Source organism: Giraffa tippelskirchi, chromosome 8, assembly GCF_054371585.1.
Source record: "Giraffa tippelskirchi isolate mGirTip1 chromosome 8, T2T-mGirTip1v1.2.pri, whole genome shotgun sequence".
Taxonomy (NCBI): domain Eukaryota; kingdom Metazoa; phylum Chordata; class Mammalia; order Artiodactyla; family Giraffidae; genus Giraffa; species Giraffa tippelskirchi.
In genome coordinates, this window is record NC_137282.1 from 77970319 (window position 1) to 79123751 (window position 1153433).

At 42.9% G+C, this 1153433-nt stretch overlaps 15 protein-coding genes, 10 long non-coding RNA genes, 1 other non-coding gene and 1 pseudogene across 76 annotated transcripts; 15 read left to right on the plus strand and 12 right to left on the minus strand.

Annotated features, from left to right (window-relative positions):
• Window positions 1-2599: 2599 nt before the first annotated feature.
• Window positions 2600-5072, minus strand: LOC145518988 (protein FAM90A13-like). Its single transcript, XM_081524250.1, has 4 exons — window positions 5040-5072; window positions 4390-4589; window positions 3854-3959; window positions 2600-3304 (listed from the first exon to the last, which is right to left on the minus strand). The coding sequence occupies exons 1-4, from the start codon at window positions 5070-5072 to the stop codon at window positions 2600-2602; spliced, it is 1044 nt and encodes a 347-aa protein (XP_081380376.1).
• Window positions 5073-10088: 5016 nt separating this feature from the next.
• Window positions 10089-29133, minus strand: LOC145518004 (uncharacterized). Its single transcript, XM_081521384.1, has 7 exons — window positions 28971-29133; window positions 20227-20388; window positions 18489-18574; window positions 14558-14684; window positions 13761-13856; window positions 13161-13243; window positions 10089-12736 (listed from the first exon to the last, which is right to left on the minus strand). The coding sequence occupies exons 3-7, from the start codon at window positions 18498-18500 to the stop codon at window positions 11510-11512; spliced, it is 1545 nt and encodes a 514-aa protein (XP_081377510.1). The 5' UTR covers window positions 18501-18574; window positions 20227-20388; window positions 28971-29133; the 3' UTR covers window positions 10089-11509.
• A 20391-nt stretch (window positions 29134-49524) lies between these two features.
• Window positions 49525-62755, minus strand: LOC145518005 (uncharacterized). 24 transcript variants are annotated; one of them, XM_081521391.1, is made up of 10 exons: window positions 62534-62720; window positions 59452-59610; window positions 58920-58959; window positions 57403-57683; window positions 57056-57126; window positions 54622-54708; window positions 52942-53068; window positions 52141-52236; window positions 51576-51655; window positions 49525-51122 (listed from the first exon to the last, which is right to left on the minus strand). In XM_081521391.1, exons 6-10 carry the CDS (start codon window positions 54631-54633, stop codon window positions 50475-50477), a joined length of 963 nt encoding a protein of 320 aa, XP_081377517.1. In that variant the 5' UTR covers window positions 54634-54708; window positions 57056-57126; window positions 57403-57683; window positions 58920-58959; window positions 59452-59610; window positions 62534-62720; the 3' UTR covers window positions 49525-50474. The 24 variants fall into 24 exon arrangements, with proteins under 24 accessions (XP_081377517.1, XP_081377516.1, XP_081377518.1 ...); XM_081521390.1 differs by having other exon boundaries at window positions 58920-59246; XM_081521392.1 differs by having other exon boundaries at window positions 58920-59125; window positions 59354-59610.
• On the plus strand, window positions 62210-102892 carry LOC145518006 (sperm-associated antigen 11B-like). 2 transcript variants are annotated; one of them, XM_081521410.1, is made up of 5 exons: window positions 62210-62295; window positions 64064-64207; window positions 98166-98344; window positions 99326-99472; window positions 102471-102892. In XM_081521410.1, the coding sequence occupies exons 2-5, from the start codon at window positions 64155-64157 to the stop codon at window positions 102602-102604; spliced, it is 513 nt and encodes a 170-aa protein (XP_081377536.1). In that variant the 5' UTR covers window positions 62210-62295; window positions 64064-64154; the 3' UTR covers window positions 102605-102892. The 2 variants fall into 2 exon arrangements, with proteins under 2 accessions (XP_081377536.1, XP_081377535.1); XM_081521409.1 differs by lacking the exon at window positions 62210-62295 and adding an exon at window positions 62816-62937.
• LOC145518008 (beta-defensin 105-like) lies at window positions 83952-85984 on the minus strand. The gene is made up of 3 exons (XM_081521412.1): window positions 85915-85984; window positions 85536-85577; window positions 83952-84363 (listed from the first exon to the last, which is right to left on the minus strand). The coding sequence occupies exons 1-3, from the start codon at window positions 85982-85984 to the stop codon at window positions 84236-84238; spliced, it is 240 nt and encodes a 79-aa protein (XP_081377538.1). The 3' UTR covers window positions 83952-84235.
• LOC145518009 (uncharacterized) lies at window positions 86114-97112 on the minus strand. The gene is made up of 5 exons (XR_014062498.1): window positions 95955-97112; window positions 95792-95860; window positions 93761-93849; window positions 89722-90832; window positions 86114-87515 (listed from the first exon to the last, which is right to left on the minus strand). It is a non-coding gene; the product is annotated as an uncharacterized LOC145518009 (long non-coding RNA).
• Window positions 87196-97117, plus strand: LOC145518007 (beta-defensin 104A-like). The gene is made up of 2 exons (XM_081521411.1): window positions 87196-87244; window positions 96562-97117. Exons 1-2 carry the CDS (start codon window positions 87196-87198, stop codon window positions 96834-96836), a joined length of 324 nt encoding a protein of 107 aa, XP_081377537.1. The 3' UTR covers window positions 96837-97117.
• Window positions 102893-137047: 34155 nt separating the features above from the next.
• On the plus strand, window positions 137048-547061 carry PDZD2 (PDZ domain containing 2). The gene is made up of 26 exons (XM_081521413.1): window positions 137048-137222; window positions 221912-221988; window positions 288730-289570; window positions 444886-445387; window positions 455948-456090; window positions 458983-459115; window positions 465062-465211; window positions 492050-492161; window positions 500750-500895; window positions 504450-504569; window positions 505540-505654; window positions 508118-508191; window positions 508338-508560; window positions 509824-509941; window positions 511574-511706; window positions 516660-516741; window positions 518192-518226; window positions 519413-519563; window positions 520832-521634; window positions 525145-525289; window positions 528154-532117; window positions 532896-533013; window positions 536239-536340; window positions 537082-537352; window positions 539028-539162; window positions 544239-547061. The coding sequence occupies exons 3-26, from the start codon at window positions 289095-289097 to the stop codon at window positions 544418-544420; spliced, it is 8433 nt and encodes a 2810-aa protein (XP_081377539.1). The 5' UTR covers window positions 137048-137222; window positions 221912-221988; window positions 288730-289094; the 3' UTR covers window positions 544421-547061.
• On the minus strand, window positions 535581-607878 carry GOLPH3 (golgi phosphoprotein 3). 12 transcript variants are annotated; one of them, XR_014062510.1, is made up of 13 exons: window positions 607346-607878; window positions 576417-576548; window positions 573294-573408; window positions 561391-562229; window positions 558626-558806; window positions 558441-558518; window positions 557650-557734; window positions 545646-545808; window positions 544562-544693; window positions 541377-541421; window positions 541165-541220; window positions 536998-537343; window positions 535581-536447 (listed from the first exon to the last, which is right to left on the minus strand). XR_014062510.1 is itself a non-coding variant. In XM_081521414.1 (4 exons), the coding sequence occupies exons 1-4, from the start codon at window positions 607565-607567 to the stop codon at window positions 561805-561807; spliced, it is 894 nt and encodes a 297-aa protein (XP_081377540.1). In that variant the 5' UTR covers window positions 607568-607878; the 3' UTR covers window positions 560318-561804. The 12 variants fall into 12 exon arrangements, 2 of the variants coding, with proteins under 2 accessions (XP_081377540.1, XP_081377541.1); XR_014062509.1 differs by lacking the exons at window positions 541165-541220; window positions 541377-541421 and adding exons at window positions 540917-541124; window positions 559523-559838; XR_014062506.1 differs by lacking the exon at window positions 541165-541220 and adding an exon at window positions 559523-559838 and having other exon boundaries at window positions 541345-541421.
• LOC145518012 (uncharacterized) lies at window positions 595699-599620 on the plus strand. Its single transcript, XR_014062511.1, has 2 exons — window positions 595699-595784; window positions 598544-599620. It is a non-coding gene; the product is annotated as an uncharacterized LOC145518012 (long non-coding RNA).
• LOC145518013 (uncharacterized) lies at window positions 607256-609965 on the plus strand. The gene is made up of 2 exons (XR_014062513.1): window positions 607256-609193; window positions 609255-609965. It is a non-coding gene; the product is annotated as an uncharacterized LOC145518013 (long non-coding RNA).
• Window positions 609966-613542: 3577 nt separating this feature from the next.
• Window positions 613543-614626, plus strand: LOC145518014 (heme oxygenase 1-like; annotated as a pseudogene).
• Window positions 614627-619469: 4843 nt separating this feature from the next.
• LOC145518015 (uncharacterized) lies at window positions 619470-624108 on the plus strand. The gene is made up of 4 exons (XR_014062514.1): window positions 619470-619614; window positions 622632-622868; window positions 623089-623344; window positions 623552-624108. It is a non-coding gene; the product is annotated as an uncharacterized LOC145518015 (long non-coding RNA).
• Window positions 624109-626985: 2877 nt separating this feature from the next.
• LOC145518016 (uncharacterized) lies at window positions 626986-637811 on the plus strand. Its single transcript, XR_014062515.1, has 6 exons — window positions 626986-627137; window positions 628507-628994; window positions 630011-630045; window positions 635182-635321; window positions 636041-636109; window positions 636477-637811. It is a non-coding gene; the product is annotated as an uncharacterized LOC145518016 (long non-coding RNA).
• Window positions 637812-647159: 9348 nt separating this feature from the next.
• MTMR12 (myotubularin related protein 12) lies at window positions 647160-716407 on the minus strand. 6 transcript variants are annotated; one of them, XR_014062517.1, is made up of 17 exons: window positions 716149-716407; window positions 688632-688692; window positions 686051-686193; window positions 684604-684676; window positions 683607-683737; window positions 681499-681592; window positions 677733-677862; window positions 670665-670740; window positions 663535-663641; window positions 662762-662886; window positions 660707-660785; window positions 659118-659188; window positions 656785-656957; window positions 654268-654435; window positions 653209-653370; window positions 649175-650052; window positions 647160-648621 (listed from the first exon to the last, which is right to left on the minus strand). XR_014062517.1 is itself a non-coding variant. In XM_081521420.1 (16 exons), exons 1-16 carry the CDS (start codon window positions 716314-716316, stop codon window positions 648595-648597), a joined length of 1788 nt encoding a protein of 595 aa, XP_081377546.1. In that variant the 5' UTR covers window positions 716317-716407; the 3' UTR covers window positions 647160-648594. The 6 variants fall into 6 exon arrangements, 5 of the variants coding, with proteins under 5 accessions (XP_081377546.1, XP_081377543.1, XP_081377542.1 ...); XM_081521420.1 differs by lacking the exon at window positions 649175-650052; XM_081521417.1 differs by having other exon boundaries at window positions 647160-650052.
• On the plus strand, window positions 674461-681090 carry LOC145518018 (uncharacterized). Its single transcript, XR_014062519.1, has 3 exons — window positions 674461-674571; window positions 674758-674891; window positions 680173-681090. It is a non-coding gene; the product is annotated as an uncharacterized LOC145518018 (long non-coding RNA).
• A 21146-nt stretch (window positions 716408-737553) lies between the features above and the next one.
• On the minus strand, window positions 737554-820604 carry ZFR (zinc finger RNA binding protein). Of its 5 annotated transcripts, XM_081521422.1 has the most exons (21): window positions 820498-820604; window positions 820104-820203; window positions 798594-798617; window positions 796847-797129; window positions 795061-795205; window positions 791839-792057; window positions 783030-783277; window positions 779649-779840; window positions 778838-779129; window positions 775963-776156; window positions 774188-774307; window positions 772938-773083; window positions 769371-769533; window positions 768069-768274; window positions 767233-767383; window positions 764774-764915; window positions 760075-760172; window positions 759112-759207; window positions 745944-746055; window positions 745728-745825; window positions 737554-739079 (listed from the first exon to the last, which is right to left on the minus strand). In XM_081521422.1, the coding sequence occupies exons 1-21, from the start codon at window positions 820532-820534 to the stop codon at window positions 738900-738902; spliced, it is 3246 nt and encodes a 1081-aa protein (XP_081377548.1). In that variant the 5' UTR covers window positions 820535-820604; the 3' UTR covers window positions 737554-738899. The 5 variants fall into 5 exon arrangements, 3 of the variants coding, with proteins under 3 accessions (XP_081377548.1, XP_081377549.1, XP_081377550.1); XR_014062520.1 differs by lacking the exon at window positions 760075-760172; XM_081521423.1 differs by lacking the exon at window positions 798594-798617.
• Window positions 820605-820696: 92 nt separating this feature from the next.
• LOC145518025 (uncharacterized) lies at window positions 820697-824237 on the plus strand. The gene is made up of 3 exons (XR_014062524.1): window positions 820697-821067; window positions 821876-822027; window positions 822467-824237. It is a non-coding gene; the product is annotated as an uncharacterized LOC145518025 (long non-coding RNA).
• Window positions 824238-825941: 1704 nt separating this feature from the next.
• Window positions 825942-827992, plus strand: LOC145518026 (uncharacterized). Its single transcript, XR_014062525.1, has 2 exons — window positions 825942-826408; window positions 827309-827992. It is a non-coding gene; the product is annotated as an uncharacterized LOC145518026 (long non-coding RNA).
• A 2754-nt stretch (window positions 827993-830746) lies between these two features.
• Window positions 830747-832308, minus strand: LOC145518021 (uncharacterized). Its single transcript, XM_081521425.1, has one exon. The coding sequence runs from the start codon at window positions 832213-832215 to the stop codon at window positions 831346-831348; it is 870 nt and encodes a 289-aa protein (XP_081377551.1). The 5' UTR covers window positions 832216-832308; the 3' UTR covers window positions 830747-831345.
• Window positions 832309-860544: 28236 nt separating this feature from the next.
• On the plus strand, window positions 860545-865822 carry LOC145518024 (uncharacterized). The gene is made up of 3 exons (XR_014062523.1): window positions 860545-860658; window positions 860792-860937; window positions 862860-865822. It is a non-coding gene; the product is annotated as an uncharacterized LOC145518024 (long non-coding RNA).
• A 55802-nt stretch (window positions 865823-921624) lies between these two features.
• Window positions 921625-937171, minus strand: LOC145518022 (uncharacterized). Of its 2 annotated transcripts, none has more exons than XR_014062522.1 (3): window positions 935364-936316; window positions 933638-934313; window positions 921625-921826 (listed from the first exon to the last, which is right to left on the minus strand). XR_014062522.1 is itself a non-coding variant. In XM_081521426.1 (3 exons), the coding sequence occupies exons 1-2, from the start codon at window positions 937039-937041 to the stop codon at window positions 934136-934138; spliced, it is 690 nt and encodes a 229-aa protein (XP_081377552.1). In that variant the 5' UTR covers window positions 937042-937171; the 3' UTR covers window positions 921625-921826; window positions 933638-934135. The 2 variants fall into 2 exon arrangements, 1 of the variants encoding a protein (XP_081377552.1); XM_081521426.1 differs by lacking the exon at window positions 935364-936316 and adding an exon at window positions 936530-937171.
• Window positions 936421-956181, plus strand: SUB1 (SUB1 regulator of transcription). The gene is made up of 5 exons (XM_081521427.1): window positions 936421-936467; window positions 939004-939076; window positions 941730-941852; window positions 951403-951511; window positions 953146-956181. The coding sequence occupies exons 2-5, from the start codon at window positions 939005-939007 to the stop codon at window positions 953223-953225; spliced, it is 384 nt and encodes a 127-aa protein (XP_081377553.1). The 5' UTR covers window positions 936421-936467; window position 939004; the 3' UTR covers window positions 953226-956181.
• A 20248-nt stretch (window positions 956182-976429) lies between these two features.
• Window positions 976430-976503, plus strand: TRNAG-CCC (transfer RNA glycine (anticodon CCC)). Its single transcript has one exon. It is a non-coding gene; the product is annotated as a tRNA-Gly (tRNA).
• Window positions 976504-986827: 10324 nt separating this feature from the next.
• Window positions 986828-1025118, minus strand: LOC145518028 (uncharacterized). Its single transcript, XR_014062528.1, has 8 exons — window positions 1024997-1025118; window positions 1024415-1024440; window positions 1023473-1023603; window positions 1022719-1022925; window positions 1011790-1011902; window positions 990055-990167; window positions 988443-988624; window positions 986828-987031 (listed from the first exon to the last, which is right to left on the minus strand). It is a non-coding gene; the product is annotated as an uncharacterized LOC145518028 (long non-coding RNA).
• Window positions 1021038-1101866, plus strand: NPR3 (natriuretic peptide receptor 3). 6 transcript variants are annotated; one of them, XR_014062526.1, is made up of 9 exons: window positions 1026797-1028488; window positions 1036392-1036514; window positions 1052173-1052339; window positions 1083790-1083925; window positions 1091082-1091176; window positions 1092965-1093100; window positions 1095047-1095134; window positions 1095832-1095925; window positions 1096139-1096465. XR_014062526.1 is itself a non-coding variant. In XM_081521432.1 (8 exons), exons 1-8 carry the CDS (start codon window positions 1023440-1023442, stop codon window positions 1096248-1096250), a joined length of 966 nt encoding a protein of 321 aa, XP_081377558.1. In that variant the 5' UTR covers window positions 1021038-1023439; the 3' UTR covers window positions 1096251-1101866. The 6 variants fall into 6 exon arrangements, 4 of the variants coding, with proteins under 4 accessions (XP_081377558.1, XP_081377555.1, XP_081377556.1 ...); XR_014062527.1 differs by having other exon boundaries at window positions 1095050-1095134; XM_081521432.1 differs by lacking the exons at window positions 1026797-1028488; window positions 1095832-1095925 and adding an exon at window positions 1021038-1023548 and having other exon boundaries at window positions 1096139-1101866.
• On the minus strand, window positions 1025889-1027381 carry LOC145517068 (uncharacterized). Its single transcript, XM_081519344.1, has 3 exons — window positions 1027179-1027381; window positions 1026300-1027006; window positions 1025889-1026118 (listed from the first exon to the last, which is right to left on the minus strand). Exons 1-3 carry the CDS (start codon window positions 1027379-1027381, stop codon window positions 1025943-1025945), a joined length of 1086 nt encoding a protein of 361 aa, XP_081375470.1. The 3' UTR covers window positions 1025889-1025942.
• Window positions 1101867-1153433: the final 51567 nt, after the last annotated feature.

Here is a 1153433-nt window from a genome sequence, read left to right on the forward strand (position 1 = left end):
TAGCTTGGCAGGGTGCAGTGGAGCCTAGAAGTCTGCCTTTTTAACACAGTGCCCAGGTAGCAATTCTGGAGTGTATTCTGGAATACTCAGTGGAAAATGTCACCTTAGATCATCTGTCAGCTCCTTTCTAGCTCTTACATTAGAGTGTTCCAAGTGCTCTTGTCTGAGTAAATCTCATGGTTGGCTTTTATGACTGACAACAACATTCTGTGTGTGTATGTAGGTGTGTGTGTGTGTGTGTGTGCGTGCCTGTATGCAGCACACAAAGGTAAATTGCACACCTTAATCTGTGCCAAGTTAGAGTCCATTTTTTAAAGACAACTGGCCAGGGGAATAATTAAATTGACAGAGCAGTCTATTTGGAAGAAGGCTCTTGCAGTAATAGAGGCTAATTGAGGTTCCAGACTAAAATAATGGGGGTGTGTAGAGAGGGAGGAGCAAGAATGTTTGAGAGACAAAGCGTGGGGCCATGATGACATTTATAATGAAAGTGGGCACATATGAGTAGCCAATAATTTTAACCTCAGTGCTTTGGTAAGAGCACTTACCTGGAAATAGAACTGTGCTGAGAGGCAAGCTGGCTGCCCTGATAGCTCAGTTGGTAAAGAATCCACCTGCAATGCAGGAGACCCCAGTTCAATTCCTGAGTCAGGAAGGTCCACTGGAGAAGGGATAGGCTACCATCTCCAGTATTCTTGTGGCTCAGCTGGTAAAGAATCCACCTGCAATGTGGGAGACCTGGGTTCGATCCCTGGGTTGGGAGGATCCCCTGGAGAACGGAAAGGCTACCCACTCCAGTATTCTGGCCTGGAGAATTCCATGGATTATACAGTCCATGGGGTCGCAAGGAGTCAGACACAGCTGAGTGACTTTCGCTCACTTTACTGAGAGGCAAGGGGGTGGTGACCCTCAGCCTGAGCAAGTGTAGATAAGTGCCTGGTTGGTCAGGGAGTTCTGGAACCACTCGTGGTGGCCTCTGCTGCCCCCTGTTGGTGCTGGAACAACAGTCACTGACACTTGCTTGTCTTCTGCTGAGATAGAAGCCTGCTGTCTGGACTCCCAGGGTTCTGGAGGAAGAGCTGGCAGAAGGCACCTAAGTATGAGGGCTGAGGCGATTCTGGGGCTTCCTGCGGCTGTAGGCAGTACACAGGCTGACCACATTCTCCAAGCAGGGGACTGACCCGGGTGCATTGTTAACGTGCATAAGTGGCCCCGGGGATCTGGGAGGCCCTGATTCTGTTTTTAATAAGGTCCTCCCATGCTCCTCTTTGCCCTCAATTACAAGATCTTGAGTAAAAATAATATTAAGATGATCTTCAAGGCTTAGAGATAAAAACCACAAACAAAATGTTTTATATGGTAAAACTTTATTAAAATTGAAATTTTTTCATTGGTAAATTTTATAAAATTTGTGGGAGACATTATATCAATCTTACCAAAATTATCATTACAAAGCAAGGTGGCAACTTATTCCAACTAGTTTTTCATACCAGTATTACTGAATAGGGCTTCCCTAGGGGCTCAGTCTATAAAGAATTCACCTGCAGTGCAGGAGACCTGGGTTCAGTCCCTGGGTTGGGAAGATACCCTGGAGGAGGGCATGGCAACCCACTCCAGTATTCTTGCCTGGAGAACCCCATGGACAGAGGTGCCTGGCAGACTGCAGTCCATGGGGTCCAAAAGAGTTGCACATGACTGAGCAACTAAGCATAGCATTACATGATAACAAAATCAAATAATACATAATAACAAAATCAAAAATTTCCTTATGAGCATAAATACAAAAGATCTTGAACTATTAGCATATTAAATTCAACAGTATGTAATTATATATACATATAAAGTGGATCTTGACCTATTGGTGATTTGATTTAGGGCAGAGGGAAGGCCCTGCTGGGGCTGGGTGCAGGGCCTGCCTGACAAGGATGTTGAATGTGACCAAATGATCTTTCTACATCTCTTGAGATGATCGTGTAATTTTTCTTGTTTATTCTGTAAACACAGAAAGAATTTTTTTAAAACAAAACTTTATGGTAACATTTAATGAAACACGATAAGCGCAATCATGGGAATTTTCCCCATTGTGATTTATAGTGAAAGACTCCACAGAGTCCACTAGACTTATCTCAGGACAGGGAGCGGCTGACCTTCTGTAGGGCAGAGTCAGGCCCTTTAGGCAGGTTCCAAATGTTCAGATACAACTACTACCATCAACTACAGATACTACCACCAAATACAGATACTATTACCAAATACAGATACTACTACCAAATACAGATACTACCATCAAATACAGATATTACCGTCACCTCCTATCTACACAATGGTTAAACGTTACTCCCAGAATTTGCCTCAATTACTTATAACAGATTTAGGCTGACAGCCTGACGTTCAGTTTGGTAAGTGCCGGGTGACAGACTCGGATTCCCGAGGAGACAGCGCGGTGTGTGCAGCTGTGTGTCCCCAGGCTGGTCCGGGTCCCACTGCTGTTTCGCCCACCGGGCGGGGAGTCCTGCTTCCCCGGGAACAGCGCTCCCGGGACCCCCGCCCCGCCCACCAGTCACAGTCAGTCAGGGCGCCTGGCGCCGGAGGACGGGGCTCAGTGGCCACTGGAGTCTCCGTCCCAGTTACTCTCCTCAGAGAAAGAAGACACCCGGAGGTCATCGTAGAGGACGCTCCGGGGCCCGGGGACAGCGTGTCCCTCGGGCTCCTGGTCGATGGACGGGATCCGGGCAGGAGGGGCCGGGCGCTGCGCAGGCCGCGGAGAGGGCGGCGCCGTGTACCTGCAGCTCCACCAGCCTTTGCCGTCTCTCAGGAAGAGCATCCGGAGAGGCTGGCCCAGGCCGCGCATGGTGGGCGGGGGGTGGGCTGCGGAGACGGCTGGGACGTTACTGGAGAGAGATCTGTCCGGTGGAGGCTGGAGGTCAAAGCGTTGCCCCTGGGCAGGTGTCTTCCTGGACACACGAGCTGCCACTCTCGGCCCACGGCCGGCTGTGCTGGGTGGAGGAGGGAGATCCAGGAAGGCCCTCAGATCTGCTGTCGGGGTGCTCTCCTGGGGAGTCTGGACAAGGCTGAGTCTAGGTTTCTTTGAGGGGTTCACACATGCCAGGGTGGGGATCTGGACAGATCTCTTGCCTGGAGCCTCGATGCTGCCCTTGGAGGCTTGGACCAAATTCCTGCCGAGGAGAGGCACTGCGGGGAGGGTGGATTTCACATCTTTCCTGGTTGGTGACCCTCTTGGGTGATCTGGATCCTGGAGGGAGTTCCTCTTGGATGTGTGGATAAGCACGGGCATGTTTGGATGCTGTAGGGAGGACCACACAGAGAAACCAGGTGTGAGAATCTCCTCTCCATCCAGTAAAAGTTAGCAGTAACTAAAAAACACCTCCTAGGAATTAATTTTATGTGATAAGATACTCAACATTAGGGTGCTCACAATGTGACCTTGATACATTTTCACATCAAATGGCAAAAGGAAACGTTCTAACAGTGTCTCTTGTTAAGTAAGGGGAAGCAAGCGTTTGGTACACCTTCTCGAGACTACACAGACTGGTGTTTTGCAGGTGCCTTGATGGCAAAATGAGTTTTCATGTCCAGTTTTGAAGGAAGAATCACAATTTACAGATTCCTGTTCTAACTTAAAGGATTCTACTCTGGAAGCTACTGATAAAATCACGTCCATGTCCCTGCTAGCTTCTTGCCAGAGAAGTAAGAATGCAAAATCAAAGGCACTGTGAAAAATGGCATCTGAAAAATAAATGATGACATTGGTCAGAAAAGAATGTGAATGGTTTCCCCCCACAGACAGAGACTGAGGCCAGTCGATTAAAGACGGGGCTCAGCAGAGACCCACCCTCAGGCAGTGGCCGGGCTCCGGCTCCTCATTCCAGCTCTGCGGCTGCCGACCGCGGGGCCTCCTGGGAAATCGCTGCAGGAGCTTCCTCTGCTGCTCCTCTTTCCTGCAACACAAACATGTCAAGTGTCAGAAACCCACTGTCCTTGTCACAGTTGGGACCGACAGTGCTGCGGCCCAGCCCCTTTCCTAGTTTGCGGGTGACGCCAGACCTGAACCCCTCTGCCTTTGTGCAGATCCCCCATGTCCTTCTCCGACTCCAGAGACCCCTCCAGGGTCTCCCAGGAAGTCCTGTCTCTTCATCTCTATGGCTTTGGGGCCGGTCAGGTGCAAAGTTGTGTGTGTTCCCCACACCTCTCAGTGACTTCAAGGCATATTAGAGCCCCTGAGTGTGTCCCCCGAGGACGTGGCTCCTGTCTCTGTCTCCCCAGTCTCCCTGTCCTTTCTGGAGATGGCTCAGCACACAGTGTCCACAAGGAGAGGAACCGTCTCCAGATTTCAGCCCAGACCTTGGGTCCCACCTCCCCGTCACTCACCTCTGCCTTTCCTCCTCCTCTCTTTCAGCCGTGTTAGGGGTCCATGGGGTCGGTGGGTCCTGCAGCTTCCGTGCTTCCAGGTTCTCCTTACCGAGTCTGGACCCCAAGGGCAGAGGGACCAGGGCCTCTTGCCAGTGCTTCATGGGGCACCTGAGGCTCCTTGCTGTGTGCCCAAAGGCTCCACAGTCCTTACACTTCACCTGTGGGTGGAGGAGAACAACGTCAGTGAGTCAGCAGAAACCACAGCCCTGAGTCCAAGGTGAATCCCAGGATGGGTGGAGAGGGTTGAATGCTGGTTCTGGAGAAAGGACAGAAGCACACGGTCCCTCAGGTGTTGGGATAATTACAATATTGTGGTTCCCAAAGCCTTCATCAGGAGCATCAGAGGAGGAGGGACTGGTGGTCTAAGGTGAACAGTAAGAGCCCCATTGAAAGATCTGGATGAAGCCAGGCCAGACATAACACCAAGGAGCCCAGGTGGTTCCTCCCAGTCTCTGAATGGCCCGATCTGCTGGGCAGTGAGGTCAAGGCAGCTATCTTTGGATGGGAATGCACTTGTGAGTTATGGACTCAGTATATTCCAGGTCTAAACCCTGTCTCCACAGTCCAGGCCACCCACAGATTCCCTGTGGATCCAAGCCTCCACTCACCATGGTGTCTTCCTCCTGCTGGTGGGGAGCCATCTACCTTCCTGGTCCCAGGTTTTGCTTCCTCATTTTCTGATTCTGAAAGAGTTTGCGTGGTCCCTACCATCGGCAGCGACCAGCCATCTTCCACATGTACTAGAGATTCTCCTCAGTCTTAGCTTTTAGATTTCTTCTGTGAAAAGAAAGAGAAAACTGTCAATATTCATACAGAGAAACAAGACATCCATGCCTCCTCGACCCCAAATGGGGATAATGAAACCCCGTGACTCATTTGACTTCTCCTGCCCAGACAGTTCTCTATTCTTTCCTGATTACCCATCCACAGATTCGGACCTGGATTCTGTTAGAAGTTTTAGGCAGAAACGTGCATTTGAATTTGTACCCATAAAAGACTAAATTTAGAGACTTTGGATATGTGTATCACAATCTAGGAGATAAAAGTGAGACAAGATTTCCCCACATGTGTACAAACAGCTGTGCTAGGAGAAGGCTATATTTAATATTGAGCCACAGACATTTGAAAATCAAAAATAAATTTGATAATTTTTGAAAAACTGAACTCTCCCGTAGGACATCAGAGAAGGCAATTTTCAGACACAAATTCACTTCCCCAAATTATTGTCTTCTCTTCTGTTTTCTGAACCTTTCATCCTCAGTGTCTCATTTTTACCTCGTTAATAATAATGTGAAATGTATTTTTCAACTAAAGATGAACAAATAATTTTTTAAGCTTTCAGTGCCTACAGACAATAGCATCGAGTTTTCATAACTGCTTATCCAGTGTCCCACCTCAGTCAGAATGATAAGATGCTAAATTCCTTAGAATTTGAATCTTCATATAATAATAGCATTCAGAAGGATGTATTTTATCAGCCTCTGTTCTCAAATTTACTACTGAGATTAAATGATCTAGATCATTGCACGTGTGTGTTCATTCACTAAGTTGAGTCTGACTCTTTGCGACCCCATGGCCTGCAGCACGCCAGGCTTCCCTGTCCTTCCCAATCTCCCAGAGTTTGCTCAAGGTCATGTCCATTGAGTCGGTGATTCAATATAACCATCTCATCCTCTGCTGCACCCTTCTCCTTTTGCCTTCAATCTTTCCCAGCATCATGGTCTAAATCTAGATCCTTATTTGGCACCATACCTAAAACTCAACTCAGAGTTGATTAAAGATTTGAAGATAACACCTAAGATTGTAAAACTCCTAGAAGAAAACAAAAGTAATATGCTCCTTGTCATAGTTCCCAATCAAGGGGAAAAGGGGTAAGAAAAAAAAAATAGTATGTATATTCAACAGAAATCTAATCAGCCTTTAAGAAAAAAATTGAGATCTTGTTCTTTTCCAGAACATGGATAGACATTGTTATGATGCTAATGAACTAAGTCAGAGGCTGAAGGCAAACACCAACGGACTTTTCTCCTGGGTAGAACAGTAAGAACAAACAAAAAAGAAACAAACCAGATGACAAAAAGCAACACACAGATATACAGAACAGAGTAGTGAATACAGTGAGGAGGTTTCAGGGGTAAAGGCACGATGGTAAAGGTGAGCAAATGTGTAGTGACAGTGAGAGAGGAAAATTTGGGTCGTGAGCATGTGTAGAGTTTACAAAAGTTGACGTGTAAAGCACAAATGAGGGACTTCCCTGGTGGTCCAGTGGCTAAGACTCCATGTTCCCAATGCAAGGGGCCTGGGTTTGATCCCTGGTCAGGGAACTAGATCCCACATGCTGCAACTAAAGATACCAAGTATCACAACTAAGACCCAGCATAGTCAAATAAATAAATAATTAAAAAAAAAAGCACAAATGAAGCACATCAAACCTTAACACTCAATGTTAACTCAATTTATAAACTTAAATTATGAAGATACCTTACCCTATTGCCAGGCCAAATCACTATGTATCTTTACTAAACGTTTTTTTTCTGAGCAATATGCTGAACACCAAATTTAAAGCAAACTATCCTAAAACCCAGTTGTGCTCCTCTTCTCTGTAGGAGATGACCAGAGAGGTGGGGGAGGAATGCCTCTGCTGGAGGAGATGCAGCTTTGAAGGTGGCTGAAGACCGGTCAAGGAGGAATTTCCCTTTCCTAGCTGACCTGAGGCTGCTCCAAGGCCGCATGACCTTGTTGAGAGTTTCTTAGCCAAGCGACATCATCTGTTACCTTTGGTCTAACCACATCTGAAGACACGTTAAGAGAAAGAATAATTCACAATTTCACTCATGTGTGGAACACAAAAAAACAAAAAGAAAACAAGTAAAAAATTTTAAGGAAGAAAAAAGTTGACAGGATAACAAATACAAAGATACACAAACCTGAGTAGTGGAAATCAGAGGAGAAGCCTCAGACAAAATGGGGCAGCAAATAGTAACAGAGGAAAACTGCATTTTTGGTGCTGAGGAGGTGCATGGTTCACAGAAGCTGAAATGTACGGCTCTGCACCTATAACTTCACTAATATTATAATGGAATGATATCTAAGTTTAAAAAAATTTTAAATTAAGTTGAAAGAAATTAAAGAATCAGTTCCCAACTGTCTAAAGCCACATCACTACATAATTTTACTCGTCGTATTTCCCTAAGGGACTAGCTGAACACCAAATTTAAACTGCACAGCTGTGAACCTCTAGTCTTCTGTGAACCTCTAGTCTGTCAGCAGATGCTCAGAATCATGAGTGCTAGACACTCCAGCTGAGGAGATGCACCTTCCAGGGTGGCTGAGGAGAGTCAGTGGGGAAATTTCCCTTTCATGCTGACTTTATACTATCCTAAGGTCACATGACCTTGATGAGGTTTTCTTAACCAATCAAGGTTAGGTAAGCTATAGTCTAGGAGGTTGAAAAGAGTCACACATCTTAGTGACTGAACAACAGCAATCACCCTGTATCTATCAACATCTTGAAGACACATTTAGAAATACCTTATGAATTCACTTATATGTGGAACGCTAAACATATATTTAAAGACCAAATAAGTTTTAAAAAAAATGAGGAAAGCAAATGATACAAAAACAAACACATATTCTCACAGAACAGAGCAGTGGATGTCAGAGCGTAGCAGCAAGTGGATGGCCAATGAGTAAAACAGGTCCACAGAATAGTAACCAAAAAAACCCCCAAGTTTTTGGTGCTAGGCAATTTTATGGTATGCTGGAGCCGAAATATGTTGTTATACACATGGAACTTATCTAATATTGTGACCAGTGATAACCTAGAAAGAATAATTAAATTAAAATTAAAAGTGTCTGCAGCCCATTGCTTAAACCACATTAGTACATAGTAATATCTGGTCTACTGTCCCATTTCTCTGATGGACAGGCTGAATGCCAAATTTATTTTTTATATAATAGTAAGTGTAAGCAGGTATACCAAATAATGTCGAAATGGACAAGTAAGTGAACTCCAGATTTTACATAAAACAACCTTAAATCTTCTCTCTGCAGCACCCTAGCTGGGTTGGTCCCTACTCGTAACCCCTGTTGGTCAGTAGATGCTCAGAATGCACATGCTGTACACTCTGAGTCCATCTGTAGGTGGCTGAGGAGGATCAGTGGGAAATTTCACTTTCCTGCTGCCTTTGATTCAGCTCTGAGGTCACATGACCTTAATGAGGTTTTTCTTAATCCAGTCAAGGTTATGTATCAACCTTTGACCCTGTAATGTCTTGTGGACAGATCTAGAAGAGAAATACCTTGTGAATCAACTTACATATGGAACACTAAAAACAAAGAAAAAGAACACATAAAGTAGAACATATTAAAGACAGTCAATGACACAAAAACAAATCCATATATTCACAGAACAAAGGAGTTGACAGCGGACAGTAGCAGCAGAGGGATGGCTGATGGCTCCTCTGTCCATGGGATTCTCCAGGCAAGGATACAGCAGTGGTTTGCCACGTCCTCCTCCAGGGGATCTTCCCTATCCAGGGATTAAACCTAGGTCTTCTGCATTGCAGGCAGATTTTTTTTTACCATCTGAGCCACCAGGGAAGCCCCAAAATAGGTCTGCTGCTGCTGCTAAGTCACTATAGTCGTGTCCGACTCTGTGCGACCCCATAGACGGCAGCCCACCAGGCTCCACCGTCCCTGGGATTCTCCAGGCAAGAACACTGGAGTGGGCTGCCATTGCCTTCTCCACAAAATAGGTCAACAGTATGGTAAAAGAAAAACCTCTACTTTCTTAGTGTTGACCTGCTCCGTGGTCCTGTGACCTTGTTAAGATTTCTCCTAGCCAATTAAGGTCATGTATCAGCTTGTTCCATCTGTGCCTGAAAACAAATTAAGAGAATCTTGATAGGAATATGCCTCATCCCAGTGGATATCCGGGAAGACTCCCTGGAAATTTCAATTCAATATGGGTGTGTGTCAAAGGATAACTTTCCAAGTCCTGCAAACAAGTGGGAACATCTGCTTTGTAACAGTATTTCTTTGTTTGGAAAAAGACATTGCACTAATTATTTTCAAAACTGACTTGTGTTAAGGCTGATAGTTTGGGGCATTTTATATCCCTGCAGCTTTATTTCATGAGCTTATGTCATGATAACAAGGCTGGGTTCCTGTTTAGTGAGAATGCTGGATGCATAATTCAGGAATCAGCTGAGTAAGACAGATAGTATGATCATGGAAGGAACTCTTCATCCACTTGGCTCAGCTCAGAGGTTTGGGGGCAAAGTAACAAAGAGATTTCTGAGGTCTGGGAGGGCAGAGGTGTCTCTCTTGAGCCCCAGGTGATTTCTCTCTGCGGACATAGGTTGAGCGGCTCAAATAATGTAGGACCAGATGTCTCTGAGACTCCCCCGTGATCTTGCCTGAGCAGGGTCATGACATTCTGGGAAAACCTGGCCGGTGGAGCTGAAGATCAGAGCTGTGTCACCACCAGGGCCTGAATGGGGTACACTGGAATGAGTGAAGTTGAGTTGTGTACAAAGAGCTGTGGAGAAAGAGGGGACTCAGAGAATGGGGCTGAGTCTCTGCCCACTTTCCCAGAGTGTAAACCTGTGTCCCTTGTTTACAGGGGCTCAAAGAAATCAAACAGCAACTCTGAGTTTCTTTAGCCATGGACTTTATTGTTTGAATATTTGCAATTATTATTCTATACACAAATGTTAATTTCTTACAAAACTCTGTATTCCATATTGCTAGGTCACTTCACTCTCCATTTTATGTCACATTTCCGTCAAGAACTATTTCCCCAAATCACAATCTGCCTGATTGTGTGTTTTTGTTGTTCAGTTGCTAAGTTGTGTATGACTCTGCCATGCCATAGACTAGCCCACCAGGCTCATCTGTCCATGAGATTTTCCAGGCAAGAATACTGGAGCGGGTTGCCATTTCCTTCTCCAGGGTTTCTTCCTGGAACCAGGATCAAACCTGTGTCTCCTGCATTCACAGGCAGATTCTTTACCACTGAGCCACTTGGGAAGCCTGATTGTGTGTTACAGTTATTTCAGGAGTTCCCCCTCCCATACATGATCATTTTTTTCTGATGTGAAATTTAGCTGTAGCTCCACTGTGGTTTTTAGGATTGCTACATTCTCAGTGTGAGAATTTCACGTTAACTGAGAAATAAGTGATCACTGAAGACTTCTCTTCCTTCATGACACTGAGGGTGTTATATAGTCTGAGCACAGGTGATCCAGAGGGCTTGCTCTATGGAGAAAGAATTTCTCATAACTTTCCATGAAATCAATTCTCAAGGATAAATTATTTAGAAGTATGCTTTGATGTTGCTCAACATACTTTGGTATTTCTCAAGTCTTCATCTTTGTTCTTGTTTTAGTGTTTATTTTCACTGAGTTTCTTGTGCACATCAAGCCTGGGGCTCGCCTAAGTATTTGTTAAAAGTGATTACAGTCCCAATGATTCTCCACATGGAGTGTGTGTGTGTGTGTGTGTTAGTTGCTCAGTCATGTCCAACTCTTTGTGACCCCATGGACTGTAGCCCACCAGGCTCCTCTGTCCATGGAATTCTCCAAGCAAAAATCCTGGAATGGATTGCTGTTCCTTTCTCCAGGCCACATGGAGCAGCCTCATACTGAACAATTGTGTAAGAAGAACTAGGGGTTGCTTATCCTCTCCTCACATACTCTAGGGTCTATAAAGTTGGAAGGTGCTGCTGAAAACACTCATATTGTGTTTACAGAGTGAGTTCTGCTAAGTTACCTGAAGTCAGGCAATTGACTGAAGGCTTTACCACAGAGACAGTGCACATATGGGTCCACTTCCACAGGTGATGCCTGTTTGGACTGTGGATGGAGTATGATGCCTGCAAGAGCCTCCATATTGATTAAGTCACCTCAGGTTAGAACATCTATGGAGCGCCCTTCTGCTTTTCTCTCCTGTGCTGGATTTCCTTGTGTCATCTAAGGGAAAAAGCAGGAGCAAAGTGTTCTCCACAGAGCTGACATTCATAGGGCTGCTCTCTGCTGTGGGTTCTCTCAATTTATCACGTTTACTGAAGGCCTTCTTACACACAAGGCAAACATGCTTTCACACCAGTGTGGATTTTTTTGTGCATACGAAGCCCAGAACGATAACGGAAGGGCTTCCCACACTCAAGACATAGATATGGTTTCTCTCCAGTGTGGATTTTATTGTGTGAAGTAAGGTCCCTTCTTTGAGGAAAGGCTCTCCCACACTGATGACACTCATAGGGCTTCTCTCCAGTGTGAGTTCTCTCATGTTCTTTCAAGGAGGAATTTCGATTGAAGACTTTCCCACACAGTTGACATTTGAATGGTTTCTCTCCAGTGTGAATCATGCTGTGTCTCTTGAGGCTAGCACATCTACTAAAGACTTTCCCACACTGATGACATTCATACGTCTTCTCTTCTATGTGACTTTTCTCATGTTGTTTCAAGGAGGAATTTTGATTGAAAACCTTACCGCACAGTTGACATTTGAATGGTTTCTCTCCAGTGTGAATCACCTTGTGTCGTATGAGCCTAGAGCAATGACTGAAGACTTTTCCACACTGATGACATTCATAGCCATTCTCTCCTCTGTGAGCTTCCTCATGTTCTTTCAAGGAGAATCTCCCATTGACGATTTTTCCACACAGTCTACATTCAAATGGTTTCTTTCCAGTGTGAATCCTCTTGTGTTTGCTGAAGCTAGTGCAACTACTAAAGGCTTTTCCACATAGGGGACATTTATAAGGCTTCTCTCCTGTGTGAGTTCTCTCATGTTCTTTTAAGGAACAACTTTGATTGAAGACTTTCCCACAGAGTTGACATTTGAATGGTTTCTCTCCAGTGTGAATCTTCTTGTGTCTGCTGACACTAGAGTAATTACTAAAGGCTTTCCCACATAGAGGACATTCATAGGGCTTCTCTCCTGTATGAGTTCTCTCATGCTCTTTCAAGGAGAATCTTTGATTGAAGACTTTCCCACAGTGTTGACATTTGAATGGTTTCTCTCCAGTGTGAATCATCTTGTGTCCTCTGAGTCTAAAGCAATTACTAAGGACTTTTCCAATTACTAAGGACAGAGCACATTGACATGATTTACCTCTAGTGCGAATGTGACCCTGTCCATTAAGGAATGACCCTTGACTAAGTGATTTTTCACACTGTTTGCTGACATTATGTTTCCTTCTTAAAGGAACTGTTGAATATTGAGGTGAAGATGCAGGAGTAAATTCATCACTCAGATCAGTACATCCAGCGGAATTCCCTTGTGAGTGAGAAACCTGCTTTGGAAAGGGAGATATGAGACTGTTACTGGTTTGCCCAAGACCAGGCAGACATTCATTTGTCTGCATGTTCACCATAGAGCATCAGCTGGTAAGTTTCCTGTTAAATGTCTCCAGTGTTAGATGTAAACACGTGCTGTGTCACTCCTCTGCAGGCACAAACAGTTGCTTTTATAGTTTCCTACCTCAGACATCAGATTAATTTTGAAGATGAGCAATGCTTGTATAACTGACTTTTCCCCCTTAATTCACTCATTGTGGTTTTGAGCTCATATTGATTCTTAACTGATTTCAGACTACCCAAAGCTTTTTTCAGGAAGAGCTCAATCTCAAATTACACATAGGCAATGGTTCCCAATTACCAACTTATCTCATTGCCAGGTCTTTCATTTGGATGACTGGGGTTCCCACCCATTAAACTTACCATTGCCGTGGTAGGGGATATGTGCTTCCTGTAGACACTTTGCATGAGTATCATTTCTTGTTGTCTAAGGGGTCTTTCACTGCCTAAAGAAATGGAAAAAATATAGATTTTACAATGACATTAGGAAAATAGAAATATAGATAAATAGCAAAGTCCTCCATGTGAGTATGTTTCAAAAATTGGCACTCACATGGAGAAACTGTGTATAATAAAGAAATACTCAAGGTAGTAGAATACTTTAAAAGTCATTGACTATTAGACAAAACCAGGATTAAAATATAAAAATGTAATGTGGGGAAGAGACTGTGGGTCAGAAAATGGTGGAAAAACATGAAATGAGAGGATCAGGACAGGAATGACTATGTGTAAGTTTAAGTGCAGCAAGTCCACAAGTCGTTAAAAAAAGAAAGTGGCAGGAAGACACATGAATTGGGATCATAGGTGCACAGAATGGTAAAAATGTGAGGAATATGCCCCAATGTCCTCACTTTCATTTAGGATAGTCACTCACTTCTCAAAACCTTCAGTTTTGCTTCCAAGGACTTAGTCACTCAATGACCAGAACCTCTTTGCTGTGAAGCCCAGGCCTCTGATGCTCACCTGGCCTCTGACCTTGGAAGCCTCCTGCTGCTTCACTCCAGAACTCGTTTCCTTGTTCCAGCTGGGAAATCACATCTGATTTGCTAATTTGATAGCCTGTTTGATTAAAAAAAAAAAGGTGTAGATTTTGAGTCTGGCCTAATTATCCTTTGCTATACTGAAGTCCAAGGTAAGGTACTGAGGAAAATAAAGAGATAATTGAAGGTCAGTGCAGGCAACAACATCTTCACTGGACAGAACAGTGAAGGTCCTTCACCAGACCAGGAGGAAATCCAGAGCAGCAGCAAGAATAGTGAGGCTGTCTAAGGGCTGATGCCCGTGCACCAGTTCAGAGAGAGGTCACAAATCCTCAGTCTTTTCCAAATGGGAAAGATCAAAAGACTCTACAGTGGGCTGAATATTTCTGTCAAACAGGATCCAGTAATGATTCACCTTACAGGAAGAATCAAAATTATGTCATATACAGGACTCTTCTCTCAAGCCTTCAAGAAGTGATTGGAACAGAAGAATTATTTTTAAAATATCTGATCCTTTTACTTATGCATTAAAATATCCATTGAATCCCCAGTTCTGTTCTGAGTCTAGAGACTGAGTAGCAACAAAGATGAAACTTGGCCAACAAAACCTTTCAGTGTGGTGATGAAAAGAAGCATCTTCCTTTTAAGTGGTCATGAGGAATATCAGGGAATCAGGAAGCAGTTGCAGTGGGACACAGGGAAGCTATTTTAAATGCTTGTTCAGTGAATGAATGAATGCAATGGACACAGATGTACGTACATCTGTGTTGACAGACTCACCTACAGAGACAAGGTGTGTGATAGTTTCCATCATCACGTTCCTGAACAGGTTTTTCTGGGACTTGTCTAGCAGTCTCCACTCTTCCTGGGTGAAGGTGATGGCTACATCTTCAAACGTCACCAATTCCTAAAACATCAGGGATATTCTGATTTAGACAGAGCAGCCTCTACTGCTGTCCAGAGTGGGAAGGTTCAGCTGAGGAAGGATGGGGACTGGGTGGATAACAATCATGCTCCACCTGGGGTTCCCCTAGTTCTCTGCAGCACTGAGCTGGTGTCTGCCTTTCAGGTACGTTCATGGACACCTATACACTCTAACATCAAGAACCCTTATTTTACAGAAATATCACATGAAGTGTGTTTTAGTATAATTTGGAAGTTTTTCAATAACCTGGTAATTAGGACTTCCAGACAGGTGATTATGAAATATTCACTTGAAAATGTATAATTAAATTTCTCTTTTACCTGGACAGATTCCCAACAAGACAAACAATAACCATGATGGGCTACTTTTAAACCATGACTAGATGTTCAAGCTGGTTTTAGAAAAGGCAGAGGAACCAGAGATCAAATTGTCAACATCTGCTGGATCATTGAAAAAGCAAGAGAGTTCCAGAAAAACATCTATTTCTGCTTTATTGACTATGCCAAAATCTTTGACTGTGTGGATCACAATAAACTGTGGAAAATTCTGAAAGAGATGGGAATACCAGACCATCTGACCTGTCTCTTGAGAAACCTGTATGCAGGTCAGGAAGCAACAGTTAGAACTAGACATGGAACAACAGACTGGTTCCAAATAGGAAAAGGAGTACATCAAGGCTGTATATTGTCACCGTCCTTATTTAACTTATATGCAGAGTATATCATGAGAAATGCTGGACTGGAGGAAGCACAAGTTGGAATCAAGATTGCCAGGAGAAATATCAATAACCTCATATATGCAGATGACACCATCCTTATGGCAGAAAGTGAAGAAGAACTAAAGAGCCTCTTGATGAAAGTGAAAGAGGAGAGTGAAAAAGTTGGCTTAAAGCTCAACATTCAGAAAACTAAGATCATGGCATCTGGTCCCACCACTTCATGGGAAATAGCTGGGGAAACAGTAGAAACAGTGTCAGACTTTATTTTCTTGGGCTCCAAAATCACTGCAGATGGTGCTTGCAGCCATGAAATTAAAAGATGCTTACTCCTTGGAAGGAAGGTTATGACCAACCTAGATAGCATATTTAAAAGCAGAGACATTACTTTTCCAACAAATGTCCATCTAGTCAAGGCTATGGTTTTTCCAGTAGTCATGTATGGATGTGAGGGTTGGACAGTGAAGAAAGCTGAGCGCCGAAGAATTGATGCTTTTGAACTGTGCTGTTGGAGAAGACTTTTGAGAGTCCCTTGGACTGCAAGAAGATCCAACCAGTCCATCCTAAAGGAGATCGGTCCTGGGTGTTCATTGGAAGGACTGATGTTGAAGCTGAAACTCCAATACTTTGGCCACCCCATGCGAAGAGTTGCCTCATTGGAAAAGACCCTAATGCTGGGAAGGATTGGGGGCAGGAGGAGAAGGGGGCGACAGAGGATGAGATGGGTGGATGGCATCACCAACTCGATGGACATGAGTTTGAGCAAGCTCCAGGAGTTAGTGATGGACAGGGAGGCCTGGTGTGCTGCGATTCATGGAGTCACAAAGAGTTGGACACGACTGAGCAACTGAACTGAATTGAATTGGTTTAAATTATGTCCCTAGGGGCTTCCCTGGTGGCTCAGAAGGTAAATTATGTCGCTAAGGGTACTTTTGATTCTCCAAATAGAAACTACTTTCATAACTTGTTATGAGTTTTGAATCACCGAATATATTGTGGTATGAAGTGTTTCTGGCCTGGCAAACCTATGTTAAATACAAAATATTATTCTACTAATCATGCAAATGTCAGAGAATCATGAAGAGTTGTCTGTAGTGTTCTCAGAACTGAACAGGATTCACACAGAACTTGGCACCAGGACATGTTCTCTCTCTCAGCACTGTGGGACTCGGATGTTCAGAACACACTCTGAGGCTAGACAGTTCAGCAGCATAAGTCAGGGACTCTCGGGCTGGAGTGAAGGACAGACTGAGACTGTCTATTCCTGTAGTGGGAGGGCTCCCACTCTCCACATTCTCAGGGACCTTGACTTTCGTCATCCCTATTTCTCTTGTAGTCTAACACTGTCTCTGTGGTGAAGGATGAAAGGAACCTAGTTATTGGTTTTGTTTTTGCCAGTTTTTAAAAAGTCTATAAAAGAGCCTAGAGTAAAATTCTGAAAGAGATGGGAATACCAAACACCTGTACTGTCTCTTAAGAAATATGTATGCAGGTAAGGAAGCAACAGTTAGAACTGGACATGGGACAACAGACTGGTTCCAAATAGGGAAAGGAGTACGTCAAGGCTGTATATTGTCACCCTGCTTATTTAACTTCTATGCAGAGTACATCATGAGAAACGCTGGGCTGGAGGAAGCACAAGCTGGAATCAAGATTGCCAGGAGAAATATCAATAACCTCAGATATGCAGATGACACCAACCTTTTGGCAGAAAGTGAAGAACTAAAGAGCCTCTTGATGAAAGTGAAAGAGGAGAGTGAAAAAGTTGGCTTAAAACTCAACATTCAGAAAACTAAGATCATGGGATCTGGTCCCATCACTTCATGGCAAATAGATGGGGAAAGAGTGACAGGCTTTATTCTTTTGGGCTCCCAAATCACTGCAGATGGTGACTGCAGCCATGAAATTAAAAGACACTTGCTCCTTGGAAGGAAAGTTATGACCAAACTAGACAGCATATTAAAAGGCAGAGACATTACTTTGCCAACAAAGGTCCATATAATCAAGGTTATGGATTTCCCAGTAGTCATGTATGGATGTGAGAGTTGGACTATAAAGAAAGCTGAGCACCAAAGAATTGATGCTTTTGAACTGTGGTGTTGGAGAAGACTCTTGAGAGTCCCTTGGACTCTCAAGAAGGTCCCTCTCAAGAAGGTCCAACCAGTCCATCCTAAAGGAAATGAATCCTGAATATTCATTGGAAGGACTGATGCTGAAGCTGAAACTCCAATACTTTGGCCACCTGATGCAAAGAACTGACTCGTTAGAAAAGACCCTGATGCTGGGAAAGATTGAAGGTGGGAGGAGAAGGCAACGACAGAGGATGAGATGGTTGGATGGCATCACCGACTTAATGGACATGTTTGAGTAAACTCCGGAAGTTGGTGATGGACAGGGAGGCCTGGCGTGCTGCAGTCCATGGGATCCCAGAGTCGGACACGACTGAACTGAACTGAAAATGCGTGATTTGAGGAAAGAATGCTAATGATAGTTTGTTGACTTTTTCAGTAACTTTCAATAGTGCATATGTACTGAGTAGTGAGAGGTTACAAACTGAAAAAAAATAAAATGATTCCCTTTTAGTTCCAAATCTGACTTCTGTTCTGTCAACACTGAACAGCCTCATGTCAGGTGGTATAACACTGGATTAGCTACACTCAGGGCTTTAACCTCTGACTCTTCAGGGCTTGTGATGTCTTCTCCTCACTGATCTCCACTACTTGCCAGTACTGACTCTTAAGCCCCTCACATCCAAAAACAGCCAACAAATTAATCTTTCACCAGTCAGGACAAGAATTGAATAAGTAAAAAGAAATTTTATTATCTCTTCTGTAAATACACAAAATCAGTGCAAGCTCTCATAAAATTGTTTACTATAAAGAATGAGATTAGTTTCTTATTATTGATAGACTTGACCCATGATAACTATCCCAGAGTCCTGGACAAAGGTAATTTGAGCTCAGATATCTCAACACTGCCTGCTTGTGCTTAGAACATAGAAGCCAGTTTGGAAACCTTGTCCGTCTAATGGCACTTAGAGTGTAATTTCAGGAGGAGGCATTGCTACTTACCAGGGGCTCCATCTTCAACAGCTCAGTCACCAGGATCCTTTCTCACGATTTCACTCACAGCCAACTCAAGCATTAGGCAGGTCAATCTGAGGATAGAGAAGAAGCCTTGAGACTCCTGACTTCCAGACCCATCAGAATTCAAGCCCCAACCTTCACCTGGACGTGACCCCCAGCCCCTCAAACCGAAATAAATGATGCACCCTAAGAATCTTCTCTGCAGCGTCACATGTAAGATGGCTATAGCCATTGTGAAATGAAAATATCTCCTGCCATATTAATAAACAAGAAATGTCACAGCCATCAGTAATTTCTGGCTTCCATATGTGAATAAGAGCTCCCTAAATTTCAATCAAGCAGATGCTGCCAAGCGTTAATTTCCAGATTAGGCCCATTGATAAATAATAAAAGATTCTCTGGATCCTTTCTCTTCTAACCTAACAGGATCCAGAGATATTTCCCTTGTTGCCTATTACCATACCTAGAATAACACTATTACAATTACTCTGTTATAAATGTCATCTATTTCTTCAACATGTTTAGCTATCATTAATTTGGCAGGACGCCTGGTTATACATCGTGTAATACAAAAGACAACAATCATAAAATAAACGGGTTATAAGTAAATACTGTTAGTAACGTGATTAAAGTTACAAATAGGGATTTAAGCCATGAGCTTTCAGAACCAAACCATCTTCCTAAAACATCACCCATTAGAGGATTCATGTGGTATGTAAACAGAACATTCATTTTGAATTATAGCACAGGTGCCCCCTTGAGATACTGTAAGGATATTAAAGGCTGTATGATTTTGTAAGACAGATTTTCTTATCATAGAAACCTCAGAATTTAGTAGGTTAATAGACTGGTTGCATTAATTATTTAATGCCTTGAATGAATCTTGTTAAGGCTTCAATGTGAGAAATAACAATTTCCAATCCTACTGAAGGTGCAAAAATAGCTGCTAAGTGGTCATACCCATGAAATATAGATCTCTTGGCCCATTGGGCTCATATTGATGGTAAATTTGCTGGAGTCCCATCTAAGTTTGTGCATAAGTGGCCTTGAGCCCAAGGGAATCCTAAAAGAGATGTTTCTAGCCAGCCTGGTGGAAGCCAGGGACATAGATTGGACCCACAAAGCCATGGAGTCCCGTTAGGTGCCAGCCAGTATATTTCTGGTCTTCTGACCTAATCTGTTCCATATCAATCATTGTCTTTAAGAGGAATCGTACACTGGCAGTTTTCATATGACACCCAGCCTAATTTTCTAGTGCTGTTAGGTTGATTATCTTTGATATGATTAAATTGTTCCCAGCATAGGGGGACCTTTAGCCTTAGATGACCATGGTCTGGTGTTAGCTAGATAAATCCATCCCATAACTGAGGAAATGTCCCTCCTAATAGTCTAGAGTTTACCTAACTCTTAAGAGAAAATTTGTGTTTATGGCTATGGTTAGAACAAGCATGTTTGATTGGCCATGAGTGGGTCCCATCTAGTGATATTAGCTGTAGCCCAAACAGAATTATAATTCCTTTATGCCAAAATAAACTTTCTAAGAGTCATAAATCAGAGCCTTGGAGGGCAGAAACCCACCAAGGTAAACCAGAGGTATTGGATCCTGGTAATTAACCATAACCCAACTATTGATTGATTTCTAAAATTTGCATAAGATCGTGCCCATGATAGAAAAACATTTGATTCATGTGTAAGAGTCCAAGAAACTAAGAATAAAACTTACAAACAATCATATGGGTCAGGTCCAACATCTTGGATCAGCTGTCTACTTCTGATGCTGTCTTCTTCTTGTCCTGGCTTTGGTGTTTCCTTGTTATCAGAGTATCACTTTAAGGTGAGTTTGAAGCCAGCAGTTTTTTCTATAGACCAGTCCGGTGCAAGAGCCCTATTTAGGTGGAAAATACGAATCCAAGAGTCAATTCCCTTCCATTTCACTGCACATGAGCTAGTCAAAAGAACCTGATAAGAGCCCTTCCATCTAGATTGGAGGAAGTCCTTTAAATGATGTCTTTTATTCTATACATAATCTCCTGGTTGGGCTTCCCAGATGGCGCTAGTGGTAAAGAACCTGACTGCCAATGCAGGAGACATAAGAGATGCAGGTTTGATCCCTGGGTTAGGAAGATCCCCTGGAGGAGGGAATGGCAACCCACTCCAGTAATCTTGCCTGGAGAATCCCATGGAGAGAGGAGCCAGCAGGCTACAATCCATGGGGTTGCAAAGAGTTGGACATAACTGAAGTGACTTAATCTCCTGGTTAATATCTCATGGGACATCTGATCTTCCTTTGAGGATAGATTACTGTAATAAACTTCAGAAACAAGTTTAGAATGACTTGTCAATACTTTGATTAAACCCTTACAATAATATATCTCCCTAAGTGATATTGGATTATAGTCTTTCCTTCATTCTCATCGGTCTCCCTGTAAGTGTCAAAGGGAGACAAGTGATGTTTGTCAGAGAAGATCTGAGGTTGAGGAGAACCAATGGAAGAGCTTTAGGCCAAGAGAAGGAGTAAGCATCCATAATTTTAGCCATCTGAGTTTTAATCTAATTGTTCCATTTGTCCTTTCCACTAACCCAGAAGACTGGGGGTGATAGGTACATTGGAAATGTTGCATAATCGGCCAACTTTTACACATTTCCTTAACAATTTGTCCAGTAAAATGGGTCCCTCTGTCACTGTGTAGTTCAGAGGTGATTCCCCAGATGGGAGTCACTCTTTCTAAAAGCAGCTTCCCTACTGATTGTGCCATGGCCCTTCTGCATGGTTGAAGATTTGAGTACAACGTAGTTAGAAAACTTGGATATTTCTGCAACATATAACATTTCAGTGTAATCACTAAAATTATGAATAGTAACACTGTATCAGGATATGTCAGATGTTAGAGATATTTGGAATATCTGTATTAATGATATTTACCTATACATCACAATCTCAAGTTTACTTTCAATCACTTGACAGTGTTTTTCAATTAAAAATACCAAATAAAAACTTAGCTTAATATTCATCTCTGAGGTTCCTCAGAGATGTCTCTTTGAAGCATCCATCCCAGAGTCAGCTGGAAGCTAAAAAGCTTAGTTAGGTTTTGATATTTGGGAAGTTTATTAGAAATATCAAAAAGATTTTAAAACACAGGATCATAGGTCACTGAAACAATACCTATCCATTTAATCGAGGTCACAAAGAAGATAAATATAGATCATTTAAGGGCACAGAAACTCACATAATCTTTTATTAGGAAGAGCACTTATAACAGACAGAAATAAAAATTCCAGTCTTGCATTAGCTCACTTAACAAAGTCCATTTACTTAGTTAACTTCAATCTAAATCCAAGTTAATCCTGACTAGGAATAAAACTTCTTCCTCAGGGTTCCACTTTTTGTATCCAGCCTTTCATTTTTCAACTAAATAAAATTAACTAGCTCATTCATTTTTTTTTTTAAACGAAAACGTAGTTGCATTGCTCGTACCTTCTTTACTGGAAACACATTTTATTTCCTACTGTATTCTGAAAAGTTACTTTATTATTTCTAACAGCTTTAATTACATGTTTAAATTAGAATCCTCAGCTCTTAAAACCTTAATTTTAGTAAAATTAAGCAATTATGCAGTCTTTACATTGGCATTTTATAAATTGATGAGCTTAAACATAGTGATAATTTAAAAAATAAAACATTTGTTTTCCTATAGAGAACATCTTAGGTGGTATCAAATATTTTCATTAATATTCTCAAACACTTTTAATTTTTTTAAAATTTAGTAATTGATGTCTTGTACATCAGCGTTCAGTCACTTCAGTCATGTCCAACTAACTCTGTGCAACCCTATGGACTGTAGCTGGCCAGTCTCCTCTGTCCATGGGATTCTCCAAGGCAAGAGTACTGGAGTGAGAGTACTGGAGTGGTTTGCCATGCCCTTCATCAGGGGATCTTCCCAACACAAAGATCAAGCCCGCAGTGTCTCCTGCATCTTCTGCACTGCAGGCAGATTCTTTACCAATGAGCTGCTCCCATATCCCCGGAAGTACCAATTGATATTTCAGTATCTTTTAAATAAACTTCCATCACTCAGCTTAAATTGGCCCAGCTTTAGAATCTTAAGTTACAAAACATCTGGAAAGATCATTTTAAGTAGACATTTCTACTTTATGATTACTTTAAAGTTTTTATCCTAAAGTTTTTAATCTCATTTACATTTATGTGAAGTTTCATCATATCCAGTTATTTTCTTTCGAGAGATTAGTAAGGTCTTATTTATTAAACCTAGGTATAATAAAGTAGAATAGTTAATTTTGATGACTATTAATGACATCTATATTAATTGAGATCCACAAACTTAAACATTAATATCAAGTATCAACTTAATATTGAATATTTCCCAGTTCATGTGAGCCTGAAAGCCATCTTGGCCAGTTTTCTTTAAATGTAAGAACTTATTAAAATTAAATAGATCTCTTTATAAATCCAGTTCTAATAAAAGCTTTTAGAATTGGAAATAATTCATATGTATAATGTGTACACAGACATAAACAAACTAGAGATCTCATGGTTTTACCAAAAGTTTAGATATGAACCAAGTATTACAATATTAATATAAACTTACTAGTTAACAAATAGCTGGAGTACCTTAAAGTTGCTTTCTTGGATGATTAAGGCTTACCATCTGTAAGCTTTGGCTGAGCTAACATTCTCAGCAGTTTAGATTTAAAACTGCCACTTTTTTCCCCTGCCTTGGTCTTGTAGGTCTTGCCTGCTTAACTGGACTTAGTCTAGGTCCTTGTGGCTTCCCTGGTGTCTCAGATGGTAAAGCATTCACCTGCAATTTGAGAGACCCGGGTTCGATCCCTGGGTTGGGAAGATCCGCTGGAGGTCATGGCAACCCACTCCAGTATTCTTGCCTGGAGAAGCCCGATGGACCGAGGAGCCTGGCAGGCTATGGTCCATGGGGTCTCAAAGAGTCAGACATGACAGAGCAGCTAAGCACAGCACTGGGCCCTTGCAGCTTGTATTCATTTTCTGGATTAGACATTTGTGAGAGAAAGGCAGTTGTTTAGTTTTTTTAAAGAATTGTTTTGTCACCCTAAAGTTACTAAAAGCAGTGGCAAGATTTTTATCAAACTGAAATGTAATTTATGAAGTTCTATGCTCTGTAACTTTAGAGTTTTAATTTATCACATCATCAAAGGTTTGTATAAGGCATTTAGCAAAGCCTTTCTGAGTTTACAAATTAAACCAAAGCAAAATCACTATTTTTATTTTATTAACCCTTGCATGTTAGTTCCCAATTTAGTTATTTTGTATGACTCAAGTAACTATTGGTTTCCTCAGTACATTCAGTTATTATTTCCTTAGTGGTAATCTATATGCCTTGTTTATCCCACAATATAAATTAAATAAGAGCTGTAACCACCTTATATAAAGCCCACTTAAATGTACTCATTTATATACATTTACCTAGATTCCAACTTCTGTATTTTTAGCTTCCATAAAGATCCAATCAACAAGCTTTGGTCTTAGGGAAGAGTTTAGAAGGCTTTTTCTTTTTGTTCCCTGTCTATTTTACCTACTTTTACATAAAAAGCTCTGGGATCCCCAGAGTCAAGGAAGTCAGGCCATTTAGCTTAACTGTCCGAAAATAAGTGGTGAGCTATCGCAGTGTAACTTTTTCTAGCCCCTTAAATACATAACTTAAAACCGGGGTAAATAGAACAGACTTGTTTAGCTTTCAATTTTGGGGACCAAGAGGGGGTCCCGCTTGGCTCATTAACTTTAGGTAGTGTTCAGTTCAGTTCAGTCACTCAGTTGTGTCCAACTCTTTGCCACCCCATGAATTGCAGCACGCCAGGCCTCCCTGTCCATCACCAACTCCCGGAGTTTACCCAAACCCATGTCCATCGAGTCGATGATGCCATCCACCCATCTCATCCTCTGTCGTCACCTTCTCCTCCTGCCCCCAATCCTTCCCAGCATTAAGGTCTTTTCCAATGAGGCAACTCTTCGCATGAGGTGGCCAAAGTATTGGAGTTTCAACTTCAACATCAGTCCTTCCAATGAACACCCAGGACCGATCTCCTTTAGGATGGACTGGTTGGATCTTCTTGCAGTCCAAGGGACTCTCAAGTCTTCTCCAACACCACAGTTCAAAAGCATCAATTCTTCGGTGCTCAGCTTTCTTCACCGTCCAACTCTCACATCCATACATGACTACTGGTAAAACCATAGCCTTGACTAGATGGACCTTTGTTGACAAAGTAATTTCTCTGCTTTTAAATATGCTATCTAGGTTGGTCATACCTTTGCTGCCAAGGAGTAAGCGTCTTTTAATTTCATGGCTGCAAGCACCATCTGCAGTGATTTTGGAGACCCCAAAATAAAGTCTGACACTGTTTCCACTGTTTCCCCACTTACTTGCCATGAAGTGATGGGACCAGATGCCATGATCTTAGTTTTCTGAATGTTGAGTTTTAAGCCAACTTTTTCACTCTCCTCTTTCACTGTCATCGAGAGGCTCTCTAGTTCTTCTTCACTTTGTGCCATAAGGGTGGTGTCATCTGCATATATGAGGTTATTGATATTTCTCTTTGCAATCTTGATTCCAATTTGTGCTTCCTCCAGTCCAGCATTTCTCATGATGTACTCTGCATAGAAGTTAAATAAGCAGGGTGACAATATACAGCCTTGACGTACTCCTTTTCCTATTTGGAACCAGTCTGTTGTTCCATGTCCAGTTCTAACTGTTGCTTCCTGACCTGCATACAGATTTCTCAAGAGGCAATTCAGGTGGTCTGGTATTCCCATCTCTTTCAGAATTTTCCAGTTTATTGTGATCCACACAGTCAAAGGTTTTGGCATAGTCAATAAAGCAGAAATAGATGTTTTTCTGGAACTCTCTTGCTTTTTCGATGATCCAGTGGATGTTGGCAATTTGATCTCTGGTTCCTCTGCCTTTTGTAAAACCAGCTTGAACATCTGGAAGTTCATGGTTCACGTATTGCTGAAGCCTGGATTGGAGAATTTTGTAGTGTAGTAATACCAAATCTTGTTTAATAATGTAAATGCCTATTTTACTTATCACATTCTAAATAACCATCCAAAGAGTTATTTATTCATTTGAGGTAACCCCCTTTAAAGAGAAAAAAAAATTTTTTTTAACATCATTGAAATAATAGCTAGACCTCTCTTTTCCCCCCAAGTTTTTTGTTGATAGTCTTGATTGCTCTTATTAGCATCTGTAAGGCCCATTGAGGAGAAGGTCTCAATGAAGCTTCCTAAACCAGTTTTTCTTGTTCAAAAAAGTTCTTAGGTTAATTTGACTTTTGTTTTATAGGTACCAACAAAACAGTTGTTTACAATGAGAACACTCTAGATTAAATAATTTGTTAGTTTCTCTAATTTTCAAAGGATCCATCATCTGGCCACCAATAAATTATATCTTCATAGAGATGCAAATGATTAATGCAAAGAGCTATTCATTAAGAGTGGAAAAGCTGGCTTAAAACTCAACATTCAAAAAACTAAGATCATGGCATCTGGTGCCATCACTTCATGGCAGATAGATGGGGTAACAATGGCAACAGTGACAGACTTTATTTTCTTGGGCTCCAAAATGACTGCAGATGGTGACTGCAGCCATGAAATTAAAAGATACATTTCCTTCTTAGAAGAAAAGCTATGACCAACCTAGACAGCATATTAAAAGCAGAGACATTACTTTGCCAACAAAGGTCTGTCTAGTCAAAGCTATGGTTTCTCCAGTAGTCATGTATGGATGTGAGAGCTGGACTATTAAAGAGAGAGTTGGACTGTGAAGAAAGCTGAACGCCGAAGAATTGATGCTTTTGAACTGTGATTTTGGAGAAGACTCTTGAGAGTCCCTTGGACTGCAAGGAGATCCAACCAGTCCATCCTAAAGGAGATCAGTCCTGGGTGTTCATTGGAAGGACTGATGTTGAAGCTGAAACTCCAATACTTTGGCCACCTCATGTGAAGAGTTGACTCATTGGAAAAGACCCTGATGCTGGGAAGGATTGGGGGCAAGAGGAGAAGGGGATGACAGAGGATGAGATGGTTGGATGGCATCACTGACTTGAAGGACATGGGTTTGGGTGGACTCCAGGAGTTGGTGATGGACAGGGAGGACTGGCGTGCTGCGATTGATAGGGTCGCAAAGAGTCGGACACGACGGAGCGACTGAATTGAACTGAAGTGCCAAAGAATTGATGCTTTCGAGCTGTGGTGTTGGAGGAGACCTTGAGAGTCCCTTGGACAGCAAGGAGGCAGGAGATACTTTCCTTTCACAGCGTCCAGAATTATTCAATGTCCTCCTTGAATCAAAACCTAGGACAGCAATCAATCCCCTCACTATGTTGCTTTAGTTGTGTCTGACTCTTTGTGACTCTGTGGACTGTAGCCTACCAGGCTCTTCTGTCCATGGGATTTCCCAGGCAAGAACACTGGAATGAGGTTGCCATTTCCTTCTCTAGGGGATCAGCCCAACCCAAGGATCTAACCCGTGTCTCCTCCAATGGCAGGCGGATTCTTTACTGCTGAGCCGCCAGGGAAGCCCCTGCAGAAATGCTTCCAGTACCCGGGACAATTCAGCTTGCCTTAGGGACCACTGAGAAATCCTGTGTAGCAATTGGATTAGCCAGAGCACAAGGGAGTGTCCAAGAAGGGAAGGAATATCTAGGAAAACAAAATCTGACTTGGCTATGGATTATGTTTTGTTTTGACTTCAAGGCAAATTCAGAGCGAAATGGACTGTTATTTTTCATTCTCAGGATTTTTACTCTATACAAAGATAAAACTATGTACATCCCTATTTGGTATTCAAGAAGCCCCCAGGTATATGCAACAGGGCATCCTAATGAGCAGAAAGGACACAGGTACCAGGAATTCCTGTGCGGCATCCGTCTCCCAAGCATCAAAACATCAGAGAAGGTTCATATTTATTAAATGTTTTAAAATAATTAAATATCTCAAGAGGTTTATTTAATCTTGAGATGCTTATCGTAAAATATCTATCTCAAGACATGGAATAAATAAAACGAAGAAAATCGCTAGATGAAAGCCATAAGAGGAAATTAATTCAGAGAACCAGGAAATGAAGTATTTACAGCAACAAAAAATTATAAACACATAACATATGGATCAAGGTGTGAATAGAACTTTCCAGGGTGAAGGAAATGCTCTGTATACACATTACAAGAGAATAACTGCCCCACACATGGTTACGTAACACTTGAAATGTAAGTATCACTACAGAGGTGGTGAAATATAGCTATTTAACTTTATTAATGTAAATTTTATAGCCACTTGTGGCTGCTAGTGACTCTGTTGTTGGGACTAAAAGGAAAAAGAGGATAAAAAAAAGGAGGACACAAATAACTTGGAGCCTTACAAGACCACATAGCTCAGTTGGTAAAGAATCCATCTGCAATGCAGGAGACCCCAGTTCGATTCCTGGGTTGGGAAGATCCGCTGGAGAAGGGACAGGCTACCCACTCCAGTATTCTTGGGCTTCCCTGGTGGCTCAGCTGGTAAAGAATCTGCCTGCAATGCAGGAGATCTGGGTTCGATATCTGGGTTGGAAAGATCCCTGGAGAAGGGAAAGGCTATCCACTCCAGTATTCTGACCTAGAGAATTCCATGGCCTATATAGGCCATGGGGTCGCAAAGAATCGGACACAACCGAGCGACTTTCACTCACACCAAGCTTGGCTTCCCAGGTGGCTCAGTGGTGAAGAATTTGCCTTCGATACAGGAGATATCGTTTTGATCCCTGGGTTGGGAAGATACCCTGGAGAAGGAAATGGCAACCCATTCCAGAATTCATGCCTGGGAAATTCCATGGACAGAGGAGCTTGGTGGGATACACAGTCCACAGGGTCATAAAAGATTCAGACATGACTTAGCGACTAAATAATACCAAGGCCACAGTTGCAGAGCCCAGCACCAAGGTCACCTCCGGCACTGACCTAGCCCCACGGCAATCCTTGCCATGAGGCCTCCTGCTCTGACCCAATCAGCTCTCTGACGCCATATTAGGTAAACAAACAAAACCTAACCAATTACCTAATGCCACCTTTCCAGCAGGAATTTTCTTTGTCTTGAGACTATAAAAATTGGGTTACTAAGCCACAAAACACGTCTGCTCTCCCTGGCCGGACAGGAGGTCGGCTGGCTGTGCTCCCAGCATCCCCCTTATCTTCGCTCTTTGTTCTTAATAAACTCACTCCCTTCTGAAACACTCTGTGACTGGAAATTATTTTCAAACCCATGCAGAGACCATGACAAAAGAGTCAAAACTAGAATTATGAGGGTGATGAAATAAATCTTGGCACAATAACATTTAAAGACCGTAAGAAACTGCTGTAATAACATGTAAGTCTAAAGACAGACAGGACTTAAGACAGTTTTAAGAGGATGAAGCCACCTCACAACTCACTGTTTGGAGAATTTACCAGAATTCAAAAATCAGAGGAGCTGGTGAAATCAAATCGATTCAGACGCAAGCCCGTTCCTCTTCCTCCAACTTCCTCCTAAACTGTTCCTGTTCAGTTTCTCCTTCTCACAGCACAGGCCTCCTCTGTTTGACTTTTCCTTTTACTGGAGCTCTAATCTGGCTACATTCCAGGGACACACCCTAACTAGATTCTCATAGGGCTTCAGCCTTCGAGCCACACCCCATTCAACTGGATTGGATTTTCCAGACTAATATAATAGGCAAAGGTGAAGGGATATCGTGAAGGGATTAGGAAAATCCATTCACCCTTCATTCATCCATAAATATTTCTGAGTGCACTCTATATACCAGAAAACATTCTGTGTCTTGGAAATGAAACAGGACAACAGACACAACGGAATTCTATGTACATAAAGCTGGAGTTCCCTGGAGGAAACAAATACTTAAAAATAAAATGAAAGATGAGAAAATATGAAAAACTGAAATATAAACAATGAGGGGACAACAATGTTGGGATGGAGAACTTGACTCTTAAAACGCTGGCCATGAAGTACTTTCGAGAGCATGTTAATAATTTATTAAGTGTCCAAAGAAAATGGGAAGACAGTTTTATACTTTATTTCTTGCTTAGCAAGAAAACGAATAAAAAAGTCCTTACATAATACAATAGTTAATAATTTTTACTTCCATGTCATTCACAGTTGATTTATACATTTGAGTAGAATTCTTACAGTTGTATAAATGGCTCTTTAAACTTAAAATTCCTGATTCCCAAGAGGAAATAATTAAGCTAGGCAACACAGTAGGTATTTCATTGTATCTGAGGACAGTTTGGTTATTTCTCAGAAAAATGCCTGGCAATCCTATTAGGTTATCTGGTCAGTTTTGTCTCTCATTCTCTTTAAAGATTTCTTCAAACCTTCCCCATTACCATTCATTCTCTATGGACTCACTTTTTTCCTCACATTTACAGGCTATATGTAAACTATTTCACAAAGGAAATAATTTTGGATGTAGATACATCCTACCACTAGATTTAAATTATTTCACTACTGTCATTCATTATTTATGCCATCTCTTTCATAACCGGCTTCCCAGGTGGCTCTAGTGGTAAAGAACCTGCTAGCCAGTGCAGAAGACATGACACTCGGGTTCAATCCCTGGGTTAGGAAGGTCTCCACCACTCAGTCATGTCTGACTCTTAGCAACCCCATGGACTGTAGCCTGCCAGGCTCCTTTGTCCACTGGATTCTCCAAGCAAGAATCCTGGAGTGGGTTGACGATCATTCCTCCAGGGGATCTTCCCAACCCAGGGATTGAACCCAGGTCTCCTGCACTGCAGGATTCTTTACCATCTGAGTTACCAGGGAAACCAAGGAATTGCCTTTAATCTCAACTTCATAGTTTATTTCTACATTTGTATTCAGTTCCAATAGGAACTCCTATTGGAGTTATCTCCTGCCCCATCATGAATTTTATGCTATTGTTTACACTACTTTATTTTAAACTCCTCCCTCTCTCTGAAGCCTCCTGTTAGCATTTAAATATGTTACAATATCATCCAACCCGAAATTTGAATTGAAACGAAAAACATACCATCATCGTTGCTGTCGTTCATCATTATATTCATTTTTATCTTTTTTGCTATGAATTATTTTTGTGGTTTTTGCTACACCTTGAAGAGAGACTCTCTACAAGGAAGTGTTTCCTGCTGTACCACCTGCAGGATCCTGAGCAGCATCCAGAACTATTCCAAGTCAGCCTCCAGAAGCAGGACCAGTGGTTGAGAGTATATGGGCATCTACAATGGGAGAGGAGAGTGTATATTTTGCAGGCTTATGTCTCTGTTAAATTTTAGTAGATAAATTTAAAAAATTTAAAAACATCAAAAACAGAAAGAGAACCCAGCTGTCCCAGTCTCTGCAGACACTGTTGTAGGACAATCCTTGCTAGTTGGCTAGTTTAGCTCTGAGCCACGAGATCATCTGAGGGCTTACCAGACAGCTCAGTTGGTAAAGAATCCGCCTGCAATGTGGGAGACCTGGGTTCAATCCCTGGGTTGGGAAGATCCGCTGGAGAACGGAAAGGCTACCCACTCCAGTATTCTGGCCTAGAGAATTCTATGGGCTGTATAGGCCTTGGGGTAGCAAAGAGTTGGACACAACTGATCAACTTTCACTTTATATGAGATCATCCAGAGGTGAAAGGTTAAGGCCACTTCAGATCTTTTCAGAGCATGCTTCTTGCCTGGACTTACACATGCTTTCTAAAACCCCCGGTATACATTGCTGCTTTTGAATGTCTTAGTACCCTAAAGATTTTGAACCAGAGTTTACATAAGAATCCCTGTGATTACTAAAACCAGACAAAGATGCCACAAAAAAAGAAAACTACAGACCAATATCACTGATGAACATAGATGCAAAAATCCTTAACAAAATTCTAGCAAACAGAATCCAACAACATATTAAAAAGATCATACATCATGACCAAATGGGCTTTATCCCAGGGATGCAAGGATTCTTTAATACCCGCAAATCAATCAATGTGATACACCACATTAACAAATTGAAAGATAAAAACTATATAATTATCTCAATAGATGCAGAGAAAGCCTTTGACAAAATTCAACATCCATTTATGATAAAAACCCTCCAGAAAGTGGGAATAGAAGGAACATACTTCAACATAATAAAAGCCATATATGATAAACCCACAGCAAACATTATCCTAAATGGCAAAAAATTGAAAGCATTTCCCCTAAAGTCAGGAACAAGACAAGGGTGCCCACTCTCACCACTACTATTCAACATAGTTTTGGAAGTTTTAGCCACAGCAATCAGAGAAGAAAAAGAAATAAAAGGAATCCAGATTGGAAAAGAAGAAGCAAAACTCTCACTGTTTGCAGATGACGTGATCCTCTACATAGAAAACCCTAAAGACTCCACCAGAAAATTACTAGAGCTAATCAATGAATATAGTAAAGTTGCAGGATATAAAATTAGCACACAGAAATCCCTTGCATTCCTATACACTAGCAATGAGAAAACAGAAAGAGAAATAAGGAACAATTCCATTCACCATTGCAATGAAAAGAATAAAATACTTAGGAATATATCTACCTAAAGAAACAAAAGACTATGTATAGAAAACTATAAAACACTGATTAAAGAAATCAAAGATGATGCAAATAGATGGAGAAATATACCATGTCCATGGATCGAAAGAATCAATATAGTGAAAATGAGTATACTACCCAAAGCAATCTACAGATTCAATGCAATCCTTATCAAGCTACCAATGGTATTTTTCAGAGAACTAGAACAAATAATTTCATAATCTGTATGGAAATACAAAAAACCTCGAATAGCCAAAGCAATCTTGAGAAAGAAGAATGGAACTGGAGGAATCAACCTGCTTGACTTCAGACTATACTACAAAGCTACAGTCATCAAGACATTATGGTACTGACACAAAGACAGAAATATAGATCAATGGAACAAAATAGAAAGCTCAGAGATGAACCCACACACCTATGGACACCTTATCTTTGAGAAAGGAGGCAAGAATATACAATGGAGAAAAGACAATCTCTTTAACAAGTGGTGCTGGGAAAACTGGTCAACCACTTGTAAAAGAATGAAACTAGAACACTTTCAAACACCATACACAAAAATAAACTCAAAATGGATTAAAGATCTAAATATAAGACCAGAAACTATAAAACTCCTAAGGAAGACATAGGCAAAACACTCTCTGACATAAATTACAGCAGGATCCTCTATGACCCACCTCCCAGAGTAATGGAAATAAAAGCAAAAATAAACAAATGGGACCTAATTAAAATTAAAAGCTTTTGCACAACGAAGGAAACCATAAGCAAGGTGAAAAGACAGCCTTCAGAATGGGAGAAGATAATACCAAATGAAGCAACTGACAAAGAATTAATCTCAAAAATATACAAGCAACTCCTGCAGCTCAATTCCAGAAAAATAAAAGACCCAATCAAAAAATGGGCCAAAGAACTAAACCAACATTTCTCCAGAGAAGACCTTCAGATGGCGAACAAACACATGAAAAGATGCTCAACATTACTCATTATCAGAGAAATGCAAACCAAAACCACAATGAGGTACCATCTCATGCCAGTCAGAATGGCTGCTATCAAAAAGTCTACAAACAATAAATGCTGAAGAGGGTGTGGAGAAAAGGGAACCCTCTTACACTGTTGGTGGGGATGCAAACTAGTACAGCCACTATGGAGAACAGTGTGGAGATTCCTTAAAGCCTGGAAATAGAACTGCCATATGACCCAGCAATACCACTGCTGGGCATACACACCAAGGAAACCAGAATTGAAAGAGACAAGTGTACCCCAACGTTCATCGCAGCACTGTTTATAATAGCCAGGATATGGAAGCAACCTAGATGTCCATCCTCAGATGAATGGATAAGAAAGCTGTGGTATATATACACAATGAGATATTACTCAGCTATTAAAAAGAATTCATTTGAATCAGTTCTAATGAAGTGGATGAAACTGGAGCCTATTATACAGAGTGAAGTAAGTCAGAAAGAAAAACACTAATACAGTATACTAATGCATATATATGGAATTTAGAAAGATGACCCTATATGAGAGAGAGCAAAAGAGACACAGATGTAAAGAACAGTCTTTTTGGACTCTGTGGGAGAAGGTGAGGGTGGGATGATTTGAGAGAATAGCATTGAAACATGTATATTATCAGATGTGAAACAGATTGCCAGTCCAGGTTTGATGCATGAGGCAGGGTGCTCAGGGCTGGTGCACTGGGATGACCCTGAGGGATGGGATGGGGAGGGAGGTGGGAGGGGGCTTCAGGATGGAGAACACGTGTACACCCATGGATGATTCATGTCAATGTATGGCAAAAACCACTACAATATTGTAAAGTAATTAGCCTCCAATTAGAATAAAAAAAAAAAAAAGGATCCCTGTGATTGCACGTGTGGAAATTGGCCTTGTATTTCTGTTGCCTCCTGGGGCCAGTAGTCCTTGCCTTAAGGGGACACTTTTTATTGTGTAACCGACACTGTGATTCCAACCATCTCCGAGAAGTCCAAGATCTGTACCTGTAATTCCCTTAAGGGAACCTGTACTCTTGTCTACCCTCTTTGTAGTTTGAGTACTACTGTCAGAATTATAATTGTTAGTATCACTAGGATGATAATGATCACTGTTACTGTTGAACATTCATGATGATTTTTATTAATGCATATGTTACCTTTATGTATTGTGTTTCAGTTATATTCATAAAAAATGAATAGAGTCTCTTTATTCACCAAGGGTGTCTGATTTTCTGAAAATGTCTGTGAGGGGTCTCCAACACAAATACTCATACATTGCAGCTCCAAGCTCCTGATACACCTGACTGAACCCTTCGGTTGGAAGACGCTCCTAAAATACACCTTGTTCCCCTTCTGAGGCAGAGGTTCTCCATGCTGGGATCTGAGGACCAAGGATAATGTCATGGACCCTTCTGAGACTGGAAAGATGCACAAGTCCCTGTGAAGCCCAGCAATTGTTTGTAGACATCTGGAATCTCCAGCTGAAGGCATCTTTGCACATCTTGAGAAACCAGTACATTTCTTACTTCAACTCAGGGACCCAGAAGCAACTCTTGATGGCACAGAATGCCAGGGAGTGAATGGTGGGCACAAGACTCCAGAAATCTTTCTCAGATGCCCCTAAGGACACAAGAACCAGCTTGGAAAGGCTACTGAGAAAACTTTTCTCCCTCTTCAGAAATTTTACTTTAGCTTGAAAGCCAGGGAACTGCCATTGGTCAAAATGGCTGCTCAGAGACAGCTACCTGGCTCTTCTGAAGTTGAGGAAAACTTTCTAGGTCACCTCTGGTGGCCAGGAAGTGTTGATACTGGCTTGGAAGTCCTAAAGAAAGTGACCAACTCTTTCGAGCAACTGCATAACTTTGTAAGTACTCCAGGGAATCTTGGAATTTTGTGGAATTTAGTCTATTGGGATATAGCCGATGATTTTTCTTATGATCACATTGGCTTTTGTGTTTTATTGTTTGTTGGATTTTTTTTTTTGCAAAAGATCAATAAAATAATAAGACCTAACAATAGAGAGGATCAACAAAACCAATAATTATTCTTTTTTTTTGCTTTTATATAATTTTTATTTATTTTTTTAATTAGTTTATTTATCTATTTTTTTACTTTACAATGTTGCATTGGTTTTGCCATACATTGCCATGAATCCGCCATGGGTGTACATGTGTTCCCCTTCCAGAACCCCCCTCCCACCTCCGTCCCCATCCCATCCCTCTGGGTTATCCTGGTGCACCAGCCCCAAGCACCCTGTATCATACATTGAACTGTTTGTCGGATTTTTAAAATAATTTTTTAAATTACTTATTTTTGGCTGTGCTGGGTCTTTGTTACTATGTGGACTTTTCTCTAGTTGTTGTGAGATGGAGCTACTCTCTACTTGCGGTGTGAGGGCTTCTCATTGCTGAGGTATCTCTTATTGTCAAGCACAGGCTCTAGAGCATTCAGACTTCAGTAGTTGTGGCCCATGGGCTTAGTTGCTCTGCGGCATGTAGGATCTTCCTGGACTAGGGATAGAACATTGGCAGGTGAATTCTTTACCACTAAGCCACCTGGAAGCCCCTGTTTGTTAGATTTTTATTTAATTTATTTATTTTTTAAGAAAGATGGCAGAGGTACCATGCACCATTCTCATCATTTCATGTCAAGGCTTCAAGTCTGAAATGACTTAATACTAGGATGTTAGTGTTGTTTGTCCAGCTACTTAGATCAGGTTTCTCCAGTGTAAAGTTATGCTTATATCATGTCAAAAAATGCGTTGTTTTGGAAGAATTTCACTATGCACAACCTTTGAGGAGTGGAGAGTTATGCTCCACCTCCTTGATTGCTGATATCTGTATGAATTATCAGGAATTCCTCTCCATGGGAGATTTGTACTGTCGTCCAATTTGTTTATATAGTTAATCCTTAATACCTTCATTTATTTATTTTAGCTACACCATGCGGCATGTGGGATCTTAGTTACCTGACCAGGGATCAAACTCTGTCCCCTGCATTGGGAGAGCAGAATCTTAACCACTGGACCACCAGGGAAGTCCCATTTTTTATTTAAATCAGCCTGAACTCTTGGATATTTACTCTGTATCCCAGGATATAGTGAGTACAACTTTATCCTATTGCTCAAAATGTTCCAGTTTGGGCCCTTGGGAACCCTTTCAGTTGACTTCTGTTTTCTTTTGACATAATCCCCTCTATGCCTGTATGTGTGTGTGTGTGTGTGTGTGTGTGTGTGTGTGTAGCTGTTTTGTTGAAGTAACACTTCATCACTTTCTGGAACTACAAGAATCTACAAATCTGTATATTTCCTGCTCCAACCCTAGAATGAACTATATATCCAAGGAATATGGTTTGTTTTTATTAGCAAATATGATTTCAAAAACAGCAGCATAGATCTGAATGTGTTCATTGCTAGAAGGGAGTGCTTGTTTCTTGGCTTTTCAATGGACAGTGTGAGGAAATTTTTGTTTGTCCTGACCTGTGTACGCCCACCTAAGTCGTGTCTATCAATCCACTGATCAATATGTACAAATAGACGAAGAAGTGTCTTCCTTAGTGGCTCAGATAGTAAAGAATCTGCCTGCAATGTGGGAAGGGGGGTCTCAAAAAGTCAGGCACAGCTGAGCGACTAACACACACATAGACAGAGATGCATGTCTGTAAGGAATGACTGTCATTTATATTGACAAGCTGCTGCTTGCCGCTGCTAAGTCGCTTCAGTCGTGTCCGACCCTGTGAGACCCCATAGACGGCAGCCCACCAGGCTCCCCCGTCCCTGGGACTCTCCAGGCGAGAACACTGGAGTGGGTTGCCATTTCCTTCTGCAATGCATGAAAGGGAAAAGTGAAAGTGAAGTCACTCAGTCGTGTCCGACTCTTAGCAACCCCATGGACTATAGCCTACCAGGCTCCTCTGTCCATGGGATTTTCCAGGCAAGAGTACTGGAGTGGGGTGCCATCGCCTTCTCCTATATTGACATGCTGTTAAGTCACTTCAGTCGTGTCCGACTCTGTGCGACCCCATAGACGACAGCCCACCAGGCTCCCCCGTCCCTGGGATTCTCCAGGCAAGAATACTGGAGTGGGTTGCCATTTCCTTCTCCAGTGCATGAAAGGGAAAAGTGAAAGTGAAGTTGCTCAGTCGTGTCCGATTCTTAGCGACCCCATGGACTATATAGCCTACCAGGCTCCTCCATCCATGGGATTTTCCAGGCAAGAGTACTGGAGTGGGGTGCTATTGCCTTCTCCTGTATTGACATAGACCCAGCTTAATAATTCATCCTGATGTTCTCGGCTGTCACCTACGGGCACACGGGCAGTTCTAGCCGGCCCCCCTCCCCGGGCGTCCTGTACTGCGCCCGGCCGCCGGCAGAGGGCACCGGAGCGCGCCACGTGCAGAACGCAGAGCCGCGCAGGGACCTGGACACTGCAGGCGAGGACCGGAGCTTGGAACCCTCGGGACCCGCCGGGACCAGGAGGTATTTCTCTCAAATAGAGGGAATGTGCCTTTCATTTTCCGGACTTTTCCCCTTGTTCTATTCTTCACGTTCTCGTGCACTATAAATTAGACTTCTATGCATGAACAAGACTTCTTTTACAGAAGCATTCATTCACTAAGTGGTTTGGGGTGAAAAATCACAGCCTGCTTTAGTATTTTTTCCGGATTTGGGATGGCTTCTGGGGAGAAATCTCTCTACAAATTCGGAGGATGGAAACTGTGTGGACGGTGGTGGGAGCAACCATGACGATCGGCGATTCGGTCGCGTGTCTTGGGGACACGGAAGGGTCTGGTCAGCAGTCACCCGGTCCCGGGGGGAAGGGAAGGGTTTGCAACACGACACGTGTTTGTTTTATTTTTAGTGGGTAATTTTTCTGTAAAGCGGAAATAGTTGGAATATTGAAAAATTGAAGAGTAGGTGTTTTGAAACTTCCAACCGTATTTAAATATTGTTCCCCTCTCCTCACATCCAAATCAGAATATATCGTAAGTTCATTTTCCAGGCTTTAAAGAAAAGTGTCTTCTTTCTCATACCTTTAAAGTAATGCTTCTCTGCTTATCTCAGTTTCAAGTTGAATTATTGCCATGATTAACTTTTTTTGTGTTATGACCCAATAACAGTTTTTGATAATTCTGAGTTAATTTCATCTTACGGCAGGTCTTCTGCAGAACCTCAGTGTTGTAGGAATTGCTGAAGGAAACCTAAGACACTTGCAAATTTATAAAATAGTCATAAAAAGAAATGAAGGGAAAATACTGATTTTGAAACAAGCTTATGCTCAAAATGATGATTGGTTAACCACTACAGTACTCTCTCGCCTGGAGAATCCCATGGACAGAGGAGCCTGGTGGGCTGCAGTCCTTGGGGTCGCGAAGGGTCGGACATGACTGAGCGACTTCACTTTCACTTTTCACTTTCGTGCATTGGAAAAGGAAATGGCAACCCACTCCAGTGTTCTTGCCTGGAGAATCCCAGGGACAGAGGAGCCTGGTGGGCTGCCGTCTATGGGGTCGCACAGAGTTGGACACGACTGAAGCGACTTAGCAGTAGCAGTAGCACTTTTTCAGAATTGCATTTTCTTTCTTGAGACCGAGGGCGGAGGGCAGGTGGAGGGGTCGGGAGGAATGGCGAACAGGAAAGACCTGCCAGGCTGCCATCACAGCCGGATAGCCTGAGACATCTCGATTCTAATTTTTTTTTTTAAGGAAAGGTATTTATTTATTTATTTTTGGCCACCCTGGGTCTTCCTTGCTGCATAACAGCTTTCTCTAGTTGCTTTGAGCAGGGCTTATTGTCTAGTTTCGGTTTGTGGGCTTCGTTGCTCCGTGGCAGGTGGGATCTTCCCGGATCAGGGATTGAACCCATGGCTCCTGCACTGGCAGGCAGATTCTTAACCACTGGACCACCGTCCATGGACTTCTTCAGGCCAGAATACTGGAGTGGGTAGCCGTTCCCTTCTCCAGGGCATCTTCCCAACCCAGGGGTCGAACCCAGGTCTCCCACATTGCAGGTGGATTCTTCACCAGCTGAGCCACCAGGGAAGCCCAAGAATGCTGGAGTGGGTAGCCTATCCCTTCTCCAGCGGATCTTCCCGACCCAGGAATCGAACCAGGGTCTCCTGCATTGCAGGCGGATTCTTTACCAACTGAGCTCTCAGGGAAGCCCTAATAGCTGCCAGGGGTGGGATTAAATAATCCATCTGAATAACATGTCTCATTAAACTGTAAAGCCCCATGCTTCTGTTTTGTTATCTTTATAGTGAGGATGTTAATATCTTCTTTATGACCGTCAAGAGCCAAAGACTTATTGCTGCCCCTTGGAGAGGAGAGGCCCCTCCCCATTTGTCTTTGCTCCCTCTGCAGGTTGTACTGAGGTGGGGAGCATTACCGTGTGAAGGTTTGCAGATTCAAGATGGTGGGCTTTTCTGGGGATGTTAGAAATGACTGGAGTCTCTTGGGTTCTTTCCCTTTCCTCAGCTTTGTCTGCTTAGTCACTGAACTGTCCTTTGGTGAGAATACACAGGAAGACAGGACGACTGGGTTTCAGACAATGCAACCCCAGGTGAGTAGGACTTGCTGCTTCTTGTGAATTGACACCTATCTTTTTTTCTTTTTTTTCTCCAGGGGATGAGTGGGTTTTGCGTCTTGGCCTGGATCTCCTGGGGCCCCCATGAAATTAAATTACTGTCAGTCACTTTTCCTCAGGACTCTGGGAGGCTTAGGGCAGGTCAGGGACTGATTGAGAAATAATTCCCTACCCAATATTTACACTGCTTTATTCCATTCCTCACTCCCTTAAGGATGTCCTTGAAGAAAAGGTAAAAAGCCATTTCTTCGAATTTATCCCATGTTAGTGTCTGCAGTGGGCTTAGGCACGTGGTGAACACAGGCAAGAGAAACGAGTAAACACATTCAAGTGTCTGGTCCTGCAGGGAGGGAGCTGTTTTTCAGGTGAGTTTAGTCCATCCAGTGATTTGGATGCTGCAGAGGAGGACTTGCAGCATGGAGATTGGGGTGAGAGGAGGCAAGCAAGAGAACAATAAGGAATCATTCTTTTCCCCCATTTTTAAATTTATTCAAAATTTTATAGAATATACTTGCACATTTAAATAACTTAAAAAAAGAAAAAAAAAAAATCTCCTTACCCCTTTTGCCCCCAACAACCCAGTTTCCACCTTTGTAATCGAAACTGCAAACAGAAAGAAGTAACTGGTATTGTTTTCTTACTTTGGGCTGTGCATTAAGAAGAAGGATTATAACAGAATAAACCTATGGTCCTGTAGCAGTTTTTGAAGGGCTGGAAAGATCAGGTCCCACTGAGAGGCCTCTATTTCCTCTTAGCATATAAACAGCTTGGTGGTACCGCAGGGACCGTGATAACCCATGCTTGAAGGTCCCAGAGAAGATGGAGAGGCAAAGTCTCATCACAGGAGGGTCGGGTCAGGACACGCCTTCTGTGTGGCAGTCTTAGGGCCCCCTGGGGTTTGCTTCTGAACTGTACATCTTATTCTCTGTCATGAACATATGAGTTGTGCAGAGATGGGAGAGGCCACCTAATTATCACATTCTCCAGGAGCGTGTTCAGTTCTGCAGAATTTGGCCATTGCTTTGTGAGGTTATTTCCACCACAGTTACCTCATTCACTATAATGATGTTTTGTTTTCAAAGAAAGTGAAAGTGAAAGTTGCTCAGTCGTGTCCGACTCTTTGTGACCCCATGGCCTGTACAGTCTCTGGAATTCTCCCAGCCAGAATACTGGAGTGGGTAGCCTTTCCTTTCTCCCAACCCAGGGATCGAACCCAGATCTCCTGCAATGCAGGCGGATTCTTTACCAGCTGAGCCACAAGGGAAACCACTTTGTTTTCAAAGTGGTGCATATTTCTGTGAGTATGTGTGAGAGACATACGACATGTCAGCATAGAGAAATGTTCGACCAGAAGCCCAAGCGAGGTTGAGCTTTTTCTTACACAGCAGTCTAACCCCAGCACCACTGTGTACAGTATCCTCCCATGGCACTTTGTGGGGAAGGCCCTGACTGCACAAAATGTCCATGTTTTAGGCATCAGTGACCCTCAAGGATATAGCTATAGACTTCACCCAGGAAGAGTGGGCCCTGCTGGACACCTCCCAGAGAAAGCTGTTCAGAGAAGTGATGCTGGAGAGCATTAGTCATCTGGTCTCTGTGGGTGAGTCTGTCAACACTGATGCATTTTTTAAACAAGTATCCTGAAGAGCTTCTACATATTCTCCTCCCTTCTCAGCCCTCATTCACATTCTTTCTTGGTTCTTAAAACTGCTTGAAGTTAATTATTTATTGATTTACTTATACCAGTTTTTGTCAGCCCCAAAGAATATAGTTTTACTGACCACTCTTCCCTGTCTTTCTTGCTTTTTTATTTTTTTATTTTTTTTACTTTACAATATTGCAGTAGTTTTTGCCATACATTGACATGAATCAGCCATGCTTCTTTAACAACCAGGAATTCAATACATATTTCTAAATAAATGAAAGTGTTTAATATTTACTAAATAACTCTGTTTTCTCACCTAATAGTTAAAAATCCATTCTTGAAAATTATACCAGTGATCTATTTCCAAAGAGAAGGCATCTATTTGAAGGCATCCAAAGAGAAGTGATCTATTTCGGAGAAGGCAATGGCACCCCACTCCAGTACTCTTGCCTGGAAAATCCCATGGGTGGAGGAGCCGGGTAGGCTGCAGTCCATGGGGTCGCTACGAGTCGGACACGGCTGGGCGATTTCAATTTCACTTTTCACTTTCATGCATTGGAAAAGGAAATGGCAACCCACTCCAGTACTCTTGCCTGGAGAATCCCAGGGACGGGGGAGCCTGGTGGGCTGCCGTCTATGGGGTCGCACAGAGTCGGACACGACTAAAGTGACTCAGCATTAGCATTTCCAAAGAGAAATTAGATTGTTCCTGTGGAGCTTCTCTGTTTTGGATTCTTTTTTAAAAGTAAAATTTATCCTACTGTTGTTGTTCAGTCGCTTAGTCGTGTTCGATGCTTTGCGAGCCCGTGGACCTATCCTACTGTGGGAAGATTTAATTTCTCCATTGAAAACACTGAGGTTTCTTCACTCTAGCTTTGACCTTGGGCCCACACATCAGCAAGAAGAGCCCCCTGTGTTGGCCCAGTGCTAGGATGTTGTTCCTGCTCAGAAGGAACAGCTTCCTGAAAGAAGCTTTAGTGTTTTCAGTGTCAGTGGCAGTTTCCTGAGTGAATTCTGTTTTCAGGAAAGTGGTGGAGGCCACTGGGACCTGTACTCTCTTTTGCACTTTCTTTTGGCCTCAGAAAGGAACTGTTCATGTCCTCTTAAAGTTTTGTACAATGTTCTTTGTCCTGTTTTCTTCCCTTTGACAAATTTCCCTCTCTTTACCTTATCAACAACCAATCTTGATTTTATTTTGTCTCTTATTTCAATCCTGCAAATACTTTTTAATTTTCAGTTTTCTAAAATGGGTTTTAACTCACTTTACCTCCTTTTGGCATTCTTGCTCTGTGTCAGGGTCAGTATTTGAAACATATTCACGCAGACCTTGCATGCTTTCAACAGTTTTCTTCCTCCAATGCCACACTAGCATTTTTTAACATTATTTTAGACAGGAATAGTGTCCCTGTGAGACAAGAAGAAATATTCCTGCAAGATACCTACGGGGAAGACCTATCTAATTGTGAATAGTAAGTCTCAAGGGGGTGAACCCATTCCTCTTCATTAAAGGCATGGGAACTGAAAGGCTTTAGAATGTAGGACACCATGGTTATTTGAGGTGAATGTAAATGCTGCTGCAGCAGAAAGTTTTAGATAGTTTCAATTTAGGGAAAAATATTCATACTCGAAACCATAACCTGAGTACTTATAAAAGAATTGCATAAATATGGTTTTGAAACTAATGAAATATTCAACAGATTTGCAGTTGAGATGTTATGAAACAGGAAATCTCTATGTGTTGCAGAAAATAACACGCAATGAGTATGTAAATAACGTTCAACGGGAGCCTGTTCGTGGCATGGTCAAACTAGAAGTCGTGTAGAGAAAATTAATGAGTATCTGTGAGAAATCTTTAATAGCCTCTCATCTCCTTGGAACAGCAGAGATTTCACACTGGAGAGGGTATACATGGATATAATGATTTTGGGGACATTTTCACTCACAGATCTACAGTGACAAGACATGTGCTAAATCATATGGGGGGAAAAACCTGTAAATGTAATAAGCATGGGAAAGAATTCCACCAGAGCACTCAGCTTTCTGTACATGAAAGGACACACACTGGAGAAAAACCCTATAAACCTAACAAATGTGGCAAATGCTTCAGCCATCAATTCAGTTCAGTTGCTCAGTTGTGTCCGAATCTTTGCGACCCCATGGACTGCAGCACACCAGGCTTCCCTGTCCATCACCAACTCCTGGAGCTTGCTCAAACTCATGTCCATTGGGTCGGTGATGCCATCCAACCATCTCATCCTCTGTCGGCCCCTTCTTCTCCTGCCTTCAATCTTTTCCAGCATCAGGGTCTTTTCCAATGAGTCAGCTCTTCGCATCAGGTGGCCAGAGTATTGGAGTTTCAGCTTCAACATCAGTCCTTCCAATGAATATTCAGGACTGATCTCCTTTAGGATGGACTGGTTTAATCTCCTTGCTGTCCAAGGGACTCTCAAGAGTCTTCTCCAACAGCTTCAGCCATAGGGCTAATGTTTACTTGCATGAAGAATTCATGTGGGAGAGAAACCATATAAATGTAAGGTATGCGGGAAGCAGTTCAGCCAAAGCACTTACATTCACACCGAACAACTCACCCAGGAGAGAAACCCTATAAATGCAATGCGTGTGGCAAAGAATTCCATCAGTGCACTCCGCTTTGCATGCACTGAAGAACACACACTCCAGAGAAACCCTATGAATGTCATGAATATGGGAAGTGTTTCAGTCAAAAGGCTAACTTACATTCACACAAAGAACTCCTTTGTCTGTAATAAACATGGTAAAGCTTTCTGTCATCTTTCACCTTTAGTCAACGTAAGAGAATCACACTGGGGAAAAACTAGGAATCCTTTGGTTAAAACTCTGGCCTTAGATAGCATGAGAGAGTTCACACTAAAGAGGAATCCTACCTATGAAATAAATGTGGCCAAAATTCCAGGCATATGTCCAATCCTTAAAGAAAATAACTACGTGTTATGGAGAAGCCTTCAAATAGTTCTTTAACCTTAGTTGATGTGAAAGAACTCACACTACAAATGTAGTGAAGGACTGTCTTCATTCTCAGTTTTAATGTTTATACACACCAGAGAAGTTACACAGGGATAAACTGCGTGTCTGCAATTAATGTAGAAATGCCTTCCAAGAAGACCAGGGCAGCAGGTGAGCTAGAGCTTTCAGGGTGTCTGCTCTGCACTCGAGGTCCAAGAGAAAACAGAAATGGAGTGAAAACCTGATGGGAAATAGGGGAGCCAAAGAGAGCCACCTGGAGGAGGATGGGAACTGGGCTGGTGGGAACAACCTTCAGCAAAGGGATGAGCAGCCAGTGAGCCCTGGTTCATCCCCCTTAAGGCTGATCCCTCGGCAGTTTCTCCTGATGTTGGTCTCTCACCTTCCCTTGCACTAGGAACAGATGTCAATTTTCTCTCTGCACCCCAACTCTACCCTGCCCATTCCTATACCCACTGCACCCAGCTCAGCCTCAGAAGCTTCTTTAATGCCAGCCCTGTCAGATTCAGGGCTGCTAAGTGCTGAGCCTGCCTCATTCCAGCTGCCAGCTTGGAGTGAGTGAGATATTCAAAGGCTGATCAGTGACCTACATTTATGTGCCATGGTGGCTTCCCTAGTCTCATGTGAGAACTTTCCAAATAGGAAGTGAATTGATACAAAGTAGAAATTTTTATCACAAAAAGCATTTTGTATGGAGCATTCATGACAGTGAAAAACTAGTTGAGACGAAATCAAAACAAACAAAAAAACCCTTTGGCTTTTACTCTGAGAATTAATGTGTAAACTCTATGTGACGTGACAATGAAATGACAGTGCACACTGGATCCAACAAGCCTGTGTGGGTGTGCTGGCGGGCACGCTCACAGCACACACTCTGGGCGCTGTGACACTCGCCTGGGCCTAGTGGGCTGAATCTCCCAGAGGAAATGGCCTCAAGTGTTTACAGTTATCTCACGAACTATTGTACAATAATACTTTTACTCCTGCCTCCTGGGGATCAGCGGTCATTTTCTCCTCCAGAAAGGTGAACTTGCTATTTCCCAAACGTCTCTAGGTTTTTAATTTGATTAAGAAGAAGAATAACAAGGAAAGTTATAAATAATTACCTAATGCTATTGCATGATCCCTGTAACATAGTACAGGAAAAGGTGCTGTTTTGTTATTGTCACTATTAAATCTGGATTATCATATTGAAAATATACGTTAGAAGTTTACTTTTTTGTGCCACGTGGTTTGAGGGATCTTAAGTTCCCCGATTAGGGATTGAACCGAGGCCAGGGTAGTGAAAGCACCAAGTCCTAACCACCGGACCACCAGGGAATCCCCAAAAGCTGATTTTGGAAATCTATCACAGCTTATTTTTTAGAGAACCAGCATAGTGGAAAAATAAATGCTTTTTTGATTTATGCATAATGTACACTGCTAATTCATGCGATAATATGTGGATTTTTATGTTCCAGGCATATAAAGAATAAAATAATGTCTATTTTTAATTCTATCTTAGGGTCTGTCATCCAGCAACATTTCATGCTAGGCTCATTCACGTACCCACATAACTGTCGATGTACAGAGGACATCCCTCCAAAAGAACTGAAATCAAAAAATTACATAAAATGAAAAATTTACATCAAAATATAACCAATTATTATGAAATTTAAAGTCAATGGAATTAACCTAACAAATAATTTTTTTAGTCCACAGAGATTAAGTTTTAGATTAAGATAGTCTAGTTAATAGTAATAAAACATTCAGATAAAGTGTTCTTTACCAGGAAATGATATATGTAAAGTATGCCAGAGGGTGAATTACTTGATATTTCAAAAATAAATGGTGGCAATAATTTTATTACATGGAAAATTAGAAGCCATTAAAATATAACTTCAGATAACTCATTCTTTTATAAATGTACACTTTTTTAAAAAGCTGATCAGCACAGAGGGCTTTTAGAGCAGTGAAAATACTCTGTATGACATTATAATGAGGGATACATGTCGTTATACACGTGTCCAAATTCACAGAATGCACAACACCAAGAGCAAACTGCAGTGCACACTGTGGACCACGGATAATTATGATGCGTCAGTGAAGGTCATCTTTATTAAAAAATGTACCATCTAGTAGTGGTGTTGATAATGTAGGAGACTTCATGGTTTGGGGGAAGGAGCAGTCTCTGTACCTTCTCAATCTTGTTGTAAACCTAAAACTGATGTTGAGAAATATCACTTTGTTGAATAAATAATATCTCACACAACTCTTGTATAACTATTACTGAGAATGTTAGAAAGCATTCTATTAAGATTTTATTAACATATCTTTCAAATCCTGATATATTAGTAATGTAGACTATGTTAACAGTACTTCATTATTTGATATTATCATTGTTTAATTACTGCATAATTCAGTGTAAGCACATATTACACATTAATGAAATTGAAATTTATGTTTACCATTAAAATATTCATCATTTAATGTTTTCATTAATTACTATATCATCAATATTGTAATTACTATCATTTAAATTCACCTTCTACTTTAATACTAGAAGTTCTAGTGTAGGTTATCCAAAATCTTATTGGTTTTTCTTTTGAATTCCATACGTGACTGTAGTCGACCCGTTATCAGACCCTGTCGTTCTAGACTCTGAGGGCTCTCACTGCCTGGGGGCTGCAAGAAGAAATTAACTTTGTTTTCATCTCAGTCATATTTGACGTATAACACTGTAATTAAAAGTTTTTAAAATGTGAAAATCCCTAAGAAATATTCTCTTTATTCAATGCAGTAGAACCTGAATATAACTATAGTTCTCATTCAATTCAAAGGTGCTTTTCAGAAGGTTCCATATGCATGTGATCATGAATCACCAGCTGGTCACCTGTTTCTGGGCTAGTTTTCCCTAAAGGACAGATTCGTCTTTAGAACTAATAAACTGAGTAAGGGGTACCTTTGAATATTAAATGTAGTGGTGATATTAATCTTCTGAGTCCAGCACAGTTATCACCTGGAGGTTGTCCTCCCATATGGAAAAGACTAGAAACCGGGTGGCTGTTCTCTTGCTGTAGTTATGGCTGATTGCTCATAAGACTGTGCCTAGGCTCTGGGCATTATGAGGAGGGCCATAGAGCAGTGGGTAAGGGGAGACCCATGCACGTGAATGGGCTTTTCTCTGATTTGGCAACACTAGAGCCAGTTTCAGAGACAGTTCTGCCTATCATTCAATATCTCATGTATTAGAGGAGTTTCTAGATCTTACACATCTTATAGAAGAACTTCTCAAAGGATTTGAAGACCTGCTTTCTTCCTTATTTCTAGGTTTTAGTTCATGTTATTGGGGAGGCCTCTCGCTGCTGTTTTCCACACAGGAAATGAAAACCACCCTCTCTGCCACCTACCTCTGTGTTTTCAGATGGTGGTTTTCTATCCTTGGTGTGGTCCATCATCTCACACTAGTTATATATACAAGGACAGTGCTTCTCAAATAAGAAAGTGGATCCTCAAATCTTGCACGGTGATGCAAGATAGTAAGAGGAAGCAGTGAGTGAAGGGTGAGACAGAGTTGTAAACTTCCTGGCTACACTTTAAGAAAAGCAGCAACACAGAGATTTGTTAATACTGGCAGAGTATTTTGTGTTTGGGGGGCTTTTTGGTTTGGCCCTAGTTTTTAAGGAGATCTGTCTCAAATCACAAGGTGGCCACTAAACTAATACAGACCTCAATGGCATATCATACATAACAAAACCTTTTACACAAAGTTCAGAAAATCACTAAACAAATAAGCACAAACCACAGAAAATGTCAACACATCTCAGGAAGGCAGGAGAGTCTCATTTCTAGACACACTATAATATTCAAAATATCCAGCATTTCATGCAAAGAGACAAGAAAATTCATCCCATCCTTAGGAGAAAAAGAAAATTAAGATACTGTCCCTGAGAAAGGACAGACATTGGAGTCACTAGAAAAAGGCTTTAAACAACTGTCTCAGTGTTGCTCAAAGAAGTAAAGGAAACCAGGCAAATGATGCTTCATCAAATCAAGAGTTTCAATTAAAGAGTTTTTTTGGCTGTGCCACTTGGGATATGGGATTTTAGTTCTCCAACCAGGGATTGAACCCGGGCCCTCTGCAATGAGAGCACAGAGTCCCAATCTCTGGACCACAAGGGAATTCCCAAAATAGAGATTATAAAATCGAGTCAAATATATTCTGGACCTAAAAGTACTATGGGCTTTCATCTGTTTATTATATAAAATATTAATAGGGACTTTCCTGATCACAGCCGATCCCTCTCCAGCCAGAACACCAAGATGTTGCATTTTGCTCATCCTTCTCACACGACCTGTTTCTACCCTAACTGAACAGTAGAATCACTTTTGAAAAAATTATGTCAGTTTCACCCTGAGATGTGCTTATTTAATTGGCCTCAGACTATGATTTGGTGATTGTGTTAGTTTGGGAAGAGCACCCATCTGCTTATCTCTTGAGAGCACTTCTCCTATAGATATAGGTTCAGTGTGGAAGTCTGTTGAAAGGCAATACATTTTCAAGCCCTGGGAGCAAAGCAGGGGAGACTTCCTTTGAAAAAACTTTCATTTTGCTTGGGGAAAAGAACATTAAGCTGTTGATAAGAAGGGCTTCTGTGGTGTCTGAGAGATTAGGGGATATTATATTGCTTGGGTCTTCTTTCCAGGGCTGTTGCGTGTGGGGGTGGGGGGGTAGCACAGCAGTGACTGTGGAGGGTGAGTAGGTGCATAACCAAGGACTCACCTGAAGAAAGTGTGGGATGCGGTCATACAATGAACTCCTGCCCCCAAATAGTTCAACTCAGAGGCTTCACAGAAAAATCTTACTAAGGCGTGTTCTTGGCCTGCACCAGCAGAGCTGCCTGTCTCTCTGGCCCCATGTAGCTGCCCCAGGGCAGGGACAGGCTGGGCCTACCCAGGGCTTTACACTAGGGTGTCTGACACTGTTCACATGGTAGGCCAGGGTCACGCACCCAAGAAAACAGCCAGTGGGGTGAATACGGTCACCAGGGTGTGGCCGAAGACAGCTGATGTTGGTGGGAAGCTGGAATGAGTGAAGCTGAGCTGTGTGGAAGGAGCTGTTAGAGAAACAGTGAAGACTCAAGAGTTAGGCTGAACCTTACCCACATGTAACTCCGTGCAGAGCCAGATCTATGTGTTTACAGCTGCATGAAGAAAACTAGAACTTCATCAACATACTCGATTTTTCAGCAACGGACTTTATTTACAAATAATCTACTGAAAAAAGTTTTGTTTCTTATAAAATTTGGCATTCTGTATTCCCAGATCACTTTACTATCTTGTATTTATATGTCAGATTTTTCTTCATAAATAGTTCATTCAAAATTCTGAACTATTTGCTAAATTGTATGTTAAAAGCTCTTTGAAAGGGTTTTTCACCCCCTTAGTTTTCTGAAATCTAGATGAAGTTTTCTCCACTTGATTTTAGGATCACTCTTTCTTCAATATGAGAACCTCAATGTTGACTATGAAATGAGGTCACTGAAGACTTTCCTTCTTTCATGACACTGACAGTCTTTTGTAGTTTGAATCCACACATGTACCTCAGGTGTGGCTCTTATGAATAAAGGATTTGGTCATGATTTTTCAGTGAATCACTTCTCTAGGATGAATTATTTGGCATTTCTCAAGAGCCTTCATCCTCTTACTTCCTGTCATAGTGAGTATTCCTTCATTGAGTTTTTTTGTGCACATCAAGACTGTGCTTGGCTGAATGTTTGTTCAGTGATTAGACCTAGAGGCTTTCCCAGATGGAGTCTGTCCATGTTGTTTACCATGAATTATAAATGAAAGCATTTTCACATTGATTGCAGACTTGGATTCTCCCCTATGCAAATCCTCCAGTATGTTTAAAGTTTAGAGCTGTTGTTAAAGATGTCCACATTCCTTATATTTACAGTGCAAGTTCTCTCATGACATCTATGACCACACAACAGACTGTCACAGATGTCGATTCTCTTTCATATAAATTTGCATATGTCAAATTGAGTAAGGATAACTGGAGGGTCCTCCCCACTGATTAGTGTTTTCAGTGGTTACAGCTTTCTTTGATGTGATTCTCTGATGTGTTCAAATATTAAAGCTATGGTTGAAGTCTTGTCCATGTTTACTACATTTATAATACCATGTCATCTAAGGTCAGAATACTTACTGAAGACATTCATAATTTTTTCTCCACTGTGGGTTCCCTCATGTCGCCTAAGGGCAGAACACTGACTGAAGGATTTTCCACAAAGATGACATTCATAGGGTTTCTCGCCAGTGTGAGTTCTCTCGTGGCGTCTAAGAGCAGAACACTTACTGAAGGTTTTCCCACAGAGTTGACATTCATACGGTTGCTCCCCAGTGTGAGTCCTCTCGTGCTGTCTGAGGTTGGAGGACTGACTGAAGGCTTTTCCACAGAGATGACATTCATACGGCTTCTCTCCAGTGTGAGTCAGATTGTGCTTTCTAAGGTCAGAGCTTTGAATAAAGGCATTCCCACAGATATGGCATTCATAAGGTTTCTCTCCAGTATGGGTCATCTCATGTCTTCTAAGGCTAGAGCAATTGCTGAAGGCTTTACCACACAGATGGCACTCGCATGATTTACCTCTGGTGTGGATCTGCTTATGTGGATTAAGGTATGACTGGTCACTATGGGATTTTTGATACTGCTCGCTGATATTGGGTGTCTTTTCTGTGTGAGTTAACGAATGTTGACTCAGTGTCGAGCTAGGACTGAAATCTTCTCCCAAATCATTACATTCACAGGGATCCTCTGGAGTGTGAAATGTCTGTTTTTGGAAAGGAGATGAAAGGCTGTTAGTGTTTGTCTACATACAGTCAAACACTCCTTGCTCTACTCATGAATCTAAAGTCATTCAGTGAGAGCCTCCACTTAAGATCTTTCCAATATTACCTGCAAACACATGCTGTTTTGCTTTTTATGTGTTATAAAGACTTTCTCTAAATAGTATACCAACTTCAGTTTGAGCTTATATGTTAATTTTGAAGACTGCAATATGTTTCAAAGACTAGACATATGAACAATACTTATGCATCTTCCCACCCCCTCTTTTTTTTTTTTTTTTTAAGATCTGAGGTTTTGGTTTTGAGGTCAGGTTAATTTCTTCACTAAATTCAAACCATTTAAAACTTTTTGCTCAGAAATACCTTAATCCAAATTATTAATACCCACTGCCAGGTTTTTAATGTTGATGACCAGGGTTAACACTCAGGAAACTTACCATTGGGATGATTGTAGATGTGTCCTTCTTGCTGATATGCTGTGTGGCTAACAATTCTTCTTTAAAGGCACTTTCCCTGCCTAAAATAATTGGGAAAAAAAAGTTAGAATGGCATTATAGAAATGAAAATGTTGAAAAACTCCGACTTCTATGTTTCAAAAGCTGGCATGTCTATGGGGAACACTAAGAAACAGAAACACATTATAAGGCATTGACAATTAATAAAGATTTTCAGGACTGAAATATGAAAAAATTAAAATGGAGATGAGATGCTGAGTAGGTAAAGAGGGAAAACCTTCCAAGGGGAGGATGGGAACAAGAGTTATTATGTGAAAGTTTAATAAGTATATGAATGTCCTTTTCCCTAAAGCCAAAAAAAAAAAGATAATGGCAGGAGGACACGTGTGTGAGCCTGAAATATGTAAGGAACAACATTTTTAATGGATTTTGCTCCAGTGTCCTTCACCTACATCTTAAAAAATATCACTCAGTTAACAAAATCTTCAGTTGATGTTTTCTAAGTATGTACTCACTCACTGACTAGGCACAGGTCCCTGATGCATACCTGGACTGTGGCTTTGGAAAAATCCTCTTCCTTCAATCCACAGCTCTTCACCTTGCTCCAACTGGAAAATCACATCCAATTTGCAATGCTGATACCCTGTTCATGGAAAAAAGGTGGATTCTGAGTTTTGTGCTAGTAAAAGCACATTATCATCAAGTCCAGGACAGGCTACTGAGAAATAAAGAGGCTGACCACTGAAGTTCAGCCCAGGCAACAACACCTTGAACAGAGAAAACACTGAAATACAGACTGTGTGTCCAAAATAGTGAAGACCTCTAGATGCTGATACCCATGTTCAAAGACAGGACACACAGAATCCTTAGTCTTTTCAAAAATGGAGAAATTAAATGTCCCCATAGTGGGTTGAATATTATTTTCAAACAGATGCCAATAAACATAAGTTCCGCAAGTATGATCAAGGTTTTACTATTTTCTCTAGTCTGCTGTCAATCCTCAGCACAGTGACTAAATCAGAATAATTAGAAAATATTTATTCAACTTATTGATTCATCAAAATTGAGTTCCCAGGTCTGTTCTGAATATTAGAGACTGAATAGGAAGAAAGAGATTAAACAGTGGTCAAGATTACGTTTCAGTGGGGTGACAAACTAGATGTAAGTATTACATAAAGAAACAACTTGAATGTAGTTATAAGGCCTACAAAAGAATCCGGACAGAGAGTGGGTATGTAGAAGCTTCTAGATACTTAGTGACTGAATCAATAAATACCTACCTACCTACCAACCAACCTACCTACTTATCTACTCACCTGCATACATACATAAATGTTGACAGACTCACCCACGAAGACCAGATGACTGATATTTTCCAGCATCACATCTCTGAACAGCTTTCTTTGGGATGTGTCGAGCAGGGCCCACTCTTCCTGGGTGAAGTCTACAGCTACATCTTCAAACGTCACTGATTCCTACAACATGGATATTATGGTTCTGACAGAAAAATCTCTATTAACGTTCAGGGCAGGAGGGTTGATATGGCAGCACTGAGTAAGGGGGTGGAGACACTGGGTGTACAGAAGGATCAAACCAAGTTTGGGGTTCCCATTAGTTCATGCTGAGCTGGTATTTGCTTTTCAGATACATCACAGAGATATACACAGTCTGAATTAATACAACTTTGTCATAAAGGAATATCACATGAAGTGCGGTATAATAAAACCTGGAAAATTTCCCCCAAACTAGTAATTATGAGTTCAGACATGTAATTAAACTTTCACTTGAAAATTCATAAAACTCTCTTCTTGATTAATTTCAAATAACTTACAGACATATCATAAGGCAAACATTAACCATGATTTGCCACCTTTAAACCATAACTATAGTTATATCATTCCCCTAAAAGAACTTCAGACTCTTCATCTATTAAATGGTTTACTAATGTGCTATGAGTATTGAAAGATCTAACGAACTAATGGATGAAGTTCTTCCTGTCTAAGTGAACATGCATTAAACACAAACCTCAGTCTATTAAAAATTCAGTAAAATGTCCAAGAACCTTGAAACCATCTCCATCATTCTTCAGAAATGAACAAGTTTCATACAGAACTTGGTATCAGTAAATGTGGTCTCAATGAACTCAATAAGAGTTGGATGTTCACAATAAGGTATGAGGTCAGATGGTTCAGCAGCATAAGCCAGGGACTCTGAGAGAGCTCTCTTGAAGGACAGTCCTAGCCTGACCATGCCTGTTCTCAGTTTTCTCTGGGACCCCAAACACCACTCAGCACTCGCTCCCGTCTTCAGCTTGCCTCTCTGCTAAAGGATAACACAAGCCTCTTGACTGGGTTTGGGCTATCTAGGTCTTCAAAACTATCCACAGGGTCTTAAATTCTACTCTACTCTCCTCCTCCTGAATATGCAGCCACAATAAAGGAAACAATACCCCCTATATATTAATTCCAGTTACCAAGTATGAAAAAAAGGGTTAATTTTCTTTTTCAGAAGTTCCTAAAAGAGAAAATATATTCTATCAAAACTTTAAAATTAGAAAAAAATGAATGAATGATTCCTCATGCCTTCTCTGTCCTCAACTTCTCTCGTCCTCCCTTCAGAGCCCCCACCCAGGACCAGTGAAGAGTGGACTCACTTAACTCAGGTGATGAGACCTCAGCCTCTCCCCTGGACGGTAATCTTCTGCTCCTCCCTCATCTCTGGTCACCACAACCTTAGGCCATTATAGCCAATAACATGATTAACAAGTGAATTATTCCCTGATGAGACCAGGGACAGATTAGAGAAAGAAAACTTCTCTCACCTCTTCTATAAACACACAAGCTGCATGGAGGCTGAAATAAATCAGTGTGATGTTAGGAAGGACACTAGTTATTACATTTCACTGGTGTTCAGACCCATGAATACTTTTTGATTGCACTTAGAACATCCATCCAATAAGAGAAACCTGCCCATCTCCTCTCAGGAGCAGGGTACACAGTTTCAGCAGAAAAAGGCATTCCCTACTCACCAACGGCTGCATTGTCAATAACTCAGTTGCCAGCAGTCTTTCTCTGGGTTTTCACTCACAGACAGTCCAAGCATTAAGCAGGCAAAGCTGAGGATGGAGAGAAAAGTCCAAAGACTTCAGTCTTGTGCACACGTTCCAGTTCAACATCTCATGAAACCCCAAATCTTCACCTGGTTGTTGACTCCCAGTCTAACCACCAAACATGCAGTGCACACTCTATAATTATAAACACACAGAGGATGCTACTCCTCTCCCAGGCTCAATAGTAAGAAGACTGTAACTACAGTCATTAACAACAACAACAACAGAAGAAATACAGATAACTTATGGACAAGAACATCAAAGCTTAAAGTATTGAGCTTCATATCAGTAACTTCAATAACTCTGTGATATCCAGAGTTATTCAGTTCTCTCCCTGACTCCAAACCACAGTGACCCCCGACTCATGCCACATGTAGATTTTGGTTTTCACTTGTAGGTAAACACTGTGGAAATTCTCAGATTTCATTATTCTTGATTTATGCGCCCACAATGGTTCTTCAGCATTCATGGTGGCTTTCTGAAGACTCACTCCCTCCCAGCACTTCCTTAACTCTTCTAGATCTGTCCCCCAGGAACTTAGAAGTCAGTTAACTAAAAATCTGCATTATGATGAAATGAATTTAAGAATTTATTCCATTTGGAGGAATCATGGCACCTATCCTGCCAGCCCTGTCCGTAACATCTCCTGCACCCAAAAGTAGCACGGGTCCAAGAGTCACAGTGTTACCATCATGGACTGTCTCAACCCTGTAGGTCAAGGATGGTTGGAGTTTAGGAGGAAATCTAGTTAATGCCACCTGATTATCTTAGTAAAGGGGTAGTTGAAATTCTTGAAATCCCTGCATTAATCTTCATTAGCTGCCATACGCCAGCATTTCATTATATACAAACACACATATGTGTACATGCATACATATACATATGCACACAAATGTGTGTGAGAGATACACAGAGAAAGCATTTATAAAGTGTAAATTCTCCCCTTTGTTGTTGTTTAGCTGCTAAGTCATGTCCAACTCCTGTGACACCATGAACTGCAGCCCTCCAGGCTTCACTGTCTGTGGGATTTCCCAGACAAGAATGCTGGAGTGGGTTGCCATTTCCTTCTCCAGGGGATCTTCCCAACCTAGGGACTGAACCCATGTCTCCTGCATTGGCAGGCGGATTCTTTACCAGTGATCCATCACGGAATTCTCCTCTACAATAGCAATAATAACTAAATATATTTTATGGAAAAATGATGATAATGGATCATAAATAAAAGTAAGATTAACTCACCCATTTGTACCTGAGGTCCACAAAAGAAAAAAAAAAGATACATTTGCATCAAATATGACTCTGCTTGGTTATTTACATACTCATGTAGTCCTCACAGTAACCTGGCAATTTTAGTTTATCAATTTAACAGATGACATGGATAGTTTAAACCTCAACTAGCAGAGACTTTCACTAAATCCAACCAGAGCTAAACCTTTCCCTTCCCCTCTGCCCTGATCTACACAGAACTCTACCACTCCCTGCGGCCATTCATCTCACCAGTCACTAGATATTTATTTATGCTCTGTCCTCCCAATGGTCTAAATCTACTTAAGAATGATACGATCAGGCAAGTTCACCTCTGACCATTATGTATGAATTATAAATACAGAGAAATGTCCACCATAAGGTAACTTGCCCTCAGTGCCTTGCCCACAAGTGGCTTCAGTCCTGTAAACAATTATTTTCTGATTATAAACTCCTTTCCAAAATAATGGAGTCTGTCCTTCCTGGTAAAAATTCTAATATTTACCCCAGCCCATGGAAAAGCTAAAGAAGCCAACTATTGGGGATACAGTCACTCACCACCCAAAACTACACAGCATATAACTGGTTAACTATCTTTCAGGCTCATGTGTATCTGGCTCCAAAGTCTGTTCCCTGACCACAGTTTAATGTGAGTTATGTCCTTTCATGGTTTAAAATGCCTCTGAAAAATCAGAACCCCAGAGGGATAAACATTCAGCAGGGAGGGGATGGATAAAAATGGCGCAGGGTGTGTAGGTGAGCTGGGATGATTTCAGAAGGCTTTACGCTTGAGATCACAGAGTTCCATACTCAGTGACTGGAACCCGAATCCCACAAATCTCTGGAAGAGAAGCCTGACAACTGGGGCCTCTCCCTGCAACAACCAAACATTCTGACGACCACAGGGCTAAAATCAACTGCCTTCAACCAGAATCAGGGAGAGCAATGACTGAGATTCAGGGCCTTTGGACAACATCAAAGCTGCAGTGAGCCATCATATACCCCCTCCCCACTCCAAGGAGCCCAGCACGGGTTCTGTGTCAGAACTGCCAGGCCTGGTTTAGAGCAGAGACCTTCGATCGTTTTCCTAAGTAGAATCTATACATACTCTGTAAGATGTCAGGTACATGCCTCCATGGAGCAGAATGTGCAACTAGTATCTTCCAAAGCTGACAAACTCTGCAGAGGGAGAAAACAGACATTCCTTCATTCTCTGAAACTGAGGCAAGTCCGTGGTTTCACCCCTGAGCTCCTGCTGTCCTACACACAAGCTCAGGAAGTGGCTGGATGCCCTGCTCCAGGTGGGCCCTAAGCTCCATCCCAGCGTGCCTCTTTACTGCGTGTGGACTGGGTCCTATGTTCTACACGCCTTAGACATCTGTCGCTACCCTGAGCTCTGAGGTACCGGCTCTTCAGAAGAATGAGGACACCCCTCCCCCCAACACTGGTCCATACCTGGAAACCTGAATCTTCTCTGGGATACACAGGAAGGAGAATGTTGTCAGCATCCCAGAGAAAAGCAGTGCCAGGGTGGTTCTCAGGCTCGCTCTCCGCCTGTTGTAGGCACACAATCTGAAGAGGAACTGGAATCTTCTGGGGCGAATTGAGGGGACTAAGGATCTGGAAGGGGATTTAAATGTCTGGGGGCGGAGGTGAAAAATAGAATTCTGGGCACTGTTTCCTCTTTTTTTCCTCTGTGAGTCACCCAACAAGGAGGACAGTACCATCAATCAGATCTGTAAGAAAAGCACCAGATTAATGCAAGGATCTGATAACTGGGGAAAGGCTGTCAATACCGAGGACAGCTCACAATGTCTGGAAGGTACTCTGTCAACATGGTTTACCTACTGAGTCATAAAGAGAAGGAAGATCTAGTAAGACTACTCAGGCATTGTCCATGGGGTTAGGTTAGGTGTTGACCTCAAGGCCGATTTAAATTACAATGTAAAATAATTTTTTTTACCTTTAGAGTTTTTCTTCTAAGGACATAAAAGATATCCAGGGAACCCCTCTGCACACAAAACAGAACAGCCCTATGAATGGGAAGGAACACATCTAGCTATCACTGTGCTTTGCCCACACTTCCCAACAGAAGGCATCAAAGGTCACCAGTAGGTGAGAACTATAAATAAAGGTAGTCCTTGGGAGTTGATATCTTTCTCCAAACTATTACCATGAATTCATGCGGCTTAAGGAGAACCCAACTCAATGAAAAAGACTTAGAAAAAATAGTCAAAGCAGTAATTATTAAAAAGACTAAAGCGTAAGAGAGACTGGCATGGAAAAGAGACTGAATATTAATATTCAGATTCTTTTGCCTTGGAGCAGAAGATCATTTAAAAATTATATAATAATTTTAGTGATAAGACTACAAACTATTAAAAACCTTAATTAATATAACTTCAAAGCATAATTACAGGAACGAAAATAGAGATTATAAGACATCAGAAGGAAAAATGACTTGACAGGGCTCCAAAACTTCTGAAGTAAAATAAAGATTTATTAGTAATTTAAGAGAAGAGACCATATTGGGAGATCAGAGAAAAGAGAACAGACAGTGCTAAAACCTCATTCATTTATGTGGATGACAGGCTTTAAAATGAGCAAAAGATAAAAGAAGTAAGTAAAAATCAAGTAAAAACTATTGAAAGGATCAGAGAAATTGAAAACTGTGAAAGACAAGTCTGCAACTTATAAAATCCACATTAATGGTAAAGATAAAGGAAATGATATGACAAAAATAATGTTATGATTTAATTCAATAAAGAAGAATTAAAACATATTAAAAAAAAATACATAGAACAACACAGTAGAGACAACAGTCTTAGATAGTTGACAGGAGACGTGGAAGGAGGGAACAGAGAGCTATTGCTTCCATCATAGGACCATTATCATTACTGACATTCATCACCGTGACGGTACTTATTACAACAATTATGATTTATGATTGCTGTTCAAAAACACTGACTCACCTTTCTCTGTTCACACAGGGCACTGAGTTTCCTGAATGGACTACAGAGGTTCCACAAATACAAACAAATACACTGATGTTTTCAAGTCATTCCAGGGCCCTTTCCAGAACAAGCGTCCATCAATTTCCCAAGTTTCTCTCAGGAGGCCAGAAGTGGCCATTTTGACAGAAGATACTAGATGAGGACATCCTGGCCTGCCTGAGCCTCTGGAAAAGGTTCTAAGTCATATCGGGGACCAGCAACCATCTGATCCTGCCTACAAGGCCTGGGAAGGAAGCCCACGGCTGGCCAGGCTCGGTGAAAATTTTCCTCAAGTCCTTGGAGGCCCTGGAATCGATACAACAGGACAAGCACGGAAACTACAGAGGAGGTCCTTGCCACCTGGAAGCTCCGCAGCGTTTTCTAGGTGTGCCCAGAACCATGCAACTGCTCACCTGCTCTACATCCTGCGAGTATAGAGGAAGGCAAGAAGGGGCCATCTAGCTACCCACTCACAGCCCCAGGCTTGCAAGCAAGATCTCAAAGTGCCTACCTCTAGGCTGTAGGGCGGAGCAGATGGCAGAACGTGTAGCAAGACAGTCAGCGCTGAGAAAGGCTCTAGTCTTACTGTTCCGAGTAGGTGGGGCCCTGGGGGGCTGGGGAACAGGGCACAGTCCCTGAGTCTGGCCTTCTTCCCGGGAGGCCAGATTCCCTGGAAGACACATACGCACATACTTAAATGAACATGAATGTACATGTATATGAGTGTGCATCCAAACTATGGAGACTTTATCTCCATTTATCCCAAAGGAGAGACTCCAGTTCACCCACTGCATCCATCAAATTTGACTGTGTAATTAGCCCCAGAGAAAATTTTAGCTAAATGCAAAAGAGAGTATGTCAAATAGGCCACATAGGCTTACCAGAGTAAAGTTAAAGTGAAAAAATAAACAGTAATCAGTAGTACAAACAAACTATTTGAAAGACAACGATAGTTTAAACAATGGGGTTACAATACAATCAAATGACCAGTGCCAATCAACAGTTACAGTTACTGTCACCATGAAGGATGAACATGAACAGGGCCATGGTTGTCATCTTGAAAAAAATGTTTAACTTTAAATACACTTAACAGAAACAAAGGGCTTGAAAATGAATGAACCAGTTGTTCAACCTTATAAACCAAGAGAAATTGAAAGGAAAAAAGAATAAACTGACATTTCAAATTGTTAGGAATTAAGAAGATATTAGTAAAAGTTAAAAGAAATACAAAAGATTAAATAAATGATTAAAGAATAAAATGAAGAAACAGATTCCTTAACAGAAATCAATTAGATATAAAAGTTCTGATAGTCAAATCAGGGAATTAAAAAAGACATATGAAAAGCTTATTTCTTAGGCAAGATCAGTCTTGCTTTCAGGGCTTCGACTCAACACACTCCTTTCTTATGCCACAACCACACAGGGGAAGGAATTTACTGAGTGGTATAGATAGTCTCCTGCTGTCCAATGATTCAGAAGGATTCACAGGGATTCAAAAGCAGTAAACAGGAGACGAACAGGTGTATTTTTCTGTCCATTTCTTCAGAACACCCTCCCACCCTACAAGAAGCCCCACGTATTTGGTGGCAGCAGTGGGTATGTGAGCTGGACTGGCCTTCCCTGTTAGTCACCGACCCCACGGTCTCCTTAGCATCTGCCAAGCACAGGGTCACCTCAGGGGAGGATGGAAGAGATTTCCCTTCCTCTTGCTCCTGAGCTTCTCAGTCTCCCTCCCATTCCTGGCTCTTTAACCCCTCAACAGCATTCCTGTTCTTTCTTCCAGCTACCTTCACAGAGGTGAGTGCCCTCTAATCCCTTCTCACTGGAGAGATACTTTTGAACTGCGCTTAGTTTAAAAAGTCTAGACCCGAACTTCCCTGGTGACAGAGTGGATAAGAAGCCACCTGCCAATGCAGGGGACCTGGGTTTGATCCCTGGACTGGGAAGATTCTGCATGCGGTGGAGCAACTAAGCCCATGAGCCACAACTACTGAAGCCTGTGCTCCCTAGACCCAGTGCAACAACAACGACAACAAAAGTCTGGATCCTCCCTTATCAAGCAGACTCATGACTTCCTGCCAGTGACGGAGCAGGCTAGGGGGACAGCAGGAGAGGCCCTCAGAGAGGAACCAGCACCGTCCCCACGGGAACGACATGGCCTTACTGGGACAGTAACAGGGTTTGCCCTTCTCAACCCTGCCTGCCCCTAAAAATCACATCTCCTAATTCTGGGCAAGAGCCACTTCCTGACTTTAATCCCAATAATCTCAAAGGATTTAACTCCTCTTTCCCAGAGTATCACGCTACAGCTATCAAAAAACATATTAAGAAGACCTAATCAGTAGCACTGGAAAACTTGAAAGAAAGGAGTAGCATTGGAAAACATGCAATGGAAAGACCTCAGCAGCTTATTCACCATGAGCAGAAGCGCTCTCTTCCAACTAATTCTGAGGACAATCCAGCTCACCCTTCATCACTTTCCAAGACAAGATGAAAGGATGTCTAGGGAGGCCTCTCTGAAGAGGCGACTGTGAAGAGATGCCCTGGGGAGCAGCAGGGCCCCAGGACCAGGTGAGGCTGGGCAGGGTCACTCAGGAGAGGACAAGGGTCTGCAGAATCCAGAAAAAGGGCCCAGACTTGGTTGGAAACCTCAGTTCACAGCCCACTAAATTAAAAGCTCATCTAAGGGGATAAAGATGTTGAATATTAGACTAACTGGTTAATCTAGGGTTTGACTGTGAATATAAAAAACTACCAATATCTTTAGCAAGAACACATTGAGACAGCATAAACTTATTTAGCACTAAGGAATATTTTCAGTACATGATATAAATTGGAAAACCACTGAGACATCATCAACTGAATCTGACACAATACACGTGAAAGGGAATTAAGTTGGAAATTTAAGAACAAAATGAATGAATCTGGGATCTACTTTTCTTTTGCCCCTCGCAACTACCGTGCCTCATAACTCCCTCCTTCCATTCTGTCCTTTTCTACCTGTCTGTGGATCATCTTTTTGTGTCTTTTCGTTCTTCCCCCTGCTTTTTGCCCAGGTCACTCTCCTTCACTCTTTACCGTGTCTTTCCAAGCCCAGAGGACCCACTCCTCCAAGCTCAACTGCCCCCTGCTGCTTCTATCTCACGCTGTCTCCCTGGTTCCCCCTTGATCTCCCTTTCTCCTCACCCCCTTGTCCCACCTACGCATTCACAGGACGAGCGCGCCTTCCAGTGGGGCCCTGGGAACGTAAACACACTCCGACAGGCGCTACCAATGGGACGGGATCTGAAACCACGCGGTGTCACAGGACAGGGGTGGCCGGGCCACCCTGGGTCTCGGGGGCCCCTCGGAGGAGGTGACTGCGAAGAGATTGCCTGGGCAGCAGTAGGGCTGGGGCCCAGGACGAAGCAAGGCTGGAGAGGACTCCAGAGAGGACTCCAGAGAGGACAGGGGTCTGCGGGACCCGCGGTCAGGAGCAGGCGTGACGGCCCGACTCCGCCCTCCAGGGCCGGGGGACACGGCGGGAAGGACCTGAGCAGGCGCGGGGAGAGGAGGGAAGACGGGGACGAGGACCAGACGTGCAGCGGTTTTACCAGAAACAGGTCCGGTGGGTCCGGCCCCCGCGGCAGAGCGCCTCCAGACTAGGCGGGGCTCCCCGCGGCTGGGACGGTAGCAGCCGCGGGGGCCCGGGAGTGAGAAGGACGCGGCGCTGAGGGAGTCAGCGCGCGAGTTCGTACGCGAACTACTGAAACTCACTCGGTGAACCCGGCCGCCAGTCCTAGAGATCTGCTTCCCGGTTGGCAGGAAATGGCGCCGCCGGGGCGTGGCCAGGGGCGGGGCTTTGGGGGCGTGGCCCGCGCCGCCTCCCCGCCCCTGGGCGTTTCCGGTCGGTGGGTACTGAGTCTCTGAGTCTCCATCGCCTTGGGACCTTGTCCTGTGTCCGGCCACTGGCGCCACGCCCACGTTCCCTTCAGTCAGATGTTGATGGTGCTTTCAGGTAAAAACCTAGGGTTGTGAGGCCACTTATATTGAATGCAGAGATCTTTCGTTGTGAGGCCACTTATATTGAATGCAGAGATCTTTCCTTCTCAAAAAACAGAAAAGGATTTAAGTCAAAAACCCTTTCTGGGAGCGTGTCCTGTGAGTCCTGTGGTACGTTTGACATTTGGGTGGGAATGACATCCCACATGTCGTGTAACTCATTACTGTCTTAATATATTGTAGTTTCACATTTTCGTTTGTGTTTATTATCGCAGTTACTTGAAAGTAACGAGGGACACCAAGTGGCCCCTCCCAGAACCAAACTCTGACAGCCCCCTCTCCCACCCCAGCCCCTGACAGCAGCTGTAGGACTTGAATGTCCAGCCCAAATCCTGCTAATGTGCCCTAAGGTCTCCTGAGAGCGCCCGGCCGCCTAGCTCCCCGTTCCAGGATCTTCAGCAATAGGATGGTTTGTTCACTAACCTGGGCTCTAGACCACTCAACCAGTGATATGGTGCTATGAACTGAATTGTGACCCCCCCTGTAAGGTATAGTTCGGCCGAGGCAGAAAAGGAAAGACGATCTCAACGGAAGTAGGTTATCTTTATTCAGGCAAGGAGGGGTGACAGTTGGCCTAAGGACCAGGCTGAGCGCCGAGAGGGATCAGGGGGGCTCCATATTTATAGGGGGTTTGTTGAAGGTTTCTGGATAGGGGGTGATAAGTCTTCTGGACAGGTGTAGGGTGTGGAAGGTTTCCGGGCAGGGGGTGATAAGTCTTAGATAGATGCAACCAGCCTGGAGCATCAGGGCAGGACCTAAAGTTCTGTTTTGTTTTCTCCAAAGTTAGATGATTCAGCAAGGGCCTTTGAGACTGTTGTTTTCTTTTCTAGGCCCAAAAGACTCCTTCATCCCCCCTCCCGCCAGTTTTCATACAAAAACCCTGTGCCCCCAGTGTGATGGTGTTTGGGAATGGGGTCTCTGGGAGGTAGTTAGAGTTCGATGAAGATGTGGGGGGCGTTGGAGGAGGTCACCAAGAGAAGATGGAACCACTGGTCGACCCAAGAACTGGACTCAGGCAATTAGAGGTCCCTCATCCCCTCTCCTGTCTTTGAAATGTATGTTCTGCTCTGTTCCCTCCCTAGGGTCATTTCTAGGAGGCAGCTTTGAGAGCAATGTGGTGTCGAGACCATCTGGATGGTGTGTGTGACTGAGGCTCCATTAAGGCCTCTCTAAATGCTTAAAATTCTGGGAGACTGGTGTGGAGATGCCCAAGACAAGCCTCACTTGTAAGTTCCTTTTCTTATTAAAATAGTCGCCTACCGTTCTCAGGCCAGGCTTTGCTCATAGCTCAGTTGGTAAATCATCTGCCTGCAATGCAGGAGACCCAGGTTCGATTCCTGGGTGGGGAAGATCCTCTGAAGAAGGAAATGGCAACCCACTCCAGTATTCTTGCCTGGAGAATCCCATGGACAGAGGAGCCTGGCGGGCTACAGTCCGCAGGACTGCAAGAATTGGACACGACTTAGCAACTAAACCACCACCATTCTCGGGCCAGAGGGTACCTAGGTATTTGGTTGAGTATTGCTGTGGGTGTGTCTCAGGGTGTTTCTGGGTGAGATGGACGTCTGTGTTAGTGAACTGAAAGAAGCACAGTTGCCCTTTGCAGGGTTGGGGAGGGAGGAGCTCATCCCATGAATGGAATGAGAGGCTGAACAAGAGGGAACTTGCTCTCTCTCTGCCTTTTTGTCTTCAAGCTGGGACATCTGTATTGTCCTGTGTTCAGATTTGGACTCTGTCAACTGAAAAGATGCTGAACTTGAGAGCTGCGAGTTAAGTTTTATTTGGAGCAAAATGAGAACTGCAGCCTGGGAGGCAGCACCTCAGGTGGCTCTGAGAGACTGCTCCAGAGAGGCAGTGGGGAAGGTGAATGCATAAGATTTTGGTGAAGGGGGAGTTCAAATAATTATGTCAGTTCAGTCGCTCAGTCATGTCCAACTCTGCAACTCTATGGACTGCAGTACGCCAGGCTTCCCATCCCATCACCAACTCCCGGAGCTTGCTCAAACTCATGTCCATCGAGTGGGTGATGCCATCCAACCATCTCATCCTCTGTCATCCCCTTCTCCTCAATACCATTAAACACTCATTTTACAAAAGGTTTTCTGCTAGTCAAGTGGAGCTGATGTGATCATGAAGGGATTTAGTGCTTTTCTAGATATGAAGAGATGCAAGGGTTGGGATCATGAAATCAGCTTCTGAAAAGATCTTAAATATCTAAAGACCTGTTTGTTAGGGAAATTAAATGAATAGTGTTGTTTAGGCTTCAGAGGCAAAGCAGAGCAGTCTTCTGACCTTGATTCTAACCTGCCTGGACACTGCCCTGACTGGGAGTGTCTATGAGTGACTGCTTGCTATGAGTGCAAGACTTGCAGCACCATAGATAAGATGGGGGGAGAAATCTTGAGATTGTTGAGACCCTGGAGGAGGCCTGGCCAACCAAGCCCCAGACTTAACTACATTCCAAGTTTTACACAACAAACAAACAGCATTAACATGAAACCAGAGCGGCACTGCCAAAGAATGCTCAAACTACCTCATAATTGCACTCATCCCACACGCTGGTAAATTAATGCTCAAAATTCTCCAAGCTAGGCATCAACAATACGTGAACCATGAATTTCCAGATGTTCAAGCTGGTTTTAGAAAAGGCAGAGGAACCAGAGATCCAATTGCCAACATCCGATGGATCATCGAAAAAGCAAGAAAGTTCCAGAAAAACATCTATTTCTGCTTTATTGAGTATGCCAATGCCTTTGACTGCGTGGATCACAACAAACTGTGGAAAATTCTGAAAGAGATGGGAATACCAGACCACCTGACCTGCCTCCTGAGAAACCTGTATGCAGGTCAGGAAGCAACAGTTAGAACTGGACATGGAACAACAGACTGGTTCCAAATAGGAAAAGGAGTACGTCAAGGCTGTATATTGTCACCCTGCTTATTTAACTTATATGCAGAGTACATCATGAGAAATGCTGGACTGGATGAAGCACAAGCTGGAATCAAGATTGCCGGGAGAAATATCAATAACCTTAGATGTGCAGATGACACCACCCTTATGATAGAAAGGGAAGAAAAACTAAAGAGCCTCTTGATGACAGTGAAAGAGGAGAGTGAAAAAGTTGGCTTAAAGCTCAACATTCAGAAAACAAAGATTATGGCATCTGGTCCCATCACTTCATGGCAAATAGATGGGGTAACAGTGGAAACCGTGGCAGACTTTATTTTTGGGGGCTCCAAAATCACTGCAGATGGTGATTGCAGCCATGAAATTAAGAGACACTTGCTCCTTGGAAGAAAAGTTATAACCAACCTAGACAGCATATTAAAAAGCAGAGACATTACTTTGCCAACAAAGGTCTGTCTAGGCAAGGCTATGGTTTTTCCAGTATGGATGGATTTGAGAGTTGGGCCATAAAGAAAACTGAGTGCCGAAGAAATGATGCTTTTGAACTGTGGTGTTGGAGAAGACTCTTGAGACTCCTTGAACAGCAAGGAGATCCAGCCAGTCCATCCTAAAGGAAATCAGTCCTGAATATTCATTGGAAGGACAGATGTTGAAGCTGAAGCTCTAATATTTTGGCCACCTGATGCGAGGAGCTGACTCATTGGAAAAAACTCTGATGCTGGGAAAGATCGAAGTCCGGAGGAGAAGGGGACGAGAGAGGATGAGATGGTTGGATGGCATCACCGACTCAATGGGCATGAGTTTGAGTAAACTCCGGGAGTTGGTGATGGACAGGGAGGCCTGGCGTGCTGCGGTCCATGGGGTTGCAAAGAGTCGGACATGAATGAGCGACTGAACTGAACTGAACTGAGAGCTGCACAGATTGGTGATATCAGTTTGTGACCCTCCTGGGATTATAAGCGGGAACCCGACCTGCAGTCTTTTAAGTCTCACCCGTGGAGTGGACGTGCTGCCTGGTTGGAACTCCAGATGTGCTGTGACATGGAACTCCCCAGCACTGATTATGTCTGGATGTTGGTCAAAACCCAATTTAATGTTAGTAGTTGAACTGCTATTCATTAATCAACATTAATTAATTAATTATTAATACTCATTAATTAATATGAATTAATATTAATAAATATTGAATTAAGATTTGCATTATTTATTTGTGCATAATGAGTGGCTTATTTTGTTAACAAATTCTTTGAACCTGAGATGAAAATGAAATTTTTTGGCAAAGCAAACACAAATTTACAATGACCTATGATAACCAAAATGTTAAGATTTTTAACAATATATGTCTTGTGGCGTGTTTTACTTTTCTTTGTAAGACTTTTTTTTTTTTCTTTAAGATTTCACCCCAGTATGAGTACATATCCAAAATCCACTGTTCTGTTTTGCCGTGTTTGAAATACAGCTTCTTGTATTCCTCTGAGCGGCCTAGCAAAGGAGCCCTGGTCCCCTGAGAGGCCCTGGACTGTGAGAGAATACATTTCTCTCCTTCTGAATCACCAAGTTTGTGGTAATTTGTTATGGCAACCTTAGGAAGTCAAGGTTGCCTAAAATGTCTTAAGTAAGATGCCATTTATGATGTCTTTCATTAAAAATTTTTTGTTGTTGTTAGTTTTGGCTGCGTTGGGTCTTTGTTGCTCGGAATTGACTTTCTGTAGCGTGGTGAGTGGGGCCTGCTCTCTAGTTTTGGTGTGCGGGCTTTTTATGGGAATGACTTCGCTTGTTGCAGAGCGTGGGCTCTAAGGGGTGCTGGGCTCAGTAGTTATGGTGCTTGGGCTTGGTTACTTTCCCTGTAGCATGAATCCCCTGGGACCAGGGATGGACCCTGTTTCACCTGCATTGGCAGGTGGATTCTTAACCACTGGGCCACCAGGGAAGTCCCCATCTTTCAGTTTTTAATTGAAAGATTTTTAAGTTGATTAAATCAAATTGATTGTAGACTTTGAAGTGATTTCCTAAATTTTGCAGAATCTTAGGTAAGATGCAAATAGTATACACACACAGGAGCTGAAAAGGAAAAAGCTTATAGTAAATCACACAGATATAGGTCAACTTGTGGAAATTTTGGTATTCAGTATTTTCTTCCTATATTTACATCTGCCTTAACACACACACACATACACACACTTGATTTGAATGATATTACACCATCCATAAGCATCCATTAAGCCCCACACCATACTGCAGCCAGCACCTCCTGGCTGACCTTCTGCCATCCGTTCTGCCAAGACCTGCAGAAGTCTAGACATCTGGGTTTGCATTCCGTTAGAGAAGGTGTAGACAAGAGTTGTGCATGGTGCTTCTGACCAGCAGGGTGCTTCTGACCACTGGCCTGCACAAGCATTTCACAGGCTTCCTGGAGGACAGACAATTGTGCAGTGGCTCAGGCTGGCACGGCTCCATCTCCATGCCTTGCAGTGCAGCACAGGCATGTCTTGGGCCAATAAGGGGACAGTGAACATGTGCAGAGGCTCAGGTGAGCCCAGGACTCCCACCTTGTGCCTCTGCTTTTGGCAACAGTGACCCTGGGTCTCGAGCTACAGTAGAAAATCTCAGGATTCTCAGGTAGTCGGTAACATATTTTTCAGCCTTTCCAGGATGGCAAGAACAGTGCCAGGACACCCTGGAGTTAGAAGTTTGGGGTGGCTCTGGAGAATGAAGGAGGCTTCCTGGGTCTTCCAGGCCTGCACAAGACAGTGCTGATCCCTGGAGGGAACTTGCTCACATCCTAGAGGCTCACCCAACCTAGGGATGTCCTCCACTGAACCCTCTACCAACAGGGTACCTCAGTAGGGGGACAAGGAACATTTCAGGGGGCTAGTCTCACGAGAGGAGACCGAGTGGTAAAGCCTCGGTGTACATGTCTGAATTTGGGGGAAACATCTGTAGTGGTCTCTAGTGAACAGGACCCTCCTCCTGAACAGAGAAAATGTATTCAATGTTATACAACAACCACCACCGAAATAATCCACCATAAGACTCATAGTAAATATAGTGATGAAAACAACAGCAATGATAGGGTGCTGGTCACAGTGACATTAATGTAAAAATAATAACAAACCCAAGGGGATGGGAGATTAGAGCACAGACTCCTCAGAGTAAATGACTAGGTACCCACACCTAGTCCTTGTGGGATATTTTAGACCTGGACTCCTAGATTTTCACACAGGAAGTTATGCCTTAAAGCCAACACAGGCAGCCTGCTGGTATAAGAAATCAACCAGGCCCAAGGCACTGGTGAACTTGCTGTAAGGCATGTCTGGGCAGGATGGGTCATGCCTTCAGTTCCTGGCTCCCCCATCTGCCCGAATGCAGACAGTCATGATCAATTTTGGGGTCACTTTGAATCTCTGTGTGTAGCTTCTATTTTAGAAGAGCAGGGCTTGAAAGGGAAGATAGAGAACCAAGGTTTGGAATAAGGCCACCGGGACAGAGTCAAGCTCTAAAGGTGTCTAGTCCTTGGTTAGTTTACTTAGACTCATAGCAGTCCTTCCAAGTAGGGCCCTGTTGCTTCCCTTTGCCTGGGTCCGCAGGACTTTGTCATGGCTCTCTCTTGCCAGCATCTCAGAACCACTAACTCTTGGAGAACTTGAGCAGAAGAGCTTTAGAGACAGAAGAATTATTAGGAAAATGTCCCATTTTCTATGACTCTGATCCTATTCATTTTCTTTCTTTTTAAAAAATACTTATTTGGCTGCACCAGGTCTTAGTTGTGACATGCGGGATCTTTTTTTAAGTTGCTTAAAAAGATCCCACTTTTTAAATGGGATCTAGTTCCCCGAGCAGAGATTGAACCTGGGCCCCCTGCAATGGGATCATGGAGTCTTAGCTACTGGACCACCAGGGAAGTCCCTGATCCTGTTCGTTTTCACTGATGGGACAGAGATAGTTCCAGAGCCCTGCAAAGCCTCTGACAGCCACTTTGCCTACATCAGCCTTCACCTGACCTGGTATGTGGTTCATACAATCAGAAGCGATGATTCCAAGGTCAGGTGACTTTCCATGGGGCTCCTTCTCCATGTGTAGGTCCTGGGGATTTTGTCTTGGGTGCAGGATTCTCTCAAGCTCTCATGTTCTCTAAACTTAACCAGGGTTGGTTTTTTTTTTTTTTTTTTTAATTATTTATTTATTTATTTTGCAGTGCTTGGACTTCTTATTGCGGTGGCTTCTCTTGTTGCGGAGCACGGGCTTCATAGTCCTGGCTCATGGGCTCAGGAGTTGTGGTCCCCCCTCCAGAGTGCAGGCTCAGTAGTTGTGGTACACAGACTCAGTTGGCCTGCAGTGTGTGGGATCCTCCCGGGCCAGGAATCAAACCTGCGTCTCTTGCATTGGCAGGTGGACTCTCCACCACTGAGCCACCAGGGAAGTCCTTTCCTGTGCTTTTATAAGTTTGTTTTGTTACCTGGTGAGATGTGGTTCAAGAAAGAATAAAGTGGCAGAGGAGAAAACAGAAGTTCCTGTGCGTGAACAGATGGCGTGATGTCCCTCAGCAGCACACTAGGGCCAGTGGAATGTCTTTGTTTGGATAATGAGGACATTTAATGCCTCGTCAGAGATATCCAGGGTCATGGAGGTCCCATGAGAGTGGAATGGGCTTCCAGGGAGGACAGGGAGTCCTGGTTATGCTGACTGCTCCGTTCCTCAGTGATGGGAATAGGCAGTTTGAATGGAAATGATTGTCAAATGGGAACATAAGCTACGCTTATATTGACGATAGAATGGAAGATTACCAACAGCTGTTCTTCTGTTTCAGTTAAAGTGACTTAGGCTAGTTTGAGGAACCCATGGTTTTAAAGAGTGACTGGGCCTCTTTTCTGTGAAGCCTCTCGAGAGTAACTAGTCAGTGGCGCCTCTCCTGAGCTCCCCTGGGGCTCCCATCAGCTTGTGGAACTTGCCACCGCGTATGTTAGTTTGCTGGACATGGGTCTGTCTTGACAACTAAAATGGAGCTTCCACCCCTTAAGCTTAGCAGGAAGGTGAGCCATTTGTTCATTTCCATTCAGCATCTCCTTTCCAAATGGAAAAGTGCACGGCAGTGAAGTAGCAGTGGGTACAAAGCCCAGAGTTCAGATCTGAATTGTGCCTCTTGGTTCTGGGACTCCCTGGAGGTAAGGGGCAAGAGCAGTGACACAGTGCCTCGCAGATGATCCTCTGTTCATCAGTTTCAGATGTTATGGGGCAGGAGACTTGGTTAGAAAACTGGTTTTAAAAATTCATTTTGTTTGCTGAGGATTTTCTAGGATAAAGCATTAGAGTGGGCACAGAGCTCTGATTTTATACATATTCTAGGTGATTAGAATCAGCTTGGTTCTGGAAACACTGACCTAGATGAAGGCTACTTGTATCTCTGCTATTGTAGTGTTCCAAGTATTCCTAGAAAACTGAGTGTGAATCTAATGCCAGTTTCTATGATAGAACAACTCACACAGTGTGTGTGAGTGTGTGTGTGTGTGTGTTATGTGTGCTCATGCACACACGTGCAGCATGAAAAGGTGAAACTATCCCTTATTCCATACAAAGCCCACACGCAGATGTATAAGTAAACCTTAGGTGACTGACAGTGAGGATTCACTAGTTTGGTAGAATGTAGAGACTGAAGATGGTGCAGCTCTGAATGCCCAACAATGTTAGTGAGGAGAGAGAAGGGAGGATGATAATTACCATTTGCAGATTCTAATGAGCAATTTCTGTAGTTTGAGGTAATGAGTGAATTGTGTGATTTATGAGGCAAATAAAGCTTTCCTGAGGAGGCCATTTTTCACCTGAATGTCTGAGTAAAGGGTAACAATATTGACTAAGATCTAGACTATTAAATGAAGATCAGTTTTGGAAAGAAAGTAATATATTGAAATAAAGGTAAGTTACTTTTGAGGTATCTATCAGAAATCCATTTAGAGAAGACCTAACCCTGGTGGCTCAGCTGGTAAAGAATCCACCTGCAATGCGGGAGACCTGGGTTCGATCCCTGGGTTGGGAAGATCCCCTGGAGAAGGGAAGGCTACCCACTCCAGTATTATGGCCTGGAGAATTCCATGGACTGTATAGTCCAGAGGGTCACAAAGAGTTGGAAATGACTGAGTGACTCTCACCAATAAACTTCAGCAAGAAGTTCAAGTTGGAAACATAGTGTAGAGTTTTTCTTAGACAGGCTTCACTCAGGTAAGCTGAAACCATACTGAATATTTGAAACAGTGGATCCTACTGCAGGTAACTGGTTGCACAGGGACTGACAGGTCGAACGGGCACAGAGACTAAAAATCAGAGGACAGAGTTACCACCTCCGGGCCACAAGGACGAATGAGGATCAGAGATTTTCGGAGTTGACTCTGGCATCTCTTTTTTTGGCCACATGGTGCAGCTTGTAGGATTTTAGTTCCTGGACCAGGTTTTGAACATGGGCCACAGCACTCAAAGCGCCAAGTCCCAACTGCTAGGTCATCAGGAAACTCCTGACCCTGGTATCTTTAAGAAGAGAAGAGTGACTAAGAGGTGTCTAAGAGGTCCCTTGTCTCTCGGTAGACAAGCCCCAATGGTGTGATGAAGGCTGAAGATGTTTCTATACATTAGGAAGCAACTATGGTGACAGAAAACATATAGTACCTTTCAAGTCATTTGGTGAGGAAAGGGAGAAAAGAGAAAAGGAGAGAAAGGAGAGAGAAAGTCTAGGTAAATTTAGATTCTCAAAGGCAGTTAGTTTTATCCGAGCCTGTTGATCAGGCACTGCCGGGAAAGCCAGAACCGGAGACCATTCCTCTGATTCCAACAAGTCACGTCCTCAACCTGTTGCAGTTTTCAGAAATGAGCCATAAAGATAAGTGATAATACCAGAATATTTTCCAAAAAAAGTTTATTTCTCAAAGCCTTTTACAAATTGTCTTGCCCCAGGAAAGTTTGTTTTATTGCATTCTCCCCTATGTATTAATATATCTTTATAGGAAGCAAGCTTAGCCCAGGAGATGAGGGAATTCTCTAGAGCAGAGCTGAGGGATTTTGCCTTCTTCTGCTTTGAAAGGGTATAGTGTCAGTTTGCTAGGATGAAAATGGCCCATGAGATAGGTTTTGCTCTGCCCGAAATCTGGGACTCCGTATTTTGGCAAAATAGGATAAAGGCAAGCCTCAATTTGCTCCAAAGAGCAAGGATCCCAGGAGAGATTTTGGAAAGTGTCCACTTTTTTTTTTACAGCTGCTTTCAACTTTTTGTTCAATCTGACTTCTCACTTGAGCTGCTAAAAACTGTTCCATCTTTAGTGTTGGCCTTGTTCTGTGCTCATCTAGCAGTTTTCTGTGGACATGCTGAGAACACAAGACCAAATGAGAAGTCTCAACAGAGGAGTAACTAAGCCTGTAACTGTGTGATCTTGAACTTGGATCGCTTCACCTGTAATGAGGGTGTCGAATTAGATAATCTCTAGGGAGCTTACTGCTTGACTAGACCATGATTTAATCAGCTCTCACTGCAAGTGGCCAGAATGAGGATGCTACTCAGTCTGTGGCCAGCTTAAATTTGGACAAGGTCCAAATCTTTGTGGAACTCAATGTTCTAGATCAGACAGGGAACAGGAGACATTCTAAATAATTCCTCTGTATAAAGGAAAGAGAGGAGGAGGATGTGTCAGGGGTGCTGCTGAGGAGGTCACAGTTGGTGTCCAGCAAGGGGTCCGTTTACCACAGAGTTGAGTCTCCTGACATTGCAAATAGCAGAATCTCGGTGGAGACAGCCCCAGGTCACACGTCTGGTAGAAGTCAATTCATTGACTTGCTCTTCAACCTTTCCATTCTACCTCTTTTATTAATTAGTTTACTCACTTTATCCATAAGTAACTAACAGCCAATATATAAGGAAGGGGGATGCAAAGTGAACAAGACATAGAGCTTCCTGCCCCACCCCCAACTCCTCCCCCAGAAGCTTGCAGCCTAGAAAGGGTATTTCCTGCAGCATCAGACCGGACCGACAGCTTCAGAGAATCCCGACCTGGACGTCAAGGAGAGAAGATCTGGAGAGGTTTGCTGCACTGAGATCAAAGCCAGAGTATCTTCACCTCTTTCATTTGTGTAGCTGCTGCTTAGCTTTTAATTACTGACTCTTTTTCTGCAGCAAAATGGTGTCACTTCAGCTCTGCAGCCCCCAATCTTATCTTCAAAGGAAAGGCATTCGACTTCACAGCGACCATCCATTTTCAGACAGAGTGTCTGTCTTTGAAGCCCTCCTGGGGCTAGAAAGCAAAGAAAGCAATTAGTCTTCAGTTATCTAGTACTTACAAAAATTTCGCCATCCAGGCCAGCTTAGAATTCCCTCTCATCCTAATTCCAAGGAGATAGGGAGTGTGAATCCAGCTGTCAGATAAAGCAGATGTGACCTAAACAGCTGTCTCTGAACTCACATCCCTTGTTCAGTATATACAGTGTCCTTCCATTGTATTCAGTTAGGAAAAATGAAAAAGAGTTCCCTCTGCTGTTGTCTTTATTGGACGTATACAAACAATGTTTCTTCCTGGGAGGAGATGATATACTTTCGAATTCCAATGAATAATCTTTTCCAAGAAATGGTTTTTTTTCTTGTCTCCAAAATAATAGTCCCTGATAAATAACAAAAGATAAAGCTTGTGCTATTTACATTTTAGGCAAATTAGTACTTAGGTGTGTGGTTGTGGAATTTCACGCTTTTGGTGTAAAGATTGAGAGAAATATAGTGCACTAGCCTGCTCCATAAATACCATCAATGGAATATTATCTTTACCAGCAACCTTAGGGCGGCTGAGGCAGTGTGTGCTCATTCAGAACAAAGAGACTAAGCCGAAAAGAGTAAAATGTTTTAAAAGAGGAACGATTGAAAAAATATTCTCTGGAAAAATAATTGAAAGAGCTGACAGTTATTCTCAAAAGGTGTGATGCTTATTCTTGCAAAGCAACTCTGGGAGGGAAGTGTACATATTAGCTGTCACGCATCTCAGACATTACCACGTTGAAAGCTTCTTGATGCCCAAGGTAGGACTAACCAATGGAAAAAAAAAATGTCAAGAACTTAGATTTCTGCTCAGAGTAAAGGGAAACATTTTCAGTAGTCCAAAGTTGAACTCGGGATGTTGTGAGTTATAGATCACTGAAATTTATCAAGCATCAGAGCAATCAATTGACATGTCATATGTTTACATTGAATTGGGGCAAAAAATAACAATAATAATGATAAGAACAATGAGAACTGAACAATGATAATAGTTAACTCCATCAAGTGCACCTGGCACTCTCTAAGCAGTGTATATAGAGACTGTCCCCAAGAAGTCATTTTCACCTTCCATCTGTTAGTAAGTAGTAGAACCTCTGAGTTTTAGCTGGCTGCTCAGGGAAGATCCCCTGGAGAAGGAAATGGCAACCCACTCCAGTACTCTTGCCTGGAAAATTCCATGGGCTACAGTCCATGGGATCGCAAAGAGCTGGACACGACTGAGCAACTTCACTTTCACTTTCACTTTTCAGATCCTTAGCTAAAGACGACTATTTCTGGTTTTCTGTTTCCGTCTGGCCTCGTGAATGAGATTGGACCAATGAAATAGGACTGGAGTGATACAAGCTGTTTCTGTGTAATCTTTTAAATCATGTCTTTTACTCAATTTTTATTCCTTCCTTTTAGAGCATCTTAGAATCAGTGACATAGTCACATGTTTAGGATGGCAAGATTGACCTTCCTCCCTGGTCCCAGCATGGCTTACCTGGTGGAGAATAGCCTTCTTCCCAACCTACTCAGTTACCTATTTTGGAACTTTTACATGAGAGAGAAATAAACTCCCTTTTTTCTATTACTCTAGTTTAAGATTTTTTTTTTTAAATTAAAACCAGTTAGCCTCTACTCTAATTAATATAATAAAATGTCTTAATCTTGAAAAAAATGCCCTATTGTTATTATTATTTCCATTTATAGGAAATAAATTGAAACACAGTTCATAAATCTTATGAGGACTGGAGCTGAGATCAGCCTCAAATATGTTGGCTTAATAGTCTGTGTTCATCACCTCTTTTCTTGATCATTAAACCCACTTGCAATGCTGAGATTCTGTGTGACTGGTGTTGTGGTGGCGGTCCTAGACTGTGCTCCTTACTGAGAAGCAAGCATGTCTGAGCTGAGTGTTGGAAACAAGAAGCTCCTTCTACAGTTGATTTGAATCAGCTGGAGTCTGGATGGAAGGAGATGGAGAGGACAGCTTAAAACTTGCTTCCTTAGCCTGGATCCGTTGTCTGACTTCACCCCCCAACCCCACTGGCCCCCACCCCGCCACCCCCAGAAAGAGACTGAGGCCAAAGTTAAGAAACTGACTTTACAAGAGACGCTTTGAAACATGAGGGCAATGCTCCTCAGCTCTGTTCTTTATTTCTAGTCCTGCGGGTTTTCAAAATTTTCAAAAGTCTGATGCCAACAACGACCTTCCAGGAAGCCTTTCCTGATCCCTCCAGTTAGAAACAAACTTCTGCTTCTGTGGCTTCTCTTTTACTTTTCTTCTTCGTGGAATTTGTGAGCACTGTTTTGTATAATAGTTATTTGTGACATATTTGCATTCTAAACTTACTGCATGCTTATTTGTTATTATGGGCAACCTATTTTTGACCAACACAGAAATAATAGACTAATAAACAGTAAGTAAATTAAGAGCAAAGGCCACACTCTAATGTTCACCTCCACTTTACCTCCTTTTGTTGCAGTCCCTAGAACAATTTCTCATTAGTGGTAACACACATTCAGTAGATGTTGGGACAGGGGAGCTTCGCATGCTGCAGTCCATGGGGTTGCAAAGAGTCGGACAGGACTGAGCAACTGAACAACAAAAAGCTATAGTACTGAGGCCAGATTGGGCAGTAAGTAAGTGTAGCAATTCAGAAACCATGAAGAAGAAATAGATAAGATGCTTTATGATGCATGGAGAACCCCATGAGGAAAGGCTTCATAACAGAAGGAATGAAGGATAGTTGAGAAGGAAATGAACATGAAAGTTGATTAGGGATGAAGTCTTGGCTGTATTGAGTAAAAAGAACCCATTTCTAAGGACTCAAGGACTCAAAGAAAACTAATCGAGGTTTTAGTGCTTTAAAGGATATAATTTTCCATCAGTGTGTAAGAGCCAGAAGAAAGGTCCAAGATAATCTAGGATTAGGAGATTTGCACCAGTTAGTTAGGCTTGAAAAAATAGACTAAGGACCATCATAAGTTTAATTTCTCTTACACTACAGAGGACATATTTCTCTAAATTAACAAATTCTTTTGGAGTTTGTCTGTAACACTTTCTCTCATTTTAAAGCAATCACTTTGTCATACTTTGCAGTTAGGTCAAAGATTATAGGAGGAAAGAGATTTAAACATAAAGAGAACTCTGAACCCCTTTGTAGAGCTTTTAGGGAAATTAACGAGATACTCTTCTGGTTGAAGGTGGCCTGGATCAGTGTGGCCACACTGATTTGTGTCTAAGCTTAGGAAAAGATTTCCTGTCACTGGTTTGTTCTAGGACCTTTTCAGGACATAGGGCTGAGTCATATACTCTTCTGAAAGCTGAGCTTTCTTCTCAAAAGACAGATCCTGAGAAGACTGCCATCCTTACATTAATAAAGATTTCCCGCTTACCTGAGAAAATCTGGGCAAGAAGAATCATGGCAGCAAACAAGAAGAAGGTTTTCATGGCTCTAGGCATCAGTGCAGAGAGGATGAAGGAGGCACAGTGGCAGGAATCGAGCTGTTTTATCGAGGGAAATTGATGAAAACAAGTTCTACAGCTCCGAAACAGTGGGACGTCAATTTTGGTTTGTAGTGTTCATCAAGAGTGAACTATTTTCCATGCTCCACTGAATAACATGTGGGCTGCTGGGTCAGGTTTTACCTAAGTAAACACTTAGGAGAGAGTACCTTGTCTTCTGTCTTCCTACCTGGAATGCTGTCTTCTACATCTCTGTCTAGACTTCTCCTATGTTCCCTAAACCCCTTCTCAAGCCCTACCGCTTCCATAGGGTCCAGAACCACCATTCCTTTTATCCTTATCTAAGATTTTACATGCAATTTGCTTTTATAAGATTCACTCAGCCATTATTAATTGGCACCTGGTATATATCTTTTTCAAATTATACTCTATGAAAAAAATTTATCTCCTCATTTGTATTATAAACTCCATAAAGGAAAATAACTTTTTTCTCATCTTTTTTCTTCCCATTCATTCCTTACAACAGTGTTTTTAACAATAGGTGCTCAAAATGTATGTATTTGACTTATTGGTTGATAGCTGGCTGGTTAGAGGAACTTGTGAATAATCAAGCAATCAGTATGAGAACTGTCATTAAATGTTCAAAGTTTTTACACATGTAAGACATTATTATTAAGGGTAATAATGTTAGTGTTACATATGCCCATAGTTTATATTTTATGGGAATAGTATTCATTCAGCAAATATGTGTTGAACAGTAAATACCATGTGTATTTGTATGTTACTAAGAAATTTGAATTTTATCCTAAAATAAAAGGAAAGTCGTCAAAGGGTTTTAAGTAAGGGAGTTGTCCAAAAGATTTGAAATGAAATAAGATATAAAGGGGTTTCTAAATCATTAACAGAAGAATAAACATTTCTAAAGAAAAATGGACTAAAGACGTGAAAGAGCAATTAAATAAAGGAAAGTGAAAGTGTGAAAGTAGTGTCCAACTCTTTGGAGTTCCCATGATCTATACAGTCCATGGAATTCCCTCGGCCAGAATACTGGAGTGGGTAGCCGTTCCCTTCTCCAGGGGATCTTCCCAACCCAGGGATCGAAGCTGGGTCTCCCACATTGCAGGCAGATTCTTTACCAGCTGAGCCACAAGGGAAGCTCAAGAATACTGGAGTTGGTAGTCTATCCCTTCTCCAGTGGATCTTCCCAACCCAGGAATCAAACCGGGGTCTCCTGCATTGCAGGTGGATTCTTCACCAACTGAGCTATCAGGGAAGCCCAGTTTATAAAGGAAGAAACATGAAAAAAATCAAATGAGGAATTCCATTTCTAATAAACTGAAATGAGCTCCTAACAGATGATCGTTTCCACTGATAACAAGTCAAAGTCTGGAGGAAAAAAACAACCTACCCGAAGGACATGACAGTTACAGTAAAGACAGACATGTTTTGGAGAAGTCAAACTTGGAAAAATGGACCAGAATGGAATGAGTTCTCTGATTGCAACGTGGCATGAAACAGTTAAAGCTCCCAAAATAAATACATAAAAATAATCTGCCACCTTGCTAAACTTAGGACAGACACAAGGACAGAATCAAAGTTACTTATAGCTGGGGACTTCCCTGGGGGTTCAGTGGTTAAGACTCCACTCTTCCAATGCAGGGGGCGTGGGTTCAGTGTCTGGTTGAGGAAATAAGATCCTGCATGCAGTGTGGCCAAAAAAGAATAAGAAAATAAAAGAGCATTCTGGAGGCCTGAAAGAGGGGCAGGTATTCCCATGCAAGGATACAAGCCCAATACAGGCTGTGTGGGCTTTTTATCTCTTGATAAAGAAGTGTTCCCAGCCTGAACTTGCCTTCTGTTGCTGAGTAGAGGTCAAAAGACTGCACACACAAGACTGCCATTACCAGCAAAATAATAGAAAATGTTATTAACAACTGTCTGCCTAAACATTCAACTGCTTACATAAAATAGGAATATTATTAATCAAAAGATGGCTTTGAAAGGGCATCTTTTCACTCCAAAGTACAGGATGAGCTCCAAATACTCAAAAAAAGGTTTAGTTGGCTCTTCATTTTTAGTTTCTAAAGGTAGAAAATAAGTTTGTTGATTTGATATCTTTCTTCTTTCTAAATATAAGGCATTTGAAACTATAATTTTTTTCTTCTAAGCATTGGTTTAGCTGCATCCCATAAGTTTTGTGTTTTGTGGTTTTTTTTTTTACATTTTCATTCACCTTGAAATATTTTCTACTTTTTCTTACGATTTTTTTCTTTGGCTCATTATTTATTTGGGGGTGTGTGGTTTAATTTTAACACATTTGTGACTTTCCTAAGTGTGCTTCTCTTATTCCCTTGTGGTTGGAGAGCATATTTTCTATGATTTCAACTCTTTATATTGAGGATGTTTTCTGCCTAACATATGGCCAATCCTAGAGAATGCTTCATGTGAACTCGAGAGAATCTGTTTTGCTGTTGTTGGATGGGCTGGGCCATAGATGAGGTCTCATGGGGTTAACTCTTTACAAAAATGTTCTTTTGTCTCTAGTAGCTGGTTTGTCTTAAAGTCTGTCTTGTCTGCTTCTAGTATAGCCCTTACAGCTCTCTCTTGGTTACTGTGCGCATGGTGTATCCTCACCCCGTTCCTTTCTGTGGTCCATGAAAATCACACCCATCTCTCTGCCTAATATCCTAAGGGCAGCTACTCTGCGCTGTTCTGGTCTTGTCCTACCATCAGAGGCGGCCCCAGCCACAGCTCTTTTCAGACGTGAGCGCTACAGGGTGACATGTCTAGTTCTCCAGGTAGCCTTCCTTGAATTCAGTCTCTTAAGCATTGATGTGGACGTGATATTTTCCTCACCTCTCCCTGTGAGAGGCTGAGTGAAGGCACAGTCACGGCACCACAGAGAAGCCTGCCCCTGCCCTCTCTAGTTTTCTTTAATACCCTCAAGTGGGTACAGGGCTAAGGGTTTCCGAACACGTTTTGAGGTCAGCCTCTTTACTCTCCTTACCTTTGCCGTCTAGCACCTCAGTCAGAAATGCGGAAGTTGATGATACTTAGTGTTTTGTCCTCTGCCTTTTGGGAATTCGGGCCAAACTGATCCGTCTTGCTCTGTAGGCACTGTCGTTTCCTTCCAGTTATTGTGAGAGGGCTTTGAAGTGGAACCCAGAACCAGGAAAGGGTAATAGCCATCTAGCATAAGGCCGACAAAAGCTACAGCTTCAGAATTGACGGAGTTCAATCCTCGCTAACCAGGAGCACTGTGTAGACCAACTCAAGTGGAGAAACTGTAGGAGCGACCCAGCCTCAGGGTCTCTCTTCCTTGTCACTTCTCTCTGCCCCATCCATCACCTAGAACCTTCCTCTTCAGAAGATTCAGTGGAAAGCAGTAATCAGAGCTCTCCATAATTTACTGAGGAATCAACAGACACTTATCTGAGGCTTGACATCTGAAAGGACTGACTTTTCAAGTAACGAGAAGTTAGTGTGAGCTGAGACTATATTATTCTGTAGGAAGGACCGGGTGTCTCAGGGGAAAAGAGATAACTGAATCAGTCAGTTCAGTTTAGTCGCTCAGTCGTGTCCGACTCTTTGCGACCCCATGAATTGCAGCACGCCAGGCCTCTCTGTCCATCACCAACTCCCGGAGTCTACCCAAACCCATGTCCATCGAGTCAGTGATGCCATCCAACCATCTCATCCTCTGTCGTCCCCTTCTCCTCCCGCCCCCAATCCTACCCAGCATTAGGGTCTTTTCCAATGAGTCAACCCTTCGCATGAGGTGGCCAAAGTATTGGAGTTTCAGCTTCAACATCAGACCTTCCAATGAACACCCAGGATTGATCTCTTTTAGGATGGACTGGTTGGATCTCCTTGCAGTCCAAGGGACTCTCAAGAGTCTTCTCCAACACCACAGTTCAAAAACATCAATTCTGCGGCGCTCAGCTTTCTTCACCATCCAACTCTCACATCCATACATGACCACTGGAAAAACCATAGCCTTGACTAGATGGACATTTGTTGGAAAAGTAATGTCTCTGCTTTTAAATATGCTATCTAGGTTGGCCATAACCTTCCTTCCAAGAAGTAAGCGTCTTTTAATTTCATGGCTGCAATTACCATCAGCAGTGATTCTGGAGCCCAAAAAAATAAAGTCTGACACTGTTTCCCCATCTATTTCCCATGATAACTGAATAGAGAAGTTTTAAAAGGAGCAAAGTACGGAAGAGAGGAGAGAGCAAGAGGAAGAAGGGAAATTTGTGAATGGTTGAGCGTTTATGAGAGATGCCCGCTGAGACCATAAGCCGTCTGACTCTGGATGCTATTTAAGGTAATGATTAAGGTGATAGCAGGGCACAGCCACTGGCCCACCACTCTGTAGGACTCTGAGACATGTACATGAATTCTGTAAAAGAGCATCAGTTCGGATCCAGAATACTTTCAGTTTTTGGAGTCAAGCAGTATGGGATGTGGGATGAATAAGGAGTACCCTGGCTTTGTGATGTTCTGTGAGTCATCAGCTGCACGCTCACTGTGGAGATCCGGGGAGAAGGACCATCCTCTGGCAGATGGTGACTCACCCAGATTTTTAGGACCAGATCCTCCACTTGCCACTTCCCTGAATTGTTTCCTGTGAAAATGAAGGCAGCACTGTGGAGCCCCACAGGCATTCTGTCTTAGCTCTCTTCTGGAGAACAACTGATCAAATGTAAATGGTCAGGCTCTGTTGTCTGACCTATTTACATTCATGTCAAACATGAAATGGTTCCCACGCCAGAAGCTTGAAGAAATAATTTAATTTGGACAGCTGGTGATAAAGTGTTGGAAGAACTGAACTTGTAGAATGGGAGCAGTGAGGCAACCCCTAATGTTAGCCACAGCTGAAATGCCCCTCTGCCGGATGGCTGGAGGAAAAACAAGAGGCTCTGGCCTGAGCCCAGGAGCAAGGACTAGACGGTGAGGGCTGGGCCTGAAGTAGGACTTCTGGTGAGGGAGGCAAGGATGCAGAAGCTGAAGCCAAGCGAGATAGCGAGGGAGGGAAACCCTGAGTTCTCCTGTTCTCTTATCCACCGTTCATCTGCCAAGCACTTGCAATTGACTGGTACCAGCCAGAAAAACCAGAAAGCTTAGAGAATGTACTCTGCAGACAATATGCCAGTTATACAGAGCAAAGTATGAAAAAGACAGGCGTGGATCTGAACACAGAAAGACCAATGAGGCCATGGTCCTCTCAAATGTGGAGCAACATATTCACATATTAAAACTGAGTGGGCAAGTTTGAGTAGGGCCAATCATTTTGACCTTTATTTTGTGAACTGAAGATTTTTTCATAAGACAAAGATAGAGTCAACCATTTATGCATATCCCATGTTGAACATTTTAAATTATTCTGTAGCATTTCATCCATTGGCAGGAAGAGAAAGGGCTTCCTTGGTGCCTCAGAAGGGAAAGAATCTGCCTGCAATACTAGAGACCTGGGTTCGATTCCTGGGTTGGGACGATCCCCTGGAGGAGGGCATGGCAACCCACTCCAGTATTCTTGCCTGGAGAATTCCATGGACAGAGGAGCCTAGCAGGCTACAGTCCATGGGATTGCAAGAGAAGAGAAACATCAAGTTGGTGTCCTGGACCTTAACTGAGCAGATGTGAGATGTTTTTAAAAAATACACATCAGACACTCTCTAACACCTGTTGTCTTGTGTCTTCTTGATTATAGCCATGCTGAGTGGTGTGAGGTGTGGTTCTGAGTTGCATTTCCCTGAGGAGTAGTGATGTTAATCATCTTTTCAAGTACCTGTTGGCCGTTTTAATGTCATGTAGATGGACCTTGAACACATTATGCTAAGTGAGATCATCAAAAAAAGACAAGTACTGAACGACACCTATTATATGTGGACTCTAAAAAAGCCAAACTTGTAAAACACAGAGTAAAATGGTAGTTATCAGGAGATGGGAGGTGGAGGGCTGAAGTCAATGTTGTTTAAGGGCACCAACCTGCAACAGGTAGTAAATAAGCCATAGAGATCTAATGCACAGTATTATGAATACAGATGACAATTTTGCTGAGAGACTAAAACTTAATTATCTGAACAGTACAAAGAAAGGATAAGTATATCCTGTGATAGAGGTGCTCAACATCACTACAACAGAATCATAATATAGAAATTTATCAAATTAGTATGTATGTCTTAAATTTACATAGTTTTATGTCAAAGATAGTCAATAAAAATACACCATAAGTATTAGAGTAAGTGAGTGACAATACATTGGTACAAAAAGAAATGATGTGGAAAAAAGTAATTTGTTACAGAATTATAACTCCATTACCAGTGATATGGGTGCCATGTCCATTTATTTTGTGTTAGAGTTAGTCCATAAGGATGAATACACAGAACATGGTGGTGGTCTGCACACCCTTTACTTCCCCCTTTCCTGCCTTCTCTTTCCCTGGCAACCTTTTTAGAGATTATCTTCAAAAAGAAGCAAAGGAACAAAACAAAGGGAGAAGGAAATGAGAATGATCCTGAATTCACACTCATTGTGTGACTAGGTTAGGCTACATAACTCGTCTCCACCTTCCTGGAACATCCAGTCCCATTTCAGAAGAGAGCTGGTGTGGCTTACAGGACCCTCCGCCGGCAACAGAAAAAGTTCACTTTGCAGTTTCCGACAATCTTCTCGTCCTCAGTGCACATCTTCCTGCATTTGCCCCGACCAAGCCAGCACGACTCACAGGGAGACATGTCACCTGCAAGAGAGAGCTGCTGACTTGGCCTCCTACAGGCTCTCTAGGAACGGGGGAAGGCCCCAGGCCAGAGAAGAAGGGAGGGTTTGTGTTTATGACTATAAAGAGTGTTTGCAAGAAACAGCCTGGACTTCTCCAAAGACCTCCACTTTTTTCAGAAGAGAGTTGGGGAGTTTGATGTTTAAGCAAGAGGAAGATGCAGTCCCTGTCTCCATGTGTTTAACAACTGCATGGGTCAAAAGTATAAACACAGATGGACAGTGTCATGTATGGTACAGAACTACACAAAAATACATACCTGATGCTGCTCCAAAAGTTACAAAATGAAAATGGGAGAGAGAGCTTGTGGTTTTGAAAGAGCTTTGAGGGTAGAGTTTCAAGACTTAGGTTCAGTTTTGTTTAGCCCAGGTAATTGCCATGTGTCCTCACGAAACTGCTTAGTCTCGTCTTCTGTAAAAGTGGTGGTTATGATAGTATCTGCCTCAAAGGGATGTTTTGAAGATCAAATGACATAATGCACATAAAGTTGTTAAGAGTTTGCCTGGTACCTAGTAAGCACTCAGTGATAGAGGCAACCTTAGTCGCTCTCCCACTCTGAAATTCTGTCTGAACACTTTTACATGTTGTTTAGAATTACTCAGGAATATTTCTTTCAGTTCTGTTTATAATATGCTTTTTTCCTCTACTGGGTGAGTTTACAAAAAAGATCACTGGGGTATTCATTATGAACAGGTCATCTGCAGTCATGATGGATTTTCACTGAACCACCCTGACTCCCTTCTTAGACCACTGGTATACATTCGGGACACAGTTTACTGGATTTAGGAGCAGAGGCTGTTAAGAGTTGGGTAGGTGTGTTCTCAGAGCAGTGTTAATTGGCTGGTACAAGCTTGGTCCTGTGACCTTGGTTTAGTTAGTACCATGATCTCCTGAGAACAGCCATGAAATCCAAAGCTCCATGACCGAGATGACAAACCAGTAACAAAGAGGTTTCTCTGTGAAATGGAAAAAACCAGATATGATGCTTGGAACAAGAGGAAGAACAGTTGAAGTTGGTCTGGATATCAGTTGGTCTGGGATATCAGGCAGTTCTATTTCCAGCTTCCTTGTCCCTGGAAGTTCGAGATACCTGACAGGGCCAAAGTTCCTAAAAGTAAAAAAGGGATTTATCTTACCTGTTGAAAGTAGCTGGGAGTACTGGAGTCCTGCTCGGCACCCTAAATTCAAAACAAAGCACATTTTGAATATGAAAACCAAGGCAGGGAAATAACACTGGGAAAACTCTCACACGACAGTGTTGTGTGAGAGTTTTCCCAGCTCGCAGAGGTTGAATCTTTACTCTATTTTTGAAGGCTGGAACTCCTGGTATCCAATACGTTTCCTTTTTTTTTTAAGGAATCATAGTTTGCTTTTAGAAAATGCTACTGCCGGTTCAGGAATTGCCATGAGATGTGCAGTGGGGGAGCTGACTGTCTCTCCTCTTCGGGGTGCTACATAGAAGGGTCATCAAGCTTTATGATCTGCCCCATCACAATCCCATCTACTCTCCTTTACCTGACGGAAATTGAGCCAACAGCAAGAAAAAGGCCAAGACAAAATAAAACATCTTCCTGCTCAGTGCCATCTCTGCGGGAAGACTCTTCAGAAGGGAGATTTGGGATTCCTTTGAGAGGATGAGAGCCTCCCTTATATTTGAAAGTAATGCGATGTGCTCTTGGTCAGTGAAGTGAATCCATAAAGAAAGCACACTTACATGCTCCGTTTCCCAGGATCAAGGACCGGGGTGATGCCCTTGGCCTCCACAGGTCTTGTGTTGGGGGAATGCCTATTGGGCTGGTAGAAAGGACCGTGGTTCACTTGTCAAAACAGAGAAAGTCACAGTAGGACATGGCTACATGGGAAACGGCAGGATTCCAGTTTCTCTGATGTTTTCTCCCGATGGGGACTGGGTTGGGGGTTTGGAGAAGGAGAGCATGGGGTGGTGTGTCCTTCCCAACCCGTTCATCACATCAGGGTTACGTAATGCCAATGTGACGGACCCCGCCTGAGACTGACCTTGACCACTTGATGGGCTGTGCCTGCCAGGCTCCCCCAGTCTTACGTGATTGTTCTCCTTCCACAGTCTGTTCTTTGGAAGCAACTCACTTTCCTTTAAACGGAAGTAATTAAGCTCTAGCTCCTGGATCGGGAGTATCTACAAGTACCGATTCAAATTCTTCTGCTCAGAAATGTGTCTGCTTTCTCGAATGTCTTTATATGTTCAGTCACTTATTGATGTCGGCAGAACACGAGGAAGTGAACTGGTGAGCTTATCCAGATCACGTATGAAAACCACCTTCCCATAACATAGCTTTTGAGGGGTTTGTGGTTGGCTTGTTGTTGTTGATTTCATTAATTCTTATGGGAGTATAGTTGCTTTACAATGTTGTGTTAGTTTCTGCGGTGCAGCAAAGTGAATCAGTCATATGTATACATATATCCCCTCTCTGGGGGAGGTTTATGGTTGTTTCAACAAATACTTCTAAGGTATCTTGACATTAGCAGTCATCATAGCAGTGGGGCGATGCGGATGGATGCATATCCCCCTAATTCCACATTTTCCTAAAGAGAGGCATCGCGCTCCCTCTCTCCCAAGGGGGAGGGCTAAAGTGGACAGTTCAGGTCTTTCTCTCCACCCAAGTGTCCATGGGCCACCTTGAGAGGAGCACAGGCACATCTTTGCTTCTGCCACGCCTCACCGATCAAGAGGTTGTCGGGCTGGAGAAATTTATAAATGTGGGTGCTGGCTGCTCCTTCCTCCTGGTCACTGTGCTGATCTCTCGAGACCTGCAAGTCATGAGGACGTCCCTCTTTCTCTTTGCTGTCTTCTTCTTTCTGGCCCCAGGTAAAACGAGCACTTTGGCAGGGAAGGTTATCGGAGGTGGAGGCCTGGAGAGAGGATCTGTCTCAGTGAGCAGCGGGCACAGTCAGCTCTAGAATGCTGTGACCCCCTCGGCCCAGGAGCCCTGCAGAGGGGACCAGAGGCTCCTTTCCTCTAATGCCTCTGCTGCAAATCCTTTGCATTTGTTGTTGTCTAGGATGGGCTGTCACAGGTTTGAAGACATCACGATATGCCGGAAAAGATACCTTTTGGTCCCCAGTCTTATGCTCACAAACTTGGAAAAAAAATTAAAAGCAAGGTTAGCCGTCGATGGATCTCTTAAAAAATAGTTGTGATAGAGATTAAGACCGGGAGGGAAGAGAGATAGAGGAAGGAACAAATGGATGAGAAAAGGGGGTGGGGCTTGGAGACGCTGTGTATCACACTGGTCATGGTGTTATCACTTAAAACAGGAAAGCTTAAACTGCTGTTCCTTAATCACAGGCTGTAGTGCTGGATGCTGAGACAAAGCCATCATGTAATGAAATGCATTTCTGTCTCCAGTGCCGGAGCCTTTAAGGGAGACTCTGTCTTACCTCTAATTTAGTGATATTCAGAGCAACCCTCTTTGGCTTGGAAGGCCAAGCCAAATACATTTTACATGTTACATAATTCAATACATGAATACATGTTACATGTATTTCACAGCTGTAGAAGTTAAACTTTAAACAGGCTGAACAGCTCCTTAAAGTCCCGCAGAGAAGCAGGAGGGAAGCCAGGATGTGAAGCTGGGTCTGTCTCGCCCCAGTGAGGGGAAAGGTCCTTTCCCAATCAGAACCCCTGGCATCAACCCCAGGACCTCCAAGGGCTCCATTTGGATCCCACCCAAAATTATAGTCCAAGGCTAGGCTCGTCCCACATCCCAGAGAGCTGAACGAAGGGCTTTCTAGAACCGACAGTGAGTCTGAGTTTGTGCCAAATACCAGTGATACCCCTGACATGATGCTCAGAAGTCCCATGGCAGCTGTGCATGTCTCTGGTCTGCTCTGCGGTCACCCTGTTTGAGCGGATTCTGGGACAAGTTCACGTGGGGATCTAGCACCTAAACTGTTCCTTCCACTGGCTTTGGTGGACATGTTGGAAACTGACCAAGGCACCCTTTCTAGATCACTCATGCTTAGTGAACACAAGATGATATACTATAAAGTTGTCTAACATAACTAAATGAAACTGACCTATCAATGAGCCATGCATGCACACACAGGCAGGCACAGGGTTATGTCACCCTCTAGATGGTGTCTGTGATGATCCAGAAGAAGCCCTGTAGGCACAAGGATGCGTGCTCATTCCGGAGGCTTTCTCTTTCTGGGCCATCACTGTGAACTGGACCTAAAACAAGGACTCTTGTCAGAGTGAGGTCCAGCGCCCCTGGCCTGAGCGCCCCTGCCTCTACTGTGAGGACGGCAGAGGGAGTGTAGTTTCCTGGGGTGGGAGCCAGCGTTCACTGAGCTTTGAAATACTGGGGTATTTAAACTTATAAACTTACATGCTGATGCTCATATGATTAGCACACATGCTGACACTAATCCATCTGGTTTTAATTTTACAGGTATGTGAATTAGGTGCCTTTATAAATTGACATGAATTGCAATTTGTGTACACCTGACACTTTCATTACATACACCTAAATTGTGCAACTCTAAAATGTTGATACTGCTAAGATGCACTGCCTGGGGAATTCCCTGGCAGGCCAGTGGTTAAGACTTTGTGCTTCCACTGCAAGGTCATGGGTTTGATCCCTGGTTGGGGAACTAAGATTTTGCATGGGATGGCATGGCCAAAAAAATAAAAAATAAGCAAAACAAAATGTTAAAAAAAAGAAAAGATGCACTGTCTGTCTTTAAGTTGAGACTGGCTACTCCAATGATTGCTTTGTACTGAGTACTAAGGCCAGAACTGGCCTCCAGTGCAGAGCAGCAGAAGGAAAGTCTAGGAGAACCACTCCCAGCACAGTCCACCTTCCTGGTGTTGAACACTTTTGATGGAACGTGGGGAGAAAATGAGACTGAGCCTCTTAAAGCAGTCGCCCAACTTCTATCCACTACAGTAAACGTTGTGCTTTCTATGCATTTACTCCTTTTCACTCCAATCCTGGGACATCTCCCCAGCCTCAGGTCTTGTTCCACCTTCACCAGATAGCACTTGGCGAGTGTGTTGGGGAAGCTTACCAACACAGGTGTTTATAAGGACAAGTTGATGATGTCCCAACAGATTTTGATAAAAGAACATTAGCTTCTATTTCCCAAAGCTTCCCCCCCTCCCAACCCAACCTAATCTGACATGCTGGAAGACAGACCTGTCCTTCCTGGCCTTTCATCCTGTGTGACAAAACAACAGGAAAGTCAAATGGGAAACACTCCTCTACTGTCATCTCACTTACTGAGATGAGGCACTGTAACAACTCATAAAGAAACACTCACTGGTTAATTAAATGACTGTACCTGGTAACTAGGCATCTGTGAGAGAAGAATTAATCCAGGTGGCTCTTTCCCTCCTTGTGTAGCCAGGAGTGGATTTTTTGACGAGAAGTGCTACAGGCTTAAAGGGAAATGCGTGGACTCTTGTCAGATAAATGAAGAACTTCTAGGTCTCTGCCAGAAGTCTCTGAAATGCTGTGTGGCACTCCAACCATGTGGGATAAATAAGGAAGGCAGTTAAGATCCCACCCAGAACAATACGGATGACCCAGCTCCATCTTGCTTTTAATCTGGCCTCCAGTAAGAAGACACTTTAATAAAAATAAATGACTGTCTTTGATCCCTTTGTCAAGTGCTTCACTTAGAAGGGGAATATGAGTGGCTAACCTTGATGGTCCCCGACTCTTGGCTTAATTTTCTGTAGCTTTTTGATAAGGGGCTTGTCCTGATATTTCTTTTTAAAAGGGGACTAGAAGTTATTGTAATTAACAAACCTCTAGTTCTCTCTCAGGCCGTCGTCAACCTCTACCAACCTCCTGAGATAGACAGATGACAGATAGATGATGGGTAGTTAGAGAAATGAACACATATCTACATGGATAATTATATTAATGATATATGAATAGACAATCAATTTATCAAGGACTATCCTGTGTTACACAACTGTCTAAATTTATCATCTTGACTCCTTGCCTTTAATTGTAATTGGAGACCGTTCCTATGGACTTGTTCCTTATCTATAAGTCTGGAATCAGATGCTGATGGACACAGAGATTGTCAATATCTCTATAATTGCTAGTAGCTCCAGTGACCAGGATTCTGGTTCCACGTTGCCTTTCTACTATTTTCCTAGGAACTGGCTAACCGCCAGATCACCTTTGGACTCTAGACTCTCATGTTACCTCGTTCAGTCCTTACCTGAATGAGGTAATATGAAAGCCAAGGACTCAGGACAGGTAAGGACTCCCTGTCATGCTCCCTGGGCTTAAGATCCAACCTGGGTTCCCTGCTGGGTCAGAAATCTTGCCTTACCTCCCTTTTAATTCCTCAAGGCCAATGTGCTTAATCCTATTGGAATCAATGTCCCTTTTAATGACATCCTTCTGTTTTGAGACAATTGTGGAGTCACAGATGACTGTAAACAAATAACACAGGAACATCTTCAGCAGGTAGGGCTACACAAAAAGTTCTTAGACTTGCTAACAAACCAAGATCCATAAAAAGAAAATACGTGCGACCTCACAAAATTTGCTCTGCAAAATATCCTGTTAAGAGTTTGAAAAGATGAACCATGGATTGGGGATAAGTGTCTGAAAACCATATATCCAAACAAGTAACTAATATCAAGAATATATCAAGGACTCTCAAAACTCATTAGTAAAAACAAACAAAAAGCAACCCAATTAGAAAGTAAACATGTGACAGATACTTTACTGACAGATGTTAAATATCATTAACATTTAGAGAGTTGTAAATTAAAATCACAATGAACCATCAATATACTCTTACCAGAGTGGCAAAAATAAAAATAAATAATTGGTGACCACTATTTCTAGACAATCCTGGCTAGAATGTGGACAAGCTAGATCACTCTTATGTTGTTGATAGAAATGTGGAATGGTGCAGGCATTCTGGAAAGAGTTTGGTATCCTCTTTAAAAACTTAACACTTCCAGTGCCCAAAGGATGTAGCAGTTGTACCCTAGGACAGTTATCTCAGACTGTGAGAACTTGCGTCAGGTTTTATGTTAATCTGACTGGGAGTTGGGCTGAGTTTACCCTTTATTGCAGCTGTAGGTGTCAGAAGCTTCAGCTTCCTCTGACATCCTTGTTTTTGTCTTCCCTGGTATTTTTTGGTTCCCTGGAAACAACTCCTTTTTATTTATGTTTTATTTAACTTTTTATTTTGTACTGCAATATAGCTGATTGGAGGAGGGCATGGCAACCCACTCCAGTAAAAGAGCTTCCCTGGTGGCTCAGTGGTAAAGAATCCGCCTGCAATGTAGGAGGCCTGGGTTGGATCCCTGGGTCAGGAAGATCCCCTGGAGGAGGGCATGGCAACCCACTCTGGTATTCTTGCCTGGAGAATCCCATGGACAGAGGAGCCTGACTGGCTATGGTCCATAGGGTGGCAAAGAGTCAGACACGACTGAAGCAACTTAGCACTCATAGCTGATTAACAACGCTGTGATAGTTTCAAGTGAACAGCGAAGGGATTCAGCCAAACCTCTTTGCGACCCCGTGGACTGTAGCCCTCCAGGCTCCTCTGTCCATGGAATATTCCAGGCAAGAATACTGGAATGAGTTGCCATGTCCTCCTCCAAGGGATCTTCCTAACCCAGGAATTGAACCCACATCTCCTGCATTGATAGGCAGATTCTTTACCACTGAGCCACCTGGGAAGCCCATACATGTATCCATTCTTTTCCATCTCCCCTCCCATCCAAGCTGCCACATGACGTTGAGCAGCATTCCCTGTTCTATGCAGGTCCTTTTTTCTTATCCGTTTTAAATGCAGCAGTCTGTGCATGTCCATCGCAAACTTTCCCTGGCAACCATAAGTTCATTCTCCGTGAGTCTGTTTCTCTTTTGTACATAAGTTCATTTGTATCATGTCTTTTTAGATTCTGCATATAAGGGATGTCATATGATGTTTCTACTTCCCTGTCTGACTCACTCCACTCAAACAAGTCCTTTTTAAATAGTTTGTATATGCAGCTGTTGCATCTGTGATCTGTTGTTCCTACACTGGAGCCCCGTGGATATGGGGAAGGAAAGCAGTTTATAATCTTACAATTAAAGCCCAGTCCTCTCCTGCCCTGTGTCTCTGCAGGGCCACCTTCACAAGTATTTCTCAGCCTATCTCCCCCCTCCCCCCCAACTGAAGTGAGGCAGGAAGGCTGGTGGGACAAGGTTGGGGGGCAAGCCCCTTCTCCAGGATGGGTCATGGCTCTAGTGATGCTCTCCCCGGGGAGTGAGCGCTTGTAGAGAATTCTCTGGACCTATTTCACACAATTACTCTTCCTTTCTTCCTGCCAGAGTCAGTGGGGGTTTGTTTTTGGTTTTTCCACTGGGATGACTTGGTGGATTTCCTGGAGTTAAAACCCAGCAGGAGGGGGCTGGATCTTGACCTGGGGCATTCAGGACTTTCCACTTCTGCTTATCAGACTCTCCCAGTCAGACCTTGAATTTAGGCTGTCTTTTCCCTGAGGCTCATCATCAACGATCACTAGGCCTAAGCTATTGACTGGAGAAGGAAATGGCAACCCGCTCCAGTATTCTTGCCTAGAGAATCCCGTGGACAGAGGAGCCTGGTGAGCTGCTGTCCATGGGGTCGCACAGAGTCAGACGCGACTGAAGTGACTTAGCATGCATGCATGCATGCAAGCTGTTGATGGTCAGGCAGAGCCCATCGATTACACCCGTGGACGCTCCATTTTGTCTGCTGCGCTGCAGTTGCAGGCTCTTCCTACTCGCCTCCACCTCGCCTCCACGGAGGTGAGGCCCAAAACAGGGTCCCAGACTCTCCCTGCCCAGACCTGCCCACCCCCCGCCTTTAGCCTCCGCAGGCACATGCTGCGTCAGCGTCTTTCTCTCCTGATCCCTTTCACCTGCTCCTTGGAGGTGCCCGTTGTCCTCATCCCACAGGTTTTCTGTCCCCGAAATATGCTGAGCTCTCTCCCGCCTTCACACCATCCTTCTCTTTCACATTATGTGCTTATCGATCTCTGTATGTTTGTTGCAGAGCGGGCCTGGGAATGACAGACTGCGTCCCCATTTGCCTCTGCTATAATGTCAACAAGAAGCCCCAGGCTGCAATTTACCTGGAGCAATTTAATGCCAGTTGAACTGAAACAGAACTGCAGGTCCTTTCATCTGAATCAAAGAATATCTTAGAGATCATCTAGATCCAATTCTTGTTTCAGATGGGGAAACAAGTGGAGGCACAAACAACTCCTCATCGAGGGTCTTTTCCGTACAGTAATTCACCCCCTTCCCATCCTGAGCACTGTCTCCAGGCCACTGTCTCCTAGCACCTGCCTTCATGCTGCGTGAGTGCTCACCAGTAAATGCTGCTTTTTAAAATTCTTTTGGCCATGTTCCACTGCATGTGAGATCTCAGTTCCTGGACCAGGGATCAAACCTGCATCTCCTGCATTGAAAGCATAGAGTTTTAATGACTAGACCACCAAGGAAGTCCCAATAAATGCTGTTTTTGATAAGCGTGGGCAGTCTTAAAGCATCGCTCTGCTGTAAACAGAGCTGCTCCTCTCCTGCTCTGTGGTGACGCCTGCAGACTCAATTCTGTCTCTGCAGCGACCAAGGGACCATGAGGATCCTTGTCCTGCTGTTAACCCCTTTTCTTCTGCTCTCCCAAGGTTCTCCAAGTAAAAAGAGACTCTCAGCTAGAAACCCAGGGATCTGCAGAGGACAGGGGGTGAAGAAAAAGCTTGACTAAGAATAAACATCCTGCAGGGGCCGCAACCTTCTTCCATCAGTCTTTACTCTCAGCCCTGATTGAGACCAGGAGTAATATGCAGTGAAAGGATGGGCTGGTGTACACTTCCTGGCAGTGAGCTTCATGACTCAGAAACGCAGGGACCTTAGATGTCACTGGGGGATTCACTAACCGTCCTGACTGCATTGCAGGACAGTTGCAGTTATTCACTTGGGATTTTGTGGAAAGAGATGCCTCTCCCCTTCCCATCAATGGCCACCATCTGCTCCTGAAAACCTTTGATCTGCACAGAAAGGGACCCCATTCACACTCCTAAAATTTTCATATCAAATCTGAGGGTTAGGATGAAGAGAAATGCTGTGATTTCGGTAGGCAGAACAGAAATGTATGGATAACACAAATAGCAGGTGCCTCTGGACTCTGCTGAAGAAGTTTCTAAGTTACACTGAGATGTCGGCAATCTCCTGACCCCTGTGGTAATCTGTGTACCCAGAGGCAAACTGTTAGCTTCAGCAGGGACTCTCACTCCTGCTTCCTAAAGGCCGAGCCACATGCTCTACAACACAGTGAGGGCAAGTCAGCTCCTCCGAGCCTCAAGTCCAGCTGTGCTGGGATGACACCGATTGTTTGACTTGGACAAACTCCCTGATCCTCTCCAAACCACTTGGTGGATTTCCAAGGCTCCAAAGGGAACCCAACCTTGTCCCCATCTAGAGTGAGTTCCTGCAGTAATTCACGTGGGTTATTTCTTTATCCTGGAGGATTCATGTTTAGCTTAACTCTTCCTTCCTTGTTCTTTCTTTCTGTGCTGTTTCCCACGGACATCTCTTTGAAGTCCTGCTATCAGTATATTCTAGGCCTGTCAAAGTATGGTGGTAATTTATTTATCAAAAACCATCTTCCCTTTGACCTGTGATCATAAGATGAAGAACCGGTTGCAACAGAAACCTGGGTCTGGGGTCCCTCCAGGACCAGGGGATGTTCACGTTGAGCTGGTCACCATTGCCTGCGTTTGGCTACTGAGGGCTGGGGCAGGGTGACCACTACAGCCTGAGCCTGAGAAAGGCCCCAGGACGCGGGCAATGCTGGGGGAGAGTGGGGGAGTGGAGTCCAGACTGCCATGACCACCCGTCCACATCTCTACTGCTCCTCCTCTCGGTGACTCTGGCTCTTCCATACCTGCAGCCCCTTGAAATGCCCATGAAGTAGGAAAGTGGGTACATAGGAGGATGATCAGTTATATAAGAAAGACCTAGTATCACTCGGTCGACTGTGAAATGCCTTCCTCTGGTTCCTGCCGAGGGCAGGAAGCACCTGTCTATAGAGCCGGTTCAAGCAAACTTCTGGAGGGAGGCTCTTTCAGTCCACCATCCACCTTCCCACCACCGTCACCTGTGCTTCCAGGGCTCCCCTGGCTCCGCTGTGAGATGCGACCAGCTTGTCACGTTGAGAGCTGGCTGTTCAGCCTCAGAGCACACACTGAGTGAGGAAACCGCCTCTCCCGCTTCTGCTCTGGTCAAGGGTCACAGGATCAGGATCCCACCTCCTTCTCCCCAATCCTATACTCCTCTACTCACTCCAGTCCAGTCTCTCCAGGCATGTGCCCAGCAGGTCACTATGAAGCACATGTGTGTACCTGTCCTGGGTGTGCAATCCTGAGCATGATCACAATATCTTCCTCCCACTCAGGGTACCTGGAATTCAACTGAGAAGACCAAATTACTTAAAAAACAAACAAACAAACAAAAAACTACAATTTGGGATACAGGTTATGAAAGAATTAAAAAAAAAAATATTACATCAGGAAGACAATAGTTCTGGGGCATTGAGCCACACGAAGAGGACCGGGCAGAGTTCCCTGCCATTGACACTGAGGTGGAGAGCGGAAGGTTCAGAGAGGTTGTTCGTGGGAAGAGGAGAAAAGTGTTCCAGGCAGAGGGAAGGGTGCAGGTGGGGGGCCCCTGAGACAGACAGGGGCTGGTGTGCAGGAGCCGGAGGAGTCCAGGGGGCTCTGGCTGTGGGCGAGCGAGGGCCGCTGGGGAGCAGCTGGAGGCGGAAGAGAAGGCCGAGGCTCCGAGCAGCACAGCTCTGTGGGCCAAGCTAACAGGCTTGGCTGGATTTAATAAAAAAAATTAATCACAAACTTTTGCAGGGATTTTAAAAAAGAAGTTTGACGTGAACCAAGTAACTTAAATAAATAAAGCCATGCTGGAAGCAAATCCGATGGTGGGGTCGATCAGCGAGGAAGGTGGAGGGGTGGGGTCGCCGGGGAGGCCGCCATCTTGTGCCACCGCCGCTTCCCGGCATCGTCCAGTCAGCTTCGGTCTCCGCGCCACGGCTGCTGCCAGAGCCCTGCCTCTTGGTCCTCGGGTACAGTTAATCACGCCGCCTTATTCTGTTATTTAGTGGGAAGTGACCTTGACGCAGGCAGGATATGCGGCCACGGGACTGCTCGCTGCCGGAGGAACTGTAAGAGACGAGAGTTCAAAATTGGAAAATGCCCCAACACCTATCCGTGCTGCTTGAAAAAGTGGAATGTCACCTCCCTGAATCCTCTGAAGGACAGAAAGCCGAGGGGAGCCTGGCTCCTAGACATGGCCGCCAGCCAGACCTCTGAGCCTCCCTTCTCCGGGCCTTCCCGCTGGACTGTCCCCGGCGGAACCAGTCGTCTGGTTGAGTGAGGACCGGCCGAGGGCGCTCATGAGTGCAGAGCCGAGGCAGGAGACGCAGTGAGCACGGGGCCTCTGCCTGGCGGAGGGCAGCACCAGGTTACAGCAATGTCTCAGTCCTTAAAGAGATGAACCAGAAACAGGTCCAGTCCGCCACAAGCCTAAGTGAACATCATTTTATTGTTTTGCCTGAATCATACCGATTGATCTTGTAACGTTGGGTTTCTTTTCTGATCAGCAGTTCTGCTCAATTGTTATACGTCTCTTTTGTTAATTAAAATGGAATAAATCAATACCGAGTGCAATTTGTCTGGCATACACTGCAATTCAGAACACAGACCTCCAGGGAGACAAACCAGAGATGCTCTGTGAGAAGGGTTGACCCCAGTGGATGTGTGTGGAGGGTTCCATCCGGCAGATGGCAGCAGAGAGCGACTCTGCCCCTGGCTAGGTGGACGCACCCAGCCTGCTTAGCCTGAAAAGTGAGAGGTGTGATAAAACGCTGGACCTGGCTTTCCTGCCCAAGCTGTACTTCAGTGAGTAGTCCAGCTAATAAGTGAAGGAGGGGTGATAGAGAATGTCACTGTTTTGCAAACACCCAGGGAAACAGTGATCTGCTAACGAATGTCAACAGCCACTTAAAAGGAGAACAACGACGAGTCATTTGGTCTCTCCTAATAGAGGTACTCAATGCCACCTACTATCTGGTAGGTTGATTGTGCCCTTTCTCCCCAAAAGGAAAAGTGGCCCTTCCTGTTAGTGTCACCCGGTGTCAACACGGGTTCAGTCTTGTTTCTTCCTCGATAAGCTCCCCTTCCTGGGCTGTTTCCAAAAACACTCACGATGTTCTATCACATCGTCGGAAAATACTTTGAAATATATAACTCAGGGAAAATAACTTTTTTTTTAATGTGACCAGAGGTACTCTTACCATACTTGGAAAATTCAGTGCTAACTCCTTAACACAGTTTAAGAGCCAATCAGAGTTCAAATGACGCTGGTCTGCTTCAGTCAGAGTTGTTTTATAGGCAAACGTGCAGAAATAAGTTGCCCATATACTGTAAAACTTGCATCATTTTTGAAGATACATTCTGAGGACAAGATAGCAGTACCATGACAGCTTTATTTATGTCATTTTAACGAACCGGTGATTTTCTGTTAATGCCGTTTATCTTGCCTCTCTCCTCTTCCTCCTCCTCCTCTCTTCCCCTGACATATCTTATTCACCAAACCTACCCAAGGCAGTCAGGCATATAATTTACTTCCTGAGAAAAATGGCTCAATGTTTGTTGCACTAGCGGTGGGAAAATAATGCATCTACCCATGTCCTTTTGTGAGTAGGAAGCTATTGCGGCTGCAGCCCCTCCCAGCTGGCACCCTCCAGCCCAGCTATAAAGGAAGCCCTCCCTGCCACCCACCCACCTCGGCCAGCCCTGGACTTCCCAGCTGCAGCCCCCTTGGTGACATGAAGCAATTCCTCTCTCCATCCACCCTTCTCCTTGCGGCTCTGCTCTTTCCAGGTAAATCAAAAACAGGACCTGGGCCTGAGGGCCAGGGTCTCTCTGCGATGGTCATTTTCAGGGTAGGAGTCCCCTGGGCCTTGAGCAACTCAACTCTGGGAGCCCATCTCCTGGCTGGAGTCTCTGCCTGACGTTGTGAAGAACACTCGTTTTTTTAGGGGGGTGCCCCCCGAAGCTTGTGGGATCTTAGTTCCCAGACCAGGGGTCAAACCCATACCCCCTGCATTGGAAGGCAGAGTCTTAACCACTGGACCACCAGGGGAGTCCTGTCAATGACACCCTGAAGGTGCTGGGGGTGCAGCTTCCCAGGAGAGAGGCTCCCAGGGCTGACTGTGCTTTCTCATCCTTTTAACACCTCCTTCCCGTACAGAGAAGGACAGTATGTGTCAGGAAGGACCTTGACATTCAGGGGGTCTCCACGACTACCTTGGTGACAGCCTGGCGGCTGCTCAGCTTGACTTCCATGGGGACTCAGGCTTGGCCACTTCCCATTCAGACATCGCTCATCTCTGTCTCTGCCTCTCACTCACACAGGTCACGTGTGCCCCTCTTCCAGCCCACCCCATCCATCCTCCCCTTTCTGTTTCTGCAGCTTTATTGAGGTATGGTCCTCACACAGGGCACTGCACCTACTTACTGTGCACAATGTGATGAGTTTGGACGTGTGCAAACACCCGTGGCCCTGTCCCCATGGCCAAGGGGACGGACACCTCTGTGCCTCCCAGAGCTTCTGTGTCCCTCTCTGTGCTATTGTTTTCCTGTGGTTACAACACTTAACATGAGATCTTCCCACCTAGCAAATTTGGAAGCGCACGGGCCGTGTTGTCACCTAAGCTGGACAGCAGGCCTGGGACACGTCCGTCCATTGATGGATGATCCCCCGCCCCTCTCACTTCCACTTTTTGCTCGTCTCTTGGAGTATAAGCCCCTCACTCTCCCGAGTCTGTGAACATTCTCTGCTGTGTGTTTACCCTGAAACAGGACTTTCCGGAGTCACACATGCTAACCACCAGGACCCCAAGGGTCCGAGGAAGCAAGAAGAATCCCCGGGATGGGGAACAAACAGGTCTCACCCACTTCACCACCAAGTAAAGCGCTACCTCTTGCCTCGCACGCCCCCCTTCCCGGGTAAGTGACAGAGCCTGGGATGGATCGATCCATGGGCAGGACCTTCAGCGGAAGAATGGATGGGAGGTGACCGTGAGGGTGGGTGGGCTGAGCGGTGCTGGAGAGTCAGGGTCTCAGGACACTCTCCAGGTGTCCTGAGACAATGTGTGCATGACCTAGTCTGCTCTGCCTGTGGGGAAGGTTAGGGAGGGGTATGACAGCCCCCCAGGGCAGGACCCCCGAAGGTCTTGTGAAACGTGGGAACATCAAGCAAAGAGAGTGCAAAGAGAGTGTGACACAGCTGGCTTGGAGACTGACTGTGATGCTCTCAGAGTGGTCCACGGACTGTGATCTGCCTGCTGGAGGTTCTGGACCACGTGACTTCTGTGTCCCCAGTGTGCTTTCCCTGTGTCTCCAAAGTCACGTGCAAACTAGTGGAGAATGTAAACCTGAGCAGAGAATTCAAGATCAGCTGCCACGTTCACTGTGTAAAGCCCAACATGCAGAGCAGGACTTAGCGTGTTAAAGGTTCTCAGTAATGATGTCTTGAGTCAATACTCAGGTGAACTGGTTTTGCTTCATGAAAAAAAATGCTCAGTGGACTTATTTATTGTTATAAACTTGTCTTTATTGTACAGGAGATTCATAACACTGGATCATTTTGCCTTATAAGTTACGGAAGCAATCCAGAAGACTAAGACATTATCACAAACAATAATGATAATATTTATATTCTGCTCACTTTATGTGGGTCTGTTCCAACTGCTTCCCATAATTTCATTTCATTTTCACAACAGGCTTAGGAGATAAGCCCTATTGCTGTCCCCACTTTGCAGATGAGTAAACTGAGAAGAACAAGTGGACTGTGGGGATGACAGCGTTGTTAGCAGCTGGGCCAGTCAAATGGTCTCCAGATACTCTGCCATCTTTCCTCTGGTTGCTCCTACTGATTGGTTAGAAGATTCCAGGGCCAGAGGCTTCTAGGACCAAAGTATGTCCCACCCGTTTTAATTAATAGGATAATGATTTGTGTATAATAAACACCTGAGATGTGCTGGGTGCTTTGCTAGAACTCACACACACTTAGGAGATAGGCTCTATCACCTCCTTTTGAAGGTCAGGCAACTCTCAGCTCCTTGAAGAGTTGCTTTCTTAAATCACAGCCACCTAAGCAGCAGAAAAGTCGTGTGGATTCAGAACTGTCTTCCTCCCGAGCCGGCAATATTATCTTGTCTTGTTTCCATTCAGAGCACTAGTTTTCTGAATGTTTTAGAATTCATTTTGGTGACTAGAGATGCAGATTGAATAGGGGTCTGGACTGGGTGTGGGTGCAGTGAGAATGAGCTCCCCTGTTGGGTGACAGCTGTGTATGGCTTCTGCCTCCCACTGGAAGGACCTGGAGAGGACAACCAGGCAGTACACACATCTCCAGAATAACCTGAAAGCAAGCGACCTATGTCGTCCTGAGACTGGAGCACTTGGAGGGATACAGTAGCCCCCCTAAGACAGGATTATTTTGAGTAGATCGGAACACTAGACAAAGCCACAGAGTGAACATCATAGGGGAGTGTTGGATCCCCCAAAGAAAGGGATCCCTAACAATGACTACTGCGCAGCTTTGGCGCAGGGCACCCTCAACGTGACATTTCTCAGCAGCGTTGAGACGATTTTGGGCTCATCTGCCATCGAAGCCATGATGCAAACAATCTTTGGAGATGATAAATATGTTTATGACTTCAATTACGGTGATAGTATCAGGGTTTCTTTCTTTCTATTTTTTTGTGGGGTGGGGGCTGGCTGTGTTGCACGGCTTATAAGATCTTAATTCCCCAACTGGGATCAAACCCAGGGCCTTGGCAATGAAAATACCAAATCCTAACCGCTAGACCACCAGGGAATTCCCTACATTCAGGTTTTTATAGGTTAAAAAAAAAAAAAAAAAGACTATTGTTCTGAAAATGAAGTGATAAGAAGATAATTTGACCGATCAATTGATTCACTGATCTAATCAAATAATTGTAAGGCTTATTGATGACAGAAATTAGGACAGGAAGAGGGTAACACCTCTTCAAATCTCAAAGGTCAAATCTCACATCAGCGGCAGTGCCTCTGATAAACAGAGCACTCTGGGCATGGTGTCCATCAGAAACCTTCCCCACTTACTGCTAAGTCTCTGATATTGTACCTCTGCTTTCATTGTGTTCATCAACTTTTTCTTTTTTTTTAAATTTATTTATTTCTTTGGCTGGGTCAGGTCTCAGTCACAGCAGGCAGGAGGCTTAGTTGCTCAGAGGCAGGTGGGATCTTAGTTCCCAGACCAGGGATCGAACCCATGTCCCTGCATTGCCAAGTCGGATTCTTAACCACTGTACCACCAGGGAAGTCTCCCAGCCTTTTCTTTCATCATTGCACCACAATATATTATTTAAGAGAAAAATTTGTTTACCAGTTTCAGTACTTGAAGTACAGAGTGAGATATCAATACAGTTACTCCGGTAACTTGACTCATGTTTAAGGTATCAGATCCAGGCACTCTCTCACAGCAGTGGGGAGGAAACACATCTTTTTAACTCTGTGCAGTTCTCCCCTCTGCCACCCCTGCTTGCTGGGCCTAGGGGTGTCATCTCCCCCACAGGGTGGCTCCACCCACCTTCCTCAGGGGCCCCTGCACTTGGGACACATTTCATGAGGCCATGGCACTTCACACTTGGCCTCAGCAAGTCCTTCTCTGTCCCCCTGCACAACTTCTAGATTATTTAAAGTACAACATTTGTGTCCTAAAGCATCCCTCACCATTTCTCTTGCCAGTTGCCTCTGAATTGAAAGTTCATTTTTCAGGGAGAGTTAAGGTGACTTTTAAGCCAGAATCAAGGATCTGAGTTTGATGGTAGATCGTATACAAAAGAAGTCCATTTCCTATCCCTTGCTGTCCTCCACTGTACACCTTTGGGTTAAGATAACTAGTGTTTGGTTCTTGAGATGGTCTTAAGATGCTAACGTTGACTGTTTCTTTATACAGATACAGACTCGGGATACAAAGTTGTCAGGTGCATAAAAGCCGATGGCAAATGTCAAAAATTTTGTAATTACATGGAATTCCAATTAGGCTATTGCTCTAAAAAAAAAGATGCCTGCTGCTTACCTTTGAACTGAGGTGTTGACATGGAAGCCAAAACCATCCGCTGCCTCCTGGGCCATCCATCCTAATGCAGGTGTTTTGGACAAGAGCTGAAAGGCTGAGCAGAGAGGAACTGTGGCTTTGTCGGTGGCGCCAGTCTAAACTTTCGCTGCAGCAAAGGAAAAGATGAAAACTGCCACACTTGATCTTTTGACGTGATCTTAGGGAAAATGGTTAGCTTTAGATACACAATATTTTCCAAATCAACACAGTTTTTACTGGTAGATGTGGATGTAATAAACTCTCCCAGGAAAACATTCAAATCATTTGTTCTTTTATTTTAAACATATTTTTGAGTACCTCCTTTGGTTCCTAGGCACTGGGAAATGTAATGAATTGGAAATGGGAATTTGTGGGGAGAAAGATAGCTCAATAAATACAAAACAATAGGATGCTACATATTCTAAAATGTGCATGTATCCAGCATGTGGGGAAGATAAATACAAACAGAATTAAGAAAGGATTCCTGAGAAAATTTGAGCAGGATTTTGGAGTATGATTAGGAGTTTGTTAAGCGAAAGAGAAGCAGAGATTCTCAGGCAAAGGGTGCAGTTGGTAGGAAGTCATGGAATCTTGAAAGAATGATTTGCTAAGAAAATGTGGAAAAGCTCAGCATAACTGTAGAAGAGGGGGACTGATTACAAGTATCACATGAGGAGGGTGCAGGAAAAGTGTGTGACATTGTCAAAGGAAGAGCAAACATTATACTAAAGACTTGGGACAGCTAAACAAGAGAAGGTTCCCGGGCGCTCCAGGGGTGTGAACATGATCACACTTGAGCATTGGAGTGTTCATTCCAACAAAAGAATTGGGCCTGGACAGGAAATGTGGGAGACCAGAGGCCGGAAAGGAAGAGATGCTCCTGACAGTGGAGGCCGAGGTCAATGACTGTAGTGGAGACAGTGCTCTGAAGAGGGAACAATTAAGGGGTTTCTGCAGGGGTTACACCTTTGGTGACAGAGGAGAAGGAAGGAAGGGAAAAAGTCCTGAGGATCAGGCAACATCAGGACCGAGTGGAGTAGGAGGAGCAAGGGGCTGACTAGACGGGTCTAGGGAACATTGGATTTGAAGCCTGCAGCGTCCACCATATCCAACTGGGACCTGGAGGGACTTAATGGATTCCAAGAGAGAGGAGACAAGAAATAAGAGTCAAAGTTAGCCATGGAAAAGGATGAAATAACTGAACAAATGGCATTATTTGTCCATAATAATGCCAACAGGATACAGTTTTTGTGTATTTGATGTAAAATTAATTGTGAAAAATATATCCAAAAGCAAACAAAACTATTTTCATTTCCAGTGTTAAGATTATTGGTGATTTTAAGTGATTTTATCTTAAAAAATGACTCTGTCAAGTTATTGAAGTACTCTTCAATTTTACGTTTGAAACGACAAAATTGATGTGCCTAAGGATAAATAAGTATGTATGTATAAACAAAGACTACTTCGACCCTAGGCAGAGACATTCTATAGTGGACTTAAATGGCCTCAAGAAAGTCATAAATTTAACATAAGGAAAGATTTCCTGGGCGTTGAGATTATGAAACAGTAAAGCATGTTATCCAGAGAGGATTTTGCATTTCTGCCTGGAGACAAAGGAGTGAGCCCCCTGGCTCCTCAGGGTCAGTTCTGAGCCAGCAGCTGTTAGTCAACTTGTCTGTCTTTTCAGGGAAGCAACTGAGTGCAGGGCCCCTGGCCTGGCCAGGCTTTATAGACACCTGCTGTACTCCTGGTGGGAAGAGACCCTGTAGGCAGCAGGTTGCTCTGGGTCATTGCAGAGCCAGTTGTAACACACCTGACTGTCTGTTGTCTGCTCCCCTCGCCCACTGTCCACACACTGTGTTCTCTCTGCCCACTGCACCCGGAGAAGCCTTCCCCCAGAAGGCTTTGATCGCTCTGATCCCACTGATTCATCCACCCCCTCCCAGAGCCTCCCTGTCATCAGGAAGCCCAGGGTCTGCCGGGGCGGGGCCAGGGTGGCCAGGCTCTGTCAATCACATCCCCATTTGGCTTCCTATGACTAATAATGGCCACACCTAATCTCTCCTTCCTGTCCACATATGCTACGGTCACCATGGCCCTGCAGGTTCGGCCTGCTCTGAGCTGGTTTGCCCTTATCTCTTGGGTCATAGGAGATGATCTTACTGGACCCAGGGAATCTCTTAGCAATAAAAACAAAAATTAAAATTAGTCTGTCCTAATGAAGAGAGTCAGACACGACTGAGCAACTAACACACTGACATTAACGTTAATAAAGAGAAATTGAGTTCATTAACACAGCATTTTTCTTGATGGACCAGAGAGGTTTCCTGGGGTCAGATGAGTCACATCAGTGTTACTGATGAGGACAGCAGGGATGGGACTGACCCTGGCAGCCAGGGGCAGGGGGTGCATCCCGCAGGGGACTGATGAAATGGCTCTGTTAGGTCTGTGTGCACCAGAGGGTATGGGCTTCCCTGGCGGCTCAGAAGGTAAAGACTTCACCAACAATGTAGGAGACCTGGGTTCGATCCCTGGGTCAGGAGGATCCCCTGGAGAAGGAAATGGCAACCCACTCGCCATTGCAACTCTCCAGTTGCAGTGCAGGGGCTTCTCACTGCAGTGGCTTCTCTTATTGTGGAACATGGGTTCTAGGTGCACACAGGCTTCAGTAGTTCAGGCACTTGGGCTTAGTTGCCCTGCGGTCTGTGGGATCTTCCTGGACCAGGGATCGAACTTGTGTCCCCTGTGTTGGCAGGCAGATTCTTAACCACTGGACCACCAGGGAAGTCTAGGAAATTACTATTGAAGTCTGGAAGGATGGTAAACCATGTCTTGTGCTAGTGAAACATTGGCAAGATTATTACCAATGAACACCACATAAAGCAGAAGAAGCACCTGGTCAACCTGTAGAATCATGAGAAATATTGAATTATTGTTTCATTAAGACAATAAATTTGGGGGTAGTTTATACAATAAATAGTTGAAAGACAAACTCATGAATCTGGTTATCTTGAACTGAATTGTGTCTCCTCAGAAATTATATATTTTAGAATGGGACACAGAAAGGCTTTATTTGTGAACAAGTTTGTTAACTTGGCTGTAGAGTGATCAGGTGGGAACAATGAGATCATATCAGGGAACCCACAAAGGCCAAAATGTGGCGATCTTTTCTCTAGGACTGTTCAATTTCACCAGGGAGAGACCTCTAGTTTCTTGGCCATGTGGTAGCCATCTTGCTGCAGGTATTCTCAGAGAGAATGACTGGTGGTGGAAATAGAAGGAACGATGATCATCCTTCTTCTGGCGCATCCTGCACAAAGAAGACAAAGTGATAAATCCTGATAACAGACTCAGATTTCCCGATTATCTTTTCAGTGCCTTACTGGAAAATATAAACATAACAAGGATCCCCAGACATCTGTTTTTCCATCAGTTCTGTTTTCAGTCCTACATCTCATTTTTGCCTACCAACTTACATCCAGTTTTTGGTCTCCAAGTTCTCTAGGGTTCTAGCAGTCAAATCTTCCTTCTTGCCCCAGTCTTCCTTTCAGTCAGTTCAGTCACTCAGTCGTGTCTGATTCTTTGCAACCCCATGGACTGCGGCACACCAAGCTTCCTTGTCCATCACCAACTCCTGGAGCTTGCTCAAACTCATGTCCATCTAGTCAGTGATGCCATCCAACCGTTTCATCCTCTGTCGTCCCCTTCTCCTCCCGCCTTCAATTTTTTCAAGCATCAGGGCCTTTTCCAATGAGTCAGTTCTTCACATCAGGTGGCCAAATTATTGGAGTTTCAGCTTCAGCGTTAGTCCATCCAATGAATATTCAGTACTGATTTCCTTCAGGATTGACTGGTTGGATCTCCTTGCAGTCCAAGGGACTCTCAAGAGTCTTCTCCACCACCACAGTTCAAAAGGATCAGTTCTTCGGCACTCAGCTTTCTTTATAGTCCAACTCTCACATCCATACATAACTACTGGAAAAACCATCTTCCTTTGGAGCCCTTTAAAGATATGCATTTCTCTGCCTTTTGAAATCTCATCTATCTTGTTTTCATCAACTGATGGACTATTTACCTTTTATTTCATTATTTGGGTTTATATATTTTTTCATTCATTAATTGTAACTATAGAGAAGTCTCAAGAGAGATTAAAAAAACCAGTGTGATCAACTCTTTAATGAAAAATATGTAGGCACAATTAGATCTTTTTGCAGAGAGTCAGAAACATCTTAAGATTATGATCAAATTAAAAAGAAATACTTTGCAATAATGTAAGAAAGCAATATTCTCTATCAAATCATATATGCTCAGTTATTAATGCTGGCTTTACCACCTGCTAGTCATATTATCTGGGCAAATTATTGGGTCTCTAAGATTCTCAATTTCCTCTTCTCTAAATGGGATTAATAATACCTTAATTATTTTTAAGCATTATAAGCACATACAATGTCCTTAATAAATCTGTTTCATTTTTGCTTTGAAATGAATAAATAAAATTGGAAATTAGTGAAATGCACATCAAGACTAGTCAAGCAAATTTGAAGAGTAGGTTAGTGATCCTTTTGCTTACAGACATTGTACTGGGAAATCTATTGTAAAGAAAAGAACATTTTCGTTTTGAGGGGTTTTAGTCTATTATTCAGTTAAGTCTTGTCTTTAAAAATTAAACTGCTTAATCTCTTCCTCAAGAATTTTCCCTACCTCTTCTTTCTGTCTCATAAGTCTTACCTGTTTGAAAAGAAGATGGATGGAGTGTGTCACCCATGCTCCCAGCAGGAAGCTGACTTCACTTCAGATGGTTCCAAAGAAGGGACTTTAACAAGGGGACTCCTTCAGGACACAAGCACAGGATATTGAGGCACCCAGAGACTGGCAGTCACACTGGGTAGCCATTACCACATCAAGGACAAGAGGGCCAAAGGGGAGGAATAGAAAGACTGGACCCCCAGGGGGAGTTGAGAGGGGGAGGAGGAACCACCCAACAGAATCCCAGCAAATGGAGGAATGCAGCAAACGTCTGAGGCTTAGCAAAACAGGGAGGAAGAGAAGAAGAAATAACCTGGCATGCCTTTCTTCTCCCATCTTCAGTTTCCCTTGGCTGCTGGAAGCCAGTTGTCAAGGGAGCCTGAGCCATGCCATCTACACGGGTCAGCTTCCTGGGCCCCAGAGCAAGATTGAGAGCGCAGCTCCAGGGAGCAAAAGAAGAATGATCAGCATGTGAAGATTTTAAGAAATGGGTGTTGCATTTGTTGTTGTTCAGTCGCTGTCATGCCCGATGCTTTGTAACCCCATTGCCAGGCCTCCCTGTCCCTCATTATTTCCCAGAGTTTGCCCAAGTTCATGTCCATTGAGTTGGTGATGCTATCCAACCATCTCATCTTCTGCCGCCCTCTTCTCCTTTTGCCTTCAATCTTTCCCAGGGTCTTTTCCAATGAGTTGGCTTGTTGCATTACTTTGGGGAAAATCAATATGTGTGAGAAGTCTAAACATTCTCAATGATAAGTGGCTAAAACAGGAAACTGCAAGCCATCTTGTAAAAAAAATTTTTTTCTTTACATTTGATGCCTGTCATATGTAGAAATAGATGAGGATAGAAATGCAGGCCTTCCCAGTTAGAAAGCAGGATTGTTTCATATTGCATGTTCTGTGCTTTATTAAGGTGTCTGCTAGTTTATCACTTTGATGATGGAACCAACTGCCACTCAGAGGAAAGAGGTGGCAAAATAGCTCTGAACTAGTGGAACCCACCAGGCTAAAGTAACAAGGACAGTTTTCAATGTGTGCAAGAGTGCAATTTCAGAAAATGTCTCAGCCTTGTCATGGATGTCTCTAAGGATTTGTTTAAAAAATTCAAAAGCCACAGATTTATTTATTTTATGCTGGGAAATCCACTGTGCCTTCAGTTATAAGCTCTAGATGACACTTAGTTTAATACGATCCTCAGAGTGAGAATATATATTCCTTGCCTTTTACTTAAAGCCTAATGGTATGCCTGGAAGCTTTCTCTTTTATTAATAATAAGGACTGATCTTAGTATATGATTCAAAATTATGTCCCACTCACCAAAGCTGTTCCTGACATTTTGGTGCCCTATGTCAGTATAAATACTTATCAAGTCATGTGTCTTATTTCAGGTTGATGACTTTTTCTACTAGGAATCAGTGGATAGGATTCAGGGGCCTGTGAAACCCTTAAAATTGATTGCAAAGTGTTTGGCACACATACATTTTTCTAGGAAGAAAATCTATGGTTTCACAGATTCTCCAAAGCTATACCTTCCTTTGCCTTCTTAAATTAATTAGCATTCCTCGTCTAGTTTTCATTAACTAATGGCCCATCTACCTGTTATCTCCTCGTTTGGGTTTACATATTTTCATTTGTTAACTATAATTATAGAGGATTCTCAAGAGAGAGAAAAGATGCACATGTGTGATCAACTGCTTTTAAGAAGCATGGCTAAATACAAATCTACTAAAAGGGAAACTGGGTGAAAGATGAGAGAGCTATAAGAAATTTTTTTTTTTCATGGAGATAGGATTTACAACAAAGACACCCTCTCTGACAGTCTTGTTGGCTGGTTTTACAGTGCTTTAGGTGAAGAGTTTGGGATGTAAAAAATAAAAAGTAAGATAGTCTTTCCCTGGTTCTAATGATGTGTCCCTGAACAGAATTGGTCTAATGATTCTGGATGGGAACCCATTCTCTTTTTGAGATTTTCATCCTATTTATTTCCAAATAAATACGAGATGATAGGACAATGTTTGCGAGCCTGCCAAAATGACTACAAGCATGGATAAAATAATGGGTAGTCCATGCTAGGAATGGTACGTTGATATAAAGGAATTGTTGTCTGTTTGGGCAAGTGTTACACAGATACGGGGTAAGGAAGGGATCTCAAACTCAAATGCCTGTTGGGACCTGGGCTTTTATGAGATGGGCAAATAATGCTGAACCAAAGAAGTTATGCTCTCTATCCAAAGGGGGCAGTCTTCAGTCAACTCCACTTTTTTGGATGAAAAAAAAAAAATGATTTGTAGAAGTTGGCAACTAATTCAAAACATTTTAAAACACTGTGTGGGATGAACATATGTTTCGAGGGTGTATTTGGCCCAAGGGGTACCGGTTTGGGATCTCTGGTGTAAAATCGTCGTTCCTAAGCCTGGCTGCAGATCAGAATCATCTGTGGAGCTTAAAAAACACAGATGCCCGGTCCCCTTCCCAAACTGGCTGAATCACATCTCTGGGGGTGACGCTGACGTCCAGCCAAGTTTAAGAACCACAAGAGCAAATAATGGTTGGTGCAACAGCATTTACCATCTTTAAAACTACGGAATTAAAAATCGATCACAATAAAGGGAGTCAGAAGAGGGATGAACAAACTGTCCCCATGGAAAGCAAACATAGTGAAGACTTACAGGAATACTTTTTTTTTTAAACAAGTCTCCCATGTTTCAAATTTTGTCTTCCTGATCTTTTTAGAGAGCTCTGCATTCTAACATAGTAACCACTAGCTATGTGCAGCTACTTAAATTCAAAGTAAAATCTTGAAAAATGTAAAACTCAGGTCATCCTTAGTTGCACTAGCCATGTTTCAAGTGCTAAGTAGCCACATGTGGCTTGTGACTCCTCGGACAGCACAGATAGAGGAAATTCTCAACACTGCAGGAACTTCTATTGGACAATCCAAGTAGAGAGAGTATATACGAAAATCAAGAGAGCTTTGTAGACTTTTTAAACCATTCATGTGGAATTCTGATATTTCTAGGGGGTAGTAATTGTTAGTACAGAAAAAAATTTTCTAAATTGTCCACATAGATCTATGCCCTGAAAAAGAGTGATGCTTAACCTAATGCAAATTAATTAGTAGATATGGAGATATTTTTAAGTGCAAAAGTATTCGTGCAATCATTGGACAAATATTTATTCAGTGCGTTCTACCTGCCAGGCACTCTGCTTTGTGTTTTTAAATTATTCATGGAATGGAGTAAGGTTAAAAAATTGGCTTGGGCAGCTTCCAAGAGCTCTATTCTCAGGTATAAATATTACCTTTAGTTTTCAGTCTACTTTCCCCTTTTAATTCTCGGGTGCTCCCCTTTTTGAATGCAATAGCTTTCATTAGGTTGAGACATGTTTTTTGGAATATGTAATGGAGCTTAATGATTTAAAAAGAAGACGATAAAGGCAGCGATGGCTAACAGCAGAGCAGTTTCTCTTTGCTGAACATTGTAGATGTCTGGTGATGGGTTTTGATCTGACTGTACTAGGTGGAGATGTGACGCTCTGCCCAGTGGTGTGACATCAGAACAACATTCTACACAGTCACTCCACCGCAGTCAGTGCATGCGTCTCACTCCTATTCAAATGGCATGCAGTAGGATAAAAATCCAGAGGGATAGAAAAGAGAGAAAGACCCCTAAAGTCAAGGGCTTTCAGGCCTTGGAGTTCAATACAAACGTTTAAATTTGTACAGAAACTGAAACTCTTGAGAATCAGAACATCCTAAATAAAGAAGCATATGTTAGGTACAAAAATCATAAAATAACCTAGAGAAAGCATTGTTGGATAATGTTAAGATATGACCAAGCTTGAAGTGAAAAGTGAAAGTGTTGGTTGCTCAGTCATGTCCGACTCTTTGTGACCCCATGGACTGTAACTTGCCAGGCTCTTCTGTCCATGGAATTCTCCAGGTAAGAATACTGGAATAAATTGCCATTCCCTTCTCCAGGGGATCTTCCTGACCCAGGGATTGAGCCCAGGTCTCCTGTATTGCAGGCAGATTCTTTACCGTCTAAGCCACCAGGGAAGCCTGAGCTTAGTGATAAGTAATTACTGGATGCAAGATGGGAGTAAATGTGGCCATTCAGAGGGTGGAATGGCTTGGTGCCTAAAAGTCTCTAATCATGAACAGTTAATGAATTCCTCAGGGACATATGGGTTGGATTTTAAAATGGTCCAACAAGTTAACTTATTTTTTGTCTGTAGCATAAATCTGACTGGGTATTTTATAGTCTCCGTATGGCTCTTAGGATAATGATAATAAAGGCTGGAGCTGCTTCTGGAATGCTGTAAATACTTGAGTCCTTATCTTGGTAATGGTTACATATCTCTGATAGTGTTAAGGAGTTAGGACTAAGGGACTTAATTCTGGGAGTTTTGCTGCTGGTCCTCCTTTCAGGACTGCAAACCCTGGTTGTCTGATCTTACCTCATAGCATGAACCACCTCCTTTATGAAAATGGCAGCCAGGCCTATTGGTTCAGCATTAGTGAGTGACTTGCAAACAATAAATGCCACAGTGGCTTGAGTCACTTACTCTCTTTCTCACACATACGTCTGTATTTATAATCCATATGAAAGACATGCCAGGCTGGGTTAAGTGGTAAGGACAAAATATCAAGAAAACATAGACCTTACCCTTGAAGAATTCATATTCTAGAAGGGAAATTCTATGTATAAACAAATAATCATGTGATGTTGTTGTGTTCAGTCATTCAGTGTTGTCCAACTCTTTGCGACCCCATGGACTGCAGCATGCCAGGCTTCCCTGTCCTTCACCATCTCCCAGAGATTGCTCAAATTCACATCCATTGAGTCAGTGATGCCATCCAACCATCTTGTCCTCTGTCGTCCCCTTCTCCTCCTGCCTTCAATATTTCCCTGCATCAGGGTCTTTTCTAATGAGTCGGCTCTTCTCATCAGGTGCCCCAAGTATTGGAGCTTCAGCTTCAACATCAGTCCTTCCAATGAAAATTCAAGATTGATTTCCTTTAGGATTGACTGGTTTAATCTCCTTGCAGTCCAGAGTCTTCTCCAACACCACAGTTTAAAAGCATCAATTCTTGGGCACTAAGCCTTCTTTTTGGTCCAACTCTCACATCCATACATGCTGCTAGGACGCTTCAGTCGTGTCTGACTCTGTGCGACCCCATAGACGGCAGCCCACCAGGCTCTGCCATCCCTGGGATTCTCCAGGCAAGAATACTGGAGTGGGTTACCATTTCCTTCTCCAGTGCATGAAAGGGAAAAGTGAAAGTGAAGTCGCTCAGTCGTGTCCGACTCTTAGCAACCCCATGGACTATAGCCTACCAGGCTCCTCCATCCATGGGATTTTCCAGGCAAGAGTACTGGAGTGGGGTGCCATTGCCTTCTCCCACATCCATACATAACTGCTGGAAAAACCATAGCTTTGACTATACAGACCTTTGCTGGCAAAGTAAGGTCTCTGCTTTTTAATATGCTGTCTAGGTATGTCATAACTTTTCTTCCAAAGAGCAAGCATCGTTTAATTTCATGGCTGCAGTTACCATCTGAAGTGATTTTGGAATCTAAGAAAATAAAGTCTGTCACGGTTTCCATTGTTTCCCCATCTATTTGCCATGAAGCAATGGGATTAGATGCCATGATCTTAGGTAAAGTGGTATGGTATTCCCATCTCTTGAAGAATTTTTCACAATTTGTTGTGATCCACACAGTCAAAGTCTTTAGCATAGTCAATGAAGCAGAAGTAGATGTTTTTCTGGAATTCTCTTGCTTTTTCTATGATCCAACAGATGTTGGAGATTTGATCTCTGGTTCCTCTGCCTTTTCTAAACCCAGCTTGAACATCTGGAAGTTCACAGTTTACGTATGTTGAAGCCTAGCTTGGAGAATTTTGAGCATTACTTTGCTAGCATATTAAATGGGTGCAATTGTGTGGTAGTTTGAACATTCTCTGGCATTGCCCTTCTTTAGGGTTGGAATGAAAACTGACCTTTTCCAGTCCTGTGGCCACTGCTGAGTTTTCCAAATTTGTTGGCATATTGAGTGCAGCACTTTCACAGCATCATCTTTTAAGATTTGAAATAGCTGAACTGGAATTCCATCACCTCCTCTAGCTTTGTTCGTAGTGATGCTTCCTAAGGCCCACTTGACTTTGCACTCCAGTATGTCTGGCTCTAAGTGAGTGATCACACCATCATGGTTGTCTGGGTCATGAAGATCTTTTTTGTATAGTTCTTCTGTGTATTCTTGCCACCTCTTCTTAATATCTTCTGCTTCTGTTAGGTCCATACCATTTCTGTGCTTTATTGTGCCCATCTTTGCATGAAATGTTGCCTTTGTGTCTCTAATTTTCTTGAAGAGATCTCTAGTCTTCCCCATTCTATTATTTTCCTCTATTTCTTTCCACTGATCACTGAGGAAGGCTTTCTTATCTCTCCTTGCTATTCTTTGGAACTCTGCATTCAAATGGGTATATCTTTCCTTTTCTCCTTTGCCTTTAGCTTCTCTTCTTTTCTCAGCTGTTTGTAAGGCCTCCTCAGACAACCATTTTTGCCTTTTTGCATTTCAGTTTCTTGGGGATGGTCTTGATCACTGCATCCTGTACAATATCACGAACATCCATCCATAGTTCTTCAGGCACTCTATGTATCAGATCTAATCCCTTGCATCTATTTGTCACTTTCACTATATTCAGGTATGAACGAAAACCAGTAGGCTTTCCTACTTTCCCTACTTTCTTCAATTTAATGGTTTTCCCTACTTTCTTTAGTTTAGCAGTTTTCCCTATTTTCTTCAATTTAAGCCTGAATTTGGCGATAAGGAGTTCATGATCTCCACAGTCAGCTCCTTGTTTTGGTCTTGTTTTTGCTGACTGTATAGAGCTTCTCCATCTTTGGCTGCAAAGAATATAATCAATCTGATTTTGGTATTGACCATCTTGTGATGTCCATGTGTAGAGTCTTCTCTTGTGTTGTTAGAAGTGGGTGTTTGCTATGACCAGCACATTCTCTTGGCAAAACTCTATTAGTCTTTGCCCTGCTTCATTCTGTACTCCAAGGCCAAATTTGCCTGTTATTCCAGATGTTTCGACTTCCTTCTTTTGCATTCCAGTCCCCTATAATGAAAAGGACATCTTTTTGGGTTTTAGTTCTAGAAAGTCTTGTAGATCTTCAAATAACTTTTCAGCTTCAGCTTCTTTGGCATTAGTGGTGGGGACATAGATTTAGATTACTGTGATATTGAATGGTTGACCTTGAAAATGAACAGAGATCATTCTGTCGTTTTTGAGATTGCACCCAAGTACTGCATTATTGACTATGAGGGCTACTGCATTTCTTCTGAGGGATTCTTGCCCACAGTAGTAGATATAATGGTCATCTGAATTAAATTTGCCCATTTCAGTCCATTTTAGCTCACTGATTCCTAAAATGCAATAACAGAAATATAAAATTGGGGGAATGACATATATACATATAAGAGGAGATTGTTTAGGGACTGTGGGTAAGTTCTTTCTTACTTGGTGTTGACTTTATAAAAAAGATGAAGAACAATAAGGATAAAGAAAATGTCGGTGTGTTGCTAGATCCAAGGCTATAATATTACTGCTTTAATCTTGGCCATCATCCTGTGTTGAAATAGCCCCTAAACCTCCTACTCCCAGACTGAAACCACGTGAGGAAAAGACCTGAAATGAAGCTGAGAAAGAACTAAGTAATGGATGGGAAATCAATCTTAATACCTAGATATGTCTAAATATGAAACACTAAAGAGGTGGGTCTATTATTTAGGCTGGTTGCATTAGGCTGTGTGGAGCAGCACATGGCAAAGGAGTGCCTCAGCTCAGTGTTAGGAATAGTTCATAGACTAGCCTTTCAGAATAGCAAGAGTGGAGCTGACTGGTTAATTATGAGGAGCTGTGATCTAGAACAGCACAAAATGCAATAGATCCATCAAATGAAGTTTACACAAACACTTGAAGAAATAGAAGCAAAACCTCGGTTTTGGCTACATTGCTTTGTGACCTTTTGTATGTTAGGTAGACCTAGTCATAAGTGAACAGTCATCTTTGTATTGACATTATGAAAAGCAGGGCCATCAGCCCTAACTGCAAAGTATCACTATAGGTGGAGTAATAAGCTTACACGAATCTTTAATATTTGAAAAGACTGGAAGCCCTTGGATTAATTTTTCTCTGGATGGAAGGCAAGAAGTCTTGCTGGAACTGTTTGTGATCTTGTCCCTGCTCCCATTTCATCTGAATTTACACATTGCCTAAGATCAAGAGTTCTCAGGTAGAATTGTCCTCCACCTATAGTACTAGGGTGTTAATATCCCAAACTACGCAAGGTGTATGAGTCCTTTGATCTATTTCACTGCTTAGTAGTCAGCCAGCATGCTCTGGCACTGCCTTTAGGCTGGGTCTGTTCTGATTGGCTGGTGCACTAACTATACCAATTGGAATATTTGGGGTATTTACCTTGCTGTGTTACCAAAAGATAGAGATGTGCCTGAGGTGGAAATATAAACTAAGGCAGTGTTTTTTAATAGGCACACTCAAATTTATACTTTCAAACTGGCCAACTCAAACTTGAAAATAGTCTTCTTGGATGATTCCTCTTCAGAACATATTAAAAACAACATTAAATTTTTTCCTTCAGATATTTGTAGAATATTCATTCAATATCCATATATTCATTTGGATGTATAAATGATGGCCTGATTGCTAAGAAATCACTCATGGTGTCTGCATTTGTGCTTGCATGTTAGATCTCATAGAAGACTGTGGTCAGTTTGTTTTATTAAATAATAAATTACCTTTCTTTTGAGCTATGCCCCTCCCCCCATGTCACATTATGTAACAGTGTTAAGTTGCACCTAAATACAAGCAGTAAAACCAAACAAGATAAAACACTGGAAGAGCCGAAAACATCTAATTTTATGTCTTTGGGCTGGGACCCCCATATTTGTGGCTAATAAAAAGAAATGTAAGAAGCTGTACTAATTCATTCCATAATGTCAGATCTCTGCTATCCAGGCAACAGTGCACACGAAGATCCGCACTCACCTTGCTAGCTGTGACAGACAGCTTGACCTCATTTAGGTTAAGAGAGGGGCAAGTAGAAGAAAATTCAAAACCTTTGGAACTACCCTGAGAAAACCATACTTCAAAAAGACACACGCACCCCATTGTTCATTGCAGCACTATTTACAACAGCCAGGACATGGAAGCAATCGGGATGTCTACCGACAGACAAATAGATAAAGGAGATGTGGTATATATATATACGATGGACTATTACTCCACCATAGGAAAGAACAAAACTGGGCCATTTGTATAGACGTGGATGGACTTAGAGATTGTCATACTGAGTAAAGTAAGTCAGAGAGAGAAAAACAGATATTGTATATTAACACATATATATGGAATCTAGAAAAATGGTACCTATTTGCAGGACAGTAATAGAGACGCAGATGTAAAGAACAGACTTGTGGACACAGTTGGGGAAGGAGAGGGTGGAATGAACTGACAGAATAGCATTGACATAAATACACTACCACGTGTAAACTAGAGAGCTAGTGGGAAGCTGCTGTACAGCACAGGGAGCTCAGCTCAGTGCTCTGTGATGACCTAGAGGGGGGAGATGGAGGGGGTGGGAGGGAGACTGAAGAGGGAGGGAATACATGTATATCTATAGCTGATTCACACTGTTGTATAGCAGAAACTAATAAAGCAGTTATCCTCCAATTTAAAAACAAAAACAAATAAATAAAAAACCTTTATAAGGAGGATCCCTCTGTCCTTGGACTTTCTCTTTTTGGAAATGTAATGAAAAGCCCTTGTCAGGGACCAGATACGTATTAAAGGATAGGATCTATTCAAGTGATGAATCCAGATTTATTTAATCTGTATAGTCATACGTGCTTGCTCAGTCACTTCAGTCATGTCCAACTCTTTGCAACCCCCTGGACTGTAGCCTCCTGGGCTCCTCTGTCCATTGGATTCTCCAGGCTGAGTACTTGGGTGGGTTGCCATTTCTTCCTCCAGGGGATCTTCCTGACCCACAGAGCTTACAGTTTTAAAAATATTTTTCCATACACTATCCTAGTATGGGACTCAGGATAGTTTTTACCCTCTTTTTATAGATGCAGAACACATGACTCAGGGAGGTTGAGGGGTTTGCTCATAACCAGACAGTCAGTGTGGGGCTGAGGACACACCCAGATCCCTCAGCTCTCAGGAGTTCTACCTTGTTCTATAGCTGTGAGCAAAGACTTTGTGGTGGGCCCGTCAGGTGACATGACTGGCTGTATACTTGGTCTGTGGCCACCTTGGCAACCAACAGGGCCACCCTTGGTAAGGAAGAATCCCACTTGTGCTCATGAGGCTATTCCCTATCCTGTTGCAGAATCAGAACTGAGGGTCTTCTTAGGATGCCCCCTAGTTAGAGCCTGGCATATACGAGGCACCCCACAGATATTTGGCTGAAGACCCTGAAATGTCACCGTGGAAAAGAGAGCTGGCCCAGGTACTTGGCTCATCCACTGGTGCAGGTGACAACTTCCATCTTCAGCTGGTAACACTCTGTTGATTGGCCTGCTTTTGCCAGCTCAGGAGGCTCATTTCTCGCGAAAATGGGCAGGAAAGAGAGTTGTTTTCCTATTTAACTGGAGAGTAATTTCAACTTCTCTAATCACTGCCCAAGTACTGCCAGCCATGTGGAAAATGAAGGCCATCCATTGAGTAAGTTTTTATTCATTCAGAAGTTTGGCTTTGTTTAGTCAGTCCCAAGGGTCTCATTGCAAATATGAGACCAGCTTCCCTCTGTGTAAGTAGGAAATTACCGTGGAAGAAAAGCTGAAATACAGACCATATTCCAAGTTGCCAGGAGAGCACTGACAAGTCTTTCTCTAGCTTCAGGATGATATTCCCTCCCCACTATTATGCAGCATAGATATTTCTTTTTAAATATTAGTTTAGGGGACTTTCCTGCTGATCCAGTGGTTAGGACTTCACCTTCCATTGCAGGGGTTTGATCCCTGGTCAGGAAGCTAAGATCTCACATGCCTCAGGGCCAAAAAAAAAAAAAAAAAACCCCACACAGAACATAAAACAGAAGCAATACTGTGATAAATTCAATAAAGATTTACAAAATTATTTTAGTTATCGAGGCATCCCCACTTGTATCTTCAGGTTGCAACAAGTCTTAACAGTTACTACTGGCATAATTGACTTGGACATTTCCACACTGGTTCCCTTCCTTTTTAAAATGTTTTTTTTTTTTTTACTCCTCAACAGAACTCTTGCATGGAAAGCTCTTGGAAGGACTGTGAGGAAATGGACAAATAGAGAGAGAAATTATGCTTTTTAAAAAAATTTCTCACTGTGCTCATTAATTTCTGTGTCAGCAGTTTTCCTGTAGGGAGCCTTGATTTTTAATTACTAGAAAAAGCGTAAGCCTCAGCCCACACCTTTGGCGCATGTATGATCTACCGTGGGAACAGCTCATGAAAAGCAGTGTCATTGCACAGTGCAAAGCCCACAGCTCCAGGAACAGACAGACCGCCCAGGGCGTCGTGACGTAGCCAAGTGAGACACGGCTTCAGCATGTGACCTGGACCCTGCGGCCGCTACAACTTTAGCCCCAGCAGCTGTTCTTGCCTACTTGTGTAACTGCTCTAGGAGGCCACGAGCCTAGGGACGTCCAACATCTCTCTCTTTCTCTAGGAAGCTCTCTCAAAACTCAGGCGCATGGAAGCTCAAAGGTTATCTCTTGAGGGGACCAAGAGTAAACTGCAACAGGGCTGCACACCCGGGTCTTGACAGGAGTTGTTGTGGGGAGGTTCCCATAGCATAGTGGGCCGTGCTCAGTGGAGGCATGGGGACACCCCAGGTGCTAGATTCCTCCTTGGTAATCTTTCTTTTAATTTAATTATTTACTTACTTAACTGAACCAGGTTCCAGCTGCAGTGTGTGGGATCTTTAGCCACGGTATGGGAACTCTCAGCTTCAGCATCAAGGACCCAGCTCCCTGACCTGAGATCGAACCCGGGCCCCCTGAACTGGGAATGCAGAGTCCTAGCTACTGGCCTGCCAGGTAAGTCCCTTGTCCTTGTGTGTCTACCTCACAGGAAAGATACACAGCTCCCCAGTCCCCTGAACAATATGAGAGGCCCCTGTTTCCAGAGGCCTCCAGAATTAAATGTCAGGGCAAGGGCCTCATGTTTGGGATGGTCAAAACCTCCCACAGTCAGGTGCCGCGCCGGCTGGCACCTTGGCCGAGGCTGTTCATAACAAGCCCTTGTTCTGAGTTTGGAAGGTCTGTGGAGTTCTTTGTTTTGAGGGGGCCTCTGAGGAGTTGCCCACATCTAGCAGAATTCCTCAGAGGCTCCGACAAAGAAGAAGAAACTCTGTTGTATGCCCAGGGTTTGTGGTTTTGGTTTACTGAACCACCTGGCTTGGCCCAGGTCTTATCTTGCTTCCACCTTCCAGTGCCTGCTCCCCTGGGCCATTCACCTCGGGCACTCTCTTCCCTACCTCTCTGCCCTCGCCTGCTCTCTCTGCCCAGAGGCAGTCCAGCCTCTCCTGGTTTTGAACTCAGCTCTCCCTCTCACCGTGCTCCCTCTGACCCTCTGAACACACCTACGTCCCTGGCCCCGCTTGCTCTTCTATTCCCATCAGAGTCAATCCTCACAAAGGCAGCCCCTCATTTCTACTCTGATGCCTCCCCAGGTGCTGGCAGCTGCCACATGCAGGCCAGGAAAGAGGACTCACGGCCCTTGGTTTGCTGTGCTCACCTGTCGGGGCTGCCCAGGTAGGCAGGAAGGCATCTTGGCCAAAGATAGACAGTGGAAGCTTCCTAAGAACGCCTATCACCCTTGGCCCAGGAAAGACTGGTGTCAGGATCGCCTGCCTTCTAGTAGCTGGGAGTCCCGGGCTGGGCTGAACCATTAGAGGGATGGAAGCTCACATTGGTGTTACTCCTTCCCAACCCCCACCTGGTTCTGACAGTCCCCGGGTTGGGTGGAGGAGGGATGGATATGTGTGGTGACAGCAGGCCAGATCTTTCTTCCTTTTGGCGGAAGGAGGTGGCTAATCATGCACAGAGGCATGGGGGACTGTTCCCTGGAAATTGGAGACCAAAGTGACCAGGGACCCAGGGTCAGCGAGGCTGGGAAGTCAATGTCAAGAAGAGATTCCAAGAGGGACGGTCATTGGCTGGAAGTGTCCACTGCACTGTGCAATTTGAGGAATCACAAGAAGGACACTCAGGAAAAAGGAAACCTCTGAAAGGTCAGTAAACAACTTACAAGAGCTACAAAGATGGTAGGGCTAGACCAGGAAAAGTCCATTGTAACCCCTCCCCCATCCCATCCCACCATTCCCTTCTTGTTCTTGTGGCACTATCACTGTGGTTGGGAGGAGAGTGGCCTGACCTAGATTTTAGCCTATGTGAGGCCAACATGAAGTGAGGCAACTCTTCTTGCAGAAAAAAAGAAGAGATTGGACGGCAAAGAAGTGTTTGACCTCACCATACACTGATACAGGAAGCCACTCCCCTCTGCCGAGCTTTCTGACTTTGACTTGGCCCCATTGTGCCATCTTTCCCACTGCTGGCACAACAGGTTTCTAGAAGACTGTCCACTTTTCAATTGTTTTAAAGATTATTTCAGGATAAAGATGAATCTGGGGAGTTCCAGGGTGTCCAGGGGCAAAGGCTCCACACTCCCAATGCAGGGAGCCCGAGTTCGATCCCTGGTCAGGGAACTAGATCCCACCTGCAGCAACTAAGAGTTCATATGCCTCAACTGAAGACCCTGCATGCTGCAACTAAGACCCCTGTACAGCCAAATAAGAAAACTAAAATAAAAGAGATGAATCTGAATGACCTGTGTACCCACAGGTGCACCTAGAGAAAGAAAACATGCCCTGTTTAATGCCCCTGTTTTAAGCTTCTCTCTTAAGCAAACCTTCCAGCCTCAGCTGTCATCAGGGCCAGGGTTGGACTGGTAACTCAGCATATTGCATTTTAATAATGACTCTATCAATATCACCAGAGTTTCAACCACACACACGCACGCATGCGTGTCTCTGTGTGTGTGTGTATGTGTATCACTCTAAAGCAATGCTTTGCTCCAGGATATGAGGAGCCCTTCTGAGAATATTTTCTTACTCAATCTCTTCCACCCACTCTGCTCTTGCATCTGCTCACTGTAACGTATTAGTCTTATGTCCATATCTTTTGTTACTGATAGTTTCAACTGTTGGAAGCTCCTTTCTGATGGTCATATCTCCTTTCTTCAGTCTTCCATTTTTAAACATCACAGTTCATCATTTTGAACACTAAGCATTTTGAATGACTTTATTGCCTATAGGTTTGATTTCTGAGTTAGGGTGCAGTAAACATATTTAAAAGTGAGTGTCATCTTTAACAGGTTTGTTGAGTCTTGGAGATCAAGGGTGGCCTGATGCCACACAGACATGGCTGATGAAGTTCATGTGTTCATTCATGTCCATTTCTTCCTCGTCTCCCATTGATTTACAGAGTTTCTCATCCTCAACAAATTCATAGAGAGTGGTAGAAAACATTCTAGAGTGACTTATCCTCACAAAGAGCATGGAACTGGTTTTGAATGACTTAGAGGAAATTTGATCAGGTAATGGGGTGGCTTATATGGTAAAGAATCTACCTGCAGTGCAGGAGACCTGGGTTTGATCCCTGGGTTGGGAAGATCTCCTGGAGAAGGGAATGGCAACACACTCCAGTACTCTTTCTTGCCTGGAGAATTCCACGGACAGCGGAGCCTGGCAGGCTATAGTCCATGAGATTGCAAAGAGTCGGACACGACTTAGCAACTAACCCTTTCAACACTTTCAGTGGAAACAAAGATAAGCCCTTCTCCTTGGGATTTGGGCACAGTGCAGAGTGCACGTACTTATTGCACGAGACTGGAGCGTGGACCATGGAGCATGGACCAGGGGGCCAATGACTTGGGTTCAAGTCCTGCATCTCTCACTGATAGGAAGTGTGCATGATCCAAGGATAATTGAGACTGGAATAGACCAAAGTCAAGCCATTTAAAATGAATTAAAATTTTAAGCAAGGCTTCTTTTTAATATAAAAAATGAAGATACAAGTTATAAAAATAAAATTTTATCGTATCCAATAGAACATAGATTATAGTTGCAACTATATGTTCATTCTTAGGATGAATGCAAATAAATCTCATGTGGACATTTTGGCATAATTTTAAACTAAAATGATATGTGGCATGATACAACAGCCTTCACTTCATGTGTAATTTAATAGCAAAATTATTTTTGGCAAACATGTTAGAAAGTTTCATTCATTTTTCCAAGGCGCTCTCATAATTTCTTGACATTTAAATTATTGTTTTTCGAACCCCACATCTTGTTACAATCCCTGCTGATTTCTCTTCTCCAAATGTTCACTGGTTTACCTAGTTCATCAGTGATTTTTCATGCATTTTCAGCAATACTTCAGTTCTTCCATCAACTTTTTTATCTTTTGAAATAATTGCAATTATTTTCAATTGGCATTCTTACTTGCATTGTACTGCATCCTTTCATTTTTTTTTTCATTTTGAAATTTTAGGCTTACAGAAAAATTGCAGGCACAGTACAGAGTTCCTGTGTACCCATTACCCAATTTCCCCCTAATGTTAGCAACTTGCATAGCTAGAGTGAATGATCAAAGCCAAAACATCAACATTGGCACATGATTATTAACTAAACTGTAACCCTTATTCAACCTATACCAGTTTTTCCACACATATTCTGTTTTCTGTGTCAGCATCCAGTCCAGGAGCTCCCATTGCATTTAGTGGTTATGTCTACTCAGTGCCCCCAATCTGTGAGCTTCCTCAGTCTTGCTTTGTCACAATTCATGACCTTGACATTTTAGGATAGTACTAGCCTGTTATTTTGTATACAGTCTCTCCATTTGGTGTGTTTCTGATGTTTTCTCAGGATTCACCCAAGGTTATAGATTTTGGGGGAGAAGGCAATGGCACCCCACTCCAGTACTCTTGCCTGGGAAACCCCATGGACGGAGGAGCCTGGTAGGCTGCAGCCCATGGGGTCGCGAAGAGTCAGACACGACTGAGCGACTTCACTTTCACTTTTCACTTTCATGTACTGGAGAAGGAAATGGCAACCCACTCCAGTATTCTTGCCTGGAGAATCCCAGGGACGAAGGAGCCTGGTGGGCTGCCGTCTATGGGGTCGCACCGAGTCGGACACGACTAAAGCGACTTAGCAGCAGCAGCAGCAGCAGGAGTCTATGCATCCTGCCTGGGGCTACCTGATATTGATGTGTTCTCTTACTGATGATGTTAACTCTGTTTATTTGTTAAGATGGTGCTATAGGATTTCTCCACTGTAGAGTCACTGTTTCTACTTAATTAACCAAAATCTTGAGAGAGAGAGAGAGAGAGATGTGGAGAGCCTGGACTTTTCCTATTTTTCTTCAAATGTTCATTCTCTAATTTTAGCATCCATAGATGTATCTTGCATTATCACTTGGCAGGTGGAAATTTTCCTATTTCCCTCATTCCTTCTACATTTATTAATTAGAATTTGGATTTTGAAGACTTAGTACCAAAAAATAATATAAAATATCTCATTAACTTTTATACTGATTACATGTTGAAATATCAATTTTAAGATATATTGGGTTAAACAAAATATATTATTAAAATTAGCTTTCCTTGTTTCTTTTTAACTTTTCTTTTTTTTGTTTTTGACCACATGATGCAGCTTGCAGGATCTTAGTTCTGACCAGGGATTGAAGTCAACCCCCCAGAAGTGGAAGCTCAGAGTCCTAATTACCTTTTTACTTTTTATGATGTGGCTACTATTAACAGAAAAAGTCAAAATGATATATGTGGACACACCTGTGGCTCATATTACTTTTTTATAGGACAGCACTGCCCCTGGGATTCAGATGGTGAACGCTCTGCCTGTTTCCTAGGATGATTGTGAGAGTTAAATGTGAATGTTAGTTATACAAACTGTTTGGCATAGTGCCCAGCATAAAGTAAGAACTCAATAAAAATAGGCTATTATTACTGAGTTAGGAAAGAATTGTCACTCTTGTGAACTCTTGACTTCTCAGGGGAACACAAATGTTTTCCTTAAGAACATCATTCACTTAGGACTTCCCTAAGAGGAGGATAGCCTGCTATAGGCACTGAGCTCTCCTCAGACCTGGAGGGTATGTGTTTTAGTTGAGAGCCAGTAGAGAAAACCAAGGCTTGCTTTTGGAAAACTGGGCTGGTCTCTGATTTCAAATAGGAAATCAAAGAAGGTGAGAGGAGAGGGAAGAAACCATACTAAGTCAGCCTCTGAGATGTATCTGCCTTGCGGGACTGATGCCTAAATGAAAAGACTTTGGTGAATGACGGATACAGACTCATATTAGGGCTTTAGTCATCAGTGATGGATAGTCTGTTTACAAGGCATCTCTTCATTCTCCATTCTCCATCAGTCTTGCAGGTAAGGCCCACTTGGTGCTTCCCCTTATTCTTGGGGCATAACTGACAAATGCGCCAGGCTGACTCTGTGTACCAAAATATGCTTTCCCATTTATTAGCCTCCCAGGTATAGTCTCTTCCTGACGGCAGTTAGAACACAAGCCAAATTCCCTTAATCTAATGACTGGCAGTGCTGGCAAAGATTCTCTGGATCTGTATTTCACCCTAGAAGTTATTTGGCCTATAGGCAAAAAAAAAATTATGAAAAATCATGAGATGATGAGTATTCCACATATGTCTCTGAAAAGATACATGGATAATTACTGAAACTACTTTATTCAACCACCTTATATAAGTAAGTAGTCTTTACCACATCTTAGGCATCATTCAAAGTCTTTCCTTATAATAAGTTAATCTTCATGTCAACACTGTGAGGTAGATACTGTCATTATCGCTACTTTACAGATAAGGAAACAGAGGCTCAGAGAGGTTAAGTTACTTTCCCAAGATCACACAGCTAGTTAGTGGCTAGAAGTGGGATTTTAACCTAGGTAGTCTGGCTCCAGAGTCTATGCTCTCAACTATGACTCATATTGCCTCCTGCCCTCAAAAGGAAAAAATCAATAGTAGCTTTGTATTTGAGGTTTTAAAATTAAGGCCTATGGAGATGTTTGCTCACCTTAATGGGTAATTGCCCCCCTTTTCACAAACTGGAAGGACTCCATTTTCCAGAGGAGGAAATTGAGAGGATAGGATGAAGGGTTGTCTGTGCTTTCCCAAGGCCAGGGGTAGTTGTTTTTAAGGACACTTACTCACAAACAGGAGAGAAAGCCTTCTAACTGATTGTCCCTTAAAGAGTGAATTAGTTCAGCTGGGTGGATATGTCTGTATCTAGTCCTCTGGCTTTCTATATTTTGTGTGCTATCATTTGCTAAAGATATGACAGCGTGCTCTTTGCTTGGGTTTGCAGCTAGGAGACCTAGATGTGTTTTCCCACCTCCCCCAGGAATGTAGCCAGAAAAAGTCATGGCGTCCAGGAGCCATCTGGGAACACTTCCCAGCCCTGCTCCACACTGGGGCCCTGAGCCAGCTGCACACACCCACCAGCTCCAACCTTCACCTGGATTAGACTCACCCCAGAGAGTTCTGTCGCCAAGGAAGATGATTCATCTCGGATCCCAGCTGTCCAGATCCTGGCAGGTGGTCCCCTGGGAGAGGAGAGGCGGAGATAAAGCTCCGCATTCAGTGTGTAGGGTTCAGAGTTGACCCGAAGCTTTGATTCAGCCACCATCAGGCTCTGGAAGAGTGAATGCATTCCTAACTTTGATTGCTTCCAAACTCCTTTGTCTTACCTGAGAAATGAGGGTAATGGCACCTTAGCTCATATCAGCCAAACTGGCAGATCTGCTTAGAGGTAGGTAAGAGATCTAGAGAGGCACAGAAGAGCCTCTTGACGTGTTTTCGTTCCATTCACTTAGGTGGTGGAATCGTAGGAGTTGGGGTCTTATCAGAAAACAGGCAGCACATTCAAACAAGAATAACTGGGATTTTAATGGACGAAGGCATAGACAAGTTAAGGGAATCCAAAAGGCATAATGAAACATGCCAAGGCCATCAACAGCAGGAAGTTGTAACTATCCCAGGGCAGAGTAAGCATGAGGAAGCTATATCTACAGAGACAGGGCATGTGATTATATGATGGACTAGGGAAATCCTCTGGTAGGAAGTAAGACCTTAGATAGAACAGCAGAGTCACTGTCAGCCTAGAGCCCAAAGGAGAAGCCAGAGGGATTAAAGGTTCCTCCTTGTTGTCCTGCCTCCTGTCTCTGGCTGGTGGGACCCACTGTCAAACCCAACGGGAAGGCAGGAGGCAAGGAGCTAAACGGGAGGTCAGCCTCCTGAGGCAAGAAGGAAGGTAGTGAATAGTGGGAAGCAGATCTGGAAGGCAGGCAGGACTGCAGGCAGACTACCTAGTCTGGAAAACACACATTAGTATCGTTTTTGGCTTTCAGGATTGGATGCGTTTGTGTTTTAGAGGTCTGGCACTATGAAAAGTCAGATATGCTTTGTTATAGACAGCCAAACAGAAGAATGATCGAAGAATGGCTCATGCTACATGTTACAAGAACAATATGCTTCTTAGGTACCTTTCTTGGCCAAATCAAGAAGTCCAGCAGCGATTCAAAGTAAGAACGTAATAATAGTAAAATATTATCTAACGCTGGCCAGTATCAGGCAATTAACTAAATGGTCTGTGTATATCACCTCCCAATATCATCAGTGCCACCTTACTGTGCTATTGCTACTCGTTCATTTATTCAACAAATACTTTCTGAGTACCTGTCTTGTGCCAGGCACTGTGTCAGTAACTGAAGATTACATTTCTGAACAAGATAGATGGATTTTTACACCATGGCACTTGCAGTCTATCTTAAAAAGCAGACATTAAACAATTTCACAAAGAATTAAAAGCAGCTGAGATAAGTGCTTTAAAAGTATATAGTACCGTGACAGATGAAAATATTTGCAGGGCAGGAATAGAGACGCAGATGCAGGGAATGGATGTGTGGACACAGAGGGTGGGGGAGGGTGGGCGGGACGAATGTGGAGACTGGGATTGACGTATGTGCACTGCCATGTGTAAAACAGATAACTAGTGGGAAACTGCCGTGTGGCACAGGGAGCTCAGCTCGGTGCTCTATTGTGACCCAGATGAGTGGGATGGGGGGGGGGTGGAAGGGATGTACAAGAGGGAGGGGATATATGTATATATCTAGCTGATTCACTCTGTTGTACAACAGAAACTAACACAACATTGTAAAACAACTATATCCCAATTTTTAAGAAGATAAATAGTACTGTGAAATGACACCTAACCCAATCTGAAAGAAAGGAAAGGCTTCCTGGAGGAGGAGAGGTCTAAGCAGAGTCATGAAGAATAAGTAGGAATTGGATGAGGGGCAAATTGAGGTAGAAAAAGAGCCTCCAAGGCAAAGGAAGCAAAATTTTCCAAATTCTGTGGAATGAAAGAGCATGGTGAATTGGAGAGCCTAAAGGTGGCTAGGATCACTGGCTTTGGTGAGCAAGGGTGGAAAGGTACAAGGTGAGGGGGAGGAGTAGACAGGGGCCAAGTAGGCAGGCCAAGGATGTGGCTTGTTATCCCAAGTATGGTCTTCATGCTCTGAAGGGTTCCAAGCATGGCGGTATAAGCTTTTAGAAAAACGATCAGCTTTCCTGTGGAGCACGAGCCTGAGAATAGTCAGTCTTGGTGATGGGTTCATTTAGGCGGTTTTCCAATAGAGAATCTCCTAAATCAAGGATTGAATTGACAAACTTTCTCTGTGAAGGACCGGAAAGTAAATATTTTCTGCTTTGTGGGCCATATGATTTTTGTGGCAACTCCTCAACTTTAAATACAAGCAGCCATAGGTAATCCACAAAAGCTAAGTGTGGTTGTGTTCCAGTAAAACTTGATTGCCAATCCCTGGTTATAGACAAAAGATGAAGGTAGCTAGGACCAGAGTGGTAGAGCCTACAGGTACTTAAGAAAGATTGATAGGATGTACTTTTTGGAGATGAGGGATGAGGCTTTTGGTTTGGGCAAGTGGACAAGCTCTGATACTAGAGCCTGGTTTACTGAGATAGCTAAAGAACACATGCGAAATCTGGAGGGAAAGAACATAAATTCACTTTGTACTTACATTGTTTGAGGTATCTCATTGTATGAGATACACAAGTGGAGAGATACTAATGCCGAGAAGGAAGAAGAAGCAGGTGTTGATTTTAGGAAAGATCTATTAATCTGGAGGTAGGAAGTTAAAGGAGCTCCTGTCTCATAACTTTTATGTTATCTGAGAATTAGAAAGCAAGATCACCTCAAATAAAAAGAGAGTAGGACAAGGATAAGACAAGAGGAATCAGAAATTTGAACATAGTAGAGAAGGTTTGAAATACTGTGTAGATGGGAGAGTCAGTTGACTAGTGAAATGGTACCTGAACACTGTTTAGAACCAGTTGAGATGGGCCACCAGGAACTTACCATCTACTTGGGTATATTTTTTTTTACCATCAGTGATTTAACTGTCAGGTATAGGCTCAGGGAGTCCCTTGGACAGCAAGGACATCAAACCAGTCAATCCTAAAGGAAATCAGTCCTGAATATTCATGAGAAGGACTGATGCTAAAGCTGAAGCTCCAATACTTTGGCTACCTGATGAGAAGAGCCAACACATTTGACCCTGATGCTGGGAAAGATTGAAGGCAGAAGGAGAAGGGGACAGCTGAGGATGAGATGGTTGGATGGCATCACCAACTCAATGGACATGAGTTTGAGCAAACTTCTGGAGATGGTAAAGGACAGGCAAATCTGGTGTGTGCAGTCCATGGGGTCGCAAAGAGTTGGACATGACTGAGTGACTGAACTAAACTGATAGGCTCAGGAAAGGGCCAGTTTCATCCTGGATTGGGGCTTTCCAGGTAGGTGCAACCAAGGCATAAGACAGTTTGGTTAGAAAGTAATGGAAATGGGGACTTCGTTGGTGGTCCAATGGCTAAGACTCCAAACTCCCAATGCAGGGGGCCAGTGTTCCATCCCTGGTCAGGGAACTAGATCCCACATGCCACAAAGAAGGTTGAAGATCCTGCAGGCTGCTACTAAGACCCAGCACAACCAAATAAATAAATATTTAAAAAGGGGAGATGATGGAAATGATAGGCTGTAGAATAAAAGCATGGGGGTCCCTCACCTCACTCCTGACCTTGGGTTATAGGTGATGCTTGGTATGACCAAATAAACAGACTTTTCTAGAGAGAGTTGTGGGGGGAAGTTGCATCTTCAGCAAAAGTGAGAGTCTAGGGTTGGGAAAAGCATCTAGAGAAGAAATGGAGTAGTGTTGTGGAAAAGGGGATATTGTTGAAGAGGGAGTGGGGGTGCTGATTGGCAGTGCAGGGGACAGGGTGGAAAGGAGACTGCATTGAGCCTGTGGCAGAATATCATGGGGATGAGAGCGTGGCAAACAGCAGAAAACCAAAGACGGCTTAGTGCAGAAGGCACTGCGCTTGCCAAGTCTCCAGTGTCTCTTGCAAGCTGTGGAGTACTCCCGCTGCAGAGGACTCAGCTGAGATGTAGAAAATAGAAATGGGCCATGGTAGTGCCAAGCTTGCTTCCATTAATTGCCGTGAAGTGCTGACAGTTGTGCTTGGCGGCATGTGTGTGGTCATCTAGGAGGCGGAGGGCAAGCAGCATTGCATCACAGGGCACGGCGTCTGGACCAGCTTGCCCAAGGTCACCCTGTGGGCATTGGCAAAGACTAACTGGTCATCAGCACTTGTGCTATTAATTAGGATTGCTCTGCTTCTTCTGACTGAATCAGGGTCCAGATTTTTCTGGTGTCTTCTGCATTCTATGTGTGCTGTCAGAGAATCAGGGCCAGGGCTAGGATGAGGCAAGAGAGGTGCTTCAGGCACAAATTATGAGGCCTTTCTTCACTCTCAGTGTCAGGCACCACACTGCGTGTGCATGCCTCCTACAATTCTGAACCTCACCCTGGTTCCTAGCCCAGTAGAAAACTCATATAAAATGCTATCTATGGAACCATTCACTGTGATTTTAGATAAAGGTTTGCCATTGGCAATTCTAAGGAGAACACTTAGTTTTGGAATAAACTCTGAGTCCTTGTTAGAAAAAGAAAAAGCCTGTGCAAAGAAGCAAACTTTGGACAACTTGGCTATGTGACGCTCTGCATTACTATATTTTCTGTGAACTTTTTGATCTCAAGAAAAGCCCTTTCTTGAAGATTCATGCTGGAGATACAATATTGATAAGCCCCATGACATTCTGACTGATGGTAGATGCCTCAAAAGACTTTAATAAGAAAAACATCATTCTTTAAGGAGCATTTGGAATTTATCATAAGGAATTAATTTATAAGTCTGCTGCCTTCATTGGAGAATATTTCCTCTGCTCTGACCTGAGACAAAGATATGTTTGCACTCTTCAATGACAAGGAAACATGGATACTCAAGTCCTAAAGTCAGTTTTCCTATCCTCAGAGCCCACAGTCCTGTGACACAGTGTCTTGATTGTGAAAAACATGTGTTCTATATTATGCAATAGATAGAATTAGCATTTCTGAAATGATGGGCAGAAAAACAGCCACCCCACCAAGCCTACAGGATCTTTCTCTACTGCACACTGTGCATCCCCATTGGAAGCATTTCTAGGAGACTCAAGTGGGCAAGTTGATGCCTACAAGTCTCCTTTGGGCTCTAGAATTCTGAGATCTTGTCATCTTGTGTTTGGCCTTCATTCATTTGTGGGTTTCTTTTTCTCTTTTCCTCTCTTTATTTCCAGATGGTCTGATTGTCTATGTTACAAAAGCAAATTATTTAACAGAAATTTAGGTTATTTGCTTTGTTGATAAGTACACAGTGAAGTGGAAAAGATGATTCATTTCTCCCTGGATTCATGAGACATTTTAACAAATTGAGAAAATTGGCATTTAATGTTATTTTAAGCAATGTTGTATTAATCAGAAATGAGAAGGCACTATGACTTAAGTAGAAGCCAACCAAGACTATGATCCCTAGGGCTATTTTCAAGCAACAGCCCAAGAAGAACCTGCTCAGATGGGCCATTATAAGGAAGGAGTCACTCAACATTTGCTAAAACCAAACAACATGAAGATGTTCTTCATATTTTCCAATATGGTGCTAGTGGTAAAGGACCCCCTTGCTGATGCAAGAGACTTGAGAGACACGGGTTCAATCCCTGAGTCAGGAAGATCCCCTAGAGAAGGGCATGGCATCCCTCTCCAGTATTCTTGCCTGGGGAATTCTATGGACAGAGGAGCATGGTGGGCGATGGTCCATGGGGTTGCAAAGAGTGGATCACGACTCAAGTGACTTAGCACAGGGTCATGTTTGGAATATGGGGTGTTTTCATTGGATCTGTCTTTCTCAAGTTCACTATATCCTATCTTCAAAGGCTCTACTTCTGGGGAACTTCACTGACTGGTTCATTGCTCTTGAACACAGCAGACACACAAAATGTATTTCTTAGGTCTGGCCCACTAATTCATACATCAAGAAAATAAGTCATTAATGATGATTTATTGACAGCCTTATCAACCACCCTTGGGGATCCTTGCTGTATAATGAGATGAAACGTAAAGCATGTTATTCATGGACATTCAACTACAGACCGAAATCACCATCCAAAGAGGTATTGCTCTTACTTTCTCCTATTTGAAAAGATCTTTAAATTTTTTCAAAGTACTTTTGCATCTATGATCTCACTGGGAACTCAAGATCCTAATGAGACCTTTAGAGGCAAGTGTTATTATTCCCATTTTAGAGAAGCTTGTGGGAGGTTACTCCACACCTCATTGTGTTACTGTGATTGGTCACAGAACAAGGTGCTGGCTCTCTGTTGCTTTCTTAGGCTGGGTATCATTGTGTGTGTGTGCTTAGTCGCTCAGTTGTGTCCAACTCTTTGCGACCCCATGAACTGGAGCCCACCAGGCTCCTCAGTCCATGGGGATTCGCCAGGCAAGAATACTGGAATGGGTCGCCATGCCACCTGCCTTTTATTTCCATGTCCATTTTAGCAGTTCCAGTCAAGACAGGTGCTAAGATTGACAAAAGAGACAGTGAGGCGTAAAGACGTAAAATTAGAAAAATAAAACAAGAAAACAGAAGAGATAGACTAGCAATATATTTATCTTTATAATTGCTTTTTTGGGCGATTATTAAGTGAAGATATCTGGAAGCAGAAGTATCTGAGGAAGGAGTAAAAATAGCATTTGACTGACTTAGAACGATGCCTTTTCATAAGTAAGCAGAGCAGAACAGAACAAGGGAGGCAATCAGCAGGGGAGTTAGGAGTTCGGAATGAGAATGTGTTGTGTACAAAATGAGAAGCGGGGAAATATCTTACCTAAATAGTCTACAAATTTAGATACAGAGTGACTTGACTGAAATGCAACAAGGTGGGAACAGGGAAGAGGGAAAATAAGCTCCCAACTTCTGGGGGGAAAGTATCTTTTACATCTGTGCCAAGGTGGTAGACACCCTAAGCCCCAAGAAGAACCTCGCATCCTGTCTCTTGTGTGAATCAAAATAAAATCATTATAAAACAAAACCTCTGTATATATGGAACTAAAATAGCTTCTCCTTAGCTATGCTGATTGCAAAACACTGGTAACGTTCACCAAAGCCGTACCTCTCTCCCTTCCTCTCTTTCTTTTAGTAGCCTTGCTTCTCTGGTGCCCTAAACACGTGACACAATTCAGCACTGGACAGAATTATTGAATCATCTGTATAAATTGTGAAAGTAGCAAGGATATCTGGTCTATACTTGCTAGTGTATAAATTATTTTTTTCCTGCCAAAAACTGTAAAAAATTACCTTGGCAACCAACACTTACTTAGTATAAATGGAAGGCTGAATCAAGGATATAAAATAACGGATCATTTAACCACCTAAATAAATAGAAGGAGAGATAATATATTCCGTATTTTCTCCTCTAGGAGAAAATAATAAATTCTGCCCATGAGGTATGATTATTACAACGCTGAAAACAACAAAACACAATTGCATAAGTTCTAATGCCGTGTTCATGGATACAGTTAAACACCTGATTTTCAATATAAATGGCATGGGATGACAGATACTTAAACCTTTCCCCCAAACAAGTATTTTAAAATAGGATGCATCAAACATAGGCCCATTCTGTATACTGACTAACCAAAGATTTGGCCTGAGACAGAATAAATATTGCAAATTTTTCATCTAGGTTTAAAATAAAATCTGTCACTACTATGACCAAATATTAGAATGTGATCTAACTTGGCCTCCCTTCCATTTTTAAAGTCTCTCTATATCAGTGTTTCTACAAGTGTCTTCTGGAAGCCACCCAAGTCACAGTCACTGGCATACTGGTTAAAATGCAGTACCCAGAGCCCCTTCACAGACTCAGCGTACATGGTCTGGGGTGGGGATGGGGGGGGCGGGGATGAGGCCAGATTCAAATTTTCAAATCTCTTGGGGTGCTTTAAACACATTCCAGATTAAGATCTGTCGAATTAATGTTTTACTATCATGGTTCTTTAAATTTAAGCCCTTCCTTGGCCTTGGGATGGCTCATTCCAAGGTGAGTTCAGAAATGAAAGATTTAGTAGCCAGGAATTTGCAGAAGACAGGTAAACAGGAAGCTAGAACCTGTTCTGGAGATCAAATGAGCCCACAGAGGCTGGGAGCAAACAGAGAATTAAGCCAGTTGTTAACTAAGGCTCCTCCTCCTTCCCCCTAGAAACATACTTGGAAGAACAACTGAAGAGGAAAGATGGAAAGCAATCTTCAAGATTTCATATGAGTTGGTGATGAAACATCCAATTTTATTCCAGCTGCCTGGTGAAGGTAGACTCTTCTTCATAGAGGGGAAAGCTCGGAGGTAAACCAAAGCCGTGATAGTCCATAGGAATCCACTCAGACTCACCCAGAGAATGCTGCATTCTTTTACCTTATCACTGACACGACTGTAGCCCAGGATCATACATTTCCCCCTTAGGTCATTATTTTAATCTTCGTTTGTCCCTAAACCTTAGGTTTTCTAGATCCAACCTTCTCCTGCCCATCATGTATATTATGAGCAATAAATTAAAACGGCAACTTGGTTAGACGTGCTAATCTGTAACTAAATATTTAACAAGGGGGCAGAAAAATTTACATTTTGATCTTCAAACACTGGAAAATAAATGCCCTCAATTGTGAGCTTTCCAAATTGGCAAGACTGCAAGGGCAAAACAAAATTTCCATGCATTTGATTGACCCCTTGAGAGGTGAGCTATTATTAGCAAGCAAGAACTTGCCAGAAACTATCTGGAAAATATCGGAAGAAAAGTGATTGAAACGAAAAGTATGTATTTTCAGCTGGTCAGTGAAGCCATGTCTGAATGAGACAGATGATAAAATATTACATATGCATACATAATATTTATGCCTACGTATCATGCATACAATATATCATATAGGTCTATATATTGAATGATTCATTTTAATTCAGCAGATATTTGTTGAATGGCTATTGAGTTGGACACTAAGCAGTGCTAAGTTTGGGGAACACAAACAATGAGATCTACATTCTCTTACCTCCAGGAACTCACAAGTTGGAAATGTGTGAGAAAGATCACTGATTTCTACAACTTCATGCAACCTGACAAAGGTTATATTAGCCACTCGCAGAAAAGAAGCCTTCCTTGAGAAAATGTTAACCTCTTCAGGAGTTCAGCAGACATAGGAGGTGGGGAGTGTCCTTCTGGCAGAAGAAATAGAATTTACAGGTAAGGAGTGCGTGATTGGGATGCAGGGATTGGGAATGGGTTGGGTAAGGGACAGTAGTGCTTATGGTTTGAATGATAAGTTCATGTACATATTGACTTATTCAGCAAACTTTCAATGGTGTTGAAGGAAATAGGTGCTGGGTACAGAGGCAGAGGAGACATTGCTTGCCCCGTCATAGCTCATGTGATTGGAAGAGAGTGGTGGAATACAAGACGGTGACTGCAAACCAGACAGAAACCACCAGTCTTGTTTGATTCTAGATGGATTTTTTTTGGTGTTCCAAGGATACCTTTCTAGATAATAGCTGCCATTTCATCAAGCACCTCCCAAATGCTATGCTGAGTCGCTAGCTATAACTATGTTACTGCTGATTCTTACAAAACCTCTGCATGAAGGGTAGTTTATTTATGTACAGATAGAGAAACTCTGGGTGCCTAAGACTGCGTTGCTTGTAATCCATGAAGCTTGGATTTGAACAGACATTGATCTCACTGACCTGGTAATTATAAACGCTGAAGAACATCTGAATTCAAACACTTCCCCACCCTACCCCCTGCCAAATATACCATCTCAAAATGACTTGGGACCACTCTGGCCTCTGAGGCTGTGGGACAGCTCTGCAGAATCCTTGCAGGTGATTTATGTCTGTCTGTTTTTCCAAGAGACCAGAGCTTATTGCCTTGCCGGGCAAAGCTGCAGCGACTCCCTGCCCCACCCATCTGTATCCCCCCAAAGCAAAGATTTCCAATTACTGCTCTGCAGAAAATGTCAAAAGCATTACTCAACTATTCATTATCCCAGGTTTTGTAATTTTTCATATGTTTTTACTCTTATCTGCTAGCACTTGAAAAAGACCAGCTTTTTCCTCTTAAGGGAGCTTAATTTGCAGAGCTATGCAGTCTCCCTATTATGTTCTTATCACCCTCTCCCTGTGGTAGGCAGAATGACAAGGATGACAAAAAAAGAACCAAAAAATATTTGAAGGCCTTCCTGAAAATCCACGAAAATGAGGAATCTGAAAAGCCAGAGGCTTCTGTTCCTGGAGTGACCTGGAACAAGGCGGAGGGCGGGAGGCATTAACTGTCACAGTTCACTCAGCAGGGGCTCTTGGCCCTTCTCAACATGACCACCGCCCCAGGGCCACGGGGACTTTGAGGATTTCTTTGAGTGGTTTAACTGGGGGATTAAGCAGCTCTGAGGTGCCAAGAGGTTCCTCTGAAATTCTTGAAATTCTTACTACGAGTGTTAATTAACTTTGGTATCTCAAAGACCAGAGGCCAAGAGTGGCTTGGGGTGGCTTAGTCCTTCCCCCCACCTCCCGTCTCCTTTGGCCTCTTTGCCCCATTTTTGTATTATACAGCGCTTGGCATTTTTCTCAGTGCCGTGTAAAGTGCTGTGCAAAGGCCACTTCCAGTCCCCTAGCTCCCGCTCTTCCACCTAGATGGCGCCCCAAGCCCCGCCATCTGGAAATTCTGAGATGCCATCTCGCTCCATCCTTTCCTCCCCAGGATCCCCAGATTTCCGAAGCCAGCGCCCGGTGGGGGCTCCGAATTCACCCGCAGGGACTCTCTGCCCGCGGGAGTGCGGGGCTCGGGGGAATCCCCGCCCACCTGGTCATTCCTGCGGGGGAATCCCCGCCCCCCGTCCCTGTCACTCCAGGAAGGGAGTTCCCGCCCCTCGAATCTACCAGAGGGAGGGAATCCCCGCCCATCCTGGAGGCTCGGCAGAGCCCCAGCGCCCCGCAGCTGGGAGAGCCGGGCGAGGAGCGGGCTCTCTGCGCCAGTGCGTGCGGCCAGGGGCAGCGGGGGGCGGGAGGTGGCTGCGGCGGGGACCCGCCTGGCCGGGGACGCCCGGGATTGCGCCTCCCGTGGCTGCGGGCGAGCCGCGGCGCGGCGGCTCTCGGCAGGCGCGGCGGTGGCACCGGCGGTGGCAGCGGCGGCGGCAGCGGCGTGGGGACCCTCCGGGAGGCGCCTGGGTCCGGACGCGAGAGGAGCAGCCTCCGCCGAGCCGCGTGCAGGTGAGGCGACCGTCCCGCTGTGGCTGGGACGTGGGGCTTCGGGTGGGTGGGGGCGGGGGGTTGGTGAGGTTTAGCACCCCCGAAACCTCGTGCTCCCAGGAAAGTTTAGTGACAAATCCAGGTGCCAGAATCCCAGCCCCAGGAAGGCGATGAGTAGGGGCGCGGAACACCGGTCCCACACTGGGCGGTGCAAATTCCGGGTTCATCCGGCCAGAGGCAGGGAGGACGCGGCTGAGGGAAGAGGGCCCGACGGAACGGTCTGGGGACAGCGGGGACAACCCGAGACGCACTGCCGGCCACATTCAGGACAGGGCCTGAAGCCCCTTCCCGGGCGCGCGCCCAGGATCCCCATCCCCCGGCCATCGCCAGGTCCCCTCCTCTCGGGTGGAGGTGCTCAGGTGCTCTGGCCTCAGGTGCTGCCTTGGGGATCAAGGCAGCACCTGAGCACCTCCCGCGCCTACTCATCTCTTGCCCCCTTCCTGCCTGGAGAAGAGACACGCGGCGCCAGGGCAGGGCGCGCTAAGAGCTAGGGCATCTTTGGGAGGTACTGGCGTCTGCCAGAGACATGGGGAACTGCGGTTGGGAAAATCCTGCTGGGCCTTCTCTCCCCCTGAAGTCCAGGTCCTCCGCAATCCTGGCCTTCTTTCTCCTCTTTTCTCTCTCCCTCGCTCTCTGATGTGCATTGAGGTTTTAGATCTTTGGGCTGGTTGTCTTCCTGCAGTGCTGAATTGGGTGCGGGAGGGTCTAGGGTCCCTGGCTGGAGTTTCCAGAAGCTTGTCCTCAGCAGCCCTGATCTGTGCCAAGACCTTGATAAGGGGACACTGGAGTGTGAAGAGGACAAGGTCTGGCACAGGCTGGAATGGCAGGCACGAGGGCATTCCACAGCTGCAGACGTGCCCTGGGACTAGAGGTAGAGGAGTGCTGGGGAAAAGAGCAGCCTCTTGCAGCTTGCGCAGTCTCTTGCCTCTTACCATCTGAGCCATCATGGGATTCCCTGGTGGCTCAGATGGTAAAAAAAAAAAAAAAAAAAAAAAAAAATCTGCCTGCAATGCGAGACACCTGGGTTTGATCCCTGGGTCTGGAAGATCCCCTGGAGAAGGGAATGGCAACCCACTCCAGTATTCTTCCCTGGAGAATTCCATGGACAGAGAAGCCAGTCTGGCTACAGTCCAAGGGGTCACAAAGAGTCAGGCACGACTGAGCAACTCATACTTGCCTCTCACAGAGGCCAAGTGCTTTGGATGGATGTGTTTTCCTTGACAAGTCATAATGGAGGTGGTTGCAGAAAGTCATACTCCAGGTCTGCTTTTACAAGAGCCCTCCCTGGACCTTCCGTGCTGCTGGTCCTTCCCCAGCGAGGCCTCCCCAACTCAGTCTGCTCTGAACTTGGGCTCTGCTGCTGCTGCTAAGTCGCTTCAGTCATGTCCGACTCTGTGCGACCCCATAGATGGCAGCCCACCATGCTCCCCTGTCCCTGGAATTCTCCAGGCAAGAATACTGGAGTGGGTTGCCATTTCCTTCTCCAGAACTTGGGCTCTAGGGACCTGGTATTTCTACCCATACTAGGGCTAGCTTTTCTGGTCTGTGACTTCTGAGTTGGGGTCGAGTAAGAATAGGCTGGCAGATGTGGTGTAAGACGTCTGCTTGTGGGGGCAGAATAGAGTGTCCCAGAACATACCGTTGCCTGCAAGTGGTAGTTCTAGCTTCCTCAATTCCTTCTTCCACTAGCATGGGCCCCAAACCTGCTGCTCCACTAATAACCACAGTGGGGTAGTGGGGGAGGGCGGAGTGCAGAGTGAGATGTAGGAGTAAGGGAGTGGCAGGTGCTGAGAAAGGAAGAATCAGAACCATGTAAAGTACATAAAGTGAAAGTGAAGTCACTCAGTCATGTCAGACTCTTTGTGATCCCATGGACTGTAGCCTACCAGGCTCCTCCATCCATGGGATTTTCCAGGCAAGAGTACTAGAGTGGGTTGCCATTTCCTTCTCCAGAGGCTCTTCCCAACCCAGGGATCGAACCTGGATCTCCCACATTGTTGGCAGATGCTTTACCTTCTGAGCCACCAGGGAAGCCCCATGTAAAGTGCATAAATGTACTTTAACACTGTTAACATAGTTAGGGCTGCCCTGGTGGCTCAGAGGTAAAGAATCCGCCTGCAGGGCAGGAGACGTAGGAGATGCGGCTTCGATCCTGGGTATGGCAAAACAAATACAATATTGTAAAGTTAAAAAACAGATAAATAAACTAATTTAAAAATTAATAATAACAAAATAAAAGGAAAACCCTCAAGTCTTCCAAAAAAAAAAAAGAAGATCCCCTGGAGGAGGGCATGCCAACAGACTCTAATATTCTTGCCTGGAGAATCCCCATGGACAGAGGAGCCTAGTGGGCTGTGGTCCACAGGGTCACAAAGAGGTAGACATGACTGAAGCGACTGACACTAACAGACATAGTTATGAAGTGACTGAACTAACTAACATAGTTAATATGATCCTGGAAAAATACTGAATTCTGCTTTAAATCTCTATCATTGAAATTGATTTTGCATGCACTTAAGGCAGTTTACTATTTAAGGAAACATAATAATTTCTCCATGCAGTTCAGCCATTTTTGGAGTACCTGTGGTTTGCCGTGCACAGGGGCTTAGAGGTTCCTGGGGACATACATAGGAGACAGAGGCTCCCTCCTTGCTGTCAGAGCTTCACTCTGTCAGGAGATGTGAGATGTACACTGAGAGCTCTATGCAAACCGGTGTCCATGTGTCATGTATGGACAACCTATGTTTATTGGGTGAAGGGATGAAGGGATGATCTAATGAACAAAGTGCCTGAAAATGACCCCGGTGGAACATTTTGGGAGGATGGTGGAGAAAGAAACCATTTTTGACTGAGGGGGTCTGACAGGCTTAATGGAGGAGCTAGGATGATTAGTCTGCTCTCTTGCAGGAAGAATTGGAACTGGGGAGAAGTGAGAGGTGAGGAGCGGATGAGCTTATGGTAATAAGATGGGGGGCAGAATGTATTGGCGGTCTGAGCTGGTGGGTGGCAGTGGGCTTGGAAGAAAGAAAAGGCTCATCAGAGATGGGCTTGGAGTATGGTCACCGCTTAGACGGGGAGTGGAGAAGAAACAAATGTCCCCTGCAGGCGAGGGGCAGAATACACAGTTGGCTGAAGTGGAGGGGTTTAGAGTTTTAACAGTCAGCAAACCAGAAACCTGGAGAAATCCTTTCAGACTTTTCCTTCTTGACTTCTCTCACATTTAATCAGTCTCAAAGGTCCACTGATGGCCTCTACTTGTAAAACCCATCCGTGGCTCCCAGGACCCATGGGATGAATTCTCAGTCCTCTACCCCTCTTCAGACTTCTCTCTTGCCATGTCCCCCACAGGTACACAGGCTATAGTGCTCCTGATCTGTCCTCCTCTCAGCCTCTATGCTGCTGTCCTTCTGGGTGGTAGTGGGAAACTGAGGTTCTGGGATATCCTTTCTCCCCTGGTCCTCCTGATGAACAGTTTTTGTTTTTCAAGATCTAGCTCAAAGCCTCCTCCCCTGTGAATTCTCTGCCTCTCCCTCTCCCAGGAGACATAAAGCAGTCCTGCCTTTGGTCTATCGCTCTATAGAGCCCCCTTTGAGCATTTATCATGCTGCCTGGGCCTGTTTCTTTTTTTCCTTTTGGCCACATTGCATGGCATGTGGGGTCTTAGTTCCCCAAGCAGGGATTGAACCTGTGTCCCCAGCTTTGGAAACATGGAGTCCTAACCACCAGACCATCAGGGAAGTCCTGGACCTGTTTCTTTAGAATTTTATCTTATTCATGCCCAGAAAAGGCCTCGACCAGTCAGTCACCCACCCAACTTGCTCAGGTTGGACAAGGAGAAAGACAGAGTCTACACTCCAGATATCATACCGCCCCCCAACTCCATTTCGCCAGCTGATTGTACTGTAGTGTGTTGTCCCAAGCCTGGCTTGAAAGTTCCAGAACTAGTGGGCTACACAAGGTAACAAAGACTGTGCATATCATGTGGGCCCAAGTGACTCAGACTATGGTGGGAGGAAGGGGGGTGTCCCTGTTGGAAGGTGGCCCCAGGTTCCTCTTTCTGCATCTTCCACAAGGAGAAACATCCCAAAGAAGACAAACCCACAAAAGGTCAGCAGCAAGCCCAAGGAGAGGCTGAATCCCATTAACAGGACAGACTTGGAGACTTGACAGTTTTTAACCTCTTTCTTCTGCCCTCAGAAATGTGTCCAAACTACCAAGTAGGATGCTCGGCAGGCAGTCTCCTGAGGAGAGTGGGCGGACAGGTGCAGGCAGGAGTGTGTGAGAAGGCCAGCATCTCAGGAGGATGATGGTAATCGGCCATTGACAGAGACTGAGAACAGCATATATGAAGGGTGCCCGCGGTAGCCTGCTTGCAAGGGACGAAGGAGGGAGCTGTTGCCAAAACAGTGGAAGTGGGGAGTGTAGACGCTGAATCCAGAAGCATGCCAGTTGAAAATAACAGGAGACTAGTTGGAGGAGGTAGTAAGGTTTAAGGTTTAAGGGAAGGTTTATTCAGGAGAGTCCCCAGGCATGTTTAGTAAACAAAAGAGAAGTGGGAGAGAATGGAGTCTTTGGGAAGGAAGAGGCCACAAGCAACAGGAGCAGGTGCAGAGGAAGAAAAGAGCTGACATCTGCCTTCCCTGGAAGGTAGGAGGGGAGCAGAGGTGGGGTGAGGCTCTGGAGGAGCCTGTACCACAGCAAAGGGGAGTGTCAGCCTTGGTAAAAGAGAAAGGATGCCTGCTGACAGCCAGGAAGACACTGTGTCAGGCTGGGAGCTTAGGGGACAGGACACTTTGGCCAGGGGATGAACCTGGCTCCTGGTACCAGCAAAGACAGCCCAGAGGGAAAGGAGGGATTGTGGAATTGGGGTCTGGAACCTCTAACTGGCCAGATGTTTTGAAATTTTGGAGCCGCAGTTTCTTCATGTGCAAAGTTGGTAGAAGAGCTCTTTTTCAGGGTTATTCTTAGGAGGAGTAAAAAGAGATACTGAGATATGCATGTGTCTCAATGATAACACCTGGGATGTTTTGGGTCCCGATGAGGGTGTGTTGAGAAATGGATAAACCTCTCGCCAGAGTCAATGACAGCCCAGTTGAATGCAGAGACAGGACTGTTGAGTAGACCCAGCAGGAGCTTTCTCTCTCTCTGGGTGAAAGATGTTATTTATCAAGCCCTCTCTGATGCGATGGTGAAGTTGGAAGGGCCCAAAGCAGGGGGATCTTGGGAGGGTGTCTCCTCTCCTCAGTGGTTTCTGGAAGGGGCAGTACTTTCAGATTTGCTAATTTCTGCATTCCAGGAAGCTTAGGCCCAGAAAAGCAGAGAACTCACCTCATTTCAGTACAACCTGCTTCCCTGCTCTGGCTCAGACATGGGGGCTTCCCTTTTGGCTCAGACGGTAAAGAATCTGCCTGCAATGCAGTAGGCCCGGGTTTGATCCATGTGTGGGGAAGATCCCCTGGAGAAGGGAATGGCAACCCACTCCAGTATTCTTGCCTGGAGAATCCCATGGACAGAGGAGCCTGGTGGGCTGCAGTCCATGGGGTTGCAAAGATTTGCACATGACTTAGCGACTAGCAGACTACACAAGGCTAGAATCACAGTCTTAAGTTGCTCAATCTGGGAATCGTCATCTTTCAATGGCAAGATGCAGGTGAGTGAGGAGGAATTTACAGTTTGTGTACCCCCTTGGTTTTATTAATGGCTCTGTCGTTATACTTGGAAAGATTAGATGAATATTTACACTCCTTCACAAGGAGGGGAAGCTAAGGAGAGCTTAACTTGATTTAGGAATTATTCAATAGATGTGTGCCAAATTAAATGATATTTGGGGAAAATGTGCAGAATGTTTTTTAAGGAAAGAGAAGTATAAAAATATGTACTCAGATTATACTTGATTAATTTTTCCAACTGAATAGTCTGTGTCTAGATTATATTGTCAATTAGGCTTATGCATAGGTTCCACATAAAATGATAGATCCTTTTGTGGCATTTAAAACTTTTTTATCCTTGATCTTTGTAATAACCGTCTTCTAGAAATGGAAAAAAAAGGCTGGTCTTGGAAAAGAATACATTTCCCCTGGGGTTCTGCAGCTCTGCGCTGAGACAGGATTTGAACCAGGTAGGGCATCTGATTTAGACTTGCATGGCCCCTGATTTAAAGAGCTCAGCATTCTATTTACAAATGTGTTCAAGAAAACACTGGGAGCATTTACGGTTTGAGAACTCAATAGTTGAAGAGGCCCTTTGTGGTCTGATAAGGCGGCCGAGTTGAGAGCTGGCTTGTTGAGGCACTAAGTATGCAGAGAAGACACATTTGTCTTTTAAGTCTTTCCAGCTCCGGGAAGAGGCCTGCCCCTGGCTGGGCCCTCTCTCCAATGCCAATAATGTCTTCGCCACCCCACATTCTCACTGGGGCTGGGAAACAGTCCCCATTTTGAGAGCCACTGGCTTTGGGGTGCACATACTACCTACACAAATACACTGACTGAATGGTGACTGGTCTGTTAACTTGCAGAGAATCAGAAACTTCAGAATTAACTCTCTTTATGAAGCAGTCTGATGAAACCAGCGAGCATGGAACATCTGGCTGATTGAGTTATTCTTAGATTATTTGCTTGTAGGTTTTAAAGTGTTTCTGTGGCTCATCCAACATTCTAACATGCAAAGGGGTTTGGGAGAAGCAGGGTTTGGGAAAAAAAGAGGACTCATTTTGCCCACATCCATGTTGCAGCTTTAGATGAAATAATAGCAGACAGATAGGGAAAGTTTTGTTGCCTTAAGCAGCCTGAAATGCTTAGCTATCCACATGAGGATTAAAAAAAAAAACACATACCCTGAAGGATTTGCAAATCCCTGAAGGAACCTAATCTAATCCCTTGCCATCAGGTGGAAGTAAATTTAGCACATTGCAGAATGGACTCGTGGCGTTTGACCAGCCTCCTGTAGAGGGGATTTCGTGGTGTGTGTGTGGCCCTTAATAGAATGATGCTCCAGACTGGGGACCTGGAGCGCTTTGGCAGGAGTGGAAGTAGATTTGGATGCGCTACTCATGGTCTCCCTTTTTATCAGCACCCGATACCTCTAGCATTTGGCCTTGCCTGCACTCGACCTTAGCTAACACTGCCACCTTAACTCAATTGTCTGAGTTAAAACACATACGCTCCGGCTTCCGAGGGTTCATCATCCCACTTTGCTAAGCATCAAGATGCACGGATGCAGTGTAGAGAAGATTCCTCCCATACCTAAGAGCTGTGAAATCCAAAGCCCTCTCCCAGGATAGACCTGCCCGCTCCAGGAATACAAGCTCTGCCGAGAGGAGGCTGGGAGGGAGGGTAATTTTGGATCAAGATGTTCTCAGTAGAGGGTGGGGGCACTGCACTGCCTGACAGGGGAGGCCTCTGGGCATCTAGAGGAAGGTAGTGGGAAGAGAGACAGTGCCTGGGAGACTGGCTCCCTGGGAGCCCTGTCTGGCTGCTGTCACCTGATGAGTGCTGGGGATACCTGGGGAGGAAGATGGAAAAAACACTGGCTTTTTTGTCCCTTTCAGCAAAGGCTAGTGCTCTGCATGTGTGCATGCATGCATACTAAGTCACTCAGTCATGTCTGACTCTTTGCGACCCTATGGAGCCCGCCAGGCTCCTCTGTTGGGATTCTCCAGGCAAGAATACTGGAGTGGGTTGCCATGCCCTCCTCCAGGAGATCTGCCCAATTCAGAGACCAAACCGATGTCTCTTTATGTCTCCTTCATTGGCAGGCAGGTTCTTTACCACTAGCGCCACCTGGGAAACCCCCAGTGCTCTGTGAAAGTGAAAGTCACTCAGTCGTGTCTGACTCTTTGCAACCCCATGGACTATACAGTCCATGGAATTCTCCAGGCCAGAATACTGGAGTGGGTGGGTAGCCTTTCCCTTCTCCAGGGGATCTTCCCAACCCAGGGATCGAACCCACGTCTCCCTTATTGCAGGTGGATTCTTTATCAGCCAAGCCACAAAGGAAACCCAAGAATACTGGAGTGGGTAGCCTATCCCTTCTCCAGCGGATCTTCCCAACCCAGGAATAGAACCGGAGTCTCCTGCGCTACAGGCGGATTCTTTACCAACTGAGCTATCAGGGAAGCCCTTCAGCATTCTGTAGATGCCTTCTAATGCGAACTTCCTAGTCCTGTTTATGAATCCTGGGATGGTGTTGGAATTTCGGTATTCCACAAGACCCTTTCTCTGTTAGCCATGCTGTCTGGGGTTGGCGTAAACAAGTTTGAACACCCTGTAATGCACTCACCTCTGAAGAATACTAAGTGATTCCTGACACTGCTTATATTTGCAATGCAGGTGATCACATATAATTATAAAATCTCTTCTGGTGTTTGAGCATTTCTTTTTTTACACTCATGAAGATGAGGATGGAGCCAATTTTAATAAAGCCAGATGTCAACAAGCTCTTTACATTTTGGCATGTTGGCCAGTGGACACATAGAATGTCTGATTTCAGCTGTGTTTCACTTGGATTCCCCACCCCACCCCCCTTTTTGACACAGTGTATTTTATAGAGATTGGGATAAAACTAGAGTGTGCTATATGAGTCTCTTGGTGAAGAAAATTAACTTCTAAGGCTAAAACAACCATGCAAATATTATTACAAAATCACTCAGCATATAATTTTGGCATCGCTTTCCTCCAGTTTTCTGCTGCCCACCCTCCACTCCAGCCCCGCCCTGGTCACCGTTATTCTCAGTTTCATTAGGCTGACAGAAGAGACAGCTGTCCCCAGAAAATGTGCTCCAAGCGTCCCCATCAGCATGGATTCTCCTGAGAGAGTAGGCAGTGAGACGGCTGGGGGAGCGGAAGGTGCCGGAAAGGATCGCATTAACTCCTTTATGGACCTACTACTCATCTTTCAAAACCTGAGCAGATGTGAGGCTTATTGATTTCATCATGGAGATGGCTGGGGAGCAGTGTTCAGGCGCTGGCACCTACCTGGGAGTCACCCATGGCCCCTGAGCATCCTTCTCACCTTCTGGCCCCTCACCTGCCCAGCATCCTGGGCACAGTCTATCTCTTGAGGGTCTCTGAAGGTTTTCTTCATACGCTTCTGCATCCACACCCCTCAGTGTCTGTGTGTTAGTCACTCAGTCGTGTCTGACTCTTTGCGACCCCATAGACTGTGGCCCTCCAGGCTCCTCTGTCCGTATTCCTCAGGCAAGAATACCAGAGTGGGTTGCCATGCCCTCCTCCAGGGGATCTTCCCAACCCAGGAATGGAACCCAGGTCTTCGGCCCTGCAGGCGGATTCTTTACCATCTGAGCCACCAGGGAAGCCTTCAGGATCCGACACGATATTCAGTACATGGGGCTAAATGAACACTGTTTGAATGTTCCCTAGTTGGCAGGCACAGTCCTAGACACTTTTAAACATATTAATTCATTTCATTCTCATAACCTCCGATGAGGTTCACGCTATTATCACCCCCATGTTTGTCTCCTAAGGCTGCTGTGAGAAATGACCACAAACTTGGTGGCTTAGAACAACAGAAGTTTATTCTTTCATAGTTTGGGGGTCAGAAGTCTGGAGTCAGGCGTCAGCAGGGCCACGCTTCCCCCTCAAGGCTCTCGGGGAGGAGACTTCCTGGCCTCCTCTGGCTCCTGGGAGCTGTCAGCACCCCTGTGGCTGGTCCGCTCCAGTCTCCATCTCTGTTCACATCACCTTCTGCTCCATGCACTCGTGTCTTCTCTTATGTCTGCACGTCTCTGTCTCTGTCTCGCGTGTCTCCTATAAGGACACTTGTCATTGGATTTCGAGTCACCTGGATAATTCAGGATGATCTCATCTCAAGATCCTCAATTTCATTATATCTACAAATAAGGTCGTATTCACAGGTATCAGGACATGAACATGTTTTTTTCAAAGTCACCATGTGCCCTTTTGCAGATGGAGTATTGTGGTTAGGCAAATTCTCCAAGGTTACAGGAGTTTATGGATCCAGAATTTAAGTAGAGCAGTCTGGCTCTAGAGCTTGTGTTCTTGAACTGCAGATCATCCTTGACTTACATACAGTGTGGTAGTGGTGGTTCAGTCATGTCCAACTCTTGTGACCCTATGGACTGTAGTCCACCAGCCTCCTCTGTTCGTGGGATTTCCTAGGCAAGAATACTGGAGTGGCTTGCCATTTCCTTCTCCAGGGGATCTTCCCAACCCAGGAGTTAAACCCAGGTCTTCTGCATTGCAGGTGGATTCTTTACTCACTGAGCTACAAGGGAAGCCCCTATAATACAATATGGTTACATACTGTAATAAACTCTTCATAGTAATATTGTATGGAGAAGGCAATGGCACCCACTCCAGTACTCTTGCCTGGAAAATCCCACGGACACAGGAGCCTAATAGGCTGCAGTCCATGGGGTCGCTAAGAGTCAGACATGACTGAGAGACTTCACTTTCACTTTTCACTTTTATGCACTGGAGAAGGAAATGGCAACCCACTCCAGTATTCTTGCCTGGAGAATCCCAGGGACGGGGGAGCCTGGTGAGTTGCCATCTGTGGGGTCGCACAGAGTCGGACACAACTGAAGTGACTTAGCAGCTTAGCTTAGCAGTAATATTGTAAATTGCAAATATCATAAGTCAAAAATGTATTCAATGCACCCAACTTACCAAACATCACAGCTTAGCCTAGCATACCTTAAATGTGCTTAGAACACTTGCATTAGCCTAAAGTTGGGCAAAATCATCTAACGCAAAACCTATTTTATTTGAAGTATTGAACACCTCATGTAATTTATTGAATACTGTACTGAAAGTAGAATAGTTGCAAGGGTGCAGAATGGTCGTAAGTGTATCGGTTGTCTACCTTGGTGATGGCGTGGCTGACCGGGAGCTGCAGCTTACTGCCTCTGCCCAGCATCTTCAGAGAGTGTCATAACAGCTTATCGCTAGCCCAGGAAAAGATTTCAAAATTCAAAGTGTGGTTTCCACTGACTGGGAATCACTTTTGCGCCATTGTAAAGTTGAAAAATTGTAGGTTGAACCATCATAAGTTGGGGAACCATCTGTTGTCTCTGCCTCTCAGTAAATGTGCTCCTCTAATTGTTTATGGTGTGAACGGATGGCAGGGTGGGTGGATGGATAAAAAGATGCTGATAACAGTAACTGACCAACATTCTACTTCCCAGCATACTGAGAATTATACCAACATCAACAGATAATCATTTTTTTATGCTGCTGCCTCAGGACTTGACCTTGGGTCCTCTTCTCTAGTTATTCTCCCTTCTGGGGAGATCTCACCTACCATCTGCGTGATGTTGCGTCACAAATGTGTGTCTCTAGCCCACTGACTTCCAGACCCACATGCCCACTGCCAACTTGACATCCCCACACTGGGTAGAGAATGGATGCTTCAGACCTAGTAGGACTGAAATGGAAGCCTTGAGATTTTCCCTTCAGGCTAGTTCTTCCCTCTTCTCAGTAAACGGCACCACCATCCCCTTGTGGGCTCATTCCCTCAACTAGAAGCCACTCCTTTTTCTTCTCTCTGCCTCACACTAAGCAGGTCAGTGTGTGAGTCCCGCTAGGCCTTCCTCCAGCATCCGCCTCCTGCTCCCAACTTCCACGGCAGGCTCCAACTTGAAGCTGCCGCCCCTTGTCCCTGGAGCCCTGCTGCCGTGGTCCTCTAACTGGTCCTCCCGAGAATAGGACTCTTGAGCCCCAGTCCTTTCTCCTCAGAGCGGCCAGAAGGGCCTCTTAACACACAAATCAACTCATTCTGCAGCTTCAGCCAGGAGGTTTCTCATTGCCATTTGAGTACTCTTGCTTGGAAAATCCCATGGACGGCGGAGCCTGGTAGGCTGCAGTCCATGGGGTCGCTGAGAGTCGGACATGACTGAGCGACTTCACTTCCACTTTTCACTTTCACACGTTGGAGAGGGAAATGGCAACCCACTCCAGTGTTCTTGCCTGGAGAGTCCCAGGGACAGGGGAGCCTGGTGGGCTTCCGTCTACGGGGTTGCACAGAGTCGGCCACGACTGGAGCGACTTGGCAGCGGCAGCAGGTCCTTTTCTCCCGCCTGCCTCTCAGGTGACTTCCTGAGTTCCCACTCAGCGCTCTCACTTTCTGTGCCCAGACACACTGTCCTTTCTGGAATGTAGCAGGCTTTATCCCAGAGGAGGGCCTTACTTGTTTCTGGAAGCTTCTTCCTCCAAGCCTTCAGAGACCTTCTTCTCCGCAATCATATAATCTAAAATGGCCCCATCCCCCAGGTGTTGTATCATGTTACTCTTGTTTCATTAGAAATAAAGTTTTTCTATTTGCTTATTGTTTATCTCACCTGTTGGGATGTAAATTCCATCAAAGCAGGGACATTGTGTTTTATCACCGTGTCTCCAGCGCTGACAACAGTGCCTGGTGTACAGTAGGCACTCAGTAAATAGCTGGTTGTACAAATAGAGGACTTATTACATTCCAGGCACTGATCCCAGTTATCCTTACATCCCAGATGATGAAAAGGAGGCTTAGAAAGTTTAAATCACTTGCCTGGAGTTGCATATCTGTTAAGAGCTGGAACAAGAATTTGAACCCAAATCTCTCTGCCTCCTAAGCCTGTGTTCTTACCCATTATTCCACCCAGTCTCTGAGAAGCAGGGACTGCCCAGGATCTCTACAGAGCTCTGAGTCTTCTAATTCATTTTTCTACTCAGAAACCCAGGACACAGATTGTTAAAACACAGGGAGGAAATATACTTACTTAGATTCTCAACATACTATTTCCCTGAAAAGTTGGCCCTGGGGCTTAAGCTTGAGCAGTTAAGAAGTTCATTTCTTTTTTTCTCCACTTAGGAATTGACTCATTAGAAAAGACCCTAATGCTGGGTAGGGTTGGGGGCAGGAGGAGAAGGGGACGACAGAGGATGAGATGGTTGGATGGCATCACTGACTCGATAGACATGGGTTTGGGTAGACTCCGGGAGTTGGCGATGGACAGAGAGGCCTGGCATGCTGCAATTCATGGGGTCGCAAAGAGTAGGACACGACTGAGCGACTGAACTGAACTGATAGGAATTTAGGCTCAAGATGCTTTCAGATCCATCTGGAGGATTAATGGTTTAAACCCTCTTCCTTGAATGCTTACAGGAAAGGCAGAGATGACCAGGTTGCATCCTGATCGTCTTTGTAGGGAGAATGCAAAGGTGGAATTTGTTTGCCTTCACAAGAAGCCCTGAGATCATCCTCCTCCTGGTCTTCCTTTCATATATCTTTCTGTAGTTTGTTTTTTTCTGCCTCCCTGTCTCCTCCAGTGGATAAAACCCTAGGATGAGAACATGGACCCCGGTTTTAGACTGGTTGATAGTGGATAAAACCCTAGGATGAGAACATGGACCCTGGTTTTAGATTGGTTGATAGCATTGGGTCTTGCTAAAACACTGGTCTATTTCTCTGTCACCAGTTTTGGGCCAGTCATGGAAGAGGCCAAAGGATATATTCTTGCCAGGATGTGGGGCTTAGTGGAACTTCTGCCAATCGTGCAGACTGGGAGAAATGAGAAAGCAGCTATTTATTTCCTTTCCTGCTCTTGGACCTCCTTTTAAAAGTAAGTTCCATCTTGAGAATTACATCAGCATCCCGATAAGCAAACATCAGACAGAAAACTACTCTTTCAGGCAAATAGTAATTGTGAGAATGCCCAAGATCCACAGATGTAGGTTGGGCTTTTATTTGTAGAAAGGACTATAGTGGCTGATGAGTGTATTTGGCAAATATAGCTGCCTTCCTGAAGGGAAGCAGAACTCTGGCCATTTGATACGTCATGCGCTTTGCCACTGCTGTCATGAGTGGAATTTGTTGTGCTAACCAGAACTTTGCCCAGAGGGTTGTGCATGTAAACTGTCACTCATTAGCAGTCTCCTTTATTTTAATCATAAACCGAAGAGGAGCTGCTCACTGTGCTAACAGGCAGATGGGTAGTCACAATGGAGCCCAGGTACAACTGTATGTGCTCTTTGGAGGTGGAATAGCACCACCTACCACAGCTCTCATTTGCTGGATCAAGAAGTGTTCCTGGATTTCCACTGGTTGAAATCCATGCTGGAACCTGCACTCTAGTCGGTCTTATTATTTTTCCTAACTCATTCTCAACTTTACTCCCCATCTTCCTCTTGACCCAGCATGTAAACTTTGCTAATGGTAGTCATGCAGATAGAATGTAGGTAACTTCCCATAAAACCATTGAAAACTATGAAAGCTCAGCAGACATTTGAAGGAGGTAATATGGTCAACGATGCTCTGTTCTCTCCTAGAGTTTGAACTTCGTCCTCATAGCTGCAAATCAACTTTTTCCCCCCTTTTTCATCCAACTAGTATTTATTTAGTAATACACATACAGAAAAGATATAAACACTTCATATTCGATGCATGGGGGATAAACATAAATAAAATTCAGGTTGCTAGAATTACCAATCCCATCAAATTATTTAACTAACTTTGGGGGTGGAAGAGAAACAATGGAGACAGCGTTGCTTCAGGAACATGGTGAGCTTCCTGAACCCTGCTTTTGATGGAGACTTGGAACTGGCTAAGAACCCCTTAGGCATATTTACTCCTGGATATATTTCTAGGCCTATGTAAATCTGGGTGATGTTACGTTGTGCTCTATCATCTGTGGCTGGGAATATGAACCACAGTCCAAAGTGAAACCAGAACCACTTCTTGAGTTGATGTCAGCAGTGGGTCAGAAACTAGACTGGAAAGTACTTCCAGGCAGAAGCCACGTCCTGTTTGATGCTGTGACTCAGGCCTGTTGTAGATCCTTCATGAAGATTTTTTTAAATGAATGAAACTGGTGTCAGATCAGCAAGTCTGAGTGGGGAGAAGAATCTGGAGTACATCTTTCAGGTCATACCTACAGCTAATCCGTGAAAATCCCTGAAGCCGGAAATGGCCCTGCCCTTCAGAAATTTATCACTTAATAGTGGAGCTAGGAAGTCTGAGGCATGCTAATTATGATTTAAGATGTATGGGAAGATTAATCTTCTGATGTAAGTGTCTTAAGAGTTATCTTTCCTTCACAACATTTTTCCAAATGAAAAGATTTCCACTTTCCACACTGATCATTTCAGGTGATTTCTTGAACATTGTACTTCTATAGCCCTGAGGCATTTCTTCAATAAATCAGATACAGACCTACTATATGCTAAACTCTTACATTCTATTAGGGAAGGCAGACATTCAGTGTGTTTTAAGCTGTGTTCAAGAACGTGACCTCCTAGCAAAGTGATTCACCTCCTTGCTGTGCACCCCAAGCTGCTCTTATCAAGGTCGCTAGTGATGTCTACATTGCTAAATCTAAGGGCTAATTCTCAGCCTTCCCCTTGTTCCTTCAAAGCATTTGATGATACATACGGTTCATCCCTGCTTTATCCTTGAAAGACATCCTTCCCTTGGCTCTCTGCATACCCTACTGTACAGACCTTCCTCCTCACTCACCAGCCAGCATTCCTTCCCCATCTTCTTGACTGTCTTCTCTCTTCTCCCTAATCTCTCACTGCTGAAGGACCCAGCACTCATTACTTGCATTTGTCTTTCCTTTCTGTGATTACTATCTGTGGTGTCAGTCATTCTCATGGCTTTAAATACCATCCATCAGCCAAGAATTCACACTACTGTATCTCCATCCTGTGCCACCTGCATATAGAATTACCTGCTTGACACCTCCGATAATAGTCATCTCAGACTTTAACGTCTAAAAGTAAGTTTCTGATTCCCATCCCTTTCCCTTCCAGATACTTTCTCTTCAGTTAGTTCTTCAGCGTATACCCAGAATCTGACCATACCTCATCGCCTCTCTTCATCCCTGGTTCCTCATCCCTCAAGCAGGCTCTTTTAGGCGCTGCTCAATTTTTACCTCTTCCATTTCACCATATGGCATATTCTCAGCAGAGCAGCCAAGTGATTCCAGATTCAAAATACAATTCAGAGTATATTAGTGCTCTGTTCAAATTTCTCAGAGTAAAAGCCAAACTCATTACTTGACCTACCAGGCCCTTTCCTTCTCCCTGACTCCCTCTCTGCTCAAGCCCCACACCACCCTGCCACACCTCTGCCTCAGGGCCACCGCACCTGCTGTTCCCTCTTTCTGACATGTTCTTCTTTCACGTCACTGACTTGCTGCTTCCTTCAGGTCTCGATTCAAATGTCACCTTCAGTGAAGTCTTCATGCCACCCTGCCCCAGCCTGAGATTTCATATCTCCCTTCTCGGCTTTATTTTCTCCCTCGCACCTTGTCAGTTTTTAAACGTATATTTTACTGACTCAATTTGCTTTTCTGCCTGCTCTGCACCACTGCAATGAAAAATTTATGAGGCTATTTTTCTGAAGGGGGGAGCCTATGTGATTCACTCACATCTTCAACACTGAGAACAAGGCTTGGCATAAAGCAGGCACTCAGGAAACAATCTGTTGAGAGAATGAGGCAGAACCACTGGTATTTTTCATTTACATATTGATGCCCCCGAGGATTGTGATATAATTGGTGGGATGAGCACCAGCACTGATATTTTCTGAACCCTCCTCGGGTCATTCCGATGTGGAGCTGGGCATAAGTTGTTCATTCTTAGAAAGTCCGTTAGTCTCCAGACTTAAATTTCAGGGGATGATTTTAATGAAGTTTGTGCTATGTGTAAAAATTTCATCAGAGCATCTTCTTAGAGGGAATGTAGTGGACATTCATCCCTGCATGACCTTGCTCACTTTTGCCTGGAGGCACAAACCCCCCTATTGCCAAATTAAGTGTTTTCTGTGTTAATTTCCCCGCTGGACTTTTCTCTTTATACTGTCAGCCATCGCCATCATGTATCTGCGGGTTCTGTGTCTGCAGGTTCAGCCCATAGCTGATGGAAAATTCCAGAAAGCTCCAAAATACAAAACTTGAATTTGCCAGTATTTACATTGTGCTTATAACCATTTACACTGTATTAGGTATTATAAGTAGTCTAGAGATGACTTGGGCTTTCCTGGTGGCTCTTACAGTAAAGAATCCACCTGCAATGCGGGAGACCTGGGTTCGATCGCTGGGTTGGGAAGATCCCCTGGAGGAAGTCATGGCTACCCACTCCAGTATTCTTGCCTAGAGAATCCCCATGGACTGAGGAGCCTGGCAGGCTACAGTCCATGGGGTCGCAAAGAGTCAGACATGACCGAGCAACTAAGTACACAGCACACAGAGACGATTTAAAATATAAGGAAGAATGTGCATGGGTTATATGCAAATACTCTGCCAATTTATAGAAGGAACTTGAGTATATTCTGATACTGGTATCCTCAGCAATCCTGGAACCACTACCCCATGAATGTATTTGAAAAGTGAGGGGGAATTTGGATCCAGCTTAACTCCTTTTGTCTGCATGGACTATGCATTTATTTCACACCCCTGCACCCAGAATGCCCCCTAACCCCTTGCCTAAATTCTGTCCATCACGTAAGACCCAGGCGAAGTCTCCTTCCCTCTGAAGAGTGTTTCTCCTCACCCCCCAGCTGGCAGTCTCTCCCAGAACGTCTGGCACACACACTGCCTGGCATGTTCTCTTGGCATCTAGCACATACTGCCCTGGCTGGTGAGTCTTTAGGTAAAAGTGTCTTTCTTTGATTTTAGCCCTCCCAGGCTAGGCTGTAAACTCTCTCAGGCTCTTGGCCATACCTCTCATCTCTTTGTATCCCCAGCACTATCCTTTTTAAATTTATTGGCAGCTTCTAAGGAGCATTGACTTCCCTGGTGGCTCAGATGGTAAAGCATCTGCCTACAATGCTAGAGACCTGGGTTTGATCCCTGGATTGGGAAGATCCTCTGGAGAAGGGAATGGCAACCCACTCCAATATTCTTGCCTGGAGAATCCCATGGATGGAGGAGCGTGGTGGGCTACAGGACACGACTGAGCTACTTCACTTTCACTTCAAGAGCATTGCCAAGGGGATAGCGCGTCACTCTTGGTGTAATTAGGGACTGTGCCCTTCATAAGCACTCTGGTATTTTTTAACTCTGGGTTCTTGTTGATCTGTGGGCTTCCCAGGTGGCACTAGTGGTAAAGAACCCACCTGCCAATGCAAGAGACAGAAGAGACGTGGGTTTGATCCCTGGGTCAGGAAGATTCCTTGGAGGAGTGTTAGTTGATAAGTCATGGCTCCTGTTGCAACCCCATGGACTGTAGCCCCCCACGCTCCTCTGTCCATGGGATTTTCCAGACAAGAATACTGGAGTGAGTTGCCATTTCCTTCTCTAGGGCATCTTCCTGACCCAGGGATTGAACCTGGGTCTCCTGCATTGCAGGCAAATTCTTTACCATCTGAGCCACAGGTGTGGTGACCCACTCCAGTATTCTTACCTGGGAAATCCCGTGGACAGAAGAGCCTGGTGGGCTGTGGTCCATAGGGTTGCAAAGAATTGGACATGACTGAAGTGACTTAGCACAGTACAGCACACATTATTAATCTATATCTTTCTCATCTCATAAACAACTAAATATGTAGCTTGTAAGATTTTGAATCTAGGATTGCAGTACCCTGGTTGAAAATGACATGGCCCAGAAAGCTCAGATATAATCACATTTGCCTTTATTTTCAAAATCAGATTCAAGGAAATAAATTTAAGCTACCTTTTGGGAACTGCTGGCTGGAAGCTCTGAGACAAGGCAAAGGAGGGCACCGTGTTGAGCCTGTCTCTCTCTATTTGAAATGGTGGCTTTTCTACTATAGTCTCATTCTCAGGCTAACATTCTTCATTTCAGCAGGCTGGGAGATCAGGTAACCCGATCTACGATCTACGGGAGTAGGAGGAAGGTTTAGAAACCAAGGTCTTAACACCTTTGTGGCCTTTTGAAGCCCTAGGATTGGGGAAAAGTGATGTCATGGTGAGACAGGAAACGTTATAAAACTGTAAAATGCCATAAAGCGATTTCCATCTGGTATTAGGTGTATTAAGATGCAGCAAAGAAAAGGGCATTGTGTTTTTATCCAGTGGGGATGAGGTTACTAGATTGGTACATCATGGGAAAGCTGTTGACATAACGAATCTGGACTTTTCAACAAGGTGTTTGGATGGTCCCTTGTGATATCTTTGTGGGCAATATAGAGGAACATGGACTGGACAGTTGCGCAATGTGGTGATTTGTAGCTGACTGGCTAAATGCCCATGCAAAGAGGTTGATGGATTGATGTCCATCCAGAGAGAGGGCTCTAGCAGTGACAGTCTGACACAGTGCTGCCATTGGATTTACCCTGCTGCTGTTCAATGCTGTTTATCGATGACTTGAATAAAGATGCAGATGACACATTTATCCCATTTGCTCATGACCCATATCCGGGAAGCACAGTGACCTCGTTTCACACCAGAATCAGAATCTAAAGTGACATATAGGATAGGCCACATTTTGCAAGATCAGCCAAGGGCTCAAGTGAAGGTCCTTCACTGTTGTCTGAAAACCCAGCTGCATTTATTACAGGACAGTCAGGAATCTGCTATAATAGCGATCTTTTTGTAAAAGATTTAGGCAGTTCGTTTGACTGGATGGTCAGTGTGCATCAACACTCTGATGTGACTATTAAAGAAATGTAAATCCCAGATGTGAGGGGGCCAGAAACAGTGTGGACCCTCTGCTCTGGTCCCACACATCTAGACTATTGCGCGCTGTTCTGAACAGCACGTGGTATAAAGTGACATGTTCAGAAGCAAAGGTCCAAGATTCGAGAGTTGGTGGGAGAGATTTTCAGGAAAGATGATGGTGCCTTCCAAGTCCTTCCCCTTTCATCCCATGCCCCTGTGGACCATTACTTCACCCACTCCTTTCCCAATACTCTAAACTCTCTATCTCCTTTCCTTTTGCTGTCCTCACCATCCAAAATCTCTGCACCAGGTAAGTTCACTCACTGTCATTTTCTGCCCCTGTGTCCTGATTGCTGAGGATTTCTGTGAAAGAGAAAAAATCCCACCATCTATTTTGATTGGCGCACCTGCAGGATAAAGGCCTCTGAACTCATCGTCCTCCTAGGCCGGCAGGCAGGTGGACAGTCTCACAGAAGCCCCATCACCCTTCCCTGCCATTCCCCCCACTGCCTGCACTACCCCTTCGCCTCCCCCTCAAACGCCTACCTAGACACCTTCTCCCTCCCTTCAAGCTGGGGACCTTAATGTTTTCTTCACAGAGAGAATCCATGAAGATTCCCTCAGTCCTGCTCCCTCGCTTACAATCTGTCCACCTCGAGACCTGTGCTCTTTCTTTCCTGCCTGAGACAATTTCCCTCCTTTTATTGAATGTTTCCCTCAGATTCAGCTTAACGATCATGCTTAATCAGCCTACTCTTTCCCCTCTGTCTTTACCCTCCCCCTGCCTAAAAGCCTTTCCTCTCTACCATGTGCAAACCTCATCCCTCTTTAATTAAGTCCTCTCTGCCTTTATATCCTTAACAGCCAAATTACCTGAAGATTTGGTCTGTTGGCTGTTTTTACTTCTTTCGACTCTCATTGATCCCTCAATGGACCCTGCAGTCTGGTTTCCATTCCCAACACTCCGTTGAAAGTCCCTGGTGACAGCTGATGGGCCTCTACATCCAGATCCAGTGGAGATGTTTCAGTGCTTCAGTTGCTTGGCCAGGGTCTCCTTTATGAAGCACTGTTCTCCAGCGTCTCTGCTCCCTCTCCTTTCGTGGCTTCTTCCTACCTCTTTAATGGATGCCTGGTCTTACTCTTCTTGCTGAGCTGCTCTCCACAGAGTGCTTTCGTTTATTCTTGCAACAACTTTGATTCCCCCTTCCTTTTTGGTTGGTTTGTACTTCACCTCTTAGGCAGTGTTCTCATTCCTCCTCTGGGCAATCTCAGCCCTATCTTCTACTTCAGCCACCCCCTATCTACACATCCCTCCAAAATCTGTACCTTCAGCCTCCAGCCTCCTCCTGAGCTCCATGTCCAGTGCCTACTACTGATCTCAGGTGGCCTCGGCCTGCAACGGTGTGGAGCGGGGCTTGGGTTCCCAACGAGAGATTGAGGCTGAGTCATGGGGGTGAGCACCAGATCCTAGCCACCAGACCAGTGGTCAGTGACAAGGGCCCTGGCCCTTCAGCTTTGCAGAAAAGAATTCCCACAAAAAAGTTCCTCTTATTCAGAGGAAAAAGATTACAGCCTGTGTGGATCGACACGTGGGCAGACTGCGGGGCGAGTCCCTCAGTCACCCCCTCATGGCAATTGAAATCACTTCTATGGGGCATTTCTTCCGGGTTTCCTTTGGCCAATCATTTTGATTTGCCTGGTTCACCATCCATATTTGGTATACCTCAGGATCCTTCTATGTATGTGCAGGCATCTCTTAGCCAAGATGAATCCTACCACAAAGGCCTGTGGGTCACTTAGCATCCCCTTTGACCTCAAAGAAGCCTTTCTGTGCATGGCGCATGTTTGGTCAGGGAGGTCTCCTGACTTTGAAAATGAGAAATATATGGTTTGGACAGGGGCTAGCCGTATCCCTTAATTGGCCTACTGTTCTCATCTTGAAGTTTCAGTCCATAGGGAATGAATCTCCAATTGCTTTACCCTGGGGTGAGGGTGGGGGCATCTACCTCCTGCCTTACTTCCACCTCCATCTGGGAACTCTGAGGCACTCCAGAGCATCGCATCCCAGACTGAGCTCGTCACCTTTCCCACATGAGCCTGCCTCCCCAACCCCTGGCCGTTCCCTGTCTTGGCCAATGGCACCCCCTCAACCAGCCCTCAGACAAGAAATCCGGACTCACCCTCACCTCTCTGTGGTTCTGTATACTTAGAGGTTTGCAACTATAATCCATAGGGTGGCCAAATGAATAATTTTAATGGCTTTCCTGGGCAGGACTGCTAAGACTTAGTCTCATTTCGGGTCCAGAAGCCAGAACAAAGGCCAAAATAGTTGAATTAAGGGACAGAGATCCATGGGAGACATGTATCTTAAGGAAGACAGCTCCATGTTGGGAAAAAATTTTTTTAACTATTATAGCCTCAAAGTGGCGTGGGCTGCCTTGAAAGGTGGTAACTTTCCTTCACTGCAGGCACCAAGTGGAGGCTGGAGGACTGTTGCGGGGCTGGGCTGGGGGCCTTCTAATGCCTGTACCAGCTCTGAGGTTTAATTCAGCAGCTGATACATTTTTCCCATCTGCTTTGTCCACATCTTCTCATTTCTGCTTCCTAGTAGATTATTAGCTCCATTTCCATGGATGAAGAATCAGAAGCTTGAGGGTCAGGTAATTTTCCCAAGGTGATCCAGCTGAGTGATCAGTATTAGGGACAGGCCTCCGGGACTGACTCCTGTCCCCACCCCCCACTGTTTGTTCGAAGCTGCCTCCTTCTATTTGGTATTGGAAACAGATGTCAGTAGAGTGTAGTCAGCTCACAGAGCAGGTAGACCTTTGAAGCTAATAGAAAGGAGCTGTTCTTGGATTCAGAGCTTAAATAAATTTGAAACTTAAATTTTTCTTAAATATGTCCCCATATTTATTGGCCTATTAACCTTCCCCTCTGTTTCTCCACCTGCTTTATCATTATAATGAGCAATCCTAATAAGCAAATGCAATTTTCTTCCTAGGCCACCGCCTCCATTTCTTAGAGGCTTTGTTATTGTTGTTTAGTTGCTAAGTTATGTCCGGCTCTTTTGTGACCCCCATGGACTGTGGTCCACCAGGATCCTCTGTCCATGGGATTTTACAGCCCAGAATACTGGAGTGGGTTGCTATTCCCATCTCCAGGAGATCTTCCTGACTCAAGGATCACACTTTTGAGTCTCTTGCATTGGCAGGCAGATTCTTTACCGCTGAGCCACTAGAGAAGCCCTTTTCCCAGAGTCTTGGGAAGGAGCAAATGAGAAAGGGTTAATGCCTCCATTTACTTAGAATGGCTTGTAATGACGTGCAGGTCCCACATGCAGATGGTCTGTGTTGCTGCTACAGTACTGACCTGCTGGGTGACCAGTGCTGAAGAGAAATCCTGGGTTTTCTTCTAGGAACTTGAAAGAAAGGGAGGAGATGCCACATATCTGGGGAGGGGAGGGACTGGCTTGAAGCGGAGAAAGAATATAAGCAAATATTTACGTTTTCATTTTTGCCTCTAATACAGTGTCCTGGAGGGAAACAGAAGTCTGATAAAAACAGCAGATAAACATCAAAGTGAGAGGCAGTCAGTCTAGGTCAGTACCTGGGCAGGACCTGGGATCAGAGGTGACAGTTGAGCTGAGGATCTAAAATCCAGGCTATGGAGACTCGCCTTGCAGATGACCTGTGAGTGGATATTTTTGTGGGCCTCTCTATCTGCCCTCTCCAGAACTCTAAGGAGCACTTATCCTCTTACACGCTCTAAAGGTATATGATTACTCCTTCATCTTTCACCTGATCCCAACCTTATTGTTTGAGTACTCAGAGTTCTTCGTCTATAGGCTGAAGGGTTAGGCAAGGATTGAGGAAGTAAAATCCAGCAACAATTCCCAAGCCTAAAGATGGATAGAATAACCAGCTTCTCTCTCAATGCTTTTTTTTTTTTCAGAGAGATTTTTCAGGTGACAAAATCATAGCTGCTGTCATTGTGAAAGGGGCAAAGCAGGATGGGGAAGGTTGAGTGAAAAGAGTAATTGACTGGCAGCCAACACTCCGCTCTAGTTCAGATACTGCCACTGTCTAGTTCCAGATCCTCGATTCTTCACACTTGGAATGAAGCAATTGTGTCTAATGATTCTTAAAGTCTCTTTTATCTCTTAAAGAAGAAAATGTCCTGACACACAGTCATAGCTCAGTATTCCACATGTTGCCTGTTACTTGAGAACAATCATCCATTCCTGTCTCTCATTGCTAAAGACCCACTCATGTCTGTAGCGCCTTGGAGCTCACGTTCTGTCCTAAATGAATAAACTCCTCTAAATTAAGCTACCCGTCAAAAATACCCTTTTCTATCAGGAATAATTTCTGTGAATATTAAAAATCTTCCAAGGCATGAAAAATTCAGTTTCCCTTCTACTGTTATTTCTTCCCTAAACTGTTAGAGATCATCTATTTTAATCTCAGACTTTATAAATGGACAAATCTAGGCCCAGAGAGGTGAGGCGGCTTTCTGAGTGTCACACAGCAAAGACTCTCCTGTAGGACATTTCTCCCTACTGCTCAGAATGGAAAGATGCAGGTACTTGGCAATCAGCAGTTAAAAGAAAATTACAGTTTGATTTCCAAGAGAGTTATTTTTAGACAGGAGGCTGTTTCACCTTGGAATTTTTGAAGGAAAAAAAATAATAAACAAGTGCACTGGATTTGTCCTTTTAAGCCCACTGAAGGAGCATGCCCTCTCTGCTCTGTTGAAATTGGCAGGCTGACATCGTGCAGACAGACTGTTCTGGTCTACTCGGTTAGTTGTTATCCCAAACGCAAATCTGACTCACGGGTGAGATCATGAGAAATCTGGACTATTTTTCATGATGACTTTTTCTTTCCTAGTCTAATTTTCTTTTGCGGTATTGAGCTGTGTATGATACCCACGGTGGGGAACAGAATCTCGGGAGGGTTGTTCCTAGGATGGTCTTTGCTGTCGTATGAATCACAAGACAGCTGGGGCAGGTTTGGCCATGAACTGTCTGTGGCTTTGGTATGGATGTTTAGGGGTGTGTGCGTGTGGGTATGTGTATGTGTGAGTATGTATGCGAGTGTGTGCTGGCCCTATGGCAAAGTAAGACGTTTTCTGTCTTCTGGGGTTTGAGGGATTCTGGGAAGGCCCACCTTCTAATCAAGTGAATGATTAAATAAATATTTTTCACTGAAAGAACATTTGTTTAATAGCCACCTTTTGCCGGGTGCTGATAGGGGCTCCCATCACCAAGAGGTAATCGATACTTTTGAACTGTGGTGTTGTAGAAGATTCTTGAGAGTCCCTTGGACTGCAAGGAGATCCAACCAGTCAATCCTAAAGAAAATCAGTCCTGAATATTTATTGGAAGGACTGATGCTGAAGCTGAAAGTCCACTACTTTGGCCACCTGATGCGAAGAACTGACTCATTGGAAAAGACTCTGATGCTGGGAAAGATTGAAGGTGGGAGGAGAAGGGGATGACAGAGGATGAGATGGTTGGATGGCATCACTGACTCGATGGACATGAGTTTGAGCAAGTTCCAGGAGTTGGTGATGGACAGGGAAGCCTGGCGTGCTACAGTCCATGGGGTCGCAGAGAGTCGGACACGACTGAGCAACAGAACTAACTGATCACCAAGAGGAGATTACATACAATTAAACAAGGGATGCTACCTAGTCTATGTATTAGGGTGATGTTAGCTGCTGTAACAGTTGAACCCCCAAGTTTTAGTGTTTAAAACATAACACAAAATTATTTCTCTGTCACTTAACAGCCTCATGCAAGACTTCTTGGTCAGCTCTCCTTTACTTGGTGAGTCAGGCCTCTGTGCTCTTTCTGTCTGGTGTCGTGCAGTTTCCTGGGGCTGAAGTGTACACTCTGCCCCCACTGGGGAGAGGGGAAAGAGGCAGAAGGTCATTCCTCTGAAATGTCTTGGTCTGAAAGTGGTACATCCTGTGGATGAGAACTAACCAACCACAGGGCCTGTGGGGATGCAGTGGGGGTTGGGACAGGTGGCCGTGATGAGTCTACACCGTGGAAGGGACCTCTGTGGAATTTCAGTGTTGGGTGGTATCTCTGCTGTTGTCTGATAAGTACTCTATCGGAAGGCGGTGTTTAGGACTACTACTCCAGCACAGAAGAGAAGCACCTGACCTAGCATCAGGGTACCGGAAGGAGCCATTCTCTCCATCTCTTCTCTTCTTCCTGAGTCTGGCTTCGGTTCTCAACATGCCACTCTCTGTGTCTCTCACACCCCTGCACATGTGTATTAGGGTGATGTTAGCCGCTGTGACAATCTTTCCTCTCTCTAGAACTTTTCTCCCACCTCACCTTGCCCCTTTCCCTGACTAACTTAATATTCCATCAGATTTGCAAGGTGTTTCTCCCAAGAAGCCTTTCCTGGACCACCAAATCAAGCTCTGTGTGAAGGTAAAGCTGGGAGATTTTTATTTATTGGGATTTGAGAGCCCCCAGGAAGGGAGAAGGCAATGGCACCCCACTCCAGTACTCTTGCCTGGGAAACCCCATGGACAGAGGAGCCTGGTAGGCTGCAGCCCATGGGGTGGAAAAGAGTCGGACATGACTGAGTGACTTCACTTTCACTTATCACTTTCATGCACTGGAGGAGGAAATGGCAACCCACTCCAGTATTCTTGCCTGGAGAATCCCAGGGATGGAGGAGCCTGGTGGGCTGCCGTCTATGGGGTCGCACAGAGTCGGACATGACTGACGCGACTTAGCAGCCGCAGCAGCAGGAAGGCACTCCAGCTCATCAATTGGCTGTTTTACGTGGTATAAACTTCAGGGGATCAAGGAGCACTGAGGGAGAAAAGGAGGTAAGGGGACCATAAGATGGGTGGGAAGGGAGGCAGGGACCTTCACACCCCTCCCATCACTTCGATCTGAGAGCTCCAGCTCTTGGCAGGTGGAGAGACGGCAGGGGGCTTCTAGCCCACCTCTGTTCAGGAAACTACACTGCTGCTGGTAGGTTTCAGGAATTGTTTCTCAGGCCTGATTTCTAGAGAATAGGTGACAAAATTTCCCAAATGCTGGTTAAGAAGTGGGATACCCAAGTTAGTGTAGAGGCCCTCCCTGGGGGAGCATCCTTGTATCAGCACGAATAGATGGTTACGCCACCAGCTGAGTCTCTGAGCACAGGCCGGAGGGAGTGGAGAACCTTCCTGGGTCGAAGCAATGATGGAATGCATCTTCCTGTTCCAACAGGCTCCGGATCTTATAAAGGAACATTGGGTTTTAATTTTTGGATGTAAGAAATGAACATGTTTCTCCTGCAGCTGGACTTATCTCCTTGTTCAAAAAATATTTTCATCCTAATTATTTGTAATGATCTCAAGGAAAAGTGCCTCTTGTGATTAACTTGACAGGTTCATACATGCAAGGAGCCTCCTGATCCTGCATTTATGAGGCTGTTTTTATTGTTGAGGTTACCATCAGAGTGACCTAAAACAGACCTGAGAGCTGGGTGCTTAGGAAAAAATCTTGGCAGGATGGTTTAGGAAGGAGACTGCATTAACTCCGTGGGCTTTTTCCAGAATGTTGTTTGTTTCTCTGGACTTCCCCACTCCAGTCAGAAGGCTCGCTTTTGTGAAGCCCAGGGCTGGATCAATATATTATGGGAGAATAATCCTAGATACAGAAACCGAAGGCAAAGAATCCATAGTCTGGAGTAAATCTTTGAGTTGGGATGGAGCAGAGCGTGACTAGCAGCTGTTCAGCAACCCTGAGGCTCTCCACCTCCCAGGTGGTCCATTCTGTTTCTTGTGGTTTGTCAACCGACTACAGACCTGCATTCATTCCCAGAATACTTAACAAAAGCACCTGCTTGGCACTCTTCTTGGCACCAAGGATGCAGAGATGAGCAAGGCCTTCAAAACCTCTACCCCACAGAGCACTCACATTTTAGGAGGGGGGAGGCCAGCCACAAAACCAATAAATGAATGGATATGCAGCATAACTTCAGGGACTATATGCTTCTTGAAGACAAACAGAGCAGGTTAAGCGGCTGGAGAGTGATGGAGGGAGCGTGGTTAGATCATGTGGGTGGGGAAGGCTGCTCTGAGAGTGATGTTTGAGCAGAGGCCTGAGAAATGAGGAATAGAGCCAGGTCCTGATCTGAAGGCAGGGACATCCATGGACCCTGAGGGAGGAAAACCAAGAGGGCTGGTGGCAGTTGGACCGTAGCCGGCATGGGCCACTGCAGGTCACCAGCAGGCAGGAGGCAGTGGGGGTGATGCTACTAGAGGAGACTTTCACCTCTCTGCCCAGGAAGGTAAGGGAAGTGTGTTGGGAGAGCAGAGTTCTCCAGTGAATTACCTCTTTTTGGTTGTTGTTCAGTCGCTCAGTCGTGTCCAACTTTTTGCAACCCCATGGACTGCAGCACACCAGGTTTCCCTGTCCTTCACTATCTCCCGGAGTTTGCTCCAACTCGTGTCCACTGAGTTGGTGATGCCATCCAACCATCTCATCCTCTCTCATCCCCTTCTCCTCCTGCCCTCAATCTTTCCCAGCATCAGGGTCCTTTTGATTGCTGCAATCTAAATACAGGCAGATGCCTAGGTGTGGCTTCCAGTCTTTACAGGAATTTGCTTTCTGGTGCAAAGGAAGGAACTGAACTCGGACAACCTTGTTTGGAGAAAGCTGTTTGAAAGCTGCTGGAATATAAAACCGCTCCTTTCTGTCCTCAGGACCCTGGTGCTGCCCACCACTGGGCAGGCGCTTGCCCCGAGGTGACAGAGGACTTTGGGTCTAATTGGCCTATTGTATGGCCCCTCTGACCATTGCCTGGAAAACCCCTCGGCTCTGTCTAGTTAATGGTGGCTCCAGTGCTAATAAATCCTTTGAAATCTTCTGCCGTGGTTGGGTTTTCATGACGCATTTGCATGTCAAGATCATTTGGGTTTCGGAGTTTCAGTCTCCTGCTGTTCCTAATGTCATAAACGAATGGTAATAACCCGGGAGGGGATTATGTTCTGGGGTTGCAAGTAGATGAGCTTTAAAAACATCCATCTTATTTGTGGGCAAATACGGCTAATGACAGGCTGGGGAAAACAAAATAATTCAAAATCTGCAGTGAGTGCTTGGTTATTTTCAAAGGGCCTGCTTTTTAATGAAGTGCAATAGAGAATGAAGGACAAGTGGGGAGAAGTAGTCTCAGCATTTCAGGAGTTTCTTGGGGGTTAAGGAGGCTTTTCAAAAATAAAAATAAACGCAGGTTATCTGAGGCAAGAGAGCCATGTTAGAGGCCCACCTCCCCCTTGTGGGGCTGGGGCTGGATTGCAGGGCCTTGCAGCTCCATGGTTCATGGAGGAAAGCAAACCTCTACCACAGGGGTTCTCCCTCAGTGGAGATTTTGCCCCAGCGGACACTTGGCAATGTCTGGACACATTTCTGGTTTCACTGGTGGTGCTGGAGGCACCTAGTGAGTAGCTGCCAGTGTGTGTATGGATGCTAGTTGCTCAGTCGTGTCTGACTCTTTGTGACCCCGTGGACTGTAGCCTGCCAGACTCCTCTGTCCATGGAATTCTCCAGGAAAGAATACTGGAGTGGGTAGCCGTTCCCTTCTCCAGGGGATCTTAGCAACCCAGGCATCAAACCTGGGCCTCCCACATTGCAGGCAGATTCTTTACTGTCTGAGCCCCCAGAGATGCTGCAAAATACCCGACGATGCCCAGGACAGCCCCGCAAAGAAGGATTATCCTGCTCACGTGTCCAGGTGCTGAGACTGAGCACATATCTTTCTGCCTGCAGCTCCCTGTTCTGTCCTGTCCAACCCCCAGCTGTGAAGTGGCTCTGCTGCCCTTTCCTGGGAGTTACTTTGTCTCCCAGTGAAGGCCTGGAAGGGGCTTAGAAATGATCTAATATGAATCTAAGCTTCACAGGTAGTGCCTCAAGGACTTCAGACAGATTGCATGACTTTCCTAAGTTCACACAATTTGTAACAGAGGTGGGATTAATGAACAGGAAAAATTCCCGTTCCTCCTCCAGGAATTTTTGCAGAAGGAGTTTTTACAGGTTTTTAATATTCTTCTCTTGGATCAGCACTTTTCTCATTCTTACGGTAACTGTTTGCTGAGTGTCTGCTATGTTCCTGGCACTCTGCAACCATCTGTCACCTGAGTGACAGGAAGCCTGCCTAAAATGGGCAATGCAACCCTGATGAGAAGATTATAGTCTTGAGAACTTGCTGGGAGGGTTTATGCTGGGCAAGGACTATACTAAATCCTTCAATAGATTTTTTATCTCATTAAATTCCCCGCATAACCCTGCAGGCAGGTACTATTATTCTCCCCCTTTCATAGGTGATGAACTAAGACTGGGGTCACTTAGAAGGTTTTAGGGCCAGGAATTTGAGCCTAGTTCTATTGAACTCCAGAGCTAGAACTCCCAGCCTCTGAGCTCTCCTCTTTTTGTACATGGTGATGAAAGATTAAGTTGTTACTAGTCAGGAGGTCTTCCCTCAGCTTACCGGTGGCTCAGCAGTAAAGAATTCACCTGCAATGCAGGAGATGCAGGAGATGCAGGTTCAATCCCTGGGTCAGGAATATCTCCTGGAGGAAGGCATGGCAGGCCACTCCAGTATTCTCACCTGGAAAATCCCATGGAGAGAGGAGCCTAGAGGGCTATAATCCATAGGATCGCAAAGAGTCGGACACAACTGAAGCGACATAGCACCCATGCATAGTCAAGAGACTATTGTTTTAGACTATGTTTTAAGAGTTTTAATCAAAACTTTAGGGGAAGAAATGTAGATACATTTTTCTGGATTATATCACCCAGGCCATCAGTGGCGGTCTTGCTCATTCCTTGCTTGCTGTTGTCTTTGGATTTTCCAGGCATATGGGTACTTCCATTTAATTTCCATCAGTACTTATTTTTGTGAGCATTTACTCTGTTAGGGAGGTGGCTAAATAGTGGGGATTCAGTGAGCAAAATACTTGTCTTAGTTTGGGTTCCCCCCAAAGCCAACCCTGAGACAAGGATTTGGGTTGAGGAAGTTTATTTGGGTGCAGAAATCGTGGTGGGGAGAGGGGAGGTTCGAGAGGAAGGAAGGAGAGCTGACAAAGGGTGTGCAATGTGGTCATTGCCGTGACAATGGGGCCTCAGTCCCTCCTTGGGTCTCTAAGAGACTGAGCAGAAGACCCTGCGGAATGGCCGAGTGATTGCTGGGTTCTTTATCCACCGACCTCCACTCCACTCTCATTCCTTCATAAACGCCCTGGCACTTCCCTCAGGCAGGGATACAGAAGAACTCCAGGGCAAGTTTGGGACTGTGTGGGTGGCTTCCCTGTTGGTTCAGATGGTAAAAAACCTGCCTGTGATGCGGGAGGCCTGAGTTCGATCCCTGGGTCTGGAAGATCCCCTGGAGAAGGGAATGGCTACTCACCCCAGTATTCTTACCTGGAAAATCCCATGGACAGAGGAGCCTGGCGGGCTGTAGTCCGTAGGGTCTCAAAGAGTCAGACATGGTGGAGAGACGAACCCTTTCACTTTCAGATGATCTCCAGGGAGGGTGGGCCAGGGGCTGTGATCACAACATCTGCTCCAGTATAATTCCTGCCCTCAGGAACTCACCCTGCTCTTGGTAGGGGAGTTAGAATTCACCAAACAACAGGACAATGGGAAGATGAACACAATGAATGGAGGACGGGAAAAAAGAGATGATGACTCCATTGTGGGAAATCAGGGAAGGCTTCCCAGAGGAGGTGACATTGAAGGGCTGAGAGCATATTAAATATAGATCCCTATCACCAGCATCTTCCTTATTCTCATAGCCATGGAAATGCCATGTTCAGAGTTGCCTGGCCTTTGTTGCTTGAATTCTCCTTCTTTCTGCACCCTGTCATTCCAGGAGGCTCTTGTGGTCAGCATCAGGACCATGGGCCTGGCCCAGCAGTGGCTGGAGCCTATAAACCATTGTCTTGAAGTTGCGTAGCAAAGAAGCTGGGGCCAGCCCCACTGCCCTCCACATCCACTAGAGCTGGCCCTTCTTTGCAGTTGTTACTGGTGGGAAATCTTGGATGAGTCACCACCCTGGCTGAACCTACCTTTCCTGATGGCCATCCAGAAGGCATGAATCCATGGCCTTCACTAATACTTCTCAGTGCAGAATTTGAGTAGGAAAAAGCTTGCATATAGTTCACGTGGCAAGCTTGTTAAAACATGGATACCTGGGCCCCACCTCTGGAGGCTCTGGTTCCACAGTTATGGGGTCAGGTCAGAGATTTTACATTTGACAGTCTCCTCCTTTGCTGATGCTGCTAGTCTGCAGTCCATACTTGGAGTAGCCAAGTTCTAAGACCTCTCATCCAACTTTCTCTTGGCCTATTTCACTTAGATCAGGGTTTCTCAGTGCCTGCACTCTTATTTGACATTTAGGACCAGATAATTCTTTGTTGTGGAGGCTGCCTTGTGCACTGTATGATGTTTAGCAGCATCCCTGGTCTTTAGCCACTGGATACCAACAGCATTTCTCAGTGAGTAAGTGTTAGTCTTTCAGTCATGTTTGACCCTTTGCAACCCCATAGACTGTAGCCTACCAGGCTTCTTTGTCCATGGAATTCTCCAGGCAAGAATACTGGGGTGGGTTGCTACTTACTCCTCCAGGGGATCACCTCTCTGCCCCCCCACCCCCACCCCAGGGATCAAACCCAAGTCTCCTGCATTGCAGGAGGATTCTTTACCATCTGAGCCACCAGGGAAGCTCAGCATTTCTCAGTAGTAACAACCAGAAATGTCTTCAAACAGTACCAAATGACCCCTGGAGGCAAAAATCTCCCCAGCTGGAGAACCACTGATGAAAATGCTCTTAAACACTGCCTCTCACTTCAGTGTACATATGAATTACTTGATCTTACTAAAATGCAGATTCTAATTTAGTGGACTTCCCTGTAGCTCAAATGGTAAAGAATCTGCCTGCAGTGCAGGATACCAGGGTTTGACCTAATTCAGTAGGTCTGGGGAGAAGCCTGAGAGTCAGGAATTCTGTTGAGCTCCTGGGTAATGCTGATATTTCCAGTTGAGGACCACACTTTGAGTAGCAGCAGTCCACATTCCAGTGAGGGAAGAGCTTTAGTTGGACCCAAAGGCTCGAAGGTGTTCCTGCAATTGCTCGTGATTGGCCAGTCTCTCTCAGTCCCTCTTATTTCCCCAGGTTGATGAAAGCTGCGGCTGCTGCCTTCCCCTCCCCCACCAACTCCTCCTCCAGCCCAGGGGTCTCCTGTCCTTCTTGTCTGGGAGGAATTAGCCTTCATCTTGGAGTGATAGCAGATTTGAGTTTGCCTTTGTTGCGTACAAGGATCTTGCTAAGGCCCTCTCAGTCCTCAAAGGATCCACTTTGCCCTTTTGAGGTTTTTTTGGCTCTGCAGGGTCTTCATTGCAGTGCATAGGCTTAATTGCCCCGCAGAATATGGGATCTTAGTTCCTTGACCAGGGATCAAACCCAAACCCCCTGCATTGGAAGGTGGATTCTTAATTGTTGGACCACTGGGGAAGTCCCCAGTCTTTTATTTATTTTTTTTTAACTTGAGTTTCAGAGGGGGAAAATAGGAGGGAGCCTGCTTTATGGAAGGTAAGAAGCTTTGGTGTGCCAGCCTGCAATTTTAGAAGGTTCAGAGGAGATAGTGTCTGGGGACTGGGGCTTAAGTCATGGTTCTCAGAGCCAAAGAAGAAGCTGCAATCATGGAGCAGGGAAGGCCTAAGGCAGGTGGGGCTGGGAGGAAGGGGGAGCCGCCCCTTCACATAGCATTTAACCTGGGAATTACTCTGGTGATGAGCCCTTTGTAGACGTGGAGAAATGCTGTCACCTTGCCCATTGTTATTTTTAGCCATTGTCTATTTCTTATTGTTGGTAGCAGGAAGAGTTCTTAGGAGACCTTTTCTCCATGCTTTACTGAGAAAGTTTGAGATAGTGTGAGGAAAGAAAAGTGGCTGTTGCACCCAGAAAGTCACCCAAAGTCACCCAGAAAAGCCACCCAAGGGTGGGAGAAGGAAAAGGGCAGCTGGGAACTGCCATGCTTGTCTCTAAATAGGGGTAACTGGGATCCCCACATCTCAAGTGTCCAGAGCAGCTCCCTTACCTGTGACAGCTGGTTCTGTGAGGACAGGACCGTGCTCCCTTCAGTACAGTCTGTTTTGGCATTGGGAGTTAGGGATCTCCCCATACGTGTGTCCATGTTTCTATGGGAGAATGCATCCCAGCTTTAAAAGTGCAAGCTGCTACACTGGGGACTCCCTCCAGCTGAGCTTGGCATGTTGTATTAGACGGATTGGTTGGTTGGTTTAGTCACTCAGTCATGTCTGACTCTTGTGAGCCCATAGACTGTAGCCCGGCAGTCTCCTCTGTCCACCGGATTTTCCAGGTAAGAATACTGGAGTGGGCTGCCATTTCCTTCTCCAGGAGATCTTCCTGACACAGGGATTGAACCTGGGGATTGAACCTGGGTCTCTTGCATTACAGGCGGTCTCCTGTATTACAGTGGATTCTTTACCGACTGAGCCATTGGAGGAGCCCTGTGTTAGATGATCCTTACCCAGACAGTAGGATGTGACACTTGGGTTTCCAGCAGGAAGGCTGTGTGCATCAGGCTTATTGTGGAAGGACTTGTGTGGGATAGAGAGAAGGGAGATTAGTTAGTGCTATGGACTGAGGCCCTAATCCGTATTGTGATGCTATTCAAGATGGGGCCTTGGGAAGGTAATTAGGTCATGAGGGTGCAGCCCTCAGGATGGGATTAGTGCCCTTAAAAGACAGGAGAGAGCTGGCTTGCTTTCTTCCCCCTGCTGCTACGTGAAAACATAACCAGGAAGAGAATCCTCACCAGGACCCAAATGGGCTGGCCTATTGACCTTGAAATTCCCAGCCTCCAGAACTGTGAGAAATTAATTTCTGTTGTTGAAGCCACCCAGTCTGTGATATTCTGCTCCAGTAGCCCAAGCTGACTAAAACAGTCAAGAAGATGACTTAGGCCAACATGCTTTCAGTTTCTCTCTGTGAAATGACAGGTGCTGCTCAGTGCTAGAGCCTCTATCAGTCCAGTGAGAAATGGGAAAAATAGATCCAGGCAGTGGATCTGTTTCTTAAAGCTAAACATCTTCATTTTAAAAATAGAGCTCTATGTTCTTCTGTTTTCTTTGTATGTGTGCTAAGTTGCTTCAGTTGTGTCTGACTCTTTGTGACCCCGTGGACTGTAACCCATCAAGCTCCTCTGTCCATGGAATTCACCAGGCAAGAATACTAGAGTCGGTTGCCATTCCCTTCTCCAGGGGATCTCCCCGACCCAGGGATTGAACCTGCATCTCTTACGTCTCCTGTGTTGGCAGGTGGGTTCTTTACCACTAGTGCCACCTGGCTATAAGATTCTATTTTATACCCAGATTCTGTTTACTTTAGAAGAGGTTAAACTGTCTTGCTATGAATTAAATTATGCTGTTTCTCAATGATATTTAATTTCTTTGTTGGCCAAAAGAAGTTAGAAATACTTTAGTTCCAAAAATAATTTGTAAAATTTTTACTGGCCTGTGAAATCCAGATGTCTACAAGCCACTGGATCAGGCAGTTATACAAGCAAAGGGAAGAGATGATAGCAGTCTGGATAAGGGTGGCGACTATGGGAGCGGAGGGGATGGAGGAAGAATGCAAAGAACTTTGTGACTGGCTGGATGCATTGAACGAGGGCAACTTAGAGAGTGATGATGGGACCTTTTAAAGAAATACGGAAGTTGGAAAGGGAATGAGTCCGGGGATGGATGAAACATTGAGGAATCACCATCATAAAACTTTAATGGCTACAATTTGTTGAGGGTGCATACTGTGAGCTTTATTTCCATTATTTCATTTAATCAATGCAGCAGTCCTTTGAGGTTGGTGCTATTGTGGCCTCAGTATGACAAAGGAGGGTGGAAAGAGAGGTCAAGAGACACTCTTCCATCATAGCTGAGAGGTGTGGAGGATTCAAAGTTGGGACTTCGGGAGTCTAAAGTACCAAGAAGGTACCAAATCACCATTCTGTGCTGTACCACTGTCTGTGTGAGACCCTCCATTTGTGTGAGGCCCATCAGTGAGAATCTCCTTACTTGTGATGATGATTTCATGGATATATGGTGGTTGGTTTTAGTCACTAAGTCATGTCCAACTCTTGCGACCCCGTGGACTATTGCCTGCCAGACCCCTCTGTCCATGGGATTCTCCAGGCAAAAGTAGTGGAGTAAGTTAAAAGTAATCATTAAAAAATTATATGCTTTGAGTACGTGTCATTTGTCGTGTATCAGTTATACCTTGAAGGTCTTTATAAAAACACATGGGAAAGATGGTGAACAGGCATTCACCCCGAGCCTGAGCGTACTGGTCTGTGGGTTGGGTTCCCTGGGAGGGTGACAGCACAGAGGAATTTCCTGCGGGGGGTCTCGCATGATCAGACACTCTGATGGCGGGGTAGGAAGTGGGACTGGCCGAGGGAGAAGCTGGGCTGCGATGCGGGTTCAGCCAAGGATGTGGGCAGCTCCCACGAGGTCTGGAGGAGCAGGGCCGTTAGAAGTTGTCCTGAGCTGTGATCAAGGAGCCAGGCCCGGATACCCCACACTGGAAGCAGCTGCTGAGGGCAAGTCCCTGAGAGCCGAGGGCCGTGTGCTGGTGACACCGCCCCCTGCTGGAGCTTCAACCTGCGTCCCAGAGCTCCCTATAGTCGGTGCCTTAATCTTGGTTTTGCTTTTCAATTGTGTCAAAGGGAGAATTACCTAGAGGGTCCTGCCTTATTAGGTAACTCTTCTTGTTGTTTTGTTTTTTTAAGACATTGATGGTGTTCAAAAAACTTTAGTCCTGTCAGACTGAGGGTCAGAGAAATGGGTGAGATGGTGGTCTCTGGCTATAAAGCCCCCTCTATCAAACTAACCAAGAAGGGCTCTCCTGTCTTGTGTGGGAGTCATAATGACCCAAGTTGTCTTCCTATTAAGAAGACGTTACAGGTGCTTCTTACTTCCCTTGCCCTTGACTGAAGTATCCATGCCGGATTGGCACAGATTCCCAAGTTTTCTTGTGGAAAGCAAAACATCATTTTTTGCAAAGCAGCTTATGCTTAAAGACATTTCCAGTAGCTTATGCTTTCAAAAGTCTCCCTCTCAAAAGCAGAGGATTTTCAAAAGTAGGTTTTAGGCAGCTGCTCTTTCATCTTGAGAGATGCTGTCTCTGAGAAGGACACTGAGATTCGTCACACGTGCCTTGGAGGGTATTGTGATCTGATAAGATACTCGTCATTGTATCACGTGGTAGAGCATTATGTTGGATTGGATGGTATTTTTTCTAGCTAGTGCTTAGGCGGAGAAGGCAATGGCACCCCACTCCAGTACTCTTGCCTGGAAAATCCCATGGACGGAGAGGCCTAGTAGGCTGCAGTCCATGGGGTCGCTAAGAGTCGGACACGACTGAGCGACTTCACTTTCCCTTTTCACTTTCATACATTGGAGAAGGAAATGGCAACCCACTCCAGTGTTCTTGCCTGGAGAATCCCAGGGATGGTGGAGCCTGGTGGGCTGCTGTCTATGGGGTCGCACAGAGTCGGACACGACTGAAGTGATTTAGCAGTAGCAGTAGCAGTAGCAGTGCTTAGGCAGTGCCTACTATGTGCCAGGCATTGTCCCCATGTCTGTAAATATAAGCTTATTTAATTTACTGTGTGGCATCCCTATAAAATAGGGCTTCCCATGTGTTTCAGTGGTAAAGAATCTGCCAATGCAGGAGACATGAGACTAGGGTTTGATCTCTGGGTCAGGAAAATCCCTTGGAGGAGGAAATGGCAACTCACTCCAGCATTCTTGCCTGAAAAATCCCATGGACAGTGGAGCCCGGTGTGAATTACAGTCCATGGGGTTGCAACGAGTCGAACACAACTGAGCACACATGCATGAAAAAGAAATCCCTACGAGATAGAATCTTTTTATCGTTGAGAAAGAGACTTCGCAGATGGCTCAGAGGTAAAGAACCTACCTGCCAATGCAGGAGACGTAGGTTCATTCCCTGGGTTGGAAAGATCCCCTGGAGAAGGAACTGGCAACCCACTCCAATATTCTTGCCTAGGAAGCCCCATGGGCAGAGGAGCCTGATAGGCTATAGCAAAAGAATCTGACATGACTTAGTGACTACACGAAAACAGCAAATGAGAAAGCAGTTATTTCTGACCTCCAACTAATGGGCTGAAATTTTGTGTATTTGTGGCTGCTTAATCCATCTTTAGGGCTTCCCAGGTGGCACTAGTAGTAAAGAACTTGCCTGCCAATGCAGAAGACTTAAGAGATGTGGGCTCGATCCTTGAGTCAGGAAGATCCCCTGGAGGAGGGCATGGCAACCAGTATTCTCACCTGGAGACTCCCTGGACAGAGGAGCCTGGCAGGCTACAGTTCATAGGGTCTCAGAGAGTCGGCCATGACTGAAACAACACACCCAATCCATTTTTAATCTACTTCCTTTCAGGAACAAATATCAGATTTTTGAAGTTTCTTCTTTTTATTAAGTCTCTCAGATCTCATAGTACAGAGACTGTACCAACCATGGATTGTCAGTCCACCTTCAAGAGCTCTATGGAATACCTTAACTTATACAAAAGCACAAGATATGTAGAATTTGATCAAATCCTCAAATATTAGCATCCCCCAAATGTTCATCTCTACAGGTTTTAAGTGTGTCTTCCATAGCATTTTGCTTAGATGTCAGACAGCGTGTGCTTTACATCTATGACATGCTTTATATTCACAAAATGATTGAGAAAACTTGCCAATCCCCATTCATTCATTCATTCATTCACTGTTGAAGTAGATGTCATGGAAAAGCCGAGTGGAGGGTGTTGAGGCAGTCTGAACCTGAGTTGGAAAAGAATTTCCAGACACAGGGCATTTCAGAAGGGAATGAATTTATTAAGAACAAAGAGCAGAGATACTGTGGGCACTGCGAGTGCAACGGGCCAACAACTCCTGACAGGCCAGGGAAAGCTGACAGTCTTTGTGGGTTAATAGCCAATTGTTACAGCCTCAAGACAAAGAAAATTCCTGCTGGATGGTTAGCATTAGGTGACTGGTTAAGGTGCTTTATGGTGTTTGCTGGAGTGGGCATCTTTGCCTAATTTGGAGTCAGGAAGCTTGTTAGTGATGATCAGGGGTATTTGTCAACAAAATCAGGGGCTTTTTGGTTACAAAGGAGCTCCATTAGCTTCAGAGGTGTCCTTGGTTCTGGGCTCTGCTTGTGTGGTCTTGGTGGAAGGCTCGCACCTGTGGCTTTGGGACAGAGCTCAACAGAGGGTGCGTCTGGAGAGGAAAAGACCCTTCACTGGTTGCCTGACATCAGCATTTGCCTGGAGCCTGGGTACAAGTCTGATGGTAACTCTAGCTTCCCTTCACAGCAAAGGCTCTTGTCAGATGGAAGCGGTAGAGCAGGTGTTGAAAATGGGCAAACTCTGGCTTTGCAGACAATGCCACAGACAGGCTTCCACCCATCCATCCACTGGGGAAGTTAAACAGAAGAGTGCTGGGTCCAAATACAAACTCTGAGGCTGACTGCAAGTGGGCGGTAGAGTGGGCTGACTGTGAACTCAGCCTCCTGAGGATTGGGAGGAACTGTGCACTTGAAAACCAATTTTTTTTTTTTTTAAACTATTCCCCCTTTGTGTCAGCCTCAGGAAGACACATCTCCCCATGCTGCCTGGAACTGACCTCCCCGCTGGTCCCATTTCTGTGACCAGACCCCAATGTCAATACACATGGGCGGGGAGGAGCGACCCTGTCACTCTGCAGCCTGAGGCTGCCAGGCTTCTCTTCTGGACCTGCGAGCTTAATGTCTCGGCTGCTCTTTGGAAACGCTGTGGGCTTGTCCTTGAAATCCCTGCCTAGGCGCCAGGCCCAGCTGGTTTGTAAATACCTCCTGTTGTGGGTGCAGGCAGCCTGTTCCTGTCCGGCAGTCTGTCTCCTGCAGTTCACAGAGATGCACCGTAGCGACTGGCCTGTGCTTCTGTAGCCAGCCTTGGCTTCTCTGGCTATAGTTGATATCAGGCCACCTCTGAGCTCCTTCCTGGGATTTCCCCAGTCTTCTTGCCCTCAAGGTCAACACCTGCAAAATAATTACCACTCTGCAAGTAAATGGTTTTGCTTTTTCCATGAATGGAGCTGATTGCCACATTATCACTAAATGCTTCTGAATATGGAGCACTTACGTGGAAAATTACTTGTTTCCTTTCTTTAACATGTGATAAACATTAAAGGTTTAAGACTGTGGGTTTATTGATACCTATAACATCTGTTTATTTTTAATGAGCTTTTTATTCTGGAATAATTTTAGACAAACAGAAACATTGCCAAGATAGTAAGGGTTCCTGTATACCCTTCATCCTGGTTCCCCCTTTGTTAACACCTTACATGACGTGGGCTATTAGTCAGAACCAAGAAGCCGACATGGCACATTTCTGTTAACTAAACCTCACACTTGATTCACGTTTCACTAATGTCCTGTATCTGTTCCAGGAGCCTATCCAATACGTTTAGTAACACCTTTAACATCACAGTATGTCAGGGCATTAAAAAAGCAAAACAGAGTGAATTGCATTGATTACGGGGTCCTCTTATGGGAAATATAGTGTTCCTCTCTAATCACAACTAAAACTTGACTGTCATGTGTCATCTTTAATCGTGAACAGCAGATGGTATCGACTTATTTCACATTGTAGTGATCAGAGATTTCCCACAGGACTCATGGTTCTGCTTGGATTTGTATCCAGGGACCTCACTTTATTAGTTTTATGACCTCAAGAAACTAAAACTGAACTTTGTGTTCCTCATATCATATATATATCATGCATATATTTTATATGTATATATAATATATGTTGTTGTTCAGTTGCTCAGTTATGGCCATCAAGGTGATGTCTGTGCCTTCGTTTGCCGCCATAGTGTGGAATAGTAGAATTTGCCCAGCATTCTTCAGTTGCTAAGTCACATCTGACTCTGCAACCCCATAGACTACAGCATGCCAGGCTTCCACGTCCTTCACTATCTTTCAGAGTTTGCTCAGACTCATGTCCATTGAGTCAGTGATGCCATCCAACCATCTCATCCTCTATCATCCCCTTCGCCTCCTGTCTTCACTCTTTCCCAGCATCAGGGTCTTTTCCGATGAGTTGGCTCTTGGCATCAGGTGGCCAAAGTATTAGAGCTTCAGCTTCAGCATCAGTCCTTCCAATGAATATTCAGGACTGATTTCCTTTAGGATTGACTGGTTTGATCTCCTTGCAGTCCAAGGGACTCTCAAGAGTCTTCTCCATCACCACAGTTTGAAGGCATCAATTCTTCGGCTCTCAGCCTTCTGTTGTAATATATGTAAAACGTGCTATATAATGTATATGTAACATATATCTGTATCTATTTGCCTATCAAAGCTTGCCTTTCCCACCATATCATATTACAAAATGCTATGTGGGAAGTTTTCAAAACTATAAAACTCTTTTCAAAAGTTAGTCCTTATAATAAAAAGTTCACCTTAAGAAATGTTTGATTAGAAATTCTTTTGGAATATTTAGAAGCTAATTTTTAAACAACTGTTTGAATCAAGGAGTATATATTTTTTTCAGTTCTCCTTTCTGGATGATTTTGACTTCATTAAACTTTGAATCCTTGTTTTCTGACCATGGAACAGTATGGCCAAGCTTGAGTAATTTGGTGTTTGGAAAACTGTCTCTTCCTATAACATCAGCTTGTGGCTGTTCCCTGTTGCTCTCAAGGCATGCGATGTTTTTTGTGAATATAGAAACTCCATTTCACAAACCCAGCTCCCCTGAGCTGCAGTTCAGGTCCCAAGAAGGCAATGGTACATTTACAAGAAAGAATGCTGGAAAGGTGCTTACTCCAACTGAATCTGTTGGAGTGACATAGTTTAGATTCTTTCACCAGGGGCAGGTAATGCAGAGTATAGGACTAAAAGAAGGATGTAATCTTTTTGGAACACCACATGTCTTCTTCTCCCTAAGACCCACAGAGAGAATTATATGATTGGAAAATTAGACCCAACAGGGAAGTTGAAAGGAACCGGGACTGGTTAAACCAGAGGAGGGAAGAGTCAGAGGTAGGAGTGATGGGCCAAAGCAGCTGTTCCACATTTCCTGTAGGACCAAGGAGGAGGAGGGCGGGGAAAGCTAGCCTGGCTTAGCCAAAGGGTGTAGGTTAGCTTTGGCAATGAGAGGGGTCAGTGCTTGAATGGGATATTCTGATGACTGTGGTCGCTTAAGTTTGAGTATTTAAGGCCAATGCAAATTAATTTATTTCTGCCTAAGTACTATATTCATAGGGAGGGCCCCAGGAGGTCTCAGTGCCTTAGTGATAGCCTTGGCTTTCCTGCAGCCCCATTTCCTATCAGTTCAATTCTGAAATTTCAGTTCGGTCGCTCAGTCGTGTCCGACTCTCTGTGACCCCATAGACTGCAGCATGCCAGGCTTCCTTGTCCATCACCAACTCCCAGAGCTTACTCAAACTCGTGTCCATTGAGTCAGTGATGCCATCCAACCATCTCATCCTCTGTCATCCCCTTCTCCCACCTTCAATCTTTTCCAGCATCAGGGTCTTTTCCAATGAGTCAGTTCTTCTCATTAGGTGGCCAAAGTATTGGAGTTTCAGCTTCAGCATCAGTCCTTCCAATGAACACTCAGGACTGATCTCCTTTAGGATGGACTGGTTGGATCTTCTTGCAGTCCAAGGGACTCTCAAGAGTCTTCTCCAACACCACATTTCAAAAGCATTCATTCTTCGGCACTCAGCTTTCTTTATAGTCCAACTCTCACATCCATACATGACTACTGGAAAAACCATAGCTTTGACTAGATGGACCTTTGTCAGCAAAGTAATGTCTCTGCTTTTTAATATGCAGGTTGGTCATAGCTTTTCTTCCAAGGAGCAAGCATCTTTTAATTTCATGGCTGCAGTTACCATCTGCAGAGATTTTGAAGCCCCCAAATATAAAGTCTCTCACTGTTTCCATTGTTTCCCCATCTATTTGACATGAACTAATGGGACCAGATGCCGTGATCTTAGTTTCCTATAAAGGTGTTCAACTGGGAGAGGTGTAATGGTATACTCTCACTTCCTGTTGAAAGCAAGGCTTTGTTTCAACAAATAAGCCTAGTACTAACTAACACTACTAACTTTGTATTTAAATAAGGTATGTAATGGTAACGAAATGTAAAAATAAGGACTAATTTGGATGCCTTCCTTTTCCCTTCAAAATTCTCAATAAGCATTTAATTGAATTCTGTTTTTTCTTTTCTTCTCCATGGTTAAATAGAACTAGCGCAATCTTAATTTTACAGCCCTGTGTGTAAACAGCTCAGATATTTTGGGATTTCAGAGCAGCTAAGCCTCAAAGGCACCACAGGTAAATTTCACACAGGCCAAGACACTCCATATCCACCACAAGCTGCCTGATTCCTTTGCATCCTCTGCTCCTGCCTTTCCCCACCTCCCATCCCTCGTCCGTGAGCCGAAGGAGAGAGACCCCTTGTCCTGATTTTGCGTGAGTGTGTGGCTTGCTGCGGGAGACCCATGATATTCTCCCATTCTCCAATCAGATGGGAGTCCTTAATCTTCCTTCGGCCCTGACCTATGCTCTGACCGTATCTCTTGGAGGTGATCTCCTGCCTGACCCCTGCCATCTGGTGTTTGCCAGCAGTTTGCATCAACCCTTAAGTTTTGCTCATTAAACACCCTCTTTGGCAGCTCTGTAGCTCCCCTGCAACTTTTACAGCTTGGCTTTGGGTACAGCCTGCTTCCAACAGAGCCTGAAGGTACAAAACTTGTTAGATCAGAATGCTAAAAAAAAAGAAAAAAAGACTCAGAAAAGAAGGTCATAAGATTTTCATGGAGATTCAAATAGATTTGTCTACAGTTTTAAGAGGGTAGGCTGCGGAACCATATTCTTTGAAGTTTTTTTTTTTTCCTAATTATACTTGTTAGGTTGCTTTTTAAAAAATATACACAGAAGTATAAAGAAAACAAAAAGATGACTGATAATTTCACTGTTCAGATAATCTCTTTTGGTGGTTTTTTAGTGGAAAATCTGTACATGCTTAAAATTCGAACAGTGCAGAATGATAAAAAACTGAAACTGAAAGCCTTTATGCTTAAACATATACATATTTACACAGAAGGGTAATAAAACACAGAGGTTCTGTACTTGGTTGAATGTGTCTCAGAGATGGTTCGAGGTCAGCACACAAAGGTTTCCTTCACCTTTTGTATCATCTGCAAAGTAGTCCATTGTACAGACTTATAATCTTTTATTTAACCAGTCCTTTGTTGAGACACACAGCTTGTTTTTAATTTTTTACTGCAATGAAGAATCCTTATACATGCAATTTCTTCCATGTGTATCTGTTGGATAGATTAATAAAGATAGGATTACTGGAACAAAGAAAACATGCTTTTTTTTTTTTTAAATGAAGGGAGGTTTTTGGATCCTCAACTCCTTTTTTTTTTTTTAATTATCTATCTATTTATTTTTGGCTGCTCTAGGTCTTCCTTGAGCACTTCCTGCACACGGGCTTTCTCTTGTTGCCATGAGCTGGGGCTACTCTCTAGTTGCGGTGTGCGGGCTTCTCATTGTGGTGGCTTTTCTTGTTGTGGAGCCCGGGCTCTAGGGGTGCAGGCTTCAGTAGATGTGACACACCAGCTCAGTTGACCCATAGCATGTGGAATCTTCCCAGAGCAGGAGCAGGGATTGAACCTGTGTCCCCTGCATTGGCAGGTGGATTCTTAACCTCTGGACCACCAGGGAAGTCTGAAAACATGCATTTTGAATTTGGTAATATAGTGCCATATTGTCCCTAAGAAAGGTTGCAGAAATTTACCCTCCCAACAAGAGTACAGAGGGGCCACTTTCCATGTAGGCTTATCGATATTTAAAAAAATTTTTTTCACCCATTTGGAAATTGTTTTGCCTTGAGTTTGAATTTGAAATTCATTTGGGTTTTTCTTCCCCAAATGCAAGGTCAGTAGCACTGGTTATCAAACACTGTCTGTCCCCCATAGATATGAAATGCTGTGCTCACTCTGTCTTATGCTGATGATATGCAACTATACATCTCCACCATTGAGCTCCTTCCTTGTGTATCAGCCACCTGCCTACTGCCAACTCTTGTTGGATGTCTGATAGGTGTGTCAAAGGAGACAGATGATAATAGAGTCTGTGATTTACTGCCATCCCTGCCAAACCTGCTCCTGCTCATCTGCTCTTTTTCAGTAGTGGCAACATCTTCCACCTGGTGACTCAGACTAGAGAACCAGCGTACATAATCCTTGGTTCCTTGCCTTTTCCTCCTCCTTCACTTCTAACCCATCTGCAGACTGGCACTAGGTAAATATTGTGTCCCAAATCAGACCACTTGTTAACGTGTCCACCACTTTAATTTAGTTTATGCCAACATCGCCTCTTGGGTAGACCATTGCTGGGGAAAACTGAAATTGCATTTCCATTTCCATTCTTGTCTTTGGAGAGTCTTCTCTACACAGTGGCCAGAGTAATTTTTTAAAAATTGCTAATCAGATCATATCTGCAGACTAAATCCCTCTAATGGCTTTGCATCTCAATTATACTAAAATCCAGCCTCCTCACCAGCCCCGGCAAGATTTATGGAATCTGGCCCCTGCTTGTCTTCCTGGCCTCTATTCCTGTCATCTGTGATCTTCTTTCTGTTTGTTGAACACTTGAAACTCATTCCCACCTTACAGTGTATGCTTTTGCTCTCCTCTTTGCCTGGAATGGGCTTTTCTTGAGCATCTTTGTCATGGTCGATTCCTTAGATCTTAACACAAGTATCTCCCTCACAGCTCTTTGTCTCATTGTCTTGCTTTATTTTCTCTGTAGCACTATCACTATGTGTATTTTCTTATTTGTTGCCTCAAAGAATTTAGCTTAGAATTTTTGACTGTTCTGTAATTATTCAACATCTTAAATAGTACCCAGCAGGCGGGCACCTGAGCCAATTTCTAGAGTCTTATTTTGCACCACTGTCCTGTCTGTCTGTGCTCCATTGCTCAACTGCTTTCATTATTGTAACTTCATAATAAATTTGAGTGCTTCTAAGACCAGGCTTGGGCATCCCAGGTGGTTCAGTGGGTAAAGAATCTGCCTGCGATGCAGGAGATGCAGGTTCGATTTCTGGGTCAGTAAGATCCCCTGGAGGAGGGCATGGCAACCCACTCCAGTATTCTTGCCTGGAGAATCCCATGGACAGGAACCTGGCAGGCTACAGTCCATAGCGTCGCAAAGTGTCGGACACAACTGAAGTGACTGAGCACACACGCGTGCAAGACCAGGCTTGCTCTGCCCTAACCCCTCAACCCCCCTTATCTTTCATAATTTGCCTAGCTATTACATATTTATTTTCTAAAAGTGCTCCTTGTTGCTATTTTAATTGGATTCACATTGAATTTCTAGATTAATACAGAGAAAATCATCAAACCTTTTCATCTAAAAGTAAGCAAGGCTTTTTTTTGTAAACTTAAAAATTTCTTCCAGTCCTTCAATAGATTTTTTTAAACTTTTTCATGTGCAGAATTTAAATCATATACAGAAGTAGTGAGAACAGTAAGAGAACAGTGAAATGAGCCTTCCTGTACCCATCAAACAACCTCTGTCCCTCAACCTGTGGCCACGTCTCCTCTCCCACTCCTCCCCTGTCTTATTTTCAAACAAATCAGTGACATCATTATTGTCTATAAATGTTTCAATGTGTATTTCTAAAAGACAAAGATGCTATTTTAAAATGTAGCCATAACACCATTATTATACTAAAAACTAACAATTGTTTAAAAGCTGTCTTCTAATAGGTCAGGCATGTTTCTTATTGAATACCTATGCTAAGTCACTTCAGTCGTGTCTGACTCTGCGACCCCAGGGACTGCAGTCCACCAGGCTCCTCTGTCCTTGGGATCCTCCAGTAAGAATACTGAAGTGGGTTGCCATGCCCTCCTCCAGGGTATCTTTCCAACCCAGAGATAGAATCTGAGTCTCTTGTGTCTCCTGCAATGGCAGGCAGGTTCTATACCACTAGCACTACTTAAGAAGCCCATTGAATACCTATATATTTATTTATATCTGTATATGCTATCAAATATCAATATATCAAAAATTTTTTTAATCTTTAAAAAATTTTATTTATTTAATTGTCTGTATTAGGTCTTAGTCGCCAAATTCAGGATCTTTTGTTGCAGCTTACAGGCACTTCCTTGTGACCAGTGGGGTCTAGAGCATGCGGGCTCAGTAGTTGTAGCTCACAGGCTTAGTTGCTCCGTGGCATCTGGGATCTTAATTCCCTGACAGGGGATGGAATCCTCGTCCCCTGCCTTGAAGGGTGGATTCTTAATCACTGGACCACCAGTGAAAGTGAAAGTCGCTCAGTTGTGTCAGACTTTTTGAGACCCCATGGACTCTACAGTCCATGGAATTCTCCAGGCAAGAATACTGGAGTGGGTAGCTGTTCCCTTCTCCAGGGGATCTTCCCAACCCAGGGATCGAACCCAGGTCTCCTGCATTGCAGGTGGATTCTTTACCAGCTGAGCCACGAGGAAAGCCCCCGCACCACCAGGGAAGACCCTAAAAAAGTCATTTTTAGTTTCTATTAAAAGTGAAGATACTGGATACCTGAAACCAACACAATGTTGTTAAACAACTATGCTCCAATATAAAATAAAGATCTTTTAAAAAATGGAGATATTGGTTTCCACTGCATTTTTCAAATTATTATTTTTGTATATGCTAACACCAACAATATTCATATATTAATTTTGTAATCTGCTACTTCATTAGATTTTCTTACTGTTTCTAGACTTTTCTAGTCTTCTCATGCCTGCTGTTGCAGGGGTCTGGGATTGAGGAATCAATGTGGTGAGGCACACACACTCAGGATCTTGGCCCATTTACCATGCACAGGGTTGAGGAGTTGGTGCTATGAAGCTGATGGTGACCCAAACCAGGTATTAGATCCTGGAGGGAATTTAATTCATTTGGGAATTCATTTGAGACACAAAAATAGACAAAATGGTACACTCACACTCACAAATGCATAAGAAGTGCATCAGTAAGTCCAAACAAAGTCACCAAGTTTCAAGAAAGGCTCGTGGGGACCTCCTTGGGGGTCCAGTGGCTAAGATCCTTCACTCTTGATGCAGGGGGCCCAGGTTTGATCCCTGGTCGGGGATCTAGATCCCACATGCTGCAACTAAGAGTTCTCATGCTGCAACTAAAGATCTCGCATGCCACAACTAAGATCTAATGCAGAAAGGAAGAAAGGCTTCTGAGTACAGGTGAGCTCACAGCAGAATGGGGTCCAGGAGATGTGGGCCGGGTCTGGCAGGGAAGTGCATGGACACATCTGACCTTGGAACTGCACATCCACAGTTCCTTAGGGAATCCTCAGGGCCAGGTGTGATTCAGAACTCAGCTTTTTGTTTGTTTGTTTGTTTTGATCGTTAGAAAAGTCAAGCGATGCACGTGAAGTGTTACATACTTCTGGAGTAATCAGACCCCACTCGTAATCAAATGAATTGATATTTTGGCAGCAAAATATCGACTATTACAACAGGAGGATGGAGAAAGACTAAATGGGCTCAAGACAGTTCAGATCAGGCAACGTTTCTCTGCCAAAAGCCTTACAAAAACTCAAAGCTCTTTGGGGTTGGGAGCTGCAAACGTTGCTGTGCGCCTGGGGAGCAAAGGCCCTGGAGAGACTAAACAAGTCTGCTGGGGAGGCAATAAAGGGATGTGCAGGGCTGGCAATAAAGGGATGTGCAGGGCTTTCCCACTGGATTGGCTGCCATTGAATTAGTTGACCTCCAAGGTCCCATGCTCTGAGACTCTCCAGTTACATATAGAACATGCCAGAACCTTGGACTTGCTGATGATCCATGCTTCTTACAATTCCATGACCTATGGAGTTTCCTATGACCTCCCCCTCCACCCCTTGCCCCTCACCACATACACTGTGGCAAAACCCAAGGGATTGGGTCTTGAGCCACAGGCCCACTTTCCCTACCAGGCAGCTTAGGGTGGGTGCTGGGTGTACAGAGCAGGCCATCAGCGCTGAAGGCTGAGGCACCAAGGGATGGACCAGAAGATTGTCTTCTTGCTCCTGGAAGCCGAGGAGAAGCACTCTAAGGTGGGAATTACCTCCAGCCACACACATGCCCCCCCCTTTCTTTTCTCCTCCGTGAAGGGTGAATGGATGTACTGTCAACCAGACTTAATATTTGCTCTTCTTGAGGAAGTGGGATTTCCTCTGAGCAAGCTGGGAGTAGGGAGCCAAGTCTCAGCCAGTCAGAGCTCTCTGACAGCAGTTTCTTGGAGTTTCTGGGTCTGCCTGTGGTAATTAGCATTTCTGGTTACCCGGGTAGCGGCACTGAAAGCCTGGGGGGGGGGGGGGGGAGGGATGCGCTGCTCTGTACAGGGCCAGGGAACAGGATGGCCCGGTGTCTAGGCTGCAGGATGGGCTTCTCCAGACCCATTTCCAGGTGGAACCATATCCAGCCGAAAGGTATACTGCTGTTCAAGCAAAACCATGGGTCACGCTGGCCAGCCCTTTCAATATATGTGGTGAGTCTGTGGAGACAAGCTAAAGGGTTTGGTGTGAAATTGAGTCCTCTGACTCCCGCCCCTTCGGACTGGATTCTGCGAGCCTGTCGCAGCTGATTGCATCCTTAGCGTCCTGAAAGGGAGTTTGCTCTGACCTCTGAGGTTCTCCTCTGTTCATAGAGAAGGGACTCAGGAGTTTCCTCTGAGGCTCTGCTCTCTGGGGCAGGGAGACTGCTGGCAGGTTAAGACATTCTCCTTGTGTGCCTCATCTCTGTTCCCAAGGAGTCTTGAGCTGTTTCTCAGCTCTTACAGTCAAGGCTGAGGCGTCTCTTGGTGGGGTCTTGCCTTCCAATTCCTTCCTTAGAAGGGAGAACAGGGAATTCCCACAGGCCCCTTGGAGCTATGTTGGTGCTGGCAAACTCATTGGGGTGACACTCAGGTCATTTGAAATGATGTCTCCCCGCCCCAGAGTTAGTCATCCCCCGACTCCTGGAACAGAGAACTCCTGGAACCAGAGATAACTCTGGTAAAAATATCATTGGGGATCGAAAATGTGTTCAGCTCCTTTGTGCGGCTTCTGAGGCGGCTGCAAGGAAGGCGCTGTCAGAGAGCAGTCTCCTAGCTGGAAAGAGCAGGCGGCGGGGCTGTGTGTTTCAACTGGGCCCCAGACGACCCTGGCACGATCCTTAGTATTATGACGCTTCAGTTTGCTCATCTGCTAAATGGAAATAACTCATGGAGCTGCGGCCAGCGTGTGCCCGGGATGTGCTCAGGAGGCGCTGAGGCGGTGGGGATGGCATGGTGTTGGCATCCTCGTTTCCTGGAACTGTCGTTACAAAGGACCATACGCTGGGCGACTTCAAACCACAAACACTTGTTTTCTCCCAGTTCTGGAGCCCAGATGTCCAAAATCAAAGTCTGGGCGGGGCCCTGCCGCCTGGGAAGGTCCTGGGGGAGGGTCCTCCCTCGCTCCTTGCAGCTCTGGTGCCTGCCCCCGTTCCTTGGCTGTGGCCCCATCGCTCCAGCCTCGGCCTCCACGGTCACCCGGCCTCCTCCTCTCCTTGGTGTCTTCTCTGTGGGTCTCTGTCTCATCTCCCTCTGCCTCTCACTTGTAAGGATACATGTGGTTTGCATTTAGGGCCCATTCAGTTGGTCAGGGTTAAGAGCTTCCTCTCAAGATCCCTAACTAAATCACCTGTGAAAACAAATTTTTTTGACAAATAAGGTAACACTCACAGGTTCCCAGGACTGGGATGTGGGCATGGCATTTTGGGCGCCACTGTGGAGGAGCCCACTACACTCCCTGCTTGGGGTGGTGATGATGGTGATGGGGACAATGACAAGACAGAGCAGTAAAGAAGACCCAACAAGCCTAGGTGACCTGAGAGGGGTGGTCACAGGTGGCGCCCAAGGGGCCTGGGCTCTGGCTTGACCTGGTCACTGCATCCTAGACTATTCTCTGTCCAGAGCTCTGTGTCCTTCTGCCCCAGCTTTGCTGGGCTCCTGGGCCAGCTCCCGTGAGTCGGGACACGGAGGGAGGCCTTGTGCCTTTCGTTCCTCAGGCCGGTTGCCCACCTCATCTTCCACATCCCGACCTGGCCAGGGCCCTGATCTGCTGAGAGCAGCTGTGCAGGATGGACGATGGCTACACCCGCTGCCCAGGCCTCCAGGAGGACAAGTCGCCCAGGTCCCGGCTGGGGAAGGTGGCGTCTCCCCCCCCCCACCCCCCATCACCCCCATCCTCCGCATGGGATGGCACTCCTCCCAGCCGGGCTGCTGCCGTCCTCAGGGCCCTGCTTGGCTTAGGTTTGGTGGTGTGTTGTTTTTTAATTTCGGGATGGGAAGAGGCAGCTTTCGGATCTGGCAGGAACCTCGCTGTGCAGAGTGAAATCCCGGGTGGAGAGATGCGCCTGACAGGGGCCTGCTGTGCAGTTAATGTGGTTGGACGTGAGGTTTCCAGGCCCTCTGGTGCTCCCAGGGGGCTGAATCTGTAGGTGGGTGCTGGCGGGGGTGGTGGAGAGTGAGGAAAACATTCTTTTCTGTCTCCTTCGCTGATGAAGCTTTGGGGCTGGTCGATTTCACCCCCAGCAGGGAGCTCAGAATGAACTGGAGTGGCCCGTGTGTGTGGTCAGGGCGGCCTGGGTTGAGCTTGAAACTCTCAGCAAAGTTTCTGTGGAATTGGGGGAAAGCTGCTCTCCACTCTGCTTGTTCATTCCCCCTACACAGATCAGTGAAGGGACAGGAGTTAGGAGCTTGAGCTGTAGTCCCACTTCTGCTCTTTGGAAAACTTTGAGGAAGCCACTTAAACACTCCAAGCATCCGATTCTTGGAAGGGAAAAGATGAGAGTGCTCAAGTCTGTAGGTGAATGAAAGGAGCAAAGGAGATCTCACCTGTGAAAGCCCTTTTTGAAGTAGGTCATCACTCTGTCACTGCATCGAATTGAATATATTTTTTTTAATATCACGTGGACAATTCCTAAATAATGCCTTTGTAATGATGGTAACATTTTCAGATGTCAAAGGCAAAAACGACGTCTTTAGACTGTGAAGAGCCAGAAATGACATCGAGTGTCTTGGCTGGACATGAACTCTCAGGGGACAGGGTCGCATCTTCTGCATTTTTCTATATTTTCAAATCTTGGCCCCCCTGCTTGAAGGAGTTGCTCCATACATGCTGACCGACAGACTCAACGGTCACCTGGTTCAACCTGCAGCTTCACCTGTGAGGAGCACAAGGCCCAGAGATGAAACGAGACAGGTCACTCCAGGTATATGCTGCTGGCGGTCCTTTCCTCAAGCACACACTCTCCCATGGGCTGTGCCCTCAGGCTAGATTGCCTATATTTTAATTTTTTGGCATACGTTAGACTCCATTTATTCTTCAGAATCCACCTTGAATGCTGGGTCCTCAGAAAAGCAAGCGTTTTCTGACTTCTCAGGCCATTGTACCCTCCTCCCCAGGTATTCCCTTAGGGCCTGGCCAGAGTGAGAAATATAAGAGCACAAAAAAATGCAGTCATCAAGATGAATGGGAGAAGGCAATGGCAACCCACTCCAGTACTTTTGCCTGAAGAATCCCGTGGACGGAGGAGCCTGGTGGGCTGCAGTCCATGGGGTTGCACAGACTCGGACACGACTGACGCGACTTAGCAGCAGCAGCAGCAAGATGAATGATATCTTAATCACTGTTTTTTAAAAAATAAATGTAATGCAAAAAAAGTCTACCTTGAACTAAATGTCAGCATTTGGAAGAATCTGACCCTGCCTTGTACGACTCAGTCTCATTGATTTCTCCCTAACCCCACCCCTTTCCATGGATCTGTCTTTATTTAAAATTGTGACATTTCACTCATCAGACATTTTTTGCACTAATTTTGATTTTGCAAACTACTGCATTGGTTGTGTCTTGATTACTGAGTCTTTTGAAGCCCCTTAAATTTTGTACCTGTTTGCCCTGGTAATTCCCTTCTTAGCACCCAACACCTAAGGGGCTCATGTCTTTGCAGGGTCTCTCCCACCACAGGCTCACTGAGGGTGGGGACAGCATTTTTCCTCTGAGTATAAAAGAAAGACCTGATTGGGCCTCCTTGGTCTGTCTTTGCTTTCAGCTGAGATCCTGCCCAGTCCCACTTTGAAAGCATTTGTTGAAGGGTATGAATTTTACTGAGGATTTTCATGGAGAAGACAGAAGGACATAATGTCTTTGAAATCCTACTTAGACATCTTTTGATTCTCTTCTTCAGAGTTCTCTCCTGCCAGCTCTCTTGTCTCTAATTGTCCTTCTCTTCATTTCCATATTCCTGAGCAAAACTAATGCCCAACCACTATTATTCCTTAAAATTTCCTCTTGAGTGGTGGTGATGACGAGAATGATGGGAAGATGGTCTTATTAATCATACTGCCCCACAGACACAATGCCTGGCACGCAGAAGAACTCAACGAGTGACTGATGAATGAATGAGTGAGTGAATGAATGACTGAGTGAGTGAATGAGTGAGTTAGTTAAGGAAGGAACAAAGCCCAGGTGCAGCAAAGGGGTTTTTTTTGTTTGTTTGTTTTTTGTTTTTTACCAGGGGAAGAGTTTTTCCACACTGCTTCTTAATTAAGCCCCAAAGACCCGTTATGAGATATGGCAAATTATACTGGTTCCCAGGTGGCTCAGTGATAAAGAATCCACCTGCCAATGCAGGAAATAAGAGTTCAATCCCGAGGTTGGGAAGGTCCCCTGGAGAAGGAAATGGCAACCCACTCCAGTATTCTTGTCTGGGAAATGCAGAGGAGCCTGGTGGGCTCCAGTCCATAGGGTCACAAAATAGTCAGACACGATTTAGCATCTCAACAACAACAATGGTTCTCTCACTGCTTTCTTTTAACAGAGGTGAATTTCCCTGGAAATCTGTTCTATGAAGTGTCTTAGCATCACCCTCTCTCTTCTTCATTACACGTCTCCGCCCTGGGATCCTCTTAGCCGGGAGCACCGGCCATAGAGACAACTGTGGTTCCCTAAATGAGCCTTGGCCTACAGTGGGGGAGGTTTTATTCAGGTACCTCTCCAAGGCTACAGCGATTCTGCTTTCCAGTCCCAAGGTTCCAAAGTCATTGTAGCATCCTTCATCCCCAGGCCACAGAGTCGTCCCGGATTCCTCTGTCAGAAATTCCAGAACAGGACTGGCTGTCACAGCTTAATTGTGCTCCGAGGGGCATAACTCACCTGGGACTCAGGAAACTTCAGTATAGCCAGGACATTGTTAATGTTTTCAGACAGTAGAAGAAATTCACTATAGACAGTTTAGAAAATAGAAAAGAATGTTAAGATGATTTAAAGTCGCCTGGAGTCTTGTCCCCAGTGGTTACCACTGTTGACATTTCCTTGTGTTCTTTCAGACTTTCTTCGATTTCTCTTTCTTCTGGCAGAAGGAGGGTAAAGGGACACTGACATGAAGACCTTGCCAGGTGCTTGGAGTGAGGGGAGGCCTCGGTGATTTCTGTGTCCCATCTGGGAGCTGGAGGACCCTAGATTCAGTCAGAGTGCCCTGGGTTGTGTCTAGCACCTCCCAAGCTCTCAGTCCAGGAATCAAGTCTTGGCCTCCTTCCCTGTTTTTTTCAGACAGAGTCTCACCAGCAGGAGCTGCCTGTGTGTGTAACACAGATACTGTTAGGCTGCGACTCCGCTTGGGTAATGTTGATGGGAAGGGGGCTGGGGGAGACCAGATCTAAGTGTCTGCCAAGTGCTAACAGTTGTACATACATAATTTCATTTACTCCTCATGACAACAGAGCCATGTGGGGTTATCATTGCGTGTGTGTGTGCTAAGTTGCTTCAGTCATGTCCGACTCCTTGTGACGCTATGGACTGTAGCCTGCCAGGCTCCTCTGTCCATGGGATTTTCCAGGCAAGAATACTGGAGTAGGTTGCCATGCCCTCCTCCAGGGGATCTTCCCGACGCAGGGATCAAACCCAGATCTCTTACATCTCCTGCACTGGCAGACAGGTTCTTTACCACTAGTGCCACCTGGGAAGCCACAGGGGTTATCATTATTCCTATAAGGAAAAAGAGGAACTCAAGCCTCTTCCTGACCTCAGGAGGTCAGACAAGTGCCCAGGACACCACAGGACCCCCTGCAGAGACAGATGGCAGCCCAGGGTCACCTGCCTCCCAAGCCCAAGCTGCTTGCTGCATCAGCCTCTCTCCTCACTGTGCTTTTGTGCCAGGGCTGGGCTGCTGGAAAGAGGATCTGTCTCCACTTGGAGTATTCTCTGTTCTTTCAGTGGAGAAGATGGGACTTCCGAACACCAGCCTGCTTTGGGCTTTGGTTTTGTGTTGCATGGATGAGGCTGCTGGTTTTCATTTACTCATTCAGCAGATATTTGTAAGTGCCCGGTGTGCCCCAAGCATTGAGCTGCCAACAGGGGTGGAAAGCAAAAATAATAGGCTGTGCCTGCTTTCCGTGGATTTATATCTGATAGGGGAAAAAGACAAGTGAATACCCTTCACTGTGGTAGGAACAGTGGGAGAGAGGGCTGGGGCCGGAAGAAGAAGTATCTCAACCCCAAACAGCCTTATGAAGATGCGGTATGGGAAGTCATTCTTGAGCTGAATTCCAAAGGCATAGAGGTGTGAATCAGCATGAGATCCAGGAAACCACACAGGGGCCATCGTGCCCCAAATTGAGAGTGGAGAGTGGGGGGTGAAGGACATAACCTGGGGGGCTCAGAAGTTCTGGATCAGAAAGGAAGTTGGGTGATCCACTGACTAGTCTGTGTGTGATCCCCACGGGTTCTGAGAATCAGCTCTGTGCTTTAGAAGGATCACACTGTGGCCTCGGGGTGGAGGCTGGCTGGTGGGGGACAGGCTGGACACAGGAGTCTCTGCAGCAGGGAAATGATTTGACCCAAATACTAGCAGGACAGGAGATTGGGCTTGGGGGGACAAGATGTGAGAGAGACTAGGAGGAAGACTCCACACAAGGAGGTCCAGAGACAGAAGGACATGAAGAAAGCAAAGATGATTGGGACCCACGTGGATGGTGTGGCCTTTCGGGAGATAGAAGGGGAAGGATGAGTTTGAGATGAGCATGAGCTAAACAGACAGTTCCCGAAGCTTGGAAATGTAGGCTCTGAGGGCCTTGCTTTGGTCACCCTCTCCTTGTTCCCTTCCTGTGTTCCTGCTTCCTTTTACCCTCACCCCAGCCTCCAGCTGTCAGTCCTTGTATGCAGCTGACCCTGCCGCGTGCCTCTGTGTGCTTTATTCAAGCCAGGGTGGCTCCATGCCCTGTAAGACCCTGACAGTAGCCCCAACATCCCCATTTTACAGATAAGGAAAGTGAGCCCTCTCCCCTCCAGTATTTGTAAGTTGTTCTGAACCAGCCTCCCAGTGAGGGGAGAGTGAAGTCATTGTCTGGCCAAGGGGGAGAAGGGCGGGACAGACTACTTGACCAAGGTGACCAGCTCATCCTAGTTTGCCATGACTGTCCCACACCCCAGCACTGGAAGTCCCACATCCCAGGGAGCCCTTCAGATGTGGGTACACCTGGAAGGTTGATCATCTGAAGTTGGGAGCAGGAAGGGAGGGGATCTTCCTGCCATCTTAGGAGCTAGGCATCCTCTCGGTGTGGGCTCCTGTCCCCTCCCCAGGGCTCTGGGACACAGTAGCCAGGCCACACTCAGGCTGCCTTTGACACAAGTGTGCTTCTTCTGCCAGAGCCACCTGGCTTTTGAGCCCTGAGTCCCCCAGTCTGATGGTACAGACCCAGTACTCAGCACACAGTAGTGTTAGTCATGCAGTCATGTCTCACTCTGCGATCCCATCAACTGTAGCCCACCAGGCTCCTCTGTCCATGGGATTCTCCCAAGTAAGAATACTGGAGTGGGTAGCCATTCCCTTCTCCAGGGGATCTTCCTGACCCAAGGATCGAACCCAGGTTTCCTGCATTGCAGGCAGATTCTTTACTGTCTGAGCCACCAGGGAAGCCCTTAACACAGCACACGTAGGTCCTCTATAAATAAGTGCCCAGTGATTGAAGCCTGGGCTATATGTGGAAAAGAGGCAGAGTTTAGGGCAAGAGCTTCCTCTTGACCAATCAAACAGCAGACCTCAGGACTACACACAGGTGTCTTTCTGCTCACAATCCCTCTGAAGCCTCCGAGATAAAAGTCTTCTTCCTGCTTTATTTAGAAAAACCATACCTGTTCTAATCTCCCTGAAGCCCTCACTCTGATCAGACCAACAGTGCCTGAGGCAGCTTTGATGTCACACATTTGCATCCAAAATGGTAACCCTCACCCTCTCTCCTGTTTGGAAACCGTGGGGATAATGAGCACATGTTTTTCTAATAATGAGAAGATGTGCAGGCATTGTTGACACGTGAGAATAGTTTCCAGTCCTAAGTTAATTAGCAAGCTGGGGAGCCCAGATAAATAAAGCTTCCTGTTTCCTTTCTTGGAGTCTAAAATATCTGATCTGGAGGTTCCCTCCCTTCTTCGCCTTCCGCCCCAAGCGCCAGGGTTTGAGGGGAAGCATTTAAAAGCCTGGTAATTTGTGTGCATGAAACTGTCTGCTAAGCAGATATATGGCCTGTGTTCTTACTGAAACTACAGGTTGTAGATACACAGTCAGTTCTCCATTATTTGCTGGCTGATCACCTGTCTCTCTCCATCCCAACCTTGGTTTACTTGTTCTTATGAGTGTATATGTTCTTATTGACTTTCTCATGAGCTTTATTGCAGCCTTTCTGGAGTCAAGATTGGAGAGGGTTATGAAACATTACATGCCCGTACCCTATGTTAGTTTCATATTATTCTTCAAGCAGTCCCATGAAGGAGGCATCCTTGTTATCCCTGTGGTACAAATGAGAAAACTAAGTCTTAGACAAGTTAAGTTACTAGAGCTGTTAAGTGGGCAAACGCATTTAAAGCCAAGTTTGTCTAATGGCAGGGCCCAAGTTCTTTACCAGTGAGTTCAGCAAATTAGAATCTTCCTTTATTTTAAAAGGTTATCTATCTTAGACAGCTTGGGCTGCCCTAACAAAATACCATAGACTGGGTGGTTAAACAATGTTTATTTCTAACAGTTCTGGAGGCTGGGTGGAGGAGGGAATGGCGACCCACTCCAGTATTCTTGCCTGGAGAATTCCATGGACAGAGAAGCCTGGAAGGCTACAGTTCACAGGGTCACAAAGAGTTGGACACAACTGAGTGACTAACACTCTTCACTCTGGAGGCTGGGGAGACCAAGACCAAGGTGCCAGCAGCTTTGGTACCTGGTGAGGGCTTTTTGTAGTTCACAGATGGCCATCTTTTCCTTACTGTCTTCATGTGACCTTTGGTGCATGAGGGGACAAAGAGAAACTTCATGTCTCTTCCTCTTTTTATAAGGGTATTAATTCTGTCATGAGTGCCCTAGCCTCATGACCTAATCTAACCCTCATTTCCTCCCAAAGGCCCCACCTCCAAACTATTACCTAGGTGGCGAGGACCTTAAGAAATGGATTTCAAGGGGACACAAACATCCAGTCCATGGAATGTCTGAGCAAACCCTTACTTGAATGGGGACTTGTTGTTGACAAGTGTGTGTCTAGAGGCCGACTTAGCATCCCAATTTTTTGCCCACCCTGTAGTTTCATCAGCCTTCTCTTCCCTCCCTTTCTCCCAGTTTTCAAAATTCTGCCCTACTCATCTTCTCTCCTCCCTGTGAGAAATAGTAAAACTGGGACTGGGAATAGTTATTGTCTTTCAGCAGATTGAACGGTCTTCTCAAGAAGCCAGAGAGCAGGCCCAAGAGATGATCTCAAAATGTATTCCAGCCAGAAGATCCTGTGTTGCTTTGTAAAAGTATAATAATAAGAATCTGAGACTTGGAGTTCAGTGAGTGGTTGATGGTGTGTTTACTGAATGTCGGTGGCTGTTGCTAACCATGCTTTGAAACAAGAGACATGTGTTTTTAATAGAATCACAAGTTTTATGCCTTGTTAAAAATACTGACATGGATGTTGGCTGGAGGAATGAGGCGGGATCTTGAAGGGCTGCTATGAATCCTCTTCTGCTGGGCCAGGGGAGGGGGTCTGCAGGAGGACGGCCTGTGCCCTTGCCTTCGCTCTATTTCAGATGGACTGCACTTCCCCTCTCGTCCTCTTTTGGAAATGACCACTGGCTACCAGCTGGCATTTTCAGCTCCACCCATCTGTGGAATAGCAATGGCTTCATCTTTTCTGAATGGAAGGACGGAGTACTCGTGTTTACTTCCAGAGAAATTTTGGCTTTAATTGTCAAGAACATCCATTGGATTTTGTGGAAAGCCAAAATTACAGGGTGTTTCAAAAGCAATGTAGCCCTTATTACTTCAAGCATTGCTTTCTGAATGCCAGGAACAGGGGCAAGGGCCTGACCCCACACACAGGACGACAGGCAAGCCTCAGGTTCCCCAGTACAACACGTTGCAGATTGTGTAGTCGCCATGTCGCTTTTGTGATCCCCTGGGGCTGCAGCCTGCCAGGCTCCTCTGTCCATGGGACGGATTCTCCAGGCAAAAATACTGCAGTGGGTTTCCATGCCCTCCTCCAGGGAATCTACCTGACCCAGGGATCGAACTTGTGGCTCCTGCATTGGCAGGTGGGTTTTTTGTTTGTTTGTTTTTTAACCACTGAACCACTTGGGAAGCCCTCAATACAACACTGGCCCCTAAAGCGATGCCTTCAAGTCCTTCTTTAACTTCAGTTTTCAACACAACATGTGTTTTTGTTTCCCTGATGGTAAAAGAGATATCTGTTAAAAAAAAAAAAAAAGTCAATTTTCAGCAATTATTTCACCATCCATAGATACTGCTCATTTTCTAAGACATTTCTTTTTATCTTTTGTCTCTGTCTTTGTAGATATGTAAATGGAATATTTATAAAACTGAGCCTGTATGCTAACAGTTTTGAATACTGCTCCCGTGTCCCCCTCCCCCCCACCCAATAGCCCATGGTGTGTGCCTTCCCATTTGGTTAAAGAGCCTCCTTCAGGTGCGTTTTATAAAAGAATGCATAGAACTCCATCCAATGGATACACCACAACTGACTTAACCAGCACTCTTTGTCTCAGCTCTTTTGACTGGCAGATTTTTCCTTCTATAGAAAACACAGTAATATTCTTGTTCTTTATTCTTAATTGCTTGAAATGTTTCTTTTGTTTGAAGTATCACTGCTTTTGTTCCACATTCAATGATGGATGTGTTGTAGCAATGTAAATCAAATTACTTTTTAAATTCAGAAAAGCTCCCCTCACCCCAATTAAGGAACTGGGTGTTGTTTTGTAAAGAGGGTCAGATTTTTAAAATAAAATAGAGAGTGAAAATGGGAGAGAGAATTCTTGCTCATTACTTCATCTCTTATGTAAACCTAGACTGAGTTGTGTAGATTAAGAATATACATTGAGTTTACAATCTACTCCTAAAGAAGCCTGATTTATACATAGGAATGAATGAGAAAATAATCTATGAAAGAATATAACAAGGTGTCAAACTATGCAATAAATGACTATGTACTAAGGGAAATTAGTAAAAGAAGGGAAAATCCTCACATTTTCTGGTGTCATTAATGACTCCTGGAGAGAGAAGAGATTTGAGTTTGGTCTTAAGTATATCTGGGATTTTAAAAGATAGAAAGCTACCTTGTATTGAACTTCTACAAGTGCTTGAGACTTTTCCTATACCATCTAATTTATTCCTTACAATGGCCCTACCTATTTACTGTGAAGAGCAATTTGAACAAAAAATACACTGTATAATAAGATTATAGATTTATACAATATGAGGTTGAGAATATTTGCAAATAGAATATGATTGACATAGACACAGAACAATAAATATTTTAAAAACAGTTGCAATCAGGGCAAAGGGAAAAAAATGGACAGGAAGAATGTAAGTTCTATGAAGGAAGGATTCTTTGCCTGTTTTGTTTGCTGATGGATCCCACAGGACTGGATGAATGACCATATGTAGTAGTTGCTCACTAAATACTTGTTGACCTAAGGAATGAATGAAAGGGTTGGCTAAGATGTTTGCCCTGTGTATGTTTCCAGTGATCAGATATAGTTTTGACTCAACTTCCTTGCTGACGAAACACTTAGGGTAGGTAAGTGTTCAGAAATGACTTCAGTTTATAAATAAGAACAGGTTTAGCAGGTGGTGGGGACAGATTTTGACCAGGTTATGTCTGGGGAAAGTGGAGGCTCTGTTCCAAGGAGCAGGACAGCCCTGGGCAGCGGTTTAGAGGGATGGCTGGTGAGTGGGAGAAGCATATTTGACATGTAGACATGGGGTGAGTGAAGAGGAACCTCCTGACTTGGGCAGAGAGCGTTGTGAAGAGCTACGAGAGAGAGTCTGGGCAGAAGGCAGATTTACCTAAAAGCAAAATAATCCCACAACCTCTTTCCCATACCTGAACCCACTCTTATGGACTGAATAATGTCCTTACAAAGTTTGTATATTGAAGCCCTCACCCCTAATGTGACCATTTGGAGATCGGGTTTTTTTTTTAATGTGTTTTTATGTATTTGGCTGCACTGGGTCTTAGTTGCGGTAGTCAGAATCTTTATTCCCCTGACCAGGGATGGAAACCGGGCCCCCTGCATTGGGAGCAAGGAGTCTTAGCCAGGGAAATCCCTGGAGCTAGGGTCTTTAGGGAGGTAATTAAGTTTAAAAGCAGTCATGGGGTGAAGCCTTTACAAGAGAAAAGAGACCTTAGGGAGCTCCCTCTCCCCTCTGAGAGTGCAGGAAGAAAAGACCACGTGAAGACGCAGTGAGAGGACAGCCGTGTACAAGGCAGGAGTCTCCCTTGATCTCAGCCTTCTAACCTCCGAAACTGTGAGAAAACACAGCTGTTGTTTAAGCCACCCAGTCTGGTACTTTGTTATGGTAGCTGGAGCAGACTAGTTAATACATCCGCTATAGAAAGATCAGCTCACACCAACCTGGAAAAGGTGAACGCTGCCCAACTGAAAAGGTGAACGCTGGGAGTTTTAGTTCCGAGAAACCTAAACTATCCTGGAGTTTTTCATTTTTAGAAGACAATTTAAATATTGTCAGTGTGTCCCCGCGTATCTGAGAGCTGTCCCACCTCCACTGTGGAAGCAACAGTGGCCCACAGCGGCCCTCATTCTCAGGGGGATGTGACCATATGGGCTGGGTGGCAGGGAAGGGCGTGCTCCCATAGTCTGAACCAACCCAGTTCAGTCTCTTCAATTTTGGTCTGGCATTTTTCACCATATCTTTTGCAAACTATTTATCTAAGTCCCTTCACCCCACTCTCCCTGCCCCAACTATGGCCCCTTCCTGCTTCACTCTGAGCACAGATATAACTCACCCACAATTATAAATTAAAATTGCACATCGTGGGATAGATGGTGGGAGTAGCAGGAGTCATTGCATACCCCTCATTTACAGCATCTGGTCCCAACCATAAATGGCCATGGGGGACTGGTGTCCTGGGGGAGGGGCCACGTGGCGGGAGCCTGGGTATATGTTTCTCTCTGGCTCTTCTGGGCTTGGATTATGTTTACTGTTTCTCAACTAACTTTTGTAGCCCCCAAATCTATTTTTACAGTGAAATCAATGGCTCTGTTTTGTCATAAGAGGACAAGGTGTCTCCAAAAATCATTATTTATTTGTGAAGCTGTGCTGCCGCATACAGTGCGTGCACTGATCAACCCCGAAGAGCAAGAGTGCTTCCCCTAGAGTCGTGCCCCATGGTGGGCCTGAGTCTGGGCTTTCACTTGGGAGTCAGGCCAAGGTCACATTAGGGTCACCTACAGCTGAGGCCTAACCTCCTGCTTCCTTGATGAGACATTAAGGAAAGCCCTCAGCATGGATCTTCTCCTTTCAACCTTCATTTTCAAATGTGGGTCCTGATGGCCTGGGCAGTTTTCACCAATTATTTTAAAATGATTATGGCAATAAGGTGTTAGGGATTCCATGGTGTTTTCCATGAAGCCATAGGAATAATTGTACTAATTTGATTCCATCTTCTAAAATCATGACCTTTTAGGCAGTAATAAGACCTAGGAAAATTTAACTCTTTTAACTACATCACATCATTTCCTTAAAAGCTGGTTAAACATGAGCCACTTTGGGAAGCATGTGCACAAGGTAACGGCTGCTCTTTTTGAGTTCTCTTTGTATCTGGGGAAGGAGATTTGGGGGGGAAATCTTGGAGAAGTATAGGAGCAGCATATGAAGAAAATGGCTTAGAGGTAAGAGGGAGATTCTAGGAAATATAGCGATGATCTAGGAAATTCCTCCATGATGTTTGAAAAAATGCATGTAAAGATCATGAAGTACATTTCATAGTATATGCAAATACCAAATCATTGGGTTGTATACCCAAAGCTAATATAATGTTATATATCAATGATATATTATTTTTTTTAAAAAAGGATGCAAACTATTTGGGCTTCCCCTTTGGTTGCAGGACTGTATTTCTGTGGTCCCAATATCACTCTGAGACTGTTATAGGGGTGATGGTTTTATATGTTTGGAATGAATTACACTAATCAACCATATGGAGATACATTTATATACATATAAAGCAATGCAATATGGTGGTTCAGAACGTGAACTTTTGAGCTGGCTGAACTTCTGTCCAAATTCCAGCCCTGTAGCTGAGTTTCCAGTTGAGCTTGTTTCTAAACATCTTTGAGTGCCAGTTTCATCATCTATAACGAATAGAGATAGCAGAGCTTCCCTCATCAGATTGTTGTGGGGATTAAAGGAGATAACCCATTTGCAGAGCACCTAAGAGAGCCTCTGGCATGCAGGGCATCATCATTCGTCATCAAAGCACAGGTCATCAAAGCAACCCTTTCCAGCGATGCCTTGTGAAAATAGTTATCGCTTAAGGAGCCCTTCCAACCTGCTGAGTCTCTCAAGGAGGCCTCCAACACTTAGTATTCGAGTTGGGGTCAGAACAGCAAAGATCATTTTCAGGTTCAGGGCTCCTGCAGGATGCTCATCAGTAGATGGATATGGTTAGAGGGATCTAGATTTACCTACCCTTTATGTTAGAACAGGAACTAGCAAGGGTCAACCCTTGTGGCTTTGCGAGAGTATTCAATTCAACCTAGTTGAAAGCCAGAGGGTCCATGCAACACTACTAAACCAGAAAATGCGCTGTACCTGAGATAACCCGTGTGTGTGTGTGTGTGTGTGTGTGTGTGTGTGTGTGTGTGTGTGTGTGTGTGTGTGTGTGTGTGTGTGTGTGTGTGTGTGTGTGTGTGTGTGTGTGTGTGTGTGTGTGTGTGTGTGTGTGTGTGTGTGTGTGTGTGTGTGTGTGTGTGTGTGTCAGGGGATGGGAAAAAGAGTTAGATATAGAAAAGAAGATCTTTGTGTTTGTACCTCTGGTGCAATTTTCCTAGAACTCTTAGAGGCAGGCCCCAAAATGGAAGCAAGCCTGTCCTTGACTGTGCACACGTGCCTTAAACCAAGAGTGATTTAAAGAACGGTGCAGAGGCCACCATAAACTAGAGGGTGTGCAAAGGAAGTGTTTTCCTGAGGCTGAAGTCCTCTTTCCCAAGGCTGTCTGTACAGAGAGGTCATGGGTCACTCCTGGACTGACTGACCAGGCCTGGTGTCTGGCTGCCTGTGCTGACTTCATCTTTGTCCTGGAAAAAGCCATGTTTCCTCTTCAGGCCTCTATGCCTTCTGCCCAGTGAGCTGGTTGGACCCTGTGAGCTTTCAGGCAGCACGGAGTTTTTTAGTCCAGGTGACTCCTCACTGCGTGATGACCCCGTGGCTCAAGCAGGTGAAGGTCATCTACAGCCATTGTTGTTTAGCCGTTAAATCATGTCCAATTCTTTGCAACCACATGAACTGAAGCCAGCCAGGCTCCTCTGTCCATGGGATTCTCCAGGCAAGAATACTGGAGTGGGTTGACATTTCCTCCTCCAAAGGATCTTTCCAACTCAGGGATCAAACCCTTGTCTGCCGCACTGGCAGGTAGATTCATTACCGCAGAGCCACCAGGGGCGGTGCTAAGCTTCAGTAGGTCAGGTGCATCCTCGGTGCTCGATGACTCCGCGTGGTTGGAGCAGGTGAGAGTCATCCACAGTCGACCTGCAGGCTTTCCTTGGTGGATCTGAACTCACACGCTCTCCAGTCCATAGCCGAAGCTGCGGCTCTCAAAGGCACCAGGCTCAGGAGGAGAGGTTTGTCCTTTGTATTTTTTTTAAAAAGAACAATGATCAGGCAACAGTTGAACTTTGGAGACTTGAAGTCAGTGATTAACTTGGGTTCTTTAGAAGTCGTACACATTGACTTAAAGGGCAGAAGTGGGCGGGCAGCTGAGGCCAGGGTTGTGGGTGATCCCAAGTGTGGCATCTTGCTCCAGGGTGCAGGGCCCTGACTTGTCTTGGATGTGGTCAGGCCCACAGGACATGCAGGGAACAGAACCGGAGCCCAGAGCCCTGAGTGCTTCAGCTGCCTGTGGAGTGGGGCCCAGGCACACATAATCCTGGTTATCTCTTGTTGTGGTACAATCCACTCCACATTTAGTGGCTTAAGAGAGCAATCACTTTATTGTTTATGATTCTTTGGGCCAGGAATTTGGGCAGAATTGAGCTGGGCAGTTTTCTGCTCCACGTGGCATCGACTTGGATCCTTCGGTAAGGCGTTCAGTTCATGGCTGGGCTGGTCTAGGAAGTGTTCCCTCTGGTGTCAAGACCTTGGCAGGGCAGAGCTGCAAGGTTGGGCTCAGCTGGGGCCCTGGAGGGCTGTCTTCTCTCTCCTCCTCCGTGATAGTTCCAGGCTTCTCCCTCTCCACCTGGTCTCCCCATGTGGTCTGTTTAGCAAGGTCACCAGGTTGCTGATGTGACAGCTCTGGGCTCCTGAGAAAGAGAGAGTTGGGATGGGGGGAAGAGAAAATTTCTAATTCTCTTAAAGACTGGGACCAAAACTGACCCAGTGATGGTGACCTAAATGGGAAGGAAATCTAAAAAGACTGGATATAATTATACATGTAACTGATTCACTTTGCTATATACAGCAGAAACTAACACAACATTGTAAAGCAACTATACTCCGATAAAAAATTTTTAAAGTTAGTATCAGTATATGATGATTATATTGGAATTGTATTGTTGGAGAATGTTTTAACTGCTTACTGATATGTTAATATGTAGTTTCTTTTTATGTTCAGTCTATAACAAATTTTGCAAATTTTTCTTATTTCTGAGAGTATTTTATATACGTATATATCATTTTGGATTTTCCTATGGAAAAAAATATTTACATTTATATATACATTTATGTCTTCCTTTCAAAAAAGAAAAGAGCTGGCTCAGTGCCATTTCTGCCATGTTCCATTGAGCAGTCCCAGAGCAGCTCAGATTCAAAGGGATGGAGGGGTAGACTTTGCCTGTAATAGAGAAGTAGCATGTGTGCGCACGAAGGGAAGTAATTGAATGTGGTTGTCTTTGGGAAGAAGCTACTACAAGATCTGTTTGGCACATTTGGAAATAGTTGGGTCCTGGGGTCACATCAGGGGTAATGATGCCCAGAGAGCCTCTGTGGTTGTCAGCATAACTGCCCCTCAAGATCAAACCTCCTTTTGGTTCCGGGAGTGAGATGTAATGACTGCTATTTTCCTCTTATGTCCAGGCCATCTTGACTCAGTTATCTGGACATGTCCAGCCAGAGTTTACCCCATTCCCTCTCAGGGAGGGAGAAATGGTTCTTATCAGGAATGCCAGCTCTGATTGACTATGGTGCTTCTTGGAACACAGGCTTGACAGGGGCCCTGAGACCAATGAAGGCTCAGTGCTGTGATGCATTGGTCACGTCTGCCTTGGGTGTGGATCGTGGAGGGCATCACTTGTGCTGTGGAGGTTTACTCTCTCCGTGGGTCTGGCGGCGCTGTGCTCTTACCACAAGGAGACAGGTGTCTGAACTGGCCTCTGAACTTGCCATGTGCTCTCCCACCTGCCCCACATGTGCAGGGCTCGTCTCCTCAGTGCGTGTGTGCTCAGTCACTTCAGTCATGTCCTATTCTTTGCGACCTATTGGACTGTAGCCCTCCAGGCTCCTCTGTCCATGGGGTCCTCCACGCAAGAATACTGGAGTGGGTTGCCATGCCCTCCTCCGGGGGATCTTCCTGACCCAGGGATCAAACCTGCGTCTCTTATATCTCCTGCATTGGCAGGTGTGTTCCTTACCACTAGTGCCATCTGGGAAGGCCCTCCTCAGTGGTTGCCTGAAACTTTCTTGGCCTAAAAGGCCTGCCTCTTCCAAGCTTTGCTGGACCTCCTTAGTTCCTAGATTTCTATAAACTTAGGCTGACCTTGCAGTACCATTAGATACCACCGGGTGTTGTTAATTACTTTTTCATCTGCATACTAATGATTCCTAATTAGGCTATTAGATAACTGAAGTCGAGGTCTGGCTCTTCTATGCCTTGGTATCCTTTCTTATAGCTCCCAAGAAGTAAGCTGGCATTTCTCCTGATGGTAGTGACTGAAGATGAGCATCAGGAGATAATTTGAATATATTGCATCTATATTTCCTTGTGAACAGCCTTTCAACGGTGGAAATGGGTTAATGCCCACAGGCTCAGCTCTGGGTTTTGCCAGGAGGGTCTGTCTGGCTTGGAAACAACAGTGTTTAGCTGTGGCCAGAGCAGAGCTGTCGGTCACATGCCCCCAGGTGCCGGTTCAGGCTAAGATTGTCGGGCAGCTGTGCTCTGCACAAGTAATTCCTGATGACATGTCCACAGCTTCCACATGTATCTAAGCTCCCTTAGTCCTTATTATTGTCTGTTGTTTGAATTATCAGTCTGAAAATGCTTAAGCCCTTATTCTGGTAGGTGAATGGAGAGTGGGGTGGGGTGTCAAGACTGCAGAGAAGGGAATAGTGCGATGGCAGTGGTGAGAGGAGCTTTTGGAAGCCTTGTGGGAATGGAAGGGGGTAGTTAAGCCTCCCTGTTTTTCAACCTCATGCCTCCCAAGAAAAGACTTTGTTCCTTCTTGTCTCTGGAGGGTTAGTGCTTGTCAGGTGCTTATGCTTCTGTATCTGGAGCTCAAAACTGAGAAAGTGGATTTGGCAGAATTTCTTTGAGTTGTGTATTGCTGTCTAGATTCATCTGTCCACATAAAAATCCCTAATGAAGAAGCAGACATCATAATTTATGTTACTTTATTTCTAATAAATTATCTAATTCTTTAGAACCTGGATTGATCCATGTGTAGGTAAAGTGAGGAGGAAAAAGTCAATATCCAATTTTGAGCAGGGCTCTTAGACACCTGTTTCCTGTCTGTTCCTCTCAGGTCTCAAGTAGAGAGGACTTGTTAGCATTTCTTTGAAATGAGGTTTGTCCTTCCCTGGAGATAAACTCACACCCAGCTGGCATCCCTGAGAAGGGTCATAGGTCTGCAGAGGCCCCATGGGTAAATCACATCTCTTCCTGGTCCAGTGATTCTATGGTCCCCAGCATCCCCGCTGAGTCACCTTGTGTATATCCAGGAACCACAAATAATCAGGATAGGTCTTATGATTATTAAGATACAGAGGCAGTTCGTTTTATTCATAATATATTGAAAGGAGGGTGAGGTCTTCAAGTATATTCTAAATCATCAAAGGAATCATCAAAGGAAGACAAAATTATGTGCAGCCCAGCCATCATGTGGCATGAATTTCATTTTGTTGTCTTTTTGATAACTGGTCATATAAATATTGTTTATTAGAAAAGCCACCCAGAGAATATGATTTGCTAGTTGCTGGGAACATCAGCAGTGATGGCTGTAATTTGCCGAGGGTTTGCTTGATACCAGATGTTCTGCCACATGCTTCATGGACCCATGATCTCATGTTATCTCCCTGGATTAATGGGAGCTTCTGCTAGCATCATTAAGAAATAAACATCATGAAAAGGATGCTTGCTTTGTCTCCTTGCTTTGTTGGTTTGCCATGGCTTGGATAAAGTCATTCCTGGAGAGCAAGGGTCTTGGGTTTGATGCAGAAAGTGTTAATGGGATTTCTATGTGTTCTCCCAGCCTGTGCAAGGCTCTGCAGAGGTTATGGTGAAAAAGCATTCTTCTGCTTTCCTTTTCATTCTTGTCCCAAATCCCAACCTTACATTTGATTGGAGACTGCCTGGATCTGGCTCATCTCTGTCCCAAAGATAGTTTCCCCTCTCACTTCCCTACAATTTTAACATGATGATAGATAGAACTAACACCTCTTTTCTCTCTTTTGAAGAAGATGTACTTTGCCCTGCTTGGAAAGAATCGGTTGTTAATTTACAGTTACTGAATGCTTATTCACATTTAGCCATCTGTTTAAAAATGTACCCGAGATTTGCTTTACTCATGCATGGTAAGACATGCAGACACAGAAATGACTGTTGTGGTGGGAATTTAAATGCACAGATCCCTGGAAACAGAAGGCAGTCCACTCCTCAAGGAGCCACAAGGGGAAGCGCCAGGGTTTGTCAAGAGGCAGAAGGAGAGTAAAGGGGAATTGTGGGTAAATCCTTTATTGTGCTGTTTGTGGAAGGGATCGTATGAGGCAGTGTAAGTAGGCTTAGGATTGGCTAAGTTGAATTGTTTCAGCGGGCACTATGCTTTAGGAAATGCTCAAAGTTGTTTGGTACAACCGAAGTGATTAGGTTCCTCGGTGATTTGAGCAGGGGTTATGTGTGAGCTTGAAAAAGTAGGTAACTGGGAGATATGGGTTCTAGATTTGTTGGTTTGCATATGAAAAGTGTGCTCCAAAGCAGGTGGTTTGCTATCTCTAGGAACTGGCCAATTTGGGGAGGGGGGTGGTAGTCTCTCCCAAGCCATCAAGCTCCCAGATGCCAGAGCCTCAAAAATACAGAAAATAAGAAAGTATGATCAATATGCCATTCTTCAAAATATTTACCCAAAGAGACAATGAACACGTATTGAGTGCCAGCTGCATGTCTGGCCTTGGCAGTTCTGGAGCTAGCTCTGTGCTTGGTCCAGTCCTGGATGCATTTATGTTATTACATAAATACTGAGTGGATGTGCCCGACTCCAGCCTGGAGTGTGGAGAAGTGTGTGAAATGCTGTCTCTACAGTGTCGTAGACATTATAGTTTCCTACATCTGAAATGCTGTCTCTAACCTCAAGAAGTATCCAGCTTAGTTGGAGCAGGGGACACATGCTTATTATAACATGCTATTTGCCATAATAAAAGTTACCATCATCTCCAGAACTTCTCCTTAGAGTCCCTGATACCAGAGAATGACTTCATGGTCCACCTGGCCATTTAAGGCCAAACCCAAGTGACCCAGCCTCCTCCCTGTCCCCACCTCCCCATCCCTTTACCCCCCGGCCATCAGGTTTTGTCCACTCTTTCCTCTAAAGCTATCGTCCAGCCTGGCCCTTCTCCTCCGTCTCTACAAAGAGAGATACTGTATGGCTTCACTGAAACAAAACTACTGCCTCCCAACTTCCCCATCCACCCCTCGAAGAGGCCTGGTCCGTGGAGGAGGGGGGCCTGGCTGGTAAGGTGGGGGCCTCTCCACTACCAGAGCCCTATCTGCCCAGAGGCTTCCTTTTAAAATGCTCTGTTTGCCCCAGAAGTCACTGTCTCTGGCAGAGGCCTGGAGCCAGCCCAACGCCAGAGACACAATTTTGACGTAGACAGTTTGTCCCAGACCCCTCTCGCCTCCCCTTTGTGTGCCTCTCCTGGTCCTGAGTCCGCGTCCCCCCTGGGCCTCCCAGAGGGGCCTGATGCCACTGACCATGCAACTCAGTCACGATCGTGGAATTTAAAGGTCACTCCTCTCCAGGGTATTTGTGCCACCATGAAAGAGCACAGGAAGGAGGGCACGCAGCGTGCAAGGAGAGGGTGGCTCTCTAATGGGGCTGTGAGTCAGGAGTCTGGTGAGTCACGGGGGACAGCGTGTGCATGCCAAAGCACAGTGGTGATGGTTCCCCCACTTTCCCGGTTAGAGGTGCAAAGAGCCTTTGAGGCAGGAGCAGGGCCTGGGCCGGGAGCCCAGGGCAGCTCCCATTGGGTGTCCGTGGCTCCAGTCTGTATCTGTTCACTAGGGCTGTCATGCCAAGATGTCACAGACTGGGGGCTTCCACAACAGAAATGTATTTGCTCACGCTTCTGGAGGCTGGTAGTTCAAGATCAACACAATGGTGGGTTTGGCTTCTCCTGAGGCTACTATTCTCTTTGAATCCTCCGATGGTCTTTTTTCTGCACGCCCCTGGTGGCTCCCTTTCCGGTGTGTCCAAATGTCTTCTTCTTATGAGGACGTGAAGCACTCTGATGGCCTCGTTTTAACTAAGTCATCTCTTGAAAAACCTTGTCTCCACATTCAGTGGCATTCCGAGGTACTGGGGGTTAGGGCTTCATCACACGAATTTGGGAAGGACACAATTCAGCCTGTAACAGAAGGAGAGCGCCATGGCAGGTTCTTCGACCCGCAGTTCTCAAAAATGTTCAGGTGGCCCAGACTTTGTGAGTCAGCGCAGTCCATTCAATACTGTGTTGACTCGGTGGATTCCATCATGTGAACTCAGGATACCTTTATTAGCAGGAAAGACGATGCTGTGTTAATTATGCCATCTAAAGTCCCAGTGGAAAAAGCTGGCCATGAGGAGGAGGAAAATTGTTGAACTAAGCAGACCAGCAGTGTCTAGTTTTTGCTGCATCATTTGCTTACTTACTCAATTCTTTTTTCTTTTTTTTTAAAATTAATTTATTTATTTTAGTTGGAGGCTAATTACTTTACAATATTGTAGTGGTTTTTGCCATACACTGACATGAATCAGCCATGGATTTACATGTGTTCCCCATCCTTAACCCCCCTCCCACCACCCTCCCCATCCCATCCCTCTGGGTCATCCCAGTGCACCAGCCCTGAGCACTTGTCTCATGCATCGAAACTGGACTGGCATTCTGTTTCACATATGATAATATACATGTTTCAATGCTATTCTCTGAGATCGTCCCACCCTCACCTTCTCCCACAGAGTCCAAAAGACTATTCTATGCATCTTTGTCTCTTTTTCTGTCTCACATAGGGTTATCGTTACCATCTTTCAAATTCCATATATATATGCATTAGTATACTGTATTGGTGTTTTTCTTTCTGGCTTACTTCACTCTGTATAATGGGCTCCAGTTTCATCCATCTCAGTAGAACTGATTCAAGTGTATTCTTTTTAATGGCTGAGTAATATTCCATTGTGTATATGTACCACAGCTTCCTTATCCATTTGTCTGTTGATGGACATCTAGGTTGCTTCCATATCCTGGCTATTATAAACAGTGCTGTGATGAACAGTGGGGTACACGCATCTCTTTCAATTCTGGTTTCCTCGGTGTGTATGCCCAGTAGTGGGATTGCTGGGTCATATGGCAGTTCTAGTCCCAGTCTTTTAAGGAATCTCCACACTGTTCTCCATAGTGGCTGTACTAGTTTGCATTCCCACCAACAGTGTAAGAGGGTTCCCTTTTCTCCACACCCTCTCCAGCATTTATTGCTTGTAGACTTTTTGATAGCAGCCATTCTGACTGGAGTGAGATGGTACCTCATTGTGGTTTTGATTTGCATTTCTCTGCGGCGGCCGAGAGGGGGTAGGCCGGCCCAGGGGCCGGGGGCGACAGCCGAGAGGGGCTAGTTCGGGCCGGGGGCAGCGGCCGACAGGGGCTAGGCCGGGCTGGGGGCCGGGGGCGGCGGCCGAGAGGGGTAGGCCGGGCCGGGGGGCCGGGGGCGATGGCCGACAGGGGCTAGGCCGGGCCGGGGGCTGGGGGCGGTGGCGAGAGGAGTTACCCCAGGCCCAAGGAGCAGGGGCTACGTGGGCACAGGAGGGCCGAGAGGAGTTACTCCACATTCAAGGTCAGGAGGGGCTGTCGTGAGTAGATACCCCTTGTCCAAGGTAAGGAGCAACGGCTGCACTTTGCTAGAGCAGCTGTGAAGAGATACCCCACGTCCAAGGTAAGAGAAACCCAAGTAAGACGGTAAGTGTTGCGAGAGGGCATCAGAGGGCAGACACACTGAAACTAAAATTACAGAAAACTAGCTAATCTGATCACACGGACCACAGCCTTGGCAATCTCAATGAAACTAAGCCATACCGTGTGGGGCCTCCCAAGACGGATGGGTCATGGTGGAGAGGTCTGACAGAATGTGGTCCACTGGAGAAGGGCATGGCAAACCATTTCAGTATTCTTGCCTTGAGAACCCCATGAACAGTTTGAAAAGGCAAAAAGATAGGACACTGAAAGATGAACTCCCCAGGTCAGTAAGTGCCCAATATGCTAATGGAGATCAGTGGAGAAATAACTCCAGAAAGAATGAAGGGATGGAGCCAAAGCAAAAACGATACCCAGCTGTGGATGTGACTGGTGATAGACGCAAAGTCCAATGCTGTAAAGAGCAATATTGCATAGGAACCTGGAATGTTAGGTCCATGAATCAAGGCAAGTGGAAGTGGTCAAACAGGAGATGGCAAGAGTGAATGTTGACATTCTAGGAATCAGTGAACTAAGATGGACTGGAATGGGTGAATTTAACTCAGATGACCATTATATCTACTACTGTGGGCAAGAATCCCTTAGAAGAAATGGAGTAGCCATCATGGTCAACAAAAGAGTCCGAAAGGCAGTACTTGGATGCAATCTCAAAAACGATAGAATGATCTCTGTTCGTTTCCAAGACAAACCATTCAATATCACGGTAATCCAAGTCTATGCCCCGACCAGTAATGCCAACGAAGCTGAAGTTGAACGGTTCTATGAAGACCTACAAGACCTTCTAGAACTAACACCCCAAAAAGATGTCCTTTTCATTATAGGGAACTGGAATGCAAAAGTAGGAAGTCAAGAAACACCTGGCCTAACAGGCAAATTTGGCCTTGGAGTACAGAAGGAAGCAGGGCAAAGTCTAATAGAGTTTTGCCATGAGAACGCACTGGTAATAGCAAACACCCTCTTCCAACAACACAGGAGAAGACTCTACACGTGGGCATCACCAGATGGTCAACACCGAAATCAGATTGATGATATTCTTCACAGCCAAAGATGGAGAAGCTCTATACAGTCAGCAAAAACAAGACTGGGAGCTGACTGTGGCTCAGATCATGAACTGCTTATTGCCAAATTCAGACTTAAATTGAAGAAAGTAGGGAAAACCCCTAGTCCATGCAGGTATGACCTAGATCAAATCCCTTATGAGTATACAGTGGAAGTTACAAATAGATTTAAGGGACTAGATCTGATAGACAGAGTGCCTGATGATTTATGGACAGAGGTTCGTGACATTGTACAGGAGACAGGGATCAAGACCATCCCCATGGAAAAGAAATGCAAAAAAGCAAAATGGCTGTCTGAGGAGGCCTTACAGATAGCTGGGAAGAGAAGAGAAGTGAAAAGCAAAGGAGAAAAGGAAAGGTATTCCCATCTGAATGCAGAGTTCCAAAGAATAGCAAGGAGAGAGAAGAAAGCCTTCCTCAGCGATCAATGCAAAGAAATAGAGGAAAACAACAGATTGGGAAAGACTAGAGATGTCTTCAAGAAAATTAGAGATACCAAAGGAACATTTCATGCAAAGATAGGCTCGACAAAGGAGAGATACCAAAGGAACATTTCATGCAAAGATAGGCTCGACAAAGGACAGAAATGGTATGGACCTATCAGAAGCAAAAGATATTAAGAAGAGGTGGCAAGAATACACAGAAGAACTGTACAAAAAAGATCTTCATGACCCAGATAATCATGATGGTGTGGTCACTCACCTAGAGCCAGACATCCTGGAATGTGAAGTCAAGTGGGCCTTAGAAAGCATCACTATTAACAAAGCTAGTGGAGGTGATGGAATTCCAGTAGAGCTATTTCAAATCCTCAAAGATGATGCTGTGAAAGTGCTGCACTCAATATGCCAGCAAATTTGGAAAACTCAGCAGTGGCCACAGGACTGGAAAAGGTCAGTTTTTGTTCCAATCCCAAAGAAAGGCAATGCCAAAGAATGCTCAAACTACTGCACAGTTGCACTGATCTCACATGCTAGTAAAGTAATGCTCAAAATTCTCCAAGCCAGGCTTCAGCAATACGTGAACCGTGAACTTCCAGATGTTCAAGCTGGTTTTAGAAAAGGCAGAGGAACCAGAGATCAAATTGCCAACATCCACTGGATCATCAAAAAAGCAAGAGAGTTCCAGAAAAACATCTATTTCTGCTTTATTAACTATGCCAAGGCCTTTGACTGTGTGGATCACAATAAACTGTGGAAAATTCTGAAAGAGATGGGAATACCAGACCACCTGACCTGTCTCTTGAGAAACCTGTATGCAGGTCAAGAAGCAACAGTTAGAACTGGACATGGAACAACAGACTGGTTCCAAATAGGAAAAGGAGTACGTCAAGGCTGTATATTGTCACCCTGCTTATTTAACTTCTATGCAGAGTCCATCATGAGAAACGCTGGGCTGGAAGAAACACAAGCTGGAATCAAGATTGCCGGGAGAAATATCAATAACCTCAGATATGCAGATGACACCACCCTTATAGCAGAAAGTGAAGAAGAACTAAAGAGCCTCTTGATGAAGGTGAAAGAGGAGAGTGAAAAAGTTGGCTTAAAGCTCAACGTTCAGAAAACTAAGATCATGGCATCTGGTCCCATCACTTCATGGGAAATAGATGGGGAAACAGTGTCAGACTTTATTTTTTTGGGCTCCAAAATCACTGCTGATGGTGATTGCAGACATGAAATTAAAAGACGTTTACTCCTTGGAAGGAAGGTTATGGCCAACCTAGATAGCATATTTAAAAGCAGAGATATTACTTTGCCAACAAAAGTCCATCTAGTCAAGGCTATGGTTTTTCCAGTAGTCATGTATGGATGTGAGAGTTGGACGGTGAAGAAAGCTGAGCGCCGCAGAATTGATGCTTTTGAACTGTGGTGTTGGAGAAGACTCTTGAGAGTCCCTTGGACTGCAAGGAGATCCAATCAATCCATCCTAAAGGAGATCAATCCTGGGTATTCATTGGAAGGATTGATGTTGAAGCTGAAACTCCAATACTTTGGCCACCTCACGTGAACAGTTGACTCATTGGAAAAGACCCTAATGCTAGGTAGAATTGGGGGCAGGAGGAGAAGGGGACGACAGAGGATGAGATGGTTGGATGGCATCACCGACTCGATGGACATGGGTTTGGATAGACTCCGGGAGTTGGTGATGGACAGAGAGGCCTTGCGTGCTGCAATTCATGGGGTCGCAAAGAGTCGGACACGACTGAGCGACTGAACTGGTAATGAATGATGTTGAGCATCTTTTCATGTGTTTGTTAGCCATCTGTATGTCTTCTTTGGAGAAATGTCTGTTTAGTTCTTTGGCCCATTTTTTGATTGGGTCATTTATTTTCCTGGAATTGAGCTGCAGGAGTTGCTTGTATATTTTTGAGATTAATTCTTTGTCCGTTGCTTCATTTGCTATTATTTTCTCCCATTCTGAAGGCTGTCTTTTCACCTTGCTTATAGTTTCCTTTGTTGTGCAAAAGCTTTTAAGTTTAATTAGGTCCCATTTGTTTATTTTTGCTTTTATTTCCAATATTCTGGGAGGTGGGTCATAGAGGATCCTGCTGTGATTTATGTCAGATAATGTTTTGCCTATGCTTTCCTCTAGGAGTTTTACAGTTTCTGGTCTTACGTTTAGATCTTTAATCCACTTTGAGTTTATTTTTGTGTATGGTGTTAGAAAGTGTTCTAGTTTCATTCCTTTACAAGTGGTGGACCAGTTTTCCCAGCACCACTTGCTAAAGAGATTGTCTTTTCTCTGTTGTATATTCTTGCCTCCTTTGTCAAAGATGAGGTGTCCATATGTGCGTGAATTTGTCTCTGGGCTTTCTATTTTGTTCCACTGATCTATATTTCTGTCTTTGTGCCAGTACCATACTGTCTTGATGACTGTGGTTTTGTAGTAGAGCCTGAAGTCAGGCAGGTTGATTCCTCCAGTTCCATTCTTCTTTCTCAAGATTGCTTTGGCTATTCAAGGTTTTTTATATTTCCATACAAATTGTGAAATTGTTTGTTCTAGTTCTGTGAAAAATACCTTTGGTAGCTTGATAGGGATTGCATTGAATCTGTAGATTGCTTTGGGTAGTATACTCATTTTCACTATATTGATTCTTCCAATCCATGAACATGGTATATTTCTCCATCTATTTGTGTCCTCTTTGATTTCTTTCATCAATGTTTTATAGTTTTCTATATAAAACTGAGAGTTTTATATAGAAAGTGAGAGTTGGACGGTGAAGAAAGCTGAGCGCCACAGAATTGATGCTTTTGAACTGTGGTGTTGGAGAAGACTCTTGAGAGTCCCTTGGACTGCAAGGAGATCCAATCAATCCATCCTAAAAGAGATCAATCCTGGGTGTTCATTGGAAGGTCTGATGTTGAAGCTGAAACTCCAATACTTTGGCTACCTCATGCAAAGGGTTGACTCATTGGAAAAGACCCTAATGTTGGGTAGGATTGGGGGCGGGAGGAGAAGGGGACGACAGAGGATGAGATGGTTGGATGGCATCACCGACTCGATGAACATGGGTTTGGGTAGACTCCGGGAGTTGGTGATGGACAGGGACGCCTGGCGTGCTGCAATTCATGGGGTCGCAAAGAGTCGGACACGGCTGAGCGACTGAACTGAATATATAGGTCTTTTGTTTCTTTAGGTAGATATATCCCTAAGTATTTTATTCTTTTCGTTGCAATGGTGAATGGTATTGTTTCCTTAATTTCTCTTTCTGTTTTCTCATTGTTAGTGTATAGGAATGTTAGGGATTTCTGTGTGTTAATTTTATATCCTGAAACTTTACTATATTCGTTGATTAGCTCTAGTAATTTTCTGGTAGAATCTTTAGGGTTTTCTATGTAGAGGATCATGTCATCTGCAAACATTGAGAGTTTTACTTCTTCTTTTCCTATCTGGATTCCTTTTATTTCTTTTTCTGCTCTGATTGCTGTGGCCAAAACTTCCAAAACTATGTTGAATAGTAGTGGTGAGAGTGGGCACCCTTGCCTTGTTCCTGACATTAGGGGAAATGCTTTCAATTTTTCACCATTGAGGATAATGTTTGCTGTGGGTTTGTCATATATAGCTTTTATTATATTGAGGTATGTTCCCTCTATTCCTGCTTTCTGGAGGGTTTTTATCATAAATGGATGTTGAATTTTGTCAAAGGCTTTTTCTGAATCTATTGAGATAATCATATGGTTTTTATCTTTCCATTTGCTAATGTGGTGTATTACATTGATTGATTTGCGGATATTAAAGAATCCTTGCATTCCTGGGATAAAGCCCACTTGGTCATGATGTATGATCTCTTTAATATGTTGTTGGATTCTGTTTGCTAGAATTTTGTTAAGGATTTTTGCATTTATGTTCATCAGTGATATTGGCCTGTAGTTTTCTTTTTTTGTGGCATCTTTGTCTGGTTTTGGAATTAGGGTGATGGTGGCCTCATAGAATGAGTTTGGAAGTTTACCTTCTTCTGCAATTTTCTAGAAGCGTTTGAGTAAGATAGGTGTTAGCTCTTCTCTAAATTTTTGGTAGAATTCAGCTGTGAAGCCATCTGGTCCTAGGCTTTTGTTTGCTGGAATATTTCTGATTACAGTTTCGATTTCCATGCGTGTGATAGGTCTGTGAAGAGCTTCTATTTCTTCCTGGTTCAGTTTTGGAAAGTTATACTTTTCTAAGAATTTGTCCATTTCTTCCAAGTTGTCCATTTTATTGACATATAGCTGTTGGTAGTAGTCTCTTATGATCCTTTGTATTTCTGTGTTGTCTGTTGTGATCTCTCCATTTTCATTTCCAATTTTGTTGATTTGATTCTTCTCTGTTTGTTTCTTGATAAGTCTGGCTAACGGTTTGTCAATTTTGTTTATCTTCTCAAAAAACCAGCTTTTGGCTTAGTTGATTTTTGCTATGGTCTCTTTTGTTTCTTTTGCATTTGTTTCTGCCCTAATTTTTTCATCCACTGTACTTGCTGACAAAACAGTAGCAGGTGCCAGAGTTTGAAAACATTCTGAGTGAAAACTTGAAACTGACAAAATCCCACGTCCTAAATAAATTTCCTATATGTAATTGGAAAAACTTGCTATTTTTCAGTGTTAGCAATGGAAACCGCCAATATGCCAGAGGAGGCTAGTTTGAGAATCACTATGGAAAGCAACATTCCTGTGTGTCTTCTCTAATTAATAGAAGACTTACAGGATGAGTAACACTCTTCAGTGATCACTGAAAGAATGGGGATTTGAGAGGCTAATCATTTGCTGTCTGACTTCTCCATCCATTTCTTCATTTATTCAACACAATTGATCTGGCACCCTCAGTAATGCTTACATCAATATTTTGGTAGGTGGATGGGGGTTATAAATAACGCATTACTAGACAGGAGTCAAAGAGAAATGAATCTATTCCAGCCCTGCCTTGAGAACCTCAGTTATCAGTTAACAAGCAGCAGAAGCCACTCTACCTGATTTAAGCAGAGAAGTCATTTATTAAAGAAGCTCCAGCAGAGGCACAGTTGGCTTGGAAGCAAAGCAGCCCACCTGGGCAATGCAGTGCTGCAGTGGGGGCCCTTCTGCCCCTGTTGATGGATGGGCACTGATGGTTGACATTGAGCACAAGACACTGCTTTAGGATTTTCTGCCACTTGTGTCTCTGAAAGTTGGATGTCTGCAGCCACATTTGCCAAAGTGGCTTCTGCAAGGCAGCCAATGAGTCTTGCTTCTTACATCCGATTGGCAGAGCCCAGGTCACGTGCCTGTCTTCTACCTTAAAGACTTATAAAATCATGCAATGGGAAATTCTGTACATGTAGGAAAGGTGTCAAAAAGCACCTGGTAGACAAAAAGCAGGCTTCCCTGTGGCTCAGATGGTAAAGAATCTGCCTGCAATGCAGGCAGACCTGAATTTGATCCCTGGGTTGGTAATATACCCTGGAGAAGGGAATGGCAACCCACTCCAGTATTCTTGCCTGGAGAATCCCATGGATAGAGGAACCTGGTGGGCTACAGTCCATGGGGTCACAAACTGAACAACTAACACTTTCAGTTTTTTCACTTTCAGATAGAAAGCATGACAAGTGTCCACTCTAAGATCCCCATCGAATGGAGAAAACAGATATATGTTCAAAAATTAGTGGGATAAGAGCTATAGTCAAGACATCCTTATGGTATGATGGAGATCAGGAAAAAACTTGTTAATAGCCTGGGATGGTCATGGAAGTCTTCCTGGAGGAGGTGATTGATGACTGAGCTTATCTTGCTGGGAGGACGCAAAAGGGGGTCAGCTTGGAGCCAAGTAAGAAAAAGATGCTCCCTCTCTGACTTTAAACATACCTCCTCAGTAAGTGTGCCACATTTCAAAAATGAGAACTGATGAAGCAGGAGGAAAAGGCAGATTGGAATCTGAATGCATTAGTGGTGGTCTCGTATGAGAGTTGGCTGGGAAGCGCTCCGGGCACCCTGCACAGGGCTGTCTGCAGGATCGGCTTGGCTTGTGCCCTTTCCCTTCCCAACTCCGCTCCCTTCATATGTCCTAATAGGTTATGGCTTCCAGGAGGAAATATGCTGTGCATTTTCAGAGAAGCATGTTGGAAACACAAAGCCTGACATCAAAGGAGCAGCTTGTTCTTTCTAGAAAAAAAAAAAAAGAAAATGTTGCTATAAAAAGTAATAAAGTCTAAATTAGAAAGTACAAGTCCCTTGATTAGTGTATTTATTTATTTATATATTACCTTTTAGAAAATCTCCAATGCAATCAAATTACACCTGCTTTGTAATTTTTTCCCACTTTCCATTTCTTAGCTTTCTTAAAAAGTGAGTCAGTAGCAATGCCTTAATGTTGTATTTGGTCGTAAGTATTTAATAATAATAATGAGGCTAAGAATGAGGATATTTTTAAGACCACGGTTTGGTTTAGAGAGTTGGAATACAGGCCCTCCCTCCCCTAAATCTGTTTCTCTTCTGCACGTTCCCATCTCGGTAAATGGCATCACTTATTAATGGCCTTGGTCCAGAACCTAGCACCTGGCTTCCTTCCTGCTTCCCTCACCCCACACCCTTCCATCAGCACGTCCTGTCGCCTCTGCCTCCATATTCATCTCAGATGGTCCACTTCTCCTGTGCCCTGTCGCCAGTCCTAAGCAAGGCACCGCTGTCTCCTGCTTGCCCATGATGGACGCTGGCTGGCTGCATACCATACCACTCCCCCCTTCCTGCCATTGGCCATAGCGGTCACCCCACAGGCACCCTCGGGTTCTGACTCCGGACCCTAGCCTCTGCCCCACACCCTCCTGCTCTCTCCTCTCTAGGGAGTTAGTTTCTTCTAATCTTTTAGGTCTCGACTTAAATGGCACTTCCTCCAAGGGCATTTCCCTGATCTTTTGTCTAAATGGTAGCTCCCCCTAACTTGGTGCTTTCTTATTATAGATTCTTGTTATTATTATTATTATTATTTTTTTTTTTTTTGGTTTACTTAGCCTCTCACCCTCCTCCTAGAATCTATGTTATCAGGACATGGGGATCTTATCTGCCTTGCTCTCTCTGTATCTGTAGCACCTGGCCCCATGTGCTCAGTCAATGTTTCATGAAGGTATAAGCAATCCAGAGCTTTCACGCCCTCTGCCATAACGCTCCTGCCCTGTCTTTGAGGAGTGCGCTCCTCCTGGGAGGTTATCATCAGTCTCAGGCCTCTGATAGGCTGCCCAGCCTCCCCCTCCTCAGACCCCTGACCTGTACCAGATGCTGGAGGCTTCACTGGCTTGTGCTCTCCAACCCTGTGCTCAGCTATGGTAGCCGAATAGGGTGACCCACATTCCATCCTCCCTCTGCTTAGAGACCAGCCCATCTCACAGGTCTCCGCTCCCTGCTGATAAGTGGTAGGTAGGCAATAAATCAAGCAACCACAGGCTTCCCCTTGGTATGTACAGAGGGGAAAGAGCATTGGACTCGGAGACAGAAGTTCAGCTTTGGAGACCCCCCAACCCACATAGAACTGCGAAACTCTCTCTCAAACTTACCCTTCCTCAGCTACAGAATGAGAGCTGAGGTCCCTGCTCTAGGCTCTCTTTCAGGCCATCAAGGTGAGGTCTGTGCCTTCCTTTGCCACCATTGGTGTGGAATAGTAGCGTTTACCCAGCATTGTTCGGTTGCTATGTCACGTCCAACTCTTTGCCACACCATGGACTGCAGCAAGTCAGGCTTCCCTGTCCTTCATTATCTTCTGGAATTTGTTCAAACTCATGTCCATTGAGTCAGTGATGCCATCCAACTATCTCATTCCCTGTCGCCCCCTTCTCCTTTGCCTTCAATCTTGTCCAGCATCTCAGTCTTTTCCAATGAGTTGGCTCTTCACATCAGGTGGCCAAAGTATTGGAGCTTCAGCATCAGTCCTTCCAATGAATACCATGGTAGGTGTCATTAAGGACGAGAAGGGTTAACTTGGAGAAAGGAGAATCAGATCAAAAAAAGGTGACTGCACACAGTTTCTGTGCCTTCAGTATATCAGGTGGACCCCTTAAATCACGGTGTGCAGGGCAGGCATGGGCCTGAACCTGGGAGTGACGATCCTGTATAAGGCTTTGCCCTGTGCCTTCTGCTGTAGTCCAGAATGCAAAAATATCACCATTCAGATACCAAAGAACCAAGTGAGTACTTCCTTGCAAAGAATAGGCATTGACCTTGACAGTCAATAGATTTGACTGGGGCTATATTTCTTCATTTTGGTGAGATGTCATTTGGGCCCTTCTGAAGTGAGATTGATTGAAATCCTTCTTTCCTCCAATACTGTCTTCCTGCTGTAAATATGCAAGGCTGCACTCCATGAAGCTGGGCTCCTGCTCCAAGATCAACCAGCAAACAGTTTCCGACTACCTCTGGGCAAGTGTTACAGCTACAGGGAAATCTGCCCCAAGGCAGGGTTTTCTCAACCTCAGTGGCTTACTGTGGGGGTGGGGGTGGGGGTAGTATTCTTTACAGGGGGAGGGGACTGCGCTGGGCCTTGAAGGACTCTCAGCAGCATCCTCTGGCCTCTATTCACCTGATGCCAGTAGCAGTACACACACAAACACACACTGTAACAACGAAGTATGTCTCCAGATGTTGCCAAGGGCCCCCAGGGCCCCAAATCCCACCCCTTCTTTAAGAACCACTGCTCTGAGGTAAGTAATTGTCCAATAAATGGGATAAACACAATGAATTTTGAGGAGAAATGTACTTTTAAAAAAATATTCGTTTGGTTGCATTGGATCTTAGTTGCTTCACGTGGGATCTTCATTGTGTCATGTGGGATTTCTCGTTGTGACACATGGACTCTCTCATGGTGGCACACAGGCTCAATAGGTGCAGTGCATGGCCTTAGTTGCTTCAAGGTGTTCAGTTCAGTTCAGTCGCTCAGTCGTGTCTGATTCTGCAACCCCATGAATTGCAGCACGCCAGGCCTCCCTGTCCATCACCAACTCCTGGAGTTTACCCAAACTCATGTCCATCGAGTCGGTGATGCCATCCAACCATCTCATCCTCTGTCGTCCCCTTCTCCTCCTGCCCCCAATCCTTCCCAGGGTCTTTTCCAATGAGTCAACTCTTCGCATGAGGTGGCCAAAGTATTGGAGTTTCAGCTTCAACATCAGTCCTTCCAATGAACACCCAGGGCTGATCTCCTTTAGGATGGACTGGTTGGATCTCCTTGCAGTCCAAGGGACTCTCAAGAGTCTTCTCCAACACCACAGTTCAAAAGCATCAATTCTTCGGTGCTCCACTTTCTTCACAGTCCAACTCTCACATGGGATTTTAATTCCCCAACCAGGGATCAAACTCTCATCTCCTGGATTGGAAAGTGGATTCTTAACCACTGGACCACCAGGGAAGTCCGGAGGAGGAACGTACTATAATCTTAATACAGAACACAAGTGTGCTTATACATGTCACCTGACTGGGCATTAAAGGGCCCTTGTTTGGGGGTGCTCCCTGGCAACTGCTAATGGCAGTGGGGAGAGGATGCTGGTTGACCACACCTCATACGATACTGCTTATATTATAGCTTCTATCTAGCTTAGGAAAATTCAGAGATTTTTGCATTCTTCTTGATTGCAAAGATTAGTTTGCCTTAACAAATGCAAGGTCTATGAAATTAAATTTATAAAATAATTTATAAGATGGTTAGAGCTTCCCTGGTGGCTCAGACAGTAAAGAATCTGTCTGCAATGCAGGAATCCTGGGTTCGATCCCTGAGTTGGAAAGGTCCTCTGAAGGAAGGCATGGCAACCCACTCCAGCATTCTTGCCTAGAGGATCCCCATCCACAGAGGTGCCTGGTGGGCTACAGCCCATGGGGTCACAAAGGGTCAGACATGGTTAATAAAAATGTTGGGAAGATTAAGTTAGATAGTGCATGTTTCATACTCAATCTACAATTCATAGCTATTTTAATGTATTATTGGCTTAGTTCTCTGTCATTTGCTATTTATATCATAGCTATCATACAGTTCACATCTTTCATGTCCTATTAACTTTATTTCTTATTGGATGTTCACAACCACCCTGCAAAATAGGCAGCAGGATACCCATATTACAGATGCAAAAAGTGAGGCTTGGAAAGGTTTAGTATCTTGTCAGGGTCATACAGCTTGCGCAGCATGGGGATGTTACTCAAATTCAGGTTGTTCCTCTTTCACGGCCTGTGTTTTCCACTGGAAGGAATGTCATGTTAAGGTTTCAAGGTCTCTCCCCAGTTGTTTTTATCCATGTGTCAATTTACGAAAAATTTCTTTTCACCTGAGAGTTATTTTACAAAATGGTTGTATCTGTTTTCAATATACGCGGCATCTCCCTTCAAAGTGATTATACATTCTAAGAGGACAGAGTGTATCTTGTGACTCTTTCTGCCTCAAGTGTCATACACGGAGTTAACGCTTAATAAATATTTGCTCTGTGATTCTTCTTCATTCCTAGGTACCTCTTGCAAGATCTCCTTGAGGAGGAGTAAAAACTCTTCGTTTCTCTTAAGGACTGGAAATTCTCTCTTACAGGTTAGTGCTGGGGATGAGTGATTTCTTGTTCGCCCTCTAATTTTAGACCCCGTGAGGAGCAGCTGTTTTGACAAGACACTTGAATTGTATTGCCACTCACGTCAGTTGCTCTTTCTGCAGGACCTAACTGTGGTACCTGCGGAGGGGTGGAGTGGGCATGTGATTCCAATCCAAGTTTATCTCTGTTCAGCTGGACCACAGGCAAGGGTTGCTCCCACTGTGATAAGGAGGACAGTTCAGCTAAGAAAGAAATTCCTCCATGAAGTAAAGCCACCAATAAGAGTGTGTGTGTGTGTGTATACGTACGTACATACAGGAGTTGGGGTCAGGGTGGGGGAGAAATCTCTACCTCATAAATGGCTGGGTGATCATCCTATACAACAGACCTCAGGGATCAGTATTTTCAGAAGTATCTTGGAATGAGTTTCAAGATGAGAAAGTCACCAACCCTATCATGGGAAGGACCATGAAATTCTTTACATTTTATAGCATTTTAAAACCTGAGGATCCGTTGGTTATCTGGGTTATGTTGATGCATTCTTGCTTCTAGAAGGCTAAAGAGGGTTTGATTAAAGGGACAATGGGATGGCTGTTTGGGTGATGATTCTTCTGACCCAGCCATTTCTTGGCTAAATGAGATAATTGGTTTTGAGGCCTTAGGTACTGTTGTGTCTTGTCGAGGCTGTGTGAACCATGATCGGACTAGAAGAGATTCCTTTGCTTTATTTGGCATTTAGGGGAGATCCTTCCTCTAATCTGTTTGTGCTCCGTCCCAGGGTGTTTTCAGGCTGAAAATGCTTGCCATTTTGGTCCACAAGTGGTTGATTTACATCTGCTTCTTTTTCTACCTGGAGGTTGGGTGTTAGAGGCTACAGAGCCTTCTCAGGGTGGCTGGTGTTTTTGTTCATGATGTTGTTCTTTTACTTTAAAATTTCCAAATTCAGGAAATGACTGGGGGAGGGGGCATGCCCAGTTAGGAGGCCTACAATGATATGGCCCCCCCTATTTGCCAGACAACCTGGGGGCCCAGGGTAGCATGGAGCCTGCTCACTCAGCATTGGCTGTATTTTTTTATTAAGGTAAAATTCATGTAAGATTACAATTCAGTGGCATTTGGTAAATTCATAATGTTGTGCCACTGTCACCTCCTTCCAGTTCGGAAACATCTTCGTCATCTGCCCAAAGGGGATTCTGTACCCATTGGTCACCTTCCATTCACCCCACCCTCCCCCACCTGCATCCCCTGGAAACCACTATCTGCTGTCTGTCTATAGATTCATCTCTTCTGGGTGTTTCATGTAAATGGAATCATACAATTTGTAGCCTTTTGTATCTGGCGTCTTCCATGTAGCATAATGTTTTTGAGGTTCATCCCTGTTGCAGCATGTATTGGAGCCTCAGTCCTATTTAAAGCTGAGTAATATGCCACTGCATGGATATACCACAGTTTGTTGATCTGTTCATCTGTCGTGGGATGTTTGGGTTGTCTCTGCCTTTTGGCTGTGGTGAATAGTGCTGCTGTGAACATTCATATACAAGTATTTGTTTGAATACCTGGGTCCAGTTCTTTGGGGGTATATATCAATACTAGGAGTGGAATTATTCAGCTACATGGTAATTCCGTGTTTAATTTTTTGAGAAATTAGCATTAGTTTTGATGGTCTAGCCCCATGTCTGCTCTTAGGACTATTAAAGGGCATTTGGGCTTCCCACATGGCTCAGACAGTTAAGCATCTGCCTGCAAAGCAGGAGACCTGGGTTTTATCCCTGAGTCGGGAAGATCCCCTGGAGAAGGAATTGGCAACCCACTCCAGTATTCTTGCCTGGGAAATCCCATGGACAGAGGAGCCTGGTGGGCTGCAGTCCATGGGGTCACAAAGAGTTGGACACAGCTGAGCGACTGCCACACACACACACAAAGGGCCTTTACTAGAATCATGAAATCAGAGCCTTAGAAAGAGCTTTAAAGATTGTTTAATCCCTCTTCTCACCATTCCAGGAAGTCTATGTATAACAAACCTTGTAGAAGCTCCTCCATCCCCTGCTGGCACAATTCTAGAGCCAAGGGGCACTCTACCTCTCAAAGGTGGCCAGTGTCACCTGTTGGCTTGCTCTAGTTCTGCCCTATAGAGAGGTTTTCACCTGGAATCCATAAACACTTGGGGTTTATCCACAGATGAGCTTCAGTATTGAGAGGTGGGGGGAGAGTTTGGAACTGTCATCATTCTTTAAGGGGTTCCTGTGTACTGCTCTGGAGTCACCCACCTCCTCTCTTCTGCCCATGAACCTTCAAGGTTTACTGGCAGGCCGCTGCTTGGTTGACAGCTGCCCTCTGCTCACCTCCGCCATCCAGATGCAAAGTTAAGCAAAGGGTCTTCCCAAACGCCTGGCTGTGAGAGGACAGAGCCCAGGCCAGAAGACTCTGCAGGAGTGGGAGGCCGAAGAGCATGGCAAGCCCCTCGCATGGGCCCCACTGCCGGCGACCTTGGCTACCTGTGGTTTACTGCAGATGCTGAAAGAATTTGCTATCAAAGAGACTGTTTCATTTGGAGACAAGGCCATTCTGAAAAAGCTGAGAAAGTCCTTGAAAGTTGCACAGTTTCTGATGTTGGTAGAATGGGGAAAATGTCCTAATCAGCTCTTTTTTAAAAAATAAACTTTACTACAATATAGTACACGGTTGGGGAAGTGCACAGTCATAAAAGCACATTCCATACTATGCTGTTTCCATGAAGTATAACAGCAGGCAAACTGTACCTGTGGTGTTAGAAGCAGGAGAGTGGTTACCTTTAGGAAGGCAGTGCCTGGAAGGGAGCCCGGGGGCTGCCCTGAGGAACTGAGTGTTTTCCGACTCTTGACTAGAAACAACTCTTTGTGATTTAACAGAATATCAAGTAGTATCGCGTAGGCACCACATTGAGAACAAAGCCTGGGGTGAATATGGTTCCAATCTCTGGGGCTCCTGTTTGGGGCCATTTTGGTTTCTGTCTTATCTGGCATCCTTCCCACGCCCCAGTCCCCCTCCACAACCTCCCCGCCAGCCCTCCCTTTGGAAGATGTGCCTCCTCACTCGGTCCATGTGCTGCGGGTGGTCTGTCCCAGCCTCTGGTTCCAGGAGCCAGCGCATAACTGAGAGGCTGGTTAAGTGACGAGCACATGATCTAAGTCAGAAAACGAGAGTCCATCCCCGGACCTTTGCCAGAACCACTGGGAAAGAGGCATGAGCTCTCAGCTGGAGGTTCTGAGCCAGTAGCACATGAGCTTCAGCTGCTGGTGACCATCTCTGCTGCCACGTGCAGAGTGCCAGCTGGAAGTGAAGCCAGCACAGAAGACAGGAAAGTCAAGACTCCTGTTGAGTGTGTGTATGGATCCAGTCTTGTTGAGAGCTGTCTCCATTCCCCATAGACTTCATTTGTATGTGTTCATAAATTCCCTTTTCCTTCTATTCTTCAGGTTGAGTTTTTGTCCCTTGCCTCCAAGGATTCTATTGATGGAAACAGATTTGTTTCATGAGCACTCAGAACTATTAGATATATTTGCCAAATTTGATTTCTACTGTAGCACTAAGTCTCTCCATAAGCTCCTGTGAGTGTAGTGGCAGCTCCAAATTGTGAGGGCTGGGGATGGAGACACTTGGGGGGACTTCAGAAATAGCTGGTTGGATGGAGGGATGAGCTGAAGGGGATTCGTTCCAAAGTTGTGTTGGTACAGCTCACACAGTTTCAGACGGTGTGGGGGGCACTTAGTGCTGTCACTGGTCACTGCTTCCTTCCATTCTCCTGGCTCTTGGCTCTTGATGACCTTCTCTATGTAGAGAAGACAGAAGTAGAAGAGATGATTACACACAGCCAGATGGGGGCTTGCCAGCCTGCTGGAGATGACCAAGAGAGGCCCAACAACAACCTCCCATTACCCATTTTAGGTTAACTCTGTATTTTCAAATATCCCAAATTATAGAGTACACAAAGGAATTCTAAGGTGGCAGTTTTAGAAATAAAATTTTTAAGGTGGTCTTGTCTGGGGGGCAGAGGAATGCATTAAATCAGAATCATGTAAAATGGAAGTGATTCTAACAGTTTTGCTATATCTTATGTTTTACTATGCATTTTCAGCTGTATTTTTTTTCTATAGATTTTCAGCTAGCTATCCACTGGATGGAAAATATTCTTCAATAAAGCATTTGATGATTTATGATAACATCATAAGTAGAGTTGACCCCTGAACAATGTGTGATTGAACTACTACGTGGGTCCACTTACTGGTTTTTTTTCAATAAATATATTGGAAATTTTTTTGGAGATTTGCAAAACAAAAGAAAACAATCTTATGAACCACATAGCCTAGAAATAGCAAAAAAATATTAAGAAAAAGTTAGATATGTCATGAATGCGTAAAATGTATGTAGATACTAGTCTTCCCTTACAAAGGCATAAAGTGAATGATAGTTAATATAGATTAACAATGTATTAGTTTTCCTACTGTTTTATAACTTTGCTTTCAAAGAATTACAGTACCATACAATATGCCTCTCTCTCCTAATTGAAGAACTATGTGTCAGCCTGTTATCACAGATAAGCAGTTAAAAAAAAAGGAACAGTGTTTCCAATATTGTATTATGAATATAATATTGTGTGCCATAAAATTTCTATAACAATTTATTCATTAATGTATAGGCTAGGCTACCGTGAAGCAATCACATTGCTGTTTCTTGGTTATCAATATATGAATCATTATACCTGTAAATCAGTAGGAATTTTCACATCATCCTTCCATTTTTGATGTCTAATATTAGTAATACATGTAACATAAACAGTGTTTTATATAAGAAAATATTAAGGTAGGTACTGACAAACAGATGACTTATCTTGCAAATAGATGACATGGACTTATGATATTGACAAATACGGTACTGTAAATGTACTTTCTCTTCCTTAAGATCTTTTAATAATGTTTTCTTTTTTCTAGCTTATTTTATTATTAGATTACAGTATATAATACATATCACACACAAAATGCATGTCAGTTGACTCTTTATGTTATCAGTAAGGCTTCCAGTCAAGTTTTTGGTGAGTCAAAAGCTTCAGGCAGATTTTCAGCTGCACAGGTGGCTGGCACCCCCACCCCCAAGTTGTTCAAGGGTCAACCATAAACAAAAAATTATCATTGAAACAGTGAACAGGTTTCTTGCTTTGGGCTTATCTTCCTGTCACTGCTTGTGTTGGCCTGGCAGTCCATCCAGGGTTAGTGGGCTCCTGGGTATTTCATGGGGGCCTATTACAGAGCATGACTGTGGGGAGCCCTTCAGTGAAACCTGATTTGACCTAATTTGATGCAGATTTTTCTTGCCCTGAATCTCACAAGTCTACCAGCAGTCATGTAACCTTGTTTCAACTTCACGTTCAACCCTCTGACTCATTTGCTTACCCTGATGTGAGCAACTACAATATAAGAGATTTTCACAAGGTCCACAGGGGAAAAAAATTTTGTTCTTAAAATTGCTTGTGAGGAGACAGCCACATACTGTCTCATCACTAAGAAGTTTAGAGATGACCCCCAGTTCCATCACTTTACTTTATCACAAGGGGAGTGACTTGTGTAGTCAGTGGTAGGGTAAGGCTGGACCCAGGTCTCTGATGCTGCTCTACCCAGGGATGGGCATTCACCCCTTGGGGCTGGGAAAAGCTTAGCCGTTTCATGGAACTTCAGGACAGCCTGCAGTTGTTGGAAGAGGTGGGGAGAGAATCAGAGGAATGTCCTGATGCAAGGGCAGAGTTCATGCAAACGTGCATCCTTTGCATGTCCTCATATCCTCTGAAAGCTGCTAAATGGGGACAGAAATAGCCATAGGTCATTTAATAATGTCATTTTTAGCGGTTGTTGCAAATTCCTCTTCCTATTATGTGGCTTACAGGAGTGGTTCAAGTAATGCAAATGCGACTCTTCAGGCTTCCTTTCTCTCCTTTCCCTTCCTCTTGCGGGGAGGCCAGCGCACTGTGGTTTCCAGAAGTAAAATATGCCGATAATTTATAGCTGGATAAAGCTGCTTTTGAACTATAGCATGACCTTCAGTATTAAAAGTAACACTCACTGAGAGCATCTTACAGTACTGGTGTTCTGCTGAGTGCTTTATATGGTTTATTTTGTTTAATTTCACAAGAACTCCCATGAGGCAGACATTATTATTGGCCCACTTTTCTGATGAGGAAACTGAGGCTCAGAGAGATTAAGTGACTTGCTCTAGGTCACACAGTTCTGCCATAAGTTTTATTCACTCTGGAAAACTGCAGACCTGAACAGCAATGAAATGTCAGATTGATATCTGTGATATAGTTAGATCATGGAACTTCCCCCTACTCCTGCCCCAGAATCATTTCAGAGAGCTGAGAAATAACAGTCCACATCACCATAAATGGGGTCTTCAACTTTAGTTTTTAAATTTATGTTTATTATTATTTTTAAAATTTTTATTTCATTTTTGGCTGTGCCCCACAGCATGTGGGGGTCTCAGTTCATTGACTAAGGATCGAACCCGTGCCCCTAGCAGGGGCAGCTCAGAGTCTTAGCCATTGATTGGGCTGCCAGGGAAATCCTGGGATCCTCAGCTTTCACCTCCAACTTTCTCACGTCCGCACAGTCTGAGAACAGAAGTTCTTCACCTGCTCTAAGCAGAAATCTTGATGATGCCCAGGAGGGACGTTTGAGCAGATGTGTGTCCGGGCTCCATCCGCTGTGCCTTTAATGCTCACTGGGGTATGTGCGCAGGTCTGCCAGCCCAGGGAGCACAGCTGACCCCAGGCCAGCGTCTGACGGCTGCAGGCAGATTCCTGGGGAGACGAGGACACTGCGGCCCTGCTTCTCATCACAGTCTTGTTCTGCACTTTCTAAAAATATTCCTGACAAACAGCTAATGGGCATTTTGGCCACACGGCTCTAAACCACCACTGCCATTTCAAATGGAATGCTTTTCCTTCAGGCCTGTTCACCTTGATTTATGTGATTGGGATAGATTCCACCGTTTCACAGAATTTCACTGGAGCCTCCTTACCAGAGAAAAACAATAAAGTGCGTTTTTGCCTCCTTTAGCAAGTATTGCCTGTTCATTTACTAGTGAGAAATGAAGTGAAATGAAATAAGAGCTTCATGGGAGGAACACAACTGTAGTTATTGCCTACATATTGTTCAGAGATACACAAGGGGAGGGAGCCCCATCTCTTCAGAAGAGCAGCTGTTTGTGAAGTGCAGGAAGACCAAGGGACAAGGATCTTGTTTATTACATAATTTTAATGTAAATTGCTACAGTTTTTTGGAAAGCGTGTTGACAATATGTATACAGAGATGCAAGGTGCATGCCCTGTCACCCTAGACTCCTTTCTTATAAATACATCTTGAAGGTCTAATTGGAATTAGAGATAATTTTATATTCATCAGAGCATCTTTTATGGTACAAAAAAAAAATCAGCCTTAACCTAAATTCCCAGGAATATAAAGCTAGTAAAATAAATTATGGTGATCCATTTGTTATAGTACTGCACAGTTATTAAAATGTCAGTCTTTGAAGAATTACAATGATATGGTAAAATGTTTAAGATATCACAAGTGAAAACACAAGCTTAAAAATGAAATAGAGAGGATGACCTCAATTAAGCACAAAATACTACACATGTATGCACACATGGGCACGCGCATACTTTGGAAAACAACTGAAGAAGGAATTCAAAATTGTACTTGTCTCTGATTGGTGAGATTGTGGGGACTTATATTCTTTATGTATTTCTTTATTTTCTCCACTTCGTTTGTAATGAAAATTGATTCAGTTAAGAGGCAGAATTTATTTTTTAAGAAAAACTCTGAGAATTTTCTTGGGGTCTTGTACGTAGGCATCCATAGCTCAATAGTGATTTCCAGTGGAGACCAGCAAAATCAGGACAGCTCTGAGCTTAGTCTGTTGTGATAAACAAGAGGGTGGCCGCAGGTAAAACAAAAGAGAAAGCAGAACCTGCAGTCTGAATACTGGAGTTCTCACCCAAATATCCCCCTCTTGCCAGCTGAGAGTTGGGGAAAACCATCAGGCACTCCAGGTTTCTCTCATGGCCTAGTCTCCTGGGAGAGAAGTGGATACCCCAGTGCCAGTTCTCACTGGGACTACGAAGCAGAGTGATGTGTGTACATGTGCTTTCATGGCGTTTGCTGTTGCTCATGATGCCATCACCCAAGGCCTATTCTCCCACTGTCTTAAAGATCTATTTATTTCTTTATTTTTGCCTGCACTGGGTCTCCATTGCTTCACAAGGGCTTTCTCTAGTTGTGGTGAGCGGACTTATTGCGGTGGCTTCTCTTAGGCGAGCGGGATTTAGTAGTTGTGGTGCATGGGCTTAGCTGCTCTGTGGCATGTGAGATCGCCCCAGACCAGGGATCAAACCCATGTCCTCTCCATTGGCAGGCGAATTCTTAACCACTAGAGCACCAGGGAAGCCCTCAAGTATGTATTTATTAAATGCAAGTTTCATTGACCAGTAAATACTTCAACCCATGACCTTGCCTGTGGACAGATACATTTTCATAGGGAAAAGGGAACAGCCTGTAAATCAAAGGACAGCTCCCTCCAGCGCGCTGCAGGGTGGTGGCTCTGACCAGTGTGGTAGAGCTCAGGGGGCCCCAGCTTTGCTTGCCAAGGGTCTGGATGTTGAGTCTCCAGGCCTTCTGCTTGAGAACAGGTGCGTCTGCAGGAGAGTCATCCACCCTCCCTGAGCCTTCGGGGATTTTCCATCAGAGATAATAATAATTCCTTCACAAGGTTAATGTGAAAAGTGACACCATGTACATGAGATGAGCCTTGGCAAAGTGGAGGGCAGAGGTTGCCCACTGCAGGGATGTGGGCTGAAGCTCATGGCAGATGGTTTTGTTGGGTTTGCGGAGTGCTTATTTTTCATCCTTTAAGGATCAAATTTGTTGTCAATATTTTTAAATCAAGAGATTTCACATTTTTGTGTGAGTTTGTTTGTTTACTCCTCTGGGTCCTGGCTTTCTGGCAGGCACCCACCTGCTAGAGCTCAGTAGCGGCTGTTCACTGTCTCAGGGATCCAAGCCTCAGTATGCACCAGGCCCAGCACTTGCCACCACATCTCCATGGTGAGACAGGGGAGTGGTGATGGAGGCTGGGGCCTTGAAGACAGAACTTTCTCCCTGAGTCTGCATTACCATTTGCAGATTGTGTGACTAAATTTAGCCAAACTCATAAACTTGCAGAGCCGTAACTTGCCAGACCCTCTCTCTGTTTCTTAACTGAAATGGGATAATATTTGTCTCTTCCAAGAGGATGGCACCAAGGCCTAAGGGAAAAGATGGGTGTGAAATACTCAGAACATAGGTGTTTGATCAGATTTACCTGCTTGACCTCTGAAGGCATTTGACTTATCAGCTTCTGCTAGAAGCTGTGAATCAAATGATACTGTTTCTATTAGTTTATTGTTATCTATCTATCTGCCTATCTCTCTGTCTGGTAATTTCTTTGCTATATGTTAATAATACAAATTTAGTGGTGGTTGTGGTTTAGTCACTAAGTTGTGTCCAACTCTTGTGACCCTGTGGACTGTAACCCACCAGGCTCCTCTGTCCATGGGATTCTCCAGGCAAGAATACTGGAGTGGATTGCCATTCCCTCCTCCAGGGCACCTTCCCAACCCAGTGATCCACCCTGGGGCTCTTGTATCACTGGAGAATTCTTTACTGCTGAGCCTCCAGGGAAGCCAGTTTAGAAAGTCTTCCAAATATTCTTTTAGGCTAGCCAGTCAGTTTTCCCCTCCAGAGGATGGTATTTGAATAACATGAGAATTATTTTCCCCTTGGTGAGTTTGCCATCTGTCCATCGATCTTGACCTCTTGTGAGTCTGTGTAACATGTTTTCATACTTGATTATATTCTTCTCATTGCTGCCTGTCTTTTCTTTTCAACTAGAGTATGAACTCTGTCATATTTTTCTGTTCCAATATCCTGCATGATACCTAACATTTTGCAGATAGTAAATCACTCATGGAATGAACAGCTGAAGTAACTGCTAGAAGGAAGTGTAAATGGCTCTTCTGAAGGCAGGCCCAGTGGCATCCTTACAGGTTTTTATAGCACAAGTCTTTCATTATAGCAACATTACCTGTCCCTTCATCCATCCCCAGCAACCACTCCTAAAAGGCACATTCTCTGCTGGACTCTCAGCCAGAGACTGGTGTCTCAGATACTGAAGCAATGGGGGAAGCTTCCTTTCTTCCCAAGGAAGAAACAGAACAGCCAGGTGTACCTGATGGGTAGTTTGCTGTCCCAGACAATGACTTTGCATGCTGAGAGACTGGAGGGTGATACATGCAATCAGTATTTCCAGCTCAAGTAAGTGGCTCAGGTGACAGCAAGTGTGTAGTTTTTCTGTCCTGGTCTTTTAATTTTTTTGCTTTAATTTTGCCTATTTTATAACCCCAAACACAAGCAACTTCTTACTAACGTGGTAGCAGCATTATACAGGTATAATATAATACAGGGCTGGCCTCCAAAGCCCATAGGACTGGGTGTGTCTGGAGCTTTCTGAGGCAGTTCCTTCCTGAAGGATCCATAGGTGGAATTTTTCTTGCCACAATTGAACTGTAAAGCAGGGTCCTGTTGAGGGCTTGTTGGTTCACTTCACCCTGCTCTAGAGTCATTTCCTTTTCCAAATCACATGCGTGTACCGAAGATTGTATCCATTCCTCGAGATTTGAGCAGAGTTGTTTGTTCAGTTTCTTTCAAAACCAGGGCAGGACTTGCCTCATCCATGTTTACTGGCCACTAACAGAGAGGGATCAGAAGAAGGTCGGCCACTTCCTTATTAAGCAAAAAAAAAAAAAAGTCCTTTGTGTCACAGTTGTTGTCCAAGAGAAGGTCTTCATTCACCTTAAAAATAAAAAAGGGAAGAAAATGACTTACGTCACGAGTACCTTTGATATTGATATTATTTGAATGAGTCATAAAATCCTTTTTCTGTTGACGTTTATTCTCTTTGCCAATGCTTGATATCTTGATGCTAATTCTGAAGAAAAAATAAAAAGAAAAGAAAGATTTTTTTCCCCTTTGTAGTTTGGACAGGAAGGACTCTTATTGTAAAAACTGTGTTCTCTTTGTCCTTTTTTGGTGTATGTATAATTATTGAGGCTCGGGTTTTATTCAAATGATTTCCGGGGGCTTTAAGGGACTTTACTAAAAAGCTTAGTAGTGCTAAAAAATTCTGTTCCTAGTAGGATAAGAAACCCTGTGTTAGCGTGTGTCATTTCTGCTCCTGGCTCCATCTCCTCCTGGTGTTCCCCTAAGTCTGCAGGCTGAGGCTTAGTGAGGTCCCAGTTTGTCCTTGTCCCCACCTTCATCACTCAAGTGAACAGATCCCAAGTGTCCCTTGGAGGCTCCTGGTCTGGCATCTTTCTGGGGCTCGTGCTCAGTGTTCCTAGTAGGATAAGAAACCCTGTGTTAGCGTGTGTCATTTCTGCTCCTGGCTCCATCTCCTCCTGGTGTTCCCCTAAGTCTGCAGGCTGAGGCTTAGTGAGGTCCCAGTTTGCCCTTGTCCCCACCTTCATCACTCAAGTGAACAGATCCCAAGTGTCCCTTGGAGGCTCCTGGTCTGGCATCTTTCTGGGGCTCGTGCTCAGTGTTTTCTCGTTCCTATTTAATTTTCAAGTTCAGTTCAGTTCAGTCGCTCAGTTGTGTCCAACTCTTTGCAACTCCATGAATTGCAGCACACCAGGCGTCCCTGTCCATCACCAACCCCCAGAGTTTACCCAAACTCATGTCCATCGAGTCGGTGATGCCATCCAGCCATCTCATTCTCTGTCATCCCCTGCTCCTCCCGCCCTCAATCTTTCCCAGCATCAGGGTCTTTTCAAATGAGTCAACTCTTCACATGAAGTGGCCAAAGTATTGGAGTTTCAGCCTCAACATCAGTCCTTCCAATGAACACCCAGGACTGATCTCCTTTAGGATGGACTGGATGGATCTTCTTGCAGTCCAAGGGACTCTCAAGAGTCTTCTCCAACACCACAGTTCAAAAGCATCAATTCTTTGGTGCTCAGCTTTCTTTATAGTCCAACTCTCACATCCATACATGACTACTGGAAAAACCATAGCCTTGGACTAGATGGACCTTTGTTGGCAAAGTAATGTCTCTGCTTTTTAATATGCTATCTACATTGGTCATAACCTTCCTTCCAAGGAGTAAGCGTCTTTTAATTTCATGGCTGCAATCACCATCAGCAGTGATTTTGGAGCCCCCAAAAATAAAGTCTGACACGGTTTCCACTGTTTCCCCACCTATTTCCCATGAAGTGATGGGACCAGATGCCATGATCTTACTTTTCTGAATGTTGAGCTTTAAGCCAACTTTTTCACTCTCCTCTTTCACTTTCATCAAGAGGCTTTTTAGTTCTTCTCACTGTCTGCCATAAGGGTGGTGTCATCTGCATATCTGAGGTTATTGATCTTGAGGCAATCTTGATTCCAGCTTGTGCTTCTTCCAGCACAGCGTTTGTAGTGTTTCTTATATAAATAAAGAAATTTATATTTGTCGTAGAAAAATCAGAAAATATAGATGGACCAAAAATGGAAATATAGGCCAATAATCCCACCACCCAAATAAAAATGCTATTAATACTTGTGGGGGGTGATATAGTAAGAGCTAAAGATCAACAGAGGGAGAAAGTGACTTTTATCTGCCTGTTTTATTTTTTGGTTTATTCTCAGTATCTAGAATAGTATCAGATACACTGTAGGTGCTCAATAAATATTTGCTGAAAAAATAAAACAGATCTGGGCTTCCCTGCTGGCTCAGGGGTGAAGAAAATGCCTGCCAATGCAGGACACATGGGTTTGATCCTTGATCTGGGAAGGTCCCACATGCCGTGGAACAACTAAGCTGGTGTACCACAACTACTGAGCCTGTGTGCCTAGAGCCCATGCTCTCCAACAAGAGAAGCCACTGCAGTGAGAAGTCCACACACCGCAGCTAGAGAAAAGCCCGCACAGCAACAAAGACCCAGCACAGCCATAAATAAATAAATAAAGTTATATATATATATATATATATAATAAAACATATCTTAGAAGTCCCCTTTCTCCAGGAAACTCTCACACACCACCTGAGACATCCTTTTCCAGGCCTCACTGGACCTATGGCCAAAACCACCTTCACTGGCCCTTTCACTGTGGCCATCTATGGCTCACCTAGCCACACTTCCACACATATTAGAGTCTTGTCCGTTCTTAGAAGAGTGTGCCATTAGCCTCTCAGCCCTCCTGTGTTAGGAGGAAAAGAGATCTTTGTAAGGTCAAATTTGTAAGGTCTATACTTATGTCCTCATGTCCTTAGTAAAAGTTTGCACTTTCAGAGTAATGCTCATTGTATACTTTTGTAGTGAGGTGTTTCTTCAACCATGTAAATGAATACTTTTTTCAAATACCAAGAACTAAAGGCTCTGTACTAGGAAACAGTATGTGAAATTTTAGCAGAATTTGTCTAAATTGTGCCTTTTACCATAGCCCAACTCTAGGAGGATAAACAAAAACTCAAAAACTAGGGAAACTTAATCCATGAAGCCACGGGAGGCTGCAGGGGCTGTGCTTCAGAGCAACATAAGCAACCACATATAGGGCTGTAAATAGAGCTGTGGGGCCCTAGCGGGTTTGATCTGCTTAGAAGTCAGACTTTGTTGGTTGGATTCCTGGCATCCTGGGCAGGAGTCACTGCCAATCCACCTCCCCTCCCTGCAAAATCAAAGAATAGCCTTGGCTTTGGCCAAGACAGATCCCTATGTACAGCCAGGGCAAGGCTTTTGTGGCTATGTCTTCATGGTCTCAGGAAGTGGAAACCCTCATGAATGGCTTCCTGAACCGATGAGGTATGGACCAGCAAAGGCAAAGCAGGATCAACTCAGGAATCAATTCATTTCCTTGGCCGTCAGGAGGATTGTTCTGAGAAGATTCTATGCTGTGTCTAGGATCAGAAGGAAGGAGAGCTGGGATCCATTAGCAATGTCTGTCGTGGGAAGGGGCCTGGTGTGCTAGCTGTCTGTCATCCTTGGCACAGATTATGAGATGGTGCTCAAAAATGGAGTTTCAAATGATCACCCTTGGAAAAGTATGTCATAAAGGGCCCTTTGACTAGGGTGCCCATATGCTTTTTTTTTTTATCAAATTAGGATACTTCTAGAAATGAAAAGGGGTGCTGTTATCCCAAGACAACAAGAGTAAATATGAACCTATGACATTTGGTTCATTGCCATATTCATGAAAGCTGTTCCTGCCTGTACATCTACCCTCTGCATTTCAGGGGCTGCCTGGGCAAGACTTCCCACTGTGCTGAGTCACTAAGTCATGTCCAACTCTTTGCTACCCCATGGACTGTAGGCCCCCAGACTCCTCTGTCCATGGAATTCTCCAGGCAAGAATGCTGGAGTGGGTTGCCATGCCCTCCTCCCTGGGATCTTCCTGACTCAGGGACTGAACCCATGTCTCCTGCATTGGCAGGTGGATTCCTTACCACTAGTGCCACCTGGGAAGCACCCCCCCTTCTGCTATGCTCTGCCCTATTTCCAGGGAGCCCTCTTATTGGGGTGTGTTTGTCTCAAGTCCCCAAGACTTGACAGAGAGTGACCCATGCACCCACCTCCTTTTGTCCTCAACACACTTTGCAGAGGAGCTGCCAGTGAGAGCTCTGTGGCTTGGGGACTTTTCTGCCAATACTGGCAGGTCTCAGGTCATGGCATCCACTTCTCCCAATGGCAGAGACATCAAATCTATCTACTCGTTATGTTTCTCCGAATGCCAGAGTTGTGCCTTCCTACTCCCTGTGGTGTGAATAGCCCTATAGCCTGACCTCAGAGGGCTAGCTTTCCAGAAACCCCATCCCACAAGCCTGCACCTGAGCTGGGCTGGCCGCCATGCTCTTCCACGGAGCACTGTGCCCACCCCACAGCCTGCAAGCCAAGCATCAATGACGGCGGAGTTCTGGGTACTGAGCATGACAGAGCTGGGATTCCCTGCTGCTGCTGCTGCTGATAAGTCGCTTCAGTCGTGTCCAACTCTGTGCAACCCCATAGACGGCAGCCCACCAGGCTCCTCTGTCCCTGGGATTCTCCAGGCAAGAACACTGGAGTGGGTTGCCGTTTCCTTCTCCAATGCATGAAAGTGAAAAGTGAAAGTGAAGTCACTCAGTCGTGTCCAACTCTTCGCGACCACATGGACTGCAGCCTATCAGGCTCCTCCGTCCATGGGATTTTCCAGGCAAGAGTACTGGAGTGGGTTGCCGTTGCCTTCTCTGGGATTCCCTAGGGATGTTATATATTTTTTTCCTTTGTTAGAACTCTGGATATACTTTTATCCCCAAGAAAGGTCCCCATTCTTTAGGTTACCACTAATAAACTCAGGCTGTGTGGGACCGAAGTCGCAAATTTAAAGTGATACAATGGGAAGTTGACTGCAGAGATTTCCTGCTGGAAATGTCTGGTTGGCCATTTTCCTGGTAGGTTATGGGTCTTTCTCAGGAGTGTTAGCTTCATTTCCCAGATTGAGCATGAAGATATTTTGATTAGGCAAATAATGTGCTTAGCCAATATATTTGGTATTGAAGGTGGTGGTTAGTTTAGTTCCCAGTGTGAGATGACAGTGTTGGAGTCGGAAGACTTGGATTCTAGACTTGACTTTCTCACAAATGGTTGGGGTGACTGTGGACATGTCCCTTTCCCTCTCTGCACTCCTCTCCTCTTTCTGTAGGTGGGCGGGTGGACCAGATCACTGACCATCACACTGGGTCTCTCTGGTGTTGTGCCGGCTCTGCGTTGCAGCACAAGGGCTTCTCATTGCCATGTGCAGGCTTCTGTGGTTGTGGTGTTCGGGTTGTAGAGCTTGCAGGCTTCTCTCGTTTCCCCACAGCTTGTGGGGTTTTAGTTTCCTGTGCTGTGCTATGCTTATTCGCTCAGTCGTGTCCGACTCTTTGCGACCCCATGGACTGTAGCCCACCTCTCCTCCCATGTCTCCTATATTGGCAGGTGGATTCTTAACCACTAGACTGCCAGGGAAGTCCTCATCACACTGCTGTAGAAATGGTCCCCCCCCTTTCCAAAATAATTACACATAATCATAAGATATAACACCACACCTGCTCAGAAGCCAAAATGAGGCCCAGATGGAGCAGGGCTCCTGGAGCTTTCCCTCACTCCTGGTCTGCGGAGGCTGCGGGTCTCCCCAACTCCCCCCAGCAATAGAATCTGTGATGTTTCTCTCCTGCCGCCCGCCTTCTGGCCATCTTTCCTCGTAGGCTGTTCTCTGCATGTAGGCATTTTTGGCAAGGGGTGGGTGGTAAAATTAAAAGGAGATGAAATTTGAATCTCTCCAGTTTGCTGCTCATCAGCAGCTCTGAGCACGCACTTGGTTGGGGCGAAACCAAAGACTCAGAGAAGGTGTTAGGTTATCTGTGCCTTGCAATCCCAGGGGGCTGGGCTCACTGCGCCTGGGAGTGTCTGGTGTGGGTTGACTGTCCTGGTCTGTATCTCTCTCTAGCACTGCCTCTGCAACGGTGGTTCCCAGACCTGGAATAACAGGATAACCTTGGTCTTGGGCTTCCCCTGTGGCTCAGACAGTAAAGAATCTGCCTGCAATGCAGGAGACCCGGGTTCAATCCCTGGGTTGGGAAGATCCCCTGAAGGAGGGCATGGCAACCTACTCCAGTATTCTTGCCTGGAGAACCCCATGGACAGAGGAGCCAGGGGGGCTACAGTCCATGGGGTCGCAAAGAGTTGGACATGACTGAGCAACTAACACTTTCACTTTCAACCTTGGTCTTGGGATACATCAGTCCCTTGTCAACCTATTAAAATTAGAGGCAGCTCTAAGCAAGCAAGTGGATGGAAGTGATTTTGTTGACCCTTAATTTATACTTACCTCTTAAATGCTGACAACAACTCTGTGAGGTAGGGTTTGCTGTTTTGAAGTTGTTTACTTGCTTATCTGTCTCCTGATAGAACCAAGGGCAGGAACAATGCTTGATTTGTGCATGTCTTGGCTTAGATCAGCAGCACATAGTAGTCTCGCAGATTTTGGTTCAGTTCAGTCGCTCAGTCGTGTCCAACTCTTTGCAACCCCATGGACTACAGCACACCAGGCCTCCCTCCTGTCCATCACCAACTCCCGGAGCTTGCTCAAACTCATGTCCATCGAGTCAGTGATGCCATCCACGCATCTTATCCTCTGTCATCCCCTTCTCCTCCTGCCTTCAATCTTTCCCAGCATCAGGGTCTTTTCCAATGAGTTAACTCTTCACATCAGGTGGCCAAAGTATTGGAGTTTCAGCTTCAGCATCAGTCCTTCCAATGAATATTCAGGACTGATTTTCTTTAGGATGGACTGGTTAGATCTCCTTGCAGTCCAAGGGACTCTCAAGAGTCTTCTCCAACACCATAGTTCAAAAGCATCAATTTTCGGTGCTCAATTTTGGTTAGATTTTGTTTTTCCATGTGTCAGATAGGTGAGTGAATGAGCAAATGAAGCTCAGAAAGGTTAAGTAATTAGCTTGGCTGTAAATCTGGGGTAGACATCTGTCTCCATCGAGCCCAGCTGATTCAAGAGTGAAGAAGGAGAAAGTGTGGGTCCAGTGTCTTCATCATCTCGATGCTCACCTGCATTCCCCAAGCCCTCCACTAAATGTCCCTGGTTTCCCTGCAGGCTGTCCCCAGGCCCAAGACACCTCCTTTCCCCACCGTGGTGCCCCTGGCTCCCCCTTCCAGGAGAGACGCATGGAGGGCATAAGGAGATAAGTGTTCTGTAGAAAAATGGCGTCCAGCTCTGATGGTGTTTATCTTTGGGATCGCAGGCTTTTCTATCGAGGTTTATCAAACCTGCTAGACATTCCGATTCCTGGGCCATTCCCAGGCCTACTGAATCAGGATTTCTGGAGATGAAGCCCTGACCAAGCAGGTGCTTTTAAAAGCAACTGATCCTGCCCTTCCTATCCATTGTCAGCTAAGAGTCCCCCCAGGAGCTGACTTTTAGGGCCATGTGGGCCAGCTTGCCCCCTCTAGCTACTGCCATGCCACATCCCACTTCCACACTCTGGGTCATGGTTTTCTCCTACTTGAAAAAGTCTTTGCTCCCGTTTGCTTTTATCTTCATAACAGGTGGCTTCTGGAGCCCAGCTCATCCTTCAAGCCTCACCTTCACCTTGGGGCTCACCCTTGCTTCCTTCTTTTCTGACAGCTACTGGCAACCCACTCCAGTACTCTTGCCTGGAGAATTCCATGGACAGAGGAGCGTGGTGGGCCCCAGTCCATTGGGTCACAAAGAGTCGGACATGACTGAGAGACTAATTCTTTCACTGTCACTGGCTCCTGTGGGCCCTATAGATTAGCCCTTATTTCAGTCACTCAGTAAGTAGTTAATGAGCAGTTGTGATGTGACAAATATTTCTTTAGATCTGAGGGATGCTACAGTGGGCAAAACAGATAAAGACCTTGCCCTCATTCTAGTGGAGTAGATACACACTAAACATGATGCACAAATATACTTATAAATAAAGTTAGTTCTGCTAATGACAGGTGCTAGAAAGCAACCAAAGAAGGGTGAGGGGATAGATAATTAGGGGTGCCATTCTAGGTAGGGTATTTGTGAAGGGCCGAGTGAGCAATATGAGGTGGGGATCCGTGTGGATATAAGGCAGAAATTGTTTCCATCCATCTCAAGTTGACAACAACCAAGCCTTGGCTCTAGACAGTCATCGCCACAGTGTTCCTGGATAACCTGATTCAGAGAGAACAGCAAGTGCAGAGGGCCTGGGGCAGGAGCATTTTTGCTGGATTCAAGAAAGAACAAGTGGGTCACTGTTCCTGGTGAGTTCCTGGCACCTAGAGGGCTGCTGGGTACTTGCTAGGGACGCGGTAGCTACCTGAATGATGGTGGCTGGAGTGAAGAGGGTGGGGCAGCTGATGAGGAGAAGAGATAATTAGGAATAAGGTTATACAGCTCTGTGAAAGCCACTGCGAGGACTTCTGATTTTATTCTGAGGATGATTGGATGTTGTTCAGTGTGTTGCATAGAAGAGTGACATGAACAAACTGCCTTTCCTCCAGCATAGAGGATGCAGTGTGTGGGGTTAGGGCAGAAGCAGGGAGACCAGTGGGACACTCTTGCAGCGGACTGGGGCTTTGGGAACTTGGACTGAAGTGACATCAGTACAGATAATGAGAAGACTTTGGACTCAGTGTATTTTAAAGGTAGAGATTTTGGGCTCTGAGCATAACTGGGATAGGATGGGAAGTCAAGCCTCAATTCCAAGACTTTTTACATCAGCAGCTTGGTGGAAGGATGATGCTAAATTCATATATATGTTAATTCCCTGTTTGTCAGTTTTCCTTTTGATGAGGACCATGCTACATATGGATGGAGGAGCCTGGCAGGCTACAGTCCATGGGGTCGCTAAGTCGGGCATGACTGAGTGACTTCACTTTCACTTTTCACTTTCCTGCATTGGAGAAGGAAATGGCAACCCACTCCAGTGTTCTTGCCTGGAGAATCCCAGGGATGTGGGAGCCTGGTAGGCTGCTGTCTATGGGGTCACACAGAGTTGGACATGACTGAAGCGACTTAGCAGCATGCTACATATGGGGCAGCCCCTTGGCAGGACCAGTGTCCCAGCTGCATTATATAAGAGTCCAGGAGCAGCTGGAGCTGCTGATTGGTGACCTTGAGCCCTAACCCATTCCATGGCATCAGCTCCCTGGGGGATGGTTTGGGTGTTCTCATTACAGAAGACTTCTGTGAGGGTTGCCCCTCTGTATCACTCAATTGTCATCAGGGAGTTAAGATGCCGCCTCTGCAGGAGCTGGGCTGGGGGAGGAGGTGGGAACAAACCTAGAAGTTCAACAGCCTAACCCCTCTCTTTCCAAGTTTATACATTGTTGGGGGAGTGTTCCTCCTTGTTCTGGGTATATGCGGGTGTTTCTCTGCCTTTGCAAATGCTCACCTTGTTCTCTCTTAAGCAGCTCTCTCTTGCTTTCCTTGTTCACTTGTCAAAACGTCATCCCTTCCTCAAAGCCCATTCCAAGTGCTATTTCTTCCATGTAGTTTTTCCTGATGTCCCAGCCAGATGTGGTTTCTGCTGCCTCTGAACCCCACAGTGGTTTATACCTTTCTTATGACATCATCTTCTCCAGAGTTTTTGAGCCGGAATGCCCACAGTGAAATGATGGGCCCGAATTCTCTTTGAATCCCTCCCCCAGGACCCAGTGCAGTCTCCTGAACCCAGCAGGCACTTGGTAAATATTATTCAAATTGAAATAGACTTCCTTTATGACTCACTTTCAGCAACTGCAGGATATTTGTTTCCTAAAGAAGATTTGGGTCAGGAATCAAGCAATCGAATGTCTAAGATATGTCATATGGAGACTATAAATAAATGAAGTGAGACTAGTACAAGAACATTTTTGATAAAGATGCCATTGTAAGGAAGATTTCACTTTCTTTGTCACCCTTTAAAAGATGATAAGAGGCAATAGATACTTGGGAGGCAATAGGGAGTGGTGGAGACTGGGGTGAACAAGAGGGCGTGTGCTGATCCATCCATCCATCTCAAGTTGACAACAGCCAAGCCTTGGCTCTAGACAGTCATTGCCACAGTGTTCCTGGATAACCTGATTCATCAAGCGAAGCTTCAAATTCGGAATGTTTGCGTGGAAAACCCTGATTCCTAGGTGTTTAGCAAATGATTCCCCCACACCCTGCCTTGGGTTTTTCTTTTTTTTTTTTTAAACCAACCAACACCATTGGGAGGGCCTGGCTACCAGCTTAGAATCTCTGACCTTTATGTCAGACTTTTCCCCACTCAGGCAAATAGGTAAATTTATCTTGAAATTGCAAAGAGATCTAGCTGTTTTTCATTAAAAAAGAGGATGTTTGCATCTCGTTTTTATTCCTTAACATTTACTTTCCATTGTCCTGCTTCCATCTGAGTGGGAACCCCAGGGTTACAATTATTAATTTGTGCCCAAGTCCCAGCTTCGTGTCACATAAGCGCTTCTATAGCTTGCCTTGAACTCTGTATAACGGGCTTTTTATTTTCCTCCAGGAGTGGTTTAAATGGAGGCTGCAGTCTTCTGTGAAGCATAATTGGTTTTAAATTATAGGTTTAATAATAATGATGTTGGGCTTAATGTAGTGCCTTTCAGCTTCTGCTGGCAGCCCTTGGAAACCAGTCCCTCATCGATCTCTATGTTCTCTTTCCTCAGAAGGAGACAGCTGTTAGGGACCTGAGTCCTGCTATGTACCCCACCCTATCCTGTTGTGGACCACAGGGGTGAGGAGGCCCAATGCTCGCTGTAGCCTTGGGTCACTGGAGGAGAGGCAAGTCGACGGGCATTTCTCTGTGCCCTGGGCATAGGGGTCCGAGGCTGGACTTTCAAGGCTCTTTGTTGCCTTTTTCTTCTCTTTCTTCACCTTTGGGTCACTCCACAGTGCATTAGGAATTCTTTTGGAAGATGAGCAGAAGAATGCAAATTCCACAGTTTGGCTTCTGTATAGACGGTTTAATTGAGAAGGTATATTAACTTAATTGGTTATCATCTGGCTTCTAGCTCCTTTCTGTGTTTTAAGTAACTTTTTTCCATTTTCTTTTGCCATGGCCGATAAAGCATGCCTTTAAAAGATTAAATGTTATATTTTGGTCTCTCCAAGTGAAAAGACCTCTGGTTCAGAAATCAGAGAGCCAGGACTCTGATTAGGATTCTTCTTAGAGTGATCTGCAAATACTCAGCTCTCCTAGCCTCATTTCTGAAGCATCGGACAGATGAGTAGATTAAATTACATGACCACAAAAGTCCTTTTCCAGTGCTTGTAATGGAGGACTTAAGCGTTTCTGTGAAATGACACCAAACTCCTCCTTGAACAACATTTGGTGTATTTCAGAAGTCAATAAAAATACCAATCTACATGTGTTATACAACAGACTAACTGAGGCTTGGACAAGTAAGGGCTGGTTCAGCGAAAACGCAGCATTTGTGTTATAAAAAGCACAGAAAAGGATGCTGGTGCTGTGTGATGTGGAGTGTCCTGCTTGTAAATTACAGGCAGCACAGTCAATAACAGGGTAGCAGTCCCCGTGGCCGGCTGATGACCGCCCTTTGGAGGTTTCCCAGGGTCCACCCTATGGACAAACCATAGACGTTCAGAACTTGTGGTCTAGTTCACCATCAGTGACAAGCAGCTCCTCATTTGTTTGGAGGTCTGAACTGCCTTGGCTTCCACCACCATTTCTGGATGGTTTTTTGTTGTAGACAAGAGCAAATTATAACATGGGAAGAATGGATGGGGGTAAAAATGGAAACATGAACCCTGAAGAAGTTTCTTTGGGCTTGGAAGTCTGCGGTGGCTCTTTGCTCCAGTGTTTTGGAAGAAGTGGTCCTAGCAGAATTTGAAGGTAGTACACGTAAAATACCCTATTTTGTCCAAATATCACCTGCAAAAAGCTGATCAGACAGCTGTATTCTGCCTTGCTCTCTCCTCTTTTGAGCACATTATGCTCCAATACTTTGGCCACTTGATGCGAAGAGCCGACTCCTTGGAAAAGATGCTGATGTTGGGAAAGATTGAGGGCAGGGGGAGAAGGGGTGACAGAGGATGAAATGGTTGGATGGCATCACTGACTCAATGGACATGAGTTTGAGCAAACCCTGGGAGACAGTGAAGGACGGGGTAGCCTGGCATGCTGCAGTCCATGGGGTCACAAAGAGTTGGAAATGACAGCAACTGAACAACAACAGCAGCAACAAATGCTCCTGGAGGTTCCAAGTTCATGCATCAGTAGACTTTAGCCATCTATATGGCTTTCTTTTTTTTCCTTAATCTTTAGGTGGTTTGTTATATTTTTTTGTAGGTGAAAATGGACAACCGAAGTTAACAAGCTTTGTTCTCTCAGAGTAAACATTCTTAAAAAGGACCAAACCTAATATGAATAATAGATTCAGTGGAAGGGAAACCATGCCCCCGCCCCCTGTTTCCAGGAACAATTTGCCAGTCTCTCTGTGAGACAGAATAACAGCTTCTGAGTGGCAGATTTTAGCAGCTGGTGAAGATAGCCTGGCTGGCTGTGCAGTGAGGGGAGGGGAAGGTTGGGCATAGCAGGCTGGACTACAAGGTCATTTGCTCACTGCTCTGAAGAGCTGGACGTGGTGTAAACAGCTGCCCACATTGATTCCAGTTCTGACAAACAAGGTCCAAATTTTGAGGTCTGAAGATTAGGTACAGAAGACTGTTGACTTCAGATTTCTTAAAATGACTATTAAATTGCTGGCCACTAAGGTGTTAATGTCTGTAATTTTGACCTTCAGATGGCCCCAGGGCTGTACGGGAAGGGGACAGGAATAAGTTAGTTCTGATGGGGAAAGGCAAGGTCGGCAGTAAAAGAAGATGAGTTCAGGTGAAGCACTGCAGCGGGAGGCGGCAGGGTGCCTCTGGGACCTGGCGTGTGTCTGCATGTGCCCGTGCGGAGCTCAAGGTCACGTGCTTACCGTTGACATCAGAGACCTTTGGGAATGAGGCTCAAGGTTAAGATGGGGGTTGGAAAACTTTCAGAGTTTTTCTAAAGGCCAGCTACAGAAAGGCTGTCATCTCCCTGAAGGCAACAGCCATTCCGTTTACCCATTATCATATCCCCTTACTATTTGGTGGGCAATGAGATGAAAGGAGAGAGGAGCTGGAGAAGACCTCATGCCAGCGCTGACCGGCCATGCCATTGGCCCACTTGGGGTCCTGGGCACGCCAAGGGGCTGCCGCCAGGTCAGTGGTGGGACGTCCTAGTGCCTGGTGGAGGAACGGATTTCCTCCGGATCCTTGAAGCAGGAAAAGTATTTATTGAGAGGATGTTGGGCAGCCCATGGAGCCAACAAGGCCTAAAGATCAGAATGGGAGGGGAATCCAGGTGGACTTTGGGATGATAGCCAGGCGGCTCACAGGGCTGGTCTGTGGACGCCAGGCTGACTCGGCACCCATGGCTCTGCCTGGACACCGTCCTGCTGCTCCTGACTGCTCAGTACTGCCCCCTGCAGAGAGCTCCTTGTAAACGATCCCCAGACCTCAAGTACACAGTGAGAGGGCCATGCTCCACACCCACTCATAGGCTTGGGTCCTGGCTGTCCCTGTGGTGACCAGCCAGATGGGGATCAGGGCACTGCCTTACACACGACATGAGTGTGAGTGGGGGCTCCATACAAGTCCATGGAGCTGGGTGGCCAAGAGAAAAAAACACAGTGTCCCTTGGGAGCAGGAGTTGGAAGAACCCTCAGTGTGATGAGTAACCCAGTTAATTAAGCAAATATGAAAAAACAAAATAAAAGCAGCACTGTATGCCTTTTAGACTTTTATGTCAAATCAGGGGCAACAGGGGTCAGCAGGTTCGAGTGTATTAAGACTATGTTAATGGCAGTTCTCAGGGGCTAGGATGGCCTGTTGGCTGACGTGACACTCAGCACCTGACAACACAGGATGGTCAGGGTGGTATTGCTGTCGGTTCAACCAAAGCATCAGAGTTTCCATGTCCTGAATGTGCACAAGATAAATCCTGACTCTGTCTCTTTCCTCCCCAACCCCCTCCCGAGGACCCGCCAGTCATGCAGGCCTGTGGTTTTTCTGGGAGCCCTACATCAGGAGAAGGAGTCAGCCAGGGCCCATCAGCCCAACCTCAAGCCCTGTGAAGTGTTCTGGCTTCTGAGGGTGAATTAACTCTTGCTTTTATTGTGCTGTTCAGTCCAGCTCCTGCCTGTCTCCCTAATTCATCCCACATGTCAGGTCCCTTCTGCTTGCGGCGGTCACTGCCCAGCCCAGGGGCTTGTCTGTTCGGTGCGTCTTGTTGGCCTATCTGCTGGCAGCTGTCCACAAGCCCCCGCTGGGTTCCTAGGCGCCTTACCTGGAAGATGCCGCCTCCTGTTCTCACCTGCAGTGGAGTCTAAACTTCTTGAGGGCCTAGAACTTAAGATACTTGTATTTCATTATCTTCTCTGAGCCTGACACTTAGCAGGCTCGACAAATCTCATTCAGTCAGTGAACGGTTCAAAGCACCTTGGAAGGCAACCGGCCTTTAACCACGTGGGCCACAGTGGGGAGAGCAAGACCTAGGGTGCTTCCAGGGGAGGCGGAGGCGAGATAGGGCAACCCTTCTTGCCCCAGAGCTCAGACGGAAGAGGTGGGGATGGTGGAGCTGGGGATCCAGCTCTAGTCTGAAGGTGTGACTTGCCTAAGGGTGGCCTGGGCTGGGGACAGGGGACATGATGGGAAAGTGATGGCCCTTGGGAAGCTATGCCTTCTCACACATGGGCCCTGGACAGGTCTGCCTGATACAATCCCGTGGTCATGTGTCATCTTCAATTGGGAAATCCTCTAATTTTGAGTCTTCCAAAAATGTGTTTTTTGGAAAAGTTTTCCTCCCTGCCCGCCTTCTCCCTTCTCTCCTTCCCTCCCTCCCTCCTTCCCTTCCGTCCTCTTGTCCATCTTCTCTCTCCTACAGCAGAAGGGCAGAGAGGGTATTCCAGGTAGATAAATGTGTCCATTTCAAAATTTACCCATTTCCTTCTAAAATATGGAAAGTGTATGGTCTCTGGCTTAAAAACAAAATGCTCAGTGGACTTCCCTTGTGGTCCAGTGGTTAAGACTTCACCTTCCAAGGGGGCGATCCCTGGTCAGGAAGCTAAGATCCCATGTGCCTTGGGGCCAAAAACCCGAAAAGGTAAAACAGAAGCAATATTGTAATAAATTTAGTAAAGACAAAAAAATAAAATGACCCATATCCAAAAAAAAAAAATCATGACCCGCACCAAAAAAAGAAAAAAGAAAAAAATCTTCATACAACTGCTAGAGTGTCAGAGCAAGAACTCTGCTCTTCCCAAGCAGCCTCCACCTCCCCTCGCTCCCCATGGGTTCTCTCATTACAGTCTGTTCCTGGGCCTGCGTGACTGTCTTCCCCACTCCTCCTCTGTTTCCAGCAGGTTCTCACCTTCTCTGAGCCATTCGCTTAGCCCCAATTCTAACCCCGTTAGCAAGGCTTATAACCCACCATCCTCGAGCCCCCCACAGCCAGAACTTCTAGTCACCAGCTCCCACCTCCCTTTGTCTGTGCCCACCCACTCCCCCACCTTCTTATTCTGTCATCCCCATTGTTATTTCTGGGCGCCTGGGAGGGAACAGCATGACTAGCTGCTGAGTGCGCTGGGACTACCCTACTAATAACCACACTGTGTTTTAACAAGGATGAGTTTGAACAGCTGTTGGTGCACACTCACCAGGCTCTTTGAGGAGGCTTCCAAGGGAGTGAGGCTTCCAGGGGAGCAAAGCTTCCTAATATGAAATTAAAAGATCAGTTCTTTGTTCTTTCACCCCAGACTTTGGTTTAGCCTGATTGGCTAGCCCTCTTGCCTGAAGCCACAGCGTGTGGTCCACAGGATGTTGTAGGTGCTTCCAGTGAATAAGGTTTGGGAAAACACAAGTGAACAAACCCAAGATCTCTTTACTGAAGGGCTTCTCAGAAGTATTAATAGGTTAAGTTGGGTGACAGCAGGGGCCACATCTTTGTTATTCGTTATGATGCCTAAAAACAAAAAACATGATCCAAGATAAGTAAATGCATCCTGAATTTCCAAGAGGAGATGTGGTTTACAGCCTTGTCCAATCTCATTGTCGTTTAATTGCTCAGTTGTGTCTGACTCTTTTTGACCCCCTGGACTGTAGCCCACCAGGCTTCTCTGTCCATGGAATTCCCTTGGAAAGAAAACTGGAGTGGGTTGCCATTCCCTTCTCCAGGGGATCTTCCCAACCCAAGGATCAGACTCAGGTTTCCTGGATTGGCAGGCTGGTTCTTTACCACTGAGTCACCTGGGAAGCCCTTGCATTTTCAGGCTTCTGCCAGGAGAGGCTTGAGGGCATCTTGCTCTAGATGAAGCAGGAAGGAAGAGTGGGGAGGGTGTTTCTTGGCCAATATTTCATCTCCTTAAGAAAGCAGAGCTGAAGTAGAGGAAGGTTGCCCTTAATGGATGAAGTGCCACTGGAGTGGTGGCTCTTATGTTGAACTCAGGCACAGCTGCATTAAAACATATATTTACTGAGCATCCATCACGCACTGGGAGTGATTCTTAGGAAATGTGCAAGCAGCATGCTAAGTGCTTGAACAATAGCGAACCAAACACAGTTGAAAGTGTGAACTAACTTCAGCAGTTTCCATGAAACAAGCTTAGAGGAATAATCAGAGAGCAATATAAGACAATATGTACTGGTGAACTGAGTCATAGGATGCCAACAACAAGTAGTATGAACAGTAAAGGTAGGGAAAAAATGGAACATGCCTAGGTTTATCAAAAAGACATTTGGGAGAAAGGGGAACTAGATGTCAAAGAATAGGGAGGGGAAGATACGGATAGAGCAACTGAATGTAAATGTCCCAAGGGATCCCAAGAGATCATTCTTTTGTCCACCTAGGTGTCCTAAGCACTTAGTCTCCAGTTCACAGTGGCTGCAATAACATTAGTTGAATAAATGACACAGCGGAGGAGGGAGGAAGGGCATTTAAGAAGCCAGCGGTGGAGCAGAAGCTGTGGGCTGGGAATGTGTTGACTCTTCTGGTGGTGTAAGCAGCAGTGGGGTGGGGTGGCAGGGTGGTGCTGTTTAGGAGCTGTAGGGTGATAAGATGGGGCCAACTTGTCAGGAGTCTTGAATGCCAGGATGGAAAATTCAAATGTGATGTTGTAGATTCTTAATTTACGAAGATAAGATGAGAAAGCGACCACAAGGAAAAGCCACCAAAATGGAAAAATGACAGCAGCAGCAGTATGCTAGCGGTCTGTTTATTAGCCTGATGACTGACTGACTGCAGGGTGGGGAGGAGGAAGTCAGATTCTTCCAAACGGGCGGTAGCAGTGAGAGTACAGAAAAAAAGAGTCTGAGAAACATTCTAACGGAAAGAAATAGGTGTGGGGAAATAAAAGAGAAGGAGAAAGTAAAGACAATACCCAGAATTTGAATAATTAGAATGTTGGTATGCTTGTGGGGAAAAGACGGAGGCATGTCTAAGTCCAGGTTTGTCAGAGCATCCCATTAGAGATGTCCTGAAGATGGTTGGAAATGTGATGTTGAAGTTTGCATGAGAAGTCTCAGAGAGGAAAAGGAGAGAGCTTAGGGCTCAGGACTATGCCTGGTACCTTCTCCCATCTGACTTCTACCTAGGGAGGGTTTGGAGCTGCAGGGGGACATTGGGGTCTATAGCTCTGGGAAAGATGGAGGGTAAGTTTGTGGCCAAGTTGATATTTACTGTGGGAAAGTTTGAAGCAGATGTTAAAGGATCAGGTGTAAGAGCCAAAGAGACCTTATGGAGATTTCCTGAGCCAGAATCTCTGCGCATCTGGACATCTGGATTGTAAACAAGCATATAATGGGATTCCATGGACACGATGCCTTGAAGACTACTTCTGTGTTCGCTGCCTGCATCTAATGCCAATTGGTTAAATGTTACAGGAGAAAGTTCACTTGAATATTAAGAGTCTACCAATTCATGCCCACTGGCTTAATAGGCAGTTTCTTACTTTCTGGAGGTGGTCAAAAGAAGTTAACTCATTCAAAAATTTTCATGGCACCAAAAGATAACTGAGAATTTGTGAGCCGTTAATATTGAGGCTCCATGGCCAACTGATATTCAGACAGAGCTTCTGGATATCTGTCATGGGGCTTGAGGATTTTTAATTTTTTAAGTTTTGAGCAGAATAATAGAATAGACTCTACTTTTATTTTTGTGTAAACACCAGACTGATTTAGCAGCAGTACTATTTAGCAGACTGAAGTGGTAACCACATTCTCTTGGTTGTATATTGGGGTGAGAAACAGGAGCTGAAGGCCCCATGTGAGCAAGTGGAGGTTGGGGCCAGACTGAGGATCCGACACGAGGAAATCACTGGCACAATATCCAGACTAAGATGCACAGGGAGTCCAAGAAGCATTGACCAACAGCAAAATCAGAGGTGAGCCCCAGCAAGCACAGAACAAAAGCTGAGGGTAGGGCAGGCGCATAATTGACCAAGAGTAATTCTTTTATGTGTGCATATGGTAAAATATACAAAGCAGAAAAGTCACTGCTTAACCATTTTAAACTGACATTAAGTACATTCACAGTGTTGTGTAGTCATCACTGCTGTCTAGTTCCAGAGCTTTTTCATTATCCCTAAAGGAAACCTCATTCCCATTAAGCAGTCCCTCCCTAACTCCTGGCAACCACTAATCTGCTCTCTGTATCCATGGATTTGTCTCTTCGGATATTTCATATCAATGAAATCATATTATACAATACATGGTCTTTTGTAACCACCTTCTTTCACTTAGCATAATGTATTCAAGGTTTATCCATGTTGTAACATGTATCATTCCTTTTAATTGTTGGATAATATTCCACTGTATGGACATACCAAATATTGTTTATTCGTTCTTCAGTTGATGGACATCTGAGCTGTTTCCACCTGCTGGCTATTGTAAACAGTGCTTCCATGAACATCCATGTACAAGTTCTAATAATGCTCGTTTTCAGTTATTTGAGGGTATATACCTCGAATACAAATGGTAATTCTATGTTTATATTCTCGAGAAATTGCCAAACTTTTCTACAGAAGCTGCATCACCTTACCTGCCCCTCAGCAATGTATGAGGGTTCTGGTTTCTCAGTATCCTCACCCATGTGTGTTTGACCAAGACTAATTCTTGTAAGAGTTTCACAGCCAGGTGCTTCTTCAAGGGCTACGGGCTGACCCAGTGAGTCAACCTCCAGTAGTCTTCAAGACCCAGCTCTCTCTGATGTTGGTCTGACTACAACCACAGCGGTGATCAATAGAGAGGACAAGTCTTGGCCAAATGCCACCTGTTCAGCTGCCCAAGCTTGAGTCACAACTTCAGCACCTTCATGGTATTTGCTTTCTGCTCAGTGACTCCCTCTAATGCCTGACTTACCTTCCAAACTTACCAGCATGTCTGCCAGCGTTGGCCTTTCCCTCCCTTTAAGGTGACTACTCCACATTTGAACCAGTTCACAGTCGCACAACAACATTGATAGAAGCCATGTGTCATGGTTGTTTTGAGTACAGCTGGCTGAGTGCAATCGTTGGCCACAAATCAAAGCTCATTAGATGGAAGCATTAAATAAATCAGGATTGGGGAGGGAGGTGACTGTAAATGGAGGGCTGAATGTGAGAGATAATCCAGTCTGCTATCTCTAGTGTCTTTCCCACTTGGAGTGTTTAAACTTGGCCTGACATTTATAGGCATTTTTCAGCCTCCTCTCCTGCCCCCACCCCTGTGCCACACACTTCCCCACAGCAATGAGCAAACTGGGAATAATTTGATGTGAAATCAAGGTGGAGCTCAGTAGAGCAGGTAATTAAGAATGTGATTTTTTTAAGCACTTAGGGAGTTATGAGAAATCAGAAACATCTTTTTTGTTTGAATAAGAGTTACTGGTTTGTGAAGCGAGTGACTGAGATGTCATTATCTGTGTTCTGGGAAGCTGAGAGGCTCTGAGAATAGGCCTTAGTACTTCTTGGTACCAGGGGGAAACTTAACAGCATTAGCTCCTGCCCACAAAGCACCTCATGGCAAGGGTTACAGCACCCACTGACCCTCTGGTACTGGACTGTCAACCTGAACTGCTTCCTAAGGAAAGCAGTTCCTAGTCTTCCTGGCCAGTCCCCAGGATGCAGTCCATCATTCACTGCAGATATGGAGCTCTGCCCTTATCAGCTATTTAGGGCAGACAAAAAAAAAAAAAAGAACCTCGTGAATCTTAACAATAACCACCTCTACGAAGAGAGAGTGACGTTCACAAGCCACACTGGAGGGAAATAACTTAGAGAGAAAGAACTACTCTGGCAAATAAGTCGTATGAATTTTAATGACGTGTGTGCTCTTAGATATAATGTGAAATTAGGAACATGGAAACTGAGCAATGGAGAGGAAGTGATGTCAGCAAGATGGCAGAATAGGAAGTCTCAGACTCTCCTTGCCCTAGGGAGACATCCACTCACCAACTGTACATGGACCAATTCCCTTTGTAAAAATCTACAAATCAGTTCAAGAGGTGCCTGCAACCCAGGTGGGCACAAAACCAGCTACATCAAGACTGGTCATGTGAGTGCAGGTTGAAAGTGGCCAACTATATGTAATAAATCTTCAAAGCATTTGAAAATAAAGGAAAAGAGGCATCCCTCTGATAATAAAATAAAAGATCAATGCGTAATGGGTCATAGTAGAGGCCTCACATGAAATTAAAAGATGCTTGCTCCTTGCAAGAAAAGCTATGACAAACCTAGACAGCATATTAAAGAGCAGAGACATTACTTTGCTGACAAAGGTCCATCTAGTCAAAGCTATGGTTTTTCCAGTAGTGATGTATGGATGTAAGAGTTGGACCATAAAGAAGGCTGGACGCTGAAGAATTGACGCTTTTGAACTATGGTGCTGGAGAAGACGCTTGAGAGTCCCTTGGACAGCAAGGAGATCAAACCAGTCCATCCTAAAGGAAATCAGCCTTGAATATTCATTGGAAGGACTGATGCTGAAGCTGAAGCTCTATTCCTTTGGCCACCTGATGCGAAGAACTGACTCCTTGGAAAAAGATCTTGATGCTGGGAAAGATTGAGAGCGGGAGGAGAAGGAGGCGACAGAGGATGAGGTGGTTGGATGGCATCACCGACTCAATGGTCATGAGTCTGAGCAAATTCCACGAGATAGTGAAGAGCAGGAAAGCCTGGCGTGCTGCAGTCTATGGGGTTGCAAAGAGTTGGACACGATTTAGCGACTGAAAAGCAAAATGTGAAAGGGAGATAGTATGACTCTGGAGTACTGAAGACAGAAGCATTAAGGAGACGCGTCCCAGAGTTCCAGATGGCCCACCTGCTGTCCACTCCTTCAACACTTCTGTTCATTGTCATATCAGCGCCCGAAGAGGAAGCTCCTCCTACCCTCCATGGAAGACACTCGTTCTCCCTCCTAGAGAACTAGTGGCCACACTTCCCTCTTGTTTGGAGCTTTAAACTTCAACCTTACATCCAAAAGCTAAAATTGAGAAAAGAAGTGGTTTTTTTTTAAATTGTTGTAACTGAAGGAATTGGAAGATGGTAATTTAAGTCACAATGAAGATAAAAAGCAGTTTCCTGCCCACCACTGCTCACCCTCACTCCTTTTTCCTCTTCCTACTGCCCTATTCTCTGAAAAATGCAGCCTGAGAAAATATGACCCTTGGGAATACTGGATGTGAGAAAGCTGTGTATCCTGAGCTGAAAAGCAATTAACTGTCCCTGAGCAGTCTCTGAGCAGGCAGAGGCGCGTCCCCGAGGCAGGAAGACATCACCATGATTTAGTTCTGTGTTGGTTGGTTTGCTGACAGCATCCTGTGTGTCCTGAGGCCCCGTAAGAAATGGCTGGTGAAGACTGAGGTCACCGCTTCGCCCAGCTGGACTGTATCGTTGCAGTGACCCAAGGGTCAGTGAGTAAGGAAGAGAAGGCCGAGGCCAGCTATGACCTTGAATGTGTATCCAGCTGTGAGCTGTTGCTCAGGCTTCCAAATGGTAAATTAAGATTATGCCTGGTTGGTTTTTGCTTCTTTATGTTTAGGGGGGTGGGACTTTATAATACTATATCCCACAACCTGAAACTTGGATGTCCACTTCTGAATGATGCCTGCATGCTAAGCCATTTCAGTGACCCCCATGGACTGTAGCCCACCAGGCTCCTCTGTCCATGGGATTCTCCAGGCAAGAATACTGGAGTGGGTTGACATTCCCATCTCCAAGGGATTGTCCTGACCCAGGGATCAAACCTGAGTCTCCCACATTATAGGCAGATTCTTTACCATCTGAGCCACCAGGGAAGCCAAAAAAAATCACTTGACTGTGGTGGGATGCACTCTGAATGATGCTAATAAATAAATGTAAAGAATAATTCCATGGTCAACTAAGCTTTAACAGCTCTGATTTAAGCCTTAAACTGGAGTCCATAGTACAGGACTGCTCAGAGACTTCAGTAAGAACGATGCCTCTAAGAAGAGTATGCAGCAGACAGCAGTTCTCAAATGTATCTGATAGTGGAACCCTGTTGAGTCTGGTGGCTCTTGTAACTGTTATTGAGTAGACCATGTCTGGCTGCTCTGTACCTGTTCCTCAGTTCAAACCTTTCTTTGTCTCAGCTGATTTTTCAAAACTAGGTGACTCACTGTCTTGTATTCATTTCTCTCCCATGTGATTTTTTTTTTTAAGATATTGACCCATTTTGACTATGTTTTAATAAAAGGTCCATCCACCAGCTTGAAGTCAGAGGAGGACTACCTTAAGGTTTCAAATGGCCTTATCATCTTCAGTTTTAATGATGAGGACAGAGGCCCATAGAGATGAAATAAATGCCTGTGGCCACACCACCAGCCAGTCAGTGCAGAGCCAGGCAGTGTGGCCGTGTAGAGCCTGCCTGCAGGCTCAGGGTCCTCCTGTGGGCACTTGCTTTTCCATGCATGATCTCCTTTGAGCCTGAAGTCATGGCTCCTATCTTGTTCCTTGGTTTGTTCCTAACCCATAATTTTTGAGAGGATTTATCCAGGTCCCTTATGCCAACTGTTATTCGGCCATTTTTCCCTTTGTCCCATTTTGGGTAGAGAAATCCCCTGCCAAATTTCTTTTGGTGACATATTTGAAGGCAGAGTAATATGCCGGGAGTAACCAGATCCACTCCTTTGAAACAGTGATTTCCTTACAAGCCTTGCTTTTCACCAGTGTGATCAGCGCTTCCTTCTGAGTTCTCACTGTTCCCAGAGACTTGGCTCAGCCAACGGCAAGAGAGTAGCTGGTATTAGCCGCACAGAACCAGGTCCTGAAGTTAGTCTCTGTCTGCTAGGTGAGGTGGGCAGGGTTTCATATCACAGGGATCTAGTAATGGCTGGTTGTGGTTCAGGCAAACAGCTGCACCAGGGTCTCCAAAGGCTGGTGGAATGCAGTGAAGGACAGACTGGCAGGCGGCTTGCAACACACTCCAGCCATTATGGCAAGAGGCAAGGGAGGCCTTTCAGATACTACGATGAGAACTTGCAAGAGATAGATGAGGCTCGGTGGTTAGAACTGAAAACATGGTCAGAACTGAAGCAATGATGGGGGTCAATGGATGCTGAGTCTACAGGTACGCTGCTGAGCTGCTCTCCAATCTTTCCTGCCAAGTGTAACAGGTGCATGGAGAATTACTGATGATGCTGAGCAGGGACAGAGAGCAGGCTGGACAGTTCACAGGGGCCCACAGGTAGGGAGGTCTTCCCTGGTGGCTCAGACAGTAAAGAATCTACCTGCAATTTGGGAGTCCCAGGTTCAATCCCTGGGTCCGGAAGATCCTCTGGAGAAAGGAATTGACTCCCCGTTCTACTATTCTTGCCTGGAGAATTCCACCAACAGAAGAGCCTGGTGAGCTACAGTCCATGGGACCGCAAAAAGTCAGACACGACTGACCAACTAACAGCACCACCGGTAGGGAGAGCTAGAGGCTGAGAACCAATAGCGCTCTCTTCTTTCCCTCATGTAACACTTGCAATCCTGATCTTCACTGTCACAAATTCTCTAAAGATGGGGAGAGTGCCTGTTTGGTTCATCTTTGTATTGGCTGAGCATAGCACTGCCCCAGAGGTGCTCAGTAAATGCTTTCAGAATGAATGAATGTGAACTGTTTCACAGTAGTGGAGATGGAATTAAATCTACGCAGGATGCAATGTTCTGTGAGTTTGAAATCTGGGTCCTCACCGATTTCTGGGCCCCCACATCTGAGGGCAGATGTGGCCGGTGAGTCTCTCCCTGACACGGTGATTTTCCAGACCCCTCAGACTTGAGTGGCTTGTGTTTGAGTCAATGCTGACCAGGCAGCCTGGATGTGGCATGAAGCTGAACTAACCTGGATGGAAGCAAACACAGTTGACTCCTGAGGCTGCGAATCTGTTTCTATTTTGAGCAATTTGTCCAGTAAACATTTATCAGGCTGTTTCACCTCACTGAGGATAAAAGGGAAGCTTTGGATCAGGATCCTAGGGGCAGATTTTGGACCAGTGGTGACATTTCTAAAATCACCAAGCAAATGTTTTCCAACCAGCCACTGTAATTCAGAATTTCAAGATCAGAAAAGGACAGCTGATCAGACGTTAAGAAGTGCACAGCCTTGGAGTTTTAAAATAGGGCAAAAAAATCAATATCAACTTAATTTTGACTAATAGAGCCAGGTTTCTACCTAAGTTAGGTGCTTGGCTTTTATTTTTTAATTGTTCCTCCTGATATTTTAAAACCCTATTGTGCTCTGATTCCCTGAGAAGTTGGGAGAGGTCCATATTTAATGCAAAATGTAGAGTTTGGGATGTACCTAAGTGGTTTGGGGAGTGTGGCAAGGCTCCAGTGGGGCCACAGTCCACAGTCACAGGATGCAGGCTGTGGTGAGGAACTTTGGAGTCACTTAGCTCATCAATAACGTCCTGATTCTTGTTGAGGAAAACTTGCAGACAAAATGCTAATGCCTTTCAGGAAACTGGATCTGGATTTTGTTGTGTTTTTTTTTCCCCCTTGTGCTCTGTGAAGTCTCTTACGGGTCCCCCAGTGAAGTCCTTGTAACACATCTGACCTCTTCAGTCATTTCACCAAGACTTATGTGCTCTGGCAGGCTGATGTGGACTCCTCTTTTCCAAAAGATGAAAAGCATGTCACTGAAAATATTAGTCAGGCTCAAGGAGAAGCTTTGTGAGTTTTGCATAATCACAAAGAAAGAAAAAGTAGGTCACATTTGGAGACTGTTCTGTTTGTGGAAGAAAAAAGAGGATGAAGAAGAAGTGTCAGATGATTTAGTTTTATCGCAGCTTCTTAAGACCAAGCAGTGGTGTCATAAGCCCCGGGGTCTGACACCACGCCCACATGCTTGAGTCTCCCCAAGGGTGGAAAAAAGCATGTGCAAACTGGGCTCCATGAGATGTGTGAGCCGTGGGGAATGGATGGAGCCAATGGATGTATCCCTTGTGTGTGCCTCAGAGAGATTCATTGGCAGCTTCCATTTGGATGGGAAGACAGTGTTTGGGGGACTTGTCTGGGACTTGGGGATTCATCCTGAGTGATTTCAGTCTCAGGCAACCCAAGAGGCACTCACCATTTCTAGTTCACTGACTGCGGTTGTCGGTCAATGGGGTTAGAAATTGTAAACAGGGCTTGGCTACTCTGAAGGCCCAGAGGAGGCACTAACTGCCCTGACCTTTAGGGCTCTGGGATTCCTTGGACCAGATCAGATTCCTTGAGAGAGGCACTCATAGCAATGGCCACCCCAGAATTGTCTGATGTGAGCCAAACTCAGTGGGTCAGAGAGCTCTACACACTTGCATTCGGAGGAATGCTTTATGTCCAAAGTATCAAACCCGGCCAGTTTCTCTGCTGCAGCTGCAGCTTTCTTAGATTCTCAGAATTAGAAAACAAAGGCAAATAAATATGCTGTCAGTGGCCTCAGTTCTGGGTCTTGTCTTCTGTATTTTCACTTTCTTTTGCCTACTGTTTTCATTTTTTGTAACTCATTTTTTCAGGAGTTGCGGCCTTGAAAATTTGGCATGGTTTCTTTTTGTGTGTGTAAAGAAGAGTGCATGGTTGAATCATTAGAGAAGCTTGCTGTTAAAGGAGACACTGCACTGATGCAGTTTGTAAACGGAAGAATTCTTTGGTTGTGACAAATAGGCACGATTTAATGAGACTGCTTGGGAATAACCTTTGAGTTTAAAGTATTTGTTGTTCATAAATTGAGACTCTCTGTGACAGTAGATGAAGTTCTGCCACTGTGTATTTGACAAAAGAGGAAATAGAGAGTGATATAGGGATTATCTGTGACTTTTTTATTATTCATGTAACTATTCAGAACTCTTGGTGAGGGGTCTCAGTCTGTGGGTGGATGCTGCAGTATAGTTTGGTGTTTATCATGTGTGTGAATAGCTATCTTGTCATCCCTAAGCTTATTGAGTCAGGGCAGACTAGGTATAGGGCACTGAGTTGATTACAGTCTATTCCCCTCCAGGTCAATGGAGGTGTTTTGGCAATTCCCAGGACCACCAAAGTTGATGTAGATTTGCATTGTGTGGAGAGGCAGAGGATGTGGAGGTAAGAGTCTGGCAGGTCTGCTGTTGGATTGGCCAGGGTCCACAGACAGGAAATCGAAGTCATCAAGGAGGCGAGTGCAGGTAGTGAAGCCAGGTCCAAAATTGAAAACGATTAGATCATTTCCTCAACAGCAAGAGCAAAGGCTGTGGTAGACCAGAAAGACATGAGTGCTTCATGAAGCCAAGGTCAACAGCCTGCCAAGTCAAAGGACGGTTGCAGCAAGAGTGGCTATGGGTAGATGGGAAGACCTGACTCTTCCGCTCACTCTGCTTGAACTTTGTCTCACTGGGCCTTAGTTTCTTCAACCTCTTTAACAACGTGGTTATATTAGAGGAGTTAACTTTCAAGCTTATTGTGTTTAAGGCACTGTAACCCTTTCTATAAAGATTTTGATAAGAAAACCCTGTGTGTGTATTAGTTGCTTAGTCGTGTCTGACTCTTTGCGACCCCATGGACTGTAGCCCACCAGGCTTCTCTGTTCATGGGATTCTCTAGGCAAGAATACGGGAGTGCGTTACCATTCTCTTCTCCAGAGGATCTTCCCAACCCAGGGATTGAACCTTGGTCTCCTGCATTGCAGGCAGATTCTTTACCGTTTGAGCTATAGGGAAGTCGTTAAGAACACCCTATATACATCAAAAAAAAGTGGGTATGCTCCAGTTTGCACTGAGGGGAGCAGGACTGGGTACCAGAGCCCTAACTACATGGCCCCTGTCTTAAATATCATGGTGATTCCTTCACCTCCCAGGGACCATATCAAAAGATATTGGATAAATTTTTTATATCCTTTCTAGCCCACAGGCTGGTCAACAAGACTCTGAAATCAGCACTGCCTTTCTTCTAAAGCTGCTCATGGGTTTCTAGACACTTTTGCCTGCAGGACAGCCCCCTCCTGATTTTAGAAGGAGCCCCCTTCACAGGGCCTGGTTTCTCTACCAATCATAGGCGAAGCAGAAGTTTCTGCAAGCCAACCGAGTAACCAGAGCCAAGAGACCGTCGACCAGACCTGGACTGCACTGTGGACATACACATCGTCCTCTGTCTGCTTGAAGAGATCACACAGAGTGTTCAGCAGCCCTCTGTGCACCAAGCCCTCTAACCTTGTGGGAGGTGGGGACTTTGGAGGCAGCAAGTGGGTGTCGAGATTCCCAGTCTGTGGGATTAGAAAGTGAAAGTGGTGGAGAAGCAACACCAGCAATAATACCAGCATTTACCCCACACTCTAAAGTCTCTCAAACAAGGGATATTAGAAAGTAGGAGAAAACATGGTAGCATCTTACCTTCCTACAGAGACCAAGTTCAAGTTCCAAAACCAAGTCCTGCTGGGGTCAGGGGTCAGTAGCCCTTTCCTTTACCCAAAAAATCTATCTTAGACTTCTTTACTCATGCCGAAACAGGAGCTCAAGTTTCATTCAAACTACACAGTTGGTAAAAAAAAAAAATAAATAAGTAAAATCCCTTACACTATATATTCACAAAAATTCTTTTTGTTTAAAAAAATCAAAAATCTATACAGTCAGAAATTCAGAGTCTTCTGACGTACTTGATATAATCAAGGGGAAAAACCTGAACTTCAGTATTAATACCTGGACTGTTGTCCCAGCTCTGCTCCGGGCTGAGTGAGTTTGGGCAAATCACTTGGGCTTTCCGTGCCTGGGTTGATGTCTGATAAACTGAAAGAACACCCAACAATAGCAAGGAGACAGTGAAGCACTAGCTGTGAATTTTGAGAGTGGTTGCCCTGCTCTGTAAATCTACTGGAATGGTCAGTATGTAGCGGGTGAATGCGGATATGAATACCTGGAGGGGTGGTGTGGTCCCATCTACAGAGCATGGAGTCACCTGGGCTGAGACTGCTGATCTCCCCAGCTGGTCACTGCTCTTTTGTTAAATCACCAGCACCAGCTTTGTGCCCAGGGCAGAAGCCAGTCCCCCCACCCCCTCAACCATGGCTAAGTTTGGGCTCCATGCACCTGGAGCCCGACACCCACTCACCTGGCCTCATTACTTGGCATTTTGCCTGCCTGGGAGTAGGTGAGTAGTTTGGAATTTCAGCAGCACCCTACGCAGGCAATAAAAACCTAGGAGGTCAGAGAAGGAGGAAATTTAAAGGGAAGGAAGGAGAGGAAAGGAGTGAGTCAGAGAGCTCCGAAGGGAAAGGAACTGCTCCCTTTGCCAGAAGGTTGGTTATTTTATGAAGAATACATGTTCACTGTAGGAAAAATATAAAGTAAAAGAAGATAAAAAAATTTGTTAGTCACACCACCTGGAATTAATACAGTTAATATTTTAGCTATTTTACTTTGTGGCTTTTTACATACACACATACACCAATGCATATATAAATAGACCTTTAAATGAAAAGAGGATCATAGTTCTGTACTGGTGAATGTTTTATGAGTGCCTAGAGGAGAGGCTGTCACAATTGGAGCATTTGCCAATTTCCGTGGTGTAAATGCTTCCACCATAGCTGATTTCCAACTACCAATGTGATGTCAACCAGCTTGCAAAATTCCTGATAATCTACCATTTCCCTTTTGGGGACCAGCAAGAGCACACCACTGACCAAGTTTTGTTTTCTAATTAGTCTTGCCTCCTTCACAATATAGGGCAAAATCCTTATGCTTAAACTATTGAAAGTTGTCTTTATCAAATTACCTACTTGTTGAAACAATACTGTTTCCTTTTTGGTATTTAGAGCTGGATCACTTTCTATGCCACTAGTTGTAAATGGTGCCTCTAGTTAGAAGTGCCTATTTCTCATGTTCTGGCAATCCTTATGTGAGTGGAGAGTGGACCCGAACTTTATTAGGTGGCAGGAATAGAAATGTAGTTGGGGAAGAAAAAAAACGACAAATTAATGTGATCATGCAAATGGTGACCTGGACCTGATTCTGCAGCCCATTCTCCCAGGACGGATTTGACTTAATTGAGGCAATTTTCTCCTTTGCAGTCCTTCTCCTTGGCCCAGCCAGCTCAGCTCTAGACTTGTCACTCTTTTTTTTTTTTCTTTTTCTTTTTTGGATGGAAATTGGTGCTCCTCCTGTCTGTCAGATGAAAATGGGCTGCAACTGTTTGGCCCACATCAAACCCGCTAATCAGATCCATGTTTTCCTTGTTGAATGGGAGCTTTGGAGAATTGCAAGGGGCAGAGGGAATGGAGGGCTGCACTCACACAGCAGCAGAGTGTGAGTGTGTTTTCATCTCCCACTCGGCTCCACGTCGAGCTGGTGGACTATTCCATCTATAGTGAGAGTCAGCTAGGTGGAAAAAGTAGTTGGTGCCAAAGCTCTCCCACACTGGAGTTTTAATTGCCTTCAAAGAGGCTGAGCTTTGTGAGCTTTTGATAATAAACCTGGCTCTCCCAGGCAGGCCTGGTGAGTTCAGACAGGAAGTTTGCAGGTAAGACTGGATAGGTGTGGGCAGTGGGGTGTTGTAAGTGGGCCATGGGCCAGTGGGAGTCCACTGCTGCTGTTCTATGAAGGGAAGAACGCCCTACGAAGGCCTCCACCTCCATAGTGTGAATATTTGTTGTTGTTCAATTAAGTCGTGTCCGACACTTTGTGACCCCATGGACTGCAGCATGCCAGGCTTCCCTGTCCTTCTCTATCTCCTAGAGTTTGCTCAAAGTCATGTCCATTGAGTCAATGAGGGAAGAAGTCTAGCCCTGACTTCTTCTAGCCCCAGGTCTGTCCAATTCCCTGGGTCATCTCTGACTCCTCTATCCCTTTCCCCACCAACCTGATACGAAGTGGTCACCTAGACTGGGCAAATCTGCCTCTGGCCCAAGAAGCTACTCCCACCTGGTCCCCACTGCCTTGATCCAGATGTTCATATATCACACCTGAACCATGAGGACAGTCTTGTAATAGGCCTTCCTGACAGCTAGTCTCAGTCTATAAAAATGCCATCCATATCTCTAAACACACACACATTTTTAAAATCATCAACGTAATATATGTTCACAAGAATTTTAAAAATGCATATGTTAAAAGGTGAAAAACCACTCATGGACTTAACTTCATTGAGGTAAAAACAGTTATCATTTTTGTGAATATCCCTCAAAGAGAGTGTTTAGGAATGAAAATAGTCAAAACTACTTTGTAACTTCTTCACATATTTTAATGAACATTTTTGCATATTGATACTTCTTTAGAATGAAATCATAAATTTGGTGATATCTTTTCCTTGCTTAAATAATTATATAGATAACCCCCCACCTACCCATCAAACAACCAAAATCCATTGGCTACTTGTGGAAGGTCAAATTCCTTGGAACAGGAGGGAAGTCAAACATAACCAGCCTCAGTCTGCTTGCTAATCTCCCACCCTCACCCACCAGCCCCCACTCTCTCTATGTCACCATTTTTTTTGCCTGAATACAAAGCCTGCGTGTTTACTCTGAGAATTCCATATGAATTGACTTGTGTATATGACTTCTACCTCCCCCATTTCCCATTTTGTGAATTCTTTCATTCTTTAAGATTTATCTTAAATTATTTATGTGTCTGTCCCTAGGAAAACTGGGAATCTCTTGAGGGCAGAAACAGAACTTAGTTTGTATTTTTAGCAACCTGTGGTCATGCCTGGCACAGGGTAGTAGGCACTCAGTAAATATTTATGGAATGAATTGGCCTCACTTTGGTATGTCTGTTTTTATCCTCTTGCCAGTTTCATGTGTTGGTTTTTATTAGTGTCCATGATTAATCCAATACTGTATTTTCTTTTCCGCCTTTACTGTGTCTATGTCTTAACCATATTCAAATAAGAGCCCCTGGCTTGGAGCCATTCACTTCTTTAGTTGTGTCATTGCTGGTGGATTTAATATGTCATTAGTTTCTAGTGGCTTTACTGTACTATTTTGGAATCCCTGAGAAGCAAACTCACTCTTTCAGAGTCAACAGCCCAGAGTCAGCTCTCTTCTGAAGAACTGATGTATGGGTTTATGGAAACGCTTGAAACAGGAGTAGGCAGCATGGGTAAAGTTTACAAAGTGGGAGCCCCAAGCCAGGGGGCTAGCTTAACACTCAGAGGAGGTGAAGGGTGCAGGAAAAGTCAAGGACATTAAGAGTAGCATGTGATATAGTTGGCCCAGAGCTCTGCCCATGAGCTGTGGGTTTCAGCACCTTAAAGATGCCTGAGGGACTCTGGCCTCTGCCTGTGCTCCAGAGCAAAATGTATGTTAGTTCAGACATCACGTGCTGTTTCTTGTGGATCTGAAGATGCTTAAATATGGAGGTTTCACCTGAGGGAGGACTAAACTTATTTTCAACAGTTCATCAACACACATTAAAGTAGAGCTATTTTTATTCAAACTCATAGAAAAGAGAAAATTAATCAATTCCACTCCTACTGCGGGCAATATCCATAGAGAAATAAGGATGAGCTAATGTCTGCCCTTTGGATGGAAATAGAGACAGGTGGGTCCACATCTATTGCTGCAAATCTCAGAATTTTAAGTGTCTGCCTTTGACATTCCCTTTTAATAGAAGCTCCAAGTGCAAACACAAGTAGTAAAGATCCTATCCAAACCAGCTTCAAGAGGAAGGATATTCAGTGGTTCTCCAGTGTCCACAGTGTCTTCAAGGTCCCAACTCGGCTGTCCCTCTCACTCTGCCTTCCTCAGCATCAGGCTTCATTTCAGGCTAATATCAAGATGGCAGCATCAATCTAGCCATCCAACTCAGTCCTGATGGTACCAGAGAAAGAAGAAGGACCAGCACTTCTTGGCACTTTGTCTTAGGATTTAGGTGATGTTTTCTAGAAGACCCCTGGAAGGTTTCACCTCATGACTCAATGACAATATTCGGTCACCTGCCCAGTCCTGAAACCATTGTTGGCCGGGGGAGGGTGTTACCAATGATCAGTTAGATCCATCTTTAGAGCTGAGGCACCTACTCTATGGATGAATCCCTGAACAAAATCAGAATTCTGTTAGGGAGTGAAAAAGAGGGAATGGATGCTGGGTAGACAGTCATCTGTGCTCTCTCCAACTCAAAATAAGCCACAGAGTTGGTTACCAACTGTATAGTCTAGTGACTTTCAGTTTTTTAGTTAGCGCATTGAAATGAAGTCTAACCTAGCAAAATAAATGAACTGATAAAATCAGAACACTCATGGTTGTAATCTACCCAAGATTGTGGTCATAAGACCATGGTTTGACAGTCACAGGTCGAGTACTTCTTGTGTTTACATTAAAATTTTCTCTATTCCTTGTCTCCTCTCATCCTTACAACACAGTTGTACTATACGAGACAAGAGGTCAGCTGGCCAGAGAGGACCAGTTATTTACAGAGTCCAGGCAAGCAGGGGCTTTCAAGGAAGGCATCTGGGCTGGGAGTAACAGGTTGGGCACATAAGACCAGAGGGTTAGGTGACAGGGAGCTGGGAAGAGAGGTTTTCCTGAGTAGGGTGATGAACTGTGGTTCGGGGCTGATTCATTCACTCTGCCTGCCTAGTGTGGGTGGCCCTGGCCCGTGGGTGATTTTGCATCCAGAAGGAAGTGAAAGGCTTGCTGAGGCAGGAGCAGAGAGGCTGGGTAGGACTGATTCACAGAGGGCGGAGAAGGCATGCAGGTCAAAGGCTCTAAGATCTTCACTTTGAGATGGGGTAGGTATAGGTTTGCCATGTAAAATACAGAATGTCTAGTTAAACCTGAAAATCAGATAAGCAATGAGTACAATTTTAGTATAAGTATGTTCCAAATATTGCATTGTTCTTGTTCAGTCACTAAGTCACGTCCGACACTGAGACCCCATAGACTGCAGCACATCAGGCTTGGCTGTCCTTCATCATCTCCCACAGTTTGCTGAAATTCATGGCTGTTGAGTCAGTGATGCTATCTAACCATATATTAAGATGTACTACATACTTGGCCAATACCAAAGAAAGGCAATGCCAAAGAATGTTCAAACTACCGCACAACTGCACTCATCTCACACGCTAGTAAAGTAATGCTCAAAATTCTCCAAGCCAGGCTTCAACAGTACATGAACCAAGAACTTACAGATGTTCAAGCTGGATTTAGAAAAGGCAAAGGAACAAGAGATCAAATTTCCAACATTTGTTGGATCATAGAAAAAGCAAGAGAATTCCAGAAAACACCTACTTCTGCTTTATTGACTACACCAAAGCCTTTGACTGTGTGGGTCACAACAAACTGTGGAAAATTCTTCAAGAGATAGGAATACCAGAGCACCTTACCTGCCTCCTGAGAAATCCGTATGCAGGTCAAGAAGCAACGTTAGAACCAGACATGAAACAACGAACTGGTTCCAAATTGGGAAAGGAGTACATCAAGGCTGTATATTGTCACCCTGATTATTTAACTTATATGCAGAGTACATCATGAGAAATGCTTGGCTGAATGAAGCACAGGCTGGAAACATCATTGCCAGGAGAAATACCAATAACCTCAGGTATGCAGATGACACCACCCTTATGGCAGAAAGTGAAGAAGAACTAAAGAACCTCTTGATGAAAGTGAAAGAGGAGAGTGAAAAAGCTGGCTTCAAACTCAACATCCAAAAAACTAAGATCTGGTCCCATCACTTCATGGCAAATATGTGGGATAACAATGGAAACAGTGACAGACTTTATTTTCTTGGGCTCCAAAATCACTGCAGATGGAGACTGCAGCCATGACATTAAAAGATACTCACTCCTTGGAAGAAAAGCTATGACAAACCTAGACAGCATATGAAAAAGCAGAGACATTACTTTGCCAACAAAGGTCCATATGGTCAAAGCTATGGTTTTTCCAGTAGTCATGTATGGATGGGAGAGTTGGACTATAAGGAAAGCTGAGCACCGAAGAATTGATGCTTTTGAACTGTGGTGTTGGAGAAGACTCTTGAAACTCCCTTGGACTACAGGGAGATCCCAGAAGTGGGATTGTTGGATCAGATGGTAACTAGACTTTTCATTTTTAAAGAAACTTCCATACTGTTCTCTGTAGTAGCTGAACCAATTTACATTCCCACCAACAGTGTTGGAGGATTCCCTTTTCTCCACACCCTCTCCAGGGTTTGTTATTTGTAGACTTTTTAATAATGGCCATTCTGACTGGTGTGAGGTAACACCTCACTGTAGTTTTTATTTGCATTTCTCTAATAACTAGTAATGCTAGCATCCTTTCATGGCATACTATATATCCTTATTTGCTAAATCTAGCAGCACTACATGGGTAAGAAATGAGGGGGCTCCTGAAACATCTAGATGGGGTTGACTTTCTTCCCATGGTCTCCATTCTGAGTCACGGCGTAGTGGCACCTCTTGTTCTACTCAACAAGTAGTTTCAAGGCCCTACTACTTCAGAATTACCTGAAACACTTGTTAAAAATGAAATGAGGGGGCTTTCATGAAATGCTTGTTAAAGGCCTCCCTGATAGCTCAGTTGGTAAAGAATCTGCCTGCAATGCAGGAAACCCTGGTTCGATTTCTGGGTCGGGAAGATCTGTTGGAGAAGGGATAGGCTACCCACTCCAGTATTCTTGGGCTTCCCTCATGGCTCAGCTGGTAAAGAATCCGCCTGCAGTGTGGGAAACCTTGGTTCAATCCCTGGACAGGGAAGATCCCCTGGAGAAGAGCACAGTTACCCACTCCAGTATTCTGACCCCAAGAATTCCATGGACTGTATAGTCCATGGGGTTGCAAAGAGTCGGACACGACTCAGTGACTTTCACTTGTTAAAAATGCAGATATCTGAAAACTAACATGGCCTCCAGTGATCCTGACACTGGGCCCAGCTACGGAAGACTACTTCATATTTTAAGTTTCTATGGGTGAGGAGTCCCTTTGTTTATTACAGTCAATAAATATTTGTTAAAAGTACGAGTGAATGAATGAATGAGTCATCCCTGAGGAATCCTCATTGGCTTAATCTTGTTTATCTTGTGGAACCCAAGAACCTCAGGAGCACCAGCATCTTTCTTTCCATTTCTTTTCTGGTCATAAGAGTCCTGGGAAAGAACTTGGGTGTGAGGCGAAATGGAGAGAGACTTGGAGAGCAGAGACCAGGAATGGTAGCAAGACAGAGCAGGAAAGAGCAGAGCCCACAGCAGAGGGCTGGCCAGACACGGGGGCAAGAGTGTGTGCATGGGGCGGTGGGCCAAGTTTTTAATCACCTCCTCAGGCAAAAAGACTTGCAATTTCAAGTTGAGAACGGTCCCCAGTTATTTTCATAGGATTCCTTTAGAGTCTGACTTGGCACATACTCAGCTTCGCAGAGGGAATGACCAGGATGCTTAAAGCGTGTTGGAAGTGCTTCAGTGGAACGTGGTGGGTGGCAGGTAATGGCCATTTTGCTAATCTTGATAATTCCCCAGTTCAGCAGGGTACCTCAGAGCATCTTTCCCACAGCACGTATCTCTGCAGGCTTAGCTGTGGGGAGACTAGATTACTGTCCTGAAACATTAAACCCATAATGGACCCAGCCATCTACAGGTCTCCCAAATGGATGTACCCCAGTACCCACATTTCCTCCAATGCAGAGAATCACAAAGGGGTTTTTGGTTCCAATTTTTCTGGCGAGAGGCTCTGCCTGATGGCTGAGAACCTGTTTCCAATCCCAAGTGAAAGTCTGCCGGGTGACGTCATGGACACCTAGCTCTCTGCCTGCCGACTAAATCGCAGGTCCCCTCTCAATCTGTTCCCCCATCTGTGTAGCAGGGATACTGCCACTGGGCCTCAGGGCTCTGGGAAATGCTCAAGCCGTCTGGAATCTCAGCAGCATATGGCTCCTCGGCAGGGCTCTGGGTCAAGGCAATGAGGAGAACATTGACTCCCCTGGTTTTTTCCTTGTGATTTTGGTTCCGTCCCTCCTGCCCTCGCTTTGCCCAAGCTCTCCCGTGCACCAGTCTGGGCAGATCAAAGCTGTGCTGTGGAGGGCCTGCTGAGTGATGCCTTCATGACCCCCCTGTAGTTTGGTTAAATCTGGAAGGCTTCCTTGGTTCCTGGGGGCAACAGTGAGACCCCAGTCCTGTAACCTTTACCTTAGAAATCAAGAAGACAAGTTTCTGTGTTGAGAATTAAACTAGTAAATTACATCATACATGGTTGAATAGCCAGCCTTAGGAATACCCAAGTTAGGAAATTGTCCATAAAAACATATAGAATCACAGGAATCTTGGGGAGGATGGACTAAAATATTATTTCGCTCATAATTTAAAAAACAGAAATCATACCATACTGATGTTGTGGTATATGGTTAGGAGTTTAGTTGCTAAGCTGTATCTGACTCTTTTGCAACCCTATGGATTGTAGCCTGCGAGGCTCCTGTGTCCATGGGATTTCCCAGGCAAGCATACTGGAGTGGGTTGCCATTTTCTTCTCCAGGGCATCTTCCTAACATGGGAATGAAATGCACATCTCCTGCTTGGCAGGCTGATTTTTTTTTTACCACTGAGCCACCTGGCAAGCCACTCTGTGGTTGGGAGAAAAGGGTGTAAATTGAAGGGCTGTAGTTAGTATAGAGAGTAGGGAAAAAACCCTCTAGGAGCCAGATGTGGGTGATACCTTTTCTGATGTTGGGGAGGACAGTCTTGGCTCTGTGGACATCTTCTTGTCTAAGCCCAGGTGGGGGCAGGAGAGGGTCCCTTAGCAGGAGAGCCCTCCTAGGCTCACCTGGTTCCCCTTGTTCTGAAGTTTGCCTTCCTCTCTGTCTCCTGCCTTCAGGGAAAACAGGCATTGATCAGGTTGATGCAAACATCCTGCCCACTTAATAACTATATTTCCAACTGAAAGTTAATAAATGACTATCCTTGCTGGGAACTGTATGTCCGTATCTTTCAATGTGCTGTCAGAATTCATGTTTCCGAGTCTTGGAGCCTAAAGAAATGGATGGTGGGAGGTTGACCAAGATCAGGCTCACCTTGTGGTGTCTCCCTGGCCTACCGGTAGCTTTCCCCAGCCACACCTTTTAACTGTGCACGTGCCCCTGGACGTTAGCACAGACACAGCATCAGCAGGATCTTAGACAGTGGGTCCCACTGCTTCATTTCCCCAGGCTTCTCCCCAAGGCCATCATGCCCGGAGTAGAGTTTGATGATTCAATGATTTCCGGCTTCTTTCCTTTCCATTTCTACAACCTTTGGTCTTACTTTCTCTCTACTTCACTTTTCTCCTGTTATGGAATTAAGTCCTCTGGACCCTGCTCAGGCCCTAGCCTGGCTGAGGCTCTCTTCCCTGCCAAGCAGAGGGCTCTTTTCCCATCCTGGTTCAAGCAGCCAAATAACAAAACTGAAGCTGAGATCCACACAGCTCAAGTGTTATTCAGTGGCTAAGGAATGGAGAAGGGGGACTAAGTTCGCAGACCAACTTTTCATCCATGCAGTGAGAGAGATTTAATTTTAAAGAATGAAGACAAAAGGCAGAGGAGTGAGGCTGATGGTGGAGAGGCATACACACTAGTCTAACCAGGGAAGGGGTAGGGCTTTCTCAAAGTAGTGGAGTGCCACCCTCTTACTATTTTTTTTCTGATCCTTAATGTCCATTTAATATGCTTGTTGACTTAAAAGATAGTCACAACATAGAAACTGAAAGTTATCTTTTATTTGATGGGAATTTGTAGGACGGCAAGCCCCAAAGACAGCTTCTCAAGTGACCCTGAGAGAACTGTTGGGGTGGGGGGTGTTCTGTGGTGGGGCTTGGGTTCCAGGGCTGGAGAAAGATCAGGTTAGACAAAAGTTTGCAACAAAGGAGGCAGGTAGTCTTCAGATGATGTTCACATCAAAGATTATTGTTAATTAAGGAAAGCCAGATATCTCAAATTAAGGAATTTAGCACTGTTCTATATATGGGAAGATGCAAGTGTCTGGGCTTACTGAAATCATTCTTTTCATATGCATCTCAGCTATCTGGGGCCAGTATCCTGCTTCTTCGTTTTTCACATCCTTAGAGTGGCTGCAAAGGACAGCTGCTGGATCACAGGCATTGTTTTCCTTTTTGGGCATTCTCAGGGCTCAGAAATTCACATTTGGAGGCCCCAAATCACTGATGGCTGTGACATCCTTGTTTACTGACATGGCAGGAAACACTCAATTTCACATGCTTATATAGTAAGGTTAACATATGATGAGACTCAAGGTCTGTTGGAGGTCAGATTGGTCACCATCTTGGTCCCAGCTGGTTCCATCTGGTTTTTTTGTTGGTAACTTCCTTTCTTATCTCTGGATCCTTTAACTTAAAGATTTATGTTGGTGTGTGTTAGTCATTCAGTCACGTCCGACTCTTTGCAACCCCATGAACTGTAGCTCGCCAGGCTCCTCTGTCCATGGAATTCTCCAGGCAGGGATACTAGAATGGGTTGCCATTCCCTTCTCCAGGAGATCTTCCCAACCCAGGGATCAAACTTGGATTTCCCACATTGCAGGCAGATTCTTTACCATCTGAGCCACCAGGGAGGCCCTTATAAAGATTTATGTTAACTCCTACTAAAGATGGGGATTCACTGGTTTTGAGCAAATACCTGGGGCAATTCTAGAAACACGCCCACTGTTGTTGAACCCAAGTTCGTGTGCCTAACACACAGAAACAGTTTGGAGCAGGAAAGGTTTATTGTAGGGTCAAGCAAGGAGAATGGGTTACTCATGCTCAAAAGAGTTTAAAGGCTGTAGGACGTATGACCTTCCTCTGATTGGTTGGTGGGGAGGTACTTGGGTGGTGCTCTAGGAATCTAAATCATCAGCCTTCCGGTTCCAACCAGTCTGGGGTCCAGACTTGTGCTCAGCCTGAAGTTCCCATCCTCCCTCTGGGTGGGACCCTAGTTCCTGTAGAAGAACTCAGAGATTTATATCAGATTGTTATGTATGTTCCTTCAGGAGGAACTCTGAGTCCTGTGACCCTATTGTTCTAATTATTAACTGTTTGAATCTGCCCTCTGAAACTCAGGGAAGGCCTAGGAGGCTGATGCCTTTTTCCCACATATAAGAATTGGGGACATGGAAAGGCTTTTGTATGCTGGAGGGCCCCACAGGGTCCTGCTTGGTTTCACTGCCCTTTAAAGGCCAGGATGGTGCACGAGCAGCCTTGGGGGTCATTGCGAGCCCAGGGACTGATATATCACACGCCTTCACAATCTTCCCTTAACTCTGGTGTTCTGCCTGCAAGAGGTCAAATGAGGATTCCTTTCCTGTCACTCCATGGATGTTGACTTGCCTTCTCATGACCATTGTCTGAACCTTTCCCACAGTGAAGCCTGGGAAAGGGGGCAGCTTCTCAGAGAGGCGCAGGGGCTGAACCTTTGTGCTCTGTGATTTCTTGGTTTCCTCTGAGGATACTGTCCTTGCACCAAGCCCTCCAGCCTGGACTCCTGCAAGCAGTCTAGGAGGAGAGGGAGTGGAGGCCGGTCTGTGCACAACTTAGGCTTTTGCCAAATTGGAAAGTCTGCAGGTCCTCAATGGAAACACTGGATTTCCTCTTGTCCTATGGCACTCACACTCCACACCCACCCCTCCCAGGCAAGTTCCTTCCCTCTTCCTGAGTGTTGGTTCTTTCTGCTGCTCCAGGGAGCTTTTATTCAGTAGGCTATATTTCTTCTTATCTTCTGTAAGAACTGAACTGTGGTTACAAGCATGTGAATGTAAACCACCCAGGGCCCCTCCCCCTCCTCCCTTTGTCTTGGCAAACACTCAAAATCTGATAAAGCAATTTGGCCTATCTTTTCTGCAGTTTTAAACTTCCATGTGTTGTATACATGCTTCTTAATGAGGCTAGCAGCTCCATCCGACTTGCTAACTCAGCTCCAATGTCCAACAAGGTGCTGGAACTGGAAGGGAACTTAATAGAACTGCCTCTTTTAACAGATAAGGAAACTGATCCCCAGAGATGCTAAAAGACTTGCCTGGGGACCTACAGTTAGCCAATGGAAAAGATTGAGGGCAGAAGGAGAAGAGGGCATCAGAGGATGAGATGGCTGAATGGCATCACTGATGCAATGAACATGAACTTGGGCAAATTTCGGGAGATGGTGAAGGACAGGAGGCCTGGTGTGCTGCAGTCCACAGGGTTGCAAAGAGTCAGACACAACTGGGCAATTGAACAACAATCATGGGAGAGTGTATCACTGGTTGTTAGAAAATACTTGAGTCGTTTTTAATTAACAAAGAGGTCAGATTCTATGCAATTGGTTGCTAAAAATTTAAATATAGTAAGATTATTTACCCAAAAGTCTAAACATTAGAAACATCTAAAAAAGTACAGTTGTTCTGAAAGAAACAACTGTAAAGTAACTACTCATTAAAAAAGAATAAATCAAATGAACTTGAGGAACTTATTATATGCATGCTATACATTCATGGTATCTCTTCATGGCTGCTCTAGCAAAGCGCAGCGGAAGCCCCTGACCTCGGGCATGGAGTAGCTCCTTTCATCCGCCCATTTGAATGCAGAGTTCCAAAGAATAGCAAGGAGAGATAAAAAAGCCTTCCTCAGGGATCAATGCAAAGAAATAGAGGAAAACAACAGAATGGAAAGACTAGAGATCTCTTCAAGAAAATTAGAGATACCATGGGAACATTTCATGCAAAGATGGGCTCGATAAAGGACAGAAATGGTATGGACCTAACAGAAGCAGAAGATATTAAGAAGAAGTGGCAAGAATACACAGAAGAACTGTACAAAAAAGATCTTCATGACACAGATAATCACGATGGTGTGATCAGTCACCTATAGCCAGACATCCTGGAACGTGAAGTCAAGTGGGCCTTAGAAAGCATCACTGCGAACAAAGCTAGTGGAAGTGATGGAATTCCAGTTGAGCTATTTCAAATCCTAAAAGATGATGCTGTGAAAGTGCTGCACTCAATATGTCAGCAAATCTGGAAAACTCAGCAGTGGCCACAGGACTGGAAAAGGTCAGTTTTCATTCCAATCCCAAAGAAAGGCAATGCCAAAGAATGCTCAAACTACCGCACAATTGCACTGATCTCACATACTAGTAAAGTAATGCTCAAAATTCTCCAAGCGAGGCTTCAGCAATATGTGAACCGTGAACTTCCAGATGTTCAAGCTGGTTGTCGGAAAGGCAGAGGAACCAAAGATCAAATTGCCAACATCCACTGGATCATAAAAAAAGCAAGAGAGTTCCAGAAAAACATCTATTTCTGCTTTATTGACGATGCCAAAGCCTTTGACTGTGTGGATCACAATAAACTGTGGAAAATTCTTTAAAAGATGGGAATCCCAGACCACCTGACCTGCCTCTTGAGAAACCTGTATACAGGTCAGGAAGCAACAGTTAGAACTGGACATGGAACAACAGACTGGTTCCAAATAGGAAAAGGAGTACGTCAAGGCTGTATATTGTCACCCTGCTTATTTAACTTATATGCAGAGTACATCATGAGAAACGCTGGGCTGGAGGAAGCACAAGCTGGAATCAAGATTGCCGGGAGAAATATCAATAACCTCAGATATGCAGATGACACCACCCTTATGGCAGAAAGTGAAGAAGAACTAAAGAGCCTCTTGATGAAAGTGAAAGAGGAGAGTGAAAAAGTTGGCTTAAAGCTCAACATTCAGAAAACTAAGATCATGGCATCTGGTCCCATCACTTCATGGGAAATAGATGGGGAAACAGTGGAAACAGTGTCAGACTTTATTTTTGGGGGCTCCAAAATCACTGCTGATGGTGATTGCAGCCATGAAATTAAAAGACGCTTACTCCTTGAAAGGAATGTTATGACCAACCTAGATATCATATTTAAAAAGCAGAGACATTACTTTGCCAACAAAGGTCCGTCTAGTCAAGGCTATGGTTTTTCCAGTAGTCATGTATGGATGTGAGAGTTGGACTGTAAAGAAAGCTGAGCACTGAAGAATTGATGCTTTTGAACGGTGGTGTTGGAGAAGACTCATGAGAGTCCTTGGACGGCAAGGAGATCCAACCAGTCCTTTCTAAAGAAAATCAGTCCTGAGTGTTCATTGGAAGGACTGATGTTGAAGCTGAAACACCAATACTTTGGCCACCTGATGCAAAGAACTGACTCATTTGAAAAGACCCTGATGCTGGGAAAGATTGAAGGCAGGAGGAGATGGGGACAACAGAGGATGAGATGGTTGGATGGCATCACTGACTCAATGGACATGAGTTTGAGTAAACTCTGGGAGTTGGTGATGGACAGGGAGGCCTTTTGTGCTGCAGTCCATGGGGTCAAAAAGAGTTGGACACGACTGAGCGACTGAACTGAACTAGATATGAGCAGATACAAGGATTGAGATCATAACATCTGTTCCTAAAAACATCCAACTATTTAAAGCCCTGTCCCACCAGATTCCCTGGAGCACAGAGTGCCTCACTCCACCCTGAACTCACTCCAGGTTGTTGAAAGGCAACAGCTATAGCTGCAGGGCGTTCAACTTCCTAGAGGCAGATGGCAAATGCCTTTGTTGTTCAGTCTTTGGCAATGCCCTTGATAAGTTCCAATTTGTAGGTGACAGTGACATGATCTAAAGGTCTGTCATCTGCATATGATGACAAATCCATGCAAAGAGGACAGGACAGTCATATTAAAATGAGCAATCATAGTAACCACAGGATAGTCTTGCTGCCAACACAAAAGTCTCAGTTCGTTCATTACATTTGATAGATAGCAACTGTTTCAAAGTATTGAATTGCCATTTTGATGCCAAGCAGGGCCCTATAGGGCTCCTGGGCATGAAGGCTGTTTTGTCTGCCATTTCTTGTAGTAAGACTCCAGCCTCCATGACCATCTCTGAGTTGTAAAGAGCAGAACAGTTACTAATCAAGAGAGGAGCAATTATGAAACCACCTGAGGCAAGACTAAAGGGAACAGAGAGGCTTAGGAGATTAGGAGACCAGATCCCCTGAGGTCCTGTTTTTGTTGTTGTTTAGTCATTAAGTCATGTTCAACTCTTTTTCCACCCCGTGGACTATAGCCCTCCAGACTCCTCTGTCCATGGGATTTCCCAGGCAAGAATACTGGAGAAGGTTTCCATATCCTTCTCCAGGAAGTCTCAACCCAAGAATCAAACCCACGTCTCCTGCTGGGCAGGCAGATTCTTTACCACTGAACCACTAGGGAAACCCATTGAGGCCCTGAAGACATCCTAATCTTGTCAGCAGCCATACCCTTTTGAAACTTTGCAGAAGAAAGAATGCAGGACTTTTACTGCCTTGATCCTTATCACATTCACCTCTCTGACTATATGTGCTCAGTGGTTCAGTCCTGTCTAACTCTTTGCAGCCACATGGACTATAGCCTGGCAGGCTCCTCTGTCTATGGAATTTTCCAGGCAAGAATACTGGAGTGGGGTGCCATTTCGTACTCCAGGGGATCTTCCTGACCCAGGAATCAAACCTGTGTCTATTGCATCTCCTGCACTGGCATGCTGATTCTTTACTATTCTGCCACCTGGGAAGCCTGACTATATAACCTCTTCCTATTTACTAGGGGGGTGGTGGGCACAGGTCTTGAGGTTCTGACGTACTGTGTTCCCCTTTTCCCTGGCAAAGAAATAAAGCCATTCTTTCCTTCTCCCTAATTCTGTTTCTGTATTTCTGTTTGGCAGTGGTGCACAGAGAGAGCCAAGATTTTGGCATTCAATTTCAAAAATATGTACCTCGTCGAATAAATGCCCTCTTTCCCCATCATTGTGCTCTTTCAGAATTTAGATGCCTACATTCCAAGTATATATTTAATCCAGAACTGCCCAAATCCTGACATTCTAAGTAAACAAACTTCAACTGCAAATGTACAAACTTATTTCAGTATTCGAAGCCACAAGAGATACATTTTAGAAGTATGTAGAAAGCAGAAATAATTTATAATATTCATTTTGGTCTGTTGTTTTCTACACTCATCTTGAGAGACAAGATTCATGATGTTTCATGAATTTTTGAAAAGTTTGGACAAATAGTCCATGAATTAGGACATACGGTATCTTCAAGTACTAGATTCTCAAACTAGGTGCCAGGTCATTCTTTTTCATTTCATTCTTTTTTTTTTTTTTTTCTTTTATCCTACTCTCCAGGGGTCATCAGACCCAGAAACTGAAGGATTGTGGTTCTGTCTTGATGTGCATTCCTCTCATGTCAAATTGAGGGCTGGACGTGAGAGCCCTTCTATATGATTCTATAATCATATGAGAATGTTACCCAGTTCAGGCTTGGTCTGCTCACCACACAACAGGCCAGTTAACCAAGAGACAATTTGTTGAGCTTGGGCTTCCCTGGTGACTCAGCTGGTAAAGAATCTGCCTGCAATGTGAGAGACCTGGGTTTGATCCCTGATTTGGGAAGATCCCTTGGAGAAGGGAATGGCTACCCACTCCAGTATTCTGGCCTGGAGAATTCCATGGACTGTATATCCATAGGGTCTCAAAGAGTCGGACACTACTGAGTGACTTTCACTTTTTGCCTGCAATACAAGAGATCCCGGTTTGATTACTGGGGTGAGAAGATCTCCTGGAGAAGGGATAGTCTGCCCACTCCAGTATTCTTGGGCTTTGCTGGCAGCTCAGCTGGTAAAGAATCCACTTGCAATGGGGGAGACCTTGGTTCGATCCCTGGGTTGGGACTATTCCCCTGGAGAAGGAAATGGCTACCTCCTCCAGTATTCTGGCCTGGAGAATTCCATGGACTGTATAGTCCTTGTGGTTGCAAAGAGTCAGACACATGACTGAGCAACTTTCGCAAGGTGTTGAGGCATGGAATACAATGACAGCGAAGATGGCAGACTGATGTCTCAAAACAACCATCTTGTCAGGGGTCTGGATGCCAGGTTCTTTTATAGGGCAGAGAGATGGAGGAGTTGAGCAACTAAAGATATAATCTTGCAAATATCCCCTGGAATGGCCAACCTCCAGAAGGGTTGTGTTAACTTCTTTAAACTTCTTTAAACAGAAGGACAGTGTTCCCTGGGGCAGGTCATTGTGTGTGATTATAATGACAAAAGCAATGAAAAACAAAGGGTAAAGTCAAACAGATCTATCATGGAGTCAGAATTGGCTCTCACCTGCAACAAGAACATCTCTCTCATCCCCTAAAACTGTAGCATCAACCTTGAAGCTTCACTTTCCACAGAATCCATTATGTGTCCCCAAATGTACCATTTCATGGCCCTTCACACGCTGTATTCAGTGATCTCTTTCTCCAGCAGATCACAGCTGCCATAGGGCTGGTCATCATCTCTTCCCTGGCCTAGCACAGTGACTGGCAAAATCAACCCTTGTTGCATGAAAACAAAGCCTGGCTCAGATTCTTGTTCTGTCTCATACACAGCCATTCAGTTAGTCTAGAGTCTAAAACCCAAAAAAGGTGTCCTTTTCGTTATAGGGAACTGGAATGCAAAAGTAGGAAGTCAAGAAACCCCTGGAGTAACAGGCAAATTTGGCCTTGGAGTACAGAATGAAGCAGGGCAAAGGCTAAAAGAGTTTTGCCAAGAGAACGCACTAGTCATAGCAAACACCTTCTTCCAACAACACAAGAGAAGACTCTACCCATGGACATCACCAGATCGCCAACACCGAAATCAGATTGATTATATTCTTTGCAGCCAAAGATGGAGAAGCTCTATACAGTCAGCAAAAACAAGACTGGGAGCTGACTGTGGCTCAGATCATAAACTCCTTATTGCCAAATTCAGACTTAAATTGAAGAAAGTAGGGAAAACCACTAGACTATTCAGGTATGACCTAAATCAAATCCCTAACGATTATACAGTAGAAGGGAGAAATAGATTTAAGAGACTAGATCTGATAGACAGAGTGCCTGATGAACTATGAACGGAGGTTCATGACATTGTACAGAAGACAGGGATCAAGACCATCCCCAAGGAAAAGAAATGCAAAAAAGCAAAATGGCTGTCTGAGGAGGCCTTACTGTGAAAATAAGAGAAGCAAAAAGCAAAGGAGAAAAGGAAAGATATACCCATTTGAATGCAGAGTTCCAAAGAATAGCAAGGAGAGATAAGAAAGTCTTCCTCAGTGATCAGTGCAAAGAAATAGAGGAAAACAATAGCATGGGAAAGACTAGAGATCGCTTCAAGAAAATTAGAGATACCAAGGGAACATTTCATGCAAAGATGGGCTCAATAAAGAACAGAAATGGTATGGACCTAACAGCAGCAGAAGATATTGAGAAGAAGTGGCAAGAATACACAGAAGAACTGTACAAAAAAAGATTTTCACAACCCAGATAATCACAATGGTGTGATCAGTCACCTATAGCCAGACATCCTGGAATGTGAAGTCAAGTGGGCCTCAGAAAGCATCACTACAAACAAAGCTAGTGGAGGTGATGGAATTCCAGTTGAGCTATTTCAAATCCTCAAAGATGATGCTGTAAAAGTGCTGTACTCAATATGCCAGCAGTTTTGGAAAACTCAGCAGTGGCCACAGGACTGGGAAAGGTCAGTTTTCATTCCAATCCCTAAGAAAGGCAATGCCATTGAATGCTCAAACTACTGCACAGTTGCACTCATCTCACACACTAGTAAAGTAATGCTCAAAATTCTCCAAGCCAGGATTCAGCAATACGTGAACCGAGAACTTCCAGATGTTCAAGCTGGATTTAGAAAAGGCAGAGGAACCAAAGATCAAATTGCCAACATCCACTGGATCATCAAAAAAGCAAGAGAGTTCCAGAAAAACATCTATTTCTGCTTTATTGATGATGCCAAAGCCTTTGACTGTGCAGATCACAACAAACTGTGGAAAATTCTGAAAGAGATGGGAATACCAGACCACCTGACCTGCCTCTTGAGAAATCTGTATGCAGGTCAGGAAGCAACAGTTAGAACTGGACATGGAACAATAGACTGGTTCCAAATAGGAAAAGGAGTACATCAAGACTGTATATTGTCACCCTGCTTATTGAACTTATATGCAGAGTACATCATGAGAAACGCTGGGCTGGATAAAGCACAAGCTGGAATCAAAATTGCCGGGAGAAATATTGATAAGTTCAGATATGCAGATGACACCACCCTTATGGCAGAAAGTGAAGAAGAACTAAAAAGCCTCTTGATGAAAGTGAAAGAGGAGAGTGAAAAAGTTGGCTTAAAGCTCAACATTCAGAAAACTAAGATCATGGCATCCGGTCCCATCACTTCATGGGAAATAGCTGGGGAAACAGTGAAAACAGTGGCAGACTTTATTTTGGGGGGCTCCAAAGCCACTGCAGTTGGTGACTGCAGCCATGAAATTAAAAGATGCTTACTCCTTGGCAGGAACGTTATTACCAACCCAGACAGCATATTAAAAAGCAGAGACATTACTTTGCCAACAAAGGTCCGTCTAATCAAGGCTATGGTTTTTCCAGTAGTTACGTATGGATGTGAGAGATGGAGTATAAAGAAAGCTGAGCACCGAAGAATTGATGCTTTTGAACTGTGGTGTTGGAGAAGACTCTTGAGAGTCCCTTGAACTGCAAGGAGATCCAACCAGTCCATCCTAAAGGAAGTCAGTCCTGAGTGTTCATTGGAAGGACTGATGTTGAAGCTGAAACTCTAATACTTTGGCCACCTGATGTGAAGAGCTGACTCTTTTGAAAAGACCCTGATGCTGGGAAAGGTTGAAGGCAGGAGGAGAAGGGAACAACAGAGGATGAGATGGTTGGATGGCATCACCGACTCAATGGACATGAGTTTGAGTAAACTCTGGGAGTTGGTGATGGACAGGGAGGCCTGGCGTGCTGCAGTATGTGGGGTTGTAAAGAGTCAGACACACCTTAGCAACTGAAGTGAACTGAAGAGTCAGTCATGTAGATAGTTAAAAATTAGCCAGTATCCTGGTCTTCCAAAATATAAGCCAACCTAAAGGTGTCACAATCATTTGTATTTATAATGTTTCTCAATCGGCTGTAGGCTTGTGTGTAACACCTGTGGCTGCACAGTGGAAATCATATGTGCTTTTAGCTCTTTAACAGACAGAAACACACCCTGTTTGTTGTTGTTGTTGATGGTGGTGACAGGTACCCCAAATCAAGGTAGGAACTTAATAACAGCTGCTGTTGACAAAGTATCAGGGCTGATGTTTAAACTCTCAGGATTATATCTGGTCCTTGAATCTGAGAGTTAAGAGTGAATTAAAACAATGCATTCATTAGGGATTTTGTTTACCTGTAATGGAATGTCTAATTAACAGGGGTTAAACAAGATGGCAGCCCATTTTTCTTTCAATCTAGGATTGGTACAGCTGCTCAAGGAAGCCTTATATTTGGTCACAGGATGGTTGCTAAAGCTCCAGTCATCACATGTGCATTTTAAGCATGAAAAAGGGAAAAGAACTCTCATAAAAAAATAAACCTCTGTGATAGACTCACTCAACAACTTCATCGGCCAAGACTATATAGTTATGGCTACACCTCTCTGAAGGAACACTAAGAAATACAGTTTTTTGGTTGGGTACTTGTCTTACAAACACAGATGGATTTCCGTTAGAGGGAAAGAGAAGAGAAAGAATATTGTGTAGGCAACTAGCCTCCCTCCTCTCCTTTGGCTCCTCAGACATCCCCTTCTTTCTGTATGTGGGATAGATTCTCTATTATCAAGAGAGAAGGCTCTGAAGCCTCATATAGTTGGCAAGATTAGAGCCCTGGGTTTCTGGGGGATGTAGGGTCCTCTCCATCAGTTCTGGATACAATCCCTTGCAACTGAGCTGTGACACATCTAACCTACAGTACTGGGGAGATATAAAATAGCTACAATAAAAACTTGGCTTTATAAAAGGAGGTATGGAAAACAGAGCAGTCACTGTTGTGTCAGATCAGTGACAATGCGTTGTTCCAGTGGCAAGAACTCCTGTTCTTGCCCTCCATTACCGTTGCCTCTCTCTAGGAATTATTCACCATTCATTGTCTTCCAAGACCACTTCTGGGGTGGGCATGGGGAGGACACCTTCTCCAGGGCTATACACATCATCAAGTCTACTTCTTATGGATGAGAATGGCTGCAAATCAGATTAGGGTCTTTTGACAATAGAGTTCCCTCCAAACTTAATAGGCTTTTCTGGCTAATTCCTGATGACTGTTTCCTTTACTTTCTGGTTTATGAGTTCTGCCCATGTCCCTACACTTTTGCTTAATGTCTGCTACATAATGTATGCTGCTGGTCATTACTGAAACAGTGACCTCCAGTGGGTGATCACACCCTTGGCAGCAGCCTTACGACCTCTGTCTGATGGGGTACTACCCACCCCTTTCTAATCAAGCAGACTGTCTGCCCCCTGCCAGGGTCTAAGTGCTGGTCTCTGGCAGCAGATTGCAGGCTGAATGTTGAGCTTGCCTTCCTTAACAGAGCAGTATTTCTTCCCATCTCACTTGCCAGCTGAGTTGAAGAACTCAGGACTTTGCTAGGACTGAAAAAACACCACCAATATTTTAAATTTTTCCTACCAACTTCTTTAACACCACAGCTTTAGTCAACAAATCTGTGACTTTCCACTGCATAGCAGCTGCCAGATGGACCAAATACTTCATAGAAGAGTGAGGGGCACCTTTTCAGCCCACAGTATCTAAGTCCTAGGCATCTGCTTCCCTCCCTCCCTTGCTTATCTAGTTCCACATTTTAGGTTCTGTTACTTTAATTTTACTTATTTATCTATCTCTCTATCTTTTGGCCACATTGCCCAGCATGCAGGATCTTAGTTCCCTGACCAAGGATTGAACCCACGCCTCTTGCAGTGGAAGCCCAGAGTCTTAACCACTGGACCACCAGGGAAGTCCCAGCTTCTGTTACTTTTAGTTTCTCCACTTTTAGGTACCACACTGTGCATTTCTTTGGAGTTTAATTCAGCTAATTTGTTGGATTTTGAAAAATCCAAATAATAGTGATTAAACAACATGTTGCTGCTGTTAAGCATCTAAGTCATATCCAACTGTTTGTGAGCCCGTGGACTATAGCTTGCCAGGCTTCTCTGTCTGTGGGATTTCCCAGGCAAAAATACTGGGGTGGGTTACCATTTCCTTCTCCAGGGGATCTTTCCAACCCAGGGATCGAACTCACATCTCCTACATTGGCAGGCAGATTCTTTACCAATGAGCCACCACGGAAGCCCTGATTAAACAGCACAGGGGGTTATTTTTCCTTCCATGTCTGCTCTTAAGGAATGCCACTGTGAACCACACCCAGGAATTTCCACTTTCATCTCATTGGCCAAAACAGTGTTGTAGAGCTCTTTGTATCTCCTCCAAGAAAGGCTGGGTAGATGGGTACATCACCACACCCAGGAACATACAGAAAGAAAGAGAGAAGGGTCATCAGGTAGACAGCCACAGCTTCTGACTGAAACTACCTGCTTGTTGATCTTAGGAGGTCCGATGGTGGCGTGACAGAGATCCCCAGGAAGGGTGCCTGGCTAAGTCCAGTCCAAGTGTAGAAGGGTGAGGTTGTCAGGAGCAGGCAGGGAGGTGCTGATAGAGAGGAGCAAGGCCCCAAGCTCAGGAGGCTGGGTTCTAGTCCTGGCTCTGTCACTTACTGTGAGAGCTCAGGCATTTAATTAGCCTCTCTGTTTCTGTTCTTTTTTCTGAGCCTTTAAAAACTGCAAACTAACAATACCTCCCTGCAGTAATGTTGGGAAAATTAAATAACCGAATCAGTGGAAAGGGCTCATTTAGAACAGTGTCTGATACATGGTTATGCTCAGAAAACATTAGTCAGTAGCCTGTGTTGGTAAAATGGATTCCCTTGTTTTATGAGGTGGTTGTGGGAGAATGAACAAGACAGGGAGGAAGCAGCCAGCACCAGGACACTTTTCCCCCCTCTCCTTGTAGCCAACAGTCCTTTCTCTTCTGGCTCTGACCTCAGGGTCTTTGCACTTGGGGTTCCCTCAGCAAAAACAGCCTTCCCACAGATATTCTCTTGCCTGCATCTCTCACTTCATTCAGATCTCTTCCCCAGGGCCCTTTCCTAATCCCCTCCCATACCCGTTCCTCTAGGGCCTCTGATACTGCTATAATTCTCTTTACAGTGCTAATCACCATGTGACCTTACTGTATTCCATGTACACCAATGTGCCTTCCTCAGAACACAAGCTTCTTGAGGCTCGGTGGGAATGTCATTTGTTTTGTTCTGGGCTCAGCACATGATGGGCACTCACCGAACCTCTGTTGAATAAGTCAGGAGTCAATATTTAATCCACATTGGTTTCCTTTTAAAATGTGAGCATTTTCTAAAAGTCAAAAGAGGAACCCAGTCTGGTAGGAAGGAAGACTAGATGGAGGTGGAGGAATTTGAGCTTAGCAGAGGTCAGAATAGGGGAACATTTAGAAACCAGGACAGTTGGAAGAGAGTGTTGGTACAGGACAGCCCAGGGTGAATCAGATTTTGAGGCAAGATCTGGATAAGCCAGGAGACCTCTTCACATCCCCCACTAGGTTCAGGATTTAGCCTTGGGTTTCATGTGACTCTGAGCCTGTGACTTTGGGCAGATGATTGGTTTCACTCAGTTCAGGGTTGTTGTTTTTTTTTCATTATTAGCCCCCTCCTCTCACCCTAGAAAATTTTAATTTAATTTCAGTTCTAACACACACAATTAAATGCTACGGAATAAATGTCAGGTGGGATTGAGGATTGCAGTGGAAGGAGGCATTAACCATTATAATCTCTAAATTTTGTGGATGATGTCACCCTGCTGAGAATACATGGCTCAGCTCAAAGGAGATCCAAGAACGGTGGTCGATTCTAACACCATATCAATAAATTAACTCAGGGACAGAAGCATTTATTTGGAATGTTAAGGCTGTCAGCTTCAAGCTACTCAAAATTAATTTAAATTATCACAGCTGTTTGCTTGAGATGGGAAACTAATCGGAGAATTAAGTATGGTAGATTAAAGTGAACTGCACTGTTGCAGTGGCTCTCCAAGTCCACAAATTCTACTCCCTCTTAAAATGGGTCGATCTTCAGGATGAGCTTTTAGACCTTAACACATATCAGTCATGAGGGAGGCTGGTATTTGTAATGACTGGCAGACTTATGTGTCTTCTCTGTGTCAGCATTCTGTTCACTGAGATATTTGGTACTGGATTGTTTCATGGGATATTGTGAACATACCACATTTCTTCCAGTAGCGTTGTAAGAGCGTGTGTCTTTGCATATGCCCCGAGTCATCTCAGATCGTTGCAGTGGATGGGAATGCCTCTCTGCCCTTTATTTGTAGAAAAACCCACAAAAGGAGTTGATCAAATAGGGAGCTGGAAAGATTACTGGTAAATTCTAAGTTTTAGGCAAAGAATTGAAATGCTATGTAGTCCATGAATAACCTCAATAAGATTAACTAAGTCTCTTGATGGTGTCCATACATTTGAAATCATTTTTTCTTTTCTGAAAACTCCACTGTCCAGAGGGTGGACTCCCAGCAGCCATGTTGATACCTTGTGACCACACATCCTTGGCCATAACTGATGGATGGACTCCTGATGGAAAAATGATCCAATCCAAGCCAATCAACTGTATTCATCGCCAATGTACTAATTAACAACTTTTGAGTTACAAAGAGCAGGGAAAAAAAAAGTCTTTTTTCTCTAAGTTGTTAAAATTTTCAAATGTATTACAAAGATCACCGTTGTTGTTCAGTTGCTAAGTCGTGTCCAACTTTTGGTGACCCCATGGACTGCAGCACTTTAGGTTTCCCTGTCCTTCACTCTCTCCCAGAGTTTGCTCGAACTCATGTCCATTGAATTGGTGATGCCATCCAACCATCTCATCCTCTGTCGCCTCACTCTTCCTGCCTTCAATCTTTCCCAGCATCAGGGTCTTTTCAAATGAGTCAGCTCTTCACATCAGGTGACCAAAGTATTGGAGTTTCAGCTTCAGCATCAGTCCTTCCAATGAATATTTAGGGCTGATTTCCTTTAGGATTGACTGGTTTGATCTCCTTGCAGTCCAAGAGACTCTCAAGAGTCTTCAACACCACAGTTCAAAAGCATCAATTCTTCAGCACTCAGCCTTTTTTATGGTCCAACTCTCACATCCATACATGACTACTAGAAAAACCATGGCTTTGACTATACAGACCTTTGTCAGCAAAGTGATCTCTGCTTTCTAATATGCTGTATAGATTTTGCTTTTCTTCCAAGGAGCAAGTGTCTTTTAATTTCATGGCAAGTTTTCATTTACTTATACATCTCCCACTAGACTATGAATGCCTATAGGACAGGGAATTTAACTTTTGACAATATATTCCCAGTGCCAAGTTCAAGGTCTGGTTCTCAGTATATGTTCATATATTAGATACATGTTGAAAAAAGTGGAAAAGAAGTGAAAGTGTTAGTTGCTCAGTCACATCCAATGCTTTGTGACCACATAGACTATAGCCCGCCAGGCTCCCCTGTCAATGGGATTTCCCAGGCAAGAATACTGGAGTGGGTAGCCATTCTCTTCTCAAGGCAATCTTCCTGAGAAGATAGATTCTTTACCATCTGAGCCACAAGGAAAGCCCTAAATGCATGTTGCATAAGTATAGTCTGACATTGAGGGGAAAAATTCTCTATTGCTCTTAAGTTTGGGTCTCTTCAATCACTTATTTTCCAAATGAACATCTAACCCAATATGTTTAACTCTTGTTTTCACATGTATGGAACCATTTGAACTGTGACTAACACCTTGAATCGCCATCAAAATTTTAATTTTAAAGGATCTTTTAAAAAAAAATTTAAATTATTGAGAGTCTACAAGGTGACAGACACTATGCTGGGGTGGGGAGTGTATTGATGAACCAGACATTGTCACTGTACTTGAGAACCTCTCTGTGGAGTATGAGAGACCTTAGAGATCATTTAACTCAACTTTCTCATTTTACAAATGAGGAAACAGAGACTCCTAAGAGTTGTTCAGCCTGATGGAAAATGTTTTGATTTATTCATAAGACTTTAATATGTCTGTGTGGAGTTACTGTTCAGTGAGAGATGTTACTTATTTGGGCCAAAGAAATCAATTTTTGCCCATGTATGGATTATCTTTTCTTTGATCTTGTCTTTCTTTATAATAGGCACATGATTATGTAGATGATATTTACTAGGCTTTTGATTTATAAGGAACCAGTTAATAGCTGGCACTCCAGTTCTCTGGAAACTCATAGCCTACTCTATTAGAAATTTCTTTACAGTTCCTAAGGAATAGGTCATTTATTGTTGACATGGCTTCTGACACCTCTCCCATTTGTTATTATTCCTTGTTAAATCACTTCCTGAGAAGGCTTGAGAATGTTTTCCATCTTAGATGGCACGGTTTATATTGACTTTCTCTAGCTGAAAGTGAATTTCTAAGAAGAGACTGAAAGGGGTCATTTTTCTGTGTTTACAGAAGATGGAGGTGAAAATCTCTTTGGAGGAGGAGAATTGGCCAAGGAGTTCAATTAACCTTCCACTGGGAGGGATGGATTGTGCGCTGGGCACTCTGCATGTTTGGGCGGGGGGAGGTGAGGGGAAAGGGGATATCACTGCCATCCTCAAGCAGGAGCCTGCAGTAGCCACCTGCAGCCTAGGGAGTCTGTCACTGAGGGAGCGGCATGCCCAGGACAAGCCAAGGAGTGGTCAGGGCTGCTCACCCAGAAACCTGGAGAAGCATCTCTCTGTAGGAGACAGCTTTGGGGTTGGCCTCACATAGGTTGCTTTCAACAGTTTGCCAAAGAAAAAGAAGAGAGGAGACCAAAAGCTGGAGGCTGTAAAGAGACACGATTCCGTCTGAATGTACATGACGAAGCCAGGACCCCAGCTAAGCTTAGGACTCGCAGTGGTTTGGGGGAGAGCCACGTCTCCCTGTGATGTTGACCAGCTCTTCCCTTGGTCGTACTGACGAGCAGAGCTCTGGAATGGAGAGACCTCCTGTGCATGCACTTGAGCCCATCAAGGCAAATGGACATAGGTCTGAACTTCCTAGGAATGTGAGCTGTTCAATATGTCCAGCACCCCTCTGCAGTCTTCCGGGGAGTCTTGTCACACAGCCTCCGGGGTGGATGTGAGTTTGATGGGACTTGTCCTGGCAGAAGTTATCTCATTTCCTTACTGATCAGGGAAATGTCCCAGGGAAGGTCAGCGTTCCAGAGTTTTCTTGTCTGAGGGAACGGTGTGTGTGTGTGTGTGTGCATCCATGCATCTGCGTATCTGCGTGTGTCTGCGTGTGTGCATCTGTTTCTGTGTGTACCTCTGTGTGCTTCTGTGTATCTCTTATGTGTCTGTGCATCTCTGTGTGACAGTGTGTGTATACATCTGTGTCTGTGCATCTGTGTGCACATCTATCTGTGTGCATCTATGTTTCTGTGTGTGCCTATGTGTATTTGTGTGTGTCGCTGCACCACTGTATGAGTATGTCTGTGTGTGTGCATCTCTACATGCGTGTGTGTGCATGTGCACAACTATGCATCTGTGTATCCGTGTGCACCTGTGCATCTCCGTATGACAGTGTGTGCGTGTATTTCTGGATCGGTGTATGTGCACACAGGGTGGAGAGAACACAGCAATGGGATGGGGAGGGGCACTAGGTTCCTGACTCAACAAGCAAGCACCCTTCTTCTGTAATGCTTTCCTGCCATGTGTTCTGTCAGAAGGCTCACTGTTGTAACAGGAGTTTTTTGTTTTTTCCCCTCCCAGATGTGAATGAGTCCAGGGGAGGTCACCCTGTTGCTGCGGGAGGAACACCTCATTTCCAGGTTCCTCTGCACGAGCCCTACTGTGAAATGAACCAAGCAGGGACTGGTCGGACACTTCCTTCCTTTCCTCATTGACGCTCTGGGCCCAGCGATTGTTCCCCTGTTGCTCTGATTGTGAACCGTCCTCCCCTTGCCAAAGCAAACAGCCTGGACTGGAGGAGGAGTTCCTCAGGCTTGTCTGCCAGCCTGAATATGAACGTAGGCCGAGCAGATGACAGCCCGCGTTCCCGAGGGACGTGGGGCCCCACGGGGCCTGGCCCTCAGGAGCAGGTCCTCTCATGATGCTGGCACCTGGGAGTGAGCACCATGCCCATCACCCAGGACAATGCTGGGCTGCACCTGCCCCTCCTCTACCAGTGGCTGCAGAACAGCCTGCGGGAGGGCGGGGATGGCCCAGAGCAGCGCCTCTGCCAGGCGGCCATCCAGAAACTGCAGGAGTACATCAGGCTGAACTTCGCTGTGGACGAGAGCTCCATCCAGCCCGACCACAGCCCCCCTGGGATGGAGATCTGCACCGTGTACCTCACCAAGGAGCTGGGGGACGCAGAGACTGTGGGCCTCAGTTTTGGGAACATCCCTGTGTTTGGGGACTATGGGGAAAAGCGCAGAGGGGGCAAGAAGAGGAAAACCCACCAGGGCCCCATGCTGGATGTGGGCTGCATCTGGGTGACGGAGCTGAGGAAGAACAGCCCGGCTGGGAAGAGTGGGAAGGTGCGCCTGCGGGATGAGATCCTCTCCCTGAATGGGCAGCTGATGGTCGGAGTTGATGTCAGTGGGGCCAGGTGAGTGGGGGAGCACCAGCTGGCAGCGTGGGGGCGGATGTGGGACCCTTGTGGCTCACTTATGCCTGATGCTGAGGGCTGTGAGCCCTCCCGTGGTGAGAAGCCAACAGCATTTATCCTTTGGAGGGAAACTACACACTCTTGAGATTTTGCAGTATTTATATGTTTGTTTTGCTTCATTCTCTCTTAGAAGACTCCGGCTCAGAGTTTTTCCTTTTTTCTCAAAACTTGGGGTAAGAAAGAAAAGAAATAGTACATAATAAGAGGATGAGAAATGTTACATTGAGTTAGACTCTCTTTTCTACTCAACCCAGCATCTTACCTCCAATCAGAAGGCCACAGATTGGGTCCTGGGTATGTTTCCATCTGCCTGTCCCTATGACCTTTGCCACCAACTCATAATTCAGAAGCCTCTTGAGATGCTGAGAAATGTCTTTAGACTACCACCCTGCAGTTTCCCCATCCTGGGAAGATCCCCTTGGATCTCATCTCAATGAACACATTTCTGTTTTCTATCCATGTGGCCACTTACCATGGCAGTAAGTTACGGTTGGACTGTTTTGTTGTTTCTTGAGTGAATTATGGTCCCCAAGACCACTTCAGCTTCTATGATTCATTAGAACTCACAGAGCTCAGAAAAACTATTATACTCATGGTTATAGTTTATTACAGTGAAAGGAATCAGATTAAAATCATCAAAGGTGCATAGAATCCAGGAGAGACCAGGAGCAAGCTTCCAATTGTCCTTTCCTAGTAGAGTTATACAGAAGTACTCAATTCTCCTAGCAACAATGTGACAACACATATGTGTGACAACATATATGGAGTACTGGTAACCAGGGGAGCTCACCCAACTCTTGGTGTTTTTATTGAGGGTTAATCACCTCGACACCCCATGCCTATGTAGCTGACCTTTGTTACTAAGTATCCAGTCCTTCCAGAGGTCAAACTAATACCACATGATCCAAGGCCCCCACCAGAGATCACATTATTAGCATAAACTATCTGGTGTGGCCTAAGGCCTCAGGTATACAATGACACTGTTTGTTCAGTCATGTCCAACTCTTTGTGACTGCAACACACCAGGCTTCCCTGTCCTCCACTATCTCCCAGAGTTTGCTCAGACTCATGAAATAGGAAACAGGCCTGTGGGTGTTCTAAGATGGACCCAGGATGTTTTTAGCCAAGTATGGTAAGACATGCAGACAGAGGAACGACTGTCATGAAGGAAGGAGCTTATCCCCCAGATCCGCAGAGGCAAGAGGCACAGCACTGTGTGCAGAGCCACAGGGGGAGGCACCCGCATTGGTCAGGAGACTGCGGGTGAGAGGGGAGGGCCCACAGCCTTTATTAGGGGTTTCAAGGGGACGACCAGGTGAGACGTGGTAGGTACGCTGAGGAACCTTAGGATAGGATAGTTTTAGTAATTTCGGCAAGCTCTGAGCTATAGGGGTGGTCTCCAGTTGTCCAGTACCTGTCCTCAGCTAATTTAGACAGAAGAATAGAGACTTGATATGTGGTGGTGGTGGTGATTTAGTTGCTAAGTTGCTTCCTCTTGCGACCCCATGGACTGTAGCCTGCCAGGCCCTTCTGTCCATGGGATTCTCTAGGCAAGAATACTAGAGTGGGTTGCCATTTCTTCTCCAGGCTTGATGTGTGAGAGTTGGATAAAAGACTCTTTTATCCAAAGGGGTGTGGGCTCTGGACTGGTTGGTTAGTATTATTTATATCAAAAGTGTACTCCTCAGAGAGTTATTTGCTATCTCTAGGAATTAGCTGCCCCTGGTGGATAGGAGGGGCAGTCTCTCCAGGATCAAGTCTCCAAATGCCAGAGCATCAAAAATACAGGAACTAAGGGAACAGCCAGTATACTGGGCTCTGAACATTTTCCATGGCTAAATCCTCCAAACACAACTTTTTCACTAGGCAACAGCCACGGCTCTGAAATTCCCTTCTCTGAGGGGCAGTTGTGTGTACGCCAGGTGATGAAGGGCTAGGTGAGAGAAAAATCTACCCAGGAGGTGCTCAGGTGTAGGCGTAAAAGAAGGAGAAGGCCAAAACCCTCTGCTCAGTCTTCAAGACATTATAAAAGTGAATAGGCAATGAGACAAGGGCTCCTGGAGTCCTAGTCTCCCACTGCCCAGAACAACCAGGAAATTCACAAGACAGGAGAGAAAAAGACTGGGTTGATTTTTCAAGATTGACTCCTTAGTTCTCTGGCATAATTATAACAAAAACCATTTATTGAGCAGTTACAGCTCTAGGGACTCTCTACCACCACTGTCATTTAATACCTACTACAACTCTGTATAAGGGCTTCCCCAGTGGCTCAGATAGTAAAGAATCTGCCTGCAATGCGGGAGACCAGGGTGTATAAGGGCTTCCCCAGTGGCTCAGATAGTAAAGAATCTGCCTGCAATGCGGGAGACCAGGGTTCAATCCCTGGGTTGGGAAGATCACTTGGAGAAGGAAATGGCAACCCACTCTAATATTCTTGCCTGGAGAGTTCCATGGACAGAGGAACCTGACGGGCTACAGTTTATAGGCTTGCAAAGAGTCTGAAGTGACTGAGCATGAACAGGAGCCCAACTCTACAAAGGACAGGTTTAGATGAGAACCTTGACCACAGAGAGGACATATAGCTTACACAAGGTCACCTGAGAAAGAGGCAGAACCAAATGTGAACTTAGGTCTAGCTGCCACCACCGTCTGCGCTCTTGAGCCCTGTTCTGCACCACCTCAAATCTGCCCAGAGCTATACTCGGGTCCTTGTCATGCTGCCTGATGCTCAATTTCATGGATGGGTTACAGCTTCACAAAGCACCTCCTCGACATAATCGTAGACAACAGAGCAGTAAGTGACAAGAACAAACTCTAAGGCTTCCACTTACCCAAACTGACAAGGAAAACAGAAGCCACTCCCTGCTTTCCCCTACCATGTCTTATGAAAGGAACTCAATTTTCATATAAACTTCCTTTGGCAAACTTACATCTAGCCTGAACTATAGGACTAGAAGCACTTTGAGATTAAGTGTCAAGGAGCTGGAAGTGTTTTGAATGTTCTCAAGATATCCCTTTTCACTCTTTGTAACTAACTGTTTGCTTCAACACTAATTTTTCCCACATACCTATGTAGGTTTTGTCTTTAAAAAGTGGTGAGTAGGAATTTGGTTCTGCAGAAACCCCAATGTACCTCTCTCCCCGTCAGCAGACAGCCCCCTCAGTGACTGTATAGTCACCATTACCTGTGAGAAACTGGTTTCAGGTGTCAACACACTAACTTCCCTATCCCGCCACCAACATGAGAAGTTGGAATATCACTTGGAATTATAATAAGAGGCACTCTTTTGGGCAATCCATTCTGCCCTTTCTCTTGAGTTTGATGTTGAATTGAAAAATCCCTTAGATGATGTTATGGGTTGAATTATGTGTCACGCCTCTCCAAGTTCACCTTTTGAAGTCCTACCCTCCTCCCCACCCCGTACCTGAGAATGTGGCTTTATTTGGAAGTAGGGTTGCTTCGGATGTAATTAGTGAAGATGAGGCCCTATGGGAATAGGGTCAGCCCCTGGTCCAATATGCTGCTGCTGCTGCTAAGTCGCTTCAGTCGTGTCCAACTCTGTGCGACCCTATAGACGGCAGCCCACCAGGCTCCCCCGTCCCTGGGATTCTCCAGGCAAGAACGCTGGAGTGGGTTGCCATTTCCTTCCCCAATGCATGAAAGTGAAAAGTAAAAGTGAAGTCACTCAGTTGTGTCTGACTCTCAGCGACCCCATGGACTACAGCCTACCCGGCCCCTCCGTCCATGGGATTTTCCAGGCAAGAGTACTGGAGTGGGGTGCCATTGCCTTCTCCGTGGTCCAATATAACTAGCATCCTTATATAAAAGGCAGATCTGGGGACACAGATATGCACACAAGGAGAATGCCATGTGAAGGTTGGGGTCAGGCTGCCACAAGACAAGGAACTACCAGAAGTTAAGAAGTTCTCTGGGGTCTGTGGGGTCACAAAGAGTCGGACCGTACTTAACGACTGAACAACAACAAGAGTGGGACCTGGAACAGATATTTCTCTCATACTCAGAGGGAGTGTAGCTCTGCCAACACCTTGATCTTAGACTTTTAGTGCCAGAACTAAAAAACAAATTTCTGTTGCTTCGGCTACTTGGTTTGTGGTACTTTATTGTGACAGCTCTAGCAAACTAACACACGTGATATTTTGACCCTGTCACCTATGGCTGGTCAGTTATTCAAACAATTTCCTCCCTGACAAGGTCACTCTGGAAACTATAGAGCATTGTGGATGTTTTTGGAAGAGGACACTCTGAAAATCGTGTGTGGGATAAGTGTGGGAGGAGCAGGTGCAATATGTAGAAGATGAGCTCATGGTTGGCTTATTTTAAAAATTAGCTTAGGGTCAGTTTGGAAAGATCATCCCTGCAGGAAGAGCAGAGAATTCACAGCCACGGGTCTTACACCCATCTGCACCCCTAGAACCATTTTTAGAGCTTAACCTGAGAGCGTCCCAAACTTATCCCCAAACCGCAGACCCCATTCTGCTCTCTCCCTGACTGACACTCCCAAGATCTGCAGTTTGCTTCCAGACTCCCCAAGTAGCCTGAGAACCCCTCATTCTTTTGAGTCGTGACAGTGTCACGGTGGAGTGAACTTCTTGAGAACTTTCTGAGGTGGGGAGGGGTACCAGTAATGGATGCTGTCACATGCCTCATCTTGCAGGCATGGCTGGTAAACACATGGAGGAAAGCTTTTGTTTGCAACTCTATCATACCTACTCCGGGGAAGATGAGGTTTTCTGGAATGTTCTATTTATATCTTTTTGGTGAAGGGAGAACTGGGAAGATTTTTTTTACATTATTTCCTACAAGGAATACTTTGTAACCCTAGTCCCTCCCCCCTACCCCATCCCTCCCTCCCCTAGCTTTCTATAAGTAAACCAGATCTGTTCCCTGAGGACAGATTGTTCCAAATTGGTAACAAGATGTGGAATTAATTAAAATACAACCCACACACCAAAACAAAAACAAGTAGCCTTTTCTGAAAAGTAAAAGGGCCCATGTTCCACTGAAAATGTATTTTTTCAGGGTATCAAACTCAGCTGGACTTTTTTTTACATTAGTAAATATGAGCAGGGCACAGTGCAGAGAACATGGGCCTGGGAGAGGCGGATCTGGCTTCTAGACCCACTTATTGGCCATGTGGATGAGTGACCTCAGTCACGGGAGGCTGATGCTTTCCCCAACAGGGTCGTTTAGTGGGTGAGATAAGAAGGTTTACTAGATGTCCTGAATAGGCCTCTGGCACATGTAGATGTTCAGTCAACCAAGAAATCAGGGTGATATTCAAACACTGAGTGACCTGTAATGGCGTGGGTATCAGCCTGTAGGAAACGATTCTGGTGCCTGCAGGAAAGGGTCCTGGAGCCCCTCAGGGCCAGACCACACCTTTGAGTTACTGGGGTGTGAGATACATATGTGGTCCACAGAGAGAGGCAGGGTACCAAGCTGGCAGGAGGACCCAGGGAGCTCAGGGCGATTGGCCAACTGAGAGAGAAGAATAACTCCTGGGCTGACTAGCTGGATGTCAGCCCTGGCCAGAGGTAACCTTCAGCACAGTACCACTGCCTTTAAATTGTGTGTAAAATTAAATTTAGGGTTGTTACAAGCTCAGACTCTGGTTACCCATGGCAACCCTGAGTTCTCTCTAGGTTATAGCAGATTTTAAACAGAGTGTCAGGAGGCTGCTAGAAGGTGTTACTTGGAGAAATGAATGTAGGTAGTGCTGTAGGAGACTGCAGGAAGGAAGAATTGCCAATTATAGCTTTATAATATAGTCTCCGGGGCCATTACCCACGAGGGTCCTCCTGCCTACCTGAATATGCCTATAGGCACCCAGTGCTCTATCGGAGACTGTATATATAGTAAGAGGTAGTCATCCTGATGACCTAGAACATTCAGGAAAGGTTAAATTATATTCAGTTTGCCATTTAAGGAGCCAGAGAAGCGTGTAATACACTTCTGAGAGGTTTCCATTACGGAAGGTTAAAAGGAAAACAAGTTTCAGCATTTAAAATTCAATTATCTAGAAACTTCATCAAGTGGAACAGCCCATTCCCCAAGGATGCAGCATCAATGGAGTGTTGCAAGGGCCTTACGTTCATGCCTACTTCATTCTTCTCTGCCTGCTTGCCCCACATGCTGTTTCATTTCATGTCATGCTTTCTGGAAGGCAGCCCAGATTTCATCTAAGTCCTATTTTCTCATTGTACCGAGCAGGAAACTAAGGCTCTGGGAGGAGGTTTCCTGGGGTCAAGAGCAAAGACCAGAATTCAGGGCCTCTGACTCAAATTCTGGAACTTTGTCTTCTCAACACTACAGTAGCCAGTGAAATTAGATTTTCTTTTTTTTTTTTTGCACTTTACTGTTGGTTGTAAGATACAAATTGAAAGTCACATTTTTCTGCATATTTCTACATCCATTCTCTAAACAGATGGTAGTTACATCTAGAACCTTCCTTCTCAACAAGAGTTTAACTCTTAGCAGCTTCGTCAGTGTGTAAGTGATGGCCATCGGACTGGGCTTTCCCTCAGGTCTTCCACACGCTTTCTGGGCAAGGCTGTGGACCATCCTCTGCCATCGCCTGCCACCTTGTGGCTGAAATCAAGCACGGCGCTAGGAGCTTTAGTCAAGCTTATTATTAGGCTGTGTGGGTTTCCTAGCTGCGCCGTTAGGGTGTTTTCAGCCTTCAGAGCTCTCTCCCAGCACAGGAACACCTGAGCCATCCCTAAGCAGAAGGTGACTCAGGCACCATTCCCCCTCCTCCGGGTGCCTGGTCTCCTTGTGCTACCCCTAAGAGGTGCCCCATCCTGGCTCCCCCCAGGCATCTCCCCCCACTACACCCAGAGCCCCTGTCCCCTACAAGAAGACGGGCAGCTGATCTGATAAACCCACTCGGGCTTAGCTCTTGGTGACAGATGGTGGGGGAAGTTGTCCGTCCCCAGCCCAACTCAAGTCTCCTGGAATCAGAAAGCCTCAGGGGAGGGTGAGTAGCAGGCAAAGCCAATGGGGTGGATTCCTTTAGAAGCCTAGCATCTTTGTGGGCCCTCAATCATAGCCTGTAGATAACTGCAGGGCCACTTACAGAGCAGATTTTCAAGGTCTGTTTTGTTTTTTTTTTTAAATTGGAGGATAATTGCTTTACAATGTTGTAGTGGTCTCTGCCATACTACAATGTGAATAAATATATATATATATAATATACATATAAATATATTGTTTACATTTTATATATTTATGTATAATTTTATATGTATATTATATAATATTATTGATTTGCTTATGTAAATATAATATATATTAAAATAATATGTATTTATATAATTATACTGATTTATATCTATCAGTCATAATTTTATATATATATATATATCTCTCCCCTCCCTGGGTCTGTTCTTGTAAGGGGAGAGATTACATTAAAAGAGCCACTTTCTATGATTTAAAGAGAGGTAAGGTTGCAGAGCTCCGTTCAGAGATGCTCTTTAACTTCAGCCCCCTAACCTGCTTCTCCTAGTAGCCCCATCAGAGCTGCTACGGGGGTACTGATTTCAACCATGGGAGATGGAAAACCCAAATACTCTACTTGAGACACTCACTTTGAAACTCTTAGCCGTACTTTTGAGAATCGTTGTAACTGTAAACCAGAAAGAGAAAGAAATGGGATGGGATGAAAGAGATGAGAAAGAAAGAGATGGGAGCATCTCAGTGTGATCATAGTGCTACCAGCCTGACTTCATATCCTTCCTTCTCTAGACACTCTGGGGCCATTTTCAAGAATTTTGACTCCTACTTCATTTTATGTCCAGATATTAAAAAAGTGATATTTTTATTCTCTCACTTTGAGTACCAGAAGCCCTCAAGAGGTTTTCTTTTTCTAAAGGTGATTGTCCAAGCTTCAGCACCTGTTTCAGCCCTTTTCCCTCTTTGGTCTTTCTGGAATGGAGACAGATGGCCACATGGCCTGGCTTAGATGTCCCTAATTAACCTGTTTGCCAAGCACAGAGGTTCAAAGACTTGAATCCCTATGTTTTGGTGTCTGCCTAGTGGTTGCTGCCTTTTTGTAGGGGACAAAAAAATCTGATATTATCAGGACACATATGCATGTGTATGTGCAGTGTATGTTTTTTGCAATTTATAATAAAACATGGGGCTCCCCTGGTAGCTTGGCTGGTAAAGAATCCGCCTGCAATGCATGAGACCCTGGCTCAATTCCTTGGTTGGAAAGATGCCCTGGAGAAGGGATAGGACTCCAGTATTCTTGGGCTTCCCTGCTAGCTCAGACAGTAAAGAATCGGCCTGCAGTGCAGGAGATCTGGGTTCGATCCCTGCATTGGGTAGATCCCCTGGAGGAGGGCATGGCAACTCATTCCAGTATTCTTGCCTGGAGAAGCCCCAAGGATAGAGGAGCCTGGTGATCTACTGTCCATGGGGTCCAAAGAGTCAGACACGACCAAGTGACTAAGCCCACAGCACAATAAAACATGGGTTTTCAAAAGCTACACAAATGTCTTCATGAGATCCTTCTTTGACTTTCTCCAAAGATTTTGAGAGTGTGAGTTAAGTTATGCTATTTAAAATAAATGATGTGGAGATGTCACTGTTAGTGGTATTTTGGATTACTGGGCTTTCCAATGTTGACATGGACAGAGCAACACCCAAAGGTATGAGTATCTGGGTCTTTGGTACCTCTGGGCCACAGACAGCTGGAGGCAGGGGTGTCAGCGATAGTCTAATCAGCTGGCTTATCCCACCAGAAGAAGAATGATTCTATCATTTATAACATCTCTTGGACTTAAATTTAGCCTTTCCAGGTCTGGGGGACGGCAGAGGGAGATGGTGGGCTGGGCTCTTTCCTAAGCTGAAGTATGTGTTTGCTCTGCCCTTAAGCTGGACTTGAAGGATAGTCCATTTAAATGGGGCTGGGATTTATTAAGAAACTTTTGACCTTTAGGGTCACAAATATATTTTCACAAATGTCCCTGAAGGAGGTCTGAACTATTATCAGGGGAAGAGGAAGTAGGTGTCTTTAAAAACTCAAGCTCCATTAAGTACAGGTCTCTGTCAAACTGCATGGCAAGTCTGGAGGGTTTCCCTGACTCAAGGGTTTTATTTAGTCCACATGTACATTGCTGGGAGGTCCTTGGCTGACCCAGCAGAATAGGCAGAGAGGACATCAGTGGCAGTCACTGGAAATGGTTCTTGCTCGAGAAAATTCATCATCCAGGTGGGATGAGAAGATCCATGGGGGAAGGGAAAAATTTATTAACCTCTCAGGATATATTTTTATCTTAAAAAAGTAAGAAATTGAGCTTGGCTAATATTTTAGATATGAATTGACATTGGCATCCTTAATCTGTATGTCAGACTCGTAGGAGGGTCCCATGTCCTGTGTGTTATGTGACGTATCCTGAGGGAAGAGATCATGAACCACAAAGCCCTGCTCATTGATTAATTCACTTTTAACTCATTTCAAGGATCTGTAGCTTATGTAGGCTCACTCAGAGACGTAGGCTTATGAATTAAAGTACGTATTTTGCTGGATATAAATTAACTTTACCAAATGAACAGATAAACTAAAATTCTTGAGGGGCTAAAAAGAAGATTAAAAATAATCAATGCAGGTGCAAGTAAACCATAAGAAAATGGCTGGGTTGACCCTTGCTTTACTGCTGATATGTGCTCAACCACATTATAAGTTAAACTGATGAAAATCTATTCAGATTGACAAGAAATCAGACAAAAAAATTAAAGGTCAAAGTTTTTGAAAGACTATGTGAAATACAAATTGCCAGCCTCTGTTATTAAAGAAAAACCTCACCAGAAGCATAGATTGTGCCTTGAGATAATCCCTAATGATGGTATAAGGCCATGATAATTAGCAAGATATTTAAAATCTAAATATCAACCACATGCATACAAATAATGTTAAATGTTTTAGCAATGTTAAAAATTATGCAGTGCTAAACCTAGTCCAGAATTTCACTAAACTGAATATTTTAAGAGCCTCTTTGGAATTTCTTTTTACTTAATTGCTTACGGCAAAAAGTCACACGCCATGAGGAAAACACTCATTCTTACTGATGGAGTTAAAAAAAGAGCTAAAATAATATATGGAAAACAATATAGCTATACCATAAAATGCCTGATTTTGTCAGCAAATTCTGCTGGAAGGTGCACAGAAACTTGCTGAAGTTTTAAAGAAACAGTTTGCCTTGTGGCAGTTTGTTGTGCGGCTGGAAATAAAGTATTGCTGATTCTCACATGTTCCAAATAAGGGTATTTGCTTGGTTCTGCTTCAGTAATGCGATAGGACACCTACTTATTCATGAGTCACTAAAGAAAAGAGGTACCAGAAAAGATATATTTTCAAAAGGCAATGACTTCTTTAGTTAAAATAATGCTTTATGGAGAAATTATATAAGGTAACAGCTGCTTTGATTCAAATTTTAAATTCAGGGTAAGGTTATAAAAATAGGCCAGAACATGAAAGTGATTCACTGCATTGGTCCTAGGAAAGTTGAGACAGCAAAGAAGCTAAAGTCAGAAATGCCAAAAATGCTGAAGAATGTCATCAGTTCGGTTAATTTTGTAAAAAGACGACTTTTTAAAGTAGTAGAATTTTTATTCTTCTCTGTACTAAGATGGGGAATGATCGTGGAAATGTTTTACTCTGTAGAGGTCTGATGTTTATCTTGAGACAAAGCATTTAGAGTAATCCAACTTTAAGATGGCTGTGCAGTTTTTCCTTCTACAAAAAAGACAGTTATTTCAAATTTTCCCACTTTATCTAAGAACAAGTGGTTTTCAATGGCCTGCTTCCTGAAGGCTATTTCTGCGAGCACACACACACACAATCTGTCTTTCCAAGGTAAAGATGATATTGAAAGAATGAATAGGGAAGTATTTGGAAGCAACCCAAAAGTCCATTGACAAATGAATGGATAGAGAAGGTGTGGTACATATATACAATGGAATATTACTCAGCCATAAAAAGGACTGAAATTGGGTCATTTGTAGTGATGTGGATGGACCTAGAGTCTGTCATAGTGAGTGAAGTAAGAGAAAAGCAAAAATGGATTATTAACGCATATGTATGGTACCTAGAAAGATGGTACAAATGAACCTGTTTGCAGGGCAGGAGTAGAGACACAGACGTAGAGAATGGACATGGGGACACAGGCGGGGAAGGGGAGTGTGAGATGAATTGGAAGAGTAGGATTGACATATATACACTACCATGTGTAAAATAGATAGCTAGTGGGAAGCTGCTGCATAGCAGAGGGAGCTCAGCTCAGTTCTGTCTTGACCTGGGCAGGGGGCTAGGATGGGGAGTGGGGTAGGAGGGAGGTTCAAGAGGGAGGGTATATATGTATATTTACAGCTGATTCACAGCAGAAACTAATACAACATTGTAAAGCAATTATATTCCAATTAAAAATAAAACAAAGCACTAACTACTACTTGAAAGAAATTTATGCTATAGAAAGAGCATTTTCAAAATGGATTTTTGGAAATGTTTCCATGCTTATTACTTTTTTTGCCAAAATGTTATATATGCCAACAAAAAGTTTCATAGGCACGTATTTGAGATCTTGAGAACAAAATTTTCTATTTTTTAAATCTTCCATAGAGTTTTACAAAACTTATGTTAAAAATTATTTAAAAAAACAGTACCTCCCAATAACTTGGCAAAGAAAACTCCAAGTTGAAAATTAACACAAAATTTTAACTAAAACTTTTGCAAAAGTGGTGGATAGGGCTGCAAAATGAAAACTACTTTTTATTACGTGCTACCGCTAATGTACTGTTTCCATTTGGATCTCCCTGTCCTTGAGAGGTAGCTTCAGCTATGGCAGACTTTAAAACCAACATCCACTTATTTTGAACCTAAAGTCGTACTTGTGAATTATCACATTCCAAAATGTTGAGCCAAGTTTTTGAAGCCCTTGGAGTATATTTAACTATATAGCTTTAACTAAAAGTAATATTCACTGTGTATAGTTTATTTTAGTAAAGGTAAAAAAGATTTTAAAGTATTAATCACTTCATATTAAGTGTATATTTTAAAAATTTAGATTTTTCATATATGTTTTATAATGTGTATATGTACTAGTATGTGTACATGTTTAATAAATAAACACATGTATATGTATATAATGGTTTGGCCAAAAAGTGTGTTTGGGTTTTCCATACTTTTTGGCCAACCCTATGTATGTATGGGCTTCTCAAGTGTCTCAGAGGTAAAGAGCCTGCCTGCTAACTCAGGAAACATGGGTTCGATCCCTGGGGTTGGGAAGATCCCCTGGAAGAGGAAATGGCAACCCACTCCAGTATGGACAGAAGATACTGGCGGGCTACAGTCCATACAGTTCATGGGGTTGCAAAGAGTTAGAAATGACTTAGTGATTGAGCATGCGCTCACGCATGGACACACACACACGGGATGCATTCTTGTATCTTTTTTTTTTTTCTGAGCATAAGAAGTCAACATTTCTAGAGTAGTCATCTCACAGTATAAACGTTAGCCCTAGCTGCTACAGAAACATCTCATTTGAGATTTGTGGGATCTAAATGTTTCCCGTCAGTCCAGTGCCCAGCAGTCCTCCTTGACTGGCTCTCCAGAGAGCTGGCTTCCTTGGGCTCTGCAGGCATGAATCTAAACCCTTCCAGTCCCTCCACACTTGCTTTCCTGGTGGCCCCTGAGTTCCAGCCATGGGGTGACCTGCTCAGCCACCCCACCGAGCACAGATACCCTGGCCCTGCTACTCTCGCTCCTCTTGCTAATTGCTTGCTGCCTGGACCATTTTGCAAGCTCTCTTTGTCTGATTATTTTTCCTTTTATTCATTCCAGAGCAGCATATTTATAAAGCTATTAGTTAATGTTTCAGGCACCCAGTCCCTCTCCCCACACTAGTCATTGTTTATTTCGGTGGCAACACTAAAATAACATCCAAGTGGCATTTCAAAGAAAAGAATGACTTGCAATTCTACTACTATAATTCTCAACTGATTTAATTTTTCTATGTTAATATTTAATCTGTGACCATGAGAATGTAGCCCTACCACTCTAACTCAACAGATTTGTCTATTTCTATCTCATCTGTGTTCATCAGCAATATATATTTTTCAGACTACCTTATTTTACCATTGGTGAGTCATGCTTGTACATGGCAAAACATTCAAGTAGAATAGAAGGACAGTGACTGAGAATTCTCCCCAATTCAGACCCCACTCTCTAGTCTCTAGCTGTACCCCAGGGCCCCACTGTGTTACCAGTTTAGGAGTATCTTTCCAAGAATTCTCTAAACATATTCAAGTTCTTTGTGTTATTTCTCTTTTACACACACAGGGGCACACTATCCATGCTATTCTGCATCTTAATTTTTTTTTAAATTTGAAAACCTATCTTAGAGATTACTTCAATCAGAAGAACATAGTTTCTCTCTCATTCTTTTTAACAGATGTATAATATTCTACCAAAGGGTTCTAATATGATTTGTTTAATTGGTTACCAATTAATGGGCATTTTCATTGTACAGTCTTTGCTGTGTCAACAATTCTGCAGTAAATCTTATGTTCACAAGTCTCTGTGTGCTGTACATGTACATTTAAGTGAAGGATAAATTCCTAGACGTGGAGTCTTCAAAGAAATCCCATTAAATTTTTTTAATCATTGCAAATTGTTTTGCTCAGGTTGTTACACTAAATTGTATCCCCACTGACAGTATGTACAAGTGCAGTTTTTCACAGTTTCACCAATGCCATAGGAACAAGATATTGAATTATACTATGTACAGAATTCTGTATTATCTTTCTTCACATAGCATTTTCAGACTCAACCCACCTAAATTAATAGTCTTAATAAGCATAGTCATCAATGATAATTTAGGTAAGCATGCTCTTTCATTCCTGTTTTTTCAATATTTATGTGTAACACTGTATTTAAAATGCTTGTGACCAGGACTTTTTCTTTTGAATCCTCTTCCCAGTACAGATTCCCTGGAGTGAAGGTACTGTGTAAAAGGACATTCTGGCAAATTGCTTTTCACAAATGGCTTTTCCAAATTATATTCTCACCAAAAATGTATGAGTGCAGTGTACCAGGATCATTCATGATTTAAAATTACGTTTAATAGAAATTAATGAAGCTAATTAGAAATCAATCATTTTTATTATTTTAATTTGCATTTATTTATTTGACCAGAGAATTTGACTGTTTTCCCTTAGGTTTTTTTTTCTCCTATTTTATTTTACCTGTTTTGTAAATCATTCATTCATGTCTTTTGTCTACTCTTTGTTGGAGTCCTAATCTTCAGCACTGGAACATGCATTTGGATATAAAGATCTTAATCTTCTTAATCCTTTTGCAGTTAAAATTCCCCTTAATCTTTTAATAAATCATTGTTATTACTGTATAGAAATTTTAACTGTTTCTATGGATGAGTTTGAGCTTTTTTCTCCTGTAATTGTCTTTTCACTGCTTTAATTTTAGGATGTTGCTGCCTCCTCAAAGACCTAAAACTCTCTTCTACCAATTTTCACGACTGTATTTTAAATTTATCTTGATAATTTAGAATTTAATTTAGCTGACATTTGTTTTGATGTACAGTGGAAATTTTATATCTCTCTTCTAAATTGCTGAGTAATTATCCAAACATCATTTAGTAGGAATTAATTTTCTTAAGTTATGAGGCTTGATTTATTGTGATAGACACACATACACACATACATACATTTCTATTTCTGGATATTCTATTTTTGTTCTCACCCATATGTCTATTTTTATGCTCATTACATAGTACTTTGATAATGTTGTAACATCTAGTAGTACTGGCTTCCTCCTCCATCTCAGTGCTGAAGCTTTTCCTAATATTATTTGAAATTGTTTCCCATTAATTTTCCCAAATTTTCTTGAGTCATGGTGTTGAGTTTCTAAGGCCATCTCAGGAGAATACTGTCTTTTCTAGTATGGCCCATCCTTCAAGGCTCAGGCCAATCCCCTTCCCACCTCCTTCTCCCCCTCCTGGGAACAGTTCTGACCTGCACACACAAAATCTATTTTCCTGGTGGTAATATGCAAGATTCTAAGATGGCACCCAGGATTCCACACACTCCCACCTTGTACACATCCTCACATCCCCCAGGACTGTGAACTGCATGAATTTTACTCCCATGATAAGGTATGTCATAAAGAGTTGACCTTAAGAGGGGGAGATTATTTGGGTGGGCCTAACCCAGTCATACAAGCCCTTGAAAAGCACAGTGTTCTCTGGCTGGCAGCAGAAGGGGCAGCCAGGGGGACATGCTCCAGCTGACCTGGAGGAAAGCAGATATCCATGGTGTGAACTGGCCGTGGAAGGGTGCAACCTCTAGGACCTGAGAGCAGTCTCTGATTGACGACTAGGAGGACAATGGGGACCTCTGTCCTAAAAGTGCAAAGAACTAGACTCTGCCAACAACCAATGAACTCAGAAGAGGTCCCAGAGCCCCAGATGAGATTTTCGGCAGTGCCAGCTAGAACCTAGGTCAGTCTCGTGAAACACCAAGCAAAGAGCACCGTCGTGCGGTACTGTACCTTTGACCTGTAGGACTGCAAGCTTAGCCATGGGGGTAGCTCCAAAGCCTCTATATCTGTGGGGCATTTGTTACACAGCAATGAAAACTAATACAGTGGCAACACACAATCCAGTACTTAATCATTCTTAGGTCATTTACCAATCATTTCATATGTATAAAATACTGTCACTCCTAATCAGATAATACACTCTACCTCTGTAAGCCTTGATTCCCTGTGTTTAAAATGGAAATAATATGCATCAAATAAATTACTAAAAGATATACAACCATTGTTACCAGCAGTTACTTCTGAAGGTGAGAGATGATAACAGGGTCAAATTTCACAAGAAGGTCATGCGATTAAATGTTACTGTTTTTAAGTCACTAAGTTATGTCTAACCCTTTGTGACCGCATGGACTGAAGCATACCAGGCTTCCATGTCCTTCACTATCTCCCAGAGTTTGCTTAAACTCATGTCCATTGAGTCAGTGATGCCATCCTACCATCTCATCCTCTGTCACCCTCTTCTCCTCCTGCCCTCAATCTTTCCCAGTATCAGGGTCTTTTCCAATGAGTTGGCTCTTCACATCAGGTGGCCAAAGTATTGAAGCTCAAATGAGATTTAATTATTTAATTGGAGATTAAATGAGATGATGCTTATAAAGTTCCTTGTAGGGTACATGGTGCATGGTAAACTCTATAGCTCATTGTTATGAGAAAAATAGCCCTTTAAAGTGCCTCTCAGAATTCTGTATATTCTGTATGTGCTAATTCTGTTTTCTACCAAGTGACCCTGGCTCTGTCTACACACACACACACACACCCCTCCACCACCACCCCCCTCTCACCTCCAGTAGCAACTGACCATCTGCCTCTAGACTGGTCATTAGTTTGGTATCCTGGGAATTTGGAGTCAAGCCAATGAGAGACCAAGCTGCTTCACTCTTTGAGATGAGCTGAAAGGTCAGATGGAGTCAGAACCAGAATCCTGTCCAAGGAAAGCCAGAGCCACATGCCTGAAGTCACAGAAGGGCAGACATCAAGTGGAAGTTGGTCCCTTTAGAGCCACAGGGAGTGGACATGCAGAAATGGGCAGGGCTGAGAGTGTCCCCAGGGAGAGAGGGATGCGACAGGAGCTTCTCGGGTCTTGGGGACTTGTGGTTCCCATGCACCAGTTCCCACGGCACCTAACTGGACTTGTTTGCACTCGATTTCCCTGTCCTCACAAAACTGAGTTGCTCTTTGATCTTTCCAGACTTTCAGCTGTCAGCAGAATTGAATCCCAGTGGCCTCTGGAGGGCACTATTCCATTGTTTATTTCGTAGCACATCCTACACAGAGAGTGTCTGGGAGAGGGCATTGGAAACAATAGTGACCATTTCCTGAGGACCTCCCGTGTGCCAGCCATTGTGCTGGTGGCTTTACATAATTTAAATCTTAGGCAGTCACAAGTCTTCCCAGCATTATAGAATATTCTCTAGTATTTCTACAGGTATGTTATTAACCTGTATCAAGCAAAATGAAAGCTTTTTTATTTTAATGAGGTTACAGCTTCTGATAGGAGCCAGTTCAGATTCAGTTGGCTCTCCTCTATGTACCTGGATATAGTTTGCATTTTTATGGCCACGTATTAAATATTTCTTTTTAATAAGAAAAACAGTTAAATATGATCCCATCATAAAATGGGGGGGGGAGGAATAACTGGTTGATGTGTATAAATTGCCTGTGTACCTTTTCTCTCCTAAGGGTAAGATAGTCCCTATTTCATATCTTTTACTATGTATACCCTGCCAACCCAGATAACTCGAGATAACTGTATTGGTTTCAAGCCAAGCTGATGGCTGCTGGGGAGTAAGAGCCGTGGTGAGGAAGGAGTTCATTGTTTTTCTCCACCTTGCTCCATGCTACCATGTTGGGAGGGGAGAGTGAGGTCCAGACCTTTCAGGCCCTTCTGAGAGAGATGAAAACAACTACTGGTCCATCTCCATTTTTTTAATAAGGTATTTGAAAAAACCTGTTTGGTCATTAGATGTTAATAATGTAAATGAAAATATTTATTAAATGTTACATATGAGCCATATGCATTACACATACTCTTCTCACTTAATTCTTACAACAACCCAACAGTGTGTTATCATCTGCATTTACAGATGAGGAAATTCAGGCTGAGAAAGATTAGGCAAACATAGCTGCTAAGGAACAAAGCCTGGAACCCAGCCCAGGTTTACCTGCCTCCAAGACCTGAGATTTTTTTGGCTGGGATGTTCTTCCAATCACTGCCCATCCCCCAGACAGCATCTCTATCTCCAAAGAGAGCACCTCCATCTTAAATAAACAAGATATCCATTTCCCAATAAGGAGTGTACCTGGCATCCTGGCCAGGTCACCTCAAATTCCTTATTCATTATATCACTGTCTACCACACCTCTGTACTATGGAAGGAAGAATCAGAAGTTGGGAAATCTGGTTCTAAACAGTTTCTTAATCTCTCTACTGTTTTATTCATATAAGGAGATCTATTGATCACCTACTATATTTTAGCCCTGGTTGTATGTATTGGAGAAATAGTGATGTACAAAACATCCGTGCGTGCATGCTAAGTTGCTTTAGTTGTGTTGACTCTCTGCAGCCCTATGGACTGTAGCCTGCCAGGCTCCTCTGTCCATGGGATTCTCCAGACAAGAATACTGGAGTGGGTTGCCATGCCCTCCTCCAGAGGATCTTCCCAACCCAGGGTTTGATCCCATATTTCTTACATTTCCTGCATTGGCAGGCAGGTTGTTTACCACTAGTGGCACCTGGGAATCCCCATACAATCCATGTCCTTGATTTTATGGGAGCTTGCATCCATGCTTTAGAAAACTGTTTACCCCTGGTGTAGGGATAATATGATTATAATGATATTAAGCAATTATTAAAGTAAACTTTGTTGCTTTACAACAGTTTTCAGTTCAGTTCAGTCGCTCAGTCATGTCCGACTCTTTGCGACCCCATGAATCGCAGCACACCAGGCCTCCCTGTCCATCACCAACTCCCAGAGTTTACCCAAACCCATGTCCATCAAATCAGTGATGCCATCCAACCATCTCATCCTCTGTCATCCCCTTTTCCTCCTGCCCCCAATCCTTCCCAGCATTAGGGTCTTTTCCAATGAGTCAACTCTTCGCATGAGGTGGCCAAAGTATTGGAGTTTCAGCTTCAATATCAGTCCTTCCAATGAACACCCAGGACTGATCTCCTTTAGGGTAGATTGGTTGGATCTCCTTGCAGTCCAAGGGACTCTCAAGAGTCTTCTCCAACACCACAGTTCAAAAGCATCAATTCTTCGGTGCTCAGCTTTCTTCACCGTCCAACTCTCACATCCATACATGACCACTGGAAAAACCATAGCCTTGACTAGACGGACCTTTGTCGCAAAGTAATGTCTCTGCTTTTAAATATGCTATCTAGGTTGGTTGTAACCTTCCTTCCAAGGAGTAAGCGTCTTTTAATTTCATGGCTGCAATCACCATCAGCAGTGATTTTGGAGTCCAAAAAAATAAAGTCAGCCACAGTCTCCACTGTTTCCCCATCTATTTCCCATGAAGTGATGGGACTGGATGCAATGATCTTAGTTTTCTGAATGTTGAGCTTTAAGCCAACTTTTTCACTCTCCTCTTTCACTTTCATCGAGAGGCTCTTTAGTTCTTCTTCACTTTCTGCCATAAGGGTGGTGTCATCTGCATATCTGAGGTTATTGATATTTCTCCCAGCAATCTTGATTCCAGCTTGTGCTTCCTCCAGCCCAGTGTTTCTCATGATGTACTCTGCATATAAGTCAAATAAGCAGGGTAACAATATACAACCTTGTGTACTCCTTTTCCTATTTGGAACCAGTCTATTGTTCCATGTCCAGTTCTAACTGTTGCTTCTTGACCTGCATACAGGTTTCTCAAGAGACAGGTCAGATGGTCTGATATTCCCATTTCTTTCAGAATTTTCTACAGTTTATTGTGATCCACACAGTCAAAGGCTTTGGCATAGTCAATAAAGCAGAAATAGATGTTTTTCTGGAACTCTCTTGCTTTTTCAATGATCCAGTGGATGTTGGCAATTTGATCTCTGGTTCCTCTGCCTTTTCTAAAACCAGCTTGAACATCTGGAAGTTCTCGGTTCATGTATTGCTGAAGCCTGGCTTGGAGAATTTTGAGCATTACTTTACCAGTGTGTGAGATGAGTGCAATTGTGTGGTAGTTTGAGCATTCTTTGGCATTGCCTTTCTTTGGGATTGGAACGAAAACTGACCTTTTCCAGTGCTGTGGCCACTGCTGAGTTTTCCAGATTTGCTGGCATATTGAGTGCAGCCCTTTCACAGCATCATCTTTGAGGATTTGAAATAGCTCAACTGGAATTCCATCACCTTCACTAGCTTTATTGGTAGTGATGCTTTCTAAGGCCCACTTGACTTCACATTCCAGGATGTCTGGCTCTAGGTAGGTGATCACACCATCGTGATTATCTGGGTCGTGAAGATCTTTTTTGTACAGGTCTTCTATGTATTCTTGCCACCTCTTCTTAATATCTTTTGCTTCTGTTAGGTCCATACCATTTCTGTCCTTTATCGAACCCATCTTTGCATGAAATGTTTCCTTGGTATCTCTAATTTTCTTGAAGAGATCTCTAGTCTTTCCCATGCTTTTGTTTTCCTCTATCTCTTTGCATTGATCACTGAGGAAGGCTTTCTTATCTGTCCTTGCTATTCTTTGGAACTCTGCACTCAGATGGGAATATCTTTCCTTTTCTCCTTTGCTTTTCACTTCTCTTCTTTCCCCAGCTATTTGTAAGGCCTCCTGAGACAGCCATTTTGCTTTTTTGCATTTCTTTTCCATGGGGATGGGCTTGATCCCTGTCTCCTGTACAATGTCACGAACCTCTGTCCATAGTTCATCAGGCACTCTGTCTATCAGATCTGGTCCCTTAAATCTATTTGTCACTTCCACTGTATAATCATAAGGGATTTGATTTAGGTCATACTTGAATGGTCTAGTGGTTTTCCCTACTTTCTTCAATTTAAGTCTGAATTTGGCCATAAGGAGTTCATGATCCGAGCCACAGTCTGCTCCCGGTCTTGTTTTTGCTGACTGTATAGAGCTTCTCCATCTTTGGCTGCAAAGAATATAATCAATCTGATTTCAGTGTTGACCATCTGGTGATGTCCATGTGTAGAGTCTTCTCTTGTGTTGTTATTATTACAGTTTTATTACAGTTTTATTAAGGTACTATTTACATATAAAATTTATCCTTCTCAAGTGTATAATTGAGTGGTTTTATATGTTCATAGAGTTGAATATCACCAATATCTACTTTTAAGACATTTTTATCCTTCCAAAAAGAAGTTCCATACCCATTCCCGGTCATTCCCCATTTCTCCCTTCTCCTAGCCCCTGGTGACACTAATCTACTTTTTGTCTCTATGGATTTGCCTCTTCTGGATATTTCAGTATGTGGTCTTTTGTGCCTGGCTTCTCTCACTTGGCACAATGCTTTTAATGTTCATCTATGTAGTAGCATATTTCAGCACTTCATTCCTTTATATTGCCAAATAGTGTTCCATAGTATGGATGTACCACATCTGTTTGACCATCAGTTGGTGGACACTTGGATCATTTCCACTTGAGACTATTACAAATAATGCTACTGCAAACACTGGTATACAAGTTTTTGTCTGGACATATGTTTTCAGTAATTTTGGATGTGTGCCTAGAAATGGAATTGATGGGCATATGGAAACTGTATGTGTAACTTTTTGAAGAACTGCCATGGTGTGTTTCAAAAGGGTACACCACTTTACTTTCCCATCAGCAGTGCATGAGGGTTCTAATTGCTCCACATTCTCATCAACACTTGCTATTGTCTGCCTTTATTATTACAGCCATTCTAGTGGGTGTGAAGTGGTATTTCACTGTGATTTTGATTTGCATTCCCTGATGACTAATCATGTTGAGCACCTTTTCATGTGCTTTTGGCCAGTTGTGTATCTTTGGGGGAAATGTCTGTTGAAATCCTTTGCTCATTTTTTAAATTGGATCAGTTACATTTATTTGTTGTTATTAAAGTGTAAGAGTTCTTTATATATTCTAGATATAAATCTTTTATCATCAAATATATGATTTGCAAATATTTTCTAAGGAAGCTACAGATGTTAAATAATTGTCACTGATTCTTTTCAACAAATGACCTAGGGGTAGGGCTGTTCTTGGGGAGTCAACTCTGAATCAAATCAAAGTTAAGTTCTGGAAATGGAGCTTTTCAGAGAGCTATCAGACTGTTCAATACTGACAATCCTCTGGGGACAGGGCTTTGGCAAACCTCCAAACTTTCCCTGACCCAGGGCTACTAGGCTGTTTGTTTCCACAGCTACCATAGTTGTGAGGCTGTTGGTTTTCAAGGCTGTAGGGGCTGGGGAGAAAGATATGGAAAAGTGTAAGTTAAAATGTCACAAAGCTCACTGTGTTTTCTGAGATTCAGCCATTTTTCTTGAATAAGTGCTTCTTAGACTGCTTTGATGGTTAGATAGCATCGCCAGCTCAATGGACATGAATTTGAGCAATCTCTAGGAGATAGTGAAGGACAGAGAAGCCAGGTGTGCTGCAGTCCACGGGGTCACAAAGAGTCAGCCACGACTCGGTAGCTGAACAACAACAACAGACTGCTTCAACCCTTTAATTTCCAGAGTTCTGAAAAAGTTGCTTTTGATAATTTTTTCCAGTGGTCTTATTGTTTTTATGGAGAAATGTATTTCTGGAGGTCCTTATTCTATCATTCCAGAAATGCTTCCTGCAAAAAATTTTAAGTATAATATACGTAAAGAGAAAGGCCCAAATCGTGTGTTTAGCTGGTGAATTTTTATATTAGTCATCACTGAAATCAAGCAACAGAACTTTACCAGTACTACAGAGCCCTCTCACACCCTTAACCAGTTACTAACACCTCCCCACCCCCTTAACCAAAGTAAAATGGTATTAATCACCATAGGATAACTTTCCTCTCCAGCACCATAATGGTTTTTTCCAACTGTTTGACTCTAATTGTTCATTCCCCAACCACTCCCTTAACACATTTCATCTAATGGCATCCTTATTTTACTTGTTAAACTTGATTTTTCAATTTTTAAAAATTAGCCTACTTATCTCTGTCAAGTTCCTCCTGCCTCCCAAAATTCTTCTATCATCACAACCATCCTCCCCTTGGAGTGTTGGTTGTAATTCTCCTCTATCCCTTTTCCCAAGACTTTATAGACACCCTTGATCATCCACATAAATGTAGAAAGCTGGAATCAGTTCAGATCAAGTTAGATGGGTTTTCATGGGAATTTTGCACAATGTTCAAACTTTCTGATTTGTAAAGTAGAGGAGCAGTTTCTCAGAGGCCTTTGGGAAATTTATCCTTCCATGCAGATTTTTTTTTTTTTTTCCGCTTTTCCTGACCAATTTATGAGGTGGTGGGGACCCAGCTCCCTTGAGGTGTTTTTCCTGATCATGGATCATTAGCCAGCAGAAAATGAGATGTTCTGATGAAGGATAAAACAAGATACAGTATATCACAGTGATTTGATGTTTAAGAGTAATTGTTTGGGAAGTGAAAAGGGGTCAAGGTGGTTGAACTTGATACAAAGAATAACCAAGGCTGGGAAAACTTGTAAACTGAGTGAAAAGGTTGGATGAAGATAAAGGACTTGCAATAACTAATAAAAATGATTAAAATACAATTCTGTCTTTATAAGGAATTTTTCATTGTAGCAGAAGACAAGAGTGCTTTAGAGGAGAACAGAGGCCAAAATTTCCAGAGTCCAGACTAATATATACTTATATATTGTTTCGTATCTTCTCTTCAACTTTTTTACTGTGAGTTGTGAGTAAAATAAAAAATGCAAAGCAGCATGATGGTTTGTTAAAAAGTGTAAATGTAATTAGCACATAAACTGGCAACTCCATTTCTAGGTGTATCCCCAAAGAATTGAAAGGATTTGACAGATATTTGCACATCAGTGTTTGTCACAGCATTATTTATAACAGCCAAAAGGTGGAAACAACTCACCTACTGATGGATGAATGTATAAACAAAGTGTGATAAATACAGTTGACCCTTAAACAGTGCAGAAGGTAGGGGCGTCAACCCTCTGAGCAGTAGGAAATCTGTATGCTGTTCTCCTGTATCCACAGTTCTGCATCCCATGGATTCAACCAACCAGGGATCACTCCATTAGTACCGGAGTGCATGTGGACTAAGTTGCATCAGTCATGTCTGACTCTTTGTGACGCTATGGACTGTAGCCCACAAGGTTCCTCTGTCCATTGAATTTTCCAGGCAAGAATACTGGAGTGGGTTGCCATTCCCTTCTCCAGGGGATCTTCCTGACCCAGGGATCAAACCTGTGTCTCTTACATCTCCTGCACTGGCATTGGCAGGCAGGTTCTTTACCACTAGCGCTACCTGGGAAGCCCCAGTACTGGAGCACTTACTTTAGAAAAACACCCATGTGTAAGAGGACCCTCGCAGTTCAAACCTGTGTCATTCAAGGGTCAACTGTACTTGGCTTCCTCCCAGAACTCATTGAAAGGTTAAGACCCTTGTTGACAATAACTTGAAAGTGACCACTAGAAACAAAGGTGGACAGAGGAATGTGGATTTGTTCCAATTTCCTGGGCACTCTAGAGTCCCCTGTGAAGACTGTAGCAACAGGGCTTGCTTTCTTTTCTCCTGAAGGGTATAATTGCAGCGTGTGCTGAGACAATCTGATGAACACCTCACCTTAGACCTTGAGGGTAGCACTAAACTAGAATGTTGTTGTTGCTTCACCAACATCACATGAGAAACTTAACAAACCTCCAAATGGATGGCAGCCAGGAAGAGCTGATGTGGAAGCTGGTAGAAGGGCCATGAGGCTAGACTGCACACAGCCTCACCTAGTGGGGGCTGTGGCCATGGTAGTGATGCATGAGGCATCCCCTGAGCCTGTCAATGGGTACCTGATGCCAGCTGAGCACCATGGGGCAGGGTGAAGCAGGTTAGCTGGCTGGCTGCAGCCTTGCCCAGAGATGAGGGCTGCCCCAAAGAGGAGAGGTTTATGGGGTGTCTACCTCTCCTGCCTCTGATGCAGAATTTGATGCCATGTTGGACATTATAGGACATATTCCTGGATGATAAATTCCATTTAATATGAAATAACTTCAGGAACAAAAAGCACCAGAAGCTAAGCCAGATTTTGATGCCAGGAGGAGGAAACACCTGAAAAAAACTCCTTCTATCTGTTGACTCCTTTTCTGGGGTCTCCAGGTCTGGAGAAGAATGTGACCAGTTAGAGCAGGGGTCCCCAACCTCCGAAATCTAATGCCTAATCATCTGAGGTGGAGCTCATGTTATTAATAATAATAGAAATAAAGTGCACAATAAATGTAATCCATTTGAATCATCCCAAAACCATCCCCGCACCACTCCCCCCGACCCTGCCCCATCTGTGGAAAAACTATCTTCCATGAAATTGGTCCCTGGTGCCAAAAAGGTTGGGGACCACTGAGTTAGAGCAACTGTTTCCCCTCCTCTGTTGCTAGTCACTGGTTGCCAAGTCTGAAGATGTGGAATAGGACATGCTTATATTCTCTGTTTTTAACTAATACACCTCTTGAGTCAAAGCTTGAGCTTAAAAGGGGTTCCTGGAGTCGAATAAGGCTGATTTCATGACAATAAGGCATCAAAGATGGAGTGACAGAACACTTCTTGAATTTATGGACATCCTTTAAAAATGTTTCGACTCTGCAATAAAAGGCAGAGAAATGACTGTAAGCTGTGACTTGGTCACATCTGCATGGCTGCTTCCTCAGAACATTTTGCTCATTCCTGATTTTTTGGTTTTTTTCTTTTTTCATTTTGACATTTCAAGCCTAAAAACTGATGGGTGACCTCGGCTTGTGGAGAAAAATAATAGTTCTGTGACTGGGAAATAGATCTTTATGAGATTTATTTCATTCTGTTACTAGTTGTCTTAAGTAAGCAGTGATAAAAAAAAACAACAAACCCTCAACTCTCCAGGAATCTTTGCTCCTCAGAGCTATCTGTTGGTATTTCATAACTCTGATAGCCCAGTTAGGTCTCAGTTGCTTTTGAGACAAAGAAAGTACACTCTCTGTGTTATGATTTAGAACAAGACAATTCAAATCATTTCTATGCTGGAGTCTGTCCAGTGTACACAGGCCAAAGGGAACACAGTAGGATGGTGGGCACTGATGTGTGGGCATCACTGATGCAGTTGTTATAGCATGAGACCACTGCAAGTTCTTTTTCCTTCTGTGTTGCTCTATTTAATGTTTTTAAAAGTTTACCTTTTAGCCCAAGGATCTTGCCTTACTGACTAAGGGGTGAAGTTCATCTAGGGAACTTACAGATAGCTCATCTTCTCCTTCAGTGATTTTTAAATCTGATATTTAGTGTTTCATCAACAGCACTGAAAAAAAGCCAGAGCTTCATGGTTTGCGTTGGGTAGGCATCTCTGATTAGCAGAACACCTAAGACATAATGAAAGCTCAGTATATGTTTGTTGAATAAGATAAATATTGCTTCTTAAAATGAAAGTCTCAGGTTTGTGTAACCTGAATCAGTCCCGTTATTTGTGGCAGTAACATCAGTGATTGAGAATGTAGTCTTAAACCCCAGTGGACCCAGATTTGGAATATCCATAATTGTCCACCTGAAAATAGATAGAAGCATTGTAAGTTATGTGCTTTTAAAATTTGCTGTGCATGCAAAAAGGCCTTCTATATTGGTATTCCTAATTTACCACTCTGACTTACATGTTTTAGAATAGATTGAAATATATCCTTACAAAAAATAGCATCCTGGTGGTGTTTGTGGAAGCTTGTTTCAGTCTTTTCTCCATAAACAAATACTAATATTTTTATAAAAACAAAACAAACATGATTTTTGCAAATTTGCACAACTCAATCTAAAATCCTCCTTTCCCTCTCCCACCATGATAGTGCTCTAATGACTAAAGTAGAAGGGTGGGCAAAGGATTTTCTGATCACCTCTAGGAATTCCATTTAGAAAAATATGTCCAGTCTATCCAGGATTATTAAAATAAATTATGTAAATTAATTCACTTCTGAAAGAAGAGGAAAGGTATATTTTAGTTAATTCCCCCAAATAGAAGTCTATATAATAAATATTGTAATAACAATCTTCTAATGGGTTTTCAAACAGAATTCACATCCCTGGACCCTCCCCTCAAAATCCAGACTCACCATGTCTTTGCTGTGCATTCTTGATGCTGCATTGGTCTGAAACACTCATTTTGAAGATGGGAAAGCATAAGCCCACTAGATGAAATATCTCCCTCCAGGTCACATGATCACATGACCTGGGGGACCCTCTCGCCCCCCAGGATCTCTCACCCAGGACTGGGCCCCAGCTCTAGAGGACTGGTGGACCAGCTCTCTCACATCTCCTGCACTATTGCCAACAGCAGGAAAACAGGAAAAGGTCATGATGTTTGAGTTCCTTCAATTTGCTTTTAATTCCTTTCCTCCCCCACTGAGGTCATCCTTGAGAACTAGCTCTGTTTTCAGGGGGTACAGAGTATTAATTTATCATTGCAGTTCTCTGGAAGAAGACTTCAGAGTTCAGAGCAAACAGAAAGACGAATGTTTGCTTTGGGGATCTTTCATCATTTTATCCTTAGAAATGACCGGAGAAGAAAAGGGTTTGCTCGTAAGTTATAAATCGTCATGCAAAGAGAAAATGTAGTAAAGCAAAACAGATTTAAGAACTCGTTGATGGTGTTCTAGAGTAAATAATTGAAAAATCTTTGGATTATTGTTGATGCTCAGATCATAAAGATATTTAAGATTTAGAACTCAGATCTTCTGCCCAAAAGCCAGGACTTATGGAATGTGAGCTTTTAGGTGGCAAAGAGGAATGTAATTTTTGTTTTCAAGAAGTTTGTTTTATTCTGAAGGCTTCTTTGACTGATAGCTCAGTTAGTAAAGAATCTGCCTGCAATGCAGGAAACCCTGGTTTGATTCCTGGGTTGGGAAGATCTGCTGGAGAAGGGATAGGCTACTTACTCCAGTCTTCCTGGGCTTCCCTGGTGGCTCAGCTGGTAAAGAATCCATCTGCAATGTGGGAGACCTGGGTTTGATCCCTGGGTTGAGAAGATCCCCTGCAGAAGGGAAAGGCTACCCACTCCAGTATTCTGGCCTGGAGAATTCATGGACTGTATAGTCCATGGGGTCGTGAAGAGTCGGACATGAGTGAGCAACTTTCACTCTCTTTTCACTTTTCTTTGACTGAAAAAAAAAAAACAAACCTTGTAAGTTTAACTACAACAGACCCTGAAAATGCCATGACTATTTAGAGCTTTCTTCCCCCAATATGTGTCCAAGGTGTAGTCATTTTCATTATATTTTTTGAACCCTTGTTTTGATTTGCAAAGTTTATATTTGTTGTCAAAATGAAAAATATTTATTTTTAAAATTAATTGTTATTGGAGTACAGTTGCTTTATAACATTGTGTTAGTTTCTGCTGTACAGCAAAATGAATCAGCCACACATATACTTGTATCCCATCCCTTTTGGACTGCCTTCCCATTCAGGTCACCACAGTGCATTAAGTAGAGTTCCCTGTGCTATATAGTAGGTTCTCATTAGTTACCTGTTTTATACAAAATGAAATATTTTAAATGATAAGAACAGTGCATACTCAGTTCATCAAGACAAAAAGAAGAAAGTGACCACCTGTAATCCTACCACCTGGAGGTATATACTGCTAATACTTGAGGTATTTTCTTCCGAAAGCATGAGTACCAATGCACACATGCATGCACGAACACACACACCCCTACAAAGAATGGTTTGGTTGGGTTACCAACCCAACCAAATGGGTGGAACGGTTAATGTGTCTATTTAAGAGCATAAACTTAATGAATCCTGATCCTATCACTTATGAAATGCGTAACAATGGGCAATTTCTTAACCCCACTAAACCAAGGTTTCCCTAACTACAAACTGAGGTAAAGAACAATTCCTGATTCCTAGGGTGATAGGAGAGTAAATGAGGATGTGTGTGTAAAGGGCATATGACAGTGTCTGACACCATGAGCAGTCAACAGATGGGAGCCATCATTAGCTTGTAACTTTCTCTTGTCACTTCAGAAAACATGCAACACCACCAGCCTTTCGGTAGCTCTGAAAAACTACCAGTTCTCATCAATTTCGTCTCTACCTTAGTGAAGATTTGCATAGATGTGAACACAGGTTAGATTCCTGAACCCACAGTTAGAGTCACTGTTAATAATAATGTCTGTGCTTACTGCAGCTCTGTGCCAGCACTCCACACATGTCAGCTCAGTGATGGCTCACAGCACCTCTTCTGCATGACCATTATTATACCTAAACATAGACGAGAGAGTCCAGGCTGGCAAAGAAGAGACAGGATCCAAACCCAGGTCTATTTTTCTTCCTGGGCTTCTCACTATGACACAGCCTCTGAAATCCCAGCACATCCTTCCAGAAGTACTGAAATGAGTCTGAAAGCAACTTCCTGTCCAGGGCTGAGCTGGTTCTAACACGGTAACAACTATCTGCTCATCATGGAAGGCACCCTGGACCAGAAGTCAGGAAACCTGTGTTCCTTGAAGTTCCTAAATCCTTCTCGTCACTTTCTTTTCCTTTGGAGTTGAAGAGGGTATAATAATTATCTACCTTACCTTTCTCATGAGGATGAAGTAATAGAGGAAACTGATCAGAATCCTAGTAATATGATGGAAGTTGTAAATAGCAATGACATCACCTACCTCTCTACCACCATGGCTGTCTTTGGTGATGATCTTTTGGTAATTCAAAATGTTTTTTCCCTTTGATATATTAATAAATCTTTCTTGATCTCACTCATATCCTTCCTTCCTAGCCAGCCCACCTGGGGACCATCCATGTCTCATCATATTCTTTTAAGACTTATTTTTATTTTTTAATTGGTGTATAATTCCTATAAAATGTTGTGTTAATTTCTGCTGTATAACGAAGTGAATCAGTTGTATGTATACATATATCCCCTTCCTCTTGAGCCTCCCTCCCACCCCTCTAGGTCAGCATAGAGCTGAGCTCCCCGTGCTATACAGCAGCTTCCCACTAGCTATCTATTTTACAAGTACTAGTGTATCACCAAAAAAATCTACAAATGATAAATGCTGGAGAGGGTGTGGAGAAAAAGGAATCCTCTTGCACTGTTGGTGGGAATGTATATTGGTACTGCCACTATGGAGAACAGTATGGAGAGTCCTTTAAAAAAATTAAAAATAGAACTATGACATGACCCAGCAATCCCACCCCTGGACATCTACCCAGGGAAAAACCACAATTCAGAAAGAAACACGTACCCCAGTGTTCTCATCAGATCTCGAATACTACTCTGGTTCCCTCTCTGAGTTTTATCCACAGTCTCTGGCAATTCTAGTTACTCTCTGTGCAAACTGGAAACTAATTGCAAAGTCATAGCTCCTCTTCCTGTCCTTTCCCCTAGACATACATTTATGAATGGGTTAAACTCTCCACTCCTGGAGTAATGCTAAATGTGCCCTTTTTGTGGCACCATTTAATAAACATCATAGCTTTGTAAACAACACGATTAAGATGTCCCCTGGGACTCTGGGAGGAATCCAGTTTATTCATGTGTGAGTAAATTATTCAGGGTTTTACCTGATACCTTGCTTTTCCCAACTAGGCACTTCTCTGACTAATGGAGATCAATGGTAGACCAGACCAGAACTAGGATTGGGGTCCTGGAGTTGCTCTGATGGATGGATTTCCTAGAGTTAAAGAGCATGGGACAGTTAGGAAGAGGAATCTGATCCTTGAGGTCAATTTGCAAGACTCAGGGAACTACTTACTAGCCATTCAGTGTTTCCTTAATGTGGTTCACTGACTTGTAAAGAGGAGATGTTTTGATATGTCATCATAAGACAGAGCAAGTCAAGGTGAAACCCTCGATTGAATGGTAATTGCTTGGGAATGGAAGAAGGGTCAAATGGCTGAACTTAATGATGCAAAGAGTGATCATGGGAAGAGAATTATAAGCTGAGTGAGGAAGGTTGGGCAGAGGCAAGGGACTTCAGGTGAGCTATGAAGATGTTTGCAAATCTGTCCTTGCAAGAGATGTCCATGAGAGTGAGAAACAGAGAACATAAAGGATATTTTCAAGAGTTCCAAGTTTTAATAATGTACATGTGTTTTGTTTTCTGCATAATTATTTGCCTGTTAAGAGTAGATACGATTTTTCTAAAAACTGAGTAGCAAGTACAAACTAAGTTGTCAAATTAAAATTAAAATTTTATTTATGGAATTAAAAATTCATACAATATTTGGGAATAATTACTAAAGAAGTACCCATTTTTCACCTAAAATTCTCATTTTACTGAGTCTTCTGTGTTGTGTCTGGTGACATTAGCACACACCTGTGGAAGGAAGGGCACCAGCCCCATGTAGATGAAGGCATCCAGGGAGAGGAATATCTCTAGGATACTAGTAAAATCTAGTGGATTTTAATTCCACTAGAGCGTCTGTGGGCTTCCCAGGTGGCACAGTGGTAAAGAACCCACCTGCCAATGCAGGAGACACAACAGACTCAGGTTCGATGCCTGTGTCGGGAATATCTCCCAAAGTAGGTAATGGCAACCCACTCTAGTATTCTTGCCTGCAAAATCCCATAGCCAAAGTAACCTGGTGGGCTATAGTCCATAGGGTTGTAAAGAGGTGAACACAACTGAGTGACTGAGCACACACATAGAGTGTCTTAAGAAGCCCTTCTGGGTAACACAGTGCTCACTGCTGGGAAGCCAGTGGGCCAGGGTGAGGTATTGTCCAGGCCTGGAGGTGAGCAGTGGCTACAGTGGGTTTTCTGCTTCTGAGTCTGTCCTAGTCAAGCCCAAGTTCTTGCAAACAGGTCAAAATAGAAGACCCCTGTGACCTGGAACAAGTCCAGGAAACTTTGGCTGGTCCAGGGATCAGGGCAAGGGGAATACAGAGTAGGAGCTTGACGGTACAGGCAAGGGAGGTAGACACAAGGACTTGCTATGATGTCCTTGAAGGGAAAATATCAAATCATATGCAGTTGACAGGAATACACAATAATGGGATTAAGGCTGGGTGGAATTCTCTACCAGGTTAGTTCATGAATGCTTCTTGCAGAGGGTGGGACTGTTTTATTTTTGTACTTAAATAATGAGATGGATTTAGGAAATCATATGGAAGGGAGTAGCTTCTCCACATAAGTGAGCTTACCCCTGGGAAACTTTCAAGATGGTAGGGGAGGAGCACTTTAAGCCCAACTTGTGTGAAGTCTTGATGGGATGAGCTAGGCTATAGTGAGAGAAGAGGGCAACATAAGATGTTCTGAAGGCTGTGAAGACTAAAAAATTAAAGTCTATGCTTCAAGAAGTAAAGTGCGAGTCAGCCTACACCTTGGAGTGACCAAATGTAAAAGAAGTACAGTAGTTGCTGAGGAGATTTGTGCAGGCAGCCATGGCAGAGACGGGGTGGTGGTGGGGGTCTGGTGATGAGGAATCCAGGGAAATCATTTTTGTAATTAAGGAATTCTGTCCTTCAACAAGCGCCACCAACCCTTAACTGAGACTTTAATCACCTGGGAGCACTAAGGCTCCAGAGATGAGTAAATTCCAGTTTCTGCCCTCAAGGGACTGACAGTCTAGCAGAGGCAGAGAGCTGTAAACAGAGCCATGCTGGAGTTTTATCTGAGATACAGGGGAAGTGTGGGCCTACAGAGACTCCCAGAGGCCAGACGCCATCTTGTCTTGCCTGGATTCCTCACCTGTCTCCATGCCTCCATTCTGCTGGCCTCCCTGGAGCCAGTGTGATCATTCTGACATGGAAATCTGTTCATGCATTCCTCCGCTAAAAGCCTTTTAAGAATGAAGCCCAAGCTACTGCCTCACAAAGCCCAGCTTCTCCAGCCCTGTGTGGTTTTCCGCTCTCCTCACTCTGCCCGCCCTGGACTTCTCTAGTGGCTCAGCGGTAAAGAATCTGCCTGCCAGTGCAGGAGACCCAGGTTCAATCCCTGGGTTGGGAATATCCCTTGGTGAAGGGAATGGCTACACACTCCAGTATTCTTGCCTGGAAAATTCCATGGACAGAGGAGCCTGATGGGCTACAGTCCATGGGGTTGCAAAGATTCACACATGACTGAGCTACTAACACTTTCACTTTCACTCTGCCTCCAGCCAACCCTACTTGCAGCCATGTTGAACTTTTGCGTCCTCAGAGCACAAGAGCCCCTGTCCACGCTCTGGACTTTTGCACTTGGCACTTCCTCTTCCTGGAGTCTTTTCTTCATTGTGCTAATACATGCTTATCCTCAGGGCTCAGCTTCCAGTCACGTCTTCTGAAAGCCTTCCCTGAACTTCCATGTCTAATTAGGTGTCCCTGATGGATTTAGCTGGAGAAGGCAGTGGCACCCCACTCCAGTACTCTTCCCTGGAGAATCCCATGGACGGAGGAGCCTGGTGGGCTGCAGTCCATGGGGTCGCGAAGAGTTGGACACAACTGAGCGACTTCACTTTCACTTGCCACTTACATGCATTGGAGAAGGAAATGGCAACCCACTCCAGTGTTCTTGCCTGGAGAATCCCAGGGACAGGGGACCCTGGTGGGCTGCCGTCTATGGGGTCGCACAGAGTCGGACACGACTGACGCAACTTTGCAGCAGCAGCACCAGATGGACTTAGCAGTTACTCCACACTTCACTGTAACTAATGCCTGTTGCTTTTCTTTTTTAAAAAATTTTGGCTGCGCTGCATCTTTATTGCAGTGTGCAGGCTTAGTTCCTCAGCCAGGATTGAACCCGCGTGCCCTGCATTGGAAGGCAGATTCTTAACCACTGGACCACCAGGAAGTCCCTGCCTGTTGCTTTATTTGTCCTGTGGCCATCTCTAAGCTCACTGGGCCCATGGTCAGTGCTACTCATGTTTTCTCAGCACCTAGGGTGGCCCTTTGCTCAATAAGTCATATCCTAAAGTAAAGTTGTTTGCTAAATTAGACTTTTTCAGGGTTTAGGAAGAGACTTGTCCAGATTATCTCAGGTGATTGGGGGTCTAGCAAAAGGATCTCTGCCACGTGCAGGCAACTTGGGGATTCCTCAGCATTCCTAAGGGGGGATGAGTTATCAAGAAAGCCATCACAGTAGTTTTTTTTTTTTTAATGATTTATTTATTGACCCAACTAGATCTTTGTTGCTGCACTCAGGCTTTCTCTAGTTGCGGTGAGTGGGGTCTACTCCTCACTGCAGTGACTTCTCTTGATGCGAGCACAGGCCCTGGGATGCATGGGCTCAGTAGTTGTGGCACATGGACTTATTGTTCCTTGGCATGTGGGATCTTACCAGACCAGGGATCAAATCTGTGTCCCCTGCTTTGGAAGATTAGTGTTGGAAGATGAACTGGTTTTCTCCAAGAGAACAAGGTAGAGAAGTATGTGTTGCCTGAGGCAACTGGCTGCTCAACATCATCAGTTTCTTTTGTTAAACATCAGTAGCCTCTGATGATCAGGAACTGCTGAGAATGCTAAGGCCTCAGGGCCAGGTGGTAGGTTACCATGGGAGCAAGTCCTTGCCTCCCGCCACAGGTAGAGCAGGTATTAGCAAGAAAGTGCGGAAATAGTCCCACTGCCTGCTTGTATTAAGTTTGACAGCATCTCCCCTGCTGTTCTTGTAGGTGCTCCAATGGGACCCTTGTAGCAGGCTCACTCTGAAGGGCCTGCAGTAGTCCTCTGACTTTAGAATCACCTGACTTTATCATCAGACCCAGTGACAGAATCCTCCATTAACTGGGGGGACCCCACACACATGGAGTCTCACCGATGAAACAGTACCCCCTGCATTCTTCCAGCTCAGCAGGCAAGGACAGAGGTGTCTGTACGAACCTTTCTAACCAACTTATCTCATTCCACAGATGGAAAACAGTATTTCTAACCTCCATTTCAGTAACTGCAAAACCTTCCGCTGCAAATTTAGGTAGTGATATTTCAGATGTGTGCCGCTGGGTGCGCTCTGATAAGTGCCCTTCAAACGTCAGCTCATGACCTCTAGGGTGTAGATTACTATTGTCATCACTTGATAGCCTATATCAAAATATTTTAAAATAAATCTCAGATGATATAAAGAATGGATAGGAACTTTCCAGGCAAGGGACAGACATCAGCAAAACTCCTGAGTCAATTCACAGCTTAGCTTTTCTTAGTTGATGTGAATTAAGCCCATGTAAATAAACCGGGAGGAACTTAAACATCAAAGATTTTTTTCACGTTAAGGTCCATAGAAGTGGCTTGGCATCTTTTTTCGTTTGTACAGTGGGAATAATAATAGTATCTGCCATGTGGGTATGAGGGGGAGGATTAAAAGAGGATACAGAGAAAATCTTGGCATGATCCCTGGTACATAGTAAATGCCCAATAAACATTAGCTACAATAGTTTTTACTGTGGTTGTTGTTAGTACTAAGATAGTAATAGTGGTTTTCCCAGTGCCTAAACCAATATCTGATTCATAGTAGGCACTCAATAAGTAATTTTAGGGATGAATGTTTTATACTCATTCATTCAACAGCTATTTGTTGGGCACCTGTATGTGTCAGACACCGTGCTAGGCTCTAGGAATAAAATAGTAAACAAGGCCACAGTCTATAAGGGTAATCAGACAAGTGAATGGGCAGTGCAGATGCTATTGAAGCTGCAAAGATGGCCTCAAGTGTATTCCAGGGGAGGGTCAGGGTGGGAACCCAGCAGGTGATGTCTGGAGAGGTGAATAGGAATTGGATAAAGGTGAATCCAGAAGGTGGTTAGAGTGCAAAGGACAATCCCAGCTTAGATATGTTCAGGCACCCAAGGCAAGAAAGAACCTATCTGGCTCTTATAGTTCCAGGCAGGTAATTTAGTTCAGGTACTTAAGTTTAAAGATGACTAGAAATTCAAGTTAAGTTTTAGATTGTCTCATATACAGCCACACAAAAAATCATTCATGGATTCTGACTGTAAAAGATGAAGAATTCTTAAATTCTTAAGAACTTAAGAAGTAGGTGTTGCCACTCAGTCTGGAGAATGGGAGATAGAAGAATCTTTTGGCTTTCTGGTTTGTGTTAATGTGATTTATGCTGTTTCCCAGAATGTAGGCTTTTATTCTTGGGTTTCCATTTCTTGCAACCAACCTTACTGAACCTGATGAAAGTTTCAAGTAATGACCACATGTCCTTTTTGCTTCCACTGTGTTTTTTAATCCATGTTCTGGATGAAAGTTCACTTGATTGGGCTCTAGGTAGTGTGTGATTGTTGCAGGGGTGGGTGATTGACTAGGGTAGAGAGCTGAATAAATTCTTTCATGGTCTTCTGGCTGTTATACTGTCTCTTTAGGGTGGAGAATAGAATTAGATGAAGGAGCATTGTAGACTAATAGCTAAGTCACTTGGGAAGCCACCAGTGAGAAGGAGCTGGCCTTTGTCTTAATTCTCTAGCTCTCCTAGGATGAAATTTAACATCACTTTCATTGGGCTCAGACCCCAGTATTATATTGAGTTTATTTCAGAATTCCTTTCATTGGGCATGAACATTTGAAGGTTCTGGTTCCAGGTTAATTGTGGTGGTTTAGTTGCTAAGTCACGTCCAACTATTGTGACCCCATGGGCTGTAGCCCGCCAGGCTCTTCTGTCCATGGGGATTCTCCAGGCAAGAATACAGGAGTGGGTTGCCATTTCCTTTTCCAACCAGAACCTCTGCCATGAACAGACCACACTCTCAAGTGTTTTCAGTGAAGTATCTTAGAACTCCTATATTCACTTACCCATTTATCCAAAGGTTTACTCAACAAAGATTTACTGAATACCTCCAATAAGCACAGTACTGTGAAAAATAAGGAAAGGGAAGAGAATGGAAACTTTTATTTTTGATACATTTTTAATAGCTTGCAGCAGGGTGTCTCAACCTTGGCACTCTTGCTACTGATATTTTGGGTGAATAATCCTTTATTGTGGGGGCCTGCCCCATGCTTCGTAGGATGTTTAGCAGTATTGCTGGTCTCTATCCACTAGATGCCCATAGCGCCCCCCCCCGCCCCTCCCCACACACAGTTGTGACTATCAAAAATATCTCCATACATTGCCAAGTGTCCCTTGGGGGTCAAAATAGCTGGTGGTTGAAAATCACTATCTTACAATATCAGGCATCATCCCATATTGCATCCTTCATATACATTGTCTCATTTAATCTCCCCTTTTCAGCAAGCCCTAAGGATTATAGTTTGTATATGAGAATAGGAAGTGTTACATGATTACCTAGAGTCCCATGGGTAATAATTATGGGATTTGGACTTTAGTTCTAGATCTTCTCTATTCTTCTATATCCCCAGACTGCCATGCAACACACAGTCCTGACTCCAAGAAACTTAAGATCTATTGGATTTGCTTGGGTATTTCCATAAGATGGTACAAAAAAATTTGAACGAACTTTTTGGCCAACCCAATAGTTGGAGAGATGTGTTATGAGTCAAGTCACAGTTGTGTTCATTGCAGAATAAGTGATGTGAGCACGCAGGAGAGAGATGCATCAGGGAAGTCAAGGATCACATCCTGCAGAGATTAGAATGCTCTTTGAATATTTATGGGTAAATATTTCGATTTGGATAGTGATTTTTTTGTTGAACAGTGACAAGAGTGAAGATTTGGACAGGTAGCATCAGACAGCAATTAAGAGCAGGTGCTGGTTCCAGGTGGAATCTGAGTTCCAGCTCCTCTGCTTACTAGTTGTGTGACCCATGAGCTAATTAGGTAATCTTTTGACTCAGTTTTGTTTTTGATGGGTTAATAATAATAGTACATATTCTTAAGCACCTTGGGGGAGGGCATGGCAACCCACTCCAGTATTCTTGCTTGGAATATCCCATGGACAGAAGTACCTGGGGAGCTATATTTCATAGGGTCGCAAAGAGTCTGACACAACTGAAGTGACTTAGCACACATTCTTAAGATTATAATAAGAATTTAATGAGTTAATGTGTAAAGGGCTTAGAAACAAGACCCAACATCCAGTAAGTGCTCAATAGATACTGGCTACTTAGTATTTGATTCTGTTGGACTTCAAATAGTTTAGAATCTATATGGTAAATAATGGAAGTTTTGAATCAAGGCCTGCAAAGATGTTCCACAGGTATTGCAATCCCCCTTCCAGTGTTCATGCAAGATCATAAATTGGTATCTTTGGGTCAGAAACCAGTGTCTGGCTCTAGAGCTGTTCCTGGAGGACCTGTTCAAATGGCTCAACACCTTCGTGGGGGCTTTGGGGTTGAAGCATCTAAGACACCTTTCCAACTTCTTTCATTCAAAGGGAGAAAGAGGCAGCTTGGGCATCTGTTCAGACATTCATTCACTCATCCATCCATTCAGTCATCATTTACTGAGTACCTTTTTTATTCTAGGCATCATGTTTCTATTAACTACATCTGGAATGCCAGTAAGTCAGTCACCCCTCTGCCCATGTGTTGGCTGAAAGTTTATTGGATAGAATTGTCACTGTTTAGTTTTAAGACAATTCAAAGTTATTTCTGTGGCTTGTACTAAAATCCTGAGGTTTCTTCTTGTGCTCAACTTGGTACCACTGCTGGGCTTTTCATTTTATGAAGATCTGATGGCCCTGGATGTGGTTGGGGATCTTCTCCTGGGAATTTCCTCTTTCTTCCCCTCTCCAGCTTTTTATAGCTACATAAGATTTAGATCTGTTCACAAACACTTGGGTAATTATGCCCCTCTCTGTTTATAAACTCAGGATAAATTGTCCTAATGGGAAAATATCTGTCCTTTGCTGTAATTTGGATCAAGGCTTTTAATTTTTTGTTTGTGTGTGGTTCGTTTGCCTTTCTAAAAATCATTTTGATGTCTGTTTCACTTATGAATCATCTATTGCTGATATACAACAGCACTCAGTAAACCCCACTAAAAATCTTTTCTTGATCTAAAAGTAGTTGATGCTGGGAAAATGTAACCCATACATATGCCTTTCTCTTGGATACTGAATTAAAGGAAACAGTTGGATTTTAAGACTCTTAGGGAACATCTGATGAGAGGCCCATAGAAATGACCCACCAGAACCTTGATCACCAGCATGCTGGAAAAACACAATTCAGCTCAATTTGCTGTAAAGCATCAAAGTCATAATGCATTTGTATTTGTTCATTTAACAGTCATGAGACACCTACTATGAGCAAAATTAGACTATAGATGAATAGCTAGGTGTTTCTTAATAAAACAGAGATAGATTTTGATTAGATTTTTAGCTTTGTGGGAGACAGCAAAGCATACTTCTGATCAGAAGGCAAAGTCAGCCCTTCCTCTATGCTGGGAAAAAACAACTATGTTTCCCAGGCTATGTAAACGTGTGGAAGACTTGGTTTTTAATCAGTTTGTACCAACAAGAATAAATGTTTCCTTTTGCAATGTTTCCTCCCTCCCAAGAGCTAAAACTATCAAGGAGAGGCAGTAGTGTAGTGGTTAAGCACACCCCTTTGAGTCAGATTAAATAGGTTTGCATTGGGACTCCAACATTTACCAGCTGTGTTACTTAACCGTGTTACTTAACTCAGTTTCCTTGTGTTAGAATAAGGCTAATAATTATATCTACTTCACAGGGATACTGAAAAAATTAATGAGATAGGCAACCTACATAAAGTAGCTAGCACAATGCCCAACATAACTGTAGGAAGAGTTTAATTCATAGCTATTATTATCATTATCATCATCAACTAATATTTGTGTGCTCATTAAACAAAAAGGAATGCTGTCCTGGGGCTTCCCTGGTGACTCAGGGGTAAAGAATGCACCTGTTAATGCAGGAGACTCGGGTTCAATCCCTGGGTGGGGAAGATCCCCTGGAGAAGGGAATGGCAATACGCTCCAGTATTCTTGCCTGGAGAATCCCATGGACAGAGGAGCCTGGTGGGCTACAGTCCATGGGGGTCACAGAGTCAGATATGACTTAGCGACTAAACAAAAACAAAATGATGTCCTATACATAGAAAAAATATAGAAGACTGCTTCTATAAAATACGCTTACCAGTGTCAGAAGTTGAGCGTATTTTTAGAGACACCCACCCAATAAACCGGAAAGGATAACCTAGGCTCGTCTGGGATTTGAATCCAGGATCTCTCGCACCCAAAGTGAGTATCATACCCCTAGACCAACGAGCCACCCCTTAACATTCAGAAAACTAAGATCATGGCATCTGGTCCCATCACTTCATGGCAAATAGATGGGGAAACAATGGAAACCGTGACAAACATTTTTTGGGCTCCAAAATCACTGCAGATGGTGACTGCCACCATGAAATGAAAAGACATTTGCTCCTTGGAAGAAAAGTTATGATCAACCTACACAGCATATAAAAAGCAGAGATATTACTTTGCCAACAAAGGTCCGTCTAGTCAAAGCTATGGTTTTTCCAGTAGTCTTGTATGGATGTGAGAGTTGGACTATAAAGAAAGCTGAGCACCAAAGAACTGATGCTTTTGAACTGTGGTGTTGGAGAAGACTCTTGAGAGTCCCTTGGACAGCAAGAAGATCCAACCAATCCATCCTAAAGGAGATCAGTCCTGAGTGTTCATTGGAAGGACTGATGTTGAAGCTGAAACTCCAATACTTTGGCCACCTGATATGAAGAACTGACTCACTGGAAAAGTCCCTGATGCTGGGAAAGATTGAAGGCAGCAGAAGGGGATGACAGAGGATGAGAAGGTTGGATGGCATCACCGACTCAATGGACATGGATTTGAGTAGGCTCTGGGAGTTGATGATAGACAGGGAAGCCTGGCGTGCTGCAGTCCATGGGGTTGCAAAGAGTCGGACACAACTGAGTGACTGAACTGAACTGACCTAATAAACAAAGGTCTGATGAGATGTGCAAATATGCTTGAAGAGAGAATTGTATTCTCACGGCACCCTGTTTCTGACTTAGGGAACGTGGATCTTAGGACCACTGCCCCCCACATTAATGGGGTGATGAGGACATTAATGGGGTGATGAGCCCTAGAAGGAAAGGAAAGGAGTTCTTCAGCCTGGCTTCTGCCTAAACATGGAAGCCTATCTCTAGGATGGAGTCTGAGAGGTGAAGACTGCACAGTGATGTCAATGTCAAGTCAGTTACCATTAGCATCAAGCATGTCCTCTTTGCATCTGACCCATATTTTAATGTTGCATTTTGAGTCTTACCTCTTCTGTCTTCTGTAGAGATGAACAACAGCTGGTTGGTGTCCTCTTTATAATAACCTTTCAAATGGGAGGGGAAGACTGTTAAGTTTGCCTTTAGGCACTTTTTCACTCTAGACTAAACAACTCCAAATCTTTTAACCTTCCCTCATAGGTTCTATTTTCTCTCTCTTTAATCATTTTGGTTTTCCTCTGGACCGTTTCCAGCGTCTCCACTTTGCCCTTAAAATAAGGGGCCTCAGACTGGACCTACCATCCTATTAAGGGTCTGTCTGCTGCCAAATTCTTTATTATGGGGGAGGGAGACATGGGGATATACTTTCCTTTCATGTCAGACTCCCACCAAGTGAATTCACCCCTCTGTTGTATTGCTTATTTCTTATCAGTACAACACACAGATTCCTTTTAAATAACACGATCTGCTGTGATCCTCACATCTTTGTCAGTTTTTCTCCAATCTAGATATTAAGCCCCTTTTATGCCTGTCATTTGATCATCACCCCTCAGGATACTACTTTTGTAATCAGCCGTCACGCTGAACTTGAAACTTTTTCATGAAACATTTCCTTCATGTGTTGAAGCCAATTTGGATTCTCCTAGCATATCAGTAATTCCCATTGCAATTAATATTATTTGTAGACTCTGGGTGTGCTCAAAGCAATTTTAAGTATTATTTAAACCAGAGCTAGGGTAAAATTGGAGGCTATGTTTTAAATACCCTTTTGTTTACTGAGCCATTGATCTCTTTTCCAGTCTGCAGTGAAACCCGGTGAGGAAAAGACAGATCAGATCGTATCTTTCTGGCTTGCTGATGAGAATGTCATATGCATTCAAAAGCTTTCCTGAAATTAAGATATTGTACAGATGTGGTCAAATTTTAATTCTCAGCACATACCCACCCTAAACTGAGCTTAGGCACAGAGTTAGTGGGGGAAGAGGGAATATTTATTTGCATTATGCTTAAAATCATGGATTTCCTTTAAACAGCATTGATTTGCACATCATAAATTACATACCAGATGGAAGGAGTAGAGAGAGTTAGAAGAAAGCTCGAAGTGGAGAAAGCAATCAGAAGGAAGAAAGGGAGCCCTTCTGAAATTATTATTAGGTTATTCAATTTGAACTTAATTCCCATAAAATTTATCAGATATGGATATGCCACATAAAAGTATGCTAATGAATCCACCAGGACTACCACCACCTGGCAGAAGAGAAGGAAAAGGGAAGTGGGGAGGAGCTAACATTCACTGGAACCCTTAGAATATATTGTAAGGCAGTCACTTTCCATTAGAGACTTTTGATACACTTGGCTTTACCTAAAATCATCAGCCTAACTTGCTTTGACCCAGGAATTGCAGTATTTGGGGGACTGGCTTGCGAAAGCTTGTTCTTATTGGGCACATGTACTGTTCTCTTAACCTCCATTGTCATTGTTGGTTGCAATGCCCATCCCTCCTTGAGATATACTTTATCCTGGGGTCTTGTTTCCTTCCAGTATTTCCAAAGGAGGCTTGTCTCTGGGTTTGCTGTTGTGCCAACCTGAAGGAAGCAACTGGGGGTGATTTCAGGACTGGTGATTATGATCAGTATTTACCATGTGCTCTGTGGGCTGCTTCCAAGAGTGGGCAGATGTCCAGGTGAGCCTGGACATGGGTTGGCCCCTCCCAGGCTCTCATTACCCTTTCCAGTGGCAATAATGACACTGAGAACTGAAGCTTTCTTTTGCCTGCTCCTTTTTAATTAATTGCTTTGAATTCCACTAGATTTGTCCATTGAAGAACTGCGGGGCACCCAGGAAGAGAACCGTAGCTTAGAGACACGGGGTGGGGGTGGGGGATGGGGAGAGGGACTTGGGGAAAGATTCTGGCATGAAGCCCACGGTGTGGGGTGGAGTGTGTGTGCCTGTGTGGCACGCAGCTTCAGGCTGTAGGGAGATTTGTGCCTTTCGACCACAGGAGGTCCCCAGATCTGTCGTTCCCCCTGGGAGCTCCAGCCTGGATCCCTTCCGAAGCCAGGTGAAAATGTGTTTTGAGCAGAAGTTCTTGATGGTTTGAGGTTTGGCACAGCGATGCTTTTCCTTTTCGACAAGTGTTCCAAGTGGGAAAAAGGAGTAGAACACAATTGAAGTTTCAAAAAGCAACCTCTTCAAGCAATGAAATGTGGGGCGATCCCACCCCCCTCCGCAGGCCCCCACCCCTGCTCTAAGAAAAGCAAACACTCTTTTCCTGTCTTATTTGTATTCCCATTAATTTAAGACAGGAAGCCCTCAGTGGGTGTGATGTAAACAATTCAGCCTCGTGGGTCGGGCTTCCTCATCAGTTTGCAGCTGGAGAGATGTCTGCGCGGCCCGAGCCCATTCATGCCTCTCGGGGGGATGGCTCGTTGACTGAACCTCACAGAAAACGGGAGGGGCGCGGGAGCTCGAGAAGGTATAAAGGAAATGCTTCAGTCGTGCAGTCACCGGCGATTGTAATTCAGCAGTGGTAAATTTGGTTTCTCCAGCAGAAAGAACCTCACTGAAGCTTTCTGGAAAGTTGCCTGCTAGCTTGCCCAGTGCGATGGTTGTGATTCTGGTGTGGGGCTCCTCCTCACCCCACCCCACCCCCAGTAAGGACCCACGCTGCCGCCGATTATGAAACGGAGCGGTTATGAAATGAATTGATGTCGGGGAGCTGGAGCTTTTGACCGGGCGAGGGTTATCTGGGTGGGGCGTTTTTCTCCTCAGACCTGCTCCCAGTTACCGCTGGAAGCTCCGGAGCAAGTTGACGGACACAAAAGGTGTCTGCATCAGAAACCCCAAACTCCCTGAAATCTCCCCGGGGCGGTTTCCTTTTCCGACTGCGAAGGGGGTGGGGCTGGGGGGAGTGACCGGGGAAGGGGTTCTGGAATGCCGTGGAGTTTTGACAAGTGAGCCAGGGGAGTGACGAGGCGAGCCGGGATTCCATTACAGTCTTTTTCAAAACCTCCCAAGCCGGGCTGGCGGAAGGGAGTCCTCCCGCAGACCTGCCGCGCTCGGAGCGGGACGCTCAGGGCTCCCTGCAGCAACCTTGCTCCGGAAGGGCCGTCGGCGGGCGCGCAGGGGGCCAGCTTCCCGGGCGGGGCGCGCGCGCTGAGCGGCCCCGCCCCGCCCCGCCCCGCCCCGCCCCGCCCGCGCCCAGCAGGTGATTAGGCTCCGGCTCGGCCCCGGGGCGTGCGAGCCCCGCCCCGGAGCGAGGATTACCCGGGGTCGGCTGCTCCCGACCAAGCCTCCGCCGAAGACGTCGAGAGGAGACCCCCACCCCTGAAGGTGACTTCAGAACTGGAGGTAGGAATCTGCTTTAGCCCACAAAAACCTCAGGCGTCCCCTATCCGATCCGGCTTTGGGGTGCCGACTGCGGCTGCCTGCGGGGAGGTGGAAATTGAGCCCCAGCTTCTTCTGAGAAACACCCGCCGCCGACGAACGCCCGCGGCGCTCATCTCGCTGACCCCCTTGGGTGTCTTGTTTTTGATTTGGGGGATTTGCGTGTTTACGGATGGTTTGTGCTCCTTGGGAGGAGTATCCGACGAGGACCTGGTTTGTGCATTACTAGACGGAAGGAGGCGCCCTGAGTGTGTGTATGTGTGTGTGTGTGTGTAGAGCGGCGGGGGGGGGGGGGGACGAGGGACAAATCCGGGGGTCTCCAGAGCCAAGGTCCTGACAGTCACCGCGGAAAAGCAGTGCTGTTGAAGTCCAGGAAGAGAGAGGGGGTGTCCAGCAACCAGGCATCTGTTAACGCTGCCCTCATCCCCCTGCCTCTCGCTTCGGCCAGCAGGGAATGAATCTGGGTACAGCATAGCTGCCGCTCCTGCCAGCAGGAACTGTTTATGATCCCTCAAGTGCTTATAATCGCCTTTGGGGACAGATCTTCGCCCTAAACTACTAAACAAGTTGTCCTGCTTGGACAACTCCTCTACCCCTAATTCACAAAATGTTTTGATTGTCGCATGCACAAATCAAAGGTTTTAAAGATGAGGGCTTCGGGGAGAGAGAATGACATTTTCTGTCGTGTTGCGACTCTCTTGTAAGCAGTTTGTAAACACTAGGAGTGAAATGAAGTCAAATTTTGTCTGATGAGATGGGGTTGGTAAAGAGGAGGGAACTACAGCTGTCACCCTGGGAACCACTTCTGGGAGAATAGAGTTCTGTGAATGTAAATAGTAAATGCTTTTCATAAAAATAGGTCAGGCTGAGTTTTATATCATAAGGGGGATGGCATAAACTCTAACGGAGAAGTATCTTTAAATACACATAAAATACAGTACTTTCAGCCTTTAGCCTTTGAATTCCTATACTGTTTTGCAACTGTACATTGACTTTGCAGATGAATTGAAAAGGTACAAGGGGATCTGTGTTTGTGCTTATTCGCTCAGTTGTGTCCGACTCTTTTCGACCCCATGGACTGTAGCCCACCAGGCTCCTCTGTCCATAGAATTTTCCAGGCGGGAATACTGGAGCAGGTTGCCTTCCTGACCCAGGGATTGAACCCGAGTCGCCTACATTGGCAGGTGGATTCTTTACCACTGAGCCACGTGGAAAGCCCCACAAGGGATTTTCCCTACCACCGTATGCTAATCTGGCGGTTAATCTCACTAACCTGTAGAAGGTCACGGCACTCTTCTTTTACTGAGGTGTTAACAAAGTTAACAAGGCCCACCTACAGTTAATTGCTTTCAGAGCTGCTGGTCAAACCCATTGTCCCTCCTGTGCTGCCGCTGGGGCCCATAGGTAGGTGGGCTTTAGGAAACCAGGCCTGTGCCAGGCTCTAAAAAAAAAAAAAAAGAGTCCTCAGAGAGTGCTACACAGAGAAGAAACAGAAATAGGCTGTACCAGGTAAAGTGATGGGGAAACCAGTGTGGACTCAGGGTTTCAGACTTGCCCATGCCCTTTCAGCCTTCAGCTCTGTGAGCTGGTGCAGCTGAGCGTAATTGTCTGAGGAGGTAGAGTCAACCTCTTCTAACCCATGGGGGAAGGAAGATAGCCTGCCTAAAGAGCAGCAGGGTGTCCCCAAACCGCCTTTCTGCTTGCCTTCTTTATTCTGTAGGTTGCCCAACTGCATGCTTGGCACACACAGCTCTCTTTAATCCCCTGTTCCTACTAATCTCAGTAACTCAGGCAGGTCACACTCAGGAATTGTTTCCTTGAAGGGGAAGAGTGACCCCATTCCTGCCTGTTTTCCTGGGCCATCAAGTTCTTGTCTCACCTGCTTTGCCAGGTGCTCAGCCTTTGCTGCCTTTAGCATCTTCTTTCTCTGTCTCTCAGAAGTTTCACCTTTGCTGCTTAGAGAAGCAGGTTCTCCAGATCTCTACCTGGGTTTTCGTTCTGGAATCTGATTCATTGCCTGAGCTCCCCTTCTTTCCTTATCAAAGCTACTCACAGACATAATTGTAAAGCCATATATTTCTAGAAGGCTTGTGCATAGAAACAGCAGTTATTTGACCCATTCCTCACCAACCTCAGCTTCTGTGCCCCAGAGACAAGAGCTTCAACTTTGCCCATGTTTCTAAATAGCAGGGGTGTCCGGTTCCACCTGGTTCATCCCTCTGGCCGAGCCTTCTGGTCTCCTTCACCCTGGAGTTGCTGCCAAGGGCCAGAGGCACAGCTATCATCCTGGAATTCCTTATCACAGCAGGGATTCATTTTGCTCTTCATGTGACATCTCCTGTTTTTTAGACCCACATCTTCCTTCTTCGCTTCTGCTCTCTTGCTGGTAACATCTTCTAGTAGTTCCTGAGAAAGACTGCCTGGGAAATAAGTTTTTTGAGATCTTCCAAGTTAGATTAATAGTTTACTAGGGGTATGAACTCTGTGTTGGAAGTCTGTTCCTGAATTGGGAAAGCTTTGTTCTTCCAGGTTCAGTATTGCCATTGAGATGTTTGTCATTCTAACTCCTGATGCTTTGAATATAATCATTTCCCCATCTCTGGAAGATTTTCTTGTCTTTGTAATGTCCTTTCTCTCTGTAATGAAATCTCATTCAGTACACCCTGCTGTGTCTTTTTTTCCATCAATTTACTTGGCTTTCAGTGGACCTTCTCAATCTGAAAATCATGTCCTTCAGTTCTGAACTGTTTTATGGAATATTTAAAGTGATTTCTGTCCTCCTCTGGAACACATATGAAGTTGAAATGGGGGCCTCATACATTGAATCTCTAATTTTCTTACTTTTTCCCTATGTTTTCTCCTTTTTTAAAAAAGTTCTACTTCCAGGGATATTTCCTCATTTTACCTTCAACCCATGTATTCAATTTCCATGTCTGTCTTCAAATTTCTTATTTCCAAGAGCTCTTTAAAAATCTCCAAAATTTTCTTTTTATAACCCCCTGTTCTCGTTTCATAGATGAAAAGCTTTTCAACCCTCAACTGTCATCAAGAATCACAGTGGCAGTTTCTTTGAAGTGTCCCTCCTCTCCCTGTGCTGTTTGTTTTCCTCTGATTTCCTCTTAGTTTTTGTTTTGGAATCTTTTGCATGTTAAAGGCTTGGCTCAAATGTCTGAGGATCCTGGAACTGACTGCTGAGAAGTTAACTTGAAGGTCTGCACGCCTGGATGGGGCTGACACCCAGGATCAGTTCCACCTTTCCAAGAAGGAACACCTAGAACAGTGTTTTAGAACCTGGAACAATTCTTGACACACAATAAACTTTCCATTTAAGTTGCCCAAGTATTTGAATGATGTTGGATCTTGCTAGGGCTCAGGTAGTAGTGATTACGAAGAGTGCCCCAGGTGAGTCACATGTGCGGCCAGCTGTAGGATTATCCTGCTGAGGGATTTTATTGGAGGATTCCCACCTGTGGGTGGAAGGTCTTTCTCTCGAACCGAAACCGAAGAGAAATCCCGGTGCCGAGGGGAATTGGTGGCTGCTGCATTCTATGAGCCAGACTCAGACGGAGACCAGGAGGCCAGCATTTGGTATGGAACCTTCTCCCATTTCCCTGTTTCTAAGCGTGCCCCTTCTCAGCTACTGTCTCTGAGTCCACAGTCGCTCTGATTCAACAGAGCAAATAGGTTGCAGAATGCAGGCAGTCACTTTGGAGCCAGGACTGAGAGGGGACACCCAGGGTCTGACAGCTTCTGGCACAGACTTAAACAGCCAGCTCTCCTGCTTTGGGGCCCCTGACCCCATCAGTGCCTGGTGTCCCAAATTCCAGAGACCCTGAGCTCTGCTTCCAGACTTCCCATCCTGCTGCGCTAGGTTTCAGCTTTCTTTTGTCTGCTAAGTCAGTTACCATGGGTTAGACCACTTTACAGCTTCCAAAATTTTGTTGCATTGTTTCTTCTTTTTATCTTGATGGGTTTAGTGAACCTGTCCTGCCCCACCCAGTTTAAAAAATTTTTCTCTCATTTCAGTCCATCATGATTTACTGGCAAGTGACTCTCCCTTCTCCTCTCAGTTCTGTTTTTACACCTCTCTGCTGCGGGTGCCCCCTTGAGACAGAACCCTAATAGGTCACGATGTACTGTCAGCTCAGCAGTGATTGTTAAAGACGTCCAGGCCCTGGAATAGAGTGGTTCTTGAGCATTTATACCAGGTATGTTAGCATCTTCTCCATCAGGTCAGTGATTCTTCTTGGTATGTGTGGAGTATCAGGCAGAAGCATTTCTGAGTGGGTTTGTTGCTGTGGCTTACCAGAGTTCTATCTGTGAGAATTCTAACCGTAGAGCACACTAACTCCTGAAATACATTCATGTTCATTTCTTCCTTTGGTCCTGGCCAGAAGCCTGTTGCAGGCTCAGTGGTCACGTGGACCTGGTAGCATCCATTATGTGAGATGATTCGTTCACTTCATTTGTGGCACCTCCAGCCCACACCCCAGGGATGGGTATAGGAAAGAGTATGTGATGCAGGTCTGGGCAATGAGGTGTGAAAGAATGTCTCTTGTGGAGCTTCTTGGGGGATGTGTGCTCATTACCAAAAGAAAGACACACAAAACAAAGGAACCTTTTGCTTTCTTGGCGCGTTGCTGTCTAGAACTACTGTAGGCATCTTGCCACCAGCCTTAGGAGAGAGCAGATCCCTGAGTGTCCTCAAGAAGCACTGTATTTCTCCACACTTCCCATCCTGTGAGATGATGAATTTCCTCCTTGTTCAAGCCATTTAGAATCGGGGTTTGGTATCGTTTGCTGCCAAACTAACACAGGTGGATGTTGATCTACATGCCGTCTCATTTCCAAGAAGAGTTAAGCACACCCTGGGCTCACCTTACGGAAGATCTGAGCTGCCTGATTCCTCATTCTGATTCCAGGGAGGATTCTTCTCTGTTCTGGTGATTTCCAGGCATTTGAAAGTAATTTTATTCTCTCTTCTAACTTCAAAGGAAAGAATAACCAATGAGACAGTTGGAGGGGAAAAGAGGATTCCTTTGCTTTGGAGATTGCTAGCCAATCCCAGCCAGAGAACTTCTTGGGGCTGTCACAGAAATGAAGACTGTTCTTAAAATGGCGAGGTCACTAGGACACCCCATGTACTTCAGCCTGTGACAAGCCAAGCGCTTGTTACCACTCACCCCTGCAGTGGTTGGGACTGGCAGGCCTGTTTGCACACTTGGTATCATTTCCTCTGTCTTCCACCCTTTGTCTTTTGTGCATCCCAGACTTGGGGAAGCCTGTAAGATGAAATAAACTCCGGAAGTGCTCAGTGGAATGCAGGAAAAAGTAGACGGACTGTTCCAGTTTTCTCCAGTCTGACTCAAGTGCAATGACTCTCTTCTCTTTTTATGAACGAGAGGCCCTCCTGATCTCTTCCATTCCCAGTTCAATGTTAGCCTGAAAGGAAGGCTTTGATTGCCCTTAGCATTATACCATCATGTTCCTGTTTGTATCTGCATCCCTCACCAAACCAAGACTGTAAGGGTGGGCACTTCATATTGTGCCAAGCCCTATTACAAGATTTACACTATGAACTTAACCTCACAATGATCCTATGGAGAGGGTACCATTATTATTCCTGTTTTACAGTGGAGATGACGTGAGGCACACGGTATTTTAGGGAAATTGCTCAAGGTTGTCCAGCTTTTTAGGAGTGAAGCAGAGATTCAGACATTGGCAGTCTGATTCTGTGCTATATAACATGTATGCTTCATGCTATATAATTCATCACTACAGCCGGAACACCCTTACACCATCTGTAGTATACAATAGGGATTCAGCTGTTACTGTGAGTGAATAAATGCAAGGATTTTTCATGTCATTACTGACTCATTAATTTTAATAGCAGCATATTTCCCCATCAAGTTAAAGCACCATGATTTGTGTAACTTGTTTCCCCAGGATTGGACATGTAAGTAGTATGGTCTAGGATATCTGAGACTGAGTTTGTCCTGAGAAATCTCAGACATGCGGTCCCTGATTGGGAAGCGACCATGAGACATCTTTTAACCCTTCTCTTCCTCTGCTGTCCCTTCACACATTACTCTCCCCACCCTCTGCCACCCTGAGTAGCAATCGTGATCCTCACCCCAGCGCCAGGTTCCCATTACCATCACTGGAACTCTGTACAAAAACAGATGGCGTTACAGAGACTTCAGTACTCCACACTTCCAGAACTTTCTCCGAGGGTCTCTGGGAAAGGTTAAGTATGAGTTGGCAGGGAGTTGACGTTTGAACTGCGGATCTCTGAAATGGCGCCTGCCAAGTGCCGTTTTCCAGGTGGTTTCTCATAACATGTCGTTTTGCGCTTTTGAATCCAGAGATAATGTATCCGACTCTTTCATTTGTTTTCTAAGACTTTTGGCTGACCTCTGGGATTCTTGTTTTAATTGCCAACTGATAGAAAATATAAATGGAAAAATGTGTTCGTGTGCAAACTTGGGAGTTTATCTTTGGAAATTGGGGGTGGGTAAGGGTAGAGGGTTAAGGAAAATTTAGACAATTTTGTCTGGTCAGTGGATGCCTTAACTTCCTTGCAAACAAAAGTAAACAAACACATCACGTGTCAATATGAGCATTTTGTAGAAACTATTTGCAATTATAAAAGTTTCTGTTTGTATACATTTACCTGAGATTTGTTAGAAGACTTTGTTTAAATTTAGATTAGGGGACTGCCCTGGGGGTCTGATGGTTGAGACTTGGCACTGCCAATGCAGGGGGTGCAGGTTCGATCCCTGGTCAGGGAACTAAGATCCCACGTGCCATGTGGCATGGCTAAAAATTTTAAAAATACGTTTAAAAAATTAGATTAATCCTGTGGTGAGATCCTTTGGTAGGATAAATGTTTTTTTTTCTGGACTTGATTCTTTTTTTATGTTAGAGATGTATTTGGGACAAGTGGCAGCTCAGATGGTAAAGAATCCGACTGCAAGGCAGGAGACTCAGGTTTAATCCCTGGGTCAGGAAGATCCCCTGCAGAAGGGCATGGCAACCCACTCCAGTATTCTTGCCTGGAGAACCCCCATAGACAGAGGAGCCTGCAGGCTACAGTCCATGGGGTCACACAGAGTCGGATACGACTGAGCGACTAACATATTCACTTTCACTTTTAATACATCTTCAGTGTCTATGCATGTGGGCATATGTGTGTGTGTGCATGTTCACCTTTCTCCTTCAGTTCATTTTCTGCCTTCCTTTGGACCAAGAGTCCAGAACTACAACATCTAGGCTCCATTATCCTGTTTCTGGTTGAGTTCAGCCAACAGGTACAGGCAGGGGGGCATCAAAAGGTAGGAGGAAAAAGTATTGGGGTATTTATCCTCCTCACTGCTCTCCCCTCAGCCTTGCCAAGGTCCTGACAATGGTTTATTTCTTCTGTTTATTTCTTCTGAACTCTTATGGACGGCTCACTCTCATGACCCCAACTCACTCTATTTCCTCCTCTTGCCCCTCAGACCTGTAGGTGGTAATAGTTTCCCAGCTGTTGCCAGCTTCTAGGTGCTTCACCCTTCTGCAAATATTCCCTGTATATAAGTTTCTCAAGTTCAACCCTTTTGAGTGTCTCTTCGGTTTTCTGCTGGGAACCCTGACTGACATCATCCATATGTCCACCTCTTTCTCATATAAAATCATGATTGTCATTTCTGGCTTTAAAATACCAGTTGCGTTTACTTGAGCACATCTGAATTTGAATCATATCCTGTCCTGTCCAAGAGCTGTCATCTTATTCTTGTGTCTCTTCTGCTTTTCTGTTAGATGGTGAAGGACAGGGGACTGAGTTATCCTGCCTTCTCCCTATAATGTCTAGTACACTCTTCTGTCCTGCCTTCTCCCTTCTAATGTCTGGTACATATAGCGGTAACAACAGTTGGGAACTCCTGAAGTAAGATAATATCATACATACAGGTGTGCATGTAGGTATGTAGTATATTTGTGTGCATCTGTTTGCTCACTTGTGTTCGACTCTTTGTGGTCCTATAGACTCTATAGCTTACTAGGCTCTTCTGTCTGTGAGATTTTCCAGGCAAGAATGCTGGAGAGGGTTGCCATTTCCCAGTCCAGAGGATCTTCCTGACCCAGGGATCAAACCTGCGTCTCTTACTCTTTTTATTGGCAGTCAGGTTCTTTACCACTAGCGCCACCTGGGAAGCCCCATGTGGTATGTATGTTGGTATAATATATCTGTGACTGTTGTTGTTTTTTTTTAAATACCCTTTAGGTTTGTCTTGATCAGCACTGGTTCATTTTTTTTATAAACTGAACAATGACCAGGTACCAATAGGTGTCTCGTTATGCTAGGTATTCGCATTAATGCATTTTCAGAGTTCATGTTTCTCAAAGGGGGGTTCATCAAGAGCTGAAATTACAGAATTTTCAAACTAAAAGGAATCTTGGAGTATATCTTATTCAGTTTCATCTTTTTTAGGTGAAGCTCAGGCTGAGTGGTTCAGTGCTTTGTTCTGGGGCACAGATGGTATGGATGATGCCAGAACTTGGGGCTCTTGACTCTCTTCCCAGGGTTTCATTCAGCCAGTCCTCTCCAGGTCAGTCTGCCTGGTCACTCATAGGTGCTCTCTGGTAAACTAACCTCCACGAGGTGCCCCTTAGACAGCCTCTCTGCTGTCCCTTATTGCTTCCCTCTGTGTTGCAAATGCAAACCAGATAGTCACGCTCTGAGCTCATAAAAGGGCCTAATAGGATGCAGACGGTGGATTCTAACCCAGGCTCCAACCTTGGCCCCACGTATAGACAGCTGGGGGAATACTTGGGCCAACCCACAGCCACTCTTGGCCATCTCTCTTCACCAACTTTAAGCTTTGGAGCAGCATTTTATGCGGGCGTACGAGGTGCTGGGTGGGTTAGGCGAGTGAGTTACAAGTTTTGCGGTTATTGGAGCCAGAGTCCCAGGCCTCGTCCGTGGGAGATGAGATCTCCAAGTCAGGCTCAGCTGCTTGCAGAGGGCGTTTGCTGATGGGCGCTGCTCCTGTGATGATGGCCTTCCCTGAGTCCATTTAGCACAAGGACCAGAGTATAAGGTGTTCCCTATAAAATCAAAAACTTTGGCTCCACTAAATCACAGCTTAAAGTTGGTTTAGGATGGTTAAGAATAACCCTTTCTTTCATGAACAGAAACAAAGTAAATTGGTCTAGGTCTGCATGTGATAAGATGAATGTCGGTAATTAGTGTTTCTTTCTCTGCATGTTACATTTTCTCCCATATGCAAATCAGCTGGAGGCTGATAAATTGCTACACCTCACCTGTAAGACTTAGGTTCAGGAAGATGAGGAAAGGAGATGCAGGGGATGGTGCCTTTATTGAGCGCCTGCTGTTTGTCAGGCTTTGTCCTGGCAGCTTTAACAAAAAAGATTTCACTTCCAGAAAGCTGTGTCGTGCTCATTTTGTAGATTTGAAAACTGAGGCTCACAGCTCAGTGACATACCCAGAAGTACATAAGTCGAATGAGGTGCAAATCACCTCCTCAGTTCTGACTCTACAAATACACCTTGTCAGAGGAGGGGTGCCGTTCTAAACCCAGCTGGCCCGCGTTCTTGCTAAATGACTCTGGGCAGCATTAGTTTCTCTGCCTTGGTTTTCTCAGCTGTGAAATGGGGATAGTGTATGTTGATCCCTCCTAGGTTGGTGATAAGGATCGAGGTAATGCACAGAAAGAGTTCATCTCCATGCCGGGCGTGTGAAAGCCCTTCATGCAGTTAGCTCCCAGGCCCCTGGAGCTGGGTTTGCTGCTTCTCCTTTCAGGATGTGCTTTGTCAACTGTTCTCTCTCAACTTCCCTGAGTCGTTTCCTCAGTTATAAAACTAGGCTTGGGTTAAAGGTCAGTTTTCTGAATTGAGAAGAACCAAGGAGAAGGTGACAAATCCCTATCTTTCTTGTTACAAACTTCTGAAAGTGCTGGGTCTATGTATTGTTGTCGTTGTTGACTCTTTTTCAACTCTTTGTGACCCCATGGACTGCAGCATGCCAGGCTTCTCTGTTCTTCACCGTCTCCCAGAGTTTGCTCAAACTCATGTCCACTGAGTCAGTTATGCCATCCAACCATCTCGTCCTCTGTCACCCTCTTCTTCTGCCCCCAGCGTTTCCCAGCATCAGGGTCTTTTCCAGTGAGCTGGCTCTTCGCATCAGGTGGCCAGAGTATTGGAGCTTCGGTCCTTGCAATGTATTACTTTGGGACAAACCTGTCCAAGTCTACTGGAGAGAATCTAGGCTTGGTCAGCTGCCTTGGCGGTAGCTTTTCTGAATCAGCCAAATTCCAGCAACACTCTTTCCAGCTAACCCTGAGTTCCTATACCCCTAGGGTTTCCTCTTTTGTTACTCTGTCCTCCTTGTAAAGAAAAGCTCTGTTGCTTTCAACTACATTATACGGAGTAGTTTCTGAACACTTCTTCACTTCTGGGTCACCAACAGTGTGTGTATGTATGGTGGGGGACCACCAGCTGGGTGGCCTCCAATTCAATGCCATTCTGATGCTGTCTCCCTGGAGGTGGCGTCAGACCTCACAAGGGCTCAGTCCACTAAGATTGTCCCCCCGCCCCCCACTACCCACACTTCAGATGCCAGTCAGGAGTCCAAGTTTCACCTGCGTTTCTGACTGACTGACTGTAAATAGGTTTCCACAACCACTCCTGTTAATTAGTAGGGTTAATTAATCAGGTTTGATTAATTTGCTAGAGCATTTCATGGAGCTCAAGAAACAGTTTACTTACTGGATTACTGGTTTGTTATAAAAAGGACACAACGTGAGGGTAGTGTGCATTTAAGATTTGGGGAAGGAGCATGGCGTCTCCAGGTATTCACCAGCCTGGAAGCTCTGTGAACCCATCCATTTGGGTTTTTTTGGGGAGGCTTCATTACATAGGCACGATTGATTAAATCATTAACCATTGATGATTGAACTCAGTTATCCAATGCCACTCCCTTCCCCAGAGGTCAAGGTGGGTGGGGTGGGATGAAGAGTTCCAATCTTCTAATCATGCCTGCCACACGGCCCCACCCCTGCAACCAGCATCCATCCTTAAGGACTTTCCAGAAGTCACCACGTTGTCATCAATTCAGATATGATTGAAAGGGACTTTCGATGAGCTTCCCTGCTGGCTCAGTGGTTAAGAATCCTCCTGTCAGTGAAGGAGGGTTTGATCACTGATCCGGGAAGATCCCCTAAGCTATGGGGCAACTAAGCCTGTAGGTCACAACTACTGAGCCCGGGCTCCGCAGCAAGAGAAGCTACCGCAATGAGGAGCCCGTGCACCACAACTAGAGAGTAGCCTCTGCTTGCTGCAACTAGAGAAAAGCCCACACAGCAGCAAAGATGCAGCACGGCCAAAAATAAATAAGTAATAAATTTTTTAAAAAGGAAGAGACTTTTTAAAAAGATACTCATTTTACTTTGATTGCTCTGGAACTATTTCCAGGACTGAATAGAATATTTAAGATTCCCCTATGACTCTCATGTAGGGAATTTCAAGGGTTTTAGGAGTGCTGTGCCAGGAACAGTGGGCAAAGACTAAATATTTTTTACCCTAAGTCACAGTATCACACTGTCGGTATAGATTTATCATTGTTATCCTCTTTTTTTTCCTCTTCCTTCACCCATCCCCTTTGAACTGAAATCTAAGGGCTGCGCCAACACCTTGTACAGCTTACAGCATCGCCCCTTGTTCCTTCCACTCCAGTCACTGAAATAGGTAACCTGTGGGGGCCTGCTTATGCTCCCAAGGTATTTGAGCCTTTCTTCAGAATGGTCCAGAAAATTCTGTCTGTCTTACATGCAGGCTTCTCTGGCTCCCTTTGCCTTGGGCAGTGCTAGAGCTGACCTTAGTGTCTTGCTGCTGGGGCCTCTAAGGGTCTCACCTGCTTCAGAAGCTTCAGGGGGCGTCTGGGAGGAGTCGTGACCACACAGCTGCTCAGGCATCTCCCAGTTGCAGATTACTCTCCTGCCACGCTCTTTTTTTTTAAATGTTTGTTCTATTTATTTATTTATTTGGTTATGCCAGATCTTAGTTGTGGTACGAGGGATCTTTAGTGGCAACATGCATGCTTAATCTGTCAGTCTCGTCCAACTCTTTGCAACCCCATGGAGTTAGCCTGCCAGGCTCACCTGTCCATGGGATTTCCCAGCTAGAATACTGGAGTGGGTTGCCATTTCCTCCTCCAGAAGATCTTCCCGACCCAGGAGTCGAACCTGTGTCTCCTGCATTGCAGGTGTATTCTTTACCTGCTGAGCCATCAGCAGGTGTGAGCCATGCGAACTCTTATTTGTGGCATGTGGAATCTAATTCCCTGACCAGGGATTGAACCCGGGCCCCTTGCATTGGGAACGTGGAGTCTTAGCCACTGGACCACCAGGGAAGTCCCTCTCTTGCCACTCTTAAAGGCTTCATACTGCAACTGCAAAAATTATTTTTAAAAGAAGACAGAACAGAAAACCAGTGGTCTCCCAGCCTGGCTCATGTAGCAGGACCCATCTGTCCTGTGGAAGAGACACATGTTTCTGGATCTTCTAGATTCAACCTTTTGGATTCCCCTGGAGTCCTCAGCTCTACCTGAGAAAGTCCAGGTGTAACTCTGTACGTTGCTACCATGGCTGCTCTGCTGAGGAAAAAAGGCAGATGGGGGGGCAGTGAGGAAAATGAAGCTGTAGGATCTACCTCATTAAGCCCAAGTCAAATATAAAGCATGGTCCCTGCATTCCCCCCCTCCAAAAAAAAAAGCTTATCAGAAATGAGGAAAATTTATATTTAAGTCTTATATTTAAGTCTTTACAACTTCTCTGATGCTCATGGAAAGATCTCACAATTATTTTATTTTGAACATCAAAGTGTTATTTAGGGAACACACATTAGCCTCAAATGACCTTCATCAGTGCTGATTTTGGATGCTTTATAGAGGTCAACCAAGGAAATCATATTTTAAAGAAAGGTTAAAAAAAACTCTAGTAATATTCCTGGGCATCTGACCTCACAGTAACAAGTGTTGGATTTCTTTGTAAACAAGACTTTTAAAGATCATTTAAATATGGAACAAGTCAAGAACGTTATCCAAATAACTGACATGGAAGTGAAGGAGATATGGTTTAGAAAACTCAAAAAAGTAGCTGTAATCACAGACTTGTGTGTTAAAAGGCCACTGAATATTGAATAAATGTTTTCATGATGTGTGAGAGTCAGAAGTGGGAAGAAACCAGAAATATTTCTAAATTAGTATTAGCTTATTCTGTTTACATAGTATTTGTGTATGTGGTATTCTTGCACACATAAGTATGTGTATTGCTATATTAATATCTTACATTGCTTATGCAAATGTTTTAAACACTACTTTTTAGTATCTTAGATGTAATTTTGCATCTAATGACATAGACTCTATCATTTACATTTATCTCACCAAAAATCTAACATTATCTAACCCTTGAAAATTTTCAGCTATCTTCTGATTGGGACAGTGGTATGTGCATGCTAAATTACTTTGGTCATGTCCAACTCTTTGCGACCCTATGGACTGTAGCCCGCCGGGCATTTCTGTCCATGGAATTCTCCAGGCAAGAATACTGGAGTGGGTTGCCATGCCCTCCTTCAGGGGATCTTCCCAGCTTAGGGATGGAACCCATGTCTAATGTCTATTGCAAGTTCTTTACCACTAGCACCACCTGGGACAGTAGGAGATTGCTTATATTTGGGCTCACCTCATGATCCCAGGGACGGGGGAGCCTGGTGGGCTGCTGTCTGTGGGGTCGCACAGAGTCGGACATGACTGAAGTGACTTAGCAGCAGCAGCAGCATGATTCCACTGAGATGGCTTTGTTCTCCTCTAACTCTATAGGATCGGAGAAGGCAATGGCACCCCACTCCAGTACTCTTGCCTGGAAAATCCCATGGATGGAGGAGCCGGGTAGGCTACAGTCCATGGGGTCGCTAAGAGTCGGACACGGCTGAGCGACTTCACTTTCACTTTGCCCTTTCATGCACTGGAGAAGGAAATGGCAACCCACTCCAGTATTCTTGCCTGGAGAATCCCAGGGACAGCGGAGCCTGATGGGCTGCCATCTATGGGGTCGCACAGGGTCGGACACGACTGAAGCGACTTAGCAGCAGCAGCAGCAGGAGCAGCAGCAGCAACTCTATAGGATATGCAAATTGATGTGTCGAGAAGTTTTTTTAATAACGTATATTGTTGTCACCTTGAATTATTGCTTCAGTAAGTCCATTCTTGTTTCTTACTTGAACTTTCTTGGTTTGCAAGTACCAAACCAAAATAAATAAAATGATTGAAAACACAGAACACTAAATGGCTCAAATGTATTTTATCTAAAATCAGTAAGAGATCTAAACTGAGCAAAGGGGTATATTCAGGGGTTCTTATAGCCTTATCTCTGGACTTGGCTGGTGGCTCAGCAGTAGAGAATCTGCCTACCAATGCAGGAGACGTGGGTTCGATCCTTGGGCTGGGGAGATCCCCTGGAGAAGGAAGTGGCAGCCCACTCCAGTGTTCTTGTGTGGGAAATTCCATAGAGAGAGGAGCCTCGTGGACTATAGACTATGGAGTCTCAAAAGAGTGGGGCAAAACTTAGCAACTAAACAATAGCAACATGCCCTTACATCCAGGCATATATGGTGTCTTGGTAGATTATGAGGAATGTGGACTGTGTATGAAGCTAGAGCACTTGACCCTGTTGATCATGGTGTGAGCAGAGGTCTATCCATGGAGAAGCAGTCTGCAGAGAGCAGTAAGTCTTGGGCAGTCTGTCAACTTGTGTTTTTGGTGAGACAAACAAGGAGAATTCTCAGGAAATATCACAGGTACAGGAAGGCCAGACCTCACTCCTCTGACCCCTCTTCTTCCTCCTTGTAAGAGTGTGGACACGTGTCCTCCCCAGGAGTACCTGGCCAACAAGTAATCACAGGCCAATGGGGATGTTTCAACTCTGGAAAACCACAGCTCCAGCAAGAAGCCATCTTACTGAAGACCTTTATCTTCTTGTGAGATCTATTTTCCTAGAAAACATACCCAAGATGTATTTAATCCCAAGGTGTCCATCTGAACGGGCCTGTCGTTGTTCCCAGTCACCCCTAAAGCATGACTTTCTACCCTTTTGAATGTTACAGAAACTGTGGACCATTTTCAGTTGAGAAACCGTTTTGTTGTTGTTTAGTCACTCAGTCACGTCCAGCTCTTTGTGACCCCATGGACTGCAGCATGCCTGGTTTCCATGTCCATCATCAACTCCCAGAGTTTGCTCAAACTTACATCCATTGAGTCAGTGATGCCATCCAACCATCTCATCCTCTTTTGTTCCCTCTCCTTCTGCCTTCTATCTTTCCCAGCATGAGGGTCTTTTCCAGTGAGCCGGTTCTTCACATCAGGTGGCCACAGTACTGGAGCTTCAGCTTTAGCACCAGTCCTTCCAATGAATATTCAGGATTGATTTCCTTTAGGATTGACTGGTTTGATCTCCTTACAGTCCAAGGGACTCTCTCTCGAGTCTTCTCTGACACCACAGTTCAAAAGCATCAATTCTTTGGCACTCAGCCTTTTTTATGGTTCAACTCTCATATCTGTATATGACATGTCGTGAGAAACCATGGCTGCCCCCAAAACTTGCAGTGTTGGTATTAGTCAGCATTCTCCAGAGAAACAGAGTACAGAGGAAATACATATGTTCAGAGAGAGGAAGAGAAGGAAAGGATTTGTTTGAAGAAATTAGTGCATGCACTTGTGGGGGTTGGCAAGTCAAACCCCTGGAGGATGAGCCAGCAGGCTGCGAGTTTAGGCAGAGTTTCTGTGTCTCGGTCTTGAGGACAGCTCTCTTCTGGAAAACCTCAGCCTCTTACTGCCTTCAACTGACTGGATGGCCAGTCTTCACCCCATTATGAGTAATCTTCATGAGAAGTCTGCTGATTTAAATATTTAAACTTAATTCAAATTTTAGGTGTGATTTAATATTTAATCACACCTAAAAAATACCCTCGCAGCAACATCTAGTGTTTGACCAAACATCTGGGCAACATAGCCCAGCCAAGTCGACACATAAAATTAAGCATCACAGTTGGGAGTGATAACTGCATTTATTTGCCTGCCCTATTTTTATTCTGTGTTTTGAAGAATGAGACTATAGATAATCAAGAAACTACTTAGAGTTGATATGTTAACAAAGAAGATCTAGATTTAACATTTGAGAGTTCTTTCTTAAAAAATTTATCTTGTCATTTTCTGTATCTTTAATCTAGTAAAAACATCCATATTCCCACCACTCAGATTTAATTGCCGTAGTGTTTTGCCATATTTGCTTTTTTAAAAAAAAAATTTATTTATTGGCTGTGCTGGGACTTGGCTGCTGCACTTGGGCTTTCTCTAGTTGGAGAGGGCAGGGGTCACTCTCTAGTTGTGGTGCAAGGGCTTCTCGTTGCAGTGGTTTCTCTTGCTGTGGAGCTCAGGCTGTGGGGCATGCGGGCTTCAGTAGTTGTGGTACATGAGCCCAGCCGCTTCATGACATATGGGATCCTCCCAGACCAGGGATTGAACCAGTGTCCCCTACACTGCAAAGCATATTCTTAACCACTGGACCACCAGGGAAGCGCCAGGAAGCCCCTGCCATATTTGCTTTTAAGGATTTTTCTTAGACAAAAAATCAGTTGTAACTTAAATTCCCCCCCCACCTCGTGTTTCAGTGCATCTCCTTCCAGGCTAGCTTTTAGATTTTTAAATACTGTGTTTATAGGTACACCCATGCATCTTTATGTGTATATTAATTGACGTGAGTGGTATCATATTGTGTCTTGCTTTCTGTACTCTCTATTTTTTTCTTTTTTGAGATCTGGCTGTGTTAATTCTTCCCTGATAGTCTAGTTGGTAAAGAATCTGCCTGCAATGCAGGAAACCCCGGTTTGATTCCTGAGTCGGGAAGATCCACTGGAGAAGGGATAGGCTACCCACTCCAGTATTCTTGGGCTTCTCTTGTGGCTCAGCTGGTAAAGAATCCACTTGCAGTGTGGGAGACCTGGGTTCAATCTGTGTTAATGGAGTCATATCTTTCAACTGACTTTTCTGTTTTAAGACAATTCTCTACCTCCCCTATATTTCTTTCCAGTAATTTCCATATCTAGGTTTATTTTTTTTGGCTTTCACGTGGAAAATACATGCTTTGATCTTTACCTCACTCTAAAGAGAAAAACAAATTGAAAATGGGTTAAAAATAAATTTCAAATGGATTGCAGATAGAGCATAGTGATTAGCTTGCTCTTACCCCATGTACATCTTACAGTCCTTAAAAACATGTACGTTGGTCTCAGGACTCTTTATTCCATTCTTATCATTTGTCTATTCCTGAATCAATACCACACTGTCTTAATTACTGCCTTTTTCTAATGTGTTTTAATATCTGACAATGTAGTTCACCAGCTTTGTTTTTTTCAAAATTCTTATTCTTATGCGTGTGTGCTAAATCGCTTCAGTAGTATCTGACTCTGCAACCCTATGGACTGTAGCCTGCCAGGTTCTTCTGTCCATGGGGATTCTCCAAGCAAGAATACTGGAGTGGGTTGCTATGCCCTCTTCTAGGGGATCTTCTCGGCCCAGGGATCGAACCCATGTCTCTTCTGTCTCCTTATTGGCAGGTGGGAATCCCTGCGCCACATGGGAATCCCTTACTCCTATACTTTCCCATATAATTATAAAACTATTTTTCAAGTTTCTTAAAATTCTTGTTGAGATAATTTTGGAATTTCACTGAAATTATTGATTAATTGGGTAATATTGATATCTTGCAAATGTTGTCTTTCAAGTAAAACAAGTTTAATTGCTCCATTAATCTAAATCTTCATTTCTATCTTTTAGTGAAGTTTTAGAAATTCTTACCAAAGTTGCTTTTTAGATTTATGCCTAGCTGCTTTATAGTTTGGCTTACCACGGAAGCTGTTTTTTTTCTTTTTTCATATTCTCTGTTTGGTTACTGCTGGTATAAAGGAATGCTGTTGATCTATGAATTTGGATTTTTGTTTCCAGCAGTCTTGCAGCATCCTCCTATCAATTCTGATTGTTTGAAGGTTGGTCTTGATAACTCTTAAAAAAAAAAAAACTGACTGCAAGTCCTTACTACTGTTTTGAATTGTACACTTTATAATTACATTGTCGTCCACAATGACACAAAGCTCCCTGAGTATAATGTAGTGCAGAGAGCCTTGACGCTGGGTTTGGGCTACGTGCCAGGGGACATAAAGGTGAAAAACAGATAGTTGGGCACCAGTTCTGGGTGACAACCAGGTATGGCCTCAAATTCAGTTCTTATAAAACTTCAACGTACAGTGTATGCAGCTTTTCAGACCATTGAATTCTGATACCACACTTCCAACAGTTATTGAAAGCTGTTTTATCACATCTGAACATCCTTGGATGTTATCTGTGCCTCAGATTTCTTTAAAATGGATGTAACAGCAATAAGTAAATAAATAATTAATGGAGGTAGTAGTAACATATAGTCACGGAGGTTATGAGGTTTCAATGAATTATGATGTGTCGCTGGCCCAGTTTAAGCTTTCAATAAGTGTTAACTATTTCTATGAGATATCCTTACTGTGGTTTTTAAAAAATATTTATTTTTATTTATTTGGCCATGCTGGGTCTTCGTTTCAGCACGCAGGATCTTTGATCTTTGTCACGGCATGCCGGTTCTTTTAGTTGTGGCATTTGAACTCTTGAGTTGCAGCATGTGGGCTCAAGGTCCCTGACCAGGGATCAAACCCAGGCCCCCTCAACTGGGAGCGTGGAGTCCCAGTCACTGGATCTCTGGGGAAGTCCCCTTACTGGTTTTCTGACTTTCTGGTGTTTTGGAATCTGATAGGTAGCGTAGGATTGTTATTAGTTCAGACTTAATAGTGCTTTATCAGAAAGTTGACCTTTTCTCTTTCATTGTTTGTTTTGAAGTGCTATGCTCTTTATAATCATATCGCTTCTGGTAGGATCATGCCTAGTATGATAATGCAGATCAAAAGGCAAGTGGTTTCATGAAATTTGCTTTACACACCATGTTAAAAGGCCTGCTTTTGTTAATGAGGATGTCATCTAGGGCTCTAGCGCTAGTGTCCTGATAGCAGCCTAAACTGGAATCTAGAGATTTGAAGTGGTTTTTGCTTTAATTTTTGAGATACAGGAGAAGATACCATGACTGTGATTCATAAAATCTACAAGACCCCAGAACCTCACGCGTTCCAACTGCACAGGTGGTAATGAGTCCAGGTGCCTGAGCAAGCATCTCTGGACGCCTTCTCCAGTCGCTGGAAGTGCTCTCTGGCCCATGCCTTGGTCCTGAACAAAGAGCTCCATTCCTTGTCAGGGTCTCCATCAACCATCCTGAAAGTGGAAGTGTTAGTCATGCAGTCATGTCCGACACTTTGTGACCCCATGGGGTACGTATTAGAGCCCACCAGGCGCCTCTGTCCATGCAATTTTCTAGGCAAGAATACTGAAATGGGTTGCCATTCCCTTCTCCAGGGAATCTTCCCGACCCAGGAATCAAACCTGGGTCTCCTGCATTACAGGTGGATTCTTTACTGTCTGAGCCACTAGGGAAGCCTGTCCTGGCTTCCTAGTTCAGTTCAGTTCAGTCGCTCAGTCATGTCCGACTCTTTGCGACCCCATGAATCGCAGCACACCAGGCCTCCCTCCATCACCAACTCCCGGGGTCTGCCCAAACCCACGTCCATCGAGTCGGTGATCCCATCCAGCCATCTCATCCTCTGTCGTCCCCTTCTCCTGCCCCCAGTCCTTCCCAGCATCAGGGTCTTTTCCATTGAGTCAACTCTTCACATGAGGTGGCCAAAGTATTGCAGTTTCAGCTTCAACATCAGTCCTTCCAATGAACACACAGGACTGATCTCCTTTAGGATGGACTGGTTGGATCTTCTTGTAATCCAAGGGATTCTCAAGAGTCTTCTCCAACACCACAGTTCAAAAGCATCAATTCTTCGGCGCTCAGCTTTCTTCACCGTCCAACTCTCACATCCATACATGACTACTGGAAAAACCATAGCCTTGACTAGAAAGACCTTTGTTGGCAAAGTAATGTCTCTGCTTTTAAATATGCTGGCTAGGTTGGTCATAACTTTCCTCCAAGTAGTAAGCATCTTTTAATTTTATGGCTGCAATCACCATCAGCAGTGATTTTGGAGCCCCCAAAAATAGTCTGACACTGTTTCCCCATCTATTTCCCATGAAGTGATGGGACTGGATGCCATGATCTTAGTTTTCTGAATGTTGAGCTTTAGGCCAACTTTTTCACTCTCCTCTTTCACTTTCATCAAGAGGCTCTGTAGTTCTTCTTCGCTTTCTGCCATAAGGGTGGTGTCATCTGCATATCTGAGGTTATTGATATTTCTCCCAGCAATCTTGATTCCAGCTTGTGTTTCTTGCAGCCCAGCTTTTCTCATGATGTACTCTGCATATAAGTTAAATAAGCAGGGTAACAATATACAGCCTTGACACACTCCTTTTCCTATTTGGAACCAGTCTATTGTTCCATGTCCAGTTCTAACTGTTGCTTCCTGACCTGCGTACAGGTTTCTCAAGAGACAGGTCAGATGGTCTGGTATTCCCATCTCTTTCGGAATTTTCCACAGTTTATTGTGATCCACACAGTCAAAGGCTTTGGCATAGTCAATAAAGCAGGAATAGATGTTTTTCTGGAACTCTCTTGCTTTTTTGATGATCCAGCCGGGTGTTCGCAATTTGATCTCTGGTTCCTCTGCCTTTTCTAAAACCAGCTTGAACATCTGGAAGTTCACAGTTCACATATTGCTGAAGTCTGGCTTGGATAATTTTGAGCATTACTTTACTAGCATGTGAGATGAGTGCAAAGTGGCTTCCTAGAATGTTGCTTTAAAGCCTTGTTCTTTTTTTCTGGCCCTCAGAAGAACACAAGATAGTTTAAAGACTTTGAATGGCACATCTTGCTCTGAGGTTTCTGGACCTCTAGTAATTAAGTAACCTTGGCTTATGCTGGAATTTGGTGGAAAACGACTGGATCCTCTCTTCAAGTATCTACTCTGGCTCACCCTACCCTTGGCTGCCTGTGACTGTATAGATGGGGCCCTGTGCATTGAGGAAGGTAGGTGGTACTTGGACCATGAGGTCCATGCAATCATGCACTGGGGGTGACCACCCATTTGTACTCTAAGCCCTGTTGCAAAGTGCTCAGGTTGGTATTAAAAATTGAAGTTTCTCCTCATGTGTGACCCAGCACATTGTTCTTAACGCTGTGTGTCTTCAGAGAATGAAGCTGGAATTGAGAGCAACTCCATTTGTTCTGAAAGCTTTTTTCTGGGTCTCTTCTTAGCAGGAGAGGAAGACCTTCCAGTGTTCTTAAGAAAAGTCAAATTGATTTCAGTGAGAGGCAGGCTTGTTTTGTTGACCTGTGGGTGTTTCATAGCCCATTTCAATTGTCATCTCTTCCCCTTTTCTTCTAGCCTAGGCAAATACTCAGAGAGCTGTAAGGACTGGGGATTCTTTTCTTTTCAAAGCAGATTTTTAAATGCTTTTCTGCTTAACATTTCTCTTTATCTTCAGTATCTTTGTTAAAAAATAAAGAAGAAAAAAAATTTTTTTTTTTCCTGAGATGAAGAGAAAGGTGCCTTCAGTGGCCAGACTGCTCTGTGTGTGATTCAAGCCCTGGATCTGATTTCAATTCTGCTAAAAATGGGCTTCTGAGACTGCTCACGCTTCCTCCAGCAGTGCCTGATTTTAAAAGACCAGAGTAATGCTGGATGTTTTATATTAAATCTGTGAGTTTGTCGCGCTTTGGGCAATTTGAAGATGCAGATTTTTCTGTTACTGTTGTTGTTCAGTCGCTCAGTCGCATCCAATTCTTCACGACCGCATGGACTGCAACATGCCAGGCCTCCCTGTCCTTCACTGTCTCCCAGAGTTTGTTCACACTCATGTCCATTGAGTCGATGATGCCATCTGACTATCTCATTATGATTTCTGTTATTATTTACATATTTTTGAATGTGTCAGAATTCTGGGACACACGAATTGCGTGTGTGTCCACATTCTGTTCTACGATACCCGCCATCACTGCTTTCAGGAACCATCTATATCAGTGGATAGGAAGCAAGCATTTTCAAAATTCCATGAACAGAATGTTAGCTCTTTTTAGCTTTTCCAGGGTGGCTTTAGCCCATATCCTCATTTGCAAAGATCAAAGTCTGATCTGTTAGGACCCTGTTTTGATTGGCTATAGGGCATTCATAGCTCTGTAACTAAATACCAATGTATGAAATGGTTATTGTTCCCTGGAGGGGTGGGCCTGGGCCAGAACACATTCTTGGTGATTGCCGGGGAGCAAATGGAAGCTGTGAATGCCCCTTGCAGCCAATCCCAGTAAACACGAGCTCCTACAACTGCAGACACAGAGGTGGGAGGTGGCCTGCTGGCTGTGGTTTGGGACTGGGATCTCTAACCAGCAGGCTGGCATTTAACTGAAAATTCTCCATCATCCTTCCCCTCTGCAGTTGGTCTCGGAGTTCTACGACCTCAGTCTAATATTCACCGTGATGACTGGATTCGACTTGCTCTGTAAATGTGCTGTTCTCTTAGTAATGAATTTTTAATAACGCTGGCTCATCTCATCTCATGTCCGCGTATTTAAAAGTGTTTAGTCCAAATTCTGGGAGAGATGGGAGGCAAAAGGAGAAGGGGGCTGCATAGGGTGAGAGAGCATCCCTTACTCAAGGGACATGAATTTGAGCAAACTCTGAGAGATAGTGGAGGACAGAGGAGCCTGGCATGCTGAACTCAGTAGGGTTGCAAACAGTTGGACAGGACTTAGCGACTAAACAACAAGTCAAACCCTGTCCACTCATCTGGGCATACAAAAACCCATCCTAAAAGTTAACTCCTCTGCAGAACACCCGGAGAAGGCACTGGCGACCCACTCCAGTACTCTTGCCTGGAAAATCCCATGGATGAAGGAGCCTGGTAGGCTGCAGTCCATGGGGTCGCTAAGAGTCGGACACGACTGAGTGACTTCACTTTCACTTCTCACTTTCATGCACTGGAGAAGGAAATGGCAACCCACTCCAGTGTTCTTGCCTGGAGAATCCCAGGGACGGGGGAGCCTGTTGGGCTGCCGTCTGTGGGGTCGCACAGAGTCGGACACGACTGATGCGACTTAGCAGCAGCAGCAGCAGCAGAACACCTTAACTGATAAACTCCAGTGACTGCATGTGTGTGGCATTAAGCTAAGCAACAGACATGCATTGTCACCAAGTCTCTGAAGACCTGCAAGATTCAGGGCCTATTGTTGTGTCCACTTTACAGAGCAGGGACCTGCCTTGGGTCCCACAGATGCTTAATCTCCCTGAGTGCCCACAGTTGCTAGATAGCACTTAGCAGGTAAGAAAAAAGACTTCAGAGTGGAACTCAGCTGATTCAAAATGCCTTCATCTCTGGGGAGATTTTTACAAAGGGACCTTCAAGTGCCCGACGTTAGACACAAGCATAACAACCAGAAGCCCAAAGAATTAAGGGGAAGGAGGAAAAGGGTGGGTGTGTGTTTCCAATGGTACTGCTCTCAATTATTCCATTTGATTATTGAGACCTTGAGGTTCCTTCCTGCATCCCACTTTGTAGGCCACCTGCTAATGGGTAACTATTCTCTTAGAGGTTACATTGATAAATGCAGTTGGAATTTAAAAAAAAATTGGATCATTTTCTGCCAGTTTTTAGCTTAGAGAATAGTTTGGGAGGTAAATGTTTGTTGAAGCTTATAATTTGACAGGCCCAATTCTGGATCTTTGAGACAGACAGACAAGGATTCCCTGTTTTCATTTAGCTTCTGTTCTTGTGGGGAAAGACAGGAAGTTAACATAGAATACATAACTAGAAAGCAGTGGTAAGTTTTTTTTTTAAATGCGTTTTTGAGTGGAAATACCTGTTTATTTTATTGGCATTTGACACTCTTTTTCTGGGCTGGGAGAAAAGTACATGAATCAGATACCAAAGAGCTAGTTTTGTTGTCAGGTCACATTGGAATTAATTTACCTTCTATAATTTAAAGACTGTGCTGGGTTCAGAGAAACAGAATGAAGACCTCAGTTCTGGTCCTGTTTCGGTTAGGAAGCCTTGCACTTGTCCCTCCAGTGCCTCTTAACCTGTTTCTTCATCTGTTGCATGAGGGAATTGGACTGAACCTGTGGTTTCAAGCTCTGTTCTTGGTAGCATCCCTCAGAACCTCAGGATCAGGATGGAGGAGCTGGTGGGACCTTAGGAGTCCAGTTCAGCCACAGCCAGAGCAGTTCTCCTGTTGCCTTTCTGCTTTCAGGGATTCCCCTGGACTGGAGAAAGGATTCTATTTCAGTGTAAACAGTTTAGAAGCCACTGTTTCTTTTAAAAATATGATTTTCATGTGCATTTTTAATTAAACTTTTTATTTTGTATTGGAGTATAGCTGATTACCAGTGTGGTGATAGTTTAAGGTGGACAACAAAGGGGCTCAGCCATTCATATACATGTATCCATTCTCCCCCAAACTCCCTCTCATCCAAGTGGAAGCCATTGTTTTGTTTGTGGAAAACCATCTTGTTTGTGGGAAAATGGCATGAGCAAAGTTTTTAAAAGACTGAGAGAGACATACAAAACAGAACAGACAAGGATTAATAGAATATGTAAAAATCTATAAATTCATGAAGAAAAAGAAGCAAATGACCCAAAAGAAAAATGGGCAGAGTTTATGAAATGGTAACTCACAAAAGAGAAAATGCAAATGGCCAATAAACATAAGACAGAATGTTTGATCTCTCAGAGAAATGCAAATAAAAGCAGTGGGATATTTTTCCCTCCCCAATACTGCCCAGCATCCAGTCTGGACAAAACCAGGGTTAGGGTTAGGCATAGGCAAAAGTGAAAAGGATGATAGAATCAAATGAGGGTGGAGTTAGGGAAAGGAGTATCCACATCCTGTGAGTGAAGGCGGAGACCGGGAGACCTGTGGCGGGATCTTGTCAATGTCTATTAAAAGTCGCACAAGTCCTTTGACCCAGTGACATTACTTCTAGAATCGTGTTCCAGTGAAATACTTGCATCTGATTGTATATCCACTCCAGAACTGTTGGGAAAATGAAACATCAGTGGAAGAGTGAATGAATAAAATACGGTAAGTCCACTTGGTAGAATACCGTGTGGCAATTTCAGAGGATGAAGTAGGTCTGTTCCTGAGGATGGAATGATCTTTAAGATGTATTGCTCAGTAGGGAGAAAAGGACAGTATAAAGTGATATTTTTCCCTCTATATGAATATAGCAGTATGTGAATGCAGCATCCAGAAGGTCAAGATGAAGAACGGAAAACCGTGTTTATTTTGCAGGGGGAGAGTGAAATTAGGGAGGAGATTAAGGCTTATCTCTACAGTCAAGGGTAACATACCGAAGGAATGCATGTACTTCAAGCAGCTAACAACAGGAGTGTTTAGGGCGTGTCATTGTGCTCAGGGGACTCTAAGAGGGCAGCAGGGGCTGGAGTTGGGCTTGGTTTGATCTGCCACTGCAGATGGAGCTGTGGATGTGCCTCCGGAGGGCCTCTTCCTTCCCTGCCACTCCTTCTTCCTCTCCTTGCTCCAACTCCCTTCCTCTCTCCTCCTGCCTTGAGAATCTGCCAGCTGGAGGAATTCCTCCCTCTGCCCTTACACCCTTCTGAGAACTGTGGGTTGGCCAGGGACCAGCACACTCCCTGCAGGAAACTGCTTCTGTGAACGATGCTGTGAAGTGTGGGTCCTGGGCTGTGTCCCAGGACCTCTGCCATGTCCCTGGCCCTTCGAACCTAGGGTGTAATTCAGTTCTTATGTTAGGACCAAGGGGCTCCCACGCACCAAGCCCAGAGGTACTAATGCATCAAGTAGAGTCTGTCAAGGCCTCGTGCCTGCCTGCTGGTATAAGACAGACTTCAGAGCAGGCTGTCACCGTGTGAGTGCTTTGATGGGCACATCTCTTCTGTGTCTAGTCCTTTGATTTGTCCTAGACTCATTCTTGGGGCTTCCCTGGTGGCTCAGACAGTAAAGAATCTGCTTGCAATACAAAAGACCGTGGTTCGATCCCTGGCTTGGGAAGATCCCCTGGAGAAGGGCATGGCAACCCACTTCAGTATTCTTGCCTGGAGAATGGACAGAGGAGCCTGGCGGGCTACAGTCCATGGGGTCGCAAAGAGTTGGACACGACTGAGTGACTTAGATACGTGGGCACACACACGTGGGACTCACTCTTTGAATTTCTGTATACAGACCACTCAGATACATTCTGGAAATCCTGTATGTTCATTGAAGGGTGAATTTTTTGTTGCAATTTTTTGTTTTTCAGTATTTACTTACTTGGCTGTGCCAAGTCTTAGTTGCACCATGCGAACTCTTAGTTGCGGTAGGCAGGATCTAGTTCGTTCACCAGGGATTGAGCCTGGTACCGCCGGGGCAAGTCCGGAAGGGCGGATGCTTTGAGTATGGACTTGCTAGATTCTCAGTAGTCCGACGCAGATCCCATGCACAGTGATGTATGCGGTGGGCACAAGGCAATGACAGAATAGGAATTGTATTAGGAGAATGAATGACTCTCAGAAATGCTTGGGACAGATTTGAATCTGGAAACATTTCTCCTCAGCAGAGGGACCTGGGGTGTTGGTAGAAGGACCATGTTGGGAATCTTCCAACATTTATTGCTAATCTGCACACTTGATTTTGTTTCATGTTGCTTTTTGAGATGGAGGACTAGACTTGAGGATGTAGCAAGGCCACTGACATGGCAGCTTTTCCAATCGGAACCACATTAACCGCAGAAAAGAGCCATTCCTGAGCTCTGCAGAGTCCACTTCCCTTGTCTCACTGCACGTATTATCAGTTGCCCATTGTTCTTATGGGGTTGATTTTCCATAGGAATCTGACAGTGATGAGTACAGTTATACAGAGAACTGCCAATTAGGAGGACACAGTCAAGACTGCCACATGTGATAGGTTTCAGGGCTTTCTCTTCTTTGGGTTTCAGCCATCAGTTTTATTTTTTTTTAAGGGCTTTTTCTAAAGGAAAAATATACTGCACTGGCCTCCTCAGGCCTAGCTTTGAAGGCCACTTAGCTGAAAGGCAGAGGGAGTGGGGTGAACCTCACACACTCACTAGGGTTTGGGGGCACATCCCAGGGTAACAGACCTGTTTTCCAAGCCTGGGTTCCAGAAGTAAAGCTGCTCTGGTCCATTTAGAGCAGTGGGACTTGGATGAACAGATGATGCCCATGCAAACTTTCCTCAGCAAGAGGGTTGGGTTTTCAAGGTTGCAGTCTCCTTGTGGATTAAACTTAATTTGCTGGTTTACATCCTATAAACCATGTTAAATTATTTTAGGGGCAAAAGGTCAGCATTTTTCCAAGCACTACCATGGTAGCTCGCACACGGGGTTGTCAATAATCAACTGTTGATGATATAACTTTTCTTAACACTTAATCATTCACTGAGTGAAATCAATTAGTTTGACTGATTTTAATTTCCAGCGACTTGGAAACCCTGATGGTAAATACTGTGAAGGATAAGGAGATGAACAAAGACACGGAAAGTATGGAACACACACACACACATGCTGGCACATGGGCCTAGGAGCTTACCATTTGGGAGAGGGGATCCCCTTTGATGATGGCTGAACAAATGTTGGGCAGAGCGGAAGTGTCCAGAGCCAAGGTGCCCTCGCGCGCCAAGACAGGGAAAACTGTCAGCCAACCCTCTGTTTCTGCTTCTCCTTCCTCAGTCCGCTGGACCCTCCTCCTTGTGTCACACACATTTTGTGAATTGTTCTATTGTTTGTCTTTGAAGAGATTGATTTATACATTTGTAAGGAAAATCCCAGAGCTTTTTCCTCTTAATGCTATAAAGTTGCCATTTAATGAGGCGTTTGGAAGGCCACCCAGCCACTTGAAATCCAAAGTGTCACGCTGAAGGATTGTTACCAACAAGTATTTACGTTGGAGCCACAGTTTTACTTTCTCTTGGCAATTGATTAATTTACTGCAAGAGCCAATAAATCCTTGGCTGATGAGGAACAGATTGGAGGGGAGGAGCTTCTGTTTGGGGCCATTTTCCTTTGGAATGCTTTTAACACTTGGCCCCAGGGAGTCTTGTGTCCTTTTGTTTTGTTACACAGTTAGAGTTGGCCATCTTCTGGTGCCAGTAGAAGGGCCTGTCCAGCAGGTGGGAATGAAGTGGCTGGGTCCTCACGGTCCCTGAATTTGCACAGACCTAACGGTCCTGTCAAGAGGATGTTTGAAAAAAATGCGTTTTCTGAAAAAGTGGGACTGTGTAAATAATAGATGAGGTCTGAAAGGGTGATCTGACTGGAACCGGCAGGGAAGCTGTGGGAGAAAAGCCCCTCCTTTTGCCAGCGCCTGTTTTATGTGTTGGGAAGAAAAACTCTGCGGCTTTCTTTGAAGAACTTGGAAAAGAGCCCGGTTGTGGCCCTACTGTGTCAGAATAAAGGGCTTCTCTCTTTGTAGGCATTCAAATACACGTGGACCCGTGTCTTTCTGAGCGTTCGGCAGGGCTGGAGTGAGTGAGCTTAATGTTTTTATGGTGAGAATTCCAAGAGGCTTGAGAGCAGGGCTGTCCCAGGGAACCTTCCAGGTGATGGCAGTGTTCTCCATCTGAGGTGGCCCATAGGGTAGCCATCAGCCACGTTTGGCTCTTGAGCCCTTGGAATGTGGGTAGTGTGACCCATGAATCGAATTTTACATTTTAACTAGCTCAAGTTTATTTATTTGTTTTTTTGATTATTTTGGCTGTGCTGGGTCTTCTTTGTGGCTCGTGGGCTTCCTTTGTTTCAGCTTGTGGGCTTAGTTGCCCCGCAGCATCTGGGATCTCAGTTCTCTGACCAGGGATTGAACCCACATCCCCCTGCAATGTGAGGCAGATTCTTAACCACTGACTCACCAGGGAAGTCCCTAACTGAAGTTTGCATATGTATCACGCCAGATAGGGCAGTTCTGAGGGGGCTTTCCTGCTTTTTTTCCTGAAGAACTCTTAAGGTGATCGCCTTTGACCTTCACAGCCTGCTTGCACAGGGCGGACGTTTGGTAGTCTACTCCCATAGGAAAGTAATGAAGAAATCGAGACTCAAACGAGCCAAATGACGGGGCTCAGATCTTGGACTAATAAAAACAACTAAGCTGGGACTAGAGCCAGGGCCCTTGTGCCTGGACTCCCACCTCTGACAGCCCCTGGGAGCCCAGCATTAGATGTTAATTAGAAGCACTTCTTAGCAGGGGACCCCAACCACAAAAGGAAGGCTTGCTTAACATCTGGAATCTTGGCTGTGGGATGTGTACTTAATCTTCTCCTTTAAAATCAAACTGGCTTAATGAGCAGGGAGAGTTGGGAAACCCCTCTGGGCCCTTAAACCCAAGGAGGGGTTTCTCTGGAACCAGAGGAAATGGGCCAGACAGGTCGGGTAGCTCCCCTGCCTCCTGGCCTCCTTTGCTTGGACCTGTGCGTGGTGATTACAAGTGGGGAGGGACCCATGGAGATGTGTGGTTCTCGTTTCCTATTCCTGATACGCTGTAAAGAGGCCAGACCCCAGGACAAACGGCACACACTCGGATAATCCTCATTTTATCAGGGCTTCTGGCAGCCTGATTAACTAACAAACCCCATGCTGCTGTGTAAACCAGGACCCTCAGCTCGGAGTCCGTTAATTGGCTCCAGCCCCATCTTCGCCTTCCCTGGTTCTTGCCACTTCACCTCATCCTTGAGGACTGAGAGAAAAGCTCGGGGATTCTTCTGTTTCTAAGAGGCACCTGTCGACAGGGGTTGTCTTCGCAGGCGGGAGGCTGGGCCACAGAGCAGTGACGTCTGGGTTGGAACAGTGAACTCATGCCAATACCACTGATGCTCAGTAATCATGGTGTGGATCCAATGACAGTGTGACTTGCCCCTGCGCCACCAGCACATTTGAGCCATAACCAGCTTCACCCCGGCTCATACCGTGCCAGTGTCTTCAGATAAACAAAACCCTTTTAGTATGGTCAAGGGTTTGTCTAGATATTTAGAAAGGAAATCTGCTATGACGAAGCTGCACATCATGCTTTCCTATCCTTAATATAATGAATTTCTGGAGTACCTGCTTCTCAGAGTCAGTCTACTCATTTCCTCCCTCTCGACCCACCCACCCACCTGCCTGCCTGTTTACCTGTAATAACTGCATAGATTGTGGGGAAATGACTCTGAAAACACACAAATTTCATGAAACCAACAGCTAGCATTCATCTACTGTTTATCGACAGGGTTGTCATAGGATTTATCATACACACCAGTGCACTTCTGTGATGGGGCACTGATAATCATGCTGAAATCGTTTAAACCAGGATGTGTAAACAAGGAAAACAGGGCAGATGGAGCATCCGCTGTGTTCCAGGCGTGGGCTTGAGTTGGGGTGCTCACAGTAAAGAAGACCTAGTTACTCCTCACAAGGAAATCACAGTCTGGCAGGGAGACAAACGTATAAGCAAATGTAATACTACACCATGAGTACCGAAATGGGTGTGAACAAGGTATGGGAGTGGGAGGAGGCAATGGAGAGGGTAGAGAATTTTCTAGAATGAAGCAGAGGCAAATGAACCTTAAGACTATTGAACCTGCATCTATTGAGCAGGAGGACCCTTGTGACTTGTCCTTTTTGGGGTTATTTGTGTAGACTTTGGCTGAGTCACATATGGGTAAAGACAGTAGATTCCAAGAGTCATCTCAGATCATCTTATACCCAAATTACCGTCTGGTCCAACATTGACTGTGCTTTGTGTTTTAAAAAAGAAAAAACTCTTTAAACAAGTGGAATATGTGGGTAATGAATTTTTTAAATTATTTTTGGCCGTGCTGAGTCTTTGTTGTTGTGCACAGGCTTTCTCTAGTTGCAGTATGTGGGTTTCTCATTGTGGTGGCTTCTGTTGTTGTGGAGCACGGGCTCTAGGCACCTGGGCTTCAGTAGTCACGGCTCTAGGGCTCTAGAGTGCAGGCTCAGTAGTAGTGGGGCACAGGCTTCGTTGCTTCTCAGCGTATGGAGTCTTCCTGGACCAGGGATCAAACTATGTCCCCTGCATTGGCAGGTGAATTCCCAACCACTGGACCACCAGGGAAGTCCTGGGTAATGAATTTTAATGGATGCAGGTGATTTTCCAGTGGAGTAAATGTAAAGTGATCAGTTATGTCCGAAGGTATAAGTCAGGCTGTGCAGGTTCTCATCCTATTAGCCCTATACTGGGGACTGCTTCGTTCCTCAGTAGGGATATGGGTGTGTCTTTGTGCCACAGAGCTACTAAAAATTCCAGACTTGTCAGAAAACGCTGGTTTAGGTGTTTGTTAGCACGAAATTGTATAGACCCCAAAAGTCCTCAGGTCTAGTTTGAGATCAGCATGGAGCATTATATGGGTGCTGCGTGTGGATGAAATTTGCAGGAAAGTTTTGACCAAAAGAAATTGAATCTTGTGCCTCTCAGTCCCCTGAGGTCAGGACTCGGCAGGCTGCAGCCACATCCGGCCTGCTGTCGAGTGGGTGGAAAGCCAGGCGTCCTGGGGTGTGTGACGAGATATGTGACCTCAACAGTGATGTCAGTCAAACCTGCTGCCCTAGGCTAAGTGGCATGGATGAGGTTAGGTTGTTCCTGACTTAATGTTTTTTCCTTCTCAGCTTTTACATATTGCATTAATAAGACCGTAATAATTTTAAAAATAATTGTTAAAAAAGAAGGTTCTCCTTAATTGTACCACTCAATACATGTCGACCCTTTTGCTTTTCTCAGCTTTTCCAGACCCCTGTCTACATGCATCCTTATAATGGCATAGTTATAATTGTAGCATATCCTGATCTCACTTTATTCTGGTTTTATCCTAGCATGAAATTAAGTTTGGGGTGAGCTGGAATGACCTGAAGGATTGAGAGACAATGTCCCGAGTGTGGCTGTATCCTCGGTTCAGTGAATCCTTGATGACAGATGAGGAAAATATTCCCGAAGGCAAACCAAAGGGTAACTCAAAAGCTGGAGAGGCTTTCAGGAGCTTCTTACGTCATCGCCTCCTCATTCTTGGTCCACTTTACTGGTAGCACAGATGCTTGTACCTCGCATTCCCCTCTCATCTGTTGCCAGGTCACTTCTGGCTCAGCAGTGTGTCTTCTGCCAGGATGTTGGGATTTGTCAGAGAGGATCTTCTCAACTTGAGCCAGCGGAATGACTTTAAATTGTGCCTGGAAACTGACATGAACGTGTGATAAATCCCCTTCTTTTTTTTTCAGTCAACCACAAAACAAACACAGCTCCCTTGAGAATGCAGGACTGCCTTTCCTCACCTCACTTCCTGTCTGCTGCAGCCCCTCCCAAGGGACCTTTGTTCCTGCCCTAGCAGCAGGGTCTGGCCTTAGGCCTCTTTCCCATTCCGAGCTTTTCCTTTCTTCATCACCGTGGATAACAGACTGTGGCCTCCCGCCCCTGTCAGGCAACTAGCTTTATTATCCACCACCCCTGTGCCAGGGCCTTTTACAGACATGCTCCCGTGTAATCCATCCTGCAATGCTGTGACATAGCTATTTGCTCTTTTTTACTAACGAGAAGACTCTAAGTTGGAATTTAAGAAATGTGCCCAAGGATACAGACTCAGTAAATGACAGCTTCCAGAACTGCCAAACTTCAAATCCTGCTATTTTTCCATGGGACAAGGTTTGCCTCTAGCTCTCTCTTGGATACCTCTGTGTGAGGACTGGATGGTAAAAAAGAACCTGCTATGCTGGGCATAGTGTATATGTGCATACTGTGGCATCCATGGGCCAAGGAAGGGGTTTGTTGTCCCCATTAGCCAGTTTCCTTGTGGTAACCATGAGCAGTTAGCCCATCCTAGGTGACTTAATTGCCTCATCAGATTCCTATTTGATGTTCTCTTGTTGTTCTTTCTTAAACCCAGCTGCCCATGGTCATAGCTTGGTGCTTGCCTAGACTTGCCCACTCCAGCAGTAGACTTTGCCCAACTCCTGTCTCTAATCATATAAAACCCATCTACTCAGAAAAAGTTTATTGAACACCTGCTACGCGTCAAGACCTTTTCTGAGGGCCAGGTATAATGGATTCAAGCCATGATTTTCAAACAGAGGTTTTTGAATCTTTAGAAATGCACGAGAATTTTCTAAATTGTTCATTAAAATAACCTTTTAAAAAGTATTTTGCCAATTACTAAGAAAAAAGCTCTTTTGCAACAATATTTACAACTGGAAACATTTAGCAATTAAGAGTTGACGTTCGTAAGTTAGTAATACTCAAAAGAATGTCATATGGATGTACAATGGGACGTCCGGTAAGATTTTTTTCCTTAGGCTAAATTTCTTTAAAATCAACCTAGACATTACCATATGTAAAGATGGCAGAGTTAAATATTTTCTCTACTGCAGAAACATATATATATTTTTAAATGTGCTGTGTGTGTGCTGTGCTAAGTCTCTTCAGTCATGTCTGACTCTGGGTGGCCCTAAGGACTATAGTCGGCCAGGCTTCTTTGTCCATGGAATTCTTCAGGCAAGAATACTGGAATGGGTTGCCATTCCCTTCTCCAGGGGACCTTCCTGACCCAGGGATTGAACCCGCATCTCTTAAGTCTCCTGCATTGGCAGGTGGGTTCTTTACCACTAATGCCACCTGGGAAGCCCCCCGCCCTTATTTATTTATTTTTTTTAAATAACACCTAAACCAGTGGAATAGCTCCCACCTAAAATTTTTAAATTAATTTATGTAGTTTAATTGGAGGATTATTGCTTTACAATATTGTGATGATTTTTGGCATACATGAGGGCCCCAGAAGATACTTCTGGGAAAGTGAGCCTCAGGGTCCCTTATCACAACTTGAAAACCAGATTCCTGCCTTTAAAGAATCTGTGGGCTGCTCCATGGTATGTGCCCAGCCTCTCAGTATGGTCACTTCTCAGCTCTCAGAGTGTGGTTCGCACCACTGTTAGCTCCTCTGCGCTGTCTGATGTTCAGATGTCAGCAAGAGTAATGTGTGTTCAGAAGAAGCACTGGCTGAAATTGCCTGGGAGATCCCAATTACCACTGACCTCAGGACTCCTCATCTCCCCCCAGCATTATGGAGCAGCCTTCTGTTGGTGTGAAAGTGGTTTCTTTTTTGTGGGATTAGGGCAGATGAGGAAGTAATATGCATGAAGCCCCCAACTACGGACAAATCACAGTCTAGTTAAGTATCAAGAGATGCATATAAAACATTCTAATACTATCATCTTCCATTTTGCATGACGATAATTTCACGTGTCTGTCTTTTGTCTTACCTCTCAGAGGGTGGAGACTTTTGTTCCCTCCCTGGAGTTGACTGTATTATAGGCATTTTATTTAGTGAAGAACTAAAACAAATTGTACTCTCCCCGTCCCCTCAAGTATAGAACTTGAAATTGGTTAACTTCAGATCCTGTTGTTTTTCCATTGGCTGCTTCTGTAGACTTAGCTATTTCTATTAGTTCAGTAGGTAATTGCACATAATACATGATCCAAGATAAAAGTATGGAGATACAGGTATAAAGTAAGGGTTTAGGACAGCAAATCCTTGGCAGTGAAGCCTTAGGGGAAAGAGGAGCAGAAAAGGCTCCTCCAGCCGGTTTCCAAGAACAAAGGTCAACTGATGGAGCCAGTAAGACGCTGACACCTCCAGGTCACTCCTGTCAAAGCTGAAGGTGGGGGCTTCAGGGCTTTGATGCAGAAAGTCTTCCGAAAGGCTGTTCTACCCCAGGGTCCCTTCAAGCTGAGCCCCCATCTTCCATGCTGTGTGGACACAGACTTCCTGAGCCAACTCTCTCCCAGCCAAGCCCTTCCTAGCTCCATGTTGAAGTTCCCTTCGAATGTGTGGGAACTTACTAACCAGCTCATGTGGGATGGGTTTTGGGGTCAGTCCTAGGATAGGTGGGCTTCCAAGGTGGCGCGAGTGATAAAAAAAAACCTGCCTGCCAGTGCAAGAGATGTAAGAGATGCAGGTTCGATCCCTGGGTTGGGAAGATCCCCTGGAGGAGGGCATGGCAACCCACGTCCATAGGATCACAAAGGGTCAGACACAACTGGAGTGACTTAGCGTGTATGCACACACATTAGGGATAGTTGGAGCTTCTTTTCTACAGATTTCTAGAATTGTCCTGGTAAGCCAGTTTCTACTGACCGCTCAGTGTCAGGATCAGCACCTCCCATCTTCTGTGATTAACACTGGCTTCAAGGTCCTGAATTTCATCATGTTCTACCACATCCAGGCTGGGTAGCCTTGGGTGAGTTATTTAGCTCCACCAAGTGGGTTAATATATAAACTGAGAATAGTAACTAAGCCTCCCACTCAGATTTGTTGCTGGGTTTAAATGAAAGGATGCAGGTAAAGCCGTTGGCATGAAGCACACAGTAAACGATGTAATGAACCGTGGTTGCCAGTAGTTCCAAAATGGCAGAGAGTGAGTGATTGGGAGGGATGGTTGTGTGTCCTCCTGTTTTCCCCTCTGGTGGCTCCGCTCAGCTCAGATTCCGGGGTGGGATGGAGTGGAAACAAGGATAGACTCCACTGGTGTACCAGCCTTCTGAGATCCTCGTCAACACTGAGCAGTCAGGAAATACTCCTGCTCACATGTGATGTTGACTGATTTTATGAATTTGCTGCATACTATAGAAAGCCATCTGTAGGTAAACAGAACTGTAAAGAGCTCACCGGTTATTGCTAATGGAAGTCAAGTTTCCTCCCTTAGCTGGAGGCAACTGGCAAAGGGCTTGGGGCCTGGAAGGAGGGTCAGTTCCAGGCTGGTGGGGTCTGTTCTTTGAAAGAAGGGGAGACGAGGTAGGGGGGATGAACGCTGCAGGCCCAGCCAGCCTTTAACACTCTCTACTTTGTTCCCATTTTGGGGCATCTGTCTGCCTTGGCCTGAGGAAGCAAGAGGAAGAAACGGGGAGACTGGAGACCATAATTCTAATAGGTGTTTCACGTTCAAAATGCTGTTCAGTTATTTCTTAGGTAGAGGAACATGTGAGCGTTCAGGAGCCCTGAAGCCATCTCTCTTCATTATGACCTTGAACAGCAGCTAGTTTTACAGCCCTGAAGTTTTGTTTCTTTATCTACACAATGGACATACTTATGTGGACCCCCTACCTCTGAGAATAAACTGAATGTTCTTGTTTTTGCTGGGCCCCAAGGTTTGTGTGGCAATGTGGGGTTGAGGAGGAGGAAAAAAACCAGCAAGCGTGCTTAGAAAAATTACTAATTAGTTTTCTGCTGATACTTGTCTTCATAAATCTTCCTGGACAAATGCCCACCATTCTTGTTTGTAAAATAGTTTGATAATGTTCTCTCTTTTTTTTTTTTTTTTGCCCAAGCACGAGCCCGTTTAGAAGACAGGTCAAGAGCTGACCTTGCTAAGAACTTTCTATTGCCGAATAATTAAATGTTGTGCATTTAGGTTAACTGCTATAAGAACAGGTGACTTTCAAACAGAGAAAGATATCATATGGTATCACTTACATGTGGAATCTAAAAAAATGATTCAAATGCACTTATTTATGAAACAGGAAGACACTCTCAATACAGAGTAAATAAACTTATGGTTAGCAAAGAGGATAATGGGGTGTGGAGGGGGGAGGGTGAGAGAAATTAGGAGGTTGGCATTGACAGATACACACTGTATATAAAATAGGGCCTATTGTATAGCACAGGGAGCTATACCCAGTATCTTATGACAACCTATAAGGAAAAAGAATCTGAAAAAGAATACATATGTATATATATGTGTAACAATCACTTTGCTATTTGCTGAAACTAAAACAACATTGTATCGATAAAATTAACTTTCAACTTTTTTTAAAGTTTATAAAAACATAGTGAAGAAAAAGAATGGGTGACTTTGTTACAAAGATTAGTTTTAGGTGCTATTAATTTGGCCTGTTTAAAATTTGAGAAGTTAACACTTCTCTCAGTCAATCTAAAGTGCCTTAGTGAGGGACAGAGTGTCAGAGAATCTGCATGCCCACATCTGTCCTCCCAGGGGGTTTTGTTTCTTAAATACACATACTATTCCTCCATTTAAAGTGTATAGTTAAATGGTTTTTAGTGTACTCAGAGTTGTGTGAGCATCACCACTATCTAACGTTAGAACATTCTTGTCCCCCAAAGAAACCCTGTACCCGTTAGTAGTCACTCCCCAGTCTCCCTGGCCACTGGCAACCACTGATTTCCTTTCTATTATAAATTTTCTATTCTGGCTATTTCATGTAAATGGAATCATACAATATGTGACCTTTTACCACTGGCTTCTTTCACTTAGTATAATGTTTTCAAGATTTGTCTGTGCTGTTGCATTTATCAGTGCATCATCTCTCTTTATAACGAAATAATAGTCCAACTTGTGAATATATACCACCTTTTATCTATTTATCGGTTGATGGATATTTGGGTTGTTTCCACTCTGGGGCTATTTGAATAATGCTGCTGTGAACATTCATAAGTCACTGTGTGGACATATGTTTTCATTTCTCTTGGGTATATACTTAGAAGTAGAATTGCTGGGTCGTATGGTCATATAATTCCATGTTTAACATTTTGAGTGACTGCTAAACTTTTCCAAAGTGGCTATACTATTTTACTTTCCCACCAGCAATACATAAGGGTTCCAATTTCTCCACATTCTCACCAACAGTTGTTATTTTCTGTCTTTTTTTTACTACAGCCATCCTAGTGGGTGTGAAGTTGTATCTCATTATGGTTTTGGTTTGCTTTTCCCTCATGACTAATGATGAGCATCTTTTCATGTCCATTTGTATATTTTCTCAAATCCTTAGCCTGTTTTTCATTTGGGTTATCTGTTTATTATTGAGTTGTTAGGGGGGTGTATAATGTATTTTTAGCTCTTATATTTAGGTCTGTGATCCATCCTATGTTAATTTTTGTGTATGGTGGTAAGGAGGGGGTCCAGCTTCATTTCCTTGTGTGTGAATTTCCAATTACTCTAGCATCATTTGTTCAAAAGGATAGGAGGAAATATTTGCAAATGGCGTATCTGATAGGGGGACTTGTATTCAGAAAAACACTCTTAACAATTCAAAAATAAAAAGTATTATGTAAATTAGGGATGAAAAGAGAATAACTGGGAAAGGCAAAATCTTTCAAATTAGTGAAGAATATGTTTTTGACTATTTCAGAGCAATGTATTTATTTCATTGTGTCTGTTTAATGAGTGTTTTAATGAGTGAAAATACAAATAAAAAGCAAGTTGACAAAATGTAGCAAAATAATAACTGATAAGTCTTTATCATAAGATTTTTAAAAATTGGATATAGTTGATGTACAGTATATGTTACAGGTTAACATTATAGTGATTCATAGTTTTAAAGGTTATACTCCATTTATAGTTGCTGTAAAATAGTGAGTGTATTCCCTATGTTGTACAATATATCCTTGTAGCTTATTTTATACATAATAGTTTGTGCCTCAATACTCTGCTCTGTATTGCCCCTCCCCCTACCTCTTCCCACTGGTAACCACTAATTTGTTCTCTATATCTGTGAGTCTGTTTCTTTCTTTTGTTGTATTCAGTAATTTGTTGTATTTTACATTCCACATATAAGTGATATAGTATTTGTCTATGTCTGACTTACTTCACTTAGCATAATACCCTCCCTTCAGTTCATCCATGTTGTTGCAAATAGCAAATTTTCCTTCTTTTTATGACTGAGTAGTATTCCATTGTGTGTGTGTGTGTGTGTGTGTGTGTGTGTGTATACACACACCATATCTTCTTTATCCACTCATCTGTTGATGGACACCTAAGTTGTTTCTATGTCTTGGCAGTTATAAATAATGTGGCTGTGAACATTAGGGTTAATGTATCTTTTGAATTAGTGTGGAATCCCAGAAGTGGAATTGAAGAATCATATGGTAGTTCTATTTTTAGTTTTTTGAAAATCCTCCATACTGTTTTCCACAGCAGCTGCACCAATTTACATACCCACCAACAGTGTACAAGGGTTCTCTCTTATGCATCCTTGCTGATATTTGTTATTTGTGTTCTTTTTGATAATAGCAAACTACCAAACAATTGCACTCATCTCACATGCTAGTAAAGTAATGCTCAAAATTCTCCAAGCCAGGCTTCAGCAATACGTGAACCGTGAACTTCCAGATGTTCAAGCTGGTTTTAGAAAAGGCAGAGGAACCAGAGATCAAATTGCCAACATCCGATGGATCATCGAAAAAGCAAGAGAATTCCAGAAAAACATCTATTTCTGCTTTATTGACTATGCCAAAGACTTTGACTGTGTGGATCACAATAAACTGTGGAAAATTCTGAAAGAGATGGGAATCCCAGACCATCTGACCTGTCTCTTGAGAAACCTGTATGCCGGTCAGGAAGCAACAGTTAGAACTGGACATGGAACAATAGACTGGTTCCAAATAGGAAAAGGAGTATGTCAAGGCTGTATATTGTCACCCTGCTTATTTGACTTATATGCAGAGTACATCATGAGAAACGCTGGGCTGCAAGAAACATAAGCTGGAATCAAGATTGCCAGGAGAAATATCAATTACCTCAGATATGCAGATGGCACCACCCTTATGGCAGAAAGTGAAGAAGGACTAAAGAGACTCGATGAAAGTGAAAGCTGCTACCGCTGCTAAGTCACTTCAGTCATGTCCGACTCTGTGTGACCCCATAGACGGCAGCCCACCAGGCTCTGCCATCCCTGGGATTCTCCAGGCAAAAACACTGGGGTGGGTTGCTATTTCCTTCTCCAGTGCATGAAAGGGAAAAGTGAGAGTGAAGTCACTCAGTCATGTCCGACTCTTAGCGACCCCATGGACTGTAGCCCATCAGGCTTCTCCGTCCATGGGATTTTCCAGGCAAGAGTACTGGAGTGGGGTGCCATTGCCTTCTCCGAAAGTGAAAGAGGAGAGTGAAAAAGTTGGCTTAAAGCTCAACGTTCAGAAAACTAAGATCATGGCATCTGGTCCCATCACTTCATGGGAAATAGATGGGGAAACAGTGGAAACAGTGTCAGACTTAATTTTGGGGGGCTCCAAAATCACTGATGATGGTGATTGCAGCCATGAAATTAAAAGACGCTTACTCCTTGGAAGGAAGGTTATGGCCAACCTAGATAGCATATTTAAAAGCAGAGACATTACTTTGCCAACAAAAGTCCATCTAGTCAAGGCTATGGTTTTTCCAGTGGTCACGTATGGATGTGAGAGTTGGACGGTGAAGAAAGCTGAGTGCCGAAGAATTGATGCTTTTGAACTGTGGTGTTGGAGAAGACTCTTGAGAGTCCCTTGGACTGCAAGGAGATCCAATCAATCCATCCTAAAGGAGATCAATCCTGGGTGTTCATTGGAAGGACTGATGTTGAAGCTGAAACTCCAATACTTTGGGCACCTCATGCGAAGAGTTGACTCATTGGAAAAGACCCTAATGCTGGGAAGGATTGGGGGCAGGAGGAGAAGGGGACGACAGAGGATGAGATGGTTGGATGGCATCACTGACTCGATGGACATGGATTTGGGTAAACTCCGGGAGTTGGTGATGGACAGGGAGGCCTGGCGTGCTGCAGTTCATGGGGTCGCAAAGAGTCAGACACGACTGAGCGATTGAGCTGAACTGAACTGATAATAGCCATTCTGATAGGTGTGACATGCTCTTACTGTGGTTTTGATTTGCATTTCCCGGATGATTAGCAATATTGAGCATCTCTTCATGGGCCTGTTGGCCATCTGAATGTCCTCTGCAGAAAAATGGCTGTTCAGATCTTCTGCCCATTTTTATTTTTTTATTGGAGGATAATTACTTTACAGTGTTGTGGTTATCTCTGTCATACATCAGTGGAATCGGTTATAATTATATTTATGGATCCCCTCCTCCTTGAGGCCTCCTTCCCACCCCCCATTCCACCCTTCTAGGTCATCACAGAGTGCCAGGATGGGCTCCCTGTGTTACAGAGCAGCTTCCTGCTGCTTATCTATTTTACACATGGTAGTGTATATAAATCAGTGCTACTTTCTCAATTTGTCCTAGCCTCTCCGTCCCCTGCTGTGTCCACAAGTGCATTCTCTATGTCTGTGTCTCTATTTCTTCTCTGTAAATAGGTTGATGAATTTTTCTAGATTCCATACATTTGCGTTAATATATGATATTTGTTTATCTCTTTCTGACTTACTTCACTTTGTTTAACAGGCTCTAGGTTTATCCACCTCACTACAACTAACTCATTCATTTTTATGGCTGATATTACATTATATGTACCATGTCTTCTTTATCCATTCATCTGCCAATGGACGTCTAAGTTGCTTCCATGCCCTGGGTATTGTAAATTGTGTTGCATTGAATATTGGGGTACATGTGTCTTTTTGAATTGTTTCTGTCCATTTCAAAATCAGGTTTTCTGTCTTTTTGATGTTGCGTTGTATGAGCTATTTATATATTTTGGATGCTAACCCCTTATTAGTCATATCATTTGCAAATTTTTTCTCCCATTCTGTAGGTTGTCTTTTTCATTTTGTGAATGGTCTCCTTTGCTATGCCAAAGCTTTTAAGTTTCGTTAAGTTCCATTTGTTAATTTTTGCTTTGGAAAATCCCAAAAATATGTTGCTACAATTTATATCAAAGAGTTTTCTGCCTGTTTTCCTCCAGGAGTTTTGTGGTTTCCAGTCTTACCTTTAGGTCTTTAATCCATTTTGAGTTTATTTTTGTATATGAGATACTTATTCAACATTGTTATCCCATTTCTTAGTTATTAATAAGAGCTTACTACGTCTTAACTTTCTACATGTTGCAAGTTGGTGAGGGTTAACTTAATAACATCAGCTATTAATACTAATGTTAAAAATCAAGGAAAAGTTGATTTAGTCACCAAGGCAATGGCACCCGACTCCAGTACTCTTGCCTGGAAAATCCCATGGATGGAGGAGCCTGATAGGCTGCAGTCCATGGGGTCGCTAAGAGTCGGACACGACTGAGCGACTTCACTTTCACTTTTCACTTTCATGCATTGAAGAAGGAAATGGCAACCCACTCCAGTGTTCTTGCCCGGAGAATCCCAGGGACGGGGGAGCCTGATGAGCTGTCGTCTATGGGGTCGCACAGAGTCGGACACGACTGAAGCGACTCAGCAGCATTCAGTTGGCAGACATTTATTGAGTGCTTACTGTGGGCAAAACTGGTCATAGTCAACATCAAGGAAATGTAGTATCAATAGATCCCTGTACCTCAGGCCTTTTAAATGAATCGGTATTTGTAAATGTGCCAATATGTTGTTTGAAGAAAGCAATAAATACTGCTGTTGTCATTACCTAGTAGCTGAGACACAGAACTTGAGTCTAAAGGGTTTTAACTCCAGGTAGTAGATTATGAGTGTTATCAGAAGGATACAGATAAAGGATTCTGGGTGTAATTACACTGTATTTCCCTGAGTAAAGCTGAGGTTAGAAAAAGTATCAGAAAAGAAGCAGCACGTACTAAATGTTGCTGCTTGTCTTTTAAATTAGCCTATGAAATTATATAGGTGATCTGCTTTTACCTGGGGAGAAGGCAATGGCACCCCACTCCAGTACTCTTGCCTGGAAAATCCCGTGGACAGAGGTGCCTGGTAGGCTGCAGTCCATGGGGTTGCAAAGAGTTGGACACGACTGAGCGACTTCACTTTCACTTTTCACTTCCATGCACTGGAGAAGGAAATGGCAACCCACTCCAGTATTCTTGCCTGGAGAATCCCAGGGACGGGGGAGCCTGGTGGGCTGCTGTCTATGGGATCGCAGAGTCGGACACGACTAAAGCGACTTAGTAGCAGCAGCAGCAGCAGCAGCAGCAGCAGCTTTTACCTGAGGGACTATGTCCCATTACTGTCCCTTCTTTCTTAATGGATGAAGGAATGCAAAACAGACCTCGATACTGCCTTGCAGGTGTTCTAACTTAAGTTTAAGTGGTTTGATAATATCTTGCCTTCTTTACCTAAACCCCAAAGATACTGAGGTTGCTTTCCTTCCTCTTCTAGGACAGGTAATGGAATCTTCCTTTGTGTTTGTGGCTTGTATTTTCCTCCTTTGGGATTGAGTTCAGCCTACAGCTGAAGATGTTTGCATTTTCCAACCAAGTAGTTCCCCCAGTTAAATCCCGTTTAAATATAACCCCATGCTGGCACCCTGCATATTATTCTCGGTCAGATGCATGTCTTTGTAAGACAGACTTACACCCCGTTGTGAGAACTTCCCAGAGGAAGAACAGCTTTATTCAACTATTGAGTGCCTTCTGATGATGCTGATTTGGGGCAACTCTGATTCAGAACATCTCAGATGACTTGAGAGGCTTGAAACAGCCCATTCAGAGTCTGGAGGGTGTGGCCCATCTTCGAGAAGTTAGCTTTTGTTAGTGGAGTTTGGAAGTGGAGGGGAGGTTTTTCTATTGTTATCTGCTGTCATCCTCTTTTCTCAGTCCAGTGCTGTGATAACCACTGCACCGTTTTATATCAGCTTTCCCCCTTCCTCAATTCTTGGGCTAACTTCAGTGATTGTTCTTGAATTTTAAGTGTGTATGTTGCAAAGAGTGAAATAGAGGTAGTTTTAACTTAAATTCCACAGAAGAAAAATATCCTATATATTACTGATGTCAGAATAGTTTGGTTTTTATCAGCAACTTGAGAAATCTATTCATTAAGAAGCTGCTTCCGATATCTTAAACAGAATGTTTAGACTTCCATATTTGGATAGTCAGATATCCAATAAGAATTGTATTTAAATTATGTCTGAACTTGGAGCGCTGTACAAATTACCCAATTGTGGGTAATATACTTGGTTAGTAAGATTTTATAATCACATACAAAGAGAAGTGAGATAAGGATCAGCAGAAAGGGTTTATTTTGTTGGGATAGACGACAGTCTTTGTTGACTATTTAGTTATGGTCTCATATTAGCATTTTGAGTAGCCTTGCTTCTTAGCACTGGGTTCTCTGTTGTATGCTATAGACATGGTACAGCTCCAGCTGACAAGCCTGCCAAGGTTAGTGTGCATTTCCTTCAGGAAGACCACTGAAACTGCATGGCATGAAATATCGAGCTGGATTCATCCTCCGCTTCCCCTGAAGTAGAGGTGAGAGAAGACCCTGTGAAATACAGTATGTTCTGTGTTTCATGTTCCATGCTTTATGAATGTAGATCTTTTTTTTGTTGGGTTCTGTTGGACCCACCCCACACCTAGGAAAATAAGGCGTAATGAAGGTATCAGGTAAAACAAACAATTGTATAACATCCTTATCTGTTTTGAAGATTGTATATATTTAAGAAGCCTAAAAATATCCTATCTTCCCCCTTTTTTTATTGATGGTTTGATGCTGCTTATTGCTGTTTGAAACTAAGCAAAAAGCAAGAATGGGATCATAAGGGCACTAATTTAAGGGAGCAGGGACATATAGTTAAGATACTCTTAATATCTGTTCGTATTTTCTGTGCTGATTGGAAAGAGAATGAGCACATTTTCTTTTACTGTATATGCTGTGCTGTGCTTAGTCACTCAGTCGTGTCTGACTCTTTGCGACCCCATGGACTGTAGCCCACCAGGCTCCTCTGTCCATGGGAATTCTCCAGGCAAGAATACTGGAGTGGGTTGCCATGCCCTCCTCCAGGGGATCTTCCCAACCTAGGGATCGAACCCAGGTCTCCTGCATCGCAGGCGGATTCTTTACCATCTGAGCCACCAAGGAAGTCCATGAATTCTGGAAGGGTAACCTATCCCTTCTCCAGGGGATCGTCCCAATCCAGGGATCAAACCAGGGTCTCCTGCATTGTAGGCAGATTCTTTACCAGCTGAGCTACCAGGGAAGCCCTTACTGTATATAGTAGAATATAATCTCAATAGACCTGCAAAAAAAAAAAAAAAAAGTTTTGGCTAACATAAATATACATAATCTTAAATACAAATGAAATAGTATATATTTGGTACCATTCAGTATACTAATAATATAGCAATATACATGTAATAGGGGATATCTCTAATATCTACTTTATTAATTCACACATATTTAAAATCCCATTTAAAACTTAAATGATATTCTAATTTTGAGCATTCCCTTTCTTACTCATATAGTTTATAAAGCAGAGCCACATTTTATGTTATCTAAGTCAGTTTTTCAGGGTTCATCACCTTCATTTCCATCTTCATTATTTGAGAGAGATTTTTTTTTTACTATTTATTTTTTATTGAGATATAGTTGATTTACAGTGTTGTGTCAGTCTCTGCTGTACAGAAAAATGACTTGGTTATACACATATATATCATACATTTTTAAAAAATATTCTTTTCCATTATGGTTTATCACAGTATATTGAATAGACTTCCTTGAGATGTATAGTAAGACCTTGTTGTTTATCCATTCTGTATATAATAGTTTGCATCTACCAACCCCAAACTCCCAGTCCATCCCTCTCCCTCTTTCCCTCCCCTTTGTCAACGAGTCTGTTCTCCATATCTATGACTGTTTCTGTTTTGTAGATGGGTTCATTTATGTCATATTTTAGATGCCACATATAAGTGGTATCATACAGTATTTGTCTTTCTCGTTTTGACTGATAATCTTAGTATGATAATCTCTAGTTTCAGCTATATTGCTGCAAATGGCATTATTTCATTTTTATGGCTGAGTAGTATTCCATTGTGTATATATGAACAAAATTGTTCAGCCACTTGATCATTTCCGACTCTTTGCGACCCTATGGACTGCAGCATGCCAGGCTTCCCTGTCCTTTACCATCTTCTGGAGTATGCTCAAACTCATTGAGTTGGTGATGCCATCCAACATCTCGTCCTCTGTTGTCCCCTTCTTCTCCTGCCTTCAGTCTTTCCCAGCCAGCATCAGGGCCTTTTCTAACGATTTGGCTCTTTGCATCAGGTGGCCAAAGTATCGGAGCTTTCAGCATCAGTCCTTCCAACGAATATTCAGGATTGATTTCCTTTAGGATTGACTGGGTTGATCTTCTTGCAGTCCAAGGGATTCTCAAGAGTCTTCTGCAATACCACAATTCTTTGGCGCTCAGCCTTTATGGTCAACTCTGACATCCATACATGACAACTGGAAAAACCATACCTTTGACTAGACAGACCTTTGTCAGCAAAGTAATGTCTCTACCTTTTAATATGTTGTCTAGGTGTGTCATAGTTTTTCTTTCAAGCAGCAAGTGTCTTTTGATTTCATGGCTGCAGTCACCATCTGCAGTGATTTTGGAGCCCCCCAAAATAAAGTCTGTCACTGTTTCCAAAGTTTCTCCATCTATTTGCCATGAAGTGATGGGACCCGATGCTATGATCTTAGTTTTTTGAACGTTGAGTTTTAAACCAGCTTTTTGACTCTTCTGTTTCACCTTGATCAAGAGGCTCTTCAATTCCTCTTTACTTTCTGCCATAAGGGTGGTGTCATCTGCATATCTGAGATTATTGATTTTTCTCCTGGCAATCTTGATTCCAGGTTGTGCTTCATCCAGCCCAGCATTTCGCATGATATACTCTGCATATAAGTTAAATAAGTAGGGTGACAGTATACAGCCTTGACGTACTCCTTTCCCTATGGGAGTTCAGGTATCTTTCTGAATTATAGTTTCACCCAGGTATTCCCAGAGGTGAGGTGCTGGACCATATGGCTACTCTATTTTTAGTTTTCTGAGGAACCACCATACTCTTTTCCCCATATTGACTTTGTGAGTTGATGTTCTCACAACAGTGGTAGGAGGGCTTCCTTTTCTCCACACCCTCTCCAACATTTTGTTATTTGTAGACCTTTTAATGATGGCCATTCTGACCAGTGGGCTGGATATTTCACCCAGTGTCCAGCCAGCTATTTGGCCCACGTGCTGTGGATGGCCCCCATGGTGACACTGGGTGCATAGCACTGAGCTTCGAGGCCCAAGACTTGGCGCAGGTGGGCACCACAGGCCTGTGCCAGCCAGCTTCCACCATCCTTGCAGCTTCCTCTGGGTTCGCCGCTTTCTCCCTTGCTGAACCTGGCAGGGCTTTTGGCTGCAAACAACAAAAATTCCTGTAGCTAGTTTAAGCAGAAGGGGATGAATTAAAGGATGGTAGTTAGGTGGTTCACAGAATTTCTGGGAGGGACCAAGTGTCAAGCTTGGATGTTGTGGAACCAGGAAGAGAGCCAGACTACAGGGCAGGACTGTTCTAGCAGGAAAAGCACGTGGCCCCGGCTCCCTGCTTGGGCCCAGGTCTTCAGGAGGGACCTCTAGTCCCATGCTGTCTTCCCCAGTTCTCACTACAAGGCTGGGTTGTGGTGGGTGAGCCCTGCCCACTTCTGCCTCCAGGTCCAGTTGGTGAGAATGAGTTCCCATACCTGCACTCTGGCACAGGGGATTCTGAGAAATATGGTTTTTCCGATTTTCTGCTCAATGGGGCTTGATGAGCCTGTTTCCATGTCTGCTGCACGTAACCCCTCCTTTTCCTAAGCTCCAGCCTTGGCTTCACTCTACCAGGACCAGATCGGGAGCGTCTGTCCTCAGTGCCTAGTGCCTCCGTGGGTACAGAGCAACACTACTTTGCTCCCTGAGTGCTGGGACCTGCTTGCCTTGCTCTGCTTCTTCAGCTGTAGTTGGTACAGCCAACAGTGAGTTGGGTAAACTATTCAACTCCACAAATGAAACCCACTCCATGGGGGGTTTCCATCCAGCACAGTGGTATTTTCCCAAGTTATGTTTCCATAGCAGAAGCCTTTCCTCGGGTGTCGGGTGTGCTAGGTGGAGACGGCACGGAGGGTGGGCTAGCGAAGGGGTGCTTCCGCGCCCAGAGGCCCTCTCTTCAGCCAGGGCTTTCGTCTTTGGGTCCCACTGTGATGACAGAAGGAGTAAGTGAGGGAAGGGTCAGCATCTTTCTTGGGTCAAGAACCCTGTTCCTTGGAGCCACATCACTTTTATTTAGTGTCTTGGCAAGCAGAAGGTATCTGTTGTGCTATGATGAAGTCAGCCTCCTGTGTCCCCAGTCACGTCTCCCATTTTATTGATTACTTTAAACTATCTTTGTTATTTTTTTGTACAAGGGCCATTACCTAGCTGGAGGTCATAGACCCGCATATGCCTTGAGAAAACATCTTTGTGTATGCACACACAGTGTTCTGAACTTGCACTGATCCGGTGTTCCAAGGTCCACACTATGTTTTCCCTTAGCTTAGCAGGGCAGGACAACCCCAAATGATCAACCCGATGTACTTTTATTTATTTGGGTTATGCTGTATTGCTATATTTTGCTTTTATTCTTTTCCCATGGTGATTTTCTCATGGCTAAGCCAGAGAAACAGATGGCTGACTATTAACCCCTGCAGTCCAGTGATTAAGACTTCACCGTCCAGTGCAGGGAGTACAGGTTCGATCCCTGGTCAGGGAGTGAAGATCCCACCTGATGCCTTGCAGCCAAACAACCAAAACACAAAAAACAGAAGCAGTATTGTAATAAATTCAATAAAGAGTTTAAAAAGGGGCCACATCAAAAAAAAAAATCTTTAAAAAACAAATTAGAATCACAAATGACAAAAATTCACTGATTCCCAGTGATTCATACTAAAAATTCTGTTCCTAACACAGGAATCCTATTTGGGGGGCATGTGTGTGTTTCTTTGAATTTTATTTATTTCTAATCAATTATTTTCCCTGTGATTTATTCACTTAACAACTTTCATTTTTAACATACAGCAATGTTGTTTATATTAGTCATCTTGTACATTACACCCCTAGTACTTATTTATCTTATAGCTAGAAGTTTGTACCTTTTTATCACCTTCATCCAGTTCCCCTTCCACCTACTCCCCACTTTTGGTAACAACAAATCTCATCTCTTTCCCCATGAGCATGTTTGTTTGAAATATAATTAACCCACAACACTATGTTAGCTCCTGGTACACCACATAGTGATTTGATCTTTCGATACATTTCAAAATGATCACCATTGTTGTGTTGTTGTTCAGTTGCTCGGTGGTGTCCAACTCTGCGACTACATGGACTGCAGCACACCAGGTTTTCCTGTCCTTCACTATCTCCCGGAGCTTGCTCAAACTCACTTCCATTGAGTCAATGATGCCATCCAACTATCTCATCCTCTGTCACCCCCTTCTCCTCCTGCCCTCAATCTTCCCCAGCATCAGGCTCTTTTCCAGAGAGCTGGCTCTTCACATCAGGTGGCCAGAGTATTGGAGCTTTAGCTTCAGCATCAGTCCTTCCAATGAATTATTTAGGGTTGATTTCCTTTAGGATTGACTGGTTTGATCTCATTTTGAAAAGGAAGACTTTATAAGTGGATGCTATGTGTCTCAGGGGAAACTGAAACTTTTGGAGGATGGAGGTCAATGTGAGTGTAACTGGATGACATCTGGTGCCATGGCTAACCCCATTTCCTTAGAGGAAGAAACTGAGGCAGTAAATCAGAGGTTGCTTTTGTTCCAGCTGGAAGCTCGGTTGACATCAAGCCTGCACTGTGTACAGTGCCCCTTCTTGACATAGAAAGCTGTTGAAGCAAACCCGAATCCAGTCTAGCAGCCTCAGTAATTCTGACAAGTGCTTGTAAGGGAGGTGGGGGCAGCATGAAATATTTACAGGGAGCCTGGTGGGGATTAGCATATACAGAGGTTGAGTTCAGCAAAATGTAGGGCACACAGAAAGCCTCAAGTGGTGAAAATGTGCTTGGTTGTTGGGAGAGGGGCAAAGTTTTTCGAAAAGTGTGTGTGGGGGGGTCCCTTTGCTGGATACCTTTACTTTCTCGACAAAGCAAGTTGGATGTTTCCAGAATTGTGCAGAGATGCAAAGGAATATTGGGAAGAGATGGCACCTACCCACCTATTGCTTACACTCTAGTTGGAAGATTTTCTTTTTTTTTTCTTTTAATTTTATTTACTTATTTTTATTTTGGGCTGTGTTGGGTCTTTGTTGCTGCTCAGGCTTTTCTCTAGTTGCAGCAAGTGGGGGCTACTCTGTAGTTGCAGTGCATGGGCTTCTCATTGCGGTGGCTTCTCTTGTTGCAGAGCACGGGCTCCAGGGCATGTGGGCTCAGTAATTGTAGCTCACGGGCCTTGTTCCACAGCATGTGGGATCTTCTCGGACCAGGGATTGAACCCACATCCCCTACATTGGCAGGCGGATCCTTGACCATGGAGCTACCAGGGAAGCCCCTGGAAAAGTTTCTTTCCCTTTGAAATTACCAGATTTTCTTAGATTGCAGCTGTCAAGTTCGTGCCATGAGAAAGGATAACCGTGAGCCTGCTATATTTGGCCCTTGCTAGACCAGCTTCAGCCTCGTGTCTCCTTAGATTTTGTTACTCGCCCCCCACCTAGTTAACCAGGTCACCAGCCACAGAGCTGTGTCAGCTGGTGTTCCCCGCAGAGGCAGGGAACCCTGAGGCTGGGGGTCCCCTCTGTTCCTTGCTGCTCATACTCTGGGCTCTCAGCCAAGTGAACCATCACCCTCTGAGTCTTATATTCAGACATTTCAGCCTAGAGGCAGGCAAACTTTCCCAACTCTTTCCCCAAGAGACAGGCATTGCTAGGTTTGACAGAAACACCCTGAAGGCTTATGAGCACATCATTTGATCCCTGTACAGGCCAGAGTGTCACAGACTGGCAGCTGAGGATGTGAGTTCTGATCTGTCTGGGTACTGGATTATCTATGTGTGTGTCTGTCTGTGTGCATGTGCGCATACTGGGGTGTGTGTGTGTTAACTGATTTTTAATTTTTCTTTGTTTCAACACTCATCTTCAGTAGAAACAAATATTATTCTCAGACACGGTTTTGAAAAAACAGATGAAAGGACCAGGAGTATGCAGACAGGTTCAGGAACACTTGGCCTTCTCTGAGCATGGTCCTGTTTTCCACTCTGTCAGCAGAGAAATTTTCCTTTTTATAGCACACCTTTGAACCAGGGCTTTGTTCAGAAATTGTTATTCAGAGCCTCTTGTTTTGAGGAAGAATTGATTGGAGATTGGTCCCTGGTGGCTCAGACAGTAAAGAATATGCCTGCAATGCAGGAGACCTGGGGTATCCCTGGGTCAGGAAGATCCCCTGGAGGAGGACTTGGAAACCCACTCCAGTATTCTTACCTGGAGAATCTCATGGACAGAGGAGCCTGGCGGGCTACAGTCCATGGGGTCGCAATAGTTGGACACGACTTAGCAACTTAACCACCACATGGCGGGAGCTGGAGACATCTCCACGTGCACGTGTTGAGGGGCCTGTAGGGAGAAGGTATGGACCATTATATGCTCCTGTTGTTTGCAAAAGTGCTCATGACATCTAAAGAGTTTTCCTTGGAAGGAAAACAACTGTTTGGGTTTTTGGAGGCTGGGTTTTTTTCCCCATGTGTTTTCCCGGACATTTTCTGCGTGTATGTGCAAAGTAAAAAACCTTCATAATCAGTCCATTCTGGGACCTTGGTGTCTGTGTTGGCAGCTGTGGTTGCCGTGCCTGAAGTGGGCACATCTCCCTGGCGTCATTCAGAGACTGTTGGCTGGATCCAGGGGTTGGCCCCTCCACCCCGTTGCAGTTGTATGGGATGGGAGGGTGCCTCTCTGTGCCCTCAGTCAGGTACAGAGGCCTGATTTCAACTCCCACTGGTTCCTGATTGTCTTTGAGCAAGAGGTGAAGAAACACACCTGTGCCGCCTTTGTGTTGCTTCACACCCAGGGCACTGGCTGTCCCAGCCCAGCTAGTGAGCCCTGTGAGCTAAGTGTGGGTTCCTGCAGCTTCTGACATCTTCCCCCATCCTCATTCAGGTGCATCTATTTTTAGAAAGATCTTGTCCTGATTTGAGTGTCACTTTTGCAAGACTGTGACTGGCATGTGTTCACCTGTTTTCTTCAAGGATCCCCAGGTGTTCACTGATGCCAGTTCTTTGGAGGCTTTGTCGTCTGTAGAGTGCTGCAGGTGCAGAAACCACCCACCCAGCTGTCCTTGGGTGAGAAGATTTTGTTTGGCTGGAGATGTAACTCAGTGTCTGGATGGCTGGAGATGGGAAGGAACCCCAGGAGGGAAGGGGCGGTTTAGCTGAGTGTGAAATAGGATAGAGGTATGCACCTCTGATAAACATCAGTCAGTGTTTATGGAGGGTCCTTGTGCTGATGGTCACATTGGGAGGTCCAGTTTGTGCAGAACTCTTTATAAACTCAATAGCAATGTTTGCCGACATGGGAAAGATTGAAGTAAAAGGTTGGCAAAGATAGGCACTACCCCTTGACTGAGGGTAGGGACACAGCACCCTGCTAGGAAGGATAAAAGAAACCAGGGAGCCTGGATGGAAGATGGGGTCAGCCAGCTGAAGGGCTCGGTGGCCGCAGTCAGGAGTTTGCACTGGACCCAGGGAACCTGGGAGTCAAAGGATTGGAATGTTTATGTCATTTGACACCTGCCAGGTACAGACTGTTTTAAACTGATGGACAAAGAGAACCAGGAAGGAAAGCAAGAACAGGATCACTCTGGGACTTGCCTGGAGTCCAGTGTTTGGGACTCCATGCTTCCACTGCGGGGGCACAGGTTCAGTGGCTGATTGGGGAAGTAGGAACTAATGCATGCTGAGTGGTACAGCCAAAAAAAATATTGGGGTCCCTTTCTACTGGAGGATTTATGGAGAGAAAAGAGAAGTTCTGAAAGGAATTTCTAGGAGCTCAGAGTGGAGGTGCCCATGAGGCTGAAGGGAGAGGTATGGAGCTCAGTAACTAGTTACTGGCATATTCAGTGGCCAGTGTCACCTCTGTAGGTGGAACCAGCCAGGGTGAGGACCCAGAGCTTCTGGAACTGAAAAATTCAGTCATAGAGACATCTGGAAATCATTCATCGGCATCATTCTGGATATTTCAGAAGTCTCCCCAAGGACTGTGATAGTAAGCCTTGGAAAGGACAAAGATGCACCATGGCCCCCCTGGGGTTCTCGAGTCTCTCAGACATAGCCTCTCAGTTTGAACAGCATGCCTGCTAGTGCTGCTTCAGGCTTCTCCTTTGATTTCTAGGGTCGCCCTGGTCTTTACACTTGTGTTTTCTCCCATTTCTTCATCAGTAAAAAAGGGATTAAGACCTGACTCATCCTTAACCTGACAGGAAATAATTTGGAAAATAAAACAGATGAAGCCCTTGGTGCTCCTGAGAAGGAAGGTATAGTTCCCTTCTGAGAGGGAGCCCTGATCTCATTGGTGACATGAGTTACCCAGAGAGTGCCCAGGATGGTTTTCAGTAGATTCCGTGTCGGTGTTTGTGTGTGGCTTTTTAGGGAAAACCTTGGGCAGCATGTGGTTCCCTCTTTCCTCCTCTTATCATGTCAACAGTGGCCTGATTGGAGCTGGCAGCTCCTCTGGGGGATGCACGGCTCTGACTTGTGGGTCTTTTAACACCACCCTTCCCTGAGCACTCTGCTTTCCTTTCCGGAGTCCCCTTTGTCACTTTCAATTAAGCCAGGAATTTGTGGAACGAGGACAAGCCATGTATAATTTGGTTAGTGATCTAAGTAAGCCGGAACAGCAGATGCTAATGTTAAGTCGCTTCAGTCGTGTCCAACTCTGTGCGACCCCACAGACGGTAGCCCAGCAGGCTCCGCCGTCCCTGGGATTCTCCAGGCAAGAACACTGGAGTGGGTTGCCATTTCCTTCTCCAATGCATGAAAGTGAAAAGTGAAAGTGAAGTCGCTCAGTCGTGGCCGACTCTTCGCGACCCCACGGACTGCAGCCCACCAGGCTCTTCTGTCCATGGGATTTTCCAGGCAAGAGTGCTGGAGTGGGGTGCCATTGCCTTCTCCCCGGAACAGCAGAGAGGAAACGTAAATATGAAGAAATAGGAGTGGAGCAAATAGGTTTTATACAAGCGTTACTGTAATAACCACAGTTTATCGAATACTGGGTGATCTCAAACGTTACCATCTCTCTCTTTAAGGATGAGTTTGAGCAAATTCCAGGAGATGGTGAAGGACAGGGAAACTTGGCATGCTGCAGTTCAAGGGGTCGCAAAGAGTTAGACACCACTTAGCACCTGAATGACAACAAAGAGCTTGGTGCCTGAGAGGAAAGAACAATGGATTTGTAATTAGACAGACCTGATTTAGGTGGAAATTTGAATCCTCACTCTCCCCCAATCTGTGATTTAGGGAAGTCCTTAAACTGTTGCAGATTCCATTCTCTATTCTGGGCTGTCAACCTGCTCTGTTAAGCATCTAGCTCTCTGTCGTTGTTGCTGTTGTTCAGTCGCTCAGTCATATCTGACTCTTGTGACCCCATGGACTGCAGCATGCCAGGCATCCCTGTCCTCCTCCCAGAGTTTGTTCAAACTCATATCCACTGAGTCAGTGATGCCATCCAACCATCTTGTCCTCTGTTGTCCCCTTCTCCTCCTTCCTTCAGTCTTTCCCAGCTTCAGGGTCTTTTCTAATGAGTTGGCTCTTGCATCAGGTGGCCAAAGTATGGTGCTTCAGCTTCAGCATCAGTCCTTCCAGGGAATATTCAGGGTTGATTTCCTTTAGGATTGACTGGTTTGATCTCCTTTCAGTCCAAGGGATTCTCAAGAGTCTTCTGCAACACCACAGATCAAAAGGACCAATTCTTTGGTGTTCAACTTTTTTTATGGTCAGCTCTCATATCCATACATAACTACTGGAAAAACCATAGCTTTGACTGGACAGACCTTTGTCGGAAAAGTAAAGTCTCTGCTTTTTAATATGTTGTCTAGGTTGTTAGAGCTTTTCTTCCAAGGAGCAAGCGTCTTTTAATTTCATGGCTGCAGTCACCGTCCACAGTGATTTTGGAGCCCAAGAAAATAAAGTCCACTACTGTTTCCAAAGTTTCCCCGTCTATTTGCCATGAAGTAATGGGACCAGGTGCCATGATCTTCATTTTTGAATGTTGAGTTTTAAGCAAGCTTTTTCACTCTCTTTCACTTTCATCAAGAGGCTCTTTAGTTCCTCTTCGCTTTCTGCCATAAGGGTGGTGTTGTCTGTATATCTGAGATTATTGATATTTCTTCTGGCATTCTTGATTCCAGCTTGTGCTTCATCCAGCCCAGCATTTCACATGATGTACTCTGCATATAACTTAAATAAGCAGGGTGACAATATACAGCGTGGATGTACTCCTTTCCCAATTTGGAGCAAGTCCATTCCATCTCTGGTTCTAACTGTTATTTCTTGACCTGCATATAGGTTTCTCAGGAGTCAGGTAAGGTGGTCTGGTATTCCCATCTCTTAAAGAATTTTTCACAGTTTGTTGTGATCCATACAGTCAAATAGATTGGGAAACAGTGGCTGACTTTATTTTTCTGGGCTCCAAAATCACTGCAGATGGTGATTGCAGCCATGAAATTAAAAGATGCTTACTCCTTGGAAGGAAAGTTATGACCAACCTAGGCAGCATATTGAAAAGCAGAGATATTACTTTGTCAACAAAGGTCCATCTAGTCAAGGCTATGGTTTTTCCAGTGGTCATGTATGGATGTCAGAGTTGGACTATAAAGAAAGCTGAGCACCGAAGAATTGATGCTTTTGAACTGTGGTGTTGGAGAAGACTCTTGAGGGTCCCTTGGACTGCAAGGAGATCCAACCAGTCCATCCTAAAGGAGATCAGTCCTGGGTGTTCATTGGAAGGACTGATGTTGAGGCTGAAACTCCAATACTTTGGCCACCTCATGCGAAGAGTTGACTCATTGGAAAAGACCCTGATGCTGGGAAAGATTGAGGGCAGGAAGAGAAGGGGACGACAGAATATGAGATGGTTGGATGGCATCACTGACTCGATGGACATGGGTTTGGGTGGACTCAGGGAGTTGGTGATGGATAGGGAGGTCTGGTGAACTGCGGTTCATAGGGTCGCAAAGAGTCGGACATGACTGAGTGACTGAACTGATACAGTCAAAGGCTTCAGTGTAGTCAATGAAGCAGAAGTAGATGTTTTTCTAGAATTCTGTAGCTTTTTCTATGCTCCAATGGATGTTGGCAATTTGATCTCTGGTTCCTCTACCTTTTCTAAATCCAGCTTGAACATCTGGAAGTTCTCAGCTCATGTACTGTTGAAGCCTAGCTTGAAGGATTTTGAGCATTACTTTGCTAGCATGTGAAATGAGTGCAATTGTGTGGTAGTTTGAACATTCTTTGGCATTGCCCTTCTTTAGGGTTAGGATGAAAACTAACCTTTTCCAGTCCTGTGGCCACTGCTGAGTTTTCCAAATTTGCTGGCAAAATGAGTGCAGCACTTTCTCAGCATCATCTTTGAGGATTTGAATTCCATCAGCTGGAATTCCATCATCTCCACTAGCTTTGTTCTTAGTACTGCTTCCTAAGGCCCTAACTGTCTGACTCTAGGTGAGTAATCACACCATCATGGTTATCTGGGTCATTAAGATCTTTTTTGTATAGTTCTTTTGTGTATTCTTGCCACCTCTTTTTAACATCTTCTGCTTCTGTTAGGCCCATACCATTCTGTCCTTTATTGAGCCCATCTTTGCATGAAATGTTCCCTTGGTATCTGTAATTTTCTTGAAGAGATCTCTAGTCTTTCCCGTTCTGTTTTTTCCCTCTATTTCTTTGCATGGTTCTCTGTCAATGGCATTCTGAAATCAGTGCTAACTGCATAAACAATTGTAGCTAAAGTAATTTTTTATGCTTTTGAACTGAGTTGATATCTTTTGGAGTCTGATATTATCCTTGCTACTTAGATTATGAAAGTGTGAGTCACTCAGTTGTGTCTGACTCTTGGCAACCCTGTGGACTGTAGCATGCCAGGCTCCTCTGTCCATGGGATTTTCCAGGCAAGAATACTGGCATGGGTAGCCATTCCCTTCTCCAGGGGATCTTTCACACCCAGGGATCAAACCTGGGACTCCCACGTTGAAGGCAGATTCTTTACCATCTGAGCCACCAGAGAAACCCTAGATTATGAAGGCCCTATGCAAACTTTTTTCATAGGTCTTACAATTAAATTTCAGTTGATCAGTACTAGGAGGCTCACACATTCCTAGTGGAGCAAATAGAAACTAAAGAGACTTTATCCTGTGACCACCTCCACAGAGGTACTAGAAGTTACATGCTTTGGCTGCAGTTCTGATTGCCAGAATTTGCTTTGTTTTAGGCTTGCAAGGCACATTCTTGTGTCTTTTGTTTTTAAACTCTTTTAGATAAGTTTGAGACCTGGAAGTCACCATTGCTTGATTCCCATGGGAAATCTCCTCCAATTATTTAGAGAAATTCTTCTTGTGGGGGAAAAAAAGCGGGGGGAAACAAATAAGTGATTGTTTGCAGGCTCATGGAAAGAAATTTCCATACGTGACCCAGCTTCCTCACTAGTGCTCTGAAAGCTGAGGTTGGGGAAGTCAAGTTCCTACCGCCACAGAACCAGACGTGATTCTGAGAGAAGAGTCTTCCTGGTAAAGATGAGAAATACTTTCAAAATACAACTGAGCCCAAACATGTCATTGAGCATTTAGTGGGTTTTGATAGATTTCTTCCTCCAAGGCTTTCACTCCACCCTTCCCCACTTGAATAGGAAAGTTAATAATTTTTCATCCTAACATAGACTTGGTAAGCTTAGGAGACTGTGTATTTTTGTGAAGAGAAATTATTTTGAGATCTGGAAATAACAGAAGGGGTGCAGGAAACCTTTAGAACTCTGAGCACCATGGGCAATTTGGGGAATTCCATTGCCACCGTTAAGCTTACAGAAGAAAAGACAGATAGGGAGGGAAGGAGTTGGCTGTCACAGAAACCACTTTAAAAAAAAAACATTTGCAGCTCACGCAGGTTACACCAGCCCTTCTGAAATGCACTTGCAGCCTGGTCGCAGGTGTGGGGCGTGCGTTGGGTGTAGACTGTGTTCAAGTGATTGAAGAGGCATAGCTCAGCAGCTTCCCTTGACTGCTTAGCACCTTGGCGAGATGCTAAGCTTATTCTCCAGATGTGGGGAACCACCCAGAACTCAGCTGCCTGCTTCTGAGCCTTCTAGAATGTGTATACACTCCTGCAGTCTATGTGCATTTAGGATGTCCCTCGCTCAACAGAGTCATTATGGAGTATTTAACCATCTACGACACAGGCTTCCCTGGTGGCTCAGTGGTGAAGGATCCACCTGCCAATGCAGGAGACGTGGATTTGATCCCTGGGTCAGGAAGATCTTCTGGAGAAGGAAATGGCAACCCACTCTGGTATTCTTGCCTGGGAAATCCTATGAACAGAGGAGTCTGGTGGGCTACAGTCTATGGAGTCACAAAAGAGTCTGATACAACGATGCGACTAAGCAACAACAATCCATCCACACCACCTTCAGTTTCTGACAACCAAATGAGTGGCTACTTCGACTACTGGACAATAGCAATGTAGTCAAAATAAAATATAAAGAGTGGGGGATTCCAAGCCCACCATATTTGTTTCTTCGTGTAGAGTCTTAATGGAATTGTGACTGTTGACTTTGTCATAGGCTCCAAGCCAGTGTGGGCAGCAGTGTAATCCTGAGCCCGGCTGGCAGCAGTCCATTCCAGCAGGTCTGTTTAACAAGCCTGGCATCTGGCAGGCTGTGTTCCCTGTGATGATGCCAGGTTAGGTGGCTTGAGCTGGAACACAATTGTCTTCAGGTGCAGCAAGCACAAGGAGTAGCCCACTTTCTTCTTCTCTGTGGGAAGAGGAGTGTGAAATGGTGGGAGAAACGTCAAAACCAAGAAGCAGCCTTTACTTAAGACCCACATCCTCGGGAAAGTTTGTCCTGCTTGTCCCAGCCCATGATGACACTTCCCTTGGAATTCCTGATCCTCATTCCCTTTATCCATCATTTCCTATTTAGCACACTTGCTTACCCCGATGGGAACCTTTTTATGTAGACAGAGTCTCATCTGCCTGAAGTGCTTAGAGGAGGCCCTTCATTCGTTTGTTTTATCTGTTATATTTGACTGTGCTGGGTCTTCGTTGCTCTGCTCGGGCTTTTCTCATTGTGATGAGTGGGGGCTACTCATGGGCTTCTTACTCTGGTAGCTTCTCTTGTTGTGAAGCTTGGGCTCTAGGGCTTCAGTTATTGCAGTAGGTGAGCTTAGTTGACCCGTGATATGTGAGATCTTACTGGAGCAGGGATTGAGCCCTTGTCCCCTGCACTGGCGGCAGATTCTTAACCACAGGACCACCAGGGAAGTTCCAGGAGGCTCTTCTTAATTACTGTTTGATTCTGGCTTTAAGAGTTAATCTCATGGACACTAATAAGACCATATACTGAAGCTTTGGGAAACTGTCTGCAGGGATGCTCCCGAAATTAATTTCTTAGAGATGCCAGGGCCTGGAGAAGAGGTAGAGAGAGATCTCCAGCTGCAGGTGGCCATGACATTGGCTAAGGAAGTGCGTTGTTCCCTCTGCCCCTCTGAGTGTAAGGAACCACAGACTCCCATGACCTGGTCCAGGGAGTCCTCAGGTTGGGGCAGGATTCACAGGAGTGAGTTCAAGTTGTGATGGGGCTGGATTCAGCTGGTAACCAAGACCTCTGGCTGGTGGGACACTAGAGGCCAGGAAGGTGTAACCGCCTTGATGTGAGGACATGTACTGTTCCAGATTTCTCTGGGGGAATTGGTCATTTATGCAAGTCATAAAGGCTTTCTGCTTCTCTGAAGTTAGGTTTTCCTTGCCCTGAAGTGATTGGTCCTTTTCTCCATCTATGTCCAGAGGAAACATGTGTATCTTTTTTCATGGACTGACCTAATCCTCATTAATGGGCCTTGATTCTGAAAAGTTGACGTGAGATGTCCAGTAGCCCTAAGAGACAGCTGTCCTTGTCCAGAAACCAGGTCCTGGGACTCATACGTGTACTTCCTGTTCCCCACCTTGCACTTCCTGTTCCATTACAGTTTCTTATCCCAATGTGAACTCCCTTGGCATTGATCCATCCTTACCCAGGGCAGCTCATTCCTAAAGGACGCTGGCCAATATCAGCATACCCATGTTCATTTAGATGTGGAGACCGGCTATGAGAAAGAGAAAAGGGTCCCAGCCCCTGAAGGATGGGGACTAAGGTAGGGGGAGTTGGCACTTTTCTGCACACAAAGGAAAGTTTAAACCAAAAAAATGCCCTATACCGAAGGAGGGCCAAGGAGAACGCCTGAAAACTTTTCACAAAGTCCTCAAAGCACTTGTTATTGATGAGTAAGCTATGTTATAAAAAGACGGAAATGAGAACTGGTTGATAACATAAGATTTGGACACACCAGTTAGAAGGTGAGCTGGTATACAAATTTCTATAACTTATTGGACAATGGAGTCCTTCCTTCATAGAACATCTCCTCAAACTGATACTTTATAGAGTGGTTTATTTTTTTCAAGCTAAAGTTACTAGAAAGATTATGAAGAAAGAATCCTTGAGGGGAAAATTCAAAAGGACAATGAAACTGTGTTAAGGATATGAGTTGAGAGTTTTGTCCTGTTTTTCCATTTGTTTACTGGAACCTGGGAGCATGCCAGGTTTTGAAGGGAATTATAAGAGGGAACTTTTCAATAAACCTTGATCCAGTGCTTATAAGGAAACCAGTGCCAGAAAGGTGAACATCCCCCACCCCTGCTCAGAAGCCTCTGAAAAGCTGTGAACTCACCCCTTTTCTGCAGCTCAGAGTTTTTGGAATTTTGAATCTGAATGCTTTAGGAAGGACACGCCTTTTGCCTAACTGCTTTTCTCTTTTCAGTTTCCTGCACCCTGACAACTTTTGTGCTTGCAGTCCCTAGAATGGGAAGCCGTCATCATCGTAACAATGAACAGTATAATATAAGGCTTTAAGAACCTGTATGATTTGTTGTTTGTTGAAGAGGGCTGTCTTATGCATTGTTGGGTGTTTGGCAGCAACTCTGGCCTCTACCCACTAGATGCCAGTAGCAACCCCTCCTCCTCCCTGTAGGGGAAAACCATTGGTTTATGTGCAAACATAGATCCACAAAAAAGAGCAGCAGCTAACGTGTTTCCTGATGTAGTCATTGGGGGGAGATCAAGAATGGCTTTATTCTTTGGGCATGAGAATTTATTAGAACAATGAGGAATTGTCAAGCCGCTCTTAATGTGTTTACCATTGGATGTCTCAGTGCGCATCCAGTGGTAAATACATAAGATTACATTAGATTGAAGGGATCAACAACTGAGGCAGAGAGAGTAGTTTGAAGTCAAAGCCCTAAACTGTGACAGAATACAGGGGAAGGAACAGGTAAAAGATGTAAGAGGTAGAGGATCTCACTGCCAAATGTGAGAGGAGTTGACGATGATTCATCTGTGCTTGAGTGACTTTTGTAGTTGTTCAGTCACTAAGTCGTGTCCGACTCTTTGCAACCCCATGGACTGCAGCACGCCAGGCTTCCCTGTCCTTCACTATCTCCCAGAGTTTGCTAAGACTCATACCCACTGAGTCAGTGATGCTATCTAACCATCTCATCATCTGCCACCCCTTTTTCCTTTTGCCTGCGATCTTTCCCAGCATCAGAGTCTTTTCCAGTGAGTCAGCTCTTTGAATCAGGTGGCCAAAGTATTGGAGCTTCAGCATTAGTCCTTCTAATGAATATTTAGGGTTGATTTCCTTGAGGATTGACTGGTTTGATCTCCTTGCTGTTCAAGACCCTCTCAAGAGTGCTTGAGTGAGTATGGATTGACATTAACGAAAAGAGGAAATACACGAGAAGGAGCCAGGTGACAGAGAACATGATGGGTTTTATTTCAGGCCCTGCTGAGTTTGAGATGCCTGAAAGACATCTCGTTGGAACTGGGCAGGAAGCAGGCAGAGATCTGGGTCTGAAACTCTGAAGAGAGATGGAGGTTGAAGAGTTGGCAGCTCTTCCTTGGTTGTTATTGTCATAGATGTAGAAGGGATAAGCCAGGGAAGAGAAAAAGAGAAATGCTGGTGCTTCTTCAGCTACCCTGGCCCTCCAGGAGGGAGGGGAGAGGTCAAGGATGAAGGCTGAGAACTGATGGTCAGAGAGCTGGGAAGCTCTATCCACCAGCAATGTAGGGTCTCATTGGACACATTTAACAGCTTAAAATCAGTTCTGTATATAATTAAGGACCAAAAAAAAGCATGATGGCATCTGTATATGCTGCCGAAGTGGAGTTAGGTGAAAGGGCATGTGAGCTCTTAAGAGGGCTTTGTGGAGGAGACGAATGGATTATAGCTGCATAGAGCTTGACTTTCTCAAGGGTGTTTGTGAAACTTCCACACTGATGATGGAAGTTGGAAGGGAGCTGCTTCTCTCAGTTGCCAGGTCACAGCCGTCCCTGCTTGCACAAGTGGCAGGGTGTTCCCATCAGCATCACTTATCATCTCCTGTCACAGGTTATGGGGACAAACTGAGTTACCTGTTGGCTTTCATAATTCTCTGTGAACTATTTTTGACTGGGGGGTGGGAAAAAGAAGTAAGCTTGAGTGCTTTCCGTGTTTGCAAGTCATTTTAAATTTTGGCAAGGGGTAGCCTTTCACTCTGTGGCTTCAATAATATGAAGCCTGATAGCCTTAGGACTGACCAATGGGAAATTGTAAAGAAAATTCAAATTCCACCGGCTTTTTCAAAATACAGTTGATGCTTGAACAATGTGGGTTTGAACCACGTGGGTCCACTTATGTGAGCTTTTTTGGATACATATACTGCTTATGTTTATGATCAGAGGTTGGTTGAATCTGTGGATGCAAAATCCATGGATATGAGGGCCAACCTGGGACTTGAGTGTACATGGATTTTGGTATCTATGGTGAGTCCTGGAACCGGTCACCTGCAGATGCCAAGGGACAACTGTATATGTAATATAAAATTTATGTAATATCAATCTGGGCTAAATTTATAAAATTTTAATGGAAAAGTGTTAGCCATTTTTCAGTGTATAGTTCTGTGGTATAAGGTATGTTCATATTGTTGTGTAAATCCCAGTCATCTCCAGAACATCTTTCATCTTGCAAAACTGAAACTGCCCGTTAAACAATAACTGCCCATTCTCCCCTCTCGACAGTCCTTGGGTCACCATTTTGCCTTCTGTCTGTGTGAATCTGACTTCTCTCGGTATCTCATATAATATCTGTCTTTTTGTGACTGGTCTATTTCACTGAGCATAATGGCCTCCTGGTTCATCTCTGTTGTAGTGTATGTCAGAGTTTCAAAGCTGTATGCTATTCTGTTCTGTGTATGTAACACGTTTTGTTTTTCTGTTCATTCATCAGTGAACCCTTGGGCTGCTTTCACCTTTTAGGCTTTGCTGCTATGAATGTGATTGTGTCCTGCTTCTGATTCTTTGGGGTATGTACCCAGAAGTGTCCATAGGCTTTTGTGGTATTGTGTATTCTTTTCTCTGTGGGGAAACACTTCTGATGCTTCATTTGTGACTCTTCTGCTTTGGCTCATGGGAGAGTGTGTGTCCTCATGATGGACTTTGTTACCAACTGGACAGCCATCACTGAGCCCTTGCCTGTCGTTTTTGTCCAGCCAGCTCTGTCCTAGGGTTTGAATCCGAAAGATCTGTGTTCAGTCTCAGTATTTCCACTAATGTGCCCTGACCTTGGCAAGTTCCCTTGTCTCTCGGGTCCTCTTTCTCCACATCCCCACCAATGAGAAAGTACAACTAAGTAATCGATGGGACCCCTCCCAGGTCATAAAAGGGGAGGGCATAGTGGTCTTCTAAGCCCAGAAACCATGGTGGGTGAGATGGAAGCAGAGCTCTGGATTCTTCTTTTTTTAATGCTTTTTTTTTTTTCTTTGACAGACATCGGAAGTTGATTGTTTTATTTCATTTGGCCATGCTTTGAGGCTTGTGGGATCTTAGCTCCCCAATCAGAGGTTGAACCCAGGTCCTCAGCAGTGGACCTAACCACTGGCCCACCAGAGAATTCTGAGCTCCAGACTCTTAATGTGGACAGTTTGACCAAAAACTCATGTACCCTGAAATCTTGGATGGCTGAATGTTTCTAATGACTTTTGTACTTGCTGCATTCTAGTACATGCTACATGGCTCATTTTATGAGTAAATGTAGTAGCATTTCCCCATAAAGCAAAATTGCATGGTATATTATCCATACTTGCTGAGAAAATAGGACAAAAGAAAGGTGGAATGACTGGTTCCACCGTAGATCTTTGGCACATGTCACAAACTAATACTGAAGAGAATACTCTATAAGCAAATTTTACCTTTTGTTAAGACTGTAGCTTGGTCACGGGCCAAGAAAATTTTAACGTCCTTTTCTCCCCCGACTTCTTAAAAATTTTTTTTTAAAGAACAGAGTTTATTCTCCTTAGCTAAACTCAGAGCACGTCTACTTTCCTTAAACGGGGAAGGTAAGTCCCAGGTGGTCACCTGCATGATCAACTCTCTGGCTCCTGGACCACATGTGAAAATTCAGACTGGTTCTGGAGTCTCTGCTTGGGTTTGGAGACTCAGCACTAATCCTCCTGTCAGTTTTCTGTGCCCCACCAGTGAAACAGCATGTATGCATCTGTGACTTTTTATCTTACTTTTCTTTTTCTCACCTGTAAAAGGCAGATGGCTTATTTTTTTTTCCCGTGGATGTGGTATTAAGGTGTTTGGATGACTGGAACCTGATTTGGAGTGTGTGCAGAAATATATAGCATTTTCTTTCTAGGAGACATTTTTAACCATTTTATTATTAAAAAAAAAACAACAAAACAAAGCAACAAACAGAAAACCAGACTGTCTGGGACAGTCAGTCATCATTTTTTAAATATATGAAACACTTAAAAAACAATTTTGAAGAATGAAGAACTTTCTCCCATGGTGTTTGGGACAAGCTCATGACAGTCTGGGGTTCCTTGTGGGAGAAATCCATAGTGGATAAAACTCTAAAAAGAATGAATAGATTAAAATCAAATTATCCTAAAACCCAGCAGTCCTCCTCGGTTTTCTAGACACATGACCGGACAGTGATTGCAACGAGCAGTCAACATTTGCTCTTTTATTCCCGACAAGTGTGGTTTCTAAAGAATGGTTGGCATTTTAGTAGCATTATTCCCATTTAAACAGTTTGTGAATTTGCATACCTGCCATGATGACTGTAGGGTTTTAGAGACCTCTGTCTTTGGTTGATGGATCATGAAAGACTCTTTTGCCCTAGTTTCAGAATAAGGTGAATTTTACACATAGTGGAAGCCCTGATTTATGTATGGAAACCTGGTTTCTTTAGTTTCCTTAGTAAAATCCAATCGTTTCTATAAAATTCAGTCTTTAGGGCTCGCTGATAATCTATGGTTTTGCTGGTGGTGTCCTGGGGTAGAAGAAGGAAGTACTGTTGGGTTAGGAAGATTGTAGCCTTGAGGTCATGATGGGAAAATTATTTAAAGCTTCAATTTTTATTCCCGTTTGAATACAGTAAGAACTGACCCTTTGATAGAAGATGCAAACTAGACTTGTAAACACAGGGAGAGAAGGAGAAAGTGAAAGTGAAAGTCGCTCAGTTGTGTCCGACTTTGCGACCCCATGGACTATACAGTCCATGGAATTCTCTAGGCCAGAATACGGAGTGGGTAGCCTTTCCCTTCTCCAGGGGATCTTCCCAACCCAGGGATCGAACCCAGGTCTTCTGCATTGCAGGCAGATTCTTTACCAGCTGAACCATAAGGGAAGCCCATGCAAAGTAGACTTGTAGACACAGGGAGGGAAGGAGAAGATGGGAAGAATTGAGAGAGTAGCCCTGAAACATACGCATTATCATGTGTAAAATTAGCGGTGGAAACTTTCTGTATGATGCAGGGAGCTTACATCTGATGCTCCGTGACAACCTAGAGGGGTGGGATGTGGGAGGGAGGTTCTTGAGGGAGGGGACATGCGTATACCTGTAACCAATTCGTGTCGATACATGGCAAAAACCAACACAATATTGTAAAACACTTACTCTCCAATTAAAAATAATTTTTAAAAAAGAAAGAAAATGCAAAGTAAAATACTTCGTTTGTTGTGAACCCTTAGGTGACTGAGTGGAAAGCTTCTTTACACCTTATGCTGGCTTTATATTTGAGGAGCATGTAAAATACACATCTCGGTGTTTTTCTGGTTGTTAGGCCTGAAATCGTACACGTTCCTCAGTGGGCAGTGGTGGTGTCTGTTGAACAAAGCCCTTTTAACTCCATCACCAAGGTGTGTGTCCTTTGCTGGTGGAAGAACTGATGCACAGAGACCTCCAGGAGGAAGGCATGGGTAACCTCCACCAGGGTTGGATGCCCCCATAGTCCCAGAATATCAAAGCCTGGTTCCAGCAGCCTGGTTCCACGATGCTGGCAGGGCAAGGGTTGGTTTGTCCTCTTGCAAACACAGTTTAGCAGGATGCACTCATAAATGAAAAATGATCTGAGTGCTGTGGGTGGGGCCATCGCTCTCAGGAGGTGAAGCTGAGAGGAGGAGGGAGGAGAGAAAGAGACAGAAAGAAAGAGCTCATACTCCTGAGCTCCGGAGAGTATGAGGACTTGGCAGGAAGTCGGAGCTCGCACTGGCAGGGTTCACATGTTCGTTGATAGTTAATAACCCAGGACTTTAAAGAACTCGATGGGAAAGGGAAATGAAGCGAATCACGCTTTGGAGTCGGTCCTGTGTCAACGGCTGTGACGGAGAGCGGAGAATGCTCACCCGGTCAGCCCCTGAAGCAGGTAGGAGGCGAGTAAGACCTGAGTGGCCGGGAGAGTCTCATTTTCTCCCCGAACACAACTTACACGTCTTCCAAGGTTTCTTTGTGGTTTTTTTTTTTAAGTGTATGAGAAATGAGAAGATAATATTGACATAAGAAACAGACTTAGAGCCTGACTGATGCCCCAGCCAGAGATTTCCTCAGTTACCAGTTTGATGACCAGGTGACAGCTGTATTGTAGGGGTTGCCTTAAAAAAAATCACCCCCCTAAATCATACAGCATTTAAGTTAAAAGTGATTTAAAACTTGACAGAGAATCAATGAGCTACAGACACTGTTTTAGAACAAATACTTTGAAGATAGCCAACCAGAAACTGATTTGCAGGCTTGATGGTTGCTATGTTTTCATATTTCAGTGCTAACAAGGTGCTTGCTAGTTTTTACTAGCTTTTGTAAGAAAGGAGGTGGATGTATAACAGCTGTGAAATGTCCAGAAATTGACTGGGGTCCAGAGCGAAGCCTGAATGTACTAATGTTTTCTCCATTAAGACGGGTTGCCTTTGCTTCTCAATCAGGGAATTGGAAAGAATGGTGAGAGTAAAGTGTGGATCCTGAATATTTGTGTGGGAGCGTCAGTGATGGGGGGGGTGATGTGATGGGGGAGAGGGCTGGAAATTGTCACTGTGCCGTGTTCGTACTCTGGAGCAGAAAATAAACAGGGGGGGCCAAGGGTGGCAGCCACACGCCAGGATAATTTAAGGCTGATTTGTGGCTCCTGTGGTTGTAGCTGAATCTCAGAGCATCCTTTCCATCGTTGGCGCTTGTGATAAGGAAGCAGAACAGAAAAAAAAGACCATCACAAGCCTGGGCTTCTGAACCATTTCCAGGCTTTGCTTCTGGTTGGCGCCTGGATAATTGGACCTAGATTTCCCCCACAATAAAGTGGTCAGAGTGTCATGAAATTGAGCTGGGGTAGGTCGGAAGTGGCATGTGTGGTCAGCATGACAGGAGTGTCAGAATCAGGCAGAGAACTGTATTCCAGCCGAATAAGTTCAGCACCCTCGGAGTTTTTGAGAATGCCCTGCTAGCCACAGGGGTGTGTCTGGGAAGGCAGATGTGAGAGCAGCTTCGGTAACTGCTCACTGGCTGACTGTTGTCTTCAAGCTGTGGTGGCCAAGCCTTGTGGCTTTGCATTTTAGGCCTGGAGGGCTGGGAGATGGCTGTGCTTAGTCAAGGCAAGCCCAAACCTTATCTCTGACTTGTCAGCCTTCCGCAGCTAGACCTATTTGTGGGTGGGGGAGCAGCACTCCTGTGGTCTTTAGGACGCCTCTCCACCCCCACCCACTCTTGCTACCATCTACCTTTGGATGAGTCTCTCTGGGCCCCCGTCCTTCATACCAGTCTGCCCCAGGTGCTATTTGCAGGGAATTAAGGCAAGGCAGGCAGGCAGGCAGACACCTTCCTAGGGTCCATTCTGGAAGCAGTCAGAGCAGTACACCGTGGCCTGTGGGCCAAATCCAGCCTTCCCCAGCCTGTTTTTGAATGGCTCCAGAGCTAAGAATGTGGTTTCCATTTTCAAGAAAAGAGAAGATAAAAAATACAGGACAAGAGATAAAAATACAAGAGATAAAAAATACAGGACAGAGACAGATGTGGCCTTCAAAGCCTAAAATACGGACTGTTGACTGTTGTTCAGTTGCTCAGTCGTGTCCGACTCTTTGCGACCCCATGGATTGCAGCACGCCAGGCTTCCCTGTCCTTCACCATCTCCCACAGCTTGCTCAAACTCATGTCCATTGAGTCTGTGATGCTATCCAACCATTTTGTCCTCTGTTGTCCCCTTCTCCTCCTGCCCTGAATCTTTCCCAGCATCAGGGTCTTTTCCAATGAGGGAGATGTTTGCCAACCGCAACTGACATTGCTCAGGAGCAGCGTGACCAGTGGGTTGATCAGCTCATCACGTCTTTGGCAGTTCATATGAGCTATTCATTTTGGAAATTGATTTTACTGTCTCAGTCTGTGTTAGATGGTATGACTACCTCCAAAAGGGGAGATTCAGGAGCCAGGAAGTTGAAGATTTTCTGTAGTATCCAAACATTAGAAAAGAGATGTCAAGCCAACTGTGTCTACAGTTGGATTTTCACCCTCTCCCCTCATTGGGGAACCCGCTGGCGTAGGTACCCATGAGACCCACCACTTGGGCAGACATGCCACTGAAAGAACCTGAGGGGGGAACCAGAACTCTGCTATCTCACTCAAAAAGATTCATTTCCTTTCCCCCCTTTTGCAGACTTGATTGCTGGGCCAGACAGGTACAATCTGAGTTGTTGGGTGTTGTCACTTTCGGGGGAAGAAAAAGATGTTTTCTGTAAAATAAATAAATAAGTGAATATCATATTTTCTCGTATTTAGAAGTGTTTCCTTATTGGCTGTAAGAACACTTACTTTCCGCCAGCTAAGCTGACCCCTGAACATGCGATTCTCATTGACCCAGCACGGGATTTCATTATTAATGTCATTTCTAATAAGAGGAAAATCTAGTGACCTTTTTCATGTTTTAACTTGTGTCAAAACTGCAGGCCTGGATGTGTAGTTGACTTTTGTAAGTAGCTTACTGTGGATTGCAGAAACAAAGGAAAGTTTTTCACAAGAAGATTGTAGTTTAAGAAGAAAAACACAAAGGCTGGTATAATTTATTTTTTCCTCCAGGACATTGCAGTCATCTGGCCTCCTGTATTTGGAAATTGGATGCTGTCAGAAGAGAAGAATAGGGGTAGGGCCGAGTTTGACAGAATGAAAACAAGTGAGGAAGGATGAAAATGTGTCCATACGGTGCCCCATGGGAGCTGGAACCTAGAAAACAAGATGGCAGCAATCCACTTGATAAGTCAGGTTGTCAGAGTTGGCGAGGGTGAGTCCTTTAACCTACCATGTGAGCCAGGCTGCACCTTTGTCTGTATTTAGAAAGGGGGTTGGCTTTGAATTTAGAGATTAAGCAACCTGCTATTCCTGTATGCACCAGTATTTCAGACACAGTCAGAAATCTGATTTGCGTAACTGCTGAAACTCAACTGGAAGCCAACCAAATGGAGGCCTGGGCTCCCCAAGCGAAGGGCAGTTAATCAGGAATCACAACACGTGAGGGAATTGATCACATTAGCCCTTGATGGTGTGGTCTGTGTGGTAGTAGAGCAGGCTCTGAGGTGAAGGGTCAGCTTTGGTTTCTCAGAAGGTGTCTGCATGAGTCAGCGGTATTCAGCTCAGAGACCTAGAGCTACCTGGTGACTAGAGGCAGTGAGAGGGACCTTTTCCCTTCCGAGCCCAGCAGCAAGCTGGCCCCTCAAGAGACAGACAAGGTCTGGTCAGGAGCTGAAGTGTAGCACAAGCTATGAGCAGCCCTTAGCCCCCTCTTCTGTAGCATGTTGGGAGGACAAAGTGCTTTGGCTCAACCTTGGCCCATTCACTGCTCCCTTTGGCTCTCTGGGCAGGCCAGAATCTGACCTCTGCTCATAAGCTTTTTCCTGTTGGTGAACGGAATAAAAGACCAAGCTAGATGTGTGCATATGTGTGCACAAGTATGTAGACCTAAAGGGGAGGAACAGCTGAGCAAATAGAAGTTATGATTCTGAGTTAGAGAACTAATGACCATGTCAGTGGAAGGGAGTCAGTTTCACATCTCGGTGGCTGTCAGGGATTGCTTTGTGTGGCTTTGTGTTCACATACAAGTTAAGAGGGCTTTCCTGGTGGCTCAGTGGTAAAGAATCTACCTCCAAGGCAAGAGTTCCACATTGGATCCCTGGATCAGAAAGTGCCCCTGGAGTAGGAAAGGGCAACCCACTCCAGTAATCTTGCCAGAGAAATCCCATGGACAGAGGAGCCTGGAGGGCTACAGTCCATGGAGTCACAAAAAACCAGACACAACTTAGTGACTAAACAACATGTTAAGAACTCCTTAAGAACTTCTGTAGGCAAGGCACCCTCTCAGTTCCAAACCTGATTTCTATATGTTTCCTGCAGTGATGTCTAGGAAGTGTAGCATAAAATTCCTTTCACCCTGAAGGTGCCGGCAGCTTCTCTGCCTTTTCTCCATGGCCGGTGAGCAACTTAGCAGTGCTCTGCCTCTCCTACCACGGCATGTGCCCTGTTTAGCAAAGGAGCGGGCTGAGTGTGCCTCTCCTTGTGGGCATGTCTGACCCAGGGCCCTTGATTTGTTCCATCCAGGTGTGCATGAATGAGCAGCCACACCGTGGCTCTACAGATGGCCTCAAGTGGGGCAGAGCCTGGGCTCAGTCTCAGTCCAGATATGAGGTCCCTGTGCGGTGAGTCAGGCCCTATCAGTGACCCTGGATGCTGGATCCTCCCCGGTTTTTTTTTTAATCTCTTTCTGAAGAAGCAGTGGTGGTGGTTTAGTTGCTTAGTCATGTCCAACTCTTGTGACTCCATGGACTGTAGCCCAGCCGGCTCTTCTGTCCATGGGATTTTGCAGGCAAGAATACTGGAGTGGGTTGCCATTTCCTTCTCCAGAAGAAGCAATACAGCTCTGTTTTACATGCACCAGAAGAACTCAGCACTTAGAAGGATCCAAAGTAACTCCTTTGGTAAAAGAGCTCACCCCCTTGTTTAGATTTTTGGTAGTTTTGAGGTTTGGGACCCTGTCATTAAGACCTATCAGTCTTAATACAAGACACTCTTGGACCTTCTTTGCCTTTCTAGCTTCCACACTGTTTTTCTTCCCAAATTTAAAGATGGAAACCATGTTAGAAATTGACAGAATAGGGCCAGTCTAAGGAAAGGCGAGAGTGGCCCTTGGGAATAAGTTTGCTGAAAAGCACCGCCCCCCCCCCCCGCCCGCCTGTTTCAGTGAGACTCCTCAAACCAGCAAGTGCAGATTACCCCCTGAATGGAAGATAGATGGCCTCCTGTTTTATACAATTTATTATGTCAAGCCTTCCCCTTTTAACAAAAACTTAAACATTCTTATCAGCTGTCCTCCCTCCCCCTACAAAAAAAAAAAATATATATATATATATATATATATACACACATATATAGAGAGAGAGTAGTCCTGCAAGGAACAATTTAGAATCCTACCCAAAGCAGAACATGAATGGAAGCACCCATGCCAGGGGGAAAGGGGAAGGAATTCACAGGCACCATACTTGACCTAATAAACGGCATGAATCTTAGGATTTATCATGGTGCTCTGGATGGCGCAGCAACCCTTTCCTCTTGCCTTCTGCTCCCGTTTCTGCCCCTTTGGCAAAAGAATCCTATTTTCTCCTGCTGGCCAGTTCTATCAGCAAGAGGAAGGTCTGTCTTCCAAGGAATCCCACCTTGGACTTGCCAAATTCTGTCACCTTCAGCTTGCAACACTTTGACTGAAGTTCTCAGACAGCTGCCTGTGGGGTAGAGGGTTGACTGTTGGCAGGAAGCTGCTGGCTTTGAAAAGCATCACAGGTATTTTATTGTAGCAGATGCAAGACAGTTTTGGCAGGGGAGCAATAAAGATCTGGAGGGGGAAACAGAAATTACTTTTGAGCACTACAGGGAAGAAGGTGGCAGAAATGAAGGATGCAGTTTGGGTTTGTAAAGCTGAGTCTTTTGCACAATCCTTTTTACAGGCTCGAACTTGCTTGACTTCAGTTTCTCCCTCAAGTGAGTCAAAGAATGTTAAAACAGAATGGAAACCTGAAACTGAGGAATGGACCCTGGGACGTCTCAGTGTGTGAGGGTTTTGCTGGGGTCCTGGTGGCCCAACCAAATTTTGTGTGGTAGAAATCTTGCCATTTGCAAAATGCTGAGGCATTAGACGTTCTCTGTCTATGGCTAATTAGACACTCTTAATGAGTTTCTTATGGTAACAACAATTTAACACCTCATCTTAAAAGTGACTGGAGTCATTTCAAACTCACTGGGAGAAACATGAGTCATTTCTATGGCTTAATTAATTACATTTGTTGTCATTGGGATTTCAGAATGGAGAGAGGATCTATTATCAGTTTTAATCTTTTTAACTATGGGTTCATCTACTCCAGCAGCAGCCTCCAGGTTACTCCCAAACCTAAGCAGTCTCAAAGCTGAGATATCGAATCTTTCTAAGCCACATGACAGTGAATAATACAGTACTGATTTTTTAAAATCAATTTTATCCTGTTGTGATTTACTATGATAGACTATTACTATCCACGGATTGATTCTCTAATCTGTGAGGTTTCCTCTGCTTCCGGACTATTTTCTTTTCTTCCATTGCTTATTTTAGATTATGAGCTCCTGAATCAGGATGGGTGGAAAACTAGATAAAGATGATGCAACTAACTCATCTTGGGACATTCACAATGCAAGGTTTAGTCATCTTTTTTCAGATGAGCAAACCTGTTGTTGTTTAGTCACTCAGTCGTGCCCAACTCTTTGTGACCCCGTGGAGCCTAGCTCACCAGGCTCCTCTGTCCGTGGGATTTCCCAGGCAAGAAGACTGGAGTAGGTCGCCATTTCCTTCTCCAGGAGATCTTCTGACCTGGGGGTCAAACTTATGTCCCCTGCTTGGCAGGCGGATTCTTTACCACCAGGGAAGCCCTGAGCAAACCTATTAAAGAAAGGCTAAGTGTGAGTGACTGTGTGTGTGAAGGGTTGCAAATCAGAGTTAAAAGTTAATTCATGGTGCTCACGTGAACCTGGAAACACGGCTGTTTCTGAGCATAAATCTTTATGTAAGACTATGTCTCAAATGTGTAGGTCTGTCTTCTCTTTTGTAAGCATTGTGGTTCAGACACACTCAAACAAGCTGTTTTTGTTAGAGAAATGCCTTGTTGTGTAGTAGCAGCTTTTCTGTGAGAGTTCAAACCGAGTGTCAAATGATCTCCTCAAGGCTGCTGCGTTAGGTCCCGTTTTGCTTTCACGGCATTTTGGTTAGTGTGAGGGGAAAATAGCCCACGGAGCGGTGTGGCTGACTTAGATGCACAGTTTCGAAATTCAGAGACAAATCGATGTTGGCTTTTTCTGAAAATGGATCTTATTTTAAGAACCACAATTGACATGGCTGTGGGAAGTGTTGCTTATTCTTGGCAAGAAAACTCCCCTGAAAAGGTGCTCATGATCCACAAGACAGGGAGCTGCCCTGGGCTCCCTGGCAGAGCAGGGAAGATGGTTCAGAACTCAGTGTCCGTAATCTAGATTAAATCCACGTTTGTATGGAAGTATCTACGCAGATGGAGAAGGCAGCTTCCTACAAAATGGGATTATTTTAGTGGCTCTGTGTAATGGTATTCACAGTGGAGGCCGGCATGTCTCTTTCAGAAATATTTAGATCCCAACTTAAGGGATTTGATCAGAAGTACTTATTACACATCGCAGTGTTTAGCTCTGCGGTGGGAACTTGTGGGGAAGCCAGCTCACAGAAGCCATAAAGGCAAATGCAGTAGTTATGAGAGAAGGAAGTGAGTGACCTGCTTGTGCTCCAGCTAAGATCAGACAGACAGAAACACAGACACAGGGCACATCTCTCTATACTGCTTTTGTGTAAGGTCCTTTCCTCAATAACCTAGATTCTATGAATAGATTTCGGGGGTCATAGGGGACAGTAAGCCTGGAAGGGAAGAAAGTTAAATGTTTGTTGTCACTAAACTCTAGTTCAGATGTAGTGTTTTCCTTCAATAAAGCATGCAGACAACAAAGCACAGTAGTATTTGCAGTCCTCATGTCTTTGTCACCAGTAGAAATGGTACACATTATTTGTGGGTGGGTATCTTGTGATATCAAACACTCATTACTACTTTGAAAATCAGTTAATTAGTTAATAGATATCCCTAACGTGTTTATAAAAAAGCACATGGGCTTGATAGTATACATTTTAAAATATTTAGGCTATTGTATTTCAACATAATTGGGTTTTTTTGTAATCCTCGGTATTTTATGCATTTAAAAATATCATTTTGAGACTTTACCAGACAGAGGCCCGTGGTAAAAAAATATTTTTAAAAAAGAAAGGAAGAAAGAAAAGAAAAAAGCTGTCTTAAAGTAACCATTTGATCTTTATTTAGATCTTCATTTACCAGGAAAAAAATATTAACCCAGGACTGTAGGGTATGTTCTAACCTATGAATCACCTGGGATCTTGATAAAATACAGATTTTTATGCAGTAGGTCTGGGCTTCCCCGGTGGCTCAGCAGTAAAGAATCTGAAATTCAGAAGATGTGGGTTTGATCCCTGGATCTCAAAGATCCCCTGGAGAAGGGCATAGCAACCCACTCCAGTATTCTTGCCTAGAGAATCCCATGGACAAAGGAGCCTGGCGGGCTACCGTCCATAGCGTGGAAAGAATCAGACACGACTAAAGCAACTGAAAACGCATGCACACACAGAGTAAGTCTGGGTTGGGGCCTGAGATGTCTGCATTTCTCAAACTCAGAGAGAGTGTGTGTGTGTGTGTGTGTGTGTGTGCACGCGTGCGCGTGCGCTCACGCGCGCTCAGTCATGTCTGACCCTTTGTGACCCAATAGACTGTAGCCTGCCAGGCTCCTCTGTCCATGGAATTTTCCAGGCATGAATACCAGAGTGGGTTGCCATCTCCTACTCCAGGGGATCTTCCCTACTCAGGGATCGAATCTGCGTCTGTTGCATCCCCTGCATTGGCAGGGGGATTCTTTACCACTGTGCCACCTGGGTAGCAAGGCAGAGGCCCACAGTAATCCAAAGAAAAGCCTGCATTTTCCAATTATTTCACTTTAATTATTTCACTCTATTTTAGTCGTAGGCAATAGGTTAACTATTGTAACACTTGGTTGTGGGAGGAGATGCCCCAGGAGAGGGAAAGGGGGAGAATGTCAAAGGACAAACTTCAGTTTCCAAGTGTCCTGTATTGGGTCTTCTGGGAGCCCAGAGTAGCTGCCAGGCTGTGAAGTGAAGGGGAGACAGCTCAGGTGAGGGGTGTAGGGGAGATCTGTGTCTCTGGGAAGTGGGAGGCTGTAGCCCTGTGAGGGGTCATTTGTGGGTCTCCTAGGCCCCATGTGTACCAGGTGATGCCTGCTTGCAGCCTGTGGCCTGGGCCCCGCTCTGCGTGGAGAGGGCAAGGGGCAGATTACCATCCATTCCTGTGCGTGCGTGGCGGCTGTGTGCTCTGTTCCAAGGAAAACTGTATGGCTTTCTTCTCTCCCCAAGGGTGATTTATTAAGTATGTAATTAGATGATGCAAGTTGTGTATCTTTGTAAGATGCTCATAAGACATTAGGACTTCCCTGGTGGCTCAGAGGTTAAAGCGTCTGCCTCCAATGCGGGAGACCTGGGTTCTATCCCTGGGTCGGGAAAATCCCCTGGAGAAGGAAATGGCAAACCACTCCAGTGTTCTTGCCTGGAGAATCCCATGGACGGAGGAGCCTGGCAGGCTACAGTCCACGGGGTCGCAAAGAGTCGGACACGACTGAGCGACTTTCCTTCCTTCCATAAGACATTCACGAATTAGAGAAAGGTCCTTTGGTGGAGAGTTTGAGGGGAAAGTGTCATTGAGCCTTCGCGGCCTGAGCAGCTATCATGAACCCCAGAACCCCCACCCCCACCTCCACCCCAGGCCTGTTCTGACTTGTCGCCTCCTGAAGATGTGCTGCCAGCCTCCCTCAAACCACTTGTGTGTTGCATCCAGGTGGTGGCTTCGCAGGGCAGCTGCTGTGGTGTGCTTAGTCGCTCAGTCATGTCTGACTCTTTGCAACTCCATGGACTGTATCCCACCAGGTTCCTCTGTCCATGGGAATTCTCCAGACAAGAATGTTAAGAGTGGGTTGCCATGCCCTCCTCCAGGGAATCTGCCCAACCCAGGATCAAACCCAGGTCTCCTATATTGCAGGTGGATTCTTTACCATCTGAGCCACCAAGGAAGCCCAAGAATACTGGAGTGGGTAGCCTATCCCTTCTCCAGGGGAACTTCCCAACCCAGGAATCAAACCGGGGTTTCCTGCATTGCAGGCAGATTCTTTACCAGCTCAGCTACCCAGGAAGCCCAGGGAGGCTGCAGAGGTGCAGAAATCCAATTTTGTTCATATACCAGAGACTATCAAATACCTGGGGACTGACTCCTGCTAATCAAACTCCCAGGGGACTGGCATCCAAAACCCAGGTTATTAATTCCTAGTGAGGGAAGGATCCTTCCAGTGACTGAATGTGTTGCCACTTTCTTTCTTTGCTTGTTTCTGCCATCTCAGTACTATCTTCCCCGGAGAGAGGTGGTTGAAAACGAGGACTTCCTATGGAATATGTCTTGAGGAATGTTCCAGGGACCTAGACTCCATGTCCTCTCTCACGTGTAAGACCAGATATTCACACCCCGATTCCCTCAGTCTTTGGGCTCACCTTGACTCGTTCCCTGAAGACCTCCCCTCCCCTGCCCTTTTCTGTTCCCTGCTTTCTCTCCCACTTTGTGGTGACCCAGCAGGTGTTCTGCTTCGGCCCTGACTGCCTCTGCCCTCCTGGACCGGATCCAGACGTTTCCTGGGTGTCCTTGGCTTCCCATCCACCCACGTGCAGATCCTCTCTGAGGAGGGGGTGTGCATGGAGAGGGCAGGGAGGACTTGTGCAGGTACATGGCTGTCACAGTGGGGCTGCTACTGTTACTGCTCTTCCTTTCTGTTTCCTTTTAACTCTTTCTCACTACTTGTGCTCTCGGGGACAGAGAGCACTGATGCCCCTGGTTCCTAAAGCAAGAGGCATTTTCATAACATACAGATTGCCAGGCCCCAACCCCCAGTTCTGGGTGAGCGTCTAGAGTTGTCCTTGTAAAACATCCTGTAGGAACAGAGAAATCCCTCAGATGGGTAGCCGCCTGTTTGAGGATGTTTTTGTGTCACTGTTGTCCTATCACCAGTGGGTCATGGTGATTGAAGAGCTTTTTCCCTTCTTGTTTATACTTTTCTTTTTTGCTCCAGTCATCCACGTAATGAACATTTGTCATCATATAAAATAGTCTCTTTTTTTCCCCCCTCTGTTCTTCAAATAAAAGGCTTATTCTTACAGTCAGCCAAATTTGGAAACCACTGCTGTTGACCCATTATCTCAGACCCGGAGCCCTCATCCTCAAGGAGAGGAAACAGGCTTTGTGGATGAACTGACTGACCGCATCAGGAGTGTCATCTAGCTTAACATCTGAAGATCATGCCCAGTACAAGTGCTTCCTGACGAGACCCATTCTTCTCAGCCTCGGGGGCCTTGTTTCTGGGCTTGTCAGAGTAGAGCAACAATAAGCAAACGCCCATATACGCAGGGTGAGGCCCACATTGAACCCAAACCTTGTCCCCCAGTTCCAGCACTAAAATTGGGGTGTCCTCAGCTGACAGATTGAGGCCCCTGGAATGCCAGGAACCCCAGCTCTTTGTTGGAACACTTCATCCTTCAATGCCTCAACTTCCCCATCTATAAAGAGAGTATCATAACATTCTAACTGCCTCCCTTACAAAGCTATTGTGAAGTCAAACAAAACGATGCATTTGAAGGGCTTTGGGGAAGAAAAGTATGAAGCATTATGTAATCATAACATGGTCTCATCATTACCGATATTATTATACTACCCGCAAAGACTTTGTTTCTGCTGAATGGCCCAAATAGAATCACTGTAGATGGAAGAAATACTTTATTCTATTATAACCCATGGAAGGCTTGCTTGGAGGAGAGGGGAGGACAATCAAGACTCTCACAGAAATACATCACTTCTGAATTTCCTGATTAAAGCTGCTCTAATGGCCCATTAGTGAATCATTTCACACCCTCTGCCCTTTAATGGCCACTTTCCAGCTGTGCTTCAGAGCCAGGAACCGTTTGAGTGAACGAGTGGGTGCATGTCACAGGATGTTTTCCCATCTGCTCGAAGGCAGGGACTGTCTTTCATGCCTCTCCTACTGCTCTGAGTGGTGAAAATGCTTCAAGAGTTTTCATCTTGAGAATGGCAGAGTTTTCAACCTTGCGTTCCAGACTAGATGAAGAACCAGACAGATTCTAATATCTGTGAAAAGTTTCTGCAACTGTTCCAACAGAGAGAAGCCTAAAATGGATAAAGCTTCATTTTTCTCCCTAAGAAATAGCAAGCACTGCTTGAGAATGAGGGAATCAGTCTGTGGTAGTCAACCTTAATGATATTAAGCACCAAATATGTCTCCATAGGAGTTGCTTAAAGAAAACTTACAGACTGTGGACGGGGTGGAAGTACAATGAAAATTGACGTAAAGTGTAAGAAACGACTTCTGATGAAAAGAGTATTGATGTAATGGCATGACATAGCTGGCCTGTGCTCCCCAGGGGACCCTTGTAGCTCTGAGATAGTGGTTCCATGAAAAAGTCCTAGGTTGGAGTGTCTGGGAAAGAGCTCATGGGAGAGGACCGTGGTGCATAAATAGGATCTCTGTAGGCAGGGAGAATGAGGCATCCTCCTCCTCCTATCCCCTGGCCCTGAGGCATGCATACACAGTAGAGGCACAGGAGGGTTTGAGGAAAGTGAAGGTGCAGGTGGCTCAGTTGTGTCTGACTCTTTGCAACCCCATGGACCATACAGTCCATGGAACCCTCCAGGCCAGAGTACTGGCGTATGGGAGATGTGTGCTAATGAGAAGAGCCAGAGGTTCGATTCGGCCTGTACATACATATACGCTGCTCAGATCTGATCTGAAAAGAGGATTTTAGAAGTCTTTAGTAATACAGACAAATCATGTTAAATGGTTCAAGTCATTCTCATTTGCTTAGAAACCCAAATGCCAGCTTGCTAAGAGTCTGCATTAGAACTGCCCGGAAAACCTGAGGGGGCTCCTTCCTGCCTTCTACCGTCCCCTCCTCCTCTTCCTACCCCTTGGCCCTGATTTAGTATTTCAGAATCTTGGAAACAGTTAGGGGTAAAGGGTCAAGGTCAAGTTAGGGAACCTGATTTTTTTCTTTTTTTTTTAAGTTCTCCAAATGCAAGCAATATTAGGAGCTGTGTGGTTTGTTAGAGAATTTCAACCTCACGTATGGCATAAAGATAACGCAAACGAGCTCTTAGAACCCCGCTTCTCCACCCAGTCCATGTGATCCTATTGGTTAGGGTTTTGAAGTTGTAAGTGATAGAAATCAATTGTCTCATTTAAGTGGAAGTGAAATTTAGTGAAAAAATACTGGGTAGCACAGGAACCAAGGGAAGTGTTAATTAAGGTCTGGGTTCAAAAGAATGAGCAAGAACACATCCAAGGTCACGGCACAGGAACAGTATGTTTAGGGCATCACACTGCCACCACCACCATTACTAGACTCCTGTGACTAGTCTTTATCTATCCCTATGTCTTTTTCAGTCAGTTCAGTTGCTCAGTTGTGTCCAACTCTTTGCGACTCCATGGACTGCAGCATGCCAGGCTTCCCTGTCCATCACCAACTCCCAGAGCTTACTCAGACTCAATGTTCATTGAGTTGGTGATGCCATCCAACCACCTCATCTGTTCCAGAGTCAGGCAAGAGCCACCAGTTCGAAGACTGGTGGACTGGTGTCTGGGAATGAAGACAGAGAATAAGTGTCCCTTCTCCACCACCTCCTGTGTATTAGGAACTTGTCCTGAATCCAAAGGATAATTGGATGCTGGGTAGCCAGGCAAATGTTCATCTTCCCTACCACCAGGCAAAATGCATTTCAGTTGGTATTCTCTTTCTCCACCATCTTTTCACATGTCCACATCTTCCCTTTTCCTGCCTTTCATCTCTTTTGATACTTTTCCCAGATGCCTCATCCTCTCTTGGATGTGACATAGCTTGTTGACCACCAAGTTCAGTGTGATGGACTTACTGTTGGCCATTTCTGTTTGTGTAAACCCTTTCACCCAGCCTCCCAGCAAACCTGAAACCTCACCTCCCACATCATTAGTGGCCTTCCTCCTTCAGAAAGCACCACCGCATCAAGGGGTAGCCCGGGGTGTTTGGAAAGTCTTTGTCTCATAAAGCCAAATATCTTCCACCCCTTATTTTCTTCTCATTACTACTACTAATCCTATAATGGAGCCACCCTGAAGTGGTCTACCTCTTTCTTTGTATGACCATTTATGTATTTGTGTGTAAAGCCATTATATCCCTCCTAGCCACCCCCCCCTCCACCCTTATGATCTTCCCAGGGTAAACACCCTTTGACTCTTCAGCGCTTATCATATGGCAGAATTGCCACTTAAAATTTTTTATGGCTGAACTGAATCAATCTCTCTACCTGCAGTCTTATCCAGAACAGGATTATCCCTTCCTTTGATGTGGGCAGTATACTACTCTTAATGCAGTCAACTGCTGCAGTGCCTTTAGTTGGTTGTGTCATGGAATTCAGTTGACTGTTTCTGAAAACACATTGGTTTGGGCTGAAACGATGTGAGACTTGTTTCAAATGTCTCATGGGATCAGATTGTGATCCAAGAGCCTAGGACCAGCATTTAATATGGTTAACTTGATTCACTATAGAGAATGTCCAGACAACTGGAAAAATGAAGAGCACAAACCAGTAAGGAAGATTGAGTTTTGTACACTTCACTTCCATTAAGTCAATCCTTTCTTTATAAGCAAATAAATAGCTGATGTGCTTTGGTAGATGGAAGATAGTGTGGGAAGACAGGGTTTGGTTTACAAAAATACTCTTGATAATGATGATAAGTTTACTGAAGTACAATTTGCTTGCATTCTTAAGCATAAGAAAATTGCCCCAATCTCAAAAGAAAGGATTAAATGGACTCCATTTAAAGAATAAAATTGAGACGTAATGCTAACAAGAACTAAAGGAAGATATTTCTAGTTGTTCAAGTCTATAAATTCTAACAAAAACAGGTCATATGAATTACTACCATATTTAAGATGGAGAACCATTCCATCATGCTAAAAAGCACCCCTTTGTAGTAAAATCCTCTCCTTGCCCCCAGCTTTTGGCAGCCACTGATACATTCTGTTGTTGTGTCTTTTCCAGAATTTCATATAAATGAAATCATATAGTATACAGTTACTTACGTCTTGCTTCTTTCAGTTGGCATAATACCTTTGCGACTCATCCATGTTGTTACATGTATCCATAATCCCTTCTTTTTCCTTGCTAAGTAGTATTCCATTACACACATGAGCCATGGTTGGTTTACCCACTCATTCCTTGAATGTGCTGTTACATCAGATAGAAGTCTGTGCAATTCCTCATAAAAAAGAGGTTTTGTGTTTCTTCTCAGCCAAACACAGTCTATCAGTTGGAGAAACTTATTCTCATGTGTGATCTCTACACTTCAGTCATGCTAGATTGTTATCTTTATAGTATTTCCTGAAATGTTGAAAAAATATGAAGAGTATTTAGACAGAGTATGTATGTTTTCTTTTTCTTTGTCCGCAAGCATCCAGCACTAGATTTTTGTCTATTTTGAATACAGATCTTGTTTCTATCTCTTATTACACTTTAAAACAAGTTTAAACCCTTCTGTTTATTGTTTTTTCTTTTTAAGGAAAAAATCTGGTCAGGCATCTCTAAAGGAAATCTGTCACTGTTTTAATATTATAGCTTTTTTATTGAATTGTAATTATTACATAAACAGGGATGCCAGAATTTTAAAATCTTTTAAAGTACTGTTTTCAGTTTAAAATTGGACATGTTCCACTGAATATCTATGGTAATAATTCTGAGATATCTATGCCAAGAGATATATAGTTGTATCATAAACACTGCAGTCTGAAATTCAGGTTAGAAAGGAGAAGGGAGAGGGTGATTTGAAGTAATTATGTGCTGGGAATGTCTGAATTTGTAACCTCTGTGTACCTTTGAGTTACGATTTGGTAAAAATAACTTTTAAATAAAACCTTCTTGGATTTCATAACCTCAGTTGAAAACTTGTGGGATGCTGATTACAGCATGGAGATTTGCCCTAAAGATTCAGAGTTGACTGCTAGGGCTGACTGGGTGAATCAGCCATTTGCTTTCTAATGGGGGTGACCTTAACTCATCATATCTTCAACTAAAGAACAGTTGTTCAGATTATGTATTTATAACCACAGTTCTTGTACCTGGTAAATGGGCTCTACAGACAGTCTTTTAAGGATACAGTCTTTCTATCTTATCTGTAAATACATGTAGTTCCCATCAAAATCTGAAAATAATGATTTTTGGAACCTCAACCGATGAACTAAAATTTAATCTAAAAAGGGAGCAAGTGAGTGGAAAGGTAAGAAATTTTTGGGAAAATAAGAACAATAAGAAGTGGTGTGTTCTTTCTCACCAGACAGCAAACTACACTTTGAAGCTCTGGTAATTCAAACAGAACGGCACAGGCACTGACAGTGGAGCAGAGCAGAGAGTCCCCACTACGCCCATCTATGTCAGGAAATTTGGTGCATGAAAAGGAGACATTTCAAAACTGGAAGATAAAAGGCAATCTGTTTGGTGAATTTTATTGAAAGCCAGAACTTTTTAGAGAAGAGTCCCACTTGGAACAAATTCCAAATAAGCTAGAGAAAAACATAAAAATGCAATCTTCAAAGGGTATTAGAAGAAAACAGGAGAAGGTGTTGAAGCCCCCTAAGTAAGACTTAGAAACGCAAGAGTTCAGAATCTTATGGGTTAAAATCTATAACACTTATGGATGAGACTGACTGTAAGATAAAAGTTGAAAGTTACAGGAATGGTTTTTGGGGTGATATGAAGGAGAGATTTTCATGTTTTATTCTGTACACTTCACCATATGGATTTTTTCTTTCAAGAATGTATTCACGAGTTGTGTAATTTTCTCAGTGTGCTCACCACAGCATGTGGACCACAGCAAATATGCATATAAATTATAGCAGCTATTACTATTTTTAAACCCCTTTCTTCACTTAATAGTGATTCACATTTAGAAAATTTAGCACCATGTCTAAATGTATTTTTGTAAAATTCTCTTAATGTTTTGAAAATTATTGCCTTGTTGTTGTTGATATTCTGAATGCATGTCTCTACCATGCCTCATTACTGCTTAATGCAAAGGATAAAGGATTCAATTCTCTTAAATGCACTGTGACTGTTGACTTAGAGGGTGCCTAGGAATATTCTGGAAGAGGGCTTGGGGAGGCAGGGACAAGAGGTTGCAAAAGTGCCACTCACCCACTTCAAGGTATACACAGTCTTTCTGATTGACAAGTTGTTCAGTCGCTCAGTCATATCTGACTCTTTGCAACCCCATGGACTACAGCACGCCTGGCTTCTCTGTACTTGACCATCTCCTGGAGCTTGCTCAAACTCACATCCATTGAATCAGTGATGCCATCCAAGCATCTCATCCTCTGTTGTCCCCTTCTCCTCCCACCTTCAATCTTTCCCAGCATCAGGGTCTTTTCCAATGAATCGGCTCTTCGCATCAGGTGGCCAAAGTATTGGAGCTTCAGCTTCAGCATCAGTCCTTCCAATGAATATTCAGGACTGAGTTCCTTTAGGATGGACTGGTTTGATCTCCTTGTAGTCCAAGGGATTCTCAAGAGTCTTCTCCAACACCACAGTTCAAAAGCATCAGTACTTCAGCACTCGGCCTTCTTCATGATCCAACTCTCATATCTATACATGACTACTGGAAAAACCATAGCTTTGACTAGATGGAGCTTTGTCAGCAAAGTAATGTCTCAGCTTTTTTAATATGCTGTCTAGGTTGATCATAGCTTTTCTTCCAAGGAGCAAGCATCTTTTAATTTCATGGCTGCAGTCACCATCTGCAGTGATTTTGGAGGCCAAGAAAATAAAAGTCTGTCATTGTTTCCATTGTTTCCCCATCTATTTGCCATAAAGTGATGGGACCGGATGCCATGATCTTAGTTTTTTGAATGTTGAGTTTAAGTCAGCTTTTTCACTCTCCTGTTTCACTTTCATCAAGAGGCTTTTTAGTTCCTCTTCACTTCCTGCTATAAAGGTGGTGTCATCTGCATATCTGAAGTTATTGATATTTCAGAGGTAATTGATATGATTGACAAGACACACAAGTAAAAACCACTGGAGCACTCATAAAACATTTTATCAAGTGCCAATTTGAGTGTAATCAGCCGAGGGCCGGACATTGGAGGATAGCCATGATCTGTGCCCTGTGGAACTTCCAGAGAGGACCTGCCTCTTTAGGGGTTGGTAAGAGATGGAACAAGGAGCCCAACAGTGTTAGGTGTTTCTGAAAACTTCCCCTGCCCTCTTGCTCCTTTGAAACAGTCCTCTTCTTGTTTTTTATCTTATACTTTTTATTTTATATCAGAATCTAGTTGATTAACAGTGTTGTGATCATTTTAGGTGGACAGAAGAGGGACCCAGCCACACACACACGTATCCATTCTTCCCCAAACTTCTCTCCCATCCAGGCTGGAAACAGACCTCCTTCTTGCTGGGGCCAGGCTCTGAGATTGGGGTGACTCACATGTGATGCTGTAGAATGCCAGGTTAGAAAGTTGATTTACTTCGGAGGTAGACAGCCTCTCCTGAGGCAACAGTGGAATCAACTTGCCCTGATCACATGTTCCAGGGCCCTGGGGCTGGTGTCCAGTTGCCCAGCCTTTTCATCTTCGCTGTGTGGGTTTCTGGGCTTCCCAGGTGGCACCTGTGGTAAAGAACCCACCTGCCAGTGCAGGAGATGTAAGAGACGCAGTTTCGATCCCTGAGTCGGAAAGATCCCCTGGAGGAGGTGATGACAACCCACCTCAGTATTCTTGCCTGGAGAATCCCCTGGTCAGAGGAACGTGGCAGGCTACGGTCCATGGGGTCGTAAAGAATCGGACACAACTGAAAACGCGTGCATGTAGGTTTTTTCGTGCCTTCCTTTCACCAGTGGGGACCTATACGTGTCATTAATTGACGTCTCTCCATAGGTAGCCCAGTAGACTGAATGTCATCACTGTGAACATTTTTCAAGTACTGGGATTGTGGGGTCATGCTTTGCATCTAAATGTCACTTACTTATCATAGCAACTCATTTCAGATGAGGAAGCTGAGGCAAAAATGAAAACATAATTTGCTGTAAAGTCACACAACTATAAGTGACAGAACCTAGGTTTTCCAGGCTCCAAAACCTCCTTTCTGACCAATAGGCTGCTGGGGCTAACCCAGCCCACTCCCCTGAGAACATCACACCCTTTCTGCATCTCAGGGGGAGTTCTGGAAGATCTTCTGGCCGGGGTCTAGCTAGCTCCTAAAACAGCATTACCCTCTCTTGTCGCTCTGCACAGGGCAAGGAAGGAGCTCTGCGCCAGGAGACCAAATGGGCTCCGTGAAGCTCCATCATCTCTGTCCCTGAGCTTATAGACTGGTGACCACCTCCTTTTCGTTACCACCTCACAAGTCTGGAATGGTCAGATAGAGAAGATGATACTACTACTAATAGTGACTTTACTAAGATGTAAAGACTTATACCAAAATAAGGTGGTATTAATAGTAGCAGTGAGGGTGCTAAACTTTCCTATCTAATGTGCTACACAACAGTTGGGAGGGGTCGTTTATCCTTCCCTTGATACAGTGCTTAACACTGTTCTCTTGATCTTTCCCCCTATTCTCCTCTATATATATAGGTGTGAGCAGCAAATCCAAACTTTGTATATGGAAGGGAAAACGGCCTTGTTAGATGAAGGCACCCATTAGAAATGTAGGCATGTCTTTAAGCAGGTATGAATAGAGACTCCTCCCTTCACAAGAACTTTTGGGTGAGGCCTGAGCCATGCAAATGACTGAAGTCTTTGATTCTGTTATGTAACATGTCTCTCCATGCTTGGTTAACAAGATGGCAGTCCATTCTGTGCTTTAGGAAAATGGCGGAGTGGCTCGCAACTTAAAACATGTGCTCTGATCACCTGTCAGATGCTGTAGGAGAAAGGACAAAGAGGAAAGGAGTCCATTCCAAAGTTTAGGGTCCTTTAGAAATCTGAGTGAAGCATGGATAATGCACATTGACATCTTTATTGGGTTTGTTTGCTTTCTAAATACCCTCTGAATTGTGTCTAGTGAGGAGAGAGGCTGAAATGACAGCACAGGTAATTACTGTTGGCTCTGACCCAGAGGCGAATCAACAACCTATGGTTCAAGCTCTCTGATGCTCACTATACCACAAGATCCCACCCTTAGGCAAGGAGGTCGAACATCACAAACCTGTGACACGGAATTTACCTGGAGTTTGCAGAGGCGTTCCTGAAGTTCATGCTATTAAAGGTGGTGCTGGAGTCAATTTGAAATGCATGGTTGAAAATCAGAAAATTAAAAAAAAAAAAATCATTTAATCATTCTTCTCTCTCAGATGGTTTGAGAATCTTAAAGCAGGTACTGAATAGGAAAATAATCAATTGTTCTTATGACTGTGATACCCAGTTCATCTCACAGATGACTCGCTCTGACCACCATAGTGGTTTTTTCCACTGCATGGTCCTAAATTACTTTGTCTTTGTGCCTTTAATGAATCATGAATGGCAAAAATAAGGGGAACACTGGTGATTCAAATTCACAAGGAATGTAACAGTAATGGTTCTCTTTAAGAAGATGTTCACTGGATCTTTAGGTTACATTTCATATCAAAATTCCTCCATAACAGCTGTCTCTTGTTCTATCCAAGGTAGCTGCTATTTAATAAAGACTGTTCACCCCTGTGATGTGTTGTTTGAAGAGATGTGATTACAATTGCAGCTGGAAATTTCTCTCTTGCTGTCGTCTAGATGCTAAACATCATAACTTGAAAAACAAATCAAAACATTTAATACAATTCAAATGCAAAAACTCTAAACATCCAAGGACTTAAATGGAAGGACTTGGTTTAGTTTTGCTTTGTCTTGTTTTCTATTCTTGAGGCCATAGGTATCACAGAGGTGATTCTTCTCTATGTTTTAAAATATATATTTAAATATTTAAAAATGATGTATATTATTTAAATTTGAGTCAGTAAATCATCTTTGTTCTTATAAATTCATTCAACGAAATGACATGATACACATTAGTTGTGAAATAGGGAAGTTTGTCTTGACGTTTTTAAAGATTGTTTTTAAGTGCTTTGATAGCATATCTCCTATGTTTATTTAAAATCACTTTGTTATATATAAGTGCTGACAAAAATAATCAATAAGCCATCTATGATATGAATAGGCTGCAGTTTGATTTGAGCCAAACTGAGGACTAGAGTCCGGAAGACAGTTTCTCCTGTAACTCGGAGGAACTGCTCTGGAGAAGCATGGCCTTGGCACCTGGGAAGAGAATCTTACCATTGAAGGGTACCAGCATGGGTGTCTCAGGAAGGGAGGCGTTTAGCCTTTATTTTTGTGCAGACATTGTTTACTTCTGGCCTGTGCTCCCTTTTCTTTAATAATTAAAGCCGATGTATAATGTATACTTCATAGGCCACAAACAGGAAGGCTGTTAGCATAAAATTCAGGTCAACGCACATGTGAGCCAGAATGAATGACTTCCCCATACTTCAATATGTGAACATTTCCTTTCTCATACTGTGCAAATCGTGATAAAAGTTATTTTAAGCAGATTTTAGAGGTTTTACAAGATTGCCTCTCATTACGAAAGAAGTCCAAGAGTCAGAACCTCTTGGCAAAGCTAAAAGGAGAGGAGGAGGCTACATTTGTTCCTGCTGCTGCTGCTAAGTTGCTTCAGTCGTGTCCGACTCTGTGCGACCCCATAGACGGCAGCCCACCAGGCTCCCCCGTCCCTGGGATTCTCCAGGCAAGAACACGAGTGGGTTGCCATTTCCTTCTCCAATGCATGAAAGTGAAAAGTGAAAGTGAAGTCGCTCAGTCATGTCCGACTCTTCGAGACCCCATGGACTGCAGCCTACCAGGCTCCTCCGTCCATGGGATTTTCCAGGCAAGAGTACTGGAGTGGGGTGCCATCGCCTTCTCCAATTTGTTCCTAGGACTACATAACAAAGCACCACAGATTCCAAGACTTCAAGCAGGAATCTATTTTCTCATAGTTGTGAAGGCTAGCAGTTTGAAATCAAGTGGTCAGCATAGCTGGTTACTTCCAGGAGCTCTGAGGGGGAAAATATCCCCCACCTCTCCCTCAGCTGCTAGTCTTCCATAACCCCCAGCATCTCTTGCCTTGTAGACCCCTCCCTCCAGCCTCCACCTCCACCCTCACATGCCCTTCTTCTCTGGGTCTCTCCTGGTTCCTTTCTGACTCTTATAAGGACACTTACTGAATTTAGGATTCATTCTAAATCAGTATGTTCTTATCTGGTTGTTGTTCAGTCGGTCAGTCATGTCTAACTCTTTGGAACCTCATGGACTGCATGCAGCACACCAGGTTTCCCTGTCCTTCACCAGCTCCTGGAGTTTGCTCAAACTCATGTCCACTGAGTGGGTGATGCTATCCAACCATCTCATCCTCTGTTGTCCCCTTCTCCTGCCTTCAGTCTTACCCAGCATCAGGGTATTTTCCAATGAATCAGTTCTTTGCATCAAGTGGCCAAAGTATTGGAGCTTCAGCTTCAGCATCAGTCCTTCCAATGAATATTGAGAATTGAATTCCTTTAATATGGACTGGTTTGATCTCGTTGGCAGTCCAAGGGACTCTCAAGAGTCTTCTCTGGCACCAGAATTCAAAAGCATCAATTCTTCAGCACTCAGCCTTCTTTATGGTCAACTCTCACATCCATACACGACTACTGGAAAAACCATAGTTTTGACTAGACGGACCTTTGTCAGCTAAGTGATGTCTCTGCTTTTTAATACACTGTCCAGGTTTGTCATAGCTTTTCTTATAAGGAGCAAGTGTCTTTTAATTTCATGGCTGCAGTCACCATCCACAGTGATTTTGGACCCCAAGAAAATAGTCTGTCATTGTTTCCCCACCTACTTGCCATGAAGAGATGGGATTGGATGCTGTGATCTTTGTGTTTTGAATGTTGTTTTAAGCCAGCTTTTTCACTGTCCTCCTTCACCTTCATCAAGAGGCTCTTTGGTTCCTCTTCACTTTCTGCCAGAAGGGTGATGTCATCTGCATATCTGAGGTTATTGATATCTTTCCTGGCATTCTTGATTCCAGCTTGAGCTTCATCCAGCCCAGCAATTCACATGATGTATTCTACATGTAAGATAAGTAAGCAGGGTAACAATATACAGCCTTGACATACTCCTTTTCCAATTTGGAGCAGATCTGTTGTTCCATAACCGGTTCTAACTGTTGCTTCTTGACCTGCATTCAGGAGGCAGGCAAGGTGGTCTAGTATTCCCGTCTCTTGAAGAATTTTCCACAGTTTGCTGTGATCCACACATTCAAAGACTTTTGCATAGTCAATGAAGCAGAAGTAAATGTTTTTCTGGAATTCTCTTGCTCTTTCTATGATCCAGCGGATGTTGGCAGTTTAATCTCTGGTTCCTCTGCCTTTTCTAAATCCAGCTTGTACATCTGAAAGTTTTTGATTCACATACTGTTGAAGCTGAGCTTGATGAATTCTGAACATTACCTTGTTAGCGTGTGAAATGAGTGCAATTGTGCGGTAGTTTGAACATTCTTTGGCATTGCCATTCTTTGGGATTGGAATGAAAACTGACCTTTTCCAGTCCTATGGCCACTGCTGAATTTTCAACATTTTCTGGCATATTGAGTGCAGCACTTTCACAGCATCATCTTTTAGGATTTGAAATAGCTCAGCTGGCATTCCATCACCTCCCACTAGCTTTGTTTGTAGTGGTGCTTCCTAAGGCCTACTTGACTTTGCACTCCAGGATGTCTGGCTCTAGGTAAGTGATCACACCATTGTGGTTATCCATGTCATTAGGATCTTTTTTGTACAGTTCTTCTGTGTATTCTTGCCACCTCTTCTGAATCTCTTCTGCTTCTGATAGGTCCATACCATTTCTGTCCTTTATTGTGCCCATCTTTGCATGAAATATTCCCTTGGTTTCTCTCATTTTCTTGGAAGAAATCCCTAGTCTTTCCCTTAGTATTGGTTTCCTCTATTTTGCATTGTTCGCTTAGGAAGGCTTTCTTCTCTCTCTTTGCTATTCTTTGAAACTCTGCATTCAGATGGGTATATCTTTCCCTCTCTCCTTTGCCTTTAGATTCTCTTCTTCTCTCAGCTATTTGTAAAGCCTCCTCAGATAACCATTTTGCCTTTTTACATCTCTTTTTCTTGGGGATAGTTTTGATCACTGCCTCCTGTACAGTGTTACAAACCTCTGTCCATAGTTCTTCAGGCACTCTGTCTATCAGATCTAATCCCTTGAATCTGTTTGTTACTTCCACTGTATAATTGCAAGGGATTTGATTTACGTCATACTGGAATGGCCTAATGGTTTTCCCTACTTTCAATTTCAGTCTGAGTTTTGCAATAAGGAGTTCATGATCTGAGCCACAGTCAGCTCCCAGTCTTGTTTTTGCTGGCTGTATAGATCTCCTCCACCTTCAGCTGCAAAGTTTCTTATCTGGAAACTTAACTGATTTCATCTGCAAAACCCTGTTACCAAATAAGGCCACACTCTGAAACTCTACATAGACTTGAATTTTGGGTGAGGGCTAGGGGGAGACACTGTTCAACCCAGAGCCTTGCCGTGACTTCATGTCCAGTTTGAGGCACAGCTGGAGTTTCATAGTCAGATTCCTGGCCCAGGACCCTAAACACGGTCTTAACCTCTCTGCTTGGATTGTCTTCCCCTCTCCCATCCCTCCAGGCCTCATGCTTTGGCCAACTCCCAGCTTAGCTAACTTGTGCTGGACCTTAGACCCCTGGCACTTCCTGAGGAAACTTGCCTGCGGACACCCACCCCCAGAGCAGGTCAGTCTCTCTTTCAGAAGCTTCTGAAGTAATATATGCTTCTGGTGGAAGAGTCTTCATATACTTAAGATTATTTTTAAATGTGTAGGATATAAATATTTTACAATTTTATTTATTAATATTTTTATTAAATGTTTACTTTCACATTGAATAAATTCAATATTTTTTATATTACAATTTCATGTTCTATAAAATGGTTTCAACAATATAATTTGTCATTAACTGTATAACTGATGCCTTAATTTTAAAAATTAATTACCAAAAAAATTAATGACGAAAAATATTAGTTACAGATTGACTGTGAAAGCTCTGAGGGCAGAAATCAACTGCTTATTCATTGCTTTGTCAGCCCTGAGCCTGATGCCTGTCCTCAGTGCTTGAACCAGATTCTCGTCTATCATTTCCTTAATTTTCATAGAAAATCTGTTCCTTGGCACCAGACTGACTCCCTTCTGGTTCTGCTGTGGAGTGCCTCCCAGGGACCTCCGCTTTGGTGTAGGGGCCGGGGAGGAGTTGTGTGTTTTCTCTCCTTAGCCCCCACAGTCTCCAAGGAGCTGGATTGGGATTTGTTGAGATATTCTTTGTGTTGTGAAATCTGGGGCAGGGCCTTTAAAATACAGCTCTATTCATTGATCCTATTGGGATTTAAGAAAAGAATGAAAACTGAAAACTCACTTTTCTTACTTGTTCTTCCTCTCAGTTGCTTTTTTTCTCTTTTTCCTTCTATCCCTCACCTCTGCCTGAGGAAGAGTGAGAATTAGGACATCTAAACTTTAAAAAAAAACCTTTTCTTCTTTGTAGACTCTTCAGTCTGGAACTCCAGCCATTTAAAAGAGCCCGAGAAGAGGTCCTTTTGGATTTAGCCACGCAGTTATTTATATTTTTTGGTGTTTCAAATGAAACTGGACCCTATAAACTTCGTGCATGGTAATTTAGAGAACCTTGCTTTTCAGTTCTGTGCGTGTGTGCTCAGTTGTGCGTGACTCTTTGCGACCCCGTGGACTGGAGCCTGCCAGGCTCCTCTGTCCATGGGATTCTCCAGGTATGAATACTGGAGTGGGTTGCCACTTCCTACTCCAGAGGGTCTTTCTGACCCAGGGACCAAACCCAGGTCTCCTGCATTGGCAGGAGTAATCTTTACCACTGAGCACCTGGGAAGCCCTCAGTTGTTTAAGAAACAACAGTATTCGTATTTCCCACAGATCTCCTTTGTCCAAGTTAACTTTTCTTTAAGTCCTACCTGGAATCACCTCCTTTTGCTTGAAGGGTGTCTCTTTTGAGAACAGGTGGTGCCAATATATAAGCCCTTGGAGGAAGTGGGACAGGGAAGGTAATTAAATAAATCTCACCTTGATGCTCTCAAGGCCATAACAACTAATTTTAAAAGACTGAAGTAAGTCTTTTAGGAGGAAATATTTGAAGAGAACTCAGGATGCAAAGTGTTAACTGAAGCAGAAAACCCCCCTAGTTATGGAATGTTCCTTTGTCCTTGTCAGCACAGCGTCCTCCTGGGTCTTTCCCAGAACCTGCATGAAGCCCTTTAAGTGTCTGGTGAATTGGGTGCCCTGCCCTCTCACCTGGGACTACTGTCACCCTCATAAAACTCCTGTCTATTTGCTCCCCAGCATGGGGGGACCTAGGGGGCTTCCCTGGTAGCTCATACCATAGTCTGGTAAAGAATCTTCCTGCCGTGCAGAAGACCCTGGTTCGATTCCTGGGTTGGGAAGATCTCCTGGAGAAGGGATAGGCTACCCACTCCAGTATTTCATGGGCTTCCCTGTCTGAAGAATCCACCTGCAATGTGGGAGACCTGGGTTCAATCCCTGGGTCAGGAAGATTCCCTGGAAGAGGACATGGCAACCCACTCCAGTATTCTTGCCTGGAGAATCCCTTGGACAGAGGAGCCTGGCAGGCTACAATCCATGGGGCTGCAAATTGTCGGACACGACTGAGCGACTAAGCACAGCACATGGGGAGCTAGGACACTTAAGATGCCCCTTTGTCTGCGAGAAATATTTGGAGTCTAAAGGGAACAGTGCCACAGTGGAAAACTCTCATGTGTTTCCCCATCCCCCCCACCCCCTGCAAAAGTTCAAGAAGGTCCTCTGGTCAATGCTTTTGTTTCTCCTCCCTTCCAAATTCTTCCAAATCATGCTTTTCCTGGTGTGCAAGTCGAGAAATAACTTTGGGGGGGTGTTTATTTTTCCAAGCAAGTCCATGGCTCTGATTTTGTTTTTGGATGTTTTCCGTTTGCTCTAAGTAGGCGGGCTCCAAGTCTGGTGCGTGCGGTCTGCCAGCCCTTTCCTGTTGAGAACACTTGGTAACGAAGTGAGTTCCTAAGATTCTAAAACATGCGTGTGACTCAAATACCCACACCTGCTTCACCTCATACTAAGGCAGAGCTGGCTGTTCGTGCTGGAGTGTTTTCCCCCTAGAGTTGAAATCGTGTGTCTGCAGAGAGTCCCTCTCTTCAACATTTTAAAAAGCATAATGTTGACTGTCTCATGGCATTGGCGTGTGTTGAAATATTTAATATTAAAATAGCTGGGCTTTTGAAACTCCTGACTCAGAAGAATGAAGGAGTCCCTTTTCTAGGAGGCGTCTGAACCAGAGGGAAGGGTATTGTCTAGATACCTGTGACAGACGTTGGAAAGGTGAGTCAGGGGGATGGGATGCTGGGAGAGGAGGTCACTCCTCACATGTGCATCTGATTATTTGTGGCAGTTGTTGGTATCACTGTGAGCCGCCCATGTAGTTTATGAAATATTCAGGGGTCAGCCCATCTCACAGCTTGGTTGAGATGGGCAGCCTCCCAGACTCCGCCCTGAATCCTGAGGCAATTCCAGGACCTCTGGAAACACCCTCAGGGTTCAGGTCAGGCCAGAAGGCTTGCAACTGCTCTGGGAGTTGGGAGCCTGACCCTGGCCAGATGGACATGGAAGCAAAACAAGAAGCCACCACTGGTCTGTGTTTTGAAAGGCATCTGTCTCCTCTCTCTGGCAGAGAATATGGCCTGCTGTGCTGATTGTCTACAGAGCCTGATTTCTCCTACAGCCACACGTGCACGCACCCACACACACATACGCATCCTTCTCGCTGGGATGACTCAGATCCCCGAGACCCTCAAAGTGCCTCTCCGTCTCAGGGGCCAGCGAGGTTTGGCATCTAAAGCATATTTGCCCTACTCTTTCAGATCTTTCTTTTTTTTAGTCAGTTAATGTCTTGGCTGCGTTGGTTCTCTGTTGCAACATGTGGGCTCTTTCACTGTAGGGCAAGGGCTTCCCTCTAGTTGTGTCTCAAGGGCTGCAGAGTGTGTGGGCTCTGTAGGTCTGGCTCATGGGATTAGCTGCCCCACAGCATCTGGGATCTTAGTTCTCTGACCGGATATCACACCCATGTCCCCTGCATTGGAAAGTGGATTCTTAACCACTAGACCACCAGGGAAGTCACCTCTTTCAGATCTTTAGTTTGGAGTCCCTTTCTCTCTGTCTGTCTTTGTGAACTTGATTTTTCCAAGGACTCCTTTTCACCCCAGGTTGACTGTGGTTCTCTTTGCCCCATTTTGACCCCTGAATCGGCTCTGACAGCTCCCTTCTGTGAGTTCACCTTCTGGGGATTCTCTCCAGGACATTCGCCGCTGACAGGCTGAACTGGTTGACCTGTGATTACCTAGGGAATTTCTGAGAGCATGACGAACTGACATTTATTGATGTGTACTTTGTGCCAGACTGGAAACCGACTGGCTCCCATTTAATCCTCCTACCCACCCCATAGCTCGATGAGTCCGAAGGATTCACCTGTGAGGTCCAGTGTCCTGCACAAGGGCCCACACGGCAGTGCTGACACCTGGACCAAGTGTGATCTGACTCTGATATTGGGGTGAATTCTGGTGACGCTGTTTAGAGATGAGTAAAGAGAGCCTCACCCCAAATGAGCTCCTTGCTGTTGGCTTTTCCTTTTACCAGCCAACAAATTTAAAGGGAATCTTTGTGAATGCCATTCATCCAACTTGACTTCTCAAGAATGCTCTGCTGGCTGTTCCTCTACTGAGATGAGCCGAGTTCTCCCCATTCCTGACAGGCCGTTTTTGGCTACTCTCATTTCCCATCATCTCCTTTTGGGGAAATATTTTGTTCTTCTCATCATATCATATTGTTCTTCTCATCATATCACTCTCCCTCACATGGGTTCTCCAGGAAGCAGATGCTGAGTTAGAGCTAAGAGCGTAAGACGTCTGTTGGGGAAACATCTGGGGAAGGAATAGGGAGGGAGCAGGTGTGGGCAGGGGGAACGGGCATGAACCAACTGTGCTGCTGTCCTGACAGAGGCGGGCAGCCCCACAGGGAGCTCTGGAGGCAAGCTTGCTCATCGGAGGAGTCACACAAGGTGGAAACAGCCAGGTCTTGTCTCCCCATCTGGCTTGCCGTTGGCCATGAACTACCCCCAGAAGAGCATGACCTTGACCTGAAAGCTGAGCATGACCTTGATGAAGCTCACAGCTGGAGGTCGTGAGCTAATAAGACACTCCTCACCTGCTGGACAGCAAGTCCTTCCTTGAAGCGACATCTGAGCAGCCCTTCAGCTCAGGGATTTGCCTGCCCCTCCCCTTCCCTCCTAGCCTCACCTTTCAGCACATTATCCTCCACAAAAATCCACAGGAACAATGCATGTGGTATTAAGATATGTCTTGTTTACAGCCAGAAGGTGGGTGCAGACTGCCTGCCATCAGGAGGGGTGGCTCATCGTAAGAGGGAGGTGTCCAGGGTACAGCCTGCTTGAGAGGCCCTGGTCTGGAGTGGAGGCACCGTAGTGGGTGCAGGGAACCAGGCAAGGTGGCTGGTCCAGGATGCCCCGAGCTGGGGGCCAATCTTGGAGGCATAGTCTGTGCTAGCCATTATTTTGGACCTTGGCTGCGCTGGGCACCCAGGCCTCTGATTCTGGGCAAGCTGAGGAAGTGTTGCCTCTGCTTCTCCAGAACTTTCGGGGACTGTTTCAAGATCATGGTGGAGAGATAGATGAGGGCAGTTGGTCTCTTCCACTTACCTGGAGAAAGCACCTCACCCCTCCCAAGCACTCACCTGCCTTCTGGGCCTGTCTGAAAATACCTCTTGTTTTCCCCAAGGCCCTTTTCTTCTGGGTGTGGGGCTTATTTTGGGTGTGAACAAACCACTGAAGTAGAATCCCTTATGATTTTCACATGGGGAGAAGCCTCTTTGGCAGATAGAGGTTGCTGCCCTTTTTTCTTTTTCTAAACCTGGTCATGAAGGTAAAAGAGGAGAGTGAAAAATCTAGCTTAAAGCTCAACATTCAAAAAACGAAGATCATGGCATCTGGTCCCATCACTTCATGGCAAATAGATGGAGAAAAAATGGAAATAGTCACAGACAAATTATTTCCTGGGCTCCAGAATCACTGTGGACAGTGACTACAGCCATGAAATTAAAAGATGCTTGCTCCTTGAAAGAAAAGTTATGACTAACCTGGAAACTCTATTAAAAAGCAGAAACATTACTTTGCCAACAAAGATCCATCTAGTCAAAGCTGTGGTTTTTTCCACTAGTCATGTATGAATGTGAGAGTTGACCATAAAGAAGGTTGAGCACTGAAGAATTGATGCTTTTGAACTGTGGTGTTGAAGACTCTTGAGAATCCCTTGGACTGCAAGGAGATCAAACTAGTCCATCATAAAGGAAATCAATCCTGAATATTTATTGGAAGGACTGATGCTGAAGCTGAAATTCCAACACTTTGGCCACCTGCTGGGAAGAGCCGACTCATGGAAGAGACCCTGATGCTGGGAAAGATTGAAGGCAGGAAGAGAGGGGGGCGACAGAGCATGGGATGGTTGGATGGCATCATCAACTCGATGGACATGAGTTTGAGCAAACTCTGGGAGATAGTGAGGGACATGGAAGCCTGGAGTGCTGCAGTTCATGTGGTCATGAAGAGTCGAACATGACTGAGCGACTGAACAACAACAACAAACCTGATCCTAATGAATAACGTTAGGATGGGGCACATGGAAAGTCCCAAGGTCATGGCCTGGATTTGTTTGCAATCAAGTTGAAATTTAAATCCTAATTCCACCTATATCAGTTCGGTGACCTTGGGCAAGTTAATCTCTCTGAGGCTATTTTCTCATCTCTAAAAGATAGATCAAGGTGACGTGTGTGTGTGTGTGTGTGTGTGTGCAGTTAACTCAATACACAGCATATAGTTACACTTAATACTGGTACCCATCCCCCTTGTCTATTATAATTTGTATTAGTTTCTGGCACTTCTAATATAAACACACCATTAAAAGCAAGCTTTGCATTTTCATATCAATGTTTATGCTTGTGTATCCAATAATACATGGTTTCTTTAATGCTTCAGTTCAGTTCAGTCACTCAGTCGTGTCCGACTCTTTCCGACCCCATGAACCACAGCACGCCAGGCCTCCCTGTCTATCACCAACTCCCTGAGTCCACCCAAACCCATGTCCATCAAGTCGGTGATGCCATCCAGCCATCTCATCCTCTGTCGTCCCCTTCTTCTCCTGCCCTCAATCTTTCCCAGCATCAGGGTCTTTTCCAATGTGTCAGCTCTTTGCATGAGGTGGCCAAAGTATTGGAGTTTCAGCTACAACATCCTTCCTTCCAATGAATACCCAGGACTGATCTCCTTTAGGATGGACTGGCTGGATCTCCTTGCTGTCCAAGGGACTCTCAAGAGTCTTCTCCAACACCACAGTTCAAAAGCATCAATTCATCGGCGCTCAGCCTTCTTTATAGTCCAACTCTCACATCCATACATGACCACTGGAAAAACCATAGCTTTGACTAGACAGACCTTTGTTGGCAAAGTAATGTCTCTGCGTTTTAATATGCTATCTAGGTTGGTCATAACTTTCCTTCCAAGGAGTAAATGTCTTTCAATTTCATGGCTGCAATCACCATCAGCAGTGATTTTGGAGCCCAGAAAAATAGTCAGCCACTGTTTCCCCATCTATCTGCATGAAGTGTTGGGACCGGATGCCATGATCTTAGTTTTCTGAATGTTGAGCTTTAAGCCAACTTTTTCACTCTCCACTTTTACTTTCATCAAGAAGCTCTTTGGTTCTTCTTCACTTTCTGCCATAAGGGTGGTGTCATCTGCATATCTGAGGTTATTGATATTTCTCCTGGCAATCTTGATTCCAGCTTGTGTTTCTTCCAGTCCAGCATTTCTCATGATGTACTCTGCATATAAGTTAAATAAGCAGGATGACAATATACAGCCTTGACGTACTCCTTTTCCTATTTGGAACCAGTCTGTTGTTCCATGTCCAGTTCTAACTGTTGGTTCCTGACCTGCATACAGGTTTCTCAAGAGGCAGGTCAGGTGGTCTGGTATTCCCTTCTCTTTCAGGATTTTCCACAGTTTATTGTGATCCACACAGTCAAAGGCTTTGGCATAGTCAATAAAGCAGAAATAGATGTTTTCCTGGAACTCTCTTGCTTTTTTGATGATCCAGCGGATATTGGCAATTTGATCTCTGGTTCCTCTGCCTTTTCTAAAACCAGCTTGAACATCTGGAAATTCATGGTTCACGTATTGCTGAAGCCTGGCTTAGAGAATTTTAAGCATTCCTTTACTAGCGTGTGAGATGAGTGCAATTGTACGGTAGTTCAAGCATTCTTTGGCATTGCCTTTCTTTGGGATCGGAATGAAAACTGACCTTTTCCAGTCCTGTGGCCACTGCTGAGTTTTCCATATTTGCTGACATATTGAGTGCAGCACTTCCACAGCATCATCTTTCAGGATTTGAAATAGCTCAACTGGAATTCCTTAGTTTGCAGTTATTTTAAAAATCCCAGTAGATAATACAAAAATGCCTACGCATTTTCTTTGAGCACAATTAGCCAGAGGCCACAAATGTCAATGATGTCACAGTCAGAACTGGTCAGCAGACACATGAAGAGTTATACTGATTAGAAGCCCTGATGTTAAAATTGTTCTGTCCACGTCGCTAAGGACTTGGCTTATCTCTTTTTCTAGGACAGAACTTTATTGATTTGGCTTTCTTGTGACTGAAATCCTCCAAACTAAGAAGAGGCCTAGCAGATCATGCAGATGGATGAACTACAGGGAAAATATCCAATAAATCCAGCTTCTAAGGAGCACCCTTTGCTTGGAAAAGAATGTTGCCAAACTTAGAAAGTCAGTCTACGTGAACCTTTGTAAATTATGAGACCTGTTCAGCCCTACCATGCCTGCCAGAGATCCTTAGAGAAGACAGAAAAACAGAAAATCAGATTTTAAAAAACCCTCAGCAAACTATGCAGAAGAGGTTTGAGAGAACAGTGCCTGGCATTAGCCAGAACACATTAATGGAGGTAGTCATTTTGCAATTTAAGTATCTTTTCTCTGCTGACTTCAAAACAGTGAAAGAAATTTGAAAAAGCCCACGATTTTGATGGAAGCTGTTTTGACATAAGTGAAACCAGGCTTGGCATGAGGTGGGGGCAGGCTCTGGCCAAGCCAATGGAACCGACCCTGGAAGGATTGAGACAAACTGGGGAAATTGTTTCAAGATGCAGCTGGATCCGCCTGAAAAAGGGGAGGGAAGTGCAGGGCACAGACATTTCATCAGCGTTTGAATTGGTGTGTGAGCAGGGAGACCCACAAGAGTGTCCCTTTTTTTACCACCACCTCTGGGGAATCGAAGAGGGTGGTATCTTTTGAGTGGTGCACTGTGAGGGCTTGAGGATTACCGGCTACTTGTGAACTCAGCTGTGGTTGGTTCATGGGAAGAGGGACAGAAAGGGAGAGTGTGTGTCACTAATTCTCATAGCCTCCAGCAGCTTTCACTCTGGAGGGACAAGGGAGATGTGGCAGCGTCAGTATGGAACTCAATCCCTGGGTCATCGTTGGCACATTTTTTCAGGACTTGGTGGTTCTGAGTCTAGAAGGTAAAGGAGCATCATCTTTGGGATGTGAGTCTGGCTTCAGTTACCCTTGAGCATTAATAGCAGCCTCTTCGAAGGCAAGGCCAAGGGCAACTCCGTTATGTGAGGAAGCGCAGGAATTGCCATCGGCAGGGCTGGGGAGTTGGATCTTGGGTAACACCTGAGTCACAGGGAGTGAGCCACTTTGGAATTTCTGTTTCTGAGAGCTGACCTATCTTAAGCTCTCAGGGGCAAGCCATAGCAGAGAGCTCTTTGATGTAAAATAAGTGTCTCTGACTGGCCAGGGAGCAGGGCAGAAGAAAGACCTGGAAGCTTCCTTAGCATCAATCCAGGCAAAAGAAGTACCAAAGAGACTTTGGGTTCATTAGCCCCTGGTAATGTCCTGGAAAAACAATAACATGGAGAAAATTAAAAATGCAATGCAGTTGTGAAATAAAAATGTAAAAGTGAAATGCAGGGTAACATGACTATATTAACATATGATACGTATTACATTAGCATGGTGCTTGGAATGTATGCCGAGTTAGTGTTAATGAGAAATTATTTCCTTTCAAAACATAGTTTATGATGTTGGAAAAGTAAGGAAAATCTAGGAGACCAAATGGGAAAGAATGCCCCCTTCACTTCAGTGCAGTCGTGGGAGGAACTCTGAAGGTAGGAGAAGCTACCAGGTGCTTTATAGCCTAAACTGGAAGGAATGGTGGTTATCCCCCAGAATAATGTGAAGGGGAAGGATGGATGAGATGCTGACAGAGCCATGAGAACTGTCTCCTCAGGATAATTGGGCATGATCCTAAGGAAAGTGAGAACAATGTTCTCAAAAGAGCATCTTTGCATTGATTCAAGACTTTGTAGGATGTAAATGCAGAAGATGCAGAACGGAGTAAATTCTGTTGACTGAGAACTGATTAAAAAGGAATTGCTTTTAAGAAGCAAGACACAAGAGACCATGTATTGTATGATTCCATTTATATGAAACATGCAGAAGCAGCAGATCTACAGATAGAAAAAGTGGTGGGTGGGCTGGGAATGGCATTAACTGTGAAAGGGCATAAGGAATCTTACTAGGGTGATGAAAATGTTCTGAAACTGATTTAGGGTGATGGTTGCAGAGCTTGATAAATTTCCTAAAAATCATTGAATTGTACATTTGAAATGGATGAGTTATAAGGCATATAAAATATGCCTCAATAAACTTATTTTACCAAAAGAAGTCTTTTAAAAAAAAATAGAAGGGATCTTTTCATTGACCTGTCATTTGTGTGTTTATGGTGCTTAATGTATGCCTGTGATTGTGCTAGAGCATGAGGATACAAAAATGAAGATCTTTACAAAGGCATAAATAGGCAATTTTTAAAGAAATCAGAGAACTACTAAGGATTTTGACCTCACTAGTCATTTTTGTTATTGTTGTTCAGTCCCTAAGTCATGTCCAACTCTTTGCAACCCCATGGACTACAGCACACCAGGCTTCCCTGTCCTTCACTATCTCCTGGAGTTTGCTCAAACTCATGTCCATTGAGTCCGTGATGCTGTCTAACCATCTCATCCTCTGCCGTCCTCTTCTCCTTTTGCTTTCAATCTTGCCCAGCATCAGGGTCTTATTTCCAGTGAGTCAGCTCTTCGCATCAGGTGGCCAAAGTACTGGAGCTTCAGCTTCAGCATCAGTCCTTCCAATGAATTCACTTGTCATTACTGATTTGCAAATTAGGACATGAGGTAGCTCTTGACAGGCAGAGAATACAAAGAGTGACAAATGGTTCTCTGAGACGCTTCTAGTGTCTTAAATTAAGGGATCAGCTTGTTATACCCCTTGCCAGAGGCAAGATTGGAAGCACATACAAAACATTTCAGTGTGCTTTTGATTCAGCAAGAACTCTGGCCTCAGAAAGTCCACCGAAAGGAGTTTATCTTCAGGAGACTTTAAATATCATCGGTACTATGCTGCCTCCCAGTATTTTGTCTCCAGTTCAGTCCTCTGCTCCAGTATCCAGATTCAGATGTCCATCCACCCACCCAGCAGCCACACGAGCCTCTCAAACAACATGTTCAGAATGTAACTCCAGAATAGACCTGTGCATCAGAATAGGTCAGATGGCCCCAACCCACAGAAAGCTACTCGACCAGCCTCAGGTGGTGACAGCTCCATCCCTCTGGTTGCTCAAGCCAAACACCTAGACACCATCCTTGACTTCTGTCTTCCTCTCACACCCTGTATCAGATCCAAAAGCAAAGACTGCTGACTCTACCTTCAAAACTGATCTTGATTTTGACCACTTCTCACCACCTCTACTGTCACTCTGCACTGAGCCAGCTTCTCTGTCACAGTTAACTGAATATCTGGGCTCACTCCTACCTTTGCTCTACCAGCAGTCTACTCTCAACACAGGAACAAAGCCTTTGTTTTAAAACACAGTACATATCACATGATTCCTCTGCTCAGAGCTGAACTGCTTCTCATTTTTTTAAAGAACTAGCTCTTTTTTTTAAATTTTATTTTATTTTTTTATTTTTGGCTGTGCTGAGTCTTTGCTGCTGTGCAGACTTTTCTCTAGTTGCAGCGCACAGGCTTCTTACTGCTGTGGCTTCTCTTGTTGTAGAGCATGGGCTCTAGGGCCCTTAGCTTCAGTCATTGTGGTTCCCAGGCTCTATAGCACAGGCTCAGTAGTTGTGGCACACTGGCTTAGTTGCTCCACATCTTCCCAGATAAAGGATCGAACCTGTGTCTCCTGCATTGGCAGGCAGATTCTTTGCCACCGAACCACTTGGGAAGCCCCCACTCCCCATTCTGTACAAAAGTCTTTACAACAGTCTTGCAGAAACTCGTCCTGGTATCTCTCCTACCTAGTCCCCTGCTACTCTCCTCCTTGCCCACTCCTCGCTGTTCTTATATGCACCAGGCATATTTCCAGTTTACCACTTTTACACTGACTCCTCCCTCTGTCTGGAGCGTTCTTCTCCCGGGCAGCTGCATGGCCAACTCTTTCATCTGCTTCGAGTCTTTGCTCAATGCACTTAAAATTTCAGTCTACCTCTTTCAGCTCCTGGCGTGCTCAGTCCTCTTTATCCTGTTCAATATGTTCTATTTTCCATAGCATGTCTCACCTTCTAACATACTATTCAATATTTATTTGGATGATTATTTAAATAGGTCTGTTTGTCTCTGCCTCTGCTAAACTGTGAGCCTCCACAAAGATGGACATCAGTTTTTTCACTGCTCTATTCCACCAAATGCCTAAACCAGTGCCTGGCATACAGTAGGTGTTCAATAACTCTTGGTTAAATGAGTGAATGAATGAATAGATTTGTAATTCACAAGTAGTAATTCTGTATGCAGAAAAAGTAGTGTATGTCATGAGGGAAAAAGAAGTGAAAGGAGTTCCCATGTGTGCTGTCTGAGCTCGTCAATTCCCTCATGAGGTGAAATTGACTCATTCATGTACAGCAAAGTCTGACTTCACCTGCATGCCCTACCCCCCCCCACCCCCTGCCCCAGGGAAAATGTGACCAACATCATCAGGATGAGTTAGCAAAGCTGTGTGGCTGGAGTTGTAATTTGATTTTGTATAGACTGTAGGTTGATCTCATGTAGTCATAAGAAACTCTGATTCACTCATAGTAATTGAATAAAGAAATGCAGTCATTTGCAAATAGAAGTCTGGAGGGTCTGTTTTGTGGGGCAGTTTCTCTGCAGTATGTTTTATAAGGTCAGTTCTTATTGTTGATCATGTGTTTTCTACTTAACTCAGCTTCTGAATTCCTGGTTCCCAAAGGTGTATGTATGAGTGCTTTTAAAATTGCTTTTATTGATTCATGCAGACAATGAGGTACAAGAAAACCTTGGAGGAAAGCTGAAACTTCATGTAAACTTACTGCAACATGAATGCAGAGACCATGCTTCTAGATCTTTCCTGTGAAAGCTGTATCGGAGTAGAAAGTATGGAGTGTGTCCTGGTGTAGAGATACTCTGCTGTGAGAGTAGTGAATTTAAATCAATCTTGTTAGTTTGAGATGTGAATTTTCAAAATAAATACGAAAAATCAATGATACCTTCTTGCATGGAAATTGAAAAAAAAAATTTTTTCAGGGATCGTATGATTTAGCTGCTTTTTGTTGAGTATTCAAGGTTTTTTTTTTAATGTGGACCATTTTAAAAGCCCTTATTGAATTTGTTACAATATTGCTTCTGTTTTATGTTTTGGTGTTTTGGTTGCGAGGCATATGCAATCTTAGTTCCCTAACCAGGGATCAAACCCCTATCCCTCCTCATTGGAAAGCAAAGTCTTAGCCACTAGACCGAGGAGGAAGTCCCTGATACACTGACTTTAATCAGTATTTGTGAACTCGGAGGCTCGAACACCCACTTTCTTTATGACTCCTCTTAGTATAATACCACCTCTGTTTGATTCTACCCGAAAGATTTATTTTCAATGTTGTTTTGATGTAAGATGCGTATTGATTTTTTATTTCTTAGTCACTAGTGTGAAGACTCGTATCACTGAGCTCCTTGGATAAGATTAGGGAACAAGATCAATTATGAACTGAGTCAGCATATTCTTCTACTACACATCAAGAGTGATGATTTTATCTGACTAGTGAGCTAACCAGTTAGCCTGCCACAGTTTCCTGGGTGCTGCCGGCAGAAGATAGGAGAGTCCTGGATCAGGAATGAAAGAGAATTTATCATTCATAGAAAGAGCAGTAGCCAGAAGATCAGCATACTTGCCCCTCTTCCCCACATCCCAATTCCCCTAGAGCACTGTGGACCTCTGTCCTCATATATAGATGCTGTGGCTTAAATTTCACTCCTTTACTGTGGTGGTTACAGGTTTTGGCAGCTGATAATTTGGTTTGGGTTTGAATGACTAATATTGTATCATAGATCAGAAAAAAAAATTTTTGTCAAGTATCTATTCTGATTCTTCACTTTCAACCTGTGTTTGTCAATCCAAATTTTATGATTAAAAAAAACTTATAAACAAGGACTTCTCTGGTGGTCCAGTGGTTAAGACACTGCAGTTCCAAATCAAGGGGACACAGGTTTAATCCCTGGTCGGGGAACCAGGTCCCCACATGCTGTGCAGCAAGGCATAAATAAATAAAAAATGTAATTAATAATTTAAATTAGTAATAATAAACACATTTTATCATAAGGAGAACGTGTTCATTTATACATATTCTTCAGATAAGAGAGAGAGAGGGGGAGAGTCACTGAAGCCAGGCATTTGTGCTGAAGAGAGAAGGTGAGAATGAGTAAAACTTGGCTTCCCCAGTTAGCTCCGCCACCCAGCAATTGGAATACAGTGTTCTGGTTACTTTTACGTTAAGCCCAGACCCTGATCTATTTTCAGCTCTGCTTTGGTGCCCAGTCCCATCTTCCTCCATCTGCTCAGAGCTCCCTTTCCCCTCCGTGAACTAGCAAGGAAGCACGTTGAGTTCTCTCCAGAAAGGGCCTTGGGAGTGCATCAAAGGGATCAGTCCCTCTTTTCAGTGTGATATTCAGACCTCAAATTCTGCCTTCAGGGTCCCCCAAAGAAAGTTCGGCTCTTTCTAGGAAGAGCTATGGAATCTGGGAAAAGTGTGCCTCAAATTCAAGGTAGCTGGAGGGCTACACCCGAGAAAGACTGCCTGTGGGGACCCTGGTTCCTGACTGACTCCAGGAAGTGATGTTTCTCATCTTCCCGTTCCCTCTTGGAGAGCTGTCCAAACTTGCCTCCCTCTGCTTCCTAGCCAAGATTTCACTGGGAAATCAGTCTCTATGTATTTAACACTTCCTCTCAGCACATTGTACTCTGGGAACCTACAGATTTATAACCTCGGACAGCCCTCTGGAATAATTAGGCTTAGCAGGTTTTCAAAGGACCACAACCAGCTTTCCAGCCTCCTGTTACTTCTTAGGCGAGAGGTAAGAGGTTGGTTCTGTGTGTTAGACAGGGTGGATCTTCGCAGCTATTTTCGCTCTAGAAATCTCAGACCCTGATAGAATAACTTGTCTATAAACATCTCCTTGTAGTCAGTGTTTAGTCTCCTGCTTTCTGTACTGGAGACCTGACATACTCCGATGAAGCAAGAATATATGGTTTGGTGAAAAGTTCCAGAATCCTTTTTTGTGTTCTCTGAGTTATACAGACCATTGTAGTATAGGCCAGGGCCCTGCAATGAAAATCTAAGTTCCTCTGAGTTATAACGCACATGTGTGCCCCTGGTTTAGCCTGGCGGCAGACTTCTGTAGTCTCACACTATGTACCAGACATCAGTGATCAGTGGCTGGAGGCCCAGGATGATTTCCAGGGGCACTTGGAGATCGCTCCTTCCAAGAGATTTGGCAAAACAGCCTCAAATATCAAAAGTGTACAGCTTCCTCTGGCCTTCTTTTGATAGAATTAAGGCATGAGTTAATGATGGGTGTCTTTGGCCTTCCAGCATCTCTCCTATCTTTGCCCCCTTATCTCCTGCCCCATATCCATCTTGATCTTCAAACTCCAGGAAGCTTTATCCCTTTAGCTCCTCCAAGCATCTATCTCACCTGCCAATCACTTCTCAGGCTCCCACCCCTGCAGAGCCCAGACTTTAGAATTATGACAGCATTAAGAAACAGAGAAGGTACTCAAACTTTCATTTGGATAAAGCACTTTTTGAGGGAAAGGGTGAGGAAGGGATCTAGTCAGACAGGGTGCTTGCAAAGGCCAAGTTGGAGAAACACAACACATTCCAGAGGGAGCGTTCTAGGCTAGAACTCAGTCCCTTATTTCTGGCCTTTTCTCGTTTGTCTTAAGGCCAGCCTGGGATGGTCAAAATAAAATAAATTTTAATTGAATGAATAATTTTATAAGCCAGAGGACAGTTTCAGATTTTTGAAATAAGTCAAAAAATAATCATATGGTATAGAGAAGCTACCATATGGTGGAAGGCTAATTTTACCTGTTTTAATGACGAGGAGACCTTCTGTTTTTCTAAGTCATGTGATTATATTTTGTGTCTGGTTTCTCTAATGTTGACTTTGAAGTTTACAGATTCTAATGGTGGGTAAAAATTCTACTGAACAGAAAGGGGATTTGAAAGTATGAATTAGCCAGGCAGGTGTAGGAAAAGTTAGGCAAGTCATTTGAATACTTGATGGAGAGGGGATGCGGTGGCATTACCTTTAAGGTGATTCAGAGAATTGTAAGAAAATTGCCCACTGCCTAAGAGTCTCTTTTTCACTAACTTTCTACAGTGTCTGTAATTCATGCATTACAGTTTGCCTTCGGGATGACCTTAGAAAATGCAGTGTCCAGGAAGGAATAAAGTAACCTGTCATATAGTTCCCTGAAGGTGTCAGGGTCTTATTTATTGTTAGGAAGCCAGGAAAGGACTGGGAGATAGTGCCAAACTAAGGATAAACTCCTCTTGCTTTGTAATTCTGCTGAATGTGGATCCTGCACAAGGAATAAAATAGTATCAGCCTTGGAAAAGTCTGAGGTTCTTGGAGTGCCCATGAGAGCAGAGATGGGAAAGATGTTGAAAATCTTATACTCTGAATCAGTGGACCAGCCTTCTTGGTACTAAATAGAAGGTCTCTGTGGACAATCCATCAAGTTGTTCAGAGTTCTAATACAAAAAGTAGAGTCTCAAAAGGAATTTGAGAGAAATTGCCTCTCCCAGTGAAATCTTTTTCACGTTGATGGTAAATGTCCTGGAGGCCTAGGGCGACTTGGACATAAAGGGACTGTTTTCTGTTTTTCTAGGTTTTTGTTTTATATTTGACACTGGGATAGCTTGCTCTTCTATTCCTAGAACTCTTCCCAGAAAACCAGCAATCAGTTAGAACATGAAAGCAACTTAGAGATGATCCATTTTAACACCTTCACTTTGCAGATGAGGAAGCTGAAGCCCAGGGATGGTACTGATTTAAGAAGCAGAACTGCACAGAGGACGTGCATGGTTGGGAAGCAGACAGACCTGGGTCTATCAGTTGGCAGTTGTGCAAACTTGGGCAGGTTAATATTTCTGAGCCTTGATTTCTTCTTCTGTAAGAGAGTTCTTAAGGAGCATCCACTCAAAGAAAAAAATTCAAAACTTGGCCGATATTATTATATTTGTTATTGGTTTTTTTAAAAATTGAGATGTAATTCACATGACATAAAATTCACCATTTTAAAATGTACAGTTTAGTGGATATATTCACCATGTTGTGCAGTTACCACCACTGTCTAATTCTAAAACATTTTTATCACCTCCCTACAAAAAACCTGTACTATTAGTGTCAGTCTCAATGTTCCTTTCTTTCCTAATCCCCAGCTCCTGGAAACCCCTATTCTGCTTTCTATCTCAATGGATCTCCCTATTCTGGACATGTCCAATAATGGAATGATACATATCCCTTTGTGGCCTGGCATCTTTCAGTTAGCATAATGCTGCAAGCTTCCTCCATGTTGTAGCATGAACTTCATTCCTTTTTATTGCTGAATAGTATTATTCCACTGTACAGAGGTATCATATTTTGTCTCTCCATTCATCTGTCAATGAAAATTTGGTGTAATTACCATTGTTTTACATGGTTGGGCCAAAGCTATAATGAAAACTTGGGTGTCTAACTCTCAACCTGGTCCTGTTTTTACTACTCCATCCAGTTTTTCATAATATCTGAACATATATATTGGATTAATAGTAGTGGTTTGCTCAAAGGAAACCCTTATAGCCTCCTAATTACTGTTATGATTTTATACCTTTCAAAGATTTTATCCAGTATGGAAAAAAGTACACAATTCAAACAATGAAATCTAAACATTGTAGAAAAATGGTGCTGGAACCAGGGTTCATTTTCTAGACCCTAGAAAGGTCTAGAAATGCCTAGAAATGCCTTTCATGTCACTGTATTTCATGGAACAACTTGGGGTCTGTACAGGATCTTGTATCTACCTGATTTTTGTGTGTAAGTTCATTGCCATGGTTTACAGCCCAGGATCAAAGAAAGTTTTTCACTAGCTTTGGCTGATATTTGAGGACTCTTCTCTCTTGCTCATTTTACTTCAAGGCAAAAATTCAGAATTGTTCTCTTCTTTGATTAGACAGTCACTGTCGTTGCAATACCCTGACCTTTATATATGGGGAATATATGCCTTTGGCTCGGAACTTAACTACATTTCAAACATGGCTGGTCATCTCTCCTTATGACCTAGTCCTTTTCTCACACACTGACTGCCGCAGCTTTCAGGTCTGGTATTTAGGCACGGAGGGAGAGAGGCTGGTTTGGTATACTGGAAAATTTCTGTTTTCCACTAATTGAAAATGTAGGGAACATAGCCCCTGGCATTCTCTTTGTGGGGCATAAAGAAGGGAAGCAGGTCTGACTCGTTAAGGATTTCGTTGTTGACATTCTTTGCTTGGGAGCCAGTGATGTGTAGAATGTGGCAAGATTTCAGTGGTTGAAGGCATTTCCCTGGGTTCATCTAGGGTTTGTGCTGCCTTATCTCTGGTGGCATGAGTGGGGGGTCCAGCCCAGCCTGGCTTCCTGACTTTAAGCAAGTGTTTTCTTTAGTGAAACTTTAATGATTTGGTCCTGGATGCTGGTAATTACTCATCTCACTTGATGTTTTACTGTTATTCTCTAAGATCTGGAGGAGTCATTGTGTGTCAGGCTCCACATGCGTTAGCTCATATGATTTCCTGCTTCTAAATGTTTGACGGCCCTCAGATACATGTGAAAACCATTGAGCCTGGCCCTTATCTTCCTCAAGCTTAACACCCCTCCTTCCTCCCACTATTCCTGGTTGCCATGGTTTCCAGCAGCCATGTTCATCCCGTTTGCCCTGTGTCTGCATGTTTTCCACTTTGTTAGTATTCCTCTTCATGTGATGCCCAGACTGGAAGTGAGACTTCACGTGTTCTATGAACAGCCAAACTAGAACCATTACCAAGAAATGAACCTGGTCCTCATTTCATGCCACACACATTGGCTGGTGCTTCTCTCTTGGCTGCATCTTAATACAGCCCTTCCACCCTGCCCAACTCAGGATCTTTTTTTTCACCTTAACTCATGTGAGGCAGAGTTCCTCTTGTGCTGGTTGTTTTTTTCTTTTTTTCCTCAGTTTGACTTTCCAATCTGTGGCTTTTTTTATTTTATTGGAATATAGTTGATTTACAATATTGTGTTGATTTTCTGCTATACATCAAACTGACTCAATTATTTTATATATTTATATATATATTTATATATATATATTCTTTTTTGTACTCTTTTCCATTATGGTTTATCATAGGATATTGACTATCATTCCCTATGCTATACAGTAGGACCTTGTTGCTTTTCCATTCTGTATATAATAGTTCGTATCATGCAGGTGATTTTTTTATCCCAAGGGCTAAAACTATACATTCCCCCCCAGTCTGATTTATACATTTCCCCTGGACACTGGCTATGTTGTCCCATTAAAACAATATGAATGGGAGGCTGACATCATTCTGATCCAACAAGTTGTTGAGCAAAATGGAGAATAATTTAAAAAAAAACACAGTACATTAGGATTGGCTCTGTTAATAGAAAAATCCTTCTCTGAGTATCTTTGTAGGGGACTTTCATGAGTCATTTTCAGTTCATGATGGTTTTTTGGTTTGTTTGGGGATTATGTTTAGCATCAACAATTCAATAGATTGAATGGAGTGTGGAGCCTGTTTAAGAAGCTTAGTGCCTAAATCACTCTGCCAGGCTTTTAGTCACATGGGTCCTGTGTGGGCCATGGATGCGTCGACCCACTGCATTGTTCACGGAGAATGTTTGGAGAGTTTTAACCAGCCCCTCTCTGTCCCTTGCAGTTACCTGGCTGAGCAGTGCTGGAATGGCGGCTTCATCTACCTGATCATGCTACGCCGCTTCAAGCACCAAGTCCATTCTCCTTATAACGGCAACAGTAGCAACAGCTCCGAACCAGGAGAGACACCTACCTTGGAGCTGGGGGACCGAACGGTGAAAAAGGGGAAAAGAGCAAGAAAGTTTGGGGTCATTGCCAGGCCTTCTACCCACAAAGCCACTGAAGAATCCAAAAGCAGCACTGGCTGTGAGTTGGACAACGGCCCCGTGTCTGAGCTGGACAATGGCCTAGACCCTGACCTGGGAAATGGTCATGCTTTAGAGCTAGAAAATGGCCCGGATTTGCTCAAGGAGGTGGCTGGATCCCATCTAGATAGGTCGGAATTGGACAGAGGGACAGAGCCTAGAATTCCAAAGACAGATGCCCCTCTGCCCACAAGCAATGACAAACGCCGCTTCTCAAAATCTGGGAAGACGGACTTCCAGTCCAGCGACTGCCTGGCACGGGTAAGGTTTGCTTTGATGGTAGAACCTGAATTTTCCGTGAAATATTGTTTGCAGTTGTGTTTACGGTTTAGAAAATACACCTAAGATGACCTTGCATTTGGATACCAAAAGATTTATTAAGATAAATGATCAGAGGACATGATAATAACAACAAAAAAATCCAAGTCATTTTATCTCACTTTAAATAAAGAGCTAGTCAAGTGATCCTAAGTGGAAAATTCAAGCCTTCTGTGGTATAATTTGAGTCATATGAGGCCCAGATAAAGTACTTGAACTGCATCATTATTTATCACTGCTGTCACCAGTGGAATTGCCACTGCAGGGCCAAGAATTCCTGGTGGCTGCTGATAGCATAAATATCCAAGCTTCAGTATTACACAGGAAGGATGTCCAACCTGCGGGGAAGCGTCTGCTTTTATTTTTAACACATCAAAACAAGTGACATTTTCAGGGGATTGTGTTACTATATTGCTAAATTCCAGTGAAGTCTGGAAACTTTGTAGAAATCTCTGATACTGTGGTATCCAGCTGTGATGGTCAGAGCTGGTCTTACCTAAAAGCGGTCTCCCGCATTGTAGGCAGACGCTTTTACTGTCTGAGCCACCAGGGAAGTCCCAAAAGCAAAGCAGGTGTGGTCTATTCTGAATGGTAGTAGACACACTTCTAGCCTCAAATGGTCTCCCCCATCATAACCAATACCCTCTTGTTAAGTTACCTTCTGTAGGGTCAGTGTGCTCATTCCAAGAACCCTCTTGGCTAGGTGTGCCTCTGGGTTCCTAAACAAAGCAGTGACTAGTGAGATGGTTCCTGATTGGTTTCTTTTGTGACTCAGGAGATGCCCTCTAAAGGTAAAAGAGGAAGTTAGAAAGATGGAAAATGGGCACAGAGGAAGTATCAAGTTCAGCTTTGCAGTCTAGAAAATGGTACTGTAGGAGTGAATGTAATTTCTAGTAAGGCTAGCTCATGAATATTTCCGCAGCTGTAGCCAATCTGTATAATGAGTTGAGAAGAATCAAAATAACACCTGTCTTAAGGGACTGACTGTATTCCTTCATTTGAAGATCTGGGTGACCTTCATAAAGCCTTACACAGAGAAGGTGTATTTGTAGATGAAATTTACAAACCAGAAAAAAATGTTTCTATTAATGATTTTCTACCAGTTTTATGCCCCTCTTCCCCAAAAGGATTAAGAATAAAAAGATTATAATATACACCTCTCCCCCAAATTAAGGGCAATAGAAATGTTATAATATGTTCCTTATCAATGAATACTATATCTGGATATGATTTTTTTCTTCTGATGATTAGATTGTGAATATGCAGAAAGCTTAAAGTGAAAAAAGTAAGTTGGGCAATATTGGTTCAGTTCGAAGGTTTAAGGTTTAGGGTGGAATCTCATATACAGTCCAAAGAAGTCCTTTGGCCTAAGACAAAGTGAGGATAATGGAATGATTTTCAAAGAAAAAAGTGCCACACCAAACTTTTAAGAGAGTACCATCCTCTGCTCATCCTAATTAAAAGCAGTAACCTAAAATGGGATTTCTGGATTAGACTTTCTTAAGACTGCACATACCAGAATTCCTTTGCCTGGTTTTTACACTCAACATCAAATGTTCCAGAAGATACAAATGAAAGGTGAAAAAAAAACAAATCTTCGTCTATTGTCTTGGAACTTTTTTTTTTTTGAAGCCCCATGCCTATATTAAAAGGAGAAACTTGCCTTCTGGAATTCTTCATAACTGTTCTAAATCTATAGACTGATTATTGACCTTGGGTTGTTTGTTTGGTCTTGGAAAGTCAGAATGAGCACCACACCTTCTCCAGCATGAATATTTCAGTACCCTTTGCAACCCCAGAAGTATCTTCATTAGATGCATTTGCCTGGGATTGATCATGTTGACAAGAAGTGGATCTTCACAGCTTTCCTTTTCATCTTGGTGGCACCCAAACTGGGACCAATAGACCTTAACAGAAGGCTGCTTAGGTTCTTGGGATGGCTAGATGTGTATTTTTATTTCAGGATGAGCCCAAGGTCATGCTAGAATGGAATTTCCAGAAAAACAAAAATTATCTATTTACCTCTAAAGCCTTTGGGAGAAAATTCCACTCTCTTTGAATAATGGGAGATTAGACATGTCAGCGTTGTTCCGTTTCTGCTTTATTAATGATTTAATATAGCTACAGAGACTTCATAAATTACAGACAAGGCTCATGATCATTCAGACCATTTTTATTTGTCAGCTACTTCTTTTTCATAGACTGTTATTTCTTACAAGAAAATAAATCCTCAGACTTTGTTTTTACATTTCTATTCTCCCTTAATGGACCTATAGAAAATATTTCAACAAATATCTCCTTTTAAAGTATGGCTTGTTTCTATAAAATATTAACACATAATGATACACATGCAGACAGATGAATTTTTAAAAATAGAAGATGGGCCCATCTTCTAAAGCCTAGGAATCTCTTAGGATATAGATAAGCAATTTTAGAAATGAATTCAGACTTCCTTATTCTCTTTTCTAGTAAAGCTCATCACTCACCCAAGGTGACATGTACACAGTGTGTATTTTTGTAATGTTGCATGGTAAAAATGAATGCAACCAAACTTAGTCATGTAACAATGAAAAAAAATTCTACCATTTGTCAGTCAGGAGAGCTTATTCACAGCTGGTGTGTGTGTCTCTGGATCCATTTGCGGTCTTAGCCTGGTATCCAAAATCCACCCTGTGCAGTACCAGACCTCTTTCCTGTAAGTGGTTCAGCAGAGACCTCAAAAAGGCTGCCAGAGCTCTAAATCTGCAGGAAAGTGTGTGAAACTCAGGAGGAGAGTCAACACTGAGGACATCTCCTGGGTGGTCCCTGATGTTTGCATCCAGCAGAGGCAGCGGGAGAATGGTCCTCTTTTAGGAAGACCCCACAGTCATGGGGTAAACATACATCCTTCACATGGTAATGTCTCCTAAGTTCACATCTGCCTTCACCTCTCTGCTGAGCCCTCAGCTTTTTACCAGCCATCTACAGGATGTCTCCATCTTTGATATTTCATATCATGCCTGAAACGGTGCATGGCTTTCCTGCACCACCAAGCCCATTCTAACCTTTCGGGTCTTACCATCCACAGAGTTGCCCAAGCCAGAAACCTGAGATTCAGCTAGTGACCACTTGCCCTGGATTGTGCAGAACTTTCCTGGTTTTTCACAGGCAATTCCGTATCCTGGGAAATGCCTTCACCCAGGCAGATTGGGAGAGTTGGCATCGTGGAGTTAGCTGGAATGCTGCCCTGTCTCAAAGAAGGAAATAGAAACCCACTCCAGTTTCTTGCCTGGGAAATCCCATAGACAGAGGAGCCTGGTGGGCCATTGTCCATAGGGTCAGAAAGAGTTGGACACTACTTAGCAACAACAACTACCCTCTCCCTTACACCAAGTCCAGTCAGTCCCTGAACCCAGTCTACTACTGCCCTCTTGGGGATGTCCACCCTCCACTGCTCTGGGCCCCATCCTGAAGCTTTGGTTCAGGGCCAGGCTGCCATCACTTCTCACCTGTGGTCACAGTAATCTACACTGCTCCCGCTTTCATCCCATCATCAACTGTCCCATTGCAATCAGAGGGACTTTTCTAAAGAGCATATCTTACTATGCACACTGCAGCTGAAACCATTCTGTGGTCCATTTGCCTTTGGGGTAATACCCGAACACCTTAGCTTGATATCCCACATAAGGTCCTTCATCACCTGATTGTCACTGCTCTCTTTCTCCCTGATTTGGGCTGAATTAGTTTTTTCAAAATGCCATGCTCACTCTCGTCTCTGAGCCTTTGCCATCTCTTCCCCAGTTCAGTGCATTGCACCTGTAGGTGCTTCATAGATATTTATAATGAAGGCATAGGAGAGCCCCAAGCCTGAGAGACAGGACACCAAGTTCTAGCCCTGGTTCTTCCATCCCCAGCTCTGTGGCCTTCAGGCTGCCATGTCCTTTCTCCGAGCTTGTTTTCTTACCTCCAAGCTGAGCTTTTTGGTCTGTTGATGGAAGGATTTCAACTTTGACATTATGATCACATGTTTCTTCATTTCTTACTGATCATTCTAAGTAAGGGATAAGCAAACAATCTCAAAAATAAGTTTTCAGTTGAAGCCAGAGCATTTACTGCAGTGAAATTCTGGTTGGATGATGTGTCTTCTCACATTTGGGGCAAAGATGCTGTTGTAACATTTTATTTTGGGTTCCAGCAGATGAGGTCATTTAAATGCTGCTGCGGCAACTCCCTTTAATGTACTACCCCTGTTTTTGGTAAATAAATCCCTCTGTTTGCCTTCGTGGAGAGATGCATGTGTGAGCTCACACAGTAATTGGTGGTTTATAGGAAAGGGCAGCACTCTGACATCCATAGCATCCAATTTTGCGTGGTTTGGCTTTTTCTCAACAGACTGACAAAGTCTCACTGCCCTTTCAGCCAACGTAGAAGGAAGCAAAAGCCCAAGCCATCTGTCTAGACAGGGTCTGCTTCAGAACTCCGTCATCTCTACAACTGGATCTGTGTTCACACTCTGAGCATTGGCAAACGTGCAGGTCTCCCATCTGGGCGAGCTTCTTAATGTCAGTCTCGATAACTTTGAAGACCCCTAAGATGATGGTAAACATTCTCTGTTTGTTCATTCAGTGACATTTATGCAGTATTGTGATGTGCTAGGCACTTTTCTAGCTGCTGGAAAATCCATTGGTAAATGAGAGACAAGGTTCCTATCTTGTGGCATTTATCACATATAAGGGGCCACAAGCAATAAATAGATAAACAAAAGCAGAATGTTAGATACTGACCACAAGTACAATAAATGAAACAAAACAGAGTGAAGTAAAAGATGTCCCAGCAGTGACATGGGCAGGGGGCCAATTGATACTGGGTGTCAGCGAAGACCTTAGTAAAGAGGCCATGTTTCAGCTGAAGACTGAGGGTCAGGAGAAGAGCGGCCCGGCAGAATCTGGGAGCAGAATGTTTCTGTGAGAAACTAGCATCTGAAGCTACCATAAGACAGGGATGATAGAATATTCTGGTAGCAGAGACTGCAGCATAATGAGTGATGAGGAGAGGACTAGCAGGTGAGGTGAACAAGGCAAGATTACAAAAGTTCTTGTTTGCCGTTGCAAAGAGTGTGGACCCTATTCTATATCTAGTGGGGAGCTGTCAGAAGGTTTAAGTTAAATGCATCATGATGTCTTTCTTTAAAATTCATCTTAAATGTGTAATGGAGAATAGTGGCTTGTGAGAGGTAAAACTTAAAAATGAAGACCAGATCGGAGACTCTGATAACCCAAGCTAAAAATGCTGGTGGCTGATGAGGATGGTGGCAGAGAAGAGGAGCAGAGGTAGATGGATGTGGATCTGTTTTGCAAATAGACACTTCAGATCTCACTTGTGGTTTAAGTATAGGAAATAGAAGGATGAATCAAAGACAGTCCTCAGGTTTTTGGTTTGCATATCCTCTTAAGCTTGAATCAATGATACTGCTGTTCCCGTTGAGATAACAAAGCCAGAAAGAGAAGAGACTCTACTGGTGTGTATAGTAGATACCTAAGTGGAATTGTAAGAAGACAGTTGGAAATATACTTGATATTATTGTATTTAAGTTGGCCTGTTGGGTTTTGGCTAGTTCCAGGTTTAGACTAATAAACTTTAGACACTGATTTTATTTTTAACTAAACACTGCTTTCATCTGTAGGCAGCTAGATTTAATACGACAGTTATACAATTAAGACGGATAGCATCTGACACTTCCTGTTTCTGACTTCCTTTGTGTTCCTCGGAACCCCTTCATTAGATGATCAAGAAATTCCATGGTGAGGAAACTTGCATGATTTTCTTTGAATTCTCCCCTTTTAGTTCCTACTGTCTGTTATGGCAGGGGAATCATCTTACTGGATAAAAGTGAGAAAGGAGATCTGTTTCTGGGCTAGTATAATTAGGGGCTTTATTATAGATTGGTCATTTCTGCCCTCTGAAGCCTTTTTTTTTTTTTTTAAGATTTTTCTGTGGACCATTCTTTTTATTTAAAATTTTTAATTTATTGTAATTGCTTTACAGTATTGTGTTGGCCTCCACCATAGAACAATGCAAATGAGCCACAAGTACACACAAGTCCCCTCCCTCCTGAACCTCCTCCCCACCCCCCACCCCATCCCAACCTCTTGGTTGTCACAGAGCTCTAGGCTGAGCTCTCTGTGCCCGTGCAGCAGCTTCCCACTGGCTATATATTTTACACATGATAGTACATTTATTTCAGTGCTATTCTCTCTACTCATCCCCCCTCCCCCTCCTCCATGTGGCCAAAATCTGTTTTTTATGTCTGCGTCTCTGTTCCTGCCCTGCAAATAGGTTCATCAGTACCATTTTTGTAGATTCTGTATATATGCGTTAATATATGAAATTTGTTTTTCTGACTTTCTTCACTCTGTATAATAGACTCCAGGTCCATTCACCTCACTAGAGCTGACTCAAATGTGTTCCTTTTTATGACTGAGTAAATACTCCCTTGTATATATGTACCACAACTTCTTTTCCCATTCATCTGCCAGTGGACATGTGGGTTGCTTCTGTGTCCTAGCTGTTGTAAATGATGCTGCTATTAACACTGGGGTACATGTGTCTTTTTCGTTTATGGTTTTCTCAAAGTATATGCCCAGTAGCAGGATTTACTGGGTCATATGGTAGTTTTATTCCTAGTTTTTTTTTAAAGAACCTCCATACTGTTCTCCACGGCGGTTGTATCAATTTGCATTCCCACCAACAGTGCAAGAAGATTCCCTTTTTCTCCACACCCTCTCCAACATTTATTGTTTGTAGATTTTTTGATGATGGCCATTCTGACCGACGTGAATTCTAACTCACTGTAGTTTTGATTTGCATTTCTCTAATAATGAGTGATGTTGAGTATCTTTTCTTGTTTTTTGTTGGCCATCTGTATGTCTCTTTGGAGAAAAGTCTGTTTAGGTCTTCCTCCCACTTTTTGATTGGGTTGTTTATTTTTCTAGTACTGAGAGCTGCTTATGTGTTTTGGAGATTAAGCCTTTGTCAGTTGTTTCATTTGCAATTATTTTTCCCCATTCTAAGGGTTGTCTTTTCATCTTGTTTATAGTTTCCTTTGCTGTGCAAAAGCTTTTAAGTTTAATTAGGTCCCTCTTGTTTATTTTTGTTTTTATTTCCATTGCTCTAAGAGGTGGGTCATAGAGAATCTTGCTGTATTTATGTCAAGGAGTGTACTGCCTATGTTTTCCTCTAAGAGTTTTCTGGCCTTACATTTATGTCTTTAATCCATCTGAGTTCATTTTTGTGTATGTTGTTAGGAGGTGTTCTATTTTCATTCATTTATATGTAGCTGTTCAGTTTTCCCAGCACCACTTATTGAAGAGGCGGTCTTTTCTCCATTGTATATTCCTGCCTCCTATGGCCTGGACCATTCTTAAAATCTTTATTGAATTTGCTACAGTATTGCTTCAGTTTTATGTTTTGGTTTTTTGGCCAAGAGGCATGTTGGATCTTAGCTCCCTGACCAGGAATCAAACCCACATCTCCTGCGTTGGAAGATGAATTCATAGCCACTGGACCTTCAAGGAAGTCCCCCTCTGAAGCCATTTATGTTAGATATGTGGTTTTTGTTTTGCTTTTAACTAGTTGTGTGCATCTTGGGTGGGGGTGTGGAGTGGGTTTGTGGGTGTTCTCAGTGAATACTGTCTTTAACTCCTCTGTCAGGGTAAACATTTAGGCCATCCTTCTTTCCCCATGATCATAGTTCTGCATGTTTCTTGTCACAAGTCCTATTTCTAAAAGCATTTAAGAATTAGAACTGTATCCAGTATTGTCACATCCTCTGTGAACCATACCTAACATCTTCCGTTTAGCCAAAGGATAGTAGGATGGGAGAAAATGATGGTGTAATTAGTCATAGGGATGGATAGGTTTTTACTAATTTGGGCTAAAACTAAAGAGATTTTATTGTATCTGGGCTCTAATAATGGTCCTTGTTGTTCTTGGGAAAGAGTTCCACAGCTTTTCTGTACGGGGGGAGAGAGGAACACTGCCCCATATCTTCAGGACACCAGGAGCCATGGGATATCTTCCAAGGGAAAAAAAAAAAGTCAGGCCACCAACTGTGCTCATTTCTTACCTGCTCTGTGAGGCCCAGGGAGGCAGCCACAGGACTGGCCTGTGTGTAAATGCAGGATGCTCAGCTCCCCAAGACAACAGCTAATCAGCACACTCCTGCATGTGTTCCCTTTGGTTCTCCACCTGGCATACAGTCTCATGTACTGGAAATACTGAAAGTTGCTGTCTCGTGGTAATTCTCAAGGATGGCTTCTTGGAAGGAGTGAAGCTGTGAGAGACTCTGAAGGCAGGAAGGCTGTTCCTGAATGGGAAGGAAAGGTGTTCCAGAGGTCAGAGGCAACAAACCAAAACCCGGGGAGTCCAAAGTGAGACGATGGGATGATGTAGGGCTTGTTGACAAGTTCATGAACTACTGTGGTAAGCCAGTGACTTCTGAAGTTACATTTGGCCAGACAGGCTTCATGGGCCTGTGGTCAGTAGGTGGAGGAGACAGCTGGCATCACCGCGTGTTGCTGGAATTGTGGGGCCCCTGTGAGCCACCCTGGGCTTGGAAAAGAGTAGGACCCAACAAGTCTCTGTCTGCTAATATTTCCCTAGACATTCCTGTTGCTGCACATCAGTGACCATTCCACATCTGTTTTTTTTACTGTTGCATAAAGCTTCATTTTAGTTTCTGACAGTATGCACTTCAGATTTTCTAAATGCCTCACATTTTTTCTCTTTTGCAAATAGCTTGAATGGGCAGGTTGCCTATTTTGGGGGAGATGATGGCTTTGTCTGTATTGGGCCTTAGCAGTTCCATTGGACCTTCGTGGTGGATGGAGAAAGCAGATGGTTTTTGCTTTATAAATTGAGGAATGCACTGGGACCCCTAGCTATATACCTAGAGCTAAAAAGACTTTGGGATGAGCCTAAAGTCAGACTCCCAGATAAACCACTTTGGAAGCTTTTTCTTTCATTTCTCTGATAGCCAAGTGTCTGAGGGAGCTCCAGTGTTTTGCAGTGGATGTATGTTTGTGTCCTTGGAATGGAATACGAAGTTAAATGGAGAATGAACCAAAGCAGTTCAGAGGACTTAGAGACCTTTTTTTGGTTGTTTAGTTGTTCAGTCACGTCCAACATTTTTGTGACCCCATAGACTGTAGCCTGCCAGGCTCCTCTGTCTGCGGGATTCTCCAGGCAAGAATACTGGAGTGGGTTGCCATTTCCTTCTCCAGGGGATCTTCCTGACCCAGGGATTGAACCCGCATCTTCTGCAAGTCTCCTGCATGGCAGGCAGATTCTTAACCACTGAGCCACCAGAGAAGCCCTAGAGACCTCTGTTAGTCTTTAAAAATGATTGATTTTGGGAAATTCCTGGCAGTCCAGTGGTTAAGACTTCATGCATCCAGTGCTGAGGGTGTGGGTTCAATCCCTGGTCAGGGAACCAAGACCCCACATGGCCAAAAAATAAGTGAAATAGAAAGGATAGATCTTTATAGTTGTCGTAGCATTTTTTAATGTTTTTAAAGAGCGTATTGACCAATGTGTGTAGAAGTTGATAACAATTCACCAGTGATTTTCCTATTTTGATTTCTCCAAGATCTCATTCATATGTTGTCAGAAAGTTTAAGATTCAATTCAGTGTGACGTTTTTAACATTTATGCATGTGTAAGTCACGTATGGTTACCGATTAACATTTATTATGTATCTGCTAAATGTCAGGAGCATTGCTGCCTGCTTCCTTTCTCATTTAATCCTAACACCAGACTTGGAAGTTTTAATAATAATCCCCACTTTAAAGGCAGGGAAACTGAAGGGTTTTGGGCGCCGGGGGAAGATGGCGGTTGGAAGAAAAAAAAAAAAATAAAGGCAGGGAAACTGAGGCTTTGAGGCCTCAAGTGATTTTTATAAGTACTAAGTGGTAGAGCTTGGCTCAAACTAGTTGATGTCTCCTGGTTCTGTCTTTCTTTCATCTTCCTCTGTTAATTAGTAGCTGTCGTAAATAAACGGAACCCAGACAGAGCCAGTGTTTGCTCACATACTGGTATCTGGGTTTCAGGCAGAAAAGCTTTACTTAACAGGATCCTGGTCAGAGAATTCACACATCACCTTTGCCGTGCTGTCCAAAGTCATCTCCACTGGCCCCAGGTGGCTCATTCAATTTAATTAAAATGAAATGAAACGTTCAGTGTCTCCGTTGCCACCAGCCACATTTCAGGCATTCAACAGCCACCTGTGGCTGGCGGCTCTCCTGTTAGATGATGCAGACACAGAACACTCCTGCCATCATAGAGAACTGGATTGGGCACACTGGCTGCTCGAGACTTTGGTCCAACCCGTAGCATTCTCTCATCGGTGGTTGTCTGCAGTGTCTGTCAGCAAGCGATGGGACTCGGCCAGACCTCCAGCTACCCCTCCTGTGACAATGGTGCGTGTCTGTCCAGATGCTTCACAGTGTGCTCACTTTTTCTTCCAAGGAGAAAGTTGGCCGGATATGGAAGATGGAGCTGCTTAAAGAATCGGATGGGCTGGGAATTCAGGTTAGTGGAGGCCGAGGATCAAAGCGCTCACCTCACGCTATCGTTGTCACCCAAGTGAAGGAAGGCGGTGCCGCTCACAGGTGACTAGATAACTCTCCCCTTTCTCTGCTTCCTGGTCCTCCCCTCCCCTGCCCCCGGGTGCTGGGGGGGTAGTCAAAGCCCTGTTGATTACAGCTTACAAGGAAGGTGCTGGAGCATGGCAGGAAATCAGGCACGAGTGGTTCTAATTAAATGCCCTTCTGAGCACAGGAAGTGGCTAATTGGTGGGGCCACTGCACGAAGGAGGGATTAGATTTCTTTCTAGTCCAGTTTGAGTGTTAAGTGAATGTTATCCTGATATTGGGGATGCTGGTGACACGTGGTTCCTTATCAAGAGTGTACCACATCGTCACTGTGGCTGACGACTTGGGAGAGTGATGGGGTTTAAACATGACCACAGTTCACCTGCCATGTCATGTCTGTTAAGATGTGATACACACGTAAACACATGTGTCTTTGTCGTGCAGATGTGGAGGGAGAAAAATAAATGTGAAAACCATTCACACTCCAAAGCTACTTTTTTAACCTAAACAGTCACTGAAGTAGGAAGATGGGTGGTGCTTAGGCAGAACACGTCAAAGAAGTCCATGTTGAGTCAGAGGGAGGTAGCTGTCCCCAGATGGAAGGTATACTCCTACTATGTGGCTGATTGCTCCTGTATACATAGGGCATCTACCACTTGCAAAGCACCATAGGGTGTATTCATATTTTGGATGCCCATCTGTATAGAATAGGTGGGTAAAGGTGGAATTTCACTGATGAGGGAGGTGATTCCAGTCTGGAATTAGTATTCAGTCCAGGTATCCTGATGCTAAGAGAGAAATGGCAAACCAAGGCAGTAATGGCCTGCCCAAGACCTTGGGGGCTCTCAAAACATATCTCATTAGGCGAAGTTGAAGGAGCTTGAAGTATTTGGTCTAAAGAATAAAATAGGAGAGGACCAGTACACAGATTATCAAGGTGTTCAATGCTCTTCGGTCCCCTAACTAGAAAGTATGATCCTGTTAGCCCAAGTAGAGAAGAGATTAACTGCAGGTGTGACTTATCTGGGTGGCACTAATTATTGAAGGTTTAAGACCTTAGGTGGTTCGTGTCCAGAAGAGCATCATCACACTTCCCAAAGGATAGATGCTTTAAAGAATTCTCGTCGATAGCCATTTCCCCGTGACTCCTAGGTCTTTGGAAAGTTGGCAATTAGGAAATTCCTGTGCCCAGAGCTGGGCTTACATAGAACTGTTCTTATCCATTTTTCAAGTGAGCCATTTTTTAATCAGTCTCACCATTTTCTTATACCCCAGCCTGTATGTGTGTATGTGTCTGGGTGTTTAATTCACATGTGGGGCATTCTAGTTAATAACTGGAGCTGAGAAAGATGGGATCAAAGAGGAAAATAAGAGGAACGGAGACACGGATGTCTTGATGGTGGTGTGGATAAGTAAACCCAAGGACACTGGCCCAGACCACTATGTTCTCCTGTATTCCTGAATGCCTCTCCTTCGGAGAGCTCACCCTCATGCCTCCTTGAGGTCCCATTGTGCTTATTCTCCATGGTTTCCCTCTTTCTCTTCTCTTTCCATCTCAAGCATCTACTGTGATTCTTAGCATTTCTCTGCTTTAGGGATTTTTGAAGGACAGAAAGCAGAGACTGTCAGTAGTCTCTCATGCCTCCTGTGTTCTGTTAAAGCCTAAATTCATAGAAAGCATGATACATACCCTAGAGGACAGAGAGAGAAAATGGTGAGGGAGAGGAGGAGAGGGAAGTTGGTTAATTCATTGAAAGAAAACAAGAAGGAGAGAGCCTACAGCCTGGAGAGGGAAACACTGGGGTGAATCTGTGAGAGACAAGCGTGAGTCCCACCCATGAATCCTGGGTGCTGATGCAAAGCCTCTAGAGGGGGTGGTGGGACTTGGGTTTTGGGGCTCTCAACTTCACCCAATTTCCCATCTCATATTTAGCAGTGGGGATGAAGAGCTTCTGGCTGCTTTGGGATCCTGGGAGACCAGGCCATTGGAGGCTCAGTTGGCACCCACAGAACTGTTGACCCCCCATGACTAACGAGGCCTGCCTGGTGCTCTGTAACCATCTGTCCCCTGGACCTCTGTAGGGCAGGCAGACCCCGTGGTGACTGGACCTCCTGCCAACCCAGTAGGAAGGAAGCTCCAAGTCCTTCACTTAATTTAAAGGAAACAAAGAGAACACATTTGCATGCCTGTGATGTACACCAGGTCTGTTCCCTGCAACAGCAGTAACTTAGGCAGTTTCTTTGTTCATTTTTCTGTTCATCCCTCTGCTTATGGAGCTTGGCGGCAGAGACACGAGGAAGGAGGCAGTTTGAGAATTGACCCTCAAGGCCCCGTGACTCTTGGGCGTGGGGGTTACAGACGCATGAGGTGCAGGGTCTCAGGTGCCACAGAGGAAATCCGGGCAACAGTGTGTCATCTGGGGAGAGAGAGGGACGTGGGTTAGGGAAGGATTCCTGGTGAGCTTCGGATACCTTCATTCTTCTGGGGCTCAGCTCAGAGACTCAGCTGATGACTCAGTCACAAGGGCAGGGTGGCAGGTAGGATTGAGAAAAGGAAGAGTTAACTATCCTAAAGCTTTGGGGTCTTGATTCCTCTCCATCATGTCTCCACCTGGATGGGAGGTGTTTCATTGACATTGATGTAGGATGTGGTGGTAACTTAATGATCGTGCCTGTAACTAAGGGACCATCTGAAATCGCGAAGCTCCTAGCTCGGCTAACTGGGTATCTGGACCCTGACAGAAGGATGAAGCAGTCCCACCCCCGCCGTCCCCATCGTCCCTACTACTCTGTAGCCCATTTTGGACTGTCTCCTTCTGACAACCCTCCCCAACTCCAAGAAGATGGCCCTTCTCAAGCCTAGAACATCTTGACGAGGGATTTTCTTTTTTCCCGTCTCCATTTCCTCAGGGATGGCAGACTGTCCTTAGGAGATGAGCTGCTGGTAATCAATGGTCACTTACTAGTCGGGCTCTCCCACGAGGAAGCTGTGGCCATTCTTCGCTCAGCCACTGGAGTGGTTCAGCTGGTGGTGGCCAGCAAGGTAGGTGGATTTGTTTGTTTTGTAAAATATTTTGAGCGGCAGTGGTAGATTTGGTTATGAGCTCTCCTCATGAACCCCCTCACCCCCACCCCCTAACACATGCATACTCACCTTTGCTTAGGCCAGTCAAATAGCCATGATCCTGCACTGTAAGCCCACAAGGGGCCCTGAGCTTAAAGGCATTTAATCATCTTGCCATCCTTTAAGAGTCTTTATAGGTATATCTGGGCTTCCCTGGTAGCTCAGCTGGTAAAGATTCCGCCTGCAATGCTGGAGACCTAGGTTTGATCCCTGGGTTGGGAAGATCCCCTGGAGAAGGGAACGGTTACCCACTCCAGAACTCTGGCCTGGAGAATTCCATGGACTGGGATGCAAAGAGTTGGATGTGACTGAGCGACTTTCACGATAGGTTTATCTAGGGGATTAAAAAGCATTGAAAGGACTAAGGAAAAGGGATGAATGGGAGAAAGGACAGGATAGAGAGACTAGCAACTGGAGCAAGGGAAAACCAAGGAGGAGATGTGGAAGCAGGGGCGGGAGGGAGGTGATACACCTCTGGAGATGCGCATCTTCCAGGACCTGCAGGAAGGAAGTTGGGGCGGCATGGGCAGGCTGCAGGCCCGGGCTGTGACCCCCAGCAGCACAGAGCATCGGTGCTGAAGGGAGCCTTGTGAACCTTGCTTGTCCAGCTACACCCCCTCCCATCCTCCTCCGTTTTACAAATGACCTGGCGAGACAGAGCTTCCAAGGGGGCCTTGATGCAGCTGACAGTGCCGGGACCCTGGCTCTTGCTATGAGGGTGAGTCTGGCTGTGACCTCTGTCTGGCTGCCCCCTCTTCTTCACAAGGCCTCAGGCTGGGGCTCCTTTCACACACACCCCCTCCACCCACCAGAGCATGTGAAACTAGTGCTGAGGTCTGGGACCCACATCTGCTCTCTCCCCGGGGTCTCGCCAGCCTAGAGCGCTGCGGAGAGGCAGTGGGACACCACGGTTGCGGGACAAGGGGAGGAACAGGGCTGTCTGGGTCTGCTCCGTTGTCTGATGAGATGGTGACATCCAGGGGAGAGCTCTCAGGACTCGGGGGCTAGTGCAGTGGGGACACAGGGCTTCGTTCCAGTTCATCCCAGGTCCAGCTCAGGGGAGCACTGGTGTGAGCCACCCTGTCCTTAACCCTTCCCAGCCATAGCTCTCGCCAGGATGGCTGATTTCCCCCAATTATCCTTGATGTTACTTTTGAACCCTACATCCACAGGTTTTTATATATTTTCCTTCTTAGATTGCACAGTCTACTGCCTGTTTTGTGTGCTCAATCATGTCTAACTCTTTGCGACCCCATGAACTGTAGCCTGCCAGGCTCCCCCCATCCATGAGATTTCTCAGGCAAGAATACTGAAGTGGGTTACCGTTTCCTCCTCCAGGGGATCTTTCCAGCCGTGTCTCTTGTGTCTCCTGCATTGGCAGGCAGGTTCTTTACCACTAGCACCTCCTGGGTTTAATAAATAGGTGGGTATTTTGAGTCATCTGAAAAATCTACTTTTCCCCTTTATGCTTCGCTGGTGGCTCAGTTGGTAAAGAATCCACCTGCAATGTGGGAGACCTGGGTTTGATTCCTGGGTTGGGAAGATCCCCTGGAGAAGGCAACAGTTACCGACTCCAGTATTCTAGCCTGGAGAATTCCATGGACTGGATAGTTCATGGGGCCGCAAAGAGTCAGACATGACTGAGCGACTTTCACTTTCTCCTTTATACCATGTACCCCAAATCCTGCTTCCAACCAGAATTCAGAGCTTGGCAAAGACTGAAGCCCTGGAGGCAGGAATTGAGACCTTTCCATTCATACACCCCATCTTCGCCTCCCAGAGATGACGTGGGCATCCCCTTCCTAGGGGAGGGGCAGGGATGCTCTCAGTCAGCCTGGTGAATCCCACAAGGAGGGAAATGCTGAGACAAATTCCTCCTTTGACCAGATGTGGTGGGAATTTGAAAAGCATTATTAGTTCTTAAACACACACATCCCACCTCCCCAAGCTTGCAGCTTAACCACGCAGGGGTCTCTGCACAGGCATTAAAGCATGTCCACCAAACCTTTATTTCTGGGCTGACTTCTTTCTCCTGCTAGTTTGGAGAGTGGGAAAGAAATCTCTTCTATGCCAGTCATTATACATAAATTGACACAAAGAAAATATAAAAACAAAAAACGACCCCTCATGAGTAAAACTGGTAATTCAGTGGTGCATGTGAGATTTTTGAAAACAGACATCACTCATCAACTTGAAGAAGGACACTGACATGTACCGGGGACCACTGGGTGCCAGGTGCTTTATACCTACTATCTCATTTAATTCTTAAAGTGAATCCTATGAGAGAGCCATTAGTTCTTTTTATTCAGAAGATGAGATTAAAATCTAAGAGATAAGTTAATCTGTCCAGAGGTCATACAGGCAGTGGGTGGCAGAAGCAGCTTTCGTCCTGGGTCCACTGGCCTTCAGAGTTTCCTGCTGCCCCTTAGTCACATAAGATATAAAGGAATCCAGAGCCCATGGTATTAGAACAAGGTCATGTTTTCCTGCCAGAGGCTGTGACACTTTGGGACACTTGCTGAGGTCTTTGTAGGGCTGAGCAGCGTCCAGAGCCGAGGAACAGGTATCCATTCTGGTTTTCAGTCTGTCGGCTCTTGGCCGTCTGTCGAGAGCTACGGCCCTAAGGCTGACCAGCCCTCAGAGCTTTCTCCTCCTTCCCATTTGCTTCACCTACAACTAAGCAATATACGCTGCTGCAGCAGCTGCCAGCTGTCTGCTCCTGAACTTAATCTGCTCCATCCAAGGTGCTCATCCATGGAGAAAAAGCACCTGATTGTTAGGCACGGCTTGACTTCTGTTCCTCTTCTTTATCCCAAAGAACAAATCATCTACAGACTTCAGTTCTGCCTTTATATTCAAAGAGAAAAGAGTAAAAAACTGTTGACTTGTCACATATAAGGAATAATAAAGAAATCTTAATTATTGTTGCAGATAAGCACCACCTTGTCACAAAACTTAACAGGCATTGTTTTAGAAATATAACAGTTACTGTCTTCTGGAAAGGATGTCTCATGTTTCTGCACAGTATGTCATTTGTGTATAAGAGAGGAGCTTAGAAAGTTTTTGTTGAATGAATAAACTCAGAATATCCAAGTTCATCTTGATATTCCTGGAAGTACATGCATAGCAATATGGGTTTCTCTTGTGCACTGTCTCTTTTTTTGTTTCACTCTTGGTTTTTATTAACAAAAAAATATATATTCATTGTATCTAATGTAGAAAACCTAAAAAAAAAAAGTATAGAGAAGAAAAACATGATAAAATGTCTAATATTGCCAATAGTACCATCCACTAACTGGCGTTTCCTTCCAGACAGGAACACGTTTTCTTTTAAATGGAATCAAACACAAGGAGGCAGAGTGTACCTGTAGGCAGTCCCACCAGGATTCAAGGGCCAGCACAGCCCTTTAACTTTTTTTTTTTTAATTTATTTATTTTAGTTGGCGGCTAATTACTTTACAATATTGTAGTGGTTTTTGCCATACACTGACATGAATCAGCCATGGGTTTACATGTGTTCTCCTTCCTGAACCCCCCTCCCACCTCCCTCCCCATCCCATCCCTCTGGGTCATCCCATTGCCCCAGCCCTGAGCATTTGTCTCATGCATCGAACCTGGAATGGTGTTCTGTTTCACATATGATAATATACATGTTTCAATGCTATTCTCCCGGAACGTCCCACCCTCACCTTCTCCCTCAGAGTCCATAAGACTGTTCTATGCAACTGTGTCTCTTATTCTGTCTCGCATATAGGGTTATCGTTACCATCTTTCAAATTCCATATATATATGCATTAGTATACTGTATTGTTGTTTTTCTTTCTGGCTTACTTCACTCTGTATAATGGGCTCCAGTTTCATCCATCTCAATAGAACTGATTCGAGTGTATTCTTTTTAATGGCTGAGTAATATTCCATTGTGTATATGTACCAGAGCTTCTTTATCCATTCGTCTGATGGTAGACATCTAGGTTGCTTCCATGTCCTGGCTATTATAAACAGCAGCATAGCCCTTTAAAAGCTGTGTATCTTGAGCAAGTTAGTGCTTTTTTTGAAATCTCACTTGTACAGTGAGAGTCAATAACTGCTTCATGGGATGTTAGGAAGATTAAATGAACAATAAAGATCTCTAAACAAAGTAGTTGGTCACAGTGAACACTTGCAGAAATGTGTGTCTTTATGGTTTTCATATTGTATCCAGGTTATTGTTACATCTGTTATTAATACAGTTCTTACATATTATTTTTAACCTGCTTTTTCACTAAATAACCTGCTAAAAGAGCTCTTTCCACATCAGGAAATGTATTTCTAGGTCAGCATTTTTAATGACAGTGGAGTGTTCTATCTTGTGGCTGTTGTGAAATTTACTCAACAGTTGGAACTTTCACTCTTGTAAGCTTTCTGCTATTAATAGTTGAGCAGAATTGACATCACAGAAAAGGATTCGGCTCACTTTCTCACAAATAACTCTTTTTCCTTTCCTTGGGCAAGGTCTGAAAGTACGGTAGTCACAAATTACTGATCTAAAAGGAATGAGGCTCAGGTACCTTGAAGGAGTGGAATCCGCATCAAACTAGGAACAGTCGTCCCAGTCACCAGGTGCCAACTCACTGGTAGTTTGCGATGCCCCTTTTATGAGCTGGGTGTTCTTTGTTGTTCTATCTTCTGTAATCCCCCAAGGAATATGATGATCAAAACTTTCCACATGTTTCCTTCCATGTAGAAGTTGCTGGTATGGTAGAAAGAGGAGAGGGCATGTTGCTCTTTTATTCTGGCCTCAGATCAGCCCTGTAGCCCTGGTCCCTGGCCTCCCGTGCCATGTCCTTTCCCAGGAGAGCTCTCAGCTCCCATGCGTGCCTCATTTGTCCTTGGGATTGTCACGTGGCCTCGTGGATCTCACCTGCACCGCACACCCATTCTGACTTTATCTGTGTCTAGGAAGGAAGGGCTGTGTTGATGAAGCCCCCTTTGGAGTCTAATCTTAATAGAATGTGATTCCATATATCTCTTTTGTCCTTTAAAAGTTGTTCAAGGACTGCTTTCATGGCAGACATTATCAGTCTCCACTCTCATTGCGATTCAGTAAATGATCTAATCTTTCTAACCAACAGGGGCTTGTGAGATGAGCAGTGAGTGAGAGGAGAATATAGTGGATGTTTGAGCTCTGAGCTCGCCCTGGGGACACAGCGCTGAGTAGACATGGTTTGGGGAATTCGCAGACAAAAAGGGAGATAGATGAATAAGTTACATACCGACAGTGAGGCAATAAATGTTAGAGGACATGAGAGGAGAAATGTGCGACTCTAGGAACGCTTGCAAGAGAGGATGCTCAAGCTTTGCCCAGAGAAGTCTTAGTCTTGGGAAGAAGAGTGGTCTAGGCAGGGGAGCTGCTGGTGAAAGAGGAAGCATGGCTGGGGAGAGCCTGGCATGTTTGCAAGTTAGGGTGGCTTGAATGGAAGGGAGGCTTAGAGGGGAGAATGGAGGCAGGTGAGTTTGGAGAGCTGGGCAGAGGCCAAATCTCTGATGTTGGCCAATGAAGGAGTTTAAACTACATCCTGAAAGTGAGACGGCGGTGGGGGAAGGGTGGGGGGGGAATTGGAGGATCTTAAGTTCAGGAGCTTAGATTACTCATAGAAACATTCACCTAAGAAACACTGATTCATCAAGGAAAAAAAAAAACTCGAGGTTTGAATTGGCTCTGTACCCCTGACATGTGAATTCACCTCGCACACCTGGAAATGTGGAACATACACTCCATGCAGTCTTTGGACTGGGAACACGTGACCAGCCACGGTTGCCTCTGCTATGTTTCCATGACCATGATATCACAGGGTGATTCACGGGCCTCCCATTGTGTCCCCATAGGAGAACTCCGCTGAGGACCTCCTGAGGCTGACGTCTAAGAGTCTGCCTGACCTGACCAGCTCCACAGAGGACGTGTCCTCTTGGACAGACAACGAAGACCAGGAGCCAGACGAGGATGAAGGGACCGGCTCATCTTCCATCCAGAGAGCAGTAAGTGCGCCTGCGCTCTGCCGGGGTGCTCTGCTGGGATGACATGGGGACCAGGGCCAGAGATAAACGCTTGAGATAGACATTATGGTCCAGATCAGGATGGGAGAGAACCACAGTGCATTTTTTTTTTTTTTTGTCAGAATCATCCAGAAAAATCTATGAGGGTAATACTTTTCATTTGAGAAAAAAAACAATTGGTTCTATACCCCTGGAAATTAGAGAGCAATTGGTACTGAGTTCAGTGCATATATCAACTTCTAGGGTGTCTAATAATATACACAAGGATTTTATTGCTATTTCTTGATACAGTGTTTGAAAATTATCGCTTGTGAAGTTGAGCTTAGACTGAGAGATGTCTGGTTGCAAGTGGAATGTTAAAGTAACACTGAACCCATTCAGGCGAACTTCTCTGGATGTATCTCCCAGTTTTAATGAATTGAGGACTTTTCGCTTGGCTCGTGGCTCTTCCTCACACAGCCTGTGACCCTTCACGTGCTCGTATGCTGCACGCCCCCACCGCTGGGTGTTCTGGCACAGAGTCGGGAGGGCTGTGGTTAACTGCGGTTGCAGTGCAGCTCTGGTCTCCTCTTTGTAGCGCACATCTTACAGATATCTCATATTTAGTATACAACCTTGTTAGCTGTCATTCCCCACCCATCCAAGCCTGGGGAGGGTCCCTTCTTTCTGCCATTTGGATCTCTTACTCCTTCCCAGGAGCGCTGAGCCAAGACAGCATGGTAAGCATTGGGAAGTTAGTCTTGTTTGTAATTAGGCCTTAGAAGACAGCAACACAAAATGTATCTCTTACCCCATTTATATAATTGTTATTGTTGTTTAGTAACTCAGTTGTGTGTGACTCTTTGCGACCCCGTGGACTACAGAACACCAGGTTTCCCTGTCCTTCACCATCTCCCGGAGTTTGCTCAAAGTCATGTCCATTGGGCTTCCCTGGTGGCTCAACTGGCAAATAATCTGCCTGCAGTGCAGGAGACCCAGTTCGATTCCTGGGTCAGGAAGATCTGCTGGAGAAGGGATAGGCTACCCACTCCAGTATTCTAGTATTCTGGCCTGGAGAATTCCATGGACTATACAGTTGCCAAGGGTCAGACATGACTGAGCAACTTTCACTTCACTTCGTGTCCATTGAGTCAGTGATGCTATTCAACCATCTCATCCTCTGTTGTCCCCTTCTGCCTCCTATGTTTCCCAGCATCAGAGTCTTTTCCAATGAGTTGGCTCTTCACATCAGGTGGCCAAAGTATTGGAGCTTCAGCTTATCATCAGTCCTTCCAATCAATATTCAGAATTGATTTCCTTTAGGATTGACTGGTTTGATCTCCGTGCGGTCCAAGGGACTCTGAAGAGTCTTCTCCAGCACCACAGTTTGAAAGCATCAATTCTTCAGCACTCAGCCTTTTTTATGGTCCAACTCTCACATCTATACATAACTATTTATATTATAATATATATTAATTTAAGAAAGAAAAAGTTACTTTTTCCTTTTCTTTTTTATCACTAGATTTCCAGGGCCACCAAACTATGGTTGTGCAGGTTGTGGATTGCACAAAGGTACCACATCTAAGGGAGCACCATTTACATCATAAATATCATAGGCTTTTGTGTTTATGAGGACTGTTTTCTGGAAGATGGCTGTAAAGAGTTTTGTTCTAACAAAATCAGTACATTAAGATAATTTTCCAGTAAACAAAGGAAAACACCTTGAAGAAGGTGTGGGATGTGTGTGTGTTAGTTGCTCAATCATGTCCAGCTCTTTGTGACTCCGTGGACTGACTGTAGCCTGCCACGCTCCTCTGTCCATGAGATTCTCCAGGCAAGAATACTGGAGTGGGTTGCCATTTCCTTCTCTTCTCCCTGACCCAAGGATCAAACACACGTCTCTTAACGTCTTATGCATTAGCAGGTGTATTTCTTTACCACTGCACCACCTGGGAAATCCTCCAGAATATATCCTGTCTATATTAAATCTCTTAGCTCTCATACCAGGACCATGTGGCTTTCCCGTGAACTACTTGTCACATTTAGATTTGTGCTTATTTGATTAAAATCTGTTTTTCTCCTCTAACTGTGAACTCCATGCGATGTGGGAACATGATGTCTGGTTTGGGTTCCCAGTGAATCCCTAGAATTTAGCCAGTACATCTAGTGCTGGGTTATAAATAACTTAATACATTTAAAAACAAACAACAGGACAAGCATTCATTTAAAACTAATGAAAAAATGACAACAAAATCTAACTAGGTTTATCCACCACAAACATTATGGTTATGCCCCTCGCTCATAGCTGACCATATCATGGCAGCCTCAGAGGGCTGATGGGGTGATACCTACATTTCAGCCCCTATAGGGGTGACTTACAGAGACAGATGGCTCTCTGGATAAGCCTGGAACTGTCTGAGTATCCTATGTCTCTTCTCCTGCTATTGTCTGCCCACCCTTCAAGGCCAAGATCTTTCTGAGCCCGCCCACCCTTCCTCCCTGTGACCTCCTCCCCACCCCCAGTCCCCTGTTGGAACCCTCCACACAGAAGGGGTATGGAGTGTGTGGCAGTCCAGCCAGTAGACCGTTCAACTCCAGCCTGACTCGACTAGTCCCACCTGTCTAACCAGACATGGCTCTCCAGCCCACGACTTCTCCCCTCACATGCCCACAATCTGGAGGGCTCGATCCCACCACTCAGCAGCTGTGCCTTGCTTGACTCAGCCAGCTCTCAGTGGAGAGTAGAGTAAGCTAAGGATGTAAAGAGAGGAAAACACTGCAACACACCGGCACCTCCTCTGATAAGGGCCAGGGGGAGTATGCATCCCAGTAGTCAGTGGAGAGGTTATAATCACGTTTTAAAATTTCATAATTCGTAATCTCTTGCCGAAAAAGCCAAGGAATTATTTGTCTAGAAAATTTTTTACACTAAATACTGCTCTAAACATTAGCCATGACATATATTAAGTGTATTACATGTTATATGTTTTTATTTAAATTATAACTTAGACTTATTGTAGTTTTATAAATTATAATGCTTTTTATAAATGTATATATGTAACATGGACTTCCCTGATGGCTCAGTGGTGAAGAACCTGCCGGCCAAGCAGGAGACACAGGGTCAGGAAGATCCCATGGAGATGGAAATGGCAACCCACTCCAATATTTTTGCTGAGATAATCCTATGGACAGAGGAGCCTGGTGGGCTACAGTCTACAGGGTTGCAAAAGAGTCAGACGCGACTTAGCGACTAAATAACAATTTATGTAATATATGTGTATAAATATAACTCATACTTTAAATTATGAGTTAAATGAGTTGTTCTAATTTCAGAAATAATGTTTCTACTATATAAATGGGTTTTGGTCCCCCCATTCCCAAGAAAACCTCACAAATAAAATACAAATCACCCACAATCATACTATTGAAAGATAGTAGGATTTAACATTTTGCTATGCTCTTCAAGTTGATTTTTTTCTTAAGCACATATATATTTTTAATTGACCTTATATTAACAACTTATGAAGCTTGCTGTGGTCTTAATGATATAATCATAAACATCTCCCCTAAAACATGATTTATAATGGCTAATATTTTATAACATGGATATGCCACAATTTATTTTACTAATTTTCTACCAAAAATTCCATTTACATCTATCACGTGTGTATTATATTTTTAAAATCGTAAAGAATTCTTCATGGAACATGTTTGTCTATGTAGCCCTCTGCACATTTTTCATTTTCTTATTTGCTTCAATGGCTTGTAGCAGTAGAATTGCATAGTTAAAAGTTTTCTCCAGAGAGGTTATGCTGATTTACATTTCTAGCAGTGCCTGGGGCCTGTCATTGCCAATAACATTATCTTAAAAGTTTACAAATTAATCATATCTTGTTGTATACGTTTGTTGTGTATGCTTGTTATTGCAATTTTGCCAAAGGACTTTCAGTGTGTTCTGTCCTAACACACTTTATTTGGGAAACTTTAGGTTGCTTTTAAGAAGAAACAAATGACTGAGCAGTTGTCCTCCACAAGTACACATATTTCATATTTCAGAGCTGTACTTCTGGGTTTCTCCAACATGTCCCCTCCAACTCGCAAATGCAAATCCCAAACCCCTTATCGTTGGTGGAGAAACCAGCGCTGCTGACCTTCCTTGACTGTTAGTTCTGCCTTCTCTGTGCTCCAGACACCCGTCACCTCACCTCACCTTCCACTCTGCACCCCTCACAAAACATCACAGAGAAGGGACAGCAGTCTTATTCCCTGGCTTGTCACCTTTGCCTGAACGCCCACCATCTGTCAGCCACTCTCTTGAGTTCTGGTTTCAAGCCAGATGACCTGGGTATGAGACAGAGTCCTGCAGGGCCAGGAAGTGCATGCATGACATTTTCCCAGCTTCACAGTCTTCCCAGAATCTCCTGCTGGGCCTTCTAAAGGTGCTAAGCTACTGAGGGGAAAAAAAAATTATTTTTTAGTTTTATGTTTATAATCCAAGACTCTTTGTTTCATGATTCTTAAACACCGGTGAACCACTTAGATGAAAGAAACTTGATACAGTTTTAATCAACTAAGTCACAAAGCCTTTTACTTCCCTGATGATAATGATGAAACCTGCTGCAAGATCGACTCTGACTTTGACTCTTCCTGCACTTCTAAGTCGTGGACGCTCCAAGCACTTAAATGGAGCAAATGTAATACAAACGCTCAGGGTCTGCCATGAGCACCCCTGTGATCTATTTTTCATGGCTTCAACAAACAGCCATCAGATTTTCCCTTCAAAAAGCTCTAGCCATGCTTAGAATAGAGCCATATGCATGCTTAGAATAGAACCATATGGTGAGTATCAAGTGTGAGGAGTAAAGGCAGCAAAAAGAGAACTGGGATGGGACAGTGAAATCCCACAGTCATTTGCATAACTGTCACCATCTCAGTGGGGTCTGACTTCATTGAGGGGGTCCTCCCTCCTCTCCCTCCACCACATCTGATCTTAAAAACCTCCAGGTTGGTCGCAGAAATAGCCAAGTCTAGTCCCCTCCCCTGTACTAACTATGGTCCTGATCCGCCCAATCGGTCATTCTTTCTCAAGTCTTTCTTCTCCACTTTGTCTTCTGCCTGACAATGGCAGTTTTTAAATGAGAGTCTGACCATGTCACTCGGTTTAAAGTCCTTCAAGGTATCTCAGTCACGCTGACTTTAAAATCACAACTGCTTAACATGAAGCAGTCAGATCCAGCCTCCCTGCGCTTCCTTTCCTTCTGTCTGTGCTCCTGGCAGACCTAAACACACACACACACATACAACACAACACAACACATCTGCACACATACAACCCTCCCTGGCACACTCCCAAATCTGCTAATCTCTGTTCCCCTGGCATTTAGCATCTGCTGTTTTCTATTTATTTGTTGCTACATATCTCTTTGGGGGTCTTCCCATCCCAGAGGATCTTCCCATCCCAGGGATCGAACCCAGGTCTCCCACACTGTGGGCAGATTCTTTACCGCCTGAGCCACCAGGGAAGCCCAGTCTCTCTGGGAGGAGACAGAAAATATTTAAATTGAAAAACTTTTGAAGTCAAGTATACCTCATTCCTAGAGGAGGGCATAGCAACCCACTCCAGTATTCTTGCCTGGGGAATCCCATGGACAGAGGACCCTGGAGGGCTACAGTCCATGGGATCACAAAGAGTCGGACACGACTGAGTGACTAACACTTTCAACATAGTTGATGTACAATGTTGTGTTAATTTCTGCTTTACAGCAAAAGTCAGTTACACATATATTTTTCATATTCTTTTCCATTATGGTTTATCACAGGATATTGAATATAGTTTCTTGTGCTGTACAGTAGAAATTTGTTGTTTGTCCATCCTATGTATAATAGTTTGCATGTAGTTCATCTTTTTTAAAATAAGATTTTTAAGGAAAAATATATATCTGGCCTCCTGAGAGAGTGGCTATTTTTAAAATGAAGAGTAGAAAAATGGTTTTAACATAACAGTGTGTGGGATGAGTGGTACCTCCTCTTAAGTGATTAGGAACCTATCTTACCCTTTTTATATTTTTAACAAAAACAAACAAAAGAAATGAAAATGGAAGTAATGATTGTTGCTGCCAAATCTGCAATTGTTGGAGCTCTGCTGGGAAGATTTGTTTAGCACATCAATCAGCAGACCTGCATCCTGCTTCCTTTGGCATGAAGGGAATCAGTTCTAACATTTTTGGAATGCCCGGTGTGGAAAATCTTGAAGAACCTTTGGGTTTATTAAAGGTAAAGAAGGAATAAAGGAGTTCATCTCTCAAAAGGAAAGAATAGCCAAACTAGATCTTACGGTTCTGTAAGTCTGATGTGGGTGTTTGATTCTTTGTTTGTTCATGGCTTAGCCCTGAGGTGTGAGAAACTGAATCACAGTCTTTTGGAAAAGGTAGCATCCTTGGTGGGGAGGGGGAAGCCTATATATATATATATAAATAATTAATGTATTAATCTATATATAGAGAAGAAGGAGAGGCACTCTTGGGTTTTATTTGCCTTGAGTAATTGATAAATTGGCTCTTGAATGTTTCCCTGGGCACTGAGGACTCTCACTGAAATGTGTGAAGGTGCCACTTCTGTTGGAGTCAGAGAGTGAGACTGCCTGATATTTAGGGCCTGAGCTCTAGATCATTCTGAAGGATCAAACTTAGAGGCTAATGCAAGGGACAGTGAACAGTGTGTGTAAACTTGCGATTAGTATGAAAGCAGGAAGGTCCCAGGGTCTGCCTGAAAAATCAGATCTTCACAGAGTGAAACTATTAATGCCGAGAGACACTGGCTCAGGGCTCCTTGAGTTTGGGATTTTTTGGGGTAACTTTTTCTAAAATTTATTTATTTTTAATGGAAGGATAATTGCTTTATAATACTGTGTTGACTTCTGCCATACACCAACAGGAGTCAGCTATATCCCTGAGCTTTTTGTAAGGGGAGCAACTGTTTTTTCCTAAAGCCTTGAGGTGGAGGGTCTTTAGACAGGCTGCTCAGATGGGCAGCGGTGGGCTCTGGTGCTGAGTCTCACATCCCTTGAGCACAGGGCAGTAGAGCCGCTGCTCAGAGAAGCCCTCTATCTGCCCTGAGTCAGGAACAGTCTCCTTCTCCTTAGGCTTCCACTGTCTACTTACCTAACCTCAGGACTCACCTCGTCCAGGAAGTTTTCCTGGATGCAAATATCCTTCATGCCTGTAATACATACTGTATTTTCTTTCATGACCCTTATCACAGATTGTAAAGACGTATTTACGCATGAGACTGCTCGTTTAATATCCTTCTCTCCCATGAATGGAGGATCCATGGCACAGGGCTCATATCAGGTTTGCTCATAGTCGACTCAGTTATGTATTATGGATGATGGGTGGTTGGACAGGTGGGCAGACCGGTGGCTGGTTGATGTTCCCTCTCTCCTTCTTTAATGCCCCTGCACACTCCACCATAAGGCTTGGTTACCTTCCATTGACTTGCCTATCCTGCCCAGCACACCATGAATTTTAAATAGACTTGGTACCTAGTAGGCATTTATTGTTTATATCTGCCTCTCTCCCTTCTGAGTTTCCATCTTGGATGCAAATATCAGTGATACAGAAATTGGTTTTTTTCCAAGTATAGCAATGGGAGAACAATGTCCCTTTCTCTAAAGTAAGATATCTCTGGAACCACCTCATTAACAACTGAGTGTGTATGTGAAAGTCGCTCAGTCATGTCCGACTCTTTGCAACCCCATGGACTATAGAGTCCATGGAATTCTCCAGGCCAGAATTGGAGTGGGTAGCTGTTCCCTTCTCCAGGGGATCTTCCCAACCCAGGGATTGAACCCAGGTATCCCGCTTTGCAGGCAGATTCTTTACCAACTGAGCTACCAGGGAACCCCTAACAACTGAGTAGATTTCTTATTTTCTGTTTGGTTAAGCTTGGAAGGCCGCTAGCAGCTAGGAAGGGAATTTAGAAAAGGGAACTTTAAACAAACCAACCACCGTAAAGGATAGCCTGTCCACAGGGAGTTGGTGAAGTAGTGGAATGTCAGTGAAGAGACCAGCCAGAAAGGCCCCAGGGAAGAAAGCACGCGACTCAAAAGATGCAGCTCCTGGTACACAGTCATGTAAAGTGTCAGAGCCGCCAGGAGCCTTGGGGTGGCTGCTCCATACTTGGTGTTTTATAGGCTAGAAATTCATGGTGAGAGAGAAAACCACTGAGCTCCACTGAGAGCAAACCTGTCCCACTGGTCAAGTCATGTTACAGCTGAGGCAGCAACGAGGGAAAAGCAGAAAGGCCCGAAAAGATGAACACACTTCACAAACACACGAAGGGAAGAGCTGTGTGTCGCGTAAGTGTACTCAGGGATCTCCATGCTCGAGTGGATGTTAAAATGCACAGGGAGGGTGCGGTTTAGGCTGATCTGTCCCCAGGTCCCACCCTGGAAAGCCTATTTGGCAGATCTGAGTGGGGTCTGTTTTTAGAAGCTTCCCAGGTGATTCTGATTCTTACCCAGATTTTTGAAAAGCAAACCTTTGAAAGATGGTAGCAGCTGTAGACGGAGAAGGCAATGGCACCCCACTCCAGTACTCTTGCCTGGAAAGTCCTGTGGATGGAGGAGCCTGTTGGGCTACAGTCCATGGGGTCGCTAAGAGTCGGACACAACTGAGCAACTTCACTTTCACTTTTCCCTTTCATGCACTGGAGAAGGCAGTGGCAACCCACTCCAGTATTCTTGCCTGGAGAATCCCAGGGACGGCGGAGCCTAGTGGGCTGCCATCTGTGGGGTCTCACAGAGTCGGACACGACTATAGCGACTTAGCAGCAGCAGCTGTAGAAAGCAGCCAGTTCGACCACACACCTTTGTTGTTATTATTATCATTCAGTTGCTCAGTTGTGTCCAGCTCTTTATGACCCCATAGACTGCAGCACATCAGTCCTGATGTGCTTCCCTGTCCTTCACTATTTCCCGGAGCTTGTTCAAACTCATGTCCATTGAGTTGGTGATGCCATCCAACCATCTCATCCTCTGTTGCCCCCTTCTCCTCCTGCCCTCAGTCTTTCCCAGAATCAAGGTCTTTTCCAATGAGTTGGCTCTTCATATCAGGTGGCCAAAGTATTGAAACTTCAGCAGCTTTGTTGGCCATATAGCAATTTCTAGGCGTGCCACAAAGCGGCAGGGCTCCTAAGAATCTCCTGACTGGGGGCTGGATGAGGCCCAGGTACGGATCTGTGCCTGGCTTTGAGATAAGAGGAGCTTTTAGGCTCCCTGCTGCCTCCATCCTTCCTGCAGTTTGAGACACACAGAAAGAAGCTGTGGTGGTTGTGCTGCCTGTGGGAAACTTGGAAGCACAGACGCCCGAGCCCACACTGGATCCTTTGTGAACACAGACTTGGCATGTGCATCTTGGCTCTTGGTGCCTTTGCAGACACCAGTTCCTGGGATGTAGACTGGTGTGGTTATTGCAGGAGCTGGATTGTTCCCATGACCAGCCCCAAGCAGGCAGGAACTCCTTCTGATCCATAATTCCCCTGAGTTGTATATTTTTCTCTCCACTGTCCCAAGCTGTGAATGGATCCTCTCCCTCCCCTGAGAGCACTAGACTTCCCCAAGTAGCAGATCTCAGTGCACCTAGATCTTCCTTAAGCAACACTTTAGGTGGCTTAGGCCACGTTCAAAAGGCTGCGTGAAGCTCATTGTAGTCTTTGGAATCTCCAGAGCAACATGAGACAGACAAGGCTGCAAGGATCGCTGGTCTAAGAAAATAAGATTTTAATTCAGGGGTGGTTTTTGTTTTGTTTGGTTTCCTACTGAAGGAGATGAAGTGATTATCTGAATAGGTGGGGGGAGTGGAAATAAGAATAATTGCTTGGCCTGAATGCATTACCCAGAAAACTGCTGAAGTTTGAGTTAGGCTTATTCCCATGGCACATTTTCTGGGGCCTGTTCCAACTTGTTACCTGGCTTTGTGCTGCATTTTCATCTAAGCAATTTGCAGTTCTCAAGGAAGTAAACAGCCCAAGTGATTTGTATAGAAAATCAAATATTGGACTTCCCCGGTGGTCTAGTGGTTAAGACTCCATGCTTCCAATGCAGGGGGCATGGGTTTGATCCCTGATCAGGGAAATTCCGCATGCCTCAAGGTGCAGCCAAAAAAAAAAAGTAAGCAAATATTGTATCCTACAGCCTCAACCTGGCTTTCCTTGTGACTCAGCTGGTAAAGAATCCCCCTGCAATGCAGAAGACCTGGGTTCAATCCCTGGGTTGGGAAGATCCCCTGGAGAAGGGAAAGGCTACCCACTCCAGTATTCTGGCCTAGAGAATTCCATGGACTGTATAGTCCATGGTGTCGCAAAGAGTCAGACGTGACTGAGCAACTTTCACTAGCTTTGGGGCTTCGCATGTAGCTCAGTCGGTTAAGCATCTACTTGCAATGAGGGAGACCTGGGTTCAGTTCCTGGGTTGGGAAGTTCCCCTGGAGAAGGAAATGGCAACCCCCTCCAGTATTCTTGCCTGGAGAATCCGCTGGACAGAGGAGTCTGGCAGGCTACAGTTCATAGGATCCCAAGAGTCAGACATGATTTCGCACTATCTCTGTCTCTCTCTCTACAGCCTCATAGTGCAGGGGTCTCCAGAGAAGTTGAAGGGCAGGGTTGGCATGAGCTGCTGGGAGGAGCCAGATGGTCCCTTAGAGTGTGGGAATAAGTTGCATAGGTTTTATCTCTTCTTAGATTGTTTTGTGTTTTAAAGTGTGTGTATACATTAGTATGGTAGCATAGAGTTATAATTTATGAATCTGTGTTGGGAGTGCCTGATGGCTACACAATCTATAAAGGTTGACATCACAGTGTGGAGTCGTATGAAATACACGTCAAAGAAATCCCCATAGTATGCAGTCCACTTTATTATTGTCTTTGGATTTGAAAAATTCCTTCAGATTTCAGTGGAAATAAAATACGGATTACTAGGGCATGTAATAAAGTTTCTTTGCCCTAAAATTAATTTATTTTATGAAAATAACACTGTAGGGGTCAGGAAGTGACTTTATCATTTTGGGTAAGTTGGTTCCAGTTTGAGGGTATTCCATTTAGGTATTCCCTGTCCCTTGTTATGAATTTTCCTTTTAGGAATATCCTTATTAATTTAGTTTTGTATGTCCACTGGGAGTTTAAATCTGCGGTCTGCACATTAGAATGTAAAGTAGAATATATTAAGATTGAAGGAAAGTGGCAGTTAAGAAATGAAACTGAAATAGACGAAATGATGGCGATTACACAAGGGGAAAAACAGGATGATGTGACTTATTTGTGTACCATATATCTTAGGTAATACATCTTACTTGTTTATGAGCTTTGCTGAGCCTTAAAGATAACAGAAATCCGTGAGATATATGTGCCTTTTGAGATTTTACATGGAGATGCTGCTGATACACAGATTCTCACTCTCTTAAGAGAAGCAGAATATCTCCACTTAGTTTCAATTCCAGTTACCATGCTGGGTCTTTTGTAGGAACATTCGCTTTGACATAGATGAATTAGACAAATATGCATTGTATGCTAGAAGGAAAACACACCTGACTTGAAGACTTTATGAGAAGTGGAAGATTTGGAACTGTTTGGTTTTTTTTTTTTTCCCCATTTTTTCATCACATTGTATGAAACATGATAGTACAAAGCCTGGAAATAAATACAAAGCAAAATATGAGAGATCAGAAGTTCCTCTCTGGAATCCAGGGCAGAAATTTCTCAGAGAAGTAGAGCTGTTTAAAATGAATAAAATTCTCCCCACCCACCCCCTATTGTTACCATGTCTGCTTGCCTAGCTGTTTGTTTGCTGTTTGTTTGCTTGCTTTTGCTTGCCTAGCTTTTTACGTAAGTACTGATTTAGCTCCATGAATGATGTTTGCAGGAAAAAAACAAACCAACCATGCCTCTCCTTTCTGCTTTTTCCTCTTACTCCTTCCCTTGAGATAGCCTTCCTTCTACTCTTGACCATTGAGATTCTGCAGCCCTCCTTCCTCAGAGACTTTTCTAATCCCTCTAGCCTCCTGTCACCTCTGCTTTCTCTGATTGCCAATTCCATTTGTCTGTTTCTCACATTCTGGAACTTAAAAATCAGAAGACACCTCCTGATTTATAAAGGGGGAGATGTTTTCTAAAATGTGTTGGGAAAGCTGATATTCAAATTTATTTCCCCAGAAACACAAATAATAAATATGGGTGGAATTATCTTTTAAGCTAGCTGTGGCAGATAGGTAGCCTGCCTGGTACCACAAACCCCCTCTTCAGTTCTTAGAGCAGACACCTCTAACTCATCCCAACAGTCTTCCCACTGACACCAGATACAACCTCAGAAGTTGATAATGTGGGCTCACAGGCATCCCCGTCATAGTACCAGCCAACACTGGACTGTAGCCAGCTTGACATTGCCATCTACATTCTGAGTGCTGTGCTGGGTGTTTTGGGGAATACCAAGAGGTAGCAGTCAGTCTTCCTCTCTCACAGTATTTGTTATATATATCCCATAATGTATTTTAGTTATTTCTATACTTTTATATTCACCACCTCTGTGTAGTAAATCTTGAGGAGCCGTATGCTATATTGGCCTAGAAGAAGAATGTCTCATTCCATCCAGGGGTTGGGGAGGGCTCAGTGGATGGGGTGATGTTTGGCAAACTCCATAGGATTTTCACAGGAACACCCACAGGCGTGGGTGACATCCTGGAGTGGAAAAAGAACATGTACAGTGGTCCACAAATAGGGGATTTTAAAGCTCGTTCAGGGATCAACAGTTCGTCAGTTAAGTGCAAATGTTCAGCCCATGCTTTTAGTTCCACACTTAAAAGCTATGACTCATTTTACAAGTTGTATTCTCATTGATGGTTTTAAAGTTGAGTGCTAGGGTTAGAGTTTTTTGTTTTGGGGTTCCTCACACAGTGAGGTAGAGGAGGAGCTGGGCTGAAGAAAGGCAGATGGAGGTAGAGGTCTTTGCTAGAGCTCCACGGAGACATCAGCAGAGCCTGGACTGAAGGGGTCATGGCCACAAGGATGGAAAGGCAGGAAGCAGTGACTGGTCTGTGGAGGAAGGGAGCAAGGCCAGCCGGCGGACAGTAGTGCTGGGCTCTGCAGACAAAGCTCCTTGGTTACCAACAAGAAGGGAGTTTCCTTCCTCCTCTCCTTTTTTTTTTTTCTTTTCCCTGAAAGCAAGAGTGGTCCTAAACAGTACTTCGAGTGAGATCTTGTTTACCCTTCAGATTGTTGTTATTATTATGGTTGTGCTGGGTTTTTACTGCCGTGTGCAGGCTCTTCGCTGCGGTGCACAGGCTCCTTGTTGCAGCACGTGGCCTTCTCTTGTCGTGGAGCACAGACTCTTGAGCACCTGATCTCAGTAGTTAAGACGTGCAGGCTTTCTCCAATTGTAGCACACGAGGGCTTCTCTAGTTGAGGTGTGCGGGCTTAGTTGCCCCTTGGCACGTGGGATCTTAGTTCCCCGACCAGGGATCGAACCCACATCCCCTGCATTGGAAGGCAGATTCTTAACCACTGGACCACCAGGGAAGTCCTGATTTTGTTTGCCTTTGAACCTTCCAGCCTCCTGTCATCTGCTCATCCTCCCTGGCTGGACGAACAGGTTTCCTGGAGCCCAGTGTCCTCATTTTTATTCTAAACTCCCCACTGAGGTACCCACTGTCTCCTCTGTCCCCCAACAGGTTGTACCCTCCCAAGAAGCCTCTTCTCTCTTCTTCTCCAGGCCATTTTTACCCCTTTTCCCACCACCATCGCCAACAACAGAGACCAAACATGAACAAAATCCTTTCCATTTCTTGTAAAACAGTAAGTATACTTGTTAACAATGTAATCTGATCAGACTAGTTCAAGTAGTGGCCAGTAGCCCAATGATACTTGCAAAGTATGTGCATTTCGAAAAGAGAATTTTTGTTACTTCAGATGAGTTTCTTTATCAGAATAATTTAAAAATGAAATTCATTGAAAATTTATTTTATTCATTTATTTTTGGCTGCACTGGGTCTGCGCTGGTGTGTGCAGGCTTTCTCTAGTTTTGGCAAGCAGAGGATACTCGCTAGTTTGCGGTACGTGGACTTCTCATTGTGGTGGCTTCTCTTGTTGTGGAACACCGGCTCTAGGGCACACAGGCTTCAGTAGTTGCAGCTCACAAGCTTAGTTGCTCTGCAGTATGTAGAATCATCCCAGACCAGGGATCGAACATATATCCCCTGAATTGGCAGGCGGATTCTTAACCACTGAACCAACAGGGAAGTCCTAAAACAAAATTTAAAGGTAAAACCATAAAAGCCTGGATGACAGAGATGTTTTCGAAGAAATACCATAGTAGACCAGTAAGCCTCGGCTCCAGTAGCAGCTTCCTTAAAATGCCTCTGCTTGTCAGTACTCTCCCTTCAACTCTTAAAGTTGTTTCCAAAAAATTCTCGTTTGTTCCCAATGACTTCAGATAGGGATGGAAGTGGGGCAGTGGGTAGGGCTAGGGTATGAGTTATTCCTATAGATGAGCAGTCAGCAGTTGTAAAAACCACATCATAAATATCTGAGGCTTTGCTGGCCAAACCATTCCCATTGCAGCCATTTACCTCTGCCTTTGTGGTGCAAAAGCCACAGTAGGCAATAAGCGAACTAATGGGTATGACTATGTTCCAATGAAACTTGACAAAAACAGGTGTGGGGTCAGATCTGGCCCCCAGGCAGCAGCTCGCCGACCCCAGCTATGGGAGATGCTGTGTGAGCTCAGGACTGCCTCTCCTGTTCCTGCTCCCCATGTGGGCTCCACAGAAAATCTGTCTCAGCTTGCCAGTCCCATTCTTTAAGAAATACATGCCCTTAGAAACATACCCCAGCAAATCAGCATAAACTCAGTGCCACTTCTGGAGAATAAGGACCCCGGAGTACAGCTGGCGTTGAACCGGAAGAGGCAGCAGAAGACCTTAGGATACTGCCTGGAACTTAGCGGCAGACCAAAACCTCACCACAATGTCCCCAACACGACCAGTTACTGTTTATCTAAAACTTGCCTAAAAGGCATGTCCAGTTAAAACAGTCTTTTTATATGACAATAAGCCATAGGATCATGTAAGACTTCCTCTAAAATGTTTGCATAGAAAAAAGGCGTTGGAGAACTCTGGCGTGTTTACTGTTACTGCTGAATTGGATTTGACTCAACAGTCGTATTAGGGCACTTCAGATAGTTCATCTCTGATTTTCTTTCCTGCCAATCTTCCTGTTTACTTCTTAGGCCTTTCTTTTTTGATAGCTCTCCCCCATCTACTTTTTGTGTGTCTTGAGGTTTTCCTACATACACACACACAACCTCAATTTTATCATTGTGGAATTGAGGATAAAGTATCCTGCTGCTCATAGAGATGTGTCCAAGGCCAGCTCCTGCTGAGAAATGACCCAAGGGTCTGCCCTCATTCGCCAGCCCACAGACCCAAAGAAGAGCTGCAGACCCCAGTAGATCATGGGGACACGGAGAGAGTGAGGGCTCCCTGCTTTGTAGAGGATGTCTGGATCTGCCTTGCCTGATTTGAAACCAATACCAAGGAGGGACATGTGCAGATTCTCCTTGCCTCCACATCTCCTGTTATTTTTGATGAACTGAGAGTCCCTGGAGGACACTGTCCTCTCCTTGGGAAGGTGACACAGACAAACCCACCATGGGAGGGGCCAATGACTGATTACATTTCTGTGCCCTTAAGGGTGATTTCTTTGCCTCACCTTTCTAAAAGGACCACGAGATCGACTTAATTTGTATGCATAAGAGTCACCCAAGTAATCACCAACGAAGCATGTTAAGCCCGTTCACATTGTTTGGGGATGATAAATGGAAGGAAACGGGAAATGGACTCAGATAGAACAAGGACAATATTATTTCATTTGCGGAGCCACAGCCTGAGCGCCTCGGTTTACATCAGCTGCTGTTTCTCCCCCAGCTGCATCTGACACTCCGAGTAGACCAGAGCATGGGGGTGGGAGGCGGGGGCAGTTCTATGTTCCAGTTTTACTGTTTTTCTCTTCAGTCCTGAGTTAGTCTCTTTGTTGGAAAGCAACAAGCCTAGTGAAGCAGGAGATTTGTGTTTTAATTTCTGCAGTCAACTCGCAGGCTCCTTGCTCCTTTTGGCTGATTTATTGTTGTTCCGATTTCTTTTTTTCTGAATGGTTATTCATTCCCAGTGCTGGCCTCTCTGATGGCCATCTGGTTCTCCTTTGGTCACTCGAACATCTGCCCCAGAGATTTGGAAAATGAGCTTCCTCTGGCAGCCTAAAAATAAGCTTAGTGTGACTGAGGCATGAAAGAGAAATCACCACGATCCCCCGTCTGTAGATATTGACGCAGGGGATGAGCCAACACGGCTTCTCAGGGATTTGGAGCTTGGGTGTCTTCTGTCACATCTGCAGATTTTTTTTTTTTTTCAAGTGTTGGGGACAGTAAAAACATGGCATGAACTGGGTACAACCAGTTCTTCCTGCAGTTTTCCCTGGAATCAGATGGACTTGCTCAATGTAAATAGTTGGAGATGAAAGCTGTACTTTGCATGCTTTGTTTGTAAGGCTTCAAGAGTTAGCTGAGAAAGACAAATGACACTTAGAAGTTAAGCATTGTATTAGTCACAGTGTGTTCAGGAGACCTTGTAATGCTTTGGACAACGGTTATAGGACATTTCTGAAGTCCTAGACTTTTAGTTTGGACCCAGGAGGCCTGTCTCATGGGTAGTGATGGTTCGCTCCCCACCTCCATGAGACTAAAATTTGCCAGAAGATAAAACTCAATCTCGATGCTGTTTCTCATCCAAAATTATTTCTAGCCATGTCGTCCAGTACCACTTTTCAGAGGTTCTGCAATGAGATAAAATGTCAACATAATAATGATATTCAAATAATTTAAATACCAGTAAATTAAGACCCCTTGCAATTCATAACCCAAAGTTGTTAAAATCTAAAATAATTAACATCCAAACTTAAACTTACTTGACCTTTTGAGTTAAAAACCAAAGTACTTAATGACCCCCTTTGATCACTCCAATTTCTTATTTTGTTCCACCTTAGAAAAATGAGTCTTTTTTTTGGCCATATGGAGGGCCTATGGGATCTTTGTTCCCCATCCAGGTATTGAACCTGTGCCTCCTGCATTGGAGCATGGAGTCTTAACCATTGGACCACCTGGAAAGTCCCCCAAAATGAGATTCTTGATGCTGTGTACTGAGGAGAGATGGTTCTGTTCAGCATGTGCAGACTGGGCTGTTTTCCACTGGAACAAATATGGCTCTGTCAGCTCCAAGAAAGTTGAATTTGTTCAACAGCATATCTCTTGTGTACTTTACTTTTTAGTGAAATGTAAATGAACAAAGAGTAAATGGACCAATTGTTGTTGTTCATTTGCTAAGTCGTATCCGACTCTTTGCGACCCCATGGACTGCAGCACACCAGGCTTCCCAGTGCATCACCAACCCCCGGAGCTTGCTCAAACTCATGTCCATCGAGTCGATGATGCCATCTGACTGTCTCATCCTCTATCGTCCCCTTCTCCTCCTGCCTTCAATCTTTCCCAGCATCAGGGTCTTTTCCAATGAGTCATTTCTTCGCATCAGGTGGCCAAAGTATTGGAGCTTTAGCATCAGTCCTTCCAATGAATATTCAGGGTTGATTTCCTTGAGGATTGACTGGTTGGATCTCCTTGCAGTTCAGGGGACTCTGAAGAATCTTCTCCAACACCACAGTTCAAAAAGATCAATTCTTCGGCACTCAGCTTTCTTTATGGTCTAACTCTCACGTCCATACATGACTACTGGAAAAACCATAGCTTTGAGTAGACAGACCTTTCTTGGCAAAGTAACGTCTCTGATTTTTAATATGCTGTCTAGGCTGATCATAGCTTTTCCTCCAAGGAGCAAGCGTCTTAATTTCATGACTGCGGTCACCATTTTCAGTGATTTTGGAGCCCAAGAAAATAAAGTCTGTTATGGTTTTCGTTGTCTCCCCATCTATTTGCCATGAAGTGGTGGGACCGTACGCCATGATCTTCGTTTTTTGAATGTTGAGTTTGAAGCCAACTTTTTCATTCTCCTCTTTCACTTTCTTCAAGAGGCTCTTTAGTTCTTGTTCACTTTCTGCCATAAGGATGGTATCATCTGCATATCTGAGGTTATTGGTATTTCTCCCAGCAATCTTGATTCCCTTTTGTGCTTCATTCAGCCTGGCATTTCACATCACGTACTCTGTATGTAAGTTAAATAAGCAGGGTGACAACATACAGCCTTGTTGTACTTCTTTCCAGTTTGGAACCAGTCTGTACTTCCATGACCGGTTCTAACTGTTGCTTCTTGACTTGCATACAGATTTCTCAGGAGGCAGGTAAACTGTTCACAAGCCACAGAGAAATGGGAGAGACCACGGAGAACTGTCTCCCAGGGCTATAGCACAAACTCAATAATAGCAAGTAAAATATCCTTGGCTTTTCTTAAAAAGATACCAGTCAGTCTATAGCAGCTGTTTGGAGTCTATGACCATGAACTTAAACCCACTGGCAGGAATCTACCTCTCAATCTGAGTGGGGAAAAATCAACCTGGTCCTATTTAAAGTGCCTTTCTTTTATATTCCAAAGCTTCTTGATCTGCATTTACACCTTGAGATGAACGCATGCTGCTGCTGCTGCTGCTAAGTCGCTTCAGTCGTGTCCGACTCTGTGCGACCCCATAGATGACAGCCCACCAGGCTCTGCCGTCCCTGGGATTCTCCAGGCAAGAATACTGGAGTGAGTTGCCATTTCCTTCTCCAATGCATGAAAGTGAAAAGTGAAAGTGAAATCGCTCAGTCGTGTCCGACTCTTCACGACCCCATGGACTGCAGCCTACCAGGCTCCTCCATCCATGGGATTTTCTAGGCAAGAGTACTGGAGTGGGTTGCCACTGCCTTCTCCATAGGTCTCCCTAATATAGTGCACTGGGTGTGTGAACTGTGTCTCTGGCAGAGTTCCCAGTTCTCAGGAGCTGGTATTTTCAGTATTTTTATTTTCCTGGACCCCCTTTTCCATCTCCACTGCCTCTTGGCATAAAAGTGCTTAGCCTGCAGGAAGTATGTCTCTCCTCCCCAACTTACTCAGCTGGAAAAACTCCCTCTGCAGATGCATGAACCAGACCTGCTATCAGTGATCCTGAGGCTTCTGTCCTCATGAGCTGATAAAGGCTAATACCTCTGCCACCTGCTTCTTGAGATTTGTGTTTCCTCAGGTTTTGAATATTCCAGGGGTCGAGCAGCACTACCTTCTACTCTGTTTGGGGGCCAGGCAGTACTTGGATATGCCTCTAGTGGTTCACATTCCCCTCCTTTGGGAAAGACTCACTTAAGTTTCTGTTTAACTTTTCTTCTATCAAAGATTCCTTTCTTCTTTCATGGCCCTACTTGATGAATCTGTGTGCCTTTTTAACCTCTCCTTTGCCTTCTGACTTGGATTTTTTCTAAAATACTATTGTAGGTTCTGTCATATGCGGCCCATCATTGTGAAAGCGATGGAATCAGTGAGGCTTCCGTTGACTAAACTATGCATTGTTCTAGTGCATCCTGACCACCACCACCTCTGAGGTGGCTAATTCCACCCAGGAAATGACCAACGTCAAGTTCTGGCTTACTACCATCCTGCCCACCTCCCCTTTGGCATGCCTTTTTGCTTGTTTATTGTCCTGATTTCATTTATTTTCCAGGCCACTGTTGTCAGGGTCAAAAAAAAAATCTTTGTCCCTTTAAAATTTACCCAGGGTTTTTTGTTTTTTGTTTTTTGTTTTTACTCTTCCTGGTCTTCTTCACCCCTCACCTTTGAATCTGTCCAGACGTTCTTCTGATCTCTCTTGGATTAGCTTCCAAGTTGTCTTGCTCAAGCGTTTCATCTGCAGGTCATAAATCACATCTCTCATTGTTTTCCAGGCCTGGGATCCCCAAAGGGAGCCGTTGCATCCTGTTCTGTGTGGTTTTGCCTCCCTCCCTCGGTTGGACTTCCTTAGGTCCCAGGCACCGCCTCTATACTAGGAAGTATCAGTGTCTCTGACTCTTGTGATGCCCACTTGCAGCCTAGCAGTCAGGAGCTGGCATGTCTCTTTTCCTTATTCATCTACTGCCCTTGACTTTGCAGTCTCCTCTCCCTTTCCCTCTCTCCAGTCTGTCACTAAGATCTCACTTTTTATTCGAGTTAGCTCTCTTCCTTTAGTTAATGGTATATACTCTTTATTCTCTCTTCCACTACTCTTATTCTGATTGTAAGACCAGAGTGTGTTTTCAAATCCTCCATGGTGTCCTTTGCAAATCTGATTTTTAAAAACTAAGTGCTCCAGGCACATGCCTTTAAAACTGTCTTCTCAAGTGTTAGGTTTGCAGTCATTTTATGGAAATTTTCTTTCATCTTGAGATGAGTAAGGTGGCATGTTCTCTTTCGGTGCTCATTTGTTTTGTGTTATTCATTAATTAAATCGGCTACCTTTTCTTTTCTTTTTTCACTTTTTGGTCATACCACGTGGCCTGTGGGGTCTTAGTTCCCTGACTAGGGATCAAACCCGCACTCCCTGCATTTGCAGCTCAGAGTCTTAACCACTGGGCCAGCAGGGGAGTCCCTACCTTTCTGTAGGTATGAAGTTGAAATGTGTATCTCTGCACTCTAGTGGTATAATCTTGCTGTGTGCGTGCTCAGTCACTTCAGTCATGTCTGACTCTTTGCAACACTATGGGCCATAGCCCGCCAGGCTCCTCTGTCCAGGGGATTCTCCAGGCAAGAATACTGCAGTGGGTGGCCATTTCCTTCTCCAGGGGATCTTCCCAACCCAGGGATCAAATCTTCATCTCTTACGTCTCCTGCATTGGCAGGTGGTCTCTTTACCACTAACTCCACCTGTCCATGTAATCATCAAAGCCAGAAGCATCCTGAGATCTGGTGGGGAGAAAGCTTGAGGGTTGTTTTTTTGTTTGTTTGTTTTCTTATTTCAACTAAACTTTCACTATACTCCTATGATACACAATTAGGTACTCTCTAGTACCCTCAAGCACATTCTTATTTAATCCTCGTAGTAACTCTGTGGAGAAGGCAATGGCACCCCACTCCAGTACTCTTGCCTGGAAAATCCCATGGACCGAGGAGCCTGGTAGGCTACAGTCCATGGGGTCGAGAAGAGTCGGACACGACTGAGTGACTTCACTTTCACTTTTCACTTTCATGCATTGGAGAAGGAAATGGCAACCCACTCCAGTATTCTTGCCTGGAGAATCCCAGGGATGGAGGAGCCTGGTGGGCTGCCGTCTATGGGGTGGCACAGAGTCGGACACGACTGAAGCGACTTAGAAGCAGCAGCAGTGGCAGCAGCAGTAACTCTGTAAGATAATTAACGAGGTAATTTTAAACCCTTAAAAATAAATACTATCACTGCTACTTTACAGAATCAAAGAACTGTCTCCAACATCAGTGCTTTCTTAATATGGGCATGATACATGTCACTACCTATGGTACTTGTAAACTTCCTTATACTCTATAAACATTTCCTGTGCCAGTAGTTCATATGGAGAGTGGAACAGAGGTTTATACAATTTCTAATTAAAATACCTATATTCTGAATGCTGAAGCTGAAGCTCCAGTACTTTGGCCATCTGATGTAAAGAGATGACTCATTGGAAAAGACCCTGATGCTGGGAGAGATTGAGGGTAGGAGAAGGGGAGACAGGGGATGAGATGGTTGGATATCATCACCAACTCAATGGACATGACTTTGAGCAAACTCCGGGAGGTAGTGAAGGACAGGGAAGCCTGGTGAGCTGCAGTCCATGGGGTCACAAAGAGTCGGACATGACTGAACGACAACAAATATTCTGAACAGAGAGCAACCTGATGATAACAACTCTCCCGCATTCTTTGGGGGATTCTACTTGGGTGTAGCTGGGAGCCTCCCTTCTGCATCTCTGGAGTAAGCCTAGGGGCTGGGAGGAATGGGGAGAGTCTAGCGTAGTCCTACGCCTCCTTTGGAAGTTGGTTCTGTTTGGATCAGGGCAGTGGTGAATTAGAGAGGTCCATACTGTATTCCACTTCCATAACCTGGGCTTTTATGAATTCCCTAAAGTTTGTCTAGACCCCTGGGACTCACCCTCAAAATCAGAGCCACTCTTACCTGTGTTATCACTTCTAACTCTTTGGGATGTTCCTTACACCAGAGCTTCAGCCTTGCCTTCATTTCCACTTCCAGAGCTCGTCTGTCTCCTGAACCTTCGTGAATGGTCTGTGTACAAACTGAGCTGCTCTGGGGCTTTCTCCAGTTCCAGTTTCTCAAGTTGGTTCTATGACCATACATTAGCTTACTGGTTTCTAGAATTGTGTTACGATTGTCTTCTATTCTCTTTGTCTTTGTGGGATTATATCTTTAATTTAAAAAAAATCTTCATCACCATTTTAGTGTGGCTTTATGAGGGAAATCTACCATCTTTAATCAGAAGCCTGCGTGCATGCATGCCCAGTTGCTTCAGTCGTGTCTGACTCTTTGGGACCCCATGGACTGTAGCCCGACAGGCTCCTCTGTCCATGGGATTCTCCAGGAAAGAGTACTGGAATGGGTTGCCATTTCCTTCTCCAATCAGAAACCTAGTATCCTTTAACTCTTACATCAAGTCCTGTTTTTCAAATGACAGCATTAGAGCTCAAAGAGGTTGACTAATGTACCTAGATTGCTGCTAAATGGTGCAACCAAGACATAAGCCCAGGCAACTGGATTCTTAAACATGCTGCCCTATCACCTTGCTTATAAAACCAGGCGCTAGAGATTCTTCTTCATTGAGACAGAATCTCATAGATTATAGGTGTGGGAAACTGTGCCAACAGAGAGGCTGTAACCTGGAAATTGGCAAATTATACTACATTCCATTAATATAATGGCATTGTTATATGACACATGAATTAGAAATGGCTGATGAATAATAGATTATATCAACTGTTTCTCTGAATCACAGGCCTTCCAGGAGAACTTTTTGCACATTTCATTTTAGAACAACTAAGATGACATCATTTCCAGAACAGTTTGATTTGTTCTGCGTGTCTGAGGGGGAAAAAAAAAAGAGTACAGCAAATCTTAGAGTGTGGACATTTTCAGACAATAGTCCTAAAACTGGAGAGAAGCTCATTGTAGCCAAACTGCACTTTGTATGTTGCTACTTCCTGAAATAACCTGGAACTAATGTATCTAAGCAACCTACTTCCTGTTCATTGAGTTGCAAGCCTCCTAAAACCATGGCCACCAGTTTTTTGTTACAAGAGGAAATGGTTCCATTTAAATTCAAAACATTTTTCTTACACAGTCAGGGGGTTCTGAAAGAGGATTTCACTTCTGCCTTGAGTTCATCACTGTGCCCTTTGCCACCTTTTGAGATATCTCTGGGTCCATCCTAATTGATTTTCAGTTTTAGCTGTAGGCTTTCGGTAATTATGTAACATATACCATCTTAAGTGTAAGATTTCTCTAGTACAGTCTTTTGATATTTTATAGATCATACAAACGAAATCTTATTTCATTCTTTGGTGCATTTCAGGATTGAAAAAAAGAAATACTGTTTCTTAAGGCTATGGTTCTTTCTGCTAAACCACCTTCCTCAGATTCTAGAAATCAAGAAGAGTTTACAGTATGCATGTTTGCATCATAAAAACTTCAGATTCGGCATGGTACAAGTTAAAAAAAAAGCTCTTATAGAACTCCACACCACTCATTTTGTACACTCTTCACATGTAATCTGTCCTAGAATCCAAGTTTTGTTGTTGTTGTTTAGTTGCTAAGTTGTATCTGACTCTTTTTTGACACCATGAACTGTAGCCCACCAGGCTTCTCTGTCCATGTGATTTCCCAGGCAAGAATACTAGAGTGGGTTGCCATTTCCTTCCCCAGGGGATCTTCCCGACCCAGGGACCGAACCCATGTCTCCTGCATTGGCAGGCAGATTCTTTACCACAGAGCCACCAGGGAAGCCCAGATCCCAACTATATGTTGTAAACAAAAGGGTGTTCCTTTGGGGGGGGTCTCAGTTTATTTTCTCATCTGTCAAATGGAGATAATATTATTTACCTTGAGACATGTTTGCTGTGAAAATTAAATGGAAAAACAAAAACTGAGGTAAATGAACTATTATGATACAATATTGATCATCCAAAGTCCTAACCTAACGGAAAAGCATCTCCGGTTGGAGGCGGGAAGTACCCTGGTAGTACGCGAAGCTGGAAATCTGGAGGGCGAGTGTCTGTGCAGCCCTGTCTGTAAGGAGCTGGGACACCTCGAGCAGGCTGCTTTCCTTCTGGGAGTGCATCTGTCATCTCCAGAATGTCTCTGACTGTGTGCACACCTGGGGCTGTGCCAGAAAACTGGAGGGGAGGATGGAAGGAGGAAAGCCCGTAGGTCTAGGGACTGTAGGCCGGGATTGTTTTCCTCCCTTGGCATGAGCCTCTCTGTCAGCCTTTCTGATGGTCTGAGACTTGGCCGCTGTGTCCTAAGCCACCCATATAATGGGCACCAGAGGAGATAATGCCCAGGAAATTGAGGAGTACCTATCACTGGGAGCCTAGGTCGTGTGGTATAACCAGAATGAACCAGGAATTTTACTCTCTCTCCAGTAATTGCTGTTAACAGTCTGCAGACAGATTGTTTACATAAAGTTCTTAGGCCCGGCAAAGGAGAGGCCCTGAGGCTTCTCTCTGGATTATTCCTATTTGCATGTCTCCTCTCCCCACCCCCACCCCCACCAGACCCTGGCATGTCTCCACAAGGCTTCTTCTGCACTGTGTGGGAATTAGTGTCCCAATTTGGTGTTAGGAAAGGTGTCCCTCTAGAGAATCTCTAAACTCACCCTCAAGACTCCATTCCTGCCTTGACTTCATAATATAAACCTGGAGTCCACCTGCTGGTCTCTGACATTGTAATAAGAATTCACCAAATTTATCCTTGCTTTATGTATCAAGATTAATTTGTTTTCCCAACGCCTCTTCCTCAATTTGCCTACATCTCCTCATTTCTCAGAACCTTTCTTTTCTTCCTTCTAATCCCAAAAGATACTTGAACTTGTGGGGGAGGGGGCGATTGTGCAGATTTTTAATATAACAGGTTAGATTTAGATATAAACAGTTGCCTTGTAAAAGGGGAATTACCTGGGAGATTACTCTTACTGCTTACTTTATATATTTTCATAAACTGACTTTTATATACTCTGTATGTTTTTTATTACTTGTTAAAATTCAGGGGTTTTTTAAATTGTAATTGCATGGCTTTCCAGTGACTGCTGAGTGGTAAAGGATATCATCTATTTCTTTTTAAAGTACATATATGTTCCTTAGTGTAAATCTTATCTCTTTTAATTAATTTGACTTTTTTCCTCCAGAACCTCAAAGGAAGATACAGTTTCAAATGACAAGGCTCATTTGTTTGGTGTGTCTCCTAAGTTTTGTACATGTAAATTTACCCTCCAGATGTTTTTATAAACACTGTCAACTCTCCTTTTCTTCTCTAATAAGCATAGCTTTTCATAGCATGTTGGGCTTTTCTCAGATGGATGGCTAAGGGGTCTTAGTGTCATCCTTTCTTCTTCACCTCTGGGTATCTGGTAATGTAGATTTACAATTTACAGACATGTGGGCTGATTATGAAGAGATTTCTATGTGTCTTAAGTGCTGCCTGATTCTGGAAAGTATTTAATCAGTACTAAGGAGTGTTTAAAAAAAAATTCAACTGAGTAAATTTGAAGATCTAATTGGCTTTTTTCAGCAGTTCTTTTATCAGGCAGCATCCTGTCTAGAAAGTAGAAAGACCCTCTGTATGAAATGGAAGGTTTTATAGGCAGAAAAGAAGGTCCTTTAGGTATGAAGTCTTGGTGGGGCTTAGCAGAAGCCACAGCACTTTGGGGTTGTCATTTGTTTCTAACAGGAATATGGCACTTGGAATATCCTGTTGACCTGTTATTGTTCAGTCGCTAAGTCATGTTTGACTCTTTGTGACCCCATAGACTGCAATGCCCCAGGCTTGCCTGTCCTTCACTATCTCCCTGAGTCCATTCAAACTCATGTTCCTTCTCAAGAAACAAAATGACCCCAGGGGCCCTTTCCAGTTTCAAACCTTGCCAACAAAGGTCTGTCTAGTCAAGGCTATGGTTTTTCCAGTAGTCATGTATGGATGTGAGAGTTGGACTATAAAGAAAGCTGAGCGCCGAAGAATTGATGCTTTTGAACTGTGGTGTTGGAGAAGAATTGAGAGTCCCTTGGACTGCAAGGAGATCCAGCCAGTCCATCCTAAAGGAGATCAGTCCTGAATATTCATTGAAAGGACTGATGCTGAAGCTGAAACTCCAATACTTTGGCCACCTGATGAGAAGAACTGACTCTTTAGAAAAGACCCTGATGCTGGGAAAGGTTGAAGGCGGGAGGAGAAGGGGACGACAGAGGATGAGATGGTTGGATGGCATCACTGACTCAATGGACATGAGTTTGAGCAAGCTTTGGGAGTTGGTGATGGACAGGGAAGCCTGGCATGCTTCAATGCATGGGGTCACAAAGAGTCAGACATGGCTGAGTGACTGAACTGAACTGGTTTTATCCTGTGTAGTGAGATTCTTGCTGAGGAGGAACTTGTCTTGTCAGCATGAGGTTTTGTGGTTCCAGATTATCTGAAGGGCTGTGCTTTGACCCCATGAACTTTTTTTCTCATGTGACACCTGTACTGCTGCCCCTTGAGCCTTGAGGTTAAGATCTTGGAGGAAATGGCATAAGTGACCATGGGCTGGCCTCTCCCGTCAAGTCTATGCTATCTGCATTTCAGATGCCTGGAACAGAGGAGCCCCACGATGCATGTGGCCCCGAGGAATGCAAGGGGAACTTGGAAAGTCCCAAACAAGGCAGCAGTAAGATGAAGCTCAAGAGTCGCCTGTCAGGTAAGTGGACTCTTTGCCTGCCTGATTGGGAGCTTCTGGCCTCAGGAGTGGGAAGATAAGGTTATCAGCATGAAGAGCTCTTTTTTTCTTTCGTTGTTGTTGTTCAGTCACTAAATCGTGTCCGACTCTTTGCAACCCCATGGACTGGAGCCTACCAGGCTCCTCTGTCCTCCACCATCTCCTGGAGTTTGCTCAAATTCATGTCCATTGAGGCGGTGATGCTATCTAACCATCTTTTTTCCATAAAACTTCCAAATTGTTTTGTTTTTGATGGTGCATGCCCCAGGCATAACTGCCTTCAGCCTGGCTGCCCACATGAGTATTTTCATTTGAGTCATAATGAAGGGAATGTCAACATCTCTGTTTGTCTCTGCTTAAATGTAAATTTCCTGTTGTGTTTGGTTCATTTACTTCAGGTGACCCTTTCTCTGTGGAATATTCCTGATGGCCTATCTTTTGAGCAAACATACCTATTCCCCAAACTTCTGGTCCACCAGAACCTGGGGCAAAGAACTGGGTTTTGTTTTTTTTTTTAAGTATCAAATGTGCATCTCAACTAAATGGAGGGGCCAGTGGGATGTAGTTGTAGCTTTTGTAACAAAGAGATCTGATGTTTCCTGGGCACATCTTCCTAGCAGCTGGCCTAGGCCCTGAGAAAGTCAGAGGCTGTGTGTGGGGACACATTGTGACTTTTGTGACAATATCTGAGGCACTTTCACCTTGACAAGCTTTTTCTACAAAACAGGAAAAAAAATTATATTTTATGGATGCATTGATATAAACGTACAAGCTTGATTCATTATCATCTATTAGTTACTCTTATGTTCATTTTTTTTTCCTCCTGAATTTAAAAGAAATTAAAACATTTTTGTGGGCCCCTAAGATTGGCTTGGGCCCTCAGCACTGTGTCTACTGGTCTGATGGAGAAACCACCCCTTGGCTACCCACCTGTGAAGGACATCCGGTCTAACAGGAAAAGCACGAGTTTGGAAGCTTGGCGGAATCAAGTTTACCCATCAGCTCTTGAGTTACCTTGTGGCCTTGGGCTGGTTATTGAACCTCTGTAAACTTCCTCTCTCACCTAAAACAGGAGAAGATAGTCCCGACTTTAAAAGGTTGAACAGATAAAAACAAAACAAAAGCACACATAAAAGCACCTCGCACAAAGCCTGGTGTGTTGCCATCCCCCCAGTAAGTCAGTTTCATCTTTCTGCTGCCCACATCAGTGGAGGGGTAGGGTGGTGTCTATGACTGCCAACCAAGAGCATCTCCAGCCCACATTGCCTGCCCCTCTATTATTCTCAGGTAAGGTGGCAGATTTAGGATAATATGAAAGCGAAGTCGTTCAGTCGTGTCCAACTCTTTGGGACCCCATGGACTGTAGTCCACTAGACTCCTCCATCCATGGGATTTTCCAGGCAAGAGTACTGGAGTGGGTTGCCATTTCCTTCTCCTGGGGATCTTCCCAACCCAGGGATCGAACCCGGGTCTCCTGAATTGCAGACAGACGCTTTACCGTCTGAGCCACCAGGGAAGCCCATTAGGACGATACACATCCATTTAAAAACAAGAAAACCTGAGTAAAAAAAATGAGTTACTTTGTATTTATAACTCAGAATAATTAGGTAGTGTCATATATGACTGTTAGGGTGTGGGTTTGTGACAAAAAGTGTAATGACCAGAGGCTAATAAGACCAAAGAGAAAGGTCAGGCTGATAGTCCTCACAGGGAGAAAATGACCAGCTCCCCTTCAGCTCTGAGGGTCGACTGAGAGGAATACATTTAAATCCTGTGTGTTTGGGCAGAGGAGGAGGTCTGTAGGTCAGCTGTCTGATCAGCACCTTATAAACAGTTCCCAGGGGAGGCTCACAGAGTTCTAGGGAAATACAGTGACCTTTGAAACCAGTGTAGTCACATTCCTCATTTTATGGATGTGACCAGAGAAATTAAGGGAATTGCAAAGGTCACTCATTCAATCTGCCCTCCAAAGTTCTTCCCACCACCCCTCAGCTTCCTCAGGGTCATGGAGAGAATCCTATTCCCCAGACTGGGAATTTATGGCGGAGGGGATCCTAGCTGATGACCTTTCAGATCCATGATTTTCCACGTTCATACTATTGATTTAAACCATGCAGGACATTCAACTGAGTACTGAATCCAGAACTGGCTATCGTTTGCTACAAATGCATGCCACCTTCTCTTCCTGTATTTTCCCCAGACTCACGAGGCCATAACAAGGAAATACAGTAGAAAGAGCACATGTACGAAGTCAGAAGAGCTGTGTTCAGTTCCCAGCTCTGCCATTACTGGCTATGTGACCTGGAACAGGTGATTTCTCTGGGTCTCAACTTTTTCACTGATAAGATGAGGGTTATAATAATGTACATGTATTGTGCACATCAATGTGAGTGCCTTCTAAGTTGGCCTTGTTGAGAGATCCAGTAGAGAGAATGCATATGGCCCTGCCATTCCAAAATGTGGCTGAGATAGGCCCTCACCACGTGGTAGCTGCCTCTGTCATCACTGTCACGGTTAGTATCGTATTCATCATTGTCATTTTCACATCATTGTTCTCATTGCACTCTCAAGAGGGGAAGGTGCTTGAATGGGTTCAGACAGGAAGATTCTCAAGTTACAGGTCATGACGAAGTATGCACAAAAGTTATGAAGACTGAGGTCTCTCTGAGTTGTGGTGCCTGGGGGAGGCATCCAGAGTTGGGTGGGATGAAGGAGAGCCAGTACACTGGCAGGACTGGGCAGAACACAAGAGGAGGAAAACCAGGGTCTAGACTTGGGACAAAATGCATGGGAAATATTTTGGGCCAGTGGGGAAAAAAATGGGTTAGAGAAGTTTTTGGCAACTGTTTTTCTGCCTCAGCTGTCTGAAAGATAACAATAATCCAGCCACAACCATGATTCAGTCTAGCAGAAAGATTAGGCAGGAGGAGATTTTTGACATGGGAGGTGATGGTGCAGGCAAACTTGGGGGAAACTTAAGTGATATTTATGTACTCCCCAGTTTGGGGACGGATGTGGGTGGAGGACAAATGCTCTCCTCTGAGAATTCGCAGGCTGGAGCGATGAATTCACCAAGCAGGGTAGCGGGAGATAAGACTGGTAAAGTAATTTGGAGACATGTTAAAGAGGCTTAAGGAATTGGTTCTTCATTCAGTGCTTTGAAATATGTTCAGTCTAAAGACATTTGAATACAGGAGATTTTAATGTGATCACTTTCTAATTTCTGGGTCCTGTAAGGTTGGATATTTATTTCATATTTTCATAAGTGAGTCACTCTGGTATTCGCATATCGGTATATTATCTACAGACACTACCGTATGTGGTTTCTCTTCTGTAGATGGCAAGTGCTTCCCTGTCAGCTCAAAAGGAATTTTCTTCTAATAAATCTTGTTCATATGAGTAAGCATGCCAAGATAGATTAATCTGGCCATGAGTTATTAAGTCATGAATTATTAAGGAGGTTCTCTAAAGAGGTTCCAACCATTTCCACCAGGATTTTGGCCTGTCTGGCTCCAAAATGACTGAAGTGATTTCATGGAACATTTTTCCTGATACTCTAACCAGAGTTTTCTTTACTTCATACCTCCTTTTTTGCCAGTAGGGTTCCCTTTTAACTTTGGTATTTTTTGATTTATCCATGTTAATGCCTTAGGTCTGTGATCTTTTTAAATGAAAATTTTTCTTTTGATTGCAAAGGAATTTCAGACATTTGAAAACCTGAAATTTGTATCACAAAGTTAATATGTAGCTTTTGAAAAACCAGGCCTTTAGTGATGTTCATTATAATATAACTGTATCAGCACCATTCTAACTTTTCATCACTGTTAAAAACTCATCAATATATTATTTTTAAAAGAGTACAGGATCATCTTGTTTTATTCCATGAAAAACTTCCTGAGAAATTTTTAGATAAATTAAAATTTTAAGTCATCAACTGAAATATTAAATAGAAGAATTTGATATTTCAAAGAATCTGTATGTATATATAGTTATATACATACATATACATGGATATACACATATATATGGTACATAATGTAAACATTGTAATGTGATTGTAATTGCATTCAATACAATTGATCCATCATTTAAGATTAAAGTCTTTAAACTCTCGTACACTGTTGGTAGGAATGTCAACATAGCCACAATGGAAGACAGTATGGCTGTTTCTCAAAAAACTAAAAATAGAACTACCATATGGCCCACCAGTTCCACTTCTGGGTATATGTATCAAAAAAACCCACTAAATACACTAATTCAAAAAGATACAAGCACCTCAGTGTTCACAACAGCATCACTTACGATTGCAGGATACAGGAGCAGCTTGCATGTTCATCAACAGCTGAATGGATAAGGAAGATGTGGTGTGCTTGTGTGTGCATATATGGAATATTACTCCACCATAAAAAAGGTGTGAGATGATGCTATTTGCAGCAGCATGGAGGGACTTGGAGGGTATTAAGCTAAGTAAAACCAGTCAGACAGACAAAGAAAGTACAGTATGATACCACTTATATGTAGAAACTAAAAAAATACAACAAACCAGTGAATATAGCAAAAAAGAATCAGACTCACAGATATAGAGAACAAACTAGTGATCACCACTGGGGAGAAGGATGAGGGGAGAGGGGGAGCAGGGGATTAAGAGGTACAAGCTATTATGTACAAAATAAACTACATAGTTTTATATGTAGGATATATTGTATAATACAAGAGATATAGCCTATATTTTATAATAACTATGAATGGAGTATAATCTTTAATGATTGTTAAACACTGTATTATACATGTATAATTTATATCATACATAAAAATATAGTTCAGTTAAAAATAAAAATTTTTAGATAAAGTCCCTTAAACTATCCTATTTTAAAATAATATATAATATAAACTTCTGCTTCACTGACTATGCTAAAGCCTTTGACTATGTGGATCACAACAAACTGTGGAGAATTCTCAGAGATGGGAATGCCAGATCAACTTACCTGCCTCCTGAGAAACCTGTGTGCAGGTCAAGAAGCAACAGTTAGAACCAGACACAGAACAACTGACTGGTTCCAAATTGGGAAAGGAGTACATCAAGGCTGTCTATTGTCACCCTGCTTATTTAACTTCTATGCAGAGCACATCATGTGAAATGCCGGGTTGGATGAAGCACAAGCTGGAGCCAAGATTGCCAGAAGAAATATCAACAACCTCAAATATGCAGATGATATCACTCTAATGATAGAAAGTGAAGAGGAACTAAAGAGTCCCTTGTGAGGGTGAAAGAGGAGAGTAGAAAAGCTGTCTTAAAACTCAACATTCAAAAATCAAAGATCATGGCATCCCATCCCATCACTTCGTGGTAACTAGATGGGGAAAAAGTAGAAGCAGTTAACAGATTTTATTTATTCTCTTGGGCTCCAAAATCACTGCTGATGGTGACTGTAGCCATGAAATTGAAAGATACTTGCTCCCTGGAAGGAAAGCTATGACAAATCTAGACAGCGTATTAAAAAGCAAAGACATCACTTTGCTGACAAAGGTCCATCTAGTCAGAGCTATGATTTTTCCAGTAGTCATCCATGGATATGAGAGTTGGACCATAAAGAAGGCTTGAGTGCCAAAGAATTGATGCTTTTGAACTGTTGTGTTGGAGAAGACTCTTGAGAGTCCTTTGGACTGCAAGGAGATCGAACCAGTTAATCCTAAAGGAAATCAACCGAAGGTATTCATTGGAAGGACTGATGCTGAAGCTGAAGCTCCAACACTTTGGCCACCTGATGTGAAGAGCCAACTCACTGGAAAAGACCCTGGTGTTAGGAAAGATTGAAAGCAAAAGGAGAAGAGGGCAGCAGAGGATGAGATGGTTAGATAGTCATGACTCAGCCAGTGACTCAGTGGACATAAATTTGAGCAAACTCCAAGAGATAGTGAGACAGGGAAGCCTGGTGTGTTGCAGTCCACGGGGTCACAAAGAGATGGACACAACTTAGTGACTAAACTACGTATGATAAAGATGTCTTTAAAAATCATTACTGTGATGATTTCTTAAACAAGATGTGACAGTTGCTCAGTCATGTTTGACTCTTTGTGACTCCAGGCCAGAATACTCCAGGCCAGAATACTAAAGTGGGTAGCTGTTCCCTTCTCCGGGGGTATTCCCAATCCACTGATCGAACCGGGGTCTCCTGCATTGCAGGTGGATTCTTTACCAGCTGAGCTACCAAGGAAGCCCCTTAAAAAAGATACAGGTGTGCCAACCATAAAGGGAAAATATGATATGTTGTTCTACATTAAAATTATGAACTTTTGTTTATCAAAAAATACCATTGAAAGAATGAAAGTCACAGACATGGAAAAGATATTTGTATTACATAGATGCCACAAAGGACTCATATCCAAAATATATTAACAGTGAAAAATAAAATTCCTGTAAATGAACAGAGAAAAACCCAATAAAAGAATGAGCAAAGAAAAAAAACGTAAAATTTTCTAGTAGTTCGATTGAAAAAGGAAAAAGGGAAAAAAGAGCAAAAGACTTGAACAGACTCTTTACAACCTTAAAAAAGAAAAACAGTCAATGAATGTTTGAAAAGAAGCTCAGTCTCATTAGTCCTTTGTTGTTCAGTCGCTCAGTCACGTCCAACTCTTTGTGACCCCAAAGACTGCAGCACACCGGGCTTCCCTGTCCATCACCATCTCCCAGAGCTTGCTCAAATTTATGTCCATTGAGTCAGTGATGCCATCCAACCATCTAATCTGTTGTTCCGTTCTCCTGCCTTCAGTCTTTCCCAGCATCAGGGTCTTTTCTAATGAGTTGGCTCTTCACATCAGGTGGCCAAAGTCTTGGAGCTTCAGCTTCAACATCAGTCCTTCTGATGAATATTGAGGACTGATTTCTTTTAGGATTGACTGGTTTCATCTCCTTTAGTTTGATCTCCATTAGTCCTTAGTGAAACGTAAATTAAAAACCACAGTGAAATACCATTATTATCCACTCCAGCAGAGTGGCTAAAATTAGAAAGACTGGGACTAGTTAAGTGTAACAAGTATGTGGAGGAACAAGCCGTAATGCACCCTGGTGATCCCACTTGGTGAAAGGGAATGCATGCCTGAACCCAGCCACTCTCCTTCTGGATAGATCCACCAGATACAACATGCACAGAATGTCCAACAGTATATTCTAGATCAGGGTCAGCAGACTACCCAGACTACCCACACCTGTATTAGTATGGCCCACAGATAGACATGCTTGCTACATTTTTAGTGCATCTAAAAAAAGTGAAAGAATGTGTGCTGAGACCATTTGTGACTCATAAACCCTAAAACATTTACTATCTGGCCTTTACAGAAAAATGTTTTCTGACCCTTTATTCTAAGTCTGAAACTGGAAAACAAATCAAATGTCCATTAACAATAGAATGGATAGATAAATCGTGGTATGTTTATATGATGAAATAGTGTGCAAAAATGGGGTGAACAATCTATTGGCATGCAACAACATGATGGAATTTCACAAATACTGAGAATAAGGAGCCAGATTCAAAACGAACATGTTGTATGTGTTCATTTATATCAAATAGGCAAAAATAATCTGTGATGTTGGACCTCCCAGGTGGCTCAGTGGTGAAGAATCCACCTGCCAAGCAGGAGACGCAGGTTTGATCCCTGGGTCAGAAAGATCCCCTAGAGAAGGAAATGGCAACCCACTCCAGTATTCTCGCCTGGGAAATCCCATAGACAGAGGAGCCTGGTGGGCTATAGTTCATGGGGTAGCCAAGAGTCGCACATGACTTAGCAACTAAACAACAACAATCTCTGATGTTAGAAGTTGGGATAATTGCTACTCTTGGTGAGCAGTGTTTAGGGGCACAAAAGGGGATTTGGAGACCTGGTGATATTCTATGTCTTAGTCTGGATGTTGGTTATTGACAGGTTTATTTTGTGAAATTTCATGGAATGGTATGTACACTTAATGATTTGTGCACTTTTCTATAAGGTATACTTTAAAAGTTTGTTTAATGTCCATTGCTATACATGAAAAAAAGCATCTACCCCAAGCATCTACTACCAATCACAAAGTGATATTCCTCCATCACTAAAAAGCCATCCATTGATAACATTCTCACCATTGTTGATTGCCTTATCAACCACAGCTACATCTTGGTTGGATTAAATATATACATTGCCAAACTGTATATATAGATATACACACACATATATACATTATACGTGTGTGTGTGTGTATATATATATATATATATACACCAAACTGTATACATATATACATTATACATATATATACACACACATATATATATACTGATAACATATACATTATCCAAACTGATCACTTCAAAACCTAGCACTTTCTTCGGAGTCTGGCATTATGGCCTCAACACACACCAAGTTCATGCACAACTTGACGATAGAACATGATGAGCCAGGTGCTTTGAAAGTATTGGCCACCAGGCCATCGGAGCAACCATGAGTGCGGGTGTAAATGCAGCAAGTTTATACCTGTGCATGCTCATAAGATTCTCTTCATTCTATATCTAGTCATGTTTTCCCTCTGTTTTTTCAAGGGGGTGTACACCGTCTAGAGTCTGTTGAAGAATATAATGAGCTGATGGTGCGACATGGTGACCCTCGGGCCAGGATGTTAGAGGTCTCCCGAGATGGCCGGAAGCATTCCCTTCCCCAGCTCCTGGACTCGACGGGCACATCACAGGTAGTACAGCACTGTGGAGCCCCTGACTTTCTTATCCAGTCACAGCTACTTGGCTAGGGGCAGAAGAGCACGTTTCGAACCCTGGGTCTCCAGGTTTTCTGTTATTCTCTCAGAGGCCAGCAGGAGCTTCATGTTCTGAAGACCTGTTTGTGTATGAGGGCCAGAAGTATTTAGGACTAGAGATACAGTGTGGTCAGTAAGGTCTATCCAGGGAGGCTAGAGAGAAGTCAGCTTAATATTTGGAAATAAAAGAGAAGGAAAAAAAAAAATCAATCCCTTGTTGGATCTCAAAATCTCAATTCTCTTCTACTGTGTGTTTTGGAAACCAGAGCTGCTTCCACTGCCAGGAGACAATGGCGCCTCACGGTCTGTGGTGAACCACCGTCTCTTGTTTAGTGGGTGTGTCGTGTGTCCACATAGCCTGGTGGGTAGGTGGGTGTGGACACGTGAGGGAGGGGGGCGGCTGTGGTGTGTGCCTGGATCCTACCTCTTATACAGTAACGGCTCCAACAGCCAAGGTCAGAAGAGACTGCAGAGAGGGGTGAGGGGGGTAGGGATGTTAATATTCCATCCCAACCAGAGCTTGGGATTCTGTAACCCTGCACAGGGGATCCCCTCAACTTCGTCATCCTCAACCCAGTCAACACCTGGTAGACGTCTCATAACCAAGTCAGTCGCAGGCTTGGTCTCTGACCATTAGCCAGAGCACTTGAGAGGAGTCACTGGTATCCAGTCCCCAGGCCTCAGTGACGCAGAGGTGGAAGGGGAGGGAGTAACAGCTGTGAAATCCATAAGTGCATGGAGACTCAGGTATTAGAGTTCTAGAAGACCTAGCTCAGGTCATCTGGTTGGGCCCTTGCTTTGGGTGTCTCACCTTTTTATGGATAGAGCAGCTGAATCCCAAAGAGGTTGAGTATTGAGTTCCAAGCAATACACCAGAATCACTGTGCAGGGAGTTTGGCCTGACCTGAATAAAATTAGGAAGTGCCTGTGTTTCAGAGGCCACTACTGATTAGGGTGTCTTGTGCTGAATCCACCAAGGGCAGCTGGAGTTGGGGCAATGGGAAAAAGCAGAGCAGAAAACTTGCATGAGGCCTGGTTAAAACCCATGTCTGGAGACAAGTGTGTGTCCTGGGCAGAATGATCCAGTTGGATCAACGGGGAGATCAAGAAGCTGTGGGGGAGTCACGTTGTCAAACTGTTTTGGTTAGCATGGAAAATGAGAACAGGTCTACTGTTGTCCTGGCCAAGGATGTCCAGCACTAAGGTGCTGATTTCTTAACTGACTCACGAGGAAACCTGACTGTATTTATACCCGGAAATTATCTATTTCCAAACTCCAGGAGATGGTGAGGGACAGGGAAGCCTGGTGTGCTGCAGCCCACTGGGTTGTGAAGAGTTGAACACGACTTGGTGACTGAACAACAACAAAAAGAGCAGGCTTCTAGAAACCAAGAAACACAAGCTGAAATCTTTAAAATGAAAGATTTTAAAGAAGCTATTTTTTCCTCTTCAAGTGGTTCTTTCTTTTCTGTCCTCTTTTTTCTGCTTTTTTCTTTTTCTCCCAGGATTTGCCTTTCTTTCTTTCCTTCCTTCCTTCCACTTGTGTTGATTAGTTTTTAAGGTTTGTTGTTCTTGTTTAGTTGTTAAGTCACATCCTACTCTTTTGTGACCTCACGGACTGTAGCCCACCAGGTTCCTCTGTCCATGGGATTTCCCAGGCAAGAATATTGAAGTGGTTGCCGTTCCCTACTCCAGGGGATCTTCCTGACCTAGCGATTGAACCCACATCTCCTGCATGGGCAGTGGATTCTTTACCGTTGAGCCACAGGGAAGCCCCTTCCTCTCTCCTCCTCTCTTTCTCTTTCTCTCTCCTACCCTCCCCCCACTAAAAAGTATTGTCTAAGTTAGAGCTATCCAATAAAGCTTTCTGCAGTGATGGAAATGTTTTATGTCTATACAACCCAGTATGGTAGACACATGTGTCTCTTAAGCACATGAAAAGTGGCTAGAGAGACTGAGGAATACATTTTTAATTTTGATATATCTTAATTTAAATATAGATGGCCACAGGTGGCTCATGGCTGCCAAATGGGGTGACAGAAGTCTAAAAGTGCAGTGAGACTCCTGAAACTCTTCAGGAAAATAGTGAAGCATGCTGGCCTCTGATTCCTGAAGGGCAGATGGAATAAGGCGCTGCTGGAGGTTGTTGATCAGAGAAAGAGTTCCCTTGTGAGTCTGCACATGAACCTCTATATTCGAGGGCTATGCCTGGCTATTTCCATAATTGTCGTTGTAGTTCAGTTGCTCAGTTGTGTCCAACTCTTTGTGACCCCACGGACTGCAGCATGCCGGGCTTCCCTGTCCATCACCAACTCCCAGAGTTTGCTCAGACTCATGTCCATCAAGTCAACAATGCCATCCAACCATCTCATCCTCTGTCATCCCCTTCTCCTCCTGCCCTCAGTCTTTCCCAGCAACAGGGTCTTTACAATGAGTAGCCTCTTCACATCAGGTGGCCAAAGTATTTCCATAACAGTTTCAGTAAAGCCAACATGATTTTTTTTTAATGGGTCAGAGGCTGGGAGGCCAACATAGCTGACTGATATTTTGTAAAACTGCAAGATATAATTGTTCTAAGCTGCCAGGATACGAAAATATCATTAGCAGGTCTCATTTCTACCTTTGAATGTAGAATATGCTAATAAAGGATAAAAACTATTTTCTAGTGTCTCTTTTCTCATATTAAACATAAAATGATTTTGTTGTTTATGCTAGAATATCTGTGTCATTTAAGAAACGTGTTATTCTAAAAAGAATAGCAAAGAGCTGGATTGTCGCAGTGCTTTAGCAATAGATTCATTCACTCTCTTGTTTATATTATGAATGGTCTACACTGCTTACACACATGGACTTGGTGGGTGATGGAAAGGGAAAAGAGATCAAGATTTTGAGCTGCTGCGTGCCAGGAAGGAAAAGTGTGGCTTGTGGAAAAGTATTTTATTTTCCAAATGTGAAGGATCAGAGCTGAAGCTGCTGCAGTCTCAGAGGGATTTTTTTATACGGAATAACAGTTGTCTGGGTTTGCGGTTTGGGTTTTATAAGAAACAAAAGCTTGCTGAGTTTTGAGTGAGTGAATTGAGCTTGAAATGATGAGCTCATGATTGTGAACGTGGAGTGGGTGCAGGGGTGACTTCCAACAGAGAACCTGACCAGGGGATGGTCATTCTACATTTCCAAGGCCACTTGCTTTCTGGTCCCTAACTCCACTCCAGAAAGCAAGAAGTAGGATATGTGGAGTAGGCTCGAGGAAGGAGCAGCCTAGGTTATTTATGTGGGGGAAGAAGACATGGCAGTCCATCACAGTGGGGGCCGTTCCTCCAATGTGCTTTATAATAAGCTTTATTTAACCCACTGGACCAGGTAGGGACCACAGGCCAATGGCCATCTAACACAAAAGACAACCGAGGTTTTCCAAATCTGAGTGTATTTTTATGCCATGGACCACAGCAGGATAAGTGAGACGATCTCTGACCTCGTGTGCTGACTTTTAGGAATACCACATTGTGAAGAAGTCCACTCGCTCGCTAAGCACAACTCAGGTGGAATCTCCTTGGAGACTCATTCGGCCGTCAGTCATCTCCATCATTGGGCTGTACAAAGAAAAGGGCAAGGTGAGCTCTGGTGTGTGCATTGTTTTGCTCTCTAGGTAAATGCTAGTATATATATTTTAAATGATTCCTTTTTAGTGTTGTTTTTACATAAAGGAAAAGGTATAAAGAAGAATCAAGTAAGTGGCCTTTGGGTAGATTTGAGTGGATACCCTGGCATCCTTTCCCATGGGCCTGCAGGTGACATCATCAACCCTTTTTGTCCTTATGATTTCAGGAGTCATCACCTGGCAGCTAGGGTACCATCAAGGGTGCAGTAAATGCCCCCACTTGTACCACTACTGAAAGAAAATCAGACCCTGCCACTTCAGGGAATACCCCCTGAATGAATTGAATGGATTTAATGGGATTTCCCTTATCATAAAGGGAATAATAACAGATAATTTGTTATACGAATATCAAAATAGCCATTTTGAGATCCATTTGATACTATACAAAAATAAAAGAATAAAACAAATATGGCATCTGCACAGCTATGAGTTATTAATTGATCCATGTGAAATTGACATCTTTGGAGATCAAAAGATTGTCAAATGTCAGCAATTTCATATGTTTACCTAAAACTTTTCACCCTTTAATATAATGCATAGCTAGCATAATGCAAGTGGATCTGAGGAGGGTCATGGTGAGGGGATCACATGAATTTGCAGCTACTAACTCAACTCTGTGGGCTTCCCTCATGGCTCAGATGGTAGAGAATCTGACTGCAATGCAGGAGACCCAGCTTCGATCCTTGGGTCAGAAAGACCCTCTGGAGAAGGGCATGGCAACCCACTCCAGTATTCTTGCCTGGAGAATCCCATGGACAGAGGAGCCTGGCGGGCTACAGTCCATGGGGTTGCAAAGAGTCGGACACAACTGAGTGACAAACACTTTCACTTTAGCTCAACTCTGAGTTAAATACTACATTGGGGGGATGCCCTCAGTGAAGAAGTGCACTGAAAACCTGGACCCCCATCTTCTCTGCATCCAGGGCCTTGGCTTTAGCATTGCTGGAGGTCGAGACTGCATTCGAGGACAGATGGGGATTTTTGTCAAGACCATTTTCCCAAATGGATCAGCTGCAGAGGATGGAAGACTTAAAGAAGGTAGGAGAGAGCCTCCTGGTGGTCCTCAGGGAGCTCTGATTCTAGGAGAATCTGCCCCCTGGCAAGATGTGAGGCACATGCCTCAGCGGCTACGGCTCCAGGCTGGGTAGTTGGATAGACTTGGGCTGAATCCAGTACTTACTCAGGACCTTGGACAATTCACGTAACCTAAGCTTCACTTTCTTCTGTTGTAAACTTGGGATATGAATACCTACCTTGAAGAATTGGTGTGAGGATTACATGAGACGTTATATGAGAAGTGGCTTGATATCTTTAAATGTCTGTCTTGTCCTCTTGATCTTTAAAATTGCCTTGAAAATTCCTAAGCGTTTACTGTGCATTCTTGCTCAGGGCTGGAGTACATAAACATCTTTCACCAACTCCTTAGCACCTACCATTTTTGACACACCTAAACGTACTAGACAAGCACTTTTGCTCCCAACTTTATTGAGATACAGTTGATAACTGTTTGCATTGAAGGTGTACAGCATGATAATTTTATACACTTACATATTGCAAAATGATTGCCAAACAATGTTAATGAATACCTCCATCACCTCACATATTGACCTAGTGTGTGTGCATGTGGTGAGAACATTTAGCATCTTTCTTAGCAATTGTCAAGTATATAACACAGTCTCGTTAACTATAGGTACCAATCGGTACCCTAGATCCCCAGAACTTGTTTGTGAATCCTGATTTTTTTTTCCTCCTTATTAATATACTTCCTGCATGAAATGATTGAATCATACTATTACTAGTTACCTTCAAAAATGCTGTGACAGTTGAGTTCAGTTGGTCCAATTATGTTGTGTTTAACCAGCTTGTTTCTTTTAAACTGATAAGAATAAATTGGAATCTCCTTTTTTGTAGGCAGAGCAATCCTGGACAGACACAGAAGTCTGTGTCCTAATGATAAGCCATGACCAGGCTTCATATTTTAATGGCAGAATATTTCTTTCTTTCTCAGAGGAAGGGTTAACTCCCAGGTGGTATTTGTGTCTCCCCAACAATGTAAAATTCTAGCGGAGCATTTTTATAATGGACGTGCCATGTGTTCACTTAATTGAAATTCATCCTGCAGTGCTAGTAGAATGGGCCAAAATGGCAGGAAAAAAATCGATAGGAGAGGTTAATAGCACTTGCTTCTCCTAAATACTGTATTTTCGTATGTATTCACTTACAATAAATAGAGGTCATCAGAATGGATTTTCAACCTGTTGAACTGATCTGTTTTTTAAGTAATCTTTAAAGATTTTTAAGAGCATGAGCAATCATTTTAATGTTTCTACCCTTTTCCCAGGTGGAAACAAACCAAAAACCTCACCTAGTTGAGTCTTGGTTATGCCAGGTGATTTTTAAACAGATTATTTTACTTGTTTTGTGACATCTGTAATTGCATTTACAGAAAAGGCACGTAACACATGGGTTTGGTACTGCTTGCCTTTTCAAACCTGTGTACGGGGCTCCTTTAATGGAATACCCCATGCGCTCCTGGGATTGGCTGTCCGTGAGAGGTGAAAATGTGTGTTCATAGGCTGCTTTGTACTTTGTTATAAGGGAGTTCCTCTTCTGTACCATACTGCTGTGTGAGGTTCATCTTGTGCACCTTTGTAGTGTTTTTGATGAACTGTTATTCCAAAAAAATAGACCATGACACAGGAGTCCAAAGCTGGAAACTAGCTTTAAGTCAAGAGAATGTCCAAGCTCTATTACGTTCCCAGCAGACACTATCAGCAACTTGGAAAATGACCTGACTGTGCCTTCTTGGAGTTGAAGATGAGTTAAGGATAGTTTGAGAAAGAGAAGGAGAGCAAAAGAGAGAGAAAGAAATTTGATATTAGTCTACAACAATCTCTTAGATAGAAGTGTATAATAACTTGCCAGCTTACTGACTGAGAACCTTGAACATCATTAAGACCAAGCATCTAGACTAGGGGGCTGCACTTAGATGTGAGGCTGCCATTCCTAAATAATATCTCATGTGTTTCCTTGTCTCTATCATTTAAGCCACTTTTCACACACCATGTCTTTCTGAAAATATAGGCTTGGCTTTGCACATGTTATGGGTGTTTGAGCTTCACCACCAGTGGGTTTAAGTTGTAAAACAAAGACTGTAAGAAAAGGGTAGGAATTCAGTCTTTGTAGTTTGATTTCTAAATGTAGAACATGTATTATCAGACTTGGTAATGGCAAGAGAGTAAGATCTTGATGCTTCCCACAGTTGTTTTAATTAAAGGTGAAAATAGAGAATTACCGCAGAATAACATGCAGTGTCATTTATTGTCCCATTTTGTGCCATTCCTTGGAGCTAAGCTAATGAGAGTAGATTGGAACAATAAAATTCATCTTAAAGAGTTGTAAATCAGGGACTTTATGGTATTTTATTTGATACTGACCAAACAGTTAGATTCCAGTAAACTAAAGCTTGATGTTAATATAATTCTCAAATTTGATCACTAGGGGATGAAATCCTAGATGTAAATGGAATACCAATCAAGGGCTTAACATTTCAAGAAGCCATTCATACCTTTAAGGTAAGGACATTCTTATTGACCTCCTTTATCATAATCTTTGTTTTTCTTTATTTCATTCTGGTTTGGGTTTGGTGGTTTGTTTTTTTTTTCCATCATTTGATAAAAGGACAACCTGAATGTTCTAGCCCTTCTTCCTGTTTTCTCAGCAAATCCGGAGTGGATTGTTTGTCTTAACGGTACGCACCAAGTTACTGAGCCCGAGCCTCACACCCTGCTCCACACCCACACACATGAGCAGATCAAGCTCCCCAAACTTCAGTGCCAGTGGGGGAACCTCAGCGGTGGGCAGTGATGAAGGCAGTTCATCCCTGGGTCGGAAGGCCCCTGGGCCCAAGGACAGAATTGTCATGGAAGTAACCCTCAACAAAGGTGATACCAGCTTGTCCTCATTTCATTGCATTCTCTCAAATCATAATTTGTAATCTGTTCTTAGGTTCACTTTTTTTTTGTTTGTTTGTTTTTAATAAATTTATTTATTTTAGTTGGGGGCTAATTACTTTACAATATTGTAATAGTTTTTGCCATACATTGACATGAATCAGCCATGGGTTTACATGTGTTCCCCTTCCTGGACCCCCCACCCACCTCCCTCCCCATCCCATCCCTCTGGGTCATCCCATTGCCCCGGCCCTGAGCCCTTGTCTCATGCATCGAACATGGAATGGTGTTCTGTTTCACATACGATAATATACATGTTTCAATGCTATTCTCCCAGAACGTCCCACCCTCACCTTCTCCCTCAGAGTCCATAAAATTGTTCCATGCATCTGTGTCTCTTATTCTGACTCGCATATACGGTTATCGTTACCATCTTTCAAATTCCATATATATGCATTAGTATACTGTATTGTTGTTTTTCTTTCTGGCTTACTTCACTCTGTATAATGGGCTCCAGTTTCATCCATCTCACACTTTTTTTTTTTATATCTTTTCCCATGAATTGCTTCTTTGGAACATTCTGCTACCAACAACATATGGCATTCTCTAAATGGACAGTAGGATCAAAAGGAGAGATCTTAGTCATTTCACTAAAGTGAAGAAAAGTTACCAGTAGCACAGTTTTTTAAAGCTCTCTCTGGATGAATCACTGTGTGTCAGAGACTCATGTTAAAAACATCACTGACTAGCTGAGTTCTAGGGCTAATATAACATTTTCAAGAAGAAAGAATATAGTTAAGAATATAGCTAACACCAGTAACTAAAAATCCTGGGTAACACCAAATCTTACTGCTTTTAATCTTTGCCTCCAGTGGTAGAAATATGATGAACAACTGAATAACCTAGAAATCAATGGGAGGCAAAAGAAAGCCTGAAGTTGTATATCCAGAATAGAAAATGTTACTGGGACTCTGCCTGTTTCCAAAAACAGATTCAAGGAGACTCTTGAGACTAAGAAGAGAATGGACCATCAAATAATTCACAGCCCATAGTTAGCCCCTGGTTCTGCCATAGACTCATTTCATTAGAAGAATGTGATTCACATTGACAAAGAAAAGTAAAATTTATATCCTAAGTCTGGTCTGAAAATAAGTGGTTATTGGTCAAAGTATACATTAATGCAGTTTCAAATTATTGATACTCCTTTTCTTTCTTTCTTTTGATTTTGTTTTCTTTCAATGATGCCTCCCACAGAGCCCAGAGTTGGCTTAGGCATCGGTGCCTGCTGCCTGGCCCTAGAAAACAGCCCTCCGGGCATCTACATTCACAGCCTTGCTCCAGGATCAGTGGCCAAGATGGAGAGCAATCTGAGGTTTGTTGTAAACCTGAGAGTTTAGAGTTCTGCTGGGTTTGTGAATATGTGGATACATACATAAAATACCTGCCCTGTTACATTCCCTTGTGAAATTCTAAATGTTTATATTATTTGCGGTCATGTAGCTAGAATTACAATCAAAGGCATCTCCAAAGATGAAAAGATAAATGAAATTTGGTTCAAGAATTCCAGATCTTGGCTTTCCCTACCAGTTCTGTTCTATTTGGACTCAGAAGTTAAGTTTCAGAAACTTGACACAATACAAGTCTATGTAGATACCTATAATTATCCAAATATTTTCTTTCACTTTCATATACATTTATATAGAATTCATATAAGCTGCTGGGAACTATTCAAAATGGTTCAGAATCACTGGATACAAGAGAGTCCTAAGATCATGCCCTTGAACAGGAGGCCTTTATTATTAAGTACAGTCTCCTGAACCTTTCCTGTTGTTTCATTCCTTTTTGAGACGTGATGTCTAGATGCTTACTGTCTGAAATCACTGCATGTCTGATTTCTCAATTCGGCTAGTTGAGTTGTAGCTTGGGTATTCTGTTTATACAAGAGAGGTTTCGGTGTTCTATTATATAGTAATTGCAGTGGGTCTGTGCCCACCTAAACTTCACAAGAATGTACACATATTTCATGAAGCACTCTGTGCAAACAGTATCATCTTTCTCCCCTCTAAGTTTTGAAGTCCTTGAGCAGTTGAGGAATTATCAAAATTACATTTCTTGAGGTTGCCATTTTGAGGCCTTGTTAATAGATTATATTATGTTTTTAGTTAATCATCAGAGTGAATTTCCATATCAAAAAAAATTTAGCAAATCATCCAAAGTACATTAAAGAAAATATACTTTTAGAACCCAAGGAAAAAAATCCTTTAATGACATCCCAAGATGATGTTTCTTTCTTGAATGGTTCCATATGTCTGGAGCCTGCCAAATGACCATTCTTCAAACCCCACATAAAGACTCTTTGTTTTCTCATGCTGAGTTCTCTCCCTATAATTTCAAGTCAAAATGGGCATCTTGTCCCCAATTTCTCATTTGTTCAAATCTGAAACGTTTTTACAAATTATTGGGTAACCTTTGAGCTTCAGATATTTCCTTCTTAAATTATATTACAATAATCATTTCAACATGGTAGGGAAAAAGAAAGTGGTGGTGGTCGAGGGACTATCACTCGATGAGCAAAAGGTAGGCAAACCTGAGTTCAGCAGTGTGTGACATCTGGGTGACCTCTCTGAGCCCCTGGCCTTATCTACATAATAGGAATAATAATACCTAGTCAAAGCATTGTTACATAAATTTCTTTGTATAGTACTTGGCCTGCAATACGTGTTCAAGTAATAGTAACCTTCATTGTTGTCCTTATTATCAATTTTAACTTTACTACTTCTGAAAATGCAGGTAGATACCCATAATGGTCTTTGTCAGTTTAAAACCTAATGTGTTTATGTATGAACGTTTTGCTTTTTTATACGTATGCAAAGATGCAAGGATATCATTTGCTTCTTAAAAGTATTCAGAAAAGATTTCATATTATATAAAACACTCCCAGAGGGAAGTCTTGTAAAAAGCTAACTTACCGCACGCAGAGAGTTGATCATGTTGTCCTCCCTAGCCGCGGAGATCAAATCCTGGAAGTGAACTCCGTCAACGTCCGCCATGCTGCTTTAAGCAAAGTCCATGCCATCTTGAGCAAATGCCCCCCAGGACCTGTTCGCCTGGTCATCGGCCGGCACCCTAATCCAAAGGTGAAGTATCTCACACTGTCCTAAGTATGGGAAGACAGCTGTTTGTCCAGTAGCAATGGCACACATGTTCCTATGACCATGCAGACTCTTTGATGAGACTGTTCACCCAGCTGGGGATGGGAATCAGCCTGTGGCCACCCAGTGACCAAGGTAACTTGTAACACTTGGGAAATGAATTATTGATCTGGACTTCTTCACTTTCACACTCAGAACATTTTATTAGAAAATGTTGACAATATTATTGGTGAATTTAAAGTTAGTGGAAAGTGGGAGTGCTAAGTATGGAAGGTAGAGTTCTGAGTAACCCCTGCTGGCTGTTCGATCTCTAGTGAAATACTTGGCCTTTTCAGGTTTCTGCATCCAGAAAATCAGAAAGCATTGAAGTCGATGCTCTGTCCAGGCCATCCTTGACCTGAGCAAAATACTTGTGTAATTAATGCTTAAGAGCCCACTAATTTTATTTCAGCATCAGTGTCACGCCATTTCCCCATACTAACTTGCAGATAATCATAGCCCCTATATTGAGGACCTCTGCAGTTTACTTTGGAGAAGGTAATGGCAACCCACTACAGTATTCTTGCCTGGGAAATCCCAAGGACAGAGGAACCTGGTGGGCTACAGTCTGTGGGGTTGCAGAGAGTTGGACATGACTGAAGTGACTTAGCATGCATGTATGCTGTTTACTTGGTTGTATCTCTTCTACTTAGATGATTGCTTTTAATTTTTTAAGCTAACCACAGGACACTTTAGCAAGTTCAACTCAACCCATTTTGAGAACTGTTTTTGGTTGTTTTTGAGTACTCCAGGTAAAACTCTTAAAAATCAGCTTGTCTCCAACATGGTAATCTTTTTTTCTCCTCCCTACAAAATCCGACCTTTCAACAACTCAGAATGCTCATTTAGACCATTAACTCTTCCCAAGCCTGTCATGTGGCTACTACCCCCTTTGTATTATTCGTAGAGTTATTTGATTACATGCTGAATGGTCCCAGGCTGCTATACTGGATGGACTCTTATGCTAGTTTACAAGTAAGAAGTTTGTGCCAGGAGACCTGGCAGGTTCTTCCATGTGGCACATCTGAGATTTCTTCAGTGCAGTAACTTTATGGGGTCATTTTCACTGTCTCAGCAGTGTTCATTTGTTATTCGTCCAGTTGCATGCTATGCATGCTAAGTCACTTCAGTCATGTCTCTTTGCGACCCCATGGACTGTAGCCCACCAGGCTCCTCTGTCCATGAGATTCTCCAGGCAAGGACACTGGAGTGGGTTGCCGTGCCCTCCTTCAGGGGATCTTCCCAACCCAGGGATCGAACCCAGGTCTCTTACGTCTCTTGCATTAGTGGCAGGTCCTTTACCACTAGCGCCACCTGGGAAGCCCTGACCGTCCGATTTCCCCTATACAAATAACCACTGCAAAGCTGTGACTCTGTGCCTTGATTTGGGATGGAGATGTCAGTCAAGCTGCTTGGACCTTGATTGCTGATTCAAACTCAGCCCCGATACTTCCCCCACCCCCACCCCCCGGGGTTGTTTTCTCTTGTCTTCAAGCATTTTTTTTTAAGTCTTATTGAAGTTGTTACAATACTGCTTCTGTTTTTTTGGCCCAGAGGTATGTGGGATCTTAGCACCCAGACCAGGGATGAACCTACACACACACCCCCTCCCCCACACCAGAAGGTGACGTCGTCGGAACCACTGGACCACCCAGGAAACCCCTGCAAGCATTCTTAAAGATGTCTTACATAAAAGCTACTTGAGTAAATATCATTTATAGAAAATCAAGTCCCACTTCCACCTTTTCCTGTTTTTGTTCCTTGTCATCGCCTGTGTTTCTCCTTTCTGTTCTATGGTCCTGCCTTTCCCTCAGGATCTGCTCTGCTGTGTCCCCCTGCCGTCCCCCTGGCTCTCTCTAGGACACTTACAACCCTGCTTTGCCCCACCGTCTCAGGTCCTCCCTCCAGGGTTCTCCCTTGGATTCCACCACCCTCGCGGCCACGCTCCTCTCACCTTAGGAAGCAGTGCAGCAAGGGATGGGCTGACCCAGCCCATCCCTCAGCAACATTAGAGAAAAGTAAGTTCTCCATGGTTTGCAGTTATTGGCTTCAAGGCATGTCTGACTTCAAAATCCATTCCAGCCTCACACAGGTCGTGATGTGTTGGTCAGCCTAATCTCACCCCAAAGCATCTGCCTAATTTGCCAATACAATCAAACATCGAAATGGCATTCCAGTGCAAAGCATAACAATCCTGGTTGACTGGTGGTCTAGGAGTCCGTGGAACATACGGGTTGACTCATGTTTCCAGCCGTGGCACAAGGGTCGTCAGGATGGTGCTGGAGATAGGTTCAAGAAACCAAATTTCGGTATTTGTTTGACTGGATTTCATGTTTCCTCCTAGGTAAACATAGTGTTCTTAGTTGTAACATCATACTATATTTTCCTTTTGGTCAAGATTTCATTTTACGTTTAATGTATTTTTGTACCACTTATCCCAACATTTCATGCCAATGGTACGTTTTGATACTAAATGTATGTGCTTCCTGAGTTTTCATGTTGTTCCAAGAGAAATAACCACAAGGGTTTTCTTTTCTTCTGTTTCTAATAATGACTGAAGCAGTGGCCGCCCAATTGGAATAATCAAACCCTCCAGGTCTAGACAAGCTAAGATTTGGACCTGCTCGGGTGGCAGATTCTAGCTGACGTTAAGTATAAGAAAGTAATAGAGGTCCATTATTAATTGATACTGGGGCTTTCAGCATGATTAGAGTTATCCAGGAAATCTTGCACTTGTTTTAAACCCCAACCATTTTTCTCCCACTGAAAAATAATTGCAAATATTCAAAGTCTAACGTCAAGAAAAATCTGCAGCCATTTTTAATGGCTCATTTATACAGAATTACTCTTTGCTTTATGAAGGTATGTGTGGGACTATGCGTGTATGTCTGTGTGCATGTGTGGACATGTTTTATTTCCTGTGAAGACTATTAGAAACTATTACACAAAGGCCCTGATGTGATGATGGTCGATGTGTTAGGTTAAAGTATAATGCTGAATCCTGTATAGAAATGTTCATTTACTTCTTAAGGCAGATTGCTGTGCTTATCCAAATATTATTTATTCTAAATGTTATTTTAATACACAGAATTACTGTCCTACATTTAAAATATTCTTACCTTTAAAAAAAAAAAACTATGCAAGTCCTGTAGTTGCTTTTAAAATATCTCATAGTTCATCATGTATCAGGCTTTTTAAAAATCTTCCCATGAAGAACTTCCCTGGTGGTCCAGTGGTTAAGACTCCATGCTTACACTGCAGAAGGTATAGGTTCAATCCCTGGTTGGGGAACTAAGATCCCACATGCCATGTGGCACAGTCAAAAACAAAAAAATTAAAAAAATAAAAATCTTCCCATGAATAATTACAGTTATGGATAACAACTGTTGGCAGAGTGGGAGGGGGCGTGGAGGAATCCATGAGTTTACCATGCCACCAATAAACATAGAAGGAAAAGAGAATTATAAATTCACTGTTTTTGAAAACTTCATTATAATAACTGATTCAGCAAGAATAATCAATGATGCTAAAACCATTGAGTAGAAATATATGGGGAAGCAGGATAAAACAGTCTCAAACTGTCTCCTGCCAGATTACTCATTAATGGCAACCACACAACAAATCCTGTGGAGAAATCTGGTGAAACCCTAAACAAGTGGTCAGAGTTATCATCAGTTACGAAACACACTGATCCTGTGATGTACCAAAAAAGAAACGGTTTTTATAATTCTGTAGTTTTTCTGCCCCCAAAGGCATCATCTAAATCTAAGCATGAAGAAACTATTGGACAACTTGTAACTGAGGGTTTGGATTGGCTTAGTTTCTTTCAAATTATCAATATCATGAAAGACAAAGGCTCAGAATTATTTTGGGTTATAAATACACATATAAAGGAGAATAAATAGACATTGAGAACAGGATTTTGAATTCTGGATTGCCTGATACACCCCTCCCCCCAAAAAACCTTTTCTCTAAAGCATCACTAGGCAGAGAAGTGGGTGACGGTCCACTAAGGCCCATCGCAGATAAGGAGCTTGCTGCAGAATATAAATCAGTCACATCACTGTGCACACTATTTATTTCATTTGGCATTGAAACCTTGCGAGACGTTGATGAAAGCAGCTGAGTATTGATTTGCATTCTCAGGGAAAATCTTTATCTCATCCCAGGCTGGCATCAAACTTTCTGTGAATTATTTCCAGCCTCAAGACACACTTTGAGCAGCGTTTCTGAAGGATAGTCTTAGGAATGTGAAATGTATATTCAACCATCATTTTTATCAATGTTAAATTTGCTGAACTTGATAATAGTACCAAGATTATTTAAAAGAATGTCCTTGTTTTCAGGAGATACTTACTAAATTATTTACAGGTGAAGGGTCATGATGTCTGGAACTAACTCCCAAATGGTTTAGTAAAAAGTTGTGTGTGTAAGAGAAGATAAAGCATGAGTGTGAATGTGGAATGTTAAAAAAAAAAAAAAAAAAGTGAGTCTAGTTGAAGAGTATACTATCCTGGTGCTATTCTTGCAAATTTTATGTGAGTTTGAAATTGTTTAAGTTTAGGGAAAAAAAGAATGGAAGTGAGTGTTCTAGAGAGAGGCACAAGTCAGCCGTGTTGTTGGTAACCAGCGATGAATGCTTTGCTTCATGAGCTTGGGTATCAACTGAAGGTCTGGTTTTGAACCCAGTGTTTGAAGCAGTCCATTAACCCAGCTGTTAATGGATATAATAACTACTCATATGCCCTGGTTTATTGCTTCAGAGGGTGGTCATAGTCTTTGGTCTTGCAATTTTCCTCTTTATCCGAGCTCCAGCCTCTGACTCTGGTCCTAGCTACTTTTATTGGGGAAAAATAAATAAATAAAACCGTCTAATTTGTGCTTTCTGCTGACAATCAGGTTTCCGAGCAGGAAATGGATGAAGTGATAGCACGCAGCACTTATCAGGAGAGCAAAGAGGCCAGTTCCTCTCCTGGCTTAGGTACTGTAACTGCACATCTTCATTCAACATTCAGAAGAGTTTCTCATTACATTCCCCCCTGGGGGCACTCCCCTGCGCAGTATTATTGGAGTCTTGGTAATTACCGGGTTTGGCAGAAGTAGCTGTCAAAGAGATTCCATGCTTTCCCTTAGCGGCTGCTTTTGATTTCTACAGTTATTTAACGTGCTGTATTAAAGTTCCAGCCATGCACGCTTTTTCTACTGCTTTAAGATAATTTGCAAAAATGAGTTAGCAGCATTTCAGGTGTTTATGTACAATTCATGTTAAGTAGAACATGAATTCTACTTCATTCCAAGTAGAAATGAAGCGCTACCAAATTACTAGTTGTTTTGGTAGGCACGGGGTACAATCCAGCCAAAACCCTGGGATTTCTTTATATGAATTAAAAGTTTCAACTGAAAGGTAACAGGCTGCAAAAATGATTTTCCTCCTTAAGTGGAAAGTTCAGTCATAGGAGGATTGCCCTAGTAAGAATTTCACATGAATTTAAAACATGAAACCTTGCACCAAGTTGGAAAAGTAATGTTTCCTGTTGGGAACCTCAAGGGACTCTGCTGATGTATCTGAACTCGAGATATTACTGATGTTAAGACTGATGTCAGGAGAAAACTGAGACGTGAGTTACTGGTTGTCAAAGGAAAAGGAAGGCCTACGATTTTTTGGCAACCAAGAAGTACCCTAATTATTTGCATCCATAATTAATATATTGAAAGTGGGCACAGCCATAATGGACTCTTTATTAAACTCACTCATTCTCCTGAGCTGCCTGAAGGCTGTCCTCTCATAATCCTAATATATTCACTCAGTCATTTATAAAAGATTTTACTAAGCTATGATCCTCAAACTGAAAATCTTTTTGCTCATGGAATAGAATTTAAAATCTCCATGCTGAGTCTTTTTGTCCTTCAGCTAAAAACTAAGACACATATTCAGCCCTCTCCCTCTTTCTTTCATGAGTTTTTTGAATGCTGTTCCTTTCTTCATTCATCCTTCAATCCATTTATCAAAAATCACTGAACACTTCCTAGATCCTAGTGCTAAGCCTACAGGGCCCGATCAGTGATAGGTAAATAGTCGAGGAAGAAGAGAACAGGCATCCACTTGTAATTAAATTATGTTATGCATATGGAAATTGGTATATGGGCAGTATAAAGTACTTCTGAAATGCAGAGGAAGTTACTTACAGCTATTAATAGGATCACCATGAAGTCAGTAGCATCTGAGGGCTTGAAGCTTGAGAAGACTCTTGGGAGGTGGGACAGGTACCGAATAGACTGCATGCACGTCCATTCCCACACACGTGCCTATTGAGCAGAGAGGGTTTTGTTTAATATGTCTGGCTCCTTCTTTTCCTGTTAAGAAGGTGAGCCTATTTGTAAGGATTTGAGCTTCATTGTTTTTACAGTATGATAAATTTTTCCCCCAACAGGTACCCCCTTGAAGAGTCCTTCTTTTGCAAAAAAGGTGAGTCAAGACAAGGCACTTTGCTGCCTCGCTCTACTGGTTCAGTTCAGTTCAGTTGCTCAGTCATGTCCGACTCTTTGCAACCCTGTGGACTGCAGCACACCAGACTTCCCTGTCCATCACCAACTCCTGGAGCCTACTCAAACTCATGTCCATTGAGTCAGTAATGCCATCCAACCATCTCATCCTCTCTCATCCCCTTCTCCTTCCTCCTTCAATCTTTCCCAGCTTCAGGGTCTTTTCAGATGAGTCAGTTCTTCTCATCAGGTGGCCAAAGTATTGAAGTTTAAGCTTCAGCATCAGTCCTTCCAATGAATATTCAGGATTGATTTCCTTTAGGATGGACTGGTTGGATCTCCTTGCAGTCCAAGGGACTCTCAAGAGTCTTCTCCAACACGACAGTTCAAAAGCATCAATTCTTCGGCGCTCAGCTTTCTTTATAGTCCAGCTCTCACATCCGTACCTGACTACTGGAAAAACCAGCGCTTTGACTAGGCGGACCTTTGTTCTGGAGCCCATAAATCAAACCATAGGGTCCAACCTGTATTTCTGCCCATGAGTCAGTCATCTTGGCCATTTTACACAGCAAACAGCAAAAATGTCCATTTGAGAACAAGTATGTAAATGTGAGTTTCTTTTATTAAATATTCATCCAGGAAAAGAACAAAACAACAAAATAAAAGAACTGAGCTACAGTTTGAAAAATAGCTGCCCCCCCCCCTTTTAATAAAAGGGGTCTGGGCCAGTTTGAGGAGGGCATCTGCAACTTTAAGGAATCTTTCTTAGCTGGCTGTTTCAAAACCCCATTGGATAGAGAACAAGAGTCAAACTCGTGTGTTTTGTTGTTTCATCTGTAGGCTGAACCAGTGGCTTGCAATTCCATTCCTCCTCCTATCTCTTCCCCCAGCCTTCTTCCTGGGATGGTTGATGCATTGCTGCTGTGGTTTTTCTGATCGCAGCCAAAAACATATTTCTTAAAAACGTTGTCTGGCAGCAATTGCCTTTTAATTCATTCATTGTTTAATTTAGCGATCCTAAAGTAAATGGAGGTGGGCGTTTACTATCACAGCTGTTTTGAGTGACCACAGATTAGAACAAAGTGTTTTCGGGAACATGGGACACAATTACTATTTAAAATAATCCACTCTGGCACGTCTTCCTCATCTAGCACTACCTTCTTCAACAGGACTCCCTGATTTCTGAATCTGAACTCTCCCAGTACTTTGCTCATGACGCCCCAGGCCCGCTGTCTGACTTTATGGTGGCCGGCTCTGAGGACGAGGACCCTCCAGGGAGCGGTGGCAGCAGCAGCTCTGCGGAGCCCCCCGGCACCTCCCGTAAGCCCTGACTCTTCTGACTCCATGATGCGTTGGTTTATGCGTCACAGTGCTGGGGTACAGAAAGAGAACTGGAGACCACTCCCATGGTTGAGTAGGAGCCACCTTTCTACCCCGATTAAAGGCAGAGTTTGATCTTGGAAAACGCAATGCACTCCTAGTGACCAGCCTCCTCACTTCTGCAGTGAACAGGCTGGGTGCACGGTCTGTACCCCAAGTGTGGAAGGCTAAACTGCCCCCACCTTGGGATGCTGTTTACACAGTGTAATCTTGGAATTTGTGTCATCAAATTGTGGCTGATAACCTGATGGCCTTATGTTTTAGGGGAATCCTAAGCAAATTCTTCACTAGACCCCAAACTTAATTAATTCTTTTTAGAAGGCAGTGAGTGAATGATTTAGAACGTATGAGACATGTTATCAAATGGGTTTTTTTGTTTTTTTTTTAAAGAGAGACCTCATTGATTATTTTCTCAGTATAATCTGAAATAATGACCTGATGTGAACTGCATTGACTCCTCACTGCAACCAGTGTGGTTTCCTTTTGCTCATTTCTAATGTCTGAATAAGAAAATCCCCTGTCTCAGACGAGGCAGAGGAGAACCTGTCTAGCTCGTTTGGAGCAGCCCATGTGCTTCCTCCAGGCTCTGATAGAAACGCTCTAAGGCGGAAGCACGTGTAATTTTTCACTACGTTTAACGAGATGCGAAGAGTTTGCAGAGCTCCCATGCTTGCCTTCCCTTCCCAGGTTGGAGTTGATAAATCATGTGTAGTCTCAGGCTTCAGTTTACCATTCTCTCGGAGCTCCCATGCCCATTAATCAAGCCCGGCTGCCTCCTGCCAGTGAAAGAGGGACCTCAGGTGATAAGAAGGTCTAGGTGTGCGGGGCTCGTCGATCCCTGGGCATCCTCGAAGTATTTGGAGCAGCATTTAAGTTGAACCCAATAATGTGTTAGACATCATGGATGTTGACAAGTTACACACTTCTGTCTCTAAGCAGCACACATGTTTAAGTTGAACAATCCAGAGGTTAAGTTTTTAAAAAAAAAAAAAAAGTAGGCAGAGGAGAGAAGGAAGTTGGCTCTCACTGTAAGCAGATCCCAAGAAACCGTATCGTTTATGCCTAGTGACCAGTGGCCGGAAGGTGTGCACATGGCATCTGTGAATGTGGAAATGCTTGTGTATAAAGAAGGCAGGGGGAGTTAGATTAAAAGACCACACCAGATGGGAAGCTATTTCACTTGACTTTTCTTCTCCCAACCCCACCAGCTCACAAGGAGCCAGGAAAAGCCAGGGCCAACAGCCTTGTGTCTCTCGGAAGCCAACGGGCCTCCGGGCTCTTCCACAAGCAGGTGACAATCGCCAGGCAAGCCAGTCTTCCCGGGAGCCCAGATGTCCTCCGGAACCCCCTCCTCCGCCAGAGGAGGGTGGGCTGCTCTGATGACGACGCCAGCGACGAGGAAGAGTTTGATGGCGAAGGTGACTGTATTTCCCTCCCAGGGACCCTCTCAGGTCCCAGCAGGCCGCTGACAGAGGACGACTCTATGCGTGTTTCAGCAGCCTCTTCCAAGGTCACAGGTGTCAACCGAGAGGAACACCCCAAGAAAACACTAGTCAGCAAGGCCTCCTCGGTGCCTCTCCTCGGCAGCTCGCTGGACTTCCAGGAGAGCCTCCCAGGAGGCGTGCGGGACCCCCTTTCCCACACAGCCAGCCTGCTGGTCCCATCAGAGGCCCCCAAGGGTAGCCCTGGCTGCTCGGGGAGGAAGGAACTGTCAGGATCGAGGAGTTCGCCCAAACTGGAGTGCAGAGCCGGGACAGGCACCCAGGGTCCGGCGAGCACAGACAGCCCCAGTTCCCTCCAGCAGAATGACAGCCTGGGGTCCAGGCACAAGCCTGTGGCCAGGGTCAGTCCACACCGCAAGAGGCCTGAGGCTGAGGCCAGGCCTAAGAGCACAGAGGCAGCACACCTGACCGATGGAGCCAGTGACCCATGCGGTCCGGACTTGAAAGTCCAGGATAGTTCCGTCCAAGTGACCGTGACTGGTTATCGGCCAGGAGGAACTGTGGAGAAGGTAACTGATTTCTCTTAGTTACTTGGGATCCAGTGAGTCTTGTCTGAATGAGTACAGAGCATGCTATAAAGCAGGGGTTCCCAACTTCCAGGATCTAATGCCTGATGATCTGAGGTGGAGCTGATGAAATAATAATAACAATAAAGTGCACAATAAATGTCATGCATTTGAATCATCCTGAAACCATCTTCCCACCCCCCAATGCCAGTCTGTGGAAAAATTATCTTCCACAAAACTGGTCCCTGGTGCCAAAAAAGTTGAGAACCGCTGCTATAAAGCATAAGGTAATCTGCCTGAAAGAAAGGATAATGATTGGAGAATCATCTTTCAATAGAGTCATTCATTTCAACACACAAACTGCTTAGGAGCCTAATAATATATCACCAGATTGGTTGGGGGAGGTGCCTAAGTGTTGAGTCATGAGATCATTCGGCCGAAAGATGTAATCCCTCTCTTCCCATACACGGGGCCTGCGGTTGATGACGGAAAGGCAGTGCCAGGCAGATGCAGGAAACCCCTGGGTCTGGGACCAGCTTCTCCACTGACTAGTCGGTGGTCACTTAGGCAATAACTCGCCAAGTTACTGATCTTTCTGAACCGCAGTTGTCTGGACTGTAAAATAGGGATGTTGCTGTCTTCCCTGATCATCTCTCACAGTCAGGGTGACAGTCAAATACAGTTAACAGTGCTTATGTCTGGCGGTCAAGGTTCTGCTTGATCCTTATTTTTTCAGACTTTCCACAGTGATGATGTATAATTACAGCTACTCCTACCCTTGTTGTATCACATGAAGTAATGGGCATGCATTCAGTGAGAAACGTATAATGTACCACAGTAAATGCAAGTTAATATTGTTTATGTTTCTACTTGTTTCCCAGTATGTTAGAATGGCCCAGAATATCAAACTGCACGTTTTTTTTTAAAATTTAATATACCTCCACTTTAGCAAGGAGAGAGTAAGAGAAACATTATTTAGTCTCTTCAACATAAATACTTTCACTCAGAGAGAAGAATCTGAGATGCCTTATAAGGCTGTCCAGACATGCCTCTGAGAGAATGCAGGTTCGGTTCCAGACCACTGCAATCAAGCTGATGTCGCAATAACGTCAGTCAAGTGTTTGGCTTCCCAGTGCATATAAAAGTTACGTTTACATGATACTGGAGTCTATTAATTGTGCAATAGCATTATGTCTCTAAAAATAATGTACATACCTTAATTCAAAAATATTTTATTATTAAAAAATGTTAACTATCTGAGCCTTCGTTGAATCGTAAATCTTTTTGCAACAGTAACATCAAAGATCACTGATCACAGATCACCATAACAAATGTAACAATTAAAAAATGTAAGATATTGTGAGAAATACCAAAATATGAGAGACACAAAATATGATGGAAGTGAACAAATGCTGTTGGAAAAATGGCACCAACATACCCGCTCAATGCAGGGTTGTCACAGACCGTCAACCTGTAAAACATGCAGTTATCTGTGAAGTGCAATTTTTATGCCTGTATTTATAAAGATGTGTTTTCAAGTGATTTGTAAAACATATAATACATGTAAAGAGAAGCAGAAAATACAAAGTCATAAAAGCTAATCTCAGCAGAAGGGTTTGTTTTTAACCTTACAGAAGAAGTAGCAACATACACCTTTTTTTTCCTTCTAAAAATTGTTATTACCTCCAACTAGTACATGTATTTTAAAATGTCATGTTCAACTAATGGGTAAACCTCTTCCTTTTAAGGGTATTACAAATTTTGAATAACTATATAAAGCCAAATCATGGATTTTACTCATATCTTTTTTTATAATAATTTATATCTATTAAAATAAAATGTCTTATAATTGTGAATTAGTACTCTCAGTAAGAACTTCAAGCACCTTTTAAAATTTTTGTACAGAAGTTCAGTTTTTCTTGTAAAATTTCTCGTTCCCAAATTTTATTTATATTATATGGGAAAGAAAATTGAATGCATTGCCCATAAAGTATTTATTCTTTATATTGGAAACTTAAAAAAAATGAGACTTTTTCTTTTGGAAAATAGATTGTCTTTTAATGTTTTTATTAATACTTTTTAAAATTGAGATGAAATTCACTTAACATAAAGTTAGTATAGGAAAGGGAAGTCTGGCATGCTGCAGTCCATGGGGTAGCAAAGAGTTGGACATGACGCAGCGACTGAACAACAAAGCATTTTCAAGTGTACAGTTGAATGGCACTTGCTACATTCACAGTGCCGTACAGTCACTACCTCTATTGAGTTTCAGATTCTTCTACTGTTTTCATATCACATTTATGCCTTATTAGTAAATAGAAAATTCACTGAGTTGAACACTGTTGAGTTCCCTCAGCAGATAATTGACATTTTACTAAATGATTTTTTTTCTTTCTTTAAACAAAAGTAGCTAAATGATAATCTGTTTCACCTCTTTCCTCTGCTGCCACCTTTGGGCCACTTTATGACTCCTTCGCTCAGAGGGTAAATATCAAATAAATCTGATTTAACGTTTTAGCAAGGTTATTTTAAAGAAAACTTTCATAGTAGGTATTAGAAAAAAGGAAGATGAAGTCATTGACGCTTGGCTAAAGTACAGTTTTGAAATGTTAAATGCTAATTTTATTCATTTAGATTCATCCTCTCCATGACTCCCCAAATGAGCTGGTTTTGGTTTTGGACATCACAATGCAATAGTATAACAATAATGCCTTACCTCTGTATAGCCTTTTGTATGCTGCATGTTGGGTTTTTTTTTAAGATTTATTTATTTTATTTTTTGGCTATGGTGGGTCTTCATTGTTGCATCTGGGCTTTCTCTAGTTGTAGTGTGCAGGCTTGTCATTGTGGTGTCTTGTTGCGGAACATGGGCTCCAGGGCAGGCAGGCTTCAGTAGTTGCAGCGTGTGGGCTCAGCAGTTACTGCTCACGGGCTCTGGAGCGCAGGCTCAGTAGTTGTGGCGCACGAGCTCAGTTGCTCTGTGGCCTGTGGGATCTTCCCAGACCAGGGATCATACCCATGTCTCCAATGTTGGCAGGTGGATTCTTTACCACTGAGCCACCAGGCAAGCCCCGCAACACTTGTTATTTCTGTTTTCTTGATTGAAGCCATTCTGAGGGGGTTGAAATGCTATCTCATTGTGGTTTTGATTTGCCTTTTCCTAATCACCCTGGAGAAGGAAATGGCAATCCACTCCAGTATTCTTGCCTGCAGAATCCCATGGACAGAGGAGCCTGGCAGGCCACAGTCCATGGGGTCGCAAAGAGTTGGATACAACTGAGTGACTAACACTACTACTACTACTAATCACCCACATCTTAAAGTTAATGCTTAGGAAGAGTGACAAGGCCATGAAATTTCTAGTTGGACCTTAAACCCAGAATCTGGGTCTTGTAGCTTCTGGTCCAGGGCTCCTTGAATTTTCCCAAACCAGCTCTCCTCTGTATATGATGTATTAGGATGCAGAAAACCCTGAAAGCCATTAACAGTGACTCATAGTTGTCCTTGTGCCAGGAATCTCTGGACAAGCTGTCCGTTGGGGATGGACGAGTCCCCACTGAATGGGGAACAGGTGGTGTCCTGCCCCACCCAGATGCCAGCCACTCTACAGAGAACCCACCTGAAGCCACATCCAAGCAGGGGCAACAACTCGGGACAGGTAAGATTATTTTATCACTTACTAAGCTTTAGGATGGGCGAGGAGAAGTTAACTAATAAAAATGTTACATGGGGGAAATTTTCAGGGAGAGAGATCTTCATAGGCTAGTGATAAAAGCTACCTGCATTTAACAACTTTACTAGATCACTGGGCCTGAGTTCATGGGTATCTGTCTTCAGCTAGTCTCCAGCCTTTACTCATTTTGTGACATGTACCTTAGTGAATGAGGAACAAGATGAAACAGAAGAATATCCTGCCCTTCAGAAACTCAACACTGTTTATGTGAAATCAAATGTGCAGAAAAATGGCAGGAAAAACCTCTACCGAGAAGTAAAAAATTAATAATTCTTATGTATTGCATCTATAGAATAGCTGAGGAGCCTGAAGAGGTCAGCAAGATGCTCCCAGGCCATTGTGACTGGTGCTGGCCCCAGCAGGCCGTCCTCAGCATTAACCCTAACCCTAAGTCAGGTTATCAGCACACCTGTAACCTACTCTGGTTAGGAAGCAGCACCAGGCCCTCTACCTTCTTCTGCACCCATGACATCAGTTGTAAAGGACTTCTACCCCATAAGGCACCATAATTGAGCCAGTATGCTTCCCATTGTTGGGCGTTTGGGGGCTTTCCAAGTGAAGAAATATTTTGAAAGGTGACATCATGGACTGCTTCCATGTAATTTAATCTCCATCAGTAAAACCCTTTTACATTACACACTGCACAAAAGCCAAATTGCTAACAAAATCTTAGGGTTTGCTCAGCGAGTGAATCAATCTGAAAAACAGCCACACATCCCTTCCTTTTGGGTCGTTGCTGCTTTTCCCTGTAGCTGGCACCTGCATCTGTACATGCTTAGTCAGTCAGTCAGTCATGTCCAACTCTGCGAACCCATGGACCGTAGCCCACTAGGCTCCTCTCCATGGGATTTTTCCAAGCAAAAATACTGGAGTGGGTGGCCATTACCTTCTCTAGGGGGTCTTCCCGACCTAGGAATCAAACTCGGGTCTCCTGTATTGCAGACAGATTCTTTATCATCTGAGCCACCAGGGAAGCCTCCTAGTTGGCACCAGCAGAAACAGGAAAGTCATGCTGAAGGGAGTTGAAAAGATTAAGCAGGTTACGGTTGCTGGAGGGAAGGACGGGGAGAAGGGGTAGTTAGGGAGTATGGGGTGGACAAGTACACACTGACCGCTATATTTAAAATGGATAAGCAACCTGTATAGCACAGGGAATTCAGCTCAGTGTTATGTGGTGGCCTGGATGGGAGGGGAGAATGGATCCATGTATATGTATGGCTGAGTCCCTTTGCTGTCTACCTGAAACCATTACAACATTGTTAATTGGCTATACTCCAATACAAAATAAAAAGTTAAAAAAAAAAATGAGCAGAGGAAAGGAGGTGGTGGATGTGAATCTGTTGTGCCCCTAGCCTTCCATGGGGACCTGGGGAGGTTGTGTCAAGTCTCCGTGGGTATCCTGATGAACTGGTCTTGTTGCCATCAGGTGGTCTCCACAGAGGCCATGTGGTCAGGGTTTAGGTAACTGCGTGAGCTGTGGAGTCCACATCCTGGGGGGACCCCTGGCCATGAACTCTCTGACCCTGAATATGCTGCTTACCACTCTGTGCCTCAGTTCCCCACCATTCCAGTGCAGACGGTCACAGTGTTGGGAGGGAAATTAAGTGCGCAAGAAACTCTTAGCACAGTGCCAAGTCCTACTAGTTCTTAATTACTGATCTAGGAACTTCAGAGGGGAAAGGCATATGCAGTTAAGGTGATTTGCATGGGAGATGCAGAGTGACTATAACATCTGGGGGAGACACGCTTCTCAAAGCAAAAACTTCATTGTAACTGAGGTTTTTGCTCTACCCCCACTAAGACCCAGGGTTCATAAGGAAAGGCAAATCTAATATTCTTTTTTCTCCCCGTTCCCCCACCTATTGTAAGATGCCATGTGCCAGAAGTGAACAGACTAACCCACACGTGTGCAGGCTTTTTCAGGAGGAGCCTCCAGGACAGAGTGGCTCTCCAGACCCAGCACGTGGAGGGACTTCACTTCCAGGCAGGCGGCATCTGTCCTTGCACCTTGGAGAATTCATGCTCTCTCTGGCTTCTGTGCTTTGATTCCCTTTCCTTCCTTGCCTTTCTCCTCCTCCTTGGCTTTTGTTCCAGATACGCCCCCAGAATCCCACTCAAGTCCAGCAGCCCTCTGTCTCCGCTTCCCGGGATAATCTGACCTCCTCAGTCTCCCACACCCCTGACCCAGGTCAGGATGCGCTGGAGGTCAGGGCAGGCTTCCATCTGTCTGGAGCATTCCATGCGTCTGCCTGAATCAGCCTCCTCTCCTGAGCTGAACAGTCAATCCCTCAAGTTCCCTGCTGGGACTCTTTCACTTTACTCTGTGACTCCTAATCCAAGGCACAAGGCTAAACCCCCATGTAATCTGTGGGGGACTGAGTTGACTGCAGAATCAACCCAAGCTAAGAAATCAAATAGAAGAGCCCGCTGACTCCTGTGGCTTTTGCCATCAGAGGGTGGATGGTGTACAGAAACCCAAGTGCAGGATTTCTGGTGTCCCTTTGTCCTTATAAATAACCAAAAAGGGCAGAGGCAGAGGTCCTCCTGCTGTCCATGCTGAGTTATTTTAGAGCCTCTAAAGCACGGTGGTATTTGTTCGATGTGAGCACTCTGTAATTTGAGAGACAAAAACAGGCCTACATTTAAGCCATGGGATGTCTTTCTAAAAAAGACCAAAAAATTGAGACTGTTTACAATTTTCTCCTGTTTTCATTGAAGTTTTCTGTTTTCTTACCTTTCACCCTGTGTCTCCCCCACCACTCCAACTTTTTTTTTTATTCTCCACCCAGGACTAGATGGCTCCCCAGACCCTCTCCCTTCCCCAGGGCAGAAGGGGGCGGCTCACCCTGACCCCAGCCAGACCTCAATGGACACAGGGCCAGCGAGGCAACCTGAGGACCCTGGAGGGCCAGAGTCACCCAGGATCCCCAAGTCTGAGGACAGCACATCCCCAGGGACAATGGCAACAGCCTGTCCTGACCTCTGTGAGATGAGAGCAGCTCCCAACGCCAGCTCGCCCTGTGCCGCCCAGAAGGCAACAACCCCCAGGGGAGCAGGACCCATGGCAGAGGGGGCACCTCCAACTGGTGCTGGGCTGCCACGAGACCTCACGTCCGGGGAGAAGAGCCAAGAGGGGGTTCCGGGTCACCATGCCAAGGCTCTGCAAACCACAGCAGTCCTTGTCCCCGGAAACTGCCAGGGGTCAGCTCTGCCCCAGGGAACAGACTCGGGGTCTGCCAGCGCACCTCAGGCCAGCCCAGCCCTGCCATCACCGAGTGACAAGGCCCAGGAGGCGTGTGGGGGTGCCTCAGGGCCCGGCTGCCCCGGAGGGAGCGGGCCCTGCCCAGTGACAGACATCGACAGGCTCCTGGTGGAACTGGATGCGTCCGGAGCAAGACTTCCATCCCCCGGGAAAGGGGACAGGCTGAGCAGAGAGCAGGCTGCCCAGGGGCCACAGCCAGCCTCAGGGAGTCCAACCCTTGCCCCAAGGAGGCCCGGGGCGGCTGGTCCAGCCCCTCCCCCTCAGTGGGCCAGCCAGCCTTCGGTTTTGGATTCCATCAATCCCGACAGACATTTTACTGTGAACAAAAGCTTTCTGAGCAACTACTCTAGGAATCTCAGCAGTCTCCACGAAGACAGCACTTCGCTTTCGGGCCTGGGCGACAGCACTGAGCCGTCCGTGTCCCTCTCGTCCATGTACGGGGACGTGGAGGACTCGTCCTCGGACCCCGAGTCACTCACTGAAGCCCCGCGAGCTCCCACCTGCGACAGCTGGTCCCCTCCTCGTCCTTGTCCTCCCGAGCCTTCTCACAAGGGAGACACGACGGAGTCCGAGGAGGAGCAGGTGGAAATCTGTTCCATGGATGGCTCCCCGGATCGACCTTCAGCCACTGCCCTTGCTCCTGCCTGGGTGGCCACCTGCCCTTCCCTCGCCTCAGCCCTGGCACCAAAGGATGGAACCCTGAGCCAGGTGGGGGCAGAAGCGGGCCACACAGCCCGCTTCGTGCCAGGCACCTCCACCCCTCCGCAGCCACCTCCTCCTCTGTCACACGTGAGCTCTCGGGAGGCAGAGCCGCCTGAGGATACGAGGGTCTCCCAAGACCACAGGTCCCCGAGTGAAGAGGACTCTGGGGAAGCCACCCAGCCTCCTCCGGGTACCAGGCCTGTCCCCAGCTCCCTGGGCACCCTCGGTTCTCCTAACATGGTGAATGGTTTGGAGTATGACTGTTTGGATGACAAGACGCCACCTGAGAAACAAGAGACAGATGCTCACACTGCTGAAAACCAAGCCTCCTTCAGGGCGTGTGTCCCCAAAAACGGAAACTCAGCTCTGGGAAACCACATCTCCGGAGGCCAAGGCCCAGAGGACTTGTTGCCAAAGCCAAAAGCCATCTCCAGGCGGCCCCTCATGGCCTGGTTTAAAGAGATAAATAATAAGAACAACCACGGGACGCATCCACAGAACAAAACGGAAACGGAACAATCCACGCTGCTGGCCAGAAGTCCCGACCCCAAGGCCCAGGTGCTGAGCTCAAGCCACAGGAAGGGGGTGCCTGTGCCGGAGAGCCCCCCTCCTCGGCTGAATCTTGAGAATAAAGACCTGCCTAGAAAAAGTTCTGTGGAAACCCTTTTGAGTAACTGTCAGAAACCCAAAGCCGGTCCTAAGCTGAAGAGACTGAGCATCAAAAGCAAAAGCAAAGTCAGTTCCGAGGCCCCAGGCGCTCACACGGGGAAGATGGGGGGCACGGAGCACAGGAAAGCCCTTGTCTCACCCCAGGCCTCCCACAAAATGCTTTCTAAGGTGGCGTCACACCGGTTCCATACAGCTGACCACGAGGAACTGGACAAGAATGCCACAGCCGCCCCCCAGTCTCCCCAGTGTGTGGAGGGCAAGCCGCCCCCTGGGACCCCGGGCTCCCTGAAGCCCTCAGCATCTGACTCGAGCATCAGGATGTTCATTTCGCCCGTGACCACCCACAAGACCCTTCCTGAGCAAGGTGGGTGCGGTAGGCTCCACCCGGCTGTGCACGCGGAACCCGACGGAGGCTGCCCAGCTGCCCCCAGACCTCCCAAGTGTGGTCCAGAGAGCAGGGCTCCCCTGGCATCCCTGGGGCCAGCAAGTCCCGTGGCACCGAGGAGCGGCACATCCATGGCGGCCAGCAAGCAGGAGGGTCCCCCTTCCGGGCAGGCTGAGAGGTCCCCATCCAGCCAAACAGACTCCGCAGAAGCTGCCCTGCCCGGGGTGACTGGTGACAAAAGAAGCAAAATAATCGCCGGTGAGCCTCTTGAAAGAACCAAGCAGCTGAAAATCATTGAGATCCCTTCTGAAAGGATGCCAAAGAGCACATGTGGTGACATGCCGGCTGAGAGGGACAGACAGGGGGGGCTCTTGTCTCAGAGCAACCGACAGGAGAAGAGTGAGGCTGGGCTCTGTCACCAGCCAGGGGAGTCCTCCCCAAACCACCTGTTCTCACTCCTGACTCGGGCCTCCCAGGTGGAGCCGGAAGTGCAGCAGCGATCCGTCAGCCTGGCAAGACTCTCCTCCTCTTCCTCCCCGCAACTGCCGGCTAGAAAGGCCGATCCCAGCCAGATGGCCGACACCCTGGGGGTGCCCAGGAACGGCCCACCAGTGGGCCCAGTGCTGGACGACCATCCCTACTTCACGCCAAGGCCAGCGACCAGGACCTACTCCATGCCGGCCCAGTTCCCCAGTCATTTCGGCCGGGAGGGCCATGCCCCACAGAGCCCAGGGCGCACCCCTCGGGATGGCCAAATCCCTGGCACCAGCGGGGGCCTCCTTGAGGCCAAGACGTCCAGAGGCACCGTTCTCAGCCTGGCTAATGGGCAGGGTGTATATAGCGTAAAGCCCCTGATGGAGACTTCAGGGAACCTTCCGATGACAGAGGAAGCGGATGTCCTGTCGGCCCAGGAAACCAGCTGCCAGCTCACAGACAGAGTCACAGTCACCAGGAGACATCACTACTCCCCACAGAACTGGCCCCACGAATCCACCTCATTTTTCTCTGTGAAGCAGAGGATCAAGTCTTTTGAGAACCTGGCCCACTCTGATCGGCCCGCGGCCAAGGCTGGGGCCTCCCCCTTCTTGTCAGTGAGCTCCAAGCCTCCCATTGGGAGACGGTCGTCTGGCAGCGTGGTTTCCGGGACCCTTGGCCACTCCAGTGACCCAATGGCAAGGTCACTGAGACGCAGCCTGAGTTCCTGCAGCGAAAGTCAAGGTGAAGCTGGCACCGTCGTCCCCCCGATGACCAAGTCCCCGTCCAGCATGACGCTGACTGTCTCCCGGCAGACCCCGGCAGATGCCCGTAACAAGGGTGCTGACTCAGACCCCAAGAGACCACCTGGTCCTTCAGGCATCCCTGCCCCGACCGCGACCCCCGCCTCTCCCGCCAAGAGGAACAAGTCCTCGGTGCGTCACACACAGGCCTCACCTCTGTCCCGCTCAAAGCTCCAGGAGCTGAGAGCCCTGAGCATGCCCGACCTGGACAAGCTCTGCAGCGAGGACTTCTCGGCTGGGCCGTCAGCCGTGCTCTTCAAAACCGAGCTGGAAATCGTCCCCCGGAGGTCGCTTGGCTCCCCTGCTGGGGGCCTCGCTGGGTCCACTGCCCTTTCATGCCCCGAGGATGGGGCAGACAGGGCCTGTCCCAAAGCCACTGACCCCAGAGCACCGAGTTCAGCCCACGATGTGGGTGAGACCACCCAGGATCTGCCTTCCGGAAGAAGTTGGTCAGTTAAGTAAGTATCCACCTTTCCCCTTTTATGCAATTTTTTTTTTTTAATGGATTAGTTCTAGACTTTTAGAAAAGTTGCAAAAATAGTGCAAACTTCCCATGTACACCTCACCTAGCTGCTCAAGTTAACATCTTACATAACCACAGTCCATTTGTCAGAAGTTAACATTGAAACAACACACAATTAGCTAAATAACAGACTTTATTCAGATTACACTGAATAAATCCCACTAACATCCTTTTTCTATTCCAGCCTCCAATTTTTTTTTTTATAATATTAGTACTGGAAAAATAAAGTGCCTGCAGGGAAAAGTGTTTGCCAAAATGTTGCTCTAAAGAGAGGCTTTTGTAGGACAGGGCACTTTGCAAAAACACAGAGCGAGAGAGAGATGATAGGATAAGGAAACCTGACCATCGGGGGAGGATTGGAACCTTTGAAAGTGACTGAAGTCAAACAGGAAACTTCTAGTATGTTTTAAAATATTTTACTGGAGCCTATAGAATATTTATTATGTCTGAAATTTTCTGTTCAAGTTCAGCATTGGTCCCCTAACATCTTGGAGGGATCCTAGAATCCATAGGAATTCCCACTGCTGTTGGCAGTGAATGAAATTCCTGTGAGTGTTTGAGATTCTTCAGTTTGAAATGGAGCTGTGACCAAAAGAGAGCATGAAAATCAGAAAATACCTCCAATGTGGTAGAAAGGAGATCATTCTTAATGCATCCTAGTACAGTGGAGAAGTTTTTTCCTTTAACGTTCTTCCAATATGTTTATCATTTAGTTTGCAACAACTCCTGGTCTCAGCAGGGGATCAGCAAAGACTGCAGTCTGTTCTGTCGTCAGTGGGGTCAAGATCTACTGTCCTCACTCTCATTCAGGAAGCGAAAGCACAATCAGAGGTGAGTGAAATACAGAAAATGGGGAGAATATATCCCTGTGTGTGTAAGACTGAGTCCCTTTGCTGTTCACCTGAAACTACCACAACATTATTAATCGACTATACCTCAATACAAAATAAAAACTTTAAAGTTTGGGAGTAAAAAAAAACAAAAACTACACAAAACACAGGAAGATGGGACTGCTGCCACCTCGGTGCTCAGACGTGGGCCACAAGCTTTAGAGGACCCGGGAGAGCCCTTCCCCCAAGTCCTGTGTGGCGAGTTCAGCAACTCAGTCTGATGTGTCTCGACTGCTTGCAGCTTGCTTCAGAAGCTTGCTTGTCTTGAATTTTTCAGTGCCAGATTGGTGTTTTAATCCCCCAGGAGCGACTAGTTACCGTCTTCCTCACCCACCCCCACACGTGGAGTTTGTCTGCAGCAGGTGCTTCCAACACGACTAGGCATGCTGGAACGCCATGAGTACCTCTGTCCACCGAAGTGGACATAAACTGCCTGTCAAGGGAGCCACCTGCTGGGGAAACGAGAGTTAACAGCTGTGTAGCCCTATCCTGGGGCTTCCCTGGGGCTCAGATGGTAAAGAATTTGCCTGCAATGCAGGAGATCTGGGTTTGATCCCTGGGTCTGGAAGATCCTCTGGAGAAGGGAATGGCAACCTACTCCAGTATTCTTGCCCAGAGAATTCCATGGACAGAGAAGCCTGGTGGGCTACAGTCCATAGGGTCACGAAGAGTTGGACACAACTTAGTGACTAACACAGTCCTACCCTGGCCCCAATTACAAGACCTTCAAAGAAGCAGATTAGTCATTACAAGTAAAGTCTTTCAATAAATTGGATGTGACAGTAAACAATAACAAAAGAAACCATGGGTTCATATTTAGAATACTTCTCTGAAGCATGTTCATTTCTCAGAAGGATTCATTAAGATTTGAACCCAAATAAATGAATATTTTTTATCCAGAGGAAAAAAAGCAAATATGAACAATTTTTCTTGAGTGGTAATATACCTGGTCACTGATACTACCTGAGAACACCATTCCAGAAATTCTAACATTACCCAGAAGGGTAACCCAGATGTGACGTTGGCATCTAAAATGGAATGAACCAGAATGGAGAGGAGATGGGGAGGAATAGAGATCAGTTCCTTTCAGCTTCTACTCCCTTTGGCTTCTCTGTCCCTGGTTTGGTCTGTGCAGTTAGGAAACATCTTGAGACATACGGCATTTCTGTACTTTCAGGAAGAGGGACTGTTCCATCTGCTCCCTTCTTCCGTCAACTTGTTACAAATCATGAAAGCCTTACTGTTGGATTTTGCATCAAGGTGGCTCAGTGGGTTCATACTTTGCCAGGCTCTTTGCTCCAGACCTATTACAGTGTTAGATACGAGGGGAAAACCAAAAAGCCTCAACCAAGCTCACACTTGAGAGGCACAGTGTCAGGGACCGCAAACACAGCGGAGACTCTGGTGTGGACAGCGTGCTGACCACCACCCTGGGGTCATCTCCCGGCCTCCCTCACTTCCTCATCCTGGTTCCATATTCACCACCAGCAGGTGTTGAAGATTATTCCAACTTTGATCAGAATGCAGCTTCCTTTTGCCTTTTTTCTTGTTGTCTTCAATTAATTTTGGAGAGGAGCTATGAGTAGAGATGGCCTTTCTCTGCCATCTTCAGAAGTTTACTACCTTTGCTTTTTTTCTGATGAGTGATCCGCAGGTGTTGTACTGACTTCCTGTGGCCTCTGGAGGGCGCTGTGAGAGAGTTAGAGTCAGGAAACAGCACTGGTCTTGACACTTCAACGCGTGCAGATCTTGGAGAGCTCGAGGACCATCTAGCTTCCCTGATGCTGTGCTGTCCTTTTCAGAGAGGCAACACTTAGCCTAGCAGTCAATCTCGAGCACACTTGCACCCTCAAACACAACTAGAGCAAGAAAAAATTCGAATAAAATTTTGGTGATATATCCCAAAATGCAAGAGAGTCTCATTCTTAAATATTGTCTTTGCTCCAATAAGGTATTTAAATATCTGAGCAGTATTTCTAGTTCAGCATCCCATTTCCCAGAAGCTGCACAGAGATCACTTCCCAGCACATATTCCTGTTTTTGTGAGAAAGCCTAGTCTTCACTCCTCTCCAGTGACCAGCGTCTGAGTGTATATGTGCTTGAACTTGCCCATGAAGTAAACATCCAGCCCCCCAAAGTTCTGCTGGATATTCTAGTGTCAGCTTAGGTTTGAATGAACCTCTTTAGAGGGGTGTGAAAATGCTTGGGATTACTCTTTAGAACTAATACTAAACATTGTTTTTTTAAATATTGGTTTCTTTGCCCAGCAAAACAGAGAGGTGGTTTTCTCTTTCAACATTTTCACTTTCTCTGTCACAGCCAGCCTGGTTATTATTAGATTCTTTTCCTGTTGCCGAGCTTGAGAACACCTTGAATTGATGGATTATAAATCAATTACTTCATGGGAAACCTAGCAACGCAGCTCTTTAAAATGATGCTGAATCATATCTAGCATGTGGGCGAAGGAAGTCGAAGGAAGTCAAAATTCAGAATAATTAGCCCAGATTATTTTATTTTAAATCTTTATTCCAAGGTACCTTTCGATTGATGCTTAAAATACAGGAACGTCTTCTGTTATTTAACCCTAGGACTCAGTTACTAAGAATGTTCTAGTCCCAGTGAGTTGAGAGTTTTATTATGTACTTTCCATTTTTCAAAATACTTTGTTTTTCAACTACCAGTTTATTCATTGTACCTAAAATCCAATGAGCTGAACATGGTGGGGTTGAGGGGGTGTAAAACTTACGGCTTCAATGTGCTCTTATCCTGTCTTGGCACCTATACTTCTGCTACTGACAACACGGGCTTTGCTCAATTGTAGACTAAGGAAATTGTAAACAATTCCTTTCGTGATCAGATTTGGGAACACACCATCTGGTGCCGAGAATGGCTTGTAAGTGTCCTGTGTCCCTGCCCCCATCCTGGTTCATATGACCTTCCCAGTGGTCCTAGAGCTATAAGATGGACCCTTGAAATTCCACATAAGCACCACCAGGAGGAATGCAGGGTATTTCAGATGGGCCCTCCACTCCCAGTACTGTGTGGAAGCATCTAAAGAACCATCAGAGTTAGCGGTGACAAGCTCTGCAGTACTGCGGGGAGGATGTGGTCAAAACTTCCTTACTCTGGCAGAAGAAATATACTTGCTTCTGTTTCTTTTCACTAGAACAAAGAAGATATTTGCTTCATAGTCTTGAATAAAAAAGAAGGCTCAGGTCTGGGATTCAGTGTGGCAGGAGGGACAGACGTGCAGCCAAAATCAATTGTGGTAAGTGACAGTGTCGAGATGCTGTCGGGTCAGTCCTGCAGCAGCCTGAGAACTTGATCAGCACAGAATTCATGTCAGTTGGTTCGAAGAATGCGGGAGTGTGTGTCCTGTCAACAAAACAAAAGTGGGGAAAGTGGTACGTAATGTTTTCATTGACAAACAGGCACTTTTAACACACAGCAAGTGACCTAAGATGATGCTGCATATTAACAGTTGTCTACATCCTCATATTCACCTAAACATTTTATTGGTTTAAGATGGACCTTAGAACTAATGAACCAAAACTTGCATTTGCTTATAAATCAGTTCTTTATCAAGATTAAAATTTTATATCACTCAAGAAGCCTCTGAAATCATTAGGGAGGTCAGCTTCCTTGGGCAAGACCCGGTTCTGTTCATCTTTTCTCTTATTGCCCCATGGAGCACCAGTATTCTTGCCTTGAGAATATCATGGACAGAGGAGCCTGGTGGGCTACAGTCCATGGGGTCGCAAAGAGTTGGACACGACTAAAGTGAGCACACATATGGAGCACCAAGGCCCATTTTAGACACTAGCACAAGTAAAACTGTATTGAGGTGCTGCTGCTATCATTAATCCTGTTTCTCTCATGGAATGTTTTGGGTAAACCAAGTGTTTGTATCCCATGGAAAACTTGCCATCAGAAACTGATTTCACTGCAGATTGGCCCTTTTTGTTTTTCTGGACGTCTAAGTGAATTTGGCCCTGTCCTCTCGTCTCAGGTCCACAGGGTGTTTTCTCAGGGGCCGGCTTCTCAGGAAGGGACTGTGAGCCGAGGGGATTTCCTGCTGTCCCTCAACGGTGCCTCTCTGGCTGGCTTAGCCCACGGGGACGTGCTGAAGGCTCTGCACCAGGCACAGCTGCACAAAGATGTCCTCATGGTCATCAAGAAAGGGAGTGATCAGCCCAGGCCCTCCAGCCGGCAGGAGCCTCCCACAGCCAACGGGAAGGGCTTGGTGTCCAGAAAGACCAGCTCCCTGGAGCCTGCAACAGGTAAGAAATCAGTTCAGCAACCTGCAGTGGCCTGAGCTACTTGTGATGGTTTTGGCGAGAATGGCACCACTTCCTCTGAACAAGAAACTCTTCCTGTCTAGATGCCTCTCCAGTGTCGGGCATGTTCGTAGCCTTCCCTCTACTCCACTGTCTTGCTCTTCTTCTTCTGGAAAACCGAAGCCCTTCCCAGTACAGGGAAATACCTTACTTATCAGACCTCGTCGTGCTTAAATTAACCTTCGCCCTTGCACTGTCTCAACTGTTTGGTGTACTTTGTTTTCTTCTCTTTTTGACCACATGGCTTGTGAGATCTTAGTTCTCTGATCATGGATTGAACCTGGGCCCTGGCAGTCTTAACCACTGGACCACCAGGGAATTCCTTGTTTGGTGTATTTTCTGTGGAATCCTGGAAGCTTAAGCTGTCAAAGGAAACCACTGGGCACTCAGCTTTTAGAGTTTGTAAGACTCAGGAACTCTCATATGGAAGGCTGTCCTGAAATTTATCATCATTAAGTATTCCTATGGCAGCTTCAGGGCATCTGGACTTGAACCAGCTTTAACAGAGTTACCAAACCGCATGCACATTCAGGGCATAAATTTATTTCTTCGTCTTCCTATTCTTCAAGATCCCCCTGCCCAGGGCTCTACCAGATTGGATATGCCTTACCAAGCACTGAATGTAGCCCACTTGGGCTTGATGTTAGAGGTGCCTAGGAAGCTTTTTAAAATTCTGATGCCCAGGAAATCCCCAGGCCGATTAAGTCAAACTCTGAGGGTGAGGGTGGAGTGAGGTTCCCAGGTGATTCCAGCATGGGCCCGTTTTCCTGTTTAACTGCAAGTAAAATGACCTGTTGAAAAATGGTGCCCCTCCCACTGTGAGGAAGTTTCTTTCAGACCATGAGGAGTGGCCTTCTTTAAACCACAGGAATGGCCTTTATATTCAAAGGTGGTGATGCTACCTTGGCCTCAACCTCAAGTGGACAGTTTAATCTGTTTGTGGTCCTTCCCCTACCTCCCAAACAATTAAGTGCCCTTTCCACTCAACTCAGACCATCCTTCACTGGTACAGCATATAAGGGAAATAAATGGCAAATTTACAATCTGTATTCAGACCCCCAAGATAGACCTCAGCCAGGCCTCTCCAAGCTAGCACACAAAGTAGGCACAGGCTTGTTGCTATGGAGCAGGCATCACCACGGAAACACTCTCCCCACAGTGAAGCAAGGAGATGGCAATGAAGACAGCTAGTGTGTGATACAGACAGACAACCAGAAGCAGGGGTACCCCTCACAGAAGGAGAAGGATGGAAGCGCCACGTCTCACATGAGGCCTGGCATTTGGGTATCACAGGTTGTCAGAACCAGACTGTGATGTTCAGCCACCAAGGCTGGCAGGAAATCGAATCTGATTCCCAAAGCGTGACTTCAGTCTACCCTGAGATGTGCACTGACTGTAGGGATTTCTGCCTGGGCAGTAGTGCCTTGTCTGTGCTTGCAGAAGGTGCTTAGGCAAGCAGAGGGGTGGGGATGGCAGGAACACAGCTCCAGGTGTTGGGAGACCAACCCTAACATTGGTGGACAGGACTCAAGTGCTTGGGGAAAACGCTGGGGGGCCCTGGGCAGGCAGGGCCTCGGATAGCTGTCATCAGCTTTACAAACGCATGCTGTCGCTGCAGGGAGAAGCATGGCTGCGCACGAGGCTCTGTGTGTTGAAGTGCTCAAGACTTCGGCCGGGCTGGGCCTGAGTCTGGACGGAGGGAAGTCATCCATGTCTGGAGATGGGCCCCTGCTCGTTAAAAGAGTGTACAAAGGTAATGTCCTAGAAAACCCAGTCCACTGCCCAGTGCCTGTTTTCTCTCTGTGCATGTCAGTGCCTTCCATCTGGAAATCAAATTTGTTTTTAAAAATCTACTATGTTTTTAATGCTGTCTGACATCCAGGGTTTACTGCGTCAGCTTTGTCATGAGCATTTCACACATGTTGCTCATCTACATGACAGTTATATAGCGTGGGTGCTGTTATCATCCCTGTTTTACAAAAGAAGAAACTGAGCCACGGGGGAGTTACACAGACACCTAAGGTCACGCCGATGTCAGTGGCCGAACCCAGCTTGAACTCAGGCTGTCTGCTCCAGGGTCTGTGCCCCCAGCCTCAAGGCTGTATCCCCGACTCCATGTTCCTGTCTTTGTGTTCTTACTGTTAGCTGTATGGATGTGAACAAACCAAGCTAAGTGATGCCATCAGAACTGCCAGTCAGGGGTGCTTAACATTGGTCAAGGTCATAGTCATTTAAAATTGCAAATGCTGGATTTCAAGAAAGTAATATGTGAAGTAGAGATCACTGAAATAGTTGGTAGACAGGAGGTCTCTTCATGAACTCAGTGTATTTAATGATTTTGGACAGTTCTCAAAATTCTCTAGTTCCTGGAGCTGAGCAGTTATATTAATAATATAATTATACTAATCATTTATATATACCCACATATACTATTTATATATATAATACTTTATATTACAATACTGATTTCATATCTACAATATATATTGATATTGTTAATATACTTACTCAGCTCAGGAATCTGAAGAGATTCTTGGGACTGCCCATGATCATAAAGTGAATTATTCAAGTGCATGAAGAAATTTCCTATCTACCAGTGATTCTAATAATATCTACTGCTCCCATCTTGCTTTCTTGCAGTCTAGCACATGCCCAAACTGTAGTCTAGCACATGCCCAAACTGTAAATGACGGTGGCCAGAAACAAGCTGTTTGCTCACGGTCCCTGGGGCAAGCAGAGGACAGGCACAAATCAGGAGCCAAGCCTCTGCTGTGTGAGGTCTAGACGCACGGTACCAGGAAAAGGGAAAACACTGCACGTGTTAACTTGACAGCTGTAGAACACAGAAAGCCAAGTTAAGGAAAGCGTGACAGTTTGACTTAAGAGCACTCACAAGCAAGAGCTCTAAAAAAAAAAAAGTATACAAAGTACATGAGGAAATCATCAACAGACACGATAAATAGAAAAAGTCCATCAAAAAACTGAGGCAGAAAAATATTTCCATGAAACAAGACATGAGGGTATTCAAAAGAAGCAGGCAGATACATTAATATACACACAAAAACCCACTAGCAGAAAGTCAAACTGTATTTAAGTTAATGAATAGAACTAAAAATATACTAAATCCTTACAGAGAGAATTTATAAAAATCAAGGAAGAAACCTTAAAAACTACAGCACAAGGGAATAAAGAGATAAAAATTACGAAAGGGTATTGAGCGATAAGGCAGAATGAGTAATGCCAGAAAAAGGAAAAGAAATATTTGGAGAAGTCATGACTGTTGGAAAACAATAGGAGTATCAAGCATAAGAAAACCTAAAAAAGCACACAGCAAATTTGCAGCTTGCTCACTACAATCAGACGGGCAGCACAAATGAAGAGGAAGATGATGGAATAACGAACGGACTGAGCCTCAAACAGCAAGATAGAGATATTTAGGACACACACAGTGAAGGGTGACTGTGATCAGTCACGGGACATGAAGCTTCTGCCAGCTAAGAAGCTCACCTCTCAATAAGGTTTTTTGGCCTGTGAGCCACAAGACCAGGGGCCGGCTAAAGCAGCGCCCAGGAATCCCATGGCATCTGTAGCACTGGAGTAGAAAAGCAGCCCCAGGAGAGAGGAGTGCCCCTGAGATCTCCTTCTAGCAGAGCAAGGACGATGTCCCAGTATCTTCCTGGCCTCTGTCTAGCATCGGGCTAGAAATCCATGAACACTATATAGGTAAGTGGAGAGACAGGAAGGGAAAGACGCACCTGTTGCACAGACAAGCCTTGCCAGTGCTCCTGTGTGCAAGCCTGCAGATTTATTCCTGGGAAAAAGCAGTCAAGGATTTCTGATTATTATACAACTCCCTCCCCTTGAATCTTTTTGGAGACCGGTAAAGCTAGTTTCTTTATTCAGGCTTAGCATTCTACCCAAAGATTTCTTCTTACCTTTATTTTACTTTTAAAAATTTAATGGATACAGGTTTTCTGTTTATCTTGGTTTCCTCTGCCTTTCAGCCCAAACACTAAAAGCAATACAACAATATTCAATGTCTTGCATCAATCTAATACAAAAAAATTCTTTGAATAATAAATGAATGAAATATATATTTCCCAAAAGTGCTCTTGAAGGTCAGGGATTTTACTGATGAAAAAAACAAAAATCAGTAAATAATTACTTGTAACCTCTTGTGTGAAGCAGCAGCCATCCAGGTAGAACATTATCACTACTACTGTCTGGGCTGCTTTACAAAAAAATTTTTTAGCTATGTTTGGGCTGCTTTTAAAATGTTTCTCTTTTCATCATTTTACTAAGAATATCAGTAACACAATAAGACAAGAACAAGATTAGAGGTATGAAGACTGGAAATACAGGAATGTAGTTTGTCATTATTGGCAAATTATATGTTCTTCCTCACTGGAAAAAAGCTAAGAGAATCAAATGTCAAGCCAATGTAAACAGTTCACCAAGACTGCAGAATTCACAATCAACATACAAAAAAAGCAACAGAATTTCCTGTATATCAACAATAACCATTATTTTAAAATCCTAATAGGATTACATAAATATACAAAAACACACTGAGAAAGTATATAATTTATATTACACATATGATGTATATTATACATATATATATAAAATGTTTAACTTCTAAATGCAAATATCTTCTAGTTGCTCACTTAGATTTTTATGAAACTTTTTGCCAATGTATTTACATCATCAAAAGGATAATTCCAGAATATATTAATATCAGTAACTATAATAAGAAATACAAAATAAAGGGAAAATCTCGGTAAAGGAAATGAACAGAAAATAGACAAAAGTTAAAACCTAAATGGTCAACAAATAGAGGGAAGGATACTCAAACTAATATTAGTTATTGGGTGAAAATTATTACTAGAAATCTTTTTAAAATCAGATTGGCCATAAATAAGAAATCTCATAATACAATGTGTTGGCATGATGTAGGGAAAGAAGAACACACATACTTTCTTGCAAAAGTATATATAATGGTACCTCTGGGGAAAAATTTGGCAGTGCTTGCTAAATTGGGAGCTATGAAACAGTTTAAATTTCTATCTGTATCAAAATGATGAGTAAAATACATTACATCCATAAAAAGGAAAACTATGCAGCAAGTCAAGAAGCAGGGAGGATCTATATCCATTAACCATGACCAGCTCAAAAACCGTGCTGAATGAGAAAAACAGCTAAATGTACATTCAGTACTATAAGCTACCAACGCACAGTAACAACTGAAAGGAGCCTAAAAGTGTACTACACAAAAACTATGCAAGACGTTTTTGCAAAAAAGCATAAAAGTATTCTAAAAGATATTTTCTTAAAACCGCAATAGACACACCCTGATCAAATTAGAATTATCTTTGGACTCAGACAACAGAAAACCCAAAACAACAACAGTTTAAACAAGAGGGTTTGTTTCTCTCTCATGTATGAGAAATCCAAAAGCTGGCAAAACCTCTGGTGTGCACAGCAATGAGTGGTTCATCAAGGACTTCATCTGCTTCATCTCATTAGATCCTTGTAAAACCCAGAACAAGACAGGTTAATACCATTTTGCAGATGAGAAAACTGAGATTTCAAGAAACCTTAACCTGCTTGAAGTCACAGACTTGAGACCAAACCAGTGTGACTGCCTACAGTCCCTAAGTCACAGCCTCCTGTTTTGGTTGGTTGGAATCCCCATATCCTTAGACTCAGATGAACACCCAGAAAACCTCAGATAACCTGCTTGGGACCTTTAGTTAATATTCCTAGAGTAAGAACTATGCTAACACAGTGTTAATTGGGTCTGTCAGACATCAGTGCTTTGAGACTTCCAAAAATGTGTACCTTGAGAAAGCAATGATTAGGACTAACTCAGTCTCCTTGTTCTTTGTAGGCCTGGCATTGGTGAGGGCTCATCTCTTTTCTGATGACAGTATCTGTCATTAACAACATAAAATGTTTTGTCCTAGAGTGGGTTGCATTTGAACTTCCTTTCTTCCAGCTATATTTTTATTATTTTGTCAATCTTTATAATCAACTATCATTTCACATGTATTGATATCAAATAATAAATAACAATGATTTTCAAGAATCTAGGACAAAAAGATTTATCGGCTCTGTGTTTTGAGATCCAATTAAACATTTCTGAGAAAATTCTTTGCAAACTTAGGTATTTTTCAATGTCCTTTCTTCCATTAGATGAAAAGATGCCTCTACAGCCAGCGTGCATTTCTTCTTTAATACAATTATTTTAGATGTTTATGTGCAAGAGTATATAGAAGCGGGTGCAAACCCTGTCTTTTCCAAAGCTCATCAACTGCCATAACATACACAGCTTCATGCAGAAATGTTAAGCTTTGTTAAATGAGAAGTATCTCGTGGGTCACTGATAAGTATATAATTCTCAGTAATTCTCAGCATGTTGGATATATCAGCCAATATCTATTAACAAGTAGAAGCTGAACTTGTTTTTTTATTGGTCACTTGGATTTTTGGTGGGTTCATTACTGATCTGGAGATCTTTATCTTTAGCCCAGCTGAAGAGTAACCCCCATTCTATTTGTTGACTAAATACAATGAAAATATCTTCCCCTAGTCAGTTGATTATGTTTAGGAGAAAGAGGGGTTACAGATTTGAATTTTTTTATGTAGTCACATTTCTTTTTCTGAGTACATGCTTTGTGTGTCTTGTTTCAAGAGAAGTTTCCTTCTCCTAAGATTAAAGGCAGGCACATGGTTTAGAGATTTTTCTCGCTAAAGTTTTTAGTTTACTTGGAATTTATTCTAGATATTATGCAAGTTCCCAGCTATCCTTCTGTATTTACTCTCACAGGTGGTGCAGCTGAGCAAGCAGGAACAATAGAAGCTGGAGATGAAATTCTTGCCATTAACGGGAAATCCCTGGTGGGGCTGATGCATTTTGATGCCTGGAATATCATGAAGGCTGTCCCAGAGGGACCTGTGCAGTTAGTAATTAGAAAGCACAGGAATTCTTCATACAGCAAGCACTGGTAGTGACACTAACAGTGCTTGTTACTTTTTTTTTTAAACCTGGAATCTCCTTTTCTCAATTCCTTTCTTTGGCAAATCAGAATGACTTCTGTAAACAACGGGTTCCTCAAACAACAGAGAAGCACTGGTGCAGGCAAGACTTACCAAACTCCCCAGCTTTTTTTGCTCCCACGAGAAGCAGCAGCCATGGAGCTGAACTCCTAAGCCTTCTGCCTGGATCACTTAGGCTGGGAGGGTCCACTTCGTTCCAGTGCCTGTCCCCTCCTGTTATGTTTCCTAATGGGGACACAAGATGTGGCATGCCCTTCTTTACTTGAAACATTTAGTGAGACCTCCAAATCCTTCCTCCCACCTCTCCCAACATAATCAATCCTGGCAATTAGGGATCTAACAAAGTCTGAGGGCAACACAACTGTCACAAGTAAAAGGACTAGTTTTACATAATTTTGTAAGTAAATGACAGAATGCTTTTAGGCACATTCAGTGGAAGGAACTAAGGGTCTGTTATTCTGAAAAGAAAAACATGACCCTTGAACAGAATCAGTTATGACCTAATGGTTAGGTTGGCTCAGGAATTATCCAAAAATGAAAAAGCAAAATACAGAAGGTGGTATTTTTAGTGAGTGTAATTAATGTGCAACGTATGGCTGCATAGTTTAATCGGTGGTTATTGATCACTATGAAGTATTGATCATGATCTAAAGTGTACGTCGTAAGGCAATTTTACAGGAATGCAGTTTGGATAAACTGTACTAAATAGCCATGAACTTCGCTGCTTAGAATGAGCAGAAAGTTCCAGCTCTGAAAGCACCTTACATCTAGTTTGCAACTTGTCTTGAATAAATGCTGAAATTCAAGACTGGTCAATGAAAGAGCAGGCAAAAATACCATTGTCACTGAGTTTCCATTTTTATATTTTATGTACTCTCCAACCACTAATTTAAGCTAAATTTTTAGAAATCAATTATCTTTTTAGTGTCCTTGGAATGTAATCCAAGTAGAGAAGCTTAAAATAATCCTTTCAGAGGACTTTTTTTTGTGTGACATTTTCTCCCCTTTCTCAACAAGCTTAAGAAATATAACATTTCTAACCACTGGATCAATTTTCCTGACCTGAGTGTAATGACATAGCTCTGCAGTGACTGAAGTTTTTGCTCTTTTTGTTTTCCTGTTTTGCAAATTCTCTCTTGCCAAAAATGTTTCCCAGCAGAACACAGTTGTGACTCACGCTTGCTTGTGACACTTATTCCAGCTGCTCTTCCTTCTGAAGCACCAGCTTCTTTGTAGTAACTGTTTCCATTTGATGTTGCTGTTCCTGATCACCAAACGGGCCTCTCTCTCCTCACACTGTACCTTTTCTTAACGGTCCAGACCTTCATCAGCTTCATTTACTACAATGTAATCAGAAGATGGAGAAAGAGGGTGAGTCAGTCTTTCAAGGTAAAGGAGCAGAATTGGGTGGTCACAGGCCACATGCTCAGGTGGCACAAACCAGCTCACTGAGTGCTGAGAATACGGGTGAAGCTGCATACCTGCATGCATGGTGACGCAAAGATTTTATGTGGGCGATTTCTTTAATTAACCTATTTCTGAGTGACTGATCCCAGTAAACCTCTGTGGCGCTGGCCCAGAGAGGTTCTCAGATGGGATTGAGTTATCTGGCTGGTGTGAGCCCAGATTCCTCATTTTTAAACAGGTCACACAAAAGGGAATGTAGTTCACAAGTTTGCTAGAAAGACCTGATTAATTTAGCTTCTACTTTTCACTACTACAGTTCCAGGTAGGATACTATAGGAAGTCAGTGCAAGGTGCATGCTAGATTATTTTTAAGTCTCTGGGGTCAGTTTTGTGGCTTCTGCTTTCTTGCCTAAATGAGAGATGATTTGAAGTCCACGCTGAAAATTTTTTGTCTCTACTCTTCTAGCTGTGCCTACATAGAAATGCACAGTCCATGTGACAGGAGCTTCTGAAGCAATGAAACAGTCTCTCTGCTAAGAGTTCCTAACCCTCATAACTAAAAAGTGTGAAGGTAGCCCTCTGGTTCACTGAACCATATTCAAGTCATCAGCTATTTCTAGTGGACCTCACCAGAAGGCTTCCCTTGGAATTTGACAATTAGAATTTGAGGAAGCAAAAGCTAAACTTTGACCCTAAGATAGAAAGATATTTACTTGTTGTCAGTGTCCAAGGCATGGCTTGTATTTCTAATTAGTCTAATAAATTCCCACACTTCCTGAAGTGAACACTAAGGTATTGTCCTACTAAAAGTTCCATTGTTTTGGTTATTTTAGCTGGTCAGTCAGTCATCCAATAAGCTATGATGGTAACTTTGTTATAATGTGTGAATCGTAGTTGCAAGGATATACCGTGAAGGTTGAAGTAAGTTGGGTTTCATTTCTATCCTCCCATACACAGTTCATTTAATTTTAGGGTTGACTTAATTGGCACCACACCTGTTGTATGATATTATACATTATCCTTTATTTATGTAAAATAAAATGCCTTATATATTATGAAAGAGTAAGTGCAATAATACAAAATAGCCTGTACATTTTTAAAATGTTGTTGCCAAGTTATGTAAATCCACATCTCTATAAACAACCTTTTTAAAGTAATTTTAAGAAAATAAACACTCTGTTTACTACTTGTTTGTGTTTTTAGTTCTGCATCTATAGAATAACCTTTTACAACATCAAGATATGAAATACTGATGACCTGAATGGGTAAGAGGAACAAGGCAAAAAGAAGTCAAGTCAAATCCCTCTTCTTTCATGGTCACACCTAGGATATGACACAAACTCAAATCCATTTCACCTCTGAAATCAATAAATCACACAGCTCACACCTACAGCCTCCTGGGGCTTACTCCTCCCTTTCTCCTGGTACTGCTTCTTCAATTTCAACAGGCCTCTAATCCCTAGCGTGCATGCTAAGTCACTTCAGTTGTGACCAACTCTTTGCGACCCTACGGATGTAGCCTGCCAGGCTCCTCTGTCCATGGGATTCTCCAGGTAAGGATACTGGAGTGCATCGCCATGCCCTCCTCCAGGGGATCTTCCTAACCCAGGAATCAAACCCAGGTCTCCTGCATTACAGACAGATTCTTTACCACTGAGCCACCAGGGAAGCACCACCTGGGAGACCCCTAATCCCTAAATAACGGTCAATTTTCTCACCTTCAGAAACCACTCTCCCTTGGCATTCCTTCTCTTTTCTGTTGAGACTAGACCCTATTGTAGAACACAACAATCTCCATCCAGCTCATTAGGCACACAGTTCCTTTGCCCAGGTTGATCAAGTATCCTTTCAACCAGCCAGCTTCTTGGTGCCTACGTGCCAATTCCTAGAGAAAACTCTCACAACTAAACAGTATAATGATGCTGCGAATTCAGGATTTCCAGCCTCAACTGGATGCTATTCACAGTTGTTTTTCCTTGTCAGTTTTTTCTCTCCTTCACAATGACGACATTATTCATTTTTCCTAAAAACCCTACCTGTTTTTTACCCCCTCCCCACAAATACTTGGGTGATCTAGGATCTTACTTCAGAGTGAAATTAAAAGCATCTACTTTATTTTAGGCTCTTTGGGTTTTCAGATACAGACATCAAATTAGAGCAGCCCAAGGAAGCAGGCATCTCACAGAAATCCCAGAATAGGACTTATGACCTGGCCTCAGTGACAGGAGAGCTTACTTGGGGATCATGGGTCATCACTCAGTGCCCCCACTGCTGTTTGCAGACTGCTTCTCCTTCCTCCACCAGCTGGCAGCTGTGTCCTCAATTCTTCACACCATTTATTTAGAAACTGATGAATGCTATTTTGTAATAATTTTGGCCCCACTCTGTATCACAGAACTGTGGACGTACAGGCTGCTTGCTGCCTGTCCAATTTTCCGTATATCCTCCAAAAGTAAGGTTCTGATTGGCTCAGTCCACTGCTACACTTGGGTAGAACTTTTTCCTGGGAGAGAGTTTTAATACAATATAGAAATAGCCACAAACCCATTCTATGAATGTCGAAGGCTACATACCATGTACAATAATGGGAGACCAAAATGACAATGAAACGGGATATAATTCTCTCTGAAGGAGAGAGAGATGGTATGAAATCAGAGTTCTGAAGAATGTAAAGAATGTCAACAAAGCCCTTAAGTTGAAGAAAGGGGATTATAGATGGTGAGCCCCAGAAAGGTCAGAAAGCACCCTTAACTGGAGCCATTTCCACTCCCCAGAATGGTAGGGAAGGTGAGGTTGAATCTCATTTTGATTTTTCCAGGCACCCCATGAGCCTCAATGGGTCACAGGAGTAAGGGGGAGGAATGGTCTGCTCTGAGGGGAGCCCCTACCACACAGGGTCCTGCAAGGAAAGGGCTCAACTGATCCACTCAGCCTCTGCTCACCCAAGCCCATAAAGGCCTCTCTTGATCCCCTCAAAGAAGCTGAGGTAGATCTGAATAAACATTCAAATCAGCTGGTATCCAACTTTCTCATCCTAAGGGAGGCTGAATGATGCTTAAACACAGAGCACTGAAATACCCAACTACTGACCAAATGTCAGGCTTCAATAGAACCCTGCCTCCCCCATTAAACAGCCTCTTATGAAAGAACCAGAAAAGTTGCAGGGAAGGTGTTAAAACAGTATGCAATAGGCCGATTAAAGAATGTAATCTGGAGGATTACCTTGGGAATCAGAAGAAAATTATAAACACAAACTGTTTTATATTCTCAATTCACTCAAAGAGAATGAGGCTACTAAGAAACACAAGACCAAAAAAGAGAAGAAGATCAAATGAGATCCAGTAGAACTAAGCACATAAACTGAGAGCACCTTCACAAACCCAAAGTCATACAAGCATCAAATCAACTTATAGAAATACAAGTCAGTGACACTGAAGGTGAATTTAACTTGAAAAATGCTTACAATACAATGAAAATGGACAAAAAAATTTATAAATAAACTTAGCCAATAGAATCTAGTTATATAGTAATATAATAAGTTTTAGTGATGTTAATTCAGGAATGCATGAATGATTTAAAATTAAGAAATTAATAAACATAAACATAGTTCTTGTATCAGTAGGACACACACAAATCTTTTGAAAGACATTTTTTTAAAAGTCTGCTTCAAACTCTTAATGGAAAACTCCAGAATCATTCCCATTAGTCAGGAATACACACAAAAAGATGTTCACTGTTATTATTATTGAATAACAACATTCTAGGGCTCCCCAAGTAGCTCAAACGGTAAAGAATTTGCCTGCAATGTGGGAGACCTGGGTTCAAACCCTGGGCTGGGAAGATCCCCTGGAGAAGGGCATGGCAACCCACTCCAGTATTCTTGCCTGGAGAATCCCATGGACAGAGGAGCCTGGTGGGCTACAGTCCATGGAGTCACAAAGAGTTGAACACGACTGAGCAACTAACACTATACTACTAACAACATTCTAGAGATACAAGCCAATACAATTAGACAGTTTTTTAAGAGGTATAAATAGTAGGAACAAAAATACACAGTTTGTATAGATATATCTCAGTACATGTAAGCATAAACACATCAATTTAAAAACTATTAGAATTCAGCAAAGTTGGCTACAAAAATCATCCAACAAAACATGACAAATAGCAAATGAAACAACTGACAAAGGATTAATTTCCAAAATATACAAGCAGCTCCTACAACTCAATACCAGAAAAACAAACAACCCAATCAAAAAGTGGGGAAAAGACCTAAACAAACATTTCTCCAAAGAAAACATACAGACGGCTAACAAACACATGAAAAGATGCTCAACATTGCTCATTATTGGAAAAATGCAAATCAAAACTACAATGAGATATCACCTCACACCAGTTAGAATGGCCATCATCAAAAAGTCTACAAACAATAAATGCTGGAGAAGGTGTGGATAAAAGGGAATGCTCTTGCACTTCTGGTGGAAATGTAAATTGATACAACCACTATGGAAGATGGTATGGAGATTCCTTAAAAAACTAGGAATAATACCACCATATATGACCTAGCAACCCCACTCCAAGGCATATACCCTGAGGAAACCAAAACTGAAAATGACACGTGTACCCCAATGCTCACTGCAGCACTATGTACAGTAGCTACAAAGTGGAAGCAACCTAGATGTCCATCGACAGATGAATGGATAAAGCAGCAGTGGTACATATACACAATGGAATATTACTCAGCCATAAAAAGGAACACATTTGAGTCAGCTCTAATGAGGTAAATGAACCCAGAGCCTATTATACAGAGTGAAGTAAGTCAGAAGGAGAAAGATATATACTGTATACTAACGCATATATATGAAATCTAGAAAGATGGTACCAAAAAATTTATTTGCAGGGCAGCAAAGGAGAAACAGATATACAGAACAGACTTATGCAAATGGGGGTTGGGGGGGAGGAGAGGATGAGATGTATGGAGACAGTAAATTACCATATGTAAAATAGATAGCCAATGGGAATTTGCTGTATGTCTCAGGGAACTCAAACAGGGGCTCTGTACCAACCTAGGGAGTGGGACAGAGAGAGGTGAGAGGGAGGTTCAAGAGGGAGGAGAAAAACATATACCTATGGCTGATTCATGCTGAGGTTTGACAGAAAACAACAAAATTTTGTAAAGCAATTATCTTTTAATTTAAAAATAAATAAAAAAGCATAATAACTTGGGCACTAGCCCTATTACAACACCATCAGAAAGCTACTATAATTAAAATAGTCTCCTCTTCCAAAGACAGCCAAACCACTGGAATAAAGACCATGGGCAAGGAAAGAACAGGACATGTGATAGCCCCAAGCTATACACCCCAGCCCGGCACCCTTACCCTCATAATCAACAGGGAAGCTCAGAGGACCAGTTGGATAATGGCCCCTGAAACTTACTAGTTTTTTCACTTTCAAAAATGATCAGCCTGGGATGTCCCTGGTGGTCCAGTGGCTAAGACTCTACGCTCCCAATGCAGGGATCCCGGGTTCAAATGCTGGCAAGGACACTAGACCCCACATATGGCAACTAACAGTTTGTATGATGCAACTAAAGATCCCATGTGCTGTGCAAATAAATAAACTACAATTAAAAAAAAAAAGATTAGCCAATGCCCCACACTGAGGAGAAACTACTGGGAACAGAATCAAAATTGAATAGAAAAAGAACAGAGAAAAAAAAAGAAGGTCCAGACAAAGGCGGGTAGAGGAGCAGAACCAGATCTCAGAAAGCAAGCTGCCATGTTTCTTTAAATTGAAAACAGAAGGAAGTCTAGACAATAAACACAGACAGAAAAGCTATCCTGACCTGCATCTTCCTTTTAAAATAGGGAAAGTAAAATCATATAAAAATGGGTAATAGAAAATAATCTAGGTCAGATCCCATACAAAGTTATCATAAGAAAAGAAAAAGCATTAGGAGCAAATATAATCCCTACAACTAAACAAAGGCACACCAGAAAGACATCCCTAGGGAACCAATGAAAAATATCTCAAAATGAGTTAAAATACATCAGGGAAATGACACAAAACATGAGTGAAAGATATCAACAGAAATTAGAAAAATTCAGAAACTGGTTATTAAGACTTGGGAAAAAATTAATTTCAGAAAAGACCAGAACAATCATTCACAGTGAATAAATATGATGTCTTAAAAGAAACAGAAGATAAAAAGGGTGAAACATTTAAAGGTAAGTAATGAAGAACCCAAGCAGGGACTCCCCTGATGGTCTGCTGGTTAAGACTCTGTGCTTCCAACGCCGGGGGTGCGGGTTTGATCCCTCATCAGGGAACTAAGATCCCACATGCTACTCAGCCAAAAAATAAAAATAGAAATTAAAAAAAAAAAAGAACCCAAGCAAAAGTGACCCAGAAAAAAGTAGCAATCTCCAAAGAAGAAAGCCTAAACAGGGAATAAAACAATTACTAAAACTTTAATTTTCCTGAAATTGAGAATAAAAAAAGATTTGACACTACGTATTGAAAGAACACACCATGTACTTGCAAATACTGATCCAGAATAACCAACACTAAAACATACTGGAGTAATATTACTGGCAAAATGTCAAGGGGAAAAAATCCTGTGGGCTCCAGGCAAAAGGAGGCATTCATGAGAGAGAAAGAAAATCGTGTTATAACCAGACGCTGACAATGATGCTTTATGCCAGAAAGAACATCTTAAGATACTAAAAAAAAAAAATGTGACTCAACCATTTTATCCAAACAAAATGACTTTCAAATAAAAGGCTACAGATAAACTGTCATCAGCATACAAAAACCCAGAGTACACTATTCTCACAAGCCCTTCCAGAAGAATCTAACAAACGAGCAGGACAAACAAGATGACTGGACAGACGACATACGGAATGGTGGTGAGCATTAAGCATGTAGTTACTTGAAGACTTAAGAGTTAAAAGGGAGAGATTAGTGTATATAATGACAATGTTCTTACAAAACAGATACAGCATAACTACAAAAAGCAGAGGCACTGAACTGTACACTTAAGTATGACTGAAATGGTAAATTTTATGTTACGGGTATTTTACCACAATAAAAAAGGAAAACATAAAGTTGCCCACAAGTTTACATTGATACTTGTGATTGAAAATTATTTGATGAATTTAAAACTACAAGGGTTTTCTATCTTCCATCCTAAAGCTACAGCTCTACTTTTCAATATCAAGAATCCTACAATACTCCTCATCAAGGAAAATGATGATGATGAAAGCTTGTTTATCTCCATATTTGGGATGCTTAAAACTAATTTTTCAAGAAAACCTTTGGAGATTGCTTTGGAACAAACTCTATTTTGAAAATTGCTAAATAAAATGTAGAAATTCTCTCTTTTCCTTTATGAACTGTACTAAAAACTGCTCTAGGAAAGGTGAAGTTTCTCTTTATAGAAATATTATTCTAGCTAATAAACAAATAAATGATAGCAATTAAAGTATTTCTATATGTAACCCCATGGTTGCATAAATCACAGGGTCTAAGAACTGAAGAGCAAGGTTGCTTTTCACAAAGAGAGGTATCATGTGCTTCCTGTTGAAAAGGACACACCACCACCTATGAAACAGGTGCCTACATAAACCAGCCGGAATCTGATAGAGCCTCAGATGTAAGAGCCTCAGATGTAAGGCCTAATTCTCGGGAAGTACAGAAGTCAATAAAACACATCAAACTATACACTGTGGATACAATCAGCAAAATCCAAACAAAAGAACAAGGGATCCAATTTCATCAACAAATACTCCACTAAGAAAAAAATTAGAGAGGAAAGAACCTATAGATTGACAGAAACTAAAAAAGACACATAAAACAAAAAATGAAACAGGACAAAATTATTAAAGATGCATGCTGGGTTGGGATAGAGAATACTCTTAGGGGTTAGTTTAGTTGCTCAGTCGTGTCCAACTCTTTGCAACCCCATGGACTGCAGCACGCCAGGCCTCCCTGTCCATCACCAACTCCCGGAGCTCACTCAAACTCATGTCCATCGAGTTGGTCATGCCATCCAACCATCTCATCCTGTCATCCCCTTCTCCTCCTGCCTTCAATCTTTCCCAGCATCACGGTCTTTTTCCAATTAGTCAGTTCTTCCCATCAGGTGGCCAAAGTACTGGAGTTTCAGCTTCAGCATCAGTCCTTCCAATGAATGTTCAGGACTAATTTCCTTTACGATTGACTGGTTTGATCTCCTTGAAGTCCAAGGTACTTTCAAGAGTCTTCTCCAACACCACAGCTCAAAACCATCAATTCTTTGGCTCTGAGCTTTCTTTATAGTCCAACTCTCACATCCATACATTACTGGAAAAACCTATCTTTGACTAGACGGACCTTTGTCAGCGAAGTAATGTCTCTGCTTTTTAATATGCTGTCTAGGTTGGTCATAACTTTCCTTCCAAGGAGTAAGCATCATTTAATTTCATGGCTGCAGTCACCATCTGCAGTGATTTTGGAGCCCAAGAAAATAAAGTCTCTCACTGTTTCCATTGTTGCCCATCTATTTGCCATGAAGTGATGGGACCAGATGACATGATCTTTGTTTTTTGAATGTTGAGTTTTAAGCCAGCTTTTTCACCTTCCTCTTTCATCAAGGGGCTCTTTAGTTACTCTTCACTTTCTGCCATAAGTGTGGTGTCATCTACATATCTGTTATTGATATTTCTCCCAGCAATCTTGAATCCAGCCTGTGCTTCATCCAGCCCGGCATTTCTCATGTTGTACTCGGCATATAAGTTAAATAAAACAGGGTGACAATACACAGCCTTGACGTACTCCTTTCCTAATTTGAAACCAGTCTGTTGTTCCATGTCTAGATCTGTTGCTTCTTGACCTGCATACAGATTTCTAAGGTGGTCTGGTATTCCCATCTCTTGAAGAATTTACCAGTTTGTTGTTATCTACACAAAGGTTTTGGCGTAATTAATAAAGCAAAAGTAGATGTTTTTCTGGAACTCTCTTGCGTTTTCAATGATCCAATGGATGTTGGCAATTTGATCTCTGTTTCTTCTGCCTTTTCTAAAACCAGCTTGAACATATGGAAGTTCACGGGTCACATACTGTGAAGCCTGGCTTGGAGAATTTTGAGCAATACTTTGCTAGTGTGTGAGATGAGTGCAATTGTGTGCCAGTTTTAACATTCTTTGGCATTGCCCTTCTTTGGGATTGGAATGAAAACTGACCTTTACCAAATTTGCTGACAAAACATGGTCCACTGGAGAAGGGAATGGCAAACCACTTCAGTATTCTTACCTTGAGAACCCCATGAACAGTATGAAAAGGCAAAAAGAAAGGACACTGAAAGGTGAACTCCCCAGGTCAGTAGGTGCTCAATATGCTACGGGAGATGAGTGGAGAACTAACTCCAGGAAGAACAAAGAGGCGGAGCCAAAACGAAAACAACGCCCAGTTGTGGATGTGACTGGTGATGGAAGTAAGGTCCAATGCTATAAAGAACAATATTGCATAGGAACCTGGAATGTTAGGTCCATGAATCAAGGTAAATGAGAAGTGGTCAAACAGGAGATGGCAAGAGTGAACATTGACATTTTAGGAATCAGTGAACTAAAATGGACTGGAATGGGCGAATTTAATTCAGATGACCATTACATCTACTATTGTGGGCGAGAATTCCTTAGAAGAAATGGAGTAGCCCTCATAGTCAACAAGAGAATCCAAAATGCAGTACTTGGGTGCAATCTCAAAAATGACAGAATGATCTATGTTCATTTCCAAGGCAAACCATTCAGTATCACAGTAATCCAAGTCTATGCCCAAACCAGTAACGCTGAAGAAGCTGAATGGATCTATGAAGTCCTAGGGGTCAGTTCAGTTCAGTTCAGTCGCTCAGTCATGTCCGACTCTCTGCGACCCCATGAATTGCAGCACGCCAGGCCTCTCTGTCCATCACCAACTCCCGGAGTACACCCAAACCCATGTTCATCGAGTCGGTGATGCCATCCAACCATCTCCTCCTCTGTCGTCCCCTTCTCCTCCCGCCCCCAATCCTACCCAGCATTAGGGTCTTTTCCAATGAGTCAACTCTTCGCATGAGGTGGCCAAAGTATTGGAGTTTCAGCTTCAACATCAGACCTTCCAATGAACACCCAGGATTGATCTCCTTTAGGATGGATTGATTGGATCTCCTTGCAGTCCAAGGGACTCTCAAGAGTCTTCTCCAACACCACAGTTCAAAAGCATCAATTCTGCGGCGCTCAGCTTTCTTCACCGTCCAACTCTCACATCCATACATGACCACTGGAAAAACCATAGCCTTGACTAGACGGACTTTTGTTGGCAAAATAATGTCTCTGCTTTTAAACATGCTATCTAGGTTGGCCATAACCTTCCTTCCAAGGAGTAAGCGTCTTTTAATTTCATGTCTGCAATCACCATCAGCAGTGATTCTGGAGCCCAAAAAAGTAAAGTCTGACACTGTTTCCACTGTTTCCCCATCTATTTCCCATGGAGTGATGGGACCAGATGCCATGATCTTAGTTTTCTGAATGTTGAGCTTTAAGCCAACTTTTTCACTCTCCTCCTTCACCTTCATCAAGAGGCTCTTTAGTTCTTCTTCACTTTCTGCCATAAGGGTGGTGTCATTCGCATATCTGAGGTTATTGATATTTCTCCCGGCAATCTTGATTCCAGCTTGTGTTTCTTCCAGCCCAGCGTTTCTCATGATGTACTCTGCATATAAGTTAAATAAGCAGGGTGACAATATACAGCCTTGACATACTCCTTTTCCTATTTGGAACCAGTCTGTTGTTCCATGTCCAGTTCTAACTGTTGCTTCCTGACCTGCATACAGGTTTCTCAAGAGACAGGTCAGATGGTCTGGTATTCCCATCTCTTTCAGAATTTTCCACAGTTTATTGTGATCCACACAGTCAAACGGGTCAGGGAGGCTGTAATTGGGAGGAAGCCTTGAACAGCTTCTGGAGAGCTGGGAAGGTTCTCTCTTCTGGCTGGGGTGACGGTTGCAAGCACACTGCCTTAAAATAATCCATTAGCCTATATATTTGTTTATGAGGTTTTTCATAGATAATTCAATCATAAAATTAAATGTTTACCTATACATATACTCATACATTACGTAATTCTGTGATTTTTATATTGGTTGCATTTAATCATACCTCCCAGGTGGCACTAGTGGTAAAGAAGCCGCCTGCCAATACAAGAGACATAAGAGACACGGGTTCAACCCCTGCATCAGGAAGATCCCCTGGACGAGGGCATGGCAACCCACTCCACTATTCTTGCCTGGAGAATCCCATGCACAGAGGAGCCTAAAAGGGTACAGTCTATGGGGTCACAAAGAGTTGGACACAACTGAAGCAACTTAGCAAACACCCCAAATTTTTCCAAAATATATATATATATGTACATGAAGTGAAATGAAGTGAAGTCACTCAGTCGTATCTGACTCTTTGTGACCCCATGGACTGTATGTAGCCTACCAGCCTTCTCAGTACATGGAATTTTCCAGGCAAGAATACTGGAGTGGGTTGCCATTTCCTTCTCCAGGGGATCTCCCGACCCAGGAATTGAACCCGGGTCTCCTGCATTGCAGGCAGACACTACTACTGTCTGAGCCACAAGGGAAGCCATATGTGTATATATATCCCCAAACCTAATACCACGGTGATCTCTTTAGTACAATTAGTCTCCCAGATTCCATGCTTGAGCACTGCACCTTACACTTTACTAAATGGTTAAAAAAAAAAAAAACTTACCATATATAGCAACTCCAAACACTGGGGAAAATACATCACAGACACAGGGGCTTAATATCCATAATACATGGACAGTCCTATGAACCTGGTGAACCAATATGTAAAAAGATCAATATCATTTATAAAAATGAATAAAGAACATGAACAGGTAACTCACAGGAAAAGAACACAAATTACCAATAAAGGTTGTAAATAATAATCAACCCTTCAACAATTACAATAATTTGATCATTCTCCTCTATTACCTTGGCAAAGACCAGGATTGATGATACCCTCTACAGCATTAGCTAGCGTGTAGGGAAACCAGCATTCACATTATTTGAAGTGGAAATTAACACAGATCTTAGAAAATTTAACTTTATCTTTTACATTTTCAAGCAAACTCTTTGAGCAAACTCATGTCTGTTAGTTCCTCCCATGGAAATAAAATATAAAAATACGTATGAAAATATGTTTACAATACCGCTTATAACAGTAAATATGAGAATAATCCAAATATCCATTAATGGAAGAAGTTATACATGAAGCCAAAAATGACTAAAAAGAAAGATGTGTGCTTAAAGTTCTCCATAATGTAAGTGCAAAAAGTAAATTGCACACCAGTATATGATGCTAGTGGGACTCATGGCAGGAGTGAATGCCTACATAATTCTAACACTGGGCTGAGGAAGTGTGGATATCAAGTTAACTTTACCATCTGTACCTCTCTCAAGAGTAGCCTGCAAGGTTATAAACATTAATACCCCTAGTTGATGCTATTAAAGACTATGTGACATTTGCACAGAACTTACAAGAGCCAGGGATATCACTCTGGTACCCAGTGGGCTGCGATGAATTAGAAATTACCTTCAGCTTTCAGTCATCTTGTTCTGGATGAAAGTGAAAACGGAACAATGTTATCTGACAGCCTAAGTGTTCATATTTAAGACGGAGGCCATTGAGTTGGGATTAAACTTCGTAAAAGTAAATATCTCACATAGACTTATGAATGGTGGCGTCCACATTCCTGGGCCAAGAGTAGCCGTGCGTGGCAGTCATGGGTCCTTGTCATCATCAGGCTGGACATCATCACTCACTGGTCCTATGTTGCCACTGAATTGCACACGAGCCACTCTTGCTTTCCTTCAGGTGGTGGCCAAATTCAAAGGTTTGTCCTACTGTTCACAAATAATGGGAAAAACTGAGTAGCAGAATGGATCAGAGGTCACAAGCCAATCCTGCTTCATTCGGCAGGACAGGGCTTTCTTGGCCAACTGACATTCGATGATGATGCTTTCTTCTGAGAACATACAGTCAACTTTTTCATCCCCGAAAGATTAACCTATGTAAGTTATACCAAGATATCAGAATAAAGTAGGGATATCCATTTATCACTGTTTTTTGCGCCACCATGAGATCTTCCTGCATGTCCGCTATTCTTGTTTCTTTTAGAGAAAGAAGCCCCATCCCAGTCCCGAAACAAGAAAGGAAAAATTATGGTTGAATGCAATTATGTTTTCAATTACTTCAGTATTAAAAAGCTCAAACACTTACCACATAATGTGAGACTGGGCTACCCCTCCTCTCCAAGCCTGCTCTTCATTAAATGAAGAGAGTTACTGTAGTTTGGGGAGGTCAAAACAAGGTATAAAATCCCTCACTAGGCATAGAGCATGCATTAAGTTTCCTTTCTCCTTTTTGTTACAGCACTGTTCTAGACCAGGTTATTCTAACGAATACTTAGTAATTAAATAACATATGAAGAAGTCAAAATGCAGTAGATTCTTTGCACAACGATCTCTATTTAAGTTTTATTATATTAAAACTCTCTGCCTGATTCTTGGATCCGAAGGCTTTTTAACAAAAGTGGCATAAACCTGTAGACACACTGCACCTTCCACACAGAAAGTCGTCCCTGGAGTTGCATCGATCCTGCTTACAGACAGCTGGAAGCAACAGCCTTCTGTAGAAGAATGAGTTCTAGATGATACCCTCTCCTCTGGAGACACAAACCAATACTGAAGTTGGGGTCACACACATGTAGAGCTGAGGGGCACTCTGCTCTGAAACAAACACTGATGGAAGTACAGGTGAGGCCCTTTCCTCCTTGCTTGAGAATATAGATGCTGCTGCGGAAGTCAAGAATACCTCAGAAACATCCAGTACCTCACTTCTAAACTCTTTTCAGGAGAAAAACAGTAAATGTTCACCTAAAAAGAAATTCAAGGACATGGTGTAAGTTTCAAGTATCCATTTTATGGAAAGAAACAATAAATTAATACTTTCTATACTTAATCACCACCAATAGTATCATTTGGAGGTAAAAGGTTATTTTAATGGACAGAAAAATCTGACTTTTTTCGTGAATTAAAATGGGAATTGGTAAACCATTGCTCATGGCCAGCTGCCTGTTTTTGTAAATGAAGTTTTACTGGACTACAGCCTCACCCATTTATCTGTACTGTCTACGGTAACTTTCACTCAAACAGAGTTGAGTAGCTGCAACACTGTACATGGCTCACAAAGCCTCAAATATCAATATTTACTATCTGAACCAATAAGAAAAAGTTTGCCAACCCCTTTGTAGAAATCTTGCCACACTACACTAAGGCTAAGTAAACTTCATCAGAAAGAACACTAAGACCACAAAAATCAGAATACAAAAATACAAATAATATGCTTGCTCTGATTCAGGCACTTTCAAGATCATAGTTTATTTATTACTTGAGATAAAAAGATAGTATACATATTAGGGAATCCCTTAAAACTTAACTCTAGAGTTATACACCATCTAGTACTTTTGCATTGAATGTTAACCAAAAAAAATCTCTAAACACCTGAAAGCCCCACTAGTAACATGAACTATGGTAATAAAAAATTTGACATTTAATTTGTTCAATATATAGTATTTACATTATGAAACCAATGGTGATCCAATAAACAGTGATAAAGAAATAGTAAAAATAAACTTTAAAAAGCAAAGGTTTATATTCTTAGAATGTGCTAAGTATCATAATTGTATATAAAAATTAAAACATAGCAGAGCTTTCTGTTACAAAATTCTTAATCATCTGAGTTGTAGTCATTACTTGCTAACGATTTACATGCAACATCTGCTAGTACTGACATTTGATTGTTTTCCCCCAAGAAAGTGTGAGTAGATATTTAAGAGCAGACATTAATTCACCTGTGGACAGAAAAAGATAAAACTGTACTCAAGATTAGTACTGGTCACAAGCCTCTTCTCTATAGAAATGATAAAAACAGTAAGACCAAAAAAAAAAAAAAAAATCCAAAAAGGAGATGCATAGGCAAAGAGTACCATGAATGGCACAGCTCAAAAAATGTTGGGACCAATTAAGACATACATCTTTTCTCTCCTTAATGATGAGAGGTCTATTTCGCCACCAAATTATGACTGTAGCAAGTAAGGGGCACCAGGTGTACAACCAATTAAATCCTGCAAAATACTAAGATGGGCAGGGGTGGCCAGAAGAAGGAACAATTTATATATACTTCAAACTATATACAGCATAACTGGAATGCAGCTCATCCCAAACTGGCTGTGTGAAACAACTGGACCTTTATGACTTAATAGTTAAAATTATAACAAGTGTAATAATACAATAGATTTACATGGGAAGCAAAATCAAGGGGCACTTTATATTATTTACTGTGTATTTCAATTTAAAAATAATTTGCTAAGTATACATCTCAACTGAGGTCTATGTATAAAATGTCCCAATAGATACAGATATTTACCTTTGGTGAGTTAAAGGCCATTTTGTGACTTCTGTCTGAATTGCAGGCAGAACATTAGATGGACACGCACATACGGGAAAACTCAGCCTGAGGTAATCCAAAAGATGTGCAGGCGAGGAGACTGGTGGGACCTTGAAAGTCAAAGCACACCAGAAACCCGAAACGGGGAACAAGGATGGCAACAAGGAATGGAATGCCAATATGGCAGTAAAACTTTTTTCAAAACAGAAAGAGGAAGGCCTCTCGTACCAGCAGAATCCTGCATACATACACAAAAGAAAAAGCCACCCACCATTTCATGAAACAAAAGCCAATTACAGTGTGGGAAGTACAAACTGCAGAAAACCAGAAGTCCATAGAAGAAAAACGACTGGTTCCCGTGAGAGAAAGGGGGACGCGTGGTTCGGGGCAGGGTCACTTGGTGAAGGCCGCCACCACCGCCCACAGCACCTCGTTGGTCCCAGCCTTCAGACACTCCACCTCAGGGTCCAAGTCCAGGAGCTGCCGCACCCGCTTGGTGGCTACATCGTACTGCTCGTCCAGCAGGGGCGCGAACGCGTTCTCCAGGACGTCCGAGGCGTGGGCCAGGTAGATGAGGGCCAGCAGGCGCTTGTCCATGCGGTGAGGGTCGTTCACCCACTTGTCGAGAACGGCTTCCTGCACCTTCTTGATGAGGCGCTGCTTAATGTTGTTGTTGGTGAGAGGATGTGTCGTCATGTCAAAGAGGAGGAAGTTCTGTTTCTCTGTTGTCAGTACACCCTTTTCTACCAGGTTTTTAGCTAATCGTTCCCGCACGTTTCTTAACTGATAATGCAATTTTAATGGATTCCATGTCTCACCTAAACAAAAGATTCCAGAAGTTAGAAAGGATAGGTATTAGCTGCTAATTTTATTAAATTCTGTATTATTTAAATGAACAGTAACATCTGACATTTTTTCCTCCAGAGAAACAGAAGAAAATCCAGTTGTTTTCTTTCCAACTAAACCACGAACCCCTTGAGGGCCAAGGCCTTTGGTTTCTAAGCACCTGGCAAATGATTTTAAGGCACAACAGTCACTCAAAAGACGGAACTGAAAGAACTCTCCAAACCAGTTCCCCTAATGTGGAAATAAGCCAAATATTAAATTATGTTTGCCTTCTCTCTAGCTATTGTCAAAAAGCAGCCAACAGCAAACTATGAGCTTTCTTTCCTATTAAACACCAATCTGCAACAAAGAGAGAAAAGAGGAAAGTTTCCTGATGAATATGTCATTCCTGAAACTGCTACATATACCTGGCCTATAAAGCTATGAAAGCTTGGTAGGCAAATGCTATTCTTTGATGACAAATAATATAAAGCTAATTACAGAAGGACAAATCATTTTCATCATTTCAATCTTGCTGCCTATGCACATTCCAAGACAGAAACACTAAAAATCAAATATTTTTCACTAAAACAATTTTTTTCTTTATAGAAGACTAGAAGGAAATACATCAAAATAATTTTGATTATCTTTGGGATTATATGCGACAAATTTTCTTTCTTGTATTTTCTGTATTTTTCAAATGAACCTCCAATAAACATGTAACTATTGGGGTAATTTGAAAAAAATACTATAGTAAGCTTCTAAATTGGGACATAGTAGAGATCAACCACAGGCACTTATTATTATATACAAAAGCTGTAAGACTGAAATTTCATAATATTGAGAAAAAACACTGTACCACTGTCTACTACAGCAGTCATTAACTACTGGGTTGCCCAAAAAGTTCCTTTGGTTTAAGTGAAAATAAAGGACATGTTTTTCACATTTTCATTTTTACTAAGAACTTTATTGAACAACATATTCACCATTTTGTTCCACTACCGTCTGCCATTTTTCAGGCAACTTCATAATTGCATCTTTCCAAATTTATCTTTTAGAGCAAAGAACTGTTCCAGGTGCCTTACAGTCTTCCAGGGAATTGAAATTTTTTCCATTAAAAGAATTCTGTAAAGACTGAAATAAATGGAAATCAGAAGGTGTAATGTCTGGGGAATATGGTGGACAAGTCAGAACTTGCCAGCCAAGCTGTGACAGTTTCTGGCTGGTCATCAAAGAAACATGCTGTTATCCTGATGGAAGATTACACGTTTTCTGTCGACTAATTCCAGGTGCTTTTCGTTGAGTGCTGCTTTGTTACTGGTCTAACTGGGAACAGTACTTGTGGGGATTAATCTTTTGGTTTTCCAGAAGGAGCTCGTAACGGAGACCTCCCTTCCAACTCAACCATACACACATCATCACCTTCTTTGGAGAAGACAGACCAGCCTTGGTGTGGTTAGTGGTAGTTCATGTCACTTGCCCCATGATCTTCTGTTTCACATTATTGTACCACATCTACTTCTCATGCTGCTGCTAAGTCGCTTCAGTCGTGTCCGACTCTGTGCAACCCCATGGACTGTAGCCTACCAGGCTCCTCCGTCCATGGGATTTTCCAGGCAAGAGTACTGGCTGCTGCTGCTAAGTCGCTTTAGTCGTGTCCAACTCTGTGCGACCCCATAGACGGCAGCCCACCAGGCTCCTTCGTCCCTGGGATTCTCCAGGCAAGAATATTGGAGTGGGTTGCCATTTCCTTCTCCAGTGCATGAAAGTGAAAAGAGAAAGTGAAGTCGCTCAGTCGTGTCTGACTCTTCACGACCCCACGGGCTGTAGCCTACCAGGCTCCTCCGTCCATGGAGTTTCCCAGGCAAGAGTACTGGAGTGGGGTGCCATTGCCTTCTCCACTTCTCATGACCCACGACAGTTTCTTTTAAAAGCAGAATGTTTTCCTTTCGTTTCAGTAGAGAATTGCATGCAAGGAAATGGTCAAGTTTTTTTCACTTGACTTATGTGGAACCCAAACACCAAAACAATTAACATAACCAAGCAGGTACAAATTATTTTTAACGCTTGATTTGGATATTCTGGGTATGTCAGCTATGTCCCATGTGGAATAGTACTGACTGTTCTCAATTAATGTCTTGATTTGATTGCTATCAACTTCAACTGGCCACCTGACCATCGAGCATCGCCCAGCAGAAATTTCCAGGATCAAACTCTGCAAACCACTTCTGACACATTCAGTCTCAGCATCTTCTCCAAACACTGCACAAACCTTTTTTTTGGCATTTCAGTTTTTACCCTTTCTTGAAATAATAAAACATAACATGCCGAAAGTGTTGCTTTTTCCCTTCATCTTCAGTATTAAAATAGCTACACAAAAATTCAATTTTGATAAGTTTTTTAAGTTCTCACTGATATGACAGCTGTCACAATACAATCTAACAAAACTGTTTCAAATGAAGTTAAAGGCAACTAAGAGCTACTAGAGCCAGCTTACAGAAAAAAAAGAACGAATCCTTTGGCCACCCCAGTATACACAGCTATTATATTTAAACTAATTTAAAAATTCAGAATTCCCTTGTGGTCCAAAGGTTAGGACTCCATGCTTCCACTGCAGGGGGCTCCTGATTGGAGAGCTAATATCCCGCAAGCCACACAGCCAAATAAATAAATAAGGAGAGAAAAGAACTCTGTTCCTTAGCTGCCCTAGCCACTTTCAAGTGCTATTAGCTAGTTTCAAGTACTCATTAGCCAAGTGGGGCAAGAGGCTACTGAATGGACAGCACAGAAAGAGAACATTTCCATCATCACAGAAAGCTCCATATTAGTGTCAAAGTCATTTTGCTATGACTTAACACTAAAGAATATGGGGCTATGACTAAGTCATCAGTCTTGGACTTACCTTTTTACCTTTTGAGAGAAGCCTAACTGAGCCTACTACTGCCCAAGCCTACCATCTAAAGGCACATCTCAGGCAGCAGAGCAGAAGATCTCAAGCAGAGCAAAGGAGTCACACTGTTAAAAAGGCAGAGATCCGAGTTGGAGGAAGCTAAGGCAACTGGAATATGCAAGGCAGTCCTAGGAAACAGGGGACTATGCAGAGTAAGAGCTCTAGAAATCCACATGGTGTTTTCACTTAGGTCTGACGAAAAACGAAGGCACACGGGTTAAGATGACAAAGTCCACAAAACGGGGTGGGGGGGGGGTCAGGGGCACTACCATAAAGCTGTAAGGTGAACAATATCAAGAGTTCACAGAGGGCTAGGAAAAATCTGAGTGCCAACTGGCTTAAGTGGAAAGGTCTCACTGAACACCTAGGACATTTAGAAAGAATTCCAAAAGGATCATTTCTTCGAATTACAGCTAAACCAGGCCTTCAGTAAAGGCTATTCCAGACCCAGCCTAACAAAGCTTACAAACAAACTGATCCACAAGTAACTGCCTAGCAAAACAAATTTCAATGGTCTTTAAAGACAAACAAAATTCAGCACACAACAACACGGCAGTCACAGTGTCCAGCATCTAATAAAAATTACTAGTCTTGTGAACAAGCAGTTTTGCAACCCAAAACTAAGCGGGGGGGCGGGGGGCCGCAAAATCAATAGAAACAATCAACCAGGGAGTTAGTTCCCTGGTGGACCAGTGGTTAAGACTCCATACTTCCACTGCAAGGGATGCAGATTCAATTTCTGGTTGGGGAACTAGGATCACAAGGCTTGGCCACAAAGAAAAATATATATAGAGAGAAAACAAACTTTTCAAATAAAAAACCCTGGCAAATCAGCTTCCACAAAAAAAAAGAAAAATAATCACTGCATTCAATTTTCTTGGTAACTTCAAAAATGAAAAGAGCTGAAATATATCTGGGGCCCTATTAGATTTTAAAACTTAACAGTACGAAAGAAAAATGTAACTCAGTAATAAGTGAAATTCTACTTGTTTTCAATTTTTGGTATTAAATTAGCCCACACCTACATTTAATGTTAAAAAATCATTAACAAAAACAAAAAAGAAACCACGAACAGCAACTTGATTAAGTACTATAGCACAGTAAAAAGGTTGTAAGAGCAAGTTCTGGAGCCAGACTATTTGGATCTAAATTCCAATTTGGTCATTTCCTCACTGTGCAACCCTGGGCAAAACTTCTTCTCTATTCCTCTGTATCTGCTATGTAAAGCAACAAAAACAACTCTTTCCCGCTCATAAGGGTTATTATAAAGATTAAGTAAGTTAAAGATCTATCAAGTTCTTAGAATAGAGACTGGTACAAGGTAAGTTCTCAATAAACATTAGCTATTATTTACCCGTGTGCAAGAATCAGCACTTTGGCAGCAAGAATTTATCCTATTAATAATGGTCTAAAAAATCATGAGGTACTGAGAATGCAGTATTAGTAAGACATACTTCTAACTCTAGAAATTTTAATCAAGTGAAGGGAAAAAGATTCATAATATAACTAACAGTACTGGCTAGAATAAGATGTAAATAAGGCCATAAAAACAATATGAACCAAGAGCCCAGAGGAATAAGAAATTACCTGAGTTTGATGTTAAAGGGCACGCACCTTTTCAAGGTTAGGCATGGTGTTTTTTTTTTTTTCACTGTGTACCAACCCACTATCTCCCCAATAAATGCTTGCCTGCTCTACCTTTCACCAGAGAGTTTGGGTTTCATTTTGTTTCCTAATGTCACTGGCACGTGGTAAGCAGCCTAAGACACTAGGCAAGAATTGGCTGTGTTTTCTGACATTCTTACATGATTTTTGGAAATTTAAACTAAAAAACATAAAATAATCAACAGCCAAATTTACAAACGCCCATAAAAAACTATAGTTCAAATCTAAGGTTAATTAACTATACTTATAATAATAATCTGTCAGTTATCAAAGAAGTACTATTCCCTGGCAACTCACTCATCAGGAGGGTATTCGAGGTCTCAGAAAACATCTTGGCCATCTATTCTCAAATAATGGGGGCTGGGGGAGATTTTTAAGATTATTCTGAGAAACTCACAGATTTTTTCTTTGTAGACCTAAAAAAAAAGAATCCCTCCAATGCTGGTATACAGTGACCTTTTTCCTCTCATTGGAAATAAATGGGTATTAGCTGTTTATAACATACTGTCTATGGTACAGAAGTCATGCTAAAAAAGTTTATACACATCTTATCCACAATTAAATCTTACATTGCAACCAACAGAACAAGTAGTGCTTACAAAGTTCGTGTGACAGATTTCTCACATCTAAAATATGTTAGCTTAGTTTAGTGTTGCTACTAAAAAAAAAAGAGCAGAGCCTAAAATAATGTGTTCCATTTATGACTGGACCTTCTCACTGGCAATCATTTCTGCCTCAGAGGAAGTTAAAAAAAAAAAGGGGGCTCAGACATCATCTTTTGAAGCAATTCCCTAGAAAAGAGCAAATCTTGTGTGTTCACTCCAACAAAAATGTTATTCAGATCGCCTCAGATATATTTTTTTAATGAAATTCCATAAGCAGAAAGCTGAATGAGTATAGGTAACATGTAAATGTTGTTTAACACTACTTTGAGTACTCCAAAAAAGGCACAATAAAATAACTAAGTGGTCAAAGTGTCTTGGCATTCTGACATTTCTATCTTTTATTCTACTGGGCCTTTTGTTCAATTTAATTTTTTAATTTTTGTTTTAGTTGATTTACAATTCTGCCTTTTATTTTCAAATAACTAAATTAAGCTAAATACAAAGAATAAAGTTACCCCTGAGATTAGCATACTTAAGACAACAGTATAAACTGGCATGAGAGGAGGCGAGTTGGCTAAGGGAAGAGAAGATACAATAGAGGTTTATTAACCCATGTATGCTGTGTGTGCCTAGTTGCTCAGTTGTGTCCAACTCTCTGTAACCCCACAGGCTGTAGCCCACCAGGCTCCTCTGTCCATGGGAATTCTCCAAGCAAGAATACTGGAGTGGGTTGCCATGCCCTCCTCCTAGGGGATCTTCTCAACTCTGGGATTGAACACAGTCTCCTACATTGCAAGTGGATTCTTTATAGTCTGAGCCACCAGGGAAACCCAAAGGTTTAACCTATACTATCTACTAAAGATTTAGCTGCTTCATTTTAAGCAGATGTTGAATATCTTTTAAATACACTGCAACAAACCCCCAATGAATGAATACCATTCAAAATTCTAGATCAAAAGATGTTACTATGATCCGTATTGGTATTCATCCTAAATTATCTACTATGTGAAAAGACTTTTAAGTTATATAAGCGTATTTTAAATGTATACATTTATAGTTCATTTTTTTAAAGAAGGAAACTGAGAAGTTTATACAGTTCTTTAAAATGTTACTTAATATCCCACTGCCCAACAATTACTTCAGTGCAAAGGACACACTGGCAGGCACCTAAATAATTTCACTATAAAAAACTTCCATCTTCCTTGACAGCATATTATCAAAAAAAGCAGCTGTGTTTGTAAATTTGGCACTCCAGTGACATCTTGTGACCAAACTGATCAATTACATGTTTAAGACTTCAGAAAGCAAAAAAATTATTCTCAAAACAGTAGTCTTTAAATAAACTTTTTAGTCTTTGCCTCCAATATATATATTTATTAATTTCTTAATTAACAAGATATATAAGTAATGTCTGAAAATTGGTAGTTTTAACAGGCATATATGTACACCGCTGAGTACTTAAGAATTGATGTTTTCGAACTGTGGTGGTGGGGAAGACTCTTGAAGAGTCCCTTGGACTGCAAGATCAAACCAGTCAATTCTAAAGGAAATCAGTCCTGAATATTCATTGGAAAGACTGATGCTGAAGCTCCAATATTCTGGCCACCTGATGCGAACAGCCATCTTCTTTGAAAAGACCCTGATGCTGGGAAAGATTGAGGGCAGGAGGAGAAGCGGGCAACAGAGGATGAGATGGTTGGATGGCATCACTGAATCAATGTGTATGAGTTTGAGGAAACTCCAGGAGATAGAGAAGGACAGGAAAGCCTGGCATGCTGCAGTTCATGGAGCTTCAAAGAGTCAGACACGACTGAATGAATGAATAACAACAGAATGTACACTGCAAATAATAGTAAGATGAACCTCCCACCCTAGGTAAAGAAGAAAGCTTTACTCCAGATTCTTTTCTTTATGCTGAAATTACAGGTCATTCCTATTATACATCAGGACTTTACATGCTTTTCTTGTGTCTTCTCTGCCTCAGAGGTAACCATCAGACCAACATAGGTTAATCATTCTTTTTTCTTTACATACAATCTCACTCCCTATGCATACGTATCCCTCAACAATACAATACAATACATGGTTTTGAACACCCAGAAATAAGAACAGACTTAGCTGTGTAAGGACAGGCCCACCAATTTTTACCATGCCCTCTTCTTATCCCTCTGAACAGGAACACTTTCTTCTCTCATTTTTGCCCTTCAAAGGCCCAAACCGAGTTCTACTTCCTCCAACTACTAAAGCTCCCAAGGATTTGTTTTCTCTGGGGTAATGCACTTACGGCAGAAAGTGAAGAAGAACTAAGAGCCTCTTGATGAAAGTGAAAGAGAAGAGTGAAAAAGTTGGCTTAAAGCTCAACATTCAGAAAACTAAGATCATTGCATCCAGTCCTGTCACTTCATGGCAAACATACAGAAACAGTGGAAATAGTGGCTGACTTTCTTTTTGGGGCTCCAAAATCACTGCAGATGGTGACTGCAGCCATGAAATTAAAAGACGCTTACTCCTTGGAAGGAAAGTTATGACCAACCTAGACAGCTTATTAAAAAGCAGAGACATTACTTTGCCAACAAAGATCTGTCTAGTCAAGGCTATGGTTTTTCCAGTGGTCATATATGGATGTGAGGGTTGGACTATAAAGAAAGCTGAGTGCTGAAGAATTGATGCTTTTGAACTGTGGTGTTGGAGAAGACTCTTGAGACTCCCTTGGACTGCAAGGAGATCCAACCAGTCCATCCTAAAGCAACTCAGTCCTGGGTGTTCATTGGAAGGACTGACGTTGAAGCTGAAACTCCAATACTTTGGCCACCTGATGCAAAGAGCTGACTCATCTGAAAAGACCCTGATGCTGGAAAAGATTGAGGGCAGGAGAAAAAGGGGACGACAGAGGATGAGATGGTTGGATGGCATCACCGACTCGATGGACATGGGTTTGGGTAGACTCCAGCAGTTGGTGATGGACAGGGAGGCCTGGCGTGCTGCGGTTCATGGGATCGCAAAGAGTCGGACATAACTGAGTGACTGAACTGAATGCACTTACAGAAAATCATACCGTTAAACTCTGTTATTAGAAATATACAACTGTTACCCAAATGGATTTTAAGACTTAGTACAGTAGTACTTCATTTTATGTTTTATAGTACTTATGTCAGTACTGCTGCAATAACTGGTATTTGATATCACTCATAATCTTGAAGCAACTAAAAAGTTTTACATCAACAAGCTAACCCACAGAACTGGACACTTAAAAATGGTTAAAATGTTGTTAGGTTGGATACAATTTTTTATTTAAAAAAATCAGCAAGCACTATCAGTACTTTAACTAGGTGGGAAGAAGGTATTTTTTTAATTTAAAAGAAACGTGCTTTTTCCCTCTCCCAGTCCAGATTCCTTTCTTTTATGCTAAAATTACTAATCATTCTTATTGTACATCAGGAACATGCAACCGAAGTACTATAGGTAATAGTATTTTGGCATTAATGGCCATACTAAACTTCACAGGATGTTGTTTAAAAAAATTTTTAAAGGCACTTTCGAAGTATTAGCTTTCTGGTTTACACAAGTTCCTAATGACACTGTTTCACGAAGTCTTATACTTACTACTTTTGAGAAAAAGTTATAGACTTCTGCCCTCCTTTCACTCCTTAATCAGATAAGAACAGTGCATACCAGCTCAAGTTGAAAACCATATTCAATTATCATATAAATTGAGTACTGGATAAGCTACATGCATAAAACATTACATTAACATGTAAAGTTTAAAAAGTACATAGCCAGCTTAAATGGTAAGATTCAACTCTTTGCAAGTCATACTCCCTACATAGCATGTGCACATGCTGCTGCTGCTGCTAAGTCGCTTCAGTTGTGTCTGACTGTGCGACCCCACAGACAGCAGCCCACCAGGCTCCCCGTCCCTGGGATTCTCCAGGCAAGAACACTGGAGTGGGCTGCCATTTCCTTCTCCAGTGTGCACATGATAAGTATATAAACTATCAAAGGAAATCTGGTGGTCCAAGATATATTATTAAACCAAATCCCCATGTGATGTTAGCACATACAATGTAAGATAAAGAGATCATTGATGGAGGGAGCGTCTGGAAACACCTCCACAGTGTTAAGTTGCACCAATGTGGATATCAAAAACACTGACTTAAGGCAAGACCCACTATATACCATAAAAAGAACTTTAGCACTCTTACTTCCCCAAAAAGCTAATGACAACTTTAAGAAACGCTCTTTTTGGTCAGTTGAAAATCTAATTACAAATTCTAATTTGCACACCAGAAGTAGTAATGGGCCAGCAATGGCAGTACAACACAAGCAGGACACAAAGACTGCTTAGGCCAATGATCTCCAGAGAACGCGGAAATAATCTGTCGGGGTACAGTTAGAAGTTATTAACACTTCTATTTTCATCTAAAAAATCACATTTGCTAATTTTTAACACGTAGAGTTAATATTCATACCCTCACTGAGCCTGTCAATGGCTACAGTTCGCCAAACAGGTAGAAGGGTCACGCAAAGAGGGCTGACAGTGTTCTGAGCACTGTGACACAGTCTTGGTACGTGGTGAGTAAGCACCTAGTTTTAACTAAACAAACTTCCATCAAATGGGTAATTTTAGGGTTTCCTACAATAAAAAAATTGGAATTGAACACAACACCAACATCACAAGCACAAAGAAGGAAAAAGGGTCACATTAAAGTTTCTCTTACTCAATGAGGTAAAAAGAAAATTTATCAATAGATCTACCAGAGTGTGGGCCAAAAAAACCTCTCAAAATTACCAAGACAAACTTGTAAAAATTCATGTTCTTTACCAAAAAGAAGGAAGAATGAACTCTGACAGAAGTGTAAAGTACTCATTTATCGCTCTATTAGCTAGGTTTGGAATATGTATATTTGTTTCAAAAAATATGCAAAACTCAATATTTTACTGATACAAGAACATCTTCATAATACAACTAATTACTTTAGAAACTCCACTCATAAGTGAGAAAAATGACATCATGTTAATTACTAATCTCTGATAACCTCCAAATGTTTTTGAAAGGTACTCTAAATAGTAATATATTTGGACATGAAATGACATGAGCATAAATCTACATAGAAGCTATGTTTTATATAATAGTAGCGAGGAAGAGCAAGGTAACTCAGGTCCTATACTCAAGGAGCTCACTATCTAGTAGGTTAGACAAATATACAAGCAACTTTAAAATAAATGTGGTCATCAGTGCTATCAACAGGTAGCTGTTCCTTCCTATGGCTGCACTTCCTGTCTCCTTAAAGTTAGGGGAGGCCATGTGACTTGCTCTGACCAATGCAGCCTGAACCACACATCATTTCTGAGCAGAAATTTAAGAGCCCAGGAGATCTTTATACTTTTTTTCTCTTTACAGTAGTGACTGACAATGCTCCAGATGGTGGCAGCTCCATCTGCCTGGCTGCCAAAGTGAGAATGAAGTGGTCTGTGACTGATTTACAGCATGAGTGAGAAATGAGCTTCTGTTTTAAGCCACTGAGGTTTTAGGGTTGTTTGGTTCCACAGCTTAACCTAGCCTATCCAGAATAAGGTAGCATGAAATAATTTTGACGAAGAATGACAGGCGCTCTAAGGAAGTATACATAATCCCAGTCACACCTGCTGTCTCATTAAAGGTGATGAAATTTTAAAAACCACCATTTTCCCCATTTAGTGATTGATTCGCTCTCAAGCTTCCCTACCACTAAACAAATTTTTGGCTATTGTGTCCAAGTTCCTTTCAAAATTTTCCTTTTTTAAATTTTTACAAAAATCTTTCCAGGAATTCAGTTTTCAGATACACAGAAGCTTACCACTAAGTAATTCAATCCAGTTCTGGACCGTTTCTGGAGGCTGAGTCTCCTTAACGTGCTTCAGAGCTTCATCAAGAAGAACATCCCCTGTTGGAGCATCTGACTTACAAATCACCTACAATGTAATCAATAAGAATCACATGATCTGTTTGATCTCTTTAGATAAAAAAAAATTACATAAACATTTCACCATGCTTAAAGCTTCAAATGTTCATGCAGTTATCAAAGTTCAGATTTTAAATTAATTCCATATTAAGGAAATCCAATATTTAACCTAACCAAATTAGCCACAATAATAAACGAAAATACAACATAAATGAAATGTGCCATAATGAGTAAAGCAAAATGGTAGAAGAGTTTATACTCATTGCTATTCCCTTCACTGCTAAACCTTGGGCTATCTGATACAGAAATTCATTTTTCAAACATTTATTAGTTATAGAAATAGACTCAATTACATATCAGACTTCAGTATATAATAAAGGTGACCTTTCACATTACTGGAGCAATTAATTTTTCAGTGGACATTACTAAAACAACTGGCTAACAAATTAGAGGTAAAAAGTAAGACCTGGCTCCTCAGAGCTTATACTGCAATAAAAGATAGATTTAAATATGAAATATAATTGAGAGAATGAGAAAGTTTTCTCAAAACTATGACAACCAGCAGAAACCCTGAAAATACGAATAGGTTCAATTTCAATTACATAAAAATTTTAAATACTACAAAACATTAAGTTAGGATGGATATAGAATCCACCTGAAGAACAGAACAATCCAAGGGACTTCCCTAGTGGTCCAGTAGTTAAGACTCTGTGCTTCCAATGCAGGGGATGTGGGTTCCGCCCCTGATCAGGAAACTAAGACCCCACATGCTGCGTGGTGCAAAAGAGTAGAAAAATCCAGAAGTAGGGGATGACAGAAGAAAGCACTACACTGCTTTAGAGTTTTTTAAAGCCTTCCATAACACTCTTGGCTAAACAAATCTCTAGCAGAAATTCTGTAATATCAAAGCTTAATTTGTTATATTATTTTACTTTGTTAGCTATTAAAATATTATGAAATTTAACAATATTATTTTTAAAATGGGAGTCTTCTTGAAAACTTCTCGTTGACAGCATGTCCTTTCCTCTGTGATCAATCTTAGCACATTATTGACTGGGGGATTTCAGCAGAAACTGACCCCTGTGGCAAGCAATTTGTTGTGTAAGTGAATACTGAAACATCTCTGGTCAATAACGTTCAGGTACAAAAGACTAATGTATTAATATGTCTCTGGTCAATAATGAGCTATAAAAGGTTAAAGAAAATACAGTATCTATTTCGGAGACAACATGACCCAATGGAAATATAATTAGAACCAGAAATATAAGCCACAAATCTATTTTTAAATTTTTTAGTAGTTATATTAAAAAAAAAAAAATACAATTAATTTTAATATATTTGATTTAACCCACCATAGCCAAAATATTGACATGTAATTGAGATATTTCACATTCTTATTCTTCCATAGTAAGTCTTCAAACAGCCAGTGTGTTTTTATTTACAGCATGTCTCCATTTGCATGAGCCACATTTCAAACGTCTAGTTCACAGACATGTGGCTGGTGACCACCATACTGGACAGAGCAGATACAGAACACTTTCATTATCACAGAGTTTGACTGGAGAGTGCTATTCTGGGCCATGCTTGTAGTAGGGTGTCAGAATAAGAAAAAATAAAAAGCCCTGGGATAAAAAGTTATATGTCTATATGCTGTGGTCATGCCACCACTTCTTACTTTCCATTAACTCCCGAAATTGACTGCCATCTGGCCTCAACAAACCCATACCCATCATTTTGAGATAGGTGTCAGGATTACAATAAACTGGGTATAGTTGGATATTTCTTAGGTTAGGGATCCATAACATTAATGTAAAATTACTTGTAATTGCTATTACTACTAGTAATTAATGTATACATTTCACTGATAATTATAGTTAAAAATTCCTAAGGTTTTTGTCCCCCATAAATCTATGGTTGCACAGTAAAATGGAAATAAAAATTATATTCTGCTTTATGACAAATATCTAAAACAGTAATTTCAAAACTAATCTCATGCCAGTTCATTTGACTCTACTTTAAATGACTAAATTTAATTTTAATATTCCATGAGGAATATTTTCTGCTATACCATGTCTACTGTGTATATAATTTTCAAAAATATATTCTTTCCCATAAGATTATTATTCTGTCTGGTATATCAATCAAAAAATGTTCAGTTTTCACCCTAAAACATGATTTCATCATAACACAATGCATTATGGAAAAAATAGTTTTGAAACACCCTACATCCTCCAAGAAACAGTGACAGACAAAGAGAAATGGCCTTGAATATTTAGATTGAAATGAAAGTTAAAAATTCTAGAAACTAGTCAATAATACCTCTATTAACACAGACCTTAACCATGGAGAAGAGGAGATCTGAAAAGTATTTGTATTCTGGCAAAAAGATCAATAGCCTATGGATAGTTAATTTGCACAGTATCACTTTTGAGTAATTATGTCAAATCTTCCAAATCATGGTTTTCAGGAATAGTAAATAAAGTTTGGGAGTCTTTTTGAATATGCAGGATGCAACGGCCAATGATCCTAACAATGAATTATATTTCTCATTATGTACAAAGAACCAAGAAATCAGAGATGCAAAAAAAGAAAAAAAGATATGGAAACATGATTCAATAAAGATTTAACTTTAAAATCAACTTCTTTCACTCTGAAAGCTGTTAGTAAAACAACATGGTTCTACTGTATAACACAGCACACTTTGCAATATCCTGTGATAAGCCACAATGGAAAAGAATATAAAAAAGAATGTACAGGACCAGTTACTCAGACCTATCCGAGAGGCTGTCTCCTGAGCTACAGTCTTCAGTAAGGTCCTCAATAAAACTTAACTTGCAACTTAAAAAAAAAAAAAAAGAATGTACGTATACATAACTGAATTATTTCACTATATAGCAGAAATTAGCACAGTGTAAATCAACTACACTTCAATAAAATAGAAAACTATTACTAGAAACATTCTTCATCTTTAGGCAGCACAAACTCTTCAAAAAGGCTGTTATATAGGCCCCCACTTACCTTTCTTGTCAATAGACTTTTACGTCTCATTCCACAAGCCTCTAGCTGTAACCTTCCTCTCAACGCTAATTCAATCAACATACAGCCACGTAATCCAGATGATATACAGTCATTCCAAAACGATGTGTAACCCTATTTAAAAAAGAGAAAACAAGAGTTAATTTACTTTGGAGTCAAGAAAATAAATATTTTTTAGCCAAAGCTATTTCTCATGCCTTTTACCTTTCATATCTTTCTATAATTAAAATCAAAATACTGAAAAAATACAAGTAATATACATTATTATTAAACTAGGATTTTCAAGAACTTACTGTCTTTTCACCACTTTCTTACAAGTAACTTTGGAAGTCACTAAGTTATGTGCTAATTAGGCTCTTTCGGACTTCAGGGCTCACTCATTCAGTTACAACATGGGCAAATGAAGAAGCTCAGGAAAAATAATCTAGTCCAACGGGGCCTCATGCAGAATTAGAATATTGTTCAATGCTGTTTAGGATAAAAACACAAGGTTAAATTTAGATGAATATATCATAAAACTTAGGCATGGGGCCACGCCTAGTACTCTGAATAACAAACTATAAAGCAATCAGATTCCAGCACCTTCCAACACACCACCCCAAGAGAAATTTAAGGGTAACATACAAGGTGGATAAAAAAGCCAGACAAAATGAGACTGACAGACATCTAGGGATTTGGGAATACTCAAGTGAAAACAGGCACTCTTTGAGAGCTAACAACTGGGTCTGTCCAAATTACAAAGCCATGAAGAGTTGCCAACTACTGAAGTCTTCGACTTCCCAGGTGGCACTAGTGGTAAAGAATCTGCCTTGCCAGTGCAGAAGACTCAAGAGACATGGGTTCAATCCCTGTGTTGGGAAGATTCCCTGAAGGAGGAAATGGTAACCCACTCCAGTATTCTTGCCTGGAGAATTCCACGGACAGAGGAGCCTGGCAGGCTTCAGCCCATAGGGTTGCAAACAGTTGGACAAGACTGAGCACTGAGTACTAAACTCTGAAGAGAAATCAGCAGCTGTCACTAGTTCTAAGACTCAGAATCAGGTAACATACAATTTTGGTGGAGGGAAAACAGGTCAAAGGATTCTTTGAAGAAAGGAGGGCCCAGAATTAGGGTTCTGGTACTCTCTTGAGGTCAGTCTTGGTACTCTGCCAGGTCACAGGGGGCAGCTTGTGTTTAAGACAATGACTGACCATCATGGTCCACGGGACTTCACTACTGACACAGGAACTTAAATGACGAAGCTACCACTTCTGAGAATGAAGGCTTTGAGAAAATTCGAGTTTAAACTAAGGGAGCCACAAGGAGATCAACATTAAGAAGCAGGTTTATGAGACTTTTCTGGTGGTCCAGTGGAAAACACAACCACACTCACAATGCAGGAGCCCAGATTCAATCATCGGTCAGGGAATTAAATCACACATGTCAAAGCTAAGAGCCAGTGCAGCCAAATATTTTAGATTTGTTTAAAAATAAAGAAGCCGGATTTCTCTGGTGGTAGAGTGGGTAAGAATCCGCCTGCCAATGCAGGGGATACAGGTTCGATCCCTGGTCCAGGAAGATTCCACATGCCATAGGCAACTAAAGCCCACATGCCTAGAGCCTGTGGGCCACAAGAAAAGCCACCACAATGAGAGACCCACACGCCACAAAGATGAGTAGCCCCAGCTCATCACAACTAGAGAAACCCCATGCAGCGATGAAGACCCAAAACAACCAAGTACTTTATAAATAAATAAATACTTTCAAAATTTATATAAAAAATAAAGAAGCAGATTTAAATGTGAGGCAGGGGAAGCAGATACTGTTTAGATTTGAGGGGATTCTTTTAAACTTAGTTTTAGGGATCTGGTTAAATTAAGATCACTAGAGATTAGCTAAGTAGTTAATAAGACCAGTAACTTACAGATGTTAGGTAAAATCTATGGCTTGTATATCCATCCAATACAATTAAAGCTCTAGGAAGCCTAGAAATGGATTCACATGAAATCAAAGTTATAGCTATCGGGCTTCAACTGGCCTGGACATACAGATGAGAGTTCCCAGGTGAGCCTCTAAAAACTATAAATAATAGAGTACACCTCATAAGACAGTGATGGATGAAATACAGGACCATGCCCTGTCTCTGAGGCCTGGAAATTTCTGATGAACAATACTTATTAGAAACTTAGGGACTTCCCTGGCAGTCCAGTGGTTAAGAGTCTGCCATCCAATGCAGGGGGTGTGCATTGGATCCCTGGTCGGGGAACTAAGATCCCATGCCTCTGGGCAACTAAGCCTGTGCCTGGCCAACAAAGATCCAGTGCAGCTAAAAACAATAAACGATGAAAAATAAAAGAATGATCAATTTCACCTTAGAAAAAAGGGAGAGGGGAGACTCTTACATTTGCTAACAGACAACAAAATACACCTCAACCTCAACTGCCCTGAGAATAATGGTATACCCAGAGAAATTAGCAAAATTGAGTATTTAACAGGACTTTAAAGATCTACATTTAGTGAATGGCTTTTGGGCATTAACATTGAAGACACATGCTTAAACAGAATTGACTTCACGTAGGAAAACAGACAAATGGACATGGACAGTTCTGTAGCAAAGCTTCCGGGACTCTTACACAATATTCCAAAGATCAATGAAGCCACCAAAACCATACCAAGCAGGCTGACGACGCCTGCCAAAATCCACATCATAAAAGTATGATCAGGAATTAAGCAAGTTGCTGGAAGCAGGAGAGAAAAGGGGAGTTGTTGTTGTTTAGTCACTAAGTCATGTCTGACTCGTCTGCAAACCCAAAGACTCTAGCCCCGTCACCCTCTGTTCATGGGATTCTCCAGGCAAAAATACCAAAGTGGGTAGCCATTCCCTCCTTCAGGGGATCTTCCTGACCCAGGGATCAAACCCACATCTCCTGCATTGGCAGGCAGATTCTTTACCACTGAGCCATGAGGAAAGCCCAGAGCTGAACAAAAATATTTTATGATATTACTGGATAAGATGGTGGCAATACCATCCTTGAGAATTAAGTATATTAGAAAGCAGTACACTGGAGAAAGCAGTACACTGGAAAGAGCCAACTGAATTTGGTCATGACCTAGGTCAGCAAGATTCTGCAGTGAATCCATGTCACAACATACACAAGCAAAACTACTGACGCTGGGGCACCAGGTTAGACTCTGCCAAGTGCTAAAGAGCACTTCCATCTTTTAATCTCCAGTGCTAACCTTACAATTACATTTCACTGAACTCCAAACATAAGTTTAGTGTCTCTATATGAGATGATGGAAGTTAACTAAACTTACTGTGGTAATCATTTCACCACAGGCCTACCTCGGTTTGGTAAATATCAGAGATATCACAGAATTGTTTCCAGACCACAGGAACAAAGCCAGTATCACAAGAAGTGAGTCACACAAATGTTATGGTTTCCCAGTGCACATAAAAGTTAATATATAGACTAACCAAAAAAAAAGAAAATGTATATAGTTTTAAAATTCCTTATTGCTAATTTTAAAACACCTTTAATTTGTAAAACATATGGTATCTGTGAAGCACAGTAAAGCAAAGCACAGTAAAATAAGGTATGCTTGCATATGTAAATTAAACCATGATGCTGTACACCTTAATTTATACAGTGATGTATGTCAATTATTTCTCAATAAAACTGAGGGGGAGAAGTTGTATCTCTGGTATTGGGATGCATTAAAAATAGATGGTATCTTGAAAGAAGTACAGTATTATAGCTACTGAATTAACCTAAACCCATGGAAGAGAGAACAGACATGTGGTACAGCCCTCACAGGTGCATAGCAGTGGAATGAAGAACTAGGGTCTAACTTTTCAGTTACTGGGAGCCTTTAAACTTGGTACAAACTGGCTGACTGAACATCCAAATCTAGGCAGACCACCAGTCTACATGACTTCTCAGTGTGAAAGACTTCACCAGACCAGGTAACACCACACCACCCCGGGGATTTGTCCTCAGATAGAACACCACTCCTGTAACAATTCCAAGGACCTGTGGTCTAAACAGGACGGTTATATATTCAGGGCATGAAATGTGTTTTTGCTCTAGTAAAAATCTTATACCATATCTGTCAAAAAGGCAGTTCAGTTCAGCCGTTCAGTCGTGTCCGACTCTTTGCAACCCCATGAACTGCAGCACGCCAGGCCTCCCTGTCCATCACCAACTGCCGGAGTCCACCCAAACCCACGTCCATCGAGTAGGTGATGTCACCCAACCATCTCATCCTCTGTTGTCCCCTTCTCCTCCCGCCTTCAACCTTTACCAGCATCAGGGTTTTTTCCAATGAAGTCAGTTCTTCGCATCAGGTGGCCAAAGTATTGGAGTTTCAGCTTCAGCATCAGTCCTTCCAATGAACACTCAGGACTGATTGAGGATGGACTGGTTGGATCTCCTTGCAGTCCAAGGGACTCTCAAGAGTCTTCTCCAACACCACAGTTCAAAAGCATCAATTCTTTGGCGCTCAGCTTTCTTTATAGTCCAACTCTCACATCCATACACGACTACTGAAAAAAACCATAGCTTTGACTACCCTAGCTTAATCCAAAAATAGGGTACTAGCACTCAAAGTTCAGGGTCACATGAAGGGAGAACCACTGGCCAGGCAATCAACTTAGTGACAAAGCAGCAGCGCTGCATTAGGAATACCAGTAGCCACAGATCTTGAGGATGTCCCCTACTCACGGCAGAAGACTCAACTTCTGGGTCCTGACGGAGGTTAGAGAACCACAAAAAAAAACTATTTGGGAGCCCTACAAGTTTAAGATTAGGATCAGAATCAGCTATTTCTAAAATATAAGAATGGAAGAGGCAGAGATATGCCAAGTAGAGGTGGATCATACACTACCCCCACAAGAATCCAGAGAAACAGGATTTCATTAGGCATGGGTCCAAAACACGGGGAAACATTCAAGAACAGATGGTCCCATGAAGACCCTAATATGGCTGTCCTGGGGAGCTGAACTGCTAGAAAATCAAATCAGGCACATGTGAAAGTCATACCATGTGCAGCTCACAAGTGTGTTAGTCCCTTAGTCATGTCCAACTCTTTGTAACCCCACGGACTGTAGCCTGCCAGGCTCCTCTGTCCATGGAATTCTCCAGGCAAGAATACTGGAGTGGGTTGCCATTTCCTCCTCTAGGGGATCTTTGCAACTCAAGGATCGAACCCGGGTCTCCTGCATTGAAGGTAGATTCTACACTGTCTGAACCACCAGGGAAACCCAACCCTTCAACAAAATCAAGACTAGAATACAAGATGCAGACAATCAGAAGGCCCTGGAAACTAATTCAAAGCACCTCTACTTGCCTTTTACCAAAATTTAATAATAACAACTAATGATAACCAGATAGGTGGAGACTTGCCCAACAGAATGCCAGCTAAACTGACTACAGAGTGCTCCCGTCAATCTTACGCTTTTGGTAACACTCAGCATCTGTGATTCAGACAAATGGCCAATCTTTAGGCAGACCTCACGAGAAGCTTGTAACTTTAAGTGGGATATATGACCTTTATCATATAGTATGCCACTCAGAAGCAAGGAGCAGAACAGAAAGAATGAAGGCACAGGAATGAATGAGGCAATGCCCCCAGGGACAAGCTCTGCAGATACAATCCTTCCCTCAGTGGGCAGTTCCAAGATCTAAACGTAGGGGACACAGAATACATACAGGAAACCTGACATTACTGCAGATTTAAGCAACAACCTCCAACACAACTTTTTTCTCAGCGATGAGATAAAATTTACTTGGATCTTTATTTGCCTGATTACCCTTTTTCTTCTCAAGTGGCTCCACTTGGGAGGATTTCAAAGGGAAATGTTCACTGGGCCCCTAAATATGCTAACACTGAATTCTCATCATTCAACTTTCGAGTTCCAGAATATTTAACCAGAAGCCTTTTGTTGTTGAAGACTGCCCATTGTTAATATATGGACAAGGTACACAGAACAGTTTTCATCTTTTACGAGCATGTTTCTGTTTTTATGCACAAAGTATTTCCAAATGAAATATCTAAAAACAACATATCTGTATATATTGTTTAATTCTGTTGTGACCACTGTTTCAGAAATGGCTTTCTACACAGACTTTCCTCACCAAAAGAAAATATTAGGTTTCCAAAAACATTTGGGATTTACTATAGGTGGCGCTAGCAGTAAAGAACCTGCCTGCCGATGCAGGAGACAAGAGACGACGGTTCGATCCCTGCATCAGAAAGATCCCTGGGAGGGGATGGCAACCCACTCCAGTATTCTTGCCTGAAGAAACTCATGGACAGAGAAGCCTGGTGGGCTACAGTCCATGTGGTCACAAAGTCAGACATGACTGAACCGACTGAGCATGCACACACCAAACTCACTCCAAAAGTTGTACTATTGAGACCACTCTTGGCTCACATCCACCTTTTAGAAAACTTGCCCTCTACAGATTTTACAGAAAGGGATGACTGTCTTCTGCCAAATCTAACTGAACCAGGATGGGTACGTTAAAGTTTTCCTCCTGGGAATCTGAACTTGGCACACACAGGCTGCATCATTTAGGTGAGCACGGACAATAGAAATGTAACTGGTTATGTGGATTCAGAAGTCACTGGCCATTCTGCACAAATGCAACCAGAGAATGATGATAAACAGAAAGGAACAGAAGAGAGATATGCAGAAATGAGAGAACACACAATGTAAGGCAGTCCCAAACATACACATAGAGACACAGAAAAGCATCCTAACAATAGAAGTGTGCCTGTATCTTTGGGTTGTACCTCTAAACCTTATTTCCATGAGATTCACCTGTATCTCCTTTCCTTGCAGAGAAAAGGTTACTTGCAGAGATTTCTTTTCTTGCAAGCAGCTAACTTTTAGTAATGCCAAAAGGAATTTAATGAAATATTAATTAAATGTTTAATTAAATATTAAATATTTAATGAAATATTAAAAGTTTGTGTATACAAATTATAACTAAAAGATTCATCACAGGCTACAAAAATATTATGCATGGCAAAGGAATTCAAATTTGCATAAATGTAACCTTTAGTTGTTATCAGAACACCAGTGTGACTGTGACAAGGGTAGTGGCTTACCAAAAACAAATAGCAGTCCCATCAACAAAACGAACCTATCTGTCAGACAGCAAGTTAGGGCTTGTGATTATTAAGCGCCGCATTCCAATTAATCTCATCGGAGAAGGCAATGGCACCCCACTCCAGTACTCTTGCTTGGAAAATCCCATGGACGGAGGAGCCTGGTAGGCTACAGTCCATGGGGTCGCTAAGAGTCGGACACGACTGAGCGACTTCACTTTCACTTTTCCCTTTCATGCACTGGAGAAGGAAATGGCAACCCACTCCAGTATTCTTGCCTGGAGAATCCTAGGGACGGTGGAGCCTGGTGGGCTGCCGTCTATGGGGTCGCAGAGTCGGACACGACTGAAGCGACTTAGCAGCAGCAGCAGCAGCAGCAGCAACTAGAAGCAAATGAAATCCCAACATCGTTAACCTTAAAAGATAGAAAATACACACACTCTAAGAGACACATTAATAATTTACTTATACATCAAATCCAAACTGAGGGGCACCCTATCAAATAATGAGTAAAGAACTAAAGGAAATCATATTTAAAGAATTAGTGGGAAAAATGACAATGACTCATTAATAAAAATAATGATTCATCAAATATAGAACCTCAGTTAAGAAAATGAAATTCTTTAGTTAAAAAGTATCCCTGAATGAACCATAAAATGTAATTACTCTTATTTTTTCCTACTGTTTTCTTTTTCAACCTTTTATTTTCAGGAATTCTTTAAATAAGAAAAAAAAGAGGAGCTGATGCCTATTTTATATACTTCATTGAAAAAAGTTTATTTTAGGTTTCTTTTGTATTCTTGAAGTAAAACACGTTCAGCTAGTTCTAGAATGAAGTATCTCTTCAAGAAAATGATCTAACCGAAGTCCAAGAATAAAAGAGATCACTGTTGTCCTTCTCTTATTATTAATCCCTATATGGACAGTAGATCCAAAAATAACTGGGGAGGAGAAAAAGAGGAAGAAAAACTAATCAACATGTGTAGAAATTGCTGGAAAGAAAGAAGTATGTATGGATGGATTCACTGATGTACTTGGGAAAAAGTTAAAACGTCTTGTTTCCCTGGTTAATGCATGATAAAAGTTGTGTTACTATCTGAAAGTAATTGGGAAACTATGATATATCTGTCAAAACTCATAAACGCTATACTAGCAACCATCTGTTTGAAAATAAGGGAATAAAGGTCTTCTTTTTCCTGTCCAAAGAAAAAAAGTATGACTGGGACTTCTCTGGTGGCATGGCAGATAGGAATCCACCTGCCAATGTAGGGGACACAGGTTTGATCCCTGGTCCAGGAAGATTCCACAGCCTGCGAGCCACAGCTATTGAGCTCCTGTGCCACAACTACTGAAGCCCATGTGTCCTAGGGCCAGCAACTTGCAACTACTAAGCCCAAGTGCTGCAATTCAAGAAGCCTGTGTGCCTAGAGCCCATGCTCCACAGCAAAGGAAGCCACCACAGTGAGAAACCTATGCACCACAATTAGAGAGTAGCCCTCACTCTCTGCAACTAGAGAATGCCTGCATGCAGCAATAAAGACCCAACATAGACAAAAATAAGTAAATATAGCAGTGTGTATATGTCTCACACACACACACACACACTATGACTATAGTGAAAAGTTTACTAGAGGAGTTCACAGTAGATGCGAGATGAGAAAGGGTCAATGAACTTGAATTTGAATTTCAAGAACAAGATGGAAAGTAATGAAGAAAATAGGAAAAGCCTCAGTGGGCTTCCCTTGTGGCTCAGCTGGTAAAGAATTTGCCTGTAATGCAGGAGACCTGGGTTTGATCCCTAGGTTGGGAAGATCTCCTTAAGAAGGGAAAGGCTACCCACTCCAGTATTCTGGCCTTGAGAATTCCATGGACTGTACAGCCCATGGGGTCGCAAAGAGTCAGACATGACTGAGCGACTTGCACTTCACTTTCACTTCAGAGAGTAGCGTTTAAGCAAGCCTCCTAGTAGTGACAAGAGTCTCAAAAAGAGAAAGCAGAAAAAATAACAACTGAAAACTTCCCCAAATATGGTGAAAAATATTCATCGGAGATCCAGAGCATCATACTCAGATGCATCACAGTCAAACTGCTGACATTAAAAAAAGAGAATATATTATATACTGGGAAAGCAACAAGAAAAAAACAACTTATCCCATTTAAGGGAACAATTACCAAATAACTTATCACTAGAAATACTGGAAACCAAAAGGCATTAGGATAACATATTCAAAGTGCTAAAAGAAACAAATTATCAACCAAGAATCTATACCCAGCAAAATACTCTTCAAAGCTGAAGATGAAAAAGACATTTACAGGTAAACAAAGGCTGAATTTGTTGCTAGCAGATCTGCCTTATAAGCAATACTAAAAGAAGTCCTGCTGATTGAAAGTAAATTAATATCAGGCAGTATTTCAAATCCATATAAAGAAAAGATAGATATAAAGGTAAATGAACAAGAAAGACTATATATTTTCTATTTTTGCCTTTAAAAACTCACTTAAAAGCAAAAGATTGCATAAAATAGTAAGTATAAAACAGTATTGAGTTATGTAAACTTGTAATATTTCTGACAATAATGAACAAAGGAAAGGGGTAAATGAAGATATACTGGAGCAAAGTTTCTGTATTTTGCTAGAATTAAATGAGTATTACTTTAAAGAAGACTAAGGAAAAAACTCCAATGGATATAGGTATGCAGGGAGAAAGGGAAGGTGGAAGAAAGGGAGGAGTAGGGAAACTTAAACAGTATAACTTTATTTGTCCATTTAACACAAAAGATGGTAAAAGAGGAAGAGAGAGACAAAAAGGACACCTGACACAGAAAACAAAGAGCACAGTGGCTGGTGTAAATCCAACTCTATCTGTAATCACATTAAATGTGTGGGCTAGATCAGACACTCTGATGGTCAAGTTTCACAGACCGGATAAAAGATTTAACCATACCTATGTTGTCTACAAGAGATAGTTTAGATTCAAAGACACAAACACGTTTAAAAGGATGAATTTTTTTAAAAACCAGGGAAACACTAATCCAAAGAAAGCTGGAATAGATATACTAACATGAGACAAAGTAGACTTCAGAATAAGGAAAATTGAGAGACAAAGGGGAATGTTTCATAATGATAACAAAGTTAACCATCAGGAAGATTTAACTATTACACACATACACACCTAACAAGAGAATCCCAAAATACATGACACAAAAACTAACAAAAAGGAGAAACAGACAACACAGTAATAGTAGTTGAAGACTACACTGTTAACTGATACAACTAGAGAGAAAACAAAGATACAGCATTGAACAATATGATACAACTAGAGAGAAAACAACCGAAGATACAGCATTGAACAACAATATCAACCAATTTAACTTAAATGTCATTTATAGAACACTCCAACCAACAACAGTAAAAGACATTTTCTTTTCAAGCACACAAATATTTTCCAAGATACCTCATAAGCCAACCTACAAATCAATGAATTTAAAAGGAGTGAAATCACAGAAAATGCTTTACTCCAAGAGAATTAAATCAGAATTAAAACAACAGAATAAAATGCAAAAAATTTCCACATGAGAAATAATCCATGGCTCAAAGAATTACAGAAGGCAGGAAGAAGTATTCTGAACCAAAAGAATATGAAAACACAAAATATAAAAACCTACAGGGTGCAGCTAAAGCAGTGTTTAGGAAGACATCTGCTTTATTAAATACCTGTATTACAGAAGAAGATCTCAAATCAACAACCTAATCATCTACCTTAAGAAATCAGAAAAAGAGAAAACTAAATCTAAAGCAATCAAAGAGAAGGAAATGATAAAGCTTAGCATGGAAACCAATGAAATGCAAAACAGAAAAATAGAAGAGGGAAAAAGGTCAATAAAGCCAGCTTGTTTCTTTTAAAAAGATCAATGTTAAAACAGGCATATGGAGATGAAGGAGAGGGACAAAAGATCCACGAAGTACCAAGATAAAAAAACAGTAGGAACATCATTTCCAACCCTACAGAAATTTAAAGGATTATAAGGAAGTACTATAAACAGCTTTATGCCAATAAATTTAGACAATTTAGACAAAATGTTCAAACTGCTGGATAAGCAGCAATTACCAAAACCAACTGAAGAAGAAATACAGAATCAGAATAAAACCTGTAACAAGAAATTGAATGAGGAGTTGAATTATCTTCAAAGAGTGTTTCTGAGATGTAAGAAGAATCAGCCTACCAGATGTAGATAAACCTGAATATTGCCCATAGCCACAAGAAAACTTGTTGGGGGTGGGGGGAGGTTTAAGCAGGTCATTTTATATCCTCTTTGAGTCTTCCCTTTCTCATCTACACAATGAAAAAGACAGACTTCAAGCATTCTACAAGTACGATTCTAATCAACTGGGAATTCCCTGAGGGGGTATGTGGCTTAAAGCAAAACAGGATACATGATCTATTTTAATTTCTGAAAAAGCATTTTCAGGTCAATCATCAAGGGTATTCTTCAAACTGCTTAACAGTATATAAAGAACTGCAAAAGATAAGCATTTATAATGGGATACCTAAAAATTGGTGTTTGGCACTATCATACATAATGTAGAAGTGAACAAGAAAATTTTCCAGTTTTCATGTGACATGGAGATCATCTTAAATATCAAACTGATCAAACAAGAAATTAAATGAGAAATTAAAAAAAATTTCCTGAGACAAACGAACATGGAAATACCATATATCAGAATTTATGGGATTCATCAACAGCCAGCCTCTAGATAAATGATGTGATACTGGTACATGAACAAACAGACCAAGAGAATAAATAAATCCAGAAATACACTCAAGAATACACTGAAATCTAGTATATGATAAACGTGCTATCTTAAATCATGTACCTGATAAGCAGTAAATATCCAAAGTACATAAAGAACTCATATAACAGCAAAAAAATAATAATCCAGTTAAAAAAAGGGCAAAGAACCCAAACAGACATTTCTCCAAAGTAGATGGTACTCAGTATAAGAAGGAAAGATGGGCAATTTAATCATTAGTATTAAAAACTATTGGATAGCCATTTAGAAAAACAAAACTGGACCCATACTTCATATTACACACCATAATTAACTCCAAATGGATGAGAGATTAAAATGTAAAATGAAACAATATAAAGCACTAGAAGAAAATAGTAGTGAATACCTCCATGACCTGATTTGGGGGCAGAGGGTGGGTGGAAAAGTTTCCAGCTGCTGCTCAAAATCTAGAAGAAATACATATGGATAAATTGTATTACATAAGTTTTTTTTAAAGTACCCATGGCAAAAGCATCAACAAAGTAAAAAAGACAAAAGGAAATGTAGGAAAATACATTTATAACATCTCACAAATACACAATTAGTTCCTAAAAATTAAAGGAAAATAAGATCAAGGGGCTTCCCTAGCAGTCCAGTGGTTAAGACTCTGTGCTTCCACTGCAGGGGGATGTGGGTTCAATCCCTGTTCGGGGAATCAAGATCCCACGTGCTGCAGCCAAAAAATTTAAAGGGAAAAAAAAAGAAAATAAGATCAATACTCAATTTTTTAAAGGCAAAGATACAAACAGTAAATTCACGAAAGAAATGAAAATGACTTAAACATATGAAAAGATGCTTCCTATCATTAACAATACACATTTAAATAACAGAAGAAAAAGAAAACCAATCCAAAAATGAGCAAAACAAGTGTCTATAAAAGCTGAATGATAAACAAAATGTGGTACATACATACAATAGAATATTATTCGGCTTTAAAAAGAAACAAAATTCTGACACATGCTACAACATGATGAACTGGGTCTGCTAAGTGACATAAGCCAGTTACAAAAAGGCAAACGCTCTAGGATTTCATTTTTATGAGGTGCCGAGAGGAGTCAAAACCACTGAAGAAAGGAGAGTGGTGGCTGCCCCGGGCAGATGGGAGGAGGAATGACGAGCTGTCACTTAACCGGTATGGAGTTCCAGTATAGGATGATACAGCGGTTCTGGAGATGAACAGTGGTGATGGTTGCACAACAAAGAGAATGTCCTTAATGTTACTGAACTCTAGACTTTAAAATGGCTAAAACAGTGACTTGTTATGGACATTTTAGTACAATTTTTAAAACTATATGAGACGATGCTTATCTGATAAGACTGGCAAAAACTGAAAAATATCTGACACCATTGGCAAAGGCCAATACACTGTGTTGGGAATGCAAAAATGACATCACCCCTGACAGAAATCATGAAAAATTACATGTCTTTAGCTCAACAATCCTACTTCTAGAAATCTCTGAAAAATCTACATCCCCATAAATATGAAACAATAAATGATTATTAATTACGACATTATTTGAAGTAAAAACTCTGCAACAGTCCATAAATCCATCAATAAAAACATGAATATATGAAGATAAACAGAGTGGAATACTATGAAGCCATAAAAGATCTTTATATAATGATATGAAATAATCTTAAGGCTATATAGTCTATAAAAAGAAAATGCCAAGCAGCACATATAGTAGGTTATCTTTTGTATATGGGGGAAAGGGGCAAGAACAAGTATGTTTAATTTTGCTACAAAAACACTGGAAAAGCAAAGTTCAAATAAGTTTTCAAAATGACCAACAGGAGGAGGAAGGAATGAAGTAGAAGGGATGATGGAAGTAAAGACCAACTTGTAATACAGTTATACATATTCAAAACAGAAAAAACATTTTTAAAGAAGGAAAACAAGTGAACTAATCTAACTGTACAAAAATTAGTGACACAACCACAAAGAAATATTAACTATTTCAACTGCCTTTAGAATACAGTATTTTAATTGTACATCCTAGTAAAATATTGCAAAGAAATGTGGGGCTGAATTGAACAATTTGTAGTAATACTGACATTATTATTATTTTTAAAACTATTTAAATACGTGTAGTAACTAATTCAATAAAAATATTATTCTGGGGAACCAAGAATTTTAATTAAGAGAAAAAAGATACAAGTATAAAATTCAATAAGTGAAATAAAAACCCATGTTAAGTTTGAATCAAAAACCATGTGAACTGATTCTTCCCTCCCCCCAAATGCTAGCTCCATCCCCTAAAGAAAATACATTCTATGTCTGTGTACTGAAAAGTCCTAGAGGCAATGACATCCCAATAACACTGAGGACACCCAGTACCCAGACTGTGCTTTACCCCACTTAAAAAGAGCGAGGATTCCTTGAAGACTGTTCTCAAGTCTAAAACAGGATATGTATTTAGAAGACAAATCTCAGCCATTTTGATGTTGACCAGAAAGCAAGAAGTTATCAAAGGTTAATAAGTGATATCAAAAGCACACCGAAGCTGAAGGGAATGCCGAAGGAAATGGAATTCCTGTAGCCAAAGGTGGGACAACTTTAAACATAAACATAAAACTAACATAAAAAAAGAGTAATTTATACAGTTCAGTTCACTTTCTCAGTCGTCTCCAACTCTTTGCAACCCCATGGACTGCACCACACCAGGACTCCCTGTCCATCACCAACTCCCGGAGTTTACTCAAACTCACATCCATTGAGTCAGTGATGCCATCCAACCATCTCATCCTCTGCCGTCCATTTCTCCTCCTGCCCTCAATGTTTCCCAGCATTAGGGTCTTTTCAAATGAGTCAGCTCTTCGCATCAGGTGGCCAAAGTATTGGAGTTTCAGCTTAAACATCAGTCCTTCCAATGAATATTCAGGACCAATTTATACAAGTGACTGGGATTTCCTTATCAGTCCAATGGCTAGAACTCCATACTCCCAACGCAGGGGGTCGGGATTTGACCCCTGGTCAGGGAACTAGATCCCACATGACTCAACCAAGAGCTTGCAGACTAAAAGATTCACGCGTGCCACAGCTAACAGATTCAGCGCAGAGAAATAAATACAAAGTTCTAAATGCTCCCGTTAAAAAAAATACAAGTGATTGAAAAACAATGATTAAAAAAAAAAAAAAACACCACAAGTCACAGTTAAAATAAACAGTAAGTCCACACCTCACTGAAAGTCACTAAAATACTAACTCCTTATTCTCAAACTCAGCACTCAAAAGAGAAAATTTAGTCAGCCCTCTGCGTCCAAGTATCCAACACACCACAGATAGAAAATAAAGCTCCAAAAAGCAAAACTGGAATTTGCCCCTATTTACATTGTATTTACAACTATTTATATAGCATTTACATTGCACCAAGTATTATTAAGTAACAGAGATGACTTCGATGATACAGGAAGATGTGTGCAGGTTATATGCAAAAACTATAGCATTTTAAATAAGGGAATAGATCATCCGAGGATTTTGGTAACCCCTGCGATGTAGGGTCCTGGAACCAATGCCCCTTGGACACTGAGAGACTACTGTATTTATCCTGGCATTAAAAAAAAACAAAAACGATGTATTTACTTATTTGGGGCTGTGCTGGGTCTTCGCTGCTGTGCACCGCCTTTTTCTAGCTGGGGCGAATGGGGCTACTCTTTGTTGTCAGGCACGGGGTTTTCCCTGTGGTGCATTCTCTTTTGTGGCGCACAGGCTCTGAGGTGCAGGGGCTTAGCTGCCCTGTGCATGAGGGATCTTCCCAGAGTCCCAGTCCAGAGACTGAACCCGTGTCCTCTGCACAGACCAGCAGATTCTTAACTACTGGATCACCAAAAAAGTCCCTATCCTGCCTTTTAAGTGCATAAAATAAAACACATAGGATTACAAAGGAGATAAAATTGCAAGTATTAAAAATAGACAAATTTGTGATAATAATATATGTGCTTCTTTATTAGTACATCAAACAACAAACCCTATTGGCAAGTGTAATTTCAACATAGTGATGAGCAGACAATAATGTAATGTGTCCAAATAAAAGTAATGAGATATGAAAATATCTCTGGTTTCTACTAGTGACAGACTCACAGATATCACTAGTACTACTTCAGCTTGCCTAACGTTTGTAACTGTAGCAGGTTAAGTTTCATTTAAAGGTCATTAAAAATTAATTACTTTTCCCACCCAAGCGTTTTACCCTGAATTCTACCACTACCTCCAGGCTAAAGACCAATCTATTCCCTAGAAATGGGGATACCAGTCTCAACCCAAGAACCACTCTGTTAGAACCCAATCCAGGAACTATCCTGGTGGTCCAGTGGCTAAGACTCTGTGTTCCTAATGCAGGGGACCTGAGTTCACTCCCTGGTCAGGGAACTAGATTCCACATGCCACAGCTAAAGATCCCATGTGCAGCCAAATAAACAAATAAATATTTTAAAAAAGAACCCTATCCAAGTAATGAATTCAATCTATGTATGATTCATCTTCAGTTCTGTGCAGATCCTAATTCTGAGCCTTCCTCCCTTTTTCACATCAGTCCTCTCCATTCTTATGCTTATCTCTAGCCAGTCCAACAGTCATTTATTGGGCAGTATTCTGTACCAAGAACTGTTCTATGTATTAGGAAAGCAAGTCCCAAGCATACCACTTCAAATACACTCCTGATAATTTCTAAACTAATAGCTCCATTTGCAACTATTTTTCTTCCATTGCATTCACCTGTCAAAACTCCAATGGATCAATCCAACTGTCCACTTTCTTTTTCTGTGCCTGTGCTTCTGAACTGCAAGAAAGAAATCTTGCCATCTCAATTTAAATTAAACCCATCCTGGCAAATCCTTCTGTTTCCCTGGTCACAGCTCTTACATGGAGCAGCTGCTTCAAAACCATATTCCCCTCAAACCTCAAAGTGTGAAAGAATGTGAAGTGGCTCAGTCGTGTCCGACTCTGCAACCCCATGGACTGCAGCCTGCCAGGCTCCTCCATCCATGGGATTTTCCAGACAAGAGCACTGGAGTGGGTTGTCATTTCCCTCAAATCTTAACCCAGCTCATTTTCAGCAGATAACACCACAGGAAGTAAATACCATCTGACAGGAACAACCTCAACATCCAGCAATGAACCATATCAACAAACTCAACTTCATAGTCCACAATCCTCTTTTTTTCTGGTTATGATAGGAAAACTGCCTAAGGCTAACCCTTCTACCCATTCTCTCCCACCTCAAGTATATTTGCTCACAACTCCTGCCCTCCTAAAACAGCTTAAAACTCTCCCTTATATGGCAGCACCTTCCTAAGTGACATTCAGATGTCCTCAGGTTTGTCCATCAAGAGACAGTCAAGCACCAAAATGGCCCTATCTTCTTCCTATTCACCCCAAACTCGATAGTAGGGGGTGGGGGGATCCCTACCACTTCCCAACCCATGTAATGGGATACAGTTCTCTTGAGTAACAGCCTACAAAAGCTAATGTTGTTGACATTCCCTCCTCCTCCCCTGATTTCCACTCTCCTGTTTTCCTCTGCAGCTCCTGTTTAGGCTTTCAAAGGTTACTCTTCTACCTATTTCTTAAATGTTCTGTCTTGCTAAGTGGTCTTTTCATATCTGATTTACACACTCTTCTTGAGACATCTGAGCCGTTCTTGCTTGCTTGAAAAAATTCTCAAACAGCAGCACGTGAGGAAAAAGTCCCTACCTCTTCCCTTCCCTTCCATCCATCACCCACACCCTCATGGGTAACTTCTAGTAACATTTGGAACATATCCTCCCCAAATCCTTTATTCTTCCAATATGCAGACAGTTGTAGTTTAAACTGGGCTAAGCATTTGAAATGCACCATGCTGCTGCTGCTATTTAGTCACTCAGTCGTGTCCAACTCTTTGTGACATCATAGACTTTAGTCCGCCAGGCTCCTTTTTGTCCATGGGATTCTCCAGGCAAGAACACTGGAGTGGGTTGCCATTTCCTACTCCAGGGGACCTTCTCGACCCAGGGATGGAACCCAGGTCTCCTGTACCGCAGATAGATTCTTCACAGTCTGAGCCATCAGGGAAGCCCAATGTGCACCATGTCTAGTCCTTACAAGACCAAATTATGTAGGATTTATTCTTCCATTTTCATAAGACAATGAAACTGAGGCTCAAGAGAATTAAGGGACCTGCCAGTTACTGAGTGGCAAAGCTGGAACTGAAACTGTTCTCCTAGCTCCATGATTCTGTCTTGTCTTCCAAGTCCTGTCTGTCTAATGTGTGATCTACAAGTGTTTCCTTTCAGCTTCCATGAAAATGGAGACGCTGAAGTACTCACTTTTCTTTCCATGCGTGCCATCATTCATTTCACTTCAGAGAGCACAAAGTGCAAGCAGAAACTGACTTTCTCTCAAGAAAATGAATTTTTTAAAGGATTTCTGGCAAAAATGCACATACTTTTGACTAGCAACGGTGTTTTTCTTTTTTGGTCATGCCATGCAGCTTGTGAGATCTTAAGTTCTCTGACTAGACTGAACCTGGGCTCTCAGCTGTGAGAGTGTGGACTGCTAACCACTGGACTGCCAGGGAATTCCCTAGCAAAGTTTTAAAAGGTATATTTAACAGCATCTTATTAATAAGATTTAACCATAATTCCATAATCTTTCCTAGGAAGCATGAAGGTTTTGGATAGTAAACAGTTTTGCAAAGCTGTTTTCATATATGTAAATTATCACTTTGTCTTACAATAACTGAATAAAGCATTATTTGACATTGGAAAAATCTGAAGTTTAGGTAAATTAAGAAGTATAATCTGGTTATCAGCAGTTAAACCTCAAGCTACAATGCTCTGGCTAGGTACTGTTCTCTGACCACCATGTTACATTGTCAGTATTTTAAGTTGAGGACATTTTGGAAAGCATATAGAATAATAAAAGCATTTAAGTTTTCTATCAAGTCACCATAACACTACTTATTAGATGTTGGCCTCTGCACAATTCTCTAGCCAAAAAAATACCCATTTGGTAGGCAAAGGCATAAAGTCACATAAAGTTTAAAAGTACATAAAGTCAAAAATTAATTTTTGAATGCTTAAAATAAGAAAAATATAATTTAATTCAATAAACACCTATTGAGTACCAAGACATTGCTAAGCAGAGGTAATAGAGATGACCAAGATATTTACTAGAAACAAAATGAAAAAAAAAATCATAATTCAACATGATAAATTTTGTAATACTGATATGAATAAAATGAAAGCCTAACTCTCATGTGACAATATTTGGAAACAAAGCCTCTGGGAGATAATCAGGTTGAGAGGAGGTCATGGGGGTGGGGCCCCATGATGAGATCAGTGCTCTTAGGAGAAGACAGTAGAGATTTTGCTCTTTCTCTGTCTTGACACACAGCAACAGGAACCTCACCAGAACCCAATCATGCAAGCATCCAACCTTCAGGATGGTGAGAAAAGGAATTTTTATTGTTTAAACCAATTCTGTTGGTATTTTGTTATGGCAGCCCCAGCAGACCATCACACGTGCATATATACGTACAGCATTCTAGACACTGTGCTAGGTGTACACAATGACAGGGAAAAGGGATATGAGCGCAACGAATGGTGCCCTGGAGATTAGGTAAAGAGCTTCGGCTGGGCATCAACAGATGGGTAAGAAATGGCTGCCAGGTAAAGAAAAGGAGGAGATCCTATTCAGAAGGTTCTGCTACCAACACGAAGGCCTAAAAAAGTAATAATGTGATTTCCAGGCTACTGGAGAGAAAAATAATTAAAGGATGAAGGTCCACAGCACGACCATATTTATAATACACCCCTATTAAATATGGTACATCAAATAGTATGTTCTATCATGCAGCCACAGCAAATAATTGGGCATCTTATTTCTCATTGGAAAAATCCTTATTTACTAACATGGAAAGGTGGTCACTGTGCATTATTAAGAAAATGGGTTAGAGAAAGAAAAGGGGTTACAAACCAGTACTGGAAGGAGTTTCCTTTTTTTAAGTTTTAAATAAACAGAGGCAAACTCATTGAAAATAGGACTGGAAAAATAATGTAACACCAAAATATTACTGCCCAACTTCCACTACTTGCCTCTGTGCAATCCTTTCTCCACATAGAACTTTTTTTTATTGACAACATAAAGAGTGGGTATGAAAGTATTAGTTGCTCAGTCATCTCTGACTCTTTGTGACCCCATGGACTGTAGCCTGCCAGGCTCCTCTGTGCATGGGATTTCCCAGACAAGAATACTGGAGTGGGTTGCCATTTCCTTCTCCAGGGAATCTTCCCGAACCCAGGGATCAAACCCGAGTTCCCCACACTGCAGGCAGACTCTTTACTGTCCGAACCACCAGGGAAGCCCCAAAAGTTCTGTGTCTGTCCTTTCCCCACACAGAAATTTTTTTTATTGATAACACAAATAGTGGGTATACCGCTCCCCAATACCTTCAGTGGCTTCCCAATTGCACGCAGGATAATACACAAAGTCCTTACCCTGACTGGGAAGGCCTCTATGTTGCAGCACTCGATCATCATCTCAGGTCTTTCTCCCCATCACTCCACTCCTGCCTTCAACCACCGTTCAGTTTCTCAAACCAAACCAAGCTCTTTAATACCTCAGGACCTTGAAACATACTAGTCTATCTTCACTGGATTTGGCAGCTATTCATTGAGTCTCACGTCATGTCCTTAGAAAGTTCTTCCCTATGCTGTCCCCTCAACATTCATTCCCATACAGCATCCTCTGAGTTTCTTTCACAGTAACTATCACAGTGTTTGATTTACACACATATGTATATACCTATCTATATATGTTATCTATCTTCCTTAGTACAATACCTTCTGTATAGTAGACATTCCACAAATGTCTGCTGAAGGAACAAAATTTGAATTATGGATTTTATTTTTCTCTTTTGTAATCTATATTTTCTCAATCTCTTTCAACAATGAGCACAGACTTGTAAAAGAAAGTAACTAAGAACAGTATACTACCTATTGGTTCTTTAAACTCAAACCAATCATCTTTTCTCTAAGCTTTAATGGTAAATAAATCCAAATAATTCTTCCTTAATAATTATCTCTCTGATCTGTCTCATTCCCTCTTCATCCAAGACCCAGGCAACAAATTTCACAAAGTCTAGTAACTTCAAGCCTATTACAAATCTTCCTGCCTCCCAACTTGTCCATCTACTAGTTCTTTCTTCACTTAAATGTCTTTCTAAAAATCTAGTTTACATCATTACTGCTATCTTTACAAGCAACAACTGTCTCCACTATCATCTCCACCATCTGTTTAAAGGCTTCAAGGTACTGAGTTTTTTCATTTTCCCTATTCCACACATAATCTCCCTCATATCTTATTTTTTATTATAACTCAGATTTTCTTCTTCAGCTGTGTAAAATAACATTTCTAGAAGGATAACTTTCCCATTTATTTATTTTTAATTATTTTAATTGGGGGCTAATTACTTTACAATATTGTAGTGGTTTCTGCCATACATTGACATGAATAAGCCATGGGTGAACCTGTGTTCCCCATCTTGAACCTCCCTCCCACCTCCCTCCCACCTCCCTCCCCATCCCATCCCTCAGGGTCATCCCAGTGCACCAGCCCTGACTGCCCTGTCTCATGCATCGAACCTGGACTGGAAATCTGTTTCACATATGATAATATACATGTTTCAATGCTATTCTCTCAAATCATCCCACCCTCGCCTTCTCCCAGAGTCCAAAAGTCTGTTCTTTACATCTGTGTCTCTTTTGCTGTCTCACATATAGGGTCATTGTTACCATCTTTCCATATTCCATATATTGTGTTAATATGCTGTATTGGTGTTTTTCTTTCTGACTTACTTCACTCTGTATAATAGGCTCCAGCTTCATCCACCTCATTAGAAATGATTCAAATGCATTCTTTTTAATAGCTGAGTAATATTCCATTTATTTATTTTCACATATATATCCTACAACATTCTGTCTAGAATGCTAGTTTCCTATGAAGTCACATGCCACATCTCATTTAAAATTCTGCTCAAAACTTACCTTCCTAAAGTGGTCCCTTCCATCTCCAACACCCCTCTTTGGTGACACACCCAATTTAGGTCTTCTTCACTTACCCCAGTTCCGACAACACGAAGCACTGCTTCCCATTCCACCAGTGATAACAGAGCTACTTTTTCTTTCCTCATTAAATCGAGACAAGAGCTCAACTTGAGGAACTCCTCTCTTCAAAAGAATGCCCCTTTCTTACCAGCCATTAAGATGGTTTTTAAAGAAACCATCATAAGAGGAACAGACAAAGGCTGCCACTGTTCCACCAACGAGGCAAAGGCATCCTCCAAAATGTGAGTGAAGCAATCTGGAGGTAAGAGAAAAGCCACTCCCTCACCAAACAGTTAAGGAAACTATATTAAAAAACACAAATCCTGTGACAGCCTAAAGAGGTGGGATGGGGTAGGAGGTAGAATTTGCAGCATACCAGGCTTCCCTGTCCTTCACTATCTCCTGGAGCTTGGTCAAACTCATGTCCATTGAGTTGATGATGCCATCCAACCATCTCATCCTCTACCACCCCATTCCCCTTCCGTGCTCAATCTTGCCCAGCATCAGGGTCTTTTCCAAACAGTCATGTGTATACCTATGGCTGATTCATGCTGATGTATGACAGAAACCAACACAGTATTGTAAAGCAATTATCCTCCAATGAAAAATAAATTTAAAAATAAAACCAAACCACCAATCCTAGGCCTTCAATACCAATTCTACTGAAGGCAGAGTTTCTAATTCTACTGAAGGCAGAGTTTCTAATAACAAAGTTTATAATCAGAAACCACCCACAAAGGCATGGGTAAAGTAACTATGACAAAGCTTGAAATGCCAGTGTGTGGTTGTTACTGGAGGAGATGGATGGATGCAGGAAAAAGAAACAAGAGTTAAAAGAGCAAGAGCCCCAAAGAAGCAGAGGGCATACAGGGGTGAGAGAAGGGATCAGCCACTTTACTTGTCATTAGAGTCATATTATAATTTTGGAGGTTTGGAGGCTTCTGATGCCTCTGAAGAGTCAGCCATTTCTTATGAGAATTGTTCAAGGAAGACTCTGGACTTGGCCTGAAAGTAAGAAATGGAACTTCAGATGTCCAGATTTTCCAGCACAGCATGCCAGCAATTATCAAAAAAATAAACCAGATTGTAGGTTCAGGACAAACACATAGATAAGCAAGCACAGGTAAGTAATCGCACTTGAAGGAAAGGCTCACTTAAGCCTAGCAAAGCACAAAAAGGTTAAGAAATAATAAAAACAGTGTAAGTATTAAATACTTGTCAAGATCACTATAAATCTTAATTCACTTCTCAAGGCTAGGCAATTACCCGTTTGCATTTGTTCAACACCTTGCAGTTTTCAAAAGCATTTGCATATATGCCAATTCACTGGAGCCCTACAATTTAGAAGTTATGGGACAGCCCACAAAAGCAGGCTCACTGTGCTCAGGGGGTAAACTGAGGCATAAGAATTCAAAGCATTTATCTTAACCCTTCTAACTAGTCAAGAGCAGGGCCAGAAGTCAAGAAATATGGCAATCTTCTGATTCCTGATCCAAGGAATCCACTATTGCACTTAACACGTATTTCCATTTAAGTCAATAACTTATTTTATTGGAACCACCTGCAAATCTGTCTTCTATATAGACTGGATGCTCCTTGAGGTAAGAGGATTTTCCTTGGAACTTCACCACCAGCAAAGACACTGGCACATAGTTGTTCAATAGTTGGACTGAACTAAATGTTTCCATTATAACAGTGTACAAACAAATTAAATGAGCAGCTCAATTCAGTGACTGAACTGAAATTTAAGCTAAATTCTTAAAATGCTACTTCTGAGCTTAATTTGTCAACATGGTATAAAACTGTTTAACAGTTGAATTTAAGAAACCAGAACTAGAAAATGAAACCAGAGTAAAAATAACCATTGGCAATTTAAATGCAGTCCTTTAATTCCAGTTTCTCCAAAGGGCAGAGGGCAGAAACTGGGGAACAAAGACTTTACCTACAAATTATCAACCAACAAGGATAATTTTGTTCTTAAAATTTAACTTACAACTCCCTACAGTTCAATATACTAAAATTATTCCTCCTACTACCAAACTACTAGTCAAATTCTATTACAATAAAAATTCGTATCAGAGAAAAAGATCTAAACTTCAGCTAAGCACAACCTCAGTATTTTCAATACTGATTTATTTCAGTATTTCTCAACTTCTTTTTCCCATTTCTTGCTCCCTAAAGGAGTTTTCTCAAAGAGTTGTTTCTCTAACCACATCCTCTCCCATAAAATTTTCGTAAGATGGCACACTGTATGTACTCAGTCACTCAGTCGAGTCCAACTCTTTCAGGCCCCAAAGACTGCAGACAGGCTCCTCTGTCCATGGAATTTTCCAGGCAAGATTACTAGAGGAGGTTGCCATTTCCTTCTCCAGGGCATCTTCCGGACGCAGGGATCAAATCCACATCTCTTGAGTCTCCTGCACTGGCAGACGGGTTCTTTACCACTAGCGCCACCTGATCTGTTTATATACTGTATGTATATCTATACTTTATACATAAAAGGAGTAAGAATTTTTCATCACCATCCCCAGAGTCAATTTTCTCTCCCTTAGGGATGACATAACCCTCAATGAAAATACATGCTTTACTAAGTATAGTAAATATTTACTGTGTGGGAGCTATATACCAGGTTGAGATGTTCACCATGGAAAATTCTATGACAGCAACACAATTTAGTTTTTTAGTTTACTGTAAGAGTTTTGACCCAGAGAACTGAAAAGGGCTTGAAGACAGAGACCTTCTTCCTAATAATATTTGCACCTCATCAAAGGCTTGCTCAATAAACATCTGATGAACACACGGAACTTATTAGAACTCTGTATGTGGTAGTTAACATAATCCGCAAATGTCATCTAGCAAGATGACCAAGCTACAGAAATGCTGGCTTCTATTTCAAACTGAAAATCCAACTCACCAAAACCCTGAAACCTAAAATTTTCTGTAGTCAGTTTTCAAGAGGAAAAAAAGACAAAACACAGCCAAAACAAAAAACTTAAACTAAAGAAACAGTTTCTCTATTAGATATTTTTTAATCTTCTGGTTCACTACATGCTTTGAGTACCTCACAAAAGCTATGTTCCCTTTCTCTAGAAAAATATACACATACAATACATACAACTACAGAATGTTCACAGAATTTCTAAACTCCATCCTTTACTCCAATTTAAGAATTTCTCTATTAAAAAAGTATGTAAATCATATACAATTTATTGTTTAAAAATAAAGTTGTTTTATTTTTTCATTTAAAATTTAAATTTTTCAGCTTAAGAATATATTTACCCGAAGCATTCTTTCTGGCAATAATGTACTTTAATATTAATTGTATTCTTGCAGATCAGAGATTTAGCAAACTACTAGTAAGACAAGATAATATGAATAAAATAATGCCCTACTATATATATATATCTTTAATACCTAATTTAAAACCTCAAGATTCACTAGATTATAATACTGTACAATACTATTGAAACAGGTGGCCGTCTTTCAAGCTTTGACCAGAGAAACCTAAAGCCACTGGCATCAATTTCAAAATGAAGTCGGATTCTCTCCTTTGTTACTTGTCACGACTCATTAAATGGAAGAAACAGGGGGAGGACAAGCCATCTCTTTGAGTGGCTTCAAAAGGACACTCCTGTGAAAATAAAATCCCCTAAACAAAGACTACAGAAACTCTGAGTGATACAATTTACTCTGATTAATAGAAAAATTATGCGGATACAAAGCAGAAAGTTTGCTTGTACATAAAGCAGTTTTGGGCCAAGTTGAACACAACGTAACTGGACAAGTATAATGCATTTTACAGTCTTTTGAGATTTACATATGAGTGGACGATGACTGTTAATAGGTTATCTCTTTCAATGTCAAAAAGTATGCCTAAATATTTGATCAAAATAACTTTAAAGTGTAATTCTAAAAGATAATCGCAAATGATCCATACAGGAATGCTCAGATGGTTTAAAATGAATAAATGTCAAATGTCAGTATGACATATAAAATGAATCAATATTTTGGCCACACTGTGAGAGAACCCTGAAGAAAAGTAATTTCATTCATATAAAATCTTATGTAAAAGATACAATCAAGTGGTTCAATGAACTCCAAAAACTAATTTTATAACTAATATTTCATATGTGTGTACTCTTAAATGCACCTGAAAAAATAAATGATCATTCAAATCATTCAAAAATATAAAGAGCACATTATTTTTATTAAAGGAATAACAAAATTCTAAAACTTAGAAGTCTATTATACTTTAAATTACTAAAATCTTAACACATCTTTAAATAATGAGTATTGAATGAATTTCTCATTAACAGATTTGACATGCAGATACGTGTATTACTCCATGTACAGGAAGGAGAATTATTTCTAAAAAGTTATCCATCTTAATAAGTAAGTAGAAACCTTGGGAAACTACAAAAATGGAACACTTTTGGATTACCCTTTAGAGCGAATTTAAGTCACACAAAAGTCAGTTCTATCATTTTAGTTAAACTTAACTATTTTACCCTAAGTGTGTATTATCCAGCTCAAGCATCTACTTATTTTTCAAGATACAGGGTTAAATTAACACATTAAGGTTCTTACCTGCAAGCATTCAAAACATCAAAAACTGACGCTGGCAATATTTAAAAAGGGACTTTACTGGAAGGTTCTTAAAGCTTACAAAATTGAAAGATGCCTGGGCAATCAGGATGGAAAAGACAAGCACCATAGGGCTAGGGAGAAGGAACCTAAAACAACCAAGTCAGAGAACAATCGTACCCACACACTGACACTCCACCGACAGGTCCTCAAAAATCCCCACAACCTCTTGTTCTGCTCTCAAGATCCCAAGTCCAAGGAGAAAACATCTGGTTGGACAAGTCTAGGTCTGACTACATTACTAAAAGGAAGAGGTGAATGCTTCAACAGGGCATCCCGGGGATATATACAATTGGGAAACACCCTAGAGGCAAAATAAAACCTTAAGAGACAATGTGAAGGGTAAAGCAAGAAATGTCCACAACAGTCATCAAAACTACAGGAGAGGTCTATGTCTTCATTTTAGAGAGCTCCGAGGCTCAGAGCATTTGAATAACATGGAAAGCAAAGGATATACCTCAGATCAAGACTACACCACATCTTTCCACTCTGCTATTCCACATTCCACTCTAAATTATACCTGGTCATTTAATATAATCAAATCCAACTTTAAAGCACTAAGATGTTCCATGAATGAAGATATTTAAAAGTATATGACACCAGTTATTTCACTTAATTCTCAATGAGGCATTCAGAAAACAATGACTATAGGAGGCATCTACGGAAAAATCAAATAGTTGGGGGGGGGGCGGACACACCTAGCTTGTTTGCTGTCTCTTCCTCTTAAACACAGGAGAGATTGCAGAAATCTTGCTAATTATTTGGAAGTTGAATTCAAGTTTAAACCTATCTGCCATCTTGTTGTGGGCTTCTCATTATTTACTTCAATACTTATGTCCTCTGCCCTACTTTGAGCATCGAACCCCCAGAGGGGCCCAGGCATCTGTGTTTTAATAAGACAGAAAGGAAAATCATTGGTAAAAAAAATCTGAAATGAAATTCACAATAACTTCAGAGTTATCCCTAATAGGTAATCTGAAGCCAGACCATCTGCTCACTGGCAGGCAAGCTGAGCCTTCCATTTAGTAAACAGGCGAGGAGAATACTAGATTCAGGATATGAGTTAAACAATTTTTTTAAATACTGTAGATTGTAAATGTGTTAAAAGTTGATAATAAAATGAGAATGAACAAATGACAACCTCAAACAAGCAAGTCACAAACTTGCTTTACAAAAGATACAAATGAAAGTACAAAAAAGGGGGAAACTCTATGCTGAAATCTCAAGTCAAGCAAGTGGTGGCCCCTGAGGACCAGACAGTGACTGGAAAGGGAAATCAAGTGGGGCTTCTAGAGAGCTGCTCAGGTTCTGCTTCTTGATGTAGGTGTTGGTTCAACAGGTGTGTTCAGTTTGCGAAAATTCTTCACACTCACGTGCACTTTTCTGTAGGTTTATTATTCAACAAGTATTTTTCACAAGCCATTAGTCTAAGCATTATTAAAAAATAAAATAAAATCAAACTAATTTCACCTCTCACAATTTCTTTAAAATTTTCCTTGTTTTGATTTCAAGTAAGGTTAGCTCTAGGGCTTCCCAGGTGCCTCAGATGGTAAAGAATCTGCCTGCAATGTGGAAGACCCAGGTTTGATTACTGGGTTGGGAAGATCCCCCGGAGAAGGGAATGGCTGCTCACTCCAGTACTTTTGCCCAGAGAATCCCTGGACAGAGGTTACAGTCCATGGGGGTCACAAAGAGTTGGAAAGGACTGAGCAACTATTATCTATCTAAGGTTAGCTCACAAATATATAAAGTGTATCCATTATTAATGATAAACATAACCTTTGAATTTAGCTTCTGAGTATCTTAAAAGTACCCAGCTATGACAAAGATGGATATTAAGTTAAAATAATAAAAAGTTAAAGCAGTGAGCTCTAAATTACAGCTAAAATTTAGAATTTGTTAACATTAAATTTAATAAGCTAAAACCTAGCATTAAAAAGCATAAATGCGTAGAACCTACATGAAAGTAATTCCTGTCCCCTAAAAAGAATGATACAAGTAGAAGACAGGAGGGGGCGGAAGGGAGGAGAGGAGGGACGTGGGATCTCCAAAAGACAAAGATACAAATGCATGAGTTGCCAGGGCTAGTTATTATGTAAAGATATGAGGACTGGGGAAACACAAGTTAATCCCTAAAACCTAACTCTAAAGCAATGCAAAGTCTCAACCCCGCCCACCACCACAATTCCAACAACTTGCCTGCTAAAGGGAAAAAAGTTTCCTTCCCTCTGTGATTGCTGAAATGATCAGAATTAGCATCTGGACCTTGGCCATGACGTGGCAGAGTATAGTGACTCCTGACACAAACGCAACAGATGGCCTCAATTACCTGCCACCAAAGAACTTCAAATTTTCTAGATTTTGTAAGCACTATGAAGTTGCAACAAATAAATTCTTTAGATTATCCTCATGAAAACCAATCAAGGGAAAACAGCATGTTAATATGCTTCAGCTCAAACATCGCTCAGTAGTGTAAGACTTCTAGGACCTCAGGGACTGTTAACCCGCCAGGCTTCTCTGTCCATGGAATTCCCCCGGCAATACTGCAGTGGGCTGCCACATTCAGAGTAACACATACTTAAAAAAACAAAAAGGTACTTTCTCACTCTAATTTCTCATTTACAGTGACTCAGAAGTCCAAAAGCTAGTTTTGGTTTAGCTTTTAAGTTTTAGTTTTATACAAAGAATATATCCACAAAGAAAAGTCTCAAAACTTATAAACCAGATATTCACTGAGGAATATGGATGAGACTTGTTTTCTTCATTTTGCTTTTTTCTTTTACTATTTTTTACAATGTTACTTTTGTCCCAGAAAAAAAAGATAAAAACGTTTATTACCAAGATTCTAAACTCTGAAGCTGAAAAAACCTTTTATAAGAATACTTTCTAAAATCACATGTCTAGGACACTATACCTCTAGTTTGTTTCCCAAAGAGAAAAAAGAAATTTCATATACAGCCTGGTTGCATCATAACTCAGGAACTAAAAGACGGATATTGGGTCCTTTTCGTGGCCAGAGGAACATCAAGTGATCATCAGAAAGACCTAGGCAAACTGGAAACCTAGGTAACTCTAGACATTCCCATCAAGGTAAACTTTAACTCATTAGATTACTAAATATCGGCAGTCCACAAACAATCCATATAAAACACCTACACCTGATAAATTTTGGAGAAAGATGACGAAGTTGTCTTAACATGGATTTTTTTTGCCCATCTCTGTGAATTGGGAAAACTATTTAGAAACAAAAAACTTAGATATTTTCGTATCTGACTCTCAAAATGTGCTGTCTGTAGTTTCCATAGAGAGATATAACAAGCTTCTGGGACCCCTCACCGTACATGATTTATACAATATCCATTCATCTGTCTGACCCTCGGCAGGTCTCTAAAAATAATCAGCTTTGCATATAGACACATGATAAAGCAAATACAGCAAAATGTTAATTATAGAACCTAGGTGAGTATACAGGTGTCCACCGTAGCATTTTTCCCAACTCCTCTATGTGTAAACATTTTCACAACGTATAAGCGTGAAAGTAATTGTTTCAAAGTGAGAACACACGTATCTATCGAAACGCTGAGGCCTTTCATCAAGTCACAAACCTAGCATTTCAAGCACCCCCACGAAAAAGTCTCTCCTTGACTGAGACTGCAAAACTTTTTTTTGAGGACAGTAAAACTGACGAAATGATAAAATTATAAAAATAATCTGTCACCCAAAGCATGTTTACCTAGAAAGTCATTTTGCAGGAGAATTGAGAATTCTCAATACCGCTGCATTGAGAATTTTGTTGGACTTTAACAGTGAAAATAAAACTTTCGCCTCCATTACCATTTCACGGAAATTTTTCAAAATTTCCAAATACACCTTAAGTAGTTGTTCTTTCTTGTTAGTCTACAGAAAGCAGATCAGTGGACCCCTTCCAGGTCCTAAAACCTGCAGAACCTAGGGGTTCAGGGCGCTGGTAGTTCCAGGTGTTTCACGCTAACCTGCCCTCTATGGGAACTGTACCAGGAGGCTGACCTGGGTTAAACACGCGGAAAAAAAGCGAGGACGCAACAGACCGCCGCGGAGCCCAAATGAAAGGAATGATTAAGAAACCAGAAAGGGAAATCCAAGCAATCAGTGCGGGAGGGTGAGCCGGCAGCTTCCGCGCGCGGAGCTCGGGAGCTCGGAGAGCAGACGCGCGGAGCCAGTAGCCGGGCTCCCGCCTGGCGCCCGGGCCCTGCACCGTCCGCCCCCGCCCTGCCCGCACCTCTCGGTCCTTGAGGCCCAGCAGGAGCACCTCCTCCATCAGGGTCAGCCGCGTTTCCTTGGAGTCGCCCTTGTCGTCGTCGTCCTGCTCGTCGCGACAGCTCTGCGCGTCGTCCTCGTCGTTGCCGCCGCCGCCGCCCGCCCGCTCCTTGTCGGCGGCGTTGCGGGAGGCCTCGGTACGCCGCTGCACCAGCCCGGAGCTGCGCTGGGTCAGCGAGGTCATGGCTCCGCCGCGCCGGGCCGAGAGGGACGCAGGACCTGCCGGGTCTCCCTCCTCCTCCCTCCGCGGCCCCCGACCCGCGCTTCCGTGTTAAGACCGGGCACCGGGGAGACGTCCGTCGGCAGCGGGGCCGGGTGCAGTCATGAGGAGACGGGCCGACGGGGAGCGGGTGGGCCCGGCGTCGGTGGGGCGGACGAGAGGCTCTATCCTTTTTGTGGCCGCGGCCGCAAGGCAGCCGGAGCCAGACGGAGGCGGTAAAGGAGGAAGCGGCTGAGGAAGAAGCGGCGGCGGCGGCGCCTTTCCAATATGGCGGCGCCGGCTGACGTCACTGGAGGATGTGGCACGGACGGCGCGGGGCGGGCCCGGAGGGCGCCGGAAGCGGCGGGCAGGGACCCGGGGGCCGAGGAGTGGGCGGGAGTAAGGGCCTGCGGCCAAGGACCCCGCTCCCGGCCCCTGGGGCTCCCCGGCCCCTGGGACTCCCCCAGCCCTCGCCGTTTCCTTGGAGTCCCTGCATCGCCCGGCCCGCGCCCCGCTCCCGTGACGTGTTCTTCCTCTGCCCGCCTTCCCCTGTGTCCCCTACGGAGCCGGGCCTGAAAGTAGACATTGGAAAGGCCTCAACGAATCGGGGCAGCCTTGGCCTCGCGAGGGCGAACCCTGATCCGTTTGGAGCTGCGCCCACAGCACCCCAGACACCCACTTCTCCTCGGAGTAGGCGTCGGCCGGGGCTGCGGGGGCCGGGCTTGGAGTCTAGTGTCCCGGTGAGACTCTGGAAGGACTTTCCTCACCGCCGATGGAGCGTGGAGAGAACGCTCTCTCTGCCCACATTCCCAGACCTTTCAGAAGGAGCAGCTGCGTTTAAATAGCCTGAAAGCGAACTTTTAGTTTTTCTAGGTGTATTACGGTATGAAGAGAGAGGTTAGAACAAATTGAATAGTTTGGTTTGTAAAACTTTGTCCCTCCTGCCGACCCGGGCGCAGTGAGTACAGTTAGCACTGCACAGGTCAGTACAGTCAACCTTAACGAGCTTTTTATAGAGACAGTAAACCTGTTGGGTTTCACGCCACGTCTTTGCACACATTAAATCTTTCAATTTAATTACTATGTTAAATCCTCTTGGCGTGCTTGACTGTGCACGTTCTGTTAAAGAATAGATGTCAAACCTGAGGGGAGGGCGTTGGAAAGCCAGAAGAGTGGAACTTATACAATAAAACATTATCCTGAAATGGCATTGTATGCCATCCGATATTTTATTTAAAGTCAGGACTGACCACAGGCTGTGGCTTCAGAATGATTTAGATAGGAATGTAACTGGACTGAAACTGTAATACGAGATAAACGCCCACGGTAAAACCGTAGCTTGGAACATTTTGGCTGCAGAGTTCTTTTCCTTCCACAAACCCATTATCCAGAACTCACGCTGGCCTTCACCACCACCACCACCCTGTCTCGGAAAATGGGAAGCTAAATCTGGGGTGGGGAGAAGAGGGCAGGATGAGCACAATGTTCCCTTCCTTTTTCCTATCTTTTTAGACAAAGGTCGATTTCACTTCAGCCAATTTCTTTCATTGGCATCCTGTTCAACTCTTTTTTTCCCTTTCCCCCCTCCCTCTCCCAGTTCTTTCGCAAATAGTTTAAAATGTTGCTTTATAAAAGAAATATAATTAGTTGATTAATATAGTCAAATACATAGTTTAAAGAGTATAAAGATAGGTGCAATGAAAATCTTCCTTCTAGCCCTGACCCTGTTCATCCAGTTGTTCCCCTCTTCCCCTGGTGATTTTCAAATACCTTAGCAGATTAGGGGAAACCTAATTTCCCTCCCCTTGAGTGTGGGCCAGACAGTGACTCTCTTCAAAGGAATTGAATGTGGCAGGCAGGACTATGTGTGACTTCTTAGATCAGGACAATCGTGTTTGCAACTTCTCCCTTGTTCTCCTTTCCTCTCGCTGAGATCTGAGGGAGGCCAGCTGCCCTGTCATGAAGACATTCAAGCAGCCTTATGAAGAGGCCTAGTTGCGAAGGAACTGAGGCCTCCTACCCAACAGCCATGTGAGTGAGTCATCTTGGAAGTGAATCCCCTGAATGTGAGCTAAATCACTTCAGTAGTGTGTGACACTATGAACTATAGCCTGCCAGGCTCCTCTGTCCATGGGATTCTCCAGACAAGAATACTGGAGTGGGTTGCCATTCCCTTCTCCAGGGGATCTTTCCTACCCGTATTGAACCCAAGTCTCCTGTAGCCCCTGCATTTACAGGCAGATTCTTTACCGCTGAGCCATCAGGGAAGACCAATGTGTTAATTGCAACCTCATTAAAGTTTCTGAACCTCTACCACCTGGCTAAACCATTCCTGAATGGCTTCAAAAACAGTGAAATAATAAATATTTGTTGTTTTCAGCTACTAAGTTTGGAATAATTTGTTATGCAGTATATGTACTAAGAGCTTCCCTGGTGGCTCAGATAGTAAAGAATCTGCCTGCAGTGCAGGAGATCCAGGTTTGATTCCTCAGTCGGGAAAATCCCCTAGAGAAGGGAATGGCAGCCCACTCCAATATTCTTGCTGGAGAATTCCAAGGACAGAGGAGCCTGGTGGACTACAGTCTATGGGATCTCAAAGAGTCGGAAACAACTGAGCAACTTACAGGTACTAAAATTCATGGGCATATACACACAAATATATCAGTACTTAAGAGCTTGTTTGTGAAAAAAAAAAAAAAAAAAAAGAGCTTGTTTGTGATTTCTTTCAGTTGCTTCATATTCTATTGTATAAACATACATAATTTTTTTTGTCACACCCCTGTTGATGGACATTCAGGCTGTTTCCAGTCCTTTGCTATTGCAAACAATACTATAATAAATACAGTGAATAGCTACATGTATTTTGTCCACAAAAATGTATGCTCATTGTCTATTCATGCAACAGTATCATACTTTTGAAATTATTCAGACTTTATGTAACTTCACTTTTTTTACGAGTTTTCCTAGCATTATTTCGTTACTTACTTTCTACAAAGTAGACTTCAAAATCACATTGTCTCTATACAAAGAAAAGGGAGGAAAGGAAGAGACGAATAAATTATATTTGGAGACCAAAATATATATTTCTGATAACAAGGACTATTTATTTATTGACTGCTGGAAATGTGCCAGGCATGCTTTCCCGAAACCTCGAACCAGAATGGTGAAGATTAGGTCCTGCTGCTGTTAGGCGTGGACTTCAACTGCTTCCTGCAGTGCAGTTTGTCGGTACCATACCTCATGTCCATGTGGGTCACCTCCAAATGTTCAGGAGTTAGCAGTTCAAGCTGGTGGATAAGTGCTCTCCTTTCTCTTCCCTAATGGATTGTTTTTAGATCGTTCATACAACTTCTCAGTGATACTAAGCTACAGCAAGCTCAACATATTCTAAATATGGCTCTCCCACTTGAAGCCTCAGTCCCTCTGTCCTGTGCTCCTCATTCCTGGGAGATGGACTCCGTAACAAAATAGTAGCACAAAAGCCTTTGTCTTGGGTCCTGCCTTCTGGGAACCCCAGAGTGACACACCCATCTTTTTTGCAAAGAAACTGAAGTTCAGGGAAGTTAAGTAATCAGCCCAACCAAGCACATCTGGCAAATTGCAAGCCTGATGCTTGGTGAAATAAATGCTTGTAATTGCGACTAAGATTTTGTGTTATCAAGCAGCAGTATCTGAGTGATACTAATAGATTAACCCAGTTCTCACAACATCCTATGTGCTATAATTAGCCTTATTTTACAGAAAAGGCACAAAGAGATAAAGTATCTTACCCAAAGTCCACAGCCTGCCTCCAGAGTTCTTAACTGTTCTTAACTAAGACCTCAGAATGATGCAATGATTTTACAATAAGAACAGCTACACAAAGTGGTCTTTGAAACTTTGCATATGTGTCTTTGGACAAGCATATGCAAAGTTTCAAAGATACAAAATCTTTTTTTAAATATTTGCTTATTTACTTCGTTGTGTCACGCAGAATGCTTTATTGTGGCACATGGACTCTCTAGTTGCGGCAGGTGGGCTCAGTAATTGAGGTGCTTGGGTTTAGTTGCTCATCAGCATGTGGGATCTTAGTTCCCCAACAAGGGATTGAACCTGCATCCCCTTCATTGCAAGCAGATCCTTAACCACTGGACCACCAGAGAAGTCTCCTAAAATTTTATTTTTGAGTAAGTGATAATAAATTCACATACTTCAAAAATCAAAATGGATAAAAGGAACATACGTAGAGAATTCGTGCTCCTTCCCATGTTCCCATCTATCAAAGGCATAATTGCAACATGGCCCTTATAATTCTTGCACCCCTACTATCTACATGTATGTGTGATCCCCTCTTCTTCAGTGGGAGCAGATTTTGTAAATTACTTCTAACCACCGTGTGTATGTGTGTGTGAAACTCACTCAGTCATGTCTGACTCTTTGCAACCCTATAGACTGTAGCCCACCAGGATCCTCTGTCCATGGGATTCTCAGGACAAGAATACTGGAGTGGGTAGCCTTTCCTTTCTCCAGGGGATCTTCCCAACCCAGGGATCAAACCCAGGTCTCCTGCATTGCAGGTAAATTCTTTGCCATCTGAGCCACCAGGGAAGCCCCATTCTAACCACTAGAATATGGCAAAAGGGAGGGGATGTTGCAGGTGTAATAAAGGTCCTTAATAAATTCACACTGAGTTAATCAAAAGAGAGATTATCCTGGGTGGGTCTGCATAATCAGGTGACATCATCACTTTCTCTTGAAAGTGGAGCCATCTCTTCTCTAATTAGAGAGATTTGAGTCAGCTGAGACACTCTCTTGAGGAAACAGCTGTGTTGAGAACTGCCTATGGAGAGGGGTAATCTCTAAGAACTGATGGTCTCAATCTGAGAACTAAAGCAACTAAATTATGCCAACAGTATGAATGAGCTTGGAAGGGGTCTCCAAGTTCTAGGTGAGAATATAGCCCAGCCAATACCTTGATCACAACCTTGTGAGACTCTGAGCAAAGAATCCATTTAAGCTATGCCAAATTCCTGACCAATAGAAACTCTGAAATTATAAATGTGTGTTGTTTTAAGACACTGAACTTATAATTTGTTATGCCACAGATGCAGGTAGGTTGGGAAAAATAGAGTGGTAAAATATATATCACGTAAACAGCAACCATCAGTCAAAATAGACTTTAAGACCGCACATACACACAACATTGTAAATCAACTGTACTTTAATAAAAAATTAAATATAAGACCACACATACACTAGAAATACACTCTCACAAAAGTTAATAGAAATACACTCTCACATTTGTGGTCAGTTGATTTTTAATAAGGCTGCCAAGACAATTCAATGGGAAAGAACAGTCTTTTCAAAACAAATGGTACAGAAACAACTGTTTATCCACATACCAATAAATAAATAAAGTGGAAACCCTACCTTATACCATATACAAAAATTAACTTAAAATGGATCAAAGACCTAAATGTATAGCTAAAAATATAAAGTGTTTAGATGAAAATTGGCATAAATCTTCATGCTGTTGTATTAGGCAATGGTTTCTTAGATATGACCAAAAACCCAAATTAGAAAACAAAAAAGTTGGTGGATTCATGTCAATGTATGGCAAAACAAATACAATATTGTAAGTTAAAAAATAGAAAATAAACTAATTAAAAAAAAAGAAAACAAAAAAGAGATAAATTGAACATTATTAAAAGAATACCATTAAGAAAATGTGCTTCAAAGGACACCATCAAAAACAATCAAAAGTCAACTGGTGTAATGGGAAAAAAAATTTATAAATCATATACCTGATAAAGAACTTATAGCTAGAATATATAAAGAACTCTTACAACTCAATAATAAAAACACCAATGATGCAGTTTAAAATAGGCAGAGTAGACAGTAGCCCTCCTGCCTCCTCCATCTGAGCAGTTAGAGCCAAAGTCCTCGAAGCCAGTCCAGAGCCGGAACAGTGCAGCCGCAGGATGGAGCACCCGCAGGCCAACAGCATACCCCAGGATTTGTCAGAGGCCCTGAAGGAGGCCGGGCTTCCCAGGTGGCTCTAGTGGTAAAGAACCCACCTGCCAATGCAAGAGACTTAAGAGACATGGGGTTCATCGCTGGTTGGGGAAGATGCCCTGGAGGAGGGCACAAGCAACCCACTCCAGTATTCTTGCCTGAAGAAGCCCATGAGCAGAGGAGTCTGGCGGGCTACAGTTCACAGGGTGGCAAAGAGTCAGACACGACTAGAGACTTAGCACGCACACACATGAAGGAGGCCACCACGGAGGTGCACACCCAGGAGGAGAAAGCAGAGCTCGCGAAGAGCTGTCAGAAGGGCGAGGGTGACCCCAGAAGGCTGGTGATGGCGTCTAAGTACCACTCTCTTTGGCCCTGGAGGAGGAGATGGAACACAACCAGGAGAGCCCGGTCTACGCCCTGCCTCAGCTCCCCGAAAGGCTGCACCGCAGGGCCGCCCTGGAACAGGATGTGGCCTTCCGGTAGGGGCCTGCGGGCAGGAGGGCAGAACGTATGCCCAGGCCACCTAGCGCTCAGTGCGGAGACTCCAAGAGCTCGAGCTGCTGGTGGCCCACGCCTACACCCGCTACTTGGGTGCCCGTCCGGGGTGCCATGTCCTCAAAAAGATTGCTCAGAAGGCCCTGGGGCTGCCCAGCTCCGGAGGGCCTGGCCTTCTTCACTTTCCCCAACATCACCAGCGCCACAGAGTTCAAGCAGCTAGTTGTACAGCTCCCTCATGAACACTCTCAAGAGGACCCCTGAGGTGGGGCAGAGGGGCCTGCACGAGGCCAAGACCGTCTTCCTACGCAACATGCAGCTGTTTAAGGGGTTGCAGGGGCTGCTGACCCCACAACGCCAAGGACAAGGACCACTTGCGGACACCGGACCTTCGCAGGCGAGCTGGCAGCAAGGTGCAAGACTCCACTGCCACCAAGGCAGACCAGGAGGAATCCCCAGCCCAGCATCCTCTCCCAGGCTCCGCTTGTGCGATGGGTCCTCACGCTCAGCTTTCTGGTGACCATGATCAACTTGGGGCTTTATGCCATGTGAATGCAAGCGTGCTGGCTCCTGGGGGCGATGAACTCTTTCTGGGGAGGGGCTCGGCTAACTTTCTCACTTTGGGAATGGGGCGGGGGAGAGGCAGCTATTGGGCCCCTGATGTCTCCCTGTGTCCTTCTCTTTGGAAGGAGCCTGCGACATCTCCCCCAACCACAAGCACTCCAGTCAGTGACCTGAAATTCAGAGTGGGAGGAGGGGTCCTGCCCAACCCCTCAGCACCCTCCCGGTCCTGTTCCTGCAGCAGAGCCCAGAAGATGTAGCCAGAAGGGACAGCTGTCCTGAACCACTGAATGCCCTAGGTCTGAGGTCTCCTTTTGACCCCCTGCCCTGTGGGCCACAGCAGTTTTTATATAACTGTTCAAAGATGTTGTGTCTTGTGTTTCCGTCTTGTTTTTGTTGGAGCCACTTTTTGTTCTCATCTCAGACTGAACTGTGGTATTTTGTTGTGTTCTATTATGTTTTTCTAGCAGGGTTGGGATGGGTTGTGAGGGTTGGGGAGGGAGCTGTTTAACAGGACCATGGCCTTGGTTGCTAACGTTTATGCCAAATAATAAACTACATGACCTGATTGAAAAAAATAGGCAAAGTATAGGTATATACTTTCCAAAGAAGATAAAAGAATAGCCAATAAGCAAATGAAAAGATGTTCAATATCATCAGGAAAGAGCAAATCAAAACCATAATGAGATACCACTTCACACCCCTGGAATGGCTATAATAAAAAAAGCCTATATTAACAAGCATTATAACGTGGAAAAACTGGAACCCGAGTAGTACTTGTTATAAGATAAAATAGCGCACCACTTTGGAAAACCATTTGGCAAAGGTTTTAACATCAAGTTACCATATGACCCAGCAATTCCATGTCTACGTATATACCCAAAATAAATGAAAACGTATTTTACACAAAAACCTGTAAGTGAATATACATAGCACCATTATTCATAATAATAGGGGGAAAAAAGTAGGAACAACCCAAATACATCAACTGATGTGGATAAATAAAATGTAGTATATGTACATCATGAAATATTAGGCAACAAAACGCAAGTGCTGATACATGCTACAGCATGGGTAAACTTTGAAGACTTTATGTTATCTAAAGGAGCCAGTCACAAAAGATCACATACTGTGCAGTTCTCTTTATAGGAAATGTCTAGAATGAGCAAATCTATAGAAATGGAGAGTGGATTAGTGATTGCCCAGGGCTGGGGAGACTGGAAGGGCATGGAGAATGACTGTTAAATGGGTCCAAAGTTTCTTTGGGGGATGATAAGAATGTTCTAAAACTAATAGTGACAGTTGCACAATTCTGTGAAGATACTGAGAACCACTGAATTATAGACTTTAAAAGGATGAATTGTGTGGTATGTAGATTATATTCCAATAAATCTGTTATTAACAAAGTGTAAGGATCTTTGAATTAAGTCTGGCTACAAGCATGTTCCAAGATACTATATTATTGAGAACAATTTTTTTGGATTTTTTTAAAATGTACTTTTTATAATAGGGGCTTCTTAATTTTTAAGGTAAAATGTCTTGAGCAAGGTTTGCTCTTTGGTGATGAATAATAAACATACTTTTGAAATAATAAAACATAAGCTCATAGTTTTTAACCAATAAATTTGGATGAGGATTTAAAATTTTAAACAAATGTAGAACAAGGTATTTTTGTTTACCTTTATTGAAGATTACAGTAAGAAAACAAATAAACATCAAAGAAATACACAGACTAGATAAACTATAAAAATATTTTTAGTTCTTTATGTAACAATCTGTCACACCAATTCTAGAATTATATAGTTTAAGGAGCTCTCAAGGGATCAAAGAATAGCAAGGAGAGATAAGAAAGCCTTAAGTGAACAATGCAGAAAAATAGAGGAAAACAAGAGAATAGGAAAGACTAGAGATCTTTTCAAGAAAATTAGAGATACCAAGGGAACATTTCATGCAAAGATGGACAAAATAAAGGACAGAAACAGTAAGGACTTAACAGAAGCAGAAGAGATTAAGAAGAGGTGGCAAGAAAACACAGAAGAACTGTACAAAAAAGATCTCAGTGATCCAGATAACCACAATGGTGTGGTTACTCACATAGTGCCAGACATCCTGGAGTGTGAAGTCAAGTGGACCTTAGGAAGCATTATTATCAACAAAGTTAGCAAAAGTGATGGAATTCCAGCTGAGCTTTTTCAAATCCTAAAAGATAATGCTGTTAAAGTGCTGCATTCAATATGCCAGCAAATTTGGAAAACTCATCAGTGGCCATAGGACTGGAAAAGGTCAGTTTTCATTCCAATCCCAAAGAAAGAAAAAAAAAGTGAAAGTGTTAGTCACTTAGTTGTATCTGACTTTTTGTGACCTTATGGACTTCAGGCTGCCAGGCTCTCTGTCCATGGAATTCTCCAGGCAAGAATACTTGAGTAGGTTGCCATTTCCTTCTCCAGGGGATTTTCCTGACCCAGGGACTGAACCTGGGTCTCCTGCATTGCAGTCAGGTTCTTTACCATCTGAGCCACCAGGGAAGCCCAGCTCCAAAGAAGAGCAATGCCAAAGAATGTTCAAACTACCACATAATTGCGCTTATCTCACACGCTAGCAAGGTAATGCTGAAAATCGTTCCAACTCAGGCTTCAACAGTACGTGAACTGAGAACTTCCAGATGTACAAGCTGGATTTAGAAAAGGCACAGGAACGAGAGATCAAATTGCCAACATCTGTTGGATCATAGAAAAAGCAAGAGACACCGCCCTCATGGCAGAAAGTGAAGAGGAACTAAAGAGCCTCTTGATGAAGGTGAAAGAGGAGAGTGAAAAAGCTGGCTTAAAACTCAACATTCAGAAAATGAAGATCATGGCATCCAGTCCCATCACTTCATGGCAAACAGATGGGGAAACAATGACACACTTTATTTTCTTGGGCTCCAAAATCACTGTAGATGGTGACTGCAGCCATGAAATTAAAGGGTGCTTGCTCCTTGGAAGAAAAGTTACGACAAACCTAGACAGCGTATTTAAAAGATGAGATATCACTTTACCAGCAAAGGTCCATATAGTCAAAGCTATGGTTTTTCCAGTAGTGATGTATGGATGTGAGAGTTGGGCCATAAAGAAGGCTGAGCACCAAAGAACTGATGCTTTTGAACTGTGGTGCTGGAGAAGACTCTTGAGAGTCCCTTGGACAGCCGGGAGATCAAACCAGTCAATCCTAAAGGAAATCAACCCTGAATATTCATTGGAAGGACTGGTGCTGAAGCTGAAGTTTGAATACTTTGGCCACCTGATGCAAAGAGCCAACTCATTAGAAAAGATCCTGATGCTGGGAAAGTTTGAGGGCAGGAGGAGAAGGGGGTGACAGAGGACAAGATGGTTAGATGGCATCATCAACTCAATGGACATGAGTTTGAGCAAGCTTCAGGAGACAGTGAAGGACAGGGAAGCCTGGCATACTACACTCCATGGTGTCACAAATAGTGGGACACAACTGAGTGACTGAACAACAACACAACAACAAGGGATCAAACAATTCACAATTCTGAGTTTTTCCAATTGTCTACTCATTTTTCCTGGAATTCTAGAGAGGCAAGATTTCGTGGCTTTACCAGGTAGGTTAGTACCTATCCAGCGTGATCAGCAGCAGTCTTCTAAACTTCTAAGTTAAATCCTTAATTGTTAGTCTTTATAAGACAGATAGGAAAGCTGTTGACGTGGAGATAAGGAATCTTCTGAGTCATTAAGATCTCTACTGTGATTGGAAGTTTTAGGCCAAGGTAATCTTTTTGGAATTTTACCCCAGGCTCCTCTGTCCTTGGAATTCTCCAGAGAAGAATACTGGAGTGGGTAGCCATTCCCTTCTCCAGGAGATCTTCCCAACCCAGGGATCAAACCTAGGTCTCCAGCATTGCAGGCAGATTTTTTACTGTCTGAGCCACCAGGGAAGCCTATAATCTTCTTGGAATTTACTTCAAGTTTAAGTATAATCCTCAACCCTTCTGTTGCACTAAACATTCTCCCTTTTTGTCAGCTCAGTGGAATCTGAATAGCTTACTTTCTGATACCTAGGAAAACAGTTCCTTATACATATATACAAATTTAATGTGTTCTCTGCCCCACCTTCTCTGAATAAATTATCCTTAGTTCCTTGAGTCGACCAGGAAAATAAATGCCCTTCTTATCCAAGATTTTAAATAAATCCACAGTGTGATAAGGAAGAACTGACCCTTAGGAGAAAAAAAAGTTATTGGAGTATAGTTGATTTACAATGCTGTGAAGAACTGACCTTCTAAAGAATGTCTCCCTCTTTCCACAAACCACAAATTTTCCTTCTAGGAACAAAGGTTGCTTTCCCGTCAAAGGATTGAATGTTGACGCTTCCTGAGTAGCTCTATTAGCTTTCTATGCTGTACAACAAATAGAAGACCTTTCAATATTATCTCACAGTTTCTGTGGGGCCGGCATCAGGCTCAGCTTAGCTGGATTCTCTACTCTGGGACTCAGAGGGAGGCCATCACGATGTCAGCTGAGCTGCAGTCTCATCTGAAGACTCAACCGGGAAAGAACTTGCTTCCAAGTTTGCTTGGGTTATCGGCAGAACTCATTTCCCAACGGCTATAGAACTGAGGGTTTCTGTTTGTCGTTGGCTGTTGGCTGAGGGCCACCCTTGGCTCCCAGAGGCTGCAAGCGGTTTCCTGCTGAATAGCCTTCTTCAGAGGGGCTGCTTACTTCATCACGCCAACAAGGAGAATGCCTAGCATGAATCTGTCAGCGTCATGGAGTTTTAGAGAATGTAATGTTGTCATGGGAACGACATCCCGACACTCTTGCCATGTTCCGTTGGTTAGAAACAGTCATTAGTTTCAGCCCAAACTCAGGAGGGCAGGATTACATGAATGCATGAATACCAGTAAACAGGGATCACTGGAGATCACCTTTGGGTCTGCCCAGCACAGCCGACTTGAATCCTTTCTTCATGGAGATGGAGTAAGTGACTGAACAAATTAATAAAGAAAGACTAACCTATCTTTCAATATTTTATGTTATCTATTTTCTTTCTTCATTACTCCTCAGAATAGCATTTATATATTTATTGCTGTTTAACAAACCATGTCCCCCAAATAGTGGCTTAAAACAGCAACTATTTGCTCATTATTCTGAGGGTCAGCAATTTGGGCTAGCCTCAACTGGGGTGTTCTGCTGGTATCCCATGGGGTTACTTGTATGGCCAGAGTCAAACTGCAGCTTGATATGGGCTGGTTGCTTTAACACAGACTCACTCGCATCCGTGGAAATTGGTGCTGGCTGTAGGTCTCCAGCAGGCTGGCCTGGTCTTCACATGGCATCTGAGTTCCAGGAGGAAGAGAAGCTACAAAGCTCATATGTTGTACAATATCATTTCTGTCACATACTATTGATCAAAGGTGAGCCCAGATGCAGCAAGTGGGGAAATAGACTCCACCTCTTTTCCTTTCTAGACTTGTGTGAATTTCAAAGCTGAGAACCCTGCAAGATATTTAGCTACTACAAACTACCCATCCTCACATACAGAGCATTTCTTAGCTGGTTAAAGATTCAGTGGCATTTAATGTTTGTTATTGCTAAAGTAGTTAACTGATCTTTGCTTAAATAAGCTACTATCTCCACAAATCTTCGCATGTTAGTCTGAAATGTTGCTAGGTTTATTCTTTTTTTTTTTTAATTTTTTTTTTTAGGTTTATTCTTAATAAATGTCCATTTTAAATATTGCTAGTTGTTTTCCTTTTTCTTTCAACTTTTTATTTTGATAAATACTTCTAAGCATTTAGTAAATAAACCATAAAAGTTTTAGATGAACACTCTGTAGGTGAACTCTTTTGTAACACTGAAAAGGAGAATCTTTTCTTACTATCACATAAAAGCCAGAATCATGAAAGAAAACATTAATAAACTCGATTCCATAAAAATCAAAAATTTCTAAATGTAAATGGAAAAAAATCACAGTCAAGACACATGGCAAATGGGAGCACAACAGGTTAAGAGATCATTCCCATGAAAACAAAGAGTTGGCTCTTAAATATGACAAAAAGCTGACTTTATTAATGATGAAGGAACATTAAAAGTACATCGATAAAACCATTTCATCAATTAGTTTGGAAATATAACATGTAGGCAAAAGCATGGCAAAACCATGTATGAAATGACACCTGTAGGTGGTTGTTCATTGTAATGTAGAAGTGAAAGATTGGAAAATAACAACCGAAGGGTTCCTCAATGGAAGAGTGATTAACACACAATGGAAGACCATATCCTGTGAAAATGAGTCAGGAAGCTCTCTGTGTGCTAAAAAGAAAAGATCTCTGACATACATTGCATAGAGAAAAATACAAATAGCAGAAAGGTTTACATAATATGCTGCCTTTCCTGTAAGAAAGGGAAGAACAAAAGAATACATATTCATATTTTGTTTATATGTGCATTGTTAAAGCCTTGGAAAGATACAGACAAAATTAACAAAAAGTAGTACATGATGTGGGAGATAAAATAGGACACAGTGGTGAACAAGTAGATGATATATGAGGTTTTTCTATGCAGTGTAACACTTTTTTAAAAATCTACACATACATGTATCTTTTATTTATATTCAATTTTTTATTTACTTTTTCAAAATATCAGCTCTATTGAGATATAATTCATATATATACAATTTACCTATTTAAATTGTACCAATCAGTGTTTTTTAGTGTATTCACAGAGTTGTACAACCGTCACCACAATCCATTTTAGAACTTTTTCATCACCTCCACCCAAAAAACTACCTATTCATAGCAGTCATTCCCCTCTGCCCCCGAACTCATTCCCTTGGCCCTAGACAACCACGAATCTACTTTTTAAATTTTACTTATTTTTGACTGTGCTGGGTCTTTGTTGCTTCATGCTGGTTTTCTTTAGTTGTGGCAAGTGGTGGCTACTGTTCGTTATGGTGCAAGGGCTTCTACTGAGGTGACCTCTCTTGCTGCAGAGCATGGGCTCTTAAGTGCGCAGGCTCCGCAGTTGTGGCTCCCAGGCTCTAGGGCACAGGCTCAGCAGTGATGGCTCACGGGCTTAGCTGCTCCAAGGCACGCGGGATTTTCCTGAACTAAGGATTGAACCCATGTCTTCTGTCATTGCAAGACAGACTCTTAACCACTGGACCACCAGAGAATTCCTCCTACCCATGTTTTAAAAGTTAAAATTGTGGTATTATTTTGCATTTATGTAGCCCCTTTTCTAGAAGCTCATGATACCTCTTTGGTATCAAGTGGCAGTTTTTACAATACCCTCCTGAGGTTTACCACAACATTTCTTTCATATTTGTTGCTACTCTGTTATCCTCTCCCCAACAAAGCCCCTCCCATCAATTCACAAACAAAATTCAGCAAGTATTCCATATGAATTGAACATGGAAAGCTCTTCTGAATAAAGCATACTGACCATATGAAACAAGATTCAGATACAAAACACTAATTTTACCAAAAGTTAACCTACTCAAAATAGAAATGATGACTTTGACTAGAGTATTTCTTCCCACCGAAATGAGTTGAGAATGCAAGAAAGTTATCTTAATAGGTAACTTAGCAATGTTCATAATAATCTTAATAATGACTACATCTTCTTTAACTCAAAATCCTAGTAAAACTTTACTTTGACCCACTTAATTAATAAATAAGATAGTGGGATGTAAGTAACTCTATTTCCTTTTTTTAAGAAAGGGATGTTCAGATAAGTCAAAATTTAAAAAGTAATAAATAATCCTAAATTTGACATTGAAATTGGGGTCCTTGGTTTTTTTTTGAAAATTTGCTTGATTAGGTAGGTTTTGGTTTTGGTTTTTAATTATTATTTTTTGCATTTGCAAAAGAAATGGGTTTCAGAAATTTTATTATCAACCAACTACAGAAGATCTGATTGAGGAAGACCTGGGAAGATCAGTTTTTCTCGTCTCTGAATTGCTTAACTACTATTATATTCTCTTGACATTTCAGATCCAGTCATCAGCTCTTCTCTGCTACCTCTCAAAACCAAGCCGTGGCTAACAGCTGGCCTACATCTGCCCCTCAATCAAGAGAGGGAATCTATAGCTCCTCTTCTTAAACCTGAGTAGAACTTGAGACTGCCTCAACAACTAGTGTGTGCATGCTAAGTCATTTCAGTCATGTCTGACTCTTTGAGACCCTCTGGACTGTAGCCCTCTAGGCTCCTTTGTCCATGGGATTTCCAAGGCAAGAATACTGGAGTGGGTGGCCATGCCCCCTCACCAGGGGATCTTCGCAAGCCAGGGAGTGAATCTGTATCGCTTACACCTCCTGCATTGGCAGGCGGTTTTTGTTTTTGTTTTTTTTTTACCACTAGCACCACCTGGAAAGCCTCAGGAGATGGTGGAATTGACCACATAACTTCTGAGGGAGATTATAAATACACACTTCTGCTTTGTTCTCTAAGGGCGATTGTTCTTGGAATCAACCGCCATACTGTGAGGAAATCCAAACAGTCTGAACTGTTCAGAGGTCCCCTAGAAAGGAACAGAGGCCCCTGGTCCGCATGTCTGGCTGAGCCTCCAGTTAGCAGCACAGCTTACCAGCTATGTGAGTGAGGCATCCTGAAAGTGAATCCTGGCCTCCAGCTGAGGTGTCCCGGCTGATGCCACGTGGAGCAGAGACAAGCCATCCACTCTTGAGAAACAGAACTGAAACACCAGGTAGGAAGGATTCTCCCAGTTGGAACTTCTCTAGAGTGGAGTCTGATACAGATTCAGATTCATAGGCCTTCCCTCTTTCTGAGGTAAATCAACCAAGCCAAGAATCAAAAGGAATTGTTAACTGCCAGTAGAACTCTGAACCCTCTGTCAGCCTCCCTCATCTCAACAAGCAATTTAGTGAAAGTTGACCCTATGCTAATTTTACAGGCCGGAGGTTTTACACAGGAAGTTATGTCATCGGTGGACACCAGGGCCAGGAGCAGTCTGACTGAGAAAGACAAGCAGGTTCATGAGGCAGTCTGGAAGAGAAGAAAGTTGATAAGCTCTCAAGAGACGGGGTGAGACCCCCTCCAACTGTGAGGGCAGGACACAAAAAGACAAGCCAGTTAAGTGACCTCAGCTGATTTTGAGTAGCTGCCTCAGAAATTGCCTCTTGTTTTTTAGTTCTCAAAAGTGGGTGTGGGTGGGATGAAGTCAGATGCCAAAGAAGTTCAATGAGTTTAGCACTTCTTGTTTTTAGAAGATTGCCTGCACCAAACAATCTTTTGAAAATTATGCAAGTAACGAACACATTCTTATGATAAAAGATTCAAACAAGAATCAATTCCAAAGAGCACCTTTCATCCTCATCCCCATTTTCACATCTCCCCTCCAAATTAGCCAGGACTGTGGTGTGGCCCCCATCCTTCCATCCCCATTCTATGAGTTTATGTGTGACACATGCACGTATGTTATACAGATTCATGTAAAAGGGTTGTGTTGTACATGTTGTGCTGCAAGTTGCTTTTTTTCACATAACAAAGTGTCTTCGGAATCTCCCCATATCAGTGTGTTTACCTCTATCTCATTCTTTTTATTTTTTAAATTACTTTTTATTGGTGTATAGTTGCTTTAGAATGTTGAGTTGGTTTCTACTGTACAGAAAAGTGAATCAGCAATACATATATCTGTTCTTTTTTTGGATTTCCTTCCCATTTAGGTCACCACAGAGCACTGAGTAGGTTTCTCTGAGCTATACAGTAGGTTTTCATTAGTTATCTGTTTTATATATATTATCAATAGGATATATATGTCAATCCCAGTCTCCCAACCCATCCCACCCACCTACCTGCTTCCCCCTTGGGTGTCCATAACGTTTATTCTCTATGTCTGTGTCTCTATTTCAGTTTTGCAAATAAAATCACATATGCCATTTAGATTCCACATATATGCATTAATATACAATATTTGCTTTTCTATCTCATTCTTTTTGCTGTACTGTATTTCACAGTATGGGCAAACAATTTAATCTGTTCAGTAATGATGAGGACACCTACTTTATTCTTAAATGTTCGCTATCCCAACAGTGCTGCAAGAAACCCCTCTGTACAAACATCTGCCTGCCGAGTGTTTCCATAAGATTGATTCCACATCTCAGATTGAGTGTGGACTCATGAATAAAGCAGCTCATGTCCTGGTTTATTTCTCTCATTGACATAACATTCACATAGTCTCTGACATCCTTTTCTCCTCTGCCATTAAGGACTGTTTCTTGAGCGACTGCTCCCAAGGAACTCTAGAAGGGCTACTCCCTAAAGAAACAGAAGACTCCAGTGACAGAAAAATTAAGCTCTGCAGAAGCTGAGGTTAAATAAGACAGGGAATTGAGATGAGCCACGGGAAAGCAATTTTGGTCTCTGTGAGAGTTTCTTAAGAAAGATGGCCTTGACATATGTTTACCTTTCTTGATTCCCCTACTATTTTTAGTTATTTGGGCAAAGTTAAGACTTGATTATAAATATATGCTTTTAAAATAAAAGAAACCTTATAACATGAATGTAGAAGGTTTCAGCCAAAATTAGCCATCTTCTGCCCCTGTAGATGCCCATCCGGGCTGAACGGCGTGGTTCCTTGGAAGCGTCATTAACTCCTTTACCCTGTTAACCTCCTCTCAGATACATTTGCCTCATGGTACTAATTGATGCCTCACAACCTTAGAATCTTAATGTCTCTTCCAAAGGTCATCTAGCCAAGTCTAAATCTAATCACCAGGCTTCCCAGGTGGCTTAGTGGTAAATAATCCATCTGCCAATGCAGGAGACACAGGTTCGATCCCTCGGTTGGGAAGACTCCCCTGGAGAAGGAAATAGCAGCCCACTCTAGTATTCTTGCCTGGAGAATTCCATGGACAGAGGAGCCTGGTGGTCTACAGTCTGTGGGGTCGCAAAGAGTCAGATATGATTTAGCAGCTAAACAAGAAAATCATAGCTATAGCCAGCCTTTGGGTCTGGTTTACCAGCTTTGCTTATTTTTAACAGTTTTTTGTTTTTTTGATACGTATTTATTTGGCTACACCAGGTCTTAGTTACTGCAAGTGGCATCTAGTTCCCTGACCAAATCTGGGCCCCCTGTATTGGGAGCATGGAATCTTAGCCATTGGACCACTAGGGGAGTTCCATTTTCAGTTCAGGTCAGTCACTCAGTCATGTGCAACTCTTTTCGACCCCATGGACTGCAGCACACCAGGCTTCCCTGTCCATCACCAACTCCCAAAGCTTGCTCAAACTCATGTCCATCAAGTCAGTGATACCATCCAACCACCTCATCCTCTGTCATCCCCTTCTCCTCCTGCCTTCAATCTTTCCCAGAATCAGGGTCTTTTCCAATGAGTCAGTTCTTCACATCAGGTGGCTGAAGTATTGGAGTTTCAGCTTTAGCGTCAGTCCTTCCAACGAATACTCAGGACTGATTTCCTTTAGGATGGACTGGTTGGATATCCTTGCAGTCCAAGGGACTCTCAAAAGTGTTCTCCAACACCACAGTTCAAAAGCATCAATTCTTCGGCACTCAGCTTTCTTTATAGTCCAATTCTCACATCCATACATGACTATTGGAAAAACCATATTTCTGACTAGATGGACCTTTGTTGGCAAAGTAACATCTCTGCTTTTTAATATGCTGTCTAGGCTGGTCATAGATTTTCTTCCAAGGAGCAAGTGTCTTTTAATTTCATGGCTGCAGTCACCATCTGCAGTGATTTTGGAGCCCAAGAAAATAGTGTCTGTCACTGTTTCCATCATTTCCCCATCTATTTTCCATGAAGTGATGGGACCGGATGCCATGATCTTAGTTTTCTGAAAGTTGAGTTTTAAGCCAGCTTCTTCACTCTCCTCTTCTCACTTTTACCAGTTTTACTTTTATCTATTTGTTTCAATAAGGGTTGAGGAGGGGAGGTAGAAAACCAATAGGTTAGGCTTGCCTTTTACAAAGGTCAGACCAGTGGGAGGTTTCAAAGGCAAAGCTAATTATAAGTCAACCTTTGTTCTGGGGCCTGACATGATTGAATTGAATTCCACCTATCATGTCAATAAAACCACAGCATTTCGTCCAGCTTTGTCAAAGATACACCTACCATTCTAAGAAGAGTTTTCTTCCTCAACCATAATTCCTCAGAGCTGTGACAGCCCCACTCCAGTTGCCACAGATGTCTTCTGTCCCTCATGAGAAAAGTTTCTTTGTAAAGGTGGTCCATTTGTTTGCTTGTTTACTGAGAGGCATCTTTCAAATTGTCTAACTCCAAAAATTGTTTGAGTGTTTATAGTAGAAAAATAAACCTAAAAAGGCCATTGCAATTTGAACTAAAATTCATATCTCGGGAACAGGAGCTTGGTTAGGAATCAACTTTCAGAGAGATGAGATTGAGGACATCAGTTTGCTGTCTAACGGGACCGATACTGAAACAAAGGCGATGAAGGAGATGCTCTTATCACTGTGCTTAGCATTTCATCAGGGGGAGAAGAAATGGGAGAAACAGGTGATGTGCTATAAACAAGATCCCACCATCTTCCGTTTCCTTTTTGTCTTTTTGACAATGAAGAAATAGTAGTTCTATGAGACAGTTAAGAAGCCACTAAGATAATTCTAAGGTATTATCTTCAATGATGCTCCCTATCTTCCTTTTAGGCAATATTCAGCTCCTACAGCTACAGCAGCAAACCCTCATTTGAATTCTTTTAATAATGCACCAACAAAGAAAACATTGTTTGCAAAGTTGCTCTGGTATCCCCCAAACTTCACTGTGGCCCCACGGATCCCTTAGCCCCATCGGGCCAACTTCGCTTGGACAGTTTCGAGTGGGGTCCCTTCTATCTTCCATTGTTTATAATCAGGAAGTTCCATGTTCATGTCCACATTCATGGGCCATGCCTAACCCGTGGCAAACTGACTTCTCAGAACACTCAATATTCAGTCTCCAGCCAGAGCCACCATATTCTGAGACCCATTACCATGCTCTTTCATTAAGCAAGAGCTGTGAAGTGCCAGTCACTCAGTCACGTCCGACTCTTTGTGAACCCATGGACTATACAGTCCAGTGGAACTCTCCAGGCCAGAAAACTGGAGTGGGTAGCCTTTCTCTTCTCCAGGGGATCTTCTCAACCCAAGGATTGAACCCAGGTCTCCCACATTCCAGGTGGATTTTTAACCAGCTGAGCCATAAGGGAAGCCCAACCAAGAGCTGTAATGCTCCCAAATTATCCTTTTGTTCTTCCTCAGGCATCTCTTCCCACATGGCCCACCCAACCATCTACTCTTGCAACCCTGGGGGGGCTTGAGGGGAGCTCTCTGAGACACACCTCTCCCCTAAGGTACAGATGCACACGAGACATAGGACCTCTTCTCCCGTGTGTGCGTGCTCAGTTATGTCTGACTCTCTGTGACCCCATGGACTGCAGCCCGCCAGGCTCCTTTTGTTCACAGGGTACTCAGATTCCCCAAATCAATGTTGTGGGTTGTGGAGGAGTAGAGTCCCCACCCTCCTCTGCTCACACTCAGGGAGCTCAATGGGTAGGAGTGGGGTGCTCCACCCCATCCCTTGCTCTCTGCCAACTCCTCTTCCTAGCCAGGGAACCTTTAGTCAAGAGAAGTTGAGGAGGGGGTGTGTGTGTGTGTGTGCGTGCTGTGAATTCTTCAGGGTCTGGCCACTTGCAGTGGCTTTTATGATAGTGTAGAATTGCACATGGGGAAAAAAATATCCATTAACTGTATAAAGTACTCTTCTTTTTATTCGGTCCTCAGTTGTTTCTGACTCTTTGCAACCCCATGGATTGTGGCCCACCAGCCTCCTCTGTCCACGGGATTTTTCAGGCCAGAATACTGGAATGGGTTGCCATTTCCTATTTCAGGGGATCTTCCCAACCCAGGGATTGAACCTACGTCTCTTGCATCTCCTCCATTTGCAGGCGGCTTCTCTACCACTGTGCCACTCATTGGAAAAGACTAAAAGTAAAGTACTAGCCGCCACAGTTTCTCCAGTGGTTTGAGTCAGACAAGGCATGACTTACCTTCTATGTGAACTGTTGGGTCCTACTCCACCCAGGATTTGGAGGGAAGGCATTTGCTGCACTAAATTCCATATCATCATGCAGTGTTCTTCAAGCAGATTACTGCAAACTGGTTCACTCAACACCCTCTCCAGCCTCCTCTTAGCTCACAAATACTTATAGAAGCCTAAGTATATGTTATGTGTTATTTTAATTGCTTTTTATTTATTTATAATAATTATTATTATTGTTTGCCATGCAATGAGGAATGTGGGATCTTAGTTCCTCAACCTGGGATTGAACCTGTGTCCCCTTCAGTGGAAGTGTAGAGTCAACCACTGGACTGCTAGGTAAGTCCCACTTTATTAATTTGTGCCCTCCTCATAAAATACCTATGAGGTGGTACCATATTATCTCCACTCTCCAGATGGAGAAAGTGAGGTCAAGAGAGGTTAAGTAACTTCCCAAAGTCACAGAGCTAGTAATCCTAGTAACTAATAACTCTAGTTACCAGCTAGCATTAGAGTTGGAATTGACATAGTTTTGGGATTCCGAATCTGTGCCGTTGATCACTGTGCTCTGCTGCCATGGGCCAAAACCAACCCTGTTAGCTGAAAATGGGGGAAATCAATTTTCCTAAATATTTAATCATTAGACTCAAAACGATTTTACTTAACAATTTTAGTGCCCAAAGAATCAGAGTTTATAATGCACACTCGTTTCCTTAAAAAAGAGCCTTGTTCCCCAAAACATCATGCAAAAGTAAAACATATAACATTTTAAACTAGGAACTCCTTGGTGATGTGCTGATAAGAACATGGCAAAATTCCTTATCAGATTTGTAGTAACAGTTCTACTAAAAAAGATCTGTGAGCTCTTCTTGCAAGATCTGCTGCTACTGCTAAGTCGCTTCAGTCGTGTCCGACTCTGTGTGACCCCATAGACGGCAGCCCACCAGGCTCCGCCATCCCTGGGATTCTCCAGGCAAGAATACTGGAGTGGGTTGCCATTTCCTTCTCCAGTGCATGAACAGGAAAAGTGAAAGTGAAGTCGCTCAGTCATGTCTGACTCTTAGCGACCCCATGGACTACAGCCTACCAGGCTCCTCCGTCCATGGGATTTTCCAGGCAAGAGTACTGGGGTGGGGTGCCATTGCCTTCTCCGCTTGCAAGATCATTCCCCTTTAAATTTCTCTTTCAGCTTATGCATCCAGACTGTCTCCAGCTCAGCAGTAAGTAGCCTTTTAAAAAAATTTTTATATTTTATTCACTTATTTATTACTATTAGCCCTACTGTGTGGTATGTGGGATCCTAGTTCCCTGACTAGGGACTGAACCCACAACCCTGCATTGGAATTCTCTTTCAGCTTATGCATCCAGACTGTCTCCAGCTCAGCAGTAAGTAGCCTTTTAAAAAAATTTTATATTTTATTCACTTATTTATTACTATTAGCCCTACTGTGTGGTATGTGGGATCCTAGTTCCCTGACTAGGGACTGAACCCACAACCCTGCATTGGAAGTGTGGAGTCCTAACCAATGGACCACCAGGGAAGTCCCTAAGTAGCCTTTATTTTACAAAATTTACAACTTGTTCTCCATATAAGGAGCTTCTGACTGAATGTATTAGCCAACTATTGCTGCATAACAAATGATCTCCAAATGGTAGCTTTAAATGACAAAAGTCTTATTATCTCATAGCTCCTGAAGATCAGGAATCTGGCCATGGCTTAGCTGGGTGCTCTGCCTCAAGCTCTCTGGCAAGACTGCTGGTTTCTGGTAGGGTTGGACCTTAATAGGTTTCCAGTAGGGCTGGACCTTAATGTTCAGCTGGAGAGGGAGGGTCTGTTTCCAGGCTTACCCCTGGTTGTTAGCTGACCTTGAGTCCTCAATACCATTAGCCAGAGACATCAATTTCTTGCCATGTGGACCTCTCCACAGATAGCTTACAAAATGACAGCTTGCTTCCCTAGACACCAAGTACTCCAAACATGAGAGAGAGAGCAAAATCACAGTCCTTTGTAACTAATCCCTTTTGCCATATCCTATTTGTCAGAGGGAGTCACTAGGTCCAGCCCATACTCAGGGAGAGAAGATTCACAATGACATGACCATTGGGACCATTCTAGAGTCTGCCTGCCACACTGAGTAATTTTCTTCTTCCTGATCATTGTTGTTGTTACCATCTTGTCTTTTTAAATTCATTCATTCATTTGGCTGTGTTGGGTGTTAATTGCAGCAGGCAGGACCTTCACTGCATCATGCAGTATCTTTAGGTACAGTTCAGGGACTCTCCAGTTGCGGCCCACAGGCTTAGTTGGTCCGTGGCATGTGAGATCTTAGTTCCTTTACCGGGATCAAACCCGCATCCCTTGCATTACCAGGCAGATTCTCAACCACTGGACCATCAGAGAAGTCCCCTATCCTGTCTTTATAGGATAATCTAGGTCATGTGATATGGCCAACCAGTCAACCCAGGCCTGATAGTCCATACTTGAAGCACATCCTGCATCCTTCCACGAATACAATGGTGTGCTTTTTACAAATGAATGCATAATGAAGCCTGGGAGGGGGTGCAGGGGTAGGGGAGTGGGGGGAGTCTTCCACAGCCATCTCCTTGTTTGGATGTGTTCAGGTGTTAGCCTCCTAGATCTACAACCTGTAGCATTTAGAGGCAAGAAGCTCCCCTGCCTCAGAATGTGCCTGTATTCTCTCCGGCATGTCCTTGGAAGCCCTTTGTCCTATGGGTGCTCTACTGAACAACAGGGAGTTAGAGTAATTGTGCAGGAAAAGAGTCAAGTTTTCCCAGTGAGTGTCTAGGTCTAGGAAAGGCAGCTGAATAGAGAACAATGCCACGGGACTGTCAGGCTTGCTGTACCCTTAATTAAGCCTTTGTCCTTAGGAGTCTTGGAGACACAAGCTGAGATGTGGAGAGGGCTTATGAAGGCGGGTGGTTTGGGTAGAAGAGAGGAAATGCAGTGGATGAGAAAGGTGAAGATGACATTCTGTTAACCCCCTGGGGGAGCTTGGCGAGTCATGTCATCCCTCTGGGCTTGAGTTTGTCCTCTCAGAAATGACAGGGCTGAAGCAGATAATCTAAACATTTTATGGGTAAATGACCAGCAGGAAGAATTCACGAGAAAGCTAGACAGGAATGTGTTTAGCTGTCGGGAAAAAGAAAGTAGATAAGTCAGTGCTGAGTTACTAGGAAGTTACTGAAAATAGTTTATGAGATTAAAAAAATATCATATTGTATACTTTTTCTAACTTTAATAAAATTTCATTTTGGTGTGAAGATTTTGTTTTGTAAATACAGAGCTCCTTTCCTTCTGGAAACAACCACCTGCTGTTACCAAAAGGTATGTGTGGGAGGTCCGGCTGCTCGCCACTCAAAAGCCAGTAAACGGGCCGGGTTGGTGGAAAGGAAAGTTTGCCTTATTTCAGTTGCTGGCAACTGGGGGGGAGGGTGGTAGACATCTGTCCAAAGGCTGACTCCCCACCCTGACAAGTAGGTGGTGAAAGCATTTACAGGCAGAGTCAGGGATGGGCAACATGCAGAAACAGCACAGTCATCTCTAACAGTCATCTTCAAATTGGTCATCAGTGGTCTGACTAACATCATCTTGGTTGTTTTAGGTACAGTTAATCTTTAGCTCTGGCGCGCACTTGCTCCCATTTCTCTGCAGTCAGTTCTCGGAATTGTGGTAGTTCAAGTCCTGAGTACAGTCTGGTCCTCATGTAGTTAACTTCTCCAACCTGCTGTTTTGGTATCTATAAGACAGCTCACAGGATATGGCTCAGAATATTATCTACAGCCTTTGAGAAAGAACTAAAGGTCCTTGACTATGTTTAATGACTGCATTAGTCTCCTTAGTGTTTTTCTTTGTTTCAGCATTTCTCACTTCTCTGATTAAACTTATTTTTTAACTAAAGTTTTCCACCAGCAACAGGCAGGCAGAAGATATGGTGGAGGGGGTCAAGGACCATATAGTCCTGCTCCATTTCACTACTGTTCTTTTTCATTTCATTTCATTCATTTCATTCATGCTGCATGGCATGTGGGATCTTAATTCTTTGACCACGGATTGAACCTGCACCCCTTGCATGTGATGCACAGAGTCTTAATCACTGGACTGCCAGGGAAGTCCCAACCACCTACTATTCTTCTCTTCAATCCCTTCCCTACCACACACACATATACACACCATTCACATGATAACCAGGGAAGCCATTATGTTAGTGCACCATGATCCTGCCTCTGTCTGCAGGGGACGGGCACACTTATCTGAGCTGGGACATTCCTAATCCTTAGCTGATTTGGATCTAGAGACAGGTGGTCTAGTCTGTCTTAAGAATCCCAGGACCATGAACTGTGAAGTCAGGCATTCAAGGACTACATTTTCTCTTACTTGGACCAGAGAAAACTGGTCTGAAAAGTAAGGAGGAAACTAAGTGGACATACAGAGGAAAGCCACTGAGATGGAGAAAGAACATAGGCTGTTTACATTTCTGGTTCCAGTCATTGCTGAGGCTGGACTGGTTTCCTATCATTTAGTTTTTGAGATACAACAGGATTCTCATAAATTCCCCCTCTGGTTAAAGTATATTTGATTTGAGTTTCTGTCTCTAGCAACCAAAGTGGGGAAAAACTCTGATTTATTCACAAGTTCATTATAGAAGCAATTGTCAAATTATTAAAATTATAAAGTGAAAGTGTTAGTCGCTCAGTTGTGTCCAACTCTTGGCGACCCCATGGACTGTGGACGCCAGGCTCCTCTGTCCATGGAATTCTCCAGGCAAGAATACTGGAGTGGGTTACCATTTCCTTCTCCAGGGGATCTTTCTGACCCAGGGATCAAACCCAGGTCTCCTGCATTGGAGGTAGATTACTTACTGTCTGAGCCACCAGGGAAGCCTATAAGGAAGAATATAAAAAATGACTAGTAATTCTACAAGTTTGAGTATTTCTAACATTTTGGAATATTTTTCCTGTTATCCTTTCCATGCATTTTTGTAAAGGAAATTAGAAATTTGATAGGAGTTTTAAATTCATGCTTTTTTCACTTAAGAATAATGTTGTGAGCATTTTCTTGTGTCAATTAATATACTCTTCATGAACAACATTTTTATGATTGTATGACAATTTACGTTCATGAGAAGTGACTGGATTTGGTTGATGTTTTGGAAAGACCCTGGCTTCAGAGTGGAGATCAACTTGGAGATTAACCTCCATTAAAGACGAAATGAGAGACACTGAGAGAGCAGTCCAGGTGCTGCCCAGGCTGGTTAAGACGCGTGTGGTGACACTGAGGACGGAGAGAAGAGGAAGGCCATTCAGAAGTCACATAGTAGGTAGACTCCACAGGGCTTGGGTTTAATCAGGGTCAGGGAACAGGGAAAGAAGACATCCAGAGCAGCGAAGCGAATGGTACAGCCATTCATGAAGACACAACTCTGGAGGAGAAGCAAGTTTGGAAGGAATAAAACGAGTTTAATTTTGGATATGTTGAGTTCTAAGTGCTTCGCAGACATTCAAGTCTTGCTATATGGGTAGCAAGCAGGAGATAAAGATCTGGAGTAGAGGCAGGAGATAAGGATTGGGGAGTCATTCATATCCACATGGTGATTAAAGCCACAGGAATGAACAACATCATCCAGGAAGAGGGTTAAGAGTGAGAAGGGACCTGAGGAGGATAGAAGAAAGAATCTCTGTCAAGGAGACTAGGAAGCAGCAGCCAGAGGGGTAGGAAGAAAACTAGGAGAGTGTATTATCATGGCACCCAAGAGAAGAGATTTACTTAAGAAGGAAATGGCTGACAGTGCTGGCCACTGAGGGAGTCGGTCAAGGTTTGGCGAGTGTTGATGGCCACCTCCCCAATGCCCACTTCCCCCTTCCTGGCTTGTCATTCTCAGTCCTAACTGCTCCACAAGATGAGAACTGAAAAGTATCCTTCGGGTTTGGTGACAGAACTCACTGGGTTCTTGAGGTAACAGTCTTAGAAGTTTGGGGTTGGGAATTTCCCTGTGACTAAGGGAAGTCCAGTGGCTAAGACTTCATGCTCCCAATGCAGAGGGCCTGGTTCCATCCCTGGTCAGGGAACTAGATCCCACATGCCACAACTGAGAGTTTGCATGTCACAATGAAGATTGAAGATCTCAAGTGCTGCAGCTAAGACCTGGCACAGCCAAATAAATACTTTTTATTTTTTTTAAAAGAAGTTTTGGGTGGACTGAGAAGTGAATGTGAAATGGGACAGTACTGGAGTGCAGGCATGGGGGTGGGGAGCACAGGTGGAGGAGGAAGATAGGATCAAGACACGGGTTTGTTTGTTTTGAGATAAGCTAGAGCAGGGCTCATTGTAATACTGATGGACAGGATCAGTAGGGACTAAAGGACCAGTGTAAGTTGCTGTGTTGTATCCAACTTTTTGCGACTTCATGGACTGTAGCCTGCCAAGCTTCTCTGTCCAGGGGATCTTCCAGGCAAGAATACTGGAGTGGGTTGCTATTTCCTTCTCCAGGGGATCTTCCTGACCCAGAGATCAAACCCAAGTCTCCTGCATTGCAGGCAGATTCTTTACTGTCCGAGCCACCAAGGAAGCCCAGGACTATCTCCCTGAACTAAAGGACCAGGGAGACAGAAAATAATAGAGAGCAAAGGTTCCTGAGAAGATTACAGGTAATGGCAGCCAGTGTTCAGGTCATGGAGTCCTGGGACTCCATGTGGGTAGAGGCAGTCAAGTCTTCCAGAGCAACAGAGAGAAAAACAGTGGAAGAAAGGCAGTGGAAAGCCAGGAATGATGGGGAGTGTGGACTGGGAGCAATGCTGAGCTAGGTCCGTAGAGTTAGAGAGGATTTCCTTCCTATCTTCTCTATTAATAAATCCTATCTTCTTGATGTGATACACATATACAATGGAATATTACTCAGCCAGAAAAAGGAACAAAATTGGGTTATTTGTAGAGATGTGGATGGATCTAGAGTCTATCATACACAGTGATGTAAGTCAGAAAGAGAAAAACAAATATTGTATATTAATGCATATATGTGGAATCTAGAAAAAATGATACAGATGAATCTATTTGTAGGGCAAGAATAGAGATGCAGCCATACAGAATGGACATGTGGACACAGGGGCGGAAGGGGTGGCAGGATGAACTGGGAGAGTAGCATTGCCATATATACACTACCACGTGTAAAGTAAAGAGCTAGTGGGAAGCTGCTGCGTAGCACAGGGTGCTCAGCTGGTGCTTTGTGACAATGTAGAGGGGTGGGGTGGGGGCTAGGAGGAAGGCTCAAGAAGGAGGAGATATATGTGTACATATAGCTGATTCACTTTGTTGTACAGCAGAAACTAACATAACATTGTAAAGTAATTATGTGTGTGTGTATGCTCAGCTGTGTCCGACTCTTTGAAACCCCCTGGACTGTAGCCTGCCAAGCTCCTATATCCATGGAATTTTCCAGGTAAGAATACTGGAGTGGTTTGCCATTTTCTCCTCCAGGGGATCTTCCTGACCCAGGGATCACACCCGCATCTCTTGCATCTCCTACATTGGCAGGTGGATTCTTTACCACTATGTCACCTTAAAGCAATTATACTCCAATAAAGAAAATCCTATCTTCTCTATTAATTTCCAGTGATGGCTCTATTCACAAATATCAAAGCCAATCTTTCATAGTACTGTAACAAGTCTGAGACCAAATTTAGACTAAATTCATCTCCTCCTGAATAACTTCTTCAACATGTATTTATTGGGTTAGAATTATACAGTATGGTTACAATGTCCAGGCACATCACTTCTGTATCCTATTCAATGTCTCTAATTAAAAGGAACCTCAACTGCCAGAAGCCAGAATGGAAAGAGAAGCCTCAAAAAGAGACCTGTTGGACTTCCTTGGTGGCTCAGTAGATAAGAATCCACCTGCCAATGCAGGAGATACATCCACACATTGCATGGATATCCACATGGAATGCAGTGAAGTTGGATCCTTACCCTATTTCTGGCCGTTCTATTCTCTTCCACGGATCTGTGCGTCTGTTTTTGTGCCAGCATCAAGTCATGTACCTTATAAGGGGCTGGTATCTAGAACATACAAAGACTCTTAACTCAAAAAGACCACACAATTAAAAGATGAACAAAGAATCTGAATAGACATTTTTACAACTCCAAGGAAGATAGACCAATGGCCAACAAGCCCATGAAAAGATGCTCAACATTGTTAGTCACTCATCAGGAAAATGTAACTAAAAATACCACTTAATACCCACTAGGGTAACTCAAATAGGAAAGTCAGATAATAACCAATACTGGCAAGGTGAGGAGAAATGGTGATCCTCATACATTGCTGAGGAGAGTATAAAATAGGGGAGCCACTGTGGACTACAGTCTGGCAGTTCCTCAAGAAGTTAAACAGACAGTGACTATGTGACCCAGACATTGCATTGCTAGACACCTATCCAAGAGAAATAAAAACATATGTCCACAAAAAAGCTTGCACAAATGTTTCTAACATCATTAGTCATAATCATGTGGAAGATGTGGAAACAACCTAAACTAAGGAATGGGTAAACTTAGTCGTTTGGATGGATATGGACCCATCCAACAGGTGAAATGCCCAAACTAGTGAACGGATAAACCAAATGTGGTATATCCATACAACAAGCTATTATTAGGCCATGCAAAGGAATGAAGTTCTGATACATCTTATATATATTGATGAACCTTGAAAACATTCTGCTAAGTGGAAGAAACTGTTCACAGAAGACCACATAGATGACTTTGTTTATATGAAATGTCCAAAATAAGCAAATATACAGAGACAGACATACCAGTGGCTGCCTAAGGCTGGCAGATCATGAGGGGTTGGGAAGTGATAGCTAAGGGTAGGAGTTTCTTTTGGAGGTGATGGAAATGTTCTATAACTGATTGTGGTGATGGCTGCACAACTATGAATATATTAACAACTATTGCTTTGTATACCTTAAATGGGTGAATTGTGTGGTTTGTGAATTATATCTCAATAAAGCTGTTACCTGTTCCCACCTCCAAAATAAGAATCTCTCACCTAAAGATGCTTGCTCCTTGAAAGAAAAGTTATGACCAACCTAGACAACATATTAAAAAGCAGAGACATTACTTTGCCAATAAAGGTCTGTCTAGTCAAAGCTATGGTTTTTCCAGGAGTCATGTATGTATGTGAGAGTTGGACTATAAAGAAAGTTGAGTGCTGAAGGACTGATGCTTTTGAACTGTGGTGTTGGAGAAGACTCTTGAGAGTCCCTTGGACTGCAAGGAGATCCAACCAGTCCATCCTAAAGGAGATCAGTCCTGAATATTCATTGGAAGTTCTGATGCTGAAGCTGAAACTCCACCTGATGTGGAGAACTGACTCATTTGGCCACTCCACTTTGGCCACCTGATGTGAAGAACTGACTCATTTGAAAAGACCCTGGTGCTGGGAAAGATTGAAGGCGGGAGGAAAAGGGGATGACAGAGGATGAGATGGTTGGATGGCATCACCAACTCAATGGACATGAGTTTGAGTAAACTCCGGGAGTTGGCGATGGACAGGGAGGCCTGGTGTACTGCGGTCCATGGGATGGCAAAGAGTGTAACACAACTGAGCGACTGAACTGACTGAAAGGGCAGCTTTATTCTCCCTAGCCTGTTCTCTCTGGGAGTCATGAATACTCTAAACCACCTGGTCTAGGAACAGGGGTACCCAAAAAGGTGGCTGACTGGGACACAGCCATGGAACTGTATCTCTGAACTGAGCAGCCATGGGTGTCAGGCTGGAATTCATGGAGCTCAGTTGCCCTTTGTCTTGACAACTTGGCTCCTTTCTGTCTGAGTCAGTCCAGGATAAGTTCTCCTTGTCCCGACAACACACTGAGCCCTTATTCCCTGGCATGTGCTATGTTATTGCGAAGAAAACCGACAAATTTTGAAGTTGCTCACACAGTAGAAGCATAGATCAAACTGGTTAGGCACAGGCAAGAAATGGCACGTGTTACATTACGTTTTTCTTACCACCTACTATAAACAGAGGCAGTTTAATGTCTTGGCATTTTGCTCATTTTTATTTTAACCACAAAACATTTATTTCTTGAATTCTGGCTGTTGTTTCCTGGTGTCTCATAGCTCAGAGGATTTGGGGTGGTGGTGCATGTTTGAGAATGTTATTGCACTTGAAAAGGCTGGTGGGGCGCCTTGGAACTGGATGAATGTATGGGTGCTCTGGGAATTGAAAACACTACAGTTATTTGATTTTATTTAATTAAACAAAAGGTTCTAATTCACAGTAAGGATTGAATCACATACTCATCTAGTTTAATTTCACCACTTCCTGGGAGGCAAGGGACAGGGTGGGTCAAATATTCAAGAATTCTGGGAAATCAGGCCCTGTAACCAGAAGCTCTGGGGCAGGACGAAATTCAGCCTCCTAGTAGAAATAAGAAGGGCATTCAGAAATGCCCGCAGGAATTGAGGATATATAGAAATAGTACCCCTTAAACAAGAGGGGAGCCACAGGTAGTCCCACATTTGGAATCTGGGGAGAAATCAAGGAATTTATCTTGAGGTAGGAGAGAGCTGAAAGGGTCAGCTGTTACAAAAGTCCTTTATGATGCTCTTTGAGGCGCTATTATATAAAATGCATTGGAACTCTACCTCCTAATTTAGAGGAATTTTCACAAGACCATGCTGAGTGAGGCAAGATAAGGAGATATGGGGACTTCTCTGGTGGTACAGTGGACAATAATCTTTCTGCCAATGCAGGGGACGGACACCGGCTCAGTCTCTGGTCTGGAAAGATTCCACATGCTGCAGAGCGACTAGGTCCACAAGCCACAACTACTGAGCTGGCACATCACAACTATTTGGAGCCAGTGTGCTCTAGGGCCCAAGAGCCACAACTACTGAGCCTGCGTGCTGCAGCTACTGAAGCCCGTGCACCTAGATCCGGTGCTCTGCAACGAGAAGCCACTGCAAAGAGATGCTCACACATCACAACTAAGAGTAGCCCCTGCTCGCCACAACTAGAAAAAGCCCGCTAGCAGTAACAAAGATGCAGCGCAACCAAAAACAAATTGCTTTTTTAAAAAGAGATATGGGTATAATCAACACCCTCCTAAGTGCAGATGGTCTCTCAGAGGGTTCCCGGCAGGGCTGGGCCCCATCGCTCACTGCAGTAACTTGCTTGTGAAGGCACTTGCCCTTTCCTAATTTGTTCACTCTTTCACACTGCTACTTGGGATCACTTGCCAGATAAACAAGTTGCATTCAAACCTTAGTCTCAGAGTCTTGGCTACTGGGTAAATCCAAACTAAGGCACAGAGCAACTTCCCTGGTGGTCCAATGGTTACGAATCTGCCAGCCAATGCAGGGGACACAGGTTCAATCCTTGGTCCAGGAAGATCCCAACTGTCACAGGGCAACTAAGCCCGTGCACTGCAACTACTGAAGTCTATGTACTCTAGGGCCCATGTGCTGCAATTGCTGAAGCTTATATGCCCTAGAGCCCGTGCTCCACAGTGAACAGTAGTCTCCACTTGGCACAAGTAGAGAAAGACCGCGTGTAGCAACAAAGACCCAACACAGCCAAAAATTAACTAATTAATTTAAAAAACAAAGACATAGAGACCTTAGATGGCAGTCATAATGAACCAAAAACTGCAGGCAGACTTCATATACCCTAAGCCTCCCATACAACTGAAGGGAAGAGGGAGGAGTTCCCCCAGATATGACTATGACTGAACATTCAGTACATCTTAACTACTGATATATATAATGATTGAATTGAGGTCGTGACTTGATCCAAGCCAACTTGGCCATTGTATAATTGTGACACTCTTCTGCTAAGTCAGTAGCTTCTGGAAATCTGTGGTGGGCCGGGGCAAGAGTATATCCCAAGTACTGACACATCTCACTGCTAGAAGATGCTCAGCAAACCTTTGGAGGTAGATTTTGAACATTTGAAGTGCTTACATAGCCACCTTTGGAACTTGGATTCCTGTTTGGGGTATTTCAAATGTTAACTGCTCCTGGTTAAGTTTATACACACACACACACACACACACACACACCTCTGTTTACATAAAGTATTTAAATGACCACATAATAATAGCTAACATTTGTTGAACATCTACTATGTAATAGACACTTAAGAGGAACTCATCATTAATCCTCCAAAGCTCCAATAAGATGGGTTCTGTGAATGCTGCCATTTTACTGAGAGGGAGGTAAGTCAGCCAAGTCCCACAGTTCATAAGTTGTGAATCAGGGGTTCAGATTCAGGTAGTTTGGTTCTAGAGAGGCCACCCCTTAACTATCACACTCCTCAGACCCTGATGGGGGCCGCTGTCAGTCAATGTAGAAAACACAGAAATGTGACATTCATAATATGACGAAACTTGAGAATTTGACAAAGATGACTGCCTCACAATTAACAAGCAGTGAGCAGCTGGCATCTGTGCTGGGCAGGCAAGCACACAGCACACTCAGAGCTGGTGGGAGTGGCCCAGTGAAGACCCCGCCCCACAGCTGGCTGGCCCAGACTCTCCACTCCGGATCTGGAATGGGACCAAGATTCCAATTCAATCTGACTGGTCTGTTGAAAACAGTTGCTGTGGAAGTTTCATCCCACTTCATCAACTGGGAAGACAAGAAAGCTGGTGTGCAGACCCAAGAGCAGCAAAGAATGCTCAGAATAGAATACATGGGCTTTAGGGAGAATTCCCTGGTCATCCCATGGCTAAGATTCCATGCTTCCAAAGCAGGAGTAGGTTTGGTCCCTGATCAGGGTACTAGATCCCACATTTTGCAACTAAAGATCCCATATGCTGCAATGAACTCACTTGCTGCAACTAAGACCCAGAGCAGCCAAATTAAAAAAAAAAAAAAAGACTACATGGGCTTCAGGGACAGAGACCCAACAGCATCTCTGACCTCCACCTTCAAACTCACAGTCTCTTTTTGGTTTAAGATACTGTAACCCAGAGTTCTAATGGATGCATCCATCACATGTTTTCGAGTCAAAAAGAACAAAAGAATCACATGACTACTTTAGGAAGATTCACTGGCAACATGAGAGAAGGGACCAAAAGCAGAGAGAAAGGAGTTTAGAATGATGATCCAGGCAACAGAAAATGAAGGTGCAGAGATGATGGAAACAGGGGCTCTGGGAGGTGGAGGAGGGAGAACATGAACGTTCCGGCTCCTTCTCTGAGTTTCATTATACCTTCCTGGTAGTTTTATAAGGATAGGGTTTCTCTTCTCTCATAAAAGACTGATAAAGTCCTAGGCACCTTTCTCCTCTCTGTTTAGAATTAATTCTTGAAGGGTTTATTTTAAAAATTTTCCACGGAATTCCCTGGTCCAGTGGTTAAGACGCCGCACTCCCACTGCAGGGGGCACAGAGTCAGTCTCTGGCTGGAGAAATAGGCTCCTGCGTGCTGGAGGCATGGCCTCCTCCAAAACAATCCAACCTTTTTTTTTTTCACTTTTTGGCCACGCTGCATGGCATGTGAAATCTTAGTTCCCTGACCAGGGATTGAACCCAAGGGCCCTGAATTGGAAGCAAAGAGTCTTAATCACTGGACTGCTGGGGAAGTCTCCAAAATCCAACATTTTATTATGAAAACTTCCAAACACAGTCAGTTTTAAAGAATTTTGTGGACACTCATACTCCCACACACCCAGCTCGAGATCACATCACTGTCATTTTATCTATACTATCTATTATTTATCACATATCCAGCCATGTCCATCCCTCTACCCAGCCATTAATCCCTCATAGTGTTGGTGCCATTGAAAGTAAAATGCAGACAACAGAGCATTTCCCCATAAATAATTTGCTGGCAGTATCATTAACTAGAGTTCAAGATTTGCTTAATATGCCCTTAATGCAAAATTTAAATACAGTGAAACACACCGCTTAAATGTAATTTCATGGAGATTTGTCACACACCTGTATAAGCCAAATGCTTATCAAGATGTAGAATGCTGTATACCCTGAAGAAACCAAAATTGAAAAAGACACATGTACCCCAACATTTACTGTAGCACTATTTATAATAAATAGAACATGGAAGCAACCTAGATGTCCATCGACAGATGAATGGATAAAAAAGCTGTGGTACATATACACAATGCAATATTGTTCAGCCATAAAAAGAAAGGCATTTGAGTCAGTTCTAATGAGGTGGATGAACCTAGAGCCTATTATACAGAGTGAAGTAAGTCAGAAAGAGAAAGATAAATATCGTATACTAACGCATATATACGGAATCTGGAAAGATGGTACCAAAGAATTTATTTGCACGGCAGCAATGGAGAAACAGACATAGAGAACAGACTTATGGACATGGGGAGAGGGGGGGAGAGGGTGAGATGTATGGAAAGAGTAACATGGAAACTTACAATACCATACGTAAAATAGATAGCCAATGAGAATTTGCTATATGTCTCAGGGAACTCCAACAGGGGCTCTGTATCAACCTAGAGGAGTGGGGTGGGGAAGGAGATGGGAGGGAGGTTCAAGAGGGAGGGAACATATGTATACCTATGGCTGACTCATGTTGAGGCTTGACAGAAAACAACACAATTCTGTAATTATCCTTCAATTTTAAAAATTAATTAATTAAAAAAAGTGTGGAATGCTGGACTTCCCTGGTGGTCCAGTTGTTAAGACTCTGCCTGCTAATGCAGGCGACACAGGTTCGATCCCAGCTCTGGGAAGATTCCCCAGGCCCCGAAGCAACTAAATCTGTGCGCCACAACTGAGCCTGCACACCCTAGAGCCCATGCTCTGCAACAAGAGAAGCCATTGCAATGAGGTAAGTACCCCCCGCTCACCACAACTAGAGACAGCCCACTTGCAGCAATGAAGACCCAGTGCGGCTAAGAACAAAAACAATAAAATAAAGATACAGAATGCTGCCATCATTCTGGAACAAGTCTTCCCGCCCTTTTCCCAGCCCATCCCTGCCCCTACACCTCTACCCTCACCCCAATCTACTGTTCTCCACTCTAGGTATAGTTTGGGTTGGGCTGTGTTCAGCTCTCCCTGCGGCAGCGCATTCCAGGCCAAGGTCCTCAGGTCAGTCTGAGGGATGAAATGTCGCCCCTCCGCATTCCTTCCCAGCCCAGGAATGGCACGCATTGTGCCCTTTCAGCGCTGGGGATTAGCAGTGCACTCGCCTGCCCCAAACTTCTGTGAAGATGATTATTTGAAAAGTCCTCCATTCAAGACTAAAACAAACCAAAGCCACATAGCTTTTCACAAAAGGAATATTCAAACTTAACTTTTTTTTTTTAAGTTAGCAAAAACTGGACTGACCAGCAAAACTAGATTTTTTAAAAAGAAAGTCAAGGACTTCTCTGGAGGTCCACTGGTTAGGACTGTGTATATCTCCATATGATTACATATCTTCATATCCTTAAACTGCTAAAGGCAGAGGGTATCATGGGAGGATTAAAGACCAAAGAATTTAAAAGAACCTGGGCCTGAACCACAAAATAGACCAAGTTGTCTGTTTTTAAAGATACAGAACCATCATTCTAACAAATAACTTCCCTGTTCAATACATAAATGACCCTTAATCAGTTATTTTGTTATTACCCATGATTGTCAATACATTCCTGTATAAGCCCTTGCACAATACCTGGTTACACTGGAGCACATGGCACAAACACCATCTAATATTTTTATTAGATGAACCACCCCCATCTAGTATTTTTAAGAGTGAGTGTGTTGCTAGAAGGCTCTGTGTGGAAGGACCTGTCACTGAAGGCCCTGTCCCCTGGCCCTGCAGTGGTCCTGCCCCGGGGTGGGCTTCACAAATGCCCTAGGGCCCAGCAGGGCACAGGCACAGCTGAGGAGACTCTTCTCCTGTTGACGAACAGTGAGCACAACCAGTGAGCACAACCACGGGAGGGGCTCAGAAAACAAGCGAGAGGTCAGGTTCCCTCTGCCTGTCCACTCACCTTCCAGGCCAGGAGGTGACATGAAGGCACAGGAGCCAGGTGTGGGGGGCAGCCTGAGAACAAACAGGATCTGCTTTGGGAGCTGCCTTGTTGGCTCAAGGGTCTAATTCCAGACATGGCTCTCTGTCCCGCCACCCCTTATTAATCATTAACCTTAAGGAAACATCTTGCAGCCCCTGGAGCGCATCTGACGCAGGACAAATGGCTTTTACGACCTGAGTCCTGAGAAACAAAGTCTTAAGATCTTGATTGATTGCGTTATGTTCCTTATGTGATCTTTGGTGCAAAGAATGTATTGTATAAGAATTTCCTGGTATAAGGGTATAAAAATCTGTGCGTAAAAATAAACAATCATCACTGACTGCAGTGATCCTCTCAACCCCGCTGTGTCTGTATCTACTTATTTCTCAGCCGAGGAATCCCGCGTTTGTGCCTGCGTTGACTCGTCGCCCGGTCCCGACACCAGGCAGTCTGTTCTCAGCCGGAGCCACCTCTCCTCACTGTCCTGTTTCACACTGGATGGGAGATGAAATGCTCCCTCTTCCTCTCCCGGCCCTGTTTTCCCTCAGTCCCCCCACGGCCCTCACTTGGAAATCCAGGAACAAGCAAGACCTGGAGAGAGGGAGTCCTCCCCAGTCCAAGAGCCAGTTAATAAATGTGGAAAACAGGACTGGAGTCGGCTATCCTCAGGGTTTCCCAGGTGGCGCAGGTGGTAAAGAACCTGCTGCCAATACAGGAGACGTAAGAGATGTGGGTTGGATCCCTGGGTTGGAAAGATCCCCTGGACAAGTAAAGGGCAACCCGCTCCAGTATTCTTGCCTGGAGAATCCTACGGACAGCGGAGCCTGGCGGGCTACAGTCCATAGGGTCACAGTCGGACACAACTGAAGTGACTTAGCATGCATGCACTGCTAACTTGTAGGGGCCAGAACTTCTAACGGGAGTTTAACACAAATGTCAAGTACCTGACACACGTGAGGGCGGTGTGGCAGCAGTGGGAGCATACGGAGTTCCAGGGATGGCTCGGAACCAGCCCTGTGACGGGCCCGGTCCACAGCAACAGAGGGGTGAGCAGAGCCGGGGGAGAGGGCCACGGGCAGGAGAGGACAGAGAACAGAGCTTCTCAACCAACAGCGATAGGTCTCAATCTCACAGACGAACACTGAACAAATGAATGAGGAAAAAGTCCTCCTTGTACACACCATCCCACCCAGGCCAGCCTGCTTACTCTCTTGAGGCAGGAAACAAAGCCTTTTCTCTTGCATCAAACCCCTTCCATCGACAAAGTTATTCTCATTTTATATATCCCCACAAAAGCAAAGAGGCAGTGATATTTAATTTTAGGGGTTAAAAAACTCTCTCCCTTCACCTACCCTATAGGCATGCATGCATGCTAAGTCACCTCAGTTGTGTCCAACTCTGTGCGACCCTATGGACCGTAGCCCGCCAGGCTTCTCTGTCCATGTGGATTCTCCAGGCAAGAATACTGGAGTGGGTTGCGATGCCCTCCTCCAGGGGATGGATCTTCCAACCTGAGTCTCTTATGTCTCCTGCACTGGCAGGCAGATTCTTTACCACTAGCACCACCTCCTTACCCTATAGGGTCCTACTGAGAGGACAACAGGCAGGAAAGCCAGGGGTCTCCAAACGGAGGAAATAGGCTGCAAACACTCCAGACATTTTCTCTCTCTTAAGCGGCAGAAGGAAACAAACTAGCGATATTTTTTTCCCTTCTCTATACAAATTTAAAAGAGGTTTCTCTTAAAATACTGTGTTGCCATGACACCTGGTTTCACCTGAAGTTAACTATTCTCAAACTTTGAGTTAACCAATGCATTTTTCTTATGGAAATGTTTGTCTTAAGCTATGTTAATGTACTGTGCATTTACCCCAAACGCTGTCTTCCGCCTAATGGCTCAGAACCTACTTGGCAAACCAGTATGTAATACTCAGACATTGTTCCCCTAATCTATGTAAATGAAACTATTTGCATGATCTGCCTTTCTGCAAAATTCAAGTCAATCGTTTTATGACCCAGAATGTCCGGTGCCCAGATTATTCCAAAATACATCTTATGGATGAGGGGTCTGGTGCCATTCTCAGTTTAAGACATTCCTTTCTTTCATTAACAAACTGCTAGTAACTATATAACATCCAGCTGAAGACTAGCAAGGGGGTACTCTTTCTGCCCCCTTCTGATGCCTATGTCAGAAGCTTTCTCTATCTCTTTTATACTTTAATAAAACTTTATCACACCAAAGCTCTGAGCGATCCAGCCTCGTCTCTGGCCCCGGATTGAATTCTTCTCCAGAGGCCAAGAATCCCGGCCGTTTTTCTGTGGCTCAGCAACAACCTTTCACTACCCTATTTTATTTTTTGTCATAGTATTTTATCACCTCCTGAAATTTTAAATCTCTATTTTGTTATTGGTTTTCCATCCACCCACTAACCAACCAACCACCTCCCTCCACGACACACACAGTGACTAAATGAAAATAATTATTCCATGTTATACCAACCATACCAAATACAGTATTGTAAACTGTGCTTTAATTTCTGCAATCAGATATGATGCAGTAAAATCCAAGTATAAACTTTCATTGTACATCCAGAAAATAAAAAGCACATTTATACAGATTTAGCCCAACAGCTTATTCCCTTAAAAAAAAAAAAAGTTTCTAATGTAATTAAAGCTAATTTATCTTCAGTGTAAAAACTTGGAGGTATAAACAAACTCAAGATATTATATACAGGAAATTAATATACATTTCCAATCGTGCACAGTGCAGCATTTTAGACAAAGTAAATGATCTCATTTTAGCTTTTACTGTTAACCATATTCCATATCTCAATCTTGAATAAAAATGTCACAATATATAAATCCACTGAGAATCCTGTACACAAATACAAGTTTATAGAAATCTCATTTCAGATATAAATACATAAACTGTCATGACCTTACATGTTAAAACAGCTTATTTTTCTATTGTAATTTTATTTTAAAAAAATCATAGAAAAATATTTCAATGCACATTCAACTGCTATGACAGGGGCCATGACCTTGTGCCTTTAAACCATACTTTATGGAGTGTAAAGCATCACACCGGGCATTTTTGGAGTGAAAATCACTAAGATCTTAAGACTGAAGAGGCTACTGTATAAATATTCCCATTATAATATGGTAACAAAACTAGTTAACTCCATAGTGTATCTGGGAGGCAGTGGGGCAGGGAAAGGAGGTTAGTGCTAATTTAAAAAGGCCCACAGAACATAGCCAATGAATTAGGGTCATTTTAAAGTCCCCACTGCAAGCCTACACTGACCTTACTAGTGAGTCTCTTAAGGCAACCAAGACTGGGCATGTGTTTGGCCCCAGATGCATAAATCCTGCCCTCCCCTCGATCTCCATCGTCTTAACAGACCAACAAGGCTTAAGCATCAACATGGCTTGGGGAGGCCGCAAAGCAATTTCTCGTGGTGTACAAGACGATTCAGTGCAGACCGAGAAACTCCTGCTTGTCAACAGTTTCAAATTTTCCTATTGCCCTTCAGCAACTGAACGCTTTTCTAAACAGGTAATGTTCAAATTGGAATCCATACTGGAGAGCAAACGGATACAAAAGGCAAACTTCTGATAGGGAACATTCTGACGTGAGATCATTTTTCCCACTTCCTTTTGTGGAACTGAACAGGTTTCCACGGAGAATGAAAAAAACGGGTCCTCACTAAGTGTGCTTTTCTGGCACTTAAAAATTATAAATCATTTAGACAGCAGATCCAGGAAGGTTATCAGGCATAGTCAAGTTTCTTCTATGGCTTTTTAAATTGCTGAGGTACTATGTGGTCACCATCACTTCTGAGACTTATGCTTGACCGCTTCCCTATGATGGCCGCGTTCAACAGTGATCTTCTTCACCGGTCTGTAAGGTAGCAGAAACTCGAGAAACTGCCTCAGGATGGCAGTCACAGACGCTCTGAAGCCTCGGCATCCTGTTGGAAAAAGGCGAAGCAACCTCTTTCAAACACTGCATGCCTCCGGGAGAATGGAAGCTCCTCTGGGCAAACCTAAAAGATTCCCCCAGTTTGACCCACAGGCTTAGCAGCAAGATCCCAGGACGAGGTACACCAAGGCAGGAAGTGTGAAAGGATGGTGGAAAGCGGTGCAGAGCCGGTGGCGGAGCGGGGTGGGGGTGGGGGACCTGGAGCTGTCGGCCGACGAGCCAGCCCCCCCGTCCCCACATAAAGTGACACAGTCTGGGGATGGTTGGAAACGTCAGGATGGTGACACGCATGGCAAGAGGACATAGGAAAACTGCTACGGTTTGGAAATGAAGGCTACACATCTTAACACCACTATCTGAATCTCTTAATCCAACACATGTACACACACACACACACACACACACACACACACACACAATCATGTAAAGCTGAACTTGCTCTGAACTGGGATGGGCTAGAGAGACGCTACTCCTGACGACTGGATAAAGCACGTTGGCACAGGAAAGATGTGAGGACCATATAGCGTCCAAGAACAGCTTACCAAAGCCCTTTCTAAGTAGTAAAGTAGCGACCGTGGGGTCTTAGTGATACTAACGCAGAGGACACTGGCCACAGCTGTATTACAGGTCACACACTAACTCCTTTCAATAATACTCGAGATACGGGTTTCAACTGCATAGTCTTTCAGAACTGGGGGGAGGGGAGAAATGAGAACCAGCTCTTTTCCAGAAGACCCAGGCTTTCCCTGGCAGTTGGGTTTAGCGCAACACGACGACGTGGAGAGCAGAAGTGTCCAATTTCCTGTCCCAGCCTGCGAGGGTCCTCTCTCACTGCCACCCAGCAGGCCAGTTACACGTCCCCTAGGTCCACAAACTCGTCTTCTCGCTTGGCCAAGTCGTCTTCGTCTCCCAGGGCTTTCCACCCGCTGGTGGGCAGGACGGGCTTGGAGGAATGGCGCTGCAGCAGCGCGAAAGGGAACAAGGAGGACAAGCGGCTCAATGTCCTCGGTGGCGAGGCGGCCTCTGCCTGGAGGGCCTCCTGGCTGTGGTGTCTTGCCTCGATTTTCTCCTGTAGGCGCTGGACTTCCTCCATCATCTCCAAGAGTTTGCTCATGGTGGCCACTCTGCCACCACCCAGGATCTGGGCCTCCGGAATCCAGCGCAAGTAGCGCTGGGCCCAGACTTTGATCTCCGGGCCCTCGAGGTGAGGCAGCAGCAGTCCCTGGTAGCTGGGGGGCCTGCTGTGCCAGCCGTCATAGAACTCTCGGAAGCCGTCCTGCAGCTCCTCCGAGGAGTTGATCAGTTTGCTGATTCTCTTGCCCAGCAGGTTTTTAATTAAGTGATCCGTTTCTTCCCTGAAAAATCCTCTTTTGGGAGATGATTTCGATTGGGTGAGGGGCAGAGAAAGTTGTCTTTGATGCTTTGAGAGAAAACACAAATAAAAAAGTTCTCTGGTTAGCCCAAGAGCACAATGACAGTTGTTTCCATCCAAAAAAAACCGAAAAGCATAATCCTACTTTAAGAAAAGTCATGAGAACTGCCCTGTGAACGCAAATTCATTACAATGCCATCACACACAGAGAGAAAGTGGCAGTGGGTGGGTGGGGGATGCCTGTTTATTCCATGATGAGCATATCAGATGCATGCTGGGTTGATAAACAAATGGGTGAGACCAGGCGCAGGGTATTAAGCACTCGTGAAGAACAAGCTGAAGTTAAGACAGGTGGATGAAGACCTCTCTGGTAGTCCAGGGGTGAGGAGCTCGCCTGCCAATGCAGGGGACATGGGTTCGATCCCTGGTCCAGAAGGATTCCACATGCAAAGAGGCAAGTAAGACCGTGCACAACTACCGAGCCCCAGCTCTAGAGCTCCGCAACTAGAAAAGCCATCGCAACGAGAGGCCCGAGCACTGCAACCAAGATTAGTCCCAACTCACCGCGACTAGAGAAGAGCCAGACTGGAGCAACAAAGACCCAGCACAGCCGGTAAATAGGTGAATAAAAAGAGAGGCAGATGATGAGTTAGGGGAGTTTGGAGATGAGGCCTATTCATTTGTGAAGGGAGCAGAATGTTTCTTCTTTGAGAAACTTAGGGGGCTCGCTTCCACAATATTCTGAACACCTGTGAAGAAGCAGTGCCAACGACCTGAAGAGCCTGTCGCTCCAACGAAATAACTTACAGGCTTAACTTGTGGGAGGTCAGGCATCCAGTGGGAGGTCAAGCCTAAGTCACAAAGGTTCTTTTGGACAGAGACAGATGGGAGCAAAAGGAACTTGAGAACTGTCTAAATGGGCCGGATATTCTTGTGGACGAGCTGCACAGGGTGGAAGATGTTGCGAGCGTCTACACGCTGGTCCTCCTCAGGAATTCGACCTGAAGCCAAAGCTAGGTGCCGTATTTAGGGATGCACTGGGAGAGGGTTGTGAGGATGGTCAGGCCAGCTGCAACAGATCCTTGGTGCCCAAAGATAAAGGTAAAAATCTGAGGAGGAGCTGTTTCTCCCCATCTCTTTTACTCCTGACGTGTCATGTGAAATAAGAAGAGACAGAAGTTTTATTTGGGGGCTAGGTGCCTAACTCTGTAACATGTTCCTACCAGTAGTTCATCCTTATTATGGAGTGTAGAACAAACAATAAAAATATAACGTAGAAAGCAAAACCATTCACAACACCCCAAGTCAGAGATGACCAGGATTTCTGACTTTCCAACTGGGGGCAGGAGAGTTGGGGGCTGGCCTCTTCTGCCCAGTGACCCAGGTGAGTCAGGGATAGGGAAACAGGTGGGACCTTCGCTGCCTGCCGGGTTCCATGCTCAGCACCTAACATGCAATCACTCACCCAGTTCTCAGAGTCACCATTACTGCCCCATTTTACACATGAGAAAACTAAGGCACAGTGGTTAAGTCAAAAGCAAAGGCCCCAGCTACCAAGTGCCAGGTGTGGTTTCACACAGTCTGGCTCCGGAGGGAGCCCGGAGTCTTAACAGAGCCCCCCGTGTCTTGGAAGCCCTTCTCTCAAGCCCAAAGTGAATGGAGTGTGCTGGACAGGCCAGGTGGGGGCAGCACTGTGTCCCTGTAGCCTGGTCAAGGCCTGGGGCTGAGGCTGGGACCCTATACCTGAGCGGACCCCATGGTCTCGAGGGGTAATTCCCAGGGCAGCGCATTGGGCATTCCCAGGGCAGCCGTGGTTGGCCATGGCTCTTTGGTCTCTACAGAACGTCTCCCAAGGCTGCCTGTCCCCCAACAAGAGGCCCCAAGCCTGACGCCAGGACTCCTCACCCAACGGCCTCAATGGTTCTCGTCAGCCCAGCGCTGACCCTGCATGAGCTAATACAACCTCAGATGCCCTGACCTGCAGCTCAAGCCTCTCCCACGGGCCAGCTCCTGGAACCTGGGCCCTTAGGTTCTCTACTCCCACCTACGAGAAGGGACCCTCAGAAAAACGGGGCCTGGGCAGAGAAATGGACTTACAGGTAGAGCTTTCATTCCTCCCTCAGACCTCTGAGGGCCCTTGTCCCTCTGGTGGGGGCAGCTGGGCTATCCTGACCCGGCGGGAGGCGTGTGTGCAGCCACCAGGGGGCACAGCACACCGACAAAACTGACCTCTGGCCTGGCACTGCTGGAGCACAAGGCAGTTCTGGCCCAGCAGACAGGACAGAGGTTGAACCAAGAGCGCTAACACCCAGCCTGGGCCTGAGGACACTTGAAGGGGTGAAGCGGCAGCCAGCAGAGGCACCTTCTGTGAGTGCTGGCATTGACTCATAGGTCCCCCAGCCCCTTTAGAATGGAGCCATCTCCCACACCAGAACTGGCTAGGCTAACAGGAGCCCCGCAGGACTTCTGAATCAAAAGATGGTGGTGGAGAAGGCAGTGACATGCTCTGACTTGCGAGTGACCATCACTGACCACTCTGCTCTCCTCTTTGTGGGGGGCTCCCAAGTCAGGAGACAGAACAAGACATGCCAAGTACATCATACATCATCTAGGGAATGTCGGAGTTTTAATAACTAGTAAAATCAGGAACAAATATCTACAGGGAAACCCGAATAATTTGATGTTTGTCATTTAAACCCAGGTCCGCAAATAACAGCCCACGGGACCAATCTGGCCCATGCGAGCCTCTGTAAATACTGGAACACAGCCAGGCCCGTCTGCCTACATGGTGCCCATGGCTGTCTTCCAGCTCCAACAGAATGGGTGGGGAGGTGGTTGTGCCAGAGCTCTGTGGCCCCTGATAGAACATGTCAGTCACAAACACCATTTTTAGCATGAAGAGAGGCCTTGCTAGTGAAGACTTAACTGGTACAGATGACATAAAACCCACACTGTGATCAGCGTTCCCTCTGCTCTATCAATCACACTTGGGCAGGGCTGAGACCCTCTATTCCCCGCGGCATCCCCAGTGACACTCAGGACAAACATGCATCTGCCGAAGGCAAGGATTCTCAGGGGCCCTGACAACCTGCCTGTCACAGTCTTGACTCTGTGACTGTGCTCAGAATCCGCAGGTTAAATGTAATCCTTCCAGACAAGGAGATCTCTGCACAGACGAGGGGGTTAGACACACACAACTCTTACTTTGAAATGCGTTCCCTTCCGCTGGACTTTCTCCAGTTTTGGCTTCTCCACGTAAAGAGGGTTTGTGAGCAACGTCTGGGCTTTGGGTTCAAACTGCACAGACCAATCCCACACGGTGAGCAGATTCAAAGGCTGGCTTTGTGAGTCCTGGCTCTCCCTGCCCTGCCAAAATAAGCACAGGTCACGGTGTTTGCAGGGAGGCCCGAGGAAAGCAGACAGTGCGGAGAGACAGGCTCCAGGATGGCGCACTCGGCCGGCCCTGAGACCTGGCCTCCGTGGCACCGCACGTGAAGGCTGTGGCCGTCGGTGGTCGCTCACCAATGGGTTTAGGTGGGGAGGAGGCAGGACACATTACCTCCAGCAGAACTTGTGCTGGCCACTGTGCTGAACACGCTCGCCACACCCTCATGAGGTCGCTCCTATTTTTCCAATTTACCTTTGGGGAAATGGAGGCTGGGAAAACGGAAGTGAACCACCTGAGGCCACGAGGCTGGTGAGCAGCAGGGCTGTGTGACTGGAGGCCCGGGCTGTTTCCCACTCCCTGGGAGATGTGGTAAGATCCACCTGAAGGGTAGCTCCAGCAAACCCCAGGCCCCCAAAGGGCTAGTCGGAGCCGTGATAGTGCAGTTGAAGCCCCGGGAGCAGGGCCTCAAGGAAGACTGTAAAGATGTTTAAGGCGGAGAGCGAAAGCCGAGCTCTCCTGGTCGGCCTCCATTCTCTTCTGAGTCACTCCAGGCATCCATCAAGTAGAAGAGAAGGCATCTGAGCTGTTCATAAAGACTACTTTTAATGTGCTTAATCCCTAGCTCTCACACTGGCTCCCAGCCCCGATATTTACCCTGTGACCCAGGGCGACTGCCTCACTGTCTCAGTGACTCACTCTCAGAGATAATAATTCGGACTTGAAGATTACATATCAATACCTGGAGAGCACTCAGGACAGGGCCCTCTGTATAATCACTGTTATAAAGAAAATATCATTTTCATCATCGCTCTTCTTACATCTTACTTGTTAGACACGACTTCTTCAATACACAGGTTCCTAAGAGCGACTCTTACCACGTTCATATCTTTTTGATGAGGCGAATTGAAGAAGAAGGTGCTAAAAATAGGTATGTACAGGCTGTCCGACAAAACGGTCAGGTACGTCTCTGTGAACTCGAACGCCGGGGGATGCTGGTGCACCAGCTGCCACACGCAGTCCAAGAAGAGCAGGAACACGGGAGCCTACGTGAAGACAAGACGCACGTGATGGAGGGGTGCCAACGGTCCAAAGCCAGCGGTCCTGGGTACAGGGCAGCCACCTGGACAGCTGTGGAGTGGCCTCTCCTGGGCACTGCATGCTCTGGGAAGCACATTCCAGGTGATTGCCATTCCCAACTGCATCCCAACCCCAGAGATAAACATGCTTGACTGAAAAACCACACGCCCGTGGATTCACCTCAGGGCTCGGCAGTAGCTCCCTATGTGAAAGACATGCCCGAGATGAAGAAGGAAAATCTCCTTGCCCATCAACACTGGCAGAGGAGCAGTTGCAACTGAGCCTGAGCACAAGGAATGCTAACTCTGAACCTCAACAAGTGAAATGCTATTCCCCACCAAAGAATGCCACTCTCCTCACTAGTAGCACTGTATTACCAAAACAAAAAAACAAAAAAAACCTACTTGGTTTCTTCAAATTTTGTGAATATTCCCTTCTCCGCCCTGACAATGGGCTTCCCTGGTAGCTCAGACGATAAAGAACCTGCCTGCAATGTGGGAGACCTGGGTTCGATCCCTGGGTCAGGAAGATCCCCTGGAGAAGTGGAAAGGCTACCCACTCCAGTATTCTTGCCTGGAGAATCCCCATGGACAGAGAAGCCTATAGTCCATGGGCTCACAAAGACTATACACAGCGCCCTGACAATGAGGGCTCAGAAGAGAAAGAGGATGGGAGAGAAAGCAGAAGGGCAAAAATGAGTTTCTAACATTTTTCACAAATGCATTTTTTTCATCGATGGCCTCTTTTATTATTCAGAGGCAAGCTCTTTCTTAGTAGAGTTTCTGAGGGCACCTTGTCATTCCCCAGTGCTCCTCGAGTCACCAGTGACCCTGTCAGGTGGACAAGGCTGGCTGCGTCACGGTCTCTCCATTCCCGAGCCCGGCTCAGGTCTCACACGCAGCTCCTGAGAGGCGGGAGCTGGCAGTCCAGCTCTTGACTCAGTCCAGCGCTGCGTCAATTGCATCACAAACTGGACCACCCACTTTTCCGTCAAAACTCCAGGGTGTCAATGTTGAGATGTGAAGAAAGGTCTACGTGGCAACTTTATCTCACACCTCATTTTACGTTCAGTGGCATTAGATAAGAGTGGAAAATATCTGAATCTCACAGCACAGTCAGGGAAATGGGCTCAGAAAGTGCAGGTGACTCCTCCCAGCCCTGGGTGAGCAGGTGGATCTGCTCTGGGCTCCTTCCCCTTTAGACACGGTGCCTGTCCGTCCCCCTGCTCTCAAGATAGACAGACTACACAAGACGTGCAAAAACACCCTCTTCCCGACACAGTACCAAGTCTCTGAGCGCCATCAACCTTTTGAATTAGTTTCTCAGAAAGGCAAGTCCCTTCTAAGACTGAAAGATGGTGATGCATATTCACCATCAGCCTGACAAGACACGGATGAGTATAGGCCAGGCCTCAGAGAAATCTGCAGGTTCAGCAAGAGCAGCCCGGTCTCCCAGGACACACCGAGCCCCTATGGGCAGAAGCCTCAGCTCTGTTTCCAGAGCCGCTGTGTCAAGCTGTCCAGCACCGCAGACAGACATGCCTATTATCTGGGGGAAGAAAAACCACCAGTCGCCCTGCTAGCATATGTTAGCTCTGCAGGTGATTTAATTACAGTTCACATGTTTTCATTTTTTCTCCCATGGTTGTTAATAATGCAGCCAAAGCAGTTGGCACAGCTGTAACCGAGACAAGTACATCCCAGTTTGGGAGAGGGGCCTCGTTTTCACTAACTGAACTGTCTCGCTATCTCTCCAGTGCTTGAATTCAGAAGCCCAGGCCTGCAGCTATCATGGCGAAGACCCGGGTAATGGATAGCATTTACATAACCCTGGGCTTTATTTTGAAAGGGTTTATTGCAAGGGAAATTTACTTTGTGTTATTATGTATTTTCTTATCATTATGTGTTGTTATGTATTTTGTATGTATTATTATGTATTTTCTTGTTATTATGTGTTATTATGTATGTACAGGGAAACTTGTACCCTATTTATTTTTTTGCAAAGACTAACTTTTCAGAAATTGTGGGAGTCCCACCGAGTTCATTTTTATTTAAGTTTTACAAGTCAACATCACTTCCACCATGAACTATAATACACCCTTGGGACACACAATTTAGAAGGCTCCAAACACACGTGCTAATAAATACCCTTTTCCCTGGGAAGGGTTTCCAGTGTTTAAATCACTCAGAGTCACCCACCAGTGCCCTGTCCTCGCCTTCCTGACAAGCTCCTAAGGTGTGCGCTGCGCAGGTATTAAAGGAGAGACAGGGCTCTGCGTCCCCAAGGCTGCCCAGGTCTGCGCCGAGGACACTCACCTCCTCCTTGTCGCTCTGACGGAGGTGGTTGCAGCGGTCCAGGAAGCAGTGCCCACCCATGATCCACTCCTTTTGGACAAGGCTCTGGAAACCGAAAATGGTTCGACAGTGGGGGTCCATCATCACTTGCACCAGAGAAGAGACGAGGCAGCAGAGATCGGAGGCGTTGTCCTCTGTGGGGGGTGGGGCGGGGGGGGGGTTGCCAGGCAACAGCGCAGAGAGGGAAGAGGGGACCAAGTGTTAAAAGAGCTGCGGAGGGCACAGGTAAAAGCAGGGCCCCCACACCAACGTCTACCCCGACAGTCAAGTTCTAATTCCCAAAAACCCCGGGCCGTTGGTGGCAAAAGGTAACATGTTCAGCTTGAGAGACAAATGCTTCTAGCCTGGCTGGTACCAGCTCCAACAGACACTGGCACTAATGACGGACTCCTTACTGGTGAATAGATGCAATGTGGCAAACCCAGTGTCAGCACGGGGGGGTCAGATGCACCACACAATGAGGGCACAGGTATGGCGGCTTGCTGGGTTCCACAGACCAAGTTTAAAACCCTTCCAGCTGGGGCATCCAGATCACCATCCCTGAGCTCACTGTTTCACAGCTCAGCTGCTTCTCAGCCACCTTTCCTCCACTACCTCTGCTTTGGAGAAACGGTAACATTCCTGGATTGCACCAAAATGCTGATTGTCAGCTCCATGACTCTTTCCATTTCTGTTTGTCTGAGAGCACGGCGGGGCCTGCCTAGCCTAGAGGCGAAACTTGCCCTGGTAAGTACAAGCCACATGTCCACCCCTCGGGCAATGGTACAAAACTCACATGATGAAAACTCCGCTCACATCCTTGTTCACCATCCATCACTCATAGCAAATAACAACATAGGTCTACATCTGGGCATTTGTCTTAAGAATTTTACAGTCCTGAAAGTCAAGGTCTACATCCTCATAGTTTCTACTGTACGAAAAGAAGTGCCACTCAAGTTGCTATTTTAAAATGTCCATGAGGACGATGGTTCTTGTAGTCACAGGGTTAGAGAAACTTCAGAATGAATCGTAACTAGGGAGGTGTTTGCACTGTTAACCTTTCCTGTGACCCCGGGGCCAGGAAGCACTCCAGGGCCAGGCTTACTGTGCTCCTTATCTCCTCCAGGAAAATAAGTCTAAACTATGGGAACACAAGGGTTCAGAAGAAACAGATTTTTATATTCGTCTTTCTTTTGAAACAAGTTTCGGTTTTCAAGAGAAATCTTCCTTCTTGCGTATGAAGTATGTTATCAGTACACCTACAAGTTCCAGGAAGAGTGGCCAGAGAGTAAGATTTCAGAGAAGACACAGCTCCGCCGTCTGTCAGGGAGTGAGGCGCAGCTCAGCCTCATCCGCTGACCATTCTCACTTCATCTGGGGTTGGTGTAGTCTGGCCTGGGTACTTGTACTTCTCAGGCCCCCAGTCTTTATCCCTCCTTTTCACCAGTTACTCAGTACTCTGTTTGGCCGCTGTTAACCAGATCTTTTTCAGTAACACCCTTATGCCAGCTCTCTCTCAAACTCAATAGGGTGTCAACTTCTAGAAGGCAGAAGCAGAGTTCTGTACGTGGGAGGTGCTCAGTCTGCATGTTAAAATTTAAGTCAGAGGGTACAGAAGCCCCAGGCTGACACATTTCCGGTCTGCTCACAGAAGCTAAGTCCCAGGAGTCTGACACTTTCTGAGAAAGTGTCAGTAAAATAATAAAAGCCTGAGGATATGGAAGCATGAGACACTCTGCTTAAAGCATGGGACCACAAGACTTTAAATGGCAGGTAATAATTTAGCTCAGATCTAACCAATCCCAGCAACAATCTTTGTTGCATGAGGCTTATACATTCTGGGTGTGTATGTCCAGTCCACATGTACAGCAACTTCAGTCCACTGAAGAAAAGGAAATCGTGGACCACACAGTTTTTACAACTGCACAAAGTTGTCAGACACAAAGATGTAGAAATAACAACTAAACCATCCATGGGTCTCTTCATACAAAAAAGGTCATCCAAACTTTAACTGAGTTAGTATAAAACAAAACCCCAAAATATCTGGAAATGTGAGCTTTGGTAAAGATACCAAACAATTCCTTCTTGGGCTGTGAATACGTCTGCCAAGTTCCAAGTGAAGGCATTTATTTTTAAACTATAACAATGAAATCTAAGGCAAGGATTCCAAGGTCAGGGTAAAAAGTATGGGAAGGATTTCTACACTAGCTCACTTCTTTTATAAGACAATTCCACTTACATAAATCTCTATATACAGAAACAGAACCCCAAGTAAAGGAAAAAGGAAACCACCCTTTGTGCTTTAAATGTATTACCTAAAAGAAGAACGTTCATGTTTTGGGCTTCTAGACATTCTATAATCTCTACTGCTTTTTTCAGGCAGCGCCTATATAGGAGAGAGACAAGTAAAACAGATATTAGATCTTGAGCTTGGTATCATGAACAAGAAATTTAGAGGCAGTCTAACTTGATCTTCAGTTTTCCATCTCACTTACTGTCTCATACTAAAATTATACAGAAAAGAAACAAATTATCATTTACACTATTCAGGTACTGCAAGACATTCATCTGGTTATTAGAAACTTACAATTTTCAGAAGGGAATTTCAAAGTCGGATGTAAAAATGCTTAGGCGATTCCTAAACTGGGAGTTCTTACTGCAGATTTATACCTGAGTGTGGCAGTGAGTCCTAGTAAGACCCCAAAATGTCTATATCTGGAGGCTATGCTACAGGCCCATTTTGTTTAATTTAAGATCATTGGCTAAATGTATCCGCCTGTCTGGAAAGGCCCACTGTGCCCCGAAATCCCTTTGTCTCTCTAGACACACTATTCCCTTTGAGACTGTTGCCACCATCAGCAGCTCCACCTTCTGGATTGATAACCCTGCCACGGGGGTGCCTCCCCCAGGCTCTTCGCCCGGTTAGGGACACGCACCTTCTCTACAAGCCCCACAGAAAGAAAGGGCCTCTTATTTTATAACATCTATCACAATACTTGCAATTATATATTCAAATTATGGGACATGCAGCAGGCTCTTCAAAACCTATTTGCTAAAAAGGGTTTGGAGGCCTGCGGCTCCTCCATACAAACCAGGCAGGTCTGAGGGAGAAAGCAGAGTGAGGGGAGAGAGAGGGGCCTGTCCTTTCCTCAGAGGTGTGCTGGGGCTGCAGCCATTCTCCCACTGGCTCTCACCTCCGGGTCGTACCTGTTCTGTGCCTCCATCTGCCCTCGCCTCTGTTTAAGGGCAACGGAGAGAAGCTATTCAAAATAGGAAGTAGGACAGGGAATAAAATTTTGTTCTCTCAGAATCTTTATTTAATTCCCAAAATGAAAAAGACTAATTGGCATTCATTATAGTAAAAAAAAATTTAATATGTAAGAGACATAAAAGATAGAGAATTCTTCTAAACAAGTATTCAATAAAAACTAAGCATCTGGGAATTCCCTGGCCGTCTAGTGGTTAGGATTCCGTACTTTTACTGCAAGGGTACAGGTTAAATTCCTAATTGTCACCAAACCGCCTCCCTCCCCAAATAAAAACAAAACCAGAAAACTCAGCATCCCCCCAGCTTCCCAACCCCCAGCCTCCTCCCTGGAGGTAAGCACTGCAGCTCAATTAGAATGCTGGAGTCCCACACCCCCTTTTCTGCAGCCTTCCCATCCCTGGTCCATAGTCTCAGGAGCAGACCTGTGTGGACAGGTAGCGTATTCATAAATTCTGATCAGATGTGCACAAAAATAATAAATAACAAATGCAAAATTCAGCTGAGCCCTGAACAGAACATGTAACCTAAGAATATCTAACTGTGAAACAGAAAACAGTTAAATTATTTTTCAGTTTGCTTTAATACTTTGGCTTACGGAACTGTGAAATTTATGAGCAAAACAACTCCTTGCAATACCTGATTATGTCCAGCCAGCTGCTACTTTCCAGCAGGGAAAACCATTTGATGTCTGTGTCCCAAAATTCAGTACTATTATCTGAAAAAAAGGAAACAGAGTAAAGAAGTCAGGCACTGTTTGCTGACACACCGCTGCAGAACCTGTGCTGTTTAGTGGCATGGCCCTACACTAGGCTGAGAATCCAGCACAAGGCTTTAAGTAAAGCGCATTTCAAGCCTTTAGCTGAAGTGGTTTTTGAACTGTAAACCACTGGAAGGGTGTGGTAGTCAAAAACAGACTTTTTTTTGCACGAGTAAAAAAGTGCCCTACAATCTACCAAGCCACGGTCACCCTGTAACTCGAAAGGAGAGAAACATGCTTTAGGCAGACACAGTCAACATTCAGCCTGCTGCTCTTAGAAGCGAAGATGCAACAGGCCATGTCCTGATGCCATGGAAACTTGAGGGGAGAGCTAGCTTCCACTGGAGTCTTAAACACACACACATTTATCTTGCACACTGACACACACATTTATCTTGCACACTGGACACAATCTCCCAACCCAACTGGAGACAGAAGCGCTGCATTTTATAGAAGTCTAATGCACGTGAAAGTTGCAAACTCAAATCAGTCAGAAGGCAGATACCCCTGCCAGTACTGGATGGTGACAAAAGAAGTGGAGAATCACAGTACGGGATCAACCAGTGCAATTTCTTACTTCTCCACATGCCAGCTTTTTGTCAATGTGTTCTAGTTAGAGGTGTACACTGGTTTCCCTTGGTGATATAGTCATCTTTGTCTCTAATGCCTGGCATAGCTGGTGTGTATAATGGAAATGCAACACATGTCAGCTGAATAACTGAGTAAATCCTAAGTCAGACCACTACGCTAAAAAGTAAAAGCTGGAAAACTGCCAATAAGCATGACAAATCTCAGAGGGTAAACACGCATTCAAGAGTAAAGAGGGAGGGGGACATATGTGTGTCAATGGCTGATTCATGTTGATGTATGGCAGAAACTAATGCAATATTGTAAAGGAATCATCCTTTAATTAAAAATAAATACATTTGAAAAAACAGAGTGAAGGGAGGGGACTTCCCTGGTGGTCCAGCAGCTAAGACTCATCCTTCTCAATAAAGGGGGCCTGGGTTCAATCCCTGGTCAGGGAACTAGATCCCACATGTTGCAACTACAGAGTCTGCACGCCTCAATTAAAAGTTTGGATGCCACAACTAAAAGATTTCACATGCTACAAAGAATATCGGAGATCCTGTGTGCTGCAACTAAGATCTAGTGCAGACACATAAAGCAATGAATAAAATATCTAAAAAAAAAAAAAAGAGTGAAGAGAATAGGGAATTCCCTGGCAGTACAGTGGTTAGAACTCAGTGCTTTCACTGCTGAGGGCCTGGGTTCAATCCCTGGTTGGGGAACTAGATCCCACAAGCCACGTGGTGCCGCCAGAAAAAAGGAATGAAAAGAATCAACAGATGACCGACCTTGATTAAATGTGATCCAAGGTCTGAACTCTTCACCCTGGGCAGCCTGGGCAGGGAAGGAGGCGTGGCAAGGATGGACATATTTAATTTTCTACTTTGTACATTTCTGACGAACTGGACTTTTTTACACTGTAATATATATATATGCTCAATCAGAAAAATAAAATAAAATACTTCCACTCGGTGAGGGAGGAGTCCATTAAATAAGTGACTAAGAAAAACAAATAGATTATTGACCCCACAAAACAGCTGGGGAATACAGGTACTGCATAGTTCTACAACGTCTAAAGGGAGAAGGCCAATGCTCGCTGCTGGGGAAGGGAGAGAGGAGAGGGGGGCTCTGTGTTCACCGCTACGAGAAGGGGCAATGGGACAAGAGCCCAGGGGAAAACAGTGGGAGGAAGTGTGGCGAGGGCCGCCAGCCCCACGGTAACCGGCCCCTCTGCTCCGTGATCCCCGCCCCCACAGCTGAGTCTGACCACGAGGAGCCCAGGGACAAGGCACCGCCTTTCACCCGAGCCATGCGGCATGTCTTTTTCCAGGTGACAGCGAGTTTTGGCTCAGGGTTCTTCTCACCTATCAGAAACAGCTGTTTGAACTTAGAGTATGCCATCTGGATTTCCTGCAGGGACAGGAAGTTGCTTGAGAGGTCTTCAGTTTTAGCAGTCTCATAGGGGGGCCTGTGGACGGTCTTGTAAATCCTAGGTATCAGAAAGGAATGAGAGATTAGAAGAGCAGGCCTGAGTCAGAAACAGTTTGTTTCTCCTGAGCACTTCCTAGGCACCAGGTGTGCAGGGCTTCCACTGGCTTCTCCCCAGTGAGGTAACTGCTGCCCAGCAGCCACTCCTGGTCAGCCGGTGGCCAGGAGCTCAGCGACAAGGAGCAGAACCACCAAGTTTATAAACTGAAAGAGCCAAGATGTGAACCAAGGCAATTTAACTCCTAAGTCTACTCCTTTTCTTGTTTTTAAATTCATCCAGCTTAGGGGTGAATAAAAACCTTTAACTTTTTTATTTTGAAAATTTTCAAACATGCCAGAAAAGAATAGCACAGTGACATCTATACCTTGACCCAAATTTGACAACTGTCAATTTTAAAGCCATCAGACTACTTCCCCCTAAATGGTTCCGCCGTGTATCTCTCAACACAATGCAGTTGATGCACTTCAGGACCATGTCATCTTGACTCTTTTCAAATTAAAAACGACCTCACTGAGCTGTATTCCTGGCACTAGAGGGCTTTATCAGTAGGTAAACTGAAATGCACTTACTCCCAAGAACTGTTCCCAGCTTCCCGGAAAACAATAACCAAGCCAACTAAATGATAACAAGATGTGCAACAGTGTTCACCTATCTGAGAAGTTCTTCTGGATCTGCAACATGCTGTCATCCTGTTCTTTGGGCAGGGCTGACATTTTCAAGAGGGCACATCCGTTGTGGCAGGACCAACACCATATCTGCAGAAGAGAAGGAAGGTTTTCCAGACATGATGTAAACCACCTTACAGAGGACAGGTAAGCTTAGCCATGAAATTCATACAGGGAAATTATACCTTCAATACGAAAGACCTGAATATAGTCAACCCTGTTATGCCAAGGAATCACTGTGTTATCAGTTCAGTTCAGTCGCTCAGTCATGTCCGACGCTCTGCGACCCCATGAATCGCAGCACGCCAGGCCTCCCTGTCCATCACCAACTCCCGGAGTCCACCCAAACCCATGTCTATCGAGTCAATGATGCCATCCATCTCATCCTCTGTCATCCCCTTTTCCTGCCCTCAACCTTTCCCAGCATCAGGGACTTTTCAAATGAGTCAGCTCTTCGCATCAGGTGGCCAAAGTATTGGAGTTTCAGCTTCAACATCAGACCTTCCAATGAACACTCAGGACTGATCTCCTTTAGGATGGACTGGTTGGAGCTCCTTGCAGTCCAAGGGACTCTCAAGAGTCTTCTCCAACACCACAGTTCAAAAGCATCAATTCTTCAGCGCTCAGCTTTCTTTATAGTCCAACTCTCACATCCATACATGACCACGCGAAAAACCATATCCTTGACTAGACGGACATTTGTTGGCAAAGTAATGTCTCTAATTTTTAATATGCTGTCTAGGTTGGTCATAACTTTCCTTCCAAGGAGTAAGTGTCTTTTAATTTCATGGCTGCAGTTACCATCTGCAGTGATTTTGGAGCCCCCCAAAATAAAGTCAGCCACTGTTTCCACTGTGTGCCCATCTATCTGCTATGAAGTGATGGGACTGGATGTCATGATCTTAGTTTTCTGAATGTTGAGCTTTAAGCCAACTTTTTCACTCTCCTCTTTCACTTTCATCAAGAGGCTCTTTAGTTCTTCTTCACTTTCTGCCATAAGGGTGGTGTCATCTGCATATCTGAGGTTATTGATATTTCTCCCGGCAATCTTGATTCCAGCTTGTGCTTCCTCCAGCCCAGCGTTTCTCATGATGTGCTCTGCATATAAGTTAAATAAGCAGGGTGACAATATACAGCCTTGACACACCCCTTTTCTTATTCGGAACCAGTCTGTTGTTCCATGTCCAGTTCTAACTGTTGCTTCCTGACCTACATACAGGTTTCTCAAGAGGCAGGTCAGGTGGTCTGGTATGCCCATCTCTTTCAGAATTTTCCACAGTTTATTGTGATCTACATAGTCAAAGGCTTTGGCATAGTCAATAAAGCAGAGGTAGATGTTTTTCTGGAAACTCTCTTGCTTTTTCGATGATCCAGCGGATATTGGCAATTTGATCTCTGGTTCCTCTGCCTTTTCTAAAACCAGCTTGAACATCTGGAAGTTCACGGTTCACGTATTGCTGAAGCCTGGCTTGGAGAATTTTGAGCATTATTTTACTAGCGGGTGAGATGAGTGCAATTGTGCAGTAGTTTGAGCATTCTTTGGCACTGCCTTTCTTTGGGATTGGAATGAAAACTGACCTTTTCCAGTCCCGTGGCCACTGCTGAGTTTTCCAAATTTGCTGGCATATTGAGTGCAGCACTTTCACAGTGTCACCTTTCAGGATTTGAAATAGCTCAACTGGAATTCCATCACCTCCACTAGCTTTGTTCGTAGTGATGCTTCCTAAGGCCCACTTGACTTCACATTCCAGGATGTCTGGTTCTAGGTGAGTTATCACACCATTGTGATTATCTGGGTCATGAAGATCTTTTTTGTATAGTTCTTCTGTGTATTCTTGCCACCTCTTCTTAATATCTTCTGCTTCTGTTAGGTCCCTACCATTTCTGTCCTTTATTGAGCCCATCTTTGCATGAAATGTTCCCTTGGTATCTCTAGTTTTCTTGAAGAGATCTCTAGTTTTTCCCATTCTATTCTTTTCCTCTATTTCTTTGCATTGATCGCTGAGGAAGGCTTTCTTATTTTTCCTTGCTCTTCTTTGGAACTCTGCATTCAAATGGGTATATCTTTCCTACTCTCCTTTGCTTTTCGCTTCCTGTCTTTTCACAGCTATTTGTAAGGCCTCCTCAGACAGCCATTTTGCTTTTTTGTATTTCTTTCCCTTGGGGATGGTCTTGATTCCTGTCTTCTGTAGAATGTCACGAACCTCCATCCATAGTTCATCAGGCACTCTATCAGACCTAGTCCCTTAAATCTATTTCTCACTTCCACTGTGTAGTCATAAGGGATTTGATTTAGGTCATACCTGAATGGTCTAGCGGTTTTCTCCACTTTCTTCAATTTCAGTCTGAATTTGGCAATAAGGAGTTCATGATTCAAGGCGCAGTCAACAAAAAACACTGATTTAGTGTTAACACCACCACCACCACCACCTCAGGTCTAAGTAGTGACATTCAGACTCACTGATGGTCTAACATATACCTTATGACTTGGCTTTAGTACTGGGAATCTGGAGGATGATAATAAAATCATCTTCATTACTGTTACTGTTATTACTATTATAATAGAGGCTATTATTACTATAATCATAGAGGCTATCACTGGGGTAAAGCTCATTATTTCAGGATTTTACATGAATTAAGTCATCTGATTCTCACAACCACACTCAGACAGGTATGAGTACTAGCGCCACTAACAACAAGAAATAGGTCTGAAGAGACTGAGAAACTTCCCCAAGTTGCACACAGTACAGCAATGCCTCTGAAGGCCCTGCTCTACCGGGATGGTCAAAAGAGGGCAGCTCCCATCATTACAGAAAGTTCAAACTAGAAAGAATGGACAGTTGGTTATTCAACATACACTGATAAGAGACTTGCACGTGCAAGACACTGAATTTGGTTGTGAGAGGCTGGAAAGAAGGCTAAGATACTCTGTCTACCTTCAAAGAGCTTTGTACTCCAAAAAGGGAAATAAATTTACAAGTCTAATCGGAAGCAGAATGTGGTAAACCACAGGAGAAGGGAATTTCAATGAACAGCAAAGGGCAGGCAACAAAGGAAGAAAGCACATGACTGCCCCTAAGTGACAAAGTCAACTGTTTTAAGCATTTTTCTACAGACAGGGGGAGTTTCATTTGTTTGTTCTGTTGTACAGGACCAGAAGGAGATTAGAATGATTTGGGGGCAAAGTAATGTAACCTACCAGTAAAACCTGGAATGGAGGAGAAGGAAGGCTGGTTGGAGCAGCTGTGGATTTTGTGCCTGTGTAAAGGTCTGGTTAAAGGTTCGACAATGGCTAAAGCCCAGCCCTGCTCTGCTGACCAAGCCTTTAGGCCCGAGGTCAAAGGTCAACCGAGAGGATTTCAGCTGTCCAGAGAGGGCATCCTCTTGTGAGTCACCTGCAACGTAAATATCAACCATACATGGGAATGCCAGCAGCAGCCTGGGCTGGAGATGAGCAGGCAGTCCAGGCGATACTCCACACTACACTCAGAAAGGGGAACTGGTTTGGGGTTTCAGAGGAGGGTGGTAGATTAGTACTGGGTGTGTTGGGTGTCTAGTGCCCACAGGACATCTGTGTGGAGAGAATGAGGAATTGCCTTCCTTTTGAGAGGAAGGCAGGACTGCCACTGCGGTCACAGGAGCCTACTGCCAGCTGTGGAGGGAGCGCTGTTGAGGGTCACAGAACTGCCTCAGGAGCTGCCAAAGCGAGTGCAGACCCAGTAAGGTTCCTGGCGAGGCGGAAGTGTTCCAACACAGACGAACGAAAGGCCCTTCGCTGCCCTCTTACTCCCCTCTCCAGGGTCACCCTCCGCCCTCAGCCCAGACGCTCCTGCCCGCTGGGGGGCATGGCTCACTCTGAGAAAGGGGGACCCTCTTGGCCATGGCTGGTGACAGGTTCTAGGAAGTCTTGTGTTCTCATCCTCTTTATCTCCTCGCCCGGGGCAGAAAGAATCTGCTCTTGGTGACAGCCAGCCATAGCTCATTTGCCCACTGGGGCTCAACTGTAACCGTTTCCTCTCAGCTCAGGCACAGAGGGGCCTTACATTCTCTATTTGAAACAGTAAACAGAAAGCAAGCAACATTCTTGGTCAGAGAGAGACTTCTCACAGGAATGCAGCAGCAGACACATGAGTTCCCCTAGTATTCTGTCTGGGAAAGGGCCACAGGTTCTTCGTATGAAGGACTTGACAACAGATAAGAATCAGTTTGATGATCCTGTTTATTTTAAAAAGGGGATAAATCCTCCCATTATTTGCTAAGTCTCCTTTGTTTTTGGTCTTTTAAATTGAAGTTTAACTGATGTACCATATTAAGTTACAGATGTACAATACAGAGAGACAATTTTTAAAGGTTATACTTCATTTACAGTTACTATAAAATTTTGGCTATATTCCCCATGGTGTACAATATATTTAATACTAATATCTTTTATACTCTGTGTGATGGAGTGGAAACCAAGCATGGAAGTGTCTGTCTCAGGGAAAAGCACCTATGAGACTGACTTGAGAGCTGAGCCAGGTGCTATCTTCATGGAACTGAAAGAGTGAACAACAGACAAACTAGGGACTTTGGTATCTGGCAGACATTCATTTTTAGAAAAAAACAAACAAACAAACCAACAACTTTAAGGAAAACATCTGCTCCTTTTCCTTGGAAGAAAAGCTATGACAAACCTAGACAGCATATTAAAAAGCAGAGACATCACTGCCGACAAAGGTCTGGATAGTCAAAGCTATAGTTTTTCCAGTAGTCATATATGGATGTGAGAGTTGGACCACAAAGGTTGAGCATCGAAGAACTGATGCTCTCGAACTGTGTGCTGGAGAAGACTCTTGAGAGTCACTTGGACAGCAAGGAGATCAAACCAGTCAATCCTAAAGGAAGTCAACCCTGAATATTTATTGGAAGTACTGATGCTGAAGCTGAAGCTATAATACTTTGGCCACCTGATGTGAAGAGCTGACTCAATGGAAAAGACCCTGATGCTGGGAAAGATTGAGGGCAGCAGGAGAAGGGGGCGACAGAAGATGAGATGGTTGGATGGCATCACTGACTCAAAGGACTTGAGTTTGAGCAAGCTCTGAGAGATGGTGAAGGACAGGGAAGCCTGGTGTGCTACAGTCCATGGGATCGCAGTCAGACATGACTGAGTGACTGAATAACAACAAGGAAAACAACTGACAATTTGTTGCCAATGATAAAAGCTGAACTTTCAAGCAAAAATTAGAATTTTGGAAGACTAGTCTCTGCCTTTTTAGCTGAACAAATTCCCAATATTCAAAGACTTTTCTAATGAGACAGGGATGATATTAACAAATGTGATTTGTATCTAAGAAAGTACGTCAATATTTGAACATAACCTAGTGAGTTAATCCTAAAGGAGATCAGTCCTGGATGTTCATTGGAAGGACTAATGCTGAAGCTGAAACTCCAATACTTTGGCCACTTGATGCTAAGAGCTGACTCATCTGAAAAGACCCTGATGCTGGGAAAGATTGAAGGCAGGACGAGAAGGGGACGACAGAGGATGAGATGGTTGGATGGCATCACCGACTCAATGGACATGGGTTTGGGTGGAGTCCGGGAGTTGGTGATAGACAGGGAGGCCTGGCGTGCTGTTGTTCATGGGGTCGCAAAGAGTCGGACACGACTGAGTGACTGAATTGAACTAGTGAGTTAATATTTTCTAAATGACCAATGTATTACGCTTTTTAAATCAGGCATGTTTTAAGATCCATTCAGAGTACAAGACAGACCAATGGATTTTAATGCAGTGAATGAAAAGTTCATTATGTTTTCAGGTTCTTTATTGCAATTAACCTTTACAAAACCACCATTTATCAATTTTTTGTGTATCATCATATTATCTGACAAGGCTATTAAATACTCCTTCCTTTCCCAAATACACATCTATGTGAGGCTGAATTCTCTTCATACACTTCAACCACACCCAACATACCACAACAGACTGAATAAAAGACAGGGGATAAAAGAAGGCAGTTGTCTATTTTCAAAAATGTACAACAGTACTATCCTACTTTTTTGTTTCGGACAATATAGTTATTTATTCTAGAAATACTTATGTTAACATCTAATGAGTTTATTACCAAAATAAACATTAAACAATTTTCTAGTTTTAGTTTCTAATATGGCAAATATCAACAGATACAACCACATAAATAAAAACTCGAGATCCTCAATGATTTTTCAAGAGTGTAAGAGTCCTGAAACAAGAGAGTTTGAAAACAGCTGCATATATTTAGAAATAGGGAAAACTCACATAAAAACCCATTACCTCTGATTTCTCCTGAGAAGTCCAGGCAACTGGCAAGATCAGGCCCATGCTCCCACATGGCACAAAGAGGCTGGCACAGAAGAGAAGGCAGCCCTTCATGCAGGCAGAGGGTCTCCGGCTCATCGCAAGGACCACACTCATTGCCTGCCCAGCCTGCAGGCACTGCTGGGACTGGGACTGCTGCTGAGACACCTCCCCTCCCATTACAAGAGTGACCTCTGTGAGGCACCAGCCGTGTGCATGGCCCAGCATTTATCTGTGATTCTCATTCTGTACTCAATTCCCTGCAGGCTTGGCAACTCCCAACCACCAATTAGAAACCGAAATAAGTGCCAGAGTCTTGCTTTCTTTGATCAGCGACACGTGAAATATGGCTCCCATCCCAGTCTGTTCTGTGAAAACTAAGTAAGTCTCCACGCTGTCTCTGGGCGGGAATTCGGCCATGCCCATTCAAGATTAATGGCAAGGCCGAAAAGGATCTGAAACCCTGCAACTCTTGGAGGGGACAGTTCAGCCTCAAAACAATTTAGGTGTTAAATTAGGCTGGCTTTCAACACCAGCTGGGCCTGGAATCCTCCTAAAGCTCTTTAAAGATGTCTCTGCTAAGAGCCCCAGGGCCTCTGGGAAAACTTCAGAACTCTGTCCCCTGGGAGCCTCCTGTAGAAGGGGCTCCTGTGGGGAGTCCTGAAGGTATTTTTAGATTGCTCTCGGGCTGAGGACAAACTCTTTAATACCAAAGCCAAGGGCTTTAAGTAGGATAATCTGCCAGAATGGGCCAGTGAGTAGCCCCTGCTTTCAGGGTTTCCAGGTGCACTTACTGGTATGCCACGACCCTGGAAGAACACTATGTCCTCTTCGAGAAGAGGGGCGGGGACGACAAAGTATGCTGGCAACCTAGAGGAAAGAGATGTTATTGGTTTTAGTACTGGAGTTAATTCATTAAATATGAACGCTCGCTGTCGATGAACACAGGAAGTTGAGCAGACTGTCTTGACATGGACCGTATCTCCCTGTTAAGAACTAGTGCAGATGAACCGTCTCTGTCCAAATCAGTCAGGAATCGGAATCTGAGTTCAAATCCCAGCTCTGCCTCTGATTCTGTGTAACTGTTGGTAAGTTATCCCACCTCTCTGGGTCTGTTTCCTCATGTATAAAATGAAGGGAATTGGACATCTGATATTTAACAGTATATGAATTCTGAAAAAAAAATTTTTTTTAATTGGAGGGAAATTGTTTTACAATATTCCCTTCCTCTTGAGCTTCCCTCCCTTCCCCCCATCCCACCCTTCTAAGTCATCACAGAGCGCCAGGCTGGGCTTCCTGTGTTACACAGCAACCTCTCACTAGCTACCTATTTTACACACGGTCGTGTACACACACCGACGCTTCTTTCTCCATTTGTCCCTCTCTCCTTCCCCCACTGTGTCCACAAGTCCATTCTCTATACATCTGTGTCTCCATTCCTGCCTTGCAAGTAGGTTCATCAACACCAATTTTCTAGATTCCTGAGTATAAGAATTCTGAAACTTGGAGGGATCTTTCTCATCATACAGAAACAATATAAGTACCTGTGTTGATCTGAGTCAGACTAACATGCAAACCAATAATTATGATGACTACTGCCCAGACATTTTATCAAGTGCTCGGACAACGTTTAACTGCTTACCGTATGTCAAACTGTTCTAATTACTTAACGTGAATTATCCATTTAATCCTCCCACCAACACTACGAGGTATGTGTACTATTATTCATTCCCATTTCACAGATAAAGAAATAGAGCTCTACTCAGGCCCTTCCCAGGTTATACAACTAGTAAGAATTAGTGGAGCTGGAACCAGGCCCCAAGCAGTATGACTTTAGTTTCTAAAGAATAAAATAAATTTAGGTTCTAAAAATAACAAACCTGTTAAGCAGCAGGATGTAGGAGAGTTAGGTTTTCAGAGCTGCAGAGGTCAGAGACATACAGGGACACTATCTCTTCCTCTAATTAGGAGATGTAGGCTTCTATTAAAAAGACCTCCTGAGTTCTACCACTGTGGAGCTATAAACAGCTTTCACTCAAAAAGCCTGAAGGAAGGATGAGAAGGAAGAAGGTGCCTATGGTGTAAAAACTACAATGGCAAACAATCGGATGGTGTTTGTGTGCACACCCCTAGTTTGAAGTAAGTTTCTTAAGTACCGGGTCATGGGGAAGATGGATTTTCCGAGTTGAGGAGATCAGAATTTGAATGGGATCAAGTCATTAGATCTAATCAATTCATAGGGGATGAAGCAACAGTTTAAACATCACCATGGTGATGTAGTCATCAAATCCATACTGCAGGAAACGATCAGACAAATGGCCTGTTCTTCAAGTAAACAAGCAAGAAAAAGATAACAGTGCGAGAGTCTATAGATTATTTGAAAGTTGTGCTAATGGTTTTATGATTATGTTTATCAAAAGTCCTTAATTCTTAGAGATGTAAAACTGAAATATTTATAAATGAAATATGATGAGCTCTAGGATTTATTTCAAAATAGTCAGGGCGGGGTGGGGGGGTAGGAGTAGGTAGAGGCACAGAGACTAGCCATGAGTTAGTAACTGTTGAAGTTGGGTGATGAGTAAAAGGAATTCATCAAATTCTCTTTTATACTGTTTGAAATTTTCCATTAAAAAAAAAAAAAACACAACTCTTAACGGTAATTAAAAAGAACAAAGCTTCCATAATATGTGATGCAAAATCAAGTTGAGAACCACAGGTCAAGGCTAAGATATTAACACATCAAACCATTAAAACTTAGAAGAATTATTTGACTTTTTGAGATTTTGAAGCGTTAGGGGTATTTCCTTCAGGTCCGCTTGAGTGTGTGGGCTTCTTCAGGTGCTGTTACTGACACAAAAACCTCACAGATCAACAGCTTTCAAACTCAAGCTGCCCATTAAAGTCACGTGAGAAGACCGAAAGACTCCTAGTGTCCATGGTGCACTCAGAACTACTAAATAGCAGAGATGTAAAAGCTCTCCAGGTGTGCACACAGGATGAAAGCTGCTGTTCTAGAAGCTTCTGCACATCAGGGGTGCACAGAGGATGAGAGCTGTTGTTCTAGAAGCTCCTGCACAGCAGGTGTGCACACAGGATGAAAGCTGCTGTTCTAGAAGCTCCTGCACAGCAGGTGTGCACACAGGATGAAAGCTGTTGTTCTAGAAGCTCCTGTACATCAGGGGTGCACAGGGGATGAGAGCTGTTGTTCTAGAAGCTCCTACATGTCAGGGGTGCACGGGGATTAGGGTGCTTAGAAGGAAGCAGATTCTCCAGCTTTACCTGGACCTCTAGAATCAGAAGCTGTGCTTTCACCAGCTCCCAGGTGATGGGGCCTCACAGTCAACCATGAGAACCATGGCCCTAGATGGCAACTTACAAACAGACTGCTGTTCCCCAACCCTTTCAGGAGAATCACTCATGGGCTTCGTTTATGAGCAGGTTCTCAGCTCCTTCCCCAGGGGGCCATGAGGTGGGGCCACACTGCTTTAAAAATCTACACGCCCTCCCCTACTATGATGAGGGTGAATATTTTACAATGCTGGTGAACCAGTTAATATTTTCTTATAAAGTCTATCACCACAATGGGGGAAAATGTCAGAACCCAGTGTATCAGCATGTTTACATGCAGTCACTGGGGATTCCCAGGTGGTGCTAGTGATAAAGAACCTGCCTGCCAACACAGGACACATAAGAGATGCGGGTTTGATTCCTGGGTCAGGAAGATCCCCTGGAGGAAGAAATGGCAACCCACTCCAGTATTCTTGCCTGGAGAATCCCATGGACAGAGGAGCCTGGTGGGCTACAGTCCATGGGGTATCAAGGAGTCATACATGACTGAAACAACTTAGCATGGAGTCACTGAGAAAAGGGGCTGCACAAATGGGCAGCTCTGCACCATGGGGGGTCTGTGCCATACCCCCCTCCCAGTGAACTGGAGGTGGCACTATTGAGGCTCTGCCGTGAGACTGCCAGCATTTACAAGCAACTCACCCTCCTCCTTGGAGAGTGCTCATTTTGTCATTAGGATGAGTTCTGAAGACAAAGTCAACAGCCTCTCCAAACACAAGCTGACTTCCTCAAGGAAAGCTGTATGGTCCTCTCAGGTACCACCTCCAGCAGGGTGAGGGAACCCCCAGAGCAACACCCCCAGGGCAGCAGTGCTTTCCTTGGCCGAGTCAACTTCTCAGCTCCTCTGTGTCACAGAGTGTCCCTTCAGGGCTGGGGACCTTCTGCCTTCTCAGGGAGGTGAGAGAAGGAAGGCTTTTCAGGAGAAGGTGCAGTGGACACTCAGTTCCTGATTCTTATCCAAGCTCATTGGGGTCCCTCCTCTAACCACTGGGGCTTTTGTTAATTTATTCATTCTGGCCCCTATCTACTGAGTGGGTCTGATGAGACAGGCACTATACGTGGTAATGAGGATAGAAAGATGAATAAAGACAGTGTCCTTGATTCCCCAGAACTGCTGGGCTGCAGAAACAAACACGAACCAAATGGTGATAGGTGCTTAGTCATGTCCGACTCTTTGTGACCCCACGGACTGCAGCTCGCCAGGCTCCTATAGATAAAAATAAACTCCAAACCAGAGGAGTTGCAGGGAGACAGGCATATGGTGCAAGGAAAGCCCTCCCAGAAGACCTCGCCTAGTCCTGGGAAGACTCCCTAAAAGAGACACCTGAGCAGAGATCTGATGACGACGTGGAGGTAACTCACTTGTGCGGCCCGAAGTGAAAGGAGCGTCCCAGACAGGAGGCCACACGGGCAAGGCCCAAGGGAGGGGTCAGGGCGGCTGGAGGGGTGGTGCATGGAAAGCTGAGAGCTAGGCAGGAATCTAAGCACGAAGAGCCTTGGAGGGCCTGTCAGAAGTTTCATCTTCTCCATCATGCACAGTGAGGAGCACTGATGCAGGGGAGAGGACGGTGAGAAGCTGGCTGGATCCACCTGCTCAACCTACTCCACGGAGCACGGATGCTGGGGCCAGAGTGGCTGGGGGAGACCACACAGGCAGCTACCGCGTGGTCCAGGTGCGAACCAAAGCACAGCTTCTCCTGTATTGTTCCCATGGGACAGAAAAGGGGGTGGTGCTGAGTGCGTGTGTTGGGGAGGGGAGCCTGGCTGGGGCAGTTTGGGGGAGTGTGTTTGCACTGAGTGCTCTGAACACCAAACTTTGCTGAGGCTCCATCCTCCCTGCTGACCACTAATTAGAACCCCCCACCCCAACCCCAACACGCTGCGCTGACACCTATGCAAACACCAGTGACTCTAATCAGTCAGCGGCAGGATTTTAAAAAACAACCCTGGGAGCGGGGCTGCCTTCTCTCAGTGTCAACATCACGTTACAAAACATCACCTCCGAGGAGCAGGGGTTTCTGACCTCCTTCTAACTAGCTTTCCCTTTACACGGTTTGTGACTGTAAAGAGAGGAAGAGGGGCAAGAAGGTGTGAGGGGTGTGTGTGTGATCCCACGCTTGTCCTGCAGGTCCCACCCCTCTGTCACCCTGGTGTGTGCCGTAACGAGAGGGCTAACCATATAAATGTCTAAGACTGGTCAAAGTCAAAACAAAACACCAATACAGTATATTAACGCATATATATGGAATTTAGAAAGATGGTAATGATGATCCTAAATGCGAGACAGCAAAGAGACACAAATGTAAAGAACAGACTTTTGGACTCTGTGGGAGAAGGCGAGGGTGGGATGATTTGAGAGAATAGCACTGAAACATGTATATTATCATATGTGAAACAGATCGCCAGTTCAGGTTCGATGCATGAGACAGGGTGCTCAGGGCTGGTGCACTGGGATGACCCTGAGGGATGGGATGGGGAAGGAGGTGGGAGGGGGATTCAGGATGGGGAACACATGTGCGCCCATGGCTGATTCATGTGAATGTACAGCAAAAACCACTACAATATTGTAAAGTAATTAGCCTCCAATTAAAATAAATTAATTAATTTTAAAAAAAACCTGATCTGCTGACGAGGCCCCTCAGAACCACGAATACGAAATGCTCTAGAAAAATAGGGATTTTGGGAAACTGTTAGCAGGGTGTTGAGGAGTGTGTTCCAAAATGATAAGATTCAAGTTTCCAAAAATAGGGTGACGCGGAGTCATCCTTTAAAAATGTAGGTCAGACCACATCACGCCTCTCTGCTCAAGCTCCTCCGCTCTGCGCTCTAAATTCCGGAAACCTCCCCGGCCATCAGCACCCAGCTGGCTCTCTCCTCCCTGATCGCACCCCTACTGCTCTGCCCCCTGCGCCCCTCACTGTTCCTCACACCACCAGACTCAATCCCACCTCAGGGCCTCTGCCCAGGCTGTCCCCTCTGCCTGACCCACCCTCCCACCGACACCTCCAGTGCGCCCCAGCCCCTCGCCTGATCTACTTTTCTCTCCATAGCACTTGAAGTGAAAATGAAAGTATTAGCCACTCAGTTGTGTCTGACTCTTTGTGACCCCATGGACTGTAGCCTATCAGGCTCCTCTGTCCATGGGATTTTCCAGGCAAGAATACTGGGGTGGGTCGCCATTCCCTTCTCCAGAGGATCTTCCCGACCCAGGGATGAAACCCCGGTCTCCTACACTGCTGGCAGATTCTTTACCATCTGAGCCACCAGGGAAGCACTTATTACCTTTTAATACACTGTCATTACTCATTGATCATTGTTTTCCTCCCTCTAGAGAAGGGATTTTTAGGCTCTATCTCCAGTAGCTGAGACACTGTCTGGCACACAGTAGGCCCTCAAAAATGTTTACTGAATGAATAAAGTGCTTGATAAAAGGAAAGCAAATACATAATATAAATTCAGAAATGCCTCTAAAAGTTTTATACTTAGATTACAGATATAATAGCAGAAAGAAAAAGACAGATTCTCTTCTGAATGTTTTAAGGGATACCTTAAGGGTTTCTTAAAAAAGCACAGTATCGATGTGGAGAAAGTGGAACCCTCAATTGCTGTGGATGGAAGTGTAAAAATGGTACAGTGGCTATGGAAAATAGTCTAGAAGTTCCTCTAAAGGTTAAATGCAGAGTTACTGTATGACCCAGCAATTCCACCCCTAGGAATACACCCAAGAGAACTGAAAATACGTCCATATGAAACCTTGTACACTCATTTTCACAGCAGTATATTCATAATAGCCAAAAAGTGAAAACAACTCAATGTCCCTCAATATGAATGGATAAATGGATACGTGAAGCACTAAAGACTGGCTTGGGACAAATGCTAAAATAAATGGATGATGAATGGATAAATAAAATACGGCATATCCATACCATGGGATATTATCCAGCAGTAATAAAAGAATGAAATTCTGATATCTGCTATGACATGGATGAGCCTTGATAACATTATGTTAAGTGAAAGAAGCCAGGCACAAGGGCCACATATTACACGGTTCCATTTACGTGAACTGCTGAGGACAGGCAAATCTACAGAAACAGAAAGGAGATGAGCGGTGGTCTAGGGCTGGGGCGGGCAGGATGGGGAGTGACTACTAAGAGGTACGGGGATACTTGGGGGATGATGAAAATGTTCTAAAATCGACCAGGGTGATGGTTGCAGGAGATGCAAGAAACACAGGTTGGATCCCTGGGTCGGGAAGATCCGCTGGAGAAGGGCATGGCAACCCACTCCAGTATTCTTGCCTGGAGAATCCCATGGACAGAGGGGTCTGGTGGGCTACAGTCCAGGGGGTCACGTGGAGTCACACACAGCTGACTGAGAGACTGAGCACACACGGTTGCACAACCCTGTGAATGTACTAAAAACCATGCTACACTTCACGTGGATGAACTGGTATGGCACGTGAATTAAATCGCAACACATCTGTCAAAAAGAAAAGCGTGGTGCTGAGAGCTTACCTTTCACAGATTTTATAGCCTTCATTGACACCCACTGCCTTGTACTTCATGTTACCTTTGGTCCGCTCCAGCTCCCGACACCAGTCCTGAAGTGTGTCAAACATGACGGCGTGCTTCTTGGGGTCCGTAGCTAACAAAACAAATGGAAAAAGACAGTAAAATCTTGTCGTGAAGCCCTGGTATTCTAATGCTGTGAAAGGGGCTCCTTGGGCCCCAACTTCCTCCACAAAGCCCATTTTTATCCCTGCAGAATGAACTCACTGCTTCATCCTAACCTTGTTCCTTTCTTTCTGTCATTCATCCAAAATTATGAGCAAGGCTCTGTCTTTTTGTACCAGGGGAAAGGAGCTGTTCTCGTTCCATTCCTTGCAAAAGTAATTTATAGCTCCATTTGCAGTCATCTGACCATGAGATAATTTATATAACATAAAAAGATCCCGTGAAGCACTGAAAGACTGGCTTGGCACAAATGCTAAAATAATAAAATATTTTTAGCCCTACCCATGTGTGCATAAGATGGCAAATTCATTTGAACAGCATGTCAGATTCCTGAGTCTGAAGCCTCCTTGCCAAGAAGAGGAGTCCTCAGTGTGACACCTGGCTTCTGAAGGCCACAGACAAAGGAGATGGCCACATTGAGGGTCAGGGCTCTTAGGCCAGGGGCCACATCTCGGTGATGGGGACTTCTGCCCCTCACCCTGCCACTCCCTGCAGGGAGGAAGGGCTCGGGAGTGCTGCTCCTGCAGCCCAGCTGGTGTGCCCGTGGTCCTCCCCACAGCACTGCCTGACGCAGGTGATGTGTACCAAAACACACTTGGGTGGTCACACAGATTTAGTTCGTTCCAACCTGTGCACATCTTTAAAAAACAAGCCTTCTGGGGAAAACAAAGTGTTAAATTAAATGCCCACCTGCTCCTTTTAATAAAACCACATCATAGTACGAAGGATGATAATACAAATAATGATTTTTAAAAACCAACAACAGTAGTGAAGCTTATATAGCACTTAGGATGCCAGGCACTATTCTGAGCACCACATGTAATAACTCAATCCTCACAACCCTACAGGGTAGGCGACATTATTTCCTTCATTCAGACGTGGCACAGAAAGGTCAGTTAACTTGTCCAAGGTCACATAGCTAGGCAATGGCAGAACTGGAATCCAAATCTGGCAGCATAAATTTTCCATAAAGTTAATAGATGCAAATAAACTTCCCCACAGACATAAGTAATACCAATATTCCTATTCAAGCATACTAGGTCATTTTCTTAGCAACACAGACAAGTTCTTCCCTAAAATGCCACGTCACAAACATTTAGGACCTTTCAGCCAAAGCACATTTGTGAATTATTAAACCTGAGAAAAATGAAAGATGTTCCAATTGCAAAGCCCCCATTTCTACAAACCCCTACACAATAAAAAAAACTAACTGGTCCACTTGCACCTCTCAGTTATAACCTTTACTTTATCAAAAAAAGGAGGCTGGAAGGAGAAGAGAAGGATGCTGGAATTTGGATACAATACAAGATGCTACACAGCCTGGACATTCTGGCACAAAAAACCCTCCATAAGGTAATGAAACTGCCAGGGTCAGTCAAGGTAAGGGTTTTGGCACACAGACCGAAACCTGCTGGGGAGCTGGGAAACCGTCCTGTGCTGGTCCAGACCGAGAGTCAGGATACAAGGGAGAGGCAGGGCTCCTAAAAACAGTGCGATTTTCACATGCAGACCCAACAAATGTTCATACACAGCACAGCAATCAACAAAGAGGTTGTATTTTGTACAGCTCATACTGCAACGCACTGTTGTCAGCCAGCGCCCAGCTAATCAGCACGTACACGTACTGCTACCGTGAAAAGATCGTTCACAGACAGGAACTTACTACATGAAGGCACAAGTTTTAGGCTCAGACTACTAGTAGTGCTAAGTACATTTTCATGTCAATGTAATTCTCTGGGCAGAATCTGCCCTGAATAAGCAGTTACACTCTCAATTAACCCTCACCCAATGACTGCAGCCTATGTGCCGTGCATTTAACAATCTATAGTCTTTAAAAACATTCATGGGAAGCATTAACACTACTGTTTTTTAAATGAGAAAACAGAGACCCCAGGAGTTAAGTGCCATCCCCAGGGTCTAGGCTACTAGGCAGCTGGACAAAAATTTGAACTCAGGAGGGACAGACCTGGAAATTCACACCTTTTCTGCAGGATCACCACAGTTCCCCAAATGCAGCCTGCTCTCCCAGGTATCTTCATTGCTGCACACGCCAGTGCCACTGCCTCTAACACTCCTGTGTGCCTTTCGGATACTCCACAATCTCCACCAGCAGCTCAGGCCTGGCCTTCACCCTTTGACAGCCCTCCCTCCCCAGCGTGGCCGGTCCCTCCCACCAGAGCACACAACACTCTGACTGGTTGTTCTTATTTTTTTTTTCTAGCTGCGCCATGTGGCTTGCAGGATCCTAGTTCCCCAACCAGGGATTCAACCCAGGCCCCCAGCAGTGGAAGCACAGTGTCCTAACTACTGGACCGCCGGGGAACTTCCTGACTCAGTGCTCTTAAGAGGGCAGAGATTTAGTCCTGTTCGTATTTCCAGGGTGCCTGACCCATAGCAAGCATTTGAGAAACATTTACCAAGGGAGCAGTTGGTGACAAAGCAACTTTGCATTCCACAAAGCACGATATGTACAGGTAGAACATGTCATGTCCCTGAAGAAAGGCTCATGGCACACGGGATCGGTCAACACCAACTTCATGTTCAGAGTGATGGGAAGATAGGGACGTAATGTACAACATGATGAGTACAATGAACACCGCTGTGCGTTTATGTATGGAAGCTGTTAAAGAGAGTAAATCCTAAGGGTTCTCACCACAAGGAAAAAGATTTTCTGTTTCTTTAATATCATGTCAATGTACTATGATGGATGTTCACTAAAATTACTGTGGGCATCATGTCATGATATATGTAAATCAAACTGTTATGCTGTGCACCTTAAACTTATAGATGCTGTGTCAATTATATCTCAGTAAAACTGGAAGAAAAAAAAATTAAAATACTAATTTGGAATTAAAAAAAAAAAAGGAATGGGAAGAGCAAGTGAACAGACAGAGGGGAGAGATCCAGAGAAGGATGAAGACAAACATCTGTGGAAACACTGTACAACACTGGGCATTATTAATAGCTAATTCAGATGATCACAATTTGATTGCTCTCTTTTTCAGGGAACTGAATGGAAAACATTTGGAATTTCAAGTTTTCTAACCAAACTGGTTTTCGGATGTGCTCTCTTCTGTACAAGTGTTCCATTCCCCATCCCCAAATATTTGCTATAAAGCATGTTCTGGCTGTTTAAAAACTTTCTAGAATGCAAGACATTTTTTAGGGTCTTATGAAATGAAATCAAGTGCATTAAAGCGGAAAAAAGAACCCAGGGACAGAAAGGGTGATTTTAAACTTGTCTCAATTTTCTTTCTCTATAGTTTCACATTTCCAATGACAATCTATTGATTTTAATCTTTCATAAGAACCCATCAAATAATCCCTCACAGAAAGCAAACAAACCTAGAAGAAAAGTTAAAGCAACAAAGATCACTGGAAAGAAACAGAAACCTTTTTTTAAAAAAAGAAATTTGCATCTGTCACCCAAGTAAGAGGTGACCCATTGCTAGAGAAGACGGGGGAAAAAAACCCATGGATGGGTTTTCTCCCACGAGCTGCAGGTAGAAACTGGAAGGGTCCTGCCTACCTGCGGATGATAGCTTACCTGGACTGTTTCGTGCTGCAGTCGCGTAGGAAAACAGAAACAATCGTTTAAGCAGTTTAGGGGCCTGGGTATGATGAATTATGCCACTGACAATCTAGAAGAGAACCAAGTAATGGATACAGTCATGCTTCTGGCAAGTAAACACTGAGAGACAAGACCCAAGTTGTCTAGGTTTTCACTAATGCCCATGGGCTCTGATGAGCAACATGCTAACTCTCACTGAGGTCTGTATCTGTGATATTATCTCTTGGAATAATGCCACACGAACAAAATGCTAACTATTTTGTCAGGTTTTTTAAGAGCTTTGAATTTCTAGGGCAATTTTTAAGACATAATCTAATTTATCAAAGACAAAGTGCTAAAAAAACTTCAGTGTCATATTCAGACACCCCAAAAATCCGACATGTCAAAGACGTAAAGTAAAAGAAAGTGAAGTCGCTCAATCGTGTCCAACTCTTTGCAACTCCATGGACTGTAGTTCGCCAGGTTTCTCCATCCATGGAATTCTCCAGGCAAGAATATTGGAGTGTGTTGCCATTTCCTTCTCCAGGGGATACTCCTGACCCAGGGATTGAACCCAGGTCTCCTGCATTGCAGGCAGACTCCTTACCGTCTGAGTCACCAGGGAAGTCTTTCTAAAGATGTAAAGCTGATATCAGATAATAACCAAGACACTTAGCTATTCCGATCTATGTGTTGTGGCCTCAAGGGTCTTCTTCTAGGAGACAGACTTCCTCTGGTGATTCAGACGGTAAGGAGTCTGTCTGCAATGCAGGAGACCCAGGTTCAATCCCTGGGTCGAGAAGATTCCCCTGGAAAAGGGAATGGCAACTCATTCCAGTATTCTTGCCTGGAAAATCCCATGGGCGGAGGAGCCTGGCAGGCTACAGTCTACGCGGTCGCAAAAAGTTGGACATGACTGAGTGACTTCACTTTCTTTCTTTCTTTCTTTCTGGAAGATAAGGAACTCAATCTACCATGCTTTTTGTTTGAAGTTCCAAACAAAAGTATATTTGGACAGATGATGAAAATCATCATTCACATTGAAGTTTCTTGCTTCTCAGGGAATTTTCCATATCTGTACTGCTCTTTTTCCTGCTCAGAACAGATACTGGAGTCATGTTTATTATTCTAACCAAACTCCCGCACTACCTGAAAGAAGATTAAGGGGATATCTAAAAAGAATGCCTAACTCACTGCAGCCAAAGCCAACAGATAAACTGGTTTCTCACTAAAAGTTTCCCCTGATGCATTTACCATGACAGTGGCAAGTCTGAGACCTTCAACATCTTGAGGGAAACCTTGGAATTTACAATAATCACTGTAACCAGTTCACCCGGTTACACATCTCAATTTGCTGCAGCAACCAGATTAAGTAAGTGACCAAAAGCACAGGCTCATTTGGTGACTCATTTTGCCCATGACTATGTACCTCCACCTCCCTCCACGTGCAGCCACGACCTTCCAGATGTCAACTCCTTCATTCGGGAGTTGGGGGTCCCTGCTGTTGCTTTTGCAAAGGCTGTCAGGGTGGGGGAAGGGGACTGCTTCTAGCTGCTCCATCCATCTTCCCTTCCCTGACTGCCTTCTGATGCTGGTTTCCCACCTCCCACCCTCCGAAGGCTCTGGGGACAAACACGGTATGAATCGAAGGACTAAACATAGTATGTGCCATGATAATACAGTCCTGGTCTACCAAGTTATCTCTCAATTCTAATCAAAGCACATGAAGTTATAACTAATTTCAACTTTACAGAGTGAAAGGCTCCCCTCAACCTTCATGCTGCTGCTGCTGCTGCTAAGTCGCTTCAGTCGTGTCCGACTCTGTGCGACCCCATAGACGGCAGCCCACCAGGCTCCCTCGTCCCTGGGATTCTCCAGGCAAGAACACTGGAGTGGGTTGCCATTTCCTTCTCCAATGCATGAAAGGAAAAGTGAAAGTGAAGTCGCTCAGTCGTGTCCGACTCTTAGCTGGGATTTTCCAGGCAAGAGTACTGGAGTGGGGTGCCATTGCCTTCTCCACAACCTTCGTGCAGTGGAAGCAAGAACTGAGTAAATGGGGAAAACCTGATGGGAAATAAAACCTAAAAACACATGCAACTAGTTACCCTTTTGACTTCCTCTTCTTTTGTGTACCTCAGACAGAAGTGGAATACCCGGAGGTCTTTGCAGTGGATGACGAGCTTCTCAGGGTACTTCTTCAGCTGTCCAAAGAGAGTCTTTTTTTTCTCATCAAACACTACACAACAACAATGAATCAAGAAGGGAAATCATGTTATAAGACAGGTTAATGCTAAAGAAACAAGGTAAACTGTTAACTCCCAAGGAGGCCTCTCAAAAGTGAGAGGAAAGGCGTCACCTTCTCAGTAACCATTAATAGGGCCCCATCCTATGCAGCTGGGGCCTGTCCCACCCAGCAGGCCCCCCACCCCATCCCACCCAGCAGGGGCCCGGGACTCTGCAACAGCCAGGGCTCCTCACTCCTCCCGAGGAAGTACAAGACTAAAATGGACTTGCCACTGTCAGCAGACTCAACTCCTGCAGAAAACCCAGCTCTGAAAGCTGAGATTACGAAAGATGGGAGATCATTAGGGACCTGACCTGGAACAGCCAACTCCCCTGTTTATGGTGAGGGCCCCTCCTGACCCTGACCCTGAGTTTGGACATCCTGGTGCCAGGAACTACATAAATGGCTATTGAATAATTGCTCACAAAGCTCTGACTACCAAAATAGAGAAGTGATGCCCAAGAGAGGCTTTGTGTAATCAGCAGAAGAGACAGCTGCGTGTGGTACAACAGACTTTTATAGGTTAGCCTGTAACGTAAGACCTGCACAGCTAACACTGACATATGACCAACACCTAGCCTGTAATGGCACCATGCAGTATTAGAAAGAACAGGTTCACATTCAAGTCCAAGCTTCTCCAGCTCATAAGCTCCTCCCCAAATAAGCCACTTCACATCTTAGTTTTATCATCCATAAAACTGATTCAGATAAATGGGTGGAGAAATTTTAGTAAACTATAAAAGGCCCAAAACAAATAACAAAACCAACCCATCATTATCAGCTGTACATTCAAAGGCCTGGGGAACACAGATACTCACCTCCATAAATGTGATCAACACAGTGGAGGGTAATGTCATTTTCTCCTATGACCTTATTCTTAAACTGCGTTTCCTGAAAAATTCAAAAGGAAACAACTGTGATTCCTTCCTAAGCACTGTTGGACATTTACAGGCACAATGAATTACTATCCCCAACTTGCATACTAAGAAAACTGAGGAGTGGGTGGGGGAAATGGGTGAAGGTGGTCAAAAGGTACAAACTTAGGTTATATTATAAAATAAGTAAGTCCTGGAGATGTAACATACAGCATGGTGACTATGGTTAGTAACACTGCATTGTACATTAGAAAGTTGCTAACAGGGTAGATCTTAAAAGTTCTCACCACAAGAAAAAAGTTGTACAACTATGTGAGGAGATGGATGTTAACTAAACGTATTATGATGATCATTTCACAATAGATACATATTCCAAATTCATCATGTTGTACATCTGAAACTACTACAGTGTTATATGTCAATTATATCTCAATAAAACTAAAGAAAAAAATAAGTGAAAAGGTATACACCCTAAACAAACAGGGAAATGCTGTCACATCCCAAGGGAAAGGACAATGAAGTAGCAAAGTGTGTGAGAAATGTTATGAACACTCGTTTTCAAACCCAGGCAGGACATGTCAGTCCTGGGCTGCTCCCAGGCCAAGAGGCCAGGCAGCCGCGCAGGCACTCCGAGAGGTGCTGGGAGGTGGCACGCAGGTTCGGATTTTTCTACCCAAATGTAGATGAGTGACAGGTGAGTGGCCGAGCTACGACAGGGCAGGAAGAAAACCCCAGGAGACTCACATTTCTGCAAATGCTCTCTGTACAGGACTAGGAATCAGGCTGTTACCGCAGTGGCGGCACAGAGGCCCACAGTGTGAGGCAGCGAGATGCTGCCGTGGCCGGGCCGACCGGCCTCCATGGCTGCACAGTCTGCTCTGAGGGGAGCGGGCATTCCCTTCTCCCTCCTCTGCTCGCTCTTCATAAGGGGGACAAGTCTTACACAAGAACACTGCTGCTCGGTGCAGAGCAAACACAAACCCAAACTCAAGTGCTGCATTCAGCACCAGTCTCATAACTGAACTTAGTTCCTAAATTTGAGGAAGGGTTCAGTACAGAGAAAACATGGGGAACTAGTGTGTTTGGGGAGCTGTGATTCCCCTGAGTGACATGTACCGTGCTGAAATACAGAAGAAAATAAAAAAGTCGACGGTGTCAACCTATGAGGTCCAGTGCAGGCCAGCACGACGTGAGGCACTGCTGGAGCCGCAGAGTGGTCCTCCCACCGAAGGGAGATCCCCAAGCAGGGACAGCAGGTCAGTGGTGAGAAGGACTCTGGCCTTTGTGTTTACGTGCATTAAGGGCAAGTTACTGAGAAGCTGGGAAAAAAGACAATGGGGTCATAGAGGCAGTGCTACCCCAAACTCAGCCAAGCGCAGCTCACACGCACATCATTATCCAGGGCAGATTCGTCGTCGCCCAAGAAAGCAATCTTGAAGTCGGTGCAGACAAGCCTTCCATAGATTCCACGCTGACAGGAATCTTCCTGGACACACTTCAGTACTGTGTTGGCTTCACACAGCAGCTGTTCACCTGATGGAAACCAAAACAAGGTGTCCTGAGAGTCCTCAGGCAACATACAGAAGGCAAGCAGTACAAGCTTCCCTGGCTCAATTCCAGTAAAGACAAACACGTGCCACAACACAGCACAGGGGAGCTGCAAAATCTAGGGGGGGACACAAAGCAGAGTGGGGCCCACGGAGAAGTGAAGTCACAGTGACTCAGATACACCTTCACATGGGGCACTTCTGTCTTCTCACTGCGGATAATGGACGTGTCCAAAGAGGTAGAAATGACCTAGGCTATACCGGCACGCACAGATCTTAGTGCTTTTATTACTCGAACCCGAACAGACGTTGTGTACCCGAGCAGAAGCGGTACCCGAGCGAGCAAAGCCAGAAGGGCTGGCCAGCAAGCTGTGGGACGCAGCTCTCGGGCTCCTTCCTGCGAGAGTGGCCACTCCTCACCCCGGAAAGAGGATGGGGCGTGCGCCTGGTCCGGGGCTCTCGGGCAGCTTCCTCAGGCCCAGGGGGCACAGCATGACCGCACTTGGTCTGGCTCCGCAGACAAGGCTGGGAGGAAAAGGGAGGTCAGAGGTTTGTGGGAAAGAAAGCCTGTTTCCTCTCTTTCTTCGCTGAGTGTGCTTCCTCTCACTGCGTCACCTTTCCTGCTCTCTCTGCAGACGCCCAGCGGCACGAGAGCTGTATTTCCTGGTGACAGAGGGAGACAACTTCCATCTCCAGTCAGAGATGAGGGTCTAGGGATAGGCAGGAAGCGGAGAGGCTCATGAGGGCTGGATGGCAAGGGCAGAAAAATAAAAGAAGGATACAGGGGAAATGAAAAACTAAGTATAAAATTAAAAAAAAAAACAAAACACCTAAGTGTAAATACTTTGCGACAAGAAAAAACAGAATTTTCTCCTCATCCAACAGACAACCATCTTCTTAAAACCTCCTCTGGATTTTTCCTTCAATGTCTTTAAATTTACCTTTGCCTCAAAATTCATCTCTTCTAACTTTCAATATGAAAACAAAGAAGAATTTCAGATACTAAGACTATCAAGGGACACATAAAACCTTTCACCTTGTTTTTTTCTCTCTCTCAAGCGGTTAAATACAATAGAAATACAGGAAGACGGGTCCGTCACCAGGTCAGCCTCTACAGAGAGGTCAGCCTCTACAGGTCAGGGTCTTCAAACCACCAGGCTTGAAGAAAACAATGAAGTGATGAGGTCCTCACCTGGGTTTAAAACTGTCCCAGAAAAAGTGCCTTAGCTGAGTCCAAGGTAGAAGGCACGTGAGCAAGGCCTTCTGTGCTTTCAGCCCCTGGTGTAATACAGCTTTAAAAATAAAATAAATAAAACAGCTTTAATAGTGAACCTCTCCCAAGGCCAGGCAAGCCATATGGGTCCATGGTCAGGCACTGGAGACCTCGCCACACTTGTCAGCCAGTACAGACAGTCTGGGTCATATGAGGCACGAGCTGGGAAAGATCTTAGTCTAGTCTAGGAAACCTGGGCTGCACACTGGGACGAGACGTCAGGAATCCAGGGAATGCGAGAATGTACGTAACACTGAGCTGAAGACAAAAGTAAACTTCCGAATCTGTAACCCAAGAAGAGGAAACAGAATAGGATATACGGATTGAGGTTTAGGCCATTTTTATAGGGAAGAGACTGTGACACTTAAAAACATTTTTTTTTAAAGTTAGACATTCTGATGTTTACCAAATAAGGTGGATCAGTCAAAAACTTGGGCATATTCATATTGTCCCAATAAAAGGAAATAAAATTAAAAGAACCAGAATGAGAATGAGGCTTCAATTGTTTGGGGAAATGTACCTAAAAATACTTATGAAAAAAGCTGGAAAAAAAGAAAGCAGAAAAACTGAATGCACAACTCACAGGATAGCCCCATATACGGAGAGGCTACACCACCAAGTAGTTTGTTTCTGAATTCAGAAATGATTAAAACTGGACTTACGCTATAGACAGTCACTCTTCTCCATCTCAAAAAAAAAAAAAAATCCAACCAATTCAGCCTCCTTGATGATGACAAAGAGCAAGCCCTGGCAGCCCAGGGTTGGGGAGTTGGTTAAGCCCCACCATGGTGGGATGTAAGGATCTAGAAGGGACCAGATCTTCTGGATGGGGACCAGAATAGTTGATGGGGCCAAGCAAAGCAACCTGAAAAAAGACCTCATTTGCTTACAAAGAGGTGAGAATTTCCCGCCTTTATTTTCATCCGCTATGGGGAGGGGGAAACAAAAATTCTTTGCAGATGTTGTTAACACTCAGTCCCAGGTGTGCAGTAACTGAACTAAAGACCTTTACATTCTGGTCCAACTCATTATTGTCACACACTGTCTGGATGAAAACAAAGGAGTTTATATATAGTGCTACTAGAAATGACATAATTTATCTCTGGCTTTGAATTGCACACGAGGAGGTACGACGCTAACATGACTGTTACCTGGCAACAAGTGAAGAGTTACTTCCTTCTCGGTTGCTTCCTTTTCGTTTGTGTGAATTTCCTAAAAGAGAAGAGCAAAGGGTAATATATTTAAGGGCTCAAATGAATCACATAAAGCCATACTTTCAGAATACATGCTAAAACATCACGTTCAGCAGTTTTTTGTTTATTTGACAAGCTAGGTGCTTTTTTTTAATTGAAATATAACTGATTTCTCAAATGGTAAAGACTCCACCTGCAATGCAGGAGACCTGGGTTTGATCCTTGGGTCAGAAAGATCCTCTGGAGGAGTGCATGGCAACCCACTCCAGTATTCTTGCCTGGAGAATCATCAAGGACAGAGGAGCCTGGCGGGCTACAGTCCATGGGGTCGCAAAGAGTCAGACACAACTGAGCAACTAAGCACACAGAGCTGATTTACAATGTTGTGTTAATAGCTTTTTAAAAGTAATTTTAAGAAAACTTTTAAGAAAATAGGTACATTTGGTTTATTATTTTTTTTGGCAGCACAGCATGTAAGATCTTAGTTCCCCAACCAGGGACTGAACCCCAGCCACCTGCAGGAAAAACACAGAGTCTTAACCACTGAATCACCAGGGAAGTACCTAAAGTATCTTTAATAAAGAAGCCAGAAAATTTCAACAGGTCAGTTCAATGGATTACACTAACAATTCAGAAGTGACATTGATTAGGAGGGGCAGGGATGGGCACTCCCCACATACAGGAACAGATGTCACTCAGCAAGGCCAGGCAGCTCGAGCAGAGCCAGAGAGAGAATGGAAGACAGCCCAAGAAGGATTCCCTTCTTCCTCCAGTGAGAATCAAGGACCAAAAACTAAAGAAGACGGCTGTGCTTCTGAGAGAAAATGGACCTATGTAAAGGGCTTGAAGGTTAAAAACAGGAAGCTATGAACGTATCAAGTCAATACTGATCCATCCACTCTGCAGCATGTGAGTGCGTGCTAAGTTGCTACAGGCATGTCTGACTCTTCGATCCTATGAACTGTAGCCCACCAGGCTTCTCTGTCCATGGGATTCTCCAAGCAAGAATACTGGAGTGGGCTGCCATGCCCTCCTCCAGGGGATCTTCTAGACCCCAGGGATCGAACCCATGTCTCTTATGTCTCCTGCATTGGAAGGTGTGTTCTTTACCACTAGCGCCACCTGGGAAGCCCTGCAGCATACTAGGGCTCAGAAAAGGTGGCTGGGAGCATGTTTGCTCATTCTATGTTACCTAAAACCACACGACGGTGCCCCAGGATGCAATCATTTCTAGTCATGAATCAAACACGACGGTGCCCCAGGATGCAATCATTTCTAGTCAAGAATCAAGGCCAGGTTCTTTTCTTTTTTTTAATTTATTTATTTTTGGCTGCACTGGGTCTTCATTGCTGCGCGCAGGCTCTCTCTAGTTGTTGAGCAGGGGCTACTCTTCGCTGTGCCGCACGGGCTTCTCATTGGGCTGGCTTCTCTTGTTGCAGAGCACAAGCTCTAGGGACTACGTGCTTATTGCTCTGCAGGATGTGGAATCTTCTTGGACGACGGATTGAACCCATGTCCCCTGCACTGGCAGGAAGACGTTTATCCACTGGACCACCAAGGGAAGTCCAAGGGGAGGTTCTGTGTCACTGTTTCTCAATGAACAATGTCTTCAAAGGCTTCTATCCAGGATTCAGTGTTTACCAGATATTTAAAGATAACTAGCAATCCTTAATGGATGAATGGACCAAAACAACAATCATAAATGGCCGTTAACTTTAAGACTCAATGGGGGTTACTTCTTTATATAGACTTGCACTACTTTTAAAAACAATTTATCCCCATACTAGAATATTCATGTTAGACATTCTTCTACTGGCATCTATAGTATCACCTTTCAAGTATCCAAATGCATGCTTATCTCCCTCTCTATAACAGTATTTTTCTGACTAGGGCTTGTATCTATCAATGGGTTGTAAATCAACTTAGTGGGTCAAAATCAAATTTTTCCACAAAAAGAAAGAATAAAAAAATATCATATAGTAAAACACTGGGGAAAAACAAAAACTGTTAAAAAGAGAGGCATGTTGTTGGGTCCCCTCATCAACCTACCACATCACCTATGAAGAATTCTTGCCAAAATATCTAATTTCCATCTGCTTGAGCTGCTACCTACCAGTTTATAAGAACACTGGGACAGGGAAACATGTTAAATGACACCATGGGAATGCAAACAATCAAATCCTGACTGCAGGAAATTCTACAAAACACAACCCGTTCTGTCAACGTATAAAAATGAAATATTTTTACTTTGTTTTGGGTAGAAGTTTCTGGGTGGTATGAGTTTCTGGAATCTGTTGATTCAGATTGAAGGCCCCCAGTACTACAAGAAACCACGGTACCGCTGAGGCCGGGAGAGGCCAGACAGCCCATCTTGAGGCTGAAGAAGGAAACTGTGGTGTCTTCAGAGAACCTGCTTTGTGCCTGGTCTGTTTCGGAGATGACTATGATTTCCATCCCAGGAGACGCCAATAAATGAAGCCTCCCTGATGCAGTGCCTCTCAAAGCTGTGGAGCATCAGGTCATCTGGGGAGCTTGTTCTTCACCTCCACAGACGCTCAGGCCCCACTGCAAGCCTGAGAAATCAGAGCGTGGGGGCCGCAGCTGAGTCTCTCGTCTGTAAACGCTCCCCAGACGACTCTGACACGCTGCTCGCTGCTCGAGGTGCAAGAGAAACTGTTTTTTGCATATGTAAATGCTAGGAGTGGATTTGGTAATTTAGAAATTCTCATTGAGAGTTTTCATCATCTGTCATTGACAAAGAACTAAATTAAAGCACAATTATTTTTTACAGGTTTATCATCTTTGTCTGAGGAAAACAAAGCTAAGCATTAAATCCAATCAGCTGTTAGAAAACTAGCGATTATCTTTAGTGCTTGGAATTCAGTTGAAAAACTGAAGCCAGGACAGAGAAGACTACCTTATTGTTACGCTGTCCACAGAAGTATCATCTTCCGACTTAAAGATTTTATACTATCCCAAATTACCTATGTACATCAATTCTTGAAATGGTTAGTGAAATCCTTTGTTTACATCCCATGAACAAGGCAATCAGGAGACATCTTTCAGGATGGTCCCACCCAAAACTCCCTTGTCCTGGACAACTGTTCCCTGCTCCCCTAACCTCCTTCCTGGAGAGAACCACCTCCTCCCCACCACCTGCATGAGGTAACAGACAGACATTGTTGCAAATGGCTAATCATTTTATCTCCCCCATTAATTTGGCTGAAGAGCGAAGAGAAGCTAATCAAGCTGGCTACTTCAACTACAGGCTTTGTAGCATGTGTGCTAAGTCACTTCAGTGGTGTCCGACTCTTGGCGACCCTATGGACAGTAGCCCACCAGGCTTCTCCGTCCATCAGATTCACCAGGTGAGTATAGTGGAATGGACTGCCGTGCCCTCCTCCAGGGGCTCTTCCCAACCCAGGGATCGAACCTGCATCTCTTACGTCTCCTGCATTGGCAGGCGAGTTCTTTACCACTAGCACCACCTGGGAAGCCCACAGACTTTGTAGATTTGGCTACAAATACGCGGCAGCAGAGAAAGCTGTTCTGTAGAGAATGAGACACACGAAGAAGACAGGTGGAGACAAAAGACCATCCCCCAAACAAACAAGCAGTCCTGGCCTGGTCTCCATGGATTTCCAGGCTCTGGTGATGCCCAACCACGCCTCTGGCCCACAGTTCCAAGCATCACACCTGTATTTTTATAACAGATTCCCTTGTGAGCCAAAGGTAGCTACAGTGATTCTGCTGACCGTCACCAATGGTACTGACTACGGTCAACGGCACCAAAAACAGAGAAACCAGAGATGACGGAATCATGTCATGCAACATGTCAGTGTGCAGTATGTCCAGGGCTACAGGATTAGGAACCGACATCAGAGACACCATCTCACAAGTAAGACTGGCGGGAATCACACGCCAGACCTAGCATCTGCCACTTCAACTGTGTGGATTTTAGGTGAGGATGTATGAGGCCTCCAGGCTGTAAAGCCTCACAGGGCTTCATCATTATTCAAGTGGAGAGAGCCCCCCCGAATGGCATGCCTTGGCTGCTACCCCCACAATCCCTGCATGACCTCTCAGGGTGTAGGGGCGCATACTACTCCCTGCTCTACCCCTTCCCACATACCAGGTAAAGCAGAAACTGCCTTAAAAACAAAACACCCCAGGGACTTCAAGTGGTTAAGACTCCTGCTTCCACTACAGGGGGTGCAGGTTCGGTCCCCAGTCAGGGAACTAAGATCCTGCGTGCTGCACGACGTGCCAAAAAAAAAAATCCCATAATGTTCTTAGCCTTGTCATTTCCAAACTAAGTTGTACAGTGTATGTATTTGTGCACACACACACACAAATATATAGGTATATGTATTGCTGTTTAGTCGTTAAGTTGTGTCCGACTCTTTTCAACACCATGGACTATAACCCGCCAGGCTCCTCTGTCCATGGGATTGTCCAGGCAAGAATGCTGGAGTAGGTTGCCATCTCCTTCTGCAGGGGATCTTCCTGATTCAAGGATCGAACCCACGTCTCCTGCATTGGCAGGGGGGTTCTTTACCACTGAGCCACCTGAGAAGCCTATATACAACTATGTACAGATGTATACAAAAGTAGAAGACGCTAGGCTTCTAAAGATAATTGAGGTTTGTACATGAAAAAGGAGATTTATAAGAAACAAAGGTAATTCAATGAATCTCTATCAAGTGCTAGGTAAACAGGAGCTCACAACCCAGCGGAGAAATGAGACAATACTAACACACTGTACCACCATAAGCGATAGGATGATGCTTTAACAAAGGCTCTGACGGGGGCTCCAGGAACACAAAAGTGGGGTCCTGACTCAGTAGAGGGACCAACAGAGGGCAGGGGGAAGGGCAGACTATTCAAGCATGTGCTTCCTGGAAGTGGCTCACAAGGAGCGTGCAGGAGTTCAACAGACAGACCAGCAGAGGGAGGAGGAAAGGAAAGAGAAGGTGCAGGCATGGTGACAAGGAAGGCCGTTTTAAGGAGTCTGGGCTTTATCCTGTGGGCTGTGAGGAGCAAGGAGTTTAAGCAGAGGAGTGCACTAAACACATGGTGTTTACTATCCGCAATAAATGTCTTTCAGGTAACAGGGACTAAGTCAGAAACCTGGGTGGGTTCTGGCCTGCAGAGCAAGCAGGACCATCTGGGCAAGTGTCCTGGCCTCTGGGTACCCACCGAAGAGAATGGAATCAAGAGCTGCACTGCCTGCCTTATGATCACATCATGACAGCGCAGTGAGCCTCAGTATCTGTGCTCTCAAAGGAGGCAGGGTCCGTGGTGGCTTGCCCTCACTAGAACGGCAAAGGAAGACTCCGGCAGACGAGCCTGCCACTCTAAAACATGGGCACGACAGGGCACCACGATCTCAGAGGGGAGAAGATAAATCTACCAGAAGCATTTCCTTGGAGAAAAAAGGAAAGGACTGGAGACTTTTTCCCCTCGTGGAAAAGGGGAAACTGGAGACTCACCCTTGTCTTTTTCAAATGCCCCAGAAGCTTATTACACATTTTTCACTTTAAGAGTAGGGACTCCTTGGTACTTCCCTGGTGATCTAGAGGCTAAGACCCAGTGCAGCCAAATAAATAAATAAAAATAAATATATATTTTTTAAAGAGTAGGGACTTCTCCTCTTCTCTGGAATAATGTTAAATACATTTTGACAATGGCAACAAGTTGCTGACCAGAAACTGATTTGAGAAAAAGGAAAACCCACCAAGCAGCTAGGTCATGGAGGAGCCACATTATCTCATGAAGTGTGTGGGAAACTGCAGCACAAGAGGCGGTGGCAGAAAAACTACCAAGATTCCTAACAGTGCTTGACTTCCTACTAAAGCTGCCACTATTCATCAGACTTCCTTCAGCTGCAGACAGGGAAAGGAGAGGTCAGAATAATGCAGTAAGATACACACTGGTGCCGACAAGCTAGTGTTCAACAAAAAGGAGTCTAACCACCCAATGCATGTGAGCCCTTGCCTCGAATGCCACTAAACAACTTTGTGTGAGTGTGTTGTCAGCCATTCAGTTGTGTCCGACTCTTTGTGACCCCATGGACTAGGGCCCACTAGGCTCCTCCATCCATGGGATTTTCCAGGCAAGAATACTGGAGTGGGTTGTCACTCTCTTCTCCAGGGGATCTTCCCAACCCAGGGATCGAATCTGGGTCTCCTGCATTGCAGGCAGACTCTTTACCATCTGAGCCACTAGGGAAGACTAAACAAGTAAACAGCTTTACTTTTCCAAAACACAGATCATACAGCAACCTCAGCTATTTGAAACACTGCTGAAAATCCCAAAGTGAAAAAAGACTTCTGAGTGGTAAAGACAGGTGTGTCCAAGTTTGTACACAGCAATCAAGGCCCTCCACAAGCTGCCAGTCTCAGCTTCCACTTCAACTGCACATGTTTAACTATAATAATAAGTCACACTTATTAAGCTCTATGATGTGCCAGATAAGTACTCGTCATAAGTATCTCATTAATCCGCACAACACCAGAATTGGTATTGCTTCCATTTTACAGATGAAGAAACTGAGGCTTAAAGAGGTTCAGGAACTTCCCTTTAATAGGAAAATAAGTCACTAACCAAGGGTTCGGCCCAAGCCCTGACTAACTCCAGAGCCCACATTCCTTGTTGCTGTGTTCCAACAAACATCGTCTCTAGTTTCCTACCACAAAAGAAAAAACACGGTCACATCCATTGCATGTAACAGAAAACCAGTCTCCTGCTACAAAACTCATTAGAACAAATTAGAAAAACTCCCTTAAGAGAACTGTACTCCACTGTACAAGGCTTTGCCTCATACAGGACAAAAGCACGTGAAAGCAAATGTCAGCTGCACTCCTGAGAATCTGCTGAGAGACTGCAAAGCAGCCTGGTTGTTTTCACTCCATTGGTTCTCAGAGAGTGTTTTCTCTAGTGTCTTACCAAGTTCATATTCAGGATGCACACATCTCATAAGTGTGGTGGACCTAGAATCTTGGCAAAGGCAGAAAAAGGGAAGGCTATGCAGGTTGACCACTGATCTTGAAAAGAATGGGGTGGGGGTCTCTACCATGAAGCTCTCCTAGGCCAGATGCTTGTAAATGTTCATGTCAACCCTTCACTGCTTACAAGGGCTCTGAGTCAAAAACCAAAGTTGTTATTCTCAGTTTAATTTCATCCAGGCAGAAGGGCAAATTCCAAGAGGCAACATAACATCCCTAAAGGTTCCAAAACACAATTTCTTTTGATCACATCTGGCACCAAGTGCTAAAAAGACATAATACAAACATTTTTAATTCTTCCAAGTCACTCCACTGCTCTAAAATGGACACTTAATACTCAGTTCTCTCCACTAAAATAGAAAATCTGAGGGGGAAGATGCATTTGTGGCTACATATTAGGTGGGAATTCATGTGTATCTCAGAACAAAATTTACCTTTTTTTTTTTAAAGCAGAGTTGTATTTTTAAAACAGCATAGTACTAAGAATTTAAGTTTTGTCTTTCCCCAAAACACTAGTTTTTCTAGTTTCTCCAAACTTCTCCCTGTGCAGGTACTGAAAACAAATAATATGGACTTGAGGCAACAGTCCAAACCCAGCTCTGGTACCTACAGACGTCAACTTGGGCTTGCCGTTTAACCTGACTGAGTTTGGTTTCCTCTTGTGTGAATGGAAACAATACTACCTAGTATGAGGATATGAACAGAAATGGGTGTAAACATCTGGCATACATATTCAGTAAACGAGATCTGTTACAACTACCGGACTGAGCAGAATCTGTCCTTCTTGATTCCTTTTTTTTTCTCTTCCTTTCCTCTGATGATTAAATAAAGATTTCAACATACTAAAGAGCTGCAATTATTTAAGATTCTGCATGAGCAGAATAATTTCAGCTTCTCTTGTCAATCCTGTTTCCCACATTAAACGAAACTGACTCCACTCAGGAGACTTCTCAGTTCTTTTTCCTGTGGATCAGAAAACTCCTGCAATTAGCAACACCCAGATTGGTCCTAATTCCATTAGACTTTGACTACACAGAACTATCTGAAGTCATGGAAAAAGAAATGGCCTTTTTCTATTAATAGGACTTGTTTTCTACAATGAGTTAGGTCTGGTCATTTGGTGTCTTTTCTTCTGCAATAGAAAGTACTCTGAACCCACTTACAAGCCCCAAAGAGTAAACTAACAGCTCCCTTAAGAGAACACCACATCCGAGGAAGAGACTGCTCAGGCATAGCGACAAAAGGAAAGTTTTCTCAACTGCTGAGTTTATTCAAAGTAGGTTAAACTGAGAATTCCCTGGTGGTCCAGTGGTTAAGACTTGATACTTTCACTGTCGTGGGCCTGGGTTCGATCCCTGATAAGGGAACTAAGATCACACACACACACACACACACACACACAAAGTAGATTAAGCTACTCAAAGTTGGTCACAAACTGAGAACAAAAACTTATATAAGCACCTTCACACTAGAATTTAAAGAGCCATACTGCAGGCTAATATCACTATATCTAATATCTACATCACTAATATCTAACCTGTCCCTGTTTATCACTTCAAAAACAGTATAAATAAGCACCATCACTATCAACCATCCCTGCACCCCTGAAATCAAAATATACACCAGTCCTGAGAAATTACCTAGGGGACTCCAATAAATCAGGGTGTGTAAACAGGAGTGAAAAGGAAACCCTCCCCTCAGAAAAAAAGTGAAATTCTCCCTTTTCTCTGGGAAGCCACATGTACAGGTGGGGGAGAAGGCAGGGGACACAGAATGGAGAGTTCTCACATCTTATAGCTCCTTTGCCTACATATTTTTATAGTATTTTTTTGAACTCCATAAGAAAAACACAGAAAGAACTAACAAATATGGAGATAATATTTTAATATTTCAAAGTGGTTTCTTTTTTTGAGAAACAAGAGTTTAACATCTGCTGTTGCTGATCCTGGGGGAATGAGCATAGCTGAATGGAGAAGAGGGGAAGTGGTTAACAGTAAGGCACAGCCCACGTCTGGATGCACCGAGGGTTACAGGACACGATGAAATTCCCACGTGTACATCCTCCTCCTGATCAAGCTGAGTTCTCAGCGTAATGAGCTGCTGTCTTCATGGGCAAATTTACTGGGCGAGTGATTAAAGGCTATCCAACTTGACCTTTACAACTGGATGAGAAAATACAATCTCTTCCTTACTGACATCACAAATTACTCCATCGTGACTCAGGGGTTGCTGGTGGACTGCAGAAATCACAAGTGTCCACGTCAAAGCGGCTACTCTCGAGGGCCAGCCCTTACTGAGGCTGAGAGGTGAATAATAGTAACAAACATTTCTAGAGCCTTACGTGCCAGGCACTGTTGAAAGGGCTTTATACTTATTAACTCATTTAATCCTCACAGCAAGCCTTGAGGGAGGGCTCTTACACCCACTCTTCCCTCCACTCTGCAGGTGAAGACACTCAGCTAGCATGTGGTGGAGATGAAGTCAAACCTGACGGCTGGCTCAACCTGCGTTCTTACACGAGGCCACATGACTTCTTCTGTGGAATGAAGGAAAAAAAGGAAAACAGCACAGGAAGATCAGTGAATGCATCTGCTAGACAAGCATCAGTGAAAGAACCCAAAGTGTTCCTTGTTCAGTCGTGTCTGATTCTTTGCGACCCCATGGACTGTAGCCTCTGTCCGTGGGATTTTCCAGGCAAGGATACTGGAGTGGGTAGCCATCCCCTTCTCCAGGGGATCTTCCGACCCAGGGATAGAAGCCGGGTCTTCCACATTGCAGGCAGATTCTTTACCGTCTGAGCCACCTGGGAAGCCCCAGGAAAAGCCTCAAATTGTTGTGGAGAGAGAAAGAGGCTGCAAGAGAAAAAAAAAACATCTACCCCCAGAAGTAACGGCTGCTGCGTGGGGAAGAACTCGGGGGCTTCCTCAACGTCAGCTGAGAGCTCACCTCTTGCGACTTACTCCACTCCATCCTCCAAGGCCTAGGTCTTTCAGTGTCACCCCAACCAACCCTCAAGAGTTCCATGAGAACCTTGTGAGGTCCCACACTCCAGGAACGGCCCCAAGGCAAATAACACAGTACGGTCTGGGCTACCCTGTGCTTCCCTGCAAGAGCATGTCATCTAGGAGTCCCCTTTACACCTCCTTCCCCTTCACCCTTAGTATCCAGTCTTTGACCAAATCCTATCGGTCTCGCCTATTACAGACACCAGAGCCCAGGCTCCTCTCTCACCTCCACCAGGACCAGCCTAGTCCAGGCTCTCGTCGTCTCCCACCTGGACCAGTGCAGCAGCTTTCCAACTGCTCAGCCTGCATCTGACCCTGACCCTTCAGGACACAGGCTGCTCTGGGTGACTGGTGGGAGGAGGACAATGACCTGACAAAGCCCGCCAGGTTCTGCAGTCTGGTCCCTGCCTCCCTGCCCAGCCAGGTCTCCCACAGTCCCCTCCTCAGTCTGCATGTCAGCCACACCGGCCTTCCGTCAGCCTCTCATATCTGCCAAGCTCCTTCCTGCCTTGAGTCCAAGCCCCTGCTTGGAATGTTTCTCCTCTCTGCCCTGTGAGTTTCTGTGTACCCATCAGACCTCAGGACAAGGGTCATTTCCTCTGGGAAGCCTTCTCTGCCATCAGGTTCTTTAAGCCCTGTGTCTCTCTCCCTCTTAGCACTTGTCACAATTGCAGTAACACATTTGTTTACGTAATTATTTAAGTCTATCTTCCCATCAGTTTATAAACTCTTTTCAGGGCAGGCTCTCTGTCTGTTTTTCTGTTCACCATATTCCCCCAGAATCTAGTGTGTGCACATGCGTGCTGAGTTGCTTCAGTTGTGTGTGACTCCTTGCAACCCTGTGGACTGTAGCCCACCAGACCCCTCTGTCCATGGGATTCTCCAGGCAAGAATACTGGAGTGGGTTGCCATGCCCTCCTCCAGGGGATCTTCCTTACCCAGGGATCAAACCCATGGCTCTTATGTCTCCTGCACTGGCAGGTGGGTTTGTTACCACTAGCTCTGCCTGGGAAGCCCCAGCACAGGCCTTGCAAACAGTAAGTGCTCAAAAGATTTCACTGAGTAATTTAGTTAATAATGACTTTAAGTAATGAGAGGTTTTTAAACCACTCCAGCCAGGGCCAGAGAAACATTTGGAAGATTAAGAGACAATATCTAGGCTTGAGCATTAACATGGGCAGCATCACCAAATGCTCTCATGTTACTGGGAAAGAACATTCCATTGAAGACTGTCACACATATGATATTCATCCAGAAAGACTGGAAGTCATGAAGCCTGTCCAGTGAGAGAGGCAGGGCAGCAGCCACCATGGATGGACTTGGCGTCCTCCCAGGATCTCACAGGCAATTCAACCAGCGTCCAGGGACGGCTGCTTCTACCCTCTCCCTGTTCTCTGGAGCAAGTGGGAGCTTCTTAACTGTCACCTGGTTTCAGCAAAGGGCCCTGGGCTCCCCCTTAACCGTCCGCTCCTTCTAGCCCAGAACCCTTCAACTGTGACACTCCCTGCCCAGCTGCCTAATCAGCAAATGGCCACAGTCTTATTTCCGGAGCTGGACACGTGGGATAAAATCCCTTACTGACCCCAATTGCGTATCATGTTTAATGCATAAGAAAAGGTGGTTAGGAAAGTACAGTTTTTTTTAACAATCAAGCAGAACTGGATCTACTAGTTATGCTGACAGACTTTTTTCTCTGCCACAGGCCCGAAAAGGAACTCAATTGGAAAGTGATGCAAATTTTCATCAAATGGGGTGTTAACCAAGGCCCCTGTGGTTTGTGCAGCACCTCTCTGAGTTGGGACAGAGCTTGCTATTAAGACACAAGAGAGTGGCAGAGACTGCCAGCTGGCGCTGGTCACAGAACGTCTAAGTCTTCAAACCCGGGAATCCTAGAGGCCTGAATTCAGTCAGAACAGCGGCCTGAAATAAATGGAGGGCAGTTATGCCAGAGGAGTGGGATCAAGGTTGGGGTTTTTTGGTTAATTGCTTATTTCAGTATTTACCCCAATGCTATGGCCACCTTTGTTTGTTTGTTTTAAAAGGGGATAAGGGCATAAACAGCAGGTCTTCCAGTTTCCGTACATTTTACCCCTCAGATCAAAAGGAGCTACCTCTGCTCCTGCTGTGCTTGGACAATCAACAGTTCCCAGGACTTGCTGCCCTGACACGGCCCAGGAACCCTGCCCAGCGCTAAGCCAGAGGCACTCCCATCTGGCCACTTGTGTGCCAGACAAGATGTGAGAACTGCCACCCATTCTCCAGCAAGCGTGCGGCCCAAAGGAGACACACCCACTAAGACCCACCTCACACAGCTGGCTCAGCTTGGATTTCTTTTCCATTTGTTTTTAAATTGTGGCAACAGTCACATAATATAAAACATACTATTTTAACTATATTCAACTGCACTGTTCAGTGGCACTAAGTACATCCGCCTTGTTGTGCAACTGGTCCAGCATTTAAAAGGCGTCCACCTGATCTCTCAGACTTTCGTCTCTGAGGAGTGGCAGAGAGCACAGGGCTGCAGTGAGCCTGTGGAGCGAAACCAGTGAGTCAACACTCAAGCTGCGTGTCTGGTTCCTCAGAGCTGCAAGGTGGACCTGCCTCCAATGGATACTGACTGATTTCAACAAACAGCTTCCAGGTAGGCTAACCACCAAACGCCCGGGATAGAAGACGGAGAATTGACTTCAGCACTCAAGACATTTAGATAGACACATAAAAAAATAATAACTGGAAAACTGGGGAATCAGGGCTATAAATATTCATTCATTATGCTAAGTCACTTCCGTCATGTCTGACTCTTTGTAACCCCATGGACTGTGGCCCGCCAGGCTCCTCTGTCCATGGAGATTCTCCAGGCAAGTATACTGGAGTGGGTTGCCATACCCTCTTCCAGGGGAATCTTCTCAATTCAAGGATGAAACCTGTGTCTCTTACGTCTCCTATACTGGCAGGCAGGTTCTTTACCACTTGCGCCTCCTGGGAAGCCTGTAACATATTAATATAAGACACCGAAAGAAGGTTCTCTTTTTACACATCATCTCACTTCATCCTCACAACTCTTAACTGACATTACTGCTCCCATTTTAGAGATGAGGAAATCGAGGCTGACCAAGGCTAAGTGAAGCGAGACCTTGAGCCTGGGCCTGCCTGCCTAGCGCCGTGCCCTTTGCTACAACAATCTTGTGCCTGCCTGCCAACCACATCCTCCCCAGCAACACTGTCTCCTCCCCCTGGCCTTTCAGACACTCTTTCACCGACTGCACTGTCCTTTCTTAGGCACCTGCTGTACCAGCAAATGCAGGCGTGAACACAAGGCACAGCCCCGCCCCCCCAGAGCGCACGGGGGTCCGACAGCAGCACAGGCAACAATGACGACACATGTGTCGGGGTACACCGGGGGGCGGGGGGGCAGGCAGGCCACGACGGGACACGGCACAGACACCTAACCACATTCGGAGGGGAGGCCAGAAAAGACTGCTCCCCTCAGGAAGTGTCATTTAGACCGAGACCTGAGAATCAGCAGAAATGAGTTCCGGGCCAATTAACCAGCCCACTGTCTGGCTGTTCTTCCTCGTCTCCCTTCTGGGCATCTCCTCACAGGACCTCTGCTCCTTGGGGAAACTCTCCAGCAAACTCTCCAGGAGGGGATGGCCCTCCTCCCCTCAAACGGACCTTTACTCCAGATTCCTCTTCAGGGATCCAGATCTGGACCCCAGACAGCCTCCTGGCCACTCGCGCTGGAATGGCTCTCAGACCCTCCAAATTCCCATTTCTAAGTCAGCTCATCACTTCCCCCGTCCCTCCCTGAACCTGCAGTCCTCTGGACTCCAGCCCCACCATCCGCCCAGCAGTCATTCTCAGCTCTCCCCTGCCTCTCGTATTTCGGTCTGCTGTGCTTTCTTAACAGCTCCAGAAGCCATCCACGCCCGTCGGCCCTGGCTGCTGCACCTACCCCCTCCACCATCAGGTGTACCTTGCACACTCCTGTGATTACCGTTGCACGGCCTCTGTCCCGCCCCCGCACCCACAGGGCCCCTCATCCCCCTCCCCAGCCCCGCCCAGCCAATCTGCCATCCACCCACCGTCACACAGTCCAAGTCCTCTGCAAACCCTTCTTACACTGCAACAGTCCCTTTCCTTGTCTGTCTCCCCAACGAGAGATGCTAAATGGGGGCTGGAGCTGTACTTTTCATATTTTTAGCCTCAACAACTAACATGCTCCTAGATGGCAAACTGCCAATAAAAGTCTACTGAAAGCATGCATAAAAAAATACAAAGAGACATATAATTCTTGATCCTGATAAATATTTTTTAATCTGAGACACAGTTCTTGAGACAATTCTATTCAAATTGACTACTTAATATTGTGAGTCGCTGTTGTACACCTATAACTTACATGTGTGTGAGCTTAGTCATTCAGTCATGTCTGCCTCTTTGCAAGCCCATGAACTGTAGCCTGCCAGATTCCCCTGTCTGTGGAATTTCCCAGGCAAGAATACTGGAGTGGGTTGCCATTCCCTTCTCCATGGGATCTTCCAGACCCAGGAATCGAACCCATGTCTTCTCCGTCGGCAGGAGGATTCTTCACCACTGAACCACCAAACCACCTGGGAGGCCCAACTTCTATAATATTGTACAATGACTATACTACAAAAGAAAAAAAAAATTTTTTTAATTTTAAACCTTAAGAATAAATAAATAAAAACTACCACCTAAATATGTGATTAGTGGCAAGTATTACTGACCTTTCCTCACACCTCTCCCTTAGCTGGCTTCCTGAAACACACTCTAGTCTCATCGGTAGGGCAGGGGCATATTCAAAAACAGACTCTGAGTTGGAAGCCTGATCACTAAGGATGGAGTCTAGAGACTGAGTGAGTCTACCCACTGTTGAGGTCTAGGAAGCTGGAGAAATCAAATTAGGATTTGTTTCCTGGAGCCGAATTCCAAGGCTGCTGGCCCCTGACGCCTGGACAGAGGGCTCCGCGCCCCGCCGAGCCAGCCTGACCAGGTACCAGCTTTGCTGCTGACCACAGCTCGACTCTACTAACAGTACACTGCCTTGGCAGGTGGAGACAAGCAACAATTACTGTTACAATAAAGCACGACGTCAGCATCTGACATCCAGTAAGAGGCAAACTGACGCTCTCTGTCTGGACTCAAGGTCCCAGACCACAGACATGAGGTGGTTCGAGACCTGGTCTTTAAGGACTCTGCTCATTACGCATCATGCAAATCAGTTCTCAGCCACAAGCAGTGTTCATTTCACAGGGCGAGCTGGGAACTCTCAGGAGCATTTGAGGCTAAACATCCATTATCCACAAAAATGGACGTCTAACTTAAACACGTAAATATGTAATTAGCGGAGGTTTTACTATGTCCTCTTTCACATGCCCTGTGTCATTTGTCTTGACAACAACCCCATAAGGAATTTTCATCCTCACTTCACACATACGACCAGTGAAGCTCCAGGAAGTGAGATGATGTGCCTGGGCTCAGAGGGCTAAATAGGTGGTAAAGCCAGAACTCAGGACTTCAGACCCTAAGTTTGGTCCTTCTGATTCGTAACTGTGATTCCATAAGAACTTTATTAAGACATAATTCCCATACCATACAATTCACCCATTTAAAGTACACAAACCGAGGTGTTTATCAGTCCACTCACAGGATTGTACAACTGTCACCAGAGTCAACTCTATAACATGTTCGGGTACACAAAGGTGCCTATACCCAAGAGCAGTCACCCCGTTCTTCCCACAGCCCTAGGCAGCCAATCTTAAACTTTTCTCTTATTACAAAATAGTACCATCAAGTGTCCCTTCGACTGTGACAAGTCTCCAAGGCAGGGGAACAGGCAACGACCTCCCACGGCGCCCTTACCCCGCCCCAACAGCTGAGCCAGACTGACCCATGTGTCATTCTGAATCCTTTCTCTCCCATTTAGATCTCCTGCTAGTCCGCCTTATCTCAGATTTTTCTTGAAGGAAGAAAGTAACTGCTTGCCAAGATAATCCACGGTAAAGCCCTCACCTGTTTTGACAGCTCATCACCTATTGCACAGCAGTGGAAGGTTACTTATGCTTCTTAGCAAGGATCACTCTTACCAGGCACTCCCCAGGCCTTTAAATAATCCAAACCCTTTATCACATTCTCCCTGGTAGGAAACTCAAGCTAGAGAGGAAATGGTGAGACCCGTGTGGCAGCGTAAGCCTCAAAACCCACAGATCTGACCTCGCCAAAGAGCTGGCTCGATTCCAGAAGACAGGGCCTGAGCTCGGGAGCTGCCTGAGGAAGCTAAGGGCGGCCCAAGACACATCATGGGCAATAGCTGGGCCTCAGGCATCTACACAGGTCATCAATCTACCAACCTCAGCACCACAGTGACAGTGAAAAGGAATATTTTTAGGCAAAACACCTCATGTCAAAGCAGACTCTTGGGGCACAAAGACCCAGAGTCAAATCAGTGATCACACCAAGGTTCCTCATATAGTTCTCGACCTTGGCCCCCAAAGCTCACTCTGCAGGAGAGGTGAACACGACCTCCGAGTGAAGGGCTCACCAGCTATCTTCTGAGGCCCTCTCCCGGGATGGCCCTGAGCTGCCGTCCATTCACCCTCCCTGAAGCCACCGTGAGCTCCACAAGGCCACGCTGAGTGGTGGGCACTACAGCCCTGCCCTCGAGGAGCTTACAGTCCTGCTGGGCAAATAAGAGCCACAGACACAGAGCAACTTTGCGCAAAGAAGTAGACAATAAACGCTCGACGGCACCATCAAAATCCATAGCTACAGTCAGCCTGAACCACGGACACAAAGAAGGGAGGCTGCCAGTCACGAGGAAAGACTTCTTGGGAACATAAAGTGGCCGAAGGAACAGGAGCCCGCGGTTCAGCCTGGTTGGGGGCCTTCACACTGCACCTCTCACACCCTCTCTCTTCTGGTCTGTTTCTATTCTTGGGCGGCTTCCTCTGTGATTTCATTGGAAACAACAGTTCTCAAGAGGGGCTGAAAGAAGAGATGCTAGTGAACTGAAGTAAAATATAGGTTCCTACTGCAGGGCTCCCTCCCACTCGCACCTCCCCCACCAATCACACTCACACCCCCTTCCCCCGGCCCCTGGGGGTCATATCTGAATCTCTAAAGCAGGACTGAGGACAGTGAGTTTTGAAAAAGTTGTTCAAGAACCATGCAGTGGTTTTTTTTTTTAAAAAAAAGCTCCTTGCACAAAATATGTTTAAAAACACTTGCCTAATCCAGGAAATGAGACCCAGAGAGGTGAAGGGGCTTCCTCGAGGACACTCAGAGAAATGGCCACAGCCCAGGGTTCCTGAATCCAAGCTATTGCTCTATCAACAAACCAGAAGCAGGCAGAATCTGCGTGAGCCTGGGAAAGGTGCTAAGGTTCAGAACAGTGAAAGGGGCAGGGGGCATGAAGGACCCTTAAACAGGAAAATGACACATCACGGCGGTGTCCAAAAGGAACCTGGCTGTGATGTGAGGGGTGTCTGGGGGAGGGGGGTTCAGAAGGGAGCAGTGGCAGGTGGGAAAACCTGTGTAAGGTAAGCAGCTGTGGCTGGTGGTCCCGGGCATGAGAGGAGATGCTTGGTCTGGACCACACAGGACTGAGGAAACTAGAGAGGTGTTGGCAGTAGCTGGGAAGGAGGGAAGCGGAGCTGAACTGGAGGCAAAGGCCCAGGACCTAATACGCTGCCCAAACCCCAGGTCCCCCTGGAAGCCCCGAGATGAAGGGAGATACTGTTATAGGAGGACAGAGAGGGCATCCATGAAAGAGCTCACTGAGAAAGAAAACCGTGCTGGAAGGGAGATGGAAAGGGCACACACTGTGGGTACGGCAGGATCCCACAGGCGGGACGGCGCCCCCGGCTCCAGACACACGCCTCTGAGAGGGCAAGCAAAGAATGATGCTCAAAGGAACACAGGTCATGTCTGGCCATTACCGGGACCTGCTCTAGTGGCCAAAGACAAGGACACGTGAACGAAGACACACAGCTGCGGCTTCTGGAGTGAAGACTTAACAGCAAGTACCGCAGTTAACATTTCCTAAGCGTTTACTATAAGCCGAGTTATACTGAGTCAGCAATTCTCCATGGAGGGCCTCACTTGAGACTAACGACACTTGTATGGGCTGGATACTATGACCTTTATTCCCATCATACAGACTAAGAAACTGAGGCTTAGAGAACTTACATACCCAGCCTAAATCCATACAGCGAGTAGCAAAACTCTAATTCCAAACCCATGCCCCTAACCCCTCATGACACTGATAGTGAGGAGGGCAGTGCTGGAATGTACACAAGCGCTAGGAGGGGTCAGGGGCAGTCACGGGACCACCAAAGTCTCATTTAAGCTAACTGATGGGACCAACAGCAGCTGCAGAAACACATGGCACTGCCTTCTGGGTGTCCCCTCCTTGTCCCCCTCCAGGGCTGTGCTGTGCTTAGTCACTCAGTCGTGTCCGACTCTTTGTGACCCCATGGACTGTAGCTCATTAGGCTCCTCTGTCCATGGGGATTCTCCAGGCAAGAATACTGGAGTGGGTTGTCATGCCCTCCTCCAGGGGATCTTCCCAACCCAGAGATTGAACCCAGGTCTTACACATTGCAGGCAGATTCTTTACCATCTGAACCACCAGGGAAGCCTGAGAATACTGGAGTGGCTAGTCTTTCCCTTCTCCAGGGGATCTTCCCTAGCCAGGAATCGAACCGGGGTCTCCTGCATTGCAGGCAGATTCTTTACCAGCTGAGCTACCAGGGAAACCACCCCCCCACCCCCCCCCCCCCGCCCAGGGCTGCTATGTATAGGTGCTAGGTCAGCAGAGAAGTTCGCAAGGAGCTGAAGGCCTTGCGGCAGTAGCTCTTCCATGATCTTGGAGCAAGAGGAACCGGGGCAAATGAGAAGCTGCCTACAGGCTCACCAAGAGCCAGGATGACCTGTACAGCAGCATCCACAGAAAACAGGGAACAAACTGCAGGTCCCAGCGGTACCCCCGGATTCTACTCTTCAGGACCTGCCGCACTCACACGCCCGCGTGCACCTTACATAAGAGATGAAGACAGACGGTCCGACCACCTGGTCCCCACGCACCTGTGAGTCTTACAACTTGTCCCTCTTGCCTGCAGCCTCCTCCTCCCCACACCGGAGCCCACGTCAACGGTGCCCCTTCCGAGTTCCACGCAGCCTCCCAATGAGGCCAGATGCTGCCGTGGGGCCGCAGTGGGCCCTCCTCCGTGCCTGGGAGCATCGTGCGCTCCTCCCTTGTCAACAGGCAGCACCTACCTCCACGCATCACGGCCATCTGTCGACATGCCATCTCGCCGACAGAATGTGGGCCTTCTGAGTGCACAGACTGCTTTTTTCTCTCATTCCTAATTCTAACACGGTGCTTAGCAAATGGTAGCGACACACTCAATAATTCTCCCAATTCAAGTTATTATTTGGGCATACATGGCGTTTCTGCTCACGCTCAAAATAAGCCTGCCAGGAAGATGGGCACCCGACGTTAGATGAAGAAACAAAGGGAGGCACAGAGAGGGGAAGTCACACCGGGAAGCAGATCTCAAGGGATTCAAGCAAAACAGGGATACGATCTTATGTATGGAGAAAAAGGTAGAACACAGTGAGATTTTTCATCCAAAAAACTGGGACCATTCCCGTCAAAGGCATTCTCCGGAATCTTAAAAAAAAAAAAAAACCCTCTCAGCAAAAACAAGAACAAACAAACAAACAAACCCAGCAGTTCAGGATCACTGCCTGAAAAGGGGGCTGACAATCTGTCACCAGGGAAAAGTCAGACTTCAAAATATGTCACCCCTGCAGCCAGTGCTTTCATACACAAGCCCTGCTTTTCTCCTGGCTGAAGCCACCCTCTCCCCACAAAGCAAACAAGTGAGAGCTTAGACTCCTCCTCTAACAGGCCGCCCACCAGCTAGGTGTACAAGGACTGAAGCATTTCAAGTCAAAACAGCACCCGATCTGGCTACTGCCTTTGGAGCACGTAAAGAGAATTATTACTCCCAGAGGTGATTTGATTTTCCTTACTCCTATCTTTGGTAAATCATTGACCAGATGTGATAAATGCATAAAATGTGGCCTATGATGGAGAGACTCAGAAATGAGGAGAGAAGAAAAAAATAAGTCCACAGAATGAATCCAGCAAAATGTCAAAGGCCAAATGTTAACAATGAAAAAAAGCCGACCGCTCAGTGTTCTCATTAGGTTGGAATTTTAAATATAATCAAAGCATTCTCAAAAGTAGAAAGGAAATAAGAAAAGAGGAAAAGAAACTCAGAGATAGTGAAAAACACTCTAAGAAAGAGTTACCACACAGCGAACTTTCCGGGCACAGTGCCGTGGCAACAACTGCAACAACTAAAATACTCCACTGTCATTAACACCTTAGCTTAGGGAAAGATTTCTGTATTCTAAGACTGATGGCTGAGTACTTTCTGGAACCCTCCAGGGGGCTCCTGAGTAACAGTAACAGTGAAAGCCCACATCTCCTGAAGGTTACCCAGCTAGCTGCCAAGTTCTCTGCAAAGCAGCACCCGCTGTGCACAATCACAGTTCAGATTCATAAATGTTCACATATACCTATCAGATAAGACAGATGTCATTATTTCCACTTTTCCAGTGAAAACACAACTGAGGCTTGGAAGGGCTGGCCTCACGCATAGGTAGCAAGATGGAGGAGTGACACGTGGTTGCTTTCCCTGGAGAGTGACACCCAGGTACACAGAGGGGACTAGGGGAAGGGGGAGGCCCTGTGGCCCTTCCAGCTCTCAGAAAGGTTTGCTCACCCCTGGAGTCCCTCTCCATGTCTACCTCCTCTCTTCTTCCTTACGAAGCAGCAGCAGATTTAGAGGTTGGCAGAATTATTCCGGTTCAATCCTACCTCCCAATCTACCTCAAGAGGCTGATTCTAAGGGATTCATTAAACTGCAAACCCTCTGTTCTCCTTGGGGTCTCTGAAAAAGCACATCAGAAGTCACAAGTGTGGACTATAGTCCACACTTGGTGGTCCAGTAGTTAGGAATCCACCTGCCAGTGCAGGGGGCACGGGTTCAATCCCTGGTCTGGGAAAATCCCACGTGCTGCAGGGAAACTGAGCTGTGCACTGCAATTACTGAGCCCACACACCACAACTACTGAAGCCCATGCACCCCAGAGCCTGTGCTCCACCACAGGAGAAGCCTCTGCAACGAGAAGCCCTTGGACCACAACTAGAGAGCAGCCCCCACTCGCCGCAACTAGAGAAAAGTCCACACGCAGCAATGAAGATCTGGTGCAGCCAAAAGTAAATAAATAAAAATTGAAAAAAAAAAAAAAAGGAAGTCACATGAAAAACTGAAGGTGGCTCCCTGCTGGAAAAACAGCTCTTAAGTTTCTGCTCTGCTGACAGGAATCAGTGGTACCACCTTCAAACACAACTACCACAGGGCAGGCTATAAATTTTTACACATATTGTGTTTGCAACCGTGTAAGACACAGACCAAGCCTGGACACACTAAAAGAAAAAAGGGAAATAATCACTTTGGTTATTAGGGTAGCATAATTAACAGTAGTTTCATTTTCCCAACTTCCAAAGTCGGCAATATTGTCTTTATCATAAAAATAAGGTATACATCTTTTATAGTGATAAAAAAAAATTTCTGGCCCTCTAAAAACTGAGTTCTCTCTGACGCACACTGTGACACAGGACGGTTTCCTGTGGAAGTACTCAAAGGACAGCAAACATTCTGCTGAGCATGTGCAGAGAAGGATCCAGAACTTCTAAGTTTCTAAGCATGGGTGTCCCACAGCCTGAGACTCTAACAGCACGGCTGGTTTTAACGTCAGAGACAGAAGCAGGGTGCAGAAGAGTGGTGGCCACAATGGGGGCTGTTGCAGTGGCCGCTGTGTGGCTGGCTGCAGGCAGGACTGCCTGATATTAGCCTCCTGACATCTTCTGGTGCTCTGTCTGCAGAAGCTGTGTGGTGCTGGAAGGGACCCAGGGAGATGCCGCAGGAAGCACATGCAGCAGAGAAAAAGCAGAAGCTCTGGACAGATCATCAGGCTAAAGCCACAGCTAGGAAAGTGGTCGTTTCAGGAAGAACTCTTCATGTCCTTTATTAAAGTCTGTTAAGTCACTACCGATGACCTCGAAGCTCAAGGAGAAAATTCTGCCCTTAGAAAAAGTAGTTGGGAATGGAGAAGAAGTCACAGGATCTTAAAGTAATGGATCTAGATTTTGCTTTCAGAGGTATTCCTTTCTTACTAGAACTGAGGAGGGAGGTCTGTTTTAGGATAAGCCAATTTCTTCTTGTCACTGACCCATCAAAGTCATCAAAGTTGGTATTAACAGTCCAATATCGTCGTGTTCCACCAAAAGATAATCTCAATCATTTCATCTGTTCTGGATCCTCAACATCTAGAACAGTGCCAATCACCAGCCAGTGCTGAGTAAGTACCTGTTGAACAAATTAATCATACAGCCAATGAGCCCCATATCAGCTCATGATCCCCTGGTGGACAACCTAACAAAAGCCAAGAAAGAAACTGCTGCTAGAGAACCGGCAAGAGCACGCTCATGTGCAAACACCAGGCATGCCTACAAGTTGCTTCACTAACAGTATCCCCGGCATACACAGAGGGATAAGAGAATGACCCTGGTGTCCGACCACCCTAGTTTAAATCCTGGCATCAACCCTTGCCAGCTGTGACCCTGAGCAAGGTACTCTCTGGGTCTCACTTTGCACGTCTAGACACAAAAAAAGAGAGGTCACGGTAGTATTCACTGCATAAGACAGATGAGGATGAAATGAGATAAGGAGTTTCTGGGACACAGAAGTGCCTAATCAATACCAGTAAAAAAATTTTTTTTAATTTTAATATATACCCACAGTCCTAGCTCTGGTAAGCATTACAGGATCACAGGTTCACCTCCCCCCACCAAAAGAAACAGCCCTAAGTGAGGAAGAGGCAATCAGATGCATTCTTCTCCCTGGGGGAATCAATGAAAAGCATCGGCTCTTAAATCTGGATTTTTTTTACTTTTCTCAGCCTTCACATCTCTTGTCTGTTCTCCCCAAATCTACATAAAACCTTTCCTGAACTCCTGTGGGTCTGGCTTAGTCACAGGCACTGCTGGCCTCAGGAGACAGTGGTTAACCCTGCTCTACAAAAGCACTGTACCCGTGGGCAGGACAATTAACCTTAAGGGGCCTCATTTCCACATCAACAGAACAGACCAAGAGTTCAGGGGTACACTGGATCATCTCTACATTCTCTTCCAACTCGAAAAATCCACAACTAAGTAACTAATAACTATTATTAGTACATTCAAGTCAAACGCTGACCTAAACTCAACTAGAAAGTACATCTTAACCATATTTGGCATACCACACGAACACGGGCACAAGTAGGGCAGACTCGCAAAGCTGCTTCTTCCTGGTCTTAGTTTCAGAGGGCAACACACAAGCACCCCGAGGCGTTTATTCAGCGCTCTCATCACGAGAGAGCCCGTTCTTATTAAAGCAGAACTTTCTTGTAGGACCACCATTTGATGGGGTTTCCCTGGTGGCTCAGCAGTGAAGAATCCGCCTGCAATGTGGGAGACCCAGGTTTGATCCCTGGGTCGGAAGATTCCCTGGAGAAGGGGATGGCTACCCACTCCAATATTCTAGCCTGGAGAATTCCATGGACTGAGGAGCCTGGCGGGCTACAGTCCATGAGGTCACAGAGAGTTGGACATGACTGAGCAACTGAGCACACACACACAATGGTGCTTTATTTATTAATACAAGCTGCCAGGTGCAGACAGTAAGCATTTCTAACCACTAAGAATTACCAAAGCAGAGCTTACCATTTCAAGGTAACTGAGTAGAGAACTGACAGTCTTAAGGAAATCAGTTGTCCTTCAGTACCAGAGAAGGCAACTGACCAGAAAACCATTTTAAAACCATACTACCTTCCTGGCCTCTTTGTGCTACCTAACATCTCCCATCACACTGTCCGTCTCTGTTGAGGAAAAGGGGTCTAATTTAAAAAGAAGTTACAGGTTGACAACTGACATGGAAAGACATTTGTAATATACATTTCTGGTGAAATGGGCAGATTATAAAATAATGTGATCAGCAATATTAATCCCATTTTGGTAAAAAAAAAAATATATATATATATATATGCCCTACACACACATCTCACAGGATACACTCCAAGTCACTAATAAGCTTGCAATTTTTCTGTAAAAAAAAATGTTGCTTATCTACATTGTCTTATTTTTCTACAATGAACACTAATGGTTTCTGAAATGACAATAATTCAAACAGGTGTTTTCTGTATAAGAAAAGAAGAGCTGGCACCCAGACTATAAGCTAACACCTCACTGAAGCAGAGCTCAGCATCCAGGGTTCCATGGCACAGAGGCAGCTTGTGCCTGGGCCTATGCTGGGGTGAAGGTGCTGACATGTTTTCAGGTACCAGCTATTGGGTATCACCAAGACTGGCCCAGCTCTCTCCCTCACCTCAGCTTCCAAAACCATAGACTCCCCATTTACAAAATTTATTGATGTGCCACCCTCTGGCAGAGTTTACAAAACGCGACCAAAGTTCCTAAATTACAGTTCAAGATTTTAACTTGCACATTCACTGATTTAGGAGAATCAGTGACAGAAAAGCCAAGTTACTGTGGCAGAGATCCAATGTTAACAGAGGAAGTAAACTCCTATCCCTCATTTTAGGCCGTCCAATGCCAACATTTTCTGATCACAAGAGAAAAAAAAAAGCCATTATGTGTAAAAGCATCATCTTCAAATACTTGTACACAGTTAAACCTTCTGCTTTTGATAGAAAGTGCTAACTCTTGATAGCCTCTTTGGCATACAGAACACAGATCCTGTTAAATCTTACAAGATCTGATCAGTGAAGAACAAGTTCATCAACTGGGCACAGGTACCATAAGGCATCTTACATCCTGAAGGCTGTTCTGGCGGCTTAGTGATCTACCAACAAAAAGAGGTGTAAGGAACTGCAACCTCCCAGCTAACAAAAGCAAAGCGCGTACAAAGAAGTGATGGGAAAACACACATGAAAAGCACTAAAGATGAACTCGACACGAGGGAAAGGAATAGGAACAGCAGAATGACAGTCTTCAGAAGGACTTCTATTAAGTGAGCCAACAGAAGTTTATGAGACCCAGGGCTCTTAGAGACAAACAGCTACACCTCAAAACTGCTCACATGTATTTCCGATAATGTAATGGCTAGCAAAAGCTAGATCATACTTAATGACAAATTGCTCCCTCATTTCTTCATTCCCTTATCTTCTAAAACTCATCTACAATTTAGGTCAGAGCCTTATCCTCTGTCACAAAATATTTTTAGAGACAGATTTCAACAAAGAAGCATAGTGTCTACACAGTATTATTTTATTGCGAGGAAAGAGAACTGCCAACTATAAGGATCTGAAAAATATAACCACTTCAGGCTTATTTTGGGGTTGACCCACACCCCTTCCCTAATTATCCCTCAAAGGAAATATATCAGGAGCTGTGGGCAAAGAGGGAAAATATGCCTAATTACAACATGTGTGCTTGGTGGATTAAAAATTGGAACATTCTTGAACTCTGGCCACATTTCAGAAGACTTTCCACTCCCAGTCAAATCTCACTAAAGAGGAAAGGTTAAAAGATCAGTTGTATTTCAACCAGGGCTCAATCAAAAAGACACAAAGAGAAACTGACCACATTACTTACCCTCGATACTATAAGGGGAGCCTGCTGAATATTCAAGATGACCCTGACTCCTTATCAAGCATTTACAGAGGAAGTGGTTTTTATTTTAAAATTAGGACTAAAAATAAGAAGAGTACTCTGCACTGGAAAAAAAGACACACATTTGAATTTAAAGATACACATGCAAAGGCTTCAGGCCGCTGGTGGTTTTATAGAAGCACTCCCTGATGAAGACCTCTTCTCATAGCCCACCTGCCTCTGCGTTACAGAGGTGGGAAGACAGCACAAGAATTTGCCAATGCTTCTGCATCCGTTGGTGATTAAAGTGCTAAGAGAGGAGTAGGGAAAAAAAACCCTTCAGAAATCAAAAATGAAAATGCATCTAATGAGGCATTTGGATCAGGAGCTCAGCGTGGCCTACAAGTTGCAGCCTAACTTCCTCTCCCAGGACTCGGGGATCCTTCAGGGCTGGTTTCCTTGATGGCCCTCCAACACTCCAGACTCTACCCTCAGATCCCAAGCATTCTACAAGTCTGCTCAAATGCCCCATGTGCAAGGAGGAAAAGGGGGTCTTTTATTTTCCTGCCATACTTTTCAACTTCTAATATACCATATAATTGAAAAAAAAAATTAAAGTGTTAGTCACTCAGTCATGTCCAAAACTCTTTGCAACCCTAAGTACTGTAGCCCTCCAAGCTCCTCTGTCCATCGGGATTCTCCAGGCAAGAATACTGGAGTGGGTTGCCATGCCTTCCTCCAGGGCATCTTCCCGACCCAAGAATCCCACTCATGTCTCCTGTGTCTCCTGCATTGGCAGGCAGGTTCTTTGCCCCATGAGCCATCAGTCAATCCCTATTCTTATCCCACTTGCAACTTCTAATATACCATATAATTACTTATATCTATTTTACAAATTGTTTACTCCTCTCTCCCTCAGATAAGCTCCCAGAGAACAGGGATATTTGTTCTGTTTACTGATGTATACCCCAACCAGTTTAGGACAATGTTTGGCCCTGAGTACGAGCTCAAAAAATATCTTCTGAATGAATGAATGAACTTGACTGTAAAACTCCAGGAGGAAAGCAAGAAGGGGGTGGAAAGGCTGATGGTGAGGGAGTGAAATAAAAGGGGGAAGAACTGACATAGGGGAATTTACAAGGAAGAGATAGACACTGACTGAGGCCGGGACCGATCCCACTTTCTCCCAGCAGTGCTGAGGGGAAGCGGGAAGCAGGGCACGGGATCCCGCCAGCGGCATCAGATAGCACTCTTAGAAGCAAGCAGCTGAGATAAGCAAGCTCTACAGACTCACTGAGAAATTCCGAGAGAAGGGCAGACCCACCCGCCGGGATTGCAAGCTCTACGCAGGTCCCCAGGGTTGGCGGGGGCAGTCAGTCCCCCCAGCCCTTCCCCTCCTGTGATGCCCCAAACCCCAGCTCCTCTCTACTGTAGCCAGGAGCCAGCCGGGCCGCAGGACCTTCCCGGCCAGGGCCCCTTCACCTGGGACCCGGTGAGGCGGGCCCTGCACTCGAGCACCTGCCCGCCCGCGTCGGGGAATCCCACCCGGGCCCGTCGGGAGTCCCAGCGCGCCCCGGGGCCCTCATCCCGCTCGGCTCCCCTCCGGCACACGAGCAGGAAGCGCTCGCGGCCCTCCGGAGGCAGGGAAGGGGCTCCCGGCGCCCCCCGCCCCGGCCACTCCAGCACGACGCCCCGCCAGCGCGACGCCCCCTCACCTCGGGGCGCACGTACGACACGAAGGAGGGCTTGGGCGCCTTGGTCCCGCCGCCACCGCCGACTACCCCTTTCCCCAGCATACCGCCACACTGGGTAGCAGCAACGCGCGGGAGCAGAGGCGGCCGCTCGCAGCGGCCACCAGCACTGGCGGCCGGGGCTCCGCCCATCCCCAGGGCTGAGGCGGCCACGGCGCCGCCCGTATCCGGCTCCGCCGCCGACACCGCTCGCCCCGCCCAGGCCCGCCCGGGCCCCACCTCCTCCGCGCTTGGGCCCAAGCAGTAGGGAACCCGCCGCCGGAGGCCACGCCCCCTCCGTTCGCGACAGGCGGATCTGATTGGCGAATAGTCGCCTTCCGAGATAGGCTCCGTTCCACCCTCTTGCGGCCAAGCCCGCCCCCATGCGTTCTCTGATTGGCCAAAATCCTCGCCGGCCGCGCCCACGCCAAGCCCCTCCTTGAATGAACCGGGAGGGATGTTTTCTCTGACCAATCCAGAGCGTTCTCTCCAGATTCCCCGGCGATTGGATAGCAAGAATGTCGCCGTCGCCCGGTGATCCTGCGGTCACTAAGTTGTGAGCGTTGGTTCACTGCAGTTGTTCTCTTTCCTCGCCCTTTTGGAATAAAACTTGCGAAAACGTAGTGTATGGAACCTCACCGAATGAGTTTCAAATCCCCATCAGTGATCTTCAGGCTTACTATTTTGAAAAGTGAAAGTAGCTCAGTTATGTCCGACTCTTTGCGACCCCATGGACTATACAGTCCATGGAATTCTCCAGTCCAGAATACTGGAGTGGGTAGCCTTTTTCCCTTCTCCAGGGGGAAGATCCCAGGGATTGAATCCAGGTTTCCCGCATTGCACGCGGATTCTTTACCAGCTGAACCACAAGGGGAAGCCTTACTATTTTAAGTGCAGACAAAAATGAAACAAATCAAGTGCTAGGCACTTAGGAATAGGTTTGAATGTTTGATCATAAAAGGCCTTGTAGACCTCTTTCTCCCCAACTTTTTTGTTTTTTTATCTGTGGTTCTAACAATATAAAAGCCATTAAGAGATTTCTTTTATTCACCCTCCTGAGTTATCAACGTGTTAATCGCTTAGTCGCGTCCGACTCTTTGTGACACTAGTGTCACAAAGAGGAGCCTGCTAGGCTCCTCTGCCCATGGGCTTCTCCAGGCAAGAATACGGGAGTGGATTGCCATTTCCTTCTCCAGGGGATCTTCCTGACCCAGGGATTGAACCTGGGTCTCCTGCACTAAAGGCGGATTCTTTACCATCTGAGCTATAGGGAAGTCCTAAGTTATCAATAAAACCCTCACTGTTAGTGTAGATTGCAAAGAAAGTGTATTTAACTTAGACGTTTGACTCCAAGCATTGTGTTAGACACAGGTGAATAAAACAGGACCCAACTCTCAAAAATTCAGTCTACTGGAAAAAACTAATAATAAATATTTGCAGTTACCTTTGTTGGTGTCAGACACTGGTAAGCACTAGTCTCATCAATAACTAATGCTGTTTACCCTCTTTATCTCCATGACTGCCCCACTACCAGCATCAAAGCCACTCCAAGTAAACATAAAATCTAAGCGAAAACAAATGTGCTTACTTTTGCAATCATAGTGTTGTAGCCAGGCGTTCCACGAAACAAACTCGGAAAGACAATGCAGATAGTGGAGTGCAGTTTATTACACCGGCAGGCCCAAGGCAGAGTCTCCTCTTAGCCAAGGACCCCGACCAGTTTTTGTGAAAACTTTATATACTCTAAGAGTACTTGCTCAAACCCACCTCCCCAAATTCCTTGAAACTAGTCTGGACAAGGTAAAAGAGAGATACGATCAAAGTTAACCCATGATTCATGTGTCATAAGCCTAGATAGTTAAACAGTGGACATTTATCAATAGGCCTGTGGTCATATCCTGATAAACATAATGGAATGTACGACTTTGTTCGGTTACAGGGATAATTAGCATATTCTTTTAGGCGACAGAGAGTCCAAGTACAAGTCCTGAGGCTCTTTCATCCCAGGGGTCTGGTTTTCCATTGGTATGCCATTTCTACAGACACTGGGCACAAAGTTCAGAGTCCTTTGGGAGGGTGACCATGCGTGTAGCCTAATGTTCACAGCCTGGCCTAAGATGGAGTCCAGCTCTCTGTTTCCTCCTTCAATAGTTTAGGACAAGTCCTGTGGCCTCATTTCCACCAGACTGCCATCCTTCAGTCTATCCAGTACAGCAGTGCTGGAGCCACCAGCACTGCATTATCCCAGTTCTCAAGTGGAAGAGCAGAAGCAAGTAATTAGCCCCAGTCTCACAGACAGAGCTGGGATTCCAACTCAGGTGTGTCTGATTTCAAAGCCCAAGTTCTAAACATTATAATTACACAAATTAGGAAGGAGCACAATAAAGTGAAAATGTTAGTCGCTCAGTTGTGTCTCACTGTTTGCGACCCGGTGTACTGTAGCCTGCCAGGCTCCTCCGTCCAGAGGGATTCTCCAGGCATGAATACGGAGTGGGTTGCCATTTCATTCTCCAAGGGATTTTCCCGACCAAGGGATTGAACCTAGGTCTCCTGTACTGCAGGCAGATTCCTTTCTGTCTGAGCCACCAGGGAAGCCCTGGCACAATAAAAGAGTGGTCAGTTCTATTTGAGAAGGTCAAGTCAGGCTTCATAAAGAAAGACACTCCTTAGGGAGGTGTTGGGAATGAAGTTATCTGTGGGGACTAACAGCATCAGTTTATTTTTCACAACAGTTTTTACTTTTCAAGGTGAACCAGCAGGGTAGATTTTTAGCAGTTTGAACAAATTTTTAATTTCTGACTTTTTCAAAGGACTTTGAATTTTCCAGGGCTTTCCCGGTGGCTCAGGTGGTAAAGAAGCCACCTGCAATGTGGGAGACCTGGGTTCAATCCCTGGGTTGGGAAGATCCCCTGGAGAAAGAAATGGCAACCCATTCCAGTATTCTTGCCTGGAGAATTCCATGGACAGAGGAGCCTGACGAGCTACAGTCCATGGGGTTGCAAAGATTTTTACAGTCTGAACAAATTTTTAATTTCTGACTTTATCAAAGGACTTTGAATTTTCCTTTATCTTCTACCATAGTCATGATATTAGCCCATGGCCAGGGCTTGCTTCTTGCAACTTGCTTCTTGCTTCTTGCAAGTAGCACAGTCACCCAGGGTAGGCACTTAAGAGGGTCTTGGGGCTTAATGCTCTGTGATTGTGGCCTTCAAATTCTGAATCATTTTATCTTTAAATTTGTGTTTTTTAAATGAAGTCTGATGGGACGATGAAGCAAGCCCAGGGGTCTTAGAACCTCAGCTCCTGCACAGTCCTCTCTGGTGTCCACTATGCCCTGGCATCCTGCCCTCCTACCCAGCCTAAGACCAGCTGCGGACCTCTGTCAGGGCAACAACCAGCCTCATTAGAGGGGGCGTGGTGAACAGGAAGTCTTGTGTTCAGCCGTGGCCATCCACCCCTCTCCCCATGGGTGCCTGAACATTGACAAGGAGATGATCAGGGTCAGGTACAGTTCCCCCAACACATTCCTGTGTCTCTGGGGGATGGGTGGTAAGCTGCCATCCCTGCCCTAGGCTGGCAGTTCCATGGCAACTGGCTGGGGCCTCTCAACCACTAGCCAGCAGCTATTGCACGTGGCCAGGCACAGAGGCTCCAATCCCGTGGAAGGCAGGTCCCCATCCCCATGTGGGAAGGGAAATTGACTTCCCTGTCTTAGGCCGGGACCCCACATCTTCATTTTGCACTGTCCCTGATTATGCCCTTTATTATCTGTGTCCTCGGGGAAGTTACTTCATCTCTCTGTGCCTCTGTTTCTATCTAGGATAAGAGTAATAACAATAATTATGTCAAAGTAGTTGAGGACTGTTATGAAGATTAAAAGAGGTAAACCAGGTGATCCCTGGTAGGCAGCAAGAACTGCACAGGTGCTGGCTGACCTTGGTACAATTCTACCAACCAGGACATAATTGTCATCTTTTCCAGGACTGTAGAAAGAGAAGCAAAGTGACTTCTCCCAGTACTGAGTTGTGGCACCCTTGTTAAACAAAGATTTTTATTTGTTTATTTCCTTGTTTTTGTTTTTAACTTCTAGCCCAATCCTTGGACTAAAAATAACGACTTTTGTTTGTAGTCCACCATATCAAATTTTCCTCCCTTCAAACCATCCTGTCGTATGATAATTACTTTATCCTGTTCTTCAGTATCCATTTGTGATCAAATGGGTTTGCAATGTGATGATGCTGGAAACTTGATATAACCACTGCATCCATACATTCTCAAAAATCTATAGCCAGCAGGTGAGGAATGTTTTTAAAGACTGAAGATGGCTGCTGCTTCCAGGGGCAGTTTCCACTCAGTGAAGAAAACCTACATTGTCTTTAAAGAGCAGTAAGGGGGTGAAGGGAGCTTCCCAGTGGGTCAGTGGGTCAAGAATCTGCCTGCAATGCAGGAGACATGGGTTCAATCCCTGCGTTGGGAAGATCCCCTGGCGGAGGGCATGGCAATCCTCTCCAGTATTATTGCCTGGAGAATTCCACGGACAGAGGAACCTGGCGAACTACAGTCCCTAGAGTCATAAAGAGTTGGACACGACTGAAGCAACTGAGCGTACAAGGGGGTGAGGACAGAAAATAAGCCAACATCTGTTTCCATCTTCCTCTTAAGGTTCTCCAGCTATCAGCATATTTTCACTTGATCTTCAGGGTGTGGAGCAAATCTCCTTGGGAGAGGCCCTCCCAAATGACTGAAAAATTCCTGTCATGCTGAGGTCAAATAATCCTCTGTCTATTAATAAACACAGATGGTGGCCCCTAGACTTTGAAATATTTTAATTTACACACAATAGTTTAAGGTCACTCTTTTCTCCTAATGCTGCTCTAAGCTTTCTTGGAGAAGTATAAATAGGAACAAATCTTAGCTCACATAGAAATGAGTGCCAGACCAAAGACAGGGCCGCTTCTTCCCACAGATGATGAAAGCCAAGAGTGTACTCCCACAGAGTTGGGGGTGGGGGGATATTTTTCCTCTGGCAGATAGTTAAGTCTGGATATTTGCATTTCCTCCTCCTTGGAGTCACTTGAAGAAGCCTACATGCACATGTTATTCATCTTTATCTGCTAGGTACCAGGCTCATAGTTCAGTTCAGTTCAGTCGCTCATAGTAGGAATTCAATAAGTATTTGCACCTGAATAAAAGTGTATTCAATGAAAAGCAACCTGGGCAACAGTTAATTAGTTAGCAAGGGAAGCAAGAATTCAAACTGCAGCAAGCGGGTTAGAGTCTGCACTTTTAAGTCGCTTGGATACAAACAAAGACCTAATTTTTAAATGAATGAAATAAAACAAATACATAAAACTCAAGGACTAAAATGCACATATTATTTAATGGCCACTTGCCAAATTCCAATTTTAGCAAATGGTCCAGGTCTGAAGACTTGCCCTCTTCTTTCACTGAAAATAGAAAATTCCTTAAGCTCTTGCTGCAACTATGGGTCTTCCAATCCTTCCCTGAAGATGGTAAGGAACAGACCTGGATGGAGAAGCATTTGAATCGTTCTCCACCTTGTGGGGCAATAAAATGTGGACCTGCTGGGAAGACTCAGTGATTGTAAACAAGGACCTCCTGGTGATTTTTTTGTTTTTCTTTTCCACAACACACAACTAAACTGGTCACTTAACTGGTAGGCGGCCTGATGAGCCCACTCTTATGATTTTTTTTTTTTTCACTCTTATGATTTGTATTCTGTCTTCTTCAAAATGAGACAGGCCTCCAGGATCTGAATACAAATAAATTTGAAAGGACTAAAAACAACTACATGCATGTATAGTTGGGGCAAATTATGAACAGGATACAAAAAGGCCAAAACCCAACTGCCGCTCCTGAGGTGTCAGGAAAAAAAGCAGGGTACCACACACGCACTCTGCACACATCACCAGCGAGGGGGTGGGCAGACCACCTAAGCCACCCCTCTGGCCTTGCCCACCATTCCACCCCTCACCTCCCCTCATTTAAGGACCAGCTCACTACCCACTCAGGAAGTGAGCAAGGGAACCTGTTACTTGTTCTTGCTTTCTTGTCTGGCCTCTTAACAGTTTCTGTTGATTAAAGAGGCCAAGAACCCAGGTTAGTAACAAAAATGCAAGTTAATGGTCTAACTCCTTCATTTACTACATAAAGGTTTACTGATGGTCCTCTGTGATTTGTCTCCCAGCCTCTCCCAATAAGACTGGAAGTTTTGGGGGCTTCCCTGGTGGCTCGGTGGCAAAGAATCCATCTGCCAATGCAGGAGACATGGGTTCAACCCTGATCTGAGAAGATCCCACATGCTGCAGGACAACTGAGCCTGAGCTCTAGAGCCTGGGAGCCACATCTATTGAGCCTACATGCTTCAACTACTGAAGCTGAAGTGCCTAGAGCCTGTGCTCCACAGTAAGAGAAGCCACAGCAGTGAGAAGCCCGTGCACCGCAACTACAGCGTAGCCTCTGCTGGCCGCAACTGGAGAAAAGCCCTCACAGCAACGAAGACCTAGCACAGTCAAATAATAAAATTAAATAATAATAATAATAAAAGACTGGACGTTTTTGAAAGCAGGGATGGTCTCCTCTATAGGAGGAGACCTATAGAGGTCTAGCACCTAACTACTCACTGGACGCTAAAATATTAAGTGAGCCTCAGTGAGGACTGGAGAAACAGGGATTTGCATCCAATACTTCAGGAAGGATGAAAATCAATGGGGCAAGAGGAAGGGCAATTTTGTGATAGCCATCAAAAAATATGTCAGGAATTTCACTTTGAAAAATATATCCTGAGCAGACACATAAATGTGAAATGCCAGCTATTCAAGCTTACTCTCTGCACCAATTTTTGTTGTAACAGCAGAACGTTGGAAAAAAACCTAAATGTTCATCAGTAGGCAGGGGTTGAATAAATTATGGTACCGCCATACAGTACAGAATGAAATACTATGCATCTGTAGGAAAGAATAAGGAAGTTCCTCAGGTAGAAGCTATAAAGCTGAGTGGTTAAAAGCAAATATTCTTGTGCCAGACTGGGTTTATGTCCTGCCTCCACCAGTTCCTAGATGTGTGACCTTCAGGCATTTATCTTCTTGGACTTCAATTTTCTTGCCTATAAAAAAAAAAGAAAGTGATGAAGATTATAATGGCATCTGCAGATAATGTATCACAAGAATGTTAATAAATTATTTAGAGAGTTGGTATATAAGGTATGAGAGCCAAGATGCATTCAGTGATCAAAGCTAGGTGCCCATACATATGCAGAGTAGGCTACCATTTGTGTAAAAGAAGAATGGAAATAAAGACTACATATACCCAGTTCCCTGTGTTTGCATAGAATATCTTTGGATAAATACAAAAGGAACTGTGGAATTAGCTGCTTTTCCAATGGAAAACTGGGCATTTGGAGGAAAGACTGGAAGAGTGTTTACTGTATATCCCTTTTGGTTTGTTTTTTCCAAACTTTAAACTTTTTGTGCTGGAATACACCCAATTAACAATGTTGTGATAGTTTCAGGTGAACGGCAAACGGACTCAGCCATACATATACATGTATCCGTTTTCCTCTAAAATCCCCTCCTATCCAGGCTGGCACATAACATTGTTGGAACAGAGTTCCATTGTACATACTTTTCTTTTTCTAAAATATTTATTTGTTAATTTATTTGGCTATGCCAGGTCTTTGTTGCCCTGTGTGAGATCTTTTTAGTTGCTGCATGCGGGCTCTAGTTCCTGGACCAGGGATTGAACCCTGACACCCTGAATTGGGAGCCTGTAGTCTTAACCACTGGGCCACCAGGGAAGTCCCTATACCTTCTTTTTTATCTTTGGATTTTGAACTATCACCTAGTGCAACAATAAATAAATTATATATACATATATACATACACACATATATATACATATATATCCACACACATACACACATAGAACCATCTCATGCAGTTTTTTTTTAATTGAAGTGAAAGTCACATAACATAAAATTAGCCGTTTTAAAGCGAACAATTTAAACACACTGAATTTCGATTTTAAAGCAAGAGCTTTTAACAAGACCTTGTCATTTTCTGTCTCTGTTGCCTTGGCATTGGTCCCCAAATCCATCAAGGTCTACTCCCAATGCTACCACCTCTTTGACATCTTCCCTGGAGGCTGGTGGCACTCGCCTGGACGTCTTCTGGATTTCTAAGCGCGGGGAACCTGTATGCTGCCTTGACCCAGGAGCTTGCCTATGTCAGAATCAGCGCAATTGTCTCCTTCCCTAGAGCTGAGCCAAGAGTTTCTCTCGGGCAGAGGAAGCCCCATGCTTCTCCATATTTCCAGGAGTACTATCCTCGGGGCTTTGAGGAGGTTATCCGATGGAGGGACAGTATTCAGAACCTGACTGAACCTCTGCAGCCTCTGGGACGAGGAAACTGCTCCCTCTACAGGACTATTTTAAAATCGCTAATGAGGAGGGTGTTCCCAGCGCAGGCCAAGGAGTTCCCTCAGCTGGGGAGCTGGGGCACCTGATGAAATGACAGAGAAGGCGGCAGAGCCCTGACCTCCCTGTCCTCTTCCACCCGCCTCCTCTGGACTCACCGGCTCCATGACAACATAAAACATGCAGTAGAAACCGGGCTGGAGTCAGCTGCTGTCCCACCACTAGAGGCTGTAATACAACTACCAGAGCTGGAAAAAGAAATCATTTTTACAGCCAGGGGTTGTGGGCGGGTGAGGTGGAGGGTTGTCACAAAACCCGGAGAAGTAAAACAGCTTGTCCCAGATCCCACTGCTGGTCGCGCCGCCCTGGGACAGACACAATCTGATTTCTGAACATGAGTGTTAAGCCACAGCCATCTGACACAGGCAATGTGATCTGGTTATTTCTGAGCTTTATCTTTGTCACCTCAAGTCTTCTAAGCCACTCACAGTCCATCTCTGAGCTCCTTTTCCATGTTTCTCCCCTGCTCTCTGTCCTGAGTTGCAGCTACAGGTACACAAAGCCCAGCCAGCCCTGGGGTGGGGTGGGGCAGGTTGCCCATCTCCCCAGCTGGTCCCATTGCTTGGCCTGGAAGGTGCCTGGTTCAGAGGATGCCAGCTTCACCTTGCCTGTGAGCAAATGGCTGGCATGGCAATTCCTCAGAGATGCAGCCAAGTCCTCATCCCTGGGATGCTTTGTGCCCTGTCCTTGAATGAGGGGCTTGAAAGTGTTGGTCGTTCAGTCATGACCGACTCTTTGGGACTCCATGGACTGTAGACCGCCAAGCTCCTCTGTCCAAGGGATTCTCCAGGCAAGAATACGGGAGTGGGTTGCCCTTTCCTTTTCCAGGGGATCTTCCTGACCCAGAGATCGAACCTGGGTCTCCTGCACTGCAGACAGATTCTTTGCCATCTGAGCCACCATGCGGGGATGTGGCCATTTCCTCTGCTGGGCAGCCTCCCAGAAGCACCCTGGCTCTGTCTCCTAATTACTTCCTAGGTCTCATTTAGGGGCCGTGGAAAACTGTGGGTCATTTCCAAACCCTTTGGGAGATAAGAAGATTCAAGGGGCTTTGCAAGCTCTTCAACACCTGGAAAGGCTCTGCTACCATTTCAACCACTCTCTGCCCGGGCCCAGGGGAAGGGAGAGCATCAGCAAGGTACCACACACCGGAAGTCCCATACAGGGGGGCCAGACTCAAGCCCACTCTTCTCTTAAGTCCCCTGAGCCATAGGGTCACAGGGTGGGGGGGAGGTGGAGGGGGGGCGTAAGTACAGGGACACTTCCTGCTGCTCACTCTACTCTTTCTCTCCCAGGCTGGTCTCTCCCCAGCTCAGAACTCTGGGGAGAGAGAGACAGTGAGTGTGTGTGTGTGTGTGTCTGGAGTGGGAGGGAGGAACTAGCAAGCAGAAAAACCTGTTAATTTGCTTGGGTTTTCATTTCACATTTCTCTTGACTCTTTGACTCCTGGGATAATAGAAGTCAAGGTCTGGCATCTGTTTCAGGGATGATCTCCAGGAGACAGCAATGAGAAAAGCTTGTTGGTGTCTCACACTGTGATGATTGATAACACTTCACACGTCATCCAAGCGTATAAAGGCTGTGTCTCACAAACTCAAAAGGGTGTGCTGTTCCTTCTTGAGTTTTAACTGAGGTCGAAGCGTTGAGTTTCGATCTTAAAATTTCTGATACTCCGGAGCTGGCTGGAAAAAGTGAGGGACCTGGCCTCAAGGCTGTTTCTCCTGAGGTGGCACTGAGAGAACCTTCTCTTCCTTCCAAGTTTTGCTTGGGGCTGAATCTGGTTTGAAAGTCTGGTAGAGCAGTAGGAAGAACCTCTGTGCCACAGAAGGGGGCCAGTCGCGTTTGGAGCCTAGTGATCTCAGAGGGAAAAAGGAAGCTGTTGTCATAAGGGCCAAGAGAACCCTCTCTAATAAAAGCAGGTGAAGGTGCCTCCCCAGTGGGTTATTTGAGCTCAAAGTCCAGCCAGGTCTGTTTTGAGCTTGGCTAACCCATCCCCACTCACTGAAAACCTGAAAGGCTTATTGTTCAGGTGTTGCTATAAAAGGACATAGAGGGTGTGAAAGACCCACTGTTTTCTGTTGGGAATAGTCATCTGCCCCAAGGTTTAAACGTAATCAAAATTGTTTTTTTAAAAATCGTTTTCGTCTAAAGGCAAAAAAAAAAAAAAAAAGAGAATGTAAGGAATGGAAATGGCTGAGCTGCAAAGAAATATCACACTATTTTTGAGAGTAACTTTTTCTGCTTGAGCACTGTTAATGACGGGCCATTTCCCCATCTCCCCATTTCCCTCCAGAACACAGGAGTCTATTCACCATTCATTCACCTGGTCTCTGGAACAGAACCTGAGGGCAGCCAAGTAAAGCATCAAGCCAGGCAATCTCAGACTTTGCAAATATCTGACGCAGGTCTAAGAAGCCTGAAAAACAGTTTTATAGCTCAGCTGAATTGGGGACCCAGAAAGAGAGGGGAAAAAATGCAATCCATTCTCTCATCTCACATGAGACAACACAGACTAAAGAGAAAATACAAAGAGAAGGTTAATTGGAACCATGTATGTGGTCAGAAAAAAGTCAGTTCATTTTAACTTTTTTTAATGAGATTTTTTGGTCACGCTGAGTCTTAGTTGTGGCCCATGGGATCTAGTTCCCTGACCAGAGATCAACCCCGGGCGCCACGCATTAGGAGCGTGGATTTTTAGCCACTGGACCACCAGGGAAGCCCCTCAATCTGTTTTTAGAAAGAAGTCTCTCTGCTCTGCTTTTTTCTTGTCTCCTCACATTGCCAGGGTGCCACTTTCCTCAACCTGAAAGAGAGACTCTGCCCCTCTGGGTCATAGAAGGAGCCCCTCATAGACCTGTGAGGCTGACCTCAGAGAGCAGAACACACACCATATGGGGAGGTGGGAGCAAGCCCTGTGCTGAGCAGGGGACAGGCAGGTCCTAGTACAGGCAGTGGCAGGAGAGGAGGCTTGAAGATCAGCCTGGAAGTACAGTTCATGGGGCCCTGAATGTCATGCTAAGGATTTTGGAATTTATCCTTAGGTGTGTGGAGCTATAGTGGGGTTTTTACACCATAGTAATTATTTAAGTATTATTAGGTAATCATTTCCTATTACATAGTAAAAGTTATTAGAGAAACATAGAGATTAGCAAATCTCCTAATCAGATAGAAACAAAAATCATAACCTGCTGCACAGGGGTCACCACCGGGAACATTTTAAGGGAAGAATGGGCTATATATACATCCTTCTCTAGAAAAACAAAAGGGGAGCATTCTTCACACATGGCTTCATAATCTGATTTTTTCATTCAACATTGGAAAGTAACTTTCTTAATGTGTTAGGGCTCCGACATAGTTATTTTCAGCTTTTTTCCTGACCTAACATTCTTGAGGAAGCTGACGCCATCTCAGGGGTTGAATGAGTGGGTTTTTTTGTTGGTTTGGTGGAGGAGGGGGGAGGTTGTATTTTTGACCATACTGTGAGGCCTGTGGGATCCTAGTTCCCAGATGAGGGATCGAACCTGGTCCCTTGGCAGTGAGAGTGTGGAGTCCTAACCACTGGACCACCAGGGAATTCCAAAAGTAACTTTTAAGGAGGAGGGCACTCCCTTTTAGAAGCACTGGTCTATAATAACACTTAGATGATAGAACTGTATTTCATTAAAGTTCTTATTGGATATATTAATTGATTCTAATCTTACTCACTTGCCAATAATTGCTCTGTAGATATATTTGAATTTATAGTTTGCTATACTTATCTGGTTAAATTCTTTTTTTTTTAATGAAAGAAGTGGAAAATTTTATTTGAGCCAAATTTGAGGATTATAACAAGGGAACAGCATCTCAGAAAGCTCCAAGAAGTGTTCATTAGATTTAATTCTTTAAGATAACTTCTTTGAAGTTCAATTTCTGGGTCAAAATCTCTATCTGTATATTTGCATTAAAGAAAAAAGAGATAATTCAGATGTCATCAGAGCTGGTGACCTTGCTTTTGCTTTTGAGATCTTGGTATTACTTAATATTTTTAATCTTTATAGTCTTTGTCAATCTGGTTGACAAAATGTTTATTTTTAAAAATTTGTTTTTCCAGTAGTCATGTATGGATGTGAGGGTTGGATCATACATAAAGAAGGCTGAACACTGAAGAATTAATGCTTTTGAACTGTGGTGTTGGAGAAGACTCTTAAGATTCCCTTGGACTGCAAAGATATCAAACCAGTCAATCCTAAAGGAAATTAGTCCTGAATATTCATTGGAAGGACTGATGCTGAAGCTCCAATACTTTGGCCACATGATACATAGAACTGATTCATTAGAAAAGACCGTGATGCTGGAAAAGATTGAAGGCAGGAGGAGATGGTTGGATGGCATCACCAACTCAATGGACATGAGTTTGTGCAAACTCCGGGAGTTAGTGATGGACAGGGAAGCCTGGCGTGCTACAGTCTGTGGGGTCGCAGAGTCGGACAGGGCTGAGCAACTGAACTGAACTTACTACACAGATGTTTCATTTTTCTAATTCTTGACCATTCAGATAGTGAATCTTTATGCTGTGTCTAATTCTTTGCTTAGTGAAATCATATTCAAATGATTTGAACATATTTATTAATATTAACTCTTTGATATATTATAATGGTTTCTGTAGTTAGTTGTATTTAAATTTTATAGTTAACTTTTAGTGCTAAAATTCACATATTGATTTTCATACTGAGCCAGCCTTGTATTCTCAAGAGAAACTGCAGTTGGTTGTGGTGATTATTCCTTCCGTATATTACTAGATTTGATTTGATAAATCTGTTAAGGAGGCTTCAGTCTAATTTCATCAGGCATATTCATCTGGAGTTTTCTTTGAACTGTTTCTACCTAGTTTTGGTATCAGAATAATGTTGGTCTCATGAAGTAAGTCTAAGTTGAGCCTCAGAAAAAGAAATTACTATAATTATTATAGTATTACTTACAAATAGCTTTATGGGGTCACTTGCTCTCTCTCCTTCCCCTCCCCAATCTGCATAGTGTGTTCCAGTTCCCCCAGATGCCCCTTTTCAGCCCTCTGGCCCAAGAATCTGGAGTTTTAGTTACTGCATTCTACCACACACTTTTATGGCTGCACTCAAGTCCAAGGCCAAGCAGTGAGTTTACTGCTGGAGGGGGATATATGGCAAAACTGTCGGTTTGATGATACTTCTGGTCTTTTCCAATCTGCATGCTACTAACTGTGGATCAGGGGGGACTTCCCTGGTGGTCCAGTGGCTAAGATTCCTTGCACCACCCAATGCGGGGGGCCTGGGTTCGATCCCTGGTTATGGAATGAGTTCACACGAGGCATGCCACAACTAAGACCCGGTGCAGCCAAATAAATAAATAAAATGTTAAAAGAAAAAAAAAGACTATGGTTCAGGATCCTCACATTGCGGTTCTATGCATTTTATCCAGATTTTATAGTTGAATTCTGAGGGAAATATGGGTAGGAGGGTACTTACCTCATCTTATCAGGACCTGGAGCTCATAAATTTGGTTTTGATTAATATGGCTGAGTTTCTCAAATGTTCACCTGAAACTATCACAACATTGTTAATCGGCTGTATCCCACTACAAATAAAAAAGTTCAAAAGTAAAAAAAAATTTGTGTGGCTGCCGTTCCACTTCACCATAGTAAGCCCTCTCCTGTTTTAAATCTCTTTTGATATGCACTCTTTCTATAAAAAGAAAAAAAAGAACTCATGTAATTAAGATCTTGCCATCTAGAACATCTAGAAGCATTTTCCTTTTAGCCCATTTGTCCCTCCTCTTAGTCCAATCAAACAGCAGACAGTAAGACAGGCAAGCCGCTCGACTGTTACTGTGAGATTTTTAAAAGAGAAGTTTTGTTCTCTGTTCTGAAATAAAGGATTCCCTGAAGGCTATAGCTTGCTTAAATTTCAAGCCTCCTTCCTGACATTTCTCTTGAAGCAACCAATGAAGGAAATGTGTCAAATGATTCTTTACGGTTGTCTTTTACATTAGGTGAGGGAGACATCAAAAACCCTAGTTTTCAAAACATGTGATTACAGAATTGAAGAATTTTGGAACTGACTAATTTTACAGATTGTCTATTCCCCAGTTTAACATATGTGGTTGCACATGAAGATTGGAAGAGTCCATAGGTAAAATGTCAGGGATCTGAAATATAATAAAACCAAATGCCCACAGGGCCAGACTGGTAGACAAAAATATGTAACAGTAGAGGCTTTGGTAAGCTGTCCAGAACAGGCTTTGTCTTAAAATTTTCCTCTACAGGGAGTAGCCATTACTCTCATCACAGGAACTTTGCCTTATGTCATCAGATCTTCCAGTTTGATAGAAGTCAGATTGGGATTTTCTAGTGAAGTCTTTGTTTAATATTGGCTCAAAGTTTCTAACAGTATTTGGGCCAAATGAGACACAGTTATATCCTGGGTATAGAACATTAGGTATCATTTTTGACTTATGGCTTAAGTAAAGGTTAAAATGCAAAGCAAAGGAGATGGAATTTCCTCCTTTTTTTCCTATCCTTACCTAAACACTGACCTTTGAAAGAGATACAGCTTTATAGGTTCTTTATAATGAAGTGGGAGAAAAAACAGCTGATGGATATGTCTTTGAAGTAGACCAAAACTGGGATACTTAAAATCTATTTGCATATGTCTTTTTAAGATTTTTAATTGGAGGATAATTGCTTTACAATATTATGTTGGTTTCTGCCATACATCAACATGAATCAGCCATAGGTATACATATGTCCCCTTCCTCTTGAAACTTCCTCCCACTTCCCACCCCATTCCACCCCTGTAGGTTGTCAGGAGCACCAGTTTTGAGCTCCCTGCATCATACAGCAAATTCCTACTGGCTATCTATTTTACATATGGTAATGTGTATGTTTCAATGCTATTCTTTCAGTTCATCCCTTTGTCTCCTGTACATCATGTCTTAAGCATTAAAATTCTGTAGAAAGAGGTTTGACTAAAGCAAAAATATTAAATATTAAAATTAATACAATGTTGTAAATCAACTATATTTCAATAAAAAACATTTTAAAAAGGACAAATCTATAGGAGGTACACAGGATAAAGTTTTAAAGTTCAGGCTTTGAGGTCAACAGGAGTTTTCAGGGAGGTAGATTTCTGATGCTCTGACACATTTGAGAACAGATATTCAAATGATCGTTATTATAGCAACAGTATGTTACGTCACCTCAATCCCTGGTTGATTCATGTGTGATGAATATCTACCACCTAGTGATGTCCTGAAGATGAAACCACATATACCATATTATCACAGTGATGTGGAGTTGCTTGAAGGTGTTTTGAGTAGCAGTGATCAAATGGATGCTTTAGGAGGAATATACTGGGGGTTGTAGGTTGAACAGTATAGAAACTGGAGACAGGAAATAAAAAAACAAGACTGGAGATTGGATAGAAAGAAAGGATTTGGAAATAAATTTAACAAAAGGAGTATCTGAAACTTGGAAGATGGATGAGATCAACATCATGTGTACATAAGAAGATGCTGATGATAGAACCATGGAAACTACTACAGCTGACGCTTGAACAATGTAAGGGTGGGGGCCCAGTTAGAGGAGCCAATCCTCTGCAGTGGAAAATTTGCATAACTTATAGAAGTTCTTCCATATCCTCGGTTTCTCTGATTCTGCAGATTGTGCAGTGCTTCGGTATTTACCGTTGAAAAAAATCTGCATGTAAGTGCACTAGTGCAGTTCAAACCCATGCCGTCAAGGGTTGATTGTACTCAGAAGTTGCGGAAGCAGAGAAGGAATGTTCCAAGGTAGGAGGAAAAGATCCAGGAAAAAAGGGAAAAGTTGAGGTGTAGAAAAATCAGCACCCACTTTTTTCTAAAATATTCATATTTGTATTTTGACTGCTATGAAATAATTCTTATCACCTTTAAGAACATTGATCATTTTGAGTTGTATTAAATGATCTTTACTAGGTACATAGGGCTTCCCTGATAGCTCAGTTGGTAAAGAATCTGCCTGCAACGCAGGAGACTCCAGTACATGGACCAATAGTATACCATTTTAAACTCAGAAAAGATGTTTTTATACCTAATGCCAAGAATTTTTTTAAACTTTTTATTTTATATTGGAGTATAGCCTATTAACCTTGTGATAGTTTCGGGTGGACAGCAAAGGGACTCAGCCATACATGTATGTATCCATTCTCCTCTAAACTCTCCTCTAATCCAGGCTGCCACGTAATATTGAGCAGAGTTCCCTGTGCTACACAGTAGGTCCTTGTTGGTTATCCATTTTAAATACAGCGGTGTGTACACGTTGATCCCAAGCTCAGCTCCCTAATTACCCCTTCTCCCCATTATTCCTCTGCGGGCAACCATGTTTGTTCTGAGTCTGCTGTAGATAAATTCATTTGTATCATTTTAGATTCCACAAATCGGAGAAGGCACTGGCACCCTACTCCAGCACTCTTGCCTGGAAAATCCCTGGACGGAGGAGCCTGGTAGGCTACAGTCCATGGGGTCGCTAAGAGTCGGACACGACTGAGCGACTTCACTTTCACTTTTCCCTTTCATGCACTGGAGAAGGAAATGGCAACCCACTCCAGTATTCTTGCCTGGAGAATCCTAGGGACGGCGGAGTCTGGTGGACTGCTGTCTATAGGGTCGCACAGAGTCAGACACAACTGAAGCGACTTAGCAGCAGCAGCAGCAGATTCCACATATAAGGGATGTCTGATTTCTCAACATTTTTCATTCAACATGGCAATCTCTAGGTCCACCCATGTTGCTGCTGCAAGTGGCATTATTTTATTCTTTGTAATGGCCGAGTAATATTCCATTGTATATATGAACATCTTTATTCATCCTCTCAATGGACATTTAGGGTGCTCCCATGTACTGTAAACAGTGCTGCAGTGAACACTGAAGTGTATGTTTATGTTTGAATTACGGTTTTCTCTGGGTATATGCCCTGGAGTGGGATTACTGGGTCATATGACAGTTCTATTTTTAGTTTTTTTTTTTAAAGAAAACTCCATAGTGGCTATCAATTTACATTTGCATCAGCAGTGTAGGAGGGTTCCCTTTCCTCCGTACTCTTTCCAGCACTTATTGTGAGTGGATTTTTTGATGATGGTCATTTGGATTGGTGTTAGGTGATACCTCATGGTCGTTCTGATTTCCATTTCTCTAATCAGTGATGTTGAGTATCTTTTCAAGTGCTTTTTGGCCATCTGTGTGTCTTCTTTGGAGAAGTATTTACTTATATTTTCCACCCATTTTTTTGAATGGATTGTTTTTTTGATACTGAAAAAGGTGGTTAATTTTGAACATGGTCAACAACTTCTTTGCAAGTGATCCTATACATTTTATTGCTGCAGTTAATGTTTTTAAAAAGCCATTTTAACTTTTTCCCCTGTAGGTATTCATATCAGATGGTACTTAGAATCCATTCTCTCCCATGTCATCTTTTCTCTCTCTTCTGTGGTTCCAAATACACGACATAATTTTGAACAAATTCACTATCTTGGTCACTCTGAGTACCACATTAAAATTAACGCCCAGAGCATATTATCCAATTACATATATATATTCCTTATGTTTAATAACATCCAAAAAGTTACCATCAAGCAATTAATGTGTTGTGTCCCCTGAGGCTTCATCTTATATTTAGTCTGGCACCTCCCACCCCAAGTGTGGGCCTCCATCTGGGCAGCCTTAGCATCTCTGGGAGCAGTCCTACTGCAGACTCCTCCCAGCCAAGAGAATCAGAATCTGCATTTTAACCAGATTCTGGAGTAACTTATTCACACATCAAAATTTGAGGAAAGTTGGCCTGCCTCAAGCTCCAAGGAGTGTGGGCACCCTAGTTAATTGGACTGCACAGGATTTTCTGGAAGTTGTTTGTGATTCTGTCCTACAACTAAGTTGCAGTTTAATATTCTCCAGAGTAGTCATGTGTTTAGAATGTAAGCTTCATGAAGCAGGATCTATGGCAGACCCATGAACAGAGAATCTTGCCTATAAATGCTTGCAGAACTCACTAAAATTAGTTGTGATTGATAATGAAGTTTTTTTTTTTTAATTTTGTATTTATTTATTGGTTGTGCCAGGTCTTAGTTGTGGCATGCAAATTCTTACTTGTAGCATGTGGGATCTACCCTGACCAGAAATCGAACCCATGTCCCCCTGTATTTGGAGCATGGAGTCTTAGCCACTGGACCACCAGGGAAGTCCCGGTAATGCAGGTTTTAACTTCCCTCCAGCCCTTCCACATTGTGCACTGGTAAAAGGCAAGCCTTCTGTTTCTGGCTACATTATAATGCACACTATATTGCACTGAGATATAACTTCCCTTTAAATAGCTTATAGCAAAGCTCAAGGTAAATTACAACACCCTGGACTTTTTATCATCAAGAACCTGTCATACTGCATTATCCTCTATTTATTTAATATAGGATCCACACTGATCCAAGCCCTAGGTATGTCCTCTGCTGTTTTCCCTTTCTACTTCTGAGCTAATATTCGTGTATTTTAAGAATGATTAATTACTTGGGATCAGACTTAACTGCCTTTTCATACTTTCATTCAACAGATTACTTGACTTTTAAGAATATTTCACATGAGGTTACTAACTGATCAGTCCTTTCTAAACTGAAGACCCTTGTCTCTAGTATCATGTATTTACTTGGGACTATGTTAGGATAGAGTGAATAGGGTAGCTTTGTATTTACCACGGAACCAGCTTAAGTATTGTTCAGAAAAACTACTCAAGCTTTTAAGTTAGTTATGTTTCCTATTTTCAGTTTTTACATCTAATATTATTACACTAAGCAAGATAAAGGACTAAAATTACCTAGATGATGACTAATCAATAAAATTGTTTACAGAATAGGGATATTATGATTTGCTGATTATTACAGTTAACTTATTGCTGTATCATAAAACATCTTTGATATTAAATTTAAATAATTTAAACTGTAAAGCATGCTTATTAGAGCATGATCCATGTATAACTTGCATCACAACCGCCTGTAACTGAAGAAAAACATTACTTGGAGATGGTCCTAAGAGTACTTGTTAAAGATGCAGTTTCCCTATGTGGACTTACAAAGAACAATCTCCAAGACTCCAAGATACACTAAATGAGAAAAAGTAAAGTGCAGAACAATGTGCACAATATGCAACCATCTGTACAGAAACAAGTGGGGCACACACATAAGTGCACAGACCATGTATGAATATACAAATGGATTAACACTGCCTCTAGAAAGGGGAGCCACGTTAACAAGGGGAGGCAGAAGATATTTTGTTTTATGCTGTATACTCCTTTACACTTTTTGACCTTCACAACATGTTATGAACAATCTGTTCAAATAACTAAGAGAAAGTCATCTTAAAATGCACATTCCCAGGCTTATTCTGGCCCTCCTCAGTCAGAATCTTTGGAACTAGGGCCTAGAAATGTTAATGTTTAGAATGGTCCCCAGATGACTCTCATGAACAAATATGAGATCACTGCTTTATTATCTATAACACTATAAAATTTGCCCTTTATTGGGAAAAATTTGTTAGCTCTGCCAAATTCAGTATAAAAAATGGTGAATCCATTAAAGTAACTATTTATAACTTAAATTCACAACTTATACTGACAACGTAACAGCATGACCATACAAAAGGCTTATGATTTTTTGTCAGTAAGCAGGAAAAAAATGACTTAAAATACCATTAACAAAAAAATCAGAGATCCTTTCTTATAGCAAGTTTGCATTTTTGATACCAGCTTACTCAAATACATCAAAGAAACAATTGTGGTGAAGACAGAAATCTAATTTGGAATGTATATCATGTAACTAGGGAGTGGGTGAGAGGAATCAGTTTATCTGGGTTATCATTACTGGAATATAAGCATGCACTGTAATAACAAGGAAAGCTAATCTGAGATGCAGAGAATAAATCAGCTGCCAAAACAACTGGTTCAAGAATGCATTAGCATGGTGAGAACCAATGCTTGACTAGAGTGTTTACAGTTTTAAAAATTGTCAAAGCAGAAGAAAAGATACTAACAGATACTGAAGTTAGCCTTATTTAGGACAGTTAATGCAGATCTAGCTAGAGCTATGAAAACAATTAAGCCATGCAAAAAATAAATAATACTGAAAAAAACACTTAAAAAAAATTTAAGTGGTATCACTTGTGTATCTGGATGAAGACACCCAAAACTAAATGCAAAAATTGGGAATTTGGGTTGAAAACATTTTTAGGAGATAATTAATTGCAAGATGAAAGGAGCAGACTCAACTTGGCTGAGCATAAACTTTTGATATCTATCAATTTCAACTCTGTTACTAAATTATAGCTTTGGTTAGCCACTCTGGGCTTCAGTTTCCTCATCTGGAAAATAAGTAATATAGTACCTTCACTTATTGTTATATAGTTTTACACAGGAAAACATGTGAAAGATCTAGCACAATAATTATCATTAGTGTATGATAAATATCAGTTTTTTCCTTCTCTCCTAAGAGAACTGTGAGAAACATAATTCCAAAATTTTCACTAGGTGACTAAGTATTCAAGAGTAAAATGAGACCTAACCTGGAAAGATTAAAGAAAAAAGACACTTGCCCAAGTTACAAAGATAGTATATCAGAAATTCGGAAGAAAAGCCCAAGTCTCCTGTTCTCTAAGAGTTTTGGGGAAGATTGTGCCTAAGAAAGAAACTGAACCAATATGGTACGGAATTATACACTTTTCTGGAAATTATGTGCCCAGGAAGTATCATTTGTCAGGAATAACAAGATGTAAGTATCCAATAAATCTGAATATGGTTTTACTGAAATATTAAGTCATTTCAAAGCAGAAGTATTTATGTAAATTCTAATATATAATACATTTAAGCCATTATATGAATTTAAGTTTTTATTTGTGTATTTCACTGTAGTGCTGTGACAACAAAATGACATCTGTATACCAGAGCATACATATATTAACAGTAAGATGTAACTTTTCATTACACCACTGCTAGAATATTTAGCTTTTTGTAGGACACATAAGCATGTAAGATGGCCACACCAAATAATTTTCTGGTTTTTTTCTTAGATAATCTTAATTTTTTTTTTTCCAGTAATACTTTATCAACCTCACTGTTAATAGAACTGTAAATTATCTGGGTGATGGGGTGTAGGGGCAGGGGGAGGGATCATTCAACTGTGTTATACTGTAATAGTTGCTAGAGTAATCTCACACACACCAATAAGGAACTGTCTTCATAATTAAGGGCTAGTTATTGTTGTTAGTTGCACAATGATAAAGTTCTTTGAAAATATTGGTTAGCCCACTTATATATGAAAAATGCCCTTTCCACTTATGCAGAAGAAAAAAATATTCAGAAAGTTATTTTTGGCCTTGCTATGTCAAAAAGTCAACTGTACAAAGATCTACGTGTCAAACCTAAAATTATAATTTTAAAAGTCTATTAAAAACAAAAATGTCATGCATTTTTATTATCAATTATGCAGAGGCTTTAAAACTGTTGCAAGACCATATATTATATATTAGCTTTTATACTGCTAATGCACAACTAACAGCAAACTTGATTAGATTAACAGAAATCTGTCTTAATTACACCTTTATATATCACACTAGAGAGACAAATGCCACAAGATCTCCAGAAACATTTAGTTCTGAGCACTTAAATGGCAGGATAACTTTTTGTGTTGTAATCCATCACATAAAGAATAACAAAAGAAAAAAAATTCTGCAGTCTCACGTTACAAAAAAACGTACTGCTGTAAAATATTAAGAAGGCATAAAGGGTATCTGTAACACAAAGTAACAACTAGTATCAAACAGCAAACAAAACTCTAAATAAAAATATCAAAATACACATAGTAACTGAAGCACAAATACTGCATTAAATACAGTAAAGATTTAATAGGACTAGTTAATAAAAGACACAAATATAGGGGGAGCTAGGGCAACCAGTAAATAAAACCAAAATAACAGGAAAAAAATCAGAATCATTGTAATTCCCCAAGCTGGAGCACATGGTGGTGGTGGTGGGGGGTGTCTTTCCATTCATATAATACCTAACACTGTACATTAAGATTTTAGTATCATAGAAAAACTTGGTTCTTCCATGAAATTCTTTAAATTCTTGATAATTTTTTCGAAGTAGACATCATTATGAATGAAAAACAGCCAACGAATGGGCACCTGTTGTTTTTTAACACTGTAGATTTACAGAAACTTTTTAAAAGTTATCGTAATCTTTTTTGTCTTTTTTCCCCTCAGCTTCAAATCCATCAACTCCATCACTATCCCTTCTTCGTTTTCTGTTGTTGTGGATGTTAAAACGCTGGTTCATTTGTGGTAGTGGATCCATGCCTAGAACTTTGTGTATCTGGCGGAATGCAAGGAGTCGCAATGCAAACTGCAACAAAAAGAAAATTTAGTCAAATTAAAGAAACAATACTAATTCTTATTAGGTTTACAGCCCCACATAACAATATAAAAAAGCATGTTTAATGAAAGAAACATCTTCAACAATATTAAGGTTCACAAATGAAAGACTGTATGTTCTGAAGTTTTTATTTTCAGGCTTTTCTGTGTGCATGCTATTTTTTTTCTTTAAATGTAAGTTAAAAAAATATTTAACAAAATTATTATGCTCATTAAAAAATCCTAAGACAGTATACAGCAAAGAAAAAAGCATCTCACTCATCAAATGAACTCTCTTTGGTTCATATTCATATATCTTGCAACTTTTCCTATGAATGCCCATGTGTTCATCCTCAGGCTCACCTGCCTCCCAACACATACCTCCTCAGGTTTACAAAATGAGGATTAGACTTCTTCAACTTGTTACTTCATGAACTAAAAAAAGACTTTTCACTACTGTGGCTATGTATATATATAGGAATACATTAGGTATCAATGTCACAAGACCTCATGTTTCATAAGATATTTTGAGACATAGTTTCCCACTATTCTGCGGGATATTTAAGGAGATTCTACCTACAGTCATCTGATTAAAAGGCAACTTTTACCATGTGGTTAAACCTTCAATAGAATTGTTTAGACTACTTCCTGAGATATAATTCCATATAAGATTTGCTCTTTTAAAGTGTACAATTCAGTTTATTTTTTTAGTATACTTAACCCCATGGCCCAATAGCAGTCATTTCTCAATCGCTTTACCCTGAGGCCTTTGCAACTTATTAATCTACTTTTGTAACTTGATAGATTTGCCTACTATGGACATTTCATATAAACAAAATCATACAATATGACTTTTTGTGTCTAGTGTCTTCCACTTAGCATAACGTTTTCAAGATTTATCTTACCTTGTATGTATCAGCACTTCATTCCTTTTAATGGCTGAGTAATTTTCCACTGTATGAATATATCACATCTGTTTATCTACCTATCCATCAACTGATAAGACACTTGGGATGTTTCCACTTTCTGGCAATTATGCATAATGCTACTATTTATGAGGTGAAACTAGGGATTATTCATCATAATAGGATAGTATTTATTTAGAGTTACTTAAAAAAAAAAGGTATTTCCCAAAGATAAACAGAGTAAGGTTTTCTTCTACATTTAAAGAAAATATCCAAAGATATCTGATGCATAATAATGAATAGTAACACACTTTTACTACAGAAATACTGCTACTGAGTATCAGCCTATTCTAATACTAGGAGTTTCTAAATAGAAGAGTACTTCAGTAAGGAAAACTACAGTAGCATCTGAGGCTAGAGTGAACACTCTGTAAGCTCTTGTTCTGCATGTGATTTGCATGTATTTCTAAATTCTAACAAGAGACATTTCTAATTGGAAATTATTTAAAAGCAAATGAAATTTGAAGATACTGAAATTATTCCCATATAAAGTCATCTTGGAATTTTAAAAAACAACATCAAAGAAGACTTAAGGTTTACTTAATCCTTTTTTGAGATGGAAGATAACCTTACAAACGTGCCTTTTTAAACATATGCTATTGGACACCTACAGGAAGGCATCTGAAAAAATGACAAAAGCTACATCTTGCAGAAGCAACTCAAAAAAGATCACTAGAGAATACAGATACAAAAACAAAGGTAAATATTACGGAAGGAAAAGAAGAAAAGTCCCAGACAAAGGAAAAAAGCGGATTATTAATATGGGCACTATGGCCCACCAAGAAAGAAACTTGAAATTGACATAGGTACAATCCAGAGCTTATTCAGATTTCACCAGTTATACACACACTTGGTTTATGTGTGATGTAAACAGCTCTATGTAACTTTACCACATGTGCAGGTTTGCATTAATCACCACCACAAGGCACTATACTATCACCACAAGACTCTCACTAGCGACATCAATCCTCGCCCCTACCCCTAACTTCGAGGAATCACTAATCTGTTCTCTGTTAGTTCACAAATGTTATACAGATGGAATGATGCAGTACATGTAACTTCCTCACTTTTAGTTATCGAAGTATAGTTGATGTACAATTATTAAATAATTAACAGGTGCTCAATACAGTGACTCATAATTTTTAAAGGTTATACACGATTTAGTTATTATTAATATATTGACTATTTCCCTATGCTGTAAATATATTCTTATAGCTTATTTTATATGCAATAGTTTGTACTTTTTAATTCTCTACCCCAATACTGCTCCTCGCCACTTCCCTCTCCCTGATGGTAACCACTAGTTTGTTCTGTGAAGCTGCTTCATTATTTATTTATTCATTTATTTATTTTAATAAATTTATTTATTTTAGTTGGGGGCTAATTACTTTACAATATTGTAGTGGTTTTTGCCATACAATGACATGAATCAGCCATGGGTTTACATGTGTTCCCCATCCTGAACCCCCCTCCCACCTCCCTCCCCATCCCATCCCTCTGGGTCATCCCATTGTCCCAGCCCTGAGCGTTTGTCTCATGCATCGAACCTGGAATGTTGTTCTGTTTCACATATGATAATATACATGTTTCAATGCTATTCTCTCAGAACGTCCCACCCTCACTTTCTCGCTCAGAGTCCATAAGACTGTTTTATGCATCTGTGTCTCTTATTCTGTCTCGCATATAGGGTTATCGTTACCATCTTTCAAATTCCATATATATGCATTAGTATACTGTATTGTTGTTTTTCTTTCTGGCTTACTTCACTCTGTATAATGGGCTCCAGTTTCATCCATCTCAATAGAACCGATTCAAACGTATTTTTTTTTAATGGCTGAGTAATATTCCATTGTGTATATGTACCACAGCTTCCTTATCCATTCGTCTGCTGATGGATATCTAGGTTGCTTCCATGTCCTGGCTATTGTAAACAGTGCTGCGATGAACATTGGGGTACACGCGTCTCTTTCAATTCTGGTTTCCTCGGTGTGTATGCCCAGCAGTGGGATTGCTGGGTCATATGGCAGTTCTACTCCCAGTTTTTTTTGCTTTTTTTTAAAAATAAATTTATTTATTTTAGTTGGGGGCTAATTACTTTACAATATTGTAGTAGTTTTTGCCATACATTGACATGAATCAGCCATGGGTTTACATGTGTTCCCCTTCCTGGACCCCCCACCCACCTCCCTCCCCATCCCATCCCTCTGGGTCATCCCATTGCCCCAGCCCTGAGCATTTGTCTCATGCATCGAACATGGAATGGTGTTCTGTTTCACATATGATAATACACGTTTCAATGCTATTCTCCCAGAACGTCCCACCCTCACCTCCCTCAGAGTCCATAAGACTGTTCTATGCATCTGTGTCTCTTATTCTGTCTTGCATATAGGGTTATCGTTACCATCTTTCAGATTCCATATATATGCATTAGTATACTGTATTGGTGTTTTTCTTTCTGGCTTACTTCACTCTGTATAACGGGCTCCAGTTTCATCCATCTCAATAGAACTGATTCAAATGTATTCTTTTTAATGGCTGAGTAATATTCCATTCTGTATATGTACCACAGCTTCCTTATCCACTCGTCTGCTGATGGACATCTAGGTTGCTTCCATGTCCTGGCTATTGTAAACAGTGCTGCTATGAACATTGGGGTACACGCGTCTCAATTCTGGTTTCCTCGGTGTATATGCCCAGCAGTGGGATTGCTGGGTCATATGGCAGTTCTATTCCCAGTTTTTTAAGGAATCTCCACACTGTTCTCCATAGTGGCTGTACTAGTTTGCATTCCCACCAACAGTGTAAGAGGGTTCCCTTTTCTCCACACCCTCTCCAGCATTTATTGCTTGTAGACTTTTGGATAGCAGCCATTCTGACTGGTGTGAAATGATACCTCATTGTGGTTTTGATTTCATTTCTCTAATAATGAGTGATGTTGAGCATCTTATGTGTTTGTTAGCCATCTGTATGTCTTCTTTGGAGAAATGTCTGTTTAGTTCTTTGGCCCATTTTTTGATTGGGTTGTTTATTTTTTTGGAATTCAGCTGCAGGAGTTGCTTGTGTATTTTTGAGATTAATTGTTTGTCTGTTGTTTTGTTTGCTATTATTTTCTCCTATTCTGAAGGCTGTCTTTTCACCTTGCTTATAGTTTCCTTTGTTGTGCAAAAGCTTTTAATTTTAATTAGGTCCCATTTGTTTATTTTTGCTTTTATTTCCAATATTCTGGGAGGTGGGTCATGGAGGATCCTGCTGTGATTTATGTCGGAGAGTGTTTTGCCTATGTTTTCCTCTAAGAGTTTTATAGTTTCTGGTCTTATATTTAGATCTTTAATCCATTTTGAGTTTATTTTTGTGTATAGTGTTAGAAAGTGTTCTAGCTTCATTCTTTTACAAGTGGTTGACCAGTTTTCCCAGCACCACTTGTTAAAGAGATTGTCTTCATTTTTTTGTTACAATTCACTAGTTTGCTGTATTTTTTACATTTCATATATAAGTGATGGGCTTCCTAGGTGGCACTAGTGGTAAAGAACTTGCCTGCCAATGCAGCAGACATAAAGAGATGTGGGTTTGATCCTTGGGTCAGGAAGATACCCTGGAGGAGGGCATGGCAACCCATTACAGTACTCTTGGCTGGAGAATCCCGTGGACAGAGGAGCCTGGTGGGCTACAGTCCATGGGGTTGCAAAGAGTCAGACACAATTTAAGTGACTTAGCATAAGTGATACACAGTATCTGTCTTTCTGAGGAGCCTGGTGGGCTACAGTCCATGGGGTTGCAGAGTCAGACACAATTTAAGTGACTTAGCATAAGTGATACACAGTATCTGTCTTTCTCTGACTTACTTCACTTAGCACAATACCCTTCAAGTCTATCCATATTATTGGAAATAGCAAAATTCTATTTTTATGGCTGAGTAGTATTCCATTGTATATATATCACATCTTCTTTATCCATTCATCTGCTGATGGATACTAAGGCTGCTTCCTTATCTTGGCATTGTAAATAACGCTGCTGTGAATACTGGGGTATGTATATCTTTTCAAATTAAAGTTTTTTGTTTTGTTTTCTGGCCATACACCTAGGAGGAATTGCTGGGTCATGTAGCTTTAGTTTTTCTGAGAAACCTCCATACTGTTCTCCACAGTGGCTGCACCAATTTACATTCCCACCAACAGTGTATGAGGTTCCCTTTCCTCCACTGACTTTTAACACTTGTCACTTCTTCACTTTTAACAAGGACATTTCCAACTACCTCCTAAAACCAGACCACTTTCTTCAAAGTCACATTAAAGGTTTCCTTCCTTCCAACTAAGAATTCTCTTATTAGTTTTCAAAAGCCCTGCTTCTTACCCTAAAAAATAATTTCTTAAGTACCAAGGAAGAAAAAAAAGCCACTTAGGCTAAATTGTCATCTTCCCTAGAAAATTAAACCCAAAGAAATTAAAACAAAACTTGTTTAATACACACAAACTGGAAATCTTGTGAGTCTGTAAGATATTCATAATGTTCTATTATTACCGACTCTTCCTCAAATTACTTTTTTTTTTTTTAGATAAAACATTTTAAACTTTTATTAATTTGATGGTTCAGAACATAATAAACGAACACAAAACATTATTTTAGTTAACCTGGAAGAGAAAAATCCATCGAAATGGAAATACACAGAAAAGATGTGTACATTCACGCTGCTGCTGCTAAGTCGCTTCAGCCATGTCCGACTCTGTGCGGCCCCATAGACGGCAGCCCACCAGGCTCCCCCGTCCCTGGGATTCTCCAGGCAAGAACACTGGAGTGGGTTGCCATTTCCTTCTCCAGTGCATGAAAGGGAAAAGTGAAAGTGAAGTCGCTCAGTCGTGTCCGACTCTTAGCGACCCCATGGACTGCAGCCTACCAGGCTCCTCTGTCCATGGGATTTTCCAGGCAAGAGTACTGGAGTGGGGTGCCACTGCCTTCTCTGCCTCAAATTACTTTTAACCTAACAATTTATTTTAATCATGACCTCTTCCAAATTATCCTTGCCAGAAGAGACACACAACAAAATCTTTAGTCCAACGAGTGCAACTGCCTTAGACTAGAGTGTTATTGTTTCTAGTTGGTAGCCATTTCTCCTCTTAGTATACTTCTGGAGTCAAAAAAGGAAAGTTGCAGAAATTTTAGACTGATTGAAAGATTAATTTATTTAATCTTCCCAACAATCCTCTTGGAGACATATACTACTCTTATCCCTTATAGATGAGATGCAGAGCTGGTATTTAAACTCAGGAGTCTAGACTTCAGAGCCCACACTTTTAATTACTAGATTAGCTGGCCTTTTCAGTGGCAGGAAAGGCTAAAGCATAACAAAAATTTCCATAAACCAAACAGCACATCACTTCTGTATACCCAGAGGATATGAATAGTTGCTCTACTGATCCTGACATACAACAACTAGATTTAATGATACTGAAAATACTGCAGCATTTTTATATTTATACAGGGCACACACACAGTTAAAATAATAAAATTGAAGATTAATGAAATCTAGTTTAAATTATATCCACTCTAAGAGCTTACTTACTAAAGAAGCAGAATAATAAATACTACATGGTAATTTCTTCTAGAGGACAACTATAAAAAAATCACAACTGTAAGGGAAGTGATAAAACAAAGCCCTGGGATTAGGAACACAATGGTACCTGTGCACTGGATGTGATGTCTTCACGCTGCTGGTCAGTCATTGTCGCCAAGGTATCGAAGGGATCCTTCTCACAAGGATCCAGAAGTCCAGGACTACCTACAGCAATCACCATAGGCAGAATAAAGCACCATCATCATCCATTTGTAGAAGAATGAGTAATTCTCATTCAACCATCAAACACAGAGACAAACATTAAAAATGAAGTAAAGCTTACCTTTAAGAATAATCCCTGAAGAAATGCACTCAAAAACTCTTCTCAGAGCATCTCCAGGGCTTTGAGGACTAGAAGCACTACTGATTGCTTTCTCTACTAGCAACTCCATCGCCTAAAAACAAAAACATAAAAATGTGTTTGACAGCTTAGAGCCCAAAGGAATTATTCATTTTCAGAATGACAAAATACTTATGAAACTGTCATTAAAACTTTTAGAGATTGGGGCTTCCCTGATTGCTCTGTGGTGAAGAATCCACCTGCCAATGCAGGGAACATGAGTTTGGTCCTTGGTCCGGGAGGATCCCTCATGCTGCTGAGCAACTAAACCCGTGTGCCACACTATTGAGACTGTGCTCTACAGTCTGGGAGCTGCAACTACTGAGACCATGTGCCACAGCTGCTAAAGCCTGAGTGCCCTGGAACCTGTGCTCTGTAACAGGAGAAGCCATCACAATGAGAAGCCTGCGCATCAGAATTGGAGAGAAGCCCCTACTCGCCTCAACTAGAGCAAAGTCTGCACAGCAATGAAGATTCAGTAGAGACAAAAATAAAAATAAGTAAAATTATTAACAAAAAAAAATTTAAAGATTGAAAAAAATCACACTGGACAAGTCACAAAATTAGAAAATAAAAATTACATGTAATATAAAATTAAAAATAAGTAATGAAAACAAAATAAGGCAATATATATAATGCGTGCTTAATGAAGAAAAATAGATTAATGGGTTTTTTGTTTTATATTTTCAGTTACTGCAATCCTTTCCTATTAAAATATGACAGTCCTTAAAATTCTTTAGATATTTAGGACTCACATATATTTGTTCTTTAATGCCTACATACTGATAATACTGAAGAGTTACAGCAAGACCATATTCTACCAAGTAATGAAGACTTTTATTTTTTCTTCATGAACAATTATCTAAATTTTATTTAACGTACAACTGCACTTCTATTATCCTTAAAGAAAATATAAATTATACTTTCACTGTAAATTATACTTGAGACTCAAAATCAGTTAAAACCAATGAATAAAAGAAAGAAGTATGGATTTAGATCCAGAAAGCGTTTTGAAGAGTTTACTAGAAAAATCTGCTTCCATTTAGATTTTAAAACTTAAGATAATGTACAACTCAGTGGGTTTTAGTACATTTACAAAGTTGTTCAACCATAACCATTCTCTAATTCCAGAACATTTCATCACCCCCAAAGAAACTCCATACCTACTAGTAGCCATTCTCCATTCTCTTTCCTTCAGACCCTGGCAAACAATAAGCCACTTTCCATTTCTATAGATTTGCGTTTTCTAAATATTTCATACAAATGGAACCATATGTCACTTTTTGTGTCTGGTTTCTTTTACTTAGCATGTTTAAGGTTCATCCACGTTGCAGCTTTTACTCAAATTTTAAATAAAATCACCAATAACAATTCAAAGAAACTAAATAGATTAAACTAGAATGAAAGCCTTAAAATTATAATGAAGTTGAAAACACTGAGGATCTATTTTTAGTTGTGTACTTTAAAAACTCATAGATTTAATCAGAGGTAAAAACTACATCCACCTACTCACCCCAAGGCCATTACTCAGATCTTTTAAGTAAGAATAATTCTTAAAAGACTGGACATGTGGAGGTTTTAGTTCCAAACAAATTAGGAATAAGTTGTAAGAGAGATACCAATCTGAAGAGAGAGTACACATAAAAAGCTATAAAAAAGAAATGACAGCTATAAGAAGCATGAAGTTGAAAAAAATCTGAGAAAAACGGGTGTTAATAATGATAGATGTAAATTACAACAAAATATTAAGATGGTTCAGTCTAATTCAGCTGAAGAATGTAGGAAGTTGTTCAAGACACAAGACCCTTAAAGGGTCTTCATTTAAAAATTTTAGTATTTTGAGGCATCAGCTTCAGTTATCTAAGCAACTCTATGAATGTATATTAAACACCGTTCCTGTCCAGACAAGTATTATTTCAAGATGTCCAAAAGACTGAAATCTTTGAAGATAAGCATTGTCAATTGTCATTTATTCAGAACCCCTTTGCCTAGCATAAATGGCTGGCATATAGAAAATACTTACTAAGTATCTATGATCAGAATACTTTTGGAAAGAAATGTGAAAATAATACTGCTAATTAAAGAAATCAAGGGTTGTAATTAACAAGATGCTAAAATACAAAATTGATGTCTTAAAATATGCACTTTTCCAAAAAGACCTCAAATTTATAAGTACTTTTAGAGAATGTTAAAGGAAAAACAAATAGTCAATAATCAGCTATAATACAGGTGCGTGGATACTAAGTGCTCAGTCATATCCAACTCTGCAACCCTAAGGATTGTAGCCTGCCAGGCTCCTCTGTCCATGGGATTCTCCAGGCAAGATTACTGGAGTAGGTTGTCATGCTCCCCTCTAGGGGATCTTTCCGACCCAAGGACTGAACCCGAGTCTCTTAAGTCTCCTGCATTGGCAGGCGGGCTTTTTAAACTACCAGCACCACCTGGGAAGCCCCAGAATACAGGTATGTCAAGATATAAAAATATTATAGGTAATTCAATGCTTCTTAAAGACCTGCTTATTGACAGACCTCTGGGGGAATATGTAATTTATACTTAATGCATTAAGGTAGAAACTAAATAAAAACCAAGAAAGAAATGAGTATATATGGAACACAAAGTCCATATATTAAATCACAGTAAAACTAGGTCAACTTATCTGCCTTCTGAGATCATTTGCTGGTGAAGTAAGCAATTTAAAAACGTTAATTTTCTATGGAACATGGCTGGTCTCCAAGCAGATGTCCACAGTTAGGAAAGCAACAAAAGTGGAACATAAGAGGTTTATATACTCTTAAATGCATGCATTCAAAAGTAAAAGGACAAAAAAAAAGTAAAAGGACAACATCAACAATCTGTTTAGAATCAAACAAGGGAAATGATTATTTAGGCAGTAATGTAAAGGATTTTGATGGCAAAAGTTACTTAAAAAAAACGTTCTCTTAAATATTACATGTTAAATGACATGAAATCCAGGATTGCAATATTTGCTTTAGGATAGTCTTCCTTCCCATCTTTAACAGTAGTAACTTACTCCTGCCAGCGAAAAGAAAGTTATTTGCCCTGTGATGTCAGTTTTCTATCATTTATCATTTAGAATCTCCTCACTGGTTCTAAAACTGACAGACAAGAGCTCTCTCACTACAAGTCACCATCACTAAAATCTAATACACTCTTCCAAAAAAAAAAAAAAAAAAAAAAAATAGGGCTTCCCAGGTGGTTCAGATGGTAAAGAATCTGGCTGCAATACAGGAGAGTGGGTTTGATCCCTGGGTCAGGAAGATCACTTGGAGAAAGGAATGGCTATCCACTCCAGTATTCCTGCCTAGAGAATTCCATGAACAGAGGAGCCTGGGAGTTACAGTCCATAGGGTTGCAAAGACTTGGACACAACTGAGCGACTAACACTTGAAAAATAAAATATGTGAAAAGATTTGTGGAGCACATATTTTAACTGCTGTATGAGCAAAAAGAACAATTATGGCCTCTCAGCCTCTTCTTTAGGGACTATCTCATCATTTCACAGATAATTTTTTTTTAAATAAAAAAAGATAAAATTCACATAACATAAAGTTAAGTATTTTAAAGTGAACACTCCAGTGGCATTTAGTACACCTACTAATGTGCTGAACAACAGCCACCTCTATCTAGTTCAAAACATTTCTATTACTCCAAAGTAAAACCCCCAGCCCATCATGCAGTTTCTCCTCATTCTCTCCTTGTCTAAGCCTCAGGCAACTGCCAACCTGCATTCTATCTATCTGGATCTGCTATTCTGGGTATTTTATACAAATGCCATCATATAATGCGTAACCTTTTGTGTCTGGCTTCCTTCACTCGGCATGATGTTTCGGAGGTTCATCCATGACAGATCCATTTTCTTTCATAAAATATTCCTTAGCTTAATATATAGTTTAAAAATAAAATGCACAATAAACATTAAAACACTAACTTTTTGCAAAAAAATGCCTTTTTGCAATTTACAGCAGGTATACCATTCTAAAGGTATACCAATCTAAAGGAGGTTTCTATTCTACACAGCAATTCTTAAGTCAGACCAACCTTACAAGAGAATTTTACCTATACTTTCTTTACTTTATCACTATAGATTAAGGACAAAAGAACTAATTTGAAGGCAGTATATTATTTGCTGTACCCACTGTAGTGGTAAACACTAAAGGCAGGTGTTAGGACTTAGATTTATTCAAAGTAAGTAATCTGAAGGCTAAACAAAATTGAAGATCAAGTTCACAATAACTCCAAATTTCTCTCATGCAAACCAAGAAGAAAAGTTACTCTCTGCTTAAGGTGATAGTTCAAAGCCAAATCTCTAGATCTCTTGCCCCCCAAACCTGGTTATGATTAAAGAAACATGTATGAAGCACATTACCACCATCCAAACAAATATAAAATAGCTTCAATTAAATGGAGGAAAAGACCAGTGAAACAGTATTTTTAAGAAAGTGAGTGGGCTTGGGCAACTCTCTATTTACAGTTCCCTAACTGGCTCTTTAGAAGAAAATGGGGAAGGAGTTGGCAGTTGAGTGAGAAGGAAAAAAAAAAAAATCCAAAAATTTCACCAGAACTCTTCCAACTCAGAGAGTAAGAACAAGTCATGTTGTGGGCAGCCCCAGGCAAAGAAATTTTTCTAAACATAACCACCTTTCATCCAACCAGAGAAAGGAAAAGCAACAGAATTCATCCGTTTGAAGGCTCTTTGTGGAAGACAGGTAGGGAAGAGTAGAATTCCAATTATCCACATCTAATTATCTCTAATAATAAATAGACATTTGACTAACAAGCAGATAAAACAAACAACAAAAAAAATAAGATCTTCCAAAGGAGTAAGAAATAGGGGAAAATTAATATCAAAGATTGCTGTGAACCCTCAATGCAAGTTTCCCAAAGTGGCTTCACACACTTCAAACCTTCTGCTGGTTCAGGTAAACAGAAAGCTGTTCTTGAAAGGAGATGGTGAAGAGTTTCAGGAAAAAAACCAGAGCAAATTCTGCATAGGCAAAGGCTCTAGGAGGCCATCATGGGTTTGAAATCTGAAGCCTAAAGCTGTGCCAAGGGAATCTACCTCAAAGACTACCACAGCACACTGAATTAGGGAACAGAAGAGAGAAAGCCCATGTCTGGAAACTCCCTGGCAGTCCTGTAGTTAGGACTCAGTGCTTTCATTGCTGGGGCCTGGGTTTAATACCTGGCCGAGGAACTAAGTTCCTTACACGGGCCAGCCAAAAAAAAAAAAAAAAAAGAACACACGCAAGAGAGAAAGCCAAACACTACTCCTTTCCATAAGCAATCCTCAAAGCAGAGCTCATGGGGGAAGAAAAATAAGTATTTTAAAAGGTGTGAGTAAACTAAAGACAGCTCTTGTCTGCCATGTTTTAGTATCAAAGGATGACTTGGAAATGGAACTGACAATGCTAAGCCCTAAAGAAATGAAAAAAAAAACTAAAACAAACCAGGCATGATATCTTTGCATTTGGGTGGAACATAGAGTGAAATCTATTTCCTATGGACTTTGAGGGTCCCTTGGACTGCAAGGAGATCCAACCAGTCCATCCTAAAGGAAATCAGTCCTGAATATTCATCGGAAGGACTGATGCTGAAGCTGAAACTCCAATACTTTGGCCACCTGATGCGAAGAACTGACTCATTGGAAAAAGACCCTGATGCTGGGAAAAAGACTGAAGGCGGGAGGAGGAGAAGGGGACAACAGAGGATGAGATGATAGGATGGCATCACCGACTCAATGGATATGAGTTTGACTAAACTCTGGGAGTTGGTGATGGACAGGGAGGCCTGGTGTGCTGCAGTCCATGGGGTTGCAAAGAGTTGGACACGACTGAGCGACTGAACTGAACTGATGGACTTTGAATGATACTGTTAAGTCAATGCTTGTAATATATGTATCCATCTGGTGGAAATATTGAGAGGGAGATTTTTTATGTGTAAGGACAGACGGTATGTGAGAACTCTGTACTTTCTGCTCAGTTTTGCTGTGAATCAAATTTTTATTATTTAAAAAATAATATTTATTTAGAAAATAATCTATTCTGGAAGAATCTTAATTTAAGGCAATGAAGATACAACTGTGAACATTTTGAGTCATAGAGAACTTGATAAATAAAAAACCCAATAAAACTAAAAGCTCAAGGTTGAGATGAACAGAAGACTGCAGAGCTAATTAAACAAACTGAACATTACTATAACACTAATAAATGAATTATAAATAGTAAATATTGGGACACAGTTGAAAACTATTGCCAAAGAAACAATAATAGAGGACAAAAGAGGAAAGAGAACAAAGATTAAAACAATCACAAAGATAATAAATACATAGGACAAAGGGAATCCAACATAAGGGTAATTGGTGCCCCTGAAAATAGAGGATCATATTAATCATTTGTCAAATGTGCAGATAAAGATTTCAATGAAATGATGACACTAACAACAGATTCCAGGACGTAATTTGGTTAGTTACTGAAACTCAATGATAAAGACAGAATTCTTTTACCAACCTGCAGAAAAAGGAAAGGCAAGAAAATTAGGCTGGACTTATGGTGGCTGAGATGGTAAGGAATCTGCACAAAATGCAGGAGACCTAGGTTCAGTCCCTGAGTTGGGAAGATCCCGAGGAAAAGGGAATGGTTAACCACTTGAGGATTCTTGAAGGAGGGCTACAGTTCATGGGGTCACAGAGTTGGTGACCCCATGACTAAGTGATTAACATAAACTAGATTTAGCAATACTCAATGCTGAAAGACAATGGAGCAACACCAATAAATGGAGGAGAAAAAATTGCGACCTAACAATATATTTTTCAAAAAAGTAATGGTAATTGGCCAAGATTCTCAAACATGCAAGAAATTTTAAAAACTTAAAACACTTTTTTTAAAAAAGAATACATTCGATTCAGTTCTAACGAGGTGGATGAAACTGGAGCCTATTATACAGAGTGAAGTAAGCCAGAAAGAAAAACACCAATACAGTATACTAATGCATATATATGGAATTTGAAAGATGGCAACGATAACCCTATATGCGAGACAGAATAAGAGACACAGATGCATAGAACAGTCTTAAGGACTCTGAGGGAGAAGGTGAGGGTGGGACATTCTGAGAGAATAGCATTGAAACATGTATATTATCATATGTGAAACAGAACACCATTCCATGTTCGATACATGAGACAAATGCTCAGGGCTGGGGCAATGGGATGACCCAGAGGGATGGGATGGGGAGGGAGGTGGGAGGGGGGTTCAGGACGGGGAACACATGTAAACCCATGGCTGATTCATGTCAATGTATGGCAAAAACCACCACAATATTGTAAAGTAATTAGCCCCCAACTAAAATAAATACATTTATTAAAAAGTCAAAAAAAACCACAAAAAACAAAAAACTTAAAAAAAAAAAAAAACTTAAAACACATTTTGATAAAAACTACATGATTATAAAATGCAGTCAACCAAGAAATAAGAGGCGGTAAAGCCCTAGTGGTTGGCACCAAAGCATTTAAATACAGAACATTAAATAATCAAAGGGAATATATTGACACATAAGGTAAATGTAGTTATTTTAAAACCTTTAAGATTTAAAACAGCATTAAGTGTAAACTTTTCTGTTTTCTAAGTGGAATCAGCATTCATCGAGTAAAACAGATAAATCAAGAAACAGGTTTTGACACATTAAAATAAATGAATGAAACAAATGAAAAAAAAAAGAAAACATTAACAAAAACCCAAAAGAGGACAGGAGGAGTAGGAGGAAGTGATCATTTTCTCAGCTTTTATAGATGAGAGGTTAACAGATATTATCTAAAATTGTTAAACAGATGAATGAAAATACCACATAAAACTAAAAGGTCAACAACTAATTGTATAAATAACCAGAAGAGAAACATATTCACACATAAAAAAGAACAAGAAAAGGATAAAAATTATGGCAAAGGATAGAAAAATACCAGAAACATACCAGGTAAATGCTAATAATAAAAACTAGAGTTTAGAATGGTGGAGTACAGATGAAACATATGAAGGGGATTTAGAGGTTAAGCTTCCAGCTTTTAGATAAGAAAGTCACAGGTATATAAGTGCACACAGGGAATATGGTCAACAATATTGTAGTAATTGGTCTTACTGCAGTAATCATTTCATAGTGTATTAAAATATGGAATTACTATGTTGTACACCTGAAACTAGTAAAACTGCGTTAGTTATAATTGTCTTTTTAAAAAGGCTAGAGTTTAGATATTAATAAATGGACAAGACTTATTAACTAATGGCAGAAAGTGTTAATTAAATGCCCTTTAGAATGACAAAAGTTCAAATTTACAATAATGATATAATTATTAAGTGTTTTTATGTCCAAAATGTTACTGAAACAAAATAATAAAGTACAAACTGTAAAAAACACAACAGAAAGAGTAGATTTTAACTTATCTTTGTCACTCCATGGACACATGAAGTAGACAAAAAATATGAAGGAAAACAGAAGATAAGAACAAAGTAACTGATGAAGTTGAACTAAGAGGTATATATTATATGCTGAGAACACATTTTTTAAAGTGCCCACACTTTATGAAAACTGTACACATTAGACTACAAAGAAAATCTTAGATTCCCCATATTGCAAATAGTAGAATATATTTTCTGCTTTCCAGGTGGCTCAGTGGTAAAAAATCTACCTGCCAAGCAGGAGACTCAGGTTTGATCTCTGGGACAGGAAGACAGCCTGGAGAAGGAAATGGCAACCTACTCCAGTAATCCTAGCCTGGGAAATCCCATAGACAGAGGAGCCTGGTGGGCTATGTTCATTGGGTTGCAAAAAGTCAGACATGACTCAGCAATTAAACAGCAACAGAATATATTTACTGGATTATATGCTAGAAAAACAGAAGTTATTTACAAAAACAAAGCAACTCTTCTTCAGTCATGTAGAATTAAAAAGCTACTTCAAAATTACTCTTGGCTTAGAGACAACATTGAAATGAATTTCACACTGCAGAGAATATAAAGAGAAAATATTACATATATAGCCAAAACCTATGTTCAGCCTTAAATAACAGTTTTAAAACTTACCTATATAATTAAAGAGTGAGTGAATTAAACAAGTATCCAACTCAAGAAGTTTAAAAAAGAATGAAAATATACCCAAGGAAAATAGAAAATTAGAGATGAAATTAGAAATTAATGAATTATTTGGGGGTGGATAGGAGGGAGGTCCAAGTGGGAAAGGATGTATGTATTCATATAGTTGATTTACTTCATTGTATAGGAGAAACTAACACAACATTGTAAAGCAATTATATTCCAATTACAAAAAGAAATTAATGGATTATTAAGAAGGAAAACGGTGTATCTGGCAGCTAAATCCAAGGAGCTGGCTCTCTGAGGAGAGAAAAAAAAAAGACAAAATGGATAAACTACTGCTTAAAGGATATAATATTAAGAGAGCTATTTAAATGTCAAAATGCTGACATTTTGGTGTGCTTTAAACTACCAAAATACTGGTATTTTAAGTTATATGTACATGATTTCAAAGACTGGCCAGCAGCTTTCTTTGCCCTCCCTGATTCGTCCATCGTTATTCTGCCACGGCCCATGTTCCCCCAGTTCCTTTCACCTGTGCATCCTCTCTTTCCACTCAGTTCTTAAAGCTCTGCACCCTCAAAGCAGAGAGAGGGTCCCTTGAAGTTTATGGCTCTCTCTGATGAAGAGAAAAAGCAAGGTGTAGGGTAAAGGGCCATCTGCAGTGAGACTTCCAGACTTCAAGAATAGCTGAGGAGTGGCCTGAGAGTCCAGTCTCAAAAGTACTGAAGCTCAGACATACTACAACAGAGAGAGTCTCAAGGACACCTGGGTTGTATGGACTGAAGCTGAAAGAAGCAGGGAGTAAAATGATAATGCAGAATGCTTATATTTTTATACGTTAAAAAAAGTTTAAGTTATATAATGCACATACTTTTTTTTTTTTTTTTGGTGTGTGTGTGTGTGTGTGTGTGTGTGTATGTGCTCAGTCTTGTCTGACTCTTTGCAACCCCATGGACCCCTCTGTCCAAGAGATTTCCCAAGCAAGAATACTGGAGTGGGTTGCCATTTCCTACTCCAACACATACATTTTTATATTAAAAATCTATCAACAATTCAATGAATTCTGATCACAAGTAAATACTGAAACACCCATTGGTTATTTTGCTCCAATACTGCACCTGCTATTACTGACTAATCTAACCGATCATAGAATTAAAACAATAAAGATGCTATAATATGCGTTTTTAAAACTCTAAGAGCACAGAACTCTATTACATAAAAATTTGAGTATCTGGTTGAATGGGTCAGTTTTTCTAGGATAAGATAAGTTGCCAAAATTAACCCCAGAAGGAAAAATTTAAAAACAGTTACTCACAATAAAAGAAACTAAGAAAGCGCTACCCCCTTTATAAGGGACTGGGAACTGATAAATGTCAAATGAATTTTACAAATGATCAAAAAACAGTATTTTTGATGATCCTAAAAACTGTTTCAGAGTTTAGAGAAAGAACAAAAGTTTTAAATTAATTTTTATAGAGTTAGTGCAAATCTAACAAAGACAAAAATAAAACACAAAACTTTCTTTTTTGTCACTGCAAAACTGATGATATTCTACCAATTATCTATTAATTCAATACAGTACTACTTAAAAATAATTAAAAGAACCTTGGAGTTCATCAAAATGAACAAAATGGCAGTCAAGTTCTTTTGGAAAAAGAACATGAGAAAAGCAAAAGCAAAACAAAACAAAAAACACTTCAAAAAAAAAAAAACATAACCCCAAACAGTGCAAGATGGTGTTTATAATGAGCAGCAGAGAACGGAGAGGGGGAAATTCTGATGAAAGGGACATCAGAATTTTAAAACACACTATGAAGTTTTAAAAATTAAAAGAGATTAAGGACTTCTTTGGTGGTCTAGAGGCTAAGAATCCACTCTGCAATGCAGGGGACATTGGTCCAAACCCTGGCTAGGGAACCAAGATGACACACGCTGCAGGAGAACTAAGCCCAATCACGGCAACTATCGAAGCTCAAGCACTCTGGAGCCTGTGTGTCACGACTAGAGTCCATGTACCACAAGGAAAGATCCCACAGGACACAATGCAGATCCTGTGTGCTGTAACTAGACTCGATGCAGCCAGTTAAAGAAATGCGTAAAAAATCAATAGAAAAAAGAGTTCAATAGAGAAGATTGAGGAATGAAAGACTACTGTAGAAATAGGCCTGCAAAAAAGGAACTTTGGTTTAAGAATGGGTTTCTCTTCCTCAGTGCTATCGATAACCAGTATTGACAACCAAAAATATCTCCAAACATTACCAAATGTCCCCTGGGGGCAAAACTGAAATGTGGTTGAGAACCACTGGTTTATGATAATGGTGATATTTCAAAATGGAGGTTGGGAGAATGAACATCACTACTCAATAAAATGCTAAATGGTATTGGAATAATTCCGGAAAGACATATTGCTGGATCTACCTCTAGTCCATTTATGATTTTCAAATTAGTTTATAATTATATAAGTAATGTATGTATATTTTATCCTAGTAAAATCCAAACATTACAGATCTCTAACCTAAGTCCACTTCTCACTACTGAGAGACAACTCCTGTTGTAACACAGAATATATCCTTCTAGGAGTAAGTAAGCAAACATCTGTAATAAATATAACTTGATTGGGGGAAAAAAGCTCTAGAAGAAAGCATGTGTGAATAATCTATAACCTAAAACATGAGAGTATTTTGTAAACAGAATACAAAGTTGTTAAGTCATAAAACACTAATAGATTAGAATTTGTAAAAATTTTAAACCTTTCATAAAGCAGCAAAAATTAAGTTGAAAAGCAGATGAAAACTGGAAAAATTATTTTAATATAGGTAAGTGCTAATTTCTTATAGAAAGTTATTATAAATTATGAGAAATATGAATAACAGGAACTGGCAGTTAAGAGAAAAATAATTATAAATGCCAATAATCACTTAAAGAAATTTAAATAAAAAATGAGACTCCCATTTTTTACCTAACATTTGTTAAGAAGTATGATCTTATCCCAAAGTTAGTGAGGATGTGAAGAAAATGGTAAGTTCAACAATTTTTGGTAATTTTAAATGATCTACCTTTCCCAATTACAACCAAAACATGTTCTTTGACCTTGGAATTCTATAGCAATTGACCCTAGCCATCACATGTATATAATATTCATAAAGCATGACAACAATACAATGAAAATTTAATAGCAAAAGACTGCGAACAATGCGATTGTCCATCAGATGGATACCAGTTAAATAAAATATGGCATGTCCATACAAAGGAAACATCAAGTAGTCATTACAGCTCTCAAAGAGCTCCCAGAGTTAAGATAACCCTGGCTAGTCAACTCTCTCTAACCCAACTCGAGAATCTGTAGGTTCAGTTATACTTTTGAATGAATCCTTCTGTATCTGAATTTTTGCTATTTAGGAACTCAAATAGTTCAACATCAAAGAGGTATCTGTACATAAATAAAAAGGAATATACACAATGTGCATATATGCATTTCTCTTCCCTGGGAAAAAAACACAACAAATTGTGCCATGATAACTGGCCTTTAATGATGAGAAGGCTTTCACTTCTTATTTTGTGCCTTTCTGAATTATTTGAATTTCCTACTTTTATGCATTTTTTGGATAATGCATATTTCTAAATGTTAAAAATTCCTTATACATTACTTTGTTAAAATATTAACAAAATCCTGCATAGGGAGATTAATAGCTCTTTTAAAATTTTCTTTGTATCTTTATGTATGTACAACTAATAATTGCACCTATAATATTTTTAAAAAGTAATTAACACTGTGAGAGGAGTAAAAAAAAAAAAAAAAAGAGGAAAATACAAAAAGAAAGTCAAGTATAATTCTCAGCAAATTAAACAGTCTCATAAGACCCTAGGATTGATTTCTCAGGAGAAAAAGAAAAAAACTCCATTTAGGAAATGGAAATAAAATTGATAATCAGATGTAAGATGAGGCTATAAAAAACTGCAGAAATATTTCTGAGATGTTTATTTTTCACATACAGTTACATATTACTTACCCAGCTTGGAAAATCAGACCAAGTTGGAACTCGCTGACAGAGGTCCCGGAGAATACGTATGATAATCACACAGGACTGTAGACCATTAGCTCTAGCCTTGAGAGCAACACAAAAACCAACTGAATTAATCTTAGAAATATTAAAAATATCCCTTGATGAAAAAAAAGTTAAAATACCACTGTTCAATGGAAGCTCAGATAAAAATAAAACAAAAATAACCACGCTTAAAATTGGATTCAATGAGCTGCCATTTACAGCAATATTTTATGCCAGGGTTAGTATTTAAAAGCTGATATTTTAGGTCAAAGTAAACAGATTATACAAGAATAATTGTTCTTGATCCCCTGTGAACCTTGACCTGTGTTCATTTAAATCAGTAAACTTAAAAAAAAAAGTCTGCCTACATTAGAAACAAAAGAAAAAGTAAAGAGCTAAAAAGTTCGTCTAGGGACTGAAAGATTAAGGAAATCTGTTTGGTTTCCTTTCTGTGCCTTTGCATAACTGCAAAGTCACTAAACCAAACAGCTGCTTCCTCACCTTTCATTCCCTACACTTATTAACTTAAGAGAAAGAGGGGAAAAAATCTTAAAACTATACACAAAGCTTTAAACACATATTCCATTATTTAAAGCAAAGTTAATCTGCAGCCTTATGGAATATAATATATATACACAAACATGTGATGTTCCTGAACAAGTCAGCTTCAAATATAGCCACTAAAAATAAAACTAAAAAAACCCAAACTACAAAACACCCCCCAAATCCTAGTTTATTGTTAAATTAATAGTAACTGCAATATGCAGATCTTCATACCCAGCTTTCTATGTTAACATATTTTCTGATATTTAATTTAAAATAGTATTGCTTGGGCAATCTTTTGAAATGTTTAAACACAGTTAAACATGTTGTACTGAACTACTCTCTCATAAGGCTACAAGAAAAAAGTAAAATGATGTTCCGAACCTGGAACCACTTAGCGTGGCGTAGAGCAGCCAGAGCGTCAAGGCATTTTTGCCTGTCCAAGACGTCCGGTGGGTCTTTCACCATACCCGAGGTTACATCTAAAATGGATTGAATTGGCAAAATGCAGTGAGGAATGGGTGTTTGACCAGGTAAGCAAGACACTTCCTTAAAGTAGCATCAGTGTCACACAAGCCATTTGAGGGTTTTGTCAGCACTTTAAAGTAACCCAGGAAGTTATTTAACAAATTTACAAAAATCTAATATGAAGATCAAGAATAAAACTCTTTAACTTAGAAATATAATAAGTAATTTCTACAAATATAAACCCTACCCCACCAAAAGAAAATCAAAAGGAAGGATTACTGGATACAGCGCACCAGCACAAAGACAACAAGAGGGAACACAAAAATCCACCTTAATAAATGAGAATGTACAGTAAATATCCTGTTTGTTCAGTATTTTAAATGGTCACAGGTTATTTTGGGACTAAAATGTCAAAGAACTAATGATAAATATGGGATGATCAATGTAGTAACAGTCACAGAAAAAATAAAGAGCCAAAAACAGGCATTTCTAGGAGTTCAATGATTTCTCTTCCACAAGAGCACTTTAGTTGTAAAGGAATACTAAATGCCCTTTAAAATTCAAAGTTCCCATAAAGTATTCCAAAGAAAGAATAATTGGAGAGAAACAATGAGTAAAGTAGAAAAGGGCAATAGGAAATAGCATGGTTAAATAGAGTTAAGTATAGAAATAGAACAGATACAGTAAGCAGAATGCTTTGATGATAAATATGCAGAATCGTTTAAGTTATAGAGTTTATAGTAACTGATTTTAATCAATTATTATATTAAAACATAAATGAGTTATATAAAACTTGAAAATAAAATCTGAATCTAAATCAGGGCAAAAAGTTAACTTTATATTAATAAAACTCGTTGGAGGGCCAGCTTACATTCATCTAAACATACAGGTAAAATGTATATAAAAGTTGCTAATCAAACTATTCATAACTAAATCAATCTAATTCACAATTTTTGGTGATATTAAAATATTTTCTAAATATAGGACAATAACATGCCAGGCAAGTAATTTATTGAATTTAGCAGCCTTCTAGATAGAAAGCACCCAAATTATGGCACATTTAGTATATGATTTAATAAATCATTGAGGGTACCAAATGAATATGAGACAAACGATGAAATATATGATAAAAGAACACATGAAAGATAATTTTAAGAGTACCATTGAAACTCTGGGCAACTTATTTGATGGTATATTTTTATATGAACATTCAGAAATCTTGAGATACTTTCCTTATTTTGAGTAGAAGACATATTAAAAAGCATATTTTTAAAGTGATAAAAATTATATCCCTTGTCTGGGCTTTCTTTTCTTAGTTCTTACTCCCTAAATAATCAGATGGCATGGATTTTCAGAGAACATATTAGAAGGGAGATTTACAGACATTCAAAAAACACTGTGTGGAATTCTGAAAATGAACACTGAAAAGAGGAACCTGGGCACTAAAAAGAGAGTAGCAAGTCAGAAATACTAGTAATTTTTAAAAAACCAATAAATAACCTCAAAATCTGCAAGATCAACTACTGAATCCAAAAATATTGTGAACATAGTAAGAAATGGGCTATTCTGAAAGAAGGAAAAAGGACACCGGAAAGCACAACTAACTGAAGAACTGAAAAAAAGAAACAACAACAAAAAAGCACTCCCCAAAGCAAGGTTACAGAACAGGCTGAAGAGCCTTTTCCATGTCCCTGATTTATTTAAGTTATTTGCTAAAGCTAAAATGCAAATAGGTGATAATGTGCAATCTCTAAAGAAGTTTCTGAATTTTAATGTTAATTCATGTTTTAATTTCCTCCAATGTAAGAAAAGTTTTCTTTTTGCACACAAACATTTATAACTTTGGAAATTTAAATTAATGATACAATTTCAAAGATGCCAAGACACCTATTGCAATTTAAAAACAAATTAAGAGCTGTAAGTAGGAAACTTCTGTCAAATTTAGAGTGTGGATTTTTGCACCCATTCTGTATTTCAAGTGGATTAACCCCTTAGATATAGTGTACTAAAATCATACTTGCTTCCTAATACCCAGTTAACAAAACAAAAATTAATTTATTAAAAAAAAAAAAAAAAAAGCAAATTCTTACCCTACGAGAGGTATTTTATGAATTTTAAGGGGTTAATCACCAGTTAGAAGACACGCTGTGTCCACACTATTTTATGATTAAAAGTTAATGGGAATATATTAATTTAAATTAACATGGTTATGTAAAATATATAATCCACCCAACAATTTAAAAACTAGTGTGAACACTGCTCAATTCTAGAAGAGACAAAGACAAAACAAACAGAACAGCCACACAAAGGACAATAAATGCCAGACTCTGCATCCAATATCCCTCTTTAAATCAAATGGCAGGTGTGACACTGAGCTTTTGAAAACCTTGGTCAAAAATCCTTCCGATGTCTTGGCAGCAACCCCTGACAGGAATCAATTCCCTCTGCTAGAAGGCTTTGGACCGGGCCTGATAAGCTAAAGGTGGAAAAAAACACACACAATACTTGACTTGCTACAGAAGAGACGCTGTAGCAAGGGTTAGAACATTTGCACATTTTAAGCTTCACGTCAATTAAAGGCTTACTTAATGTTTAACTGTCAAACACAATACTGTAAAATAGATCTGTCTTGTGTTTAACAGTTATTTGGGAAATTAAATCATATTCTTTAAATAATTTTTGGCGTTAAACAGGACCGTTATGCTTTAAGAGCCTACCACAACTATGCGCAAGTCACCAGTCTCGTGGTTTACAAGTGCTCTTCCGGCAAAGCCTTCCTTACCCTTGGACTAACTCCCCAAAGCAAGCTAGAGGCTTTAGATGATTTTAAGACACAGAGCATTCAGAGCTGCAGTGAGGGAGAATACATACCATTATTCTGCAGCAATCTTCATAATGAGGCTAAAGACATGGTTTACTGCAGTTATCTGCAGCAAGGAACACTATCAATGTTTCTACACTTTTTGCACATCCAACTTTTCAGCTCAGTGTCTTGAAGAAAATCTTTCAATTTTGGACTAATCATTTCTTTCACCGTAATACTTATGAAATTCAGAACAATAATTCTAACTCAAGTCTGGGTCAGACAAAAGTATAATTTTGTTTCCTTTAGAAGGGATAGGTTATTAAAGACTACTACAAATATGATAATTATTAATTTCATACTTCTGCAACAAAACATAATGACTTGATACAGCACAAATTTAAGTAAACCTAAATATAACTGGACAAAATGTGCTCTGAAATAAAGTTAAGTGGTTATATGAGTATAATTTCATACTAAATACAGCAACTTTTATCTATAACATAATCAAAGATTTCCTTTTCAAATCCTAAGAGTCATGTGCTGCATCCGAATTGACCAGATTGACTCAGGAACTGTTTTTCCAGCAATATCCACAGCCAGACCTTGAGTGGAAATTCATGCTCATATAAAAGATCCTTTACACAAAACCCACTTATTTTTAAGATAAAAGCTTATACAACGTACAAGTCCTGATATGTGGTATATCTATATTATGTATGCAAAGTTAGGCAAGTCTCTTAATGATCACATTTTTAGTAAAAATGTTCTTTTCCTGGGTTGTGTAAAGCCCAGTGCCTTTAAAAAAAAAAACAACTGCTTTGCTGTAAGAAAACAAATTTAAAGGGACAGTAATTGAGAGCCTCTCATGCTATTTTAGACAAATTAGTTTTAAGTATTCTTTTCTCCTCTATCTGTATCAGAAAGAAATATTAGTGTAGACTATATAACTCCATATTCAACCAATTAAGATGTACAAAAACAACATGAAAGGAAACAAAGTAAATTTTATCTGACCCATAAAACAACAGAACCAACATACCGCAGACACTGACCATGCTTTTTGGCTTAAAAGCTTTTGAAGCTTTGAAAATGTTATAGGACAGTCCCTAAAGCAACATTGCTGGCACCAGCAGGATTTCATAGTCTACAATTGTAAAGTAAGTTAAAAACCCTTAATTGTGCTATAACTCACTAACTACGCTTACCATCATTTATTTTTCAATATCTCTGGTAGAAAAGTGGGGGTCACATGCCCAAATCTAAGTGCATTAGGATGCTCGGCATTTATGAAAGCGCTCCAAACCAAAGAGCAACCTCAGAGAACCAGAAATATTTACCTCAGGACAAGCCAAATCCATGATTACATATATAACAATGTCTCTTAACTGTTATGAGTATTCAACCAATTTTACTTATGAAACTCGCTTGTCTTTTTTAAAGACAAGAACAAGGACTTAAGAGAAGTTAAATTTGTGGCCCTTTACTAGCAATATTTAATTTTTCATAAGTCAACTATGCTTATGACTAAGAATAATTTAAACTTTTTCCAGAAATCTGAGGTTAGCAAGAAAATAAAAAAAAAAAAATCAAGAAAATCAATAATACCATGAGTATTTTATATAAAAGTACATTGCTAAAAAGACATTAATAAAAGATCTGGGAAATAATCTTAAGCAAAACTAGTCAAATCTATCAGATTCATATGTAATGCCAGCATGTTGCCTTCTAGGGCTTAATGCCATCTTAAAGAGTAGGTAAAGGGGAAAAAAAGAAGTTAATAAAAAGTAGAATGTTTAATGGCTTTCCAACCTCCTTCCCTCATGTTCTCTTCTCGAATAATTGGAGATGTCAGGGTGATAGTGACTTGCATTTTGGGTTCCACACATGAGTTCAAAATTATTGCCGCTTCAGAAACAGCACATTTTATGTCATACTTCTCAGGACTTATAACCTATATAATGAAGAGTACAAGAAATTAGCTGGCCCTCTTACATTATCAAACAAAGCAGTTTCATTATGGTCTTTCACTTTCTCACTACTTTAACCATTTTGTAAGGAGTAGATCATATACTATTTCCCTCCAAGCCTTGCAAAACATGCAAATTATAATCTCTTGCTTCTTTTTCCTTTTAGAATTCTTTGTTGAACTAATATTTACCATTATTTGTATCATATGAGTTATCTGTATGTGTGTATGCACCTTTTAGATGATGAATTTTTGGATGAAAGAAACACTGCTACAGTCATTACCATACCTTCCTAAAATAGCACCCGGGTAGCTAGTATTGCAATATTTGCAGAATATGAATGAGACTAAAATAAATACCTGAAACTAATAGGAGCCATAATTCAACCATACCCAGTGCACCTTGTCTGTGAAATCAACAGATCTACACTTTAAATCAGGGAGCAGAAAGTCTTGCTCAACAGAAAAAAAAACCAAAGAAAACAGGATTCACTGCAATTTAGTATACATGTAATAAGCTGCAGTATACATGAACAAAGGAAGACTCTAGAAATTACATGGAGTGTTCCCAGTATAGTATCTAAGTTCACTGGAAGGACTGATGCTGAAGTTCCAATAGTTCGGCCACTTGATGTGAAGACCCAGCTCATTGGAAAAGACCTTGATGCTGGGAAAGACTGAGGGGAGGAGAAAGGGCGACAGGATGAGATGGTTGGATGGCATCATATTCAATGGATGTGAGTTGGAGCAAACTTCAGGAGATAGTGACGGACAGGGAAGTGTGGCGTGCTGTAGTCCATGGGGTCACAGAGTTGGACATGACTTAGTGACTGAACAGCAACAACAATCTAGGTTCAAATCCTAGCTCTGCTACTTTACTAATGATGTGAAGTCGGGCAAATATTAAATTCCCCTATACCTGTTTTTATAAAATGGGAACAGTAAAATTTATCTAACCTGTAAGACTGTAGGAAGAATGAATGAATTAACTACACAAAGAACTGAAAACAGTGCATGGCACACAGTTATCATGTAGATGTTAACTATGACAATGATGATGATAATTCTCTCTCTCCTGCTTATCCACTGTACGAGTAAGGATTGATTTGGAAATTTTATTTTGTTTTTGGGCTTCCCTGATGGCTCAGATGGTAAAGAATGTGCTGTAAAGCATCAGCTTAACTACTGATCGTTCAGTTAGAACATAACATTTTCTCCTTTGCAGTTTTACGAAACACAACAAGTTAAGATGTTTTTTGCAAATTACATAATTTTTTCAAAGTCCTCAAGCTTCTTTTCCTCCCTTTCACTGCCCTAGCAGCCTCAAGAGAGGGTAACAAGTAGACACACAACGACAATTCTCCTTGCTCCTAATACTTAAAAAGACTCATCCACAATTAAAAAAAAATCTCACATCTGAAACAATGGTAATATAAAGCAAACAACAGTAAGTGCCAGAGTCATCAGAGCTCAATTTTAATAGCATGCTTCACTGTCCCTTTTGGTATCAGCTGGTCTGCTGTGGTCAGGTACTATTTATTCTAACACTACTGCAGAACACATACTACCAATGAAATGCCAATTCTTGAATTTCAAATACCTAAATAAGTTTTATACATTAAATTATTCAAGGAACCTTTGTTTTAAATTCCAGTCTGTGATTCTGACAAGATATTGTAATAAAAATTTTTTTTAATTCAAACTTAAAAAAAAGTTTTGTTTTGGTAGGACCAAAAAGGGATATTCTATTAATTGAATTTGCCACAACTTACTGGACAGAGACAGTGACAAGTCATTGTTACTGTTATAACATGTGCAAAATGGAAAGTAATCATAATAAAGCTGGGAAAATTCACATCAGAAAGTCTCTATTTTAGCTACTATATTTTATTAAAAACATGCATTCAACTAAATAGGCAAGAAGTTCATGAATTCTAAAACTTTAAGCTTACTATACATACATGGGCTTTGTTAAAAAAAAAATCAAAAAATGAAATTTTTCCCTGAACAACTGTCTTCTCTCTTATGATTCAAATCTTGGAAAAAGAACAGGAAGAGGACATGTGCCGCAGTTTTACATTTTAAAATAAATTAGTAAGATGGCTTCATGTTGAAGAGAAGCACCATAAAATTTAAAAAAACAAAGTAGAAAACTGTGCTACCAATTTGTACAATCAAGCAATTTGGAAAGTCAAGCCAAAACTTTAAAGGCTGGCTTAGGTTTAAGCTGAAGCACAGTTAGTCCTGCCAAAAACTTTTGAACTAGACAAGGGATAAAAATGAACATTTCCATAATACTTACAGCAAGCTGCTTGGGTAGGTTTTCTGCAATACGGCTTAATAATGTCTTTGAAGGTTTCTCTGAGCACAGCAAAACAAGGTTGACATTTCTATCTCCTCGGAGAAGTAATCCTTTTGCCAATACTCCCACTCGCAAAACTCCTTTTAAAGCTCTGTGGTGAAATCAAGTTATATTATGACATTTCCCTTCTTAACCACAACCATGATAATCTCTCAACACACAGTAGTAAATGAAATAATTTTTACATCATTAAAATTCACATCAACTATAGTATAAGAACATTTAATATTTTTAGAAGTACCCTTCATTTAGATAAGAAATATGGAAAAATTAATAAATCAAGAGCTAAGTTCTCAGGAACAACTGCAAAGCAAAGGCCATTAATGCTTTTCTTCTCATAAATTAGAATAACAAAAGTCATGTTTAATATACACAGATATAAAGACATTGCTAATATTTGAGCTTATTCATGCTTATGGGTCAATGTGCTACACGTAAAATAAGCTGTTAAAACAAACAATGAACATGGAACAGATGCAAAAAATGAATAAAAACCGAATAGCTGAATGCAATTGGAAAACTACAAAGGCTGCTTTGAAAAACAAGACTTGCAATAGTTTTATATGTTTAAATAAAACAAGTAAAATTACAAGGTTGGAGATGGTATGAAATTATATTTCAGCAGAAAGCAGCTGAATACATTAAAAATCTAACCCAAGCGTAACACACGTAGACTGATACCAGAGAATTTTCAGTCTTTGTAACTTTTAAGTATAAGGTAAGTCTACATAAGGAAAACCAAAACTATACAAAAGTAAAAAACTCTGAAAACACACCTGTCTTTACCTCCCTCTTTCTTATCATCTCCCTCTTTGCTCTTGCTCTTCTCATGTTCAGACAAGCTGTCTGAAACAAGTTTTAAAGCACGTTCAGTGATAGAAACAATTTTCTGAACCGCCTGTAATTCCTCTTCAGTTGGATAAATGGTAGCATGCTTTGTCATTACATAACGGTCATCAGATGAGTCAGGACGACGTAAAGGCTGGAGATGGGGGGGGGAAGATAACTCCATTAAAAAAATGTTTTCCAAACAAAAGTAAACTATTATTTTTCAACTACACATATGTTTGTTGCATTTTTCAATAAGAAAGCCAGTTATACTGAATGTCCATTTAAAGCTATCTTCTCCTTTTTTTCCCATTTTGGTAAAAACAAAAATGTAAACTGTAGAAAGGTACAGTATTGAAAGTGAGTATGTAAGAATGTATGTTATGCACTCAAAACAAAGTTATAATACATACCATCTAAGGTTATGAAAATATATTTTATACAACTTTAAAAACAGTTCTGAAACATTTTGCTTTTAACAAAAAAGGTTTACAAATGCTTATTCTATGGAAAGACAAATGAGAAAGAATAGGTTAAAGAGCAGGAATTTAGACTGTTTCCTTCTAAGTGCTCTCTGGAAAACCAGAACAAAGAAAAAAAAATCATCTTGTTCTCTATAGTCTGAACTTATATGAAATGCTCCTCATAAGCCAGGTATCTTCTTTTATCTAGCTTCTACAGAACACATACTCTCAAGATGCACCTCTTTTCTACAGTTCTAATACATCCACTGTGTGTTATCTCCAACCATTTACCTACCCCTTATGTGTTAGCTACTCAGTCGTGTCCAACTCTATGACCCCATGGACTCTACCTACACCTTAACATGCCCTTAATTTAGAAGTAGTGGTAGGTTTTGAATGCTAACGATTTGAAAAAAGGACTCTAAACCATACATAATGGGAAGACAGAAATAATTCTGAACCCAAAGCAACAGCCTTCATAATTAGTTGTTCTTGATAATCTAAAGAACAAAGGCAAAAAAAAAACCTCTCGTATGAAAAAAGAGTTGGCAAAAGATCTGCTTCCTTAGTTTATACTGAAAATAAGAAAGATTCATGGAAATTCTACGAAGTTCTTATACATAAGGACACGAGTTGAGAAAGTATAATAAAAGGAGAGAAAATTCTAAATCAGATGAAAAACATATTGAGATTTGGATATTATTAAGTCTAAAAATTAGCTCTTTATTTCTAATGCTGAACCAGTCTTACACTTTCACTGTCTATGTAAACAAAGTGGACACTCACTGCAGGCCCCTGTGGCTGAGGAGGCATGCCTGGTCGGACTCCCAGAAGGCCGAGTGGGCCTGGGGGACCATGAGGATAGCCTCCATCAGGCATTCGGCGGCGATCATCCCAATGATGCTGTTCTTCCTCCATTCTTCTCCAGTACATGTCCTCTTCATAACGTCTGAAACATAAAAGAATGATACTGTAAGCCACTTAGAAAAATAAACCCCAAGAATTTACATCAATAATAATATAGAAAGCAATAAAAAAAACCCAATCAGTCTAGCTAACACCTTTCTTTCCCCCTCTGTATCGGATTACACTTGGTTTCATCAATTAGTGAATGAAAGTGAATCCCAGTGAAAAGATGAGAAAACAAAGATAAAAGTAAAACAAAATTTCACAGTCTGAAGACAGAGTTGAAGAAAGAAGCACCAGAAACCTCACAGTTCATTCCAACCTCTCCCTCTTTACAGAAGAGATTGTAAACTTAAATGCCTACCTAATGAAGTGTGTGAGTGAAAGACCCAAAGCATACATTCAGGAATTTTCCTCATGTCTTCAAAGAAATGTGTTCTCTATTTTTTTCTTAAGAGAGAACTTCTTAAGACAACCTTTAATTTCCTCATCTGATACAGACAGAGACAAAGACATTTTTCTACAATGAGGAAAAACAACAGGGATAAATGGCAACTCACATCCCATCTCACTTTTGGGGACATGCTAAGGATGATGGGAAGTACGGTAAAGAAGGAAAGCACATGCGCTGGCTAGACAAGAGGGCGGCACAGCTATTAATTACTGTCACAAGGGAATACCAGATGGTTATCCCAAGGTCGTCAGGACTTTTGTGAAATCTCATGGTCTTTAAAGGTTGATTCATGTTGGTGTCCAAAAAATACTATGGGCGCCAAATAAACACCCATGGGCTGAACTTGGTGGGCAGTTAGCGTGTAGGCTCTGTTTTAATGGTCAACATTTCTGGAATCTAATTTTTCACCACGTGACTCTCTCCCTCTCAGTTCTATATGTGCCTTCAGCTTCAAACTGGGATACCAATAATTCCCTAGGCAGTAGTCTTTCTAGCAAATTTTTGTTAACAATAAATTTTTACTAGACAAATTCGTTTAATACAAAACGTAAGAAAGAAGTACGCTTATCAAGTAGTACTGTAGAAACCATCAATTTCTTCAGGTTGAGAATAAGCAGTGCTTTCTGGGTCATCCAATTTAGGACAGATAGAATCATACTTCTAATTTTATTCAGGTCTTGAGAGAAAATGAATAAAAACAGCTTGAAGGCTCTGGAAAACCATGTTCATTCTAGTTTTGAATATTCCATTGTTACTAATCATGTTTAGGTTACGTAAGGGCATATTTAAATATCAACTGTTTACCAATTCATACTTGGTAAACATAGTATACTATAGTGCCTAACACATTATATGCTACTTCTTGGCATACAGTAAGTCCTTAATAAATATTTGATATAGCAGTAAAAGAGGAAATAACTGCATAATCTAGGTATAGAGAAAAATTGCCAGTGCATTACAAAGGCAGAAATTTCATTAGAACAAAGTTAAATTTAAATACATAAAAAAAATAAAATTGATAAATAACAGTAAAGATTATTTAAAGATAACATGTTAATGGGTTAATAGCTATAAGAAGTGTTTGAACAAATCAGTTAACAGGTAAGTTAACAAATGAATAGGCAATTCACCACAAAAGAAATTTAAGTGATTAAGCATGAAATAAAAATTAAAAAAAAAAAATTTAATTTGCCAGCAATACAAAGTTGAAATAAAACTGGCTTTCATGTTTCTATCTCTCACAGGCAGATATTTTAATAAATTATAGGAGCAGCCCTCAAAGTGTGGTCTAGGTAGTCTAGGTAGTCCTTGAGACACCTTCGGGGGGATTCATGACATCAAAGTTACTCTCAAAATAATATTTGCCTTCTCTATTCTCTTTCTCTTATGAGTCTACAGTAGAGTTATCCAAAGGCAAAATGTGTTATCACAACCTGTTGAGCACAGAAGCAGAAGGAGAATCAGACTGCCTTAAGCTAGACATTAAAGAGATCTGCAAAAATGTAAAACAATGTTGTTATTTCCAGGGGAGAAACAGTTATTAATAGTTAGCATATTATATTTACTGTCGTTATATTAATAAATACACCTAATTATTAATAATATTTAACTACGTTTAAACAAATACAAAGTTATATAAAAATAAGTTCATAAATACTGAAACTTCTCAGTTTTCATTTCTAATACAGTCAATGTTGACAGCCTATAACCCACATACACAAAAACTCTTCAGAGTCTTCAATAATTATTGAGTTATAAAAGGTCCTGAGACCAAAAAGTTTGAGGATCACTAAGTTAAACTATCTAGCACAGGCAAAAGTTCAGGTATCTGTCAAACATTTTTGCTTCTGGGATTTGATTAGGGTCAACTGACAGTGATTTATGCAATAATACTGCCTCAAGGATGGTCAATTAATAACAACAATAGGGAAATACTATAAAAAACTCTAAATATCTAAAAATACATGACATGGGTTATAAAGAAAATTTTACATCTGTACAAAAAAGTATTACATACCCATGGAAAATAATTTTAGCTTACTTTTTAAACAAGCTGGTATGTAAATGAAAAAAAGTGGGTTATAAAAACTTGTACACAAACACTTATGGCAGCAGTATTCATAACCCAAAAGTGGAAATAACACAAATATCCATCAATTGATAAACAGAAAAATAAAATGTGGCACATTTATGTAACAAAATATTATGCATGCATAAAAAAAAAGTACTGATATATGCAACAACATGCATGAACCTTGAAAACATCATGCTAAGTGAAAAGTAGCCCAGACACAAAAGTCAATATGTTTTATGATTCTATTTATATGAAATCTCCTGTACAGGCAAATCTACTAAGATGAAGTTTATTAGTGGTTGCCCAGGAGTAGAGGGAGGGGTTGGTGGGGGAAATAGGTATTGATTGCTAAATGGGTTTGTGGTTTCTTTTGTGGGTCATAAAAATGTTCTAAAATTGACTGTGCTGATAACTGCACAACTCTGTGAATGAAACCAGTGAATTGTGCCACTTAAAAGATATGCCAGTTATATCAATAAAATGAAACATTTCTGTATCTATTGAACATATTGTATCATTTCTCCTTTCCTATAGCCTCTAAAGTTTTTAAAACAAACCCCACACATTATTAACGTCTAGAATCTACTCAATCTTATATCATGTAACCAAATGTTCTATTTTGCTTGTTTTAAATTGAGGCATTTATTTATGATATTAAGCTATGTATGTATTCAAATATATAAAAGATATTATTTCCAACAGAAGTCCTAATACCAAGGACATGGTCAAATATTAGAATAGCCAGTAACTTAACTTTAATGCATTTCTTTCCTAGACCTAGTGTCTCCCTCACAAGTGAAAACTAAAAATATTTCAAATAAATCTGGATTGCTTTGAATAGGAGTCACATACTCAGAACAGCTAAGTTTCTTAGAAAATCTAAACCACCTATCATGGTACTGAAAGTTAAAAATACTACCTCATTTCCATTCTCCAGCGTTCCTCCTCTTCTCTTCTCCGCCAATACTCCTCTTTCTGCATTTGCTTTCTCATTTTCTCTTCTTGAATCTTTCTTGCTCGAATACTGGGCTTTACTTCTACTTGCAAATCTGGATTTACTTTTTTCTGTTAACAGAGGTAACATGTTTGAAAAACCAACAATCCTTCCAACAATCTACACATATCTTAAATCATACAATCCCACATATTCTTTCATCATAGAGGCTTTTATTTGCAAATCTCCTATTATAAGAGTAAATGCAGTAAAATAAGTTGAATCAGAGAAAAACTCAAAATACATTCAGAAACATTCTTTCTTCCTTCCCATTCCCAAAATTCTTGGTTGTTCAAGTTTAGTATGCAAAAAGTACATAACTTAGTGTTAACCAATAAAAGAAATCCTTAGGAGACTGATGGGTATTTAATATTCCTTTGTTTGTTTATAAATAAATGATTCTAGATATCTGAGTGTGGGGTTAACAACTTTTTTTCATATAGAAGTATTACTGCCTGTTAACAAATTATTTTTAATTTTCACCACTTCTGTGTTTAGAAAACATGAATCTAGTGCATAAGTCCAACCTAATTAAAATCTTTAAATACAGTATTTAGATTTAACTTATTACTTGGAAGTGTTTTCAATGAAGAATTCCTCATCTCAAAATTCACTTTAATGGAAACTCTGCCAAGATAAAGGAAATGGAGACCTGATACTTCTTTCAAACACTTCCTTTGAAGCAACTACTTTTACGTGATTACTTGATCCAAGTAATGTCACCGTTTTATTTTGCCACTAGAAATAATGAAATACGACTACACCGCTTTTTCTTAAGTATAACAAAAGTGATAGGTACTCAGCTGTGTCCAATTCTGTGACCCCAAGGACGACAGCCCACGAGGCTCCTCTGTCCATGGAATTCTTTAGGCAAGAACAATGGAGTAGGCTGCCATGCCCTTCTCCAGGCAATCTTTCAGACCCAGGGATCGAACTCGGGTCTCCTGCATTGTAGGCAGATTCTTTCCCATCTGAGGCACCAGGGAAAGCCCTAAGTATAACAAACTAATTAATAAAAACTAAACATCTGACTCTCTAAGTAAGATATGACATGCCAATCTGAGAGTGGGAGTTCATGGACTTAGTGAGTTATATTTAGATGCTTTATTTTTGCATCTAGAATGGTCCAAGCCATATAAAAAGAGAAAGAGAAAAATAGCTGAAATTTTCCTCACTTTATATTGAAGTCTGTGTCTTCGTCCTTTTAAATGCATCTCCTTCGCATTGGGATCATTAAAGCTGCACTCACATAATTTGCAATGGAATCGAATCACTTTTCCTTCATCATTTCGTACCTTGATGTTGGAAAAGAAAAAAGTCAAGAAATCACAACAGGAATGTCACAGGTGAAGATTTCAATTATAAACCCATCTCATGAGTTGTAAATAACTTTCAGAATTTGAAGTTAGAAAAAGGGGTGGGGGGCAATGTCTATACTTTTTGAAGAGGATAATCTACAGAAATGAACAGGGTTAGAATTTTTAACTGTAGCATGCAAGATGTGTTACCGTGTATTTGGCTCTTATAGTTAACTTTTAATATTTTCCTCTATATGTAAACATTTAGATTTTAATGCAACAGACACCTTCAATTCTTGAAAAAATATTTATTGAATACCTGCTCCTGCCAGGTACTGTTCTTGGAAATGGAGCTAAAGATGATCAAAGGCATTATTCTCATTTATTTCTACAAAGCCCAAGACTTTATACACATACAACTTTATTGAAAACCAATGTCAATTTTTTTCTAACTGCACAACCAGTTAGGAAGACAAGCAGACTAGAATGTTATTAAAAGTTATTAAACCTTCAGCAAGTTCTAAAGATTGGTTCTAAACACAATCCTCTGAAGTTTAAGATTACTTAACCAGTATCATTGGTGATTAAGGTATTCTGGCCAGATCTGGCTGTACTTTTTTTTGAGACAACCAAGTCTTACTAACAGCTAAATTTATTATTTATTTATTTAGAAGTTTATTAACCTTTAAATGTCTTTTTTTTTTTTTGGCCTTATCATGCTGGCATTGTGGAATCTTAGTTCCCTGACCAGGGATGAAACCCACGCCCGGTGAAGTGGAAGCAAGGAGCCCTAACCACTGGACCTCCAGGAAATTCCCAAGACCTATAACTTTAAATTAAAACTGCATGTGACTGACTTATAAACTACACAGCCCAGTTTTCCATCTTGTAAACAAAGAATTCAATAAGTAATTTTTCTTGATGGAAAAGGATGAAGGAACAAATAAATATTTGCCAAAAATCCACCATATGCTAGGCACTGTGCTTAGGTACTTTATTTGATCTAAGCTTCACATCTTCACTGGGAGATACCCAAATTTTACAGATGTAGACACTGAAATTTAGAGAACTTGTTCTGTTCAACTGTTCTACAATACAGCAAAAGCAGAATAGGGCTACACCACTGTATGTTCGTCTTTCCACTAACAGCAAATATCTATCAAGTCCCTTCTGATACTCCTTATCCTCCATTTATTAAGTTATTTTGTAAAACAGGAATAGTTTTCTAATCAGCTTGAGAAATCAAATAAATAGTTATCTGTTAAATCAGCAATCTAAATTTTACGCATGAAACTGTTCAGAAAGAAATTTGCTATCTTCGTCATTTCTGCTGTTCACTTTTACTTTTTATGTTCAGCACAGTAGAAGGGTTACGTTAAAAGGCCTGCCAAACCAACAGAAAGTTACTTCACACGCTACAGTGATGGTGTCAGCAGGGAAAGAGAAAAGTTAACAAAAAAATTGTGATGTTACTTAGGCAAGCTCAAAGGGCAGGCTTAAAAAAAAAACAACACAAAACCTTCAACAAAGATCCCTTCAATATCCCTTTATAAGTAATCTAGACATAAAATATAACTGAATTTTACATGTAAAGCACGTGACACATGTCTTTCCTATCTAATCTCACAACAGGAGTATTCTCAAATCAATACCTCCTCCACATAATCATGGCCCACTGGCTGCACATCGCTCTGCAAAGCAGCAAGAGACGCAGGTGTGACTGGTTCTGACACTGTGTCTGGCTTTACTTCTGGAATTGGTACAGAAGTGACAGGAGTGTTTTTAACACATTCAGTTCCTTTTAAGTCTTCTGTTTTATTTCCTGTTGACTGCAGCTTATTACCACCTAGAACATAAAAGAATTACAATAATTTTAATTTTCTTCTTGTATAATGTATGAACTGATACAAGAACTCCAGATAAAGTTCTGATCTTTCCTACCAACAAACTCCTGCTTGACATAAAATAGATCAGAATTTTGAAGAACTATATAAACCATTTGGCTTTTTTATGCTATTAATGAAATATATGTCTCAATCTTCCCATTCTCTCTCTCATAATAGTCAATGGTCCTCTCTGTCCTCACCATGGCTCTTATAACATCAAGCACCTAAAAACTAAATAGGAAGTACCTGAAATAGTAGTGTCTAAGCCTAAATCATGCTTATATCCGTTTGCCATGGAACTGGGCACTATCCTAAGTTCTAGTAACATAATAATACAGTGTGGCTGTCTTTGAGGTGCCAACAATTTAAGGGAATATACACATTATTATAGTACAATGTGTTAACAGAGTATTGTGGGAATGTAAAGGAAAGGAGCCACTACCCTTTAACCTGATCCAGTTAGGAATAGCTTCAGCAAGTATGACAACAGAGCTGGGCTTAAGAGTGGTAAGTATGAACTGGTCAGGCAGAAAAAAAGAGAATTATGTCTAAACAGAAAGAATAGTATGCACAAGCAAAACACAAAAACATGGAGTTAAGAAGACTATGGTAACAGAACTGAAACACACGTGTACCTCAATGTTCACTGCAGCACTGTTTACAATAGCTAAGACATGGAAGCAACCTAGATGTCCATCAGCAGACGAATGTACAAAAAAGCTGTGGTATATATACACAATGGAGTATTACTCAGCTATTAAAAAGAACACATTTGAATCAGTTCTAATGAGGTGCATAAAATTGGAGCCTATTATGCAGAGTGAAGTCTGTCAGAAATAAAAACACCAATACAGCATATTAACGCATATATATGGAATTTAGAAAGATGGTAATGATGACCCTATATGCGAGACAGCCAAAGAGACACAGATGTAAAGAACAGACTTTTGTACTCTGTGGGAGAAAGCAAGGGTGGGATAATTTGCGAGAATAGCACTGAAACAAGTATATTACCATGTGTGAAATAGATCACCAGTCCAAGTTTGATGCATGAAACAGGGCACTCAAAGCCAGTACACTGGGACGAACCTGAGGGAAGGGATGGGATGGGGAGGAAGGTGGGAGGGGGAGTTCAGGATGGGGGACACATGTACAACCATGGCTGATTCATGTCAATGTATGGCAAAACCCACCACAATATTGTAAAGTAACAAGCCTCCAATTAAAATAAACACATAAAAAAAAAAAAAAGACTACGGTAAATTCAAAAAAGACTTGGTAATTCAATAGGACTTATCACTGAGGTACAGGGCTTCCCTGGTGGCTCAGATGGTAAAGAATCTGCCTGCAATGCAGGAGGCCTGGGTTTGATCCCTGGGTTGGAAAAATCCACTGGAGGAGAAAATGGCAACCTACTCCAGTATTCTTGCCTGGAGAATCCCATGGACAGAGGAGCCTGGCAGGCTACAGTCCATGAGATCTCAAAGAGTCGGACACGACTAAGCGACTAAGCACAGCATAGCACCGAGGTAGAGGTAATGATATCTGAGGTAGGGGGTTAATTTGTGAAAGGACTTGGATGACATAATTAAGGAATACAGACATCTTTCTTATAGGCAAGGGGAAAGCCACAGAAAATTTTTAAACAGGAAACTAACACAATTTGATACATATTTTTTTTTTACAAAATGACTTTGACAAAAGTGTTGCAGAAACTGGATGCAATAAGAGACAAAGCTCTGAGGAAGAAGCTTTGAAGGCCTAAAAACAAAGCAGAGGCTATGAAGAGGAAAAAACACTTTTTGGAGAATATTGTAGTGATAGAAACAAAAGGATTAGAAACAACTGGAAGAGGCAACAAGAAAAAACGTCAGTGGACTTTTTCATGTGAAAAAGCAGCAGTTTTATGAGATTATTTCACAGGACTCTTGTGATGAGATAAAATGTTAGAAAGAGATACTAACAGGCATGAACAGAACCATACAGATAATGACCAGGAAATACCTAAAAGATGGTTCTAGAACTCAGGTGGGCGTTCTGAATTTGCCCAAACGATTTTAAAGTTACTGCATACACAGTGGAATAGATAAGACCACTCATGAATACTAAGTGAGTGAGATGATAGTCAGAATCAGAATCTTAGCAATACTACCAAGCTAATGAACATGAGAGCCAGAGACCAATAAAGATATCTGAGGAAGGAGTCAGTGGACCCAAACTAGAGAGACAGAGACATAACTAAAGCTTTAACGTATAGCAGTCAACTGTCTCAAATGTTAGAGAGCTGAACAGGATGAAACTGAAAACTGGCCATTCAATGTGGCAAGTAGGTTTTTGGTGATTTCAGAAAAGGGTATAGAGTTGAAACACTTATAAGAGACTGAGGAATGGATAGGAAGTAGAGAAAGTAAGAATTAGGTTAGCAGCCTGAAGAATAGTAAAATACATACGTATATATTTTTAAGTCTATGGCTGAAGAAAATGGAACTGAAAAAATTTCAAGAAAAAAAAAATACGGATATGTGATTAAATAAGGTCCCAGAAAAGAAGACAACTGTGTAAGTAGAAGAGCTAGTCCTGGAGTGGAGGAGAAATACCACTTTAACAGAGTTAGAAGGAACACAGAATCTTCAGTACTTGCCAACAAAGTTTATTTTGGGTGTAGATGTTTTCTTGGCAGCCATATTTGCAGGCACTGCTGATACTTTAGTGTTGGCTGTGCTATTAAGAGACGAGTTTCCTGTAGTTGTAAGACCTTTCACTGAAGAAGTTGCAATTGATGAAGTATTCACAGTACAATTGCTTGCTGCAATGCTTGAAGGAGATGCAGTTGGTTTTGAAGCAGACACAGCTGTTGAAGAAGTAGCTTGGCTAACAACGTTTGGTTCTGTTGAAGGAATGGGTTTACCAAGTTTTGTGTGTAATTTAACCACCTACAAAATAAAAGCACATTTATCTGTCAGAAAACTCAGAGAATGTAGATTTTTTTTTTAAAAGTTCGCCTAAAAGACCCTATAAAATGAAAATCTTAACCATATTTTTCTGTTGTATTTTTTTCTCTTACACATTTTTAAGTAAAAACTCTTTCTTTGAAAACAATCTGTATGAAACAGATTCGGATACATATTCCATCTACCACTTGGTGAGGAAATGACTTGGCCACATGCACACCAACCTATACTTAAAAACAGAAGGCGGAAAACAACTACATGATTCAATTTCAGGTGGTGGGAAAAAAACGACCAAGTTTAATTTTAAGAAGAAGGGTCATCAGTCTTTCCTTCCTTAAGCAATGACTATTTGATGTCATCTTTATATATACATTAGGCATGTAAAATACCCTCAAAAGTTTTCAAATTTTGAAGGCTCCTTTACTTTACCCCCAACCCCTACCAAAAATGGAAAAGAAAAGAGAGTTAAGACATAAGGGTGTGTGGGAAAAGAACACCTACTTTCTGATGCTTAGCACCACGAATGTGGGCAGCATATGCATCTGCTCCTGTACAAGACACATCGCAGAGCTCACAACGTAGCTGATTTTGAGTCCCACGAGTAGAGTTGTTGCTGCTGCTGGTATTCTGTGAGGCTTTCAATGCAGCTTCTTTTTTTTTATGTTTCTGCCCTTCTAAATGTTCTTTATAAGTCTGTCTCAAACAAAAAGAATAATTTTGCTTCACTACTTTTCTATCCACATTATTTGCAATTATTCTTTCCAATCTCTAATACTCATTAAAATATCAGCACTACACCATTTTAAAAGTCAACTGAACAGGAGCACGTGGCTTCCCTACATACACGACGTATTTGTGGTTCTCTGTACCTTGTTTTCCAAGAACACATTTACCTAACACTTTACTTAACAAAGGACTTTCATACATAGCCAAAATATCAATATAAGGTAACTGCTCTCAGTTTGAAAGAATTTACATCTTTTAGTGCTTATGTAAAATGTTGGGTAGAGACTAATAAGAGTGATCATTCCAAAAGAAATTATTTAATTATAGGATTATGACGAGGGAGGAAAAATATATCTGCCACATGAGAAGAAAAAAAAATGTTACTACATGGTAACAAGACTCTTTATAAGCAGGTATGATTACCTATAAAATTGACTTAGAAGTCAGTTGCATCTGAAAAAACTCAAGAATGCATTTTCACAATCTGTGTTAGAATCCATTCCACCCTGAACAAAAGTCTATTTAAAGTATTTAACTGCCAGAATTGTATCTCTTTTGAAGGAAACATAACATTATTGTAATACTAGCCATGAAAATAGTGCAAGTATATATTAAAAATTGTCTTCAATGTCAGTGACCGAGTAAGGCAGTTTTAATTAAAATGTGAGGAGGTCAATAAGGACCTTGAGTGGGGCCAGTTTATTATTTCCTATATTATTTAAAAATTTTTTATACACACATATTCCCAGAGCCAGGCTTTGGAGAAGGCAATGGCAACCCACTCCAGTACTCTTGCCTGGAAAATCCCATGGACGGAGGAACCTGGTAGGCTGCAGTCCACCGGGTCGCTAAGAGTCGGACGCGACTGAGCGATTTCACTTTCACTTTTCATTTTCCCACATTGGAGAAGGAAATGGCAACCCACTCCAGTGTTCTTGCCTGGAGAATCCCAGGGATGGCAGAGCCTTGGTGGGCTGCCGTCTATGGGACTGCACAGAGTCGGACACGGCTGAAGCCACTTAGCAGCAGCATACACACATATGATGAGCGTAAAATTGCATAGATAGCATAGAATCTCAGAGCTGAATGGGACTTTAGAGGTTACCTAAAATGATTTTCTAAGTTTGAAACAAGAAAATCCTTTCTCAAAATGAAATCTTATGCACAAGGAAAGTTACCGTTTTTCAAACAAAAGAGGAAGACCTAAGACCAATCCATCTGATTCTCTTCTCACCATCTGCAGCAGCCTAAAGTGGCTCCGTGAAGCAGTGTGAACCTCAATTATTTAGGGACAAGTCCCTATTACAGAAGTGAGGAAACAAAAGCCCAGACAATTGACTTAAAGTCTCCAACTTGCCCAAGGCCACAAGTCAAGTCGCAGAAACAGTATTGGACAACGGCCCCTCATACTGGAACTAATTTAGTCTCCTTTCTTTTATCTACACTAGACTCTAACTCACCATCTCATTCATACGGTATTTTTCTCCATAGGTTCATTAACCCCTTACGGCACTGCCTCTGACTTAACAGAGGTACTCTTGGCCTGTTCTTGTGTAACCATCCAGCTCCTCCAAATCAATGGTCAGCCTTGCATATATATGCTGATTCTAAATGCTATTAACTTATCACCCTAGAGCTCTGTTGTATCCTTTTATATGTTACCACAGAGTCAAGTCTCTTAACATTTGTAATTGCCACCACATCATCATTCCCCCTAAACAGTCATTACTGAGTAGGACACACTCCTCAAATACTAAAGCCAACATTCTTGTTCCCTTTCATGTTTAGTCCTGGGTTGCTGCAAACATTCCCCATGTCTCCTCTCCCCCAAGCATGTTATCACAATGAAACTGTTTTCTACCAGACTTAAAATAGGAAAAAAAAGGTCTTATCTTAACAGCCACATATATTAAACTAGTCTCTAATTTGGTGTAACTCAGAGAATGCTGACAACTGAAAATAACTCCCAAATTCTATATTGAAAAGCAGACAGAACTGATCTAGTAAATTTAAAAGCATGTACACAGGCTGGGAAAGGGTGAGAGTGAAAAGCAGACAGAACTGATCTAGTAAATTTAAAAGCATGTACACAGGCTGGGAAAGGGTGAGAGACGATGTAACTGGAAGAAACTACTAAAGACTCAAAATCTGATCTTTTCAAATACTATGCCTTTTGTCTGCCAAACTGCTTACCAAATTTTTATATAAACACTATAGACACTCTTAAAGTAAGTATTAACAAATAAAGTTGGGAAGGGAGTTGAACTCACTAGATTTTATAAACAGATCCTTCCCTAAATCACTTATTTCACGTTTAGCAACAGCAAGAAAACAATAACAAAAAACAACAAAAAAAAACAGAATAAAGGAATAGAGGTTCTGCATGCTTCTTTGGTTGATATTTTTGAAAAAGACACTTTCCTACAGCTTTCTTATTCCCAAAGTCCCTACACCCTCATGGAGGAAATAAGTATACAGAAACAAGTCATTCTATAAAGCTATATAAAAGTCAGTCTCATGATAAATGTTATCCTAAAATTACAGATTATTAAAATAGCTTAAGGATTTTTAATACCAGAGAAAGGCAACTTCTGCTATTTACATCTGACAAAGTCTTCTCATCTTTAATGTCAGTGTATAAAACTTAACTATCTCTATGGCCATCCTTTTTTGACTACAAAATTCTATTCATACACTCAATATGGACCTTGAAGAACTAAGAAAATCAATAGCCAATCGTCTGAGTTCAAGAATTTTACATAAAGGCCTTAAAAAGTAAGTCATAAATGCCAAAAAAGAAATAAAATTTCAATCTTACTCCCAAATCCCAACGAATCTGAATATAAAACTTTTAAGCTAAATTAAAAGTTTTATTTAAAGAGCAAAGTATCCTTCCTAAAGAAAAGCTCAATTTGTCCACTTTTTATTAACATTCATAATTATTTTTGCTGTATTTTTCTTAGTAGAATTCTTATATCTCAATGCAAAAACCTTTAAAAAACGGCCATTTGATGAAATATGTACGTGTTAACTAAAAGCTACCAGGAGAGAAAAATGTAAACTTTCTTTGTAGGCACAAGAATTATAATAATCAATCATACTTAACTATCAAGGACAACCACTGAAGATTCATGGTGAAGCATACAACATACGTACCTGTGGTCCAGCACAGCTGATCTTACAGACATCACAATAGTGAATCTGGGGTGGTTTGGGAGGCTGTTTTGGTTTCAGTTGTTTATTTTGGAATGGTGCTTTTTTAGTAAAGGTGGTCCCTGTCCAGGCAGCTGTTGCAGCAGCAGCTGCCGCCGCCGCCGCTGCCTGCTTCTGTTGCTGCTGCTGCTGTTGGTAGTAGGAGGATGCAGCTGAATACACTGCTGCTTCATAACCTGAATAAGATGTACCTTACAAATAAAATTAAACAAAAATTATGTTACATACCTGCAAAAGGCCAAGAAAAATGATGGGAATTTAAACCCAATACATTCTGCTTAAAAAGGTAGGTTTACATGTGCACATTTACGAATAAATTGTATCTCACAGAACCTAAGAAAAATGTTACTTACCATCCTTCTAATGTAAGTCAACCAACCAAGTATTTACACAATACACGCCAGTTGGTTAGGATAAGATTTGGTCAATGCTTTCAAGAAGGCTTATAGTACTTTTGGAAGGCTGTGACAGACTGTCTGATAAACTTCTGTGGTTATGGAACTGTTATGTAGTATTTTCCCCAAGCAGAATTCCTCTGAATACAATTAAGAAAGTGCTGGGTTTGAAGAAAAGTCTGAACTAGAATACAGAAAGGAAAAAAAAGAAAGTCATGAAAGTAAGACTATACGTGCTTGGTGGTTTAGAGGATAAAAGATATGAAAGAGGAAATTACACAAAGATGACATCAAGATTTTGAATCCCAGTGATTGACTGAAGGGGTTGTACAGTCAATAAAAGTAAGGAGCTGACAGAAGCTGGTTTGGAAAGGTAAGGTGACTAAAGCTTGGCAAAAGTCTGTAATATGGAGTTGGGAGTTCTGATGAGCATCAGGACAACAAAAGACAAGATTTTGAAATAAAGAACCCAAAACATTGATTCTCACCTTCCAAAAGGTAAAAAAGCACTGAATTTTCTGGTTAAATGTATCAATTCTATCCCTCCATTGTTCAAAGTCTTTGATGAATAAGCACATTAAGCTAGCTACAGATATAATATATACAAGCTGTTTATGTGCAGTGATTCATAGATTTAAAAATTTATAAAAGCTTTACATGTGACAAAGCTGCTGATTTTATTTATAACCCTATGTTAAAACTGGAAAACTTACTGTTTCCTAAACTAAGATCCCTGGAAATCTGTTGGACTCCCTAATTGTCATCCTTTCCCCTGAAGAGGAAATGAGTGGGTCAAAAGTTAAGCTCAAGAGAGAGATTCCTAGTTGCTATGATAGCACAGAAGAACTACTTAAGGAAAACTGAACTTTTTGGTATCTCAAATGCAAACTGCTATATTGAGGAGTAAAGACTTATGACCCACTCACTTTAATATATCTTACATAGTTAAGAAAACACGAATTGGAAAGGTGAAGGTTAAGATGCATGGGAAATCAGAATCATAAGATTCTGAAATTTTTATTAATTGAAAATTTCCAAATGACTACTTGTGTGCAGGAACTGTAAACATGCCACTTAAAATGCAGCTTCATGAACTATGTATCAAGAAAATGAAAAGGAGAATAAGATCAGCAGCATCCTACAATGTTGATCAGAACTTCTAGGCTCTGGGGGTTTTTTTTTTTGGCCATGCCGCATGGCTTGCAGGATCTTAGTTCCCTGACTGGGGATTGAACTATAGCAATGAAGCGGTCAAGTACTAATCACTGGGCCATCAGGGAATTCCCTAGGTTTTTTGAAAACTGAGAATCCATATTACAAGAGGCAGTGTTCCAGACACAGTGATATCTCAGAACAGAACTATAAAGTAGGTATTGCAGGTATTACTATATGTACTTTACAGATGAGAAAACTGAGGCTGTGGCTCAGATCATTAACTTCTTATTGCCAAATTCAGACTGAAATTGAAGAAAGTGGGGAAAACTAGACCATTCACTAATGTCACTAGACCATTCAGGTATGACCTAAATCAAATCCCTTATGACTATACAGTGGAAGTGAGAAATAGATTTAAGGGAGTAGATCTGATAGACAGAGTGCCTGATGAACTATGGACGGAGGTTCATCACATTGTACAGGAGACAGAAATCAAGACCATCCCCAAGAAAAAGAAATGCAAAAAAGCAAAATGGCTGTCTGAGGCCTTACAAATAGCTGTGAAAGAAGAGAAGAGAAAAGCAAAGGAGAAAAGGAAAAGATATACCCATTTGAATGCAGAGTTCCAAAGATTAGCAAGGAGAGATAAGAAAGCCTTCCTCAGCGATCAATGCAAAGAAATAGAGGAAAACAATAGAATGGGAAAGACTAGAGATCCTTCAAGAAAATGAGAGATACCAAGGGAACATTTCATGCAAAGATGGGCTCAATGAAAGACAGAAATGGTATGGACCTAACAGAAGCAGAAGATATTAAGAGGAGGTGGCAAGAATACACAGAAGACCTGTACAAAAAAGATCTTCACGACCCAGATAATCACGATGGCGTGATCACTCACTCACCTAGAGCCAGACATCTTGGAATGTGAAGTCAAGTGGGCCTTAGGAAGCATCACTACCAGCAAAGCTAATGGAGGTGATGGAATTCCAGTTGAGCTATTTCAAATCCTGAAAGATGATGCTGTGAAGTGCTGCACTCAATATGTCAGCAAATTTGGAAAACGTGGCAATGGCCACAGGACAGGAAAAGGTCAGTATTCATTCCAATCCCAAAGAAAGGCAATGCCAAAGAATGCTCAAACTACAGCACAACTGCACTCATCTCACACGTTAGCAATGCTTAAAATTCTCCAAGCCAGCCTTCAGCAATATGTGAACCGTGAACTTCCAGATGTTCAAGGTGGTTTTAGAAAAGGCAGAGGAACCAGAGTTCAAATTGCCAACATCCACTGGATCATCGAAAAAGCAAGAGAGGTTCAGAAAAACATCTATTTCTGCTTGATTGACTATGCCAAAGCCTTTGACTGGGTGGATCACAATAAACTGTGGAAAATTCTGAAGGAGATGGGACTAGCAGACCACCTGACCTACCTCTTGAGAAACCTGTATGCAGTTCAGGAAGCAACAGTTGGAACTGGACATGGAACAACAGCCTGGTTCCAAATAGGAAAAGGAGTACATCAAGGCTGTATATTGTCACCCTGCTTATTTAACTTATATGCAGAGTACATCATGAGAAATGCTGGGCCGGAAAAAGCATAAGCTGGAATCAAGATTGCCAGGAGAAATATCAATAACCTCAGATATGCAGATGACACCACCTTTATGGCAGAAAGTGAAGAAGAACTGAAGAGCCTCTTGATGACAAGTGAAAGAGGAGAGTGAAAAAGTTGGCTTAAAGCTCAACATGCAGAAAACTAAGACCAGGCATCCGGTCCCATCACTTCATGGGAAATAGATGGGGAAACTGTGGAAACAGTGGCTGACTTTATTTTGGGGGGCTCCAAAATCACTGCAGATGGTCATTGCAGCCATGAAATTAAAAGATGCTTACTCCTTGGAAGGAAAGTTATGACCAACCTAGACAGCATATTAAAAAGCAGAGATATTACTTTCCCGACAAAGGTCCGTCTAGTCAAAGCTATGGTTTTTCCAGTAGTCATGTATGGATGTGAGAGTTGGACTGTAAAGAAAGCTGAGAGCAGAAGAATTGATGCTTTTGAACTGTGGTGTTGGAGAAGACTCTTGAGAGTCCCTTGGACTGCAAGGAGATCCAACCGGTCCATCCTAAAGGAGATCAGCCCTGGGTGTTCACTGGAAGGACTGATGTTGAAGCTGAAACTCAAATACTTTGGCCACCTGATGCAAAGAGCTGGCTCATTTGAAAAGACTCCGATGCTGGGAAAGATTGACGGCAGGAGGAGAAGGGGATGACAGAGGATGAGATGGTTGGATGGCATCACTGACTCAATGGACATGGGTTTGGGTAGACTCGGGGAGTTGGTGATGGACAGGGAGGCCTGTTGTGCTGTGGCTCATGGGGTCACAAAGGGTCGGACACAACTAAGCGACTGAACTGAATTGAGTCTAAAACTAATAAATGGTAAGCTTGATTATAGCTTACTATTCAGCTTTTTAAAAAAAATCAAAGCATAAACTGAAAGGTATGCTGAAGGTTCTGGAACTCTGCTAAGGGATCTTCTTTAAATTTCCTATAACTACTAGCAAACACATATACATTTCCTGTAAAGCATTATGGGAAAATAAATATAATGCTATGTCTCTAAATTAAGTAAAAGCTCAACTCTGAAAAGCTAAAACAATTTCACTTAAAAATCACATTATAAACACTTGTCAAATAAGAAGTTGTATAATTAGAATAGTTAGAATATAATTTTTAAAGGTATAGTATCAGAAACAAAGACTACCACCTCAGCAGTAAATACATTATATCGCAAGCCATCATTTAGTAGGTACCAACACTGTAGAATTCATTTTCAATAAGAGATAAAAAGAATAGCTGACCTGAGCTATAGCTGATATAAAACTGCAGACACAAAACTCAGAAGCCCTAATAATGATCTCTTCGGATGGCAATTTCACATTGTGTATCATATGTTCTTTAAAATGTGTATACTCTTTGATGTAACAGTTACAAATCTAGGGATTTATCTGAGGAAAACAATCAGCAAACACACAAATCTGTACATAAAATGATTATTTTACCCAATGCTGTTTGGGTATGAAACTAAAATATGAAACTAAATGTCCCCAACAGAAACTTTAAAAAGTAGCACATGCATACAATAAAAGTCATTAAAAACTATGTCTTTCTAAGCGTAGATCTTTGTTTCTAAATACCACTGCCATACAAGAAACCAAGGTTTCTTTGTGAAATGGCTAATTGTGAGTCTATGGCAGGAAAGGCTCAAAGTTTATTGTTGTTTTGCATTTTATTTATTCCTTAATACTCTGTCTTGTTCTGCATAGGTTATAAGGTGATAAGGGCCATTTCAGTTCTTACTTCTTGATGTTTTGTTATAGAGCTTGAGTGTGGGAAGCCTAGATACTGAATTTCTAAAGTATTTTTAAAAATTTCTCAGAGATTTCATCTCCTACCCTATGTCAAGTGCTATGCTGGATATTAGGGATGCAATAGTGAAAAGGCAGAGTAACATCTTACTGTGCCAGAAAAGAAAGAAATGCTCAAATACTAATGATGCCAAGTTCAAAAGACTCAGAACTGGTTTGAAAAGGATCTTTTACTATCCAAATTTGGGACACTGTGTGCCTCAAAAAGAAAAACGAAAGCAATGGATTATACTAAACTGAATAAAAAAGCAGCCCATAGTAACACCAAAAAAGAAGGGGTGACGGGACTCTTCTTCAGGGAAGAATTTCTAAGAATCCAACTCCTTTCACACTGATTCTTAGTAAAAGGATTTTTCATTCACCAATGGAGAATTTGAGTCAGTTACTGATTTTCAAAGGATGTAACACTTTAGAAAGATAGCTGGGCTAACAGGCTCATAAGATAACTTGGTTCATTACAAAATGGAAAAAGGTATCTTTAAAATGGAAAGATCTGGTAGTCACTACTTCAATCAGTGATTATACTTGACACCATTAATAAGGAATAAACTGACATTATTTATTACATGGCTGGCTTCCCTGATAGCTCAGTTGGTAAAGAATCCACCTGCAATGCAGAAGACCCCAGTTTGATTCCTGGGTCGGGAAGTTCCGCTGGAGAAGGGATAGGGTACCCAGTCCAGTACTCTTGGGCTTCCCTTGTGGCTCAGCTATAAAAGTATTTGCCTGCAATGTGGGAGACTTGGGTTCGATCCCTGGGTTGGGAAGATCCCCTGGAGAAGGGAAAGGCTACCTACTCCAGTATTCTGGCCTGGAGAATTCCATGGACTGAACAGTCCATGGGATTACAAAGGGTCGGACATGAATGAACAACTTTCATTTCATTACATGTACCTGATGTGCTGAAATGAAATGCTCACACAGGTAGTTTTACTGACTAAAAAAACCTGCCAGAATCTAAACATAAAGAAATCAGATAAATCCAGATTGTGAGCTATTCTACAAGACAACTTGTCTGAACTCTTCAAAAACATCAAGGCTGGGATCTTCCTGGTGGTCCAATGGTTAAGAATCCACCTTCCAACGCAGGGGACATGGTTTGATCCCTGTTCCTGGAACTAAGATCCCACATGCCACGAGGCCTGCACACCACAACTATTGAGCCTGTACTCTCTGGAGCCTGTGTTTGTAGTGAGCCTGAGCCTCTACTCTCTGGAGTCTGCGGCAACCAGAGAGATACCGGCATGCCACAACGAAGGCCCGGGACGCCGCAACTAAGACCTGACGCAACCAAACAGTAAATAAATAATATTAAAAAAAAAAATCAAGGTCATAAGACATAATATAAAAATAAAAGTTATTCTGTGGTGGTGGTGGTTTAGTTGCTAAGTCGTGCCCAATTCTTGTGATCCTGTGGACTGCGGGCCCCCCCCTACCCCGGCTCCTCTGTCCATGGGATTTCCTAGACATGCATACTGGAGTGGGCTGCCATTTGCTTCTCCAGGGAATCTTTCCGACTCGGGGATTGAACCTGAATCTCTTGCATTGCAGACGGTCTCCTGCATTGCAGGTGGATTCTTTACTGTTAAACCACCAGGGAAGCCCCAGGGGTTATTCTACATCAAAGGAAAATGAAACTAATAACCAAATACAATCTATAATCCTTGACTGGACCCTGATTTAAGACAAAGCACAAATACATCAACTATGGACAAAGTCCAGCCATAAAAGACATTTGTGGACAACTGAAGAAAATTTATTAGATAATATCCATGTCCAATTCCTTATCTACATTTTGGTTATATAAAAGAATGCTCCTATTCTTAGGAAATACACGTGGAAGAATTCCAGGCAAGGCACCATGTCATTGGCAACTTAGAAAACAAGGAAACATTGCTAAACCGTTTGAAAATGTGTTTAAACAGAGGAGACCTAAACAAATGTAACAAAATAATATTTGGTGAATCTAGGTAAATGTTGTATGGGCATTTGTTGTCTGTTTTCTTCACTTTTCTGCAGAAGGAAAATTTCCTAAAATTGGGGAAAAAACATGAACCAGGGAATGGTGTATCTCTATACTTAGGGCATTCACAACAAGGAAAGCAGTTTACACTGTAGTACATATAAGACAAAATTCACTTTTTATAAAGAAACCATGATGTTTATATATGCATAATCCCATGGAAGAAAGTATAGGAAGACATGCACTAAAAAGTTCATGGTAATTAGTGTCTAGGAATAGATGCCTAGTAATTTAATTTTTCCTCCTTTTCAAATCAATAGTTTCAAGTTTTAAAATGATATATTACTCACATACTAAAGCAGTAAACAAATAATTATCTTCATGCTGTGTAAGGTATATTCAAGCAACTGAGAGAGACAAAGGCTGAGAGAGGCAGAAAGATAAAGGGAAGAATAGATGCAAGAGAAAAACAAGGAATAGGAAAGGATACTATCACATTCCTTATTTGTTAAAGCTGATGTGGGTTTTTTTCCTTAAGTGTCCAAATAGATTTCAATGAAATAACTCCATTTACAGTTATAACTAGTTAACCAGAGAAAGGCAGAAAAGTTGTATCTCTGCAATCATGAGTAACAAATCAAAGAATAATAATATCTCCTTGTGTCAGTTCATTTCCACACGTCTGTCTTAATTAACTTACAAATCTGTCCCCATTGCTCCCTTTCTCGAGCTCTCTTTGGCATCCTGTCTGCCCACAAGATAAAGACAAGACACCACAGCAGACCATACAAGGCTTTCCACGCTGACATTTCCAGCCTCAATTTCCTGTTATCCTGTGTATCCTGTATTTCAGCCACAATGAACTCTTGATCCTAAACATATCATGCCTGACTAATTTGTATTCCTAACACCATTCAACATAGAGTAAAAGATTAAAAAATATCTTTGAGAAATAAAAAACGTTAAAAAATTCAGTGGCTACTTCTAACACCTCAACTACCAAAAAACAAATAACACCTCAACTACCAAAAAACATCAAGAAATGAAAAATGAAATTACCTATGCCACCTTAAATCCTCCATGGAACAAGACAGCATACTAAGGAATAAGTAAAATGCAAAACCAACAACAAACTATACATTAGTACAAGGCTAAGTGTCTTCAAAAAAGCCATGTGTGACTTTAAGCACTCCAATACTACAAAGTACCTCAGTGGAAAATTACGAAGAACAGTGGGCACAGCAAGAAGGTTTTAGTGATTATTCTTGGCCAGGAAAAATATATGATTACTAAGGAAAATAAATCTACCCTGTTCTTCCAAGAGATGTGTTATATAACCATCATCTATGGATGTTTATAAAGGCCCCCAATATTTTCAAGATTACTTATTCCTGATGGTAAATATGAAGATATAACTCCTTGCAAGCTGAAAAAACAACGTAAATAATCTGTCAGTGGTACTTCCTGAAGTTAACCTTGAAGTTTCAAATTCATTTGGAAAAGTCAGACAGGAAATGACCCTGTAGAATACTAGATGTTATTTTCTCTAACTGCAATGCTAGGCCCAAGGTTTTAAAAGCCCAGAGGGCATTTTTACATTCTGCTAAAATTTGCTGGCATTAAAAAAAAAAGCGTACATCTTAAGAGTATGGTTCATTTGTCACACTATGTACAAATATTTGTATTAACACCTATCAATTAATTCAATTCTTACTGTACTGGGAGTAAAATCATCTCACAGAAAACCAAGATAGTTTCTTAGTGAGTCTAATTCGCTTACTCATTTAAACACAGTTTATCAGTCTTACCAGAATAAGTAACTGCCGTGGTACTATAAGTAGCACTCTGGGTATAGGATGGCACCACAGTAGCTGCAGCTGCTACTGGCTGTACGGTGGAGGATACAGGATAAATGGAGAAAGTAGTGGTAGCTGGACTTGGTGTGGCTGGTTTTATGGCTGTCACTTGTCGAGTTTGCTGGGCTTGTGTATACTGAGTTGCACCTTGGCTATAACCTGCTTTAGGGGCTAAATTGGGAAAGAGACATAAGAAAATCAGAAAGGTGAACCAGTATAGTTACTGTACCAATATCTTAGAAAAAACAAATATAAACATCATTAACTGGAAATTTTATGCTAGCAATTTCTCCTTGATAAAAGGAGTAAGATTCTTATTACCAACTTCATAAAATACAACATCTATATAAATTACTATTCCTCCCCAGATGCTTTCTACATATTTCCAAAATGACATTTTGTCAAAATTTGCCACTAATTGAAATATCAGCACTACTTAAACCATGTCATTAATAAATAAAGTTTTAAGGAAAGAATGTGTGTGTGTATTTGGGCTAGTCAGTATACTTGAGAGTTATACTTAATACTGGGAACAAAACAGAGAGTGCCTCAAAGTATAATTTAAGTCACAGTAAAATTTTCAATGCTTGATTATATGGAACTTGTTCATACACCATCTAAAAGAATTTTATTGATTCGTCCATAGTGAACTTCAAGCTAATTACAACCCACAAGGAGCTACTTACTTAATTCTTCAAATGTCAATAGCTCGAGTGCAGCTGTTTTTAAACAGCTATCATTAATGTCTCGCTTGAACTTTCTGCTGCCTTTGAACACATTAAAACCAATGTATACCTGGGGTGCAGTGTTAAAGAATCTGCCTGCTGATGCAGGAGACTCAAGTTCGATCCCTGGGTAGGGAAGATCCCCTGGAGTAGGAAATGGCAACCCACTCCAGTATTCTTGCCTGGAAAATTCAATGGACAGAGGAACCTGGTGCATGGGCTACAGTCCATGGGGTCACAAAGAGTCGGACATGACTGAGAACACACACACACACTCTTGAATACCTTAAGGATCTTATGAGACTTATCATCACTAAATTAATAATTAATCCCTTATTAAGGATCACTAAAGCATACTAGTGTTAATTTTCTGAGAAAGGCCCAAATATTAGGGACCAAACTCATTTATGCTTAGTTAAGTAAATGCACTTTACATAAACAGCACTTAACAGTTTATAAAACTTTTTCTACACATAGTATGAAATCTGATCCACATGACATACAGATGAGTACAACATTTTACAAGAAAACCCTGATGTCCAAGAGCTAAATAATTTACAAAAGTCACATGGTCGTGTCAGATTTTAGACTATACCATGGTAATCTGACTCAAGATTAATTCAGTACTCTTCAGCATAATCCATCAAATCTTGGTAATTAACCAGAAGTTTATTAAAGCTCACTGTACCCACAAATCATTAGAAAGGAGACTATAAGAAAAGTCAGGATCATTATAATTCAAAATACTTTTAACCCACTTTCTAAAGGACTCATAAAATCAATTTTAGATCTAAAAGTACCCTAGAAAGAGCAGAGTCAACTACCCTGTTCACAAATAAGAGATGAAATGAGGTAAAAAATCACTTGCCCATGATACTGGTAACACCAGGGCCAGAAACCAATTCTACTCTTTCCTAATTCAAGGCTCTACCCACACTCTCATGGTCCTTCAAAAATACAGGAGTTGCCTACTTTTCAGGCTGTATACTGTCACTCTGCTTTATATGCAGAGTACGTCATGTGAGATGATGGGATGGATGAAGCTGGAATCAAGATTGCCAGAAGAAAAATCAATAAACTCAGATATGCAGATGACATCACCCTTATGGCAGAAAGCGAAGAACTAAAGAGCCTCTTGATGAAAGCAAAAAAGCAGAGTGAAAAAGCTGGCTTAAAACTCAACATTAAAAAAACTAAGATCATGGCATTCAGTCCCATCATTTTATGGCAAATAGATGGGGAAACAATGTTAACAGTGATAGACCTGATTTTCCTGGGCTCCAAAATCACTGCAGGTGGTGACTGCAGCCATGAAATTAAAAGATGCTCGCTCCTTGGAAGAAAAGCTATGACCAACATAGACAGCATATTAAAAAGCAGAGTCATTACTTTGCTGGCAAAGGTCTGTCTAGTCAAAGCTATAGTTTTTCCAGTCGTCTTGTATGGATGTGACAGTTGGACTATAAAGAAAGCTGAGTGCCAAAGAACTGATGCTTTTGAACTGTGGTGTTGGAGAAGTCTCTTGAGAGTCCCTTGGACTGCAAGGAGATCAAAGCAGTCAATCCTAAAGGAAATCAGTCCTGAATCTTCATTGGAAGGACTGATGCTGAAGCTCCAATACCCTGGTCACCTGATGTGAAGAAATGACTCATTGGAAAAGACCCTGATGCTGGGAAAGATTGAAGGCGGGAGGAGAAGGGGATGACAGAGGATGAAATGGTTGGATGGCATCACTGACTTGATGGACATGAGTTTGAGCAGGCTCTGGGAGTTGGTGATGGACAGGGAGGCCTGACATGCTGCAGTCCATGGAGTCACAAAGAGCTGCACACAACTGAGCGACTGAACTGACTAACTTTTCAGAACTCAGAGAGCTTTGGTGCTCAGTTAAATTTCTCTGAAAAAAATCCATCATTTAAAGACTACAGATATGTAGACTTCTTTGCAAACAAAACAGTTCCTGCATTCAAACCATTAATATATACTGTACTATCAGTGACTGATAACAAAACCAACTGTCATTACAGATCAGAGAAAGATGAATTAAAAATATGGGTCCACAAAATGGAAACCACCATCAGGGCCTCCACTAAGTACAAAGGAAGGTATGTCTGGGCATTTTTGGGCAAAAAAGCAGGTGGCCACAAGTTATTGCCACAACTTCTTTTGTACAGCTTATTTCAGCAGAAAAAGAACTGTAAGCTGAAGACTAGACATGAAATACACTTCCAAGAGAGAAGGACATTATTATGAACTGCCTCCAGGGCCTTCTCTCTTTGGGACTCAAAGGCGTTTTTATACAGAAAAAGGACATGGCTAGAACCTGCCTCTCAAGGTAATATAACACAACAAGTTTAGGTGGATTCAAAAGCCTATCTTCATTAAACAACACCTTGAATAATATGTTTCACCAGTGTACAATGAAAGGACGGTATGTCAATAAACTCACCTGTCTGATAGTAGGTCTCAGCAACAGAAGGCTGAGGCTGGGCGGCGGCAGCTACAGCAGCAGCAGTTGCTGTTGGTTGTTGGTAGTACTGCTTACTATCATAAGCTACAGCAGGAGCTGTGGATCTTACATATGAGTACGAATCCTAAAGAAAGAGAATGAAAGAAAATCTTGCTATCATTGAAGTGGCAGAGGAAAAAAACCTCATCTGTGCCACATTAAAAACCCAATAAATGAAAACAGAAACCTAAATATGTATGAATATAAACAGAAGATTCAAATTCAATACAAAGGGGATTCATTTGGGACTTCATCAAATAAGGTCAAAATCATTTTAAGCGGCATGCTTAACTTTTACAATTGAAAAAAATCATCAAAACATTTAAAAATAAACATTATTTAAAAATTAATTTCATTAAAAAACTGCATGGTGGATCTGCCTTAAAGATGGATTCCAGAGTAAAGAACATCTGGATGTTCTAAGCTTTGTGACTGTTTCAGCTTTCTTTTTGTCCTTATTTACCACTATTTATTAACATAATGATGAGTAAGAGCTTCCAGGTGGAGGGATGGTAAACAGAAGTTCCAAGAGAAAGGAACATTATTGACAAATCTCCAAAGCAATGAAGATCAAGGTCAACTGGGTGAATTCTAGCACTGCATATAGTGAGGAGGGCTGGGGAGGCAGACAGGTAGAAAGACTGAAGAAGCAGGCAGGACACAGAAAATGATGGGCTTCATACACCCTATTAAAAATAATAAAATTTATTATATTCTGTCTTTGGACATAAGGAAAACAATCACACATGTCAAAGTAATTCTGAGTTTAGAAACCTGCTAAATGTTAATAGCAAATGCTAATAATGCTGATCCATATGTCAATTTCTTAGATAACAAAATAAATCCCTTTATTTTAGAAAGAATATTAAAAAATCAGAAGCCCCAAAGTTTAAAAACCAGATCTTAAAAGCAAACAAACAAAAAATGGGTTAAAAGAATTAGGACCAAATTTATTAAATAAGCAAGTAGTAATTTAGTGCCATACCAGACATAAAGAGACCATATTTTTATAAAGAGAATTAACAGCTTTATGTCCTCATAAACCTAACAAGAAGCAATTAGATGACTTAAGAGCAGGATCAATTTCTATTATAGATAAAAGAGTATTTCGAGGGGAAGAAGTGCGCAAAGGCAATACAATTTCCACCGTGTGTCAGGAAGACATTATGTAATTTGCTTTGTTTCATGGTATTCCAGCACACGCCTTTCCACACCAGAGGCTGAACCCATGCTCCCTGCAGTGGAAGCGCCAGGGACTGGCAGGTAACCACTGGACTGCCAGGGAAGTCCTGACACTATGTAATTTGTTTGTCTTATATAGCTGAAGCTCATGGTTCTCAAAATAGACATAGGGGTGTCCCAAGTGGATAAATAATTCCACAGTACCAACAAGGAGCAGAAGACCTTATATGTCTTAATTTTTCTCAAAAACTTGTTATAAGATTAAAATATTTAGCCAGTAACTATTTTTTTTTTTTAATTAAAGCAAGCATTATATAGAGTGAAGTGAAATGGACTAGGAGATTATTAATATAAAACTCACTGCAAGGAAGCTTAATCCCTGGAGTATGCCCCTGGATTACCTAGGAATACACATTCTTTTCTCTACCATTAGAGGTGTATTTTACAAGACTCAAGTTTGAAAAGCACTGGCTTGGAAATTACATTAAACACTGATGCCACTGAACCTGTATGTTAAGGCTAATGAAAACAGCAGCTTTCTTACCTGGTAGTTTTGTGTAGTAGCTGGGGGTGGTGGTGGAGGTGCTTCTTGTTGCCTCTGTGTATAACCATAGTCAGTCGCTGTGTGTGCAGTAGGGTAACCTCCATAAGCAGCAGCTGTTGCGGCAGCTGCAACAGCTACTGGAGCAGGCCTGGCAACTGCGACTGTGGCGGCTGCTGGTGCATAGGCAGCAGTAACTGTGTGAGCAGCTACTGGAGCCTGATGGACAGTGTAGCTAGCAACGGTGGTTGGATGAGAGTAGGCTACACCCGAAGCTGGCTGCTGGCTATATTGTGGAGTAGAAGAATAAACATAATACAATTTAATTTTTAAAATCTAGGAGTTCAATCAACTTAAAAGCACATTTCCCAGTAATTTAATCATGGACTACAAAAGAACCAGGTATTTGAACTTAATAAACCACCTAACCAAACACCCTATTTGTTATTGTTGCATAATTTTCATCCCTTAATCTGAATAAATTAAGACAGTCACACATACTGTTTCAGATCAAAAGATCACTATCACAAAGCAGGGAGGACAAACTGAGATAAGAAGTACTATTAGGAAAAAAAACTGATCAAATTAGGAGCTTAAAAAAGTATCTGCTGTATGTAGAGTTCTTTATTATGTTCTACAGTTTTACAATACTGTATTCTAGCTCCAATTATGGAAAACATTTAAGGTAGAAACTGTTACTGACTGACTTAAGAAATACTTCTGATGCTCTAAGGCAATGGTTCTCAACTAGGGGAGACTACACCTTCCTGGAGATACCTTGTCATGTCTGGAGATATTTTTGATGATCAAACTGAAGAGGAGAAGGTGGTGATGTGTGCTACTGGTATTTAGTGGGTAGAGGTCAGTGATGCTGTTATATATCCTATAAAGGACAGCTATTCACAACAAAGAATTATCCAAAGAATGCCAACTGTGCTTAGGTTGAGAAATCCTTCTCTAGAGTACAGATTTTACAATGCAATATCTATTATATTAGATACATTTTCCAGGTTATAGGCAGCAATCATTATACACATTTCTTTCTCTCTTAAAAATGTAGCACATGCTGCAAAAGGAGACCTAAGTCAGATGGTTTGCAATCATAACCATTTAGACCTCAAAGAGACAAAAACATTTTCCAAAACTCTGAATCAAATGAATCTTCAGGTAAAGTTCTTAAAATAACATTTACTTTAATTTTTAATCTGAGAGTCTATGTCACATAAAACAAGGCCCAGAGATGTTAGCATATAAAAACGTTTTTGTTGTTTTAGGTTCTCTGAGTAAGTAATACATTCACAATCACACCCGCTAAAGCTCTATTACCAAGGCAGAAATGCCTTCTTAAAAAAAAGATAGCCCGAATAGTTATTTAGCTGACAGGTTTTAGCTGACCATGTGTTTTAATACGAGTCAAAAGTTAAGTACAGCTAAGAAAAAAAATACCCGACATAGCTGAAGCTGCACTAATAAACTAGTGTGCCTGATTCACAGGTTACAGTACAGGATATTCTTCACTGGTATGCACAATACCAAAAAAAATATGTCATAGAATTAAAATCTGGGGCCATTATATTTTAACTGTATTATGGAAGACACTGACAATTAGAATGTATTCAAAAGGAATCAGTATGAAGTTTATAAGTATGGGTATTATTTTACATAAAAAGTAGAGGACCTGGGGACATTCAGTCTAGAAAAGGTGACCTTGGGAAGATAAGATAGCTGCCTTCTAATAGAAGAGACTTACTCCATGCTGCTCCAGAGAACAGAACTAGAACCAATGGATGGAAGGGTGGCAGATTTCAGCCCAATATGAAAAAGAAAAAAAAACAAAAACTTAGAACAGAGTCCAAAGAAACTCTTATAATTTCTATTTGGATGAGATTTTCCACATTTTGACGCTAAAAATTAGCTAACATTTTCTACATATATGCCAATTATAAGACAGGAAAAAGGAAGTTTAAACTGCAATAGTGGGAAATTAGATGGGCATTGACATTTTCTATGGATAATTCCACATTGTTAAGAAAAATTCCAGTAATGTATACTTCTTCAAAATTCCTAGAACTGAGAAAAAGAATCATGTTTAAAATATAAATGCACTAGTTCTGTGGAACTTGTATTTAACATGTACTGGTAAGATTTCGCACGTACAGGCTATACGGCTACATAAAAATTCAGAGTCTTGAATTCCTATACTGTTTCCATTCATCCCACTGCTCTTCATCAAGCATCTGTTCACATTTTATGCTCCCCAAAATGTGTCCTATAGGACAAAAAGCAAAAGTTGGAGTAGAATAGGAATATCAAGTATACTAGGCAAGCAATTTGACGTATACTGCCTCTGATCGGATGACCTTGTGCTCTGGTTTATGCCTACTGCCCCACATATTTATTAATAGTATTCTCACTCTCCTATGTCTCAATTTGGACAATAAATTTTATAGTCACCCTTCCAAGGATCCATATAAAAAGATGCCAGTGCATTTAGCAATTACCATATATTACATCCTTAAGGTTAACTAATCTAACTTGCTCTGTACAACCAGGTCCCTAACCATCATCTGGACTGGAACCACAGCCTCCACCAAAGCATCATGAAGGATGATGATCCTCTCTCAGTTCCCAGGGAGTCAAGGGCTAGGGCAGCTGACAGCAGTTAAGAATATTCTCTGATCTGTTATCTTAGATCCATCTGGGAAATTCTCTTTCAAATACCTTTAGAAAAACAGTCTTTTACATGACACAGATGACCACACTGGACTATACTAATTCAATTAAATATCATGTAGCTAAGTCTAAACGATTAATTTTTAAGAATTCAGGTCAAGTTCAAATTATTTATGTAAAATTAGTCTTAAGTTGAAACAGTTGAAATCAAGGTTTTTGCCTAGTCTCGAGTGTTAAAATAAAAGGTGTTAATTTACACCTCTATATAAAATTTAAGATTTAACCATCTTTATGGAAAAGGAAATGGCAAACCACTCCAGTATTCTTGCCTGGCAAATCCCAAGGACAGAGGAGCCTGGTGGGCTCCAGTCCATGAGGTCGCAAAAAGCTGGACACAACTGAGCACACACGCACAACTGTCTTTAAGTTGTTTCTTAAATAGGGAACTCCCTGGCAGTCCAGTGGTTAGGACTCTGAGGTCTCACTGCCAATGGCCCCAGTTCAATCCCTGGCTGGGAACTAAAATCTCACAAGTCATGTGCTCCCCCCGCCACCAATCTTAAATAAAACAGGACATAAAATAAAAACCCACATCCTGTGCCACAGAAATAATCTGTGAAATGAGATTTTCATTTACCAAGCAACCAGGAGAGCAGAAGCTTTTACTTAGCTGCTAATATCCTTTGTGAATACATTAAATCTAATCAGTTTCAGTCAGTTTTAAAGTGCAACAAACTAAAAAAACAAATTATGAAACAAACATAGGAAATCAACATGGGTAAGAAAGCTTAAGAAATAATCAGACATAAAATAGGAATGGTATTTCTCTTGAGGGGGGAGCATTTAGGATATTATTGATATCAAAGAGTAAAAGAGTATGTTTCATATTCCTGAACTGTTTACCTTCAGCTTAAGAACTGAAGCTAAAGATGTTCAAACTACCGCACAACTGCACTCATTTCACATGCAAGGTAATGCTCAAAATTCTTCAAGCTAGACTTCAACAGTATGTGAACCAAGAACTTGCAGATGTACGAGCTGGACTGAGAAAAGGCAGAGGAACCAGAGATCAAATTGCCAACATTCGCTGGATCATAGGGTAAGCAAGAGAAATTTCAGAGAAGTATCTACTTCTGCTTCATTGACTATGCTAAAGCCTTTGACTGTGTGGATCACAATAAACTGTGGTAAATTCTTAAAGATGGGAATATCAGACCACCTTACCTGTCTCCCGAGAAACCTGTCTGCAGGCTAGGAAGCAAGAGTTAGAACCAGACATGGAACAACGGACTGGTTCAAAATTGGGAAAGGAGTACATCAAGTCTGTATACTGTTACCCTGCTTATTTAACTTCTATGCTGAGTACATCATGCAAAACGCTGGGCTCGATGAAGCAGAAGCTGGAATCAAGACTGCTGGGAGAAACAGCAGCTACCTCAGATACGCCGCTCATACTACCCTAATGGCAGAAAGCAAAGAGTAACTAAAGAGCCTCTTGATGAAGGTGAAAGAGGAGAGTGAAAAAGCTTGCTTAAAACTTATCATTCCGAAAACTAAGATCATGGCATCTGGCCCCATCACTTCATAGCAAATAGATGGAGAAAAAGTGGAAACAATGACAGATTTTATTTTCTTGGGCTCCGAAATCATTCCAGATTGTGACTGCAGCCATGAAATTAAGATGCTTGTCCTTGGAAGAAAAGCTATGACAAACCTAGACAGTATATTAAAAAGCAAAGACATCACTTTGCTGACAAAGGTCCGTATAGTCAAAGCTATGATTTTTCCAGTAGTCATGTACAAATGTGAGAGTTGGACCATAAAGAAGGCTAAGTGACAAAAAATTATGCTTTCAAATTGCGATGCTGGAGAAGACAACGAGAGTTACTTGAACAGCAAGAATATCAAACCAGTCGATCCTAAAGGAAATCAACTCTGAATATTCATTGGAAGGACTGATGCTGAAGCTCCAATACTTTGGCCACCTGATGCAAAGGGCCGACTCATTGGAAAAGACCCTGATGCTGGGAAAGATTGAGGGCAGGAGGAGAAGGGGATGACAGAGGATGAGATGGTTGGATGGCATCATCAACTCAATGGACATGAGTTTGAGTAAGCTCCTGGAGATAGTGAAGGACAGGGAGGCCTGGTATGCTGCAGTCCACGGGGGTCACAAGTCTTAGCAACTGAACAACAACAAAGCTGAAGGTTAATGATCAGCTCCCTACCTGCTTACCAAAAAGTGAAGCCAGTCAGAAGTCTTATCAAAATAAACAGCCAGCCAAAATGACCAGATATTACTATAAACTGAAAAAGAAACAAGAATGATTCCATGGGAAATGGATAACTCAAAGCAAAAGGTAAGAATTTTCAGAATCTCCAATTTGTATCTATAAAATAAGAACTTTACACTAGTTAGAAGATAAAAATGAAGGACATGAACAAGATAAAGAAAATGATTGAAGAGAAAGGATAAATACAGCTGGTCTAAAATTCTAACAAGAAAGAATTCTAGAGAAAAGAAAAAAAGCAGATGGAAGAAATTAAGAAAATTTCCCCACTCTTGAAGGGAGGAACGTATTTTCAAATTCAGAAGTCTACAGAGTGCAGAACAGAAAGGACAATACTGACATTTAGCATTTCATAACACTTCAAGACAAAGAGGAAAAAAAATCCTTTAACTCTCCAGACACAAACAAAACAGGTTACCTACATACAATTAAATGAAAATCAGACTTATTTTTAACACTAGTGGTTGGAAGACAATATGGTAATATCTTGAAAATTCAAAGGAAAATGGTTATTAATGTAGAATTCTGCAGCCAGCTAAACTATTAACACAGAATATAGATTCTGACATTTAAGGTCTGAAGTTTACCTCAGATAGATGCCTTTTCTTAGGAAGCTACATGAAAACGTACTTCAGCAAAAAATAAAACAAGAAAAATACCATGGAATTCCACAAATAGTGGATTCAAGCTAGGAGAGTGATAAAAGCCCAGGTCAGCAGTAATACAAAGGCCCAGAAAGGCAAAGTTTATGAGACTGCAATCAAAGAAAGGACAGAAGCTTCCAGGAGAAAGATGTCCAGGAAAACAGATGACTGGACAATAGACAGCAGACGAGGAGGCTGGGGAAATCTCACGATATAATCAAGGCACCAAGAAGATCTGGGTGAAAAATAGGATAATGAAAGACTTTAGGAAAGATGAAACTGCTCAAGAAAAGTCATGATCACAGCTGAGCAACTAGTAGAGTGTAAAAAAAGGAAAAACCCTTTTGAATTTGAGTCTAGAAAGATTATTAAGTGATACAGGGTTATAAAATAGAATACATTAGGAATTCTAATCCTAGATTAGTACTTGGCACCACAGTAAGTACTATTTACAGTCATAAAAATGAAATGGTTTTTGTTTTCCAGTTTTAGAATCAACCTAAATCATGGAAGATAAACTATTACAGAACACAATGTAAATGCTATCACAAGGAAAACTATAGCTGAGTAGAGGGATGGAGTGGAGAAAGAGGGAAAGTAAAGCAGAAGAATTTAAAGATTCTTAACAGTACCAATATACTATCAGCTTGTGATGGAACTACAACAGAACTGACAGTATTGTAGAAGAGAGATGGCCATATTACTGAATTTGGGAGGAGAAACATGAGAAGCATGAGAGTATGTATGAACTCCTGACCATGATTTTAAGAAGTCAAAATATAATGTATAGTTGATAAATTAAGATATAAAAATGCAGCATACTATTCAGTGATATGGAGGTTAGAAATAAAACCAAGATATATTACCAAGATATATTATAGGTGAGGGTCCCTGGGAAGTGGAATTAGGAGGCAGGTAGAAGGGAAATAAGGGACTTGTTATCACTAAGTCGTTCTACCTATTTTTAATTAGTTAATGCGTTACTCTAGGAAGAGGGAAGCATAAGATATTAGAACAGAATTCTCAGACAGGCAACTTTAATGACTAACAAACCAGCCCTAAATTTAAATACTCCTTTCTAGTTATTCCAATGCAACTCTACATTTCTGGCCTCAACCTGAATCTATATCTGACTCTGGGCTCATCTTTCAAATTCCATTAATATGTCCTGGCTTTATATTACACATCTAAATTTACAGTCACTACTGAAATCACAATAAGTAATGTGTACAAATGGCTTGTCCACATAAATGGCATCTAGTAACAGGGAAAATATTCCTACATCTTGGTTAGTTTCTATACAGTGGTTCTCAAAATGTGACCCAAGGACAGCTAAGAGTCCCTAAGATTATTACAGAGGGTCCACGAGGTTGGTTCTCCTTTTTCAATTACAAATCACCTTCATATATTTTAATCCAAAAACTTATTGCAACAGACTAAATGCAAAAGCAGATACAAGAATCCAACCATCTTAATGAACCATCTTATCTCTATATCCACAGAGATATTAAAAAGATTTGTAAAAATGAAAAACAATGCTTCTCATCTCACTACTTTCTTCGTGGTTGGGATATAGTTAGTTACTTTTCATAAAGATATTCTTGGTTAGCATGTAGTGGCTTTACTATTATTTTAAAACAATTTTATAAATTCAAAATACAGTAAATATTAGTGTAATTCACATAAACAAAAGTGTTTTTTTGGTTTTAATAATTACAAGTTAGAAGGGTCCCCAAACCAGAAAGTTGGAGAATCACCATTTTATGATACAGAACATTAACTTAAGATCTGTGATGGTATTCACCATTCATTTTCCTGCTCTTTACTTATTACCTCTTTAAGCAAAATGCTTCCTTCTATCTTATGACAGAGAAACAGTATTTGTTGTCCGGTAAAATGAGGAGTGCATGGGTGGCCAGAAGTCTGTTGCCTAAACCTATATAATAGTCTTATCTAGGGCTCCAAATCTCCTCCTGGTTAACTACTATACATACCAATTTCTGTGTTAACAGAGACATCAAAGGCATTGGGAAGTAAAGGCTCAGAACTTTGGAACTCCCACAAGAAACTAACAGAAATTAGGAAAAGCCCACTTTCCCCTTTAAGGGAGAACTGTATGGAAACTTTCTAGTCTTAGCCTTGGCTCTAGGTAAAGGAGAGAAGTCTCTTCTTTGATAATTCTTAACAAGTGAGCACTCTCCTAGCTTGGGCTCTGGAATTCACATTATCTGACCAGGGAAAACACCAAACCAAGTAGTTAATCGATCTCTGTGCTGACAATGCTTCCAGGTGCCACAGAATCCACATTTCTCTCTAACACTACAATCCTGCAAGAAAGAGATCTCAATCAAAAATGAAACAAAACCTATAAGGAAGTAAGATACTAGGAGCAAGAGCTTGCAAAATTATAAAAAAACTGAGAAAACTACAATTATTAGAATTATTGGATACAAAACAGAAAATAAGCACACTAAAGAGACAGTCAGAACCAAGACCAAGAGGTCAATCAAAAACAACCAGATGAATGGAAACAATTTCCAGAAATGAAATACAGTACATAAAAATTATAATCAGAATCTTAGAAAGGCATCACATAACTGATTAGACATAGCTGGCAAAAAAAAAAAAACCTATAAAACTTACCCAGAACGCACACAAAGAGATGAAAGGTATTAAAGAGGTTAAAAGACCAGGAGGAAAGAATAAAAAATGGTAACCTGCAACTCACTGGAGTTACAAATGAAGAAAAAGAATGGGAGAGAGGAAACATCTAAATTGAATGCCTGATATAACAATCCTTATATCCAGGAGTCCCAACTAATCCAAAGTAAGATTAAATAAGGAATTCTCACCAAAATCCATCTAAGTGAAACTGTAAACACCAAAACGCGAGAAGCACAACTCGTCTGAGGAAAAAAATTCCCCTAGAGACTAAGCGATGACTTCTCAAGAATGAGAATGGTGAAATGAAGATATTCTGAGATTAAAAAAACAAAACAAAACAAAAAATCTGTTCTTAGTAAATCCGTATTAAAGGACATTCTCAAAGATTTACTTTAGGAAGAAAGAAAATGATCTCAGAATGAATGAATGTTAAGTAAAAAAAAAAAAGGTAAATTTGAAGGCAAATTTAAATAATCACTGGCTATATAAAACAATTTTGTCCAACAATTGTCACAGGGTTTAGAAAATCTAAAAACAACAAAAGCACAAAACGAGGAGGCAACTGATCAAAGTTAAAGGATTTTAAGTCCTTGCTCTGTTTAGGAAGGTAATGTAAAGGTACCTTCCTAAAAAGGTAAAGGAAAGGTAATGATTAACTTAAGATTAAATTAAAAATGCTGAATTTCTAGAGGAACCACCATAGGACAGATGTGGAATGTTTAATTTCTGACCTTGAAAGGCAATGAGGGGAAAAATAATCTGAAGAAAATGTAGGTAGTTTCTGTCACTTGCATTATTAAATGTGCTTTTTTCCCTCTGGAAACTACTGTGAGTGTATCTGTTTCAACTTTGGATAACACAGTAAAGTAACTGATAAAACATTTTTTTCCTTCTCTTGGCACACAAAACACAAACTTTCCATTAGCCCAAATTTAATGTTCAACATTGCTGGACTCTTCTAGGTCAAATTATAGGATTTTCTATATCTACAAAACTTCTGACAAATTTATCTTCCTTATATTTAATATTTTATAATGTTGAGAATGACGAAAAAAGACATACTACCTTTAGGTATTCCTTAAACTTGCTATGTCATGCTCCATTACGTTCACAATGCTATTTAAACAATAACTGCATCATTGTAGAACTTTGGAAGAAAAACTCAGGCTCTATTTTCTTCTTAAAAACCAGAACAAATAAAATAACCAATACTACAATTTCTACCAACTCATTAGATTTGTAGACTACAAGGGAGAAGGATGGTTAAATATCTGGATTAAATATCCCAGCTGTGGATGTGACTGGTGATGGAAGTCAAGTCTGATGCTGTAAAGAGCAATACTGCAAAGGAACCTGGAACGTTAGGTCCATGAATCAAGGCAAATTGGAAGTGGCCAAACAGGAGATGGCAAGAGTGAACATCGACATCTTAGGAATCAGTGAACTAAAATGGACTGGAAAAGGTGAATTTAATTCAGATGACCATTATATCTACTACTGTGGGCAAGAATCCCTTATAAGAGATGGAGTCGCCATCGTAGTCAACAAAAGAGTCCGAAATGCAGTACTTGGCTGCAGTCTCAAAAACGACAGAATGATCTCTGCTCGTTCCCAAGGCAAACCATTCAATATCACAGTAATCCAAGTCTATGCCCCGACCAGTAATGCTGAAGAAGCTGAAGTTGAATGGTTCTGTGAAGACCTGCAAGACCTTCTAGAACACACACCCAAAAAAGATGTCCTTTTCATTATAGGGGGCTAGAATGCAAAAGTAGGAAGTCAGGAAACACCTGGAGTAATGGGCAAATTTGGCCTTGGAGTACAAAATGAAGCAGGTAAAAGGCTAACAGAATTGCCAAGAGAATGCACTAGTCACAGCAAACACCCTCTTCTAACAAAACAAGAGAAGACTCTACACAGGGACATCATCAGATGGTCAATACAGAAATCAGACTGATTATATTCTTTGCAGCCAAAGATGGAGAAGCTCTATACAGTCACCACAAACAAGACCGGGAGCTGACTGTGGCTCAGATCATGAACTCCTTGTTGCCAAATTCAGACTGAAATTGAAGGAAGTAGGGAAAACCACTAGATCATTCTGGTATAAATCCCTTATGATTATACAGTGGAAGTGACAAACAGATTCAAGAGATTAGATCTGATAGGCAGAGTGCCTGAAGAACTATGGACAGAGGTTCGGGACACTGTACAGGAGGCAGGGATCAAGACCATCCCCAAGAAAAAGAAATGCAAAAAGGCAAAACGGTTGTCTGAGGAGGCCTTATAAATAGCTGAGAAAAGGAGAGAAGCTAAAGGCAAAGGAGAAAAGGAAAGATATATCCATTTGAATGTACAGTTCCAAAGAATGGCAAGGAGAGATAAGAAAGCTTTCCTCAGTGGTCAATGTGAAGAAATAGAGGAAAACAACAGAATGGGCAAGACTAAGAGATCTCTTCAAGAAAACTAGAGAGACCAAGGGAACATTTCATGCAAAGATGGGCACAATGAAGGACAGAAATGTTATGGGCCTAACAGAAGCAAAAGATATTAAGAAGAATATAGAATATATTCTGTGGCAAGAATACACAGAAGAACTGTACAAAAAGATCTTCATGACCCAGATAACCACGATGGTGTGATCACTCACCTAGAGCCAGATATCTTGGAGTTCAAAGTCAAGTGGGCCTTAGGAAGCATCACTTCGAACAAAGCTAGTGGAGGTGATGGAATTTCAGTTGAGCTATTTCAAATCCTAAAAGATGATGCTGTTAAAGTGCTGCACTCAATACGTCAGCAAATTTGGAAAACTCGACAGTGGCCATAGGACTGGAAAAGGAGAGTTTTATTCAAATCCCAAAGAAAGGCAATGCCAAAGAATGTTCAAACTATCGCACAACTGCACTCATCTCACATGCTAGAAAGGTAATGTTCAAAATTCTCCAAGCCAGGCTTCAACAGTATGTGAACTGTGAACTTCCAGATGTTCAAGCTGGATTTAGAACAGGCAGAAGAATCAGAGATCAAATTGCCAACATCTGCTGTATCATCGAAAAAGCAAGAGAGTTCCAGAAAAACATCTACTTCTGCTTTATTGACTACGCTAAAGCCTTTGACTGTGTGGATGACAACAAACTGTGGAAAATTCTTATAGACATGGGAATACCAGACCACCTGACATGTCTCATGAGAAATCTGTATGCAGGTCAAGAAACCATTAGAACTGCACATGGAACAACAAACTGGTTCCAAATCGGGAAAGGAGTACATCATGGCTGCTTATTATCACCCTGCTTATTTAACTTATATGCAGAGTACATCATGAGAAATGCTGGGCTGGATGAAGCACAAGCTGGAATCAAGACTGCTGGGAGAAATATCAATAACTTCAGATATGCAGATGACACCACCCTTATGGCAGAAAGCGAAGAACTAAAGAGTCTCTTGATGAAAGTGAATGAGGAGAGCAAAAATGTTGGCTTAAAACACAACATTCAGAAAACTAAGATCATGGCATCTGGTCCCATCACTTCATGGCAAATAAATGGGGAAACAATGGAAACAGTGACAGACTTTATTTGGGGGGCCTCAAAATCACTGCAGATGGTGACTGCAGCCAGGAAATTAAAAGACCCTTGTTCCTTGGAAGAAAAGTTATGACCAACCTAGACAGCATATTAAAAAGCAGAGGCATTACTTTGCCAACAAAGGTTGATCTAGTCAAAGCTATGGTTTTTCCAGGAGTCATTTATGGATGTGAGAGTTGGAAAGAAAGCTGAGCACCGAAGAATTGATGCTTTTGAACTGTGGTGTTGGAGAAGACTCTTGAGAGTCCCTTGGACTGCAAGGAGATCCAACCAGTCCATCCTAAAGGAAATCAGTCCTGAATATTCTTTGGAAGGACTGATGCTGAAGCTGAAACTCCAATATTTTGGCCACCTGATGTGAAGAACTAACTCATTTGAAAAGACCCTGATGCTGGGAAGGATTGAAGGCAGGAGGAAAAGGGGACAACAGAGAATGATATGGTTGGATGGCATCACCAACTCTATGGACATGAGTTTGAGTAAGCTCTGGGAGTTGGTGATGGTCAGGGAGGCCTGGTGTGCTGCAGTCCATGGGGTCGCGAACAGTCAGACATAACTGCACGACTGAACTGAACACTGCATAAATTCAGGCTCTATTTTCTTCTTAATAACCAGAACAAATAAAATAACAAATCCTACCATTTCTACCAACTCATTAGATTTGTAGACTACAAGGGAGAGGGATGGTTAAATATCGTATGAACTGTTAGCAATTTTCTTGAGATCTTTTAACTCTCAATGTTGTACCGTTCTGTGCTTAGTCGCTCAGTCTTGTCTGACTCTTAGCAACCCCATCAACTGTAGACCGCCAGGTTCCTCTGCCCTTGGGGATTCTCCAGGCAAGAATATAGGAGTGCGTTGCCATGCCCTCCTCCAGGGGGTCTTTCCAACCCAGGGATCAAACCCAGGTCTCCCATATTGCAGGTGGATTCTCTACCATCTGAGTCACCAGGGAAGCCCAAGAATGCTGAAGTGGGTAGCTTATCCCTTCTGCAGCGATCTTTCTGACCCAGGAATCAACCAGGGTCTGTCCTGCATTGCAAGTAGATTCTTTACCAGCTGAGCTACCACCAGGAGAAATGTCATTTGGATCCAATGAACCTCATTCTCTCCTTTTCAGCATTTTTGAGGTTATTTGACCATTTACATAAGAATAAGGGATAATGAAAAACTATCAGAAAATTTTCAATACGAATTATAGTAAATTCAAATTCTTATTCCACATATAGACAAAATGGACCATGTTTTCTGAACATAACTGCTCATCAACTTTAATGCATGAAGATGAAACATGTCCATCTGTAAATGCTAGTTCCACATTTTAAATATTTCTCTAATGAGTTCCAACTCTTCATTACTTCCGGTTCTTCTTCTTACATTTGAATTGTCAACATACAATGGCTTTAAAAAGTTTTGAAATGTTTTATGGCTCATATTTTGCTGAAGACAGAGAGAGATGATGATGACCATATTTGATTCATAATTGCAAAACATTATCAGTTTTTTGCTTTGGAATGATCTAATCAATCTTTTAATTTCTACACCATCTTATTTCCTTCCAACTACCTTTGTATACATATCTGCCTTGAGGATCTGTCCACTAATGCACCACATCGAGTAAATCTTAGTTTGCAAACATCACAAAACAAGAAAGATTTCTGCCACATATACTTCTAGCAAAATGGGATGTTTCGAATATTGTCACAGAATATTACGTAACAAACTCCTTCCTATTAACTAGATGCGAGTACTTTATTTTCTTGTTTTATCCTTAGAAATATATTGTTCGTTGACTGATTCTTCAGTGTGAAAAAATTCATCTCAGACAGTGGTCCCCAACCTTTTTGGCACCAGGGACCAGTTTCACGGAAGACAATTTTTCCACAGATGGGGGGAAGGGATGGTTTGGGGATGATTCAAGCACATTACATTTATTGTGCATTTTATTTCTATTATTATTACACTGTAATATATAATGAAATAATTATACAATTGCCACCTGGACTTCCTAGGTGGCACTAGTTGTAAAGAACTTGCCTGCCAATGCAGGAGATGGAAGAGACGCAGGTTCGATCCCTGGGTGGGGAAGATCTCCTGGAGGAGGAAACACAATCCACTCTAATATTCTTGCCTGGGGAATCCCATGGACAGAGGAGCCTGGCAGGCTACAGTCCACAGGGTCACAAAGAGTCGGACACACCTGAAGTGACTTAGCATGCACACATACAATTGCCACTCACTGACAGGGTTCTGACAGGAGTCTACATGCAACTGATCATGGTCTCTATGCAGTCAAATCTCTCTGCTAATACTAATCTGTATTCGCAGTGGCTCCCCAGCACTACCATCACCTCAGCCCCTCCTCAGATCATCACGCATTAGATTCTCATAGGAGGAACTTTGCAGCTCCTATGAGAATCTAATACTTCTGCAGGTCTGACAGCAGGTGGAGCTCAGGTTTAAGGGCAGTGATGGGAGCCTCTGTTAAACAGAGATGAAGTGGCCTGCCACTCACCTCCTGTGTGGCTGGTTCCTAACAGTCTTTGGCCTGGGGGTTGGGGATCCCTGATCTAGGATATGGTATCTAAAGACCCTGAGGCTGAGATTTTGCTCATGCAATCAATTTCACCATAATCATTTGTCTTGAGTAATGTCGTTTTTGCATTCATCTTATTTATGTAATAACTGTCAAATATTTTCTTGTGTTAACTTTCTTATCTTTTGACAATATGAACAGAGAATGAATAATTCTGACTCCTCAACTGTGCTGAAGGAAAACTAAAAGCCAACAATTAAAGGTACTGTCTCTCTCTTTTTTCATATCATCTTGAAAGATGCAACATTTTGGGCAATGCAATATGTTCCACTTATTTCACTACTGTACCATCCTTCGAGGTGCTTCCAAAATCATTTTTCTATTGCATTACTCTTGAGAGTCCCTTGGACTGCAAGGAGATCAAACAAGTCAATTCTAAAGGAAATCCATCTTGAATATTCATTAGAAGGACTGATATTGAAACTTCAATACTTTGGCCACCTGATGTGAAGAGCTGCTCATTAGAAAAGACCCTGATGCTGGGAAAGACTGAAGGCAGGAGAAGAAGGGGACGACAGAGGACAAGATGGTTGGATGGCATCACCGACTCAATGGACATGAGTTTGAGCAAGCTCTGGGAGATGGTGAAGGTCAGGGAGGACTGGTATGCTGCAGTCCACGGGGTGGCAAAGAGTCGGACACAACTGAACAACAAGCAACAACCTACTCTTCATGTCAGTTTTTCATTTTTTTTTTTTACTAGTATTGTTTCAGAATTTTTTGGATATCATGTGAATACTGAAATGTAAGTCTATACAATAAGATCCCCAAATCCTCTAAATGTGAAGCTAGGATAACCAGATATTCTGAAAGTAAAGGTTAGTAAATGAAGGATTTTAAGCCTAAGAGTATTTTAATTAAGTTTATAGTGACTATGTCTGCTTATAGTAAAAAATGGTTTGGGATGGGTAGGACCAGGGGAGTGAGAGAAGCAATAAAGACATCTTCATAAACCACATCACTCTCTGCCCTCATTTACATGTATTTTTAAAAGGTTGTTTTTTCTATCAAAAAGTATCATTCTTCAAATTTCAAGTTCTCTGCCCATTTAATGCAGACTACTATACCAATATAACGCAATTATACATTATCTTTTCCCAGAAATAAAAAATGAATTCAAAATTTTATTTTCACTTCTTTTATCTTTAAACACAGTGCCTCCCAATACTTTGAGCCCCTTTAACCTCTAGGACTCTCAAGAATTTATTTGTGGATAAACAACAAAATTCTACTGTATAGCACAGGGACCTATATTCAATATCCTGGGATAAACTATAATAGAAAAAATCATAAAAAAGAATGTTTATATGAGTATAACTGAGCCACTTTGCAGTACAGCAGAACTACAACACTGTAAATCAACCATACTTCAACAAATTAAAAAAAAAATTATTTGAATACTAAGTTAGACTGCAAAATCTATTTTATGCAAAATTTTATGCTTGTCTTTCTGTAGCTCCAAAAAAAATCAGATTCTAGTTTTTCTATAATGGCTGCCCATGAAAATTAAAGCAATGATTTTGTAACTGTCAATTCTTTACTTGGCCTCTCTAAAGTCTTAATATTGCTGACTATTCTATCTTCTTTTGGTTTTTATGAACACTACATTCTCCCAGCTCTCTGTTCACCACCACCCTGGACCAGTATTTGTTTCTTTCTCTGGCTCTACTTTCTTTTTCTTTTTTAAATAAATTTATTTATTTTAGTTGGGGGCTAATTACTTTACAATATTATAGTAGTTTTTGCCATACATTGACATGAATCTGGCTCTACTTTCAACACGGAAGTCCCCCAAGTTTGCAGCCATGACTCTGTTTTTTCCCCCACTCATTCAAAAAAAAGTTCACTAAATGTTTAAATGTTTGATGCATGACAAGTAGTTCCTCTGGTTCATCCATACTCACAGTTACAATGGTGGATTCACCATCATACAGCTAATATTCAGATTTACACTATGACCCTTATCCCAATTCTGAGCTCCATTTCCAAATGCCTACTGAATAGTCTGAGCACCTTACAAATGTTATTTCATTGAATTCTCACACCACCATGGAGAATGTAGAGGCCTCCTGGGATGCTGATAATGTTGTTTCTTGGTCTGGGTGCTAAGTTACACAGTGGTGCCCAGCTTCTGACATTTCATCAAGCTATACTCTCTGTATGTGTTCTTTTCATGTATATCACACTTCAAGGGAGAATTTTTCAAAAAATTTCTATCCTATGAGATAATTATTAGTATTACCTCTAATTTATAAATGAAGAAACTCAAGTACCAAAGGACTGTTTGCCCAATGTCACAATGGAAAATAGTAGAGGGAGCCAGGACTTGAGAACCCACCAACTACCAACCATATTAAGAATTTAATTCAGAGAATTTCCTGGCAGTCCAGTGGTTAGGACTCTGTGCTTTCATTGCTGAGGGCACATGTCCAATCCCTGGGGAACTAAGATCCCTACATGTCACATGGTATGTCCAAAAAAACCTACACAAACCAAAAAAGAATTTAATTCCTTCTTGCCTTGGCCAACACATTTTGTCTAAAATGACCCTGCCTTGATTTTCAGAATTAAATACCACAAAGACTACCTCAAACCCTATAGTTGAAATGCTCCTCAAACCCTATAGTTGAAATGCTCCAATTCCCCATTTAAGTATTTTATTAAAAATCAGTACGATCGTTACCATGGCAGAGTTACCTGTAGGTATACTTGCCCCTACTCTCATCTTCTAGCAGAGTAAACTCCTTGAGAGCAGGGACTATGCATACTGCAAGTTACTCCCTACAAATGCATCTTAATGTACTTATTACATGACGAGACTAATATTAAAAAACCAAAAAGTCAAATGTTCTTTATTTCATCAATTTGCCCTGTGTAAGGGTGAACTAAGAGCTGCACTGTACACAGCTTTCACAAAACACTAAGCAATGTTGTTCTTAGAACAACGACCCCAATTATGATAGTGATGCCAAGGACAGTGTATGGATAAGTACAGTAGGCACACTCCCCACCTTTAATCTCCTTGTAGTAATTCTAACATACTTTGTCAATTACTACATTTACAAGCCGAAGGACTGTTTTCTGATTATCCTGATTATTTATTTCTGAGTAACAATTTGATTGATTTGCTTTTTTGGACAAGTATCTCTACTTAAACAGCCATATATTCTAATCCACTGCCTGTAAGCACACATCTATTTCTGGGATCTCTAACTGTCTGTCCTTCTACCAACACCACATTTTCCTGTTTAATAATGTCTTTTGGTCCCTGCTAATATGTATGATATCATGACAAGACAGTCTTTACTACTTTTGGACAAATACTCTCTTCACTGTCAACATAAGAATTTCTTTATCAAGTTATCCCAAAAAGTCTGCTGTGGTTTTTATTGAAATTACATTAAATATATGGACTACTCAGAAGAAAACTGATTAACTTGATAGTATTGACTTTTTTTCACTCCATGAACACAGCCCATCTTCATGTATGTCTTCTTTTATGTCCTTTATAGCCTATTATATTTTTTCCTGAAAATGTTTTGCGTATCTCATTAGTTTTAGATCTACTTAATAGATTTTATGGCTATGTACAAAGGACTTATTTGAAATATAATTATCTAATTTGACATTGATGAAACAGGGGTGCTACCAATATTTCCCTGATCTGAGATGCAGGAAATCTGAATTCTTATTATTTCTCATATTTGTCTGTTAATTATAATCATGTTACTTACAAGTAATTAAAAATTTGGAGGTCTCTATTAAACTACACTGAAACTGAGGCCTCCAACTGATACTCAAGTACCTACTTTTAACATTTGAGATGATGAAATCCATATATTAAATGTAGGATAGATATCAACTAAGGATAGCTTTTAGAACCCTTTTAATATTATTATGCAAATCTCTGCTGAAAACTAACATGGGTAAAGTACCTAATGAAAATCAGGCACTAGGCTAGGAAGTTTTATATTTAATCACCTCAAAGCAAGTTAGCTGAAGAAACCAAGTCGTAGAAAAATTAAGGGACTTCGGTAAGTGTCTAAAGAGACAAGAGATTCAAATCCAAAGTGTGACTAGCTCATTCCCTTTTCATTATAGTATACTGTGAAGCAGGTTACAAAAGCAAAAGCACAGTTAAGAATACACTTTAAGCATTCTATAGAGTGCTATTTTGGCTCACACTGCCCTTAAGGCTATTAATAACACATACAGGACACATCCCTGCAATAGCACTAATCCTTCTGGAAAGAAAATGTGCATTATTTCAAATTCATTCATGCAATATGAACCCTAAGATCTCTAATTTAACAATGGAAGAGCTAATATAATTAGCAGCTGCAGTAAATTTTTTTCAGTAGAGCCAGTAAATTTCCATCACTAAGATTGGTTTCAAAAACCTGTTCATCTGGTTTTTTCACAGTCTCAGTTAGTGATTACTTCTTTTTACCTTACTAGTGTTACTTTTATTCTTTCCTCCAAGATACAATATTCTTAACTCTACATTCCAATAAAAAGGAAAAAAGGGGAGGAAAAAACAAGAAAATTCACTGGCTAATCAGCCTATCCAAGTTACTTTAGTGATGTGAAGACATACTCATCCTTTAGGAACAGATGTCCTAAAGACATCTCAAGAATCACTAGATGAGATGACTAGCAGATGTTTAAGCTAATATCCAGACAACAGTCAAAATCCACTTTAACATTTATTATTTAAGAATATTATTATTCTAAGATATGGGGGCAATCACCTCAGATCGTTATACAATCATTACTCAAGTTTTTGAACTCAATAAATTCTAGATATTAAAAGGGTAAAAAATGTTGCCAAATGATTATTTTAAATAGCTAACTTTATTGAAGGTAGAATAACATTCAGATAAGAATTATAGACAGAACAAAGAAAGTTTAAGCACAAGCTAAAGATTTAGGTTATGCAGGAAACAGACAAGCATCTTGAGTAGATAGAAAGGTGACAAGAACCGAAACATCCATGGTTTTTCTAAGGAATACGAGAAACTGGCTGTTTAAAACTCTCAAAGAAAAGATTATGTCCTATTAATAGTAGACTATAATGGGATTACTTTAGTTTGTATTACATATAGTGTATTTGTTTATGCCACAAAATTCCTTAAAAAACTGAAGAACTTCTATGAGAACTTCCGTATAACTCCCAGTAAGAGAGAAAAAAACTGATTTGACCCTATGAAACATTAATTTTTAGCAAGTTTTTTCCAGTGAGAATTATCTTTCTCACATTCTTTGCTATAGTAAGTCCTTACAACTGTTAAAACTGTTTTCTCCAAAATTTATTATAAAATTACGTCTAAAAGTTTTAAAGTATATCTTCTCAAACAAAAAAAAGTACTATACTGAAGTAGGTACCTATCCAACCAAGTTCTCCTTCTGCCACGAAGCCATTCCTATTTTTTTCACCATAACTGAAATCTGCTTTGTCCTGTACACCCCAAATAAACATTCTATCAGAAACATATACATATAAACACAATAATTAATACTTAATTTTTTTTTGATTTTGTAATTTCCAAGGGGAAGAAAAGCACATGAATGGTAAGAAAATGAAAAGATTACATTTGCAATAGTGGCCAAATGGCACAATAGGTTTGTTTACTAGCGTTAAAAGAAATACAAAAAAAAAAAAAAGAAGTACAGAAAGCAGGAAGAAAAATATTCAGTAGCTGATGGAACATATAGCACAAGGATTGAGTAAATGCTTATCACAAAAATATCCAATATGCATTATACAGAAGAAAAACAGTTTATCTAAAAATTATTAGTAGCAGGACTTAGATTCTTATAACATCTCTTAAAGAACTTTGCCATTATAAATCTCAAATATTAACAAGCAAAAAGAAAGCTTAAATTTAAAATAAATTTAATCAAATACCTTACATAGCTGTCACCAAGAAAACTAAGAACCACAATTAAACCTAGACTTAGAAATAGTTGCTTTCAGTTATCTGTACTCTACGACAGCCGAAGCCAATTATTCACGTAATCCAACAGGTAAATGTTTAAGATTTCCTTGAGTTTACATCCTTTAAATTTAAAAAAAAAAAAAAAAATTATTTTTGAAAAGTAATCCATGGTCTTCCATGTCTGAAAGTTTTATTTTAATGATTTCTAGACAGGAAGAAAGATGAACATCATAACTGCATTTTTTGCATATACTTTTATTATTATTTGTTGATCCTCCTTGAACAAGTATTAGCATTATTAAATCTGATTTCTTTCCATTAAAAACAAACAATTCCATATACTATGTTATGTACAAGAAAAAAGTATCTTAAAAATTAGTTTTGCCAATATATGCATAAATAAGTAATGTCAAAAGACTAGTCTTTTCTCATTAAAGTGTTAGTCGCTCAGGCGTGTCGGACTCTTTGCAACTCCATGGACTAGAGCCTGCCAGGCTCCTCCGTCCATGGTATTCTCCAGGCAAGAATACTGGAGTGGGTTGCCATTTCCTTCTCCAGGAGATCTTCCTGACCCAGGGGTGGAACCCGGGTCTCCCGCATTAGACACACATAAATATATAACAATCAGTTTAATATTTTGGATTGACGTTACAGTTTACTAAAACTATTAAGATTCAAAGTAATTAAAAAAAAAATCTAGATACAGAAATTCTGTAATACTTCCTATACTGGGATAAAATACATATATGCAAATATTTTCATCAAAAAGTGATTAAGTACCTTTATACTGGCATTTCCTCCCCTCATTTCTATCTATAGGTTTGCATTAGAAAAATCTTAAAACTGCCACAAAGAACTCACTAGTAAACAGTTAATAAATAATCCAACAAATCTATCACCACTCTGTGAACAGTATAACAGAAAAACAGTGTTAAACAATTAAAATTTAAGTGATTAAATACAGTCTTGTCTAGAACACATAGTACTTGGCACCAGTAGATTTATGACACAGATGCTCATTAGTTATCTCCTATATCCCAGAGAATGAAAAATAGCTTGATTTTTCTCTCTTCACGAATATTATCAGCTGTTTAAAGTAGCTGAAACTTTTGCTAGTTGTTTAATTATCACAACTTGTAAGCAAAGATTTTTTTTTTTTAACGTTTTTGCCCAAATAATCTGTCATCTCAGTCCTTTTTCTGGAAGTAAGCTGCAAGGTAAAAGGACTTGTAAAAGACGCCACATGTGTTCAAGGCATTCAACAATTAGTAAAATATCAACTTCATCAATAAAATATTTATACATCTCTTAAAAATCAATGGTGTCTTAAGCACTGAGTGATTTTAATCGGTAGTGGTTTTAAGTGATACATAAAATAATGATACCCTTCCCTTTACAATACATGGTGGTGTTTAGCTGCTACTCCTGTCTGCCTCATTTACAACCCCATGGACGGCAGCCCGCCAGGCTCCTCTCCATGGGATTTCCCAACAAGAATACTGGAGTGGGTTGCCATTTCCTTCTCCAGGGGATCTTCCCTACCCAGGGATCGAACTGAATCTCCAGTATTGGCACGTGGATTCTTTACCACCTAGCCACCAGGGAAGCGCTTGCAAGACGTAGCATCTTATTCCACAAAACATGGCAACTGTGTTTCAGAATTACAAGTTTTAAGCACAAAAGACAGCCTCATTTTATAGATGAGGAAAATGACAGCTCAATTAAGAGATACGCCCACGGTCATAAAATCAGGAGCAAAATAGACTGGAACTCAGGTCTTCTGGTTCCCAGTGATGTCCTTTCCATTCGAGCACTCACCTCCTGAAGTGAATGACGTGAGAAAACTATCTGGGTTTTAAATTACCTACTACACGGATATCTAGTATAATCTCTCTCTATATAAAAAGTTGATCACTTAGGAGCCCTGTATGCTTATAGCCTGAATCTAGAGCCTCTCAGAATGACTCAAAAGTAACAAAATCTAGTTTTTTTTCCTCTCGTTTGAGAAGATATATAACGAACTACAGACACTTCAGAAATTAGAGCTTCCCTTAAGGTAGAGATTTCATATGGGGAATTTCACTAACGCGGTACCTCACTAGCCCTTTTCATTTCTTCAGAGGAGAAAGACCCGCCCAAGGGAATTACTGGCCCACCTGGACCCTAATCGCAAAAGCTGCAACAAGGCAGTGGACTCATTTGTCAGCACTAGAAACTTCGCGCATCTTTCCCAGTCTAGCAGCTACACAATTCACAGGTGGTTGGTGTGTTTACCTCTCTCCTCGCAGGGAAAACTAAATCAACCAAATGAATGAGATGACACCCGCAGTTGGTTTTGCGGGGCTCGGGTGGAGGGCCAGGTGAGATCACGGGACGCAGGAAAAGGCACCGAGAAAACGACACGTTATCTGCGCTCGGGGGCCCGAACACCCGGCGAGGAGAGGCAGCGCGCGGGCCGGGGCGACCCCCCATTCCCTCAGAGAAGCCCTCGCCCTCTCTCTTCATCCCCAAGTGGGAGGGGATCGGAGGTGGGGACCGGCCCGCGGGGGCGGAGGGCCGCAGGGGCCTCCGCTCCCTCCCTCAGCCCGCCGGGCGGGGGCGGCGGCGCGGCTCCGAAGCCGCGGGAGGCCATTTTAGCTGCGGGGCCGCCGAAGGCCCGGGCGGCCCTCCGCGGCCCCCAGCCTCGCCGTCTCCTCGCTCCCGCCCCGGGCCGGGAGAGGCCGCGGGCCCGGCCCGCTACGGGCCGGGACTCCGGGGGGGAGGGAGTGGGGGACGGAGTGGGGGCGGGCGCGGGGGCGTCGCGTCGGCGGGATCCCGGCGGAGGGGCGGGCAGGGGGAGAGGAGGGAAAGATCGGGGAGCCGTTACCTATACTGGGCCGCAGCCGCCGCCGCCGCCGCCCCGCTGTGGGTGAATCCAAAGTAGTTGCCGGTCGCCATTTTGGCATCTTCCCCCAACCGGCTGGGCACTGCAGCGGGCAAGGAGAGTCGGGTCCCATGGCGGGAGAAGAGGCGCCGAGGGTCAGAGACGCCGAGGGAGAGAAGGGGTAGAGAGAGAAAGAGGCGCTGTGAGAAGCCGCCCTCGCCGGGCCGCGGCCGCGCCGCCTCCCCCTCCCGCCTCGCACTCCCTCACTCACTCGCACGCCCCGGTGGCGGCGGCCGCCGCCTCCTCCCCGGAGCCTGCCCCAACCCCCGCGCCTCCCCGCCGCCCTGGGCCGGGGAAGGGGCCGGACGGGGACCCCGGAGGGGCACATTATACTCACCATAGGTGAAAGAAACTACAGGGCATATGGGAATCATGGGCTCGGGCTGCTGCTGCTGAACTCTGAACTCTCACCCGCTGCCTCCCTCCTCAGCCCCGCTCCTCCTCAGCGGAGAACAGACCGCCGCCTCCCGCTGCACTGCGCAGGCGCGCCCGCGCGCGGCACCCTGGGAGCTGTAGTCCCGCCGCCTTCGCGGCTCGGGAGGACGCGTGCCGGGCCTCAGCCGAGGCGGGCCAGGGGCGTCCTCTGAGGGAGGCGGGTCTGGCTTCCTCCGCGGTGGTGACCGAGGCGAACCGCCCCGGGCCAGCCGAGAGGAGGACTCAGAGAGAGTGACTGGAGGGAGTGACGTCTACCAGTCTTTTCTTCTTACTTTTCACTTCTTTTTACTGTTGCGTGTGCATTTGTTTTTCTCCCTTTCAGCCCTTCTCCAACCCTTGCACTTTTCATCAGGATTTGAACTGGACTAATCTGGATTCTTTTTCTCCGTGTTTCTCGCATTCCCGCTTCTTGTCCTTAGCCTTGGAAGTGGAGAGGGAAAGACGGGGAGGGGAGAAACAAAAAGAATGGCAGGTGTGCTATTGCGTTGGCTACCCGTTCCGAATTAATCTCTTCTGGTCGCATTTCTCTCACCCGCGCCCACTCCCTTGATGCCGACGACGTGTATGGAGCCCCCACAAAGCGTCGGGCCTCGTTCTGGGTACTGGAGATAGAGCAGTGAGCAAAACAAAAAGTCCCCGTTCATACGGAATTTACCTTCTAGGAAACGGGGAGCGGGGTGATGGTGAAATTCAGACAATAGCCAAATAGTCTGTCGGCTGGTTGATTGCAGCTTTAAGAATAAAGCCCGGTAGGAGTTAGAGAGCGAGGGAGGTGCTACTTTACTAGGGTGTGGTTAGGGAAGCCGTCGAGTAGAGCCCCAGGAAGTGAGGAGATAAACCTGGTGTAGACGGTTGCAGGAAGAACCGCAAGTGGAGGGCCCTAAGGCAGGAGTGCTCAAGAGCAGCAAGGAAGTCAGAATGACTGGAGTCGAGTGACAGGGAGTCGGGATCATAACAGTCTTTGCTAAGAGAGCGTAATCTGTCAGGGTCAGGACAGGAGGGTACTCTTCCCCCGTGCAGGCGTGTCTTTGTTCCCTCTGCTTTCTCACTGTTTTCTCTCTTACTTTTCCTGTGCATTTTCAACCATTCTCTTTCCTTTTGCAATCCCTCTTCGTATTGTTTGTTTCTCCCAGTTTATCTCTTTTCCTGCCTTCCATCAGTGCCTAAGTGCTGCACTTCACCTCTTCTTCACGGTGTTCACGCCCATCCCCCAGACCTCTGCTTGGTGTCTATGTGTTCAGTCCTGTCCCGACTCTGGACTGTGGCCCCTCTGTCCACAGGATTTTCCAAGCAAGGTTACTGGAGTGGGTTGCCGCTGGGGAATCTTACCGACCTAGGGATCGAACATGCGTCTCTTGGGTCTCCTGCATTGGCAATCGGATTCTTTAAGACCACTAGGCCACCTGGGAAGCCCTCTTCTGCCAGAGCAGAGGTAATACCTCAGTTCTTATTTGTGCCAATCCTGCTCCCCCCATACCTCCTACAAAGGCACAGATTCTGAAATCCTGTCTGCATTATCCTCTTACTCATTTTAAAAAAAGAGAAAATGTAGTATATATGAGATAAGTCAATGTCATTGTTTTTGAGAATGCAGATGTTTCCCCAGGCAAAAGTTATTTGTGCTCCAAGTGTGTTGCTAGGGGGAAAAAAGATCTCCTTCACTCAGGATATTAGAACTACATTTTAAAAGCAGTTTGCCTTGAACTTCAGGGAGCAATCAAGCCTTCAAGGTGCTGACTGTAACTGCTTTGATAAATTTGCACTATTAGTTGCTAGGCTACTTGAATAAAACTGGCAGAGAAAAGACAGGTGTTAATCACCTGACCAAGAAGGTTCTTTTTTGGCCAATTTTGTGCTTGGTTGCTTGGCAGGCATTTGAGGATGGAAGAGGACTGTGGACGTACCCCAATGAACAGGCAGGTAACTGGAAAGAGGGAGGCATGCCTTTTCTCTTTGGTAACTATTCCTAGAGATCAAGGTAGGTGTGGCATCAGGAAAGGCCCCAACTTGCCCCTGGCTTGGGTTTATTTAAGGAAGGAGTTTTGGAAGCGGCTGGGAATCAAGAAGACTCGGGTCCTTTTCCTGGGCATTTAGTAGTGGAGTGACCTGAGCGCATTATTTAGCCTTTCTGAACCTATATGACTGAAATAACAATAACCCTCACAGGATTGTGGTGGGGTTTCAATGAAGTAGCATTTCTATAAAACAACAGCCCTTCACACTTCCGGACAGACTAATGGGTTCAAAATGCAAATCTGATCAAACCCCTCTGTGCTTCACCTCCCTCTTAGGATAAAGCAAAACTTCCACATGGCTTACAAGCCCTGTGTGGTCTGACTTTGCCACCTCTTCAGCATCTTCCTCCTGTTAACTGAAATAGTGTGTGGGTCTGGCTGCTTGTGACTCAATAGCCAATAAACAGGTCAGCTAGGTGGAAAGGAAAGTTTGCTTTATTTCAGATGCTGGCAACTGGGAGGTGGTGTGGGGAGCAAGGGCATATGTCCAAAGGCTAACTCCCCCAACCCTGATGAGCAGGGGGTGAGAACTTTTATAGACACACTGGTGGGGCGGGCTACATGCAGAAACAGCACAGTCTACTCTGACAGTCCTCTTCAAATTGGTCATCATTGGTCTGACCAGGATTATCTTGGTTATTTTAGGTTTACAGTTAATCTTCAGTTCCAGGGTCCATTTGTTCCCATTTTTTTGTGGCTAGTTCTCGGTATTGTGGCAGCTCATGTCCTGGGGACAGTCTGGTCATCATGTAGTTAACTTCTCCACCTGGTGTTTTGATATCTATAAGACAGCTCACAGGATATGGCTGAGAATATTATCTATAGCCCTTGAGAAAAAGTTAAAAGTTTCTTGGCTATGCTTAATGGCTACATTATTATTATTTAATTTCCTTTGACTGTTTTACTTTGTTTTAGTATGTCTCAATTCTCTGATTAAACTTATTTTTTGACTAAAGTTTTCCACAGACAAAAGGCAGGCAGAGGACATGGGTGGGGGGTGGATGGGAAGGACTATAGGTTCCTGCTCCATTTTACTGCTGATTCTGTCCATTCCAGCTTCCTTAGCCTGCTATTTACCATGCTCTGTCCCACCCCAGGACTATCATGTTCTCCTTGCCTAGAATGTTCTCCCCACCTCGCTTCACCCAGTTAATCCTCATGCTTCAAGGTCTCCACTCAGCCAACTCCTCCTCAGTCTTCTATGATCCCCTGACTGGATCAGACCCTTATTATGCTTTCAGTACTTGGTTGCCCTTGTCACAGAATTATTCGATTAATATGTATTTCCCCCCATCAGACTGCAGTTTGTTGAAGGTGGGGTGCCAGTACTGGGTGCCTGGTGGTAGAACTTATTTAATGAATGAACCAGCTGTGCACAGCTTAATCTTCCTTGGATGATTCAGAAGGCAGTTCAGGAACCTGTAGCACCTCAGGGTCGTCATGAGAAACCTTAAATAGCATCTGAGGTCAAAGAAGGAAATGTCAATTGGCAGACAAGGTGGAGCTAGGAGGACTGCCCGTAAACCCTCCCAAATATATCTAATTGCCTTTCCTCACACCTTTCAGTCAAGAACTGGTATCCTAAAAGAGTTTCTTACAATACAAACATGTCAGCCAGAAAAGAAAATATACAAATAACTCTATACCAAGACAGGGCTTCCCAGGTGGTGCAGTGGTAAAGAATTTGCCTGCCAATACAGGAGATGCAAGAGGCACGGGTTCAATCCCTGGGTCAGGAAGATCCCCTGGAGCAGGAAATGGCAACCCAGTATTCTTGCCTGGAAAATTCTATGGACAGAGGTGCCTGGCAGGCTACAGTCCATGGGGTCGCAGAGAGTCAGACACAACTGAGCACACTGACAGGGATACCAAGAGGAGTACGGCATAATGAATAAGACTCTGATGCTGAATAAGACTCTGATGCTGGGCCCAACTGGCTTCAGATCTCAGCTCTGTCACTCCCTGCCGTAACTCACCTCAGCCACAACCTCTTTGTGCCTCATTTTTCTCCTCTGTAAATAGAGATGATGAAAGTACTACCTACAGCAGGGGTTGTTGGTAGAGTTTCATGGTGTCCTAGACGCCTGGCCACTGCAAGCACTTTTTGAGTGTTGGCTATTATTCCAACCACCACCCTCTCTTGTTACAATAAAAAATGAGCCAAAGGATTGGAGCATATTTTTGTGGCAAGGGGGGAGGGAGACCAAGCTCCACATGGCATAAAATAGGAGGTACCTAGACAGTGTGACAGTGAAAGACCAGGAAGCAGGCCCATCTAAAGTCTTACTTCCCCACGCCTTCTCTCCTCTGCCCTCCCTTCCCCTCTGCTCTCCTCACCTCCTTTGGAAGAATAACTGTTGTCTAGAAGATACGTTGAGTGAAAAGATATTCTTTAGAAATGAGTTAACGTTTTTTCTTGAGTTTTGGCCAATGGATGGTGGATGGTAGATAAATGGATGGATATCTCAAGGCTTTTGAAATAGTTAAGGAACAAACTGAGAACTGTAATCCAGGATCAGATAGTAATTCACAGAGATTAAATGTATCCTTGATAAATACAGTGACAGCTGCTGGAGTGAAGGGAAATTTAGTGCAGAAGATGATGTTACTTATCTCAATAAGAGAGTTTATGATATAGTAGTTTGTTCTAGGGCCAGGTTTGGTGGGTTCTTATCCTACTCACACAACTTACTAGTTGTGTAGATCTAGGGCAAGTTGTATAACCTCTCTGGATCTCAGTTTCTCCAGGAACTAATGATGTCTAGTTTGTATGATTGCTGTGGATATTACATGAATTAAGACCTGTAAAATCCTTGGAACATTGCTTGGCACACGGGAAGTGCTCAGTGCAATCCTTTTGGTTGCCACCAAAACAGAATAGATATTAAAGGATCTCTAGGCATAGACACTCTCTGATTTCTGTCACCCTATTATACTATTTTTTAAAATTTTTTGACATATAATATTTAATTCATATATTGTAAGATCCATGGTTTTAAAATATTCAGTTCAATAGTTTTTAGCACATTTACAAAATTGTGCAACTCTCAACACTATCTAATTTCAGAACATTTTCATCACACCAGTAACAAATCCAGTATCCATTAGTAGTCACTTTCCATACTCCTCCTCTCAGTCCCTAGAAACCACAAATCTACTTTCTATCTTTGTGGACTTGTCTGTACTGGACGTTTAATATAAATGGAATCGTACGATATGTGCCTTTTTTATCTGGCTTCTTTCATTTAGTCTTATGTTTTCAAGTTTCATGTATGTTGTAGCAGGCATCAGTACTTCTTTCCTTTTTATGACTGAATAATATTCCTGGACAGTGTGTTGAAAAGCAGAGACATTACCCTGCTGACAGAGGTCTGTATAGTCAAGGCTATAGTCTTCCCAGTGGTCACGTATGATTGTGAGAGCTGGACCATAAAGAAGGTGGAGTGCTGAAGAACTGATGCCTTCAAATTGTGGTCCTGGAGCAGACTCCCGAGAGCAATGAGATCAAACCAGTTAATCTTAAGGGAAATCAACTCTGAATGCTCATTGGAAGAACTGATGCTGAAGCTGAAACTCCAGTATTTTGGTCATCTGATGCTAATAGCTGACTCATTGGAAAAGTCCCTGATGCAGGGAAGGATTGAGGGCAGAAGGAGAAGAAGGTGTCAGGGGATGAGATGGCTGGATGGCATCACTAACACAACGGACATGAACTTGAGCAAACTTCAGGAGATGGTGAGGGACAGAGAGGCCTGGTGTGCTGCAGTCCATGGGGTCACAAAGAGGAGAAACAACTGGGTGAGTGAACGCAATATTCCATTGTTTGCATAGTCCACAGCTTGTTTATCATTCATAAGTTGATGGATGTTTGAGTTGTTTGCACTATCTGGCTATTAAGAATAATGCTACTATGAACATTTGTTCACATGTGTCAACTTGACTGAGCTAAGAGATGCTAAGATAACTGGCTAAACATTTTTTTTTCTGGATGTGTCTGTGAGGGTGTCTCTGGAAGAGATTAGCATTTGAATCAGAAGATGGCCTCACCAATATGAGTGGCCACCATCCAATCCGCTGAAACCCTGAATAGAACAAAAAGACAGAGGCTGATCGAATTCACTCTCTACCCAAGCTGAGACATCCATCTTCTCCTAACCTTGGACTTGGAGTTCCTGGTTCTTGAGCCTTTTGGCTCCAGCAGGGACTTAACACTTTTGGTTCTGATTCTTAGGCCTTTGGTCTTGGGCTGAATTTCATCACCTGTTTTCCTGGTTCTCCAACTTGCATATCAAGGGGCTTCTTAGCCTCCATGACAGAACGAGCCACTTCCTATACTAAATCTGTTATACATATCACTGTATATCTTATTGGTTCTTTTCTCTGGAAAACCCTGATTGGTAAAAGTTTTTGTGTGGACATGTATTATCATTTCTCCTAAGTGGGATTGCTGATAAGTACCAGCCACCCCCTCAACTGCATTAAAAAAAAAAGTTCTAAATGTCTCAAATTCTCTTCCTCTTCACAGCCTCTTGCCCAAGGCCACTTCAGCAGCTCACTAATTGATCTCTCTTCCTAAGGATCTAACTCTCTCAAATCCATCTTCCCCATAATTATCAAAGGATATAAAATTTTAAAAATAGTAGTAATTGTGGAACTTCTCTGATGGTCCAGTGATTGAGAATTTGCCTTCTAATGCAGGGTTTGATCCTTGGTTGGGGGCTTCCCTGGTGGCTCCGATGGTAAAGAATCCACTTGCAATGCAGGAGATTGGAGTTTGATCCCTGGGTCAGGAAGATCCTCTGGAGAAGGAAATGTCACCTCCAGCATTTTTGCCTGGGAAATCTTACAGACAGAGGAGCCTGGCAGGTCACAAAGAGTCCAATACAACTGAGCGACTAACATTAACACTGGGGAGCTAAGATCCAACATGCCTCGGTTCAACTAAGCCCATGTGCCACAACTGAAGTTACCTGTACAGCAGTGAGAGAAAGCCCTTGTGCTGCAATGAAGACCTCGAGCAGCAGAAAAAAAAAGATAAGAGTGATTGTAAGAAGAACATCAAGGTACATTGCAAACATTTATTCTTTATAAAAACCTATGAGAAAAAAAAACCTAAGAGGAAGGGACTATTATGCTCATGCCTCTTGGAGATGATCAAACTGAGTACATGAAGTTCATCAGTGGTAGAGGCCGGATTTCTATCTTGACCAACATGACTCCAGGATGCCTAACCTCTAGGACATACCACCTCCCTAGAACACCTTCATCTAACATGTCTCCACCCTGCTGAAAATCTTCCACAGATTCCCACTGGCCTAAAGTAAGAACATATCCTATTAGTATATATGGCTATTTCTCCTTAATAAACTACTGGAGCACTTACATTATCAGTTCTTTAGTTATTTCATCCCAAAGTATGCCACACTTTGCATTTCCTGATACACAACAGATTTACTATTTCTCACTCAATGTCTTTCTTTCCCCAAGCAAAGAACAGAAGTTCCACAGGGTTGGAACCTATGTCTGTTTTATTTGCCTCTAAATTCCCAATGCCTAGGATCCGGGAAGGAACATAGTAGGCCTATAACTAAATAAGTGTTTATAGGCCTATAACACTAAATAAGTGTTTGTGGGATAGATGAGCTTAATCCTGTATCCTTTATTTCCTGAGAACAATGGTGTTATGATATATATCTTTGGTATCTTCCTCCACCCTCCTCCAACTGCCAGCTGACACGGTACCAGACGTATAAGCAAATGCCACCTATTTTAGTCATCTGTGCAACTTTTACACTCTAGCATGTGTAATCTGCTGCAAAGTCTCAACATCCAACACCAGTACTGTAAGGGTTCCTTTGTGTCAATAATGTTCTTTGGAATCTGAGCAACCTGCAGAACTCAAGGCAGCCCCAAGGAATAGCTATTTAGGGAACTGGAGAAGAGTCTGATCCATATTGCAACCTGATTTAGAACTTGATATAATCATTAATGAGAGATGCTGAAGGTTGTATTGGCTTAGAGCCCACACTCTAGAACAACACTGCCCAACAGAATTTTCTTCAAAGATAGAAATGTTCTATATCTATACTCTCCAAATGGCAGCCACTAGCCACATGTGTCTGTTGAGCACTTGAAATGTGGCTAGTGTGACAGAAACTAAACTTTTTACTTAATTTAAATCTAAATACCTGTATATGGCTGGTGACTATCATATTGGATAGTATGGTACTGGAGTCAGATGCGTGCATGCTGAGTTGTTTCAGTCTTGTCTGACTCTTTGAAACCCTATGAACTGTAGCCCTCCAGGCTCCTCTGTCCATGGGATTCTCCAGGCAAGAATACTGGAGTGAGTTGACATGCCCTCCTCCAGGGGATCTTTCTGACCCAGGGATCGAACTCACTTCTCTTACATCTCCTGCATTGGCAGGTGGTTTCTTTACTACTAGCACCACCTGGGAAGCCCATGATCTAGGTTCAAATCCTGGCTCTACCATTTACTGACTATATGACTTTGGCCAATTTACTTAAACTCCTCACATCCTGGTCTGCTCATTTAAAAAATAGGAAGAATAATAGTAGTGCTAATCTGATAAATCAGATATGAGCATAAAATGACTAAACATACACTTGGTACATGGGTCCATTAAGCTAGCACTAAGGTGGCTGGGGAAAGTGGTTAACCCACATCCATAAATGGGTCATCTTGCCCTCTGATTAACAGAGTACCCTGTCCTCTGAGAACACCCTGTGGTGAACATTCACATGATACAGCAAATTACCACAGACTTCCTGGCTTAAAACAACACATTTATACATTATTTTTATGTAGTCCAGAAATTTCACTGGGCTGAAACCAAAGTGTTAACAGGACCACATTCCTTCTGCAGGCTCTAGAGGAGAATGCATCCTTGCCTTTTCCAGCTTCTAGAGTTTGCCTGATTTCCTTGGCTCATGGCCCTTTCCTTTCTTCAAAGCTACTAGCAAAGCATTTTCAAATCTCCTTCTGTCAGACACTTCTGTCCTCCTTTTATAAGGATCCTTGTGGTTACATTAGACCTACCTAGAAAATCCAGGATAATCTCCATATCTCAAGATCCTGAACTTAATCATATCTGCAGAGTTCTTTTTGCCATATTCAGTTCAGTTGCTCAGTTGCGTCTGACTCTTTGTGACCCCATGGACCGCAGCACACCAGGCCTCCCCGTCCATCACCAACTCCCAGAGTTTACCCAAACTCATGTCCATTGAGTCGGTGATGCCATCCAGCCATCTCATCCTCTGTCATCCCCTTCTCCTCCTGCCCTCAATCTTTCCCAGCATCAGGGTCTTTTCAAGTGAGTCTGCTCTTTGCATCAGATGGCCAAAGTATTGGAGTTTCAGCTTCAGCATCAGTCCTTCCAAAGAATACTCAGGACTGATCTCCTTTAGGATGGACTGGTTGGATCTCCTTGCAGTTCAAGGGACTCTCAAGAGTCTTCTCCAACACCACAGTTCAAAAGCATCAATTCTTCTGTGCTAAGCTTTCTTTATAGTCCAACTCTCACATCCATACATGACTACTGGAAAAACCATAGCTTTGACTAGATGGACCTTTGTTGGCAAAGTAATCTCTCTGCTTTTTAATATGCTGTCTAGGTTGGTCATAACTTTCCTTCCAAGGAGTAAGCGTCTTTTAATTTCCTGGCTGCAGTCACCATCTGCAGTGATTTTGGAGCCCCCAAAAATAAAGTCATGTAAGAGAACATATATTAGGTTTGAGGGTCATTCTTCTGCCCACTCCTCATGAGGTATGAACATCTTCACATTCAGTGACCATTCTGGAAGCTCTATCCATGGACCTCTCCCCCAGACCTTCAGGTAACATTTCCTAGCCTTCTTTGTTCTTTCCCAGTCCCTGATCAGCTATGAGGGCTTATTAATAAGCACAGATCTGGGAACTCCCCTGGTGGTCCAGTGGTTAAGACTCTGTGTTCAATCCCTGGCCAGGGAACTGGATCCTGTATGCCACAACTAAGATCCAGCACAGTCAAATAAATAAATAAATATAATAAGTATAGATCTGTACTCAATCTATCTTTACTCACATATGAAGTAAAGAATAAAGTGCACACCCCAAATCCTGCCCTCTCAGAGGACTTTTCTTTTCTTTTTTTTTTCATCTTTGAAGATAATTTTTATTAAGATAAATCCAATAAAATGTTGTGAATACACATATTATCAGAACATCCCTTCTGAAATAAACATTTGTTTTTCTTTTAAAAATGGAATTTCAATTGTATTTTTCCCAAGTAATATCAAAGTAGTATTTGGGAAAGATAATTCTAACTCTTACCATTACAATGAAAATAGTTCACTTTCTTTATAAAAACAACCTAGAGAACCACAAGAATTTTTGAGGAAATTCTTTTGGGATCTCTCCATTTTGTGAAATTATCACATATAGGAGTAAAATTAAAATTCAAAGATTTAACACATAAATTACATAAAAGGGTATTCACTGACAAAGTTGAAAGCATATTTTTTATATATATTCCACCATTATAATCACAAAGTTTATAGATAATGATTCAATGTTAGGAACTTTGTGACTAATGAACAGTATGAAGATGTTTTGAAACTAAATTGATATTAAAGAAAAGCTGTGTTTATAAAATATTTGATAAAAATATTCATCTCTATTAATATTACAACATAGAGGAACATATTACCAAACTATGAAACCCTATAGGGCAGCTTTAAGCAATACTCTGAGACTCTTCTTTTTTTCCATCTTCTTTTTTGACCTCTTCTCTTTTGGTTATTTCTTTTCCAATTTCAGCCTTGCTTTCATCTTTTCCATCTCCTCCATCTTCTTTTCCATTTTCCTTCTCTTTTCCTTCTTTCTTTTTTTCATCTTCCTTCTCATTTCCACCATCATACTTTTTTCTATCTTCATCCTTTTTTCCATCTTCTCCCTTTTTTCCATCTCTTTTATCTTTTCCATCTTCAGATTCTTTGCCATCTTCTCCTTTCCCCTTACCATCTTCATTCTCTTTTTCATCTCTTTTTTCTTTTTCATCTTCTTCCTCTTTGCCATCTTCTCCTTTCCCTTCTCTATCTTTACTCTCTTTTCCATCTCCAGTTTCTTTCTTGTCTTCTTCTTCTTTTCCATCTTCTTCTTTCTCTTTTCTCCCCTCATCTTTTTTTTCATCTTCTTTCCCTTTTCCATCTTTGTCCTCCTCTACATCTTCTCCCGTCACTTCTTCCTTAATTTGATCTCCATCTCCTTTTTGATCTTCTTTTTCATCTTCTTTTCCATCTTTTGCCACTGCCTCTTTCTTTTCTTCTCCTTCTTCTTTGATATCTTCAATTTTTTCTTCATTTACTTCCTCTATTTCTCTTTCAGGAACTGGTGCCTCTATAATTTTGGCTCCTCCATTTTCAGCAGTTTCATTGTTGTATTCTTTAACAACTTCTTTCTTGGTTTCAGCTATGGTTTTGGCACTTGCATCTGTGTTTTGTTCCATCATATCATTTTTGGTATTCATTTTAGAAGACAGTCTGGCTGATCTTCTCTTTGGCTGTTGCTTCGTATCACCTTGATCTGCAGCCTTTCTTTTGGGCATTGTTGCAGCTCTCTATAGGAGATCTTAGCAGTCAGCAGAAAAAAAGCCGAAAGCAGTCTCTACACGACCGCTCAGAGAGCAACTCGGACTTTTCTTTTCTACTGTACTTCAGAGTCACCTGAGTAGGAGGGCAGCAGTTGTCCGATTTCAACTGGAATGGCAGACCATGCAGGTGGATCAATGATTCATGAGCTTGATTCTCCTTATTTGCCTCCTTCAATACCTGGTAATGGGGAATTCCCATGAGGCTATAAGAATGAGTAGAGGAAGAGAGTGCAAGGTAATAGGAGCAGGTACCATGGGATTCTGGGCCACCAGCTTGTGATAGTTTACCTGTACCTTCAGACTGCTCCAGCCTCATTTTATATATGTAAATATGTTAGTCAGTCAGTCATGTCCTACTCTTTGTGACCCCATGGATTGTAGCCCACCAGACTCCTCTGTCCATGAGATTCTCAAGGCAAGAATACTGGAGTGGGTTGCCATTTCGTTCTCCAGGGGATCTGCCCGACCCAGGGATTAAACCCAGTCTCCTTCATTGCAGGCAGATTGTTTACTGTCTGAGGCAACAGGGAAGCCCATATATATATTGCTTCTACTTTAAAAGGTTACTGTATAGGTTTAGTTTTATAATTTGGAGGATAAGATAATACCTAGTTGATGACAGACAGTTCTAATAGTTAACTGGTATTCCATCTTGTCCAGGGCCCAGAAGCCTCCCAGGCTAGAGGTAAGTTTGTCAGTATGGTACTTAACTGATTCTAATCTGCTATAGATTGTAGAAGCAGCAAAGAAAAGAACTATAATATGTGTAAGACACCATTGATTATGAGATGCATTCCAAGTTCAGAGATGTAACAATGTGAAACAGACAAACAAATAGAATCATCAAAATAAGGTACTGCCTGATCCACCCTTCCATTGTATGCATAAGGAAACAGATCTAGAGAGGTAAGTGACTTTTCCAAGATCACACAGCTCCTTAGGGGCAGTGCCATAGCCAGACACATCTGACTTGCAGCCCAAAGCCAGTCTCATTATTCATTTATTTATTTATATGAAATAGTAAATATAAATGTATTATTCATGATTTGTATGAAAACTACAACCCCAACTTTTCAAAATAAATGTTTTCACTTCCCTTATTCTGCTTTGTGTCAGGTATACCAGGAAAAATAGAACCGGGATCTTTAGGGTCTATAAGCCTCTGTGGTGTCTCAGCAGTAAAGAATCTACTTGCCAGTGTAGGAGACTTGCAGCAGACCTGGGTTTGATCCCTGGGTTGGGAAGAGTCAGACACGACTTAGGGTCTAAACAACAACAAACTTTATGGTCTTTACCCCTCATACCCACCACCTGTTTGCTTGGGGCAAAACCAAATAAAATTATAATAAAATTATTCTAAACCCAGTGTTCCCTTCAACTTTCTGATAATAAGAACCACCTAGTTAGTTTAGTCATTCAGTCATGTCTGACTGTTTGCAACCTTATGAACTGTAGCCCACCAGGTTCCTCTGTCCATGGAATTCTCCAGGCAAAAATACTGGAGTGGGTAGCTATTCCCTTCTCCAGGGAATCTTCCCAACCCAGGGATTGAACTGAGGTTTCTCACATTGCAGGCAGATTCTTTACTGTTTGAGCCACCAGGGAAGCCCAAGAATCACCTACGGAGTCTTTCAATAATAAAAATTCTTAATTGCAATTGCAGTCCCACTAAGTTGAAATCTTAGACCCTGTGGCCTGGGAAACCATACATTGAACAAGTTTCCTCAAGTGCTTCTTATAAACAAGAAAGTTGGACTATGCCCAGTCCCCTCATTCTAAGGATAAAGATGATGAAGCCCAAAGAACCTTAATAATTCATTGAAGATGTATGCTTAGTCACTCAGTTGTGCCGGACTCTTTGCAACCCCATGGACTGTAGAAAGCCAGGCTTCTCTGTCCATGGGGATTCTCCAGGCAATAATATGGGAGTGGGTTGCCATGCCCTCCTCCAGGGGATCTTCTGAACCCAGGGATCAAACCCAGGTCTCCCGCGTTGAACCCAGGTCCCCTGCAGTGCGGTGAATTCTTTACCATCTAAGCCATAGCTCTATGTCTGTTCTTGGGTAGGCACAGGCTGCTTCTGGAAGGACCATGAACCAAACATTGGACATAGCTTTTGTCTTAGAGTTTTGTTCAGTTAGCAAAGCAAAAATTGAAGTTTTCAACCAGCCGTGATAAAGATAGTAAGAAGGGCTATATACCTGTGAAGTAATTAAACAAAAAATTAGCTTTCACAGGTCGAAAGCATGGTTTCAGAAGGTCAATTAAAACCGATTGAGGTACTGTTGGAAACTAAAGTAAATCTCTAGAGAAAGAAAACATGAAGAATTTTAAATTATTTGTACAAATTTTTATGTATCACATCACAATTCAATAAAATAATGAATATATAAGTAAGAAAGATATACAGTGTATCAAATATGGACTGGAAATTAACTTTAATTACCTGATCAAAAGTTAAATGACAAAATAAACAATTTTGACAGAGAACTGAAACCTTACTTGGGGGAAGGATCCTGGAGGATTGGCAACCTAAGAGGCAAAAGAGGTTTTATTTTTTCATGGTATGAAAAAACATTTGTGGTGGTTGGGGAAAAGTTTTCCCTGTATAATGAATTACATTTTCAATTAAAAACCTAGTTCTAGTGCTTCCCTGGTGGCCCAGGTAAAGGATCCGCCCATCAATGCAGGAGACATGGGTTCGATCCTTGGTCCAGAAAGATCCCACATGCCAGGGAGCAAATAAGCCCGTGTGCCACAGATATTGAGGCTGTGCTCTAGAACCTCAGCTTCTGAAGCCTGTGTGCCCTAGAGCTTGTTCTCCACAACAAGAGAAGCCTCCACAATGAGAAGCCCGTGCACTGAAACAAGGGGTAGACCCAGGTCCCCGCAACTAGAAGAAAACCCATGCAGCAAGGAAGACCCAGCACAGCCAAAATAAGTAAATAAACAACATTATTTTTTAAAAAAAGAAATAAAGGAATAATAACCTTAATTAAAAAAAAACGACAGTTCTAAGTATATCAGATTTGCAAACATGTTGGAACTATATAACCATTTATACTCCGACTTTGGCTATATAAATGGCTATATTTCTCTGACTTTCTTTGCCTGGAGAATTCCATGGACAGGGGAGCCTGGCAGGCTACAGTTCATGGGGTCACAAAGAGTAGGACATGACTGAGCAACTCACACACACAAACACACACACACACACACACCCTGATTTTCCCACTCCCACCTACCTGGAATCTGCTCTCTGGCTCATAGCCCACTCTGCTTACTTCATGCTCCACCTGTGCAGCCCAGCTAGGCTGGAGGCCAGGCGCATTCGAACAATTCCTTCTCTGCCTGAAGGGCCTTGGTGTTGAGTCATCCTCCCCCTGAGATGCAGTGGGAGCTCCAGAGCCCCAGAGATGGCTGCGCGTGGCTGTCACTCAGCCAAGGCCTTGCTCACAGCACTCACCAGCTATGCTCCCCATACTCAGCCTTGAGCACATTCAGAGAGCATTCTGTGCTGAGGGGGTCACCCTCCATCCTTGCTAGTTTCTAAAAGCCTGGAGGGAAAGTTTTGGTATCAGGTGGGGTTGGAAGAATACATTTAAATGTCTAAACCTGAGAGTGTAGAGCAAATGGAACTCTCATAGCTGCGCAGGGAGGGCAGATCATTTCAACCACTTTGGAAAACTGGCAGAATCCATTTAAGCTCGACAAACGCACACTTATGATTCAGCAGTACTACTCTCTAGGTACACTTATGGAAATACATATATATATATAAATATATATATGTTTAACAAAAATATTTACAAGAATGCTTAGAGAAGCAACTATTCTTATAGTCCAAAATTGGAAACTACCCAGATATTCACCAACAGTCAAATGGGTAAAATAAATTCCATTACGTTTGTACAAAAGAACAGTATCAGCAATGAGAATGAATTACCAATATGTGCAGCAGCATAGATGGTTCTCACAAATACAATGTTGATCAAAAAACATCACACATGCATAAGTACAGAATTTTGTGATGTCATTTATATGACATTTATATATGTCATTTATAAAACTTCATTTATATGAAGTTTTTTTTCAGTTTTATTGAGATACAATTGAAATATGCTGTGCAAGTTTAAGGTGTACAATGATATGACTTGATACACTTATTGAATATTATATATATTGTGAAATGATGGACATAATAAAGTTAGTTAACACAGCCATTGCCTCACATAGTTATAATCCTTTACATGAAGTTTTAATTAAAACTTGGCAACATTGGGAGTCCCTGGTGGCATAGTGGTTAGGATTCACGGCTTTCAATGCTGCAGTGCAGGTTCAATCCATGATTGGGAAACAGATCCCACAGACTGAGCAGTGTGACCAAAAAAACCCTCCAAGACAAAAAATAGGCAATATTAATCTCCGGTGTGATAAGGTAGGATAGTCAGTGAGAAGTGACCGGGAGGAGAATGAGGTGGAGTTCTATAGGTAATATTAGGATCCATCCGAGGAGATGCGTAGCTTTTAAAAATTTAATTTATAAATTAAATTACATTTTTCTGCATGTATATTTACTTCAGTGTAAAGGTTACTTAAAAAATAAAGTCCCCATAGAGTAGTGGTTCTCCATTTTATCAAACCCAAATACCCCTCCTTTATAACAAATGTTTTGTGACATCCTCTGTCCTCTCCTGAAATGAAAGTTGTAGATAAAGGTACATATTATGTGTATAATTAAATTTTTTTCTTTCTAAAATAAAATTTTAATTTTATAATTAAAAATAAATTAATGTAGTACCTTAGTAGGGATGTAAAGAAAAAAGAAGAGGGAAAAACTTTATAATAAGATAATGTGTATTTCAGCGTGTTGATATTTGGTCAGGACTGCTCCGGAAGACGCTGAGTACAACAGGTGCTTGCACCTAGAGTGAAAACCTCCATGAGTGCAATATTTGCAAGTGCAGATGGCATCAGGTAATATACTAGCTAATTACTAGGATGCTGGTGATGGAGTTTTCTGAACGGTAAACAATCTGTGTTAACATTTTAAACAGAACACAGTCCAACCATCCTTCCATCTCCACAATAATGATGTTCCTTTCAAATCTAGAGCATGTTAAAACTGTGCAAAAATACTTTGTTTTTATATATCAAAGCCAACTTAGATTCTAGGCTTCTAAACACACTTTTTACATACAGGAATATCCAATTGGATACTGAGATAATCCATTGCCCTATAGGACTGTCTTGTGTATAGCAAGATGTTTAATATCCGTGCCCCTTGACCATTAAATGCCAGGGGTGTCATTGCAACAACCACAAACTTCTAATATTCCCCCAGAGCAGGGTCACTTTGGTGGAAAACCATCTGTGTAGAGGGCAACTTCTAGGCCATAAGCCATTAATGTTCTTATTCATGAAGCCCGCAAAGATCTATCAGCATCAAAGTTATCTGATGGGCATAATAATTTAAATAAACTCTCTTAGGTCTTTAAAGCTTCTCCACTCACTGCACTGCTGACCCATCCCAAATTAGGCTCCTTAGGGTCCTTGCTTAATGACAATTTGAGTGTTGATGCCTGAGGTTAAGCACCAAAAAGGAGATGAGTAATGAGTAATGTTCCTAAGGGCTTCCCAGGTGGCTCAATGGTAAAGAATCCACCTGCCAATGCTGGAGGTGCGGTTCGATCACTAGGTGGGGAAAATCCCCTGGAGGAAGGCATGGCAACCCACTCCAGAATTCTTGCCTGGAGAATTCCATGGACAGAGGACACTGGCTACAGTCCATGGGGTCAAGAAGAGTCAGACATGACTGAGCAAGCACACAGAAAGTTTAACGTCCCTAAACAACCAGGTGAAATTAGATTGGAAAATTTCAAGCTATATCCCTACCTCTTCCCTAAGAGCCTCACTCCTTTTATAAGTTAAAACCCATCAGACATTCCAAAGCAAAAGGTCTTCTTGATTTGTCAGCCTGTATGATCAAGAGTTGCATGAATCCATGTTGGACATTATTGTCCACTAAATCCTGAAACCTTACACTTCATCTTCTGTCATGGAGCATAGCAAATATTTGAGTGATTATTATATGCCATGCTATATACCTTGTGCTAAGCACTTCACAGGTATCATCTCATTATATTCTCACAACAACCCTATGAGGTAATCACTATTATTATTCCTAGGTTTTGATGGGAAGAAAACTGAGGCATGGAGCAGTTGAGGAACATTCTTAGGGTCACATAGTTAATCAGCTTAAAAGCTCGGATTTGAACACAGGCATCTGATTCTAAAGCTAGAGCTCTTAACTTTCCTGGTATTCTCCCCTTAAAGGGGGAGAATACACTTTTGCTAAGAATACCCTGGGCATCTAGAAATGGTACAGCCTTCCATTGGCTAAATGCCTTTTGGAATTCAGCTTGTCTGGGGAGGAGTCCAGTGACTTCCTCCTTTATCAATGAGATTATTCCATTCAGCCTCAAATAACAGAAAGCTGACAGATGAGTGTGAACAATAAGGACATTTATTCCTTACTGAACATGAAGTCCCAGGGCTCACTAAATGGCTCAATAAAATCTTGAAGCACCCTTGGCCTCACCATCATCAGGGTATTAACTTTTCTTCCTCATGTATCTTATCTCCTGGTCACAAGATGGCTGCTCCTGCTCCAACCACACTAGAGAAAGGAAGGGGCAGAGTAAAAAGGATTTTTTTAATTAAATTATTTTTTCCCTGTTTCTTTTTTGTTATTTTTTAAATTTATTTATTTTTTAATTGAAGGATAATTGCTTTACAGAATTGTGTTGGTTTCTGCCAAACATCAACATGAATCAGCCGTGGGTATACATATGTCCCCTCTCTCATGAACTTCCTTCCCGTCTTCCTTCTCATCCCACCCCTCTAGGTTGTTACAGAGCCCCAGTTTGAGTTCCTGAGTCACACAGCAAATTCCCATTGGCCTCTATTTTACATATGGTAATGTAAGTTTCCATGTTACTCTCTCTGTACATCTGACCATCTCCTTTCTCCACTCCCACTGTGTTCATAAGTCTGTTCTCTGTGTCTCCATTGCTGTCCTGCAGATAATTGCATCAGTACCATTTTTCTAGAGGTACTAGTGTTTGATACTTGTTTTTCTCTTTCTGACTTACTTCAATCTGTGTACTAGGCTCTAGGTTCATCCACCTCATTAGAACTGACTCAAATGTGTTCCTTTTAATGTCTGAGTAATATTCCATTGTATATATGAACCACAGCTTCTTTAACCACTCATCTGTCAATTACCATCTAGGTTTCTTCCATGTTCTAGGTATTGTAAATAGTGCTGCAATGAACATTGGGGTACATGTGTCTTTTTCAGTTTTGGTTTCCTCAGGGTGTATGTCTAGTAGTGAGATTCCTGGGTCATATGGTGGTTTTATTCCTAGTTTTTTTTTTTTAAGGAATCACCATCCTGTCTTCCATAGTGGCTGTATCAATTTACATTCCCACCAACAGTGCATGAGGATTCCCTTTTCTCCACACTCTCTCCAGCATTTACTGTTTTTTTTTTTTTTTTGATGATGGCCATTCTGACTGATGTGAGGTGATATCTCAGTGTGTACTTTTGATTTGTGTTTCTCTAATAATGAGCAATGTTGAGCATCTTTTCATGTGCTTGTTAGCGGCGATGGCCAGGTACGGCCCTGATGCTCTAGCACCATCCATTTTCAGGGCTAGTTGATTTGACAGGTGAGTTGTTACATACTCCTTGATGGATTCCAACTTATATGGCTAATGTCCTGCTAAAAACAATTTTTTATGGTTTTTAATCCCAACTTTCTTTTGATTCTCATTGGCTGTAGCTGATTGACATGCCCACTCTTAAACCCATTATTGGAAAAGGGGGATGGTATTATAATAATTACCTTAGACAAATCATTATTTATCCACTAGAATTCTGTTACCAGAGGTTTCCACCCATTAAAAATAAGGCTTCTATTAGGAAAGAAAGGAAATTTCTATAGTTATCTAGGACTACTATAACAAAATTCCACAGTCTGGGTAACTTAAACAACAGAAAATTGGAGGCTGAAAAGGCCAATATCACAGCCCAGCAGGGTTCAATTTTCTTTCTCTTTGGACATGACCATCATCTTTCTATGTGCTTTCCTGAGGTATGTGCTAGGAGAGAGAGAGACTCTTCTTATAAGGGCACTAATCCCATCATGAGGGTCCCACCCTTGTGAACTCACCTAACCCTAGTTACTGAAAGACCTCAGATCCAAATACCATCACATTTGGGGATTACAGCTCTGACATAGGAATTTTCAAGGGATACATATATTCAGCCCATAGCAGCTGCCAAGTAGGTAGTAAACAACATCTGCCATTCCTTCTCTGTGAGCTAATTAGGTGGTCCCAGTTTGGGTAGCAGACTGGGGATAATACTGGTTGCAGGGCGCACCAAAGTTGTGATTATGGTGAGTGTGTGAGTGATAGTCGCTCAGTTGTGTCTGACTCTTTGTGACCCCATGGACTGTAGCCCGCCAGGCTCCTCAGTTCACTGGATTTTCCAGGCAAGAATACTAGAGTGGGTTGCCATTCCCTTCTCCAGGGAATCTTCCCAACCCAGGGATCAAACCCAGGTCTTCCACATTGTAGGCAGACTATTTACCATCTGAGCCACTAGGGAAGCCCTTTTCCCTTGTGACTCAGCTAATAAAGAATCCGCCTGCAATGCAGGAGACCTGGGTTCGATCCCTGGGTTGGGAAGATCCCCTGGAGAAGGGAAAGGCTACCCATTCCAGTATTCTGGCCTGGAGAATTCCATGGGCTGTATAGTCCATGGGATCGCAAAGAGTTGGACACGACTGAGCAACGTTCACTTTCACTTTCAGTGATTATGGTATTCTCAGTAAAAGTAAAATCATGTGTATTTAGCCCTGACACATTCTCATACATTCTGCTTCACAGACATCTAGAGCCTCAAACAACTCTGTGCACAGAGGGTGTCATCTTAGCCATCAAGGCATGGGCTGAGTGTGGGTGGGTCATCACTTCTGTAAGGACAAGATCTGTTTATTGCAAAGAGTTCAGAATCTATGGAGATGTACATAGTCTGCTGTGATTGTGGTTTTCATTCTGTCTGCCCTCTGATGGATGAGGATAACAGGCTTGTGGAAGGTTCCTGATGGGAGGGACTGGCTGTGGGATAAACTGGGTCTTGCTCTGGTGGGTGGGGCCATACTCCGTAAATCTTTAATCCAATTTTCTACTGATGGGTGGGCCTGTGTTCTCTCCCTGCAGTTTGGCTTGAGGCCAAACTATGGTAAGGGTAATGGCATAATGTTCCCTTGGTATCTCTAATTTTCTTGAAGAGATCTCTAGTCTTTCCCATTCTATTGTTTTCTTCTAATTCTTTGCACTGATCACCGAGGAAGGCTTTCTTATCTCTCCTTGCTATTCTTTGGAACTCTGCATTCAAATGGGTATATCTTTCCTTTTCTCCTTTGCTTTTTGCTTCTCTTCTTTTCACAGCTATTTGTAAGGCCTCTTCAGACAGCCATTTTGCTTTTCTGCATTTCTTTTTCTTGGGGATGGTCTTGATCCCTGTCTCCTGTACAATGTCATGAACCTCTGTCCATAGTTCATCAGGGACTCTATGAGATCTAGTCCCTTAAATCTATTTCTCACTTCCACTGTATAATCGTAAGGGATTTGATTTAGGTCATACCTGAATGGTCTAGTGGTTTCCCCTACTTTCTTCAATTTCAGTCTGAATTTGGCAATAAGGAGTTTTATGATCTGAGCCATAGTCAGCTCCCGGTCTTGTTTTTGCTGAGTGTATAGAGGTTCTCCATCTTTGGCTGCAAAGAATATAGTCAATCTGATTTTGGTGTTGGCCATCTGGTGATGTCCTTGTGTAGAGTCTTCTCTTGTGTTGTTGGAAGAGGCTGTTTGCTATGACCAGTGTGTTCTCTTGCCAAAATGCTATTAGCCTTTGCCCTGCTTCATTCTGTAGTCCAAGGCCAAATTTGCTTGTTACTCCAGGTATTTCTTGACTTCCTACTTTGGCATTTCAGTCCCCTATAATGAAAAAGACATCTTTTTTGGGTGTTAGTTCTAAAAGGTCTTGTAGGTCTTCATAGAGCCATTCAACTTCAGCTTCTTCAGTGTTATTGGTCAGGGCATAAATTAGAGATACCAAGGGAACATTTCATGCAAAGATGGGCTCAATAAAGGACAGAAATGGTATGGACCTAATAGAAGCAGAAGATATTAAGAAGAGGTGGCAAGAATACACAGAAGAACTGTACAAAAAAGATCTTCACAACCCAGATAATCACAATGGTGTGATCACTCACCTAGAGCCAGACATCCTGGAATGTGAAGTCAAGTGGGCCTTAGGAAGCATCACTACAAACAACACTAATGGAGGTGATGGAATTCCAGTTGAGCTATCTCAAATCCTAAAAGATGATGCTGTGAAAGTGCTGCACTCAATATGTCAGCACATTTGGAAAACTCAGCAGTGGCCACAGGACTGGAAAAGGTTGGTTTTCATTCCAATCCCAAAGAAAGGCAATGCCAAAGAATGCTCAAACTACCACACAATTGCAATCATCTCACACGCTAGTAAAGTAATGCTCAAAATTCTCCAACCCAGTATTCACAGTACATGAACCATGATTTTTCAGACGTTTAAGCTGGTTTTAGAAAAGGCAGAGGAACCAGAGATCAAATTGTCAACATCCACTGGATCATTGAGAAAGCAAGAGAGTTCCAGAAAAACATCTATTTCTGCTTTATTGACTATGCCAAAGCCTTTGACTGTGTGGATCACAAGAAACTGTGGAAAATTCTGAAAGAGATGGGAATACCAGAACACCTGACCTGCCTCTTGAGAAATCTGTATGCAGGTAAGGAAGCAACAGTTAGAACTGGACATGGAACAACAGACTGGTTCCAAATAGGACAAGGAGTATGTCAGGGCTGTATATTGTCACCCTGCTTATTTAACTTATATGCGGAGTACATCATGAGAAACGCTGGGCTGGATGAAGCACAAGCTGGAATCAAGATTGCCGGGAGAAATATCAGTAACCTCAGATATACAGATGACACCACCTTTATGGCAGAAAGTAAAGAAGAGCCAAAGAACCTCTTGATGAAAGTGAAAGAGGAGAGTGAAAAAGTTGGCTTAAAGCTCAACATTCGGAAAACTAAGATCATGGCATTCGGTCCCATCACTTCATGGCAAATAGATGGGGAAACAGTGGAAACAGTGGTAGACTTTATTTGGGGGGGCTCCAAAATCACTGCAGATGGTGACTGTAGCCAGGAAATTAAAAGATGCTTACTCCTTAGAAGGAAAGTTATGACCAACCTTGAGAGCATATTAAAAAGCAGAGACATTACTTTGCCAACAAAGTTCCGTTTAGTCAAGGCTGTGGTTTTTCCAGTATTCATGTATGGATGTAAGAGTTGGACTATAAAGAAAGGTGAGCACCAAAGAATTGATGCTTTTGAACTGTGGCATTGGAGAAGACTCTTGAGAGTCCCTTGGACTGCAAGGAGCTCCAACCAGTCCATCCTAAAGGAGATCAGTCCTGAGTGTTCATTGGAAGGGCTAAAGTTGAAGCTGAAACTCCCAATACTTTGGCCACCTGATGCAGAGTCAATTCATTTGAAAAAGATCCTGATGCTAGGAAAGATTGAAGGCAGGAGGAGAAGGGGATGACAGAGGCTGAGATGGTTGGATGATATCACTGACTTGATGGACATGAGTTTGAGCAAGTTCTGGGAGATATTGAAGGACAGGGAAAACTGGAGTGCTGGAGTCCCTGGGATCTCGAAGAGTCAGACATGACTGAGTGAGTGAACAACAACATAGCCTACTGGTAGTTTCCTGAATTCCCCACACATGCAATCTTTGCCTACGATCAGTGTCCTACCACAAACAAACTCATGGCTAGCCATACTGCCCAATTTCTAGGCAAGGCCTGGAGATGTGCATTTCTATTCTCCTAACATAAAGGTAGTAAATATGATAGATTACTACTTCACCAATAGTAATTATTTGATACCCTCAAAAGTCTTCATTTCTACCACATTCACCACAGATAGCTAGACCTGAGCCATCTACTTCTCTGGAGTGTAAAAAAGTGGGACCTTTTACTGTAAGCTGTAGAAACCAATACTTGCTGATACAATTAATAGGGGACTTTTTAGAAGAGATTTTAGAAAGTTCACATACTTAACGAGAAAGTATGTGGCTTGGAATTGGGAAAGTCAGGCTTGGAAAAGGCAGGAAGAAAGTCAGCTTTGGAGGGTAAAGAAGCAGGAGACACAGAAACAGCCTGGACAGGCACCAGTAACTAAAGAATGAAAACCAACAGTTTTCAATTTAATTCTCTGCAGAACATTCAAACTGGAGGCAGGATCAGTTTCAGATGGATTATAAATTTAAATGTGAAGGGAAAAAAATCAATAAAAGCTTTAGAAGAAAAAAGAGGCAAGCCTCTTTGGGCCAGAGTGGACAGAGCAGGGTGTTAAACACAAACCTGATTTGCTAAGGGAAGCCTCCAGGTCTAGACAGGTCAGTTCAGTTCAGTTAAGTTGCTCAGTCGTGTCCGACTCTTAGCATCCCCATGGACCGCAGCACACCAGGCCTCCCTGTCCATCACCAACTCCCGGAGTTTACTCATACTCATCTCTATACCGTCGGTGATGCCATCCAACCTCTTATCCTCTGTCGTCGCCTTCTCCTCCTGCCCTCAATCTTTCCCAGCATCAGGGTCTTTTCAAATGAGTCAGCTATTCACATCAGGTGGCCAAAGTATTGGCAGTTTCAGCTTCAACATCAGTCCTTCCAATGAACACTCAGGACTGATCTCCTTTAGGATGGACTGGTTGGAGCTCCTTGCAGTCCAAGGGACTCTCAAGAGTCTTCTCCAATGCCACAGTTCAAAAGCATCAATTCTTCGGTGCTCACCTTTCTTTATAATTAAACTCTCACATCCATACATGAATACTGGAAAAACCATAGCCTTGACTAGACAGAACTTTGTTGGCAAAGTAATGTCTCTGCTTTTTGATATGCTCTCAAGGTTGGTCATAACTTTCCTTCCAAGGAGTAAGCATCTTCAAATTTCCTGGCTACAGTCACCATCTGCAGTGATTTTGGAGCCCCCCCAAATAAAGTCTACCACTGTTTCCACTGTTTCCCCATCTATTTGCCATGAACTGATGAGACCAGATGCCATGATCTTAGTTTTCCGAATGTTGAGCTTTAAGCCAACTTTTTCACTCTCCTCTTTCACTTTCATCAAGAGGTTCTTTGGTTCTTCTTTACTTTCTGCCATAAGGGTGGTGTCATCTGCATATCTGAGGTTACTGATATTTCTCCCAGCAATCTTGATTCCAGCTTGTGTTTCTTCCAGCCCAGTGTTTCTCAAGATGTACTCTGCCTATAAGGTAAATAAGCAGGGTGACAATATATAGTCTTTACGTATTCCTTGTCCTATTTGGAACCAGTCTGTTGTTCCATGTCCAATTCTAACTGTTGCTTCCTGACTTGCATACAGATTTCTCAAGAGGCAGGTCAGGTGTTCTGGTATTCCCATCTCTTTCAGAATTTTCCACAGTTTCTTGTGATCCACACAAAGGCTTTGGCATAGTCAATAAAACGGAAATAGATGTTTTTCTGAAACTCTCTTGCTTTTTGATGATCCAGCGGATGTTGGCAATTTGATCTCTGATTCCTCTGCCTTTTCTAAAACCAACTTGAACATCCGGAAGTTCACGGTTCACATATTGCTGAAGCCTGGCTTGGAGAACTTTGAGCATTATTTTACTAGGATGTGAGATGATTGCAATTGTGTGGTAGTTTGAGCATTCTTTGGCATTGCCTTTCTTTGGGATTGGAATGAAAACCAACCTTTTCCAGTCCTGTGGCCACTGCTGAGTTTTCCAAATGTGCTGACATATTGAGTGCAGCACTTTCACAGCATCATCTTTTAGGATTTGAGATAGCTCAACTGGAATTCCATCACCTCCATTAGTGTTGTTTGTAGTGATGCTTCCTAAGGCCCACTTGACTTCACATTCCAGGCTGTCTGGCTCCAGGTGAGCGATCACACCATCGTGATTATCTGAGTCGTAAAGATCTTTTTTTGTACAGTTCTGTGTATTCTTGCCATCTCTTGTTAATATCTTCTGCTTCTGTTAGGTCCATACAATCTCTGTCCTTTATTGAGCCCATCTTTGCATGAAATGTTCCCTTGGTATCTCCAATTTTCTTGAAGAGATCTCTAGTCTTTCCCATTCTATTGTTTTCCTGTATTTCTTTGCACTGATCAGTGAGGAATGCTTTCTTGTCTCTCCTTGCTATTCTTTGGAACTCTGCATTCAAATGGGTATATCTTTTCTTTTCTCCTTTGCTTTTCACTTCTCTTCTTTTCACAGCTATTTGTAAGGCCTCTTCAGACAGCCATTTTGCTTTTCTGCATTTCTTTTTCTTGGGGATGGTCTTGATCCCTGTCTCCTGTACAATGTCATGAACCTCTGTCCATAGTTCATCAGGCACTCTATGAGATCTAGTCCCTTAAATCTATTTCTCACTTCCACTGTATAATCGTAAGGGATTTGATTTAGGTCATACCTGAATGGTCTAGTGGTTTCCCCTACTTTCTTCAATTTCAGTCTGAATTTGGCAATACAGAGTTCATGATCTGAGCCACAGTCACCTCCTGGTGTTGTTTTTGCTGAGTGTATAGAGGTTCTCCATCTTTGGCTCAAAGAATATAATCAATCTGATTTTGGTGTTGGCCATCTGGTGATGTCCATGTATAGAGTCTTCTCTTGTATTGTTGGAAGAGGGTGTTTGCTATGACCTATGCATTCTCTTGGCAAAACTCTATTAGCCTTTGCCCTGCTTCATTCTGTAGTTTAAGGCCAAATTTGCCTGTTACTCCAGGTGTTTCTTGACATCCTACTTTTGCATTCCAGTCCCCTACAATGAAAAAATCTTTTTTGGGTGTTAGTTTTAAAAGGTCTTGCAGGTCTTCATAGAACTATTCAACTTCAACTTCTTCAGCATTACTGGTCGGGGCATAGACTTGGATTGAATGGTTTGCCTTCGAAATGAACAGAGAGATCATTCTGTTGTTTTTGCGATTGCATCCAAGTACTGCATTTCAGACTCTTTTGTTGACTATGATGGCTACTCCTTTTCTTCTAAGGGATTCTTGCCCACAGTAGTAAATATAATGATCATCTGAGTTAAATTCACCAATTCCAGTCCATTGTAGTTCACTGATTCCGAAAATGTCGACATTCACTCTGGCCATCCCGTTTGACCACTTCCAATTTGCCTTGATTCATGGACCTAACATTCCAGGTTCCTATGCAATATTGCTCTTTACAGCATCGAACCTTGCTTCTATCACCAGTCACATCCACAACTGGGTGTTGTTTTTGCTTTGGCTCCACCTTTTCATTCTTTCTGGAGTTATTTCTCCACTGATCTCCAGTAGCATATTGGACACCTACCGACCTGGGGAGTTTATCTTTCAGTGTCCTATCTTTTTGCCATTTCTAGGGAAATGGAGGCAGAGCCCAGAGGCTTGGAGGGTGGGGCCTCCCTCTGGGTCATGAGCTTGAGAAGCAGAGCCGATATAGGCCTGCGGCAGCCATGGAGGGGTTCCACATCCTTTCTTTTGTGGCTCAGATTTTATCACTGCATCTCCTTTCTTGATCAGGGCCAGCTCAGTTTGCTGGGAAACCCTCCTGGGCCACAGCGGAGCATGTACAGGTAGGGGCTCATGCATCTCTTCTCCCAGTGAACCAGCTTAACTAGTGGGCGTAAAGGCTGAGGAGCCAGTTTAGAGGTTTAGCAACATGGAAATCCAGTGTTTCTGGGGGAATTCTCAGAGAGTGCAGTACACAGCTCTGAAGTCCAGAGGCTGAAATTGGGCACCACTGGTGACCTCAACAGGGGATAGAGCAATGGAAACAGAGACCTTGTGTTTTATGTTTTAGTGAAAAACAACCGTTTAGCACAGGGAACTCTACTCGATACTCTCTAATGACATATATGGGGCTAGAACCTTAAAAAAGAGATTGTATGTATATGTGAAACTGACTCACATTGCTATACACCAGAAACTAACACAGCATTGTAAATCAACTATACTCCAATAAAAATTAATTAAAACCCCCCCAACTATGACTATTGTGTCAGACCTGTTCTAAGCACTTTACATGTGCAATCTTACTTAATCCTCAATTGCTATCATTCATTTTACAGATAAGGAATCAGGCTCAGAAAATTTAAGGCCCTTGCCCCAGGTCACCCAGCTATTTAAAGAGGCTGCTGCTGCTAAGTCGCTTCAGTCGTGTCTGACTCTGTGCGACCCCATAGACGGCAGCCCACCAGGCTCCGCCGTCCCTGGGATTCTGATTCTCCAGGCAAGAACACTGGAGTGGGTTGCCATTTCCTTCTCCAATGCATGGAAGTGAAAAGTGAAAGTGAAGTCGCTCAGTCGTGTCCAACTCTTCAACACCCCACAGACTGCAGCCCACCAGGCTCCTCCGTCCATGGGGTTTTCCAGGCAAGAGTACTGAAGTGGGGTGCCACTGCCTTCTCCATTTAAAGAGGCAGATCTGGGTTTTAAATGTTGCCAGTATGGCTCCAGTCAGTTCTAAAGAAAATCAATCCTGAATATTCATTGGAAGGACTGATGCTGAAGCTGAAGTTCCAGTACTTTGGCTTCCTGATGCGAAGAGCTGACTCATTGGAAAAGACCCTGATGGTGGGAAAGATTGAGGGCAGAAGAGGCAGCAGAAGATGAGATGATTGGATACCATCACCAACTCAGTGGAAGTGAATTTGAGCAAATTCTGGGAGGCAGTGAAGGACAGGGAAGCCTGGTGTGCTGTAGTCCGCGGGGTCACAAAGAGTTGGACACAACTTAGTGAACAATGCTACGGCTCCAGAGATACATCCTATACCTCATATTGCCTCTTACATAAGTCAGGCAGATAAATATAGACCTGAAGCCAACTCTTTGAGCAAGGGCAGTAATGAAAATGCATTAGTAGTCAAGGAGACACGCACATAGGTACATTTCAAGGATGAGAACCAGAGAGCCAAATGGGATGGTGAGCAGGAGAGAGTGTGAGAAAGTCAGGGTGTGACTGTGTCGAGGTAAATGTTGCATGCTCTGCACCTCTCTTTTGGAGGGCTCCCCAGTTTGGTTTTTAAAGGTACTGTAACAGGAGGGAAAGGGGCAGGGCACAACTTTTGAAAGAATGACATAGCCCAGGACACAACATGAACTGATTGAAATCAAAGTGACCAAGAGAGCAGATAAGACTAGACCTTGATCCTCGATCAGCAAGTGAAATGACACACCGGAGGTACCATGAAGTTTCCAAGGCCTGTTAAAAGACCAAGGAGTGGGTGGTGGCCAAATCCTGGAAATCTCCGCCCCTTCCCCAAAATAGTTGGAATAATCCTCCCACTTATTAGCATACGACATCACCCAGCCTGTAAAGTGAAGTGAAGTCACTCAGTCGTGTCCGACTCTTTGCGACCCTTTGCACTGTAGCCCACGAGGCTCTCCGTCCATGTGATTTTCCAGGCAAGAATACTAGAGTGGGTTGCCATTTCCTTCTCCAAGAGATCTTCCCGACCCAGGGATTGAACCCTGGTCTGCTGCATTGTAGGCAGATGCTTTACCGTCTCAGCCACCAGGGAAGTCTCTCAGCCTGTAAAAACTAGCCACAAATTTCGCTGCGCATTCACCCTCTGCGATGACGCACACTCTGTCTGTGGTGTGTGCTTCTCTCTGTATCTGAATAAATTCACTTCTTATCTATCACTTTGTCTCTCACTGAATTCTTTCTGTGATGAGACATCAAGAACCTGAGCTTCATTAGGTCCTGAAACCAGGTACTGTGGGTTTTGGCTGGGTTTGAGTCCCAGCCATATGGGTTCAAGTCCCAAGCAGAGTTTTGGCTGGATTCGAGTCCCAGCACATGGGTTTGAGTCCCAATCTAAGGTAAACGCTTTCAGCACCATGTTCTGACACCAGGCTGATAATGAGAATCTTGGGTTCCTTCAGAATTCCACAATGGAGCTTGTCCAGCAACTGCTACTGCTTTCAACTGTTTTTCTTACACATCAGATTTCTTCAACACTTGCCTATTATCTTGGACTGTGGTTCTTGCTTGCCTGTAGGACTGTATACATATTCCTTACCCTGGCCTCCAAAACCCTGCATAACTCAACAACTCTTAGTCTTGGCTGCAGTCTGCCCCTTCTCCCCACCAAGACCCATTCAACAGATACATATTCTAGATGTTTCCACTTTGTTATCCTTTCCCTTTGTCTTTAGCCATTTAAATGTCAGCAACCCTTCATGGCCTAGCTCACATTCTATCACCTCCACTTAGTCTTCTGTATTAGGGCTCCAGAGAGCCAGAACCAGAATATAAAACAGAATACATGTATATAATATGTGAGTGAAAGTCGCTCAGTCATGTCTGACTCTTTGCGACCCCATGGACTGTGGCCTGCCAGGCTTCTCTGTCCATGGAATTCTCTATGCCAGAATACTGGAGTGGGTAGCCGTTTCCTCCTCCAGGGGATCTTCCCTTCTCCAGAGGATCTTCCCAACCCAGGGACTGAACCCAGGTCTCCTGCATTGCAGGTGGATTCTTGTCTGAGCCACCAGGGAAGCCCAAGAATACTGAGTGGGTAGCCTATCCCTTCTCCAGCAGATCTTCCCGACCCAGGAATCAAACCGGGGTCTCCTGCATTGCAGGTGGGTTCTTTACCAGCTGAGCTACCAGGGAAGCCCATATAATAGATATACATTATATATTAATATAATATATATTGTATATGTATGAGGAATTGACTTATACAGTTGGGAAGGTAAGAAGTCCCAAGACCTGTAGTCAACAAGCTAGGGGCCCAGAAGGGCTGACGTGTAGCTCCTGGAGAGATCCAAAGGCTTGGGAAACAGGAGAGCTGATGGTGTAAGTTCTAGTCCAAAAGTTGGCAAGTTTAGGACCAGGAGGGGCGAATGTTTCATTCTGGGTCCAAAGGTTGGGAAGACTAATGACCTAGCAAGACATCAGGCAAGACGAGTACCCTTTCATTCCAGAGTGGGCCAATCTTTTTGTTTTATTCAAGACCTTCCATAGGATGAGGCCCACCCACATTAAGGAATGCAATCTACTTTCCTCAGTCCATGGATTGAATTGTTAATCTCATCCAAAAACACCATTGCAGACAGACTCAGAACAACTTTTTTTAATATTTATTTTTAGTTTTTAAAATTTATTTGGCTGCTCCAGGCTTTAGTTGCGGTACTCGGGATCTGCCTTCTACATTGTGACATGCAAGATCTTTAGTTGTGGCACACGAACTCTTAGTCATGGCAAGTGGGATCTAGTTCCCTGACTAGGAATGGAATCTAGGCCCCTTGCATTGGGATTGTGGAGTCTTGGCCACTGGACCACGAGGGAAGCCACAGAAAAAGTTTTGACCAAATATCTGGGCACCCAATGGCCAGTCAAGTTGACACATACATTAACCAACACACTTAAAAATTTTTCTTCATTTTTTAATTTGAACTATGTCCTTCCAGCCCCAAATTGTTACCTGGGATTACTCTTGAGGGATAGGATTCCAGGATGGGAAGGGAGAACTTCCATTTTTACTCTTTACTATTGAAAAAGAAGTTTAGGGAGTTCCCCAGTGATCCAGTAGTTAAGACTCTGCCTTCCAATGCAGAGGGCATGAGTTCAATCCTTGGTTGGGGAACTAAGACCCCACACCCTGAGGGGTGTGGCAAAAAAAAAAAAAGAGGCTTAAAAGTGGTAAACTTTGAGGAAACTGTACTTTCTTTTTGGTTCTTTTCTATTATTACCTTGTGTTTGTGTACAGCCAGCCCTCTGTAGCTGCAAGTTGCAAGTCCACAGATTCAATTAACTATGGATAGAAGATATTTAGACAGTTCCATATCAGAAAACAATCTGATCAAAAACTGATTAACAGAACCATTTTATTAAACATTTGATCTAATATGAGAAAAAAGATTCCCAAAGCAAAACTTCAATTTGCTGCACATACACAGCTGTTTACATAGCATTTACATTGTATTCATCATTATAAGTTAATTGGTATTATAAGTAATCTAGAGATGACATAAAATTTAAAGGGCTCAATCCCTGGGTTGGGAAGATCCCCTGGAGGGCATGGCAACCCACTACAGTATTTTTGCCTAGAGAATCACGTGGAGAGAGGAGCCTGGTGGGATACAGTCCATAGGATCACAAAGAGTCATACATGACTGAAGCAATTTAGCATGCACTAACATGCATAGGTTACATGCAAATACTACACCATTTTGTATAAGAGATTTGAGCATTGGAGGATTTTGATAACTTCAGGGGTCCTAGAACTGGGTCCCTGACAGATACTGAGGGATGCCTGTATTAAAAAATACATACATATAATTCCAACTACCAGTTATAGAGACTACAGAGGACACAGGAAGATATTTATAACCATATGATGCAAAATGAGAAAAGGAAAGATATTCTCATCTGAATGCAGAGTTCCAAAGAATAGCAAGGAAAGATAAGAAAGCCTTCCTCAGCGATCAGTGCAAACAAATAGAGGAAAACAACAGATTGGAGAAGACTAGAGACCTCTTCAAGAAAATTAGAGATACCAAAGGAACATTTCATGCAAAGATAGGCTCGATAAAGGACAGAAATGGTATGGACCTAACAGAAGCAGAAGATATTAAGAAGAGGTGGCAAGAATACACAGAAGAACTGTACAAAAAAGATCTTCATGACCCAGATAATCACGATGGTGTGATCACTCACCTAGAGCCAGACATCCTGGAATGTGAAGTTAAGTGGACCTTAGAAAGCATCACTACGAACAAAGCTAGTGGAGGTGATGAAATTCCAGTTGAGCTATTCCAAATCCTCAAAGGTGATGCTGTGAAAGTGCTGCACTCAATATGCCAGCAAATTTGGAAAACTCAGCAGTGGCCACAGGACTGGAAAAGGTCAGTTTTCGTTCCAATCCCAAAGAAAGGCAATGCCAAAGAATGCTCAAACTACCGCACAATTGTACTCATCTCACATGCTAGTAAAGTAATGCTCAAAATTCTCCAAGCCAGGCTTTAGCTATATGTGAACCGTGAACTCCCAGATGTTCAAGCTGGTTTTAGAAAAGGCAGAGGAACCAGAGATCAAATTGCCAATATCCGCTGGATCATCGAAAAAGCAAGAGAGTTCCAGAAAAACATCTATTTCTGCTTTATTGACTATGCCAAAGCCTTTGACTGTGTGGATCACAAGAAACTGTGGAAAATTCTGAGAGAGATGGGAATACCAGACCATCTGACCTGTCTCTTGAGAAACCTGTATGCAGGTCAGGAAGCAACAGTTAGAACTGGACATGGAACAACAGACTGGTTCCAAATAGGAAAAGGAGTACGTCAAGGCTGTATATTGTCACCCTGCTTATTTAACTTATATGCAGAGTACATCATGAGAAACACTGGGCTGAAAGAAACACAAGCTGGAATCAAGATTGCCGAGAGAAATATCAATAACCTCAGATATGCAGATGACACCACCCTTATGGCCGAAAGTGAAGAAGAACTAAAGAGCCTCTTGATGAAGGTGAAGGAGGAGGGTGAAAAAGTTGGCTTAAAGCTCAACGTTCAGAAAACTAAGATCATGGCATCTGGTCCCATCACTCCATGGGAAATAGATGGGGAAACAGTGGAAACAGTGTCAGACTTTACTTTTTGGGGCTCCAGAATCACTGCTGATGGTGATTGCAGACATGAAATTAAAAGACGCTTACTCCTTGGAAGGAAGGTTATGGCCAACCTAGATAGCATGTTTAAAAGCAGAGACATTACTTTGCCAACAAAAGTACGTCTAGTCAAGGCTATGGTTTTTCCAGTGGTCATGTATGGATGTGAGAGTTGGATGGTGAAGAAAGCTGAGCGCCGCAGAATTGATGCTTTTGAACTGTGGTGTTGGAGAAGACTCTTGAGAGTCCCTTGGACTGCAAGGAGATCCAATCAATCCATCCTAAAAGAGATCAATCCTGGGTGTTCATTGGAAGGACTGATGTTGAAGCTGAAGCTCCAATACTTTGGCCACCTCATGTGAAGAGTTGACTCATTGGAAAAGACCCTAATGCTGGGTAGGATTGGGGGCGGGAGGAGAAGGGGACGACAGAGGATGAGATGGCTGGATGGCATCGCCGACTCGATGAACATGGGTTTGGGTAGACTCCGGGAGTTGGTGATGGACAGAGAGGCCTGGCGTGCTGCGATTTGTGGGGTCGCAGAGAGTCGGACACGACTGAGCGACTGAACTGAACTGATGCAAAATGTATGACTATTGGAAACTATTCAGGATAAACAACCTTATTACTTCAACAGATAAATAGCAAGTGTAATAAAAAGAAGTGGAGGGAAAACCTATGATTAAAAGAGATTTTAAAAAAGCAACCATTTGCAATGTGTGGGTATTATTTAGATTCTAAAAAAGAAAAACTCCACAAAACGAAAAAAGAAAAATTCATAGCATTTAGGAGACAAGTGAAAATTTAAACGCTGACAGGACATTTGACACTATAAAGGATTTTTTTTCAAATGTGATAATTGTGTTGTGGTTATGTTTTAAAAATGTGTCTTTTGGGAATTCCTCAGTGGTCCAGTAGTTAGCACTTGGTGCTTTCACTGTTAGGACCAGGGTTCAATCCCTGATTGGGGAACTAAGATTCTGCAAGCCACATGGCTCCGCCACATACAAAAAATAAGCATCTTTTAAAGAAATGTAGTCAAACATTTATGAATAAAATAATTTCAAGCCTGAGATTTGCTTCAAAATAATTTACGGGTAGAGGAAGTGTACCAAAGTGTGGATGGGGCAGGATTGATGGATTTCGGATAGGTGATAGGCACGTTGAAGGCTTGCTATACTATTTGGTCTACTTTTGTGTATGTTAGAAATTCTCCGTAAATAAAAAGATTTTTAAAATTATGATGTGACCAGCACAATTTAATTATAGTGATTATTTCTATCCCAGCAACTGTGAAAGATTTATTTTAAGAACTTAGAGGTTCACTCAAAAGATAGTTGAAAATTTCAAATGCTAGGAAATTTTAATCACTATTTTCCTCCTCCCACACAACATAATTGACATCCTGGCCACAGAACTTTTGCAAACCCACACACAATTCAAAGTAAATTGTCAGCTCACTCCTGGTTTCTGGCTGTAACTCAAGCCTGATTTGGCCTTATTCCTTCAGGTTCAGAGCTGAAGCCTCAGTTGAGACACACTCCTACTTAGGGGCCAGACATCAAGCTTAAGCAAAATTTGGAAGGGTGACCAAGCTGATTATGACACTGCTGCTGCCCTCAAGAACATGGATGCATCATTCTGTTCAGTTCAGTCACACAGTCGTGTCCAACTCTTTGCGACCCCATGGACTGCAGCATGCCAGGCTTCCCCATCCATCACCAACTCCCAGAGTTTACTCAAACTCATGTCCATTGAGTCAGTGATGCCATTCAACCATCTCATCCTCTGTCATCCCCTTTTCCTCCTGCCTTCAATCTTTCCCAGCATCAGGGTCTCTTCCAATGAGTCAGTTCTTCGCATCAGGTGGCCAAAGCATTGGAGTTTCAGCTTCAACATCAGTCCTTACAATGAACACCCAGGACTGATCTCCTTTAGGATGGACTGGTTGGATCTCCTTACAGTCCAGGGGATTCTCAAGAGTCTTCTCCAACACCACAATTCAAAAGCATCAATTCTTTGGCATTCAACTTTCCTTATAGTCCAATCATTTCTCAAAGATAAGTGAAAATGTTAGTCATTCAGTTGTGTTCAACTCTTTGAGACCCCATGGATTGTAGCCCACCAGGCTCCTCAGTTCATGGAATGCTCCAAGCAAGAAGAGCAGAGTAGGTAGTCATTCCCTTCTCCATATTTCTCAAGGTATCTTCCAAATTGTGGATTCCAGACATATTGGACTCCATCCTCACATCCTTTCTCTCACTATACTTTCTTGAAGTTATATTTGATAACTTCAAGCTCATCCAGGTTCATACCTGCAGCTCTGGCCTTTCTCCTGACTTGCACAGCCAATGTTCAGGACATTCTCATATAAATGATGGGGGATAGGGTGCATATTGAATTACCATGTATAAAATAGACCTCAGGATGCCAGAGGGATGGGATGGGAAGGGAGGTGGGAGGGGGGTTCTGGAAGGGGAACACATGTACACCCATGGCAGATTCATGTCAATGTATAGCAAAACCAATACAATATTGTAAAATTAAAAAATAGATAAATAAACTAAAAAAAACCCCAAAACTTATACCTACTTCACTCTGTCCAGCTCAGGAGGTCGTCCTTGATTCTTCTTTCTTCAGTCTCCACATTCAAATGCTTACTGAGTCCTGATGACAATTTGTTGTTGTTGTTTAGTTGCTAAGTCATGTCTGCCTTTTTGCTATCTCATGGATTGTAGCTTGCCAGGCTCCTCTGTCCATGGGATTTGACAAGCAAGAATACTGGAGTATCGATTGCCATTTCCTTCTCCAGGGGATCTTTGAGATCCAGGGATCGAACCCATGTCTCCTGCATTGGCAGGTGGAATCTTTAACACTGAGTCACCAGGGAAGCCCCTTGTTGATTCTACCTTCAAACTATTCCCTAAATATGATTATTTCTAACCACCCCTACCACTACCACTCAATCCTAACCACTCTGTCTCTCCTCGAGCTACTATAGTAACCTTCTACTTGGTCTTGCTGCCCCTACCTTGTCCTTTGAATCAGGAAAGATTAAGTTTTAAAGATATCAATCCATTCCCAAGTCAATTCGCTGCTCAACCCTCTCTAGGGGCATCCTTTCTCACTTATATAAAATTCAAATTCCTCGCATGGATGACAGGCCACTCTCAAGACCTGGCCCTGCCCACCCCATGGATGACAGGCCACTCTCAAGACCTGGCCCTGCCCACCCCCAGTTTCCCACCCTTCTTGACTCATTGTCCTCTAGCCATAAGCCTTCAGGATAGCCTTTGAGTGTTTGCTCCAGTCTCAGGATCTTTATATTTGTTCTTCCTAGTCTAGACTGGAACGAGGCAATGCCAAAGAATGCTCAAACTACAGCACAATTGTACTCATCTCACATGCTAGTAAAGTAATGCTCAAAATTCTCCAAGCCAGGCTTCAGCTATATGTGAACCGTGAACTCCCAGATGTTCAAGCTGGTTTTAGAAAAGGCAGAGGAACCAGAGATCAAATTGCCAATATCCGCTGGATCATCGAAAAAGCAAGAGAGTTCCAGAAAAACATCTATTTCTGCTTTATTGACTATGCCAAAGCCTTTGACTGTGTGGATCACAAGAAACTGTGGAAAATTCTGAAAGAGATGGGAATACCAGACCATCTGACCTGTCTCTTGAGAAACCTGTATGCAGGTCAGGAAGCAACAGTTAGAACTGGACATGGAACAACAGACTGGTTCCAAATAGGAAAAGGAGTACGTCAAGGCTGTATATTGTCACCCTGCTTATTTAACTTATATGCAGAGTACATCATGAGAAACACTGGGCTGAAAGAAACACAAGCTGGAATCGAGATTGCTGGTAGAAATATCAATAACCTCAGATATGCAGATGACACCACCCTTATGGCCGAAAGTGAAGAAGAACTAAAGAGCCTCTTGATGAAGGTGAAGGAGGAGAGTGAAAAAGTTGGCTTAAAGCTCAACGTTCAGAAAACTAAGATCATGGCATCTGGTCCCATCACTTCATGAGAAATAGATGGGGAAACGGTGGAAACAGTGGCTGACTTTATTTTTGGGGGCTCCAAAATCACTGCTGATGATGATCGCAGCCATGAAATTACAAGACGCTTACTCCTTGGAAGGAAGGTTATGGCCAACCTAGATAGCGTATTTAAAAGCAGAAACATTACTTTGCCAACAAAGGTCCATCTAGTCAAGGCTATGGTTTTTCCAGTATTCATGTATGGATATGAGAGTTGGACTATAAAGAAAGCTGAGCACCAAAGAATTGATGCTTTTGAACTGTGGTGTTGGAGAAGCCTCTTGAGAGTCCCTTGAACTTCAAGGAGATCCAATCAGTCCATCCTAAAGGAGATCATTCCTGGGTGTTCATTGGAAGGACTGATGTTGAAGCTGAAACTCCAGTACTTCGGCCACCTGATGCAAAGAGTTGACTCATTGGAAAAGACCCTAATGCTGGGTAGGATTGGGGGCAGGAGGAGAAGGGGAGGACAGAGGATGAGATGGTTGGATGGCATCACTGACTCGATGGACATGGGTTTGGGTAGACTCTGGGAGTTGGTGATGGACAGAGAGGCCTGGCGTGCTGCAATTCATGGGGTCGTAAAGAGTCGGACACGACTGAGTGACTGAACTGAACTGATTCTAGATTGACCTTCCTTAAAACGTCTAAGGGCTTTTTTCCTCCCTTGATTTAGATGACTTAAATTTTAGGTTCTCGGAGATGCCTTTTCTCTGCCTTGTGTAAAGAGCCCTATGTCCTCTCACCATTTACCCTGCTTTTTAGCACTTCTCATAGCATTATCAGTACTTACAATTATACACTTATGTGTTTTTATTTTCTGTTTCCTTCCTCTCCACCTCTTAGGAATGTAAGCTTCATGAGGATGAGCATTTGTTTCTTTCACCTTCGTATCACTAGTGCTTAGCACTGTAGTATTTGCTAAATGAATGAATCTTCCAATCTGATACATGCCTATCTTCTCTAGAGAGTATGAAATTGAAAATACTGTTTACCAGCCACTTATCATACTGAGCATCCCAAAGCACAGGCGCAAGCTCTGGAGCTCATGTGAATTTCCATGTGGGCCCCCATGGATTCCTTTCTCTCGGGAACCTGGTGCCTGGTGCCCTGGGTCTGACAGCTGGCCTCTAGGATTACAACCCACACTTAGAGAGCGCTGACTTTACCTTGGGCTTTCCTGGTGACACTAATGGTAAAGAACCTGCCTGCCAATGCAGGAGATGTGGTTTCCATTCCTGAGTTAGAAAGATCTAGAGGAGGGCATGGCAACCCACTCCAGTATTCTTGCCTGGATAATCTGATGCATACAGGAGCCTGGTGGGCTACAGTCCATGGGATCACAGAGTCGGACATGACTGAAGCGACTTAGCATGATTTTATCTTAGAACCTGCTTGCTGGTGTTCTAAAAGGAAAGCAGCTCACCCAACAAGAGCCAGTGCATCTCTGAGGGGAGTCTCAAAGGAAAGGATCTTTAGGGAATTCCCTGATGATCCAGTGGTTAAGAGTCTGTGCTTTCACTGCTGTGGGCCTGGGTCAGGGAACTAAGATTCCCTCGTGCTGTATGCAGCCAAAAAAAAAAAAAAAAAAGTGTTTTTCAAATGAATTTTAGGCCCAGTTGTCTTGAATCTGTCTCCTTGTACTAAAAGGAAAAGTTAGTCAAGCTTAAGAGCTGTAGGTAACAGCACAGAGTGGTTCTGCTTTACGGTCTCATAGAGTTTTACACAGGTGGGAAGAAAGTGTTTCATCAGCAACTGGTAGGAGCTATACCTTGCCTCCCCAGAGGTGTAGGAGCTCTTATAGGGGATGGTGGGGGCCCCTGGCACAGTAGGGAGAGTAGAGACCTGGGCATGAGAATCACAGCGCCTGTCTGGTGAGGAATGACTGTTGGAATGACAGGCAGCTGCATGGCCAACACTGGGGCTGCGGGTTGCCAATGAAGAGCTGAATGAGTCAGGTTTCACTGCAATGATTCTGTTTAAACAAAGAAACGAACCCGGGTTTCAAGGGCTTTCAACAATATCAGTGCCGTGTTCACGTTTGTCACTCTAGGGTCTTCAGCTCAGCTGGGGTGGTACGGCTTCAGACTGTGGCTTCATGACTCTCCTGTTGATGACACAAGAGGTCAAACCATAAGTCAAATCATTATACTGTACACCTTAAACATATACAGTGCTGTATATTAATTATATTTCAGTGAAACTGGAAGGGAAAAAAAAAGATGAAGAAGAACCCAAACCATGCAAGCGCATTGATAACCTCTGCTTAGGTGATATTCATTAATATTCCATTGACAAATCACATAGTCGAGGCCCAGATCCATGGGGCCTGAAAATGTACTGCAGTACTACGAAGTCACAAGGCAAAGGCTGTGAATGTTTCATTTTACTGCGGGGAGGGATTGGAGGAGCAGGAACCCAGTCTCCCACAGGGCCCATCCAGGCTGTTTGGAGGAACAAGTGAGTTACCATGGAGACACCTTGAGGGAGCAGAGTGATATCTCAGTGGTAAGGGCACACAGCGAAAGACTGCTTCTTTGTTACTGTTCCTTTGATTCATATTCCTTGATTTTTACCCCTGGGCTAAATATGAAACTGTGGAAGCTCAAATTACGGGACCATGAACTTCTATCTCTTGCAGGAAGCAACAGGGCTGAGAACTTGAACACACAGAGCTGGCAACTTGTGAGATAAAGGGCTGTACACCCGTGCAGTCCAATGTGGGGACCAAGCCTGGTGTGGGAAAAGAAGCACTTGGACCTTCTTCGGGTTTGCTTAAAATTACAGGTGAGATCTTCCTTGTTCCGCGTTTATGAGCTTGGTTCTGCAGTGTCTCCTTGTTCTAAGAGTTACAGTAACACTCAGTGTAGCTGACACTGCATGAGAATCAAGGTCCTGCATAACTGATGTTTCCACAGAAGGGAAACTTGCCCTTTCAAGTGCCAAAACAGTGTTTATTTTTTACCACTTTAAAGAATAGAAATTGTTCTAAAGCATATAGTTTGTTACCTGTCTTAAAAAATCTAAGGGTCTAAACTTAATTTGATCCTTCCTTAAAGATTCAGAGTATTTATCTTTATTATTGTGCAACACAGCACAGTTTCTCCTTCTCTGCTTATCTATATTCTTCTTTGTATTCAGCTTTTACTTCCTTTTGGATCATTTGATTCATTTGAGTCCTCAATTTATTTCCTTGCTTTCAATCGATGGTAGACAAGGAACCCAGTTATCCAGCTCTATTAGAAACATATGTTAAGACCCATGCATGCAAGGAAAAACAGTATTTGAAAAAAGGTGGCATTTAGAAAAATTCATTTATTTGGCTGCTCTGGGTCTTATTTGCAGCATGTGGTGTCTTTAGTTGCAGCATGCAAACTCTTAGTTGTGGGCATGTGGGATTTAGTTCCCTGACAAGGGATTGAACCCAGGACCCCTGCATTGGGAGCACAGAGTCTTAGCCACTGGACCAGCAGGGAACTCCTAAGATGGCATTTTAAATCCATAGGGAATAAATGGAAAGTTAACCATGCATTTGGGGGAAAAAAAATTAAATGACCTCCCTAACTCTGTGAACAAAAAAAAGAACAAAAGAATGTCACTCATCCGACAGTTATATAATGGTTAAGTTGTTACCCACTTTAGCAGTCCTCTGGCAGTACCTCCTGAGGGGTATTCAGGGTGATAAAATAGGATGAGGCAATTTGTGCTTTAGATAAATGGGCCCCTATACAGTTAGATGCATACCTCAGGAAGAATTTCAGTGACCCCAGACTCTTGACTCTTCCTATACATTGGAAAGCACTAAAATAATTAACTTGAGATATCTCTTCTTTGAATTACAGTTAGACAAGGCTGTGGTCCATGTGGTCAGATTGGTTAGTTTTCTGTGATTGTGATTTTCAGTCTGTCTGCCCTCTGATGGAGAAGGATAAGAGGCTTATGGAAGCTTCTTGAGAGACTGACTGAGGGGGAAACTGGGTCTTGTTCTGATGGGCGTGGCCATGCTCAGTAAATCTTTTATCCACTTTTCTGTTGATGGGTGGGGCTGTGTTCCCTCCTTGTTATTTGACCTGAGGCCAAACTATGGTGAAGGTAATGAAGATAATGGTGACCTCCTTCAAAGGTCCCATGCATGCACTGCTACACTCAGTGCCCGCAACCCTACAGCAGGCTACTGCCAACCCACGCCTCTGCTGGAGACTCCAGGACACTCACGGGCAAGTCTGAGTCAGTCTCTTATGGGGTCACTGCTCCTTTTCCCTGGGTCCTGGTGCACACAAGTTTCTGTTTGTGCCCTCCAAGAGTCTGTTTCCCCAGTCCTGGGTAAGGTCTGGCAGCTCTATGGTGGGGTTAATGGCTTATGCCCTACCCAGGTCTACTGCACCCAGAGCCCCTGCCCCTGTAGCAGTCCGCTATTACCCATCTACTCAGGAGACACTCAAACACAGCTCTGTCTCAGTCTCTGTGGGGGTCTCTGGGTCCTGGTGTGCACAAGGTATGTTTGAGCCCTCTGAGCATCTCTAGCAGGTATGGGATTTGATTCTAAACATGATTTCGCCCCTCCTGCCATTCTGCCGGGGCTTCTCTGCCCTTGGACATAGGGTAGTTCCTCACAGTCACTCCAGCACCATTATAGTCAATAAGAGTACGAAATGCAGTACTTGGATGCAATCTCAAAGATAACAGAATGATCTCTGTTTGTTTCCAAGGCAAACCATTCAATATCACAGTAATCCAAGTCTATGTCCCGACCAGTAATGTTGAAGAAGCTGAAGCTGAATGGTTCTATGAAGACCTACAAGACCTTCCAGAACTAACACCCAAAAAAGATGTCCTTTTCATTATAGGGGACTGGAATGCCAAAGTAGGAAGTCAAGAAATACCTGGAGTAACAGGCAAATTTGGCCTAGGAGTACAGAATGAATCAGGGCAAAGGCTAACAGAGTTTTGTCAAGAGAACACACTGGTCATAGCAAACACCCTCTTCCAACAACACAAGAGAAGACTCTACACATGGACATCACCAGATGGCCAACACCAAAATCAGATTGATTATATTCTTTGAGCCAAAGATGGAGAAGCTCTATACAGTCAGCAAAAACAAGAGCGGGAGCTGACTGTGGCTCAGATCATGAACTCCTTATTGCCAAATTCAGACTGAAATTGAAGAAAGTAGGGAAAACCACTAGACCATTCGGGTATGACCTAAATCAAATCCCTTACAATTATACAGTGGAAATGACAAATAGATTCAAGAGATTAGATGTGATAGACAGAGTGCCTGAAGAGCTATGGATGGAGGTTCATGACACTGTACAAGAGGCAGTGATCAAGACCATTCCCAAGAAAAAGAAATGCAAAAGGCAAAACGGTTGTCTGAGGAGGCCTTACAAATAGCTGTGAAAAGAAGAAAAGCTAAAGGGAAAGGGGAAAAGGAAAGATATACCCGTTTGAATGCAGAGTTCCAAAGAATAGCAAGGAGAGATAAGGAAGCCTTCCTCAGAGATCAGTGCAAAGAAATAAGGGAAAACAATAGAATGGGAAAAACTAGAGATCTCTTCAAGAAAATTGGAGATACCAAGGGAACATTTCATGCAAAGATGGGCTTGATAAAGGACAGAAATTGTATGGATCTAACAGAAGCAGAAGATATTAAGAAGAGGTGGCAAGAATACACAGAAGAACTGTATAAAGAAGATCTTCATGACCCAGATAATCACGATGGTGTGATTACTCACCTAGAGCCAGACATCCTGGAATGGGAAGTCAAGTGGGCCTTAGGAAGCATCACTATGAACAAGCATCACTACGCATCACCTAGTGGAGGTGATGGAATTCCAGCTGAGCTATTTCAAATCCTAAAAGATGATTCTGTGAAGGTGCTTCACTCAATATGCCAGCAAATTTGGAAAACTCAGCAGTGGCCACCGGACTGGAAAAGGTCAGTTTTCATTCCAATCCCAAAAAAAGGCAACACCAAAGAATGTTCAAACTACTGCACAATTGCACTCATCTCACATGCTAGAAAGGTAATGCTCAAAATTCTCCTAGTCAGGCTTTAACAGTATGTGAACCATGAAATTCCAGATGTTCAAGCTGTATTTAGAAAAGGCAGAGGAACCAGAGATTAAATTTCCAACATCCACTGGATCACTGAAAAAGCAAGAGAGTTCCAGAAAAATATTTACTTCTGTTTATTAACTATGCCAAAGCCTTAAGTGCGTGGATCATCACAAACTGTGGAAAATTCTTCAAGAGATGGGAATACCAGACCACTGGACCTGCCTCCAGAGAAATCTGTATGCAGGTCAAGAAACAGTCAGAACTGGACATGGAACAACAGACTGGTTCCAAATTGGGAGAGGAGTACATCAAGGCTGCTTATTGTCACCCTGCTTATTTAACTTATATGCAGAGTACATCATGCAAAATGCCAGGCGAGATGAAGCAAAAGCTGGGATCAAGACTGCTGGGAAAAATATCAATAACCTCAGATATGCAGATGACACCACCCTTATGGCAGAAAGTGAAGAACTAAAGAGCCTCTTGATGAAAGTGAAAGAGGAGAGTGAAAAAGTTGCCTTAAAGTTCAACATTCAGAAAACTAAGATCATGGCATCTGGTCCCATCACTTCATGACAAATAGATGAAGAAACAAGGGAAACAGTGACAGACTTTATTTTTTTCGGCTCCAAAATCACTGCAGATGGTGACTGCAGCCAGGAAATTAAAAGATGCTTGCTCCTTGGAAGAACAGTTATGATCAACCTAGACAGCATATTAAAAAGTAGAGACATTATTTTGCCAACATTCCATCTAGTCAAAGCTATGGTTTTTCCAGTAGTCACATATGGATGTGAGAGTTGGATTATAAAGAAAGCTGAGCACTGAAGAATCGATGCTTTTGAACTGTGGTGTTGGAGAAGACTCTTGAAAGTCCCTTGGACTGCAAGGAGATCCAACCAGTCCATCCTAAAGGAAATCAGACCTGAATATTCATTGGAATGCTGAGGCTCAAACTCCAATACTTTGGCCACTTGATGTGTAGAATTGACTCATTGGAAAAGACCCTGATGCTGGGAAAGATTGAAGGCAGGAGGAGAAGGGGACAACAGAGGATGAGATGGTTGGATGGCATCACTGACTCAATGGACATGAGTTTGAGTAAATTCTAGGAGTTGGTGATAGACAGGGAGGCATGGCATGTTGCAGTCCATGGGGTTGCAAAGAGTCAGACATGACTGAGAGACTGAACTGATCTTTTCTTTGGGGCTCCCCAGGTGACTCAGTAGGCTTCCCTCGTGGCTCGGACAGTAAAGAATCCGCCTGCAATTCGGGAAACCTGGGTTTGATTCCCGTGTTGGGAAGATCCCCTGGAGGAGGAAATGGTAACCCACTCCAGTATTTTTGCCTGAAGAATCCCATGGACAGAGGAACCTGGCGGGCTACAGTCCATGGGGTTGCAAAGAGTCGGATACGACTGAATGACTGAGCACCCACACATCTCTTTTTTGTGATTAGCAGTAATCTTTTACCAAGTTATATGCTTGAATACATGTATATTCTAGCCAAAAAATTCCTGTACATACTGGCTCATCCCCAACCTCTTTGGAGCAGTTCCTCAGAACTGTCTGCCAGGCTATAGTCCTCAATAAGATCCTGAACAAACTTATGCTGAGAACTCTCATGTTGTGCCTTTTTCTCGAAGTAAACAACTCTGTGTAAGTTCTAGATGGATTTTTACATTTATCTGAAAACCAAAACAACAAAAGTATTTGAATAAATAGTGGAATAATAAAATATGGAAGATCTTGAAACAGTGAATACTTTATCAACCAAGATATAAATTGCAGAAGGGAAGAAATTCTTTTAAAAAGTACATTTCGACAGGCTTCCCAGATAGCATTAGTGGTAAAGAACCTGTCTGCCAGTGCAGGAGACATAAAAGACACAGATTTGATCCCTGGGTTGTGAAGATCCCCTGGAGGAGGAAATGGCAACCATTCCAGTATTCTTGCCTGGAGAATCCCATGGAACGAGGAGCCTGGTGTGCTACGGTCCATGGGGTTGCAAAGAGTCGGACATTACTGAAGCGACTGAGCATGCATAAAAAGAAACTTTTCTGTACTACCATAGATACACACTCAACTTAAAAGGCAAGCAAAATGTTGGAAAGAATAATTGCCACAAATATAAAAGGCAAAATAATAGCATCCAAAATATATAAAGAATGCCTACAAATTAATAATGAAAAGATAACTTAATAGAAATTTGGTTAAAAGAAATGAACAGGAAACTCTGTAAAAAGAATATAAAAATTGCTGGCAAATGTATAAAGAGATGTTCATTCTACCCAATGATAGAATCACATATAGTAAAACAACAGAGATATCATTTTCACCTATTGTATTGGCAAAAATCTAAAAGATCGAATGTAACTAATATTGATGAAGATGTGGAAAAAACAGGTATTTGCCCACATTCCAGCTGAAGTGCAAATCATGTACAGCCCTTTTGGAAAGCAAACTGTCAGTATTTATTAAAATTTTAAATGTTTGCACAGTCCACCTAGATATTCACTTCCAGGTAGCTAGCCTAAAGGAAAACTTGCACATATGCACCATGAAATATATAGGAGGTCTTCACTGAGGGTGTTCATTGTGGAGAGATTAGAAATAACCTAAATATCCATCAACAGGGGAATCATTAAACTCTGGTAGACCTGTACTATGTGTTGGGAAAACCTCCATTTTTTTTTCTAGTTTCATATTTCTAATGGAAGAGTACTGAATTCAAGGAAAACCCCTGTCCCATTCCTCATGCCTTTCTATGGGAAATGGGGATATCTAGGATTGATGGATTTGGGAGAAAGAACTGGGCTAAGTCCTTTCTTCTTTCTTTTTTTTGATAACTTTCAGGGGCACTGCATTTTGACTTGTTATCCATGGTGTGGCAGGTTCTAGTTCTCTAGGACTGGTTGTGACTGAGGGAGGGGGCATATCTAATTTGACCCTATCTAATCTTAGGATGAAATGCTTTTAGCCAAAGATTGAATCCATATTCAGTCTTATAAAAAAATGTAAATATGTTAGTCACTCATCGAGTCTGACTCTTTACGACCCCATGAACTGTAGCCTGCCAGGCTCCTCTGTCCATGAAATTTTCCAGATAAGAATACCAGAGTGGATAGCCATTCCCTTCTCCAGAGGATCTTCCCGACCCAGGGATTGAACCCGGGTGTCCTGCATTGCAGGTAGATTGTTTACTGTTCGATTGTTTATCAGCCTAATGTTTATCAGTAAAAAATCATACACTGTAGTCTGCTGCCTATTGTTTAGTTGGTCCTGTTTTAGGGGAGGGAATAAAGAAAAAAAAAAATGACATCCTTAACTCTGAACAACAACGAAAAGGAACAAAAGGGTGTCACTCACCCATCAGTTATATCGTGGTTAAGTTGTAACCTACTTTAGTGGTCCTCTGGCAGCACATCCTGAGGGGTATTCAGGCTGAAAAAACAGAATGAGGCAATCTGTGCTCTAGACAGATGGGCCCCTATATAGTTAGAGCATACCTCAGGAAGAATTTCGGTGACCCCAGACTCTTGCCTCTTCCCAGACATTGGAAGGCACTAAAATAATTAACTTGAGATATCTTTCCTTTGTGATTAGCAATAATCTTCTACCAAGCTGTATGCTTGAATGTATGTATTTCCTAGTAAAAAAAATTCATGTATATACTGTAGCCTTCTAAAAACCCAACTACTTGGAACCTTGGGCAATAGAACAGGACTGGCTCTGACAGCAGAGAGCACAGGAGGGGAGAGTATGCTCCTGGCAGGGCCGGGGTTCCTAGTGGCAGGTCTTGTTGTTGTTATAGCAAGGGCAGGGCTGGGGGGTGAGGAGGGGATGGTCCTTGGCTGTTCGAAATATGGCCACTTTTTGCCTCTGCTTTTAGGGCCAAGCAGGAAACTAACCTCTCTGATTCATTTGGGTTGTCAGTAGGTTGAGTCACAAACCCACTCTGTTGACCAATTATACAAACTCTGGCCTTAGTTTTGGATTTTAGAGACTAAAAAATTACAGCTTCCTTATCAGACTGTGTGTGTGTTTAATAAACATTTTAAAATTCAAGTGTAACATGGGCACAAAAAAGTGCTCAAATCCTAAGAATACCTGCTCAATGAATGACTGCAAAGTAAATACTACTCACATCTGCCACCAGATTAAGAAACAGAGATGTGTTTTATGAATAAACAATAATGCCAATTTCTTGGGTTGAAGTGGAGAAATAACTCAATAAACTTACTGTAAATCTCAAAGGCAAAGGAGGTGCCTAAAAGGTCTGTACTTAGGAGTCAGAGACTCAAGGAGGCATTAGTGTAGGTTTGAAAAATATGCCTTAGGATGGAGTAGAGGAATAATAAAATAAGGAGAGAGATTCCCTTCAAAGAAGGTTGATGTCTACGGGATGCAGCCTCAAAGTATGGTCCCCAGACCAGCAGGATCATCCCTGGGAACTTGTTAGAAATTTGAATACTCTGGCTCTACCCCAGGCCTATTTCATCGAAGCTCCACAGGTAGGGCCCAGCAATCACTGTGTTAACAAGCTCTTCAGTGATTCTGATGCCTTCCAAAAGTTTGAGAACTATCGGAGAGCATCGTTGTTGTTTAATTGCTGAGTCATGTCCGACTCTGTGCAACCCCATGGACTGTAGCCCACCAAGCTCCTCTATCCATGGAATCCTCCAGACAAGAATACTGGAGTGAGTTGCCATTCTGTTCTCCAGGGGATCTTCCCAAGCCAGGGATTGAATCCATGTCTCCTGCATGGGCAGGAGGATTCTTTACCATTGAGCCACCAGGGGAAGCCCATCTAAGAGCATATGCTATGCTATGCTATGCTAAGTCGCTTCAGTCGTGTCCGACTCTGTGCGACCCCATAGACGGCAGCTCACCAGGCTCCGCCGTCCCTAGGATTCTCCAGGCAAGAATACTGGAGTGGGTTGCCATTTCCTTCTCCAGTGCATGAAAGGGAAAAGTGAAAGTGAAGTCGCTCAGTCGTGTCCGACTCTTAGCGACCCCATGGACTGTAGCCTACCAGGCTCCTCCGTCCATGGGATTTTCCAGGCAAGAGTACTGGAGTGGGGTGCCATTGCCTTCTCCGTCTAAGAGCATAGGCTAGGTGTAATTGGAAGAAAAAATGAACACAAACTTTTCCACAAAGTATTATACTTCCATTTACTCTTTTAAGGGCCCAGTCATCTTTCCTAAAATTCTTTAATTCTAAGAGGCCTGCATCTCCTCTTCTCTTTCCCTATTTTTATTTTTTTTTAATTGAAATGTAGTTGACAATATTATATTAGTTTCAGGTGTACTACACAGTGATTTAACATTTGCATACATTATGGAATGATCATCACAATAAGTCTAATAACCATCTGTTCCCATGCAGTGTTACTTATCATGTTCCTTGTTCTATTTACATCCCCATGGCTTATTTGTTATAAAACTGGATGTTTGTACCTGTTAATTCCCCTTTCTCTATTAAGATGGTATTTAATCCTGAATTGTAAAGCCAGCTTGGAGAGTTACTCATTTTCCTGTGACTAGCGCCCCTATATGGGGCTTCCCAGAAGGTGCTAGTGATAAAGAATCTGCCTGCCAATGCAGAAGATGTGAAAGGCGGGTTCGATCCCTGGGTCATGAAGATCCATGGGCGTTGCAAAGAGTCAGACAAGACTGAAGTGACTTAGCAGCAGCAACATTTTGGCTATTATGTATTATGCTGCTGTGAACTTGAGTGTACAGATCACCTGTTTGAGTCCCTGCTTTTCTTTCTTTTGGGTATATACTCAGAAATGAAATTGCTGGATCACATGGTAACTCTTGGGCTTCCCTGGTGGGAAGTAAACAATCTGCCTGCAATGCAGGAAACTCGGGTTCAATCCCTGGGTCGGGAAGATCCCCTGGAGAAGGAAATGGCAATCCACTCCAGTATTCTTGTCTGGAGAATCCCTTGGACATAGAAGCCTGGTGGGCTACAGTCCATGGGGTCACAAAGAGTCGGACATGACTGACTAATTAACACATTTACATGGTAACTCTATTTTTAATTTTTTGAGCAAACCCATGCTATTTTCTGTAGCAGGTATACCATTTTATGTATTCAATAGCAATGCCAAGAGTTCCAATTTTTCCATATCCTCCCCAACATTTATTTTCTGTTTTTGTTTTGTTTCTTAGTAACAATCATCCTAATGAGTGTGAGGTGATAATTCTGTAGTTTTGATTTGTATTTCCCTAATGATTCACAATGTTGAGCATCTTTTCATGTGCTTATTGATCTTCTATATATCTTCTTTGTAGAAATATCTATTCAAGTCTGTTAGAGTTCTCTAAAGAAATAATCAATAGGATATGAGAGATAGATAGATGTAAGAGGAGATTTATTATTAGAATTGGCTCATGCTCTATGGAGGCCAAGAAGTCCCATAAACTGCTGTATTCAAGCTAGAGAACCAGGAAATCCAGTTCAGTCTGGGTCTCAGGACCTGAGAACTAGGAGCTCTCATATCCGATTGCAAAGGAAGGTAAGCTTCCCAGCCCTCAGAGGATTGGATGATGCCAGCCTACATTGGGAAGAGCTCATCTTTTTCACTCAGTCTACTAATTGGGATGCTAATCGCTTCTGAAGAAATCCTCAAAGACATACCCTGAAATACTGTTTACCAGCTATCTGAGTACCCCTTAACTCAGTCAAGATGACACACAGTTTCAACCATCACAAAATCCTTTGACCAATTTTTAAAAAATAATGTGAAAATACATTATTATTATTTATTTTGATGCGTTGCCCATTTTTAATTAGGTTGTTTGCTTTTGTTGTTGAGTTGCAGGAGTTCTTTGTACATTCTGAATGTGACTCTCTTGTCAGATATATGATTTGCAGTCCCATAGGTTGCCTTTTCACTTTGTTAATAGTAACCTTTGATACACAAACAGTTTTAATTCTGATGAAGTCTAATTTTGCCTATTTTTATTTTTGCTGTTGCCTGTGTTTTTGGTGTCATATCTAAGACATTATTGCCAAATCCAACATTATAAATCTTTTCCTTATGTTTTCTACTAGGAGTGTTATAGTTTAGCTTTTACACATGTGCCTTTATTCCATTTTCTGTTATTTTTGTATATGGTATCAGGTAAGGGTGCAATTTTATTCCTTTGCATGTGGGTATCCAGCTTTTTTTTCCAGAACTGTTAAAAAAAATGTTATTTTCCCATTTAATGGTCTTGGTATCCTTGTTGAAAATCACCTGATTTGTGAGCTCTCTATTCTAGTCCATTGATCTATATGTCTGTCTTTATACCAGTGCCACACTGCTTTTGATTACTGTAGCTTTGTAGTAAGTTTTTATGTAAATTTCAGTTTTATTGAGGTATAATTCACACATAAAATTGTAAGGTATTTAAAGTATACATTGTGGTGATTTGATGTGCATATGCATTGTGAAAGGATTCTCTCCTAGTTAATTAACACATCCATAACCTCACATGTTCATCTTTTTCTTTTATTGGTGAGAGCATTTATGTTCTACTCTCTTGGCAAATTTCAATTACATAATACTATATACCAATTATGTTAGTATACCAATTATATATACCAGTTATATAATTATATATACCAATTATATACATCAGTTATATAATCAGTTCAGTTTAGTTCAGTCACTCAGTCGTGTCCGACTCTTTGTGACCCCATGAATCGCAGAACACCAGGCCTCTCTGTCCATCACCAACTCCCAGAGTCTACCCAAACCCATGTCCATCGAGTCAGTGATGCCATCCAGCCATCTCATCCTCTGTCGTCCCCTTCTCCTGCCCCTAATCCTTCCCAGCATTAGGGTCTTTTCCAATGAGTCAACTCTTCACATGAGGAGGCCAAAGTATTGGAGTTTCAGCTTCAACATCAGTCCTTCCAATGAACACCCAGGACTGATCTCCCCTAGGATGGACTGGCTGGATCTTCTTGCAGTCCAAGGGATTCTCAAGAGTCTTCTCCAACACCATAGTTCAAAAGCATCAATTCTTCGGCGCTCAGCTTTCTTCACCGTCTAACTCTCACATCCATACATGACTACTGGAAAAACCATAGCCATGACTAGATGGACCTTTGTTGGAAAAGTAATGTCTCTGCTTTTAAATATGCTATCTAGGTTGGTCATAACTTTCCTTTCAAGGAGTAAGCGTCTTTTAATTTCATGGCTGCAATCACCATCCGCAGTGATTCTGGAGCCCAGAAAAATAAAGTCTGACACTGTCTCCACTGTTTCCCCATCTATTTCCCATGAAGTGATGGGACTGGATGCCATGATCTTAGTTTTCTGAATGTTGAGCTTGTGAAAAAGCTCAATGTGAAAAAGCCAACTTTTTCACTCTCCTCTTTCACTTTCATCAAGAGTTTCTTTAGTTCTTCTTCTCTTTCTGCCATAAGGGTTATATAATATTACATACCAATTATGTGCTGTGCTCAGTCCCTCAGTTGTGTCTGACTCTTTGCGACCCCATGGACTGTAGCCCTCCAGGATCCTCTGTCCATGGGATTTTCCAGGCAAGAATACTGGAGTTGGTTGCCATTTCCTACTCCAGGAGATCTTCCTGACTCAGGGATTGAACCCATGTTTCCTGAGTCTCCTGCATTAACAGGTAGATTCTTTACCACTGTGTCACTTTGGAAGTCCATATACCAACTATAGTCACCTGTTTTACATTAGGTCCTCAGACCTTATTCATCTTATAGCTGAAAGTTTCTACCCTTTTACCAACCTCTATTGCTGGGCAACCATGTTTCTGCCCTCTGTTTCTATGAATTTGACTCCCCAGCCAATATATGGAAACAACTGAAGTATCTACCCATCAATAGATGAATGGAGATATATATTTATATGAATAGATGTATACATAGACACACACACACACACAGGAATATTACTCAGTCATGAGATAGAAGGAAATCCTGCCATTTGTGACAATATGGATGGGACTTTAGGGCATTATGCTAGGTAAAATAAGCCAGAGAAAGACAAATGCTGCATGATGTCACTTATATGTGTTTTCTTTAAAAAAAAAAAAAGTCATGTCAATGTATGGCAAAACAAATACAATATTGTAAAGTTAAAAAATAGAAAATAAGCTAATTAAAAAAAAAAAAAAAAAGGACTTCCCTGGTGACTCAAATGGTAAAGAACCTGCCTGCAATGTGGGAGACCTGGGTTCGATCCCTGGGTTGGGAAGATCCCCTGGAGGAGAACATGGCAACCCACTCCAGTATTCTTGCCTGGAGAATCCCCATGGATGGAAGAGCCTGGTGGGCTACAGTCCATGGGGTCACAAAGAGTTGGACAAGACTGAGTGACACCATTTATTGAAGAGGCCATCCTTTCCTCACTCTATATTCTTGGCTCCTTTATTGTAAATTACTTGACCATATATATGTGGGTTTATTTCTCGGGTCTCTAGTATGTTCCATTAACCCATGTGTCTGTTTTTATGCTGATGCCACAGTATTTTGATTACTATAGCTTTATAATATAGTTTGAAATCAGGGAGCATTATAAAACTGTAGATCTCGGAGGAAAGCTTTCAGTCTTTCATTGTTCAGGATGATGTTAGCTCTGGGTTTTAATATATGGCCTTTAATATGTTAGATATTGCATTTTTGAAAGGAATATCTTTTTGCTGTATAATCTTTGATGGGTTTCATCGGACAATGTGGCTGGTGTGAAACAGAATGTGGAGCACATTTTTGTTTAGACAACATCAAGGTCTAGGAGTCAACAACAAATGGACTGTCATTTGTTATGTCAGAGCTTTCTGAGGCCGAACTATAAACTGTAAACAAGAGAGGGAGGACAGGAGTGTAATCTAGATGCTAACTGAGACCAGGGAAATGGAGAGTCCCCTGAACATTTTCTAACTTTCTGTACTTGAACCCTTCTGGTCTGAAACTTATAGAAGCATGACTGACTCCCCTTTAGTTAGAGCTTTCTGAGGTCAAACTATAAACCGTAAGACAGATCTACAAAAGAGCAGTGCTTGGTATTGAGAGAATGTATTCATGAAGGTAGAAACCAGGAATGTTCTGATAATTGCCTCATCTCTTCTCCAGGGGGAGAAGGGGGGTCAGTTACACTCCTGTGAATTTCAGAGCAGAAGGGTTCAAGAACAGAAAGTTAGAAAATGTTCAGGGGACTCTCCATTTCTCTGGTCTTAGTTAGGGTCTAGATTACGCTCCTGTCCTCCCTCCCACCCCTCGTTCACTCATTTATCCTTATGAGAAAAGGACTGGTTTGCACAGTTAATGAGCTAGGGAGAAGGGACTGGGCACCTTCGTTCAGCCTTTTCACTGCCATCTTCGAGGGTGTTTGCCCTGAGGCCATGCTGACCTGTGCTCTGCTGGGTAGCAAGCTCTGACACACTCAGTGTGTCCTCCGTTCCCTGTGACCCAGCAAGTCAGCCTATACTCATTCAGGGGTGAAATATTAGTAAGTTCTTCTAGATATGCCCTTAAGCCATATTTTCCAATCAGCTTGCTAATAACAAGAACAGTTTGATTTTTGTCAATTTTTAAAATTTTATATCTTCTGCCTCCATTGCCTTCTTTCTCCATTGAGCCCAGACTAGGAAAAAAAGAACGGAGTATTATTTTGGCTTTCTGAACTCCCAATACTATAGAATAGTAGTTTGCTGTTCTTGTTTAATCTCTCAGCCATATCCAACTCTTTTGCAACCTCATGGACTGTAGCCCACCAGGCTCCTCTGTCCATGGGATTTCCTAGACGAGAATAACGGAGTGGGTTGCCATTTCTTTCTCTAGGGGATCTTCCTGGCCCAGGGATTGAGTTTGTGTCTCCTGCATTGCAGGCTGATTCTTTTACCACTGAGTCACTGGGGAAGCCTGGGGGAGCCTCTTATAGAATAGTATACAGAGTTAAAAAGAACTAAATGGCTCCATATAGAAAGATTTGATTGAAGAAATCCTATTATTAATTTAAAAAATCATGCTGTGAAAGAATTCAGGTACAATATGATCCTATTTTTTAGGAAAAGCTCCATAAGCTTATAATTCTCTATATTTGTCCATGTACAGTTACATTATGTAAGTACATTGTAGAAAGTTCTGGAAGGACATGCTCCAAATTAACAACAGTGACTTTTGTATGTTGTATTGGAGTTTTAAAAAAAATAGAATAAATCCATATAATTTATAGTTAAAAATGAGTCTTACATGCATGTCAAGTGTCTGGCTGAAAGCCCACAGCCCTTTTTGAAGGTCCAGAGGCCTATTTCTATTATTTCCTGGTTAGGAGTTGTCAGGTTTTCTCTAATTAGACTGGTGAGGATGGAGTGGACACGTCAACCAGGCGGGGCCTAGGGGTCACAAAGTGAATGTGAGCTCTGTCCCTGGGAGCAGATTCTGGGGTTTATAACGAGGGGCGAGTGGTTAGAAAAACAGAGATTGAAAAGGAGGGGAGCAGCTGGGCAGACAGGCCTGGAATTGAAGTGTGGGTGCTGGTGGAGCCAGAGAGCCCACACCAAACTTGGGGCTTGATTTTATTTATTTATTTATTTGGGAGGCAGGAACTTAGGTTCCCAGACTCAGGGATTGAACCTGGGCCCTCTGCAGGGAAAGTGTGGAGTCTTAACCCCTGGACTGCCAGGGAAGTTGGTGGACTTGATTTTTATGGAGTGCTTTCTGTGACAGGCACTGGTGGCTTGGCCTAGTTCAGTGTCCAGCGTTGGGCCAGGCAAGAACTGTGCTTGTAAGGGGTTGCGGCACGTCTGCATTTGTGACGTGCCCACATTGAGGTGTGTAGAATAAAGTGTGAGGATGCCACCAGAGCTATGACAGCCTCTGATGCCCCTGCAAACCTGTCCCTGAAAAAGCTCAGTGTGGGTTGTGGAGTGGAGAAATGCAAGGATATTCAAACTCCAGCTTTTCTCCTTCCTTTTGAGGTACGTTGTAGTTTACCTTCAAACCACCAGGGGGCACACGCATTTAGGGCAGAGATCCGGCTTGGGTCTGGGCGGGAGCTGGGGTAGTGTTGGGGGATGGGGAGGACTAATTACTTCCAAGTGCGGGGGACTCAGCGGCCTCTTCCCCGAGGCCAAAGAAATTAACTCTTCAATTGGCCAGTTGGGTTGTCTTTTTGAATATTGGTTTCTGCCCTATGGCTACTGGCTCTAAAACAGGTTTCTAAAAACAGTGTATTAACAAATGTTATTTAACTTTTTTCCCCCCATTTGACTCTTGATGATCCCAACTTTCATCTGAGAGCTCTTGGAGCTGGTTGCTTCTTTCTCACGTGTTAACTTTTAAGTCCTCTGCAAATATGGCAAAAAATGAGTGAGGGAGGAGACCACCATTTGTCCTCATTTTTGTCGTCAAAAATTAAATCACACACAAAAAGACGTATCCTCTTGTAAACGGAAAGAAAAAAGAAAAATGGCACAGAAATTCCTGGAAGCAACACTCCATCTTTTGTTTGTTTTGTTTGTTTTGTTTTAAGGTTGTGAGCAGATGGCCTGGTTCCATCAAATAGACACAAACTCGGAGCTGACTAGAAAAGAGTTCACCGGGAATTCAGGAGAGCGGGCTGTGCGCATAGCTCACCCCATCTCCCTGGGGCTCCATTTCACGGAATGTAGTCAGCCTACCGCGTTCATCTGAACCATATGGGGGGAAGGAGGCTTGTGAAAATGTGGCTTTCGGGACTGCATCCCAACCTATTGAATCAGAAGCTAAATCCCTGAATCTATGTTTTTAAACAAGTTGCCTAGTTGATTTCTTATGAATGTCCATTACTTTTGAGATGAGAGGTAGGCCTCCTGGGATGATATAAGAGGGGTACATGTGACACCTTTGGATATTTGTGTATTGGATTTCAGGAACCTTACCCTTGGGTAAAGGTCACCTATCTCAGGAAGCTGCTCCCTGTGGAAAACAAAGTGGCCGGCAGCTTGACCTAAGGATGCCAGGAGAGGCTGTGAGCCTGTTAGGTCTGGCAGCGGCTGGTCATTGGGAAGCATTTGGAAGGAGAAATGGGGATTATTGGACAGTACAGGAAGTTGCTCTGAAGCATCCCTGAGGAATTTCAGTTCTGCAATACTCAGAAGCACCCAGAAATTCCAGGAAATAAAATCCAACAATATTGGTACCTTCTGCAGAGCACCTGTGAAAAAGTCCTCTTGTTCCCGAATGTCTCCCTTGCTACGGGAAATCTCACTTAATCATGCTTCCTGGAATTTCACCAAGTATAGCTTCATTTGTGTGGGATTTTTGTTTTGTTTTTAAATCTCCTTTTCAAATGCAAATCCTCCTGGGAAAATGAAGCTTCTATTCACACATTGGAGGGAATTTGCTTATTACCTCTTACTGAATAATTGTGATCTCTCATACTAAGAAGAAAAGGAAACATTTTTATTGAATTGAGAGGAAGAGAACTTTTAGAGCCAGGAAAGCTTAATGAGGGTAGAAAAGTGGGAATAGGATATTGATTCCAAGGACATTCTTAGCAGGGAAAACGCCAAGATCTGCTTCAAGCCCTGGGATAATCCTGGCCAGAAGAAATGAGAAATAGTGAGTACTGAGAGTGTGCTCTTGTCCAACACTCTGGAAATGAATTGTCCAAGGCGACATACATGCTGAGAAAGCAAGAGACTTTATTGGAAAGGGGCACACAGGCGAGGAGCAGTAAAGTAAGGGAACCCAAGAGAACTGCTCTGCCAGGTGGCTTGCAGTCTCAGGTTTTATGGTGATAGGATTAGTTTCCAGGTTGTCTTTGGCTGATCATTGTGACTCAGGGTCCTTCCTGGTGGTACACGCATTGCTCAGCCAGGATGGATGCCAGCAAGAAGGATTCTGGGAGATGGAAGGGCACATGATATCTCCTTTTGACCTTTCCCAAATTCTTTTGGTTGGTAGTGGCTTGTTAGTTCCTTATTCCTTACCAGGACCTCCTGTCATAAAATAACTCATGCTAATGGTTACTATGGTGCCTGGCCAGGGTGGGCAGTTTCAATCAGTGTGCTTCCCCTAACAAATCTAAATCACGCTAATTTCTATTTTGCCTCCTTGGTCTATAGAGTAGATTGTGCTGTGACCACAAACAGCCCCCATGTCTCCGTGGCTTAGCGGAATGGAGGTTATTTCTTCCTTATGCTCCCTGTCCACTGCGGGTTGGCAGAGGGACTCGACTTGCTATTGTCACTTAAGGAGCCAGGCTGGAGACCTCATCTCTACATGTGTTTACAAGGTTAATGTGGCAGAGAAAAAAAGAAACTGTGACAAATTGCATATAGGCTTTGCAATGTTCAGGGTTCTCTAGAGAAACAAAACCAATAGAATACGTGTGTGTGTGTGTGTGTGTGTACAGAGAGAGACAGACAGAGACAGACATACAGAAAATTTACCTTAAGGAATTGCCTCACACAATTGCAGGGGCTAGAAAACCTGAAATCTTCAGGGCAGATTGGAGACCTAGGGAAAAGTTAATGTTATAATTCTGGAGGCAGGTGGGCTTCCCAGGGGGCGCTAGTGGTAAAGAACCCACCTGCCAATGCAGGAGACATATGAGACGTAGTTTTGACCCCTGGGTCAGGAAGATCCCCTGGAGGAGAGCATGGCAATCCCACGGACAGAGGAGCCTGAGGGGCTACAGTCTGTGGGGTCACAAGGATTCAGACACAATTGAAGTAACTTAACACAGAACACACTGGAGGCAGAACTCCTTTCTCCTTAGGGGACCTTAGTCTTTTTCTTTTAAAGCCTTCAGCTAGTTGGTTGAGGCCTACCCACATTATGAAGGATTATCTGTTTTACTCAAAGTCTACTTATTTAAATGGTACTTACATCTAAAAGATACTTTTATAGCAACATCTAGACTTGTGTTTGATCAAAAATTGGGGTCCATTGCCCAGCCAAGTTGGCACATAAAATTAACCATCATGGACTCACTCTTCAGTCTAGACAGGATACATTTCACTTGTGCTCAGATATCATTGGGCAAAGTATATCACACGACCACAGCTAACTTCAAAGGGGCAGGGAAATGCAAATACTACCATCTACTCAAGAGGAGGAGAACCAGAATATCAGCAAACAGCCTTAGTGACCACCATACTCCTCATTTCACTAAGGGAGTAGAAATATGATCTAAGCTAACTTGAAACAAAAGTAGTGAAAGTGTTAGTCACTCAGTTGTGTCTGACTCTTTGTGACCTTATGGATTGTAGCCTGCCAGGCTCCTCTGTCCATGCAATTCTCCAGGCAAGACTACTGGAGTGGGTAGCCATTCCCTTCTCCAGCAGATCTTCCTGATCCAGGAATCGAACCTGGGTCTCCTGCATTACAGGCAAATTTGTTACCATCTGAGCCACCAAAAAAAAAAAAATTAACGAGTTTCCTCTGTTTTCTTGGATCTCATCTATGGGTTGGTAGAAGGGCTTGCATATGCCATTGTATGGTCGGATCATTCAAGATGGCTGTTCTCTTGCTCTGTGTACATCCCCTGCTCGACAAGTACATGCTTTGCCTATGTCCTACTCATATTATTGGCCTTTCTATAACTTGTCCCATGCCCCAAGAGAAGGATCATTCTAGCTGTAGATCAGAACCTTTTAGTATGCTTATCAAAGGGGCAGTAAGGGGGCTGCCCCCTCACCTGGTTTCCCTAGTGACTGATGAGCTAACCTGACATAATTCCCCCTAACCTCTCCTGCCTCCAGTAGTGAAGGCTGCTGCCTCATCCGGCCTGCCCATGTGCTGCGCATAGTGGGGTGTCGCTCCAGAACCTTGCTTCAGATATGTAAGCTCTCCCTGCATTAAGCCATTGATATCTCCATCAATGACTCCAGGTTCTTTCTTCAGTCTTGAAGCTGTGCAGAAACAGGTCTTGCAGGCCTCTATGATGCCAGCCAACAGCCGTGATAGTGGAGGGCGTCTGGACCACAGTCATTATCTACTCAAATTGGCCTCTCCTCAGACACCCATCTGGTCTGTAGTTGTCTGCCCACTTCATTCCTTCTTGCGAGGCTCCCTTAGAAGGCAGTGACTTTTTGGCCGTATCTGTGCCTCTCTAGGGGGCTTCCCTGGTGGCTCAGTGAGTATAGGATCTGCTGTCAGTGAAGTAGATGCAGCAGACATGGATTCGATCCCTGGGTTGGGAAGATCCCTTGGAGGAGGGCATGGCAACCCACCCCAGTATTCTTGTCTGGAGAATCCCATGGACAGAGGAGCCTGATTGGCTACAGTTTATAGGGTTGCAAAGAATTGGATATGACTGAAGTGACTTAGCACGCACACACATGCCTCTCTGGAGCAAATGAGAAGTATTCTGCATTTACTGGGCTAAACTAGGGCCCAAGAAACTCTTTGAGGTTGGGGTGGTAGGGAATGTTAGCTGCCCCTCACTGTCTGTTCTTCTCTTCTATATAAATAGAATACCTAACTTTAAACTGGGCACATGTTATCCAGAGTAATGACTACATTTCCCAGACTTCTGTGCACCTTAGTAGAGTCATGAGACTAGATTCTTGCCATTGGGATACAAGCAGAAGAGAATACATACAACATCTGCTAATGAGACTCAAAGGGAGAGGGCATGCTTTTCTTCATTATTTTTTCCTCCCTGCTATCTGGGACATAGGTGAGATGGCTGGACTGCAAGCAGCCATTTTGGAGAATGAGGTGACTTTAGGGATGGAGGTCATGCAGAGTGAAGCAAAATTTGTGAGTTTCATTTCAGCCCTCATCATCTCCCATCGATTTGCTATGCAAAAGACAAATTAAATTCCTACTTGTTTAAGCTACATTCCTAGGTTTTCTGTCTGACCTGGTAGGTTCCCAACTCTAAAGCCACTCCTCAGAGATGAATTCGGGAGCCATCCACTCACCTAATTGAATCCTCACCTCATATGCATCCTTTGCACTGTTGTTTGCTGGCTCAGAGGCAAGCTGAAGAGAAAGCAGTCCCTGAACTGTACATAAGTTGTCATTCACGTCACTCTGAACCTGTTTTGGATTTTGATTAAATGACTTGCTGTCTTTAGGTCCTAAACGTATCCTGGGGCTTTCCTGGTGGCTCAGATGGTAAAGAATTCGCCTCTACTGCAGAAGACCCGAGTTTGATCCCTGGGTCAGAAAGATCCTCTGGAGAAGGAAATGGCAGCCCACTGCTGTATTCTTGCCTGGGAAATCTCATGGACAGGGAAGCCATAGGGTCCCAAGAATCAGACATGGCTTAGTGACTAAACCACCACCAGAGGTATCCTAAAATGAGGACTTGGATGCATGTGGTTTATTCAGGAGGTAATCCCAGGAAACTCCAGTAGGGGAGTGGAGAAGTGAGATGGGGAGAGGATGGGAGCAATAAAGTGCACATCAGCAAGCAAACCCTCTTTGTGGGCAACTGGAGCCGACACCCTGAGAGGGCACTGGGAGTGGCAGAACAGGCCTCGGAGTGAGCCCAAATATCACTGTTCTTGAGGGGCGAGGAAGGTGAGTTCCATGCCCACTAACCCTCTGTTCCCCAGCACTCAGAGGGGAGCCCAAGCAGCCTCCTATGGCTAGAGGACTCCCGAGGCTGGTGTTGGCAGTAAGCAGCCCTCAGATCACAGTGGAAAGTGCCCAGGGGCCGTGGGCGGGCACTCGTGCCCACTCTGACTCTCCTCCAGAGCCTTCCCCGCTGTGAAGTCAGATCATCTCAGAAGCAGAAAAAAGAATCTCTCCTTTAAGAAAAGGATTTACATAAATTACTGTCAAATCTTCTACCCCTGAGCTATATACCCTCTGCTTCAATTGAAACCACTTTTTTTTTTTTCAGTGAAATAGCCACTGAGAGCGGTCAGTTTTTGATGCTCCACACAGTCAGTTGCCCTGGCCAGGACAAGCTGCATAATATGCAGGATCTTGTGCACAGTAGAAATGCAGAGCCCTTGTTTAAAAATTATTAAGAATTTCAAGGTGGTGACAGCAGAGCATTAACAAAACTTGGGACCCTTCTATGCGTGCGGTTCCCATGCAACAATGACTCAAAGTCCCTGAAGTTTCATGATGCTTTGTAAATTGTAGGTTCCTTAGAAGGTCTATTAGTTCAAACTCAGAGTTTTCCACTCAGATTTTATTTTTGTCCCTCTGTTTTTAACCGGGGGAAGGGATTGTTCTCCCTCTGACTTCTGACAATGAAGATCCAAGAAAATTAGAGCTCTTTCTCTCAGAAGTGGCTGAGAGCCTTTCTGTTTTTATATTTATCCCAAACTCCTAATTTATCCCTCACTCCCCACTGCCCCTTTGGTAACCGTAAGTTTGTTTTCTATGTCGGTGAGCCTATTTCTGTTTTGTAAATAAGTTCGTGTGTGTCACTGTTTTAGATTCCACATATAAATTATATCATGGTGATATTTGTCTTTCTCTGCCTGACTTACTTCACTCAGTATGATGATCTCTAGGTTCATCCACGGTGCTGTGAACGGCATTGTTTCATTCTTTATTATGTCAGTAATAGTTCATTTATACGCGTGCATGCGCGAGCACACACACACGCGCACACACACACACATCTCACATCTTCTTTACCATTCACCTATCAATGGACATTTAGTTTGCTTCCATGTCTTGGCTATTGTAAATAGTGCTGCAGTGAACATTGGGGTGTGGTATATCCTTTAGAATTACAGTTTTCTCCAGATATATGCCCAGGAATGGGATTGCAGAATCATATGGTGACTCTATTTTTAGCTTTTTAAGGACCCTGCATATTGCTCTCCATAGTTGCTATACCAATTTACATTTCCACCAGGAATATTCTCTGCTACTCAGAGGCAACTATTTGGTTTCTCGTTTTTAGGTAATTACCTCTGTATGTCTAAATACTGTGCTTACATTGCCATTTCTTGGTTTATCAACTTTAGACATTATCTCTTGACTTCCTGCTGTGAATGATAAGGATTTAACGCACTGACACTCCTCTCTCAGTGGAGATATCTTGTTATTTTTAGCTCCTCTAGTGGCTACTGTTGTAACATGAAGTAATAGACTTAAATCTCCCTAGTTCCAGTGATTTTAAGCAATACCTTCTTGACACCTCCCTTTATTAAAATCCTCAAACGCTTGCCTTTTCCTTAAACTCTTCTCTCCAAGCGCTACTTCCCAATTTCTGACGTTATAATTTTACTTTCCCATTGTCAAGGCTGGTAAGGTTTACATTCTGATATGTAACCACAGTTTGTTCCTCCATACTTCATCTACCTTGAATCTCAAAGGTGAAAATCTCCAGGGGAGGAGAGGAGAGAGGAGAGAGGAGAGAGGTTTGGGAGCTAACCCTGACCCGAAGGAAACACAGAAATAAGAGCTCTTCATTAAAGGAAGAAGGGGGAGCTGAGTCATTACCTGGGGGGCAGGACCTGCCCAGGAGGCTCTGTGTTTAGAACATCTCTTCCACAGTAGTCAGCATCTCTCCAAGTGTCATTGCAACCTGATGACTCTGATGACTCTGGTCCATCCCTAATAGCTCAGCCCCCATTTGACTTGTTCTGTATGGCTTATCCTCATTTCATAACATCCTGAGATACCAGTAAGCTCCCTATAGGAGCTTTAAAACTCATCAGGCAAAATCCCCTGCATTGGCCCTGGAATTTGAGGGGATGCCAAGGTACCAGCCTTACACTCTCCACTGCCTACTTGATTAGCCAGCCCCTCCTCTCCTGGCCTACAGCTGGTTCCTTTTCCTCCTCACCTCTCCATCTGCCTCTGTCATTCCTACGAAATGTGGGGAGGCCATTCTTCATGGCATTTCTACACATCTTATGACCAGTTTTGCCCAGACAACTTTTTCAAGATTGTTTGCACAGCACATGTTCTTGGAAGCTAGAGATAATGTCTCTAGGTTGGAGGACAGTTTTGTTTCAGATACTGTTCCCAGGGGCAGAGGTGGGGCAGGGCATGTTCACTAGTGGTTTCATTATAGTATTGAGGGTTTCCTCAGCTGTGACATGGTCAGTATATTCCTCGGCTGGCCCTGCATCGCCTCGTGAGGCTTGGGGGACAGGCGGACCTGATGCAAACATGGCTGCCACTGCACCATGAGTAATAAACTGTCTATAGCTGTTTGAGCTGGTTGTTTCTTTGCTGTATATGACACGTGCCAAGCAGTAAACCTAGCTGGTATTTGGTCATTGCTGCTTAGGCTTATCCACCTGGACATAGACCGTGTTCTGAGCTGCAAGCTTCCTCCTGGGAGTCAGACGCTCTACGTTTATTCAAGGTGCAGCCCCTGACCCCCCACCTTCTTACACCTCAGAAACCTCTTCAGTGTGGATGTCTCTCTTTTGCTCTTCTTACTGTCATTCAGATGTCACGTTTCAGGGGAAGTGGTAGATTATTCATGTGTGTATTCAGGTTACCTAATTGGAATAGGAGCTCTATTTGCATTTCTATATAGACAGAAGAAAGAATACAGAGAAGGCTTTTTGAGTTGTCAGTAGCTTTGCAAATATCGCACAACATTCAGCTGTAATACACCATAAAAAGGGATGTGTTTGCTGATTCCAAATCTCTCCCTCCTGCATGGCGTCTCAGATTTTCACCATAGGGATCAGCAGAACCTTTTAAGGATCAGCAGAACCTTTTAAAGATCAGAGGATGAATGGTCTTTTTCTCAGCAGCATCAAAGATGGGAAAGCTGAGACCGATGTACTTCACATGAACCTCAGAGGTGGCCTGGGAATTGGTCCACAGAATAGCCTTCTACATGTTCCTGGGTACAGGGGTGGGAGAAGCCTTCACTTGCTGGACTCCTGTGCAGGTAGGTATCCTCAGACATCTCACCTGGGTGAAAGGGAAAGATATACCCAACTGAATGCAGAGTTCCAGAGAATAGCAAGGAGAGAAAAGAAGGCCTTCTCAAATGAACAGTGCAAAGAAATAGAGGGAAACAAAAGAATGGGAGAGACTAGAGATCTCTTCAAGAAAATTGGAGATAACAAAGAAACATTTCATGCAAAGATGGGCACAATAAAGGACAGAAATGATATGGACCTAACAGAAGCAGAAGATATTAAGAAGAAGTGGCAAGAATACACAGAAGAGCAATACAAAAAAGGTCTTCACGACCCAGATAATCACGATGGTGTGATCACTCACCTAGAGCCAGACATCCTGGAATGTGAAGTCAAGTGGCCCTTAGGAAGCATTACTATGAACAAAGCTAGTGAAGGTGATGGAATTCCAGCTGAGTTATTTCAAACCCTAAAAGATGATGCTGTGAAAGTGCTGCACTCAATATGTCAGCAAATTTGAAAAACTCAGCAGTGGCCACAGGACTGGAAAATGTCAGTTTTCATTTCAATCCCCCAAAAGGGCAATGCCAAACCGTAAAACTGTGCTCATTCCACATGCTAATAAGGTTATACTCAAAATCCTTCAAGCCAGGCTTCAGCAGTACATGAACTGAGAACCTCCAGATATACAAGCTGGATTTAGAAAAGGCAGAGGAACCAGAGATCAAACTGCCACCATTTGCTGGATTATAGAGAAAGCAAGGGAAATTCCAGAAAAACATCTATTTCTGCTTCATTGACGACACTAAAGTCTTTGACTGTGTGGATCACAACAAACTGGAAAATTCTTAAAGAGATGGGAATACCAGACCACTTTACCTGCCTCCTGAGAAATCTGTATGCAAGTCAAGAAGCAACAGTTAGAACTGGACATGAAAAAAATGGACTGGTTCCAAATTGGGAAAGGAGTATGTCACGCTGTATATGTGATACAGTATATGCAGTATATTGTCACGCTGCGTATTTAACTTATATGAAGAGTACATCATGTGAAATACTGGGCTGGATGAAGCGTAAGCTGGAATCAAGATTGTCGGGAGAAGTATTAGTAACTTCAGATATGCAGATGATACTACTCTGATGGCAGAAAGTGAAGAGGAACTAAACAGCCTCTTGATGAGGGTGAAAGAGAAGAGTGAAAAAGCTGGCTTGACACTCAACATTGAAAAAACTAAGATCATGGCATCTGATCCCATTACTTCATGACAAATAGACGGGGAAAAAGTGCAAGCAGTGACATATTTTCTTTTCTTGCTCCAAAATCACTGTGAATGGTGACTGCAGCTATAAAATTAAAAGGTACTTCCTCCTTGGAAGGAAAGCTATGACAAACCTAGAGAGCTTGTTAAAAAGCAGAGACATCACTTTGCCAACATGATCCATATAGTCAAAGCTATGGTTTTTCCGATAGTCACATATGAATGTAAAAGTTGGACTATAAAGAAGGCAGAGTGCCAAAGAATTGATGCTTTTGAATTGTGGTGTTGGACAAGACTCTTGAGAGTCCCTTGGACTGCAAAGAGAGCAAACCAGTCAATCCTGCAGGAAATCAGTCCTGAGTATTCATTGGAAGGACTGATGCTGAAGCTGAAGCTCCAGTACTTTGGCCACCTGATGCAAAGAGCTGACTCATTGGAAAAGACCCTGATGCTGGGAATGATTGAAGGCAGGAGGAGAAGAGGGGAAGTAGAGGACAAGATGGTTAGATAACATCACCAACTCAATGGGCATGAATCTGAGCAAACTCTGGAAGATAGTGAAGGACAGGGGAGTCTGGCATGCTGCAGTCCATGGGGTTGCGAAGGCTTGGACACCACTTAGTGAGTGAGCAACAACAATTCAGAAAAAGATACATGCTGCTGCTAAAGCACTTGAATTCCTTCTGTAAAAAAGTTGTCATTAATATACTGAAAAAAATTGTAACTGTGTATGGTGATGGATGTTAGCTAGTTTTATTGTGATGATCATTTGGCTATACATACTAACATTGAATCATTATGTTATACACCTGGAACTGTCATGATGTTAATATGTCAATTATACCTCAATAAAAAATGATTAAAAATTGTTATTAGTATATTAATATATTAGAATCAGACACCTGCTGATTTTACCATCTGCTGAAAATTGTAGAAAGCAAATCTAAGATATCTATAATGTGAGTAGCAAGCCCTGGAATTACAAAGAGAACCCTGGTTAGAGATGTTTAGTGGCCTGTGGTGGCAATAGTGAGGTTATTTGCGGGGATGGTTTCCTCCCTAGAGTGGGGATATAAAGCTACCTAATATCCTTTAATCAATCTCTTTCTGCATAAACTAGCTAGAGAGGGTTCTTATGTGCCAGGAATGCTGATCAAGGCAGCCACAGAAGACAGAGAAGGTAGCAGCAGTCAGAAAGGGAGGGAGAAAATCAAAGGAGACTTTGGGGTCTCTAGGGAGAAAAAAAGGGTATCTTAGGAAGAAAACCAAAGATAGAGAAGTCTGCTTCCACTAAGCTGCAAGGAAGACTTACTATCTTTCTTGGAAAGAACTCATAATATACAACGTGTAGGGGAGGGTTATAGGTTCAATACAAGAGAAAAAGTGTATTTACTTGAGAAATGAATTCACTAGAAATGTAAAAATCAGTAAAATATTCCTTCTTTGGATGCATCATACTTTACAATGTACTAGTTGAATGCTCTGGACATGAATAAACATGTGAACCTATCAGTTTACCCATGTTGGAAAGGAAGTAGCTGTCTGACTCACGCTACACATGGATCTGCGCTGATGAAGTACAGATGTGGAGTGTGGAAGAATGTCCATTAGAGGCCCCCCTGGGAGGTGGGCTGGAGATCTGGGGGTGGCTTTTCTGCTCTGTTTTACCAGCTTCTCTGCTGGTTTTCCTCCCTGTAGTGAAAAACCTCCATTTAGAACTGTTTGAGCCAGATTGCTTCATCTTTCTTTGCTGGCCACCCTCTAAGTCATCTTATTAGTTCTCACACTTCTAGCCAAAGTTAGGTGGTGGGGGGTGGGGTAGGGAGCGGCTAAGTCGTTGATTTTGTCCTTGATTTAAAGACTGTATCTCACATATGGCTGCAACTTTTCTACTTGCAGATGGAAAAATTCAGACCCCCCGGAAGATGGTAAAGAAATATTTGCCTTCACTTTCTCCCCTCCTTGGATTTCTCATCTCCTCTACCTTGGCACCATGGCTCTCCCTTCCCATTCCCCATTGTCCTCTCCCTCAGTTTGAATTCAGTCCCTCAGCTTCCTTTGGTTCTTCCCTAGATGGATCCGGGGCAGGAGAGTGCTGGGGGAAGGAATGGAGAGGCCTCTAAAATGTCCTCTGGACAGGAGAGAGGATCCCAACCATGACACTTCCTGGCTTAAGGGATAGGGATCTTCAGTGAAACAAAGTGAAAGTTGCTCAGTCGTGTCCAGCTCTTTGCAATCTCGTGGACTATATAGCCTGCCAGGCTCCTCTGTCTATGGAATTCTCCAGGTAAGAATACTTGAGTGGGTAGCCATTCCCCTCTCCAGGGGATCTTTCTGACCCCGGGAATTGAACCTGGGTCTTCTGCATTGCAGGCAGATTCTTTACCATCTGAGCCACTAAGAAAGCCCAAAGGATCATTAGGTTACTGTGTAAAGAATCAAGTCTGCCTCATTTTGTTATTCTGATCTATTTTATATTCAACTCCAGGAGGAAGAAGGGTAAAGGAGAAAAAAAAATCTTTCCTGCCACATATAAAATATCACAGATGTTAACTGATGATTACAAAAGACAGCAAAGCAGGCCAAGAAACGTTGCAAGGAGGGGTGGGGTGCAGGCTGAGTGAATGTTCAGGGCAGGTGCTCGGGAGATTAAATTACAGAGAGGGAGGTGGTTGGTGCCATCCTCCCAGCCCTGCTCAGTAGGGCTGTGAGCTATTTCAAGCCAGAGGGAAAGAGAAAGAGTCTGTGCCATTTGTCTTTAGGAGGCACTGTATTTTCTTCCTTGCTTTGGAAAAACAACACCCAGCTCTGCATGTCTGCAGGTCCCTTTTGCATGGAAGGGTGACTGGAAGACTCAATGTTAGGAAGAGTGGTAGATGGGGCAGGCATGGATTTTGTCTCCTCTGTAGTCATTCCCCCTCCTCTGCTAACAGTCCTGTGATTTTGCATGGGAACATAGAACTGTGGCACTGGAGAAGACTCTTGAGAGTCCCTTGGGCCGCAAGTAGATCAAACCAGTCAATCCTAAAGGAAACCAACCTTGAATATTCATTGGAAGGAGTAGATGCTGAAGCTGAGCTCCAATACTTTGGCCACGTGATGCAAAGAGTCAATTCATTTGGGAAAGACCTTGATGCTGGGAAAGACTGAAGGGGACAACAGAGGATGAGATGGTTGGATGGCATCACTGACTCAATGAATATGAGTTTGGGCAAACTCCAGGAAAGAGTGAAGGACAGGGAAGCCTTGCATGTTGCAGCCCATGGGGTCTCAAAGAGTCAGACACAACTGAGCGACTGAACAACATCTTTCCTCAATCCCAGGCCATGTGGTCAGTGAGACTGACCCTCACTTGACCCAGGGCCCCTGCTCTAGGCAAGCAGTCACTGTGGTTGTAATGTCCATGTGACTTGTTAGGATGATGAGAGTCAACCCCAGGACTTTTGCTGTCACTTTTGTAAAAGAGGGGCTTGCTTTCTGCTGCAGGTGTTCAATGGCTGGGACGTAAGTCTGAAGTGGCTCCTGGCTTGTTTGGTGAAAGCTGTCCTGAGAAAGAGGCCAAGTAGAAGCCATCCAGCTGTGTGATGAAGAGAGAAGTCTCTGAGGATGCTGTCTGAGCATCTGCATCCAGCTTGAAATGAATGCTAACCCAAGACTTTGTAGTCATGCGCCTGTAGTCTTCCTCCCACCCCTCTATTTTCACCATTTTGCATTTGGGTTTCTGTCACTTGCAACTCAAAGGGTCCTACCTAATACAAGTGGTTTCAGAAAGCTCAAGAAAGCGGCTGGTCGAGGTTATTGTGGGGCAGAACAAAATGAGCGTAATTGCTATGCCACTGCCTCTTGCTATGCAGCTCTTGCGGAGGATGAGGCTCGCAGGCTTATTTCCAGGTCATATTTGACTCGGAGGACACAGCTGCCTCCAAGAAAGACTGCCAGCCAGGAGTCGGCAGCCAGAACTCAGCTGAACAATCGATGTGTTCAGTTTCGTGTTATTGTAGAGCAGTGTTCTCCAAGGATGCCCCTGAAAAGAAATGAATGTAGTAAAAGCTCAAGATGTGCATTCGGAAAGCCAGACTGTCCGCTTGCACTCGTGTGCAAAAGAATAACTGTTCTCAGATCCTTAGGAAGAGCCTGCTCTTGGCGCACTGACATGAACTGATGTGAAAATGAATGTTCCTTGAGTGCAAAGCAGCAGAAGCATCTGAAAGGGATGGGCAGTTAGAAAGGAGAGACCTCTTTAATATTTCTTTGTTTGCCCAGCAAGCTTTACTTGAGTACCTTCTATTGTGCTGGGATAGAAACATCATTAAAAGACAAAGCTCATACTCTTCAGAAGTTTACAGGTGGGTTAGGGAGTTGGGCAAAAAAAATTGATGGATGAATGATGTAATTCATGATACTTTAAATGGAAATAATAGAAGGGTGATGCCTACCCAACAGCATCCTTCTCTTCTTTCTTAGTTCATAGCATCCTGATTTTGTTCTAGGAGGCAAGAGGCTCGGGTAGGTGAACCCTTTCCTGGGATCAGGGTGAACCATGTTAGATCTAAACCAGTGATTCTCAAATTTTGGTGTGCATCAGCACATCGAGGACATTCAAAACTCAGAACCCTGGACCTCATCCCCCAAATTTCTGGTTCAGTAGTAGGTCTAGGAGGCCTCAGGTTTGTACTTCTAAAGAGTTCCCAGGTGATGCTGCTCCTGTTGTCCTGAGGACCACTAATCTAAATTGAGCATGGTTACTTGGTTCATCTCTTCTGGTTTATGGTTGGGCACACCACTTAGTTCTGGCCAATGAAGTCCAAGAGAAAGCCTATGGAGAACTTTCTGGAAGAGTTTTTGCTTCCTTGGAAAAAGTGCAATGGCAGGAGCCCAGTCCTTTTATTCCACTTTGAGTAGAGTCACAGGAGATGCTGTGTGGAGCTGTTATATTGTCACTGTATGGACATGGCAGAGAGACTTACAAAACTCCTGACCCAGAGCCTTGACATTGTTGAGGAGCTAAGCAAACTCTGAAACCACCCACCTTCAGATCTTTGTTGTGCAAAGTGATTAAATGTTGTTATTCCTAATTCACTTAGAGCCAGAACAGATTCAGAGGGCCATCAGGCTGAACCTGAGTGGGATGGAGTATCAGGAAAGGCTTCTAAGAGGAGGTGACTCACTCTCACTCACCAGCTCTTCAGGGAGAATGGTGCCCACATATGCTTTGGCAAAATGACAAATGATGACACTTTATGGACTCACTTTATAGAGTCACTTCTGAATTGACAAAACTAGAAATGTTAAATTTATGAACGTCAAGAGTTTATTTCATGTATAAAAAACTGCGTGGGAAAAGAGAATGAGGAAACCATTAAATCTACCTGGGTGAATAAAATCAAGGAAAAATTTGTGTAGGAGGTGACGTTTGGACCAGGCCACTTGGAATTGACACTGGGTGGGCAGAAAGTATAGGGCTAGAGCCTGGTGTGAAGTATGTACCCACACATTTGTGGGGCTTAACTGACCTTAGGAACACATCATTTAGAGGAAATGGCACAGACAATAGGCCAGAGATGTGATAGTAATTGGTGCCTCAAACTTTGGCATGATGACCTAGAGACAGTATGGGTTATACTATGCCATGATATAAAAAAAGTTAAATTAGAAAAAATCAAGGAGATCAATTAGATCAACCAAAAGAAGGGAGGGGGTGGGTAATATCTCAACCCTCAAAGGCTTCTGAAACCCAACACTTTAAAAAAATTTATTTTATTTACTTTATTTCATTTAACTTTTTATTTTATATTGTAGTATAGCAGATTAACAACATTGTGATAATTTTCAGGTGGACTATAACAATTTTGTGATAGTTTTAGCAAAGGGACTCAGCCATATACAAACATGTATCCTTTCTCCCCCAAACTTCGCTCTCATTCAGGCTGCCCCTAAACATTGAGCTGAGTTCCCTGTGCTATACAGTAGGACCTTGTTGGAGAAACCCAACACTTTGAACCTTCTCCACCTCAAGAAGGGGCACTTCCTTTGTCTTAAGGAGGCAGTCCCTCTTTTGGAGTTGGAATTGTTTCATGCCCTACTTCTCACTTTACTATACCAGTAACTAAATACAGCATGGCCTGGAGTGGAGCAGGGTGGGGCAGAGAGGATGTGAAATGAGCCAGGAAATGATAATAGAAAATGATGAGATTTAAACAGATGAGGTTGCTCAGAGCTGAAGTTGATGAGTCCACAGGCTCCACTCACCCAGCCCCCACCCAAATGCAGGGAACAGTAGCTCTACACACACGTTGGGTAACCCATTGCTTATTTACATTTTAAAAAGTCCCAGTGATGCTTCTGAGAATGGATTGAAGGGTGATTAAACAAGGATGATGGAATATAGTGTTAGTTTGGGCAGATATGAAGCTATGAAGTAAAGTATGTGATGCAAGTGGGAGAAAAATGGTTTAAAAATGGTTTGAAAAAGACAAGATTTAGCAGCAGTTAGACATGGGAAGTAACAAAGGAGGAAAAGTCAAAGACAACTAGTTTTCTAGTTCAGGGGGCTAGGTAGATGATAGTCCTAGTAACTTCAGGCAGGACCACAGCATTTCCTTCTTTTTCCCTTTCTTGGCTTCGAGGTGTGGCTTGCAGGATCTCAGTTCTCTAACCAGGGAAGGAACCTGAGTCATGGTGGTGAAAGCTCAGAATCCTAACCATTAGGCTACCAGGGAGCTTTCTAATGGTTTTGTTTCTTTTCTTCTTTTTTTTTTTAATGAAGGGTTTTGCTTTCTTTCTTTTTTAATGTATTCATTTACTATTGTTTACTTGGCTGCACCAGGTCTTAGTTGTGGCCTGTGGGATCTAGTTCTCTGATCAGGGATCAAACCCGGGTCACCTGCATTGGGAGCTCAGAGTCTTAGCCACTAGACCACCTGGGAAGTCCCCCTAAGTGTCTTGTTTCTAAAGAGCTAAGTTTTGGGTGCATGTGTCATGGAAAGGTCAGAGGCCAAGAGACGGTGGAAAAACAGTCTGGATATCTGGTGGCAATTCAGGTGGTATAGATTTGGAGTTTTCAGGATATGGAGAGGAGAGAGAAAGAACAGAGGGCCTGACGTAGAAGCAACATTTAATGGTTAGTGGAAGGTCACAAAGCAACTATAAAAGAACAGGTAAATCTAAAGGAAAAACAAACACGGTAACCACACAATTAGTATAAGGGGACGAGTGAGGATGTCTGAGCCACACAATCACTCCTTTCAAAAGCGAAAACAAATTAAATGTTGGTAATGGCTGGCCTAATAGGAATAACATGCTACTCTTCATAACACATTAGCTAAGACTCTTGACCCAGTGATAAGGAGGGTCATGGAGCAAATGATGAATTTGCAGCATTTCACATACTTATTCGCCTGACAATTCCTTGAAATCGGTGACTTCAACTTGCAAAATAATTGGATAGGTTGCGTTTGGGACTAACATCCAGAATGAAGTCACTTGTTGATTTCTGGATCCTTCTCCCTAGCTTCAGTTGCAGGAAGCTTCCCCTTCTTTGCCTAAATGTCAAAAAATCCCTCTTCCCCGAGTGTGTGCTTGTGTGCTAAGTCGCGTCAGGTATGTTCAACTCTTTGCAGCCCATAGCCAGCCAGAGAGAGAATCCCTCTCTTCAGGGGATTCTCCAGGCAAGAATACTGGAGTGGGTTGCCGTGGCCTCCTCCAGGGGATCTTCCTGACTCAGGGATTGAACCCTCGTCTCTTGTGTCTCCTGCATTGGCAGATGGGTTCTTCACCACTAGTGCCACCTGGGAAGCCCCTTGCCCTGAGTATTATAGGCAATTTGCAACCAGGTTCTTTTTCAAAAATACTTATTTTATTTTTTTATTTTTGGCTGTTCTGTGCTCCGGCTTTTTCTAGTTGTGGCAAGTGGGGGCTACTCTCTAGTTGTGGAACACAGGCTTAGTTGCCCAATGGCATGTGGGATCTTCCTGGACCAGGAATCGAACCCTTGTCTCTTGCATTGGCAGGTAGATTCTTAACTACTGAGCTAGGAGGGAAGCCCTACAGCCAGGTTCTTAAGTTGTATCTATGTTAAAAGAAGATATGTCATATTCTCCCTGTTGTTTTCTTCTTCCAAACCCATAGCCTCAGTCTAATCCTGAGAAGACATCAGACAAATCCGAACTGAGAAGCATTCTATCAAATACCTGGTACTCTTGAACACTGTTGAAGTCAAGAGAAACAAACAAAAAAAAAGAAACAAGCAAAACAGACTGAGGAACTGTTACAGGCCGGAGGAGACTAAGGGGACATGACAAATGATGTAAAATGGGATCCTGAAATGGATCCTGGAGCAGAAGAAATGATTTTGTGGGAAACCAAAACATCCAGCAAATGGTCGTTTAGTTAATAATACTGTTCAGTTCAGTTCAGTCTCTCAGTCATGTCCAACTCTTCGCGACCCCATGGACTGCAGTATGCTAGGCTTCCCTGTTATCACCAGCTCCCAGAGCTTACTCAAACTCATGTCCATTGAGTTGGTGATCCAACCATCTCATCCTCTGTAGTCCCCTTCTCCTCCTGCCTTCAATCTTTCCCAGCATCAGGGCCTTTTCCAATGAGTCAACTCCTCGCATCAGGTAGCCAAAGTAGTGGAGCTTCAGCTTCAGCATCAGTCCTTCTAATGCGTATTCAGGACTGATTTCCTTTAGGATGGACTGGTTGGATCTCCTTGCAGTCCAAGGGACTCTCAAGAGTCTTCCCCAACACCACAGGTCAAAAACATCAATTCTTCAGCACTCAGTTTTCTTTATGGTCCCAACTCTCACATCCATACATGACTACTGGAAAAACCATAGCTTTGACTATAGATGGACCTTTGGTGACAAAGTAATGTCTCTGTTTTTTAATATGCTGTCTAGGTTTGTCATAGCTTTTTTTCCAAGGAGCAAGCGTCTTTTAATTTCATGGCTGAATAACTTTGTACCAATGTTTTTTTTTTTTTTTTAATAATTATTCTTTTTTAAAATATTTATGTATTTCTTTATTTGGTTGTGTTGGATCTTAGTTGCATCCTGTGGGATTTTTCACTGAGGCACATGGACTCTCTAGTTGTGTTGCTCAGGCTCAGTAGTTGTGATGCACAGGCTTAATTGCTCTGCCACATGTGGGTTTTTAGTTCCCGGACCAGGTACCAAATCCACATCCGCTGCATTGTAAGGTGGATTCTTAACCACTGGGTCACCAGGGAAGTCCCTACTGTGCCAATGCCAATTTCTTGTTTTTGAGAACTGTACCATTTCCAGTAGTCATGTATGGATGTGAGAGCTGGACCATAAAGAAAGCTAAGTGCTGAAGAATTGATGCTTTTGGACCATGGTGCTGGAGAAGACTCTTGAGAGTCCCTTTGATGGCAAAGAGATCCAACCAGTCAATCCTAAGTGTAATCAACTCTGAATATTCATTGGAAGGATAGATGCTGAAGCTGAAGCTCCAATACTTTGGCACCCTGATGTGAAAAGCCAACTCATTAGAAAAGGCCCTGATACTGGGAAAGAATGAGGACAGGAGGAGAAGGGGACAACAGAGGTTGAGATGGTTGGAGGGCATCACCAACTCAATGGACGTGACTTTGAGCAAGCTCTGGGAGATGGTGAAGGACAGGGAAGCCTGGTGTGCTGAGTCCATTGGGTCACAAGGAGTCAGACATGACTTACCAACTGAAAAGCAACAATCATGGTATGTAAGATGTTAACACCAAGAAAGCTAAAAGAAAGCCCAACATTTGATGTAGTAAAATAAGTAAGATGCAAGCATCACCTAACTTCTGGCTGGTGAACACTTCTTTCCTTAGTTCTTAGTAAATGACAAATCCTGACTTTAGACCCTAAGTTCCACACTACTTGTTTGATCTTATCTTGGGCCATCTTTCCTTGGATCAACTCTTCCCCAGCCACCATGGCCTTCTTCTAGTTCTCGGGGCATGTTGAATCTGGTCCCACAGCAGGGTCCTTGTGCTTATCATTTCCTTTGCCTTGGAACTCTTTTCCTCCCCTTCTTTGGAGGGCTGGCTCCTCTCCTTCAATCCCAGCTAATGTCTCCTTCAGCTTAATGTCCTTCAAGGAAGAAGGGGTCTCTCTTGACTGCCCTAATCACAATCTATAAGGGATTGGTTTGTTACTGGTTTTCTCTCTTCCAGAATGTTGCCTTCATGAGGGCAGAGACCTTGTCTATCTTGTTCTCTATTACATGCCTTGCCCCCTTGCATGGTACCTTGCCTATAATAATTGTTTGGCAAATACTTGTTAAATGAATGCTGAAGGATAGTTTTTCCAAGAGTTAAAAGCATGACTGTCATTAAACATATAGTGAACATGTGTGATATATATTTAACTCATTCAGTGAAGGAAACAGCAAAATAGTAAAGCTAGTCCAAGGAAAATTCTAATAACAGAGGCTTATAGAGATCAGGAGCTATGATGAGATAGCTTTTGTGTGTGCTAAGTCACTTCAGTGGCATCCAAAGATTTGTGACCCTTTGAACTGTAGCCCTCCAGGCTCCTCTGTCCATGGGATTCTCCAGGCAAAAGTACTGGAGTGGGTTGCCATGCCCTCCTCCAGGGGATCTTCCCAACCCAGGGTCTCCTCCACTGTAGGCAGATTATTTACCATCTGAATGGGTAGCCTATCCATTCTCCAGGGGATCTTCTCCACCTAGGAATTGAACTGAGATCTCCTGCATTGCAGGTGGATTCTTTACCATCTGAGTTACCAGGGAGGCCGGTTTAATATTACAACACCTTGTTCCCATTGTAACCCTTGCTTCCCAGCTTATATTTTTGTTTTGTGGATATACATGAGACATTCTCTGGGGATTCCCAGAAATAACTGAAGCGGGGTAGGGAGGAGACTTTGAAGGTGAGAGTCTGTCCCTGCAAACAACAGATGAGGGCCGGGCAGAGGTCAGGGCAATGTAAGCAGAAACATAAAGATGTTTGTATCCCACCAGGGAAACCAGCTGCACACCGGTTGGACAGTATTAGAACTGCTTGCTCTCAGCTCTCTTGGTCCCATGAGGTGCTACTCTGTGAAATGGGTCCAGAGGTCAGCCTCACATGTGTATGTTTCTCTAGTTTTACTGTCGTAATTTTTTCTTTTTTCGGCCACACCATTTGACATGTGGATCTTAGTTCCCTGACGAGGGATTGAACCCATGCCCCTCGCAGTGGAAGCACGGAGTCTTAACCATTGGACAGCCAGGGAAGTCCCCTTTCTCTAGTTTTAAAATTGACTTTACTTGGTGGCGGGAGGAGGGGTGGTCTAATAGTTTTAGGGACCAACGTCCTGAGCATTTAACCAGGGACTATCCTGAGAAGAAATCAGTTCCAAGGCAAATAATGATCCAACCCTAAGCTGAAAACAGTCCCCTTAGTACCTCAGAAGGGACCTTTTGGCAAGTGGCATCTTGCCAGGGAATTGACTCAAAACAAATCTCTAGCAGCCCAGAGGTGCTGGAGAACAGTTTCAGAAACAGTACGGAGAGGGCTGTGCAACAGCTTACTGCAATTGCCTCACTCATGCTTTGATGTTCATCCTCTGCAGAGTTCTGCTCATCTCTGCAGCTTTGAAACCACACACAGGAAGCAGAGCTGCTGATGTCAGGAGGCCTCGGAGACCCGCTATTACATCTGTTTCATTGTACAGGTAAGGAAGCTAAGATACAGATTAAAGGATTTGCCCAGAGCTACAGAGCGGAGGACTGTGAGCAGAACCCAGATCTCTTGTTTCCTAGCTGAAATATCTCCAATCCATATATCTTATATATTATTTAGGTAGAAGGTGTGGCAACCACATGGATTTGGTTTCTTGCTCATATATATCTCTATTCTTGGTGCAAAGCTCAAACATCAAGCAACAGTGGGAAGAGACAGATGTGGCCCTCATGTATGGGAACAGCATGTGACAGTGTCAGCACAGACATGATTTAAAGCAGTGCCATGGCAACCAGCATTCACTCTGGCCCCAGATAGCTCTGCGAGCTACGTCCAAGTGTAACTGAAAATGGCTTCTTGCTCGCTGAGCCCAGAGCGCGAGCTTCTGCTTCTCTGGCCGTGAGTGACTCTAAAATAGACCGAACTCTGAGTACAGAAGCAGGGCTCGTCCAGCTCCTTTATCAAAGTTTGGGGGTTTCTCACAGGAGAAATAAACTCAGAAGCCTTGGGAATCCCCAAGAATTACTGTGTCTGGTAGTATGGTTTTGCTTCCTTTTAGAGCAAATGCATCATTTCAAAGTGGGTTCTTAGAACACCAACGTTCCAAAGAGATGCCCTAGATGATGAGGGAAAGGTAAGGGGGAGGGGCACCACTGCTGGTATCTTTCTTACACAAAGTTCTGCTGCTACCAAAAAAATAAAAAAATCATAAATCAGGGCAGCAGAACAGGAGAGGTCTGGACTGCATTTAACTCTTGATTTTAACTTGAATGTGCCTGTAATCTATCCACAGAACTCCAGAAACAGACCATTTGGCATCCCATGATATGTGATCCCTTTTCTTTTTCTGAGTTTCTAACTGGGCACCTTGGAATTAAGATTTCCAGCTTCCCCGACACGTAGTAGGCATAGCCCTGTGACCAGTTTTGACTATTGCTCTGTGAGTGGAAGTTTGACTTTCCAGATTGTGCCCTGATCTTGGGACCTGTCCCTCTTCTCTTTGGCTGGGTACTTATTTACTCATATTTTGGCTGTGCTGGGTCTTCATTGCTGTGTGCTGGCTTTTCCTTGCAGTGGCTTCTCTTGTTGTGGAGCTTGGGCTCTAGGGCACATGGGCATCAGTAGTTATGTCTCATGGGCTTAGTTGCTCCGTGACGTATTGGATCTTCCTGCACCAGGGATCAAACCTGTGTCCAAGAGACAGTGAGCAGAGTGGCAGGTGGTTCCTTAACCACTGGAGTACCAGGGAAATCCCCACTTTGGCCGATTTTCCACTGCAGTGATGATAAGTCATGTGGGCCATGAGGATGAGAGCAACACCACAAAAATGGCAGAGCAATAAGACGTACTTGAATGATAATTAAAAAACATTGCTACTTATTTGATCACCACTAAAAGTAAACTAAGTGGGAGGTACTCAATATGCTAGATACATGAAGGTGAGTTCTGGGCAAAGCTCTTGAACATGAACTGTCCTACCAGCTCCCTCTCTGTGTATGTATTTAAATTCTTTCTGTGTTACAGTGGAACCAATATCCTATAATACCCCTACCCAAACTGCCATTACTAATGCTACAAGTATTATTTAGGGTGCTTTGGACTATAAGCAACAACTAGCCTTGCTGAAAAGTAGCTTAAAAACATAAGAATTTAAAAAATTAGGTCATTTCACAAGAAATCCAGAGGTAGGGAGTTCCCAGCGTGGGTTCAGTGTTAGGTTGTTGTTGACAAATTGCTGCTATGACAAATTGCCACAAACCTGATGGCTTAAAACAACCAAATTTATTCTCTTATAGTTCTAGAGACCAGAAGTCTGGAATCAGTTTCACTGGATTAAGGGTCAGTTGGCATGGCTGGATTTTTTTCTGAAGGTTTTAGGGGAGAAGCTGTTTCCTTGCTTTCTTTAGCTTCTGGAGGCCTTCTGCTTACCTTGGCTCAGGGTCCCTTCCTTGAATCATTCCAACCTCTTGCTTTCTATTTCTGTACTCAAATCACCCTCTGCCTCCCTCTTTTAAGGACTTTCACGACTGCCTTTAGGACCTGCCCAGATAATTCAGGATAATCTCTTCATCTCAAAAGCTGTAACTTAATCACATCTGCAAAGTTCTTCTCTTTACCTAAGGTAAGATTTGGCTTCCCAGGTGTCTCAGTGGTAAAGAATCTGCCTGCTAATACAGGAAATGCAGTACTTGTGGGTTCCATCCCTGGGTCAAGAAGATCCCTTGGGAAAGGAAATGGCCACCCACTCCAGTATTCTTGCCTGGAGGATCCCATGCACAGAGGAGCCTGGTGGCTGCAGTCCATGGGGTCACAAAGAGTCAGACACAACTGAGTAACTGAGCATGCACGGATGCACAAGGTAGGATTTTCAAGTCCTAGGGATTAGATCATGGGTATCTTAAGGTCATTACTCTGTCTATGACAGTTTGTTAAGCAGTCAGGCTCTTTTATATTCTTGCTCTGCCATTCTCAGGATTTTGGTGATATTTGCCTTCATGGTTTTAAAATCACTTTGGGCTCCAAGCATCATATCCTTACTAGTCCTTGTCTCCAGCAGCAAGGCAGAGGGCTTCCCATCCTACCTCTTCCATTATTAAGAAGGACCTGCTTTCTCAGAGCATCTCAGCAGGAGCCACAGCAGGTCCCAGGAGCCAAGACACTGCCTGTGATCTTGCTGCAATCAATCCTGATAATTTGCTGGTCTGGCATTTTTAACATCTACTGCAGGACACAGATGCTGCTGCTGAGAGGGAGAAGGCCAGCTAGGAAGGCAATGACTCACTCTTGAAGGCCCTGTGCGAGATTTCACCAAAGCATGAGCACCAACATAGAGCCCTCGACTCTATTTTTCAAATTAATTAACTAAATTTAAAAAATTGGCTACACCCTATGGCGTATTAGATCTTAGCTCCCGACCAGGGATTGAACACATATCCCCTGCATTGGTAGGCAGAGTCTTAACCACTGAGCCACAGGGAAGTCCCATGAGCCCTTGTTTCTAGGTGGTCATAAAAAAACACCTGTGCTGAGAAGATAGCTATGTTTACTGCATTTATAAAAGAGTTTTCTATTTAACTCTCAACTGTGAATGGAAGAAAAGATGTTTAATATTTGCATGTGCGTGCAAAGCACAAACATAATATCTAACAATTTTGGTCATGAAACACAAGGATAATGTGGGACAATTGAGTTGTCCTTTTATTTATTCAGTTGAGATTTGAATCACTTCTCTGTGCCAGACTTCTTCATCCAGGGCTGAAGTTACAAATATGAATTAAAAAAGATCCCTGGTGTCAAGGAGATCCTGGATCCTTGTGAGAGAGACAGATACTTTCAGTGAAGGAGTCGTGTAGCTCTGATGGAGACAGAAGATGCTAGGCTGATGCACAGTGATACTTTATGGAACCCAAGGGCTGTCAGACTTCAGGAAGCGTGGAAGTAGGACATGAAGTATCCAGGGCCAGGACTGGGTGATCATCTCTGATTTTCCCATTCACAGTTTCTTCCCTCTGTGCCTTATTTCCTTTTCTCTTTCTCCATCCAGCCACCTTACAACTAATGGGCCCCCTACCGTGGGCTGTCCCACTATAGTGTGTGAGGTCATACTATAATAGAGATGCTGCAGCCAAAACAGGAGGCTTGAAAGGCACCCACAGGTACCTCTGAGAGATGATGAAAGGGAAGAGCAAGTGAGGGGTAGGCAGAGGACAGTGGTTGTAATCTGGGTCACTTAAGTTAGCTGTCTGTACCCAGTTTCAGAGAGCCCGCTCCACTTCTTTGAGCCTGGGAAAGACGGAACAAAGACCTTGCCGGGTTTGGAGGTAGGAGGAGCCACCCATTGCTTTCTCCAGGGGACACTGGTGCAGGGGCTTCCCAGGTGGCGCAGTTAGTAAAGAATCCGCCTGCCAATGCAGGAGACACAAGAGACATGTATTGGATCCCTGGGTCAGGAAGATCCCCTGGAGTAGGAAATGGCAACTCACTCCAGTATTCCTGCCTGGAAAATTCCATAGACAGAGGAACCTGGAGGGCTACAGTCCATGGGGTTGCAGCAAGTCAGACACGACTGAACACACACACACACACACACACACACACACACACACACACACTGGTGTATGCTGCCAAGTAGAGACTCAAGGCAAGTGTGGAGATGGAGGGGCTGGCATAAAGCCAGAGCCTGTTGTTTTCTCAGGGCTGAGTAGGAAAAGTTCCTGCCCAGAAACCACAGAGACTGGAGAATGTGGAGGGTGGGATTTTCTCTTACCTTCAGCATGTTTCTATCTTCATCCTGGCCTCGCTCAGGAAGGAGGAGGTTGGGGTACTGTTGCCACTAGCAGTCACTGTTATTCCTGGAACTCACGCACAAGTTTCACTTCCAGGACCAATTACAGGGCAAATGCTTTCAGTAGGCATTAGTCTTTTGGGGGTAGATATTTCAGGTCACAGAGGCCCCGAATCTTTAGGAAAGCTGACCTTTGTCATTGGAGAAGGCGAGAGGGGTAGAAATGGGGACACGCCATCTTAGCTCTGATTAGCTGGCATTTTTCCCAAAAGGTAACACGGATTTCACCTTGACTTCATTAAAAACAACTTCAGTAAGAATACTTGGGAAGTAGATGGGAAAGCTCAGTTTATTTTTTTAAACTGGAGGATAACTGCTTTACAATGTTGTGTTAGTTTCTGCTGTACAACAAAGTGAACCAGCTGTAAATATACATATGTCCCCTCCCTCTTGAACCTCCCTCGCACCCCGTCCATCCCACCCCTGTAGGTCATCACAGAGCACTGAGCTGAGTTCTCTGTGCTACACAGCAGCTTGATACTATCAGTTTGTTTTAATGAGGAAACATTGCCTCCTTTCTCTGCAGGACTGGGAGCATCTCAGGCCCCCTTCACCAGGGAAGGTATTCACTCAGACTCCTCTCCTCTCCAGGGAGGCAAGGTGAAGCTGGGTGTTTTGAAAAACTGGCTTCTCCCTTCCCCAGGAGGAAGTGGATCAATGGAGAAGCGCTGTTTCTCCCCTGTTGTTTATGATCTTTATTCGAAAGGGTTATGGAGGTTGTTCCTACTGGGCTATTAAAGGCAATTTTGAGGAGACTAAAAGAAAGAAAGAGAGAGGCAGGGAGAAAGAAGGGAAGGAAGGAAAAAAGAAAAAGAAAGAGAGACTTTCCTGGTGGTCCAGTGGTTGAGACTCTGTGCTTTCCCTGCAGGGGGCATGGGTTCGATCCCTGGTCAGGGAACTAAGATCCCGTGCACTACTCAGAACGACCAAAAAAATGGGAAAAAAAGAAAGAAACTAAGATGTTTTGGGGGCAAAATTGGGGATTCAGAAGTGAAAATTTGGAGGTAGTGGGAAGAGGGGCAGCTGCCTCAGCGGTGCCATGTGAGGGGCCCTGGGAAAGGGTAATTTGGAGGCTGTTGTTGAGCTAAAATCCTGCCAGCCTTCCATGTGGCTTGTGCAGTTTTTGGTGCACATTCTGGCTTCCTTTATTTTCTATAACAACTTGATTCCAAGTGCCTAATCCTCTGAGGCTTCACCCTCCACAACCTGCCCCTTCTACTGGCATCTGCCATTTGTTCGAGTTGAATCTGCATCTGCAGGACTTGTGAACCCCAAGGCGTAGTGGTGATGGCAGTGCAGGCCGCGAGTGATCCTCCGGACCTGGGTCTGGTAGGTGTCCACCTGAACGGTGCCTCCTACACACTGGTTCAGGCAGGCTGCCCTGGGACACCCCTCGTTCCTATCCACTGGGTTTCTTCACGTCCCAGGGCCATGCTCTTCCAGGAGGGCACAGGAATCACCCGAGACTGTTGCTTCCTCTCTGCAGCGGTCAGGGCTTACAGCCTCAGTCTCTGGGCCTCAAGGACATCTGTCCAGTGGCATCTATCCGTCCCTCCTTTCCCCAGGCATGAAGCAATGTTCTTCTGGTGTGGAGTAGTCTTCTTCTCCCCCAAACCCACTTCTAAGCATTCAGTGCCATCCTGGGCTTTAGGCTTTCAGAAGCCACTATCTCGAGGAAGTCTGTCTGTCTGTCTCTCTCATTTTCTTTTTTTCACGGATCAGCTTTATTGTCGATACAGAGTAAGGCACAGCAACAGACTTGGTGGCTCAGACAGTAAAAAATCCACCTTCAATGCGGGAGCCCTGGATTCAGTCCCTGGTTTGGGAAGGTCCCCTGGAGGAGGACATGGCAACCAACTTCAGTATTCTTGCCTGGAGGATCACCATGGACAGAGGAGCCTGGTGGACTGCAGTCCATAGGGTCACAAAGAGTCAGACATGACTAAGAGACTAAGCACACAGCACACAGCAACAGATGAAGAATACAGGTTGATAGAAGTCCAGAATCTTAGGCACAGACTTTTGACTCTTCCACCGCTGTGTTGCCCTCTGCTCTCACACCACTACTGGCATGTGTGTGAAGTATTTCAGTAACAGAAAGCCCCTAAGACTGCTCCTGATCACATAGGTACATTCTAACCATGATGTTTGTGGTTGTTTAGTCGCTAAATCATGTCAGACTTGCTAAGTTGTGTCTAACTCTTATGAACCCATGGACTGTAGCCCACCATTTCCTCTGTGTATGGGATTTTCACACTGCAGTGGGAAGCCATTTCCTTCTTTTCCAGGATGTGTCTCTCATTTTCTATAGCTATCCATTACTTCTCCTATCCCTGCCAAATGGCTACGGGCACAAAATTGATTACTTGTTGGAAATGGGGAATGGGCAAAGAGAAAAATATGTGGAAAAATCAGTTAAGGCTTCAAAATATTATTCTGTACACATGTAGCGGGGAACCTCATGTCAACTGCCCAAGACTAAACCAGTTGAACATCTGGAAGCAGCATCATCTACTCCTGAGTTGTGCTTATTCTCAAGGTGGTTCTGAGCACCATTTAATGTGTGTTCAAATCACACAGATATGTTGTTCAGTCGGGTGGTGGGACTTAAGATTCTGCATTTTTCATGAGATCTGCTGGTGGTTGGAGGGCCCCACTTTGAGTGGCAAAGGTCCTTTGCAGACCTGTGAGGCCACCCTGAGACTGCTCCAGTTTCTGGTGATTGTGGTTTGCTGGCGCTGGGATTGGACATTGCTGTACCCTCATAGGGGCTTCCCAGGTGGTGCTAGTGGTAAAGAACCTGCCTGCCAGTGAAGGAGACATAAGAGATAGTGATTCAATCCCTGGGTTGGAAAGATACCCTGCAGGAGGGCATGGCAACCCACTCGGGTATTCTTGTCTGGGAAATCCCACGGACAGAGGAACCTGGCGGGCTATGGGTCATGGGGTCACAAAGAGTCAGACACTACTGAAGTGACTTAGCACACACATATGCACACTGTCATGGACACTTTGCTTTGTGACCTAGTGGTCATCTAAACCCACTCTGCCTCCCTGTTGCCCCCTCTTCTTCCCTCCCCAACCCCCTATTCCCATCCTCACTGCTACCTCTTCTCTGCTTTACGGGACAATTCCACTGCCATGCCCTGGTCTTCCTCACCTGTGGGGCTTCTCTGACAGTAGATAAATAACTGGACAGCTCTAGAGAATCTTTAAATGTCCTAATACGAAAAAGTCCTTCTTCCTTCTGAGAGAAAAGAGGAAGTGAAACTTGAGCAAGCAAGTAAAGGTGAGTCAGGAGTTCTTTTTTCTCTCTGGGTACCTTGTCAGTGGAAAAAAACATTGCAACTTTCTATACTAGTCTTGACTTTGAAAGAAGAACTGAGCCTGTGGGAACTCCTGCCCCTTTCTGATAGGTGGAGGGAGGAGGGGAACCGACCCCATACTTGTTTGCGTGGCCAGTGTTTGTCCCTCAAGTTGTCGGGAAATGGCGAGCAGAGAGTTACAGAGTAGAAGAAGCAGTGAGTTTCTTTTCTGCAGCCCTGGGAAGCTTCTGATGTTCAAACTAGCATGGCTTAATCACTGTTAATCACTGTTACTTAGTAATAAGAAAGCATGTCTAAAGTAGAGGAATATGATAAGACTGACCTGAGGATTCTATAGTCGGAATCATCAGTCACATTGCAAGGTCTAAGGGCTCAAGTGAAACCAGCCGTGGCCAGTGGACTGTAATGCCAGTGGATCCAGAAAGAGACCCCTGACCACGTGGTTGCTGACCCGTAACTCTGGACCGGAGTGAGAACCCCTAAGGCCTGAGGGGCAGGGGAGCCATAAGAGTCACTAGCTCTGTGGCCAGACAGAGATACCATCTCTCACAGCAATGGCACCCAGACTAGGGTCTTCTTCTTTTTTTTTTTTCCCCCAATAAGTTTGTCTTTGCCCTTAGCTTTCTATGTCTCTGGTTTATGCAGTGAATTTTTTTTGGCCTTGTGGCATGTGGGATGTTAGTTCCCCAAATAGAGGTTGAACCTGAGCTCCTTGCATTGGTGCATTGGAAACACAGAGTCTTAACTACTGGACCACCAGGGAAGTCCCCCAGCCTAGGGTCTTCAGGAAGCTCCATCACCATCACCTGGGGAGATTTGCTAACAGTGACCTCAATGCCTATCCTGCTGTTGCTGCTAAGTCGCTTCAGTCGTGTCCGACTCTGTGCGACCCCATAGACGGCAGCCCACCAGGCTCCGCCGTCCCTGGGATTTTCCAGGCAAGAATACTGGCATGGGGTGCCATTGCCTTCTCCGCAATGCCTATCCTAGAGAGGCTGATTTAGCAGGGCCCAGTGAAGTATATTTTAAAAAAATACCATTGGGCAATTTTTGACATACAGTCAGTCGATGCCTTAGCATATGATTTGCTAAATTTTTAGCAGAAAAATTCATTTACTAGATAAATACTTATTGAACAACTAGTGTAAGCCACATATTGTTCTAAGTCCTGGGCAAGCTGTGAACAAGACAGATTACTAGAGCTTCAAAATATGAGGCAGATAAAAATGAGTAGTGGATTTTTCAGGAATTGTTTGGCAGAAAATACCATTTTTTTTTTTTTTGCGCCGAGCCTCTGAAGCACCATCAGGTTCTGAGAACCATTGCCATGGAGACCTGGGAAACAGATTGGAGCAGTAAGACTAGCCCAGGCTTCAGTTTCCAGGCAGTTAGGTGGGGACACCTTATGGTCTTACTTTGTGCACATGAAGCATGGGGTACAGTACACGGCCTCCACGAGAGGGCCCTCGTGGTGTTTATGTTCTCTTTCCCTTCTCTTTGCTTTGGGGCAGGTTACCTGATATAGAAGGAAAACAGGAGGAGGAAACAAGAGCGTAGTACCTGGAGGTGTGTTGCAAGAGGGATCTGCAGATCAGGCAGGGTGATGAGAGCACAACATGCAGAGGCCAAGAAAGGGCCCAAGCGCTACCATAGCCAGGAGCGCCCACAGTGCTGCATGGTGCAGCTGCTGTGGGAAACAGGGAGTTCCTCAGAAAAGTGAAACATAGCATCACCATATGACACATCAAATCCACTCCTAGTCACAGATCCAGGAGAAAGGAGGACACATGCCCACACGCAAACCCATATATCGGCATTCACAGCAGCAATATTCATTGTAGCCCCAAAGCAGAAAACAAACTAAATGTCCATCAAGTGATGAATAGATGATAAATATGACACTTCATATGGTGCAATAGTGTTGAGCCATAGAAGGAACGAAGCACTCATTTATGCAACAGCATGGATGAACCTTGAAAACATTACGGGAAGTGAAAGAAGCCAGTCACTAAAGACTAGATGTTGTATGATTCCATTTATATGAAGTGTTCGGAATAAGAAAATTGAAGGAAAAAGAAAATGGATGCGTGGTGTTCAGAGGCTGGGGAAGGAAGGGAGAGGGAATGACTACTACTGGGCATAAGGTTTCTTTTTCTTTCTTTCTTTGGCTACCCTGGGGCTTAGCTGTGGCATGAAAGATCTTCAGTTGTGGCTCTTGGGCTCTTTAGTTGTGGCATGTGGAATCTAGTTCTGTGATCAGGGATTGAACCTGGGCCTCTTGCATTAGGAACATGGAATCTTAGCCACTGGATCATTAGGGAAGTCCCTGGGCATGGGGTTTCTCTGGGGGTGACAAAAACATTCTGAAATTAGTAGTGGTGATGGCTGCACAGTCTTGTGTATATGCTCACCCCCCCTGAATTGCATACTTTAAAAGGCTGAGTTTTATGGTATATAAATTATATCTCAGTTAAAAAGAAGGAAAGAGCAACTACAGAGAATAAAGGCAACCCACATTTTATGGCTAAGAACTAAAAAGATGGGCAGAAACTTTTGTACCGCTGTGAGAATCCACAAGAGACTGCAGAAAGGGACCCAGGGTTCAGATGACAAAACTGGTCGGGCCCAAGATTGCCTTTCTTTGCTGGGACATGAAGAACTTATCCATGTCTCAGAAAAAAGGGATCAGCGATTAACAAAACTATGCCTGTTATAATACTGGGTTGACTGAAAAGTTCTTAAGATCTTATGGGAGAACCAAATGAACTTTAAAAAAAAGAAAAATTATTTATTTATTTTTGGTTGCACTGGGTCTTCATTGCTGCCAGTGGGCTTTCTCTAGTTGTGACGTGTGGGGTCTACTCTTTGTTGTGGTGCCCAGTCTCCTCATTGCGGTGGCTTTTCTTGTCAGGGAGAACAGTCTTTAGAGTGGGAGAGCTTCAGTAATTGTGGCACATAGGCGTAGTTGCTCCGTGGTTTGTGAAATCTTCCCAGACCAGGATTGAACTTGTGTCCCCTGCATTGGCTGGAAGATTCCTATCCACTGTGCCAAAAAGGAAGTCCCCAAATGAATTTTTTGGCCAATCCAATAATTGCTGGGGAGGGGGCAGACTATGTTGATCATTTTGGGCTTCCCTGGTGTCTTAGTGGTTAAAAAAAAAAAAAAAAAGCTGCTTGCAATGCAGGAGACATAGAAGACTTGAGTTCGATCCCTGGGTCAGGAAGATCCCTTGGAGGAGGAAATGGCAACCTACTCCAGTATTCTTGCCTGGAGAATTCCATGGACAGAGGAGCCTGGCGGGCCACAGTCCATGGGGTTGCAAAGAGTCAAAGACGACTGAAGTGACTGAGCACCCATGCTGAGCACATTGATCGTCTACATGTGTTGGTATTCCAGCTATTGGAAAGCACTGTTAATTTTGAAGTACTTAATTTTTCAAAGACCAAGATTTCAGGTACTTAATTTTTCAGAAATTAAGATTGTCGGGAGATAGATCAACAACCTCAGCTATGCAGATGATACCACTCCAATGGCAGAAAGAGAAGAGGAACTAAAGAGCCTCCCAATGAGGGTGAAAGAGGACAGGGAAAATGCTGGCTTAAAACTTAACATTCAAAAAACTAAGATCATGGCATCTGGTCCCATTACGTCACGGCAAATAGGGAAAAAGTGGAAACAGTGGCATATTTTCTTTTCTTGGGTTGTGGATAATGACTGCAGCCATGAAATTAAAAATGCTTGCTCCTTGGAAGAAAAGCTATGACAAACCTAGACAGAATATTAAAAAGCAGAGACATCACTTTGTCAACAAAGGTCTGTCTAGTCAAAGCTATGGTTTTTCCAGTAAGCATGTGTGGATGTGAGAGCTGGACCATAAAGAAGGCTGAGTGCCAAAGAACTGATGCTTTTGAATTGTGGTGCTAGAGAAGACTCTTCAGAGTCCTTTGGACTGCAAGGAGATCCAACCAGTCCATCCTAAAGGAAATCAACCCTGAATATTCATTGGGAAAACTGATGCTGAAGCTGAAACTCCAATACTTTGGCCACCTGATGTGAAGAGCCAACTCATTGGAAAAGACCCTGATGCTGGGAAAGATTGAGGGCAGGAGTAGAAGGGGGCAGCAGAGGATGAGATGGTTGGATGGCATTGACTCAATAGACATGAGTCTGAGTAAGCTCTGGGAGAGAGTGAAGGATAGGGAAGCCTGGCATGCTGTGGTCCATGGGGTTGCAAAGAGTCAGACATAACTTAGTGACTGAACAACAGCAACAACAACTTAATTTTTCAAAGACCTAGTTCTAGAAGCCCATTCAGATTGTTAGAGAAATTTAACACCGGGTCTGGTGTAGTGCAGGGTGGTAGTCTTGGGGACTAGACAGAAACTATTTCTTTTTTTTTTTTTTTGGCTGCATCAGGTGTTAGTTTTGGCATGAGTTTCTTTAGTTGGGGTGTGAAAACTCTTAGTTGTGGCATGTGGGATCTAGTTCTGTGACCGGGAATCAAACCCAGGCCCCCTGCATTCAGAACGTGGAGTCTTAGCCACTGGATCACCAGGGAAGTCCCTAGACATAATCTTTTTTGCTAGCCCGCCAGATGACAGCACGTGGAGCTGCTTGAAGAAGTCTCACGGGCTCCTCCTGGGAGTATTATTGTTTTCAGGAGAAGCAACTTGAAATTTACATGCTGTATGAAAATGCATTAGGGAGACAGACAGTATTTGAAGCATGAAGCATTTGGATCACGGATGGGAATAAAGGCCTGCTAGTGAATGGTAATTCCACTCTCTGGCTCCTGATTGCCTTTGGGTTCTTCCCCGTGAATGGTTCTGACAATCCATTTTACTGGATGTGTCACTGTCACTTCTGAGCTGCTGCATATGCTCTGCTGCACATCTGGGATGACTGTGTCAGGTTTGCAAAACTGATTAAACAAAGAAATCCTCTCAGTTTGCCTTTAGTGTTTTGCAAGGAGTGTGCTCACCATCTGTTTGTTTATTTGCTCTCGTGATTGTTTTGCACATTATCAATGAGTAGCATGCAATTACATCATCATAATGGCAAGCAGTAAACTGAATTCCCAGCAGGGCATTTCTAAGGGAAGAGATGTACAGTCCTAGTGCCCCGAGGAGACTCCTCAGTTAGACAAGCCAGTGGCTCCAGGGAGATGAGGGCCCTGTAGTCAATCACTGAAGCCTGGGGTATTCTGGCAACCCTCATCAGGTCATTAGGCAGCAAATCTCAAAGGCTGATGGGACTGCCAGACTGAGGATTGCCAAGAGGACCTGTCTGAACCTCTCTGCATTTCTGATCCAAATTATTCAAGATAAACCTCCCTTCTGGAATTGACACTGAAATAAAATGATCCCAATGATCTGGATATAATTAGAATCTCATTTGTTCATTCATTTTTAAAAAACAGCTCTATTGAAATATAATTCGCATACCAAAAAAGTCACCTTCTACAGAGTATACTTCAGTAGTTTTTAGTAGTTGTAGTTTTCAGTTTTAGTAGTTTTGTGAACCCCTGGAAACCACAAATCTATTTTCTGTCTCTATAGATTTGCCTCTTCTGGACATTTTAGATAAACAGAATCATACAATATGCAGGTTTTTTGTTATTGGTTTCTTTCAGTTGGTCTAATGTTTGTAAGGTTCATTCACACTGCAGCATGAATTAAAAATTTTATTCATTAAAAAAATTCATTTATTAAAATTTTTTTTAAAGTTACGGTAAAATACATTTAACATAAAATGTACCATTGTAACCATTTTTGTCAGTAGTTAAGTACTGTTAAGTTCATTCACATTGTTGTACAATCTCCAGAAGGCTTTTCACCTTGCAAAGCTGAAAATCAATACCCATTAAAAAACAGCTCTCCATTCTTCCCTCCTCCAAGCTCCTGGCAACCACCAGGAAAAACCAACTACCAGAATCCACTCTGCTGTCTCTGTGAAAATGATTATTCTAGGTACCTTATATAAGTGGAATCATCCAGAATGTATCTTTTTGTGACTAGCTTCTTTCACATAGCGTAGTATTCTCCAGGTTCTTCCATGCTGAAACGTGTCAGAATTTCATTCCTTTTTTATGGCTGAATAGTATTCCAGTATATGCACATACCACGTTTTGTTTATACATTCATCCATGTGGATGGACCTTTGAGTTGCTTCCATCTTTTGGCTATTATGAATAATGTTGCTCTGAGTATGGGTGTACAAATATCTGTTGGAGTCCCTGCTTTTAATTATTTTGAGCATATACTCAGACATGGAATTGCTGAATCAGATGGTAATCTATGTTTAATTTTTTGAGGATCCACCATACTGTCTTCTACAGCGGCTGTACCATTTTACTTTCCTGCCAGTAGTGCACAAGGGTTCCAATTTCTGTATGTCTCTAGCTTATTGTCATTATTTTTTTGATAGTAGCCATCTTAGTGGGTATTAGGGAGCATTCATTCACTCTCAATGGCCATCTGACATGTCATGCTAGATGAGTTGGGAGGGGCTGTCAGAAAAGAAAACATGTAAGCAAGATAGTAAACATAGTCTTTGCTTCAGTCTTTTATTTTTTTAAATATTTTTTAATTTAATTATTTGGTTTAGCTGAGTCTTGGTTGTGGCACAAGGGACCTTTGATTTTCTTTGAGGCATGTGGGATCTTTAGTTAAGGCATGCATCTTTAGTTAGTTGCCACGTGTGGGATCTAGTTCCCTGACCAGAGATGGAACCTAGGCCCCCTGCATTGGGAGCACAGAGTCATAGCCACTGGACTACCATGGAAGTCCTGATCCTTGCTTCAATCTTAGAATCAATTTAGGGAAGTAAGATAATAATTTTAACTTCAAGATTTTAAATTAATTACTATGTGCCAGACACTGTGCTCAGGTCTTAATGTGTTTTCTCTCGTTTAGTCCTTCCAACAGTCCTGTGAGGTAGATATGATTGCTGCCCCCTGAGAGGGCAGGAAACTGAGACATGCCAGTGATTTACCAAATATGTCCAGGCCAGAGTTCAAAGCCTAGGTGAGCTACCTTTCATTCTGAAGCCTCTTTGTTAATCAGAGGATGAAGTTAACCTGATCTTGCAGGGCTGGAGAGACAGGCTCCATTTTCAGAGGTAAAGGACAGACAATGCCAGGGCCCACATCTGACACATTAGTTATCTGCTGTAATACACTTTTACTCTGCTATCTAGAACTGGAGCAGGATTTGTAAGTAGGAAGGGACACAGAATTCACCTAGATGCCTTCCATCCTTTCCATTGCAATTTTCACAAAAGAGGGAAAAAGGAACTCAGACCTCTAGCTTGTGTCTTAACCAATGCTGTACAAGGAGACAGGAACAGGTGAGGGCCAGGATCTGAACGTTGGCCTATTGACAAGGCTAATTCTTGCTTAATCTAGGACTGTATTGCTGATTCATGCTTCTTAAGCACTGGACCACCAGGGAAGTCCCTGACTTTCCTTCCTTTTTTCGTCAGCTATCACAGAGGTACCCAGAGATGAACTGTGATGGAACCCATCTCCCTTCCTTACGATGAGATTAGGGTTGGGCACCTGACCCAATTCCAGCTGAGAAGATATAGGGGAAGTCTTTTGATGGGCACCTAGCAAATTTTTTTTCCTTTAAGAAAAAAGTTGGAGCCTATCTTGCAAAACTCTTTTTTTCCTTATGCCTTGTACTTTCCTTCTCAGTGTACTAGTGTGAAGATACAGAGCTTGGAGTTGTAACAGCTACCATGTGACTGTGAGGTGACAAACTTATGGATAAGAAGCCAAAAGGATGTTAGATAGAGGCTGTATCCTTGATGAGAGCGGATATCTCTGAGACCCAGAACTGGCTCCAGGACTGTGGACCTCCAAACTTCTTGAGGTTGCAGATAAACAAAGATCTAGGGACCTTAAGCCATCACTGATCAGGGATTCTGTTTGCAGTCAAATACATCCTAACCGATTCATTACCCAGCCAGGTTTTAAATTTCTTGAAGTCAGAATACTGTATTTAATATCTTTGTATCTGTCATAATACCATGGAAGGTTCTCATCCATAGAGTAGGCACAAATTTATTGAACTAATACATGAATAGCTAGAATAAATAATAGCTGTCCACAATGCTCCCTCTTAAAATATGGGTCAGATTGGCCATGGATTAGGTGGGGCGTCCTGCAATCAGAGACCACATGCCAGTAGGCTCATGAAATCAGAATCTTAGAGCTGGAAGAGAACATTCCTAGATTACTGGGTGGGCTTCCCTGGTGGCTTAGACAGTAAAGAATCTGCCTGTAATGCAGGAGACCCAGGTTCTATTCCTGGGTTGGGAAAATCCCCTGGAGAAGGGAATGGCAGCTTTGAACAAGATGGCAATAGAGAAGGTATGAGGCTTCTCACATTGGCACTGCAGTAATTTTTGGACTAGACCGAACTTGAAGGCTGAAGCTGACCCTCCTGATTTTGAATGAGTGATAAAGACCAGCAAACAGTCAAGAACAGCCTTGAACAAGATGGCAGTGGAGAAGGCATGTGGAAGGCAGAACCTCTCATTAATCTACAGGTTCCCCAAATCCAGACCCTTACAGAGACTCCCTGGAAACAGTTTCCTGTACTTCAGCTCTGATTCAAGTCCCGTTGAATCTAGTCCTATTCCATTAGGTAGGAATTTAGGAGTGCCCTGATGGTCAGTCTTACGTGTCAACCTAAATAGGTCATGTCTAGATGAAACACCAGTTTAGATGTTGTTGTAAAGGCATTTTTAAAGATGTGATTAACATTTAAACTGGTTGACTTTGAGAGCAGCAGACTACCCTCCATAATGTGGGTGGGCCTCATCCAATCAGTTGAAGGCCTTAAGGGCAAAGACAGAAATTCCCCAAGGAAGAGGGGATTCTGCCTGCAGTCTGCCTTTGTACTCAAGACTGCAGCATCAGCTCTTCCCTGGGTCTCTAGCTTGCTTTGCAGATTTCAGACTTGCCACCCCACCACAATCGTGTGTGCCAATTCCTTAAAATAAATCAATCTCTCTCTCTTTCTCTCACTACACCCTCTCTCCCTCCCTCCTGCTCTCTCTCTCTCCACATACACACACACACTATTGATTCTGTTTCCTTTGGAGAACCCTAACACAACTACCCTCAAGTCCAAACATACATGGCCTTTCTATAATTTGGTGTCAGCGAGGATATTTATAGCTGGTGGGGGTGGCTTTGCTCTCAGGCCTGATCTCATTGAGGATAAGCCTGCAGGAAAATCCAACAGGAGGCATGGGAGGAAATACAATGCACACTGACAGCCCAGTTTAAACAGTACCAGGAACCTTTATAGCAGCCTGCTTTGAAAGAATCTTTTTAAAAAAGACTGTGTCCTTTCCCCCATTATAGCTTTCTGTCTTTTCATCCTTCTCACGCTGTTTGTTTCTCCCACTCTTGTGGGGAATGTGCCATATAGCAGCCTCTTCCCAGATTTATTCATGGGGTAGATAATCAAGGCAACAACAGCCCATGTCTGTTCTATACCAGAGCTCATCACCAGGCCAACTGTATGGGAGGCAGCAGGGGAAGTGCTATACGGATGCTCAGAGGCTGGCTTAATGCAATTGAAATTGATGTTCCTGAGAGGAGAGAGCCACAGAGCTGGAGCTGCAGATAGAATCAGTAGGCGAGGGGACTGGGCTAGAACAGGGACAGAGGGAGAAGGTGGGCCTGGTGGGCCAGGGCCTCCTTTTGAGCAATGTGATTACCTTGAAAGCCACGAGACAGGACATAAGGGCTGCAGAGAGGGATAGGCTGACAGGCAGTTTCTCCCCCTGCACATCCTCTCTGGTCACAGAGACAGTTAAGGGACCATTATCCCTGTACCATCATGGATGCCAGATGCACAAGACATGACACTAATCACTTTCCTGCATCCAGTGAAATAACTGTGTGGAAGCACTTGAAGCTATACCAATGCCATCCATTTTACTATTATCTTTGGTACCCAGAGAAAACTAACTCCTATAGGTGGGTTGCCATAGCAACATACAGGCAATAGCATTCTTAGTTGCTCAGTCCTCTCCGATTCTTTGTGACCCCAAGGATGGTAGCCTACTAGGCTCCTCTGTTCATAGGATTCTCCAGGCAAGAATACTGGAGTGGGTAGCCATTCCCTTCTCCATGGGATCTTCTTGACCCAGGGATTGAACCAGGTCCTGCATTGCAGGCAGATTCTTTACCATCTGAGCCACCAGGGAAGCCCAATACTATATATATCTTCTTTGCCGAACTATACATATATATATATATATATTTTTTTTTTTTTTTGCTGAACTTCTTTTAAAAAATTACCATCTATCTGATGATTTTCATTGAAATTCCCTGAATTATAAATTTTAAAAGATAATCAGCTGTAGCTCTTGACATCACTTTTCAGACAAGAAGGACAGGATGAGGGGACGTTTGTGGGTGAGTTTTTGTGGATGGAGAGTTATGTGGTGTTTGGAAGTCTTTGTGAAGGGTATAGCAGGGCCTCTCCATCCTTCCTCCTTACTAAATCAGAGATCTCATATAATATGTAAAAATAAACAGTTGTAATATTCTTTTAGATATCATTTTAGGATGACTAGAATGAGTTACTATGCTGTGATATGTCATTGAAAGAATGCTATCTCCTTTCTTCTCATTCAGAATTCACAGGAATGTCCTATAATGGGCAAGTTACTCTGCTTAAGTCAACCAAAGCCTTGACAACCCCCCAAAAGTGGAATTCTCAAGCAGAGACTATCTTACCCCTCACCGTGGGGGGATGTTTGGCAATGTTTGTAGACATGTTTTGGTTTTTGTGACTCTGTGTGTGTGTGTGTGTACACTCGGTCCTGTCTGACTTTTTGCGACCCCATGAACTATAGCTTGACAGGTTCCTCTGTCTATGGGATTCTTCAGGCACGAATACTGGAATGGGTTGCCATTTCCTTCTCCAGAGGATCTTCCCCACCCAGGGATCGAACCCTCATCTCCTGTGTCTCCTGCATTGGCAGGCGGGTTCTTCACCTGCTGAGCCACATGGGAATGCACCACTCATGACTGGGGGAGGGAGGCCACAGCAAGTGGAGACCAGGGCTGCTGCCAAACACCCGGCAGTGCACAGCCCCCACAACAAAGAATTATCTGGCCCCGTATCAACACTGTCAGGGTTGAGAAAACATTCCCAAGAACAAATTCTTCAGAGGGGCCCCTCTTCCCAGCCCTTGTGGGAAACAGGAACTTAAGGTGTAATTACAAACATCCCTAGCTCCTGCATTCTTGGCCCCTCTTCTCCTTTCTCCAGGATAGCCTCAGGAAAAATGGCACGTTTTTAAAAGGAATAAAAACAAATACTCCTATTTAGACTTTGATACATTTAACCCTTGTCTTTTTCAGCTTGCCTTGTTTTGCCCCTGAATCAACCAATGAGCTGTGCACAGGCAGTCTAAGGGGTCAAGGTCACATGGGTGTGTGAATGGCCAGGCTTCCTATATGCCTCCTTCTGTCCTCAAAGAGATGTGTGCAAGGGTCCTGCAGGCCCCAGTGCAGGGACGACTCCATCAGGCTGGGGCTTCTTTAACCTTTTTTTTTAAAGGCACTTGAAATTTGAGTAATGTGAACTCAAAGCAAATGGCAGGAGACATCCAGCTTTTGTTTGAGGGCTCCCCTGGGTGAGGGGATGCCTTGCCTCATCAAAACTGGCATTCTTGTTGCTCAGTTGCCCAGTCGTGTCCGACTCTTTGCGACCCCATGGACTACAGCACACCAGGCTTCCCTATCACTGACTCCTGGAGCCTGCTCAAACTCATGTCCATCAAGTCTGTGAGACCATCCAACCATCTCATCCTCTATTGTCCCCTTCTTCTCCTGCCTTCAATCCTTCCCAGTATCAGGGACTTTTCTAATGAGTCAGCACTTCACATCATGTGGCCAAAGTATCAGCTTCAACATCAGTCTTTCCAATGAATATTCAGGGTTGATTTCCTTTAGGATTGACTGGTTTGATCTCCTTGTAGTCTAAGGGACTCTCAAGAGTCTTCTTCAACACCACAGTTCAAAAGCATCAGTTCTTCGGTGCTCAGCTTTCTTTATGGTCCAACTCTTCACATTCATACATGACTACTGGAAAAACCATAGCTTTAACAATACAGATCTTTGCTGACAAAGTAATGTCTCTGCTTTTTAATATGCTGTCTAGGTTTGTCATAGCTTTTCTTCGAAGGAGCAAGCCATCTTTTAATTTCATAGCTGCAATCAGCATCTACAGTGATTTGGGGGCCCAAGAAAATGGAGTCTGTCACTGTTTCCTCTGTTTCCCCATCTATTTGCCATGAAATGATGGGACCAAATGTCATGATCTTCGTTTTTTGAAAGTTGAATTTTAAGCCAGCTTTTTCACTCTCCTCTTTCACTTCCATTAAAATTGTCTAGACTCAGAAATAAAGGTGTCTGTCAGGAGTCAAGATGGAGGAAACTTGATAAAGTACACTGCTTACAATATCTTTCTTGATGTGGCTGAGGCCCTGCTGTACTCCTCAGAGCCTAAGCAAGCCTTGCTTATCTAGAAGCTTCCAGGGCTGAGACTAAAGTAAGAGAAAGTGGTTTGCTCAGGGCACAAAATTCATGGAGACACTCACTTTCAGGGTCCTGAAAGCTCAGGTTCAGAGCAGCACCAGCCTGAGAGTGCCCCAGGCACCTCTCTTGTTTCATTCTAGTCCTGACCCTGAGATTGCCCAGCTCTCACAAGGGCCTGGAGCTGCCTCATGCCATTGGCAGGATGTAGGAGGATACAAAACGTGAAGTTCCCCAGGATTGTGAGTGACTGCAAACCTCCTTTTGTCCAGCTTGGAAATAAACCCTAACAAGGTCTCTTAGCCTCACATTCTTCCTCCCAGCTCTGACCCAGCCTATTCTTAGTCCAGGATTATTTTACTTCGTTCTCTAAGTTGTCTGTACTATCTTTCCATTTCCAAATCATTTATATACTCCTCTTTCTGACTATCCAAGCAGTATCTATCTTTTGACCTTCTGAATCCCTGTAGTTCTCACTTTGTTCCTTATTTCAGTACTTGCCAACATTGTCATCCTCTTTTTATTGGCACATTATTAATTTCTAACTTACTATTTGTGGTAGGTTAAATAATGGCCCTTGGACTGCAAGGAGATCAAACTAGTCAATCCTAAAAGAAATCAACCCTGAATATTCATTGAGAGGACTGATGGTGAAGTTGAAGCTCCAATACTTTGGCCAACTCATTGGAAAAGACCCTGATGCTGGGAAAGATTGAGGGCAGGAGAAGAAGGAGGCAACAGAGAATGAGATGGTTGGATAGCACCACCGACTCAATGGACATGAATTTGAGCAAACTCTGGGAGAAAGTGAAGGACAGAGGAGCCTGGTGTACCGCAGTCCGCATGGGGTCACAAAGATACAGAAATAACTTAGCAACCGAACAAGAACAACAAAATAATGGCCATGTCCTAATCTCTAGAACCTGTGCCTTTTACCTTATGTGGTAAAAGAAGGGATTTGCAGATGTGATTAAGGATCTTGAAATGGGAGTTTATCCTGGATTACCAGATGGGCTCCTAAGATGATCACAGATGTCCTTATAAAAGGGAGGCAGAGGGAAATTTGACTATAGAAGTAGGAGATGCGATGATGGAAGCCAGACGTTGGAGTGATGTGAGCAGGAGTTATGAGCCAAGGAATGTGGGCAGCTTCCAGAAGCTAGAAATGAGGAAAATAAGGAAACAGATTCTCCCCTCAGAGACTGCAGAAGGGAGCTGCCTCGTCAATACTTTGACTTTATCTCAATGAGACTGGTTTCAAACTTCTGGACTCCAAAGCTACAAGAGAAGACATCTGTGATTTTGTTTTTAAATTTTTATTTATTTTTAGCTGCACTGGGTCTTCTTTGCTGTATGCGGGTTTTCTCTAGCTGTGGTGAGTGGGGGCTACTCTCTAGTTGCAGCCAGTGGCTTAGGCTTCTCACTGCAGTGGCTTCTCTTGTTGCAGAGCGCAGGCTCAGTAGTTGTGGAGCACAGGGTTAGTTACCCCATGGCATGTGGAATCTTCTCGGATCAGGGATCAAACCTGTGTCCCCTGCATTGACAGGTGGATTCTTAACCACTGACCACCAGGGAAGTCCCGATCTGTGTTGTTTTAAATCACTAAGTTTATGCCTATTTTTTATAGCAGCACCAGGGAACCAATACACTATCCTTGTAGTTTAGTAAATAGTACACATGGTGTTCTAGACCATGTACACTGTGAATCAGCATAGCCCAGGGTTAAAAGTACTGGTTTAGAAGCAATCAAACCTGGACTCAAATTCTGGCTGACTCGTCTAATAGGCTTTTGCAAATAACTTGTCTATCGGGCTTTTGAACTTTCCTCCTTTATAAGGCAGACAGTGTTAGGTGTGCATTTTCCACTTTCCATTACCAACAGAGCTCTGATTTTGTATACGGTGGTAAATGTGACTATCTTAAAAATAAGCACACTACACGGTCTCTCTCAAGGCTACAAGCAGCCATGGATACTTCTTGCCAGTGGTCATTTCTGGGAGGGACTTCAGAGAAAGCTCTTTAGAAGTTGAGGTTGATTTATCTGGCATACTCCTTTGTCCTTGGACTTATCTTCTCAGAATACCACATACTAAGAATGGTGGAGGGAAAAGGTAGACTTACCTTGGGTCCCTAATGGAATTATAGAGAGAGTGTTCTAGCCCTGATCTGTTTACCTCTAGGCTTCTTGCTTTGTGAGAAGAATAAGCCCTTCTTTGGGTAAGCCCCTGTTTTTTGTGCTCTGTGTTTTGTTAATCCTATGATTCATTGTTTGTTCCACTCTTGTGGACTTATTCTATCTTCGATTCTAGTATTCTAGTACACTGTGCATGGATCTCTCATTGAGTCCTAAATAACTTGAAGGAGGCATATTACCAGCAAGAAAGAGCACCGGCCCTGGGGTCCAGTAGACCTGGTATGTTGGTCAGGATGAGTGGTTCTAGGTACCCCAGCAGATGGAACTCAAAGTCTTTGTGGCCTCACACAATAGAAGCACGCTGTCATTCAGGGAACTAGGTCCTTACTATCTTGTAGCTCTTTACAAATGCCTAATCTCATTAGCCCTGGAGGAGTGCATGGCAATCCATTCCAGTATTCTTGTCTGGAGAATGCCATGGACAGAGGAGCCTAGTGGGCTACAGTCCACGGGGTTGCAAAGAGTCAGACACGACTGAAGTGCCTTAGCAGTCTCATTAGAGTGGTTTTCTGGTATATGTAATTATGAACTTGGACAGAGAGAGGTACTTATTAGATTCAGCTATAAGAAACTGATGTTTGAACAGAAAAGTAGTCTACAAAATAGCAGTTTCATGTGATTCTACCTAATTTTGATTTTAAGCAAAAGACTCTCTACATCCATTTCTTTAGCTATAAAATGGGATACTAATACTCCCTTCCTTCTAGGGAGCTTATGAAGATTCAAAAAAGGGACTTTGCATAGTATCCAGCACATAGTAGGAGGCTCAAAGAATTAAATATTTTTTACCCAGTTCCTAGCACAGTGTCTCTGGCACATACTAGCCACTCCTTAATTACCTTTAAAAAAAAATTGAGATCCATATAATTCATATGCCATAAAAGTCACCATTTTAAAGCATACAGTTCAGTGGTTCTTAGCGTATTCATAAAGTTGTACAGAAATCACTAAATCCAGGGCATTTTCATCACCCCACAGAGAAGCCATATACCTAATTAGCAGTCACTTTAATTATCTTGTGAATGAATAACTTTTACCTCAGAATGGCTGAGAATATCTGGCTCATAGGACCCACTCTATTTATTGATTTTATTGGCCCTTACTGTAGAGAAACAGTCCTTGTTTATTCAACAATTCGATAACCTAATTTAGTATGAGGGTGTGTGTATGATCACTGGTGTCCCACATTTAAGCTCAGGATATCAGCTTCCCCCACCTGAGAGTAATAAAAAGACAAAATAATAACAAGCACCATAATGACGTTGGTAGTAATCCTGGCTGTGTATTGAAGATGACACGGGGGAGCTGTTGTGGAGTGGTGAGGCTGTGGGGCTCTTCTCCACGGCCAGGAGAGGATTCCCCGGGGAGTTTGGGAGGCAGCGCTCCGATTTCCACACTCCTCTCACCCGCACTGACCTCCTTCTTGTTCTCCTGCTGGCAGTCGCTGCAGCTCTTACGGCTGCAAGAGAAGAAACGGAACCAGTGTTCAGGAGGGTGCCTCGAAAGCTCCTCACTTGTATTAATCGTTTACTTCAGAACATTTTATAAATAGCTCTGTTTTGGGCACACACAAAGAAGGGCAAGTCAAAGTGAAAATAGCCTACTTCTTCTTCTTAGCTAAGAATGCCTACTTTCCACACCTGTCCAACCAGACAGGATATGTCATAGGGGGAGTTGGTCTGATTCTGTTCAAATTGACAGCTGCAGCAGCAGATACATTTTTGCCTACTTTACATTCTCAAAGAAAGGTCATCCTGGAAGACAGCCCAATTTAGTATTTGTGTTACTCTGCTTGGTTCATCATTTCAAAAGGTTAATCACCATACTATACTTATTCTGGAGACGGTTCATTGCTCTTACTCTGAAACAGTCCCTTTCTCTTTTGCACCTGCTGTGGCTACAAGGGCATCCTTCCGGCTTGGGTCCTTCCTTAAGAGTGCGAACTGCTGTCAACTTAAAAGGAACAAAAAAATAGTGTGCACTGCATCAAAATCAAAAGATAGGCCAACGTCAAGAGATATTTCATGTTCATTTCCAGACCACTGCAATAAATTGCATGTTACAATAAAGCAAGTCATGTGAATATTTTGGTTTCCCAGTGCCTATAAAAGTTATGTTCACACTAACTGAAAGTTGCTCAGTCGTGTATGACTGTTTGCGACCCCATGGACTATACAGTTCATGGAATTCTCCAGACCAGAATACTAGAGTGGGTAACCTTTTCCTTCTCCAGGGGATCTTCCCAAGCCAGGGATTGAACCCAGGTCTTCAGCATTGCAGACAGGGTCTTTACCAGCTGAGCCACCAGGGAAGCCCAAGAATACTGGAGTGGGTAGCCTATCCCTTCTCCAGTGGATCTTCTCGACCCAGGAATCAAACTGGGGTCTACTGCATTGCATGTTCACATTATACATAGTCTATTAAGTGTGCAATAGCATTATATCTAAAAAAGTACATACCTTAATTTAAAATACTTTATTGCTAGAAACGGAGAAGGCAATGGCACCCCACTCCAGTACTCTTGCCTGGAAAATCCCATGGGTGGAGGAGCCTGGTAGGCTGCAGACCCATGGGGTCGCTAGGAGTCGGACATGACTGAGTGACTTCACTTTCACTTTTCCTTTTCATGCGCTGGAGAAGGAAATGGCAACCCACTCCAGTATTCTTGCCTGGAGAATCCCAGGGACGGGGGAGCCTGGTGGGCTGCCGTCTATGGGGTCGCACAGAGTCGGACACGACTGAAGTGACTTAGCAGCAGCAGCAGCAGCAGCATTGCTAGAAAAAAATGCTAACCATCTGAACCTTCAATAAGTTGTAATGTTTTTGCTGGTGGAGGGTTTGAAATATTGTGAGAATTACCAAAACATGGCACAGAGACATAAAGTGAGCAAATGTTACTGTACTGGAAAATGGCATAGATAGACTTGCTCAATGCAGGGTTCCCACACTTCAATTTGTAAGAAATGCAATATCTGCAAAGCACAATAAAGTGAAATGCAACAAAACAGGTTATGTCTGTAGCTCCATTATTTTAACACCTGATGCCTGAGAATGAACAGATACAGAAAAGAAATGTTTAATTGTGGATGTAAGTAACTCAATGGCAAAACATTAAAAAAAAGAGGAACAATCAAAATAAAACTTGTTGGCAGAATAAAGAAAAATGAAAATAAAAACAGCCCATTGGTTACAATTGGTTACACAGTTGTCTTGAATCACATGGAATATTTAATCTGACCTTTGACAGAACAGGAAAGTGAGGGTCAAAGAAGTGAAATGACTTGCCCCAGCCCTTTTCTGGTCAATACCACTTTTGGTCTCTGGACTCTGCTCTTCAGCATTTTTCTGTCACGCTATATAGTCCCCCACATATCAATTCTGAGTGACAATAACAGAGTTCGGGCTTCTTTCTTCTAATTCTTCTTTCTCTTCACATATAAGTGATATCTTATGGTATTTGTCTTTCTCTTTCTGATTGACTTAGTTCAATAATTTCTCGGTTCATCCATGTTGCTGCAAATTGCATTATTTCTAAAGTAGCCTTTTAAATAGGCTGAGAAAAAGTATTCATTCATGTTTTTCATCAAAAATAAATGAGACAGAAATGATGATGTTGATTTCTTCACTTTGCTATGTCCCTCTGTGTGTAGGTCATGTTTTCCTCATTGGTTCTATACCCTAGTCGGACTTCTACATACTTACACATGACGTTCCACATTCAGCGTTACTGGGGATATAAAACTAACAATAGCCTAGGCCCTACTGTGGAAGAGCAAAACTATTTAGTTCTTGCAGTGTAGGCCTTATAATCTAGCAGAAGTCACTGAGGGATAAGGATGTCCCATATAAAGTGTTACTAATAAGTAGGCCTTTTAAAAAACCGAGACACCAGAAGCTATACACCTGTCTTACTTGGTTAATCATAGTTGAATTTTTGAAACCGAAAGCAATAAGCTGATTTTTTTGAACAACATGTTTACTAAAGAGACTGTACTATGAAAAGACCACAGTTCTGAGTGAGGTAAAGTGGCATTGTCATCTTGACCCTGGGCTGTTGGTTTCTGTGATGGTCCAGAGTCAGACATCCTGAACTCCAGTATTCTAAAGTGTTGCCTGACTGCTCTTTTTTTTTTTTTAGTTTTCTCAACACAGGCATCATTTAGCCCGAGGTCTTGGGTTAAGTGTCTTTACAGGGCTGTGGGTGGATTGAGTTCTTGTTTCAGCAGAGACCATGACAGATTGGATTGTCCTTCTAATCACTGTGACTAACTACTGGTTCCTATATGTGATAGTTCACTCGGTGCTTCTGAACAGTCTCCCTATGGATGTGATGGTTACCCAGTCAGGTAAACTCTTGCATCAGACCTCAGCTAAAGAGAACGCTTGGGTTAGATTTTCATATTGGTTTCATTGACTGCCACAGGTATAGCAACATAGGATGCATGTAAAGTTATGAGCACTCCAAAAAATTTACCTAAGCAAGATGATACCTATATGTACTGTCTGCCATAGCAGTCTCCTTGGGAAGTTATGCACTTGTTCAAACAGTAGTAACATATTTACACTCACCTTTTTTTTTTTTTTTGAATTGCCACCAAGGCCAATTAGTGATCCATATAAAGATTTCGTTTTATAAATGTCTTACTCACGTATCATGAATCTGAGAAATTTTTTTGCTTTTCACAAATACAAATTGACCTCACTGGGACTTCCTTGGTGGTGCAGGGTTTGTGAGTTTGATCCCTGGTCAGGGAACTAAGATCCCACATGCCCTGTGGCATGGTCAAAAAAGAAAAAGAGATCGTAGTGACTGGGTTTTGTCTTTCTTCTTTATCTTGGAGTTTGTTGATACATTGTTTGTTCTGTCCAGTCTATTCAGATCAAGGCTGGTGAGATCTCTTTGTCAGGATCTTCTGGCTGTTGGTGCCACATCTTTGCTACTCTTGGTGAGTGAGGAAGATACTCTGCTGAGTCCTACAGCGCCCTGAGGGGTTCCAGGATTCAGTGAGGCTGCCTTAGGCCTGCCATCCTTGACGTGTCACATAGACATTTCCATGCACACCCTGGGGGTGCAGAGAACCTTCCAGAGGGTGCCCATCTGGAGAGCTAGGCAACGGTTTGCTTTGCTCCCAACCCCCAAACTCTCTGGGGATCTTCCTCCAGGGCTGGCCTGGGGACAGAGAGCAACTGCTTCTCAAAGGCACTAAAGACATTGCATTTCTCTTCTCTTGCAGACTAGGGAAAATCTCCTAGTAGGAGACTTCCCTAATGGGAAAATCTCTGGTGGGAGTAGGGGCAGACAGATATGAATGTGACTAATTACATAGTTTTAAATCTATAATTTATGCCTGGAATCCTAAGATTTTGAAAGCCCAAAGCCAAGAATCCGACCCCCTTGCTCTGCTCTGACATTCTTCTCTTTGTGGAATGATGGGAGTGAGAAAGTAGGGGTGGGGGAGAGGGAGAGTCAGGAGGGAGGAAGTGCTGGGAACTGGAGCCACACTGGGTCATGTTTCAAAATAATATCCTGCTGCTTGTTTAAACCTTTTCCTGAAGTTTTGGGAGGAATGAGTAATGGAAGGTATTAACAGTGCAATGAAGTGTCAGGAACCATTTGAAAGTTTCCCCAAACTTTCTAGCGGGTCTCCAGGAGTTTCTCGATAGCCGTCTGTTCCTCAAGTTCTGGTCTTTCGTGGTTACTGAGTGGTTTCCCTAGCTCTTTTTCCTCTCCTCTCAGCTCCCCAGACCGCCTCCGTTTCTGGACTACCTATGGATACTCCAATTTCAATTCATTTACATAGCCTTCTTTTCTTTCTTTTGGCGGCACCACCAGGCATGTGGGATCTTAGTTCTCCAACAAGGGCTCAAACCCAAGCCCCCTGCACTGGAAGTTAGAGTCTTAACCACTGGACAACCAGAGAAGTCGCAAGCCTTCCTTTTTTATTTTTTAAAATTTTAATTTATTTACTTAGTTTTGGCTGGGCTGGGTCCTCGTTGCTGTGTGGACTTTTCTCTGGTTGTGGTTAGTAGGGGCTACTCTCTAGCCGCTGTGCGAGCACTTCTTATTGCAGTGGTTTCTCTTGTTGCTGAGCTCAGGTTTAGGGAGCAAGGGTCAGTAGTTGTCGGCATATGGTCTCAGTAGTAGTGGCTCCTGGGCTTGGTTGATCTGAGGTATGCAGGATCTTCCCAGATCAGGGATTGAACCCGTGTCTCCTGCATTGGCAGGAAGATTCTTTACCACTGAAGCACAAGGGAAGCCCCCTGGCCTTCTTTTTGCATTATCCACTCCTTCCAGACCCAGACTTGAACCAGGAACTGGAGTCCTTTCATATCCAAAGATTCCCTCTAGGAATTTTTTGTGAAAGGAGCAACTCCCATCGCCATTCTGTAGAAATGCATGCAGGTTTTGCTTCCCTCTTGTTGGAAGCCACTGCAATCCTATTTTGCTGTAAATAAAATTTCCCCTCTCTCTTTTACTCAAATGTAAAATTTTATTTTTGTTTGTTTTTTCTTTTGACATTATATTTGCTTAAAAATAATAGAAATCACTTCTGAACAAAGATTTGCCAATAGTTTCGCCAGGAACCACAACCCAGGAAAATGGAACCAGCTAGATTTGCATGCAAATCTATCTCCCTGCTTCTGAAAATTCATACTTCCTTAACTATTCTCCACCTCCTGAGGCTCAGAGAATTGAAACTCAAACCTACCACAGGCACACCACTTGGTCCCTTCAGTGACACAGACTGAATGAAAACTTCTGTTAAAGGGGCAAGGGATGGAGGTGCAGAGGATTCTATGTTCATTTATGCCCGCTTGGTTTACCTGGAACATTAAGCATGATTTTGAAGGGGACCAAATATGTCATCCCAAAATATGCCTTAATATTGACATCAACATTATTTTGAGCTAAAGGCACTTAAAAAAACACAAAAAAAAACAGCAAGTACAAGAAGGATGGACTTCCCTGGTGGTTTGGTGGAAAAGAATCCTCCTGCCAATGCAGGAGACTTGCAGGAGATGTGGGTTCAATCCCTGGATCGGGAAGATCCCCTGGAGCAAGAAATGGCAACCCACTCCAGTATTCTTGCCTGGAAAATCCCATGGACTAAGGAGCCCGGCAGGCTGGCAGGCTGTAGTCATGCATGGTTACTTTATTTCATCATGATTCAGAGTATCATAAAGTATTTTTTTAAAGGAATTAATTTGTATTTTTGCCTATATTTTTTTAAAAAGTCAAATAGAACTAGAAGGGGGAAAGAGTTTGGGGAGGGATGTTTTCCATTAGTGCTCAGACTTTGATTCCGTCTTTGGTAGTGTATTTGTCCCTCAACTCTTCACATAGACCATCTCCTGTCTGATTCTCCCAAAAAAGATTTAACTCCCTTCTCCTTCAAGGGTGGGCTGGATGTGCACCATGGATCTAATTGCTGCATCGTTGTTGTTCAGTCACTAAGCTGTGTCCGACACTGTGACCCCAAGAACTGCAGCACGCCAGGCTTCCCTATCCTTCACTCTCTCCCTGTGCTTGCTCAATCTCACGTCCACTGAGTCAGTGATGCCATCCAACTATCTCATCCTCTGTCGTCCCCTTCTCCTCTTACCTTCAATCTTTCCCAGCATCAGGGTCTTTTCCAATGAGTCGGCTCTTCGCATCAGGTGGCCAAAGTATTGGAGCTTCAGCTTCAGCATTAGTCTTTTCAATGAATATTCAGGTTTGATTTCCTTTAAGATTGACTGATTTGATCTCCTTGCCGTCCAAGGGATTCTCAAGAGTCCTCTCTAACACTACAGTTCAAAATCATCAATTCTTCGGTGCTCAGCCTTCTTTATGGTCCAACTCTCACATCCATACATGACTACTGGAAAAATTGTTCACCTTTTTTTTCACCCCCATCCTCTGCACCCCAAGACTTCCATGCCATCTCAGGTTTGTATTCTGAACTTTTCAGGATTCTGCTTCTATTTTGCCAAATCTTTGAACATCCATCCACCTGCCCTCCCTCTTCATATTTTGGACTTCTGCACCCCATACATTCTCTGCGATAGTGGCCCTAAGAGGACTCTTCTTGGACCACTTGCTGCAGGGAGTGAGATGGACCCAGGGCCTGCTGGTCACTATGGAATGCTGTTTTTATCAAATGTCATCCTACTGGGCCCATGGCCTCCTTTCTCTCCTAGGTGACGTGTTCTTTCCTGTTGCACATTGGGACCCAGGAGTTTATTTTTGGTGGCTGCCTTGAGCCCACGCAATTCCACAGCTGTGCAAAAATCAGTGGCAAAGAAGGAAGGTTGCCTCTCTCCATTTGGGCAAATGAATTTCAAAGCAGAGTTATTTGGGCCCAGTGGTTTAAGTTTAGAAGAACAGATCTTTCTTTCCCTTATTACTCCTAGTGTTCCCTGTGTTGGACTTGGACAGGTGCACAGACAGCTCAGCTGGCATGCATGCATGCCAAGTTGCTTTAGTCATGTCAGATTCTTTGCAACCCTATGGACTGTAGCTCGCCCGACTCCTCTGTCCATGGGATTCTCCAGGCAAGAATACTGGAGTGGATTGCCATGCCCTCCTTCAGGGGATCTTCCTGACCCAGGGATCGAACCTGCATCTCTTCCATCTCCTGCACTGGCAGGCAGATTCTTTACCACTAGGGCCACCTGGGAAGCCCATGAGCTTGGGCCAGGTCCAGATGAAAGTGACTTTGATATTCTCGGAATTCATTATGTCTTACTGTAACAGTTAGAACCACCTTCTCTATAGTGTGTCTAGTTTTCCAGTTCTTTCTTCTTTTTTCAACCTGTCAAAGAGGGGAAATTTTCCCCTTGTCCCTCTTGGTTCTTCTGGTTGGTCTAATAATCAAATTGACACAAGACAGATTAATAGGAGAAAGCCAAATTTAATTTGTATGTGGAGGAGCTTATAGAACAGGAGATTTAAAGAAGTAGCCAAAGCGGGCAATTTCTTTAATCCTTTTTAGACAAAGGAAAAATAAATTTGTGAAGAATTGTCAAGACAAAGAAGTTTGGGCTTGGGGTAGTGAATTAGCAAAGAAGTAGCAAGGTTTTTTCTACAACTTCTTGGCTTTGAAGTCCCTGTCTCTGGTGATAAAGGATGCCTCTCTATCTCTTGCTCCAAGGAAGGTACTTTTCACATGGGAGACTTATTTTCTGCTCACAAGGGGACAAAGGAGGGTCAGAATGTCCTTCATGTATTAGCTGTTTCTTAAGTAATATTAACTTAAAGTAATCCATGTAGCTAAGTGGCACATTTTAGGGCTGCCTGCCCTGAACCCCAAACCACACCTCACTCTTTTCTTTTTCACATGTGATAAAATCCAAACTCCTTGCACTTCATTAAGGGCCCTCTGCCATCTGGCTTCACTCTGCTTTTCCAGATGAATTTCCTATTGTTCCTCCATGCTATCTTTCTGCACTGATAGAACTGACTGCTCATAGCCTCTCAATGTACCTTACTCATTTTGTGGTCATACCTAGCTCAGAGTCTTCCTCTATTCCCACTCTAAATGCTCTCTCTCCTCTCCCTTGGTCAAGCTTAAGGCTGTTTTCCTCTTCAAAACATTCTCAGTCTATTCCAATTCAGAGGCCCAGGTGTCTGTGAAATTTTGTAGTATTTGTGGTTGTAGCTTTCACTTGACATTTACACGGAGTCTTGTACCATTTCATGTATGTGAAGTGAAAGTCATTCAGTCGTGTCCAATTCTTTGTGACCCCATGGACTATACAGTCCATAGAATTCTTCAGGCCAGAATACTGGAGTGGGTAGCCTTTCCCTTCTCCAGGGGATCTTCCAAACCGAGGGATTGAACCCAGGTCTCCTGCATTGCAGGTGGATTCTTTATCAGCTGAGCCACCAGGAAAGCCCAAGAATACTGGAGTGGGTAGCCTATCCCTTCTCCAGGGGGTCTTCCTGACCCAGGAATTGAACTGGGGTCTCCTGCATTGCAGGCAGGTTCTTTACCAGCTGAGCTACTAGGGAAGCCCATTTCACATATAGTTATACCTCAAAGAACAAACTCTTGGCTAACACAATCTATTCCTCTAGGCACAGAACCCACAGGAGGGAAGCTTTGGGATTCCTTGGTGCTAATTAAGAGGAGTAATGGGTGAGGAGGAGGAGGCAGTGGTGCTGTCTTGGATCTTGGAGAAAGGCTAGAACTGGGCTCTGGTAACTCTGCAGAGCCAGCATTTCCTGGAGCTTGGGCAGCCCTGGCATTGAGCCTGGGGAGCTGCCGTGTGGGCTCCACCTCTGTACAGCCCATGGTCTCCAGTGGGGTTCTACATCAGGAGAATATGCTGTTATTTAGACTCATCTCAACCTTAGGGCCTTAGCACATGCTGCTTTCTCTGTTTCGAACCCCTAGCACCTAAATTTTAGCCTGGCTGTCTTTTTTCATTAGGGTCCCTGCCTGAATATTCCCATTTCACTCCTTTCAGGATCTAAATTAACTTCACCCCAACACTCTTTACTGCTTCATCTTGTTTTTCTTTTATTTTTTATAGCACTTATCTGAAATTACCATCTCTATTTAATTCTTTACTTGCTTATTGTCTGCTCCATGAGTTTACAATGAACCAGTTTTGTTCATTCCTGAATTCCCAGCACTTAGAGCAGTTCTGGCATATGGTAGATGCTCAATACACTGTTTATGAAATGAGGGAATAAACTGGGGAAGGACCTTTGGGCAGTTTCCTGCACTTGAGTCAAGAGAGTTGTAGCTGTTTCTATCTTGGAGGAGTGTGTGCATGCTAAGTGACTTCAGTCTTGTCCCACTCTTTGTGACCCCATGGACCATAGCCCCCCAGGCTCCTATGTCCATGGGATTCTCCAGGCTAAGATAGTGGAGTAGGGTTGCCATTTCCTCCTCCAGGGGATCTTCCAGACCCAGAGATGGAACCTGCATCTCTTATGTCTCTTGCATCACCTGGTGGGTTCTCTACCACTAGTGCCACCTAGGAAGCCCGTCTTGGAGGGGAGGGAGCAGATACTGTGAGTCAAATGACTCCACCCAGTTTCCCGGACTCTGTCTTTCCTTAGCCAGAGAGAACTATATCCATGGCTCTCAGCGCCCAGGCCACCCAATGATCCTCTAGTTACCCCACTACATAAGCTCAGTCCAATCAAACACCTCCTACAAAGCCCCAGGGCACTGCTGCCCCAAGGGAATTATAGTTGGCTGGTCATAATCAGTGAGGGTGCTTCCCTAACTACATTTGGGTGTGTAAATGCCAGGCTCACAAGCTACCATGCTGGAACAGTGGTTCCTGAGTGAGTTTCATCTTTTTACACTTTAATTTTCATATTTTTATTTTTGATTTTTTCATTTTTCTCATTGAAGTCTATCTTATATACTGTAAAATACACAAGTATCAAGTGAAATTTTACATCTGAATGGGCTTCCCAGGTGGTGCTAGTGGTAAAGAACCCACCTGCCAATGCAAGAGACAGAAGAGACGCAGGTTTGACTCCTGGGTTGGGAAGATCCCCTGGAGGCGGGCATGACCAACCACTCCAGTATTCTTGCTCGAAGAATCCCATGGGCAGAGGAGCCTGGCGGGCTACAGTCCATGGGGTCACAGAGTCAGACATGACTGAAGCGACTTAGCATGCATGCGTGCATGTGTTACATCTATATATGCCTATCTCTTGATGAGGGTGAAAGAGGAGAGGGAAAAAGCTAGCTTAAAACTCAACATTCATTGTACAAGTTTCCTAGAAGTCTTTGTGCCTTCACAAAACAAAACAGGGCTCATTGGCTTTAAGAGACTGTAAGTGAAAGAAACAATTTGAAAACCAAAATGGAAATAGATTACAGCAAGACTCAGACTCAGCAAGATGCACTGAGAGAAAAATAAGCTACAATGAAACCTCATTAATTAAAAATTCATTATGGCAAGGCAAGTTTGATTAGGTGAAAAATGTTCATAAATTTAAAAGAAAAAATATTTAAACCCTCCATTAAATATGTATGTATATCTATCAGTTATAAAGAGCAAATTCAGTGTATCTAAATAAAGGTGTGGCTACATAAAGATCCTCATGGAAGGTATTTTAATATAATTGATGAGAGTGATTAGAAACTACGCATATCGCGTGGGAAAAGGGTGATTTTTAAAGAGCGTTTAAGTAGTTCAGACCCATCAGGCTTCCTTACGTACAATTAATTTGCTTTAGCAAACCCTTCAACTTTAAGTCATTATCTTCAATTCCAGGAGGAATCAATGAGGTTTTACTGTAAAAGTAGAATAACATTTCAAATGATGAGTCCAGCATCACCCATACCAAAAAAATTAGTCATGAATCTTCAGTTTGGAAAGCTATTACTGTACAATATAGCAAGAACCAAATGTTCACAAGCTGGAAGCAAAACCAGGTAAGGAGCAGGAAATCCTCAGTGTTGTACCACTGGTTCCTCTACTCATTAGAAATACAACTGCAATCTACAATCAAGCAGTAGAACCACTGCTTATTAAGAGGCACTAAATTGTAAGCATCTCAGCGGGGAGACAGAGGAGTATTTTTGAACACAGTCACAGTGGGGAGCTGTGGAAATGGGGTTAGGATTCAACACGACACATTAGGAGCAAGATGCGTCTGCACTTTAGATTTCTGAATGATACGATTACAGCCACAATCTAGCAAATAAAAACCAAAACAACCAACACATGAACCCTGAGCTTCCACATTCCCCTTTCAGGTGAGACACTGATACAGACCATCATTATCTAGGAGAATATGGCTTTCATTAAATCTCAATGTGTCTCCCAAGTGGAGTGCTTATAAAATAAGTTATTCTAAACTATATACATTTAATTTTGGAATGGAGACACACAGATACATGTAAACATCAAAAGAATCACTCTGTTGCACGTCAGGGTTCAAACCAGTCCAGGCTTGGTGGAATATTAAGAGGCTGGGGCCTGATTAAACAATGAGGATGCAAGAGCCCAGACGGTACTAAATAAATCATTAGGAGACAATCAAGAAATGGCTTGTACATTAAACCATTTCAGAAAACCAAGTTTGACTAAATACTTTCAAGTTGTCTTACTTTAGAAAAGCAGAACATTTAAAATAAAAATTATCAGAGTATATTTAAAATTGTCACCCTAGTTCATAGTAATTTTCTATTTTATTACTTTTGGGCTAAGGATTAAATATTTTCTCAGGCAAAAATCTTTTCTATGTTCTCATTAATTATTACACTGTAAACAATTTTTGTTTCATGGTTCTTTTTGTTTTTTTATTACTTACAGTTATGTTCATCTTCATTGAATTTCATATTTGAGAGACTCTTGTCTTGACTGAAACAAATTTTCACGACCATTGCTTTCCTCTGGTTTGGAGATAGACTCTTACATGGCCTTGTGGACTTCCTAGGGAGCATGGTGCATTGACCTCCACCCTTAGATTGTAGTAAAGGGGAGACTGTGAGCCCTTACTTTCTCAGGCTTGGGTCAGGGAGCTCAGCAGGGCCCTGTCTTTTTGGGTGACCCCATAGGGACTTCATTGTTTCTTTCTGACTTCAAGAATAGGGATCCATTTTGTAACTCCTCAGAGGAACTGTTCTTTGGCTCATAACTTGTCCTTTGCTCCATGGATTAGTTCTCTTGCCTTAATTTCACAGGAGTGTAAGCTTCAGGAACTCTGTAAAGGCTGAGGTTTTTGTCTGTTTTCTCTTCTGCTGTATTTGTACCACCAGCATCTGGGTCAGTGTCTGGTGTACATAGTAGGTGCTCAATAAAAATGTGCTCAATGAATTTCTAAAAAAAAATCAACATTCAAAAAAACGAACAACATGGCATCCGGTCCCATCACTTCATGGCAAATAAATGGGAAAAAAGTGGAAACAGAGGCACAATTTATTTTCTTGGGCTCCAAAATCACTGTGGATGGTGACTGCAGCCATGAAATTAAAAGACCCTTGCTCCTAGGAAGAAAAGAGCGTGTCTGTGATAAACCTACACAGCGTATTAAACAGCAGATACATCACTTTGCCAACAAAGGTCTGTATAATCAAAGCTATGGTTTTTCCAGTGATCACATACAGATGTGAGAGTTGGACCATAAAGAAGGCTGAGAGCTGAAGAATTGATGCTTTTGAACTGTGGTGCTGGAGAAGACTTGAGAGTCCTTTGGACAGCAAGTAGATCAAACCAGTCAATCCTAAAGGAAATTAATCCTGAAAGTTGACTGGAAGCACTGATGCTGAAGTTGAAGCTCTGATATTTTGGCCACCTGATGTGAAGAGCTGACTCATTGGAGAAGACCCTGATGCTGGGAAAGATTGAAGGCAAGAGAACAGGGCAGCAGAGGATGAAATGGATAGCATCAGTGACTCAGTGAACATGAGTTTGAACAAACTACAGGAGACAGTGAAGGACAAGGAAGCCTGGAGTGCTGCAGTCCATGGGGTCACAGAGACGGACATGACTTAGCAACTGAACAATGCCTATCTAACTACCACCCAGACCAAGATATATTCAGCATTCCAGCAGATTCCTTCATACTCACTCCAAGTGATAGTCCCCCAAGGCTAACCTGACCTAGATCGCTTTGGATTATTTTTGCTTTTTTTGTGCCTTGCATAAAAGGAACTAGACAGCAAGTATTTCATTTTTAAGAAGTAGTCATGTAGCCTGATGCTGCACGCATAGAAGTGGGCTATAGTGTTTGAGGTCTCCCTCAGTCTGCAGCATCCAGGGTTTGAATCATGACTCGCTCTATCACCTACAGCAGAACTTATTTAACCTGAATGGAGAGAACAATCATTTCTACATTGGAAAGTGCTTATTAGGATGAGTGTTATATGTGAAGTGCCTCACTGCAGTGCCTGGAACATAGTGGATGCTTGATAAATGTGTGTTGAATATGTATTCTTGGCTATAGTAGGCATTCATTAAATATAGATTCAAAGACTCTATGAGCCATATTCCTGCTTATAGCATGGATATCTGTTGGTTTCTGTGAACTCACTTACATTTCCAGAACTTCAGTTTAGGTACTTTTTTTTTTTTTTTTTGCCCCACAACTTGCAGGATCTTAGTTCCCTGACCATGGATTGAACTTCAGGCATCCGGCAGTGAAAGTGCCAAGTCCTAACCACTGGACTTCCAGGGAGTTCCTAGAACTTCAGTTTAGGAATAAGTGTGTGGGTGTGTGGTAAGGACTTCTGCGAAGACTTTTTTTGCACTTTCTGGAATTAAACGTTATGACTGTAGCTTCCTTCCTTTGAATTCTACCGGCCAGGATCAAATACCAGAGTAGGGGATCATTTCTTGGAAAATGGGCCAGAAGTGTTGTTCTTTTTCAGACATTTCGCTTTAACACAAGAAACATTTACGGAACAAGTGCAAAGCTCGGTGCTCGTCAGTTCAGTCGCTCAGTCATGTCAGACTCTGCGACCCCATGGACTGCATGCAGCACGCCAGGCCTCCCTGTCCATCACCAACTCCTGAGTTTACTCAAACTCATGTCCATTGAGTCGGTGATGCCATTCAACCATCTCATCCTCTGTTGTCCCCTTCTTCTCCCGCCTTCAATCTTTCCCAGCATCAGGGTCTTTTCCAGTGAGTCAGCTGTTCGCATGAGGTGGCCAAAGTATTGGAATTTCAGCTTCAACATCAGTCCCTCCAATGAACAGCCAGGACTGATCTCCTTTAGGATGGACTGGTTGGATCTCCTTGCAGTCCAAGGGACTCTCAAGAGTCTTCTCCAGCACCACAGTTCAAAAGCACCCATTCTTCGGTGCTCAGCTTTCTTTATAGTCCAACTCTCACATCCATACATGACCACTGGAAAAACCATCGGTGCTCGTCATTCATGTTTAATTCGTTCCCTCTTTCAGTCACAAGTCAAATCCAATCTTCGAGGCATCTTTCCTGGGATCAGTTCAGGATGAGGGGCGGGCCCTTTAAGGCCCTGGAAAGGGTTTCGGTGTCGGTTTTTGGCGAGGAAGCCACGCCCCATCGCGTGTGCGTAGTCTCAGCGGGGCGGGGCCGGCGTCTCTCTGCTGTCGTCACTTCCGTTTCTCTGTCAGTCGCTAGTGAGCGAGCAGGAGACAGTTCGGCTACTGGAGCGGAGCGTGAGTGCCCGGGACCCCGCCCCCACCCCTGCCCGTCCAAGCACCGCTCGGCCGACCCCTACCTTCCCAGCTCGGCCGCTCTCCGCCTGAGGCCCGGGCTCCTTGTCGGCCGCGGCTGCCGGAAATGGCGGCGCTGCCTGATCTCCCCCTTCCCTTCCTCGGCCTCCCCGGACCCCCTCCTTCGTCCCCGACTACGAGCCCCACGCGTTTCAGGCCCCTTGACGCCTGAAGCTGGCTCCCGGGAACGGCCCCGGGGTGGCGGGTGAGGCGATCTCGGGCGGCGGGCGCGGCCGGGCGGGGCCGAGGAGCCGCGGGAAGGGGCCTGGGGCGCCCCCGGGACAATGCAGCAGCGGCCCGGGCCCGGGCGGGGGCGCGTGCGGGGCCTGCGTCTCTGGGGCCCTCGTCCCTGCTCCCCGGAGTGGGGACGCTCCAGGGGCGGGCGGGAGCGGACCGGGTCGGGGGAGGCCGGGTGAGGAGGAGTGAGCGGCTGGTGTGTTGGGGGGAGGGAGCTCTTCGAGGGAGGAAAATGGCGCTTGGTGCAGGTCCCTCCTCTTCCACTCCGTCTCCTCTGCATCTCGCCGCCTCCTACGCCCCCTCCGACCAACCTGGCTCCCACCGCCCCAGCCGTCACCGGTCCCGGGGTCCTGGCGGCTTGCTGGCATCCCCGGACCCGCTTCCCCCGTTGGGGTGCTTAGCACCCTCGTGTTGTACCGAATTCTCGTGCCCTTTAGTTCTAGTTTGTCTTCACCTCTTATTTTCTAATCCTCCTTCCCCCATGCCTTTATCAAAGATCGAAGATTTTCCTTTTTTTTTTTTAAGCTTTTTTTTTTTTTGGTATATTCCGCACCAGCTCTTTCAGTACTACTTTGCCTGAATTACGAGCCACGCCGTCCCCACTCCCCGCTCCCGAACAGTAAAGGCTCATTAAGTGAAAGTGAAAATATATTTTGTTAGTAGTTCAAAGAGTGGTTTAGTTACCATTACCTGGTTTTCGTGTCGGAGGGACTTATTTGGGTTAAACACGAGGTGGTTCTTTGAAATGATCTTAGCCGCCCCGGGTATCTTTAATGAGCAGATGGTGTAGTTATGCTTGACCGTTTCAAAGTGAAAAATAGGTTACGTTCAATTTAATTACCTTAAAAAAAAGCTTCTTGGCATTATTAGCAGCTAGCATACAGAAACAACTACATTGATTTTGGAGATTAGGCTGTAAGTGGAGCAGTAACTGGATTAATGTGTAAAATGTGGTTGTAAACGTTGCTGGCTCTCCTCTGAATTTACTCTTCTTGTTATCAAGAAATTGCCAGTTAAAATCAACATGGCTGGGTGGAGCATGGTTTGAGCTTTTTGAATTTAGTGGCTAGAGTAGGGATGGCCCTTTTCTTTTACCTTGACCTCCTCTTGTGGGACACATTGAATGCCATTGCTGTGCAAGTTTAGTCCAAAACTGGATTATTTATGGTTGTTTGAAGTCTTTTTTTCTCTTTTATTCAGCAAACATTTACAGTGTACGTTGTGTATATTGGGCCCTTGAGGGCATATAGAAATTAATAGGGCTCAGTCTCTTCTGAATTGGAGATGTAGGGAGCAAAATATACTTGCTATGAAAATATATGGAGTTTTACCACTTGGTATTATAAGTGCTTTGAATAGAGGTAGAGCATGAAATTCCTTGAAATTTGGGAAACATAGAGGCACAAGACTGCTTTAGGTTCAGGCACTCCATAAACTCCACAGGAAAGACACTAGCCTGTGTACCTCTGTCTGGGGGAATCTCCAAAATCTAGGGAACTAGGGTCATAGTAGGAATTGGAGGAAAGGATTTGCCCCTCCCATAAGCAGGTTCTTCAAATTTCAGTTGCATTTCGGAGTAGAAAATCAGTGTGAAATGTAAATGAACGTTAATTATGTATAACGTTGAATCCATACTTGCTCTTTTGATTGGAATGGTCAAAACGAAAAAATTAAGAACCTATACAGAACATGAAAAGTATGATTGTAATGGTAAAACTAATTAGATACAGACAGCTGCATAGTACAGTTGTCCACCATGCTATGTGTACATTGGGATTAATTCCTGCAATGAATAATTGTACATAAGTCTCATTGGTGGGAAATATAAAGCAATACTGAGAATTGTTCATATTTCTTCCTGGTTTGACAGTGATTGCTGTCAGCTGTCTCTTTGCAATTTACTCTATCTGTAAACATCTAACTCCTATCCATAAGCATCTAACCCTGCTAAAATGGAGTATAAAAAGACCCATTGACTTTGAGAGAGAGATGTAGGAGTATGAGATGTGTATGACATCTAGTTCTTTGCTGGATTTAGAACTCTTCCCTCTGCGTGTTATTTTCAACATGGAAGAGCTTTAGATTAAGAGCATAACTTCTATAGCATTGTGCTCAGTATAACAACTCCAGTGCCACACAATGGTAGAATGAACTGTGGAACTTCTTGAATCTTTGGGGGAGAGTTAAGTTGAAGGTAATGAAAAAGTTTATGAATTATTTACATAACGTATTTTTCTTTCAGAATGCCTAAGTCAAAGGAACTTGTTTCTTCAAGCTCTTCTGGTAGCGATTCTGACAGTGAAGTTGACAAAAAGGTGACTATTACTACACCAGGTCATTTTTGTGATACTTAATTCAGCAGTATTGTTTCTGAAGGACAGCAAAGCATATCAGAACCTTAAAATGAGAGCCTGGATAGATGTTTCTGAAAGTGCAGATGGCCCCTGACGCACTTGACTGAAAAGCCTAGATGCTTGTGGTCCTCATGCAGGCCACGCCCTGAAGTCAGACTTGAGCAAGTTTTCTGACTTGAGCAAGTTTCCTGTTGAGGCTTTTTAGGAGCCTTACAACCAATACCTTAGACCCCGGGGGAATAGCACTAAGTTTAGGCCAAAGCCACTATTAGCTATTGTTAGTAGACTTCTTAAACTTTAGGTATTCTTTATAGTGCTGCTGCACTCTAAGTCCTGTCTGACTCTTTGCAACCCCATGGGCTGTAGCCCACCAGGCTCCTCTGTCCGTGGGATTTCTAAGCAAAAATACTGGAGTGGGTTGCCATTTCCTCCTCCAGGGGATCTTCTCTACCCTGGAATCAAACTCGAGTATCCTGCATTAGCAGGCAGATTTTCTACCACTGAGCTACCTGGGAAGCCCATTCTGTATAGTAGTTGAGCCATATTATGTGAACTTTTTGAAAACAGATATCAGTTTGACAGTCTTCTTAGCCTTGTTGTTTATCCAGCCTCTGAAGATTACATAAAATTTGGCTTGGTACATTTTAAATTAGAATGTTATTTACTCTGATCCTCTCCTTTTAGTTAAATCAGCACTCAGCAAAGCTAGCATGAAATTACCCATTTTGATAAAAAAGGCTTTTTCTGCATTGGATGATAATTGTGCTGTAAGCTTAACTGTGCATTCTGCTTAACTGAGCATCTCACACTGTTGTGAGGGCTTCTTCTACACAGAACTGTCCTTTATCTCCTAGTAGCTTACATAGTTGTGTCTCCGAGCTCAGTTAATAGTGTTAGTTAAAAGAGAGCTTCTATGAGAATCTTGAAAAAATACATAAGATAATTTCGCTTGGAAGATTGAAAAAAGCTTCAAAGAGCATGCATAGCTATATTTGAGAAGGAAGTGTCTTTTAGTTTTTAATTTGCACACAGTATATCGTTTGAATACATTCATTTAACAGATTCTTTATTGAGCTTTTACGTGCCTCGAATGCACCAGTACAGGGACTGTACAGAACTGATAAAAAGATAATTGCTTTCTGCTTAATGAGCTAATTTTTCCTATTTATCCCAAATAGTACTATTAATCCTGTAAGTACTTCCGTTAGATGAATCCACTCTTTAAGTTTGTGTACATAAATATATACATTTTATTTTGCCTAGTATCATATAATTTGGTAAAGCAGTAATAGTTTATGCCTTCCACTAAAGAACTAAGGAGCTTCCCTGATAGTTCAGTTGGTAAAGAATCTGCCTGCAGTGCAGGAGACCCCTGCACTCTCTGGGTCGGGAAGATCCACCTGCTGGCGAAGGGATAGGCTACCCACTCCAGTGTTGTTGGGCTTAGGGAACCGGGGGTGGCTCAGCTGGTAAAGAATCCTCCTGCAATGTGGGAGACCTGGGTTTGATCCCTGGGTTGGGAAGATCCCCTGGAGAAGAGAAAAGCTACCCACTCCAGTATTCTGGCCTGGAGAATTCCACGAACTATATATAGTCCATGGGGTCCCCAAGAGTTGGACACGACTGAGCCACTTTCACTTCACTTCACTTCAAGGAACATGACTGCCCTCTACTGTTTGGATTGGGAACTCTGCCGAATTTCATGGACTGTTAGCTCTTTTTGAAAATGAGTCTATATAGTAAGCTTTTACAGTAATGCTGCTTTTAAAACATTGTTTTGATTTTGAATGCTAGTCTAACACATTGCTGTCTAAAGTGATTTTTTTGTGATGAGGAAGTTTTTTGATGAGTTGTTGACCTCTGGTGCCCAGTACAAAATAGCTTTTTTAGCTTTCCCTACTCATAAACTCCCTGAACCAATTTAAGTCCCCTTTTTTTTTTTAATATTTTATATATTTGGCTGTGTTGGGTCTTAGTCATGGCACTCTGGATTTTCTGTCTTTCTGCGACATGCAGGATTTTTTTTTTAATTTTATTTGTGGCATATGGGATCTAGTTCCCTGGCCAGGGATTGAACCCTGGCCCCCTGCAGTGGGATCACAGAGTCTTAACCACTAAACCACCAGGGAAGTCCCAAGTCCCTTTTGGAATAGGCAGGCATAAATCATCATAAATTGGTTGTTGTCTTTCTAATTAGTATGTTTTTCTTTGTAAAAAATGACTAGCAGACTTGTGGTTTCCAAAAGTTTTAAGTGTATTTAAAAGCAACAGTAGCCCCCCTCAGTCTTTTTTTCTCACAGAGAAATTTTATGTGGGATCCCAGTCTATAAAATAACTGTTGGTCTGGTGAATACCATTCTAATGCCTGAAGTATCTTGGTTTCCCAAGAAACCCAAAAGTTTGAAAACATTGTACTAGATAACAGTGGTATGTTAGTTTCATAGTTTTGTTGTCAGGGAAAACTTAAAACTTGCCTGTGTATATATTTATGATTTTTTATTAATAAATGTAATCTTTTGATCCTCTAAGTCTTAAAAAGTAATGCAGTCTTTTGAAACTGAGATGCGTTTTGTTCTTACGCAAATTTTAACCATATTCTTGTTTTTCTTTCAAGCTAAAGAGGAAAAAGCAAGTTGCTCCAGAAAAACCTGTAAAGAAGCAAAAAACTGGTGAAACTTCCAGAGCACTGTCATCCTCCAAGCAGAGCAGCAGCAGCAGAGATGATAACATGTTTCAGGTAAAACTGGTATTTCCTTAATCCAGAAGAAGTGTTAACCTGGCTTGATCTGAAGACTATGAAAAGTACCTCATCTGATAATGCCTACTAATCTCTTCTGTATATTATCCTCTTGACTAAGGATATTCCTTGAAATATAAGAAGTTGGTAGAAATGAAAGCAATTTATATGATGCTAGATTTTTGTTAAGATCTAGAGTTCTGTGGTTTTGCTGTATTTTGTTTTAAATAAAGGGAGTTTAAAAGTTAGAGGAATCAAAAAAAGAAAGATTGAGAACTGCACAGTTATAGAGCAGATTGGAGGAGGTAGGTCTAGCATTGGGCTGTGAAGTGTGGATAGGATATTACTAGAGGGGAGACTGCAATATGACCTGCTTAATTTTGGCTTGATAGAAAAGGTAAATGAGAAAATGAGCCTTCTGTTTATATATTGGGCAGGGTGGGGTAGAGTCAGGGGGTACAAATAAGGTTGAGTAGTGAGGGAAGTGCATTAGAGGGCTTTGATGAAATTACTGATACAGCTTTTTCCCTTGGGTTTCTTATCTTGTTTTAGGGAGACTTGTTATTGGCATCATGGTACAAGAAGGATTTATGGGAGAGGCAGTGGGGATAAATTGATGTGAGGTGATAAGGGCTTAGATGGTTTTCCCAGAAGATGGAGTAGTGATGATTAAGAGAGCTAGTGAGGAAGAGTGGACTGGAGGAATGAAGCAATCCATGAAGACTGGTTTCAGATTTGAGACAGTAGAGATGGTTTCACTGATAAATGGCAAAGGTGGTTAAGTTTGGCGTTTGGGACCTGATTATAAGTGTGGTAAAGTGTCTTTCCTTTAGCACCTGGAGGGTTTAGTTGGGAAATGTTCATGTGGGAACATTAGTACGATTGACTGAAGCCTTCCACTGAAGTAAGCATAACCCAGAGGGGGAAGAGGAGGTGATTGAGTACATGTCTTGTGATAACTTAGGATGGAAGGAAAAAAGAGGATATAGGTGAGAGAAGGTGAAGGTAAGTAAGAAGAGTGTGGTAATGGGAGCAAGAAAAAAGTAAGTGCTTTGTGGGAACATAAAAAATAAAAAGGAGACATTAGTACTAGTCGAAGCCAGAAGGTTAGGCAAGATGAGACTGCAAACATTTTTTTATTAGAAAGCAAGGCTTGTGTGTGTGTGCACTCTTTTGAAAAGTTAGTGATGTCCTTGAAAGACAGAGTACCAGGACTAAGGTGAGAATGGGAAACTAGAAATTGGATGTTTTTATTCAGTTTTGCCTTGTTATATGTCTGGATTAAGAAATAAGACACATAATAACTGTACTTAACACTGTATTGAACATTTGAACTGTACTAATTGGATTTTCAGATGCACCAGTCATGCAAAAAATGGTAATGTGTTAGCTTGAATATACTAGTAGTTTTTTCACTCTTTGAGTGTGTGAATATTGAATCAAGTTGTACATTTTAAATACATACATTTTAAAATTAAAAATTATGTAAAAAAATGACAGAGTGCAGATTATTTACTTATGGGTTTTAGCCTTCTGACTTTTGTATATTTTAGAGGTACTAGGAGTAGACTAATTTGACAGAGAACATAAATTGCTGTTTGTAAGGAAGAATTATGAAAGGGCCCTCATTTATTTGAGTAGATAATATGATTAAAACTATGATAAGGGCTGAGAAGTTAAAGTGCAGATGATTATGAGCGAGAAAATGCTCTGAGAATCTTTCCTGAGGAAGTGACATTTGAAGCTTACAACATAAAGGAGTAGCCAGCTATGCCAAGTTTAGGGAAGAGGAAAGCATTTTCAAAGTAGAGGGCATTGTGCAGATGCCTTGAAGTGGGAAGAAGCTTGGATTGTGCAGGAAGGTTGGCTGAGAGTGTAGGTAGGAGGTCTAGTTGGTAAGGAAGGTGAAGGATCAGCTCTTGCAGGGCTTTCCTATTGGGAGGCCATTTTTAGGAGTTGAACTTTCTCCTAAGTGCACTGGAAAGCTATTTTAAGGAGCAGAATGAAATGTAAAATCTGTAAGAGAGTATCCCTTCCTTTCATAGCCTTTCCTCCTGTGTAGAATGAAGGGTTACTTTGGAATATTTCAACTTAATGTTTATACTAAAGATACCGACTTCTTTCAAGTATTTACTTGGCTGCTATCTTGGGCTTTTCTCTTATCAGTTCTGTTCGATATATGTCTACTTGTACTTGGATAATAATAGAGCCTCTGTAGCCTCTTAGTGGATTTTATCTTGTCTACCTTACCTTTGTACAGATAAACCAGGATGCACGTTTAGAGATTTTATTCTATTAGAGCAGGTTGGGGAAACTAGTTCTTTTATTATGGGGAGGTTATCTCACCAAAAAAAAGTGAGTTCAGTTCTTAAACCTTCATTTGAAAGGATCCCAAGCCTGAAAGGCTATTTATAGACTCCTCATTCTTTTGAAAGTGCCTCTGTGAGGGACATAGGCCTTATTTTCAGAGTGATTTTTCAAGATCTCGTCTGTGAAAGTAGTCTGTGTAGGCATTCTAAGAGAATTGTTATTGTTCAATTGCTAGCGATTCTTTGCGACCCCATGGAATGCAGCACACCAGGTTTCCCCTGTCCTGTCGTCTCCTTGAGGTTGTTCAGACTCATGTCCATTGAGCTGATTATGCCATCCAACCATCTCATCCCCTGCCGTCCCCTCGCCTCCTGCCCTCGGTCCTTCCCAGCATCAGGGGCTTTTCCAGTGAGTTGGCTCTTCACATCAAGTGTCAGTTGGAGCTTCAGCATCAGTCTTTCCAGTGAATATTCAGGGTTGATTTCCTTTAGGATTGATTGATTGAAGAGTTAATACAACATTTAATTTCATTGCCATTAGAGCTTTTTCCTTGAAATGGTATTTTGGCTGTAGAAAAATATTTTGGTGGTAATACCGACTTTTAATTTGACTCCAAAGCGCATTAGAGTGAGTACATTGGTTATATAAAGTGAGGACCTTATTATTAATAATGGTTTGATAATTTATTAGAAAGGTGCAGGATGGGTTTTTAAAAGGAAAATCAGTTACTCTCATTGTATTTTGTAAATTTGTAATAAGTTTTATTTAATTTTAAAAATAGTACTGTATGTTTTCTATATTTTTCATTTACCAAGAAAATGCCTAGAAGATAGCTTCCAGAGTGGAACTTTCTTAGAGATTGCTAGAATCTTTAAGGATCTGGGTTATCAGGTACACTTAACCAAAGACAAATCTAAAATCTAAACTAAACTTGTTTAGAGTAGCCATAAGACAAGATTAAAAAAAAACAACCAAAAACTAAATACTCATCTTTTGAGAATAGATCACTAATTACAAATAGGTCACTAATAGAATAGGTCTACTAATTAGAAAACTAACTAGTAGAATTAGTTTTCACTGTGTGTAGTGTGAGGTAGTGGAGAAGGCAGTGGCAACGCACTCCAGTGTTCTTGGCCTTGAGAATCCCAGGGACGGTGGAGGCTGGTGGGCTGCTGTTTTTGGGGTCGCACAGAGTCAGACATGACTGAAGTGACTTAGCATCAGCAGCAGCAGCAGCAGTATGAGGTAGTTGTTGAGACTCATTTTTCACCCCTATACAGATGATCTAGTTGTTCTAATACCGTTTGTTGAAAAGACTATTCTTTTCCTGTTGACTCATTTTGGATATTTATAAAGAAAATCAGTAAATATATAAAATACCTATTTCTAAACTCTGTTGTATTCCATTGATCTATATGTCTGTCTTTACTTCAGTACCACACTGTCTTAATTACTGTACTTTTATGGTGAGGTTTGCAGTCAGGTAGTGTAAGTCCTTTCACATTGTTCTTGTTTTTCACCTTCAGAATTATTTTTGCTATTCTGTGTATTTTGTATTTACATACATATTTTATAATCAGTTTGTCAGTTTTTATCAAAAAGTCTACTGGGATTTTGATTGGGATTGGGAAAGCTGAAGAACAGTTTGGAAAAAATCTGCAACTTGATCATATTGGTATCTTTCTCCATTAATTTAGATCTTTTTGAATTTCTGTTCTGTAATTTTTCTGGTATATCTTCTGTCAAATTTATTCCAAAGCATTTTGTGTGTTTTGATTCTATCTCAAATGTATTGTTTCCTAACATAATTTTATGGTCATTTGTTGCTAAAAATATATATAATATTACATAATCTATGTAAATTATAACATATTCTATATTTTATAAATGTTAAATATATATTCTTTAACGATGTGTTAGAATTTTCTCTGTTGATGATTTTGTCTGCTTTTACATCATCCTTTTCTTTTTCTTGCTTTATTGCTATTATTTCCAGTACAGTATTGAAAAGAAGTGGTGAGAGCAGGCACCTTGGTTTATTCCTGATGTCAGGGGCAAGGCGTTCTTCTCTCTTTTCCCTCTAATGTCTGTCACTTAAGCCCTGGAATGAATGTGTGTACTGTGGATTTGCTGCTTTGGACTGGGAGAATGAAAAGTTATGGAATAAACACAGTGCAGTTTTCTATAGGGTCCATCTTTATTTGGAGATTTGTGTTAAAGTGGATGCTGGATATATTAAGGGAGAGTATACAAAATGCACAGTAAGTTTTGGTTACAGTAAGTTTCAGATTTTGGTGAAGCAGCATCATTCTGTATCATCAGGCTTTCTCTTCCTTTTCACCCTCACAGTTCTTTGGTGCCGATGTTCTCTGAAGCATTTTTGCCAAATTTTAGTATCAGTTTATTGATCTATACTTTTTCCCTACTTTAAATAATTTATTTATTATAATCACAAGTTATTTGAAAAATGTTTTGGGACTTCAAATTGTAAAATCACAAAGTTTTAAATATGTGATGGTCAGCCATGTTTGGGAGGAAGAAAATGCCTCTTTAAGTTTGTCTTTGGCAAACAAAAATGATTATGCACATCATTGAAATTGTGGATGAGGAAGCTTGTGAGAAGTTTCTAGGGATCGAGGTAGAAGTTAACATAGCTAGCCAACAGTGTGTGGTGTTAACTGTATTGTACCACGCTGTTTACATAAAATAACTGAGTATGGTTATTATTAAGACTGGTAAAATGCCATTCATATACTTATATTGTCTCTTTTTAAAAATAGATTGCTTTTGGTCTTGGTCTTTAACTTTTTTTCCTAGTGAGATTTTAAAGTTGTAACCTTTTTCTACATCAGATTTCTCAGGAATATAAGGAAGATTTGCAGAAAAGGTGGTTTTATTCTCCTTTGTTTTTCTTTCTTTTTTTGGTTCTTATTCCAAAGACCTATATAAAGGCTTCAGAATTCTCTTACTGGCTTTCAAGTCCTTTTCAGTATTAGCTCCATCTATTCAGCCTATCCTTGAATCTCATCAGTGTTGTGTCTTTCTCCTTTCCTTTGTCTATTTCCTCATCGCTTTTTCCTTAATTAATGGCTTGTAGTTTTTCAAGGTCAGATTCCACCACTTGTAGTCTCTTCCACTGCTCAAGCCCACACTGAATGCAGAGTTAACTTCCCTAATCAGTATTAATTTTGGAGGTTTTTAGTGTATTTTAATTTTATCTATTCGTCTGTCACATGGGCTTACCACAAAACCAGAATGAAGTGATGTTCACTTCAGTGCTGTAGGTGCCTAAGATAACTTTACATATTAATTCGTTTAAGGCAATATTTTAAATCACTATTGGGAGTTTCACTGTGATAATTATGTTGGTCTTATTTAATTCATCCATTAAAACAGTTTGCTGGGAACCCAGGCACTAGGAATACAAGTTCAGTTCAGTCGCTCAGTTGTGTCCGACTCTTTGCGACCCCATGAATTGCAGCACGCCAGGCCTCTCTGTCCATCACCAACTCCCGGAGTCGATACAAAGAGGACTGTAAAAAATAAGCCATTAATACTGACAGTAAGATCACTGGTAACTTTAGAAATAGAAGACGGAATGTGTTTGGAAATGGTAGATAATGAAACCAATGGAAAGGGAAAGAATGTACAAATACAGTGCAGATTTGAACTGTCTGGGTCTAGTTATACATGGATGGTTTTCAATACTAAATACTTCATGATTTGTGGTTGGTTTAATCCTCAGATGTGGAGGGCCTGGCTATAATTTATGCTTGGATTAACCCCCTGAGTTGTTCCAAGGGTCAACTGTATATGCAAGAAATGGGATACAAAAGGTATCACTTCAGTTCAGTTTAGTTGCTCAGTCGTGTCCGACTCTTTGCGACCCCATGAACCACAGCATGCCAGGCCTCCCTGTCCATCACCAACTCCTGGAGTTTACCCAAACTCATGTCCACTGAGTCGGTGATGCCATCCAGCCATCTCATCCTCTGTCGTCCCCTTCTCCTCCTGCCCCCAATCCTTCCCAGCATTAGGGTTTTTTCCAATGAGTCAACTCTTCGCATGAGGTGGCCAAAGTATTGGAGTTTCAGCTTCAACATCAGTCCTTCCAATGAACAGCCAGGACTGATCTCCTTTAGGATGGACTGGTCGGATCTCCTTGCAGTCCAAGGGACTCTCAAGAGTCTTCTCCAACACCACAGTTCAAAAGCATTAATTCTTCTGCGCTCAGCTTTTTTCACCGTCCAACTCTCCCATCCATACATGACCACTAGAAAAACCATAGCCTTGACTAGACAGACCTTTGTTGGCAAAGTAATGTCTCTGCTTTTAAATATGCTGTCTAGGTTGGTCATAACTTTCCTTCCAAGGAGTAAGCGTCTTTTAATTTCATGGTTGCAATCACCATCTGCAATGATTTTGGAGCCCAGAAAAATAAAGTCTCACACTATTTGCACTGTTTTCCCATCTATTTCCCATAAGGTGATGGGACCAGATGCCATGATCTTAGTTTTCTGAACGTTGAGCTTTAAGCCAACTTTTTCACTCTCCTCTTTCACTTTCATCAAGAGGCTCTTTAGTTCTTCTTCACTTTCTGCCATAAGGGTGGTGTCATCTGCATATCTGAGGTTATTGATATTTCTCCTGGCAATCTTGATTCCAGCTTGTGCTTCCTCCAGCCCAGCATTTCTCATGATGTACTCTGCATATAAGTTAAATAAGCAGAGTGACAATATACAGCCTTGACGTACTCCTTTTCCTATTTGGAACCAGTCTGTTGTTCCATGTCCAGTTCTAACTGTTGATTCCTGACCTGCATACAGGTTTCTAAAGAGGCAGGTCAGGTGGTCTGGTATTCCCATCTCTTTCAGGATTTTCCACAGTTTATTGTGATCCACACAGTCAAAGGCTTTGGCATAGTCAATAAAGCAGAAATAGATGTTTTTCTGGAACTCTCATGCTTTTCCTGTGATCCAGCGGATGTTGGCAATTTGATCTCTGGTTTCTCTGCCTTTTCTAAAACCAGCTTGAACATCTGGAAGTTCACGGTTCATGAATTGCAGAAGCCTGGCTTGGAGAATTTTGAGCATTACTTTACTAGCGTGTGAGATGAGTGCAATTGTGTGGTAGTTTGAGCATTCTTTGGCATTGCCTTGCTTTGGGATTGGGATGAAAACTGACCTTTTCCAGTCCCGTGGCCAGTGCTGAGCTTTCCAAATTTGCTGGCATATTGAGTGCAGCACTTTCACAGCATCATCATTGAGGATTTGAAATAGCTCAACTGGAATTCCATCACCTCCACTAGCTTTGTTCGTAGTGATGCTTCCTAAGGCCCACTTCACATTCCAGGATGTCTGGCTCTAGGTGAGTGATCACACCTTCATGATTATCTGGGTCATGAACATCTTTTTTGTATAGTTCTTTTGTGTATTCTTGCCACCTCTTTTTAATATCTTCTGCTTCTGTTAGAGTACTCTTGCCTGGAAAATCCCATGGATGGAGGAGCCTGGTAGGCTACATTCCATGGGGTCGCTAAGAGTCGGACACGACTGAGCGACTTCACTTTCACTTTTCCCTTTCATGCACTGGAGAAGGAAATGGCAACCCACTCCAGTGTTCTTGCCTGGAGAATCCCAGGGATGGCAGAGCCTGGTGGGCTGCCGTCTGTGGGGTCGCACAGAGTCGGACACGACTGAAGCGACTTAGCAGCAGCAGCAGCAGCAGCTTCTGTTAGGTCCATACCATTTCTGTCCTTTGTCGAGCCCATCTTTGCATGAAATGTTCCCTTGGTATCTCTGATTTTCTTGAAGAGATCTCTAGTCTTTGCCATTCTGTTGTTTCCCTATATTTGTTTGCATTGATCACTGAGGAAGGCTAGGTATAGAACTTATGAATTCATGATGATGTGGGTAAGAGATTTAAGGCCTTTAACCATACTTCATGGACTGTATTTTCTCCACAAAGCATGAGACATACCCTGAAAGTAAGGGTCACACCAACAGGACAAGAAACTTACTTGAGAATGAAAAACTAAAGCAAAATGAATAGATCTGAGATAAGAAAAAGCAGCTTGAGAGGATCATAGGCAAGATGAAAGCCATAAGTGTGTACTTGTGTTAGCACAATCCCAATAAAAGGGATTAATAATGAAGGGACCCAGGTTTGTAAGGAAAGGAACTTTTTTGTGTGTCTTAGGCACAAAATCATAGCTAGTATTTTATTTAAGTTAGTAAGATTGAAGAGTAGGTTTAAGATGAGTTAAGAGGTAGGTAGAGATAGTAGAGGTTTTGATTAGAAAGTGTAATTTCTTAGCTGAAGTGCTAGACAGCACATTAGAGCAGCATACGATACGTTGGAAAGTGCTTGTAGACACTGATGAGGAAAACCTTTTCCTTCCCTGTGCCATCTGTAGTTAAGCAGCAATAGAAGATTTTTGAAAAATAGTTTTCTATGAAAAGTTCTAAGTTTGAGACTGTAAGTGGAGTGTATTAAATAAAGATGTCTTTTGAAATGAATGTCTAAAAGAAAAAGCTCTCTTTTGTTCCCATTGACTGGAACTCTGGATTCTTATATTCAGAATGGTTGCTAAACCAGTGTAGCTGACCGAGTCTGTGGATTCCTATGGTTGTAGTTTGTCCTAGATTTTGCTTTCTCATGATTTTTATTGGAAAAAAAAATAACATAAAACTTAACCATCTTCCCCATTTTTAAGCATACAGTAATGTTAAATATTTTCACATTTGTTTTGAAACAGATTTCCAGAGCTTTTTCATCTTGTAAAACTATTACATAACAACTCCCCCTTTCTCCCTACCCGTAGCCCCTGGTAACCACCGTTTTACTTTCTATACGACCTGACTACTCCAGGTAGCTCATATTAAGTGGAATCATCCAGTATGAAGCTTCTTGTGATGGCTTATTTCACTTAGTGTAAGAACTCAAGGTTCATGCATGTTGTACCATGTGACATTATTTCCTTCTCTTTTAAAGCCAAGTAATACTTCATTAATGATGTGTCCCACATTTAATGTAAAAGTGATTGGAAATGTGAGATGTACTTTGTTTCATCTTCTTAGAAATATTTCTTTTTTAACAGTGATAGCTCCTTTGATGTAGTGTTGATGTCGAGAACTGTAATTATTTTTATGATTAGAAGTAGAGTCAGTGTGCAGCAAGTGAGAATATAAATATGGATATCATTGTTGAACAGCTATTTTATGTTATTTTTCTTTTGTAGATTGGGAAAATGAGGTATGTTAGTGTTCGGGACTTTAAAGGGAAAGTCTTAATTGATATTAGAGAATATTGGATGGATCCAGAAGGTGAAATGAAACCAGGAAGAAAAGGTAAGGTTTAATTTCCTAAATTTGGTCCTAATATTGGGATTATGTAAGCTTGAAATTGTTTGGACTTGATTTGAAACTGAAATAATGTTGGCAGTGAATAGGTCCTGAAAGATTCTCAAGTTGATTCTCTTTGTCTTCTATGGCCTTTTTGGACGTGACATTTAACTTACTTTATGAGATGTCTTAAATATAGCTGTTGAAATACCTCCTCCTCCCCCAGTAATACCCCTAATATCACTTCAGTTGGCTGCCACTTTATTGTTAATTTGAATGTAACTTTAAGAAGATTACCTCAATTCCGAACTAGAGTGGGGGCACTGGGAAAGTATAACATCAGGAATGGAAAATCCTGATTTACAGTGTTGACTTTTGATTCATCTCCAAAGGATATTCTTTAGGGTGATATCCTTTAACCACTTTGTCCTCCATTTGTGCTTCATCCAGTCCTAAGCATGACATCATCACAAAAGCATACTTTCTTTCATGAAATAGCAAGAGAACATTTGTGTACCAATAGAAATCCTTATATTTGGCTAGTTAGCTGCTTTAGGTTGATCCTTAGCTAATGAAAAATGCCTCCTTATTTTTTTCTATTTTGCCTGCATGCCATTTTGAAAAGCACCATGTTTGCCTCATTTAATTTTGACTTTATTAAAGTTAAAACCTTTATATGTTTTCACACCCTTTTCTTCTTCAGGCCACTTTTGGATTGATCATTTAAGTTGTCTCAATGTAGCCAATGGCAAATTTCTTGTTACTGTAAACATTTACTAAAGTGATTGATTAATCCTTCGTCCCAATACATTCTCCTCCCTCTTCTCAATTCCTCGGCCTCCTAGCAGTTTTCTGAGAAATTTATTAATTCTTCCACTTCTAGTTTCTCTCTTTATATGTGTCAAGGAATAGAACACTAGAAGTGTAAAGTACAAAGTACTTTCTGTTCATACTTTTTCATCTTAAACAGGAGCAGCATGTCATTACCTAATTTTTAAATGTTTGTCAGGTGATATGCTGAGATTTTATTCACGTTGGCTGATTTTTCGCAACAGCCTATTGCATTATAAGCACCTTTTTACAGGTGAGGAAACTGAGGTTTAATGGAGTTAGCGACAGTGAGGCTGGTATTTGAAACTTGGCAGCATGACTCCAGAGTGCACTCTTAACCAGTATGCATGATCTAAGAAGTCCTGTTTGGGCCTTGTCTCAGGGATTTTTCCAGAGTGAAATGAGTGCTTCTGGAAGAAAGCACAAAGTCATTCATGCTGAATTCCTTTGGAAATTTTGAGCAAATGTTGGAAACAGCTAGTTGTAGAAATGGGATGTCACAAACCAAATCTAAGCCTGGCCACTTAGCCTGCTAGTTTGTAAGCATTTGTGAGCTAAATCTTCAAATCATTATTTATTCTCACTGGGTATAATAGGCATTATGCAGGGTGTGGTGTTGAAAGTAAAACTGGATAGAAGGATGATCTACAAAGGTGATTGTGATGAATATGACACATGTAAGAGATTTGATTCTTAGTGTGCCATTCGAAATGGCAATTTTGATAAAATAGTATTTTAGTTGGAAGTAGAAAATCTTGAAGAGAGCTTAAGTAGATTTTTCAACTTTTGATTTTTAAACATTTTTTTAGGTATATCTTTAAATCCTGAACAATGGAGCCAGCTGAAGGAACAGATTTCTGACATTGACGATGCAGTAAGAAAACTGTAAAATCAGAGCCATATAAAACCTGTACTGTTCTAGTTGTTTTAATCTGTCTTTTTACATTGGCTTTTGTTTTCTAAACATTGTTTTCCAAGCTGTTGTATATTTGGATTGCAGAACAATTTGTAAGATGAATACTTTTTTTTAAATGTGCATTACTAAAAATGTTCTGAGTGAAGCTAATTGTCAATTTTATTAAGGAGGATTGCTTTTGTGTCCACCACCTAGTGTAAAATAAAATCAAGTAATACAATCTTAACTGTTGTGGCCTTCTTTGATCAGAAGAGTTGGTACTGTTTAAGGCCAAAAATAACAGTTTATCTACCTTTTAGTTTCAGCTCAGCCTTTCCATTCAGAAGGGTTTTGCTTTGCATTGAATTTATAAACTTTTGATTTGTGAAATTCATAGTTGATCTGTTCTAATCAGATGTCTGGACTTGTTTGATTTTTTTTTCTCCCCTCGACCTCAGTGGTATTTCACGTTCCCCCTTTTTCTTCACTTCTGTTTCCTTCTAATAACTATCTCATCATGTTCTATTTTCATTTTGCCTTTGCTCTTTCTCTTGAATATGTTGTGCTAATTTGGAAAGTCTGAAACTGTCAAAATGTTAGTTATCTCAATAAGGTACTTGTAAGTAAAATATATGAGAACTACAATCACTAATTCTACTGTATTAAGTATTAGAAGATACAGTTTGATAAACAACATGGCTTGTTTGAAAACTCCGAGCAAGTAAATGTATGTCATTAACTGTAGTATTCTGTGTAGTTGTTATCTTATTGCTTAGTCTGCAGAAAATAATAACTTAGGTGTCTGATTTGCTTTCACTTATTATACATACTCACCATGGGATGATGTCTATAAAATCAGATATTGTTACATTAGACTAGGATTTAATAAAAATTATGAAAGCTTACTGGCCTAACATCTTATTTTATAACATTGAGTATGGATTATGGATAGCCAGAGATATCACTGAGCTTAACTGTCATAGTAAATGTCAGTTTTTAGGGGAAAGAGCATATTGAGCACATATTTGTGACTTTTGTCCTTTGCTTCAGTAGACTTGGTTATTTTGCAGTTCATCTACTGGACAATGGCATTCTAGACTTAATGTTACTAAGTTTTAGCAGGCATTCTGAATTGATTTTCATTGAGCCATAATGATGAAGCAGAAATAGGCTGAGGCACAGATTTCAGGGGTTTTGTAGCAATAAGTAGGGCATGGTGTGCCTTAGAATGTAAAGGAACTGTAACAGATTAAGGCGGCAGTGAAGAGGAAGGAATTCTCTTCACTCTAGATGATGACATACTGATATTTTAATCACATTGACAGGACATAGTTCTAGATAGAACAGTAAAAAGAAAGGTTTAAAGACGTGAAAAATTGTTTCTGACATTTGGTAGCAAATCACAAATGGTTACTGCCATATCAGAGAGTTGCACTGTAATACCAAGTTTGATTACTACGTCTAAAACATTTTATAGTAGAATTGTCAAGGACTTATTTCAAAACCATCTGCCAGGCCACATGGAGTTACTACTAATTTTTTTTCTGGCAGCTATATTTCTTTGACATTTTTAAGATTTTTTTAGAAATGTTTTTTAGAAATGTTTTTTAGCAGTAACCCTAATATGTGCATTAATTGAGGAAGTAAATCCTCCTTTCTGATATTTTAGCTTATATCACATAATAGGTACCAAAGTGTTCAGAATATGTATTTTAGACAAATCATACTTGTTTGAAAACTTCCCCCTCATTTGTGAACATAGTAACTGAATTGGGTAGATTTGTAAAGATTCCTTATTATATATACAGAAAGGGTAGTTAGAACACATAACTCTGATTTTGGTATAAATGGGAATATAAATGGGAAAAGGGAATAATGGGTAACTTTCCTAGGTTTATGTGAAATTAGGAGGTACATGCATTTTGAAACAATCTGCTAGTACAGAGATGGTGCTGAAATCTGTTACCTAGGCATTTTCTAGCTGTTTAGCATTGTCATTAACACTTTCACCTAAGTAGTGTTTCTCTGGCAGATTTTTGGTAAGGTTCTTGGTAAATTCATTTCAATATATTTCTGAATATATAATATACAGAAATTATCAATCTCTTGTGTGTTTAGAAAGGAATGAGAACTGGGTTAAAAGAAGAGAAAATAACTTGTGCTGGAAAGGAAAGATAGGGTACTGTTTTCTGTTTCAGCTTTACCTTCTTGGTAAAATTTCTTCCAGGAAGAAAGTGGCATTTTGAGGCAATGGTTTCTTACCTGGTAATGCCAAAATTAATTGAATTCATGCCAGCCCTTGAATGTGTGCAGTAGCAGGGCCTTGCTAATGAGTTTTTCTTCTGTGTCTTTTTAAACTACAAGTAGCATCTGACCAATTTCCAGGGCTCTTGGCATTTTATTTAAAGAACAACCACTAGAAAAAAACCTATAATTTTGTTCTTGTTTTGCTTCATAAATGCCTAAAAACTTCTTTTGAAAGAAGAATGCTCCTACCTCATTAGCCAGTCAAGATGCTGTGATGATCAGCCTATTCTACATAATGTGTTTAGGAAGAAAGACAGGAAAAAAGTGTACATCCTGGCTTGGCTATTGAGAGGAAAAGTGGACTGAGTATTCATTATTGTGCGTTCCTGATGGGGGTGTATTAGAAGAGTACTATAAAATTCTGAAATTTAAAAGTGCTGATACTTAGGATGTCTCCTGAAATTATTTGCAACTCACTTTTTATGGAAATTCAGTGAAACACTCAAAACACTTTTTTCTTTTTTAAAGTGGTGTTTTTCTAGATAAACTCGAGTGGTAAACATTCACATGGTTAACAAATATGTAATTCTGTACTTGTGGAATACCTGTCTGCTTTGTTTGGTACATCTTCCATGGAGATGTCAATGAATATAATACTGCATCTGTGAATATTTTAAATGTTGAAATAAAAACAAGAAATGTGCCCTCTGTGTCATCACAGTTTCACAAACCCAAAGGTGAATGGCTAAGTTATCTGTTGAATAGGTTTTGTTAACAACTAGGACACCTTTTCTGTGTGAATGCTTTGGAATGTGAATTAGCCTTTGAGTGTTAAATCTTCTAAGGACCTCTGGGACTGGGTGGTAAGGTCCTGTCTGTTTTCATTTACTTGATCCAAATGGAAAAATGAAAAATATTAAGGTGTACATGGCCTCTTTTACCTGTACGAGTGCTTTGCGGCCTGATTATTCCTTGTTATAATTAATTTATAAACATTGTTTTCCCCTTTTTGATTAGTAGTTTTGCTTAGTTGAGATCTCTCATTGTTTAAATTTCCATTTAGGGAAACTTACACTGGGGTGGAGAGATCCATGGACGATTACTTATAACTCTTGTTCCACTTGATCAGCTCTGAATTTTAATAAAACATTGACTCAAAAATCCAGTCAAGAAGAAAATAGTACTTGGGATCTACACAGTTAATCACTGACCTTGAAGTTTTGTGGTATGGCTCAAAGCCGTTATGGTATAGACAAGGAGTTTGAGAAGCATGAAATGTTAAAATATTATGCAGAATTATTTACTATATAGCAGTTTATTCAAGACTTACGGCCCTCTTTGTCAAAGATCTTGCTACACAAGATACCCCCTGACCTCATGTCAGTTCATCACAGAGTTCAAATCTTCCCAGACCTCCTTTTACAGCCATTTAGTCCTGGACTAACAAGGACCTACTGTCTGTGCCTCAAATGAAGCATTCCTCTCTCTCCTTATTTCACTCTCTGGCTCTTGATAGTTTGAATAGTTTTTTTGTTCAGTAACTTATTTTAGCTTGGAAATGATTTAGGCCACTTACTTTTTAAAAACTGGGGTAGAAAATAACCACTTTCCCAGAATCGCAACAGTTGGATACTATATCCTACCTTGATAACAGAATGCTGTATGCGAGGGGCTTCTACCCTGCAAGCCAGAACTTAGCTAAAGTAGTGTGTATTATAGCTCCTGCATCTCAGAAATGATGTGAAGTTCCAGTTTGGCCCCCTTCTAATTCCCAAATAAGTTACTGCAAGAACGATACAGAGAATTCTCATATATCCCTTCACCTAGAGATTCCATTCAAATTTTGCTAGTTGTTTCAATAATGTCTTTATAGGAAAAGCTTACGATCCATTTGGTTGTTAGTCTCCATTTTGACACAGTTCTTCACTTCCTTCACTTTTACAACATTGACATCTCTGGTGACTTGGTAGTTTGTAGGTCCTGAGTGATGTTCTCAAGGGTGGACAAGGCCTAGAAGCCGGATGACTGAGGAGTTGGAGACAGCTTGGTTGTGAATGAAAGATGGAATGGCGGCTGTGGAAGCATGTGGCTCAGGGGCAGATGTGTGACTGAAAGTGTGTGCAGCATCTGATGTGCAGGGTTGGCTGGTTTCAGTGCATGTTTAAATTGACCTCAGCTACAATTTGAATCACTTTTGTTTTCTGGTGACTTCTCAGTGCAACCTTAACTGTGAGTACTTTTAGTAATCTTAAAGAAAAAATTTGTTATGTACTTCACCCTGTTTTAACATCAGAAATCTGATCATTTTGACTGTCAAACCACTCCCTGCTACTCCCCAACACACCACACCACACCACACCACACCACACACACACACACACACACACACACACACACACACAAAAGTACCTTTTGGTGGTGAGGTTTGAAGACTGTTAACTGAAAAATAATTTTAGAAGCCATATGGTTTTCCTTAAAATTCTTGATTCAGAAACAAAGATCTTTTGGTATCTAAAGCACTAATAAGTAGATTCTTGTTTCATCCCTGACACTTTTTTCCCCCTGAATATGGAGAAATGCTTCTTGCTCACTGTAGAGTCATTAACTTGTAGGCAGAGAGAGCTCTTAGGAACAGTTGAGAACATTTTCAATGCATTGGAGTCCCGTAACAATGGCTCTTGAATTTCTAAGTAGAAAGAAAGCTATTACTTGATGTAAAAGAAGTGTTCAAAAGTCGTGTTGTCAGCAAGCCACTTCCACTAGAAAACTGCCTCCAGAAGGTTAATGGGTGTGATAACTTTAAAAGAAATTAAAAAATACATTATAGTATGGGTTTGTGGGTTTTTGCAACCTTTTCAACTCTAGGAATCTCCAAGCAGCAAAAAACTACAGAGTGCTTACAACTTTCCTATAAGTATGAGAAGTTTATCTCCTTTAAAACGTCTCTTGTTGTAAACTATCAGTGGCATAATAACTCCCATTTGTTGAGTGCCAAGATGGAGAAGTATGGACAATGACAGATGCTGAGAATCTAATTTTTCTATTTCATGGTTATCATTCCATGAGGAGGTACTCTTGTTACTCATATTTTATAGGTGGAAGTTGAGGTTTCCAGAAAACAGTTAATTTGGTCACAGCAACACAGTAAGTGGAGGAAGCAGAATTGGAATCCACATCTGGCTGATTCCAAAACCTCAGGTTGTGTTTACCTGTGTTCCTATAGTATATAGACCTTGGACAATGGCAGAATTGACTTGTGGGTCATTGATTTAGCAGTGAACCCTCTCAAAGTAACCCTCACCCTGATTTTCACTGTCTTCATAAGGTAGAATTAGTGCCTAACCCAGCACATCTTGTTGAGAGTTTCTTAAAATCATATCCGACTTCGCTGGTAGGTCAGTGATTAAGAATCCGCCTGCCATTGTACGGGACATGGGTTCCATCCCAGGTCTGGGAGGATTCCATGTGCCTCAGAGCAACTAAGCCCGTGTGTCCTAGAGCCTGTGCTCTGCAACCAGAGAAGCCTCCTCTTGCCGCAACTGGAGAAAAGCCTGAGCACAGTAATGAAGACCCAGCACAGACAAAAAAATCATTTCCCCACATTCCCAGCAGCAGAAGGGGCTGTTGTCCATACTTACGTCCTTAGCACCTGGTAGCGTGTCAGGGTGGATGACTTTGCTGAACCCTTTAGTCAAGGTTAGACTCTGAGAAAGTTGGTGTTGGTTTGCTCCAGTTAGATGTTGCCCCTAGCCACAGCTCCTCAAACAGGTAGGTTGAATTATTCTTGAGTGTAGTGACTAGGATTTCCTGTTGGCCACCAACTTGAGGTACCATAGGCCTTGCGATGATGTAGGAAAAACGTACAATTTGTCATGAAGATACTGGGAAACTCTACTCAATACTCTGTAGACCTTTATGGGGAAATAATCTAAAAAAGTAGATATATGTATATGTATAACTTTGCTCTACACTTGGAACTAGCACAACATTGTAAACCAATTTAAAAAAAGACACTGGGAAAGAGGAGAGAATTATGTAAAATCAGACTTGATTTTCTTCCTCCCATCTTTTTAATGGGCATGAAATTGGAACCTAGAGGCTCTTTACACTGCACATGCGCTGTCTTCTGGGCACCTTCAGATCCACTCCCCACTCTGGCCCTGGTTGTCTAGCCTGGACGGACATAGCATCAGGCTCCCCTGCTTTCTGGCTCCTGGCTGATTTTGGCCAGTGCAGAACCCCACCAGGAAATTGCAACCTCATGGACTGTAGCCCTCCAGGCTCCTCTGTCCTCCACTACTTCCCAGGGTTTGCTCAAATTCATCTCCACTGAGTTGATGATATCATCTGACCATCTCATCCTCTGCTGCCCCCTTATCCTTTTGCCTTCAATCTTTCCCAGCATCAGGGTCTTTTCCAGTGAGTCAACTCTTTGCATTAGATGACCAAGGTATTGGAGCTTCAGCATCAGCCCGGCCAATGAATATTCAGGGTTGATTTCCTTCCGGATTGACTGGTTTAATCTCCTTGCAGTCCAAGGGACTCAAGAGTCTTCCCCAGCACTACAATTCGAAAGCTTCAATTCTTCAGTGCTCAGTCTTCTTTATGATCCAGCTCTCACTTTCGTGCATGACTACTGAAAAAATCGTGGATTGGTGGTTTAGTCACTAAGTCGTGTCTGACTTTTTGTGACCCCATGAACTGTATAGCACACCAGGCTCCTCTGTCCATGGGATTTTCCAAGCAAAAAGACGAGTGGGTTGTCATTTCCTTCTCCAGGGGTCTTCCTGACCCAGCGATCGAACCTGCATCTCCTATTTGGCAGGTGGATTCCTTACCACTGTGCCACCTGGCAATGAAAGTGAAAGTCGCTCAGTTGTGTCCAACTCTTTGTGACCCCATGGAGCATACAGTCCGTGGAATTCTCCAGGCCAGAATACTGGAGTGGTTAGCCTTTCCCTTCTCCAAGGGATCTTCCCAACCCAGAGATTGAACCCAGGTCTCCCACATGGCAGGCAGATTCTTTACCAACTGAGCTATCAGGGAAGCCCCTGGAAGGGCCCAAAAAAAACTATATGGGGTTTGTCTATATGGGTTTGTTGGCAAAGTCATATCTGCTTTTTTAATATGCTGTCTAGGTTTGTTATAGCTTTACTTCCAGGGAGCAAGTGTCTTTTAATTTCATGGCTACGGTCACTGTCTGCAGTGATTTTGGAGCCCAAGGAAATAAAGTCTGTTGCTGTTTCTGCTTTTTCCTGTAGTCTACTCATGTTTGTAAATGGTCTCAAACTCTGTTCAAGTTGTGATCTGAGTGTACCACCTGCTTCCTGTTGGCACTGTGACCACTACAGTAATAGGCTCCAGACACAACCCCAGGAAACTGATGCTCAGAATTGTATTCTGAGATGTGGAGAGGACAGGGGTGGGGGCAATGGGACAGGAGTCAACTGTGGTATATGGCGAAGCCCCAACCACTTAAACTTATCAGGGTGGTAGCATGGAAGCTTCCAGTCAGAGAGCAAGACTTTGATAATGGCTGTGGCACCTGAATGAATATGGCTAGCTGTAACTGTAAAGGTTTTGCAAACACCTCACCTTTGACACTCTTGGGAAAGCACCTGTGCTGTGCTTAGTCACTCAGTCATGTCCGACTCTTTGCAACCCCATGGACGGTAGCCCGCCAGTCTCCTCTGTCCATGGGGATTCTCCAGGCAAGACTATTGGAGTGGGTTGCCATGTCCTCCTCCAGGGGATCTTCCCAACCCAGGGGTTGAAACCAGGTCTCCAACCCAGGTCTCCAGCACCTAGGGAAAGAAAAAATAAAAGCTGTGAACACAAACGTTAAGACACATGAGCTAGAGAGCCTCGATGGCAGCTTTGAAAGGGTCTGTCATCTGTGGTCACAGTGGTTCCGGGACAAGGCCAGGATGGTTGTAAGGACTGCAGAGTTGTAGCACCGATTAATGCCTAGTCCTGTGAAGCCGAGAAGGGCACTGGCTGGGAAAGGAGATGGCATCTGGCCCCAGATTTCTCTGGACCTCTGTTGCCGGCAGAAGCAGGCCACACCACCCACTACTGCCTCCAGTTCTATAACCAGCGTTAGATCCTAACATTTCCGCTAGAATTCCAGGGCTTCTGGAGAAAGCCTATAGAAACAGAGAAAGACATATGATGATTTCTCCAATCTACTGGAGGAACCTAGAGAGAGTTTGGGGGAGTAGCTGCTAAGTGTGTTAGACCAGGGGGGTCATAGATGGGAGTGGCCTCTCTATCTAGTGACCACTTAAGAATGTTTGTGTTCCATCCCCGTGAGCTTGGACTTGAATTTCTCCCTCCACACATTTTTTTTTTGCAACATTTCAAACCTACAGAAAAGTTGAACAAATAGTAAAAGGAACAAACACCATTATATCCTTCACCTATTTAATTTGCTTCTTTTGCTGAACATTCTCTCTTTTTTGCTGAACTATTCATGATATGTTGTTTGGGTCAAAGTATGTGAAAAAAAATTCAGCCTCCCAGAAATGTGTAGTTGCAAAAGGGAGCAGTATTTTAATAGAGTTTTCAGATAATTATGGATACTCTTTGATAACAACCTGACTTCCTTTGTGGCTCAGCTGGTAAAGAATCCGCCTGCAATGCGGGAGACCTGGGTTCCATCCCTGGGTTGGGAAGAAGGGAAAGGCTCCTTCCCTGGAGAAGGGAAAGGCTACCCACTCCAGTATTCTGGCCTGGAGAATTCCATAGACTGTGTAGTCCATGGGGTCGCAAAGAGTCGGACTGACTGAGCGACTTTCACTTTCACTTTGATAACAACCACAAAACTTGACAAGTGGTAGTTTCTTAAAGGTCAGTTGCACTATGTAATTTTTGCTTAAAAGTTTGAATTACACCATTGGCAACAAATTCTATCTGTTGTTTTCCTGAAGTGTCCGGTTCAGTTTGTTCATTTTTGAGAAATGTCTGCTACCTCTACAAGTCAGAGTAATCATAATTTGTCAGCTGTTCTTGCAAAGAATAGCGGTGCTCCATGGAAAGAGACAGTAGTTCAGTTCATGGTCCAGACAGCTGTGCTTATGCTCTTCCTGAAGAGAGCCGTTGAACTTCAGTGTCTTACGCAAGAATAAAGACTTTCTTCTACCGAATCTCACTATTATCACAACTTAGAAAAATTCAGTAATTTTACCTAAAAATCCGTTTAAATATCCCCAATTGTTCCCCTAAATGTTGTTTCTTCCCCTGCTGCGATATCTAATCAAGGTTCATGCCACTCATTTGGTTATTAGTCTTTTTAATCTAGAATAATTACCTACCATTTATGTTTTCAATAACACTGATTTTTTTTTTAAAGAGAGTCCAAGCCAAGTGTCTTGTAAGGTCACATTCTGGATTTGTCTGTTTCCTCATGGCTCAATTCAAGTGAAATGTCTTTTGCAAGAATACTATTAATACATGGGTGAGGAAAGCTATTAATACATGGGTGAGGAACACTACTATTGATACATGTGGGTGAGGAACACTACTGATACATGGGTGAGGAACACTATTGATACATGGGTGAGGAACACTACTGATACATGGTGAGGAACACTACTATTGATACATGTGGGTGAGGAACATTACTATTGATACATGTGGGTGAGGAACACTACTATTGATACATGTGGGTGAGGAACACTACTATTGATACATATGGGTGAGGAACGCTACTGATACATGGGTGAGGAACACTATTGATACATGGGTGAGGAATACTACTGATACATGGTGAGGAACACTATTGATACATAGATGAGGATCTACACTTCATGTCTCACACTGGAGGGCACCTCAGGCCAGGTTGTTTTACTCTGATCACTAGGTTAGTTAAGCTGGGGATTGCCAGGTCTCTCCATTTTAAATTAGAATACCTTCTTCCCTCATCCTTTTTATGCAGTTCTTTGAAAAGCATGTAAGTTTTGGGGACCTAGTATGGAAGGGAAGAATGGTTCCCATGTATTGGCAGTGGAGTTTGCCCTCTTGGGCTTCTCATGCCACTGACTAATCAGAGGCAGAGAAGGGAGGTTTTGTAAGATTGAATTGATTGATGGCTGTGGAGAACTGTGTTTGGAAACCAGGGGATTTATTGATCATTTATTATACTCCCTTGATGAATTGTCTTGGGCATTTATTGATATTTTATACTCCCTTGATCAGTTGTCCTGGTGAGTGAAAAACTGCAATGACCTTTAGAGAAAAGGACTCAAACACTGTAGCAATGAAGAGTTTGGACTCGTCATCTGGTGAGTAATCCTGATCCAGCCAAGATGCTGGGAGAGGTTAAGGGGCACATAGAATGGGCAGTGGGAAAAGGCAGCTACAACGACCAACAGAGGCCTTTTGATGTCAGGAGTATCATAACAGTGTTTTGTGTAAATCGTTTCTTGTCTCCCTCCCCTTTCTCTTGATAGGAGTATAAGAAAATGAATACCAACTAGTACTGACATGGTAGTTGATAGAACTCCATGCCCACTCTATGACAGGGGCTTGATCTTTCCATTAGATGAAGGACCAGAAAGGATGCTGAAGGCAAAAAGTCTTGAGTGGTAGTTCTAGCTCTGTCTCTATCTCATCCCTGTCTATGTATCTATCTCCGTCTATCTGCCTACCCACCTACCTATCTTCTGGAGAGCATATGTACATACACACAGAGACTCAGACACAGATGCACACACATATAGCTGTATACATATATGTACATAGAAATATGTTCTATCTCTCCAGACCCATTGCACCTTGTTCTCTATCCTGGGAGGCTGATATAGATAGATTACGTCAGTAGGCTGTGCTCTCTTGTTTCTAGTTGGATTTGCTCCCTGATGAAAGTGAGGTGGAATTGGGGTCACATCAGGCTGGCGGTGTTTCTCATCACTGCTGCTTGCCTGTGAGTTTCTTCTCTTGGGTTTCCCGTAGCTGCTCCTGTCCTTCACCTTTTTGGTGGTGGGATGTGACAGCTCCTCTGTTATTAATAGCCCAGGGTTAGAGCATGGTCACCCTCTGGTTTTCCTGACCTTTACCCACACTTTTGTGAATAACGTATTTTAATAAACATGCTCCTCAAATTAGCTTAATATGAGTATATCTTTTCAAAATGGGAAACTGAGTGGTAATTGGCAAATACAATTAACAGAGAGAACTGTTTTGGGGATGAAGAGTCTCTGTAGCCCAGACCTCTAGATTAGAATCAAAGGAAGTATGTATTTAAAACTTGGTCTTTGACTTTGCAAAACACTTGGTTCACTTAGAGTGTTTGTTCCTCTTTTGCACTATGTGGCTTCTAAAAACAATCATATCAATGGCCATAAGTAAACATTTCCTGGATATCCCTGGTGGCACAGTGGATAGGAATCCACCTGCCAATTCAGGAGGCACAGGTTCGATCCTTGGTCTCGGAGGATCCCACATGCTGTGGGACAATGAAGCCCATGAACCACAACTACTGAGTCTGTGCTCTGGAGCCTTGGTACCTCAACTACTGAAGCCTGAATGCCCTAGAGCCTGTGCACCGCAACTAGAGAAAAGCCTGCCCAGCAGTGAAGACCCAACACAGCCAAATAAATAAATGGTAATTAATTTTAAAAAGCTTTAAGAAAGTAAACATTTCCTAAAATCATCAACTAGAAACCATCAATCCAAGAAGGAGGAGTTTTTCAAAGTTTGGTCCCCCTAATTTAATCAGGCAAACTCCTCTCTAGTACATGGCTACATATTCTCTTTGTCCCATCTCAATACCAAAGAGACTCATGGCTGTCAGGGGAACATGAGACTACTGCCATTAGTGGATGACTGCCTTCTGCTGTGCAGGGGTAATTACCAGGGGCTGCCAGTCTGCCACACACTGCCCTTGACAGAGAAGAGGTTTCCAGGATGTTCAACTCCCAAAGCTGGTTACCAGATGGCTTAAACAGACATGGTCAGAGTTAGATAAGGTGATGAGGAAGTTTCTGTTCACTTGAAAGGCGATAGCAGACGTTGGCCACCTTGAAGAGTGGACAGCGTAAGTCCCCAAGGTAGGAAAACCAAACTGGACATCAGGATTCCAGCCACAAGTGGCTGACCTGGAAGCCTGAATAATTTATTACAGGGGATGATATAAACTTTTGGCCACAGACAGGTTTTCATTCTTCTTGTGTGCCCCATGATTGTTGTTTAGTTGCTGAGTCTTGTCCGACTCTTTGCGACCCCATGGATTGTAGCTCACCAGGCTCCCCTGTCCATGAGATTTCCCAGGCAAGAATGCTGCAGTGAGTTGCCACTTCTTTCTTCAGGGGATTTCCCGACCCAGGGATTCAACCCAGCTCTCCTGCATTGCAGGCAGATTCTTTACCGCTGAGCCACCAAGGAAGCCCCCTCTGCCCCATTGGTACAGGTCTTTTTACAGTGGAGGAATGTGCTAAAAGCTAAAGGCCTTGGCAGTTTATAAAAATGTTGGTGATAAGCAGGTCTTTATCACCCTTCCAGTGGCTGAAGGAATAAATTGCTCTGGTTGTAGGTTATGGAATCTCATCAGGATTGGGTTCTCATACCTGTGAATGGGAAGCTTTGGCATATTTCGTTTGTGCTTTTATTATAGCATCAAGTTTATTTTTATTATTTAATTTATTTATTTATTTTGGCCATACCGCATGGCTTGCAGGATCCCCATTCCCCAACCAGGGATTGAACCCGGGCCATGGCAGTCAGTGACAGTCCAGAATCCTAACCACCAGGCCACCAGGGAACTCCTGCAGCTTATTTTTAAATACAGGAACATTCTGTGAGTGGTTCCTGAGCGAGTGGCAGTAAGTGTCATGGGGAGATGTGGTGGCAATCGTTTCAACAGTTTTGGTGTATGGATAAGCTCCTGTGCATGTGGGAAGCCTATCAACAATTGGCAAAACATATTAATATGAACATCCATACCTTCATTTGTATCAGTCAATCTCAACACTTACATATGGTGGCCCTAGTAGTAAAGAACCTGCCTGCCAATGCAGGTTTGATCCCTGGGTTGGAAAGACTGGAGGAGGTCATGGCAACCCACTCCAGTATTCTTGCCTGGAGAATCCCATGGATAGAGGAGCCTGGCGGGCTACAGTCCATGGGGTCGCACAGCGTTGAACACAACTGAAGCGACTTAGTATGCAGCACATCCCATACAAGGGAGACTGAATTGCCTTCTCTATGGGCTTCACAAATAGGAAAGGTCTGACAATTCTGCCAGACTACACTGGAGAAGCTTTAGCACATGAAATGCCTTCTTTCTCAATTGGAGGAGCCATTCCAAAGATCACGCAAGCCGTCAGGGAGAAGATCCTTGGTCACCATCTAGTGGTAATCTAGGGAATGTTCAAGGCATAGCCACACTGCACAGATTATCTGCAGTGAAACATTTGTCATTTCCAATTGGTTGTGGCCAATACTTTTGCAAAATACAACAAAAAATTATTAGAAAATTTATATAAAAGTACACATAAACACAAGTTGTGATTTTTTAATGAGTCAACACATAGCATTTTATAAATATAATCAGAACAAACAGAACATAGGAAAAAGAAAATAACTGTACACATAATTCATTGCAAGTGTAAACAAAACTAAACAGAGTGAAATTGCTAGTTTCGCATGTTAAATGCCTGAATGAAGTTTTGAACAAACACTATATGTATCAATGTTTAAGTTTTGTACCAAGTATTTGATATAAATGTGTATCAATGCTTACTATGTAGAAATAATAGGCTTTTAATGTGTTAAATGAACTTGTTTCTCACTTGTTAAAATTTATCTAATCTAAATTGAATTGATGACAGTATTACTGACAGGGGTTAATGTATATATCAACTGTTCCTATGTTCTGTTTTCATAACATATATAGTAGAGAAGTCAGTTCACAGGGACAGGTTCAAGATACTATATTTTACCTTAATGTATAGTGAAGCAAGTGAAGCTATATTTCCATAATTGAGCTTCAATTCTTCATAAGTAGTCAATTCTAACAATTCATTCTGTATTGTTATAGTTAAAAGTAAATTATATATTGATGAAAGAAATGAAATCAAGATACATTTCCATCTTTTGATGAAAATATAATTAAAAACATTCCATCCATTATCTAACGTATTCATTGATAAATGTTGTTAAATTATGGTAAATGTTATTACAGTCTTTATAAATTCTGTTTTTCCAAATTATAACCTTTAGATCTTATTTGCCATTGAAAAATTTGCATGAAAGCGTTAAAATCATTTAAAGTACTGAAGCTATCAGGCAGATAAGTAAACATAGCTGTTTAAATTATATCTTTAAAAAGCAAAAGCAAAATTTATTTTCATGTTTTTAAACTTTTTATACTGGAGCATAGTTGGTTAACAGTGTTGTGTTTGTTTCAGGTGTATAGCAAAGTGGTTCAGTTATACATATACATGTATCTATTCCTTTTCAAATTCTTTTCCCATTTAAGAAACCAACTTTTATTTATTTATTTATTTTAATTAATTTATATATTTTTTAACTTTACAATATTGTATTTGTTTTGTCATACATTGACATGAATCCACCATGGGTGTACATGTGTTCCCCTTCTGAAAAAAACCAACTTTTAAAATTAAGAGTTTGTTCCTGAGTTCAAACATTCTTAACAAAAAAAAAAGACTGATTGGTAAGTAACCAAACTGCCAAAATTTATCTACTCTCGTGATTGTAAACATTATTGGATCTTTTAAAATGGTAAAAATAAATAAACAAGCTAATAAACAATATAAATTACTTTCCCAATTTAGGTGGCAGTATAAAACCATAAACTGAAAAAAATAACCTGATTAAAAATCAACATCATTGTAAAAACTACAAGTTATAAAAAGAAATGCTTATGTTTTTTAGATTTTTGCTTATGCTCTAGGTTAAAATAGTACATGGTCCTGCTGTTTGTGACTCCTACTCGGCTCAGGCCTGCAGCTCCCCCTGAGAGGGAGGCAAGCACCTGAGTGGTCTCCACCCTCTGCTGCTGACCCCAAGCTTGGATGTTGCACCAATGTCAAGTTCCTGTGAAGTGTTTCTGGGCACCTACTCTCAGTTTCTGTACTTAATTCATTCTGGACCAGTACCATGTTTTGATCGGCACTGGTGCTAGGGACGCTGTGTGGAAAAACTCGTCTGGTCTCGTAATATGAATTTTTATCCCCCCCTTACAACAAGCAATTCTCCAGTTACTTAGAGACACCAACTATGGGTCCTTTAAATCAGTTTGACACTGCCTGGAATTAGAGTCAGATCTTATAGGTTTAAGAGCTCAGGCCCTCAAGACTTCCCTCCTCCACTTCAGATGCTGACACGTCCAGATTGTCACCTGTGATTCTGATGGACCAGCTGTAAATTAGAGGCCCGATAATTTGCTAGAACAGCTCACAGAAATCAGAATAACAGTTGATTTACTAGATTACAGTGCATTGTACAAGGATACAACTCAGGAACAACAGGATGGAGGAGATGCCCAGGGTGGAGAACAGGGCCTCCCAGCACCTCCACGTGTTCAATAACCCAGAAGCTCGCCTCTCCCCTTCGCTTAGGCTTTATTATTTTTTTTTATGAAGACCTCATTACTGTAGGCACAACTGATTAAATCATTGGCCTATAGTGATTAACTTGATCTCCAGCTCCTCTCCCTTCCCCAGAGATTAAGGTGTGGAACTGAAAGTTCCAACTCTCTACTCAGAAGCTTGGTTCCCTTGGCAACCAGCCCCCACCCTGAGGCTGTCCAGGAGCTCCCAGTCATCTCATTAGCAAACAACAAGACACCACTTCAGAGATTCCAGGTACCAGGAAACAGGGTGGAGACCAAATACATATCTCTTATATGACAGACACATATCATTTCCAAGTATTCTTTCTGAATTTGAGACTTAGTCTTGGAGCAATGTCAGAAAGAATCGCTAAGAAGACTAGGTGATCTGGGTGATGCCTGAGAATAACAATAATTAAAAAAACAAAGATGTGAAAGGATTGGAATTCATTTTACAAAGTCCAGATGAAATTTTTTTTTCTGTTTGCATCATGACAATACAATACAATTAGCTGGATGAAAAAGAAATAAATCATAAAGACATTCTGTGTCACACTTTCACTGTCTTCCTTTCCCAATGATTATTGGAATGCCAGCAATGAAATATGGCCAAAGATCTTGATTCCAACACTGCGACCGAAACTTGGAAAAGAGGGTGTCTGGTAGTATTAGTTTCCACTTGGGAATTAGTATCCATTTGTATTTGTGGTTTTAAATGGGTCAGTCAGCATGTCTGTAAGACTTTTCCCCCCTAGCAACAGTTAGCTGTTTGTGTAGACAGTTTAAGGAGTATTGAGTCTTGCAGGTGAGTGGAACAGAGGGTGAGATGGCCAAGGGAGTTGAGTGTTTGCAAGAGAATATCTAAGTGTTGGACCTGGAAGTTGGGTAAAGGAGGAGGGTAGTATATGATGTGGGGAAGGGAGTAGATGATGGATACTAGAAAAATGGTATTATTAGTGGATTGGATGTCTCAATGAACTCATGGAATTTTTGGACTGGGACTTTTGGTAAACAAGCTATAACTTGGGTACTTGAATTCAAGATTTCAGAGGTGGCCGAGAAGAGGCAGAAAATTTGCTTTAGATGAATAGGTCAGGGAAAAGAAAGACTGGGGTATTGAGTGGGTGAAGTCATCTTTGAAACACAAGGAGAAAGTGACCAGGAATTCCATAAGTGACAGTAACTCAGAGGCTTGGTGAGGGTGCTACAGAGCTCAAGCTGTAGTTTAAAAACCTTTAAATTCTTTTTGAAATAATTTCAGACTTTAAAAAGATACAGAAGCAACACTAAAGATTTCTATAAGCACTCCACTCAGGTTCTTAACTTTGTTTTTAAAGATTTATGTGTCTTCATTGCTATAGGCTTTCTCTGCTGCTGCTGCTGCTGCTAAGTCGCGTCAGTTGTGTCTGACTCTGTGCGACCCCATAGATGGCAGCCCACCAGGCTCCTCCGTCCCTGGGATTCTCCAGGCTTTCTCTAGTTGTGGCAAATGGGGCTACTTTTCCTTGCAGTGCTCCGGCTTCTCATTGCAAGGACTTCTCATTGTTGGGAGCATGGGCTCTAGGCACTTGTGCTTCAGTAGCTGTGGCTTGTGAACTCAGTGGGTTGCAGCTCCCGGGCTCTAGAGCGCTGGCTCAGTAGTTATGGCACAAGTTTTAGTTGCTCCAGGGCATGTGGGATCTTCTTGGACTAGGGATCCAACCCATGTCTCCTGCACTGGCAGGCGGATTCTTAACCACTAGACCCAGGGAAGCCCTTAAAACGTCAGTATCTAATATAACGACCATATAATTATAAACATCAGGAAACTAACACTGATATAGTACAGTTATGTAAACTTACAGACATTAATCAAATTGTGCTATCATCCCATTAATGTTCTTATTTTTGGTCCAGGATTCAATCCAGGATCACACATTTTTGCATTTTTTTCATTTTGCCTTCTGGGTCTCCTCTAATTTGAAACACCTACTCAATCATTCTCGACCTTGACATTTTGAAACATACTGGCCAGTTATTTTGTAGAATGTCTTTCAATATGAGTTGTCTGATGTATGCTGATACATTTAAGTTTGGCATTTTTGGCAAGGATATTGAAGTAGGGAAGTAACTATCTTGGTACATTTTATCAGGAGGTACATGATGTTTATTTGTCCCATTAAATGGTGCCAAATTCAACAGCTCGGTTAAGGTGGTATTTCCTAGTTACCATTGAGCCACTAGGAATGCCTCCCTTTTAACAGCGTTTGGTTTTAGTGATGATACATGTGGATGAAATAAACATAAAACAGCAAATAAAATTGTGGAAACTCATTCTAATTAAGGATCATAAGATATTCATTATTTTGCCAGAAGGTGGTAGCAAAGTTACAATCAGATCTTGGGTAAAAATTTGCAAAAAAAAAACAAAAACAAAACTCAACAAAACACAAACCAAACCAAATGAAAACAAAAAACAACAGCGAACTGGGAAAACAATAGAATGTCACCTACTTACTTAATGTTTTATTTTTATCTTATAGTCCTGTTGTTGTTGTTCAGTCATTAAGTCATGTCTGACTCTTCGAGACCCCATGGGCTGTAGCATGCCAGGCTTCCCTGTCCTTTGCCATCTCTCGGAGTTTGCATTCAATATTAGTAAAAGAAAAAAAGCTATAAAATGAATGCAATTCTTATGTTGTAAGTTTCATGAAACTAAGGATTATTTAAAAATTCTTCAAGAATCAAAGGCTCTTTTTAAATTTATTGTTGTTTTTTTATTTATTTGGCAGCACTGGGTCTTAGCTGTAGCATGTGGGATCAAGTTCTCTGACCATTCTCAAACGTTGAGAATGCAGAGTTTTAACTGCTGGACCACCAGGAAAGTGCCATCAAAGTTTCTTTATCAAACTAAATTTTTACCTTGTCAGTAGTACTCTCCACTGAATAGGTTGGAGAAAATGAAATTAATCATAAATCCATAAAGTTCACTGCATTCTATGTATTTCACAATGGTATGCTATTTTGTGTCAAATTGTAATACTGAACATATTCTGCAACAGGAAAATGTAGGAAAGAAATTAAGATAAAAATGTTCTCTATGGAGACTACCACAGTTGATAGTCTCCACATGAAATACTGGAGTAGAGAATGATGAGAAGAATCTGAACAAATGTCTTGGTTTCTTACTTCTATTTTCTTCCTGTTCAGGCTGTTTTCAGCATTCCCTTATCTCCTTTCCACTGCTGCCCATCTGATGAAACTTCCACTTCATCCATTCATTCAGTTCATTGTCATTGCTTATTCCTTACTGAGCCTACCGTATGTCAGGTGCTGTTCTAGATGCTAGAGATCTAGCAGTGACCAAGCAAATCAGGACCCTGCTCCGATGGTGCTTACAGTCTAGTGCAGCACTACGTAAGAGAGCTTCCTGAAGTGCGGGCAATGTTTTCTGCACAACCGGCAACAGCTCCTGGTCACCGGACAGAGAAGTTCTAGTGGGTGAGATAGACAGCAAGCTAGCGAACAAATACACTGGAGAATTTTGGAAAATGAGAAGAGGTACAAAAATTCAACTGAATAATGGGATGGAAAGCTGGTGAGACCTCATGGAGAAGCCAGTCATAGGGTAAATGGAGAGAGAAAGTTTTCTAGTTGGTGTGACGTGCTGGATGGAGGGATAATTTTGTACCCAAGAGGAATCACTCCTCTTTTTTCCCCACAGCCATTGGCACATCCATGTTTGTTGGTTGTCTCTTTGGGTTTGCTTATCTTGGACATATTATGTAAATGGAATTGCACAAAGTGTAAACTTCTGGGTCTGGCTTTTTTTACTTAACAAAGTTTTCAAGGTTCATTCATATTCTACCATTTATCAGTCCTTTATTCCTTTTTATTGAAAATAATGTTCCACTGTATGGATATATGCCACTTTGTTTATTCATTTGTAAGTTGATGGGCATTTGGTTTGTTTGGCTATTGTGAATAATGCTATTATGGACATTTGTCTGTAGGTTTTTGCATACATATATTTTCAGTTCTCTTGGGTATATACCTAGGAGTGGAATTGTTGGGTCATATGTTAACTCAGGGCTTCCCAGGTGGTGCTAGTGGTAAAGAACCCACCTGCCAATGCAGGAGACATAAAGAGACATGGGTTCAGTCCCTGGGTCGGGAAGATCCCCTGGAGGAGGGCACAGCAACCCACTCCACTGTCCTTGCCTGGAGAATCCCTTGGACTGAGGAGCCTGGCATGCTACAGTCCATAGGGTCACAAAGAGTTAAATGTGACTGAAGTGACTTAGCATGCACGCACGCATGTTAACACAATGTGTATTTAACATTTTGAGGAAATGCCAAACTGCTTTCCAAAGTGGCTGAACCATTTTATGTTCATGTTAGCAATGTAGGGCTTCCCAGGTGGTACTAGTTGTAAAGAACCCGCCTGCCAATGAAGGAGATGTAAGAGAAGTAGATTTGATCCCTGGGTCAGGAAGATTCCCTGGAGGAAGAAATGACAGCCCACTCCAGTATTCTTGCCTGGAGAAATCCATGGAGAGAGGAGCCTGGTGGGCTACAGACCATGGAGTTGCAAAGAGCCGGACACAAATGAGTGACTAAGCACAGTATGCAGCACATTAGCAATGTACGTGGATTCCAACCTTCCCATATTTTCACCAACATTTATCATCTGTCTTTTTGGTTATAGTTATCCAAAGCTGAACACAGAAAAATTTAAATCTAATATTTTCAGAGGATAAGCCTATTACCTAAAACCTTGTATAACTAGACCTTTAGAATTTTAGGTAACCTAGTCTCTTTTTGCTGTCAGTCAACAAACTAGGTCCTACTGAAGGCCTGGCTGGATTCCTCTGTGCTCTAGACATGAATGCAAGAACCAGTTCCACACCTTTCTTTCCTGTTCTCTTTATGATTTTTCCTCAGAGTTGACCAGCAGTGATGGTGCCATGAATAGAAGCATCGTTTTATTCTTGTTTCTCCTCACAGCCCCACACACTGAAGAAACCTCAACCCTTGCACATGCTCAGAAGTGTGCTGTGGACTCTAACTTACTTTCTGAGGATTTCCATGAAACTTGGTGACTCTAAGACTTGTGAGACATTGAAAACTGAAGCTCTGTTGCCAGAGGCGTCTGTGGAGCAGGCATTGGGATGAGAAATGCCTTTTAGTTCAGGAAAGAGACAAAGAAGTCTAGTTGTCAAGAAAAAAAGTGGACCGAAGCTTTAGAACAGTCTGTCTCAAAGGATTACTTTTTTTTTCTTCTGTTGCTCTGCATGAGGGATCTTAGTTCCCTGACCAGGGATGGAACCCATGCCCCTGCAGTGGAGGCTCAGCGTCTCAACCACAGGGCCACCAGAGATGTCCCAGGATTACTTTTGAAGATGTGCTTTTCTAGCTCCAGTATTCTCTAATTTATGTAAGACCCTTACAGGTCAACCAGCCAAAGCTCACACCCAACCCAGGGACCCCTTCTCTGACCCACCCGTCAAATCTGCTTTGTGCTGAAACATTTGAAGAAATGGAAGGCCACTGTGATTTCATGAGACAAACAATTCTATTTTTGGAAGTGGGGAAGTTGAAGTAACTCTCTATACATCAAGCTGGAGTTTCTTGTTCAGGGGGGGTCACTTAGTTTTATGCTTTGAGAGCTAAATAGGAATCTATACTTCTTTTGACATGAGGAAACCCATCAGTTTCCGGGTAAAATCCACCTGGGGGTCCCCATGGCTTGTGTGGAGGGAGTCTCCCTAGCAGGCTGGCTCCATTGCCTGGGCATTCTCCCTAGAGACCCCCTTACTAATTACAGCATCACTACCTTATTGGCTGTGTGGGGAGTTACGTCCTCCATTTATGGGGGCTGTGTCTGTCCCAGCACTTCAGTGCTCCTGCCCATGGCCCTTAATTCACTTCAGCCAAGACCACGAGCAATTCCCTCTCACTGTCCACACGTTTTTGGTAAACACAATGATTTGCAGCAACGTCTTGTGTTTGCTCCCAGGAAGCTGAGGAAAGAGGGTATGCTCAAAGATTGTATTCCAAACCCAGTGTTCTTCCAAATTCCATCTTGCTCCCACCCCCTCTTGCAGTTTCTGGCCAAGGCCCAGGGTAAGCCATCCATTCAAAGGTAAGGGCAGTGAGGCTGACCCAGACCACAGGTCCTCTCAGGCCTCAAGAGCTCAAAGTATTTGGGATCGAGGAGACACAGTGGGAGGCATGGAGCCAAGAGCAGGTCCTCGGCCAGGTCCTCACCAGCCTTCCTGCTGCCCACCTTTCTCAGTCATATCCCACTTGCTTTGTCCTTTACCCCTGCTCTTGATTTGTCAAGGACAAGGTGAAATCCACTTAGCCTATCACTGCTTAGTTGTTGATTCCAAACAGAAAAGAAATAACATATCGAAAAGCTGAAGAAGAGAATTGAGTAAAGTAAACATGTATTTTCTCCCTACACGTGTCTGTCTGGGGAGTGAAAGATCCAGAAACGGCAGCATGTTGGGGCTGTCAGTGGGGGTTTAAATTCAGCTCTGCCCTGGGCGAGGGGTTTCCGAGGTGGCTCAGGGGTAATAAATCCACCTGCCAGTGCCAGAGTCGCAGGAGATGCCGGTTCTCTCCCTGGGCTGGGAAGATTCCCCGGGAGAAGGAAATGGCAACCCACTCCAGTATTCTTGCCTGGAGAATCCCATGGACAGAGGAGCCTGGCGGGCCACAGTCAATGGGATCGCAAAGAGTGGGACATGACTGAGCACATGTGCACACACCACGACCCCTCTCATTGCCTTGGGTGGGAGTGGACTTGGAAGTTTTCTTCTCACCTTAAAATTCTGTCATTCTATTTCCACTGGACAAAATTGAACACATGCTTCTGGTAAGAGGGCTTCAGTTTCCAATGTCTCACAAGTCTCAGAGTCAGTAAATTTCATGGAAATCCTAGTGAGTTAGAGTCCATGGTGCGTTTCTGGGCATGCATGCAGGGTGAGGTTTCTACAGGGTGTGCGGATGTGGGCTGTGAGGAGAACCAAGAATGAAAGGATGTTTCTCTGCATCTAGGAGCTCATTCAGTGTGAATTCTGAGCCCAGGGCTTGGAATGTTGTAAGGGAAGGAGGAAAAAAAACTCTGAAAATATGAAAAATGAAACTCAGGGAGACTCGCACACTTTGCTTCAGAGTTGCAGGCCTCCATGAAGTCTGCAACCAGGAGACTTATTTCCAGGAACTGAGGACTTGGTACTCGGGCCCCTTGGTGAGCACAGAAGCCCAGCATTGACCTCAATGCATCATGTGGACGAAGCCTACCTCACACACTAGCACCGTGAACACCTTACAGAACTCATCTGAAGAACTGCACTGGTGTTTGCTTTCAGCAATAGCTCCAGGGACTTCCCTGGTGGTTCAGTGGCTAAGACTCTGCACTCCCAATGCAGGAGGCCCCAGGTTCGATCCCTGGTCAGGGAACTAGATCCCACATGTTGCAACTAAAGATCCCGCATGCTGCAACTAGCACTTGGGGCAGCTAAATAAATAAATATTTTAAAAAAGAAGTAAAAAAGAAATGGCTCCATGTTTCACAAGAGAATAGCTTTATTTGCTTGTATAGCGTTCTCTTTTTATAATGTCCTTGCTGTGACATCAACATAGAATTTGGTGTCAGGAAACCTGAATTTCAGTCTTAGATCTGCCACTCATGAGCACAAGGGCATTTATCAAGCTGCTTAACTTCTCAGAGAGTCAATTTTCTCATCTGTGGAAAGGAAATGCGTAGGGAATATGGCTGGTTGCAGCACAGAACCAGCTAGTTTGATCAGCTTGCTTGCCTGACTGCTTGCCTAGGCTCCCAAAAGGAGAAAAGCAAGAAAAACCTGTTATACATTGTTCACCGTACGTGCTCTTATATGAGACATTCATTTCACTTCCACAATCCTGTTACTGATATCATCCCTTTCCACAGATGAGAAAACTGAGGCTCGGAGAAGTTAAGTAGTTTAACAATAGACCAACACTCATGTGTGAGTAACAAAATCTTTCAATCTTATGATCTCTCTTGGTCTAGACCCGCACTGACTGATACGCTATTATCTTAAACAATTATGAAAAATTAAACTAAAATCTGTCTGTGCCACCTTAGCCATGTTGCTCAGTGAGGCCAGTGGCTGGAGTGTTGGGCTGTGCAGGTTTGGATTAGTGACCTGGAATGTGGGCGGGTGTTACTGTCCTCGCCAGATCCACCCAGCGACCTTGGATGCAGATAAGAGGCCTCAGACTCAAAGGCCTTCAGAAACCAGAGAGGGAAGCAAAATGAGTCGGGGGCTGGCTATGCTAGGGGAGCGGTGGGGCCTGGGTTAGACTGAGCAGTGGACACCTGGTCTAAAGAGCAGCTGCTGCTCCGCTTTGGCCAGGGGTTGGCTCAGGGGTACCAGATCTTTTCTGTCTTTTTTTTGTGTGTGACACAGATAATGAATTTTAATTTTATTTTTTATTTGTATTATTATTATTTCAATATTTATGTATTTAGCTGCACTGGATCTTAGTTACAGCATGTGGGGTCTAGTTCCCTGACCGCGGATTGAACCCCAAGCCCCTTGAATTGGGAACACAGAGTTTTAACCACTGCACCACCAAGGAAGTCCTTGAATTTTAAAAATTTCAATGTTAGATGAGCCCACAGCCCCTAGTTTTCAAATTCTGCAGATGAACCAAACCACTGCACTTGAAACAGCTTCCATGTAGCCAGCTTCTGAGTGGAGAGAGGAGATTATAGGAATGTTGCCTGGAAGAGGCAAGAACTCAGGCATGAGAGTCTAGAAATGGGCAGAGTAAACAAAGGAGATGGTGGCAGGAGAGAAAAACAAACCCCCCAAACAAAAACACAAGCTGCTCTCTCTTTTTTTTTTAAGGGTCAAAAGTCAGAGAGGTTTCCAGTGTGTGCACAGGCTGACAGAGAACAATAAGAATCAGCTTCCAAACTTTAAGGAGCTTGAATCAGAGGCAATGATTTTCCCCAGTGATCATTGAGTTGTACGTGTCAACATTTCATTCACAGATAAGGAAGAGCAGAAATGTTTCCATGCCCCAGTGTGGACCCCACAAATCCTTATTGTACGACTTCAAAATCATGGTATAGGGAAACATCTCAAAGTAACAATACAAGCATTTCAACAAAAGCAATGGATGGCTTCCCTGATGGCTCAGTGGTAAAGAATCCACCTGAATGCAGGAGATGCAGGGTTGATCTCTGGGTTGGTAGGGTCCCCTGAAGAAGGAAATGGCAAACCACTCTAGTATTCTTGACAGAGGAGCCTGGAGGACTACAGTCCATGGAGTCTCAAGAGTTGGATACAACTTAGTGACTAAACCACCAACCTCCACCAGTGGATGAGGGGAAAACAGTTTAGAGACATCAATTACCTTAACATATGATCATCGTGCTGTTATGTGATCAAAGTTATTGCATTTCTGATTCAGTCCATTCTTCTGACTCACCAGGGTTAGAGATAGCTTTCAAATTATTGAAAGTAAACAGCATCATGCAGAAAGTGTTTTATGAATTCAACACTGTTAAAAAAAAATAAAGCTTAAGTTAAAGTTCCAGTCTCTTTAACCATTTGTATTACTGGATTGTATTTACTATGTACTTCTGGTTCAGAAAATTCCAGAAAAAAATGGTTTATTTGCATTTCAAATTCCTGGGTTGGGTCTTAGTTATGACTCAGATGTTCTGCTGATTGTCTTAAGATGCTATTTTATAGTGTTTTATTGACATAACGCCAGGAATGTTTAAAAAAATAAAAGAAAAGCAGATTGAGAAACTTGAGTCAAACTGAGGCACACATGAGCAAAGCTCATTCAAATGTGAAAAGAACTAACTAGCAGTCTTCACTAGATATTTCAAATGGCTGAGTGTTTGTTTTGTTGAAGGTTAATGTCTAAACAAACACTTACTGAATGACAAATGCATGCCCTCTACTAAGTGCCCTGGGGATGGGACAGGGGAATAAATCCAACACTCTCATTCCTGCCCTCAGCAAGTTCAGAATTCAGAAATGCAGTCATCGATATTTTCTTCTGAAGTTCAGCTGAAGTTGACAAATAATAACCGAAGGGCTAGTGTTTTCTGAGCAATAAGCTAAGCATTTGAAAGTTCCTCCAGGATGCAGGCAAGAATACAGAGCTTACTGAGAAATCTGCAAAAAGCCATCGAGGTGTTTACAGATACAAGAATTGATTCTCACTCAAAATGTGGATGTTTTCTGGAAAAGGAAATGCTGCTAAACCACACAGCTGCTCTTGTCTTTCAATCAGAGAGTGCCTTTCCTCCAAGAGACTTTGTTCAAGCCAATAGCAAGTTTGTTAGATGCCTCTTTCTCCAGGGGGTCAGTCCTTGGAGAATTTACACTATCCTGTAAAGACGTCAAGTTTTAACAGGTGTTGGTGGTTTAGTCACCAAGTCGTGTTCTACTGTTAAGACCCCTTGGACTGTAGCCCGGCTGGCTACTCTGTCCATGGGATTCTCCAGGCAAGAATACTGGAGTGGGTTACCATTTCCTTTTCCAGGGGATTTCCCGACCCACAAATTGAACTCGAGTCTCTTGCATTGCAGGCAGATTCTTTACCGACTGAGCTATGAGGGAAGCCCAAGTTTTAACAGGCACCTCAGCAAAGGGCAAGACATGTTCCAGAACCCTCTGGATTAGTCTGCCTTCTGGATCAGTCCTGCCTTCTGGACTAGACTATCTTTTGGATCAGTCCTGCCTTCTGGATTAGTCTGCCTTCCGGATCAGTCCTGCTTTCTGGATTAGTCTGCATGGACTGCCATGGCAAAACACCACAGACCAGGTGAATAAATGGAAACATGTTACAGTCTGTAAAATAGATAGCCAATGGGAATTTGCTGTATAACTCAGGTGAATAAATTAATATGCATTTATTTATTTTTGACTGTATTGGTCTTCATTGCTGTGCTGGCTTTCTCTACTGGTGTGCAGCCTTCTCATTGCAGTGGCTTCTTTTGTTGCAGACCACAGGCTCTGGGATGTGTGGGCTTTAGTAGTTGTGGCGTGTGGGCTCAATAGTTGAGGCTCCCAGGCTTTAGAGCTCACGCTCAATAGTTGTGTGACACAGACTTAGTTGTTCTGTGACATGTGGGATCTTTCCGGACCAGGGATCAAACCCATGTCTCCTGCACTGGCAGGTGGATTCTTTACCACTCAGCCACCAGGGAAGCCCAGACCAGGTGACTTAAACAACAGAAATTTACTTTTTTTCACAGTTCTGGAGCCTGGAAGTCTGAGATCAATGTGCCTTTGGGGTTGGCTTCTGTTGAGTCTGCTCTTCCTGGCCTGTGGAAGGTGTCACTGGCTACGTCCTCACCCATCTTCTTAAAGACATAGTCCTATGGGATTAGGGCCCCACCCTTATGACCTCATTTGACTTTAATCACCTGTTTAAAGGGCTTCCCTTGTGGCTCAGGGAATAAGAGAGACCTGGGTTCAATCCCTGGGTTGAGAAGATCCCCTGGAAAAGGGAATGGTTACCCACTCTAGTATTCTGGCCTGGAGAATTCCATGGACAGAGGAGCCTGGCAGGCTACAGTCCATGGGGTCACAAAGAGCTGGACATGACTTTCACTTTCACTTAAAAGTCCTATCTCCCCCTCAAGGACTTCCCTGGTGGCTCAGAGGTTAAAGCGTCTGCCTCCAATGCGGGAGACCTGGGTTCAATCCCTGGGTCAGGAAGATCCCCTGGAGAAGGAAATGGCAAACCACTCCAGTATTCTTGCCTGGAGAATCCCATGGACGGAGGAGCCTGGCAGGCTCCTGACAGTCCACGGGGTCGCAAAGAGTCGGACACGACTGAGCGACTTTCCTTTCCTCCCCCTCAAGGGTTTCCCTGATAACTCAGTGGTATAGAATCTGCTCATAATGCAGGAGACACAGGAAACTCAGGTTTGATCCCTGGGTCAAGACGATCCCCTGGATGAGGAAATGGCAACCCACTCCAGCGTTCTTAACCAGAAAAATTCCACGGACAGAGGAGTCTGGCAGGCTGCAGTCCATGGGGTCACAGAGTTGGACACAACTGAGTGACTAGGCATCTCCCCTCATGGGGGTGGGGTTAGGGTTCTACCATTTGAGTTTTAGGGGGACACAGTTCAGTCTGTAACAACTTCTTTCATTTTATATATCAGATCTTTTCATCTAGGAAAATGTGGTGTCTTTGAGTAATTGCTCCCCACCCCTGATTTTATAAAATAAACAAAAAGCTATCATTCAAGATGAGGACAGAATTTCCTGGAGAGGAGGAACAGTCAGATCCTACAGCCCTGATATTTGGCCCCCAAGTCCCACTGTCACATGGGGGCTCTCTCATATGCACCCCAAACACCACCTGTGGGGCTGGGTAGTGGTACGAGTGGGGAGTCTTGCTCCCCCTTTAACAAAACTGGCCTTAATAGGGAAGCAAGACCCTTCCACTCAGACCAACAGCACGGCCGAGGTCATGTCACTGCAGAGAGGCTTTCCTAAGACTTAGGACAAGACAAAGAGCTGAGAGTTACTGAGTATGGCAGGAAGCACATCATCCTTTGGCCACATTGTCCCTGTTAATGGTTTCACTGGAGTGAGCTGCCTTCCTGCCTGGTTCCTGGGTAAGAAAGATACCTAAAGCTTCCAAGTTCTATCCCAAGAGAGAATTCTAAACTCCTTTTATTTATTTTTTCCTATTCCCCACTTACCCGCCAGCGGTGACCACCCCTCGGCAGAAGAAGTCATAAACCCCCATGTAGGAGGACCCTCAACATTTCGGAAAAGGATGACCCTTTGCTGGGAATCATCACCGGTTGGTCTCCATGCATGTGGCCTCACGGTGAATCACTTCTACCTGCCTAGTGCTCCAGAACAAGCACCGAAGTGTGTTGGGAGCCCTTCGTGGACTATATAACTCATGTGCTATCTTCCTCTCTAGGTCCTGGGTCGTCGTGACTTTACTCCATCTTGTATCACCCTTCCTTCCAAATGACAGCCATCCTGTAAGCATAATACAGGAGTCAAGAGGGAGGAGACCAAGTATTTCTATCGGATCTTGTTTAGAGAGTTTATTTTTCATAATTACTAAACAGCCTCAGACAACATGAAAATCCTAAAATTCCTGTAGGGTCCCCCAGAGTAGCACAGCAAACATGAAGGGGCTGAAAATGCTTATTTATATCTAGACATCCTGCACATCTAATTTTGTGACCACATTCAAAAAAGACTATTTTTTTATACATGCATTTTATCTACCAAACGAAAACTGATAGAAAAAGGAGAATTTTAGCAGCAAATCACCAAGATTTCACATATCTTCCTGAATCAATTGACGCTACAATTTTTAGCGTTCTGCCGTGATTCTTCAAAGCAGGTCCCTGGTCTGAGTTCTGGGAGATGATACCAATTTCTGATTCAACTTCTAACCATTGTGCACAGGAGTCATCTTTGAGCATTTTGAAGGACTTAAACTCACTGACTTCCTTAAAGAGAAAATTACAGAAACTTAGAGCACTGTGTTGTGATCTTAGCTGAGATGAATGTCTAAAAGGAGTTTTTATGGTTGTTGTTATTTGTTTTCGTTTTCAAACAGACAATGATAGAAAAGACCAGGAAGAGAGATTCAGTTTTTCTTCAGAAATGTTTAAATTCCATGTTTCCAGTTTTGAGTATTTGGGCTTTGTAATAGCTATGAGCAAAACCTTTTCAATGCCCTGATGTCCTAGAATTAAAAGAAGCCTCTCAATCATTCATTCCTACAGTAAGCATTTATCAAGGGCTACCTGTATGGGCTTCCCTGGTAGCTCAGTTGGTAAAGAATCTGCCTGCAGTGCAGGAAACCTCAGTTCAATCCCTGGGTCAGGAAGATCCCCTGGAGAAGGAAATGGCAACCCACTCCAGTATTATTGCCTGGAGAATCCTATGGATAGAGGAGCCTGGTGGGCTACATACAGTCCATGGGGTCGCAAGAGTTGGACACGACTTAGCAACTAAACCACCTGTATGGGCAACGGTGCATGAGGTAGGTCCTAAAGGATGCAGAGTGGGAAGGGGTGCCCTCCTAGCTGTCAGAGGTGAACGGTCAGGACCTGCAGTGGGGTGAACAGTGCCCTGAAGGAGCCACATCAGAAGTGGGGCCAGTTTAGTGGTCCTGGTGAGGAGAAGAGTGGCTACGTGGTTTAGAGCAGTTTGGAATGGTGTGGGGTTATGTGTCCTTTGAGACCTGCATCACTAACTGACCCACAGTGATATGAAGTAGGATGTGAGGTAGTAGTTGAGCAGAATTGTATGCGGCCTTCTAGGAACAGAATCCCCCTCCCCCAAGTCCTTCGCCTGCCTCTTGTCTATAGAAAAACCTGAGCCTCCCAGGCCTTCCCTGAGTTTTCAAAGAGTAAGTTTAATCAGAGATGTAAGAAAAGGCAGAAAGAAAGGCAAATAGTCAAGCAAGACAAAATAACAAAAGCTTAGCCATTTACAAAGTCAAGGGCCTTTCATTCCTCCTCAGGGGCAATATATAATATCCTGAGCCATGTCCTTTGAGCTGTTTTGCAGATACAGAAACCCCCACCAGGAAGGAGAAGTTAACTGCATACTGTACCCAAGCATGTAGACTCTAGTCCAGTTGAAACCAGAAGGTTGATGGTGTTGACTCCCAATTACCTCACCACCAACCAGTCAGAAGAATGCCATGAGCTGATCATACACCCCACAACCCGCCTCCCTCACCCTGTCTTAAAAAGCATTCCCTGAAAGTCTTTGGGGAGTTCGGGCATTTTAAACACTAGTTACCTGGACTCTCTGCTTGGCACCTGCAATAAATGTTGCACTTTCCTTCACCATAACCTCATGTCAGTAAATTGGCTTTACTACGAGTGCAGGCAAGTGGACCCATGTTTGGTCTGTTAACAAAGAGGAGACTGTGGCTGTGTGGCTCCCTACATTCAGCAAGGGATTTCAGAAAGAAAAATATTTATATAACTCAATACAGAGAAGAGATAGGAACTCAAACCTCTTGATCAGCCATGGCTTATTTGACAGAGGATGGGGGTGCTCCTTGGAAGAAAAGCTATGTCCAACCAAGCATATTAAAAAGCAGAGACATTACTCTGCCAACAAAGGTCCATCTAGTCAAAGCTATGGTTTTTCCAGTAGTCATGTATGGATGTGAGATTTGGACTATAAAGAAAGCTGAGTGCTGAAGAATTGATGCTTTGGAACTACGGTGTTGGAGAAGACTCTTGAGAGTCCCTTGGACTGCAAGGCAATCAAACCAGTCAATCCTGAAGGAAATCCGTCATGAATATTCATTGGAAGAACTGATGCTGAAGCTGAAACTCTAATACTTTGGCCACCTGATGCGAAGAAATGACTCATTGGAAAAGACTGATGCTGGGAAAGATTGAAGGAAGGAGGAGAAGGGGATGACAAAGAATGAGACAGTTGGATGGCATCACTGACTCAATGGACATGAGTTTGAGCAAGCTTCGGGAGTTGGTGATGGACAGGGAAGCCTGGTGTGCTGCCATCCATGGGGTTGCAAAGAGTTGGACATGATTGAGCGACTGAATTGAACTGAACTGGGGGTAGAGAGAGGAGAAGGTGGGGAGAAAAGCAGGCATCTGTACATTGATGCAAAGGCAGAAGAATCTGAAAGGCAAATGGAAATGACTGGGAGGAAAAACCTCAAAGTAAATACCACCAGAATGAGCAGTTGTTGTTTAGTTGCTAAGTCATGTCTGACTCTGCGACCCTCTGGACTGTAGCCTGTCAGAATCCTCTGTCCATGGGATTTCCCAAGCAAGAATACTGGAGTAGATGGCTATTTCCTTTTCCAGTGAATCTTCCCAACCCAGGGATGGAACCCGTATCTCCTGCATTGGCAGGCAGATTCTTTACCATCTGAACCACCAGGGAAGCCTCAGAATGAGCTGATGAACAAGAAAGGCTTTGGTACAGGGCTTAGCAGGGCCAGCATCTCTTCTGGAAAAGACTCCAAGGCTTTGGTGATATTATGAGATGAATTTTTATTGTCTGTAACACTCTATGTGCCTAGTCCCTCAGTCATGTCCGACTCTACGACCCCATGGACTGTAGACCATCAGGCTCCCCTGTCCATGGGGATTCTCCAGGCAAGGATCCTGGAGTGGGTTGCCACGTTTTAAAATCTTCCTTCTGCTTTGTCTTTCTCCCTCCCCGCCCCCACGCCTCTTTCCTTCTCTCTTACCACCCATGGGAAACTTCCCCCACTCCCCTCATTTAACATTCCTTTGTCTTCAGAGCTTAGCTCATTCAATTTTGCTGCGAGGTGGCAGTGCCTAACTCAGCCAGCAGATGTCACTGTCGAGTAGTTATGGAATTTGCCCCCACCAAGCCTCAGGTCAGAAGCTTCAGATTCCCTTGGATGGATTTACTCCCAGCTTGGTTGGCTTCTGTAAAGTCTAAAACCTGTGCATCATATTTACTCTGGACAGTGGTGTGGCCACCTCTCCACTTCAGATATGACGTTCAAGAAGTGATCTCCCCGGGGTCTGCGATCCCCAGCTTTCACCGGCCCCCAGCGGCAGCACATTGCCTCACGCCCCAAGAAGTCACAGTTGCCCTTCAAGGCTGGTTCAATGGCATTTAATGGTATCTAACCCTGGCCCATTGCCCTCTGGACTTAGATCTTGAAGCTGTGGCCAAAATGTTAGCTCCGGAGATGGAGACCGGATCAGGTACCACGAGGTCCGAGGGCAGGAGCCAGTCTGAGTATGTTCTGTCACTTGATAGCGGACAGGCACCCTTCATCAGCTACTCAGGACTCCAGGCGCCAGGCAGTAAGTTGAGGTCAGGGAGTTTGTTTTATCTACTGATTTGGAAAAATATTTAGCCTCCCTGGAACAGGCATGTGCATTCCGTGTGCCTGAAGCCATGAAATTTGGCAAGTCCCATATCAGATGCCTAAAACTGTTATACAACTCAGTCTAATTTAGAGTGTAAGGCTTCCAGAGGGAACCAAGTCTCTCCCTTGGCCCCAGAGTTCCTGCTGGCAATTCTTAGGGTCCAACACTGAATCCATAACAATAAAAATGGTAACGATAATAATATCCATTGCCAAGATTTGACCTATAGTTCAAGACACACAGCTTTGAGTAATCAGAAGCTTGATTCAGCCCAGAGGGAAAAGTGAATATTTGTGTAATAATCTGGCCATCCTACAAATGAAGACAAAGATACTGAGAGTGTGAGCTCTAGTGAAAACATCTCCCAAGCGAGTGTTTCTTCCATAATTGGCTCTGCCAACCAGAAAAGAAAAGCCGTCTTTCTTGTCATTTTTCAAAAGAGAGGTCGTTCCGTGTCTCATATAATCTTTATTCAAAATTGTCTTAAAAGGGTTTAATCCTACTTGATTTTGCATGGTATGTACAGATCTGCAAGAGCAAGTACTTAAAACTCTGTTCTCCAGGAAAGTAACATTTAAAATGGAAAAGTCAACTTACAGCTAGAACGTCTAACATTTAACTTCCGCATGATTTAACGGTACTTGTGTGTGTATGCGCACAGAACTGCAGAAAGAACATACATTTTAGATTTAAGTAGTTCCGTGTTCAACTTGCTGCTCAGCAGATTCTTCAGTTTTCTCATCTTTGTGTACTGTTCCTTACACAGAAGTGTATTCCACTAATTTTGTAGAATAAGGGAAAAAAGGTCACAGGAAAGGAAAAGGGAACGAAAGTTAAGTAAGTGGGAGGTGCTGGATTGAAAAAAGTTCAACTGACTTTTTAATTATAGGATCACTCAGAGCCTTTAATATATTAAAGTAGAATGAGACTATCACAGAGGGAGAGCAATAGACAAAGCACAATGAATATCCTAGAGTTGCCCAAATTTGGGGCAACTATGGAAAGTTTTTCTCCTAGAGCATCTCATGGAATTCAGGAATTCAGGGAAATAATGATTTACATTCCTCAGTGCTCTTCACACTGCAAATGACAGAGACAAAACATCAGCTTAGAAACCAATAGCTCGGGGAACCGAATCAACTGCAGGGCACAGGTGGCAATAGCCTCATGGCTGACTGGAGCAGCTTATAGTAGTATTTATTGTGAAGTGACCATGTGCCAGGCACCATTCAACAGATTCATAATTTGTTCTACCTCACCACAGCTCCATGAGTTAAGGACAAGTATTATCTTCTTTTTACAAAAGTGGAAAATCAGGTTCAGAGAGGTTGTGTCCCAGAGGTAACCAGACAGTCTGACTCCAAGCCCACACTTGGAACCACTATTCATTGTGTGTCTTCAGGGACTTAAATGCTGTTAAAGTTTATTTTCTCTGTGTGACTCTTGTATCCTTGAGTCTCTTTCATTCTCTTCAGCTCTGCCCATGAGATTAGAAACCCAGCTCCCACCCTGAGATTGCCCTCTCACCTCCTTCCTACAAAAGGCTCCTCCCCCTTAATGTTCTATTAAAAAACCTTCTACAGAAGAATTCTGACTAGTCCCTGACTTGAGGTCAGGTGCCTGATGTGAGGACAGGAGTGTGTTCTAATGAGCTCAGCTCACGTGCCAATACTGTGGCCAGGAGAGTGGAGAACTACAATTAGCCATACCCGCTATGTCAACAGGGTCCTTATAGGGTGATGGGAGTAGTTCTCTAAAAGAAGGTGTGGTTTCCAGAAGAGGCCTGAGGCACTGACATTCTGAGCTCTGACACACCCCAGGGTCTTTTAAGATCACAGGGGAGATGTATGTAGAGTGGCCCACATATTTCCAGGCACCGGAGTAGGTTGTTAGCTTATTGCAGTTACTCTTCGGGTTTCAGAAGAGAAATATCCTCCTTTGATTGGGGCTGCTAAACTAAGCAGGTGGAAGAAACTAGCTGGGAAGAGTGCTTTGTATGAAAGCCATGGAGTTAGAATAAGGTGTGACTTTCAGGTCAAGGTCCAGGTCTCAGGGGTCAGGCCAAGCTGGAGGACAGACAAAACCAGGTCAGAAGTCCAGGGAGTGGGGCAGCAAGATCCAACTTTTTCATGAAACACAGACATGCTTGGAGGAAACAGGCCAGGAGTCAGTATGCAGAGGTCTAATCTTGGTGAGCAGGTACGGGCTGCCCAAAGCCAGGTTTGGACATGCCCACTTGGGCTGGACCGCAGGTGGCTGAGGTCAGTCCTCAAATGTAGACAAGGAGGCAGAGAACAATGCCTCAGATTTCAAAATCTGGGACTGACTAGGGAGCCAAGTGATACCAAAGAGACTTTCCTCCCGTTCCTATAAAGGAGAGTCAGCGCAAACTGCACTCTGATTTGCTTCGACCATCTATACCCACTCATCTAAAGGTCACCTTGGACCACTTGCAGGAATGGGCTGTCAAATACCAGGGAGTGATACACACGGGGCCCTTGGTGCCGCTGGCTTCGGTTCTGACTGACTGTCTTCAGGGCAGTCTTCATGTCAGCCACTTTGTTGTCAGGATCAGTAGGGAGTGGGGTCCTCTTGTTCGTGATCTTTGTTTCACATTTGTCAATTGATCATTTCATACTGCTGCTGTGGTCAGTTACCACAAACTCGGAAGACCTGGGGGAAAAATACATGAATTTATTATCTCATGGTCTGGAGGTCAGAGGTGAGAACAGGCTAAAGTCATTGGGCTGACATCAAGGTTTGGGCAGGGCTGTGTTCCTTCTGCCAGTTCTCAGGGAGGCTCCCTTTCTTTGTCCTTTTCAGCGTCTAGAGGCCGCCTGCATTCTTTAGTTCGTGGCCCCTTCCTCCATCTTCAAAGACAGCAGCCCAGCATCTTCCAGTGTCTCTCTAACTCTGAACCTCCTGCCTCCATCTTATAAGGACCTTTGTGATTACCTTGGACCCCACCCCTTTATAATCCATGATAATCACCTCTTCTCAACGTTCCTCACTTAATCATCCCTGCAAAGTCCGTTCTGCCATGTGAGAAAACACATCGACAGTGTCTGAGGATTAGAAATGGACCTCTTTGGGGAGCGGCATTAGTGAGAGTACCACAGATGTCATATTCACCTGTAAACCTCCAGACAGCTTTGGCTGTTTGTCATGTACACCTGTCAGTGCCATGGTGCTTCCATTGGTCTGTTCCAGATTTTAGAAGCACCTTTCTGGGTGCTTGCAGGATGAGAGCTGCACACCCTGGATGTATGAGGTCTCCTTGTTTGGGAGGATGGGGCTAGAAGGGCCATGCTGTTTGCCGAGTGAGGGGGCTTCTGTAAGAGCCATTGCATGTGGGAGAGGCCCTAAGCACCCCGACCTTCCCTGACCTTTGTGTTTTCCTCCATGAAGGGGAGAATTTCTCAGCAACCTCTGGTCTCTAGCTACAGCCATATAAGTTGCTATACTTTAGCAACCTTTACGGAAAAGCAAATGGGATGGATAAATCTCTCTGGAAAAACTCTCATGCCTGTGCTCTAGGAAAAATGCATGAGAATATTTACCAAAGTCTTGTTTGCAACAATGAAAAACTGAAAATAACTAAAATTTCCTTAGCAGAATGGACACATAAACTATTGCTATACCCTACAGTGATCAGCATGAATGATGACTTAGAAGTTTGCATATTGATATGGGAAAATATTTAAAATATGATGTTAAGTGAAAAAACCCCAAGTTATAGAATTATGTTGTTTACGGTCATAGGAGGTACAAGTGTAAAATTATGTTTGGTATGGAAGAACCCCAGCTTCTAAATAGAACTGGGTTCCAAGGGAAAATGGCAAAATGGAAATATTTGTTATAGCTAAGTGGTTGGGACTGTGGGTTTATTATTCTCTGTACTCCTCTATATATTTCTAAATATTTAATAATAATTTAAGCATAAGACATAATATAGTTATTTGGGTTATTTTTGAAAGCAACTTTTTTTTTCTATCAGTTCAATTCAGTTGCTCAGTTGTGTCTGACTTTTTGTGACCCTGATGGCCGGCAGCACGCCAGGCTTCCCCATCCATCACCAACTCCGGGAGCTTGATCAAACTCACGTCCATTGAGTTGGTGATGCCATCCAACCATTGCGTCTTCTGTCATCTCCTTCTCCTCTTGCCATCAGTTTTTCCAAGCATCAGGGTCGTTTCTAATGAATCAGTTTTTTTTCCTATAATAAAATGTTAAAAAGAAATCTGAACTGGTTTCATCATGGTGTCAGACTATATACTGAGCCAATGAATGATTCAGTTTTTCAACACTTTACCCTGTTTAAATATTGATCTGAGTAATCAAATGTCAACTCTTCAATTATTATATAATTAGTGATTTGCCTATTTGTCTTTCTAAATAGCATGGTTAGTGAGAATGTATTCTCTTGTTTTCCTTTTGTACAAAATTCTACGTGAAAACAGGGGTAAAGGGAGTTACTATATCTATAGTAATTCTTACTGAAGCCTTTGCTAGTATGGTAATTACTGCAAGGACTTGTTTTAGCAGGATCAATGTTCCAGAATGTTTCCCCCAGGGACTTATGTAACAGATATTAATTATCTCCCCAGAATTGGATGTAGAGATATGCTAGATAAAATTTTTATATTGAATTCAGAATTTCTTCACCGTGATAATATTCAATTTTGAATATGACTTTATCCAGATACTAAGGTAAGAATCCAACCTTACCAGTTCTACATTTCTGTCTTATACAAAATGCTACCAGCAAATATAAAAGCAACTGCCATTTAGAAATTTAGTCCAGTCTTCCTGCCTATTCTCTAGTCACCTGGTGCTATGTACAGTCTTTACTCTGCAAGTATCACGTTGTACTATTTCTCCAATTCTCCCAAATTAGAAGGGTGAGATTCTTGACACTTTGTAGGGAAGGAGAATTTAGAGTTGAAAAACAAGATTTTGAGAGTTGAGAGAGTGCAGTCAGAAGTGAACATGCAACAGTTCTTATACATTTTGTTGTCGCTCTCTAGAGCAGTAAATATAATGCTCCTCTGTGCAAAATTTGAAATGCATCTTTTTCTCTGGGTGGACACGACTGCAATTGGCCACATGCCCTTGTGCAGTATGCAACCTGCCCAACCATACATGGCAGCTCTAAGAGGGATTATCTATAGGGTTTTATATACATCTTAAAATAGTAAATATGCTATAAACAATTTAAATGTGCCACTCCTTGCTTGATAGAATTTTGTAATTGTCTCTTTGCTCTGCACTTGCAACAGTAAGTATGCAAATGTGTTTGGCTTTGCTTAGATAGCATGTACAATAAGAGGCCTTTTTTTGGCATTTGTTTATGCATGTCCACTCAAGTAGTCTTAGAGTCAGAACTGTTGAGTCATTTCTCCCACTCACCCAGAACGGTTCCAACCATGATGTCCCCAGCAGAGACTGGGGAGGGGTGGTGGGGCAGGCAGGTACTTGGGCCAGTGATCCATACGGGGTTCAAGCAGCATGACAACATAGTGATGCAATGGTAAATTGGTTCTGCACACAGATGGCACCCTTGAGTAGAAATAAAATAGCGCCAAGCTATGTCTCCTAAATATTTTTTGCAATGCCCCCATGCAAGTTCACCCAGTCAGTGGAACATCAGCAGTCCCAGGCAACAGAAATTCTGAAACTCGGTAAAGCATGGCACTCAGAACTTCCTGTGGATGGAGTGCATGATGAATTTATTATTTAATACACCTCCCAATAATCAGCTAGGATTAGAAAATTCCAAAAGGAAATAAAACCTGGACAAGTCTTTGTTGAATTTGTTTGGACCATTGTCTCTGTTTCGATTAGAGTTGATTTAGTGTTTCTACATGTACTTTAGAAATATAATACACACATACGTAATATATAAATATAACACAGACACACATATATATGTATGCATCCTAAGTCGCTTCAGTTGTGTCCAACTCTGTGTGAAAAACCTATGGACTGTAGCCCACCAGGCTCCTCTGTCCATGGGGTTCTCCAGGCAAGAATACTGGAGTGGGTTACCATGCCCTCCTCCAGGGAATCTTCTTGACCCAGGGGTCAAATCGGCATCTCTTATGTCTCCTACATTGGCAAGCAGGTTCTTTACCACTAGCACCACCTGGGAAGCCTACACACACACACACACACACACACACACACACACACAATTTTGGACAATCACTCGGAAGAGTTGCAAATGCAGCACAGAGATAATCTTTATCACTGAGACTTCTCTTTTCCCCTTTGTAATTAATAAGTATTTTGTGGGAAGAGAGTCTGAAACTATGTGAATACCTGTACCTGTTAATTTATAATTCACTGGTTGTTTTATCAATATGAACATGGGCATATATGTTTGGGTAATAAACTATTACTACCATAATTTATCTTGATATATTGTCCCTGTTTTGCCCCCATGCAAGCTGGATTTTGTGTCCTTTGGGCATCCCCTCATTCTTTGAACACTTCTTGCTTTTCTAGCATAAGATGATCCAGGCTTATTGTCCACTTTCCCTGCTCCAGCCTGGAGCTGCTGTTTCCTCAAAGAGCCTTGGTTTCTTTTAGTGGAGGCTGGTGTTTAGAATCCAAGAATCCTAGGTGTGCTCATTTCTATTGGGGTGTTTTTGCTCCAGACCTTTTTAATGGATAGGTTTTCTGTCTGTCTGTCTGTCTCTCTCTACACACACACACACTTCTTATATACTATTCATGTATATATATATGTATATATATATATAATATATACTTCTATCTATCTATCTATCTATATATATACACTTCTATCTGTATTTATTGCTATGCAGTGCTGTGCTTAGTCACTTAGTCGTGTCCTACTCTTTGGGACTTAATGGACTGTAGCCCGCCAGGCTCCTCTGCCCATGGAGATTCTCCAGGCAAGAATACAGGAGTGGGTTGCCATGCCCTCCTCCAGGGGATCTTCCCAACCCAGGGATCAAACCCAGGTCTCCTGCAATATAGGCAGATTCTTAACCATCAGAGTTGCCAGGGAAACCCAAGAATACTGGAGTGGGTAGCCTATCCCTTCTACAGGGGATATTTCTGGCCCAGGAATCAAACCGGGGTCTCCTGCATTTCAGGTGGATTCTTTACCAGCTGAACTACTATGGAAGCCCCATCTATTGATATATCTACCTATTTATTGAAAACTGTGATTTCACATCCATATCACCAATTCCAATCCATCCACTGAGTTCATTTATTCCTTTCCATATTTGCATCTCTCTTCTGCACAAACAACCAGGTTCCGTTATCTTTACTTTATTTGCTCCTTTGATCAACCTTACTGTATGCATACAAGCTACCATCCCTTTTCTGCCAGAGGCTCTCTGCATGCAGACATCCTTTGCTTGGCTGCCTTTCTACACAGACATCCCTCTCAACCTTGCCTCAGTGCCCCACCTGGCACCTCCTCCCTCTGCTCCCTGTGCAAGAGCTTTGGCTCCTCCTGGACTGTGGATGTGCTGCCTTCTCCTTGCTGAACTCTGACACCTGCTCTGGGCCACTGAGGCTCTTTCCTCCTCTGGTGCACAAGCCACCTTGTTCTGCCTCACCTGAAAGTCTTGGGAGGAAAGAGAAGGGAAGCAGAGGAGGAGGGGAAGGAGGAAGAGGAGGAGTTATATGTACTTTTGAATAATGAAAAGCCCCTAACCCTAACCTCACTCAATAAGCATTGAGCCATTTTAAAAAGTAGCATTGATTTGAAGACGTGCTACATTGTTGGCCTTCCTGGGCACCTCCTGCCTCTGCTTAGCCCTGGCTGTCAAGCCCTCTTATGTATATCTTTGTTCCTTCCTTCTGTATGATGCCAGAGCACGATCCCAAGGAAGTAGGCTTCTCTCAGCTTTCTGTATCTTCCTGTCGTCCTCCCTGCAGAAATGCCCTGTGATTTACCTTTGTATATTATTCTCAACAATCCCACTTCCACCCCTGTTCTTCCTTATCTAAATATGTCCATCAGGAATGACTTGGGTTTACTGGAATCAAAATTCTCAGACTCGCGAAAGAGATGGATAGCAGTCAAGGTTTGTTGCCAGAATTTGTTTACCAGGAACTCCTGACTGAATTTCCATACGTGTTTATTCCTGAGTCTGGAGCTTTCCTTAAGTAACTATTCTTGTCTTTTAAGCCTTGGCATTGTACCTGGTACCTGATGGGCAGTCAGCGTGTATTTGTTAGATTAGAACAAGTGATACTGCTTGATATCCTAGCCTACAACGTTCCAACACTTGAGCTGAAACTAGAAAAACTGTCATTTTCAGTCTTCTGACAATGTATTAAGTTGTTCTTGTGTTCTGGGGAGAACCAGTCAGAATAGCTGTTAGTGATGAAAAGTGGAGCAAAGACCCTCCTCTGGGATGGAGGGCTGTGGGGTAAGTCATCTTGGAATCACACACACAAGGGCTATTACTGGGCCAGACTGCCTCCCCACTTTCTTCCCTCCAGGAAGGGGAGGGCTTTCTAGGTCTGGACCCAGGACATGATATTCCAGATATTGGAGCGATGTATTTACTTGCTACCATATCTGAGTGGAGACCCTGAAGAGCCTGGGCGCACACACAGGCCACACCTTCCCTTCCCTCGTGCAGCAGGAGACACGAGAGACTGTGTTAAGGTCAAGGAACTTTGCTGGCAGCAAAGGAACCCCACATGGTGTTGTTGAAGAGAGAATAACCCACTTGGCAAAGGTACTGATCTAGAATGTGTTCTGATGTCTTTGGGGGCTAAGGAACAACATCCAGTCCCAGGGGTAGAGAATGGAGTCTCCCCTGAAAGAAATGGGCAGTCTGACCACCAGTTGTCCTGAGAAGAGGTTAGTCCTTGGGAAGGAGGTGGGAGCATTAAGAGGAGGGGGAAGAACGTCCTTCTTTCTCCAGGCCTTGGGTAAGTCTGGCCTGGATGCTGACAAGTGGAAGCTTCAGAAACCATGTGTGGTGGTGGGGTGTGCGGGGCTCTGTGCCCTGAAGGCAGATGGGGGGGGTTCAGAACAGGTGGTGTTTGACTCTCATCTTTATGTTGTACTCCTTTTCTGTGATTTTGGAAACACACACAAACAAGCAGACAGACACATACATAATTCATATCACTGAGACTGGAAGAAAAATATCCTTGGAGCTAGGGGTAGATTTCATCATCCATATATTAAGAAAAATAGGGTATGTCACATAGGTTTGGCACGTCCCAGGTAGTGCTAGTGGTAAGGAACCCGACTGCCAATGCAGGAGACTTATATAAGAGACAGTTTCGATCCCTGGGTTGGGAGGATCCCCTGGAGGAGGGCATGGCAACCCACTTCAGTGATGTTGCCTGGAAAATCCCACGGGCAGAGGAGCTTGGCAGGCTACTGTCCACGAGGTCACAAAAGAGTCAGACACGACTGAGCGACTAAACAACAACCTGTAACTGTGCTCATTAAATGTGAGGTTCCTCTACCGTGCACAGTGAGCTGCTTTAGGAACTATTTCCAGGGACATTTAGCAGTTTTGATTCCCTTAGTTTTTGTGACAACCAAAACCACCCCACAGGGCTTACTGGTGGCTCAGTGGTAAATACTCCGCCTGCCAATTCAGGAAATGCAGGTTTGATTCCTGGTTTGGGAAGATCCCCTGGAGAAGGAAATGGCAACCCACTCCAGTATTCTTGCCTGGGAAATCACATGGACAGAGGAGCTTAGCAGGCTACAGTCCATGGGGTCAGAAAAGAGTCAGACACGACGGAGTGACTAAACAAGCAAAAAACCACCCCACATGTTTCCAGGTGACCCAGGGATGGGAGGAAATAATGTTCTGTCGAGAACCGCCAAAACCTTCATTTTCACTTGAAAATAAGTAGGGCTGATGAGTTCATATGATGTGTCAGATTGCAGACCAGTAAGAGAGCCAGGAAGGAAACCTAGTCATCTAACTCCTACAGGCAAATCTCATCACTCTGTTTACCTGGATAAAGAAACAGGTTGAGCGGTTAAGAACATGCCTTCCACCACACAGTTCATAAATATCAATGGTTGAGTTCAGTCCCAGACCTAGCTGGTTTCAAAGCCCACCCATTGTACTTTATCACATGATGCTTGTAAGTGGATTCATAGCCAGATAGGAAATGAAGACCCTGACAAGCTTGACACTTTCAGCAGGATGTTTCCTCCACTTGTAGCTCACAACTAACCCAGGGATCATCCAGAGATTTTCTGATATTTCAAAAATTATCTAATTTTCTCTTATCAGTTCAGTTCAGTTGGTTAGTCGTGTCCGACTCTTTGCAACCCCGTGAATCACTGCACGCCAGGCCCACCAACTCCCGGGGTTTACCCAAACCTATGTCCATTGAGTCAGTGATGACATCCAACCAACTCATCCTCTGTTGTCCCCTTCTCCTCCTGCCCCCAATCCTTCCTAGCATTAGGGTCTTTTCCAATGAGTCAACTCTTCGCATGAGGTGGCCAAAGTATTGGAGTTTCAGCTTCAACATCAGTCCTTGCAATGAACACCCAGGGCTGATCTCCTTTAGGATGGATTGATTGGATCTCCTTGCCGTCCAAGGGACTCTCAAGAGTCTTCTCCAACACCACAGTTCAAAAGCATCAATTTTTCGGCGCTCAGCTTTCTTCATAGTCCAACTCTCACATCCATACATGACTACTGGAAAAACCATAGACTTGACTAGACGGACCTTTGTTGACAAAGTAATGTCTCTGCTTTTTAATATGCTATCTAGGTTGGTCATAACTTTCCTTCCAAGGAGCTTTCATACAGAGATATAAAATGTCAACAGAACATTTTACCCTGAACGTACTCCTATTAAAGGTAAATCCTTTAAATACTTGATTGTGGAAGTTAATGATAACTGCATTTTGTGAAATGAAATATTAAGAGGAGGTTTCTGTGTAGACTTTCTTCACAAACCTAGCATTTTGACTGCTGATAATTCTGTTAATCTGTCATCAGAATGATGCTGTCCTTTAGAACCAGTGCACACAAGATTGCCTTTTCCTATATGGATCATGAGAGTAACTCTTCACTGAAATATTCTCAGTAGTATCTGTTCATGTTTCCAATCCACTTGTAAATAAGGCATAATCATAAATTAAAGAGTCTGATTTTACCAGTGAAAATCAAAAGCTTTCTCATTGTTATAACACAGGTGGTCAACCAAATAATCCACAACATGCTAATAGACAGTTTTCTGGAATTATTTTAGAAATATAATGCAAAATGTCAATATTCTTGGGGCACTCTTATCTCACATATAAAAGCATTTCTTCATAACTATCAGTGCTCTGTCCTTTTTGAAAAGATGCTGTAATTTTTAGTGTAACTCAGCCATGTAATTTGAAGTAACTTTTAGAATGTCAGTGCATGTAAAATTTGGTTATGTTGAGTTGATCTTTTTAAATAGAACAGAATGTCATTTAGTCTCACTGGATGAGAAATATTTCAACATTAAACACTGTGTTTCACAGTCACTAGATAGTAAAATTTCCCACATGTGTATTTACTCAGGAGAATAGCTAATTATTAGCAATTCATAACTAGAAGGGTGATCAGAATACTAACCTCTGCTCGTGAACTCAATTTGCATGCTTTTTATACAATTTGACAAATATATATGAATATATTTACATACATAAAAGCTTGGAAATTAGAGCTTTCCCCTACTTAATAGAGGTTATCAGAAGGCTGTAAGGTACTTTTCTTTTTTTTTTTTCATATAGGAAAAAGAATTTTATTACTTGAAACCAAAATAATTGTAATAATATATTTGATTGGCTCCTGTTGGTCTTTGTAGAATGTTGGTGGCGCTTTCTTTTTTTTTTTATTAATTTATTTATTTTAGTTGGAGGCTAATTACTTTACAATATTGTAGTGGTTTTTGCCATACATTGATATGAATCAGGCATGGGTTTACATGTGTTCCCCATCCTGAAACCCCCTCCCACCTCCCTCCCCATCCCATCCCTCTGGGTCATCCCATTGCACCCGCCCTGAGCACTTGTCTCATGCATTGAACCTGGACTGGCGTTCTGTTTCACATATGATAATATACATGTTTCAATGCTATTTTCTCAGGTCATCCCACCCTCACCTTCTCCCACAGAGTCCAAAAGACTGTTCTATGCATCTGTGTCTCTTTTCCTGTCTCGCATATAGGGTTATCATTACCATCGTTACCATAAAATACATTTGTAGAATATCAAGGGCCTAAGAACTATCAGAATGCATGTGGAAATTTTACACCAAATACATATCTAGCAATTTATAGCAGCAAATCAAAGTGTTTATCTTAGGAGGGTACACATTTATACCAAGGATGATACCATTGACCTAAACCACTGTTTCTCAGACTCGGGGGAGGGTCATGATTCCTGGGATTCCAAGGACATAGTCTCAGATTCTCCATTTAGTTTTTCAAAAAAATATTTATATTTATTTATTTTATTTGGCTATGCTGGGTCTTAGTTGTGGGGCTTTGGATCTAAAATTTTCATTGTGGCATGCAGGATCTTAGCTGAGCATGCAAATGCTTATTGCAGCATGTGGGATCTAGCTCCCTGAGCTGGGATCAAACCCTGGTCCCCGGCATTGGGAGCATCGAGTCTTAGCCCCTGGACCACCAGGGAAGTCCCTCCACTAGATAGTTTAAAAGTTGCATTTATATTTCTAAGGTATCTCAAAAATTTAATATCAGCATATTATGGATTTTCTGAGTGACCAGATCATAACTGAGTACTGCCAAGAATTTCTATGCTTCTGTTTACATTTGTGTTTTTTATTCATTAACATCCAGCAACACCACTGTAATTATCATGGGCTAATAAGAAAAGAGCACAGATATTTTCACACCAAACGAAGGCCAAGCAATGACCTGGTCCTGCTGTCCCAAGCTTTCCCAGGGGATTGAAGGGATAAATAAGAGGGAATTGAGTCATCACAAGGTATGCAGTGGCACAGCCGTGCTGAATTCCAGAATACCCACAATATAGTGGTCAGCGTTACGTTCACGTTACAAGTCACAGCTTAGCTTCAGAAAAATAGCACCTGTCAAATCTTATGTGAGTAATTTGAATTGGTTTGTCGTTTTCTTTGAATTGAATGTTAAACTTTGTATGGCTTTATAATTTTATAAGTGCTATAAATCCAAGGAGTTTTTACCCCTAGCTTTATGTTGGCATGCATCGAAGTAACATTGCAGTAAAAGTAATTTAAGACAACACAGAAGGCAATGGCACCCCACTCCAGTACTCTTGCCTGGAGAATCCCATGGACGGAGGAGCCTGGTAGGCTACAGTCCATGGGGTCGCTAAGAGTCGGACACGACTGAGCGACTTCACTTTCACTTTTCCCTTTCATGCACTGGAGAAGGAAATGGCAACCCACTCCAGTATTCTTGCCTGGAGAATCCCAGGGACGGCGGAGCCTGGTGGGCTGCCGTCTATGGGGTCGCACAGAGTCAGACACGACTGAAGCGACTTAGCAGCGGCAGCAGCAGGTGACCCATGAGAGTATTTCGTTTATAATCTTTCATTTATTTAGTTTATTAAAAGTGGTCCTTTGGAAAAGCAGTGCTTTTAATGCTTTGGACCCTTTCTATAGGAACTGCCTCTATTGTGCAATTCTTCGAATATTTTCAAGTGTATATAAATCGTTCTGTCTGATCATAGATGTGTTAAAGTCATCGCAGCAGGTACTTTGCATTTGCCAGACTAGCACCTGAGAAGCCTTTTTTGGTTCCTGTCCCTCTATTTTCCTTTCTGGAATGCAGTCTTGGTGGAGCTGCCAATCACGATGCCCCATTCTTCCTCCACCCCCTACCCCCTGGCCTGGGGCTGGACAGGGGATCCAAATGATGTCAGTCAGACTCTCCCTGGAATTTGAGGCTTCAAGCAGAGTGACTGACAAGGACTGAAAATAGTTGAAGCTGATTCATCCCAATGATGGAGGTCTTAAGAGGCTGGCTGTTATTTCCTGCTCCTTTATTCCCTGGTTTTGCCTGGATTCTGATCCTTTCCAAGATTTGCTGGTCAGCTGCCACTTAAATTCTGTGGACTAACCTAACCTTTCAACAAATCCCTTTATCTTTGATAAATTTAGCCAGAGTTGGTGTCTGTTAACAAGTCACCATTGATGGAAATATAAGAGTGAAGTCTGATATGAAGCGTTAGTGATGATGCCAGGAAATTTTGTTTGGCGTCAATAAAATAATGTGGAAACACTTTGGGTAGCATTTATTGGGGCTCCTTATCTGGCTGGTGGTGGTTTAGTCTCTGAATTGTGTCTGATATTTATTCAGATATTTATTCCTCTGGCTCTCTCCCTTAAAGGTCACCTTGGGCTAGCTGTGTCTCTCAACTATAGGTAGTCTGTTCCGGGGATCGCTACCCAGTTCTCTTCTGATTTCCAGTGGTCACTCCCTTACATGTCCCTTTTGAGCCTAATGTATTCACTATCCCTGTGGTTTTCCTATTGTTGTTTAGGAATAGGAGTTGCTGAGTCCTGTCCGGCTCTTTATGTCCTCATGGTCTGTAGCACGCCAGGCTCCTCTGTCCTCCACTATCTCCTGAAGTTTGCTCAAATACATCTCCATTGAGTTGGTGATGCTATCTGACCATCTCATGCTCTGGTGCCCCTTTCTCCTTTTGCTTCAATCTTTCCCAGCATCAGGGTCTTTTCCAATGAGTCGACTCTTCCCATCAGGTGGCCAAAGTATTGGAGCTTCAGCTTCAGCAACAGTACTTCCAATGAATATTCAGGACTGATTTCCTTTAGGATTGACTGGTTTGATCTCCTTGCAGTCCAAGGGACTCTCAAGAGTCTTCTCCAGCACCACAATTTGAAAGCATCATTTCTTCAGTGCTCAGTCTTCTTTGTGATCCAGCTCTCACATCTCTCACATCTCACATTTCTTACACTACTAGAAAAACCATGGTTGGTTGGTGGTTTAGTTGCCAAGTTGTGTGTGACTTGTGACCCCGTGAACTGTAGTGGTCAGGCTTCTCTGTCCATGGGATTTCCCAAGCAAGATTACTGGAGTGGGTTGCCATTTCCTTTGCCAGGGGATCTTTCTGACCCAGGAATCAAACCTGCATCTCCTGAGTCTCCTGCTTTGCAGGCAGATTCTTTACCACTGAGCCAACTGGGAAGCCCTTCATCTGTCTACTCATTCTATAAACACTATTGAAAGAAGCTGTGGAGCCTCATGGGTTCAGGATCAAATAGAGCTAGTTTTTTCATTTCCAAGCTGTGTGACCTTAAGCGTGTTACTTAAACTCTCTAAGACTCAGTTTCCTCGTAGATAAATGGGGCTTAATAATAATATATGGGCTTCCCTGATAGCTCAGTTGGTAAAGAATCTGCCTGTAATGCAGGAGATCCCAGTTCGTGGTATTGTGAAGATTAAATGAGACAAGGTATATAAACCATATAGTAAACATTCAATGTCTAAAGGTTATGATTTTATATTTAAAATCATAAATTTTAAATAATATTAAATTTTATTATTATTATTTTATTTTATTATTTATATATTATTTTTTTATTATTATTATTTTATTATTATTTATCTGTTTTGGCTGTGCTGTGCAGCATGAGCAATCTCAGTTCCCTGACCAGGAATTGAACCTGCGCCATCTGCAGTAGAAGTTCGGAGTCTTAACTGCTAGACAGCCAGGGAATTCCCATGATTATGATAATTTTAATGTTTTATGAGGTCATCATTGAGCTACATGCTGGGGCTGCTAAAATAATCCAAGAAATTAAATCCACTCATATTCTTCTTGGAAAAAACACTGACTTTGTTTGAAGCAGCACACTGATATTCAGTTTAGGGAGAAAGCAAGGAATTAAGTACCCTCAAGGAAATGCTTAAGAGATAGCCAAGTGAGGATGGAGAGAGAAGAGACGTTAGCCAGGGAATGACAGATTAGACATTTCAGACTGAAAAGTGATGTAATATGATCCGGCCTCTCTAAAATGAAGGGACTCTTGCCATCTGTGTTTTATTTCTGGCGTTCTATGTGGGATTATTGAACTAAGAGACAACACCTGGTGATAATTCATAGTTGCTCACTTTATACGTAGCAAGCAGATCCTTGAAACAGATTTTGGGATTGGGTTGTTTATGTGTTCAAGAAGCACAGAGACTGCTTCCTTGACAAGGCAAGGGGATATGGGTCATGGGTAGCTCGTAGCCTGTAGTGGATCATTACCACTCGAGTCATCACGGAGTGGTATCCACAAGTAAAGTGCAGGTGGGGGAGTGGAAGCATGGGGAGATCAAGTGGCCATGGGACTTAGTTGCTATGGCAACAGTAATGTTTGTAAAGACTGTGGAGTCACCTGGCTTTTTCTGACAACCCTAGATGATACAAGAGAAATGGAAACCTCTGAGCATAGATTTAAGAATACTCACAGGGTTTACCCGTCAATCCCAATCTCCGGATTCCTCCCCCACCCTTTTCCCTCTTGGTATCCATATATTTGATCTCCATGTTTATGTCTTGATACTATGTATAAAAAAGATAACTAATAGAGAACACACTGTATAGCAGCAGTCTCCAACCTTTTTGGCACTAGGGATCAAGTTTCATGGAAGACAATTTTTCCACAGACTGGGGTAGGAGGGGGTGGTTTCAAGATGATTCAATTGCATTACATTTATTATGCACTTTGTTTCTATTGTTATTACCTCACCTTCAACTCAGCTCATTAGGCATTAGATCCCGGAGGTTGGGGACCCCTGCTGTATAGCCCAGGGAACTCTGCTTAATGCACTGTGGTGTCCTTAATGAGAAGGAAGTCCAAAAGGGAAGGGGTATTTGTGTCTGTATGGCTGATTCATTTTGCTGCACAGTAGAAATCAACACAACATTGTAAAGCAACTATATTCCAGTGAAAATTAACTTAAAAAGAAAGGATACTCATCGGGAACCAGATGGCAATGTAACCTCAGTGTTGGTCAAACTGAGGGGTAAAGGATGAAGTGTTAAAGAGTCAGTGCAGTACTTACACTTGCTAGGCTTCTTAGCCTAGGGTAAAGGCCTTACCCAGATAACCACGATGGTATGATCACTCACCTAGAACCAGACAGCCTGGAGTGTGAAGTCAAGTGGGCATTAAGAAGAATCACTATGAACAAAGCTAGTGGAGGTGATGGAATTCCAGTTGAGCTATTTCAAATCCTAAAAGATGATGCTGTGAAAGTGTTGCACTCAATATGCCAGCAAGTTTGGTAAACTCAGCAGTGGCCACAGGACTGGAAAAGTCAGTTTTCATTCCAATCCCAAAGAAAGATAATGCCAAAGAATGCTGAAACTACTGCACAATTGCACTCATCTCACATGCTAGCAAAGTAATGCTCAAAATTCTCCAAGCCAGGCTTCAACAGTACATGAACTGTGAACTTCCAGATGTTCAAGCTGGATGTAGAAAAGGCAGAGGAACCAGAGATCAAATTGCCAACATCCACTGGATCATTGAAAAAGCAAGAGAGTTCCAGGAAAACATCTACTTCTGCTTTATTGACTATGCCAAAGCCTTTGACTGTGTGGATCACAACAAACTGTGGAAAATTCTGAACGAGATGGGAATACTAGACCACCTGACCTGCATCCTGAGAAATATGTACTCAGGTCAAGAAGCAACAGTTAGAACTGGACATGGAACAACAGACTGGTTCCAAATAGGAAAAGGAGTATGTCAAAGTTGTATATTGTCACCCTGTTTATGTAACTTATATTCAGAGTACGTCATGAGAAATGCAGGGCTGGATGAAGCACAAGCTGGAATGAAGATTGCCAGGAGAAATATCAATAACCTCAGATACGCCAATGACACCACACTTACAGCAGAAATCGAAGAAGAACTAAAGAGCCTCTTGATGAAAGTGAAAGAGGAGAGTGAAGAAGTTGGCTTAAAACTCAATATTCAGATAACTAAGATCATGGCATCTGGTCCCATCACTTCATGGCAAATAGATGAAGAAATAGTGGAAACAGTGTCAGACTTTACTTTTTTGGGTCTCCAAAATCACTGCAGATGGTGACTGCAGCCATGAAATGAAAAAACGCTTGCTCTTTAGAAGAAAAGTTATGACCATCCTAGACAGCTTATTAAAAAGCAGAGACAAGACATTGCCAACAAAGGTCCATCTAGTCAAGGCTATGGTTTTTCCAGTAGTCATGTATGGATGTGAGAGTTGGACTATAAAGAAGTCTGAGGGTCAAAGAACTGATGCTTTTGAACTGTGATGTTGGAGAAGACTCTAGAGAGTCCCTTGGACTGCAAGGAGATCTAGCCAGTCCATCCTAAAGGAAATCAATCCTGAATATTCAGGAAGGACTGATGCTGAAGCTGAAGCTCCAATACTTTGGCCACCTGATGGCAAGAGTCAATTCATTGGAAAAGACCTTGATGCTGGGAATGATTGAAGGTGGGAGGAGAAGGAGATGACAGAGGATGAGATGGTTGGATGAACTCAATGGACATGAGTTTGAGCAAGTTCCAGGAGATGGTGAAGGGAAGCCTGGCATGCTGCAGTCTATGGGGTCACAAAGAGTTGGACACAACTGAGCGACCAAAAAACAACAACAAAATTCCAACAGGATTCCAGATTTCACATGTTGACTAGACTTGGCCTTGGTTTGGCAGCATGGTATATTATCCAAGTTGTTTGGAATATATATCACATTCCATATTTATCAGTTCTTCTGCTATCACAGTATAGTTTGGAGAAAGAATGGTTATTTTGATATTCCATGGTAGATGGAATTATGCTAATGGGACTTGATGTTCAGGAAGTAGAAAATTCCTTGGATGCCTTGGCAAGACGCATGCATGCCCAAGCATGAAAAGTAAGCCCCGAGAAAGATTAGGGCTTTGCCATCTTTACCTTTCTAGAGTCCAGTGATCCAGGTAGTTGGGAATATTTCTTTTACAGTGAGAGATGTGTTGCTGCACCCTGCCTCTCTCACCACTACGAATGAAGTACCAAGCTTTGTGAGGCTCTGTGAGTTTTGGAGGCACATCCCATTTGGGCACCAGTTCTGAATAGGGCTTCCCTGGTGGCTCTAGGGCTTCCCTCATAGCTCAGTTGGTAAAGAATCTGCCTGCAATGCAGGAGACCCCGGTTTGATTCCTGGGTCAGGAAGATCTGCTGGGGAAGGGAAAGGCTACTCACTCCAGTATTCTTGCGCTTCCCTTTTGGCTCAGCTGGTAAACAACCTGCCTGCAGTGTGGAAGACCTGGGTTCGATCCCTGGTTTGGGAAGATCCCCTGGCAAAGGGAAAGGCTACCCATTCCAGTATTCTTGCCTGGAGAATCCCCATGGACAGAGAAGCCTGGTAGGCTACAGTCCATGGGGTCTCAAAGAGTCGGATACAACTAAGGGACAGACTTTCACTGTTTTTTTTTTTCCCCCTACTTTAAATGGGGCCTGGAAGAAAAAAATGTCTCTGCAGTGGGTCTAGGCTGTGACCCCAGCTGCCTAGCCATTGGAGCCTTGTGACCCGGCAGAACCAGTAGTAGGAGAAAATGTCTTTGGGAAAAGAAACTCCAATATAATAAAAATAAACAATATTTTTATTTTCTCATTTTTATACAAATAATACATACTTCATATAGAAATTTTAAAAATACAAATATGGGAGAAAGAAGAAAATCAATCAGCTATAACTTCACAACTCGTATAACTTGGATTCTATCATGGTGCCTACTCTCAGTATCCTCCCAGCCCCTCCCCCACCTTTTTTAATGCATGTAAATACTTCCCTTTTTCTTCGGAAAAGCAGATCACAGAGAACACAAAACTTTGCAATTTACATTTTTCTTTAAGTAGATTGAAAATACTCATTGTTCTTCAGCAACTTTATTTTAAATGTCTGTTTCATTTTTCATTGTATGGCTATCTCATAATTAACTTAATCTCTTAGTTTCATATGTTTAGATTGTTTTCAATTCCTAGCTACTCTAATAGGTTTTACTGATAAACACATTTCAATTTCTATTCTATTAAATTAAACCTGAACCTAGGAAAGAAAGAAAATTGATATCTGAAAAGTAATATACCTTTAAATGAAAAAATACTGATGTGGAAGGAAATATATACATATATTTTGAACTGAGACAGAGAAAGGTAAAGCATCCATCTATCCTTCAGTTCAGTTCAGTTCAGTCATTCAGTCATGTCTGACTCTTTGAGACCCCGTGGACTGCAGCATGCCAGGCCTCCCTGTTCCTCACCAACTCCCAGAATTTACTCAAACTCATATCTGTTGAGTTCGTGATGCCATCCAACCATCTCATCCTATGGCGTCCCCTTCACCTCCTGACTTCAATCTTTCCCAGCATCAAGGTCTTTTCTGATGAGTTGGGTCTTTGCATCAGTTGGAGTTTCAACTTCAGCATCAGTCCTTCCAATGAATATTCAGGACTATTTGCTTTAGGATGGACTGGCTGGATCTCCTTGCAGTCCAAGGGACTCTCTAGAGTCTTCTCCAACATCACAGTTCCAAAGCATCAATTCTTTGGCTCTCAGCTTTCTTTATAGTCCAACTCTCACATCCATACATGACTACTGGAAAAACCATAGCCTTGACTAGATGGACCTTTGTTGGCAATGTCTTGTCTCTGCTTTTTAATATGCTGTCTAGGATGGTCGTAACTTTTCTTCCAAGGAGCAAGCGTCTTTTCATTTCAAGGCTGTAGTCACCATCTGCAGTGATTTTGGAGACCCAAAAAAGTAAAGTCTGTCACTGTTTCCACTATTTCTTCATCTATTTGCCATGAAGTGATGGGACCAGATGCCATGATCTTTAGTTATCTGAATATTGAGTTTTAAGCCAACTTTTTCACTCTCCTCTTTCACTTTCATCAAGAGGCTCTTTAGTTCTTCTTTGATTTCTGCCATAAGTGTGGTGTCATTGGCATATCTGAGGTTATTGATACTTCTCCTGGCAATCTTCATTCCAGCTTGTGCTTCATCCAGCCCTGCATTTCTCATGATGTACTCTGAATATAGGTTAAATAAACAGGGTGACAATATACAGCCTTGACCTACTCCTTTTCCTATTTGGAACCAGTCTGTTGTTCCATGTCCATTTCTAACTGCTGCTTCTTGACCTGAGTACAGATTTCTAAGGGGATCTGGTATTCCCATCTCGTTCAGAATTTTCCACAGTTTGTTGTGATCCACACAGTCAAAGGCTTTGGCATAGTCAATAAAGCAGAAGTAGATGTTTTTCTGGAACTCTCTTGCTTTTTCGATGATCCAGTGGATATTGGCAATTTGATCTCTGGTTCCTCTGCTTTTTCTAAATCCAGCTTGAACATCTGGAAGTTCACAGTTCATGTACTGTTGAAGCCTGGCTTAGAGAATTTTGAGCATTACTTTGCTAGCATGTGAGATGAGTGCAATTGTGCAGTAGTTTCAGCATTCTTTGGCATTATCTTTCTTTGGGATTGGAATGAAAACTGACTTTTCCAGTCCTGTGGCCACTGCTGAGTTTTCCAAACTTGTTGGCATGTTGAGTGCAACACTTTCACAGCATCATCTTTTAGGATTTGAAATAGCTCAACTGGAATTCCATCACCTCCACTAGCTTTGTTCGTAGTGATGCTTCTTAAGGTCCACTTGACTTCACATTCCAGGCTGTCTGGCTCTAGGTGAGTGATCACACCATTGTGATTATCTGGGTCATGAAGATCTTTTTTGTATAGTTCTTCTGTGTATTCTTGCCACCTCTTCTTAATATCTTCTGCTTCTGTTAGGTCCATACCATTTCTGCCCTTTATTGTGCCCATCTTTGCATGAAACATTCCTTTGGTATCTCTAATTTTCTTAAGAGATCTCTAGTCTTTCCTTACACTAATGTTAAACTTCCTGAACTTAATTATACTTTGGTCATTTGGGGGATTATTTCAGTAATATATCCTAGCAGCACTGATCAATGTCCAGGACAAAACTCCATGTAAAATCCACTGATTTTGTAGATTTTTATCTTGCTTTTTTTTTTTTTTCCCATATGACGATGAATATCAAAGAGCTCTACTATGATATTTTATTTTTGGTTAATCTTGCCTAAGAATGACTTGCTCGATAGTTGCCTTCTGAATTAATCAAGTAGTTATTTTCTGTATTTTCTGATACTTTGACATCTTGGGGAGGTCTTACTGTCTAGAGAGAGACTTGCCCCTCCAGGATGAACTGCTTCCTGGAGATGGTAAGTAACTCACCTGTGAGTGGAACTTTCCTATGTACACTAATCCGTCCAAAAGCCCTGTCCCCAGCCACTCGACACCAGACCAATTTCCCTGCCTTAAAAATCGAGATCTGGACAACAGGAGACCACTCCTACAGCCTGGAATCCTGTTACAATATTATTCAAATGATTCGATTCTATGCTTGTTCAAACTTGCCAACTCTGCCTCACCCATTCCTTCCCGCAGAAACCACAATAAAAGCTGTTCTATACTTTCTCCTTCTCTCCTGTCTCTTGACCCACTGACTGACCTGGTGCTTCCCCACGTGGTGCTGGTGGCTGTGGCACACCCTGTTTCTTGGGAAATGTTGAGTGGTGAGCTGCGCTTTCAAAGACCGTTATCACCTCACCATGCTCAGTCGCTCAGTCGTGTCCACCTTTTGCAGCCCTATGTACTGTAGCCCACCGGGCTCCTCTGTCCATGGGATTCTCCAGGCAAGAATACTGGAGTGGGTACTGTCATTTCCTTCTCCAGGGGATCTTCCTGCCCCGGGGATCAAACCGGTGTCTCATCTCCTACATTGGCAGGCAGATTCTTTGCCACTGAGCCACCTGGGAAGCCCCTTATCACCTCACCACACCTGATTAAAACAAATCCCGGGTACATTTTAGAACACATTCTTTCTCTCCTAACTGTAAGCATCCAAAAGCTGCCTGGGGTTCCAATTCTATGCCTACTTTCAATACGCTTTCCCAGTTTATAGCAACATCCACACAGGGTCCGTTGTGCATCTGAGGTTTAAGGATTGCCCAAGTTCTGAAGCTCTGCACACTGTGTGGGCAAAGTTTCTTCCATAATACAGAATGCCTTTTGGGTATTGCAATTTGTTTTTCAGTTTTCTTGAGCTAGATCTTCACGGTTTTTCCTTGTTCAAAGAAGAAAACAATCTATTATTTTGCTTCCTCATCTTTGAATAGCTGTGACGAAAATGCAACTCCCTCAATGCAAATTTTACACAACGTGAATCTTTCCCCAAAGCCCAGTAACTGGTCGTGTAAAAGATGTATCAACCAAAGGCTCCATTTGATCTCTGTAGCTCTAGCAGCTTAAAAATAACTCCTGTTGAGAAATGGAAGGGTGGCTACTCACGATGACAGTGGGGAACACAAGGACTTTGAAGAACAAGTGATTCACTAGGAGAGGATAAATCAAATAGAATCAAAGCCCAATTAAAACCATCTTTTCCTAAAAAAAAAAGCTTTGAGATTTTGTAAAAAAAAAAAATGACTTGATAAAATTCAGAATTTAGAACATTTAGAAAATCAGGTCAAATACTAAACAGTCATTGAGTAACACCTCCACACACTTCTGGCTCAGAACAAAAATGCTCAAAGTTCTTAATAACATAATGTATGATGAGACAAGAGGATGTATCCTACTAAGGAATGACAGAGTCATGATGCCTTAGTTCTTGGTTTGGCTTCATTGGGTGCCACCGGGCATTCACTGAACTTGCGAGGCTCTCTTGTGTCTGTGACATAAAGCGATGGGACTGGCTGAATTCTAAAAACCTGACATGTTAGTAATTTACTTGGAATTCACTCTATGACTATTCCATGCACATTTTTTAGGTCTTAAAACAGAAACCCTCAGTAGTAGACCTTTCCTCTTAATTACTAGCAGTACCTAGCCCTTTTGATGGGCTTCCCTGGTGGCTCAGTAGTAAAGAATCTGCCCAACAATGTAGGAGACGGGGGTTTGATCCCTGGGTCAGGAAGATCCCCTGGGGACAGAAATGACAACCCACTCCAGTATTCTTGGCTGAGAAATCCCATGGACAGAGGAGCAATTCATGTGGTTGCGAAAGGGTCGAACATGACTTAGTAACTTAACAATAATGATACTTTTGGTATAGGTTGAAAAATAAATGCATACACTTACATTTTGTAAAAAATGGAAAGTGACCTGACTTCTACAGCGGGAGGCAGAGCACTGAATCCCACTATATATCACTCTAAAATTGAGAGGAATGGAGGCTGGGGAGGCTGTTAGGGGATGAAAAAGCCTGATGAATATTCATTGCAGCCAGCACCTTGGCCTCTCAATTTTCACCCTCAATAATATCCCCATACCTCACAGCCAAACAAGAAAACCACCTAACATGGGGAGTTAGTCCTTATGTACCTAAAAATGCACAGAACAACTCAAATCACATCACTGGTCATAGTAACAGGATTCTGAATCAGAATTTCTTTTTTAAAAAAAATTTATTCAGCTAGACCGGGTCTTTGTTGTGGCATGAGAACCCTCAGTTATGGCGTGTGGGATCTAGTTCTCTGACCAGGGATGGAACCTGGTTCCCCTGCACTGGGGGCTTGGAGGCTTAGCCACTGGACCCCCAGGGAAGTCCCAGGATTTCTTGATAGGGTCCATTATTTCTCTAATTCTGTGGTGTTCCCATCTCAATATTCCATAGCTGATGGACCACATTGTAAAGTCATCAATATGACAGTGGAGCAAACAGAGAGAAAGACAAACAGAAAATAGGTAAAATACAGAAACATACATGGGATAGAAAGAGGACGGAAACATGAGTAGAGATTAAGTCCCTCGTATCTGTACCAAGTCAGGAGACTAATTGGGTTTGGGGACTTCACCATGCCATGGACTCTGACTTCAAGTCAGTATCTCAGCTTGTTAGTGCTCTTCACTCACTGAGTTGGCCCCAACCTTTAATTCACAGAGTCTGACTCCTGGCTCAGAAATGCTCCTGTGTCTGTTTATCACTTGTATTGACGTGGGAGGAGGCCCCTCCTGGGAGCTCTTGGATTCCATTCATATTTCTCCTGCTCATGCTGTGTTTCAGCATACTGAGTTCCCCTTGACAGTCAGGATCAAACTTTCTGGCTAATTTAGGACCAGTATAGGACTTATCCCATTTTTTGCTTGTTTGCCCATTGGTATGAAGATCCCGAGTAGCCACTGTCAATCTTGAAATCATTCCTTCCTAGGTTCAAAACCAGTAGAACCCAGAGGCACAGGGATGGGAGCGTAAAATTTGAAAGTGGGTCATTAGGAGTAATATTTGAAAGTGGGTCATTAGGAGTAACTGCAAGGAGATCAAACTGGTCAATCCTAAAGGAAATCAGTCCTGAGTATTCATTGGAAAGACTGATGCTGAAGCTGAAACTCTACTTTGGCCACCTGATGCGAAGAACTGACTCATTTGAAGAGACCCTAATGCTGGGAAAGATTGAAGGCAGGAGGAGAAGCGGATGTCAGAGGATCACTGACTCGATGGACATGAGTTTGAGCAAGCTCCGGGAGTTGGTGATGGACAGGGAAGCCTGTGCTGCAGTCCATGGGGTCACAAAGAGTAGGACACAACTGAACTGAACTGACTGATGAGTAATAACGAAAGGTGACAATCCCGTTTCTGTTCCTTCATTCCTAGATCCATGCACTTTGGCTGTGGGGGCAATAACAATGTATATTGACTGAAACTCAAACAGGTCATTCCTACATACTTGAAAACCTTCTGCTTCTGATCGGTGGTGAGTAAATGATAAAATCTGCAGGCCTCATGGGAATGAGAATATTACCTACCTTTTTTCGTTGTAAAGTTAATTCCTTGGTCATAAGGGGTGGTGTATGGGATACCATGACAGTAATTCCACAGATGGTGGAGCTGGCAGAAGCATTGTGATAAGGAGACCAATCTAAACACAGAATAAATATACACTTCAGTGAAAATATGCTGCTACCCAGAGGAAGGGGTTCAGTGTAGTTAGCCTCCCTTCAGAGAGGTGAATGGCTCACCAGATAACGGTCCCTGCTGCTGTCAAACTGGGTACTCACAATAGCACTAGTTAAGTCAGTTTTGTCAAAGTGAAAGTAATGAAAGTGTTAGTTGCTCAGTCACGGCTGATTATTTGCAACCCCATGGACTGTAGGCTCCAGGAACCCCAGGCTCCTCTGTCCATGGGATTTTCCAGGCAAAAATAGTGGAGTGGGTTGCTAGTCCCTTCTCCAGGGGGTCTTCCTGACCTAGGGAGAGAACCTGGGTCTCCCACATTGCAGGCAGATTCTTTATTGTCTGAGTCACAAGGCAAAGTCTATTTTGTGGAGGCTATGCATGACCTCTGCTCCTGACAGCACAGGCACTTTATGAGTCTTTTGAATAGCAATGGAGTGACTGGGGAAGGGAGCTTCTAGACCAGGTCATCTTTCCCCTCTGAATAACTAAGAGTGGATCTGGAGGGGGAGGAGGTGTCTATAGACCCACCAGTGAGGAATGTCTTCAAAAGACTTTTTGGTGTAACAGGAAAGAACACAAGGAAAATAAAAGCAAGTTTTAAAAAGCCATACAAACAGCCCAGTTTACTCAAGACAAGTTACTCAATCTACTTTGATATACTAGCTAGCATTAGATTCATATGTATTGACCAAAAACTCAAACAAAGTACAGCATAAAAAATATGAGTTAATTCACTCTTGTAAAAGAAGCCTACAGGTCTATCACTGGGGACTCAGATGCTGGTTTTTTCTTTTCCACCATCCTGAGGATGAGGGCTCCATTCTCAAGTTCATTTCATGGTCTAGTATGACTGCTGGAGCTCCAGCGATCATGTACATTTTCCAGATAGGAAGAAGAGAAAGGATCACAGGCTTCAGTCTGTGCCCTTCCTTTAGAAACAACCTTCCTGGAACTTTTACCCAACAACTTCTACTTACATTTGATTAGTCAATCTTTGTTTCACATGGCCATGCTAAGTGTCAAGGGAGGCTGATCAATATAGTTTTTAAGCAGAGAAGATTGTTTCCTTGAATAAAATGGGGTTCTAAGGACAAAAGGATGGACATTGGGTGGACAGCAGCCCTGTTTGCCATAGATTGCTTTCATGGCTCAGAAGACCTTTTCAATAGATGTCTTTCAGCTTTAAAGAGCTGGCAAAAGCCCAAAGCCACATTGCCTGTATTCTGTCTGTACCTTGAGCTCCTTTCTGGAATATCCATGACAGGGAGCTGTCATGTCATGTCATCCAACACGGGGAGTTGTCATCTTAGAACCCATCACCTCAGGGCTCCTTCAGTCTCCCAGGCTGCCTCAAGCCAGAAGAGCTAACTTTTTTCCCTGGGCTTGTCCTACTTGGTTTCAGGTTTTGGCCAGGAAGTTGTACCTCTTCCCTAGGTGACTCTCAATAAAACTCACCATTGTATGGTAGTATGCTGTGGAAACATCTGTTTTCTAGCGTGGTAGATTAAAAAAAAATGTTTTTTTATTGAGTTATAATTTACATACCATACAGTTCACTTTCTTTGCTTGCACAATTCAATGATATTTGGTATATTCACAGAGTTGTGCAACCATTGTCACATGCAAAAAATTTTTTTAAATTTGTTTGTTTGGTAGAGCTGCATGTAGGCTCTTAGTGCTCTGACCAGGGAAGGAACCCGGGCCCCTTACATTGGAAACATGCAGTCTTAACCTCTGGGCCACCAGGGAAGCCCCTGGTAGATTCTTATTTAACAGCCACCAATGAATCATGCAGGGCTTCCCTGGTGGCTCATCAGTAAAGAATCTGCCTGCAATGCAGGGGACACAAGTTTGATCCTTGGGTTGGGAAGATCCCTTAGAGAAGGAAGTGGCAACCCACTCCAGTATTCTTGCCTGGAAAATCCCATGGATAGAGGAGCCTGGCAGGCTCTCGTTGGGTCTCAAAGACTTAGACACAACTTAGTGACTAAACAGCCATAACAATGAATCACGTATCTGGTACTCCTTCCCTTATGCACCTCCCTCCCTCATTGACTCTGGGCTTGGCCATGGGACATGCTCTGGCCAATGAGACATCAGCAAATGTTGAGTCAGAGACTTGCTATGTGCTCTTCTGAAGCTTGCGTTCTTGGATCACCTCTGTGTAAGAAACTCAGGCAATCTTGTTGGAGAGGTTAGCCCCAGCTGATGTGAGTGAAGCCCTCTTGGATTTTCCAGCCCCAGATAAAATACCAGATGATGGTAACTACGTGAGAAACTGCAGATGAAAAAAACCCCCAGAAGGACCACCCAGCCGAGTTCACTTGTAGAATTATGAGTAAATAAATGGTTGCTGTTCTAAGCCATTACATTTTGAGGTGGTCTTTTATGTAAAAATAGAAAACTGAGACTTATTGGATATTGCTCAGAGAAGTTATGGCTGGGGGTAGGGTTATGGCTTGATCATATCCCCTAACCACAAGGCTGCAGTTTTAGGAATATATTCTTCAGTGAGCACTTGCTGTTTTTGGCCACTCAGCATCCATTTTGCCCTAGGTAAGAACACTAAGATTTTACTCAGGGCAATCAACAATTTAATTCTCACATGTGATTCTTTTGGCCACAGTGTTTGGACTGGATGAGGTAGATGACTTAATTCAGACAATTAAAGGTCAGGTCCAGGACTTTTGGTCAAACTCCCTTTTCCGCTAGAAGGCAGACTATGAAGTTATGAAGGATCTGAGGATATTGCAGCCCTCCACTTTGGAAATTAAGGCATACCAAACAGCCACTGGAAGCATACTGAATTTTTACTGTAAAGAAGTTCCTGAAGGAAGGTTTCAGGTAGAACTAGCTGGTGGGAGTATAAATCGATGCTGCCCTTCTGCTGTAATAGGCCATAATAACCAAAGTAAAAACACATATACCTTTGATGAAACAGCATGTACTCCGGGGAAACGCTCATGTAAGTCCATAAGGGAACACAGATAAAGATTTTTAAAGAGCAGTTTCTTGTGGCAGAGAACTAACACAGGTATCAAAAACCAGGAGAATGGAAGTTCCCTAGTCGCCTAGTGGTTTGGATTCTGCTCTGTCACTCCCATGGCAGATTCAATTCCTGGTTGGGGAACTGAGATCCAGCAAGCTGTGCAGCTTGGCCAATATCAAAAAACAAACAAACCAATCAAAAAATGGGCAGAATATGAAATCTAGAAAGATGGTAGTGATGAAACTATTTGTAGGGTTGCAATGGAAACAGAGACATAGAGAACAGACTTGTGGACATATTAGGGGAAGGAGTTCAGTTCAGTTCAGTCGCTCAGTCGTGTCCGACTCTTTGCGACCCCATGAATTGCAGCACGCCAGGCCTCCCTGTCCATCACCAACTCCTGGAGTCTACCCAAACCCATGTTCATCGAGTCGGTGATGCCATCCAACCATCTCATCCTCTGTTGTCCCCTTCTCCTCCCGCCCCCAATCCTACCCAGCATTAGGGTCTTTTCCAATGAGTCAACTCTTCGCATGAGGTGGCCAAAGTATTGGAGTTTCAGCTTCAACATCAGACCTTCCAATGAACACCCAGGATTGATCTCTTTTAGGATGGATTGATTGGATCTCCTTGCAGTCCAAGGGACTCTCAAGAGTCTTCTCCAACACCACAGTTCAAAAGCATCAATTCTGCGGCGCTCAGCTTTCTTCACTGTCCAACTCTCACATCCACACGTGACCACTGGAAAAACCATAGCCTTGACTAGACGGACTTTTGTTGGCAAAGTAATGTCTCTGCTTTTAAATATGCTATCTAGGTTGGCCATAACCTTCCTTCCAAGGAGCAAGCATCTTTTAATTTCATGGCTGCAATCACCATCAGCAGTGATTCTGGAGCCCAAAAAACTAAAGTCTGACACTGTTTCCACTGTTTACCCATCTATTTCCCATGGAGTGATGGGACCAGATGCCATGATCTTAGTTTTCTGAACATTGAGCTTTAAGCCAACTTTTTCACTCTCCTCCTTCACCTTCATCAAGAGGCTCTTTAGTTCTTCTTCACTCTCTGCCATAAGGGTGGTGTCATCCGCATATCTGAGGTTATTGATATTTCTCCCGGCAATCTTGATTCCAGCTTGTGTTTCTTCCAGCCCAGCGTTTCTCATGATGTACTCTGCATATAAGTTAAATAAGCAGGGTGACAATATACAGCCTTGACGTACTCCTTTTCCTATTTGGAACCAGTCTGTTGTTCCATGTCCAGTTCTAACTGTTGCTTCCTGACCTGCATACAGGTTTCTCAAGAGAGAGGTCAGATGGTCTGGTATTCCCATCTCTTTCAGAATTTTCCACAGTTTATTGTGATCCACACAGTCAAAGGCTTTGGCATAGTCAATAAAGCAGAAATAGATGTTTTTCTGGAACTCTCTTGCTTTTTCGATGATCCAGCGGATATTGGCAATTTGATCTCTGGTTCCTCTGCCTTTTCTAAAACCAGCTTGAACATCTGGAAGTTCTCGGTTCATGTATTGCTGAAGCCTGGCTTGGAGAATTTTGAGCATTACTTTACTAGCGCGTGAGATGAGTGCAATTGTGTGGTAGTTTGAGCATTCTTTGGCATTGCCTTTCTTTGGGATTGGAACGAAAACTGACCTTTTCCAGTCCTGTGGCCACTGCTGAGTTTTCCAGATTTGCTGGCATATCGAGTGCAGCACTTTCACAACATCACCTTTGAGGATTTGAAATAGCTCAACTGGAATTCCATCACCTCCACTAGCTTTGTTCGTAGTGATGCTTTCTAAGGCCCACTTGACTTCCCATTCCAGGATGTCTGGCTCTAGGTGAGTGATCACGCCATCGTGATTATCTGGGTCGTGAAGATCTTTTTTGTACAGTTCTTCTGTGTATTCTTGCCATCTCTTCTTAATATCTTCTGCTTCTGTTAGGTCCATACCATTTCTGTCCTTTATCGAGCCTATCTTTGCATGAAAGGGTGGGACAAATAGAGTAGCATGGAAACATATACATTAGCATATGTAAAACAGCTGGTGGGAATTTGCTGTATGACACAGGGAGCTCAAATCTGGTGCTCTGTGACAACCTAGAGGGGTGGGATGGGGTGGGAGGTGGGAGAGAGGTTCAAGAGGGAGGGGACATATGTATGTCTGTAACTGAGTCATGTTGATGTATGGCAGAAACCAATACAATATTGTAGAGCAATTATCCGCCAATCAAAAATAAATTTTAAAAAATGGGCAGAAAATCTAAATAGACATTTCTCCAAAGAATACATACAGCTAGAGAAAAAGCTCATGAAAAGATGCTCAGTATTGTTAATTCCTAGAGAAATGCAAATAGAAATTACAATAAGATTCCACCTCACATGGGTAAGGATGGCCATCATCAAAAAAAATCTACAAACAATAAATACTGGAGAGGGTGTGGAGAAAAGGGAACCCCTCTACACTGTTTATGGGAGTGTAAATTGTTAAAAACATGATGCAATAAGTATAGAGGGTCCTTAAAAAGCTAAAAATAGAGCATATGACCCAGCAATCCCACCCCTGGCCATATACTTAGAGAAAACCATAATTCAAAAAGGTACATGCACCTCAATGATCATTGCAGCATTATTTACAATAGTCAAGAAATAGAAGCAACAAGAATGTCCACTGACAGAGGAATAGGTAAAGAAGATGTGGTGCATTTTTACAACAGAATTCTACTCAGCCACAAAAAAGAGTGAAATAAGCCATTTGCAGCGACATGGATGGACCTACAGATTGTCACATGGAGTGAAGTCAGACAGAAAGACAAATATCATATGATATGTTTATAAGTGGAACCTAAAAAAATGGTACAAGTGAACTTATTTACAAAACAAAAATAGAGCCACAGATACAGAAAACAAACTTCTGGTTATCGAGGGAGAAGAGGGGGAGGGAGATTGACAAGGAGAGAGAAGACTGGTGTGCTGCAGTCCACGTGGTCGCCAAGAGTCAGACACGACTGAGTGGCTGCACAACAGCAATAACAAATATTACTGTATATGAAACAGATACCAATAAGAACCTACTCCACAGCACAAGGAACTCTACTCAATACTCTGTAATGATCTACATGGGAAAAGAATCTAAACAAAAGTGGCTATATGTATATGTATAACTGATTCACTTTGCTGCACACCTGAAACTAACACAACATTGTAAGTCCACTATACGCCAATAAAAATTAATTTTAAAAAATCTAGAAGAATGAACAAGTAAAATATGGTAGAACACTCTTCAGTATTCAAAAGTAATAAAACTAAGTTTTAAAAAGCTGAGGGCCTCAGTATGTGCCCTCCCTTTAGAAACAACCTGAGGTAGGCCAGCAACATGGCAGGCTGGGAGGTCCCAATGCTTACCTCCCCGATAAAAACAACAGTGTATCATGTCATCACATTGTGCACTTTAAATATGTATGATTATATTTGACTATTATTCCATGCTAAAGTTAGAAAAAAGAGATGACCAGTTCTAAAAATTAAGTAAAACAAAGGTAATGATGTAGAATTTTCTTCCAATAGTTTTGTTAAGATCTATCCTTGATACTCTCTGTGAGCATAAGAAATAGCATAATACAGCTTCTGTACTGGAATAACACATGCATGCACAAGAAACACTCTTTTTCAAGAATACAGACTTATATCTATGGCATATATGGAATGTGAAGGGAGAAATGAAGGGAGAACTTAAAATAAGACAAGAACCTTGCAGATTGATCATGAATGTGCCAAGAATGGAGGATATGGTTAATTAAAAAATGTGTACATGAAGTTAAACAAAAACCCCAAGGTGATTCACTAGAACATGAATGACTCGCAATTTGAGGCAATTTGTACATTTATATACAGTTAAATATGAGAGATTACCCAAGAGGAGAGTCATTTCCATATCCTACCTCCAGACTTCCAAAAGCAACAGGGTTCAAATTAAAATAACTCTTACTATTTTCCCCAGGCAGTTAGTAAAGGGAAAAAGAACAGAAAGACTGAAAAGGGAATATTTTTGTAGGAAGGATGAAGAGAAAAGAAGAGCATTTAATGTTAGAGGAGTTACCAAAAATTGAAGTAACAATGTTAGCTTGATTAAACAGTTTTCTTCACTAATGTCAGGGCGAAATCTGATGTCACAACCTGATCACCAAAAATACGAGAGGGCAAATGTCAAGAATTTTCCTGATGTTTTCCTCATGGCATACTATTCTATTTTAGTCTCATGCATCAGCAATCCAAGATTTAATACCTCATGGAATGTACTTGCTGGAAAGAAACAAAAAACTATATCTCACAACATTGCACATGATGGTAACACAAATTTTCCTCATCATCTTTAATTACTGTTCATAGCATTACGAAAGATAATATAATGATTTTTAAATTTTTTTTAGGATACTGCATTTTTCTCTTAGCTAGGAAGTAAAAATTAGGCATGAGTGATGAGGTGCTGGTATATTAATATGTGAAGATCTCTTAAAGTTAGTATTTAGGATCTTTGGCTTCTTATGTTGCTTGCATAATCATAAGTAGAACATGATGATATCTGAATGCTTAAAAATTATTTTAGAAGTTATATCTATGAATATATATATGAGCTAATTTCTCTTTGAATTACATTTTTCCTTTCACTGCTTTATTATTTCTCTTCTAAATTCTGTTTTACAGGAAACTTGCATTCTTTGGGTTTATTACTTACTGGTGAAGTGAAATTTCAAGTGCCTACTTCATCATGGAGGATTAAGGAAAAAAAATCCCAGCCCTCATGGAGTTTACATTCTAGTGAATGAGTGGTGATTAATTTGGAGTATAAACTGTTCAATATCATGACATAATAATAACAGGAAAATTATTTTTATATGATTTTTTGATTTTCACAAAATGTAATAAGATGTCCACAAGATGAAATTTGATATATTTTTGTCCTGATAATGTTTCTCTTAAACATTGCACATTTGACATTATAACAATTGACTATCACACAGATTTAATATAACTTGGGTCAGATCATATCTTTGAACAAAAACAAGTGAATGTCTGATGCAATAGGTTTAAGCTATAGAACACCACCATCCTTGACACACTGAAAGTCGCTCACTCGTGTCTGACTCCATGGATTATACAGTCCATGGAATTCTCCAGGCCAGAATACTGGAGTGGGTAGCTGCTCTCTTCTCCAGGGGATCTTCCCAACCCAGGAACCAAACCTGAGTCTCCTGCATTGCAGGCAAATTCTTTACTGTTTGAGACAGAGGAACCTGGTGGGCTACAATCCACAGGGTCACAAAGAGTCAGACACAACTGAATGATTGAGCTTGCATGCACACAGGCAATATTCCATCGTGTATATGTACCACATCTTCTTTATCCATTCATCTGTCGATGGACATCTAGGTTGCTTCCATGTCTTTGCTATTATAAATAGTGCTGCTATGAACATTGGGGAACATATGCCTTTTTCAATTATGTTTTTCTCAGGGTATATGCCAGTAGTGGGATTGCTGGGTAATATTGCAGATTAATTCCTAGTTTTTAAGGAATCTCCACACTATTCTCCATGATGGCTGTATCAGTTTACATTCCCACCAACAGTGTAGGAGGGTTTCCTGGAGAAAGTAGCATTGACCAGCAGACACTATCATGTGTAAAATAGATAGCTGGTGGGAAGTTACTGTATAGCGTGGGAGCCCAGCCTGACACTCTGTGATGACCAAGAGGGATAGATAGGGGGAAGGGAGGCAGGCTCAAGAGGGAGGGAACATAATCATATATAATAATATAATTATGGCTGATTCACATTGTTGTATGGCAGAAACCAACACAACATTGTCAGGCAATTTACCTTCAGTTAAAAAATAAATTAAAAAAAATATCCAGCACAGCCAAAAATAAATAATTTAGCAACTAAAGAACAACAATAAATAAATAAATAATATTCTATTAAAAAAAAAGGTGTGAAGGGCAGCCATGGGGTAGCAAATACGAGCTCTTGTTCTCTTTGCCCTACTATGTAGAGGACAGAACACTGAACAAACTCCTGTCTCAAGCTTACCAGGAAATATCTGAGTTTGGGCATCTAGTCAGTTCAGTTCAGTTCAGTTCAGTCGCTCAGTCGTGTCCGACTCTTTGCAACCCCATGAATCACAGCACACCAGGCCTCCCTGTCCATCACCAACTCCCGGAGTCTACCCAAACCCATGTGCATCGAGTCGGTGATGCCATCCAGCCATCTCATCCTCTGTCGTCCCCTTCTCCTCCTGCCCCCGATCCTTCCCAGCATCAGGGTCTTTTCCAATGAGTCAGCTCTTCACATGAGGTGGCCAAAGTATTGGAGTTTCAGCTTCAGCATCAGTCCTTCCAATGAACACCCAGGACTGATCTCCTTTAGGATGGACTGGTCAGATCTTCTTGCAGTCCAAGGGACTCTCAAGAGTCTTCTCCAACACCACAGTTCAAAAGCATCAATTCTGCGGCGCTCAGCTTTCTTCACCGTCCAACTTTCACATCCATACGTGACTACTGGAAAAACCATAGCCTTGACTAGATGGACCTTTGTTGGCAAAGTAATGTCTCTGCTTTTAAATATGCTATTTAGGTTGGTCATAACCTTCCTTCCAAAGAGTAAGTGTCTTTTAATTTCATGGCTGCAATCACCATCAGCAGTGATTTTGGAGCCCCCCAAAATAAAGTCTGACACTGTTTCCACTGTTTCCCCATCTATTTCCCATGAAGTGATGGGACCTAGGGCCAACATCAAGTGTTAGTCATTCAGTCGTATCTGACTCTTTGCAACCCCATAGACTGTAGCCTATCAGGCTCCTCTGTCCATGGAATTCTCCAGGAAAGAATACTGGAGTGGGTGGCCACTCCCTTCTCCAAGGGATCTTCCCCATCCAGGAACTGAACCTGAGTCTTCTGCATTGCAGGCAGATTCTTTACCATTTGAGCCACCAGGGAAACCTAACATCAAAGTGATTTGCCAAAAGAGTTCCTCCAAAGAAGCCACTATTACAAAACCTTATTAAGTAAAGTCTGTTGTGATCAGGCAATAGATAATTCTAAACAAGGTATGCATAAGCCATCTTGGTTTTGGGTTTTGAATTCATTCATTCATTCATTCCATGATGAATTTATGGAACATCGATCAAACAACTTACTTGGTATAGTGCTCTTCACCAGGCATTGAAGGGAATGTAATAACAGTTGCCATTTATTAATTTCCTACTTATACAAAGCACTGTATATCTTTTTTTTTCTGACTTTTCTACAACACCAGGACAAGATTATTATCTCCATTTTAGAAGGAGAAAACTGAGGGAAAGGGGAAACTTAAGGGCAAATAGGTGAGGAGATAACCTTGGGACACGTTGTGAGGCTTCTAAATGCATTTTATTCCCACAAGATACCACCCTTAGAACTGGATCCCCACTCAGACTGGCTCCTTGTAAATGGAAATAAAATTTATGGAAATAAAATTGCATGTGATCATGACCCCAAAGGATGCTGTGGGAACTCAGATGGGAGAAGTGATTGTTGCTGAAGCTTGGAATTGTCAGTAAAAGCTTAAGGAAAAAAAGTAGGAGAGTAGGATGCAATGGCTGTGTACTTTGCCTTGAGGAAAATTCTCTAAAATTCCATTTTATATTTTTACAAACCTTCTTAAGTCCTTTTTGACATAGGCCATGTACAACTATGTAAACCAATTAAATGAAGTCAGAATTGGCATGGATGAAGTTGAGGCACATACACTTACCTTTGTGAATCTCATGATCTATATTAAATAACTGGTCTATAAATCAATGGTGAGAATTCTTGATGTAGCTTGCCAATCCCAGAAAATCTCACTCCAGAAACTCAGACTAAATCACAGATGAGTTCTACATTTTTCAGAAGTGCTTATAATGTCATTTCATCTCAGAATATCTCCGAAGAAACGAAGAGAGATTGCGGTTGATGGAGACTGAGGAGAACAGTAATACAGAAACCAGTCTGATCACAAGGAGCTAAATCTACTAGAGCTGCATTTTCAAAAGGGTCCTTCGAGGCCACATTTAACTGCATTGTCTGATGAAGTTAAATCATAAGTTTAAATTTAAATAAATATATGTAATTGCTATTATTATAGTGCTGGGAAAAAACTGTAGATTTGTATAAAAGAAGGGAAGAGATCAATTAACAGAGTCTCTGCTAAGGAAAGCTAAAACCTAGAGGCAAGTTTCCAATTTAATTTTTTTTTTTGCAATTTATAGATTTTCTTCCCATATCTGCCTCTAAAGAATCAACTATATGTTAAAAACAAAATCTCAGCCCTCGTTGAATTACAGAAATGTTCTTGAATTTTATTTAATATTCTTTTATCTTTTCTGCCTCTAGGGGGAAGTGTGTTTTCAACAATTCTGTTCCCATAAGATACTTTCTTTGTGGGTTACAGGCTTCATAACATTCTTCAATATGACTTCAGGGCTGGCTTAACAATGGAGAGGAGAGTCATTTTGAAAGTCACCTACTTTAGAAATTGCAGCCAGGCTTCTGAAGGAGATGGTACAGACTGTGACAACTGGTGGAGAAAACTTCGTTCTGATGGCATGTATATTTTAAACAATGGCTGGTTGAGGTTCCCTGTAGAATGTTGTTTTCCCTGTTGGCAGAGTAATGCCATAGAGACATGATTTCATTTCACAGATGGAAAACAAACAGCTGAATACTTCATAGAAAACTTGCCACTTGATTTTAGTAATAAAGTTAAAAAATATGATTTATAGATATTGATGAAAAGAGATCTAAATCTTATTAAAAGTGTATTAGTTTCTATAATATCACATTTAGGAACATTGCTTTTCATTTGGCTAATTTTATTTTGCAGCATTTCCCTGTAACTTTCTTTTGTTTTCATTCAGAATTGTAGTCAGCAAGAATGCATTCAGTGAAAAGGTTAGTAATCTTTTGAATGTTAAAAAAAAGTGCTTCTCCCTCTGCCTCCTGCCTCCCATTTTAGTGTTTTACAGAACTGAAGAGAATAATGTTTAAAAATTGAGTCCAGGGTATGAGTTACTCCTACTTTTTTTCTTTTTTCCTACCCACATAGTTTGATTCATCTTTATGATCATGATGCTGCAAAAATTAGACTACAATCTATTAGTATCTTTCTTACTATGCTACAAGTTTTCAAAACAGAAACATATAAAATAAAATTTTGATATAAAACATGTTACTCTTAAGTGGCATTTAGCTTTGCTCCCAACCCCTTTTTACATGGTGTAATAAATTTTTATTTCTAATTCAGTGCCATTAAAAAATATCTTCCAGGGGGTAAAGAGGTATTTAAGTATGACATTTATATTCTTTGGCCTAGCTTCCTCACGTAGAGAGCAAAAGGTCTCAGGTTAGGTGACTTCTAAAATTTTTCCAGCCGTAAGACTGGAGAACTCCATGATATTCATGATACTCACACATACTTTCAGCTGCCAGGGTAAGTCTGATGGAAAGAGAATAAACCGGTAACGTAAAGTCCATTTACTTATATTACTTGGCAGGTTTTCCTATAATGTTGTGCTTATTTTCATTTGAAAAACTTAAAAAAAAAATCCTAATTTCTATAAAATGATTAAGTCATGGCAATGTAATGTACAGCGTAGTGACTATAGCTAGTAATGCTATATTGATACTTGAAAGTGGTGAAGAGCAGATATTAAAGCTCTCATCACACAAAAATTTTTGTTTTGTAACTCTGTATGGTGACAGATGTCAACTAGAGTTGTGGTGATGATTTCATAGTATATACGAGTATCAAATCATTGTGTTATATCCCTGAGGTTACTATAATGTCATATGTCAATTATATCTCAATAAATACATCCTAATTTCTGCTCAATGGAAAAATGTAAGGGGTGTTTTGAGCACCAGATTTTCTGGTTCAGCTGCCTAGTTTGGGGACTCTTCCCTTACAGGGCTTGGTTCGTCAGGGCTCTTGAATGACAAACTGGAAGCTGAGAGCTCTGATCCAAAGGCCGCTGAGAGGCTGTGATACTCACTCCACCGTAAAGGCGCTGCCCTGCCCGTGACCCTTGGCGCGAATGGGCAGCGCCTGCAAGGGGAGAGGCGTTCTCGACCTGGGTCACCGCAGCTTTTCCGACGAAGCTACGCTACACTGTGCGCAGAATCAAATAGCCGTTGGCCAGTGTTCCCCAGACACAGAGCAGAGTGAGCAATAATAGCAAACCCTGGTTCCTTCACGTCTCCTGGCAACCAGTTTCGAAATCCATTAAGACCCTTGGAATTCGGGATTTAGCCTCTCTCTCCCTCCCTCCCTTACTTCCCTCCTTTCTTCCTTCTCCCTGTCTCTTTCTCTCCTTCCTAGGAGTTCAGGGGGGACTTTTTTTTTTTTTTAATCACTGTGAAGCTCTAAAGCTTAATTTCCAGTGTGTGAAGACTACGTTTTTTGTGGAATTAAATTGTATACGGATGCCTCGTTTGCTACCAGCTAGCAGCTCTAATAAAATAAATGAAAGTTTTCACAGGAGTTAGAAGATCCTACTTGAAGATTCAGGGATCGCAGTGCATAACGTGAAATCTAAAAGCCCTGGAGGATGAAACTTTACTCATCATCATATTTATGGTTCCAGAAAGAGCGATAAGGAGGGTGCTGCTAAGGCTGATGAGCGCTGATGCCTGAAGTTGTAACATCTCCGGAAGCCCCAATTTGCCTTTTTCATCCTCATAAATGAGAGCGATTGCTCTTCGGGGCCTCGGCGTTCAACAAAATAAATAAAAGCAAAAACAAAAGAAAACAAACCAACCAACCAAAAAAGCGAACTCGGGATGATGGCATCGGGGATACAAGTCGGCTACAAGTTTCTGCCGAAAGAGGGCGTTGGTCTAAGACGAATAGAAATTTGTGGACACGGACGCCCAGTCAAATGAAAGACCTTTGAAAACATTTTCCAATTTATTTTAATTCGTTAGACTTAAATATCAGAATCACCAGTCCAATATAGCACGTTCATACTGCAAATGACCTCGGCGTGTTACCACGATCGAAGGGTCAAGTTCCCTTCGAACCTGCCCCGCAGCTCGGCGGACCCTGGCGAGGCTCCCCCGGCCACCGACTTCTTCACGACCGTGTCCATCCTCATTTCCCCCGCTGCTGTGCCTGCCTGTGGCAAGTGACAAGCGACTAAGTCTTGGCCGCAGGTCCTTCCTCCGCATTGCAGGATCCGGGGCACCGGGGAGAAGCGGTGAGATTTCCGAGCGCACGGATGGCGGCTGATGACACGCCTGCACCCGGGGGACCCTCAGGGATGAAGCTTTAGGGAGAAGGTCTCTTTATTTAGTTACCTGGCTTAGCACATAAAGCCCAGAGGACGCCTTGGAGATGCTTTTCAAGCTTTCTGCTACCTTCAGAAGAACCGTTTTTCCCTTTGGAAGCAACAAGTTTCGCTTTTCTGCTCGCCGCGCGCCGCGGGAGATGTGGGTGCGCTGGGACACTGGATCCCACGCGGCACGGCGACTCCGGCGCGAACCCGCACGGCTCGCGGGGAGGTGGGCGCCGGGGGTGGGGAGCGGGGGAAGCAGGGGGCGAGGACGCCCGGGCAGCTGGGCGTTCCAGGCCCGCGACCCAGCCATCTGCTCCGGGACCTTGGTCCCCGTTTCCTGACCTTGCGCCAGGGGACCGCGAAGGTCGAGAGCCCGTCCCAAGTTGGCGCGTCTGGAGAGATTGTGGCTGGAGTAAGAGAGAGAGGAGAGAGCAAACGGGACCCAGGGTGTTTGTTTGTTTGTTTTTCAACCAAACCACCAATTTCTGGGGCCATCCCTTTCCCTTAATCCTGTTTTTTTTTTTTTTTTTTGCAAGGCGCGCGCGCGTGCGTGCGCGAGTGTGTGTATGTGTGTCTGCGCGCGTTTCTTTACTTTTAAACACATTTCCATTTTTAAAGCCCGGAGCTGGAGACAGAGCTGCCGCGTGCGGGGCCAGGGAGAGGCGGGGACCCCGGTGGTGGTGTAGCTCGGTGCGGGCTTCCGCGGCTGTAGAAGTGAGCGATTGCGGCCTTAAGGAAAAGGCAGAGGGGCTGGCGGGGAGTGGGAATCAGGGACAGGGGAGGGGTGGGAAGAGTAGGGGTGCGGGGAGGAGGAGCCCTGATGTAAGAATGTTAATAAGAGACTCCCCTAGCCCAGCCCCCACCTCTCCCCACCCCCACCCTCCCCACCCGCTGGAAATACCAGCCCGGCCTCTGCGCGCCTTGTGTGGTAACACGCTCCGCCGCTGCCACGCTATTTAAACGCGGGTTATGGATCCGGGAACCGGCGCGAATCAATGAGATCAAACGCGAGGGAGATGCACCGTCAATTACAAGCACTTGGACAAGTCTAACTTTTTCTTCTTTTACAAATGCGCTTTCCAAAGCAACCTTAGCAACGCCCATATAAGAAGCCACCTCTAAGCAAAATAGTATATATCAACGGAGGGCTAATCTATGTATTTATAAAAAGTATATATATAAATATATTATAGGAGTACAGGTTTACACCCGGTGAACTTTTTCTTTTTCTTTCTGTCTTCTTTTTTTTTTTTTTTTTTAACGAGTGGCATTGCAAAGGAGGACTCTTCCTCTCTCTCTTTTGGCGAGTTAGTGAAGGGGGTATTCTTTAATTTTTTTCTTAGAGTGCCCAAGGGGGCGCAGGGACCTCGGAGAGGAGTGGGGAGGAAAGAGGTAGGGTGGGTGGGGGGCAGAGGGCGAGTCCGCAGCGAGGGCAAGCGCTTTCCTGCGGCACGATGCCGTCCCTACTGGTGCTCACTTTCTCCGCGTGCGTCCTGCTCGGTTGGGCGTTACTGGCCGACTGCACTGGTGGCTCTGGCGGCGGGGGCGCGGGCCCGGGCGGCGGGCGCCGGGAGAGAGAGGCGCTGCCGCCGCAGAAGATCGAGGTTCTGGTGCTGTTGCCCCAGGACGACTCTTACCTGTTCTCCCTGGCTCGGGTGCGACCGGCCATCGAATACGCTCTGCGAAGCGTGGAGGGCAACGCTACCGGGCGGCGGCTCCTGCCATCCGGCACTCGCTTCCAGGTGGCCTACGAGGACTCGGACTGCGGCAACCGCGCACTCTTCAGCCTGGTGGACCGCGTGACGGCGGCGCGGGGAGCCAAGCCGGATCTCATCCTGGGGCCGGTGTGCGAGTACGCGGCGGCGCCGGTGGCCCGGCTAGCGTCGCACTGGGACCTCCCCATGCTGTCTGCCGGGGCCCTGGCAGCCGGCTTCCAGCATAAGGACACGGAGTACTCGCACCTTACGCGCGTGGCACCCTCGTACGCCAAGATGGGCGAGATGATGCTCGCCCTGTTCCGCCACCACCAGTGGAGCCGCGCCGTGCTGGTTTACAGCGACGACAAGCTGGAGCGGAACTGCTTCTTCACCCTCGAGGGGGTCCATGAGGTCTTCCAGGAGGAAGGCTTGCACACGTCCGCCTACAATTTTGATGAGACCAAAGACTTGGATCTGGAGGACATTGTGCGCCACATCCAGGCCAGTGAGCGAGGTGAGCAGCAGTGCGCCCCGGGTCCCGGGCCCTAACCCAGCCCCTTTCCGCGGCTCTCCCTACATGCCAGTCTGCTCCCTTGGGGACCCCACTACTCCCTGCTGCACTGAGGATCAGAGTAGGGAGCGCCCACCGGGACTCGCCCGAGTGTGCGTAGTCTGGCTGCGACGACCTTCGACCATCACCCATGGTTATGGTGAGGTGTACGTAGAGGGTCTTGGGGAAGTGATGGAGCCTGGGGGTGGGGCATGTGAGCAGGCAGCCTTCTCGGGCTCGTGCCCTGGTCCAACAGGTGCTGTCAAACCTTTTGGGTTTTTTCTGTCTCGTCCTCCTGTGTTCGGCGCCGGGCTGGTGGTTAGGGGCTCACTGCAGGTACCCGGCTCCAACCACGGTCTCAAAGCATGACAAGGTCCAAAGAACTTGTTACCGGGTCCTTTTCCGACGTGCGCCTGCTCCTAGCGAGGAAGCGTACACTGAGTTCCACAGCCCGCGCGCCGCCTCACGGTCAGCTCCGGTCTCCGGGTTTCCCTTGCTGCTCCTTCCACAGATCTCAGCTTTCTCTTAAAGGCTTGTTGTATCGCCCTTCTCATTCCTTCCATGGCCCCTCCAGCCCCTTATAAACAGGCTTCTGTGGTTTCCATCAAAAATGCCTCGCAATGTCTAGACCCTGGCGACACGCATTGCCCCCGGCGCGCTCAGCGTCGCGGTCTCCAATGCGCCAGCAGCTAGGCTTTGGGAGAGCGCGCGCGCTGGAGAAGCGGACACTGAACAAGTCCTTTCCCGCTCCAGTTTTCTCTGTGGGTCTGTGGGGATTTGAATAACCACGAGACTGGCCAAAGAGCTCAAGGTTGAGGATAGTGGCTGTGGCTCTAGGGGATGGTAGGAGAAGCGGGTGGTCACGGATACAGAATCGCAGAAGCCCCCAATGAGGCTCATTTTACTGCCCAGTAGACCTGTGCGAAGGCGGGAGGAGATCCCAGCATAGCGCAGTTCCCTCCTTACCAGTGTCAGGTTTGGGGTGCAAACGCTTGCTCGCGGGATCCCGCCGGCTCCCGCTCAGCGCTCACGCGCCTGGATTGTCAGTGGTGCAATCCCAGTAAAGCTCCCCACTACCCACGCGGGGTGACGAAAGGGGAGAGGGGCCGAGCCAGGCGCAGAGCTAGCCTACGACTTGGCACGGCTGGTCACCTGGGCGCTGGCCGTGGGATCAGCGCAGCCGGAGGCAGGGGGTCTCGGGAACAGGTGAGAGAGGGTAAAGGCGCCGCGGAAGAGGGCGCTGCGGCCATCCCCCTTCCCAATTTGGCCACCCCGCACTCGGAGTGAACGCACTCTTTAGAGTGAAGAGGCGCGAGGTGTTGACAGTGAGGAGGCACGGCCAAGTTTTGAGCGTTCGTACTCCAGGCTGTCTGCGGCGAATTCCTGCCAACCAAGCAGGCAGGGCGCCGGCTTTGCTGATTATGAAAAAGGGCACTTGTATCCAAGGGCAGCGGATTCTCCACGCCGGGCCGAGAAAGTCACATCTACTTCTTTCCTGTTCTCAGTCCCCAGGTCACTGCAGACCCCGAACAGCGTTCTTCAGCTCTCGGCTCTCGAGGGCCTGGAAGCTAGACTTCCCAGCTCCGGCTGGGGCTGGGGGTGTGTCCCCCTACCGGCAAGATCCGCGGTTGGCCAAAGTATTTGTGCTGCCACCGCTCTGAAGGTCTTAGTGCGGGTCGTGACCCCCTGCACACGTGGCCTGGGATTCGTGGTCGAGGTCAGCCCGGATGAGGGCAGATCGAGGCCACCGGGGGCCCCTCGGCCTCACATGGTGTGGCTGAGCCAGGGGGAGGGAGGGGTGGGGCTGGGGGGCTTCGAAGAGCTTGGGCTACAGTCTGCTGCTGCTGATTATTTTTTCAATTCCAAAAAGCAGATGTTCCCAAGTATCTTTACTTTTTTTCTTCCAAGTTTGAATTTAGTGGTCCAAGTTTGCTTGGCTGACCTGTATGTTTTACAGGTGATAAAGTTACCACTTACTCTAAAAAATATTTCTGACAGTGACTTGGCAGATGTTCAGAAATAAAAAAACAAAATAATCTCTCCCCTTAAGCCCTCCTCCCTCAGCTGAAATTCCCTACACTCAAGAGAGAAAGATGTTTGGTAACAGCTCTCTCTGGGGGTCTCTTAAGTTTTACTGATCACCTTTACTTCACCAAAAGTGGTTAATGGTTTAAATAGGGGCCCAATACAAGGACTGAGTAGAGTTTGAATTTTCAGAGCTCTTAGCCTGCCTTAGGCGTTCATTGGCCAGGGAGCTTGGGCTGCTATCAGACTCCAGTTATAATGGGGGTGGTTGAGGCACAGTCTGTTGTTAAGTCGTGTCTGACTCTTTGCATCCCCATGGACTGTGTGCAGCCCACCAGGCTCCTCTGTCGATGGGATTCTCCAGGCAAGAATACTGGAGTGGGTTGACATTTCCATCTCCAGGGGATCTTCCGGACCCAGAGATCGAACCCAAGTCTCCTGCTTGGCAGGCAGGTTCTTTACCACCCAACTGCCAGGGAATCCCCAGTCAGGGCATATCTACAGAGATAATCTCCTTTCCCACAAAGTGAGACCACACGTGAGGAGAGAAACCAGGGTTGAGAAGCAGACGCTTTGGATTTGGCGGCTGCACTCAACTGCTGCAGGGCCTGCCCAAGTCACTTCCTGACTTTCTCAGAAGCCAAGTTTCCTCCTCTGTGAAACAGAGGTGGGGTGAGAATCAGGCCTGTTCAGACCAGTGTTTGGTGGTTCTGATTTCTGCTCAACTGAAGTGTAAAATGGAACTGTTTTTGTCTTTGAAAATTCCACATTAAACATCATAGAACTAGGGAGTTTTTTTCCTCTCTCTTTTGGAGATAAATTTTTAGCACTTTTTTTTTTTTTGGACTTGAAGTTCATCTTTAAAATCAGATCACAAAATTTTTAATCTCTTAAAGGGTTAAACTAATAATGTGACCATCTCGATAATATGACTAAAATTTCATTTGGCTATGTGTGTACTATAGAATGAAACACTGAGGGGTATTATTTATTCTTCTTAGGGATTTACTATCAAAGTCAATAATAAACATTTTTTTCTCACATGTTATAGCCAATGTATATCACTAAAATACATGCATGTGAGCATACATTGTTTTTAAAAAGTCAACTACGCCCTCAATATTTAACACTCAGTAATAAATTTATTTTTATAAAGGGGCATTTAAAAATATTTTTTCAAGCAATAAAAGTCAGCAGTTGCTTTGTCATACATCTCATAAGATGCAGAACCAGAATTATTGTGCACACAACATTTTTGTATGAAGAAATGTAGTTTTATCTTTTTGGGTTATTAATATGTCATTATTCTTGGCCTGCATAGCAACTATAGTGATAACAGCATTTAATCAATACAAGAGTGATTTACTTTTAGAATAGGCTGGGGTGAATGACCCAGCAGTTGATCAGAGTTTTTAACCAAAGATGTTAGACTTTCTGATTCAAGACTCTGTTTTTCTTATCCCTTTTCTTGTATTTACCACCTGTCATTTTAAAAAAGTTCCTCTTACTTAGTCATTTCTTTGGCTACTCCCAAATACTGTTGAGTTTTAGTTTTAAATTTCTCCTGCCATATTTTCAATTTGCAGCACATGGCATATCTTGCTTTGCTTCCATGGAACAACATCTCTTTTCCCTTCTAAGTTTAGAATTAATTAGAAGATGGCTGCAGGCATCAGTTGGAGAATATGAAAATACCATTTTTATTATTGATAAAAAAAACCTATTGCAGAACATGGATTTAGATCAGTTACCAAAAAGGGCCTGCCTGCTATTATTTTCCCCAAGAATTTGGCAGTGTCATCCACTAAATCACAGCTACTACTGCACACCCCACTCCAGGACAGGCCTCACTACAGGGCGAAAGTTGCCCATGATGTGTGCTCTCTGCAAGCAGATGCACCTCAAAGAGGAAGGAAGAAAGGGCTGAGTCCAGTATGCCCAGTTTTCTCTTCTAGACTCAGCCATCAGACAGTTCCCTCCTTTTCCTCTAGGAGTGGGAAGAGGGGGATAAATGAAGGCACACAGGGAGATGAGGAGTGTCCTTCTCTTAGAGATTGATCCAAGTGGAAAGCTGAAATGGGTGAAAGGGTATCTCCCTCACTCAAATATGCTTCCTGGATTGTTTCGGGGGTCCCCGAATTGATTTCTTTAGCCACCTCTTCGCAAGTAATTGCAAGAACGTGTTGCTATAGGGAGAAGCCACTTACAGAAGACATTGTGGGAATCAGGGAGTAGAGGGTGACATGGAACCCCACAAATTCTCCAGCAAGGAGGGAAAAATGGAGCAAAATGATGAAAAGTCTATCCAGAAACTTGGAGTCACACCACCATTTCCTCTTTTAGAAGTTTTAACAATTTTACCCCAAAAGTTAGTATTTATATATTTAATATGCTTAAGTATATATTTAAATAAGTACATTTTAAATCTATTTAGGTACAGAAGGAATTATCTGAATTGACCTCCACTTAAGCAGCTTTAGGATTAGCTGATGCTCTCCTTTTCTCTGTAAACTTTTTTGGCTGATGGTGGAAGCTGGTAGCTAGTCTTGCTTCTCCCGGGTTTGCCAGCACACTTCTCACAAATCTGTTTATACCAGTTGTACTTATTATAAGTATGCAGTTTAATTAGTCATTATGTAAACTGATGAAACATGAGAAGAAGAGAAAGCTATTTTAGTGAACACTATTTTAAACCTTCCAAAAGATTGTATAAAGGCATGTTGCTAAAAATACATGCTGTTGAATTAGGCATGAATGAAAAAGCTATGACAGATTAGGGAGCATCCCACAAATCTAGAAGGACTCTGCATTCTGACTGCTCGGCCAGTGTTTTTAAGTGTTTGCTCCAGCTTAAACTGGGTGACAATGTGCATTATGGGTTTGCTTTTATGGAAGGAAAACAATACCTAGCCCACGAAGTTGGAGGTAAGATTTCCTTTTGAGAGCTAGACTACATTTGTCCACATGGAACGGCTGAGATCTAAAATAATTCAGTCTGTTTAGATAGGTCCAGTGCTGCTTCGGGTCACTCTTGCTCAGTTTAAGCAGGTACTGACATTTAAAGAAAGAATGTGCCCATTGGAGGGGGTTGGTCTTGGTGGTGATGGGGAAAGACAGGAGATGGGCCAGGGCTGTAAAAATAGAAAAGAAGTGACAGAGAGGCCAGTGTAGGGCACGGCCCATCTAGGGCTTGGGGAAGTGAGTGTCCGGCCTGAGGACACAAACTGTTCGGAACTGAGCCAGGTGTAGCTCTCCGATGGATGCTTCAGGTTATCAAGGCCTGATGCCTTTGGATACCTGGACCCTCCAGCTGACCCTCCTCATCCTTATTGCATCTTTACTAACATCCTGCTGCTTGTAATTTGGCTCCTTAATTGGCACCTCCAGGTCTATATTGACACAAACATATTTGTGACCATTTTGGTCCTCATGGGGAGTGACTTAGAACTAGCCTCTTGACTATGATCGGTTGATCGAAAAATGATGATGGCTGCAGTTGGACAGTCAGTCAGAGCTTCCTGGAGCCTCTTGGGATCCACTTGTCCAGCCTTAGTCCAGGCTGTTTTGTGGGACACCTTGGCTCTTTTGTCTCCCCAGGTGGTGCTAGTGGTAAAGAACCTGCATGCCAGTGAAGGAGACTAAGAGAAGTGGGTTCAATCTCTGGATAGGGAAGATATCCTGAAGGAGGGCACAGCAACCCGCTCTAGTATTCTTGCCTGGAGAATCCCATGGACAGGGAAGCCTGGTGGGCTACAGTCCGCGGGGTCACAAAGAGTCAGGCTCGATTGAAGTGACTTAGCTCGCATACATGTATAGGCTCTTATCATTTAAGGGACTAGAATCAAACCAGAGCAGAACAAACATTTAGGTCACAATGAGTAATGAGAAATTTCTTCAAAAACTTTGTTACTGATACATCTTGGAATTCGACTATTTATTCTAGATATATAACTATATTTCCAGGCACAAACAGCACTTACTCCCGCAGTTAGACGTCTTAAGAAGTTTGGTATGGTTTTAAAAACTTGCTCTGCAGAGCTTTCAGTCTGTACCCTGAGCTGCTATGTCGTAAGAAATGTCAGAGTCATGACCTAACACTCTGAATTAACCTGTGCAGTAAACGAAATGTCAGCAAGTGCCTGGCCCTCGGCACAGGTTGCCAAGGCAGCTTTGGCACAGCCTGAAGTTTGTTCTGCATCATTCCTCACCCATGCTTTTACAAAGAACATACACACGGCACAGGGCTGGCGTGCGTGGTGATAATGCGGTTATGGCACCCAGGCCTCTCCTCTCATCCGTGTGTGCAGAAATGCACAGAGGGTGTTGTCATGGGGGTCAGGGGCCATCGACAGTGATCCAAATAAGTGGATGAAGGCCAGGTCTCTCTTCCCTTTCGTCCGTTGTAGTTGTTACGTGACAGGGAACAGTATTCTGCAGCTGCTTAAAGCCTCTCGGCTCTGACAGTGTGGATGTGAACCGAGAGCGTGAGGGAAGGGACCTGGAATCTTGGTAACTATTTCCTCTATGTGTTGAGACAGCTTTTAAAAAAGCATTCTCCATTCAGCCATCAGAAAGCCTGTCCCACCTGCTGCATCCTCTGATTTGCCAAGTGAAAACCCTTTAGGTTGTTTTCTGAGGAAAATGTATTTACTATGCTATGCTATGCTAAAGTTTCTTCAGTCATGTCCGACTCTTTGCCACCCCATGGACTGTAGCCCACCAGGCTCCTCTGTCCTTGGGATTCTCAGGCAAGAATACTAGAGTGGATTGCCATACCCTCCTCCAGGGGATCTTCCAGACCCAGGGATCAAACCTGCGTCTCTTATGTCTCCTGCATTGGCAGGCAGGTTCTTTACCACTAGCACCACTATGCTAGTAAGGTATAAAAAGCAGTTGACATGTCTCACTATCTTATGTTGGGCCAATCTGGGAATTTATTTGAAGCATTTACAAAAATTTATTTTGAACTAATCTTGTGTTTTTGGAAAGGATGTAAGAAAGTATAAAGCATCTCTGTCTTGCCTTCACCCAGATTTTCACTAGTGGTAAATGTTCTGCTACTATGCTTTGTCATTCCAAATCTCTCCCTTCCCTCCCCTACCCCTTCCAAATATATACTCATGTACATATATATGCACAAATATTGCTATCTTTTTATGAACTATTTGAGAGTAAGTACAGTCATCATGCTCTTGTACCCCTAAAAGCTGAAGTGTGCATTTCCCAAGAACAAGAACATTCACTCATAGAACCACAGTAGAATTATGAAAAGCAAGAACATTAACACAAACATAATACTATTATCCAATTTATAGACCTTATTCAAATTTCTCCAGTTGCCTCAACAAAGCCCTTTATAGAAAAACTTTTATTATTATTATTTTTAAGGCCCAGGATCCAATCCAGGATCACACAGTGCATTCAGCTTTCTGTTTCCCTAAGTCTCTGCTAGTCTAGAATGTTTTCTGAGGCCGTTTTTGTTTTTCATGAAAGTGACCATTTTAAAGGGTGTAGGTTCACTGTTCTAGTCACTGTCCCACAGACTGGGTTTGAAGCTGCTTCCTTCTGATTAGATTGAGGTGGCCAGTTTTGAGGTTTGGTGCCCCTGATGTGTTACAGCAGGGGGCTCATGAGTCTGTTCACACGGTGGGTACTGTTGGCATCCATCACTTGGTTGTGGTGGTGACAGCTAGCTTTCTCTGCTGCCAAGTTACTCCTCTGCCCTTTGTAACTGATGAGTAATTTGTGAGGATTCTGTAGGACCTTAGCAGAGCCCAGGTCCATGTCAGGTGCTGTCCTCTGTGCAGGGCCATTTCACGCATCTGTTTTTTCCTCCCCGCAGTGGTTATCATGTGTGCGAGTAGCGACACCATCCGGGGGATCATGCTGGCAGCGCACAGGCACGGAATGACCAGCGGGGACTATGCCTTCTTCAACATCGAGCTCTTCAACAGCTCCTTCTACGGTAACTCTGCCTCCCGTTTCCCCTCCTGTTGCTAGGCTGCTGAAAATGGGTTGCGAGACAGAGCCAATAACTCATCTCAGTTGATACGATTTCCATAGATGTTGTTCAGTCGCTCAGTCGTGTCCAACTCTTTGCGACCCCATAGACTGCAGCATGCCAGGCTTCCCTGTCCTTCACCATCTCCCGGAGTTTGCTCAAACTCATGTCCATTGAGTCCGTGATGCCATCCAGCCATCTCATCCTCTGTTGCCCCCTTCTCCTCCCGCCTTCAATCTTTCCCAGCATCAGGGTCTTTTCTGATGAGTTGGCTCTTCCCAGCAGGTGGTCAAAGTACTGGAACTTCAGCTTCAGCATCAGTCCTTCCAGTGACTATTCAGGGTTGATTTCCTTTCCATAGATAGGATTTTGGAAATTTGTGATTCTGAATACTCCACTCCTCCTAAGTTCTTAAGCTTTTCTTCCCTGAGAATTCAGAGTGGAAAGAAATCACCACCTGTGAGGCCACGGGACTAAATGATCATGAATCCAGGCCCTGAAGACTCCTCCCCATTGCATTTTCAACTTTGGGTTGCTACCATGGTGGATTGATGGAACACTTTTAGCGAGAATTGGACGGAATTTTTAGAAGCATGGAATAGACTAACACATCAACATAATAGAACATGTCAAAATGTGTCACACATAGCATAAGTGTGGTTTCATAAAACTTTTAAGTAATGTGATTGCATGTTTCTGTGGATATATTTATGCATGTTACACATATATTTGTAATAGACCATAATGTGAAATGAGAAATAAAATAACCATTTCTGTAAACTGAGGTAAAATATTTTGAAAGTTGCTGCTCCTAACCCCTCCTCCCTCCAGATCGTTGTTGTTGTTCATTCACTAAGTCTTGTCTGACTCTTTGAGACCCCGTGGACTACAGCACACCAGCTTCTCTTCCGGATTACTCTCTCTTAAATTTCTCTTATAAAATGTTCAGGAGCCACTGACAGATATGATCCAAAGCATTTAATTCCTTAAAATGGGTCTGGGGAAGTTCCCAAGATACCTGTGATGGAGGGTGTCTAAGTAAGTCATCAAGATCACAGGTACGCAACATTTCCTCCCAAGTGTGATTAGGACTCTCTCTGAAGTCAACAGTGTAAGGCTATGGAGCATTTTCTCAGGTACCAAACACTGGCAGTTCCAGGGGGAACTGTAAGTGTGTATATCACAAATAGCATATTTATGTGGAGCTCCACTTCCCCCCTATTACAGTCGAGGTTTAGTTAGATGGGATCTAAACTTTAAAGCATCTGCCTCAGTTATCTGCTTTGATATCCTGGCTTACTTAAGCAATCAGTTCAGTTCAGTCACTCAGTCGTGTCTGACTCTTTGCGACCCCATGGACTGCAGCACTCCAGGCCTCCCTGTCCATCACCAACTCCCAGAGTTTACTCAAACTTGTGTCCATTGAGTCAGTGATGCTATCCAACCATCTCATCCTCTGTTATCCCCTTCTCCAGCCTTCAATCTTTCCCAGCATCAGGGTCTTTTCAAATGAGTCAGTTCTTTGCATCAGGTGGCCAAAGTATTGGAGTTTCAGCTTCAGCATCAATCCTTCCAAAGAACACCCAGGACTGATCTCCTTTAGGATGGACTGGTTTGATCTCCTTGCAGTCCAAGAGTCTCCTCCAACACCATAGTTCAAAAGTATCAGTTCTTCAGTGCTCAGCTTTCTTTATTATAGTCCAACTCTCACATTCATACATGACTACTGGAAAAACCATAGCTTTGACTAGACAGACATTTGTTGGCAAAGTAATGTTTCTGCTTTTTAATATGCTATCTAGGTTGGTCATAACTTTTCTTCCAAGGAACAAGCATCTTTTAATTTCATGGCTGCAGTCACCATCTGCAGTGATTTTGGAGCCCAAAAGAGTAAAGTCTGTCACTGTTTCCATTGTTTCCCCATCTATTTGCCATGAAGTGATGGGCCCAGATGCCATGATCATAGTTTTCTGAATGTTGAGTTTTAAGCCAGCTTTTTCACTCTCCTCTTTCACTTTCATTAAGAGGCTCTATTTCTGCCATAAGGGTGGTGTCATCTGCATATCTGAGGTTATTGATATTTCTCCCAGCAACCTTGATTCCAGCTTGTGCTTCATCCAACCCAGCATTTCTCATGATGTACTCTGCATATAAGTTAAATAAGCAGGGTGACAATATACAGCCTTGACTTACTCCTTTCCCAATTTGAAATCAGTCTGTTGTTCCATGTCCAGTTCTAACTGTTGCTTCTTGACCTGAGTACATATTTCTCAGGATGCAGGTCAGGTGGTCTGGTATTCCCATCTCTTTCAGAATTTTCCACAGTTTGTTGTGATCCATACAGTCAAAGGCTTTGGCATAGTCAATAAAGCAGAGGTAGATGTTTTTCTGGAACTCTTTTGCTTTTCCTATGATCCAATGGATGTTGGCAATTTGATCTCTGGTTCCTCTGCCTTTTCTAAATCCAGCTTGAACATGTGGAGGTTGACGGTTCACATACTGTTGAAGCCTGGCTTGGAGAATTTTGAGCATTACTTTGCTAGCTTGTGAGACGAATGCAATTGTGCAGTAGTTTGAGCATTCTTTGGCATTGCCTTTCTTTGGGATTGGAATGAAAACTGACCTTTTCCAGTCCTGTGGCCACTGCTGAGTTTTACAAATTTTCTGGCATATTGAGTGCAGCATTTTCATAGCATCATCTTTTAGGATTTGAAATACAGCTCAACCGGAATTCCATCAGCTCCACTGGCTTTGTTTGTAGCGATGCTTCCTAAGGCCCACTTGACTTCACATTCCAGGACGTTTGGCTCTAGGTGAGTGATCACACCATCATGATTATCTGGGTTGTGTAGATCTTTTTGTATAGTTCTTCTGTGTATTCTTGCCACCTCTTCTTAATATCTTTTGCTTCTGTCAGGTCCATACCATTTCTGTCCTTTATTGTGCCCATCTTTGCTTGAAAAGTTCCCTTGGTATCTCTAATTTTCTTGAAGAGATCTCTAGTCTTTCCCATTCTATTGTTTTCCTCTATTTCTTTGCATTGATCACTGGGGAAGGCTTTCTTATCTCTCCCTGCTATTCTTTGGAACTCTGCATTCAAATTACTTAAGCAATAGATCATTGTGAATGAATGTAATAAATCACACTTCTCATGGGGATAAAGAAAAGTTGTTGAAGCAAAAGTAATTTTGTTCCCTGTAATGGATAAAACTGAAGACTTGTGGCTTGCAGGATAAACACCCAGTTTTTCTCTCCTTGCTCTCATAATTGTCCTTTCCCCTCTCTTTACATAAGCAGAGTGGCAGTTTTGCTTCTTGGCCCAAGATCAGAGTGTAACTACATTATTGATTACAGTATTGAATTCATTGAGATAGTGGTAGAGACTTGTGACAAATGAAAAAATTTACTGAGTTTAGCTAGTTGGCTACTGCAAGCATAGAATTTGGAGACAGTGCATGAGAATGCAAGTACACAAAAAATAGGTACTGGAATTCCTTTCATCTCTGGATAAAGCTTGCATTACTTTTCCCTGGTCATTACAATACATGCTGCTAAGTCGCTTCAGTCGTGTCCGACTCTGTGCAACCCCATAGACGGCAGCCCACCAGGCTCCCCCATCCCTGGGATTCTCCAGGCAAGAATACTGGAGTGGGTTGCCATTTCCTTCTCCAATGCACAAAAGTGAAGTCGCTCAGTCGTGTCCGATTCTTCACGACCCCATGGACTGCAGCCTACCAGGCTCCTCCGTCCATGGGATTTTCCAGGCAAGAGTACTGGAGTGGGGTGCCATTGCCTTCTCCGTACAATACGTGAGTATTACAGAAATTTTGAGAAACGTAGAAAAGCACAGGGAAGAAAATAAGTTGCTGCAACTCTACTATCCAGATAAAAGTACACTGATAATATTTCGGTGTACATCTTGTCTATTTCATTAAAAATATGTATTTACGGAAAATATTTTTCAATAAAATGATCGCATTATCCACAGTATAGTTACATAGTATTTTATAATACTAATCTGCCATCTGAATCAGTCTTTTAGTTTTTGGTGTTTATGTTGTTTCCAGCATTTTATTATAAGAGGAATGTTATATTGAGTTGCCTTACTGTGGGGATGCATTTGTGCACATATGTGCTGCGCTGTGCTTAGTCGCTCAGTCGTGTTCAACTCTTTACAAGCCCATGGACTATAGCTCTCCAGGCTTCTCTGTCCATGGGAATTCTCCAGGTGAGAATACTGGAGTGGTTTGCCATGCCCTCCTCCAGGGGATCTTCCCAACCAAGAGATCAAACCCAGGTCTCCTGCATTGCAGGCAGATTCTTTACTAGCTGAGCCACAAGGGAAGCCCAAGAATACTGGAGTGAAAGATGGAAACAATTCAACTTTGTCTCTGGATCTAACTTCTTTTTAGAGGTAATTTTTGGAAGATTAAAAAAACTTTTGAAATAATTTTAGATGTACAGAGAACTTGCAAAAATAACACAGAGAGTTCATGTATACTTTTTATTCAGATTTCTCTAGTTTAAACAATTTATATAACCATAGTGCACTTATCAAAATAAAACTTACATTGGTGCAATACTAAGAACTAAACTACAAGTTTTATTTGAAATTTACCACTTTTCCTCCTAATGCTCTTTTTCTGTTCCAGGATTCAGTCCACTGAGTTGTGTCTTCTTAATCTTCTCTAATCTGTGATAGTTCTTCAATCTTTCTTTGTTGTTTATGACCTAACACTTTGAATAAGTCGGTTATTTTGTAGAATGTCTCTCAATTTGAGTTTATCTGGTGTTTTCACATGATAAGTTGAGTTTATACATCTTTGGCCAGAATACTACAAAAGTAGTGTTTGTCCTTCTCATTGTGTAATATCAGTGAATGAGAAGTCATATATATATAACTTATTGTTGGTGATTTGGGGACAACTTTTTTTTTAACTTTTAAAAGCTTTTTTAATATGGAAAATTTAAAATATACACAAAAGTGGAAGGAGTAGTGTAATAAATCACCATGAATCCATCAATTAGCTTCAAGAATTATCGACACATGGCCAATTTCATCTCATCTATATCATTCTCTTTGGGACAACTTTTTTAAAATTTTAATTTATTTTTAATTGGAGAATAATTGCTTAACAATATTGTGTCAGTTTCTGCCATATATCAACACAAGGGACAACTTTTTAAAGCTTATTTTTTCACTAGTTCAGTTTTTCTGCTTGAAAATTTAACTGCATGGAGTTATATTGTGTGCTCTGATACAATCTACAAAGTATCCTTGGTGTTTCTTTCTTTTTTAAAAGATAGCCTTTATTATTGTTATTTTTTATTAAAAAAAATGGCTGTGCTGAGTCCTTGTTGCAGTGCTCAGGCTTTTTCTAGTCGCGGCATGTGGAAGCTTCTCTCTGGTTGTGGCACTTGGGCTTCTCAAGTCACCGCTCGAGGGCTTAGTTGCTCTGCAGCATGTGGGATTTTAGTTCACCAAACAGGGATCGAACCTGTGTCCCCAGCATTCAAAGGCTATCTTTGGTGTTTCTCATTATATCCCCTTTCTTTCCCCTTTTACAACCTGGTTGCTTAGGCTTTGAGCTCAGCTGTCAGTGTGCCTGAGAGGCTGTGCCACAAACCAGCTCTTGGCAAACTGATATCACCCTGCCCTTATCCTCAAGCCTTAGCTTCTTCTAATGATAATAATAGTGCTTATCTCATGGCATCAGGCAGAGTAATAAATGATGTGGTGTGTGTGAAATGCATAGAAAACTTCATGGAACATGATGAGTGTTTAGTAAATGTTAATTATATTTACTATTAATTTCAATTTACACCAACAGTTACATATAGTACTTTAAAAACGATAATTTTGAAAAAAAATATGTTTGTACATTTTTCTGTGGTGTAGTTTTATAGCTTGATTTAGGCCATACATTGTTCTGTTACCAAATTAATCAACTTTTGTCTAGTACCTCATAAGGACCTGGGTGTATTTATATCTGTATGCAAATAACCAAGACTCCTAGTTATAGTAATTTAAACAAATGTAGAGATTTATGCTCTCACTTGTAAGAAGTCCAGAGGTGGGCAGACCAGGGCAGAATGATGGTTCCATAATGTCATCAGGGATCTAAGCCTTTTCTGATTTTTGGCTACCTCAGTCCTAGTGAGTGGCATCCATCCTCAAGATGATGAGATCGTGGCTAGAATTCCAGGGATTAAATCTTTTAAAAAAATTTTTATTTATTTTAATTGGAGGCTAATTACAATATTGTAGTGGTTTTTCCCATACATTGACGTGAATCAGCCATGTGTGTACATGTGTTCCCCATCCTGAACCCCCCTCCCACCTCCCCCACCCCCATCCCATCCCTCTGGGTCATCCCATTGCACCAGCCCTGAGCACCCTGACTCATGCATTGAACCTGGACTGGCGATCTGTTTCACATATGATAATATACATGTTTCAATGCTATTCTCTCAGATCATCCCACCCTCTCCTTCTCCCAAAGAGTCCAAAAGACTGTTCTATACATCTATGTCTCTTTTTCTGTCTCGCATATAGGGTTATCGGTACCATCTTTCTAAATTCCATATATATGCGTTAGTATACTGTATTGGTGTTTTTCTTTCTGGCTTACTTCACTCCGTATAATAGGCTCTAGTTTCATCCACCTCATTAGAACGGATTCAAATGGGTTCTTTTTAATGGCTGAGTAATATTCCATTGTGTGTATGTACCACAGCTTTCTTATCCATTCGTCTGCTGATGGACATGTAGGTTGCTTCCATGTCCTGGCTATGATAAACAGTGCTGTGATGAACATTGGGGTACACGTGTATCTTTCAATTCTAGTTTCCTCGGTGTGTATGCTCAGCAGTAGGATTGCTGGGTCATATGACAGTTCTACTTCCAGTTTTTAAAGGAAACTCCACACTGTTGTCCACGGTGGTTGTACTAGTTTGCATTCTCACCAACAGTGTAAGAGGGTTCAGGGATTATATCTTAATTCTAGGGAAGGCAGAACGGGAACATGAGAGGCAAAAAGAGATCCTTTCAGTTGACTCAATTCTGTTTGAAGGGTTCTCTGGAAACCCCACTCATTATTTTTTGGTTACATATCATTTGCTACCCCTTGTTGAAAGGGGGAGGCAGGAAATGTGTGCTTTTAGCTGGTCTCACTGGTACCCCCAGATCAATTCAACTAACCCCCAATCTGTTACTAAAGGACATGGGAGAATAGATGTAGGGAGACAACTGTCCATGTTTGTCACAGTCCCTGAAGCACCTTTCCTCCTCAGAGCAGAGGCAGTAAACAGGATCTTACGGAAGGCACAGTGACATAACCAAGGCTCTGGAGCCTGCTGCTCGTAAAGGACCTTCTCTGAGATTTTATATCCTAAGAATCAGTGTTTCCCACATGGCACAATGGTAAATAAACTGCCTGCCAATCAGGAGACACAGGTTTGATCCCTGGGTTGGAAAGATCTCCTGGAGAAGGAAACAGCAACCCACTCCAGTATTCTTGCCCGGAGAATCTCATGGACAGAGGAGCCTGGTGAACTACAGTCCATAGGGTCACAAAGAGTGGGACACGACTGAAGCGACTAAACCACCACCAACACATATGTTCATGAAAAGTTATCCAACATCCTCCTCTCCCTGTGCTTCTTCACATGAAACTCTATACCGCTGCTAGAAAAAGGCTCTATTTTAAATAATCTTTGAGATTTTTTAAAGAAACATATTGATAGTGTGTCCATATTTATTGATTATCAGATTGTCTAGGCGGACACTCAAAAAAAATTCTCAGGTCTGCCCCTAATTATATTGTTACAGGAGTTCTGAATTTATTATAAGGAATTCAAGTGATGGAGAATAAGATTGAAAGCATAGGTTTTTTAAAAAATCTAGAGTGAAGTTGATATATATCGCTCTGTAGAGTTTTGGATAGCACTTGATGGCATTTCCATTCCCTGGCATCATCTTGTCTGGATGTAAGTTAGGTGGAAAGTCATTTGGGTGATCCTGCCTGGGGCTCTATAGTATTGTAGCACTTCTCCTGACTTCCTGAGAACTCAGAGCGCACTAGTTAAGGTGAGGATGGAAGTATCCCAGGGCTGGTAATGCACTTAAATTACTTGACTCGCTAACAGTAGGATAATGACAGAGAAACTGGGGAGAAATTGGATTTATGTTTTGCTATTAAAGTGATATGTTCTCAGGTGGCGCAGTGGGAAAGAATCCACCTGCCAATGCAGGAGATGCAAGAGATGTGGGTTCAATCTCTGGATCAGGAGGATCCCCTGGAATAGGAAATGGCAACCTACTCCATGACTGGAAAATTCCATGGACAGAGGAGCCTGGTGGGCTAGTCCATGGGATCGCAAAGAGTCAGCCATGACGGAGCAACTGATCGTGAGTGCATGAATGTTGTAGTCAGTTTGGAGTAATGAAAAAAGAGAATTCTCACACAGTCTTGTGGTCTGGTGGCTCTTGAGGGAGAGCTGACTATTGAAACAGCGGGAAAAGCTGACACCTTTTGTGGGCTATTAGCCAATTTTTGTAGCCTCAAGGCAAAGAAAATTCCTGTTGGAAGGGTGGCATTAGGTGATTGGTTAGGATGCTATAGGATGGGTATGTTTACCTAGTATGGGGTCGGGGAGCTGGCTGGTTTCCATCAGGGTTCTCAGGGCAATGGTTCCTATGGGGCTTCGTCTGTTTGGGAGATAACCTTGGTACAGGGCCTTGGCACAAGGCTTTATATCTGTGACCGTGGTACAGGGCACCACGAATCTTTCAACTGTGACAGTTGTTAAACCACGTTTAAACACTTCCTTTTCTAATCTTTCTTCCTCTGTTCCTTTTTTTTTTTGAAGCATTTTTGTTCTCCCACTGAATTTGCAGTTTTATTTATTTTTAAAAATAATTTAATTAATTTCTGTTTGGCTGTGCTGGCCTCATTGCTGTGTGGGCTTTTCTCTAATTGTGGCAAGCAGAGGCAAGTACTGAGTTGCAGAGCTTGGCCTTCTCATTGTCGTGGTTTCTCTTGTTGCGGAGCACGGGCTCTAGGGTGCGTGGGCTCAGTAGTTGTGGCTCCCAGGCTCTAGAGCACAGGATCGAGGGTTGTGGCGCACAGGCTTGGCTGATCTGTGGCACATGGGATCTTCCCAGACAAGGCATCCAATCCATGTCTCTTGCACTGGCGGGCAGATTCTTTACCACTGAGCCACCAGGGAAGCCCCGCATTTGCAATTTTAAATCTTGGAACATCCTAAACTTCAATGAAGTGAAGAGGAGCAGGCACAGCAGCAGTGTTTGGAGGCTGGGTTTGTGTTTGAATCCTGACTTCCCTGGTGGCTCAGACGGTAAGGAGTCTGCCTGCAGTGCATGATACCTGGGTTTGATCCCTGGGTTGGGAAGATCCCTGGGTTGGGAAGATTCCTGGGAGGAGGAAATGGCAACTCACTCCAGTACTCTTGCCTGGAAAATCCCATGGACGGAGAAGCCTGGCAGGCTACTAATCCATGGGGTTGCAAAGAGTCGGACATGACTGAGTGACTTCACTTTCTTTTCTGTGTATTAACCAAGTGACTTCAGGCACGTTTGAGCCTCAGTTTCCTCATCTGTAACATGGGGATCATACGTCAATATTCCTCATAGAGGAGATATATATATATATATATATATATATATATTTTAAGTGAGGATTAAAGAATGAAATGCTCTAGGCAAAGCTGTTCACAATGGCTTCTCTCAGTAAGTGGTGCTGTTATCACCGATGGGAGGAACTAGACCAGCGAAGATCAAGGAGAGCATGTAACATTTGGAGATAGTGGCTTAGGCAAGGAGGCTGATGCTTTTTTCTCACTTAAAAGGCTGCCAGAGGTCAGGAGCCACAATGTTCTGCAGCCATCCTGGTTGTACTCCAGGCATCATTTCTTGAATGTGGTCTGTGATGTCTCAGCTTGTCGCTCAGCCCACATTTACCAAAGGCTTACTATGTGCCGAGTCTTTGGTAAGTTTGGAGCACTACAGGATGACATGGTTATCCCAGTGTGGGTACCACTGCCTGAGCCAGCTCCCTGGGTACAGGATTGCCTAGCCTAGGGCTTGGTGCTGAGAAAGTTATTTCCTTTTTCACAAATACTCTGTACCCTTCTCACTCGAAATGCAAGCTTGCGTGTGTGTGTGCTAAGTTGCTTCAGTCATGTCCGACTTTTTGCAACCCCATGGACTGTGACCCGCCAGGCTCCTCTGTCCATAGACTTCTCCAGACAAGAATACTGGAGTCGGTTGCCATGCTCTCCTTGAGGGGCTCTTCTTGACCAAGGGATTGAACCTGTGTCTCCTGTCTCCTGCATCGGCAGGTGGATTCTTTACCACTAGCGCCACTTGGGAAGCCCAAATGCAAGCTTGGACCTCCACAATGTTTAAAACCAAACCAAATAAAGAAAGCAAATTCACTTTCCTTTATTCCTGAAAAATCCACCAGAGTCACCTTCTCTGCCTCCCCTCTCATTAGCTGCCTTCTTTCTTCTCTTCTTAATCCCTTGTTCAGGATGACTGTAGGAGTAAGACAATAGATCCACCACTCCTCTGAGAGTGCTGGGTCACCACTGACACTCTCACCGCCAAAGCTGTCAGCCTTACCGCAGACCACGCTTACGTGCCTCTAAAGCAGTGCTGGCCGGTGGAACCTCCTGTGATGCTGGCGGTGTGCTCTTCTGTGTCGCCCAGTACAGGAGTCATGGCCACATATGACCATTGTACGTTTAAAATGTGGTCAGTGTGACTGAGGAACTGAAATTTTAATTTTATTTAATCTTGGTTAATTGAAGTGTAAATAGTCACACATGTGGCTTGTGGCTGGTATATATGAGGTCAGCTCTAGTTCTTGCCCTATTGCTTCTGTCCATTTCTTTCTGGAAGCCCTGTTTTTCTTAGCCTTGGTGGCACAGCATTCTTCTGGCTTTCTGTTAGCTCCTCTCACTCCTGTGCCCACTAAAACAGCACCCCCAAAGGGTGTATGTTCACCCTCCGCCCTCTCCTCTTGGGTTCTGAGTGTAAGACATGCGGACATGACCTCCAGCACTTTCTCTAGCCCTCATTCTTCTTGCTGGCTTCAGACCACTCTTTCCAGCCGAAGCCTGGTGCTGCCACGTGGGTGTTCTGCAGTCAGTCACCTTGAATTGACCGTGACCCTAACTGAAATCACTATCATTTCCACATCCACTAACCCATTCCCCTCCCTCTGGCTCTGCTGTTTCCTCTGACAACCGTTGGCCTTTCCTTTCTGGCATCACCGGTGACGCGCGTCCTTCTCGGCTGTCGTTCACTCCCTCACTCTTGTGGAGTCTTCACATTCCTCTTGCACAGCCCTCTGCATTCATTCTCAAGGGCTCACCCCCTTTTAATGATTCTAAAAGCACATGCTGCTGAAAATTTGCTAAATTCAGAAAAACAAGAAAAGAAAACTTGCCTGTGATTTGAACCACCCGGAGACCCATGTACAATTTTTTTTTTGGGTGGGGAAGTTGTGACGAACATGTAACCTCTCGTAACCTCTTGCCTGGATTACTGTGGCTCTGAACCCTCAGTGTCTCCCCAGTCTAATCCACTGCTATTTCCCCAGGCATGAGTCTGATCTTGTCATTCTTCTGTTCCGCTCGTAAATCTCCAGAGGCACCCAGTTGTCTGTTGAATTAAATTTGTCCTCAGTGATGGGGCATCACACCAAGCTGACCTCCGCTTTCCGAGCTTTCAATGGCTCCGTATGGGAAAGGTTACTGACATAACGCAACAAAGAAACACGCTCAAACCAGGAAGTCATAGTATCAGTTTTGCTTGTGACTATATGTGACTATATACCTGTTTAATTTGGCCTACATTAATTAGTCATTTTTTTTATAAATTTATTTATTTTAGTTGGGGGCTAATTACTTTACAATATTGTAATAGTTTTTGCCATACATTGACATGAATCAGCCATGGGTTTACATGTGTTCCCCTTCCTGGACCCCCCTCCCACCTCCCTCCCCATCCCATCCCTCTGGGTCATCCCATTGCCCCGGCCCTGAGCCCTTGTCTCATGCATGGAACATGGAACGGTGTTCTGTTTCACATATGATAATATACATGTTTCAATGCTATTCTCCCAGAACGTCCCACCCTCACCTTCTCCCTCAGAGTCCATAAAATTGTTCTAAAATTAGTCATTTTTGTTTCCATTCTTTTTTTTCTAGAAAAAAAACTTTAAAGTCATTACCTTTTAGCTTGTGGTAGACAGATATATTGTACCAAATTTCACTTCTTTCAAAATAAAAAAATGCTTTTCTCCATATTATCATAGTAACTGTTTCATAGTTGCTGTTTCCGGTTCTATGTGTATTTTCTAATTATGCAGCAGAACACTTTATAGGGTTATTTCCTTTCTTGTGCCCTTGGAGAGGACTTATACCCAAAGCTGAGAAACACTGACTCTCTTTGCCCAAGAAATATCATTCCTGCTGACTCTTCATACCTCGAGTCAATTCAAAATGAATCAATAAACACGGACTGCACCAGAAGGAATGGATTCCTCCATGGGCTGAAGATCTTCTGGATGTTCTTAGAAGTTGGGGTCTTTCTAGCAAATGAAATCTGGCCCCTTGACCAAAGGCCATGTTGTCTGTGTCTTGAGCACCCAGCAGGGTTGACCCTGGCCTGGCCAATGACAGTGACACACAGCTCACTCGCTCTCTGAGCACTGGCGTAGCAGTAACCTCATCGGTGTTCAGGAGGTTTTGTCCGGGAGAAGAAGGAGGACAACTTCATCGAGTTTTGTTTGGTGGCCTGAAATTTAATCTTGTGCTTATTGCGAACGGATCTAGCCCTTAATGAATTCTGTCCTTGGCTCTATCTTTTTTATCTTTTAACAGCTTCCTGGCACATAGTAAGCAATTAATAAATGCCTGCTATTATTAGGATTATGACTAAAGAGAGGTCTCCACAAACAAATTCTTTGTCCCTGTCTTTTCTCCTGCTCCAGACTGAGGTTCCCAGCTGCCCACTGAATGTCATACACGTTTGCACCTTTGCCCGTGCCATTGTAGGTTCTGCCAAGCATGCGTTTCCATCCTCTTCTCCTCTTATTAAAATCCTATTCACACATTTCAGGCCAGGCGGATGCCTCTTCCTGGCATGAAACTTCCCTCATTGGAGCCGGTTGCCTCTTCCTCTATGCTCTGTGTGGTTTCCATGTACCACTCGCTGTCCTGTGTAGTAAATTGTTATCTTGTAGTGACTTCAGTTTTTTTACATGTCCATCTCTAAATTCCTCTTTTGAAGGTGGTGGAGACCATTCATAACATTTATGATGCCCACTGTGGTAGCTATCATAGAACCTTGTGTGTAGTTCAGTTAATCCATGTTTGTCTGGATTAAGCTACGATAGAAATTGCAAAGCCACCAGCTCTTCACTGGACATTTTCTATCAGAGTGGAGCGAGGCCCATGAGCCCTGGCTGCACATTCTGGAAACATCCTCACTGTTCTGCTGCTGGGCTCTGGGCTGCTATGGACTGTGGGCTTGGGGGCAAACAAATGACTTGGATGTTGGACTCCAGCCTGTTGAATTCCTTGCTGTGTTTGCAGAGATTTCTAGGAATCATAATGATAATTCTCAGAATTACTGTTACTATGGTCAAAAGTCAGAGGTTCCTATTTCCTTTTAGGGTCCTGCAAACTACTTCTTTTCTCAAAAATGAAATGATATAGAGAAGAGGAATGATTCTTATTCATGTAATTCGCCTTTGCTTTTGTGAAAGGGAGAGCCGTGAAACAGCAGGTTTCTGAATGCCTTGGTTTCCAAGAATGCTGGAGTGGGTTGCCATGCCCTCCTCTAGGGATTCTTCACAACCTAGGGATTGAATCCAGGTCTCCTGCATTGCAGGCAGATTCTTTACTGTCTGAGCCATCATAGAAGCCCCTATCTGTAAAATAGAGAAGATAATTGTACCCAATTATCTGTAAAATTGTACCCCAAAATCTGTAAAATTAATATGACCAACATAGACAGCTATTAAAAAGTAGAGACACTACTTTGCCAGCAAAGGTCCATCTAGTCAAAGCTATGTTTTTTCCAGTAGTCATGTATGGATGTGAGAGTTGGACCATAAAGAAAGTTGAACCCTGAAGAATTGATGCTTTTGAACTGTGGTGTTGGAGAAGACTCTTGAGAATCCCTTGGACTGAAAGGCGATCAAACCAGTCAATCCTAAAGGAAATTGATCATTAATATTCATTGGAAGGACTGATGCTAAAGCTGAAACTCCAACACTTTGGCCACCTGATGTGAAAAACTGACTCATTGGAAAAGACCCTGATGCTGGGAAGGATTGAAGGCAGGAGGAGAAGGGGACGACAGAGGATGAGATGGTTGGATGGCATCACTGACTTGATGGACTTGAGTTTGAGCAAGCTCCAGGAATTGGTGATGGACAGGGAAGCCTGATGTGCTGCAGTCCATGGGGCTGCAAAGAGTTGGGCACTACTGAGCAACTGAACTGAACTGAAATTGCACCCACAGTCACACGATCTTGAGAGGGTTAAATGAGTTTATACATATAAAGTGTTCAATAATGAGGCTTTTATTATTATTATAATATATATATGCTCAATAAATGCTAGCAATTTTTATTTTGTTACTGCTGATGCACCAATGAACTTGTCTAATAAATAATCTTTATGATGTCGCCAGCACTAAAAAGATAAATTTTCAAGTTCACCTAAGCTACTTTTCAGCCTGAAGAGATTTGAGAAATAGTTCAATAATCTCAAATCTCTTTTTCTTTTAGTACCAACTTTATAATACTTTATAAATTCATTTTCATATGTAGCCATCCTTGCCATCCACATCTACGTAGCATCGGGTTCATTGTAGCACGTTAACACCTTGGTTGACCTTCACAGTAGATTGTAGGTATTGAATAACAAGTGAATTTGTTGTTCAGTCACTAAGTTGTGTCCAACTCTTTGTGACCCCATGGATTGCAGCACTCCAGGCTTCCCTGTCCTTCACTGTTTCCTGGAGTTTCCTCAGATTAATGTCCATTGAGTCCATAATGCTATCTAACTATCTTTTCCTCTCTCATCCCCTTTTCCTTCTGCCCTCAATCTTTCCTAGGTCTTTTCCAATGAGTCAGCTCTTCGCATCAGGTGGCCAAAGTATTGGAACTTCAGCTTCAGCATTGATCCTTCCAATGAATATTCAGGGTTGATTTCATTTAGGATTGACTGGTTTGATCTCCTTAAAAAATAAGTGTGAATGGAAAGGGATAAACCTACTTCTTACTCCTGCAGTGCTGTAATTCTTGAGAGCCTAAAATTCCAGTTACATGGTTATTATAAGGCAATGAATCTAACAGTGCTCTTCTCTCTGTCTCACATTTCAAAGGAACACGTGTCCAAAGGGCCTTCTTCTGCCTTGATGATCTTGACATTGTCACTTTACACCCAAGTGCAAAACTGTGACAATACCTCCTGCCCCAGGTGCCAAAGGAAACGTAGAAGCACATCACAGTAGAAAAGGGAGAATTGCCCCTTTGTGGTGACTGGCTTGGAATTATAAATATTTTTACTTCTCCCGTAGGAGATGGCTCGTGGAAGAGAGGAGACAAACACGACTTTGAAGCTAAGCAAGCATACTCATCCCTCCAAACAATCACTCTACTGAGGACAGTGAAACCTGAGTTTGAGAAGTTTTCCATGGAGGTGAAAAGTTCTGTTGAGAAGCAAGGGCTCAGTGAGGAGGATTACGTAAGTGCTTGATTAGGAGCCTAGACCTTCAGCGTCCCCAAAACAGTCGTCAAATTAAATCAGATGTGATAAAGCATCCCGTTCTGAATCATTCCGATTCCTAGGTTCAGGTCTGAATGTCACTGTTGCTCTCTGTGTGTGTGTTTTTTTTTCCCTGGCCAACTTTCCTTTCTCCTCCCCATTGGGCCCCCATCACCCCACCCTTCACTTAAACTTTTCCAACTGCTGCAGGAAGAAAAATTACTTTCTGTGGGTACTTGTAGTCATGCTAAGCAGAGGTCTGGAGACTTCCCTCACCTCTTCTGCTAGCAGGATGTTGGGGGAGAAGACAGAAGAAGGATTGCCATGTTTGGCATGCCTAACTTTTCCAAAGCTTGGTGAAGGAAGGTATTTTGAATTTTAGAAGGCTCCTTCTTTTGGCAATCTGTCTTAACTTCGTGGCCCATCTGCTTCTCTTGCTTGTGGCCCCGTTGTTGCCTCTTTGCGCTGCGGGCTGTTTCCTACTGAAGTATTCCAGAGCATCCTACTTCATTAGTGTGGTTGTTACTCATGCATCTTCCAAGATGCATCTTCCAACTCCGACTGGAGTCGGGAGCTCAGGCCAGGCTCAGGATTAAGCAGCAGGACTTCTCACTGTGTGATCCAGGGCAAATTCCTCAGTCTCCCTCATTCAGATGAGGGTGGGAGGATAATAATCCAGCTGAAGTCTTTAGCACTATCTGGTCAAAAAGTTGGAACTAAATGAATGGTGCCTCTTTTGTACTATTGTTATAAGATCATACTTGTCTTTGTAGGAATTTGCTATCCAGTGACATACAAAGGGTCTTATAAACAGATATTAATGTCTTAAATGCCATATATATACATGTATATAACACATAATTCAAAATATCTTTTGATTTTCTAAATCAGCACTGTCTTCTAGATATGTAATGTGAACCACAAGTGTAATTAAAAATTTTTTGGTAGTCACATACGAAAAAGTTAAAATCAGGTGAAATTAATTTTAATAATACATTTTATTTCACTTAAATATAAAAATATTTCAACACTTAATCGTGTAAATTATGATTGAGATTATATATATATTTTCTTATATGAAGTCCAGTATGTATTTTGCCCTTGCATGCTAAATTGCTTCAGTCATGTCTGACTCTTCACAACCCTTTAGACTATAACCCACCAGACTCCTCTGTCCATGGGATTCTCCAGGCAAGGATACTTGAGTGGTTTGCCATGCCGTCCTTTAGGGGATTTTCCTGACTCAGGGATTGAACTCACATCTTTATCTTGTGCATTGGCAGGCAGGTTCTTTACCACTAGCACCACCTGGGAAGCCCATTTTACCCTTAAGAATATCTTAATTCAGCCAAAGTGCTTGACCAGTGGCTGCCATATTGGACATCATGGTCTGAATTATGAAAGAAGTAGGGTTTCTGTAATAGAGAGGGGGCTTCCCAGGTGTCTCAGTGGGTAAAGAATCTGCCTGCAATGCAGGAGATGCAGGAGACTTGGGTTCCATCCCTGGGTTGGGAAAATCCTTTGCTGCACTGACTGCAATACAGTAGTTACATTTGGGAAAGCCACCTCACCTCCCGGGCTTCCCTGGTGGCTCAGATGGTAAAGAATCTGCATGCAATGAGGTAGACCTTCCCTGGTTTGGGAAGATCTCCTGGAGAAGGGCATGGCAACCCATTTCAGTATTCTTGCTTGGAGAATTCCCATGGACAGAGGAGCCTGGTGGGTTATAGTCCATAGCATCACAAAGAGTCAGACATGACTGAAGCGACTTAGCACTCTGTAATAGAGCCCAAGTTTTTTTTTATAGAAACCTATGATAGTTTTGTCATCATCAGAATCCTTTGCCCCAGGAATATGGAAGGACACAAAGGGCATCATGATTTCTTTAGTAGTTCTGCCAGAGGTGGTCTGTGTCAATATTGAAAACATCCAAGTCTTTTACATATGCCATTATAGGTTATTTTGCTTTACTAAATTCACATTAATTTTTGCTTCATATTAAAAACTCAAAAATGGTGTCATCTTGTCTAATGACAAATTTTGTCTTCTTCCTGAAGTTGTTGAAGTTCAAATATTTCAGTGTAGGTTGGCCAACATTGATGATATTCGGTGGGTGAAAGTTGGCATTCCAGTGCTCCACCAGGTATATCTTCTTGATCATTAGTTATCTTGTGTTCAGAATATTAAATCTTATTTTAATGGTGAAGTGAAAGTGAAAGTTGCTCAGCCATGTCTGATTCTTTGTGACCCCAGGGACTATATAGTCCATGGAATTCCGCCAGGCCAGAATACTGGAATGAGTAGCCATTCCCTTCTCCAGGGGATCTTCCCAACTCAGGGATTGAACCAAGGTTTCTATTTTAATGGTAGTCTGGGCAAAACCTTCCTGAAAGGCGTACCTACTACAGAGATCCAGAATACATTCTAATCAAAGACTGCTGCTTTAGAGATTATTTGTAGTTTTAGATTATAATACTGCTTTTCTTTGATGGCGGGATCATTAAAACAGATTTTATTTTATTTTTTTTTGATACTTAGCATTGGTGTTTATTTATTTTTGCCACACCGTGCAACATGTGGGATCCTAGTTCCCTGACCAGGGATCGAACCTGTGCCTGATGCATTGGAAGCTCTAAGTCTTAACCACTGGACCACCCTAGATCTTATAAATAGATAAAAATGATAAAGTAGAAACCGGAGCTCCTCCTAATGACTTTGTCTTTCTAGTTATGTGTGTTTTAGCTGTGCCCTCTTGAGTGTCATTGCAGATGTTTGTCAGGTTAGTTTAGACAGGTGGTTGTGGTGAGTGCCGTGAAGGAGGGAGCTATGGGGCCTGACAGAAGTTAGAGCTTGATCTTCTGCAGCAGGAGATGCTGGAGCAGACTAGCAAGACATGGTGGTCTTCATCCTAAGGCTCAGCTCTTTCCTGGGTCTGTTTCTCTTGTTTGTACTAATGGGTTGTCTCTGCTTACTTGGAACTTCTGTTCATGACATTCGTCATGAGCTTTTTCAGTCCTGGCTGTTGATCTCAAACCCAGCAACTTTGGTGGACTATCTTGATTACTTCTGAATTTTTACAGTGCATTTCCTAAGCAATCACCTGAACAGTGAATTGTAACAGTTTTGTTTCTTTCTGATTCTTCTTCCTTTAAGTATGCTTAAAAGCATAGTTACATAATTACATACTTACATAATTACATACTGACATAATTACATAAGTATTCTGAATTAAAATTAAGTATAATTAATTAAATAAAAACCTTTAAGGATAGTGGCTAGGATCCCAATGCAATATTGAATATAAGTAGTGGTAATGGGTGTCCTTGCCTTCTTCTTAACTTTAAAATGAAGAGCGTACCAAGGAGAACATTTTGGCAAGATCTTTCAAAGTTCAAAGGCACATACTCAGCAAATTTGTATCTAGGGATTTATCTTTTAGCTATGTAAAGCACTTGGAACAATAAAGCAGGTGCTGAAGTATAAGCACTGGCATTACAATTGTACAAAGTATTCACTGCAGCATTATTTGTTATGGCTGAAAACTGGAAACAGTCTAATTAATTGCCCATCAATAAGGGACTATTTATATAAATGATAACATATGCAGGCAATGGGATAGGATGGACTTGTGAAAAATAAGGACAAATCTCTGTGTACTCAGGTGGAAAAACCAGAGTGATATATTAAATGATAACAGCAAAGTACAGAATAGTGTGTAAATAGTAAAAAAAAAAAAAAAAAGAAAATGAAGAGCATATAACACATTTCATATCTGCTCATATCACCATTCAAGTATGATTTGGGGAAAGGGTGGAAGTTCTCTTTTATTTTTATTTGTTGGTGAGTTCTGTTTTGGCAAAATGACACCCTTTATTAGGATAACTGAAGTAAAAATAGCACAGAAAATGTCAAAATTCACATAATTGTAGATTAGGGAAAGGATCTGGACACAGATTTTTTTTTATTCAAGTATAGCTGTTTGGAATGTCATATTATTAATTTCTGATGTACAGCAAAGTGGTTCTGTTATATATGTTATATATATATATATATATTCATTTTCATATTCTTTTTGATTAAGGTTCCGCAGGATATTGACTATAATTTCCTGTGCTATACAGTAGGACCTTGTTGTTTATCCAGCCTATACATAATAGTTTGTATCTACTCATCCCAAACTCCCAGTTCACTCCCCTACCCCTCCCTTGGCAAACACATCTCTGTTCTCTATGACAGGACACACATTTTCATTGTAGGCATTATAAACTATTTGATATTCCTGACTCCATGTCATGCATATTAGCATCGTGGTTGTCATATTAGTACATGGTTGGCATCTTTGGAAGGCTTGCAATCTCAAAATGCAAAAATTTGAAGCTGTAAAAATTTTATAAAGCTATATTTAAATATTGGAAGGATGGAGTGGCAGTAAAATAAAATTATTATTGTAAATTTAAAATAAAATAATTTTATTTTATTTTAAAAATAAAAAATTTTAAATAAAATTATTATATATATTATACATATTACATATATTATCATTATATATAATATATATAATTAATATAGAATATCATTATATATAATTATTTTATAATTTTATTTATTTTTATATAATTTTATTATATTTTATAATCATAATTTATATAAAAATAAAAAATTAAATAAAATTATTATATATATTACATATAATTATTATATATATAATTATATATAATTATTATATATATTATTATATATTATATATATGATTATATATATATACACCAAATTTTATTATCAGTGTGATTGTTTCTCCCCTTTTTCTCTCTTTCCTTCTCTCTCTCTCCCTCCTTCCATCTCCAACTCTTGCCTTCTCTTTTTTCAAAGTGACTTTTTAATTGAGATAAGAGCAAATTTACATGTAGTTTTAAGATGCAATAAAGAGATATTCCTTATATGTAGTGCCTAGTTTTCCCGATTGGTAGCAGTTTGGAAAATTTCATGCATGATCACAACCAGGGTATTGACACTGATAACAAGGCACTGATTTGACTCAAATTTTCTCAATTTTATTTGTACTTATGTGTGTATATACACATGTGTTGGTATAAGTTCTGTGCAATTTAATCACCTGTGTAGGTTGAGGTGATTAAATTTTATCAAATACCTTTTCTACATCTGTTGAAGCAGTCAGATTTTTTCTTTATTCTCTTATAATGTGAGTTGCATTACCAGGGTTTTCCCCCTGAACCCCAGTTTTATTGAGATATAATTGACATATAACAGTAAAAGTCTCAGGACAACATAAGGATTCGATATTTGTGTATATTGAGAAACGATCACCACAGTAAGTTTAGTTAATACTGAACACCTGGCATAGTTACAAAATTTTTTCTTGTGATGGAAACTATAAAAACTATTTTTTAAGCAACTTTCAAATTTACAATACAGTATTGTTGACTATGGTCATCTTGTTGTATATCACATTTCCAGAATGGATTTATCTTATAATCAGAATTTGTATCATTGGAACTCCTTCATTACTAGAGTTTTTAAATTTTAATAATCTCCACACAACCTGGAATAATATTTCTGCTCTCTCTCTACATGAAGTCTTGAACTCTTCTATTTCCCGGTTCTTATCTTGGAGAATATAATCACAGTTGAACCTGTACACGTTTGTCAGGGTGGAGCTTTCCAGGCCATTGGCAGCCTGTAGACTAGCCTTTCTGGGTCAGAAGTCCACTCCTGTCTCACTCACCTCTGGTGGGTGGTTGGCTAGGTATACGTGTGAAATGATGGAAAGCAGGATTGCTCGGGGTTGGGCTGTTGTTGGGGCTTTGGATGTTGTGTATACTGTAATTGTCTAGTTATTAGCACTTGTATCTTATGACATTGTCTCCACCATTTCTATGGGTGATACAATAATACTTATTTATTTTTTGGCTGCACTGGGTCCTTGTTGTGGAATGTGGGATCTCTAGTTGTGGCAAAAGAGATCTAGTTTCCTGACCAGGGATTGAACAGGCCCCTCTGCATTGGGAGTGTGGATTCTTAACCCCTGGACTGCCAGGGAACTCCCAATAGTATTTTTAAAGTATATTTGTTCTTTTACTAGTGAATCTGGTGAAAACCTAATCTATTCGATGCATCATGTTTTAATAGGGCCCATTATATTGGGAGACCGTATAGTGTTTAAATATGCCAGTTTCCTTTTCATAGACCTGGATCTGTCTCGCAGTGTTTTTATCTTGAGCATGTTTCTGAAACTGTGCCTTAGTTTTCTGACTATAAGGTGGAGACGATAATTTTTAACTGACAGGTTAAAAGAATTTCAGCATTGTATATAAATATTTAAGTATATTTAACACAATGCCAGGCACTAAGTAAATATTCAATGGATGGTAGCCATTATTTCTCTTCCTTTTGCTTTTTATATTCCAGAGCAGTGTATTCCATGTGTCTGAAGTTCCTGCCTATAGTGTCCTCTTTAGCTCCCCTGCTCATCCTTCAGATGTTAACTCAAGTACCACTTTCTCAGGCCATTTTTCCTGATACTCCAGACTAACTCATGCACTCTGCTCCTCAACATCATAGCCTGCCGCCCTGGTCGTAACCACATGCCCGTGTGTGAGATTTTTAAATTACTTCTGACTTCCTCTACCACACTGGAAGTTCCATGAGAGCTGTTTAATCTTGCCTCCCCCTTACTATATGCTTGGCACTTAGGAAGCAGCCAATAAGTTATTACTGAACCAGAAGACATCAGACCCAGCCCCCTTCCCGTACAGTGGTGAAGACTGAAGCCCTGGGAGGTGAGGGGTGTGTGTGTGCTTTGTCACTCAGTCATGTCCAACTGAGCCTGTAGACTGTATAGATCGTGACCCTGTAGACCATAGCCCTCCAGGCTCCTCTGTCCATGGGGATTCTCCAGGCATACTGAAGTGGATTGCCGTGCCCTCCTCCAGGGGATCTTCCCAACCCAGGGATCGAACCCAGGTCTTCCACATTGCAGGCAGATTCTTTACCATCTGAGCCACCAGGGAAGCCCAGGAGGAGGTAGCTTTCCCAAATGTAACCACTGTATTGCAGTCAGTACGGGCACTGTTGGTTGGTGACAGAGTCCTATGCTTAGACCTTAGCAGGTGCATAGTGATAGGAGTTCAGATCCACTCCTACTGTGGGAGATGGTATTGGGGGGTTAGTAATGGGTTTTTATAGTGGGGATTCTGAGGGCCATCTGAGGGGGCGTCAGAAATCTAAAGTTAGCAGTAAAGTCCCATGGTAGAGGCCCTGTAGTATCAGTAGAGCTTCCAGCCTGGCTCAGACAAATGCTCGCCAACTGTCTGTCTGGCCTTCTCTGGTGGTTTTTATTGGGTTGCCCACATGTGCAGCGGCTCTCACTCAAGGGTGTCTTAATGGAGCTGTTTGGCTTCTGCCACCGAATGGTTCCAATTCTAGAGCACTGGTATTTGGTTTTAGAATGCGCTGTGTGGTGGCCAAGCCAAGATTAGTGGCGTCCCCTGACTCCCAGTGCAGTGACTTTCTTTTTCCACTACATCAGTCTGACCTTTTTAACAACAATGTGCCCAATATGAGGGCAAACCCATGACCCAGAGATTAAGTGTCTCAGACCCTACAAGTGAGCCTGACAGGCAGCACAGGCAGGAGTGCTTCCTTCCTTTCCCTGCACCACGCTTGCCCAAATACACACTTTTAAGGTGTCAGTGTCTCTTTACTCTTTCACACACTTGACAAAGTCTAATCAGGACTTGGTCTTCTCTCCATATGCTGGGATTTATTTTCCATGATATCTTCTGAAGTGTAAACCTTCATGTCCTAAGTCATCAGAGGCTGTTTATTGAGCACCCCAGGGAGCATGGCTGTGACTTGATCCTGGACCATGTAATGGTCCCATCTTGGGACCACCTAAAAATACTTGAGCAAGGATATAAATATCCATGAGCTCTGGGAGCCTACAGAGGCTGCAATTCCTGTGCCAGCACGGATGTAAAACATCATTCACTTCAGTGTCAGCACTCTGACACACTGATGGCATTCACACAAGTCTGGACAATTTATCTTGTAGTAGACTAAATGTCAGAGAAGGCAATGGCAACCCACTCCAGCACTTTCGCCTGGAAAATCCCATGGACGGAGGAGCCTGGTAGGCTGCAGTCCATGGGGTCTCGAAGAATCGGACACGACTGAGTGACTTCACTTTCACTTTTCACTTTCATGCATTGGAGAAGGAAATGGCAACCCACTCCAGTGTTCTTGCCTGGAGAATCCCAGGGACGGAGGAGCCTGGTGGGCTGCCGTCTATGGGGTTGCACAGAGTCGGACACAACTGAAGGGACTTAGCAGCAGCAGCAGCAGCAGACCAAATGTGGCACCTGTGTGAAAATATCCATGTTTCAAGAGAAATGAAATCAAACACAGTGGAGTGGATTCACTTAGTTCTTTAATAGGAGGCTCCTTCCAAATTCATCCAACTCTCCATGATCTCTTTATGTGGATGACTTAGGGTGCATTAACTCTTAATAATTATGTACAAAATTTTGTATGTAAGTGCACATGTGTATATTTCTCTCAAGAAATATGCACCCTTCATCTGACTTTTAATGGGATCAATCTCACAAAAAGGTGGGAATCATTGAATTATACCAGGGTTAGTCAGCATATCATTTGACCCGTTATTGTCCCAAACCCCGTTTATTCACATGGATAGTCTACAGTGTTGTGTAAGCAGGGCTACACTGAAAAATCTCTTCACTGAAAGCGAAGAGACACCTAAATGCCCTAATATTTTTTAATCTTATTCTGAAACCATTTGTTTTATACCTGAGATGGAAGAAGGAGATACTATTCATTTAATCATACTTTCATTCTGGACTAGGGAGTCAGTCTAGTCTTTACACCTACCAGTGTTTTCACATCTTTAAGAGGTAGACTTAAATTTGTCCCAGCTACTATTTCTCAGTTTAGGCTGAGCCAGAGTTGGAGACATCTTTTCTCCTCTGGCAGCCACCCTGACTTCTCGGTCCTGTAAATCCCACTCTTGGCTTCGCCCCTTTCTCCTATTGTGTTTGGCACTTCTGACACCCATTCACTGGCTGGCCCTTTAACAGCTGGCTCTGCTCTTGGGTGAAGCTCACCCTCTTTCCTTGATATTGTAGTTGTTTAAGTCAAAATAATACATGAATTTCTAGATTGCATACAATGAAAAAAGACCCACACTGGATTAAAAATAAATTCATAGTACTCTTAAGATAAACATGAGTCTCCCATTCTGCTTTACTCCACTCCTGACACCCATTCTTTGGAGGCCATAATCCTTAATGTTTTTTCTGGTCCCTGCTGTTTCCCTTTATATTTCTAAACTAGCTTATTTATATTGATGTTTTTAATATTAAAATTTTTGATATTATTTTGCAATTTCCTAAAATGGAAAAAGATTTAACTCCTTTATAGACTCTTCCTCTATCAATACTACCCATCTTACCAATATCTTATGACATAATTTTCAGTTAAAGGTATAGTCACAGAATAAAATCTGAAGAAAGACTAAAAAATAGAGCTATTATTATTATGACATACATATATGTGTATAAATATGTATGTATTTACAACAGAATCGTGTAGTATTCTATGATTACATTTCCTTTCCTATGTAGCTTTTTGTTTTTTCTGGAGTTAGTAATTTCCTTGTTTTTTTATTTGCTTCCAAATAAAAGTGTAATTCGCACTATTTCATTCTCATTCCTTCAGTCAAAATTTTTAGAAAATGATGTTTCATTTTTTTTTCTATTGTTTTCCTGCTCTAGTTTAGAGTAACTGCTTTCTTTAATATCAACCTTTAGTTCTCTCCTGTACTAGATCCTTCTTTTTCTTAGATATCACATCTCCTTCTTTGTTGAATTTCAACTTAGTTTTGAAGGACAAAGAGTATGAGTGGAAAAACTTTTCACACCTTGCATGGAATCAGAAAATATTTTTTATTGTTATATTTAATTGATTACTTATCTGGATATAAAATTGTAGTTTGAAGATTATTTTCTCTTAAAATTGTGGGGTCATCGCTCTATTTTTTTTTTTTCAGTTTTTGGTATTACCATTCTGATTATTTATCTCTTTCCTACTATTTTCTTTTTCTCTACTTCTAGAAGCGTTTAGTACTTTCTCTGTATCATTGGTTGAATCAGTTAGGATTTAGTCAGGAAAACAGAGTCTGCACAAGGTATTTCAACAGAAGGAATTTACTAGGAGAAGCTAACTTTAAGGTATAAGAAAAGCTAAGATACCAAATAGAAGAGTAAGGCAAGCCAGAGACTGGCAATAGCAAAGAGCCATTACTGCTTCTAGAGCTAGAAGGATCAGAGAAAAGACAGTTTTACCAGGAACTCCAGAGTTAAGGCTGCTCATGAGAGTTAGAAGCAGGGAAGACGCATAGCCCTGCCAGAGAGGCTGTCTAAGGCAAAGAGAGAGGGAGCGCTATTCTGTCTTTTCCCTCCTTTCTGGCTCTTCAACCAGTGCTTCTTGTTGGCTGAATGAACCAAGAATAAGCTGACAGGGAAATGCCGCCTGGACAAATCACCCTTCTATGATATAGAACAGAGCAAACAGATGTAGGGAGGGGAATGAATTGGAGTTCTAATAGGCAGACAGTTGGCTCACTGGTGTTCTGAAATTTCACAATGGTGAGTTTTGGTGTGGGTCTTTATAAATCTGTGCTAATCACTTTGTTTTCTCTTTCTGAAAAATTTTAAAGTGGGATGTCAGGTCTCCTCAGTTGATTCTCTAATTTTCCCTTTTATTTTTCAACTATGCCAATTTCTTTTATTTTCTGAGATTGCCACAAATTTATCTTCCAATCTGTCTATTGAATTTTTAATTTTTGCTGTCAAAATTTTAACTTACAAGACCTCTTTTTCATTCTGAGTGCCAATACACTGACCTTGTTTCCTGGATGCAATATCTTTTTTTCCTGAGTATACCCTTTCATCAGTTCAAGAATATACTTCTTTCACATTTTAACTTATCTAAAGTTGGGATTCATTTTATAATTGGTGGGCTGTCACAATTTTTTTCTGTCTAAGGGCACATAGGACAAGGAAATGGCAACCCACTCCAGTGTTCTTGCCTGGAGAATCCCAGGGACAGAGGAGCCTAGTGGGCTGCCGTCTATGGGGTCGCACAGAGTCGGACATGACTGAAGCGACTTAGCAGCAGCAGGAGCAGCAGCAGCAGCAGCAAGGGCACATAAAACAAAGGTGCTTCTTGTAATTGCAGGCATTTCATATTTGTTGATATTTTTAAAAAGTTTTATTTTATTTCCTGCATTGCCCGTTTCTTTCAAGTTCTTTTTAAAATATTAATTTTTAATTCTTTCTATGTTATATTATAAGCTTTTCTTAAACTGTTGGTAATTCTTATCTAAGTTCTGTGTGCATGGGAACTTGTCTAGTGGTAGATTTTAATGTAGGGTAATAAGATGTCAAGTCGGCATTTTCAAAAGGTCATCTCAAATATGATTATGTGGAGGTTGTTTTTCTTAGGCTGGTCAGTTTCAATAAATAATTGTTCTCCAAATATCTTTTTGAGAGTCATAAGGCTGCCCTACATTCTGGCAGCCTAGAAAGGGGGGACTCTCACCTTTAGGACTGAGGACTTTACACTTATACCTCAATTTTCAGCTGTGATTATATCCTTCTGGTCAGAAATTCTTTGCATCAACATTTGGGAGTGGGGGATCTGACATTTAAGTGTTCTTTGTACAGATTTTCAACTAATCCCAGTATTTCCCACCCCACTGCATCCCTGCCTCCAGAGGTAACTAGTGTCTCCAGTTCTAGAACTTCTAGACTGGAGTTCTTTGCTTCTTGTTGGAGTTCCCTGTCATGCTCCCCCACTTACTTGGATTTAGGTTTCTCAGGTCTGTTGAGTTACTTACCCCTTTCCAACTTTCAAAATTTTATCAACTCTCCTCATCCACTGTTTCCTTCCTATATTCTCTGAACTTGTAAATTTACATCTTAAAAATTTCATTGTCATTTTAGTGGGGATTTTGCAGAGAATGGATGGGTAAATGGTTGTGACTACCAGAAGTCTCTCTGGATTGTTGAATTTCAGCACCATGCAAGTAGGCAGAGATGGTGGTGCCATCCTATTTATTTTTGGGAGTGGTGGTAGTTGTAATAATCTCATTATACTCAAAGCAAAGAAGGGAGGGGGAAAGAGAGAGTGTGCTTGAGAGAGGGAGTTAGTGTATTTCTTTTGGTCCAGAATGCCCTTGCTCCTTTAGAAATTCTCATTTGGTTATAGTTTCTCTTCTAGTGGCTACTTAATCCTGATTTATTAGCTCAGTGGTTACTTTCTTACCCTCACAGTTATGCCTGTCCTCTCTGATTCTTGAAAAGCAACTATACAGAGGCAACATCCATTAACAATAATACATACTCACTAAGAAAGGGGCTGTTCTTTTCCAGTTTTGTCATACTGATGTAGGAAGACTTCATTTTACTTTGTGTTCAGGGCTGTTTCCTCTAATATAGTTCTTGTGCCAGTTTCATTTGAAAAAGGAACATGGATAAGAATACCATCTAGGAATCCTGATGCCAGCATAAGTAGAAGTCTAGGTTTTAAAGCAGATTTTTAAAAAGCTAAGTTGGCTGACTTTTAAGGTTAAGAAATGGGATATTTACATAAAATAACCTGTTTATGTCCTGGTGGGTTATTTGCAACTTATCACGATGCAGTGGTAGCAGTTTTACACCTTTCATAGAATCAGAAAAAAGTTGAAAACATTGGAAGACATAGACTTGTTTAAAGGGTTCCGACTTGGGATTCAGTCATCTTCCAATGCGGCCTTGGGTAGTGGAGACCATCTCCTCTGAACAGAATGTGTTGAGCTTCCCTGATGGCTTAGACGGTAAAGAATCTGCCTGCAATGCGGGAGACCTGGGTTCAACCCCCGGGTTGGGAAGATCCCCTGGAGGAGACCATGGCAACCTAGTCCAGTGTTCTTGCCTGGAAGAATCCCCATGGACAGAGGACCCTGGCAGGCTACAGTCCATGGGGTTGCAAAGAGTCAGACACAACTAAGCACAGTACCCTAGTGATCTCCAGTGTTGCAGGCAGCATTGTTTTAGACCCAGAGGCAATCCAGCTGGGAAAGGAGCTGTGGGAGAGAAGGCTGACCCTGGACTTGGGCTGAGAAAGCCCTTGGCTGGGTCTCTTTACTTCTTGGGGCTTCTTCTGTTGTAAAACCAGAGATTTGGGGCCACCATCTCAAGGTGCTTTCCCATTCCTAGGTTTCTATTATTATATGTACAAAGTGTTTTTCTAATTTAAGGGTTAATTTAGAGGTTGTACTTCATTGTCACTATCTGGGTGTGGAATTATTACAATAAAGCATTCTGCTGCTTATAACATTACATCATAAAAGTCTCTTGGAGATTTTCATTACTTCAACTTTAAAATACAAATGACCAACTTTTCTTCAGCTCCAAACTGGTCATCATTCTGCAGCCTGAAACCATTTGTAAGTGCAAAACTCATCTTTGTATACAAAAATTAAGTAATTGCAATGTTCTGCATCCAATTTGCATTTGCAAGGATCTAGCTACAAGTGTAGTTTTGCAAACACAAAATTAGAGCCTAGTTTTTGAATGGATTAGCAGCTTTTTTTTTTTTTTAAGGTCTTTTTTTTTTTTTAATAAATTTATTTATTTTAGTTGGGGGCTAATTACTTTACAATATTGTAGTAGTTTTTGCCATACATTGACATGAATCAGCCATGGGTTTACATGTGTTCCCCTTCCTGGACCCCCCTCCCACCTCCCTCCCCATCCCATCCCTTTGGGTCATCCCATTGCCCCGGCCCTGAGCATTTGTCTCATGCATCGAACATGGAATGGTGTTCTGTTTCACATATGATAATATACATGTTTCAGTGCTATTCTCCCAGAACGTCCCACCCTCACCTTCTCCCTCAGAGTCCATAAGACTGTTCTATGCATCTGTGTCTCTTATTCTATCTCGCATATAGGGTTATCGTTACCATCTTTCAAATTCCATATATATGCATTAGTATACTGTATTGGTGTTTTTCTTTCTGGCTTACTTCACTCTGTATAATGGGTTCCAGTTTCATCCATCTCAATAGAACCGATTCAAATGTATTTTTTTTAATGGCTGAGTAATATTCCATTGTGTATATGTACCACAGCTTCCTTATCCATTCTTCTGCTGATGGACATCTAGGTTGCTTCCATGTCCTGGCTATTGTAAACAGTGCTAGCAGCTTTTTTTTTTAAAAAGTATTTTTCCAATTAATCTCAAAGATGGTTTTTTGACGCTGTTGTCAAAGAAAGGCGTTGTAGTTATAGAGAAAGTGCCAAGTCCATTTTTTTAATGAAATAATGCTGCATCCTTGGTACTCTGGTTTTCAAATTCAGTTTCATACTTCTTAATGGAACCTCTGTTTTTGACTTGGGGTAGAATTTGGTAAATGCTGTTTTTATTTCTAACCAGGTATTCTGAGCAGGGGGTGATTTTATAACCTTGGATATTTGCTCGTTTGAGGTTAGCAGGCCACCCATAGCTTGTTTTTTCTCCTTATTTAAAAGTTGAAAATGTAACTAATTAAACAAATATTCTGGCCATGTCTGATGGCACAGCAGTATTGTTAGGGAGGTAGGATGTGTACTGGGCAATTCCTCTTTCCCCAGTCTCCCTCTGACACTCAGAAACGAAATGGGGGCCTGGAGTCTACACCTTATCTAGCCACAGTATTCGAACAGAGACGGGTTTTAATAAATCATTGTTTAGATAGGCCAAGCATTGCATTTTGGAAAGTCCAAGATATTGAATTGTACACATGTTATTTCCTTCAATGAGAGGAAAGCCCAGCAGTAAATCTGTCTAATCGAGCTTGTGTTTTGACCCTGGTTTTGCACAGAGGCAGTGTAGGAGGTGACATTAGTTGAGAAGTTATCAGTTCAGCAGTAAAATCTTGGCCGGGCCTTTCCCTTCCTCTTGTCTTAAAGTGAAAGTGTTAGCTGCTCAGTCGTGTCCCACCACTAGGCTCCTCTGTCCATGGAATTCTCCAGGCAAGAACACTGGAGTAGGTAGCCATTCCCTTCTCCAGGGGATCTTCTCCATCTAGGGATTGAACCCAGGTCTCCTGCTTTGTAGGAAAATTCTTTATCATCTGAGCCACCAGGGAAGCCCCTCTCCTCTTGTCTTGTATATCATTTAATTAGAACTGTATACTCTCACTGAGGGCTTCCCAGGTGGTAGTGGTAAAGAACCCACCTGCCAATACAAGAGACACAAGAGTATGTGTTTGATCTCTGGGTCAGGAAGATCCCCTGGAGAAGGGCATGGCAACCCACTCCAGTATTCTTGCCTGGAGAATCCCCATGGACAGAGGAGCCTGTTGGGCTACAGTCTATAGGGTCTCACAGAATCAGACATGACTGAAGCGACTTAGCTGGCATGCATGCACACACTCTCACTGAAATTTCCAGTTAGCTCTTCAGTAAAACCAATGAAAGAAGAAGAAGAAAAAAAAATAATAATGCATCCAAGGCAAGCAGGACCTGCCCCACTTCTGGTGAGGGTGTGCACAGGCCGCTTTTGTGTCTACCAGCGCTGCCTCAGAACAGAGGACGTGCCCCACACTACCCCGCCCTGTGCCCTCACCCTCTTCCTTTCAAGTCAGCCAGAGAATAATTTGTCCAAATGAAAAGACCCTTTCAGGCACTGGAGGGCTTTGCTAATTGTATTTGAAAGAATAAGAGAAAACCACAAGTTGACTTTTAACAACAGAAAAATAATGCGTTCACATGCCAACGTATCAATAAGATTAGTTTTATTAGGAAAATGTAATCAGGCAGAATAAGGACACCAAGAGGAATGGCTTATTAAAAGCCATTCTCTTTTTTCTTCTAGCTAAAGAAATTATCAGTCGACTTTGAAAACACATTTAAATAAAGATGTCCTAAAATCTAAAAAAAACCCCACTTTTTTCCTTGACATAAAAGAGAAAATGCTTTAAAATTGTCTTTCTGTAATTTTAAATAACTTTAGTTGTGCTACTAAATATTATAATACTAAAATATTAGAAATAGAATATTAAAAAAAGTTGGGATTCTCCTGGCTAAAGCATTTTTATTTGATTGTAAATAGGAATTCATCTGCTTGTGATTCCCACATATTGGCAGATGTGGATCTATTTATTGCTGTTGAACTTGTGCAATTGGCAAATGTTCAAGGAAGCTCCACAGCACCTAGGAGAAATGGTTTTTCCACGCAGTAGACTTCATTTGGACCTGTCAAATGACAATCACCGTGTTATGTTTTTGTTTTTTACTGTTATGTGCAGCAATGCAATTTTAGTTAGAAAGGTATTTTGCAATAATGGTGACAACATACTCAAATATGCACAACTAAAATAGCAATGCTGTGTGGAAATATGTTTCACAACGAAGGCCAAGCTGCTTTCCTTTGTTTTTTTTTCCTGAATTGTCACTGAATGGAGTAGAAGGGCCAAACTCTTTAAAGTGGAAGCACTTTCTTCTTTTTTTAATTTAAAAAATTCTTTATATTTAATTGAAGGATACCTGCTTTACAAATTGTATTGGTTTCAGCTGTACATCAGCAGAAGCACATTCTTTCTAGAAGAGTTGAATCACTTAAACTATGGACTAGAGACACATTGCCAGTTCAGTTTCCAGAAAGAACATGTATCAGTGTGAACCATTGTACCCATTAGTGAAGAAACACGGAGGCAAAACTGTAGAGGAAGAAAGCTCAGATTTCTGTTTTCTGCCTTTCTCTTCCCTTTTGATGTCTTTGTACTCTGGGGGCCTCAGGGCCTCAGCATCCCTCTTTCTCTACTTGGTGAGGAACTCATTTCCACACAGATATTGAGGGGTCAGTAGATTAGCTTTATTACCAGAATATTTCATTTAAAAGAGGAAGCTTTTAAATGGAAAAGGAAGACAACGTAAATGAATCTAAAGGTGATATTTTGCTTTTGGGTGGAGGAGATGAGCGAGTCTTTCAGATGTCAGGGTTTAGTTTTTCTACAAGAGAGCTCTACTCAGGAAACATTTCTTTAGTCAGGCCACTCTGTGGCTGGAGCAGTGTGATACTTTCTGAACGTTAACTCCTTTACATGAAGCTTAGTATTTTACTAATAGAGCAGCAGTCAAAGTACTGCATTTCACGCAACTTGACAGGAACCAGGAAGGAATCTCCTGTGTTCAGCCTTGCAACTTGGAAGATGGGAGGCCAACAGGCCCCTGTCAGCTTCGCTCGCCACTGCACTGACAGAGGACTCTGGTGTTTGATGCTGGCAGCAGCCACAGGTTCTGGAAGTCCTCGGGCAGAGTCGGTTTGTAAGGCCTGGCCACGGATGCTGCTGTCCGTGTTCGTGGATGTGGCAGAGGAGTCCAAGGTCATGGTTCAATAAATGTTCATTGATAGGCATAAAACAATGGATGACCCCGGGGCATGCCACCATGTGTGCCAAAGACTTTAATCTGTGAAATGGAGAAAACCACACTGAGTTGCTCTTGGACACTGTGAAAAATGATTGTAAAAGGGTTTTAGAAGCTTAAGCTTTTTGAGTGATGGTGTCCAAAGAAAACAGACCCAACCGCAGAAAGCAGAGCATCCCCGTGGCCCTGTAAGCAGTGTTCAGCAGCAGTGTTGAATGGCGTCCTTTTTGGGTCCAGCCAAAAGAGAGGAACTAGAATAACATTGCTGGGGGCTCAACCCTCATTCTGGTTATGAAATTTGAAAGTGGCTTAAGCTGTGGGAAATTATTTTGGATTAGTCTTTATCATCTGATTTCCCCCGGAGTGAAATTGCTTCATTTTATAAGTTCTAAAAATCTTGCTCCCACAGGCTGCAATTTAGAGGTAGTGATTTTGCATGCATGCTCAGTCATGTCTGACTCTTTGCAACCCTTGGACAGTACCTGCCAGGCTCCTCTGTCCATGGGATTCTCCAGGAAAGAATACTGGAGTGGGTTGCCACTTCCTCCTCCAGGGGTTCTTCCCAAGATAGGGAGGAAGTGAGCAAAGGATTTTGTGTGTGTTTGTACAATGAACAATTTAACAATTGGCATAAATTTTGAACCTGTATTATTTATTTCCTTTGCCCAGTTATCTCTGTGTGGGATAATTACTAAATCACTGCAGTCAGCCAGCTGTGTTTTTATCTTATCCTTAAGATCTTAAAGAGATATCTTTTTTTTTTTTTTTTTTTTAGTAAATAGTCGGACATCAAATTGGCACTCTAATTTGCCCATTGTTGCCCTACAAATCATAGTCATTTCAATTTGGGGCCATTTTTTCTTTTTGTAACTCAGCAGTGACTGAAATCTACTCAGCAGTATGTTTATGGTAACCATATGTCTAAGAATTCCTTGGGTAGGACAGATTTCAGATACAGCTCACATGCTATCTATATGCACATGCGTTTTTGTTGATCACTTGAACTTGCTTATTACCAGGCATACAGTTAAAAGTCTGCAGGCGGTTGTTGATTGAATGCCCACCACTGCACGCTTACTGAGTGCTTCCTTCAGGCAAGGCACTGTGTCCTGTGAAGACAGTTCAGCACATGTGTGGGTGGCTCTTGAAGGATGGGTAAGAAGAGGTGGTACAGAAGAGCTTCCTCAGAGACACCAATAAAGGGAATCCCAGCTCAGAAATAGGATGCAGTAGACGCATCTAGGGAATAGTAAGCAAAATCACCCGGCTTGAATGGGGGGGTTTTGTTGAGGAGGGTGCTTGGAAAGGTCTTTCTTCTTTGAAAGCTGCTCCTCCCTTGGCTGCCAAAACACCACCATGTCTAAGTGGTCTGCCTATGTTGTAGACCTTCCTGGTCTCCTTTCCTGACTCTTCTTTTCCACTTGCTCCACAAATATTCATGTTTCCTAGGTTCTTCCCTGGGCTCTTTTTTCTCTCAAAGCTTTCTGGGCAGCACATCTACTCACCTGGGTGAGATGTTCCTCTCGATGTGGATAACATCTACATTTCTATCTCCAACTCCAGACTCTCTCGGAGTGGCAGGCACCCAGTTCCCATTGCCCAGTGGCACCTCTGCCTGAATAACACCATGTCTACCTGTCTCATCCTTTCATTCAGAATTGCTCCATTCTGAGCTCCGCTGAACCAAGTGTAGAAGGGGAATCAAGCAGGATGGAAGTTTGAGTTCAAAGAATCTGTTCTGCACGCAGAAGAAAGTAGGAGACTAGTCAAAAAGAGATTTTGCAAGAATTTTGTAAGTGGAACAGAACTAGGTGATGATAAGACCTAGGGTTTGGCTACTCAGGGGGTGGTCTTTGTACCAGTGCATCAGCATCACCTGGGAGATTGTAGGAATGAGGAGCCCTAGTGCTCTGTCCCTCAGACCTATTGAATCAGAATCTGCATTTGAACAAGGTTCGCAGCTGAGCTACATGCACGGTTCTGAGAAACTTTGGTCTAGGGTATGTGCCTGAGAGTGAACTGAGGAAGTTCAGTGGAGTAGAAATTCACCAAATAATAGCAGTCAGGGAACCAAGAGGCTACAATGTTGAATGACTGGATAAAGCACAGGGACATTGAAATGGTTCGGTATGAGTGCAATAATGTGGGTGGAGAGGAAGAATTTGAGCTGGCTGCCAGCCTCCTCAATGCATTCATTATGCCCTGGAGTGAGGGAGGGTCCTTGCCTTGGATGACAGTGATATTTGATGTGGGATTTTTGACATCTTATTTCATTGAAAACAGAGCCTCTGATTAGGATCTTTCCCCTTTTAAGTTCTGTTGCTGTTGCTTAGTCACTATGTTGTCTCTGACTCTTGCAAACCCTTGGATTGTAGCCCACCAGGTTCCTCTGTCCATAGGATTCTCCAGGCAAGAATACTGGAGTGGGTTGCCATTTTCTTCTCCAGGGGATGTTCCTGACCCAGGCATTGAACCTGTGTCTTCTGCTTGGCAGGCGGATTCTTTACCGCTGAGCCACCAGGGAAGACCCTTTAAGTTCTGTGCTTCAGGGCTTAAAAAATATAGCAAGTCCTTAAATAATAGTGAATTGACTTTACAAGCAGTGGGCTTATACAAATTAAGCCTTTTGATCAATTTATTATTATTTTTTTTAAACGCAACCCTGGAGCTTTAACAATCTGGTATCCAATATCACCATCCCTCCTACTTTTGATTCTGTTTTCCTGACAGTTAATTAAAAATGTGTTTGCTGGGGAAATTTTTTTCTTTCTTTTTTTCTCTCTCCTGATACACATAAAACATCTTGGAAATCTTATACATGTTAGAGAACTCATATTGGTGCTCTATCCTTGGGTGTGGGTTTGGTCTTTAAGGAGGTGCTTTGCTTGATAGACAAATCAACAGTGATGATGAGGGTCCTGATTTGGAGTTAGGAAATTTAAGTTCCAGTTGCAGCTCTATCCTTACTATCTGTGCGATGTTGAGTGAATCAGGCAACTATTATGGGCTTCAGGTTCTCATTTACACTATACGCTGGTTGGATTATATGAGCTCTGAATTCCCTCTGAGTTATAAACTTGTGATTCCATAATTCTTTTAGGCTGTTAGGAATGCCTATGAGGTTAAAATAATGCATCTCCCCAAGACATGTGCTCAGGAGTCTCTCTTGTATTGTGGCCAATATGTTTATTAAGCTCAGTGTTGTTCTATTCGTGATTCCAAATCAAGATACATCTGCATCTAGAATACTCTGCATAGTTCTGGTAGCTTTCTTAGGAGAAATGAGTCTCCTCACAGAAGCAGAATATGTTAGCCCTAAATATTTTAAAAAAGAAATAGAATATCTTTTAGTTGCCCAATTAGGTAAAATAATTTTCTTATGAAATAGACTGAAAAAGATCTATCTCTTCAAAATGTCGCACAATCCAAACTTGTGAAGACTGTGGGGCATTTCTTGAAATGTGAAGACTTAACTGAATTCTCAAAACTGTAGACCTGAAGGGATACTTTCAGGATAATTACAAGGAATGACTATTTTTCCTGGTAGTTAGTAAGCATATGAAACTCATTACTTGCCTAGTTTCCAAAGGCTGTCTTCACATGGGTCCCAGAATGATTTAGATGAGTTCATTCTGATGGATCCCAAATGGGATTCAGAGCGTGTTGATCTTTTGGTGTGGGGCCCCATTCTTTACAGCTGATATCTGAGATATACAAATGCCTTTAAAAGTTATTGCTTAAAAATTTTAGTTCAGTGATAGAAAACAGAACTGGATTGGACAAAACAAGAATGTTGACCTTGTGATTATGTATTTTCTTATAGCAGTGACTGTGGACAAATTTTCCAGGCTTGTCCTGGAATATTCATTTAGGGGATTAATAAAGAAAACTTTGTACTATGAGAAACTTTCAGTATATACAAAAATGGAGAGCACAGTATTGTGAAACTCCATGTTCTCATCACTCAGCTTCAATAATTAGCCAAGTCTAATTTCATCTCTAATCTTTTCCCCACCCTTAGCCTAGGCCCTGGTAACTGTGAAGCAAATCCAAGGCATCCTCATTTTGTCTTAAGCATTTTAACATTTATCTAAAAGATTAGTTTCTTTATTATGTAATTAAAATAAAGTTTATACCTAGTGAAATCCAGAGCTCTTAACTGTACCACTTGATCACCTTTGATCCATGTGTATGTCCATGGAACCACCACTCCTAGTAAGATATAGGAGATTTGCGTGACCACATAGTTTCCCCATGTCCGTTTCCAATCAGTTTCTACTTCCATAAGCAATCTGTCTCTTTCCCCCCATCTTTAATGAGGTATAACTGACAAATGAGTTTAAGGTATACAAGCATAAGGATTTGGTATATGTATATATTGTGAAGTGATTACCACAATAAAGTTAGTCAATACAACTGTCACCTCATATATTCAGTAGTTACCTTTTTGATTTTTATTTTCTGGTGGTGAGAGCATTTTAAGATTTACTCTCTTAGTAAATTACATGTCTACAATACAGTATTGTTAACTACGGTTACCATGCTGTACATTAGATCCCCAGCACTTATTCATCCTATTGCTTAAAGTTTTTACCCTTTTACCAACATCTCCCCATTTCTCCCACTTGCCAGCCACTGGCAGCCACCATTTAACTCTCTTTTTCTATGAATTTGACTTTTTTTAGATTCCACACATGTGAGACCATTTAGTATTCCCTCTCTCTGTATGGTTATTTTACTTCACATAATGCTCTCCAGATTTATCCATATTGTCCCAAATGGCAGGATTTCCATTTTTTTTTTTATGATTGAATTCTGTCTATCATTTATCTGTCTGTCTTTCTTTGTCACACACATTTTCTTTAATCATTCATCTGCCAATGGACACAGCTGTTTCCATATCTTGGCCATTGTGAATAATGCTGCAGTCAACATAGTTATCTCTTCCAGATACTGATTTAAGTTCCTTCAGATGTATACCCTGACAGGCTCATTAATAGGCCTTTTTATTCACAGCTGGGCAAGAGCAACTTTAGCTGAGTCAGAAATCCTAATTCACTTGATCTGAGCTGCTGGTTTAAATGTTTGCTTAACAATTAGCATGTTTCCTCATGTCCCCTCTCCTCTTTTCTTCTTCCATCTTCTGCCCTCTCATTCCATCTCTGGACGTGGTTCTGTCCCTCCCTCATCTTGAAGTACATTGTTCATCTTCTCTCCTATAGACCCCTGTTGGTCTTTCTAATCTACACACTCAACTTGGAGAGCTCTGCAACTATTGGCCAGTTAGAAACAGATACTAGAGCACAAAGCTGTTTTCAAGTATGAGCTGGCTGAACATATGCGCCAATTGGATAGATGTCATAACTAGGCAAGACTTGGTTACTTAAGAACTTGCCCACTCTACATTTTCTGGAGTTTTGACCCCATCCACCAACCAAGATCTCTTCTTTCTGTTTAGGATGTTAGAGTCTCTATCATAGGATAATAACAGTGTCCATCCACAGAAGTTTTCTAAGGACTAAACATGTGCTGTTGTCATGCTCAATAGCTTCAGTCATGTCTGACTCTTTGCAACTCTATGGACTGTAGCCCGCCAGCCTCCTTGTCCATGGGATTTTCCAGGCAATAATACTGGAGTGGGTCGCCATTTCCTCTTCCAGGACATCTTCCCAACCCAGGGATTGAACTTGCATCTCCTGCATTGCAGGCAGATTCTTCACTGCTGAGCCATCAGGGAAGACCCTAAACACAGTAGAATTTAAATTCTACTAAGTTCAGCTCCTAGAATATAGGAGATGTTCGATATCATAGCTATAACCTGGAAGTACAGAACACTGTTTGACTTTGTTCAATCTGGCATTTTGTGAACTTGTTTAACCATGATAGTGCTATTTCTGGGAGCATCTGTTAACATTTTAAGGAATGCTGCTGCTCTACGGAATCCAGGTTGGAAACCTTGAATTAAGAATTGAACAAAATCAAGCTGTTGACTGTTCACAGTGAGTGAATAAATCAGTGCTGCTTAAACTGGAAGTTGGGCTTTCGGATCTTAGCTCAGTCCTCACCACATGTTGCTTGAATAAAAAGGAGAAGTTTCATTTTAAGACACAAGACAGAATCAAAAAGGTGGTGCTAGTGGTAAAGAACCTGCCTGCCAATGCAGGAGACGTAAGAGATGCGGGTTCGATCCCTGGGTGGAGAAGTTTCCCTGGAGTAGGAAATGGCAACCCACTCCATTATTCTTGCCTGGAGAATCCCATGGACAGAGGAGCTTGGCAGGCTACAGTCCATGGGGCTGCAAATAGACAAGATTGAGTGATCTGTCTATATGAAGCCTGGATTTTTGCTCATCTCTTCCTTCTAATCACATCTCCAGGTGACTCAAGAAATTCAAGGAAAGCTATCTGAAGTTGTCTGGATCAGCTGTCAAGGATGTCATCATGTTGGATAAATTAGAATTTACATGCTCCTTCTGATTTTGGTCTTTCAGAAACAATGAGGCCAGACACTGTCCTCCTGTGTTCCCTTGTCTCTGTCTCCCTCTGCCTTGGTCCCCCTGTTTCATGTCTTGGGGCTGCCTCACTGCCCAGCAGGTGCTTGCTCCCTGCCCCTGCCCTCCCCCTTGGGTGGGGTGTGTATGTCCACCCACTTCGATGTTGTGCCTGACCGAGGAACTCAGATCCCTGGAAAGTGAGGCCAGTGAGTGACCAGAGCAGTGTGTGGGGGTCAGGTCCCCAAGCTTTCCAGAGGCACAGATGGTCGAGCACTGGTGGGACATCCAGGTCAAAGACAGACATTGCTCACTTGATCACCTGAAAGCCAGGGACAATTACGTCATTAGGAATGTGTATTTCTCAACTAAGCCTTTAAGAGTGATGGGTGAGGAGAAGCATCCTTATATGACATGTGTGTGTGACACGTTCAAAGGGCACACGTATCAGATGACTAAATTCCCTGCGTGAGCCATGAGAGAGTTTTAAAAAGTCTTTCTCGTGCTTGTGCTCCACACCCACTAATCCCAGGAGTCCAGTTCCAGTTCCAGGAGTCCAGTTTTCCTCCACTTCATTTCTCAGGCGGCTCTCCTGGCTGGGATTGGTTGGTGCATGGACGTGATGTGCAAGCACCATGGCACCTGCGGGCAGTTTGCACTGCTGTTCTCTTCATTAGAGGGACAGCCAGTTGCCGTAGTGTGGAAGATGCATAAGGGGTCAGAACCAGACTTAATGATCTCCTCAGGACTGCTTTTGTTTAATGATCCATTTTGTCTTAGGTAATAAGAAAGAGAAAAAAAATCTGCTTATATTTGCAGGCGGCAGCCACACTTTAGGCTAGCTGATATGAGTTAAGTTACCAGTCTTGGACATTACTCTAGGGGACAGAGATGAGCTTGGGATGGAGACAGTCATTTATCAACTTAGGGCCCACTTCCATCCCAAAGAAGTCTGCCAGGGGATATGGTGGTTCTTTGGCCAAGCATAGGGCTGGACCCCGGCTCCCTCCTGAATCTGCTGTCTGATGGTTAGAAAGTCATTTTCCCTTTGCACTGCTGCTGCTGCTGCTAAGTCGCTTCAGTCGTGTCCGACTCTGAGCGACCCCATAGACCCCTTTGCACTAGGATAGTGTTATTCAGAGTTCACTAGGATAGGGAGGAAGGTTTTCAGCTTCAGTTTCCTCAAGACTAAAATCAGACAGCAAGTGACCAAGTATGAATTCCATGAAGGAAGGCCAAGTAGAAAAGAGCAGATGTTGGGGGTGTCTGCCAGTAAGAGTGAGAACTCCTCTTTTGATGTTGAAGAATTTGTGATATCACTTGATTTCTTGTTATCCTATAGTGCAGATTTTTAATTTTATGATTCAAAGAAAATTGCATAAAAATAGTTAGTATCTATATGTTTCTTGTATGGAGGTCACGTGCGTAGTGTTCATCAAATGCCTAATATCCTTTAACTTTTGACCTCCGCATGCAGCATGCCCCGGCCAATGTTTTCTCTTCCAGTGGCCTAGGAGGGCAGGACAAGTTTCATCTTCAGGGTCTTGTTTCTCATCATTCCAGATGAAGCTGCCATTGTTCTCGCTGTGATAGGGAGAAGCAGGTCCTGGGCCATGTCTCCTCTTATTTACCTGCCATCAAAATGTCCCTGTCCCTGATGAATGGATACAGAAGCTGTTGTACATATACACAATGGAATATTACTCAGCCATAAAAAGGAACACATCTGAGTCAGTGCTAATGAGGTGGATGAACTTAGAGCCTATTATACAGAATGAAGTAACTCAGAAAGAGAAAACAAACAGCATATTTTAACACACATATATATGGACTCTAGAAAGATGGTACTGATGAACCTATTTGCAGGGCAGCCATGGAGATGCAGACATAGAGAAGAGACTTATGGACATGAGATGGGGGGAGGGAAGGAGAAGGTGGGATGAATGGAGAGAGTAGCATGGAAACACATACACTACCATATGTAAAATAGTTAGCCAGTGGGAATTTGCTGTTTGATGCAGGGAACTCAAACCGGGGCTCTGTGACAACCTAGAGGTGTGGGATGCTGTGGGAGGTGAGAGGGAGATTCAAGAGGGAGGGGGCATATGTATCAGTTCAGTTCAGTTGCTCAGTCGTGTCCAACTCTTTGTGACCCCACGGACTGCAGCGTGCCAGGCTTCCCTTTCCATCACCAACTCCCAGAGCTTGCTCAAACTCATATCCATCGAGTCGGTGATGCCATCCAACCGTCTCATCCTCTGTCGTCCCTTTCTCCTCCTGCCTTCAATCTTTCTCAGCATCAGGGTCTTTTCCAATGAGTTGGTTCATCATATCAGGTGACCAAAGTATTAGAGTTTCAGCTTCAGCATCAGTCCTTCCAATGAATATTCAGGACTGATTTCCTTTAGGATTGACTGGTTTGATCTCCTTGCAGTCCAAGGGACTCTCAAGAGTCTTCTCCAACACCAAGACATAGGTATCCCTATGGCTGATTCATGTTGATGTATGGCAGAAACCAACACAATATTGTAACGCAATTATCCTTCAGTTAAAAATAGTTTAAAAAAGTATTTAAAAAAAATGTCCTTGTCCCTGACCTCCTTGTTAACTGAAGGAGAGGTTAAAGGCCACACTTTCTTAAAAGACTTGAAAAATGCTGCCTAGCACCCTCCACTTTCCTCATTTATACTGGGAACCACTGATTTGTGGTGAGGAATGTAGATTCACCTGATGAATACTTGAGTTCATGTGGATTCCATGAGCCAAGCCCTGGGACAGCCTCACCTTGTACTCAGCTTTGGTAGGTTTCTCCCAGTAGCCTCCATCTGAGAGCCTTATAGGCTTTCTTGGATATCTAGACAACCCTGGGAGCCAGATACTGCTGGGCTATTCATTCTCACTTTACAGAACAGCTGAGGCATGTAGCATTCTCTGCTGACTTGTTTGGAACAGAGCCACTGAGAAATCCACCTATGAATTTGTCTTCCCAAAAAGAAATGAGAAAAGATTCTGCCCATTGTTACAGATAGGAGCTATGTCAGAAATGGCAACTCTTTATGCTCAGTTAAAAAAGAACTCTGCCTCTTTTTTTTTTAATTAAGGTATAGCTGATATACAATGTTATATGAGTTATTGGTGTGCAATATAGTGGTTCATGATTTTTAAAACTTTAGTTAATTTGTAGTTATTATAAAATATTGGCTATATCCCCCATGTTGTACAATATAACTTTGTAGCTGATTCCATATCTGATAGTTTGTACTGCTTAATCCTCTATATTGCTTCTCCTTCCCTTCTTCTCCCCACTGTTAACCACTAGTTTGTTCTCTATACCCGTGAATCCACTTTGAAAAAGAACTAGATTTCTATTCTGTTTTCCCCATGATGGAGAATTAAAAAGAAACCACATTAGCAGATAGACATAGCTAATGGATACTATCAGAGAGAAAAGCCAAAGGAAAAAATGGCTTTCTTTTACATTGAATAGCCCAGCTCCAGAGGATAAAATCAAAGGAATTGAGATGAAATGAAGGGAGAGCATGCTTCCTTGTTCTGACAAACTCCCCAGAAAGATGGTGAATGATGATCATCTTATCTGAACAATAAAAGCAAATCATTATTACCCCGGAGCTGGTCCCTCTTGAGGGTTAACTTTACAGCGGCCTTGTGTGGAATCCATCTACGCACCCATGGGGAGTGGCGGTGCTGTGTGGGGGAGACTGTAGACCATGGACTGTGGATCATGGACTGTATGGTTCTCTTAACACTGTTTGGCGTCCAGCAGGCGAATGGCTACACTTACGAATTTAGTGAAGACTTCTTTCTTGCTGGAAAGTGAAAGTGAAAGTGTTAGTTGCACAGTTGTGTCTGACTCTTTGCAACCCCACGGATTGTAGCACTCCAGACTCCTCTGTCCATGGGATTCTCCAGGCAAGAATACTGGAGTGGGTAGCTGTTCCCTTCTCCAGGGAATCTTCCCGACCCAGGGATTGAACCTGGGTCTCCTGCATTGCAGGCTGATTCTTTACTATCTGAGCCACCAGGGAAGCCCTGGCTAGAAATGAGGCTTAATATAAGAACAGGTCAGTCAGAAGAGGACATCCTATTTTCTTCTGTTGGTAATGACAGCATGCTCTGTCAGTCAGGATTTTGAGGTTTGGGTGTTGTTCTGACCAGAGGCAGGGGGATAGATCAGATAACCTTACAAAGCCTTTCAGCCTGGAAGTCCAGTGGAAAGTGTTCCAAAGGCAACTTAATACTCTGGATTTATTTCTCTCCCTTGCTTTTTACAAAAATTTGCACTTCCAATTTACAGTGTCTATAACGTGCTAACGGGCTTTCCTCCCATTAAAAAACACGTGTGGATGTGAGAATGTTTCTCCTTAAGAAAAGACGGTCTCTGGGGCTTTGCTTCTGGCTTGAGGTCCTATGAGGTAGGTGTGATGAAACCTCCCCCGCAGTGGGTGGGGGTGTGAGCGAACCTCACTGGGGGCCAGCAGGTCTCCTGCTAATTTTGGCAGGAGAGGGAGACACTCAGCTACTTGGCGAGGAAAGAAGGTAAATTTTGCGATTCATTTGCAAATCAAGATAAAATGAGTTTTCAGACACGCGTTCAGAGCCTGTCTATTCTCTTCTACCATTAAACCTGTGTGTGTGTGTGTGTATGTGTGTGCACGTATATGTGTGTGTGCATGTGTGTCTGTGTGTATTAGTCGCTCAGTTGTGTCCAACTCTTTGTGACCCCATGGACTGTAGCTCGCCAGGCTCCTCTGACCATGGAGTTCTCCAGGCGAGAATACTGGAGCGGGTTGCCACTCCCTTCTCCAGGGGATCTTCCCAATGCTGCGATCGAACCTGGGTCTCTCACATTGCAAGCAGATTCTTTACTGTCTGAGCCACCAGGGAAGCCCTTAAACCTGTTAGGACGGAAATAATCCAAGTTCATGTTTTTCAGTCAAATCATTGTTCTTCCCATCCCAGTGCTTTCGGTGGCCAATGGTAGCACGGTGGCCTGGGGTTAGGATTTTGAGAAGAAGGAGAGGGAGAAGTGGGCAGGTGACGTCTAGCAGCTGATACTTTACAGTCTGTGTGGAGGCTGTCTTAGGCTCCCAGAACAAGGAATACAGATGGAAAACTTCCAGAATGCTAGAAGGTTGCGAGAGAGTGATGCTCTTTAGGTCGTCAAAGTAAGGAGTCAATTAGATCAGAGCTTTTCAAAAGCACCTTACATTCACCATATTCCACCATTCTGTGATTCTTCCTGCTATAGCTGGGTGATTTTTATATAATTATCAAAGAGAAGATAAATCTTTTGAAAAAAGATTTTTTATTGTAGCTTGAGGATTAAATCACGCAGCTCAAGTCCACTCGTGAACTCATCAGCATGTAATACTTTCTCAAGCCATGATGACTTCATGGGCTAAGGGAAAATTTCATTCCTTTGGAAAATTGAATTAGCATAGTCAAATCAGCAGAAAATTATCTTTGACTAGTAGGTGTTATTTCTACACCATTCTGCTTTGCCTAAAAAAATAATGACTCTGAGACTTTAGCTTGATGGCTAAGCAATAGAGCCAATGTCTACCATTTTCTTTCACAGTCCCAAGAACTGTTGTAGATATTTTACACACACTTGTTCATTTAATCCCCAGAAGAGCTCTAGGAGATGAGTTGATACTAAACTCCCATTTAATCGATAAGGAAATTGAAGATTAAAGAGATTAGGCAACCTGTCAAGGCTTGGATTAAACTTTGGGTGTAGCGGCTAAGTGAGGGTTCTCCTGTGAACTCTGCTCGTCCATCCTCTGCCTCTCCCAGGGGGTCAGTAAAACTGACCAGCTGCACTCATCATACTTGGGTGGAATTATGAATGAGACATTGTGGAAGGTCCCTGTTTGGGATATGAAAGCATGAACAGGGAGTCTTAGTTTCCATGAAAGTGGGTCAGTAAGTATGTTGTAACAGTAAGTAGATCACTTATTTTCTGAACACTGCTATTAGGAATTAGAAGCCTAGCAAGATCCCTAGGTTTATAATTCTCTGTCTCCAAACGATAAGAACAAGAGGTAACAGTGAGTGCTGACATTTACAGATTTTATATCTGCTAATTCATTTAAAATGCCAACAACCCCTTGAGATAGCTATGGCTATCTTCCTCATTTTCCAGATGGGGAAAACTGAGACCCAGAGTGGTGCAGAAACAGCCAGGAAGTGGCAGAGCTGGGTATGAGCCCAGGCTGTTTAAGCATTATTCTAGCCTGCCTCTCAGCAGCAGCACTCGGCTTTGGCAATTCTGAAATATTTGTTTCTGTGATGCATATAGGACTTAGTCCTTCAGAGTGGGATGAGGCTGAGAAGAACTGGATGTTGAGCAATGTCTTCTGTGAATGTTCGTGTATTTGAACCAGGTGGCTCTCCTCCTCTGGGTTTTTTTTTTCTAGGGATGGGGCAGGAATGCCCCTCACAGGGCCTCCCTGTGGTTGTCTCTGGGATACCCAATTCACCCTGCTGCATGGAATTCCATGCTTGACCCTGTCTTCTGAAATAAGAAGGCTGGAATTTGGGGGTACTCTTCTACAGAATCTGTAACTCTTAAGTGTTTCAAGATTGTATTTGCTCATTTTATCTTCAGTGAACATTAATGAGTTTAAATGTGGTATCAGAACTTGCCAAACGGTGCTTATAGAAGGAAACAGGCTCAGAAAGATTAAGTGACTTCTCCAATTTCACATGAAGTTGTACGTTGCTGAGTGCAAAGGCTACCTTACTTGAGCCAGGACTCAACCGAGATAAACCAACTGCCTATTTCCTCTCTTGTCCTTGGAGCTTGGCGGGGACCGGAAGTAGGGAGGATTCAGATGCACTGGAACTACTCAGAACACAAATTGGAGAGAGCAACTGAGATGCTGATGCTGATAGAAGAAAGGACAGAGAGGGGATAGCCACACCCACTCCTCTTTGCACTCTTAGGCATCTGTGCTCCTCAACTAGGCAGGTGGTAGTATTTGAATGTGAATGAATGGATCCCTACTGTCCTTTCAGTTCTGCTCCACATTCAGAGCATGGAAAGCACAGGGGTTGACGAGGGTGAAGACCTCAGTGGGGGAGATGGCTTCAGGTAGCGAGCAGATGTGGGAAGTAGACGGCACGTGTGCAGAGGTATCAGTGGGCAAAGGCCGATTGCACCTGGAATACTTAACCTGGCCCACAGGTACATTTTTCTTAACTTTGGTAATATCTTGTCTTATCTCCAAATTCTCAAATGGGGAAATAACATAGCTAGTTCCAGGAAAATTGTAGACTTTTCTTTGTTAGTTGCTCTTCGGCACACTTTTGCCATTGCCATGGGCCTCGAGCCTAACCTGTTAACCATTTGGATTTGCTCACATTATTCCTGAATGTGAGTCACGTGGTATCTAGGCTTACCCACCTGGGCTTTCCTTTCCAGGTGAACATGTTTGTTGAAGGATTCCATGATGCCATCCTCCTCTACGTCCTGGCTTTACGTGAAGTACTCAGAGCTGGTTACAGTAAGAAGGATGGAGGGAAAATTATCCAGCAGACTTGGAACCGAACATTTGAAGGTGAGGATTCAGTCTACAAGGTAACAGCGTTCTGCTGCCGATCAAGTTGCTTTTTCACTGGTTCTGTTTTTCTCTCTTACAACTATGGGACCTTGCCAGTATCTTAGTTTTCTCAGCTATAAAAGGATAATAAGTCATGATCAACCTACTTCACAGGCTTGTGAAAATTAAATGAGATAAAGCTTATGAAAGTGCTTTGAAAGAGTCTCACTGAAATAGGAAGCACCTTGTCTCCTGATGGCAACAATTCTGTGCTAAGTCACTTCAGTCATGTCCGACTTTTTGCAATCCCTAGGCTGTAGCCCGTCTGGCTGCTCTGCCCATGGGATTTTCCAGGCAAGAATACTGAAGTGGGTTGCCATGCCCTTCTCCAGGAGATCTTCCTGACCCAGGGATTGAATCCCAGTCTCTTGTGTCTCCTGCATTGGTGGGTGGGTTCATTACCTCTTTACCACTAGTGTCACCTGGGAAGCCCCTAGGCTTCTTTAAATTTGTCATAAGCCTCATTCACAGCAATCAGTTTGTGAAGAGTTCTGTGATCAGTTTTAGAAGAAATTACCCCAGATACACTTTCCTCTGTTTAAAACATCTGGAGGTTTGAGATGATGAGCAGGTTCAGTTGAGCTCTCTGCTTTTAATTTTTGAAATGGTGAATACTGGTTATTGCTTTCTTAAGAACAGAGGAAGTATAAGAACAACAACAAAAGAAATGGCATGTCATCTTCTCACTCAAGCAATTTTGTTGACATTTAAAAATTGTGCAAGAGTGAGACTGTTCTTGGCTGGAAAGTTAAACACTACAAAAATGTACAAAATGAAAAGTGAAAGTTTTCCTTCCCACCCTAGTCCCCTCTCCCCAGTGTAATGGCTATTAAAAATTTCCTATGATTCAGCCTAAAAATATTCTGTGCCTTCTGCCAGCACATATGCATTTGTATATCTTATCTAAAAAATTTACACAAAAGGGTCATACTAGGAATGCCATTCCTCATCTAAGTTTTTTCACTTGTATGTCAAGCAGGAGGATTTTCCATATGAGGGCCCATAAATTCAGCACATTTTAAAATGATGGTTCCACGTATTTCCACTGTTTGGCTGTACAAGGATTTCTTTACCCAGTCTCCTATAGATGGACACTTCAGTTGTCTAGTTTTTGCTATTATGTAAAATGCTATCATGAGGTTACACATCTTGATACATTTCTGTGAGTACATCCAACAGGGAACATTCTTAGTCATGGCCTATCTGGGTTCAAAATTATATTGATGCCTTTTAAAGTGCGTTGTTGTTCAGTCACTAAGTTGTGCCAACTCTTTGAGACCCCATGGACTGCAGCATGCCGGGGTTCCCTGTCCCTCACCATCACCCAGAGTTTGCCCAAGTTCATGTCCATTGAATCAGTGATGCCATCCAACCATCTCATCCTCTGTTGTCCCCTTCTCCTCCTGGAGGAGGGAATGGCAAACCACTAAAGTATACTTACTGTGAGAACCCCATGAACTGTATAAAAAGGCGAAGTACATTAGATATTGCCAAAGAGCTTCCAGAAAGGTCTACTAATCCATATTCTTGCTAATGGCATATAAAATACTAGTTTCTTCTCACATCAGTTCAGTTCAGTCCAGTTGCTCAGTTGTGCCCGACTCTTTGTGACCCCATGAACCGCAGTACTCCAGGCCTCCCTGTCCATCACCAACTCCAGGAGTTTACCCAAACTCATGTCCACTGAGTCAGTGATGTCATCTAACTATCTCATCCTCTGTCGTCCCCTTCTCCTCCTGCCTTCAATCTTCCCCAACATCAGGGTCTTTTCAAATGAGTCAGCTCTTCGCATCAGGTGGCCAAAATATCGGAGCTTCAGCTTCAATATCAGTCCTTTCAATGAACACCCAGGACTGATCTCCTTTAGGATGGACTGGTTGGATCTCCTTGCAGTCCAAGGGACTCTCAAGAGTCTTCTGAACACCACACTTCAAAACCATCAATTCTTCAGTGCTCAGCTTTCTTTATAGTCCAACTCTCACATCCATATATGACTAATGGAAAAACCATAGCCTTGACTAGACAGACCTTTGTTGACAAAGTAATGTCTCTGCTTTTTAATATGCTATCTAGGTTGGTCATAACTTTCATTCAAAGGAGTAAGCATCTTCTAATTTCATGGCTGCAATCACCATCTGCAGTGATTTTGGAGCCCCTCAGCCACTGTTTCCACTATTTCCCCATCTATTTGCCATGAAGTGATGGGACCGGATGCCATGATCTTAGTTTTCTGAATGTTGAGCTTTAAGCCAACTTTTTCACTCTCCTCTTTCACTTTCATCAAGAGGCTCTTTAGTTCTTCTTCACTTTCTGCCATAAGGGTAATGTCATCTGCATATCTGAGGTTATTGATATTTCTCCCAGCAATCTTGATTCCAGCTTGTGCTTCATCCAGCCCAGCATTTCTCATGATGTACTCTGCATATAAGTTAAATAAGCAGGGTGACAATATACAGCTTTGACGTACTCCTTTTCCTATTTGGAACCAGTCTGTTGTTCCATGTCCAGTTCTAACTGTTGCTTCCTGACCTGCCATCAGTCAAAAATGAGCATGAGACTCAATATTAGAACACCCAGTTGCTGGAGCCCTGGGGACATCAACTTCATATTCACTCATTCATTCATTTATTCATGAAGTATTCTTGAGCACTTCCCATGTGCCAGGCACTGGGTTAAGGGGCTTATAACTCAGCAGTAAATTAAAGATATTCCTTGCAATCAGCTGAGCTTCTGTGAAGTAAATACACTGCTTCAGGGGCTGGAAAGTGAATCAGGTTAAGGAAGATAGAAAGTGATGGGAGGGGTATAGTAGGGCTACTAATTTAAATAGAGTTCAGCGAAGGTCTCTCTGATGAGTGGTAGTTGGGTACAGACCTCAGGGAACTGCGATATATGACACAGCTATTTACGAGACAATAGTCCAGAGGCAGCAGCAAACACAGAGACCCTGAGTGTAGCTGAGGGACAGTGGTGAATGCCCTGAGAAGAGCCTGTGGGCCTGTGTGGCTGAAGCAGTATGGAAGTTGCAGTGTGAAGTGAGCCAGAGACAGTGTGAAGTAGGACCAGACCCTGTGGTCCTGGAAGCTGCATTGAGGACCTTGAATGAGATGGAAGCCACCAGAGGGTGTCAAGGGAAACAGGATCTGTCTTGAGTCTTTAAAAGGGAGCCCTTTGGGATCTGTGTGGAAAATAAACTATAGGGTGTGTACAGATGTGAGAGTTGGACCAATAAAGAAGGCTGAGCACTGAAGAATTGACGCTTTCAAATTGTGGTGCTGGAGAAGACTCTTGAGAGTCCCTTGGACAGCATGGAGATCAAACCAGTCAATCCTAAAGGAAATCAACCCTGAATATTCATTGGAAGGACTGATACTGAAGCTCCAATACTTTGGCCACCTGATGTGAAGAGCCAACTCATTGGAAAAGATCCTGATGCTGGGAAAGACTGATGGCAAGAGGAGAGGTCACAGAGGATGAGATGGTTGGATGGCATCAGTGACTCAATGGACATGAGTTTGAGCAAACTCAGGGAGATAGTGAAGGACAGGGAAGCCTGGTGTGCTGCAGTTCATTGGGTCCCCAAGAGTAGGATGTGACTTAGCAACTGAACAACAACAATGCTGATGGATATCATCTGAGGACCACTGACGTACAGGTCACTAACCAGGTCAAAAAACCAGCATCCTAGCCACTGACTGTCACCTCAGTCCTTTGGTTTTCTCCTTGGTCACCTGTACCAATAGGGGTTGGATCAGCTGATGACTGACAAAGGCCCTTTGAGTTCTGCATCATGCCAACCATTTGAGCCCCTGAATGTACTGGGACTGTGCCTATCTGCCTTACCAAGACTAGATTCGGGGCACATGCTGTTTTTCTCACTTAGGACTCTCCTCTACTCCACTGCCTCACCTTGTCCTTGGTCATTAGAAAGGGTAAGATGGTATAGAGGGGTCAGGTTCCAGTGAGAATTGTCTGGACTGCAGCTGTGGTGACTGTTGGTGGATTTCATTTCTCTTTGCTGGTTTTAGTAGATGCCACTCTTAATCTAATCCAGAGTGGCATCTGCTTTAACTTTGAACAGATTGTAGGACATGAACAAATCAAATAACCCTTCAGAGTTGTCTTGCTCGACCTCTGACAGCTTTAGCTGAGGAGCTGAAGTCAAATGGGATCAGTCAGGGGTCAAATTAGGACAGAATCAAATTTCCCAGAAGTTGTGTCCCATGCCTTGAGAAGTGGCATGTGTGGGTACAACCTTGGTAGGCCACATCCCATTCCTAGCTCTTCTTCTCTGCATGGTGTGGTCGTTTGCTCTTGGTCTTCCAAGGGAGGTTGTTAAAGGAAGGGCAGGTGCCCACGATGGCTGGAACTCAGTTTTGCATAGAGGGCATGGACTAAATTTTCCCGTTGGCCAATCTGAGGCTTCCATTCTAGAGCTGGGTCTACACAGGCAATACTAAATGAGTCCCAGAATAATCAACTGTATAGTTCAGTCCAAACTTAGAATCTCGTCTGTCCAATGTAAAGATAACTGAAGCCAAGCTAAGTGTTGACCTTGAATTGTTTGGGGAGCTTGTTCTATTTGCTAAACAACAATCAACCTGAGGGTAAACCCCCAAAGAACTATAAAAAAATCCCTAACCGTTCTAAAATTAAGGACAATTAAAATTTTAAGGGTCGCTGTAAGTGACCACTAAGTTGTCAAGGGAAAAATACTCTGGATGTTATTTGACAAATTTGGATTTTATTACCGTGAAACTTATGACCGACTCTCAAGACTTTCAATAAATGGCCTGGGAAGAAGCTGAATTTCCTCACTGTGGGAGAGGTCAGGGTGACAAGGTAAATAGGACTGTGGCTCAAATCCTGAGCTCCACTGCAGGCCAATAGAAAGGAGGGTAGAAAGTTGAATTAGGAAAATTCTGCTGTCAGCCTGACGCTCTCACCTTATGTATAATACTCTCAGGTGAAGTCTCACTTGCTAATTGGCCACCCTGAGGGTTCACACCCCATTTCTTGGCAGAACTGTAATAGCTTAAAGTGTAATGAGGTCTTGGATTACTAGGGCCACCTTGTCTTATAAAATACTCTGCAAAACACTTAGCAGAACACACCATCATAAACACCTCCAAACAGAACAGCAGATGGTTTTGGACAGCCAGTATATTTGGAGATACATCTGTATCTATTTTTCAGTGACATTTATTACTTAAAAGCTGTATAGACTGTCAAGGATAAGCTAGCTTGAGATACGTGTATCCTCTGTAAGCAGTCTCTATTAAGAAGACAAAAAAAAAAAAATTAGGATGAATAGTAGCTCCATTCTGTTTCCGGCAAAGTAGACCAAAGTCTGGAAAAATCAGAGGGCCTTCAAACCACAGCCCAGAGGAGAGCAAACCCAAATACTTGCTCTCTCCAAACCACACTAGAGGATGGAACTTTCCCTTGGGACTCCTTTTCCCAGACGTTCATTTTATTTCCGGTGAGAACCAAATCAATAGAGACCTCAATTAAGAACTATACTGAACTCTGCCACAGTTTAAAATGAAAGAAAGCAAATACTTAGGATGTGGCTGACACATATGTTCTCTTACTTAGTTAAGGAAAATGACAATATAGACATATTTAATATCAGCTAATGATATATACGTGTTTGCTTTTATTGATTAGCTGCTATAAGCCACCACTGCTAGCCCAAGCAAACCTAACCCTTCATGTGGCACTCCAGGCCCTCCATGCTCTGGCCCTGCTCCAGGTTTACAGCTCACTGTTCCCTTCCATACATATGGGCCACCTCCCCCCAAACCTCCCTGGCCCCTTGATTCCTTTCAGCTTTTGTGCCTTCGTAAATACTCACAAGGCTGCCTTTCTGCCTAGAACACTCCCACACCCTGCTGGCTTCTTGTCCGAATCAGAGGCTTCACCAACATGTCTACTAAAGGCCTACTCTTCTACTGGGTCCTCTGCAAGTCTCCAGCTAGATGTTCCAGCCTGTCCCCTGAGTGGTGTGGACACCATCCTAGGTCCTCTCCCAGATTCCAGGCATAGCGATAGTAATAACAAAAGAAGAAAACAACTGACTTCTCTGAAACCCACAAGTACTTTACCTGTGTTAGCTCCCTTAATCTTTTCAGCAGCCTCTTGGCAGAGAGGTACTATCCTGCTTTTTTTTTACAGTTCTGGAGACTGGGGCTCAGAGGTCTAAATCCTTGCCCAAGGTCACAGAGCTAGGAAATGTGAAAGCTGGGATTCAGATGCAGGTGGTTGGATTTCCACACCAACAAGATAAATTCCTAGTCCAGGCTGCTTTTCTCTTGAGCAGACACTGTGTCGGGTTCACCTTTGCCTCTGCTGCAGTGTTGAATTCAGCCCCTAGTAATTGCTGGATAAACAATGAATGATTTACTGTATCTATAGGAGATGATGAGTGTTAACTAAACTCATTTCACAATATTTATGTCAATCCTTTATGTTGGACTCTTGAAACGTACACAGTGAAATACATCTATTACATCTCAGTTAAATTGGAAAACAAAGATAAAGCCAAAGAATGGATGTATGAACACAAGTGGGATAAACTAGCTCTTCTTTGGTTCTTGGCTCCCATGACCTGTGAAGCAGGCCCTCTGCTCTCCTGTGCATTCAAGGAGCCCACATGGAAGCACATTCATTGAATCCTGGCCCTGGGGCAAGTTTTCCTTTATAATGTTTGTCCAGTGATAAGATGAACCCATGACAAGTCTAGGAACATGCTACAACTCCACGTCTTACCCTGCATTAAAAAAAAAATTACTACAAAACTCTAGGATAAGCATACTGCTTTCAGGATTAGCCTTAGCCTTTTTTTTTTTTTTCTTTAACATATTCCCCAAAAAAGGTCATTTGTTTCTTTTTCTTTTCACTTTTAAATGGAGAAATGTTAAGAATTTAGGAATGCAGACACAGATGAAATTACAATGTCTTTCCAAATGCCAACAAAAATGCTCTGAGTCTGATGAGATTCCCTGTGGCATGAGTTTGTTTAAAAAATCCTGTCAATTCATTTTCTTGTTTTTGTTGGCGGACAGAGGTATTTTAAATAACCAACTGGAGCTCATTGCATCTCATCTTCTAGGTATTGCTGGGCAGGTGTCCATAGATGCCAACGGAGACCGGTATGGGGATTTCTCCGTGATCGCCATGACCGACACGGAAGCAGGCACCCGGGAGGTAAGCAGATGGGACCTCCACCCCAGCCTCCTCTGCTTGTTGAGATTCCAAGGAATGTATTTGTCCTGGTGTCCAAACAGCTGCCCCCAAAGCAGCCTCCAAATAAAAATGAGCTGAACACCGGGAGTTTCCAAGTGAGGCGACTTCCTTCTGGCTGAGGGTATCAGGGCAGGCTTCAGGAAGTGGTTCCTTGTTTGTCCTAAGTGGGGACATCCTACTTTTCAAGTGGCCGAGAATCACACCTCAGTCCTAAGATGCAGGACAGCATCATCGGATGAGAGACTTAAAGTGAATTTGTGTATTTATTTCCTCCCTTAAAATTTGAAAAAAATTTTTTTTTGGCAGGGGGTGATTACAAACTGGACCATGCATTAGTATTTCAAAGGATGATGGAGTTTCAGGATAGCATCACTAGAAAGAAAAGGGTGCCCTGGACATAGAGATGAGTCTCTGACACTTACTGGGGTGTGAGCTCTCTGCCTCAGCTTCCTCGGCTGTAACAAGGAGATCGTCATATCTCCCTTGCTGACCTCACGTGGTGGCCACGAGCACCAGATGAGATGGAACCTGGAGAAGTATTATATAAATTTTGCATGATAAATATATAAATAAAGAGGATGTGACTACACCGTGTTTGAGGTCAGATGATGCAGTTCCTTCTTTAATTCTCTGATGGCTCTCACCCAGGGTTGATGACTACTGTCACACTTCATGTGACCTGGCATGAAGGACTTGCTGTTCTTCTCTTTGTCCCCACGGATCTGGCCTCTGTGGGAGGGGGCAGGCCACCAGGATCTGTACTGGCTACCCTTGCTGTAAGATTTTTTTACCCTTGATGGTCTGAGTCTCATGTATATTCCAGTCTCTCCTCTATATAAGGTGGCTAGTAATAGTCTATAATAGAGAGGGTCATGGTGAGGACTCAGGTGTGAACGTGTGTAAAGTACTTGGTACGTGCTCAGTATATGCCAGTGACTGTTGGAGTTTGGTGATTATCTAGGATTCTTTTCTTTCCAACATGAGAGCCTGCGGGGCCTCTTTCAGGAGAGAGAAGGCAGGGGGTGTCACCGTCCCTCAAGAGCAGAGTGCTGCTGTCCAGACAGTAGGCAGGTGGATCCTGAGAACCTGGGTGCAAAGGTACTGCTAGATCAGGGATCGGTAGCTGATGAAACAGTTGTTTAAATCAGGAGCTGAGGGTGACCCTTGAACTGAGCCGTAAAAGAATACTGATTTTTCAGCGGCCACAGGAACTAACTGAAAAGAGTTCAGCTTGGAGGTGGGGTGCAAATAGGATGTATTCAACAGAGAGGAGAAGGTAACCCTCAAAATCAAGATGGAGAAGAGCCTTCGAACCAGAGGAAGGTGAAGTGGAAGGTTCCTAAAGAGGCTCTCTGATGCTTGAATTCTGTGTCAAGCTCACTGAGTAGAGTGAGGCCTGCTTAGCCCGGGGAATAAGATGGGTCATGACCTCCCTCTTCCTGGAACGAATTGGGGCCTGAGAGATGGCTGACCTGCAGGCAGGAGGGGCAGCACTCTCTCCTAGGAGCAAGGGGAAAGCCATACCTTCTGAAGTTACTGCTTTCTGTATAACCACCCTCCCCGCCATGGGGAGCCCGTGCTTCCTAAATTATGCTCACTTTACAAGCACTGTTGGCACCTTGATTTACAAAGATTTCAGGAACACACTATTATAGTCAGCCTGGAGGGTCTGGGGGCCTACTCTGGGCCTCCTTTGCAAACAGAGAACTTTGACCTTTCAGTTTGTGGATTTTTTTTTCTTTTATATAGGTTATTGGTGATTACTTTGGAAAAGAAGGTCGTTTTGAAATGCGGCCGAATGTCAAATATCCTTGGGGACCTTTAAAACTGAGAATAGATGAAACCAGAATGGTGGAGCACACGAACAGCTCTCCTTGCAAAGCATGTAAGTTTAGAGACTTAATTCGTTCTGTGTTTCATCATCTGCAGTATCCGTAATAATACAAGGGTCATTTAGGAGCTCCTGTTCTGAAAGAGCAGATTTCTGGCTCTGATATGGAAAAACCCATGGCAACAGTTCACAAACCGGCATCCACCTTCATCAGAGCCTTCTAGGTCCTTCTTCTCTTCTATCCTTTTCCAAGATGGTAGAGGCATCTTCCTATTTTTACATCTCTTACTATAATCTCTTAGTATTTGAGGTTTTATACTTTTAGGGAAAATTAAAATATCAAATACTAAACATCACTCACTATTCATCTATTGTTTCAAAGTTTGTATTTATTCTGTTACCCACCCAGAACCAAATAATGTTCCTTAGACACCTAAAAATTTACAAATTAGCAAGTGAGTGTAAAATATGCTATTTATGAGCAGCCTTGTCATAAATGTAGAGGCAAGTGGAGGTTCTTATAAGAAGCTTACAAACAGGAATGTGGTTGGAAATCATTGCTTTAGAAAGACCCTTTGATAATCAAAGTGGGAGAGAGAATTAAGTGAGTATCGACCTTTCAGGGAAGTGGTTCACTCTAATATCTGGTGGCTCGGACAGTAAAGAATCTGCTTGCGATGAGGGAGACCTGGGTTTGATCCCTGGGTCGGGAAGATTCCCTGGAGGAGGGCATGGTAACCCACTCCAGTATTCTTGCCTGTTGAATCCCCATGGACAGAGGAGCCTGGCAGACTACAGTCCATGGGGTCACAAAGAGTTGGACATGACTGAGCGACTTTCACTCACTCACTCACTCACTCATGTGTGCTCCTTATGTTTTGGGAACAGTCTTCAAACTGTGATGTATCTGTGTATATGCAATAAGTGGAAAGGCATAAATGTATTAAGAACAAAGTCTCTGGAGTTATTGGGCCTGGATTTGAAATCCCATCGTGGTCACTTACTGTGACCTCAGGATCATTTCTTCATTTCTTTAAACCTCAGTTTTCTCATAAGTAAAATGAAAGAAATGTACCCAACTTTCAGGAATGCTTTGAGGATTAAATACAAGAATGTGTTAAAGACTGTGTCCTAAACTCCTTCTACACAAGCTAGCTATTTATCGTTTTTATGTAATATCTGGGACACTACAGAACTTAATGGTTTCAAATTGTTACATTTTCACAAAGCTATATAAGACATTTTGACATGAAACTCTGGCTTTGGTGAGAGAACATCTAAAAACAGAACATTAACCCAATAGATTTTTCACCAAATCTCCCAGCACTCGGAAGTGTCACCATCCATCTGTGAAAATGAGATGAGCCGGCTCAGTCTCATGGTCCAGGTGGTTGTCCTCTCCGGCTGGAAACTCAAAAGAATGTGCGTAGATCTGAAAACTTCAGTTTCCAGTTGTCCTCAAATGCTTCTCGAACCTGCTCTGTTCCCGTTGTGCTCACTGTTTTTGTAACAGTTAACCTTTGCACTTGGTAAAAAAAGAAACCCATACGAAATCACCAGCACCACTGCCACTACCACCACTACCACTGCCATCACCACCATCTCCACCACCACCACCACCACGACCACCACTGCTACCATCACCATGACCATGACCACCACCACTGCCACCACCACCACAACCACCACCACCACCATGCCATCACTGTCACCACAGCCACGACCATGACCACCACCACTGCCATCACCACCACCACCACGACCACCACCACCACCACTGCCACCACCACCAATACGACCACCACCACCACCACAACAATGAACAGGATTGCCTAGAAAAAATTTCTTAAAAAGAAAGGAAAACTGGAAAATTTGCCTCAAGTGGTAAACTGTGAAATATCTTCTAATGAATGAAAATTTTCAATGAATGAAAAGTCAGAGTGAGGCATTTCTAGCTGTTTTTCAAAATGAACTCAGATTATCTATGTTTCTTTTTCAAGCAGGTGGCCTAGAAGAATCAGCAGTGACAGGGATCGTTGTGGGGGCCTTACTAGGAGCTGGTTTGTTAATGGCCTTCTACTTCTTCAGGTTAGGACTGGTTTATAAAGTTTTAAAATTTACTCTCCTAATTGCCTTTGTCATTTGCCTTTGCAAGATCCTCCTTGTGACTTGTCCTTATCTTGATCTTACCCAAAAAGCAAGGTAGTGAAAAGAGCTTAACCTTCTGTTGGTGTGACTCTGGTTTGGTGGTCAGGGGGTTAGCATACCACACAGTGGGTCAGGGTTTCTACTGTATCCCACTGTGGGCCACAGAGCCATTGCAATCTTTAGCTAACAAATATTCTGACCTGAATTCCTCCCACCCACCACATGCATAAGTGGAGACAGAATCTGGACAAAGGGGAAATCAACTTCCCTAGTCTCAGGCTTCCTCCAATTCAGAAATAGGTGGTGAGTTCACCTTCTGTAGCGAAGGAAGTGACTCTGAGCAGTCCACACTTGCAAGAGGTCTGTGCTCAGTCTTTGAGAGCCCATATGCTTCGTGACCACTATGGTTAAGCCCTGAGTCTTATAAACTTGTAATATTTATGTGTGTTCAAGATATTGATAGTTTCACCTCTTGAGGGCTGTCCATTCCTTTGTAATCTTTGGGGGTTGAGTTTGCGGCTTATTAAGTCATTGGACCATGATTTTTTCATTTCTGCATGGCAGTGTAACTCTGGGTATGTATGACTCTTTGTGGGAACAATTGCATTCCTGTATACTTTGTCTGATCTTCATCTAGGGCATATCCTGGGAGCTGGAGGGAGTAATGTGACAGAACAGACAGGACTTAACCCACGAGGCACCCAGGGAAGAACGGGAAGGCTTGTTCTATGGTATTGGGGAAGCAGGCCAATTTTCCTCCTTGAATAAGGGCAGTACGCCTTAGGGCATCCCACTTTAATCTCTGACCAGGGCTTCATATTCTGTCACTTCTCATTTATCAACCCAAACCCAGACGTCCCTTGAGGGCATTCTTTGTAAGAGAAACCATAGTATTTTGTAGCCAAGTGAGGTTTTATTACTACATTCACTTTCCCTCTACCCAGGAAGAAATACAGAATAACCATTGAGAGGCGAAACCAGCAAGAAGAAAGCAACGTTGGAAAACATCGGGAGTTACGGGAAGATTCCATCAGATCCCACTTTTCGGTGGCTTAAAAGGAAGCCTGTTCTTTTGGCTTGAGATTCTTTAAGGAGATAGATGGGATGAAAGACATCAATGGAACAGAAGGGGCGCTCTTGAAAAATTCATTCTTTTAAGCAGTTAGTCATTTTGTTATACAATTTCTTTAGAAGCTCAGGAACTATTATTAATCACCATATGCCTGCTGGCCTCTCATCTCATGACAAACAAATACAAGAATATAACATCACTGCTAAATGTTGATACTGTTTCAAGGGCATATGATTAGATTTATGTTCTGAAAGTCTGAGGTCTCCATATCTTGATGGTGTTTGGGGGCATTTTACACAAGGCTATAAAATGTGTTTTACTTAAGTGAGATGTTTTATAGCTAGAATAAAATCATTTTTACATGTAGGATATTATTGAAAAGAATTTAACCCCAAGAAAAAAATGTAATGAAAAACCTCAAAGTTGGAAATGCAGCATTCCTCTCTCTAGGGCTGGTGGAGGGATCTGAGCTCAAGGACTGCTCTACCTGATGTATGCATTCAGGTCCTGACTTTTTATCTCGAAAAAGAATTTCCCCCACCTCTTTCAGTGTCTTGTAAGAGCTACTCTGGAAAGTTGTAACTATGAATGAGATAAGAGGATTTATGCAGAAAAAGCAAATCTAAAATATTTCATTTTTCTAAATATAAAAAAACCCTATTTCACACTAACATTTTATTTTCTAAGTATTTTAATCTTATATTTTGCTATTAGAAAATGTGTCTATTTTTTCATTTTGAAGATTAAATTTCACTTATATTTTAAAAACGTGGGTAATGTGTACAGCAAACCAATAATGATGAAAGATGCCTCTCTTTTTTTCTCCCTGTTTCCCTCTTCCCTGTGGCCATAGCCCAATACGAATTGCTGCTTTAACTACAGAGATCTAGAAATGTATTCAGATTATAGACTCTACAGGAATACATCAATTTACTTGTTTTAAATGCAAGCTATTTTAGGGGTAGTCTCTTTCCAGTTCCGGCCAAATGACGAGTATCAGGATCAAGGATGAATTTTATTAGAATTAAGTCAGATTTTATAAAGGGAGGCAACCTTTTTTTCTCAAGAAGAACTTTATAGAGAGTTAGAACTTGGCAATAAGCATAGAAATGATAATTTAATAAATGACATTTTACCAAAATAGACAATTATGATTTTGGTTAAAAGAGGGAATCTAAACAGCCACTATGTTCTTTTTTAGTAAACTCCACAGAACTTTGCAGTCATCCACTAATAACTTGTGTAACAAGGGTTAGGTATGGATATCAGGAATTGGGCAAGGTTGAGTAATTATTTACCGAATCTCAACTTTGTACCTAGTACTCTGTGTATAGGTTTAAGCTCAGGTTGCCACTTTCATGTATAATTTGTGGAGGAAACAGACAGTGAGGGAAGAATGGGAAGTTGCCAGATCAGTGTACTATCTTATAATGATGTCACAAAGGTCTTTCCACAATAATGTTTTGAGCATCTGGAAAATAGTGTTAAAGATTATCTTAATGTCTATAAAAGACCGTCTACAGGAGGAAAATAGGACAGCTTGAGAAAATAGGAGGATACAGAAATTGGAGCCATTCCTAGGTAGTGATGGAAGTTGTGGTTCACACTGGTAATGGAGGTGGAGGTGGGGCATGTGAGAGCAGCGTGTCCTGGAAGTCGGCCTGAGCTTGCTTCCCTGGGGGCGTCCATCTCTTCTATTTCAGCTAGTCACAGTGAATGGATTATTTCCGTGTAAGGCACATTTCCCCTATATTGTTTAAAAATGGAATGCATGGAGCTGGAGAACATGATAAAAGGATGAACTCTGATCAACTGAAAGAGCTATGTTGTAGCTCTCCATGCTGAGTGCAGTGTAAAGAGTGCTGAAATCAAAACAGGAGGGAAAAAGAAGGCAAGAGAGGCCAGCTCCAGAAATTGGGTTAATGTTCTTCCACTAACATAGGAAGAGAGCTTGGGAAGTGAAATCCAGGAAAGCAAAGTGTGTAACATCTCAGGACTGCTCAACATGAGAACAGAATGGAAGGGTTGCATCTGTCTTATTTTTGTAGATTGAGAGTTCATTTCTATTTTTACTTTTCAGTGGTATTCTCCATATATTTTAGAAGTACTCATTTTCTATTATCTTGTGTTTGTAAAAAAACATTTAAATTTGAACCTATGTGCTTATTATGGGGAAAAAATTCTCTACCTGGTTGCAGTCTTTGGGTGGAAACATTTCTAACCTTTCTAGAATTTTTATAGAGTTGATTAACTTTAATATTTTTTTATTTTTTAAATTATGAAAGCTTGATAACACATTTATAGGTGACTTGGAAAATACATAACAAAGTTACATGTAGTTCCACTATATATTAAAATTATTTTTTAAGTAGATAAATTAAGATTTTTAGTTGGAGTTTCAATATAAAATTCCCCCAAATTAATAGAATGAATATACAGAGAAGTAGAAGGATATAGTAGACCCGAAAAGCACTATGAACCAATTCTACATAATTGAGATTTATACAATTTTCACACAATAGTAGGATACAAATTCTATTCAAGTTCCCATAGACTATATACTAAGAGACATTGGAACACAGCCAGGGACATAAGACCAGGTGCAAAAATTTGATGGTCTAGAGATATTGAAATCATGCGGAATATGTTCTCTTGTTACTGTGGAATTATGTTAGAGATCAATATCAAAAGATATTTGAATATAACAACTCTAGTATTTTTAAAATATCTTTTATTTCTATTTCAGGTAGGAGAATAGTAGTAAACTTAATATTATGATTCCCACATAAAATCTTAAAAGATTTAAGCAATAATTTAGTCTTTTAAAAATGATAGAGCCAATCATGAGATTTATGATATGTGGATGCCATTTTCTTCCAATCTTAAAGCAATTCTACGGTTCTGGAGGTTGATTGCTTATTTACACATCTGTTGTCTATCCCTTCTTCCCTGAAATTGCCATATAAGTTATAAAACCCTATTAAGTTTTGAAAAGTTGGAAAACCTTTGCTAAAGGGGTAGGTGTTTGGCTCAAGGTTACCCTGGTTTAAGACTTCTGGAGATTTATAACTCAGGATTTAAGTTCCTAACTGCTAACATCTTTGACAACTAGCCATTCGTACTTTGCCAGTAGCCACATATCATATGGTAAGGTAAACAAGACTTTAGTTGTTGAATCATTTTATAAATTATTACCCTGAAATCCAGGGTGTTCAGATGCCAAAAGGGGATACTTTATCAGTATTTTTTCATCTGGTCTAACATAAGTTGACATTGATACAGGTCAAAATGAGTATATACTTTTACTGTATTGACTCTTGGTATTGGAAATAAGTCTAGGTTTTTATGGTCATCATCAACATTTTAGATTTTTTTCTTTTCTGGACTCAGAAATAAAAGCTTCCTCTAAATGATCACTTCTATCCAGGAAGAACTTCCTATATAGAGTGTGTATCTGCCCCCACAGGATCCCCAAGGAAATCCATGTAAACACTCATTTCTCAGAAGAACCATCAGCTTGTCCCACAGGCTTTAAAATGGTTCTTGACTCTTCAGGGAGGGGAGAAACGCATGGAAAGCTGATGCCTTCTTTTCTCCTCTTCGTTAAATTCAAAGACTTACTTTGGAATGTTAGTCATGTCTCCCTACTCACAGGATCCTGGGATCACACACTAATTCAAAGCTCCTGTGCCTTTTGCACCCATAACTGACCACTCCCCTTCTGGTTGCTGCTGATTTTGGGAATGTGATATTTGTCCTTGACCGTGGAATTAAGGCCATTGTATAGACCTTCAACAGATAGAGACAGGAATTCAGAGTAGGTCCAGTGGCCATACCACCTTCTTGTGAGTGAGCATGAAGTGTCTTTTTGTGAAAGTCTCTTTGGGAGACCAAATAGAATATTATGCCACTGGTATTCAGGGATTGTCTGTAAACTGAAAGGAATATATATCTATACTTTTTGGGACACAAAGCATTCAGATCCTGAGTGGATGCAGTCATAAGGCCAAACACCAACTAAAATCAAGTCCCTTTCATGGTTTTGTTTAGTTATGTCCTGTGGTTCAGTGCTTCATGAGAAAGCTGAAGGTGAGCTGAATTTTCTCCTAGTGAGAAAAAGGAAACTAATAATATGGAATATGTTTTGGGAGCAGTGTGAAAGCACAGAGAGTGAGATGGTGCTGTTCAGAGGAACCTGTTTCTTTCTCAGTGCATCTTTAGAACTACCTATAATTCAGAATCACCTATAGATTTACCTTTAGAATCGCCTATTATTCAGCTCCTCTCCCACAAGAAGAGTCAGGATCAAGCTCTTCCAAAAGAAATGGAAGAGGGTAGTGTTGCCAGCTGCCACCATATTTACCACCCCTCTCCCCTCCCCCATCCACTGTCCATCATGGCTCCAAAGACGCAGCAGCTTCATGCCATGCAGGTAGCAGCCTGTGAGTAGGACCTCCATACTTCCTCAAAAGGCAGAAAGAAGACAATGTGCTGGCTGTAAGAATGTGGCTGACTTTTGATCAGAACCCTTACCTAACTTGACCATGTGCTCCCGGGGCAGTTCAAGCCTCTGATGTGCATATACTCCAACAAAACTGGCTTCAGTTTTCAGCGTGGAGCTCTTGCAAATGTCTCTTGCAGGTGTGCCCCCATAGCTAGACTCTAGGATTAAAATGACTTTCAAGAGGTGCCGGATTGGAGTTTGTTCAGATTTCTCATTAACCACTAATGTTCATTCATACCAAAGGCAAGGCAATTTTAAACCAGCTGATGCTGTTAATGTTCATATTTTAAGCTACTTCAAACATAGTAAAAGGGTTTCAATGGGAGCCAAGGCTCAGAAGTAAAAATCCATATGTTATAATAGCTCTTTGATGTACTATGTGGTGATTCCCAGGGGACATATTTGAACAAGCAGAATTAAGAGTTAGCAAAAAGTGCTGCATTGCTTTGAGTCACGTGTTTAAAGACCTAAATTTCTATGTGCAAGGAATAAAGGGCCCATTCACCAGCGTAAGTCACAACATAGGCTACCGAAGTGTTTTTTATTTGCTGGGAGAACAAAGCTGTTATAGCACATAATACCAGGGCAGAGAAGGTTGAGAAATAGGCAAATTTGGATTTTGAGACAAGATGTCCTATTTATTATTCAATGTCAAGATCTTAAAGTATGTAGTGTGGTGTGTCTTACAAGACAGCAATGAGGTGCCCTTACCACCCTGGAGATGCTGTGAGTTTGCAGATCTTTCTGCTGGATCCTGGGAATCTGCGCATTGTTCCCTGTACATGGTGAATAATTGAATCCAAGAGGACACAGAACAGACATTGTGGGCAATTTCTTCTGCAGCCCTTGTCTTCCAGGGCATATTATTCATCAGTAATTTACATATTGGACTACCGAACATTATACACTTACCATGAGTCTGGTAGAAAAATGAAAGTAAAAAGCTGACAGCTACATACAGTTTATTATTCTAATGTAAGTAGAACTATCTGCATATAATGTGATTTAATTTATTGTTGTTTTGTGTAGAAAATGATAATTAATGACTGTGGATATAACCCCTGTTTTGTATAATATATTTTCTTTCTGGTGCAAATTGGTCATTGAAGATATCTTCATTTGGTGTTTGGATATAAATGTGTATGTGTTCTTGTAAATGTTTCTGTTAAGCAAGAATGCCACATGCTCACAGGATAACAATGTGTTCTCATTAAAAAATACACCCCACCGAAGCCATTTCCTGTTTATAATTCAACCAACATACACTGCAAATATTCATATTCTCTGAGGACTTTCTGTTCTTCTAGGACCAGTTACCTGGAGAGTCCCATGGATGGAGGAGCCTGGTCGGCTGCAGTCCATGGGGTCGCTAAAAGTTGGACACGACTAAGTGACTTCACTTTCACTTTTCCCTTTCATGCACTGGAGAAGGAAATGGCAACCCACTCCAGTGTTCTTGCCTGGAGAATCCCAGGGACGGGGGAGCCTGGTGGGCTGCTGTCTATGGGGTTGCACAAGTTGGACACTTGACTGAAGCAACTTAGCAGCAGCAGCAGGACCAGTTTAGAGAAAGCGGAAGTGTTATTCGCTCAGTCGTGTCCGACTATTTGTGACCCTGTGGACTGTAACCCGCCAGACTTATCTGTCCATGGGCTTCTCCAGGCAAGAATACTGGAGTGGGTTGCCATGCCCTCCTCCAGGGCATCTTCCCGACCCAGGGATCGAACCCTGGTCCCCTGCATTGCACGTGAATTGTTTACTGTCTGATTCACCAGGGAAGCCACAGTTTAAGTACAAGAATATTCAGCAGATGTGATGAATTGGGCTCTCTGAGGGATACACATGAAAGAACTCAAGAATTTCTTCCCAGAAAAGGGAAATTTGCAGAAATAAGAAGAGATTATACTATTAAAATGAGGAGTAAACCCTGAATTGTCAGGTAAGGGAAGAAATCTTTGTTAATGATATTTTAAGTCTCTGCAGCTTTTGGACACTGCATAGCTACATGTTGGCCCCATTGACTCATGTTATTATGTCCCTTGCCCACTTTGACGAGGTCCTAAGTCAGTTCTTTCACCTCTAAAGTGCTTCTCAGGCTCTAGTGTACTGAACAAGTCAACAGCCTCAAGCATCTGCAGGCACTCCTGGTTTGTAAAAAGTTGCTTCACTCTCTGGGAGGTTAGTCATGATTTATGTTAAGTCCAAGAAATACATAGTGATTCTAGGGCCGGATCAATATGCCCCAGGTCCTACTCCTGCTGCTGCCGCCACTGCCAGTGAGGTCATTTGGCAATGCCGTCAATGTCACTCACACTGGTACCAGAGTTTGAGAAGATTCTGCAGTAGGTGGGGGCATGGGAATGGGAGGCCAGGATGTGGGTGGGTGTTGCAGGAATGAAGGGTGAGGCCAGGAAACCTCCAGGAAACGCAGGGTGTCTCAGTCCATTCGGGCTGCTGTAACAAAATACTATGGACTGGGGCTTACATGACAGAAATGTATTTCTCATTGTTCTGGCAGGTTTGGTTCCTGGCAAGGGCTGTCCTGGTTTATAGATGACTTCCTTCTTCTTGTGTCCTTACATGGCCTCTCATGTGTGTGTGTGTGTGTGTGTGTGTGTGTGTGTGTGTGTGTGTGTGTAGAGAGAGAGAGAGAGAAGGGGAGGGAGGGAGGAAGAGAATGGGGAGGAGGGAGCCTCTTTGGTGTTTCTTCCCATGAGGACACTATTCCTATGAAGGGGCCCCATCTTTATGACCTCATTTAATGTTAATTACTTCTTTGGAGGCTCTGTCTCCAAATACAGCCACACTGGGTGTTGGGACTTCAACATATGAATTTTGAGGAGGGCACACACATTCAGTCCATAACACAGTATATTCCCAGTACTTTCCTACATCACTTTGGGGACCATGGCTTTCCTGAATCTTTCCATTCTCCATCCTGCTCAGTTTGAATTTCTTCATGAACACCCAAGACCCCACAATAGGCCAAAGATGCCTCATGACTGTGGCTAATGGCAGGGTGCGGAGGGAAAAAGCCTTGGGAGTTCTGCATACCATTGATTTAGGGCCTCATTTTAACCCTAAATCTTGGGCTTCTGAGGGTGATTTAAATAGCAGCTGCTATTGGGAGAGGTACCAATGGCTGTGTGTCTTTAAAAGAATATCAGCTTAATAAACCATCTCATCACTAAACTAGAACCAAGAAAAATAATTCCTTTTGCAGGCTTTATGCACCCCAACAGTCACAGCTCCTAAAGCCATGTCGTTTGCACTTCATAGATGAGGACGCTTGGAGCCGGCCTCCTGGGGTTTATATCCGGGTTCTGTCACCTGTGGCCCATGTCACCCACCTAACAATGGTGCTGAGCTCATCGGGCTGCTGTGAGGACTTCAAACCTAATCACGTGTGAAGCTGTCAACAGAATGATCACCACACTCTCCCGCTTCTTTGGATAAGAAGGCAAAACCCTCAGCTGGCCATTTTTGAGGCTTTTCCAGACAATTTGGCTTGATGATACATAGTCCTGCCCTCTTAGAGGATGAAATCAGAGACTATGAGGAGAAAGAGGTCCCTTTTCTGTATACTGTCCCCTCGACAAAGGGTCCAGACAAGGCCTAGAGAGGACAGTGACAGGCTCCTAGCCTGCGAAGCTCTCACAGGGCTGGAGCAGTCACGTTCAGGTCTGTTTTCTCCTCAGTTGGACCAGTGTCTTATACCCGCCACATAGGTCCTGCTTCCCGCCCCCCACTGAGAGGGCCCTGACGGCCCCTCCCTGGACTCAGCCCCCTGGACCATGACACTAGCTGCTGGGGTCAGTCAGAGCAGCCCCTGCTCCCCTTCCTACCAAGAAAAAGGACCCTCATGTGTCCTGAAGGACATCTTTCCCACCAGGGGCTGCCCGCTGCCCTGGTCTCCCTGCGAAGGCTGGGATCTTGTCCCAAATGCAAGAGCGGCACCTCATAAGTGTGTCAGTGGATGGGCGGATTTGCCAGTGTAGACAAAAGGGGGTTCTTATTCCACTACCACTTCAGTTAGCCAAAGGGAGACCAGGCATCATGAAGGCTGGTGAAAAGTGACCTCATCAAAGAATTCCCGGTGCCTGTGGGGCTTCTGCCCCCAGGCCTAGGGCCCCAGAGACCAGAGGAAGACAGGGCAGTCTCCCCAAAGGCTGCCAAGTGCGGGGAGTCAGACAGGCTGGTCTGGGAGGCTGCATTCCAGGCTCCATCACCTCCTCCACATCCCTTCTCTCAGGAGCCAGTGCAGGGCACCCTCTGGCAGGGGTGGGGCGGAGGAGGGGTGGATAGGCTCCATTAAAAGCTTGAGAAGCACCAGCTGTGTGTGAGAGCTGTACTCCCCTGGGAGACCAGCTTCAGTGCCATCAAAGATATTTGATGCTTTCAGACACAAATCCGGCCAGAGACTATCTAAATAGAACTTGCCACCTGGTGTCTTAGTTGTGAAACCTTGATAGCGATTTTTGGCATTTTATTCAAAAGGAAAACGAAGCACGAGCAAGACTGTGTGCCCGTCTCCATCCAATTCCAGTGGCTGTTTATGGAGAGCACCCTACAAGCCAAGCCTGCACCGAGCACCTGAACTGGGATCATTTATTTCACCAGACATGGTTATCTATATGTCACCCCCACGAAGCGGGACTGTGGTCATCCCCTCACGTTGTGTGTGTGTTAGTTGCTCAGTCGTGTCTGACTTTGCAACACTGTGGACTGTAGCCCGCCAATTTCCTCTGTCCATGAGATTCTCCAGGCAAGAATACTGGAGTGGGTAGTCATTTCCTTCTCCAAGGGATCTTTCTGACCCAGGGATCGAACCATGCATTGCAAGCAGATTCTTTACTGTCTGAGCCACCAGAGAAGCCCTCTCTAGTAATTTTAGAGGTGGGTAAACTGAGGCACAGAGAGGCTAAGTAACTTGCCTAAGGTCTCCCAGCTACTACGCAGCAGGGCTGGAGTTTGAAGGCAGACTGGTGACCCTAGCAGGGACCACGTCAGACTGCTGAATCTTGTGCCTGGTGATCACATTAAGTCTCCATCAGTAGACCTCATGTCCTCTTCATTACCTGCCATGTTTAATCAAATTCCCTATCTCTCCCTCTCTGTTTCTACTGCCACGAAACAAGGCCTTTATAACCTCACCTCACATGAGCAGGGAGAAGCCTCCTAACTCTTCTGATTTCTAAGCTCTTCTCTTTTAACTCATTTTTCTCACCAGTGCCCCGTTAGTCTCCCTAAAATACTGCTGTGATAACACTGCTGTCCTGTTTGATAACCTATAACGACTCCCATCCTCAGAGGTCGATTGCATATTCTGTGCCTGGTGGCCCAGCCCTCCCCCTTCAGTCTCTCTCTATTGCCTTATTATTCACTACCCCTTGTTCAGTCAAATGGTGCTGAAAATTGACTTGCTCAAAGTGATTTACTTGTCATCTACTAAACATTCCCTGCGCTTTCCTGCCAGCAATGTTTTATTCCCACTGTTCCTCCCACCTGGAAAACGCTTTGCTTTCTAACTGGGTCCATGCATCCTTCACCTACAGTTTACATTCCAGGTCCTCAGTAAGCTCCCTTATCCACCCTTGCTAGGCTGAGCTCCACTGTATTCTGTGACATTTATTGTCTCAGGGGTTATGAATGGGTGGTCTGCAGATGTGTTTTGTTTGGCCAGTCAGTGTTTAGACAGGGAAAAAAAAAAAAAGAAATTTGAGTGTTTTGAGATGGGACAAATGCTCCCCAGTTTGCCGGGTCCCTGCACTCTTGATTTTCTTACACCCAGTTTTCTTGGGGTTTGCAAACTCCGCCTGTACAGCTAATCGGGCAACCGCGTGGAGCATCCCTTCTACTGCCACCCTATCTTTTCAGCATCGTAACTTCCAAGTTGCTGATCTTCAATGAATTCTCTGACACTTGGATTTGTTTCTCTTCCTTTACCATCTTTGTCAAGTACTAGGTGACTCTGAAATAAAAGATTTTCTGTCCCAGGGGAATTATTACCCCAAAAGATTCCGTGTAGTTTTGCAATGTTAACATTCAATACATAATGTTTCTGCTTTGTGAAATTTTCTTAAAACTGGGATATTCTTAAATGGTCTCCCACAAGGAGGACTCTAGAGCTTAAATTCCTGCTTTTCTATTACTAACTGTGGGGCCCAGCAAACCTCACTAGCTGTGAGGCCTTCCCAAGCCTCAGTTTCCTCCTTTGTACAATCAGGAGAATAATAACCACTTCATTGGGTTCATGCGGCACCTGATACGACCAGAAGCTCAATAAATCAAAGCTGCTACTATCTTCATGAGGCAGCCTTATTTAACATCTCAAGTTCTTGGGTTCCTGGGGTCAAGCCTGGCCATAAACTGAGACCATGGGGTCTTTTGGCATGGACCTTGCCTGGTGGCTCAGATGGTAAAAAATCTGCCTGCAATACAAGAGATTCAGGTTCCTGGGTCAGGAAGATCCCCTGGAGAAGGGAATGGCAACCCACTCCAGTATTCTTGCCTGGAGAATTCCATGGACAGAGGAGCCATGGGGTTGCAAAGAGTCGGACACGACTGAGAGACTAACTTGTGGCAGACATGCATCCTTCTAATCTCATCCTCGTTTCACAGATGAGGACGCTGGGGTGTATACCAAGATTGTGGGCATGAGGTAGGTTCCTGAAGTAGGTTCCTGAGCAACAACAATACCTTGGGTCTGGGGCACAGGCCTGCTGCCAGAGGCTGTTCTAAGTTCTGTATCTCACACAGCCCTCACCACAGCGCTGGCACTGTGGTCACCTCTGAGATACAGCATGCTTCAACAGCTTGCTCTGGTCCCCAGCCAGGACATGACAGAGCTCAGGTGTGAAAGTAGAAAATCTGGTTCCAGAACTGAGCTCTCCTCTTCCTGACATATACCAGAGGCACACTCAGTGTTGTCCAATGTCTTAAGTGTGCCTACAAGACCCCCAAAAGCCTTCCACTTCTAATCCTCTGTTACCTCCCGCCCTACCACACATCAATCATGATGAAAGGAAAAGGATAGGGTGTTTATAGCAGAATTTAGGGCCACAGCTCACAGGTTCCCAATTACCATCTGCAGATGGGGGTCAATCTGTGGAGTTTTACCAGTTTCTGCTGAAATAAGAAAAATTAGAACAATAATAGGGAAATGTTCATAAACATGGGCTTCCCAGGTGGTACTAATGGTAAAGAATTCGCCTGCCAATGCAGGAGAGGAGACATAGGAGATGTGGGTTTGATACCTGGGTTGGGAAGATCCCCTGGAGGAGGGCATGGCAACCCACTCCAGTATTCTTGCCTGGAGAATCCCATGGACAGAGGAGCCTGGAGGTCTGCAGTCCATAGGGTTGCACAGAGTTGGACACGACTGAAGTGACTCAGTACACATGCACTTCATAAACACAAGTTGATTCAGTATTTAAAGCATTGGCTCTTTTTCTGAGATGATAACTTAATGATTTTAATCTGAGTTGTTTGGAAAAAAAACCTTTTCTATTATAAAATGGTAGTGACACTAGTAGTGGGTTTTTAAAATATCTTTATTAGACAAAATGAAAGTGGGCAAATAATGGTTGAAATTCATGAAATCCACTAGTCTGGAAACATAGTGTGCTGTTTGATAGAATTACACAATGTCTGTTCGTTTATTCACTGTTACGTGAGGCTTCCTAGGTGGTGCTAGTGGTAAAGAATCCACCTGCCAATGCGGGAAACATGAGAGACATGGGTTTGATCCCTGGGTCAGGAAGATCCCCTCAAGAAGGAAATGGCAACCCACTTCACTATTCTTGCCTGGAAAATTCCATGGACAGAGGAGCTTGGTGGGCTACAGTCCATAGGGTCACAAAACGTCAGGCAGGACCGAGCGACTGAGCGTGTGTGTGCGCGCGCACACGCAAGCACACACACAGAGTGTGAGACTAAATCTTGTCTTCCTGGCCAGCCTTCCCTCGTTTCCTTTGTGCATCCCAAGAGCTTAAAGATATCCGTTGAGTAAATCCTCACTGGCTGATTCTTTAAAGGGCCACACATAACCTGTGTCCCAACACAGATTCCTGATAGTTCATCTTTGCCTTCCTTTGAGTGATCCCTCACATTCTGACTAGTTGGGATTAACAAGTTATCTTCAAACCAAAACTGTTGGCAGAGCAAACCTCTCAGACTGAAGCTCTTTTCTTCAAAGGTTTCATAGCTGTTTCTCCAAACCAGTCTTCAATGCTGAACTTAGAGCAGTTAAGTTTAAAAAGGCTTTGAGATTTCAATGTGACGGTTTGGAAAGATACACTAAGTGGAGTGGAGTGGACATATTGTTGCATGATTGTCACTATCCTGATTGTTGTTATTATGATAAGCTGATCAGTAGTGATCTGTCTTACTATAGAAGCTGCTTGTACGGTAACTAAATAGTAAACTCAGGTGTAGAAACCAGAGCTTCAAAAGTCTATTGTACTTTTTATACTAGCAGATGAAATCTACCCCATGTCTTAAAAAGAATCTTGAATGTTAGGATGAATTTCCCAGCTTACTAACAGCCCTGGTGAGAGTTCTGCCCTGAGGGTCTGCCGGGAGATCAAAGATTTTGATTCTTTTAATGGAAATCCTTAAAATATGAATATGTTTTTGTGATCTCAGCTAAGATTCCCAAATCGTTGTCTCACAAGGAACCCTCAGTATTTTGGTGAGGTTTGTGTATGGATTGCAAACTGGAGGATTGTTGCTGAAACTGAAGCCCAATCGTTTGGCAACCTGATGCAAAGAGCTGAATCATTGGAAAAGACCCTGATGCTGGGAAAGATTGAGGGCAGGAGAAGAAGGAGGTGACAGAGGATGAGATGGCTGTATAGCATCACCGACTCAATGAACATGAGTTTGAGCAAACTCTGGGAGATAGTGGAGGACAGAGGAGCCTGGTGTGCTGCAGTCCATGGGGTTGCAAAGAGTAGGAGAATCAGACAGGACTTAGTGACTGAATGACAAAGGAGATGGGACTTTTGAGAGGGAATCAGGATTAAATGAAAGCGTGAGGGTGCAGCCCCTATGATGGGATTAGTGTCCTTAATACCATTCTCTTTTACAAGAAAAAAACAACAAAAAACTGCTCTTTCATCTCCCTGGTACTCCACCAATTCAGTCAATCACTAAGTCTTCATTTTGTCTTTGAAGTATCTACTGAAATGGTCACTTCTCTGTCTGCACTAACACCTACTTAAGTCATTAGTTATCATTGGTGGCCAGAGTGGCTGCCATCATTTCTCAACTATTAATGCAACAGCTTACTTTCTGGACTTCTGGCATCCACAATGACTCTTTCTTGGATCTCCTCCAACTCTTTCTCCTGCTGTCACAGTAGTCTTTTGAAAACATAAATTTGATCATGTAAGGCTTCTGCTTAAAATCTTGGGCTTCCTTGGTGGCTCAGTGGGGAAGAATCTGCCTGGCAATGCAGTAGACGAGGATTCTACTCCTGGGTTGGAAAGATCCCCTGGAGTAGGAAATGGCAACCAACTCCCGTATTCTTGCTGGGAAATCCCATGCACAGAGGAGCCTGGTGGGCTACAGTTCGTGAGGTTGCAAAGAGTCAGACACAACCAAGTGCCTGAACAACAACAACAACAACAGTAGGGAGAATGACACAAAAGGGTAAGACTTAGTGGGAATTTGATAATTGGAAACTTTGCTGTTGAACTTTTTAGACCCCCTTCCCACCTCTTTAAATGTACACCCACTCCCACACATCACATAGCACATGTGGTAAAGTTGGGAACATGATAAAAAATATAGAAAATAAAAATTTAATTCAGAACAATTGAAATAAAGTAGGCCTTCCAAAGAAGCAGTCCATACCATTTGTGCATCACTATCTTTTGTGACATTTTTAGTACTGATATTATATTATAGTGTAGAAGCTATCTAAGAATACTCATAGTAGAGCAGAGAAATTTTTCAGGGCTTCCACAGAGTAATGAATGCATGCATGCATGCTAAGTCACTCCAGTGGTGTCCAACTCTTTGCGACTCCATGGACTGTAGCCCACCAGGCTCTTCTGTCCATGGGATTCTCCAGGCAAGAATACTGGAATGGGTTGCCATGCCCTCCTCCAGGGGATCTTCCTGACCTAGGGATTGAACCCATGTCTTCTGTGGCTCTTGCATTGCAGGCTGATTCTTTATGGCTGAGCCACTGGGGAAGCCCAGAGTAATGGACACAATTTCCTAAACAGAATGAGAAACTCAGTATCAGCCTACATCTTGGAAACCATTTGTGTGAATGACATAAACTCTGAGATTGGCTACCATCTTTTTGAAGTCTCTTAGAGAGCAAACAGTGTTTTTAATATACTCTAATAAAGTCAATAAAATGAATGTAATAACTTATAATAAGTCAATTTCCAGGTTATTATCTGCATGGCCCAGCTACTGCCTCAAAGGACTGATATTTTCCTCTCTCTTCCGTCAGGAATGCTTAGTTCTCCATGGGCATCACATCTGTGCTTCCATAATGGTATTTCTGACTCAGTTTTCGACTCTCAGTTTCATACACAACCTCCAACCATCCACACTTGATCTCCTTTTCTATCTTAGGAACTCAGGTACATTGTAAATGTTCCTGTTGATGAGCCCAATGTACAGTGTTAACAGGGTGTTCACATAGATGCAACGCTATGTTAAATAAAAAAGAACAGGGAATGTTCTTCGTGCCAAGCCAAGCCATGGACTCACATTCGGGTATTCAAATTGCAATGATCCCCTGAAGTTTCAAGTATGAGTGATGCTTTCTGCTGCACAAATGAAGGACTGTGAATAGACACAAAAGAGTGAGCACAATCCAGTACCCTCTGCAGGCACGGGGCCATTTAGATGTTCACGATTCTCCTCTTTACTATTATTACATCCAACCAGGATATGGGGAAGTGTTGGAAGCTTACACTGCTAGTATAACACAGAACTCAAAGAGAGGAGATCTATCTGAGTAACCTTGGTAGACTTTCTATCGCTGTTCTCACATATCATGTAGAAGATAGAGTGTCCAGGCATGCCTCACCTCAATGAAAATCGTTCTCTAATTCTTTCACTCCACTTGGGGAGGAGATCCCCGATGTGATCTTGGCTCCTCACCCTTTGCTTGAGAAGCCCATGGTAACTCGCTTCAACTGGTCGGTCCCCAAGGGCTTCATTCTTTAAATCCCATTCGAACATGTACAGGAGACATTCCTGCAGCCTACTTAGGAAACTATTTCTTGAGGAACAGTCATCACATTTCTGAAAAATTATGGTGGCAGCTGATCCAAAATCTTGGCCTTGAACTCCAGCCAATGTTTTCTTGACTCCAAAGTGTCCTGCCAAAACAAAGTAATCGCACAGCTGACAGAACCTCTCTTGTTACCTCTTAGGAATGACCATAATTTACAGCCTGCACTGCCAACGGGGGTCTCCCAGTGAACATACAGCTACTCTGGGTGCGTTTCAGTGAGTCATCTCAGGGCTAATAACCTCATGTTTACCTTCTCAGGGAAACACGGAATTCCTTGTTTGAGGAGAACGAACATCACCGATAAGGAGCTCTGTTTTTACTATAACTGTGTGCCCCCTTTTTCCTTCCAAGGTGCCTTACTGGTTTCCTGACCTGACAGTTTGGTGCCATGTCCTGAGGCCTCCAATTTTTCTCCCAGATGCTGGTTCCAGACTTGTGGGGGCCATGACTAAAATTGTCACTATGGAGACTTTTTAAAGGAAACACATCACATTTGGCTTTAAAAGCAGACAGACTCCCGCCTTCTAAAAGGATTAATTGTGTAATTTTCAGAAAGAACATTCTAGTCTTGACTATTCATTTTAAGGCAGAGTAGGCTCTGGACTCAGGACCCTCTGGGCTATAGATTCTAGACACTAGGAGCCTGGTAGTGGCGCAGGCAGGAAGAGTGAAAGACGTAATCATCAACTTTGTGAACCTGGGTGAGACGATAAGGAGCTAATGGCTCCTGAGAGACTAAATGCCCAGAGGTAGAGGACTCTGAGGGTCTCTAGGGTTTTTTAAGTTGTACCAAAGTAGCTTCAATGCCTTTTGCTTTCTGATAAAGAAAAACATACCTGGAAGACCCACTGAAGAAAGTTCACTATGTTCTTCCTCAGGACTGGTCAATGAGAAGAAAGATCTGGGCGCTGGTTCTGACCAGAAGGCTAGAAGTCACCCAAGGTCACCAGAGAGACACTGAGTCATGGCATATTTTCTCAGAAACTTTCATTCTCTGTTCCTGTATGGCTAAAACCCAAGTCCTGGTTTCTGTAAACTGGCAAATCCCCACCCCCTTTGTACCAGGGTTCATGCTTTTACTGCTCCAGTGTTCATTCCATTCCTTATGCATTTTGAGCCCCTGGAGCTCTCCACTGATTTTTTTTGGTGCGCTCAGGTATGCATTTAAAGGAATGTTTGTTAGTGGTATCCAGCATTTCTAACTGTTCTGCAGTGGGAAGTCTCCAGGTAATCCTATCTTCTGTACTACCAGAAGTGAAGTCTTTGAAATCTGATGTAAAGGGAATGGGAAGAGATCAACAATGGATGTGCTTTCTTACCTTTAGTAGAAAATGTCAGACACCATGAAGTCCCAAATCAAGGTCTTCGAGGAGAGGTAAATTTCTGTAATGGGTGGTCTGTATTACTCCTGTGAGGAGCTTTCTAACAGAGGCATCAGTTACATTTTGTGCAGGGCTTCTGCATCTGCTGCCTAGACTACATCTGTTGATCATACTTTCCACCTGGGGAAGGGAGGCTCCTATTCATGCCTATGGACCAGACTACTGGTCCCTGTTTCTTAGACTCTGACCCACTGGCTGGCCTTCTTTTCATTTTTTGGTTAGCCTGTGCCTGAATATTTTGAACCATTACCTTGCTCCAACCTAAAGAACCATGCGATTCCACCCTTAGAATGCTCCCCTGAGTCCCAACCCGCTCCCGTGTTCTAGCTCCCAGGATGTAGCACTTTCTCTGAGTCTTCTCTCCAGCACAGACAGAGGCACATCATATGAAGACTCTGCTTTGACAGTTCAGGTAGTATGAATTCTAAGGAGGACGGAGTGAGTGGATCTGCGACATCAAAAGATGCAGATCTACCAAGATATTCAGAATTGAGGAGACCTGAAGTTAGTAGATAGGAGGTCTTGCATAAGCCTCTTTAATCCCTTTTATATCCGAGGTTACTGTTTGTGCTCTCTCTTCATTCACTCTCTGCAGCCTCAGTAGTACCCAAGTCACTGGGAAGAACAAGTCCAAGGTGCTTAAAATTCTCCATATTCTTTCCCCTTTCCATCTTCCTCTTACCTGTGAGGAAATCTCTCACCTAGTCTCTCCTGAAGTTAATTGTCAATGAAAGGAATGGCAATGCCTTTTTATTGCGGTAGTGGTAAAAAACACACCACATACAGTTTATCATCTAAGCCACTTTAAGAATACAGTTCAGCAGTATTAAACATATTCACGTTGTTGTGAAATAGATCTCCAGAACATTTTTTATCTTGCCAGTTAAAAATCTTTTTATCTTAACTCTATACCCATTAAACAACAACCCCCCTTGTCTACCTCCACATAGGCCCTGGAAACCACCATTCTTCTTTCTATTTCTATGAATTTGACTACCAGATGTCTCATATAAGTGGAATCATGCAGTATTTTTACCTTTTTGGGACTGGCTAATTTGACTTAGCATAATGTCCTCAAGGTTCATCCATGTTTTAGTATGTGTCATAATTTCTTATTTAAGGCTGAATAATATTCCACTGTGGGAATATATCACATTTTGTTTTTACTTTTCATCAGTCAGTTAACATCTGGGTTGGCTATTGCTAATATTGCTGATATAAATGTGGATGCAAATATCTCTTTGAGATCCTGCTTTCAATTCTTTTGGATATATACACAGAAGTGGGATTGCTGGGTCACATGGTAGCTCTATTTTTAATTTTTTGAGGACGCTTTGTACTATTTTCCATAACAGCTGCCTATTCCCACCAATAGGGCACAAGGGTTCCAAATTCTCCACATCCTTGCCAACACTTGTTACTTTCTGGTTTTTTTTGACAGTAGCTATCCTAATGGGTGTGAGGTGGCAAGGTCTTTCTTATATTTCTTCATAAAGTTCCTGGAATTACAGATGTTTTGAAAGTATCCCATCAGTCAACCTCTAGTTGTTCAGTTCAGTTTTCAGTGGTGATAGGGATTCAAATAATCTTCAAAATTCAGAGAAGTTGTTACAAATTAAGAGTTTTCTGATCAAGAGTAAAAACATCTAGAAAGTTCATGTTTGCTTTCCATCCAAAATTATCACTCAATTAATGTTCACCACCAAATTCCACCTGGGTTCATTACATAAGTTTTATAGAGCTCTCCTTACAAGCCTTCTGTGTGTTTTCCAATGATGGAAAGACATTTTCATATTGGCTTCTGCTTTTCTTGTGCCATGTCTTTTTTATGCTTGGACTAGACTAGAACTATAGGAGTCCATTACCTTCTGATTTTCATCCTTGGTCTCTCCTCAGTCTGGGATTGTTGGCTTCTTTTTGGAGGTCACAAAGGTTACCTTGGTTACCTTTAAGTAACTACTACAAGCAGCATAGCATTTTTGCTGCAAATGACTTTCTGTTCATCAGATTTCATTTGCAGTTGATATTGGATTAGAACCTGGTGATTTGGCTTGGCAAACTGGTTCCTGTCAGCATCATGCCATTTTCAAGGAGGGCATCTCATGGTGTTTTCTGCCTGGTGTGACTCTCCTCAAAGCATGGCTCTGAAATGAGAAATTACACCTCTTACATTCCCCTTTATTTCCTTATTATCTCTTTAGTTATAGCTCTGTACCCATTCAACACAACAAAATACATGGCAAGGGGAGAATTTATGACTTACAATCAATGAATATTTTATCTTATTGGGAGATAGCCTGAAGGAAACACAGTGTGCCAATCTATGCTTGACCCAACGCTATTAAACATTTCACTCAAGCACAACTGAATGCTTCTGATCTTGAAACTCATTGGTAGCTGGGACTTTATAGATAATTAATCTGGAACCATGACACTTTTTGGTTATGTGACCAGGGTGGTAGTTCTCAAAAATATGCACCTTGGGGAAGCAATGTATCCCATGGACCCTATTTAGCCATACTTGAAAATGCCTTTCAAAAATGCCCTCATTGTAATTAAAGAATAAAATGAAGACACTTTAAATAACAATTCAATGAGGGATTGATATGAGAAGAAAATTTTTCCTTCATGACTAAAACAATGGTGAACATAAATCAGAAACCTTAAAAAAAAAATTCAATGGCAGAAAAGAAAGATGGAAGAAAATTGGGTCCTTGAAGAAGCTGATGATCCATTATAAGTACTTCTTCTTGTTAGGTGATATTATTATTATTTAAGCTAGTTGAGTGGGTGTTCTCTCTTATTTGCAGCCAAAAGAATCTCAAATCATGAAGCCTGTGTAGGGTTTGGTGTTTAATGAACGAACAGTGGGAAGCTGTTAAGGGGTCTCAGGAAAAGTGTGACAAGGTCAGCCATGAGCTGAAAAAAGATGATCTAATTTCAGTGTGTGGAGACAGGGTTGGAGGGGTTTAAGGAAGAATGCGTGCTAAGTCGCTTCAGTCATGTCCTACTCTTTGTGATCCTACGGACTGTAGCCTGCCAGCCTCCTCTGTCCATGGGATTCTCCAGGCAAGAATGCTGGAGTGCCATGCCCTTCTCCAGGGAATTTTCCCGACCCAGAGATCAAACCTATGTCTCCTGTGTCTCCTGAATTGCAGGTGGATTCTTTACCACTGAGCCCCGGGGAAAGCCCAAGGAGGAATATGGGTTTAACTATTAAGGAGAACCATGCTTAAGGGGGAAGATTATGAGGTACAGCTTGGAAATGCTGCCTTTTCCTGCTGGAGATGCCTAGTAGGCAGTGAAATATATGGAACTTAAAGATGAGATTTTGATTAGAGAGATAAATATAAGAATCATTGATATTTATAGCTATTGAAGTCTTGGGTATGGATGAGAGGGGCTAAGATGAATATTTGAGGAACTTCAATATTTAAGGACAGGATAGAAGAGGATGAGTCTTAAAAGGAGGCAGAGAATGAGAGGCAATGTAGAAGGTCTAAATGCCCTAAAGTCAGTTCATGGGTTTCTACTTAAGAACCCATGGGGTAGAGGATTGCTTGATGATTTCTCAGAATTTTCTTATTTCTGAGGTCCTTGATTCTAAGATAAATCTTGATTGCTCCACATTGTGAAATCAATGAAAAATACTATTGAATATTTTTTGACTCCTGCCAATCCCCAATAATCCTTCTGTCTACAAACTCACACAGAATATTATCTGTCCTCCTCTTACAGCATACCTTACCTTGTATTGTGATTGTACATGACTATGTCTCATTTCTCCCAGTAGGACTAGGTATTCTTAGAGGCCAAGAATTACGTATTATTTATTTCCTTATCTATCTCCCCAAACTACTGTCCCTAATGAGCAAGACGTTTTGAATACAGTTGGACACCAATACATGTTTTGGCAAATAAGTATTTGGCACATAATTTAATACACTGGGTGAAACTGCTAACATTTTAAAAATTGAATTCTTGAACATGAACTAGGAAGTCTGAATAAACTCAAAGATTCAAAAAAGAAAAGGCCCATTCTGAAGAGATCTTAGGGTCATGAAACATTTCCTTGAAGTCTTCCCTCTGACTGAGCATGCAGCTAGCTGTCTAAGATGGTAAGATGACTATGAATTATTGGCTTCCCAATTTTTGATTCAGTCTATATATAAGAGATAAAATAATCTTTACTTTGACCATGGCAATCTTATACCCCCCAAATTTTTCATTTTACTATCTCTTGTAGTTCTTCCAAATTAGATCCTTTCTCAAATGAGGAAGAAAGGGATGTTGCATTTGACCAAAGCAGTCTTCACAAATGGCTGGAGCATCAGAGACTGATATCATCTGCAATCTGAGTCAATATTCTCAGCTTTGTCTTACTATAGTTCAGTTTTGTGACTGTGTTTTTAACTGATGTCCATCCAAAACAGCACATTTAACATTCAGCGAAATCCATTATAAAATCTAAGAGTTGGCAAAGAATTGATCCATTATTATGGGACATTTGAATAAAGTGCAGAATGGAAGATGACACGTACATTTATTTTTATTTTTAAATTAAGAAATTTAATTTAAAAAATTAAAGTATAATTAATTTACAATATTGTGTTAGTTTCAGATACACAGCAAAGTGCTTCAGATATATATATAATTTTTTAGATTCTTTACCATTGCAGATTATTACAAGATATTGAATAGAGTTCCCTGTGCTATACAGTAGTTCGTTGTTGGAAATGTACATTTATTGATACCTTCTATTGCTGGGCTCTTTAATAGTATTATTTCATTTGATAAGAGGAATAAAATATATGTACATTTTTTTTCTTGTTTTACCTATATGTTAATAGATAGTTAAGAATTTTGAATATCACTAGTCCAATTACATGATAAATTTAAGATAAAAATTAAACTAAATTATTTAAAGTTCTGGGTTTTTAAGAAATCTAGATTGGCTCTTCTGCTTTCACACATCCAACAGTCCCTCAAAATTCCCTCTTTCTTATGCCAGCAACCATTAAGTTACTCTTAAACCCACACTAAGTACTATTTAACACAGGGGACAGAAAGCCAGATAGGTCTGGTTTTTGGTATCAGTAGTGTCTTTGTTGTGGACAGATGTCAGTTTCCAAATTCTTACTACACTGTACAGACTTGTGTACCTCAGGCAACTTTATAGCTCAAACTCCATTCCTTAGGGACTTATAGAAACCTGTAAATCCATGAGGAATTTTTTAGCAAAGTTCTATTTCTTAGTTTATTCATGGATTAGACTTGTAAGAGTAGATTCATTCTAAGGCCCTAATGAGCAGGGCTTTTTTTTTCCACACTGAAAAGAACACTTGCTTCTCTTTTTCCAACATTCAGCTTACGATGGTTTTAGAATTTATGTTCTCAGTTTTATCCCCCATTGACTTTGAAATCTTAGAAAATACTCACCATGGTTCTTCCCAGAATCCAGCACTGTTCAAAGCCTTTCTTTATGTAGCGTTAGAAAATGGAGACCCACAAAACTATTTCACATGAGCCTGTTGCTCTGGTTTACTTCTAGGAACATTGGCTCTGCTCTTCCGACTAACCAGAAGTCATGACAGTGGTCTAATAATTGAGTGATGCCTGTTATTAGAGGTGGAGAACATGAAGAGGATTTTCACGCTAAGTTTCTCAGAGTTGGGCTAAAGGCAAGTTCTTTTTTCTTTCACTGGAAAAGATTTGATCTAGATTAAAACAACAACAACAACAAAACTCCCAAATAATAGGTGACTTTGGAATGAGGTTCATAGAAACAAGATGGGAAATATTAATCCCATTGCCCACTTGGCTGCATGTGCCAGCATCATGTCTGCAATTGGTCTGGGGTATTTCATTGATTTCTATGGAGCCATCAGTATACGGGCTTTTAAACTTTCTATTCTGAGCTAAATTTCCTTTTAGTCTTCAATATTTGCTCATCTCTGTTCCATTATTCCAAAACTTCATCCTTTTCTGCTTCATTTCAGTTCAAATGCATTTGAAGGGTACCTTCTTCTTTGGGGGCCATAGGACAAAAAAAAATGAGCTGAAACGTTCCTTAGAGTTCACCCACTATAATGTCGTCATTTTACAAATGAGGAAAATGAGGCAAAGGGAAAGGAAGGCAATTGTTGGTCACGACTTAGTAGGATCTTACCTCTCCTGAGTTCTGATTCAGCCACCAGACCGAAAAGGCAATAGTTTGAAGCAGAGATCAGAATAAAGCCACGTGTCTGGATAGTTTGTTCCTTCACTCATTGAGCCAGTCAGTTGCATCTCAGTCATGTTTGTCTCTTTGCGACCCCAAGGACTGTTGTCTGCCAGGCTTCTCTGTCCATGTAATTTTCTAGGCAAGAATACTGAAGTGAGTTGTCATTTCCTACTCCAGGGGATCTTCCTGACTTAGGGATCAAAGCTGAGTCTCTTGCATCTCCTGTATTGGCAGGCAGATTCTTTACCACCTGGGAAGCCTCTGGTTCCCTCACTATATGACCCTATATTAGCTTTCTATGCTGTAACAAATCTCTTCATAGTATCTTAAAACAATATATATTTACCTTGTCACTATATATATATATATATATACAAAATATACTTATACTATTTGTATTTTACTATTTCTATGGGTCCAGAACATATATCAAGGTTTAGCTGGATTCTCTGGATTCATGCTGAAATAATCGAAGTATTGGCCAGGTTGTGTTCTCATCTGGAGGCCTGACTAGAGAAACAGCCTCTTCCGAGCTCTCTCAAATTGTTGGTAGAAGTTATTTCCTTGTGACTGTGAGACTGAGGCCCTACCTTCCTTCTGACTGTTGCATAGAGGGTATCCTCCCCTCCTAGAGTCAATCTTCACCCCTTTGATATGTGGGCTTTCTATCATGGCCATTTATCTCTTCAAAGCCAGGAAGGGAGGAAGTCTGTAGCAAGCTAGAGTCTTACATAATTTAACGATCAAGTGGAGACATTGCATCACCATTGCCATATTCTAATGTTTAATAACAACTCACAAGTAGTGCCCAAATTCAGTGGGAGGGGATTATACAAGGGCATGAATGCCAGGAGAGAAACACTGTGGGGTTCACTTTACGGTCTGTCCACTACAACCCCAAATGATTTGCTTGCTCTGGTATAGGAATAAATTCCACATGAGCAATATTTTCACTGTGGATCACCGTCAATTTGCAAACATGTTTCTGTGGTGTGTCTCTAAATGCCATCCTTTATCTCATTCAGGGATTTTATTCTTTTTACAAATGACCCCATGAAGATACAAAAGATAAGCTTTTCAATTTATGGGTGAAAGAGATCAGAGTGTTAGCAAATAATTTGACACAATTATGGCCCATTTTTATTTTGATGCTAGTGTAATGGGAATAGTATTTTTCACTTATTTGAACATAATTTTGGTATTTGAATTTCCTGGTATATGACCTCCTGTTTCTCTAGAGGTACCATTTGCTTTGGGGAAAATTAGAATTTTTGAAGCAGGGGTGCAAGGACAAAAGTGATGCTGAATTTATAAATTCCAAAATGGAAGTTTTGAGTTTACAGATTGACAATATTTTGAAAGGGGCTTTGGTGAGAGAGAATAGATTGTCTAAGCTTCTTTAGCTCCCAAGAACATTTTCATTACTCTAATAAGAAACTCTATACCTATTTGCAGGCACCCCCCTCCCCCAGCTCTTGGCAACCCTACTTTTGTCTCTAAAGGTTTGCCTATCTTGGACTTACATATAAAAGAAATGATAGAACATGTGGTCTTTTGTTACTGGATTCTTTCACTTAGCATAGTAATCAAGGTTTACCCATGCAGTAACATGGGTCAGCAGTTCATTCATTTTCATTGCCAAATAATATTCCTTTGTAAGACAGGCCACATTTCACTTATACATTCATCAATTGATGGACATTTGGGTTGTTTCCGTTTTTTGGCTATTATGGATAAAGCAGCTTGAACAATGATGAACAGATTTTTGCATGGACATAGGTTTTATTTCTCCTGGATATATAACTAGGAGTTTGGTTGCTCCTCTTCAAGATTTGGTGTCATATCATTGAGTTTTATTATAAGTAACAGGGCAGAGGGAACTTAGGTATGAGGTCTCGGAAGCCTCTTCCATTAAGGAAGGAAGGAGAGCTCATCCCTTGCAACCTCAGAGGGCTGTGGTAAGGAGGAAAGAGCTAGAATAGGATACAGAGGTCAGATCTTAGGGCCTTGGGGACTGTATTCAAAGCCCAAAATTCAAGGGCTGCACAAATATCCAGATAGGTATACGGAAACCTAGTCACATTGGGATGATCGGTCAGTTTCCTTAGATGAAGCTCCAATACTTTGGCCACCTGATGTGAACGGCTGACTCACTGGAAAGGCCCTGATGCTGGGGAGGATTGAAGGCGGGAGGAGAAGGGGGCAACAGAGGATGAGATGGTTGGATGGCATCACTGACTCAACAGACGTGTGTGTGTGTTAGTTGCTTAGTCGTGTCTGACTCTTTGCAACCCCATAGTCCGCAGTCCACCAGGCCCCTCCATCCATGGGATTTTCCAGGCAAGAACACTGGAGTGGGTCAATGGACATGAGTTTGAGCAAATTCTGGGAGATGGTGAAGGAAAGGGAAGCCTGGCGTGCTTCAGTCCCTGGGGTCACAAAGAGACTTAGTGACTGAACAACAACAAGCCTGAGGTAACCTGCAAAATTCTGGAACTGGCCTCTCAATGGGCTGGGCAGCGGTAATTTTTAATGTGGGGTAACGCTGACAGAGAGGCTGACCGAAGGATCAGACACACCACACTGGTCTCCTATAATCTGTTTGGGTCATTTTCACAGCCCAGACATTCTCCCAGGCCCCAAAGAGGGCACGTGGAGCAGCTGAAAAGGCTTAGAACAAAATTTCACAGCGACAATGTTAGACCTCACCTAAGCCCTGTGATCCTGAAACACAAGTGTAGGATAAGAAATCTCCTATCCTTTTGTGTTCTAGGAAAAGCATCATTGCAAAGAAACACCCTCCCTCATAGGACCTAGAAAAGACTGTTGTTGCTGTCGTTGTTTTTTAGTTGTGGCATGTGGGGCCTAGTTCCCCGTCCGGAGACTGAACCCGGACCCCTGCACTGGGAGCAGAGTCTTAGCCACTGGACCTCTGGGAAAGTCCCCCAAAAGACTCTGATGCTACCTGGTTTACCTGCAACAAGACTAGACACACACTCTCCACAGTCTTATTTTGCCTCATAAAGGATCAGCTAAACTGCCTGTGTCTACAGATCAATTGGAACAAAATAACTTGTTAAGCAACCTTTAGTTAGAGTTCGGATTCTCTCCTTCCTTCAGGTCTCTGAACGTTGGCCAGCCTGAGCCAGCAAACAACCCCTCCTGCGAACAGGCTGGCCTCAGGGTATAATAACATTCTCTGCTCGGCTATTCCCCCACACCACCCTGTCCTCCAGTTCTTTTTAACCTTATTTACTCCTGCCTATAAAAGAAAAACTCTTGCTGAACTCTTGAGAGGCTTGCAGACCTATGGTCAAGAAGTCCTCCTATTGCAACAGCTCCTTCTCCCTGCAATAAATAGCTCTTCCCCCTTTTCCCAACAATCCTTTAGGATAAAGTCTCCTCTTATGAAGTCTGGATTTGTTTTTATTTGACGACAGCAAACGGCGAGTTTGTGACCAGAGGCAAATGGCTACCGATCCGGCTGGAAATGCCAGTGTAGTAACTCCAGGCTCAGTTGGGGCATTCGATCTCTCAAGGATGACTCTGGACAAGCTGCTCCTTGGTACGGACCAGTGGGAACCAGAGAGTGCCATGTGGACTTGGGGCCGCTTTTCCATCATCAAAAAGTCTCATGATTCCTTCAGCCAGTGGGCATCTGGGAGAAAAGGGACTGGAGTGCCCCCAAGGACTGAAAATTTACTCAAAAAAAATGAGTCAGTTTCTTCTGGCTTAAAAATCTTTTTTAATGAGACATCATTACTGGAAAATTTATTTTTTTTCTTGCTACCCAGCAGGGTCTTGTGAGGGTGACTAGCTCTGTTACCAAAAATTTACAAAAGCTGCATTTTCTTAGCACAACTGAAGGTAGTGTGTGCAAATTTGTGACCGGCTACACTAGAATTATGAATCACATAAAACCAGATGATGTTCCACAGCAGTAAATGTAAGATCCTGCCTTTGAATTCAAAAATACGTAAGTACAGGATGGGAATATTTGGTTTAGGAGGTGCACGGCAACACTCAGGAAGGAAAAATTAGGGGTTGTATTAGTCAGGAATTCTTTGGTTGCAACTTACAGAAGCGCAGTTGGAATTAGGCAAAAGGGCAGAGAGGGAATTTATCGGGTCTCAGACTCCAAGAACAACCAGACTGAAGGAAGGGAGGCAGCTGGGTTTTAGGAATAAATGGGGCAAGGGACAGGAGAACTCCAGGGCTCTCTACACTCTAGTCTTGGCTTCTCTTTGGGTGACACTCTCCTTTGGGTTCTCATCTCTCTCACTACAGACCATCCTTTTGAACTGAGTGGGGTCATGGCCCTGAAAATGCTTATGAGTCTCACATCTTCTGACTTTTGCTATTGGACTTGAGAGAGGCTCAGAAAAATTCTGTGGAAGATTTCTGATAGAAAACCTGGTAAAGTCTCTCCTGTAACCACGGAAACAGAATCATATTTAAAAAGGGCAGTTCTCAAAAGAGCCATTTAAATTCCAAAATTTCAAGAAGTAAAGGGAGTTTCTGGATAAATAGCCCCCTATAGTCCAAGCATAAGTGTGTGGTCAACGTTGTTAATATTAAGTCAGGGAGAGAAAATGTTTTTTTCAGTGAAGCTGATGTGGCCAGAGGCTGGGTCTGTGGATGCAGAGTTTCAGGTGCTGAGGTCAGTATACCAGGAGGCAGGGGTTCTGTTATGGGGGTTGTGCTCAGAAGAGGTTATAGATCAAACAGAGGGCATTTTGAGGGAAGCAAGAGGATTGGTGGGGAAACTCAAACCATTCCATGCTATTCCTCATGTAGTTGCCTCAAGGAGCCCCTGAAAACACTGAGGATGTTCAGATTGGAGAGGAGATGGCACAGGAACACGGCAGCTTTCATTAGCTACTCCGATTCTTTATGGACTAGTACATAGAAGCTTCAGGGTAATAGGCTTTGATTCAACATCAAGAATTCCTCATAGTTAAAGCTGTCCTGGATGGATGGGGGTATATGATGAAGCAGTGGGATAACAACATGAGGCAGTATTGGGTTCATTTATCCGCTCCTTCAATGCTTCATTTATTCTGCAAATATTTATTCATTAATGAATAGACAGCATTAACAAATAGACAATGAGTTCTACAAAGCAGCTCATCACTGCACTACTTAGAGTGCTGCTATTGCTGCTAAGTCGCTTCAGCCGTGTCCGACTCTGTGCGACCCCATAGACGGCAGCCCATCAGGCTCCGCCGTCCCTGGGATTCTCCAGGCAAGAATACTGGAGTGGGTTGCCATTTCCTTCTCCAGTGCATGAAAGGGAAAAGTGAAAGTGAAGTCGCTCAGTCGTGTCCGACTCTTAGCGACCCCATGGACTGTAGCCTACCAGGCTCCTCCGTCCATGGGATTTTCCAGGCAAGAGTACTGGAGTGGGGTGCCATTGCCTTCTCCGACTTAGAGTGCTAGCACTATATTAATGTCTGTTAACTGAATTGAAGAATACACGAATGAGCAGATGGTGTGATCACTGGGCTGGGTACTAGAGATGGCCATAGGAGCCTCACGGAGCTCACAAATCTCAACAACCAAGGTAACCGATTGAACAGTGGTGCTGCCTTGTACGCAGTGCTCTGTTGGATGTATGCACATGCCGCATTGAAAGGGCAGAGGAGTGGTACTGGCAGGAAGTGCTCCTAGGACCCAGAGCAGGGCTGATAGAGTTGGAACCTTCTTATTGGAAAAGGTGAACAAGGTGGAGAGGAATGGGACGAGGAGTCCCAGAGGGAGAAAGAGTGGAGCTAAGGGAAGGAGATGGGACTAGGGGCAGGGCGGTGATGGCTTCTGCTCCTGGGTTGCTCCACAGCCTGAGGAAGTTTCCCCTGCACTTCCCATTCCTGCCCCAAGATACATGCTGGGGAGGAGGAGGGCAGCCAGGGAACTCCGGGTATACTGAGGAGGCCTCCATCCTGGTTGATGCCCACCTTCATATGGGGAGAGTGCAAAGATCTAGGGTCACCAAGGTGCCCTACCCTCCTCAGAAGAAGCCCTTTACCCACTCCCTCCTTGGAGCATTCATGTCCTCACTCCCACCTCTTCCCTTATCCGACCTGACCTCCTTTCTCTACTGTGTGATGTGATAGATGTGGGGTGATGTAATGGAATAGACTCAGAATCATTAAAGTGTACATGATGGACCAGATTAACCTCTTATCCATACAGTGTTCATTTACATTTTAATTAGAGAGACCATTTTATCCTCAAGGGCTTCCCGGGTGGCTCAGTAGTAAAGAACCACCCGCAGTGCAGGAGACGCAGGTTTGATCCCTGGGTTAGGAAGATCCCCTGGAAAAAGAAATGGCAACCCACTCCAGTATTCTGGTCTGGAGAATTCCACGGATAGAGAAGCCTGGCGGGCTACAGTCCATGGGATTGCTAAGAGTTGAACTCAGCTTAGTGACTAAACAACAGCAATGACATCCTCAGTGGGAAATTCTGAACATCTCCAACAGTCATGAGAGGACTTAGAGGATTTGTGATAAGGATTGACTTCTTTATCCCCCACCCTAAGAGTATTTTTCACACTGTGAGTAGTGGTGGATGGGGAAATCAATTTTGTGGGTTACAGCTAGCATTTTTGAAAGAATGAAATGTAATTGAATACAGTGGAATAGAAGAGATGAATATCAGATTTTATAGCATGTAACAAAGGTAAGCTATGTTTAACAAAATATATTTCAGGCAAATATATATGTGAATGTAAATGATAAAAAGTTATATTTTTGCTGTGGGTTACAGTAAAAACAAAAGTTTGAAAAATGTTCTCTTAAGTTTACCCTCTAGAAATGTACAGTTTGATTTCCTCTGAATGAGTTCTTAGCTTTTTCTTAGAATTGGGACAATCTTGGCTTGTTGTGGATTCTAAGCAGAATATTTTGATTTTTTTTTCTATGTCCTATATCAGAGGAGCGGAAGTCTCTCAGTTTTTCCAAGTCCTCTCAGGAAATGAAACAAAATGAAATACTAACAATTGTTTCCTGCCTACCTAAGCAAATTATTTTTGCCTGAGATTTCCCCAGGGACCATTATAAGAGATGAAACTTAACTCAGTGTTTCTAAGAGACTTTGAGGATTAGAGTCAATAGTGCATATCTGCCATCCGCAAGAGTAAATGTGAATTTCCTACTGGACATTTCCATTTGTTGAAGGCAAAAAACCAATGGGGTATCTTTAAATCAAATAAGGTCACTGAATAACTAATCTTGAGGAAGAAAAGTGAGATCCACTACTAGTATCACAGAGCATTCCCCTGTTCCCAAAAGCAAAGGCCAGGTGATCTCTTGGGCCCACAGCACCAGGTGATGGGAACAGAAGAATGCACAGAAGAGTTTTAAATCATGTGTCCATTTTAGGGTAAATGCGCCTGAAAATAATAGGCTATAGAAACTTTTTTTTTCAGAAAAGCTTTCTGAGCTCTGAAGAGACACATGGAAAATTCCATTTCACCAGGTTAAGAGGATGACTGAAAATGCCAAGTTTATTAGGTATAAGGTGATATAGATCCTACCAGAAACTCAGAGGACACGATTGAGAATTTCTGCTCCAGGGAAACCATCCAGAATTATAAACTGGTTGCTTTTGTGATGTAACTTGCCCAGAATCTATACCACCCAGGTGCAAACCGCCTTAAACAAACAAACAACCCCCCCTCCCCAAAAACCAAAACCCACCCCAAAACAAAAACCACAGTCCTCCCACCCTCAATTCTTTGGCAAAATCGATAATGAGTAATGGTTAACAAAACATTCTTTTCCTTGGCTAGACTTCCAGAAGAGAGACTTTGTTCTTCCAGGTGACTTAAAGAGGAGCATGCCTTTGTGTGTTTTTCCAGAGGGTTGAAGTTGGAGTGACTGTCTCTCTTGTGGTGGAATTCCCTGTTGTAGGTGGTCTTTATGGCTCAGGCTGCCTCCTAACTACATTCTGATCATTTAAAAAGTGAAACTCTATTTTGTTTACCATTTCCTTTGCTGTGCAAAAGCTTTTAAGTTTAATTAAGTCTCATTTGTTTATCTTTGTTTCTATTTTCATTACTCTAGGAGATGACTCATATTCATTGGAAGGACTGATGCTAAAGCTGAAACTCCAATACTTTGGCCACCTCATGCGAAGAGCTGACTCATTGGAAAAGACCCTGATGCTGGGAAAGATTGAAGGCAGGAGGAGAAGGGGATGACAGAGGATGAGATGGTTGGATGGCATCACTGACTCAATGGATATGAGTTTGAGCAAACTCCCAGAGATAGTGAAGGACAGGGAAGCCTGGCATGCTACAGTCCATGGGGTCACAAAGAGTCCAACATGATTTAGTGATTGAACAGCAACAACAAAAGAGGTGGGTCAAAAAAGATATTGTGGTGATTTATGTCAGAGAGTGTGCTGCCTATGTTTTCCTCTAAGAGTTTTATAATATCCATCCTTACATTTAGGTCTTTAATCCATTTTGAGTTTATTTTTTGTGTATGGTGTTAGGGAGTGTTTTTATTTCATCCTTTTACATATAGCTATCCAGTTTCCCCAGCACAACTTGTTGAAGAGACTATCTTTTCTCCATGGTATACTGTCACCTCTTTTGTCATAGAATAGCTGACCACAGGTGTGTGGGTTTATCTCTGGACTTTCTATCCTGTTCTATTGAGCAATATGTTGGTTTTGGTGCCAATACCATACTGTTTTGATTACTGTAGCTTTGTAGTATAGTCTTAAGTTCAGGCACTTGATTCCTCCATCTCCATTTTTCCTTCTCAAGATTGCTTTTGCTATTTGAGGTCTTTTATGTCTGTGTTAGTTGCTCACTCATGTCCAGCTCTTTGTGACCCCATGGACTGTGGCCTGCCAGGCTCCTCTGTCCATGGGATTTTCTACCAAGGATACTGGAGTGGGTTGCCATCCCCTTCTCCAGGCGATCTTCTCAACCCAGGAATCAAACCCGGGTCTCCTGTATTGTAGGCAGATTCTTTACCATTTGAGCCACTAGGGAAGCCCTAGTAACAGAGGTCTTTTATGTTTCCATACAAATTGCAAATGTTTCTGTTCTAGTTCCATGAAAAATGCCCTTGGTAATTTGATAGGGTTTGCATTGAATCTGTAGATTTCTTTGAATAGTATGGTCATTGTGACAATATTGGCGAAGGAAATGGCAACCCATTCCAGTACTCTTGCCTGGAAAATCCCATGGATGGAGGAGTGTGGTAGCTTACAGTCCATGGGGTCGCAATCTAAATTTTAGCATGAAAGATTTTTTTTTTACTTAGAAGGACAAGGTTGGAGAGGGCTGGGAATATAGCGTGTTGCTGGGAATGTAGCTTGTTACAGCATTTCTCTCACATTTGGCCCCATGCAATTTGTACAGACTTGTTTATAGTTTAATAAATAAATGCTTATAAAGAAGCAATGAAATTAAAACTAGCAAGCAGGGTCGCAAGGATCACTATTAATATTTTAAGGAGATTCAGACCATCATAATTATCAGGAGGCAGGGTGATCGCTACTGACAACGTTGACTGAGAAATGTCAAAGACAACTTTTTAATAGAGGTTTGCTTAGAAATAGGGCTTCCCTGGTAGCTCAGTTGGTAAAGAATCTGCCTGCAATGCAGGAGACCCCAGTTCGGTTTCTGGGTCAGGAAGATCCGCTGGAGAAGGGATAGGCTACCCACTCCAGTATTCTTGGGCTTCCCTTGTGGCTCAATTGGTAAAGAATCCACCTGGAATGCAGGAGACCTGGGTTTGATCCCTGGGTTGGGAAGATCCCCTGGAGAAGGGAAAGACTACCTATTCCAGTATTTTGGCGTGGAGAATTCCATGGACTGTATAGTCCATGGGGTCGCAAAGAGTTGGATGCAACTGAGCAACTTTCACTTTCACTTTTGCTTAGAAATGAATGGTCACACAGGGAACTCTGCCCAATACTCTGTAATAACCTAAATGGGAAAAGAATTTGAAGAAGAATAGATATATGCATATGTATTACTGAATCACTTTGCTGTACATCTGAAACTAATACAACACTGTTTATCAATGATACTCCAATATAAAATAAAAATTAAAAAAAAGAAATGAATGGTCATCTCAGATTCTAGCAAAGTTACAGGAATTACATCAGATATGATCCAAGTTTCACTGGAAATGATTTATGAACCCAAGAAGTATGTTTGGAGAGACAGTTGAAGAAAATTCAGTAAAAGCTATGAAATGTAAACGAACTCTAAGAGGCTGGAAACTTCCATGAATGCCTGTAAGGAGTCTTTTAAGTAGGATTATTTTGGGAATGTAATTCTGGATTCTTGTTTTCATCACTTGGAGCCTAATCTCCACACCGCTTCTCTATGTGAATTGGATGTGTGTACTTGTAATGTTTCACCCACTCCCCAACACCGCTTAGCAGAATGCACGGGTTCCAAGGATAAAGGCAGAAAGGAAGGAAGAATGAAAGAGAAGGGAAAGAAGGATACACGGGGAAAAATGGAAGGAAGGAAAAGAAAGCGAGTATAAAGAAGTCAGTGCTGTTAGAGCCTAGAAAAGAGAATGCAGACAGAAATAGAGGCAGACTTTGTTTGCAAATGTTTTGCAGGTCATGCAAACTAATAGTAGATACATGAGGTTGGTCTTGGCACAGAGCAAGTACTCAGTAAATCGTCACTGGGTGAGGTCTGATCATGGAAACCGGGGGTGGGCAGAGAAGTAGGTGTTAAAAGATTTAAGGGGATGAATTAGTTTCAAGCATAGTGGAAGCATTGATATTTTGAAGTGATCTGCCAGGTATAAATCTTTGTGTGTGTGTGTGTGTGTGTGTGTGTGTGTGTGTGTGTACGCGTGTGTGAAGTAGGATCTTATTGGCAACATGCTCTTTTGTTCTGCTGTGGTCATCATATGGACCACTTCCTAATTCAGGACTCGAAGTATTTCTTGTTTTGGAGGCCAAGAGAGGCTGATCTCCCTGTGGGCATCACCGCTTCTGTGAGAGGCCACCTTTCCCTCTCCTGTTTCCTGAATCCCCATTTCCTCCACTGTTTCATTCAGCAAGGATGGGAACCGTCATGTGAAATAATGGACGTCTGCTGCTGCTTGCTGAAGTTCACTGAAGACCTAAGCTTCTGTTGCTGCTGTCAACCCAAGTCTCCCCATGGGATCCCATTTCTGCTTTTTGGGATCTCTACCTCACTGCTGCGAGTCCCACAGACTACCATGGTGGAACAGGAGAGTCCCGGCAACTGCTTCCTGATGTCCTGAGTTGGAACTTGCCATGTTTTTATTTCAAAAGCAGTGTTGAATGTGGTGATGAGATTTCATGGTGCTCTTAATGGACTGCTACACTCCAGGCACAAAATGAGTTAAGGAAGCATTCTGGGGGTTGGCTCAGAATCTAACCACAATGTTTCTAGGGCAAATTGACTCCTAATTTGCCAATAATCAACTTAGAAATGACTTGTAGAATCAAGACATATTCACTGAGAGCTAACCAAACTATTTTAGCGTTTGCACAAAACTCAGATGGTTGTAACTTGTCTGAATTAGGGCCTTCAAATAAAGTAGATTGAACACATCCCATGCCAACAGGCTTGCCCTCATCACAGGCCAGTTTGCCCATAGGGAAAGAGGCAATAAAGTCTGATATTCTGGTGGTACTAACACCTTCTGGATGTTTGTAGAAGGAGCAACCTTGGGCCAAATGAACAAGAAAAGAGGAAGTTCCCGGACCACTTGCAAAGGGTTGAGGCTGAGGAACAGATGTCTCTGGGCTGCCCAGACGTCTGCCACATGGCCCAGCAGTGCTCCTGCTGCTGAAACCCCAAGTCTACAACTCAGGGTGGTCTGGAAAGGAAGGATTGTTTTCCTGAGAGTGGTTTCAAGAATGTAGCTCCTCACCTAATAAAAGGAATGTGCAATGATTAACTGAGTCTAATATTAGCATCTGCAAAATAAAGAGCAATTGGGCCTGCCATGAAAGAGAACAAACCTCACATGCTCCCACTGCCAGGTAAAATCTGTTCTTTTTCAGTCATAAATCTTTCTTGGAAGCCGAGAGAAGGATTTCACTTCCATCAGAAACTGTTGGGTGAAGCAGAGAGAAGGAACATGATGTTTTGGAAATGAAAGCATCTCAAGTTTAAAGCTCTTGTCTCTTCTGCCTGTTTTGCTGATTGCTTTCTGATGGTGTCCTTTGCTTGGCCATTGTTTTTCACAGGATGGGGTGGCATTGGGGAAAGGTCTGGGTGGGCCATTTTCTTCTGGCTTTAGCTTCAGTCAGAGCACCAGCATCTGACACGGAATCTCACTGTATCCAAGGCATACCTAGTTTAAACTTCTCTGAATACCAAACCTTTGATAACTGTGAAGAATATATTATAGAAATTTTAGCTATAAGGACCTCAAAGATCCCATATCTGATAGCATATAATAAATTCTTTAGTGCTAATGTCTCCTACATCAGTGGTTTGCAAACTTTAGTATGCATCAGAAGCAGCTGGAGAACTTGCTATAACACAGACTGCTGGCCCAGTAAGTCTTGGGGGGAACCCGAGGACATGCATTTCTAGCAAGTTCTCAGGGGATGCTAACATTGTGGAGACCATACTTTGAGAACCACTGCCCTACATCAAAGAGTTTCCTGAAGACAAATTAAATAATATAAGTAAAGTGGCTACTACTAATTTGAATCTCTGGTTCAGCAAGAGTGGTAACCTTATGGAATGAACAAGTCAATTCAATTTCATCTCAGTTACTGGTGTTCTTGAGTTTAAGAAGGCCATAAAGTCAATAATATCTCATCACTTGGTAGCTCCTTCGCTCAGGCTGGCTAATCAAAGTGCTCTACTCCCTGGACATAACAATAGGTCCAGAGGTCCCAGCTGGACCACTGAGAACCCTTGGGGTGGGAGAGATGAACATGAGTTCTATGAAGGAGAGACTCTCCCTATTCTCAACTTGGTGAGCACCAAGAAACCCGGTGTTCCTGGAGCTCACAGCTGAACCTGAAACTTCTGGGAGGCCCGTTTGTTTCCACACGGAGATAGTCTGCCTGGGCATGAAGCCAACTCAGAGGAAGGCAAAGCCAAACTTTGGAGGGAGCGAGGGCAGGGAGCTGATGTCATCTTTTGAATCTAGAGTTTCATCATGCCTTGAAACCAGAGTCCATCGTCTCCTTGGACTTTATATTTAATTCAACATTCCCTGTGAATATCTTGACCTCAGAACCTGGGGACATTTATATTAATGACTTTTTTCATATTGCAAAAGTGAGACATACACCTACAAATGTGAACTTGGTAGAACTGTGTCATGCAGAAAGTTAAAGTCTCTTTTGATTATCTCCACTTCCTTGAAAATCACTATACATGGTTTTGTGCATATTCCTTTAGATTTTTCTATCAATATACTAATGAAGTGGGATGTTAACTGAGAATTTTCTCGATGTCTCAGTTTTCCTAGAGGCTCATAAAATCAAGAATGAAACAATAGATGTGAATGCCTATATTCTAAAGTAAGGCTATCAGACCGTTTTTGCTGGACTTGCAAAGTGAGTGATCCAAATCTGCTATTATTAGCTTATATAAGAGGTTATATATACATATATATATTAAAAAGGCTATGAATTAATGAGGAAATTGACAAGATTAGCAGAAGCACATCCCTGGAGAAGATTTTCGCATGATGGGGATAACCTTCTTCCTGGCGTGGGGGGCAGAGAATACTCCCTTTCACCCTAAGCCAAATGGGGGAGGGGACTTCAAGAAAATCACACAGAAGACCTTTAACACATCCACTGGAATTCGGGGCATCAGTACCTGGTATCTCATTCATTCCTCATTCTTACCTGCAGGGCAGCAGAGGGAAGAGAAAGACTGAACTCATAATTTGATTTGATTTGATTTGACGTGATTTCCTCTCTGACTGTCTGCCAACTGTTTCCAATTTGGAACGGTTGCAAAATGTGAACTCATGCAGGCAGAATGTATCTATCTGGTTTGGTTGACACTAGGGAAAGTTTCCTCTATCATATCCAATCGCATCATTTCTCCAAACCCATGACCTTTCTTCTCTCCTGAGTCATTGCTCCCATCTTGGATTGTTTCCACTCAACTGTCAGGCACAGCACAAATGGGGGTATAACTGTGTGAAGAGGTCTTGTGGGACCAGCTACATGTATGTTGACTTGAGTGTTGAGCACACAGACATTGAAGTCTTCACAATATCCAGGTCTATGTCCTAGTTAACAGGCCCCCAGGTGGCGCTAGTGGTAAAGAACCTGCCTGCCAATGCAGGAGACAAAAGAGACTGGGGTTTGATCCTTGGGTCTGGAAGATCCCTCAGAGGAGGGTGTGGCAACCCTCTCCAGTATTCTTGTCTGGAGAATCTCATGGACAGAGAAGGCTGGTGGGCTACAGTCCATGGGGTCACAAAGAGTTGGACACGACTGAAGTGACTGAGCATGCATGCACACAGGTACATCCAAGCTAACATCAGAAATTTTGGGAACTATCATTCTTTTTCTGCCCTCTATATCACCTTTCCATCCTCAGTTTATTCTCTTTGTACCCACACATACTCGACTGTAGAAAGTTTTGAATTCTGCTTCTGATATTTCCTTTCACTGAACCCCCTCTTTCCTGAGCATCTAGGCTTTATGTTCTACTCCCTTATGAGTATTGCAAGAACGCAGTTTGTAACAACCATTTGTCAACTTTAAAAAGTATGTTTTTGATCTCATTTCCTCTTCAGAACACCCCTGTGAGGTGTTTCCATCTCCATGGAAAATGGAGGCTCAGAAGGATTGAGTGACATGTCCAGCATCACACAGCAAGTTAGCAGTGGAGGTAGGGCAAGAGTTCAGATTTTCCTGCCTTGCAAGGTCTCTATTCTTTTCCTTACAACCCTATCTCCTCAGTTACGTACTTCTTGAAGCCACAGGACTACATTCTGGTCCACAGGCTTCAACCATTTCCCTCTTATAGCTCCATCATTTCTCCTCAAACTCCCTAGAGTTCCTTAAAAACTCTTTCAGAAGTCTCTACTACAAGGAGTTAGATTTCAAGTAGACTAACCCTGGTCAGAATGAGGTATGGTGGTCTACAAAGGAATTTGGAGGAACAAATTGTTTCTGCTGATCAACCCAACTTGAATATTTGAGATTTCTGTTCAACTAACTTTTCTTCAGAGTTGTTTTTTTTTTTAATAAAAATGTTTCCTTCTGGGCAGAACAGAGTTGAAATCCCCATTTATAAGATGGAGGAGATTTCTTAAAAACTAAGACTTTTCTAAAAAATAAGAACTTTAACAAAAATCTGAAAAAAGTTGGTAAATTAAAATATTCACTCAAAATTCCTTGTTTCATTATCACCTTGTATACGTGTAACATATTTACTTTTCCTCTTCCCATGTTGATGCCAGTCATTGACTTGATGGACATTAGTTTGAGCAAGCTTTGGGAGGTGGTGATGGATAGGGAAGCCTGGTATGCTACATCCATGGGGTCGCAGAGTCAGACATAACTGAGCGACTGAACTGAACTGAACTTCCCATGTTACTCTTGGCTAGCATCTTGAATTAAATCTTTGTTGTATGTAATTGTGTGTTGGTAACTTTTCAGGTAAAAAGAAACAAAAGGATGATGTTTATTAACATTACTTGCTTTTGATAGCATATTATTTAAAAATAGCTGACACTGTTATAATGGAAATAAAGAATTAAAAGGGCTATTTTTGCTTGTACATAACTGCTTGAGCAGATCCCAAGTCATTTGTACAGCTGATTTCAGAATTTAAATCTGTCTTTTTAAAAAATACACTTTCAAGTATGTTAGTTTTTATCTTAATCTGTTTAAATACTAGGCTTCCTGGTTTACATATTCACTAAAAGTGGTTTGTATTAACAGTATTTATTCTTGGTTCTTGGAAAAAAAATGACATAACCTTTTAATTTCATATGTCCGAAAACATGAGTCTCAAAACATCATTTACAGTAAATGTTTACATACATAACCTCACTTGACCTTCAAAACAACACAATGAAAAATTATCATTATTTACAAGGTAAGAAGTCTGAAGGTCAGAAGGCCCTCATTCTGTAAACATTGATTAAGGTTTACAGGGTCTAGGAGAGGAGAGGTTCAATGAGGCTCTTTGGCCCAATCTGCAAGCTTAAGAGGGATGTTCATTCTGGCTGCTATTAAGTGGGGATTTTGTCTATGGAAACAGGGTCTGTCTTTGTCCCTGATGCCAACTTTAACATATAGTTACTCTTCTGTCTCAAAAAGCCACATTGCTGTCATTTCAGAAACTGTGATGGTTACTCAGCGGTCCTGGGAGACGGCAAGCTGGTAGGATTGCCAGATAAAATATAGGACACCATGTTACATTTGAATTTCAAGTAAACAATGAATCATTTTCAATATAAGTATGTCCTTCACAATATTGGAACATACTTATACAAAAAAAAATTCATTGCTAATCTGAGGTTCAATTTCAACTGAATATGCTCTATTTTTAATGTGCTAAATCTAGCAAGCCCCATAAGCCAGCTTCCAAGGTAAGAAGCAGTTGGAGGCTTGGTCCAAGCTCTAAGGATAGTGAATCCATGCAAGGCAGACAAATGTAGAAGTTAAAGCACGACTTGGTTGCTTGGGTTCATATTTTGGTTCCACTGCTTACTAGCTTAGTTCACTTAAAAAAAGTTTTTGTTTCTTTTTTAATGTGGACTATTTTCTTAAAGTCTTCATTGAATTTTTGTTATAATATTGCTTCTATTTTATGAGCTTTGGCCACAAGGCATGTGGGATATTAGCTTCCCAACCAGGGATTGAACCCACACCACCTGCATTGGAAGGCAAAGTTTCAACCAACAGACTTTCAGGGAAGTCCCTTAGTTCACTTTCTTGAGTCTCAGTTTCCTCCTCTGCAAAACAGCAGATAACAGTCTCTATTTCCTTAGGGTTGTTGGGAGAATTAAATAATCTATCAAACCTTTCACATGAAAAGTGCTCAATAAACTTTGTGTTATTTTTACATTACCTCCTGTTTTCAGAGAACACAGTGATAATCCTTTCAATTATCCATAATATATCTTTATATCTGTCTATATTGCATTTACATCAATATTTATATTCAGAGTTTCAAATTGGCCAGGACACTTGTATGTAGTAACTTCACTGTTTGGTGAATCTCCTTAAAAACATTTTTCTCCATTTGTATAGTGTCTTGCATTCATTCGGTTGTCTACATTTATTATTGCTGGTTTCAACTCTGGTTTAAGAAAAAGAAAAAGGGAAGCATTTCAATTTAAAATATTTTAACATACATATGTTTAACTTAATTTTTTGTTAGCTTCAACATAATATTTATAACTTTTTAATGTATACTGTATTTATAAACTTTTAATATATTCATAGTTTTATCTGCCAATTAAAAGCTCTTCATTACATATTAAATTTCCTAAATTTAGATGTTAATTAGGAAGCAATTTCAGTAAAAATGCCACTATTGTGTGCTCTGAATACTGCAAGTATTGCAGTTTTATAAAATGTCATTCTCTTGTGTGTTTCTGTGTATGTATATATATTTCTGAATTTGTCTCTTTATCTTTTCATTCATGACTACAATATAATTCTACCTAAAACTCATAAATGTAGGAATAGCTACACATGAGGATGAGAGGATAGGGTGGGGGACTTCAACTTATATAAGCTGTTTGAATTTTCCTGATGCTTTCAGCAAGTCTGGTGACAACTATGTACCTGTCACCGTGCCAAGGATTGTGGGATCATGCAGAACTGCAGAAAATCCAGGGGGCTTATAATTTTTTTGAGGGTGAAAAGATGGCGGGATAAAAATACATAAAAGTAACAATAGTAAAAGCAGCAAGTGAGATAGGACTTAGGGCGAATACTGATAATGAGTGTATGAGACCAGATGCATTTGCCCGATTACAATAACAAGTGATAGATCCAACTACAACATTTGGCAATGATGACTCAAAGTAAGATACCTTCCTGATGAGGTTTAATTTTTCTTTTCCTTTTGTTTTTTTCTCTTCTTTTTCCCTCTCCTTTCCTTTTCTGCTGGATGCAGCCTCTCTCATTAAGATCAACATGAAAGGTGACATTTTATTTTTATTTATTTATTTTTTTTTTATTTAAACTTGCAAAGTATGTTCTTTTTTTTTTTTTTTTTTTTTTATAAATTTATTTATTTTAGTTGGGGGCCAATCACTTCACAACATTGCAATAGTTTTTGCCATACATTGACATGAATCAGCCATGGGTTTACATGTGTTCCCCCTCCTGGACCCCCCACCCACCTCCCTCCCCATCCCATCCTTCTGGATCATCCCATTGCCCCGGCCCTGAGCCCTTGTCTCATGCATCGAACATGGAATGGTGTTCTGTTTCACATATGATAATATACATGTTTCAATGCTATTCTCCCAGAACGTCCCACCCTCGCCTTCTCCCTCAGAGTCCATAAAATTGTTCCATGCATCTGTGTCTCTTATTCTGTCTCGCATATAGGGTTATCGTTACCATCTTTCAAATTCCATATATATGCATTAGTATACTGTATTGTTGTTTTTCTTTCTGGCTTACTTCACTCTGTATAATGGGCTCCAGTTTCATCCATCTCAGAAAGGTGACATTTTAAAATAGTGTCTGCTGCATGACATCACTAAATAGCATGCTTTAATTTAAAAAATGTTGGTTTTTAAAAATTGTGAAGTAATCCCCACCCCATCCCCCATGCCAAAGCGTGTATAGTCAACTTATCTTGGTGGGATTTGCTGGAAGTCATCACACCCTTCATCAAAGTAATCAGTATGCAGCCAGAGCCCCAGTAACGTTTCTACCTTTGTCTCAGTAATCCTACATGTGAGCAACTAGTTTAAGAGAACAATACAGGGAAAAGCCAGTTCTACACACATGAGTGCATGTACCCTCTGTTTATCTAAATCCATATGTTTAGAGAAGCTTGTAATTTTTAGCTTCATATCTATATTTCCCATATTAGAAGGAAACAGGGCTGGCTTCGTGAGTTGGTGCCCAGTGCAGTTATACAAGGTCCTGCGTTCACACATGGGCTCTGGCTTGGAGTTTACTGCTCTGTGGTCGCCAACTTTTTTTTTTTTTCTTTCTGGACTTTAATTTTTATTACAACAAAAATTGTATAAAATAACTGAATTTTTTTACCCTTGACCAGCATCTCCCAATTTCCTCTTCCCCCTGAGACCCTTGAAACCTGCATTTTATTCTTTGTTTCTATGAGTTTGACTATTTTAGATTCCTGGAAACTATTTGACTATTTTAGATTCCAAGTTGCTACAGACTGAATGTTTCTGTCCTGCTAAAATTTGTATATTGAAACTACTCCACAAAGTGATGGTGTTAGGAGGAGAGGCTTTGGGGACGTAGTTAGGATTAGATGAGGTCATGATGGTAGCCCAAGTGTGTGTGTTTGAGGCACATGAGGCCAAACAAATCGAAACGTTGGAGTTTGGAGCAGGGCCAAGCAAGGAGATGGATGCCTCATGCTCTAAACAACCTCAAGCTCCCAAAAGCGTTTTGGTTAGGCATTTTTATTTTATTTTATTTTTTAAAAATTAATTAATTTATTTTAATTGGAGGCTAATTATTTTACAATATTGTAGTGGGTTTTGCCATACATTGACATGAATCAGCCCTGGGTGTACATGTGTTCCCCATCCTGAACCCCCCTACTATCTCTCCTCCCCCATCACATCCCTCAGGGTCATCCCAGTGCACCAGCCCTGAGCACCGTGTCTCATGCATTGAACATATGATAATACACATGTTTCAATGCTATTCTCTCAAATCATCCCACCCTCGCCTTCTCCCACAGAGTCCAAAAGACTGTTCTTTACATCTGTGTCTCTTTTGCGGTCTCACATATAGGGTCATTGTTACCATATTTCTAAATTCCATATATATGCATTAATATACTGTATTGGTGTTTTTCTTTCTGACTTACTTCGCTCTGTATAATAGGCTCCAGTTTCATCCACCTCATTAGAACTGACTCAAAGGCATTCTTTTTAATAGCTATTCCATTATGGAGTAATTCCATATGGAGTAATATTCCATTATGTATATGTACCACAGCTTTCTTATCCATTCATCTGCTGATGGACATCTAGGTTGCTTCCATGTCCTGCCTATTGTAAAGCGTGCTGTGATGAACACTGGGGTACACGTGTCTCTTTCAATTCTGGTTTCCTTGGTGTGTATGCCCAGCAGTGGGATTTCTGGGTCATATGGAAGTTCTATTTCCAGTTTTTTAAGGAATCTCCACACTGTTCTCCATAGTGGCTGTACTAGTTTGCATTCCCACCAACAGTGTAAGAGGGTTCCCTTTTCTCTGCATGTGGTTGCCATCTTGAAACTCTTAATTTTCTGTTATAATTTGTGTTTTGTAAGTGAAATCCTGTGGGATCATGGAGCCTGCATAGGGGGCTTGGAGCCTTGCTTTACTTGTGCTCCTATCTCCTGCCACCTCTGTTGGACAAGTTTGGGGCCTCCCACTCTCTAAGATGGCCCAGTTATTGCTTCTGTCTTCTACCTCTGGTGGGCGCATGGATGTGGTGGAGAGAGGTTTAGGGGTCAGCATATGCAACCTACATTGTGGGAAGAGGCTCTAGACACCTATGCAGCTCTCTATTCACCTCAAACTGCAGGGTTGCACATGCCAATAAAAAAAAAAAAAAAAAAACTTAACAGAATGAAAGAGAGACCACAGGAGCAACACCTTTTTTCTCTGCTTTTGTGGGCAAGGAACCCACTTTCCATCGGGACCCATAAATTATATTAGCCATCTCTGGAAGAAAAAAGCTAGTAGGTGAAATTCAGGAGGCTTAGGGTCCAATATAGCTTTACCAAGAAGTTATTCTAGAGAAAATCAGAAAAAAGCAAAAAACCCCTTAGCTTCAGATCCAGGCAGCAGAAATCCTGCCAGGAAGACAGAGAAAGAACACAGAGCTCAGGGCATTCCCGTGGGCAGAGTGGATGGCTTTTCCCACACTGGTAAGAAAGGGTCTTCAACTCTTGGCCCTAGGAGCTATTGCCCTTCTGGGGTGTGTGTGTGTGTGTGTGTGTGCGTGTGTGTGTGTGTGTGTGTGTGTGTGTGTGTGTGTAGGAGGGAGATGTGGAAGTCAGTGCTTGTGTGTGTGTGTAGGAGGGAGATGTGGAAGTCAGTGCTTCCTGAGTTACTTTCTGCGATCTTTCTTGTGGTTTGCCTCTTTGTTTCCCTTTTTCTTCCATTTAGAGGAATCATCCCATTATTTGACATGAGATTTGTCCCAGAGCTTTAACTCTTGTGTGCGAAGACTTTTCTTCAAAGAACAAAAGAGAACTAAGGTAGATTCTGCAGGCCAGGCAGACCCATCAATCTTGCCCGTAATTGAGTCTGCCATTGGTGAGTAGCTGCTTGGGAGGAAATTGCTCACCCATGTGGAGTGAATGAACTCTTTCAGGGCGCAGGGTTCCACAGAGGGCTGCACTGTGGCCTCCTGCCAGACAGAGTCCTCGCAGTGCCTGGCTCAACTGCACACCCTGGTTCAGACCAGGGAGCAATTTGTTCCTCTGGTCCTGCAGATAAGCGTCTGTTTGCTCTCCCTCTTCCTGGTCCTTCCTGGTTTAGCAGCGCTGAGGTCCCTTTTAAGAGGTCTTGACATTTAAATGCATGAGGGCTTTTGGTGGTGAGAATAAGAAAGTGGACCTGCCAAGAGCTTGGAGTCCCTTTGTTTGACAGAGGGAGAAGCAAGCAACAGTAGCTTTATGACATCAGAGTGAAAGCTGATGAGGCCATTCCTACTTCCAGTCAATTAATCTCTGGCCCATTTGAAGCCAACTGTTTAATAAAGAAATGCCAGCTTCATTGGTTGTTTCTCCATAATTGTTCTAAACCACCGACTTTACTTTTTCTTTCCTCTAACATATTCCAAATAAAGCCTTGTTGCCAGAGAGCTAGAGTTACCCATCTCAATCAACAATGTGAGATCACCTCTTTTATCTGTTAGAGGCGTTGGAGATAAGTAAATTGATAAGGAAGTGGAATTCCTGTGTTTATACTTTCAGAGGATTTAACTAAGAGAACATTTAGCTGCCAGTCCTTCCTGTTTTGAAAGAACCCCTTGCTTAGGGGCCAATGACTGAGTTCACATCTTCAATATTCTACATAAAATCCTTCAAGAGAAAAGTCCTCTCCTCCTCTTGAATGAATTCCATGGCACAAAAGGCTTTGTGTTTCTCAGCTATTATTTGGAATGGCGTGGTACCGTGGAGAAGAGAGTCAAAATCTCCCGATGATCTTTATGAAACAGCAACAATAATGGAACTGTGCTGTGCTGTGTGCTGGGTCGCTCAGTCATGTCTGACTCTTTGTGACCTCATGGACTGTAGTCCACCAGACTCCTCTGTCCTTGGGGATTCTCCAGGCAAGAACACTGGAGTGGGTAGCGTATCCTTCCTCCAGGGGAACTTCCCGACCCAGGTATTGAACTGGGGTCTCCTGCATTGCAGGCGGATTCTTTATTAGTTGAGCTACCAGGGAAGCCCATAATGGAACTATGATAGAGCAAACAGCTTTGTGTAAGATACACTTAGACTTTCTAGGCCCATTCATTAGAAAGAATAGAGGATAATGCTCTTTTCTGGAGAGGACTGAGCTAAAGGAGACATGTATATATTGGAGACACTGTGAAGAGTATAAGAAGGCAAGATCACAAAGATGAGTTAATAATTTAGTTGTAGACAAGATTGTTGAAAAATAACCCCAAAACATGTTGCTCTAAATCTCTCAGCAATAATTAGCTTGGATTATAGTCTTGTGTTGACTTGTTGACCTCTCCCACTTGCCGAAGTCCTCTAAGCGGAGTATTTGGAGCAAATATAATCCTTAAAGGCTTAGTGAGAGAAAGAATGAATAAAAAGACTCGTTTCTATATGTTATGAGGTATAGAATAAGGAGAAGCAGTCAGGGCGTGGTGATACCCAGAGCAAAGCACTTGATTCGTTCTTAAGGCCTTTGCCTCCAACAAGCCAAGATGAAAACATTCAAGGAGAAAAGCACTCCCTGAAGGGAAGGACGTATTGGCAGCACCCTGCTTGTCTTAAGCAACATTAAACACTGTACAGCTCTTGATAGATGAGCTAGGAATTTGGAGTGTATATGCCCCTGGGAAATCAGCCAAAACCCTGCATGGCTATATATTTTAAATCTATAGCAACAGCACTGACAAACTGAGGTTGTTCTCAACTCTGACCCTCATAGGGCTCCTCCCTGCCCAAAGCTGCTTTCCCTTTCCCCTGGTATTCTCATTTTACTCCCTGGAAGAGAGCAAAATGTTCCATGTGGAATTTTATCTTTAAATTTCTGCAGGCAGTGAGGAGAGCTCAAGGGCACATCTCGGGAAATAGAAGGACCCAAGTGTGTAGCCTCTTTCTCACAGTGACAAACATTTACCACTTCAGTGGTCTAAATCAAGCACATTTAACTTGGGGCCTTTGTCTAACGAGGAAAAAAGAAAACAACCATGTTTTGACAAACAAATTTTACACAGTTCAAGTAAAATCAAGCCTGTTAACCAGAATTAAAGGACACAGTCAACCGTCCTCAGCATATCTAAACTGTCATCTAAATAGATGCTTGAGAAGACATAGGTGTCTGGAGTAATGCTCTTTCTCAGTCCAACCTGACATGACAGGAATGCTTATCAAGGGATGAAACTCCTGTCAGGCATGAACATGTTCAGTGGCCTCCTTCAGTGCTGAGCTTGACTCTGTCACAGCACAGGACTGTGCTTGCATACCTGGTTTACCAGAAGATCGTTTTGTGTCTGACAGTTGCTACTGTAGAATCCTAACATCTTTCTGATTCCTCAGAGGCAGATTAAATTGTCTTACTTGTTTTTGTCTCATATAGAGAAGAGTACAGTTTTATGGGCTTGGCTGGTGTGGTGAAAGAGCAAAAGCCTGAGGCTCTGAAATCCTACCCTCCTGGGCATCTCAGGTGGGGCTGATTTACACCCTTGACATGAAACAGAATGGGAATTGTGGTTCCTCCAGAATAATCAGTTCCTTCTGAGTTTCCACTAGCCTCATCCTGCATCCAACCCCTAGGGCTGAAACAGGATCTGTGTTTGCAGATGAGGTATTGTTAAAAGATGAAGGGGACAATCAGGTTCACCACCTGATAGCCTTGACTATGAGCCAGGTGAAGAGGCCTGGTTGGGGAGTTAACAGACCTGGGTGCAGGTCCTACTTTTATTTATTGAGTGTGTGTATTACTGGGTTTTTAGCAGGAAACAGAAAAGTGTAAGTGTTAGTCACTCAGTCACGTCCAACTCGTTGTGACCCCATGGTCTGTCCATGGAATTCACCAAGCAAGAATATTGGAGTGGGTTGCCATTCCATTCTCCAGGGGATCTTCCTGACCCAGGGATAACCCAGGTCTCCTGCATTGCCGGCAGATTCTTGACCACTGAGCCACCAGGGAAGCCCTTAGCAGGAAACAGAGGACACACTCAAATCAGGTGATTTGAGGAGAGTTCAATAAAAGGACTATTTACAAAGCAAGAGCTAAGTTCAAGGAAAACAACTGCGATATTTGGGGCTATTGACATGTTACATCTTTAGGACAGAAGGAGAGGGAAGGGGGCTGTGTCTGGAATACAGAGGATGACTCAGAGGATAAAGAATATGCCTGCAATGCAGGAGACCTGGGTTCTATCCCTGGGTTGGAAAGATCTGCTGGAGAAGAGAATGGCAACCCACTGTAGAATTCTTGCCTGGAGAATCCTATGGACAGACGAGTCTGGTGGGCTATAATCCATGGGGTCACACAGAATCCAACACTACTGAGTGACCAACACTCACACACACTGGAAAGGAAGTATGTTGAGATCTGGTAGGAAGGGAGCAGGAGAAATAAAGATGAAGGGCCCACTCTCTGTTGCCGGCCCCCTCCTCCCAGGCTTGCATTGACTGATTCCAGTGAGAAGCCAGAATCCCAGGGGTTGGTTGCTGAAGGCCAAGGGCTTTTCAGGCACAGCAGGCAGAGTAGAAGAGGGTGGAGAAGGGTGGACAATGGGTCTGGAGTGGTGAATGGAAGAAACTGGGCACAAGGACCATGGAAAGACTTGAGTTTAAGTAATTTGCCTCCCACCTTACAAAGGGAGCTCCACTTAGTCCACTGAATGGGTAAAATACATTAAAAAATGTTTTGTAAGTGGTGAACTGAAACATAGTTTAATTGAAAATATTTACTCATTGTTTCCAAGAGTAGGTTTTCAAACAATTCAACCCGTGTCCAGATCTGGGAAGAGTTGCAGGAGACAGTGATACTGATTCAGTAGCAGGAAACCACTCCCATGCCTGCTGGCCATACTGCATTTTGATTAATTAGACGCTGTGGATTGGAAAGGCCAGCTTTCAGAGTTGTGACCTTGTGACCTGAAATTTCAGCTCTTTTTCAGTTTATACATAAGCATGTAGCACATTTTCTTCTGTGAATTATAAACCACAAGTGTAGAATTATTGGGAAGAATGTTGTCACTTACTTATTTGCTCAATACTCATTAAAAACAATCTATGTCATAGCTTTGCTACTCTTACCATAGCTTTCCTCTCCTTCCCAGTGGAAGTTGGCAGGCTTTCAAATCTTGAGAAAACGTGTGCAGGCTCAATATCATTTGTTTGAAATGAATACATAAAAAGTTGATTTTTTTTAAAGATTTTTTTTTCTTGAAGGCTTATCACCCTAACTTAAAAAAAAAGCTATTTATTTGGTTGCGCTGGGTCTTAGTTGTGGCATGCGAGATCTTCTATCTTTGTTGCGGCATGCAAGAATTTTTAGTTGTGGCATGTGGGGTCTAATTCCCTGCCCAGGGATCAAACCTGGACCCCCTACATTGGGAGAGCAGAGTCTTAGCTACTGGACCACCAGGGAAGTCCCTGAATTTTGTTTTTAAAAACTAATGATTCTCTCATTTATTTTTTTATTACATTTAAATTTTAACTCTATTATTTTGCTTGTGTATATGTGTGTGGATACACAAGACCTAAAAAGCTGGAGAGTCTGAATTTCCTGTGTGTGTGTGCTCTGTCGTGTTCTCGACTCTGCAACACCATGAACCATAGCCCACTTAGTGCCTTTGTCCATGGGATTTCCCAGGAAAGAATACTGGAATGGGTTACCATTTCCTTCTCCAGCAGATCTTCCTGACCCAGGGATTGAACACCATGTCATGAGTCTCCTGCCTTCACAGGCGAATTTTTTACCACCGAGACACCAATTTCCTGAGTCTCTTAGTAAAGGGCACTGAGGAATGTGTGCTTCTAAAGCAGCTTTGTCGTTTGATTTCCTTTTCTTTCTCCTTCTCCTCTCCTTCCCCTCCTCTCTTTCATTCTCTTCTCCACCTCCACTCCTTCCTTATTGCACACAGTCAAGCGTGAGCACATTCGTTTAATACCAATTCACCTCTACCAGGCACTTTTCTAGGCTGGAGAGATGCAGTAATGAACAAGTGAGAAAAACTGCTGCTTATATTCTAGTGTGGGAGATAGATGATAAATATACAAGTACATGTGAGATGTTGGCAACTGCTTGGGAGAAAAATAAATGAAAAAAGGGAAATAGGGAGAGTTGAGCTGTACTTTTTCAAGAAGTGATCAAGGATCTTTCATATTTAACAGTATAGAGAACAATAAACCAATGTAAGATGAACTTATACTGTGTATTAATATTGCAAACAGAAACAATTTTTGTTCTTAATCCATTAACAAAGACCTCTGATAACTCAGTGAGGTTCTCTGAGTCCCGCATTTCCCACCTGCAAAGTAACAGCAGTGGAGTGGAAGTAGGGAGGTAGAAGTGTTCTGACTACAGGGAGATGAATCTAGTGCCATATGTAAACATCATACTCAAAAACACAGCCAGTTCTTTTGGCTCCACTGTCAACATACATCCAGAATCAGATCACTGCTCCTATGGCCTTGCTACCACCTTGGTCTGAACCACTGTCATGTCCAGTCTGGTTTATTACAATAAAAAATGAATGGCCTCCCAGCTCCTAACCCTAGGTGCATCAGCTAGAGTGAGCCTTGAAAGAGCTGGATCATGTTGGTTCAAACCCTTCATTGGCTCGCAAAGTCCTTTCAGTGGCTGAGACCCGCTCTGACCATCCCACACCCTGCCCTCACCCACTTCCCTCTGGCCACACTGGCATCTTCATTTTTTCTTGAATGTCAAGAATTGTCTGGCTTTCGTTTTATCTTCCCTCTGTCTGGAATACTTTCCTTGACTTATGCACTTCACTATCAGTCTCATCTTCGCTCAGTTCTCTTCTTTTCACGAAGCCTAGGTTGCCTACCCTAATTCAACTTCTCAACTCTCCCCTTCACCTTGTCTACCCTTGACCCCCATCTCTGGCTTGACTTTCTTCTTGATTTCATAGTACTCACATCTGATAACATTTCTAAATAATTGCCTTATTATGTTTATGTGTGTTGCCACTTGCTAGAAATAACTCCATGAGGGTGGCCCATATGCCAGGAACAGTGCCTGGTCCTGAGAAGGTGCTCAACAAGTATTTGTTTAGAAATAATTAATGCCATACTTTAGGTGGGGAGATTAAATGCACACACCAAAAAACAGAGAACAAGTCAGTACAAACTATAATCAAACTCTAAAAATTGTCATCTATATATATTTTCCCTAACTCCTCATTTTCGTTGGTTCAAACCACTTTTCCCCACATTCTTTGGTCATATCCTACTGCTATGGAATGAACGTTTGTGACCCCCTGCCAGATTCATATGTTGAGGTGCCTCTAAGGAAGTAATTAAGGTTAAACAAGCTCATAAAGGTCATAATCCCATAAGATTAGTCCTTATAAGAAGTGACAACAGAGAACTTGCTCTCTCTTTCCATTCTTGCTCAAGCACCCAGTAAAGGTCACGTGAGCACACGTCGAGGAAGCTACAAGCCAGCAAGATTGCCTTCATCTGAAACTAAATCAGCCGGCACCTTGATCTAGCTTCTGGATTTGTGAGAAATAAACTCCTGTTGTTTAAACTACCCAGTATATATGGTGCTTTGTTATGATAGTCCGAGAAGACTAATATACCTATCATGTTCTTAGACTCATCTTAATCACTTCTGCTCCATTAAATCATTGCCAACAATGTTTGTCTACATAAATATAGACTTTCTGACTTTTGGTAGCATTTTCAGATACATGACAATATTTATTTGATTATAGTTTGCATTGACTTGTCCTCTGTTTTTTTGGGTGTGTGTGTGTGTGTGTGTGCGCATTTAATCTCCCCAAATAAAGTATAAGCTGTTCTACTATGAGGGCAGAGGCTGAATCGAATGAAAGTTCACGGTGCCAAGTTCTCTTTGAGAAAAATAACTGTCTTATTCATAGGGAGGATTACAGAATTATTTTATTGCCCAACATCACACAAATGGTCTTAAAACAGAATCAGATCCAGTTTTCATAAATCTTAAGTCAGTTCAGTTCAGTTCAGTCGCTCAGTCTTGTTTGACTCTTTGCTACCCCATGAACCGCAGCATGTCAGGCCTCCCTGTCCATCACCAACTCCCAGAATTTATCCAAACTCATGTCCATTGAGTCGGTGATGCCATCTAACGATCTCCTCTGTCATCCCCTTCTCCTCCTGCTTTCAATCTTTCCCAACATCAGGGTCTTTTCAAATGAGTCAGCTCTTTGCATCAGGTGGCCAAAGTATTAGAGTTTCAGCTTCAACATCAGTCCTTCCAATGAACATTCAGGACTGATCTTCTTTAGGATGGACTAGTTGGATCTCCTTGCAGTCCAAGGGACTCTCAAGAGTCTTCTCCAACACCACAGTTCAAAAGAATCAATTCTTCTGCACTCAGCTTTCTTTATAGTCCAGCTCTCACATCCATACACGACTACTGGAAAAACCATAGCCTTGACTAGCAGGACTCTATTTTTGAGCAAGTACCATTTGGGGCACCACAGAAAGGGCCCAAAGGTAGACATTGAATTTATAAATCAATGAGACTTTTATAAAAATATATTCAGGGTAAAATGTAGTTTCTAAGGACACCAAAGCATGTCTTCCTGACACTAAACTAAGGAATGAGTCAAGATATAAGAAATAAAATCCTGGATCTCATCTCATCTCTCAGTTACCAATAACGTCATGTACCCATTTTATGCTGTGTGAACAAGTGACAGTGGGACCAAAATATGAGGAAGAACAAGAAACGAAGGAAAGGAATATGAATAATGCATTCATTGATCCAGCAGGTAGGCAACTGAATGGTATAAGAGGATAAACACATTTAGATAATTACCCTTGTGAAAAAAATAAGCCACAACCCTTTGATAAATAAGGTTATAGGAGAGGGGAGGCTGTTGTCCTGACTTAATCAGAGCTTCCTTTTCCTGACTTTCCATAGCATGTTTTATGTTTGGGTTCCCAGGTCAGCCTGCAAAAGTCTCTTCAACTCCAAACATTCCAATTTTAGAGTGAAAACTAGATCAAACTGAAAATAGTACCATTTACTGCTGATGGTTAAGGAAAAAACAATGTTTCATTTGAGAAAGAGAAAATGGATACACATTCCTGTAGAAATTCTTGAGGAGTTTTGGATATCTCTAAATCTTTGAAGAGTGGTGTTGTTTATTATGTCTACTTTTTACTTGTAAAGGCACAACTTTTGTTTCATTTGATGGGTACCTGCCTACTACTACCTTTTCACATATCAAACAAGTAAAGAAAGAAATGATTGGGGGAAAAACAAGATTTTTTAACATGAAAATGGGCAAGAGGAAGCAAAGAGAAAGGGGTCACAGAAAGTATGGCTTAAAAAGACAGCATGCTTGATGCAAGCTATTTTATATAAGATAGATAAACAAGATCCTACTGTATAGCACCGGGAACTATATTCAGTATCCTGTGACAAACTATAGTGGAAAAGAATATGAAAAAATATATATGTATATACAACCGAGTTGCTTTGCAGTAGAGCAGAAATTAACACAATGTTGTAAATCAACTGTACTTCAAAAAAATTAATTGAAAAAAGAGAACATGCTTGATGAGTGAGCTGGAGATGTGTAAAAGAAAGGAAGAGCTGAGTGTGTGAATAATCCAGTGCAAGCTGATGGAAAGAGCAATGATTTGGAGTCTAAATTGACTTGTATTTACATTCTGGACTAATTATAATTCTGGACAAATTGTTCCCTTTACTTCTATGACTTAATTTTTCTCATCTGTAAAATGACGAAGTCTTTGCCATAATAGATGTGAAGAAGAAACATTTCAAAACTCATTCTACAAAGCCAGTATTACCCTAATGCCAAAACCAGACAAAGACACCACAAACAAAAAAGAAATTTATCCCTGATGAACATAGATAAAAAAATCCTTAACAAAATATTAACAAACTGATTTCAACAATACATCAAAAGCATCATATACCATTATCAAGTAGGATTTATTTCAGGGATGCAAAGATGGTTCAATATCTGTAAACCAGTCATTCTGATAAACCATATCAACAAAATGAAGGATAAAAATCATTTGATGATCCACAGACTTAGAGAATGAACTTATGGTTGCCAGGAGGGAAGAATGGGTGAATGAGATGGTTAGGAGTTTGGGATCAACATGTATACTCTGCTATATTTAAAACGGATAACCAACAAGGACCTACTGTATAGCACATGGAACTCTGCTCAATGTTATGTTGCAGCCTGGATGGGAGGGGAGTTTGGGGGAGAATGAATATATGTATGTATATGGCTGAGTACCTCTACTGTCTACCTGAAACTATCACAACATTGTTAATTGGCTATGTGTGTGTTAGTCTCTCAGTAATGTTCAACTCTTTGTGACCCCATGGACTGCAAGTCACCATGGAATTCTCCAGGCAAGAGTACTGGAGTGGGTTGTCATTCCCTTCTCCAGGGGATCTTCCCAATCCAGGAATCAAACCTGGGTCTTCTGCATTGTGGGCAGATTCTTAACTGTCTGAGCCAATATAAAATAAAATTAAAAAAAAAAGTGAATTTATTGAAGGAGTAAAAAAAATATCAAATCACTATGTTATACACCCAAAACCTATATATTATGTCAACTATATTTCGATAAAAAATAAATAACCCCCCCCAAAAAAAACCACTTAGTGGTTGAAAGCAAGAACAACAGGATTGGTGTGAGGATTAAAAGAGAGAATGTAGATGAAGCTGAGAGTAGGGGAATCCATAAAAGAGAGTCATCAATAAGAGTACTGAGGGAGAGGACATATGTATACCTATGGCTGATTCATGTTGATATATGACAGAAACCAACACAACATTGAAAATCAATTTATCTTCCAATTAAAAAAAAATTAAAGTACTGCTGCTGCAGCTGCTGTAAGCCAGCAGGGTAGGAGTATGCACAGGGCCAGTAGGGACAGCGCATTGCCTTGTTATTGTCTGGCATGCACTGGAAAAGGAAGATGGGATGGGAGAGGGTCTGAGAGGAGAACTAAAGGAAAAGCAGAGCACACATATGTTGGGGACCATTCACATGTTACATGCCCATGGTGGAAGGAATAAATGCATCAAAGCATGTATTATACTGTGCTCTGTTCTGCAATGGAACTTAGCATAGCCTCAACTTATTTTCATTGAGAAAGTAGCACAATATCTCTGGGGTCTTTATCTGCAAGCACTGTTGTGTTGATTGTGAATGTTACAAAGAAATGAGGGTTACAGCTCCAGGGCACCATCTCTGAGAAGCCTTGTGCAGTAGGGGAACAACAGAAGCATTGCTCCATGAAGCCCTGTATCTAGTTATCATTTCCCCAGGGGACTATTAGAACACAACCAAGTCACAATGATATTGTAGTCAACAGTGAAGGACCTTTTCACATCTTTTCTAGCAGCAATTTCAATCTTCGCTTTGTTTCCAGCTTGGCCAATCCACAGCCTTGCTACCCTAGGCTGACTTTTTCCTCTCTCTTTTCTTTTACCATGGAGATTCTCAGTTGGGCTTTTTTTTGAGCGGGGGTGGTAGGGAGAGAGGATATTAGAGAAAAGCGAGAAACTTTTTTGAAATACACATGCCAACTGACTGTCCAGGTGGGCTTTGTGACCAGCCCCCTGATGAGAGAAGTAGTTGATCTCCTCTAGACCCTTTCTTTTCACAACTCACAGTCAAATCTCAATTTGTTGACTACTTCTTATACCTGTATATGTGGAAAGCTTCTCTTTGCATTGCTCATCATCTCTCCTCTGGTTGTAATCCAAAACCTTTAAAGAATCTCAGGGAGTCTGCTGCATTCATGGAAAGATGTCTTTATTGACTATTTAGATTTCTGAGAGGTGATCATAGGTAACTTAAAAAAAAACTTCATTGAAAAAGAAACTGAAGATTGTATATGAACAAGAATCAAATTTCCATTTTTCTGCAGAAGCTTAAATTTATGAGAAAGAATGGAGAGTTAGCCTGTGACTTGGTGGTGTGACCAGCACTCTTCTCTGGGATGGGAAAAAGACATCAACAGATACGGGACCTGAACGGACTTGCCAGGCCCCAGGAACTCTGCATAGGGGCCCAGAGTTGTGAAAGTCTTCCTATTCACTTTTATGGAGGTCCCACAGTCCGAGGCATTGCCTAGTTATTAAGATATTGTGTCCAAGGCAAGAAAAACCCACTGGGGTACTGAAAAGAATATTCTAAGAATCTTTTAAGTCAACAGCTCAGCCACTTGACCATGAGGAATGTGCCCTCCCGAAGGATGCCTGGAGAAGACGGAATGTGCACCAACAGTGGGGCCTTACCTCATCCTCCTCCAGGCTCTGTGGGCCCTTGCTCTGCAACGTGATAGCTGGACCTCCCGGCTTCCTGCGTCTGCTCTCTGCAAAACTGCCGAGTGCACTCGACTTGCCTTCCAGTCTGTCCATTTCAAACTCCATGACACTCGACACCCTCCTGCTGCCCCCTGGCTGCTCAAAACTTATTTTGGGGAAGGCAGTTCATTAAAAAATGCCAACTGATAGCCTGTTTGCAGAAGTTTTATCTCGAGTCTTTACATTTTAAATTAAAACTAGTAACCAACAATTGCAATTCAGGAGGCAAAATTACAGCTTCTCATGGAAAAAAAAAATCCAGAGTTCTACCTTCAAATTGCTACAGTTCTCACTCTTCCCTCTTCATTTAAATGGACTTGTTTCACTAGAATTTTTTAAAATCTACATACCTGTAGATACTGTGGTTGCTACTCCCTCAGTGTAGTGATATGGCTTTAACAACACAAGCATTGATCAGATTTGAACCTCAGCCCATGAGATGGAGGGCACATTATTTAACCCTGGACATCTTTTTCTCATCTGTGAGATGGCGATAATAATACCTACCTCATGAGGATGATATAATATCTACACCTCACCTAAAATGATGCCCAGCTCATAGATGACTCTTGATTAAGGGCAGCTGTTCAGGGTACTCTTCTCAAAAAGTTTCATGTGTTGTTGTTCAGTCACTAAGTTGTGTCTGACTCTTGCGGCCCCATGGACGGCAGCACTCAAGGCTCCTCTGTCCTCCACTTCATGTGTTACTTCTTTCCTAACCGTTTCCCTCAACTCTCCTCTCCCTATGCTTGTCTCCAGCTCACAAAAGCAAAAAATTTTGCCACCTTTTCAACAAAAATGTGATTAAGTAAGTGCCAGTTGATTAGGTATTGAGGGAAGTAGGATTCAGGGGAGACATATCTCC

What these genes read in the sequence shown, in the direction of transcription:
- LOC145518988 (XM_081524250.1), bottom strand. Translation starts at nt 5,072, where the DNA reads ATGGCTCCCCACCAGCAGGAGGAAGACACCATG. An exon ending in GAGGAGGAGGAAAGGCAGAG is followed by an intron (nt 3,960 to 4,389) that starts GTGAGTGACGGG and finishes TTTGTGTTGCAG; the next exon opens with GAAAGAGGAGCAGCAGAGGA. An exon ending in AGCCCGGCCACTGCCTGAGG is followed by an intron (nt 3,305 to 3,853) that starts GTGGGTCTCTGC and finishes TCCTCCCTACAG; the next exon opens with CATCCAAACATGCCCGTGCT.
- LOC145518004 (XM_081521384.1), bottom strand. An exon ending in CTTCCAAGGTCAGAGGCCAG is followed by an intron (nt 13,244 to 13,760) that starts GTGAGCATCAGA and finishes CCATTTCTTTAG; the next exon opens with GCAGTGAAAGACCCCTTAGA. An exon ending in TATCCCCTACCACGGCAATG is followed by an intron (nt 12,737 to 13,160) that starts GTAAGTTTAATG and finishes CCCTTTCCAAAG; the next exon opens with CAGGTTTCTCACTCACAAGG.
- LOC145518005 (XM_081521396.1), bottom strand. An exon ending in TTTCCAAAGCCACAGTCCAG is followed by an intron (nt 51,656 to 52,140) that starts GTATGCATCAGG and finishes CAATTATTTTAG; the next exon opens with GCAGGGAAAGTGCCTTTAAA. An exon ending in CATCTACAATCATCCCAATG is followed by an intron (nt 51,123 to 51,575) that starts GTAAGTTTCCTG and finishes TTCCAAAAACAG; the next exon opens with ACATTTCACACTCCAGAGGA.
- LOC145518006 (XM_081521410.1), top strand. Translation starts at nt 64,155, where the DNA reads ATGCTTAAAATTCTGGGAGACTGGTGTGGAGATGCCCAAGACAAGCCT. An exon ending in GCCCAAGACAAGCCTCACTT is followed by an intron (nt 64,208 to 98,165) that starts GTAAGTTCCTTT and finishes TTTTGTGAGTAG; the next exon opens with GAAGCTATTGCGGCTGCAGC. An exon ending in TGCGGCTCTGCTCTTTCCAG is followed by an intron (nt 98,345 to 99,325) that starts GTAAATCAAAAA and finishes ACCCTGAAACAG; the next exon opens with GACTTTCCGGAGTCACACAT.
- LOC145518008 (XM_081521412.1), bottom strand. Translation starts at nt 85,984, where the DNA reads ATGGCACTGAGCAGGAAGATGTTTTATTTTGTCTTGGCCTTTTTCTTG. An exon ending in GTTGGCTCAATTTCCGTCAG is followed by an intron (nt 85,578 to 85,914) that starts GTAAAGGAGAGT and finishes TTTTGAATTTAG; the next exon opens with GGTGCCGAGCAGGACTCCAG. An exon ending in CTCCCAGCTACTTTCAACAG is followed by an intron (nt 84,364 to 85,535) that starts GTAAGATAAATC and finishes TCTCTCTTGCAG; the next exon opens with GTGACATGTCTCCCTGTGAG.
- LOC145518007 (XM_081521411.1), top strand. Translation starts at nt 87,196, where the DNA reads ATGAGGACGTCCCTCTTTCTCTTTGCTGTCTTCTTCTTTCTGGCCCCA. An exon ending in CTTCTTCTTTCTGGCCCCAG is followed by an intron (nt 87,245 to 96,561) that starts GTAAAACGAGCA and finishes TCTGTTATTTAG; the next exon opens with TGGGAAGTGACCTTGACGCA.
- PDZD2 (XM_081521413.1), top strand. Translation starts at nt 289,095, where the DNA reads ATGCCCATCACCCAGGACAATGCTGGGCTGCACCTGCCCCTCCTCTAC. An exon ending in ACTCGACGGGCACATCACAG is followed by an intron (nt 500,896 to 504,449) that starts GTAGTACAGCAC and finishes GCTGACTTTTAG; the next exon opens with GAATACCACATTGTGAAGAA. An exon ending in TGCAGCCAAAATCAATTGTG is followed by an intron (nt 536,341 to 537,081) that starts GTAAGTGACAGT and finishes CTCTCGTCTCAG; the next exon opens with GTCCACAGGGTGTTTTCTCA.
- GOLPH3 (XM_081521414.1), bottom strand. Translation starts at nt 607,567, where the DNA reads ATGACCTCGCTGACCCAGCGCAGCTCCGGGCTGGTGCAGCGGCGTACC. An exon ending in TGGGCCTCAAGGACCGAGAG is followed by an intron (nt 576,549 to 607,345) that starts GTGCGGGCAGGG and finishes TTTTTTAAATAG; the next exon opens with GGTTACACATCGTTTTGGAA. An exon ending in AAAGTCTATTGACAAGAAAG is followed by an intron (nt 573,409 to 576,416) that starts GTAAGTGGGGGC and finishes ATTACATTGTAG; the next exon opens with GTGATTTGTAAGTCAGATGC.
- MTMR12 (XM_081521416.1), bottom strand. Translation starts at nt 716,316, where the DNA reads ATGGGCGGAGCCCCGGCCGCCAGTGCTGGTGGCCGCTGCGAGCGGCCG. An exon ending in CAGAAGAACTTCTCAGATAG is followed by an intron (nt 662,887 to 663,534) that starts GTGAACACTGTT and finishes TCTGATACCTAG; the next exon opens with GATTTACAAGACCGTCCACA. An exon ending in GGAAGGGAACGCATTTCAAA is followed by an intron (nt 650,053 to 653,208) that starts GTAAGAGTTGTG and finishes TTTCTCTCAAAG; the next exon opens with CATCAAAGACAACTTTCTCT.
- ZFR (XM_081521422.1), bottom strand. Translation starts at nt 820,534, where the DNA reads ATGATTCCCATATGCCCTGTAGTTTCTTTCACCTATG. An exon ending in TCAGCTGTGCTGGACCACAG is followed by an intron (nt 779,841 to 783,029) that starts GTACGTATGTTG and finishes TGTTTGAGACAG; the next exon opens with ACTTATAAAGAACATTTAGA. An exon ending in ACATCACATCCAGTGCACAG is followed by an intron (nt 739,080 to 745,727) that starts GTACCATTGTGT and finishes TTTTTGTTGCAG; the next exon opens with TTTGCATTGCGACTCCTTGC.
- LOC145518021 (XM_081521425.1), bottom strand. Translation starts at nt 832,215, where the DNA reads ATGCCCAAAAGAAAGGCTGCAGATCAAGGTGATACGAAGCAACAGCCA.
- LOC145518022 (XM_081521426.1), bottom strand. Translation starts at nt 937,041, where the DNA reads ATGCAGAGGAGACGGAGTGGAAGAGGAGGGACCTGCACCAAGCGCCAT. An exon ending in AGAGCGGCCGAGCTGGGAAG is followed by an intron (nt 934,314 to 936,529) that starts GTAGGGGTCGGC and finishes TTTTCTTCCTAG; the next exon opens with GAGCAAGGGTCTTTTAATTT.
- SUB1 (XM_081521427.1), top strand. Translation starts at nt 939,005, where the DNA reads ATGCCTAAGTCAAAGGAACTTGTTTCTTCAAGCTCTTCTGGTAGCGAT. An exon ending in ACAGTGAAGTTGACAAAAAG is followed by an intron (nt 939,077 to 941,729) that starts GTGACTATTACT and finishes TTTTCTTTCAAG; the next exon opens with CTAAAGAGGAAAAAGCAAGT. An exon ending in GAGATGATAACATGTTTCAG is followed by an intron (nt 941,853 to 951,402) that starts GTAAAACTGGTA and finishes TTTCTTTTGTAG; the next exon opens with ATTGGGAAAATGAGGTATGT.
- LOC145517068 (XM_081519344.1), bottom strand. Translation starts at nt 1,027,381, where the DNA reads ATGGGCGTTGCTAAGGTTGCTTTGGAAAGCGCATTTGTAAAAGAAGAA. An exon ending in GGCGCGCAGAGGCCGGGCTG is followed by an intron (nt 1,027,007 to 1,027,178) that starts GTATTTCCAGCG and finishes CTTTTCCTTAAG; the next exon opens with GCCGCAATCGCTCACTTCTA. An exon ending in GGCTTTATGTGCTAAGCCAG is followed by an intron (nt 1,026,119 to 1,026,299) that starts GTAACTAAATAA and finishes CACTTGCCACAG; the next exon opens with GCAGGCACAGCAGCGGGGGA.
- NPR3 (XM_081521429.1), top strand. Translation starts at nt 1,027,732, where the DNA reads ATGCCGTCCCTACTGGTGCTCACTTTCTCCGCGTGCGTCCTGCTCGGT. An exon ending in CGGAAGCAGGCACCCGGGAG is followed by an intron (nt 1,091,177 to 1,092,964) that starts GTAAGCAGATGG and finishes TCTTTTATATAG; the next exon opens with GTTATTGGTGATTACTTTGG. An exon ending in CAGCTCTCCTTGCAAAGCAT is followed by an intron (nt 1,093,101 to 1,095,046) that starts GTAAGTTTAGAG and finishes TTCTTTTTCAAG; the next exon opens with CAGGTGGCCTAGAAGAATCA.